Raw genomic sequence first — 952,682 nt, 5'->3', positions numbered from 1 at the left:
AAACACAGAATCTAATGAACATCTGTTGAAAACCTAGGGCCCAGCTGATATATCTATCTGATACATCAGGCATTCATCTCATAGTGCAAGCCTATAATCAGCTGTGTTCTCCTATGATTATCTCACACTGTAGGCATGAAGAAAAACAAAAGTTTGCTTTCCTAAAACAGAAAGAATTTGCGATAATTCAGGTTGGAGTGAGCTCAAGATGTCTCCCAGAGCATCACTGCTGAATATATGCAAATGAACCATTGTACCCTTAGAAGCTAAACACACCTCCAGAACCGCTGGAATGCAATGATGTGTCAGCTTGTTAATATGTACAGAGCCATAATAATCCAACATGCATACAGACTGTTTCGGATTGTTTGATCCTCATCAGTGCATGGCATGGATTAATTTGGCTCTATGGAGTAGGGCTTGTAAATCCGAGAGGCACAGACTAACCAGCAAGCTCATGGTGACCCAGAACTCATTGGAGTGTGTAAGGGACTACAATGGTCCTAAAAGCCCCCTTACTAAGCTGTTAAGAAAAACAAAAGTTTGCTTTCCTAAAACAGAAAGAATTTGCGATAATTCAGGTTGGAGTGAGCTCAAGATGTCTCCCAGGCACCACTGCTGAATATATGCAAATTAACCATTGTAGGCATGAAGGGGAGAAGTTTCCACACCAGCTGATTTATGCATTATTGCACCCGCTATGGTAACAGTGCCCTGTTTGGTGGGCATATTTGCATCCGACCTTCTCTCTGCAACAAGTGCTTACTGTATGTTGCTGTAGCTGGTCGATGAGATGCTAATCATTCTGGCTTGCATGTAAATTGCATGGAGGTTGGAAATGGGTTACTACACAATAGCTGGGAAGTGTATTTGATTGGCTTGTTCCAAGCTGCCTACAATTTACAACATTTGAATGCAAGCCAAAATTATCATCTCAATGACCATCTCTAGCTATGGCCAGGCACATCAGCAGCAAACTCTCAATGCCAAATGTCTACTCACAGCCCACATGCTGTCATTCTAGACTAGTGCTGTCCAACTTTGTGAGCGTGAAGGGCCAAGCTCCCGAGAGTCTTGGTCTGGAGGGAGGAGCAGCAACGACCTGTCTTTAGGGAGGGTGGAGCGAAGCAGAGAGAAAAAGGTGGACCTGGCAGAAGTAGTGAGTGGAGAGGGAGTGACACAGTAAACAGACTGGCCACAGCAAGTGCTCTTCCTGCCCAGGGGCCACCAGTTAAAGAGAACCCGAGAAGGGTTCTAAGAATCCTAATGGCAGACCGAGGCTGGGTCTGCCCAGCCTCTGTTGCTGTACAGCTTCCCCGCAGCACCCCTCTGCGCTCTGCTATGACTCCATAAATCATCAGCCAAGCTAGCGACACATAGCATGTCAACAGCCGGCTGTTTACCTTTGTAATGCCAGTCTCACCGCTCCCCGCCTCCTCCATAGCGTCGGTCTCCGCCCGCTTCCCTTCCCTCCAATCAGCAGGCAAGGAAGGGACGCGGGTGGGGACCAGCGCTATGGAGGAGGCAGGGGAGCGGCGAGACTGGCATTACAAAGGTATACAGCCGGCTGTCGACACGCTATGTGTCGCTAGCTCGGCTGATGATTTATGGAGTCATAGCAGAGCGCAGAGGGGGGCTGCAGGGAAGCTGTATAGCAACACAGGCTGGGTATTATATGCAGACCCAGCCTCTGTCTGCCATTAGGATTCTTAGAACCCACCTCGGGTTCTCTTTAAAAGAGCCCTGGTCTAGATTATAATTCCCTGTAGAGCACCCGTGAGCCAGGGAAGCTAAAGAAAAGGGAAGTATGTACATCTACTAGTAGTATCTTCTGGAAAATCCACATCCACATGTTTTTAATATTGGCCCCAAAGTGGAGGTTCCAAACCTGAGATACAAATTATTAAAGCAATTATACTTACCTGGGACTACCATTAAGGCGTTGGATCCCTTGCTGTCCTCCCAGGCCACTCCGATCATCAGCTTGCCAACCCAGTCTCCTTCTCTTCCAGTTGTCGCAAGTCCCGCTGTACTGCACAGCCCGGCCATACGCACACTTATCATGCATGCACAGAATGCTCCAGGCAACGGGCACACACAGCCAGGCCATACATGCGCAGTACAGCATGACTGAGCCAACTGGAAGAAGAGACTGGGCTGACCAGCAGACGATGGGAGCGGCCCGAGAGGACGACAAGAGAGCCAGTGGCCTAAAGAGGGTTGACGAAAGCTCCAGGAAAGTACTAATGCTTTAATAATTTGTTGCTTAGGTACATTATGCATTCCTAAAACTTTTGCTAGGGCTGTAGGAGTCTCTATGGACATGCTAACTACTAATTTCCCTGATAGTAAAGTTGCTCTTTGTCACATTGGAGTTGTAAAGCCATGTTTGACTTTAGCTGACAAGTTTAGGAAATATTTTCCCTGAGAGCCTGGAGACAGGTGAAGAGCAATAGGCTGCTTCCAGCTCACCCCCTCCCTTTTCAATACACTGCTTTACAAATGGGCAGCCTTCTGCAGTGCTTGGCGATACAGGCTCGTCCTAATCTGTGGCTAGGATGCACAAAGCGGCTGCTGCTCATTTCCTAGTCGGAGGGTGGCAGCTGCTCTGTGCAGGAGCTTCCCTACCGAGACAACAAAGTCTGATTCTTGGAAGTGTCTGCAGAAACAGCTGTTACTCTGCCTCCTACTAGACTGTCTCCCGGGAAGACAAGCCCATTAACACCATCAGGCTTTAATAAGGAGAGCTCCACTCACTAAACAATCACACTACATTTACATAATGTCATGTTATGTGCGTTGTTTTTATTTTACTGGTAATCTGCAGCAGTACCAGGGTTGCAATCCCCAAACTAGCTGATGTCAGGGCTTCAAGGAGATTCATTGATGGAGGGAAATGCATTGTGTGCAATGGCCAGTTTTTGTGTTTATCTGGAGTCTGCACAAACAGGACTGTGCTTCATACAGGCTCTAACATTACTTAACATCAGTAAAACAGACACAGGTAAGCAGATTCAAGTTTAAATATTTAGTTTTAAAATTTGTGTTTTGCCTGAAGTTTGCCATGGTTTTTTTTTTTATTTAATTTTTCTTTAATCAGTGAAATATGACATTGCTAAATTATTTTTTACGTTCATCCCTGCAATTTTCAAGGCACACACTGTACATACAACAGATCTGTATTTTTTTACTGCTGCATATTAAACATTAGATAAAAACAGGGATTAATTATGAGTCCCCAAGTCTGGAGACTTGGCTACTGTAATGTTAGAGACCTGATTACTGCAGCAACATGTGCAGGGAAACTAGTGTGTGTAGCCCTAAACAAATTAAACATTTGTGATATTTCATATTTTTCAAATTTAAAATAAAATAGATTTTTAGTACTAAACCCAAGGAAAGCTAAACATCTAGTGGATTCACTTAAAGATAGTTATTTCTGGAATATTTTCCGGGTCCCTGTATTTTTTACTACAAACTTCAGGCACAACACATAAAAAGCTAAATGAGTAAATAAAAGGATATGAAGTCAGGCTGCAATGTCGCTCTGCGCCACTGTGGTTATAATACCTGTGGCCATCACACACAGTGCAGCTCTTCAGCAGTGAACCTCAACAATCCTAATTGCAGCACACCTGCATATAGGTAGTATGGCTGCATCTCACGAGGGCACTTGGCCTGAAATTATATAGGTTTATTGGGAATTTTCCACTGACTAGAGTTCTTCTTTAGACCTGGGTTGTGTCTGATTGTGCTGCCCTATGATTTATGCTGCTCTGCAGCCACACCTCCTACACTCTCCCCTCCCTGAACTACCCCTGTGCCAAATTGCAGCTCCTGAGCTCTGCTAGTTCACAAGATAGGTTTCTATAATCTATCTTGGGAACCAGTAGGGCTCGGGAGCTGCAATTTAGCAAAGAGGTAGTTCGGGGGGTCCCACCCTACCCAGAAGTTTTGGGGAGTGTAGATGTGGCTGCAGAGATATTTCAGGGGGATTATATTAAAGTACCCACTGAGCATGTGAGCTACTCCGTGCGAAAGGCATCTTCCGGGCAGCAAGATCAGACTTTACACAAAAGCTGTCCATGCCTTATCTCTTTACCAGTTTGTCAGATGTTTCCTTTAAGGGAAACAGCATTTACTCATGCAGCAAAGTCACTGGAACAGCTTGGCCTCATACAGGAGGTATTTCTGCAATGTTACAGGTGGTATAGGTGCCAGTACTGAAGTTGGCAGGTAAGTATCGGAAAGTTAGAATTCAACAGCGATGAGAAGGGTACGTTAGTTTTATCAGTTTAAGCAGCATATATATTGTTTAGGGTATCCGGAAATGAAGTGATTAGGGTTGGGTGAATGATTGTGTTTAGGAAGAGATCAGGGCTGAAGTCAGGCATATCAGTGGGATGAGTTGAAGTTTGGAAACATGCAGGTGGAGAATACCTGAAAACACAGTTTAGCCACATCATAATGTTGCAAATCCAGCACTTGTGCCCCAACTGCTCACAACTAAATCATGTGTACTACTGCCTACTCATCCCTCAATGAAGTTAAGCTATTTCACCACCAGTTTTTCTAGTCCCCATGAATCCTGACAAAAGTTCTTCTTGGATTTAAGGCTTTAAATCTGTGATGGGAACACAATCTTGGACTTCCACTTTAGTGGAGCTTTAGACAGGGTGGGGAAAAGAGAAACGTTCTTCCATAATGGTATAAGTTTCTGGTGGAGAGAGAAACTGTCACTTTCTGTCCTGGTGAAAACCACGTGCCAAGGCCACACAGTCACCAGGGAAGCAAGTGAGAAACAGCAGTAAATACAGTGCAGTTCTATCTCTTGCCACTCTGAGCAATATTTTTGGTTGTCTACACTGCCTTTTACTGTTACCATTTCCTGTCAGAGCAAGAAAACAAATTCTAAATTGTTCACTAACAGCAACAGGAAGAGGATGGAACCAATTTTTTTTCCTGTTGTCCAAAATTTTAAATAATGTTTTGGAGGTGATCTTTAAGGTACCTGAAGTAGGACACACTCTAATAAAGAGAGCCCCGTAGTTTTTATTTCTCCAAGAAACTACCATAGCAGTCTCATGATTCCACTGTCCCCCTAGCCTTTAACGCTCCGACTAGGAACCAGTAGAATGAAAGCATCTGCTGCAACAAATAAGATCATTTTAGAGTTCAGAGTCTGAAGATTTATGGCAGTAGCAATGGGGATCCAGGAGACTGAAGCTATTTTTCCCCTCTACAAGAATTCATGGCAAAGTGCTCTTATTATAAGGGCAAAGTCAAGGCTGCAAGTGCAGACCTCCTATCAATGCAATTTCCTGTCTATAACGATGATCCTGTGACCTCATTAAGTGCTACAGTAACCTGCGGTGGTAGCAAGTTTGCAGCTAGAGTGGTGTGACTTTTTTTTATTTGCATACCCTTCTCCGACATCTGCCATCTCATGTTTCCTGGTCATGGTACAGCACCAGCTGTGGTTAGTAAAATGCAGATTGGGGATGGTCAATGGGATGCAAATAGTTCCAAGTTGATGCAGGACTATAATTTTTTGCATTTTTTTTTTTACTTTTAGGCCTGGTGCACACCAGAGGAGTTTTTCTGAGCGTTTTGAGTTTTTAAATCTGCTGCTAATGTTATCCTATGTGTCTGCGCACACTGGAGCAATGAGGGTTTGTAAAAAAAAAACCATAGCATTACATTGGGAAGAGCTTTTGAAACCTCTAAAAGCTCTTCCCAATGTAATGCTATGGGGCTTTTTTACAAAACCTCATTGCTCCAGTGTGCACAGACACATAGGATAACATTAGCAGCAGATTTAAAAACTCAAAACGCTCAGAACAACTCCTCTGGTGTGCACCAGGCCTTACTGGGAACTTTTACATATCTATTAAAGGCAAAGCAACGGAAATAATGAAAACAAGCATTTTATATTTCGTTTTCCTTCTAAAATTAACAAAAAAGTACTACTCAAATGCAATGAATAAAACATTCTGAAAGCCTGTAAAGTTACTGTGCAATGGTTCAGGTGGTGAATAATATTAGACCTTATGACTCAATTTTCATATCAATGGTAAACTGAGGAATATATGAATTCCTGCTCCTCCATCTCTGCTGGACTGTGGCTGGTTTTCTCTTTGTAATTATGGGATAATCACCTTTAACCCCTTCACTACAGCAGCACTTTTATCAAGCAGTGAACTGGTTAAAATGCTAATCTAGCCATATTACTTTTTTGTACAGAAATGCTAACATCTTCATATTGTGTGTTCAGTACGGAATTTATGACATAAAACTGATGCTTTCTCCCGAGTGGCCTGGCTGTCTTCACTTCATTGTTTATAACTGGCAGTGACTGTTTTAGATTCATTACTAGATTGTATTTAATTTTTTTTTATTGTTTTTACTTCATGTAAATAATGGGACTCAAGGTTAGCAGAATGTAGTTTACAATTCAGCAGCCTTGTTAAATTATTGGGGATATTGTACACAGTGATGTCATATTCAGAGTAATATTTCCTGGTTATAAAGTGTTCAATCCCAATAATAGATTTTATCTTGTAGAAGAAAAAAAACGCTTACTATATCTCTGTGTTGACTCAAACACTTCTTGGGGGTGGACGGGTGGAATCAATAATGTCCATTGTCTGCAATAAGCAAACTAACCTTGTAACGTGTACTTATAACTCACCGATGCTCCAGCCCTGCCTCCGGTTCACTTCTGGAATTTCAGACTTTAAAGTCTGAAAACCACTGCGCCTGCATTGCTGTGTCCCGATGTCACCAGGAGCGTACGGTGCGGTCCCAGTATGGTCTGTGCCTGCGCAGTAACCAGGACACGGCAATGCAGGCGCAGTGGTTTTCAGACTTTAACCACCCTGGCGTTCTATTGAGATCGCCAGGGCGGCTGCGGGAGGGTTTTTTTTAAATAAAAAAAAAACTATTTCATGCAGCCAACTGAAAGTTGGCTGCATGAAAGCCCACTAGAGGGCGCTCCGGAGGCGTTCTTCTGATCGCCCCTGGCGGCCAGAAGTAACACGGAAGGCCGCAATGAGCGGCCTTCCGTGTTTTGCTTACTTCGTCGCCATGGCGACGAGCGGAGTGACGTCATGGACGTGAGCCGACGTCCTGACGTCAGCCGCCTCCGATCCAGCCCTTAGCGCTGGCCGGAACTTTTTGTTCCGGCTATGCTGGGCTCAGGCGGCTGGGGGGACCCTCTTTCGCCGCTGCACGTGGCGGCGATCAGGCAGCACACGCGGCTGGCAAAGTGCCGGCTGCGTGTGCTGCTTTTTATTTGATGAAAATCGGCCCAGCAGGGCCTGAGCGGCAGCCTCCGGTGGTGATGGACGAGCTGAGCTCGTCCATACCGCCCGGCTGGTTAAAGTCTGATTTTCCAGAAGTGAACCGGAGGTGGGGCCGGAGCATCGGTGAGTGGCTGCACGCGCACAGGATGCCTGCGGGGGACCATTAGAAGCCCAGGTAAGTTCAACTCCTTTTCCTCTGACCCCCAGACCCACAGTATTCCTTTAACCACTTGAGGACCCACCCTTTACCCCCCCTTAAGGACCAGCGCTGTTTTAGGTGATCTGTGCTGGGTGGGCTGTGCAGCCCCCAGCACAGATCAAAGGGCACACAGAGCGATCAGATCGCCCCCCTTTTTTCCCCACTAGGGGGATGATGTGCAGGGGGGGTCTGATCGCTCCTGCCTGGCTGGCATTTTGCGGGGGGGGGGGGGGGGGGGGGGGGGGGCACCTCAAAGCCCCCCTCCGCGGCGAAATCCTCCCCCTCCCTCTCCTACCTGCTCCCCCGGGAGATCTGGGCTGCACAGGACGCTATCCGTCCTGTGCAGCCAGTGACAGGACGTCCCCTGTCACATGGAGGCGATCCCCGGCCGCTGATTGGCCGGGGATCGCCGATCTGCCTTACGGCGCTGCTGCGCAGCAGCGCCGTACAAATGTAAACAAAGCGGATTATTTCCGCTTGTGTTTACATCTAGCCTGCGAGCCGCCATCGGCGGCCCGCAGGCTATTCACGGAGCCCCCCGCCGTGAATTGACAGGAAGCAGCCGCTCGTACGAGCGGCTGCTTCCTGATTAATTAGGCTGCAGCTGGCGACGCAGTACTGCGTCGCTGGTCCTGCAGCTGCCACTTTGCCGACGCACGTTATGAGTGTGCGGTCGGCAAGTGGTTAAAGTGATCTAAGCAGCTCCTGGCTTCAAATAGCTGAAAGGGCTGCCATGTTTCAGGAGTTCAAAAACTCCTGCTGCTTTTACAATGTCTTATCCAGACTAGGTGTGAAATTCTTCAAGTGCGTCTTATGTTTTCTGTTTGAAGTACAATGGGGAAGGCTCAGGGTTTGTTTGTGGTCATTTAAGTCTAATGAGGTGATTTCTTATCAGCCTTCCATCAGGTGCAAGAAGTGTGTATTTTAACCCTTAAATGTAAAAAGATGAGGTAAAATGAAAGTTTTTTTTAATAATAAACCACATTTTTAGAATGCATTTTTAATTTGCTATAGAGCTGCACTGGGTTCTCTTAAAGAGGAGCTGTTAGGTATAAGGTCTCAGAGAAAAAAAACACATATATCAGTAGCTAAAGATTGGCTGTACTTACATTACATATGCATTTCACTGTCCACGTTTGGATTTCACAGAATTTTTATATAGTATATGCAGAGAATGATGCTCCTGACAGCCCATGGCAGGTTCCATGTTTGTGAAGCCAAATGTGTCGTCATGTCCTGCCTGCTTCCTGATCACAGAGGAGCTCGTACAGAATAACACAGTGTGCAGTGAATATTAATGAGCCATGTGGCTAGGAACAATAGCTGACTCCTGCAGTGTACTCTGCCCGGAGATTTATCTGTGCTGTGGCTGGACTGAGTTAGAAGCTGCTGAAACTTGATCCCGTCTTCTCCTTAGCAGCCGAGGGGAGGGCCCCAGAATGCTTTGCAGTATGGAATGCGGCTTGCGTCCTCCTTAGGAGCTTAGCTTTGCTGATAAGCACACATTAAATGTAAGAGAGATTTTTATCTTTAGTAATGTCTTTTTGGCTTCTGTCTAAACTGTTTAACACAGGAGAATAGAGGTTTAAATTAGCTTCTGCAGCCTGACAGTTACTCTTTAACCACTTCCCGACCGCCGTATTGACAATTGGCGGCCGGGAAGTGCACCCCGCAAGGACCGCCGTATTGACAATTGGCGGCGGTCCTTGTAGGGGCATGGGCGGAGCGATCGCGTCATCAGTGACGCGATCCTCCGCCCGGGATCGTTACTTGGGCATTTTGTCTCCGCTCGCCGGCCACTTAGCAGAGCCGGCGAGCGGAGGAATCCGATACTGTAGCCAATCAGAATGTATAAGGCACTTTGTTAAGTAAACAAAGTGCCTTATACGTGCTTCCTCCTCGCCTCGTGGTCTCATTGTTGCAGAGACCACTAGCGAGGAGGAAGCACTTTGTAAGTACCCAGCACACAGCCTTTTTTTTGCCTTACAGCCCCCTGATCACCCACCCCAGGCCTCATACCCCCCCTGATCACCCCAGCAGACCCCTGCCTAGCACCCTTGCACCCCTGCAAAACCCCCACCCCCCCCACCTGCCACTAACTAGCGACGCTGCCCCTTAGTTTAGGTCCCTAACTGCCTCCTAGTCACCCCTGATCCCCCCCCCCTACCTTTAGATCACCCCCAGACCCCATCCCAGACTACCCCCCTGTATACTGTATACATCTGTATACAGCTACCTTACCCCCTGATCGCCCTCTGATCCCCCTCTGATCACCTGTCTATCACCTGTCCATCACCCCTCAGCACCCCCACCCATCAGAGCAGACCCTAACTGCCCCGCGGGGGTAACCGATCACCTGCCCAGGCCCTCGATTGCCCTCATACCCCCCTCCTGATTACATCCCCTGCTCTTTGTTTACATCTGTCCTCCCCAGCGATCACTAACTGATCTGCGATCAGTAACCCCCTGTGTCTGCCTCTCATCAGATCAGGACTCAGTCTGCCCCGTGCGGGCTCCTGATCAACCCCCCACCCCCTCAAATCGCCCTCAGACCCCCCCCCCTAATCACCGTCCAAGTGCATTGTATTTGACTGTGCTGCGCTTGTATTCGATTGTGCTGCGCTTGTATTCGATTGTGCTGCGATTGTATTTGATTGTCCCGTGATCTGCTTCGATTGTCCCGTGATTGTTTGATTGCCTCTGAGACCCCACTTCCCACCAACCCCCACCCCACCACCACCCCCACCCCCCATCACCTTCCGAGTGCATCAGATTTGATTGTGCTGCGCTTGTATTCGATTGTGCTGCGATTGTGTTTGATTGTCCCGTGATTGGCTTCGATTGTCCCGTGATTGTTTGATTGCCTCTGAGACCCCACTTCCCACCAACCCCCACCCCACCACCACCCCCCATCACCTTCCGAGTGCATCAGATTTGATTGTGCTGCGCTTGTATTCGATTGTGCTGCGATTGTATTTGATTGTCCCGTGATCGGCTTCGATTGTCCCTCCCCCCCACCACACCCAACCCTCCCCCCCACCACACCCAACCCTCCCCCCACCACACCCAACCCACCCCACCACACCAACCCTACCCTCCCCCCCCCCCCCCCCCCACCACACCCAATTACCACCTTCCGAGTGCATCAGATTTGCTTGTGCTGTGATTGGAGTCGATTGTGCTGTAATTGTATTTGATTGTCCCGTGATTGTTTGATTGCCTCTGAGACCCCACTTCCTTTAACCCCAATACCTCTCAAATACTCCCTTTTTGCTAGGTAGGTGCTCTTTTTTTCTGGGTAGTCTCGGAGGAAAACCCCATAAATTTAGCAATCCACAATGGCAAGAAGGGGGCTTTCCGATGACGAGGTATACAGGTACATGGACCAGTCGGATGAGTTCTTTTGGGAAGAATCATCCGTCGAATCTTCCGGGTCCGAATTTGAACCTGTAGAAAGCAGTGGTTCCCTGACCGATAGTGATGACGAGGCTATGGTCCCGGCTAGAGCCAGGCGTACCAGACCCCAAGTCGTTAGACCGCAGGTGGCGCAGGATCCGCCTCAAGGGCAGCAGGGTGGTGCTAGCGCTGTTGATAGTTTTCTTGGTGAGGCAGGCACCAGCAGCGCAGCATCTCCTGGACTTGGTACCAGTACTTCTGTAGACCCTGGCGAAGTGGTGAGCGTCAGCATGGAAGTCGAAACTGGTACGGTGGCAAGTGCAGTAGTACCCCCGTCGCAGCCACCAAGAAGAAGACGGGCCCGTAGTACCCATAGACTCCCAGAGGTGCTGGCACAACCAGATTGGCAATCCCCTGATTCCGCCGCACCCGTAGTGCCCCCTTTCACTGCCCAGTCTGGAGTCCAGGTGGCGACAGCTCATCTAGGAACGGCCCTAGACTTTTTGCAGCTGTTCATCACCCAGGTTCTCTTGGACTTAATTGTGGTTGAGACCAACCGTAAAGCCACACAATTCATCACCGAGCACCCGGAGAGCATGTATGCCCAGCCTTTCGGGTGGAAACCAGTCCAAGTTTCCGACATTAAAATCTTTTTGGCCCTTATCCTTCACTTGGGACTAATGAAACAGAATGTATTGCGGGCGTATTGGTCTACGAACCCAGTACATCATGTTCCCTTGTACCCTGCTGCCATGTCCAGGACACGATTTGAGTCCATCCTGCGCTTCCTGCACTTCAACGACGACGAAACCTGTCATGAAAGGGGAGACCCTGCTTATGACCGGCTCCACAAAATTCGGCCCCTCATAGACCACCTGTCCTCAACATTTGCAGATGCTTATATCCCTGAACAGAACATCTGCGTAGACGAGTCCCTCTTACGCTTTACCGGGCGCCTTGGCATCAAACAGTACATCCCAAGCAAGCGCGCCCGGTATGGGGTGAAACTGTATAAGCTCTGTGAAAGGGCCACAGGCTATACATGTCGTTTTAGGGTCTATGAGGGAAAAGACTCAAAATTGGAGCCGGTCGGATGCCCTGACTACCTGGGGAGCAGTGGAAAGGTTGTGTGGGACTTGGTGTCACCCTTGTTCCGGAAGGGGTACCATCTTTTTGTGGACAATTATTACACAAGTGTGGCCCTCTTTCAGCACTTAAAGTTAGAAGGAATCCGATGCTGTGGCACTGCGCGGCCTAGTCGCCAGGGCTTCCCCCAACGGCTCGTTACCACCAGACTTCAACGGGGGCAGAGGGCCGCCTTGCGTACTGAAGACCTGCTCGCGGTGAAATGGAGGGACAAGAGGGACGTTTACTTTCTGTCCACCATTCACACAGACACGACAGTCCAAATTCAACGGGCAACTAAGGTCATTGTAAAGCCCCTTGTCGTCCACGAATATAATGTCAACATGGGAGGGGTGGACTTCAATGACCAGAGGTTAGCGCCCTATTTAATTGCCCGGAAAACAAGACGCTGGTATAAGAAAGTGTCTTTTTATCTGATTCAATTGGCAGTTTACAACAGCTTTGTTCTCTACAGTAAGGCTGGGAGAACTGGATCTTTCCTCCAATTTCAGGAACAGATCATTCTGGACATCCTGTATCCAGGAGGTGCCAGGCCCCCCCCCCCAGATGCAACTAGCCGACTGCATGGTAGGCATTACGCCTATCAGATTCCGTGTGCCCCAGGTCAACGCATCCGAAGAAAACGTTGTCGTGTCTGCAGCAGGACTGGAAGAAGGAATGACACCAATTTTTATTGTCCCCGCTGTCCTGACCAGCCTGGCCTATGCGTAGGGCCGTGTTTTGAGAGGTACCACGAGCAGGTACACTATTAGAACCTAGGGAACTCCAGACACAGGAGTAGGCACACACTCAGTGGTCTTTCGCACATTGTCGCAGGGAGAGGAGAGGTAAGCTTGAAAACCAAACGGGTAAGCATAAAAGTGGCAAGAAGGATCGGTTTCCATGCTTGATATTGCTGATCTGTCCTGGGTTGGCGATATAAGACGGCATGTTTGAATTTCCCTTGAGTGTGGACACCCCCGGTTTATATGTGATTTGGGCCTATGATGATGCTTTAATGCCACAAAGAGTCATCTCTATTGGCAGGCATATTGCTGTATCCTACAGGCATAATGCTGTATACTAAAGTTCTGAGGCCCAGTCACATAAGTTGGTGGCTCACCCTGAGTGCAGGGTGGCATGGGGTGTCTCTCTCCTGAGGTTATCACTGCCATTGATGTGGAGGAAGATCTGCCATTGATGTGGAGCAAGGTATGTTTGCCGTTCATTTTTCCTTTCAGCCCAGAGTGCATTACTTGTATACCCAATATAAGGAGGATAGCAGAAACTCCTAATACTGGCCATACATGTAATGATTGCAGAGACCCTAAAATGCCAGGACAGACTCCACAAATGACCCCATTTTGGAAAGAGGACACCCTAAAGTATTATGTGAGGTGCACGGTGGGTTCATAAAAGATTTTAGTTTTTGTCACAAGTTAGCAGAATTTTTTTTTTATTTTATTTTTTAACAAAGTGTCATTTTCCGTTTACTTGTGACAAAAAATAAAATTTTCAATGACCTTACCATTACCCTCATGGAATACCTTGTTGTGTATTCTTTCCAAAATGGGGTCATTTGTGGGGTTTGTTAACTGTCCTGGCAAGTGGGCAGGGTGCTAAATTGTGAGCACCCCTGTAAAGCCTAAAGGTACTCATTGGACTCTGGGCCCCTTAGCGCAGTTAGGGTGCAAAAAAGTGCCACACATGTGGTACCGCCGTACTCGGGAGGAGTAGTATAATGTGTTTCGGGGTGTATTCTTACACATACCCATGCTGGGTGGGAGAAATACCTCTGTAAATGACAATCTTTTGATTTTTTTACACACAATTGTCCATTTACAGAGTTATTTCTCCCACCCAGCATGGGTATGTGTAAAAATACACCCCAAAACACATTGTACTACTTCTCCCGAGTATGGCGATACCACATGTGTGGCACTTTTTTGCACCCTAACTGCGCTAAAGGGCCCAAAGTCCAATAAGTACCTTTAGGTTTTCACAGGTCATTTTGCGGAATTTGATTTCCAAACTACTCCTCACGGTTTAGGGCCCCTAAAGTGCCAGGGCAGTATAGGAACCCCACAAGTGACCCCATTTTAGAAAGAAGACACCCCAAGGTATTCCGTTAGGAGTATGGTGAGTTCATAGAAGATTTTATTTTTTGCCACAAGTTAGTGGAAAATGACACTTTGTGAAAAAACAATAAAAATCAATTTTCCGCTAACTTTTGACAAAAAAAAAAATCATCTATGAACTCACCATACTCCTAACGGAATACCTTGGGGTGTCTTCTTTCTAAAATGGGGTCATTTGTGGGGTTCCTATACTGCCCTGGCATTTTAGGGGCCCTAAACCGTGAGGAGTAGTCTGGAAATCAAATTCCGCAAAATGACCTGTGAAATCCTAAAGGTACTCATTGGACTTTGGGCCCTTTAGCGCAGTTAGGGTGCAAAAAAGTGCCACACATGTGGTATTGCCGTACTCGGGAGAAGTAGTACAATGTGTTTTGGGGTGTATTTTTACACATACCCATGCTGGGTGGGAGAAATACCTCTGTAAATGACAATCTTTTGATTTTTTTACACACAATTGTATATTTACAGAGTTATTTCTCCCACCCAGCATGGGTATGTGTAAAAATACACCCCAAAACACATTGTACTACTTCTCCCGAGTACGGCGATACCACATGTGTGGCACTTTTTTGCACCCTAACTGCGCTAAAGGGCCCAAAGTCCAATGAGTACCTTTAGGATTTCACAGGTCACTTTGCGGAATTTCGTTTCCAGACTACTCCTCATGGTTTAGGGCCCCTAAAATGCCAGGACAGTATAGGAACCCCACAAATGACCCCATTTTAGAAAGAAGACACCCCAAGGTATTCAGTTAGGAGTATGGTGAGTTCATAGAAGATTTTATTTTTTGTCACAAGTTAGTGGAAAATGACACTTTGTGAAAAAACAATAAAAATCAATTTTCCGCTAACTTTTGACAAAAAAAAAAAATCTTCTATGAACTCACCATACTCCTAACGGAATACCTTGGGGTGTCTTCTTTCTAAAATGGGGTCATTTGTGGGGTTCCTATACTGCCCTGGCATTTTAGGGGCCCTAAACCGTGAGGAGTAGTCTGGAAATCAAATTCCGCAAAATGACCTGTGAAATCCTAAAGGTACTCATTGGACTTTGGGCCCTTTAGCGCAGTTAGGGTGCAAAAAAGTGCCACACATGTGGTATCGCCGTACTCGGGAGAAGTAGTACAATGTGTTTTGGGGTGTATTTTTTACACATACCCATGCTGGGTGGGAGAAATACTTCTGTAAATGACAATCTTTTGATTTTTTTACACACAATTGTATATTTACAGAGTTATTTCTCCCACCCAGCATGGGTATGTGTAAAAATACACCCCAAAACACATTGTACTACTTCTCCCGAGTACGGCGATACCACATGTGTGGCACTTTTTTGCACCCTAACTGCGCTAAAGGGCCCAAAGTCCAATGAGCACCTTTAGGATTTCACAGGTCATTTTGCGGAATTTCGTTTCCAGACTACTCCTCACGGTTTAGGGCCCCTAAAATGCCAGGACAGTATAGGAACCCCACAAATGACCCCATTTTAGAAAGAAGACACCCCAAGGTATTCAGTTAGGAGTATGGTGAGTTCATAGAAGATTTTATTTTTTGTCACAAGTTAGTGGAAAATGACACTTTGTGAAAAAAACAATAAAAATCAATTTTCCGCTAACTTTTGACAAAAAAAAAAATCTTCTATGAACTCACCATACTCCTAACGAAATACCTTGGGGTGTCTTCTTTCTAAAATGGGGTCATTTGTGGGGTTCCTATACTGCCCTGGCATTTTAGGGGCCCTAAACCGTGAGGAGTAGTCTTGAAACGAAATTTCTCAAAATGACCTGTGAAATCCTAAAGGTACTCATTGGACTTTGGGCCCTTTAGCGCAGTTAGGGTGCAAAAAAGTGCCACACATGTGGTATCGCCGTACTCAGGAGAAGTAGTATAATGTGTTTTGTGGTGTATTTTTACACATACCCATGCTGAGTGGGAGAAATATCTCTGTAAATGGACAATTGTGTGTAAAAAAAATTAAATTGTCATTTACAGAGATATTTCTCCCACCCAGCATGGGTATGTGTAAAAATACACCCCAAAACACATTATACTACTTCTCCTGAGTACGGCAATACCACATGTGTGGCACTTTTTTGCAGCCTAACTGCGCTAAGGGGTCCAAAGTCCAATGAGCACCTTTAGGCTTTACAGAGGTGCTTACAATTTAGCACCCCCCAAAATGTCAGGACAGTAAACACACCCCACAAATGACCCCATTTTGGAAAGTAGACCCTTCAAGGTATTCAGAGAGGGGTATGGTGAGTCTGTGGCAGATTTCATTTTTTTTTTGTGCAAGTTAGAAGAAATGGAAACTTTTTTTTTTTTTTTTCTCACAAAGTGTCATTTTCCGCTTACTTGTGACAAAAAATAATATCTTCTATGAACTCACTATGCCTCTCAGTGAATACTTTGGGATGTCTTCTTTCCAAAATGGGGTCATTTGGGGGGTATTTATACTATCCTGGAATTCTAGCCCCTCATGAAACATGACAGGGGGTCAGAAAAGTCATAGATGCTTGAAAATGGGAAAATTCACTTTTTGCACCATAGTTTGTAAACGCTATAACTTTTACCCAAACCAATAAATATACGCTGAATGTTTTTTTTTTTATCAAAAACATGTTTGTCCACATTTTTCGCGCTGCATGTATACAGAAATTTTACTTTATTTGAAAACTGTCAGCACAGAAAGTTAAAAAAATCATTTTTTTGCCAAAATTCATGTCTTTTTTGCTGAATATAATAAAAAGTAAAAATCGCAGGAGCAATTAAATAGCACCAAAAGAAAGCTTTATTAGTGACAAGAAAAGGAGCCAAAATTCATTTAGGTGGTAGGTTGTATGAGCGAGCAATAAACCGTGAAAGCTGCAGTGGTCTGAATGGAAAAAAAGTGGCCGGTCCTTAAGGGGTAGAAAGCCCTAGGTCCTCAAGTGGTTAAACAGAGCACACATCAGTAATGCAGTGTTCCAGGCCAGTGTGCAGAATTACTTAAAGGGACACTTAAGCCAGAAAAAAGAGTTTTACTCACCTGGGGCTTCTACCAGCCCCCTGCAGCAGTCCTGTGCCCTCGCAGCCACTCACTAATCCTCTGGTCCCCCGCTGCCAGTTATTTTCGTTTTTGCCGACAGGCCCGTCAGGACTGGCCACACGTAGTTTTTTCCGCATTCCCGACTGTAATTAGCGCTATTGCGGGCCGCAACGCGTACAAAAATACGCGTTGCCGCATTACGAACGCATAGATATGCGGCAACGCGTATTTTTGTACACGTTGCGGCCTGCAATAGCGCTAATTTTAGTTGGGAATGCGTAAAAAGCTTTCGCGTGGCCAGTCCTGACGAGCCTGTCGGCAAAAATGAAACTAGCTGGCAGCTGGGGGACCAGAGGTTTAGTGAGTGGCTGTGAGGGCACAGGACTGCTGCAGGGGGCTGGTAGAAGCCCCAGTAGCCCACCTTTCAGTAGGGCTAGCAGCACCATAAGACAGCTGAACTACAGTGAGGGACCTGATAAACTGCTAGGGGGCTGGAAAAAGTACCAAGTAAGGAAATTTAATTTCCCCTCCCCCCCACCCTCCACATTGGAAATTCTCTCCAACCTAAGGAGAGCTCAGTAAATCAGACCTATAGTGTAGAGACATGTTAAAGGGTTATAGCCAAATACAGCATCTCTTTTTATTAATTTTTAAATCCTTTTTTGTAACAATTTCATAAAGAATCTGCATTCTACTCCAGTCTGCAGCTGTTCTAATGTTTTTAGGACACTTCCTGGAGACCACGGCAACAGTATTATACAGTTTGGTGTAAAAGATGCTCTCCCATTTGTCACACTGGTTTCAAAGCAAACCTGAGCAGGTATGATACTTACCTTTTGTAGAAGGGAGGCTTTGGATAGTATATAGAGCCTTGCCATCCCTCTGTGCGGCCCATCATGCCAGTGCTACCCTCTCGTGTAGCTATCCAACTCACTGCGTCAAAGAGATTTTAACAACTGCTACATATCCTTCCAAGGAATAGCTCTTCCCTACTGGGCATGTGCAGACCAGACTCATGCATGTCCAGTAGGGATTTGCATGTCTCTAACTACTTGTGGATGTCAATAATTCCAAAAAAACAGCCACTTGAATTGCCAGGCTGGAGCACAAAACTCAAACTTCGGGTCAGATGAAGGAACAGGAAGGCTCTATGCAACACACAAGGCCCATGGACCAAATGCAGCAAACTTCAAATGTGATATATAGTAGCAAATATATCGACGCCAAGGGACAATGGAACTGCCGCTGAGAAGAACAATGTCCAAAAGTTCAGAAGTCAGGCATACATTAAAGGTCAGCGCAGGTTTAGAAAGTCATTGTATGTAGGGAATGGTAAATTCTTCACCACAATATATCAAATGCTCAGAGGTAGGTATCCGCCAAACATCAAAACTAGAAAAGGCTTACCAGCTTACCGCATGTAATGGTCAATCGTGGATCAATATACCTTAATCTATGTTTTGTGCGCTCACTTATACAATATAAACAATAATTCGCATATAAAACATTCAATATTATAAAGTCCTTTTAAAGTCCAAAACCTAAATTACGTGTCCATGGATCGCTGCACCAATCATCAAGCATCAGATGTGTATAACAGTGTCCCTTTAAGATGCTGCGCTCACATGTACTTGAAATCTTCTTAAAGTTGTATCACTCAAACGAAAGAGAAAAAGAACAAACCATAGCGTAATACTGTATTGTACCAGTGCCACATCCCTCACACCCAGTGCCAGGAATTGATAATGAAAACTGCCCAGGTATCCACCATCCACCAGGTCACACAGGTCCTCACCATAAGCTGTAGCTGCCAGCCACAGACAGCACAAATAGCACCTCCACAACTCTCCAGATCATGTGTGTTCCCTCAAACTTATCACCACCACCAGCATACGTGGCCTCTCACCTTCTGTTTAGCTGCCCAGATTATAAGACAGCAACTGCACTTAAGCGCCCAGCGGGTCTTTCTCAGCAAGCCTCAAATGGATAACTCCGTAGGAACAGAAGCTTCACACCAGCCTAATAAAAGTTTCCAATAAAATCAAGCATGTCAATACAATCCTCCACGCCAGCTCTATCCGCCCGTAGCTCCGCCCTACGCGTTTCGTGCATGCGCACTCATCAGGGGCTTGAGGCGTCTGACCAGCCAGCGTCTTAAATACTATTATTTCCGTCTCACTACCCAATCCCCAAATTTCCCTCACCCAAAATGGCCGCCTGGGTACTTCCGCCCTCCTTCAGCCGCCTCATCTACCTATGAGATATTGCCATGTCAGCAAGGGTCATCCCCCGTCATTCAAGTCCGCCTGCTGCTTTCCCATTGGAAGACCAGCCGCGAATACTCACGCCCAGGGTGCCGCCCCCACACATCATCTCATGGCTAGTAATGTCACAGTGCCGGTATTCAAGTATGTGATTGGCTCAACAAGATTCCGCATAGTTGCGGTGATCCAATACGGATTTCTTACGTAATCCAGACCCCTTCTACAATACGGTCCACTCCTCAAACCCCCCATTCGATCAATACAGGCTTATCACATCCTTTCTCCCCATCACATAACATAATATCAGCATCATTACATCTCACTGCGGATTGCGATTTTGTGTTCCAAGCCACTAATACATATAACGTTCCCTGCATAATATTTATCCAATCCGCAATAACATCCAGCATTTCTTGTATGCCTACACACCATTCCATAATGACTCATACCATTACTGCATCTATTCCATCAGTGCACAGTAATCTATATCTTGCTGTAAAAAATTCTCATATCCACTCACACTGTATCCGGGGCTGTGTCACTCACGCTGCATACACCCACATCCCCCACACACATGGCAGGATGCACATGCACGCAGCGCGAAGGGCCAGCATAAAAAGACATATGAACAAAATAACATTCCCAGAACATCTTGCTCCACCCCACCCCCTCTCTAGCAGCATCACATACCCCCATATTCAAACCAACCCCCCATGTTGGACTGGGGTACATGCGCGCCCCAGCAAGCAGGGGCACACATCTACCCCACCCCACTCTAGTCATTAGAAATAAAGCAATTCAGATCGAACTCAACATTGAGACCTCTCGGGTGTAAAGTTTTCAATTCATGAATCCAACGCGACTCCATCTTGGATAGTTCCCTTACTTTATTACACCCTCTCCAGCTGCCCCTTAATCTATCAATCCCACAAAAATTCATCATACCCGGGTCCCGCCCATGATGTTCAGCAAAGTGTTTAGACATATTATGTGCAAAGTTGCCTTTTTTAATGTTCCTAACATGTTCACCAATCCGTTCCCTGAGTTTCCTTGTGGTCCTACCAATGTATTGGTGTCCACAAGGACACCAACACATATATACAACATGCGTGGTATTGCAGGTAATGCAGTCCCTAATTTCATATTTCTTCCCATTAGCCTTTCCCATGAATTCATTACGTTTCTGTGCCTGCGATTCTGTGCAACCTACACATTTTCTACACGGAAAAAATCCTTTATTCCCCATCATATCACCCCTGCTTCTTTTTGGCCCATCAATGAAGCTTGGAACTAAGATCTGCTGAAGATTTTTTGCCTTCTTATATACAAACCGAGGGTGAACAGGTATCCTCCCTCCCAGCACCGTATCGGCCCTCAACACATTCCAGTGTTTCCTTATCACACGTTCAACTTCACTATGCCTAGAGTTGTAGTCAAGCAGCATAGCGTACTCCTGTCTGTTATCTGCATCTTTATTGTTCCTCCCATTCCCCAATATCTGCCCTCTATCCATTTTCTCAGCAGCATCACGTATCCTCCCCAATGTCTCCCTCTCATACCCTTTCTCCACAAACCTCTCTATCAGCATATCCGTCTGTTCCCTAAAATCCGTGATCTCCGAGCAATTCCGTCTTATTCTAAGCATCTGCCCTTTGGGTATATTGGTGAGCCATTTCTTATGATGACAGCTGGAATATGGGATATATCCATTCCTATCTGAAACTGCCGCTGAGAAGAACAATGTCCAAAAGTTCAGAAGTCAGGCATACATTAAAGGTCAGCGCAGGTTTAGAAAGTCATTGTATGTAGGGAATGGTAAATTCTTCACCACAATATATCAAATGCTCAGAGGTAGGTATCCGCCAAACATCAAAACTAGAAAAGGCTTACCAGCTTACCGCATGTAATGGTCAATCGTGGATCAATAGACAATGGTGCCGCCTGTTACCTTCCCGACCGGTTTCTCAGTCTTGCGTCATCAGTGGAGAAAACTTCAAATGTGGATCATTGCAAGCAGTGAAAGGAGGAGAGCACATTGCCTTCCCACCCAGGAGGTGTTCACCAGTATTAGTGTTTCTGGTTAATTCCATTGGTTCACATCGTGTGGATTCTCTCTCTCTCTCAGTATTAGTGTTTCTGGTTAATTTCATTGGTTCACATCGTGTGGATTCTCTCTCTCTCTCTCTCGCACACACCTTAAAGGGAACCTAACTGAAAAGGATATGGGTTTTTTTTTTTTTCCTTTTAAAATAATACCAGTTGCCTGATTCTTTTTGCTGATCCTGTGTCTATAATACTTTTAGCCACAGCCCCTCAACAAGCATGCAGATCAGGTGCTCTGACTGAAGTCAGACTGGATTAGCTGCCTGCTTGTTTCAGGTGTGTGATTCAGCCACTACTGCAGTCTGCAGCCACAGAGATCAGGATGCCAGGCAACTCTGTATTGTTTCAAAGGAAATAAATATGGCAGCCTCCATATACCTCTCACTTCAGGTATGCAGCAGGAAGTAAAACTTAATGCATCCCTTTGCGACTCAATTGCACTGGTAGGATCACTGGAGTGACAATCATTATATGAGGAGGAATCCTATACATCTATAGGGATGCTGGCTTTACATATACAATGCTGGGAGATCTCACTTATAGTGACATGTGACATGATGAGATAGACATGGGTATGTACAGTGCCTAGCACACAAATAGCATCTATGATTTGATTTGAATCCCACAAATCAAATCATAGCATCTGAGGAAACTATTGTACCGTTAATGGGCACTTTAGCAGTTGCAAGCAGGGCAAGGCAGTTCTTACACTGAACCCTGTCTGAGAACACATCAGACTAATCACAGGTACGCCAAGTTTAAATAAGCATCAGTTTGAATGGATATCTGCCGGCATCTGTCTAAAGGTGGCCATACACTGGTCGATTTGCCATCAGATTCAACCAAAAGATAGATCCCTCTCTGATCGAATCCGATCAGAGAGGGATCGTATGGCCACCTTTACTGCAAACAGATTGTGATCGGTTTCAGACTGAAATCAATTCACAATCTGTGGAGGAGCTGCCGCCACCCCCCCCCCCCCCCCCCCTCTGCATACATTACCTGTTGCGCCGGCGCGAGTCCCCTGGTCTACCGCTGTCTTCTCCTCCTGGTCCCAGCAATGGCTCCCGGCTGGCATCTTCTCCCATCGCCTTCCACATCACATCCAGCATCCGCGTATAACTCTGTCAATCCAGTGACAGTGGAAGTTCAAATAGGGCGCCCTCTAGTTGTACTTCCGCTGTCACTGCAGTGACACAGGAAGTTATGCCGGGATGCGGAAGCTGATGCGGAGAAGATGCCGGGACCATGCGGAGAAGACAGCGGTGGACCAGGGGACTCGTGCCGGCGGAGCAGGTAATGTATCTCCGCTGTATTGCGTCGTGTCGTCGGGCATTCGAATGCCGCTATCGACGCACTCCTGACCGGCCGGCGACCGAGAGAAATCTTCCGCACGGATGGATCGACGGGAGTAGACGGGAACGATGGATTTCAGACGGAAATCCATTGTTCTGTCAGCGGTGTGTGCGGCGATTTCACAGCCGTTTCGATCACTGTGATCGAAACAGCCGTATTTTGGCGGGAAAATCATTAGGTGTATGGGCCCCTTAAATGTGCACATAGATAGACCTGACTATTATGGGCAGATTAGACAGAGACAAATTTATCTCTAAGCCAATCTGATTAGAGATAAATTTCTCTTTCGAAGCTGCCCATATATACTGCAGGCCGAGTACGCCGCTTCCACACTGCCACTGCCCCCAATGTATAAATGTGCATTATACATTACCTGTCCTGTAGCAGCCTCCGTGTGGTGTTTATCTATCTCTCCGGATTCTAAGAGCCGTGTCCACGCTAGCGGTGCATAGTGTCTGATGCCAGATGCTATGCGCTGGTAGCATGTATGCAGAATCCGGGGAGATGGACGCACAACGTGTGGAGGCTGACGCACCGAACAGGTAATATATAAATTCACACACGGGAGGGCACATTTATACATTGCAATGGCAACGGCGGGGGTTTCGTCGCTTGTTCCAAAATTGTCTGCCTTACCGCCGCACACCCAACCAACTAACTTCGGCCCGACATTTTGCAGCATGTGCGATCAACCATGCAACCAGTTTCGGCCCCACAATTGGTCGCTTTGTAGGTCGAGCATGCACTTGGCCAACCAATTTTCATCCAGTTTGATTATAATAATCGAATTGGATGGTCGATCGGCCGCCAAGTCGCCTGATGTATGGCCACCTTAAGGCCAGGTTCCACAGTGTCCCGCATTGAGATGAATGAAAGTGTTGTACTTAATATGTCGCACGAACACTGTTCAGAGATGTTGCATGTAGCTTCTAGCGGTTGTTGTGTTCACAATTCCATATCCCCCTAGGGGCTCAAAACACACTAACGGTAACCAGTGCACAGGGCAGTTTCCAGGCTAAAATGCACCCAGGGCGAGGGTGTAAAAGTTGCACCCCTCCCGCCCCCGTGGAGCCAGGTATAGGTGGCCACAGTATAGGTAAGCTAGGTCTAGTTGCACTAAGTATAGGTACCCCCAGTATAGGTAGCCAGGAATAGGTACCCCAGTATAGGTAGCCAGGAATAGGTACCCCAGTATAGGTAGCCAGCTATAGGTCCCCCCAGTATAGTTTCCCCCAGTATAGGTTAGATAGGCAGGTACCCCCAGTACAGGTTAGCTAGGTAGGTGCCTCTAATATAGGTAGCTAGAATAGTTGCCCCCAGCACAGGTTAGATAGGTAGGTGCCCCTGGTATAGGTTAGTTAGGTAGGTGTCTCCAATATCGGTAGCCAGTATAGTTGCCACCAGTATAGGCTAGCTAGGTAGGTAGGGTGCCCCCAATACAGGTTAGATAGGTAGCTGCCCCCCACCCCGGTATAGGTTAGATTAGGTAGCTGCCCCCAGTATAGGTGAGATAGGTACCCCCCATAATGGAGGGAGGAGTCAACCGCGGGAAGGGCAGTCCGACCTCTACCTCCCATCCTCTTCCCGGGCCACCCTCTGTGTTCCCCCCTCAGATGCAGATTGACTGCAGCAGGAAATGCTGTATACAACTCACCTCCCTGCGCTCCAATCGGCGCTCACTTGCCACTGGACTCCTGTTCTGCATAGATGCTGCTAAACAGGAAGCAGTGTGTGTATACGGGCTACGCAGAGCAGGAGTCGAGCGGCAAGTGAGTGGCGATTGGAACATAGGGAGGCGAGTTGTTGTTTACAGCGCTTCCTGCTGCAATCACTCAGAGGGGGGAACACAGAGGGCAGCCCGGGGAAAGGATGGGAGGGAGAGGTCGGGCTGCCCTCCCCGTGGCTGCGGCTCCCCCATCCATTACAGCGCTCCCCTTCCTTAGCACGGCTGCATGGGTTGCACGGCCCTAGAAACGGGCCTGCCAGTGCAAATTGCTTTACAGTATGGTAGCAGAAAAGTGTTTAGCATTGGGTAAACCAGACCCTGGCAGCAATCCATCTGAACGGGTCCTTATACATCTATAATATGGGCAAAATAATCCAGAACTATGGCCTAGGATACCATTGTTATGCAGATGACACACAACTGTATCTGTCCTTCAAGCCTGGCATCCAAGACCCATCAGCATCCATAAATGCATGTCTAGTGGATTTACAAAATTGGATGAACACCAGCTGGCTGAGGCTGAACTCTGACAAAACAGAGGTGTTAGTGGTAGGTGATCCACACATGATGGATAAAGTTCAAACCGCTCACCACCTCAAACTAGCAATTGGGGGAGATACTGTACATTATAAAGACTCTGTGCGAAACCTTGGGGTGATCCTGGATGGAAATCTAAAACTCAAACAGCAGATATGAGCTGTCGTCAAGTCTTCCTTCTTCCATCTAAGAAATATAGCGAAAAATCAAACACCTTATCCCAGCTGAAGACCTACCTGTCCTGTTTCATGCATTTGTATCCTCCCGCCTAGACTACTGCAACGCCCTGTTCATCGGATCTACAGATAAGGTTCTGCGCCCCTTACAGCTAGCACAGAATGCTGCAGCCAGACTCCTAGCCAATGCCCCCCACAGCTCACACATCACCCCAGTACTGCAAACTCTTCACTGGTTGCCAGTAAAATGGAGAATCAATTTTAAGATCTGCCTGCTGACATTCAAGGCTCTACACCACATGGGACCCAAATACATAGTGGATCTATTGGAACTTTATGCCCCTCCACGCACCCTCCGCTCTTCCAACAAGATGAAGCTGGTTATTCCCAGGATACACTTAACATTTGGTGCTCGGGCCTTTTCCTATGCAGCCCTTACTCTATGGAACTCACTTCCACAATCAGTACAAGAGGCTCCTTCTCTGGACAGCTTTAAAAAAAGGCTAAAAACTCACCTCTTTTCCCGAGCCTTTGAGACGGCATAATGCAGGGTCACAGCGCTTTGAGTCCCCAGGGAGAAAAGCGCTATATAAATCTTATTGTTATTGTTATAATATAGAAATTGGTACAATGGTGCACAAACTATTCAGCAAAGAACAGTATGTTGCAACCTTTGTTACTGTTGCTGAATCTTCCCTCATTTCCCTTGCCTCAATTGACATAAAGGGCTCAAATATTTTAGGAAACGTTCACAAGATTGTTGCTTGTTCCCAGTCAGCCCTTCTACATTGGCAAGAATATAGTATACTGAGCTGTAGCTGAATACATGGTGGTGGCTACTCTGCAGATAATCAACCCAGTCTTTACATCTGCAAAGCGACTACAGAACTGTCAAAGAAAGTTCCTGAAACCGTTTCATGGACAAGACAAAGTAATGTGTGGATGGCTACATTTACCAAGTATTATACAGTTAATGGAAAACGTATCTAAATTCAGAGAAACTGGAAAATATTTCTTTAACTTGACCTATAAAAAAAGTGGATGTAAAGTATTTAATATTTCCCCAGCAGTAATGCGGGTGCTCACCTCAGACCCTTGTATCTTGCTCCACCAAATCCATCGAATGTAGACTTTGAAGCATATTAGCCTGCTCTCCCCTCATCTGTCATTATGTTATTACTATACACAAACATCTGCAGGGTTTTTACAGGGTACACTAAACTAATTGTTAGCCGATGAACATACCACATTTATGGGAAGCCAGTAAGGGCCCTTTCACACGGTGTCCTTTGCGCCACAACCGACTTCAATGGGAGGCGCACTGAAATGTAAAAATAGCACTGGTCCAAAAGGGGAAAAAAACTTGTATGGTAAGTTGGTTCATAGCTGCTGGTTAAAGTGAACCTCCGGACTAAAAGTCGACTTAGCAGCACTGAAAAGGCTTAGGCCCAGGGCCGGCCCGCTCATGAGGCGGGGTGAAACTTTTGCCTCAGGCGGCAAATTTCCAGGGGCGGCATCCGCCCGTCCGTGCGGGGAGCCGGCCGCCGAGCTGGAGGGGTAGCTGGCAGGACGGGGGTATTGGGCCTAGCGGCGGGGAGGGGGGGTCGGACCCCCCCCCCTCCCTCGCCTGGGTCCCCCGTCCTCCGCTCCCCTCCAGCCTTACATAGAAGCAGCCGCTATTTGTAAGAGGCACGGGCGGGGAGGACTCACCTCTTCCTCGATCCAGCGTGCGCTCCACTGACGTCACTTCCTGCAACGCTGCAGGAAGTGATGTCAGTGGAGCGCACGCTGGGAAGAGGTGAGTCCTCCCCGCCCGTGCGTTTTACAAATAGCGGCTGCTTCTTCTATGTAAGGCTGGAGGGGAGCGCAGTTCGGGGGACCCAGGCGAGGGAGGGGGGGTACGACCGCCTCCCCGTCGCTAGGCCCAATACCCCCGTCCTGCCAGCTACCCCTCCAGCTCGGCGGCCCCCCAGAGCGCGGGGGGGGTGGCGGCGGAAATTTTTTTTTCGCCTCAGGCGGCAAAAAGTCTAGGGCCGGCCCTGCTTAGGCCTCGATTCATCAAGACTTATCGAATTGGTTAATGACAGTTTGGTAAAATACCGAATTCGTTAAGTTGATTTCAGGATTCATCAAATTTATCTACAGCTGTTAGCGAGCATTCGGTAATAATTCGTTAGTGATGCGTTAAAACGGAAGAAAGTGCAATTCATGAAAATGAAAGTGGGTGTGGTTTATCGTTAAATTTAGGATTAATTATCTCCTTCACTGCTCTGTCGTTATTCCTGTCAGATCATTGCTGACAGAGAAGATGGAGCCATTTGCAGTGGTTATGTATCAGCTGAGAGTGATTCAAAGGTGCAGAAGGGCAAGAATAAGGTCTAGAACCATATCAATTTGCAAGAGAATATATTTATTTGCTATAACAGGACATCTGCATTTCTCTTGAATCATCTTGTAAGAGAATGCAGGCAGTGCCAGGGTTAACTAATTTGCTAGCTGCACTATATTTTTTTTAGAAAAGGCTCCAATCAAATTGTGGGATTGTCCCAAGCCACTTACAGAATCCTGGTCCAGGTGTTAAGCCCTATTCAGAATGTTGCTACGTAGTGTTCAAAGGACTGCCTTTTACCCACAATTCCATGGGAATTTTATGGCCTTGTGTTAAATTACCGCTGTAAAATGGAACTATCGACACGTTACCGAATGGTTACCGAATTGTTATCGAATTCCCCCCCGAATGAGGAAAAACCTTGATGAATACAACTAGAAATCGCTAAACTTCGAATTCGGTAATTTAACAGACTGGAAAAAGTTATCTCAAAGAGAATGATGAATCGAGGCTTAAGTGTTTCTTTAACAGTTTCACAGCATCAGAACTTTGTTTCTCTTATACAAGCCTCATTTTTAGCTGCACAGAAGAAAACTGCCCGGGCTTTTTTCCCCCTGATGCTGTGCAAAGCATGATGGGATTTCTGATGTTGTTGTTCTCGTTCTGCTGTTTTGGTGCAAATTTTTTTTTTTTTTTTTACATTTTTAATTTGACATTTGAAGCCTAGCGTGTGCAGCTGGGAGGGATAATCAGGACACATGACAGTTGGAACTGTGTCTCCTGCTTCTTGTCACATCCTTTCAACCAAAAAGATGGCAGCCCCCATGAATCACAAACATTTGCCTGTTCTTTTAAAACAGGGTGGGTAAGAGATTATATTACCTATCTATTCTAATTAACATAACTAATGTAACTTGATGACAGTATGTTTGCAGTCTTGAACAATTAAACAAGTGTCAGGTGTTTGTACTATATACATTTATATATGGTGATAGTTCATATGCTGTCAGTATTGTACAATATAATGACATGCTGCTAAAATCAACAACACTTATGTTGTATAACATATAACTCCTATAAACCCAACCATTGGTTCCGTGATTCTGATGTAAATACTGTATAACCCGATGCAAGGGTCCTACCCTATGCTACAGCCTGGACAGAGAGCCAGCCCTGTGGTTGATGCAAGGGAACAATGCAATGCTAATGAGGTCTTGCGTTCAAGTTGTATGTAGCTTGGAATTTGTCCAATTAAACTTTGCAAGAAGTGAATTTTATTGTCCCAATTCCAAGCTGCATACAAATTGCATGCATGCTGTTCTCATTGCCCACCTCTACCTATGGGACCTCTACCTCTTCCTGTAAAAAAAAAAGCAGATAGAAGAAAGTTCGACTCCTTCGAGTTGTGGTGCTGGCGACGGTTGCTTTGCATCCCATGGACAGCACAGATGACGAACAAAGAAGTATTGGAATGTATAAAACCAGACATGTTGCTGGAAGGCAAGATCACCAGACTCAGACTTGCATATCTCGGCTACGTGCGATCAAATTTCTTAGAGAAAGACCTAATGCTAGGACTGATCAGTGGCAAAAGGTGACAAGGCCGCCAGAGAACGCGTTGGCTTGACACAGTCAAAGCTGACACAGGATTGAGCTTGAAGAGAACCTGTATAAAAAAAAAAAAAAAAAGTTCCCTTGGGGGGTACTCACCTCGGGAGGGGGAAACCTCAGGGTGCCAATGAGGCTTCCCCCTCCCCTGTAGCTGCAGGCAGTCCAGCGCTGGCTCCCTCGAAGTGTCCCAGAATCCTACCTCAACAAGCTTGATAAGTGCTTATTTATTTATCTTTTCTGGCTCCAGTGGGGGTGCTGTTGCGGCTTTCCGCATGGAGATAGGTGAAAATAGCCAATCTCCGTCGGGTCCGCTCTATTGCGCAGGCGCAGGAGACTTGCGTCTGCGCAGTAGAGTGGCCCAACAGCGATTGGCCATTTCCGCCTATCTCCGAGGCAGAGAGCAGATACTGCGCTGGAGTCGGGAAGGTAAATATTTACATCCCCACTGTTCGGGGAGCTTTATCTCCGCCGCCGTGAGACCGAGGAGGACCGGGGGAAGCCTCAATAGGATCCTAGAGGCTTCCCCCATCCCAGGTGAGTACCCCCCAGGGGAGGTTTTTGTCAATACAGGATTTCTTTAAGGCAACTGGCAGAAATGGTACAAGATCAGACAGTATGGAGAGAGCTAACTCAAAAAATCGCCAAGAGTCGGATACCATTGAATGGATAACATCATCATCACCTGTGGGACTCGCTGACACAGGAAGTGAAGGGGAAATCTCCCATCACAATGTACATTTCAACCTTTCTCTGCCCCAGCCTGTGTGTATTATAGCTAAACATGTACAGCTCTGCTGTTACAGTCTACACTCAATAGCCTTGCTGTGGCCACCTACATAGTTGTGTCGCCGCTTATGTTGTCACAGAATCACAGTCTGTCTGCTGCAGACATATGGAAGGACTTATTCCAATTTCCCGGTGCTGTTAGGAATCCCCAGCCTTCAGCACACATCACACAGTATCCCCATACCGCAGCCCAGATGTTACCAGAGAGCTGCTTGAGCTGACCACTAGGATTGTGCCTCTGGCCTGTGCAGCTCTGCGCTGTAAATCTGTCTTCAGTCCAGGCTGTGTAAACAAGAAGCCCAGAACCTTGTGCTCTGATCACAGCATCTTCCATGTGTTGCCAGTGGCAGAGAGGTCAGCTAACAACCCTTCATCTCTGACAGCACATTTATTCTCAGACCTACATAGAAGGGCCTTGGCCTTCATTTTGTCCATGGCATTTAATTAGTCCCACACTTATTTGACTTTTATTCTAATGGGAGAAATAAATGAATAATCACTTTTATCAAGCCTTTTATTATTATTTAGTATTTATATATCGCTGGCATCTTCTGCAGCATATATTAAATGTCAGGTTTAAACTATCTCCCTAACTTACCAATAATTTTTTCTTTCCAAATCAAATGATGTCCATAAGAGTATTACAGAACTTCTGCTCCCAAGGTTTGCAGGCTTTATCCCTATAGAGTCTCCCTTACATCTCATATACCTCTAAAAGCAACCTGTAGTAACAAAAAGGGGACAGGATAGTTGACAAGGTTGTGACTTGAAGTGGACATGTCCAAACTGAAGTGTGTCATGGCCTGTAAAAGCCAGGACACGTTCTCAAAGTAGGTAGGCATCTTTCCAAAATAGCATAAGAAGACAGCATGTCCCAATGTAGGACAGAACTCATGACAGCCCCCAGTGATACACAGCACCCTAGTAAAAAAACAAACTGACTGAACTCACATGCCCTGTCCAGCCATCATTCATCCGCACCACTTGTCATCGCTCACTCTCTAATCCCCAACTCCTGTTCAAAGCTACATAGGGAAGGGGAAAGATGGGAGATGTCACGCAACCAAGAAGAACACTGACTGGACTGAAGAGTATTAAAGGAATACTATCGATTGAAACAACTTTTTTTTTTTAATACTCTATATTAGTGTACACATTACCACTAGTGCTAGGGGCACTTTATTTATTCACCCAGGTCTCTCTCCCTCTATCCATGCTTATAAATTCATTTCTCACACAGCTCACAAATATATTTCACTGTGTCACTCACAGCATGCAGGAGACATGAGGAGAAACAGGCTGATCTGAGGTGGTAACAGGTAACTAAATGAGCTGTGATATTGCTGGAATATAACTACTGTAGCTATAACACTAGTCTGTGTTTACACTCAGACTGGTTGCCTGGCTGCCTGCTTGTGATGATTCACTCCAGGCTGCATCCACTTTACAAGCTGCTGAAAGGGGCAGACCACTGTTTACAATTAGCATTATTAGTATCTTTATCAGTCAAGAGAAGCAAAGATAATAAACACACATTGCTAGAATCTTTCAAGCCTCATCTACACGCGTAGATGAGGCGGCGATGTTCCTTATCAATCGAGCCGCTGATGCGGCTCGATTGATAAGTTCCGACAGGTCCGATCTGTGAGCCGCCGATTCCCTGCTCGTTCCCCACGAGTGGTCAATGGCAGGGAATCGAGCGAAAGATAAGCAGCGCCGGGCGGGGACGACGGGTGATCGAATAGTACCAGGGCTGTGGAGTCGGTCCAAAAATCCACCGACTCCGACTCCGACTCAGTTTAGGATTCCACCGACTCCTCGACTCCGACTCCTCTAATTTGCATATTACAATTTTGTTGATTAAAAGTATGTAACATGAAATTCGTCTCTTAACTGCCAACGCTTAGGAATTTTACAAGACAACTGAAGTGATAAGGATATGTAGACTACTATATTTATTCCCTTTAGACTAAAACTAGTCCTTGGTAAGAGTACTTGTAAAAGGTACAAACCGGAACAAAGAACATCTATCAGGCCCTAGGCAATGTAAGTGTGGGTACATGTAAGAATGATGTGCAGCGCAGGTACTCTGCAGGGGAATGAGGAGATTCTTCCTCTATTACACATTCTTCATGCACAATCTGAACAAGGTTTATGGGTGACAGACAACACCTCTGTGTTCAATGTGCACAGCATTCTCAGTGGATTCCCTGCAGCTCTGTGGGGAGTGCATATGTAGAGTATAGTACTACTGTGTAACAAAGTAAATCTGAGACAGATGAAATTAAAGTTTTATACAGACCTGGGGCTTCCTCCAGCCACCTTCAGGATAATCAGTCCCTTGTTGTCCTCCTCCACCACCTGGATCTTCTGCTATGAGTCCAGGTACTTGAGCCAGTCGGGCGTAGTGAGCATGCACACACTCCACCGCCAGGAGCATACTACACCTGTGCAGCACTATTGCGCAGGTGCAGAATGTTCCTGGCTGTGGGAGCAGCATGCGGCCGGACAGCGCCGACTGGCTGAATTACCAGGACTCATAGCAGAAGATCCGGGTGGTGGAGGACAGCGAGGGACTGATTAGCCTGAAGGGGGCTGGAGGAAGCCCCAGGTATGTATAAAACTTTACTTTTCATCCGTCTCAGGTACCCTTTAATTTGCAGTCACCAAACCAAATTTTAACAACATATCAAATTATTTGATTTCCTCAGCAAAGGGAGTGCATACATTTGCATAAACCAGCATCAATGCAGAATTATTTCCATCTCGTTGACCATCTCTATTAGTGACACAGCTACACATCAGGCTTTATTCTTACAGCATAGATGTTATTTAGTATATATGTTACGGCCAGAACCCGAAGTGTGGCCACTTCTAGTTCTGGCCGGCCACTTCGGGTTCTGGCCGGCCAATGCGCGAAGTGGCCGCAGCGCAGCGGCCAATGTTAGAAATGGAATGTTTCCTTTTAATATGAATGTAGTTTTCCTGGCCGTCTCTGGCCAAATGTAGCAAAAAAACAGTTCGTTCATTGAATGAAATGAAGCCGCCCGGCTTCTGCTCCGCCTCCTCTCCTCCGCCCCTGCCTCTCTCTCTCTCTCTCTCTCTCTTCTCCCCGACACTGGCAGCGGGGGACATGCGTGTCCCCTCCAGAGTCGTTCGTAGCGGCAGGCAATCCTGTCGTTCGTCCCTGCAGAGCGGGGGCTGGCAGAAGCAATGTCTGCAGCCTCCCCGCTCTGCTTTCCTGGCGCCACGAACGACTCTCGGGGACACGCGTGTCCCCGCCGGCTGCCCGAAGAAGATAGAGAGAGAGAGAGAGAGAGAGAGGCAGGGGCGGAGGAGAGGAGGCGGAGCAGAAGCCGGGCGGCTTCATTTTATTCAATGAACGAACTGTTTTTTTTTTTGCTACATACGGCCAGGAAAACTACATTCGTATTAATAGGAAACATTTCATTTCTAACATTGGCCGCTGCGCTGCGGCCACTTCGCGCATTGGCCGGCCAGAACCCGAAGTGGCCGGCCAGAACTAGAAGTGGCCACACTTCGGGTTCTGGCCGTAACATATATAAGAGATTCCTGTGTACACATCATATATACAGTCACAATCAGATCTGTATATCTGACCTTAAAAATACGGGGACTGCTTTATTGAAGCAGCACAAGTAACTAATTTTGATTGGTTTATTTCATTTTTGTGGACTAAGCACAGCTATTACTGTATATATACTGTATATATACATTATTTTTAATGACTATTATCTGAGAAATAGAACATTTTATCATATTTTCTATTTTAATTACAGTTACAAATTCATTAGGAGTCGGAGTCGGTGCATTTTTTCCCGACTCCGACTCCAGGCACCCAAAATTGCCCGACTCCACGACTCTGACTCCACGACTCCGACTCCACAGCCCTGTCGAATACGACGCATGCGCGGCGAGCGGGTACGCGCGGGGATGTGGAAGAAGCGATCCGGCGGCTAATCGAGCCGCCAGATCGCCTCCACATCTCCCCGTGCAGACGGGGCTTAACCCCTTACCACCATATCAACAAGATTCTTTCAGCAAGGTGATAATTTAACTGTAAACTAAGGAGTTGATAGCAACTCCCTTGTGCAGAGACATGGTCTAGCCCTCTGGGAGCCCTCAGTATTAGATACATTTTGTATCCAAAACTGACGGAGGATTTTACAGCTGAGAGGAACAGCTGTGTGAGGAATCAAATTGCTCCTAGTACTTGCCCTAATGTGTGCTACAACATACAGCATTTAAAAATAAATGCAAAGATCCATAGTATTCCTTTAAGGCACAGAAACACAGTCACAGTAACAGAAGGTCCAAGACTGTTGGAGGTATGCATGAGCCCCACCAAGCTCCCCCTCCCCCCAGGTTCGTCCTTTGTTTTCAGCTGTGCCACACGCCTGCACTGCAGCAGCTAATCTGAGCCCCAATAAGCCGATGCCTATGCTGTGCCATACAGTTCATTTGGACACCTGCATTGGTAGCCATGTAATAGACCACAATGTGAAGTGCAGATCTACGGCGCCGGGGAAGTCAGTTGGATGTACGATAGTAGCTGATCGGCGAAACCTTTTCTTATATTAAATACTAGGTGATCAGCTATTATTAGCTGAATGGCTAGTAGTTGGGGGCCTGGGGGAGGGTTGGTGTTAGGCACTAAAAGAGGTGGGATATTATAGGGTTCTCTCCCTTACGCCTCATAACTCATAATCACTGTATTATACTACAATGACACAGACATCCACACTGGGCATGTGCGAGAACATTCTGCACAAGCCCAGTAAAGGGAAGTGCTTGTGCATAGGTTTAAGTTCCTCTGTGCAGAAGCACTTCCCTCTACTGGTCATGCGCAGACCTTACTTGGACATGCGCAGACATTACTTGGATATGCACTAGATCATTGCTGTGCTTCTGCCCAGAAGAAGCCCATTTGCCCCACTGTGTCCAATAGGTATAGAGGGACCCAGGGCTTGATCGGTGGGCTGAAGAATGATTCAGAAAGCCTCCACTGAGGTAAGTATCTAACTTTCATACTTTTGCGCCACATCAGGATTGCTTTAAGGGATCCCTCTGGAATGAAAGCTTAGCTACTAGCCAGGCCTAAAGCAGACTGGCAGGAATGCCATGTGACCAAACAGCACCTTTTACAATAATACTACTCGAGATGACCAGCTGGCTGGAGAATGGCTCTGGCCACATAGTTGTCTTTGTTGCATGTTGGCGGCCTTGGAAGCTGAGCTCAGGCCTTCTGTTTGTGACGGGATCCTGCTTATTTATGCCACTACTAAAGATTGCAGTAAATGAATTCAATTTTCCACTGCCATCCCTCAAACACATTCCACCAATTAACCGAGGATAATAAAAGATGGCAATGAAATAGTGTACATGGCAATTTCCACATTGCTGTGTAAACATCTTGTTTGCATTTGTTTGAAATAATACCAGAAACATTAGTAAAACAAATAGTAATTATATCATCTTGCTCAGCAGTTGGCCTGCAGAAATCCAGCATTAATGGGATTGCAGCGAACGCTAATTAATTCAGCAAGCGGCGTGTGCTGCAATGAATCAGCAGAAGGGTGAGGACAGCATGCTCATGTTTCTGCTGCTGGGTACAGAGAGGGTGGGAGTCTTGTCTCTCACCTTCCTAGTAACGGCGCTCATACACTGGCCAATTTTCTCAATAGATTTGATGTTAGTTGCAATATAATCGTAAAATCAATGTAAATTTAGTTAAAGCATGTTCGATCAAACATAAATGGATATACTGATCAAATATAGACCTGACAGGTTTATTCTTTTCTGCGACTGATCCAGTGGTCCCAGCGGGGGTGCATTGCGGCCGCAGGGGGCAGCATTATGCAATCAATGTTTCCCATAGTTTTGTACGGTCATCAAGTAGCCCTTTGGGTCCAGTGGCTTTATAGGACGTGATCTTGGCGCTTTGATTGGCCGAATAGGCTGCCTGTCACTTGACAGGCAGCCTTCTGGGCCAATCAACGTGCGGCAATCACGTCCTATAAAGCCACTGAACGCGAAGGGGCTCAGGGATGAATGAATGGAGCAGCCGTTAGCTACAAGGAGCACAACCGCAGCATAGGGTGCGCTGAGCTCGCGCTCCTCTCATTAAGCTGCGCTGCTTTAGCAGCCCAGCTTGATGAATCAAGCCCATTGATTGCCTAACTCATGCTCCATCAATTGGGCACCTTAGCACAACCAATGAAGAGGAATCCTAATCATTATGCAGCCATGTAGCCCTCACACAGTAGCAGCTGTTATGTCCTGTTCAGAACAGGAAAGTTGAATAAACATTATAAGAATGATCAGCTGTTCTTGTATATAATGGTAAACGTCATAGATGAATGGTGCGTAGTAGCACTTCAATGGCAACATTCACCCAAACTAAAATTTGCTGCAAAATTTGCTATTTTGTCTTGAAAAATGTTCACAAAAATATCAGAGAAATTCTTCTTCCTGCCCATGGGCATAGACTCCCAGTACAGGTAAATAGAGGAACAACCCAGTATTAGGTAGATCCCAGTATGGGAAGCCAGAAGTAGCCACTTTGTATATGTAGAAGCAGTCCGCCCAGTACAGGCAACAAGAGCGGCCCGCCATTATATGTAACCAAAGGGCCTCCCCAGTATTAAATAGCATTCCCCCAAGTATAAGTTCCCTCCAGTATAGTTAGCCAAAGTTGTCCCCAGTACAGGTAGCCCCCCCGCAAAGAAAGCCAATGGTTTCCATCTAGTATAGTAAAGGGCTTAGCATAGTAGCCCAAACACTAAAATGGAGTAATATAATATCAGCACTGCAATCATGTTATCAGTTTATCATGGGCAGCACATGTACTCTCATCCAACAATACATGGTTTCCATTATGTAACGACTGGAAAAAAAGGCCCCGGCTATGAAAGTCATAAGATCTATAGTACATGGTAAGCACAAACTATCATTCACAACATTAAAATCAATGACAGGTGAAGTGAGTAACATTGATAATCTCATTACAAAGGCACCTGCCAAGAGGATAGATACACAAAGCAGCAGGTGGACAGTCATATCCTGGAGGTAATGTACTGGAACTAAGAAAACGGGCAAATTTAAGAATCTGAGTGACTTTTACAGGCCCAAGAAAACTGGATCAGAAAGACTCCAAAAGGACAGGTCTTGCATGACGTTCCAAGCATACAGTACCTATTAAAAGTGGTCCAAGTAAGGACAAACCATGAATTGGTGCCAATGTCAAAGGTTCATTAACTCTTAGGGAGGGAAAGCTATCCTGTCTGATCCATTCACACAGATCTACTGTAGCACAAATTGCTGAAAACCGAAAGGTGGCCATACATCTAGCGATTTGGCAGCTGATCAACCATCCAATTCGATAATTATAAAATCAAATGAAAAATCGGTTCCACAACACGCATGCCCAATTGACGATTTGACCGATTTCAACCCAAAATTGGTCAAATGTATTGATCAGACATGCTGGGAAATGTTGGGCTGACGTGGTCGGTCGGGTGCGCTGTGGTAATGGCGTGCGATATTGCATGCGACAAAGATAACGGAACCCCATTGCCGCTGTCCCTCCTAAATGTTATATGTGCAGTGCATTGACAACCGGCCTCATATAGTATAACGCCGGCAACCATGTAAGGGCGCCAATGCAGAAGTACATGGGACAGCTAAAGTATCTTAACCTTCCCAGCGTTCAATTTCCCCAGGATTTCTGTGCAAACAGTGATAAAATGTATTTTTAAAACTTTTTTTTCCCTGTAACTTGCCAAAATGTGTCAAGCAAGGGTCTAGTATACAGTGCAGGAGAGTATTGATGTGTATGCATGTTTATACTGTTCACAGCATGTTTTTTTGAACGGACATTTCTGTCCATACCGCTAGGGAGGTTAATGCACAGGCACCATAAGGCACATATAACATTTGGTGGGATGTGGCTGGGGCAGCAAGTCAACGTCACAAGGCCGATTCCCGAAAAATTTCATGCTGAAATCAATCGGAAATTGGCCTGCACTGTATGGCAACCAACAGATCTCTCTTTGATGAAATTTGATCAGAGATAGATCTGTCTCTTGTTCGATCGGCCACCAAATTGCTTCATGTTTGGCCACTGTGAACTAGCTCTAATACTGGCCACAAGAGAGGTGTCAGAACATACAATGTACCACAACTTGCTACACATGGGGCTGAGTAAACAAAGACCAGGCAAGGTGATCATATTAATCCCTGTCATAAGCGCCTACAACGGTCATGTGAGTCAGGGGTGAGCCTGGGGTGCCTGGCACCTGGGTGCAAGATTTTCTCTGGCGCCTATGGGAGTGGTTAAATTAACCGCGCCCAACCACATAACCACACCCATGTCCTGCCTAATCACACCCACACCTTCCACCTCATTACGCATGTATGTGATACCCCATTCCTACCCCTCTCCCATGCATAGCAATGACTCAATCCATTTTCCAATCTAAGGATAAATAAACTGAGTAGACAGACATTACCATGTTCAAAACAAAGAAAACTTTTTTTATAACAAAAAATTTAAACAAAAATCTATACCAACATTGTGAGGTGGTGCTGATCCATCCCTACTCATATGAACTGATGTTCCAGTGGATGTCCCCCACACAATGCAACCAGATTGTCAGCAGATATCCTCACAAACAGTCAAATGGGCCACAGACAGTCAAATGAATGAGCTGCCTTTCATGGAAAGGATAACAGTAGTATGCGGGCAATGTCAAGCACTGTCTCTGTCAGCCTGTCACACTCACACAGTCACATACTATTGTGTTTGTGTTATCCTTTCCATAAAAGGCAGCTCATTCATTTGACTGTGGGGGGTGCATCTGTACTTTGGGCAAGCCAAGCAGTATACTGACAGGGACCCCCGTTTAGGCAGTGAGAGACAGGGACCCCATTTAGGCAGTAAGAGACAGGGACCCCCGTTTAGGCAGTGAGAGACAGGGACCCCCAGTTAGGTAGTGAGCGACAGGGAGCCCCGTTTAGCCAGTGAGCGACAGGGAGCCCCGTTTAGCCAGTGAGCGACAGGGAGCCCCGTTTAGCCAGTGAGCGACAGGGAGCCCCGTTTAGCCAGTGAGCGACAGGGAGCCCCGTTTAGCCAGTGAGCGACAGGGAGCCCCGTTTAGCCAGTGAGCGACAGGGAGCCCCGTTTAGCCAGTGAGCGACAGGGAGCCCCATTTAGCCAGTGAGCAACAGGGAGCCCCGTTTAGCCAGTGAGAAGTGGAAGTCCGATCAATGGAGACTGCAGCTCAGCAGCAGATCGCTTAAAAGGAACCCGAGGTCTGAGACCTATGTAATCTGCCATATTTATTGCCTTTTAAACAATACCAATTTCCTGGGAGACTTTCTGGTCAGTAGGGTCTAAATCACGCATGGGCAAACTTGGCCCTCCGTAACAGCTGGGGGGCCGAGTTTGCCCATGCCTGGTCTAAATCATAAAACTAAAATAAGCAAGCAGCTGCTCTTGTCAGATTTGTCATAGACATCTGATCTGCATGCCTGTTCAGATTCTATGGCTTAAAGTACCGTATTTTCTGCCGTATAAGACCCACCTTGGTTTAGAGGTAAATAACCAGTGGAAAAAAAAATGTATACTAAACCTGGTGCATCCATGTTCCAGGAGAGTCTTGTAGATGCTGTCCCCCAATTGGTGTCTTCCTGTGTCCCCTTCTGTCCCCAGGTATCCCCTTCAGCTGGACACCCAGGAAATGTGCATTATTAAAAAAGAAATAAACATGTCAGCCTCAATAACCCTTACCTTGGGTTCCATTTAAGTCCTGTTGGTTCTAACATCATGAGATACATCTTCAGATACCACAGGACACCTTCTGAGATCTTGTGGAGTCCATGTCTCGATAGGTATGGCTGTTTAGTAACACGAGAGGGAATAACTGTTTTTGATGAAGTAGTCTTATATCAGGACGATAGTTGAGAGGTGCAGGGTTTCCCCTTTTTTTTCTTCTCCTTTTTGATGCATATAAACTATTGAACACCCACATACTGCTCTTGGCCAGTGATAACCTTCCTCCCCCCACCTCCCCCCCCCCCCCCCCCCCCCCCGTTGAGAGTCGAGCTTTAGCACTACTGACTCTTTAAAAACAGGTCAGGTGACTGAACCATTTCTGAGTGCCACAAAAAAAACCTGAGAAATCATTCCTTCGTAGGCTTGCCCCTTAAACACATTCTCCATCTTACAGGCTGTGCAAATTAGACTTTTACTATCACTACTTTAGGTGAAGCTTTAAGACCGAGGAAGGGAAAAAAAAGAAAAAGAAAAGAAAGATAAATTGAGCTTTTACCCATACCATCCATTATACAGCGTAATGTATGCTGGCTGTGCACAGTCAGACTATTAGATGCATCAGAGGATTTTACTGACATTAAGGACCACAGGAGCCCATAAGCCTGGAAGAGGGTTATTATTTACTGCAGGTAGATGGATCTGTTATCGTGCGCAGCTTTTATGTTACAATAACAGATTAAATCAGAAATTAAATGTGCCATTGCTTCCTCTGTCAAAATGATGTCTTCCCTCCCGCCTATTAATTTCAGTCAGTAGCCAGTGCCGCTACCTGTCCGTCTGCATGTAGAGTTGCCCCCTCTGTCTGCAGTCCCCACTGCCTCCCATACAGGGGGTTAATATGCATCTCTCAGTGGAGGGAGCCGCAGAGATATCAAACTTTCAGATTCATCAGGGAAATGGATGGAGCTGAAACAAAAAAGCATTTTATCTAGAACAAGACACACCATTATCTGCGCTGGAATAGAGGAAGACTGAAGGATATCTCGGATGTACTATTCATACCCAGACAATTATAGATGTTGTGTGGATAATGTCTGCATTGTGAGGACTGTACAGGTAATATCTAATGGCAAACTAAAAATACAACACTTGAATTTAAAAAAAAGTATCTCAGCAACATGGAGATAAAAATCACATTATTATGGGATACTTGAGGGGAACCTAAATGATCTAAATGCATGGAATTGTGCCCAAAAACAACGATACAGGATACAGCTAGCCACTCATCATAAAATGTTGATTGTACAATCTTATTTGTATTAGTTTATTTATAAAACACTAACATATTATGCAGCATTGTACAATAGATAGGGAAGACATTACAACATTAAACAATGGTATATAATACAAAATAACTATGAATCAAACAATATGTTCGCAGATTGCAGTGTAGGGACAAAAATAGCAGAGTGGTCACTAATTCTATAAGGTGGTGAAGAATAGCACACAGGGAAGCAGGGCCTGCCACATAGGCTCACAATCTAGGTGTAAGGGTAGAGCACAAAGGGGGTGCTAGTTGTATATGGAAGGGAGGGTGATGGAGCTATGAAAATAGTGGGTAAGCAGTGGTGAACAGATGGATCTTTAAGGCCTGTTTGATAGAGCCGAATGGGGGGGGGGGGGGGGGGTGCGGTTGGAGTAGTGATTTCCATAGTGTAGGGGCTGCTCCAGAGAAGTCCTTGAGCATCGCGAGTGAGCAAGTGATATGAGGGGCAGACATCTGTAGAGAGGGAATAGGTTAGGGGGAGTATCGCTGGATGAGATTGGAGATATATGAAAGGGGGGGGGGGGGGTATGGTGGACAGATTTGTAGAACAGGTAGGGCAGTTTGGATTTACCTCTGAGGGGGACAGGGAGCCAGAGACGGGATCTGTGAAGAGGAACAGCGGGAGGAGTAAATGAGAATGGCAGTTACAAGAATAACGCATTGTAGGGGTCGGAGTCTGGTCTCAGGAATTCAGAAAGGATGGCATTGAATTAATCCAGACATGAGATGATTGTTCAGGTTTACCATATCTATGCAGTAAAAGGGATTAGATTGGATATACTAGGAATGTATTGTCTAGGACTAGGTAGGCCAACAAGATTGTATGGCGTACAGCCAATCTAAATGTATTTATGCAGGTAGTACACGAAAGCCTGGTACACATTAATTATGATTGGTCAATCTCTGACCCATTTTACCATCTCTGTGTAGTATCAAGGTTTATCTACACAATCTGCTTAGTGTACAACTATATCTGTTGACCCTCATACTACATAGAGGTGGTAAAATCAGCCAGCGATTTGTCAATCATGATTGAAAGTGTTATACCAGGTTTACGTTTATGTGTGTGGCTGTATAGTGTACTGGTTAAAGACACCGACTTTACACAGGAGACCATAGTTTGAATCCTGGCTGTAGTCAGTTACCTGTTCAGTCCTTGGCCTAATGCTCTAGGGTGGCCTATTGAGCATGCCCTTAGTGGCTTTGTGCTTAATAGGCCACCTTATAGTGCTTTGAGTCCGACAGGAGAAAAGCGCTATACAAATGTTAACATTATTATTATATTGCCCAGTGGAAATGTTAGTTGTACCCCCTGCCATGGTGACTGTTCTGGAGGCAGCATGGTGGAGGACCAGGGAGTTCAGCATGGGGAGGAAGGCAGGAAGCAGATCCTGGGAAAGAGAGCTAGAAGCAGTGAGTGCAGTATTATGTAACACGGTTTGCCTGAGGAAAGGAGGGAAGAGCGATCTTTCCTCACCACCTGTCTCTACAGATGCTTCAGACCGCTGACTAGTGTTTTTTTTTTACTGTTTGTTTTTAGAGCAGCAACTATCCTCAATTATCCACCATTATACAGACTTCACTACCCATTCACCAACCCAGATCGCACCTCCCGTAATCACAGGAGTAAAAGCCTTTTTACACCAATTTTTTTGAGTGATCCTTCCACAATTCGCCAGAAAGGGACCAGAAGCAAGCAAGACCATAGGACATATAACAAAGAGCCACTTTGCATCTCGAAAACTATTAGGGTCTCTGTCATGAAAGATGACAAATTCAAGACAAATTCAGCAATCATGAGGCCCCCAACAAATCATGAGGCCCCCAACAAGACAAATTCAGCAATCATGAGGCCCCCATCAAGACAAATTCAGCAAAAATGAGGCCCCCAACATGACAAATTCAGCAATCGTGAGGCCCCCAACAAGACAAATTCAGCCATTCTGAGGCCCCCAACAAGACAAATTCAGCAATCATGAGGCCCCCAACAAGACAAATTCAGCAGTCATGAGGCACATAAATAGACAGCATTTCACATAAATAGGCAGAATGCCCCCTTAATATGGTAAACACCTCTCACCTGGCTTCTGAATTCTCCTGTACTGGCTGCTGTGCCTGGCAATACTGTTTTTGGCTGGATTGGGGATGATGTGTGGGCTGAAAGGCCTGGCAGTGATGCTGTGGCCTGGCTGGTGGTGATGCTGTGGCCGGATTGGCTGGCGGTGATGCTGTGGCCGATGCTGTGGCTGGGTTGGCTGGCGGTGATGCTGGGCTGGTTGAAGTAAATGCTGGCCTGACTGGTGGTGATGCTGTGGCCTTTTTGACAGTGATTCTGGGCTGGTTGGCTGGTGGTGATGCTAGGCTGGCTGGCCTGGATAGTTTAGGTAGTGACAGGTGCCCCCTAGTTAAGGTAGTGCCAGGAGTCCCCAAGTTTAGGTAGTGACAGGAGCCCCACCAGGTTAGATTGTGAGTGACATGGACCCCCAGGTTAGGTTGTGAGTGACAGGCCCCCCCAGTTAAGTAGTGAGTGACAAGCGCCCCCCAGGTTAGGTTGTGAGTGACAGGGACTCCCAGGTTAGGTTGTGAGTGGCAGGCGCCCCCCAGTTAAGTAGTGAGTGACAGGCGCCTCTTAGGTTAGGTTGTGAGTGACAGGGACCCCCAGGTTAGGTTGTGAGTGACAGGGACCCCCAGGTTAGGTGGTGAGTGACAGGCGCCCCCCAGTTAAGTAGTGAGTGACAGGTGCCCCCCAGTTAAGTAGTGAGTGACAGGGACTCCCAGGTTAGGCCGCCCCTCCCCCTCACCCCGGGCCTGCTCAGGGCCATTTTTGAGGGCTGGAGGGGTCGCAGCATAAGGGGAGAGCTTGGTGGCACGTCGGTGGGGAGGGGGGAAGGGCCCCCCCTCCCTCACCTCGGGTTCTCCCCTCTGCGCTCTCCCCTCCAGCATTAAACAAAGACTGTACACAGGAGGAGGCGGCGGGGCAGCGGCGGCAGATACATACCTTCCGTGTGCTCCACGGATGCGTCTCTCTCTAGCCTCTGACGCGACTTCTGGTATAAACAGGACGTCGCGTCAGACACTAGAGGGAGAACCATCCACGCTGGAGCGCACGGAAGGTATGTATGTGCCGCCGCTGCCCCGCCGCCTCCTCCTGCATACAATCTTTGTTTAATGCTGGAGGGGAGAGCGCAGAGGGGAGAGCCCGAGGTGAGGGGGGGAGCCCTTCCCCCCCTCCCCACCGACGTGCCACCAAGCTCTCCCCTCCAGCACCTAGTGGGGCATCCTGCTGCGGGCCCCCCGTGACGTAGGGGCCCCATAGCAACGCCCTTGGGTCCCATTAATGTGACATAACGTTTTAAAGACAGATAGTTCGCTGGTTTTGCTGGGTCTTGCCTCTAGATTGCCTCACCAGTCTAGATTTTGGTTAATTAAGTTATTGCTCATTTCTTGGATGGAAAGTCGGCTTCTCTGCTTGCAGAAATCTCTGGCTCTTAGATTACTGTATACTCCCCAGTTTTTAGGTACTCTTGTGAGCAGCCCTGAGGAAACTCTGTATTGTAAAATACAGGTATGAACTGGGAGGGAGACATCATTGTGGGAACATGCTTTGGCAAACACTCACAGAGTATTACATACCAGGCTCAAAACTGACCAACAAGGTTTTAGCATGGAGGATGCCACTGAGAATGTCTGTGCCAATCCCCCATTCTTACGTAAGAGAAGTGTGCTCTCTACGTATGAAATATGTAGAGAGCACATTTCTCTTGCGCAGACTGGCCGCGACTGGCTGAAGTTACGGGACCGGCACTGGAGATAGAGAAGACTGAGGATGGTGGGTGGGAGCGATCCCTACTTATGGGGCAGGAGGAAGCCCTAGGTATGTATAACATTTTTATCATCTCTGGTACACTTTAAGGGCTTCACATTCATCAAGATTATTCTTGACGAGAGAAAGCTCACTGAATTTGCCAAACCCTGCTAGTAGGTTTGGTAATGCTTTCACTGGGTTTGGTTTTAATGATAATCTCTAGAGTGGATTTCAGTACACTTGCTGTTGATCCATATTGGTTCACAAATAAAGTGAATATCTACACACATTAGCCTGTGTATGTTGAAACATTTATGTTTATGTATAACCAACAAGAATTGATAATGAATGTACTGAAATCCATTGAGAACTTTATGTATTATAAATACTCTGAAATTAATAAAAGATAGGCAATACATGTACCAGGCAGTGAGCAATGCCAGGCACATACAGTAATACCAGCAACCACTGATATACAGATAATGCTGATGACATGCAAATTCCAATAAAATGCACACAATCTCAACAACAGGCAGATATCAATGGCATGCACATAACACTAACACATATTAATAAGATGCATAGGATACCAGCAACAGTCAAATGCCAATGTTATGTGCAAAATACCAACAGGCAAATAGCAACGACAATCAGAAAGCTCCAATGATAGACATATAGATACAGACTAAGGACGATAAGCATGATTATTGACAAGAAGTAAAACGGCAGAAATGTTACAGGCAGATCATTCCTTGTAACATAGGCATTAATAAAAGAAAGACAGAAGTTTGTAGTTTTCACTTGGGTCACATCAAGTCTTAGGAAAGGTTAATGAAAGGTAAAAGGACAACTGAAGTTAGAGGGATATGGATGCCGCTATTATATTTATATCCTTTTAAACAATACCAGTTGGCTGGCAGTTCTGCTGATCTCCTGGCAACATGCACATCGCTTGGCTGTCCTGCTGATCCTTTGCCTCTAATACTTTTAGACCCTGAACAAGCATGCCGATCAGATGTTTCTGACTGAAGTCTGACTGGATTAGCTGCATGCTTGTTTCAGGTGTGCGATTCAGCCACTACTGCTGCCAAAGGGATCCGCAGAACTGCCAGCCAACTGATCTTGTTTGAAAGGAAATACATATGTCAGCCTCCATATCCCACTCACTTCAGATGTCCTATAAGTGTGGTTGTGCAGTTGTGTGCACACAGTGCAAGTAGAAATGTTAATAGCCCCAGGCTGCCCAGAACAATGTAACACGGGTAATTATTGAAGCAATAGCATCCAACAAAAAAATACACATCACATACACAAAAAAAAAAAACTTATGAAGAAGGAGAATATTGTGCATCCGGAAAGAATTCACAGCTCATCACTTTTCCACATTTTGTTATGTTACAGCCTTATTCCAAAATGGATTAAATTAATGTTTTCCTAAGAATTCTACACACACCACTCCAGAATGACAATGTAAAAAAAGATTACTTGAGGTTTTAGCAAATGTATTAAAAAAAATTTAAAAATTGAAAAATCACATACATAAGTATTCACAGTCTTTGCAAAAATGCATCCTGTTTCAGGTGCATTCTGTTTCCAATGATAGTCCTTGAGATATTTCTGCAGTTTAAAGGAACACTATCAAACCAAATGTTCGAAAATGACAATGTACAAATAATCTCTAAGTAGCTGTGTAAACATTTTCCTACTTTTCATGTTAAATATCAGAGGCAAAAGCTTTAATTCATTGTGTGCAGATTTTAGCTACGTTTGGAATGTCTCAATTGCAAAGTTATGAATCTCTGCAGTCTGTCATGCTAAGAACAGTGTAATTTTGAAGCAGGGTTATATGAAAAGCTTGTCAGGTTTCACACACAATTACAAAGGTTGTGTTGCACATAAGATACATTGACTGAGCTCTCTGCAGAGAGCAGAGGAAGAGACATGCAGAGCTTTCTCTCACACACACAGGGTTAATAGATGACGTGTGAGGGAATTCCCAGTCCCCTCATGGCTCAGTCTGCCGTCAGATTTGCCCTCAGAAAAGTGTGAAAGGAGTTAGATAATACTAAACAAAGAAATAAGAATTCAAATATATACACCAGTACTTAGCAGCACTTCCTAAACATTTCCTATCTCAATTGAAAAAAAATATGTTAATCGATAGTAATTTCACAAGTTGGTGCCAGTCGGTGTAGGCTTTCCCAGCGACTAGCGTGCATGGCCGGGCCGTGCATGCCCAATACGCCCCGACTTGTGAAATTATCAGTAGAGGAAGACACTTAGGGGCCCATCAGCCTGAATGGGGCTGGAGGAAGCCCCAGGTATGTATAAAAAACTTTTTTTTACCCGTCTCAGGTTCCCTTTAATTGGAGTACACCTGTGGTAAATTCAGTTGATTGGACATTGGTTGATTGGATTTGGAAAGACACACACCTGTCTATATAAGTTCCCACACTTGAAAGTTCATGTCAGAGCACAAACCAAGCATAAGTCAAGGGAATTGTAGTAGACCTCCAAAACCGGATCACCTCGAGGCACAAATCTGGGGAAGGTTACAGAAAAAATTCTGCTGCTTTGAAGGTCCCAATGAGCACAAAGGCCTCCATCATCCGTATGTGAAAGAATAAGGCTGCAACATAACAAAATGTGGAAAAAGTGAAGCGCTGTGAATGCTTTCCGGATGCACTGTACATAGGATAAATAGTGTGGTTTGGCTGAACTGCATGATCACACAACTTGGCTGATATAAGCGGTCAGATATTCAGTGGAAACATCATCCAGGACAATCTGTGTGTATATCAGTCATGTCCCTCTAAATCAGCAGGACCCTAGGTACCTGCCCGGGTTGCCTGGCAGATGAAATGGCTCTTCAGTGCACCTGCAGTTACAGCATACAACTCCATGCAGTCCAAATTGAATGCATAACCCACCATGAACCTCTGGTATGAGCAACCAAAATTCATGAAAACTAATCCAAATATACAGACCTTACCAAAGAATAATGATCGTTAAGATGCCATGCACCACAGACAAACATACACACTTTAATTCAAACAGTAATAACTTACGTGCAACCAAAATGTTTTGAGGGATTTAATTATTTAAAGATGCGACCACTTGCACTTTTCCATATGAAAAATGTTAATGACCTGTTAAGGAAAATAGATGAAGCACAATCAGCCTCATTTCCATGATGTATGCCACTCTCTATGGAATGCAAGCAGATGTGTAGTGTGGCTTCAAGTCTCTCTCTCTGTTTTTGTAAGAATGTCTAGCAGGCTTACAATGATCTGATGCATAAAGATGGGGAAAAGGATGACTATTTATAGCTACTAGACACGGTGAGTGAGATGCTAGTAAGGCTGTCTTGCATGCACATTTCATGTTAAAATATGCACAGCTTGGAACTGCTACATGGCTATGATTAAGGAGCCTTTTAGAGCTCTGATACGCGTCAGCCTTGTGTGTGCCTACTGATGTGTCAATAAAAGTTGAAAACATGGCTTTTAACCCAGCCTCGGTGTAGCGGAATACTTCCTTTTGCCTGCATGATTTGAAACCTGAGATTCCTGCTCCTTTGGTACAGACAGCGGTGGTTGCAGCGATCCTTCCCTTTGCCTCTAGTGGTGCCATACGTATAGTTTGGGCTCAGGACATAGCTTCTCTCTCCTAAGCAGAGCAGCATGCATGAAAAAAGGGCACCAGGAAAAAAGGGCCCAGCTGGATAACGAAATCTTAACGATAAATATCGTCAAACTTGGTTAATAATAAATACAGTTTGAAAAACAGACAGGAGATAATAACAAAAAGATATTAATGTTAAAAATTGTTTTGTAATTCAACAATACAGCTTAACCCAACCCTTCTCTCACATAGAACCCTCCCCTGGTGGTATCTAACTATCTAACCCTAAACACCTTACGCCCCCCACCCCCCCGTGGTGCCTAACCCTAATTCCCCCGGTGGTGCCTAACCCTAACCACCACTCCCACCTGGTGTTGCCTAAAACTAATCGCCGCCCGAGTGGTCCCTAACCCTAACCACTCCCCCTGGTGGTGCCTAACCCTGACCACTCCCCCTGGTGGTGCCTAACCCTAACCACTCCCCCTGGTGGTGCCTAACCCTCACCACTCCCCCTGGTGGTGCCTAACCCTCACCACTCCCCCTGGTGGTGCCTAACCCTTACCACTCCCTCTGCAGAAACACCCTTTTACACATTGAAACAATAATATCTGATAAGGTAAAATCTGTACATACAAACAAAATAATATGACAAAAACTATAATATTGCAATCTTCTAAAACAATAACATACTTAAAAAACTGTAATGTTCTAATGTTGTTAACGATATTTATCAGGCGCCCTTTTTTCTGCTTTTTTTGCCGTATTAACAATAATTGCATGAGAGTCTATGGCGGTATCCTTTTCATCCACCCTTAGCCAGCGCCCTTTTTTCCGGCTCCTGCAGCAGCGGAACCCATCCACTTAGTGATCAGTGCAGCCAGGATGCCTACTTCTCTCTCCCATGTGACAATATGCAGAGTGGCTGCAGCAGAAACCAACACGCCTGTCTCACTGGGACCTATCATATCCACTACACTAGGGCTGGTTAGTGTGCATTAGCATCCCTCCAACTCCTGATCCTCCTGTATGGGGATGGGTGGGGGGTGTTTAATACTACTTGCTATTGGTTTAGAAGGGGGGGCATTGCTGGTCTTAATTGGTTTCCAGAGGGGAGAGGGGGTGGCAATGCTGGCTGTAATTAGTTAGTGCAGAACTTATCCCTTCCTGATACCCAAGTGCAGACATTACCCCTCCTACTGCAACTACCGTATATTCCGGTGAATAAGACGACTGGGCGTATAAGACGACTGAGCGTATAAGACGACCCCCAACTTTTCCAGTTAAAATTTAAATTTTGTGATATACTTGCCGTTTACGACTACCCCTCTTAACTGCTGGACATTTGTATATTATACTGTATGTACTGATGCTATACTATATAAAACAGGTACAAATACTGGTGCTGTACTGTGTGTGGTACCCAGTATACAACAACCAGCCAATCGCAGCAAGCGATGTACCTTACCGGCGATTGGCTGGTAGAGATGGCTTGAACCTTCAATTTTCGGCTCGCAAACCGCGAACTTCCGCAAAAGTTTGCGTACATGCACGAACTGCAATAGACTTCAATGGGGAGGCAAACTTGGAAAACTAGAAACATTTATGCTGGCCACAAAAAAGTGATGAAAAAGAGGTTTCAAGGGGTCTAACACCTGGAGGGGGGCATGGCGGAGTGGGATACATGCCAAAACTCCCCGGGAAAAATCATGATTTGACACACAGCAGTGTTTTAAGGGCAGAAATCACATTTTATTGCTAAATTGGAGGCCTAAAGTGCTTTAAAACATCTTGCATGTGTATACATCAATCAGGGAGTGTAATTAGTGTACTGCTTCACACTGACAGACCAAACTCACTGTGTAACACACCGCAAACAGCTGTTTGTGTAGTGATCGCCATGCTGGACTGGTGCGCACCATGGCCAGAGTGCAGGCGATGGCGGTTTTCAAGCCCATATGGTCGGGCTGAGGTAGCTGAATGACAGAACAACAGTGACTGAGTGTTCAGCTGATCGAATTTGGTCTTTCCACAATGAAGCAACGACCTTATTATCTATATTCTTGGGTAGGTGGGTCCCCCAACCCCAACACACTCATATAGCCGGCGGTCATTGCTTCATTGTGATACGCAAGCCCCTTCACCGCAGCAAGGTAACGATCACGAAGGGGAATTGACACATGTACATGCCTTTTGTTTTGTTGTTGCAGCTGCAGTGCTGCCAGAAAAATTAGGCAGGCATGTACACGCACCAGAAAAATTATTATAGCGGCCACTGCTAGCAGTGGCCTTAAAAATACAGGAATCCGCCTGGAGTCCTGGTGGATCCTGTTGGTGGTGGCAGTCAAGCGGCCTGCAGGCAGAGATGCTGTGTGGGGACCGACTTAGTCTTGGGGCAGGCAGCCAGTCACACTGCGTGCAGGCAGAGATGCTGTGTGTGGGGACTGACTTAGTCTTCGGGTAACCCTCCGGGATCCATGCCTCATTCATTTTGATAAAGGTGAGGTACTGAACACTTTTGTGACCTAGGCGACTTCTCTTCTCAGTGACAATGCCTCCAGCTGCGCTGAAGGTCCTTTCTGACAGGACACTTGAGGCAGGGCAAGACAGAAGTTGGTTGGAAAATTGTGATAGCTCTGACCACAGGTCAAGCCTGCGCACCCAGTAGTCCAGGGGTTCATCGCTGCTTACAGTGTCTACATCCACACAGGGCTGTATTTAGGGTTTGGGCTCCCCTAGGCACCCCAAACCTATGGCGCCCCCCCCCCCCCCTGAGGGCGTTGGCGGCACGCGGAGCGTGCCGCGGCGAAAAATGGGCGTGGCCACATAATACAGTAGGCGTGTCCATAACATACAGTGGGTGTGACCAATTAAAACTTCCTAGTAAGAGTGCAGCCCAAAGTCAAAGGCCATGTTTTCTCCCCGGGTATGAGTAAAGTGACTAGGGTTGCAACGGTATGAAATTCCACGGTATGATAACCGTCAAAAAAAATACCACAGTATGACGGTATACGGTATTATGCAATTTTTTGGACCAGGGCCCCACCTCCTTCCATTACATTTTGTGCCCCTCCACCCCAGTGTGGGGTGCCCCACTCCCTCGGGAACTGTAAAAAGGCTCACCCTATTCCTGCAAAAGTCCTGATGGCGTGATAGGTGTAGCTAGGAATAGGTGGTCGCAGCATAGGTAGCTAGGGATAGGTGAAGCCAGGGATAAGTGTGGCTAGAAATAGGTGGCCGCTGTATAGGTAGCCAGGAATAGATGTAGCCAGTAGTTGGTGGCCGCTGTATAGGTAGCCAGGAATAGATGTAGCCAGTAGTTGGTGGCCGCTGTATAGGTAGCCAGGGATAGGTGTGGCCAGAAATAGGTGGCCGCTGTATAGGTAGCCAGGGATAGATGAAGCCAGTAGTAGGTGGTCGCAGTATAGGTAGCCAGGGATAGGTGTAGCCAGAAATAGGTGGCCGCTGTATAGGTAGCCAGGGATAGGTGTAGCCAGTAGTTGGTGGCCGCTGTATAGGTAGCCAGGAATAGATGTAGCCAGTAGTTGGTGGCCGCTGTATAGGTAGCCAGGGATAGGTATAGCCAGAAATAGGTGGCCGCTGTATAGGTAGCCAGGGATAGATGAAGCCAGTAGTAGGTGGTCGCAGTATAGGTAGCCAGGGATAGGTGTAGCCAGAAATAGGTGGCCGCTGTATAGGTAGCCAGGGATAGGTGTAGCCAGTAGTAGGTGGCCGCAGTATAGGTAGCCAGGGATAGGTGTAGCCAGTAGTAGGTGGCCGCTGTATAGGTAGCCAGGGATAGATGTAGCCAGTAGTAGGTGGCCACAGTATAGGTACCCAGGGATAGGTGTAGCCAGTAGTAGGTGGCCGCAGTATAGGTAGCCAGGGATAGGTGTAGCCAGTAGTAGGTTGCCACAGTATAGGTAGCCAGGGATAGGTTTAGCCAGAAATAGGTGGCCGCAGTACAGGTAGCCAGGGATAGGTGTAGCCAGAAATAGGTGGCCGCAGTATAGGTAGCCAGGGATAGGTGTAGCCAGAAATAGGTGGCCGCAGTATAGGTAGCCAGGGAATTGTTCTAATGACTGCATCTGCTCAGATACTGATAAAGAATCGTACAAGGATTTGTAGACAGTCCCTATTCAGTATATGGCAGGCTCTTGTGTACAGCGCCCAGCCACCAACCTCTACCCCTCCCCAAGTGTTCTGTACTGTAGTGATGCTGGAGGAGTCTGCAGAGCCAGTTCTGCTCCATCAGAGATGGACAGCGTGAGTGTAATAAGCTGAGGCTGGGAGCACACTGTATGTCCGTTTTCTGTACGTGTTTTCTGCACACCATGTGTGTCTGTATGTGTGAAAACATGCAATTTTTATCACAGGAGCTAATGTAATTGATCGAGAAAATGCGTGCAGTGGTTTGCTGCGGTCTGTTCTGATCTGCATGGGGAAAACACATTCAAGTGTGCACTAGCCAATTGATTAACATTGGTTCTCCGGTTACCTGTGCAGAAAGTGAAGGGGGTAGGGGGGCCCCATCCAAAGTTTCGCAGGGGGGCCCAGTGACTTCTAGTTACGCCCCTGCTGGGCCCCCTTGCAAAAATTTGGATGGGGTCCCCCCCATAGGTGCCAAATAATCGTAATGGGGCAGCGTTTCACTATAAAATAATCGTAATGCGGCAATGTTTCACCATAAAATAATCGCAATGTGGGCAACATTTCAGCAGAGAATAACCGCAATGAGGGCAACATTTCACCAGAGAATAATCGCAATGAGGGCAACATTTCAGCAGAGAATAATCGCAATGAGGGCAACATTTCACCAGAGAATAATCGCAATGAGGGCAACATTTCACCAGAGAATAATCGCAATGAGGGCAACATTTCACCAGAGAATAATCGCAATGAGGGCAACATTTCACCAGAGAATAATCGCAATGAGGGCAACATTTCACCAGAGAATAATCGCAATGAGGGCAACATTTCACCAGAGAATAATCGCAGTGAGGGCAACATTTCACCAGAGAATAATCGCAGTGAGGGCAACATTTCACCAGAGAATAATCGCAGTGAGTGCAACATTTCACTAGCGAATAATCCCAATGAGTGCAACATTTCAGCAGAGAATAATCACAACGTGGGCAGTTTTTCAGCAGAAAATGTCCCCAGTTTAGGTAGTAGGTTTATAGGTGTCCCCAGTTAGATAGTAGCTAGGTATATAGGTGTCCCCAGTTAGATAGTAGCTAGGTATATAGGTGTCCCCAGTTAGATAGTAGGTACATAGGTGTCCCCAGTTAGATAGTAGGTACATAGGTGTCCCCAGTTAGACAGTAGGTACATAGGTGTCCCCAGTTAGACAGTAGGTACATAGGTGTCCCCAGTTAGACAGTAGGTACATAGGTGTCCCCAGTTAGACAGTAGGTACATAGGTGTCCCCAGTTAGACAGTAGGTACATAGGTGTCCCCAGTTAGACAGTAGGTACATAGGTGTCCCCAGTTAGACAGTAGGTACATAGGTGTCCCCAGTTAGACAGTAGGTACATAGGTGTCCCCAGTTAGACAGTAGGTACATAGGTGTCCCCAGTTAGACAGTAGGTACATAGGTGTCCCCAGTTAGACAGTAGGTACATAGGTGTCCCCAGTTAGATAGTAGGTACATAGGTGTCCCCAGTTAGATAGTAGGTACATAGGTGTCCCCAGTTAGATAGTAGGTACATAGGTGTCCCCAGTTAGATAGTAGGTACATAGGTGTCCCCAGTTAGATAGTAGGTATATAGGTGTCCCCAGTTAGATAGTAGGTAGGTATATAGGTGTCCCCAGTTTAGGTAGTAGGTATATAGGTGTCCCCAGTTAGATAGTAGGTATATAGGTGTCCCCAGTTAGATAGTAGGTAGGTATATAGGTGTCCCCAGTTAGATAGTAGGTAGGTATATAGGTGTCCCCAGTTAGATAGTAGGTAGGTATATAGGTGTCCCCAGTTAGATAGTAGGTAGGTATATAGGTGTCCCCAGTTAGACAGTAGGTATATAGGTGTCCCCAGTTAGACAGTAGGTATATAGGTGTCCCCAGTTAGACAGTAGGTATATAGGTGTCCCCAGTTAGACAGTAGGTATATAGGTGTCCCCAGTTTAGGTATAGGTAGTAGGTATATAGGTGTCCCCAGTTAGATAGTAGCTAGGTATATAGGTGTCCCCAGTTAGATAGTAGGTATATAGGTGTCTCCAGTTTAGGTAGTAGGTATATTGGTGTCCCCAGTTAGACAGTAGGTATATAGGTGTCCCCAGTTTAGGTATAGGTAGTAGGTATATAGGTGTCCCCAGTTAGATAGTAGGTAGGTATATAGGTGTCCCCAGTTTAGGTAGTAGGTATATAGGTGTCCCCAGTTAGATAGTAGGTATATAGGAGTCCCCAGTTAGATAGTAGGTATATAGGTGTCCCCAGTTAGATAGTAGCTAGGTATATAGGTGTCCCCAGTTAGATAGTAGCTAGGTATATAGGTGTCCCCAGTTAGATAGTAGCTAGGTATATAGGTGTCCCCAGTTAGATAGTAGGTATATAGCAGTCCCCAGTTAGATAGTAGGTATATAGCAGTCCCCAGTTAGATAGTAGGTATATAGCAGTCCCCAGTTAGATAGTAGGTATATAGCAGTCCCCAGTTAGATAGTAGGTATATAGGTGTCCCCAGTTAGATAGTAGGTATATAGGTGTCCCCAGTTAGATAGTAGCTAGGTGTCCCCAGTTAGATAGTAGGTATATAGGTGTCCCCAGTTAGATAGTAGCTAGGTATATAGGTGTCCCCAGTTAGACAGTAGGTATATAGGTGTCCCCAGTTAGACAGTAGGTATATAGGTGTCCCCAGTTAGACAGTAGGTATATAGGTGTCCCCAGTTTAGGTATAGGTAGTAGGTATATAGGTGTCCCCAGTTAGATAGTAGGTAGGTATATAGGTGTCCCCAGTTTAGGTAGTAGGTATATAGGTGTCCCCAGTTAGATAGTAGGTATATAGGAGTCCCCAGTTAGATAGTAGGTATATAGGAGTCCCCAGTTAGAAAGTAGGTATATAGGTGTCCCCAGTTAGATAGTAGCTAGGTATATAGGTGTCCCCAGTTAGAAAGTAGGTATATAGGTGTCCCCAGTTAGATAGTAGCTAGGTATATAGGTGTCCCCAGTTAGATAGTAGGTATATAGGTGTCCCCAGTTAGATAGTAGCTAGGTATATAGGTGTCCCCAGTTAGATAGTAGGTATATAGGTGTCCCCAGTTTAGGTAGTAGGTATATAGGTGTCCCCAGTTAGATAGTAGCTAGGTATATAGGTGTCCCCAGTTAGATAGTAGCTAGGTATATAGGTGTCCCCAGTTAGATAGTAGCTAGGTATATAGGTGTCCCCAGTTAGATAGTAGATAGGTATATAGGTGTCCCCAGTTAGATAGTAGGTATATAGCAGTCCCCAGTTAGATAGTAGGTATATAGGTGTCCCCAGTTAGATAGTAGCTAGGTATATAGGTGTCCCCAGTTAGATAGTAGGTATATAGGTGTCCCCAGTTAGATAGTAGCTAGGTATATAGGTGTCCCCAGTTAGATAGTAGCTAGGTATATAGGTGTCCCCAGTTAGATAGTAGGTATATAGGTGTCCCCAGTTAGATAGTAGCTAGGTATATAGGTGTCCCCAGTTAGATAGTAGGTATATAGGTGTCCCCAGTTAGATAGTAGCTAGGTATATAGGTGTCCCCAGTTAGATAGTAGGTATATAGGTGTCCCCAGTTAGATAGTAGGTATATAGGTGTCCCCAGTTAGACAGTAGGTATATAGGTGTCCCCAGTTTAGGTATAGGTAGTAGGTATATAGGTGTCCCCAGTTAGATAGTAGCTAGATATATAGGTGTCCCCAGTTAGATAGTAGGTATATAGGTGTCCCCAGTTTAGGTAGTAGGTATATAGGTGTCCCCAGTTAGACAGTAGGTATATAGGTGTCCCCAGTTTAGGTATAGGTAGTAGGTATATAGGTGTCCCCAGTTAGATAGTAGGTAGGTAGGTAGGTATATAGGTGTCCCCAGTTTAGGTAGTAGGTATATAAGTGTCCCCAGTTAGATAGTAGGTATATAGGAGTCCCCAGTTAGATAGTAGGTATATAGGAGTCCCCAGTTAGATAGTAGGTATATAGGAGTCCCCAGTTTCTTGTGTGCAAATCTTTAAATTGTGATGACGCACGCACGCACGCACGCACGCACGCACGCACGCACGCACGCACACACACACACACACACACACACACACACACACACACACACACACACACTGTACCTGATGCCTAACCCCATTTCTCCGCACAATCTACCTGTCTGTGTCTGATGCCTAACCTTAAAGGAGTTATCAGGCTTTTTTTTTTATGAAAATAAGTGCTACTTACCCAGGGCTCCTCCAGCTCCAAGCTCCCAGCATGTCCCTTGCCGCAGCTCTGCAGTCAGCTGTTCGCTGCCGCTGCCTCCCAGCCCCCGGCGATGACGTCAGGCCGACTGCGCCTGTGCGAGCGGCGCTGTCAATCACCGCCACATGGACCAGAGCGTACTGTGCAGACGCAGAACTACTGCGCCTGCGCAGTACACTCCGGTCCACGTGGCGGTGATTGACAGTGCTGCTCGCACAGGCGCAGTACAGGCCGACATCCAGGTCGGACTGGTGCCATCGCCGGGGACTGGGAGGCAGCGGCAGCGAATGGCTGACTGCAGAGCTGCGGTGAGGGACATGCTGGGAGCGTGGGGCTGGAGGAAGCTCCGGGTAAGTAGCACTTATTTCATTAAAAATGCCTGATAACTCCTTTAAACAACCCCCCCCCCCCACACACACACACACACAAACCTACCTACCTGGTGATGCCTAACCCCACTCCTGCCCACCCACCATACAAACTACTTGTCTGACACCTACCCCCCCCTCCAACTACCTGTTTGACAGTGCCTAACTGCCTGCCTCCCCCCTCCCCTGCCGCCAATCACACCACAAGAAGAAAAAACGTTCCCCCTCAGGCCAGGGTCAGAATGGAGATGATTGTCACACACAAAAAAACTCAGAGGGCACTGGCCTGGGCAGAGAATTGAAGTTGACAGCAGTAGCAGGCAGGCAGCAAAGTGTGAGTAACTCAGTAACAAGAAGGGAGAAGAAGTACAGAAACAAAATTTATAAAAACCACCTTCTCCTCTGGCAACCTGGACCTAACCTCCTCTATCCTCCTGTCTCCTCAGTCCTACACCTCCTCCTCCTCCACAGCAGCAAGCAGCTATAGGTGGCATCTCCGACTCCCAGCCCCCAGAGTGTCCGACTCCTCCAGCCAGGACAGCCAGCCAGCCACTCGTAGCCGCCGCTCCAGGCCCCCAGACCCCCCAGCACAGAAAGCTAAAGAGTGAGACAGCTCACTCCGACGACACCTCAGGCACAGCAGCACAGGAGAGGACTGTGCCCGACTCCTCCAGGCAGCCACTCATAGCCACAGCTCCAGGCCCCCAGCCCCTCCAGCACAGAAAGCTGAAGAGTGAGACAGCTCACTCCGATGAAACCGCAGGCACAGCAGCACATTGCGGGCGGCAATGGCTCCAGGCGGGGGGCGGAGTCAAGCAGGGTCAACCCACCGGGCCGGAGAGGACCTAAGCTATTTGTGTCCTTGTGCCGCTCACATCCACTGCAGGCGCAGCCACGCACAAGGGCACACCATGGCCGGCCGCCTCAGCCCCTTCTTTGATTGGATACTTCAACTTGCCGGGAAATATCGCGCGAGGTTGCGATCCCCACTGCGAACCTGTCACCTGTGGTATGTCTGCGGCCGCTGCGTATAGCAGCGGCCGGCCCTAATTACTTAAGATTCGGGCAGCCCGGGGGGCGATTGCCCCCCGTCCCCCTGGGCCAGTCCTCCCCTGTATATAGGTGTCCCCAGTTAGATAGTAGCTAGGTATATAGGTGTCCCCAGTTAGATAGTAGGTATATAGGTGTCCCCAGTTTAGGTAATAGGTATATAGGTGTCCCCAGTTAGATAGTAGGTATATAGGTGTCCCCAGTTAGATAGTAGGTATATAGGTGTCCCCAGTTTAGGTAGTAGTATCAGTGCTGCAGCTAGCTAAATCAGCTTACACCAGCAGTGAAAGGGTTGCACACTAGAGACAGAGAGATGCTGGACTGTGTGATCAGGGCTGACATGTGACAGGCAGATAAGGCAAATTAAGTTGAGAGGAGGTGTCGTCTTACCATGGAGAGTGCCCGTGATGTTTGTGCAGCCAGTGTCCCTCTCCCCTTGAGCTTGATGAGGCAGGAGGCTGGGATTGAGGGAGAAAACCTGACGCTGCGCAGAAAAGCTGCAGACATCAGGCAAGACAGGGACCCTTGCAGAGTCATTTTAGACGAGCTGCCTGCTAAGCTGTCAGGAAATGAATTATGCAGCTTCAGGTCGCACTTCCGACCCTGCCCGCCTGCAGTTCATTGGCCAGTGGTTTGCTCTGTCACACACTCACAGGCTCAGCCCCGCTGAAGAGGAGGTCGGGACTAAACCACTGCCAGGCATGGATGGGGAGGGCAGGTGCCAGCTGCAGCTACCCTGGGCTGGACCAGACTCGCCCCCAACCCCCCCCCCTCCCCCCCTCCCTTAAAAAAAAATAATAATCCAGAGGTCCACTCCAGAGGACCAGAGGAAAAATTTTAAATACATTAAATAACACACCATATAGGAGGCCGCCCCCCCCTGAGGGGCCGCCCATGGCACCGGCCCACGGGTGCCTCTTAAGAGATACGGCCCTGCATCCACACTTAAGGCAAGGTAGTTGGCTACCTTCTGGTCAACGCATTGGTGGAGGGTGGACCCGGAAGCGCTAAGGCGAGGCGTTGGACTAAAGAATGTCCACATGTCCGACATCACGATGAGATCACTAGAGCGTCCTGTCCTTGCCTGCGTGGACATGGGAGAAGGTTTACTGGCAGTGGTACCTTTATTCGGTTGTGCTGTGACATCACCCTTAAACGCACTGTAAAGCATAGTTGCCAGCTTGTTCTGCATGTGCAGCATCCTTTCTGCCCTCAGGTAAGTTGGCAACATGTCCGCCACTTTGTTGCTATACCGAGGGTCTAGTAGAGTGGCCATCCAGTACAGCTCATTCCCCTTGAGTTTTTTTATACGGGGGTCCCTCAACAGACTAGACAGCATGAAAGACACCATCTGCACAAATTTGGATCCAGACATACTAACCAACTCCTCTTGCTCTACCTCAGTGATGTCAGGTAAGTTTTCCTCTTCCCCCAAGCCACAAACAATACGACGGGAGCATTGAGCAGCACAAGCCCCCTGCGACGCCTGCTGTGGTTGTTCTTCTGCTGCCGCCTCCTTAAAAAAAAAAAAAAAAAACACCTTCCTCATCATCTGACTCCTCTTCCCCACACGACTCTTCCTCCTCCCCCCTCTGTGCTGCCGCAGGTGTTGAGGAAATTGAGAATTGATCCCACAACTCTTCCTCCTGTAACTGTTCCTGTTCACGCTCATCCACAGCTTGATCCACCACTCTACTCACAGCACGCTCCAGGAAGAAGGCATACGGGATCAAGTCACTGATGGCACCTTCACTGTGACTCACCATGTTTTTCACCTCCTCAAACGGCTGCATGAGCCTGCAGGCATTTCACATGAGTGTCCAGTTCTTCGGCCAGAACATCCCCATCTCCCCAGAGCATGTCCTTCTACTGTAGTTGTAGAGATACTGGGTGACGGCTTTCTCCTGTTGCAGCAGGTGGTCAAACATCAGGAAGGTCAAATTCCAGCAAGTCGAGCTATCGCAAATCAAGCGTCTCACCGGCAAGTCGTTTCTCCGATGAATATCGACCAAGCGTACCATGCAGGGTACGTGTCAACTTTCCCGAATTCAAAGCCGAAATGAGATTGCTGCCGTTGTCACACACCACGTTGCCAGGGCCGGCCCGCTCATGAGGCGGGGTGAAACTTTTGCCTCAGGCGGCAAAATTCCAGGGGCGGCACCCGCCCGTCCGTGGGTGCGGGGAGCCGGCCGCCGAGCTGGAGGGGTAGCTGGCAGGACGGGGGTATTGGGCCTAGCGGCGGGGAGGGGGGTCGGACCCCCCCCTCCCTCGCCTGGGTCCCCCGTGCTCCGCTCCCCTCCAGCCTTAAATACAAGCAGCCGCTATGTGTAAGAGGCACGGGCGGGGAGGACTCACCTTTTCCTCGTTCCAAGCGTGCGCTCCACTGACGTCACTTCCTGCAACGCTGCAGGAAGTGACGTCAGTGGAGCGCACGCTGGGAAGAGGTGAGTGTCCTCCCCGCCCGTTCCTCTTACACATAGCGGCTGCTTGTATTTAAGGCTGGAGGGTAGCGCAGTTCGGGGGACCCAGGCGAGGGAGGGGGGGTACGACCCCCTCCCCGCCGCTAGGCCCAATACCCCCGTCTTGCCAGCTACCCCTCCAGCTCGGCGGCCCCCCAGAGCGCGCCCCCCACCGGGGGGGGGGGGGGGTGGCGGCGGAAATTTTTTTTTTGCCTCAGGCGGCAAATAGTCTAGGGCTGGCCCTGCACGTTGCCAATCTCCAGTTGATGCGGGTCAGCCACTGATGCACCTGTTTGTTCAGAGCAGCCAGGAGAGCTGCTCCAGTGTGACTCTCCGCTTTGAGGCAAGACATGTCTAAGATGGCGTGGCACCGTTGTACCTGGCATGCAGCATAGGCCCCGGGGAGCTGGGGCTGTGTAGCTGAAGAGGAGATCGCAGCACCAGTAGAGTTGCGCTGCCACTCAGCCAAGAAGGAGGAGGAGAAGGAGAGGAGGTGGCAGCAGGCCTGCCTGCAAGCCGTCGAGGTGTCACAACTAGGTCCGCTGCACAGCCACGTACTCCCTGCTTGCCATCGGTCACCAGGTTGACCAAATGGGCTGTGTAAGTAATGTACCTGCCCTGACCGTGCTTGGCAGACTAAGCATCTGTGGACAGATGGACCCTTGACCCAACGCTGTGTGCCAGAGATGACACCACTTGCCTTTCTACTTTACGGTACAGTTTGGTTATAGCCTTGTTTGAGAAATAATTGCGGCCTGGTATCTTCCACTGCGGTATCCCAATGGCCACAAATTTTCGGAAGGCCTCAGAGTCCACCAGCTGGTATGGTAACAGCTGACGAGCTAACAGTTCCGCCAAGCCAGCTGTCAGACGCCAGGCAAGGAGGTGACTGGCAGACATTGGCTTCTTCCCCTCAAAGATTTCCCTCACGGATACCTGGCTGCTGCTGTGGGCAGAGAAGCAGGAGCCGCTCAAGGTGAGAGGTGGAGTGGAGGAGGTTGGCTGTGATTGTGAAGGTGCAAGGGAGAAAGCAGCTGAAGATGATGCACCTGAAGGAGGAAGAGGAAAAGGAGGGTGGCTTTTCTTCTGTGTGCTGCTTTTGCTCAGGTGGGCTTCCCATTGCAGTTTGTGCCTTTTCTGCATGTGCCTTCGTAAGGCAGTTGTCCCTAAGTGGGTGTTGGCTTTTCCACGGCTCAATTTTTGGTGGCAGAGAGTACAGATGGCATTGCTCTGATCTTTGGCATACACACTAAAAAATGTTCACACCGCTGAGCCACCCTGGGGTGTGGGAACTATGGTGGCGTCAGCAGCTGACGTTGAAGGGCATGTTGGCTGGCTGTCCATAGGCTCCCGGACACTGCCACCAGCTGTTTCTGATGACGCGCTCCCCCTGCGTTTCCTCCTACTCCTCTCTGACTCCCCCTCTGAACTGTCCCCCTGTTCATCTCCTCTATTGGGAACCCACGTGGCATCCGTATCATCATAATCATCCTCCCCAGCTTCGCTTGTATCAAACACCTCCAAAACTGCACCAACAGCAGGTACTTCATCATCCTCCTCCTCACACCTTACGTCCATAGTGTCGCCTAACTCAGACATATGAAGTCGTGTAACTTGCTTAACGCCTTCATCTTGTAGTAACAGTAATGGCTGTGAATCAGTAATTTCCCCACCAAATAATTCCTGCGAAGTGTCAAATGTAGCGGATGTGGTACTTGGAGTAGCGCTGGTGGCTGCGGAAGATGAGGTATTCTGTGTTAAATAGTCAACCACGTCCTGACAATCTTGGGAGTTGATGGGACGTGCCTTCTTCTGAGCACTGTACTTTGGTCTAGGGCCGCATGAAATCACGTCAACACGACCTCAAACAGACCTGCCGGGTGGCCTGCCTCTGGGTCTGCCTCTGCCTGTTATTTTGTCCATATCGGGGGCGATGAAGTGAAAGGTATGCAATGACTTGACTAATACAATATGCAGTCACACAGGTGCAGTGAAAGGTAGCAGTGACTGGTATTACAATACAATGTGCAGCTGTCACACAGGTGCAGGTAACAGGTATGCATGGACTGGTATAATAAACAGCGTGCGGTCACACAGGTGCAGTGAACAGGTGCAGTGACTGGTGGTATATTACACTGCTTGCAGTCACGTAGGTGCACTGAACAGGTTACAGGTATGCACTGCAGTGATTGGTATTACAAATGTGCAGCTGACACACACAGGTACCATGAACACGTGCAGTGACTGGTGGTATATTACACTGCATGCACTCACGTAGGTGCACTGAACAGTTTACAGGTAAGCACTGCAGTGATTGGTATTACAAATGTGCAGCTGTCACACACAGGTACCATGACCAGGTGCAGTGACTGGTGGTATATTACACTGCTTGCGGGCACGTAGGTGCACTGAACAGGTTACAGGTACGCACTGCAGTGATTGGTATTACAAATGTGCAGCTGTCACACACAGGTACCATGACCAGGTGCAGTGGACTGGTGATATATTACACTGCTTGCGGTCACGTAGGTGCACTGAACAGGTTACAGGTATGCACTGCAGTGATTGGTATTACAAATGTGCAGCTGACACACACAGGTACCATGAACACGTGCAGTGACTGGTGGTATATTACACTGCTTGCACTCACGTAGGTGCACTGAACAGTTTACAGGTAAGCACTGCAGTGATTGGTATTACAAATGTGCAGCTGTCACACACAGGTACCATGACCAGGTGCAGTGACTGGTGGTATATTACACTGCTTGCGGGCACGTAGGTGCACTGAACAGGTTACAGGTATGCACTGCAGTGATTGGTATTACAAATGTGCAGCTGTCACACACAGGTACCATGACCAGGTGCAGTGGACTGGTGATATATTACACTGCTTGCGGTCACGTAGGTGCACTGAACAAGTTACCCAGTATGCACTGCAGTGATTGGTATTACAAATGTGCAGCTGTCACACACAGGTACTATGAACAGGTGCAGTGACTGGTGGTATATTACACTGCTTGCGGTCACGTAGGTGCACTGAACAGGTTACAGGTATGCACTGCAGTGATTGGTATTACAAATGTGCAGCTGTCACACACACAGGTACCGTGAACAGGTGCAATGACTGGAGGTATTAACAATGCATGCGCTCACGTAGGTAGGTAGGTAAGTGCACTGAACAGTGAACAGGTGCAGTGATTGAGATTACAAATGTGCAGTTGCCTCTCACACACACAGGTAGTCACTGAATGTGCTGTGCTGGGCCTGGCAGTGGCACAGTAGGAATTACCCCCAAGGGGCCAAAGGCCATCTGCGACTGACTGACAGGGCTGTATATAATGCAAGTGGGCCACACACAAAAAAATAGATCACAAGAACAAGATTAGCTCTCAAAAGAGCTGTTGAGGGGTGCTTTTTAGCAATAAGAATCAGCAAGGAGCAAGCTAACAAGCCTACAAGAGCCTAACTAAGCTTTCCCTAGATCTCTCTCTGCAGCAGCTATCCCTTCTCTAATTACTGCAGGCACACAAGTGAGTGAAATGCCTGAACGCTGCCTGCCTTTTATAAGGGAGGGGGGTGGGGCTCCAGGAGCTAGTGGAGCCTGATTGGCTACAATGTGCCTGCTGACTGTGATGTAGAGGGTCAAAGTTGACTCTAATGATATAGTAAAGAGGCGGATCGAACTTCTGAAAAAGTTTGCGGTTCTCCGCGATCGCGAATCACGGAAGTTCGCCGGTCCCGTTCGCGGCCGAACCGTTCGGGCCATCTCTATTGGCTGGTTGTTGTATACAAAGCCTGCTTGGATTGAGTAGCTATTCCTGTCTCCAAGACTACTTGTACAGCACCACTCTTGCTACTTTCATACGGTTGTTGCATAGGGTGGGGATGCGGCTGCAGACATTTTTGTGCTCCCCCCACCATATGCAGCAACTGCAGATTCTCCAGTCCGGCTCGGAAGTTCTAGCACCTGCCCTGTAAGACGACCCCCAGCGTATAAGACGACTCCCGACTTTTGACAAGAATTTCCTGGGTTAAAAACTAGTCTTGTACACCAGAATATATAGTATTAATCCTCATGGTCCCCACTTGCAGCCATTGACCTTCCTGAGCCGACTTATACTTGAGTCCTTTCCAGCTTTAAAGGGTCAAATTTTGGGGTGGTCTTATCAGAGCCGGATTAAGGCTAAATGGGGCCCTAAGCAAAGTAACTGATTTGGGCCCCCCCCATCATGTCGTCATAGAATCAGAAGATGCAGCTGCACAGCAACATGCCGCACACACCGGGGCAGCCGAGCTACTGGTTGCTATGGGCAACAGCCCGCTTTCCTCTGTGGGTGCACAATGCAGGGAATAGCAGCGGCAAAATGGAAAGTGAGAGATGAATGGCTGGGACATTTGCACTCAGGGGCTGGGGCAGCACTTTCCCCTGCATCTCCAGCCTGGCAATAGCAGAAAGCTGTGGACACCGCCAAACCGGAAGCCGTTCCCCAGACAGAATTACATAATCACCCCCACCACCGAACAACCGATTTCCTCCCAAACTAGACAGCCACCATGCAGCCTCCGTCCCAGTAAATACGATAGTCCAGCAGAGAAGGCAGCCGTACAGGTGCTATACAGGTAAAGACTCTACAATACCACCAACAGAATCAGAAGTCAGCCAGCAAAGTCAGGCCAACAGACACAACCCATATCACCCTGTCCCCTGGTGGTGGTGCAGAAAAGGCATGGGGAGCTCCCTACTCCCCCATTCAGCCTAGCACCCGTCCCCAGCCAGTCTGGTACACATCCCTAGCTCCCCAGCCAGCCTGTATTTATCCCAAGCTCCACAGCCAGCCTCTACCTATCCTTAGTTCCCCAGCCAGCCTGGTACCCATCCGTAATGCCCCAGCTAGCCTAGTACCTATCCCTAGCTCCCCAGCCAGCTTAGTAACCATCTCCAGTTTTTGGTTAGCTTAATGGCCTTTAAACAAATATAATTGTTCTTAAACAATAATAAGGTGTACTGCATTAGAAGTGGACAAGCCCGTGAGCATGGTGGTATGGTAGATGGCCTATACTTATGGCTCTAGGCCCCGCATATGACACTCGCCCCAGGCCTCACGTACTCTAAAGCCCAATCTACACGATACGATTCTATTTACGATCCGATTAAATCCAACATGTCCGATCGGTATTCAATTCGATTTGCCATTGCAAGTCAATGGCAAATTGAACTGAATCGAATCGAATCCCGATCGGACATGTTGGATTTAATCGGATCATAAATAGAATCGTAATTAAATCGTAAATAGAATCGTAACGTGTAGATTGGGCTTAATGGTGGCCACTAATAATCCAATCTTTTTCATCCAATCTTACCATTTCTATGTAATATAAGGTAACTGCCTGAAGTATCCATTCAGTATATTCACTCAATTTACCCTTATACTACATAGATTTGGTAAGATTGGATGAAAATGATTGGATTATTAGTGGCTACCATAAGGAATCAGAAAGCACGCATCATTAATCATGCACCCGCAGCCGGGAGTGCTCTGCGCATGCCCAGAACGTAGCTGGCTCAGCGCCTGCGCACTAATGCTTGACCTGGCTGCGGAGGGGGAAGGGGGGATATTGTTTGCGCAATAATGGAGGGGAACGGAGGACTTTTTTACTTTTTCATTCAGCTCTGGTATCCTTGAAGAGTTACATTTAGAGTTCCATGAATTTTGCATTGAAGCCTATGGTGCCTACTGTCCATGTTAATTGCGAAGCCCCCGACACAAATTCACTATTTATGGCAAAGGAAAAAACACTTTGGGCCCTTTTCCACTAGCAATCGCAATCACAAATCACAAACGCCAGCGATTGCGATTTTTCATTAATTTTGTTATGCGATTGCGATTTTCATTTGCATTGCACCATCCCTCTGAAAATCGGTCCAGAAAGCGATTGCGATTTGCGATTTACAAATCGAATCACTATAGTGGAAAATACTTCTCATGATTTCTATGATAAAGTAGCAACCCTAGCGATTTAAAAATCACTAGTGGTTTGCGATTTTGCGATTCAGCTTTGTAGTGGAAAACGGCCCTTTGTAGTTTTTGAGAAAACAGATGTTAAAGTTTGGCATGAAAAAGTGATGTATAAACCCCTTAAATGCCAGATTTCTACATATTTGTCAATAAATAAGAAAATGGACAGCCTACAGTCCCCCCTCCCACTGCTAACCACATGTGCCCCATGCAGGCTTGTATTCCCCAGGGAATGTGTTACCCGCCATTGTTAGGCCTCTGCACCATGAGCTAGAAGCTATAGCAACACCCTACTGATATAGTGGTACCAGGGCCTTTACTATCGCTGTAGTAACTGCATCCTCAACATGTGCTGTCAGAGCTAATGTGTTTTCACATACAGGAAGATATACACTGTGAGTATACAAAAAAATGTTATTTAAAAATCCTGAAACTGGGCTTTAAATAACACATTTATTTACACAGACCTGTATATAAAGCCTGAAAGAGGCGCTTCTGAGGAGCACTGTACTCACTGCTTCTATTTTCTGCATATTATAGTAGAGAAAAAGCACCATTCTAATCATTATCATTGCTGTGCTATCTGTTGTCATTAGCTATGGTCACATGATGCTGCATGAGCCAGCCTCTAGCAGTGGCCGTTATGGTCTCACACTGCTGCATGAGCCAGCCTCTAGCAGTGGCAGTTATGGTCTCACACTGCTGCATGAGCCAGCCTCCAGCAGTGGCAGTTATGGTCTCAAGCTGCTGCATGAGCCGCCTCAACTGTCACTCCAGGCTTAGCAGCATTTGATGCAGCAGCATACCTGGTGTTCTCCCTGAACTGATCCCTGAATTTGGCTATATCTTACTTCTACAACATGTTTTTCCAACTGCTCTGCTACGTGTGGCTCTGCCTAGTGCCACCAGTCCTTGCCTGGCAGTTTTTCATCATTTGTGGCAGAATCTGGACTCTGGCTGGACACTGTAAGTATCAGCAGTACACACAATATGACACTATGTTTCCACATATCTCCACTAGATGTTCACATTATCAGCCATAGGGGGTTTCCAAGGGAGGAGATCTATTAGTAGTATTTAGCGTTTATATAATAAATGACTATTCCTATCTATCAAGGGTTAATTTGTTTTTCAAATGTAGGCCTTTCCACAGTGGCGTAGCAATAGCAGATGCAGAGGTAGCGGCCGCACCAGGGCCCTTGGGCCAGAGGATCCCCAGGGGGTCCACTTTCAGCCGCAGTATTAGCTCTTTATTGGTCCTGTGCCGGTAATAATCACTTATAGATGCTCTGAATAGTAGTAATCATCATCAGTAATCAAACTGTTCCCCATCCCCTTCTTGCACCTCTGACACTGTTCTTGGCAGGTTTTGGTGTGCCGTATCAATTGTTATGTATAGAGTGCTGGGGGGGGGGGGGGGGGGGGGGCAATGGAAAACTTGCACTGGGGCCCACAACTCCTTAGCGACGCCACTGCCTTTCCATGTTGCCAGAGCAACATACTCCTGCTGATGTAAAATGTGTGTACAAGGGACTTTACCATTACTGTGGCAACTGCACCCTTATGTCAAGTAGTAGATACTGAGGCATACATGCAAAAAGGGCGTCAGGGAAAAAGGGCGCGTGGTATAAACGATAAGCGGTAACATATAAAAATATTGTGTTGTATTTCATTTACAATAATGTTTTACAAATTAATAAAACATTTAATAATGTGTATGAAATCGCAAATTGTGAAAATGATAATTTTCCCTGTTTTAAAAGTAAAACTTGTAATTACATTTGTTAAAAAACGATAGTATATGTACCCGCCCGCGGGTAGGGTGCGCGTCGCTAGCGGCGGCCGATCCGATCAGGTATACATTACCTGACGCTGGCTCCTGGGCGTCTTCTTCGCGCTGCACCGCTCTGTTCCGGCTCCATCCTGGCGCTTCCTGTGTCACTGCAGTGACCAGGAAGTTCAAATAGAGGGCGCTCTATTTGAACTTCCTGGTCACGGAGTGACACAGGAAGCGCTGGGATGGAGCCGGAACAAAGCGGTGCGGTGCAGCGTGGAGAAGACGCCCGGGAGCCAGCTTCAGGTAATGTATACGGGGGGGGGGGGGGGGGAGGGGGGGAGACAGGCGGCAGGAGCAGCTCAACAGATTGTGATCGGTTTCAGGCTGAAATCGATTCACAATCTGTTTGCAGTAAAGGCAGCCATATGATCCCTCTCTGATCAGATTCGATCAGATAGGGATCTGTCAGCTGGTCGATCTAATGGCAAATCGACCAGTGTATGGCTACCTTAAGGGTAATGTCCCATAGTAGTTTAGGCTGAGAGACACGGCCAAGCGTTTGCAATGTGTTTGTTTTGAAATCGATTTTGCTGCGGTTTTTCAAAATCATGGTGATTTTGCGGCGAGTATCATTCAAGTCAATTGGAATGCGTTTTTCAAAATGCAAATGCATCGCAAACACTTGCAAAACACCTGGCAGTGTGTCTGTAGCAAACCTCACAACTTTGTCAAATAAGAAGGAGGGATGACTTTTAGGGCAAAACTAGCAAGAAACATGCCTTTATTATACCTCTCATCAAAAGTCCATAAGGAATTTACATTTTCTTGTGCTTAATGTGATTTTTTGTTTTTTTCTACAGTGCGGCGTCTCTTCTCCAGACCACCCCTCATCATCACACCCAGCCCTGACGCCATCCTGCTGTACTCACAGCTCGTTGAAGTGCAGAGATCTCTGGTGAGTATTATTATTCCTCCCTATTGCAGCTAATTAACCCTAATTAGTGCTAATCAGGTAGAATATTTATTGTTCTCTGTGTTCATTCAAAATGTAATATATATTTCTCTTTCCAGCACCGTGAAAGAGCCAGGAATGCCATGCCGACTGCCCTGGCTATCCAGAAGTCCTGGGATCAGAAGACAGGCAGGCGAGTGCACCCACTCTTCCGGTTGAGTGAACCTGCTCCTACACGTAAGAGATTTGTGAAGGGAATACCGTATTTCATCCACTATAATGCACGGGACACTTGGCTTTCTGTTTTCTGTGTGTGTTTTCTTCACACCATGTGTGTTTGTATGCAGAAAAACGCATACATTTTTTCACAGCCGCTAATGTAACAATAAAGATGCACAGAATGTGCAGAATTATGCAGCAGGATGTCAGTTTCTTTCCTGCGCATAAGTAGAGGATAAAAAATGCGGCAAGTGGACTAATTGGGTGCCGCAATAGGCGCAATGTGAAATATATCAGTATTTGCGCGGCGGAGCAGAAATATGGACACCCGGTAAATAGCAGGTGATGCTACAGCACCCGCTATATATCGGGCACCCCAGGCTCCCAAATACGGATATTTTAGGTGCCTATGGTGGCGCCCGAGAACTACCATTTTTTGGCTTTTTTTGCCACAAATGCATCGTATCTCGGCTAGTGGAAATGGGCACTTTGGTAGCTAATGTGTGGGGGTTTCGGTAGGTAGGTAGTGTGTGTGTGTGTGTGGGGGGGGGGGGGGGGTTTAAGGGTTATTAAGGATTAGGCATTCGGTAGGCAGTCTGCGCAGGGGAAGAGTTTAGGCATTTGGTAGGTAGTTTGTGCAGATGGGTGAAGGGTTAGGCGTTAGGTAGATAGTGTGTGCGGGGGGGGCTTAGGGGAGTTTAAGTTTAGACATCAGGCAGCAGGCAGGTAGTGTTTCCTGGGAAGGGGGAATTATCCTAGTAGGGCTGGGAAAGAGTTTAGAATTAGGCATCAGGTAGGTAGTTTGAGTGTGTGTGTGTGTGTGTGTGTGTGTGTGTGTGTGTGTGTGTGGGGTGGGTTTAAGGGTTAGGCGGCAGGTAGACGGTGTGTGCGGGGGGGGGGGGGTAGTTTAGGTTTGGACATTAGGCAGGTAGTGTATGGGGGGGGGGGAGGTGTTTAAGTGTTAGGCATTAAGTAGGTAGTGTGTGCTGGGCGGGGGGAATTAGGTTTAGACAGGTAGTGTACGGGGGGGGGGGGATGTGGGGCTAGGGTTTAGGCATTAGGTAGCTAGTGTGTGCTGGGGGGGAGGGGAATTTAGGTTTAGTAAGTTTTAGTCGCTAGTGGCCAGCTGATTAGGCATCAGAAAGACGTTAATATTAGGAGGGCAGGTTAGGATTAGCCATAAGGAAGGGGTTAATGTCGGAAAGAGGTCCTAGCTGTCAGGAAACAGGTTACCCCTTATGATGGGAGTTTAGGGTCAGGTGTGAGAAATTAGGTCTCTCTGTAAGAGGATTAAGCAGATTGAGTTGAGCAATGGGGAAGGAGGGCCAAAACTGCACATAAAAAATGTTTTACAAAGCTTGTATAGTGGAGTATTGGTAACTGCAACATACATTTTTCCCCAGGGTTGAATCTAATTGGTGCTAGGATCATACCTACCCTAAAGTGATAAATAGGGATTTCTGTCACATTGTCTAGTATTTTGCCTCTGACAGACCAATACTAAAGTGAGACATACACACATCAAATTTCCCTGTCATGGGAATCTATAGCACAATGTGACATCAATCATGATTTTTATGGATTTTTACTTGAACAAATAGAGGTGGGGGAGGCGTGGCGGTAGATCAGTGGCACATAGCATTGCACTGCATCAATCAGTCAAAGCTGCATATCAATAGATTTAGATTTCAGGCTGACTGCACTATACCATGCAGCTGCAACATTTAGCGAGACTATTTGAGCAGCTTTGAGCAAAGTTGAGCATCTTTTGCATGCAAAATATGAACTGTAATAACTAGGGGGAAAAAAGACACCTTCCTTTACAAAACTAGAACTATTTCAATGTAATCTCATTTGATGTTGAGATCATTATTTTGTGTGAACAGTATGACTGATCAACATGTTTTCTCCCCTCCTTACAGAGACTCCGCGACCGTATGGCGGCCCCTTCTCCCGGGCGGGCCTGTTCCTGGAGGACTGGTGACATGGAGGTGGTAAGTCTTCATTTTGTCCCATAATTCACAGTTCTACCACACCAGCACAGTATTCACAACATAAATAATATATGATCTCCAGATAAGGTTGTAGATATACATCCAGCGGATGAGTACACTGTACATATTGCTCAATGGGATCCTAACTACAATAACCAGGAAAGACCTCCCTGGAGTCTGATTCCCCCCCCCCCCCCCTCTCTTCACTGAGAGCAGTAGGGATGGTCAGTTTGACCATGCATAATAGTATGCATAATATGCAAGTGAATGTTGAAATATTTATTTTATCTCGTTGTTGGACTAAACTAACACGTTGTCTTTCTGATCTCTTTCAGTGATGGTGGCTTGCCAGCTTGCAAGACCATGTGTGACCTACTTGGCTCCCCAGGAGAGGCAACCTGTGTCCACCCCACACACATACAAAGTCAAAAACTGATTCTACTGGCAGGTAGGTATGGGCAGATAGGTATGTGGGCAGGTAGTTATGGGCAGATTGTAGTGACAGTCAAGCATTGATCATTAAATTCTAGTAAGGGGCAAATGTTAGATTCTAGTGGCTGGCAAGTAGTGATAGGTAAAATATAGTGATCAACAGATAGTGATAGGTAGATTGTAGTGGGCAGCAGATAGTGATAGGTAGATTGTAATGGGCAGCAGGTAGTGACTGGTAAATTGCAGTGGCCAGCAGGTAGTGATGGATACATTTTAGTGACCAGCAGATAATGACAGGTAGATTGTAGTGGGCAGCAGATATTGACAGGTGGATTTTAGTGGCCAGCAAGCAGTCATAGCGGGATTATAGTGGCCAGCAAGTCATATGTAAATTGTAGTGGCCAGCAGGTAGTAATAAGTAGATTATAGTGGCCAGCAGGTAGTGACAGGTAGAATGTACTGACTAGCAGGTAGTAATAGGTAATTTACAGTGGCCAGCAGGTATTGACAGGTAGATTGTAGTGGCCAGGTGGCAGTGAAAGGTAGATTGTAGTGGCCAGCAGGTAGTGACAGGTAGATTGTACTGGACAGCAGGTAGTGACAGGTAGACTGTAGTGGCCAGCAGGTAGTAATAGGTGGACTGTAGTGGCCAGCAGGTAATGGTAGGTAGATTGTAGTGGCCAGCATGTAGTATTAGGTGGATTATAGTGGCCAGCAGGTAGTAATAGGTGGATTGTAGTGGCCTGTAGGGGGTTACAGGTAGATTGTACTGACCAGAAGGTAGTAATAGTTGGATTGTAGTGGCTAGCAGGTAATGATGGGTGGATTATAATGGCCAGTAGGTAGTGATAGGCAGAGTGTAGTGACCAGCAGGGGGTTACAGCTCTTTCCTAGGTGGTCAGTGGGGGGGATGTGCAGGACTCTCTGGGTGAAGAGCCTATTCCACCAATGGGGTTGCAGCAGCAGCAGCTTGGCGAGTCCTTGGTAACCATCAGAATGCTATGTGGCTAGTGGGAGGGCCAGAAACATCCTGAGAGCTCTCGCAACTTTATTTCCATCAAGGCCACTTCAAACACTGAATATTCACTTTATTATCGGACATGACACATAGTGGATCTCCTTGTTGAGGTGATGTAACCGGTGCATGAAGACATAGGGGCGCTTCCTGGATTAGGGCAGATGGCGGAACATCCGCTCATATTGAGTGCACCTGGGTCTCCCTCCATGGATTTCCATATTACCGGATTTGACTTTCTTTCACCGCATGGTCATGGGAGGCTTTTTAGCTCCGTGGCAGACGCATTGTGGGGCTCAGACCCCTCTTGTATAGATCAGAGCTATACGCTCTGGTCAGACGCATTGTGGGGCTCAGACCCCTCTTGTATAGATCAGAGCTATACGCTCTGGTCAGACGCATTGTGGGGCTCAGACCCCTCTTGTATAGATCAGACCTAGACTCTCTGGTCAGACACATAGTGGATCTCCTGGTTGAGGTGATGTAACCGGTGCATGAAGACATAGGGGCGCTTCCTGGATTAGGGCAGATGGCGGAACATCCGCTCATATCGAGTGCACCTGGTTCTCCCTCCATGGATTTCCATATTACTGGATTTGACATTCTTTTACTGCATGGCCACGGGAGGCTTTTTAGCCCCGTGGCAGACACTTTATGGGGCTCAGACCCCTCTTGTCTAGATCAGACCTAGACGCTCTGATCATACACATATGTGTAGCCAGACTCCTACCAGTTTAGGTAGCCTTATGTTCCACCAGTTTAGGAGCCTTATAGCCCCCCCCCCCCCCAGTATAGTTGGGCAAAAACAACCCTAGTGTAGTTAGGTAAGTCCCCTCCTATGTATAGGTAACAAGAGACTCCACTAAGAATAGCGAGAGGTAGGTACAGGCAGCCATAGCCTCCCTTGTATAGGTAGTCAGATCCCCTCCCTCTCCCTTCCCCTGTATAGCTAGCCAGAGTCCCTCCTTAGTATGGGTAGCTATATCCCTCCCCCCCCCAAAGAAAGGTAACATTATGTGCCTCCTACCCTCAGTATAAGTAGCCAAATTCCCATCAGTAAAGGTAGCATTCTGCCACTTATGTTTCCCCAGAGTCCCCCCTAGTATAGGTAGTCAGAGTCCCCCTTCCATAGGTAACCAGATCCCCCACAGCAAAGGTAGCCAAATTCACCCCTTGTATAGGTAGGCTGATCCTTCCCCCCTCCTTGTATATGTAGCCAGAATCCCCCCACCATCTGTGGATGTCCCTGCAAGAGGTGACAGAAGATTCCCAACCAGATAAGAAGAGGAGACAGAAGATGCCCAGCAGAGACAGCGAGGCAGCATGATCTGGGGAGATACCTGGGATCCAGGGTAAAAGCCGACTGCCACATAGGAGTCAAGAAGGAATTTTTTCCCCTCCGAGGCACAAATCAGACCTAACTTGCCTCTGGGGGTTTTTTCGCCTTCTTCTGGATCCCGGGGTGAGATGCCCCCACGACAATTGTAAATACAATTTGTACCTGTATTCAGGCAGTATAAAATAAAATTAGAACTAATTGGCCTAAGTGTTTGTGTCTTCATTGAAGTCAACTATGTGTAAATCCTCCTCTTGTGGTGCGTCTAGGGATAAATTGTGTGCCGTGTGTGGCTCCTCTGGGAATACCTGCCTGTGTGGTTAGAGTGTGTTAAAAGCCTCAACACATTTGCAACTTAGGTAACCAGAAATGATCATCAAAGATCATTTTGGATGCCTATTCCAAGTGTGTACAGGTGTACATCAAACTTTTATCTGAGACTTATCACTAATAATGATTTTGGTCACCACACACTGTGTCTGCACTTTATGGACCTCTCATCAAACCCCCAGTAGTGAAGCTCCCCATTGGATGGTGGGTATTGATGTGCTGTTTGTATAGAGTAGATTGTTGGGAAAACCCAGCAGAGAGCCTTCTTTGGGGGATTTACAGGTACTGTGGGTCTGGTAGTCACTGCAAAAGTGAAACGCAAGGCAATTTTTTTTCATTTTAGATTCAGAGTCATAGGTGTAGTTTAGACCTGGTGTCAGACTATTGTTGCCACCTTGGTTCAGTTTCCCCAGTAACAGCCATCAAGAAAGGGAAGTGAAAAGAACTCTTAACCAGTCGCGACACAGATACAATAAAATACCAGCGTGGGGGAAAGTAAAACCATTTTAAGAAAATCCTGACTGCAGGTCTAGCCCTGAGGCCGGATTCACACTGTAAACGCTTTTGTGAGCGCTTGCGTTTGATTAGCACTTGCAGAGCGCATTTTTAAAAAATCGCTCTCATTCACTTTCATTAAATTTGCGGTAAAAAAAAATCACTGCAATTGCCACGATCACATATACGTGAAAAATGCACGTGATCGAGTCGATTTGTACACGATTTTTAACACGATTTTAATGAAAGTGAATGGGAGTGATTTTTAAAAAAACGCTCAGCAAGTGCTAATCAAACACAAATTATATCCACAACTAAAATTAACACACATCTGAACATAGAGGGATATGGAGGCTGCCATATTTATTTTCTTTGAAACAATACCCATTGCCTGGCTGCCGTGCTGACATGCTTATTTCAGGTGTGTGATTAAGACACTGCTGCAGTCAAAGAGATCAGCTGGACTGCCAGGCAACTGGTATTATTAAAAAGAAAATCATTATGGTTGCCTCCATTTCAGGGGTACTTTAGACATTATGGCTGGTCTTACACTTATAAAGAGAACCCGAGGTGGGTTCTAAGAATGCCATCAGCACACAGATGCTGGGTCTGCATATACTGCCCAGCCTCTGTTGCTATACTGCTCCCCTCTGCCCCCCCCCCCTGCGCTCTGCTTGCCCCCATAAGTCGCCGGGCTGTCGACACACAGCGTGACGCAGCCAGCTGTTTACCTCTGCATCTGTCAGTCTCTGCCACTTCCCCGCCTCCTCCATAGCTCCGGTCCCCGCCCACATCCCTTCCCTCCCCGCTGATTGGGTTCTCTTTAAATAAAAAAGCTATGGCGAGCAACTTGAGAGGCTAAACAATGTCCCACATACAAAGATTACAAATTCCTTTACTAAAAAGCAAATAATTATCCCTCCATCAGCAGCACTGAGCTCACATGCCACATCAGTCTATTGGTGGGGATCAATTACTCAAATAAGTCCAAAATTACAGGTCTGTGTGGGAGTCAAGTGTAAAATCCATTGAAGTCAGCGTGGGGGGGGGGGGGGGGGTTGGAGTCTTCTGTCTTGTGTTTCGGTCCCTGGTGAGCTTGTGCAGCAGCCACATGCAACAATAAACCCTGTTTCTGAACGGCGCGTTTATTGGGCTCCTGTCTGCTGGCCACGGAGTGCCTTTTGGGTACAATTTAATGCAGCCTAATGACAATGATTTTAGATGGTGGCGAAAAAAGCATCATGTCAAGTGTGAGCATGGCACCAGCTGCACTGAGGTACCTTGGCTGCCTCCCCACTGCCTGTGCCGAGCAATAACAAGGTTTAGCCTTTCTAGATACATAACACAGTTGAAAAATATATACATCAGCCATACTTTCACCAGGTGGCTCAAGGTATTATGTCTGGAGGGTCAGCATTATAGTAAAGAATCTAGCCTACATGAGTTAATGTAAGTACGGTAGTCTGTTTCCCTGTAGGTGTACTTTGCAGTGATCCTTTATGGTGGTCCTGATCATGCGGTGCATTCACCCAGCGACCACAAGTACTGACACCTTCAAATATGACTTAATAGTTATCTTTGTGGTTTTATTATTATACAGCTTGAGTAAAAATCCAGACACATATTACAGTAAGGCCAGCCACAGGCTTCCAAATTTACATCTTTAGATAGCAGGTCCACAAACAACTATGGCCAGACAACTATCTTCAGACTTATGAGAGACTTTGGCCTCAATTCACTAAGCTTAACTCCTTTCTTTAACCACTTGCCGACGGCACACTCATACCGTGCGGCGGCAAAGTGGTAGCTGGAGGACCAGCGACGCAACTGTGCATCGCCAGGTGCCTCCCTAATTAATCAGGAAAGGCCATTCGCGCGAGCGGCCGTTTCCTGTTAGATCACGGAGCGGGTCTCCGTGAATAGCCTGCGAGCCGCTGATTGCGGCTCGCAGACTAAATGTAAACATAGGAGACATTTGTCTCCTTTGTTTACATCGTAAGGCAGATCTGCGATCCCTGGCCAATCAGCGGCCGGGGATCGCCGCCATGTGACAGGGGACAGCCTGTCACTGGCTGCACAGGACGGATAGCGTCCTGTGCAGCCCCGATCACCGGGGATGAGCAGGTAGGAAAGGGAGGGGGGGAATTTCGCTGTGGAGGGGGGCTTTGAGGTGCCCCCCCCCGCAACATGCCTGCCCACCGGAGCGATCAGATCCCCCCCTGCACATCATCCCCATAGGGGGAAAAAAGGGGGGCGATCTGATCGCTCTGCATGAAACATGATCTGTGCTGGGGGCTGCAGAGCCCACCCAGCACAGATCACAAAAAATAACGCTGGTCCTTAAGGGGGGGTAAAGGGTGGGTCCTCAAGTGGTTAATAACTCTTCTGAGCTGTTTTACAGTTATCACCATGGTGATATAATTGTGATAACTGTAAAACAGCTCAGAAGAGTTATTAAAGACAGGAGTTAAGGTTAGTGAATTGAGGCCAATGGCTGTTGGTGGTGTGCCGATGCAGCACTGAATAAGGTTTTCTCATTCACTTCCACTCAGAGCCGGATTAAGGCTAAATGGGGCCCTAAGCAAAGTAACTGATTTGGGCCCCCCCATCATGTCGTAATAGAATCAGAAGATGCAGCTGCACAGCAACATGCCGCACACACCGGGGCAGCCGAACTACTGGTTGCTATGGGCAACAGCCCGCTTTCCTCTGTGGGTGCACAATGCAGGAAATAGCAGCGGCAACATGGAAAGTGAGAGATGAATGGCTGGGACATTTGCACTCAGGGGCTGGGGCAGCACTTTCCCCCTGCATCTCCAGCCTGGCAATAGCAGAAAGCTGTGGACACCGCCAAACCAGAAGCCGTTCCCCAGACAGAATTACATAACCACCCCCACCACCGAACAACCGATTTCCTCCCAAACTAGACAGCCACCATGCAGCCTCCATCCCAGTAAATACGATAGTCCAGCAGAGAAGGCAGCCGCAGCGGGGGAGAATGACAGCACCAGATAATAATAATGGCAGTATTTGTATAGCGCCTTTCTCCTGTCGGACTCAAAGCGCTTGCGAGGCAGCCACTAGAGTGCACTCAGTAGGCAGTAGCAGTGTTAAGGAGACTTGCTCAAGAAACTCCTTACTGAAATAGGTGCTGGCTTACTGAACAGGCAGAGCCGAGATTTCAACCCAGGTCTCCTGTGTCAGAGGCAGAACCTTTAACCATTACATTATCCAGCCACTCACATTCACCTATTGCGATCCAAGCAATAGAGTTCCCGTCATCCGGAGCCCATCTGTCTCCTTTAGAGTGCTGCCGCTCTGTTACTACTACTATTACTACTTCCTACTTCCTGTCTGATCTGAGAATCAGGAAGTTCAGAGCGAGCGGCTGCACTGAAGAAGAGACAGATGGGTTTCAGATGACGGGATCTCTATCGCTTGGATCATGGATAGGTGAGTGAGCATTTGCCATCTGCTGCTATCATTCTTGCTGCAGCTGTGGTTCTCTGTGGGAAGGAAGGGAGGAGTGGGCAGTGGCAGAGCGCACAGTAGCAGGAGGAGGACCTAGGAATAAAGCCTGGCTCTGAAGACAATCAGCAGCGCACGGCATCATTTGACAAGACAAGACAAGACAAGACAAATAACATTTATATGGCGCTTTTCTCCTGGCCGACTCAAAGCGCCAGAGCTGCAGCCACTAGGATGCGCCCTATAGGCAGTAGCAGTGTTAGAGAGACTTGCCTAAGGTCTCCTACTGAATAGATGCTGGCTTACTGAACAGGCAGAGCCGAGATTCGAACCCTGGTCTCCTGTGTCAGAGGCAGAGCCCTTAAAGGGACTCAGAGCAGTGCCTGTGGGTATGCCTTTAAGCATACCCACAACTAATTAATTACATCCTCACACCTACCAGCATGATGTTTGTAATTATATCCCCCTGGGTTCCTTATATTTCATTGCATTGTGCTGAATCGAGCTGCCGACTTTGGAGAAAAGTCGTCCTGTGTAATACAATGTAACTATGGAAAGATGCATATTATTTTGAAGCTCTCTTTCTCCTCTTCCCAATGATAGATAAACTAGCACCCTACGCCTTTTAGTTTTTGCTATTTTCGCGATCGAAATTGCCGTGCTGCGATTTCGATCGCGAAAATAGTGAAAACTAAAAGGCATAGGGCGGCGGTTTATATATCATTGGAAAGAGGAGAAAGAGAGCTTTAAAATGATATGCATCTTTCCATAGTTACTGCACTGCTCAGAGTCCCTTTAACCATTATACCATCCAGCCAACGCTGACAGGATGGCGAGGGCTGGTTTATGTGCTGATGGGGCCCCTTTGACTCTGAATGGGGCCCCAAGCGACTGCTTTTGTTGCCTGGTTGGTAATCCGGCCCTGGGTCTTATATCCGGGGATATACAGTATACATAAATGATTACTGTTTGAATATTCAGAAATTGTAGCAAAAGGTGGTACTACAAAGTATTGACTCAGGAGGGGCTGAATAATTACGCACACCCCACTTTTCACTTATTGATTTGTAAAAAATGTTTGGAATTATGTATGATTTTCGTTCCACTTCTCACATGTACACCACTTTGTATTGGTCTTTCACATGGAATTCCAATAAAATGTATTCATGTTTGTGGCAGTAATGTGACAAAATGTGGAAAACTTCAAGGGGGCCAAATACTTTTGCAAGCCACTGTAGGACTTGATCTGTAAGTATGGCATAAATTGACTTTTTGGTATACTAAACACTTGTAGATCTTTAAGGGTTAGCCATCTATGCTCATCTAAGTCCAAAAGGTTGCTTAATTGAGTTATTCCCTTCCCCTCTCACTGGATAAACACCTAATGCATCATCCCAGGGACAAAGCCAGGTTGGCCCCATAGGGGCTGGATACAGTTATTGATTGCGTTAATATCTATCAAGGCCCGGATTTAGCACTAGGCACAATAGGTATGAGCCCAGATGCGCCAGTGTGCTGAGAGGTATTGTGAAGCACACTGTGAACCTGCGCTGATGTCATTGCCCCCAGAGCATAGAGAGCTGGATGGGCAGGCTGGTTGGGCAGTACCATCCATCTCTCTATGCTCCGGGCGGTGACATAAGTGCAGCTCCAGGATGGAGAGCATGGCACTCTGGGAAAAGGAAGGGGTTAGAGGTGAATGCCAGGCTGGCCAGGGAACCGGAGTAGCCAGCAAACTTCAGATGTAGCTCAACAGGAAAACCCAAGTTTGCATCAGCCAGAACTTCTGTACCTATAGATTCCAGAGATGTAAATCTGGCCCTGTAACCACCACTAGCACATGAACCCAGAAGGGAACTGCATGTGCTGAAGATCTAGGGTTTCCTGTTATAATTTTTATATGTAGAACACAACTCACTTTTTTGGAGGCGTTAAAAGTATCATTGTGTAAACCAGCATAGCCCAATGTGACCCTGACTCTCCTAGCCCAATGTGACCCTGACTAAGGAATACAAACTGCATGTATGGTGATGCTAAAGTACATGATCTGAGAATACAGTTAGCGAGAACTGCAAAATAAAAACTATATTCCTTCCAGGAGTAGTGTTTGTTGTTAAGAGTGTCTGCAGGAAGTGCCCTAGTTTCAAGAGGAAGTCCCTCAACTTTGAGCTTTTTAAGCCCTATTATTCCTTTAATGTGATGGATTGGTCCATGTGCTCAGTTCATGTTTTACAAGTCTGGATGGTGTAAGTGGATAATGCTGGAACTGTAAGGCAAAGTATGATTAAAAAGGGAGTGTGATGACAGCTACCATGTTTCTGGAAAATAAAACAAGATTTCAAATTTTTTTTTTGCTCCAACAGATGCATTAGGGCTCACTTTTAGGGGATTTATTTTGCCCCATGAACAATCTACATTTATACATAAACGAAAAAAAAATTCCACGTTTATTTAAATAATCACGGCATCACATTCTGGATCATCATCATAACTCTCCAAAACCTGAATTCCATCATGAATTTCTTGAGACTCCATCTTATTTTTCCATGTATGATACAGAGCCTGGCACATACCCAGTGCCATTTTTAAGCAAAGACATTCCAGGCAGTGGCCTGGAGCGCCATTTGCTCTCAGGGCGTCACTGCAAATGTCACTGAAGTACTTGATGCTGACTTGCCAACCCTTATTGTTTTGGGTTTTGTGGGGTGGGGGTGGGGGCTGCTTTCCCTGGTGAAGGGTCTAGCTGTCCTGCTGCATTCTATTGCTAATTAATTTTACATTTTTTTGCATGAATACCATAACTGCCTTGAACACTACTTAAATACAAGACCACTGCACTGTGAGTGTAAGGAAGCAACAACTGGAACCCTGTTCTGACAGCTCATCTCAATGTAAAATAAGTCTTCACAGGCATGTTTCAGCTGTTCCAGTATTGTTAATACTCAAATTATTGCTGCAACTCTGTGGCAAGTCAGATACACTAATGTGAACACTATGAGGGCTATTAGGAGAACATTCAAAAACATTTGTCAGTTACAATTCCAGCAGATGAAAGCAATTAAGAGGTGCTTGTTAATTGTGCTACGGTCCTCCTACAATATGTGCGGCATGTTTTCTCTGCTACACACATTATATATACACATTAGCACTACTCATAAGGTAATATTTATTATACTACACAAGTGCTGAGCGGCCACAGATTTGTCTGATCTACACAAGCTGGTTACCCGCAGAACATGTGCAATGCAAACACGATGCACCTGTGTAAATAGAATCTGAAGATAAGCTCACCAGCGGCCAAGTGTGTGAACGTCCTGCTCATTTCAGTTGTACTACTACCTCCTAGGCCCACAGAATCAAAGAAGCGAGGTTCTGCACAATGTCCCTTTAAACCTTTTTTGAATCACATTAAACCAGCAACATATGTAGCTAACATGTTTCAGACGCACAATGGTCCTTAATCACAGCACATGTAGGGAGTCGTCCGATAACTGGTCGAAAGAAGATCGGCTGTGCACGCTAACGACTGAATACTCACTAACCACTATGATCAGATTAATGGAATCAATACTGGGACAAGTAGTTCTAAATAATAATTTAAATCAAGATTTTCCCAGTTTCCAAAACTTATGTCTGGTTCAAACCTCCAGAATTGTGACACCATTAAATAAAGGCCTTTGAATTTGCTACAGTGGTGTAAGATCTTTTAGTATTCCATTGAAAAATATAATAGAGGGAAAAGTATCTGTAGAGCAGTGGGCTGTTCCTAATGAGCCAGAGCTCAGCAATTCCATTCACAAACCAGTCATGTGACAGAATGAGCCTGAAAGCCTCATCCCATTCTCTGACCAAGAACTGTGATCATGTGACTAGATCAGTCGATATAGGTATGTGGCTTCTTTACTAAGTGAAATGTATTGCAATAAATTAGGAAGCTGTTAATAAAGAGGTTTTTATTATCTGCCTGGACTTTCTCTGTCCACTTTCAAGGCTGCATTAAACACAATAAGGAATCACTTTGATAAGTTTTCAGCCCTGTACACTGATGTAAAGAGTGTTTGGGCAGACCTTAGCTTACTGCACTTAGGTTTGTAAGAAATACTATACTTCAGTAAGATATTTTCTGTGGTTTGTCAGCTGGGTGCCTCAGTCTCCTAGAGTTAAGATGTGCACACGATAAAAAACATAGCTGCCATCTTTAATATAAGTGCCCAGGTAAGTGTCATATAAGTGCCATATAAGTGCCAAGTGTCTGCTTTGATAAGTGGTCAATGTTATCCCATTTTTTTCGTTCCATGCTCACCAGTCACCAAACTTTACTCACTAGTATTTAATGCAACCTAAAGATGAAAGAATGTGTCAAACGCCTTCTGTCAGGCGATTCAACCCCGAACAACAAAGCTGGAAGGATCAACTGTCCAAATTCTGAACTAGTTGTAGTTCTTTTTTTGTTCCTAATGTGTGAATATCTGCTGACCTTAGAGGAAGAATTACTTAAAGGAATACTATCAATGCCCAAGTGTTCTAAAATGACAATGTTTCCATACTCATCCTTCTTGACCGGTCATCAGCATTTGATACGGTTGACCACACCTTACTCTGACAAATACTTTCAAATGTAGGAATAAAGGGCCTTGCTCTCACATGGTTATCGTCCTACCTCTCTGGAAGGTCCTTCACAGTCTCCTACTCAGATCAGATCTCTTCTCCTCATGCTTTGTCTGTCGGGGTTCCTCAAGGCTCTGTCCTTGGTCCCCTCCTCTTTTCCATCTACATGCACGGTCTTGGTGACTTAAAGAGAACCCGAGGTGGCCTTGTATTACGTAAGTGGGGCACAGAGGCTGGTTGGTCACACTAACACCAGCCTCTGTTGCCCCATCGTGTGTGTCAAAGACCCCCCTGCTCGCCGCTATACCCCCGCAGAGCTGGCGACACGCAGCGTGTCGCCAGCACAATGTTTACTCTAGCGCTGTCTGTCAGCGCCGCTCCGCCGCCTCCTCCGCATCGCCGCTACCCGCCCTCGTCCCTTCCCTCCCGCTGATTGGAGGGAAGGGACGAGGGCGGGTAGCGGCGATGCGGAGGAGGCGTGGGAGCGGCGCTGACAGACAGCGCTAGAGTAAACATTGTGCTGGCGACACGCTGCGTGTCGCCAGCACTGCGGGGAGTTTAGCGGCGAGCAGGGGGGTCTTTGACACACACGATGGGGCAACAGAGGCTGGTGTTAGTGTGACCAACCAGCCTCTGTGCCCCACTTACGTAATACAAGGCCACCTCGGGTTCTCATTCGGGTTTCAATACCACCTGTATGCAGACGATATGCAACTGTACCTCTCGGACCCAGACCTTAACTCCCTCCTCAAACGTGTTCCTGACTGCTTGTCTGCTATATCCTCCTTCATGTCCTCTTGCTTCCTGAAACTTAATATGAGTAAAACGGAACTAATAATTTTTCCACTGTTTCTGGCCACCTCTCTGCCTGAAGTAACTATAAATGTTGATAACATTCCCATAACTTCAGTTCCCAAAGCACGGTGCTTGGGGGTAATATTCGACTCTTCTCTCTCTTTTATTCCTCATCTTAACTCCATAACCAGCTCCTGCCATCTCCAACTCAAAAATATATCTTGCATCCGTCCCTTTCTCACTCAAGACATAACCAAAATGTTAATACATGCTCTTATAATTTCTCGTCTGGACTACTGCAACGTACTACTTTGTGGACTACCTTCTAACAAACTGGCCCCACTCCAGTCGGTACTGAACTCAGCTGCTCGTCTCATTCATCTTTCTTCTCGATCTTCCTCTGCTGACCCTCTCTGTCAAGCTCTTCACTGGCTGCCAATTAACCAGAGGATCCAGTTCAAACTCCTAACCCTAATCTACAAAGCTCTCCACAATCTCTCTCCCCGGTACTTATCATCACTAATTTCCAGATACAAACCCAATCGCAATCTCAGATCTGCACACGATCTTCTGTTGTCCTCCTCTAGAATCACCTCCTCACATTCCAGCTTACAAGATTTTGCACGCGCTTCACCCCTTCTCTGGAATCCCCTCCCACAACACATCCGTCACTCGCCAACCTTTGTTACTTTTAAACGCTCTCTAAAAACTCATTTGTTCCGACAAGCATATGCGCTACCAGGGGCGTAGGAATAGGCCCTGCAGCCCCTGCACCCGCGGGGGGGCCCGGCCCCCCCCCCTGGGGCCCGCTTGGGGCCGTTTTGTGGGTGCTGGAGGGGTGGCAGCATGAGGGGAAAGCCTTGCCCACAGTCGGCGGGGAGAGGGGTAGTTCCCCCCTCTCCCTCACCTCGGGGCTCTCCCCTCTGTGCTCCCCTCCAGCTCGTAAGTGTCTGTGGGGCTGTGGTGGGCAGCGAGCGGCGGGCAGATACATACCTGCTTCCGTGCGTTCCATCGGAGACTTCTCCCTCTAGCGGCTGACGTCACTTCCGTCTCAGAAAGTCTACAGGGGGGCCCGGTGGGGCCTAGTTACGCCCCTGTGCGCTACCTTAGGTCACTTCCCTTTGTCCTAAGACCAAATTGCACTCCTACTAGGTATCCTAAAACACACTGCCTTTATATATTTTATCGTATACTACCCCTCCTCTTGTTTCCCCCCATTCCCTTTAGAATGTAAGCTCGCAAGGGCAGGGCTCTCTCCCCCTTTTGTGTCTTGGAAATCATTATACATTTTATTCATCATGTTACTTTTATCACTGTCATTACCACTTCTGTATTTTGTATTCTGTATGCTGTGTAATTTTTTGTATTTTGTCACTAATTATGTATCTTGTATATTAGTGTACACCATTGTCTGTATTATGTACCCCATGTTTGTTTCTTACTTTGCACAGCGCCACGGAATATGTTGGCGCTTTATAAAGCAATAATAATAATAATAATAATAATAATTTACAAATAATGTCTAAGTAGCTGTGTAAACATTTTCCTACTTTTCATGTTAAATATCAGAGGCAAAAGCTTTAATTTATTGACAGTAGGATTTAGCTATATTGGGACAAATCAATTGCAGAAGGGGTGTCTGCTTCAATGCACAGCCAGAGTTGCACATCAGACTACAGAGTATTTTTCTCTGAAAGCAAAAGCAGTATGAAAAGCTGTGACAAAAGTGGTGAGCTCTCTCTCTCTCTCTCACACACACACACACACACACACACACACACACGCACGCACGCACGCACGCACGCACGCACGCACGCACGCACACACACACAGAGTTACACACAGGGTTAACTGATCAAGTGTGAGGGGAATTGCCTCTCTCCTCATAGCTCAGTCTGCAGGGCCGGCCCGCTCATGAGGCGGGGTGAAACTTTTGCCTCAAGCGGCAAATTTCTAGGGGCGGCATCCGCCCGTCGGAGGGTGCGGGGAGCCGGCCGCCCAGCTGGAGGGGTAGCGGGCAGGACGGGGGTATTGGGCCTAGCGGCGGGGAGGGGGGTCGGACCCCCCCCTCCCTCGCCTGGGTCCCCGTCCTCCGCTCCCCTCCAGCCTTAAATACATCAGAACTAGCGCAACTCGTAAGAGGCAGTGGGCGGGGAGGACTCACCTCTTCTTCGCTCGATCCAGCGTGCGCTCCACTGACGTCACTTCCTGCACGCCGCCCACTGTATTGTAAATGGACGGCGCTGCAGGAAGGGACGTCAGTGGAGCGCACGCTGGATCGAGCGAGGAAGAGGTGAGTCCTCCCCGCCCACTGCCTCTTACGAGTTGCGCTAGATGTATTTAAGGCTGGAGGGGAGCGGAGGACGGGGACCCAGGCGAGGGAGGGGGGGGTCCGACCCCCCTCCCCGCCGCTAGGCCCAATACCCCTGCCCTGCCCGCTACCCCTCCAGCTCGGCGGCGGCGGGCCCCCCCACGGGGAGGAGGGGGGGCGGCGGCAGCAATAATTTTTTTAAAAATTTGCCTCAGGCGGCAAAAAGTCTAGGGCCGGCCCTGTCAGTCTGCCATCAGTTTTGGCGTCAGTAAAGTCTGAACATATTTTGATAACAGTAAACAAAGAGGTTGCCAGTGAAATGTATACACAAGTACTTAGCAGGCTTCCCAAACAATTATTATCTCAATTGAAAAAATATGTAGATCGATAGTGTTCCTTTAAAGTGAACCTCCAGACTAAAAAAAAAATCTACTCAGCAGCACTGAAAAGGCTTGGAGTTTCTTTAACAGTTTCACAGCATCAGAACTTTTATTTTTCTTACCCAAGCCTAATTTTTAGCTGCACAGAAGAAAACTGCCCTGGCATTTTTCCCCTGATGCTGTGCAAAGCATGATGGGATTTCTGATGATGTTCTCCTCCTGCTGTTTTGGTGCAAATTTGTTTTATTTTGAATTTTGAATTTGTGATTTGAAGCCTAGCGTGCGCAACTGTGAGGGGTGATCAGGATACAGGACAGTTGGAACTGTGTCTCATGCTCCCTGTCATCTCCTTGCAACCAAAACGTTGGCTGCCACATGAAGAAGATGGCTGCACCCATGAAATCACTAACATTTGCCTGTTCTTTTAAAACAGGGTGGGTAAGAGATTATCTCACCTATCTATTTTAATTAACATAACTTATGTAACTTAATGACAGCATTTTTGTTTAGGCTGAAGTTCCCTTTAAAGGACACCTTCAAATGAGAGGGATATGAAGGATTCCTTTCAAGCAATTCCAGTTACTACTTGGCTATGCTGCTGATCCTCTGCCTCTAATACTTTTAGCTACAGACCCTGAACAAGCATGCAGCAGATCTGGTGTCTCTGACATTATTGTCAGATCTGGCAAGATTAGCTGCATGCTTGTTTCTGGTGTTATTCAGACACTTCTGCAGCCAAATAGATCAGCAGGGCTGCCAGGCAACTGGTATTCTTTCAAAAGGAAAAAAAATATGGCTGCCTCCATATACTTCTGGCTTAAGCTTATCAGATCCTCTTGCTGCAGGTTAATTGGCTAGCTGCCAGCTGATTGGCAACTGTTGGCTTTGATCAGTTTAGCTTCTTTCACTTCCTGGGCGAGTGTAAAGTTATCAATTAGAAGACTTTTTTTTCATCACTCCTATAAACAACATGTATCTTTTTAGTTAATTGAGGTTATTAAAAATATATTTACATTTCGATTTTCAGCCAGCTGTGAATGTTCAAAACGTATGGTAAGCACAAACCACACTCCTTGTCAAGCGTGAAATCTGTACTTTGTTTGCAGTGCAGGCTGCCGAGGTATTTTCATCTACCTGCATGAGTAATTTGCTGCATCGAGCAGGAATATTTCTTTTTCAACAACAGCCCTAATAGAGGGACTGGCAGTAACTTTGGCAATCTCCGTTCGTGTCAGTGGAATTACAGTGGCTTGCAAAAGTATTCGGCCCCCTTGAAGTTTTCCACATTTTGTCACATTACTGCCACAAACATGCATCAATTTTATTGGAATTCCACGTAAAAGACCAATTCAAAGTGATGTACACGTGAGAAGTGGAACGAAAATCATACATGATTCCAAACAGTTTTTACAAATCAATAACTGCAAAGTGAGGTGTGCGTAATTATTCAGCCCCCTGAGTCAATACTTTGTAGAATCACCTTTTGCTGCAATTACAGCTGCCAGTCTTTTAGGGTATGTCTTTACCAGCTTTGCACATCTAGAGACTGAAATCATTGCCCATTCTTCTTTGCAAAACCGCTCCAGCTTAGTCAGATTAGATGGACAGCGTTTGTGAACAGCAGTTTTCAGATCTTGCCACAGATTCTCGATTGGATTTAGATCTGGACTTTGACTGGGCCATTCTAACACATAGATATGTTTTGTTTTAAACCATTCCATTGTTCGCCTGGCTTTATGTTTAGGGTCATTGTCCTGCTGGAAGGTGAACCTCCGCCCCAGTCTCAAGTCTTTTGCAGTCACCAAGAGTTTTTCTTCCATGTTTGCCCAGTATTTGGCTCCATCCATCTTCCCATCTACTCTGACCAGCTTCCCTGTCCCTGCTGAAGAGATGCACCCCCCGAGCATGATGCTGCCACCACTATATTTGACAGTGGGGATGGTGTGTTCAGAGTGATGTGCAGTGTTAGTTTTCCGCCACACATAACGTTTTGCATTTTGGCCAAAAAGTTCCATTTTGGTCTCATCTGACCAGAGCACCTTCTTCCACATGGTTGCTGTGTCCCCCACATGGCTTGTGACAAACTGCAAACGGGACTTCTTATGCTTTCTGTTAACAATGCCTTTCTTCTTGCCACTCTTCCATAAAGGCCAACTTTGTGCAGTGCACGACTAATAGTTGTCCTATGGACAGAGTCTCCCACCTGAGCTGTAGATCTCTGCAGCTCGTTCAGAGTCACCATGGGCCTCTTGACTGCATTTCTGATCAGCGCTCTCCTTGCTCGGCCTGTGAGTTTAAGGTGGATGGCCTTGTCTTGGTAGGGTTACAGTTGTGCCATACTCCTTCCATTTCTCAATGATCGCTTGAACAGTGCTCCGTGGGATGTTCAAGGCTTTGGAAATCTTTTTGTAGCCTTAGCCTGCTTTAAATTTCTCAATAACTTGATCCCTGACCTGTCTGGTGTGTTTTTTGGACTTCACGGTGTTGTTGCTCCCAATTTTCTCTTAAACAACCTCTGAGGCCCTCACAGAGCAGCTGTATTTGTACTGACATTAGATTACACACAGGTGCACTCTATTTAGTCATTAGCACTCATCAGGCAATGTCTATAGGCAACTGACTGCACTCAGATCAAAGGGGGCCAAATAATTATGCACACACCACTTTGCAGTTATTTATTTGTAAAAAATGTTTGGAATCATGTATGATTTTTGTTCCACTTCTCATGTGTACACCACTTTGTATTTGTATTGGAATTACAATAAAATTGATTCATGTTTGTGGCAGTAATATGACAAAATGTGGAAAACTTCAAGGGATCCGAATACTTTTGCAACCCACTGTATGTGCACACAACAAGTAAGGAAAGAATGTTTGCCATTACTCCTAGCAATGTGTAGAGATGGATATAAGAAACAACATATTTCTCAACAACAGTGGAGTTTCACTTTAAGGCTACTTACACACCAGGACGTTGCGTTTAGGGGACGTTATAGGGCACATAACGTGCCCCTAACGCAACGCCTGGTGGTGTTGGAGCAGGACGCTACCAAGAGCCGCATTACAAGCAGCTCTTGGTGCGCCTGCTCTGTCGGAGGCGCTGCAGAGACCACGTGAGCAGAGCTCTCCGCATCACATGGTCCCGCCAGCCAATCAGCGGCCGCTCCAAAGAGTAAACACTGCAAGTGCAGTGAATATAAAGTAGCCATGTGCCTGGCTACGTAGCGGCCTCTCCCCGCCTCCTCTCCGCCCCTAAAATGAAAAAACAAACACCCGTACTGAGCTTGTGCAAACAGTGTAACGCGGCTTAGCCGTGTATAAAGTACTGCATGCAGTACGTTGTCTTGACGTGAAGCGTTACTGTGTAACGTAACGTGGGCACTGTGAACAGCCCATTGATTTTTCATTGCTGTGCGGTGGGGGTGCGTTACAGGCTGCTCTAACGTGCGCCTGTAGCGTCCCACTGTGAAAGCAGCCTAAAGGACAACTGAAGTGAGAAGAATGTGGAAGTTGCCATATTTATTTCATTTTAAAACAATACCAGTTGCCTGGCAGCTTTGCTGATCTATTTGGCTGCTACTATTCAGTTATGTCTGAATAACACCAGAAACAAGCATGCAGCTAATCCAGTCAGATCTGACAAGGTCAGAAATACCCGATCTGCTGCATGTTTGTTCAGGGTCTATGGCTAAAAGTATTACAAGCAGAGGATCAGAAAGGAAAGCCAGACAACTAGTATTGCTTAAAAAAGGAAATAACTATGGCAGCCTCCATATCACTTCTCACTTTAGTTGTCCTTTAAATATCCGACAGTCTTAAAGAGACTCTGTAACAACAAAAACCTCCCCTGGGGGGTACTCACCTCGGGTGGGGGAAGCCTCCGGATCCTAATGAGGCTTCCCACGCCGTCCTCTATCCCACGGGGGTCTCGCCGCAGCCCTCTGAACAGCCGGCGACTGTGCCGACTGTCAGTTCAATATTTACCTTTGCTGGCTCCAGCGGGGGCGCTGTGGCGACTTTCGGCACGGAAATAGACGGAAATACCCGATCTCCGTCGGGTCCGCTCTACTGCGCAGGCGCCGGAAACTTGCGCCTGCGCAGTAGAGCAGACCCGACGGCGATCGGGTATTTCCGCCTACTTCGGCGCTGACAGCCATCAGAGCGCCTGCGCAGGAGCCAGGAAGGAAAATATTGCGTCACGGCTGTACGGAGGGCTACAGCGAGACCCCCGAGGGACACAGGATGACGTGGGAAGCTTCATTAGGATCCTGAGGCTTCCCCCACCCGAGGTGAGTACCCCCCAGGGGCCGTTTTGTCGTTACAGTTCCTCTTTAAAGAGACACTGAAGCGAAAAAAAAATGATGATATTATGATTTGTATGTGTAGCACAGCTAAGAAATAAAACATTAAGATCAGATACATCAGTGTAATGGTTTCCAGTACAGGAAGAGTTGAGAAACTCCAGTTGTTATCTCTATGCAAACAAGCCATTAAGCTCTCCGACTAAGTTAGTCGTGGAGAGGGCTGATATCTGACTTTTATTATCTCAACTGTTCCTGGACTATTTACTTTTCCTCTGCTAGAGGAGAGGTCATTACTTCACAGACTGCTCTGAAAGACTCATTTTGAATGCAGAGTGTTGTGTAATCTGCACATATTATAGAATGATGCAATGTTAGAAAAAACACTATATACCTGAAAATAAAAGTATGAGAATATTTTCTTTGCTGCTAATCTTCTAGTAATTATTCATAGTACACAACCAATTCACTATATCATATTTTTTTTTTCGCTTCAGTGTCTCTTTAACTCCTGTTTTTACAGCCGACATAAAAGATACAAGTTACAACTCATAAAATGAAATATAAACTTGGGTCACAGTCAGAATTTTGAGCTCTCTGACAAGAGGCTGGATTTACAAAATTAGTCTTGCTCAGCACTGATCAGTTTTCTTACTAAGAGTCCTTTTCTACTAAAATCAAATCAAGCTATTAATAAAAATAATAAACATATACATACATACATGGACAAGCTTTCCCTACTTGATATCTGTGAATAAGGGCCTAAGAAAAATAGATGTATTACCATATCACCCATGGAGTTTTTTTGTAAGCCCGGCACACAAACCAATTGCTGTCTTGTCTTTTTTCCACATATGGCAGCCCCCATACCTGTCTCACTACAATGTCACTGTAAGAGCGCATGGAACATTGACATTACTCCTGAACTCAGAGGCCTCCACAGAAACCTTTCCAGGAAGGGGAAGATTGGTAAGTATATACCAGCAGATGCCTGATTGGATAAGATTTCATATGGCTAGATAGTGCTAAACAGTAGAATGTTCATGGCTGGAGAGGAAAGAGACTCCCCTTTATCCTCCTCTGCGGACACCCATGACTGCAATTTTTCTAAACCGTTGGATTCCCAGAACAGGTTAATCTGTAGGAGTTGCATCACAAATACTCATAACATAAAATGTCTAATGAGCTGAAGCAATTCATTTGGTCAACTCCATAAATTATATCAAGGACATTGCTGTGACAGATTACAGTGCTAATAAATCTTTAATCTAAAAGCAATGTTCTCTAATCAGGGATACCATTTAACATATTTAATATCCTTCTGTCAGAAGGTTTCAAAAAATGTGATTTGTATACAAGCATTTACTACATGCTATGACTTTCCTTGTCACAAGGGCGGGGACAAAGAGCAAAACAACTAAACTCTTGTAATGACTGCTGATCATTTATTTTACCAGGCTTGGAGTTATGATGGTACCCCAATATCCAAGCATTGTGATATATTGCTGCAAGGGACTTTTACCTCAGTGATATCATGGATAATTTTATAAACACAATTATGTAGATTACTAGTAGACCTAAGCCCGTATAAAAACGGTTCTGATGAGTCGTTTTACACGACGAAACTAGTCAAGCATACGCGGTTTCTGCATCCACCGTGGAGAGGGACGTGAGAGCCAGGAGGGAGGCTTAGGAGATAGCGCCATCCAGCCAACCCGGCGGCCAACGTTTGGGGTGGAGCCCATTAAAACTCTGTACGAATCTCCACGGCTTGGTTTGTAAGTGTACATCTTTTATATATTAAAAGTGATTTTATGGTTTTACGCTATGGGAGCTTTGCCTTATTTTATCTGAGGTGATGTGGACTAGACACAGAGGAAGCAACAGATCCACTTTTCCGTATATGGCAGGGGGCGGCCAGATGACCCCATAGGCGCTAAAGACCCACCTGACAGAGGGTCATATCTTAACGGTGAGTGGCCACTGCTTGGGGTGTGGTGGTGGTTTTCTCACTGAATTGGAGCATACTGCACCTGCGATAGAAGAGGACATAGACCTGTGTAGATTTGCACACTGCTGAACATCCTTGTAACTGAAAGGACTGTGTACTAGGACATTTGAGCGCAGCTTTATCTTTGTGTGTATTGTAGTAGCTTTTAAGCAGCGCACCACCATTATTAACACACCTGAGTGTATCAGCGCAGTATTTTGGTGTTTTTTCTAATACATCTTTAATCTAAAAGCAATGTTCTCTAATCAGGGATACAATTTAACATATGTAATATCCTTCTGTCAGAAGGTTTCAAAAAATGTGATTTGTATACAAGCATTTACTACATGCTATGACTTTCCTTGTCACAAGGGCGGGGACAAAGAGCAAAACAACTAAACTCTTGTAATGACTGCTGATCATTTATTTTACCAGGCTTGGAGTTATGATGGTACCCCAATATCCAAGCATTGTGATATATTGCTGCAAGGGACTTTTACCTCAGTGATATCATGGATAATTTTATAAACACAATTATGTAGATTACTAGTAGACCTAAGCCCGTATAAAAACCGGCTCTAGGTCTGTGTTCCTGGGCGCACGCACGCTCGCCACCCGCCGTGCGCGCGCCCGCTCACCCACCGCCGCACGCAACCGCCACCCACTCACCTGCCGCACATCCGGCCGCCTGCTCACACGCCGCCCGCTCGACTCCCTGGCCCCGTCCCCGGCCTTCTGTCTCTGGGTCTGTGCTGCGCACATGCGCAGTGGCCAAAAGCACGGACAACGCTACACAGAGACAGGAGGCACGGACACAGGGGTTTCATTATAGAGGATTTATTTAGAGACTGGATAACATACGCATAGAGGTTCTGTGGAGCACATACATACATACATACATAAATACATACAAAGCAAACCCTATTTAGAGGTCCACTATTGGGAAAACTGCCATTCTGTTACTCCCTATAGTAATTCATGTAACAGCAGCAGAAAAAAAAATTAAAAATCAGCAAACAAGTGTGTGTGTAAAAATTGTTCAGAAATGGCACTTTTCATATCAGTCAGCCCCTCATCTGACAGCAGGACTGCTGATGTGAAAGAGGTCTCTTTCTTTCTCTAGGTCTTGAGATCACCATACAGGAGGTGCTGCTTAACCACTTCCGGATTCTCGGTGCGTATATATACGCCCCTGAATCCTGAAGTGTATACCATGGTACGAGCGGCCGTTCCATGTCAGCTCACGGAGGGTGTCTCCGTGAACACCCTGCGAGCCGATCGGCGGCTCGCAGGGTAAATGTAAACACACGGGGAAGATCTTCCCCGGTGTTTACATGTATACGGCGCTGCTGCGCAGCAGCGCCGTAGAGGAGATCGCCGATCCCCGGCCTCCGATTGGCCGGGGATCACCGGCATCTGATAGGCTAAAGCCTATCCCATCAGGCGCAGGACGGAAATCCGTCCTGCGCCGCTCACAGGGGGAGGGAGAGGGAGGGAAGGGGAAGGAGGCCAGGAAGCGCTGCGGAGGGGGGCTTTGAAGAGCCCCCCCGCAAGCGCAAGCAGCCGGCGGCGATCAGACCCCCCCCAGCAGGACATCCCCCTAGTGGGGAAAAAAGGGGGGAAGTCTGATCGCCCTGGCTGCTAGCTGATCTGTGCTGTGGGCTGGAGAGCCCATGCAGCACAGATCAGCACACAATTTCATGGTGTGGAAGTGGTTAATATACATACAGTGGCTTGCAAAAGTATTCGGCCCCCTTGAAGTTTTCCACATTTTGTCACATTACTGCCACAAACATGCAATACAAAGTGGTGTGCACGTGAGAAGTGGAACTAAAATCATACATGATTCCAAACATTTTTTACAAATAAATAACTGCAAAGTGGGGTGTGCATAATTATTCAGCCCTTTTTGGTCTGAGTGCAGTCAGTTGCCCATAGACTTTTGCTTGATGAGTGCTAATGACTACATAGAGTGCACCCGTGAGTAATCTAATGTCAGTACAAATACAGCTGCTCTGTGACGGCCTCAGAGGTTGTCTAAGAGAATATTGGGAGCAACAACACCATGAAGTCCAAAGAACACACCAAACAGGTCAGGGATAAAGTTATTGAGAAATTTAAAGCAGGCTTAGGCTACAAAATGATTTCCAAAGCCTTGAACATCCCACGGAGCACTGTTCAAGCGATCATTCAGAAATGGAAGGAGTATGGCACAACTGTAAACCTACCAAGACAAGGGCGTCCACCTAAACTCACAGGCCGAGCAAGGAGAGCGCTGATCAGAAATGCAGTCAAGAGGCCCATGGTGACTCTGGATGAGCTGCAGAGATCTACAGCTCAGGTGGGGGAATCTGTCCATAGGACAACTAATAGTTGTGCACTGCACAAAGTTGGCCTTTATGGAAGAGTAACAAGAAGAAAGCCATTGTTAACAGAAAAGCATAAGTAGTCCCATTTGCAGTTTGCCACAAGCCATGTGGGGGACACAGCAAACATGTGGAAGAAGGTGCTCTGGTCGGATGAGACCAAAATTGAACTTTTTGGCCAAACTGCAAAACGCTATGTATGGCAGTAAACAAACACTGCACATCACTAAGAACACACCATCCCCACTGTCAAATATGGTGGTGGCAGCATCATGCTCTGTGGTTGCTTCTCTTCAGCAGGTACAGGGAAGCTGGTCAAAGTTGATGGGAAGATGGATGGAGCCAAATACAGGGCAATCTTGGAAGAAAACCTCTTGGAGTCTGCAAAAGACTTGAGAAAGGGGCACCTTCCAGCAGGACATCGACCGTAAAGATAAAGCCAGGGCAACAAAGTCCAGATCTAAATCCAATCGAGAATCTGTGGCAAGATCTGAAAACTGCTTTTCACAAACGCTGTCCATCTAATCTGACTGAGCTGGAGCTGTTTTGCAAAGAAGAATGGGCAAGGATTTCAGTCTCTAGATGTGCAAAGCAGATAGAGAGATACCCTAAAAGACTGGCAGCTGTAATTGCAGCAAAAGGTGGTTCTACAAAGTATTGACTCAGGGGGCTGAATAATTACACACACCCCACTTTGCAGTTATTTATTTGAAAAATGTATGGAATAATGTATAATTTTCATTCCAGTTCTCCCGTCTCTCTTTTACTTTTTGTATTGGACTTTCACGTGGAATTCCAATAAAATTGATGCATGTTTGTGGTAGTAATGTGACAAAATGTGGAAAACTTCAAGGGGGCCGAATACTTTTGCAAGCCACTGTACTATGGCTTCGGTTTCTGGTACCTCCTTATAATGTGCCCCCTGCTTTTGGGCCTTTCTCAATGTGCGGGCTGACACTAAAAGGTTGTTTCTAAAAGTATTGTTTCTATGGGAGGAAGGGGGGGGCTGAACACTATCGGTAGGGAGACTAGGAGCAGGGCCCATCACACTATGGGGAGCATGATAAGGAGAAGGGCTCAGCATGCCACAGGGAAGAGAGGACAAGAGCAGAAGCCAATACACTATTGGGAGGGGGGAAAAGAAGTAAGGGCCAGCACACTGTGGGAAGTGGGATTAGGAGCACGGGCCAGCACACTATGGGAAGTGGACCAGGAGCAGGGCCGCCACACTATGAGAAGTGGGATTAGGAGCACGGGCCAGCACAGTATGGGAAGTGGGTCCAGAAGAAAGGGCCAGAACACTATTTGTAAGGGGACAAGAAGCAGAGGCAAGCACACTTTGGGAAGATGGACCAGCACACTATGGGGAGAGGAACCAGGAGCATAGACCACCACACTATGGGGAGATGGACCAGGCGCATGGGCCAGAATTAAGGGGAGAGGGACCAGGAACGTGGACCAGCACACTACGGGAAGTGGGACCAGGAGCCAGTGGCAGAGCACTACTGGAAGGGAGAACAGAAGCCCCGCACTAAAGGAAGTAGGACCAGGAGCAGGGCCACCACACAATGAGAAGTGGGATTAGGAGCATGGGCCCGTACACTATGGGAAGTGGGACCAGGAAAAAGGGCCAGCAAACTATTTGTAGGGCGAAAAGAAGCAGGGACCAGCACACTATGGGGAGAGGGACCAGGAGCAGGGACCAGCACACTATGGGGAGAGGGACCAGGAGCATGGACCAGCACACTATGGGGAGAGGAACCAGGAGCATGGACCAGCACACTATGGGAAGTGGGAACAGGAGAAAGGGCCATCACACTATGCGATATGAGAACAGGAGCAGGTGCCAGAGAACTATTGGAAGGGAGATCAGAAGCACCACACTAAGGGAAGTAGGACCAGGAGCAGGGCCACCACACTAAGGGAAGTGAGACCAGGAGCATGGCCAGCACATTATGGCAAGTGGGACCAGGAGAAAGGACGAGCACACGAGGAGATTTGTGTACACTTCCTGCACTGCTACTGAGATGAACACTGATGATATATGTCATGACAACTGGGAGTAATTTTATATATAATTGAGTGTTTAGTAACCTTAAGAGTGTGAAGTAACCTTATTGCCCATTTCATATTAGGCTAATAAATTGAAACCTGCCTATTTCTAGGACTGTATTACAATTTTAAAACTGCTTTATGACAAACAAGGTTATCTTACCTCCTACAAAGAGACCGTTATAATAGAAAAAAAAATACCTCTAAAGGGGGAGGGGAAGGAGTGCCGGAAAATTTGGAGCAGCCCAGGGGCGTAACTAGACTTAATAGGGCACCCCCCAGAAAAATTATAGCATGGGACCCCCTTTGTCCCCGAATCCCACGGGATTGGGAGCCAGCAAATGGCAGCAGAGAGTGTTCTGCTGTGAAGCAGCGTCTGGAAGCAGGAACTTACACATGCTCCTGTACACGGTTTTTGTTAGTGAATGGGGAGGTTTCTTTGCAAATTGGCTGCACTGGAGGTTAGGGAGAGGGTGGTGGAGGGGCCCCCAAAGCGTCTGGGCCCCGCTGCAATGGCAGGGGTTGCAGGGGTGATTGCTATGCCCATGGAGCAGCCGGTGCCGGCATAGGCCGTAATAGGAATTACGGCGCTCGGCAAGTAATTTGGGTGCCGTCAAAAGATGGAGAACAAATGACTTTAAAAACACTAACTGGGCTGCCAGCAATAGCTGGAAGCCTAATTACATATTTTCTCTGCTATCCACAGCAACCTGGAGGGGGAATAGTAATTAGCGCCGCCGAGACTTGTGGAGGAGCAAGGTGAGGCATTTTTCGGCTTTACCCTGTGCCCAAATCTCCCAGCTGTTTAATTATATATATATGCCTAAAAGGGAGCTAGAAGATAGTATTGATGGTGTCGGTCTCATCACTTCAGTAAATACTCACTTCAGGTTATCTTTAATGCATGAAGAGGTGTTCACCTCATGGCTAATTTCCTTTATAGAAATCACCAGAGGGAGCTGGCTACGTCCAGTGAAACGCGTTGTGATAGTAAAGGTATTATTTCCATTATAAGAATTGTTATCTTTGAGGAGGTAAGAACCTTCCATGTCATAAGGCGCTTCTTAAATTGTTGTCCAGTAAGACCCCTCACAAGGAGAAAATATTAAGGTGGTCTACTCCTTCACACACCCATCAGAGGTTCCACATGGAGAGGTAGATAACCCCCAAAGAAAAGGAAATAGGAGTAGGAAATTAGAATATTAGTGGCGGTACTCAAGAATATACCAAAACCATCATAGTGATTGTCTGGCAGACAACCCCACTTTTTAAGTATGATCCAAAAATTAACATTTGCCCCTGCTTTCTGGGATAATACACTAGCTCTTTCTTATTGGTTTTGTTTTTCTTCTCCAGATTTCAGGGCCTAGTGACACACTTTGACATACACCTCCTGACACAAGGACTTTGTCGGGAGACTCGTATCTTGCTATAAGACCATCTGCAAGCGACGGATCTAGGGGGGGGGGGGGGGGGTCAAGCGGTTATCTTGCCCCAGGCGCAGTTTGTTGAATTCTTAAGAAGGCGGCAAAATTTGGATGGGGAATGGCGGTTTAGGCACCAAAACCTGACCTTGCTCCAGGCGCAATTTGGCAATTTGGTCTAGATCCGTACCTGCCATCTGCGAGGGGTTAGACAAGACACAGAACATTTATTTTGCAATTTTCTCCCGCCGGACTCAAAGTGCCAGAGCTGCAGCCACCAGGGCACACTCTGTTGGCAGTAGCAGTGTTAGGGAGTCTTGTCCAAGGTCTCCTTAATGAATAGGTGTTCGCTTACTGAACATGAAAAGCCAAGATTTGAACCCTATTCTCCTCTGTCAGAGGCAGAGCCCTTTTCCAGTACACTATTTAGCCACTAGTACACTATCGAACAACATCTCCTGGTCTCTGTCCTCCCCTCTCCTCAATAACTTCAAATTATAAAGTTATACCTGGCTATTGAGGCTTAATAAAAGCTGAATTTATCACACAGCAAACCAATTTAAAATTGTGACCTGTAACTCATAGTCTTAATTACATGAACAATAACTGAATTAGTTTATTAGCGCAGTGAGAAGGAGCAGTGACCTCCCTGACAAATGGCAAGGTGGAAATAATTAATCTGGTCAATTAAAAAGAAACAGACAAATTAAGAAGCCAGAGCTGTCAGTGTGGTGCAGTAAGTGAGTGAGCAATGACCTGAGAAAAGTGTGTGTTTTTTTAAGTCTGCCCCTATTACAGACTCTGCAGTTTGAAAGATGCCGGCAGTACGTTGAGGGATGAATAACGGCAGGTAATCTCCACTGCCTGAGTTCAAGGGGAACTCAAGGAAAAAATATACTTTTGTTAAAGTGAAACTCCAGTTTTACAGCTCAGAGAAAATGTATGCATAGCAAAACAGCTGTATACATTGTTAGGGTATTATCAAACTATGGCCATGGCTGGGCTGAGGGAGTGGGCGGGCAAATGAGACAGCTTCATGTGGCATAACAGCAGGGGGAACTCCATAGCAGCAAAGACGAATGGAGTAGACTAGGGCATACAAATTTCATTAATACCAGTAACTAGAGATGTCGCAAACATGACATTTTCGGTACTCAAACGCAAACTTGCCTGCAAACGTTCGCCAACTGGTGAACCGCCATAGACTTCAATGGGCAAGCGCATTCTAAAACCTATAGGGACGGTTACTGGCCACAAAAGTGATGGAATAGTTGTTTCAAGGGGGCTAACACCTGGACTGTGGCATGCCGGAGGGAGATCCATGGCAAAAGTCCCATGAACAATTACATAGTTGATGCAGAGTTGTGTTTTAATCTCTAAAGGGCAGAAATCACATTACATTCCTACATTTGTGGAATAAAGTGCTGCTTTAAAACATCCGGCGTGTGTACATGTCCATCAGGTAGTGTAACGGTTAGGCCCTCTTTACACTAACAGAACAAACACCGCATTTACCGCACCACAAACAACTGTAAAGAGCTTTAGTTTATGAAGTTCGCCCAGTAACATGGCATAAATATCCCCAGCTCCGCAGAACATGTCCTTGCACCCAGGTCATACAGATACTTATTCATGGCTCATTCTTGTTGGAGCAAGCATTCAAACATCAGTGTGGAATTCCAACAAGTCTGCCCGTCGCAAATCAAGCGCCTCACTGGCATGTTATTTCGTTGCTGAATCTCAGCAGCCTTGGCCATGTATGAATATCTAAAATGGGCACACACCATCCTGGACTTCTTAGAAACAAAAGCGTTGGACAATAAGATTGAGAACATGTGCCATAAAGGCAGGGCCGGTTCAAGTAACAATTGGGCCCTAAGGCAAAATTAGCCTGTGGGCCCCCCAACAGACACCCCCGACCAAAAAGCGTCATTAGAGGCCCTTTGTTGCAGCCAAATTTCCTTCCTGGGCCCCTGAGCTGGCTGCTGACCCTCCCCCAATCAACTTCCAACTTAACAGTCTGCAGAGTCCCTGGGGAGCAACAGTTAAGATGGGGGACACCTTTGGGGCCCCTACAGGCTCTGGGGCCCTTGGGCAATTGCCCATTTTTTCCTATGGTAGCTCCGGCCCTGCATACAGGGCACTTGTGTTAACTTGCCCAAATTCAATGCTGCCAATAGATTGCTTCCGTTGTCACACACCACTTTTCTGATCTCTAGCTGGTGCGGAGTCAGCCACTGATTGATCTGTGACTTGACCTGCAGACAGGAGTACTTGTCCCGTGTGACTCTCAGATTTCAGGCAAGACATCCGCAACACGGCGTGACCCCATCGTATCTGGAATGTGGAATAGGCTCTGGGGAGCTGGGGGTGTGCAGTTGTAGTAGAGGAGGGCACAGCAGCAGAAGCGGACTCAGCCGAGGACGATCACGAAGAGGATGGAGGAAGCGTAGAAGTAGAAGAGGAGGTGACAGCAGGCCTGTGTGCAATTTGTGTGCAATTGCTCCGACAAGCCAGCTGTCAGACGCCGGGCAAGGGGGTAATTTGGAGACATCGGCTTATTACGCTCAAACATGACCTTCACAGAAACCTGACTGCGGGCAGGTGGGCAGATAAACGGGAACTGGTCAAGGTGATAGGCGGAATGGAGAGTGGGTAAGAAGAGACAAGGACAGCAGATGTAGACGTCGCTGAAGAAGCTGGATCAGGAGCAGGGTGTGTTTGACTTTGTATGCTGCTTATCCTGTGTTGATCCCATTGTCATTTGTGATTGGCGATCAGGTGCCTTCGCAAAACAGTTGTACCTAGGTGGGAATTAACTTTCTGGGTACAAGTAGGAGGCGCCCGGGAAAGGATGTACAGTATAATACTCTATATGGCAGTATCCAACTAATACAAAATAGGTTGTCCTACCTTATAAGGTGTCCCTTTTGGAAATAGAGACAATCAGAAGTTCAAAAGTAAAAAGGAATTATTTTAATGGTGCACTAGATGACAACGCGTTTCACGGTCACAGCTGCTTCATCAGGTCAATAGCAGTGCCTGAAATGCAGGGAGTCCGTGTGTCCGGGCGCCAATAATCTTATTGATTAGATTATTGGCGCCCGGACACACAAACTCCCTGCATTTCAGGCACTGCTATTGACCTGATGAAGCGGCTGTGACCGTGAAACGCGTTGTCATCTAGTGCACTATTAAAATAATTCCTTTTTACTTTTGAACTTCTGATTGTCTCTATTTCCAAAAGGGACACCTATAAGGTAGGACAACCTATCTTGTATTAGTTGGATACTGCCATATAGAGTATTATACTGTACATCCTTTCCCAGGCGCCTACTACTTGTACCCAGAAAGTTAACACCCCTCTTGTCAGTAGAGGAGATTAGGCCGATATCAGTCGACCGATAAATCGTTTTTGTTGGAGCAGCGACCATTAAAGGACCTAAAGGCCGAGTGGGGACGGTACATCCCCATCTGCGTACACAAGTGGTTGCCTTTACTGCAACCCACATTTGTGAGTATAATTACTGCTTTAAATAGCCATACCCAGATCCACTAACCATATTGCACCAGATCGGGCTCCGGGATTTCTCTGTGTTTTTTCTCTCTACTATTCTATAGGTGGGAATTGGCATTCCCATAACTCTTCTTATGGCACAGGTTGCACATGCCTTTGCTGTTGTCAGAAGCACACACACAAAAAAATTGCCACACTGGTAAGCTTTGGGATGACCGCATTCTGGTGGTGGTAACGGCACAAGTTGGCAGGCATGTTGGCTGGCTGACCCCAGGTGCCGATACATGCTGTTTGCCAATGCTACCAGCTCCTTGCGAGCTTTCTGTGCTTCCAACTTGTCTCCTCCTTCTCTCTGTCTCCCCATCTCAACTGTCCTCTTTATCTCTTCGTGTGGGCACCCATGTCACATTAATGGACACATCATCAGCATCAGCTGCTTCACTTGTATTTGACAACTCACAAAAGTCAGCAGCAGCAGGGACATCATCATCACACCTTACATCCATCTGTGTAATGTTGCCTGGCTGAGACATATCAGGTGTAACATCCTTATCTTCATCCTCTGGCAATAATGCTTGCACATCACTAATTTCCAAAAACTGATGTGTACATAACTCCTCTGACACATCAAGTGAAGCGGCTGTGGTGCTAGTGGCGATGGTGAGGCGAGCGGTAAGTTGAGGGGAGCCCCGGATCAGAGTAGGATGGGGGCAGTAGTGGTTGGATACTAGATGATGCCAGTAGTGGAGGTGAAGGATTATTGGGTTATGTAGTCGGTGCCCACTATGATCACCAACAGACCGGTCTCCAATGGCTAATGTGCACTGGACACAGATAATTGCAATATAACAATATCAAGGGGAAAAAAAGCACTTAGAAGGGTATTGTGCAAGGTACTGTACCACTACTAGCAGCAGTGTGCACACCTGGGTCCAAAGGCTAGAGTCCGTCAGACACACAGAACTGCAATATAATAGCAAAGAAAACCAATGTACCAGTCCTTAGAAGGGCTCTTGGGTGCTCAGGGTGCTATACTAAAAGCAAGAAACTCCACTAGGACACAGATCAGTGGCCTAACTAACGCTTTCCCTGTCAGCAGTACAGCTCTCTCCCTAGTCTCCCTCACAGCAGCTATAGACAGACTGTAAAATGGATGCCGTGCTGGCGGTTTTATGAGGTGGGGGGGTTCCAGGAGGGAGAGATAGCTGATTGGCCACCATGTGCCTTCTGACTCTGGAGTGAGGGGTCAACGTTTGGCTTCATGATGTAGTATAGGGGGGGCAGGGCGAACAAGCCATGTGTTCGCCTGCCGACGCGAACGTGAATATGCCTTCTTTGCCGGTAACCGTCTGAGGGCGAAAAGTTCAAGCCATCTCTAACGATAACTTGGAGAGCACAAACAATGGATTTATCATCTCTACACATAGTTCCCCTGCAAGTCGATGCACTGGATTAATTTCGCTAACTTTTTTATTACTTGGGATATTAATCTATTTGGCAGATCCCAAGTCGGCCCTGCCTCCACGACCTTATAATCAGGCCACATTGTGGCCCAGATCAAGGCTATAAGGGGAGATGTGAAAAATGTTAAAACTGCAGCAATTACATTATCTCCGTTGTTGCAGCAAACGCACAAAGACATGCATTGTAAATGTGCAGCAATACGGTTTCTTTATATCATTCTTCATGATTTGCTGCTTATGGCAGGTTTAATTTTGTCCTTAAAGGACAACTATTAATAAACATGCTTTTTAAACTGAAATATGAATAGCTTGTCAAGGTGTTTCTAGGTACTGCTGTAAATGTTTCCCTCCTTATCTCTTCCTTTCATGTTCTAAAAGTGTCTCACTGATGGGTGAGGGGTGACAGGTGTCAGACTAGTGGATCATCAGGGATGGGGGGGGGGGGGGGGGGGCGGACATCTGTTACCCCTGGGTGTACTTTCCAGCTTTTGCAGGTTCAGGTTTCACAAACTGCCTTTCTCTCTCTCTTAGGCCTGGAACCCACTAGGAGCACTTTTGTGAGCGCTTTGTGAAGCTTCGAAAAGATCTTGCTAATGTTATGGTAAGGGTGTGATCCCACTTGGGCGATGTGATTTTAGAAAAAAAAAAAACCATACCATTGCATTAGTGAGAGCTTTTTCAAATCACTAGCGCTTAGTAAAGTGGGTATGAGCCCTAAATTAGCTATCCAGATAATGTGGGGCTTTCAGTGATAACTGGTGATCAGCACTAAGCACAAAGAAATGTTGTTTTATTTCCTACACTGAGTAAACATTCTGGCCCGTATGCAATTCACTTCTTCTCCTGAGTTTTCTGCTAGGTGATATTTTTACAACTTGTCATAAAATGTCTTTGAAGTCATCAGCATACAAGAAAAAACTCAAAATAAATTTAATAGCACTTTTTCACCAACTTTTGGGTAAATTTTCAATTGTAAAATGCTGCAAATGTAGTTTACAGAGAAGATGAAAATTATCTCCTAGGAGATAACTCAGGTGAAAAAATGAATTGCATATGGGCCTCTGTACTAAATGTGGGTGAAACCTGACACCAAGGCAGGATTTTCACACTAGGTTTTTTTTCTTCTGTCAAAGGAAAATAGTCTGTAGTCTTCTGAGAGATGCAGAGACCAGAATCACCTCTACTAATGGATGCAGCTAAAAACCTACACAAACCAAAGTATAGCTTTTGGCTCCAATTTTTAACATGAAAAGTAGAAACAAGCTTACACAGCTACTAAATAATATTTTGACATAATTTGTATAGAATAGTTTTATAACACTTCCTTATTGATTGTTGTCCTTCAATGATAGCACAGTACACTCAGCCTAAAAAGAGCAAACTATATTGCTTTGTTCAACAATTGCTCAGTCCCAGAGCAGTGCTTACATTTGTTTAAATTTGGCTTCTACTACACAAATAGAGTGTGTCATTGTTGGTGTGTGTGAGCTACCCCTTAAACTTCTGTCTATCGTGGTTATGGCATCATATTCAAATTGCCTTTACCTTTTGATTTAAACCACTACCATTATTGCCTAAACTGAGAAATTGTGTCACAGTCGGACAGGAGCTGACACACTTCTCGCCTGTGACTGTCCAGTCAAGTTTCTCCTAGGAACTGAAGTACCTTTCAGGTGAATATATATTTTAAAAAACATTAAAACATTCATATGCCACTCTATTTCTCGACAGTGCCAGGATTTTCTACAGGAGAAAAAAAATATCTTCTGTACACAGTCTTCTGGTAAAACAGGAAAAAAGGGTGCCCGAGGCAACCTGATATGAAGGGCACCGCCATAGGTGGCAATAATAAAAGCCCATTACTTGTAAATTTGAGCGCCTGCTATTTATAGCTTACTTCCAATGTAATGTCGGTAAATGCGACTTTGTGGCGGGGAGGGGGGTTAAGGGTTAGGAAATACCGGGTGGGTTAAAGCTTAGGCACCTCCAGGGGTGGGGGTGGTTTAAGGTTTAGGCATCAGTAGAGGGAGGGTTCTGTGTGAGAGTAGGATTAGGTTAATTCATAGTGAAATATCTAGAGATTACCGGTATTATACTATTGGAATTAAGTAGCAGAATATCGGTAACGTCGGTGCTATTTTTCCAGGAGGCGTCTTATGGGGCCATAGAACCAATGCAATTTATCAACTGGCAGTGTTAGGCCCGGTTCACATTAGCGGTGGCCGTCCGGAATCGCCGTGCCGGAGCCGGACCGCTTGCAGAACGGACGGAACGGACGCACGGCAATAGCAATGAAAGCCTATGCGTCCGTTCACATGCGTCCGTTCTGCCGGACCGGAGCCGGACCGGATCCGGACCGGATCCGGACTCCGGCGTCCGTTCCAACATGCGCTATTTTTTGGTCCGGCTCCTCCGGCAGCCGTATCCGGAGCGGAGCCGGACTGCACCATCCGGCCAATACAAAGCAATGAGAGCCGGAGAGCGCACAACACACTGGCTACAAAAACCGGATGTTCTACCCCACTTCCTATGCATTTTGGATGGGGACCACATGGGCCCAGCGTTCAAAGAGTGGGGCAGCAGCGATTTCATGCTGGAGCTCTTTTTGGCAGCAACATGTCTGATATGTCTGACAAGGAGGCGAACAACAGGAAGGAGAGAATTCCCAGGTTTACGAGTAAAAAATGCCTGGATCCATGGTCCCAACTGCAGTCTCTGTATCCACGGATGGTCTCCACACGTCCACCTGTCTCCAACAATGACCCCAGACCCTTCTGCTGACCTCCCAGAACCCAGGTATTTACAGGATGTTATCTCCTTAAGAAACCGGATCCGGACCGCAACCGTGTTCACACCGCACGGAAACCGGATGCAAACGGACCGGATCCGGATAGGAACCGTACGGATCAGGTCCGGTCCGGCTCCGGTGCGGTCCGGACATCCGGTGCGGTTTTGACAAAACCGCAAGTGTGAACGGGGCCTTAGAGGTACAATTTGGGTGCATGGCTCAGCTATTGGCTATTCAACAGCTGGCACTTTGGCTTATGCTAAGCCCGAACTACCCTCCAGCAATTTTCTGTGATATTTTCTAGGATTTCATTGATCTATCCCTTTTTAATTTATATTGACTTCTTATTGTTCTGTAACATCCTGGAAGAACACAAATTTCATATTAAAAAGGTCTGGTTAAGAATAACTCGTTGTCTTTAACATTAAACACCAGAACATAGTTCAAGAAGTCTTCTATGCAATTCCTGTGACTGATCCTGTGATTCTCTACGCTGAAAACATAGAGCAAAGGACTCTACCACCAATGAAAAGTGTGAAGTAGGATTGATTACTGTAGGGAAGGGGGTCTATACTGGGAAGACGGCAGCATTGTGGAGGTAAGCAGTGGAGTGTTGTGGTGGGCCTTCTGCAAGGCCTTCAAAGCCGCCAATAGAAAAAAAGACATGTCATCGGTGAAGTCTAATCTGTTGTATATTTGCACTATACAGTGATGCAAGGATCAGAATTAAGAAATGCCTGACAGGCAATGTTGTCATGCTCACGGTGACCCCAAACCACCTGGAAGGTATAAAGAAACCAAAAAGCCCTTTATTAAAAAGCAATACTCTGTAAAATGTATTAGCAACAGGCTCACTATACAAAAGTGGTTCTGGATGTTCAGCCTGCTTTCAATGGCATACATTTGTTTTGCATAACTTGTAGTGATGCATCATGGGAAACCACAGTTGCTCACATATAGCTCAATTATCACAAATACCTTCTAGTTTACATTAAGGATCAGAATAAAAGACCTGGAGTTTGTTCCTTTGAAAAGAAGACTTGGGACTGGCAATGAGAAGATAAGGAGAGAAAGGGAATTGAAGAAAAAGAGACAAAATGGTCAGGAGTAAAGAATATATATAAATTCATTTTGGAACTTTTCACCTTGTCTGGGGTTGTACCAGGGCTTTTAGTATTCTAGCAAGGCACATCACAACTTCCTTTTCACATTTATGGTCATGCCAAAGTCACAAAGCAAATCTTCCTTTGGCAGCCAAAATGGATGATCAGGACATTATAAATTCTTGGCCACAGTGGTTGGTGCCACCCAGAAGCATGAATGAAACATACACTGTCTGAGGTATGGAGAAGGGTAAGGCAGCACTTCTCTGAAGCTAAAACTATAGGATACTATTTAAAGACAAAGTACAACCAGGGACATGGTGGTTTTAAAACAAAACTTTGTTAAAACAGACAGGAAACAAGCCAAAGTAAATCTGGGTTTTGGAATTTGTAGGACGCAGAGCGTTTGGCATGCGCTGCATGCTTATTTGTACTGTGGGCTGCAGCACTGCTTGTGTATAATCCCCTGTCTTCTAGGTGCAAGAAATAGCAAATTATAGAGACCTGGTTTTCCATGAAGTGATGAAAGGAAGTGGAGCATGTTACTGCCTCGGCATGGGGTGCGTGATTGACATTATTACCATTTGGGTGGAATTCAGGCAGAGACTAAATAAACAGCTGCCGCCAGGAATTAGATTCCTGGAATCAGCCTGCACACTCCTTTTAAAAAATAAATAACACCGGGGGACTCGCTCAGCTATACGTGGCGTCACAGGATTTGTTTTAACTTAAAGAATTACTCCGATTTAAAAAAATAAACTTTAAAGAGACTCCGTAACAAAAATTACATCCTGTTTTTTTATCATCATACAAGTTCCAAAAGCTATTCTAATGTGTTCTGGCTTACTGCAGCACGTTCTACTAACACAGTCTCTGTAATAAATCAATGTATCTTTCCCCTGTCAGACTTGTCGGCCTGTGTCTGGAAGGCTGCCAAGTTCTTCAGTGTTGTGGTTCTGCTATGAACTCCCCTTTATGCACACTGCCTGTGTGTTATTTAGGATTAGAGCAGCTTCTCTCTTCTCTCTCTTATCTTTTACAAGCTGGATAAATCTTCCTCTGAGCTGGCTGGGCTTTCACATACTGAGGAATTACAAACAAGGACAAAGCTGTTTGCAGGAAGAAAAGAGCAGCCTGAAACTTCAGTGCATGGGGGAAAGAAACACACAAATGATCTCTTGAGATTCAAAAGGAAGGCTGTATACAGCCTGCTTGTGTATGGATGTATTTTCTATGTGTGGACATACTGTACATCAACCTACTTCCTGTTTTGGTGGCCATTTTGTTTGTTTACAAACAAACTTTTAAAAACTGTTTTTAACCACTTTTAATGCGGCGAGGAGCGGCGAAATTGTGACAGAGGGTAATAGGAGATGTCCCCTAACGCACTGGTATGTTTACTTTTGTGCGATTTTAACAATACAGATTCTCTTTAAAGTGCAAATGTCAGCTGTTAAATTCACTTAAAGGACATCTGAAGTGAGAGGGATATGGAGGCTTCCATACTTATTTCCTTTTAAAAATACCAGTTGCCTGGTTGTCCTGCTGATCATCAGCCTCTAATACTCAACCATAGATCCTTAACAAGCATATGCAGATCAAGTATTTATAACTGAAGTCTGACTAGATTAGTCACATGCTTTTTTCAGGTGTGTGATTCAGACACTTTTGATGCCAATGGTAAGATCAGAAGAGGCTAGCGCTCACTTTTCAAGCACATCAAGGTCGATCCTTACAAGTGGGAGGGGAAGCAATTGAAACAAGCAGAGTGACATAAAGTGTTGTATATATTTTTATGGACAGTAGATAGTAGAAAACAAGCATTGTAAACTGAACATAGTAGATGTTTTTGAGCAAAACACAGAGTCAGGGGTGTAGCATTAGGAGGTGCAGAGGTTGCGACCACATCGGGGCCCTTGGGCCAAAGGGGCTCTCCCCAACTGCAATATTTGCTCTCTATTGGTCCTGTGCTCATAATAATAACGCCTATAGACACTTTAAATAGTGATAATCATTAACAAAGTGTTCTTCATTCTGTTTTCATGTTCTTGCATATATGACACTGTAGTTGCCATTGGCAGGTTTTGGTGCACCATATCAATTGTTATGTAAAGAGTGCTTGGGGGGCACCAATGTAAAAAACTTGCATCGGGGCCCACAGTGCCTTAGCTACACCACTGCATAGAGTACTTGGTATACTGCCATTTATACTTAGACATTACTTCTATACTATTACTTGGAGTGTGCTGAAGGCAGAAGTGTTGATTAACACATAGTGAAAGAAAACTGGTTAAATATGACTAGATAAACAAACACTCTCAAAATCATCAGGCAGTTTAGGAGTAAGATAATCTAAAAAACTTCCAGGAGATGCATCACACCGGAGATTCAGCACTAGAAGGCATGACTCTGACTTGTTCCATTCAGAGAGTTTTCTGTTTCAATAATTTTATCAAATGCAAATACAACAAGTAATATTGTAAACAGTCATAGAACATTATATAGTCATCATTATAAGAATGTTTTGGGTATGGCATCAACATTATTTCGAAATCACAATCTAACAAAGCATATTTGACATGGATTCATATAAATAATAGAAAATTGAGCTATATACTAGTCTGGAGACTGGAGACCAAGGCCCCAACCATCAAGGATTAAAACAGGGGTGTCAAACTCAAATGCAAAGTGGGACGAAATTGTACACTGGGATCTAGTCGCGGGCTAACCACAATGTCTACTTGCCACCTTCCTCCCTTATAAAGTTCCCAGGGGTCTAATTGTCCCCCTTCAGCTCCTATACAGTTCCCTGGTGTCTAGTGGTCCTCCCTCCCCTATACAGTTTCCTGGTGTCTAGAGGCCCCCACACTCTCTTATACAGTTCCATAGTGTTTAGTTATTTCGCCCATCTCCCCATCTCCCCCATATGGCTTACCTGGTGTTACATAGTTACATAGTTATTTGGGTTGAAAAAAAGACATACATACATTGAGTTCAACCAGGCTTCTAGGGCTTCACAATATAGCTTCCCAGGTAGTTTAGAGTGGGCCAAACATAATGCAAACTGGGGAAACCCCTTGAGGGCCAAATTTAATGGCTCAGAGGGCCAGATCTGGCGCGCGGCCCGGAGTTTGGCATGTATGGGTTAAAACTAGTGATTTTGTCATCGCCTCTCCATGTGTCATGTACAGGGAGTGCAGAATTATTAGGCAAATGAGTATTTTGACCACATCATCCTCTTTATGCATGTTGTCTTACTCCAAGCTGTATAGGTTCGAAAGCCTACTACCAATTAAGCATATTAGGTGATGTGAATCTCTGTAATGAGAAGGGATGTGGTCTAATGTAGAGTGACCAGGCGTCCCGGATTCGGGGTCCGCTGTCCCAGGCTTAATGAGGTCCCGGGAAACGTCCCGCTTTCAGCAGCGGGACGTCCCGGCCTCGGGACTCTGGCCACTCTCTGCTCAATGAACTGGCAGCGGCGTCTATAGACGCCGTGCCAGTTCATTGCCTGCAGCCCCGCTCCAGCCTCCTCTTCCGGTGTCTGTTCCGACACCGGCAGAGCAGAGCAGGGCTACGGCAAGATGGCTGCCGAAGCCCTGTACTGGAGACCTATTTGTGTCTCCAGTACAGGGCTTCGGGCGCCATCTTGCCGTAGCCCTGTCAGCGCGGGAGACTGCAGGAAAAGTAAGACGGTCCCAGGAGCAGCGCGCCAGAGGCCGGAGACTTCTGCCAGGTGAGTAAATCAATGCTTTCTTTTCCAGGTGAAATGTTTGCCCGCATTGTTTCTTTTACAGGTGAAATGTTTGCCCGCATTGTTTCTTTTACAGGTGAAATGTTTGCCCGCATTGTTTCTTTTACAGGTGAAATGTTTGCCCGCATTGTTTCTTTTCCGGTGAAATGTTTGCCCGCATTGTTTCTTTTCCGGTGAAATGTTTGCCCGCAGTGCGTTTCTTTTCTGGTGAAATGTTTGCCCGCAGTGCGTTTCTTTTCTGGTGAAATGTTTGCCCGCATTGCGTTTCTTTTCTGGTGAAATGTTTGCCCGCATTGCATTTCTTTTCTGGTGAAATGTTTGCCCGCATTGCTTTTCTTTAGTACTGACATGTTGCCTGCATTGCGTTTATTTTGTACTGACATGTTTGCCCGCATTGCGTTTATTTTGTACTGACATGTTTGCCCGCATTGTGTTTATTTTGTACTGACATGTTTGCCCGCATTGCGTTTACTTTGTACTGACATGTTTGCCTGCATTGCATTTATTTTATACTGACATGTTGCCCGCATTGCGGTTATTTTGTGCTGACATGTTGCCTATTGCGTTTATTTTCTGGTGTCCGGGGTAACCGTTACTGCATTTATTATTTAATGGTCATAGATGGCTATGTTTGCTGCTTTGTGGTTACGGTATACTATTAGCATCACACAGTTTCTGCACACCCATGATGCAAAGTCTCGTTTGTCCACATCATGGCGTAAACACTGCTTTCTTATGCCTCGCTGTTACATCATTACGTTAGCTCCGCCCATACAATGTCATGGCCACGCCCATTCTTCGCAGCGGCGCGCAGCGCGCGCCACAGCCCCCCCCTCAGTCTTCGTCGCTGCGCGCTCCTCAGTCCTCCCCACTTTTTGCGCGCCGCCCCCCCCCCTCCCCGTCCCAGGTTGGACCCACAAAAATCTGGTCACTCTATCTAATGACATCAACACCCTATATCAGGTGTGCATAATTATTAGGCAACTCCCTTTCCTTTGGCAAAATGGGTCAAAAAAAGGACTTGACAGGCTCAGAAAAGTCAAAAATAGTGAGATATCTTGCAGAGGGATGCAGCACTCTTAAAATTGCAAAGCTTCTGAAGCGTGATCATCGAACAATCAAGCGTTTCATTCAAAATATTCAACAGGGTTGCAAGAAGCGTGTGGAACAACCAAGGCGCAAAATAACTGCCCATGAACTGAAAAAGTCAAGCGTGCAGCTGCCAAGATGCCACCAGTTTGGCCATATTTCAGAGCTGCAACATCACTGGAGTGCCCAAAAGCACAAGGTGTGCAATACTCAGAGACATGGCCAAGGCAAGAAAGGCTGAAAGACGACCACCACTGGACAAGACACACAAGCTGAAACGTCAAGACTGGGCCAAGAAATATCTCAAGACTGATTTTTCTAAGGTTTTATGGACTGATGAAATGAGAGTGAGTCTTGATGGGCCAGATGGATGGGCCCGTGGCTGGATTGGTAAAGGGCAGAGAGCTCCAGTCCGACTCAGACGCCAGCGAGGTGGAGTACTGGATTTGGCTGGTATCATCAAAGATGAGCTTGTGGGGCCTTTTCGGGTTTAGGATAGAGTCAAGCCCAACTCCCAGTCCTACTGCCAGTTTCTGGAAGACACCTTCTTCAAGCAGTGGTACAGGAAGAAGTCTGCATCCTTCAAGAAAAACATGATTTTCATGCAGGACAATGCTCCATCACACGCGTCCAAGTACTGTACTCCACAGCGTGGCTGGCAAGAAAGGGTATAAATGAAGAAAAAATAATGACATGGCCTCCTTGTTCCCCAGATCTGAACCCCATTGAGAACCTGTGGTCCATCATAAAATGTGAGATTTACAAGGAGGGAAAACAGTACACCTCTCTGAACAGTGTCTGGGAGGCTGTGGTTGCTGCTGCACGCAATGTTGATGGTGAACAGAACAAAACACTGACAGAATCCATGGATGGCAGGCTTTTGAGTGTCCTTGCAAAGAAAGGTGGCTATATTGGTCAGATTTGTTTGTTTTGTTTTTGAATGTCAGAAATGTATATTTGTGAATGTTGAGATGTTATATTGGTTTCACTGGTAAAAATAAATAGTTGAAATGGGTATATATTTGTTTTTTGTTAAGTTGCCAAATAATTATGCACAGTAATAGTCACCTGCACACACAGATATCCCCCTAAAATAGCTAAAACTAAAAACAAACTAAAAACTACTTTCAAAAATATTCAGCTTTGATATTAATGAGTTTTTTTGGGTCCATTGAGAACATGGTTGTTCAATAATCAAATTATTCCTCAAAAATACTACTTGCCTAATAATTCTGCACTCCCTGTATTAACCACTTCCCTACCCTGGTCATTTTCACAGTTCAGCTCAGCTCTGATTACTATGGCAATAATGTTATCAATAATCATAACAACTAAATGATCTGTGTATTGTTGTTTTTTTAAAGGACAAATTAGGCTTTTTTTGTGGCTGATATTGTTTTTTAGTAAATACCTTATTTTCTATGCATTTTAAAAGGAAAATAAGGAAAAAAGTGAAAAAGTACACAATGGGCATGATTCACAAAGCTTTTTCACTTGTTCTCCTCTGGTTTCACCTTATCTATGTTACATTTTAAGTTCCCAAAAAGCAAAAAAATAATATAATTAAGGTAAGAAAAGTAATATTGGAATGAAGTTAAACAGGAACAACTTACTTTGAGTGATTATTTTGCTTGTAAATGTGCTGAAATGTTTTTTTTTTATCAGTTAGGTGATAAGTAATTTATGAAAAGTTTTGATAATAGTGTCCAATTTATCCACTTTCATACATTGTAGCTTTAGGCCTCTTTCACACCAAGACGTTGCGTTTTAGGTGACATTAAGGTCACATAACGTGCCCCTAACGCAACGCATGGTGGTGTTGAAGTTGGACCTCAGATTGAGCCACGTTATGAGGCTCTTGGTGCTATCCTGGGAAGTCCGGATCTTTTCAATGATTCGGATGATTCGAATTGGATCATTGAAAAGATACGGATCTTTGAACCGAATCTTTGAATCATTTTACTAGGGAAGCAGGAAGCAGGGGTGCAGCAGAGTGAGAGGTGCAGGAGAATGAGGGCACATTGGGGGTGCTAATGGGGAAGGGAGAGATGCAGCAGGAAGATTGTGCTTGTGCACAGAAGCTGCAGTTCCTGTTTCTTCCAGACATCCACTGTGAACCGAATCCTTCATTGTGATGATCTGGATGATTCGACTCACAAAAAAAGATCCAAAGATCCGAATTGTTCAATATCTGGACAACATTACAGTGCAGTGAATATTAATTAGCCATGTGGCTAGGAACAATAGCGGACTCTCCCCTTACTGAGCATATGCAAACAGTCTAACGCAGCTAAAACCACCTATAACGCACGGCATGCTGCACTTACTTTGAACGTCCAGCGTTACATTGTAACGCAACATGGGCACTGTGAACAGTCTGATTTTTCATTACTGTGAGTTGGGCTGCATTACAGGCTGCACTAACGTGCACCTGTAACGGCCCACTGTGAAAGCAGCCTTAATGTAAACAGATCTTTTGCACATTAAACCCACACATTTTATCTATCCTTCCTGTTTATTTAAATAGTCCATTTTTACATGTAACAATTAAGTAATGTATACAATCTGCTACTGTCTGCTCCTGGAATGTGTATTTTACACTTGTTTACTAATTAACTCTGCTACTGAATTCCCTGGGAGGAGTAGAGGGGTTTGTTATTACTTTACAACTCTGTAGCAATAGTATCAGGTCAGAGAATAATAAACAGTGTTATCTAAGATTTCATAGGGAGGACAGTGCAGACTTATTTTCACGCCATAGGGACAGGAAGTGATTAATATGTGAGCGCTATGCCCTCCTTCCCCTTGGGATTTGCCCTGCTTCTTGTATGGGGTTGGTGAGTTATCTCAACAATAAATTGGTAGAGGTATTCCTCTTATGTTTTTAAATGTAATTTGGTGGGATAATTACAGATTAGTTGGTTTAACCCCTGTGCATTCAGGGAGGTAGATAGGACAAGAATGTGGATTAGTCACTGTGAGAGACTTACCTCCGCCAGCCGTCTCTGCCAAGAGCGGGTCATGTCCTGGCACTTCCACATGTCGGCAGCTGTCCTCCGCTGGTGACGCGCGCACTGGGGATTGCTCTGCGCATACTGGTGGGCGGATGTCTCACTCCTCTCGGCCGCAGTATGGTCTGAGGTGGCGACAGAGGTAGTTTCAGCTGACAGAATAGTCAGCTGACACTTGGGCAGGGGTTTATTTAATAAATATAAATATAATGGATGCTGACCCTGGCTGGGATTGAACCCTGGTCTCTTACGTCGGAGGGGATGCCCTTAACCAGTATACTATAGCTGACAGGATGTTTTGCTGGTCAGTACTGGTTAGTCAGATAAAATGTATTGCCACTTGTGTCAGCTGACCTCTCTGTCAGCTGACACTTAACCAGGATTAATGCCTGCATGTGATTGGCTGTTTTTGTGCATGTGGCCAGCCACTGATTGGATGCTGTCAGTATTTAAACCTTGCTGTGACAGTTGCATGTTGCTCGTGATAGCTCTAGCTTGCTGGTTGCTGGGTGCTCTGTATATCTGCTCGTTATATTGGATTATCTGGATTTCAACCTCTTCTTGTTTACTGGACCTCCCTTGTCTGCTGCATGAACCGACCTATTGCCTGGATTATCATTACAACTGTTTGCTGCCTGGTTTGACATTGGATACGTTCTTTGACCTCTCTCCTGCCTAGCCCTCCTGTACTGCGATATCTCTGTTTACCCGTGTATGACCCTGGACTGTTGCTGGACTTTGCTACTCTGTGTTCTTGTTTAGGCCTGGAAATGTATTTGCTCACCCTGCATTCAGGTCCAATACCTTGCACACTAAAGGCCTGGGTGTAACCGAAGTCGGGTAGGTGTTGTCTTCTCACCTCTCATTCAAGCGGGGACGCGACACATAGGGTGAAGCGTGTGGAGGTAGATTGGGGCATTGAAGTTGATTCATGAGTGAATATTCCTACAGGCCTGACAGTCACACTCTTTCAAGATCTTCTAATAGTCATTATAATGGTCAGGAGTAATCTTCGTACAGTATTATTATTTATTGTATTTATAAAGCACCAACATATTACGCAGCTACATTATCCTAACCTTAGTACCACAGGTAACTGCTTTATATAAGTAAACTGATATTCAGGTGAGCATGTTCATATAGGTCCATCTACTCTGAAAGATCAGAAAAAACTGTCATGGGAAGGACATACCGACAAAGGACATGGAGGTTAACAAGGTTCCACCATTTAGAGAGTTTCCATACAGGAATCACAGTCAGATCTCAGTGAAGCACTTATTTTGAAGTTACAATTCCTGGATTTAATGAAAACTACTTTAAAAAAAATGGTCTGTAAGGTTTCAATCTGGCCGTGTTAAAAGCTGTGCTTCTTTACTTTTGTGACCGGGGGTTCTGCTTTAAGTATGGGTATACGGCAAAACCACATCAAGTTATCTAGAGTAAATTATTCAGGATTGAAGAGCCGTCACTCTGCAGTGCTGATGCAGCTCTTTTCCATATTACCAGAGGCAGGGGGCACTTCATGTACAAGTCAGGGAGGATCAGGCGAAAGTTAACTAGACAGCACTTTCAGGGTCCTCTGGAAACCAACAGCACTAAAACAGATGTGCCATTTTATTGGCATTTAAATGAGTCCATCACTAGTAAGAGGTAGGTTGTTAATTTTTAACCGATATAGTAGCACTAAAGCGGAATGACTTAGCATTTACCACATGCAGCTTCCGATGATTGTTCTGTATAATGACTTTGTGGAAGACAAAAGGTGGAACTCTACAGAGATATAAAATGTGTATTATGGATTGTGGAGCCATTTCAGTGAGATGGCTGGTGTATATCAGATTTAACAGTCCTTTGCAGGAATCATGAATATTGCTGTTTATTGATTTTCACAGGCACGTTTCTGGGAAATTGGTTAATTTGGAGATTTACTCAGAAAGTCAGTTTTTGAAAAGGAGACATTTAATACATTTCTTACATTTTCTGTTCTTTTTTTCTAATAAATGCCAATTACAAAGGTTCTTAGCAACCTTTTTTGGAAAAAGATGCTTCAAATCTTTTTTTCTTCCCCAATCTGCCACACAGTAAAAAGTTTTAGGAGATGGAGGCAGAAGATGAAGGATAAACACATTCATTGTTGTGCTGGTGCTTCTCAGCTTCTGATACACTTGGTGCACCACAAGATAAACCTTGGTTATTAACTCATGATTTAACTCATCTTAACCATTTCCGGACCGCAGTGATAGAGATCTACGCCCTGTTTTGATGGGCTCCTGGCTGGCAAGGCGTAGATCTCTATCACCGGCGCCGCCGCTCCCCGCCGCGATCGCGCGCACCGAACCGGCTGCACTTAGCTGTCTTATGACAGCTAAGGCTTCCGGGTATCGGCAGGAGCCGTCACTGATTGGCTCCCTGCCGTGTGATCGCTGTGAGCCAATCACAGCGATCACCCTCCGAAAGGCAACATAGTTGCCGTTCCGCCTCCCTCTCCCTGTCACTGTGGATCTTGTGTGACAGGGAGAGACGCACAGCCTGCAGCCGTGACAGGCTGTGCGATTTTAGTGTAAAAATAAACTTTTTTCCAGCTCTCCCCCCCCCCCATGTATCCCTTGATCCCCTCCCAACCACCTATATATAGATCTATATATATATATAGATCTATATATATATAGATCTATATATATATATATATATATATATATATATATATTACTGGATTGTGATTTTAACCACTTGCCGGCCGCCCCTACCTAGGGGCGGCGGCAAAGTGGAGCCCGCAACGACCGCGCAATACGCCGATCGGCGGCGGCTCGTTGCGGACTAGCTGCCGGGGATCGCACGCTGGATGTGCCCACCCGCGACGTCAACCCGCCAGCCAATTAGCAGCGGCGGCGGGTTGTTAACCCCCGATCTTCCGCATGTAAAGCGGATAATACGCTTTGTAATGTATACAAAGCGTATTATACAGGCTGCCTCCTGCCCTGGTGGTCCCAGTGATTGAGGGACCACCAGGGCAGGTTGCAGCCCTCCTAGTAAGTACCCAAGCACACTGATCCTGCCCCCTGATCGCCCACTGCACCCATCAGACCCCCCCTGCCCACCCCTGGGACACCTGTTTGCACCCAATCACCCCCCTAATCACCCATTAATCACTCCCTGTCACTATCTCAACGCTATTTTTTAGATTAGGTCCTAAACTGCCCCCTGGGGGCTCCTGAACACACCCCCCCCCCCCCACACCCTTAGATCCTCCCTAGACCCTCCCCCCTGTGTACTGTATACATCTATTCTTCCCTATAATCACCCACTGATCACCTGTCAATCACCCATCAATCACCCCCTGTCACCACCTGTCACTGCCACCCATCAGATCAGACCCTAACCTGCCTTTTGTGGGCACCTGATCACCCACCCACACCCTCAGATTGCGTGCAGACCCACCCTCAGATCACCTCTGAAAGTGCATTGTTTACATCTGTTCTCCCCTCTAATCATCCACTGATCACCCATCAATCACCCCGTCACCACCTGTCACTGCTACCCATCAGATCAGACACTAATCTGCCCCTTGCGGGCACCCAATCACCTGCCCACACCCTAAATTAGCCCCCCAGACCCCCTCGCCAGTGCATTGCTTGCATATATTCTCCTCTGTAATCACCTACTGATCACCTATCAACCACCCCGTCACCCCCTGTCACCACCTGTCACTGCTACCCATCAGATCAGGCCCTAATATGCCCCCTGCGGGCTTCTGATCACCCGGCCAAACCCTCACCCGCCCCACCGCAGTGACAGAAAAAAATTTTCTGATCACTGCTGGTACGACTTAATTGCCATGTCCAGGTCATGATTTGAGAACATTCCTGCACTTCAGTGCCAATACAACCTGTCATCTAAGAAGCCACCCTGCTTATGACCGGTTCCACAAAATTCGGCCCCTCATAGACCACCTGTCATCAAAATTTGCAGATGCTTATACCCCTGAACAGTCATTTTGAGGCATTTGGTTTCCAGACTACTCCTCGTGGTTTTGGGCCCCTAAAATGCCAGGGCAGTATAGGAACCCCACAAGTGACCCCATTTTAGAAAGAAGACACCCCAAGGTATTCCGTTAGGTGTATGACGAGTTCATAGAAGATTTTATTTTTTGTCAAAAGTTAGCGGAAATTGATTTGTATTGTTTTTTTTCACAAAGTGTCATTTTCCACTAACTTGTGACAAAAAATAAAATCTTCTATGAACTCACCATACACCTAACGGAATACCTTGGGGTGTCTACTTTCTAAAATGGGGTCACTTGTGGGGTTTCTATACTGCCCTGGCATTTTAGGGGCCCTAAACCGTGAGGAGTAGTCTAGAAACCAAATGCCTCAAAATTACCTGTGAATAGGACGTTGGGCCCCATAGCGCACCTAGGCTGCAAAAAAGTGTCACACATGTGATATCGCCGTACTCAGGAGAAGTAGTATAATGTGTTTTGGGGTGTATTTTTAAACATACCCATGCTGGGTGGGAGAAATCTCTCTGTAAAGGGACAATTGTGTGTAAAAAAAATCTAAACATTTTAATTTACAGAGATATTTCTCCCACCCAGCATGGGTATGTGTAAAAATACACCCCAAAACACATTATACTACTTCTCCTGAGTACGGTGATACCACATGTGTGACACTTTTTTGCAACCTAGGTGCGCTAAGAGGCCCAACGTCCTATGAGTACCTTTAGAATTTCACAGGTCATTTTGAGGCATTTGGTTTCTAGACTACTCCTCACGGTTTAGGGCCCCTAAAATGCCAGGGCATTATAGGAACCCCACAAGTGACCCCATTTTAGAAAAAAGACACCCCAAGGTATTCAATTAGGTGTATGGGGAATTCATAGAAGATTTTATTTTTTGTCACAAGTTAGTGGAAAATGACACTTTGTGAAAAAAACAATAAAAATCAATTTCCGCTAACTTGTGAAAAAAAAATGAAATCTTCTATGAACTCCCCATACTACTAACGGAATACCTTGGGGTGTCTTCTTTCTAAAATGGGGTCACTTGTAGGGTTCCTATACTGTCCTGGCATTTTAGGGGCCCTAAACCGTGAGGAGTAGTCTAGAAAATAAATGCCTCAAAATGACCTGTGAAATCCTAAAGGTACTCATAGGACTTTGGGCCCCTTAGCGCAGTTAGGGTGCAAAAAAGTGTCACACATGTGGTATCGCCGTACTCAGGAGAAGTAGTATAATGTGTTTTGGGGTGTATTTTTACACATACCCATGCTGGGTGGGAGAAATATCTCTGTAAATGGACAATTGTGTGTAAAAAAATCAAAAGAAATCTCATTTACAGAGATATTTCTCCCACCCATCATGGGTATGTGTAAAAATACACCCCAAAACACATTATACTATTTCTCCTGAGTAAGGCGATACCACATGTGTGACATTTCTTTTGCAGCCTAGGTGCGCTAAGGGGCCCAAAGTCCTATGAGCACCTTTAGGCTTTACAGGGGTGCTTACAATTTAGCACCCCCCAAAATGCCAGGACAATAAACACACCCCACAAATGACCCCATTTTGGAAACTAGACACTTCAAGGTATTCAGAGAGGGGCATGGTGAGTCCGTGGCAGATTTCATTTTTTTTTGTCACCAGATAGCAGAAATGGAAACTTTTTTTTATTTATTTTTTTTGTCACAAAGTGTCATTTTCCGCTAACTTGTGACAAAAGATAAAATCTTCTATGAACTCACCATGCCTCTTAGTGAATACTTTGGGGTGTCTTCTTTCCAAAATGGGGTCATTTGGGGGGTATTTATACTATCCTGGAATTCTAGCACCTCATGAAACCTGACAGGTGCTCAGAAATGAGAGAGATGCTTCAAAATGGGAAAATTCACTTTTTGCACCATAGTTTGTAAACGCTATAACTTTTACCCAAACCAATAAATATACACTGAATGGGTTTTTTTTAATCAAAAACATGTTTGTCCACATTTTTCGCGCTGCATGTATACAGAAATTTTACTTTATTTGAAAAATGTCAGCACAGAAAGTTAAAAAAATCATTTTTTTGCCAAAATTCATGTCTTTTTTGATGAATAGAATAAAAAGTAAAAATCGCAGCACCAATCAAATAGCACCAAAAGAAAGCTGTATTAGTGACAAGAAAAGGAGGTAAAATTCATTTAGATGGTAGCTTGTATGACTGAGCAATAAACCATTTAAGCTGCAGTGGTCTGAATGGAAAAAAGGCTCTGGTCCTTAAGGGTGAAAAGACTGCGGTCCTTAAGTGGTTAATTATAACTGACAATTGTTTTCTCCTTGGGGCTAATTCATAAGATAAGTTTTGTGAATCATCTCTGTTCATCTGTTTGTCTCATGATTTATCTTTCCTTATCTGTCTTAAAGGATACATGCGGCTGCCCTACAAAAGAAAAGCTCTACTCACCTGGGGCTTCTTCCAGTCCCAAGAAGTCTCTCTGTCCAGTGCTGAAGTTCTGCCATGCTTCTGGTTGTTGCTTTCCCCTCCGTAAGATCCCAAACACGGCGGAACTTTGGCGCAGGACAGAGAGACTTCTAGGGGCTGGAAAAGGCCCCAGGTGCGCAAAGCTTTTCTTTTGTAGGGCAGTCACATGTATACTTCAAAGCAAAGCTGAACTGCAAATATACTCAAGATAATTGTGTGTGTAGTGGCAATAATATGTAGAACTTTTCTGGAATATGTGTAGGGAGAGGTCTGGAGAAGTCCGAGGGTTCTTTCCAGAGAAAAAAGAGCACCATATAGTGTAGTATTTTCATTACACCAGGTAGGAAGGGTGTAGGAGTAATACATCTGTGGGTCAAACGCAGAGCCGTCTCACCCATCAGGCAACTCTAAATTATTGCCTGGAGCGCCACAGGCGGAGAGAGCGCAAAACCACCGCTACTGCAGTGTGTTTTTTTATTTATTTACATTCATGCCTGCCCTACTCAGTGCCCGAGTGCCGCCTCTCGTACCGCCCCCTCTCCTCTCATTCAGAGCGAGCAGCCACACAGATTTGATCCAGCAGATCGGAGACACTGCTTTGCTCCGCCCCTTCCTGCCTCTCTCTACTGTGCTTGACACAGTTTGAAAAGGAGAGCGGCAAGCAGGAATGAAGAGGCCAGAGAGCGGAGGAAGAAGGAGGCAGAGCTGATCCGTGATGCAGAGCCTCCAGAGGTAGATGCTGCTGGAGATGATGGGGACTCGGAGGCTCATCTATGCTGGCTGCCAAAGTGATCTTAGGCAGAGAGAGGGCAGCAAGCAAACGGCTACATCAAACCCTGCAAGGGCACAGACTGCGGGCAGCACACAGTAAGTAATTACAGGCATCTTTCACGTTGCCCCTACTGATCTATCCCAGCTGCCAATCCCCATCATCATCATCAAAGAGAGACACACGGGCTCACTGCAAAGTTACTTCCTGCCTGCCTGATGGAGCTAATTGTTTCTCCTCTGCACTGTGATGCAGGCCTGGTGTCTGCTGGGCTCTGTCAGGGGTCAGTAAAGGATGGGTATGGCTTCTGCTGTGTGATGCAGGCTGGGTGTCTGCTGGGCTCTTTCAGGGATCAGTGAAGGATGGGTATGGCTTCTGCTGTGTGATGCAGGCTGGGTGTCTGCTGGGCTCTTTCAGGGATCAGTGAAGGATGGGCATGGCTTCTGCTGTGTGATGCAGGCTGGGTGCTGCTGGGCTCTTTCAGGGATCAGTGAAGGATGGACATGGCTTTTGCAGAGACGTTTCTGACAGGAGTTTATCTCCTGTACTGTGGTGTCGGGTGTCACAGGAGCTGGATGACTGTCCATGCAGGATCAGCAGAGGGATGTTGTCAGGTGTAAATGTATGCTGCATCCCTGCTGTGCCCTGCATTTCACAAGTATAGCACATGAATATAATGTGATGTCTAATGAACGTTTGTGTTGATGCAGCAGTCTGTATATTTAGCACTGATTTTGGTTACATGCTTAAAGTGTACCTGAGACAGTACACTCACTGTGCCTTATTTATACTTACCTGGGGCTTCCTTCAGCCCCATGAGGACTGTAGGCTCCCTCACCATCCTCCCTAGTCGCTCTGTTGTCGCCTTCTGTATTTTCTTAAGTCATGGCCAGTCGTGGTGTTCTGCACATGCCCAATCACGAGTGTGCCCCATTCTTCGCCCAAGCGCAAAATACTCCCAGCCACGGCAACGTGTGACCAAGCTGCACATGCACAAAGCACTGCAACTGAAAAAGATACGTGAGGCGATGCTGGGACGAAGGAGTGGTTGATGTGGATGACGAGGAAGCTGGCAGTCCTTATGGGGTGGGAGGAAACCTCAAGTATAAATTAGGCACAGTGAACTGTCTGAGGTCCACATAAAGAGAATCTGAAGCGAGTATAAAACTCGCTTCTTCTCTTATATTCAGCAGGGGCATGTGTGTCCCTGCTAAACCGCCGCTATCGCGCCACATAACGGGGGTCCCTTACCCCCCAAATCCCCTCCGTCCTCGCCGGGGATCTCTTCCGCATTGAGGCAGGGCTAACTGCTATAGCCCTGCCTCACAGCGCGTCTGTCAGCGCGTATCTCCGCCTCTCCCCCGCCCCTCTCAGTCTTCCTTCACTGAGAGGGGCGGGGGAGAGGCGGCTATGCGCCGCTGATAGACGCGCTGTGAGGCAGGGCTGCAGCCGTTAGCCCTGCCTCTAGGAGCAACAAAATCTATGACCAATTTGGTCGTTGATTTTGCAGGGGGGGAATTCGGGGGTAAGGGACCCCCGTTGTGCAGGGGGATAGCGGCGGTTTAGCAGCTGCTGAATATAAGAGAAGAAGCGAGTTTTTTACTCGCTTCAGTGTCTCTTAAACAACTGAGTGTCAGTGCCTGAAATGATAGAATGCATTAATTATCAATTTGCTGTGAATGCTTGAGCTTTCTAAGCTACACATAACTGTATTAAAAGTAAAGATAATCATCCCTTTGGTATGTAAAGAATGAGACTGTGTTGTTGGATGTAACATGATGCATACCTTGACGCCAGGGAACTGTATAGGAATGGGAGGAAGGCATACGCAGCATGTAAGAATGGGGCGTGTCTAAAAGTGTGGCAGGGGCATGTCTTAGTGTCCCTCTTTCCAGGCTCCAAAAGTTGGGAGGTATGACGTGAGTGCAGCCAGCGTGTGACGCACCAGGCATTCGAGCGCCACCGCTGGCTTCAGACAGGAGACGGTGCTTCCTTTACGTGCCCCCCCCCTGGCCCCATTCGCTTGTTTGTTGTGTGTCTCCTTCAGAGCTCCAGAGGCACAGCAGGCAGCAGGTAGTTCAGCACACTCTGTGTGTGTGGGAATAAGGACTGCTGCTGTGTGGGGTGGAGGCGCCCTGGGAGGAGGGCGCCCTGGGAAAGGGGGGGGGGGGGGCGCCACAGGTTTTCTTGCCTGGAGTGACAAAATGGCTAGAAACGCCCCTGGTCAAACGTCTAGCAACCACAGTGTAAAGCAACCATAGTGTAAAGGCAAATGAGGAAGACCCATCCTCACTCGGGCTCTAAAGTCTTTAGGGTTGCGGGCTAGAAAAGGGGTTGACTAAAAGTTCTAACTAGAAGTGCACAAACCCTCCCCACAAATGGGGGTGGTGGTGGTGGGAGAGTGTTAGAGTAATACTGGAGGAGAACAGGCACCCCACAAAATAAGTAGGTCAAGGGTGGTGATAATAAATAATGCAAATTTGCTTACCGCTAAAAGAAGAAATAACTTGTGTATGAAAAAACAAGTTTTTGTATTGGACACTAAACAGATAATGTGTTTTGGAGAACTCTGCCCGCTTTATCAGATATGAACACAGTGGCCCATATGCAATTCACTTTTTCTCCTCAGTTTTCTCCTAGGTGATATTTTCATACCTTGTCATAAAGGTCAACTTAGGTATGGGGTGCCCCAGGGCTCAATCCTCTCTCCCCTGCTTTTCACGATTTACATGTTACCGCTGGGAAAACTAATCAAAAAACATGGCCTGACATACCACTGCTATGCAGACGACACTCAACTATATCTTTCCTTCAAGCCTGGTGTGACAGACCCAACTCTAACTATAAACGCCTGCTTACGTGAACTACAGCAATGGATGAATGACAACTGGCTGAAACTAAATGCAGACAAAACTGAAGTCCTTCTGATAGGAGGGCAGAGCATGATAACAAAACAACTTAACTTGCAGTCTTCACCACTGGGAATAGGAGGCACGGATCTGCGCAGCTCTGATCATGTGCGTAGCCTGGGAGTTCTAATTGATTGGGATTTAAACTTTAGAACTCAAATCTCTGCTGTGGTGAAATCATCCTATTTTCACCTGAAGAACATTGCAAAAATCAAGCACCTCATACCCCCAGAAGATCTGCCAACCTTAGTCCACGCCTTCATCACATCTCGACTGGACTACTGCAATGCTCTCTACACTGGCCTTCCAAAAAAGGTCTTGTACCGACTACAGCTGATACAGAATACTGCTGCCAGACTGCTAACCAACCAACCCCGTCACTGCCACATAACGCCAGTCCTGCACTCCCTTCACTGGCTACCTATAGAATGGAGGGTCCTATTCAAGATCGGCCTACTGACATTTAAATCCCTGAATAATTTAGGCCCTGGATACATGAAAGATATGTTGCAGCTGCGTAGCAATCCCCGCATTCTCAGATCAACAGGTTCTAATAATCTAGTCATACCCAGAGTCCACTTGGAAACTTTTGGTCCCAGAGCCTTCTGTCATGCTGCCCCTACGTTTTGGAACTCCTTACCTCAACAGATCAGGACAGCTCCATCCCTGGATGTGTTTAAATCCAGACTGAAAACCCACCTGTTCAGTTTGGCATTTGCAGAAATATAACTTTTGTTGTGTGAATACTTCATCCTACTAATTACTGAATCTGAGAGAGCCTAAGCGCTTTGAGTCCTATGGGAGAAAAGCGCTATAGAAATGTTATTGTATTGTATATTATTGTATTGTATTGTATTATAAAATGCTTTTTAAAATCAAATCACCAGCAAGCAAGAAAATACTCAAAATAATTTAATAGTACTTTTTCACCAACATTTGGGTACTTTTGCAATTGTAAACTGCTGAAAAGTTATTTTAAAGAGAAGATGAAAATTATCTCCTAGGAGATAACTCAGGAGAAAAATTGAATTGCATATGGCCCAGTGTCTTAAAAAGCTGTAACGGAGATTGAACCCTCGACCTACTTTTTGGGGGGATTACTATTTCCAGTTAAAGGGAAGCTCAAGTGGCATGTGAGGAACTGCTGTGTGACTATAAAGGCTTGAACACACATGCAACTTTTCCGCCCAGCTATAGTCCAAACTTGCCTGTTGGACCATAGGCTGGGCGTGTGTATGCGTGGCAAACAACTAGTTGAGCAACTGATAAGAGGGGGTTTGCGCAATCCAACCGGAGGATGAACTGACCAACTATTGTGCAGGTTGTCCACGTGTGTATAAATAGTTTTAAGGACTTGTTTTTGGAATGCGGATATGGAACGTGCACAGTATTTATACGAGTTGGTTGTTTACTTAGTTGGTCAGCGCATCTATGTCCTGGTCGTGCAAACAACAAGGTCGGCATGTTGGGTGGTTGATCGTGCATTGAGTTGCACATGTGTAAACACCTTAACAAACATACCTGGCAGATAGGCAGGAGCATGGAGTGAGATGGAAAGTCCAGTAGGTCGCTATTCTGGTTTAAGAACTCAACAAACAGAGCAGCGTGAGTGTAATCTGCGAACCTAAAATGCATACACTTGCCTTCTGTTTCAAGAAAAGCTACTGTATATTGTGGATTATTAGTTTGCTTACCAAATAACTGGATTTCTTGTGGTTGGTCCATTGCAATTTATACTTCACTCCAGTCTATTTGCATATAAAGAAAAAAAAAAAGCTTTTGTGACTGTGTATTTAACGACATATATATATATGTATGTATGTATATATATATATATATATATATATATATATATACTGTATATATATATATATATATATATATATATATATATATATATATTATTTTTTTTTCACCCAATTAGTACATGTGCTGCAATTACCATTTCCAGATATTTCAATAAAGCGTTTCAAATGCCAATATCGGACCTGTAATTCCTCTGCTGCAGTTGCTGGATCTTTTTTTGTTTTGTTACTTTATTTGATGCAAGAATTAATCTCCGCATTGACTGTAATTAAAAAGCAGCTTTTCACTGGCCAGGATAATGGAAAGCTTCCTTCACACATGTATTCTAAACATACAAAGACTGCCATTAATCCTTCCAATGCAAATCAGAGATGCATCGCTATACATCAATATGGAAATAATCTGAAGCAGTGGATGTACCGCCGAGGTGATTTACAAACATTTATGCTGTGGGTGGCTTCAGAAGGTTTATAAAGGAGTTCTCTAGCTAACGTGTGAATAGTCTAATATGGAACAACTATTCCAGCAGGCAGAATCCTGGCATTTGGTCTTTTTACACTAGGGCTATTTCATTGAAAAGGATCCTGAACTGAGAGATGTATGGAAGCTGCCATGTTTATTTCCTTTTTAACTATACCAATTGCCTGGCAGTCCTACTGATCTTCATGGTCAGTAGTGGCTGGATAGTGTAGTGGTTAAAGGGAATCTGAAGTGAAAATAAACCTATGATATAATGATTTGTATGTGTAGTACAGCTAAGAAATAGAGCATTAGTAGCTCAGATATGAGTCTCGGATTGTTTTCATTACAGGAAGAATTACAAAAACTTCAGTTGTTATCTATGCAAAAGTTCTTCTCTGAGCTCTCTGATCCAACTCATGATACAAAAATGAGTCAGCTGTGAAACCTAGGTTTATGGCATAGCTGAAGAAATCACCTGAGCTGTTAACTGTTCAGAAGTTGCCTTTTTGAACCGATGCATGCTAAAATGTTTCAGCAGAAATATATTTGTATTTAGTTTATTCATTTAGTTTATTGGGAAAAAATTGTTGGTTTTGTTCAAAGTCATATGTCTGGTTGAAAAACACTGTCAGTATCAGACTGTTCAAAAAAATGTTAAATCTTAATAAACAATTTGCCCCGCAACTTAGACTACGTTTAAGATTTTGGCCTATCATGTGATTACCTCCCATTTCTAAAATGTGCCAATTGATCTTCCATCTTCTGATTGATCGGATTGGACAGTGTTGATGGTGCCAGTAGACTACAAATGATCGATTATCTATCCATTTTGCGGATCGATTCCATATGAAATAAGTTCTTTTTATTCCATTTATAAGCCCATTCAAGCAGTGGCGTAGCGGAGAAGCTGTGGGCTCCGGTGCAAGTTTTACATCAGGGCCCCCAAACACTCCATACATAACAATTGATACTGCACACCAAAACCTAACAAGGACAACCACAGTGTCAGAGGTGCAGGAATGAGACGAGAAACAGTTCGTTAATGATTAATACTATTCAAAGCATCTACATAAATAAATATTATCAGCACAGGACCAATAAAAAAGCTAGTACTGTAGTTGAGGGTGGGCCCCTCAGTGCCCCTTTGGTCCAAGGACCCGATGCGGTCGCAACCTCTGCACTCCCTATTGCTACGCCACTGCATTCAAGGCTTTCTGATTGGTTCTTTCTGATTGCAATTATTGGATCGGAAGGCCGTTCATCTGGGTAAAATTGCATTGTTAATGGCAACTTTAGCTTCACCATCCTCCCTCAAAAATTACAAAAAACTGTACCACTCTAAACAACAGCAAAGGTTTCAAATGGACACAGCTATGAAGAATGCAAACAGTATTGTACTTAAAATTTAACTTTTACTTAAAGTGTACCAGAGCTGAATTAAATGAAATGTTTTTACATACAGGGCTGCCCATAATAATTCATACCCTGGCAAATTTTGACTTAAAGTTACTTTTATTCAACCAGCAAGTAATTTTTTGACAGGAACTGACATGGGTGTCTCACAAAACATAACAAGACATACAATAGATGTACAAGAGGCATTATTGTGGGGGAAAGAGAAAAAAAATCTCAGCTTTTATTTACATTTGAGTAAAAAGTGTCTAGTCCAAAATTATTCACACACACACTTCACAAACTGTCACAATCTGTGGGAAAATCCAAAGTTCTATACCATTCCAAATAGTCCAAGCTGTTCTAAAGCATCCTAATTACCCTGATTAATTGGGAGCAGCTGCTTTAATCAACTCAACATGTGGAAAACAGCAGCTCTCTGCAGTTGGTTTGTGGACAGTCATAGCTAAGACAAAGGAGCCCAGTAAGGACGTGCAGATGTGCATTGTGGCTGCTCACAAGTCAGGAAATGACTACAAGGCCATTTCTAAATATTTTCAAGTTTCAGTGGCTACAGTGCAAAGTATTATTAAAATATATACAAGATGTTCCGCACTGTGGAAAATCTCAAACAATGTGGTCGGAAGCCAAAAGTGACACCAGTGCTTGCCAGGAGGATAGTGAGAGAGGTGAAAAAGACCACGAACGCCATCCAGGTGAATCTGGACTCTGCTGGTGACAATGTCTCAAGGCAGACAATCCCACGGACACTACACACCGCTGGGTTCCACGGATGCAGACCAAGGACGCGGCCACTTCTCCAGAAAAGGCACACAAAAGCTCGCCTGGCCTTTGCAAATGCTCATCTGGGCAAAGAAGACTTTTGGTCTTCTGTGTTATGGTCTGATGAAACAAAAATTGAATTTTTTTGGTCACAAAGATGTTTCCTTCATTTGGTTTAAAAAAGGAGAAGCCTTCAACCGAAAGAACACCATCTCCACTGTCAAACATGGTGGTGGAAACCTAATGCTTTGGGGGTGTTTTTCAGACAATGGACCAGGGAACCTAATCACAGTAAACGGCACCATGAAAAAAGAGCAATACATGAGGATTCTCAATGACAACATCAGACAGTCTACAGAGAAATTTGGCCTTGGCCACCAGTGGACATTTCGGCTTGACAATGACCCAAAACACACAGCAAAAGTGGTGAAGAAATGATTAGCAGACAACAACATTAACGTTTTGGAGTGGCCTAGCCAGAGTCCCGACTTGATTCCAATTGAGAATCTGTGGAGGGAGCTAAAGATCAGGGTGATGGCAAGAAGACCCTCCAACCTGAAAGATTTGGAGCTCATTGCGAAACATGAATGGGCAAAAATTCCGGTGGAGACATGCAAAAAGCTGGTCTGCAATTATAGGAAGAGTTTGATTGCTGTAATAGCCATATCAACAGATGGCCATTATCACTGATTATAACTCACAATACAAAAATTGGGAGAGGATAGTTAGGAAGCATTGGGGTATCTTGGGAACAGACCATGTACTGAGGGGTATTATTCCAGACCAGCCGAGGTTCATATACAGAAGGGCACCCAACCTGAGGAATATGATGGTCCTGGGTTGCGTTGACCCACCAAAAAGACAAAGAATGCAGGAGTATCAGGAAGAGGGGTACTTCCCATGTCGCAAATGTAAGGAATGCAGGGAATGTAACCCAGTGAGAACAAAAGAAGTTATATCATTTGCCAATGGTAGGCAATTCAATATCAAACAGTTAGTAATTTGTAATGACAAATATGTTATATATATTATGGTGCCCATGTGGGTACCAGTACATAGGGAGGACGACAAGACAGTTAAAGGAAAGGATAGGGAAGAACATGAGGAATGTTCAGAAGGGGAGGCCATATCATAGTGTTCCTGCCCATTTTGGGGAGTCCCAAACTCATGTCATTTTGTGCATTAAAGAAAATCAAACTTGCGTGGAAGGGATCAGATTTGCTGAAAAATATATCACAGGAGGAAACTAGATACATATATAAAATGGGATCCCAAAGACCAGGGGGACTAAACATAGATATAGACCTGGTATGTTATTTGGGGGATGCGTGATAGATAAAACCTGTTGGGACTGATTAAAGGAAAGGTTGGGTTGTATTTGATATGGTGACTCTGCAAAAATGAAGCTAAACCATGTGGAAATATATGTAAAACATACTCCGTGGACCTGCTATTGTATATAACGATTGGGTAGGTTGTGATGTGTAGGGTGAAACACTATGGAGGTTGCATAGCAACTGAACGTAAACCATGAGGGTAGGGAAGTGTCATGCTTGTTAGTTGGTTAGGATGTTATCGGAGTTATGCTGGGCTCGCACAGATCGTGCATGCTGGGCAATTTAAAAGCGCGTACACACGCCATACTTTTCCAAACTAGGGGTCCATCAGACGGACCCGTCGTTTGAAAAAGTACAGCGTGTGTACGCGCCTTTAGTGAAATAATAGTGAGGAGGTAGCATCAGCCCAGCATGCAGGGTCAGGAATTTTTTATTTACGAATTTACAATTTCAAATGCTATCTAATGCAACACTGATTCTTATGTGCAAAGCACTTTTGATGTGAGGCTGCACAAAGTGCTCTGCGCTTTATGCGCAAAGCACTTTTGATGTGAGGCATACTATTTGGTATGCACGAGATTTGGGAGGTTTCATTGGCTGAACAGAACAGAAGGGGAGGGCACAACGAGCTAAATCACTCCTAGGCACTCAGGGCCCTAGCTCTTGATGAGTCACAAAAGTGACGAAACTAGTCGGGCGGACGTGAGCCAAGGGAAGCGGCCGTGCACCCGACAGCCATCCGGTGTAGCAACACCTTATGGAGTGAGCCCTCAAGCATCCACCGATATGAGGGAGAGCCTGTCCAAAAACCCATGCTGAATTTAAACTTTTGGAGATTATAAATGCAATACATTTTAGTTTATATTTGAAAAACTATTACTCTATGTGAAGTTTCTATTTGGAGGTATAAAATACAAGCAACTGAGGCATGCACAGCTACTAGAGGATACAGACCATATTGGGAAAAGTGTATCACAGATCGCAAAGGTCCAGGGTGACCTGGGATTTAGGGCAACTAAAACCAGAGTGGTGGTCTTAGCAGAGGGTGAGTCATTTTCCTAAATGGGTGTGGTGGAGGTGAAATGCAAGTAGAAGAACCACAAAGAGGAATCATATTTATTTGAATATTAATTATATGGACATAATACAGAGGAAATACATCCCTGTCTTTTAAGACTGTGTTGCGTTATGCTGTATATTTACAGACTGTGAAACACAAGGCATGTCAGGGTGACCAGCCGAAGCACTATTCTATTGTTTTGATATATGTAAATAATACTACCAACAAACAGAAAATAATGACATGTAGATATTACTGTAAGTCAGGCAAATTTCAATGAAATATACTGTACATTATAACAACAAGCAGATCAGAATGCCAGGAAACCAGAAAAGGAATGAAGGAGGCACTCAATTGGCGATAATTAAACTTGCGTTTAATCGATAAAGCTGCTTTATCGATTAAACGCAAGTTTAATTATCGCCAATTGAGTGCCTCCTTCATTCCTTTTCTGGTTTCCTGTATGCGAAGGTGGTGACCCACAGGAGGATTGTGCACCGGTAGACCAGGCTATAGCCTTGGGTGAGTGATAGTGCTGGGGTAATTTTGTTTCTGGGCTACGATGCCAGGCAAATACTGAATGACAGAATGAAAGAATTACTGTGATCAAAAATATAATTAGGCAGAGTGTCCCAATCCCCAAAAAACTTAATTACATCACAAATGTTTCTCCAAACACTTTCATTAGTGAGAGTGTCCACCTAAATATAACTAGGCAGCGCGTCCTCCGAAACATAATAAAACTACCCACCAAACAGCAAAATGCAGAGTTTACCCCAAATATTAGGTAGAGTTACCACCACATAGCTAGATTTCCCAAATATTAGGGGATGTGGTGGCCCCCAAATAGTAGGCAGAGTGAATTTCAAATACTAAAGTGCTTCTCAAGCATTAGTGTTCAGTGGTTCCTGCACAAGACACTATACTCACCAACAGACCAACTGAAACAGGCCTGCATCAGGGCCGAGCCTCCTATGCTTCTAAATGGACTACATAAAAACCTCGGTCACCAACTGTGCATCAGCATGTGACAGCGCAGTCATGAACCACAGGATTTATGTAGTACATTCTAAAGATACAGGACAATAAAATAATTAAAAAAAAAAAACTCAGTGGGCTGTATCTGGCCTGCAGGCTGTAGTTTGGACCTACAGTAACAGCCATGTGGCATGATCACAAATATAGTCTTCAATTTCCATATTTCACATCTGACATACTACTTCCTGGAGGTCCAAGAGGTGCCGATCCTTTTATTACTCGTTTTCTAACTGAATGTACGGTTTCCTGAAAATACCTGCACTCCTATCTCTCCCCATTAGAGAAACAGTTTAGTTATACTAAAAAAATAAAATAACTTTTTTGCACCAGTTTGGTGCTGAGGGGTGACAGACAGAGCAATGGACATTCTTGTAGGCTGGATTCACACTGTAATGAATGAAAAAAAAAATTATCCTGTAAAAAAAATCTGTTTTCCATTCAGTTTGTTCCAACGGTATACATTTTTCAGCTGTTTTTTTTACGTTCTATTTTCATGTCGCCATCCGCTCAATACCTGTCGCTGTCACATTCGCATTACACCACTGCTGTTTGGCTCCTCTGCATAGAACAAACGTTTGAGCACCAGGGAGGATTTTCATTGGTCCATCCTTCAGTGAACCAATGAGAATCCTCCTGGGGAGGGAAGATTCCCATTGGGGTATTACAAATCAATTGCAGCCCGATTCTTCTGATGGTACTCTCAGATCTGTAGACAGCTGTGGGTGAAGAGGACCCAAATAAATGGAGGTAGGTGAGTATGCGTGAAATGTACACGGTGACCAGTCTAGTGAGAACGGGCACAGTCCATTTGCATAGGCTAGCATTGATTCCATAGGCCTCCTTCACCATCTGCTTCATCAAGCCAATCCGGAAAAGCCATAAACGACCTGATCAGACTAACGCAAGTAGAAACTTTTGCTTTGCATAGGGTCCTTTTGCATCCATTCTTTTCAACAGAACATTTTTTTTTTGTGCCAACCTGAACTCAGAGTAATACTTCTATACTTATACAATGTAGCTGATAATGCAGTGTAAAACAATGAGACAAAGTGATAGTCTATATGATAGCTATACTCAGGTTAACACAAATCCGAAGGAATTGTAACCATCATTACCTAGTGAAGTAATAGTGTCCCAGAGTAAAATATATTATATTGTTTATCTATCCAAGACATTCTCCTGCTATTTAGACATATTTTTGCAATTATAGTTGGCTGCTTAATTTTGCAACATAGTATCAGTTTTGCTTCAGGGAGTTCTTGATAAATGGCTTCCCCACATAGAAGGATTTTTATTGCAAAAGTTGTACTTTCCAGTTTTGTTAGCTCCTCCTGTTTAATTTTTGTTTTACTTTGGCAATCATCTTGCCTCTGGCCTGCTGTTGAATCAACATTTTCTGCAGCACGGTATAAATAACAGAGGCGGAAAAAATGACAGACTGTAAATTAAGATTGATGTTGTGGGCAAGGGAGACGCAGGACGGTAGAGCTGGGAGTTTTGGATACCATATTGTCTGGCACTTGAGAAGATATTGTTAGTTCAGTAGGGGCTCTGCTGGAATGGCCTCGCATGTGAGAACACTGGGAGGGAAAACACTGTTCTCACACTTCACCTTTTTTTTTTTATTAGAATGGATTCTGAGTTCTGAACTTTGCTAAGAAAACTTTCTTTGTTGTTTCGGAGCAGAGCTGGGGCATTCCGTTTTTGCAGTGGTAGGCAACTTTTTTACTGCAGGCCTTCATGTTATCTTCCCTCCAGGTTTACCCACTTCTCATATTTTAGCTAGAGCCAGAAAAGAACCCCACACACACATTGTGTTTCCAGCATCTTAGGAAACACGATAGCAGAAAGGCATGCAGCAGTGTCTGAGAACATTTCGTACTCCCTGCTTATGAGCGCTGCATGCATTAAAAACCCCTTTCCAACTTTGTCCTCCCAATCGTGTTAAGAGTTACTCTCATTTTGGCAATCAGCAGCACTGTCTCTCTGACAAACGGAAGATTCTGCCATCCCGAAGCCTATTCCCTCCCACCCACCCACGTACGTACTGACTGCATCAACTACCCAACGAAAAAGGATTGGGCGGTGGCTCAGTCACACCTCCTCCTTTTAGGAATGTGGCACCTCTGCACTTGAGGCTAAAAAGAGCATAACGCAATGGCCTGAGTCACATGACTGTGCTGCTGTTTACCAAAATGAACTTTTTAATAACGTATAACATACAGGTGAAACTTGAAAAATTGTGCAAAAGCGAATTTATTTCAGTAATTCAACTTTGAAGGTGAAACTAATATATGAAATGCATACATTGCGTACAAAGTGAGACATTTCAAGACTTTATTTGTTATACATTTTGATGATTATGGCTTACAGCTTCTGAGAACCCCAAAATAAAAATCTCAGAACATTAGAATATTGTGGAGATGTTCAATATTGGCTCAAAATCAAAGGGCATTTTTTTGGATGTTGATATTTTATTTGATGGAAAAAGTTTTCGCACAAATTTATTCAGGAAAAAGACTGACAGGAATAACGCCTTGCTAGCGAGCAGTTGTCACCCTCGCCCCCTAATAAAGGGTCTCCCCAAAAGCAAATTTATTAGAGCCAGGTGCATCACATCTGATGATGAGGCCTATCATACACAGGCAGATCGATTGGTTGAAAATTTTGTTGCAAGGGGTTATGAAAGAAAAGAAGTAGTAAATACAGCATTAATGGTGGCAAAAATGGATAGAAGGATTTTGAGACAGAGACAGCAGAAAGAAAAAATGCAGGGGGATGTACAGTTCATATCGACATTCGATAATCATGCCCAGTTAGTAAGAAAAAGTATACTCGACAACTGGTCAGTGATAGAGGCTGACCCATTATTGTCTAAAGTATTTCATTCTCCCCCTAGATTTGTATACAGAAGAGGTAAAAGTATCCGCGACATGCTGGTCCGTGCAGATATAAAAAGGAATCCAAAACAGACATTGACGTTTTTACCTAAGAAAAACAGTACATTCCCATGTTTGAGTTGTCAAAATTGTGGGAGTATCATTAGAGGGGACCACATAGCTCATCCCACAAAGGGCACGCCCATTAAGGTTAATGGAAATTTTTCCTGTGTGACTCCAAATGTTATTTATTTTCACAAGTGCCCGTGTGGGATGGGCTATGTTGGACAAACATCCAGACCCATCAGAGTAAAGGTGGCCATACACTGGCCCGATTCCCGGCCGTTTCGACAGCAGATTCGATCCTGGGATCGAATCTGCTGCCAATCGTTCGCGGTAAACGCCGCCGACGATCCGATTTCCTCCCGAAATCGGATCGGTCCGTCGATCGCGCCGTGCGGGAAATTACCCTCGATCGCCCGCGGGTAAAGTGCGCGTCGCTAGCGGCGGCCGATCCGATGAAAAATACATTACCTGATGCGGGCTCCCGGGCGTCTTCTCCGCATCTTCTCAGCGCTGCACCCGCTCCATCCCGGCGCTTCCTGGGTCACTGCAGTGACCCAGGAAGTTCAAATAGAGGGCGCTCTATTTGAACTTCCTGGTCACGGAGTGACACAGGAAGCGCCGAGATGGAGCAAGAACAGAGCGGTGCAGCGTGGAGAAGATGCCCGGGAGCCAGCCTCAGGTAATGTATGCGCGGGGGGAGGACAGGCGGCAGGAGCAGCTGAACAGATTGTGATCGGTTTCAGGCTGAAATCGATTCACAATCTGTTTGCAGTAAAGGCAGCCATACGATCCCTATCTGATCAGATTCGATCAGATAGGGATCTGTCAGCTGGTCGATCTGATGGCACATCGACCAGTGTATGGCTGCCTTAAGGATCAATGAGCATAGGAGTGACATAAGATTGTACAGGAAGTACATCAATGATCCTGAAAAGAATTTTTATTCCCCTGTAGGTAAACATTTTTATGATTGCAACCACATGGTGAGCGAATTAAGATGGTGTGTATTGGAGAAAGTCAAAGCTGGAGAAGGAATGGGCAAAGAAACAAGCCTCCTAAGAAGGGAAAGTAGATGGATCAGTAGGTTAAACACTTTGGTCCCAGATGGACTTAATGAGGATTGGAATTTAAGATGTTTTTTGTGACCTACTGTATTCCATGTGCTGTTGCTTTAAATCTCTCTAATTAAGTAAGTGCCCGCCCTTAGGGGTGTGTCTTAAGACACAATTTGTGATTTATATGTGAGTTTTCACTCAGTGTGTGTAACACTTGATAAAGGCCGCTGGCCAAAACGTCGTGTGTTTTTTCTATTACTATGGTATTACTATGGTACAATAAACCAGCATTTTTGCACAAACCCAGGTGGAGACCCAGTCATTCTGTCTTTGCTGCTGTGAGTGTCACACACCTAAGAGGGATCCAGGTGTGGACTGGTTGACTCCCTGGTATATCTATTACTTTGCGGTAGAGCTGAGGGATCACTTTTCTTGCTTCCTCTATGGGAGAGCCAGCCCTGCTCCCTGCAAGTAGGTAGCCGGCTTTGTGAGCCAATCAGGATCTACTGAAGTGTGTGCACACTGCTGCCAGCCTAATCCCACAAAAAAATAGCATGGGAAAGCATATATAAAATACATGCACTTACAGATCACTGCAAATAATACCAATATATTTTCGGAGCAATCGCATTCAGTGGCTGCAGGGCTAAGTAGTGATCATTGTGGGAATCACCTTTAAAAAAATATATACAGTGTATAGGGTTATTTCACATTTCAGAACTCACCAGCACAATCGCTGAGCGATTTTGTGTGCGCTTTTTAAAGTGCTTTCGCCTGCGTTTTCAGAGAGATTTGCGATTCTCTTAACACTTTTCTCATAGCTTTTGTTAGGCAATTTGAGTTTTTCTTCCTGAAGATAATGTATCGAATATACATTGTGAGCAAAAGCGCTCACAAAAATCGCTTTTTAGTGAGCAAAGTATTGGTGTTATGTGGCAATTGCGGGGTTGACTTGTTAACAGTCTTGTGGCAGCATTCTGTACTAGCTGCAGGTGGTGAAGGTCTGCATAGAGGGCATTACAATAGTCCAGCCATGATGTGCTGAATGCATGAACTAGAGTTGGAAGATTCTCTGAAGGAATGAGGTGCCTAATTTTTGCAATATTCCTCAGGTGAAAAAAGGAAAGTTTCACAACAGCTGAAATACATGGAGCAGACTTGATTAAATGATCATAACTAACTAGATATGCAAGGATCACCGGGAATTGCAGAGTTTTGTATTTTCCCAGCACTGCATGCTATCTTCTTGGGCGTCAGTATAGTCTGGTGATTTAGGATTTGTTTTTATTTTTTCATATTCAACTTACTTAAAGGAGTACTATCGATTGAAATGACTTTTTTTAATACTCTATATTAGTGTACACATTACCACTAGTGCTAGGGGCACTTTATTTATTCACCCAGGTCTCTCTCTCGCTATCCCTGCTTAAAAATTCATTTCTCACACAGCTCATAGTAGTTTGGGTCACCCTGAGCTGCTTGGTTACTCTGTCACACAGCTCACAAATATATTTCACTGTGTCACTCACAGCATGCAGGAGACCTGAGGAGAAATAGGCTGATCTGAGGTGGTAACAGGTAACTAAATGAGCTGGAATATTGCTGGAATATAACTAGCTATACCAGGAGTCTGTGTTTACACTCAGACTGGCTGCCTGCTTGAGGCATTCACTCCAGGCTGCATCCACTTTACAAGCTGCTGAGAGGGGCAGACCACTGTCTACAATTAGCATTATTAGTATCTTTATCAGTCAAGAGAAGCAAAGATAATAAACACACATTGCTAGAATCTTAACCCCTTACCACCATATCAACAAGATTCTTTCAGCAAGGTGATAATTAAACTATAAACTGAGGAGTTGATAGCATCTCCCCTTTGCAGAGACATGGTCTAGCCCTCTAGGAGCCTCAGTATTAAGCCCCATCTACACCATGGGACATTGTAGCGATCCGGCGGCTCGATTAGCCGCCGGATCGCCTCTTCCGCGTGCCCGCCGCGACCCCGCTCGCCGCGCGTGCGCCGCATTCGATTCCCCGCTCGTGCCCGCTCGTCCCCGCCGGCGCCGCTTATCTCCCGCACGATTCCCTGCCATTGTCCCCTCGCGGGGATCGAGCAGGGAATCGGCGGTGCGGAGATCCGTCCTGTCGGATCTTATCAATCGAGCCGCATCAGCGGCTCGATTGATAAGGAGCATCGCGGCCGCATCTACGCGTGTAGATGCGGCTTTAGATACATTTGTATCCAACACTGACACCAAAACTGACGGAGGATTTTACAGCTGAGAGGAACAGCTGTGTGAGGAACCAAATTGCTCCTAGTACTTGCCCTAATGTGTGCTACAACATACAGCATTTAAAAATAAATGCATACATCGATAGTATTCCTTTAAATCTACACTCACCTAAAGGATTATTAGGAATTTCTCATGAATGCTATTATCTAATCAACCAATCACATGGCAGTGCATTTAGGGGTGTGGTCCTGGTCAAGACCTGAACTCCAGACTGAATGTCAGAATGGAAAAGAAAGGTGATTTAAGCAATTTTGAGCGTGGCATGGTTGTTGGTGCCAGATGGGCCAGTCTGAGTTTTTCACAATCTGCTCAGTAAGGGCCCTTTTCCACTAGCAGTCGCTAGCGTTCACGCTGAACGCTAGCGATTGCTGAATCGCAATTCCGGCGATTTCCCGACGTTTGCGGCCGCGATTTTGCTATGCTATGCACTGCATAGCAAAATCGCGGCAAATATCGCTCCGCCGCGCGTTCGCGTTCCCGTCAAAAACGAATCGCGGTAGTGGAAATGACCTACCGCGATTCCTATGTTAAAAAGCAAACCGTAGCGATTGTAAAATCACTAGCGGTTTGCGACTTCACGATTCGGCCAGCGCAAACGCGTTAGTGGAAAAGGGCCCTTACTGGGATTTTCATGCACAACCATTTCTAAGGTTTACAAAAAATGGTGGGAAAAGGGAAAAACATCCAGTATCAGGGCCGGATTTGTGGGCAGGCCAAATAGGCCGGGGACTAGGGCGGGGCTTGAGCTGGGGCGGAGTTGTAGCTGACAGGAGGTCAGCTGGTTTATAATTATCTATCTGTGCAGTGCACGGAGGTCCTGCTGCTTCTTGAGTCTCTCTCATAACATGCACGCTGTGTGCTCTGACTCATTCCGCCCCTCCCCTTCCTTCCCATCTGACACTGGGCAGAGAGCAGAACAGCGCGGGAGACTTGAAGATGAGAAGGAAACAGATGTCATTACACAGACAGGTAATTATGGTGGATCAGCTGATCTGCTACCAAGTTCTGTGGGCGCTGCTAGATTTATTGTTGTTCTAATTGCTGGAGGGCTGCCTTTCTGCACGGACAGCGTCTGCCAGTCTTCTCCCCCACCAGCAAGATTCTGTTAAAGTCCTGCTCGTTTCCTCCTCCCCTTCTTGCATTGTGTCATCTAATATAGAGCAGGGACTGTCCTTCAAAGTGTCTCTGTCCTCTGCATTCCGTTACTGTGTGTAACTGAGAACACAGTATGAAAGCTGCAGGGGAAGGGAAGTGAGAGGTGGATGCATCTGTCTTTCATGTACAGTTCAGTTAGTTGTTCACTAAATGATCCCAGTGTTCCAGCCCAAGCTATGTTCTGTTCACAGTAGGAGTTGCGTTGCGTTCACTGTAGCAGCAGGAATGCAACGCAATAGATGGGTAAAATGACTCCACGCTTGTCACTAACCGTCCCTCAGAGGGGCTCACAATCTAGTCCCCACCATAGTCATATGTCTGTATGTATTGTGTAATGTATTTATTGTAGTCTAGAGCCAATTTAGGGGGAAGCCAATTAATTTATCTGTATGTTTTGGGGATGTGGGAGGAAACCGGAGTTCCCGGAGGAAACCTATGCAGACACGGGGAGAACATACAAACTCCTTGCAGATAGTGCTATGGCTGGGATACGAACCGTGAACCCAGCACTGCAAGGCGAGAGCACTAACCACTACGTCACCGTGCTGTATGTCGCATTACATACAGTGAAGCACAGCGTCAATGAAAAGTATGCTTCTCTGTAACTGTTAAAGGCATATAGTTTGTTACCATGCCGCTCTCCACTGTACTGCAACATACCCACCACACTGTGAACATAGCATAGGTAGTGCATTGCAGTTTGGTGAGCTGCGTTACAGAGCAGCTGTTATGCTGCATCCCAACACACCCATGTGAAAGTACCTTAAAGAGACTCAGAGATGAGTTAAGTGGGCTTTTTTTTTACCCGGGGCTTCTTCCAGCCCCATAAGCATGGCTGTGTCCCTCACCCTCCTCCCGCAGTCCTCACTGAATCCTCCATTCAGCCGCAATCAACTCCTGGTGCGCGGCTCAGCCAGGCCTTTTGCGCTTGCGTAGAAGGTCCATGCATGCGCAGAAGGCCCCCGCTGATGTCACTGAGCCGTATACCGGAGACACCGGAGGCACTAAAGAGGACGGCGAGGGTACATCCGTGCTTATGGGGCTGGAGGCCGGCCACTTGACTCAACTCTGAGTCTCTTTAAGCTGTATACTCACCTGAAGATGGATGGGGGAACTTAACAGCGACTAACGAGTTCCCCGATCCATCTTCCTACCCAGATACGTGAACAGGAGGTTAAACAATTGTGGTACTTTGTGTGGGAGTCATCGGGGATCTTAAACATCCAATGCATCGTGACATTGTTGTCATTATTGTTGCACATTGTCAAACGTTGTTTGTGTAATCGCGCTCTTGTACCCATATCGTGAGATCGCCAAAACAATCGCTCATCGCAGAAAAAATAGATGGTCGTCAGAGAAAAATCTCACAGTGGGAGCGGGCCTTTACTGTATACTCCAGCCTTGTCACTCAGAGTGTACGAAAACTCTCTTTTGTTATAAAAGTGTGTTAACAATTCTGTGTGTGTGCTCTGTGCTGTGATGTAAAAGTAATGTTTATTGTCTGTAATTTTAACTTTCAACACAACTACGGTAGATTATTTTGGGATTGTTAACTGTTTAATGCCGAATATATTATTGCAGATGTTATGTGATCGGTAAAGCCCTGCAGCTGTGAACTCTGTAGAGGTGATTTCACTAGCAGCGTTGTGATCACTCTGCATGCAGCATTTTCAGAGCAATCGCATTCAATGGCTGCTGGGCCGAATTGTGATTGCTCTGGGAATCATGTTTAGGCCTCTTGCACACATGCAATTCTGTTTTTTGATTCAGATTAAAAAACATAGCAGCATGCAGTACTTTTTTAATTGGAACCAATCAGATCGAATAAAATATCGGAATCGCATTTAGTGTGCAAGAGGCCTAATAAATTGCACATGTGCAAGCTCTACTTAGACTTGGGGGGGGGGGGGGGGGGGGGGGCGGGCGGTTGGAGAAAATGGGGCCTAGGGCACTGAAAAGTACAAATCCGGCCCTGTCCAGTATGTGGGTGAAAATGCCTTGTTGATGCCAGAGGTCAGAGGAGAATGGGCCGACTGAATAAAGCTGATAGAGGAGCAACGTTGACTGAAGCAACCACTTGTTACAACTGAGGTATGCAGCAAAGCATTTGTGAAGCCACAACACACACAACCTTGAGGCAGATGGGCTACAACAGCAGAAGACCCCACCGGGTACCACTCATCTCCACTACAAATAGGTTGCTATGTCAATCGTTGCCATGGCGACCATTGGTTGCTATGTCGACCGTTGCCATGGCGATTATTGGTTGCTATGGTGACCGTTGCCATGGTGACCATTGGTTGCCATGGCGACCGTTGGTTGCTATGGCAACCCGTTGCCATGGTGACCATTGCCATAGCGATTATTGGTCACTATGGCGACCATTGCCAGCGACTGTTGGTTGCCATGTCAACCAGTGGTTGCTATGGTGACTGTTGCCATGGCAATAATTGGTTGCCATGACGAGCATTGGTTGTTATGTTAACCGTTGCCATGGCGACAATTGGTTGCTATGGCGACCGTTGCTATGGCGACTATAGGTTGCTATGGTGACCGTTGACATGGCGACTATTGGTGTTGCCATGTCGACTATTGGTTGCTATGGTGACCGTTATGGTGATTATTGGTTGCTATGGCGACCGTTGCCATGGCAACTATTGGTATTGCCATGTCGACTATTGGTTGCTATGGCGATTATTGGTTGCTATGGCGACCATTGCCATGGCAACTATTGGTATTGCCATGTCGACTATTGGTTGCCATGGCGATTATTGGTTGCTATGGCAACCGTTCCCATGACGATTACTGGTTGCTATGGCGACCGTTGCTGTGGAGATTACTGGTTGCTATGGCGACCATTGCCATGGCAATTATTGGTTGCTATGGCAACCGTTGCCATGGAGGCCCCTGGTTGCTATGGTGACCGTTGCCATGCCGATTATTGGTTGCTATGGCGACCGTTGCCATGGCGATCATTGGGTGCTATGGCGACCGTTGCCATGGCGATTATTGGGTGCTATGGCGACCGTTGCCATGGCGATTATTGGGTGCTATGGCGACCGTTGCCAAGGTGATTATTGGGTGCTATGGCGACCGTTATGGCGACCACTGGTTGCTATGGCGACCGTTATGGCGCGTATTGGTTGCTATGGCGACCATTGCCATGGCGCGTATTGGTTGCTATGGCGACCATTGCCATGGCGCTTACTGGTTGCTACGGCGACCGTTGCCATGGAGATTACTGGTTGCTATGGCGACCGTTGCTGTGGATATTACTGGTTGCTATGGCGACCGTTGCTGTGGATATTACTGGTTGCTATGGCGACCATTGCCATGGCAATCAGTGGTTGCTATGGCGACTGTTGCCATGTCGATTATTGGTTGCTATGGCGACTGATCCCATGTCGATTATTGGGTGCTATGGCAACCGTTGCCATGCCGATTACTGGTTGCTATGGCAACCGCTGCCATGCCGATTATTGGTTGCTATGGCAACCTCTAACCACTTTACCTCGAGCAATTTTCACCTGTCAGCACTCCTTCCATTAACCTCCTTGCCGGTTATCCCGAACGCAGTTCGGGGTAACCTGCGCAGGAGGATTTCTCAGGCCCCGCTGGGCCGATTTGCATAATTTTTTTTTCCTACACGCAGCTAGCACTTTGCTAGCTGCGTGTAGTACGCGATCGCCGCCGCTCGCCGCCGATTCGCCGCTACCCGCCGAGCCGCCCCCCGCCCCAGACCCCTGCGCAGCCTGGCCAATCAGTGCCAGGCAGCGCTGAGGGGCGGGGAGGGATTCCCTCTGACGTCACGACGTCCATGACGTCGGTGACGTCATCCCGCCCGGTCGCCATGGAGACCGGGGAGCCCTACAGGAAATCCCGTTCTGAACGGGATTTCCTGCTTACTCTGATCGCCGAAGGCGATCGGAGTGGGCGGAGGAATGCCGCCGCTCAGCGGCTATCATGTAGCGAGCCCTGGGCTTGCTACATGATTTAAAAAAACAAAAAACAAAAAAAAAGTGCTGCGCTGCCTCCTTGCCGGCGAGAATTAGACCGGCAAGGAGGTTAATTTGCCTATCACAACAAAACAATCTATATCTATTTTTTTTTCGCCACCAATTAGGCTTTCTTTGAGTGGTACTTATTATTTCTCAGTTTTCGGCCATTATAGTTTTAAATTAATACATGCTACCGTAATTATAACCCACACATTTTATTTACCCAATAGAATGGCTTAAAACAAAACATATCCATGTGTTAGAATGGCCCAGTCAAAGTTCAGATCTAATCGAATTGAGTATCTGTGGCAAGATCTGAAAACTGCTGTTCACAAATGCTGTCCATCTAATCTGACTGAGCTGGAGCTGTTTTGCAAAGAAGAATGGGCAAGGATTTCAGACTCTAGATGTGCAAAGCTGGTAGAGACATACCCTAAAAGACTGGCAGCGGTAATTGCTGCAAAAGGTGGTTCTACAAAGTATTGACTCAGGGGGCTTAATAATTACGCACACCCCACTTTGCAGTAATTTTTTGTTGTAGAAATTTTTGTAATCATGTATGATTTTCATTACACTTCTCCCATGTATACCACTTTGTATTGGTCTTTCACTGGGAATTCCAATAAAGTGTGTGTGTGTGTGTGTGTGTGTGTGTGTGTGTGTGTGTGTGTGCGTGCGTGCGTGCGTGCGTGCGTGCGTGCGTGTGTGTTTTAAACTCCCTTAACATTCTTCCACCTTCCATCAGTGCCCTACCACCGGCAAAGTAGCGGACTGCAAAAAATATAACGTTTCCTTTTCAAACTACCAGCCATCAGTTATCACATTTAAACTGCTTAGTTTTTCCTGCACCTTGAATAGACTTCAACAATGTACTGTGCTGTGAATATGTGTACATTTGTAATATCTACACATTTGAGACAATGTATTAATGTCAATGATCTTATTGTACTCCTGACGCTTTCTGTATTGTGAGGTTTTTTCCTGCCTTTTGTCTATGTACCGCGGGAGTTATGTATTTTGTGCCAAACCCAATTCCGGGCATGTCCCAGACATGCTTCGCAAAATAAATCTGATTCTGATACTATGCCACACTTTTTTTCGCATAATGATCACAAAATGCTTCATGCAGAATTTTCGGAGCAATCGCATTGAGTGGCTGCAGGGCTGATCATCAGTAGTGATCATTGTGGGAATCACCTTTATAAAAAAAATATTGGGTTATTTCACATTTCAGAATTCACCAGCGCAATCGCTGAGCGCTTTTGTGAGCGCTTTTTGAAGTGCTTTCGCCTGCGCTTTGAGCGATTTGCAATTTTCTTAGCACTTTTCTCATAACTTTTGTTAGGCGATTTGAGTTTTTCTTCCTGAAGATAACGGATCTAATATACATTGTGAGCAAAAGTGCTCACAAAAATCGCTTTTTAGTGAGCAAAGTATTGGTGTTATGTGGCAATTGCGGGGTTGACTTGTTAACAGTCTTGTGGCAGCATTCTGTACTAGCTGCAGGGGGTGAAGGTCTGCATAGAGGGCATTACAATAGTCCAGCCGTGATGTGCTGAATGCATGAACTAGTGTTAGAAAATTCTCTGAGGCAGGGAACACACTACATGCGTTTTTGCGCGTTTTGCCGCGAACGGCAAACCGCGCACGATTTTAGAGGCTATTGAAATTAATAGCCTAGCTCAGGAAACGCTGCGCCGCATGCGTTTGTGCGCGTTTGCGTTCGCGTTTTTTTTCCACGTTTTCTAAACGCACAGTTTTCTGCTTTTTCCCGCACGTTGCATGGCAGTACATGCCATGCAAACGCATAAACGTGGAAACGCACGCGGAAAAACGCACGCGTTAGACGCGACCGCAAAACCCAACGGAAACCTGGGAAACGCAGGGGAAAACGGCCCTGCAAGTGTGTTCCCTGCCTGAAGGAATGAGGTGCCTAATTTTTGCAATATTCCTCAGGTGAAAGTAGGAAAGTTTCACAACAGCTGAAATACATGGAGCAGACTTGATTAAATGATCATATAACTAACAAGATATGCAAGGATCACTTGGAATTGCAGAGTTTTGTATTTTCCCAGCACTGCATGCTAGCTTCTTGGGTGTCAGTATAGTCTGGTGATTTAGGATTGGTTTTCTTTTTTCATATTCAACCTACTTAAATCTACACTCACCTAAAGGATTATTAGGAACCTATGTTTAATTTCTCATGAATGCAATTATCTAATCAACCAATCACATGGCAGTGCATTTAGGGGTGTGGTCCTGGTCAAGAATCTCCTGAACTGAATGTCAGAATGGAAAAGAAAGGTGATTTAAGCAATTTTGAGCGTGGCATGGTTGTTGGTGCCAGACGGGCCAGTCTGAGTTTTTCACAATCTGCTCAGTTAGGCCCAGTGCACACTGAGCGGTTTTAGCAGCGATCCGCCAGCCGCATCTGCCAGTGAAAACGCTTGGCTAATGTATTTCAATGGGATTGTGCACACCGTCGGTTTGAGGTCTTTTCCTAACCGCAAACATGCCTCCTGCTGCACGTCTGCAGTTTTCAGAAGCGTTTCGGCCTCAAAGTATAGGAAAACCCAAACTGCTGTGGAAACCGCTACATCAGAGCGGTTTTCCAGGCGTTTTTGTTACAGAAGCAGTTCAGTAACAGCTTTTACTGTAACCTGCTACACAAACGCTCCAAAAAACGCTAGGCATGTTTAGAAACCTTCTCTGAACATGCCTAGAATCGCTCTGAAATCAGCTCCAAAAACCGCTAGCGTTTTGACGATCTGCTAGCGGTTTTGGTGTGCACTGGGCCTTACTGGGATTTTCACGCACAACCATTTCTAGGGTTTACAAAGAATGGTGTGAAAAGGGGAAAACATCCAGTATGCGGCAGTCCTGTGGGTGAAAATGCCTTGTTGATGCTAGAGGTCAGAGGAGAATGGGCCGACAATCAAGCTGATAGAAGAGCAACGTTGACTGAAATAACCACTCGTTACAACCGAGGTATGCAGCAAAGCATTTGTGAAGCCACAAAACCTTGAGGCGGATGGGCTACAATAGCAGAAGACCCCACCGGGTACGACTCATCTCCACTACAAATAGGAAAAAGCGGTTACAATTTGCACGAGCTCACCAAAATTGGACAGTTGAAGACTGGAAAAATGTTGCCTGGTCTGATGAGTCTCGATAGAGTCAGAATTTGGCGTAAACAGAATGAGAACATGGATCCATCATGCCTTTGTACCACTGTGCAGGCTGCTGGTGGTGGTGGTGTAATGGTGTGGGGGATGTTTTCCTGGCACACTTTAAGCCCCTTAGTGCCAATTGGGCATCGTTTAAATGCCACGGGCTACCTGAGCATTGTTTCTGACTATGTTCATCCCTTCATGACCACCATGTACCCAACCTCTGATGGCTACTTCCAGCAGGATAATGCACCATGTCACATAGCTCAAATCATTTCAAATTGGGTTCTTGAACATGACAATGAGTTTGCTGTACTAAAATGACCCCACAGTCACCAGATCTCAACCCAATAGAGCATCTTTGGGATGTGATGGAACGGGAGAGCTTCATGCCCTGGATGTGCATCCCACAAATCTCCATCAACTGCAAGATGCTATCCTATCAATATGGGCCAACATTTCTAAAGAATGCTTTCATCACCTTGTTGAATCAATGCCACGTAGAATTAAGGCAGTTCTGAAGGCGAAAGGGGGTCAAACACACTACTAGTATGGTGTTTCTAATAATCCTTTAGGTGAGCGTATATTTCATGTTGAATACCCGACAATTGTGGAAGAAGCAAAATGCCAAGAATAAAAATAAGAGCTCGGACAATTCTTTTCCATGACATCTATCAACAAAGCATTGTGCAGCCGCAACTAATAACACAGTGCTTAATAACCGGATGTCATGCGGATGGCTCTGCACTGTTTCTGCTCCCCTTAATGATGCAGAACTCATTTCATATCATTCCACCTGGATTCTGCGCTGGAGTGAGAGGCCTTGAGGAGCCTCCGACATATCCCACAATAAGAGTAATGTATCATTAATATTTACAGCATTAATGACCTTTCATCGCATCCACAGGAAAATGGGAATGTTTATCAGAGCACACGTCTGACAGTGATTTACAGTGAAATTATGCCAGATTATGTCTCATTAGTGAATGACAATTTCTATATGGAGTAGAATTCAGGCGGAAAAGCCCTTTACTCTGACCTTTGTTTTATGATGGGGCTACGGTACATTGCAGACAATGAGAAAAGCTTCCATTTCAATAGACAGGAAAAACTGCTGCATACGATAGTTTATGAAGGCTTATGATTAGCATGAATTTCGGTCTGTGGATGTTAGTGTGACCAGGGATGTAACTAGAAATCACTGGGCCCCCCTGCAAAACTTTGGATGGGCCCCTCTCCCCCGTGCTTTCTGCACAGGTAAACTGAGAATTAATGTTATTCAATTGGCTAGTGCACACTGTTTTCCCCATGCAGATAAAAACAGTCAGCAGTGGGAGCATTTTCTCTATCAATTACATTAGCTTCTGTGATAAAATGTGCATGTTTTTACACATATAGACACACGTGGGGCTTCATTCACTAAATTGTGATAACTCATGTCACGTCCGTTTTCGTGTTTGCGCGCAATCGCGAACTTTCCGCGAAACCGCTAGCGAGGCCATGCTATGAGTTATCACGGTATAGTGAATCAAGCCCATGGTGTGCAGAACACGTATATGTTACGGCCAGAACCCGAAGTGTGGCCACTTCTAGTTGTGGCCAGCCACTTCGGGTTCTGGCCGGCCAATGTGCAAAGTGGCCGCAGCGCAGCGGCCAATGTTAGAAATGGAAAGTTTACATTTATTTTACAGCCGTCTCGCTGCGGCCAAATGTATTAAAAGTTGCTTAATTTAATTAAATATAGCCGGCGGCGATGTGATAGATGAAGCCGCCGGCTTTCGCACTGCCTCCTCCTCCTCTCCTCCTCCCCCCCGCCTCTCTCCTCTCCCCTGCCTCCTATACGACATACGGAGCAGCCGGGCGGGGACACGCGTGTCCCCCGAGAGTCGTTCGTCGCGGCAGGGGAATCCTGCCGTTCCTGCAGAGCGGGCGCTGGCAGAAGCAATGTCTGCAGCCTCCCCGCTCTGCTTCCCCTGCCGCGACGAACGACTCTCCCGGCGGCTCCGTATTGTATGGAAGGCGGGGACAAGGAGAGAGGCGAGGGGGGGGGGGGGGAGATAATCGGGGGGGGAGGCAGTGCGAAAGCCGGCGGCTTCATCTATCACATCGCCGCCGGCTATATTTAATTAAATTTAAGCAACTTTTAATACATTTGGCCGCAGCGAGACGGCCGTAAAATAAGTGTAGCTTTGCATTTCTAACATTGGCCGCTGCGCTGCGGCCACTTAGCAAATTGGCCGGCCAGAACCCGAAGTGGCCGGCCAGAACTAGAAGTGGCCACACTTCGGGTTCTGGCCGTAACATATACACCAAACCAACAGACGAATTGGATGATGGAGCAGAACTGGCTCTGCAGACTTCTCCAGCATCACTACAGTACAGAGCACTTGAGGAGGGGTAGAGAGGTTGGGGGTAGTACACAAGACCCCGCAGAACACTGAATAGGGACTGTCTACAAATCTTTGTCTACAAAACTTTGTATGATTCCTCAATGGTTGGGTAGATGCAGTCATTAGAAAAATTGTGCAGCAAGCAGAAAGTTTATTCTCTCCGTGCCCTTAGTTGTCAGTCTCTAGGGACAGGGAAAAGAAAATTCTCCCCCCACGGGGCCCCATATGGCTTCTGGGGCCCCTGCGGCTGTATCCCTTGCAGGGTCTATTGTTACGCCCCTGAGTGTGACTTTAGTTTGTTGTGCTGAATAATGAAATATTATATCTAAAACTGAATGTACATGTTGAGGGTCACAATGTGTGCCTACGTGGAGAAGTGTTTACAGCAGGAAGCATTGCTGCAGTCTTCTGTCTGTTATCAAGGGAGACTCCAGCAATCTTGCTTCAGCAAATTACTTGAAAGGTCACACAGCACACAGCATTGAACAGGAAGGTATACTGACCCGAGGACACCGGAAGATGGATCAGGGAACCTCACTTTCATGCCTCCTGACAAAGGAGTGTTCCCCGATCCATCTACCTACCCACGGGACCATGCGATGGCACACGACAGGCACAAGTGGGAAGTTAAATGATCAAGGCACTTTGCGTGGGAGTCGTTGGGTATCTTAACCTCCCTGGCGGTCTATTAGGAACCGCCAGGGGGCAGTGCAACACTATTTAAAAAAAAAAAAATTTATATCATGTAGCGAGCCTGGGGCTCGCTACATGATAGTCGCTGTACAGCGGCATCCCCCCGCCTGCTTCGATCGCCTCCGGCGATCTTTGATCAGGAAATCCCGTTCAAAGATCTCCATCTAGTGAGCTTGCTGGTGGAAGGCGCGGGGACTTGGTGGAGTGTGTTATGTGAAGTTCATGCAGTGGTGTGCTATGAGGTGTCTATGTTCTTGCAGGTTGTAACAAGGTGGAGAGCATAGTGGAGATATAGTATACATATTGATACCATTTGCTCTGGAACACTACCGCAAGCGATCCCACAATACGGAGAGGTTAAATACAGTGATCCACAGTGGCTGGCCCTTATTTGACTGTTAAGAATGTATGGCTATACATGGTTTTATCAGCTCTAATTAGTTACTAGGAAGAGTTAAGGTGGCCATACACTAGTCGATTTGCCATCAGATCGACCAAGAGATAGATCCCTCTCTGATCGAATCTGATCAGAGGGTGATCGTATGGCTGCCTTTGCTGCAAACAGATTTCAGCATAAAATCGATTCACCATCTGTGAAGCTGCCGCTGCCCCCCACCCCCCTGTATACATTACCTGATCCGGCCGGCGCGAGTCCCCCGGTCTCCGCTGTCTCTTCTCCGCTCTGTGCTACTCCGCTCCGCTGTCTTCTTCTGCAGCTTCACTTTACTTCCTGTCCGGGGAAGTTTAAACAGTAGAGGGCGCTCTACTGTTAAAACTTCCTGTCCAGACAGAAAGAAGTGAAGCCTGCCAGAACTCAGCGGAGAAGGAGCAGCGATGACAGCGGGGACACGCGCCGGCGGAGCAGGTAATGTATTGCCGCTAGCATCGGTCGGACATTTGAATGCCGCTATCGACGCACTCCCGACCCGCCAGCGATTGAGCAAAATCTTCCGCATGGACGGATCGACGGGAACGATCGATTTCGGATGGAAATCGATTGTTGGGTCAGCGTTTGCGCAACGATTTCACAGCAGATTCGATCAGTGATCGAATCTGCTGTATATCGGCGGGAAAATAGTTAGGTGTATGGACCCCTTAACCCTGCATACTGTAGTCCACTGCGAGAAACTGGCAATTTAAGGCCTGAATTCTTCCAGAGGAGGTGTGAGGGGGAAAAAAAAAGAAAAAAAGGATTTACTTACCTGGGGCTTCCTCCAGCCCCTGGCAGCCATACTGTTCCCTCGCCGCAGCTCTGCTCCCAGCCGGTATCCCGGGGTGCCCTCCGTTGCAGATGCTGACCTCGCGAGGTTGGCAGATACTGCATCTGCGCAAGCACCACTCGCAATCACGCTGATGTGGTCTCAAGTGTTCTGCGCAGACCACGTGAGCGCGATCGGCACTCGTGCAGGAGCAGTAGATGCCGGGTGGCATCTGTAATGGAGCGGACCCCAAGCCACCGGCTGGAAGCAGAGCTGCTGCGAGGGATATATCAGCTGCCAGGGGCTGGAGGAAGCCCTGGGTAAATAGATCATTTTTTTTTTTTTTGTAAACGCCTCACATCTGTCCTTTAAGCGTTATAGTGCATAGTCACACACTAAAACTGCCGCCTATAGGTATTAGACGTTGATAATTAAGGTAACCATCCTGGCAACACAAGCTCCTTCAGATGGGTCCCGCATATACAGCCAAATGATCTGTACCATTGCTATGGGGAGTGGACAAGGGACGACGAGGGGAACAATGTGCTTGGCCATTGAAGTCACAGTAAGGGCTGGAACTCACAGGAGCGCTTTTGGCAGCGTTTTGGCAGCGCTGCGATACGCTAGCACTTTGCCAAAACGCTGGGCTAATGTTAATGGATGGGGCAACTTCCACAGGAGCGTTTGCGTTTCCCAGAAATGCAAACGCAGGACATGCAGCATGCAGCAAAAACGGATTGCCTACTGCCTGCTCCTCCCCTCATCATCACTTATCCAATAGAAACACACATGAAGAAAGGACATACGTTTAAACGGACTGGAAACATATGCTACAAAAGGACAACATTTTGAAAAACTGATCCGTTTGAACAAATCTGTTTCAACTGACCCGTTTCAACGGATCCGATCTGCAACTGAACAAGTGTAGACCAAGCCTAACACTTGTTCTCCAGTTTTTGGCCCTGATCAAAAACGGAGCCATGGATACCAATGTTAAAAATAAAAGCCTTCTTCACTCAAAAATAAATAAATACAAAAACGGATCTGTCTGCGTTCCAAAGTATAGAGGGCAGCATTGCAGGAAGTCAAGCGGCAAGGAGAGGAAGAAGGTAAGCTCCCCGCTCGCTGCCTCTATACATTTTAACAAGTTTTGCAGAAGTAGCTTAAGGGGGAGCGGGTACGGGGGACCCAAGTGAGGGGGGCGACAACCCCCCTCCCCACCACCCACTGCCCCCTTCTTCCTGGCTTCTACCCCCTCCAGCACGCCGGCCCCCTCCCCCCCCCCGGCTGGGAATACGTTTTCATGGACTGGAAACACATGCAGCAAAAAGCATTTTTAAGAAAAAACGGGGGGTGGGGGTTTGGGGGGAGGGGGATTAAAAAAAAAGGGGGGGGGTTAGAAAAAACAGATCCGTTTGAGTCGGATCCGATCATGAACGGACAAGTGTGGACCTAGCCTTAAAGGACTTACGAGCTGAGTCATAGAAAAAAAGTTAATTACCTTAGGTGAATATCAGACCTCAGGGCAGACGATCAGCCCCTTGCGGTTTACAGATGCTCCATTAGCATAGGCCACTTATTAGCGGCCCCGACCCGGCCCAGGGTCGCCTTAGCTCACAACGCTAAGAATCGCTGCTTTAAAAGTCCTCTGCCAGTGCCTGCGCAGTTCGCATAGCCAGTACTGCGGCTGCACAGGCTTTCAGCCCTGGGAGCGGCACATCTTAGCTCCGTATACACTGTAATACGTCATGTGGGCGTCACCACATGACCGCCCACATGACTGACTGCCCTTCACTAGCCGCGCCCCCTCAGCACAGAATATCAGCGCTGAGCGAGGGAGGATGTTACCTAGCTACATGATTTGTTTACTGCAGATTTGCATAAAATAACACTCTGCAAATCTGCAGTAAACAAATCCTGTAGCTAGGTAACGTCCTCCCTCGCTCAGCGCTGATATTCTGTGCTGAGGGGGCGCGGCTAGTGAAGGGCAGTCAGTCATGTGGGCGGTCATGTAGTGACGCCCACATGACGTATTACAGTGTATACGGATTTACGATGTGCCGCTCCCAGGGCTGAAAGCCTGCGCAGCCGCAGTACTGGCTATGCGAACTTTGCAGGCACTGGCAGAGGACTTTTAAAGCTGCAATTCTTAGCGTTGTGAGCTAAGGCGACCCTGGGCTAATGATAAGTGGATTATGCTAATGGAGCATCTGTAAACAGCAAGGGGGCCAGTGATTGTCTGCCCTGAGGTCTGATATTCACCTAAGGTAATTAACTTTTTTTCTATGACTGAGCTCATAAGTCCTTTAAGGTACATACACACAGATAAAATAGTGACCACTTCAGCCGACAATTGTTAGCCTTTCTAATGTGCGTACAGCATTCTACCGACATTGCTTAAAGAGACTCTGTAACGACAAAAAGATCCCCTGGGGGGTACTCACCTCGGGTGGGGGAAGCCTCAGGATCCTAATGAGGCTTCCCACGCCGTCCTCTGTCCCACGGAGGTCTCGCTGCAGCCCTCCGAACAGCCGGCGACTGTGCCGACTGTTCAATTCAATATTTACCTTTGCAGGCTCCAGCGGGGGCGCTGTGGCTGCTTTCGCTCCGAAGGAGGCGGAAATACCCGATCTCAGTCGGGTCCGCTCTACTGCGCAGGCGCCGGAGACTTGCGCCTGCGCAGTAGAGCGGACCCGACTGAGATCGGGTATTTCCGCCTCCTTCGGAGCGAAAGCAGCCAGAGCGCCTGCGCAGGAGCCTGCAAAGGTAAATATTACGTCACCGCTGTACGGAGGGCTACAGCGAGACCCCCGAGGGACGGCAGACGGCGTGGGAAGCCTCATTAGGATCCTGAGGCTTCCCCCATCCGAGGTGAGTACCCCCCAGGGGACGTTTTAACGTTACAGATTCTCTTTAAAGGAAATGTTAAATGAATGGTACTGGACTACCCTGATACTCCACCTCACCCAGCATTCATCTGCACCACTCGCAGTTTCTAATCCACCACTCATCCTCAGCGGTTGGAAAACGGGGGAGGAGGAAATCAGCAAATGGCTTGCAGCTAAACTGAATGCTGACTGGGCTGAAGAGCATCAAGACTGGATTGTAGTCACCAGACTGCCACCACAGTGATAATGAATAGAGTCCACAGCTGTGGAAGGTATTCTGCAGCCCCTACTAGACTGTGGCTATCCCATTTCCTTATTTAAATTGCACTACCAAGATAGAATTTGATTGGTGTATTTTCAAGCTGCATAATTTGCATAATCCTGTATTAACTTTCTTTGCATTTCACTGACCACCCCAATCAGCATTATGGAGGTGCATTTATGGTGTCCTTAATGGGTGGGGAGACTAGAATGGAAGTGGCACTGAAATGGTGGGACACACAGTGAGGGGGAAGCTAGGACACATGGAAGGTGGTAAGATACATGGAACACTGGGAAACAGGGAAAGGGATATAGGAATAATAGTATGGTGGGGAAAACGACCCTAGAAAACACCATGAGGGCAGCAATGAAACAATAAGAAACTCTATGTGGTGTGTATAATAAAATACTGTGAGAAAACAGAAACAGACAGAAACCTCTACAACAAAACCTATTATATTACTTACTAGCAGCCATGACACTGCAGCCTGCTCTCTCCACACAGCTCACACATACAGGGGGAGGTGCTGTGGGGGCGGGGCTAGCTGTTACCCTGCACTGTGGATGCAGAGGCCAGGACACTAGCTGTAAGAGGTGGGACTGCAGGTATGGCATGCGAATTTGGGACAGTCTTGAAACTCTTGTTATGTCTGACCTGGTTATACACAATCCCCAGTTGCTAAATCACCTCTCTAGCCTGTGTATTAAAGGGAACAAGAGAGGAACTTTATTAAAAAATAGAACAAGCTTTTATACATACCTGGGGCTTCTTCCAGCTCCATAAGCCTGGATCGCTCCCACGCTGCCATCCTCCGCTTCCTGTATCGGCAGTACCGGGTCTCGTCTCCAGGGGGAGCTGTTCTATGTGCTAGAAAACAAATATGCACATCTAAAGGGATGCAGGTATCCCGGCAGAGTTGTAGCTTGTCTCTGCATTGATACACTGCAAGTCCCACCGGCATCCCTATTGCATCCAATCAGCGTGAGAAGCAGGCTGTGTGGCTCTCCCCAGAGCCGGATTAAGGCTAAATGGGGCCCTAAGCAAAGTAACTGATTTGGGCCCCCCATCATGTCGTCATAGAATCAGAAGATGCAGCTGCACAGCAACATGCCGCACACACCGGGGCAGCCGAGCTACTGGTTGCTATGGGCAACAGCCCGCTTTCCTCTGTGGATGCACAATGCAGGGAATAGCAGCGGCAAAATGGAAAGTGAGAGATGAATGGCTGGGACATTTGCACTCAGGGGCTGGGGCAGCACTTTCCCCCTGCATCTCCAGCCTGGCAATAGCAGAAAGCTGTGGACACCGCCAAACCGGAAGCCGTTCCCCAGACAGAATTACATAACCACCCCCACCACCGAACAACCGATTTCCTCCCAAACTAGACAGCCACCATGCAGCCTCCGTCCCAGTAAATACGATAGTCCAGCAGAGAAGGCAGCCGTACAGGTGCTATACAGGTAAAGACTCTACAATACCACCAACAGAATCAGAAGTCAGCCAGCAAAGTCAGGCCAACAGACACAACCCATATCACCCTGTCCCCTGGTGGTGGTGCAGAAAAGGCATGGGGAGCTCCCTACTCCCCCATTCAGCCTAGCACCCGTCCCCAGCCAGTCTGGTACACATCCCTAGCTCTCCAGCCAGCCTGTATTTATCCCAAGCTCCCCAGCCAGCCTCTACCTATCCTTAGCTCCCCAGCCAGCCTGGTACCCATCCGTAATGCCCCAGCTAGCCTAGTACCTATCCCTAGCTCCCCAGCCAGCTTAGTAACCATCTCCAGTTTTTGGTTAGCTTAACCAGCCGGGTGGTATGGACGAGCTCAGCTCGTCCATCACCGCCGGAGGCTGGCGTTTAGGCCCTGCTGGGCCGATTTTCATCAAATAAAAAGCAGCACACGCAGCCGGCACTTTGCCAGCCGCGTGTGCTGCCTGATCGCCGCCGCAGTTCCGGCCAGCGCTAAGGGCTGGATCGGAGGCGGCTGACGTCAGGACGTCGGCTGACGTCCATGACGTCACTCCGCTCGTCGCTATGGCGACGATGTAAGCAAAACAAGGAAGGCCGCTCATTGCGGCCTTCCTTGTTTATTCTGGGCGCCGGAGGCGATCGGAAGAACGCCTCCGGAGCGCCCTCTAGTGGGCTTTCATGCAGCCAACTTTCAGTTGGCTGCATGAAATAGTTTTTTTTTATTAAAAAAAAACCCTCCCGCAGCCGCCCTGGCGATCTTAATAGAACACCAGGGTGGTTAATGGCCTTTAAACAAACATAATTGTTCTTAAACAATAATAAGGTGTACTGCATTAGAAGTGGACAAGCCCGTGAGCATGGTGGTATGGTAGATGGCCTATACTTATGGCTCTAGGCCCCGCATATGACACTCGCCCCAGGCCTCACGTACTCTAAAGCCCAATCTACACGATACGATTCTATTTACGATCCGATTAAATCCAACATGTCCGATCGGGATTCAATTCGATTTGCCATTGCAAGACAATGGCAAATCGAACTGAATCGAATCCCGATCGGACATGTTGGATTTAATCGGATCGTAAATAGAATCGTAATTAAATCGTAAATAGAATCGTAACGTGTAGATTGGGCTTAATGGTGGCCACTAATAATCCAATCTTTTTCATCCAATCTTACCATTTCTATGTAATATAAGGTAACTGCCTGAAGTATCCATTCAGTATATTCACTCAATTTACCCTTATACTACATACTGTAGATTTGGTAAGATTGGATGAAAATGATTGGATTATTAGTGGCTACCATAAGGAATCAGAAAGCACGCATCATTAATCATGCACCCGCAGCCGGGAGTGCTCTGCGCATGCCCAGAACGTAGCTGGGTCAGCGCCTGCGCACTAATGCTTGACCTGGCTGCGGAGGGGGGAAGGGGGGATATTGTTTGCGCAATAATGGAGGGGAACGGAGGACTTTTTTACTTTTTCATTCAGCTCTGGTATCCTTGAAGAGTTACATTTAGAGTTCCATGAATTTTGCATTGAAGCCTATGGTGCTGACTGTCCATGTTAATTGCGAAGCCCCCGACACAAATTCACTATTTATGGCAAAGGAAAAAACACTGTGGGCCCTTTTCCACTAGCAATCGCAATCACAAATCACAAACGCCAGCGATTGCGATTTTTCATTAATTTTGTTATGCGATTGCGATTTTCATTTGCATTGCACCATCCCTCTGAAAATCGGTCCAGAAAGCGATTGCGATTTGTGATTTACAAATCGAATCACTATAGTGGAAAATACTTCTCATGATTTCTATGATAAAGTAGCAACCCTAGCGATTTAAAAATCACTAGCGATTTGCGATTTTGCGATTCAGCTGTGTAGTGGAAAAAGGCCCTTTGTAGTTTTTGAGAAAACAGATGTTAAAGTTTGGCATGAAAAAGTGATGTATGAAACCTTAAATGCCAGATTTCTACATATTTGTCAATAAATAAGAAAATGGACAGCCTACAGTCCCCCCTCCCACTGCTAACCACTTGTGCCCCATGCAGGCTTGTATTCCCCAGGGAATTTCTTACCCGCCATTGTTAGGCCTCTGCACCCTGAGCTAGAAGCTATAGCAACACCCTGCTGATATAGTGGTACCAGGGCCTTTACTATCGCTGTAGTAACTGCATCCTCAACATGTGCTGTCAGAGCTAATGTGTTTTCACATACAGGAAGATATACACTGTGAATATACAAAAAAATGTTATTTAAAAATCCTGAAACTGGGCTTTAAATAATACATTTATTTACACAGACCTGTATATAAAGCCTGAAAGAGGCGCTTCTGAGGAGCACTGTACTCACTGCTTCTATTTTCTGCATATTATAGTAGAGAAAAAGCACCATTCTAATCATTATCATTGCTGTGCTATCTGTTGTCATTAGCTATGGTCACATGATGCTGCATGAGCCAGCCTCTAGCAGTGGCAGTTATGGTCTCACACTGCTGCATGAGCCAGCCTCCAGCAGTGGCAGTTATGGTCTCAAGCTGCTGCATGAGCCGCCTCAACTGTCACTCCAGGCTTAGCAGCATTTGATGCAGCAGCATACCTGGTGTTCTCCCTGAACTGATCCCTGAATTTGGCTATATCTTTCTTCTATAACATGTTTTTCCAACTGCTCTGCTACGTGTGGCTCTGCCTAGTGCCACCAGTCCTTGCCTGGCAGTTTTTCATCATTTGTGGCAGAATCTGGACTCTGGCTGGACACTGTAAGTATCAGCAGTACACACAATATGACAATATGTTTCCACATATCTCCACTAGATGTTCCCATTATCAGCCATAGGGGGTTTCCATGGGAGGAGATTTATTAGTAGTATTTAGCGTTTATATAATAAATGACTATCCCTATCTATCAAGGGTTAATTTGTTTTTCAAATCTAGGCCTTTCCACAGTGGCATAGCAATAGCAGATGCAGAGGTAGCGGCCGCACCAGGGCCCTTGGGCCAGAGGATCCCCAGGGGGTCCACTTTCAGCCGCTGTATTAGCTCTTTATTGGTCCTGTGCCGGTAATAATCACTTATAGATGCTCTGAATAGTAGTAATCATCATCAGTAATCAAACTGTTCCCCATCCCCTTCTTGCACCTCTGACACTGTTCTTGTTCTTGGCAGGTTTTGGTGTGCCGTATCAATTGTTATGTATAGAGTGCTGGGGGGGGGGCAATGGAAAACTTGCACTGGGGCCCACAACTCCTTAGCGACGCCGCTGCCTTTCCATGTTGCCAGAGCAACATACTCCTGCTGATGTAAAATGTGTGTACAAGGGACTTTACCATTACTGTGGCAACTGCACCCTTATGTCAAGTAGTAGATACTGAGGCATACATGCAAAAAGGGCGTCGGGGAAAAAGGGCGCGTGGTGTAAACGATAAGCGGTAACATATAAAAATATTGTGTTGTATTTCATTTACAATAATGTTTTACAAATTAATAAAACATTTAATAATGTGTATGAAATCGCAAATTGTGAAAATGATAATTTTCCCTGTTTTAAAAGTAAAACTTGTAATTACATTTGTTAAAAAACGATAATATATGTATAATCATTATAATTGTATAATATTGTGTATGAAAACAAAGAAAACCCTAAGAATCCCCCATAAGGAGATGGACTAATCGAAAACCTGTCTGTTCTGTCAGATTGTACCTGCTGGCTTTTTTCGCTGTAGTGGTCCTTTAACCTCCCTGGAGATCAAATTTTGTGATTATAGAGAAATGAGGAGAGATTAGACACACACACACACAAACATATATATATATATATATATATATATATATATATATATATATATATATATATATATATATATATATATATATATACAGTATATACATATTTATACAGTATATATGTAAAAACACATGCAGATCTGTTTTTTTTTTTCTTCGACTCCGAAAGGGCAGGGAATTCCCTAGCCTGACCTGAGCTCGGGCTTACCGCTCGCAGCTTATCTCTCCAAGCCCGAGCTCAGGTCGGACTTACCGCCAGGGAGGCCACTGAGGCTTTTCTATGTTGCCATAGCAACTGCATCCTAAAGGTGGCCATACACTGGCCCGATTCGCGGCCGTTTCGACAGCAGATTCGATCCTGGGATCGAATCTGCTGCCAATCGTTCGCGCTAAACGCACCCGACGATCCGATTTCCTCCCGAAATCGGATTGGTCCGTCGATCGCGCCGTGCGGGAAATTACCCTCGATCGCCCGCGGGTAGGGTGCGCGTCGCTAGCGGCGGCCGATCCGATCAGGTATACATTACCTGACGCTGGCTCCCGGGCTGGCTCCGGCTGCACCGCTCTGTTCCGGCTCCATCCCGGTGCTTCCTGTGTCACTGCAGTGACCAGGAAGTTCAAATAGAGGGCGCTCTATTTGAACTTCCTGGTCACGGAGTGACACAGGAAGCGCCGGGATGGACCTGGAACAAAGCGGTGCGGTGCAGCGTGGAGAAGACGCCCGGGAGCCAGCTTCAGGTAATGTATACGGGGGGGGGCACAGGCGGCAGGAGCAGCTCAACACATTGTGATCGGTTTCAATCTGTTTGCAGTAAAGGCAGCCATACGATCCCTCTCTGATCAGATTCGATCAGATAGGGATCTGTCAGCTGGTCGATCTAATGGCAAATCGACCAGTGTATGGCTACCTTAAGGGTAATGTCCCATAGTAGTTTAGGCTGAGAGACACGGCCAAGCGTTTGCAATGTGTTTGTTTTGAAATCGATTTTGCTGCGGTTTTTCAAAATCATGGTGATTTTGCGGCGAGTATCATTCAAGTCAATTGGAATGCGTTTTTCAAAATGCAAATGCATCGCAAACACTTGCAAAACACCTGGCAGTGTGTCTGTAGCAAACCTCACAACTTTGTCAAATAAGAAGGAGGGATGACTTTTAGGGCAAAACTAGCAAGAAACATGCCTTTATTATATCTCTCATCAAAAGTCCATAAGGAATTTACATATTCTTGTGCTTAATGTGATGTTATGTTTTTTTTCTACAGTGCGGCGTCTCTTCTCCAGACCACCCCTCATCATCACACCCAGCCCTGACGCCATCCTGCTGTACTCACAGCTCGTTGAAGTGCAGAGATCTCTGGTGAGTATTATTATTCCTCCCTATTGCAGCTAATTAACCCTAATTAGTGCTAATCAGGTAGAATATTTATTGTTCTCTGTGTTCATTCAACATTTAATATATATTTCTCTTTCCAGCACCGTGAAAGAGCCAGGAATGCCATGCCGACTGCCCTGGCTATCCAGAAGTCCTGGGATCAGAAGACAGGCAGGCGAGTGCACCCACTCTTCCGGTTGAGTGAACCTGCTCCTACACGTAAGAGATTTGTAAAGGGAATACCGTATTTCATCCACTATAATGCACGGGACACTTGGCTTTCAGTTTTCTGTGTGTTTTCTTCACACCATGTGTGTTTGTATGCAGAAAAACGCACACATTTTTTTCACAGCCACTAATGTAACAAAATAGATGCACAGAATGTTCAGAATTATGCAGCAGGATGTCAGTTTCTTTCCTGCGCATAAGTAGAGGATAAAAAAGGGCGCATGCGGCAAGTGGACTAATTGGGTGCCGCAATAGGCGCAATGTGAAATATATCAGTATTTGCGTGGCGGAGCAGAAATATGGACACCCGGTAAATAGCAGGTGATGCTACAGCACCCGCTATATATCGGGCACCGCAGGCTCCCAAATGCTGATATTTTAAGGTGTCTATGGTGGCGCCCAAGAACTAGCATTTTTTGGCTTTTTTTGCCACAAATGCATCGTATATCGGCTAGTGGAAATGGGCACTTTGGTAGCTAATGTGTGGGGGTTTAGGTAGGTAGTGTGTGTGTGTGTGTGGGGGGGGGGGGTTTAAGGGTTATTAAGGATTAGGCATTCGGTAGGCAGTCTGCGCAGGGGAAGAGTTTAGGTTTAGGCATTTGGTAGGTAGTTTGTGCAGATGGGTGAAGGGTTAGGCGTTAGGTAGATAGTGTGTGCGGGGGGGGAGGGGCTTAGGGGAGTTTAAGTTTAGACATCAGGCAGGTAGTGTTTCCTGGGAAGGGGGAATTATCCTAGTAGGGGTGGGAAAGAGTTTAGGATTAGGCATCAGGTAGGTAGTTTGAGTGTGTGTGTGTGTGGGGGGGGGGTGGGTTTAAGGGTTAGGCGGCAGGTGGGGGGGTTAGTTTAGGTTTGGACATTAGGCAGGTAGTGTATGGGGGGGAGGTGTTTAAGGGCCGGTTCACACTTGCGGTTCCCTGCCAAACGGACCGGATGACCTGACCGGATCCGGATCGGAACCGTACGGTTCTGATCCGGATCCGATCCGGATCGGGTCAGGTTGCATCAGGTGTTCATCAGGATGCGATCCGGATCCGTTTGGCAAAAGGTAGTAGAAACCGAATAAAAATGTTGGGGTCTGGGAGGTCAGCAGAAGGTGGACCTGTGGAATCAGGCCCTCCGCTGTTTAGCACTCACCTCCACCTCCGACATACTGCCAACATCTCCAGCACGTTTAAAGTCACTGCTGCTCCACTCCAAAATGCTTGCCCATGTGTCCCCATCCAAAATCGCCGCTACAATACGCATAGGAAGTGGGGTAGAACGTCCGGTTTTTATAGCCAGTGTGTTGTGCGCTCTCCGTTTCTCATTGGTTTGTATTGGCCGGATGGTGCAGTCCGGCTCCGCTCCGGATACAGCTGCCGGAGGAGCCGGACCAAAAAATAGCGCATGCTGGGTCTTATGCCGGAGTCCGGATCCGGTCCGGATGAAACGGATGCATGTGAACGGACGCATAGGCTTTCACTGCTATGCCGTGCGTCCGTTCCGCATGCGGTCCGGCTCCGGCACGGCGATTCCGGACGGCGACCGCTAATGTGAACCAGGCCTAAGTGTTAGGCATTAAGTAGGTAGTGTGTGCTGGGCGGGGGGAATTAGGTTTAGACAGGTAGTGTACGGGGGGGGGGAGGGTTTAGGCATTAGGTAGCTAGTGTGTGCTGGGGGGGGGGGGAATTTAGGTTTAGTAAGTTTTAGTCGCTAGTGGCCAGCTGATTAGGCATCAGAAAGATGTTAATATTAGGGGAGCAGGTTAGGATTAGCCATAAGGAAGGGGTTAATGTCGGAAAGAGGTCAGTCCTAGCTGTCAGGAAACAGGTTACCCCTTATGATGGGAATTTAGGGTCAGGTGTGAGAAATGAGGTCTCTCTGTAAGAGGATTAAGCAGATTGAGTTGAGCAATGGGGAAGGAGGGCCAAAACTGCACATAAAAAATGTTTTATAAAGCTTGTATAGTGGAGTATTGGTAACTGCAACGTACATTTTTCCCCAGGGTTGAATCTAATTGGTGCTAGGATCATACCTACCCTAAAGTGATAAATAGGGATTTCTGTCACATTGTCTAGTATTTTGCCTCTGACAGACCAATACTAAAGTGAGACATACACACATCAAATTTCCCTGCCATGGGAATCTATAGCACAATGTGACATCAATCATGATTTTTATCGATTTTTACTTGAACAAATAGAGGTGGGGGAGGCGTGGCGGTAGATCAGTGGCACATAGCATTGCACTGCATCAATCAGTCAAAGCTGCATATCAATAGATTTAGATTTCATGCTGACTGCACTATACCATGCAGCTGCAACATTTAGTGAGACTTTCTGAGCAGCTTTGAGCAAAGTTGAGCATCTTTTGCATGCAAAATATGAACTGTAATAACTAGGGGGAAAAAAGACACTTTCCTTTACAAAACTAGAACTATTTCAATGTAATCTCATTTGATGTTGAGATCATTATTTTGTGTGAACATTATGACTGATCAACATGTTTTCTCCCCTCCTTACAGAGACTCCGCGACCGTATGGCGGCCCCTTCTCCCGGGCGGGCCTGTTCCTGGAGGACTGGTGACATGGAGGTGGTAAGTCTTCATTTTGTCCCATAATTCACAGTTCTACCACACCAGCACAGTATTCACAACATAAATAATATATGATCTCCAGATAAGGTTGTAGATATACATCCAGCGGATGAGTACACTGTACATATTGCTCAATGGGATCCTAACTACAATAACCAGGAAAGACCTCCCTGGAGTCTGATTCCCCCCCCCCCCCCCCTCCCTTCACTGAGAGCAGTAGGGATGGTCAGTTTGACCATTCATAATAGTATGCATAATATGCAAGTGAATGTTGAAATATTTATTTTATTTTGTTGTTGGACTAAACTAACACCTTGTCTTTCTGATCTCTTTCAGTGATGGTGGCTTGCCAGCTTGCAAGACCATGTGTGACCTACTTGGCTCCCCAGGAGAGGCAACCTGTGTCCACCCCACACATATACAAAGTCAAAAACTGATTCTACTGGCAGGTAGGTATGGGCAGATAGGTATGTGGGCAGGTAGTTATGGGCAGATTGTAGTGACAGTCAGGCATTGATCATTAAATTCTAGTAAGGGGCAAATGTTAGATTCTAGTGGCTGGCAAGTAGTGATAGGTAAAATATAGTGATCAACAGATAGTGATAGGTAGATTGTAGTGGGCAGCAGATAGTGATAGGTAGATTGTAATGGGCAGCAGGTAGTGACTGGTAAATTGCAGTGGCCAGCAGGTAGTGATGGATACATTTTAGTGACCAGCAGATAATGACAGGTAGATTGTAGTGGGCAGCAGATATTGACAGGTGGATTTTAGTGGCCAGCAAGCAGTCATAGGGGGATTATAGTGGCCAGCAAGTAGTCATAGGTAAATTGTAGTGGCCAGCAGGTAGTAATAAGTAGATTATAGTGGCCAGCAGGTAGTGACAGGTAGAATGTACTGACTAGCAGGTAGTAATAGGTAATTTACAGTGGCCAGCAGGTAGTGACAGGTAGATTGTAGTGGCCAGGTGGCAGTGATAGGTAGATTGTAGTGGCCAGCAGGTAGTGACAGGTAGATTGTACTGGACAGCAGGTAGTGACAGGTAGATTGTAGTGGCCAGCAGGTAGTAATAGGTGGACTGTAGTGGCCAGCAGGTAATGGTAGGTACATTGTAGTGGCCAGCATGTAGTATTAGGTGGATTATAGTGGCCAGCAGGTAGTAATAGGTGGATTGTAGTGGCCTGTAGGGGGTTACAGGTAGATTGTACTGACCAGAAGGTAGTAATAGTTGGATTGTAGTGGCTAGCAGGTAATGATGGGTGGATTATAATGGCCAGTAGGTAGTGATAGACAGAGTGTAGTGACCAGCAGGGGGTTACAGCTCTTTCCCAGGTGGTCAGTGGGGGTGATGTGCAGGACTCTCTGGGTGAAGAGCCTATTCCACCAATGGGGTTGCAGCAGCAGCAGCATGGCGAGTCCTTGGTAACCATCAGAATGCTATGTGGCTAGTGCGAGAGCCAGAAACATCCTGAGAGCTCTCGCAGCTTTATTTCCATCAAGGCCACTTCAAACACTGAATATTCACTTTATTATCGGACATAACACATAGTGGATCTCCTTGTTGAGGTGATGTAACCGGTGCATGAAGACATAGGGGCGCTTCCTGGATTAGGGCAGATGGCGGAACATCCGCTCATATCGAGTGCACCTGGGTCTCCCTCCATGGATTTCCATATTACCGGATTTGACTTTCTTTCACTGCATGGTCATGGGAGGCTTTTTAGCTCCGTGGCAGACGCATTGTGGGGCTCAGACCCCTCTTGTATAGATCAGAGCTATACGCTCTGGTCAGACACATTGTGAGGCTCAGACCTCTCTTGTATAGATCAGACCTAGACTCTCTGGTCAGACACATAGTGGATCTCCTGGTTGAGGTGATGCAACCGGTGCATGAAGACGTAGGGGCGTTTCCTGGATTAGGGCAGATGGCGGAACATCCGCTCATATCGAGTGCACCTGGTTCTCCCTCCATGGATTTCCATATTACTGGATTTGACATTCTTTTACCGCATGGCCACGGGAGGCTTTTTAGCCCCATGGCAGACACCTTTATGGGGCTCAGACCCCTCTTGTCTACCTAGACCTAGACGCTCTGATCATACACATATGTGTAGCTAGACTCCTACCAGTTTAGGTAGCCTTATGTTCCACCAGTTTAGGAGCCTTATAGCCCCCCCCCCCCCAGTATAGTTGGGCAAAAACAACCCTAGTGTAGTTAGGTCTGAGTCCCCTCCTATGTATAGGTAACAAGGGACTCCACTAAAAATAGCGAGAGGTAGGTACAGGCAGCCATAGCCTCCCTTGTATAGGTAGTCAGATCCCCTCCCTCTCCCTTCCCCTGTATAGCTAGCCAGCGTCCCCCCTAAGTATAGGTAGCTGTATTCCCCCCCCCCCCCCAAAGAAAGGTAACATTATGTGCCTCCTACCCTCAGTATAAGTAGCCAAATTCCCATCAGTAAAGGTAGCAATCTGCCACTTATGTTTCCCCAGAGTCCCCCCTAGTATAGGTAGTCAGAGTCCCCCTTCCATAGGTAACCAGATCCCCCACAGCAAAGGTAGCCAAATTCACCCCTTGTATAGGTAGGCTGATCCTTCCCCCCTCCTTGTATATGTAGCCAGAATCCCCCCACCATCTGTGGATGTCCCTGCAAGAGGTGACAGAAGATTCCCAACCAGATAAGAAGAGGAGACAGAAGATGCCCAGCAGAGACAGCAAGGCAGCATGATCTGGGGAGATACCTGGGATCCAGGGTAAAAGCCGACTGCCACATAGGAGTCAAGAAGGAATTTTTTCCCCTCCGAGGCACAAATCAGACCTAACTTGCCTCTGGGGGGTTTTTCGCCTTCTTCTGGATCCCGGGGTGAGATGCCCCCACGACAATTGTAAATACAATTTGTACCTGTATTCAGGCAGTATAAAATAAAATTAGAACTAATTGGCCTAAATGTTTGTGTCTTCATTGAAGTCAACTATGTGTAAATCCTCCTCTTGTGGTGCGTCTAGGGATAAATTGTGTGCCGTGTGTGTCTCCTCTGGGGATACCTGCCTGTGTGGTTAGAGTGTGTTAAAAGCCTCAACACATTTGCAACTTAGGTAACCAGAAATGATCATCAAAGATCATTTTGGATGCCTATTCCAAGTGTGTACAGGTGTACATCAAACTTTTATCTGAGACTTATCACTAATAATGATTTTGGTCACCACACACTGTGTCTGCACTTTATGGACCTCTCATCAAACCCTCAGTAGTGAAGCTCCCCATTGGATGGTGGGTATTGATGTGCTGTTTGTATAGAGTAGATTGTTGGGAAAACCCAGCAGAGAGCCTTCCTTGGGGGATTTACAGGTACTGTGGGTCTGGTAGTCACTGCAAAAGTGAAACGCAAGGCAATTTTTTTTTCATTTTAGATTCAGAGTCATAGGTGTAGTTTAGACCTGGTGTCAGACTATTGTTGCCACCTTGGTTCAGTTTCCCCAGTAACAGCCATCAAGAAAGGGAAGTGAAAAGACCTCTTTACCAGTCGTGACACAGATACAATAAAATACCAGCGTGGGGGAAAGTAAAACCATTTTAAGAAAATCCTGACTGCAGGTCTAGCCCTGAGGTCGGATTCACACTGTAAACGCTTTTGTGAGCGCTTGCGTTTGATTAGCACTTGCAGAGCGCATTTTTAAAAAATCGCTCTCATTCACTTTCATTAAATTTGCGGTAAAAAAAAATCACTGCAATTGCCACGATCACATATACGTGAAAAATGCACGTGATCGAGTCGATTTGTACACGATTTTTAACACGATTTTAATGAAAGTGAATGGGAGTGATTTTTAAAAAAACGCTCAGCAAGTGCTAATCAAACGCAAATTATATCCACAACTAAAATTAACACACATCTGAACATAGAGGGATATGGAGGCTGCCATATTTATTTTCTTTGAAACAATACCCATTGCCTGGCTGCCGTGCTGACATGCTTATTTCAGGTGTGTGATTAAGACACTGCTGCAGTCAAAGAGATCAGCTGGACTGCCAGGCAACTGGTATTATTAAAAAGAAAATCATTATGGTTGCCTCCAGTTCAGGGGTACTTTAGGCATTATGGCTGGTCTTACACTTTTAAAGAGAACCCGAGGTGGGTTCTAAGAATGCCATCAGCACACAGATGCTGGGTCTGCATATACTGCCCAGCCTCTGTTGCTATACTGCTCCCCTCTGCCCCCCCCCCCCCCCCGCGCTCTGCTTGCCCCCATAAGTCGCCGGGCTGTCGACACACAGCGTGACGCAGCCAGCTGTTTACCTCTGCATCTGTCAGTCTCTGCCACTTCCCCGCCTCCTCCATAGCTCCGGTCCCCGCCCACATCCCTTCCCTCCCCGCTGATTGGGTTCTCTTTAAATAAAAAAGCTATGGCAAGCAACCTGAGAGGCTCAACAATGTCCCACATACAAAGATTACAAATTCCTTTACTAAAAAGCAAATAATTATCCCTCCATCAGCAGCACTGAGCTCACACACCACATCAGTCTATTGGTGGGGATCAATTACTCAAATAAGTCCAAAATTGAAGGTCTGTGTGGGAGTCAAGTGTAAAATCCATTGAAGTCAGCGTGGGGGAGGGGGGGGGGGGTTGGAGTCTTCTGTCTTGTGTTTTGGTCCCTGGTGAGCTTGTGCAGCAGCCACATGCAACAATAAACCCTCTTTCTGAACGGCGCGTTTATTGGGCTCCTGTCTGCTGGCCACGGAGTGCCTTTTGGGTACAATTTAATGCAGCCCAATGACAATGATTTTAGATGGTGGCGAAAAAAGCATCATGTCAAGTGTGAGCATGGCTCCAGCTGCACTCAGGTACCTTGGCTGCCTCCCCACTGCCTGTGCCAGGGGAGGACTGGCCAGGGGGGAAGGGGGGAGATTTCCCCCCAGGCTGCCTCTCATTTAATGATTTAGGGCTGGTAAAGGGCCTGGTGCATTCAGGTTTTTGTATAAGGCAATGTGAACCACTAGGTTCGCTGGCTGAGGAAAATAAAAGCACAATTAGAGGGAGGGCACGCTGGTAAATATACACAGCATGATGCAGAGCAAAAGCTTACCTGCAGGGTCCGTGTGTAAAAAATTTGTCCGGTCTCTCACAGTCCCTCTTTGGACATAATTGTGTGTTTGGAGGGGGTGAGCCTTGGGGAATTAAGGTGGCCATACATCTGTTGACTGGGCGATCAACCAACTGTTTTGATAATAATTATCGAATTCGATGAAAATCGGTGCCGCCACAAGCATGACCAATCAATGATTTTGCTAATTTCAGGCGGAAATTGGTCGAGTTTGAGATGCTGGGAAATCTCAGGCTGATGTGGTTGATCGGGTGCACAGCGATAACGGCATGCGATAATCATGAAATGCGGACACGACGGAAACCCCTGGCTGTCATCCCTCCAAATGTATTAGGTGACCCTGATGCCTGTGCATTTATTCTTTCATGCAAGCGTCCGTGCTGTATTTCCACATTGGCGCCACATGTGACTACAAGCATACAGCACGTGGGGCGCATGTGTGACGTCATTTAGGCTGAGGCTGCCATGAAAACGGGCCTCTAGTTTGTGTTTTCCCCCAGGCCAAAAGGTCCCAGTCCTCCCCTGGCCTGTGCCGAGCAATAACAAGGTTTAGCCTTTCTAGATACATAACACAGTTGAAAAATATATACATCAGCCATACTTTCACCAGGTGGCTCAAGGTATTATGTCTGGAGGGTCAGCATTATAGTAAAGAATCTAGCCTACATGAGTTAATGTAAGTACGGTAGTCTGTTTCCCTGTAGGTGTACTTTGCAGTGATCCTTTATGGTGGTCCTGATCATGCGGTGCATTCACCCAGCGACCACAAGTACTGACACCTTCAAATATGACTTAATAGTTATCTCTGTGGTTTTATTATTATACAGCTTGAGTAAAAATCCAGACACATATTACAGTAAGGCCAGCCACAGGCTTCCAAATTTACATCTTTAGATAGCAGGTCCACAAACAACTATGGCCAGACAACTATCTTCAGACTTATGAGAGACAGACTTTGGCCTCAATTCACTAAGCTTAACTCCTTTCTTTAACCACTTGCCGACCGCACACTCATACCGTGCGGCGGCAAAGTGGTAGCTGGAGGACCAGCGACGCAACTGTGCGTCGCCAGGTGCCTCCCTAATTAATCAGGAAAGGCCATTCGCGCGAGCGGCCGTTTCCTGTTAGATCACGGAGCGGGTCTGTTAGATCACGGAGCTGATTGCGGCTCGCAGACTAAATGTTAACGTAGGAGACATTTGTCTCCTTTGTTTACATCGTAAGGCAGATCTGCGATCCCTGGCCAATCAGCGGCCGGGGATCGCCGCCATGTGACAGGGGACAGCCTGTCACTGGCTGCACAGGACGGATAGCGTCCTGTGCAGCCCCGATCACCGGGGATGAGCAGGTAGGAAAGGGAGGGGGGAATTTCGCCGTGGAGGGGGGCTTTGAGGTGCCCCCCCCCCCCGCAACATGCCTGCCCACCGGAGCGATCAGACCCCCCCTGCACATCATCCCCATAGGGGGGAAAAAAGGGGGGCGATCTGATCGCTCTGCATGAAACATGATCTGTGCTGGGGGCTGCAGAGCCCACCCAGCACAGATCACAAAAAATAACGCTGGTCCTTAAGGGGGGGGGGGGGGGGTAAAGGGTGGGTCCTCAAGTGGTTAATAACTCTTCTGAGCTGTTTTACAGTTATCACCATGGTGATATAATTGTGATAACTGTAAAACAGCTCAGAAGAGTTATTAAAGACAGGAGTTAAGGTTAGTGAATTGAGGCCAATGGCTGTTGGTGGTGTGCCGATGCAGCACTGAATAAGGTTTTCTCATTCACTTCCACTCAGAGCCGGATTAAGGCTAAATGGGGCCCTAAGCAAAGTAACTGATTTGGGCCCCCCCATCATGTCGTAATAGAATCAGAAGATGCAGCTGCACAGCAACATACCGCACACACCGGGGCAGCCGAACTACTGGTTGCTATGGGCAACAGCCCGCTTTCCTCTGTGGGTGCACAATGCAGGAAATAGCAGCGGCAACATGGAAAGTGAGAGATGAATGGCTGGGACATTTGCACTCAGGGGCTGGGGCAGCACTTTCCCCCTGCATCTCCAGCCTGGCAATAGCAGAAAGCTGTGGACACCGCCAAACCAGAAGCCGTTCCCCAGACAGAATTACATAACCACCCCCACCACCGAACAACCGATTTCCTCCCAAACTAGACAGCCACCATGCAGCCTCCATCCCAGTAAATACGATAGTCCAGCAGAGAAGGCAGCCGCAGCGGGGGAGAATGACAGCACCAGATAATAATAATAATAATGGCAGTATTTGTATAGCGCCTTTCTCCTGTCGGACTCAAAGCGCTTGCGAGGCAGCCACTAGAGCGCACTCAGTAGGCAGTAGCAGTGTTAAGGAGACTTGCTCAAGAAACTCCTTACTGAAATAGGTGCTGGCTTACTGAACAGGCAGAGCCGAGATTTCAACCCAGGTCTCCTGTGTCAGAGGCAGAACCTTTAACCATTACATTATCCAGCCACTCACATTCACCTATTGCGATCCAAGCAATAGAGTTCCCGTCATCCGGAGCCCATCTGTCTCTTTAGAGTGCTGCCGCTCTGTTACTACTACTATTACTACTTCCTGTCTGATCTGAGAATCAGGAAGTTCAGAGCGAGCGGCTGCACTGAAGAAGAGACAGATGGGTTTCAGATGACGGGATCTCTATCGCTTGGATCATGGATAGGTGAGTGAGCATTTGCCATCTGCTGCTATCATTCTTGCTGCAGCTGTGGTTCTCTGTGGGAAGGGAGGGAGGAGTGGGCAGTGGCAGAGCGCACAGTAGCAGGAGGAGGACCTAGGAATAAAGCCTGGCTCTGAAGACAATCAGCAGCGCACGGCATCATTTGACAAGACAAGACAAGACAAATAACATTTATATGGCGCTTTTCTCCTGGCCGACTCAAAGCGCCAGAGCTGCAGCCACTAGGACGCGCCCTATAGGCAGTAGCAGTGTTAGAGAGACTTGCCTAAGGTCTCCTACTGAATAGATGCTGGCTTACTGAACAGGCAGAGCCGAGATTCGAACCCTGGTCTCCTGTGTCAGAGGCAGAGCCCTTAAAGGGACTCAGAGCAGTGCCTGTGGGTATGCCTTTAAGCATGCCCACAACTAATTAATTACATCCTCACACCTAGCATGATGTTTGTAATTATATCCCCCTGGGTTCCTTATATTTCATTGCATTGTGCTGAATCGAGCTGCCGACTTTGGAGAAAAGTCGTCCTGTGTAATACAATGTAACTATGGAAAGATGCATATCATTTTGAAGCTCTCTTTCTCCTCTTCCCAATGATAGATAAACTAGCACCCTACGCCTTTTAGTTTTTGCTATTTTCGCGATCGAAATTGCCGTGCTGCGATTTCGATCGCGAAAATAGCGAAAACTAAAAGGCATAGGGCGGCGGTTTATATATCATTGGAAAGAGGAGAAAGAGAGCTTTAAAATGATATGCATCTTTCCATAGTTACTGCACTGCTCAGAGTCCCTTTAACCATTATACCATCCAGCCAACGCTGACAGGATGGCGAGGGCTGGTTTATGTGCTGATGGGGCCCCTTTGACTCTGAATGGGGGCCCCAAGCGACTGCTTTTGTTGCCTGGTCGGTAATCCGGCCCTGGCTCTCCCTATTGGCTGCATGGCTCTCCCCAGAGGCTGTCTGTCAAGTTACCGCACAGAGACAGCAGGGGGGAAGCAGGTTATCGGCTGTCGTGGACAGGAGAAAATTACCGAACGCTTTTGGCCAGTAACCGAAGTGCACAAATCTTTGTGAATTAACATTTCTTGACATTTCCCGACGTAATTACCGCATAAGTCGGTAATTTACCTCACTAGTCGGGAACTGTGGTTTTTTTTTACGGTAACAAGTTTAGTGAATTGTAACTTGAGAAGGTGGTCAGAAAAATCAGCTGTTTTGAGCATTACCGAATGCGTTAATGCTTTGTGAATAGAGCCCAATGTCCTCGGGTGAGTTGATCCGCTGTGGGGAGCATTAAGGTCTGCTGTACACACCCTAGATTTTTGGCCAAGAAGCCCTCTACAGCCACCTCTGCTGAAAACCATGACTGGTCTCTTCTAATATAAAGTTATAGCTATCAGCCGGGTCCTCTTCTTGTGAATCAGTCCCATAGTTAAGGGGCCGTAGGCTTCTGACATGTAGCCCCACCCCCTGCTGAAAAGCTCCATGGTGTGTTCTCTATCTTAACGCCATGCCATTTTCTGCAGGGGGCGGGTTACACACTGGAAACCGGCGGCCCTGGATGTGATTCCAGAAGTTACACTTCAATTAAACAAAATGTGGAAGTTACACTCGAGGTCCGCTTTAAGTGATGCCTGGGTATCTGTTCATTAGAGTTGGGCCGAACGGTTCGCCTGCGAACGGTTCCATGCGAACTTCCATGGTTCACGTTCGCGTCCCGCAGGCGAACCTTTGCGGAAGTTCGGTTCGCCCCATAATGCACATGGAGGGTCAACTTTGACCCTCTACATCACAGTCAGCAGGCCCAGTGTAGCCAATTAGGCTACACTAGCCCCTGGAGCCCCACCCCCCTTATATAAGGCAGGCAGCGGCGGCCATTATGGTCACTCATGTGCCTGCATTAGTGAGAGTAGGGCGAGCTGCTGCAGACTGTCTCTCATAGGGAAAGATTAGTTAGGCTTAGCTTGTTCCTGGCTGCATACCTGTTCTGTGAACCCACCACTGCATACCTGTACTGTGAACCCACCACTGCATACCTGTTCAGTGAACCCACCACTGCATACCTGTTCTGTGAACCCACCACTGCATACCTGTACTGTGAACCCACCACTGCATACCTGTTCAGTGAACCCACCACTGCATACCTGTTCAGTGAACCCACCACTGCATACCTGTTCAGTGAACCTGCCACTGCATACCTGTTCAGTGAACCCGCCACTGCATACGTGTTCTGTGAACCCACCACTGCATACCTGTTCAGTGAACCCACCACTGCATACCTGTTGTGTTCAGTGAACCTGCCACTGCATACCTGTTCTGTTCAGTGGACCCGCCACTGTATACCTGTTCAGTGAACCCGCCACTGCATACCTGTTGTGTTCAGTGAACCTGCCACTGCATACCTGTTCTGTGAACCCGCCACTGCATACCTGTTCTGTTCAGTGGACCCGCCACTGTATACCTGTTCTGTTCAGTGAACCTGCCACTGCATACCTGTTCAGTGAACCCGCCACTGTATACCTGTACTGTTCAGTGAACCCGCCACTGCATACCTGTTCTGTTCAGTGGACCCGCTACTGTATACCTGTTCTGTTCAGTGAACCCGCCACTGCATACCTGTTCTGTTCAGTAAACCTGACACTGTATACCTGTTCTGTTCAGTGAACCCGCCACTGTATACCTGTTCAGTGAACCCGCCACTGCATACCTGTTGTGTTCAGTGAACCCACCACTGTATACCTGTTCTGTTCAGTGAACCCGCCACTGCATACCTGTTGTGTTCAGTGAACCCGCCACTGTATACCTGTTCTGTTCAGTGAACCCGCCACTGCATACCTGTTGTGTTCAGTGAACCTGCCACTGTATACCTGTTCTGTTCAGTGAACCCGCCACTGTATACCTGTTCAGTGAACCCGCCACTGCATACCTGTTGTGTTCAGTGAACCCGCCACTGTATACCTGTACTGTTCAGTGAACCCGCCACTGCATACCTGTTCTGTTCAGTGAACCTGCCACTGTATACCTGTTCTGTTCAGTGAACCCGCCACTGTATACCTGTTCAGTGAACCCGCCACTGCATACCTGTTGTGTTCAGTGAACCCGCCACTGTATACCTGTTCTGTTCAGTGGACCCGCTACTGTCAGTGGCGTAGCTATGGAGCTCGGGGCCCCGGTGCGAGTTTTACATTGGGCCCCCCAAGGCACTCTATACAAAACACTTGATATGGCGTAACAAAATCTACAGTATTAGAGGTGCAAGAAGGGGATGGGGAACAGTGTGTTAATGATTACTACCATTCAAAGCTTCTATAGAAGTGATTATTACCACCACAGGACCAATAAACAGCTTATACTTTGGTTTAGAAAGGGCCTCATGGGGCCCCTCTGGCCAAAGGGCCCCGATGCGGTCGCTACCTCTGCAACCCCTATTGCTACGCCCCTGGCTACTGTATATCTGCACTCTCGCCATGGTGCGCACCAGTCCAGCACGGCCGTCACTACACAAACAGCTGTTTGCGGTGCGTTACACGGTGAGTTTGGTGTGTCAGTGTGAAGCAGTACCTTAATTACACTACCTGATTGATGTATACACATGCAAGATGTTTTAAAGCACTTTAGGCCTGTCATTTAGCATTCAATGTGATTTCTGCCCTTAAAACGCTGCTTTGCGTCAAATCCAGATTTTTCCCGGGGACTTTTGGCGTGTATCCCACTCCGCCATGCCCCCTCCAGGTGCTAGACCCCTTGAAACATCTTTTCCATCACTTTTGTGGCCAGCATAATTTTTTTTTTCAAAGTTCGCATCCCTATTGAAGTCTATTGCGGTTCGCGAACTTTAACGCGAACCGAACGTTCCGCGAAAGTTCGCGAACCCGGTTTCGCGAACCTAAAATCGGAGGTTCGGCCCAACTCTACTGTTCATCTCTTTGAAAGTCATTGTGTATATGAGTATATAAAAACACACTTAATGTATGTTAGCTATCTGCAGCTCTGGGTACTGTATAAGTAACTGTCCCATTTATATTATATAACATCTAAATACAGTATGAGCCCATATTTGTATCTTGCTTTGTACAGCATCAAGGAAAAAGATGGAGCTTCATCAATCAATAATAATACTAAACAAGGCTCATTGTATCCAACAATACTACAAGATTAACCTAAACATTTGGATTCACTACTTCAATAAATATTAACTGGAGCACATTCATTATTTCCCTCATTTCATAGGCTGGCAAAGTGAATTACCAATAATAATGCTGAATTGTCACAGTAACAGGAATGTGATTAATTAGGAGATTTTAATGCATTAGTTGATTGTTTTCTTAATTAGTAATTACATTGTTCCTCAAAGCTATAATTTGATGTTGCTTATTACTGGATATATCTTTAACAGATTGCTGTCTGGGTTAGTAATGGTGTTCCCTGCAAGCTGTGCACCACGTATAATGTGTTCCTTGTACAGAATTGCTGCGTTATACAGTAATACAGTGTGTGTTATTAGTCTACTGTTGGGAGCATGAAATGACTCAGCGTAGCTAGAATACCAGCATTTATTCCGGCACAACTGTCACAAGCTTGGGCAACTAAAACTGGGAATGTGATCAAATAAATACCAGGCCTTTTGTAAATTTTAACAGAGGCACTAGGAGACATAAAACACTAAAGCTAGTTTCACACTTGGGTGTTGCATTATATTGTGTTAAATAGGAACTTTAACCAAGGATTGAACTTCATTCCAATAAGTAGCTGATACCCCATTTCCCATGAGAAATCTTTACCTTTTCTTGAATAGATAATCAGAGGGGGTCTGTGTGGCTGATATTGTGGTGAAACCCCTCCCACAAGGTCCTGAAAGTTTGCTGTCTGTGAACCTTGTTGCATTTTGGGAAATAACGGCTGTCTCCAACTGCCAATCAAGCAGTATCTCCTTCTGTGCATAGAAATCTCAGAAGGGAACATTCCGTGCAGAACTAAAGACGTCACCACCAGTGAAAAAAATTCAGACAGTAAATCAGGGAGAGGAAAGCTTTCACAATGGGCAAACACTGACTAAATTATTTATAAATGAATATTGTAAAAAATAAACAATTTTATTCATTATTTTATTAACCCAATAAGAATCCGGCAAGAAAACGAAAAATTGCGGTGCTTTGGCATGTAAAGCAGAGCCTTAAAGGACAAAAATCACCTTTAAAAAAAAAAAAAATTAGATATGCACCTAAGAGGAGGGAAGGCTCAGGATCCCTTAGAGTAGGGGTCCCCAAACTTTTTCGGTCAAGGGCCGGGTCTACATACTTCAGACTGCTGGGGGGCCAGAACATACATAAAATGATGTTGAAAAACATTATATTGAATCTAGGTATTGATCCCCCCCCCCCTCCCCACAATAATGCCCAGAGGAGAACTCCCAGCGGCAGCCATTCAGTCATGCGCTGCCCAAAGAATGTCTTTGTGCACCAGACAGTAAAGCATACCCAGGTGACAACCTGCCATCCAGTTGGACAGCAATGTCACCTGATGCAGAACTGAATTGGAAGCCAGCGAACTACTGCTCGCTGGCTTCTACAGTATGTGGATGGGTGCTGCCAGCACTGCTATTCTACAGTATATGCCGGCCGCCGATATTTAAAGGTGCAATGGGCCACATTTATAAGTTATACAATTTGTGTTTGGGGGCCAGTGAAAAAGTCTCATGGGGCCGCATTCAGCCCGCGAGCCGTAGTTTGAGGACCGCTGCTCTAGAGCCTTCCCTTTCCTTTCTGCGTCACCTCATTCCACCCCCGGACAGTTGCAATATTCATCTTTAATGTTCAGGTATCCATAAAAGGCCACGGAAGTACTCTAAGATCCAAGTACTTCCACCTGGATATGCAGTACGGAGACGCTGTTCTTCGGAAGTACTCGGAGACCTGAACACTTCTGAGGAGACACGAAGATCCAGCAACGGGAGATGTAAACGAGGGTCAGGTGGTGGAACGAGGGGACGCAGAGAGGAACAGGAAGGCTCTACGAGAAACTAGAGCCCTCCCTCCTCTTAGGTGAGAACCTAATTGTTTTGTTTTTAAAGGTAACAGCTGTCGATACACACCTCTAATTTTGATTGGCCAATGACCATCCAGTTTTAATACCTCCCTGTAGTATTAAGGCCAACAGATTTTTAATACTATGAACAGATTGGGCAGGTAATACTACATGGAGGTGGTAAAATTGGTCAGTAATTGGCCAATCACAATTGGATGTGTGTACCAGGCTCTAAGCTTCAGTTGTTTGAGCCACACACCTGCACCAGGGGAGTCAGACCATCTGATGCCTATTCTGGGCCAGAGCCTTAAAGTATCACAGGCAGAGCATCAACATAGGAGTAAGGCAACTGGCATTGCTTTTTTAGGGAAATTTAAGATGGCAGCCTCCTGCTGACTACAGAAAAGGTGATCACTGTGGGGATACCATGGTCACCTGTATGACAAGGAGAGACCAGGAGCCAAATGGTGCCGTATTGTGGGGTATTAGATTGTAGTTTAAGAGTATTTATACTTACAAAGGTGGGTTGGAGTCCCGGCAACCACCGTATATATCGCCATCGGGGAAATAACCATCCCCGCTCGGTATTCCAGGTCCTACTGGAACTGGATGGTCACACTCCTGGTTGGACCTTCTTGGTTGTAGATAACACCACACTTGGAAGGTGAACACCTCCAAAGGAGATCTAATGTATAGTAGTGGGGTATTAGATTGTAGTTTAAGAGTATTTATACTTACAAAGGTGGGTTGCAGTCCCTGCAACCACCGTATATATCGCCATCGGGGAAATAAAGATCCCCGCTCGGTATTCCAGGTCCTACTGGAACTGGATGGTCACACTCCTGGTTGGACCTTCTTGGTTGTAGATAACACCACACTTGGAAGGTGAACACCTCCAAAGGAGATCTAATGTATAGTAGTGGGGGTGGAGGCACCCAAAAATAGGTAATGCTTTTGACCATATTTTAAAGGCACTTGACCTGAAGAAGTGTGCTAAGCAGGCGCGGAGCTAGGGGGGGTCGGGGTAGGACAAGTGCCCCGGGGCGCCTGGTCCCCAAGGGCGCCCAGCTGAGCTTCGGAGTTTTTTTTGTTTTTGTTTTTTTTGCGGGGGGTGAGGGGAGCAGCGCAGAGAAGAGGGAGAGCTGTGCGGACGGTGGGGAAGGGGGGCCATCTCCCCCCTCCTTCCCTCACCTTAGGTGCTCTCCCTCGCTCGCTCTCCCCTCCAATGTCCGGTGGCTGGCAGCGGCGGGCGGAACTCACCTCCGTCTCGCTCCAGCGCCGGAAGTTCGGGTGCGCAGCCGCTGCTCTGGTCTGGACCAGAGTAGTGGCAGATCCATCCGGCGCTGCGACAGGACGGAGGTAAGTTCCGCCCGCCGCTGCCAGCCACCAGACAGACATTGGAGGGGAGAGTGAGGGAGGGAGAGCAGCTCTTCCTCTGCGCTGCTCCCTACCTGCTGGGGAGGGGGACACCTGGCCACCTACTCTGGGCACATATACCCCTGCCTACATATTTTGGGCACATATACCCCTAACTACATATACTGGGCATATACCCCTGGCTACCTACTCTGGGCACATATACCCCTGGCTACCTACTCTGGGCACATATACCCCTGGCTACCTACTCTGGGCACATATACCCCTGGCTACCTACTCTGGGCACATATACCCCTGGCTACCTACTCTGGGCACATATACCCCTGGCTACCAACTCTGGGCACATATACCCCTGCCTACATATATTGGGCACATATACCCCTAACTACATATACTGGGCATATACCCCTGGCTACCTACTCTGGGCACATATACCCCTGGCTACCTACTCTGGGCACATATACCCCTGCCTACATATATTGGGCACTTATACCCCTAACTACATATACTGGGCATATACCCCTGGCTACCTACTCTGGGCACATATACCCCTGGCTACCTACTCTGGGCACATATACCCCTGACTACATATATTGGGCACATATACCCCTAACTACATATACTGGGCATATACTCCTGGCTACCTACTCTGGGCACATATACCCCTGGCTACCTACTCCGGGCACATATACCCCTGACTACATATATTGGGCACATATACCCCTAACTACATATACTGGGCATATAGCCCTGGCTTCCTACTCTGGGCACATATACCCCTGCCTACATATATTGGGCACATATACCCCTAACCACATACACTGGGCATATACCCCTGGCTACCTACTCTGGGCACATATACCCCTGCCTACATATATTGGGCACATATACCCCTAACCACATATACTGGGCATATACCCCTGGCTACCTACTCTGGGCACATATACCCCTGGCTACCTACTCTGGGCACATATACCCCTGCCTACATACACTGGGCACATATACCCCTAACTACATATACTGGGCACATATACCCCTGGCTACATATACTGGGCATATATACCCCTGGCTACATATACTGGGCACATATACCCCTGACTATATATACTGGGCACATATTATACCCCTGGCTACATATACTGGGCACATATAACCCTGACTACATATACTGGGCACATATACCCCTGGCTACATATACTGGGCACATATACCCCTGACTATATATACTGGGCACATATACCCCTGGCTACATATACTGGGCACATATACCTCTGGCTACATATACTGGGGACACATACCCCTGCCTACATATACTGGGCACATATACCCCTGGCTACCTGTTCTGTGGACATCTCTACCCCTGGCTACCTGTTCTGGGGACATCTATACTGCTGGCCACCTATTCTGGGGACACCTATAGACCTGGGGCTACCTATTTTTGGGGAAGCACTGCTGTCAGATTGAGTGTATTTTGGGGAACTGCTGCCAGGTGAGAGGTGTCTACCATATTAAGGGGGCATTCTGCCTATTTATGTGAAATGCTGTCTATTTATGTGCCTCATGACTGCTGAATTTGTCTTGTTGGGGGCCTCATGGTTACTGAATTTGTCTTGTTGGGGGCCTCATGATTTGTTGGGGGCCTCAAGATCGCTGAATTTGTCTTGTTAGGGGCCTCATGATTGCTGAATTTGTCTTGTTGGGGGCCTCATGATTGCTACATTTGTCTTGTTGGGGGCCTCATGATTGCTGAGTTGGTCATGTTGGGGGCCTCATGTTTGCTCATGATTGTGGAATTTGTCTTGATGGGGGGGGGCCTCATGATTGCTGAATTTGTCTTGGAACATGCTGGAAGGTACATACTGAGGGAGGGTGGGTGAGCGTGAGCCTGCTAACCTCCATGTACATTTGAAGGGGCGTGACCAAATGTGGAGCACCCATAACCATGCCCACATTTGGTCACGACCCTTCACCTTAATAGTCTTTGTCCCCGGGCGCTGAAAACCCTAGCTACGCCTCTGGTGCTAAGACCCGTGAAACGTGTTGTCATTTTAATCGTGCTGAATAATTGTTTGACACCTCCCTCCATCTTATTTTTATTTTTAGTTTCATTACATTACCTATTTTTGGGCTCCTCCACCCCCAGTCCTTGTGACTACACTTTATGCCATTGTTTGCTAACAAAATCACTTATTAGAAAAGTGTTACGTTATTATTGTGCCTAGTTATGCCTAAAACGGAAAATTGTACATAAATGAACTCATTCTGTATTTCCAAATGATTCACAATACCTTTTTAGCTGTCTAGCATGCTTAGCTTAACCACCACCCCAAGAAGGTTTTTACCCTAACGAACAAGAGCGATTTTCACCTTTCAGTGCTCATCCCTTTCATTTGCCAATAGCTTAATCACTACTAATTACAATGAAATGTTCTATATCTTTTTTTTTCACCACCAATTGGGCTTTTTGGGGTTGATATTTATTTTCAATAATTACTTTATTTTCTATGCATTTTAAAGGGGAAAACAAGGAAAGAATGAAAAAATACACAATTTCTCCAATTTCATCCCCTATATTTTTAATAGGAACACTGCTACTGTACATAAATCCCACACATTTTATCTGTCCATTTGTCCTGGTTATAACAAGATTTTAATTACCGTATATTCTCGCATACAAGCCGAATATTTGACCCCCAAAAAGTGGGTCAAAAGTTGGGGGGTCGGCTTGCATGCAAGTCATGTGGTCCGCGCCCCCCGCCCCCGACACTGCTTTTACCTTAGCCGGCGCTGCTTCTTCTATTCCCCTCCTCTCCGGCTCAGTAATTCACAGCAGCGCTCTTCACGGCGGCGGCAGTAGAGAGAGCGCGGTTCCCATAGTAACGGCGATACACATCGGCGCTACAGGAAACCGTGCTCTCTACTGCTTCCTGCCTCATCACAGCAGCCGCCGTGAAGAGCGCTGCTGTGAATTACGGAGTCGGAGAGGAGGGGAATAGAAGAAGCGGCGCTGGCTAAGGTAAAAGCAGCGGCGGCCGTGTGTGTGTGGGGGGGGGGGGGGGTGTTTTGGCGGCGGGATGCACTACGTACCTATACTGGGCACTATACTAGCTATAATGGGGCACTTTACTAGCTATACTGTGCGCTATACTAGCTATACTGGGCACTATACTAGCTATACTGGGGCACTACCTACCTATACTGGGCACTATACTAGCTATACTGGGCACTATACTAGCTATACTGGGCACTATACTAGCTATACTGGGCACTATACTAGCTATACTGGGCACTATACTAGCTATACTGGGGCACTATACTAGCTATACTGGGGCACTTTACTAGCTATACTGGGCACTATACTAGGCACTATACTAGCTATACTAGGGCACTTTACTAGCTATACTGGGCACTATACTAGCTATACTGATGCACTTTACTAGCTATACTGGGCATTACCTACCTATACTGGGGCACTATACTAGCTATACTGGGGCACTTTACTAGCTATACTGGGCACTATACTAGCTATACTGGGCATTATACTAGCTATACTGGGGCACTACCTACCCATACTGGGCACTATACTAGCCATACTGGGCACTATACTAGCTATACTGGGCACTTTACTAGCTATACTGGGACACACTAGGGGAATAAGGCACCCAGCATTTCCTACCCCCGGCTTATATGGGGGTCAATCATTTTTTACTTTTTTTTTTAGGTAAAAGTGGGGGGACGGCTTATATGCGGGTCGGCTTATATGCGAGTATATACAGTATGTCCCTAGTACAAAGTATGGTGACAATACAGTATTTGGAAATAAAGGTGTATTTTTTTTGGGGGGGCGGTAGGTTTTTTCACTATTTTCACGTGCACAGGACTGCACGCGCGGGAGTGCACGTGCGCGCACACGGGAGCGCACACAACAGCAGCAGCAGTGCATGACATTTTAAAACGTCCTGGAGCCATTAAAGCGGACCCAAACCAAACATTTTTTTAATTCAAAATATTTAGATGCACCGCTCTGACACATAGAAAGATAAATAAACACTCCTTCAAACCTATGAGCATTTCAGTGCATGCTTTTCACCCTTCTCTTTTCATAGCTAGGATTATACTGGGGGCAGCCATTAGCAATTCCTCCATTGCCAGACACCATCTACTCCACCAGTTTGCCGGAAAAATCCCGGCAATTTGAAAGGAAGGGAGGGGTTCCTCCAATAAATGTAAAATATTTTATATTTGTCATCATGCAGCTGAAAAAAGGCTGCTATTTATTATTATAATTTAGAAAATAGATTTTATTTCTAAAATCTTGTATTTTTAATTTGGGTCCACTTTAAGAGGCTCTAGCAGGACGTTTTAATACGTCTGCATGTCACTAAGTGGTTAAGGCAACTCAGCACTTATGTAAAAAATGAACCTCCCCATAAGGGAGGATCGTAATAGAGTGCCCCATTGATGGGATAACCGGCATTACTGCTCCCTAACCCCCTGTCTATATGGGATCCGCCATCTTCCCCATTGAGAAGAGCAGTTTCAGCATTTTGAAGCTCCCGATGGTGTCGGGTGCCCTTTACCACTGCAGTGCATGCAGGGAGATGTAGTCATTTGATGTGAGTACATCTCCCAGCTGAAATGAGTATATCTTTTGGCAAGTAAGACCTTTCATATAAACTTTTCTTTTCTGTCGCTATCTGCCTGGTGTTCAGTTTTACATTGTTGTACAGTGCTGTAACAATTCCAATACCTGTTTTTCACAGATATTCACATTGAACTTTGAAGCCTTTCAAAGATTCCTGTGCAGCTGCTGTAGCTTATGTCTGGCTGTGGGCCAGGGCAGGATGACCTGACAGTCATGTGGCTACCTCACTACTGTTCAGACATTGTAAGTTGGATGTCCCTTACAGCAGTGTCGGAGGGGAGGGGGTGTTTGCAAGACCGGTCAGCAAGTAACCTGCTCATTTCCAGTCTTGTCTGGCTGCAGTTATATTTTCAGAAGCAGTTTTCTTTTAAGTGTTTACATCGGCCCAGGATGTTGCTTCAATTTATATTGTAGAGCATTTCCCCCTGCTTTTTAGGCATTTGGCGCAGTGTGTCTTTTTGGAACATTTCAGAAACAAACAACACAACAGACGTGGTGGACAAATTTGCTCTTCACAGTGTCCTGCTTAGGCTTAGTTTCTTCAAGTTTGGAGTAATATTCCATCTGTCACTAAAGCTGTGTCCTGTGGCAGCATTCTCTGGTTCAACCTCATTGGATCTGCATATTCCTACTGACCAGATTTCAGGCTGACTGTCAGATAACCCTCCATCCGAACTGAGCAGCCTCTGATTTTTATCTATACGTTTAGCTTAATGCTAGCCTCAGGTCAGATGTAAATCGGGATAAGAGATTACTTTGTCCAGCCGAGCAGCTATAAAAATACTGCTTTTGCTTCTGCCAGTGCAAATCTGTGATACTGCAGAAATCTGGGCATATGGAGTGAGCTGGTACAGCAGTTTCTGCTAAATATTTTTTTTTGACTATTTCTCTGTGCCGCACTGGCCTGGAAACAAAACATTTTGCAGAGACAGATGGAATGCAGTTAGCTCCCAAACTAAATGAATGAACAAATGTACAAACTCCAGGTTGATCTTGGCACGGCGAGCTGGGACAATTTTCCTGCCCAACTTTTTCTTAACTGTTGAGGTTCTGAAATGTAAAACAGATTTCTCTCCTTCTATAGAGCAGGGAAATGATTGCTTTTCTGCCATAACATTTGGTAAATTATGCATCTAAATATTGTGGGAATAGAGTATATTGCTATAATAAAGCGTATGTGAATGTGATTTAGATAGCCCAGTCAAACAGTCAGCATGAGCAGCTCTGGGCCTGCACCTTTCCTCTCTCTGCAACTGAAGTGCCCCAGTTATGTACACATGAATATGAGTTCAGGTTATACCCTAAAACAGGAGTGCTTAGTGAAATTTTTTTTGCAGATGCATTCTCTTGTCCATACCCAGGGGCGGCGCCAGGGGGGTGCTTGGGGGTGCTCGAGCACCCCCTAGAATTGTCCAAGCACCCCCAAAGCACCCCCTGGAGTGAACTGACTTCAGGCGTCTAAAAGACGCCAAGTCAGTTCACACACCGGCAGCACGGAGCAGCAGGCAGGGCTACGGTAAGATGGCCGCCCGGAGCCCTGTTCTGCAGACTTCGGGCGGCCATTTTCCCGTAGCCCTGCTCTCTGCATGCAGGCAGGAAGTCTCGTGGTGACGTCGGGAAGGAAGAGGATCGTGGGCGCGCGGGCGCTGCGCGCCACAATGAGGTCGGGACTCGGGACAGGAGGTCGGGAAAGAAGGTCTTCTGGCTGTAGGTGAGTAAATGGGTTTTTCTTTTCTTTTTCAGGTGATGCGGATTGTGCATATTGGGGTCATATCTGCTACGGATTGTGCATATTGGGGTCATATCTGCTACGGATTGTGCATATTGGGGTCATATCTGCTACGGATTGTGCATATTGGGGTCATATCTGCTACGGATTGTGCATATTGGGGCGATATCTGCTACCGATTGTGCATATTGGGGTCATTTCTGCTACCGATTGTGCATATTGGGGTCATTTCTGCTACCGATTGTGCATATTGGGGTCATATCTGCTACCGATTGTGCATATTGGGGTCATATCTGCTACCGATTGTGCATATTGGGGTCATATCTGCTACCGATTGTGCATATTGGGGTCATATCTGCTACCGATTGTGCATATTGGGGTCATATCTGCTACCGATTGTGCATATTGGGGTCATATCTGCTACCGATTGTGCATATTGGGGTCATTTCTGCTACGGATTGTGCATATTGGGGTCATATCTGCTACCGATTGTGCATATTGGGGCCATATCTGCTACCGATTGTGCATATTGGGGCCATATCTGCTACCGATTGTGCATATTGGGGCCATATCTGCCACCGATTGTGCATATTGGGGCCATATCTGCCACCGATTGTGCATATTGGGACCATATCTGCTACCGATTGTGCATATTGGGACCATATCTGCTACCGATTGTGCATATTGGGACCATATCTGCTACCGATTGTGCATATTGGGACCATATCTGCTACCGATTGTGCATATTGGGGTCATATCTGCTACCGATTGTGCATATTGGGGTCATATCTGCTACCGATTGTGCATATTGGGGTCATATCTGCTACCGATTGTGCATATTGGGGTCATTTCTGCTACGGATTGTGCATATTGGGGTCATATCTGCTACCGATTGTGCATATTGGGGCCATATCTGCTACCGATTGTGCATATTGGGGCCATATCTGCCACCGATTGTGCATATTGGGGCCATATCTGCCACCGATTGTGCATATTGGGACCATATCTGCCACCGATTGTGCATATTGGGACCATATCTGCTACCGATTGTGCATATTGGGACCATATCTGCTACCGATTGTGCATATTGGGACCATATCTGCTACCGATTGTGCATATTGGGACCATATCTGCTACCGATTGTGCATATTGGGGCCATATCTGATAACGATTGTGCATATTGGGGCCATATCTGATAACGATTGTGCATATTGGGGCCATATCTGATAACGATTGTGCATATTGGGGTCATATCTGCTACCGATTGTGCATATTGGGGTCATATCTGCTACCGATTGTGCATATTGGGGTCATATCTGCTACCGATTGTGCATATTGGGGCTATATCTGATAACGATTGTGCATATTGGGGCTATATCTGATAACGATTGTGCATATTGGGGCCATATCTGATAACGATTGTGCATATTGGGGCCATATCTGATAACGATTGTGCATATTGGGGCCATATCTGATAACGATTGTGCATATTGGGGCCATATCTGATAACGATTGTGCATATTGGGGCCATATCTGATAACGATTGTGCATATTGGGGCCATATCTGATAACGATTGTGCATATTGGGGCCATATCTGATAACGATTGTGCATATTGGGGCCATATCTGATAACGATTGTGCATATTGGGGCCATATCTGATAACGATTGTGCATATTGGGGCCATATCTGATAACGATTGTGCATATTGGGGCCATATCTGATAACGATTGTGCATATTGGGGTCATTGGACGTGTTTTTTGTTAAAATCTGCTCACATTACGTGTATTTTCTTGAGAAAACCTGCACAATTATGTGAATTTTCTGGGAAAAGGGTCACCAAAACTTGGGCCCTCTGTCTTTGCGTTGCACTTTTAAAGGGAACCCGAGGTGAGAATAATATTGAGGCTGCCATATTTATCTCCCTTTAAGCAATACCAGTTGCCTGGCTGCCGTGCTGGTCCTCTGCCTCTTATTCTTTCAACCATAGACCCTGAACAAGCATGCAGCAGGTCAGGGGTTTCTGACAATATTGTCAGAACTGACAAGATTAGCTGCATGGCTTGTTTCTGGTGTAATTCAGTTCACTACTACAACCAAATAGATCAGCAGGGCTGCCAGGCAACTAGTATTGTTTAAAAGGAAATAAATATGGCAGCCACCATATCACTCTCACCCTGGGTTCACTTTAAATTACAGTTAGCCCCGCCCTCATCTGGTCATGACCACGCCCATTTTGTCGCCGCAGGTCGTCAGCTCCCCCGGAAATTGGTCCAGCACCTGCATAGCACCCCCTAAAAAAAATTCCTGGAGCCGCCACTGTCCATACCACGCGTTCTCCTGTCTTACCCAGCCATATGAAGAATCCTTCTTGCTCAATCCCATGTGACCACGTCTCACTGACTTCTATTTGATGACTCAAGAAATCCTTCCTCCTTCTAGGCATATATATATTTATCTCAGTTTGAATAATAAATATGGTAAAATAGCAATATTAAAAAGGGTGCGGGGTGAAGCCAAAATATGGTCTATAACAATGAAAATGAAGAAACAATTACAGTCCTAATGAGGATAATTAAACAACAACTAAACCTAACTCTACTCTCACACAGAACCCTCCCTCTACTGATCCCTAACCCTAAGACCCCCTAACCCTGGTGCCTAACCCTAAAGCCCCTCTTCTGGACGCCTAACCCTAAGACCCCCCCTGGTGGTGCCAAACATTAAAGCTCCTCTTCTGGATGACTATGATCAACCTGGTGGTGTCTAAACCTAAAGCCCCTCTTCCTGATGCCTAACCATAAGACCCCCCTGGTTGTGTCTAACCCCAAAGCCCCTCTTCCGGATGCCTAACCCTAAGACCCCCTTTCCTGACCCTTCCTGATGCCTAACCCTAAGACCCCTCTTCCTGACGCCTAACCCTAAAACCCCCTTTCTGATGTCTAACCCTCAAACTCCCTCTCTCCACTGCAAATAATGGGGAAAAAATACATTTTTAAGACAATACATTTCAAAATGATGATTTACGAGAATTCACAAAACTAATTTCAAAATGATCAAAAAATTCAAAATGATAATTTACAAAATGATAATTCTCAAAACTTTTGGTTGGAGGGGCGCCAAATTTCTGCTTTTGTCCCCAATAGGTGATATTTTGCATTAGCACCTATGGGATGCCCATATACTCCATTAGCCCAGGGGCCCAAATTTCCTGCTTCCCCTTCTAGACAGCATGTCAGAAGGGAGAGTGTGGGTACTAATTATGTAAGGGTCAGCAAGTTCAACTATCATTTCACTACTTATTATTATTATTATCGGTGTATAAAGTGCCAACATGTTCTGTGGTGATTTCAATTGCAGGACTTTCATATGGCTGTATGAAAACACACTGGTACTGTTAGACATGTATGCTTCAATATAAATCGCTATGTACTGATTCCCTACATCCCTATCTTGCAGTAAGGCTGCTCTCACTTTGCGCACTGCTGACCAGTTACTGTGAAAAGTAATGGCTTTTCGAAGACGTATCAAATGGAAGAGACCAAGGCCCATATGCAATTCACTTTTTCACCTGAGTATTCTCCTAGGAGATCATTTTCATATTCTCTTTCAAATAATTTTTAAGCATTTTACAATTAAAATGTACCCAAAAGTTGTTGAAAAAGTACTATCAAAAGTATTTTGAGTATTTTCTTGCTTCCTGGTGGTTTAAAGGGCATTTTATCACAAGCTGTGAAAACTCAGGAGAAAATGGAATTGCATATGGGCCAAGTATCACTTTACTGCAAGAAAATAACTCACTTACTGAAAAGTGGCATTTCTGACCATTTTTACAAAAAGTATACTGAGAATTGTATTGTTTGTTTTTTCATGGAGGGTTACAAGGGTAGTAGAATGTCAAAAGTATTTTTTGCTATAATGGTCCATTAGTCAGCAAGCATTTACCTAACGTATGATACCAAATCTACTGCAAAGCATTTACTTTGCTTTCTTGTTACAATAAGGCAGAATATTACACAGTATTTTTTATTGTTAAGGCAGAAACTACAGTCAAAATGTTCCTTCTGCTACAACACACTGTTATAAGTTCTTAAAACAAACAGTTTTAACAAATCTGTATGCAAATTAGACTAGTGAAGATCGCAATCTACTATTTAAAATGCACAATTTTGTGTAAAACTATGGCCAAATGTAATTATGATTTGGAAATTCAGTTGATTGTGTGTAATCCATTCATAATTTTGTGTAATTATGCAAAATTTCACCTAATTTTTGGCCAACTTTAGTGGTTAATGGCAAAGCCCCCATACATACAGTCACCAGAATTGATACAGCAATTAAGGGGAATCATTTATCAAAAAGGGCTTGTAGTTTTTGAGAAAATCGATTTTAAAAATGCATAGGAAAAAAACTCAATTTCTCCAAATTACCATTTTCCTTTCCATATTTATAATTGATTTTCTCAATTTCTTTTTTTTATTTTTTTTTTCATTGTTCCCACTATCCCCCTTAGCAGACATGGTAAGTTTGGTGACATTATCATGTATAAGGCATTTGCTATTAACCGCTAAAGACAGCACAAAATTATGCAAAAGTAACACAACATTCTGTTTCCTGGTTATGGTTACAAACAAAATTAATTTTGATTTTCCATTGAAATTTTGCATTACCATTTTGCACCATTTTTACTATGTAAAATTATGATAATGTGAAATTCGTGTTCATCACTAAATTAGACTGTTAGAAAGCTGTACATTCAGGAAAACAGCAGTGTTGTGCTTACAAATTGAACCTGAGATTACATTATAATGCAAGATGGCTACTACCAGTACTAACTGCTGTTAATGGGGCAAACTATGATTTTCACAAAGTTGACATACTTTGGGGTAAAACTAGGCAGAATAACTATACAATGAATAAGGCATTGGGAGACAGGTTAAAAAGGAACAGGAGTGAACATAATGAATAAAATTGCTCATGGTTTACAATATAAATTTTTAGATCACCGTATTTAGTCATTGTTTGCCTATTGTAAAATCTTTTTCCTCACTGATTTACATTTATCACAGGAGGCCACAGCTTTGGTCTTGCCAGGTGATCTGTATGGAATTTTCGTTTGCTGAGAGTTCTATGCACAGAGGGAGATATTGCTTGCTTGGGAATTGGAAAAAGCTGTTATTTCCCACAGTGCAATGTGATTTCCACTTTAAAGCAGGTTAATCATAAGTTACATCAGAGTAATGTTTTGAAGGTTTTAATTTATCCAATCGTTGTCCAGTTGAAGCTGCCGTATAGAAGGTCCATACTTATTTTTGCTTGAACTAGTTCCATAATATTTCAGTCAGATGTATAAGATAACGGCATACTTTGTTCTTTATCTTTTACTTTTGTTTTTTTTTTGTTTTTATATAAGAAGTCTATTATCATATCCATTTATTATGTTGTATTTTAACATATTTTCTGTCAATAACTTGCCTGTATTTTATTTTGTGTTTATATGTTAATAAAAGTGAAGCTGCTGTATTTCTCTGGTAAATGTTTCAGCAGAGGCACTCCTTCGATTTTATATAGTTTCATCTGGACTTCCTTTCCCAAGAGGGTTTTATTATACTGTATGTACGAACTGGTGCAGATTGGAGCAATATTTATATTTTGTCTCTTAACTTCACTACCAAAGTGCTGTATTGAAATGATGCTTGGTAGTAGCTGTCTGCTGTCTGCTATTAAAAACAAACCGCAAGATTTATAATAAAATGAATAAATGTAAAGCCCCATTTTGAAATAGTTCTTGTCATGTCAAAACTTTTAAAATTATTTTTGTTATGCATGGGATTAGATATTTGGCAGCAGAAGAAAGCTCTATCTATCTTAAGTTGCATACACGCCTTTCACTAATGTCCGGGATCGGGACCCAATTTCCTTGGGTGACATTGCTGGGCCGGGCTGCAGAGAAGTGAAGTTTGATGATTTTTGTATCGGCTTCACAGCCCTATCTTCTAGCGATATTGGCATGGGCACTAAGCAGTTTTGAGAAATCACTTCCACCTCAATAACAGTTGACAGACATGCTAGTTGGCTTTTCTTGTGACTCACTGTGAAGAATATGGAGAGGTTCTGAGGAAAGATCAGCATAAATACCAGTGGTGTCACCAGGGATGTTGGGGTAGCCTGTGAAAATACTTGAAATATTTAGCGATTTATCTTTACAAGAATTGTTTAAGGTTCCTTTTTTTTCAAGGAAAGTAGACATTAGACATACAGTAGTATATCAATGTATAAGCCAAACAAAATACAGTCAATGCTTTATTTCTATGAGAAAAAAATAAACAAAAACAGAGTCAAAAATGCCATTACCAAAACATGCGGTTTAAAAACAAGACTGAGCTGAACAGAGTACAACTTAACAGAAATATGTGTTGTAGAAACTACAAAAAAAAGGATACAAATGTGTCATGAGAATTGCCAGAGATCAGAATATACCGTGACGGTACATGTGGCGTTGGCGAAAGTGAGTGCGTGATATATAGACATGAGATACGGCATTGTGCATATGTAAATATGAGATAAGAATACACACACTTGAATAATCATAATCAAACTGTACAACAGTACAACTACACAACTAGAAGTTGCAATGTCTGACATGCAAAGTAGAACATACATTCAAAATAGAAGGATCATAAACCAAATGTATCGAAAATAAAATTAGTGATTCAAGCTGCATTCAAATATTCAGAGTACTGTTAATTCAAAGAGCTACGGGTTCCCATAGCAACAGAGAGGTCTCACGGCAAAGAGCAACGATTTGTACCCAGCCACGGCAGCCAGATATCATCTCCTGATAGTTTAGTGTAGGCATAGCATTGAAAATAGTTACCAATCCATTGCTGTGGAATAATGATGTTTGTCTGCTGCACTGTGCCCTGAACGCCGAATGTTCTTGGCAACCAGGAGTGATTGTAATGCCCATTTATTTATTTCTCAGGTGACGGTCAAGTGACAGCTAAAGAGTTTATACAAATGAAACAAGTGATATGCAGCTTAATGAGTACCTCAGTTCCTCACACAGCAACAGCAGACCTTTTATGTCAAGCAGTATTCTGGGGAACGCAGCCAATTCATTTATTAATCCAGGTAGCAATAACAATGCTGAGGATCTCAATCACCTCAGATGAGCGAGTCTTCCTCACGGAATGGTTGCCATAGCTTCCAGAATGACTGACCTGAGTGCATGTAGGTGAATCACATTGGAGGGATCTACATGAAGGAGACGCATTTAGTGAAAAAGAAAAGTCCAAACTCTAAATGCAAACTGATATATATCTCATATCACAACACTATGCTAGATATCTATATAATAAACTATTAGTAGGCACTGCTGGCTTGCAGTCATTGATAGTCTTTTGTGACTACTCAAAGTGGCTTTCTTAAGAGTTTTAGAATATAGGTTTGTACAAAAATAATTAGTGCAGGCCATAAGCAGGGATAGTTTTCTAATGGTACAAAATGGCAAACTAAGGTTCATTCTCATATTTTCCCATGTATACCTGAGCTGAGGGTAACCCTAGCAAGCATTTTCCATGTTAGTATACATTAGTTTCTTCACTGTATTTGAGTGCATTTGGGGGTAGGTGTGGCAAATGTGCGTGATGCATGATCATAGAGCACTGTACCATGCTGCCACCACTCCGACGGCCATCATTCTGATACTGGAGTCTGTTCTATACAGGGAAACAAGTGTGGCTTTGTACAGAGCTTTTCAATGGCAAGCCTGTTAAATTAACATGTGCTTTTGGAATAAGCATTTACAAGAAATCACGCACATGACTTTGTGGTTTTAATTCTTTAGACTGGTTGTGTGCATGATGGACTTGTTGTACCAATACATATTTCCTGTCAGATCACTGGAAGTCAACAGATGCAAAATATTCAGAATATGGTACTAATGTGGTCCTATAGACGTCCCTAATTACTTTATTCAATTAAATATAAATCCCCAACAATAACATAATAATCCTATGATCCTACTATTTGTATAGTGCTTTTCTCCTGTTGGACTCCAAGGGCTCTAGAGCTGCAGCCACTAAGGGCGTGCCCAAGGGGCCACCCTGCAGTGTTAGGAAGTTTTGCCCAAAGACTTCTTACTGAATAGGTACTATCCCTAGCCAGGATTGGAACCCTGGTCTCCCATGTCAATGGCAGAGCCCTTAACCGGTACACTATGTCTTTGCTGGAGGTGGGAGATCAGCAAAGACCCCCAAACATGTGTCTGGCAACCTATTTTATTGTTGGGTGATACCCACACCCACAGTTCTTAGCTGAACACAGGATTTATATTTAATTGAATAAAGTATACTTTATGACCTTTGTAAATAATTAGGGTCGCCCACAGGACTACATTTGACAGATTACTGGAAGTAACAAATGTGTGGAAGAAGATGAAAGGTAGAAGACTGGATCATACCATTACATTCTACTAGGAGGAGTTTACAGTGCCCAGCATATAGATCTATGTATGGACAGTTAGAAATCCAGGAAGGCAACGGCCAAGTGCTTTGTATCACAATTACAACCAAACAAAGCAAAATACACATAGTAACACTGTGTGCCGTTACATATGCACTGAAATGTTAGTGAGAGTCTCATTTGAAGGGAAATTTGAGGAACGTAAGGAAGCACCTACAATACTGTACATAAGGGAGGAGATCTCTGTACCAGATAATAGAGCACCAGCACTATGGACCAAATTATAAGGACTACTCAACTTGCTGATAGGTAAGTACTGCTAGTGTTGGTGGTCAGGGAAGGTACAGTATGTATGAGGCTTCTAGTTAGTGTCAAGTTTACCTTGGTGCCACACAGTGATTAAAGGTTCATCTTAAGTGTTAGCTTTAGAGTGTTGGAAATAGTAATAGTATCGGTGGTATTGTGAGCTAGTGATCTTTCAAAGAATTAAGGTTGGAGTTAGGCTTATGTGAAAAGTCATGGATTGTGTTGGGCATTTGTCAGGAAACGTTTATGGTTAGAAGAAAGAAGGTTCAGATTAGGGTTTTCGAAGTGGGGGTTGGAGAGGTAGACGTTAGTAAAGATCTAATAACGCAGGGCAGGTTAGTGTTAAGTGGAAGTTTTCGTAAGAGCCTAATATTAGGTAGATCACTGAGTTAGGTTTAGGACACAGAAAAAAACAGGTAATTTCTGGAATATTAAGGTATTAAGTACCCCACTCTCTGCTGTTATTATAAGGATAACTTTAACACATGTAGAACTTGCATATTCTTCAATAATTACTGTATCAATGTTGAGCATAACATTCTTCTAACAAGCAACTCTCCATGAGCAGATCAAAGATTGTTTACAATTAACAAACTGCTAGGCAGCTGGTGACATTGGTTTGCTAGATTCTGTTATCTCCCTTGGTTCATGCAGATATGCATGTTAGGGACACATTGTGGTGGTCACTATTCAGAAGCAAAGAATTGGCTGTGCAGTAAAGTACCATGGCTCTATGAAGTGAAAACTTTGTATAGTGCAATCTGTTCCCTGTAGAACATCTTAGTGGAGGAAACGTATATCACATGTAAGGATCACTTAAATTCCACAAAGTGCCAAATAAATAGCAACTTTGAGTTTAAATTGTTTTTGTTTTTAAGAAACGCATTATGTACCTCAAGATTTTCATTTTCAAAAAACAGCTGTTTGAGCATCTGCAACAGTCCAGCCATATCTGGCTTAAGCCAAGGGATTTCTAATGGGAATGGCTTATTGTGTAGCACATTAAAGAGGCACCATAGTGACATTTACTAGAATGCAGTAAATTATTCAGGATACCCACTTTTAGGTTAATTATCCTATATCTTCCTATATCTATATATTGCAGTATACTAGTATGTAGCCCCACCCCTCCAATGATGTTTACCCTAGGCTGTTTCGTTCTGCAGAATTCTCCCCTCAGAGTACTCTGGGAGACCAGGTGTTCTTTCTACTAATTTCGGAACACACAGTAGTCAAGACATTCTGTGGTGATGCACCTTACCAGCAGTAAAGGTGTTGCCACCAGTGATTAATTTAAGAATGTAAATTGCGGCAAGGAAAGATTTTACAATAGGCAGACATTGACTATTTTATTAAGTAATATTTTTTAAAAATAAGCAATTTTTTTCATCACTTTATATTCAGTAAAGTTCCTCTAACTTATTATGGCCAACTGCCAGCTTCCCAGCCAGGTCAGTAGCTCCAACTGATAACTGGCAATTTTCAGAAGCCACCTGATAATGTATGGATTACCAATCCTACCTAATAACCCCCCGTGTCATCCACCTGAGTGTCCGTGTCTGTGTTATTGCGCACTGTGCATGCGTGGCACGCAGACAGACCTTAGAGCAGGAGAAGGACTGGGCCAGGGGGGCGGGTGTGTGTGGGTGCGGTGCACCAGCGATTCCGCGCATGCGCAGTGACATGCCGCCGCCGGCGGCGACGGGCGGGAGGGAGGTTGTGAGGGCCACCTAGAGCCCGTTTTTGTAATGGGCTTAGGTCCACTAGTGCTATTATGAAGCTACTGTATGTACACTTGGTAACAGTGAAACCTGTGGGTCATCTGGGAGAATTAAGAGAAGTCTTCAGAAGCCTGTTCTTGGCTGTGACCATTGTTCCTGGTCAGTTGATAACTTTTACCTACACTATAACTCAGTATAATCAGTGGTATAGTAGATCAGAGTTGCTTTGGGAAGTCTTCTTTGTGCAAGGCAGCAGGACTATAGCTACCATTATTTTCACTATTTGTATGAAAATATTTATAAAAAATAACTGTATACTGTCTATATCTTTACACCGCTAGGAAGATTCACATACTTGTGCTTTGCTTATGAATGGAAGTGGTACTGGTTTGCATATGTGTAATGGATAACCTGCCTGTCCTAGCAGCAGTCACCTCTGCATGGAACTATTAAAATGATCAATGCCTTCAGAGAGGAGGACAACCCGTTGGTTATTTACTGTAGAGCTATAAATACTTGACCACTATGACCTGTCATGATTAAAGCTAATGGAGTCCTAAAAAAAACAAACAAACAGATACTTACCTAAGGAGAGGGAAGGCTCTGGGTCCTATAGAGCCTTCCCGCTCCTCTCACGGATCCCTCGTTGCAGCGATGTCACCCCATTTGAGTCCCCTGCCGGAGGGGGCTTCGGAAGTCTTCGGGAGCCCAAGTGCTCCTGAAGACGGACAACTCTGTACTTCCCCTGCGTGGGCGCATGCTCGCCCAGACACAGTACGGAACCACCCATCTTTGGGAGCACTCGGGCTTCAGAAGACTTCCAAAATCCTCCGGTGGTGGCAGAGAGCAGTAATCGGTCGAATACTGCTACCAGGGGGGATATTACTGGAACAAGGGACCTGTGAGAGGGGTGGGAAGGCTCTATATGTCTCAGAGCCTTTCCTCTACTTAGATAAGTATGTTTGATTTTTATTTCTTTTAGGTTCCCATTAACTTTAAAGGATAAGTGTTTACAACATAAAAGTATTAAAAAGTCCAAAGTGCTCCCTGAACAATAATGAAATTATATTGCATTATTGTAATGCATTATACTGTATGTACTCTAACATATCTCTGCATTCCTGTGTGGAAGTTTTACTTACTGAACATTGCTTTGTGCTTTTCTTCCTGCTCCTGTGAATGCCTCCCCTGCTTCTTGGGCACAGACAGGAACAGGAAACGATCTTCAATGATCAGATCTCAGCTCTCTTTACGGATATAGGTCAGCTTCCACACACAATGGGCAGCAGAGGGGGATTTATGGAAGCAAGAAAAAACATCAGAAAGCTGGAAATGTGCAGAGACAATAGAGCTGGTTTACAACATACACAGTATAGAGGCTGCTGGAAAGAAAGATTACACGCAAAGAATTAGCAGCTAAGGTGTCCTCACATTTCTTCAAGGGAGCAAAATCAGTAATGCATTATAACTGCATTATTGATCAGGGAGCACGCTGACAATTCCTTAAAATGTACCTGTAGCAAAAAAAGTGCACAGATGGGGATAATCCAGAGGCTTTCCCATCTTCCACCGTCCTGCTTCAGTGCTATGTCCTCTGGAAAAAAAATCTGACAACACCTGGCCCCAACTGCTCGCACATGTGCGATTGGTCTATGCTTTTCTAGCCGAAATCCTAGTGGGTCCGTGCTCAGGGCCGGATTTGTACTTTTTACCGCCCAAAGCCCATGTCACCAGCCGCCTATCACGTTCCCTACAGTATAGATTGCCAGATTAACCCCCCCCCCTCCAGTATAGGTAGCTTGATGACCCCCCCCCCCCCCCTCCAGTATAGGTAGCCAGATTACCCCTCCCCTCTTTCCCTCTAGTATAAGTAGCCTGATGACTCCCTTAATCCCTCCCTTTCCCACTCCCCCTCTTTCAGTACAGCTCACCTCCACACCGCAGCAGACATCAGTGTCACTCACTTCTCTGCTTTTCTCCAGTGCAGAAGCTTCCTCTTTCCCTCAGTCTCCAATGCAGCCCAAGTCCATAGCTGCTCGCACCAACACCAACATGCACAGAGAGCAAGGTGGCAGCTGCACTGGTGGCTGGCAGCAGGGAGATCAGGCGCTTGCCTGATCTTCTTGCATTGCATCCTTTGCAAGCTTGCCAATGCTGCACCAGTTTGCTCAGCTGCTTTGGTGCCCTTGCTCCTGTGGTGCCCTAGGCCATGGCCTAGGGGGCCTTGGCCTAAATCTGGCCCTGTCCGTGCTACTGCACAGTGCAGCAACACTCATTTTCATATGAAGATGTGGCCACAAGCTTCGGGAGGACACAGTACTGGAATGGTGAGGTGGAGGGAGTGCCGAGGTAAGGATCTAACTGTCTGCTTTTAAAACCTTACATACACTATATCCTCTAAGGTTTGGTGGTCACCAGTTGTGTACCAACCAACAGTGCTAAAGTAGTATTTACTTTATTTAGTGTATTTACATTTAAAGTAACCCTGAAGTGTTAAAAAAAACAAAACTAGATACTTACCACAGTAGTTAGAAGCCTCTGGATAGTCCAGAGGATCTCCTGATCTTCGTACACCCCACTTCGTACACTACTCAAGGGTCCCTCTACACTTATTTGACTAGAGACAATTGAATAAACTTCTTCCAGCCATGCTCCTGGCCATGGACAAGCACATACTGGCTGGGCATGGGCAGACCATAGTCATGTATTCCCATTTGGGATGCGCTCGTCCATGGCTGGGCTCGTGACTGGAAGACGCTTAGTCAGTTGTTTCTAGACAAATAAGTTTAGAGGGACTCTTCCCTGGAATGGAAGGGCATAAGACAACTATTCTTATACTTAATACGGCAGAAACATTTTAAAAAAATGGTGGTTTTCTCCTCTAGTGTCTAGAGGCTTTAGAATGAGTGTGATCTCAGTTATAGTGTTAACGTCAGCTGGACGTCATTTGCTGTCCTACTGCTCACAGGGTCACTTAAATTCTTCAGGACAGATATGCACAACAAAAAACTACTAACAAGACAAAGGAGGTAGTCAAAGTTTAGTCTAAAGTACTCTGACCCATTACCATGGATTTTTTTAACCCAACAAATAACAGTCGCATGTCAGTGTGGTAGCACGAGAAAACACAACCAAAACATAAACCATATAATACATTAGGTTGAAAGTGATGATACGTTCTGTAGCAAACAAAAAGTTTCTACAACCTAAGACATGAGAGGCGCAAAAAAAAAAAAGGTAAAAAACAAACAAAAAGCTAATTTATCTACTTCAAATAATATAGAATTTCTCTGCATAGCTTTTTTTTTCTTTGGGCAATCTGAAAATAAGCTGCCATAGGAGATTTACATTAATTTCCAAGGTGGAACAAGAAGATGCGGGGTGGACTTACCCGGAGCATGTAAGGTAATGCTAGTGTGAAAAACAAAAATAGTATCAGGCAGGCACAATTTTCTCTGTGTATGTACAAGGGAAAATGCAAACACTGAATAAAAAATATGCATTATTCATTTCTCTCAGCGTTAGTGTAGTGATGGGTAGTGAACCGGTGCACTGGGTTCTCTGTGCTGCATGCATTAAGCTTGTTGAGTCCAGCACTACCAGTGCTTTATCCACTGCACGGCAACAGTTAAAGAGTCTGCAAAGCTTAAATGAGTGCAGTTTTTCCTCTCGTACAAGAAGCCTTCCTATTGGATCCAAATAGAGCTTCAATGTCCACCTGTCTTCAGCTTCAGTCCCCCGGGCATTCAGGCAAATCCCAAGCCATGGCCAAGAGCTCTCCACCAATAAAAGCATGGCTGCGATAGCTCAATTAAACAGCTAAGCTTATGACAGCCTTGTGTTAAAAATTTCACGTGAGGCGATAGCTTAGGGGTAAGCTTAAGTCTTCAGTAGACTCTCTATAGGTGGTTGAGGTTGAGGTGAGGAGGCTGGTGTGAGTGGTGAGGAATTGGTTCCTTGGGGCGTCAGTCTTTTTTGGTGTAGCTCTTCCCATTTGTCACGGTTTATGATCACCGAGTCGAGCATTGGCTTAAGCTTGCCATTAATCTTCACTAGAGTCTGCAAGAAAAGCAGATAAAAGGATTAATAAGAATTATGCATAGGATCTGCCATAAAGTGCAGATCTTGTAAGAAACCTAACACTTGTCAGTTCAGTAGGTACAGCGGTCATGAAAATAATACACTGTAGAAGCTGCCTTTCCTGAAACTCTAGTATTGCTTAGCACCAGGAAAATTACATTTTACATGTGTAAGCTAGACATAATTTCAGGTATGATACTTGCCCAGGGATGCAAAGTTCATAAAAGGTCCCAAGTGCCTCCCTTCCTGAGCTTCCAACTCACTTGCCCCCATCTGCCCTACCCTGCCAAAAGAGCCACTGCTGTCTCCCTCCCTCTCCTGAGGTGCTGAGTGGTGCACAGTTACCAGCTCTAACCAATACTCCTCAGGGGTGGTCCTGTGACATGCACATGATATCAGCCAGGGACGGAGATGAAACCTGACCAAATCAGGCAACTATGTCATGCTTATCTGCAGTTGAGTCACTCTCAAGGTGGCCATACACTTATAGATGACCACCAAATTGACCATCAGATAGATCACTCTCTGACCAGAGGGGGATCTATAGCCTGCCCACACACTGTGCACAGATTTTTATTCGATTTCAGCATGTGATTGATTGAAAATCTGTGGAGCTGCCTGCCTTGCCACCTAAGTCTATCCCTATCTGTGCTCCACCCAGCCTGCAACAGAGCTCTTACCTGTCCTGCTGGCATGCTTCCATGTCTAGTGGTTTACTCCATGCCGTGGGTGTCTTCCTTCCCATTCCCTCTTCTCTACCTGGTCATATGACATAAGCTGAAGTTCAAACACCAGTGGTCCGGCGTTTATGCTGATGGACTTCTAGTGCTTGAACCTCAGCTTGTGTCATAGACACATGGCCTAACCTACCTCTCATACAAGCCCTTCCTCTCAATGCCTATCCCTAAGGACAACCCCCCCCCCCCCCACACACACACATCAATGCCTAAACCTAAGGACCCCCTCAGCTGAAACGTAACCTTATCTGCCAGATAATAGGTGGAACACCATAGGCAATTATGTTAATACCGGCTATTTAATGTAATTTGGGCCCAAGAGGTGCCTGATTATATAATGGCCACTAGGGCATCCTGCTATACAGCCTATGGCTATAAACGGTGGGCAGTAGCCGCAGTTTACATAATAGGCAGCTCCGGAACCTGATATTTTATTGGGCACCTCCACAGCTATGGGTTGCCGGTGGGACTGAGTTTTAACCTCTTGAGGACCATGGTGTTTAACCCCCCCAGTGACCAGGCTAATTTCTGCAAAATTGGCCACTGCAGCTTTAAGGCCACGGCTGTCCCCAGTACAGCGCTGCTGCTGATCGGAGACTGAATGCGTAGCTCCACCCACCAAGCGGGAGATGCGCGCGCAGCTTGCCCCAGGACTTTACGCCAATCGGCGCTAGCTGGTCCTGGGGCTACCGCCGCGGCCACGCCCCCTGGCGTGACGAGGTCGGCAAGTGGTTAATGCATAAGAGAAATGCTCTGCTATTATGTAGTCAATCTAAAATTTGAAGTGCCATCTATGATATAGCCAAGTGCTTAGAGTGGTGAGGGAAGCGGCAGGGATGGCACCTCCATCTCTATTTATTTTAGTTACATTCTAGCTGAACTCGTATTTTAGAAACAGCGAGGAGGAAGGTTAGTGTTAGGAGAGGCATGGGAAAGGTTAGTGTTAAGGTACCCATACATCTAGCGATTTTAGCGGCAGACTGTACAAGAGACAGAGCTCTCTCTGATCGGAACTGAAAGGAGAGAGATTTGTGGCCACCATGAACTGCAGGCCAATCTCCAATCGATTTCAGCATGAAATCTTTCAGTAATCGGCCTAGTGCCGTTGCCTTGCCGTTCCTGGCACTGTCCCTCCTGGTGTAAAATGTGCCCATGTATGAATACGTTACTTGTCTGCCGCTGTCTCTGTCCCCTTGCTCTCACACATGCTCCACGTGGTTGCCGGTGTATTGCATGTGGGCGCATATGTGACATCACACACCCACGTTACTCCAGCAACCACATAGGGCACGTGTATGTGAGAAAGAGTGGGGGAGACAGAAAAAGCGACACACAAGAGATAAAGTATTTCTACAGGGGCTGGGGGGGGGGGCAGCGTTGGGGTCACTGTCGCTCGTCAGAATATTGCACGCCGTTACCACTGCGCACCTGCTCAAGCACGTTGGTCTGAGGTTTTGCAGCTTGTCTGATCAATACATGTGACCTATTTCAGCTCAAAATTGGTCACCTCATCGATCGGACATGAACTTGGCGGCAACGATTGTCATCTGATTATAATCATCGAATCAGATGGTCGATCGGCCTCCAAATGGCCTGATGTATGGCCACCTTTAGGAGTCAACAAGGGGAAGTTTGGAACAGAGTGGCGGTTTAGTATTAGTCATTAAAAGGGGGAAGGTTTGTGTGAGAATAGGAGACAGAGAGGGAATGTGAAAGAATATTGCAGAAAAAGTAATTTTGCCAATATCCCGCCCAAAAAACAGATAAAGAGGGAACAGTCCTACTTTTATCCCACTTAACTATGTATAGTAGGTGTGCATAAATAAATGTACTGTTTATTTACAAAAAAGCTTCTATGCATAATCAATACTGAACACCAGCTACTGAACTGTTCATTCTGAACATCTTATTTTGGTAAATGGCATGAACAGTGCTTCTGAACTTTTCACTTTCCGCTGAAATGGAAATACAGAAGTGTGTTTTGCCTGAATATTTCGGTACTCACAGTCCTGCATATTTCAGAAAGTTGGTGCAAAGAAGCTGCCCTCCTTTCCTCATCTCATTTCCCTGAAATTGTAAATCTCCCATTGATTTCTACTAATACAGAAGTAGGTATGATTTCCAAAGTTGTTGAAATATTCAGCCGGCTCAGGGAAAATAAAAGAACCCATTTATTTTCCCAGATGGAATTTTTATTGTTCATTCAATAATATATTACTGCTTAATTAATGGTGGAGTAATGACTTGATAAATTGTCATTAAATACCAGCACAGCGTAACGCTGATGTTCGCCAAAATCACTAAAATGTTGCCTTGTACAGATGCTGCAAGTGTCAGTGTTCCTGAGGAATGCGCAAATGGCTGCTTAAGGCAGAATGATAAGCATCATTTACATTGAAGAGTTGTAGCTATTTTAAGCCTTCTAGAGTACACAATCTGCATTCAGTGTTCATATGAATTAAACAATGCAATAGGGTGAGTTATTTTGCTGAAGTTGTCTCCTCCCTGGCAACTTTTTTGGTTGTGGCACCTTTAAAGATTCCTGTAAACATAATAATTTAGTCAGCCATCTTCAATAAACATCTCCTGCAAGAAAGATATTTTGTTGCCAGAATGAAGGAACTTTCGTGGCCAAATACCTGACCTGCTGAGATGGATAGTGTTGGCTAAGCAGTGGTTGAGCATTGAGTTTCTATAGCTACAAGTGGTGCATGGAGACACTTAATACACCGATGCATTGGCACACCTTTGACTGACATTCGTTGGATGAAACCGGGCCCATGAGTGCAATTAGACTTCATTACCCAAGGGCTAGTCTGCAAATGGTGGGCTGTCTGGAGGTGCATGCTGGTCTAACAGCTGTAAATTTCAAGGCTATTGCCAAATTAAAATTATGTCCCCAAACAGACTGTGTTGCCTTGCTGTGCAACCTCCACTGAAGATGTGCCATCTGACAAAGGACAGAATGGGAGGGGGGGGGGGGGGGGGTTAGTTGCTGTAGCAGCTACACCCCCTGTCCAATAAGCAGTGAATGGAGGGGGTAGGTGGAGTATGAACCTCACACCTTCTTAGAATTGACTGAAGGAGGCAAGGCGGCTGAGACAACACGAGTCCCAACATGAGGCCCTCTTCAATAGATATCAGAACACCAGCTAGAAGCTATAGTGCAATGTCTTTGCTGGAGCCTTGAGGGGATATTATGAGTATCTGGGGAAGGTCTGGAGGTGGGGAGACTTCCATTGTGCTAAGTGAGGGATGGGGTTTTATTTCTGAGCTGGCTTTTTCACAGTTTACTAAGATGTGTGTGATCTGAGACAAAGATTAATGTTGGGTCAAAATAAGAGACGCACAAATGGGTTCCTGCCTGTCTAGCAAAGGTGCATAAAAGATAAACAGCCACAGTGTTGCCGTCTGTAAAGACACCACTAAACACAACAGCTATATGTTTGATGCAGGGCTAAACTCTCTACTATTGTGTAGGTGCTAAGCTAGTACATACCAGCACACAAACATGCAGTAAAGTGTGTCAAAAGTGGGGAGAAAATGAAATATGCCAATTTTTATTAAAAAGGTGTTTTTTTTTTAAATAGTGTGCCTTCACTGCCACACCCTCTTAACTAGGGTTGAGCAATCAGACTCAGAATGTTGTTCCATGTAAATTGAATCATTACCCAAATTTAAACAAAAGTGGACCATGGCGGGGGGGTTAGGAGGTGGAGACGATCGGTTTGGGGGTATGGAGGTGTGTTAACTTACCCTAGTCACTGCCTCTCTACTTTTTCAAGCTCTCATGTACGTTCTCCTTCTGACTGTGAAAGAGGAAGTATATTAGAGCTGGAACGCAACATGGAGGGCAGGGCACAGAGGCAGCGAGACAAGGTTAAGTTAGCACCCCCCCCTCCCCCGCCGTGGTTTTATTTAAATTCAAGTTCTGATTTGAATACTTTGGAAAAGCTTTTTTAATCTGATTGATCATCCCTATACTTAACCCCTTGTTTCCCATGCAGGCTGGCATGCGTCAGAAATTGTAATACCCACTCAGGTGGGCCTCTGCCTCATGAGCTATACCAATCCACATGATCCATAAGATGGAAGCCTGTAAAGACCCTCACCCTTGTCCTATATTAGGACCAACCTGCTCATCTCCCACTGCATGCTCGGTGAGAGGAGAGTAACTAACTCCACACGTGGGTGCAAGCTTGAAGGGCTTTTGGTGGAATTGTTGATGACCTTTTTATAATAAGGGGACCCCCAGACGTCTGTTCTCTCCCAGATAAAGAGTTTATTTGTGACCCACTACCTATTTAGAACAAGAGGGTAAAGTGTAAAACTCTAATTGGTGTAAATCTTTAACAGAAATAAAATATGGCACTAAGATATTTATTAAAAATAATAATGAATATTTTTGTTTATCTTTTGTTTATCTTTACTTGTCTATTCTCATATGTATCCTGCTATCTTCTCTTCTGTAACCTTTTTTTGGTTCAGTATATTTCTTGTGATGTCTGCTTCTTCTTTATAGTTATTCCTTCTTATACAGTAGCTTTTTAAGTAAAAAGGTTTAAAACCTCTCCCTGCATACTATAAGTGTACGGGCACAGGGCCTTTGATATTGAGCAGGTGAGTGCTGCATCATTGCAGGTGGGCAAGATTCAGTGTAGTAAATCCCTGTATACCAGCAACAGTCACATACTTTTGCCACACATGACCAGTTATTGGTTACTAAGTATATGAGCACACACTCATTTTTGGCATACACACTTTAATGAGGCATTTTTAAATGATATTTTATGTGTCCTGAAGTCCACAGGAGCTAGGTGGGCTTCACCGCATAACATAGTTCTTAACATTGGGTGTACTCTGCAAGATGGGGATACAAACGTTCCTCTCTCCTTGCACAGCATCCTTGTTTGATGTCAAGTACAAAGGTGCAAGACGTTGATCAAGTAACCTTAGAAAACAAAAGTACACAAAAAGAGGACAGGAGCCCAATATAGTGTAGTAAGTCTTAAGATGTGGGAAGTATAGTATGATAAAAAGGATGTACTCACAAACCCAGGTTGCCAAAATGCAACCAATTTCAGCGTGTGTGGGAATGTTTGTCTTTTTTGTGCAGAGTTTCTTTGTGGCCACAAGCGGCAGACAGGGTTTTGCGCTGTTCCTCTTGTCAATATGTTAGTGGTGGCTAACTTTATCCTTTACCTAAGTGGTGGCATTCCTTGTGACATAGTGGTTAATTTGCATTGGTGCAAAATACCATCATGTATATTTATTCATAACCTGACAGTTTATGTTTCATGCCCCAATTAGGGAATATGGTTCTGTATCTATCACAGGGACATTATGTTCACTTTGGGTTGGTCATCTGGGTCTTTGAGCTATATGGTCATTCAGTGGTCTCTCTCCCCCCCCCCCCCCCCCTTTTTTTTCTTGCACAAACCAGCACTTCTTTGCAGTCAGTCATGGATGGTCGGAGAACTTATTTTCTTTTTTACACAATTTTTTTTTCTGTTTCATTTTGTAGATATTTGCCTTTGAGCAGGCCTTGCCTTGAGAAAGGCGCCCTTTGTGGTCCTGAAACATTGGCTTTTTGGACTGATTCTATGAATGAATAAAGACGCATTTAGGAGGTGCCAGATTTATCTTTGATCATCATCCAATCAGACTGTGCATGCTTCTCTATGAATTTTCCTCAAGGCAGATGTCTGTTATATATGTATATCCATCTACTCTTCACGCAGAAAACATGACTTTTTTTTTGTTTGTTTGTTTGTTTTTTAACTAAGCAGGAAGACCTTTAAATGTTAAACCAAATTTCACAATTTTATTTGTGATACTTCAAATTTTCCCATTTAAAATACTATTTCTCTGGTTTAAGTGTTTTTATTGAATTTTCAGAGAAAATAAAATACTATTTTTATTCTTTTGTTTTATCATCTTTAACTTGAGAAATGAATGAGACAAAAATGTCAAAAATGAAAAATATAACTAAACCTTCTATTACAATAAAACATGCAAATAACAATTCCCCGTGGTTCTGATTGACAGCCTTAATTCTTCAGTACACTTGAATTCTAATGAAAAGGACTACATAACCAGCTTACTTGCTCAAAAGGAAAATTTTAAGCCCACGTACACAAATTAAAATGACCCCTCTTTTTTGTACCTGAAATCTAATTAAAAACTCATTTGATTACTACATCTCTAACTCCGCTGTACTTATTAAATTTAGGTAATCAATTTTCTTTTATGAAGCTTCTGGGAAATTATCTGAAAAGCAACACATTTTTCTCTTCCTTGGCATGTTCTTGATCATTTAGTGAATTACGTTTCTAGCACCTGCCTGGGATCTCAATTAATCCAAGAGTTTACTTCTAAAGCCATTTAAGTTTGATTCTGGTCCAATCACCTTTCCCTAGTACCTCATCCTCAAGTCTTGCTTTTATATTCAGTTTTGCTATTTGTTGAGTGGCACACACACCGCTGTCTCATTTGTCTTTTTAATTGCATGCCGTATGTACTGTCATCGGATTGTGAGGTTTTTACAGCGCATTCCGTCACATAATCCATTAGTAAAATCACAACTTTATATATTTAAAAATGACTTCAGATCCTTTCCTTTGCTTTTAGCTGAAGTTGTGTAGATGACTTGAGAAGTATTATGCAGGAATTAATAAAAAGGGTAAAAAAGACAGGTATTTGATAAATGTCTTTTTCTTGAATTTATATAGCAGACTACTGATTACTGACAATACGTGACTTTCATGCAGTGGGGCTTTAAAGTTTGTCAACCATTCTCAATTTTCATTTTTGTTATCATAAAAAAAACAAAGTTAAGCTGAAACAGGATCTGTTTTTCATGAAAGGCTTAGCTAGTGAGGCATTGATATAACATGGTGGTCCAAAATATTATGCTTTGTTGTTTATATTTTAAGGAAAATGGCTAAAAAAAAGTATTTGTATTTGCAAAAATATGCAGATCTTTGCTAAGATGTGCTCCCAGCTTCTACAGCCAAACATGCTTGGGAACTGATGATCCTGCATGTCAGTTTGGAGGCATTTCAGCCCATTCTTCCCTACTGAACAGCTTAAACCCATAAATAATGTAACATTATACAAGCAGTGTACGCTTTGTGTATATAATGTAGGTTGCGTTATTTGCACAATGTGAGTTACATAGTCTACACAAAGCTGTGAGCACATGAAAACGTTCTGAATATTTCATCAATAAGCCCTATTGTCTTGTTGCAGTCTTTGTCCGGAAGCAGCAAGGCAGGCCCAAACTATGAGAATGTCACCGCCATGTTTCACAGATGGGATAAGATTCTTTTGTTTGAATGCAGTGTTTGTCTTTAGTTAAACATAACTTTTGCAGTCAAGCCAAAAAGTGTTATCTTTACATAATTTTCCACAAAACATTTTTGTAATAGCCATCTGGCTTATCCATGTTGTCTTTAGCAAACTACAAACAGGCATTAGTTTTTTTTTTATGGAGAGTAATGGGTTTCCGCTTGATACCCTGTTGTGCAAAATATTGTTGTCTATTGTATTCCTAATAGTATACTCAGGAACACGGGCAACTGTTAAAGCAAGTGTTAAAGCAAGAGTGCTTTTAGATGTAAGCATGGTGTTGATTGACATCTCCTAAAGTACTACATAGCTTGCACTTGGTGTGATCCAGGTGAGTAACAATAGCTCCCGTGATCCTCACCCCCCAACCTCAGGGGGAGAGGGGGGCCGGGGGCTATGGTGAATCACTCCTCCTCCCTTCCCTTTTGCAGAGCAAATTGGGGCTGTGTAAATATTGTGCCTGCTCTCATCATCTTGGGCCTCCTCTTCCTACCTGGAGCCACTCGCTCTATGCTGCCCCCTTCTGGCTGCCAATTACATGGCATGCATCAATGGTTGGACATACAGCACAAACTTTAAAGCACGCCTGAATGCAGTTAAAGCAGTCCTATACCCCCCAAAAATATGCATGTGCAACAAATCTAAAGGCATCCATGAATCGATTATTTTGGTTGGAATAATTAGTTAAGGGTTTTCAGATTACCAACTGAAAAAGAAAGCCCTTATTCAATTCTCTTTTTCTCCTAGGTGATATTTTCACATCTTGGCCAATATGTCTTTTTCACCTAGGTGATATTTTCACACCTTGCCATACAATGCCTTTTAAACCCCAAGCAAGCAAGAAAACACTCAAAATAAATTTGATAGTACACCAATGTTTTTTTTTTCAACTAAAAATGCTGAAAAATTATTTTTTTAAGGAAGATGAAAATTATCTCCTAGGAGATAACTCAAGAGAAAAAGTTAATTGCATATGGGTCCTTATCAATGCAATGCCTTTTAATCAACCACAAAGAAAATAGGTAGAATTTATATCTACAATTGTAGAAACATTTTCTACAATCTCTAAATATTTCATAAATGAGTATTGTAAAACAAAATAAGCAATTTTAATTGTTATTTTTGTTACAGTTCCTCTTTAAAACTAATCCATCACCTTTGCGGCTAAAATTTAGCAGGCTTATGAGAGATACCATTATAACATGGAAGGAAATCTGCAAAAAAATCAAATCGTGCTATCAGATTACCAAATACGTGCCATTGTAGGGCCATCCTGGGTTTCAAGCTAGTCTGGCTCACCGGGGCTTTCTGGAGTTGGAAAAACGGGGCATCACAAAGCTAGGCCAACTAATTAACCTAAGAAATAATCGATTGATGTCTTTCCATGAAATAAGAGCAAAATTTTGAATACCAGCTCAACATTTCTTATATTTTGGCCAACTGAGAGCGCATATCCAGAGCAAGCTACATGATCTCTCAAATTTAGTCACACTAAATGCTCTTGACGAATTTATAGCTCCTCATCTACCCAAAATACCTTTATCCCAGATTCAATTTAATTTACAAAGGCTTGATCTTCCCAATAGAGCCAATTCATGCTTTAAGTCATGGACTAAAGAGATAATGGATCCAGAAATAGGGGCCAAAATTATATCAGGCCTAGGGGTAGTCAGAAAATTAATGATCGAAGAATCGGCGGGAGTCCCATTTTAAATTAATTCATAGGGCAAAATATGCCTTTAAAATAAAATATTCCATTACACCCTCATTTTGTTCCTCCAAATGCTGATCTATTCCATTGTGTATGGTCCTGCCCACACATAAAGAACTTTTGGTTGAAAGTGCAAGATTACATTTCCAAATTATGTAAAGTAAAACTGTCACTTGATCGTACTCTTGTTTAATTTTTATGACACAACCGAAGATGATGCTGGAGAAAATCCCAACAAACCTAGAGGTCTATCTTCATTAGCACACATCATTCTTATAGCCTCTAGAAAAACTATTTTTAATAAGTGGATATATCAAGCAATACCAACAGTGTCGGACGTTAAAGAAGAGATGACCCATCTATTCAATTTGGACAGACTGGAAGCTCTTACACATAAAGAGAAATGGACAAAGCATCTTTTTAAAATCTGGAAGGCATTCATAGTCGACTCTTTTACTACCAAAGAGAAGGGCGATCTGATGGAACACTTTAAGTATACAGGCTGGTACTGTACAGCCCAGCTTCAAGGCTCCTTGGGCAGATTGGAACTATCCAAATAATGCTCAATTTGTTCACCTTTACACAGTCAAAATGCGCATTTACATATTTTGAGGGAAATGGGACACCGGAGGTTGGCTGACGGGAGGGGGTAGAGTAAGGGTTGGGGGGGTTTTCTTTTAGGGGTTTTTGAATAATGGAGGCTATTGTTCATGGAATATATCTATGTTCTACTCTGCTATATGTTTTGTCCTCAGAAAGCAGGTAGCAAATCCCTGCTGGTTTGTACTTAAAATGCAAAATTCACAATAAAATCTGTTTAAAAAAATAATAAAAATAAATCCATCAAAAAGGATAGGATCTTTCAGGCAAGACTTGGATCTGTGTCATATAAGGTCCATGCCTATGACGTTATGTTTGTGACGATTTTTTTGTGACTACTCTTTTTTACGATATTGTGTAACATCGTTCAATGAAAATTCAATAAACAATCTTCAACAACGGCAGACTACCTGCGAAGTGATGACGGATCACATCATGGACAATCGTTAAGATGTCTGCTGAAGTCAATGGACTTTAGTAGAAATTAACTGTGACTGTTTACATGATCGTTCACGTATGTCGTCCTTTTTAGAATTTTGCAATTGTTAAAGATAGATCGGGGAAAGATCATACGTCTGATCCATCTTCATGTGGGTACCTAGCTTTACTCAGTAGTGACGGGACAAACCTTGTTCACTGAACTACCACACCTTCTCCAAAAGTTGCAGACTGACAATGGGTAAATAAGCACATGGTCGAAGGCAGACTTTATTGCATCATATATGTAATGTATAATTAAAACAAAAAGTAAAAAAAATTTACAAAAAAAGATATATTCCCTTTAAAAGTTTTCCTTCATACAAATCAGATATAACCCAGCGGCCTTGAGTGGATGGAATTTTGACTTCAGGGAATGGCAAATAGCTTTTAAAAAGCTATTAATGTTGCAGGTTTGGTCTCATTTCTTAGTTTATAGGATGAAGGTGCCCTGCACATATAATTTTACAGTGATGGTGCCCTGTACTTGGAATGAGATTCAATAGCAATTAAGGAGTGATCCTATCTGCGAGGAATAATTCATTAACTCCTTGCTCATGGGTTTTACTGGAGCATATTACAGCACAGAATATTCCTTGGATATTGATAGCTTTACTTCTATGACCGAGGGCTGAATAATCTGTAGTGCCCAATATGACTTTGAGCAATCCCGCAGGAAGAAAGTAGGGAGGGGTGACACTGACCAATTTCCTTTTGCAAAATATTATACAAAAACTAATAACACTTAGTGAAATTGAAATCCAATTACATCAACCAAGCAATGATCTACGAGCCCCTTTTGGCACATCATGAACGCCCCCTTGCCCATCCCCCATTACTGCTGTCATGAAAACTTGGGCACTGATTTCTGAGTCCAGCAACTGACAACTGCTAAAAGCAAAAGGTCTGATTTTAAAGCATGCCACTAATGGGGTTGATGAGACACCATGAGCTGACTGTTAACAGGGTCCCTGCAACCTAATTGGTCACTGAAGCCCCCAAACCTGGATGCCTTCCAGGCAACGATTGGCAAATCAATATCTGTTTATAACCCTGGAGGTGGCTCTTTACATGTAAACCAACCTCAGGATAGCCACCTCTATAAACAAAGGCACTGATTGGTCAGAGCCACTGGCCATTCTCATCCAGAAATTCCTAGTGCCAAGCCTCCCACCGCTATGTGAAATAACAGTCTTTTGCATTACAAGCAACAGATGGGCTTATGGCTCTGTTGAAAGTGGCTATCACAAGGTTTAACTAGAAACAGGGTAATACGTTTTTCTCTTGCTAGAGATGCAGTAGACTACCAGTGATCAGGGTCATGGGTGGTTTGTCACAAGCAATGCTTCCTTGCAACAACCTGCCCTGTGTGCAACAACTGGGATGCCCAAAGTAATGCTATCCCTAGTTTCTCACTAATCTAATACTTAGACAAGCCATGAACTGATTGGTCCAACTTAGTTCCTGGTATAACCTGATCGGATGCTGATCCAGGAATTTAATCAGTAGATGTAACAACGAGAAATTCAGACCATCTTTCCACAATAAATCTGATTGGAATCTACAGTAACTGCCACAGTGGTGTGTCTTTGGTGTGTTTTGTTACAAACATTTGATATATTTCACTGCTGCAGTGAGGTTTAACCACTTCAGGATCACAGTTTTTTTCCCCTTAAAAACCAAAACCACTTTCACATTTCAGCGCTCCTCTCATTCATGCAGCGATAGCTTTATTGCATCTGAATTGAATGCGAAGTGTGCAGAAAATCTATTTAGGTGCTGCACACTGAGCTGGTGGTCATTTCAGATGCAGCCATAGTGGTATGCGCTGGCGTTCTCCTCGCTGCTCAACAAAATGTAAGTTACACATTTTTTTACTTAGCTGCTCCCAAGGTTTTAAATTTAGGTTAGGTCACTTGCCCGGAGGTTTGCCTCACCGTGGCGCAAGTGTTTAGTATAATATACTTTGCATGCAAACCATATTGGAAGCTAAAGTTCCTCCTAGCTTAATAAATGTTAGCACTTGTCTTGGATTCAGGGCATGCATTTTTCAGTCTGACAGAGGCGGTGTATGCCTGTGCGATTAACCATTCAATTGCAACATGTGTTTAGGGATGCGCAGCCTTCCCCCCCACCTTTTCTTAACTTTGTAACTATGTAACTATCAAGTTAGCTGCTCACAGCCCCTCCTCCTGAGTTTCCTGTTTGCATAATAAGTAGTAGCAGATTTGCATCTGAATTGAATGCGAAGTGTGCAGAAAATCTATTTAGGTGCTGCACACTGAGCTGGTGGTCATTTCAGATGCAGCCTTAGTGGTATGCGCTGGCGTTCTCCTCGCTGTTCAACAAAATGTAAGTTACACATTTTTTTTGCTTAGCTGCTCCCAACGTTTTAAATTTAGGTTAGGTCACTTGCCCGGAGGTTTGCCTCACCGTGGCGCAAGTGTCTAGTATAATATACTTTGCATGCAAACCATATTGGAAGCTAAAGTTCCTCCTAGCTTAATACATGTTAGCACTTGTCTTGGATGCAGGGCATGCATTTTTCAGTCTGACAGAGGCGGTGTATGCCTGTGCGATTAACCATTCAATTGCAACATGTGTTTAAGGATGCTCAGCCTTTCCCCCCACCTTTTCTTAACTTTATTGTTACTTATCACACTGAAATTATCTATATATTGTTTTTTTCGCCGTAGTTTTTGCTATGAATTATTTTATTTTATATGCATTGTAAAGGGAATAATAAGGAAAAAAAGAAAAAATGATTATTTCTCAGTTTTCAGCCATTATAGTTTTAAAATAAAACATGCTTTGGTACATAAAAACCACACGTTTTATTTGCCCAATTGTCCCGGTTATTACAAGATTTAAATTGTGTCCCTAGTACAATGTATGGTGATAATATTTTATCTGGAAATAAAGGAGCATTTTTCCATTTAGGGATTTTTAATACTTTTTCACTCATTACAAGACTTTTTTTTTTTTTTGCAAAATTTACAGTGATATACTCTCATGACATCCATATTAGAAAAGTCCCTAAGGTAACTATTTATGTAAAAAAAATTAAATGTCATTTTTTTTAACAAGTGTTCTATTTCTGTAACTGTGGGGCAAGGGTTGGATGGGGGTAAAAGTAATAAAATAAAAAAATAATAATAATAAACTTTCTATGTAAAACAGTATACTGGTATAAATAGGTGTATTTTACTTTTTGGCCACAAGATGGTGTTACTGAGACCGTGTTTCTATTAATAGAACATGGAAGTGTCTGAGAGCTTGTGTGATGTTTACAAGCTCTCGGAAGACAGGGAACGGTGATCAGGATTGAGAATAAAAAGATTCTCACATCCTGATCACAGATGGAGGGGACTGCGATGGTGGATCGACGGAAAACAGCGCGGGGATCGTGAATGTGACGGTAAGGCAGCAGTACGCATATCTAACCCCCTGATCCGCACGTGAAGTTTAAAGGGGCGTAGATATGCGTACCAAGGATCCTAAGTGGTTAAAACAGTACAATGCCAACAATCCATTGGCTAGGAATTTACAATTTCCACAGTTTTCAGTGTTCTTCCTTCAAAATTGACTGAACACTGGTCATTGTTTTAGTGGGATGGCAGAAAACAAAAGACAGACTTGATTAAAATGACTGAAACTGCTAGTTATCGAGTGGCACAGGCAATCAGTGTATGGGCACCTTAATCTTAAGTAATCAAGCAACTTAACTTTAGTTCAAAGGCAGGGTTCACACTAATAAAAAATGGTGTGTGATCATACAGTAAAAGTCAGTGAAAACTGGCACTGCTGTTTGGAAACTGCAAAAATAGTGCAACAAATTACATCTTGCGGCATATATTTCTATTTCAGACGTTTTATTAAGGTTTTAACATAGTTAACAGAAACAGATACAGAATAGAATAGCTGTCTCACAGAAATACTGTGCATCACAAATGTTCAGGTCTGATTTAAAGAGAAGAATAGAAGAAAGAGGAAAAGAGATAAAGGAAAGAAGACAGAAAAAAGTTGAGAAATTAGGAGTCGCCTGGAGCGCCAGGGATACATTCCCACCCGGTTGCCATAATCTGTCTCCTTGCAGCATAAATTTGCACGCTGCATGCAAATTCTCATTGACTTTCATTAGCTACTCTGAAAGAAAGTATGCAAAAATGCAAATGAACGCAAATAGTGACCGGAAAATTCACATGCAAAAAAGGCTTAAAGAGAAATCCGACCAAGAATTGAACTTTATCCCAATGAGTAGCTGATACCCCCTTTTACATCATAAATCTATTCTTTTTCACAAACAGACCATCAGGGGACGCTGTATGACTGATATTTTGGTGAAACCCCTCCCACAAGAAGCTTTGAGTACCGTGGTACTTCTGGCAGTTTCCTGTCTGTAAACCTTGTTGCATTGTGGGAAATAGCTGTTTACAGCTGTTTACAACTGCCAAAAAAGCATGCAGCAGCTACATCCCCTTCCAACAGTAAAAATGTCACCATGTAATAAATGTCAGAATGTAAATTAGGGAGAGGAAAAATTTTACAATGGGCAAACACTATATAGTAGCAAATATATCGGCGCCAAGGGACAATGGAATCGCCGCTGAGAAGAACGATGTCCAAAAGTTCAGAAGTCAGGCATACATCAAAGGTCAGCGCAGGTTTAGAAAGTCATTGTATGTAGGGAATGGTAAATTCTTCACCACAATATATCAAATGCTCAGAGGTAGGTATCCGCCAAACATCAAAACTAGAAAAGGCTTACCAGCTCCCAACAACCCACATTATAAGGTTGTGAAATGGCTCATGTCACAGATAACGTCCAGGGAACATCAGACGTCGTGAAGATCCAGTAGACATCCGTATGGAGGTAAAGTATCAGGAATTTATATAGGAAAACAAAAACGGCAATATCTAAGCGTAACCCGTTTATTGGTGCCGCCTAGGGAAGGTAACAGGCGGCACCATTGTCTATTGATCTTCGATTGTAATTTTTACTGAGACAGCGCTCCTCTTGTTATGGTGTGCCACCTGTGAATCAAGAAAGACTGCACATAGTGTATTACTGGTAAATTAACATCATACTGAAACACCCAAAAAATGTGCGGTATGTGCTCCGTCAGTGCTCCACTGCAAGTGCCAATAATCCACAGGATCCCTTAAAAGATGTACGCTCACCAAACGTAGACCACCTCAAATCCAGGTGGGTCTAAAGCTTGGGTTCAACAACCAACGACTCAGCAACAGATGAAATCCAAAGGTTTTAATTCCAATACATTTGCAGAAGCGGGTGGCCCTTCTCCCGAACCGTTTGGGTGTTTCAGTATGATGTTAATTTACCAGTAATACACTATGTGCAGTCTTTCTTGATTCACAGGTGGCACACCATAACAAGAGGAGCGCTGTCTCAGTAAAAATTACAATAGACTTTAAAGTGGACTTGATAGATAGCGAACACTCTGAACATAGTCTGTGAAGTGAGAACCAGTGGGCGCAGTTTGCTATAATTACATCATTGATCTTCGATTGACCATTACATGCGCGCTAATCTTCTGGGGTTCCCTGTTTATGGGCCCCGTATGTGAGTTATCGTTTTTATGTCTACTGCCTTTTAAAGCAATTTTATCTAAATAAACGGGTTACGCTTAGATATTGCCGTTTTTGTTTTCCTATATAAATTCCTGAAACTTTACCTCCATACGGATGTCTACTGGATCTTCACGACGTCTGATGTTCCCTGGACGTTATCTGTGACATGAGCCATTTCACAACCTTATAATGTGGGTTGTTGGGAGCTGGTAAGCCTTTTCTAGTTTTGATGTTTGGCGGATACCTACCTCTGAGCATTTGATATATTGTGGTGAAGAATTTACCATTCCCTACATACAATGACCTTCTAAACCTGCACTGACCTTTGATGAATGGGCAAACACTGACTAAATCATTTATACATAATTATTGTAAATATGAAGCACTTTTTTTATTACATTATTTTCACTGGAGTTAATCTTTAACCCTCCTGGCGGTTTGCTAAAAAATCGCCAGGGGGCAGCAAATCTTTTTTTTTTAATTTTTTTTCATGTAGCGAGACAAAGTCTCGCTACATGATAGCCGCTGCTCAGCGGCATCCCCCAGCCCCTCCGATCGCCTCAGGCGATCGGCGATCAGGAGATCCCGTTCAAAGAACGGGATCTCCTGGAGGGCTTCCCCCGTCGCCATGGCGACAGGGCGGGATGACGTCACCGACGTCATCGACGTCAAAGGGGATTCCTATCCACCCCATAGAGCTGCCTGGCACTGATTGGCCAGGCAGCGCACGGGGTCTGGGGGGGGGGCGGCTGCGGCGCGACGGATAGCGGCGGATCGGCAGGTAGCGGCGGCGATCGGGCACTGCACGCAGCTAGCAAAGTGCTAGCTGCGTGCAGCAAAAAAAAAATTATGCAAATTGGCCCAGCGGGGCCTGAGCGGTGCCTTCCGGCGGCATAGCCCGAGCTCAGCTCAGGCTTACCGCCAGGAAGGTTAAGGTCTCTTCACTGATAAGTGTGAACCCTGCCTACTCTAACATTGACCTTGACTGTAGCACTGTCAAAGCATACTTTATTTTTTCCCTAATTAACTTCTCAAACGAACCCTAGCACTAATCTATTCCCTAAAGAGAGATTCCACTTTTGTTCTCTTTCAGTTTGTCTCTATATATTATAAGAATTAATGGAATTATCCAGCGTATCTGTTATTATGTGCTTATAACACATAAGCATTCCATAGTGCTTCTAACAAAAACTGATGGATAGAGTGTCAATAATTGCAGCCAGTCACTGGATTAGTCCAGGTGTTAATATTTATTTATAAAGCTCAAAGATTAGCGACAATGACTATTGCCCTGAGCTATTAGCTTATTAGCAATTAGTTAGTTGCTCCAGGGGTAAAAAAGGAATTTCTAGACAGTCGTATGACAACTATGCACCTAACAAAGTATCGTTGCCATGGTTGCAAAGAAAAGCAATTTGAGGTTACTATCCGTTTTAGGGATCCTTGGTTGGCTACAAATTGTAATGGAAATACAATTTTAAGCAAATAAAATTCAAAGAGATTCATACAGCACTCATTTATTTCTTTATTTATTGTAATTTTTTTCCTAAAAATTGAATTTCCTCAAATAAATCTGAACAAAACGTTCCCCTTCTTAAGCCAATATCTGCCGTATTTTCTATATACCTAAAAACATAATTTTACTATTGCGCAGTGTCACATGCTGACCAGAGCTGCAGAATATGCTGTCCATATTTCATGGGACTGCCATCCTGCAATGTTTAAATTCTTGGAACATAAGATGCACAGCTGACTGATATCTGACAGCTGCACCAGGCACCAAAGGGTTATATAAACCTCTGCTGTTTCCCTGCTAGAACTTTGTTTACACTTAGTCCCCTTTCACACCAGGGTCCATATGCAATTAACTTTTTTTCTGAGTTTTCTCCTAAGAGATCATTTTCCATCTTCTATTTTGAATAACTTTTTAGCACTTTGAAATCGAAAAACTTCCAAAAAGTAGGTGAAATGTACTATCCAAACTATTTATGTATTTTCTTTCTTGCTGGTGATTTAAAAGTCATTCAACTGACAAATTTGAAAATATCACTTTTAAGAAAACTCAGGAGAAAAAGTTAATTACATATGTGCCTCTGTCCATTGCGGACAAAATAATCGCATTGAAATGTGCTGAATATGAATTTCAATGGGGCCTTTTATGCTAATCAGTTGTGGTGTGGTAAATCCCTATGGGGCAAGCCTGCAGTGTGTTACCATAGAATGCGTGTGACTCGGGCTGCTGTGCAAACATAACAGTGGCCCCACAAGACACAATACACTTATACAATTTTACAGTAATTCAATAAAAAGGATTAATTTTACAGAAAATTAAAAGCTTTTTTATATTCGTTTGCGAATTCTGCGAACAAATTTCCCATATATATATATATATATATATATATATATGACTGATATCTGACAGCTGTATATACAGTACAGACCAAAAGTTTGGACACACCTTCTCATTCAAAGAGTTTTCTTTTTCATGACTATGAACATTGTATATTCACACTGAAGGCATCCAAACTATGAATTAACACATGTGGAATTGTAGTACATAACCAAAAAGTGTGAAACAACTGAAATATGTCATATTCTAGGTTCTTCAAAGTAGCCACCTTTTGCTTTGATTACTGCTTTGCACACTCTTGGCATTCTCTTGATGAGCTCCAAGAGGTTGTCACCTGAAATGGTTTTCACTTCACAGGTGTGCCCTGTTAGGTTTAATAAGTGGAATTTCTTGCCTTATAATAAATGGGGTTGGGACCATCAGTTGCGTTGTGGAGAAGTCAGGTGGATACACAGCTGATAGTCCTACTGAATAGACTGTTTGTCACGATTGGTGTCAGCAAGTACAAAGATCTGATTCTTTGGTGATCTGCAGTATCACCAAACAATACAGATACTATATCTGATTATAGGGTGATCTGCAGAATCACCAATAATGCAAATATAGCAACACTGAGGAAGATCGTGACCTTAGTCACACTTTATTGCACTGTGTGTAGTGATTGGTGCAAACAGTAAGTACTGATGGGTTTAACACTACCTCACCAGAGGAGCTGGTGGGTACTAACAGTACTGAGCCCCTCACCAGAGACAAGGGCTCTCTGGTGGGAGTAGAGTGGTCAGACTAATCGAGTTGGCAACAGGCAGGCAGATACAGGACAGAATCGTAAGGCAGAGAAGAAACTGTATAACAGGCAGAGTCGGCAACAATATCAGATGGGCTAAAGTACAGAATCACTGAGCAGAGAGAGATAACAGTTAACAGGCAGAGTAGGCAACAGGATCAGATGGGCAAAGGTACAGAATCACTAAGAGTAAGAATAGTCAGAACGAGCCAGAGTCATAAACAAATACAGTAATAATGCACAATCCTAACACTGTGTGAAATTCCCGGTTTCCTTCCGGATCAAAGCACACCAGATCTAATTAAGGTCTGAGCGCTAACACGAAGTGATCGCAACAGCAGACGAGTTGCCACTGAATCCGACGTGCTTAAGAAGCGGAGGAGACCCTCGAGGCACGCCCACCACACTCAACCAATCAGCAGCGGCGAGCGTGCCCTCTGACGTCAGCCGACCGGCCGGTGAGCTGACGCGCCTCCTCCTGGCATAAAGATCCTGACGGTGAGCGCGCACACGCGCTAATGCACCCCTGTGAGCAGCAGAGACACCCGCCTCGGCGTGCTAGACGCCCGAGGTGCAGGGAGACTGGCAGGCATAGAACCAGAAGTAGCTGCGGTGGTAATGCCATCCACCGCAGCTGACATGTCACTATTCATTACACTGTTAGAATTTGTATTATGGCAAGAAAAAAGCAGCTAAGTAAAGAAAAATGAGTGGCCATCATTACTTAAAGAAATGAAGGTCAGTCAGTCCGAAAAATTGGGAAAACTTTGAAAGTGTCCCCAAGTGTAGTCTCAAAAACCATCAAACGCTACAAAGAAACTAGCTCACATGCTGACCGCCCCAGGAAAGGAAGACCAAGAGTCACCTCTGCTGCGGAGGATAATTTCATCCGAGTCACCAGCCTCAGAAATCACAGGTTAACAGCAGCTCAGATTAGAGACCAGGTCAATGCCACACAGAGTTCTAGCAGCAGACACATCTCTAGAACAACTGTTAACGTCCTGAGCGGTATGCCGACACTGTGTCGGGCAAGGAAAACTTGCTGAAAGCGGTATGCCCGACACAGTGTCGGGCATGATGCTCAGGAGATTTTCTAAAAAACTGTGGCCACCCGGAGTAACTTAGCTAGCTATAGGGGAGGCAGGGCATGTTAGCTAGCTATAGATGTCCTAGATTTAGTGTTGTCCCCCCAGTGATTGCCCCCCTTTAGTGATATTCCCCCCTCCCTCTGCAGCAATAGTGCCTGAAAGGATCTCCCCCCGCTGCAGCTGCATACTTCCATGTCTGCCTCGCTCCCTCCCTCCGCAGCCATGCGGGTGACCGGTGCTGATGCTCACTGTGTTTATTGCCTGGCTGCACTGATCACACCATCAGCTCCTCCTACGTGTCCACAGTAAACCGGGGAGTGCGGCTTGATGACGTCATCAAGCCGCGCCCCGGTACTGTGAACCGGAAAGATCGGAGCTGGTGGTGTGATCAGCGCTGGCGACAGGCACTAGTGAGTATCAGCACCGGTCACTGGCATGAAGGAAGGGAGTGAGCGCAAACGAGAGAAAGAGACAAGAAAGTAGGCAGCAGCAGCGGGAGATCATTTCAGGCAGGATCGCTGTGAAGGTAGGGAGGAGGAGGGGATCATGTACTAGGGGCATGCATGTAAAGCTAGCTAACTTATACTGAGACACATATGGCTAAAACACTTATACTGGGACACCTATGGCTAACCTATACTGTGCCATCTATGGCTAAATAACTTGTACTGGGACACCTATGGCTAACCTATACTGACACCTATGGCTAAATAACTTATACTGGGACACCTATGGCTAACTTTTACAGTGACACCTATGGCTAGCTAACTCCCCCCTCATATGTGACTAATCACAAATGTAATTCGATCTCTCAGCTTCATCAGCTGACTGCCTCCGCAGAGCAGTTAATTTGTTAACACAGGATGTTAACCCTATGTCTGCTTCCATGCAAGCAGGAAGTAGAGACATTGCAGAATTATTGCAAGATTTGTATCAGCTGTAACAACAAAATGTTTTTCTTTAAAGGTTATTATACTGTTGCTTATCTTTTAGAGCAGAGAGGACGTTCTGAGTTCAGAACCTTTAACTATTCTCAACTCTCATCCTAATCAATAAACCTGACTAGCTGGACTGTGTACAGATGTATGACTTACAGGACTGGCTAAACAGAAATATTTGAGGTAGGTAAGACTTATCGCATATATTGTAAATAGCTGCTTGCCTGGATTTCACTTTCTTCTTTATACATCTATCTGTTCAGTAACAGATTTGTATATCAAGAGTCGGGCTAGTATCCGCAAAACTGGCTGCTTGTCAGCGTCTCCGCACTGATATATAAGTTAACATTGCACTCAAGGGTCTGACGTTCCCCATCCATTTATTAAGGAGAGATTAAGCTTCCATAGAGCAAGTCCCAGGCAGGATTCTGCAGTGGTTTAATTCACAGTCCTGCTGTTCTAACAAGTCATGCCCAGAAATGTACTGGCCTCCTCCTGAACTTTATTCCACAATAAAAGTACTTTGATTTAAAGAGTCAGCCGATGCGCTTTGCATACAAAGCGAGAAGCGCAATAACTTCTGCAATGAAATGCGTGCAAGGAAATGAAGAGCTGTAAACTCCTAATTAATTATTGGATGGTCATTCCTGTATTAAGCAAAATTTAGTGTTGAGTAGAGTCTATGCGCTACAATTCCACGCTTCTCCAACTTTGCATAGGGTCACTTACATAAATTAATGAATTACTACGCTTGAAAGGATAAGAATATTTGGTGGACTATACTACTGCAATTAGAAATCTATTTTTCTTTTCTATGAAAGTTTTTTTTTCCTGTGAAAGATTGTTTTGTCGATGACCTTTACAGTTAAACATTTCCACTACAACTTCTAACAACATGACACCAGAGCTGGTCAGCAGGTTGCAAGCGTGCCTGTAAAACAGCTGCAATTAAATTCAAGCACAATTATAGCTGGGTGTGATGATCCGCTCAGCTGGCTGCACAGACAGACAGCTGTTTGTCCATTCCTCTAGTCTGTGGGCTGCAGGTCTCTGGAACAGAAACCTGTCTTTCCATTGCAAGTTTCTGGTCTGTTCTCTTGCTGGGGAATTTGCATACATTCGTTATGCAAATCCCCTACCTGCCTTCTTTGATGACTGGCACTATAAGAGCTTTATGTTTCCCAGAAGGCTTTGCTGGTCATTTCCCTTCCATGGTCTGTTCCTGATGGACACTGCTGGAGTGTCAGCCATTGCTATCTAGTATAGTTAATTCCTGGGGGTTGCTTTAGGCTCCCCTTCTAGCCCAGTCAGGTTGTATTATCTGTATTGCCTGTTCTGTCTTGTCTTGCCTGTTGCCATTGTCCTGTCCCAACGGTGGTCGACAGGAAATGGTTCTGATCTCTGTTCTTGGAGTATAGCTGGTGCAGCGGTTGCTACCAGCTATCTCTTCTGTTCTGTCTCCTGGGATCGCGCTAGCTACTTTTCGCTAGCGCTGGGGATCCTTTTGTTCTGTCTTCTGGGATCGCGCTAGCCACTTTTCGCTAGCGCTGTGGAGCCTTCTGTTCTGTCTCCTGGGATCGCGCTGGCCACTTTTCGCTAGCGCTGGGGATCCTTCTGTTCTGCTACTCTGTACCTGGGTCGCGCTAGCCACTTTTCGCTAGTGCTGTGGATCCTATCTCTCGCTTGTCCCTGTTTTCGTGTGTCTGTCTTGTCTGCTACGCTTGCTGGAGGCTCGGTGAGGTAACCGTTAAGCAAGCGCTCGCGTCCTCTGTTTCATGTTTGTCTGTCGATGGTTAGTTAGGCGTGCTTGTCTCTATTGTGCTTATCACGTGGAGACCGCGCATAACCGCGTGCACTGTTGCGAATGAGTGCGGTGTTCGCGGTTAGCTAGCGTTTGTTATTTTCCGCATCTTCTCATTGTATTATTTGCTGTGCCTTTGCTACCCTCGTATTCTATTCTGATCTGCCTTGTGTCACGTCTGGCGATCGCACCTCTCGCGATCGCGTTCCTATTTCATATCTGCTGTTGTGTGTGCGCGGTCGCGGGGTGGCGACTGGATTGGCGCACACACATACAACCTGTCCCTTTGCTCGCTCTCATTCGCAATCGCCTCTCTTGCGATTGCGTTCTGCGCTTCGTACAATTCCTGTCTGGCACTTGTGGAGGTACAGAGGATTGGTTCCTTTGCACTCCCCAGCGCCATCTGCCGACAGGAATTTTCCTCTACAGGTGCGTAGCACCTTTTGCTGGGTGCCTGCAAATATACACTTGTGGAGGATTTCCGCCGTGTCAGCGCACGCGTTGTGTGCTGATCACGGAGAAAGTTCCACAATCGTTACACTGGGACTATGAAGCAGCATAACCGCTACTCGTATCTGCTATAAAGTTTGGTATCAGTACTCTAGTGGATAAACTATCGGTTATGCTGTATTTTATCCGCTACATAATACACAACACGCTCCATTTAGCCATTAGTTGCCAGGGTCAAGCGCCCTTCCATTGGAAAATAATGCAACCGAATGGGAGCGTTTATGGCCATAAGTGTGTTAGTGGTTGACACGTGGTGCAGTTACCGGCCAGTAAAAAAAAACCACAGCATGTAGCATCCAGGAAGCACATGCAGTGGTCGCCACAACTGCTGGACACTGGATCGGCTGACATGTGGTAAAGTACGCTGCTGTCAGCCATTCGTGAAGAAGAGCCCATAAAGTAAACCTGTAGAGAAAAGAAATGCCCAATATGGGTACTTACCTTAACAGAGGGAAGCCTCTAGAGGATCCGTCATCGCCCTCCTCCTTGCTGTGTCAGTGCTGTGCCCTAAGGTGCGTACACACATGCGACTATAGTCGTTTGTAACGATCGTTCCCCGATCTTTACCAACGACGATCGTTACAAAAAACGAACCAACGACTATTAAGGCAAACGACGAACGAGGCAAATCGCTACAAAACAAAGTTCTGTCTTGGCGGATTTTTACCACCGACGATCGTTAGCAAAAGTGGTACATCGTTGGAAACGATCGTTCGTACCAGGCTGGACATGCGTATTTCACTTTTTCACCAAGGAACTTTACAATTTTATGCGCAGGCGCATTAAGTGCTTTTACGTGGTGTAACGTTCGTTCTAACGATGTGATCGTTACACACTTTTTACAACTAACTTTACTTCGGTCGTTCTTTCGTCAATTAAAAGTTCGTTCGTCGTCCTCAACGAACGATCGTTGTCGCATGTGTGTACGTAGCATTAGCAAGGAGCCAAACGGGCTTGGCTTTTTACACCGAGTTCAAGTGGCAGCTCCATGCTACTACGCAGGTGTGACGGCTGTATAGGTTTTTCCATAAATGCCCTCACAGAAAACTGGAACTTACATTTGTATTGTAGGATTCCCAGGCCTGTGGGTGATGGGGGTGGCAACCACTACCAGTTGTTGCAGATAAAAAGAATGCTTGTTCTCGGGTTTTGAAGGTATGGATAAGAAGCGCAAAAACGCTGTGCTTGTAAACGCATGCGGCGAATAAGTGCCAAGTATGCAAGTATGTGCACAAGTCAAAAAATGATGTACATGTGCATGCATCTGTTACGGTCTGCTATTAGATGCTGCCGCTGCAAGGACAAGTATGCAGCACAGGTTGGTGCTCCTCCAATTTCTTCCTTTCTTTTAACTGCTTGTAATCAGGCACATGGGAAGCTCTTAAAGGAACTCAGAGATCAAATAAATAAAAAAAATTATACATACCTGGGGCTTCCTCCAGCCCCATACGCACATATTGCTCCCACGCCGCCGCCCTCCGCTGCCCGCAGCTACGAGAACTGGGTCTTGACATCGGAACCAGTCTACGCAGGAGAAGTGCACCCTCTACGTATCTCTCCAGAGTCTGTTGGAGAGATACGCAAACTGCGCATTTTTCTTTCGCTAGACTAGCTCCGACTGACGGCAGTGATGGGTTTTCGTAGCTGCGGGCAGAGGAGGACGGCGGCGTGGGAGCCATTGGAGCGAATGGGGCTGGAGGAAGCCCAAGGTATGTATGATTTTTTTTATTTTTTGATCTCTGGTACACTTAAAGGGCCACATAAAATGGTATGGTGGGTCGGATTGGGCTGTAGGCCTTGAATTTGATACCTGCATGCACTTTTTTGCCATAGATGACATTTGAGTTTCATCCCACTTTAATAAATTAGACCCAATATTTTATGACTTAATTATAAAATATTGATTATATTTAATTATAAAATGAGATTATATATTAAGTTATACTATAAGTTATCTTCAGCTTTTGTCACCACATTTATTACTGTATCTGGTAAACTAGAAACAATCCATTTATTTTATAAAAATTCTGACTGAGGATCAGTGGCATACCTATTTGACACCTAGTGCTGATTGTTCACCGATTTTTTTGATGGGAGGGTTGACAGGTTGGGGCGCCAAGCATGTGCCTGCAATTTTGGGGGATTTTTGAGGAAAAGGAGTCATCATGATGTGGACAGAGCTGACCGAAACTTTGTACTCTATACAGTGCTGCATAAGATGGCAGTGCCACTGGCTTCTACAACAGCAGACTCCCTGCATTATTAATTAATTGCTCTGATCAGGATACATAATCAATTGTCCAGGAATCGATGCTGAAAAAACAGGCGCCTCCGGATACTCGTAACGGCTCAAGCAGGCACACACTTAACCTAAGGAAGCGGCTAACGTCGAGAAACGCGTTGTCACTGTGCTGTTCGCAACTAATAAATGAAATTATATTTTAATCCTTTTACAAACGTTTATCCATTTCTTTTAAGAATAACCGCTTTGGAGAATTTTAATTATATTTAGTCAAATTGGGCATCTCCTATCATCCAAACTTAATCAATTGTCCAGGGCACTCTGGTATTACAGCAGCCAGTGCATGTAGCTAGTAATGACAGGCAACTTCTGAAGCACTAAACACATCCTGCCACATCTCCCTACTAATGTCCCAGGTGCAGCACAGCAATCATTCTCTCTACTCACCCTGCTGCTCTGCACATTCACTCACTGCAGGATGTGTGTAGAGTGCGAGGAAACACATTGCTCACAGTACAGGAAGGGGGTGGGGTGCTACATCTACTGCCGGAAGTAGTACAGTCCCCTGCACTGCCTGCTGCTATTTTCCCAAATGTAGCCCAAACTGTGAAAAAAGGTCCCAGGTGGAAGAAAACAGTGACTGAGCACCACAACCATGACTACACCCGGTGCTGTGAGCACCTGCAGCCTTATGGTAGGTATGCCACAGCTGAGGGTAATTCATGTGACTCATCTGATGAGGTGACTGTTTAGCATCTGAATGGCTGGTCAAAATCATGTAAAAATATCTCACTTCTGTTTGTCTGTTTATTTTAGGCTAAAATGAAAGCAGAAGTGAGGCAAAATCACATGATTGATTTTTAAGCATCTGACAGGCTTGTCAACATCACCTGACAAAACTGATCATATACTTCCCCTTGAGGAGAACTTCTGTAGAATAAAATTGATTCGCTTTACGTGGCTTAAAAATATGAATTGTCAGAACTTCCCGTGCTTTCTGTGTTCTTGCATATTCTTTATTTCATGCTAGTTAAATGTGACCGGAGGCAATTGCCGGATAATGTGTAAAGAAATTACAGTTTTATATATCACAAGCTATCTTACGTTTTAAGCATAATGCCTTGAAACGTGTGCTGCCAGAGCCGATTCTCCTCAACATTTATATTGAGCAGCAATCAATGTCTTTCTCTTGGGTTAGTAAAAGCTCTTAAGGAATCTTTTCCAGTGGTATTAATCTCATATCCAGAGCTACTCTTTCCTGATTTACCTGGCCGTAGCCGCGATTGCCAAAGGATTGTAATATGTTTAAGTCTCCTTTGAAGCTGAAGTGCTTCATCCATCATTGTTTTTAGTTCCTTTCTGATATAGTATATTTTGCTATTTGTCTTTCCTGAAAATAGAAAGGCAATATAGTCATCCATTCATCATCTTTTCAATGTGTCTTCCAGTCTGTTTTCTTTGCTGTCTTTTCAGTCTTAACTTGTCGGAATTGTTATTCATTTTATCTGTTCTCATGTGCATCTGGGTTTGTGTCATTTTCATTGCGTGACATTGGATCCATCCCTTCTTTGGAGGATATTAGGCTGCGTTATTCATGGGAAAGCATTTCACTTCAGAGTGGAGTATAGAATGGGCGCCCAACTAATTGAATTATTTTGCTTTTTCATTTTTTAGAGCCCTTTCATATTGCTGAGCTGTAGGCTGGCGATTCCATCAACTTTTTGCTACAGTCTATACAGGCCTAATTCTGCTCCCGGAAGCTACAGAGGGATAATTATTAGAGGCATAATTGTTGCCATAGAAGCTACATTGGAGCTCAGGAGTAGGTTACCCACAATGCACCTTTACTTTTCACTACCCTTTTCATTTCTTTGTGTACTCCCCATTGTGTTGCCACTGGAAACCCAGGGGGAAAGGAGATGGGGGATCTAAAACTAGGTAATGCAGAGCATGAAGGGAGGCTGTGCTGGGTATATGCTTCAAGTCAGCCCAATATGCTGACTTTATAGCACAGAACTCATCTGAATGCCATGATGTCACTGACCACAGGATCACGCAGCTAAAGTACTGTCACTTTTATCAGTGCACTGGAAAGTCATAATGCTCACCACAACTTCTCTGCAGGCCTTGCATCTGCGAGTACTGCAGTACTGGGCCCCATTGGTAGTCATGTGTATATAATATCTGTTGTGGTGATAACTGTACATTGTCAGTGGGTAGGTGTTGCAACGGGTATATTTTACTAGTCCATATAATGCATGCATTATATTGGCCTCTGAGGAAGCTTTTAAAGCGAAACAGCTGTCAGGCATCCCTCACCCCCACTGTGTACCCTGGTGCCACCGTGGATTAAAGGTACTTTCTCTTTGCAACAATTAGTGCCTCTCCTACTCTTTCTTCAGTACATGCATTGACTGCTTCTGAGCGCACACTTGGGCATGAAGTACACAATCCGGTGAAACCAGTGTCACTTTAGCCAGCATCTAGTGCCAGGCTCTCTTCTCCAATTTACTGCATGCATGAGCAGTGACTGCATATACAGTGGTGTGAAAAACTATTTGCCCCCTTCCTGATATCTTATTCTTTTGCATGTTTGTCACACTTACATGTTTCTGCTCATCAAAAACCGTTAACTATTAGTCAAAGATAACATAATTGAACACAAAATGCAGTTTTAAATGATGGTTTTTATTATTTAGTGAGAAAAAAACCCTCAAAACCTACATGGCCCTGTGTGAAAAAGAAATTGCCCCCTGAACCTAATAACTGGTTGGGCCACCCTTAGCAGCAATAACTGCAATCAAGCGTATGTAATAACTTGCAACGAGTCTTTTACAGCGCTCTGGAGGACTTTTGGCCCACTCATCTTTGCAGAATTGTTGTAATTCAGCTTTATTTGAGGGTTTTCTAGCATGAACCGCCTTTTTAAGGTCATGCCACAACATCTCAATAGGATTCAGGTCAGGACTTTGACTAGGCCACTCCAAAGTCTTCATTTTGTTTTTCTTCAGCCATTCAGAGGTGGATTTGCTGGTGTGTTTTGGGTCATTGTCCTGCTGCAGCACCCAAGATCGCTACAGCTTGAGTTGACGAACAGATGGCCGGACATTCTCCTTCAGGATTTTTTGGTAGACAGTAGAATTCATGGTTCCATCTATCACAGCAAGCCTTCCAGGTCCGGAAGCAGCAAAACAACCCAAGACCATCACACTACCACCACCATATTTTACTGCTGGTATGATGTTCTTTTGCTGAAATGCTGTGTTACTTCTACGCCAGATGTAACGGGACACGCACCTTCCAAAAAGTTCAACTTTTCTCTCGTCGGTGCACAAGGTATTTTCACAAAAGTCTTGGCAATCATTGAGATGTTTTTTTAGCAAAATTAAGACGAGCCTTAATGTTCTTTTTGCTTAAAAGTGGTTTGTGCCTTGGATATCTTCCATGCAGGCCGTTTTTGCCCAGTCTCTTTCTTATGGTGGAGTCGTGAACACTGACCTTAATTGAGGCAAGTGAGGCCTGCAGTTCTTTAGATGTTGTCCTGGGGTCTTTTGTGGCCTCTCGGATGAGTTTTCTCTGCGCTCTTGGGGTAATTTTGGTCGGCCGGCCACTCCTGGGAAGGTTCATCACTGTTCCATGTGTTTGCCATTTGTGGATAATGGCTCTCACTGTGGTTTGCTGGAGTCCCAAAGCTTTAGAAATGGCTTTATAACATTTACCAGACTGATAGATTTCAATTACAGTACTTTTGTTCTCATTTGTTCCTGAATTTCTTTGGATCTTGGCATGATGTCTAGCTTTTGAGGTGCTTTTGGTCTACTTCTCTGTCAGATAGCTCCTATTTAAGTGATTTCTTGATTGAAACAGGTGTGGCAGTAATCAGGCCTGGGGGTGACTACAGAAATTGAACTCAGGTGTAATAAACCACCTTTAAGTTATTTTTTAACAAGTAGGGGGCAATCACTTTTTCACACAGGGCCATGTAGATTTGGAGTTTTTTTTCTCACTAAATAATAAAAACCATCATTTAAAACTGCATTTTGTGTTCAATTAGGTTATCTTTGACTAATAGTTAACAGTTTTTGATGAGCAGAAACATTTAAGTGTGACAAACATGCAAAAGAATAAGAAATCAGGAAGGGGGGCAAATAGTTTTTCACACCACTGTATCTCATCTAATCACACCTACATGAATTGGCAGAAAACAGAGCTATCATTCAAATGGGCAGCACGGTGTTGTAGTGGTTAGCGCTCTCGACTTGCAGCGCTGGGTTCCCGGTTTGAATCCCAGCCAGGTCAACATCTTCAAAGAGTTTGTATGTTCTCCCCGTGTCTGCGTAGGTTTCCTCTGGGCACTCCGGTTTCCTCCCACATTCCAAAAACATACAGATAAGTTAATTGGCTTCTCCCTAAATTGGCCTGAAATTATGATACATGCACTACACAATACATACATAGACATATGACTGTGGTAGGGACTAGATTGTGAGCCCCTCTGAGGGACAGTTAGTGACAAGACTATATACTCTGTACAGCACTGCATAATATGTTGGTGCTATATAAATACTTAAATAAATAAATACATAAATAGAATGTGCTTAGGCCTGTAAGCCCCATCAACATTTTGCTATGTGCCACTCTGTCTATCTGCAATCTATGCCTCAGGGAAATGGTGTTGCTAACTGCTCAGAATTCCATGGAAAATGTAACTGCATGTGATTTTTCTCTATTTATCCAAAATCTCCCACCTCTAATGCACCATTTCAGGACAGTGTGTGGAGCCTTGCATATGTATTTCCTTATAAAGAATGCCAATTGCCTGGCCGTCCTGCTAATACTCCGTCTGATCGATATTCCATAGAAGTGAATAAAAAAATTGGTCAAAAATCAGATTGGACATGTTGGAAATAACTGATCTGACAGTAAATCTGCCAGAAAACCCCATAGTGTGTACCTAGAGTTACAGTATGTAGTAAAAATCTGACAGGTTATGGATTAGTCCATCTCCTCATGGGGGATTCATAGCTGTCCCTTTATCAGAGGCAGTGAAGTAGTAGTTGGGCCCTCTTACAGCTCTGCCCCCCCCCCTGCAGTCACATAGGCTGCTCCCCTGCAGTTGCTCAGTCCAACAGCCAATTGTAAGCAAGCAAGTAGGGAGGCAAGCCAACATCCTTGTATAGATTCTTTCCAGGGAGTGATTTTGGAATACATAAAGGAAATCCTGTAATGTGGCTGACTTTATCCTGTAGATTGTCTTTTTGTTCAGACAAGAATGTATTTTTACTGGGTAAAAAGTCATGCACCTCAAGTATATTGAATTTATTGACAATAGCTTAACTTGTCTTTTCAAACTTCAATTTGAAAGCAATTTTAAGTTTTTTAGATAACTTTTTAATGTTATTTTTTATATACTAATCAGTAAACATCACTATTTAAATGCAATTGCAAGCTTAGGGACAACTACCTAGCTTTGTTTGTTTAAATATATATATATATATATATATATATATATATATATATATATATATATATATATATATATATATATATATATATATATATATATATGCTTAAAGTTCTTTATACAAGAATAGAACTCTATATACCATGTTTAAGTATAAAGCTATATTTGTGGGCACCATACACTGTGCAATCTCAAGATAACAATTATCGATGGAGGATAAAATCTACAGAAGAAGAGTGGCTATATTGATATGGACTTGTTTCACTAAAGGAACTTTGACAATGTATATTGGATGATGGACAACAACTGTATATATATGCTTTATCTAAATTTTATATCAATATAATTTTATGAAATTCAAAAGATGAGTGTTGCGTATTTTTTCCAGAGGTAAACCTGTTAACCTATAAATATTCCGTTTATAGTGAGCTATGCGTACACTGCTGGCTAATATAGGCTGGCCCTTTGATTAGTTGATAATCATTTAAGGCAGATTTCGATAAGATATTTGACAAAACGTGTGAAAGGTCACTCAGTCAGACCCTTTTTGTCGAGAAATCAGAGATATGTAAAGAGGAAATGTGTTCTCTATGTTCCTACAGCATTCAAGAGAGTATTGAGAACGCCTTTAAAAATAAATTAACCTACAGTTAAGGTTTTAAATATTTAAACTACTAGCAGATACTAGAAGGAATACATATGAAATAATACAATAACACCACTGAAAGAAATTGCATAAACAGATGTAACATCACACTGAAGTTTTAATTACGGTAGTAAAATAGCTAGGATAACAAGATGAGGCAATCGCTGCCGAATTCATTAAATTGTCAGATTACCTGCTAAAAGTTATGCTATGTGTTCCAGGAAAAAAACGTTTTGTATGATTTTGATTGCTATCTGTGTCCTGAAAGAAAAGAACTATTCAGGGGCTTACCTAGACATCACTGGGCCCCCCCACGAAACTTTGGATGGGCCCCCCCCCCCGCAAAACTTTGGATGGGCCATTACCCCCCCTCACCTCCCTAGCTTTCTACACAGGAAAACTAAGGACCAATGTGTTTTTCCCATGCAGATAAAAACACTTAGACTTAAAGGAAATGTCAGGCAATATATGCTACCCCCAGATCTACTTACCCAGGGCTTCCTCCAGCCCCTTGCAGCCGACAAGTCCCTCGTTGCAGCTCTGCTCCCAGTACATACATACACACACAGCCGTATTATTTTACTACATGAGAGCGCATGCTATATGGAGGAACAACAATGACATGCTGTAGTATTTACTGTAACTTTGGCAAAACATTCAGAATGTCACTGATTGATACTGTCATTACGGGATCTTGGACTCCATATTACACAACAAGCACTCAGGGCCCTTTTCCACTAGCGGCGTTTGCGATGCTGAATCGCAAAAACGCAAACCGCTAGCGATTTTACAATCGCTACGGTTTGCTTTTTAACATGGGAATCGCGGTAGGTCATTTCCACTACCGCGATTCGTTTTTGCGGGGAACGCGAACGCGCGGCGGAGCGATAATTGCCGCGATTTTGCTATGCAGTGCATAGCATAGCAAAATCGCGGCCGCAAACGTCGGGGGAATCGCCGGTTTTGCGATTCAGCAATCGCTAGCGTTCAGCGTGAACGCTAGCGATTGCAGGTGGAAAAGGGCCCTAAATGAGGCAGCAACAGTCAGACATCAATCTTACCCACTCCATTGTGTTGTAAAAGTAATAAGACACCATAAGGTCATTAGCCTGTGTGTGATAAGAATCTATGAATCTCTTTGGAGGGACTGCTGAATAAGGGACAGTCTACAACTTTTTTTTTTAAATGTGACTCCTTTGTTTGTAAGGTTGTACATGAAGTCATCAGAACTTTGCAGCAGTGAGAGACGGTAGTTTTCTACGAACCCTAGGGAGCAGGGACAGTGTACAAATTCCAAAGTGTGTATGATTCCTTATCTGTGTGGTGGACACATGCAGTCAATATAACAATGGTGCGAGAGCAAAATACGTTTTTTCTTTCCATGCCCTTAGTTGTCAGTCTCTCAAACTTTTCAGCCCATGGGCCCCCTGTGGCTTCCTGGCCCCCCTGCGGAGGCATCCCTTGCAGGGTCTATGGTTACGCCCCTGGAACTATTCCTCTCTTACACCATTAATACCACAGGACATTAGGGGAGATATCCGGAAAGGGGCACAACCAGCAATACAGCTCAGATAAATGTTCTAACCATTTGCTATTGTATCTAAAACTCTGGGGTTGATTCTTAAAGCAAACCTGAAGATTAAAAGTCAAAATAAACATACACACGTCATACTTACCTCTCGTGTAGTCTACTCATTAATCTCTTTCTCCTCTCCTGGATTCTGTTTGTCCACTGTGATCAGTGGAATTCTCCATTCTCCATTTTGAAAATGGCCATTTCCCAATAACAGCTTCTTGGTCAGCACACTGCTTAACTGTAATATCGCCAACTTGAGCCATAGGGAAACAGACATTACCTTGCTCATCAGTTGTCCTTTCAGTTATAACTGACAATTACTGATATATACCTGACAGCAACTGATGTAACTCAGTTATGACAAAATATTGTCAGAACTGGAGGGAATTGTTGTAAGAAGAAAATGGTGAGCTTCTGAGAGGAACTGGTGACGAGGTAAGCGTGCTATATTCATTTGCAGGTACATCATATATTTATTTTAAATAATTTTACTCGGTTCAAGTTCAAAGGCAGCTACAAGATAACTGGAGCAAAAGTACAGCAGTTGCCTAGAAGCAACCAATCAGGTTACATGTGTTAAAAAAAAACACTTTGCTTTGAGTCATCGAACAGCATTGGTGGAAGTGGGGGGAAGCTATGTATGTTAAACAAACACCCATTAGGCTGCAATCACTGGACCCAAGATCTTTGAACTATGATGTCCTGCTCATTGGGTGTGCTTTTGGCTGCCTGTTGGGTGAGTTTACACAGCATACTGATACTCATCCCCACTCAGACTGTCAAATGGCAATGAGTGAAGTCTTTTTTAAAGAATCTATTTATGAAAAGGTTTTAGATTTTAACCTTGCTCCACATCACTCATTGCTCGTTGTAGCACTTTGCAAGAAGAAGCATCAGCCTGTTTACTACAGCCCAAAGTCCTTTTTGTGCTTGAAGACTGTCACTTTATGTGTTTGTGCTTCAGCGGTGGGTTCTCCATTAGCTGTTTAGGGGCACATGACATTGGAAATATCTTGTGGGCTGGCTGACCATTGTTAGAATGAGAATTTATACTTCCCCCGACTGGGGGAAAAAAATGACTGAAACTGGTAACACCAAAGCTCAGCCCCTTGAGTGGGAGGGCCTTGCATTTGTTGTCGATCGATCTGGAGATCCTCAACCACCCCTGTAGACTTTAGCAACCTGAAAGGATGTTGTTTCTATGAAGCAATGTGACAGTGCACTAGCAATGTGCTTCATTGCAAGTTTATAAACAGATTTTAGATGGAGTTCCCTTTTAACTTTTGCACAGTTTTATGGGTTGGAGAACAGACGTATGAAAACCTGTTTCTAAGAGATTCACTTGTGGCTTCTTAATGAGGTAAAGAAGCTCGTGGGTGAGAGATACAGTACAAGGGTAAAAGGGATAGAGAAGAAACAACTTTTATGATAAAGAAATTACACAGCTTGACAACATCAGCTTTCCAATTTTCCTTACGGCATTAACAGCCCTCACTTCAGCGTGTGCTGCTGTGTTTTCCCTTTAGTTGAGCATCAAGCTAATAGCTGCACAGCATGGTGGAGAGGCTGCAGCACAGAAGAGGCGCTGACATCAATACGTTCCCTGAGGAAATTCTGCTAGGGGCTGAGTGACAAGTGACGGGCAGCACTCACGCGTGCCTCATCTCACAATGTGGGCCTATCTGATCCCCTGTCTGCTATGCCCTCTGTTCTGCCCTTTCAGCTACAAACACAAATGCTTCCCACATTTACTGCAAGCAGTTAATGGTAGTAAATCAAAGCACGACAACAGCGTTATGACAATTCCATAGGCAGAAACCCATGCTCCTATAAGTTTAATCAAAAGGCAATGCAGCAGGTTATGTGCCTGTTGGCCATACACAGTGGTTGCCATTGTGTAGGTGGAGACACTATTTAGTTCACTAGGAACTGGCTATTTAAAGGGGCACTATGATGAAACACTAACATTTAAATTCATGTGCACACATAAGTATAAGATGCATGTTTACCCTAAGTAAAATGCACTGTATATGACTTTCTTTCCAGGTAGCTGTCACTCATAGTAAGTATTTACTGATTGTTCTTGTGGACAGGATTTGGACTAGTCTATCTGCTCATTGGGTTTTCTTAATGTGTGCAATGATGAGATAAACATGTGTATGTACAGTGCAAAACATATTAATAACCATACAGTTTATCTTTTTTTTTTATTTTTCTTCCTGAAAGAGTTAATGTTCAGGCATGTGAGTGACAGCTTCTGTCTTGTCCGTACCTTGTCAGGAATATACTAAAACCTCACTGATAAGCAAATTACGGCCATTAAAGTTTTCCTGACAGAATATGACTTCTGAGGGCAGGGGTCAATAGTTCATGTATTTTAACTCTGGGACCCTTAATAGACTGCCATTGAGCAGAGACAGTGAAATATTCAATCTACTTTGTAAATGTTTACAAACAAAATAAAACCATGGGATATCTAAAAAAAAGGTCATTTTTAGGGGTAGGAGGAAAAATTGTTTGTCTTACCAGTTTGTTTGTAACTCGGGTTCACTTTAAGGCTGGTACCACACTTTCTTGAAATAGCATGGGATTTTGCGCAATGCAATGCAATGCAATCACATAATGATTTTCAATTACGATGAGTGCATTCGTTCAGAAGTCTGCGGTTTTCCTACAATGATTTATGTGCTCATAAAAACCGGAAACCCGGCAGCATAAAATTGCAATGTGGATGTGGTGGCAGCAGTCTATGGTGGGGTATATTTGTAAAATTATGTACAGAAAACCCTGGGTGTTTTCTTTGGACTCAAGTGTGGTCTTTCCCTAATGTTCAAATACACTTTCTTGCTCACTCCAACTGCCAGAATAGTGTGTGAGCAAATAGGCCGGCTATTCAACATCTTTGCAGAGATCATTTCAAAGAATGAAGGAAACCTTTGTCCTCCCCCCCCCCCCCATGAGAGGGACTGGACCAAAACCACTTAGTAACAGGTAAGAACCTCAGATTAAAAACACTTATGGTAAGTCACAGTTACATAGAAACAAAGTCAATTACAGTCCATTTTAGTCTTGAACAAATGTAAATGTAACCTGCACCCCCAAAGCCCACATAGCCCTTAAGGGGAGGTTCGTTTGATTCGAGTTTTCTAAAGCTGGGTGCTCAGTGCGTTTTAAGAAAGAGCAACAAGTAGACAGCCAAGAGTCCTGAGCACCTAAGGTTCAGTGATGCATATGGGGAACAAAGGCAGGTTCATTTGGTCCCACTGTTGCACAAATCACTAAAAACCTGAAGTTGGCCATGATGCCATGTCAGAGCATACAAACCAGCCAGAATGCTCTTATTAGCCTCTGCTAGCTCTGAAAGCACCACATGAGCATCAGGACTGGACCATGGAACAATGGAAGAAAGTGGCCTGATTAATTACATTTTCTTTGGCTTCCAAATTTTTCAGATTTTTAGCTAATGAGCATTTGTGAAAAGTGTTGAAAAAATAAATCTGATCCTTACTGCACGCCTTACGCAACTTAAAGGATCTTCCGCTCATGTTTTGGTGCCAAATATCTCAAAACATGTTCAGAAGTATTGTGAAGAACATATGTGGGGTAGAGTTGATTAGCTCTTTCTGCTCAAAATACACAATGTTAGGCTGGTGCATTTTCAGGACCTTAGTGTACCCAAGTGTATTTTACATTATTATACAGTATATGTGGTCATTTTCACAAGTGGTCATATATGGTAGCATCTTGTGTGATTAGACCAGAGGGCTTTTATAAATGCAATAAAACATATATAAAACTTGTTAAAACAAGCTACACAGAAAGTAGAAATCACTGTCACTGGTCCTCCCCTCCCTATATGTTTCATAAGACAACATCTGCCTTCTCAAGAGGTATCGTCTTAGGGAATGCAATAGAAAATGAATAGTTCTCTCCACTAGGACAGAAAAGCGGTAATTCTAATACATAAGAAGTACAGTTCTTAGTGGTTACCAAGGCAGCAAGCATAGTATTAGGTCTTAATAGCACTTTATGTATGCTAACATTAGGCATGATAAAGCAAACAGGATTATTTCTACTAAAATTACATATATATACTTTTTATAAAACGAAACCCCCACCCCCCTCCAAAAAAATTAAAATTAAAATCCATATTCAAGGGTGAATGAAAAAGTCCAACATTAGTGGATGTCCTGGAACATGAGGAACCCGTCAGTGTGTACCTAGATGGGAGAGTAAGCCAAAACTACTCTCCCTCGCTGTCCACAATTCTTGCCTGCCCCTTGCTCTGTCTGAACAGCAGGATGATGCAACCCAAACAGCTGCAGCAGCCCCTTACTGCAATTGACTCTTTTTAGTCATGTGATCAAACCTCTAAGCCAATATTCTCAGCTTAAAAGCCCCATTTCACACGAGAAAGGTAGCATTTGAGCACTTAGAGCTCATTGGTAATATTTTTAGACATATGCCTAAAGATGGTCCCATATGCAAAACAGAAAATAAAGTATTTGTTTATGCAGAATTTCAAACAAGTACAGTTATTTACCATTTCCGGACCGCGCTAGTTGAAATCTACTTCCTGCTGGTGGCTGTGTGGGTCTGACAGGACGTAGATTTCAACATCCTCGCCTTGCGGTCCTGCAGCTCCCGCCGCTCTGCCTCGCCACAGCCCACTCACCCTGCCGCCAGCATGACGGCAGAGCTCTTTGAGCCTGTCAGGATCTGCTTTCATTGGCTCCTCACTGCGTAATCACTGTGAGCCAATCCTATTGGCTTACTTTGATGACAGGGTCAGAGAGAGGAGCCTGTGGCGATGGGCAGTGGCGTAGCTAAGGAGTTATGGGCCCCAATGCAAGTTTTACAATGGGGCCCCCCAAGCACTCTATACATAACAATTGATACGGCGCACAAAAACCTGCCAATGGCAACTACAGTGTCTGAGGTGCCAGAAGGTGATGGGGAACAGTTTGTTAATGATTACCACTATTCAAAGTATCTATAGAAGTGATTATTATAAGCACAGTACCAATAGAGAGCTAGTACTGTAGTTGAGGGAGGGCCCTTCGGGGCCCCTCTGGCCCAAGGGCCTGATGCGGTGGCTACCTCTGCAACCCCTATTGCTACGCCCCTGGCGATGGGAGAGTGGCGTGACCAGCGGGTCTGTGCAGCAATTCGTCAGAAAGCCCCGTTTTGCGATACCAATAGTCTTTGGTCCTTAAGGGGCCAGAGACTGCTGGTAATGAAAAGGGTTAAAGCAAAAGAAAATGCTACTTTTTTTTGTATATATTTTAAACTGTTGGAGCCTCAGCCTAAGTACCAGAGGAGCAAGCTACAGACTGATTATTACCAATTATTTCCTCTAAGCAAAAATGTTTTACAGCAATATATTGGCTCTATTGTGTTCAGCACAATGCACAATGCATACAGTATATGTATTATTTTGTATTGTCTGTTGTAGTCCCGGTACAGAGGTATGCCATCCATGAAATGGACAGGAACATACCGCTGTCACAGAACTGCAGTGGACATGTGTGAAAGGGTCCATGCAAAACATGATCCGCTCCACTTGTGTATTGCATGTTTGGTGCGCTATAGCACAATGCAATGGGTGCAATGTGAGCCATGCCTTTTGTTGCAGTATTTCCTTCTAAAACTCATCTGCAAACGAGTAAGGAATGAGAGAGGGAAGATTTCAGCATCTAGAGACTTACCTCATACAAAGGAAGACATATGTTGTCTATCCATTCTAACTGCAGTCTCGGAAGTTCATCTTTCCTGTTACGGTCAAAAATGGCCTGTTGAACAAAATACAATTATATTTATGTATTTATTTCCACAAGCTTCATACAGTAATCAATATTTATGAGAGTGAAATTCATTGTGCCTAGACTTCAGTGGAGAAAGTTTATTTTATGTAAAGGATAACTGTACTATTTTAACCATGAATTTTATTTTAATGGAAGTAGGTAATGCAGTTTATTCTAAATAAAGTCTTACTGAAGGTGTTAGCTTGAGTTCTGATCTTTCTCGATCTCCTTGTTCAAAGAACTCATTGGTAACCAATTCCGCCACCTGAAAAAAAAACACAACACAAAAACTAATAACTGAATTATGTACTTTTATTTCACCTTTTAAAACAATGCTTAGGGGTAATATTTGTCTCCTCTCTCTCCATTATTCCTCACATTCACTCCCTAACTAGCTCCTGTCATCTCCAACTCAAAAACATACCACATATCCGACCTTTTCTCACTCAGGACACAACTAAAATGTTAATACATGCTCTTATAATATCTTGTCTGGACTATAGTAACATACTACTTTGTGGACTACCAGGTAACAGACTGGCACTGCTCCGATCTGTACTGAACTCTGCTGCTCGTCTCATTCCGCTTTCTTCTCCTTCTTCCTCTGTTGCTTATCTCTGTCAAACTCTTCATTGGCTACCAATTAACCAGAGGATCCAGTTCAAACTCTTAACTCTAATTCACAAAGTGCTCCACAATCTCTCTCCTGTGTACATCTTGTCACTAGTTTCCAGATACCAACCAAACCGCAATCTCAGATCTGCACATGACCTTCTATTATCCTCCACTAGAATCGCCTTCTCACATTCACGTATACAAGATTTTGCACATGCTTCACCCCTCCTCTGGAATCCTTTGCCACAACACATCCATCACTTCCCAAACTTTGATAAGTTTAAACATGCCCTCAAAACTCACTTTTTCTGTCAAGCATACGCTCTACCTTATGCCAGTTCACCTGATGACCTCTGGCAAAGTTGTACTTCTTACCAGATAAAATAAAACACACTGCCTCCAGGTATGAATATTGTATACAACCCACCTCTTGTTTCCTCCCTGTTCCTTTAGCTTGTAAGTTGCAAGGGCAGGGCTATCTCACCCTTTTGTGTTTTCGATTTTGTTACACATTTATTAATATTAATTATGTCACTGTTATAACCAATTCTGTATTGTGTACCAACTCTGTATTTTGTATATTGGTGTATACCATTGTCTGTATTATTTTGAACCCCGTGTTGGTTTCTTACTTTGCACAGCGCCACAGAATATGTTGGTGCTTTATAAAGCAATAGTAATAAAAACTAGTTTTTTTCTCATTATGTGGAGTAATAAATTAAATTAATGCACTTGCACAACACCATGGATGATATAGGGGAGTGGGGGGGGGGGGAGGTTGTGTTGCCCATGCTGGCCAATCAGATACCAGCTCTCATTTTAGTGCTGCCCACTGAAACATAAAGATAAGGTAAGACATTACCAAATTGCTGGCTTTGGCAATTAATAACTTTTCTTAGTTGCCCTCAATTTCTTTCGATATGAATAAGCATTCTTAGTATTTATGATGTGTATGTAAACTTTTTTACGGTTATCATTAAGAACGTCATTTCAGATGTGTATGTTCTTTACACATTACTGCCATCAGATGTGTGCTAGCTTCTCATATGCACAAAATGCAGTTATATGCCCTGACTTGTGAAAAGTAATGCCAAGGAACTATAAGAACAGCAACCAGTAAATTCTCTAACTGTATTCTTTAACCTCTTGACTGCTATGGACCACAACTCTACTTCTCTTTGTTTCGCTAGTCACGAAGCAGTCTCACTGTGCCTTTATGAGAACCTTCTGCTGAAAATGTAAATATGCTGGGCTCAGTCTGATTGTTCCGGCTTCCACTATTGCTGCTAATCAGTATTCTTTGTATTCATTCATATTACCCTCGGGATGTGACGGCCAGCGAAGACATTTGACTGAATAAGTGGAAAGCCCTCAAATTTAAAAACTATGCAGGAACTGATTCATCATTGTCAGGATGTGACAGTGCCTGAGGTAGCTCCATAGGGCAGCAATAGGAGCTGTCTGAAAGATGGCGAGGAACGGAACAGAGGAGATTACAATACCCAATTTACATTGCAATTCTAGACATTCTCATACAGCTATATTGCATAGAGGCAGAGCATTGCACTGTTCCTGTACCAGGGCTCACAAACATCTACTTTCCCCGTCCATAAATATTACACTCAGGAAGACATCACTGCCGTGTGAAAGAGGACCACTTGTGTTTAAATGACACATTTTGCATTATTTTCTGTGTAATAAACAATAAAATAGCAAGAAGAACCAAGTACAATAGCCCATAGCAATCCATCAGTCATGTTTGAAGTGTTTTACCCTAGTCACATGTTTTGTGTATACATATGGTGCCCACATTGACAAGGAAATCTGGGCCTCTAGATAATCTCCTATACACATTCCTGACCTCCACAGATTAGGCTCTTCTCAGTGTTACTATGAAACAAAACTTGCAGGTAACATAAAACCTTTCTTCATGATTATTTTTGTGCCCCTCTATGAAACACTAAGAAGACTCCCCACCAACCCACATGCTACCTTCCCCCTTATACTCAGACGATTCCCTGAGGTTTCATGATGACATTATGTTGGTGCTTCTGACTGAGACTGCATTGGCTTCTGCACTGGCACTGCATCATCACAGTGGCTCTACTTACTGGTTGGGCGGGGGATACATGTTAGAACCACTAATCTCACCCTTACTTATTTATTGGTGGGAGGGCACCCCATTCTCATATTGGCACAGGGATTTCTGGGATGGGTTGAAGGAAGCTGAGAATACGAGACTGCACAATGTGGGTCCTTTGCCAAGGAGATTCCAGTCTGTCCAAGTGAATGATGCAGTCAATTGCCCCCCAAAGTTGAGGACCCTTCAAGGTGAATATATACATGATTTCATTTTTTTTAAATATTGCCTTGAGTTTCCATTTGAGGTGCACCCAAACTTTCATTTTCTTTTTACACTGCATATACTCTGGGACAAAAGTATGTATGTGTACATATGCATTTTGAACTTTAGAGTTTTTCATCATAGTGCCCCTTTAGGCAGAAATAATTATTCAGAAACATAGGTAAGCTGTTCCTCACCAGTCAGACCACACACACCAGCTAACAGTGTTGTGTGCCAGTAGCATGTGAATGTCACCTAACACAAAACTCCCAGTGTGGCTGATTAGCTGAGTTTCTACACCCAAAATAATCATTCACAAGCCTGACTGTGCAGCTGTTGCACCTGTAAACTGCTATTGTCTGCCTGGGTCAAACAGGATTCCCCACACTTATCTTATTGACTTGTGAGTGTCCTTTGTAAGCCACCACCACAGATGAGAGACCCTGGTTTAAATGATTCTCAAAAGACTTTGTGTAGCTGTTCTACCACTTGCTATTGGGTTGCTCACAGATACAAAATCAGTATTATAATTTTCTGAAAGCAAAATAAAGAGTACTGATTCCCCTCTTCAGGCACAGATACCTAATGTACTACTGTATACTGTTTTCAAAAGCTTCTATGGAAGAGCCCAATATTATGCTGGATCTACACTTATATCTGACAGATCAACAAAATCGAAATACTTGTAAGTGATGCATGTACTCAGCTTCTGCTTTCAGTGGTAAAGGTAATGCCCTCCCTGTAAAACATGTTTCCATTAATCATGTGAATCTTCTCAGAGTTAAAGCAGAGTTTTCCTTACGGTCACGGTCAGCAGAGTCTGCTGTTAGATATGTGCGCATGGTTGGCTAATATATGAGGGTTGTCTGGAAACTAACAGCCATTTTTAATTAATCAACTGAAGAAACATTTTATTTTAGGGTAGAAGGAAATGTGGGTGTCCACTAGCTGCAGAACTTTGGGTGCCCCCATAGGGGCCCAGTGAATTATTGGGTGCCCTCGACTCCCGATAGTTAACTGGGTGCTGTGGGTGCCCAAATTTCTGCTGCTTACCAGTAATTTAATGGGCCCCTATGGCGGAGGTAAAAAATTATCGCGTTTGCAGGGTTTTTTTTGCGTCAGCGGGAAGGTTAGGTGTGGGTGGTTAAGGTTAGGCCGGAGGGGAGGGGGGGGGGTTGTGGTGTTTAAGCTTAGGCATTGGTAGTGGGTGGTTCAGTGTAAGAATAGGCTTGTCAAATAATGATCTTTATTACTGATATTTTACTATCATTTTTACACTTTAATAGTAAAATATTGGTAAATTTACCGATATTCTACTATCGGTATTACTGAGAGCCCAAATTTTTGGGCACCCTTTTTTGACGCACGCTATTTTAGATGCACAAGCCCTTATTCAATTCACTTTTTCTTCTATATTTTATGGTAGGAGATATTTTTCTATCTTCTATTTACAATAACTTTTCAGAACTCTGCAATTGAAAATCTGCAAACTAGCCCACGTCCATGATCTGTTCATCACTAATGCTTTCACCTTCCTGGGGCTCACTGAGACATGGCTAACCCCATCTGATACTGTGTATCCAGCTGCCCTTTCATACGGTGGCCTCAAGTTTAGCCACACACCTAGATCGGGTGACAAATAGTGTTGGGCGAACAGTGTTCGCCACTGTTCGGGTTCTGCAGAACATCACCCTGTTCGGGTGATGTTCGGGTTCGGCCGAACACCTGATGGTGTTCGGCCAAACTGTTCGGCCATATGGCCGAACTAAGAGCGCATGGCCGAACGTTACCCGAACGTTCGGCTAGCGCTGTGATTGGCCGAACGGGTCACGTGTAGTGTTGGGCGAACATCTAGATGTTCGGGTTCGGGCCGAACATGGCCGCGATGTTCGGGTGTTCGAGCCGAACTCCGAACATGATGGAAGTCAATAGGGACCCGAACTTTCGTGCTTTGTAAAGCCTCCTTGTATGCTACATACCCCAAATTTACAGGGTATATGCACCTTGGGAGTGGGTACAAGAGGAAAAAAAATTAGCAAAAAGAGCTTATAGTTTTTGAGAAAATCGATTTTAAAGTTTCAAAGGGAAAACTGTCTTTTAAATGCGGGAAATGTCTGTTTTCTTTGCACAGGTAACATGCTTTTTGTCGGCATGCAGTCATAAATGTAATACATATAAGAGGTTCCAGGAAAAGGGACCGGTAACGCTAACCCAGCAGCAGCACACGTGATGGAACAGGAGGAGGGTGGCGCAGGAGGAGAAGGCCACGCTTTGAGACACAACAACCCAGGCCTTGCATGAGGACAAGAAGCGTGCGGATAGCAATTTGCGTTTTATCGCCATGCAGTCATAAATTTAATACAGATGAGAGGTTCAATAAACAGGGACCGGAAACGCTAACCCATCACAGATGTTCATTGTTCATGTTACTTGGTTGGGGTCCGGGAGTGTTGCGTAGTCGTTTCCAATCCAGGATTGATTCATTTTAATTTGAGTCAGACGGTCTGCATTTTCTGTGGAGAGGCGGATACGCCGATCTGTGACGATGCCTCCGGCAGCACTAAAACAGCGTTCCGACATAACGCTGGCTGCCGGGCAAGCCAGCACCTCTATTGCGTACATTGCTAGTTTGTGCCAGGTGTCTAGCTTCGATACCCAATAGTTGAAGGGTGCAGATGGATTGTTCAACACAGCTATGCCATCTGACATGTAGTCCTTGACCATCTTCTCCAGGCGATCGGTGTTGGAGGTGGATCTGCACGCTTGCTGTTCTGTGTGCTGCTGCATGGGTGTCAGAAAATTTTCCCACTCCAAGGACACTGCCGATACCATTCCCTTTTGGGCACTAGCTACGGCTTGTGTTGTTTGCTGCCCTCCTGGTCGTCCTGGGTTTGCGGAAGTCAGTCTGTCGGCGAACAACTGGCTAGAGGAGGGGGAGGATGTCAATCTCCACTTTAAAGTCTCCACAAGGGCCTGCTGGTATTCTTCCATTTTGACCTGTCGGACTCTTTCTTCAAGCAGTTTTGGAACATTGTGTTTGTACCGTGGATCCAGAAGGGTATAAACCCAGTAATTGGTGTTGTCCAGAATGCGCACAATGCGTGGGTCGCGTTCAATGCAGTCCTAGGCCGAAGAGGTCATAGCCTAGGGTCACAAAAACCTGTTTATTTGGGCTATTTCAATGGTAGTGATGGTGACGTACATAAATCTCAGCCATGGCCGTTAGCAACGTCTGAATTTCACGAAATGTCTCATGCAGGTAGAAGACATATTGTTAGACTTGGATTCCAAAGATGGGGTCCCTACATCTCTGCAAACCAGAGTTACAGGGGTCCAAAATTGGTAAAATCCCCCATAGGCTTTCATTGGGCCTCCTATTTACAGTTCCAAAATCTCACATCTTTTCAAAGGGCAATTGATCAGCAGTGGCAAATTTTCTAGCATTGTAGGGACCCTTAAGGGGGAACATGACTGGTGAGTTTCGGGCCCCTAGGCCGAAGAGGTCATAGCCTAGGGTCACAAAAACCTGTTTATTTGGGTTATTTCAATGGTAGTGATGGTGACGTACATAAATCTCAGCCATGGCCGTTAGCAACGTCTGAATTTCACGAAATGTCTCATGCAGGTAGAAGACATATTGTTAGACTTGGATTCCAAAGATTAGGTCCCTACATCTCTGCAAACCAGAGTTACAGGGGTCCAAAATTGGTAAAATCCCCCATAGACTTTCATTGCCTCCCTATTTCACTTTCCAAAATCTCACATCTTTTCAAAGGGCAATGGCTCAGCAGTACCAAATTTTCTAGCATTGTAGGGACCCTTAGGGGGAACATGACTGGTGAGTTTCGGGCCCCTAGGCCAAAGAGGTCATAGCCTAGGGTCACAAAAACCTGTTTATTTGGGCTATTTCAATCGTAGTGATGGTGACGTACATAAATCTCAGCTATGGCCGTTAGCAACGTCTGAATTTCACGAAATGTCTTATGCAGGTAGAAGACATATTGTTAGACTTGGATTCCAAAGATGGGGTCCCTACATCTCTGCAAACCAGAGTTACAGGGGTCCAAAATTGGTAAAATCCCCCATAGACTTTCATTGCCTCCCTATTTCACTTTCCAAAATCTCACATCTTTTCAAAGGGCAATGGCTCAGCAGTACCAAATTTTCTAGCATTGTAGGGACCCTTAGGGGGATCATGACTGGTGAGTTTTGCCACTGCTGAGCCATTGCCCTTTGAAATGGTGTGAGATTTTGGAACGGTAAATAGTAGGCCCAATGAAAGCCTATGGGGGATTTTACCAATTTTGGACCCCTGTAACTCTGGTTTGCAGAGATGTAGGGACCCCATCTTTGGAATCCAAGTCTAACAATATGTCTTCTACCTGCATGAGACATTTCGTGAAATTCAGACGTTGCTAACGGCCATAGCTGAGATTTATGTACGTCACCATCACTACCATTGAAATAGCCCAAATAAACAGGTTTTTGTGACCCTAGGCTATGACCTCTTTGGCCTAGGGGCCCGAAACTCACCAGTCATGTTCCCCCTAAGGGTCCCTACAATGCTAGAAAATTTGGTACTGCTGAGCCATTGCCCTTTGAAAAGATGTGAGATTTTGGAAAGTGAAATAGGGAGGCAATGAAAGTCTATGGGGGATTTTACCAATTTTGGACCCCTGTAACTCTAGTTTGCAGAGATGTAGGGACCCCATCTTTGGAATCCAAGTCTAACAATATGTCTTCTACCTGCATGAGACATTTCGTGAAATTCAGACGTTGCTAACGGCCATAGCTGAGATTTATGTACGTCACCATCACTACCATTGAAATAGCCCAAATAAACAGGTTTTTGTGACCCTAGGCTATGACCTCTTTGGCCTAGGGGCCCGAAACTCACCAGTCATGTTCCCCCTAAGGGTCCCTACAATGCTAGAAAATTTGGTACTGCTGAGCCATTGCCCTTTGAAAAGATGTGAGATTTTGGAAAGTGAAATAGGGAGGCAATGAAAGTCTATGGGGGATTTTACCAATTTTGGACCCCTGTAACTCTGGTTTGCAGAGATGTAGGGACCCAATCTTTGGAATCCAAGTCTAACAATATGTCTTCTACCTGCATGAGACATTTCGTGAAATTCAGACGTTGCTAACGGCCATGGCTGAGATTTATGTACGTCACCATCACTACCATTGAAATAGCCCAAATAAACAGGTTTTTGTGACCCTAGGCTATGACCTCTTCGGCCTAGGACTGCATTGAACGCGACCCAGGCATTGTGCGCATTCTGGACAACACCAATTACTGGGTTTATACCCTTCTGGATCCACGGTACAAACACAATGTTCCAAAACTGCTTGAAGAAAGAGTCCGACAGGTCAAAATGGAAGAATACCAGCAGGCCCTTGTGGAGACTTTAAAGAGGAGATTGACATCCTCCCCCTCCTCTAGCCAGTTGTACGCCGACAGACTGACTTCCGCAAACCCAGGACGACCAGGAGGGCAGCAAACAACACAAGCCGCAGCTAGTGCCCAAAAGGGAATGGTATCGGCAGTGTCCTTGGAGTGGGAAAATTTTCTGACACCCATGCAGCAGCACACAGAACAGCAAGCGTGCAGATCCACCTCCAACACCGATCGCCTGGAGAAGATGGTCAAGGACTACATGTCAGATGGCATAGCTGTGTTGAACAATCCATCTGCACCCTTCAACTATTGGGTATCGAAGCTAGACACCTGGCACAAACTAGCAATGTACGCAATAGAGGTGCTGGCTTGCCCGGCAGCCAGCGTTATGTCGGAACGCTGTTTTAGTGCTGCCGGAGGCATCGTCACAGATCGGCGTATCCGCCTCTCCACAGAAAATGCAGACCGTCTGACTCAAATTAAAATGAATCAATCCTGGATTGGAAACGACTACGCAACACTCCCGGACCCCAACCAAGTAACATGAACAATGAACATCTGTGATGGGTTAGCGTTTCCGGTCCCTGTTTATTGAACCTCTCATCTGTATTAAATTTATGACTGCATGGCGACAAAACGCAAATTGCTATCCGCACGCTTCTTGTCCTCATGCAAGGCCTGGGTTGTTGTGTCTCAAAGCGTGGCCTTCTCCTCCTGCGCCACCCTCCTCCTGTTCCATCACGTGTGCTGCTGCTGGGTTAGCGTTACCGGTCCCTTTTCCTGGAACCTCTTATATGTATTACATTTATGACTGCATGCCGACAAAAAGCATGTTACCTGTGCAAAGAAAACAGACATTTCCCGCATTTAAAAGACAGTTTTCCCTTTGAAACTTTAAAATCGATTTTCTCAAAAACTATAAGCTCTTTTTGCTAAATTTTTTTTTCCTCTTGTACCCACTCCCAAGGTGCACATACCCTGTAAATTTGGGGTATGTAGCATGTAAGGAGGCTTTACAAAGCACAAAAGTTCGGGTCCCCATTGACTTCCATTATGTTCGGAGTTCGGCTCGAACACCCGAACATCGCGGCCATGTTCGGCCTGTTCGGCCCGAACCCGAACATCTAGGTGTTCGCCCAACACTAGTGACAAACATGGGGGTGGGGTGGGAATTCTTCTTTCTGAACACTGCTCCTTTACACCGCTTGCACCTGCACCTTCGCTGGCTTTCTCTTCCTTTGAGGCTCATGCTGTCCGCATCTACTCCCCTCACCATTTCCAGGTTGCTGTCATCTACCGTCCTCCTGGACCAGCCTCCACCTTCATTGACCACTTTTCAACATGGCTTCTCCACTTTCTATCCACTGACATTCCTTCCATCATCATTGGGGACTTTAACATCCCAATAGACACTAACTGTTCCACTACCACAAAATTCCTCTCACTCACCTCATCCTATGACCTCTCCCAATGGTCCTCAACCTCCACCCACAAAGATGGCCACACTTTGGACCTAGTTTTTACCCGGCTCTGTCCAGTTTCCACATTTAATAACTCTTTATTCCCCCTTTCAGATCACAATCTCATAACGTTTACAATCAGCCCCTCCCTGCCTCCTCCAGCTACTGTAGTGCAGCCATCACGCTTATGCAGGAATTATCGCAACCTCGACCTCTGCTCCCTAGCTGATTCTCTAAAACCCCTGGGCTCCCTGTCATCCTACACCGACCCTGAGTCAGCATCCATCTACTACTCCACCACAGTCTCTGCTGCCATGAACACAGCCGCCCCTCTCACCAACTTCAGCCCCCGCCGCATCAACAGACAGCCCTGGCTGACTGAACCACTCAAACAACTGAAAAGACAGTCCAGGGCAGCAGAACGGCAGTGGAGGAAAAGCTCCAACGCAGATGACTTTGCCCACTATAAAAACACGCTGCTCCAGCTCAGGGACGCTCTCTCACTTGCAAAGCAGTCATACTTCTCTATACTTATTTCTTCACAATCCCATAACCCTAAACAACTTTTTAACACCTTCAACTCTCTTCTCCACCCCCCGCCTCCCCCTACAACCACAAGCTTGTCTGCAGAGGACTTTGCAGCATATTTTGTGAGCAAAATTGAAACGCTACAGAACAGCTTTCAAAAGCAACCCTCTTCACCGGTCCAATCACCTCTTCCTTTTTCCTCTCTGCCCGGCAGCTCCCCTACTATTAACTATCCCTCCCCACATAACCACTCACCCACTCAAACCCCCTCCCTGCTAACAACCTTCTCTGCCTTAACTGAACAGCATCTTTCTTCACTAATCTCTAAAGCTCATCTTACTACATGTGCCTCAGACCCTATTCCCTCTCATCTTATCCCCCAGCTCTCCTCCCCCCTCATTCCTGCTTTAACAACACTGTTTAACCTTTCCATCTCAACTGGCATTTTCCCTTCTTCATTTAAACAAGCTATTATAACGCCACTAATCTAAAAAACTCTCTTTAGACTCTACTGCCCTTTCTAATTACCGCCCAGTCTCTCTCCTTCCCTTTGCCTCCAAACTGCTGGAACGCCACATTTACTCAGAGTTGTCTAACTTTCTCTCTGCTAATTCCCTGTTGGACCCCTTCCAGTCTGGCTTCCGCCCTCAACACTCTACGGAAACCGTTCTCACTAAGGTTGCCAATGACCTCCTAGTTGCTAAAGCCAAAGGCAGATTTTCGGTACTAATACTCCTAGATCTGTCCTCTGCCTTCGACACTGTTGATCATACCCTGCTTCTCCAGACCCTCTCAACACTGGGAATCAAGGGCTTAGCACACTCCTGGCTCAACTCTTACCTGTCTGGACGTTCTTTCATGGTCTCCTATGCCAATACCAACTCCTCTCCACGCCCACTGTCTGTGGGAGTACCACAAGGGTCCGTCCTCTGACCCCTCCTCTTTTCCATTTACACCCATGGCCTGGGACAGATAATAAGCTCTTTTGGGTTTCAATACCACCTCTATGCTGATGACACCCAAATTTATTGTTCTGCCCCAGACCTCTCCACACTACTATCAAAAGTCCCCAAATGTCTATCCGCTGTATCTACATTTATGTCATCCCGCTTCCTTAAACTCAATATGAGCAAAACGGAGATTGTAATATTTCCACCTTCGCTCTCTGTTCCACCTCCCATTGTCACAATCAATGTAGAGAACACCCCAATAGCATCAACCCCCAAAGCTCGTTGCCTAGGGGTAACTCTGGACTCTGAGCTCTCCTTTAAACCACATATTAACACTTTAACTACCTCCTGCTACTTCCATCTCAAAAACATTTCCAGAATCCGTCCCTTCCTTTCACAAGAAGCAACTAAAATGCTTGTGCATGCCCTAATCATCTCCCGTCTTGACTACTGCAACACCCTACTCTGTGGTCTACCAAAAAGCAGACTGGCACCTCTCCAATCCCTACTAAACTCTGCGGCCCGTCTCATCCACCTCTCTTCTAGATCCTCTGAGGCAGCCCCTCTCTGCCAATCTCTCCATTGGTTACCAGTTGCCCAGAGGATCCAGTTTAAACTTCTCACACTTGCATACAAAGCTCTACACAAGCTATCGCCTCCATACATTTCCTCTTTAATCTCCAGATACCTCCCCGCTCGGACCCTCCGTTCCTCACAGGAGACCCTTTTGTCCTCCAGCCTAGTCACCTCCTCTCACTCTCGCATCCAAGACTTCTCACGGGCGGTCCCTCTCCTTTGGAACTCTCTCCCTCAGCCGATTCGTCATGCCACGAGTCTGGAAACCTTTAAACGTACTCTGAAAACACACCTGTTCAGACAAGCCTATAATTTGCTATTGGCAGCACTGAAGGCACACTGGCTCACCAACTAATCCTTATGTTTCCTTCCCCTTTGTTTCCTCCCCACTACCCTCTAGATTGTAAGCTCGCAAGGGCAGGGACCTCCTCCTAGTGTTTCTCATACTGCTATAATTTTAACATATGTATATGTACCAACTACATATCAAATATGTATGTATCTGTATTTACTCTATTCAATGTCATGACTGTACAGTGTCTTGTATTTCTTATGTATATTTGTTCCCCATTATTTGTTTGTACTATGTACAGCGCTACGGAAGATGTTGGCGCTATATAAATAAAAAATAATAAAAAAATAATAATAAAAGTACCAAAAGTAGGTGGAAAAGTACTGTCAAAATGTTCTTGCTTGCTGGCAGCTTAACCACTTGCCGACCGCGCACTCATACCGCGCGTCGGCAAAGTGGCAGCTGCAGGACCAGCGACGCAGTTCTGCGTCGCCGGCTGCAAGGTAATTAATCAGGAAGCAGCCGCTCGCGCGAGCGGCTGCTTCCTGTCAATTCACGGCGGGGGGCTCCGTGAATAGCCTGCGGGCCGCCGATCGCGGCTCGCAGGCTAAATGTAAACACAAGCGGAAATAATCAGCTTTGTTTACATCCGTACAACGCAGCTAACAGTAGCAGCGTTGTACCAGATCAGCGATCCCCGGCCAATCAGCGGCCGGGGATCGCTGTCACATGACAGGCAGGAGCCTGTTAGAGGCTGCACAGGACAGATCCGTTCCTGTGCAGCCTCGGATCTCCGGGGAAGGGAGGGAGGAGAGGGAGGGGGGAATTTCGCCGCGGAGGGGGGCTTTGAGGTGCCCCCCCCCGCAACACCCAGGCAGGCAGGAGCGATCAGACCCCCCCAGCACATCATCCCCCTAGTGGGGAAAAAAGGGGGGCGATCTGGTCACTCTGCCTGCACCCTGATCTGTGCTGGGGGCTGTAGAGCCCACCCAGCAGAGATCAGCTAAAACAGTGCTGGTCCTTAAGGGGGGGGTAAAGGGTGGGTCCTCAAGTGGTTAAAGAAAACCTCTGAGTTTCTAAATATAAAAAACATACCTCGGGAGGGTGAACCCTCTGGATCCTAATAAAGGCTTCCCCCGTCCTCCTATGCCATCTCGATCCAACGATGGCAGTCCGGAACAATTAAAAACAATACCTGTGCCTTGCTTGCGCTGGCGCAATAGACGGTTTCTGCTCAGGATCCAGCAGAAATAGCCGAGCCCAATCACGTCCCTTCTACGGCGCAGGGGGTTTGTGTAGTAGTACGCAAGTACAGTGTACCCGATCGGGCTCAGCTCTTTCCACCGGACGCGTAGAGAAGCTGTGCGAGTGCGAGTGCACGGAGCAGCAACAAGCAGACTTTCGGGGAGCCAGCGCTGGATCCCCTCTGCTGAGGAGGACGAGTGAAGCCTCTTTAGGATCCAGAGGCTTCCCCCTGTCAAGGTAAGTACCACCTAGGAACACTTTTCTCCCTTCAGGTACATTTTAAAAGGCATTTTATTGATAAGGTGTGAAAATATCACCTAGGAAAAAAGTTTGGGGGAAAGTAAATTGAATAAGGGCCACGTATCTTCTGATTATTTCTCCACATAACCACCTCCTTTATATAAGCATTTGTCATATCTTTTTACAAGGTTATCCCTTACCACTTATGGGTTGGAGAAATAGGTGCATGTTGACGCTGCTGAACATACAGTTACTGCCATTCTGCAGATAGTGAAGGGGAGACCTAACAGATGCAAGTTAAATTACACAGAAAGAATACCTTGCATGACAGATAGCCAATAGCTATCACTTTCTGGACAACCCTCCTATATATACTTTATATACCCAACCCCTGCTATATAATGGGTACAAACCAAAACTTGGTGCAATTGATCCTTCAGAGAACACTGATGCTATTGTATAAACAGTTATCACTTAAACAGCTGTATTCTGTATATACACAGAAATATTCTATGACACCACGTCCTCTATGATAAAGGTTAAATCTCTACGGCAGCGTTTTGTAAGTCATGTCATATTGTAATATTGCCCCATCAGCATGTTCCTCCCCTATCGAGTAATAAATCAACACTTGCCTGTCTTGAGATCTCCCATGGTTTGGTTGCAGCTCCAAGGTCACATGCTGTCATTAGCATTGATCTGAAAAAGAGAGGTGGATCAAAGCAAACATACTGCAAACATACTAAGCTAGCGTCCTCTACCCGCACTGACGTGATATATCATCATATCCATATGGTGTCTTCCGTACCTGTGTCTATATTACAAGGAGTTATTGAACTCCAACAGGGAAAAAATGACCATTTAGAATTGATTAATGTTGGTGAATACCTTATACTGATGTTCACCATCTCTGCTAAATCCACAATGGCTAATTCCTTTCCGAGGTTAATATACAGTATAATTATTAAAATATCTATGTTCCCCTCTAAACACTACTAGGATATTTAATAATGCGAGGCAAATATCAGAAATAGAATGTAAAATTCACCAACCCATACTTTACCCTTAAGCAGTTTTGAGCAGCCACAATAATGATGGTTCCTATAGCTTTCTATGCTTTGCACATTGCAATTTTTCCAATTACATTTAAAACAATTGAATCCAACATTGAAATACTTTTTATCCATAATGAAACTTTATGAAGGGAAGTGCAAACCCAAAAGGTGCTAAGTAGCTGGCTTTGCTGTGATCTTCCCATCTCGTAGTATTTTCGGAGCTGGGACTGCTTGATCCAGATACATGGTGCTCAAGCCCAGTACCAAAAAGGCATTCACTCCAAGAAGATCAAGCTGGTGCGCTGGAACACTCGATGTTGTGGGTCAGCTGTACACCCACTAGATTTTTGGCTAAGAAGGCTGGTGTTAAAACACACCTGAACCAGGAAAAAAGGGTGATTTTGACTTACATGGGGTCCCTTTAAGCCTCCCATAGTCCTCAAAGTGGATCCGAGATAAACTTTTACTAATTGCATTATTTTGTTCCTTTCATATAGTTTATAGGGCATTCCTCAAGCCAAATACTTTTTTTAAATGGTTTTAATACCCGAATTCCCTATAAAGTAAACAAGTCTCGCCCACAGCTCATCCAGTACCTAGGCACTCTGAGACCGATGTAGCAAGGGCTTATGGGAGCTCAGTCTGAGCAGGAGGAGGAGGTTACTATCCAGAGATTTCAGAGGCAGAGGGGAGGAGAGGGGAATGAAGTTTTCACAGGCTGAGGGGTGGAGATGTAGAGCAGCTTGCCTGTGTAATGATCACAAGCACAACATGGCTGTTCTCATTGTATCACAGGAAGAAGTAATCATATTCTGTTGAAGTTGTCTGCAGATAGATTTGCTGTGTAAACTATCTAAACTTTAAAGAGAACCCGAGGTGGGTTTGAAGAATATTATCTGCATACAGAGGCTGGATCTGCCTCTACAGCCCAGCCTCTGTTGCTATCCCAAACCCCCCTAAGGTCCCCTTGCACTCTGCAACCCCTCATAAATCACAGCCACGCTGCTGACAAACAGCTTGTCAGAGCTGGCTGTGTTTATCTCTATAGTGTCAGTCTGCTGCTCTCCCCGCCTCCTGCAGAACTCCAGTCCCCGCCTGCATCCCTTCCCTCCCTGCTGATTGGAAGGAAGGGACGGAGGCAGGGACTGGAGCTATGCAGGAGGCGGGGGAGCAGCTGAGACTGACACTACAGATGTAAACACAGCCTCACAGCACGGCTGTGATTTATGAGGGATTGCAGAGTGCAGGGGGACCTTAGTGGGGTTTGGGATAGCAACAGAGGCTGGGCTGTATAGGCAGATCCAGCCTCTGTATGCAGATAACATTCTTTAAACACACCTCGTGTTCTCTTTAAATAAGATATACAGTATAGACAAGTTACTTGTTATAGTTAGTTTTTCATCTCAAATCCGCTTTAACCTCCATGGCATTCAATTTCCCCAGGATTTCCGTGAAAAAAGTGCTTCAATTAATTTCAAATCATTTTCAAGCTTCTTTTTTTGTAATCATTTTTTTATATTAAGTAAGTAAAGTAAAGAAGTTTTAAATCAGGATGATACCATTTATTGGCTAACTAAAAATGAATAAAAATAAGCAAGCTTTCGGCCTTGCAGCCTTCCTCGGGCTTATATCCTGTTAGTTTGCAGGCTGGTGGTACAGACAGCTTTATACATGCAACATCAAAAGGGAAAATAGATCTTTTTTTCAAGCATAAATACATGTCATTAAGATGCCTTAATTCAAACAGACCATCTCAATGGGGTTAGAGGTTGTTAGCTAAGATAAGGATCCTTGTTTATGGCCCATACTCACGGGCAACTTTTTGGCATGTCGCTAGCACACGGGAGCGTGTGCGCGACATGCCGGCGACAGCTCGTCGCCAGGTCCCTCCGCATACACACGGCGGAGGGACCTGCCAACTGACGCGGCGGAAGCTGTCGCTGTTTGTCCCTCCTCCCGCCGGAAGCGCCGTCTATTTGCAATTATGTTGCTGTCGCTAGTCCGCGTACTCACGCGGACTAGCGACAGTTGCGGCGGCGACTGTCGCCAGGCTATTGACCGCGGCAATCGCCTGGCGACATCAGCGACGGGCGACAGTTAGCGGTGCGCGCCCATGCAACGCCGCATACTCACGGGCGACCTGTCACCGCAACGCGCGCGCGCCACATGTTGCGGCGACAATTGTAGCCGTGAGTATGGGCCATTACTCGATGCTCACAGACCTGGGATTAGGATTGACCCAGAGGTATCGTAAATTCTTACCTTACCTAACAACCTCTAACCCCATTGAGATGGTCTGTTTGAATTAAGGCATCTTAATGACATGTATTTATGCTTGAAAAAAATATCTGTTTTCCATTTTGATGTTGCATGTATAAAGCTGTCTGTACCACCAGCCTGCAAAAACCAGCCGGCCGAAAGCTTGCTTATTTTTATTCATTTTTAGTTAGCCAATAAATGGTATCATCCTGATTTAAAACTTCTTGCTTTTACTGATGGCTAAGGGCTCTTTCACATTAGGGCAGACTTTGTGCATTAACGTTAACCAAGGTAAGATAAAAGGCATTGACTTTCATTTTACCTTTCACACTCGACGCTGCGTTTCGATGCGTTGCGGTTCCGACGCACCTGGGCGCAGTTTTTCCTCCAACGCACCCGCGACCCGGCGTTTTCCGTCGGGTTTAATTATCAGCTACTGCCGCTCATTGCGTCGCACCCCAGATACCCGACGAGACGCCACAGGCAGACAACGCGTGCAAGAGTACGGCTCCTGCTCGCGTTGTCTGATGTGAAAGAGCCCTAACACGGTACAATACCCTACTGCTACTACTAGGTAAGTAAGTAACTAATCAGCAACATGATGATTTAGTTACTTTATAGCTACATGTGAGAAGCCTGCAACAACATGGCTCTGTATTGTGTAGTTATAAAGCAGCTGTGGCAGAGAGAGACGGAAGGCTGATAGCAGTTAATAGAGAGCAGGGAGCAGCCAACCCGTCACATCCCCATCAGGAACAGCTGATTTAATGATGCAGATCAGTTGTGTAGAAGTTTTGCTGTCCCTATTAAATAACGGATGGTGGGTATAATTGAACTGCATAATTTTCGCTATAGTGCCTGTTTAAGCATGAATTTAAGAAATACTTATTTCAGTGAATTTCACTGTAAGGGTAACTTTTCATTCACTTTCTTTGAATCATCCCCATTCATTGACATAGTGACCTGAATTGTACTACACCTGTAGCTACACCAGTAGCCTTCACAATATCTGCCATTGAGTTTAGTTTGCATGTAGTCTACATTCCCAAATCATTCTCCATTTCATCTGACTGTATTCCATTTAAAGCATATGAACGGCAACCTATGGCCTCAGAATATAGCTCTACATCCATGTTAATGGCTCAGTATGGCATTTTGACAAGATATTTTTGCAATTTGTATAATCTCTGTTGAGTTTTTACTAATTCTTAGCAATTTTATAATTGGCAAAAATGTCTACAATTCTTTCTGTTCAGTTTCCCAAGAAATTCATGAAAAGATTATAGATAACCGGCCTCATTGCAATACTGTTAACTTGAATCCATATTGGATATGTTTATTTTACATGTACCCTTCATACTGTCATGTCTTCTACCAGTGTTTAAAGTGGGCCTAAACGCTTGCAAAGGACAGAAGGAAAGCATAGAGAAATACACCCTGTATGTATTTAGAGAGTTTAGCCTGTCTAATTCACCCTCATTTGTGTCTCATCACAAGTTGTAATTTGATCTCTCCCCTGTGTAACCTGTCTGTCATGGCAGATAAGCTCATTTGAAAGCACAGGACATTAACAATATGTCTACTTCCATGAATCAGGAAGTAGAAACAGTACAGATTTATTGCAGGATTTGTATCAGCTGTAACAAAGAAATGTTTTTCTTTAAAGGTTATTATGTTGTTGCATATCTTTTAGAGCAGAGAGGAAGTTCTGAGTTCAGCTCCACTTTAAAGTCCTTTTATCTTTTGCTAGGTTATTAAGAGAACTGGGCAAAACTAAGAAAAATAAAAAATCTAAATAGTTACATCAGATTCAGTAGCATTCCATAGATAAGATGTTAAGTGAACATTCTCCAGCATAAATGGATATGTTTTGTCACCTTGGCTATGGTGTATTTCTATTTTACTTGTACACAGTGCAGAACAGCCTGAGCAAGCTCAGCATCAATCTTTATTTCTTATTTTTACCTAAATGTATCCTTGTGATTCTTAACATTCCAGTTGTAGTCTCCTTTACTGACCAGTTCGAAAAACTCATTTCGTTTCCTGAAAAACAAAGAACATGGGCAGGTTAATGGGATCAGAGATGTAAAAATAGAGATTTTTATAGGATGTGATGTTATGAGATTTCTTTGCCACTTGTGCTTGACAATGTTATCATGACAATTTATCAAGATGGATCAGACTTTGGCTTCAATGTAACACAATGCCCTCCCTGTGCAGACCCTGAGCAAGGAAGAAAAAATCACCATTCAACTCTACAGTATACACCAGTAAAAAGCTTAGTAACATATTCAGGATCTAGTTGATATTCATTAAACACCACTGTAATATTGTTAAGGGCAGGCTGGCCCTTTAAAGGTCAATCAAACGCCAAATGGATCAAGGTAAATTCTCAAAACAATCATGTTAGTGTAATTTGTATTACCTTTTGAACTGAACATTTCAAACTTAAAAACTAACTGTGTAGCTGTGCTTACTTGCAGCTGTGCACATATCCCTTATTTATTTTTAAGTATTTATATAGTGCTGACATATTACGGAGCGCTGTACAGAGTATATTGTCTTGTCACTAACTGTCCCTCAGAGGAGCTCACAATCTAATCCCTACCACAGTCACATGTCTATGTATGTATTGTTTAGTGTATGTATCGTAGTCTAGGGCCCATTTAGGGGGAAGCAAACTAACTTATCTGTATGTTTTGGGGATGTGGGAGGAAAACAGAGTGCTCAGAGAAAACCCACACAGAAACGGGGAGAACATACAAACTCCTTGCAAATGTAGACCTGCCTTTGATTCGAACCGGGGAGAGCGCTAACCACTACGCCATCGTGCTCAGGATTAAAGACAACCTGAATTGATAATACATAGGAAAGAACAGCAGCATTTGGAATTTAAGTGGAATGCATTAAAGTCAACAAGGAAAGCAGTGAGTGTAAAAACAAACTTAAAGTGAGTGTAAAGACAAAAAAAAACAAAAACCAGTTAGATGCTTACCTATGGACAGGGAAGGCACTGGATCCTATACAGCCTTCCCTGTCCTCTCTTGTACCCCTCGTTCAAGCTCTGTCACCCCCATTTATTTTGCTGCCTCGGGCGGCTTCAGAAGCACTCAGGTACCCAAGTGCTTCAGAAGACGCGTGGTTCCATACTGCGCATGCACGAGTGTGTGCATAATTGCGCTCACGCATGGGCAGTACAGAGCTGCCCATCTTTGGAAGCACTCGGGGATGCGAGTGCTTCTGAAGCCTCCCAAGGGCTCACAGACATGTATTCGACCAATTGGTTGAGTACACACAACAGGGTGACAACCCTGAAACGAGGGAAGCAAGAGAAGAAAGGGAAGGCTCTATAGGATCCAGAGCCTTCCCTGTCCATAGTTAAAAAGACTCCCTCTGGGGGATACTGACCTCAGGAGGGGAAAGCCTCATGGTCCCAATTAGGCTTCCCCGACCTTTGTAGATAACAGGAATCCAGCTCTGGCTCCCCCGAATCCTCCCCCGACAAGCGAGGATTTATTTACCTTGCCGGGATCCAGCGCAGGCGCAATAGCCCAAATTCTATCCGCTCTACTGACCAGGTGCAAAAGGACTTGTGCCTGCGCAGTAGAGCAGATCGATCGGGTTCGGCTATTTCCGCCTTAACCCGAATGAAGAGTGGCTAGTGCGTCTGCGCAGGATCACGGTAGGTAAATATTTACCTCGCCACACTTCGGGGGACCCTGGCACTTGAACGGAGGGGCGGAGGAATCTTTGTTAGGATCCAGAGGCTTCCCTCTCCCAATTTCGGTATACCCCAGAAGGGTTTTTTTTTTCATTACAGGTGTTCTTTACGTATCTGACTTTTTTTTCCTTTTGCTTTTACATTTATTGTAACATGTGGTGTTGTGAAGTCAATAGATAAGGTGGCAGATGCTACACGGCTGTAAGCACAAGCCCAAACCACCTGTCTTTCTACGGTAAATAGGATTTTCCTGGAGTCTCACACTCTTATTTTAATTTTAAAGATTAAAAGTATATATTTGAAGAGCAAATTTTACAATTATCATCTACTGCTTTTCTTTGTGCTTATTTATTATAAGCCTGGGTAGCAACACCCCAATCAAGAGTACTCATGCTGATTCTTGTTCACTGCTGAAAACACATACAGGGACAGGCAAGCATCAGAACTGGACCATGGAGCAATGGAAGAAGGTGGACTGGTCTGATGAACATGGCCTGGAGATTGGCCATCACATTATCACAACTGCTTTACTTTCCAGTAGATTTTGAGAGAGAGAGTGTGGCACATACTGACACTCACCGTACCTCCACTGCACTGTATTGGTGGGGGCATAGCTGTTAAAGTGGATCCGAGATGAACTTTTACTCCTTGCATAATTGTGTTCCTTACATATAGTTTATAGGGCATTCTTCAAGCCAAATACTTGTTTTGTTTTAATACCCTAATTTCCGATAAACTAAACAAACCACACCCACAGCTTCTTCAGAGTGCCTTGGCGCTTGCAAAGGATTGTGGGATTTCAGTCTGGGCAGGTGAAAAAGGTGTTACTAGCTATAGATTTCAGAGGCAGAGTTTTCACAATCTGAGAGCTGCAGTGCAGATACAGATCAGTTGCCTGTGTAAGGGCTGGTTCAGACGGACGTTCAGAGGCGTTGCGTTCGTTGGCGTTGCGTTCGTGATGCGTTCAGGCTTTCAGCAGCGTTCGCGTTGCGTTCGCATGCGGTCGCGTTTTTTCTTCCCCTAGGGGGACATTACCCGTCGTGGTTAACCGCCCCTGCAAGCTACATGTAGCTTCCAGGGGCTCCTTGAACGCCAGGGAAAATCGGGAGCCGAACGCCGCGTTCGTGTAAACGCGCGTAAAAGCTTGGTACAAACGCTCCCATTCACTTGAATGGGAGCGTTTAACGCCAAGCCCCAAACGCTGGCAGTAGACGCTGCACAAACATCCGTCTGAACCAGCCCTAATGGAGGAGATAAGAGTGGAGTTTTCACAGAATATGCAGATTAGCATGCCTAGATACAGATAAGCTTGCCTGTGTGTGTAATTGTGTAATAGTGACAAGCAGAAAACATGTCTGCTCCCATTGTATCACAGGAAAAAATATTAATATACTGTTGAAGCTGTTTGAAGATAGATTTGCTGTGTAAACTATCTAAACTTTAGATAAGATATATAGACAAGTTACTTGTTATATTTAGTTTTTCATCTCGGATCCGCTTTAAAGACACTCACACCTCCTCTCATTGTCTCCTATAAGAGGGGCATGGCTACTACAGCCCCTCTCCCTTCCCCAGGCAGTGTATTGTGCAATGCAGAGGTTGTCTTACGTACCACACAGATCACTTATGATGTGGCAGATGAGGTTGTAGGAGCTGGGAGGGAGTGTAGGCAGCCCACCACTGACCCTCCATGAAATGTTTTTCAATGAAGCAAAGTATGGCCAGTGTGAATTGGTGGTAACTGGATTGCCTGGCTTCCAAACTGGTGTGGGGAGTAGCGCTCATTTGTAATATTTAATCTTTTCTTGATTAAAACATTCTTTTAATTGTTCCCTGGTGCTTAGTGGCCCTCCTTTCCTTCCCTATACACTTCCCTGGTGTTTAGTTGTCCTCCCTCTCCATACAGTTTCCTGGTTTCTAGTGCCCCCCCTCCCCTATACAGTCCCATGGTGTCTAGTGCCCCCCTCCCTCCCCTATACAGTTCCCTGGTGTCTAGTGCCCCCCCCCTCCCCTATACAGTTCCCTGGTGTCTAGTAGCCCCCTTCCCTCCCCTATACAGTCCCCTGGTGTCTAAGGACACCCCTCCCTCCCCTATACAGTTTCACTAGTGTCTATTGCTTTCCCCCTCCCTCCCCCATATGGCTTTCCTAGTGATTTAGGGCTTCACCTCCAATCTAGCTTCCCTGGTGGTCTAGAGTGGGCCAAACATAATGCAAAGTGGTGAAACCACTTGGGGGCAAATTTGATTACTCTGTGGGCCAGATTTGGCCTGTGGGCCAGAGTTTGACATGTATGCTATAGCTATGCAATCTTTACTGACATGCAACACATCAAGCCCTTTCTTGACCTTACAAAGGTTTCAATCAAACCATCAGGTGAACTTCTAAACCAATATCACATTTCTATTTCTGATTAATAAGTTAAATATTTCACGAATGCCTTAAAACAAAAAAACAAAAAAAAACTTCAAGAATATTTTAATACCAACTATAATAAAGAAATAAAAAAATCCTAATTAATTGCCTTTAAATTGTTTACTTGATATATTTTTCAGTGTGATGAATTAGTTGATATTAAATAAATATCAATGTAACAAAACCAATATCAATGTAACAACACCAAGAAAAAAAATAATTTAGTGTTTGAAATTATGGACTTCCCAAGATTGAACTTTTGACAAAATATAATTCAAGATACTGGCACACAGAGCAGAACCATTCATGGAGTATTAAATCTAAACCACAGTACTTTATATTCCATTAATCACAATACTCAGAGCTTCGATGGAGTCATTTGAAGTTTTGTGGTACCTCTTTTACAAAATCAATTATCTGAACTTTTACAAAGAAAAGGCAATTTGTCATTTGGACTTTTATATCACCTGGCTCGGGGTATTCCACTGGTGATAATTTGCAAGTCTAATAATAGCACGAAAAGGGCACGGAATGACGTATGGAGATGTTAATTGCAAGTGGTGGTTTAAAACTAATGATTTACAATCACCAGTGCTGTAATTAAAAAAGAAACCAATTCAGCCAAGTGTGGCTTGATAAAACTGGTAAGATTTCTTTTTAGTGATGTTTCGCTATTCTGTGTTTTCAATTACTTACTTAAAATAATTACTTATAAAGTATCTGTCGTTCTCACTGTCGTACCTTGGCATGTTTTTATTATTATTTTCCAGAGATAACCCCTCAAATTCAATAAGGCGACACAGTTGCTTGTGGTCCTATATGACCTCTAACAACTTCAAGCTTATGTTCATTAGAAAAAGATGGATTTTCCATCATCATGCCTACTGTGGGTTCAGGTCTAAAGATAGTCTTGCTTTCCACAACTTAAAGCCCATCTAAAGTCAAAAAGTTGATGAATTGTATAACAATATATACTGCATTGGAATCACTGAATAGCCGTTCAGTTAGTTAGTTAGTTGATACTTTAATGCATACTTTATTCGTCAGCTAATCTTTGACTTTTTGTTATGCAGACCTCAGATACCTTTCCTAGTTCTTGTTGAGGAGAAAATGCTATTATATGCTATTTGTCAGTTAACTGCCCACTCAATAATGGAGATGATTACAGACCAGGTTATTTGGGTGCCGAGATCAGCAGATAGACACCAATGTGAAGCATAGGTATTGGGTGCCTAATCTGGACTCTAGTACCCAATTGATTACAGTAGTAGACAGCTACAATGTAGGGATGATTTACACTAGCTGATCATCTATCTGTAGACGATCAGCTAGTGCTTAGGATATTTAAGAGCAGCAAGCCATTGCACTGCGGGAGGGTGTGCTAGCTAGCAGGACCATACGTTAGGGGGGTTAGTGTTAGCTAGTGGGACCATATGGGGTTAGTGTTAACTAGTAGGACCGCAGTATGGAGTGTGAGAATAGGGCACTGGGTCAGTCTATAGTTATATTACCGATATTGCTACTATTGGCAGTACCCAAAGCCAAACTCACTCAATGGTGCCTCAATATGTACTCAGATAATTAATACTAATGAGGTGGGCAGCAACAGAGCTCTGCTGTCAGCCAGCATGAGTGTAAATAAAGATTCTGTGTCTGCTATCAAGAATCAAGGGAAATGTAGTTCAAGTAAGACTGATTGCTATTAGCTAGTGACGTTTACAAGATATAGAACTTAAAGGATAGCTACTGCAAAAAACAGTAAAATACAAAATACGTACTTATAAAATGTAGATTTCTTTCAGAGTAAAATGACTATAAATTACCCTTTTCCTATGTTGCTATCACTTAGAGTGAGTAGAGAAAATCTGAAAGGTGTTGGACTCGTTCATCTGCTCATGGGGGATTATCAGGTGTTTGCTTAATTACAAAAGAATTTACTAAATGGCAGTTGCTCAATCCAACTGTGAAAATACAGCTGGACTGAGATGGACTAGACCAAAATCTGTCAGTTTAACTACCTACTATGAGTGACAGCAATATGCAACAAAATTAATCAACAGTGCATCGTACTAGTTTTACTACCTACTGTGGACAGTAGTACTACCTACGAATCAGCAAATAAGACTGAATGAATCTACACATAAGCCTTATTTGCTGATATGTCAATACTGACTCTCTCAGAAACAACTCAAGGTGAACTGCTTACTTTAAGGGGGTTAAGCATCCCCATATATTTAAACACAAGGAGCATTTCTCTTTTTGTCTTTCTCTCTATGGCTGCTGGCTGATATTGGGGCCACTTTATACCGTAGTCCACCTATGTCTTCTGGCAGATACTGATAGCCATTAATGACTTCTGGACGATATTAGGGGCCAACTATGACTCCTGGCTGATATTGGGGGCCATCTATGAATGCTTACCAATACTGGGGCCACATATGACTGCTGGGCAATATTAGGAGCCGCCAAAGACATCTGGATGATGGGGGGGCATCTATGACTGCTGGCTGATATTGGGGCCCACCTATGCCTATTGGCAGATCATGGGGTCACCTAAGTCTGCTGGCAGATACTGAAGGCCACATATGACTGTTGGTCAAGATATTGGCTTTTTAGGGAAAGGCACAATGTTGACAGTTTTGTAAAGCGCTAGGAACCACAGGAAGTGTCACAGATAGTTTGAAATACTGTGCATTTGTAAAATGTCTGTAAACAGTGGTGCTAGATGGTCTGCCCAGTATTTCAAGAAAGCAAGATCTGGTGTTGTCAGAAGTAACTGTTTTCTCTCACTTGAAATCCACTTTAAAAGATCAAACTGGTTCTTCTGTCCTTGAATTGTAGCTTTTCTCCATGTTCTTCTGTGTTTTCCAATTCCAATTCAAACTCCTGACCAAAGGACACTGTAGTTCACTTTCATCCCTAAAAATTGTACTTAAAAATTAAGAGTGGCAGTTTTAGAATTATCACTGTACATACATGCTGATTGGATCCTGATTTTGGGGAGGAGAGGGGACACGTTAATGTTCATACTGTGGGGACATCAATAGACGTTCCATCAAGGTTGGCTGTTAGTGATGACTAACGACCACCAAAACCTTATTATAGATTGTCAGGCAACATGATCACAAGTGAAACTAGAGTGGTTCAGGCATACATACATACCTACATACATGCATCACAGCCCCCCTTTTACCTTTCTGTGCTCCCTGCAATCCTCTCCTTAAATATTCAACTGGGACACCCATGGACAAAGAAGGAAGAGGTAGTCTTTTTCCTCTGTCCATGCCTGGTCTGTCCTACTTGACGCATCTTTTCCCCTAAGCTTCTATTCCTTTCTGCCCAGTTGCTGCCCATTCATGCTTGCTCCCGATAAAAGTGTTTTGTGTGTATGCATTGGGCAAACGTGAGTCCTGTGCTGAAGAATGGCATTCAGTGCTTCTGAAAGCACTGACCCAGAAGCAGTTCTGGGGTGGTGCCATTTTTGAAAATGGAAGATTTTCTACCAGAGACAGCAGCTGAGCAGAGCCAGGGAGGAACAAGAAACCTTGACAGACTGATTCACCGGAAGGTAAGTATTAAGAAAAGATGTTTATGTCACAGGGTTCTTTTTTTCCGAATCAGTGGTACTTTAAAGGACAACTGAAGTGAGAGTGATATGGAGGCTGCCATGTTTATTTCCATTTAAGCAATACCAGTTGCCTGGCAGCCCTGCTGACCTTCTGCCTCTAACACTTTCAGCCATAGACCATGAACAAGCATGCAGCAGATCAGGTGTTTCTGACATCATTGTCAGATCTGACAGATTGGCTGCATGCTTGTTTCTGGAGTTATTCAGACACTTCTGCAACCAAACAGACCAGCAGGGCTGCCAGGCAACTAGTATTGTTTAAAAAGAAATAAACATGGCAGCCTCCATATTCTTCTCACTTCAGTTGTCCTTTAAAGTTCAGCCTAATAATTTAATATACATGCTATAAAGCTGGTTGTTTATATATGAACATATATGGATACACTTGAGAGGAAAGTAGAATATCCAGTGATAATACAAATGGTTCTCACGCCTGACCAATCTTCAGGAGTCAGCGAGCACCCCTCCCCACCACCCTTCCCCCCATGTCATATCCGCCACCTTCAAAGGGAATTCATTTGTGTCTGTGGTTGGCTGGTTCCAGACACTGAGACGCTGGGTTATTTTACATGTACATATAGGGGATGGAAGCAAAGACAGCCAATATGAGATAATAAATCTGCGGTCTTATGATGAAATGGACATGTTGTATGTTTGTAAGGAACTGCAACTTTCAGGGATCTTGAAAAGCTGCTCTCATCTGTGAGCCGGTTTACACTGTAGCCAGTGAACCTGTGCACAAATCACATTTGTCAGGCCCATCTGGCAGCCTCTGACATTTAAAATGAGCATGGCTCATTTGTACCAAATTGCAAGCAGCCTCGGAACAGTCTCACTCCGCACAAAAATGACTAATCTGGTGGCACAAAGTATGTCTCCTGTGCCTTGTGTCTAGCCGTGTAAACAAGCTTGCAGAATGAAAGTATTAACCCGCGTACAGCTCGTTACTTCGTTTATAAAAACCTGAGATTCGGAGAGATTTTTCTTGATGTGTTAGAGTGTCTCTTACCTTCAAATGGAAAACAGTATGGGAGATATTCATAACATTTGCACCAGCTGACAACTAGAAAATTGTGTTTTACTACAAAAATGCTTGTCTACCAGTTATAGACAAAATAGTAAACAGTGTCAAAACAATAATAAAAAAAAAGTATAAATATAATACAAACTCCACCCCCTTCTAAATCACCTAAAAGAGAACTATAAGAGAAATGAATGGGGTTTTAAGGTGATGTGTGTCCAGGCAGCCATAGCTTTCAATCAAGCACATTTATGTTTAACAAGTGTTTAATATGTATACTGTGGTTCACTTTATTATCTTTTAACCACTTTACCCCCGCACGTACGTATTTCTCCGTCCCTTTTTCCATCCTTTAACCCCCAGGGACGGAGAAATACGTACTTTCCGCGCTCCCGCCGCTGTCCGTGCTCCCGCTCGTAAACACGCCGCCCGCCGCTAGTAAACACGCCGCCGCCCGCTTGCCCGAAGATCAATGAACGGGAAAATCCATTCCCGTTCGTTGATCTCAGCCCCGCAATGATCCGCTGCCGCTCGGCTGAGCAGCGCGACCATTGTGGGAAAAAAAAAAGTTCTCAGCCTCTTTCTACTTCCTGCAAGCGTCCTTCCGGACACTTGCAGGTCGCATAAACAAAATGTTACTGTGGCCATCTTGTGGCCAAATAGTAAAACTACATACAAAGCATTTTTTACATAGAAATAAATTAGTTTAACACACAAAATTAACCCTTTACCTCCCACACTGCCCATTTTTTTTTCTTATAATTAAAAAAAAAATAAAAAATTACAATAAAAAAAAAAATACATAAATAGTTACCTTAGGGACTGAACTTTTTAAATATTTATGTCAAGAGGGTATAACACTGTTACTTTATAAACTATGGGCTTGTAATTAGGGATGGACGCAAAACTGAAAAAAATGCACCTTTATTTCCAATTAAAATATTGGCGCCAAACATTGTGATAGGGACATAATTTAAATGGTTTTATAACCGGGACAAAGGGGCAAATACATTTCATGGGTTTTAATCACAGTAGCATGCATTATTTAAAAACTATAAAGGCCAAAAACTGAAAAACAATAATTTTTTCCCCACGTTTTTTCCTATTTTCCCATTAAAACACATTTAGAATAAAATAATTCTTGGCATAATGTCCCATCTAAAGAAAGCCTAATTGGTGGCGAAAAAAACAAGATATAGTTCATTTCATTGCGATAAGTAATGATAAAGTTATAGATGAATGAATGGAAGGAGCGCTGAAAGGTGAAAATTGCTCTGGTGGTCAGGGGGTAAAACCCCTCAGTTGGGAAGTGGTTAATAATAAAAAAAAAGTGCAATTATAATTTATAAACAAGCATCCCAGATAAATATATCAGAAAAAATACACAAAGCTTGAAATGAGCAGAACTTTTACAAAATGCCCCTAGGTGGTTCCAGTGGCAGCAAATAGCAAGTAGACATTGTTCTATTATTTTGGTGTGTACTTTGACAATAAGGTTGCTTTGACTGGCAATCTGGAAAACTCATATCTATTTGTACTTGTGATGATCACTAAGTTAAATACTTAGTACACTCAATATATGGTGATACGAATATGTTGACACCACCAAGTCATGTTACACAGCCTACCTGACCAACGAGTCATGTTACACAGCCTACCTGACTACCAAGTCAAGTTACACAGCCTACCTGACTACCAAGTCATGTTACACAGCCTACCTGACCAATGAGTCATGTTACACAGCCTACCTGACCTCTGGGTCGTGTTACTCAGCCTACCTGACCACCGGGTCATGTTACACAGCCTACCTGACCAACGAGTCATCTTACACAGCCTACCTGACTACCAAGTCATGTTACACAGCCTGCCTGATCACCGGGTCATGTTACACAGCCTCCCTGACCGCTGGGTCGTGTTACTCAGCCTACCTGACCACCGAGCCATGTTACACAGCCTGCCTGATCACAGAGTCATGTTACACAGCCTACCTGACCACCGAGCCATGTTACACAGCCTGCCTGACCACAAGGTCATTTTACATAGCCTGCCTGATCACCGGGTCATGTTACTCAGCCTGCCTGATCACCGGGTCATGTTACACAGCCTACCTGACCACCGAGCCATGTTACACAGCCTGCCTGACCACAAGGTCATGTTAGACAGCCTGCCTGATCACCGGGTCATGTTACACAGCCTGCATGATCACCGGGTCATGTTACACATGACCCGGAAGTGACGTCAACCACTAGAGCAAGGAGTATGCGGTGGAACGCACGGAAGAAGGTATGTATCTGCCCCCTGCTGCCCACACTGTAACTAGCTGGAGGGGAGCGCAGAGGGGAGAGCCCCGAGGTGAGGGAGGGGGGGGGGGGACTTTCCCTCTCCCCGCCAACTGTGGCCAAGGCTTTCCCCTCATGCTGCCACCCCTCCAGCCCCCACAAAACGGCCCGAGCGGGCCCCGGGGGGGGGCCCGGGTCCCCCCACGAGAGCAGGGGCTGCAGGGCCTATTGTTACGCCAGTGCACTGATCTCTACAACTTTCATATTCACAAACGAGCTCTGTCTTCTAAAGCTTATTATCTCAAGTGTCTGTCAATGTATTTTACTTTTTCTCTGCAGAGGAAAGTTCAAAAGTTCACTAGCCTGCTCTGTAAAATCATTTAGAATGCTGAGTAGTTTGTAAACTGCAAATATTAGAGAATGATGCAATGTTATTAAAAAAAAAAAACACTATGTAACTGAAAATAAAAATATGACAATATTTTCTTTGCTACTAATGTTCTATTAATTATCCATACTACACAAGCAATTCATTATATCATATTTTTTCCGCTTCAGTGTCTTTTTAATGTTACAGTATTCTCAGCAGTTATTTAGTGGTAATTAGGACCAGGGTAAGGGAGATGCTGGAGCAGCGGTGTAGAGAAGCAACCAGAGAAGCAGTGGAGGGCAGAGTAGTAGAGACTGGAACAGCCAGGTTGGTGAAATGCTGTGAACTGGTTGTGTGCCTGGATGACAAGGAAACCAGGTCAAAGATAATTGGTTGGCAATACTACCATAATGTCCACAGCCCCAGAGTTCCCTCTGCATGTGCTAGATTCCAAGTTGAGAATGACTGCTGTAAACATCACTTTAACATTTAAAACTGAGGTTTAGGCATTTTCAATCTCAAAAGCATAAGGTTTAACCTTCCATAAATATAGCTGCCTATTTATTTGACTGTCCCTTTTTATCATAACACGTTCATAAAAAAGTAGTAAGTAGGACCTGGTGATCAGTGCTGCAAATCAGTTACTTTAACCTAAAGTGGTGATCAGAATCTCAATTCACTTGAATGAAAGTGATCAGAATTCACAACTGTTAGATCACATTACAACTGCTGTTTTAGAAGACGCAAGTCATCCGTTGACTTTCATTGCTACTGCTTACTGCTAATATCTACAGTGGTTGGCACAGTGGCATGGTGGATAGCATGCTTGCCTCGCAGTGCTAAAGCGCAAGTTTGAATCTTGACAAGGAAGATACCTGCACAGAGTGTGTTTGTCCTCCATGTGTTTGCATGGTTTTTCTCCAAAATACCAAAAACATACTATATATAAATACATAATAAAATTAATAATAAAAAAGGGGTGATCTACAAGAGGCGCATTGAATAGGGTGTTTGATATAAACACCTCCGTTCTCCTTTCTTCTCTATCACATACATCACAATTAACGTGGTAAAGGATTTTTGGCAATGATTTCCTAGGAGAAAACGTAGGTAAAAAAAATTGATTTTGGATCAGTCCTATTAACTTATATCCTAAAATTATGTTTTTTAAAGGGGTATATCATGCTGTTTTTCCAATGACATTTTTGTATCAATAAAGGTTTTGCAGTACGAACATGTAGGGCCACTTGGTTTTATTACTATAACTGACTACCATTTTCCCAGGTTGGCCCACCTCGTTTGAGTAGTGCACTGCTAATTAGAAAAGCTGGCTGCCCATATTATTTATATTCATAACTTATATTCTCCTAATCAGATTTTACCTTTCTTAATTTCTGGGCAATGAAGATGTTTGCTGATTTTTTGTTACTGCACTTTGCCTGTTATCTTAATAGGGACTTGATGTATTGAGCGTTCTCAAGGAAATACTCATTGTTTTTTAAAGCAGCCAATCAGAATCCTTGTTTTCTCTGTGTTTTGAGAAAGACAGTCACAGTATGATTGGCTACATTGAGCAACGAGGAAGTTTTCCTTAGCATACTGTTCAAGATACAAGCCCTATGAGAACAACTGAACATACATTTAAATAAGGATAAGCCAGTAAATGTCTGAAAGATAATCATAGGCATATATTATGGTATTGGTAATAACACCAAGCTAGACCATCTCTTCCCTGCAGCTATCAAATTTATATTCTTTCTTAAACAGTTAACAAGGCTGGGAATGGATTTCAGTGATGGCATTCTTCCTGAACCATAGGCTTGTAAACACAATGGGGAGCCATTAGGATTCATGTAGCTGGGAATCTTGCCCTTAACATCCACACATAAATGGGCTGCTGGCTGCCTGCGCTCATGCCCATCTGTCTAGCGGGCACTGTGCCTGATCACAATGTGTGCCGCTGTCTCACTGAGGCACAGAGAAAAGCTGAGCGATAATGTATCAGAAAGCTGTCTGGAATGTGCAGAAGATTAGATCATCTATTACTTCAAATACATCTCCCAATTTTCCAGGGCATTCCTATGGCAGAGCACTTGGAGAATATTTTAAGCATGGTGACTTCTGATGGAGATAACTTTCTCCCATATCCTGGTCCAGATGGCTTCCAGTATCTGTGGGTACCAGTGCAGTGATCCAGAATCTACATCACATTGACTTCCCAGCTTCTACAATGCTAAACACAGTGAAGATAGTGAGGTGTGAGTAATTAGTACTGGGATGAGGGATGTAGAACAAACAGGATTACCTGCTTATTCTCAGTTGCGTAAGACTTATGCTGGGCATGCACGGCTCGATTTTGCCGCTCGATTCTCGCGCTCGATCATTTTGCAGCTCGATTCCGCAGTCAATTCTCTTGTCTTCCTCTCGTTTTTCTTATTTTTTTCCATTCACTTCAATCCGGAATCGAGCAGCGAAACGATCGAGCGAGAGATCGGACATGTCAGAAATAATCTATCGAGCCATCTTAATGGCTCATAATCGAGCTGTATATCCCCAGCATTAGGGATGCCTAGGTGGCTGTTGATAAAGCACAACTGCAGTGAGAGGAATATGGAGGCTGACATATTTCATTCCTTTTGAGCAATTCAAACTGCCTGCCTCTACTTTTACCCATAGACCCTGAACAAGCATGTAGATCAGGTGCACCACTGATTGAAGTCTGTGTAGATTAGCTTGTTTATCTGTTATTCAGACAATAGTGCAGCCAAAGAGATCAGCAGGGCTGCCAGCCAACAGGTATTGCTAAAAAGAAAATAAATATGGGAGCCTCCATATCCTTCTCACTTTATGTTCCCATTAAAGTGGTAGTTATTATACCAATGTAATGTAAAAATTGTAAAATTTAAAATACATGTGAACACATACAGATAAGAAGTTGGTTTCTTCCAGAGTAAAATTAGCCATAAAAGAAAAGCTATACTTTTCTCCCATCTTGCAGTCACTTACAGTAGGTAGTAGAAATATGGCAGAACCGACATGTTTTAGTCTCAACATTCTCAGCATGGTCTTTATTTTTTATAAATACACCCCTTGAAACAGAATTATATAAAGATCCTGACAGCCTCCCTGTTCCTTGAAAAGCCCTGAGAATCCCCTATGAGGAGATTGGCTAGTCCAAAACCTATCATACTTCTACTGCCTACTGAAAATGACAGCAACATAAGAAAAAACTTATGGCTCATTTTACTCTGGAAGAAATGTACTTCTTATTCGTATGTATTTACATGAACCGGTATTTAACATTTTACACTGCTCCCCTCTGTGCTCTGGCAGCATTTAGTGGGGTTGTCCTTTTAAAGAAAATCTGTAACTACAAAAAGTTCCCCTGGGGGGTACTCACCTCGGTAGGGGAAAGCCTTCAGATCCGATCGAGGTTTCCCCCGTCCTCCTGTGTCCCACGGTGGTCTCGCTGTGCCCCTCTGAACAGCGGGGATGTAAATATTTACCTCCCCGGCTCCAGCGCAGGCGCAGTATCCGCTCTCCGCTCAGAGATAGGCAGAAATACTCGATCCCTGTTGGCCCGCTCTACTGCGCAGGTGCAACTCTCCTGCGCCTGCGTAGTAGAGCGCACCCGACCAAGATCGGATATTTCCGCCTATCTCCGTATGGTTTGCAGCAACAGCACCACCTCTGGAGCCAGGAAAGGCAAATACATCAGCGCTTATCAGTGCTTGTCAGCCTTGTCGAGGGAGGATTCCGGGACACTTCGGGGGAGCCAGCGCTGGACAGCCTGCAGCTACAGCGGAGGGGGAAGCCTCACTGGGACACTGAGTCTTCAATCTACCAAGGTGTGTACCCCCCAGGGGACCTTTTTTTGTTACAGAGTCTCTTTAAAGCAGGTTTTGTGGGAGAGGAAATTAAAGGGCTGAGATCCCGGGGAAGCAAAAATTCTTCTTGTGTTATTTGTGTTTTTGTTTCCTTTGCAGGATATGGGCAATATCTCATCTTATTCCCCCTCTGTCACCAATTCTATCACTAACCTTCCCCCTTTTTATGCCTAGCATTAACCTCCTACTCCAATCCTAATTTTCCCCTCTTGACTTCTAACATTATCCTCCCCCCCTCCACTCCTAATTCTATCCTTCCACTGGCTGCTGCCGATTTATGAGTTCTGAAAGGAACAACATCCCTGCCACTGCGACTGTCCAGCTATATCATAGCTAAGCGGCTGCGCTAAATTTAAGATCGGCTATCCTTTGCCAAGGTTCAGGTTCCTGCTTCCCACAAGTTATATTATGGGTATGTCTAGCTGAGACATAGCACCCACTGCACCAAAACCTCCTGCTTTGTCTGGGGAACCCAGTGTAAATAATGCGGGGGAAAGAAGGTCAGGAGGCAGTGGATGGGGTGGAGGAGAGCAGCATAAAATTTGCTTTAGTGACACCACTGCCTATTCCATTAACTACTTCTACGTATTAAAGATAGTCTAAGATTTGTCAAACCAATGTAAAGCACCATCTGAATTTGTAATACTGAACTTCGTACAATGACCAGTGTTTTACTCCAATGTGGATTCTTTAGGGTGGAGCAAGGTGACCTCCAACATGGTCTACATTGAGGCATTGGTGCGTTTTCACAGTAGTTATACTGCAAAAAATTACTTCAGCCAGTCCAAAGCAAAACATGCTCGCTACAAAAATTCCAGAATACTAATGTGATCCCATCAGAAGTTGCTAAAAAGTTGTCATCAAATGCAACAATTTTATCAGCAGCTTAAAGTAAACCAGAGATCTGATAGACCTCCCACGCATGCGCAGAAGACGCAGACTAGACCCGACTGAGCCTGTTACCGGGGCTGATCGTGGCTGAACGGCAGACCGCAGGAGGATAGCATGGAACTCTGACGTGTTTATGCTGCTGGAGGAAGCCACGGGTGACTATCAAATCTCAGATCTCTCGTACACTTTAAGGGCTGGTTCAGATGGATGGCTTTGTGGGGACTCGTCTAGCCAATGCTAAATGCTACTCTGCTGCCGCACAGAAAAGCATTTGTCATCGGTTTGCATCGGTTCCCATGAGGGTCAAAGTGAGAGGCATGTGGAGGCTGCCATAATTATTTCCTTTTAAGCAATACCAGTTGCCTGGCAGCCCTGCATATCCTCTGCCTCTAATACTCTTAGTCATAGACCCTGAACAAGCATGCAGCAGATCTGATGTTCCCGACATTATTGTCATATCTGACAAGATTAGCTGCACGTTTGTTTCTGGTGTAATTTTGACACTACTGCAGCCAAATAGATCAGAACAGATGCGTAACTAGAGGGGTGCAGGCATGGCTTGTGCCATGGGCGCCCATGCACCCATGGGCGCCATGCCTGCCCCATGCCACCATTGTACTGTCTGCCGCTGTGCCTGCGCCCCCCTCCCGCAATGCTCCGATGCGTCCGATGAATGATTGCTGCCCCTCCGCCGCCTGAGCATCCTCTTTACAGCCAGTATCAGACCTCCGATCAGCGCGTAAGCAGAGACAGAGTAGGACGCACACTCTTTGCGTCTGGTGTACGCCAAATGCGGAAGTGACTAATGACGTCACTTCCGCATTTGAAGTACACCGGGCGCGAGTAGAGTGTGTTCTTCTATGCCTCCACTGTCGCGCTGATCGGAGGTCTGATACTGGCTGTAAAGAGGATGCTCAGGCGGCGGAGGGGCAGCAATCATTCATCGGACTCATCGGAGGACTGGTTGCCGACAGGTAACACCTAACGAGCACCCAGCCCATGCCTGCACCCAGCCCAAGCCTGCACCCAGCCCATGCCTGCACCCAGCCCAAGCCTGCACCCAGCCCATGCCTGCACCCAGCCCAAGCCTGCACCCAGCCCATGCCTGCACCCAGCCCATGCCTGCACCCAGCCCAAGCCTGCACCCAGCCCATGCCTGCACCCAGCCCAAGCCTGCACCCAGCCCATGCCTGCACCCAGCCCAAGCCTGCACCCAGCCCATGCCTGCACCCAGCCCAAGCCTGCACCCAGCCCAAGCCTGCACCCAGCCCAAGCCTGCACCCAGCCCATGCCTGCACCCAGCCCATGCCTGCACCCAGCCCATGCCTGCACCCAGCCCATGCCTGCACCCAGCCCAAGCCTGCACCCAGCCCATGCCTGCACCCAGCCCATGCCTGCACCCAACCCAAGCCTGCACCCAGCCCAAGCCTGCACCCAGCCCAAGCCTGCACCCAGCCCAAGCCTGCACCCAGCCCATGCCTGCACCCAGCCCATGCCTGCACCCAGCCCATGCCTGCACCCAGCCCAAGCCTGCACCCAGCCCATGCCTGCACCCAGCCCATGCCTGCACCCAGCCCATGCCTGCACCCAGCCCATGCCTGCACCCAGCCCATGCCTGCACCCAACCCATGCCTGCACCCAACCCAAGCCTGCACCCAGCCCAAGCCTGCACCCAGCCCATGCCTGCACCCAGCCCATGCCTGCACCCAGCCCATGCCTGCACCCAGCCCATGCCTGCACCCAACCCAAGCCTGCACCCAGCCCAAGCCTGCGCCCAGCCCATGCCTGCACCCAGCCCAAGCCTGCACCCAGCCCATGCCTGCACCCAGCCCAAGCCTGCACCCAGCCCATGCCTGCACCCAGCCCATGCCTGCACCCAGCCCAAGCCTGCACCCAGCCCAAGCCTGCACCCAGCCCAAGCCTGCACCCAGCCCAAGCCTGCACCCAGCCCATGCCTGCACCCAGCCCATGCCTGCACCCAGCCCATGCCTGCACCCAGCCCAAGCCTGCACCCAGCCCAAGCCTGCACCCAGCCCATGCCTGCACCCAGCCCATGCCTGCACCCAGCCCAAGCCTGCACCCAGCCCATGCCTGCACCCAGCCCATGCCTGCACCCAGCCCATGCCTGCACCCAGCCCATGCCTGCACCCAGCCCATGCCTGCACCCAACCCAAGCCTGCACCCTGCACCCAGCCCAAGCCTGCACCCAGCCCAAGCCTGCACCCAGCCCATGCCTGCACCCAGCCCATGCCTGCACCCAGCCCATGCCTGCACCCTGCCCATGCCTGCACCCTGCACCCAGCCCATGCCTGCACCCAGCCCATGCCTGCACCCTGCACCCAGCCCATGCCTGCACCCAGCCCAAGCCTGCACCCAGCCCATGCCTGCACCCAGCCCATGCCTGCACCCAGCCCATGCCTGCACCCAGCCCATGCCTGCACCCAGCCCATGCCTGCACCCAGCCCAAGCCTGCACCCAGCCCATGCCTGCACCCAGCCCATGCCTGCACCCAGCCCATGCCTGCACCCAGCCCATGCCTGCACCCAGCCCAAGCCTGCACCCAGCCCAAGCCTGCACCCAGCCCAAGCCTGCACCCAGCCCATGCCTGCACCCAGCCCATGCCTGCACCCAGCCCATGCCTGCACCCAGCCCATGCCTGCACCCAGCCCATGCCTGCACCCAGCCCATGCCTGCACCCAGCCCATGCCTGCACCCAGCCCATGCCTGCACCCAGCCCAAGCCTGCACCCAGCCCTAGAAAGCCATCACCTTACGCTAGGCAGCAGTCTGCCCCCAGGCAGCACCCTACCACAGCCTGCACCATGCCTCAGGCAGCCAGCATCCTGCCCCAGCCAGCTCCCTGCATACAGCCCTCAGCAAGCACACTGCGCCCAGCCAGCAATTGGGGGACAGCTCTAATATCACGGGGATACAAATTGCTACCTAATACTAATATATATGTGCACATGGCTACTTAATTATTTTATCTGGGGAACATGGCTACTTATTTATTAATGCAGGGTGGACTTGGCTACGCAATATTCTTATCTCAACACACCTGGGACCTGCCTATTTAATTTGTTTGTTGTGAAACACCTGGCTATTTAACTATTTTATTTGGAGGTGTGTGACAATTTTATTATTTTATCTGGATGATGGCTTGTGGATCTGTGGATCTATGTATCCTGGGGGCGGGGGGGGGCATTTTAAACTCTGGTATTTGGGTAATCCAGTTGCTTACCTCTAGTATCTAGGGACACATTTGTCTCATCTCAGTGGTGCAGGCTGCAGAGAAAAGCTAAACTGCCTCTTTGGCAGTATTGAATTGTAGTCTCTCATCTCTTATTGGACTGGAACCTTTCAACCTGCCTGAGAGACCTTTCAACCAATAAACGGGGGGGGGGGGGGGGGGGGGGAGAGGGGGGGGCGCAATTTCAGTCTTTGCCATAGGCGCCATATTACCCAGATACGCCTCTGGATCAGAAGGGCTGACAGGCAACTGGTATTGTTTAATAGGAAATAAATATGGCAGCCTCCATATTCTTCCCACTTCAGTTGTCCTTTAAAAGTTTAGGATGGACACTGGTAGCTGTCCGTCTGATCCAGATTTTATTTCTTTTGGCTATTGAATTTTGCATGAAAACACTAGTCTTTAAGGCTCTTTATTAAAGTTCATTTTGGGGGTTTATTATGAAGTCTGCATTCAGTTTGGAGCAGGTACCCTAGCATTCTCTGTGCTGTACATGCACACATGGAGTCTGTGCCTCTGTGCACATCACACGAAAGACAGTGGTTACGTTCAGTAGAAATTCTTCTCATATTCCTAAGAAGGAGTTTATTTTCGGCACACTTGACTATTTCATGTGTTTACCACAGAAGGGCTCCTGGGAGATTCCAAATCTATTTAAACTTCCCATGATTGATACGGAGCAACTCAAATTAAGTCACCACGATGTACAATATTAATGGCAGTAAGAACCGGAATATAAGTGGCTATCTCACGCACGAAAACAAACATGCTATTTTAGGAGGTATTGGTTCCAACAGAAAAAAACAGCACTGGAATTCGGTAAAAAAAATTGCAGTGCTTTAAACACCCCTTTACTTCAGATAACTATGACATCATGGTTGATTCACAAAATGTATCTTATGAACTATCTCTATGTGGGGTTGATTCACTTAAAGCGGGTATAATTGCTGTGTGGAGATAGCACATGGCCATGCTACCGGTACTTACGCCAGCAGAGCAGTTCACGTTGCAGAATTAGCGCAAACTGCAGTACCTGTGTAATGCAACTGTTGCTACGGTAATGAGTGTTATGCTACTTACATAATGCAGGTTACCATAGCAACACTCATTACACAGGAACCATGGGTTGTGCTAACTGCGCTTGCATGTGCTACTCTGCTTGCGTAAGCACCAGTAACATTTCCTATCTGTGCACAGAAATTTTAAAGGCTTTTAGTGACTCAACCATCTTATCTGTCAGATCTCATGAATAATCACTCCTTGGGGGCTGATTCACAAAGCTTATACTATGAATTTTTCACCTGAAATACAAAGAGAGACAATTCATGAGATAAAATAGATGAGAGATAAATCGGGAGGTGACATATAAGGAGGTTTATTCTCAAAACTTGTGTTAGAATCATCTTTCCTTATCTGTTTATCTCATGACTCATCTCTCCATGGGGTTGGTTCACCAAACAGCAGTAATACTGCCATGCACAGACTGCACACAGCAATATTACCCTAACTACCGACGGCAGGTGCCGTAAGTTACTCTATTAGCGTGACCCGCAGTACAAGAGTAGCATGACCGTTGCTACAGCAATCAGCGTCACCAACGTTAACGCTCGAGTATCACGGGTATTTTTCTCAACATTTTCTCCTAGGTGATATTTTCACATCTTATAAATAAAATGCCTTTCAAGCCACCAGCAAGCAAGAAAATACTTAGAATAATTTTGGCAGTACATTTTCACCTACTTTTTGGTACTTTTTCAATGTCAGAGTGCTGAAAAATAGAAAAATAAAAAATTATCTCCTAGGAAAAAAACGTATCTCTTAATTTATCTCTCTCCATCTTGTCTGTTTTAACTCATTAACATTTTCTCCATTTAGTTGAAGTAAAAACAAAGTAAGGTGAGATATGTTTATCAATATCATTATCTGCATGTTTAAATCAGAGACATGCTCAATACAGTTATGAGTAAACTGTTACAGTATTTTTCTCTTTTTTTCCCCATAATTGGTTCCTACTCCTTGTTTTTTTTTTTTTTGTATGAATAATAGCAATGTTGTTGGTGATGTCAGCACAGGGGCGTCTCACCCACCAGGCAAGTATAGGCGGTTGCCTGGGGCGCCATGAGGTGGTGAGGCGCCATGAGGTGGTGAGGAGCATTCCCCCGCCGCTGCTACCGTGACCATGTTTTTTTTTTGTATTATATTATCTCCCGACTCCCCGGTGCTCAGCACGCTACCATGTGCTCAGCAGTGCCTCCACCTCCACTTCTCCCCAGCCAATAGAGCAATCAATACTGCTCTTCTCTGCCAGGCTCCTTCTTTAAAGCCGTGCCCCTTCTTCTCAGTAGCCACACAGGTAAAGTGTTTATCCCGTGTTGCCCAGCCTTTAACTCCGCCCCACGCCAGTCAAACCAGGAGCCAGCGGCCAGCCAGCTTATGCCCCCGACAGTCTGACCCCCTACCTGTGTCACTGGCTGCACACAGACACTGGAGCGAGACAGCCAGGGGACAGATGCAGTCACAGAGAGAAGAATGTGATGTGTCCCTGTTGGAGCCCCGCCCCCGCACAAGACAGCAACACAGTCCGGGAGAAGGGAAGTTTTTGCTCCAGAGTAGTGATGGGAATTCCGGCTCTTTTCAGAGAATCGACTCTTCTGAATCGGCTCCCATTAAAGAGCCGGCTCTTACGGCTCTGAATCGGCTCTTCATTAAATATCACTAAACACCACTCAGAATCGGAGTAAAAGCCCCGCCCCCGTCTCCATGACAATTCCAGACTGCTTCTCTGACTGGGGCAATCCCTCCTGCTACTGCTCTGCTCCGCCCCATACACTCCTACAAGCTGCAAGAGGAGGACTACATCTCCCAACATGCCTCAGCGCCCTTTATTGCAGAGCAAAGCAGAGCTCTGTGGGGCGGCTGAGGCATCGGCTCTTTCAAAACTGAGAACCGGCTCTTGTCGTTCGCAGCAAAGAGCAGGCTCTTAGAGCCGGCTCGTTCGCGAACGACCCATCACTACTCCAGAGATGATAAGCTGCATGCACAGGCAGAAGAGAAGGTATGCAGGCAGGCTGCTAAGAACACTTCCTGTCCTGTGTGCAGACTCCCAGTACTGTTATAACTGCTAGAATGTGCCCTGCTCTTTTGATACTAGAGTTTTCTTTGAAAGCTGGTTAGGCTGTAGGCTGGTAAAGCTGTAAACCTGTGCTTTAGTGCTGTGCTGTCTCTCCCTCTCCCCTCTCTGTTCCTCTGCCCCCTCTTCCATCTTATGCTGTCTCTACCCCTCTCTGTTCCTCTGCACTCTCTTCCATCTTATGCTGTCTCTCCCTCTCCCCTCTGTTTCTCTGCACCCTCTTCCATCTTATGCTGTCTATCCCTCCTCCTCTCTGTTCCTCTACCCCCCTCTTACATCTTATGCTGCCTCTCCCTCTCTACTCTTTCCCTCTGCTCGGATTACGTGTTTTCTCGGGTGAAACGCTTCCGCATTACGATTATTTTCTGACAACGCTGTCCCATTACGATTATTTTCTGGTGAAACACTGCTGCCCTATGATTAATTTCTGGTGAAATGCTGCTGCAATAAGTGTATTTTCTGGTGAAACGCTGCCACCTTACGAATATTTTCCAGTGAACTGCTGCTGCAATAAGTGTATTTTCTGGTGAAACACTGCTACATTACGATTATTTTCTGGTGAATTATGATTCTGAATTACGATAATTACTATTATTTTCTGATGAAACACTGCCACATTATGATTATTTTCTGGTGAAACGATGCTGCATTAAGATTATTTTCCTGGGGGGGGGGGGGGGGGGGGGCGCCACAGGTTTTCTCGCCTGGAGTGACAAAATGACTAGAGGCACCCCTGTGTCAGCACCATGAAATACTACATTTTGTATAGCACTTACGTCCTATCAGCCTCAAAACACTTGAGAGCTGCAGCCTCTTAAGGCACTTTCAGTAGGCCATGCAGAACATTATGGAGTCATGCCCGAGGACTCCTAACTGATTAGGCATTGACTCCAGGCAGGATTCAAACCCAGCTCTCATATATCAAAGATGGTGCCCTAACTAGAACCATATCCAGCCTCTACAATGCAGAAAGCATTATTTTCAACTAGATGTACTGTGTGGCACCTCAAACATCAGCGGAGCAAAACACATGTCAGAAAGGATCACTAATAACTGTTCTGTTTGTACGAGATTGGCTTAAAGTGTACCTGAGTCGGGTATAAATTGAGATACTCACCTAGAGAGAGGTAAGTCCCCCCCTCCCCAAAGAGAAAGGTAAGTATCCCTCCCCAGAAGATTGTTGCTAATTATATCGGGGTTGCACAGCTCCTCTTCTAGCTGCGCAGTAGCTGCATGAGCCCGCCTGAGCAGTAAGCTGGAGCCGCGAGCTCCATGCTGCTGCCCATGCGTGGCTGTGCTCGCGTGTCTACTGTGGGGCCACGCTGCAATAAGAGGAGCTGTGTGGCACCGATGTGGAGAGGGGGGGTGCTCAGCAAGGAAGGGGGGCATCCGACCACCGTGGTAAGCTTCAATAGGATCCTGAGGCTTCCCTCTCTTCAGGTGAGTATCTTATTTTGATCCCAAGATTCAGCTTGGGGTTGCTTTAAATGTCCCATCCTAGTTTAAAGTAGCCACAAAAGCTACCGGTAATAAGCTATTCCGTTCAGAATAAGAGATACGCTTTTTAGAGATAGTTAGTGAGATGCAAATAATTTCAGCTTGCCTGCAAATTTCATACAAATTGTATGCAGCTTCAAACTGGACCAATCGGCTAATAATTTGCATTTAAGCCAAAATTACTTGCATCTCATATGTACATGAAATTAAAATGTGTGTATTCAGTTTAATATCTTGTGTGTAGATTAACCCTAACCTGAAATCTTCAGCACATTTTCCATGTATTCAGCAAACATTTTGCATTTTTGGTAGCCCATGTTTCATAATATTATACGTCCTAATGATCTCTCCCAATGTGGAAAGCTCCTAAAGCCTGATACACACATCTCATTTTGATTGGCCAACCATTGGCCAACTTTACCACCTCCACAAAGTATGAGAGCTTACCACCTGCACACTCTGTGCATAGTATTCAAAGTCTGTTGGCCCTCATAGTACATGGAGCAGTTGGTAAAGGTGGCTTGTGATTGGCCAATCAAAAGTGGATGTGTGTACCAGGCTTAACTAGGGCTGGTCAATGAGATTCAAATCATTTCTCCTTGCATTCAAATATCATCTAAATGATATGCAGCTTGAAACTGGATAAAAGAACAACTTCCTGTCATTGTTTATTGGTTCAAGTTCAAGCTGCATAACGTTTACATAAAATTAGAAAGCAAGGAGAAATGATTTGCATCTCATTGACTATCCCTACTAACCTGTATATCTGGGTCAGATTTACTTTTAATATCAAGTATGTCAGTAAAAATGTCGTACTGTAGCTGATGGGTGACACCAGAATTGTCCGCTCATTCTCCATATTTTATCGCTGCCCCTTGAGTCATGGGGGTCCAACTTAAGCTGAATACTCACCTGAAGATGGATTGGGAAACCTTACAGCGAGGCCTCCCGACAAACGAGGTTCCCTAATCCATCTTCCTACCCGCGGGAACACGCGAGGGGTGTGAACAGGAAGTGAAATGATCGTGGTAGTTTGTGCGGGAGTCGTCGGGGATCTTAACCTCTTGAGGACCACAGTGCTAAACCCCCCTATAGACCATGCCATATTTAGTAAAATTGGCCACTGCAGCTTTAAGGCCAAGCTGCAGGGCCGCACAACACAGCACACAACTGATTCCCCCCCCCCTTTTCTCCCCACCAACAGAGCTCTCTGTTGGTGGGGTCTGATCGCTCCACAGTTGTTGTTTTTTTTACAAATATTTATTACTATTTATTTTAATTAAATAAAGGTAATTTTTGGAGTTTTTTCCCCTCTCCCTACCGCACACCCCCCGCCACCCAATCACGGCGATCGACTGTCATAGGCTTGAGCCATGGGAGTCGATCGCTCTCTGGTGCCCCAGGGGGACAGCCGTGTCCCCAGTACAGCGCTGCCGTGGATCGCAGAGCTGTACTTAGTAGAAAGACGGTGGTTTTTGCCGTCTAACAGTTTCCCAAGCAGCGATCGCCCCCTAAAGTGTAGATGCGCTTGCAGCCTGCAGTAGCCGGCTCCAGGACCTAATGCCAATTGACGTTAGGCGGTCCTGGGGCTGCTGCCACGGCCACGCCCATTGGCATGAGGCGGTCGTTAGGTAGTTAAAGATCCGATCCACCGTGATGGTCAAAATCGCAGTGCGTTGCAAAACATCGTTTGGTTATCATGCGCACGTACCCACGTCATAAGATCGTGGAAACAATCGCTAGTTGCACAGAAATTGTTGGTTGTCGAATAAATCACGTGCAGTTGCGACGTTGGTACAAGCCTTACAGGTGCTTCCTCATAACAAAGCCCAAAATAGTCAGTATTGTCATGTTTGCCTTTCTTTTCCAGAAAGGAATATATTTCGCAGCGGTGGTTTAGGTGCATGTGTGTAACCGGGAACACTTTACAACAATGAATAATCTGATGCCAACTAAACGATGATTTGGCACTGGCATAATCCAAGTGTGTAATGTAAAAACCAGTGAGATGACAAGCAGGCTGTCTCAGCATATATCAAATCGCTGCAATTTTCAGACTGATTTTACAGATTTTTTTTTCTTCATTACTCCAGCTAATACAAAGATTACTGGGATAAAATGAGAGAGGCTTATGCTGCGTGGCCGGGGCGAACTGAAATGTGACACAAATGCATATTACAAATGTCGCTAATAGGATTCAAAGTCATAAGCGCAAAACAAAATGAATTTCTCTTATTCAGATTCATGGCATGAAGAGGACATTAAGTGCCTCGGAGGGGGAGAAACGCTGAAATGAAAGAAGCATGGATATCTCACATTAACTAGCGCCTCGATTTTCATCAGAGTCATTGGAATGCACAGGCGAGCAAACTGTGAAAAGACGCTTCCCTTTGAAATGCTGCCAGTGTCAATAAAAATTCAAAGTTAGGTCACCCTCTCGGTATACCTGATACTTGTAATGCACACGAAGGTGACCTGGTAGCTTGCCAGTCTAGAGGCTTGTTGCTGTAACTGAAAGGCATGCGTGTGGTCTTAGAAACTGGAGGAGACAAACTGTGCGTACTTAGTAACCTGAGAGAATAGGCAGCATACATGCTTGTGAATTAGTTCTGGTCAGACCCAGATTTATATCACAGGAGCCTATAGGCACAGATGATCTGGCACCCTAGACTTCACCCTTTATGAACCCACCGGAAGTGTTCTGGCTGGCTGTGACACTCCCCTACTTCCCCCGCCCAGCATGGGTAGCCACAGGTGCCCCTTCGTATTAGGTAGCCAGAGGTACTCTCATTATTAAGTAGCTAGAGGTGCCCACAAGTGTTAGGTAGCTAGAGGTGGCCCCAGCTGAAGGGAGATCTTGCCAATCGGGTGAGTAAATTCTTATTTATGCTCTACTCGGGACTCTGCATAAGGAAGGAGGAGACAATCAGGATTGAGTCCCTTTTCAAACATCAGGCCCCTGAAGGCGCAAACACTCACTGCCTCATGGAAAATCTGGCCCTGGTGCATGGAGGCTTGTTACCCGTATGGGCAGATGCAATCCTACTGCACAACCTACTGTTAACCATATATATATATATATATATTGTGTGTGTGTGTGTGTGTGTGTGTGTGTGTGTGTGTGTGTGTGTGTGTGTGTGTGTGTATATATATATAGTTTGCTCTGCTTGCACGGTCTTCCTACATCTGCTGCTCTGCCTTCAGTTGCGTCAATCTCTGCAGATCTCCACCTCTCCCCGCCCCCTCAGTGAAAGAAGACTGAGAGGGGCGGGGAGAGGCAGCGATCAGCGGGGATTTGCACGAGTAGCTACAGCGCAAAGCTCTGCCTCTACCAGGAAACGCTCCCTGAATTTTGCCCCGGGGTTTTGGGGGGTTTATTTCCATAACTGTGAGTTCAGATGCTATGACCTATCTGTTAGAACATATTGCTAGAAGGTAATTTTACCTTTATTACTGGGTCTCCGGATCCAATAAAATTGCTTAGCATTATACTGCATTATACACACATTTGATTAAGTACTTCGGGGTCTAATGTTTTGATCTTGTTGTATAGAAGGAAGGCCACAACAACCCAGTCAGAGCAGGGCACCCGGAACACAAGTCTATCCCACCCAGGCTATGCAGTGACGTTCACTGTTGGCACATGAGGCATCTCCCCAGTGCTTTGAACTTCTTTCTTTTATTAAAAAACACTTTCAGGAAAAATGTTTTATTGTAGTTAAAATTTTGTATAAAAAAGGGTAAAAAAGTTATGAGGAATCAGGTTTTCTGTCTGTGTCTCCGACAGAACAATTTTACTTCGCTATTTGTCCCTTGGACCTCCTTGGACCTTTGTGGGCAGGGCCAGATTTACCATAAGGCACTATAGGCACGTGCCTACAGGCGCCTGATGGTGGAAAGGCGGCTAACTCCCATCTTCGAGCGCCTCCCTCCCTCCTTCCCTATGCAAAGTCCTGATGAGAATGTAAATGAGAGGTTACTCACTCTGCTCAAAAGAGCTCTCCCTTCAGGCAGGGGCACCTCTAGCTACCTAATACTTGGGGGCACCTCTAGCTACTTAATATTGAGGGTACTTCTGACTACCTAACACTAAGGGGCACCTATAGCTACCTATGACAGGCAAGGGAAGTAAGGGAGGAGTGACAGCTGGGACAGCCAACACACTTGCAGTGCGGTTTGGCAGGGTTTGTAGGGCAAAGTCTAAAGTGCCAGGACATCTGTGCCTATAGGCTTCTGTGAGGTAAATCCGGGCCTGTGTGTGGGTTTGATTTAAAAACTGCTAGATCCAAACAAAGGAAATGAAAGGCTGTGATAAAATCTAAATGACAATAAAAACACTTGGAAATTAACTATTTTGGTGCACACCCTTCTAGAAGAGACATAAGTAAAACCAGTAAGCTCCAAGGAGGGGAGCAGTTGAAAAAGTTGCGGCCAAAAATGGGTGCAATTGTTATTTATCGATATATGTGGGCGCAATTGTTATTTATCTTAAAGCGGTTTAAAACCCTGACATAATATTCAATAAAAACATGTTTACCTACTTTTTATATGCCGTACGGTTATCATGTTTGCTTTTGTGCATAAGTATTATTATTCATTTAGAAGTTATAGGTTTCCAAAAGTACAGTTTTTGCTTTGTCAGCTGACTTTGCATCTTATTAATAACTGGTTTTATCCGTTGCTGTTTTGCAGGCAGACATGCTATCAGTGTCTCTCTGTCTCCAGCAGCTTCTCTGCAGTCAGAGAATGTGTCACATTCCTCACTTGTTATCTTGTGTTTACTTAAATGTATCATTATCTAAAGTTCGGATGGGTCTGCAATTCACTGCACTCAACTTTCAAGCTCTGTGTGTAACCCTTCAAATGCTGGTCTAGTAAAAAAAAAAATGCTGGTTGCATATAATATGCTGTAAATAATGTTTTAGAGCAAAGATGAAATGCAGGGTTATATTTCACTTTAATAAAGAAAGCCGTTACGCTATTTAGCGACCGGCTGCAATTAAACAGAATTTGATCGTATTATTGTTAGCGGGGGTGTTAAAGTTATGCACCACTAGAGGGGTCTTAGGGTTAGACACCACCAGGGGGGTCCTAGGTTTAGGCACCACCAGGGGGGTCTTAAAGTTAGGCACCACCAGGGGGGACGTAAGGTTAGGCACTACCAGGGTGGTGTTAGGGTTATGCACCACCAGGGGGGGTCTTAGGGTTAGGCACCACCAGGGTGGTCTTAGGGTTAGGCACCACGGGGGGGGGGGGGGGGGGGGGGGGCGACGACTTAGGGTTAGGCACCACCAGGGTGGATTTAGGGGTTATGCACCACCAGGGGGATCGTAGGGTTAGGCACCACCAGGGGGGCTTAGGATTAGGCACCACCAGGCGGGGTCTTAGGGTTAGGCACCACCAGGGTGGTTTTAGGGTTATGCACCACCAGGAGGGTCTTAGGGTTAGGAACCACCAGGGTGGTCTTAGGGTTAGGCACCACCAGGGGGATCTTAGTGTTAGGCACCACCAGGGGAGGGTTCTGTGTGAGAGTAGGGAGAGGTTAGGTTCTAGCTAGGCTCAATATTATTGATAAATTTACCAATAATGTAATACTGCAATGAAATTGTTATTTACCCTTTTTGTTATCATTTTTGTTACTTAACGTTGCGCTAAAATTGTTATTTACCGATATTGCTAGTAATATCGGTATTTATTGTCGCGCCTAAATTTTCTCACGACTTTTTCAAATGTATGCTTTACTGTGCCGCCATTAATTCTATATGCATATAACTGTAGAAGAAGCCAGGCTGGGTGTGTAGAAGGTAGACAAACTTTATGTTTATACACACAGGCACGAAGACACAGGGCGTAATTACTGGAGAATAAGGCAGATTGCATTCAATTTAATTCAATTTATTTATTTAATTACTAACAAAGACAACAGTGAAAAGTCTGCTATACATTCCTCAAAATGATGTATTCTTTACGTCACAATGATAGATGATGATCAAGATGCAATGTATATGTGTATGTATCTCTCTCTCTTTGCAATCAGTGAGACATAAGCTCAGTCTATTGAGTGGCCACCATAAACCTAAATCATCATTCCTGTTATGACATTATGGCACAAACTAAAAGTTACCAATATTTAGGAAAGAAGAATGCTGAACTTGCACATACTGCACACTCCAGGATCACTTCTGCAGCGGTATCTCAAGGGACTCCTACTGACATTGGATATATCCCTTTTAAATGTAGCCAATATTACATCAATGGCTAATTAAAATACTTCCATGCACGTCTTCTAATCCATCAATTGACTACTAATCTCATGCTAATTTCTGACATTCAGCAGTATGAAAGCAAAGTGATTTATTGAAGGATGCCATAAAATGAAACATACTTGTAGAGCCACAGACAGTGTAGATTCATTGTGCAGCCCCAATAAGACAAATACATCCCAAGCTAGCATACTTAAGCCAGATACATTCTTAAAGTGAACCTGAGGTGAAAATAAACCGATGAGATAAACAATTATATCTGTCCTCTTTTATTTTATGTTTAAAAACTTAAAAAGTACAATTAATTTTTTATTGTCTCTGCTCAATGACACAGTCTTTCAAGTGTCAGTGTGTCGCTCCTCTCTCTGCATCCCCATTTCCCTTTTCAGAGTGTTTTATTTATGTAGTTAAGACTTGTGGCATAGACAAGGATTCCGGAATGCCAAATGTCTGCTTACAACCCATGCGCAGCAGCACGCCCATTACAACTGCCTGCACTGAGCCAAAATGGGCAGCTAATTAAAGGGCTAAGCAACTTTTTATTATTGTTGGCCACTTTTAATTATTGTTGTTACTATTTTATGATTGTGAATTTATATAGCACTGACAATTTCTGCATTGTCTTATCCAACCGTGCATCACTGATCCTCACAAGAGGGATGAGTTTCTGCCATTGCCAAGGACAGTTGCCACATTATTAGTCAAGAAGTAGTAGCAGTGGTTATGTGATCTTTACGGCTTCCATTGAAATAATGGTACAGTATTTAGTTTTTTTTGTTTTATAACTTTACACCATTAAAATAGTGTAGTTGGAGAGCATAGAATTGATACAATTGTTGACTGAACATGGACTTTTAAGGTGGCCATACATCTATAGATTAGGCAGCCGACATAACATCCAATTTGATAATTATTAGCAAATCGGATGAAAATCGGTGCTGCCAAAAGCATGCCCAATTGACGATACGACCAATTTCAGGCTGAGATTTGTTGCATCTATCGATTGGACATGCTGGCACTATATATTCACCTTTACATTTACACACACAACAAATTATCTTGAAAAGAAGGTGTTTCTGTGCAGTAGACTGCTAATGCCAGTTATATTGCTCAGCAGCACTCCCTGCTGTTTGAGTGCATTATACAGATGGAATAAGCATAAAGGCCTCCCAACATATACTATCAAATCATACACTCTCAGTTTCTATCCAGCACTAGGACAGAAGCTCACATTATGACGTAGTGACTACAGGAATCACTGTAACCCTCACGCTGCAGAATAAAAAGAAAAAAAAACTGTACCAGAAAACTACCAATCGGACAAATTAAAACACTACATTGTGCCGTCTACGTAATTGTTCCTAGATAAAACAGCTCCTGGGTTCAGCTTTAATAGCAGCAATATGCAGACGCTTCACAGTATAATCCTGCTGTTTCAGAGGGTTTTTTTTGTAATAATAACATCTCAATATAAAAACAGGTATTCAGGTCTGTGTTGTCTTGCCCTGAGTCTCATACGTCAGAAGAGTGAAGCATCCCACCCTTTACTGGATGTGTAACAGAGCAGATGCCAAAAACATCATGTGATCTGAGCTTCACAACCAAACTCAAAGCTGAACAAGGCAAATTCTTAAAGTAATCATGCTGATTAGTGGAAATAAAAAGGATTACATTTGGAACGGAACTTTCCCAATTCAAGAACCCATTGTGCAGCTGCCAGGGCCGGATTTCTGGGAAGGCCACAGCGGCCCTGGACTTGGGCGGTTGCAGCCCAATGTGGGCACCTGAACATGAAAGAGGGGTTGCTACATATGAAAGAGGAGGCTGAAAATGGGGAGCAACACATGAAAAGGGAAAATTGATGCCCAAGGAAGCTGTCTGTAAATGAGAGGGGCTACAGTACATGTAGTATACACATGAAAGAGGGGCGCATGGAATGGGAGGAGTGCTGATGCACATGAAAGGTGAGGCACAACATACTTGGTCTAGGGGCACAAAAGTATAAATCCGGCCTTGGCAGCTGTGCTTGCCTGCAGCAATGCACCTAACCATACAGAGAGAAGATCTTTAGGGCCACTCCCGTTTTCAGCCTAAGGTCTTTACACTGCTCAACATCTACTTTCTGTGAACTCCAAGTCCGCATTATTACATAAATAACATATGGTTTCAACTGTAATGGAGGTCATAACAGTACAGCTGTTTCCTATACCAACCCTGTGCGCTGCATCCCTGCATGCCAGAAATCCACTGGTTTTGACTGCTCAGTGCTACACTCCCTGCTGTTTCCACCTAGGCCAATTATATGAATGCGAGGGCAAAGAGGGAGATTGGGTGATTGATACATGTGTCATGTCTCCTCCCAGAAGTGAGAGGCTGCAGAATGACATCGGAGGTAGAACCCAAGAGTGAAGCCCACGTACAGGGCTTGCTGGGGCCCAAAGACCATATAGAAAGGCAAGTAAGGCACTGAGTTTAGGTACGCTTTAAAACTTGTGCCAGATGTCACAGAAGAAAACTCAAGAAGATTTCACACTCTTGGTCATTGATCAGCCTTTCTATTCTTGCCCTCACTGGCAATAGTTATAGAATGGAGGGTGATAAAACAGTGTATGAGGAATGCCTGAAATACACACCATATGCCAACTAGGGTTGTCAAATCATCCCTTTAAGTATGGACACATATTAGATATGCAGGTTGTGGGACAACTTACTCATAATCAGTGCCAAAACTACATCGAACTAGCCTCAAGACCTGTATAATTCATGTGTCAGTAATTAAAGGAATGAAATGGCAACACATATGGCCCAATCCACTGTTTTCTCCTACGTTTTCTCTTCACATCTTATCAATAAAATGCCTACTAAGCCACCAGCGAGCAAGAAAATACTCGGAATAACTTTGAGGCCACTACAAAACCATACCGCCAATCGCAATCGCTGGCGTTTTTAATGAGCGGTTTGTAAGTGATTTCATGAGCAATTGCTAATGATTTTGGTAGCGTTTTTAAAAAGTGTCAGCTTTTTGTCAGTGATTGTGCAGTGATTAGTGTTTTTAATTCTGATTGGTCCTTTTAATTAATTTTTATTTTTTACAATGTGCAGTAATGTAAAAACGCTAGCAAAATCGCTCTGTGTAGGTTTTGACAAGCGATTATGCCAACATTTATATACTTTACATTGCTAACGATAATCGCTAAAAATGCTGCATGTCCTGCGTTTGCAATTTTGGTAATCGCAATCGTTCCAGTGGAATTTCGCCCATCCATTAACATTGGCTGAGCATTTCGGGAAATCACAAAATCGCCCTAGTGGGTTTGAGCCCTGACAGTACTTTTCACCTACTTTTTTTTTATCAATTTCAGAGTGCTGGAAAATTATTTTCACCAGAAGAAGGAAAATACTATCCTAGGAGAAAACTGAGGAGAAAAAAGTGAATTGGATTGAGTCCTGGGAGTTAGCTAGCCCAAAAGTTCTAACAAAATAAAAACAGACATTTTTTACAACTCATGTCAGGAAGTAGACTTACCGCAGACTGGTGAATAAGCTCTTTAAAAATACACATAAAAATAGGACATTCGTTATATTGTTAAGCTGTGTGGTGTACACGGTAGTTGGAATGAAGGGCCAGAGTGCCCTTCTATTATAAAGACATTTATTGAGAATACAGCAATAAAAGTGGGCATACATACTCAAAATGAAGCGTGATGTCGGTGGCCAGGATGGACTGCTTGAGAAGCTGCATGAGGTCGCTGTACTGCTGCGAGGACAGGTTGCTGAAAATGTTGTGCCCCTGCAACACAAAAGCTACAAAAAATAAATAACTAATGATACAGGATGAACGTCAGCTTCTGGACAGTAATGGCGTGCTATTGATACACAGTAAACAGCATAGGGCTGCATTTAAGGTGGGTGGTCAATAGTGTGTGATGAATAGCTGACAAGTTGGCCATGCTGAAGAAATCTCTTACACAGCAGTCTTAGAATCTGTGTGAATGCTATTGACCTTGGCTCAGAACAACATTTAAAGTGTACCTGTCTTGCTTACAACGCTATGAATACATATTACATTGAATCACAAACTCCAGGGGAAAACATGTTTTGAAATTTTTACTAGTGTCTGTGTCTCCTGAGACCTCCACTTAAAGTCCCTCTTTAGTCAAAAATGTGTTTTTCTTCAGTACACACAAGGGTAAAGTTGTACACAAATGTAGACAAATACAAATATTCACAGTTGTCTTTCTGCAGCTACAGGTTCTGTGGTTACTGGTCATTTTTTACCTGCTGAACTATATAATTACAGTCCACCACACTGCCTTCCAAGATGGCTGGCTCCATTGTGGTCTATGGAGGGGGCGTGGCACAGGCTGCCACTTCCTCTCAAACTGCCTTCTGTGGATCATAGGTAAGCTGCAACTCATCCTTCATCTCACTGTGATCTATGGTAAGGAGAACTTTGTGCTTGAAAGTCGGGCACTCAAACAGTGCAAGAACCTGTCTGTCAAAAGTTTTAGTGCACAACAACGTGCATCATGTGATCAGGCAAATGAATCAAATCATAAAACGTATTATATACACATACATTTGGTATCCCAGACTTGCAGCCAGTGGATGGCAATCTGAGCAAAGCCAGCATCACCGTTAAAACTCATTTATTTCACAAATAGACACGAAGAGAAGAAGGATTAGATTACACACTGTAGACAAACTCCAATAGTCTATACTACAAATTTCCAACCTGTCCACTGTATTTATGTGTGTCCGTCCACACGTCCTGGAAATGCCCCCTCCCGCCAAGCCTTGCTGTGATTGGCCGTGGCGCTAAATGGCTGGCGTGCACACGCGGAAGGATGGCTTGCAGTGCCTTATTTTAAAAATAAAATGTTGCTCTAAATATACTTTTAAAGCTCTGAATAAAGGTACTCATACACTATACAACTGCATCACTACAGTACAGAGCACTTGGGGAGGGGTAGAGAGGTTGGGGGAAGGGCCCTGTACACAGGACCCTGCTGAACGCTGAGTAGGGATGGTCTACAAGACTTTGTACGATTCCTTATCAGTGGACGAGCAGATGCAGTCATTAGAACAATTGTGCAGAAAGTTTATTCTCTCCGTGCCCTTAGTTGCCAGTCTCTCAGGACAGGGAAAATAGATTTCTCACCCCATGGGGCCCCCTGTGACTTCTGGGCCCCCCTGCAGCTACATCCCTTCCAGGGTCTATTGTTACGCCCCTGCAGCCAAGTCTTATAAAACATTTGCACAGGAATTCAGCATTGCCAATTCAGCCTCCCAGGTAGTCAGAAAAAAATTATGGAAACATGGTTTATGTGCAAAGCAGAAAAATGTGTGCATTGCAAATGATATTACACATTGAAAAAAAACTACCAAAAAACACCTGAGTCTGATACAGCTTTAGCGTTATGCTCTCTGCTCTGCTTAGCTTTGTATACTTGACTGTGATCATTCCTCTACAGCAGAAATGAAAATCTGACATACTAGATTAATATTGTTTAACAATGGCGATGTGTAGGCAATTCTAGATAAGGGAACAAACACATAAATGCTGTCATGTATGAAGATCTTACTGAAGCAAAGAATGCACATATATTGTAAGCTGTGCAGCCACTGGGAAACACATCACTCCTTGCTGAATGCTGCTGAATGCTCATTAGCATAGCAGACATACTTGAAACATTGGAATCCCTATCTCATCTACAGAAAAACAATTGCATGATCATAAAGCTATACAGCTCAGAATAAGCCAGGTGTGAGTCTGTATTCAGGATAAAACAGCTTCACACAAGGTTATGTAGAAATGTGCTGCCAACAACCTAGTGACTGAACCAAAGGCTGTAAATCCTGACAGCCAATGAAATTTCAGAATACTATTATATCAACCCCAATCAGCTCCCGCTCATATACAAGTTACTATATTTGCTATGTTACACTTGCTGCTTTGGCCACCTCATTAATAATGATGCTTGTGTCTGTGGGAACTCACGCAGAAGCATGTGATCAGTTTAGTCAGGTCACAGACTAGTAAGGCCCTGATTTGCTGGTCATAATCATGTGCTGCTAAAACAGGAGGTAATCACAGTGAATGAGAGCTTTGTAAATCTATCAGCTCATCAGACTCTTCTCCATTTCTCCATATGTTCTCTAACAGTGCTCCTCAACCCTACCCTCAAAGCCCACCAACAGCAGAGATAATCAGCCAGCTCTGCTGAGAAACCAATAACTCCACCTGTGTATGTATGTGGTATCTTGCAGATCATGCACTGTTGGTGGACCTTGAGGACAGAGTTGGGGAACTCTGATCTAATATTTTAAGTTTTTTTTTAATACTTCTATTATACTTACTTCAGGGGCACTTTTTTTTTCTAAAGTTGGCCACTAACGGTCCAATTTCTAGCGAAAAATCGTTCGAGCGATCAAAAATTCTGATCGGACGAAAAATCGTTCACTACACCATCAACTAACCAATCATTGCTTCCTATCTATCATGACCACCAAGAAAATCCAAATTTTCGTTCGACGAAAATTCATTCGGGCGACATTTTTTTCACTCGTTCATAAACGATTGTGTCCACCAATAAAGATTATTTACAACCAATCCGATCAGAATTTCTGATCGCTCTAACGATTTTCCACTAGAAATTGGACCGTTAGTGGCCAGCTTTACAAGTGTTTAACTAAAATTGCCATTTTGCAACACATGCACACATATCAGTCAGTCCATACCTTCCAACTTTTTGAGATAAGAATGGACACTATAAGACATGCCCATGACACACCTCTAACCACACCCCCACCATGCCCCTCGTCATACTTATCAATTAATTTAGAATTAAAAGATGTAGTATTATCTGGTCCTTTCTATCATCAATAGTTTTTATTAATTTTAACATTTGAGAATAAGAAATATATCAATATACGGTAACTAATGGGAATTACATTTACAGCCAAACCCATTTTTCAGTAGAAAAAATACAGATATTAACATAGAGCAGTACATCAGTCCTGAAAGAGGGACAAATAATGAAGAAAGAGGGACAGATGGATTTGGTTCCCCCAAGAGGGACTGTCCTTCCAAAAGAGGGGCAACTGGGTGCTATGGTCAGTCTGATAGGCTAGTCTGATAGTCATTAGTCAGCAGAGAATCACTCTCCCTTTGTAGGACCATGTGACTAATGTCACTAAAAGACAACATTTTTTATATGATAAAGTATTTAAAATAATGTCCCTTTAATTATTTTCTTCTTTTTTCACTTCCTGTTCACAATCTCTGTGATTGGCTCACAGTGATCAGGAGGTCAGGAGCCAATGAAAACAGCTCCTGACCGAGTCACAGAGCTGGCAGGGATGGGCTTTTGCGACCCGTACACTGGATCACGTGGCATTAAAACGACACCACATCAGGCTTAGGCTGCCACAAGTGTGGCATAGTTTTATCTACGGCCGGTCCCAAACTGGTTAAAATATAAGGGCTGAACTGAAACATTAGGGTAAAAAATGTGAGTCCTAAATTACCAAATGTCAGTAAAAAATAATTGAATTGAAGGACCACTATAATTAGAAATTGTAATACTTTTTTTTTCCCTATACAGCTATCCTTTACATATGGTAGTAAAAACCAACAGCTCTGACAGATTTTGGACTAGTCTATCTCCTCATGGGGGATTCTATAGCCTTGTACACACACTAGACTGTTCTCCACAGTGGCTAAGTGATGCGTTCTTTGTCTATGAAGAAGGCAGAAGGCGCAACAATGTTGGGTATGATAGAGTGGCTTCTGGCAGCTGGGTAAGGAGGGAAACAATGGACTCAACTGCTGATTGTTGCTTATCAGATCATTAACCAACCTTGGCAGACCTTGTTGGACATCTGCACACATAGCTCCTGCTCCTCCCCATCCCTTCATCCACCTGACACCACACACACCCTTGCCATTTATGCATAGGCTTCTGTGCGTAAATGCTCATATCCTAGCAGCTATGGAATGTACTGCATGTGATGACATCATCACCACGCATCCATCTGAAAATGGCGCCTGTGAATAATGGCGCACAGTGTTGCCGCTAATCCGTTTGCCGCTTATCGCTATTTAACATTAAAGCCTTATTGTTATTTAGCGTTAAAGCCTTATCGTTATTTTGCGTTAACACACAGAACCCTCTCTGTACCTACAGTGGAGGAAATAATTATTTGACCCCTCACTGATTTTGTAAATTTGTCCAAAGACAAAGAAATGAAAAGTCTCAGAACAGTATCATTTCAATGGTAGGTTTATTTTAACAGTGGCAGATAGCACATCAAAAGGAAAATCGAAAAAATAACCTTAAATAAAAGATAGCAACTGATTTGCATTTCATTGAGTGAAATAAGTTTTTGAACCCCTACCAACCGTTAAGAGTTCTGGCTCCCACAGAGTGGTTAGACACTTCTACTCAATTAGTCACCCTCCTTAAGGACACCTGTCTTAACTAGTCACCTGTATAAAAGACACCTGTCCACAGAATCAATAAATCAAGCAGACTCCAAACTCTCCAACATGGGAAAGACCAAACAGTGGCCAAGCTAAAGAGCTGTGGGCCCCAATGCAAGTTTTACAATGGGGCCCCCCAAGTACTCTATACCGAACAATTGATACGGGGCACCAAAACCTGCCAAGGACAACCACACTGTCAGAGGTGCAAGAAGGGGATGGGAAGCAGTTTGTTAATGATCACCACTATTCAAAGCATCTATATAAGTGATTATTATGAGCACAGAACCAATAGAGAGCTAATACTGCAGATGAGGGAGGGCCCTTCGGGGCCCCTCTGGCCCAAGGGCCCCGATGCAGTCGCTACCTCTGCACCCCCTATTGCTACGCCCCTGAGACCAAAGAGCTGTCCAAGGATGTCAGAGACAAAATTGTAGACCTGCACAAGGCTGGAATGGGCTACAAAACCATTAGCAAGAAGCTGGGAGAGAAGGTGACAACTGTTGGTGCGATTGTTCGAAAATGGAAGGAGCACAAAATGACCATCAATCGACCTCGCTCTGGGGCTCCACGCACGATCTCACCTCGTGGGGTGTCAATGGTTCTGAGAAAGGTGAAAAAGCATCCTAGAACTACACGGGAGGAGTTAGTGAATGACCCCAAATTAGCAGGGACCACAGTCACCAAGAAAACCATTGGAAATACATTACACCACAATGGATTAAAATCCTGCAGGGCTCGCAAGGTTCCCCTGCTCAAGAAGGCACATGTGCAGGCCCATCTGAAGTTTGCCAATGAACACCTGAATGATTCTGTGAGTGACTGGGAGAAGGTGCTGTGGTCTGATGAGACCAAAATAGAGCTCTTTGGCATTAACTCAACTCGCTGTGTTTGGAGGAAGAAAAATGCTGCCTATGAACCCCAAAACACCGTCCCCACCGTCAAGCATGGGGGTGGAAACATTTTGTTTTTCTGCTAAGGGCACAGGACAACTTAATCGCATTAACGGGAAAATGGACGGAGCCATGTATCGTGAAATCCTGAACGACAACCTCCTTCCCTCTGCCAGGAAACTGAAAATGGGTCGTGGATGAGTGTTCCAGCACGGCAATGACCCAAAACATACAGCAAAGGCAACAAAGGAGTGGCTCAAGAAGAAGCACATTAAGGTCATGGAGTGGCCTAGTCAGTCTCCGGACCTTAATCCAATAGAAAACCTATGGAGGGAGCTCAAGCTCAGAGTTGCACAGAGACAGCCTCGAAACCTTAGGGATTTAGAGATGATCTGCAAAGAGGAGTGGACCAACATTCCTCCTAAAATGTGTGCAAACTTGGTCATCAATTACAAGAATTGTTTGACCTCTGTGCTTGCAAACAAGGGTTTTTCCACTAAGTATTTTATTGTTAGAGGGTTCAAAAACGTATTTCACTCAATGAAATGCAAATCAGTCGCTATCTTTTATTTAAGGTTATTTTTTCGATTTTCCTTTTGATGTGCTATCTTCCACTGTTAAAATAAACCTACCATTGAAATGATACTGTTCTGAGACTTTTCATTTCTTTGTCATTGGACAAACTTACAAAATCAGTGAGTGGTCAAATAATTATTTCCTCCACTGTATCCCTAACCCCTAGACCCCCTGGTGGTGCCTAACCCTAACCACCCCCTGGTGGTGCCTAACCCTAACCACCCCCCTGGTGGTGCCTAACCCTAACCACCCCACTGGTGGTGCCTAACCCTAACCACCCCCCTGGTGGTGCCTAACCCTAACCACCCCCCTGGTGGTGCCTAACCCCTAGACCCCTGGTGGTGCCTAACCCTAACCACCCCCTGGAGGTGCCTAACCCTAACCACCCCCCTGGTGGTGCCTAACCCTGACCACCCCACTGGTGGTGTATATTGTACTGTAACTACTCTCACACAGAATCCTCCCTGTACCTAACCCTAACCACCCCCTTGGTGGTGCCTAACCCTAAACCCCCCTGGTGGTGCCTAACCCTAAGTTCCCCCCCCCCTCCAGTGGTGCCTAACCCTAACCTTGACAGTGTTACATTAAATCCATTCACCGTTTTGCAGTTAAATAACGTCTGCAGTTTGGCTTATGTAGGGTGCTATTGATAAATAACGTTACTGTGGGCCACTATTGATAAATAACGTTAGTGTGTGCCACTATTGATAAATAACGTTAGTGTGTGCCACTATTGGTAAATAACATTAGTGTGTGCCGTTTTTCTTCTTTTTTTCCCCTGTGCGCCATCATTATGCAGTACTAACGATAAATAGCGATAAGCGTATCTTTTTAATGCGGCGCCATTTTTATGCATAGGGGCTGTGCGCCATTATTCACTGATCCCATCACCACATGTAGGGACACAAGAAGCAGAGCGGGAGAAGTGGATAAGGCTAGTGCTTTCATAGGGGCAACGTAGGCAACTTCCTAGTGCCACAGAGCCTGTAGAGAACTCCAAGTCTCCCCCCTTAAAGGGCATCATTATTGAGGTGCAGAGGTGGGGGGACAAAGACCACCTATTACCATTATATGTGGGGCACAAAGGTGTCTAGTATTACTATATGGGGTAAGGAAGGGAAAAAAGCCACCCAATACCATATAGGGATGGTGAAACAAAAGGCCACCTAATACCAGTATACATGGGGCAGAGTATACTGAGAGCCCATGGTCATTTTTGTCCAGGGTCTCATTTCACCTAAAACCAGAAGGAATGTTGCAACTGCTGGGTGGTAGCAGAGAGCAACAATAGTTACTGCATCCTAACTACCTTTACCTAATATAAAGCCTAACACTAACTTCCCTGTACTCATTTCCCTAACCTATCAATAGCAATTCTGGCTCAAAAGAATAATTTCATAAGGCAGGATACTTTTTCTAAATGGCACACAGAAAGTGATAGCCAGGCTGAATCCTTCCCACTTATTCCAAATATAAAAAAGTTGTGGCTGGATCAGCATTCATTCAGGGAACATCCAGTCAGCATGGCAGTGTACATGTGCAGGAATGCAGAAACATTCAAGCACATGAACATCATCTAGGCTGCCCTTCACGGACTCTTCACTCTTCAGCAGATCAGGCCCTTTGATTGCTCTGCCACCTAGTGGTGAATACTGTACATCTCATCATATCTTGTAAAGTGTTCTTGTTCAGTAACTGTGGTTATTACTGTGCACAATACAATACAATAACGTTACTATTAAAACTGCTAGATAAATGTAGTGTTACTTTTTTGTATAAACATTATCTTTGTCAATGTGCTATGCAATATTACTGATTTTCTTTAGTTTTGTTAAAGTTACATTGAGAGACACCATGGAAATGTGCGTATAGGAAGGAACATGTCTAAAGCCCCATAGATCACACTCTATAATTGCAATTTGAGGTTTTCTTAAAGAAAACCTGAAGTGAGAGGGATATGGAGGCTGCCATATTTATTTCCTTTTAAACAATACCAGTTACCTGGAAGTCCTGCTGATCTCTTTGGTTGCAGTAGTGTCTGAGTCACACACCTGAAACAAGCATGCAGCTAATCTAGTCAAACATCTGTTCTGCATGCTTGTTCAGGGTCTATGGCTAAAAGTATTGGAGGCCGAGGATCAGTAAGATAGTCAATTTGCATTGTTTAAACAGAAATAAATATGGCAGCCTCCATATTGTTCTCACTTCAGGTATCCTTTAAGTGCAATTAAAAAAAAAAACTTCCATATGGAATTATCAAGAGGCTTATGAGAAAATTTAGTTCCAGGAAATGAAAGAGTGAACATTTCAGATTTATTTATTTTTTCAAAGTGATCTTATGACAATACAGGAGACTATCATTGAAACTGAACCCTGGAGCTCTGCTGTGAGCTGGACTTATTATTTATTCTCTCTATAATGCATTCTCTCTATATGTACAGTATATTTCTATAGTAAATTAGTACCACAGTCATGAGACACTAGAGGATAGGCATATTCTAAGAATGCACACCAGAGAAGGGAAACAGGAGTGTCAACAAAATAGTATGTTAGGGGAAATCTCCCTAATGAGGACACAGGACAGGGTCTAACCAGGGGCGTTGCTAGCAGTGGCGTAGCAATAGTGGTTGCAGAGGTTGCAACCGCATCGGGCCCTGTTTGGCCACCACTCAACAACAGTATTATCTTTTTTATTGGTCCTATGCTAGTTGTAATCACTTTTATAGATGCATTGAATAGTAGTAATCATTAACACACTGTTTGCCATCCCTTTCTTGCACCTCTGGCACTGTAGTTGTCCTTGACAGGTTTTGGTGTGCCGTATCATTTTGGTATGTATAGAGTGCTTAGGGGGGCCCAATGTAAACTTGCACTGCGGCCCATAGGTCCTTAGCTATGTCACTGGTTGCTAGCCCCAAAGATCAGTAGCACGTGTCCCTGGATCTATTCTGGGGTGCCCTGGATGTCCCCTAGGCAGAGTGAGCTGTGATGCCTCAATGGCGGGCATGCTGGGAGCTGTGGTGCATCATTTGGGGATATACTGGGTGCTGTGGAACAATGCTGGGCACTGTCATGTCTTTATAGGGGTATGCAGGGAGCTGTGGTTTTTCTATGGGGGCATGCTGGGAGTTGTGGTGCCTGAATAGAAGGCCCGTGGGAGCATAGAAGGAGGTCCACTAGAAGGTCAGGGAATGCTATGGGGGGACTGGCAGCAGGCCAGCTCGCCCAGCAGTAAGCCAGACCAGCCAGAACAGAAGGAAGGTAGATCTGCCTAATTATGGTTAAGTGGCACTGCCTATTTATGTGATATGCTGATTTTTTTTTTCTATTAATGGAGAGGTGGGGCTTCATCCAACATTTTTCTGGGCAGGCCTAGTTAGGCCTCGTTTACATCTATGTAGCGCAGATGGCCGTGCGATCGGAACACAACGTGCATGATCTCACACCATCTGCGCCGCTATGTGCTGCGCTGCTGTGCTGATCCCATTCATTACAGCGAATGGGTCAGCTCTGCGCTTGCAGGCAGAATGCATGCAGCAGTATGCAAGCACATCATAGCGCATCGTACTGCTGTGCAGCCCATATGATGTGAACAGCAGAAAGGCTGTCTATGACATTCTGCCATTCTTGTGTGTTGCACATCATACGCGCTTCCAAATGCGCACGAAAGCGTGTATGTTGTGTATGAGCCCTTAGACTGCTGATAAGTTCATGTAAATTTGGCTCCACCCATGACCACACCCACATTATGTTGCATGGCCACACCCATCTTCCAGCTGGCGTTCCCAAAAGTGCCCCGGATCTCTTGGGATCCTAGTAACGTTCTTGGGTCTAATCCAGTTGAAGTCATCCTACTACAGTGCACCTCCTAACAAGGGGTATGCATTATATTCAGAATTTATACTGGTAACATCATCATATACAGTATGTACTTTTAACGCAAGAAGAGAACAAGGTACTTATTACAGGCAAAACTGAGCAACCATTGTCAACTTATAGGAGGCCGAGTGACTGCTGTCAAGTTAGGACAAACTGAAAAACCTAATAACCACTGGAGCACTGCCCGTTAGTCTACAGCTAGCAGTAAAAATCTGACACATCTGAGAGGTTTTAAACTAGTCCATCTCCTCATGGGGGATTTTCAGGGCAACTGGTATTGTTAACGACTTGAGGACTAAAGGTTTACACCCCCTTAGTGACCAGGCAATTTTTCACAATACAGCACACTGCAGCTTTATCGATATATTGCACAGCCATACAACTTACCACCCAAATTAATCTAACCTCCTTTTCTTTTCCCTAACAGGGCTTTCTTGTGGTGGTCTCTGATCGCTGCTGCGATTGTTAGGTTTTTTTTATTTTAAAAAAAAAAAAAGAGCTTTTTTCTTTTTAAATTAATGCAGTCCCCCCTCCCTCCCCTTAATTGGCCCTAGGCTGTGATCTGTACTCTTCACCTCCTCTCATAGGCATCAGCCTATGCAATGGATTTGCTTGGATGCCGCCCAGAGGGGCAGCTAAGTGTCCCCTGTACAGCGTTGTGCTAGATAACAGCGTTTTATAGATGTAATCGAACACGTTTTTTTCCAGTTAACATCGAAGGGAACGATCGCACGTGCGCGTGAGTGTTCCCTGCTAATCCCCGCCCACCGCTCTTGAAGCCAAATGGTATTAGGCAGTCCTGGGGTTTCCACCTCCAGGAGGGAATTAAAAATGAAATAAATAACCAAAGTGGGAATACATTATCATTTAAAGGAAGCCTAAAGGTAAGTTTAAAAAGGAGTTTCACTTATCTGAGGCTTCTACCAACCCTACCCCCTGCAGCTGTCCTGTGCCCTCGCTGCAAGGGCACGGGACGGCTACAGGGGGGTGGTAGAAGCCCCAGGCGAGTACAACTGATTTTTTATTCCTGGCTTAAGTGTCCCTTTAACAAAGGTGGCAAAGCCTGGGCCCCAGCCAGACCTGGAATGTGCAGCCTGCAAATAAGGCCTTTGCCATGTATTTAGGTGTCCCGGACTGGCTTGTCTCTGTGAAAATGGTGTTACACTTTACAGGGCACAATTTTTACTTTGAATATCCTATCAAGTTTAAGCCTTAAAAATGTTCTCAAACATGATTGGGTATCTGAAGTACACACAGGCAAAGCATTTTTTAAATTAACTGAACCCAGAGCATTATTGCTGATTTACCCCCGCAGGTTTCTATATGAGACTCTGGGAAGCATTCCAGTCAGGATCTCAGTGGCCACATAAACATTGTTGATAAAGTGAAATACATTCTGGACAAAGCTCCTAATAGATTTGCCTCAGCCTGGCTGGAAAAAGCCCAAGAAAAGAATTGGGAGCTGATTGCTGAAAGCAGCAATCAGTTTGGCCAAAATCCCGATTCCTTTATGAGCCACATTTTTAATCCTCAAATAACGCTTAGTGTTTAGCCATTATAAAATGGTGTAGCAACCTCATTAATTTTTGTTAACGTTCATGAATGCCGGTGTCCAGTCTGCAGGCAGCTGAAAGCCAATGAAGCGCAGTCACTGGGGAGGCCAAGAGACGGGCCACACAGATCAATGGGATGGCTGCCTTCTACTTGCTGACTGGTGCACTGCACTGAAAAGGTGAAATAGCAATCTGGGCAATGCTTGATTCATCCAGCCCCCATCCTGCTGTTTATATTTCTCAATAGGTTGCGACAGGTACCCACAGACATGAGATGTCATCTGGCCAGTGATCGGGAGCCACGCCGAGGATGTGGCTGAGTTCTGTGATCTGAACTATCACTGCGCCACGCTGCTGCTGACACTGAGTATTAAAGGGAAACACCGCTTTCATTGAAAACTTCTACAGACCTAGCAAATTCCCAGACATGCTTATAAACCAAGCTGAGGCAACATCCAAAATCAACCGAACATGGATAGACACACCAGATCGCCCTCAGTTAGCTGCAACAATTCCTGTTTCTTAGGCCCGGTTCACATTGGCTTAGAAACAAACGGTTTAGCGGACCGTAGTGGAATGGCCCAATGTTAACCAATGGATTTGTTTGGCCGCTTCGAAAGGACCTGTTTGTTCTGTTCTGCTGCACTGACTACAAGTTTGGGTCTGGAGTGATGTTTTTTCTGCATCTATGGAGGCGTCACATGGACCTCCTTGTAACGGAATGGAGGGTCACGGATCGAAAACTGATGCCTTTAAAAACTGATTTGCATTACAATCATTGGTATAAGTCACATTAAATTGCAAGGTGTATAAGACATGGGGGCACTTATACACCTCTTATGTTTCCCATGGTGTATGGACAGGGATTTTAGCAGACAGCGAGGTGACCTGTAGTGTTTGTTACAAGTTGCTACAAATATCAAGGCCCCACAAGACGTTTTGGTAATTTAATATTATTTAAAAGTATCTTTTCATTTCATTTTACAGCCACTACATAAGAATACGTAATTTACGCTACACACAATTTGGTGCATATTGTGATCTATTTCCGATTGGATGCACTGTTGTTATTAAAGGCTGCAATCTTCTCACAGAGATTTGTTCACTGCCTTCCTCCTTGCTGCATGGACAGTGAGATGATGCCATCCAACAATCAGCAGCAACTGTAACCGTAGGCAGCCACACAATAATAGATTGCCACCCAATATGGCAAAAAGATAGATCACTTCCTGATCAGAATCTGACCAGAAATGGATCTATTCCTTCCACACACAGCACGTCGATTTTAAATAGATTTTAATGTGACATTATTTGAAAATCAGTTGAACTGCAGCATTGCACTGCTATGCTATGGAATATTTGGCAGGAATTGATCGAAATTATGATTGGTCGAATATGTTGGGGCACAGATTTCTGGTACATTCGAAGAGGGTGACTGAGTCTGTCTGGAATCAACCTGGAAAATCGTGTAAGTATGTATGTAAAAGTATGTGGCTACTTTAAAATAAAACTGAGATGTTTTGTGTGGGCCTATTTATACTTACCTGGGGCTTACTTCAGCCCCATGAGGTGCTTGGGGTCCCTCCCCGTCTTCTCTGAAATCATCCCAGTAATCAGGCTGGCTCGGCCATGTGCACACCTGAGTCACACTCCCACAGCTGGGAGCGTTTTGCTCCTGCACAGAAGTACTGTGCAGATGCAGAACGCTTCCGGGCATGGGAGTGAGGTGCACCCAAGCTGCGCATGCAGAGAAGCACATGATTGGCCGCATTACTAGGGGAGGAAATACCTCATTGGGCTGGAGGAAGCTCCAGGTAAGTATAAATAGGCCCCCACACACCATCTTTATGACAAAGCCTCATTTAGCATAAAAACAGTAATTTTATTTAGCTATTCAAGATTTTTTTAGATGTCTGCATGTAGCTGGGCTTTAAAGGACAACTGAAGGACAACTGAAGTGGGAAGAAGGAGGTTTATTTACTTTTAAACAATACCAGTTGCCTGGCAGCCCTGCTGATATATGGCTGCAGTAGTGTCTGAATCACACCGCAACCAAGCATGCAACAAATCTTGTCAGGTCTGACAATAATGTCAGAAACATCTGATCTGCATATGCTTGTTTAGGGGCTATGGCTAAATTATTTAGAGGCAGTAGGTCAGCAGGATAGCCAGGCAACCGGTATTGCTTAAAATAAATATTGAGCTTTAAAATGAACCTGAGGTGAAAAAAAAAACGGATGAGATAGACAATTGTATGTATTCTCCTACTCCTAAAATCAACTTTTTTAGATATCCTATGGTTTTATTTTATACTAGCCGACCCGCGGTGTAGAATACGCTGCATAGGGGGTAGCGGGCAGGGAGGGGGTATTGGGCACAGTGGCGGGGAGGGTGGTCGGACCCCCCCCCTCCCTCACCTGAATCTCCCATGTGCGCACCCCCTCCAGCTTAAGCTCAGCAGAACCCCCCCTCCCTCACCTGGGTCCCTCATGTGTGCTTCCCCTGCAGCTGAAGCTCAGCAGAACCCCCCCTACCTCACCTGGGTCCCCCATGTGCGCTTCCCCTGCAGCTTAAGCTCAGCAGAACCCTCCCCTCCCTCACCTGGGTCCCTCATGTGCGCTTCCCCTGCAGCTTAAGCTCAGCAGAACCCCCCTCCCTCACCTGGGTCCCCCATGTGCGCTTCCCCTGCAGCTTAAGCTCAGCAGGACCCCCCCCTCCCTCACCTGGGTCCCCCATGTGCGCTTCCCCTGCAGCTTAAGCTCAGCAGGACCCCCCTCCCTCACCTGGGTCCCCCATGTGCGCTCCCCTCCAGCTTAAGCTCAGCAGCAGCCGCTGCTATAAGTAAGAGGCAGCGGGCGGGGATGACTCACCTCTTCCGCGTTCCACTGTCGTCACTTCCTGCAATGCCGCCCACTGTATTGTAATTGGAGGCATTGCAGGAAGTGACGACAGTGGAACGCACGCTGGAAGGCGGAAGAAGCGAGTCATCCCCACCTACTGCCTCTTACGAATAGCAGCGGCTGCTGCTGAACTTAAAGGGGAACTTCAGCCTAAACAAACATACTGTAATTAAGTTACATTAGTTATGTTAATTAGAATAGATAGGTAATATAATTTTTTTACCCACCCTGTTTTAAAAGAACAAGCAAATGTTTGTGATTCATGGGGGCTGCCATCTTTGTCATGAGGGCAGCCATCTTTTTGGTTGAAAGGAGGTGACAAGGAGCAGGAGACACAGTTCCAACTGTCCTGTGTCCTGATAACCCCTCCCAGCTGCACATGCTAGGCTTCAAATGTCAAATTCAAAATGTAAAAAAGAAAAAATTTGCACCAAAACAGCAGAACAAGAGCAACAACATCAGAAATCCCATCATACTTTGCACAGCATCAGGGGAAAAAAGCCCGGGCAGTTTTCTTCTGTGCAGCTAAAAATAAGGCTTGGATAAGAGAAACAAAGTTCTGATGCTGTGAAACTGTTAAAGAAACACCAGGCCTTTTCAGTGCTGCTGAGTCGATTTTTAGTCCGGAGGTTCACTTTAAAGGAACACTATCGATCTACATATTTTTTTCAATTGAGATAGGAATTGTTTGGGAAGTGCTGCTAAGTACTGGTGTATACATTTCACTGGCAACCTCTTTGTTTACTGTTATCAAAATACTTTCAAACTTTACTGATGCCAAAACTGACGGCAGAATAAGCCATGAGGAGAGGGGAAATTCCCCTCACACTTGATCAGCTAACCCTGTGTGTAACTCTGTGAGAGAGAGAGAAAGAGAAAGCTCACAGCTTTTGTCACAGCTTTTCATACTGTTTTTGCTTTCTGAGAAAAATACTCTGTAGTCTGATATGCAACACTGGCTGTGCATTGAAGCAGACACCCCTTCTGCAATTGATTTGTCCCAATATAGCTAAATCCTACTCTCAATAAATTAAAGCTTTTCCCTCTGATATTTAACATGAAAAGTAGGAAAATGTTTACACAGCTACTTAGACATTATTTGTGCATTGTAATTTTAGAACACTTGGGCATTGATAGTATTCCTTTAAGCTAGAGGGGGAGCGCAGATGGGGGACCCAGGTGAGGGAGGGGGGTGTCCGACCCTCTCCCCGCCGTTGTGCCCAATACCCCCTTCCTGCCTGCTACCCCCTCCAGCTCGGAGGCAAGTCTAGGACCGCCCCTGGGGGCAGGGCGCTACGTCTTATTCATGCTTGGACCGCCCCTTCTTCTTGCTTGGCGCGGCCCTGGGGGCAGGGCGCTACTTCTTCTTCTTGCTTGAGGCACTTACTCTATTATATATACAGGATCTTCTCAAAAAATTAGCATATTGTGATAAAGTTCATTATTTTCTGTAATGTACTGATAAACATTAGACTTTCATATATGTTAGATTCAAATACACACAACTGAAGTAGTTCAAGCCTTTTATTGTTTTAATATTGATGATTTTGGCATACAGCTCATGAAAACCCTAATTTCCTATCTCAAAAAATTAGCATATTTCATCCGACCAATAAAAGAAAAGTGTTTTTAAAACAAAAAAGGTCAACCTTCAAATAATTATGTTCAGTTATGCACTCAATACTTGGTCGGGAATCCTTTGCAGAAATGACTGCTTCAATGCGGCGTGGCATGGAGGCAATCAGCCCGTGGCACTGCTCAGGTGTTATGGAGGCCCAAGATGCTTCGATAGCGGCCTTAAGCTCATTCAGAGTGTTGGGTCTTGCGTTTCTCAACTTTCTCTTAACAATATCCCACAGATTCTCTATGGGGTTCAGGTCAGGAGAGTTGGCAGACCAATTGAGCACAGTAATACCATGGTCAGTAAACCATTTAGTAGTGGTTTTGGCACTGTGAGCAGGTGCCAGGTCGTGCTGAAAAATTAAATCTTCATCTCCATAAAGCTTTTCAGCAGATGGAAGCATGAAGTGCTCCAAAATCTCCTGATAGCTAGCTGCATTGACCCTGCCCTTGATAAAACACAGTGGACCAACACCAGCAGCTGACATGGCACCCCAGACCATCACTGACTGTGGGTACTTGACACTGGACTTCAGGCATTTTGGCATTTCCCTCTCCCCAGTCTTCCTCCAGACTCTGGCACCTTGATTTCCGAATGACATGTAAAAGTTGCTTTCATCCGAAAAAAGTACTTTGGACCACTGAGCAACAGTTCAGTGCTGCTTCTCTGTAGCTCAGGTCAGGCGCTTCTGCCGCTGTTTCTGGTTCAAAATTGGGTTCATGCTTCCATCTGCTGAAAAGCTTTATGGAGATGAAGATTTCATTTTTCAGCACGACCTGGCACCTGCTCACAGTGCCAAAACCACTGGTAAATGGTTTACTGACCATGGTATTACTGTGCTCAATTGGCCTGCCAACTCTCCTGACCTGAACCCCATAGAGAATCTGTGGGATATTGTGAAGAGAAGGTTGAGAGACGCAAGACCCAACACTCTGGATGAGCTTAAGGCCGCTATCGAAGCATCCTGGGCCTCCATAACACCTGATCAGTGCCTCAGGCTGATTGCCTTCATGCCACGCCGCATTGAAGCAGTTTATTCTGCAAAAGGATTCCCGACCAAGTATTGAGTGCACAACTGAACATAATTATTTGAAGGTTGACTTTTTTTTGTTTTAAAAACACTTTTCTTTTATTGGTCGGATGAAATATGCTAATTTTTTGAGATAGGAAATTTGGATTTTCATGAGCTGTATGCCAAAATCATCAATAAGAAAAACAATAAAAGGCTTGAACTACTTCAGTTGTGTGTATTTGAATCTAAAATATATGAAAGTCTAATGTTTATCAGTACATTACAGAAAATAATGAACTTTATCACAATATGCTATTTTTTTGAGAAGATCCTGTATAGATAGATAGATAGATAGATAGATAGATAGATAGATAGATAGATAGATAGATAGATAGATAGATTTAAACATGTATAAATTTGATTTAATGTTTTATTGCCTTTGTTCAATGGCAGTCTATTAAATGTCCCAGAATTAAAATACATGAACTATTTACCTTTTTCTATCTCTCCCTTCACTCAGAAGTTGTATTCTAACAGAAAAACATTTATGACTGTACTTTTCATATTGGTGATGTTTACTACATTTCTGAAGAGGTACCAAAAGACAGGAGCTGTCACTTGCATGCCTAAAAATGCACTTTTTTAGGCAGCAAAATAAAAAAGATAAACAGCCTGGTTATCAATATGCTTTGCTCTGTACAAACACGTTTATCTTGACTCGGGTACACATTAAAGAGAACCTAAACTGAGAAGGATATGGATTTTTCCTTTCAAAATAATACCAGTTACCTGACTCTCCTGCTAATCCTGTGTCTCTAATATTTTCAGCCACGGCCCCTGAACAAGCATGCAGATCAGGTGCTCTGACTGAAGTCAGACTGGATTAGCTGCATGCTTGTTTCAGGCTTGTGATCCACTTACTACTGCAGCCAAAGAGATCAGCAGGACGGCCAAGCAACTGGTATTGTTTAAAAGGAAACATCCACATCCCTCTCAGTTTAGGTTTCCTAACACTGTTATAAATGTTTGGGAATATTGAATGAGATACATTTCATGCAAATTTGGACATGTGGCAATGTAAAGCACAAAATATTGCACGCACATAGTGCAAAAAACTTTTCTAACTAACTTAGAGGTTAGTGAATTATAAGGTAAGTAGTGTACACCTTGAAACTTGTGTAAAACATTCCTTAAAGTGGACATGCGCTCAGAACTTCCTCTCTGCTCTAAAACATTAGGAACAGTATGATAACCATTAGGGAGAAAAATGTCTTTATTACAATGTACAGAAATCCTAAAAAAGCCCTAAAAAATGTACAGGTCGACCTTTCAGGGAGCACAGAAAGGGTTAAAGCGTCTGTGCAGAGGAGCTCTGAGTCACAGCTACTCAGGGCCGGGCCAAGGCATAGGCTGGAGAGGCTCCAGCCTCAGGGCGCAGTGTAGGAGGGGGCGCACAATTCATTCGGCTGTCATTCCTAATTGTGTTTGAAGCAGAAAGAAATAAGAAAAGGAGATACATGGAAGTGACTACAAGCCAGATAACTAGAGATTAAGGTGTTGGAGGCCCTGGGGTGCCTCTTAGTCTAATAGCAATCAGTGTGTGACGGCTGGGGTGGAGGAATGGAGGGGCGCACTTTGGTGTCTCAGCCTTGGGTGCTGGAGGACCTTGTCCCGGCTCTGCAGCTACTGATGATAACACATTCCTACAGATAATTGCACTGAACTGTAGCTAAATAAACACAACTCGGTGTAGCAGATTTCTACAGCATTTCTATGCGGAATGAAAACTTTTCAGTCTGTTCTATGCAAGAGCTTTGGTGTACTTTAATGCACTAATAACCTTTAGGATCCTTCCACACTGAGGTATATGCGGCGCGCTGTGTAAAAAAAAATGGGTGTGGCCATGAGGTGAGTGGGCGTGGCCATGGGTGGGGACCGTTAGATAGTGAGTGACAGGGACCCCGTTAGATAGTGAGTGGCAGGGACCCCCGTTAGATAGTGAGTGGCAGGGACCCCCGTTAGATAGTGAGTGGAAGGGACCCCCGTTAGATAGTGAGTGAAAGGGACCCCCGTTAGATAGTGAGTGACAGGGACTCCCGTTAGATAGTGAGTGACAGGGACCCCCGTTAGATAGTGAGTGACAGGGAGCCCGTTAGATAGTGAGTGACAGGGACCCCAGTTAGTGAGTGACAGGGACCCTAGTTAGATAGTGAGTGAAAGGGACCCCCGTTAGATAGTGAGTGACAGGGACCCCCGTTAGATAGTGAGTGACAGGGACCCCGTTAGATAGTGAGTGGCAGGGACCCCCGTTAGATAGTGAGTGAAAGGGACCCCAGTTAGATAGTGAGTGAAAGGGACCCCCGTTAGATAGTGAGTGACAGGGACTCCCGTTACATAGTGAGTGACAGGGACCCCCGTTAGATAGTGAGTGACAGGGACCCCTCTTAGATAGTGAGTGACAAGGACCCCTTTAGATAGTGAGTGACAGGGACCCCCGTTAGATAGTGACAGGGACCTCTGTTAGATAGTGAGTGACAGGGACCCCCGTTAGATAGTGACAAGTGCCCCCCATTAGTTAGTGAGTGACAAGGACCCCCCTCACCTCGCAGTCAGCAGACCTCGATCAGCGGGCGACCCGACCAGATAGAGCGGGCGCCGGATGCACCACGCTGTATATGCGGAAGTGATGTCACTTCCGCATATCAGCGGTGTACGCTAGGTCCTAGCGCCCGCTCTATCTGGTCGCCCGCTGATTGAGGTCTGACGCTCTGGCCGCGGGGACAGCTGGGGGGGGTCAGCGGCGGCCAGGAGGGGGCAGCGGGCAGTGCCGGGAATCCCTGGGAAAGAGATCCGGGGCACCCCAGGACAGATTTGGGGCACGTGCCCCCCAAAATAGGGCTAGCGACGCCCCTGCTCCACATCATAACGAGCAACTAGCTAACTGAGCACAACTGGCCACACCGCTTCCAGGACTAAATGCTCACACGTCTAGCATGCTGAAAAGGCCTTGCAATGGGTTACGGGGCTGACTAATGATACAATCTTACAATACCGTGTATTCACTCAGTTTACCCTCCAACTACATAGATATGGTAAGATTGGACAAAAAAAGATTCTATCGTTCTATCGTTAGTGAACACCTTTACTATAATCTGGTTTTACTCCCCGACTACTAGGATTTTTTCTCTGTAACAAGACAATGGTCTCAATTCACTAAGATCATGCTAGAGATAATAAGGCAAGATAAAACTTACCTCCACACGTGAGAGAGTTATCTTACCTCTTCATTCCTTAAGTTACCTCTCCTGTAGTTAATTTACCTCCTCTGTAGTTAATTTACCTCCTCTGTAGTTAATTTACCTCCTCTGTAGTTATTTTCACATGCAGCTAATTAACAGCCTGTCTTTAACTCTGGAGTTATTTTAAGGATTGGAGAGTTAATTTAAAGACAAAAGAGTTAACTTTAGGCTTGCCTGAGGTAAAATGTTTCCTGAATACTACATGCCTTATCACCATGGTAACAACTCTAGAAGAGTTATTAAAGACAGGAGATAAGTTTAGTGAATTGAGGCCAATGAAAATGGAACTGAATTGCTTTAAAGGGAACCAGTTGTCGGACTCTCCTGCTGATCCTGTGTCTCTAATACTTTTAGCCACAGCCCCTCAACAAGCATGCAGATCAGGTGCTCTGACTGAAGTCAGACTGGATTAGCTGCATGCTTGTTTCAGGTGTGTGATTCAACCACTACTGCAGCCAAAGAGATCAGCAGGACAGCCAAGCAACTGGTATTGTTTAAAATACAACATCCATATCCCTCTCAGTTAAAGGAAGCTTAGCAAAATTTGGAAGATGCCAGTACAGACCCCCTTTTAACTGATGCCTAATCCTGGTTGTTGTCCTGATATTGACCTACAACCGGTTAATTTCTTGAGTGTTAAATATGGGATAATAATGGACAGTTGCTGTTTCCAATTTATATTCCTTGATAGCATATCTGATTTCAGCAGATACTGGTGGTGTAGTAGGTACACTAGAGATACACTCAGAGTTTGATTGTTGTGTCTGTGTGGGTTTCCACTGGGCACTCCAGTTTCCTCCCACATCCCAAAAACACACAGATATATGTATTGGTTCCCCCCAAATTCACCTTAGCCTTCAATAGGAACATAAGACTATGGCTCTTATTCAATTCACTTTTTCTAAGTTTTCTCTTAGCTGATATTTTCACACCTTATCAATAAAACACATTTTAAGCCATCACCAAGCAAGAAACAAACTAGAATATATTCTGACAGTACTTTTTCTTCTCCTTTTAGGTACTTTTTAATTGCAGGGTGCTGAACAGTATTTTAACAGAAGATGAAAAATGATCTAAGGGAAAACTTTGGAGAAAAAGCGAACTGAACAAAGGCCCATGACTTCAGTAGAGATTACACTGGTAGTAGAGATAAGCTCCTTTGAGGGGCATTTAGTGACATGACTATATATACTTTATATTGTGCAGTACTGATCTCAAAATTGATCAGAAGAAGATCGGACATGCTGGAAATTATCAATTGATGAGTCAATTTGGTGTGTATAAGCCCCTCAGTCTGCTAAGCTAACAGTTTCTGCTAGATTCTCTTGTCCTCCAAAGTTCACCATGCCCAATGGGCAGCAACCTGCTAGTACTCTATAAAGCATAGTGTAGCAGAAAAAGGATTAAAGTGGATCCGAGATAAACTTTTACTCATTGCATAATTGTGTTCCTTTCATATAGTTTATAGAGCATTCCTCAAGCCAAATACTTTTTTTGCTTTGTTTTAATACTTTAATTCATTATGAATTAAACATACCTCACTCACAGCTTTTTCACAGTGCCTTGGCACTGTAGCAAGGGCTCATGTGAGCTCAGTCTGGGCAGGAGGAGGAGGTGGCTACTAGCCAGAGATTTCGGAGGCAGAGGGGAGGAGGAGAGGGGACAGAATTTGTCACAGGCTGAAGGCTGGAGATGCTATCACTTTGCCTGTGTGTAATGTGACAAACAAAACATGGCTGCTGTCATTGTATCACAGGAATAAATAATCATAAACTGTTGAAGCTGTTTGCAGCTAGATTTGCTGTGTAAACTATCTAAACTTTAGATAAGATATATAGACAAGTTACTTGTTAGAGTTAGTTTTTCATCTCCGATCCGCTTTAAGATGAAATGAGGCCCTATGAAAGATAGCAGTTTTTGCCCACCGCTGGTGATCACCTGGCTTTTTTAGTAAGATTTGGTGGGGAGTAGAGTTCACCAGGCCCCCTAGACTCTCTCCAGGCCTTAGGCAACTGCCTAGGTTTGCCTTGTGGATTATCCGGCTCTGCTGTGTAGGATGTCAGTGCTATATAAATATGAAAATAATTTAAAGGGGCCACAACCCTAAAATTTACTGAACCTCCTTACCTTTTTGACCACCAAGTATTTATGTGGTGTGTGTGTGTGTGTGTGTGTGTGTATGTGTGTGTGTGTGTGTGTGTGTGTGTGTATACAGTACATAGCCCCGTGCTATTTATAGTGGAAGCGTGCACATTCTGCATTGTAACATCACTCCTGCTTTATGAGGGGGAAAATGACAGCAGTCTTTCCTGACAAGCCCTGGTAATTGTCTTGCTGTCACCCAGGCCAGTCACCACCAGGAGGGCGGCTGCTTTACAGCATGTGGCTCCATATCCAGCTTGTATGTCCCTGGCTGCGGTGTAGGCCTTTGGCTTCATCCCAGATGCTGACACAGGTCCAGCACCGACACTTCATTAGAAGTGCAGCTCCTCATACTGGGAATACACAGCCGATCAGCCGTAAAACACATCATTTCTTTAAGTGTCGCTTTAGCACTGCATCCCAGCAGACTAATGTATTGTCCTATTAGCTTCTTATTTGTGTGATGCATTGCTCCCACTGCTATCTATGTAAATTCCTACTTTTATCAGCCCGTGGTGGCAGTGCCGCTGTTTTAAATCAATTGGAACATTTGCACTAAATAACTCTCAGCCATTTGATTCCCTGGAGCAGTTTTGCATAAATGTAATGTTTACGGGTTTAATGCAGCGAAGGGAAACAAAAGATCTCTGCCATGATTAAACAGTATGTGATGTGTAGACGGATCAGTAGAAGGTTTAAGATGAAATAATAAGCCTACAAATAAACTGAAAGGGCTTCTGGAGATGAATACATTACATGGCTCGAGAAGAAATGACTGTCACTATGTGATGCAAATTGAGGCTCAATCTATTGAGGCTGCTGCCACCTTCTGGTGAAAACAGATAGCTTTCTGTAAACTGGCATAGATAAAGGTTTCAGTTATCAAAACCTAAAGCTTTAAATGATACTAGCCAACCCGCGGCGTAGCATACACCGCATAAGGGGGTAGAGGGTAGGAAGGGGGTATTGGACACAGCGGCGGGGAGGGGGGTTGGACCCCCCCTCACCTGGGTCCCCCATGTGTGCTCCCACTCCAGCTTAAGCTCAGCAGGACCTCCCTCACCTGGGTCACCATGTGCATTCTCCCTGCAGCTTAAGCTCAGCAAGACCCCCCCTCCCTCACCTGGGTCCCCCATGTGCGCTCCCCCTGCAGCTTAAGCTCAGCAGAACCTCCCTCCCTCACCTGGGTCCCCCATGTGCGCTCCCCCTCCAGCTTAAGCTCAGCAGAACCCCCCTCCCTCACCTGGGTCCCCCATGTGCGCTCCCCCTCCAGCTTAAGCTCAGCAGAACCCCCCTCCCTCACCTGGGTACCCCATGTGCACTCCCCCTGCAGCTTAAGCTCAGCAGAACCTCCCTCCCTCACCTGGGTCCCCCATGTGCGCTCCCCCTGCAGCTTAAGCTCAGCAGGACCCCCCCCCTCCCTCACCTGGGTCCCCCATGTGCGCTTCCCCTGCAGCTTAAGCTCAGCAGGACCCCCCCTCCCTCACCTGGGTCCCCCATGTGCCCCCCACCTGCAGCTTAAGCTCAGCAGGACCCCCCTCCTTCACCTGTGTCCCCCATATGCACTCCCCTGCAGCTTAAGCTCAGCAGGACCCCCTCCCTTACCTGGGTCCCCCATGTGCGCTCCCCCTCCAGCTTAAGCTCAGCAGAACCCCCTCCCTCACCTGGGTACCCCATGTGCACTCCCCCTGCAGCTTAAGCTCAGCAGAACCCCCCTCCCTCACCTGGGTCCCCCATGTGCGCTCCCCCTGCAGCTTAAGCTCAGCAGGACCCCCCTCCTTCACCTGTGTCCCCCATATGCACTCCCCTGCAGCTTAAGCTCAGCAGGACCCCCTCCCTTACCTGGGACCCCCATGTGCGCTCCCCCTCCAGCTTAAGCTCAGCAGCAGCCGCCACTATTAGTAAGAGGCAGTGGGCAGGGATGACTTACCTCTTCCACATGCCAGCGTGCATTCCACTGTCGTCACTTCCTGCAATGCTACCCACTGTATTGGAGTAATTTGCCTTCTTAAAACAGAAGGAAATCTGCAATAATTCAGCTATAAGTGATCATTTGTGGTTACCCACAATGCACTGCTACTAAATATGCAAATTATCCTTTTTCACTCTTGGTAAGCCAAGCAAGCATCCAGAACCGCTGGTGTATAGCAAGCATAAAACTTTATGTTTTACAGTCATATCTACCCCACATGAAGACAGCCTGTTTCTGACTTTTGGTCCTCATCAGTACTTGGCAGGGATTAATATGGCTGTATGAGACAGGGCTCAAACCAGTACAACAAAGTTACCAAGCAGCTCAGGGCGACCCAAACCACTCGGAATGTATAGGTGGATAAAAGGGACCAAAAATACCTCCTACTAAAAAAAAACAAAGCTTGGTGTAATTTGCCTTCTTAAAACAGAAGGAAATCTGCAATAATTCAGCTATAAGTGAACATCTGTGGTTACCCACAATGCACTGCTACTAAATATGCAAATGATCCCTTTTCACCCCTGGCAAGTCAAGCAAGCATCTAGAACTGCTGGTGTATAGCAAGCCTATAGCTTTAAATTTCACACAGTCATAGCAAACCCACATGTGACAGCCTATTTCAGACTTTTAGTCCTCATCAGTACACAGCAGGGATTGATATGGCTTTATGAGATAGGGCTTGGACCAGTACAACAGAGTAACCAAGCAGCTCAGGGTGACCCAAACTACTAAGAATGTATAGGGGAATAAAAGGGACCACAAAGCCCTCCTACTAAAAAAAGCAAAGCTTGGTGTAATTTGCCTTCATAAAACAGAAGCAAATCTGCAATAATTCAGCTATAAGTGAACATTTGTGGTTACCCACAATGCACTGCTACTGAATATGCAAATTATCCCTCTTCGCCCTTGGATTGATATGGCACTACTTCTTCTTCTTGCTTGGACCAGCCCCTTCTTCTTGCTTGGACCGGCCCTGGGGGCAGGGCGCTACTTCTTCTTCTTGCTTGAAGGTTGAGGCTCTTACTCAATTATATATATATATAGATATGATAACTTTACATACCTCCCAACTTTTTGAAATGAGAAAGAGGGACACTTAAGCCACACCCCTGATCACACCCCCATCACACCCCTAGTTACGTTTACCATAAAGATTTCATAAGAAAAAGATGTTGTTTTATAATTCAAACCACACCAGTCCTTTCTATCCTGGTTTATTTTCCTTCATATTAACATTTTACAATTAGTAATATATCAATTTAAAGGATTGGAATAAAGTTTAGAGTCAATCAAACACATTTTTTAGAAGATAAATATATATATTTACATAGAAAGAGGGACAAAGTCCTGAAAAAGGGGCCAAATGAGGAGGAAAGAGGGACAGAGGGACAGGGCTCCCAAAGAGGGACTGTCCCTCCAAAAGAGGGACAGCTGGGAGCTATGAACTTATGTCCCTGTGTGTTATTCATAACCAGTGCAGGGGAAGGTGCAAGTATGAATGAAATGATATATTGTAATGAGGGTCTACTCACTCTCCTGTACTCAAGTTCAACAGTGCACTAAATGCAACTTTTACAATTTTTATAGATGTACAGTAGTTAAAAATCAGAGGACAAAATGTTAAAGTTTTTCATTGAGGGTCCTTCTACACTTGGCGTGATGCGAATTCCACGTGGCAAAATGGCACACTATTTACACACACTTTAGTATATGCAGCAGATAGCATCAATGGGGAAATTGGACGCAACCTGCCTTCACAAAGTCTCAACCTTTAATCCCATGTATACTGCTGGACGGGAAGCACTTTATCTTAAAATCTGCATCTGCGCTGCACGCGCGCCAAAAACTCATAATCTGCAATCAACTTATATTACTTCCAGTGCCGCGCACGACGCGCATTAACGCACAGCAGCTTCTGCTTCAGCAAGAGCACTTCCTGTGTATCGCAGGAAGTGCAACATGTTAGGTGGATGTGACGCAATGCAGTAAATGTAAAAGAGGCCTAAAATTAACCTTCAACCATAAATGTGGTGCAGTAACACTGAGATGTGTAGTCATTACTTCTCCATTTAGCATTGTACGGTTATCATCAAAACAATAGCAGATAATATGAAAAGAGCAATAAACAGAAACTGGACTTTCCTGACTCTGAGTTCCTGTGCCTATGTTGTCTGCCCCTCAATGGCACAGTAGTGGTAACCATTAAGATCTATACTTCTTATACTTCAGACCTGCCTCTTACAAGTAGTCTTGGTCATATTTAAGAGAACTCATGGAGAAGCATGTGATCAGTTGATAGATTTGCAAAGCTTTGATTTGCTGGGATCACATTCATCTTTAGCGCATGATCATGCCTAGCAAATCAGATACTTGCATATCTAACACCTGCGCAAACTTATCACATGCCTCTCCATGAGTTCTCCTAGACATGACCACTACTACTTACAAGTGACCACTGTTACTATTGAGAACAGACATCATATGATGTAGAACAGTTTTTCTTAACAGTAATATAGCATGTACCCCTTTATTAATGACTGTGCTAGTCAAGTCCCCTGTCATGTGTAACATCTTCTCAAATAACCCTTGACACATTTATTTGTCAAGAGTACTCTGGAATTTAGTATGAGATCTGGAGCCCCCCTGTCAGCACTTTTTCAGCACTTACCGATTGCCCGAGTTTGGCATAGCGCTGCAACAGTGGAACAGTGGAGTTTGTATATATAGGTTTTGTTTTTTTTTATCTCAAAACTTACTATAATGGATGGACTAGGATCAGTGCAAGTACCCCTGAATCCAGCAAAATTCCCCTCTGGGGTCTGCACACCATGTTTTGAGAACCTAAGATGTAGAGGACAGCATGGAGCTATGGAAACTTTTAAGGCTAAATAGGTTTTAATGACAAGCACCATTCGCTCTAAAACACAAAGATAATCTTTTCACTACACCGCTACGGGAAAGAATGGTGGCCAAAAAATAGAGGGGTGCGGTCACAGTGATGGCTAGAAATGATTAATGAGATGCTAATAATTCCAGGTCTGCCTGCAAATTCCATGCAAACTGTTTGTGGCTTAGAACTGAGCCAATCAAATGCACCCCTTATCAACGTTGGCTGTCCCAGCTCCTACCGTAGCAGCATATAATTTGCAAAGAACTTGCATGCGAGCTGGAATTATTTGCATCTCATCTCTAGCGGTGGGAGGAGATGATAAATGAGGGGTAATTTAATTGCAGGAGAATTCATCTGGAAAGTACAAGTTAGAGGCAACAACTGGGCCTTACAAAGCTTGGCAACTCTCTTCCCATCTAAATATACTTTAGGCCTGGGACCCACTGGCAGAGCTTTTCAAAGTGTTTGTGATTTAAAAAGCCCTAGCTAATGCAATGCAATGGGGGATTAAAAAAAAAAATCAAATCCCTCAAGCGGTATCACACCCATAGCGTTACATTAGTATTTCAAATTAGAAATCAGAAAAGCACTGCTAGAGGGTTTCAGGCCGTACAGACACTGCAGATGTGCCTAATAGATACACCAGTCAACCACACCATTTAACCCACTGTCAGGTGATTAAAACAGAGATGGTTAGAGTGTCTTCAAAAAAGCATGCCGTGAGTGTTCCTGTTATGCAGTGGTTACTATCTACCAAAAATCATCCAAGGAAAAGCAATAGGGTCATGGCTGTCCAAGGATCATTGATACCTGTGAGGAGTGAAGGTGAGTGGAGGCTAGCCTTTTTTTTCTGATTCCTGATGATTGAAAAACGTCATGTTAGCCATAACACCATTGCAGAGAAATGTTGAAAATGCACACTGCAATGCAGCGCTCTCTGTATGGGGCAGTATATCTCATGCCCACTGCTAAAGGCACTTACAACAGGTATGTGTTAGTGTCAGAACCGTCACAACAGAGCAGTGGAAGAAGGTGGCCTGCTGTAAAGAATCATATTTTCTTTAGGTCACCTGGATGTCAGTTTCACACATACCACCTACCTAAAGCTTGTTGGAGGCCACATATACCTCTCCATGGCAACAATGCATTATGGCATGGTGGCACTGCAGCAGTACAATGTGGTGTGACCTCTTGGGACCGTTGTGGTGCGATTGCAGAACAATTGCACTGCACCAAACGGTGTCAAGTGCTAAAGGGGCCTTAAAGGGTTCCTGAGATAGGGCCACAGGGATAAAATATACATACCTGGGGCTTCCTCCAGCCCCCTCTAGCCTTATCGCTCCCACATCGTCCTCTTCTGACTGCACGTTCGCCCACTACTGACCCCAGAAAATATGTCAGTCGGGGCCAGTTGGTGCATGCGCAGTCCGACGCAGTAGTAAACACAGACGCTGATTGCTCCCAGCGTCGTGAATGCGGAGGGAGAACATGCGGTGCAGTTGGCCCCAGACCAGAGGACTTTCCAGGGCCAATTACAGGCAAATGGGAAGACAGAAGAGGATGGCATGAGAGTGATCAGGCTGGAGGAAGCCCCAGGTATGTATATTTTATTCCTGTGGCCCCTCAGGGTCACTTTAAGTCCTTTTTCATGAGGGATTTTTATGTTTTGTTTTTCCTTGCTTTCTGTTTTTATCTGCTTTTCTCTTCAGGTTCCCCACCTGACTTATATTTTTCTCCTCTTCACTTTCATTTTTAAATGTTTTTCTTTATTCTCTATCTTTTCTTTATTTGCAAACCATAATGAAATACCAAGCCCAATGCAAAGAACCTTGTGTTGAAGCCTATCCATTATGGGTCGGGCTTTATACGTTAATTAGTACTTGTTGCTGTGTTTTTGTAAATAAAAAAAAAAAAAAAATTCCCTCATGACAAAGGACTTAATACCTCTTTTACACTTGACACCAGGGCCTGATTTACCATACAGCACTGTAGGCACGTGCCTACAGGCGCCTGATGATGGAAAGGCGGCTCACTTCCCTCCCTTCTTCCCTATGCAGAGTCCTGATGAGAGTGTAAATGAGAGGTTACTCCCCCTGCTCTCGGCATTCCATTGTTGAAATCTCCCTTCAGTCAGGGGCACCTCTACCTGCTTAATACAGAGGCTCCTCTAATGCTTATTTGGGGGCACCTCTAGCTACTTAGGATAGTAGCTCTGTCTACCTAATACTAAAGGGCACCTGTGGCTACCTATGATGGGCATTGAAGTTAAGGAGAAGTAACAGCTGGTCCAGCCAACACACTTGCGGTGCAATTCGGCGGGAGTTTGTAGGTTCATGGAGTGCAAAATCTAAGGTGCCAGGTCACCTGTGCCTATCAGCTCCTGTGAGGCAAATCCGGGCCTGCTTGACACAATTTTTTTGTGTTCTGCAATCGCACCACCACAGTCCTGAAAGGTCGCACTGCATGGTACAGCTTCAGTGCAACCATACAGTGAAGCGTACTTTACAATGAAAGTATGCCTCACTTCCGGGTTAAACGCGCACAACACACTGCAACTCTTGCGTCGTCACGAAGGGTCCGCCAAAACACTCCACAATGCGATCACTATCATATACCCATAGGACTATCACTGCTTCTGGGATGCGGCAGTTTTGTGCGATGCGACTGAACATTGTAAGTGTAAATGGGGCCTAAAGGATCCCCTACAGTAGGTGAAGTACTAAGCCTGATGAAATCAGTGGACAGTCCAAAAAAAAACAAAAAACTATTTATGCCACATCATCCGTCACAGAGACCACCATATAGGAGTAATAATTTATGCCACATCATCCGTCACAGAGACCACCATATGGGAGTGTCGCTAATCGTTAAAGAGGAACCGTGGTGAAAGTAACATAGTTAATATACATATATACATTTTGACACTATTCATTTATAAATCATTCAGTCAGTGTAAAATCTTTCTTCTCCCTGATTTACATTCTAACATTTATTACAGGTGGTGACATCTTTAGTCCTGCCAGATGATCCCTGTGAAATGTTCATTGACGGCGAGATCTATGCTTGGCAGTTGGAAACAGCCATTATTTCCCACAATGCAACAAGGTTCATAGACAGGGAACTGTCAGGGCCATGGCTCAGGCATCATGATATTTTGGGGTTTCACCACAATATCAGCCATACTGATGTCCATGGTAATCTATTAGAGTAAAGGTAAAGATTTTTCATGGTAAAAGGGGTATCAGCTACTGATTGGGATGAAGTTCAATCCTGGGTTAAAGTGCCTCTTAACAGTGCATTCGTCTGCATATGGAGTAACAAACTCCTACACAGTGCAGCTACTTGCTTGTTTCTAGGCAGATCATACTCCACAATTAGAAGGTGTAAATATTCCTCACCTCATGGAATGAATGCATCACTGCAGTGCATTAGCAAACCTGCAGCAGGGACAGGGTGAATATATCAATCTATGGGCCATTTGGAGAGATGAGAATTCAAAGTGTACGTGGCCTGGCTTTAAAGCTTACCTGGTCTGACATGTGGCATGTTAAGATAAATACCGGTACATGGGTTCATATAGTAGTACGACTATATAGAATTTGCCTGTATTCACGTTTTATTTATTTCTTATTTGCAAGAGTTAATAGATCTGTGCTTTATGTATGCAAATAAGGCAGTCAAACTGCAGTGAAATGCAGACGCTGGACGAATCTGGGGGGGGGGCAGGCGGGTCTCTTGCCCCAGGCGCAGTTTGTTGAATTCTTAAAAAGGCGGCAAAATGAATGGCAGTTTAGGTGCCAAAACCTGACCATTAGGCGCAAAAACCTGACCTTGCCCCAGGCGCAACTTGGTCTAGATCCGTCCCTGCGCTGCCCTTAGGTCTAGATGCATGAAGTATACTGCTTGGAAGGCTGACAGTAAGTGGCATAGCAATAGGGGATGCAGAGGTTGTGACCGCACCTGGGCCCTTGAGCAAGAGGGCCCCTCCTTCAACCACAGTATTGGTCCTGAGCTGGTAATAATCACTTCTACAGATGCTTTAAAGTGTAACTGTTGGTCATAAAATTCTTTATTTTTATCTGGTAAACAAATACAGTAATAAGAATGCTAACCAGGCAATCCAAAAGTTAAAATCACTATTACTTTTCTTGTTGATAAATGATCATTCCCCAGTTTACCTGACTCTTTTTTGGTACACACAAAACTTGGTACGCACAAAGGAAATTGCAGGGCATGCTGGGTTGTTCTTTTTTACTTCTCTACTTTCCCCTCAGACTTACCTAATGCAGCCTGATTGGCTGAAGCATCTTTCCCTCCTGTTTCCCCTCCCACACCTCTGTTCCTCTCTGATTGGCCAACATTTCTCATGCTGAGACAATGTACTTTCTATAGTGGAGGGCGAGCAATGCATACACAATCAGGCAGAGGATAGTAAGGGAGGAAATGACATCATGATTGGCTTCAAAATAGCCACAGTTAAAATGGGAAATGCTAAGAAGGATTTTCTGTTTTTTTTTACTGTAGAAAAATCACTAAAATCAAAACGTGGACAGTGCAATACATATGTTATGTAAGCAGAGCAAGTATTTATCTACTTATATATTTGTTTTTTTTTGTCTGAGATAGTATGGCTGACAGCTCCTCTTTAAATAGTAGTAATCCATAACAAATGGTTCCCCATCCCAGTCTTGCATCTCTGACACTGAGGTTGTCCTTGGCAGGTTTTAGTGTGCCATATTAATTGTTATGTACAGAATGCTTGGGGGGCCTAATGTAAAACTTGCACTGGGGCCCATAGCCTCTTAGCTAATAAAAAAAAAAACAACAAAAAAACAGGAAAATGAATAATAAATAAATAAATATTTGTATATATAAAAAAAGCATTGGGGTAGCGATCAGACCCGAGCTCTGTTGGTGGGGAGAAAAGGTGTGTGTGTGTGTGTGTGTGTGTGTGTGTGTGTGGGGGGGGGGGGGGGATAACTTTGTGCTGCGTTGTGTGGCCCTGCAGCGAGGCCTTAAAGCTGCAGTGGCCCATTTTATAAAAAAATGGCCTGGTCTTTAGGGGGGTTTAAGCCCATGGTCCTCAAGTGGTTAACACCTGCTCTTCCTCTCTTTAACCTGTTAGCAGCCCTGCATGCATTATCTTAAAGAGAAACTCCGACCAAGAATTGAACTTTATCCCAATCAGTAGCTGATATCCCCTTTTACATGAGAAATCTATACCTTTTCACAAACAGACCATCAGGGGACGCTGCATGACTGATATTGTGGTGAAACTCCTCCCACAAGAAATTCTGAGTACGTACTCTTGGCAGTTTCCTGTCTGTGAACCTTGCTGCATTGTGGGAAATAGCTGTTTACAGCTGTTTCCAACTGCTAAAAAAACATGCAGCAGCTACATCACCTGCCAACAGTAAAAATGTCACCATGTAATAAATGTCAGAATGTAAATCAGGGATTTAAAAGATTTTACAATGGGCAAACACTGACTAAATCATTTATACATAATTATTGTAAAAATGAAGTACTTTTTTATTACATTATTTTCACTGGAGTTCCTCTTTAAGTTAGATAATGCATTCTTGGGCGTCTTCTGCCCGGAATATATTGTTTAATTGCCTGATGCAGTTATGCAGAGTGGCACAGGGAGCTTTCATATTTATCTGTCCTGGGCAGCTGGATGGGCTTCTTCTCGTCATCCACCCATGGTGCTGTACTCTCTGCATCCTCTTCTGAGTTCCGATCACATGATATGACATGTAATCGTAACCCATCCCGGGATACGATCACATCATATCATGTGATCGGAACCGAGAAGAAGATGCTGGCATTGCAGCGCCGCCAGTGGAGGAGAGGAGAAGCCGATCCAGCTGTCGGGACAGGTAAATATGAAAGCTCCCTGCGCCGCTCTGCATAACCTGCCAGGCTGGGGAAGACACACTTCCCATGTGGCAGAGAAAAAACGGCCCTGCAGGGCACATATAGTTTTGCTATATGTGGCTGCTAAAGGATTAAGCAGCCACATATAGCAAAGAGGGTCTCTCCAGGAACAGCACAGCTATATTTGTTTGTGATTTCCAGAGTACTGTATATGTAACACCAAGCCATATATTGTTCCCACGGTTTCCACAAGTGTCCTAAAAATGTTACAGCAGCTGCAGACTGAAATATAGTCTTTACTGGTGCTCAGTTATAAAATGACTTGTATGGAGGTGTAAAAAGCTAGAAAGATTTTTTTAGGAAAGTAGCGTAACCCTTTAGAAAAGAGTAAGGTTGGTGGAACATTTATCGTATTCCAATATTGCCCCCCCCCTCCCCAACACACACATTGTAGATTAGATTAAATTAAATTGAATATTAAAGAGTAACTGTAGTGAAATAACGTAATAAATAAAATTGCTTATTTTTATTGATAAATGATTTTGTCTGTGTTTGTCCACTGTAAAATCTTTCCTCTACCTGATTTACATTCTGTAATATATTACAGGTGGCCACATATTTAGTCCTGGCAGGTGAGTCCTCTGCGGAATGTTGTGTTTCTGAGAGTTCCAAAGCCAGTACAAAATATACCTGGTCTCCCAGAATGCTCTGGAGGGTGGGGAGGAGGGATTCCACAAAGCTAATCAGCACAGGCTACACGTCACAGGGAGGGCGGCGCTACATACCAATATACATCAATGTACAGCTATAAGAAGGGTTTGTGGTGCTAAAACCAGGAAAATTACCATAAAAGTGGGTATTCTGAATAATTTACTGCATTCTACTATATGTCCCTACAGTGTCTCTTTAACCTCCTGAGCGATAATCCCGAGCTGAGCTCGGGGTATATCGCGCAGGAGGATTTCTCAGGCCCTGGTGGGCCGATTTGCATAATTTTTTTTGTTACACGCAGCTAGCACTTTGCTAGCTGCGTGTAACTTCCGATCGCCGCCGATCCGCCGCTACCAGCCGTGCAGCCCCCCCCCTCCCCGACCCCTTGCGCAGCCTGGCCAATCAGTGCCAGGCAGCGCTGAGGGGTGGATCGGGACTCCCTCTGACGTCACAACATCCATGACGTCGGTGACGTCATCCCGCCCCGTCGCCATGGCGACCGGGTAAGCCCAGCAGGAAATCCCGTTCTGAACGGGATTTCCTGCTTACTCTGATCGTCGAAGGCTGGGGGGATGCCGCTGCGCTGCGGCTATCATGTAGCGAGCCCTGGGCTCGCTACATGATTTAAAAAATAAAAAATTTTAAAAAATGGTGCTGCGCCACCTCCTGGGCGATATAATTCTATCGCCCAGAGGGTTAAATGGCAAATATAAACCACTTCATAGCTAGCATCACAATATTTTATTATTACAGGCTATTATTCTAATTTAATTTCTTTTTACATTTATGTAATAATAAATATTAAAGCCTTTGATTTATATATATTTTTTTGTTTTGTTCACCTCTGTGGTACTGAAAAAAAAGATTTCTGTTGGTTTTCTGCAGTGGAAACCTTATATCGTATTTCCATGGATTTACAGCTACTTGGAATTTTGGCATCACTAGTCAACTTTAACAGTCTCCTGCTTGTTTTGTAGCCATCTTGTTTCCCTGTTTACAGTGTGACAATGATCTATTAAATATATACCTAACTATTAAAATATGCAGTTTGATGCTACAAAACTATGACCTTATTTCACGGTTAAACAGGCTACAGAGTAAATATATTTCATAGGTTTATTCATAGGTATATTTTATGAAGCGCAAATCATCGATCATTATGTGCTGCACTGGTTAATATTATGATACAAGGAAGTGTTACATTACTGTTTGGGTTTTCTTTGCCGCATCCAACAGTGCCGCCTTGTGTTCATTTGATGCAAATACATGTTGAGAAAAGTTACAAAAAAGAAGGCTGAGATTTTTTTTAGATCACATAGATGGCAATGCAGCAGGTGAACCACAGGTCAACCCAAAGAAACCATTGAAGAAGGTGGTTGTATTACACACCTGTACTGCACAAATGAAACACAAGTTTGGCCCAGTTTGTGGTGGGACAAGGGTGGACCCATTTAGGGGGGTTAGGATATATAAACACTGTTTGGATTGTGTTAAATGTTATTATTACGAACCAAGTTTAAGGCTTCACAAGTTTAAGGCTTTACTCACTATCACCTGCTAGCCTTGATAATGCATATATTTCAAAGCGCCGCAAGATAAAATGGACGTGAGCTTTACCGATAAAAAATGATCGTTGTAAAGGGCGCAGGAAATAGCCATTAGTTTGAATATCAGTAAATGTATCGATAGTGTACTACTTAATTCATATAGTAAAATATATGTAATATTTGCTGATATTTGACTATGACCTAACATCTCCCTACTCTCACACAGAACCCCCCAGTGGTGCCTAACCTTAAGACCCTCCCTGGTGGTGCCTAAACCCCCCCCCCCCCGGTGGTGCCTAACCCTACCCCCCCCCCCAACCTTTTGTCCCCCATCTACCGAAAAGCAGCAATATGCGCCAAACAAAGTAAATTTCAGAGGTAATGATTTCAAATATTGGTGCCCGGTTCCACAAGCTCAGGCGCCCAGGATTCTATTGAACGCCGATATTTGAAATTATTACTGCTGATTATTATTTACCTTTTTTGACACATATTGCAGCCATTATAAAAGCTGCGACTTGTGGCAAAGAAGGTACATTTCGGCACCCAGAGGCACCTGATAGTAGCCGCGATCTGTGCCCAAATTTCTTTTCTTTGCCGCTCATCGCGGCTCATATAATATGTGCCTATGGTGTTTTGCTGGGTTTTTTTTACCAAAGGGCTCCTGCGCCATTTTCAGGGAACGGTATAAGTGAGGTGGTGGCATTTACACCAGGGAACTGTAAAGGGGGGGGCACTAGACACCAGGGAATCTGATCAACACTAATAAAATGCTTGACAACAACTTTGCACAACTGTGTACCAAGAAGTTGACCATTGCTTTCAAATGTCCCTCCTTAAAGAGAACCTGTACTGAGTAAAAATATTTCAAATAAACACATGAGGTAACTTTAAATGAACATTACATAGTTACCTTGCCATAAGTTCCTCTCAGAAGCTCACCATTTTCTTCTGACAATAATCCCTTCCAGTTCTGACAATATTTTGTCAGATCTGAAATATATCAGTTGCTGTCAGTAAAATATCAGTTGCTGTCAGTTATAGCTGAAAGGAAAACTGATATGCCCGGTAATGTCCATGTTTCCCTATGGCTCAAGTGGGCGATGTTACAGTTTAACTGTGTGCTGACCAGAAAGCTGTTATGGGTAATGGCCATTTTCAAAATGGAGGACGGAAAATTCCCTTGATCACAGTGAACAAATAGGACGTGGGACAGGAGAAAGACACTGAGAAGTAGACTACATGGAAGGTAAGTATGACTTGTGTATGCTTATTTTGACTTTTAATTGTCAGTTCAGGTTTTCTTTAAGGACCAATGCACAGATCTATGTAAATATATATATATTTTTCTACTGAAAAATGTGTTAAATTGACTCAAAACTTTACTCCCATCCTTATTCGGAAACTGTATACAGTATTTCCTATTTTTTCAATGTTAACATGGAGGAAAAGTAATGATGATATAAAGGGCCAGTGATGATAATGCTTTATGGAGGCGTAACTACAGCAGGAGCAGTTCCTGCAGTCACAAGGGAGCCCAGGACTGTGGGAGGCTCCAAATTCTTACACACACCAATACAGAGGCTAACAGGCAAGTGTCCAAATGTGTTTTAAGGTGGGTAGGGGGTATGGTGACTGCACTTATTATAGAGGAGGGAGGTGGTTGAGGGAGTGCAATTATAACAGCCACACTTGACATGGGTGTGGTGTAGAGATACAGTCAGGGCCGGACGGATTTACCGTAAGGCACCGTAGGCATGTACCTACAGGCGCCTGATGAGGGAAAGGCGGCTCACTCCCCTCCTCCTTCCCTATGCATGAGTCCCGAGCGTGAATGTGAGGTTACTCACTCAGCTCTCGGCATTCCACTGACAAGATTCCCCTTCAGTCGGGGGCACCTCTAGCTACATAATACTGAGATTACCTCTGGTTACATAATGCTAAGGGAAACCTGTAGCTACAAAGGGAAGTAATGGATAAGTGACAGCTGGGCAAGCCAGCACACTTGTGGTGCAGTTCAGCAGAGGTTTGTAGGTTCATGGTGGGCAAAGTCTAGGGTGCCAGGACATCTGTGCCTATAGGCTCCAGTTATGTAAATCCGGGCCTGGATACAGTACTGTATACTGATCACACTTGCCATAGAGACAAGGAGGGGGATACGCTGAACACACTTGTTATGCTAGAAGGAGGGGTTAGATATGCTGGTCACATTTGTTATGGGGTGTGGAAATACTCTGGCCACACATGTTATAGAGGAGAAAGGAAGGAGATCCGATTTAAACACCTCATCTGGATACCTTTAAAATGTTTTTAATTTTTCATGTAAATCACTTCCCCTTAAAAACTACTATCTCACGTGGCCTGTCAGGTGCATCCTACCAGAGTTTTATTTATCTGCAGCAGTTTTGTTTCCAGACTTTGTACTTTCACTCGGAAGACAGGCTATTCTGTGAGTGTGGCATGTAGCTGTAAGCCTAGTTATACTTTTGCTACTACCTACATTATTCTTAGCAACTGAATTATCGCTTTGAAAAGATGTGTGGTTGGGGAGCTTAGTCTTATTTTGTATTTCAATGTTAAAATCTACAGTATATTTTAGATATTACTTGTACCAGGTAAATGTGGACATTTTTTAATGTTACTCAACTTACCATACAAAGATATGTTGAACTATTGATCTTGTTATCTATTCGCTGCACTTTGATGTGTTTCTCAGCCACAAAGATGTTTTACTAACTCTAATTACCGTACTTTTCAGACTATAGGACGCTCCTGACCTTAAGATGCACCTAGGTTTAGAGGTCAAAACCAGGGGGAAAAATATCTACTAAACCTGTGAAGGTGAAGGGACATCTTGTGGATTATGCTCCCTTGTGTTGTCCTCTGCGCCCCTATGTCCGCCTTTGTCCCCCTTGAGTCCTCCTCTATGCCCCTTTGTATCCCCCTTGTGTCCTATTCTATGCCCCTTTGTGTCCCCCTGTGTGCTCCATTTGTCTCCTTTGTGTCCTCCTCTGCATGGGCACAGTGTAGGGAGTCCCCAACATTGCAGCAGGTTGGAAGTTCGTATTGCCAGGCGTTCACAAGTCAGGAAATTCCCTGCAAGACGCAGTGACTTTTCTTCCCCACTTTTGGGAGAAGAAAATTGAGTCTTATAGTCCAAAAAATACAGTAGCAATCAGGCTAAGGGCCCACTAGCAACGCTTTACAGGAGATCACAAACTGACCACGATTCCCAAATTGCGGAAATGCCACAATTTCAATCGAGATTCCCGGAATAATCATGTATCGGCTTTGCAGCCAATTTATTCAATCGATCTGGGATCGCTCCCAAAATACTGCCTGCAGCATTTGCTATGGTGGGTCAATTGCAACACTGCCAGTGCAACCAACCCCAGAAAGTCAGGCTACGTTCACACAGTTCGAGTTGCCCATCCTGGAAAATAAGGACAGTACGCAACAGTGTTGAAAAGCAGAATCACACATTATGAGTGTGATGTGACACATACAGTGAGGCATACAGTACATAAAAGTATGCTTTACAGCAATGGTGCACGTCAGCCAGTGAATTCACAGAGCGCTGCGTGTTGTTCAGACAGAATCCACTGACAATCTGACAAGCAATTGTGAACCTGCATCACACTATAATTGCATTGTGTTGTGATATGATTGTATTGTCCATAGTGAGGCAATGCAGCGGATGTGGTGTCCAACAGCAGGACAAATGCCATGGATAACCCATGAAAATAAAGTAATGTAGCCTAGTTCTAAATAGGATTGGGCCTTACGCTACATACACTTGTTTATCACATGAACTCACATCTATTCAGGAACAGCTTAATTAGTACATGTATTTGTCAACTGTCTTAGATATAAGTATTAACGAGACAAAGTGATATACCTCTCTGTGTCCTATGATGATGCCCTGCGGCACTAATGCCGACCTATTCTACAGAGTTAAGGTGACTCCATACTGTGACCCATTTCTGCTGAAATCTATAGTAAAAGTTAGTAGCTGCCCACAGTCCAGAGAGACTATGTAAATTATTAATGATCACCTTAAGCCATCGTTAACCTCCTTTCTGGAGAGGCCATTTAAATTGATAACCAAATGCAAACTCATTTTAACAAAAGACATTAAATGATATACTGTAACCCCCAAAATGCATTCTACCTCTGTCTGCATAAAAACAAACAAAAGTAAATGTGATAGAAATTGGAGGGAAGGTGTATAAGCGCCATCTGGTGGTTAAGATAAATAAAGCACCATTCTCCTTGTTATGTGTTATTTATACTGTAAAAAGGGATGCAGTGAAGTGAATCTGTCTTATCTTGAAAGATGTAAATGTATCTTATACATATAAATGTACACTTGAAGTAAATTACCTGTGTGGACTTGAAATCAGAATTTCACATGAGCAGAACCACTTCTGGCCTAAGCCATTATCAAAGCTGAAAATGGCATTCTGCTTATAAACTAAGTTGTCATTGGGCCAGAGACCATAAATGATCCTGCAAAACCAGCTCGATGTTACAAAAAAAAAATCCGTTACTGTGGCAAGAAATTGCACCCTTAACGAGACACTGAAGCGAAAAAAAATATATGATATAATGATTGGTATGTGTAGTACGGCTAAGAAATAAAACATTAGTAGCACATATATGAGTATAATACTGTTTCCAGTACAGGAAGAGTTCAGAAACAAAACTGCTGCTCTAATCTATGCAAACAAGCCATTAAGCCACTTTCGAAGTTGCAGAGAGTTCTGACTTCTGAAGCCTGTTATCTCAACTGTTAGTAACTATATTGTTTTTTCTTCAGCACAGTACAGGTCAATAGTTCACTGGGCTGCTCTGCAAAATCATTTAGAATGCTGAGTAGTGGGTAAACTGCTAATATTAGAGAATGATGCAATGTTATAAAAAACATTATATAACTGAAAATAAAAAATAGGAGAATATTTTCTTTGCTTCCAATGTTCTAGTAGTAATTAGCCCTACTACACAATCAATTCATTATATCATAATTTTTTTTTCGCTTCAGTGTCTCTTTAAAGGACAACTGTAGTGAGAGGTATGTGGAGGCTGCCATAACTTCCTTTTAAGCAATACCAGTTGCCTGGCTACCCTGCTGATCCTCTGCCTCCAATACTTTTAGCCATAGCCCCTGAACAAGCATGCAGCAGTTTAGGTGTTTCTGACATTATTGTTAGATCTGAGAAGATTAGTTGCATGCTTGGTTCTGGTCTGATTCAGACAATACTGCAGTTAAATAGATCAGCAGGGCAGCCAGGCAACTGGTACTGCTTAAAAGGAAATGAATATGGCAGCCTCCATATATCACTTCAGTTGTCCTTTAAGCTGGCCAATAAAGGTCCAATTTTTAGTGAAGGATCGTTCCAGCAATCAGTTAAACGAGATCAGAAATAAAATGTCTTAATATGTTAGTGAACACCACCCACAAAAAATCTGTACTTCCTATCCATCACGACAAATTAGAAATTAATATTTTTCGCATTGACAAAATTGCTGTCGAACAATCATTTTTAAAATCATTGGCAGTCAAATGGGGATACCCAGGGACTTAATTTTCTGCCAATCCAATCACTACTCTGCCGATCCGATCGCTCAAACAATTCTTCACTAAAAATTGCACCATTAGTGGCCACCTTTACCTGGGTCATATCAGACCACAGCAATGGCTGCTGAATGGTTGAAGTATGTGAATGCGTGATAGAAGTTGTGCACGCACACATAGGAAATCCTGTAATTTCTATGATTAATTTTAAAACATTAACCACCTGGCAGGGACGTTCCTAGGATCCTAATAGGCACTCCAGCCAGAAGATGGGTGTGGCCATGCATTGGAATGTGGGTGTGGTTATGGGTGGAGCCAAATGTACATGAACTTAACAGTGGTCGAAGTAGGCCTGCCCAGCAAAATGTTGGATGAAGCCCTCCTCTCCATTAATACAAAACAAAAATGCAGCATATAACATGAATAAAGTTATCTGGCTTCTGTTCTGGCTGGTCTGGCTTTCTGCTGAGTAAGCTGCCAGTCCCCCCATAGCATTCCATGGCCTTCTAGTGGACCCCCACCTCTTCTCCCACGCACCTCCCATTGAGGCACCTCAACTCCCAGCATGCTCCCATAGAAGAACCACAGCTCCCTGCATGCCCCCATAAAGGCATCACAGCATCTAGCATGGCATCACAGCACCCAATATGCCTACATAGATAGAGTGACCAGACGTCCCGGATTGCCCGGGACGCGTCCCGGATTCAGGGTCCGCTGTCCCAGGCAGCATGAGGTCCCGGGAAACGTCCTGCTTTTAGTAGCGTCTGGACACTCTATCCTCATGAACTGGCAGCGGCGTCTATAGACGCCGTGCCAGTTCATTGCCCGCAGCCCTGCTCCAGCCTCCTTAGTCTTCCGGTGTTTTGACACCGGCAGGCGAGCAGGGCTATGGCAAGATGGCTGCCAAAGCCCTGTACTGGAGACTATTTGGGCTTGATTCACAAAGCGGTGCTAACCTACTTAGCACGTCTAAAGTCTTTAGACGTGCTAACCAGGGTGCTAAGTAGGTTAGCACCGAATTTCTGAATCAGATAATTCGGTGCTAACCTACTTAGCACCCTGGTTAGCACGTCTAAAGACTTTAGACGTGCTAAGTAGGTTAGCACTGCTTTGTGAATAGTCTCCATACCCCCACTGCTGTGCTGTGGTGCTATGCTGGGTGCTATGGTTCCTCTATGGGGCATGCCGGGTGCTGTAATGTCATGCTGTGTGCTGTGGTGCCATGCTGGGTGCTGTGTAGTGCCATGCTGGGTGCTGTGGTGACTCTACTCTGCTTGGGGGACATGCTGGGCACCACAGAATAGATCTGGGGCACGTGCCACTGATCTTTGGGGCTAGCAACACCCCTGCCACCTGACCATGCACAGTTAAATCAACATAGAGTTTGTGGGTGAAGCAGTTGCTTTTGGTGCGCCCTTAGAGACTGCAATGTAAATTTGTGCCAATGGGGTAGCAGGGGTTTAAAGTACTACTGAACTGTATTTTACGACCTGTTAGGAAATAAAAAAGCCACTGCATAACTCACCTACTCCGGGTTCCTCTCGCTGCCTTTTCTGCCATGTCAGCTCTCCCATTCTGCTGCTGTCTTCTCATTTATGCCGACATTGTCACTGCTATGGCCCTAAAGTACTTCCGGGTCAGCACCATAGCAGTAAAAATGCCGGAATTTATGAGAGGACATGGTAGCAGAACGGAAGAGCTGACGGCGGAAATGATGGCGAAGGGAAATCGGAGTAATTGAGATCTGCTGTGGTTCTTTTTTTAATAGGTTGTTCGATTATGGCGGTACAAGTGGGCGTAATCAGGGGCATTCCTAGGGAGGATAACTGACACTTCCTCCCCACCCATATTCAATGTTCTAGTTAGTTGAAGATTTCGGCTGACTAGTGCGGGGACCCCTGGTGCTGTAACATATGTCACAGCACCTCACGCAAAACGGCACTAAGAGCATTCTAACCCCCTCTCAGTTCAGGGGTACTTTAATTTTGGCAACGGTGCTCGACCGTGAGAAAGCTAAACACGTATTTGGGGAGGGCACTCTGCTATGAGATGGCCAGGCACACAGAGTTACACATTGCCCAGCAAGCTCATGGTGAACTAGAACTAGGAGTGTTCGTGGGAGACCTCATTTGCTCACTTCAACCGGAATAATCGCAAATACTTTCTGTTTTAAGAAAGCAAATTTCTGTGTTTCCAAGTACACAGAGAAGCGGAGGAGACGACATACAGATTATATTAAGTTCAGTAACAGTGCAGTCTAACACAGATAGCAGGAAAAAATGCAAAAGGTAGATCCTTCCCTCAGTAGAGGGGAACATCTGGGTAATCTGGATGCTTCTGCAATACTGTTGCAGCCCACCCCTGCTCACCAGGACCCTCTTTTACTGTCCAGCAAGCCGCACTGCACAAGCACAATGACTGCCCGTGCCATAGCAACTCCCTGCTTCTGCACAGACGTGGGAAGTCTTTGCACCTGTGCAGGCAGTGTGTTTATACTGGTACACAGATGGGAGTGAGGCAGCACTCTTGTCAAATAGATTTGGAGGGTCCCATCACTGGAATGTGGGGGCGAGGAGGAGGGTAGGAGAAGCCTCTGGATTGGTCATCATTAATTTTCTAAAGCTTGCTCCAGTAATTAAAGCAAAGGTCTTAATGCTGCCAAAGATACCCAATCTATCGAACAATAACAGTACTATTTAAAAAAAAAACTTGTTAGATGCAGAGAAGGAACACAGTCTGTGTTTATGCTCCCCCTTCTTCCAGCTGTTTCTGGGAAACTGGGAAATTTCACTGGGAAAATGTAAACTGCTGCAGCCATTCTTACACTGTTAATGGTAGGGTTCTCTAACTTTGCACAGTTGGTCACTGGGTGACTGAGATTAATATTCAGAAAAGTAGGTGGAGCCTTCAACAGTCAATCAAAATTCACCTATTGATTTTCAAGGGGAATATTTCATTGCTGCCATTTTTGCACTGTTAATGGCACAAGCCTCAAACTTGGTACAGTTGGTCATTGGGTGACTGGGGTTCAAATGCAGAAAAGGGGGTGGAGCCACAGCCAATCAGATTTGTTTCATTTCGATGCAAATGATTAATGCCAAAGACCGCAAAGCTCACAAACTACAGTAGGTTATTGAGTAATTAAGTAATTGTGTGTTAGGGTTAGAAAAACACAAGCCAAATACATAACCGGGCAACGCCGGGTCAACAGCTAGTATGCAAATAATTTTAAGATAATGTAGAATTATGCAAATGTTACTGCAAATCTATGCATCTTGAAAATGGACTGATTAAATAGTTTCATTGCAAGCTTTGATTAGTCCATTCTACAACAGATTTTAAAAATCATTAGCATAATTCTCAATCATCTCAAGTTTATTTGCACCTCAGTAACATCCCTACTGACTACTATGGACTTTGGTTCGTGTAGATTTGGGCAAGATATTTAATACACGCAATGCAAACATACCTGGCTCTGGTGTTTAGTTTATTTAAAAAAATAGCTGGCAGCCAAAGGTTAATTACAGTTTTGTCAGTCTAAAATAGAAAGGACCTGCAAGTATACAGCTTCACATGAGCAAGAAGTCCCTTCCATAATGCATCACTGCAGTGCAGAATAGTGTGTACATGTGCAAATCATTATTCTGTGTCTCTGAAACACCAGGAATATATCCAGAACCACTGGTATATTTGACCAATGGCTGACAGACGTTTCAGGCTTGTTTGGTCTTTGCAACAATGCTAGTTATAGATTGTTATGACTCGCTGGTTAAAGAGGAGCTGTAGAGAAGATAACGTAATAAATAAAATTGCTTATTTTTTTAACAATATTTATTAATAATTATTTAGCCAATGTTGCCCATTGTAAAACCTTTCCTCTCCCTGGTTATGCATTCTGAAATGTATCACAGGTAGCAATATATTTGCGTACAGTCAAAAATGGCGTGAGGAAAAAATGGCGCACAGTGATAAATCTTTTAAAACGGTATTTATAGTTTTAAGGATATGCAGTAACTTTAAAACATTATTTATCGTTGGTCTGACCCCCGCCCCTCATGTCCTGCCGTGTCCCCCGGTTCTTGTCTTCTGCCTCCCCCGCCCCCCTTGCACGTCCAATTTTGTCCCCCAGTGGTTTCATCTCTGCCCCGGCCTGGAGTGTAATGCTACAACAGTCCTACCCACGCAGATCTTACGAACAGCTGGTAGATATATCTGCTCGCTGCCGCTGGAGACTTTCTGATCCACCAATCATGCGGGGGCGCTGCTCCAGAATCGCCAATCACCTCTGCTCCGTCTGCTAATTGGACACGATGGTCTCGGAGGCGGGAGCATTGGGTCCAATTAGCAGACGGAGCTGAGAAATGAGCAGCGGTGATTGGCGATTCTGGAGCAGCGCCCTCGCGTGATTGGTGGATCAGAAAGTCTCCAGCGGCAGCAAGCAGATACATCTACCAGCTGTTCGTAAGATCTGCGTGGGTAGGACTGTTGTAGCATTACACTCCAGGCTGGGGCAGAGATGAAATCACTGGGGGACAAAATTGGACGTGCAAGGGGGGCGGGGGAGGCAGAAGACAAGAACCCGGGGACACAGCAGGACATGAGGGGCGGGGGTCAGACCAACGATAAATAACGTTTTAAAGTTACTGCATATCCTTAAAACTATAAATACCGTTTTAAAAGATTTATCACTGTGCACTATTTTTCCCCACGCCATATTTTCCTGATCCAATATATTTGGTGCTGGCAGGAGATCTCTGCAAAAAAAAATAAAAGACGAAAAATCGAAAAAATCTCTGCAAAAAGTTTGGATACTGAGGGTTCTGAAGCCAGTACAAAATATACCTGATCTCCTAGAATGCACTGGGGGAGGGGGAGAATTCCACATAGTTATTCAGCCTAGGCTAAGCATCTGTGGGATAGAAGGCTTACATAGAATATACAGCAATATATAGCATAGAAAGTGTTACTGATGCTGAAGCCAGGAAAATTACTTAAAAGTGGGTTTCCTAAATAATTTACTGCATTCTACTAGATGTCGTTACAGTTCCTCTTTAACTGGTTACTCTGTACAATCTCTGGCTTAGTAATTAAGCCCTAAGTGAGTGCTAGTTTTAGCAGAGTGGTTGTGCAGTTACCATGAACTGTTATAAAATCAGTGTAACTTGGGAGCTATTATTTCATTCTTGAGCACAGAGTATAACCACTGAAATATTCATTTACTGTAGGTGACCCAGTGGAAGGTTTATTCTGATTTGTGGCTATAAATGACTGCAGGCTACATACGTAAATCCTATTAGAATATATTGTTACTCGCAAAGCCAGAATATCATCCCAGCTTCCAGAATTATATGTGGCTCTTAGAATGAACACCAGGACAAGAAGAAACTGCTGTGAAATGTGTCTCAACTTCCCAATTATCAGTGTACCTCGCTCTGAAGGATCATGACAGCGTGGTTGAAATGATGATGCTCCAAGGTGGCTGACGTTCCATAGAGCTGAGACAAAGCCGAGCCGCTCCTGGACAGGAGAGAGAAGAAAAGGCAGCATGTCAGTATAGTGGCACCTGTCACCGCAGCCTGTAATGTGTCACCACCCCGCCGCTTTCATTATCCCTGATAAGCCGTTTCATGGACTTGTACTGACTCATTGCTGTGCAATAACTTGGCTGAGCCACACTCAATACTGCCATTCAAACCTACAGAAAACTCGTATGCTATTGAGAATATTAATATGGTCCTCAGAGAGTGTAATTGTTATAATTTAAGTAGGCCTCAGTTATTTGGCCTGAGTTTAGGTAAAAGGCTTGGTTTGCAGAATATACCTTTAAGACAGGTTTCTCACAGAAGAGATGATGCAGTCAATTGCCAGGAATATGTCCCTGGTGGAAGGACATAGGTCTGAGCTGCCCCAGACCGTTAGTGGACAAAAAGGTAAACATAGCCAATATTTACCAAACATGGCATTCCTTGTAACTGGGGTAGAAAGCACTCGGAATATTAATTAAGTAGGTGTGTGTCATGACACCACAAGGGGTCAGAGCCAATTGTAGGTTTGGGGGGGTGGCTCAGATGATGTCACATTTCACTCTTTGGTGACCGGTATTAAAGGGGGTCACAGGCTGAAGAGAGACACTTCTTCTCTCTGCTGGCTTCCAACCTTTTACTCTTATTTATGTTTTGTCATCTTATATAACTGTATGTTGTATATTGTATGTTGTATATAGTAGATAGGCCTCCGGGCTATGTAGTATAGATGTAACGTAGTATAGACAGAAGATAACCTGATTACCATTCACCAGGAAGGTAAATGAGAAGCTGTATTGCAACGGACTTACTACAGAAGAATCTGCTTTGCTTATGTAACGAACTGTACTGTATATCTGTTTACTGAATAAACTCCTAAACTCTGAGGACGCCTGAGGAGTTCTATCTCCAATGCTGTTGCTGTGATGGGAGTCGTGTTTGCAGCTCCTGTTAATGAGTTGCTGGTGCCGAACAAAGGTGTTGTGTTGTTGCCCATAGCAACCAACGTATAGTTTCTTACATACATAGTCCTCAGACACTGCTATGGTTCACAGGGGGACATTTATCAAGAGTGTCTGAGACAAAATATTAGTAGGTTTTTAGAAATCCATGCAGAAATGTCTTAGACATATTAAGAAATCACCAAATAGTGAAGATTCCTTCTTAAACTGTTAGGAATAGGAGAAGTTAGGAAGGTTCCTCAGACAGTGCAGTGTGTGAGAGAAATTTCTGTTGCTGAGGTAACCATTACATCTGCTGTATTGCATCAATGCCCAGCACTGGAAGGGTTAAGCACAGAACAGCTTCACAGGACACCTGGCAGCAGGGGGGAGAAGCACTTCACAAATCATATCTAGCCTGTACTGCTGCACTATATGTAGAACTGCTATTAAACACTTCTTCTTGCACCTTTCTTAACTGTAGTGTAGCTCTAGAAATCTAAGTTAAACTGCCGCTATTAAGTAGTTTTTTAGAATTTTCTTATTATCATGCAGAACAGTTCCTCTGCTGGTTAGAACAGAAAAAACTGTTGGTAATGCTTTGATAAATCTGGCCCAAAGTCTCTGCTGTTATGGGTTTACACACAACAGACATGCTTTGTAAATAGATAATACAAACATTTCATTTGTATTCTAACGCTGACCATTAATAGTGTGATCATAAGTGAATGACCATGTTTTCAAACAGATTGTTTAGATCATATCATATGGAAACAGAAACTAACTGGCCCAAACGATCCTGGACGATCACATTAGTGATTCCCTAAAGGACAACTGAAGTGAGAGGAATATGGAGGCTGCTGCCATATTTATTTCCTTTTAAGCAATACCAGTTGCCTGGCTATCCCGCTGATCCTCTACCTCTAATACTTTTAGCCACAGCCCCTGAACAAGCATATGCACATAAGGTGTTTTTGACATTATTGTCAGATCTGACCAGATTAGCTGCATGCTTGATTATGGTGTGATTCAGACACTACTGCAGCCAAATAGACTAGCAGTGCTGCCAGGCAACTGATATTGCTTAAAATGAAATAAAGATGGCAGCTTCCATACACCTCTCACTTCAGTTGTCTTTTAACCACCTCGGGACTGGGCACTATGGCCACTTTAGGACCAGAACTGTCTGTGCCCTTTTAAGAAATGTGATTGTTGTGATTAGCTCACATCAATAACGGGGTCAGAAGCCAATGAAATTGTCTCCTTCCTGATATACAGAAGTTTTGTTGTCAGCCTGCCAGTAGAGCGAGTGGGTGTAGCAACGTGGAAAGCAGTGGGAATAGTGAGAGTAAGCGGACGGTGTGGTGGTGGTGATTGCAACCTACGCCTTGGTAGGAATAAGCAGCCACAAACAGGGCGTAGATGTCAATCACTGCCGTCCGGAAGCGGTTAAAAAACTGGTCAATCAACATGGCAGATTTTTTTCATATATACAATCTCAACTGGTTTTGAGTTTGGATTCTTTAATGCTGTGGATTGAACACAGTAAATATGACCTTTTCTTATAATCTGATCTTTTCGAAAATACAGTTGTTCCCTAAAAATCACACTGTTAATGGGTACCTAACGTTTAATGCCAATGTGGACTTACCCTTAAAGTGAACCCATATCAATAACTACACAGTGCCCCCCTAAGGGTATGGTTGCAGCATACTGTGCAGTCTCACCACCGTTTCTGTAGTGCTTGCTTTGAAAACCAATATGCAGAAAGCTCACTGGTCCAAATACAGTCTGTACTCCAAGCTGCACGGAGGCTGATGTACAATAAGTTGGGAAGGTATGGTGTGTGGCTATGGGAGCTGACTGTAAAGATACAGGCAGGAAAAGTTTTCTACAAACTCCATTATTAAAACGAGCTTTGTGAAAAGGGTGGTAAGGCTACATAGATGGGAATTGTATCAAGTTTAGCACAACCTGCTGAACGTGTGCCTGTAGTGAAAAAAGTGCCCCAAATGAGTACTTAGCTATGTAGAAGGAAGCCTCTGGATATTTCATCCTGCTTCTCCTCCCCATTCCAAGGGCTTGTCAATGGAGCTCGGCCACACTCCGCAGACTCAGACGGCTTTTCTTCTGAGCCAATACAGCTGTGCACATTTGCGTACAGCAGCGTCACGAATGTCTAAGGATCTCAGCGCAGTCGGGGGATGACATGGGAAGCCTCTGGAGGATACAGAGGTGTCCCTCTACCAAAGCAAGCATCTACATTTTTGTCCAACGGAGCGCACAGGTTTGCTTTAAAATGGATCTTTGCTCAAATTGTCTCCTCTACTCCAATACATTTTGGCATACAGTGACTACTACTAAGGATCACTGTAAGGGATGGGACGATCAATCTCTTCCTTTAGAACTGGTTCAGAGGAGTAACTAAAAATTATGTGCCCACCCCCACAACATTTTGATGGGGCCCCCCAATGTTCACAACCTTTATCTTGCCTCGCCTCCCCTCGGGGACCCTCACAGCCTGCGGGTCATAAAACAAGAGTGGACATCATAATGTTCACACCTATAACCACAAAAATACCTGATCCGAAGGTTGGGCACCTATATTGGAGGAAGTGGAGTAGTAGTTGGGCCCCCCTTACGTTTCTGGGATCCCCTGTGGACTCAGGGGCTGCTCCCCTGTAGTTACATCCCTGAACTGGTGCTTACAAAAAAACACACTGCTATAATAAAGGGGATGTTTTATCAACCACTTAATGACAAGCTGACTTATAAAAAAAAACATTCTGCTAGAGCCTCTTAACGGCTCCAGGCCATTTTTCTAAGTCAAGCTGTGCTGCTGCCGATGTGCACGTGCGTTCCCGTGCGTGTGCACGTGAAAATAGTGAGAGAAAAAAACATCATAGAAAAACACACCTTTATTTCCAAATACTATATTGTCACCATACTTGTACTAGGGACATAATTCAAATTTTGTGATAACCAGGACAAATAGGCAGATAAAATGTGTGGGTTTTATGCACAGTAGCAGTGTTTATATTAAAACTATAGGGGATGAAATTGGAGAAATAGTGTATTTTTTTCATTTTCTCCTTCATTTTCCCTTTAAAATGCATAGAAAATAAAGTAATTACTGAAAACAAATATCAACCCCAAAATGCCCAATTTGTGGTGAAAAAAACAAGGTATAGATCATTTCATTGTGATTAGTAGTGATTAAGCTATTGGCAAATGAAAGGGATGAGCACTGAAAGGTGAAAATCACTCTTGTGTTAGGGTAAAAACCCCTCTGGGGTGAAGTGGTTAAAAGGACAAAATATGGAGAACAATCTACTTTTCCAATACCACAGATTGTAATGATGATCTAGAGATAATATCATATTAGCAATTACCATGTGAAACTGTAAGGAATTTACTTATGCAAAGGAACATGGAGTAAGTTTATAGAGGTTGTTTTTTTTCTTCCTTCCCTTCCTTTGAATAAGCTAGGAATACTGAAAGTTAAAGAGGAACCGTAACGTCCTAATCTACTCAGCACCAGTGTGTAGACCATGCCCACTTTATAGATGAAAAACAAGTATCTCCTAGTAAAATAATATCAATTTACTTAGTTTTTGTAGCTTTAAGCAGGAAGCCACGCCCACCACACTAATTTCATCCGCGGATGTATATTAATTACCCTACTCGCATTGTCTTCTGGGTAGTGACGTTTAGAAACGTCACGCTCTCTCCTCCTATTTGAAAAAACAAACAAAACAGTCTCCTTCAACAAGAGACAGGCAGGAGAGCGAGCCGGCCACGCCCCCAAATCTCCGTCCAGTGAGCTGAGTGAGCAGTAGAGATGGGAAGTTCGGATCTTTTCAATGATCCGGATGATTCGAATCGGATCATTGAAAAGATCCGGATCTTTGATCCGAATCTCGGATCATTTTACTACCGGAAGCATTCGGGGGTGAAATGAACAGCAGGACAGGTCTGTGGACAGGAGAAGGGGAGGGGGGTGGACACACAGAGAAGGGGAGAAGATGGACAGAGGGCAGGGAGTGGACAGAGAAGGGAGGAGGGATGAGCAGAGAGCAGAAATGTTTGCACGTAATACCCACATGCTGAAGTCATATGCTTTACATATATTTCACCTATATGCTCATCTGTACACTTTGAAAGAAAAGGTCGCACAGTGAAAGAAAGCATTCCCAGAAGATAAGTGCAGCTGTTTAGTGCCGAGTGCAGGAGGATTATATTGCCTTTCAATCACATGTCTGCAAAGTTACTGAGCTGTGCTGAGCCAAAAGCTTCCAATGTGATCACTGTGCAGCACTACGGAACAGACAGCCTGTAATGGGCAGCACATTGCAGCCAGTATGTGTGCTCTACACATATCTGGCAGTGTCACCGATGTCCCCTCTCTCCCATCTACCTGTCTCCTTGCAAGGCTGGCTCCCATCCAACAGAGCGATCCCTGCTTCCAGGACCCCGCTGCCCGCTGAGAGGGGGCGTGTCGCTCCTGGCCCCGCCCCTTTTGCGATCCGAATCGTTCATTTTGATGATTCGGATGATCGACTCATAAAATAGATTCGGATCAAAGATCCGAATCGTTCATGATCCGGACAACACTAGTGAGCAGCGTGTATCAGCTCTGCTTCTCATACAAGCTGGCTGCTCTGCTTTGATCTGGCTACCCGCACTGCAGCTGCTCAATTCTATCCTCCTGACCCTTGTCTCCAGGCTGTCAGCAAACTAGATCCTGACCACAAACTCTGCCCCCCTGACTAGCAGTCTTCAGATTGGTGCAGCAGCCAGGGGGAACACTTGTTTGAAAGCTGCATACATTACATAGTGCATACAGCCAGGCTTCTTCCTGGTGGCAGAGCTGTTCTGCTAAGCCCTGCACCAGTATTGTGAGCCTGTCAGAGGCTGTGCATCTTGTTCAGCTCTCTCCTGCACACTCGTAGTAGATTGCAGAAGTTACTAAAGAGTAGGTATGGCTCAGCCTCACAACTCTCCTGACATCCTGACAAGATCACATTCCTGAGCTGAGCTATTCAGCAGCATTAGGCAGAGAGACCTCTGTTACCAGACTCTGCTAGGAATACAGAAGGCTGACTTTTCAGGAATGTAAATTGAGAGAGGTTTGTCATGTAGTGTTGATGAGGGAACCCCAGCATCCCTATAGATGTACATGCTTCTACCTGGGTGCACAGGCTGCTTGCTCTGCTTTTTTTTTTAACAAATCAACAACTGACACTGGTTTAGATGTTTGTTTTGTTCGTTAAAGTGTACCAGATATGGGAATAATGGGTGTATTTATACTTACCTGGAGCTTCCTCCAGCCCCATAAGCAGTGTGGGCTCCCTTGCCATACTCTCCTGCCACTGTGCTCAATTGTTACCCAGGTAATCTGGCAAGTCATGCACTTTTGTGCGTGCGCAGCCCAGTCATGCGCTCCTGCCACACTCCTGTGCCCAGCTGCAGGAGCATGAGACGGTGCACACGCAGCCGGCCAGATTACCTGGGCGATGCTGGATAGGATGGCGAAAGAGCCCACACACTTCATGGTGCTGGAAAAAGTCCCAGGTAAAAATAAATACACCCATTATTGTCATATCTGGTTTCCTGAGTACCTTAAAGTGAACCTAAAGCCGATAAAAAAAAATGAGATTAACTCACCTGGGGCCTCCCTCAGCCCCCTGCAGCCGATCGGTGCCCTCGCAGCTCCGCTCCGATGTCCCAGGACCCACCGGTGAGCACTTCCGGTTTCGCCGTCACCGGCCGACAGGCATGGGAACGCGAGTGATTGTTCGCGTTCCCAGCCTGTATATCGCCCCCTATGCTGCTATTGCGGCCAGGAGGCCGCAATAGCAGCATAGGGGACGATATACAGGCTGGGAACGCGAACAATCACTCGCGTTCCCATGCCTGTCGGCCGGTGACGGCGAAACCGGAAGTGCTCACCGGCGGGTCCTGGGACATCGGAGCGGAGCTGCGAGGGCACCGATCGGCTGCAGGGGGCTGAGGGAGGCCCCAGGTGAGTTAATCTCATTTTTTTTTATCGGCTTTAGGTTCACTTTAAACAAACCGTAAATTTGTAAGGTTTGTAAATTGTGTGGGCTTTTGTGGGGCAGCATGCATTTACGTACCTATGGGAGTTGCTTAGTAGCCCCCCTTCCCCATCCACATGGAAGCTTCCATCTTCTGTGTTCCTGTGCCAGAGGTTGAAATTCCCACAGTGATATTCTGTGCCCCTGGCAGCTGCAATGGAAGGTGTAGTTCATTGATGTGGTTACAGCTCCTGGATCATATCGCACCCTCCCAGCATCCATTATGGCTGCCAGGGACATAGGAAATCGCTGCAGTTCTCTGGCAAGGGGAGAGAGAAAATAGAGGACTCCATATAGACGGGCATGTGGGGGGGGGGGAGGATATTGTGTTTGCTGCACTTTCAAAAGCCCGCACAATTAGCAAACCTCCCTTAGGAAGAGGTTAGTTTAAAAATGTTTTTAAAAATTAGTGCATACTTCCATGGGGGGCACTAGACACCAGGGAACTGTATAAGGGGTGTGAGCACGCCGCTTGTTAAATTGAGGTGTGGTTAAAGGAAACCTAAAGTCCATAAAAAAAATGCAGTTTAACTTAACTGGGGCTTCTACCTGCCCCCTGCAGCCGCCCCGTGCCTGCGCGGTGACATACCGATCCGCTGGTACCCCACAGTGACCCAGTTTTGGTTTTTGGTCACTCAGTCCACTGCGCCTGTGTACTAGTAAACTACTCGAATTAGTGATTAAAATGAGGCTTAATTGCCTCAGGTGTGCGGCTGGGAGAGAGGAGGTTAGTAACCCATAAGTCCGTGGTCTTCAAAACATCTTGCACGTGTCCTATTGGACGCGTTGCAAGACTCACTATGCACCCTTCCTCCTTCAAGCCGGAATGGTTATTACCCCCTAACAGCGTCCTGGTCAGCACACTGTTAAACTGTAATATCACCCTACTTGAGCCATATGGAAACATGGACATTACCTTGCACATCCAGTTGTAACTGACAGCTGCTGATATATAACTGACAGCAACTATTATATTTCAGTTCTAACAAAATATTGTCAGAACAGAAAGGGATCACTGTAAGAAGAAAATGGTGAGCTTCTGAGAGGAACTGACGGTAAGGTTAGTATGTAATATTCATTTGCAGCTACGTCATGTGTTTATTTTAAATAATTTTACTCGCTTCAGGTTCCCTTTAAGATATGTATCCCCTCTCTGTCCCCCCAAAGAATACTATGACACAGGATTAGAGTGTGAGCTCCTCTGAGGACAGTCAGTGACATGACTATGTACTCTGTAATGTGCTGCAGAAGATGTCAGTGCTATATAAATACATAATAATAATATGGTAGGATTAGAGTGTGAGCTCCTCTGATGACAGTCAGTGACATAACTATGTACTCTGTAATGTGCTGCAGAAGATGTCAGTGCTATATAAATACATAATAATAATATGGTAGGATTAGAGTGTGAGCTTCTCTGAGGGCAGTCAGTGACATGACTATGTACTCTGTAATGTGCTGCAGAAGATGTCAGCGCTATATAAATACATCATAACAATAATATGGTAGGTCATTACACTATGACTATGGTAGGATTAGATTATGAGCTCCTCTGAGGACAGCCAGTGACATGACTATGTACTCTGTAATGTGCTGCAGGAGATGTAATACACAATGATTCAGGGACGTTTTCTGTGGATTATAGTGCTTGTGTGATCGCAATCGTTAAAAAATCGTAATAATGTAGTAAAAAATTTGCGTTTGCTGCAAAAAAAAAAAAAAAAAAAAAAATCAGCCGCAAAACGCTAGTGCTAATTTCTAGCATTTTGTGTGTGAATGGGCCCAATCAGTCCTACTCTGATGGCTGGCTCTCCAGACTGCTCCAGCATCACTACAGTACAAAGGAGGGGGGTGAAAAGGCTGGAGGCAGGGTGCTGTACTCAAGACCCTGCTGAATACTGAATAGGGGACTATCTACAAATCTTTGTATTTCTTAAAGCTAATGTGACCCCATATTAAAAAAAAAAAAAGTCAGTACTCACCTAAGACAGGGAGGCTCGGGTCCTAATAGGGCACTCCTCTCCTTCCTGGTGCCCTCCGTCTGCTCCTGGCTCCTCCGCTACGCGGTACTTCGGACTCGTTTCGAGACCCCAACAATGCGCGTCTCGAGGCTTCGGAAATGATTCGGGAGCCGAGTGCTTCCGAAGACGGGCCGCTCTACACTGCGCGCGCGCTCTCTATGATGCACTCGCATGTGCGCCACCTGTCTTCGGGAGGACTCGACTCCCGAAGTCCCCGCAGTTGCAGATGCGAATGGGGGAGACAGCGCAGCACGGAGGGCACCGGGAAAGGAGAGGGAAGGCTCATTAAGACCGAGCCTTCCTGTCCTTAGGTGAGTATCTGCCTTTTTTTCTTTTTTTTTTAATATGGGGTCACATTAGCTTTAACAGTGGACGAACAGATGCAGTCATTAGCACAATTGTGTAGGGGGCATAAAGCTTGTTTTATTGTGACTATACATCAGGCGGCCGATCGACCATCTGACTTCGATTATTATAATCAAATCGGATGAAAATTGCGCTGCCAAGTGCATGGCGATCAACAATGCAACCAATTTTAGCGTGAAATTGGTCACATTAGTCAATCAGAAATGCTGCAAATTGTCGGGATATCATGGTTGGTCGGGTGCATGGCGGTAAAGGCAAGTAAAAATGGGCTCTAGGTCTTGTTCCGGCTGCCGCAAGTGCGCATGTGCGCCGCCCGCTCCGTGCCCACCTCGCTCGCCCGCACCTGCCCACCTCGCTCGCCCGCACCTGCCCACTTCGCTCGCCCGCACCTGCCCACCTCGCTCGCTCGCCCCTGCCCACCTCGCTCGCTCGCCCATCCAGCTCCCTGGTCCCAGCTGTCAGTTACTGGGACACAGGGACAAAACTGTTGGACGCAGCGACAGAGTGGTTTTATTAGGTAGGATAAATGTGTGTATGTGTATTTACACACTACCTGTCCTCAGGGCTGTGGAGTTGGAGTCGGGGAGTCTGAGTCGGGGCAATTTTGGGTACCCGGAGTTTTAGTCGGAGTTGGTGGTTTCATAAACTGAGGAGTTGGAGTCGGAAGATTTTTGTACCGACTCCACAGCCCTGCCTGTCCTGTGTCGCAGTGACCGTCCTCTTCTGCATTCACTGCTACACTCCCCATACTTGCTGCCGGCGCATATCACTCTGACACGCGTGTGCGACGTTACGCTGGCCGGCATTTATAGGAAGGAGCGGTGGAAGACAGATACAGGACAGGTAATGTATAAATACACATACATGTACATACGTTTATACTTAGAGGAACAGCGGCAAGGCGGCGGGCTCGGCCGATTTCCAAGAGATTTCATGCTAAAATTGATCGGGAATTGGCCTGTGGTGTATGGGAAGCTGAAAGATCTCTCTAATCAGATTCGATTAGAGAGAGATCTGTCTCTTGGTTGAATCTGCCCATCATCGCCTGATGTGGGATCAGTGAATAATGGCGCACAGTGCCTATGCATAGAAATGGCGCCGCATTAAAAAGATACGCTTATCGCTATTTATCGTTAGTACTGCATAATAATGGCGCCCAGGGAAAAAAGAAGAAAAACGGCACACACTAACGTTATTTATCAATAGTGGCACACACTAACGTTATTTATCAATAGTGGCACACACTAACGTTATTTATCAATAGTGGCACACACTAACGTTATTTATCAATAGTGGCACACACTAACGTTATTTATCAATAGCGCCCTACATAAGCCAAACTGCAGAAGTTATTTAACTGCAAAATGATGAATGGATTTAATGTAACACTGTCAAGGTTAGGGTTAGGCACCACCAGGGGGGTGGTTAGGGTTAGGCACCACCAGGGGGGTGGTTAGGGTTAGGCACCACCAGGGGGGTGGTTAGGGTTAGGCACCACCAGGGGGGTGGTTAGGGTTAGGCACCACCAGGGGGGTGGTTAGGGTTAGGCACCACCAGGGGGGGGTTAGGGTTAGGCACCACCAGAGGGGTGGTTAGGGTTAGGCACCACCAGGGGGGGTTAGGGTTAGGCACCACCAGGGGGTTTAGGGGTTAGGGATAGGTACAGAGAGGGTTCTGTGTGTTAACGCTAAATAACAATAAGGCTTTAACGCTAAATAACAATAAGGCTTTAACGTTAAATAGCGATAAGCGGCAAACGGATTAGCGGCAACACTGTGCGCCATTATTCACAGGCGCCATTTTCAGATGGATGCGCCTGATGTATGGCTACCTTTAGTTTTCAGTCTCTCAAGACATGGAAAAGAAACTTTTTTTTTTTCTCGTGGACTGCCAGACAGCTCTGTGCTTCAGGGCCCTTTTCCACTGCAAAACGCAACTGCAAATGCATTTGCGGTTTTCCCAATTTTGATGTGCTTTTTTTGTGCGTTTTAATGCGTTTGCGTTTTCTGTTTTTCTGATTGGCAAGTGTTGTCTTGAAAATGGATACTAGTGGTTAAATCAATACAAAACGCAAAACGTATTTCTATGAGTTTTTCATGCGTTCCTATACTTTACATTGAAATGCAAAACGCATCATAATCGCACAGACATACATTCGCATTTTTTAAAAAAATCGGAACGCAGAAGTGGAAAAGGCCACCCAAGATTCTTATTTTAAGCAGGCTGCACTTCAGAATCAGCAAGCGCATGCGTTTTGAATTTCTGGCAAATATGCAGCTAGTGGAAAAGGGCCCTTATGCTGTAATGCCAGTGGTTTGAAACGCCTCTGCTATTCAGCTACATTACAATACAATGTTCAGCATCTCCAGGTCATTCCCTGTCTGCTTCTCTTTACACATGTGCATATTACACTTCCTGGGCTTCTGCAAATTATGTCAGTTAGGAAAAAAAAAAGCTTGGGGAAGGAGGGTGTAACAACCTTCACTGTGGGCGTGTTTTCAACTGCTAGGATGAAGAAAAAAAAAACTTGCTAATCCTGCCAGTAGTAAACAGGGATCCTCCCATGCTGCCTATGGCACTTTTACAGCACCTTGCTGACAGGGTTATGATATTTATTAGTCACTCCTACTTATCTATATACTTAAATCACTGTCATATACTGCTTTTTAAGGAATCTTTATTCCTTCTTACAGTTCCTCTTTAAGGACTGTGTTGGCATTTTTGTATTGGATGAACATGATGGGCGTATGTCCTTTTGAATAAACTTATATAACTGAAGGGACTAGGGAACACAGCAGCAACCCCCCCCCCCATCCGTATGAGCAGAGTAGAGGCACCACAGCACCCAGCAGGGCACCACACAGTACCCAGCATGCCCCACAGAGGCACCCAGCATGGCACCACAGCACCCAGCATGGCATTATGGTACCCAGCGTGCCCCATAGAGGCTACATAGAGGCTACACAGCACCCAGCATGCCCCATAGAGGCACCGTAGCACCCAGAATGACTTTAGAGCACCCAGCCTGGCACCACAGAACACAGCAGTGGGGGTATGTTGGGTGCTATGGTGTCTCTATGTGGGCATATTGGGTGCTGTGATTCCATGCTAGGTGCTGTGATGCCTTTATGGGGGTATGCAGGGAGCTGTAGTTCTTCTATGGGGGCATCAATCGGAGGCCCGTAGGAGCATGGGAGGGGGTCCACTAGAAGGTCAGGGAATGCTATGGGGGGACTGGCAGCAGGCCAGCTCGCCCAGCAGAAAGCCAGACCAGCCAGCACAGAAGTCAGGTAAATGCCTATGTGTGACACTGCCCATTTGTGATATGCTGCATTTTTATGTTTTTCTTTTTTGTATTATGGAGATGGGAGACGGGAGCTTCATCTGACATTTTGCAGTCCTACTTAGACCGCTGTTAAGTTCATGTAAATTTGGCTCCACCCATGATCACACCCACATTGCATGGCCCCACCCATTTTTCAACTGGAGTGCCCAAAAGTGCCCCGGATCTCTTAGGATCATAGCAACGCCCCTGGTAAGAGCATAGAGTTGATGAGAGTTTCAGCATTCATCCCTCATGCAGGGAATTGCTGCTAGACTTACGACTTTGAGCTCTTTGCCTTGGGTACCTGAGTGGTCTTGAAACGTTGGTTTATGATTGTTCGAAATTGGATAATAAATTGATTTGTTCTAACTACCAGCCTTTTGGATAGTTTGTGTCGTATCAAGTGCTGCATAAATTGATTAAGACTGAAAAATTAAAGGTAATTTTTGTCAACTTAAAAAATAGCTTGTGTAACTCATATTTGTTACATCAGTTTGTAACTCGGGGCCATCAGATTTGGCCCTTAGGTTGTTTCCCCACTTTGCATTATGTTTGGCCCACTCTAGACCTCCTGAGAAGCTATATTGGAGGGTAATCCCTAGATCACCAGGGAAGCCATATGGGGAAGGGGACAGCACTAGATACCAGGTAACTGTATAGGAGAGGGAAGGGGGCCACTAGACACTAGGGAACTGTATAGGAGGAGGCCACTAGACACCAGGAAACTGTATAAGGGGAGGGAAGACCACTAAACATCAGGGAATTATGTAGATGAGGGAGAGAGGACCATTAAACATCAGGGAACTGTATAAGGGATGGAGGGGGCTATAGGACACCAGGGAACTTTATACAGGAATAAGGAGGCCACTAGACATTGAGGTTGGCCTGCGACTTGATCCCAGAGCTCAACTTCGGCCCACTTTGTATTTCAGTTGGAAATCCCTGCTTTAGACAGTCCAGAGGCTTGCTGCTACTGAGATAAATATTGTTTATCCTCTCCCCTTAATATTACAGGTTTGCTGTAAAGCGAAACTGAAGATATTGTTAAAACTAACAGTTTTCCTTACCTGGGGCTTTTGCAAGCCCCTTGCAACTGTCCTGTCCTGCGCCGGGCCTCCACGATCTTCCGTTCTCCCGCCACCAACTAGTTTCGGTTTCGCCGACGGGCCATTGCGCCTGCGCGGCTCTGGCCACGTGTATCCTGCTTCGCGTTCCAGTCCGCAATAGCGCTATTGCAGACTGGAACGCAAAAAAAGAAAACGCTTGGCAGGGCTGTGCAGGAGCACTGGCCCTTCGACTTACCAATCGAGAAACAAAACTAGCTGGCGGCGGGGAACAGAGGATCGTTGAGGAGCGCCGTGGGACAGGACGGCTGCAAGGGGTTTGCAGACGCCCCAGGTAAGTGAAAATGTTTGTTTTAATGATATCTTCAGTTCTGCTTTAAGTACACCAGACTGAGAACAGCTCTGCTGTGATGATGCAGAAAGTTTACCCTATACTGCTCTCCACAAATGATGCTATCAATAACGAACCAGCAGAATGGGTGGGCATGGACCCACAAGCCAACACTGAGACCGTTTGGAAAATTGACTGGTAGTGAGATTTACATTAGTTTCTCTTTTACTGTAAATTCAGTAGATAAATTAAATTTGGGGATTACAGCAGCTTTTCATTATAAAACAACTGCGTTACCATCAGATAAAAGATCGTTAGACTTGAACATCTTAAATGTAAAACTCTAGCTTGTATTTACTGCCTCCACCGAACAATAATGTTTAGAATAGCCCATCTATAAACAATGCTGGCTTCTAAAAAGGTTAATTGTGCTGGGACTGGTAAAACTGCTCGACAGAAGTGCACAATAGCAGGAAACCTCATTTATCATGTGCTGTTCCGCTCTCCCTGTAATTCAGCTAGTGTGTGGCTGAGCAGTGCTTGCATTGTAGCTGTGGCGCGCGACTCTACAGCACTGCAGAGGTTAGGGGCGACCACAGCTCCATCGTACGAGTGCCTAGAACATGGCAGAGAAGGAACTAAGGAATGTAATTATGAAATGGAGAATTGTGAGGAGGTGGAGAATAGGATTGGACTGTCACAAAAGATTTATGGGCCTTATGAATTCACTTCTGGATCCCAGCCTATGGTGACAAGATGGGTTTTCATTCCCCAGAAATGAGTGTAAGAGGTTACGCTAGGAAATGAATAGACTGAGCCTCCCTGGAGTGCTTCCTGCGAAGCTGCACAATCCTGATATTTGATCAGCCAGGCAGCTGTAATATGGCAGGGAGGCAAGAAGATGACACCCGTGGCAAAATGATCACTCTTCTTTAGGCTCTCCCATAAAAGTGTGAGAAATGTTTACTCCAAAGTGGACGGCTTTCAGTGGCGACAACTTTCTTGGACTTTTTCAAAAGGTCTCTAAAGTGGAACTTTTATGTCGTAAATGTGTTTCCTGAAACCACAGAGGACTTTATGATCCCAGAAATTTATTGAGAAACAGGTCAAATAGTTTTTAAGGATAAGCATACTTATTCTACATTTTTCCTTCTCAAAAAGGTATAAAAGCAGCCATTGATCAATAATGCAAATATACTTCATGATTGATTTGGATTCTGTAAAGGTGCATACACACCCTTGAATATGTCGCTGTTGGGGATCAGGACCTGATCCCCTTGGGCGACATCATTGAGCCAGCCTATAAACACGCATGTCAGACGTGTACCTAACAACACATTCTGTTGCTATGCTGGGGGAGGAGGAATGACAGAGCGGTGCGTGGGGGAGCAGCGTGCACAAAGGAGTTGTCCGTCACTCGGTTAAGTTGACCCGCCGGACGGTTCGCTTGCGGAGCGGGGGTTGGGGGCTACTATGCACAGGCTTGATTATCGGCTGAGTTGATCGATATATGCTGCCTCAATCCACTTTAGTCAAACGTGCGTACGAGCCTTAAGCAGTACTGAGAAGACAACAGGGCCCCATTGTTTACAAACTCTTGTGTCATGTCTGTTTTGTATGCATCCTTTTTTCCTTCCTTATTGAGGCTGGTAAGTAAAATAATACTACACTTAAAGTGGAACTAAATTCAGACTTTCCTCCCTGCTCTTTAAGATAAGCTACAACATAATATACTTTAGGGAAATGTTTTTTTTATTTGTTACAACTAGTAGAAATCCTAAAAAAAACACCCAAAGTGTTAATTTACTGCACATTCCTGGGAACACAGAAAGGGGTAACCTTAAAGGGAACCTGAACGGAAAGTCAAAATAACCATACACAGATCATACTTACCTCCTGTGTAGTCTACTAATCAATCGCTTTCTCCTCTCCTGCGCCCCACTTGTCCACTGTGATCAATGGATTTCTCTGTCCTCCATTATGAAAATGGCCATTACCCCATAACAGCTTTCTGGTTAGCACACTGTTAAACTGTAATATCACCCACTTAAAGAGGAACTCCAGTGAAAATAATGTAATAAAAAAGTGCTTAATTTGTACCATAATTATGTATAAATGATTTAGTCAGTGTTTGCTCATTGTAAAATCTTTCCTCTCCCAGATTCACATTCTGGCATGTATTACATGGTGACATTTTTACTGTGGGCAGGTTATGTACCTGTTTCTAGCTGTTCTGGCCTTGCAGACAGCTCTAAACAGCCATTTCCTGTCTGTGAACATTGTTACATTGTGGCAGTTTGCCCAGAGTACCATACGGTACCAGAGCCTCTTGTGGGAGGGGTTTCAGCACAAAATCAGTCATACAGCGCCCCCTGATGGTCTGTTTGTGAAAATCATTATATTTCACTTGTAAAAGGGGGTATCAGCTACTGATTGGGATAAAGTTAAATTCTTGGTCGGAGTTTCTCTTTAAGCCATAGGGAAATATGGACATTACCTTGAACATTCAGTTGTAACTTACAGCTGCTGATATATAACTGACAGCAACTGGTATATTTCAGTTCTGACAAAATATTGTCGGAACTGGAAGGGGTCACTGTAAGAATAAAATGGTGAGCTTCTGAGAGGAACTGACAATGAGGTAAGTATGTAATATCATTTGCAACTATGTCATGTCTCATGTGTTTATTTTAAATAATTTTAGTCGCTTCAGGTTCCTTTTTAAGTGCTTACATATTATCACAGAACCCCTGCACAGCTCAGGCATGCCCACAGCCCTGATTCTGATTTGCTGATAACTTGCTGATAATGGCTAATGAGACAGGCTGATCTCCCTAAACACACACAGAGTGCATTTCTTAGCAACTACAGTATATGTGTTTTCACTGTATGCTGTCTGTGTAAGTGTTTGGGTCTGCTTTAAAGCAGGACTCCAGCAATGTGTACTAGAAGGACACAATCAGCTTTACTTTGATAGCAGTAAAGATCTTACAAGATGGCTACCACCTCCCACCCCCCTGATAGCCAGCTTTACAGGGAGGGAAGAGGATTGGCTTTAAATGACATTGTCACCAGCCATTTACCCTTCTGATGAAAGTGACAGGGAAGATAGCCCTAAATATGCATTTGGGCAGTCACCAATAATCCAGAGGGATGGAAGATGAGAAGAAGAGCAAACTAGAAGAGCAGTAGGTGTCATTGTGAGCCTTGCTACAGTATGTGTGTTTCTGCTGATTAGTTTTAATTTTGCTTGGAGACTGGCTTCAAAGCAAGCATAACAGCAGGCTCAGTCAGGAAAACTTGCAGGCTGCTGTATCAGTTAAGAAAGTCATATGACCACTAGAGAAGCCACTGAAAGCATAGTGGGGAAAAGCAGAACTTTAGCCCTAGAAACCATAAGTTGATAGGTTAGACCAGACGAAACAGGTGATGTCATGAAACAGGTGGTGTCAGCCTTACTGCCGGCTGCATGGTGCCTGAGTTGGGAGCCGCTATAGCAGTGATGCCATAGTGTGTGCCCCACGCAAGGGTAATTTGAGGTTCTGGCAATTACCAGACCACAAACTACTTCTCCCTCCCAAACTGCTATGACTTGGAAGGGTTGCGCCCAACCATACATATGCAGAACAGACTGATCCGCAGAAGTAAATTATTACTGTTAGGTAAGTATGAGATGTTTTTCCCTAGGTTTGCAGTGATTTAACTATGAACATCTCGCTTACATGCCAGCAAAAGCAAATAAGCAGCGCACATGAAACATGTTGAGATGCACCAAAACTACCATTACATTTGGCTCGGCATACATGAAAAAAAAACAGCAGATGACCTAGAATCAGATCATCGTGCTTCATGAATTTTATGTGAATACTGCAATACTGTATTAACTTACTTGGCCTGGAAGGCATTGTTGGTTCCTCTGTGATCGAGATCATGACATAAGCATCCAACAAGCGCCGCCAAAATCTCAACTTCATTCAGAATTTCCTGGAATCCTGCTGTCTGGGGTTAAAAAAGACAAATAATGTAAAAACTGCATGTTACAAATATGAAAAGCACATTTTGATCTCTAATCTGTTTTGTTGTAATCAGGGGGTATGGCATGCTTTTGGTAAGCCATTTGTTGTTCCAAGTCTGCTCCTACTGGCCATAAGAAACCAATTTTAGAAGATGTGATAGTGATTCAAAGGGTGCTTCTTCTGAACATGTGAACCTGAACTCTTGTCTGGTGCTCCAATAGTAGCTTGTGGTAGCCGGAGAGAGAGGGCTCAGATCAACAAGTGGCTCAACAGCACAAGGTAATACCTCCAGTAATGTAGCAAAAAAACTGCTGATTTCTATTTTAAAGGTTACCGTACTTGATTGACAAGTGACATGGTGGGATAAACATATGTAAGTACAGACCCAATCCTACTTAGAATTAGTCTCTGTTCTTTTTTTTCTCACTTTAAAGATTAATAGTTCAGGGCTCTGGTCAGCGGGGGAATGTACTAACTCTAACTGATAACTAATTAGAGGTCATATAACTCCTGCATGGCTGAGAAACACTTTTGAGTGCATGGAATGGATACAAAAGTTCAGTAATTCAAGATTTGTCTGTATGAGACTTGAGACAGTGAAAATATTCAACATAGATTTTTGACTTTTAAGATCAATATAAAATTATGTGATTCCAGGAAAATCTTATTAGGACAATAGATACAATTGTTTATCTTATCAGTTTCACTTCACATTTGATTTAATCCTTTAATTTGTGCTACATCTAATTTTTTCATTCAGCACATTAACAGTGATCTACTTATAACCAGGAACATGCACAGATATACTTTATGTACACAGAAATGTTTTTTATTTTCACAGCTCAAACATGTGGCATACACAGCATCCCTAAATAAAAAGATTAGCATTTGCTTTATAAGCAAAAGACATTTAGAAAGGTATGGCAGCCCTGAATTCTGTTGGAGTTTCCTGGGATAGAGGAGGATACCCTTGGAAATGTGTGACTTTCTTGTTGGTCCAAGTGGAACTTTTTTTCCTTTTCTGTCTCTACTTTTTATTTCTCCACGGCAATCCAGAAATTTTGCTGGGTTGTTTTTGTTGTCCTGGACAACAATACACCCCGTTGTATTCTGTACTAAAGACCATAAATAGCTTGAAACTTTAACCCTGGAGTGGCACTGGGGTGACAGCAGTTTTGTACAATCACTGTCTCAAAGATGGCTACTGATTTTTTTTTTAAGCTTACAGCCTAGGAAAAGGACAGTTGTCCGGTTCAAGAGCCTTACATGTGTCCACAAGTCTTAGTTCCTTTTGAGGTACCTCTAAGCTGTACCTATTCACTTTGTATTGTATTGAATGTGTAATTGTACTATGTTTATGATTGCCATAATATCGTTAAGTTAATAACTATTGAAAACAAAAGTTTAAGCATTTGAGTGGGCTGCAGAAGGGAAAAAGGGCTGCAAATGAATGGGGAAGGCAAAGGCAGCACTTAGAAGGGAGAGATGCTGGACATGGGGCTGAACAAAGAAATGAACCGCTTACTAAGGTGGAGGAGTGTGTGTGTGCAGTGGCGTGTGTGTGTGTGTGTGTGTAGTGGCGTCGTGTGTGTGTCTGTACTTGAAATGAGACAGGTGTTGCCGCACATGGAAAGGCTGTGGAAAGTGGGGGAGTGCTGTTCAAGGAAGTATGGGGCAGTCTCACATAGAAGTGGGAAGCTAATAAGGATAAAGGTTGATGCAAAGAAGTGCAGTGCAATCGCCAATTTCTTCTTGATCTACACTAAAACCAATGAAATCTTAATGCCAGATGGATCGTTGAATAATTAGCGAACCTGTTCATAAGCAGTGTAATTACCACTTCCTGCAGCACAGACTTCCACAGCAGCAGACTGCAATCTTTAAAGAGCACATTGTCTGTGTCCAGCCCCTGCCCTGCAGAGAGCACATAGAAAGTTTCCTGGGCCTTATACAATCCATGAAGTGCATTGCAATTAGCATAACTTGCTTTATACATGCAACGTCTATGTTGCTTGCCTGTTACACAAGCAAAGTAGGCGTTGAATGCATAAAGCAAGTTACATTATTGGCATAACATGCTATGTAGCTTGCATACAGTTTGTGAATATACTCCATTATAACAGTATGAACGATGGATTTACTAAGCACCTCTTGCATTGTGGCTATCATCATCATCAGTCTTGGTTAGTTTTTGCAAAACACAAGACTAAAGTGTGTACAAAACTTTAACAACACAAAGGAACATTAATACTGGTATGTGCTACTGAAGCATCATGTCTAATCACAGCCCTGGTCTCGTGGCCTGGATAGCCTGCAGCTAGCAGCTCTGCCTCTCTGTCACAGCTATAAATGTTATAATAGCAAATCATTCTAGTGTCACTGGATTGCCAGACTTACATTACCAAGTGCCAAGCCTTCCAAATACAGCACCAAGTATTGCACTGATAGGTTAGACGATCAGAATGCAGAACCACAAATGCAATGCACATTCATTTTTATCATAATTTTCTAATAGATTGGTGCCCATTGGACATTTTGTAAAATAGTGTGATCATAGCTCTGCTACCAGATTATGGTACTTACCGTATATAATATCCTATCAACCTAATTGCAGGTTGGCTATCACCTGATTCAACGGTGGCTGGGGATGTTAGTGTCTGGCAGAGGAGAGGAGAGGTCAGTTAGGCAGAGGAGAGGTTGGTGTCAGGCAGAGGAGATGGGAGGTTAGTGTTAGGCAGAGGAGAGGGAAGGTTAGTGGTAGGCAGAGGAGAGGGGAGGCTAGTGGTAGGCAGAGGAGAGGGGAGGCTAGTGTTAGGCAGAGGAGATGGGAGGTTAGTGTTAGGCAGAGGAGAGGGGAGGCTAGTGGTAGGCAGAGGAGAGGGGAGGCTAGTGGTAGGCAGAGGAGAGGGGAGGTTAGTGTTAGACATTGGAGAGGGGAGGTTAGTGTAAAGGAGAGGAGAGGGGAGGTTAGTGTTAGGCAGCGAGATGAGAGGTTAGTGTTAGGCAGAGGAGGGGGCAGGTTAGTGTTAGGCAGAGGAGGGGGGAGGTTAGTGTTAGGCAGGGAGAGGAGAGGTTAGTGTTAGGCAGAGGAAAGGTTAGTGTTAGTGAGGGGAGGTTAGTGTTAGGCAGAGGTGAGGGGAGGTTAGTGATAGGCAGAGGGGAGGAGGGGTTAGTGTTAGGTAGAGGGGATGTTAGTGTTAGGCAAAGGCGAGGGGAGGTTAGTGTTAGGCAGAGGAGGGGGGAGGTTAGTGTTAGGCAGAGGAGGGGGGAGGTTAGTGTTAGGCAGAGGAGGGGGAAGGTTAGTGTTAGGTAGAGGAGGGGGAAGGTTAGTGTTAGGCAGAGGCGAGGGGAAGTTAGTCTTAGGCAGAGGAGAGGGGAGGTTAGTGTTAGGAAGAAAAGAGGTTAGTGTTAGACAGAGGAGACGGGAGGTTGATGTCTTAAGCCTGGTACACACGGTCCAATTTTGATTGGCCACAGGGGACGGGGGAGAGGAGAGGACATAAATCATAGGCTGCTATCAGAAGCTCATGTGATGCCTTTCGTCATTAAGACTTCATCAGGCTATTTCTGATAAAAGCCTATTACACATGGGCACAGACATCTATATCACAAATGTACAGTATGTTTGTGCTTCCTTTAAAGTGTAATTCCATTTTTTTTTTAGAAATAAATATATACAGTATGTCATTGATACACAATGTTACACTGTAGTTGGAAACACGATGCAGTCACAGAAAGAAGTACAACAATAAATGTCTAAAAACTGCCCAACACTAAACATGTTTAGCTATCTGCCAAAGTTGAACACCAAATGACGTAAGATAATAGACTTCAATGGGGAGGCGAACTTTGAAACTAGAAACATTTATGCTGGCCACAAAAGTGATGGAAAAGATGTTTCAAGAGGTCTAACATCTGAGTCTTTGCATGGATGAGTGGGATACACGCCAAAAGTCCCGGGGAAAAATCTGGATTTGACGGAAAGCAGCGGTTTAAGGGCAGAAATCACATTGCATGCTAAATTGGAGGCCTAAAGTGCTTTAAAACATCTTGCATGTGTATACATCAATCAGGGAGTGTGATTAGAGTACTGCTTCACACTGACACAACAAAATCACTGTGAAACGCACCGCAAACAGCTGTTTGTGTTGTGTCGGCCGTGCTGGACTGGTGCGCACCATGGCGAGAGTGCAGGCGATAGCGGTTTTAAAGCCCATATGGTCGCCAGGCTGAGGTAGCTCAATGACAGAACAACAGTGATTGTCCAGCTGATCGAATTTGGTCTGTCCACAATGAAGCACTGACCTTATTATCTTTGGTGTGCCACCCCCTGAGACACTCATATAGCTGGCGGTCATTGCTTCATTGTGATACACAAGCCCCTTCACCGCGGCAAGGTAATGATCACGAAGGGGAATTGACAAATGTACCTGCCTTTTGTTTTCTTGTTGCAGCCGCAGAGCAGCAAGAACAATTAGGCAGGCATGTACACGCACCAGAAAAATTATTATAGCGGCCGCTGCTAGCAGAGGCCTTAAAAATTCAGGAATCCGCCTGGTGTCCTGGACCCTGTTGGTGGTAGGCAGAGATGCTGTGAGGGGAGCGACTTAGTCTTGGGGCAGGCAGTCACACAGCGTGCAGGCAGAGATGCTGCGTGTGGGGACTGATTTAGTGTTCGGGCGGGCAGTAGCCCTCCGGGATCCATGCCTCATTCATTCTGATAAAGGTGAGGTACTGAACACTTTTGTGACTTAGGCGACTTCTCTTCTCAGTGACAATGCCTCCAGCTGCACTGAAGGTCCTTTCTGACAGGAGGCTTGAGGCAGGGCAAGACAGAAGTTGGATGGCAAATTGTGACAGCTCTGGCCACAGGTCAATCCTGCGCACCCAGTAGTCCATCACTGCTTATACTGATGATGGTTCTTTCTCTACCATTGTTAAAGAAAGCGTACGGCCGGGGAGTCAGGGTTCGATTCCGGTCTGGAGTTGGAGCCTGAAAAACGGCTACCACCACACATTCAAGGAAGGCAGCAAGCATGGCATGCAAGTCCCGAGGTAGTGGCAAAAAATAACAATACAGGAGGACTTTTGAGGCCCTGCTATATATGAGACAAATCAATTTTACATCCTTTAATGAGAATCTGTTATAGAAGGCAAGTCTGCCATCCATTCAAGTGAAAGGTATGCACTGACTGCCAGGTATAATACAATGTGCAGTCACAGATGCAGTGAAAGGTATGCAGTGACTGGTATTACAATACAATGTGCAGCTGTCACACAGGTGCAGTTAACAGGTATGCTCGGAGTGGTATATTACATAGCGTGCGCTCACACAGGTACTGTGAACAATTATGCAATGACTGGTATTACAAATGTGCACCTGTCACACACACACACAGGTACCGGACAGGTACAGTGACACTGCGTGCACTCACGTAGGTAGGTGGGTGCACTGTGAACAACAGGTAGGTATATGCAGTGATGTGTATTACAATGTGCACCTGTCACACACAGACAGGTACCGGGCAGGCACAGTGACACTGCGTGCGTTCACGTGGGTAGGTGGGTGCACTGTGAACAACAAGTAGTTATATGCAGTGATGGGTATTACAAATCTGCCCCTGGCACAGTAGTAATTACCACCAAGGGGCCAAAGGCCAGCTGCGACTGACTGACAGGGCTGTATATAATGCAAGTGAGCCACAAAAAAAAAAAAAGATCACAAGAACAAGATTAGCTCTCAAAAGAGCTGTTGAGGGGTGCTTTTTTAGCAATAAGAATCAGCAAGGAGCAAGCTAACAAGCCTACAAGAGCCTAACTAAGCTTTCCCTATGAGAGTCTGCATCAGCGAGTCCAATGCCTGACACTGCCTGCCTTTTATAAGGGGGGGGGGGGGGGGGGGGGGGGCTCCAGGAGGGAGTGTAGCATGATTGGCTACAATGTGCCTGCTGACTGTGATGTAGAGGGGCAAAGTTGACTCTAATGTTGCACTATGGGGGCAAATCGAACTTCCGGAAAAGGTTGCGGTTCTCCGCGAACGCGAACCACGGAAGTTCACCGGGAACTGTTCGCCGGCAAACCGTTCGGGCCATCTCTAGCCAAAGCCCCCTATGCTTCCTCCCTTCTACACTGAGTTGTACACGTACCCATCATTACCCTACCGATGAAGCAATGAAAAAGTATTACAAATGTGAGGCTACAGAAATAACCGCATGGGTCAGCCAGGATGACAGAGCATGCTCATACATTAATGTGTACAACATTTTTCTCCAGCCGCATGCAAATTTGTATTATTTTTGTGACTGCAGGTAGCACTTTAAGATCCCCTTCCTTTTGCTGCACAGAAAACTGAGCTGTTTCATTCAGAAATATCTGCTGATTTGTGACTCAGACAGATAATTGCAAAGCCAACAATACACATTAACTACGACTGGAGAGGGAGAGCAGAGGAAAAATATGCTTTACAGGAGTTCTGCTTCAGTTGTCCTATACAGATTGCTGGTGCAAGCAAATTAGATTTATTGGGATCAACAATATTTTACAGCAGGTCCCATGGGTGGGGGCGGCAAAATATTGATTCAAATAAATTTCGTTTTATGGCACCTGCAGTACAGAGGCGTGATTGATTCCACTCTTTGCATAAAGCCCAGGAGAGGAGCGCTGGTGCCCAGGATAATCACAGCAGCTCTCTGTGCAGGTGTGATAAAGTGACACTAACCATGGGGAACACTTTCATCCTCTCCTGGGACATAACTCTTCATACATTCCCATAGGGGTGGACAAACAAGGGTGAGTATTAGGCTTATTAAAGGTTCATTATTGAAAAATTCATATTGTATGTTGGATGAGTTATACTTTATTAAATTAATAATAAATAAAGTTTATTTCATACAGCCCATTCGTTTTCTTGCCCCTCTTTATCACATTAAAATCAATCTTTTCAAAATTGCTTCATTCTTTGAGGATCAGCACTATTCCACAGTGAAAGGCGTTGACTTAAAAATCTCCTGGCTGTGTGGCATACTTCAGCCATGACATCACTATATTTTTCTACCGAAATTTAAATTACTTAATTTTTAATTTTTACCCTTTCAAGCTAAGTACACACACTTTGTTAAACATGGCCGCGACAGCACCTAAGCACTGCCATGGTGAGAATCCAGTGATTGTCCAGGCATCACCAAATGTTTCCGGATCTTCGATGTTCAACCAACCCCCAAGTGCATTGTTCTCCTTGCTCACCAGAAGCCAATCCGTTTGATGCACCTTGTATCATTCCCCCCACCCTTCCTATAGCAGCAGGCGAGTTGCTAGCCTCCAGGGGCATAGCTAAAATCATGGGGCCTCATGAAAATGTTTTGATAGGGCAACGCCCTCAAAAAGAAACAAGGTACCCTTGTGCCCCAGGTAGCCCTCAAATATAGGGAGCTAGAGATAATTCCCTAGTTAAGGTAGCCCTCCAATATACAGTGGTGTGAAAAACTATTTGCCCCCTTCCTGATTTCTTATTCTTTTGCATGTTTGTCACACTTAAATGTTTCTGCTCATCAAAAACCGTTAACTATTAGTCAAAGATAACATGATTGAACACAAAATGCAGTTTTAAATGATGGTTTTTATTATTTAGTGAGAAAAAAAAACTCCAAATCTACATGGTCCTGTGTGAAAAAGTGATTGCCCCCCTAAAAATAACTTAACTGTGGTTTATCACACCTGAGTTCAATTTCTGTAGTCACCCCCAGGCCTGATTACTTCCACACCTGTTTCAATCAAGAAATCACTTAAATAGGAGCTATCGGACACAGAGAAGTAGACCAAAAGCACCTCAAAAGCTAGACATCATGCCAAGATCCAAAGAAATTCAGGAACAAATGAGAACAAAGTACTGTAATTGAGATCTATCAGTCTGGTAAAGGTTATAAAGCCATTTCTAAAGCTTTGGGACTCCAGCGAACCACAGTGAGAGCCATTATCCACAAATGGCAAAAACATGGAACAGTGATGAACCTTTCCAGGAGTGGCTGGCCGACCAAAATTACCCCAAGAGCGCAGAGAAAACTCATCCGAGAGGCCACAAAAGACCCCAGGACAACATCTAAAGAACTGCAGGCCTCACTTGCCTCAATTAAGGTCAGTGTTCATGACTCCACCATAAGAAAGAGACTGAGCAAAAACGGTCTGCATGGCAGAAATCCAAGGCGCAAACCACTTTTAAGCAAAAAGAACATTAAGGCTCATCTCAATTTTGCTAAAAAAAACATCTCAATGATTGGCAAGACTTTTGGGAAAATACCTTGTGCACCGACGAGACAAAAGTTGAACTTTTTGGAAGGTGCGTGTCCCGTTACATCTGGCGTAGAAGTAACACAGCATTTCAGCAAAAGAACATCATACCAACAGTAAAATATGGTGGTGGTAGTGTGATGGTCTGGGGTTGTTTTGCTGCTTCAGGACCTGGAAGGCTTGCTGTGATAGATGGAACCATGAATTCTACTGTCTACCAAAAAATCCTGAAGGAGAATGTCCGGCCATCTGTTTGTCAACTCAAGCTGAAGCGATCTTGGGTGCTGCAGCAGGACAATGACCCAAAACACACCAGCAAATCCACCTCTGAATGGCTGAAGAAAAACAAAATGAAGACTTTGGAATGGCCTAGTCAAAGTCCTGACCTGAATCCTATTGAGATATTGTGGCATGACCTTAAAAAGGCGGTTCATGCTAGAAAACCCTCAAATAAAGCTAAATTACAACAATTCTGCAAAGATAAGTGGGCCAAAATTCCTCCAGAGGGCTGTAAAAGACTCGTTGCAAGTTATCGCAAATGCTTGATTGCAGTTATTGCTGCTAAGGGTGGCCCAACCAGTTATTAGGTTCAGGGGGCAATTTCTTTTTCACACAGGGCCATGTAGGTTTTGAGTTATTTTTCTCACTAAATAATAAAAACCATCATTTAAAACTGCATTTTGTGTTCAATTATGTTATCTTTGACTAATAGTTAACGGTTTTTGATGAGCAGAAACATTTAAGTGTGACAAACATGCAAAAGAATAAGAAATCAGGAAGGGGGCAAATAGTTTTTCACACCACTGTATATGTAACCATATTAGCCCCCAAAATATACGTAGCCAGATAAGCCAAATAATCCTCCAAAGAACATGTAGCCAGGTATGTCCCTCAAAGTAGAGGTAGTCAGACTAAGCCCCAAAATACAGGTAGTTCGACTAGCCCCCCCCCCCCCCCCCCCAAAGTACAGGTAGCCAGATAAGCACCCTAAGTAGAGGTAGTCTGACTAGCTCCCCAAAATACAGGTAGTGCGACTAGCCCACCAAAGTACAGGTAGCCATACTAGCCCCCCCCCCCCAAAGTACAAGTAGCCAGATTATCTCACCCCCAAGTATAGGTAGGCAGAATATCCCCAACTCTAAGACTCCCCCCCCCAATCCCCCAGTATAGGTAGGCAGGCTACGCCTTTCCTCCCCTAAGTATAGGTGGGCAGAATATCTTCCCCAGTGTAGGCGCTGTACAGATTACCCCCAGTACAGGTATATATTTTGGGGTGGTAGGCAAATTGTGGTAGGCAGATTAGGGTAGGCAGGTAAGGGTAGCAGCCCCCCCTTCCTTTTGTACCATGCAGGGTGGCAATGGCAGCCTTCAGCAGCAGCCAGAACCCTCCTCATCTCTCTTGCTGTGGGGCAGAGGTTGGATGTATGTCATGCTGCCTGATTGGTCTCCGTCCTCTCCCATCCAGTTCAGCTGCAGAAGCCACTCCTACCTCCCTCCCTGATTGGAACTACAGAGTAATTGTCGGGTTCGGCAGTTCTCTGCCATCGAGCCACCAGTGGGCCCCATACCCTTACCGTTTGCTATGGCTGCTATGGCGATCCCTACATCAGTGCTAGCCTCTAGGTCAGTGCACATCTGTACAGAACTTGGCTCTGAATTGTCACCTGAGGGATCACATTCTGATCCCTTGGGTCATGTGTATGAAGAATTCACCTCCTACGCTGCACAAATTTACTCAGAATTCACCAGCTTAATTGTATCAGAGTGTTTTTGTTTTGTGATGCCACATACTCACTATTCAACAGCACATCATGCAGATCTATCCCTAAGGCACCTTTCCCATATTCGAGCTGTGGGAAAAACACTTGCATTTGTATGTGATTCTTTCCAATGCGGGAATTTGTCAGCAACCATGCGTTGTGATTCCACATTGATTCGTGACACATAGATGGGAATATCAGACAGTGCAGCCTATGCATTTTGATCTCCCTGCGGATCGCGTCGTTTCGTGTTAGCAAAATCTCGTCTGAAAACATCAATGTGGGGGAGTGGCCTAATAAGTCCAAGATGCAAGTAAAGCCTACTACACACATATAAGGACTGTCACCTACGAGGGATCGGGACAGGAGGGATCAAGCCTCGACAGTGCAAGGCTGTACAGATTTATTCTGTTGCTATGCAGCCCCTGAGAAGGGCCGATGGAGTGAAGCACGAGGAACGTCACATAACAGGCAGATTAACCTCCTCAGCAGTAAGCCCAAGCTGAGCTCGGGCTAAGCCGCCGCGGAGGATTTTTCAGCCCCTGGTGGGCCGATTTGAACGCTTTTTGCTTTGTTACACACAGCTAGCACTTTGCTAGCTGCATGTACAAGCCAATCGCCGCTGCTCCGTGCTGATTCCCCGCCTCCTGCTACGTTAGAGGGCCCCCCCCAAGTCCCCTTGCACAGCATGGCCAATCACCGCCAGGCTGAGCTATGGGGTGGTTCGTGACTCCCAGACGCCATGACGTGGATGACGTCACCCTGATCATCGCCATGGTGACAGGGGAAGCCAAACAGGAAATCCCGTTCTGAACAGGATTTCCTGTTTGCTCTGATCGCTGGAGGCAATCGGAAGGTGTGGGGGGATGCCGCTGCACAGCGGCTATCATGTAGCTAGCTCTAGGCTACCTACATGATTTAAATTTTTTTTTTTTTTTAAAAAGTGCTGCGCCACCATCCTGGCAGTTTTAATAGACCGCCAGAGAGGTTAAGTGGGGTGGACAATGCCCTTTGTCAGTGCTGTGAGTTCCGAAGCCAGTACAAAATATACTGGGTCTCCTAGAATGCTGTGGGAGAAGAATTCCCCATATCTAAGCAGCCTGGGCTAAACATTACTGAGAAGGCAGGGCTACATTCAACATACAGCAATATGTAGCTACAGGAAGTGTTTCTAGTTCTACTGCTGAAGCTAGGAAAATTACTGTAAAAGTGGATATCCTGAATAATGTACTGCATTTTACTATATGCCTTTTTGTCAGGGGCAAAAGCAGGATTTTTAAGGGGGGGGTTCCTGAAAGGTCCAGAAGCACGTATGTCCCGAGTGCTTCCGAATACAGGTGGCTCCATACTGCCCATGCACAAAAGTGCGCTGGCGTATTACGGAGCTGCCTATCTTTGGAAGTACTCAAGGACACTAGTGTTTCTGAGGGCTTCTGGTAGCAGCAAATGTGAACGGGGTACAGCGCTGGAACAACTCCCCAAGAGAGGAACAGGAGATAGACTTAGTTTGGACAATTCAGTGGAATATGCTACATAGTTTCACATAGTGCAAGCGATACCCATATGATGCAGGGATATATGCATCTGCGGAAGATGTCGGCGCTACATAAATACTAAATAATAATATTTTGCCTCACCAGGATTGCACTTTTATTTAGCTTTCCTGTAAGACAAGAACACACAGTCAGCTCTAGGGGAAGAGGGAAACAAAGGTGAATGAGGGAGGGTTGGTGCACACCAAGAGTGCTTCTGAGCGTTTTTCAAATCAACAGTGATTTGAAAAGCGCTTGGCTAATGTTACCCTATGCGGGTGTTCCCACAGCAGCGTTGTGATTTTTTCAAAATCGCAGGTATACTGCATGTAGCATGTTTTTGAGCAATTCATTCAAAAATCGCTCTGAAAATCACTTCACAAAATCACACTCACAAATTGCTAGCGATTGCTATTGTCATTTTGGCGTTGCACTAGCCCAGAGAGAGGAGTGGAGAAATTGAGAATAGCCTGAGATGGAGCAGAGAACTTATCTGTATTGAAGTCCCACATCACACAGGCTACTTGCCTGTAATCGGACTCCTGTCCCTGTCAGTCTCTCACACAAGTCAGAAAGAAGCCCTCCTGGAGTCTAGGGACTGTCAAAAACTTTTCAGCTTGTTATCCACACCTTATCCACACATGCAGTCATTATAACAATGGGGAGAGACCAGACAGATGTTTGCCCACAGACCCTGAGTCCAGGCAAGCTCTGCATCATGCTGTGCATATTTACCAGCTTGCCTGCACTCTAATTTCATCATGTCTGACACTTCTGTGCTGTGGAGAGTCCAGGACTCCATAATCAACATTCTCTCTGCAGGCTGCATCTTCTTGTGAGGGTTGTGAGGGAAGCTCGGCTGCCTCTCTCATTCTATTAGCTGGAGGGAGGCACCAGAAGTAAGAAGGGAGGGAGAATGAGGCTGTTTATATTATGCGGGCTTCCCTGGCTGAATACACAGCTCAGTGCAGGGGGAGGTTCCAGACACCCGGAATAGCCCCCTGAGTTCGCCAGTGTTTGTGGCTGGATTAACACTTAGAAGCGTTGAGTTTAGTTGATTTGCAGCATGCTTTATTTAATGGGATGCAACACAATTCAGCTCAACACAACACATGTACGTGTGAAGGAAGCCTAAGGGCTTGTTTCCACTACATGCAGATTGGATGCAGAATGGATGCAGAAAAACTGATTCCAATGAATGCCTATGGGCCTGTTTCCACTAAATGCAATTTTTCTGATGCAAATTTTCCCATAGGCATTCATTGGAGTCATTTTTTCTGCATCCATTCTGCATCCAATCTGCGTGTAGTGGAAACAGGCCCTAAAGGGAACTCTGGGCAGCAGAATTGTAGAGAGTGCAATGTGCTGTTTACCACGCCACTGTAGTGATATTGTGAACATACTGTAAAAGATTTTTGCAGTAACTTTCTTAAAGTAACAGCATTTTTTTACTGTATAGAAAACGGAATCTAATTAAACAATGTTTTCAGATCAATTAACATTTTCAAAAGACCTGTTACAGTTTGACTGACTTGATTGGCTATGAAGCTACTATTGAAATGGGATTTCTGGATCTTAACCACTTGCCGACCGCCCACAGCCCATGGGCGGCGGCAAAGTGGATGCCTTAAGGACCGCAATACGCCTTAGGGCGTTGCGTCCTTTTCCTATGTCGGGGGAGCGATCGCGTCATTGATGACGCGCGCTTCCCCCGGCAACTGGCTCCGCCCACCCGCCGTAACATCCCGCCGGCCATACGGAAGCGCCGGCGGGATGTTAACCCCGCGATCGCCGCTACAAAGTGTATAATACACTTTGTAATGTATACAAAGTGTATTATACAGGCTGCCTCCTGCCCTGGTGGTCCCAGTGTCCGAGAGACCACCAGGGCAGGCTGCAGCCACCCTAGTCTGCACCCAAACACACTGATCTGCCCCCCCCCCCGCCCACTGATCGCCCACAGCACCCCTCAGACCCCCCCTGCCCACCCCCCAGACCCCTGTTTGCACCCAATCACCCCCCTAATAACCCATCAATCACTCCCTGTCACTATCTGTCAACGCTATTTTTTTTTATTCCCCCCCCCTGCCCCCTGCCCCCTCCTGATCACCCCCCCCCACCCCTAAGATTCTCCCCAGGACCCCCCCCAGACCCCCCCCCCTGTGTACTGTATGCATCTATCCCCCCTGATAACCTGTCAATCACCCATCAATCACCCATCAATCACCCCCTGTCACTGCCACCCAACAATCAGCCCCTAACCTGCCCCTTGCGGGCAATCTGATCACCCACCCACACCAATAGATCGCCCGCAGATCCGATATCAGATCACCTCCCAAATCCATTGTTTACATCTATTCTCTCCTCTAAACACCCACTAATTACCCATCAATCACCCCCTATCACCACCTGTCACTTTTACCTATCAGATCAGACCCTAATCTGCCCCTTGCGGGCACCCAATCACCCGCCAACACGCTCAGATTGCCCTCTGACCCCCCCTTATCAATTCGCCAGTGCATTAATTACATCTGTTCTTCCCTGTAATAACCCACTGATCACCTGTCAATCACCTGCCAATCACCTATCACCCATCAATCACCCCCTGTCACCCCCTGTCACTGCCACCCATCAATCAGCCCCTAACCTGCCCCTTGCGAGCAATCTGATCACCCACCCACACCAATAGATCGCCCGCAGATCCGACATCAGATCACCTCCCAAATCCATTGTTTACATCTATTCTCTCCTCTAAACACCCACTAATCACCCATCAATCACCCCCTATCACCACCTGTCACTGTTACCTATCAGATCAGACCCTAATCTGCCCCTTGCGGGCACCCAATCACCCGCCCACACGCTCAGATTGCCCTCTGACCCCCCCTTATCAATTCACCAGTGCATTAATTACATCTGTTCTTCCCTGTAATAACCCACTGATCACCTGTCAATCACCTGCCAATCACCTATCACCCATCAATCACCCCCTGTCACTGCCACCCATCAATTAGCCCCTGTCATTGCCACCCATCAATCACCCCCTGTCACTGCCACCCATCAATCAGTCCCTAACCTGCCCCTTGCGGGCAATCTGATCACCCACCCACACCATCCGATCGCCTGCAGACCCGCAGTCAGATCACCTCCCAAGTGCATTGCATCTGTTCTCTCCTCTAAACACCCACTAATTACCCATCAATCACCCCCTGTCACTGCTACCCATCAGATTAGACCCCCATCTGCCCCTAGGGCACCCAATCACCCGCCCACACCCTCAGACCCCAGCCCTGATCACCTCGCCATTGCATTACTTGCATCTATTCCCCCCACTAATCACACCTTGAGACACCCATCAATCACCTCCTGTCACTACCTGTCACCCCCTAGCACACCTACCCATCAGATCAGGCCCTAATTTGCCCTGTGTGGGCTCCTGATCACTCGGCCAAACCCTCAGATCCCCTCAGACCTCCTTCCGATCACCTCCCCAGTGCATAGAGTGCATCTATTTTCCCCTCTAATCACCCCCTGAGACACCCATCAATCACCTCCTGTCACCCCCCTAGCACTCCTATCCATCAGATCAGGCCCAATACAACCTGTCATCTAAAAGGCCACCCTGCTTATGACCGGTTCCACAAAATTCGGCCCCTCATAGACCACCTGTCATCAAAATTTGCAGATGCTTATACCCCTGAACAGTCATTTTGAGACATTTGGTTTCCAGACTCCTCACGGTTTTGGGCCCGTAAAATGCCAGGGCGGTATAGGAACCCCACAAGTGACCCCATTTTAGAAAAAAGACACCCCAAGGTATTCTGTTAGGTGTATGACGAGTTCATAGAAGATTTTATATTTTGTCAAAAGTTAGCGGAAATTGATTTTTATTGGGTTTTTTTCACAAAGTGTCATTTTTCACTAAGTTGTGACTAAAAGTAAAATCTTCTATGACCTCGCCATACACCTAATGGAATACCTTGGGGTGTCTTCTTTCTAAAATGGGGTCACTTGTGGGGTTCCTATACTGCCCTGGCATTTTAGGGGCCCTAAACCGTGAGGAGTAGTCTAGAAAACAAATGCCTCAAAATGACCTGTGAATAGGACGTTGGGCCCCTTAGCGCACCTAGGCTGCAAAAAAAGTGTCACACGTGGTATCGCCGTACTCAGGAGAAGTAGTATAATGTGTTTTGGGGTGTATTTTTACACATACCCATGCTGGGTGGGAGAAATCTCTCTGTAAATGGACAATTGTGTGTAAAAAAAATCAAACAATTGTCATGTACAGAGATATTTCTCCCACCCAGCATGGGTATGTGTAAAAATACACCACAAAACACATTATACTTCTCCTGAGTACGCGGTACCACATGTGTGTGGCACTTTTTTACACCCGCAGTGCGCTGAGGGGCCCAAAGTCCAATGAGTACCTTTAGGATTTCACAGGTCATTTTGCGACATTTGGTTTCAAGACTACTCCTCACGGTTTAGGGCCCCTAAAATGCCAGGGCAGTATAGGAACCCCACAAATGACCCCATTCTAGAAAGGAGACACCCAAAGGTATTCAATTAGGTGTATGGCGAGCTCATAGAAGATTTTATTTTTTGTCACAAGTTAGCGGAATATGACACTTTGTGAAGAAAAACAATTCAAATCAATTTCCGCTAACTTGTGGCAAAAAATAAAATCTTCTATGAACTCACCATACTCCTAACGGAATACCTTGGGGTGTCTTCTTTGTAAAATGGGGTCATTAGTGGGGTTCCTATACTGCCCTGGCATTTTAGGGGCCCTAAACCGTGAGGAGTAGTCTTGAAACAAAAATGACCTGTGAAATCCTAAAGGTACTCATTGGACTTTGGGCCCCTTAGCGCAGTTAGGGTGCAAAAAAGTGCCACACATGTGGTATTGCCGTACTCGGGAGAAGTAGTATAATGTGTTTTGGGGTGTATTTTTACACATACCCATGCTGGGTGGGAGAAATACTTCTGTAAATGACAATCTTTTGATTTTTTTACACACAATTGTCCATTTACAGAGTTATTTCTCCCACCCAGCATGGGTATGTGTAAAAATACACCCCAAAACACATTGTACTACTTCTCCCGAGTACGGCGATACCACATGTGTGGCACTTTTTTGCACCCTAACTGCGCTAAAGGGCCCAAAGTCCAATGAGTACCTTTAGGATTCACAGGTCATTTTGCGGAATTTGATTTCCAGACTACTCCTCATGGTTTAGGGCCCCTAAAATGCCAGGGTAGTATAGGAACCCCACAAATGACCCCATTTTAGAAAGAAGACACCCAAAGGTATTCCGTTAGGAGTATGGTGAGTTCATAGAAGCTTTTATTTTTTTGTCACAAGTTAGCGGAAATTGATTTTAATTGTTTTTTCTTCACAAAGTGTCATGTTCCGCTAACTTGTGACAAAAAAAAAAAACTTCTATGAACTCACCATACTCCTAACGGAATACCTTGGGGTGTCTTCTTTCTAAAATGGGGTCATTTGTGGGGTTCCTATACTGCCCTGGCATTTTAGGGGCCCTAAACCATGAGGAGTAGTCTTGAAACCAAATGTCGCAAAATGACCTGTGAAATCCTAAAGGTACTCATTGGACTTTGGGCCCTTTAGCGCAGTTAGGGTGCAAAAAAGTGCCACACATGTGGCAGGGACCGGAGCTATGCAGGAGGCGGGGGAGCAGCTGAGACTGACACTACAGATGTAAACATAGCCTCACAGCAGGGCTGTGATTTATGAGGGATTGCAGAGTGCAGGGGGACCTTAGTGGGGTTTGGGATAGCAACAGAGGCTGGGCTGTATAGGCAGATCCAGCCTCTGTATGCAGATAACATTCTTTAAACACACCTCGGGTTCTCTTTAAGGGGTAGAAAGACTGTGGTCCTCAAGTGGTTAAACATGACCTACACAACTCTGCAGAATGTATGGCGCAGCAGAAGCTGTAATAAGACAGAGTTATAATTCACCAGTGAAGGATTTTAAAGTGAGTTATGAAGGTCATTCACTTACGGAGAAATGAATTGTGGGACATGGTGATAACCTACTTTTATGCATTGTGCCACAGGTAAAGCGAGGCTTTAATTATCCCATTTTATTCCCTAAATTTGAATGCATAATAAAATGAGCCAAGAAAATGCACAGATGAAGATAGTCATTTTACGGTACAGTGAAAAGATAGAAGAAAATGTTTATCTTTTCTGAAATCCATACTAATACACACATTTTGGGCATATACTCTATGGCTGCATATAAGTGGATTTATGACAATTTTTTCTTACTTTATAATTTTACTGCAGTTATAATTTATCTTGGTAACACAGACAAGGGGCCTGATTCACAAAGCGGTGCTAACAGTTAGCACCCTGGTGAAAAGCCCTTTATCACGCCTAAACTCAGTTTAGGCATGATAAGTTTAGGTGTGATAAGTTTAGGTGTGATAAGTTTAGGCATGATAAGTTTAGGTGTGATAAGTTTAGGCATGATAAGTTTAAGCACCAACTGCGTTAGCACCGCAGTGCACAGCTGATCAAAAGTTTTGCGCTAGCAAAGTCTGGTGCACTTCGCATAGAGTTTAATGGCGCTGCTTTGCGTGCGGGACTTTGCACGCTATCTACACTTGTCTAAACTTAGCATGCCTAAACTTATCACACCTAAACTTATCACACCTAAACTTATCACGCCTAAACTGGCTTTTCACCAGTGTGGTGCAAAGGTTATCATGCCTAAAGTCTTTTAGGCATGATAACTGAGTTATCACCGCTTTGTGAATCAGGCCCAAGGTCTCTATTGGGAACACTGACAGCAAAAAAAACCCTTTGGGTAGGGTTGGGACATCTGTGAACTGAGAGAAGAGTTCACTGGGGCCAGAAAAGAAGTAGTAATTTCAACAATAGGAATACTGACAAAAATCAACACCTGGCATCAGTTTTTAAAACTGCAATGGAAAATTGTGGTTGGAGTTTTACTTTATAGTAAAGTTGAAAGTCAGGTTCACTAAGTGACACAGGTGATGATACCGCATATCATTACTTCTAAAAGTGATGATCTGTGGCAAACTGGTGAAGATTGTGTCTGATACAAACACCATTATGCTTCATTTTAGCTTATGGCTATTTGGTGATAAATATAAATTGCTTATCAGCTAATTGACACTAAAAATATTGCAGTTATGGACAGGGCCGGATTTATGTAAAGGCCCCAAATGCCCGTGCCTTGGGTGGCAGCAGCCCACAGGGGAACCTGAACATAAAAGAGGAGTTGCTAAATCGGAAAAAAGAGGCTGAAAATGGGGAGCAACACATGGGAAAAAGGAAACTGATACCCAAGGGAGCTGTTCATAAAGAGAAGGGCTGCGGTACATGGAAACACATGGAAGAGAGGGCTGCACATGGAATGGGAGGGGCGCTGCTGCACATGAAAGGGAAGCCCCACCATACTTGGCTTAGGGGCACAAAAAGTATAAACCCAGCCTTGGCTATAGATTTAGGTAATCAATTTCTGCTGCTAATGAGGATCAAAAGCATACTAGAGGATTCGCCCCCAGGAGACGTGGGCGCAGGATACAGCCGGTATGGCTTATCCTGCTGCTGCACAAGTTCCCGGTGACGTTAATTACTATCTTCCCCCCTAGGTCGACGTGTATGGTGGGGAATGATGTAATTCGGCTTCCAGCTACTGCTGGAGGCCGAATTACAGTGTTTTAAAAGTAACTTCATCTCAGTCTTCTGACAATGCAGACGTTGCTCCCAGTGCGCCGCTATAGCTGTAATTCTTATTACGCGCCCAAGTCTCCTGCGCTGGATTACCAGTGTTCGGATCAAAAGTAAAGTGGCGATACCACATGGAAGTTGTGACTTTTTTAAGGCAGTTTCAGATAAACATTTTCTTTTGTTGTCCTTGAAAATTGTTTACTACTAACCAAGTGGCTCCCTGATTCCAGATCTGAGCAGCACTTTTGACCCGATGAAGCCATTAGGTTAGTGATAAAGATTTTAAAAAGATACAACATGATAATGTTTTGTTAAAACTTCTTTCCTTTCCTTTGTAGAGGGGAGACTCTGGATCCCATAGAGGCTTCTTGGTCCTCTCTGTGCCCTCAGTCCACCACTGTCCCCGTTGAAATTCTGCAAGTTCGAAACGACTTGAAAGGCTTCAGAAACACTCATGTCTCCTGCATGTGCGCAGTATGGACCGTGCATCTTCGCAAGTACTCAGGGACTCGAGTACTTCTGAAGCTTTCATGAGGACTCCCGATGGCATATTTGACGAGTTGATTGAATAAGTTAATAACAGAGGGAAAAGCAGTGCAACGAGGGTACAGAGACAGTGAAGGCTCTATGGGATCCAGAGCTTTCCCTCTACAAAGGTGGGGAACTACTTTTTTCAACGTTGCTTCAGTATGCACACGAGCTTCTTCTATCCTCATCTACAATTACCTCCTCACATTCACGTGTACAAGACTTCTCAAGTGCCTCACCCCTCCTATGGAATGCCCTTCCACAACACATCCGCCACTCTCCCACCTTTGAAATCTTTAAACGCTCCCTCAAAACCCACCTTTTCCGACAAGCATATTCTCTAGCTTAGGCCATGCACCCACTAAATAACCTAATTGCGCACTGCCTGTACATATACTGTATACATCCCCACCTCTTGTTTCCACCCCATTCCTTTAGATTGTAAGCTCGCAAGGGCAGGGCTCTCACCCTTTTGTGTCATGGACTGTTATTAATTTAATTGCTTGCACTCTGTTAGACATTTATACATTTTAGTCATCATGTTAAACCAAATTGTAATCAGCAGTGCTGTATCTTGTATCAGTGTTCATATTTGATGTATATCATTGTCTGTATCATTATGTATCCCTTGTTTGTTTTCTTACATTGTACAGCGCCATGGAATATGTTGGCGCTTTATAAATAAATAATAATAATATTAATAATAATATTACTTTAACAGGTCTTTCAAAAGTGGTTTATCTGACATCAGCTAATCAATGCATAAAACTGATCTGGTGATGGTTGGGGGTTTTTTTTCTGTGAAAGAGGAATCAGTTTTTAAATCAAACCTGTGAGGAAGGAAAATGTAAAAGTTAGATACTTACCTAAGTTGTGGGAAGCCTCTGGAGTCTGGACCATACAGAGGCTTCCTAGATCACCCTCCTCCAGCCCATAACTTTTGCCTAAAACCCTCTTCTTCTTCATGGACATGCTCCTTTGTATGGGCATATTTGAACACAGTCGGCGCATGCCCAGTAGAATTAAGCCGCTTGAGCACAAAGGAAAAAAGCCGCATGAGGGAATTTGTTCTTCTGGGCATGTGCAGACCATAGTTGCACATGCCCAGTTCAGATACACTTGTACACAGACAGAAGAATGGCTACAAGTGCATATTCAACAAGCTTTTCTTGAATATGTTCAGACGGTCCCACTGCTGTAATGGTAGGAAGCAGGAGAATCTGGGAAGCCTCTGAACTATCCAAAAGCATCCTACTACTGAAATAATTTTAATAAAAAATTTGCTTCAGGTACACTTTAAAGAGAACCCAAGCTGAAGCTCGGGTTCAGAAACACATACTTACCTAAGGAGAGGGAAGCCTCTGGAGCCTAATGAGGCTTCCCGCGGTGTCCTCTGGTTCCCCATTGCCACTCCTTCGGATCCTCCAGCTGATCGAGCCATGATCCTCTTCTGGTATGAACACGGCTATGCTGCTACCATGTAAGCACAGCCGATCCCACTAAGTAGTGTGGAGCAGCGTGTGCATGAGTGGCTCCTGCTTACTGCACAGGCATTGCCATACTTGCGCAGTATGGCCACGCAGTACGGAGCACGGCCCTGTTTAGATTACCGACAAGCAGGGCTGGATTACCGACCAGGCAACAGAAGCAGTCGCTTGGGGCCCCATTCAGAGTGAAAGGGGCCCCATCAGCACATAATCCAGCCCTCGCCATCCTGTGAAAGGACGCCGCCCGCTGCTGACTGTCTTTAGAGCCGGGCTCTCCTCCTGGGTCCCTCTCCTGCTACTGTACGCTCTGCCGCTGCCCGCTCCTCCCTCCCTTCCCACACAGAACCACAGCTGCAGTGGGCAGGAATGATAGCAGCAGATAACAAACGGCCACTGTCCAGGGCTTTCTGTTATTGCTAGGCTGGAGATGCAGGGGGAAAGTGCTGCCGCTGTGATATCTGGCACCCTCTTTACATGGGTGACCCTAGTGACAACGTCCCAGCCATTCATCTTTCCCTCTGCATGTTGGTGCTGCTATTCCGTGCATTGTGCACCCACAGAGGAAAGCGGGCTGTTGCCCATAGCAACCAGTAGAACGGCTGCCCCAGTGTGTCCGGCATGTTGCTGTTCACACAGCAGCTGCATCTTCTCATTATATTATGGGGGGGGGGGCCCAAATCAGTTACTTTGCTTAGGGCCCCATTTAGCCTTAATCCGGCTCTGCCGAAAAGCCCTTGGGCTTGATTCACAAAGCGGTGCTAACCTACTTAGCACGTCTAAAGTCTTTAGACGCGCTAACCAGGGTGCTAAGTAGGTTAGCACCGGATTTCTCAATCAGATCGTGCGCTAACTTTGCGCGCGTAAAGTGTTACGCGCGCAAAGTTTTACGCGCGCTAAGTCCCATAGGCTTTAATGGGCACTTGGCACGGTGCGCCCTGTGCTCTGTGCAGTACGCGCGTAAAGTTTTACGCGCATAAAGTTTTGCGCGCGTAAAGTTTTATGCGCGAAAAGCTTGTTTAGACGTGCTAAGGGGGTTTTCACAGGCGTGCTAACAGTTAGCACCGCTTTGTGAATCAAGCCCCTTGTCTGTGATCTTTGCAGGGTCCTTGAGAGGCAACAGCGGACTGGATTACCGTACACCGTGGGCGCCTCAGCAGGTTTCAGAGCTTCCTCCTTCTTAGGTAAGTATGTGAATTTGTACCCAAGTTTCAGCTGCGGTACACTTTCAGTATGATTCTTCCACGCACCTCACCTCCTCCACTGCTTTGTTGTATGAAACCCTGACTGCACTGTTTTAAAATTGTAATACCTAAACTGTTTAAAAAAAAACTAATAAGAAAAAAAACAATATGGACACTATTACAAAAAAAATCTTGAAATAAAATTGACTGAACGCCAGCGCATTTTCCCTTTAGCATAACTAACAGTTGTTGAGCTGCCATAGAGCGGCCATTTAGCAATACCGTGTCCTCCTCAGAAGCCTTGTAACTTTTACAGCTTCCTTGCAAGTTCCAGGCTTGGCCGTGATAGGCAAAGGTGGGAAGAGAGCCAAACAAGTGTAATTAAGACTCAATCCGTTAGTCACCGCTCTATGTCAAATTGTTTTCACACCTGTCAAATGATCATTGTTTCTGTTGGGCTGAGTCAGCGATTTTCTTATTGACTGATCCCAGGGACGGAGCATGAGAATTAATATTTTATGATGGCTGCATAGATATTTTATGCCCTCTGCACATCTCTGCTATCTCCACATGTCAGTTCTCCAGCTTGGCCTTGTAAATCAGGGGATACCCAATGACTGTAAAGCGGGAGGGGACAACAAAGCGTGAACACTACGGATGATAATTCATTTTGCAAACAGATGTTTCTTTATTCCTTATGTATGAGGATATGCATGAAGCTATTCCTTAGCTGGCTTTTTCTGGCCAGCTACATGCATCCTTAGAGAGGCTCCCCCACATCAAGCTGTCTGCAGACAAATTGCAGGAATGTAAAGTAACCATAACCCCTCGCATATACATATAACCACAGTCACACATGCTAGATGCACTTTCATGACCGCTGCAGCTTTGTTTTTCTTTACATATTCAGCTGTTCTAAGCAGCCCTTAAAGTAACCCCAATATAGGGTTACAAAAATCTAATCACGTGTAAGGCTTTGTATTATGTAGCCTTATTCGCAAATTTGTTTTTTTAGAACATTACTTCAGGGTTGTTTTAAGGAATGAGTTGAAGTGCTGGTGTACTTGTACTTACAAGTGCTTAAAATTTCTCAAACTGGGCCATGGCAAATGGACCTTTAAAGGGATACTGTAGGGGGGGTCGGGGGAAAATGAGTTGAACTTACCCGGGGCTTCGAACGGTCCCCAGCAGACATCCTGTGTTGGCGCAGCCACTCACCGATGCTCCGGCCCCGCCTCCGGTTCACTTCTGGAATTTCAGACTTTAAAGTCTGAAAACCACTGCGCCTGCGTTGCCGTGTCCTCGATCCTGCTGATGTCATCAAGAGCGCACAGCGCAGGCCCAGTATGGTCTGTGTCTGCACAGTACACTCCTGGTGACATCAGCGGGAGCGAGGACACGGGCGTGCAGGCGCAGTGGTTTTCTGACTTTAAAGTCAGAAATTCCAGAAGTGAACTGGAGGCGAGGCCGGAGCATCGGTGAGTGGCTGCGCCAACACAGGATGTCTGCGGGGGACCATTAGAAGCCCCGGGTAAGTTCAGCTCATTTTCCCCCGACCCCCCTACAGTATCCCTTTAAAGGATAACCGAGGTGACATGTGACATGATGAGATAGACATGTGTATGCACAGTGCCTAGCACACAAATAACTATGCTGCATTCCTTTTTCTGCCTGAAAGAGTTAAACATCAGGTATGCAAGTGACTGTCCTGGTCGGATCGGGTCGGACTGGGTCAGACTATAACATAACCCTCACTGATAAGTAATTACAGCCACAAAATACTTTCCTGTCAGCTTCTGAGAGCAGGAAAGAGATAAAAAGGGTCAATAATTCATGGATTTGAGCTCTGGCATACTTCAATGAAGGTGTCATTGAGCAAACAACGAAACAGTAAAAAACTAAAAACTAGATTTAAATATAAAATAAAATTGTGGGGTAGCTAAAAAAGTCATTTTAGGAGAAGAGGGATAGATACAATTGTTTTTCTTAACAGTTAATTTTCACCTTGGATGTCCTTTAAGTAATCCATTATTGCTGGCTGGGTAATGCAGGCACGCATAGGCAGGGCAGCTTTATGCTGTTGCTGGCTTATAACTCGTCCGGTTGGTCTGGTGATGTCATCTCCCTTAAAACGCTAATGGTGTAAAGTGAGGGTGCTATCTGCGGTGGTGGCGGAGAAGATCAGGAGGGCATGCGGTGGAGGGTAGTTCTTCTATATCTTCTGGTATAACAAGTGATCCAATCAACAATCATTGATTGAGGTAATTCCTAATGCTAGGGTCACACTTGGCAAAAGTCGCTGGAGTTTTTGCACATAATTCTTCCAAATGCAGTGCACCGGGAGCCGTTGTGCAGTTTTCCGCCACAGGAGAAAAAAAACCAGACACTGTTGCTTTTTATTGCACAACACATGCGATTCCCCTTTGCAGCCAGTCAGCTGTTCTCAGCTGGCTGCTGGCCAAGAAATGCAGATTAAACTGCGGGGGAAAACTCTGCCGTGCTGTTTTCCCACGGCCGCAGGTGTGACCTTACCCTAACTGTACATGGTTTATTGCAAGCTTTTAAAATGTTAAGGACCAGAGCCGTCCTTTCCCTGTTGTGCCCTGTGATTACTGTAATTGGCTCCTGACCAAGATGTGGAAGTTCTGCTGTCACTGAGACAGCAGAGCGAGCGCATATCTCCCAACTGTCCCTCTTTGGAAACCAAATCCTTCTGTCTCTCTTTCTCCCTCATTTGTCCCTTTTTCAGGACTGATGTATGGATTGATCTAAATACAGTATATGTACTTTTGTACTAAAAAAATTGTTTAATTATCTCCAACTTTATTTCCTCCTTTAAATGGATTTATATCTAAATGTTAAATGTTAATATAAAGAAAAACTAGTGAGGATATTACAACAACCATCATAAAAAATGCATATCAGGGGATAGCCACAATAGCCATTTTGCATGACCAAAATAAAGGTAATGGTTAGTCCATAGCCTTTGCCACAGCTGGGGCACAGATGCAATGATAACACTCACAGGTCGTAGGACAAAGCAGAATGTCAATAAGACAGCCAGTTACATGATCCCTAATTTACTTATTATGTGTATTAGGGAGGAAATGCTGCCTAATTATGTGTATTTTTAGGGGAAAAGGATGCCTAATTTTGTTTATTTTGAGGATAAGTCTGCTAAATGATGTGCTTTTTGGGGGAAACGCTGACATTTTTTTTTTATGAGGACATACTCTTTTTGGAGGAAACGCTGCCAAATTATGTGTATTTTTGGGGGAAACACTGTTTTTTTGGGAGGTAACGCTACCTAAGTATATTTTATGGGGAAATACTGCCAAATGATGTGCTTTTTTGGGGGAAACTCTTGCAAATAGGGTTTTTTTGTGAGTGATGGAAACACTGACATATTAACAAATCCCACTATTGATACAACGAGAACTCAGTGAATTTATAGTAGCTCGTCTTCCACAATGTAGTCTAAAAAAGATTTAGCCCTCCATGTCCATGAAGTTGGGCAGCAATCTTTAGATTGTAACTTGTAAGCGCTTACGGCAGGGCCCTCCCTTTGAATGAGTCATGGTATTGTCTGTATTACATATACCATTGCTTGTATTTTGTAATTATCTCTGTACTTTGCGCCACGTAAATTGCCACCGAGCATGATGACACTGTATAAATCTACAATAAAAGTAACTATTGTAGAAGCATCCTAGTGTGACCGTTTCAGGGTACTTAAAGGGAATGTCCGAGCTCATTAAAAATACCCATCTACTTACTGACTGCGCAGTACACTCCGGACAACGTGGACTTGATTGACAGTGGCGCTCGCGCAGTGAACGATGACCTCGCAAGGTCGGCCTTTGCACCCACGGGGACCCCGAGCCAGCGGCTGAGAGCGGAGCTGCGGTGTGAGATGTAGCGGCTGCCAGGGGCTGGAGGAAGGTCCAGGTAAGTAGATTTTTTTTTAATGAGCTCAGATATTTCTTTAAGTGATTATGTGTATTGCAGTGGTGAGATTTGCTCTGAGTTATACTACCTACTGTGAAAGCAAGATAGGAGAAAAGTTACTCATTGTGCGTTTAACTCTGGGGCAAATGTACTGTACATATTACCGTACATGTGTTTGTAAAAACAAAACAGAAGACACCAAGAGCCCAATAGTGCAATATTCTCTGGTAAGCTCAATATATAATGTAATGTCAAAGGTTCTTATACTCACAAAGGTGGGTTACCATCAGGTAACCACTTGACATGCAGGTGGGGAGTATTAGTACCTGACCCCACTCAGGTATAAAAAAAAAAAATTTGCTTTCCTAAAACAGAAAGAATTTGCGATAATTCAGGTTGGAGTGAGCTTGAGATGTCTCCCAGAGCAACACTGCTGAGTATAATCAAATTAACCATTGTACCCTTAGAAGCTAAACACACCTCCAGAACCGCTGGAATGCAATGATGTGTCAGCTTGTTAATTTGTACAGAGCCATAATAATCCAACATGCATACAGACTGTTTCGGATTGTTTGATCCTCATCAGTGCATGGCATGGATTAATTTGGCTCTATGGAGTAGGGCTTGTGAATCCGAGAGGCTCAGACTAACCAGCAAGCTCATGGTGACCCAGAACTCATTGGAGTGTGTAAGGGACTACAATGGTCCTAAAAGCCTGCTTACTAAGATGTTAAGAAAAACAAAATTTGCTTTCCTAAAACAGAAAGAATTTGCGATAATTCAGGTTGGAGTGAGCTTGAGATGTCTCCCAGAGCAACACTGCTGAATATATGCAAATTAACCATTGTACCCTTAGAAGCTAAACACACCTCCAGAACCGCTGGAATGCAATGATGTGTCAGCTTGTTAATTTGTACAGAGCCATAATAATCCAACATGCATACAGACTGTTTCGGATTGTTTGATCCTCATCAGTGCATGGTATGGATTAATTTGGCTCTATGGAGTAGGAGTAAAACTGGTTCAGGTCCATAAAGCGTGTGAGCGCCTCTGTCTGTCAGAGGCGCTCACACGCTTTATGGACCTGAACCAGTTTTATATGCTCCTGTACTGCCTGATGAAGCGGGATTGTTGACCGCGAAACACGTTGCGATTTTATGGAGCTGTGAATAAATTGTATATTTTTTACTCTGCATTTGAATATATGTCCACTACCAGAGGGAGGTAAGTCCACATTGACTTCCCTCTTTTTATCATTTTTAGAACATTGTTTTACTCTGCTTGGCGCCTCTGTTCGTACATATTACATGTGTGTAGTTTACTATTTTTTCCAGTAGTAATCTTTTAATTTTGAACTGTGATATAGCCACCAATCTTCACAAATTCATCTGTTTTGAATGCCACTACTGCAGATACTACTGCAGACAGATAGTTCAGACTTTGATGGTGGTTACTGTACGCTATGACTTTATAAAATGTTGCTAGCAGTGAAAGTTTGTGCAACTGGGTCAGACTGGCATTTACTTCCCACCTGTGGAGTGCTTAATGCTTGTTTGCTGGTGCAGCGTAGAAACCTATGGATTTCCACAGTTTTATGGTTCAGCTACTGAGACTGTTATTGTCAGCTTGTATGAAAATCCACATAGTAGTAGTGCACTGGCAAACTTACTTTTCCATTTTACTGCAAACGCTATTTTGGAGATGCAAAAACCCCAGTGAATCACATTTATACTACACAGTCTGTGACACTTTAAGGTGGCTTCAATCTAGATGCACATAATGGGTGCCAGCAGCGGTGGTGGTGAGTGAGGTTTGGCCTTTACAATACTGTCTCAATTTTATATCAGATTGCATCTGTGATTCCACATTTTAGATTTCATCATAAACCTCACACTTTAAAGGACACCTGAACTGAGAAGGATATGGAGGCTGCCATATTTATTTCCTTTTAACCTCCTCCCGACCGCCTAACGCCAATTGGCATCAGGAGGGTGGCAGCCCCAGGCTTATTCCTATGACAGCCGATCGCGGTGATTGGCTGGTGGGGGGAGGGAGGGGGAAAAGAAATAAATTAAAAAAGACATATTTTTATTAAAGAAACTCCGAGGAGTGCCTGAATTTAAAAGAATACACTTACCTGGGTCTTCTTCCAGCTCACCGTAGGCGGCGAGGTCCCGCGGCATCCTCCTGGCTCTTCTCGTTCAGCCTCCGCTGGCACCCGGTTATTGACGCAATGCATCATCACAGCGGCCGGCGTGACAGGTCTGCGCATGCGCGGGTTTTGACATGAGGCGGCCGGAGTGTTGACGCATTGCGTCAATAACAAGGAAGAGTCGGCCGACACCAGGCCCGGGGGTGTCGCCGGGTGACGAGGATAACGGGGGGCCAGCGGAGGCTGAACGAGAAGAGCCAGGAGGACGTCACGGGACCTCGCCGCCTACGGTGAGCTGGAAGAAGCCCCATGTAAGTGTATTGTTTTAAAATCGGGCACTCCTCGGAGTCCCTTTAAAAATACACAAATAAATAAATAAAAAGAAAAAAACACTGCCTGAAGCAGCGATCAGAGCCCACCAACAGAGATTTCTGTTGGTGGGCTCTGATCGCTGCTTCAGGCACCAGGCACCAGGTGGAGCCTAACCCTAAGACTCCCCTGGTGGTGCCTAACCCTAAGACCCCCCCCAGGTGGTGCCTAACCCTAAGACCCCAGAGGTGGTGCGTAACCAGAAAAAGGGGGGGGGGGGATTCATTTGTGTGCTAATCTGTATGGCTCTGCAGCAACCTATTAAAGCTGCAGAGCCCTGAATTGCAAAAAATAGCCTGAAGCCTACGGTCCTCAAGTGGTTAAACAATACCAGTTGCCTGGCATCCTGCTGATCTCTTTGGCTGTAGTAGTATCTGAATCACACACCTGAAACAAGCATGTGGCTAATCCAGTCAGACTTCAGTTAGAAACACCTGATCTGCATGCTTGTTCAGGGTCTATGGCTAAAAGTATTAGAGGCAGAGGATCAGCAGGACAGCCAGGCAATCTGCATTGTTTGAAAGGAAATGAATATGGCAACCTCCATATCCCTCTCAGTTCAGGTGTGCTTTCAGGAAAGTAATGAATGTAATTAATTATCATATCTAGTTATAGTATTTCCTACTTGTTAGAAACACAGTGCAAGGACTTGTGTTGGTATTTAGAGCACACACATTAGTCAAAAACTGCACTAAAGGGAGCTGAAATCTGTGCAATGTATATAGCTGAAGAAGAGAGTGTTGCTTTGTCCTTAAAACCATTTTTTATGTTAAATATCAAGAAATGTCAGGGTTGAATAATGAACCACTAGGACTATACTGTCTCAAAAACAGACAAAAACATCAAGAGAAATGTGGATCCTCAGCACTCACAGTTAACATGGCAAACATCAGCTGGCACACATTGAAGGCATGCCGCCAGTTGTGATAGAGGACCATCCGATAATTCTTCCTCACTGTCAGCAGCCACCTGCACAAGGTCTGTAAAACAGAAGGGGCATGAAGATGTGTTGTGCTGTGTGTGGCAGAAGATCTCATTACCAGTGTACAGAAGACCTCTGCCAGTACGGGGGAGGCTGGTACACAAGCCGAGCAGATGTTTACCTCGTAATCAATTTTAAACTTCTGAACCATTCCCAACTCCATGAACATTCTCAGAGCTGCTGTAATCATCTCGTCAACGTCCAGGGAGAAGTCATCAAAATGGATGTTGTCGATAGCCAGTTCTGACACCAAGGGGATGTTGGCTGCCTTGAATGATAGAGAACACAGTTACACACTGCTCCTACAAGAAATTGACTTTGTTGCTACACAGGATTTATTTTCATTTTATTTTCCAGGAAATGTTCCGTAATACATCAAAGTATGAGTGCTACTCTATACGGGAACCCTTGGTTTTTTTCATTTTGTGGTTTCCTTGGAATTTAGTATCAGTTAGGGCCCGTTTCCACTAGAGCGAATCCGCATGCGTTGTCTGCATGCGGATTCGCATAACCAATACAAGTGGATGAGACTGTTTCCACTTGTCAGTTTTTTGGTGCGTTTTTCTGTGCAGGATTTTTCTGCACGGTAGGGCCTGCAGAATTCGCCTGCGTGTGGAATGCAGGCGATTCGCAGGCAATGTATTTAATAGGGGAAATCGCAAATGCGTTTTTTGCCGCGATTTCGCGTGCGAATTCGCACTAAAACTAATGTACATTGAGCCAGGCAGTGACATGGTTAAAATCGCTTAAAGCCTGCCTATGCGAAATCGCATGCGAAATCGCGGCAAAAATCGCATGCGGAATCGAATCCGCATGCGATTTTGTCAGCGGTGGAATCCCAGCGATTCGCACCGCACTAGTGGAAACGGGCCCTAATGGGAGCTGATGCTCATTCTGGCAGCTTGATAACATTTGATTTCACTTACACAACATAGGATGCATTAAAAAACAAAGAGAGAAAAGACTGAGCTGAAAAACTAAACTGAAGAGATTAGCTTTTGTGACTATCTGTACTATACATGCGTGTGAAAATAGGCTGTAAAGTGAGGTCTTGTCTATCAGCAATACAAGGAGTAGTTTTATTTGATAATATTAATTGATAATAATCTACAAAGTGCATAAGCAGAAAAAACTCAAAGAGGAACTTTACCAAAAAATAGTGGTAGGAAGAAAAAAATAAACAATATATTGCCAATTGAGAGGTTAAAGGGAATCTGAAGGGAAAATAAACGTATGATATAATGAATTGTATGTGTAGTACATCTAAGAAATACAACATTAGCAGCACAGATATGAGTCTGATATGTTTCCAGTCCAGGAAGAGTTAAGAAACTTCAGTTGTTATCTATGCAAAAGAGCTTCACTGAACTCTGCGACCCAAAAGTGATGGACAGCACTGTCTTTTGAAGCTCTTATCTCAACCTGTCTCTCATTGTTTCTTGTTTGTTTATGGTTTTCCTGCGGGGAAAGTTAAAAAGGTCATTAGCTCTGCTCTGTGAAATCATTTAAAATGCTGAGTGTAATGTGTCAATTGCACATATTAGAGAATGATGCAATGTTATAAAAAAGCTATATAACTGAAAATAAAAATATGAGATTATCTGTAATCATCTGTACTACAAATAGAATTAATGATAACATAAGTTTTATTTTGCTTCAGTGTCACTTTAAGAAATAGAAGATAGATCAAGAAATGATTGACATTTGCAATGTTATTTGTTCACAATGAGCCTGTTAGTCATCATTTTACTAAAAAAAAGACAAAGAAATAGGGAAGTTTAAAAAAAAAAAACTAACATAAATATTTGTAAAAAAACAAAAATAAACACTTTGGGGGATCAGACCCCACCAAAAGTAAGCTCTGTTGGTGGGGAGAAAGGTGGTGGGGGGGGGGGAAATCGCGTCTATTTGAAAAGGGCGCCTGGAAAAAAGGGCGCCTGGTGTAGCCCATATATGTCAAATTCGGCTACAGAAAGGGCGCCTGGTGTAGCCCATGTATTTCAAATTCGGCTACAAAAATGGTACCTGGTGTAGCCCATATATGCCAAATTCGACTACAAAGGGCGCCTGATGTAGCCCATATATGTCAAATTCTGCTACAAAAGGCACCTGGTATAGCCCATATATGCCAAATTCGGCTACAAAAGGGCCTGGTGTAGCCCATATATGTCAACTTCTGCTACAAAGGGCACCTGGTATAGCCCATATATGCCAAATTTGGCTACAAAGGGTGCCTGGTGTAGCCAAAAAAGCTAGTTTTAGTTTATAAAAAGGATGCTATTATAGGCAAAATTTGTTGGGCTATAAAAGGGCTCTAGCTATGGCTGAGAAAAGTGATTACTATGACCTAACTTCTCCCTACTCTCACACAGAACCCTCCCCTAACACCCCCTGGTGGTGCCTAACCCTAAGACCCTCCCAGGTGGTGCCTAACCCTAAGACTCCCCTGGTGGTGCCTAACCCTAAGACTCCCCTGGTGGTGCCCAACCCTAAGACTCCCCTGGTGCTGCCTAACCCTAAGACTCTCCTGGTGGTGCCTAACCCTAAGACCCCCCCAGGTGGTGCCTAACCCTAACCCCCCCAGGTTGTGCCTAACACTAAGACCCCCATGCTTGTGTTGCCTAATCCTAACCCCCCCCCCCTCCCTGTACCCCCGAATCAAAAATCTCAGCTATAAAAGGGCGCCCTTTTGTAGCAGAATCAAAAACCTTGTAGCCGAAAACCTTGTAGCTGAATAAAAATGATGGGCTACAGTAGGGTGCACTTTTGTAGCCGAAAACCTTGTAGCTCAAAAAATATGGGCTACAAAGGGCGCCCTTTTGTAGCCGAAAACCTTGTAGCCAAAAAAATATGGGCTACAAAGGGGTGCCCTTTTGTAGCCAAAAAACTTGTAGCCGAAAAAATATGGGCTACAAAGGGGCGCCCGCTTGTAGCCTATATCAAAACTCGGGCGCCCTTTTTACCACCTTGTAGCCCATATTTGCAGTAATAACACTGATGTCTATGGAGGCTCCCTTTTCATACAGGCAGCTCAGGCGCCCTTTTCAACTGATCCCGGGAAATCACTTGTGTGCTGTGTTTTGCGGCCCTGCAGCTTGGCCTTACAACTGCAGTCGCCAATTTCACAAAAAAGATGGCCTGGTCTTTAGGGTGGTTTAGCACTGTGGTCCTCAAGTGGTTACATTCAATCCTTGGTTAAAGTTGCTCTTTAAATTTGAGGGTATTGAGGGGGGTGAAGGGGGTACCGCGCAACATGCTACTTGCATAGTCCTTTGCAGCAAGGATGTTATTCAGCTTAATGTATCTGAAATGCATCAGCGATCTTGCTCTATTTTATAGACACTTAATTGATGGATTTGTACTTTTTACCGCCCAAGGCCACTATCACCAGCCGTCCTCTGAAAAGCAGCAAAGCATCACCACATACACCCACTTTTATTGATCCCAGTAATCATTGTATTTAAAGATGCTTATTTTACTGAACAATCAACCTTCTGATTGATTGGACAGTGTTGATGGTGCCGACTACAAATGACCAATTTGTTAATCATTTTATCAATCTGTTTTGTGTATTGGTTACATCTGAAATAATCGTAATGGTTATCATTTTTATTCCATCTATGGGCCAAATCAATGCTTTCTGCTTTGATAGGTTGGAGCTGGGTGGAGGGCAGAGTTGGACTAGAAGATGATGAGTGACAGCTCAGGTCACAGACGATAAGCTGCCCATGTTTGCTGCTCCTTCATTTCCTGAGTCTCAGAAACTTGCCTGACTGCTGCAGTGCACGTTTGGCAGCTTGACTGCATGAGTGTGCCCGCCCACTGCCCGCCCCTTGCCTCCTGGTGCCCTGAGCCATGGCCTTTGTGGCCTTGCCTAAATCCAGCCATGGTTGGTATGCTTTGCGTTTTTTTTCCTCCATTGCAGTGCATTGTGAAAAAGCTTCAGCTAAAATGCATATAGTGGGATCTGAGCCACAGGAAAGCATGGACATTGCTCTGAAAATCATGTTTATTATTTAGCTACATCTTTTTCAATCCAACCAACTTTTTTACCATATACCATTTTTTTTATATAATTGTGGCAATCTCAAACACTCGTGTGGTGCTTCAAACAACTTTCTCAGAACTTTCAATCAAACAAAGAATGGATTGGTTTCATCAAATCAATAAAAATTGTAATTTGTGTGGCCACCTTTTGTTTAGATGTCGTAAATGACTAACAACTTTTCATCACAGTTTTGGCCTTGTCAAAGTTTCCACTGTTGTATATAGGGGATTGGGGAACAGGAAAATTGGACTGAACTTTTAGTCAAAAATTCAATTGAATCACTATTAGAGGGATATGAGTCCTGTCCGACATAATTCTGTATTTAAACAATCAAAACAACCTTATCTGGTCGATCTATAGTGTAAAAAATTTGTTTATTCCACAGGTGCAAAAGTTAAAGTGTCTACTGTTTCCTACAGAACTATATTATCTTTCATGCACTGACTGTAGTAAAATAAATCTTTTCATGTAGTTACAAGTCAAGCCAGCAAGTGGAGCACTAAATATATACCACCTTTTTATTCAAGATATTTCATATTTCCCTAATTGAAAACAACAACAAAAAATTATAAATCTACCAAACCTCATAAATCAGCGATCTCTAGTGATGTTTACTGGAAATCAGAGGCTGAAAGTAGCAGAAGTTACCATGTCCCTAGTCAGAGATGCAGTAACACCCCGGCAGTGAACCCAGTCGCCATTGCTAAGCCCCATGCAGTCACTGCATTGCTCTGCAATGCCCGCTCTATAAACAATAAGACAGCCATTATTGCGGACCTTATTCAGACATGCGATTTTTCATGCATCACTGAAACCTGGATTGATGCCAATGCGGGCCCCACATTGGAAGCAACCATCCCATACAATTACTCAGTCCTAAGTGAGGGAAGACGAGACCGCAGAGGAGGGGGTGTAGCAATTTGTGGCAAAACAACTCTGCAGCTCAGGGCCCTGAATGTTGGCTTAACAAAGTCCTTTGAATGTATAGGTGCCCAGATCTCAGCTGGTAAAGGCTTCAAAATTTTAGTGGTTTATCGTCCCCCTGGAGATGCTGACCCTTTCCTACAGGAATTCCCAGAACTTCTGGCCATGCTGGCTCTGTCTTATCCGAGATGGATCATCCTTGGTGACTTCAACATCCGGGCTGATAACACTCAATCACAAGATGCAAATGAACTAATAAATCTCATGGGTGGACTAGGCTTCACACAAGTTGTAAAATCAGCTACCCACAGAGGAGGGCATACGCTAGACTTACTGTTCCACCTCGGAATGGACATTAGTAACATAACAGTAACCTCAGTGGTGTGGTCAGACCATCACATAATACAGTTTACTATTGAACATCACCCTATCAAGCAGCTCCCTAAAGAAACAATCAAAACCCGTCCCCTGAGTAAATTAACACCGGAGAGGATAACTGCCAACCTGGATTTTACAAATCTGCTCCACAGTCAAATGGACCCAAACTCTCTAGTAACCCAGTACAACAACACGATATATGAAACACTTGACAGTATTGCCCCATGGCGCACCAAATCAGCAACCAAAAAGCAGAAAGCTAATTGGTTTGACAAAACCATCATGGATCTAAAAAAGAAAGGGCGCAGACTAGAAAGACAGTGGCGTAAATCAGGGACTGGGGAGCACAAATCTAGCCTAGTTCAACACCTCAGACAATACCAACAAGCAATAACCAAGAAAAAATCAGACTTTATCTCGCACAAAATATCTACAGCCAACAACAGAGCTGCTCAACTCTTCCACACAGTGGAATCACTCTGCAATCCTTCCTGCCTAAAAGCCCCAACCACATACTCCAGGGAAAGGTGTGAAGAATTATCTGCCTTCTTCACAAACAAGGTGTCTACCATCCGTGCCAGCATTACACCAACATCAATTGACCACTGGACGTTGCATATGCCTACTACCGTACCACCATGGCAAGTCTTTGACACTCTGAGTGTAGAAGATTTTGGAATTCTCATTCAAAGTCTCCGCCCTACTACCTGCGACCTGGATCCTGGCCCAACTGGATCCTTAATGCAGTGCCCAGCGCTGTTCAGGCCAGCACTTCACAAAATCACTCAGTGCTCCTTGCAAAGTGGACTTTTCCCAGAAGAACTAAAGAAAGCAATCATAAAACCCCTCCTGAAGAAACCATCACTAGATCCTGATTCTGTAACCAACTACAGACCTGTGGCGAACTTACCATTCCTATCAAAAGTTATCGAGAAAGCAGTCGCCAACCAGCTAGAAGCCAGGCTTACAGATAACAACATCTTTGATACTTTTCAGTCAGGATTCAGGAAAAGGCACAGCACTGAAACAGCATTAGTCCGAGTAATGAATGATCTACTTACTGCAAGGGACAAGGGTGATTGCTCAATTCTGATTCTTCTTGACTTGTCAGCAGCATTTGATACTGTGGATCATGAAATACTAATCCAGCGACTAAAGAATTACTGTGGCCTAAGGGGTACTGTTCTTAGCTGGTTTCAGACCTTCCTATCTGGCAGGACACAGCAAGTATGTCTGGGCACACACTACTCTAATCCAGTGCCACTTGCCTATGGAGTTCCACAGGGTTCTGTACTATCACCATTACTCTTTGCAGTCTACATGCTCCCACTGGGAAAAATAATCCAGAACTATGGTTTAGGATACCATTGTTATGCAGATGACACACAACTGTATCTGTCCTTCAAGCCTGGAACCCAAGACCCATCAGCATCCATAAATGCGTGTCTAGTGGATTTACAAAATTGGATGAACACCAGCTGGCTGAGGCTGAACTCTGACAAAACAGAGGTGTTGGTGGTAGGTGGTCCACACATGATGGATAAAGTTCAAAACGCTCACCACCTCAAACTAGCAATTGGGGGAGATACTGTACAGTATAAAGACTCTGTGCGAAACCTTGGGGTGATCCTGGATGGAAATCTAAAACTCAGACAGCAGGTATCAGCTGTTGTCAAGTCTTCCTTCTTCCATCTAAGAAATATAGCGAAAATCAAACACCTTATCCCAGCTGAAGACCTACCTGCCCTGGTTCACGCATTTGTATCCTCCCGCCTAGACTACTGCAACGCCCTGTTAATCGGATCTACAGATAAGGTTCTGCGCCCCTTACAGCTAGTACAGAATGCTGCAGCCAGACTCCTAGCCAATGCCCCCCACAGCTGGTTATTCCCAGGATACACTTAACATTTGGTGCTCGGGCCTTTTCCTATGCAGCCCCTACTCTATGGAACTCACTTCCACAATCAGTACGAGAGGCTCCTTCTCTGGACAGCTTTAAAAAAAGGCTAAAAACTCACCTCTTTTTCCTAGCCTTTGAGACTGCATAATGCAGGGTCACAGCGCTTTGAGTCCCCAGGGAGAAAAGCGCTATATAAATATTATTGTTATTGTTGTTATTGTTAAATAAATAAATAAATGAATGAAAACTGAAAAGAAATCCCTATTTATTCATTTTAACTCAACTATTCCTACCAAAAACTTCTCTGCTAATCTTCTAAACTTTCCACAACAATTTGTATTATTAATTTCCCAGAACAATAACTCTTCCATGAAAATACAGAGTTGACTCTGAATGGGATTCATTATTTAAGACTGAGACGTAGAAAAGAGAAAATGTATAAACCATCCACATAAATGATGATTGCTCGAGATGAATAGAATTGTAAACAGATTTACAGCACATGACTTGACAATGTAAGAATGAGAGAATGATATCTTGCTACTCTGGGTATCTCATGCTGTTTCACTGGATAATTATGTTCTTGTGTGTAACACTCAACTCAAGACTGACAATGGCAGAAATACTGCGGACCCTAGATGGGATTTCCACTATTTACGGTTCTATTTTTGTCTATACACTAAGGCTATCGGGTATGGCTGACATATCCGTCTTCTTCATAAGAGAATATAGAGGAAAGATAAAAACATTTGAGGAATTTCAATTCTAAAGTATACATGTGAATACCACACATAATAAAGGTTACATTTTAGCATTGTCATTCAGTCACTGCCCATGCTCAGGTATTTCGGGCTGGTAGTGTTTTCTGTTTTCCCTTTAAGCACAACTCTCCCATCAATTGCCCAATCCCACTGATTCCCTTAGCAAGAAGCCCATTCCCAAAGCCCAATCCTAACCTTCCCCTTTAACATTAAGCTATGCCTGATGCCTAATCGTAACCTTCCCCCACTTACCATGAAACGTTTCCTATTGCTTTTCATCTTTCCCTTAACATTAATCCATTCCATATGTTTCTCACCTTGAGCTTCCAAACCTAACAACTACAACTAACCTCCATTTACCCACCTCCACTTATACTCTTAAAATCGCCACCTAACCCTGACCGATAACCCTCAACCTTGGCAACTAAATCTAATTGAGATTCACCTTCCATACATTCCAGTGTCTGCATCAAACATACCTTTTAGCGCCAATATCCTGACTAGGCATTTCCAGCTATACAATAGTTGAATTACTATGCTTATATGCCAGATCAATACTCACCTTCTCTCATCTGTTTTAGCCTCAGATTACAGGCTCTTTCATATGGGCAGTAGAAAGCAGTTAATTCACCGGGGCAAACGTTCACATTACTCATCGGGGTATACGTTCTCACAATTCACATCACTAACAGTCAAAAGCAATTGAAGTGTAATTGATTAGACATTTTTTTTGGGGGGGGGGGATGGATTCCCAGCAGATTTGATTAGAATGTGGTCAATGTCCTGTATTATTTTGGTTCAATGAACGGCATGGGGGGATGACTCATGACTTGTGGTGCCCTGTCTTGCTAAATACTCTTCCTAAGACATCAGGTTGTTGATAAAGAAAGCCCTTGCCTCCATCCTATTACCAGACTAAAGAAAGCCATGTTGCCCACAGGACTTCTGCTACCTGTTTTAGTCATCCAGTGAAGAGGCAGAAATGAGGTACAATCACATGACTGGAGATTTAAAACATAATCAAATGGTCAAAGTGATTTCGTGGGTATCCATGATTAGCTCTACAGAAAATTGCTGTAGGAAAAACTCATCCTCATCTCTAGTTATGGCAACAGGTTTTGTGAGTTTCCTGTTGGCCAAATCCAGTCAGAATAGGATAGTTACTATGAAGCCTTTCAATCCGAAACCGTCTGTATGCATGTTGGATTATTGTGGCTCTGTAAAATTAACAAGCTGACACATCATTGCATTCCAGTGGTTCTGGAGGTGTGGCTAGCTTACAGGGACAACAAGGGATAATTTGCATATTCAGCAGTGATGCATCGTGGTAGACACCATATGCTCAATCCAACCTGAATTATCAAAAATTCCTTCTATTTTAAGAAGGCAAACTTCTGTTTTACTGTGAAGCCTAAAAATCCTTTCCAATGTTTTACTGTAAGCCCCCTTCCCAAACTGCAACACAAATGGGAGCACTTGGCCAAGGTGAGCACTCCTGTTTATGGATCCTCAGGCACAAAGTTTGCCCTGAGGGCAGTTGGGACGAGGTTAAACATCAAACTAATAGTTTAGGAGGAGTTATGACTATTCTATATAAAAGCAAACAATACAAAATAGATGAAATGTGGGAGCTGGAAGATCAGCTTGACATGAATACTTTATCCGCCATGAAATCTTGTATTTGCAGATAACTTTAGGTCTCTGGATAAACAGTATCAGAAATATAAAATATATGAATCTGCTCAGCTGTGATCTTCTCCATTTATACAGGGAAATTATGTTCTCACTTTACTGTTTGTAAAATCACTAGATGGAGGTCAGCAGAGATCTGATCTCACTACCGCTAGACTGATTGTCTTCTTACAAGAAGCGAAGCTGTGTTACAAACCCATCAGTGAACACATTTAAAAATAGCCATAATATTGCATTGTGTGATCTGCATTTTAGAGGTTTTTTCCACTTAACCCGTTACGTTGCTGTGCGGTACGTTCCACCATCACTAGGGCAAAGTCTATGAAGACTTTCATACTTACATAATGCATTGCGCTGCGCCAGAAGTAGTCAAATCACCTCAATCCCATTGCAAAGTCATCTGTGCATTACCGCATGATCTGCACCTACCGTATGGATTATGTAGTAATGCATGTCTATGGCGATGCACAGAGCAGGGACAAGGTCCTCCAGCACCCAAGGCTGAGACACCAAAGTGCGCCCCTCCATCCCTCCACCCCAGCCGTCACACACTGATTGCTATTAGACTAAGAGGCACCTCAGGGCCCCCAACACCTTAATCTCTAGTTATCTGGCTTGTAGTCACTTTCATGTATCTCCTTTTCTTATTTCTTTCTGCTTCAAACACAATTAGGAATGACAGCTGAATGAATTGTGCGCCCCCTCCTACACTGCGCCCTGAGGCTGGAGCCTCTCCAGCCTATGCCTCGGCCCGGCCCTGGCGATGCAGTAAGTGTAAACTTACTGTGCGGGGCGACACAGTGTGCATGTGCGGAATCCTGGTGATGTACTTCCTGTTCAGCAGGAAGTATGTCACTGAACTGGGCGGGCCTATTTATATGACCCTGCGTGCGCTCTCTGCCACAGTACCATATGAAGTATGGCTTTGTGCGGTGTGTTGATCTGACTTCAGGCTCCCCTGCCATGGGATCACTGCACAAGTACAAAAGCAGCCGAAAACAATGTCCGCAGCCTAAAACAATGTCCAGCAGGACTAAACACGTTTAAAACACAGTTTAGTACATATTTACATAGTTATTTTGGTTGAAAAAAGACATACGGTACGTCCATCGAGTTCAACCAGTACAAAGTACAACTCCAGCCTGCTCCCTCACATATCCCTGTTGATCCAGAGGAAGGCGAAAAAACCCTTACAAGGCATGGTCCAATTAGTCCCAAAAGGGAAAAATTCCTTCCCGACTACAGATGGCAATCAGATAAAATCCCTGGATCAACATCATTAGGCATTACCTAGTAATTTTAGCCATGGATGTCTTTCAACGCAAGGAAAGCATCTAAGCCCCCTTTAAATGCAGGTATAGAGTTTGCCATAACGACTTCCTGTGGCAATGCATTCCACATCTTAATCACTCTTACTGTAAAGAACCCTTTCCTAAATAAATGGCTAAAACGTTTTTTCTCCATGCGCAGATCATGTCCTCTAGTCCTTTGAGAAGGCCTAGGGACAAAAAGCTCATCCGCCAAGCTATTATATTGCCCTCTGATGTATTTATACATGTTAATTAGATCTCCTCTAAGGCGTCTTTTCTCTAGACTAAATAAACCCAGTTTATCTAACCTTTCTTGGTAAGCGAGACCTTTCATCCCACGTATCAATTTTGTTGCTCGTCTCTGCACCTGCTCTAAAACTGCAATATCTTTTTTGTAATGTGGTGCCCAGAACTGAATTCCATATCCCAGATGTGGCCTTACTAGAGAGTTAAACATGGGCAATATTATGCAAGCATCTCGAGTTTTTATTTCCCTTTTAATGCATCCCAAAATTTTGTTAGCTTTAGCTGCAGCGGCTTGGCATTGAGTACGATTATTTAACTTGTTGTCGATGAGTACTCTTAAGTCCTTCTCCAAGTTTGATGTCCCCAACTGTATCCCATTTATTTTGTATGGTGCTAGACCATTGGTACGACCAAAATGCATGACTTTACATTTTTCAACATTGAATTTCATCTGCCATGTATGTGCCCATATAGCCATCCTATCCAGATCCTGTTGCAATATGACACTATCTTTTTGAGAGTTGATGATTCTGCACAATTTTGTATCATCTGCAAAAATAGCAACATTGCTCACTACTGCATCTACTAGGTCATAAATAAATAAATTGAAGAGCACTAGACCCAGTACAGACCCCTGTGGGACCCCACTGCTAACAGTCTCTCATTTTGAGTACTATCCATTGACCACAACTCTTTGTTTTCTGTCCATTAGCCAGTTCCCTATCCATGCACACAGACTCTTCCCCAGTCCTTGCATCCTCAACTTTTGCACCAGACTTTTGTGGGGAACAGTGTCGAAGGCCTTTGCAAAGTCCAAGTATATCACATCTACAGCATTCCCAATATCCATATTAGCATTCACTACCTCATAAAAGCTGAGCATGTTAGTCTTTAGTAAACCCATGTTGATGCTGAGAAATAAGATTATTTTCTACTATGAAGTCATGTATAGTATCTCTTAGTAACCCTTCAAATAGTTTGCATACAACTGATGTTAAGCTTACAGGTCTATAATTTCCTGGATCTGATTTTTTGCCCTTCTTAAATAATGGGAAAACGTGGGCTGTACGCCAATCCACTGGGACTCTGCCAGTTGCAAGAGAGTCACAAAAGATAAGATAAAGGGGTTTATCTATAACTGAACTTAATTCCCTTAGGACCCGAGGATGCATGCCATCCGGGCCAGGTGCCTTGTCTATTTTTAATTTATTTAGTCTTGCCTTCACTTCTTCCTGCGTTAAGTATTTAATATTACAGTTAGAAGATTGAGACTCTTCTGCCTCTGTAATTTGCAACAGTGCTGTTTCCTTTGTGAAGACAGAAGCAAAGAAAGCATTTAATAACTCTGCCTTACCTTGGTCATCCACCATTGAGTTCCCCCCCTCATCCTTTAGGAGTCCTATACAGTCAACCTTTCTTTTTTTAGAGTTGATGTACTTGTAAAACTTTTTTGGGTTAGATTTGATATACCTAGCGATTTGATTTTCAGCTTCGATCTTTGCCAGCCTAATTTCTTTTTTACAATTTTTATTGCACTCCTTATAATTGCTTAGTGCAGCCTCGGTCCCCTCCTGTTTTAGGACCTTATAGGCATTCCTTTTCCTCTTCATTTTATCCCTAACCTTTCTATTCATCCATAGAGGCTTTTTTTTATTCCTAGACATTTTGTTTCCATATGGGATATACATACTACAATATTGATTGAGAATAAGTTTAAAAGCTTGCCATTTCCCTTCAGTGTCCTCCCCTTGTAGTACATTATCCCAGTTCACCAAACTTAGTGCCTGCCTAATTTGATTGAACTTTGCTTTTCTAAAATTCATAGTTTTAGTGGTCCCGCTGCCCCGTGGCCTATCAGTCACCAGATCAAACGTTATCATGTTGTGATCACTATTTCCCAAATGTTCTTGAACCTGCACATTTGATACATTATCTGGTCTATTAGAAATGATCAGATCCAGTAATGCATTCCCCCTAGTTGGTTCCGTTACCATTTGAGTCAAGTAATTGTCCTGTAGTGCTGCCAGAAATCTGCTGCTTTTACCAGAATGGGTAGCCTCAATACCCCAGTCAATGTCTGGAAAGTCGCCCATAATTATGACCTCATTTTTACTTGCAGCTTTTTCAATCTGCTGTAGTAATCGTAGTTCTGCAGCTTCATTAATATGAGGTGGTCTGTAGCATACCCCAATAAGCAATTGGCAACTTTTATTTCCACCATGAATATTTACCCAAACGGACTCCACATCTTCGCAATCTTCTTCCATCTCATCGTTGAGGACAGCTGTAAAAGAATTCTTAACAAAGAGACAAACCCATCCACCTTTTTTCCCTGTTCCCATGTAAGATCACAAAATCTATCAAAGCTAATTTAAAGTCCATCTGAATGGTTTAGGATCAGAGTTAAGTGCTGAATTCACAATTTAGCTCTGCAGCCACTGAATGCAATTGCTCTGGGATCACTCCCAAAATGCTGCATGCAGCACTGCAGATTGAACCACCCCCACAGGATTTCACTGTTGCAGTGCTTTTCTGATCTTATCTTTGGGACTAGCAAGTGCTGCTAAAGCGCTGCCAGTGGTCCCTGGGCCTTAGAGTAGGCAGAGGCGCAGCAAGATGCCAGGCAACTGGTATTGCTTAAAAGGCAATAAATTATGGCAGCCTCCATATCCCTCTCACTTCAGGTTCTCTTTAAAAAAAAAAAGAATTATTAGTGCTTGTAATCTTGTTAGCTAGCAAATCAGTGGTATCCTTTTTTTAAAAAACTTTTTGTATTAAAGAGAATCTGTATTGTTAAAATCACACAAAAGTAAACATACCAGTGCGTTAGGGGACATCTCCTATTACCCTCTGTCACAATTTTGCCGCTCCCCGCCGCATTAAAAGTGGTTAAAAACAGTTTTAAAAAGTTTGTTTATAAACAAACAAAATGGCCACCAAAACAGGAAGTAGGTTGATGTACAGTATGTCCACACATAGAAAATACATCCATACACAAGCAGGCTGTATACAGCCTTCCTTTTGAATCTCAACAGATCATTTGTGTGTTTATTTCCCCCTGCATCTCTCATGCACTGAAGTTTCAGGCTGCTCTTTTCTTCCTGCAAACAGCTTTGCCCTTGTCTGTAATTCCTCACTATGTAAAAACCCAGCCAGCTCAGAGGACGATTTATTCAGCTTGTAAAAGATAAGAGAGAAGAGAGAAGCTGCTCTAATCTAAATAACACACAGGCAGTAGTCATAGAGAGGCCTGGAAGGGGGAGTTCATAGCAGAACCACAACACTGAAGAACTTGGCAGCCTTCCAGACACAGGCTGACAAGTCTGACAAGAGAGAGATAAGTTGATTTATTACAGAGACTGTGATAGTACAAAGTGCTGCAGTAAGCCAGAACACATTAGAATAGCTTTTGGAACTTGTAGGATGATAAAAAACGGGATGCAATTTTTGTTATGGAGTCTCTTTAAGCGCAACTCAACTTTTTCCAACCCAACCGACCCAAATTTTCCTTTATTTGATTCTAAAACATTAATCAAACTAGATCTATTATGTAAAAAGGAAATAAATATTTTATGAATTGGTTATTATATTAAATCAAAAAGTCTATTGAATAAAAAACACATTGACCCATGTCTGATCATCTATAATCTCTCTCCCTTGGATACCTTAGTAAACGAGCCAATAGCGCCTAGACTGTATACAGCAGAAAAAGCAGCAATGTCATTTTCTGCTGTTCTGTTTCATTTTTTTTTTATCATGGAGCAAGAATGTCACCGTGTGGTGGATTAGATTTACCTCAGTCCACTAGATCTGAGAACAAAGAACTGCTTCTGTTTCAGGTAACAGATGACTGTCTGGAAACTCACCCGGGAACCCACAGATGCCATATAAATCACTAATCTCCTTGTAGTCTGGATATACACATCTACATATGCTGAGACAACAACAATAAAATATTTGCATTGTGCAAACAATATGTTAGAAGGAGGTGAGCAGCGTCTGAAAGTAGATAAGGGTCTGCTGCTTTTATAATTGGTGAGCGGTGATATCACTGCTTACATTCACAGTGTAGTGATGTGATTCATTGCTGTCAATGGTTGTAAACTATATCTGCATAGGAAAAAAACCTCAGAAACAGTGAAATGTCTGCTCTAAAATGAAACCTATTTTATATGGAATAACAAGCCCCTAAATTATAAAGGGCAGACAATGCAAGTGTGCTTTAAGGAGAATGTATAGACTTGTTATGTTTGTGTTCCTCATTTATAAAATCTTGTACCAAACAACAGACGTTATTAAGATTTTGTTTACATTTTTTTAAAACCGGAAAATATTAAAAGTATTTATGAATTGAAATCATAAATGAAAATGTGTCAATTTTGCATTGTTTGTAATATCTTTCTTTATTTAGCTCAATAAAACCTTTTGTTGAAGAAAAAAAAGGAGAAGAAAAAAGAAAAGAAAATGTGTAATGTTTGTGGCAAACATGGTATGCTCCAGAAAGAACTCTTTTATGGCTGTGTAATCAAATAAGGCAGTTCCAGAGGAAAAAAAGGGGACCTAGTATTCAGTCATTAAAGATGGCTATACACAATACAATAAAATGATCCTATTGACGGGTATTCACTAATAACGATCGGATGTACATAAAAATTTAACTTTTATTTTCATTCAAATTTGGCTGACTTTCCTATTATTCTTCAATAAAAGAAGATCAGGAGTGTTAGATATTTCTGATCAATTTTAATGAATGGTGTAGGGTAGATTGTCAATTTCTTGATGTATATACCCAAGCAATTTATTCAATCTTTTTTTAGAATTGGGGAAAGATTGAACATATGTGTGTGGTACATTGGTCTGATTTTTGAAATATTAAAATCAGCAAATAATTGTAATTCTTGAATTAAAGAAAACTTGTACTGAGTAAAACCTCCCCTGGGGGTACTCACCTCGGGTGGGGGAAGCCTCCGGATCCTATTGAGGCTTCCCCCATCCTCGTCGGCCCTACGGCGGCAGAGATCAAGCTCCCCGAACAGCAGGGATGTAAATATTAACCTTCCTGGCTCCAGCGCAGATCCCAGAGTAGTGTTAGGCATAGGTGGGGATAGAGTAGTGTTAGGCATAGGTAGGGGTAGAGTAATGTTAGGCATAGGTAGGGGGTAGAGTAGTGTTAGGCATAGGTAGGGGTAGAGTAATGTTAGGCATAGGTAGGGGTAGAGTAATGTTAGGCATAGGTAGGGGGTAGAGTAGTGTTAGGCATAGGTAGGGGTTAAAGTGGTGTTAGGCATAGGTAGGGGGTAGAGTAGTGTTAGACATAGGTAGGGGTTAGAGTGGTGTTAGGCATAGGTAGGGGTTAGAGTGGTGTTAGGCAAAGGTAGGGGGTAGAGTAGTGTTAGGCATAGGTAGGGGTTAGAGTAGTGTTAGGCATAGGTAGGGGTAGAGTAATGTTAGGCATAGGTAGGGGGTAGAGTAGTGTTAGGCATAGGTAGGGGTTAGAGTGGTGTTTGGCATAGGTAGTGGTAGATTAGTGTTTGTCATAGGTAGGGGGTAGAGTAGTGTTAGGCATAGGTAGGGGGTAGAGTGGTGTTAGGCATAGGTAGTGGTAGATTAGTGTTTGGTATAGGTAGGGGTAGAGTAGTGGTAGGCATAGGTAGGGGGTAGAGTAGTGTTAGGCATAGGTACTGGTAGAGTAGTGTTAGGCATAGGTACTGGTAGAGTAGTGTTAGGCATAGGTACTGGTAGAGTGGTGTTAGGCATAGGTAGTGGTAGATTAGTGTTTGGCATAGGTAGGGGAGATAGAGTAGTGTTAGGCATAGGTAGTGGTAGAGTAGTGTTAGGCATAGGTAGCGGTAGATTAGTGTTTGGCATAGGTAGGGGGTAGAGTAGTGCCGAGTGACAGTCAATCATGCGGGGGAGAGGACTCTAACTGTCACACTGGCACTGCTCAGCAGCACAGCAGTTCTGTAGTAAGCTAACACAGTAGTACTACTACTACTACTAGCACTGACTGCAGTACTACAGTACTAACAACACAATTACACAGTAATGCTATTCCCTAATCCCTAACCTATACCTAAACTGTAGCTAGCTAAGGCTAATAGCTGGCCAGCAGGCAGCAGCTGGCCTGGTCTGTGCACAGCACACACACAGACACATAGCAGCTGCATCAGCACTGGAGCACAGCACACACTCTGACTGGCACACTATGAAATCAAGCTAATTAACAATATAACAATAGTGTAGTGATAGTGAAGGGGTTAATCACTGAACAGCTTATTACTGTGTGTACAGCCCTTGCTAGGCCAGCAGCACTGGAGCACACACTGACTGTCACACAATGAAATCACTCAAGCTCATTAACGATTTAACAATAGTGTAGTGATAGTAGTGAAGGGGTTAATCACCGAACAGCTTTAGGTTTATAACTGTGTACAGCCCTCGCTAGGCCAGCAGCACTGGAGCATGTCTCTCAGTGAGCATTCACAAGCAAGAGACGATATGTCTCATCATGGCAGCCCTCCTTATTATACGGGGGGGCTGGCCAGTGTTCCTTTCTGTGATTGGGTGCCACAGTTTAGGCTGGGAGCCCTCTGATTGGCTCAATGAGGTCAGGTGGGGCTGGCCAGGGTTCCCTTCTGTGATTGGTTGCTAGGGCTTCTGCTGGGAGCCCTCTGATTGGCTCCAGGACGTCATCTCCTTAGTTACAGTATTTCGGATCCGGATATCCGCAATATCTGCGGATATCTATGTTATGCGCCCAAATATCTGCAGATAGCTATCCGAATTTGAAAAAAAATCCGGAATCTGAATCCGACTCGGATAGCTGAAAAAAGTTCGGATATCAGGGTTACCCGGATATCCGGAATCCGGATGAGCATCCCTGATCAAAGGTAAGGGGAAGATGAGTGTTTGGCATAGGTAGGGGGTAGAGTAGTGTTAGGCATAGGTAGGGGGTAGAGTACAGTTAGGCAAGGGTAGGAGGTAGATTAGCATTCGGTATAGATTGAGGGAAGTTAGTGTGAGGATAGGATGATATAGGTCAAATAGAATATCATCACTGATGTCCTACTAACGATAACAGGTGATAGTAGAATATCAGTGCAATTTCCAAAATTCTACTATCCACAATATCTTGCATCCAAATTAACATGTGGCACTTACATATGTATGCCTTCTATAAGACTTTGCAGTATTAAAACAGGTCTCCAGAAACTAAAACTACATAAAAGTGTACTTGAGACTGTGAACACTGAATTATTTATACAGTACTTACCTGGGTCTTCCTCCAGCCCCGTGAGGTATGTGCGCTCTCTCGCCATCCTCTCCTGCGGCTCCATTCTCCCATGGTAGCCATCGGTACTTCTGTCAGTTGGGGCCAGTAGTTCTCTTCTGCAAATGTGTGGCCTGGCTGCACATGCGCCCTCATCTCGCTCCCGCGGCCGGGAGCATTCTGTGTCAGGGAGGACGGCGAGGGAGCCCCTACACCTCATGGAGCTGGAGGAAGCACCAGATAAGTATAACTAATGCAGTGTGAACTGTCTGAGCTGAAGAGTACATCCAGGGAAAAATGCAAAAAATAATTACATAAGTCTTCACCATATGCTCAGTTTCTGGTTTGTGACAAACTCCTTTTAATGTTATAATGTTCTTGGCTGGATTGAGAGACATCCAGAAATAAAGAGCTGAGCTTTATGCCTGAAGGCTCAGAGGATTGCAGAATAACTCTACAGCTGCACAGCCAGTACAGTGAGAGGCAACATGGATGCTAAGTAATGATTCATTTCAGTTCCCGCCATCAGTGATGCTGCGCTTCCTCTGTTCCCTGCTACCAATTTGCTTGTTTACTTGTAGCATTCAGAAAACCCAGGAGCAACTGCTTGTTTGGCTTCTGCAATTGTAATTGAAAACTGAAATTCACAGTCTAAGCAGCACAGCCCGTCTCTAAACAAAAAGTCTATTCTATTTCCTCCTCCAAATATTAATAGTGTATAAGTCATTTCTGTACTTAGTTTCTGTAGGCTGATGTGATGCCCTAATATGTTTTTATGTGAAGTAAACCTGGATATTTGGATATCCCGCAGTAACACAACAGCAAAAACAAAACAACACAAATATCCCGCACAAAGAACCCCACAACTCTAAATGAGAATAAAAGTAAACTTTCCAACCATTTCAATCGTCCTTGTTAGGCCATTTTAGCCATTTAGTACAGTTTGGATACAGTTTTTATACTGTTCCACATCTACCTCTGGTGTGGAACATTTTAAAGTGTACCTGTAGAAAAAAAAGTGCCCCAAACGGGCAGTGGCATAGCTAGAGTTCATGTGGCCCAGGGCCAGGCTGAGGCGAGAGAGGCACCAGCCTCAGGGCGTAGTGTAGGAGGGGGCGCACTACGCACTCAGCTATCATTCCCCTATTGTGTTGGTAGCAGAGAGAAGTGAGAAAAGGGGATACATGGCAGTGACTGCAAGCCAGATAAGTAGCGATTAAGGTGTTGGGGGGGCTGTAGCACCTCTTAGTCTAATTGCAGTCAGGGTGTGACGGCTGGGGTGGGACTGATGTAGGGACGCGCTTTGATGTCTCAGCCTTGGGTGCTGGAGGACCTTGTCCCTGCTCTGATGGGGCCCCATAGCAAAACTTTCATGGCGCTCTCAGATGTAGGCACTCTTAAGCAATGCCACCTGTCCCTTCCCTCGGCTCTGCCTATTCAGTAAGCCAGCACCTATTCAGTAGGAGACCTTAGGCAAGTCTCCCTAACACTGCTACTGCCTATAGAGCGCGCCCTAGTGGCTGCAGCTCTGGCGCTTTGAGTCAGCCAGGAGAAAAGCGCGATATAAATGTTATTTGTCTTGTCTTATTTGTCTTCCCTAAGGATATGAGTTCATTGGGCAATTTACATTATCATGCAATCTATAATGCACATAGTTCATGGGCACTGAGACAAAGTCAGAAGGTGGAGAAACACAAAAAAGTTAATGGTGAATACATTAATTACCCACTTGGGCCCCCTATGCCTCATAGCAGCTGCCATGGCTGCTATGACTAATGCTACGCCCCTGCTCAAATCAATAGAGGGGAGCCTCTGGACAATCTAGAGGCTACCCGTCCTCTTCCAGCAAGCCATTCCAGCGCTGCATCTCCTGAAAGACCGCTGACAAGCCCTGGTCGGTGGATCGCACATGCTCAGTAGCACAAAGCCGAATGGGCTCTGCTTTTTTCCGCTGATGAAAGTGTGCAGAGGAATATTGGAGTCTGTGGCGTAGGATCCCCTCTATTCTGCTAGAGGCCATGGTAGCAGTCTATCTGACTTGACTAGGCCGTGTTCATGAAGGGGAGGGTACACGGGGTGTACACGAAAGGCTTCAAGAAGAGAAGCAAGATGGCAATAAAGACTATTTAGTCTTTTTCAAGAGCAAAGGTAAGTAAGATGCTCTCGGATTAATATATAATATTCCAAAAGTTACTTGTAGAGAAAAAGTGATGCTGCCTTGTGTCAATGCTTCAGTGCTTAAATCCAAAACGTGCATTAGTTACAGCAATTAGGGAATGAATTAAATCACACACAACTGACACACTGGTGCCCGGCATCACTTTGTCTTTTCAAGTAACACGGGGGAAAAACAGAGAAATGGACAGCCGTAAGTACTGTGACCCCACAACAGACAACTCCCCCAAACCCTCCCCTGCAGTATATGGCTAATATAACCCCCTGACAGTCTCTGGCACTGTTTTTTTTCCTGTGCCATTTTTATAGGTATGCTTTCAGAACATTACTATGTTTTAATATAACCAAACAATGACTGCAACATTTTACAACCTATTAGCAGAAAACTTCAAAAAACAAAAAAAAAAAAAAAAACAGTCAAGTAAACCAGTCCCATACCAATGACACATTGTTGGGCAGTCAGTACTGTCCCAGTCTGAGCTAGGGATCCAAAAGAACAAATTTCTCACAAAAAGTAGGAGAGACTGGCTTGTTCATCAGAAGAAAGACTAGTGGTATTTGTTATTGTTTGTAAAAACTTCTTCCATCCTTATTTTCCTCTCTGTGTTTTGAAGTGACACTGTGGTGGGTTGTTGGTCACTCCATTCTCATTGTCTGTAACCTTATTTATTGTACTGCGCTGTATAATTTGTAGATGTTATGTAAATTTAATAAATAATAAAAGTATAAAACCAGCCTTGGACTCTGCAGAGCCCCATGTTTGGCAGAAGTTTGATGCCGAAAACCCCAAATACTGTAGATTAATCTGACCTGCCTCTTCACTGCCAACTGCATTACACAAGCCTCCCCTGAATATACCACAGATTGCCCAAGGAACTGCTGCAGACAGCAGTGCTAAAAAAAATGTCATTTTTACGGCTAATGATAAATTAACCCACAAGATTTACAAGACTTAAAATTTAAAACACATACAAATAAGAAGTACATTTCTTCCAGAGTAAAATGAGCCATAAATTACTTTTCTCCTATGTTGCTGTTACTTACAGTAAGTATTAGAAATCTGACATTACCAACAGATTTTGGGCCAGTCCATCTCTCCATAGGGGATTCTCAGCATGGCCTTTATTTTTTATAAAGACATTCCCTAAAAAAGATTTACATAAAGATGCTGGCCAGCCTCCCTGCTCACTGCACACTATTTTGGCAGTTGGACGGAGCAACTGCCATTAACTAAGTGCTTTTAAAAATAAGGAAAACCCCGAGAACATCCATAAGAAGATAGGCTATTCCAAAATCTCTCAGTAATGTCAGATTTCTACTACTTACTGTAAGTGACAGCAACATAGGACAAAAGTAATTTATGGCTCATTTTACTGGAAGAAATGTACTTTTTATTTGTATATGTTTACGTGCATTTTTAAATTTTAAGATTGTCGTGACAGAGGTCCTTTAAGGATACCCACTTTTAAAGGGAACCTAAACTGAGAAGGATATGGATTTTTCCTAATAAAATTATACCAGTTGCCTGACTCTCCTGCTGATCCTGTGTCTCTAATACTTTTATCCACAGCCCCTCAACAAGCATGCAGATCAGGTGCTCTGACTGAAGTCAGACTGGATTAGCTACATGCCTGTTTCAGGTGTGAGATCCAGATACTACTGCAGCAAATTGGTCAGCAGGAGAGTCAGGCAACTGGTATTGTTTAAAAGGAAACATCCATATCCCTCTCAGTTTAGGTTCCCTTTAAGGCAGGGGTCCCTAAACGTTTTGGGTCGAGGGCCAGGGTCAACATATTTCAGACTGCTGGGGGGCCGGAGTATACATAAAATGATGTAGAAGTCTTTGCGGGCCAGACAGTGACGCATACCCAGGTGACAACCTGCAGTCCAATTGGACAGCAGTGTCACTTGATGTGGAATTTGATTGGAAACCAGCGAATTACTGCTTTCTGGCTTCATTCTATATGCGGACCACCAATATTTAAAAATGTAGCTGACTGCATCTATATTACATTTTGTGTGTGGGGGGCCGGTAAAAAAGCCTAAGGGGGCCACAATTGGCCCGCGGGCCTTAGTTTGAGGATCACTGCTTTAAAGGGGAACTGAAGAGAGAGCTATATGGAGGCTGTCATGTTTATTTCCTTTTAATCAATATCAGTTGCCTGGCAGCCCTGCTAGTCTATTTCTCTGCAGTAGTATCTGAAAAAAACCAAGCATGCAGATAGTCTTGTCAGATCTGACTTTAAAGTCTGAACCACTGAAACACCTGATCTGCTGAATGCTTGTTCAGGGGCTATGGTTAATAGTATTAGAGGCAGAGGATCAGCAGGGCTGCCAGGCATCTGGTATTGCTTAAAAGGAAATAAACATAACAGTCTCCATATACCTCTCTCTTCAGTTCCCCTTTAAGATAAACTGAAAAAGTGAAAAATGCTGTTAAACAATGACTAAGGGATTGTTTCCGCTAAGGACAAAGAAGCACATCGGACCAAATAAAAATGGGCCCTTATTCCATTAAGATTCATAAAATAATCTGAGTACAGAATAATAATGACAATAACCCATACCAGCCTCCGAGAAAAATTCAGATGAGGCTAAAGCAAGTCTACAATGTGGTTGTTCCCTATGGATTACTATGCACATCTTCATTGCATTTTACTCTGCTTCATTCAATAAGCACATGTTTTTGAAAGGCTGAAGTGCTATTCTTTCAAAGTCTACTACAGATAATTAATAGTTTGAAATGAACAGGGGGCTTCAGTTGCCTGGCCCTTATTGCAAATCTTTAAGTCACTCCTATGGTGTATTTTGTAAAAAGGCCACTAGAGGGCAATATAATACAAAGGCTAAGACTTCTACAGCATATCTTAGGAAAAATACAGACTATCCATCATACACAACTTCACCAGATTCTATTAAGCGCAGAATTAAAATAACTGGCAGCAGAATTATTCAGTGGATAGGACTAAACTGCATAAGGTGTTTTAACATTCTGCTACATCTTTAGCATTGACAGCATTGTAATGCAAGTTGGGTTTTACCTACAGTTAGATTAGTACACACGATGTGCTTGGCAAAATGCCCATGGTACAATGCCGGCATGAGGCAACGCACACACTGAACATTAGAATGTGTACATTATCTTCATAGTACTGTTTAAAAAATTGCTATGTAATGAGCATGTTTTCACATGTTATCCGGAAACACACTGTGGAAAGTATTAGGTAAATGTGGTCCGTTATAAAACAGAGATGATGCACCATACTGGACACATGGGCTGAAAACCCTCAAACTACAAGGCTTTAGACTATGGTAAGGATAAGATTGCGAGCTCCCATGAGAGACAGTTTGTCACTGAGGATTTGTGCATGGCATGTCTGTACTTAAGTGCACCTGTAACATTATAAAAAAAAAAATTCTGATAGTAGGTGGAAGACACTGGATGATCCACAGACGTCCCCGTTCCTCCACAACCGCTCCACTGCCTGGGGGGTGCCTCCTTATCTCAGTGGCCGCGCTCCTCTCTGTGTATGAGCCCTGCCACACTTAGCAAGCGGCAGCGGGTTCATGCCTGTGCAGTAGCACAGAGCCGCTCATGCAGAGAGAATGCCCAGAGAAAAAAAGCTGTACCATACTTTGCACCTTCGCAAAGCAGCTGCGCTCATACATGGAGGAAAACACGGCCATGAACAATATTCAACTTTAATGCCAAAGATTGTTCTCCCTACTGAGGTAAGTATTTAATTTATTTTTTTAAGTGACAGGTACACTTAAACCACTTCCCTATCACAGGTTTTTTCCCCTTCAAGACCAGAGCAATTTTCACATCACACTCCTCCCATTCATTCACCAATAACTTTATCACTAATCACACTGAAACGATCTATATATTATTTTTTTGCGGGGCAAACTAAGCTTTTCTGGGCAGTACTTTTTGCTAAGAATTATTTTATTTTATATGAATTTTACAGGGAAGAAGAAGAAAAATACTTCAAAAATTCATCATTTCTCAGCTTTCAGCCATTGTAGTTTAAAAATAAAATGTGCTCTTGTAGATAAAACAGACACATTGTATTTGCCCATTTGTCCCGGTTATTACAATGTTTAAATTGCGTCCCTAGTACAATGTATGGCAATAATATTTTATTTGGAAATAAAGGTTTTTTTCAGTTTGGTGTTTTTTTTATACTATACAAATTATGAAAAACCTTTATTTACAAAAGCAACAGTATTATACCTTTATGACATTCATGTTTAAAAAGTCCCTAAGGAAACTATTTATGTCATTTTTTTTTTTGTTTTTCGTTTTTTTTTTTGGTTTTTTTTTTGGGGGGGGGGGGGGGGAGGGTAACTATGGGGTAGGGTGGAAGAGATTAAAAATAATAAATATTTCATAAATGTTTGAATGTAACAGTCTTATGGTGCATTTGGGTGTATTTTACTTTTTGGCCTCAAGATGGCACTACACTTACTTCACCGTCTGCTGTTTACAGTAGATAGGAACTAAAGTGTGTGTAACAGTTTCCTTGTGGTTATGAATGGGAGCTGCATCTTGCTCCCATTGATAACAGGCACGGTGATTGGGGTTGAGAAAAGGTTATTTTCATACTCTGATCACAGAAGAACAGGGATGCGGTGATGGCGAACGGAAACAGCGCGCGAGTCACGATTGGCAGTGGTGAGGAAACATTGCGTATATATACGCAGGGTTGCTCGGGTAGTACTTTTTAATACCCGCCCGGATCCGGGTACTCGGATCCGATTCGGGTACCCGGATCCGACCTTGCGGATATCCGAGTGAATTCGGATAGCCGACCAAATTACCCGCGGGTACCCGACCTATTCGGGTACCCGGATAGAAAAAATGGAAGTGCCCTTTAAATAGCTTTAAAAAGGGTTTTTAGGGTAAATGATGCATGTAGCATCATGTTTTTTTTTAAAGGGAAGCACTAATTTATTATTTTGTTAACATAAATTGAAAAAAAAAAAAGGGCCTGTAAATTATTAACATTAGGATAGGTTCCAGACAGCGGTCGACAGTTGTGCAGCCCACATTATGTGTCCAAAGTCCAACCGCACAACTGGGACATGACAGTTTTCAGCCCAGACACCTCCAAAAAATGACACCGCAATTGTGTTTTGGGTTGAATATACCGGTGGTATCAGCAGCAGTGGCCTGTGGCACTGTGGTGGTGGGAGCCAGCGCAAGCTTGCTTCAGCCTCTTGAACTCCTCATGCTCATCCCTCCTCAAAACCCAGAACATCCTCCTCAAACTCCTTGCGGCTAACAGCCCTGAGTTCAATTGTGGCGCCTGGAGCAAAAAGCTCGCTGACTGAGGGTAGGCTGCCCGCTGGGGTCGACACTGACACGGCAGACCTTCTGAGGGTGGCCATAATGTTGCTCCCTGTCCTCTTGCCCTTGCTGCCCGTCCCCCGGCTGCCGGTGCCAGCAGACATAGTACAACTATTACGTGATGATGTCACCAGATGATGTGGGGTACTTTTACTTTAATAAAATCGGGGTTGGACTTTAAATCAAATCAGCACGGAGTGACAGACCGCAGAGTAGAGGACAGACAGTGCACACTATCTGTCTAATGGTGGATACACACGGTGCGTTCCCACACTCGATTTCCCGCTCGATTCCCGTCGACTCGATTATTTCCGACATGTCCGATTTGTGATTCGATGGATCGTTAGGTCAATTTGGCATACTTTACATGCGAATCGACCTAACGATCCATCGAAACGCAAATCGGACATGTCAGAAATAATCGAGTCGACGGGAATCGAGCGGGAAATCGAGTGCGGGAACGCACCGTGTGTACCCACCATAACAACTAACTGCAGTACTAACTACAATACAATAACACAGTAATCCTCCTATTCCCTATACTGTCCTGCTGGCCTGCACAGCACACACAGACACAGACAGGACCTAACTGAGTGAATGAAATCAAACAATTACAAGCTAGCTAGCTAAAAAAAAAACAATAGAACAATGTAGTGTAGTGAAGGTGTTTAGCACTCAAAGCTTTAGGTTTATCGCTGTATACAGCACTTGCTAAGCCAACAGCACTGGAGCAAGTCTGTCAGTGAGCAGCCAGCCACACAAGCAAGGACGATCTGTCTCATCATGCCAGCCCTCCTTGCTATACAGGGGGGGCTGACCAGGGTTCCCTTCTTTGACTGGGTGCCAGGGCTTAGGCTGGGAGGCCTCTGATTGGCTCAATGAGGTCAGGTGGGGCTGACCAGGGTTCCCTTCTTTGACTGGGTGCCAGGGCTTAGGCTGGGAGGCCTCTGATTGGCTCAATGAGGTCAGGTGGGGCTGGCCAGGGTTCCCCTCTGTGATTGGTTGCTAGGGCTTCTGCTGGGAGCCCTCTGATTGGCTCAATGACATCATCTCCTTACTTTCACTACCCGGATCCGGATATCCGTCCGGATATATCCGCGGCCAGATATCCGCAGATAGCTATCCGGATCTGGGCCCAGGTATCCGGATCCGACCCGGATAGCGGAAAAAAGGTCAGATACCCGGGTTTACCCGGGTACCCGGATCCGGATGAGCATCCCTGTCCATGATCTGCAGGTGAAATACGCACGGGCGTACATAAATGTACCAACGATCCGGAACTGGTTGATGCAATAAATATTATGCACAGAGTGGTATGAGCGCTCCTCCTCCCTCTGTTACTATGTAGAAAACTGTTAGGTGGATCGCTATACAGAATGGGGGTATCTCCTCCCCTGGAAACAGTACATGCAAAAGGTCCGTACAGCTCTCACTACCCCACAGTCACAGTTAGATTTGAAGAAACAGTTCCACTGTCTGCAGCAATCAGATCCAGTTATTGATACAGTAAAACTCTCAGCAACGTTTAGTGGCTGATTCAGTCACAAATCAGCAAAACACGCTTGACACAAGGGCCTCTCCCCGATCAGCTTCCTTCCTCCTACAATATTGCTCAGAGACAAAAAGACATGGGACAGAACATAGCGTAATCAAGTTTGGAATGAATGTCCTTCACCAACTACTCTGTGTGCCAACCAATATGTGCACAGTGCTCAGTATTGCAGATAGATTGCAGGCTCACCAGATATAATGGCTGATTAAACCACAGATCAGCATAGCAGACTTAAAGTAATTATCAGTGGCTTCCACCCTGTGATCTTCTTTCCATATAAACCAAATCAGAGTGCTGACCAGATTAAGACCAGCAAACAGCGCTTCAGTATGTCTTCTCATTCAACAGCGAACAATATCATTAAGGCACCCTAGAGGCGTACGTTAAAAAAGGGCGCCGGGAAAAAAGGGCGCAGGGTTTTAAAAGATAATCACGAATAACGTTTAAAAAAAATTGTGTTATATTTCGTTTAAAAATAATGTTTTATAAAGTTATAAATCATTAAATAATGTGTATAAAATCGGCAATTTTAAAAACGTTAATCTTCCCTGTTTAAAAATTGAAATTTATAATAACGTTTTATAAAACATTAATAAGAATTTTACTAAAGCTATACCTAACCCTACTCTCACACAGAACCCTCCCTGTACCTATCCCTAACCCCTAGACCCCCCTGTTGGTGCCTAGCCCTAAGACCCCCCTGTTGGTGCCTAACCCTAAGACCCCCCTGGTGGTGCCTAAACCTAAGACCCCCCTGTTGGTGCCTAACCCTAAGACCCCCCTGTTGGTGCCTAACCCTAAGACCCCCCTGTTGGTGCCTAACCCTAAGACCCCCCTGTTGGTGCCTAACCCTAAGACCCCCCTGTTGGTGCCTAACCCTAAGACCCCCCTGTTGGTGCCTAAACCTAAGACCCCCCTGTTGGTGCCTAAACCTAAGACCCCCCTGTGATAAGCATTAATAACGTTTTAAAAAAATATGGTGCGGTTTTTCGTTTAAAAATGAAATAAAAAAAAAAATTGTACAGTTTTTCGTTTAAAAGTAATGTTTTAAAAAATATTGTACTGTTTTTCGTTTAAAAATAATGTATTAAAAATTATAAATCATTAAATAATGTGTAATCATGAGAAACGGTTATAAAACATTAAAAGTCTCCGGGCGCCGCTTTTAAAACGTTATTTTTCTCCGGCGCCCTTTTTTCCTGTTGGGCGCCGATTTAAACGATATTTATTATGGGAGTGAATGGCGGCGCCCTTTTTGTCCACCTGCCTCATGCGCCCAAATTTCCTGCTTCCCCCTAGAGGGACTTTTTCCTATGTTGCAACACTAACGGTAAGTAGTAGAAATCTGACAGAACCGACCATCTCTTCATGGGGGATTCTAAGCATCTAACTGTGTCTGTAGGGTAGTAAGCGCTGTACGGACGTTTTGCACGTAATGCAATAAAAAGGTATCGCTCAAGCTTCTGACAGGCTGAATTCAGCAGATTGTTCCTACCAGGGGAGTGGAAATCCTTTCCTAGCATAAAGCAGATCACCTGATCCAGTCCACCTGCACTCGCCTAAAGGATTATTAGGAACACCATACTAATACGGTGTTTGACCCCCTTTCGCCTTCAGAACTGCCTTAATTCTACGTGGCATTCATTCAACAAGGTGATGAAAGCATTCTTTAGAAATGTTGGCCCATATTGATAGGATAGCATCTTGCAGTTGATGGAGATTTGTGGGATGCACATCCAGGGTACAAAAGCTCCCGTTCCATCACATCCCAAAGATGCTCTATTGGGTTGAGATCTGGTGACTGTCGGGGCCATTTTAGAACAGTGAACTCATTGTCATGTTCATGTAACTACTGTGTAAATGACAGTTTTGATAGCACTGTTTGCACTTTAATATTTATTTATATTTATATATACCCTTTGCACACCCCTGATTTTGGAGCACATCATTTATTGTTGATTAATGTCTTCACAAGTGTTTTCATGTTTAAATGAGTGATTTATCAATTTGTACTTGTTATTTAAAGTCACTTTACAGTTCTCTTGCACAGATACATACTGAACCCGGGTTTACCCATGATGGGGCTCATTATTTGATCCCCTCACAGGATATATTATTGCCTAGGATAAAGGTTGTATTATTAATGATTATTATATCTTGCAGGTTTACATGATCATATTATTACCTTCTGGCTAGGTCATTATAGATACCAGTGTGTTTGTGTGTTTTTTAGATGATTTTAACCACTTGAGGACCACAGTCTTTCTACCCCTTAAGGACCAGAGTCTTTTCTTCCATTCAGACCACTGCAGCTTTCACGGTTTATTGCTCGGTCATACAACCTACCACCTAAAAGAATTTGCCCTCCTTTTCTTGTCAGTTTTTTTTTTAGTTTTTATTATATTCATCAAAAAAGACATGAATTTTGTCAAAAAATGATTTTTCTTTAACTTTCTGTGCTGACATTTTTCAAATAAAGTAAAATTTCTATATACATTTTTGTCCAAATGTATTCTGCTACATGTCTTTGATAAAAAAAAATCCAATAAGTGTATATTTATTGGTTTGGGTAAAAGTTATAGCGTTTACAAACTATGGTGCCAAAAGTGAATTTTCCCATTTTGAAGCATCTCTGACTTCTCTGAACACCTGTCAGGTTTCATGAGGTGCTAAAATTCCAGGATAGTATAAATACCCCCCAAATGACACCATTTTGGAAAGAACTTTCCAAAATGGGGTCATTTGTGGGGTGTGTTTACTGTCCTGGCATTTTGGAGGGAGCTAAATTGTAAGCACCCCTGTAAAGCCTAAAGGTGCTCATAGGATGTTGGGCCCCTTAGCGCACCTAGGCTGCAAAAATAATGTGCATAATGTGTATAATGTGTTTTGGGGTGTATTTTTACACATACCCATGCTGGGTGGGAGAAATATCTCTGTAAATGAGATTTTTTTTACACACAATTGTCCATTTACAGAGAGATTTCTCCCACCCAGCATGGACATGTGTAAAAATACACCCCAAAACACGTTATACTACTTCTCCTGAGTACGGCGATACCACATGTGTAACACTTTTTTGTAGCCTAGGTGCGCTAAGGGGCCCAACGTCCTATGAGTACCTTTAGGATTTCACAGGTTATTTTGAGGCATTTGGTTTCTAGACTACTCCTCACGCTTTAGGGCCCCTAAAAATGCCAGGGCAGTATAGGAACCCCACAAATGACCCCATTTTAGAAAGAAGACACCCCAAGGTATTCTGTTAGGAGTATGGTGAGTTCATAGAAGATTTTATTTTTTGTCACAAGCGGAAATAGATTTTTACTCTTTTCACAAAGTGTCATTTTCCGCTAACTTGTGACAAAAAAAATAAAATCTTCTATGAGCTCACCATACTCGTAACGGAATACCTTGGAATACGGAATACTCCCACCCAGTATGGGTATGTGTAAAAATACACCCCAAAACACATTATACTACTTCTCCTGAGTATGACGATACCACATGTGTGACACTTTTTTGCAGCCTAGGTGCGCTAAGGGGCCCAAAGTCCAATGAGTACCTTTAGGATTTTACAGGTCATTTTGAAGCATTTGGTTTCTAGACTACTCCTCACGCTTTAGGGCCCCTAAAATGCCAGGGCAGTATTGGAACCCAACAAGTGACCCCATTTTAGAAAAAAGACACCCTAAGGTATTCCATTAGGAGTATGGTGAGTTCATAGAAGATTTTATTTTTTGTCACAAGTTAGCGGAAATTGATTTTTATTGTTTTTTTTCACAAAGTGTCATTTTCCACTAACTTGTGACAAAAAAATAATATCTTATATGAACTCACCATACAACTAACGGAATACCTTGGAGTGTCTTCTTTCTAAAATGGGGTCACTTGTGGGGTTCCTATACTGCCCTGGCATTTTAGGGGCCCTAAACCGTGAGGAGTAGTCTAGAAACCAAATGCCTCAAAATGACCTGTGAATAGGACATTGGGCCCCTTAGCACACCTAGGCTGCAAAAAAGTGTCACACATGTGGTATCGCCGTACTCAGGAGAAGTAGTATAATGTGTTTTGGGGTGTATTTTTACACATACCCATGCTGAGTGGGAGAAATATCTCTGTAAATGGACAATTGTGTGTAAAAAAAAAATCTAAAAATTGTAATTTACAGAGATATTTCTCCCACCCAGCATGGGTATGTGTAAAAATACACCACAAAACACATTATACTACTTCTCCTGAGTACGGCGATACCACATGTGTGACACGTTTTTGCAGCTTAGGTGTGCTAAGGGGCCCAACGTCCTATTCACAGGTCATTTTGAGGCATTTGGTTTCTAGACTACTAACGGTTTAGGGTCCCTAAAATGCTAGGGCAGTATAGGAACCCCACAAGTGACCCCATTTTAGAATGAAGACACCCCAATGTATTCCGTTAGGTGTATGGTGAGCTCATAGAAGATTTTATTTTTTGTCACAAGTTAGCGGAAATTGATTTTTATTGGTTTTTTTTTTCACAAAGTGTCATTTTCCACTAACTTGTGACAAAAAATAAAATCTTCTATGAACTCATCATACACTTAACGAAATACCTTGGGGTGTCTTCTTTCTAAAATGAGGTCACTTGATGGGGTTCCTATACTGCCCTGGCATTTTAGGGGCCCAAAACCGTGAGGAGTACGAAACCAAATGCCTCAAAATGCCTGTTCAGGGGTATAAGCATCTGCAAATTTTGATGACAGGTGGTCTATGAGGGGCCGAATTTTGTGGAACCGGTCATAAGCAGGGTGGCCTCTTAGATGACAGGTTGTATTGGCACTAAAGTGCAGGAAGCGCAGGATGTTCTCAAATCGTGACCTGGACATGGCATGGGCATGTGATGTATTGGGTGCGTAGACCAATAAGACCGCAATACATTCTTTTTGACTAGACCCATGTTAAGGAGAAGGCCCCAAAAAATGTTACGTTCGGAAACTTGGAGTGGTTTCCACCGAAAAGGCTGGGCATGGTAGCTTCTTGGATTGGCGGCTGCGTATTGTGTGGCATAACGGTTGGTCTCAGCGACAATTAAGTCGTAGAGACCAGCAGTGATCAAAAAAAAAAATTCTGTCACTGCGGTGGGGCGGGTGAGGGTTTGGCCGGGTGATCAGAAGCCCGCAGGGGGCAGATTAGGGCATGATCTGATGGATATGAGTGCTAGGGGGTGACAGGAGGTAATTGATGGGTGTCTCAGGGGCTGATTAGAGGGGGAATAGATCAGAATCAGAATCAATTTTATTTCGCCAAGTAAGTTTGCACTTACAAGGAATTTGTCTTGGCAGTTGCTTAACAAACACAAACAAAAACAATACAAGAACAGACAGTGTGTATATTACAAGTCAAGGACATTTATGCAAGTATAGTGGCAGTAAGCAATGTGAGAATTGTTCATTTACAGTTCTGTGCTGATTACTATCAAGTCCTGGCAGCTCTAACGTGGTTCAGCATTAAGTATGGCTACCGCTTGAGGAAAAAAGCGGTTCCTGTGTCTAGAGGTTTTGGTAGCGGTTGACCGGAATCTTACTCCTGAAGGCATGCGCTGGAAGATGGAGTGAGCTGGGTGAGAGGGGTCAGAGGCAATTTTGGTTGCTCTCTTTCTGCACCTGCTAGCGTAAAGATCCTGCAGGGAAGGTAAGCTACAGCCAATTATCCTTTTCGCTGTTCGGATGATGCGCTGCAGCCTCACCTTTTCTAATGCTGAGCAGGAGCCGAACCATACAGTCATAGATGATGTTATGGTGGATTCGATAATTGCAGTGTAGAACTGCACCATTAAATTTTGAGGTAGGCCAAACTTTTTCAGCTGCCATAGATGGTACATCCTCTGTTGCGCTTTCTTGACAATAGTGGCAGTGTTGTTGTCCCATTTTAGGTTGTGTGAGATAGTGGACCCAAGAAACTTGAATGACTCTGCCTGGGTTATTGTGGATCAATTTATGGTTAAGGGGAGGTGCTGGGGGGGAGATCTCCTAAAGTTTATTATCATCTCCATGGTTTTGAGAGCATTTAGTTCCAAGTTGTTGCTGCTGCACCAGGAGGAAAGCTGTCCCACCACATGCCTGTATGCAGACTCGTCCCTGTTTTCTATGAGACCATCTACTGTTGTGTCATCTGCAAACTTCAGAACCTTAACAGATAGAGGGCTGTGGGCAATCAGAGGGCAGGGGGGGGGGCAGATCAGTGTGATTGGGTGCACGCAGGGAGGGCTGCAGCCTGCCCTGGTGGTCCCTCGATCACTGGGACCACCAGGGCAGGAGGCAGCCTGTATAATACGCTTTGTATACAATACAAAGCGTAGTATACGCTTGTATTGCGGCAGATCGGGGGTTAACAACCCGCCGGCGCTTCCGAACAGCCGGCGGGTTGACGTCGCGGGTGGGCGGAGCCTATTGTCGGCGGATGCGCGCGCAATGAGCGCGCGATCCCCGGCAGGACAGCGCAGAACGAGCCGCCGACGCCCATCGGCTGTGGGTGGTCGGCAAGTGGTTGAACTGTTTGTGTTGTGTTGGTTATGTCAGATATCTATGGAATAAAGTTGCTATGATTTTTCTAAATTGATATTATTGTCTTGAGTGGTGCTTTTGTAAGGGGTTTCTGTCCTCCTCTTTGTTGCATGGTGCATTATCTTGCTGGAAGTAGCCATCAGAGGATGGGTACATGGTGGTCATGAAGGGATGGACATGGTCAGAAACAATGCTCAAGTAGCCAGTGGCATTTAAATGATGCCCAGTTTGCACTAAGGGGCCTAAAGTGTGCTAAGAAAACATCTCCCACACCATTACACCACCACCACCAGCCTGCACAGTGGTAACAAGGCATGATGGATACATGTTCTCATTCTGTTTATGCCAAATTCTGACTATCGAGACTCATCAGACCAGGCAACATTTTTCCAGTCTTCAACTGTCCAATTTTTGTGAGCTCGTGCAAATTGTAGTCTCTTTTTCCTATTTGTAGTGGAGATGAGTGGTACCTGGTGGGATCTTCTGCTGTTGTTGCCCATCTGCCTCAAGGTTGTGCATGTTGTGGCTTCACAAATGCTTTGCTGCATACCTCGGTTGTAACGAGTGGTTATTTCAGTCAACATTGCTCTTCTATCAACTTGAATCAGTTGGCCCATTCTCCTCTGACCTCTAGCATCAACAAGTCATTTTCGCCCACAGGACTGCCGTATACTGGATGTTTTTCCTCTTTTCACACAATTGTTTGTAAACCCTAGAAATGGTTGTGCGTTAAAATCCCAGTAACTGAGCAGATTGTGAAATACTCAGACCGGCCCGTCTAGCACCAACAACCATGCCACTCAGTCCCTGATGAGTCAATACACGAAACTAGTTGGGCGGAGCCTAAGGAGCTGATGAGACGCTGGGCGAGCTTGTGGAATAACTTTTATATGCGCATTTTAATCTGCAGTTTGTAAGTGCACTACTTTTTAATTTTATATTAAATAAACAGAGTCACGCTATGTCAAATCCTGCTTGAGTCATAGGTTGATTGTGTATGAAGAAAGACATCTCTGAGACATAAAGCGCTGATTAGCTGGTCTGTGCCGGGTCAGCCCTGATATCTGGTGAGAGGCCTGTGTACTTACTTGGTAGAGGCACGCTGGGTGTTGCAGTTTGGAACTGGGAGCACTGGTGGCATTGCTAAATTGGATGTGCATACAGTGTTACACTATTGCTGTATTTTTTTTTTCCTCTCTGCATACATGGAGTACCAAGAACAGGGGCGCCTCTAGCCATTTTGTCACTCCAGGCGAGAAAACCTGTGGCGCCCCCCCCCCCCCCAGTCTTCAGCCACATGAAACACCCCCCCCCCCCCCCCACACACACACACACACACACAATATTATACTATATTTTCAATCGTTTTTTTGATCGATTTCTCATAGAAGTGAATGGAAATCGATCGGACAGTAAATCTGAAAAATCTTATTGTGTATTCCCAGCATCACACATCCTGGGACTGTTTGTTTACAATAGCATTTAAAGGAGAACTGTAGTGAGAGGTATATGGAGGCTGCCATATTGATTTCTGTTTAAGCAACACCAGTTACCTGGCAGCCCTGCTAAGCTATCTGCCTGCAAAATCACACCAGAAACAAGCATGCAGCTAATCGTGTCAGATCTGACAAAAATGTCAGAAACACCTGATTTGCTGCATGCTTGTTCAGGGTCTAGGGCAAAAAGTATTAGACGTAGATGATCAGCAGGATAACCAGGCAACTGGTATTGCTTAAAAGGAAATTACCGTAATATGGCAGCCTCTATATACCTCTCACTACAGTTCTCCTTTAAAGTGACCCCAGAGATCACGAATTACAACATTTTTTACTTACCTGGGGCTTCCTCCAGCCCCATAAGCATGGATGAATCCCTCGTCATCCTCCCATTGCCCTCTGTTCAGCGGTAATCAGTGCTGACCTTCTGTGTATGCGCAGAAGACCCCGGCAGACATCACTGAGCCAAATGCCGGAGCTGATTATCGCTAAAACAGAGGACTGCGGGAGGATGGCGAGGGAAGAACCGTGCTTATGGGGGTGGAGGAAACCCAGGGTAAGTAAAAAAAAAAAACTTTATAAACCGTGATCTCTGGTACACTTTAAAGTGGACCTGAACTCAGAATGTCCTCTCTGCTCTTAAAGATAGGCAACAGCATAATAATTTTTACATTGAACCTGAGATGAGAAGCGTCCCAAGTTCCATACTTACCTGGGGATTCCTTAAAGGAGTTATCCGGGCAAAAATAAGAAAATAAACGCTACTTACCGGGGGCTTCCTCCAGCCCCAAGCGCCCAGCATGTCCCTCGCCGCAGCTCTGCCCGCAGCCGCTCGCCTGCGCAAACGTCGCTGTCAATCACCGCCACGTGGGCCGGAGCGGACGGCGCAGTAGTTCTGTGCCTGCGCAGTCCGCTCCACGTGGCAGTGATTGACAGCGCCGCTCGCGCAGGTGCAGTACAGGCCAACCTGGAGGCCGGCCTGACGTCATCGCTGGGGACCGGGACAGAGCTGCGGCGAGGGAATGCTGGGAGCTTGGGGCTGGAGGAAGCCCCCGGTAAGTAGCGTTTATTTTCTTTTTTTTGGCCGGATAACTCCTTTAAGCTCCGTTAGGGCTGCTCGTCCCTCGCCATCTCACTGGGTGACTCCTGTCACCTGCAGTTGTCCCCGAAAGCCTGGCTGCACTCCATCGTGCATGTGTGGCTCGGCCAGGCGTGCTCCCGTCCCTGTACTTGTACTGCGCAAGCACCGATCCCGCCCAGGGACAGGAGCGCACCTGGAAGGGCCGCACATGTGTGACTGAGCGCAACTCGGCCAGGCTTTCGGGGACAATTATGGGTGACTGAAGTCACCCAGGGAAATGGCAAGGGACGAGCAGCCCTAACGTGTTTAAGGAAGCCTACTGTAAGTATTGTACCAAAGACGCTGCTCGTCTCTGGTACACTTTAAAAAAAACATTTCTTTGTTACAGCTGATACAAATCTTAAAATAAATCATCACTTTTTCTACTTCCTGCTTTCATGGAAGCATACATATTGTTAACATCCTGTGCTTTCTAATGAGCTTATCTGCCATGGCATGGCAGTCAGGTGACACAGGGAGGGTCAAATTACAACTTGCGATTAGTAATAAATGAGGGGGCATGAAACAGGCTAAATCTAAATACATACAGGGTGCATCTCTCCAAGTTTTCCTTCTGTCCTGTGCAAGAGTTCAGGTCCACTTTTTTTTTTTTATTAATGCAGCAGCAAGAAGTGATCACAACTTTAGCCTACTATGGGCATGGGCTTACCTTAAGCTGCCTCAGCACAGCACTCCTAATGCAGCCACTTGTTTGGGGGGTCCGGGAGGGGGAGAGAGAGAGCAGTACACATGCAAGGCCGGGCCGGCCAAGGGGGGGCTCAGCAGGGGGCACAGACACAGTAGCCGTGCAATCTTCCTGTCCTCCCATCCATGCGGCGCCAGCCAGGAGAGTCACGCTGCCTTCAGGCAGGGGGCGGAGTTAGAGGTGGCATCGCACACACACACACAGTAAACAAACTGCGGCTGCTGCTAGGGAGAGGGGTGGTGGGCGGGCAAGGCGATTTGGAGGAGGTGGAGTGGGCGGGACTATCCACCGAGACTTTCCAGCTACTCTATTGGCTGGGCCTGGGCGGGTGGGGAGGGGGGCGTGCATATAAGCGGCAGAGCACCACGACCACGTGGTGTAAATAAACCACGATCGCCGCCGACAAGCAGCTGATTTTAATAGCGGCGATCAGCCGCACACAGTCAAACCACCCTCCGCAGCAGCGTGCCCGGCGCCTCCCTCTCTTCATGCCGCCTCAGGCACCCGCTTGTAGTGACAGCCGGTAAAGGCGCCCCTGACCAAGAAGCTTAAGGGCAACAGCTGGAGGATATGAAATAACTGGCAAGGCCAAACATGCGTTTGCTGATCTGTGCGGCCAATACATCTGGTGAGCGTTTAGTGTTACTGTTTATGGAATTTTAAGAGAAGTGTGAAGACCACAGCTAGAGAGACTGTTGAAGTTTCTGAGAACAATGGGATGTGAATGCATTGATACCTATATGCTACCTTTGAACCATATGTGTTGAGACTTGTACTGTGGACTCTCTAGAACATTAATTTGGTTGAGGGTGTGATACACACCCCTATGATGTACAGTTATATGGCATTGTAATTGTGGTTCTTTTATTGTTGAGCGCTGTGCCTTTTAGCGAATAGATTTTATTTTAGTGTAGCACGCACAATAGTGGCACATAGCGATCCAATTTCATCCTGTTTGATTTTACTTCATTTTACTTCATTTGTATTTGTAGAAGGAGGTGTGAGGAGCGCACGGGTTTTCTCTGATATTATATACAACCATGCCACGCTCAAAATTGCTTAAACCACCTTTCTTTCCCATTCTGACATTCAGTTTGGAGTTCAGGAGATTGTCTTGACCAGGATCACACCCCTTAATGCATTGAAGCAACAGCCATGTGATTGGATGATTAGATAACTGCATTAATGAGAAATTGTACAGGTGCTCCTAATAATCCTTTAGGTGAGTGTACTTCCAGTGCTAACAGAGATGAACTGTATGTAGGCAGTACTGCAGCTTTATAAAAGCCGCACGCACCTCCCATCAGACTGAATAAGAAGCAATTTCTGACTACTCTTTTATTTTACTGTTTATAAACACATTGGGGAGGGCAAGGGATAGCTACATTTTTGTTACACACATAACGGCGGGATGGAGGGGCGGGGAGGGGTCGGCAGGCAGGACCTAGACAGGAATTAATGAGGCTCTGCAGAACTGCAGTGCTGACCACAAAGAGTCTATCAGCAGCACAGAGGAAGCGGGAGTCAGTTTGTAATGATCGCTGCTGCAGCAGCTATTGTTGGAAGTAGTGCTGCAGCTCAGGCAGTTCTGATCTATTTCCATGCAAGTTGCATAGCTTTGTCTGTCTTTCCCTGCTGTCAGCTTGTGACTGATTATCATTCACCTGTGTGGGAATCTGCATGTCTGCTCCCATTGGATGACCTCAGTATAAAGATCTGCTTCCTGCAGGGTTTCCTTGGGTTTTCATAGCTTCAGCTTAAGCCTGTCTTGCTGTCGCTTTAGCCCCCGATCGTGTTTCTTGTTAAAGATACTTTGCTGGTCTTTGCATCATATATTGGTTCATTGCCAATATATATGCATACCAGTACGTTTATTATTTTCCTTGTATTTGTGTTACGTTGATATATCAGTGTTGCTGATATATACGTACACGAACTGTTTATTTCCTGTGTTCAGTTAGTCAGTTTTCCAGCACGTTTTGGTAGTTTGCGCGTACCGTGAACACCCGTGCTGAGCTAGTTATCCTGTTCCTGGTCCTGTTTGTGGATTGCGTTCATCTCTGCGAAGAGATAACGAATCCTTCTGAATCCTGTTCTGTTCCTGTTTGTGGATTGCGTTCATCTCTGCGAAGAGATAACGAATCCTTCTGAATCCTGTTCTGTTACTGTTTGTGGATTGCGTTCATTTCTGCGAAGAGATAGCGAATCCTTCTGAGTCCTGTTCCCTGTATTACTCCAGTCCTAGTCAGCGTTCCTGCTTATGTCATATATCGGTTCATTGCCGATATATACATATGTTAGTCAGAAGTTACAAATAGTTTCATTGATAGCTGTAATTGTAATATGCTAGGAAAACATACTTATTGTATATTTATCTGTGTTACGTTCATCTATCTTAATCCTGCTATTTTCTGACTATCCTGTCCTGTCTTTGTGAGGCACGCCATCGCCGCATCGCATTGGCTGCCTCATTCCAGTCTGTCTGGTTTTGGACGCTTGCTGTCGCTAAGTAGCCGCTAGCTAGCAAGCGTTCATTCTGTCTACCTGTCCTGATCTCCTCAGTTCTGGTTTGTGCGCTCAGCGCTACTTTGCGCTGAGACGTTATAACGAAAGCATTGTTTGTGGCTGTCAGATCTGCACCGGCTCTGTGCGCCACAATCTCCTATTGGAGTCAGTCCTCCCCTCCACTATACTAGGGATAGCCTGTTTCCTGGTGCTAGTGTGTGTACCTCCTCCACGCCAGCTCATGCGTTGCATGCTGACTGTGGAGAATACACCCCCAAGCTTAACATTATGAAAACCCCATTACCAATCCCCATTGTGGGGGGGATTCCCAGAAAGTATGACACTGTTAATTATGGTTCCTGTTCCTTTAAGAAATTTGAAGAACTTAGCTCTGAAACAGAAAATGAGTTTTTCTCTGAATGTGCCAGGTTCCTGACCAATCCTGATCTCCAAGCGACTCCTGTTTCAACCTGGGCACTCCAACTAAGTTATATTTTGTTTAAAGGGGAATTATTCCAGTGGGCATTTGATGTTCTCAATCATTCCGATTTGAAAGATAGACCGCTGGAATTTCTAGCGTTTGTGATCCATAACTGGTTGCGCATAGATCCATTGCCTTTTCCTCTTAATGAACTCCTGGCAGCAGGCCAATCAGCTGCTCCTTCAATTGCTTGCAAGAATGAGCAGCAAGCAGAAAGTGTTACTGATAATTTTCCTGCAGCTTTGAATAAATCACCAAAAACCGCAAGGTCAAAGGCAAAACGCAAACGTTCTAAGAAATGTGTCCAATCTGCAGAATCGTTATCCTTAGCGACTGAGACCTATAATGAGATTCTGCCATTAACAGATAATGAAATGCAATTGTCTTTCAGGGGAGTTAAATGGACTTATGAAACTACTAATGAACTTTCCTCCCTGGCTAGGGAAAATAAAGATTTTTGTTTAAAAGAATTATCTGAGTATGATTATGATGAGATATTACAGAGTATTGAACAAATCAACTTATTTGTGAACCAAGGGAAGTTTGCATACACTACAGTTCAACACTTGCTACAGGTATTGGAGCTTCTTAAGAATAAGGAATCTGCCAATCACCTGCTAATTAACCCTATACATGTGCCTGCCACATCCATATCTGCAAACCATGATCTGCCTGTTAAGTATGCATGGGATCCTCCATTCGAGAGGGGAGAGATGGAAGCCCTGGTCTGTGAATGGAAGAATGATTCAAGTTCATTTTGTCAATTTTATAGTGCAAAAAGTGAAATGGTATTGAACGCATGCATTAAGTCAGCCTATAACCTAATAGAGGCTGGTGTGTGTAGGTATGACTGTGTGGCTCCCTTGATTGATGTGTGGGAACTGATTTTGGATGATTTTTTTGTGACTCCGAATTCGCAAATTTGGCGTTCTGACCCGCCTGCTTCAGCACCTTTGGCTGATTCAGCAGGTGATTCGGAGCTCTTTTTGTGTGAAGTTGAAGTTCCTGCAATTCCACCCTGTACCATGGACAACTCAGTGTTACTTCCCAGTAAAACAGAAGCCACTGATACTTTCTTAACTTTGCCCTGCACAAATTTCTCAGCAGAGAATCCAGAGGTCCTGCTGACTTCCGAGTCCAGCCTAGCCAGTACTCATGACTCTTTGTTTAGTGAAACAGACACCAGAAAAATCTTGCCTGTCTCTGCAAACACTTCTGCAGAAATTACCTGTGTTAATAAAGTTCAACTCCTGTCTGATCCAGCAGATGCGCAAACATTGTGTCTTGATCTTCCTGTTTCTACACCTCGCTCTAGTTTCGTGAATAGCTCAGAGCATCTGCTATGTGAACCTGAAATCGCAGAAGTATTACCTTGTTCAGAAAATTTTCCAATAAATTTGCCCTGTACCATGAATTGTGCAGTAGATCTCTCCAATGAAACTCAGGTCACAGAATCATTATGCTGTCCAGCAGGTGCTTCCATGGTTTTGCCCTGCAATATGGACTGTTCAGTGATCCTGTCCAGTGAAGCTGTGGTCGCAGAGTCTTATGCTTCACCCAGTATTTTGGATACTTTAAACCCTCTAGCAGAGGAGGCTGAAGCACTGCTTACCTCAGTTGGTGTTGCAGTAATATTCACTTGTCTAGCAGCTGTTTTGGAATTACAGTCTGCTCTAATAAAACTTGATGAATTTCTGCCCAGCAAAGCAGAAGCCATTGAAATATTGTCCTCGTCAGCAAGTGTGTCAGATACCTTGCCCTGTACACAGTCTGATTTAACCAATGTTGTTGAGTCCCTCTCCAGTGTTGTAACAGCCGAGGAACTCCAGCCCTGTCCTCTGAATGTTTCAGAAGTCTTGCCCTGTAACATGGATAATTCTGATTCTCTGGTCAAAATAATAGAAATCTCAGAATTTCAGTCCGGTCTGATGAGTGTTCCTGAAACCCAGCCCTGTATCCTGAAAGATTCTAGTTCTCTGGCCGCTGTGGCAGAGGTTCCAGAGTCCCCTTCCTGTCCAGGGAATTCCTCAGTTTTGCCTAGTCCAGTGGGGGCTGCTGCAATACTGACTTGTTCTGCAGCGCCTCATGAGCTCCAATCCAGTGCATTAAATGAGTCTCTGTCCAGTCCAGAGGTAGTTGTGGAGTCCCTATCTGGTTCAGTGCATACATCAGAAGATTTGTCCTGTTTTGTTGGTGCCCCTGAATCTGATTTGTTACTGACTTTGCTGGAATCAGCGACATCTAAGTCTGATCCAGCATTCTCGTGTAAAAGTCCAGTGGTTGCGAAGTTTAGTCATGATGATTTTTTTTTGGCCAGTCCTGGTTTTGGTCCTGTCTTGGCTGACCCTGAGGCTCACAGTTCCTTGACATGCCCAGAGGTTTCTCTTGTGCCGGTGTGCCCAGATGTTCTTTGTGTGCCAGAGTGCCCAAGTGTGTCTAAGGTGTTAGCGTGCTCTGATGCTTCCTTAGTGGGAACATGTTCTGATGTTGCCAGTCTGCCTGCATGCCCAGAGATGGTTCTGGTCCCTGAAAGCCCTGATATTGATGTTTGTCCTTGTGGCCCTGACTCGGGAATTGCCCTAGGTTCCATAGGGGTTCTTGATAGTTCTCCATGTGAGCCTAAAGGGCATTCTGACCTATGGGGATCTCTTTGGAGCTTCAAGGTGTTCTGGGAGGTCTCTGAGAAAACTTGTCCTGGTGCCTTGGACTGGTTCAACAGTGGGTTTTGTGTTGGTAAAGACAGTACCGGTGGGCATTGCAAAGGCTTTGGCGTTTCTGAACGGTTCCTGGAAGGCGGTGGGTATCGCTCAGGGAGTTTCGGAGGGCTTTCTTCTGGAAATCATGGTTCTGATGGGTGTCACACTGGGGCTTGTAGTACTGATGGGCATGGTTCTGTAGGTTCTGGTTCTGATGGGTCCAGTCTTGTGGGGACTGATTCTGGAATTCGGTCTTGCCGGGCTGTCCCGGTCATCATGAATTATCAGTCAGACTGTTTTGTTGGAAATTTCAGTTTTGAAAAGCGTCTGGAATCCACTTTTAAAGGCGGGGGTACTGTAATGATCGCTGCTGCAGCAGCTATTGTTGGAAGTAGTGCTGCAGCTCAGGCAGTTCTGATCTATTTCCATGCAAGTTGCATAGCTTTGTCTGTCTTTCCCTGCTGTCAGCTTGTGACTGATTATCATTCACCTGTGTGGGAATCTGCATGTCTGCTCCCATTGGATGACCTCAGTATAAAGATCTGCTTCCTGCAGGGTTTCCTTGGGTTTTCATAGCTTCAGCTTAAGCCTGTCTTGCTGTCGCTTTAGCCCCCGATCGTGTTTCTTGTTAAAGATACTTTGCTGGTCTTTGCATCATATATTGGTTCATTGCCAATATATATGCATACCAGTACGTTTATTATTTTCCTTGTATTTGTGTTACGTTGATATATCAGTGTTGCTGATATATACGTACACGAACTGTTTATTTCCTGTGTTCAGTTAGTCAGTTTTCCAGCACGTTTTGGTAGTTTGCGCGTACCGTGAACACCCGTGCTGAGCTAGTTATCCTGTTCCTGGTCCTGTTTGTGGATTGCGTTCATCTCTGCGAAGAGATAACGAATCCTTCTGAATCCTGTTCTGTTCCTGTTTGTGGATTGCGTTCATCTCTGCGAAGAGATAACGAATCCTTCTGAATCCTGTTCTGTTACTGTTTGTGGATTGCGTTCATTTCTGCGAAGAGATAGCGAATCCTTCTGAGTCCTGTTCCCTGTATTACTCCAGTCCTAGTCAGCGTTCCTGCTTATGTCATATATCGGTTCATTGCCGATATATACATATGTTAGTCAGAAGTTACAAATAGTTTCATTGATAGCTGTAATTGTAATATGCTAGGAAAACATACTTATTGTATATTTATCTGTGTTACGTTCATCTATCTTAATCCTGCTATTTTCTGACTATCCTGTCCTGTCTTTGTGAGGCACGCCATCGCCGCATCGCATTGGCTGCCTCATTCCAGTCTGTCTGGTTTTGGACGCTTGCTGTCGCTAAGTAGCCGCTAGCTAGCAAGCGTTCATTCTGTCTACCTGTCCTGATCTCCTCAGTTCTGGTTTGTGCGCTCAGCGCTACTTTGCGCTGAGACGTTATAACGAAAGCATTGTTTGTGGCTGTCAGATCTGCACCGGCTCTGTGCGCCACAATCTCCTATTGGAGTCAGTCCTCCCCTCCACTATACTAGGCATAGCCTGTTTCCTGGTGCTAGTGTGTGTACCTCCTCCACGCCAGCTCATGCGTTGCATGCTGACTGTGGAGAATACACCCCCAAGCTTAACACAGTTTTTTTGTTAAAAGTAAAAGGCTAGCTAAAGTCCCCTTTCAGCTTTTCCCTATCTCATGGGATAGAGGGAGGAGTCTGAACAGTTCACTAACTTCAGTTCAGTGGGACCAAGCTGCATCCTACATTCACACAGTAAGACACTTTAACAACATCAATCAGTAAATAAAAATCAGTAATACAAAAATAAGCAACACACCTCATTACCAATACATTCCATATAATATGCCAATCCAACACTAAACTGGATTTGGGATGTAAATGGTATAAATTACAAAGGTTACTCTTCTTCAGTGCTCAATTTATTCACACTTCAAGGAGTTTTCCTTTATTGAGTGTAAGTGTGTAACTGCACAGTGCAATTACTAGGGATGGTCAGGAAATCAGATTTTCAATTTCTACTAAATTCCTTTTTCTGCAAATGCTGAATTATGATTCTATGGATTTCCATGGAAATTTTTTTTCAACTTATTTTGTTCATAAAGTTATTTCATTTTTTTTTGTTTAAAGTTTTTGCGGAATCCGCTACATTTTGCAGATGTACGCTGTTATGCGGACATCTGCGAATGTATTAGCCCAATCAGAGAACACAAGAGTTTACCACAGAAATCAGAATACCGCAGAAACTTTAGACCAATCAAAAGACTCAGATACTACCGATTATTTCAGAGTCTTATGATTGGCCTAAAATTTCTAATGTAAGGCCAATAGCAAGACTCGAAATTCGGAAATACTCTGTAGTATTGGACCAATCAGAGAATGCAAACGGTTACCATAGCAATCAGAATGTGGAAATTTCGGCCAATAACAAGACTCAGAAAAACTGAATACTATCCAAGTATTGTGAGTGGTCTAAAATTTCTGCAGCATTCTCCGATTGGTCCAATACTACTGAGCAGGGTTGCTCATGCCGACCTCGTGATCTTGGCATAGCCGTGATTCACAAGCATTTTTTCCCTATCCAAAATTGTGATCCGAATTCCTGATTGCCTCTCGATCACGAATTCAGTTCCGAATGCACTCGTGATCGAGGTCCATATCCGGGTTGTGATCAAGGATTTAGCCGCGATCACAGCCGTGATTAAACCGCCAAAACCCGCTGACTTTAACGGTTAATATCAAAGCCCCCTTACATGCCAGAAGCATCAAGCAAGGGGAAACATTTTTTCAAAAAGACCTTATAGTTTTTGAGAAAATCGATTTTAAAATTTCAAAGGAAAAAAGTATACTTTGAAATGTGGTAAATGGCAGTTCGTTAGTGAAGCAAAACCCGCTGACTTTAGCAGTTGATATCAAAGCCCCCTTAAATGGTAGAAACGGCAAATTTTCTGGATATGTTAAAGAGAATCTGTACTCTAAAATTCTTACAATAAAAAGCATACCATTCTATTCAGTATGTTCTCCTGGGCCCCTCTGTGCTGTTTCTGCCACTCCCTGCTGCAATCCTGGCTTGTAATTGCCAGTTTTAGGCAGTGTTTACAAACAAAAAACATGACTGCTAACCAGAATGTGATAGGCTCAGAGAAGCTCTGTCTGTGAGTCATACACGCAGCATACAGATCCTGCAGGGGGCGTGGAGGGGGTGTGCATAGCTTCTCCCTATCACAGTAGAGCAGCACATTCCTGCCTGAGCCGACAAAGGAAAGAAGATTAGAATATATAACAGAGATATTACAGTGACTGTGCAACTAGAAAAGGCTGCAGTAAGACAGACCACATTAGAACAGGTATAGGAACTTATAGGATAGAAGAAATAAGGTTGAAAATTTTGTTGCAGAGTCTCTTTAAAAAGATATTTTTAAAAACTTCTTTTTTTTATGTTCAGAGTGTGGGAAATGTAAAAAAAAATGATGTGGGGTCCCCCCTACAAAGCATATTTAACCCCTTGCCCCCTATGCAGGCTGGGATAGCCAAAATGCGGAGCCTCAGCTGAGTGAGGCTTTGCACCCTGAGCTATACCAGCCTTCATGGTCCATGGCATGGGGGGTTCTGGGGGAGAGGGATGGCCAAGCCTTCCCTTCCCACCCCCCCCCCCCCGGAGCCCTTGTCCAATCCATGGACAAGGGGATCTTCCCCACGTCCGGTGCCCCAGGAGGAGGTGGGGGCGATGACTTCCTGGGGGGGTTCATGGTGGCATCTGGGAGACCCCTTTAAGAAGGGGATCCCAGATGCCCACCCCCGTCCCAAGAGAAATTAGTATAGGGGTACAAAGTATCCCTTACCCATTTCCACAAAGGGTTAAATTAAATAAACATGCAACCACGAGAAAAGTCCTTTATTATTCTTAATTAACCAGAAATACTTACCTGTACCTTTAAAAAAATGTTCCCACGCCAATATCCTCGGAAAAAGGTCCCATGCCAATCTCCTCTTATCTTGAAATCTTCTTACATTGATTGAAGATCTCTGCCGCCCTCTCCACACATGCCGCAGCTCTCAGCTATACTAAGTATAGCTGAGAGCGCATCCACCTATGCGGACGCTATACCACCAGCTTAAACTGTCCTCCCTGCCTCCCACACCTGTCACCCACATCCATGCTGGCACCCAGTGCACCCACTGTGCATCCCACTGTGGGAGGGTTTTCACCACAATATCAGCCTTCCACCCCCCTAATGATCCGTTTGTGAAAAGGAAAAGCTTTCTCATGGGAAAGGGGGTATCAGCTACTGATTGGGATGAGGTTAATTTCTTGGTCACGGTTTCTCTTAAACATTAGTAGATATTTATTATTGATCTTATTTTTGGGACACATTTTAGAGGCTTCAGTTGTCCTGATGAAGTTCTGTGTTACCAGCACAAGATAGTTTATGTGGATGGTTCCTGTGATTGTAACAACCCCAGGCTTATCTAATAATGCCTGGTACACACCATGCAATTTGCTATCGTAGCTAGATGGGTCGATAGATAATTTCCAACAGATCCGATCGGATTTCCGATTGTTCTGATAGATTTTCTGATTACTTCTATGCAAATCAATCAGAAAAACAATTAGAAATCAGATTGTACCTGTCGGAAATTATCTATTCGACCCATCTATCTGACAGGAAATTGCATGGTGTGTACCAGGCTTTAAAGAGAAAAGGAGACCAGGAGCCCAATCATGTAAAATTCAGAAAAGCAAATAGCTAAGGATGCATATACTCACAAAGATGAGTTGCAAATCTATGCAACCAGCAGCAGAGTAGGTGGGAAATTAACCGTCCCCGCTCGTTTTTTGAGGTCTGTGACAGGAACTGGGTGGTCATACTTTGAATGTTCTTTAGGACAACTAAAAAACTATTACCTCTAAAGAGGTATGACAAGACACTTAAAACAGCGATGGAGGCACCCAATGCATAAAAGATAGGCTAATAAGCTCTATCACATAGAGGCAATCATGCTTGCTACACAGCTATTCCAGTTAAGGCACCTGTTTTTTCACTGACCTGTGGAAGCGGGTAAGCACTTGAGAAATGCGTTGTCAATTTTATCTGCTCTAATAAAAGACCTTTTTTCAATAAACTGGTCCAAATTCTTAAAGAAAGGTAAGATTGCCTCTCTGTTTATAAGATTAGCAGCTTATTAGCCTATCTTTTATGCCCCCGCTTTACGTTACCAGCACATGGCAGCTTTTGGCTCCTCTGCCCCTCTTTAGCCCTCCATTTGAGTGGCATGCGTCTCACCAGCCTCCTCCTGTTGGAAAATTTTAATTGGTTGAAACAAAAGTCTGGGTTTTGCTATATGTGCTCCAGCTCCACTCTTCTTTACCCTACTAAAACCTGCTTTACTTTTTATAACAGACTGGTTAAAATTCCTGGCAGTGATTGTGCTGCGAGGGCTTAATGAGGCTTTGACATGTCTAGAAAAGAAAGCTCGGTCCTGTTAAAGAGATAAGGGAATTGAGACGCATGTTTTATTTTTGGCTAGAATAGGAAACATTAAATTACAGACTCGCTTCTCATATCTCCTGGATAATCCAGCAGCAGATCTATGCCTGAGTTCCAAGATCTGCACACTGACTGCAGCTATTTTGTGAGCACTATGATGGAAGCACTATGTGAGCACTATGTACAACACGTGTACACATACAGTAGGTATATGATGTACATTTGTCCCAGAGCAAAATGCTCTGTACACGACTTTTTGGTAGCTGTCATTTACAGTAAGTGTTTTAGTTTTTGCAAATTTCTTTATTCTAAAGTGCATTATCAGAGCAGAGAAAACACATCATGGACAGTCAAAATATAAGGCTAGATTTACATTGGAGTGCTGTAATGCGGCATAATGGCTGTATTTTAACCAGGCTTTCCATACTGCAATGATACCCCTATGCGATGTTCACAGTGCAGCCGATGCGGTCTAATGGCACACGATATCCCAATGCACTCCATGCTGATGGTGTAATGGTTAAGGGCTCTGCCTCTGACACGGGAGACCAGGGTTCGAATCTCGGCTCTGCCTGTTCAGTAAGCCAGCACTAATTCAGTAGGAGACCTTTGGCAAGTCTCCCTTACACTGCTACTGCCAATAGAGCGCGCCCTAGTGGCTGCTGCTCTGCTCTGGCGCTTTGAGTCCGCAAGGAGAAAAGCGCAATATAAATGTTATTTGTCTTGTCTTGTCTTGTCATGCAGTGTGTCATCAACTTGTGTTAACAGTGACAGTGAAGCATACTTTTCGTTGACTGTATGCTTCCCTGTATGCGATGCTATGTGTGGATAACGTGCAACATAACATCTGTTGCATTGCGTTCTTGCTTTTACATGGAACACAACGCTGACTCTAAACCTAGCCTTAAAGTATATAAAGTTTTCAGCTCAGCAGAGCCATAACAAACAGTATGAATGAATGAAAATAATTATCTTAACAATTATCTTTTAAATCAAGAAGAAACGAGATCTCATTCTGGGTAGGAAAACAGCAAATGCATCTGTACTTTGCTGGCTGAGCTAGTCCATTTTTTTTCTCTTTTTAGCAACTGCTCATCAATAAAAAAAGATTCGCTGTTCTGAGCTTTGCTGGCCACCTTGCTTCCTTTATAAAGTCGAATTAGGGACAGAAAAGGTGCCAGCTGGGCCCCTGGACACCCATCAGGCCCTAGGAAACTGTTTAAGTTGCCTTCTGAATGATCTGGGTCTGGCATGTTACAATTTCCATATACCTTACAGAACCACTATCGCGAAAATCATAACAATTTTAAATAACGTAAACACATACAAATAAGAAATACTTTTCTTCCAGAGTAAAATAAGCGATAAATTACTTTTCTGCAATGTTGCTGTCACTTACAATAGGTAGTAGAAATCTGACAGAACCGACAGGTTTTGGACTAGCCCAGCTCCTTAAGGGGGATACAAAAAAGTCAAAATTCACACAACAAAATCTCAATTGTGAACCAGGTTTAAGTGAGGCCCCCCACAGCAGTAAGAACTGAGGACTGGTTCCCACTGCAAGAACTTTTTAAGCTTTAGTGATTTGAAAAGCTCTTGCAAATGCAATTTTTATAAAATCACATCGCTCAAGTGAGAACACCAACCATTACAGTAGCAAGAGTTTTTAAAATTATAAGCAAGAATAAGCTCTTGCAGTGTGAACCAGCCCTGAGACCCCATGTTGCTGGAGTAAAGACCCAAAAGCAATGGTAGTGAACTAGTGATAACAAAAAAATCAAGCAGTGTCAAATCCAGCCCAGTAGATTCCATCCAAAAATATTTAAAGTGAAACTCCAGACTAAAACTCGACTCAGCAGCACTGAAAAGGCCTGGTGTTTCTTTAACAGTTTCACAGCATCAGAACTTTGTTTCTCTTATACAAGCCTCATTTTTAGATGCACAGAAGAAAACTTCCCTGGCATTTTTCCCCTGATGCTGTGCAAAGCATGATGGGATTTCTGATGTTGTTGCTCTCGTTCTGCTGTTTTGGTGCAAATTTTTTTTTTCTTACATTTTTAATTTGACATTTGAAGCCTAGCGTGTGCAGCTGGGAGGGGTGATCAGGACACAGGACAGTTGGAACTGTGTCTCATGCTCCTTGTCACCTCCTTTCAACCAAAAAGATGACTGCTCCCATGACAAAGATGGCAGCCCCCATGAATCACAAACATTTGCCTGTTCTTTTAAAACAGGGTGAGTAAAAGATTATATTACCTATCTATTCTAATTAACATAACTAATGTAACTTAATGACCGTATGTTTGTTTAGGCTGAAGTTCCCCTTTAAGATTTCAGCTTTAAAAATAACAACCTATCAGAATGACATCAATGTTTATAGAAATACAGATCTACAGTATAATCAAACACTACAGAACATACAATGCAGCACACTGCTCTTTCATATCATTTGATTAACTTGATTTAACTATGTTAAAAACAGACCGAATGCATTTTCTTCCAAGGTAAAGAAAAAAAACAATTGAAACACATTTCAGTAGGAGAGTTATCACTGCTATGCAGTGTGGGCACAGATACTGAAACTATCAGAGCACAGGTCAGCATGACTATACATTTCACTGTTCTTGTTTGCTCTAGCAGATTAATTCAGTAATCGGCAGTTGTCCTTGAAATACCTTGGTTTTTTTCATCAACGTATTAGCCTGTTGTTGTTTTCCAATCTACGGATATGTGGCTTTCATATATATATATATATATATATATATATATATATATATATATATATATATATATATATATATATATATATATATATATATATATATATATATATATATATATATATATATATATATATATACAGCACATCTGTACTATGTAACCATGGCTGCAATAGTCTCTTTTGCTTTGAATATGGCTATCTTATCTCCAGTCACCTTCACCCATGCCATTGCATGATAGTGGATGGAGTTATTTTTAATACATTTAGGGCACTGATTTTCAGGCCCCTTTCACACAGTCTGTTATGGTGCAATGGCACTGGAGCGGTCTCAAAAAGGTCATACTTCATGTTACCGCTGCAGTGCCACCAAACAGTGAGGCATACTTTCCAATGAAAATATGCCTCACTCCTGGGTTAACCGCGCATGAGGCACTGCAGCTCTTGTGACGCCACGACGATACCCGCTGCACCGCAATCAATGTGATAGCCCCATATTGGCTTCTTTTGTGGTGGGATGCATCGTTTTTATTCAACGCAACGGAATGTATCACGGTTGAAAGGGCACTTATTGTAAAACATATGATTATGTAAAGGTCAGGCTTGGTGGAGTAGGTGGCTTGCCCCTCTATCTTCCTGGTACTGTGCAGAAATGGAGCCTCCTAAGACTCCTTCCATACTTTAAACATCTGTTGTGGTCCATTCTTCTGCAATTGCCTCGCAATGGTCCCGAATGGTTGGACTGCATACAGTGAGGCATACAGTACAATGATTGTATGCCTCACGTGGTAAATGCACATGCCGTACCTTTAACACACTGCATTCAGTGCGTTACTGCTTCAGAACAATCAATGTAATAGCCCCATATTCACTGCTTCTGCTGCTGGATTCAGTGTTTTTGTGCGACACCATGAAATGCGGGAAGTGTGAAAGGGTCCTTAGTGTAGATGAGGATCACTACATGGGAACTCCTGTGCTGACTGACTTTGGGCTGGTGGGATAATACTGATTTCCCATGGTGAAAGAATGGAGGCTGTAAGCACAATCAGAATCAAGGAAAGGGGTAAGCAGTCTGCCCATGACAGGAATGAGTGTGTCTTCTATGCACAGCAATCGTGACTGGAGAGGGTGTGACAGAGCTCCACTGCTGAAGCGAATAGCCCATGAACTAAACACATTTCACGGATAGATAGGAGAGAGGAAAGAGAGGAAAATCCTGAGTGTCTACAGATTGAGTGCTCACAAACTCGAAATAGAGTCTGGGAGACACAGACAGACGTACAAACCCAGGGAGGAGAGACTATGCCAACACTGTGAGCAGAACACCCTTGAGGATGAAAGGCACTTCCTAATGCACTGCCCCAAATATACTGCAACCAGGGACACTTACTTTAAGAAATTGTTGGAACTATTCCCAGACTTTCTCACACTAGAAGACGAGAGAAAAACATATATCCTACTAGGAGAAGAGGAATCCACAGTGACAATCGCTGCACACTATGTCACAGCATGCCACAGACTGAGAGGAGCATAACGGAACTGTAAACCTAAAAAAAAAAAAATGTCCACAGACTGCTTAGCCACTGCCCCCCTAGCCCCTACCCCACCCCCTCCCATGTCCCCCTTTTTTCCCCTTGCTTTGGCAATACCTGTAATGAATCTTGGTCATGCCAATAAAGCTATCTTTGATTTGATTTGATAAAGGTTATGAAAAAGACAGGCTAATATTGGAGTATTCATAGACTAAGAGAAAACTCCAAATTTCTCTGCCCCTTACATCATCACCACAAAATCAAAGAATTCGGACACTAGGGCTTATAGGAGCCAACACAATATAGTCCAATTAGGTATCACTTTATTCTTGCATAATCTCTCAATTCTTTCTGGATAAAATGTAGAACAAATTCAGGTTTAAATAAACACACGGTAAGTCAAAAAATAATTGCCTATTTATTTACCTGGGGCTTCTTATAACCCCCTGAAGTCTTCCTGGTCCCTCACTGTCATCCCGCACTTCACTCAGTTCCCCCAGTGTCCACCTCTGAGTGCCTCCTCCAACAATATCCCGTAGTTGGGAGCAGTAAGCAAAAATTGCTACAGTGCATGCGCCGAACCCTCACAACTGAGGTAGCCCTATTGAAGTGGCGGGTGGCCAGTGCCACGTATACACAGTGGTGGGACGACTCGTAAGTCACCGAGCTTATAGAAGGGGACAGCGAAGGAACAGCCCAGGATTATGGTGAAGGACCAGGAGGACTTCAAGGGGCTGGAAGAAGCCCCAGGTAAGTAAATGGGCAATTATTTTTTTCACTTAAGGTTTCCTTTAACAAGCACAGCATCCAAAAACAGCAAAACTGCCTAACATGTTTCATGGCAAGAAGCCACTTCCTCAGAGGCACACAATATATATATATATATATATATATATATATATATATATATATATATAATGCAAAGGACTGTCATCTCTGTAAAGATGCCCATCAAAGGTATAAATTTTTTCTCAGTTGTGATCAATTGATCAAACTTTTTCATCGAACTGTACAGTAAATCACACTGTATGCGGAGAATATCAAATTGAAAGGATTCTTTGATTGACTGATGTAAAGAATTTTATCAGTTCAAATGTTGGATTTCATGATCATATCTGATGTGCTCAAATCAAACAGTTTATGGGAACAATTGACAATTACCTTGCAATTACATTATTTTTTTTTTTTAAATCTTAATGTGAAATTTTAATTAGTCACACAATGCAGGGAATGTAGAAGGAAAAAAGGTAATAGTAGAAGGTAATATGACCACATGATGGACAGAGGATTTCTCAGGCCCTGCTGGGCCGATTTGCATAATTTTTTTTTTATACACGCAGCTATCACTTTTCTAGCTGCGTGTTACCTACGATCGCCGCCGCTCCGTGCCGATTCGCCGCTACCCGCCGTGTTAGAGGGTGCCCCCCCCCGAGACCCCGTGCGCTGCCTGGCCAATCAGTGCCAGGCAGCACTGAGGGGTGGGTCGGGACTCCCTCTGACGTCACGACGTCGATGACGTCATCACGCCCGTCGCATGGTGACGGGGGAAGCCCTAAAGGAAATCCCGTTCAGAACGGCTAGGCTAGCTACATGATTTAAAAATAATAATTTAAATAGTGTTGCGCTGCCTCCCTGGCGGATTTAATTGACCACCAGGGAGGTTAAAAAAGGATGGGTAAAAATACTGGATACTATATGTGTGTACCGTATATATGTTCTGTGTGTAGACATATTCTCAACAGTGCAACTATTAGAGCAATCTTCTATATGGAATCTCTCCACAGCTCTATAACCAAAAACACACCAATGCAAAATTCACCACAGACACACGGTAGTTCTACACTTTACCATTGTATTTAGCAGTACCTCAATCATTAATTTTCGATTGTGTCTGACATCACGTCCTGCCATCAATTTTTGATTAAAAAAAACAGCTTGCTCTTGTGACTGTATAAGGTTGATTACTTCAGGATCTATTCTGTCAAGGTGCTGGATGAGTTGCTGTGTCAGACCGAAAGACCAGCAGTGAAGTGTGATTAGGTAGATGTGACAACATAAAGCATGGGCCGCCTGCTAGTGGCATCCACTAAGTTGTGTCAGCTAGAGAGAGAATAGTGCCGAAGCTTAATACAAGAACTGTAAAGAGCCTAATTATACTTGCAGTTCCTGCAATAGGTCTCCTGACCACTTACATTATACACAGGGCTCTAGAGTCGGTACAAAAATCATCCAACTCCTCAGTTTATGAAACCACGGACTCTGACTCCAACTCCGACTCCTCAACTCCGACTCCTTAGTCTAATACTTACCAGGGATGTGGATTTGGTACAAAAATCATCTCCTCAGTTTATGAAACCTCTGACTCCAATTCCAAGTACCCAAAATTGCTCCGACTCCTCGACTCTGACTCCACAGCCCTGATTATACATAAGGTACCAGCTGTGCTGGAGAGTGTCTGCCCCAAACCTTCTTAATGTATTTCCAGCCAGTCACCAGCCATTATTACTACTTGAAATACGTTTTCCCCGTTTTAATAGGAAAGTATCTTTAAAGAGAACCCGAGGTGGGTTTGAAGAATATTATCTGCATACAGAGGCTGGATCTGCCTGTACAGCCCAGCCTCTGTTGCTATCCCAAACCCCCCTAAGGTCCCCCTGCACTCTGCAATCCCTCATAAATCACAGCCACGCTGCTGACAAACAGCTTGTCAGAGCTGGCTGTGTTTATCTCTATAGTGTCAGTCTGCTGCTCTCCCCGCCTCTTGCAGAACTCCAGTCCCCGCCTGCATCCCTTCCCTCCCTGCTGATTGGAGGGAAGGGACAGGGGCAGGGACCGGAGCTATGCAGGAGGCGGGGAGCAGCTGAGACTGACACTACAGATGTAAACACAGCCTCACAGCACGACTGTGATTTATGAGGGATTGCAGAGTGCAGGGGGACCTAATGGCCCATACTCACGAGGGACTTTTGTCGCCTCAACACGCGGCGCGCGCGTGTTGCGGCGACAGGTCGCCCGTGAGTATGGGCCGTCGCGCGCGCGCGCACCCCGAACTGTCGCCCGTCGCTCATGTCGCCATGCGATTGAAAGTTTCAATCGCATGGCGACAGTCGCCGCCGCACCTCCCCCGCAACTGTCGCTAGTCCGCGTGAGTACGCGGACTAGCGACAGCAACCTCCATTGTGGTAAATGAAGCTTCCGGCGGGGGGAGGAGGAACGTCGTCGACAGCTTCCGTCTCGCCGCTGGTCCCTCTTCCGCGTGTGTACGCGGAGGGACCTGGCAAGGAGCTGTCGCCGGCCTGTCGCCCACACGCTCACGTGTGCTGGCGACAGGCCACTTCTGCAGCCCGTGAGTACGGGCCATTAGTGGGGTTTGGGATAGCAACAGAGGCTGGGCTGTATAGGCAGATCCAGCCTCTATATACAGATAACATTCTTTAAACACACCTCGGGTTCTCTTTAATGTTGGTTTTGGATTTCCAGTGTATTATTATTGGTTTTTCATTAATAATGCCACCTTTGAACACTCCAGCTCTCCTTCCACGCCCAGTTCTATCTTCAATATATGTGGAAAGCTATTCTTACAATGCCACATCCTTGGCTTTTATCTTTCTCTTAAATTCCTCCATTCATTCGGAGCATTTTCCCGGCATTTATCGCTTTGTCAGTCGGTTTTTCTTGGCTTTTGTGTCTTCTTGAAATCTTAACTCTTTATAAACTGAGTTACAATTAAAAAAAACCCATATTGTTCTTCAGGCACTAAAGCGCTTACGTTTAGTATTTTTATATTTTCATACACAGATAAAAATGGACAAAGCTTAACTTCCTTCTCTTGCAAAAATTTACATTTTAGAATTAAAATAAAATAACATTAAAAAAAAATATGAAGGTATTTGAAACTTTCCAAAATCAACTTTATTCCATCATTTCAAAATATGACAATTCCAAAGCATGAATGAATATCATCCTGTTTTAGAAGATGTCTGTCTATGTGAGCGGACATTGTTCCTCTTTTCTATACACGCCCTTATTGTTGTTTTAACCCTATAGCAGACAATTTATTTAGAGACTTGAAAGTCTTCCCGGTCAATTTATTTTAGCACATTTTTTTGATTTCTTATTTGTTACATTTTCTTGCCTCTAATTAGTACTGCTGGAATGTGTATTTATGACCACTTGTCACTAGGGGGCAGAGTGAGACAATAACAAAGGACTCCTGCTTTCAGTTTCTATATTTTTCTGCTAACAGAGAGAGATCAATGAAATCCAAGAATTTACAGCACAACAGCTATGCTGCTCAAACAAGATAACTACTGATTCTGCTAATGGAATAAGGGGCCTTTACCCAACATCTGTTCAGGGCAAATCCACAAAAAAAGAGCAGCCAAGATATAAAGACCAGCCACAACTATAAGGTACCATTAGAGGTGGTCACTGAGATACAAATACTTACAGCTCATATGCAGATATAATGAATATTATATAATAGGGCTGCACGGTTTTTCGGTTTTAAACCGAAACCGTGGTTCGTGTGAAGACGATCTGGTGATCATCAATATCCTCGGTTTTCAGACAGCTGCCCGCTGTCTGTACGCTTGGCCCGCCTACCGCTGCGCTGATTGGGCAGAAGCAGTGAATATTTATTATTGTTAATAAGCCGGGCAGCGGGGGGCGGATCCACTCGAGGGAGTGGCACAAAGCTTCACCAATTGCTGGATAGCGATGGAATGACGGCAGCGGTAGGCGGAGCTGTACACTCTGTACAGCTCCGCCTACCACTGCCTTCATTCCATCGCTGTCCAGCAATTGGTGAAGCTGTGTGCCACTCCCTCGAGTGTATCCGCCCCCCGGCTCATTAACGACCACAAATATGCACTGCTTCTGCCCAATCACTGGATGTCCTCGGCGCAGCGGTAGGCGGATGCTGAGAATCCCATCAGCAGCTCCAGCAAGAGTCTCTCTGCACTGATCCATCCCAATGACTGGCCTCCGTGTCACATGTCTGAAGGACATGAAAATCCAGCTTGAAAAGAGATTGCGCCCTGTCTGCGAGGTAACATATATCCTGATAAGGACAGTGTGCTTTGCTGTATTGATGTGTATTCTAGGGAACTGCTATACAACATTCTTTCATCATCTACCCCTTTATTGTAAAATGGTACATTCCAAGTACTCCATGTTGTGGGTAACATCCTCTCAAGTACACTTTGAAGCATATAGACCTGTTGGCAGTACTTCATAATGGTGTAAAAATACAGAGAGCACAGTTCCGCCTACCGCTGCCGTTTAAAGCGCGATTTGAAAAAAAAATCGTGGAAAAATCGAAATCGAAATTTTTGAGAGAAAAATCGCAATTTCAATTTTTACCTAAAATCGTGCAGCCCTATTGTAGAGGTTTGAAATTTTGCCAGTCATGTCCATCCTGCCAATTTGGTTTGGCCTGTTCCAAGTTCCACACAGTTTGCATGCCAGCTGGCATTATTTCAATGTCATTGGCCATTTCTAGATGCCACAAACTACAAATGTGATATGGGGCTGTACTGCATTTACTCTTACACCAAAAGAAAGGTCCTACACTACCAGTAAAACAATGTATATTATTATTTCACACAGAAAGGATGGATGTCTATTTTTCAGTACTAGTTTGTATGAAACTTTAGTTCTTTAAAGCAATTCTGAAGTGAATGCACAATCCCGCAGAGAGACGGCCCACACTCCTGAGCACACAGAACTGCCATGAAAACATGGGAGTCCAATTTAAAGTGGACCAGAAGCCTGCATTACATTTTCTGTATGCTCAAGAAACATTTCCCATGGGCAACAAAAGTATTGTCTGATCTGTTCTGCCCCATAAGCATGGGAGAAGTCATCTTGAAATCCACAAGTGCTGGGTAGCTGCAACCTCAACATCAGGGCTATTTCTTGGGCAGTCCACCCTGAGCGCAGACCGGCAATTGGAAGAAGGGGGTTCAGGCAGAAGGACATAACCACTAGGGAGCTGGTGACGCGTGGTGCAGCCAAATGGAAGAAGAAAGAAGAATACCAGTGCGATTACCTTTCTTGACTCCTCCTGGGCTGCCTGCGTCCGATGTCAAGTCATCATCACGCCACCACCACGTGATGACACCTGATGTCCAGCAGCGGTACTGCAGGCTGACAGTGCGCGGCGCCCATGGAGGAGTAGGCTTTCCAGGCTTGCCTTGCTCGTGTGATTAAGGGTTCACAAGTCCACGGTGGTGGGGGAAAGGGGGCGCAGTTATTACACCCTCGTCCTGGGTGCAATTTAGCCTAGAAACTGCCCTACTCAATATTCTCTAGTAAATGATACATACATTAAAACAAGTTTAACTATATACATGGCTCACACCGTGCTTTCCACGCACACACTACACCAGCCCAAACGGTTGTACAGTAACATTGTCACACAGCACTTTCAACGTGCAGACCCTGCTTGTGACTCAGCTTTACACACTTGTGTACAGCAACTCCAAGATTCTCAGCTTTACACACTTGTGTACAGCAACTCCAAGATTCTCAGCTTTACACATGTATGTACAGCAACTCCAAGATTCTCAGCTTTACACACATGTGTACAGCAACTCCAAGATTCTCAGCTTTACACAAGTGTGTACAGCAACTCCAAGATTCTCAGCTTTACACACTTGTGTACAGCAACTCCAAGATTCTCAGCTTTACACAATTGTGTACAGCAACTCCAAGATTCTCAGCTTTACACACTTGTGTACAGCAACTCCAAGATTCTCAGCTTTACACAAGTGTGTACAGCAACTCCAAGATTCTCAGCTTTACACACTGTGTACAACAACTCCAAGATTCTCAGCTTTACACACTTGTGTACAGCAACTCCAAGATTCTCAGCTTTACACAAGTGTGTACAGCAACTCCAAGATTCTCAGCTTTACACAAGTGTGTACAGCAACTCCAAGATTCTCAGCTTTACACAAGTGTGTACAGCAACTCCAAGGTTCTCAGCTTTACACACTTGTGTACAGCAACTCCAAGATTCTCAGCATTACACACTTGTGTACAGCAACTCCAAGACTCTCAGCTTTACACACTATGTACAACAACTCCAAGATTCTCAGCTTTACACACTTGTGTACAGCAACTCCAAGATTCTCAGCTTTACACACTGTGTACAGCAACTCCAAGATTCTGTCTCCACCGCAGTCTGCCCGCCTGTGTATCTCTCAGTGTATGGGGTACACAGTGTGTTGGGTATGCACCTGACAGTGACAGGCAGCTCTACGAGTCCAGCAGCGTGAACAGCAGGAGCCTGGAGGAGGATATTGTACCAGAGAGCCCTGTCCCCAGCTAGTGGGACACAAGCTTGTCAGCTGGAATACCTATATAGGTTTTACCAGCAACATCTGAAGTTGAGAGTATTCCTCGGCGGGCTGGCCTGTTTAACCAGTTAATGCCCTGAGTGAGCTCTTGTTTCTTTTGTCTACATATCTGCACTAGCCCCAACAGGTGGATCTAAATAGAGCTGCACCAAGTTACCACATCACTCAGTGCGCTTCTCCTGTGTCCCTACTCTATATTTTCTATACATCAGCATAAATTAAAATAAGGCAGATTATTTCAATTTCCTACTCTATACATTTTTAAAACGAACTGAGCACTCCGCCGCATTACTCTGCTGATACACCCGTGTGAATTTCCCATTAAAATACAGTATAATTGCATCACAATGCAATTGTATTGTCCGATGTGATGACAAGCAGGTCTGGATTTACATCACAGGAGCCTATAGGCACAGATGTCTTAGCACCTCAGACTCCTCCCTCCATGTACCTACAAACACCGGCCGAAATGCACCACAAGTGTGCTGCCTGGCCCAGCTGTCACTCCTCCCTTACTTCCCTTCCCTGTCTTAGGCAGCGACAGGAGCCCCTTAGTATTAATTAGTTACATAGTTACATAGTTATTTTGGTTGAAAAAAGACATACGTCCATCGAGTTCAACCAGTATAAAGTACAACACCAGCCTGCTCCCTCACATATCCCTGTTGATCCAGAGGAAGGCGAAAAAGTAGCCAGAGGTACCTTAACCACTTAAGGACCGCCCCCCAGCCGATGGGCGGCGGCAAAGTCCGGGCCCAAACGACCGCAATACGCCCATCGGCGTGGGCGGCTGCGGGAGTGGCTATGCGGCGATCGCGTCATTTGTGACGCGATCAGCCGCCGGGGACTGGCTCCGCCCACCGCTCGCTGTAACCCGCCGGCCGTTCGGAAGCGCCGGCGGGTTACTAGCTGCCCGATCGCCGCACGGAAAGTGTATAATAGGCTTTGTAATGTATACAAAGCCTATTATACTGGCTGCCTCCTGCCCTGGTGGTCCCAGTGTCCGAGGGACCACCAGGGCAGGCTGCAGCCACCCTAGTCTGCACCCAAGCACACTGATTCCCCCCCCCCTGCCCCCTGATCGCCCACAGCACCCCTCAGACCCCCCCCCTGCCCACCCCCCAGACCACTGTTTGCACCCAATCACCCCCCTAATCACCCATCAATCACTCCCTGTCACTATCTGTCAACGCTATTTTTTTTTTTAGTCCCTAATCTGCCCCCTACTCCCTCCTGATCACCCCCCCACCCCTCAGATTCTCCCCAGACCCCCCCCCCCCCGTGTACTGTATGCATCTATCCCCCCTGATCACCTGTCAATCACCTGTCAATCACCTGTCAATCACCCGTCAATCACCCCCTGTCACTGCCACCCATCAATCAGCCCCTAACCTGCCCCTTGCGGGCAATCTGATCACCCACCCACACCAATAGATCGCCCGCAGATCCGACATCAGATCACCTCCCAAATGCAGTGTTTACATCTCTTCTCTCCTCTAAACACCCACTAATTACCCATCAATCACCCATCAATCACCCCCTATCACCACCTGTCACTGTTACCCATCAGATTAGACCCTAATCTGCCCCTTGCGGGCACCCAATCACCCGCCCACACGCTCAGATTGCCCTCAGACCCCCCTTATCAATTCGCCAGTGCAATATTTACATCTGTTATTCCCTGTAATAACCCACTGATCACCCGTCAATCACCCCCTGTCACTGCCACCCATCAATCACCCCCTGTCACTGCCACCCATCAATCAGCCCCTAACCTGCCCCTTGCGGGCAATCTGATCACCCACCCACACCAATAGATCGCCCGCAGATCCGACATCAGATCACCTCCCAAATGCAGTGTTTACATCTCTTCTCTCCTCTAAACACCCACTAATTACCCATCAATCACCCCCTATCACCACCTGTCACTGTTACCCATCAGATTAGACCCTAATCTGCCCCTTGCCGGCACCCAATCACCCGCCCACACGCTCAGATTGCCCTCAGACCCCCCCTTATCAATTCGCCAGTGCAATATTTACATCTGTTATTCCCTGTAATAACCCACTGATCACCTGTCAATCACCCATCAATCACCCCCTGTCACTGCCACCCATCAATCACCCCCTGGCACTGCCACCCATCAATCAGCCCCTAACCTGCCCCTTGCGGGCAATCTGATCACCCACCCACACCAATAGATCGCCCGCAGGTCCGACATCAGATCACCTCCCAAGTGCAGTGTTTACATCTCTTCTCTCCTCTAAACACCCACTAATCACCCATCAATCACCCCCTATCACCACCTGTCACTGTTACCCATCAGATTAGACCCTAATCTGCCCCTAAGGCACCCAATCACCCGCCCACACCTCAGAACGCCCTCAGACCCCAGCCCTGATCACCTCGCCAGTGCATTGCTTGCATCTATTTCCCCCCTCTAATCACACCTTGAGACACCCATCAATCACCTCCTGTCACCCCCTAGCACACCTACCCATCAGATCAGGCCCTAATTTGCCCCGTGTGGGCTCCTGATCACTCGGCCAAACCATCAGATCCCCCTCAGACCCCCTTCCGATCACCTCCCCAGTGCATTGATTGCATCTATTTTCCCCTCTAACCGCCCCCTGAGACACCCATCAATCACCTCCTGTCACCCCCCTAGCACTCCTATCCATCAGAACAGGCCCAATACATCCTGTCATCTAAAAGGCCACCCTGCTTATGACCGGTTCCACAAAATTTGCCCCCTCATAGACCACCTGTCATCAAAATTTGCAGATGCTTATACCCCTGAACAGTCATTTTGAGGCATTTGTTTTCTAGACTACTCCTCGCGGTTTAGGGCCCCTAAAATGCCAGGGCAGTATAGGAACCCCACAAGTGACCCCATTTTAGAAAGAAGACACCCCAAGGTATTCTGTTAGATGTATGATGAGTTCATAGAAGATTTTATTTTTTGTCAAAAGTTAGCGGAAATTGAATTTTTATTGTTTTTTTCACAAAGTGTCATTTTTCACTAACTTGTGACAAAAAATAAAATCTTCTACGAACTCACCATACCCCTAACGGAATACCTTGGGGTGTCTTCTTTCTAAAATGGGGTCACTTGTGGGGTTCCTATACTGCCCTGGCATTTTAGGGGCCCTAAACCGTGAGAAGTAGTCTAGAAAACAAATGCCTCAAAATGACCTGTGAATAGGACGTTGGGCCCCTTAGCGCACCTAGGCTGCAAAAAAGTGTCACACATGTGGTATCGCCGTACTCAGAAGAAGTAGTATAATGTGTTTTGGGGTGTATTTTTATACATACCCATGCTGGGTGGGAGAAATCTCTCTGTAAATGGACAATTGTGTGTAAAAAAAATCAAATAATTGTCATTTACAGAGATATTTCTCCCACCCAGCATGGGTATGTGTAAAAATACACCCCAAAACACATTATAATACTTATACAGGAAGGTTAGGAGGCGCCCTGGAGGATACTTGTTATAGTAGTGCATGATTTCAGTAAGGTGGATAAACATATACCAGAAATATACAAGGAATAAATTGTAATCACTAGCAATATATATCCCAGTAGAATTCTGAGGAGAAGAATTTTCCAAAGAAATTGATCAATGAAGCCAGAAAAAAGGCGAGATCCACTGAGAGAGATACGCTACTAGAAAGCAAGAAACAGGGGGAAGGACAGAAGAAAAAAGACGGAAAAGACGTCAACTTTATTACCCGATACTCAAACCAACATAATTCGATAGTTAAAATTCTGAACAAACACTGGCCCCTACTGCAAGGAGATCCGATGCTGAAGATGGACCTAACCAACAAACCCAGATGTATCTATCGAAGGGCGAGAACCCTGAAAGATAGAATAGCACCCAGCCTCCTGAGAGAGATAGACCAGGAGCAGAGAAGCGATAGGCCTGAAAGCCACCATAGCAGCATTACAAGCTGTTTCAAATCCAAGTGCTTGTGCTGCAAAATAATGGACGCAAATGTCTCGAAATTTAAGTCCAATGTGTCAGGAGAAATACATACTATCAAACACGACATGGATTGCTCAACAAGCTTCGTGATATATTTGATAACCTGTCCCTGCGGCCTACAGTATGTAGGTCGGACCACACAACAGGTCCGTACAAGAATGGGGCAACACAGACGGAACATAGCTAATGGTTATCTCAAACACGGTTTGTCCAGACACTACAAACTATATCACAACCAACAGATAGAAGGGACAAAAATCTGTCCGATTGAACATATTCCTGAGTCTACACGGAATAGAACGAGCAAACTAAGAAACAGAGAAATGTTCTGGATTTTCAAACTAGGTACCCTACAACCTGAGGGACTGAACATTTGCCTTGAGCATAACCTCTAGTGGAAAAGACCTGACAAATTGACTCAGTGTGAGGTCATTACCGACCCCAACAAGGTCAGACTGGCCTCCTTCAGGGACCACACAGTCAATTTTCTAGCCGAACAGGTCCCCCGGTATAGATAAACTTCCAGAAGGAGGCACTATTAATATAGCACCTTGATCGTAAACTAAGCTTCGGGGTACGAGTCGGGTCTATGTGGGTGCACCCAAAACGTGGGAGATACCCCACTGGTCTCGACTAGACCTAAAAATTAAAAATCGAAACTCTGAACCATTGATCCTTAAAGAAACCACCAGGGAACACTATTTACCCAAAGACAGATGAGATCTCTGCTCCTATGAGCCCAAATCCTAGGCCCAAACCCCTACACTTTAGGCTTCTACCTACTAGTATTGGAGATTCCTCCTGACTCCCTACTACAATGCGATTTCCAGCATTGGTAGGTTCATATCTGGCCACCCTAGTCCGTGTCTCCAGACGAGCCCCCCCCCCCTCCTGTGGTCATACCTCCCTGGATGGCTACGAGAGGAGGATACCCCCTTTTACACTTATGCCGTCATCCAGACGGGCAGGTCTCGGTGCCAAAACAGGCAATCCTGCCTGTCTGATATTTCTCCTACGAGGTCTGGTCTCATTATGACACATTCTTCTAGCATGAAGGGACAGCCCTATACCACACTAAGGATTAAGAGACAGAGGAGAGACAAACTGCTATAGGTTTGTACTACTGCTTCGACCTGCTATGCCCTTTATGTAATTCGGCCACTGGTGTAGTTGCCCTGGCCTACTAGTTAGGGTTAAATACTGACGTTTACCTAAGGTTGGGACAGCTGTTCTTGTTACCATGTGTGCTACTATCAGGCAGCCCCTTCTCTCACCACTTCTCCCTCTCTCTTTTCTCTTTCCCCTCCCCCCTTTCTCCCCTACTCCTCGTACCCCCTCTCCCATCTACATCCCCCTTCCTGTCTAGTTCCTTCCCTACCCCCTCTGTTCTGCCCCTATCCCTTTTCCCCCCCTCCCCCCCCCTTCCATCTCCCCACTCTTATCTGGTCCTGTCCAACAAAATAGAGAAGGACAGGGAACCCCCATTAAACACAGTCTCTTCTAACTGAAGATATATGGGGTCCAACTGAGGTTATATATATATATTTTTTTCCCATATTTTACATTAATGCCTATTCCCTAATACTGATCCCCTGACTATCTTCTCATAGAGTCCTCCTACACCTATTATTTGTATTTACCTAAGGGAGATTTGCACTACTACCTCCTTTCCTAGCAGATAGGTGGCGCTGTCACCCCTGTTTACGGATTATACTCGTATGTAACTTTACGAGTCTGGATAACCCAGACTACAATAACATGTCAGTTACACCTGACCAGGGAATCCACAACAAAATGGCCGCCGCTCTAGCATCCTGCGTGGACCCTGGTGCCCGTCTCCAAGGAGACTGGATTACATGACGTCTAGCTGCGCCTCTCAAAGTGAAGAGCGCGATGACGCAGCCGGTCACGCCCCCACGCCATACGAGCACGGACTTCCGTGCTCACACGTTACATATACAGGAAGCAATCTTGGCAGCGCTTATGGGCGCTAAGCAGAGGATACTTGTACATTGGGTAAGCAGCTTATATATATTTATGCCACATTATACTTATGCCACACACATCCTCTCTAGCTAGGGACTATGTTCCGCAGTACTTATGCGGACTTAGCATGCTCCCTGATCCTAACCAATTCCTCATAGATTCTGCATTATCATACACCATAGGCATGATACTAATGCCAATCAGGTATGTTCATTTTCAGCTCTAAGCATGAATTTCCCCGCTATCTCCACCAAGGGACTAACCCTGCCTTCTCCTATAAGTATCCCTCACATTCCATCTATCACCTAGATTGGCTCCCCATACTCACGTTTTAGAAATAGTTGGGGCAATAAGTTTTAAACGAACTCATATTGTGTATAGATGTACTATACAACTGCTACAATAATGTGCATCTCATTATAATCAGGGAAGACACTATTAATTGGTTTTTATTAGTTTTTATTAGTTTTTTCTGTTTATTCTATTTTTTATATATATGTATATGCATACTGAAAAATGTTTTTATATTGTTTTTTATATTTTATCTATATTTTATCTATTTGTCTGACTACTATCACCTTTGAATGCATATGTATTAGGATTATGAAAAGGTTTTTCCTTTTATTGCTGTAACTTACAAATCAGATGTTGTCCTGTGTCTTAGTGCCCTGTTTACTTTTTCTTTTTAAAGGCACAGTACACGACCTGATGAAGCGGTTGTAACCGCGAAACGCGTTGTCAATTTCCGAAGTGCCGTATTAAAATTCTTTTATCTCACACTAGGAGACTGACTACTTATTTAAGGTAGGATCTGTCCATTTGCCTATATCTATAGCTAGCGAAAACGGTCAGATTTCTACTGGGATATATATTGCTAGTGATTACAATTTATTCCTTGTATATTTCTGGTATATGTTTATCCACCTTACTGAAATCGTGCACTACTATAACAAGTATCCTCCAGGGCGCCTCCTAACCTTCCTGTATCAGTAACTTCCCCCTGTGGTAATAATACACCAGATCGGGCTCCCGGTGTTTTTCCCGTTCCCTTTTTCTTTTTTCACTCAGTATATACATTATAATACTTCTCCCGAGTACGGCGATACCACATGTGTGGCACTTTTTTGCACCCTAACTGCGCTAAGGGGCCCAAAGTTCAATGAGTACCTTTAGGATTTCACAGGTCATTTTGCGACATTTGGTTTCAAGACTACTCCTCACGGTTTAGGGCCCCTAAAATGCCAGGGCAGTATAGGAATCCCACAAATGACCCCATTTTAGAAAGAAGACACCCCAAGGTATTCCGTTAGGAGTACGGTGAGTTCATAGAAGATTTTATTTTTTGTCACAAGTTAGCGGAAAATGACACTTTGTGAAAAAAAAAATTAAAATCAATTTCTGCTAACTTGTGACAAAAAAAAAAATCTTCTATGAACTCACCATACTCCTAACGGAATACCTTGGGGTGTCTTCTTTCTAAAATGGGGTAATTTGTGGGGTTCCTATACTGTCCTGGCATTTTAGGGGCCCTAAACCGTGAGGAGTAGTCTTGAAACCAAATTTCTCAAAATGACCTGTTAAATCCTAAAGGTACTCATTGGACTTTGGGCCCCTTAGCGCAGTTAGGGTGCAAAAAAGTGCCACACATGTGGTATCGCCGTACTCAGGAGAAGTAGTATAATGTGTTTTGGGGTGTATTTTTCCACATACCCATGCTGAGTGGGAGAAATATCTCTATAAATAGACAATTGTGTGTAAAAAAAAAATAAAAAAATTGTCATTTACGGAGATATTTCTCCCACCCAGCATGGGTATGTGTAAAAATACACCCCAAAACACATTATACTACTTCTCCTGAGTACGGCAATACCACATGTGTGGCACTTTTTTGAAGCCTAACTGCGCTAAGGGGCCCAAAGTCCAATGAGCATCTTTAGGCTTTACAGGGGTGCTTACAATTAGGCACCCCCCAAAATGCCAGGACAGTGAACACACCCCACAAATGACCCCATTTTGGAAAGTAGACACTTCAAGGTATTCAGAGAGGAGCATAGTGAGTCCGTGGCAGATTTCATTTTTTTTTTTGTCGCAAGTTAGAAGAAATGGAAACTTTTTTTTTTTTCTTTTTTGTCAGAAAGTGTCATTTTCCGCTAACTTGTGACAAAACATAAAATCTTCTATGAACGCACCATGCCTCTCACTGAATACTTTGGGATGTCTTCTTTCCAAAATGGGGTCATTTGGGGGGTATTTGTACTTTCCTGGAATTTTAGCCCCTCATGAAACCTGACAGGTGCGCAGAAAAGTCAGAGATGCTTAAAAATGGGAAAATTTACTTTTGGCACCATAGTTTGTAAACGCTATAACTTTTACCCAATCCAATAAATATACACTGAATGGTTGTTTTTTTTATCAAAGACATGTAGCAGAATAACTTTCGCGCTCAAATGTATAGGAAATTTTACTTTATTTGAAAAATGTCAGCACAGAAAGTTAAAAAAAATCATTTTTTTGCCAAAATTCATGTCTTTTTTGCTGAATATAATAAAAAGTAAAAATCGCAGGAGCAATCAAATAGCACCAAAAGAAAGCTTTATTAGTGACAAGAAAAGGAGGTAAAATTCATTTAGGTGGTAGGTTGTATGAGCGAGCAATAAACCGTGAAAGCTGCAGTGGTCTGAATGGAGAAAAAGGCTCTGGTCCTTAAGGGGCGAAAAGACTGTGGTCCTGAAGTGGTTAAGTATTAAAAAGCTAGAGGTGTTACTGAGTGAAGGGAGATCTGGTTAGTGGAATGCCAAGAGGTGGGTAAATAACCTCGCATTTACACTCTGCTCAGGACATAGGGAGAAAGGGAGTAAGTCGCCTTTCCATCATCAGGCACCTGTAGGCACGTGCTTACAGTGCCTTATGGTAAATCCAGCCCTGATGACAAGCAAAAGAAAGAAGCCTAAATCAAACTTACACTCCTACTAGGCCTAAAGCCCATTTAAAAATGGGCACTAGGCTCTGGCCACAACACCCGCGTTAGCTTTCCTCTAAAAAGCCATGTGACCACCTCGCACACACGGCCACACGCCCTCCCCTGGCCCCGTTGTCCTCCTCCTCCTTCCCTGCGTCGTGCTCCTAGCTCTGCGCTGCGCGTCCCTGTTGCCCTAGCAACCACAGGGACAACACAGAGCGAGCCGGCAAGCGCACAGGCACATGCGCAGTTCGTTTTCACACGGACACAGGGACAAATGATGATGCAGGGCCACTTGAAAATTATTTTATAGGATTAAAAAATAGCTACATTTGTGCTTGTGGAAGCTAATGCCTATACAAACAGTCTCTGCCATCACAGTCACTTTTTGCATACAGTCCTGTCCACTGCATTGTTGTACTGTTTCTTTACAGAAGTTTTGTTGTAAACAAGTTCACTTTAGGCTAGTAGGTTCCCTGTAGACGCAGCCAGAGCTACTGGCACGGAATAAAATGATACAGGCAGCAGAAATGTTTCTGTTATTTGTGATAAATAATTATCAACTTGTCTGTACACGCTTGTTGTGCTGCAGAACCAGGAATGGTTGTTTTAGCCAAGTGTTCCTATTTATAACGCTGGCAGCCAATTGGGACCCCTGAGAGTGGATATGTTGCTGCTTCTTGTGTAGGCAGCATTAACGTTTTATGCTTATTTTGAAATCCCAATAATTTATTTCCAGTTTTGTTTTTAACTGAACATGAATTTTATTTGTTAACTAAAACACTATACAGAAGAGGTATGGTTTTATCAATGACAAGCCATGAAGCCATACAATGAGGTATCTTAGCAGCATGCTGTTGCCTAGGTGACACTGACGTGTCAACAACACAATGTCTACTACTCATCACCTCATCAATAACCCCATAACTTTGGTTTTATAGAGTATTGTGTAAAGAGCCTGAAGGGATGGAATATTTGCAACAAAACTCAGTGTTAGTATCCTGACTGGTTCTATAAACCCACATTGTTCTAAAAACGTACTAAGAATGTATTCATATTTACTAAATTAATTTGTACATAAAAATTTAAAACTTCACATATGTTTTGAATGGGTAAAGATCTAGTTTAGCATACCATTTCATTAAAGAGTGCGATTATAAAATAATTTGGTAGTAAATTTGCATTAAATAGCAATTCACTTTACTTTCTGCAATAAATAACTTTAAAATACCTCACGGGCTTGCTCCTTTGTTTCCTTGCTGCTAGCAGACTGGGTATTGATTCCTCAACACAGAGCAATCACCTAAGTAAATTAACAAAAGCCATATGGTCCTACTCATTACCCTGCCATGTCTGCAATAAGAAATTGTTACTCACTGCGATTGTACTAACCATTATTTAACCAAATGCGGACCGATTCAGTATGAATCTACGTCCAGCAGGTGGTGCTGCCGCTCTGACTGGACGTAGGTTCAATGTTCTCGTAAACGAAGCGATCGTGTGCACCCGAGAGGGGAGATTAAGTTGTCATATGACAACTGACATCTCCCCTCAGTGATCTGGAGCCATCGCGATTGGCTCCTGCTCACATGATCACTATGATCGCAGGGGGATAGTAATGATCACTAACAGAGCAGCTGCAGTAGGCGGGGAAGAAGAGGATCCAGTCACCTTCCTGACATTCCCCTGACGATCGTCGCTCCCCTCTGCTTTGGCTGGCATCCCTGCTTGATCTGACTTCAATGTCGGGTCCCAGGTTGATGACGTCAGTGCGAACAGGGATGCCGGCCAGAGCGGAGGGGGGAAGAGCTGCTTATCGCAGGACCCAGGGAGGTGAATAAAGGCTGCTGACTGTTCTGGGGACACCTGGCTATACTGGGGACACAAATGCCTAGCTATCTAAACTGGGGATCTAGCTGCCTGACCCCTCAAATGCACTCCGCCCGCAGGTAAAATGCCCTGGTCCTTAAGGGGTCACCATTCTGTTTGTGTTGCCTTGACAAAGGGGACCCCACGGGGCCCCAAAACGAATCGTTGGTCGTTGGAATGGAACATTGTCATATTGTCTGAATAAAAACTTGGAAGTTTACTCTTTGAGTGTGCGGACCTTCTGGATTTGATTACTTGATGTATATGGGTCCCTGCACCTCAATCGTGGTGTGCAATCTTCTTATCGATTTGTGGTCCTTAAGGTGGGTTAGGCTGCTGGTCCCCAAAAGGTTAAAAACACTAGAGAGAATGTCAAATATATTAAATATGGAGATGGGACTGGGCTGTAGTTGCTGTGCTGGCCACAAAGAAGGCAACGGCGCAGCAAATTGTCTTCAAGTTTACTTAAAAATTAAATTCTTTTTATAATTTTTTAAAGCTTGGTGGTCTGATAGTCCCTTCGAGCTGATATGCTGCTTGTGTTTATATATTGCCGTAGCTTGCAGCATTCCTGGTTTTCCAGTATAGTGTCCGTAGAAACATTAATCATCTGGAAACTGACAGAGGCCGCATGTGAGCCATGGGCTGCCGCAATCACATCACAGATGATAATGCTGCTTAGGATGAACCCAGTTTGCTGGGTGAGAAGGTCAATCACACCACCCAGCCTACAAACAATAACCACATTTTAACATAAGAAAAAAACAAAACAAAAAACAAAGTAGGAAGATAAAGCTTCCTCTTTCTCTTCGCCAGTTTTACAATGGGATAACTTTCACCACAATTGGCAATATCATGATATATAAAAATAAAAATAATTGTAATCAAGTTTAATAAGGACAATTCTGCACGAAATAACTCTTACAAAGTTTATCATAATCACGTAGTAAAAATAAATGTTAACTTGACACTGCAAATGCTTTTTTTTTTACCTTGAGTTAATCTTGGTAAATGGCTGTTTCCATAACAACATATTACATTTTTTTCATAAGCAACATTTCTATTTTAATGACATTTTCACTGGCGTAATCTAAACTGTTCTTAATGAATAGACAAAAAATAACTTTGTGTGAAATCTACACACATTTTTTAAGCAATGTATTATTTTCATAATTATTAAATGACAGTTCTATAAACTAAGAAACACAATTAATAGACAGAATTAAAGAGACTCTGTAACAAAAACAACAAAAAAACTCTCTGGGGGATACTTGCCACAGCAGGGGGAAGCCTCTGGGTCCCAATGAGGCCTCCCCATCCTCTGTAGCTTGGGGGAATCCGCGCTGGCTCCCCCCGAAACCTCCTCCGACAAAGCTTGACAAGTTCTGCACCTGCATGTAAATATTTAGCTACCACGGTCCAGCGCAGGCGCAGTCGTGGCTCTTCATTCTGGCTAAGGCGGAAATAGCCAAGCCCGATCTTATCCGCTGTACTGCAGAGGCGCAAAGGACTCACGCCTGTGCAGTAGAGCAGATACGATCGGGCTTGGTTATTTCTGCCTTAGCCCGAACAAAGAGCTGCTACTGCGCCTGCGCTGTATCGTGGTAGCTAAATATTTACCTTGCTGCAGTTCAGGGGATTGCAGCGCTGGATTGCAGGACCGGAGGAGGATGGAGGAAGCCTTGTTAGGATCCAGAGGCTTCCCCCTCCAAAAGTAAGTATCTCCCAGAGGATTTTTTTTTTGTTACAGGTTTTCTGTATAATGAAACTGTTTGCAGATTGTATATGGCAGGCACCAGATCTAACCATTTTAGTACTGGATTAAGCAACTATCTGAAGCCTTTGCACATATACTGACTTTTAGCCTGATTACACAGGAGGAAAAGGGGTAGGTCAGAATTATTCACCTAGTAATTACTGACACACCAGGTTCTGCTACACAAACTCCATGCTTGCTCCCCCAGCTGCTCTGACACTATCTGCAAAGGGATTGTATGTTCTCTATGTTCCTGCTGCATGGATTACTCTTCAGTGCTCCAGAATACACCTCCAACCCCCCCATCCTCCTCCCCGGACCCCCCCCCCCCCCCCCAAAAAAAAAATAAAAAAAGAAAAATAAAGAAATAAAACAAAAAAAAACAAAAAAAAAACTAGTCACTTAACTGGATTATCCTCCAATTACTTGGCCCAACGTAATGATGCTCATTTGGTTTAGCATTATGGTTTCTTTGTACTTTATATTTTCTAGACTGGGCTTTTGACCTATTTGCCTTGATAAACAGATCATTGGTGCTCTTGAAGTGTGGGCTTCTTCAACACATGCTAGTAAATGTCAATTCACAAATATTAGAGCATGCAGTAAAGCCAAGTGAGATGGTGGTATTTATCTCCAGCTCTGATCTGTTGGAAACTAGCTATCAGAGTGGGATCGACAGACCAAAGCAACGAGCTGTATATAGAATAACAGCTTGCGGGTGGCATCACCTACACTAACCAGGAACAGGACACAGGAAGATGAAGATGTACATGTGATGTTATATATGTAGCCATATATTTTATGACATCAGACTTACTTGGAGGCTACCACAGCACCTCCCTGGGGTGGAGGGTACAGGTGATCACATAAAATCCACCCTTCAATGAATGTAATTAGTCAAACAGAATGAAACTATGGTATTCTGCTCAGTCAATTTCAACTTTGGCTTAAATTCTTAAAGGACTGTTCGATAAAAAAAAAAAATCAGGTTGGTAAAATTCTGCATTCTGTATTTTGTATTTAGGAGTTTTAGGTGTTTTTGGTGGGGCATTACTGGTCAATCTCTTACAGAGAGCACTAAAAGGTACAGTTTTGATGCTATTATATGAGTGTCCAGTGCCTTTAAGACATGCACAGCAGACTGCAATCTGAGATGTAAAGAAGACTTTTAAAGTGGTCTGAAAGTCAGCATTTCTACTTTGCGCTAAAAGATTCCTCACAGCTTTACTAGCACAGCTCACAGCAACTATCCCAGAAAAAAATTGTAGCAATTTTAACATCATTGAAACAGTTAAACACAGCACCTTGTCCTGCCATGGAAAGGCTATTCAGCTTGTGATCCCGCATCCAGATTGGAGATAACAGTATCTTTGTTTACATTCCAATGTTGTTACATTTGTGTGTAAACAACTGAAAACACTCTCTGAGAAGCTCTTTCTGCTTTAGGCACACACACATTTCAGAACAGTTCACTAGAAGATTTTAATATATAATAAAACGCAGCTGGAATAAAATGCAATGGCGGCTTTCAGGGCAAGATAAACTACACTTTGGAAGCTTGTAATTTGTAGACAGATAAAATTACTTGTGCACAAAAGCAAATATGATAACTGTATGAGTAATAAAATGTAGGAAAACACATTTTTATTGAATGTTATGTCAGAGATTCAGACCACTTTAATAACATTGAATAACAAAATGACTTGGATACCACTGATACATGTCAGGGCATATGTTTTCAAATAAAGATGGAATTCCACTTTAACCTCAGAAAGCGAACTTCAATTTAATGTGTTTCATTCATTCATGCAGTACATGGCCAGTATTCTTGCTAAGGATAAAACTGTATGTAAAGAAGAGACTCTATTCAAACCACAGGCATTCAGCTGCCCGCCCGTGCATGCATTTCTCAGCAGAGAGACGTCACTGAGCTATAGAGCTTCCTGAGCTCTAGAGGCGACTGACACTGCTTAATGAGCTCTTCCTCTGGGAACTTATTTCACCCACGCAGGCACACAGCCAATCTGACCAAGCAGTGAAGGTGAAAGCCTTAAACATTAATGAGCAGCATAAGACTAGAGAATAGCAGATATAAAATAAATGAACGGAAATCACATACTGTCCTCGTGGTACAAAACGCGGGGTTATTTTTAATACCGTATTTATTTGTTACTTCGTAACCCCTCTTAGCAGGCATAAATCATTAATTTTGCTCAGAAACTATTTATCCATTTATGAAATTGGGGGAAACCAAGCTCTCCTTAAAGAGGAACTCCCGTGAAAATAATGTAATAAAAAAGCGCTTTATTTTTTACAATAATTATGAATAAATGATTTTAGTCAGTGTTAGCTCATTGTAAAATCTTTCCTCTCGCTGATTCACATTCTGACATTTATCATATGGTGACATGTTTACTGCTGGCAGGTGATGTCACTGGAAGAAGATGCTGCTTGCTTTTTTGGCAGTTGGAAACAGCTGTTATTTCCCACAATGTAACAAAGCTCCCACAGTGTGATGTCAGGACCTCAGAGCTGTGAGGCATTGACATCACACTGTGGGAGGGGTTTCACCACAAAATTAGCCATACAGGGCCTCCTGATGATCTGTTTGAGAAAAGGAATAGATTTCTTATGGGAAAGGAGGTAAAAGCTACTGATTGGGATAAAGTTCAATTCTTGGTTACGGTTTCTCTTTAAAGCACACCTGAACTGAACAAAAAATATATGAGGTGGCCATACCCGATGCTTCTTCAGTGCCTCCATCTTGGAGCTTTTCCACCTAATCATTCCTCAAGGCGCATGCTCTGGCCACTCTGTAAGCCTCGGCAGGGAGTGTCCTGGGCATGTGTAGTTACATATGTTTCTAAATTGCTCATGCCCAGAACTTTCCTGTGTGCACAGTTGTTCAGGGACATAATCAAAGAGTGTGCAAGGAGAGAAAAGAGTATATGCCTTTGCTCCCATTGGGTTCAGGTGGAGCTTTAAATGGCGGGCATAGCTCCAAGACGGAGGGGAGATGGCAAAGCTGAGGGGGCCGCTGAGTGTATGGGGCACTGAAGAAGCCCCAGGTATAGCCACCTTGTATGTTGTTACTTCAGGTACTCTTTAAAGTTGCTGTATATTGAATGTGCTACATCTATATTTGTCTGCAGACAATTGTGATTTTCTAGACACAGGGCTGTTTATAGCCATTGTGGTTCCTTGTAACAACTGTCTCCCCTTTCCCCTCCTTGTACCCTTCTACTCACTAAAAAAGAAAAAAAAAACAATATTTAAAATGTCTAAAAATAGCCTTGAAGTGTACCTGAGATCAAAAGAAACACAAAAAATATACATACCCGGGCTTTTCTCCAACCCCCTTCAGGCTCATTAGTTCCTTGCTGTCCTCCGCTACCTCCTGCATCGTCCACAATCCCAGTAATTCAGCCAGTCGGGGACAATCAACGCAGACACAGTCCGCACACGCGCGTTCACATTGCCAGGGGCATTCTGCGCCTGCGCAGTAGTACTGTGCAGGCAAAGAATGCACCCGGCAACAGAAGCGCGATAGGGGCCGCGCATGTGAAGTTCCCCCTGACTGGCCGAATTACCGGGGCTAATTGCAGGTGATGCGCGTGGTTGAAGGGGACAGGGAGGGACCGTTGAGCCTAAAGGAGCTGGAGGAAGCCCCAGGTATGTATATTTTTTGTATTTCTTCTGATCTCAGGTTTACTTGAACAATAATTAAATCTACATGCTAAGCAAGCTCCCTTTGCTGATAGTCACCCACTATATGGCGCTTTAGTTTTAACTCCTTCCTAACTACCACTACTTTAATAATCCTAAACTTAAACTTTTTGCCTGCTGAACACATTTCTATTAGCTTGCATCGTACCTAGTTTACCTAGTTGTATGATTTCTGCATATAGCCTCCATCTCTGGTGATTTACTTTCCATCAAGAGGTGGTTTTAGTAGAATATATTCCCAACTGCTTCCCTCATCCCTCACATGCACATTCCTAGCATCAAAGTCATGGATGGGGGTCTGGCGGGCTTTGGTGTAAAAGTGGTGGCACTCTGTCCTCAACATTAAGGGTCCTCCAACCTTGGAAAACGGTATAAGCATACTCCCATCAGATGCACAATGCTGTAATTACCTAAAAGCAGCAATGTTTGTTCCTGTTGTCCCAGCTCCACCTTCTTCCCTATCTTGTCAGCATGACTATTTCTGATAGCCTTCCTATGGACCAACCTCATCTTGTCCACCATATTGCCAGGAGGCTGCTTGACCTGTCCGCCATATGTAATGAATGCTGCATCGCCCACCCTTCACCTGTCTACAGCAATGCTAATCTGCTTGCCTCCAAATTATTCCATACTCAATTCCATCAACCTAGCTACATAAACAGTGATGACAACAGTCAGCTTCGTACGACAACAAGTCCTTCATCAAGCATCAACAAATGATGAAAATAAGCAGATAAGTCTGGCAGTAAAAAAAGGGCCATGGTGGAACAACCACACAGGAGCGAAGCAGGTAAAAATGGAGCAGAGCCATGTCTATTAATTGGGGCCAAGCTATAGTCGGTTATGTAATAAGTGGCTGAAGCGGCGCATGCAGGTCTGGGAGGAAACGCTACTGCCCGGGGAGAAGATCACTGGAGCCGAATGCTGAGAGGAGGCACACAGCTGCTTGTCTCCCCGGAGCTCTTTTCTTGGGACTCGGGTATAGCAGAACGTCGGTAAATGTACTGATGTTCTACTATCGACATTACTCTGCACCTTATTTATCCGGTGGCATTTTAAAATGTACTCACACAGGAGAATGTGTCTCCAAATTTAGTGCTCTCAAATCACAAATGTGGGTGCCTACACTATACTTTTTCCTTTCCCAATCGACAACTATTTTCTGTTTTTGTCAGATCAAATCAAAAGACTTTTCACAAACACAACCATAAAATACCGAACGAGAGATCACTCTCAGAGGTAAAGCCAGCAGGGCAACCCTCTGATAATTTTCTTTTCAAATGGAGCAAATGAGCAAATTGTTGTCAGGCAGGAGGAGACAGAAGCATCACACAATTGAAATTTCAAGTTGTAATGATGATATTTATAATAGTATTAGGCTGTTGAATTTCAGCCTGGCCGCCCATAAGGCTTTATTAGTGTCTTATATCTGTGACCGGAGTTATACTTTTAAGTTCTCAGCATTGTTAGTTTTAGTTTCATAAAGTTTTGCTAACAGAAACCAGAAAAAAATATACAAAATATGCCTCAGTTTACCCTCACAGGGGCTATGCAGCGTTATAAACATATTTGATAGCAGAATAAACATGAGTCCTTTTAAATGCTTAGGAAATCATAACAGGAATCTAGTCCAGGGGTGTATTCAAGCAGTGTTAGTGTTCCCACCGGAGTTCCATACAATATCATATGTAGAAAGACAAGAAGTTTGCAATGAATCCTGCTATCATTATAATGTTGAGAAAGCGATCCATTTTCCTAGCGGATATTCACTGGGGTAATTTATCACATTGCAGGGTAAGAAAAAGGGTTTTTGACGTTCTTACTTTTCAAACTCAGAAAACCTCTAGTGTGCTAACTTACTTATCTTCTCCTAGGAACCTTAGTTTATGCTTGTTTTGCAAAGCTGAATTATCATATGTAAGGGCTAAGTTCACAGTGGTCAGCTGCATTGCAGAGGAATTCTGCATGTCAATTCACTGCCCAAACAATTCTATGGGCCTGTACACAGTACTGCTTTGTAACGAATTGCGTTATTCCAACTCGCCTCATGCAGGCTTTTAATTAAAGTCCATGCCCAGTCTCTATTGCATTTCACAGTCATTAGAACGCCTGTGTTATGCAACTGACCACTGTGAACCTAGCCTGAGAGTTGTCTATTTACAGATTCTGCAATGGGAATTAAAAAGTGCCTCTGAACCAGCCAAAAGCAACAGATAAGTAAATGCAATCTCAGACAGCTAAAACTGTACAATATTTCTATGAACGCTTGAAGGGGAAAGAGATATAGCAATCACAAGAGAAACCAGCTGAATTGTAATGCAGACGCAAAAGGTGCAGTGAGAAGCCTTTGGCTATATAGTACAGCCACAAATCGCTTAGCAGTACTTTACTGAAAAAACCTACCTACAGTATATACAGACAGTGAAAGACTCAGGGTCACCCATGTTTAAAATACTGCATTTATATAACTACCCCCCTCCTCCCCCATTCCTTTAGATTGTAAGCTCACAGGGCAGGGCTCTCTCGCCCGTTTTGTGTCCTGCAATCCTGTTATACATATTATTCCTCATGTTACATCTGTCACTGAAGTTATTAATTCAGTGTTTACCAGTTGTTGTTTTTTGTATGCATAATATTGTCTGAATTATTTTATGCCCTAACCCATGTTTGTTTTTCTTACTTTGTACAGTGCCACGGAATATGTTGCCACTTTATAAATCAATAATAGTAATGATAGTACGCTAGCGCATTCTAGTCCCACTTTTCAACCAACTTTAGTATACAGAGTATATGCCTTAAATGTGCCTGAGCACACACTTGGCTCTGCTACTGAATACAAACAGAAACTGTCTAAATGCTTCTGCATAAAAACAGAAGCTCACTGCGTAAGCTGATGGATTATACAACAATGTAAACACTTATCTGGTGACCAGTGGCGTAGCAATAGGGGATGCAGAGGGCATGACTGCATCAGGGCCACTAGACCAAAGGGGCCCATAAGGAGCTCCCCTTCAACTGCAGTAATAGATATTCATATGTGCCGGTAATGATCACAAAAAAGTGACCCAAAAAATCACCAGTGGGCCCAGTGCGGAATATATGTAGAGGACCCCATGTGAGTGGGGTTGGTCATAACAGATCATGGGTGGATCCAAAAATTACCAATAGCATAATAGTATGCATTCTGTAGGCACTGTAATGATGCAGCACATATTTTCTGCCTATTCATTATGTCTCATTCATGCCTGGGCCACAAGCAATTGTCACTGCTCCTCATGCAGCATTTGTCACACATGTCCCCCCCCCCCCTTCCCCCGCAAGTGTTATGGAGCTTATGCAGTTACTGCAGTAAATGTAACTAAAAATCCTTTTCTTTTTTTTTACACAAGTGTTTAAACAGTCAGTATTTTATTGCAGAGGCAGGTGTTTAGATAATATCTCTGTTTTTGAACAGCTGTGCTTAGACAGTCCCTGTCCCTGTTTAGGTGCAAAGGCAGTGGGTTAATTTCTATGCTTATCATAACGTAACATAGAAATGCCTGTCCCAGCATCTCCTGTCAGGTATATAATTGCCACATGGTGAATGGACAAGCCATTTTCACTTCAGCTCATACATAAACATAATGCTCACATTCTGATTATTACTAAAATTAGATGGACATGAAGTTAATCAGCACAAATAGGCAAGGTCACATTGGGCCATCCTTGTCACTCAATCCCCACGGCCCGAGCCTTGTAACAAATTAAAACTCTAATTTGCTGTCTTAATCTTTGTGACCAAGGACGGGTGGAGATGAACCAGCTGACATTGTGTACAATGAGTTCTGTCTGTTTTTTTTATATGCACAAAATTAAACATAAAGGTAAATATAAACAGACAAGTCCGAACAACTGTATGCTTGTCGGATTAGTGTGGCTCTGTAAAATGTATTAGCTACAGGCTCACTATACACCAGGGGTTCTGCTACAGGCTCACTATACACCTTGCTTTCAGGGGCATACAGAGATGATTCGCATTTTCTGAAGTGATGCATCATGGGAAAGCACATAAAACATCACCACAGAAAACAGCGACCTTAAAGTAAAAATAGGAGATTGCATACCTAGAAAGATTGCATTCATTAAGATCATACAACCTAGTGGTGGAATAGATAGATTCCTGAGATAATAAACCACCATCCTGCACAATACTCATCAAATTCTGACATACCCCTAGAGGATTCACAGCTCTTACCGAAAACTTTTGGATCCCTATACACCTCAAAAGAACGTATGCCTCACTCACTGGCTACAGTCTATTCCATATTGGTTAACTCCTTCAGCAACACTCATATCTCCAACCTGCTGAATAAGTGGCACTTGGACCTAGGCAAGACTTTTGAACGGGAACTTTAGGAGAAATCATTTGAACTATCCCACAAAATGTTCCCTTCTATATCTGCCCAGGAGATGGTACCGGATGGTACAGGCACTCTCAAAGACAACATAAAATCAACCCCCAGATATCTAATACATGTTGGAAATGTGAGGTGGAAGAGGGCAGCTTTATCCATATATGGTGGTCACATGTGAAAATTAGGCCATTTATGGAAACAAAATTTAAAATTCCCACACAACTTTTATGTTACTCCACTTGAAAGCTCCCCTGAAAGACATCTTCTCTCAGTTATCTCTGGCTCCATATCAAAACCTAAAAAAAAAAAAATCAATTTTTTGCTATATATTGATAAGAGCTAGACTCCTAATAGCCAGGAACTGGAGGTCTACAAAAAGTCCCATCTTTAAAGCGGAATATAACCCTGCATTTCAACTTTGCTCTAAAACATTATTTACAGTATATTATATGCAACCAGCATTTTTTTTTACTAGACCAGCATTGGAAGGGTTACACACAGCAAATTCCTGGAGATTTCTGCAGACGCATCCGAAGCTGACATAGATACATTTTGTTTACATAAATGTATCTAAGTGTTGAATGTGACTCACTCTTTCTCACTGAGAAGGAGCTGGAGGACAGCCAAAGAGTGTGTAACATTTCTCAATAGATACATTTAACTAAATAGAATGTAACAATCTGAACTTCTGCATATCTCTCCACGGAACTTTAAACCTCTGTGTTTAACCCTTCCAATGCTGGTCTAGTAAAAAAAAATGCTTTTTGCATATAATATGCTGTAAATAATGTTTTAGAGCAAAGTTGAAATGCAGGGTTCTATTCCGCTTTAATGAAGCTGATACAACAGGGAAACTTATACATAAGAATAAACAAGCTCACACTATCTGCACAAAACACACAAGACAAATTTGTACAGAGATGAGCAGCTTGGGTTGACTTCAGAGACTCCCAAAATTGCACAGATATGTTATAAAAATGTTCCAACTCGCCATGATAACGTAAGTAACCGCACTACCACTATTGTCAACCCCAGCATATGAAGTAGAAACCGGCATATTAATCTGTGCTCCCGTGCTCTTTATGATTAGTCCCATTCCAAATCAGCCACTCTAAACATATCAGAATGTTACAAATTTCACACTAACCAGATGACACCCCACCTACAACGTCACATAATACTATAGCATAGCATCTATATGTACCATAGTGCCTTGTTGTTAATAATCACTACAAATGTACTGTATAATACATGCCTAATGCCTAATGATGTTTTCCCCTTTCTTCCCCCCACCCTACTCTCCTTCTTGCCCCTCCGCCTTCCTCTCCCTTCCTTCCAGTTTACTGCATGTTAATATTTGTGTAACAATATATGCATATATTTATGCGATATATGAAAGATTTGGTGTAGACACAATGTTTATATTTGCACTACAAATTGTGATCTGGTATGGCACTTTTTTCTTACGTCTGTATATTTTAAAAACTTTCAATAAACTTTGACTGTTAACCATCAGTGGTCTCTGGCCCCTTAAGTAACAGAGACAGCTGGCACTAAATACCAGGGCTCGCCGACATCACGCCGCACAGGTCCACCGCTACCGCCATTCACGCTGGACACCTGTTGCCTCAGCTCACCCACTCTGCCATGTCTATGGTGGCAGAGCTCTGTGAGCCGGTCAGGAGCTGATTTCATTGACCCTGTGATCAATGTGAGCTAATGACATTGGCTCACAGTGATGACGGAGCCAGGAGCCACTGAAATCGGCTCCTGACCATCTTATAGAGCTCACACCAATGCCAAGGTTGAGTGAGCTGCGGCGGGGGCAGAGCAGCGCAATCGGCAGTAGAGGTGGAAACGCGATGCGAGTTGCCAAAAACTACGTCATGTCAGAAGTAAGCAGCCACAAATAGGACACAGATTTCAACCAATGCGGTCTGGAACTAGTTAAAAAGAAAAAAAAATTATATATATATATATATATATATATATATATATATATATATATATATATATATATATATATATATATATATATATATATATATATATATATATATATATATATATATATATATATATTTTTTGTTTTTGTTTTTGTTTTTTTGTTTTACTTGTTTATAACACCTTACCTTAAATTTATCCACTTCAGCTTTAGTACAAGTTGCATGGTAGGACAGGACCTGTAAGAGGAAAATAATATTTCTGTTCATGTTGGTTTTAGGATTCCTTTTTGCCAAACAGTGCATCCAACTGTTCTGATCTGATTCTGTCACTATTGAAAGCACATTATCTGACTTAACTGCAGTAAATTAAATGCTGAATAGCAATGCATTACTGCAAAATTAACATTACGGTATTACATAACTTCAATACGGCAGTAGTAAAGCAACACATTCTTCTTACAAAATTATCAGGAGGAGCACCATAAAACAAGTGTTTATTTATTAAGTGTTTCTAATAAAAAAAAGAAATAGGTACTTGAATATTACCCCATCTACTAATTTTGACTGCTCATTATTTAAAATATTTTTACTCCCTTTGGAAAGCTACATATTGTTGGAAAGTCAAGAATGGCTTAGATGTGCACTATGCCCTGTGTTATTCCTGAGTTATGTGGTGTTGAAAGAGGGGTGTCCACTGCACCTGACTGCCAGCAGCACTAACCTGGCAACTCAAGTTGCCCAAAGCCCAGTGAGCGAAGCGAGTGGGGGAGGGTCCTGGTGTGCAATGCCCACTATTCAAGTGTAAGAGTGAGAATAAAAAGACATCGGAGAGAGCGTGCAAAGCAAGGTTCGAGCCCGCAGCCATGCGAGCGAAGGCAAGGCGGAGGCCGCCGCCCAGCGAGCGAAGCAAGGTACAAGCCCGCAACCCAGCGAGCGAAGCAAGGGCCGAGCCCGCAGCCCAGTAAGCAAAGCAAGGGCTGAGCCTGCAGCTCAGTGTGCAAACCAGGGACCGAACCCGCAGCCTAGCGAGCGAAGTAAAGACTGAGCCCGCAGCCCAGCGATCGAAGTAAAGACCGAGCCCGCAGCCCATCGAGAGAAGCAAGCTCAGAGCCCGCAGCCCACCAAGCAAAGCAAGGGCCGAGCCCGAAGCCCAGCGAGTGAAGCAAGGACCGAGCCCATAGCCCAGCAAGCAAAGTAAGAGCCAAGCCCACAGCCCAGCGAGCGAAGCAAAGACCGAGCCCACAGCCCAGTGAGAGAAGCAAGGGCCGATCCCACAGCCCAGTGAGCAAAGCAAGGGCCAAGCCTGCAGCTCAGTGAGCAAAGCAAGGACCGAGCCCGCAGCCTAGCGAGCGAAGTAAAGACCGAGCCCGCAGCCCAGCAAGCAAAGTAAAGACCGAGCCCGCAGCCCAGCGATAGAAGCAAGGTCCAAGCCCGCAGCCAGCGAGCGAAGCAAGAACCAAGCCCACAGCCCAGCAAGCAAAGCAAGGGCTGAGCCCGCAGCCCAGCGAGCAAACCCACAGCCCAGCGAGAGAAGCAAGGTCCGAGCCCGCAGCCCAGCGAGAGAAGCAAAGTCCAAGCCTGCAGCCCAGCAAGAGAAGCAAGGGCCAAGCTCGCAGCCCAGCGAGCGAAGCAAGGGCTGAGCCAGCAGCCCAGCGAGCAAAGCAAGACCGAGCCCGCAGCCCAGCGAGAGAAGTGAGGAGGAAAGGGGACAATGATTCCCGTAAAGTGGGGAATATCACTTTAAAAGTGGGGAATATCACTTTAAAAGTGATATTCCCCACCTAACCCAGGAATGGCAATTTACATCAACGCAGTCCTTAGTGCAAATGAAAGCCAAGACTCAGATTTCCAACGATATGTCGATTTGCGAAGGGGAGCACATATCATTCAACCACTTATTGACAACCAGACTTACAAAAACAACCTGGAGCCGTTAAAAGGCTCTAGCAGTCAAACAGTGCTGCTGCCGCTGTGCGCGTGCGTCCCCGTGCGTGTGCACGTGAGAAACACCATAGAAAAAATACACCTTTATTTCCAAATAATATATTGTCACCATACTTTGTACTAGGGACATAATTAAAATGTTGTGATAACCAGGACAAATAGGCAGATAAAATGTGTGGGTTTTATGTACAGTAGCAGTGTTTATATTAAAACTATAGGGGATGATTTTTTTTCCTTGTTTTTCCCTTTAAAATGCATAGAAAATAAAGTAATTACTGAAAACAAATATCCACCCCAAAAAGCCTAATTGGTGGTGAAAAAAACAAGATATAGATCATTTCATTGTGATTAGTAGTGATTAAGCTATTGGCAAATGAAAGGGATGAGCACTGAAAGGTGAAAATCGCTCTTGTCCGTTAGGGCAAAAACCGTTTTGGGGTGAAGTGGTTAAATGGCAGGCAGTCAAATTTGGTAGATGGGCTAATAAGTAAGTACCAAAATATGCATTTTTAAATGTTTATTTTTCAATTTGAAATGCAACAAATAAGGACTTGTGTCAATATGCAGGAAAGGCCTTTCAAAATGTCTAAATGTCCTGTGGTTACGCATGGATGCAAATATTACCCAGGTGTACATACTGTATACATGCATTGGTAGTGTACTGTGCTTTGAGCTTTACACCCTGTCATATCTAGTTTTAGATCATTATTGCAGTGACAGTGGGAAATACTGCCTTTCCTTGAAATGTGAGTTCAAGCTGTGATGATAAAAGATCAGATGACTAGCACCTTGGTGCTGCATGTCTTTCCTTTATATACCTCTCTAATGGCCATTTAGATGTGTAACATCTGGCCAGAACCCGCCTCGATCCTCTCTAATCAAGCCATTAGGATAAAGAATGAAGGGATCAGATCACATTCCTTGAAAACCTTTTTTATAATGATAACCTGTCATCTGTTTAAAAACACGCTGAAAGAAGTTTAAAGTCACTTTGTAAAATCTAGATAATTGCTTCCTTTGCAGTGTACCGGCTCTGCAAACTCTGACCAGCACTAGGAATTATGTCAATTTAGTGGTTCCCTAGAGCAAATGGTTGCAGGCATTCATATGACATCATTTGGGTGCTGAACGAGTAAGCACCTCATATTAGTCAGACTTTCGGTACTGTATTGTGAGGAAGCGTGGAAGAGCCGCCGCCATGAGCCAGCGGTCGGCGGCTCTTCCCGCGTGCAGTGCCCGCTCACACGGGGAGGCAGCCGCCTCCTCCCAGCGTGAGGCGGCTGTCCCCGTGGAGAGGCGGACGGAACGCGAAGAAGCCGCCGCGTTAGACGCGGCGGCTGGTGCACATCTCTCCGCTGCACCACAGAGCAGGGCTGGGACTCGTAGTCCCTCAGTGTTTAGAGTGACGCGCGCGCGCGCACTCAAGGAAGATTTATGATAGTCTGAGGGGAGTCAGCTGACCAGGCTGGTCAGCTGACCCTGATTCCGCTCCCCATTGGTCCAGCAATCAGGGAGGTGCTGGGGGTCACGATTGAGTATATATACTGCCGGCAGTTCACTTCTCTGGTGTCTGGCGTTGCGTTCACATACGTGGGAGCACCCAGATCCGTTAGTCAGATCCGTTAGTGTGCCGGGACCAGCTGGAGCTGTAATCCTACACTAAAGCTAGATTTGTTGATAGCTTAAAGTACTAGTTTGATTGTGATTATTTGTTATGACTTCTGGCCTGCCTTGACTACTCTTCTGAACTTTGATCTTGTACCTCGTTATTTCTGATACACCGTTGCCGAACCCCGGCTCGCTCCTAGACTCTGTTTCTGCCTCCTGATTCTGTACCCCGATATATCTGATACCCCGTTGCTGAACCCTGCCTGTACTTTGACTCCGTCTCTGCCTCTCGATCTTGTACTTTATCTGTCTGTGTGTGTACGACCTGGCTTGTCCGACCTCGAGAACCGACCTCATCATTGGAGGAGGTTCTTCGTTCTGTTGGTAACCCTTCCGCCTGAGGGTGACTTTCAGAAGATACTTCCTGCTTGCAGTCTGACTCCTCCCGTCTTGGAGAGCTCAGGGTTGCGGAAGTAATCTGTACAGTACGTCTTACTGTACTGAGGCCTAGTCCTCTAAGTTTTACTGTTACACCTAAACACTACACTCTACTCCGGTGAACAGAGGTTAGCTGGTATATTGGATTATCGGTGATACTGCAGATCACATATAATCTGGTATACGTCTGTATTCCCCGTGACGCTGCAGGTCACCGGTAATCAGATCTCTCTGTGCTTCACCGAGCGTTACAGAACGCCAGACCAAAAATACTGATGGAACGCACTGATCCTCTGACTGCGCTTGCCACTTCGGTGGATAGCATTCATCAAGCATTAGGCCAGCACAAAGCCTTAATTGATGCTTTATCAGGCTCTGTGAGAACCCTCCAGACATCAGTTGATTCAGTGCGATCCCCTCCTAGTGACGACATCCGCATGCCTGTCCCTGATAAATTTTCCGGCCACAAGTCTGACTTCCGGAATTTCAGGAGTAGAGTGTTGTCATATTTTGAATTAAGGCCCCGATCCTCGGGGACTGAGACCCAACGGGTCATTTTCATTAAAACTTTGTTGACTGGAGACTCCCAGTCATGGGCTTACAACCTGCCCACTACCGATATTGCTTTGACCTCAGTGGAGGAATTTTTTAAGGCCATGGCCATAATCTACGACGACCCTGACCTTGCCGCATCCTCAGAGCGGAAGCTCAAACTCTTACGGCAAGGCAGAGGGTCAGTCGAGGATTATGCGGCAGAGTTCCGTAGGTGGTCAGTCACCTCAAGATTTGATAATTTTGCCCTCATGGACTACTTCCTGTCTGGGTTGTCGGAAGAGGTTTCCGATCTAATGTTGACGGTACCCGAGCCCAAGACAGTTGATGAGGCCATATCATCGGCCATTCGAGTGGACCGCAGGTTGCGCCATCAGAGGCAGGCTAGAGGCAGTCACCGTGTCAGGGTGACATCGTACGCGGCACCGTCCGCTACACCTCTAGTAACACCTTCTCCGCCTGTCTCACCCTCCCCGGCTTTACCGCCGCCCGAACCAATGCAGATTGGTCGGTCGAGACTGACCCAGGTGGAGCGAAGGCGGAGAATGACAGAACAGCTGTGCCTGTACTGTGCAGCAGCAGGGCATAGGGTACGAAACTGCCCTAACAGGTCGGGAAACGAGTTTGCCTAGGAGTAGTGGGGGGTGACACCCTAGGTACACAAATTGCACCCCTTAAGGAAAAGAAATTTTTGCTCCCTTGTACGGTTACATGGGAAAATAAGTCTATGGCCACTGAGGCATTTATTGACTCAGGCTCAGCGGCCAATTTTATGAATTTTGAGTTCGCACAAGAGTTGGGTATTCCCCTCACTCCTGTGAGTCCCCCCATTCAGGTCACGGCAGTAGACGATTCCCCGCTACAACGGAATCATGCACTGTCTCAGACTCCGGAGGTGAAGGTCACCATCGGGGTACTACATGGGGAACAATTATCATTTTTTGTATTGCACATGTCAACCTCCACTATCATCCTAGGCATGCCATGGTTGCAACTCCACTCACCTCAAATAGACTGGGCCACAGGTCAGCTAACCACTTGGTCACCTCGTTGTTTTCAACAGTGTTTGGGAAAATTGACCCTGGGACAAACCAAAGTTCAGGTAGAAGGGGTACCCGACCAGTACTCCGAGTATTCCGACGTGTTCTGTCCCAAAGCAGCAGACAAGTTGCCCCCACATCGCCCTTTCGATTGTCCCATTGACCTCCGTTCGGGATGTGTACCTCCCCGGGGTCATTTGTACAATCTGTCGGGACCCGAAAAGGTAGCCATGCAGGATTATATCCATGAAAACTTGGCCAAAGGTTTCATTCGGCCGTCCCGGTCACCTGCTGGAGCTGGTTTCTTTTTTGTTAAGAAAAAAGACGGAGGCCTGCGACCCTGCATCGATTATCGCGGCCTTAACAAGATTACAGTCAAAAATCGCTATCCCTTGCCACTGATAGACGATTTATTCACACAAATTACAGACGCTAAAATCTTTTCTAAATTAGATTTGCGGGGCGCGTATAACCTGATACGCATAAGAAAGGGCGATGAGTGGAAGACGGCCTTTAATACACCAGACGGGCATTATGAGTACCTGGTGATGCCCTTCGGGCTGTGTAATGCCCCGGCCGTCTTTCAGGAACTCATTAACGAGGTATTCAGAGAGGTGTTGGGGAAGTTTGTTTTGGTCTATCTTGATGATATTCTCATCTTCTCCAACAACCTCTCTGAACATAGAGACCATGTGAGGTTTGTTTTGAATCTGTTAAGGCAGAACTCTTTATATGCAAAACTTGAAAAATGCATCTTTGAAGTAACATCTGTCGCCTTCTTGGGGTATATAATTTCCACCACAGGCCTGTCGATGGATCCTGCCAAGGTCTCGGCTGTGCTGGAGTGGCCACAGCCGGTGGGGTTGAAATCTCTTCAGCGCTTTCTTGGCTTTGCCAATTATTATAGACGATTTATAAAGGGGTACTCCACGGTCATTTCTCCCCTTACGAGTCTCACCAAGAAAGGGGCAGATACAACTCACTGGTCTCCTGAGGCTTTACATGCTTTTTCCACTCTGAAGGGCCTATTCTGTTCAGCACCCATCCTCAGACATGTGGATACATCCTTCCCGTTCATTGTGGAGGTGGATGCTTCGGAGGTAGGGGTGGGGGCTGTGCTGTCTCAGCGGTCAGGCTTGCAGGGTAGAATGCACCCATGCGCTTACTTCTCTCGCAGGTTTTCCCCTGCAGAGAGGAATTATGATATTGGTAATAGGGAGCTCCTAGCCATCAAATTAGCTTTCGAGGAATGGCGACACTGGTTAGAAGGAGCTGAGCATACCATCACGGTTTACACCGATCATAAGAACTTAGAATACATCGAGGGGGCTAAGAGATTGAGCCCTCGTCAGGCTCGATGGTCGCTATTCTTCTCCAGGTTCACGTTTATCATTACATACACCCCGGGAAGCAAGAATGTTAAGGCAGATGCCTTGTCCAGATGCTTTGAGTCAGAGACAGCACAGCCCTCCGTTCCAGAGACCATTATTCCTCAGAGGTTGATACTGGCAGCCACTGGAACCTGGGAGGATTGGGCGGAGACGCTGATTCCCTTTCAACAGGACATCCCGGAAGGGAAGCCCGCAGGGGTTCTGTTCGTTCCTCTGCCGTTTCGCCTTCAGGTTCTAGAGATGTTCCATACACATAAGAATGCGGGACATCCTGGGGCATCCAGAACACAGGATTTAGTAGCCAGATGCGCCTGGTGGCCTTCCTTGGCAGCAGATTGCAAGGAATATGTGAAGGAGTGTGTGACATGTGCCAGGAGTAAACCCTCCCGACTGGCACCTGTCGGTACCTTGCAGTCATTGCCCACCCCGACTGAACCGTGGACCCACCTGTCCATGGATTTTGTGGGCGAGCTTCCCAGATCTGAGGGGATGACGGTCATTTGGGTCGTGGTCGACCGATTTAGCAAGATGGCCCATTTTGTACCTTTGAAAGGACTCCCCTCCGCTCGAGAACTGGCCGAGTTGTTTATCACGCATGTTTTTCGTTTGCACGGTATTCCCGAAGACATAGTCTCAGACAGGGGAGTCCAATTCGTCTCACGTTTTTGGAAAGCTTTTTGCCAGCTCATGGACATAAAATTGTCTTTCTCGTCTGGCTATCACCCACAGACCAACGGCCAGACTGAGAGAATAAATCAATCGTTAGAACAGTTCTTAAGGTGTTATGTAGCTGAAGCACAGGACGATTGGGTCAGATTTCTGCCGTTTGCAGAATTTGCCCAAAATAATTTAAAAAACTCGTCCTCCGGTTTTTCTCCTTTTCAAGTAGTGACGGGAAGATCACCCAAATTTTCCCCATTGCCTATAGCTTCCACTCCATTCCCAGCCCTGGAGGTCTGGCAAAGGTCATTCAAGGACCTGTGGGGGACAGTAAGAAATAACCTGGAGAAGGCTTTTTTGAGTCAGAAGGGTCAAGCCGACAAGAGACGGTCGGTGGAGTGGAGATTCCGACCAGGAGACCCGGTCTGGGTGTCCACACGTCACTTGGCCCTAAAACAACCTTCTAGTAAGCTTGGTCCCAGGTTTGTGGGTCCATTCCCAATAACCAAAAAGATCAACAATGTCACTTATACTGTCGAACTTCCCACTAGCATGCGGGGGGTAAGGTCTTTCCATGTTTCCCTTCTTAAACCAGCGGTCCAGGTGGGTCCCACTCCTCCCCCTCCTGTGTTGGTAGATGCCCAACCTGAATACGAGGTGGAGAAGATAATTGATTCACGTACTGTACAGAACTCGGTACAGTATCTCGTACACTGGAAAGGGTATGGCATTGAGGAGAGGCAATGGGTACCTGGGAACCGCATGCATGCGGACGAGTTAAGGAGGGAGTTTCATGCCTTACATCCCGAGAAACCTGGTGGGAGCTGTCCGGAGTCCACTCCTTGGGGGGGGGGTACTGTGAGGAAGCGTGGAAGAGCCGCCGCCATGAGCCAGCGGTCGGCGGCTCTTCCCGCGTGCAGTGCCCGCTCACACGGGGAGGCAGCCGCCTCCTCCCAGCGTGAGGCGGCTGTCCCCGTGGAGAGGCGGACGGAACGCGAAGAAGCCGCCGCGTTAGACGCGGCGGCTGGTGCACATCTCTCCGCTGCACCACAGAGCAGGGCTGGGACTCGTAGTCCCTCAGTGTTTAGAGTGACGCGCGCGCGCGCACTCAAGGAAGATTTATGATAGTCTGAGGGGAGTCAGCTGACCAGGCTGGTCAGCTGACCCTGATTCCGCTCCCCATTGGTCCAGCAATCAGGGAGGTGCTGGGGGTCACGATTGAGTATATATACTGCCGGCAGTTCACTTCTCTGGTGTCTGGCGTTGCGTTCACATACGTGGGAGCACCCAGATCCGTTAGTCAGATCCGTTAGTGTGCCGGGACCAGCTGGAGCTGTAATCCTACACTAAAGCTAGATTTGTTGATAGCTTAAAGTACTAGTTTGATTGTGATTATTTGTTATGACTTCTGGCCTGCCTTGACTACTCTTCTGAACTTTGATCTTGTACCTCGTTATTTCTGATACACCGTTGCCGAACCCCGGCTCGCTCCTAGACTCTGTTTCTGCCTCCTGATTCTGTACCCCGATATATCTGATACCCCGTTGCTGAACCCTGCCTGTACTTTGACTCCGTCTCTGCCTCTCGATCTTGTACTTTATCTGTCTGTGTGTGTACGACCTGGCTTGTCCGACCTCGAGAACCGACCTCATCATTGGAGGAGGTTCTTCGTTCTGTTGGTAACCCTTCCGCCTGAGGGTGACTTTCAGAAGATACTTCCTGCTTGCAGTCTGACTCCTCCCGTCTTGGAGAGCTCAGGGTTGCGGAAGTAATCTGTACAGTACGTCTTACTGTACTGAGGCCTAGTCCTCTAAGTGTTACTGTTACACCTAAACACTACACTCTACTCCGGTGAACAGAGGTTAGCTGGTATATTGGATTATCGGTGATACTGCAGATCACATATAATCTGGTATACGTCTGTATTCCCCGTGACGCTGCAGGTCACCGGTAATCAGATCTCTCTGTGCTTCACCGAGCGTTACATGTATAATAAAAGCGACAATGAGTAGAGGACGCAGGCTTGTTTATTTTATGTACTGTCTTAAGAAAGCTTGGGCAATGAAATGATGTAATGATGTTGATAAATGACATAATCACGGGCTATCTACATTGATCATTGAAGGCCTGATTTACAGTACTTTTGCTGTGTAAGCAGCAAGGATGAACCTCAATAATTACAATAAACATTTCTGATTGCGTATTAACTGAATCAAGAAAGGATGTTAGCGTGCCATGTGTAGTCCATGCTACGGTCAGATGATATGGTCATCACTATACGTGGATCCTGGCCTAGTCTATGGAGCTTTATTCCCCTGGTGATAGATGTGGTGATAGCCAGCAAATTACAGGCAATGCTGCTTTTTAAACACATTTTATCAGTAAAAATGTACCTTAAACTTCACTGCAACGTCACAGCAATATATTAATATATAAACTTGTGCTTGTGCACAGAGAAAACAGCTGTGCAGTAGCGGCTTTGTGCTACTGCACAAGCCTGGGTGGTATTTGCACCTGCGCAGTGTGACTGCATTCGTACACGGATGGGAGTGTGGTCACGGGAACATACTCAACAAGAGTTATTGAATATGTTCAGAGTGCCCAAGCGTCGGATCTGCAAGTTCAAAGAGGATGGGGGAAGCCTCCGGACTATCTAACTACTGAGGTGGGTATTCATTTTCTTTTTTACTTCAGGTACACTTTTCAAATGCAGCCTGAGATCGGGGTATCATTATTTATTTTGCACCCATTATAAGATACTGGCACCCCTACTACCACCCCTGTATATATGCAATTAGCTACAAGGGCTTGTTCACACTGCAGGCGTTTTCGGCTTTTTTTCGCCCGCGTGCGGTTTTTAAAAATGCCCCCCGACCGCATGGACAATGAATGTCTATGAGAAGGTTCATATCAGTGTGGGTCGTGCGCTGTGCGGCTAGCAAATCGGTGCGTGGACCATTTCTGAGGCGATTCCGCCTCAATGGAAAGTACACTGGGGTGCGAAAGTTTGGGCAACCTTGTTAATAGTCATGATTTTCCTGTATAAATCGTTGGTTGTTACGATAAAAAATGTCAGTTAAATATATCATATAGGAGACACACACAGTGATATTTGAGAAGTGAAATTAAGTTTATTGGATTTACAGAAAGTGCGCATAATTGTTTAAACAAAATTAGGCAGGTGCATAAATTTGGGCACTGTTGTCATTTTATTGATTCCAAAACCTTTAGAACTAATTATTGGGACTCAAATTGGCTTTGCTTTTGGTGTATATGCAGAGCTTCTGTTTGGGTTCAAGGTGCGTTTGCAGTTTCTGGGGGGCTCAGTGCACCTCTGATTGGAGGCCATTCGGAGGCGGCCTGGTGATGCGCTGATCCACCTTTTGCACATTTTATTTATTCTTTTCCGGGTCAAAGAGTTTACTTCCTGACTTGCGTCAGGGAGGGAATTACAAAACCGCTTGGAAAAAACGCTTAGAAAACTGCTAAGTACAAAAACGAATCGCCACCCAAGCACTGGGAATCAGAAAAGAAGACGCCTTAAAAACAGCCTAACACGGACGGACACACAAGCCAAACGCAATGCGAACAAGGCCTTACTTTGTGCTTATACTAAACCAGTTACCATAGTGTTGAGCCTCATACACAGGCTTGACTAAACTCCGCTGAAGCAGCTGATAACAAATGTCCTTAGCTGATAATCAGGCATGTGTACAGATCAACTCACCTCCAGCGACACTATCCGTTTTTTACATTTTGTAATTTAGAACAAAAGTAAAAATGGTAATTCAGTTCCACTACATAAATATTGATAACAGCCTACCTGAAGTGACATGTGACATGATGAGATAAACATGTGTATGTACAGTCTCAACCCTACATAGAACTAAGCTGTGTTCTTTTTAAATTTTTCTCATTGTAAGGGTTAAAAAAATCTTAGCTGACAGTTTCTTTGCAGTCAGACTGTAGAATAATGACTAATTACCGGTCATAAAACTCTTGCATGGCACAATAACAGTTCTAAAGTCCTTGACACACTGTTGCTGAGCGGATTCTATAATGTTTTTTGTTTTTTTTTATTATTCATCTGGATCAATTGGGATAATGTGAGAAATGTACCTAATTTTTACTTGTTTATTTTTTAGGGAGTTTTTGTTTTTTCTCCTGGTTTGGATTTGATGGGTGGATGTCTTTTTTTTTCAACCAAATTATGTTACGCTATAGAGCTTGGGCACCAGAAAAAATGCATGCTACGCCAGCGCGGTGGCATAGTGGTTAGCGCTCTCGCCTTGCATTGCTGGGTTTCCAGTTCAAATCCCAGCCGGGTCAACATCTGCAAGGAGTTTGTATGTTCTCCCCGTGTCTGTGTGGGTTTCCTCAGGGCACTCTGATTTCCTCCCACATCCCAAAAACATACAGATAAGTTATTTGGCTCCCCCGTAACAATTGGCCCTGGACTACGATACATACATTACACAATACATACATAGACATACTGTATGACTATGGTAGGGACTAGATTGTGAGCTCCTTTGAGGGACAGTTAGTGACAAGACTATATATACTCTGTACAGCGCTGCGGAAGATGTCGGAGCTATATAAATACGAAATAATAATAATTTTCCTGTAGGATTGTGCGCGTACTCCCCCAGACATACTGCAGCTGCACCAACCCCGCTGACCACTGCATTATACTGGGTGCTTTTTATGACGAACGGAGACAGATGACAGGCCAAGGGAGGTGCGATAAGCTTATGTGCAGATCCCACCCCCACACACATGGCATCAATTACTAAATTTATTAAAGAGAACCTGTAACAAAAAAAACCCTTGGGGAATAATTACCTCGGGAGGGGGAAGCCTCAGGGTCCCAATGAGGCTTCCTCGACCTCTGAAGATTGGAAAAATCCGGCGCTGACTCCACCAAAACTTCCCCCGACAAGCGGTGATATATTTACCTCTCCACGAGCCTTCGCAGGCGCTTTAGCGGCTCTTCATTCGGGCTAGGTGCAAATATCTGAGCCCAATCGTATACTCTCTAGTGCACAGGCTTGAAGGACTTGCGCCTGCGCAGTAGAGAGGATACGATCGGGTTCGGCTATTTCTGACTTACGTGAACGAAAAGCCTCTAGTCCGTCTACGCAGGATCGCGGTAGGTCAATATTTACGTTGCCGCACTTCGGGGGGTTCACTTGAACGGTGGGATGGAGGACGACGGGGAAGCCGCGTTAGGAGGAGCCGCTAGAGGCTTCCCCCTCCCGAGGTAAGTATCCCCCAGAGGGTTTTTTTTTCTGCTACAGATTCTCTTTAAGGGCTAAGGTATCCTTAAATTATTTACACTTACAAATGGACTGGATTGAACCCTGAACTGGAATAGCATTAGTAACTGACACCTACTGAAACCAAAATTGTTTGGTTTTAAACAATATCAGCTATGGAAGTTTACAATACTCTCTTTAGCCAGCTGTCCTACTCAGGAGGAGATGCGAGTCTGCCAGATATTGGTTATTATTGAACACTATAGTAGAATACAGCCTTGGTCTGTGATTTTGCAATTATAGACCAAAAAGCTAAATTCCAATTCCAGTGTCAATTGACGATAATACATGTGCTTAAACCTGCAGGATTAAGGTATGAAAAATACTGATTCAAGCAACAAGTGTCCAAACAAACACTGAGTTGTCCTGATATCAATGCCTAGGAATAAGTGATTATTCCACTATTCCTTATATGGAAAGACCATTATTTGCAATCAAATACTACAAACAAGGCCTTACTTTTGAACATAATGAATGTATTTCCTTCTGCAGAGAACAATTCATAGAAATTGACACAGTCCTTGGCTTCCAAGGTTTTCAATAGCTTGTAATGAAAGCTGCTGTGCATCGTGCTGAGCATTCTGTTCCAAAGTCAGGCGCGATATAGAATATCGACTTCCACCTTACATCTCTCCTTGTAGCATCTCCTTAAGTGGAGTGATTTAAACATTGGAGAGTTTCTTCAACGACACTGCACAATATTGACAATTGAAAGAACTGTTATTCCAATGAGAGGTAATGATCGATTTCTCACTGTCAGTGATGGATTCTGGTTTATTGTAAGGGGGTAAACAGTGCAGGCAGAATGTATTTTGCATTAATCAGACCCAATGGCAAAAACTATGACCATAAAATGGCCTGTGTTTAATTTAGTTTTGATGGTTGTATTATTTGTCAAATAGTATATTCAGCTTATTATGGAAAAAGAATGGAGTGCTTTGCATTCAGACCACACCGGCATGGGAAAGGAGATTGCAAGAGCGCCTAGGCTCTTTAAAAAAACTCAGTGAAAGGTGCCACTAGGTTAATCTAGCACAAGAAACAGGCCCATAAAGTTTATTTGTCCTACCTAATAAAAGCCCAGGAATCTGTGTACATGGGCTGTGTCCATGTCAGGTGCCAAATGCGTAGGTGCGTGGGCTGGTGATCGTGGGTGTGCACACAGGCAGCTGCGTGCGTTGTATGTCAATCTAGCACCCGTTTTTTCAAACAGCCTTACTGACTAGTCTTCAATAAAGTTCTGTGGCCTGTGACACCTCATTGTGCCAAGGAGCATAGGGAGCAGATCAAAATTTCTATTAAGGGAGGAATCATTGTTGATAATCAGGGGTGAGGCAATGGGAACTTTTGGTTTTCAATGACCACAATGACCTAGCAAGCTTCTTGGAATGGTAAAGACCCGCACCCCTCTTAATACAAGTATTGCAGTCACTGTGGTGCGCCACGGCGTTGTGGCCCTCTCCTTATGTTTCTGTCCTTCCTGATCTCATTTCTCTCCATTCCCTTATCCCTTTCTGCTCTCCCCCTATCCCTCTAACCCATTTACAAACCATGTGTATTCATCTAATTTCTTTTTGTTGGCTACTCTTTAGTTAATTGTGTATTTGATTGTTCAGTGTTATATGAAACAAACTTGGTTGTTGTCTTTGAGAGGACGAATGGTTATGGTGTTGCTGCCTGAAGGCAGATTAGAACATTGCCTGGTCCTCCTAATACTATGTTACTCTCCAAATTTCATGACCGATCTTGTATTTGATCAGTCATTTTTAACCATCACGATGTGACATTTTAATTTTACGCTCCTTTTCACCCACTATTGTGATTTATATAATTTCTACTTCACCTCTACTGTATTGAAATTGATAAGTTTTTTCCTCGGAAGAAGCTCTCTGTGAGCGGCCTTTAGGCAGATCGTACCCTGCATCCATTGTCCACTCGTCCAGCAGGTACTGGGCAGGCACACTGTATATCACTTTTTTTTTTTGCCCATAAACAGCTCAAGCAGTGTTCTGCTCTTTCTTCACAACCTTCATTGAATCCTATGCTAACCAGTCCAGAGCACGCTTAGTGGTTTAAGCTGGATGTGTCCGCAAACACTGAGGGCCACCAACAACTGGTAATGTCAGTGTCATTACACTTCTCCTTTATACTTTGTATTCAGAGTGAACTTGTTTGTACATGAACTTGAAAAAGGAATTTAAAAAGAGATGACAGAGTCTTATTTACAGATCCACATGTACTGCTTGAGGAGGTAGGTACAACTTAGCTGAACTTTTAATGGGTGTATTGTTTATAGGTGTATGTACTGTTTTGACTCAGTCAAACATCATTTTAATTGCAGATAAAGTTTAAATACATGTTATAAACACCAGGGGGCAAGCAAGATCCAATTCCTGATTTAACCTGAAGATAAAAGTGCATATCGGCTTCAAGGATGAATAGAATCTGGCATTTTTGCCAGTTGATGGAAGTGGCCCGTGGTGTCCCTTTAGTTTGTACTTGAAGTTCTTTTAGGAGTTTTCAAGGTTTAATCCCTTTGCTTCATAATTATCTGCAACTAATATGTGAGTGTTTAATGACTATTTGTCCTATCAGCAAATCCCGACCAATAGAAAAGTCAATGGAGGTTTGTGGATTCTGGACTTGAGCCCAACTAAATCACAGGACTGGCTGGGAAGAGTTAACACTTTTGTCAAAGAAGATATTCCACATACAGTATACATATTTCTTTGGTGCGTTGGCCTGTAGCTTTAGAGCATGCAAAATAAAAAAATAAAACGCTTTTACCTAGACGTAGTCCATAAAACCATCAAAACACAATAACAAAATCTTCAAGAAATAGAAACAATTAAATACAGAGTTACTTACGTCAAGTGCTACAGACTGCTTTGCCCACGATTTCTTCACTTGATCATACATGATTGTATTGTTAATTCCAAGGCCGCAAAATATAACGAAAGCCTAAAGAAACAAAGTAAGAAATGATAATACAGAGTACACACAAGTGCTAATATTTTCTTTTATTAAATAAAAAAGAAACATTCATGCAAAACAGCACCATTTGTAGCTGAGCGTCCTGTATCTGAGATAGAGGCGATTAGCTCACCTTTAATTCCATGGACGTTTGCATGCACAGATGAAGCTAAAGCTCATCTCCTCTCAAAGCCTCCTCCTCTCCCTGCAGAGCCCCTATGTTTGTCTATACAATGAATGACACAGCTGCCCTATCACTTCAGTAGTCGCCCTCTGCTGTCATTAACAGGGCTGTGCTGAGCCTCAGAAAGTCAGGAGAGAATTAGCTACAGACTTAACTATCCAGACAACCAACCCTCCCATGTGACAGCTGTATAGATACTATATTGGGGCAGTTTGTGACAGGGTATAATGCACCTAAGGTAAGAGAGTATGGATGGACATGACCAGATCAAGAAGGGAGTGTACTCTCATACCTCCCAACTTTTTGAGATAAGAAAGAGGCACACGCCCCTGCCATATGCCTAATCATTCCCTTGGCACAACCCTACTTAAGCATACCGTAAAGATTTCATAAGAAAAATGTGTTTCATCATTAAAACTACACTGACCCTTTCGATCCTGGTACATTTTCCTTCATATTAACATGTGAAAATAAAAAAATATATCAATTTAAAGGATGGGAATAAAGTTTATCGCCAATTAAACACATTTTTCATTAGGAAAATACCTATATTTGCATAGATCTGTACATCAGTCCTGAAAGAGGGACAAATGAGGAAGAAAGAGGGACAGAGGGATTGGGTTCCCAAAGAAGGACAGTCCATCCGAAAGAAGGACAGTTGGCAGCCATGGCTACTCTTCTGAAACAGGTACAGTTGGACTTCAGAAAAGCCCAGTAAGTATCAGCTGCCAGTTCTGAATGCAGCCTTACCACCAGTTGTGATTCTCTACAAGATTGCTTTGAACACGTACCAGGATGCCACATCATGACTGACAACTAGCTGTAATTAAATATTAATTTAGATGGTGTGTAATAGAAAATTATGCAGACTGAAATATTTATTTTCCTCTAGGCTAACAGTTCTTCTATAGCTTGGTGATGTTTATTACCTCAAACAGTCTCTGATCTGCGTCATCAAAAGGCTTTCCGTCTAGTCTGTTCAATACCTGTGCCACACCTTAAACACAGAGAAACATGGTTAGTGGTAACATAAGGTAAACAAATGGGAAAAACATACAAATAAGAGCATTAAAACATAGCTACAGTCAGGAGTAGTGTTGGGCATAATGTCTTGTAATTTATGACTCATCGTAATTACGAGTGGCAATTACACATTATGACGTCCTGGTCCGTGTGCACCCGCGTAATTAGCGAGCCGTAATTTTGAATACGGATATATTACGGAATGGCATTTTTTTAAAAAAAGGTTTGGACCAATCAGAATGTCCCTAGCAACAAATAAGAATGAGCTGAGTTCAGGGCCCACCCCTTTCTATATAAGGCAGACACCATTTTAGATTAAGGCCTTGCTGTTACTCAGGACTGTGTGGAGAGGTTGTGTTGGAGAGAGCAGGGCTGTGTGTTTGCAATTGATTTATGCTGATCTGAGACTAATTGTACCTGCAACTGTAAGCTTCCTCAGTCAGTTAGAGAGTTAGCTTGCTGCACTCGTGTGTGAGGTGATAGTGTGTAGTCAGTGCAGCAGCAGCAGCAGCAGCAGTAGTAGTAGTTTGGGTCCAGGGATAGGAAATGGACTTTGTGACTGAGTTAGCTTAGTTAATAGTTTAGTTAATAGTCTGTAACATGTGCTATTGTTTTAGAAAGTTAGTACTAGTAGTAGCAGTAGTATTAGTCACTACTAGTTAGTGTGTGCCAATCAGTATAGTTATTTCTGAGACTTCTACATCTAGATATACTTGTTGTTTTTCATTTAGTTAGAGTTAGCTCTGCGGATGCGCGTGACGCCACAATTATGTAATGCGCATGCGCAGAGCGCTCCGGGCAACTGTAGGAATCACACAGAGAATCTCGCGCAGGCTCAGTAATGCTCGACCCGGCCGCCCAAGAAGACGGGGCTGAAGGGAGCAATTAGAACTATCGGTGGGGCAGAAAGAAGAACGAGGGGAGTGGTGAGCATCAGTACAGCTCACCATACATGCCTGCTCCCCCCGTTTCTCATATTCATATGGGCTCTGGTATCCTTTAAAAGGAAATAAATATGGCAACCTCCATATGCCTCTCGCTACAGTTGTCCTTTAAACAAAGGAAAATGTTTATTTTATTTAAACTACTGAAAATCTGTGGAATGACTTGAAGACAAAGAGGCACACAAATACAAAAACGTAAAAATAAAAATTCTAAGCAAACGTACCGATTATCTGATGATTACTATTCCAGATTGGCACACACAGCACTGATCTGATATGAAATCCAGAGAACTGGTCAGCCTAGGATATGTGGGAAAAGAAAGACAAGAAGGACTTGAGTAGACTGCACAGAAAGGCCCTATGAGATAACAGCCAGCATTGCCTTCCTCACAGTATTCCCAGTGACTCACACACCTCTTCTGATTTTACTTGCATAGTGTCTGAATCATGAGACGTGAGCAGACAGTAATATATACAATCAGAAATAACAACTAAACACAGCTCAGGCTTGCCATACCTAAGGAACATGTTCATTATTCTCCTCAGTTATTTCTTACAGCAGCATTCCAGAGGATGCCTGGAGTGATAGGGATATAGAGGCTGCTATATTTATTTCCTTTTAAACAATACCAGTTGCCTGGCATCCTGCTGTTCTTTCAGGCATCAGTCATTTCTGGATCACACATCTGAACCAAGCATGCAGCAAATGCAGCCACACTTGAATCAAACATCTGATCTGCATGCTTGTTCAGGGTGTAAGGCTAAAAGTAAAAGAGGCAGAGGATTAGCAAGCAATGTGCATTGTTTAAAAGGAATTACAGTAAATATGTCAGCCTCCAAATCCCTCTCAATTAGGGTTGCCACCTTTTGGGTAAAAAAATACCGGCTTGGGGGTGTGACCTGTGGGGTGTGGCCTAAAAGTGGGTGTGGTCTGTTACGCCCTTTTTTTCTCCAAGATTGCACAAGATGACTGCCAAAATTGAAAAAGAACAGTAAGAAGAGGGCATGATTACAACAGATTATGGTTGATAATAGGCATAACATTAAAATATAGAGACCTATCCATGGTATCCCTTAGATGGGACTCCCAGCCGGTGAAGAGAAATTAAAAGGTCCTATCTATTGTACAGCCAGCCATTATTGTTGCGTTCAGTGGAGCCAGCCAGCACAGAGACCGGGCACATGTGCAGCTCACAAAGGCAGCAAGAACTGTCAGCTGCCGACTCCTCCTCCTACCCCAGCCTGTGCGAGTGAATAACACAGCCAGGGGGCGCGGCAACACTCGCTGGTGATTGGCTGGAATTGTTGCCAATCTTAGAAGAGGGGTGAAAGGCAGGGGCGTTGCTAGGATCCCAGGAGATCCGGGCACCAGGCAGGGAGAACCAGCGGAAAAAATGGGTGTGGTAATTCAGAGAGTGGGCGTGGCCAAATGTACATGAACTTAGCAGCGTGTAACCTAAAGATGAGGCTGGTTACACACTGAAAGCGTGCAGGAGAACGGCTCCTGCACGCGTTGCAGTGTGTCGTCGGGAAACTCCGGTGCGACGCTGAGTAGCGGCGGTAGTAGTTAATTAACCCGAAGGGGAAACGGCGAATCCCGACGATAAAACGCGCCGGGACGCGTCGTACCGCAACGTATCGAAACGCAGCGTCGGGTGTGAAAGGTAAAAGGAAAGTCTATGGACTTTCCTTTTACCTTGGTTAACGCAAAGTATAGACTTTGCGTTAAAACGCGGAAAAAGGGCTCTGGTGTGAAAGACCCCTGAAGGGCCTGCCCAGCAAAATGTTGGATGGAGCCCCTATCCTTTAATTAGATAGTTTACTATCAGTATAGGCGTAGAGTAAAGATGCATACACATTCAATTTTGATTGGTCAATCACTGACCAATTTTACCACCCCCATGTAGTATGAGAGCCAACAGACTTTATATACAGTACTATGAACAGAGCTGAGCTCTCATAATACCTAGAAGTAGTAAAATTGGCTAATCAAAATTGTATGTGTGAATCAGGCTTTACAGCTAATGCTGTACATACAATACTGCTGGTTTACAATCAGTACATGCACAGAGTAACAGATTATACTGTACATACTGGAGGTAGCAGAGATCAGCACACACTGCAGCTAGTTTACTATCAGTACAGGCACAGAGTAACAGCTTATACTGTACATATTGGAGGTAGCAGAGATCAGCACACACTGCAGTCTGTTTACTATCAGTACAGGCACAGAGTAACAGCTTATACTGTACACACTGGAGGTAGCAGAGATCAGCACACACTGCAGCTAGTTTACAATCAGTACAGGCACAGAGTAACAGCTTATACTGTACATACTGGAGGTAGCAGAGATCAGCACGCACTGCAGCTAGTTTCTATCAATATAGGCACAGAGTAACAGCTTATACTGTACATACTGGAGGCAGCAGAGATCAGCACACACTGAAGCTAGTTTACTCTCAGTACAGACACAGAGTAATAGCTTATACTGTACATACTGGAAGTAGCAGAGGTTAGAACACACTGCAGCTAGTTTACTATAAGTACATGCACAGAGTAACAGCTTATACTGTACATACTGGGAGTAGCAGAGATCAGCACACACTGCAGCTAGTTTACTATCAGTACATGCACAGAGTAACCGCAGAGTAACACTGTACATACTGGAGGGAGCAAAGATCAGGCAACACTTCAGTGAGTTTACTATCAGTACAGGCACAGAGTATAAGCTTTCGCAGGGGCTATATCACTTCTTTGGATGGGGCAAATCAAATTCAGAAAGGTAAACTTACCCGTCTTGATTACCTTAATTAATCAACTATTCTAGTGGCAGGTTGGTAGTGATTGATCGATTCACATGAGAGGCTTGTGGTGATCAGTAGATTCTAGTTAAAGGTAGATATTAATGAATATATTTTAGTGGAAAGCAGGTAGTGATTAGTGATGGCCCGAACCGTTCGCCTGGCGAACCTTTCTGGGCCTCTTACTACTTCCGGGTCGCAATGACCCGGAGTAGTACGCCTGCGCTGCCCGGCAGAGCGCGTCCTAGATCGCGCTCCTGTTGCCGGGCACTCTCTGCGCATGAGCGTGACGTCACTCATGATGTCACGCACATGCGCAGAAAGTGCCCGGCAACGGGAGCGCGATCTAGGACGCGCTCTGCCGGGCAGTGCAGGCGTACTACTCCGGGTCATTGCGACCCGGAAGTAGTAAGAGGCCCAGAATAGCAGAGCAGTTTGCCGGCGAACGGTTCGGGAACCGTTCGCTACATCTCTGGTAGTGATAGGCAGGCAGCAGGAGACAAGTGACAGTAGTAATGCTGGATGCACACCATGCATGTCTGTCACCCACTACTTGTTAGCATCTTCTCATTCTCAATTTTTTGGCAGATTTACCTGCCAGATCGATTATTTCCAGCATGTCCGATCTGAGGATCGATTTTTTTTTTTTTGAGACATTTTCTGATAGATTTCCATAGAAACTAAAAGAAATCGATCAGAAAATTGCTCAAAAAAATTGATTGATGCTCAGATCGGGCATGCTGTAAATAATCGATCTGGCAGGTAAATCTGCCAAAAAATTGTATGGTGTGGATCCAGCATGAGAAGATGCTAACAAGTAGTGGGTGACAGACATGCAGTAGGTTCTAGGGTGCAGTGGAAGCTAAGTAACAAGATGCAGTGGGAAAAAAAAGTCTAGGACTTATGGTACACTATAATACAGATTAAATTGTGGTCTCCTCTGAGGACAGTCAGTGACATGACTATGTACTCTGTAATGTGCTGCAGAAGATGTCAGTGCTATATAAATACATAATAATAATAATATGGTAGGACATTACACTATGGTAGGATTAGATTGTGAGCTCCTCTGTGGACAGTCAGCGACATGACTATGTACTCTGTAACGTGCTGCAGAAGATGTCAGTGCTATATAAATACATAATAATAATATGGTAGGACATTAGACTATGGTAGGATTAGAGTGTGAGCTCCTCTGTGGACAGTCAGTGACTATGTTCTCTGTAATGTGCTGCAGAAGATGTCAGTGCTATATAAATACACAATAATAATAATAATAATATGGTAAGACATTAGACTATGACTATGGTAGGGTTAGATTGTGAGCTCCTCTGTGAACAATCAGCGACATGACTATGTACTCTATAAAGTGCTGCAGAAGATGTCAGGGCTATATAAATACATAATAATAATATGGTCGGACATTAGGCTATGACTATGGTAGGATTAGAGTGTGAGCTCCTCTAAAGACAGTCAGTGGCATGACGTGTACTCTGTAAAGTGCTGCAGAAGAGATCAGTGCTATATAAATACATAAAATAATGTTAGGACATTAGACTAGGACTATGGAAGTATTAGATTGTGAGCTCCTCTGAGGACAGACCCTGACATGACTATGTACTCTGTAATGTGCTGCAGAAGATGCCAGTGCTGTATAAATACATAATAATAATAATATGGTAGTGCATTAGACTATGACTATGGTAGAATTAAAGTGTGAGCTCCTCTGAGGACAGTCAGTGACATGACTAAGTACTCTGTAATGTGCTGCAGGAGATGTCAGTGCTATATAAATACATAATAATAATAATATGGTAGGACATTAGACTATGACTAAGGTAGGATTAGAGTGTGAGCTCCTCTGGAGACAGTCAGTGACATGACTATATACTCTATAAAGTGCTGCCGACAATGTCACATGAATGGGCACACAGAGAGATGGACAGAGGAAGGGGCACAGAGAGATACACACGCAGAGGATGTGGCACAGACACACACAGGACACGGCACAAACAGAGAGACACAAAAACACTACCCCAATTTAAAACACGAACATACACCACTCAAAAACACACGCACGAACGCACACAGACACACAGATCTCTGTCTTCACCCTTTTCTGCCCACACCACACACCTACACACACACACACACACACTGTACACACACACACACACACACACACACACACACACACACACACACACACACACACACACACTGTACACACAATACACACACACACACACACACTGTACACACACACACTGTACACACTGTACACACACACACTGTACACACACACACTGTACACACACACACACACACACACACTGTACACACAATACACACACACACACACTGTACACACACACACTGTACACACTGTACACACACACACTGTACACACACACACTGTACACACACACACTGTACACTCACACTGTACACACACACTGTACACACACACACACTGTACACACACACACTGTACACACTGTACACACACACACTGTACACACACACACACACTGTACACACACACTCACACTGTACACACACACTGTACACACTGTACACACACTGTACACACTGTACACACACACACACACACACTGTACACACTGTACACACACACACACACTGTACACACACACTCACACTGTACACACACACTGTACACACTGTACACACACTGTACACACTGTACACACACACACACACACACACTGTACACACACACACACACACTGTACACACACACACTGTACACACACACACACTGTACACACACACACACTGTACACACAGACACATACACACCTTTTCTGCCCACACCACACACAACATTCAGGAGGGAGAGGAGGGGAGGAGGGGGAGAGACACAAAAAGTAAACAAGCCAGACAGCGTATACGACCTGCTCCTCCTCCCCGACATGCATTCTTCATCACGCTGCTGCTGGCTCTGGCTGTCTTCTCCCCTTCCTCAGTTTGCTGTTCTGCTCCATCGCTCCTCTTCAGTGCGATGAAGTGCCAGGTCCCGCAGCCCTCTCCTTGAATTCTTGGCGGCAGCTTCTGCTCCCCATCAGCCCCAGCAAGAACACGCTCAATTCAAAACTTGCTGGGAGGCGGAGCTTCAGCGTGGCCGAATCTTCACAGCCAGGTGACAGGGAGAAGGGGCAGAGCAGCCTGGTACAGCCACTGCGCAGTAAGGAGCCTCCCAAGACAGGAGTCAGTTTAGCCTTTTACCGGCAAATGACTTGCCGGTAAAAAAAAAATCCGGTGCCGGCTTTGTAGCAAAATTAACGGCTGGGCCGGCCAGATACCGGCTGGGTGGCAACCCTACTCTCAATTCAGGTGTCCAATAAGAAGACATATCTTCCAAGAACTGTATTACAGTGCACATTATCTCAGTCATTGAGGACTTACTGGTTACTTATATTATTTTTAAATTGCAATGATTGTTGGAAATACAACTGCATGTACTGAGTATTAACACCACTAGACCAGTAGATGGCACTGTAGCAAATAATAAGGTTAACAGTTATGTGTGTCTGTCTGAAAACTTGTTTTCTTTATCTCTTCCTCTCTCTTCACAACTAAGATGTCTGCTGTTACAGTTTACTGAAATGCTCTGTATGCTTGCAACTTAATCCAGCGAAGTAAACCAAGTTCTGCCTCATCACGAACTTCTAGTGTCTTCTCTAATACATAACCAACAATGATTAGGTAAACAATAAATGCAGGTCATTCTGTGGTAATTATTCTAAATCATAAGACTTTCAGATCAAATTTTACATTATTAAACGACAACAGAAGTGAGAAGGATATGGAGGCTACAATATCAATGTCCTTTTAAACAATACTAGTTGCCTGGCAGCCCTGCTGCTCTTTTTGGCTGCAGTAGTGTCTAAAAAACACCAAAAACAAGCATGCAGCTAATCTTGTCAGATCCGACAATAATGACAGAAACACCTGATCTGAATTCATGTTCAGGGTCTATGACAAAAATATTAGAGGCTGAGGATCAGTCGGACAGCCAGGCAACTGGTATTGTTTAAAAGGAAATAAATATGGCAGCCTCCATATCCCTCTCACCTCGGTTGTCCTTTAAAGTGGACCCAAAATAAAAATACAAGATTTCAGAAATAAAATCTATTTTCTAAATTATAATAATAAATAGCAGCCTTTTTTCAGCTGCATGATGACAAATATAAAATATTTTACAATTATTGGAAGAACCCCTCCCTTCCTTTCATATTGCTGGGACAGAATCCGGCAGACTGGTGGAGGAGATGATAAAAAAAACACACAGGCTGCTACTGATGATGTCACAGGGGAGGTGATCTCAGCTTGTGTGAGATTTCACATAGACGGCACCCCTGTGTGGGAGGGTAGCTGATGACAAACACACCCATGATCTAAAACCTCCTACTAAGCTCAGAAATAATGGCAGCCACCTGTATAACCCTAGTTATGGAAAGAGAAGGGTGAAAGGCATGCACTGAAATGCGCACAGGCTTTAAGGAGTGTTTATTTATCTTTGTATGAGTGGTGCAACTAAATATTTTGAATAAAAAAAATGTTTGGTTTGGGTCCGCTTTAAATGACAATTCCAGAAAACATGTCCAAAAATGGCAAGGGGAGAGTACAAGGAATCAAATATCGGTAAGCCTCACGCTCCCCATCTAGCACACCTTAAAGGTTTGCGTGATCTGAAAGCATCAATGGCTTTACTTATAAGTCGGCTTTATTGAGCTATTCTGTACGCCTGCCTCAGCAGCATTGGTGTACGCTTCTGAGATGTCTCTGCTGACATGATTTGCTGTGACAACTTATCACAGGCAAGGAAAGGTTCTGGGGGCATGTTTGAAGAACAATGTTTTCTTGTCTTGCTATTCATTTGCAGCCTGATTAATATTTTACAGTTTGGCTTAAAAGAACAGCATACTGCTAAATTTATAATACTCCTTTCTGTTGTCGTGAGGTTAAATTGCTCTCTAATTGCTTTCTAAGTAAATCTGAACTAAGGTTTTGGCCAGTTCTATTTAGTTAGTTAAAACTTTTAGTTGGTAACACTACACAATTCTTAAAAATAATAATAATTATATAAATAAGTCCCATACCTCCCAACTTTTCGAGATGAGAAAGAGGGACACTATAAGAAACGCACCTATCACACCTCTAACCATGCCCCCCACCACAGCCCTCGTCACACCTATCACACTTCTAACCACGCCCCCCCACCACAGCCCTCAACACATCTTTCACACCTCTAACCACGCCCCCGCACCACTGCTCTCATCACACCTATCACACCTCTAACCACACCCCCACCACAGCCCTCGTCACACCTATCACACCTCTAACCACGCCCCCCCACCACAGCCCTCATCACACCTCTAACCACGCCCCCAACACAGCCCTCATCACACCTCTAACCACGCCCCCACCACAGCCCTCGTCACACCTATCACACTTCTAACCACGCCCCCCCCACCACAGCCCTCATCACATCTTTCACACCTCTAACCACGCCCCCGCACCACTGCCCTCATCACACCTATCACACCTCTAACCACACCCCCACCACAGCCCTCGTCACACCTATCACACCTCTAACCACGCCCCCCACCACAGCCCTCATCACACCTATCACACCTCTAACCACGTCCCCCACCACAGCCCTCGTCACACCTATCACACCTCTAACCACGCCCCCCACCACAGCCCTCATCACACCTATCACACCTCTAACCACGTGTTATGATCATGTCTGCAGCGTTTACTGCTGGCTGCAGTGGTATTGTAACCCAAGCAGTTCTGATGTCATTACATGCATTTTCTTGCATAGTTTGGTTTGCACTTAAACTAGTTGCTGATTCCATCTGCAGTCACTCTGAAATTAATGACAGTTTAACATGCTCTTATGTAAACAAACATTAGGCTCTATTCTCAAAGAGCCAAATTTTCCGCAAAATGTTACCGCTATATTCCCGCCAGCGGTAAACTCCGCATTTTTTCCACATTCACTAATATTTTCCGCATGTTTTCCGCATGCGGGAAAAAAGATGCGGAAACAGGCATTATTCATGCGGGAATCATGCGGTAAAAAGGTCGCATTAAAAAGTGTTTAAAAAAAAAAAGTTAAAGTCCACCAAGCACAGCCCTTAAGCCTCCACACTTCATTAAAGTCAATGGGATGCGGAATATATCACCTACTACTTGTAGGTGATAAAAATTCGGTAATTAACGAAGAAATGATGCGCCTGAACATCTTTGAGAATTGATCTTTTATTGCGGAAAATACCGACTTTTGCGGAAATTTTACCGCATGAATCCCGCACTTTTATCACACTTTTTCCGCATGCGGAAAAAACATGCGGAACATTTTGAGAATCCCAACTTGCCGGTATTTTGGGTGCAAACTTCCCGCATGTACTTTACCGCATGCGGGAAGTCTTTGAGAATAGAGCCCATTGTCTGCTGCAGTGGAGGGGCAGTCCCTTTCCTGCAGGCTGCATATCATTGTCTGCCTTTTCCTGCTATCAGCCTGTGATTAATTACCATTCACTTGTGTGGGAATCTGCAGGTCTGCTCCCATTGGATGACCTCAGTATAAAGAACTGCTTCCTGCAATGTCTCATGGGCTACCATAGTCTCAGACTCTATCTGTTACTCTGCTCGTGCCCCACCTCGTTCCTGGTCCGTGTGGACTGCGCTGACTCCTGCGAAGGGGTCAGCGAGTCCTCCTAGTTCTGCTCTTGTTCTAGAAGTTGTTACTTGCTTGTCTTGTGTCATATATTGGTTCATCGCCAATATATACGCATACTTGCGCATTTTGTTATTTTCCTTGTATCCGTGTTACGTTGATATATCAGTGTCGCTGATATATACGTACACGAACTGTTTATATCCTGTGTTCCGTTAGTCAGCGTTCCAGCACGCTGAGCTAGTTATCCTGTTCCTGGTCCTGTTTGTGGATTGCGTTCATCTCTGCGAAGAGATAGCGAATCCTTCTGAGTCCTGTTCCCTGTATTACTCCAGTCTTAGTCAGAGTTCCTGCTTATGTCTTATATCGGTTCATTGCCGATATATACATATGTTAGTCAGACGTTACGAATAGTTTCATTGATAGCTGTAATTGTAATACGCTAGGAAAACATACTTATTGTGTATTTTATCTGTGTTACGTTCATCTATCTTGATCCTACTATTTCCTGTCTCTCCTGTCCTGTCTTTGTGAGGCACGCCATCGCCGCAACGCATTGGCTGCCTCATTCCAGTCTGTCTGGTTTTGGACGCTTGCTGTCGCTAATTAATCGCTAGCTAGCAAGCGTTCATTCTGTCTACCTGTCCTGATCTCCTCAGTCCTGGTTTATGCGCTCAGCGCTACTTTGCGCTGAGACGTTATTACGAAAGTGTTTGTGGCTGTTCGGATCTGCACCGGCTCTGTGCACCACAATCTCCTATTGGAGTCAGTCCTCTCCTCCACTAAACTGGGGATATCCTGATCCCTTGTGCTGGTGTGTGTACCTCCTTCACGTCAGCTTATGTGTTGTATGCTGACTGTGGAGATTACACCTCCAAGCTTAACGTTATGGTAGCCCCATTACCAATTCCCATTGTGGGGGGGGGGGGTTCCCAGCAAAAATGACACTGTTTGTTATGATTCCTGTTCCTTTAAGAAATTTGAGAAGCTCAATTCTGAAACAGAAAATGAGTTTTTTTCTGAATGTACCAGGTTCCTGGCCAATCCCGAGCTCCAGGCTACTCCTGTTTCAACGTGGGCCCCCCAGCTAGTTTATGTTTTATTTAAGGGAAGATTGTTTCAGTGGGCCTACGATGTCTTGGATCATACCAATTTAAAAGAAAGACCACTGGAATTTCTAGCGTTTGTGATCCATAACTGGCTGCGCAAAACCGATTTGCCTAGCCCTTTTGATAAGCTCCTGGCAGCTTGTCAATCAGCTGCTCCTTCTACTGCCTACAAAAATAATCAGCAAGCAGATAATTGTTCTGATAACTTTTCTTCTGCTAAGGCAGCAGGGTCTAAAGCCAAACGTAAACGCTCCAAAAGAAAAGCGTTACAATCAGCGGAGTCGTTGCCCTTGGCGACTGCGCATCAGATCTGTAATGAGACTCCGCCAGTAGCAGATAATGAAATTCAGTCACCATTCAGGGGAGTCAAATGGACCTATGAAACTACTAATGAACTTTCATTGCTAGCCAGGGAAAATAAAAGTTCTTGTTTAAATGAATTATCTGAATATGATTATGAAGATATATTACAGAGTATTGAACAGATCAATTTATTCGTGCAGCAAGGGAAATTTGCATACACTACAGTTCAACACTTGCTACAGGTATTGGAGATCCTTAGGAATAAGAAATCGGCCAATCACCTGCTAAATAACCCAATGTATGTTTCTGCCACTAACACATTTGCAAACTATGATCAGCCGGAATGCTCAGCTGTTAAATATGCATGGGATCCTCCATTTGAGAAAGGAGAGATGGAAGCCCTGGTCTATGAATGGAAGAAAGATGCAAGTTCATTTTGTCAGTTTTACAGTGCAAAAAGTGAATTAGTATTGAATGCATGCATTAAGTCTGCCTATAACCTAATAAAAACTGGTGTGTGTGGGTATGACTTTGTGGCTCCATTGATCGATGTGTGGAGAATGATTCTGGACGATTTTTATGAGATTCAATCAGTTAATACCAGGGAAGACACACTGTCAAGTGGAGATTGTTCCACTTCCTCAGTTCCTGAGGACTCGCCTGCTTCAGCACCTTTGGCTGATTCAGCGAGTGATTCAGAGCTCCTTTTGTGTGAAATTGAAGTTCCTGTAATTCCACCCTGTACCATGGATAACTCAGTGTTACTTCCCAGTAAGACAGAAATTACTAATACTTCCTTAATCTTGCCCTGCACAAATTTCTCAGCAGAGGACCCAGAGGTCCTGCTGACTTCTGAGTCCAGCCTAGCCAGTACTCATGAGTCTTTGTTCAGTGAAACAGACACCAGAAAAATCTTGCCTGTCTCTGCAAACACTTCTGCAGAAATTACCTGTGTTAATAAAGTTCAACTCCTGTCTGATCCAGCAGATGCCAATAGATGCACTACATCAGTTTCTGAGTCCCAGCAATCCTGTCCAGAAATCTCAGAACCCCAGCATCTGAATTTTCCAATTTCACAATTGAATGGTGATTTAGATGCGCAAACATTGTGTTTTGATCTTCCTGTTTCTACACCTCACTCTAGTTTCATGAATAACTCAGAGCGTCTGCTATGTGAGTCCAAAATCGCAGAATTATTACCGTGTTCAGAAAATGTTCCAGTGAACTTGCCCTGTACCATGAATTGTGCAGTAGATCTCTCCAATGAAACTCAGGTCACAGAATCATTATGCTGTCCAGCAGGTGCTTCCATGGTTTTGCCCTGCAGTGTGGACTGTTCGGTGATCCTGTCCAGTGAAGCTGTGGTCACAGAGTCTTATGCTTCACCCAGTACTTTGGATACTTCAAACCCTCTAGCAGAACAGTCTGAGGCACTGCTTACCTCAGTTGGTGTTGCAGTAATATTCACTTGTCTAGCAGCTGTTTTGGAATTACAGTCTGCTCTAATAAAACTTGATGAATTTCTGCCCAGCGAAGCAGAAGCCATTGAAATATTGTCCTCGTCAGCAAGTGTGTTAGATACCTTGCCCTGTACACAGTCTGATTTAACCAATGTTGTTGAGTCCCTCTCCAGTGTTGTAACAGCCGAGAAACTCCAGCCCTGTCCTCTGAATGTTTCAAAAGTCTTGCCCTGTAACATGGATAATTCTGACTCACTGGAAAAAATAATAGAAATCTCAGAATTTCAGTCCGGGTTAATGAGTGTTTCTGAAACCCAGCCCTGTATCCTGGAAAATTCTGGTTCTCTGGCCGGTGTGGCAGAAGTTCCTGAGTCCCCTTCCTGTCCAGTGAGTTACTCAGTTTTGCCTAGTTCAGTGGGGATTGCTGCACTACTGACTTGTTTTGCAGCCCTTCATGAGCTCCAATCCAGTGTATTTGATGAGTCTCTGTCTAGTCCAGAAGAAGTTATGGGAACCCTGTCTAGTTCGGTGCATACATCAGAAGATTTGTCCTGTCTTGTAAATGCCCCTGAACATGATTTGTTAATAACTTTGCTGGAATCAGAGACATCTAAGTCTGATCCTGCATTTTTTAGTGAGAATCCAGTAACTGTGAAGTCTAGTCATGATGATTTTTTTTTGCCCAGTCCTGGTTTCGGTCCTACCTTGACTGACTTTGAGGTTTGCAGTTCCTTGACATGCCCAGAAGTCTCTCTTGTGCCAGTGTGCCCAGATGTGCTTCGTATGCCAGAGTGCCCAAGTGTGTCTGTGTTGGCGTGCTCACACGCTTCCCTAGTGGAGACATGTTCTGATGTTGCCGGTTGGCCTGCATGCCCGGAGATGGTTCTGGTCCCTAAAAACCCTGATCTTGATGTTTGTCCTTGTGACCCTGACTCTAGAGTTGCCCTGGGTTCCATAGGGGTTCTTGATGGTTCTCCATGTGAGCCTAAGGGGCGTTCTGACCTGTGGGGATCTCTTTGGAGCTTCCAAGTGTTCTGGGAGATCTCTGAGGAAACTTGTCCTGGTACCTTGGACTGGTTCAACGGTGGGTTTTGTGTTGGTGGGGACAGTTCCAGTGGGCATTGCAAAGGCTTTGGCGTTTTTGGACAGTCCCGGGAAGGCGGTGGGTATCGCTCAGAGAGTTTCTGGGGGCTTTTCTCTGGAAGTCGTGGTTCTGATGGGTATCACACTGAGGCTTGTGGTGCTGACGGGCATGGTTCTGTAGGTTCTGGTTCTGATGGGTCCAGTCTTGTGGGGACTGATTCTGGAATTTGGTCTTGCCGGGCTGTCCCGGTCATCATGAATTATCAGTCAGATTGTTTTGTTGGGAATTTCAGTTTCGAAAAGCGTCTGGTATCCGCTTTTAAGGGGGGGGGGGGGTAATGTTATGATCATGTCTGCAGCGTTTACTGCTGGCTGCAGTGGTATTGTAACCCAAGCAGTTCTGATGTCATTACATGCATTTTCTTGCATAGTTTGGTTTGCACTTAAACTAGTTGCTGATTCCATCTGCAGTCACTCTGAAATTAATGACAGTTTAACATGCTCTTATGTAAACAAACATTGTCTGCTGCAGTGGAGGGGCAGTCCCTTTCCTGCAGGCTGCATATCATTGTCTGCCTTTTCCTGCTATCAGCCTGTGATTAATTACCATTCACTTGTGTGGGAATCTGCAGGTCTGCTCCCATTGGATGACCTCAGTATAAAGAACTGCTTCCTGCAATGTCTCATGGGCTACCATAGTCTCAGACTCTATCTGTTACTCTGCTCGTGCCCCACCTCGTTCCTGGTCCGTGTGGACTGCGCTGACTCCTGCGAAGGGGTCAGCGAGTCCTCCTAGTTCTGCTCTTGTTCTAGAAGTTGTTACTTGCTTGTCTTGTGTCATATATTGGTTCATCGCCAATATATACGCATACTTGCGCATTTTGTTATTTTCCTTGTATCCGTGTTACGTTGATATATCAGTGTCGCTGATATATACGTACACGAACTGTTTATATCCTGTGTTCCGTTAGTCAGCGTTCCAGCACGCTGAGCTAGTTATCCTGTTCCTGGTCCTGTTTGTGGATTGCGTTCATCTCTGCGAAGAGATAGCGAATCCTTCTGAGTCCTGTTCCCTGTATTACTCCAGTCTTAGTCAGAGTTCCTGCTTATGTCATATATCGGTTCATTGCCGATATATACATATGTTAGTCAGACGTTACGAATAGTTTCATTGATAGCTGTAATTGTAATACGCTAGGAAAACATACTTATTGTGTATTTTATCTGTGTTACGTTCATCTATCTTGATCCTACTATTTCCTGTCTCTCCTGTCCTGTCTTTGTGAGGCACGCCATCGCCGCAGCGCATTGGCTGCCTCATTCCAGTCTGTCTGGTTTTGGACGCTTGCTGTCGCTAATTAATCGCTAGCTAGCAAGCGTTCATTCTGTCTACCTGTCCTGATCTCCTCAGTCCTGGTTTATGCGCTCAGCGCTACTTTGCGCTGAGACGTTATTACGAAAGTGTTTGTGGCTGTTCGGATCTGCACCGGCTCTGTGCACCACAATCTCCTATTGGAGTCAGTCCTCTCCTCCACTAAACTGGGGATATCCTGATCCCTTGTGCTGGTGTGTGTACCTCCTTCACGTCAGCTTATGTGTTGTATGCTGACTGTGGAGATTACACCTCCAAGCTTAACACCACGTCCCCCACCACAGTCCTTGTCCCACCTATCACAAAGAATTCAGAAACAAAAGCTGTAGTTTCATCATTCAAACCCCAATTATCCTATCTATCACTGTTAGTTTTTCTTCATTTTAGCATTTAAAAATAAGAATTATACCAATTTATTGCATTTATTACAGTACATTTAGAGTCTCGAAAGAGGGTCAAATGAGGGAGAAAGAGGGATTTGGTTCCTAAAGAGGGACTGTCCTTCCGAAAGAGGGACAGTTGGGATTTGGGAGTTATGAAGTCCTACTGAGAACTGGTAATGGTATAACAGATTCAATGTTTGTTATACTGTACATATGGATGTGGAAACCCATCCTATCCATTTCCACTGTTGTCTTACTGTGCTGATTCACAAGGACAGTTAGCAGTAGAGTGCCATGTGCCTGGTAAGTACAGAGCAATTACATATCTTTGCTTCCCTAAAAAACAAAAAACGGAGGTGTTTCTTTCTAGTTTCTTTTTAACTATCTGATTGATTTATGCAGGGATTTAGTGGAAGAGTAGGGGAAAGTATATGACTGTGATGTTAGAAACCCTGCCTCTGGCTGACAAAAAACGCACAGCAATGCGATTGCACTTTTCCCCAAGATTATCGGCAGCTAGTAAAAAAAAAAAAAAAAAAAAAGGTAATAGCGGCCAATTCCAAGCGCACAAAAAATGCAACATGCATTGACTTACCGAATTGCCATAAGTCAAATCTATCCTGTAGAATAGGGTCACCACAATAAACATAATCCCATTGCCTTCACAATCTGCAAAAATCAAGCACTCCAACAATTGAATTGGAGTGCAGATGGTGTAAAAGGGTCCTTAGAGTAGAGAGATGATATTTACTGTTGCTAGCACAAAATGTGGTGGCGGTGGGAGGGGGGTTGACGGGGCAGATCTCTCTATACAGGTATGCTATGTTGGAATCCTAACTTTTGATGCACTTGAGTAGGCAGACAGGTCACACTGGATGTATGAGTGTAAGTGCTGTAAATGATAAAGCAATAGGTATAAGCAATAAAGAAAATGTAAGGAACATCATGCTATAGTGGAATCACATAATTTATTGGTGCATTAAGGCTAATTTCACACCAGGACGTTGCGTTAGAGGGGGCGTTAAGATCGCATAACGTCCCCCTAACGGAACGCCTGGTGGTGCTGGATCTGGACGTCAGAGTGAGCCGCGTTGTGCAGCTCACTCTGGCGTCAGTGATGCCGTGATGCGCACTCTTGTGCGCATGCGGCATCACGTGGTCCCGCCGGCCAATCACCGCACAGAGCGGCCGCTCCAGAAAGTAAACACTGCACGTCACAACGTGCAGTGCATATTAATTAGCCATGTGCCTGGCCGCTCTCCGCTCCTCCACAAGATTACTGAGCATGTGCAAGCAGTCTAACGCGGCTCAGCCGCGTCTAAAGTACTGCATGCAGTACGTTGTCTTGTGACGCAACGTTACAATGTAACGCAACGTGGGCACTGTGAACAGCCCCATTAATTTTTCATTACTGTGCGGTGGGCTGCGTTACAGGCTGCTCTAACGTGCGCCTGTAACGTCCCACTGTGAAACCAGCCTTAATCATTGTGTTCTTCACCTGGTTCAGTTAAGGCTGACATATGCTTTGCACGTGATTTAAAATTACAGAATTGCCAGGCTTTCTTTAAAAACAATTCCTACTTCCTTTGTGACAGGAAGTGAAGCCATATGATGATGAAGTTCCTGTGCTGTGTTGCTTAAAAGCAAGCTGAGACAGTAAGGAGTTCTCTTTTCAGTTGAGTAGTGAAGTAGTAAAGATGAAACTGAATACCATATATCCCTGGATATAAATCAAAGCTAAAATTTGACCCTGTTAAGCTGGAATTTGTTTACGTATAAGTCAGCCCAAGAAAGTTATTGACTGCAAGTGGGGGCAGGGCTGGGCGGAGGCAGAGGCCTAGAGAGGCTCCAGCCTCAGGGCGCAGTGTAGGAGGGAGCACACAACTTTCTCAGCTATATCATTTCCCTATTGTGTTTAAAGCAGAAATAAATAAGAAAAGGGGATACATGGCAGTGACTGTAAGCCATATATGGGGGGGGGGGGTGTTGGGGGCCCTGGGGCGCCTCTTAGTCTAATAGCAATCAGTGTGTGACGGCTGGGGTGGGAGGGATGGAGGGGAGTACTTTAGTTTCTCAGCCTTGGGTGCTGGAGCGGGGGCCATGAGGGTTACTGGCTGTACTTGGAAGTGGGGACCTGGAGGGGTTAAAGGGCCCCTGAGCAAAGCCACTGGGTATGCATTTAAGCATACCCACGTATAATTAGTAATGCCGATACACTCACCCTGCGGTGTGGTAAAGTCTCTGCCTCCCGGTTTGCCCATTCTAAATTACATTACAGCGGCGACTCTGCCGAAAGTCGGGCTGTGATCTCTGAACAGGAAGCCTGCGGGTCCTCTCTGTGCATGTGCAGGCTTCCTGGCTTCTTCCTCCTCTGTTCCCCTCCCCGCGTCATACGTCACCTGTATGAGCTGAGGGCTTCGTGCTACTGCGCATGCACGGATGGGCTTGAGCAGCCATGATACAGGAAGACGAGCTGCGCTGCTCCTATGTGGAGGGGGCCGCTCTCAGCAACTGAGGATTAAGAGCCTGTACACACTGCAGCGTTTGCACTGCGTTCTTATAATCTCATGCATTTTTTAAATCGCCAGGATTTGCCAAAAAATCATGAAAATCTGGTGCGATGTGTTTTTAGAGAAACGCAATCGCAGTAAATGCTGAGCACAATGCATGTGGTTTTCATTGCATTTTTTTAGGTAAACAATCAGGAGGAAACCAGGAAAAGATAGCCTCAGCAAAATGGCAAGCGCATCGCAAGCGCACAAAGATCACAAGTAGAAATTTGATTTAAAAAAGGCAATTGCATCTGCGTTTGGGATTTTCAGTGTGTACAGGCCCTAAGACCATTGAGAATAGCCTCAATAGCAGAGGTGCCCACACTTTTTTGGCTTGTGAGCTACTTCAAAAAAATAGCAAGTCAAAATGATCTACCTATGTACAATTTTAGGAGCACAATTATATATACAGAATGGAAAATGTAGTGGGGTCGGGATCTACCATGAAGTCCTTCGCGATCTACCATTAGATCGCAATCTACCTAATGGGCACCTGTGCTCAATAGGATCCTGAGGCTTCCATCTCTTAAGCGTAAGGTCTGATTTTGAACCCGAGCTTACGCTCGGGTTAACTTTAAGCTCGTACCATTAAACTCTGACTGCAGCGATTTACCATACTTTGTATATTAATCCTCAACTTATTCATTAACTCAATATATCTTTTAAAGAGAGTGCTGGAAAATGATGGGATTTTTATATTACGTTCACTTTGCTGAATGATATGCAGGGGATTGATATGCAGAAGATTTACGACCACCTATAATTCTGAGCTCCTTAGAAATCCGACTCTTACCCCTATCGGCTAACACTGTGTTACATTTACTAAATCGACCTCTTGACACGTTAATGTTCAGGGATGAAGCCTATAAAAGCCAGAGAAGAGGGGATAATGCAGTAGAAGTGGATGCAGGGCTCCCATTGAGTCATTACTGGTTGGTTTAGTCTGATTGCTATGTGGTAGACAGACCCACACAGCTCAGGAACAAAAGGAACAGTTCTCCGACATGAATCCTGAAATAATTATTGGTCTTTCAAATGAACGAATCCCACATTATATTTCTCCTTGTGGAAGTTTAGCCAAGCAGCCTACTGGCATAAAGCAGTAGTGATAGCCAGTTAAGACAGCTGCATTAACTCCTCTACATTTTAAGGGCTAAATCAGACATAGCATATCCATGGAGAGAGCCATTCACTACTGAAAATGTCACAAGCTATTTGCCTGCGTGACATTAATGTTGGTCAGGCCGTAATCTTCACTGACATTTATTTTCTCAGTTTCTCCATAATTACTCCAACTCCAGTAACTTACTGGGGATCTGTTAGCAAAATACAAGTGGCAGATGGACTTAAAAGCTGAAGATGGCAGTGGCACACAGAAAAAATGACCAAATACAAACTATCAGGGTCGTTTCACACTGCCAACAGCGCATTTCGCCGAGGCTAAATACATTTCTGATGACACACAATTGTTTTTTATTATTATTTAATATTTATATAGCACCAACATCTTCTGCAGCGCTGTACACAGTATATTGTCTTGTCACTTAAAGTAATGGTCCAAGCAAAAATTAAAATCAAAATTCACTTACCTGGTGCTTCCTCCAGCCCCTGGCAGCCGTCCTGTGCCCTCACCGCAGCTCCGGTGGCTCCTGGTGTCCTTCGCTGCAGAAGCCGACCTCGCCAGGTCGGCTTCCGGGTCGGCTTCATCTGCGCTCCACGGCGTGGGTCACGTGGTCACGTCGATGTCATCCGGTCTGGACACCGGAAAGTACACCGGGAGCCACCGGAGCTGCGGCGAGGGCACAGGACGGCTGCCACGGGCTGGAGGGAGCCCCAAATAAGTGAATTTTGATTTTTGCCGTCGCTCTCCCCCGTTATTACCAGCCACCCACCTCCTCCACCACCACTGCCACACACCAGCCTGTGTGGCAATGGTGGAGGAGGAGGTGGGTGGCGGGTAATAACGGGGGAGAGCGACGGCCGTTTCGTGTCGCGGAGACACTTGGTCACGCTGCGTTCCACCAATTAATTATCTGTATGTTTTTGGGATGTGGGAGGAAACCGGAGTGCTCAGAGGGAACCCACACAGACACATTGAGAACGTACAAAATCCGTGCAGATAGTGCCCTGGGTGGTATTCAAACTGTGGACCCAGCACTGCAAGGTAAGAGCTCTAACCACTAGGCCACAATTTAATGGCAACTGTGAACTCCACATGTAGCATTCGGGAAATCTCAATCAAGCTTGGTGCCTGAATAAATGACGGCAATTGATCAGAATAATAGCAGATCATGATTTTCCTTTATAAATCATTGGTTTTTACGATAAAAAATGTCAGTTAAATATATCATACTAATAAAAAAGCCCACCCATTAGAAAATGGGCGCTAGGCTATGGGCGCTAGGCTATGGGCGCCCCCCCCTCCCACAACGCGAGCACAGATGTGTCCCGCTCGCTCGTCCTCCACTGCTGTCTGCAGTATATGCACACAGGGAGATGTTGCTTGCTTGGCAGTTGGAAAAAGCTGTTATTTCCCACAATGCAACGAGGTTCACAGACAGCAAACTGTCAGGTCTAGAAGCAGACACACACACACACACACACACACACACACACACACACACAGGGACAGGCCGTAGAGACCCAGGGATTTTATTATAGAATATAGGAGACACACACAGTGATATTTGAGAAGTAAAATGGAGTTTACTGGATTTACAGAAAGTGCGCAATATTTGTTTAAATAAAATTAGGCAGGTGCATTAATTTGGGCACTGTTGTCATTTTATTGATTCCAAAACCTTTAGAACTAATTATTGGAACTCAAATTGGTTTGGTAAGCTCAGTGACCCCAACCTACATGCACAGGTGAATCCAATTATGAGAAAGACTATTTAAGGGGGTCAATTCTAAGTTTTCCTCCTCTTTTAATTTACTCTGAAGAGTAGCAACATGGGGGTCTCAAAACAACTCTCAAATGACCTGAAGACAAAGAGTGTTCACCATCATGGTTTAGGGGAAGGATACAGAAAGCTGTCTCAGAGATTTCAGCTGTCTGTTTCCACAGTTAGGAACATATTGAGGAAATGGAAGACCACAGGCTCAGTTCAAGTTAAGGCTTGAAGTGTAAATAATACACAAATAAAGCGACGAATAGTGAGAACAGTCAGTCAACCCACAGACCACCACCAAAGACCTTTAACATCATCTTGCAGCAGATGGAGTCACTGTGCATCGTTCAACAATTCAACACAAGGAGATGCTCTATGCAGGAATGATGCAGAGGAAGCCGGTTCTCCACCCACAGCACAAACAGAGTCGCTTGGGGTATGCTAAAGCACATTTGGACAAGCCAGCTTCATTTTAGAATACAGTGCTGTGGACTGATGAAAACTAAAATTAAGTTATTTGGGCATAACATGGGGTGTTATGCATGGAGAAAAAAGAACAGCATTCCAAGAAAAACACATGCTACCTACAGTAAAATATGGTGGTGGTTCCATCATGCTGTGGGGCTGTGTGGCCAGTGCAGGGACTGGGAATCTTGTCAAAGTTGAGGGATGCATGGATTCCACTCGTTATCAGCAGATTCTGTCCAATGTCCAGGAATCAGTGACAAACCTAAAGCTGCACTGGGGCTGGATCTTTGAACAAGACAACAACCCTAAACACTTCTCAAAAGCCACTAAGGCATTCATGCAGAGGAACAAGTACAAGGCTCTGGAATGGCCATTCAGTCCCCACACCTGAATATAATTAAAAATCTGTGGTGTGAGTTAAAGAGTGCTGTCCATGCTCTGAAGTCATCAAACCTGAATGAACTAGAGATGTTTTGTAAAGAGGAATGGTCCATGGTCCAAAATACCTTCATCAAGACTCTCATTGGAACCCACTGGAAGCGTTTAGAGGCTGTAATTTCTGCAAAAGGAGTATCTACTATATATTGATTTCATTTCTTTTTTGCACATGCCTAATTTTGTTTAAACAATTATTGCACACTTTCTGTAAATCCAATAAACTTCATTTCACTTCTCAACTATCACTGTGTGTGTCTCCTATATGATATATTTAACTGACATTTTTTATCATTACAACCAACGATTTATACAGGAAAACCATGACGATTAACAAGATTGCCCAAACTTTCGTATCCCACTGTATTACTTGGAGTCTACAAATGCTTCAACACCGAATGCTTCAATTCATCTCAATGAAGACACAGTTACGACATGGTGGATTCTTAGCGGGAAAAAAAACAGAGACAGACTCCATCGGCCATCTGGCTGCACAGAATAGCGCTTGACATCACCTGCCGTCGAATTGTGGTCACGTCGCAGTTGAGCCTATGGGAACAGACCGTAACTGTGAAAACTGACTGAGCACAGCACTTAACTAAATGACGTAAATCATCAATAAACGCTCCCATTCTTCTCAATGATGACACAATTGCGACTCATTGGATCCCTAGCAATAAATGTAGGGAACAGACCCCAGCAGCCATTCTTCTGAACCAGCCCTCTTTCACTCTGATTCGGTAACCGAAATATCTTCTAACTAGCATGCTGCTGTCTTATGGGTGGACTTAACGGTGGCCATAAATAGATATGATGTTCAAACTCCATGCAATGTGGGGGATTCGACAGGTAGCCTTCAAGTAATATCTGCTACTATGCTGATTCTTTGCAATACGTCTTCCAACTGGATGCCTATACTCATTTGGTGTAGGAACCCAAGGTAAAAACTTCCTGCTTCAGGACTTGAACTTCTTCTGTAAAGGAGCAAGTGTTGGGAAAATGGAGTGACACAGCAAGAAGCTGTCATGAGGTGACTTAACTCTTTCTACCACAGCTCCCTCCTTGCGCGCACACGGATACAGTTTTGCTTCTAGCTCGCTCAGCCCTGCTGCCCATCAGGCAGCATTTACACTTGAATTATGTTTTTGTAAGCAAATTTCTTCATGAAAATTTGTGTATGCATTCTTCGATTTTTCAACAGCAGCACAATAGCAACACATTGCAAAGTTTTTCTCTTGTTTGATCCCGGCATTCACCCAACATGCAGAGCTGCTTTGTAGCAACAAGAAGCTCTGTGCAGAACAACAGAAAAGCACAAAGTGGAACATTAAATTGTCTTGGTGTGATTTGCCTTCTTAAAACAGAAGGAAACTTGCAAGGGCTTTTCGTCTCTTTTAGCCCCCTATACATTCCTAGTGGTTTGGGTCACCCCGAGCTGCTTGGTTACTCTGTTAAATTGTCTTGTTGACTTTACAGAGAGCCTGGACAGCGAAGGCCAGGAATCTGTCTTGATAGGAAAGGCATGTGCGAGCCCACGTGACGGTCAGGAATTCAGTGTAATTCAACTTCCTGTCAATGTACTAAAAATATCTTTTAGGTCTAAACATTGTACGGATTGATGGCAATTATAATTTTTGCCTGATTACTTTGTTTTTTGGGGAATATAAAACATTACACAGTGTTCCTAGCAGAAACATACAAATTAGCCAGCTGCAAATCACTAGAGCAAGGCACAGCTACAAGGGTCCCTGCTGTATGCAGCAAATTACGCATGAAGGAAGTTGGGCATTTGTGTGGCTAGCCTGTACTCCAGAGTATGGTTACCACACATAAAAAGAAGCACAACAGGAGCATAGTGTCCTTTTTGGAAATTCACAGATGGCTGAAAATTAAAATGCAAACTTAATTTTCAATAAAATTAAATTCTAAAAACCCTCTCCACTGATATGCATTTGCAGCATTTTTTTTAGGTTCAATAGCGGGATTGTACTTTTCAAATTTTCATCAATAATGCCCAGTGGCTTGAGTGCACATACAGCATTTGTATATCCCCTGGAGCTCAGTATAGGATTGCTGCCATTTCTTATCCACGTAAAATGAATCCCATCAGTACTGTTTCTTTTACCATACGGTGGCATTAAATATTTATATGATCAACAGCTGAATAACATGACCTTACATCCCATTTAACATCTTTTACATGTTAAGTATTCACGTTTATGATGCAATACATTCCTGTTATTTCCCAAATCACACATTGGATACTCCATATATATTTTACACTGCATGAAATACTAGGTGCATCATTTCAGCTGTGACAGCATTGGAAGCAATGCTCTGCCTGTACACATTGTACAATACACTAATGAAAAGTGTAAATTGTAGGGTCCATGGGGCTTGCAGTGCTTGGTGTCTCCTTTAGAACCAAAGTAAATAAAATGAATCCTGCCAGGTCTCCACTGTATGTGGATAGTGAGAATCGTTCCATATTGACTTTTGACCACATTGGCAGAGATCATGACACCCTTATCCAGGTCATTTAGTGTGGCAGTGTGGAGAGCAAGTCTCTCCTAGGGACCAATTAGATTTCATTAGTTTAGGGCTCAGAACAATGAAAGGTGGCATTATTATTATCATTGTTTTATTGTACTTTTATAGTGCTAAAATATTATGCAACGCTATATAAAGTAAACTGAGCAATTCACAATGCGGATTCCTACTAGGTATGATAGGTTGGTGATGTCACATGGAGGTATCCTAAAGCAAATTTCCTACAATTAGAGTTGAGCTGAAATTTTCGAAATTTCGCATTACTATAATTACGCATGCGAAATTCGCGATTACGATGCGAAATTGCGGTAGCGTAATTGCCATTAAAATCGTAATTGAAAATACCGTAAGCGTAATTTTCAATGCGAAATTTCGCGTTTCGTTCATGCCGTAATTTCGCATTAAACGCTACCGTAATTTCGCGTTAAACCGTAACGCTCCGTATAATCTAAAAAAGCCGCCGACTTTAAGGGTTAATAGCAAAGCCCCCTTAAATGCTAAGAGCCTCAAATTTGGAGAATATATTAAGGAGATCAGGAGGAATAAGAGGAAAAATTTTTTTTTCAAAAAGACCTTATAGTTTTTGAGAAAATCGATGTTAAAGTTTCAAAGGAAAAATGTAAACATTTAAAAACCCGCCGACTTTAACGGTTAATAGCAAAGCCTGCTTAAAGTTTAGGAACACCAAATTCCCAGGGTATATTAAGGGGATCAGTGGGAATAAGAGGAAAAAAATTTTTTCAAAAAGACCTTATAGTTTTTGAGAAAATCGATTTTTAAGTTTCAAGGGCGAAAATGTCTTTTAAATTCGGAAAATGTCAGTTTTTTTTGCACAGGTAACAATAGTGTATTATTTTCATAGATTCCCCCAAGTGGGAAGAGTTTTACTTACTTCGTTCTGAGTGTGGGAAATATAAAAAAAAAAACGACGTGGGGTCCCCCCTCCCAGACCTCTTTAACCCCTTGTCCCCCATGCAGGCTGGGATAGCCAGAATGCGGAGCACCGGCCGCGTGGGGCTCCGCACCCTGACTATACCAGCCCGCATGGTCCATGGATTGGGGGGGTCTCGGAAGGGGAGGGGCAGCCAAGCTTTCCCCTCCCCCTCCGAGCCCTTGTCCAATCCAAGGACAAGGGGCTCTTCTCCACCTCCGATGGGCGGTGGAGGTGGAGGCCGCGATTTCCTGGGGGGAGGTTCATGGTGGAATCTGGGAGTCCCCTTTAAAAAGGGGTCCCCCAGATGCCCACCCCCCCTCCCAGGAGAAATGAGTATAGAGGTACTTGTACCCCTTACCCATTTCCTTTAAGAGTTAAAAGTAAATAAACACACAGACACTTAGAAAAAGTATTTTAATTGAACAAAAAACATAACCACGAAAAAAGTCCTTTAATATTCTTAATTAACCATTAATACTTACCTGTCCCTTTAAAAGCCAGTTCCCACGCAATATCCTCGGAAATATACTAAACAGTTACAATATAACAAAGTTATTACAATGTAACAACTTTGTTACAAGTAACTACGCCGCACCCGACGCCACTCGCCGCTCAGCCGCCGCACCCGCACGCACCCGACAGAGCTCTGAGCTATATAGCTCAGAGCTCCCTAAGCATCTTTGTATTTGGGCTCCAAGGAGCCCCATTGGTCCTTAGCAGACCAATGGGGTTCCTTTAAATCAGAAGGAACCCCATTGGTCTGCTAAGGACCAATGGGGCTCCTTGGAGCCCAAATACAAAGATGCTTACAGAGCTCTGAGCTATATAGCTCAGAGCTCTGTCGGGTGCGTGCGGGACGCTAAGTCCCCGCCGGCTCCATCGATTTTCTCAAAAACTATAAGGTCTTTTTGAAAAAAAGTTTTTTCCTCTTATTCCTCCTGATCTCCTTAATATATTCTCCAAATTTGAGGCTCTTAGCATTTAAGGGGACTTTGCTATTAACCCTTAAAGTCGGCGGCTTTTTTATATTATACGGAGCGTTAGGGTTTAACGCGAAATTACGGTAGCGTTTAATGCGAAATTACCCACTGTAATGCGAAAATTACGCGAAAATTACGCTTACGCGAAATTTCGCGAAATCCTTCTTCATTACGATTATGTACTTACGGCCATAATCGTAATTACACTAATTACGCGAAATTTCGCGAAATCGTAATTAGGTCATTACGCTCATCTCTACCTACAATGTTTCTAATGCATATAGTTGTCCTGGAAGAAATGGTTATTTTCACTCCATGATAGTGGAGCTACACTGTAAGAACTTTGTTCTTCCCTGGTTGGAAACGACTGGTGGTCATCTGAATTGTCTTCTATATATGCAGCAGGTACTTTGGATAATACCACTTCAACATAATTGTACATATTTTATCTTTGGCAAGGCTGTCCAATCCCAGTCCTTGAAGGCCATATCCATGCCAGTGTTTAGGATGGATTGAGGAATGGAGAAATGTGTTCTGCTTGATAAACCACACCGTTCCTGATTCAGTCCCATATGATGATAGTAGTAAAAATGTTTTGGTTTTTTTGCTGATCACCTGACATCTAACTGCTAAACAGCAACCAGCACAACTGCCATCTTTGTGTTTACTATTTACCTGCATCAGTGTTTTACTACAGCTAACATCTGAAAATATGCCCGAATAAGGGGACTAGATCCCAGAAAGCTTGCATTATTTAACTTTATCAGTTAGCCATTAATAGGTATTACTTTTACAAGACTTTGTTTTTTTCTACCTACATGATTCAGTCCCATAAATTCATTTGAGCTGTACCAATTATGTGTGAGGACCTTGGCCCTTACGGACTGGCGTTGGACAGTCCTGATCCATTGTGTCTTTGCTTATAGGTATTCTTTTATTATTGCCACCATCCTCTGCATTGTCTGCCTAGCCTACTGTTCTACATATTATACACGGTTTGTGGGTGATTGTGACCTCTGCTATAACCTCATGCTACATGTTAAATATGGAAAGTAAGTTTAAGATACCTGCAGAGGGTACACAGGCGCCCGCACATTGGGCTTGATTCACTAAACCGTGATAACTGATATTACGGTCACACTTGCATTTTGCACACATTACAATGTGCGTAAGTTTTCCAAAATTTGTGTTTGCGCGTGAACATTCACGATTGCGCGTGGAAAACTTACTCACATTATAACGCACGCAAAACGCAAGCGTGACCGTGATATCAGTTATCACGGTTTAGTGAATCAAGCCCAATGTGAATTATGTAAACAGCCTCCTCTGACCAGGAAACACAAGGGGCCACTGCAACATCTCTTGATAAGGAAAGGCAAATGTGATATTGCAATAACATGGTGAGCACATCTGTCAGATTGGAAAGTCTTTGGTTATCATCCAAATAGTTTTATTAGGTGTTACCATGTAGGCACATCTGGCCTGCATAGAAAGAACAGGAGGTACAGTTTGGTCTTTACAGTGTAAAGCTCAACACACACCATACAATCTTGGTTGTACAGATTTACCAAATCTATGTAGTATAAGGGCCAACAGATTGAAAATACAATGGGCCTGATTCACAAAGCGGTGCAAACTTTTTCGTGGACTTTTGCGCGCGCAATTTGCAGCGATGCGCGCGGTCGCGGACTTTTGCGCACGCAATTTGCCGCAAATTGCGCGCGCAAAAGTCCGCGATCGCGCAAATCGCGGCAAATTGCGCGCGCAAAAGTCCGCGAAAAAGTTTGCACCGCTTTGTGAATCAGGCCCCTTGAATGATTGATTGGATAAGCTCTTATACTACATGAAAGTGGTAAGATTGAACAACCAAGATTGTATGGTGTGTGTTGAGCCTAAGACTTGTGGTAGCTGGAGACAGGATGGCTGATCCTTTACTGCCAATAAAACAAATGACTTACACTTTGAAGGCTGGCTGGCACAAATTATGTACACCTACTTGTGTCCACCAAAACTCAAGGACATCATGTAACTTTCCTAAGCTGTATGCATTAAGTTACAAATGGTTTTAGTACACTCACCTCTGCATCAAAGCGAGGATCCTGATAGGCATCACTTATGTTTACTGGAAGACCCGTTGAAGCAACTAGTTCTGCAATGCTGTTATTTATTAACCAGTCAGAATATGAAGACTTCTCCAAACTGTCTTTGAAACTATAAGGACATTAAAGGAAAAGAAGGCTGTTATGAGGTCAGTGAACTGCCATATAGAAGTAGCTTGCTTATAGACCAATACAGGATGCATTGATATGGAACGGATGGTCGGGCCGAAAGACAGAGTGAGGAAGTTACAGAAGAAAATATAAAAAATGCCACAAAGACCTTTTTTCTTACTTTTGAAAGGTTTTATTAAACAGCAGTGAACTAATAGCAATAAAAGCATTATGAGTATTGACGATTTCTCATAATACTGTACATGACATAAGAATCATCCTATGGTATGACAGTTGTTAGAGATACAATTTGTTCTGAGTCAATGCAGGATTATGCAAATCTGTATGAAAATGTATGCAACTTGAAAATGGACCAATTGAAGTCGAGGTGGGATTTGGTTGATCTATTTTCAAGTTGTGTAAATTTGCATAAACTTGCTTCTACACAGCACTACAAGGGTCATTTGCTTTTATGTCACCCATAAGGTACTTTTTCAGCGTAATTTAACTTGCATTTGTCAGATTAACCTATTCCCTCCCAGCACTGCTTGTCATATGACAGCAGAATGCCAGTAAAGATTTGTTCAGCAGCATTTACTTGAAGACCCCCCTCCACCAAACCATAGGTGAGGAGTGTAAAGCCAGTACACCAAAAGGATTGAAAACCTTGTAATAAGATAGGATACTTGCTTAAATAAAGGATGTCATAGTGTAGAGAAATAATCAGAAGATATAATAGTGTGTCTTAAATAAAATAGTATGTTTCATTAACTGATTAATTGAAAATGACTGTTACTTTCCGGGCGTCCCTTTTTTTTTTGCATCTCATTGACCGTCCCTAAAGCTGTATTCTTAAGAATAAATTTTACAACACTGGCATAGTGTTAAGTAGTTGAAGACCATTAGGGTCATGGTTTTACACAAGAAAATCAGGTATTGTAGTAATCTTACTGATGACAGAGTATTACCAGGGTGCTTTACCTGCTATATTTGTAGGCTATCATGTAAGTGCAGTAAACACAACTATTTATCACTTATAACAAGAGAGCCCAGTAATCACTATTGCTCCCCCACAGAGACTTCAAAGAATGTTTTTTTGTGCCACATGGTAAAATGCTGTATGATACAACCTTTTTTTACCATAGTACAACATCGTTTTTAAAGTATATAAACTGCTAACATACTATGATTCATAAAATAGCAGGTCAAATCCTAAAAAACAGAATGAGATAAGCTGCTGGCCAGACTCATACCCTGGAACCATGCTCTGTCATCTGTACTGACACATAGGCTGAAATACTGGCAATTTATCATTTAACCAAAGTGGCCTCCAAAAGACAGCGCCCACATTTCTGGAAAAACCGTGTAAATTCGTCCGCAAGTAATAGACGGCAGCCAAATGTATTCTTACCCCGGAGTACACAGCAGCCTAGAGGGGAAATAGTAATTAACGCCGCTGGAACTTTTGCAGGAGCAGGGTGAGCAGTTTTTCGGCTTCAACCTGCACCCAAATTTCCAGCTGCCCTAATTACATGTATATGAGGGGGGAGGGGTGTATTACTGGGGGCACATCTGTCTGACTATCTATATGGAGGGACATCTGCTATCTAAACTGGGGTCTAGCTAATACTGGGGCACATTCAACTTTCTAGACTGTTGGGGTATATCTGCCACCTATACTGGGGAAGGGGGTATGTATTACCGGGGGCACATCTAGCTATCTATACTGGTGGAAGGAAACCTCTACAAGCTCCTAAATGTTGTAAATCCGTCCCTGCTTATGTGTATCAAAAGTAGGATTGAGGAGGAGTGGAAAAAGTTCTGAAAAAGATTCTACTACCCTTTCATCTCATTAACGTTTGTTGGTTTATACACTTCCTGGCAGGAGTGTAGCTACAAATCATGGGGCACCCTTGCAAAACCTTGATGGGGCCCCTCAATGTTTACACACCTTCCCTTTCTAACCCCTTGTGACCCTCACAGCCTGGGGGCCCTTCTTGCAAAGGTCATAAAACAAGTGTGGGCATCATAATCATAATAATGCCACACCCATAACAATTGTAGCCACAAAAACACATGATCTGGAGGAAGTGCTCCAGAGTAGTGGTTGGGGCCCACTTACAGCTCTGGGCCCCCCTGCAGTTGCAGGGGCTGCTCCCGTCTAGTTACGCCCCTGCTTCCTGGTATTTGATATTGTGATATCAAGGACCAACAATGTTGTATATTGTGATCTGTATTCTGATGGTAGTGGAGGATTGTGGTTAATGTGTATGTAATTACTGATTTGCTTGTATACACACTTTTAGCACGACATCTATAAATAGTGGACATTGGGGTATGTACTCTGCTTACCAGTCTTTTGCATTCTGTCTTTAACCCGCACGACAAATTCCTCACGTCTGCCCTGTCCTTCACATCTCCTTTCCTCCTCTGACTCATTGTTCCGCATGTACTGTGCATACCTGAATAGTGCTTGCTCTGTCTGTAAGCAGCACCATGGACAGCACCTCATTACAGATGACTGTACAGTAAGGCACAGAAAGCAAAGCATATGACATGCTGGAATCCTTATAGTCTTTGCATGAGAAGCTAATGGTCATCTGTTCCAAGAGGCTCCTGTTGTGTAGCTAACCAGGCACAAGCTCACCTTTACATTGCGTGGAAATAACACCGCTCATAACATGAAAAATAAGTCTTAAAAGCTCAGTGACAGCTTTTAAATACAACTCATGGCATATAAGAGGATGTACTGATGCAGAACACACTGAACAACGTTAGCCAGGGGGTCACACTTTAGGAAACTGCAGCATTTTGCCACATACCAAAACAACTTGTGCAAATGCATATAATGTTTGCTAGTTTATGGTGCCGCTCTGTTTTTTGTAGGCTTCCTTCTGTGATTACACATAGTGTTTAAAAAAAAATACAACCTGCACTGCTTTTCCGCACAAGGCATGCATTTTATCATTGCAATCAATGGCTAGTGTAAAGAAACACATGCCTTAAAATGCATTCCAAAATGCACAATTGTATGTTTGTAGCCCCTCCCAGTCTAGCAAAACTCTATCTAGGTGTTAGACTTTACCTAAACCTAGCACAGCTGTAGCCTATTACTACTTCCTACAACCCCAAATCTAGCATAACTCCCCTGGTTCCTTTCATTACTCCCCTTCACACATCCCCACAAAAGTGGGGATGCTGAGCAAGGTGTCATTTTAATAAAGTGGCATTCGGAAGCACATTCAGTTGGATAGAGCAGTCCTGGCATTAAAAAAAGAGGCACTGGGAAGGACTTCACCAAGGGGCCCTGCTTCACTCTGAGCTTGTACCCTTCATACTGTGTGGGCTAGCTCATGACATGTGACAAGCATCTAAAGGCCTACTAGTGACAGATGGACCTCTGAGGAATTCTACTGATGTCCAAGTATCCAGCTCAATCATCACCCACACCACAGCAACCTAGAGCAGCTAACCCATCAATATTTATGTTTATCCCTCCTTCAGCAATCTGCAAAAAACATTGCTTGTAGATGGGCCGCGCTTCCATAGAAGCAAAGAGAGCAACTGCCCCAGGGCCCCAGAGCCTGTAAGGGGTCCCCATGGTGCCCCTCCAGTTATGGTGACCCATGACAGCAGGGATGCAGTGTGTTTACTCTGTATAGAAAAAGGAGGAGGTGAATAATGGGAACCCCGAAAATGCTTTTTATGGGACATATGATGGTGGACACATAATGATATATTGTGACCGGGGTGGGGATTGGATCGGGCCTGGCAGAAGGCTCGGAGGCCTTGGGGGCTCTTTGATTGGAAGGGGGGGCATCAGAGGGACCTCCAAAGTAACTTTTTCCCCAGGGCCTCATTGTAGCTAAAACCAGCCCTGCTTGCTGGGAAATGTATGGTTAATTGTGCCTCTTCCAAACTATGTGCATTTGTGTGAATTTTCATGAGCCATTGCATTAGACTTGTGTGTTTGTGTTTTTTAGTGTGTTGCATTTTTAAAAGCACTGCTTTTGTGTGTGGAAAATGTAACTAAGAGAAGGCAGAAATGCAAGTGTTTATAAAAAGACTGCACAACAAAACACATGTGGAAAAATGCACCCACGTTAGTGGACACATAAGCATGCAGCACAACTGGGAAAAGACTCTTAGGCCCGGGACCAACTAGAGCGGTTTCATCCACGATCTCCACTTTAGAGGAATAGCTAGGCTAATGCGAGCCTATTGCGGTGATTTCATAGCAGTAGTTGTGATTTGGCAAAATCGCAGTTGAGGTTAATTTAATTCAGGTAATGCAGGGTCCAAATTCAGATTCCCTGAAATGCTAGAAATTGTTCTGTGTTTACTACTAGCGTTTTATATAGTAATTTTTGATCTCTAGTGGGTCCCAGCCCTACGGGATTGCTCTCACTAGAGGAATGTGACAGGTGTGTGCCTGACTTGCTGTCTGTTGTATGACTGATCCTATTCATTGTACTTTGAATGAGCAACACAGAAAGTTGCATACGGCAGTGCATAAAATCTACGTATGGCAATCCACAGGGAGTCAATATTGCAATTGCAGCTAGCCTGGAAATAGTAATAATTAAAAAAATTAGTAATGCAAAAATGGGTTAAGTGTAGTGCACAACACTTTGTGAAGCGCAAATTCTGATGTATTCCACAAAATAAATATTTAAAAGAAATATGAGACAAATTGAGGGCTTTAAAGTGGTATGAAACTCAAAACTGCATTTCTGCTGTAAAACATGATAGTAGCAAAAAAGTTTCTGTACCGTGTTAGCCAAAAACTTCTACTTTTCTACCTACTGAACTACTTTTATGGTGTAAAACATTAAATGCAACATAACTAATAGAAAAAGACTGATATACATTCACTGGGAGGCAAAGTTACACTTCACTGAAGCAAATTGATAACTGCTGATTGATGCACAAATTATCAGATTGTCTTGTAATTAAGTATTTACAAGTAAAGCAGAAGAAAGTTCTCCATATGATGAAGAGAAAGCTCTAGAAGAAGAATACTATGAAAAAACGTTTAACAGCTGTCAAAGAATTTGAATGTATTTCAAGAGCTCATGTATGTCATTTAGACAGAGTTCATTTTAAAATAACCTTTGGCCTAAATTCCTTTTGCCTTCTGTCACCCTATTAGGTCTTTATCCGTTTTATGATTCTGTGTCTTCAGTCTTCCCTGATCGTTGTGTTGTGTGCAGGCTAAACCAAAGAAAGATCTTAAATTGCGCCGTGTGCATTGCTCCTGCCCTCAGGTCTGTGAGCAGCAGTGTAGCTATTCTAGCCTATACACATGAGGCCTATCTAATAAAAATATGTCAAAGAACAAGAAGCGTGTTCAAAACTTCCATCTAACAATTCAAAATAATCCTTTCATAGAGAAAAACATACTATTCTGAAATCTGACTGGTCACCACAATTATGCCCAGTTTTTCTGTGTACAGACCACCCAAGAAAGCTGGTAACATTACCATTTATAAAACTGAATGGGGCCAGAAAGACATAGCAAAGTGAAGAATAAAGCATAAGAGACTGCTAAGATGATTAAACATAATATAGAAAATGAAGTATACACAGTAGGGATGAGCAGAGCTGGGACAAGGTCCTCCAGCACCCAAGGCTGAGACACTTAAGTGCGCCCCTCCATCCCTCCCACCCCAGCCATCACACACTGATTGATATTAGACTAAGAGGCGCCCCAGGGCCCCCAACAACTTAATCTCTAGTAATCTGGCTTGCAGTCACTGCCATGCATTCCCTTTTCTTATTTCTCTCTACTTAAAACACAATAGGGCAATGATATCTGAGTGATTTGTGTGCCCCCTCCTACACGGTGCCCTGAGGCTGGAACCTCTCTCGCCTCTGCCTCGCCCCAGCCTTGGAGATGAGCAAGAACAGTTTTACAAAAAGCAGACCATAGCTGAAAGGGTTAACTCATGGTTGTGGGCGCCTCTCACTAATGCTTTGCATGCTGCTCTGCATCTTCCCAACACTTCCACCTTCATAGTGGAACTTCAGCTCTGGGTCCTATAGAGCAGTGTTGCCCAACCTTATCCTCAAGGCCCACCAACAGTGCATGTTTTGTGGAAGTCCACACAGGTAGTTAATCAGCTCTACTGAGGCACTAATTACCTCACCTGTGCATGTAGGTGGTTTTCGGCAAAACATGCACTGTTGGTGGGCCTTGAGAACAGGGTTGGGGAACGCTGCTATAGTGCCTTCTCGCTCCTCTCACGGTCCCCGGGTTCCAGCTCTGGCACCCTCTGTAGCAGTATTTGACCAAATTGTTGAAATACTGCTTTCCGCCATCTAAGGAGGCTTCGGAAGTCTTCTGGAGCACTTGGCTCCCGAAGACTTCCGAAACCTCCCCCGGCAGGAGATTCTAACGGGGGAGCAAGTCCTGCAATGAGGGCACCGTGAGAGGAGCTGGAAGGCTCTATAGGACCCAGAGCCTTCCCTCTCCTTAGATAAGTATCTGGTAATTTTTTATTTTTTTTTGTAAATTCCCATTAGCTTTAACCTACTTAGCTGATGATTGTGCCCCCATACACACTGGGATATCTTCACTAGAGATGACTCGAACCTCCGATTTTCGGTTCGTGAACCTCGAACTTCCGTAAAAGTTCGGTTCACGCAAACTTTCGCGAAATGCAATAGACTTCAATAGGGAGGCGAACTTTGAAAACTGGAAACATTAATTCTGGCCAGAAAAGTGATGGAAAATATGTTTCAAGGGGTCTAACATCTGAGTTTTTGCATGGATGAGTGGGATACATGCCAAAAGTCCCGGGGAAAAATCTGGATTTGACGCACTGCAGCGTTTTAAGGGCAGAAATCACATTGCATGCTAAATTACAGGCATACAGTGCTTTAAAACATCTTGCATGTGTATACATTAATCAGGTAGTGTAATTAGTGTACTGCTTCACACTGACACACCAAACTCACTGTGTAACGCACCGCAAACAGCTGTTTGTGTAGTGATGGCCTTGCTGGACTGGTGCGCACCATGGCGAGAGTGCAGGCCATGGCGGTTTTCAAGCCCATATGGTCGCCGGGCTGTGGTAGCTCAATGATAGAACAACTGTGTGTGTGTGGGAAGTCAGGACTGACTTAGTCTTCGGGCAGGCAGTAGCCCTCTGGGATCCATGCCTTATTCATTTTAATAAAGGTGAGGTACTGAAAACTTTTTTTGACCTAGGCGACTTCTCTTCTCACTGACAATGCCCCCAGCTGTGCTGAAGGTCCTTTCTAGGATGCTTGAGGCAGGGCAAGCCAGAAGTTGGATGGCAAATTGTGACATCTCTGGCCACAGGTCAAGCCTGCGCACCCAGTAGTCCATCGCTGCTCATACTGTCGATGGTTCTTTCTCTACCACTGTTAAAGAAAGCGTACGGCCGGGGAGTCGGGGTTTGATCTCGGTCTGGATTGGGAGCCTGAAAAACGCCTACCACCACACATCCAAGGAAGCCAGCAGCCGCGCTGTGGGCAAAGGAGCAGGAACGGCTACCACCACACATCCAAGGAAGGCAGCAGGCATGCTGTGGGCAAAGGAGCGGGAACGGCTACCACACATCCAAGGAGCTTTTTTACTTTGTATAGACACGCATTAAAATTACACTTACAGTGTGTAGGAATTAAAAGCGCCTGTCAAGCCTGCCGGTAGTCCTCTCCTCTCACCCGCGCTTGGCCAGAGCGACGGCGTGCGATGATGTTTGGCGTGGGAGCGGAGGCGATGGGTGGAGCCAGGTCGCGGAAGTGCCATCTGACGTCACGACGTTTCGGCGTTAACCACGCCTTCATCAGGTGACGTAGCGGCAAAGACGGCAGTGTTTTATACCAACTTATGTGGGCGGGGAGCAAGTCACAGGGATCCTCCCTGGGATGCCGAAGCAGCTTCCAATTGGCTGTTCAGTGTGTTATGTTAGACCTTACATTACGGGGAATTAGATCAATGCTAGACCTTACATTACGGAGAAATAAATCAATACAATATGCAAATTGGTTTTGACTGTTAAAAGGTATTTTAAAAAGTTTCTTTAAAAGTTAAGATTGGACCCGGACATTACTCACGGCTATACGTTCCTAAATAGTGGCAGTTATGAACTGGACTAGTGCGTTCTGATTCAGGACCCTATGCGTTACATAAGAGTGCCCGATAAGGTGCATCTGTGCTGTAATTTAAATATAAAAATAAAAAAGCCTTACTGTTTAAAGTGCTGCCTAGATAAAGTTCGCATGGGACTAGTAAGTGGAATAACAGTGTGCAGAGTTTGCTGTTGATCCTAATGGTCTCCGCCCACTGATGTTGAACCCTTCTATGAGAAACAAAATCCAGCACACGGCTGGTGTTTGTTAATATTAGAGTCAGGTATTGTTTAGTTAAAGGGCTTCAATGGATGACAATTAAAGGGACTGCTGTATATCTAAAATGTGTGTCTATTAAATCCCATATGTACAAGGGAAGTAGGATAATCCCTTTACACACTATGGTTAAGCAAGGAATCATATGGCTACTACAATTCAGTTCTGTGCGACTTTGTCGCACAGTTCTGTAAGGACCGGAGTTGGTGGGGCAAAAACACCCTAAAGGACCCCGTTTCTATTTGGGCAGCTTTATGCTATACCTTTTTAGGGGGCCAGAATCCATTGGAAAGTAAAAATGCTACTCCAATGCAACTTTAACCATAGAAGGTTCATTTGACCCTTTACACCTCGCCTAATGGTCCTGTTTATATCCATCTTAATTTCCATGCGCCTAAAAGGTCACATGGAGTTGCATTGGAGTAGCATTTTTACTTTCCGATGGACTCTGGCCCCCTAAAAAGGATACAGCTGCCCAGATAGAAACGGGGTCCTTTAGGGTGTTTTTGCCCCACCAACTCCGGTCCTTACAGAACTGTGCGACAAAAAAGTCGCACAGAACTGAATTGTAGTAGCCATATGATTCCTTGCTTAACCATAGTGTGTAAAGGGATTATCCTACTTCCCTTGTACATATGGGATTTAATAGACACACATTTTAGATATACAGCAGTCCCTTTAATTGTCATCCATTGAAGCCCTTTAACTAAACAATACTGATCAACATCAGTGGGCGGAGACCATTAGGATCAACAGCAAACTCTGCACACTGTTATTCCACCTACTAGTCCCATGCGACCTTTATCTAGGCAGCACTTTAAACAGTAAGGCTTTTTTATTTTTATATTTAAATTACAGCACAGATGCACCTTATCGGGCACTCTTATGTAACGCATAGGGTCCTGAATCAGAACGCACTAGTCCAGTTCATAACTGCCACTAGTTAGAAACGTATAGCCGTGAGTAATGTCCGGGTCCAATCTTAACTTTTAAAGAAACTTTTTAAAATACCTTTTAACAGTCAAAACCAATTTGCATATAGTATTGATCTAATTCCCCGTAATGTAAGGTCTAACATAACACACTGAACAGCCAATTGGAAGCTGCTTCGGCATCCCAGGGAGGATCCCTGGGACTTGCTCCCCGCCCACATAAGTGGGTATAAAACACTGCCGTCTTTGCCGCTACGTCACCTGATGAAGGCGTGGTTAACACCGAAACGTCGTGACGTCAGACGGCACTTCCACGACCTGGCTCCGCCCACCGCCTCCGCTCCCACGCCAAACATCATCGCACCCCGTCGCTCTGGCCAAGCGCGGGTGAGAGGAGAGGACTACCGGCAGGCTTGACAGGTGCTTTTAATTCCTACACACTGTAAGTGTAATTTTAATGCGTGTCTATACAAAGTAAAAAAGTTTATTGCACCAGCGGTGCGCTCCTGTTTTTTTGTACTTTCTAATAGGTATATGCAGTGATGGGTATTACAAATGTGCAGCTGTCACACACACACACACACACACACACACACACACACACACACACACACACACACACACACACACATATACACACACAGGTACCGTGAACAGGTACAGTGACTGGTGGTATTAAATATCACACTGCGTGCACTCACGTAGGTAGGTGGGTGCACTAAGCAACAGGTAGGTATATGCAGTGATGGGTAATACAAAGGTGCAGCTGTCACACACACACATACACACAGGTACCGTAAATAGGTACAGTGACTGGTGGTATGAAATATCACACTGCGTGCGCTCATGTAGGTAGGTGGATGCACTGAACAACAGGTAGGTATATGCAGTGATGAGTATTACAAATGTGCAGCTGTCACACACACACACAGGTACCGTGAACAGGTAAAGTGACATTGCGTGCGCTCACGTAGGTAGGTGGGTGCACTGAACAACAGGTGGGTATTACAAATGTGCAGCTGTCACACACAGGTAGTCACTGAATGTGCTGGGCCTGGCAGTGGCACAGTAGGAATTACCAAGGGGCCAAGGTCCAACAGCTAAGACTGACTGACAGGGCTGTATATGCAACACAAGTGTCCGTGGGACACATACACACAAAAAATAGATCACAAGAACAACATTAGCTCTCAAAAGAGCTGTTGAGGATGAGGAGTGTTTTTAAGTGCAACCTAACAAGCCTAAACTGTAGCCTAACTAAGCTTTCCCTAATGTCTCTGCAGCACCTCTCCCTTCTCTAATTACTGCAGCCACACAAGTGAGTGAAATGGCTGACGCTGCCTGCTTTTTAGGGGGGTGGGGCTCCAGGAGGGAGTGTAGCCTGATTGGCTACCCTGTGTCTGCTGACTGTGATGTATAGGGTCAAAGTTGACCCTATTGATGTAGTATAGGGGCGGGTCAAACCGCCATAAAGTTTGCGTTCGTTCACGAATGCGAACCACCGAAGTTCGCGCGAATAAGTTTGCGTGGCGTACCGTTCGGGCCATCTCTAATCTTCACTTTTTGTGAAACAGTTCTCTTTCATCCTCAGTACAAGGTGAATAGGAAGAAAAATTATCAACCAGGGATCAAATGATATTTCCCCGACTCGCCAAATGAAAGTAAAATTACCTTGCGTAGACAGCACACTGCAATTTTCCCAGTGATAATGCAATGCAAAGTAAATTGTTTTGCACACATAAGGTAACTTGTGCTATGTACAGTACTTGCGCATTGGTTCTATAACATGCATTGCGCTATTTGTGTGACACTCGGTATACTATACACAATGCTAGGTGTACAATGTACAGTATGTTGCTGGTATAAACACTGGTAAAATGCACATGGTAATTTGCGGATGGCAATTAAATGTTGTTTATTGAATCAACCCCATTGTAACCAACTATACACATCCATACTGAATATAGGAATTGCTAAATGGTGTGTATTGAACATGGTTGATTTAGTATGTGTTATGTGAAATTTTATAGTATGTGTCTTTTCTGTTTTCTATATTTTCTTGCTATAGAATGATGGAGAAAGGAGGCATGATGAGAATCCAGCAGCAGTCAGTTGTCACTGTGTTGTCTCTGCCACTTTGGTCTTTATTCCATACAATGGGATATGACTTGTGACATGAAGACAGCTGACCAGCATAATCACATCATTAGATGAGTAGCAGGAGTTGGAAGAGGCGGAGATAATGATCTTCATGACACAATCTGTCATTTCTCTGTAAGGTGTATGAACGCACAATAGAATGGTACTGATATATCTACGCACATCAAGGGAAGCATTCTATTTTAAAGCTGAACTTTGGTACCTGGTTGCCCCAGTAAATTCCAAAAAGGTCCCAGCCACCATTTGGAGATGTGATACACTTTGCCGATGTCTTTAGAGTAATGGCAATTTTTCATTTATAATTTTATTGTAATTGCTGCTTCATGTGTAATAAGCAGTAATAGCATACTATCATGGTATTGTGCTGGTTTTCCCAGCCTATAGTTTAGGGGCCACAGCAGCTTGATCTTGCGCTATAGTATCATATCTCGGCACTGATCTGTCTTTGGCTGTGGGTGTTGTTTTGATTTGAAAAGGAAGTCAAGGCATCTGTGCGAAAACAACCTCTGTGTGGAAGTACAGCCTCTGGACTCTTCCAGAAGCTAAAAGCAGTTAATCTCAGCACTGTTCACTTTTACCACTGGTGCTGGCTTCAAGTGATCTCAACTCTGGAAAATTCAGTGCTACTTCATCAGATGATTATGTGAGGACTATTTATTATTTTTAGGGTTAACCACTTCACTACCCTGGTAAGTTTCACAGTTCAGCTCAGCTGTGATTACTTTGGCAATAACTTTATCAATAATTATCACAACTAAATAATCTATATATTGTTTTTTTTTCAGGACAAACAAGGCTTTTTGTGGCTTATATTTGTTACTAATAATTACCGTATTTTCTATGCATTTTAAAAGGAAAATAAGGAAAAAAGGGAAAAAATACACAATTTGTCCAATTTCGTACATTATAGCTTTAATGTAAACAGTTCCTTTATACATTAAACCCACACAATTTATCTGTCTATCCCTCCTGTTTATTTAAACAGTTCATTTGTTTTGATAATGTATTAGATGTAACAATTAAGTAATGTATCCAATCTGCTCATGGAATGTGTATTTTACATTTGTTTACTAATTAACTCTGCCATTTAATTCCCTGGGAGGGGAGAGGGATTTGCTGTCATCATTTTACAACTCTGTAGTGATGTTATCAGGTCAGAGATAAATAAACAGTGTTATCTAAGATTTTGTAGAAAGGAGAGTGCAGAGACTTATTCTCACGTCATAGGGACAGCAAGTGGTTAAGAGACACTTATGGTTCTGTGGTGGTGGTGGATTGGTGGGGCATGGAAGGAAAACAGCATTGTATGTTAGAGAGGGTAATATATATATATGGGGGGGGGGGGGGATGTTAGAACATGGAAGGAGAACCATATTTTATGATAGAGAAATATTTATATTGGGGAAGGGAAGAGGTGAGGCTGAATGGGGCAAAGACACATGTGAATAGACTGAGTGCTAACAGCTCCCTCTCCAACACTAGCAGCACAGGAACAGTCAATTACAACTCTGTCACTTGCTCATTTTTTATGAGGCCCCCTTTTTTTTCCAACACACTGCACACCGAGTTCAGCTGCAGCATGAAGACCTTGACCTTGAGGTACATGAGACCATGAGGTACATGAGGTGTCAAAAAGAGAGCAAGAACATTGGCTCCAGGAGTTTTTAGGAGAATCAATATCTGCAGCTGTCAGTGGAAGATACCAGGAGAAGCATTGGAGGTTCATGCCAAAAAAAATATCTGTGTTCCTGGTGACAGGAGAGAGATCATTGACATACAAGAGGGAAGACAGAGGAATCCAAAGTGGCAGCAGTGAGTGCAGGATTCTGAGCTGGAAGGGGAGGAACCTAGGATATCATTAAAGACCACTTCCAGCCAAAAAAAGGTCTGAATGGCAATACATATATGTAGTTTAGGCACTGTGTAGAAATAGATGAACATATAAAGTTTACATCTGGTACATCATAGTGGATAGAACAAACTCACATTTATATCTGTAGCAGCACATCCTTATTTATCCTAATGCTGGAGCTTTGTGTCCTCCCCTTCAGACTGACTAACTCCCCTGCCCCTCCCTCACCTGCTGTCTGCCTGCATCAAATTACTTCTCTTTTCACAGCGTGTAACAGAAAGAAGAGTCCGGAGAACTGCTGTAGCCTGTCTTAGCATGTCTGTTTTCTGTAATTGTTATTTCAGATGTATGTCTGTCTGCCTAGATTAGATCACATGGACATGAGGGGTGGATTTATGACATCAATTCCTCAGCATCCTTTGCACCTATGGTTTGGAAAGAAAAAAATGTCAGGGCCCAATTTCACACTGGTGGCGGGGGGTTCAAGACCATATGTGGAATATGGACCCTGAAGGTGAGAAAATCACACTTTATATATCTTGACAACTTATTAAGTTTAACGTAAACTGTCATTTATAATTTAGGTACTCTTTAAGCTGTCATTTAATGAATCTTGTGATGTGATAAAAGGACCCAAGGAGGGATTTGCAAGCAGGCAGTCATCTACAGCAGTGAATAAGGCTCTACGCTACATCACTAGAAACAAGGGAGGCAGCACTGCTGAGGTTCAGCAACTAGTTGCAAGGGTTCTCACACAGTTGTGATCACCACAGTCAGAAGCTATGCATGAAGAATCTTTGCAGGCTGCATCACCAGAGCCACATAGGCACTCACAAAGTGCTTGAGTTGTCTTTAATTACACTTGATGACATAATTCCTGTATTATTATATCAGTTCAGTAGGTTTCAAATAGATTACCATCAGTCAAATAAAACGTATTTCTATTCCTTTGTCTTTTCTGGCTATGGTTAGGTCTAAACTTTCTTCTATTAACTTCTTAGTTATTTTGGTTAATACACCTACTACCTACTACTCTCTCTCTCGTTCTCTTCCACTTCACCTATTTTACAAACTATTGCTATTTTGGTTCATCCTCACCCTGTTATTAGAGATGGGGTTTCTGATTTATCTCATTCAGAGGGGATGTGGTGTGAGATTTAGCCACTAGGTTATCAATTATCTACTTCCTTTAGATACTTTTCATTTTACCCTGTCATTAGAGCTGGGGTTTCTAAGTTTTCATATACTGAGCCAATGGGCTATGAGGCTATCATTTATGTAACTGAGCGTAAAAAATATGGAAAGGAGAGTTTATAGCTATATTTTTAGAGCGACAAAATAGAGTTAGATGATGAAAGGGAAAGGGCCAGTAACAAGATCTTTTAATATCTGGTTGCAAGTGTATAATATGTTTGTCAGTGTTATGAAGAGAAAAGGTCTGAATTTTGCACAAGTCTCTTCCAACACTCCTCCAGGCAAATTGGTGGCAAAGTATGGTTTGAATATGAGGAGGAATCATTTAATCTAAGAAAAAAAATCAGGTTACCCAAATTTTAAGTGGGTTGTCAAACATACCGTATTTTTCGGACTATAAGACGCTCCTGACCATAAGACGCACCCAGGTTTAGAGGACAAAAAATAGGGGGGAAAATATATACTAAACCTGGTGCATCCATGGTGAAGGGGCATCTTGTGGATTATGCCCCCTTTGTACCTCTTGTGTCTTCCTGTGACCCCTATGTGTCCGCCTCTGTCCTCCTTGTGTCCCCCATGTGTCCGCCTCTGTCCCCCATGTGTCCTCCATGTGTCCAGTCCATCCAATGCTCATGGACAAGGTTACCATCACCAAATATGAATTAATATGGAGAAATATGAACTTCTTGCATCAATAATAATGAGCATGGGTACAGTTTCCACTCGATACCATGGCTTAAAATGTCCTGCTTACACATGTGTATGACTGCAGAAACTAAGGTCGATCTAAAACTTTGGTGGAAATGGTAAGGCAATGTGGCAGAAAAGATTTTGTAAAAGACTCTGATGTTGCAGAATTCATTAATTATAGAGTAATATGGAGAAAAAGAATGGAGTGCAGAAACATGGCCAGTTGGGAGAATATAATGCCGCAGGGGCAGTGTTCTCTACCTTTTGTGTCTTGCAAGCTGCTGGACATTTTGTTAATCACTTTACAACCGTTATTATAACTATTATATTGTCTACAACTGACACTAAATATTTGGATAAAGGCAAAATGCCTCCCAGGATAGCAGAATGTACATGCACGAGCTCTGTTTTGGCAACAGATAGAAGCTTTCCAACAGCTGAGACCAGATACAGATGCAGTGCAAACCCAAGCCCAGATTTCTCAAGGGACGTAACATACTAAAGAAATTGGTTTCAACAAGAACTTGGGCTGATTACACAACTACAGGGCAATCCTGGTGATCCTTTACAGAGTCTACAGTCCTTCCCTATAGCTCATTTTAAAGTACAGGTGAAACTCAAAATTAGTATATTGTGCAAAAGTCCATTTATTTCAGTATTTCAACTTGAAAGGTGAAACTAATATATGAAATAGACTCATTACAAGCAAAGCAAGATATTTCAACCCTTTTTTTGTTTCATTTTGATGATTATGGCTCACAGCTTATGAAAACCCCAAAATCAAAATCTTAGCCCATTAGAATATTCTGAAAAGGTTCAATATTCTAGCCTCAGGCCTGTGTCAGAGAGATACGTAGAGAGTGCACTTTTCTTGTGCAGGCTGGCTATTACGGGACCCGGTGCTGGAGCTGGAGAAGGCTGAGGACAGCGGCGTGGGATCGATCTGTGAGGATGGGGCTGGAGGAAGCCACAGGTATGTATAAAACTTTTATTTTATATCGTCTCTGGTTTCCTTTAAAGGACAATTGAAGTGAGAGGTAGATGTAGGCTGCCATATTTATTTCCTTTTAAAGAGTACTAGTTCCCTGGCAGCCCTGCTGATCTCTTTGGCTGCAGTAGTATATGAATCACACCAGAAACAAGCATGATGCTAATTTTGTGAGAAGATTTGACAAAAATGGCCAAACACGGTCAAGAGACAAAATGTCAGAAACACCTGATCTGCTTCATGCTTGTTCAAGGTCTATGGCTAAAATGATCAGAGGCAGAGGATCAGCAGTATAGCTAGGCAACTGTTATTGCTTAAAAGGAAATAAATATGACAGCCACCATATACCTCTTGTTTCAGGTTCCCTTTAAAGTGGGAAGTGAAACCCAAACACCTGTTTACCTTTCACGCCATTTTTTTTTTTTTGGGGGGGGGGGGACATCTAACAGCTAATAATTTATAATGCTTACTTCTTAGAGTAGCATTTGGTCTTGCTTTTTTTCTTTAGATCATTTAGAATATCTAAACTACTGGCTTAGGCTAAAAAAGTTAAAGTGCACCTGAGATGAAATAAGTCTCAGGTTTTATACTCACCTGGGGATACCTCCATCCCCCTTGAGACTGCTCGGTCCTTGCCGTCTTCCCAGGCCGCTCCTGTTCCCCGCTGGACTACCCAGTACTCTGACATGCAATGAGAAGCTTTGAGTGATTTACTGTGGTCTTCTTGGCTACTTCTTGATTTACTTATACAGTATTACACTTTGGAGGAAGACACAAAGGACCTGTTCCAATTCACTTTACCTAAGTTTTCTCCCAGGTGATATTTCACATTAAGTGGCATAGCAATAGAAGATGCAGAGGCTGCAACCAGGGCCAGGGGTTCAACTAGAAATCACTGCCCCCCCCCCCTGCAAATCTTTGGTTGGGGCCCCCTACCCCCTTGCTCACTGCAAGGGTAAACTGGGAGCCAATGTTATTCAATTGGCTATTACACACTTGAATGTGTTTTTCCCGTGCAGATACAAGGGGCCCTCACTGGCAGTATTAGCTCTTTGTTGGTCCTGTGCTGATAATCATTACTTCTATAGATGCTTTGAATAGTGGTAATTATTAAAGTGGACCTAAACTTTTGCACAAGCGACAAGTAAAACACAAAGAAATCCGACTTGTGTGTGTTTACAGAGAACAGCCGTCTAATTCTCTCTTAGCTGCAAATAATCACCAGTGTAATTTGAGCTGTCATCTCTGACAGGTGTGTGCCAGGTTCTGTGGTAATATGTAAACACAGGAGATTAACTCTTTATGTGCTCCCATTAAACCAGGAAGTAGGACGCTGCAGATTCATTGCAGGCGTTCTGTAAGCTGCAGGCGTTCTTTAAATGTTATTATGCTGCTGCTTATCTTTTAGAGTAGAGAGGAAGTTCTAGGTGTAAGGTCTGCTTTAACAAACTGTTCTCCATACCCTGCTTGCATCTCTAGTACTGTGGCTGTCCTTGGCAGGTGTTGGCGCTCCATAACAATTGCTATGTATGGAGTGCTGGTGGCCCAATGTAAATCTTGCACTGGGGCCAAAAGCTCCTTAGCTACGCCACTGTTCACATCTAATCAATAACATGCCTTTTAAGCTACCAGCAAACAGGAACACTTTTTCACTTACTTTTAGATACTTTTTCAATTGTAGAGTGCAGAAAAGTTATTTTAAACAGCAGATGAAAAATTATCTCCTAAGGCCCGGTTCACAATTGCATTGAAGTGCCAAACTGATCGTGAAAACGGATCTGATCACTGGTCGATCGGATCCGTTTTCACTCCATTTCCACTCAATTTCCGTTCTGTTTCTCCGTATCCCCCCCCCCCCCCCCCCCCCCAAAGTGCATTATTTTGTTTAGAACGGTCCATTTCTTCACTAATATTCTCATTGCCCCCAGTGCAGCTGGGCTCAGTGGTCAAACAAATTGCTGCAGAACCAAAGTTGCAGTCTGTTCATCGGATTGTGTGGAACAGATCTGTTTGAATGGACGGATGTGAACGGATCCATAGGTTAACATTGGATCCGTTACGATCCGTTCCCTTCCGATCCTTCAACGGAACATTTTTAACCGGGTCTAAGAGAACTTAGGAGAAAAAGTTAATTGAATCTTGCCCAATGTGGTAACAATGCTCACTCCTATATTATGACACTTGCAGGAACACAGAAAACGTAAGAACACAGAAATACAAAAAGCTCAGTAGTCCTGATGTATGCTTGTAGCTACTTTCTAACTAAAGTGAAAGACAAGTTACAAGGCTGAGAAAGTTCCTTCCTATACAAGACAGTAATGACTAGCGCTCAGGGGAGAAGAATAGCTGCCATTCTCACAGGCTGAAGTGATCATGAAAGTTCCACAATGAAGTAACTTATCGCGTGCATGCAGCATTGTACTACCATAATTACCCCATAGAAAAGGTGCCCTTCTACTGCTAGTGACAGAAGTGACAGCTTTTCATTTCAATGCAATCCTTATGATTCCCGCTAAGAAAGTGAATATTGTGACATTTGAAGTACATTTCATGTAGCGTTAATAAACATAATGACGGTCTCCAGTTTCAGAAGAACAGCGGTTTTAAGGGGTACCCAGTTACTTTACAGAGAACTAGAACGGCAAGGTTATTTTATGTGTAGTAGAATTACATAAACCAAAAAAGAAAAGGAAAAACCCTACCGCGATGCAAATGTCAATTCGCTTTTTTACAACAGAAGGTTACGTGGTTTACTTCTCGTCTTGAAACCGAGGAGAAGTAAGCCATAATGCTTCACTGTAAAGTAAGCCTGAGATGAATGGGAGAAATGGATTTTTACTTACCTGGGGCTTGCTCCAGTCTGTCAGCTACCTCGATATCATCCCGGTCCCCTCTGTTGTGTCACTGTGAAGTCTACGATCAAGCTGGGAAGCGGGACACTGCGCATGTGCTGTTCCATTACACTACTGATGCCGGGGGCATTCTGTACAAGAGCAGTTCGTTTTATCAAACTGCGCAAGCGCAAAACATTTCCAGCTACGGGAGTGTGATCAGGTGGGCCGGGAACATCTTGCACAAGCGCAGTTACAATCTTAATGAACTGCAAATACATGCAATGTGTCCTGTTCTTCTTGAGGCACGATCAGGTGGCACGTGACTGGGACCACGCATGTGAAATAGTCTGTGACTGAGCTGAGATGCGGACTTTACGGGACTGACAGCAGCACAATGGAGGGGACCAGGAGAACATTGAGGGAGCAGATAGACTACAGGGGATTGGAAGAAACAACTGGAAAGTAAAAATCCTTTTGTCCATCCATCTCAGGTACACTTTAATGTTACGTTCACACTATGCACATTGCTGTATGTTGCTGCATGTGCATGCACTGCCCATATGATTGTACAGGCATGTTCATATCTCTGTATTGTAATAGACCACGTTATCTAAATGCACTTACAACAGTGTGTTTGTAAATAACGTGTGCATTAATGAGCAAGTTACCACAGCAATCTTCATGAAAAATATTGTGTGTTGCATCATGCCTGTGTTGTAGCGTGGGCATAACATGATGCACATCACTTGAACTTAGCCTAAAACGGTGATTTAAATATGCGAATTGCATGCATTAAATAGGGGCGTGAGGAAAAATGAGCCATGGTGAAGCTGATAAAAGTGTAAATGATAAGTACACTTGTGAATGAAAATGATAAATATTTACAGTGGCAATAAGATAGTAAAACATTTGTAAATGTTACTTATATTTTACCACAGCTTAACCTAACCCTACTCTCACACAGAACCCTCCTCCTTCCGATGCCTAACCTTAAATCCCCCTTCCTGATACCTAACCCTAACCCCGCCTTCCTGATACCTAACCCCCCCCCCCCTTTCTGATATCTAACCCTAAACCCCCTTTCCTGATACCTTACCCTAACCCCCCCCTTCCTGATACCTAACCCTAAATCCCACTTCGTGATACCTAACCCTAAATCCCCCTTCCTGCTACCTAACCCTAAACCCCCTTCCTGATACCTAACCCTAAACCCCCCTTTCTGATACCTAACCCTAAACCCCCATTCCTGATACCATACCCTAAACCCCCCCTTCCTGATACCATACCCTAAACCCCCCCTTCCTGATACCTAACCCTAACCCCCCCTTCCTGATACCTAACCGTAAATCCCCCTTCCTGATACCTAACCCTAAACCCCCTTCCTGATACCTAACCCTAAACCCCCCTTTCTGATACCTAACCCTAAACCCCCTTTCCTGATACCTAACCCTAACCCCCCCCCCCTTCCTGATACCTTACCCTAAACCCCCCCTTCCTGATACCTAACCCTAAATCCCACTTCCTGATACCTAACCCTAAATCCCCCTTCCTGCTACCTAACCCTAAACCCCCTTCCTGATACCTAACCCTAAACCCCCCTTTCTGATACCTAACCCTAAACCCCCATTCCTGATACCATACCCTAACCCCCCCCCCTTCCTGATACCTAACCCTACCCCCCCCCCCCCCTTCCTGATACCTAACCCTAAATCCCACTTCCTGATACCTAACCCTAAACCCCCCTTTCTGATACCTAACCCTAAACCCCCCCCCTTCCTGGTACCTAACCCTAACCCCCCCCCTTCCTGATACCTAACCCTAAATCCCCCTTCCTGCCACCTAACCCTAAACCCTTCCTGCTACCTAACCTTAGGACCCCCCCAACCTTATAATGTTCAAAATGATACTATAATATACTAAATGATACTATAAAATGACCATTTTCAAAAACAAATAATTTGTAAATACAAAACATTAAAAATGTCAGAAACTTTAAAGAGAAACTCCGACCAAGAATTGAACTTTATCCCAATCAGTAGCTGATACCCACTTTTACATGAAAAATATAATGATTTTCACAAACAGACCATCAGGGGGCGCTGTATGACTGAATTTGTGCTGAAACCCCTCCCACAAGAGGCTCTGGTACCGTACGGTACTCTGGGCAAACTGCCACAATGTAACAATGACACACACAGGAAATGGCTGTTTATAGCTGTCTGTTAAAGCCAGAACAGCTACATAATCTGCCCACAGTAACAATGTCACCATGTAATACATGTCAGAATGTGAATCTGGGAGAGGAAAGATTTTACAATGAGCAAACTCTGACTAAATCATGTATACATAATTATTGTAAAAATTAAGCACCCTTTTATATTAAATTATTTTCACTGGAGTTCCTCTTTAACGTTCTAATTTTCAAAACAATAAAGAATTTAAAAAACTATAACGTTATTTTCAAAATGATAATTATCGTGCACCCAAATTTCTGCTTTGGGTGCCTAATAGCCAATGTTTGCATTAGTGCCTATGAAGTGCTCAAATCGTTCCTTAATCGCTGGGCGCCAACATTTCCTGCTTCCATGCGAATCTTGATTTTATCCCCCTGTAAGCCAAGCACAGGTTTATAGCACACCTGATTTCACAAAGCCATAAAAAACAACTTTTGCCCCATGCAGTGATCAGTGCTAGTATTCTGTAGTGAGTAGAGAGGAGTAAAATTGTTTAATTTTTGTTTACATTCTGTTTTATTTCCACGTACATTGAAACGTTTTTGTGAAATGATCTCTAGTATTTTAAGACAACAGAAAAGCAGTGAACTCAACAGAGTAAACAAATACAATTTTTTCGCTGCATAGAACTCCTTGTATGCCCCCACCACCATTGCTACATACACCATCATTGATGCAGCGAATCAGAGTAGCCATTGGGAGGAACATGGCAAAACAATGACTGCATTAACTATAAAAGGTCATATGTGCCATATGCACTTACATTTTTCTCCTGAATTTTCTCCTAGGTGATATTTTTACACCATGTCAATAACATGCCCTTCAAGCCACCAGTATGCAAGAAAATACTCAGAATATTTTTGACAGTATTTTTCACCTGCTTTTTGGTACTTTTTTAATTGAAGAATACTTAAAAGTTATTTTAAACACAATATGAAAAATTATCTTCTAGGAGAACAAAAGTGAATTGCATATGGCCTATCTATACATTGCTAGCAAAAAAATATCCCCTGGGAGAAAAAGGAGAAAAGTTACCATTTTTAGCTCCATAGGATGCACTTTTTTCTCCCCAAAGGTGGAAGGAAATGTCTGTGAGTCTTATGGAGCGAATATAGGAAATGCGGGATAGGGGGGGCCGATTATTTTCTCAGCAGCAGCAGTGCTTCAAGAACAGTATTATAATTGGAAAAACTGAGGACGCCTTTACTTTATACCAGAAACCTATAGTTTATATACTGTATTTTGTGGACTATAAGATTCACTTTTTCTCCCCTAAAAAGGGGGGGGGGGGGGGAGTCACTGCGTCTTATAGTCTAAATGCAGGGAGTTCCTGACTTGTGAATGCCTGCCAATACCTGCCTGCCAACAAACCTTCAACCCGCCGCAATGTCGCAGACTCCCTTTACTGTGCCCATGCAGAGGAGGACACAGGGGGACAAACAGAGGACACAGGGGGACATAATAGGGCATAGAGGAGGACACAAGGAGAACAGAGGCAGACACAGGGAGACACAAGAGGTACAAGGGGGCGTGAGGTACAAAGGGGGCATAATGCACAAGATGCCCCTTCACCATGGATGCACCAGGTTTAGTATATATTTTTTTCCCCCTGGTTTTTGTCCTTCTAAACCTAGGTGTGTCTTACAGTCAGAAGCATCTTATATTTAGAAAAATATGGTACTTTACTTTATAAGTAACGTGTTTGCTGTGGAATCCACGTTCAGAGTCCAGTAGCGAGCAGAAATTTTTATTCCCAACAGGTCACTGGAGTCGAGTCCTTCATGCAAGTCTGAACACATTTGGTAAAACAAAGTCCAAATGCGAAGCACTCCTGTATCACTGAAGGGCCACTAGTCCCCCAAAGTATCTATATGGTGGAGGGGGGCACTACACCATCAGACAAGCTTTATGGTGGAGGGATGGGGCAACTAGACCACTAGGGAAGCTATATGGGGACAAGGGACTACTAAGAGACCAGGCAAGCTATATGATGGAGGTAAGGGGCCATTAGCCCACCAGGGAACCTATATGAGGGAGGAGAGATTTGGTTCAGAATATTTTTTTCTTGTTTTTCCTTCCTTAAACCTAAGTGCGTCTTATGGTCAGGTGTGTCTTATAGTGCAAATATATATATATATATATATATATATATATATATATATATATATATATATATATATATCATGAATATTGGATGAAATATATATTGTACCATGTATGAAACTACTCTTGTTCACTAGATCAAAATGTTAGCTCTGCACCAGGGGTCACAAGTCATTGTGCTCACTCCATCTGTCATGAACAATATAATGTAAATGAAAGTAAATGGGCTGTAGGCATTTCATCATCTCAGGGTTTCAAAGTACAATGAACAGGGCAATCATTTCACTGGAGGTAAAGGATCCGTTTACATGTCACACAATATTACACACCAAGCCAACAAATGCTTCTACATGTGAACAATGTGGATAATGCCACCATTGCCCGTGGTGCTGGTCTAACTACTTTGGCAAAACTTTCTACAACAGATATCACAAACAAAGTTAAACACAACATAGATACAACTATAATGAAGAAGAAACTCAATGTGTCACTTTTGTTTATTTTTGATGGCTTTATGGATGTTATTCTGCCAGAGGGGCTGACAGAACCAGGCAAAGAACTGCTGTGTAGAGCCTAAAGCAAAGAATGCTTCATAATGGTACAAGTCTAGCTACTGTTAAAGTGTCTGTGTTCAACACTGTCCTTATGCATGCTATTGCACAGCCTGAAAAATAATTTAAATGACAAATGTGTAAATGGTTACTTAAAGAACTTCTGACATGCAAACTGGTTGTAAAGCTCTGTACACATGCTAGATGAAACTTGGCTGAAGCAAGCGATAATGACTTCCTCTGCCAGGAATCTAGCATGCGTACAGCAACCCCTGTCTGGCTGCTCACTTCGGCCAAGCCACAGCCGAAAGCATCCTTCTCCCCACTTTCCCCATGTGATGTCACTTCTGCACCACTCCCCTCCGGATAGTAACAGCATCTGTACAGCCTCAGCCCTGCAAAGTCACCCTAAAGAATTACGGTAGGTGCAAATCCCCGCCAGGTGACATGCCTTGTGTGAGTGTATGAGGCTTTAGGCTTCACTGTTTGCACAGTTTGCACAGTGGATAGCACTCCCCCTGATGACACCCAGCTATATTTGTCATCCAAACCCGGCGTCACAAATCCTACTCTACAGATAAACGCATGTTTAGCTGAGCTTCAGGAGTGGTGAATAATAACTGGCTAAAACTTAATGCTGACAAAACTGAGGTTTTTGTTATTGAAGGTCAGGGCTCGACAGCAAAGCAGCCCCAGTCTCAACCAACACCACTAAGGATAGGGAGCTCAGACCTGAAGAACTCAGACTGTGTGCGCAGCCTGGGAGTGCTGACTGATGGGAAATTAAGCTTCAGGAATCAAATCTCTGCTGTTGTGAAACATTCCTTCGTTCATCTAAGGAATATTTATTTATTTAAGTATTTATATAGCGCCGACATATTAAGCAGTGCTGTACAGATTATATATAGTCTTGTCACTAACTGTCCCTCAGAGGGGCTCACAATCTAGTCCCTATCATAGTCATATGTATGTATCATGTAGTGCATATCTGGTTTAGGGCCAATTTTTTGTGGGGAAGCCAATTAACTTATCTGTATGTTTTTGGGATGTGGGAGGAAACCTGAGTGCCTGGAGGAAACCCACACAGACACGGGGAGAACATACAAACTCCTTGCAGAGATTGACCTGGCTGGGATTCGAACCAGCGACCCAGCGCTTGCAAGGCTAGAGCGCTAACCACTATGCCACACCTCATTCCTTCAGAGGATCTTCCAACCCTAGTTCATGCACATCACATCAAGGTTGGACTACTGCAATGTTCTCTACACAGGCCTTCGAAAAAAAAGACCTACGCCGCATGCAATTAGTAAAGAATGCCGCCACAAGGTTGTTAACGAGCCAACCCCGCCATTGCCACATAACACCAACCCTGTGCTCACTCCACTGGCTACCGATAAAATGGAGAATTTTGTTTAAGATTGGCTTACTGACATTCAAATCCTTGCACAATCTGGGCCCTGGATACCTGAGGACTTGCTGCAACTCCATCACACCCCCCACAATCTTAGATCAAAAGGATGTAACACCTTGGTCACCCCCAGAGTCCACCTTAAAAACTTTGGAGACAGAGCCTTCTGTCATGCTGCCCCTAGACTTTGGAACTCCCTGCCACACGCAATCAGGATAGCACTATCCCTATAAGCATTTAAGTCTAAACTGAAAACCTACCTCTTCAGTCTGGCATTTATAAACACCTGACTATCTCCTCTGTAACACAGTCCAGCCTGCAACCTTTTATTGATCTGAGACACAACTATGTGCTTTGAGTCCTATGGGAGAAAAGCGCTTTACAAATGTTATTGTATTATTGTATTAGTCCTAAATTGGAATTTCATCTGGGACAATATCTGCGTAGAGACTATGATAGGGATATTACACTGTAATTGTGCTGGGGATTAGACTGTGATTTACTCTGGGAACAGTTACTGAGAAATATGTAATTTGTAAAGCACTGCACAGGATGTCAGCCCTATGTAAATGCATTAATAATTTATACTATAGGTGTGTTATGATGTATCTGTGGCAACTTCCACTCCCCATGAACGTATGGTCCAGAGAAATGTGTGTAGCAGCACATTGGTAAACTGTGATCTATACATGAACCAGACCACTGAGCAACATTGGCAGTTTTTGGCATCTGGAGCCGCAATGCATTAAACATAATACAATGTACATAGTGTGAATAAGTCTTTATAATTTGTACACTTGCTAGAACATACCGTATTTTTCGGACTATAAGACACTTCTGACCATAAGACGCACCTAGGATTAGAGGTCAAAAAGCAGGGGAAAAAATATATATGCTAAATATGGTGCATCCATGCTGAAGGGGCATCTTGTGGATTGTGCCCACTTTGTACCTTGTGCCCCCTTATACCTCTTGTGTCTCCCTTTGTCCTCCTCTGTCCCCCTTGTGTCCTCCTGTGTCCCCATGTGTCCACCTCTGTCCTCCTTGTGTCCTCCTCTATGCCCCTTTGTGTCCCCTTGTTCCTCCGTTTGTCCCCCTGTGTACTCCTCTGCATGGGCACAGTACAGGGAGTCCCCGACATTGTGGCAGATTGGAGGTTTGTATTGGCAGGCGTTCACAAGTCAGGTACTCCCTGCCTTTGGACTAATATTTAGTTTGAAAAGAAACGTGCAGAAATATGGTGGGCATAGTCTCAGTTATATTTTGCACTGAAATGTATATTTGTGGAATAGTTGAAGCAAATTTAAAGGAAAAGTCAAATCCATAGCATAAACACAATACATATAAATATGCTGGATTTACATAACTTGTCACAAATGTGCTGTCCCAGAGGATTCTACTGGTGCTTACACACTGTACCATCTGGAAATCTTCCAGTGCTTACATACTATAACCTTAGAAATCTACTGGTACTTACATACTGTAACATCTAGAAATCTACTAGTGCTTACTTACTTTACTTTTTACTTTAAATACTGTAACCTCTGGAAATCTACTGTTACTTGCTGTAACCTCTGAAAACCTATTGGTACTTGCATACTGTAACCTCTGAAAACCTACTGGTACGTACATACTGTAACTTATAGAAACCTACTACTACTTACATACTGTAACCTCTAGAAATCTACTGATACATACTGTAACCTCTAGAAATCTTCAGGTACTTACATACTGTAACCTCTAGAAATCTACTGATACATACTGTAACCTCTGGAAACCTACTGGTACATACTGTAACCTCCAGAAATCTACAGATATATACCGTAACCTCTGGAAATCTACTGGTACTTACATACTGTAACCTCTGTAAATCTACTGGTACTTACATACTGAAACCTCTAGAAATAGACTTGGACTTACTGTACATAATGCAAGCTCTGGAAATGTACTGGTTCTTGCATATTGTAACCTCTAGAAATCTATTGGTACTTTACATACTGTAACCTATAGAAATCTACTGGTACTTAAATACTGTAATCTCTGAAAACCTACTGGTACTTACATACTGCAACCTCCAGAAATCCACAGATACATACTGTAACCTCTGGAAATCTACTGGTACTTACATACTGAAACCTCTAGAAATAGACTTGGACTTACATAATGCAAGCTCTGGAAATCTACTGGTTCTTGCATATTGTAACCTCTAGAAATCTATTGGTACTTACATACTGTAACCTTGAGCTTTCCCTGCTAGTCAGTTAAGCTATTGATCACATTTCAGGACCAATGCAAAACCGTGAAAAATAAAAAAAGGTGTACTTTCCCCTGACACTGGAGGCAATATTTGCACATTACACATTATTATTTTTCATAAATTTTCATAAATATCTGTTTACACTAAGGCTCCTGCCTGCTTCCCAGAGCAGATGTCCAAGACTAGTGGAAATGCAGAATGAAACCCATGCTTTTCTATGTATGGTAAAGTATGTATATCTACCATGTAGCCACTGTGCCTGGATTATTCTGTTGCATTGGTGTGACACAAAAAAACGGAACTGCATGACAGTGGATGTGTTGCCATAGAATGACATGCATCTATTCCAAAAGCAGCGGAACTACCATGTACCAAAGGAGTGGTACAGCATATCTATAATATTCACATATGCTGCCACTTCAGCCATAGTATGAACCCACCCTAAAGGTTAACCTTGATTGTATATTTAATAAATTTGTGTTCGTTTTTTGCTGAGAGTGATATTACTTATCAGCTCCACTGTTGTTTTTAGGAATGCACATCCTCTCAAAAATCTCATAGCACCCAGCAGCATAGCCACCTACAGGTAGTGGTCATGTCTAGGAGAACTCATGGAAAAGCATGTGATCAGTTTGATCATGTGATAGCACTGGCGTAACAATAGGCCCTGCAGCCCCTGCTCCCACGGGGGGGCCCAGCCCCCCCTGGGGCCCGCTCGGGGCCGTTTTGTGGGGGCTGGAGGGGTGGCAGCATGAGGGGAAAGCCTTGGCCACAGTCGGCGGGGAGAGGGGAAGTCCCCCCCTCTCCCTCACCTCTGGGCTCTCCCCTCTGCGCTCCCCTCCAGCTAGTTACAGTGTGGGCAGCAAGATATATACCTTCCGTGCGTTCCACCGCATACTCCTCGCTCTAGCGGCTGACGTCACTTCAGGAAGTGACGTCACTACCGGAAGTGACGTCAGCCGCTAGAGCGAGGAGTATGCGGTGGAATGCACAGAAGAAGGTATGTATCTGCCCACCGCTGCCCACACTGTAACTAGCTGGAGGGGAGCGCAGAGGGGAGAGCCCAGAGGTGAGGGAGAGGGGGGGACTTCCCCTCTCCCCGCCGATGGTGGCCAAGGCTTTCCCCTCATGCTGCCACCCCTCCAGCCCCCACAAAACGGCCCCGAGCGGGCCCCAGGGAGGGGGGGGCCCGCAATGAAATTCTGCAGGGGGGCCTGGTGGGGCCTAGTTACGCCCCTGTGTGATAGATATGTAAGTCTCTGATTTGCTAGTCACGATCATGTGCTAAAGCAGAATGTGATCACAGCAAATCAGAGCTTTGCAAATCTATCAGCTGATCAAACAAATCACATGCTTCTCCATGAGTTCTCCTAGACAAGACCATCACTAGCACCCAGTGGGAAACAGACCTGTGGGTAGTGAATCCATCTCAATATACCCGTGGGTCTCAGATCCAGAAAGGTTGGCAAGTGGGAAACGTATTGGTCCTTCCCAGGGCCGTGCAGAGGGTCCTTAAGTGGGGGGTGCTCAAATTTAAAAAAGGGGCCTGTCAATGCCTTCCCCCGCATGCCCCCCCCCTTCCTCGTTTCTGGCTAGGGGGGTATTGATTGTCATGCTGCTGAATGCAGATGATGGGTGCCATGTGGGTTCTGTGTGTAAGTACTGAGTGTCATGTGGGTTCTGGCTATGGTTGGATATCGAGTGTCATGCGGGTGTTGATTGCAAGAACTTAGTGCCATGTAAGATCTGGGTGCATGTACTGGATGTCATGTGGGTGCTGGGTGCAGGTACCGGGTGTGACATGGGTGCGAATACTTGGTGACATGCCTATACTGGGTGCTGGCTATGGGTGGGCTTTGGGCATCACATTGGTTTTGAATGCAGGTACTTTGGGTGCGGGTACGGGTTAAGTGGATACTTGGTGCAGATAGTGGATGCCATGTGGAAGCTGTGTGCAGATGTGAGTACTGGGTGCAATTTTAGGCCTGGGTGCAGATACTTGGTGTCATGTGAATGTGAGTACTGGTTGCCAGCTATGAGGGGAAGGGGTGGCTGATGGGAAAAGTAGAGGTCAGTGTGGGTGCTGCAGGAAGGGGCAGGACCATGCAGAAGATCCTCAAGGGTGTCATGCTCAAATTTGAAATCGATAAATCATGTTAAATTTTGTATGTAATACCCCCTCTCCAGAAAGCAATAAGGCAGTCTTAACCCCCCCCCCCCCCCACACACACACACACACACACACCTTTATAGCAGTATCAGGCAGACTTTGTGTCTCCTTCCAACTCTTTTGGTGCTACCACCCTCAAATCAGCAGTGATAGGTGCCCACTGTGGGTTAGAGTGGGCACAGTGGAGCCCACTGTGGAGACACAGACTCACCTTTCATTATTGGGACCTCTGTCCCTCTTGATCAGCACCCAAGCCTCTTTTCAGGCAAACAAGTGTTTACCAATATGCAGTGGTTGCTAAGCATTAGTAGATGCAAAACTGCAGTAAGTGCCAAGGTGCAGTGGGTGCCAAGATGCAGTAGATGGTAAGACACAAAGATTCATTTGTGGTAAGTTGCAGTGGGTGCTGAGATGCCAAAGTAAAGTCTGTGTCAAGCTGCTTTGGTTACCAAGGTCCAGTTTGTATTGGGTGTTTATTTGCAGTGGGTGCTATGCAGTATTGGGTGCTAAATGAGTAGCAGATGGTGATAAACAATAGTGGGTGCCATGTGAGTGCTAACTGGTACAGGGAGCCATGTGAGTGTTGGACATGAGTGAGTAGGGAGTGCCATATGTGGTCTGGATGTGTGCCATGGGAGAGTACCGAGTCTCATATGGGTTCGGACCAAGGATGGGTACTGGGTACTATTTGGGTGCTGGCCATGGACGGGTACTAGGTGCATATAATGGTTTTGGAACTTGGTGAAGTGTGAGTACTGTGTCATGTGGGTGTTGATTATGGGGGTATGTGGGTCTTAGGTGCAAATACTGAGTGCCAAGTGGGTACTGGGAGTGAGTACATGGTGACATATGGGTGATGGGTGCTGGCTACTGGGGTATTTGTTGTCATGTGGGTGCTAAAGGAAGATGCTGGGTGCCATGTGAGTTCTAGGTGCTGGCACAGGGTGTCATGTGGATTCTGGCTGTATGGGTGTGTATCAACCATCATGTAGGTGTTGATTGCAGGTACTCGGTCCCTTTTGAGTTCTGGGTGCAAGTACTGGATGTCATATGTGAGTGCTTGGTGTGGGTGCTGGGCACAAAGTGGAGGCTTAGTGCAACTGGAACTACTGCAGATGAAACATGTGGGTGTTGGGTGCAGGTACTGGGTATCACATAGGTGCAAATACTTGGTGCCATGCCTGTACTGGGTGCTAGCTCTGGGTGGGTGTTGTGTGTCACGTGGGTTCTGAGTGCAGGTACTTCGGGTGCTAGTACTGGTTACGCGAGTGGGTGCCATGTGGAGGCTGTGTGCAGGTGTGAATAGTGAGTGACATGTCAGAGCTGGGTGCAAGTACTGTGCCATGTAGGTTTGAGTACTGGGTACCAGCTATAGGGTAAAGGGGTGCAGGTATTGGGTGTCATGTGGCTGTTTGATGCAAGTACTAAGTGCCATATTGAGGCCGGATGTGAGTATTGGGTGCAGGGTGCTTGGTGCAAGTACTGGGTGCTTGCTATAGCGGGGGTTACTGGTTGAGTGTAATGTGGGTGCTGAATATTGGTGGGATTGCTGTGGGTGCAGGGAGTTGGAGGTCACTGTGGGTACTGCTATGAATGGCATAGTTGCTGCTAGGGGAGCTTGAGGTCAGTGTGGTTGATGGGGAAGGGTAGGTCACTGTGGGTGCTGGGGGGAGAAGTAACTGTGGGTGCTGTGGAAGGTAGAGGTCAGTATGGATGCTGGAGGAAAGGGAGGTCACTGTGGGTCCTTTGGGGGAGATCACTGTGGGTCTCGGGAGGTAGAGGTCATTGTGGGTGCAGGGGGTGGGAGGTCACTATGGGTGCTGCTATGAATGGCATAGTTGCTGCTAAGGGAGGTAGAGGTCAGTGTGGTTGATGGGGAAGGGTAGGTCACTGTGGGTGCTGAGGGGAGAAGTAACTGTGGGTGCTGTGGAAGGTAGAGGTCAGTATGGATGCTGGAGGAAAGGGAGGTCACTGTGGGTCCTTTGGGGGAGATCACTGTGGGTCTCGGGAGGTAGAGGTCATTGTGGGTGCAGGGGGTGGGAGGTCACAATGGGTGCTGCTATGAATGGCATAGTTGCTGCTAAGGGAGGTAGAGGTTAGTGTGGTTGATGGGGAAGGGTAGGTCACTGTGGGTGCTGGGGGAGAAGTAACTGTGGGTGCTGTGGAAAGTAGAGGTCAGTATGGATGCTGGAGGAAAGGGAGGTCACTGTGGGTCCTTTGGGGGAGATCACTGTGAGTCTCGGGAGGTAGAGGTCATTGTGGGTACAGGGGGTGGGAGGTCACTATGGGTGCTGCTATGAATGGCATAGTTGCTGCTAAGGGAGGTAGAGGTCAGTGTGGGTGCTGGGGGAAGGGTAGGCCACTGTGGGTGCTGGGAGAAGTCAGTGTGGTTACTGGAGGAGGGAGTGGATGCTGGGTGTTGGGAGAAGCCACTGTGGGCGCTGGCAATGGGAGAGGTCACTGTAGGTGCTGCTTTTGGGATGGGAGGTCCCTGTGGGTGCTGCAGGGGACAGGAGGGTAGCCACTGGGGGAGGGAAAAATCACTGTGGGTGCTGAGGGAGTGATAGGTCAGTGTGGGTTCTGGGGTAGGCAGGATCACTGCTAGAGCTGGGGAGGGAGAGGTCACTGTGGGTGCTAGGTGGAGGGAGATGTCACTATGGGTCCTAGGTGGAGGTAGAGATCACTGTGGGTGCTAGGTGGAGGGAGAGGTCACTGTGGGTGCTGGGGGAAGGAGAGGTCACTGTGGGTGCTGGGGGAGGGAGAGGTAACTGTGGGTGCTGGGGAAGGGAGAGGTCAGTATGGATGCTGGAGGAAAGGGAGGTCACTGTGGGTCCTTTGGGGGAGATCACTGTGGGTCTCGGGAGGTAGAGGTCATTGTGGGTACAGGGGGTGGGAGGTCACTATGGGTGCTGCTATGAATGGCATAGTTGCTGCTAAGGGAGGTAGAGGTCAGTGTGGGTGCTGGGGGAAGGGTAGGCCACTGTGGGTGCTGGGAGAAGTCAGTGTGGTTACTGGAGGAGGGAGTGGATGCTGGGTGTTGGGAGAAGCCACTGTGGGCGCTGGCAATGGGAGAGGTCACTGTAGGTGCTGCTTTTGGGATGGGAGGTCCCTGTGGGTGCTGCAGGGGACAGGAGGGTAGCCACTGGGGGAGGGAAAAATCACTGTGGGTGCTGAGGGAGTGATAGGTCAGTGTGGGTTCTGGGGTAGGCAGGATCACTGCTAGAGCTGGGGAGGGAGAGGTCACTGTGGGTGCTAGGTGGAGGGAGATGTCACTATGGGTCCTAGGTGGAGGTAGAGATCACTGTGGGTGCTAGGTGGAGGGAGAGGTCACTGTGGGTGCTGGGGGAGGGAGAGGTCACTGTGGGTGCTGGGGAAGGGAGAGGTCACTGTGGGTGCTGGGGAGGGAGAGGTCACTATGGGTCCCAGGTGGAGGGAGAGGTCACTGTGGGTGCTGGGTAAGAGAGAGGTCACTGTGGGTGCTGGGTGGAGGGAGAGGTCACTGTGGGTGCTGGGGGAGGGAGAGGTCACTGTGGGTGCTGGGGAGGGAGAGGTCACTATGGGTCCCAGGTGGAGGGAGAGGTCGCTGTGGGTGCTAGGTGGAGGGAGAGGTCACTGTGGGTGCTGGGTAAAAGAGAGGTCACTGTGGGTGCTAGGTGGAGGGAGAGGTCACTGTGGGTGCTGGGGAGGGAGAGGTCACTATGGGTCCCAGGTAGAGGGAGAGGTCACTGTGGGTGCTGGGTAAGAGAGAGGTCACTGTGGGTGTTAGGTGGAGGGAGAGGTCACTGTGGGTGCTGGGGAGGGAGAGGTCACTATGGGTCCCAGGTGGAGGGAGAGGTCACTGTGGGTGCTAGGTGGAGGGAGAGGTCACTGTGGGTGCTGGGTAAGAGAGAGATCACTGTGGGTGCTAGGTGGAGGGAGAGGTCACTGTGGGTGCTAGGTGGAGGGATAGGTCACTGTGGGTGCTAGGTGAAGGGAGAGGTCACTGTGGGTACTGGGTAGGGAGTGGTCACAGGGTACTAGGTGGAGGGAGAGGTCACTATGGGTGCTGGGGGAGGTAGAGGTCTGTATGGGTCCTAGGTGGAGGGAGAGGTCAGTATGCCACACTAGGATTCCTGTCTGGGCCTCTTCACTTGAAAGTGTCCCAGGCGGGGCGGAGCTTCCCACGGGTGGGCGGGGCTTATCACGTCGTGGGCGGGGCTTATTTTGCGCGTCGAGAGGGGCCTTTTTTGAAGGTTTTAAAAGGGGGGGGTGCCTGGGCACCCAGAGCACCCCCCTGTGCACGTGCCTGGTCCTTCCACTTTAAAACGTGGTCCTCTAGAGGAGGACTCAATAAGTTGAGGAGCATGTCATTTGTAAGTCACAATTGTAGCAGTGCCCTAACCACCATTTAGAGTATTAGTGGTGTTATTTAATTAAAATAAATTGTATTCAATTTTATCAATTTATTCATTTCAATTTTATGTCATTTTTAAGACTGGATTCACAGTGATGCGTTGCATAATGCAGTGTTATAAATGAGTGTGAAGTGCAATGGCCAGGACAGATATTAAAGTATTTTTAAAGACAAACTATGTTGCCTTTGAAATTATAATGCAGACAATCTGCTTCTCTCCTTATCTTCTGAATCAATTGGCTAGAGAAAGTGTTTAAAACTTCTTTAGCTTCTGAAGGAAAACATTTGATCTGATCAATGAGAATCATCTTCAGGAAGGATTCCCACCGGTCCAAATCAATAGACCAAGGGGGAGTCACAGCAGGAGATTCAAAGACACTTATGCCTGAGGCTCCCTTTTCGTTAGTAAGATAGAAATATTTTTCAGGGACAGGGTCTGAAAGTCCTCAGAGAGTTTCAACAACTGGGGCTAACATATTAAGGGAGAGGAAAGAGGTATGGATCGCTGCAACCACCAGTGCGACCAACGGGAGCCTGGGACCCGGAGCATCAGCCAGCAGCAACAAAGAAAGGGATGTCCCGCTAGACCGTTGTAGGGTAAAAAGATCTCTCCAACTTTATTTAACACATCAGCAAAAACACAGACAACAGCTCACGCGTATCGGAGCTCTGCATGGCTCCTTAATCATAACTATGTAGCGGGACATCCCTTTCTTTGTTGATATTAAGGGAGAATTACAGTGCTAGACCAGAACAAAAGGTTGAGGGGGATAGATCAGTTTTTTGAACAGGTGTAACATTTTGCTGGTTAAAACGACAAGACATGCCATCTATTTTTACATGTAGAAATGGTACCTGAAAGATTAGTTACTCACTGCTCTGTCTAATTCCTTAACCTCTTCCTGACCACCTCACACCGATTGGCGGTGGGAAAGTGGAACCACCAGGACTGCCTAACACTGATTGGCGTAAAGTCCTGGAGGTGGGGATTAGCAAAAGGCACAGAGCGGGGATTCATTAGCAGCCTGCCAGCTGCGACAGGAGCTGGCAGGCTGCAATGTAAAAGAAAAAAAAAGCTAATAAACAATTCTACAGCGCTGCGATCTACCACAGCGCTGTACAGCGGACAGCCCTGTCACTTAGCTGTTTCTCTGATTGGCTCACAATCTAATCCCTCTCTGGAATGTTGTGTACGGAGCGCAGTCAGGGCCAATTTACGGGGAGAGAGGAAAATGAAAAAAAGGATATTTTATTTTAAAAAAAAGCTTTTAAATCTAATTAAAAAAAAACATATAACAGCAGCAATCAGAGACCACCAAAAATCCTCCATTAATGACAAGAAAAGGAGGTAAAATTCATTTTGGTGGTAAGTTGTGTGATCGAGCAATAGATAGTTAAAGCTGTGCAGTACTGAATTGTAAAAAAAAATGCCTGGTCATGGAGGGGGTATAAACCTGTGGTCCTCAAGTGGTTAAAAGGCACTGAAAAAGAGGAGCCCTGGAGATAAATGACAAACTGGGAAAACAAAAATCCACCTCAGGGCTACTTCTCACTGGAAAATGCAAGCGCTTACTGAAAAACTTGTTGATTATTTTTCTCATGTATGTTTCAATGCTCTGCAATGTTTTTTTTGTATGTTGTAATTTGTTTATGTATTTTTATTTGTGCATTTTTCTGTATTGGATTTAGCAACATTATTACTTCAACTGCAGTTTAGTAAAGCAACCACAAGATTTCATTGTCTGTAAAGTGTGGTGATGATCTTTATGGTAGTGTGATTTCCTGTGTTCATTCTGTTGTTCCTCTCTGTTCTAAGTAAGCTGCATTACCTGATGGTTGTGTATGATTTATCTCTGCAGGTTTTCTTCAGTAAAGAGTTATACTTCGTGTCTTCAGCACTCTAGGGGCTTGATTCACTAAACCGTGATAACTCAAATATCACACCTTATCAAAGATATCACACCTTATGAAAATATATCACACCTTATCAAAGATATCGCACCTTATCAAAGTTAACATGCCTTATCAGAGTAGCACAGCGAGTGCTATGCTACTCTGATAAGGTGTGTTAACTTTGATAAGGTGTGATATCTTTGATAAGGTGTGTTAACTTTGATAAGGTGTGATATCTTTGATAAGGTGTGATATCTTATCATAAGGTGTGATATCTTTTCATAAGGTGTGATCTTTGATAAGGTGTGATATTTGAGTTATCATGGTTTAGTGAATCAAGCCCTATGGGTGATGTCATCCTATATGCCATGCATTTCCCAATCACACGTACAAATAAAACTAGGCATATACTGAACTATTCATTCCGCATTTTTTCCTTCCCTTTGTAGAAACTAGAGAAATTTAGGCAATGAAATCTCCATTCATCTTCAAGTGCAGCAATATGATTAATGCGAAACTATATATCTGTAATGACTGCTGACAGCAAAATTACCATTTGTCAGTCAATATTTATTTATGGTATATGCAATGCTTTCATAAATAAATCAAAAACTATGGTGAATGTGTTAGCCAGGCCTCCTCAAGCAATGTATAGGACTGTTCACCAAATTTGTTGTATTTTATACATTTGTCTACACTGTCTTTCTGCTCATTGATACACCACAGGGCTGTGCTGCTCATTATAGTTCAAAACCCATCCTCAATTTCATGCTTTATTATCAGTTTCATGCTTTATTAACCACTCCTATACCATGAAATTTTGTGCTGATCGGTGCTGCGTGGGCTCTCCAGCCCGCAGCACCGATCAGCTAGCAGCCAGGCCGATCAGACTTCCCCCCTTTTTTCCCCACTAGGGGGATGTCCTGCTGGGGGGGTCTGATCGCCGCCGGCTGCTTGCGCTTGCGGGGGGGCTCTTCAAAGCCCCCCTCCGCAGCGCTTCCTGGCCTCCTTCCCCTTCCCTCCCTCTCCCTCCCCCTGTGAGCGGCACAGGACGGATTTCCGTCCTGCGCCTGATGGGATAGGCTTTAGCCTATCAGATGCCGGCCAATCAGAGGCCGGGGATCACCGATCTCCTCTACGGCGCTGCTGCGCAGCAGCGCCGTATACATGTAAACACTGGGGAAGATCTTCCCCGTGTGTTTACATTTACCCTGCGAGCCGCAGATCGGCTCGCAGGGTGTTCACGGAGACACCCTCCGTGAACTGACATAGAACGGCCGCTCATGCGAGCGGCCGTTTCCATGGAATACACTTCAGGATTCAGGGGCGTACATATACGCACCGAGAATCCGGAAGTGGTTAATGCATACTGTGTGTAATGTATCACAGTTTGCAATGCACAAACTATTTTGCATTTTTTATTTTTCTGTTGCCTGGCTTGCTAGATTCATGATGATGACTTCTGGTTAGGGCTCAAATCCGATCCGGGAGACATCCGGATAGTTGCTATCTGGATATCTCCCAGTAAACCTGTGCGGGGTGGGCGGGGGTGGTCAATCTTACCTGTCTGACGTCTTCTTCGTCCTTCCCATCGGCGCCTCCCACGATGCGGTCCAAGTGGCCGTCACATGATTACAAACACTTCCTCCTTCCGGGTTGAAGGAGGAAGTGTTTGTAATCAAGTGACGCCCGTGGAGCGCATCATGGGAGGCGCCGAGGGATGGACGAAGAGGGCGGCAGACAGGTAAGATTGACCACCCCCGCCCACCCCGCACAGGTTTACTGGGAGATATCCGGATAGCAACTATCCGGATGTCTCCCGGATCGGATTTGAGCAGCCCTACTTCTGGTGCTATAGTAAGATGCTGCTTTGCTGGCCTGAACATCAGTCTATGAGCTGTCCGATCTCCTCCTCTAACCCATTATCACCAATAGGAGGTAGTCAGGAAGAAGCTGGGAGGGGGCACCAGCCAGTTCTTTCATAAAAAGCATAGAGCTAACCAGGGGCGCCTCTTATCTATGTTCCTTAGGATGAAGCAGAGGGAGGTGTAGGGTGTGATCAGATGATGGTTCTGTACAAAAGAAGAAACTCCCTCTCTGCTGGCAGCTCCACACTTTGTGCACAGATATTTGGGCCATGTGACTGACTTTTCCAAAGCAGAATTCTCTGGGACTGCTGCATCAAACGTAAAAATGCTAGAAATATAATTGTCTGTTATTTAGCTCCCTGGCAGTATGATTATTTCCAGTCTTAAGGTCTAAAAGTGGTGCATTTTTTTTACAAGCTTTTAGATCCTAAAAACAGGAAAAATAAAAAACATACCACAGAGAGATCTGCAGCAGCCCCTGCACATAACTCACTCAGGCTCAGGATTACCACTCTGAGCTGTGGCTTTCCATCCTAAGCCTGACTCGGGGTTACAGCTAAGGAGGTTAACGTTACTAACAATGAAAAATCCAGGAGTGTGAACTAAGGCTTTAAAGTTTTGTATACAAATACAGTGGGTACAATGCACACAACGTGGGAAATTGTAACGTATGTGGCTTAAACTGTAAGTGCAAAGTCATGCATGCAATTCCTTGAGTGTCCAGTTCTACTAGAATTTCATATTAATCTGTACAAGCTCTGGATTATGGCTGCCTGCACATGCAGCCGGACATCATAGGTATTCCTTTTTATGGTTGTCCCCTGTGAGGGTAGTGAGATCCTTGTGCCAGACGGGTGTTGGGATACCTATTTTACCATACAGAATTTTTTATGAGCAATACAATTTCTTCTCCTGAAGAAGTGACCATTGATGCATGAAACATGTCGAGAAAGTGTTTCTGTAATTGTTATAACTCTAATCTTTGACCACAACGTTATCATTCTAGGTACATAGGGGAGTAGTATTGCTGATCCTAAACCCATATACATGTTAGATTTTCCAGTTCTTATATTTTTAAATACAATGATGGTGCATGACTTTGATTGTAAAGGATACATGTTTTTATATTTTATCAATCTGTAATAAATGTTACATTTTAATTGTGCCAAAAGTATATGGTTATATATAATTATTGAATGAACGTCCCCTTTAAAAGTCCTACATTTCTGCTCTTTATCTAGTGCATGCCCAAATTAATGTTGTTTAAAAATATGCTTAAAAATATGCTTACTGTACTTGTTGCCTACAGGCGCCTAACCATATGAGATCTATTTGCATGTTCTAGTGCTAAATAAATGTCCACAATAAAAACATCCCCATAGTTTTATCCGCTGTTGAAATTAATATTTGCACACTGCTTTCTCCTTGCTTATAATGCACTTTAAAATATTTCTGAAAACAACATTTTGGCTCTTTAAAGGGAACCTGAAAAGTCAGAAAATCTGGTAAGCCTCTGGAAGCTCTTGTTGAGTATGTTTAGAAGGACCCAGCGCCGGAATGGTGGGCTGTAAGTGGATTTAGGAAGCCTCTGGACTATCTAGAAGCTTCTTATTATGGAGGTAGGTAAGCATCTAATTTATATATTTTTTTTTTCACTTCAGGTATCCTTTAAAAATAAAGAAAACCCTGAGAATCCCCCAAGTGGAGATGGACTTATCCAAACCCTGACAATATTTTCCGATTCAGTACTCTGGGTACCTACTGTAAGTGACTGTGACCGGGAAAAAAAAAGTAATGTATAGTCCATTTTACTATGGGACAAATGTACATCTAATATACAGTATGTCCATTTCATTTGTGTGTGTGTGTGTGTGATAATGGTCCTTTATGGAGGATTAGAAACATTTCTTTAAAATGTTCAGATTTACTTCTGCACACGATAAACAGAATCTATAATAATAATTTCTAAGCCATCCACTGTATGAATGTATGTGTGTCCGTCTGCCCGGTTGTAATTGCTCGCGGCACTGACTGGATAATGTGGTGCTAAAATGGTGTGTGCACTCCTGGCCGGTGCAGTGTAGCACTCGCCACCAGCTAGGTTAAATATAATTTGTTAAAAAATGCTATTCATTCCCTTTAACATGCACCTGTAGTGACGTGGCATGGTGAGCAAAACATGTGCATGTACAGTCCCAATCCTACACAGAGATATGCTGTGTTCCTTTTTGCACACTTTAAGGGTTAAAACTGGGCACACAAGTAAGTATGAAGCAGCTGTCCAGGACCATCTCACCTGAAATTCTAGCACATATACAGGTGTCCCCCCGCAATCACATTAAGATCTGGCGCACCAGGTCTTTAGTGCAGTAATGCCTGAGCAACGCCCGACCACATTGTTCCCCTCCTCACCCTGCCCACCAGAACCCACTCAATCATTGACTGAGTAGTCATCCCCCTCCCTTTTCCATAGAAACAGGTTGGTCCCCCAGCTGTACACTGCTTGTGCACTGTGTTGTCTGAAGGTTTGAGCTCAATCCTGACAGGAGACATTTATTTAGTGTGTACATGGCTTAAGAATCCAGGGCTGAAATGTACTCAGCAGTTTGATTTGGACTGTAGGGCCACTCTTATTGATAACTGATTAGGCCCTGTTCACAGTGGTCAGCTGCATTGCAGAATAATTCTACATGTCGCATCACTTTCCATACAATTCAACAGACAAAGTACTGCTTTGTAACTGATGGTGTTATTATAACTGGCTGCATACAGGCTTTGTATACAGTCTATGTCCACGTAACATGTGCATTATGCAACTGACCACTGTGAACCTAGGCTACGGTCCATAAAAAAAATCTTACTATTAATTTTCACTTGAAGTTTGCTTTAAGTTACGTCTCTGGTCTCCTGCAACCATTTCCCATTTAAAAAATTTTTTATGTTCCTGGTTTCTTTTTTTATATACTAGCAGAGTAAACAATACCAGTCCCTACTATAGATTTTGTTCAGTCATGCTTTCCTCAGGACTTGTTTGAAAAAAACAATCTGTAAATTACTTTAAACCAATGTTCTATAAAACTGAAAGCACTGTGAATTTTATTTCATCTCAGAGACATCATTTTCTTCTAAAGTGTGGCACACACGACATTCTTGATGTACTTTTCAGTCTGACTGCACAAAAAAGCGTATAAATATTTTATAAGCCTTTTACAGCATCGCAATGGAAATCAATGAGTGCTCAAATTTTGTGTAACATCGTGAAAAGCGCACTTCACAAACAAAAGAGCTCTCTGAATCTGTTTATATAGCGGCAGAGAGAGCGGTAATAAAGAGCCTATGTACACTGCTGTCACAAAGGCTCTGCCGATTCTGTTTACCTCATGAAATAGTACTTTTTTCAGGTCAAGTGATGCTGCTGCTGTACCTGAAATGCTAGTTTACAAAAATCTGAAGTACCCCGCTGAAGGAGTTAGCAGCAGGCTGTATGTGTGGAGTGACTGCTGCTGCTAGTGTGTACTGTATATGTCATGCCACTTGGACTGCAGAAATATCTGATAACAACACAGCTTGCACAACTGGCAGTCTGTGCTGCAGAAAATGCTACCCTGTACTTTAAGGTTAATGTCACATACAGTGTGGTGCGATTGTCCTGGGGAAAGAGTGCTCAGGGCAGGACAATTGCACTGCACCATTTCCCCTCGTTCAAATTCCCCCTTGGCAGAGTGTGCCAACAGGGTAATCTGCATAACTCCGCCCCCAGAACAGTGACATGTTCCTTGCTGGACAGGAAGTATGTCACTGTTTTTCGGCTGATTGGCCGAACCAGCAATGACCAACCAGCAATGCACTGCAGAGTCTGCATTGCCTCTTCATAGGTGAAACCACTTCCACTGCATTGCGACGCACCACGGTAGTGTGGCCACTGCCCAGTCTCATAGAGACTAATGGCCACTGCGATGGGAATGCAGCAGGAGAGCGTACCGTAACGTAAAGTAAAGTAACGCACCATGTGTGAAAGGGGCCTGAAGCGTACCAGAACACGAGAATGCACTGGATTTCACACATGGCAGGAGGGGAGCGCAGAGGAGAGAGCCCGAGGTGAGGGAGGGGGTCGTCCCCCCTCCCCACCGACGTGCTACCAAGCTCTTCCCTCATGCTTGACCCCTCCTGCACCCCTAAAATGGCCATGAGCGGGCCCCAGGGGGGGCGCTCAAATTCTTGCAGGGGGTCGGGGACTTCTAGTTATGGCCCTGGCAGATACTCTGTGTCTATCGACATATTCTCAGTGCTCACCATTGTGCATCCATTGCTGTTCATATACTGCGCTGCTGCTGCCTCTGATGCTTGGCTCCACTGCAGGGAACACTCCCTAGTGTATAGATCTAAGTCCCAGCAGAAACTGGTTCCCATTGGATTGAAAAAGACTAATGAGAATCCTCCCTAGCAACAAGAAGGATTCTCCTTGGTCCACCTTGGTGTTTCTAAGCAGGATTCTAATTGGGTTTTTGTTATCCAATGGGAGCCTGCTTCTTCCGAGACACTGATCTACAGTATACTGCCAGTAAGGGGCGGATTTGTACTTTTTACCGCCCAAGGCCCACTATCACCAGTCACCTGTCCCTCATCCGACTCTAAACAATGCTGAAGTTCTTGCGCCCTAGGCCATAGCCTATGTGACCTTACCAGAAATTCGGCCCTGACTGCAGTGTCCCCTGCAGTGGAGCTGAGCGATGGTGGCAGCAGCGGCGCAGGAGCCCAGATAACCAAAGACACACAAGACACAGGTGAGTAGAGCAGGAACGTACACAGCGACCAGCCTATGAGAACAAATGCTGTCCATTCTCAGAGGCTTGCACTGATTCCGACGAAATCCGCTCCCTCGACGTTCCAGGAAAAATGAGTGTTCCACTTACTGCAACAGATCAAATTGATCCGTTGCAGACTGAAAAGTGTGCACGGATCCTATACATATAGAATTTATGCAAATGTCTGTCTCTCTCTTGCGGGAACAGGGCCTAACCCTGTTGTGATCCCGATGTAAATCTTCTAGCAGTGGTGCTACAGAGGAAGAAATAATGCTTTAACATCTGCAACAGTTCTTGGACATATTTAAGGAACATCAGCTCTACAGGTAAGGCCATTATTTCCACAATGCAAAATCGTAGCCTGTAGGAAACAGAATCTTATAATCCAGAAGCTTATAATCTTTTGACAAATAATAAAACAACCCAGTCTAGGTCTGCTTGATCTCCACTTGTGTCATGTCAGATCATAGTGATCGCCAAGCACAGTCATTGGTCTTTAAATAATAATGCTGCATAAACCTTTTTGCGCTCATCCTCAAATACTCATTTTTGCATCCATGTAATAAAGGCACCAAGAAAAAAGGGTGCAGGGTATTGCCGCTAGTACAGTATCGGTAAAATTACAGATATTCTACTACTGAATTCCAATAGTAAAATATCGGTAATCTTCACCCCTATTTTACTATGACTAAACCTAGACCTACTCTCACATAGAACCCTCCCTCTACCAATATCTAACCCTTAACTCCCCCCCCCCCCCCCGCTGATACCTAACCCTTTACCTTCCCTGTACCTATGCCTATTCCTTAACCCCCCCCCCCCCCCGGGTGGCACCTAACCATTAAACACCAACCCCCCCCCATCCCGTGGCCCTTATCCCTTAAACCCTTTTTCCCCCCTGGGGTGCCTGAACCTTAAACCCCCCTGTCGCAAAGTGATTTGTAGCAATGTGAGGAAAAATGCAAATTGTGACTTTGTACAGTGGGAAGATTCGGCACCCGCTATTCTATCAGGCGCCTCTGTGCACACAAATTTCTTCACACGGCTTTTATAATGGGCACCTATGGAGGAGCCCTTCTTTGCATGGTGGCTGCAGTGCCCTTTTTCATAAGCCTGATTTCACTTTATTATTTGAGACAAATTGCAAGAGTCTCTTTGAAAAATCAGGGACATTTTAATGGTGAGGCAATAAGTTGTAAGAAGCAGCAGTAGGATCACACCAGTATCTATGGAACCACACATAGTACAATGTAAAGGAAAATAACAACACATTATAGTGATAATTGTAGTATTTTACCTGCTCTCTGCATCAGCACTGCATTTGGGGGAGAGAAGCTCGAAGGATTTGGTAAACTTCACCACCTAGAAAAACAAAAGGCATAGTCATGTAAGGCAATACTCCATATAGATTTTAACTGTTACAGCGGCCCAAGACCCAGGCCTTTGTGGCCTTTCCAGAAATTCCCCCCTGCATGTGGCAGCATTGGAGGTGGAGGTGAATGCAGATATATTGTATGGACCGTTCTTAAACGGAATATCCAGGCTCGCAAAAAAAAAAGATCTACTTACCTGAGGCTTTCTCCAGCCCCTGGCAGCCGCTATGTCACACGTCGCAGCTCCGCTCTCAGCCACTGGCTCCTGGTCCCCTCCGGTGCTACCTCGCCAGATCGTCCTCTACTGCGCCTGTGCTGCTGTCAATCAAGTCCACATTGTCCGGCATGTACTGCGCAGGCCCTATTAAGTCTAGTTACGCCTGTGGTCACAACAGCGGTATGTATGATTTATTAACCCTCTGCACACTACGAAATGTACAGAAGCAAAATACATTGACAAAAATTAGGTTGTTGCATAATATGCTTACTTGTAGGGTTGTACATGATCCGGGGTTAGTGTAAGGATGCAAACAAATAGACAGCTTTGTGTGGCATTCACAACTACACTGAATTGACGTCTGTCTTTAACCTCCTTCTGTCACTGCACTGGAAATTAATAGTGTTGCAGCACACACCCCATGCTGCAGGAAAGTTAATGCCTTGTGGGGCAACAAAAAAGCTTACAGCAGTGGGGGGGAAGGACAAGTCTGACAGCTGTTTCGCAGGGACTAGCCCTGCTTCATCAGAGACCCTGATCTCTGATGAAGCAGGGCTAGTCCCTGTGAAACAGCTGTCAGACTTGTCCTTCCCCCCACTGCTGTAAGCTTTTTTGTGTCAACCCAGCCACAATAAAGGGTATTTTAGCAGCTGTGCCCATCTCCTTCCTCTCTTCTGACTGAAATTGTGGACTAGCATTGGAGCATGCTGCAGGTACGCCCAGTGTGGCAGTATCCACCCCTGCTGCATTTTGTGCAAGTGTTTTTTCCTCTTCATATTTGCATTTACTGTCCCATGTATTGTTAGCAAAAGCATTGTACCAAGCAACACAGGTTTACCATGCCGTGCAATAGAGGCCAACTTCAACAAGCAATAAACTTTGAGCACCATAACAACCAGCGTGTAGACTACTTTGTGGAGCAACCAGCGTATGGACTCCTTTGTGGGGCAACCAGCTTGAGGACCCCCTTGTGGGGCAACCAGCGTATGGACTCCTTTGTGGGGCAACCAGCTTGAGGACCCCCTTGTGGGGCAACCAGCGTATGGACTCCTGTGTGGGGCAAGCAGCATGGGGATTCCCTTGTGGTACAACCAGCGTGTGGACTCCTTTGTGGGGCAACCAGCATATGCACTCCCTTGTGGAGCAACCAGCATGTGGACTCCCTTGTGGGGCAACCGGTATGTGGACTCCTTTGTGGGGCAAGCAGCATGTGGACTCTCTTGTGGGGCAACCAGTGTAGACTTCCTTATGGGGAAACCAGCATCTGGACTCCCTTGTGGGGAGCCAGCGTATGGACTCCTTGTGGGACAACCAGTGTATGGATACCCTTGTGGGGCAACCAGTGTGTGGATTCCCTTGTGGGGCAAGCAGCGTATGGACTCCTTTGTGGGGCATCCAGCTTATGAACTCCCTTGTGGGGCAACCAGCGTATGGACTCCCTTGTGGAGCAACCAGCATGTGGACTCCCTTGTGAGGCAACCAGCGTATGGACTCCCTTGTGGGGCAATTAGTGTATGGTCTCCCTTGTGGGGCAATTAGTGTATGGACTCCCTTGTGAGGCAACCAGCATATGGACTCCCTTGTGGGGCAACCAGCATATGGACTCCCTTGTGGGGCAACCAGCGTATAGACTCCCTTGTGGGGCAACCAGCGTATGGACTCCCTAGTGGGGAGTCACAACAGAGGCTGACCAGAATAACAAAAACGTTGTTTCTTAAAAGGAATTTAAACATTTAAGGAATATAATAGTTGTCTTTGATCCAGAACAAGACTGTTATGTTTTATTAATAAATGCCAGTAAAAAAATGCACCAATGCGCAACATGCTGCAGTGTAACACATTTTGTTTATATATAAAATATAGGCAACAAATGTCACAGCTCTCACAAGTATTCCTTTCTGTGTCAAAGTGTATTTAATCATCTCCGACATGTTTTATTATTATTATTATTATTGGTTTATAAAGCACCAACATATTCTGCGGCGCTGTAAAAAGTAAGAAACAAACATGGGGTACACAATAATACAAAATACAGAATTGATAGACATAGTAATTATAGTGACACATGTAACATAATGAATAAAATGTGTAACAAATTCCAAGACACAGAAGGGTGAGAGAGCCGTGCCCTAGCAAGCTTGCAATCGAAAGGCAAGCTTACAGTCTAAAGATTGGCTCAGTTGCACGTTTTGGGATTGTCTACATGATCTCTGTAATCATTAGGATGTGTTGTTTGGGAATTTGTGTTGTTGACTATCTTTTTGTGACTGATTTGTGAACACAATGTGATGGCCAAATGCTGGTATTTACACTGTAGGTAGGAATTGTCTGGTCTGAGATGTATGTGAGACATTGATTTGTTTTATAACTATGTTTTATGATATGGACTAATTTTTAGGCTAATTTATAATGATATTACTTAAAGTGTACCAGAGCTGAAAGTAATTAAAAGTTTTATACATACCTGGGGCTTCCTCCAGCCCCATGTGCACGGATCGCTCCCACACCGCCATCCTCAGCCTTCTCCAGCTCCGGTACCGGGTCCCGTTACTTCCTCCAGTCGGGGCCAGTCTGACGTAAGTGAAGAGCGCTATTTACGTATCTCTCCAGCAGCTGTGGAGAGATATGTAGAGGGCGCACTTCTCTTACTGGAGAAGAGGGGGCCCAGATGGTACTTGATGCATTCACTATTAACTTTGCTATGTTGCTCCCATCTCTGACTTTGTCTCAGTGGTCGTGGACTATACCAGAGCAGGATCATCCACCAGGCAACCTAGGCAGGTGCTTGGGGTCTAGTTGGTGTCAAGGGGCCCACCTGCCACCTTCTTTGACCTCTCTCCACTTCAGCTTACCAAAAGGACCACAAGGGGAACTAAAAAAATCTACAAATCTACTGCTTTGCCTTAGTTCCTATCTTAGGGCCAGTGCACACCAAAAAGCGCTGGTGTAAACGCAATCGCTCAGCGCTTTTTGAAGTAATTCTTCAGAGCGATTCTAGGCATGTGCCTAGTGATTTTCTAATCATGCCTAGCGATTTTTGGAGCGTTTTGGTGTAGCATTTTTTTGTTACAGTAGAGCTGGAACTGAACAGCTTCTGTAATAAAAACATGCGTGGCTGTCTTGCTGATTCTCTGCCTCTAATACTTTTAGGGCTATATTCACAGTGCTCAGTTATGTTGCAGAATAATTCTCCATGTCAACTCAATGCTCATACAGTTCTACGGCGGGACAGTAAAAAAGGGCGCACATGGCTAATGGACAAAAAGGGCGCCACCATAGACTGCAATGCAAAATATCGGCTATTGGGTGCCCGACAGGAAAAAAGGGAGCCCGAGAAAAGCGGTTGCAGGGACGTGTTAACCAAAGTTTTCAATTATATAATAAGGTTTATAACAAATATTGTTCACAAGTTCGTTTTGACTTTGAGTTATACTTATTTTCCCGTTTTTAAATTTCGCTTGCAGGACTGTAACAAGTAAATTTTCGTTTACACTTATTTTGTCATTTAAAATTCGTTTTCATACGGTATACTGCTTAAATATCATTTTCAACCTTATTTTATTAGAAATACATCGCTTTTGGTATTAACTTTGTTTTTCACACTTATAATGCGTCAATTATAGTTTTATTAACTTACTAATCTATCTCCTTTTTCTATTTATAATATTATTAACCACTTCCGGATACCGGGTGGTTTTGCTGATCGGTGCTGCGTGGGCTCTCCAGCCCGCAGCACCGATCAGCTAGCAGCCAGGCCGATCAGACTTCCCCCCTTTTTTCCCCACTAGGGGGATGTCCTGCTGGGGGGGTCTGATCGCCGCCGGCTGCTTGCGCTTGCGGGGGGGGGCTCTCTTCAAAGCCCCCCTCCGCAGCGCTTCCTGGCCGCCTTCCCCTTCCCTCCCTCTACCTCCCCCTGTGAGCGGCGCAGGATGGAATTCCGTCCTGCGCCGGATAGGATAGGCTTCAGCCTATCAGGTGCCGGCGGTCCCCGGCCAATCAGAGGCCGGGGATCGCCGATCTCCGCCACGGCGCTGCTGCGCAGCAGCGCCGTATACATGTAAACACCGGGGAAGATCTTCCCCGTGTGTTTACATTTACCCTGCGAGCCACGATCGGAGGCTCGCAGGGTGTTCACGGAGACACCCTCCGTGAACTGACATGGAACGGCCGCTCATACGAGCGGCCGTTTCCATGCAATCCACTTCAGGATTCAGGGGCGTAGTTAAGCGTACGCCGAATCCTGAAGTGGTTAATGTGTATGTGATTTTAAGGCTATTTATTCTATTACAAATATATAAATTATTCCATTCATGTTATTTATAGTGAAGTATTTTAAGGATTAAATATTGTAATATATGCTGCCTCCAGCGCTCATACCAGCAGAGTTTCCGGGCCTCAGGCGTCTAGCACGCCGAGGACGGAACTGTCAGTTGCACATAGGGTTGCCCTGTCGTGCACGCGCGCGTAGACAGGGCCTTTATGCGAGGAGGGGGCGTGTCAGCTGACCGGCTGGTCGGCTGACGTCAGAGGGGACGCTCGTCCCTCCCCATTGGTTGATCACTGGGGGTGAGCCTGGAGGGTCTCCCTCTGCGTCATAAGCCTTTGTATGTCACTTGCATCTTGTCTGCTGTTGCAAATACTTCGTGTTAGCGCTCAGACCTTTAGATAGTTCCGGTGTGCTTTGATCCGGGAAGAAACCAGGGATTTCACACAAGATAGGAATTGTTGATTATCTTTAGCATTATCTCACTGTATTATTTGTATATGACTCTGGCTTGCTCTGACTACTCTCTGGCTAAGTGATTCTGTACTTTTGCACATCTGATCTTGTTGCCTACCCTGCCTGATTATATCTTCCTGACTCTGCCTTCCAATTTTGTACTGCATCTGTCTGTCTGTTGCCGAACCCGATCTGTCTGACTACTCTACTCTCACCAGAGGGCCCTTGTCTCTGGTGAGAGGCTTTTACTGATAGTACCCACTAGCTCCTCTGGTGAGGTACAGTTCTATCAGTATTACTGTTGCACCAATCACCATCAGTATTACTATTGCATCAAACACCATCAGTATTTGTTGTCACATTAATTTCTGATATACCAGCATTATAGGTGATTCTGCAGATCACCTCATAATCAGGTATATTTCTGCATTATAGGTGATACTGAAGATCACCTAATAATCAGAATTCTGACGATTGCTGACACAAATCGTTACAAATATATTATTGTTTATATGTGTGTAAGGGTGTTTGTGCAGTGGGGATGGTTAGGGTTAGACACCACCAGAGGGGTGGTTAGGGTTAGGCACCACCAGGAAGGTCTTAGGGTTAGGCACCACCAGGGGGGTTTTAGGGTTAGGCACCACCAGGGGGGTCTTAAGGTTAGGCACCACCAGGGGGGGGGGGGTGTCTTAGGGCTAGGCACCACCAGGGGGGTGGCTAGGGTTAGGCACCACCTGGGGGGGGTCTTAGGGTTAGGCACCACCAGGGGGGTCTTAGGGTTAGGCACCACCAGGGGGGTCTTAGGGTTAGGCACCACTAGGGGGGTCTTAGGGTTAGGCACCACCAGGGGGTCTTAGGGTTAGGGATAGGTACAGGGAGGCTTCTGTGTAAGAGTAGGATTAGGTATAGTTGCAGTACAATATACACCACCAGGGGAGTGGTTAGGGTTAGGCACCACCAGTGGGGTCTATGGGTTAGGGATAGGTACAGGGAGAGTTCTGTGAGAGTAGGGTTAGGTATAGTTACAGTACAATATACACCACCAGGAGGGTGGTTAGGGTTAGGCACCACCAGGGGGGTCTAGGGGTTAGGGATAGGTACAGGGAGGGTTCTGTGTGAGAGTAAGGTTAGGTATAGTTACAGCACAATATGTGTAATATTTACAATTTATGAAATTATGTATATTCAAACAAAGAGTGGGTCTAGGGGTTAAGGATAGGGAGAGATCTGTGTGAGCCTACAGTTAGGTATAATTGCAGTACAATATCTGTAAAATCTACCATTGTATTACTATGCTTAATACAAGTGTAAATATCGTTTTTTGTTATAGATGCTATTTGACGTTTCATTTCAGAATTCGTTTGTTGTTATAGACGGTATTTTGCCGTTTCATTTCCGTTTACTGAACCGATTTAGCACTACATTTTCGTTTACAAGCTATAAACAAAAATTAATGTCTTACATTACAACCTACAATTTCGGCTATATCCCACACCCTTTTTTCCAGGCGCCCTTTTTTGATACACGCGTTCTACGGGGCTGTTTACAGTGCTTCGTTGTAACTAGTCGCATTATTCTAACTCGCTGCATGCAGGCTTTCAAAAGCAATACACAGAACATTATTCTAAATTTTCCAACACAGCACCCTTAGACAACCGTGGAAAGCTTTCCAAAGCATTAATTATTAATGATATTAAACTTGGAAGACAACTCACCGGTGACTCAATGTCCTCCAGAAGCAGTACAGAGCAGCGTTCACACTTCAGCAGTGTCTGAGCCCGATGCATAATTTTCTTGACAACTTTCTCGAGGTCCGTTTGTTCCTCAAACAGGTCATTCACCACCTCCAGCAATGCCTGCGTAATATGACAAACCATCTCAATGAAGATGATGGGAAAAATATGAATGCCTTATTGTACTAGAAAAATGCACTGTTGTGTCTTAATTAAAGAGACTCTGAAGCGAGAATAAATCTCGCTTCAGAGCTAATAGTTAGCAGGGGCATGTGTGCCCCTGCTAAAACGCCGCTATCCCGCGGCTAAACGGGAGTCCCTTACCCCCCGAAATCCCCTCCGTGCAGCCGGGGATCTCTTTCTGGTTGAGGCAGGGCTAACCGCCGCAGCTCTGCCCCATGCGCGTCTGTCAGCGCGTATCTCCGCCTCTCCCCCGCCCCTCTCAGTCTTCCTTCACTGAGAGGGGCGGGGGAGAGGTGGCGATGCGCCGCTGATAGACGCGACTAGAGGCAGAGCTGCAGCCGTTAGCCCTGCCTCTAGGAGCAGCAAAATCTACGACCAATTTGGTCATTGATTTTGCGGGGGGGGGGGGGTGAAGGGACCCCCGTTTAGCCGTGGGATAGCGGCGTTTTAGCAGGGCACACGTGCCCCTGCTAACTATGAGCTCTGAAGCGAGATTTATTCTTGCTTTAGTGTCTCTTTAACCACTTCACCACTGAGGGGTTTTACCCCCTGAGCACCAGAGCAATTTTCACCTTTCAGCGCTCCTTCCATTCATTCGTCTATAACCTTATCATTACTTATCGCAATTAAATGAATATCTTGTTTTTTCCGCCACCAATTAGGCTTTCTTTAGGTGGGACATTATGCCAAGAATTATTTTATTCTAAATGTGTTTTAATGGGAAAATAGGAAAAATGTGGGAAAAAAAATTATTATTTTTCAGCTTTAGGCCATTATAGTTTTTAAATAATGCATGCTACTGTAATTAAAACCCATGAAATTTATTTGCCCTTTTGTCCCGGTTATAAAACCGTTTAAATTATGTCCCTATCACAATGTTTGGCGCCAATATTTTATTTGGAAATAAAGGTGCATTTTTTTCAGTTTTGCGTCCATCCCTAATTACAAGCCCATAGTTTATAAAGTAGCAGTGTTATACCCTCTTGACATAAATATTTAAAAAGTTCAGTCCCTAAGGTAACTATTTATGTATTTTTTTTTATTGAAAATTTTTGAATTTTTTTTTAATTACAAAAAAAAAAAAAAATGGGGAGTGTGGGAGGTAATGAGTTAATTTTTTGTGTAACCCTCATTTATTTGTATGTGAAAAATGCTTAGGGTGTAGTTTTACTATTTGGCCACAAGATGGCAACAGTAACTTTTTGTGTATTGCGACCTGCCGGACGCTCGCAGGAAGTATAAGGAGGCTGTGAGTGTTTGTTATTTTTCACAATGATCACGCTGCCCATCGGAGAGCAGCGGATCATTGCGGGGCTTAGATCAACGAACGGGAATGGATTTTCCCGTTCATTGATCTCCGGGCGAGCGGGCGGCGGCGTGTTTACTAGCGGCGGGCAGCGTGTTTACGAGCGGGAGCGCGGACAGCGGCGGGAACGCGATAAGTACGGATTTCTCCGTCCCTGGGGGTTAAAGGATGGAAAAAGGGACGGAGAAATCCGTATGGGCAGGGGTAAAGTGGTTAAAGCCCAACTGAACCCAGAAGTGAACGAGGCAAATTCTGAAATAAATACTATTGACTGTAAATTATCTTTGGAAATAAGCACTTCAAATTGAAAAATCTGTTGTGTAGCTGTGCTTGCTGCAGCTGTACAGCTATCCATAAAGGCTTAAAGCACACATGTCACACACGGCAAATAAATCCAGAGAGGAGAGAAAAATCCAGAGAGAGAAGAAAAGCTGTATTGTAGGTCCATGCACATTTGGCTTATGAAACAGGTATTTGCCTAGCATTTTGATGTTGGACACTGCATTCATTTATCATACTGTTTACTATTATAATTTGCCTTGTTCACATTTTGAGCATTCCTAAATGTATACATTCTAGGATTCAAATGCTTTTTAATTCATTCATCTAAAATAGACAGGCTTAGCTCCTATTGTATCGATGACTCTGTTATTGCGGTAGTACAGGTCTATACAAATCTGTGCTGCTACATTTTACCCCTTAATGGAGTGCCCTGTGGCTAACAGTGGAAAATGATAGAGGGTGTTTGCAGGGCCGGATTTGTACTTTTTTTTTCACCCAAGGCCAACTATACCATCTGTATGGTTGTTATCTCTGTGTGCCCCAATGAGAATTCTACTTACTTTCCATCATTGGATGTCACATACAATAACTATTTCAGTAAGACGCGTATAGATTATACGTTATGTTTTCCTTAAGAACTTTTATGTTATGTTTGCTACCTCATTAATGATGGACCCATTGTGTCACCGTGTGAGTTAGGCTGATATGTACCTGCAGGATACAGCTTACAGGTCTTGCAGGGACGACACAAGTACAGGACAGGGAGTTCAAAGGTTAAAGCTGCTCTTGTAGATAGGGATGGCTGCATAGAATAGCTTTACTGCCCCCTAAAATTATGGTGCCCTAGGCCATGGCCTATGGGGCCTTGCCAGAAATCCGGCCCTGGGTGTTTGTTGTCAGTGACTGTCTTTTGTACAACACACTGCTGAGTCTCACTAGCTAGAAACCCAGTAGGCAGTCAGTAGTCAGAACAGTAGCACTGGAGACGTTTAAGTGACTTGAGAAAGTAATTGCAATGTGTGACATGGACAGCAACAGATCACTATGATTTTGCTGCCCATATAGTATAGCCTTGATAGTGTACAGCAGTCTTACCAAATAGTGTGGAATGAACAGATTGTGATTTGGAGCTTGAATTGTGAAACATATTTCAGGCAAATCTCACCTTCCTTATTAGCTCTTCATCTATCTCTCCTTTATATTCACAATGCGTAGGAAGCGCAAGGCAATTCTACTGGTACTAACTCAAGTAACGTAATGCACATTGTGCAAATAGCGCAACCCATGTCATGTACACAATGCGCTAACTACTAGTACAATACACATTAAGCAATTATTCAAATGCCATAACGTGCATTATACTAGCAGTGGGTGTTTTGCGTACATGACGTGAATTGCGCTATTTACCTAAAATGTGCTGCATTACTTGCGTGAGTACCAATAAAATTACGGTTTGCTACTTGGAAATGAAAATGTTACTGCTGTTTTGTGAATATCCTACTTAAAGAGACTCCGTAACAAAAATTGCATCCTGTTTTTTATCATCCTACAAGTTCCAAAAGCTATTCTAATGTGTTCTGGCTTACTGCAGCACGCTCTACTATCACCATCTATGTAATAAATCAACTTCTCTCTCTCTTGTCAGACTTGTCAGCCTGTGTCTGGAAGGCTGCCAAGTTCTTCAGTGTTGTGGTTCTGCTATGAACTCCCCCATCCAGGCCCCTCTCTGCACACTGCCTGTGTGATATTTAGATTAGTGCAGCTTCTCTCTGTTCTATTATCTTTTACAAGCTGGATAAATCCTCCTCTGAGCTGGCTGGGCTTTCACATACTGAGGAATTACATACAGGCAGAGCTGTCTGCACTCTGCAGGAAGAAACAGCCTGACACTTCAGTGGAAGATAGCTGCAGGGGGAAAGAAACACACAAATGATCTCTTGAGATTCAAAAGGATGGCTGTATACAGCCTCCTTGTGTATGGATGTATTTTCTATGTGTGGACATACTGTACATCAATCTACTTCCTGTTTTGGTGGCCATTTTGTTTGTTTATAAACAAACTTTTTAAAACTGTTTTTAACCACTTTTAATGCGGCGGGGAGCGGCGAAATTGTGACAGAGGGTAATAGGAGATGTCCCCTAACGCACTGGTATGTTTACTTTTGTGCGATTTTAACAATACAGATTTTCTTTAATCTGATTATCCCAATAATTAGTTCTCCTTATAGTTAAAGGGACTCCGAGCAGTGCAGAAACTATGGAAAGATGCACATCATTTTAAAGCTCTCTTTCTCCTCTTTCCAATGATATATAAACCACCACCCTACGCCTTTTAGTTTTCGCTATTTTCGCGATTGAAATTGCCGCGGCCACGCTTTCGATCGCAAAAATAGAGAAAACTAAAAGGCGTAGGGCAACGATTTAGGTGTCGTCAGAAAGAGGAGAAAGAGAGCTTTAAAATGATATCCATCAAGCCATAGTTATATTGTATTACACAGGCCGACTTTTTGTCAAAGTCAGCAGCTGCATTCAGCAAAATGGAGCTGCTGACACTGGGGAAAGTGTCGTCCTGTGTAATACAATATAACTATGGCTTGATGGATATCATTTTAAAGCTCTCTTTCTCCTCTTTCTGGCGACACCTAAATCGTTGCCCTACACCTTTTAGTTTTCTCTATTTTCGCGATCGAAATCGCGGCCGCGGCAATTTCAATCGCGAAAATAGCGAAAACTAAAAGACGTAGGGTGGTGGTTTATATATCATTGGAAAGAGGAGAAAGAGCGCTTTAAAATGATATGCATCTTTCTATAGTTTCTGCACTGCTCGGAGTCCCTTTAAGGTGAAAAACAAGTCATGTGAGATAATTCAAGAAAGAAGCTTTGTGAATTAACCCTTTTATCATGCTGCTGCTTCACCCAATCAATCAGATGTGTATTCATTTGTCCAGTTATGACCACTATCTGAACCAAGTACCCCCCCCCCCCACTTCCTCCCCAACTCCACCCAGACTGTGCACTAGTAAGGGGCTCCTTGAGAGCCCTTCCAATCCAATACCTCTGTGTCCAATACCAATAATATTGTTCATCACTGTATCTGCTTTTTACATTTGTCTTGTGATATTTGCTGGACATCTTAGATCTCACAACACAGCAGCTTGGGGGTATTTTTCAGTGGCAGTCACTGCTCTTACCTATCTGCATGCCAGTGGGGAATCTCTTTGCACCTCTTTGGCTACCCTGCATCATGTGATAATCTGCTCTTCCCTCTACTGATGCCAGTAGGAAGTTGATTCACTTCCCCCTCATTGGCTACCCTGCATCATGTGATAATCTGCTCTTTCCTCTACTGATGCCAGTAGGGAGTTGATTCACTTCCCCCTCATTGGCTACCCTGCATCATGTGATAATCTGCTCTTCCCTCTACTGATGCCAGTGGGGAGTTGATTCACTTCCCCCTCATTGGCTACCCTGCATCATGTGATAATCTGCTCTTCCCTCTACTGATGCCAGTAGGGAGTTGATTCACTCCCCCCTCATTGGCTACCCTGCATCATGTGATAATCTGCTCTTTCCTCTACTGATGCCAGTAGGGAGTTGATTCACTTCCCCCTCATTGGCTACCCTGCATCATGTGATAATCTGCTCTTTCCTCTACTGATGCCAGTAGGGAGTTGATTCACTTCCCCCTCATTGGCTACCCTGCATCATGTGATAATCTGCTCTTTCCTCTACTGATGCCAGTAGGGAGTTGATTCACTTCCCCCTCATTGGCTACCCTGCATCATGTGATGCAGAGAACCTGGACATGGAATGCACACGGTAATTAACTCATTCAATGTCTTGTGTTATGTAGAGCAATAGTCAGTCCCTGATGAATGACTAGGAACCTTTTATTGTCATCTGTCTAAAATACCCCACTATCTTGATTGTTGGTTGTCTTTTTATTGATGGAAGTACACCTCATTTCTAGCCAAGTTTTCAAAGATACTCACCCGACTCCGGTCATATTCTTTTCTGGAGGCAGCAAATATTTGAGCATTGGATATGGCAATGCCACAGAATGGAAGGTACATGTGCATAACCTGTTAATGAAAGAGAAAAAGAAGGCAGCTGAAACAGTCATATAGTCACCTCATGATATTCATAAGAAGGCAATTTACATTTGATCTCAGCTGGTTGGCTAACTGAACAATCATTTAACTTACAGTATATTCAGGTCACTGACCTACCAGATGATGCACTGAACATGGCACTGTGTGGGCATACACACTGTGTGACGCAGAATAAAATGTTATTAAATCCTGTGCTGAAACACAGATCATTTATTTGGGATAAATGTGAAATAGTCCTGTGTTACAGAGCAACATGACCTTTTATTTGAAAGCTAGAAGAACATACTGTAGACTTAGCTGGACGCTAACCAGTGAATATTTCATAAAATGTGTTTATTTTTTCACTGGTTATGTAAGCAGGGACTAGGTAATGCTGGTCCACATACTTCACTTCTGGGCAGAATTGAGTGTTTGATTGAATCTTTCTTCCCTCTGAAAATAATGGACAATTGATTTACCAAAAAATAATTAAACAAAGGCATTGTACTCCTTACTCACCCTTCCTGCTGTGTGATGCTCCTTGTTTGCTGTTACAGGCCCCCCCCCCCCCCTCCCAACCGCATAGCAATAGAATGTGTATCTGCACAGCATTGCCCCTGTAATGACACCCAAGGGATGGAGTTCTGAACCCTGCTACACATGTGTCCTCAAGTAGTTAATGAATATCTTCTGAAATAAAGCAAGGACATTGAAGGAAACCTGTAGGGGAAAAAAGGTGCCCAAATTGAATATTTATCTCAATAGAGGGATGCCTCTGGATGATCCAGAGACTTCCCCCTCTCGAGGTAAGTACATTTTCCCCAGACTAATCTCTATAAATGACTTTTTTACAGGCCACTGTCTCTTATGCTGGGAATACACGTTTCGTTTTTGCCTTCGTTTTAGCCTTCGATTCGTTCAGTAAACGAATCGAGTGTTGAAAACGTATGTGAAAATAGTCATAATCTCATTATAGTTTCGATTAATAGACCCCAAAAACGAACGACTAGTGATCGAACATGTTTGATATTATCTCTCTTTATCCATCTAATCGAGCCATTGGTAGGCTTGATGGCTGTTCAGATCGATTATATATTCGTTTATGCCGTCGATTCGTAGTCCGTCCCTGTACCATTTTGCATAAATGTGGGTGTTTGTGGGCCGGCAATCCGATCGTAATGCAAGCGTGCGTCACGCGTGACGTCACTTCCAGTTCCTGTGAAAGCCCAGCTCGAGGACGAAGGCGGAGAGGAGGCAAAATGGCGTCTGAGGAGGGGGACATGGAGCATCCGTTGCCATCCGTGCAGCACACACCAGATATGGTCTCTCCTGCACCCGCTGGAGACCCTGACAGCACACCTGGCCTCTGTCTGCATGTGACAAGTCCTCCGGCCGAACCAACGGAGGCAGCAACGAACGGAGGTGCTGCTGCTGAAATTCAAGAAAAAGCAGGAAATCTTCCAGCACACACTGTGCCTGAACCATCCCTTCGAGCTGGTAGAACGGCATCAGCAGCGGGGCAAGCACCACCAACAAGTGAAAGGCACACAAAGGTACGTCCCTCCAAGAAGAAAGCAAAGTCTGTTGAAGTGGAGGATAGTGATGTACTCTCGGTGTGCTCTGAAGATGTCCGCGCACAGCGGCGCAAGTCGAGACGTCATCCTCAAGACAATGACACCAGCGACTCTACAGATGAGTGGTCTTCATGTCGGCGGGCAGATGCCATGCCCAAGGAGCAGGTGTTGGTGTTGGTGAAAAGGTTTGACATGGAGGACTATGATTGTCTGTACACTCAGGTTGCCCACCCAAATAGCCATAAAAATCTCATCATAAAACTAGTACAACAGGAGTTGTATGCAAAGTTTAGTGTGCACAAGAGCAAAGAAGCGTTGCAAAAACGCTGGTTTGATTTGAGAAGAGAGAAGGAGCGCCTGAAGGAAATTCGCAAGGAAATAAAGAAAGGTGCGTTCAATCATTCAGTGACCAATAATAATGTTTGTTGTTACTTTATGGATTATCAATCTGACATCTCTAAACTTCATGCAGACTGGATTTGGACTGATCCCTCTCCTCATGGCTGATTCTCAGTTTCCTTTATTCTTTTCAAAATAACTCCATGGAAACGATCTATACACAGATGCCAGCCAGTCAGGGAGAGAGTCTGGGAAAGTGATCATGGTATTTAATGTATATACATCACAGATGTCTGTAATTGTCACTGTCACAAGGAGTGAGTTTCCTGAGACAGATGCTCAGATGAGGAAAGCTATTCACTCCAGGATTTGCAATCCTTCCAGAGAAGTGTTCAAGTGGGCAATAAAAGGCTGATTAGCTCAAAGTGGAATCAAAACTTACTCTTCGGGGGACACATGTTGTGCGATGGGCAGTTAAACTGCAAACAGGTAGCGCCCCTGGTAGGAGCTGAACTCTTGGCCCCAGTATCATAAGGTAACAATCTGCAAACACAGATTACAATTGCTCTTCACGTACATTTTAAGATACTGCAAAGACACTGAACAGAGATGGTTGTGGTTGCTGGGATTTGCAGTGCTCCAGCAGGTGGAGAGGAGCAGATTGCCTATGCCTGTTGCCATGTGAACTCTTGGCCATTGACAGAAGGCCAGTGGACAGTTGTTCAGTGTTCTGTGCAATGTGCCAGCGTCTGTGCATGACTCATCTCCCTCTTTTCTCACATTGTTGGTTGTCTGATTCGGCTTCCACTTTACCCATTAAGTTTATTTGTCTTTATTATTTATATCTGTCGTATCCACTGGAAATGTAAGTTCTGAAAAACAATGCTGCAAATTCAAAGACACAGATGTTGTTTACAAGCAGTGGGAACAACTCCCGAAGGCAGAAAAGATGAGAAAAAAAACTGGGCCACAAGATGTTACTGATGTCCCTTCTCTAAAGCAATAAAACTCTCCAGAAGTTAGAATACCGTATTTCTTACAATGAGGTCACTGGAGTCAGCAGTAACTATGCAGTAGATGTATTGTATACAGTGCCTACATCACATAGCCTGAATATTACATCATTGTTTTAATTACATACTGCAATTGTCTATAAAGTGTAATAAATGCCTCTGCAATGTTCTCAGCAAACAACTGCAGATTGTATAGTTACTGAAAGAGCAGGTCAGAAAATCTCACCCATACCTGCACTTTCTAGATGTACATTTGTTTATACGTATATACACTTTAAGCAAAGAGCAGGGCCAGATTTCAAACAACTGGGCCTTGGACAGCAGCTGACTGACATAGACCAGGGAAGAGGATGCTGGATGCTTTTGAGAGATGTTGAGTGGCTTCATACAGAACGATTCCTGAACAGTCAGGCCCTCTTGCTCTGATTGGATCAGAGTACCTGAGACTGATGCTGATGCTGACTGATGCTGAGGCCGGGTCAAGATCAGTAAGCAGGATAAGGCACTAGGCACAAGTTAATCCCACAGGCTGCTGATCAGAACCAACAGCAAGGAGCTGCTGTCACAAGAGGCCTAAATACTTCTCTTGATAATTAGACATGCCCTGAAGCAAGGAGATATGTGCCTGAAAATATGCCAATGTGAATGTGGCCCCAACTACATAGCAAAAAAAATTGCAATATCCGCATGCACTCATGCCTACACATAGGGATGATCAATGATATGCAACTACTTCAGAGTTTATGAAAATGTATGTAATTTTTTATGCACATAATATATGCAGCTTGAAAATGGACCAATCAATTTCATCCTGGGTGGGGCTTGATGCTGCATATATTTGCATAAAAGTTTACATACATTTGCAGAAATGCGGAAATATTTGCATATCATTGTTCATCCCTACCTACACATGGGCATAAATACACACATAGCCACTCATGTGCACACATGAGCATGCCATCAACAGGACATCGATAATAACCAGGCAAGTATTGTAACAGATTGGAAGAATGTTTGCAGGTAACTGTTAATGATGCATGCACATTGACAGCAATCCTAGCCTACTACTAAAGATTACCTTTAAGGATGGTAACATTTTAGTTGATGTAAAGAAAAAGATTTAATTGCAGGGTAAAAATCAAATCTGAGCTGTCAAGGAGACTAATGTTGTAATATGGTTGGCATAAGCTTGATTTAATGCACAAGGGCGAACAGAGCTCTAGTGACTTTTTTAACAGCACTTCTTTTGTTTACTGAATGTCAATGAAGACATAAAAATAGATTTGACCTAATCAGCCGAATGTCTTTCACAAACTGCACGCATTCCTTCCACCGGCATCTCCGCTCAGAGCACAGACCTTGCCTACTTAGGCTTGACAAACTGTTCTGGCAATGTCTATGGGCTATGTCTTCTAACAGTCACAGCCTTGTCTTGCTGTACCTTTTATTCCTGTATTTTATTCAGAGTATGTCACATATTGTATGCCCTGATGAAATGTACACTAAAGCTACCTACCGACATTCATGGCTGGATTTCAGGCAAGGCCACAAAGGCCATGGCCTAGGGCACCAGGAAAGTAAGGGGCGGGCTGTGGGCAGCAGGGTGGCAGTAGCAGTTAGACTGCCAAACATTCATCCTGCTTCACAGAGTTTGCACATAGCAGTGGGCGGCTACAAACAGCCGGATCTGCCATAAGCGGCATGAAGGGGCAGCAAATGGGCACTTGCAGTGATCTCTGAGCTGCCAGTCACTCGCTGAATATGCCGCTTGTCAAGGAGCTTACAATCTAAACCCAGCCATCATGTCACTAACTGTCCTCAGAGAAGTCTACAATCTAATCCCTGCCTTGTTAGGGAAGGGGGGAGTTTAGGTTGCTGTCGGTCCAGGGGCAGTTGGTGACAGTGGGCCTTGGGCGGTAAAAAGTACAAATCCGGCCCTGCCGACATTAGATGGGGTTTTGCCAGGCAGAGCTATAGTTAGACATTATTAATAATACTGTGTATTTATATACCATAGTGCTGATATCCTTTGCAGTGCTTTACACCAGGAACTATTTTAGGACAATAATCCAAGCAGCAAAGACCCAGGCTGTACATCCACAGTATAATGTCTATATAAAGTGGCTAAACACACCTAATTACAATTATAGTAAGGTTTTGTATTATGGGTTCAGTGAGTTTGGGTGGTAAGGTTTGCCTGGCAATAATCTGTGTATCCGTACTTATTTTGAGAAACAACATAATTTCTTTAAATTTTGTTATTGGTGCCTGCAAAACTAATGAATGTAGGATAGGAGTTAGGGAAGAGGAAGGGTGTGTGAGAGAAAGCTGTAACGGGAAATAACCATGGTAATCAGGCATAATGGTTCAGCATTTCTGATTATTAAGCACCTGTCAGGTGTCAGGATACACCTATACACAGCCTCCAACGGCCCCTGAAATAATACATGTGCAATGTTTACACTAAAAAACAAATAATCTTTTTCTTTGCTCCAAATACCTTGTCTGCTGCTTACCTGCATAATCCCGGTGTGCCTCCCTGCTCTGCCAACAACCCCATGGAACATGCTTCTGGCATACCTCTTCCCCTCACATGCCCATGCTTGTCCATCTGAATTGGTGCAGACAGGTAGATGGAAGGGCCCAAAAGCCTGGCAGTTCCCACTGTTTCCTTTTCATGCACCACATAGTGACATCATTACACAGATGCGCGCACACACGCACGCACGTATGCGCACACACACACACACACACACACACACACACACACACACACACACACACACACACACACACACACACACACACACAGGTTTGCTATGGGAAAGGAGCGGGCCACACAGCACTACAGATGTAGATGAAAAGATAGCATTAAATTGCCAGTTGATAGAATAGCATTGATAAATGCATTATCCCTTCTTTTAACAAAAGCAAAGGTGCCTTATCCTCACACTAATTATTAAAATGTAAGCAAAGTAACACGAAACCTCCACACTTACCTATCCCTAACTAACTAGCTGAACCCATAAAACATTCCTAGCTCAGGAGTCTCAAGCTGCAGGCTTTCCATCAAACAGGCCTGAACTGCAATGGCCAGTCCCTCACCAGCAGGACTAGACACTGACTGTGAGTAACTTCAGCATAATTACTCACACATACTCACTCGCACAAAGCATGGGTGCTTCATTAACCCCGAAGGACTGCTAGAGGCTCTGCACTTAAATCATGTAAGGCCACATACCTCTGCTGAAACTGGATAAAACCCATGCAATGAAAGGTGAGCATACAAACTCCATGTAGATGGTGGCATTTTAGCCAAGGAAGACAGAGCCACGAGGCAAAGGGATTACAGGACACCTGAGAGTGAAAACAAAGTGAATTGCAGTACCTGCTTTTGTAAGTATTGTCCTCCTTTCTCAGTCTGTGCCCACCGGTTCCCCCATTTGCTGGTGTTCCACTGCTATGCTGTCTGTTTTCAGGCCTTGACTAATATTAGTCATGACCTTTGATCTGGAACTAATCACACTGCATTCCTGGCTCCCAGCAGCTCTCCTCCTGTCTTGGGCTTGCTTACAGCCAGGGATGAGCAGAAACTACGCCAGTGCAAATTTACGTATTGTAGTTCGCATCTACGCATTGTAGTTCGTAGGTGAAGTTTCAAAAATACGCTTACGAATTTACGCCTAGCGAAGTACTGCTACGCGTAGCTTACGCCCACTATGTGTAGTTAACATGTGTATTGCGTAGTGAACTACGAATGCGTTACTCGCGTCTAATTTTCCAGGTGCGATTGTATGCTTACAAATTTACGCATTGGAAAGGGGAATGTACACATAGAAGCGTTCCCGGTATAAGCAGTTAAAGATAAATTAATGCGTAAAATTTTCTGCATACGGGCATAAGCTTCCACATACACTACGCTTCACACTACGCGTAATTGCGTATTTTAATGCGTAGTCTACGAAATGCATACAAAGCGAATATTTGATTTCGAAGTCGTAGTTTGGCGAAGCGTAATTGCGTAAAACTACGCGTAGTTCTAGGGTAGCAAAGTTGGCTGACTACGACTGTCCCTGCTCACAGCACTCCGAGCAGTAGACAGTGCCATCTGACTGATTTGTTCAGGATCAAAGGTCATGACTAATATTAGTCCAGGCTTGTAAAACACACAGCATAGTAGTGGATGGGGTAAACAGGGGGCACAGCTTGAGAAAGGAGGACATTACTAACAAAAGCAGGTACTGCATTTCACTTTTATTTTTCAGTCTCTTATGTCCTTTAAACATTACTCAGCCTGCAGCCCAGCTGGTAGGTATCTGAAACCTACCTTTAAAGCAGGTCACATTTATATTGCACACCATTAGGAAAATGTAACTTGCTTGATAGAAACACACATTCAGCACCTTGGACAACACCTTCTTCAGATGAAAGTAACTAGTGCACACAACCTCTGGCAGCTGTTTGAACATATTTTGTCAGTGTCATCATTGGTCTCCAAATGCATGATATTCAGAAAATCAGTTCAATGCATCCTTTATGTATTTTGCAGATTGTGCCAGAAGTGTGAGATGGAAAAGAATGAGACTCACAGCATGATAAAGTTCGTGCACTTGGAAGGTAATAGTGCCTGGCAAATTCATGAAGAGATGATGGCAGTTTATGGAAACGATTGCCCATCTTATGACACTATTGTGAGGTGGAAAAGGAATTTCCAAAGTGGTTATGTGTCTCTCACAGATGAGCCAAGAGTCACTGAGCCAAGAGTCATTGATAAACTATGCGGCCACAGTGTAGAAAGTGGAGTGCTTAATCCTGGAAGACTGAGGAACAACCAATTTGACAGAATTCCGATTTCCAAGTGTCCATTTGAAAATCGGCTTTTCTCAACGGAAATCTGTATGCAGAAATCGGAATCCAGCACAACACCTCATTACTGAGACTCGGTTATTTTAGGTCAATCAGAGATATCCCAGTTACCAATCAGAGATGTGGATTAACCTTTTCCAGACTGCTGGCAGTAAATCCTATGCTGCACTTGTGACTGTCTAAGGCTGATGCAGCATAGGATTTGCGCCACCTACCGTTTCCACTACCGACGCGATCGTGCGCACCCGAGAGGCGAGATTATGCTGTCATATGACAACTGACATCTCCCCTCAGTGATCAGGAGCCATCGCGATTGGCTCCTGATCATGTAATCACTACAATCGCTGGCAGATCGTAGTGATCACTGTTAGAGCTGCGGCGGTGGGGGGTGAGAAAAGGATCCACTCACCTCCCTGACGTTCCCCCAGCAATCAGCGCTCCCCTCCGCTCTGGCCAACACTCTGTTTCAAGTCCCGGCTTGGTGATTTCATCAAGCTGCGACCCGGAACTTAGCAGCAGTAGGAGCGGGGATGCCAGCCAGAGCGGAGGGGTCCACAGCTGCTCATCGCTAGAGCATGGGGGTGAGTAAAGGCTACTTGCTACAGGAGGGGCATCTGGCTAAAAGAAGGACACCATACCTAGCTAGCCCTACCAGGGACCCGGCTGCCTGACCTCCCCAAACGTGCCCCCCATGCAAAATTGCCTGGTCCTTAAGGGGGGTTAGGAAGCCAGTCCCGAGTGGGTTAAGCATAATCACGTACGACCGCAGAATATAGTGGATTTCTGACTAACTTTACTGAAAAAAAATTTAAAAATACAGTTCCGTTGAAATTAGAAAAGTGAAAATCAGAAAGACACTTGTTGGAATGCCGAATTCCACCGTAATCAGAAATATCCATTTCTGACCACCCCTATCATCCAAATGATCATAAACGATTCTGGCTTCAGTTATGGTAGTGTATGAAAAATGATTCATGATGAACTGCACATGTGTAAGGTGTCTGCACGCTGGATTCCACATTTACTAACCCCTCTCCAGAAACAAACATGGCATGACCTTTCAAGACAGATGTTGACACAGTGGAAACAAGATGAAGAGGATTTTTTGTGGATTTGACAACACAGGTGATGCCATTCTTGAATGTTGAAGAGTGATTTAAGGTTGAATCTGCAGACTTCTCCAGTAATGGTATGTGGAATGTCACAAAACACTGGGAAAATGTGGAAATCTGGATGATGACTACATAGAGAAGAGTTAACATCTACAAATCAAAAAAATGTTTCAGTCAAATCTTTTTAGAGGTAATAATTAAAACTTGATATTCCCTCGTATATGTGTGTGTGTGTGTGTGTGTGTGTATGTGTATATGTGTATGTGTATATATATATATATATATATATATATATATATATATATATATTTGTATTTTTATTAGTTCACTATCAGTATGTCATGAGCTGCACCAGTTTGCGATTCAGGGCTATAGCTGGGACATAAAATGAATGTCAGAAGGATATCAAAAGGGTCTCAATAGCTCTTGTACATTAGAGGCGCTATTCTCCGCTTGTGTGGAAAGCCTCAATAGTGAGGTTTAATGAAATTTCCAATACCCGGAAGCTAGTTACAGTACCTGACTATTCAGTATTCTCCCTTACCTAGCATAGCAGCACTTGGTAAATTCAACTTCCTACTCTGAAAAACTGGTGTTTTCTCCATTGCAGGGAGCATCAAAGGCATAATACAATTCAGAGCCATCACAAACTCTAATATAAAAGAAGGTCTGGAGGAGATGAAATTGTGACAGCAGATCAGAAGAGATGTGGTTGGGGATGAGGAGTATCAAAGCAGAAGGGGTGGAAAGGAAAAGGATCCTGTGCGAGACAAAGAAATCTGGTGTATGGACTGGAAATAGCGAGGACTCTGGGAGAGAGAGCTGCACTTAAGATAATCAGAACACCGAAGTGGGGACTAGAAAGGTCTGATACAAGGATTTATGAATGCAAAAGATTTGGTTGTAGAAGATGAAAATGAATGAGGCAGGTCCATTGCAGCTGATTACAAAACAGGAAACAAGAAAAGAGTAATTTAAACAGAGAAACTTACATTTTACTGTTGTAACAGTCGGGGGCCTAGTCATAAACTTACAATAAATAAGCTGTAAGATAACATTTAAAAAAAAATGCATGCATTGTATAAAGTCGAGATTAGGCAGATCACTAGTGCCCTAATGTATCATATTGCAAAAATAGTGTAATGAAACGCGGAAAAGCCGCCGTCTCTCAAGGTGAGGCGGCTGTTTCCGCGTCCAGCATGGCGTCACAACGCGGAAAAAACGCTGCATGCCGCATAGGCAGTACGGCGGAATCCGCATTAGTAACGGCGGAATCCGCATTGGTAACGGCGTAATCCGCATCAGAGGCGGCTCCCGCACTCGAGACTTTGCTAAACAGTTCTGGTGTGGCTGGGACTCATAGTCCACCTGGATTCAGAGTTACACGCGCGCGCGCACAGAGGCAGAGTTTAAATAACAGTCAGAAGGGAGTCAGCTGACCAGCGGGGTCAGCTGACATTTTCCACTGCTCCCATTGGTCCAGCAATTAGGGAGGTCCTGGAAAGGTCCTTGTGTATATATACTGCTGGCTGTTCACTTGCTCCTTGTCTGGCGTTGCGATCACATACGTGGAAGCACCCAGATCCGTAGTCAGATCCGCAAGTGTGCCGGGACCAGCTGGAGCTGTAATCCTACACTTAGCTAGATTCTTTTGATAGCTAAAGTACTAGTTTGATTGTGATTATCTGTTATGACCTATTTGCCTGCCTGACTATCCTCCTGAAACTTTGATCCTGTACCTCGATATTTCTGATACTCTGTTGCCGAACCCCGGCTCGTCCTTAGACTCTGCTTCTGCCTCCTGATCTTGTACCGCGATATTTCTGATACCCTGTTGCCGAACCCTGCCTATACCTTGACTCCGCCTTTGCTTTACGATACTCAGGGGCGTAGCAATAGGGGTTGCAGCGGTAGCGACCGCATCGGGGCCCTTGGGCCAGAGGGGCCCCGAAGGGCCCTCCCCCAACTACAGTATTAGCTCTCTATTGGTCCTGTGCCCATAATAATGACTTCTATAGATACTTTGAATACTGGTAATCATTAAGAAACGGTTTCCCATGCTTTTCTTGCACCTCTGACACTGTAGCTGCCATTGGCAGGTTTTGGTGCGCCGTATCAATTGTTATGTATAGAGTGCTTGGGGGGGCCCCATTGTCAAACTTGCACCGGGGCCCACAGCTCCTTAGCTACGCCACTGAATACTGTACGTTATCTGTCCGTGTGTGTACGACCTGGCTTGTCCGACCTCGAGAACCGACCTCACTGTTGGAGGCGGTTCCCCGTCCTGTCAGTGACACCTTCTCCAGAGTGTCACTTTCAGATTAGCCTTCCTACTGTCAGTCTGACTCCTCCCGTCTTGGAGAGCTCAGGTCTGCGGAAGGAATCTGTGCAGTACTCCTTACTGCACTGAGGCTTAGTCCTCTGTGTTACTGTTACACCAAACACTACACTCTACTCAGGTGAACAGAGGTTAGCTAGTATATCGGATTATCGGTGATACTGCAGATCACATATAATCTGGTATACATCTGTATTCCCCGTGATACTGCAGATCACCGGTAATCAGATCCTCTCTGTGCTCACCGATGGTTACAAATAGCTTTCTTTATGGTCTATGGAGCTGGAGAGGAGCCTGCAATCGGCTGCCAGGACAAGTCGGGCAGCTGACTTTCAGTCAATCCACAAACCAAAGATAGAGATGGGATATTCCCTCTCACTGTTTAGGAGCGCCAAATTACACCAGTCTATTGGAGGTTAGTGGCCACTACTGGAACAATGTTGTATCTTACAAAGGTGCTTTAAACCACAAAAAGATTTGGGCCCATATGCAATTAACTTTTCCTCCTGAGTTTTCTCCTTAGGAGATACTTTTTCATCATGTGTATAAAACAATTTAAATAGCCTGGCAGCTCCCCACTTGTATAAATGATCTTTTCACACCAGCTCTGGCCAGCCGAGATTGCTGCGTTCACTGGAAGGACTTTGGACTTTTTCATACGGGTAGCCGACAGGAGGTAACACCACTGCATGTTAAGCGCTGACACACCCATTCGGGTGCATTTTAACCTCAGGGTCAAAGTTTGGCGACTTACAAGTTGTAGCTACAACTGGAGAGATACGGGGCATCTCAAGAGTGATCAGAAACATGAGTAAGGCTGAGCACACATGCTCACACCTATGTAAGGCCCCAATCTTACCACTACTGTTCAGATCGGGTATCCTTTAATATAAGCCCATTCAACAACATCTTAAGTCTGAAGAGTAAGGACAATGCCTGGCCATTCTTACCCATACCTCCCACCTTTCTGAGATAAGAAAGAGGGACACTTTAAGACACGCCCCTGCCACACCTCTAACCACGCCCCCCCACCACAGCCCTCGCCATGCATATCACAAAGAATTCAGAACCAAAAGAAGTAGTTTTATCATTCAAACTACACTGTTCTTCTCTATAATCTTTAGTTTTCCTTAATTTTTACATTTGAAAATAAGAAATAGATCAATTTAATTGAAAGGAATAAAGTTTAGAGTCAGTTAAACACATTTTTCAGTAGAAAAACGCATATATCAACATAGACTTGTACATTAATCCTGAAAGAGGGACAAATGAGGAAGAGAGAGGAACAGGGTTCCCAAAGAGGGTCTGTCCCTCCGAAAGTGGGACAGTTGGGAGCTACCGTATGTCTTACCTACTTCCTTTTAAACATATACCAGTACCTTTGTATACTACACAGGTTCTCTTCAGATTTACAAACTCCCGTTATTGCCTGCCAAAGGCACATTTTCCAGAGAACAGCTATTACAGATTAACGAACCAACCTAAAACGCACTTTAATACATCTTTAGCCAAACAGATTGCACTATATTTTGTTATAAATGAAGGTAATATTCTTATAACTATTTTTTGTGGCATGGAAAGCAGCACAATTTCTAACTTCAGCCTGTAGACTCTATACACATTTTATGCAAACATAAAAATCCAACCTACCACCTTTCAAGTGAGAATTCAGAAGCAGGCTTTATGAAATCTTTATGACGCTGGGGAGCAAAGTTAGGAATGCATTTTGAAAAGCAGGAGAGACAGAGGTAGAATATAAAAGAATATGTGTACTGAAAAAAGGATCAAGGGAGGAAAACATTCTGAAATTACAAACCCCATAGGCTGTGGGAATATCCATTTATGTCCCCTGCTTTAAAATAAACTCAGTTCTCATGGTTCCTTGTTATTGAACGGCAAAACTCCTGCATAGGCAGACCTTCAACACGATATCATGGTTATGCAATAAGGATGTGCAAAGATTAGTAACTAGGGGTGAGATAATTAAAGAGGAACTTTAAGGAAATGGGGTAAAAAAATAAATCAATACATTACAAAGTGAGAAGTTAAAAAATAGATGAGAGATCAAGAATTCGCCATGTAATTAGTTCATGTTGTTTGATCCACAATGAGCCTGTACGTAATTATCTTTACTACTGGCAAAACATACTGACAAAAATTAGACAGCACTAACTACCACTATTTATAACCACACTCCCTAACAATACAATAGACTAAAAATTGTTTTTTTAAGATATACACATATGCATGGAGGGAGATACTGGTTGCTTGGCAGTTGGAAACAGCTTGATATTTCCCATAAGGCAACAAGGTTCACAGACAGGAAACTGTCAAGACCTAGGTCCTGATGTCACATTGTGGGAGAGGTTTCACCACAATATCAGCCATACAGACCCCCCCCTAATGATCTAGTCGAAAAAAGGTAAAGATTTATCATGGGAAAGGGGGTATCAGCTACTCATTGGGATAAAATTCAATTCTTGGTTACAGTTCCTCTAAAGGAAACCTTAACCTTTTTTTTTTTTTTTTTTTAAATGTTTCATTTACCTGGTGCTTCCCCAAGCCCCCTGCAGCCGTCCTGTGTCCTCGCCGGTCCAGAACGAGCCTCCATTCCCTCGCCGCCAGTTTCATTTTTGGCCGACTGAGAGTCGACCCCTCTCCACACGTCTCCTTGTACGTGTTACTGTTGTCAAGCGCATCCTGCACAGGCGCAGTAAGAGAAACCTCGTACTGCGCCTGCTCAGGACGTGCTTGATGATGGGAATACGTAAAAGGAGACACGTGGAGAGGGGCAGACTCTCAGTTGGCAGAAAACAAAACTAGCTGGCAGCGGGGGAATGGAGGCTCGTTCAGGACAAGTGAGAGCCAATCACAAAAATCTGAATTTTTGCTCTCCAAGTGTACAAGTCCACATTAAAATGTTCTTCCTTTTGTTTTGTTTTTTTTTGTATCCGTGCTTGTGCTGGAGCAATTTTAATCACTTCCTGTCCCTCTCAAGGTTGTCACAAAAGACATGAAATGATGGGAAATCTCCAAAATGGGAACATACAGGGGCATTGCTAGGATCCGAGGAGATCTGGGGCGCCCATGGGAACTAGGGAGAAATAACAAAAAAGCAAGCTTCTTCCAGTGACATCACCTGCCAGCAGAGCTGGGCCGACACAGAGGCTCAAGAGGCTGGAGCCTTGGGGCGGAGCTCACTGCAGTGTGGGAGGGGCGCCAGGAGCAGGGCTGTGTTGTGGCTGGCTGGCTGTCCACCACCCCTGCTGTGTTGCTGCACAGTGCTGGCAGACGTCTGGTGAGAGGGCAGGAGAGCTGGGGCGGGTGTCACACACTGGCAGCAGAACAGCTGTTGTCCCTGTAATCAATCAGCTGGCTGCTGTGTGCTGCTGTCCCCAGTCTCTCCTGCGTGCATTGCACAGAGCAGAGCGCCCCTCCCCTTCTCTCTTCTGTGTGACACTGAGGGGCGGGGCTGAACACTATAGAGACAACGGACCTGGACCCGGGAAGTTTAAGAAGGAGGCAGACGGACTCCACAGGACAGGTAGCTGTGCAGAGAAAGGGGGGTGAGGAAGGGAGAGAAGTCAGAGCAGATCATGCAGACATTCTGCTCAGTTCAGCACACACTGCAGCTGGATCACTTTCCCTAATACTGCTGCTACATGTGCTACAAGCACCCCCTCTGGAGTCAGTGTCCAGCTGGGATCCTCCTCCTCTCTCTCTCTCTCTCTCTCTCACTGCTGCATGATTGTGTGGGGATTGTTAGGTAGATAACAGGAGCAACTGCAGCGTTTTAATAGGCCAGAGCTGGGCTTCCTGAGTGAAAGGAGAGCACAGGGGGGGGGGGGGGGGGGGGTAACTGAGCTGTGTGTCAGTCAGGTCTGTGAGTGATGCTGGCTTCTTTTACCAATACCCATCTCTCTCTTCCATTCCCTATCACTCTCCATTCCTTTCCTCCCTTCTCATGCTATATCTCCCCTCAACGCCCCCCCCCCCCCATTTCTTAAGGTGCGTACACATGCACTACCAGCGGCAACGAAGGGTCCCACTGGGCGGTCGTTACCCGACAGTAGTGCGTGTGTATGCGCTATCGGCGGACTGATAAGGCTGTTTCTGAACGATCCGCTCAGCGGCTAAAAGACCACCCAGCGGGAGGGTCTGGCGGCCGTTGTTGCCTCTGGTAGTGCGAGTGTACGCACCTGAAATGTTCTACCCCTCTCTGCCTCTCTCTATCTTTCCTTCCCTCAAATATCTCCCTCTCCAAAAGCATCCCATCAATGTTTCTCTTTTAAAGTGGACCTGAACTCTTACACAGGACAAAAGGAAAACATAGAAAAATGCACCCTGTATGTTTTTAGAGAGCTTAGCCTGTCTAATTTCACATCATCTGTGTCTAATCGCACGTTGTAATTTGATCTCCCCCCTGTACCACCCGATTGCCACCGCAGATAGTTATAAAAAATTAAGGGGTGATCCTACTATGGCATATATGAATAATTTGAGAGCCCTACTAAAAGAGGGGTTGCAACAAGAGATCCTAAAAGATGGTGAGTTCAAATATCTGATGATAGACGCACCGCGAGTCCCAGTAATATACCACAACCCAAAAATTCACAAAAGCACCATAGACCCACCGGGTCGACCAATCATCAGTGGAATCGGCTCCCTGAATCAGACGGTCGGCGAATATATCGATACGTTCCTACAACCAGCAGTGGGAAAACTGACACTGCTCTTACGATACAAAACAACTATTACAAATGGTAGGAACAATGCAGATTGAAGATGATGATTTATTGGTAACTGCAGATGTTAGTGCACTATATACCATTATCCCCCACGGGGAGGCACTAAGAACGGTGAGTCAAGCGTTAAATATATATACCGAGTTGAAAAATGACTAGATACAGTTTATTTTGAAGTTGTTGGAGTTTTCTCTTACCCACAACTATTTCTGGTATGGAGGCCAGTTCTACCTCCAGGTGCTAGGATGCGCCATGGGGGCAAAATACGCTCCGAGTGTGGCAAACATCTTTATGGATGACTGGGAATTGGGAGTGTTATCACAACCACAGAGCCATCAAGTGGTGACTTGGAGGCGTTACATAGACGATTTGATATTGCTTTGGAGAGGGGATAATGACCAATTAGATGAATACATTACATGGCTCAACGATAATAATAAAGGTATCATATTGACAGCAAAAAGGGATAAGGAGAAAATAGATTTTTTGGATGTGGTATTATATAAGAAAGCAAACAAACTGAGAACTAAAACATTCTTTAAACATACGGATAGAAACGCATATATACCTATCAAAAGTTGTCATCATAAGAACTGGCTAAAAAGCATACCACGTAGTCAGTTCACAAGGGTGAGAAGGAATTGTACAGAAACTGGTGATTATGAAGAACAAGCTGGGATGCTGATGAAACGGTTTGTGGATAAAGGCTATCAGAAGAATGCACTCAAACAAGAGATTAATGTTATTAAAAACTATGACAGGACCCATATGCTAATGGATCACCCAAAAAAGGATGATAATGACAAATATGAGTTTGCGTTATGTTTTGAATATAATGCCCAATATGGGGAAGTAGAGAAAGTCATCGAACGGCATTGGAGATTGCTGCAAAATGACCCAGTGTTGGGCAACAAAATTCCAAGAAGCCCCAAATTCATCTATAGAAGGGCAGGGAACCTACAAAGAAGTCTCGTCAAAACCTGCATAGACGAGCCCAAAGTTAACAATCAAACTGATATGTGGGGCCAGAAAGGTTTCTATCCATGCAGGCAATGCAATCCATGCCTAGTGGCACAGTCCACGAAGTCAAAATTTAACGTATCAACAGTAACTGAGTTCCCGATAAAGGAATTTATCACTTGTGGGAGTACCCATGTGGTCTATCTGATTTGGTGCCCCTGTGGCCTTCAATACATTGGCCGTACAAAAAGAATGTTAAAAACTAGGATTAATGAACACGTAAAAAACATTGAAAAGGGATTAATAAGCCATAGTGTATCCAAACACTTCGCGGAGGTGCATGGATCAAATCCGGCGGTCATGCACTTCAGCGCGATTCAAAAACTGACCACTAGATGGCGGGGATGTCATAAAGTCTGTGAAATCTCAAAACTTGAGACCAAATGGATTTATACAATGAAAACTATGAAACCTAGTGGGTTAAATGTGGACCTAGATTTGAACTGTTTCATATCAGATGATTGAATCACATAGTTGGGTTGTGGGATACGGGCAGGGCCTTTTATTTTGTGGGTGGGTTGTATCATGATGTATAGATGTACATATTAATAATGAATAGAGGTTAGGATACACAGCACGAGGAGTTGCAACAGAGGGATAGGATAATAAAATGAGTATTTTTGCTACATATGGTGGTAGTGGGGGGTTGATGGGTTAATGGATGTACGGTTAGTGGATGACACGGGGACCCCATGCGTAGGGGCTGTTGGTATTTAATAATGGGCAAGGGGGGTGGATACGAAGTGGGGGTTATTTGGTTGTCATTGTGTGTTGATTAACCAAATATAAGGGGCGCTTGTTTCATCCACTGACTATCAAAAATGGTATGAGTAAATGCATTGATTAAAACATATAGGCTGGTGTGGTTATGGGATTGCTAAGGATTGAGTAGCAGCTATAGTGGGCTGGTCTGTGATAGTACATGTTAAGGTGATAGGTATTGGAACCCAAGTAATGGCCGCTCTGAAATCACAATGGAACGTAATCAGATTCTACGATTATAGTTTTATACATCTTTATATGTTTATATTTGTAACTACTTTTATTCTTATTTTAAAATTTGTATGTTTTATATTTTTATTTTTTCAAGTAGAATTGCTGGTTTAGGTATGCGAAGTCATGTTTGTTTGAGTGATACAATGTAATTTTAGTATCTATATGTGAGGAGTCGGCAAGTGATGATGGTGACTAATGTGGACTGGATATAAGTATCCGGGTCCCATTGACCGACCACAATGAGTGCTGCGAGGTGGCTGGGTTGAATCTCAGTCATAGGTCAGCGCAAATTGTGCGGTTAGATAAGATGTCTGCAAAAGAAGCCATGATGCCGAAGTCATGATAGGGGATAGGAAAAGCAGCGAGATTACCGCCGTTCGAGATCCAGGAATTTGCATACTGAGACGCACATAGCGTCCCCGCGCCTGGCCTGAGGACATGCCCCTGATGAGTCATTGATGATGAAACCGGTAGGGCGGAGCCTCATGCGCAGTGTGCGGAGACGCTGGATATAGACGGCAGCAGCGAGGACGCTTAACTTTAAATGCGCATTTAATCCTATTGACATGTGAGTGCAATACTACTTGTTTTTATATATTATTAAACGGAATTACGCTATGGAAGCCCATTTCTGAGTTCTTTAAGGTGCAGTACTGGTCGGCTGGTGAATAACTTATACAAGCGATTGCAGCTGGTCAATGCTGGATCAGCCATAAGAGTTGGTGAGCGTGCATTTTTCTCATTTCCACGGTGGTGGAGACACGAGTGTGGAGATATACACTGAGCACGTGTGGTGGATATAAGAAAGTTGAAACAGGGTCACGCTATGTTTCTGCTATTTCTGTCTTTTTGAGGGACATCTTGGAAGAAGCTGGTTCGTGAGAAGAGGGGATCACATCTCTTCACCTAGAAAAACGCTTATGCTGATTTTCATTTGATCAGCCAATCCTGGCGGTAAGGGTGTTTTGACATTCAATTGTGGATCCAATTAAGCTGGTGCTGGAATAATCTGAACTGTTGCCGTAGAAAGTACAGTCTTAAGTAGCAGCACAGTTTGGCAACACTGGGACATTTATGTACGCTGATTACATGTGTTATATGTGTTGGACTCTCTGTCTAGTGATATACCATTCACACACTATGTATTTTGTTGGTAGGAAGCAATGTTGAGCGCTACACCCATGCATCATAGGGTGCAACACTAATATTATTATTGTGCATTTATGTAGCACTGCCATCTTCTGCAGCACTTTACAGAGTACATAGTCATGTCACTGACTGCCTTCAGAGCAGCTCACAATCTAATCTCTACCATAGTCATAGTCTAATGTCCCTTACCATATTATTATTGTGCATTTATGTAGCACTGCCATATTCTGCAGCACTTTACAGAGTACATAGTCATGCCACTGACTGTCCTTAGAGAAGCTCACACTCTAATGTTGCCATAGTCAGTCTAATGTCCTATCATATTATTATTGTATATTTATATAGCACTGACATCTTCTGCAGCACATTACAGAGTACATAGTCATGTCACTGACTGTCCTCAGGAGCTCACAATCTAATCCTACCATAGTCATAGTCTAATTTCCTACCATCTAACTATTATCTATTTATATAGCACTGACATCTTCTGCAGCACTTTACAGAGTACATAGTCATGCCACTGGCTGTCCTTAGAGGAGCTCACAATCTAATCCTACCATAGTCATAGTCTAATTTCCTACCATATTATTATTATGTATTTATGTAGCATTGCCATCTTTCTGCAGCACTTTACAGAGTACATAGTCATGTCACTAACTGTCCTCAGAGGAGCTCACAATCTAATCCTACCATAGTCATAGTCTAATGCCCTACCATATTATTATTATTCCCTGTAGCCATACCTTTCTCACAGCAACAGCATTCATCACTTTAGCTGTAGCCAAGAGATTTGTCTGTATGAGCTTGTCCCTACGTACGACAGTTACGAGTGACTACTTCCTACATACAACAATTATGAGCGACTGGTCCCTATAAGCGACAGTTATGGTTTGTGTGTATACTTTTAGACTCAGAGGGGGCAGTTCATAAAAGTGGACCTAGGACACTGAAAAGTAGAAATCTGGCCCTGTGCCATGGTCACCATGTGATGTCGCCCCCAGTGCCTCTATCTGTTATGCAGAGAGCCAGCCAGCATGCATCTGACGTTTGAAATCCTGTAACTTTGCTTGAAGTTGTGGCCCGCCTGCGCTCCCGGCAAGATGGCGCAGACCGTCTCTGTAAGCTTACTGCACACATGTGGTTCAGTCATCAAAGAACAGTAAGCTTACAGAGACGGCCTGTGGGGGGGGGGGCACTTGGACAGCTCAGCCTCTGTTGACGGTGGACCATGTCCCGGCCCTGCCTGCCAGCAGTAAAAATGTCACCATGTGATAAATGTCAAAATGTAAATTAGGGAGAGGAAAGATTTTACAGTGGGCAAACACTGACTAAATCATTTGTACATAACTATTGGAAAAATGAAGCACTTTTTTTTATCACATTATTTTCACTGTTGTTCCTATTTACAAGGGTCAAAATTTCAGGACAAGATGAAAACAGTATGATATGATTTTTACCCAATGTAAGCAATGGTGGAAATACACTTGAAAGCATGGACATCGTTAGTTTTGATCAGAGATGGGAAGAACTGTTGGATTCTGAATCGGACAAAATTCCAAATCTTGTCCAAATATTTGAGTCTAAGTTTGCATTGTGAAATAACGAAACAACTGAAATTTATTGCAAATAGATTTTCACACTAACACAATTTTGTGTAACTTTTGGAATTTGCACATTAAAATTCCATGAACTCTATAATCTGACGTTTAACTAGAAATTCTGATGTGAAACTCCATGAAATCTGTGCACTAGTGTCAAACTTTAAATAGTGACCACAAATTGATAAGTAACATTGACATGTGATACAGTATATGTTGGAGACTGTGAGAAGCAAGCAAGTGATGGAATCAGCTCTACCTCCAACACGTAAGAACAAGGTATGCTCTGCACCATGACCCATAATGTGAAAAATGTTAATTGTAAATTCAGGTAAAAAACCATGACACCATCTCGCAGGCTGTATAATTTTTTTTTTTTTACCTGAATTAAGAACGATTTTTTTGCATATTTTTCATGCGGAGCCTCCCTTCTTCTTGCAATTATTCCAGAGATGCATTTGTAACAATGAAGGAGCAAGAAATGAGCAGAAAACATCAAAAAAAGTAAAGCAATCAGTTTCCCACTACGAGTAAAAGCCCATCATCTGTTGTAGGGTGCTCTGGTAAGGTCCCGTGGCCTCATAGACTCCATGCCTATCACTAGTGGCAGAGGCAACAGAACCTGCTTGAAACAGAACAATGACCTTGACATTGTCTGCTATTTGCCAGGTCATACCTCAGCCGAAAGGTCAATTTCTAGCGAAAAATCGTTCGAGTGATCAGAAATTCTGATCAGAAGAAAAATTGTTCACTACACCATCAACAAACCAATCTTTGCTTCCTATCTATCACAACCAATCAAGAAAATCCAAATTTTGGTTTGAAAAAAATCCAATTGGAAGACTATTTTTTATAATCGTTCATACTCGATTGTGCCCATCAACTGAAATTATTTTCAACCAATCCGATCAGAATTTCTGATCGCTCAAACAATTTTTCGTTAGAAATTGGACCATTAGTGGCCACCTTAAGACATTGATAATGACTGCTACCCACCAGCCCCAATCTCAGCCTATGATCCTTAAGGTAGCCACTAACGGTCCAATTTCTAGCGAAAAATCGTTAGAGCAAAATTCTGATCGGAAGTGAAATATTGTAATAAATCGTTCACTACACCATCAACGAACCAATCTTTACTTCCTATTGTCATGATCGGTGTCAGCACGCAGAGAGAATCTGTTTATTGGCGATCTGCAGTATCACCAAGAATGCAGATATATACCCGATTATAGATGATCTGCAGTATCACCGATAATCCGATATATTGCTAACCTCTGGACACCAGCAAAAAACACAATAAAGACAGTAATATATCAGGTGGTTTGGAAATGTCCACCACACGGTAATTCCTCAGAGGTGTGGTTACCTCTGAATGGGAACCCCGTGAGTGAGATCCTCTAACCAGGCTGAGTGAGGAATCTCGACCCCCAGCAGTAACAGTCTGCTTGGGGTAGGTGTCTCGGAGAGCAGTGTTCTCCCCAGAATCAAACAAGTGGGCGGGCCGCCCACTTGAAATTAAGCACCGCCCGGCTGGTTTCACGTGATCTATCAAGACGCGCTGGGCTCTCTTGCAAAATGGCAAAACCCAGCGCTGTCCTGATTCTGCTCTGCTTTTCTGAGTACAAACTCTTCTGCTTCCTGGCAGACTCGTACATTCATTGGCTCAGCGCGTGGTGAGAGGTGGGACCATCTGCGCTAGCCTATAGACTGTGAGGGGCGTGTTAGAGGCTGTCTGCTTGCCGGAGTTTACATAGCAGGGAGACTCGAGCCTGTATGAGGTACGCGCACATGGTTTGGCAGACGGGGATTTATTGATGCAGTCACAGTTTCCAAATACCACAGCTTCTCCCTCTGCTTGTACTCCTCACAGCCAGGTCCCTTCTCTCTGCAAGCGTCCAGCATGTCAGGCTCTACCTCCAGCTACTGCTGTCCTCCGTATTCTTCTGATAACCGGGACGGCATGGTTACGCTTAAGCAAGCGAGTCACACTTTCTAGACCTCACAGCGTGTGGCCAGCTAATGGAGCACGGCAGCCCGCTCAGTAAATGCTGTCCCCCACTCCTCACATTCCATCTGGGCTCGCTCTGGTCTGACTCCTGTGACCACTGACCAGGTCACATAGATAGGGTTGCCAGGTGTCCGGTTTTACACCGGACAGTCCGGTTTTTGTGCGCTGTGTCCGGTGCAAAAAGGCATGCTAAACCGGACAATTAAGTTGTCCGGTTTAGAGCCCCCCCCCCCGCAGCGCAGGAGGAGAACAGCGCAGCAGAGAGAGAGCTGGGAGCAGCGGTGGAGAAGGGGGGCAATCTCCCCCCCCCTTCCCTCACCTTAGGGTGCTCTCTCTCCCCCGCTGTCTCCTCCAGGATGATGTGCAGGCTGGCGAGTGGCTGCAGGCGGAACTTACCTCTGTGTCGCTCCAGCGCCGGAAGTTCGGGTCCCGCAGCCGCTGAGATTCGACTCAAAAAAGATCCGGATCAAAGATCCGAATCATTCATGAGCCGGACAACACTAATCAGTCTGAATAGTGTTGTCCGGCTCATGAATGATTCGAATCTTTGATCCGGATCTTTTTTGAGTCGAATCTCAGCGGCTGCGGGACCCGAACTTCCGGCGCCTGCGACACAGAGGTAAGTTCCGCCCGCAGCCACCCGCCAGCCTGCACATCATATTGGAGGAGACAGCGGGGGAGAGAGAGCACCCTAAGGTGAGGGAAGGGGGGGAGATTGCCCCCCTTCTCCACCGCTGCTCCCAGCTCTCTCTCTGCTGCACTGTTCTCCTCCTGCGGGGGGGGGGGGGGGGGGGGGGCACCTGGCTACCTAACCTATTCTGGGCACATATAGCCCCTGGCTACCTATTCCGGGCACATATACCCCCTGGCTACCTATTCTGGGCACATATAGCCCCTGGCTACCTATTCTGGGCACATATACCCCCTGGCTACCTATTCCGGGCACATATAGCCCCTGGCTACCTATTCCGGGCACATATAGCCCCTGGCTACCTATTCTGGGCACATATAGCCCCTGGCTACCTATTCTGGGCACATATAGCCCCTGGCTACCTATTCTGGGCACATATAGCTCCTGGTTACCTATTCTGGGCACATATACCCCCTGGCTACCTATTCTGGGCACATATACCCCCTGGCTACATATACTGGGACATATATACCCCTGCCTACGTATACTGGGACATTTACACCCCTGCCTACATATACTGGGACATATATACCCCCTGGCTACATATACTGGGCACATATATCCCTGGCTACATATACTGGGAACACTGGCTGTTTGTCATTATGTGCATTTAGTGGTGAAAAGCTGTCTCTTTTGTGCATTTACTGGTGAAAAGCTGTCTCTTATTATGTGCATTTACTGGTGAAAAGCTGTGTCTTATTATGTGCATTTACTGGTGAAAAGCTGTCTCTTGTGCATTTACTGGGGAAAAGCTGTCTCTTATTATGTGCATTTACTGGCGAAAAGGTGTCTCTTATAATGTGCATTTACTGGTGAAAAGCTGTCTCTTATGTGCAGTTACTGGTGAAAAACTGTCTCTTATGTGCACTGGACCAGTACTACTGGTGAGGACAGTTAGTGACATGGCTATGTACTCTGTAATGTGCTGCAGAAGATGTCAGTGCGATATAAATACTATAATTTTTTTTTAAAAAAAGCCCATTGCTTAGCCCCACTCTACATAAAAGTGTGCTTCTGACTCCGCCCCTAACTCCACCCCTAACTCCACCCCCTGTCCGGTTTTCTCCATCAGCCGACCTGGCAACCCTACACATAGAGTTCATTAATGCCTGTATATAGCAGGAGAGGCCGAGCCATTTTAGTTTCCTAAATTCCTACTGCACTGTCTGTGCGAGAGGTGAGGGCCAGATCCTGTACTGGTAAATGAAAAAAAAAAAATTCTGATTGGACTGCAGTCTGCCTCCATTTCCTGCCACCTTTGCCCAGCATTTTTCAAAAAGGTCTGTACCTTGTATCCTCTGCCTTCACCCACCCCTAGTCCTACCATTCCTTGCCCAGAGGCACCATTGCTACAAGACCTCACTGCTTTTTCTATACTGTATAGCAGATCTCCACTGCTGCAGCACAGATACATTTAGGTAAAGAACAGTATTTTCTGTGTCATCTGACAGGCAGCCATGCGCTGTAAACCTGCACAGGGCTGTATAGCAGCGTGGCTTAATTTTATAACCAACACTGATACACAGCTCTGGGTGGGCTTACAGCATTTAGTCGCCTTTCAGATGACGCAAAGGGCTCACATGTCCCTGCTTTTACCAGTACTGCTGCAGGGAGATAATCAGAAGGGCACTATCTGCATGGAGTCTGTATGTTCTCCCTGTGTCTGCATGGGTTTCTGCTGGGCACTCCAGTTTCCTCCCAAATCCCAAAACCATACAGATAAGTTTACTGGCTTCCCCCTAAATTAGCCATAGACTACAATATATACAATACACACATATGACTATGGTAGGAACTAGACTGAGCCACTTTAATGGACAGTTAAGTGACAAGACAACTTACGCTGTACAGCGCTGCGGAATTTGTCTGAGCTATATAAATACTTAAATAATAATAATAGTGGGCACTCACCACCAATGAGTAGGTAAGCAATATATGGATGGGGGTGGTTTGAGGGTGAGACGGGGTAGTAAATACCACATACATTTTCCTGTCGCACCCCACCCGGCTACTTTTTCATGCCACCCGGCTGGAAAAAATTTCTGGGGAGAACACTGGAGAGGCAAGCCTCAGAGATAACCCTCCAGTGGGAGACGTTCCACTGAAGGGAGAAAGATCAGACAGGCAAGGGTTCGGCAACAGAGATGGCGGCGGCAGTACAGGAGCGGAAGGCAGAAGGGTAAACGTTTGACAGGCAGAGGTCGGCAACAAGGATCAGATAGGCAAAGGTACAAGATCAGCAAGAGATAGAGTAGTCAGGGATAGCCAGAGTCAAAACACAGATCAATATACAATAATTCCTAAGCTAAGGTGTGAAATCCTTAGTATCAACACCAGGGCACTATACTAAGGTCTGAGCGCTTACACAGAAGTGTTTACACGACAGCAGACAAAGGAGAATCTGACATCCAGCTCTTTTTATGCTGAGTGTAACTCAGCCAGCCCGCCCAGGAGCTAAGCCAATCCGGAGACCTCCTGAGGTCAGCTGACTGGAGAGTCAGCTGACCTTCCTTCGTAAGAGGTAAGAGTCCTGTCGCCTCGCACGCGTGCGCATGAGCCTCTGCCTCTGAATGTCAGAGAGGCCAGGCTCCCGGTCAGCGTGCGCTCCAAAGTCCGCTGGTTGAATTGCGGGACCCGCTGCTCTGTGCCGGCGGATCCGCATGAGTGGCGGAACCCGCCGGCTGGGACACAGAGAGCGTCATCTGTGAAGCGGAGACCGCCGGCATGCTGCCCTGTGCGGCAGTGGCTCCGCTGTGCGTCACACCTATCTATCACAACCAACAAGAAAATTCAAATTTTGATTCGACGAAAATTAATTTGGGTGACATTTTTTTCACTTGTTCATAATCGATTGTGTCCACCAATGGAGATTATTTACAAGCAATTCGATCAGAATTTCTGATCGCTCGAATGATTTTTCGCTAGAAATTGGACCATTAGTGGCTACCTTACATTGCCTGCTATCTGCCAGCCCAGCCCCAGCCTATGACTTTGACATTGCCTGCTATCCACTAACTCTAATCTCAGCCTATGATCTTGATGTTGTCAGCACTGACCTTGGTTTGTGACCCTTACATTGCCTGTTATTTACCTGCACTGTTCTAAGCCTATGTTACTGAAATTACCTGCTATGTGGCACCCCTGACCTTGGACTGTGACCTTGACATTGCTCTGCTATCCACCAGCCCTGACCTTGACCTGTGACGTCAACAGTGTCTGTTATCTGCCAGCACTGCCCTTGACCTGAGAATTTGACATAGCTTGCTGTAGTCCAGCCTTGGCCTTGACCTGTGACCCCAGCATTGCCTGCTATTCACCATCCCTGAATATGGTCTATGATCTTGATATTGCATAGTATTTATCAGCAATGACTTTGGATTGTGACCTCAACTTTAACTACCTGCCAGCCCTGACCTTGACCTGTGATCCCAGCATTACCTGCTATCCACAGTGCCTGACTTTGGCCTATGAACGTGATACTGCCTAGTATTTGTCAGCACTGACCTTGGCCTGTGACCTCAACATTGCCTGCCATTTGGCACCCCAACCTTGGCCTGTGCCCATGACATTGCATTGCCTTCTATCTACCTATATGACCTTGACCTGTGACCTCAATATTGCTTGCTATTTATCAGCCCTGACTTTGCTCAAATTTTCAAGCTATCTTCCAGTCCTGTCTTTGGCCTTTGACTTCAACATTGCCTGCTATCTACCAGCCCTGACCTCAATGTGTTACTTTTATTGGACTGCATCTGCACTAAACTTTCCACCAAAGTCCTCCAAATGTCAAAGTTAGTTGTTCTGTCAAAGTATCATAATAAAGCACACTCTGAACTCACTGTACTAACACGAAGGCTGAGCTAGGCACCTGAAAGTCTCTGAACTTGCAACAAAAGCAATCTTAAAAGGAACCTAAACTGAGAAGCATATGGATTTTTCCTTTTAAAATAATACCAGTTGCCTGACTCTCCTGCTGATCCTGTGTCTCTAATACTTTTAGCCACAGCCCTTGAACAAGCATGCAGATCTGGTGCTCTGACTGAAGTCAGACTGGATTAGCTGCATGCATTACCTGCTATCCACAGTGCCTGACTTTGGCCTATGAACTTGATACTGCCTAGTTTTGTCAGCACTGACCTTGGCCTGTGACCTCAACATTGCCTGCTATTTGGCACCCCAACCTTGGCCTGTGCCCATGACATTGCATTGCCTTCTATCTACCTATATGACCTTGACCTGTGACCTCAATATTGCTTGCTATTTATCAGCCCTGACTTTGCTCACATTTTCAAGCTATCTTCCAGTCCTGTCTTTGGCCTTTGACTTCAACATTGCCTGCTATCTACCAGCCCTGACCTCAATGTGTTACTTTTATTGGACTGCATCTGCACTAAACTTTCCACCAAAGTCCTCCAAATGTCAGAGTTAGTTGTTTTGTCAAAGTATCATAATAAAGCACACTCTGAACTCACTGTACTAATACGAAGGCTGAGCTAGGCACCTGAAAGTCTCTGAATTTGCAACAAAAGCAATCTTAAAAGGAACCTAAACTGAGAAGCATACGGATTTTTCCTTTTAAAATAATACCAGTTGCCTGACTCTCCTGCTGATCCTGTGTCTCTAATACTTTTAGCCACAGCCCTTGAACAAGCATGCAGATCTGGTGCTCTGACTGTATGTGTTTAGTGTCTGTCCTCATACTATGTCTATGCCATGTGTACCATAAGCAATTCCGAGTATGGCCCTGCCGTACTTGGCGAAATAAAGTGATTCTGATTCTGACTGAAGTCAGACTGGATTAGCTGCATGCTTGTTTCAGGTGTGTGATTCAGCCACTACTGCACCAAAGAGATCAGCAGGACTGCCAGGCAACTGGTATTTTTAAAAAGGAAACATTCATATCCTTCTCATTTTAGGTTCCCTTTAAGCAACAGTTGAAATAGCCCCTTCGATAAATATATATAACAAATTGCTTTTTTATCAACAATTTGATTTTAAAGTGAGCCAGCTGTTCGGGACCCTTCTTTTATCTCTTGGTCCCAGTGCCATTCCTATACAATTCTCATTAGTTCTTACTACCAATCGCAGTTCAACTTTTATCAGTTCAGAGAAGTCAAACAAGGGAAAGAGGATTTCTGGCTGACTGCTGTGGAGTTTCTGCTCGCTCTACTTCCCTGGGTGTCTAATCAAAGGATCTGTCTGTATAAAGAAGTTTTTTTATAGCTGGAATACCAGCCATACCATGTTTTAATCATATGTTACGTGTAAAATCAGAGCCAGAAAGCAAAGAATATTATAATTTATAACAAACCCCTACTGAATACAATGTACGATAATTTACATTACTAATGCATTCTGCTATCTCTTCCCAGGCATCTGTCAAACACAATTTGCAGGCTGCATTGTATTCTCATTTTGAGTACTGAGCAATATCTCATGATAGAATTCAAAGGATGTTGCTGCATCCAAATGGGACATGACTGTTGGGATATCTGGAAAAATAAGGTCAGGCCGCGTAATGTTCGAGTTATGCTCGTATCTGAACAAAAATTAATTTGAACTAGTTTCAATTAATGTAGGCAGCTTGGACTTTTGAATTGCAAAGTGAGCAACTGTTGCTGTTTAAACTGCTTAGGGAATGTGTGAAAGAACACTCTGTTTATACAGTTTATACAGTACATGTGTTGACACACATACAGGACAGAGATGGAAGAAACTTTACAATTCTATTTAAGTTTCTAGAAAAGCAGTCTTCTGGATTTTACAATACTGAAATGTGTGCATGAAAAAAGGGCGCGGTGAAAAAAGGGCCCGACTTGATAACGAAATGGCACCAGTTATTAAAGAGTAACTGTTAGCCCCCAAATTGAAATTTAAAACACTATTGCAATGTTTTATTTATTATATAAGTGAGCCAAAAAGCCAATGTAGAAGTTAAAAATCAATCTAATTTTGTTACTATGTAACCTTTCCCCCCAGCTCCGGACGCAAGACGCATATCAGATACTGTAGCATGCAGAGCATGCCTATGTCTGGCCGACCCCCCTCTCCCCCCAGGACCAGGTGCCGATCTATTCGCACCACAAACAGCTGACCGCTCTGACAGGGAGAGAGAGCGGCAGCACTTCCAGAGCAGCACCGCAGAGCAGCCGGCGCCGTGCATCTCTCTCACATGTGATTCTCTCACATGTGACTCGGCGGCGGCTGCTCTGCGGTGCTGCTCTGGAAGTGCTGCCGCTCTCTCTCCCTGTCAGAGCGGTCAGCTGTTTGTGGTGCGAATAGATCGGCACCTGGTCCTGGGGGGAGAGGGGGGTCGGCCAGACATAGGCATGCTCTGCATGCTACAGTATCTGATATGCGGCTTGCGTCCGGAGCTGGGGGAAAAGGTTACATAGTAACAAAATTAGATTGATTTTTAACTTCTACATTGGCTTTTAGGCTCACTTATATAATAAATAAAACATTGCAATAGTGTTTTAAATTTCAATTTGGGGGCTAACAGTTACTCTTTAACGAAATCTGATAACGATAAACATAGTTGTCAAGCTATGTTAACAATAAATGCCGTTGTAAAACAGACGAGAAATAATAATGAAAAGATATTAACGTTAAATATGATTACATAATTCAACAATACAGCTTAACCCAACCCTACCCTCACACAGAACCCTCCCCTGGTTGTGCATAAAACTAGCCACTCCCCTGGTGGCGCCTAAACCTAACCACCCCCACCCGGTGGTGCCTAACCCTAACCACCCCCCTAGCAATGCCTAACCCTAACCCCCCCCCCAGTGGTGCCTAACCCTAACCCCCCCCCCCCCCCGTGGTGCCTAACCCTAACCATCCCCCTGGTGATGCCTAACCATAACCACCACCCTTAATGTTGCCTAAAACTAACCGCCGCCCGGGTGGTTCCTAACCTTAACCACTCCCCCTGGTGGTGCCTAACCCTAACCACTCCCTCTGCAGAAACACCCTTTTACACATAAAAACTATAGTATATTCGATAATGTAAAATCTGTACATATAAACGAAATAATATGACAAAAACTATAATGTTGCAAGCTTCTAAAACGATAACTATTTCAAAAACTGTAATGTTCTAATGTTGTTAACGATATTTATCGCGGCACCCTTTTTTCTGCTTTTTTTCGCCATATTAACGATAATTGCATTAAAGTCTATGCTTGGAAGAACAAAGAGAAATCGAGAGCCCAATATGGTGTAATATTGTTAAGTTGGTTGTGGTTTAAAGCAAAATATTTAGATATACTCACAAACATGGGTTACCCATAGGCAACCACTTCAAGTGCAGGTGGGGAGTATTAGAACCTGATCCCACTCAGGTTTTTAAGGAGTCGCTCTCTGTAGATAGGAAACGGGGTAGCACCCCTTCACCTCTGAGGCGCTCACTTCTGCATTTAGACCCATTGAGTTATGCTCCTGTTTGCCTGATGAAGCAGGACCACACCTGCGAAAGGCGTTGCACTAAATGGAGTTAAATAAAAAATGTTGTATTGATATGTTGTGACTCAATTGAGTTTTATATTTTCGAGGGAGGTAAGACCACCTGAACATCCCCCTCTTTTAGATGTTTTTTAAACGTTTTTATTCTACTCTGGCGCCTATGTACACCAAGCCTTGCTGAAAAATTAAAGTCTATGGTGGCGTCCTTTTCGTCCACCCTCAGCCGGCGCCCATTTTTCCTGCTACCATTGAAATACATGAAACCCAAATGTCATGGGGTGCCTAAAGGGATCTTAATGTGACCCTGGAGTGGGTCTAAAAAATTAAATTAATGTAAGGATGTTTTTTTAAACAGCTTCATGTGAGGAAAAAAAAATAAAACACTGAGCACTGGCAGTCCTCTGACGGGATGAGGCGGCCAATTGTTTCGCCAGGCTCATCCCATTTATCAACTTTGAACTAAGTTTGGAAATATAAACCCAAAGGAGTGATTGGACATGGTGGTAAATTTTTGTTATATGGTCAAAAGGAGGTGATACAAAAATAATGAAAATAAAAATAAGTATTTTTAATCAACTGTGAAAACTGTTGATATTATCTCTAGTCTGTTTGTCTGGCCAGCTCTACAAACAGTGTCTTGATATCTAGTTTTCAATGGCACATATGATTTTGTTGCTGGTGGATTTGCTGTAAAAACCTGATAATCAGAGTGATTTTGGTGTATCTCCCCCATTGATTGCTAAACCCTAGCAGACTGCCCTAATGTCAAGCTCTCACTGAAGCCTATTCTCTATTAATGCAAAAGGAGGAGGAAAGAATCAGTACAGCTACCTGGAGGAACAAAAGATGAACATGACATTGCTGTGGTAATCCACTGTTTATTGTGCGCACAACAAAAGCATTTCAGGTATGTAGGTGAACAAATGCTGTCCACTCTGGAAGTAAAGAAGTGACAGACAAATATCATTGGGTGCCACTAAACTGTACTAAACTGTAGCCTTATGGCACCCTCTGATCCTTGCCTGTCACCTCTTCACCCCCAGAGTGGAAAGCATTTATTCACCTACTTACCTGAAATGGTTTTGTACTGTGCAGTGTGCACACAACAAACAGAGGGTTACCACAGCAATGCTATGTTCATCTTTCCTTCCTTCAACATCTATTCCCATTTTCCTCCTTAAAACCTTTTTTTACACTTAAAGAAAACCTGAACTGAAAATTAAAAGTCAAAATAAGCATACACAAGTCATACTTACCTTCCATGTAGTCTACTCCTCAGTGTCTTTCTCCTGTCCCGCGTCCTGTTTGTTCACTGTGATCAAGGGAATTTTCCGTCCTCCATTTTGAAAATGGCCATTACCCATAACAGCTTTCTGGTCAGCACACAGTTAAACTGTAACATTGCCCACTTGAGTCATAGGGAAACATGGACATTACAGTTTTCCTCTCAGCTATAACTGACAGCAACTGATATTTTACTGACAGCAACTGATATTTGAGATCTGACAAAATATTGTCAGAACTGGAAGGGATTATTGTAAGAAGAAAATGGTGAGCTTCTGAGAGGAACTGATGGCAAGGTAACCATGCAATGTCCATTTGAAGTTACCTCATGTGTTTATTTTAAATATTTTTACTCAGTACAGGTTCTCTTTAAACTCCTATCCCCTAAAAACAGGAAACAAACAGAGAGAAATGCACCCTGTATGTATTTATAGAGTTTAGCTTGTTTAATTCCCACTATTTTGTGTATAGTTGTAATTTGATCTCGCCCCTGAGTCACATGACTGCCATGGAAGAGATGGCAGATAAGCTCACTTGAAAGCACAGGCTGTTAACAATACGTCTGCTTCCATGAATCAGAAAGTAGAAACAGTGCAGATTTATTTTAGGATTTGTATCAGTTGTAACAAAGAAATGTTTTTCTTTAAAGGTTATTATGCTGTTGCGTATCTTTTAAAGCAGAGAAGAAGTTCTGAGTTCAGGACCATTCTAACCCTTAATGTTAATCACATTCTGATTCCTAACCTTAACTTTCCAACCCTGTCCTCCCTTACTCTATTTCTTAGCCCCCTTATTCTTTGATTATGGTAACCCCCAACTGATAATGACAACAGATACTCACCTTGTCATTTTTGGTGACAGGTATTTTGGCTTACCTGGTGAAATTGTACAATGCCTTGCACAAAATGTAACCCCACCAGAAGTGAAAATCAATACACCAATGCCAAATTGAAATGCTTCCAAATTATGGTAGACTTTCAAATTCAAATTCTTAAGATAAGTGACATTAGTGGCAGCAAAGTACCATAAGTAAAAGAAAAGGTAGATTCTGATTGAAATTAATTTCTTACCATTGACATAAATCTGGGAACTCATTAAAGCAAACCTTAAAGGGGTTCTGTTGTGGTTTTTAGAAACAAAAAGTGCCACTTACCTAGGGCTTCTACCGCCCCCCTGCAGACAACTTGTCCCGCGTCAGTCCTCAACAATCCCCCAGTCCCCGTGCCGCGGCTCGCTTCACAATTATTTGTCTAACTACTAGACGAATGCCTCTGCGTCTGCCGCATGCATCCTCGCTCCCGCTCGCGTCTCTGCGCAGTATGAGAACTTCGTACTGTGAACTCCGGGACAAGATTTCTGCAGGGGGTTGGTAGAAGTCCCAGGTAGGTGTCACTTTTTGTTTTTAATAACCACTACAGAACCCTTTTAAAGGGAATGTTCAAGCTATAAGAAAAAAAAAATCTACTTACCCAAGGCTTCCTCCAGCTCCTTGCAACCGACATGTCCCATGCCACAACTCTGCTCTGAGCCGATGCAGATGACGACCTCACAAGGTCATCCTCTACTGCACCAGTGCAAGCGCCGCTGTCAATCAAGTCCACGTTTTCTGGAGTATACTGCGCAGGCCCAGGTAGGTAGAAGGTTTTTTTTAAAATAGCTTGGAGATTCCCTTTAAGTGAAAATAAACTGATAAAAAAATAATGGTAGTCTAATCCTAAATAGAACTTTCCAGGAATCCAGGAATTTTAATAATTATCAAATCAAATGGTCAATCGGCCACCAAGTCGATAAATCAATATTTAAAGATTTGTCTCAAGTACATCAGAGTACTTTTTTTTAATGTTATATACCTACCTTGTAAAGCCTTGTAGACATGCTAGCCTGGACTCGGTTGGGGCCATCTTGGCTGTGAATCTAGCGAGTGTACAGATGTCCTCCAAGGTCTGCCGAGGTCGCTTAATGGTCCAGCATTGCCCCCCTTTTTACCCTACCCACAAAAGCCACTGCATTGTTCCCCGGAGCTGTTGTCTCTCCTTCGTTCTTAATAGACACAGAACGAGTCACTCTGCTGTTGACCAGCATCTACAACATACAACATTACAGTGTAATCCACAAGATCAAGATTCTGGCAGGCTAAACAAATTGAGAAGAAATTGTAATGATCCGCTCAGCTGTTTGCACAGGCAGACAGCTGTTTGACCATTCCTTAAGTCTGTGGGCTGCAGGTCTCTGGATAAGAGACCTGTCTTCGCTTTGCAAGTTCCAGAGTTGCTCTGCTGAGGAATTTGCATACACTTGTCATGCAAATTGCCTACCTGCCTCCTTTGAAGGCTTGCAGTATAAATACCTTGCTCTCCCAGAGTCCTTTGCTGGTCATGATGGTTTGTTACTGCTAAAACACTGCTGGAGTGTCAGCCTTGCTATTGTTTGCTAAAGGTTATCTTTAGAGTATTCCTGGGGACTGCACTAGGCATCCCTCTAGTGCAGTCAGGTTGAATTATCTGTATTGCCTGTTCTGTCTTGTCTTGTCCTTGCGATTGCACTGTCGCCAGCGGTTGGCGATGGTGAATCTTTTGGTCCAGAACCTGGATCGCACTTGCCCTAGCGTTAGTGGCAGTGGATCTCTGTAGTCTATGTCTTGGAGTTTTACCGTAGCGGCGGTTGCTACTGGTTACTCCTTCTGTCTGTCTTGCCGTGTCGATCACACTCGTTCTGGCGAAAAGAGCAGTGGATCCTGCTAGGCCTATTTCTGTACTTGGATCACACTTGCTCTGGTGGAAAAGAGCAGTGGATCCTGCTAGCTCTGTTTCTGTACTTGGATCAACCTTGCTCTGGTGGAAAAGAGCAGTGGATCCTGCTAGCTCTGTTTCTGTACTTGGATCACACTTGCTCTGGTGGAAAAGAGCAGTGGATCCTGCTAGCTCTGTTTCTGTACTTTGATCACACTTGCTCTGGTGGAAAAGAGCAGTGGATCCTGCTAGCTCTGTTTCTTTACTTGGTTCAAACTCGCTCTGGCAGAAAGAGCAGTGGATCCTTCCTGTCCTGTCCCTGAACCCGGATCGCACTCGCTCTGGCGGAAGAGCGGTGGATCTTATCTGACCTATTCCTGTTTTCCGTTCGTCTGTCTGTCTGGAGCAAACGCTTGCGGTTGCCTGAGGTAAGGCAGCCGTTTAGCAAGTGTTTCTGTTATTTGTTCATTTGTGTTCATTCGTTAGTCAGGGTGGCGTGCTTGTCTCTGTTGCGCTTATCGTGCGGAGACCGCGCCGTAAACGCGCTTGTCACTGTTGCGCCTAACGCGCGGTGACCGCGTTTAGGTATTGCGTTTGTTATTTTCGTTGTCATTCTCATTGTTTGATATGCTGTGGCTTTCGCTCAGCTCCTGTGTTTAACCTTTACTCTGTCTTGTGTCACTGTTGGCAATCGCCACTCTTGCGATTGCGTTCACACTTTGGTTTTCGCTGTTGTATGTCGACCGTCGCCGGGCGGCGACTAGATTGGTAGACATACATACATTCTGTCTCTGTGCTCTCTCCCTCGAGAGAAACTATCCTGCTCCGTATTGCCCCATTACGTACAATCCTTTCTGGCATCTGTGGCTGTGCAGAGGATCTGTTCCTCTGCACTCCACAGCTCCATCAGCCGGTTGGAATTCCTTTCTACGGGTGCATCCGCACCTTAGCTGAGTTCTCTTATCCAAACGTTTGTGGAGGATTTCCGTGGTGTCGGCACGCAGGTTGTGCGCTGACCACGGAGATAATTCCACAATCGTTACAGAAATGCTCTGTTTGTACACTCCTTTATCCTACAATTTGACTGCTTGGCTGCAGAGAAACTGTCATTTGGAGTCCTGAATTCCTAACCCTTACAATAAAAAAGGACAAATCTAGTAGGATTGGGACTGTACTCTTGTTTATCTCCTACCTGTACTTCAGTTAAAGTTTAAAGGATACCAGAGGTGAAACCATAAGGAGAAATGGGCAAAAACGCTCCCCCCATTCTTTTCTGCCCCTCTCCATTTATTACCCAAGCCCCTCTGGCAGCCTCTTCAGGGTTGCTGGAGTCGGCATTCACTGCGCCTGCGCTGGTCCGGTTGTGCGCGTCCTACAGTGTGGGACCGCGGCCGTGAGCGCTCTGCAATTGTGAACCGTTTCTGCTTATGTTTTCACCTCTGGTATCCTTTAAGCCTTTTACAAACCTGTTCAGATGCAGTCAGTATATCGTCATTACAATGCCACTATATGCACATTTTATCACCTTTTAAAGCATGTTGAAAGTGAAAAATGGCATTTAAAAGTTAATTGTAATAACAAATATCACTAAGGGAATATTATTACTCATTACTTAATGGAACTGATCTTTAAAATTATATTTATCCATCAGGGAGAAAGAACTTTGCCAACATATAGATAATTTGTTACCTGAAAGTCATCACATAGAAGAACACTGCATTGTTGTCTCCCGCTACCTCAAACAGTAACTAATATAAAGTCATAGAGTGGTTATCAGATTTTCTTGGATGGCAGCACCCTTTATGGCTTTTACATTTTTTTCAAGGCACCCCTCAGCACACACAACTACCAAAATGCCATTATGACCCTTATTAGGCAGCTACCCCCCCCCTCCAGTAGCTAGCGATGATTATTAGGCAGCATTCTCCCTCCAAGTAGTCAATGACCGCCCCTCCCCTCTTGGGCAGCAAACCCCCCCCCCAAAAAAAAAAGTCAGTGACCCCCACGTTAGGCAGCATTACACCCTCCAAATAGTCAGTAACCCCCCATTATGCAGCATCCCCCAGAATTAACATAACAAGGATAAATAATCTTGTAGAGCACATAGACATTTCCCCACATGGGGACTGCAGCTAGAAACACCCCCTTTAATTAAGCAGCATCATTTCCAGATTGTAAATGACCCCCATTAGATAGACAAACATTTCCTAACCTATCCAGGCCAAGGTGCATTAATCTGCCTCGCCACCCAGTTTCCTCTCTTGTCTAACTTCAACCATAGCTACAGGGACTAAAGGCTAACTGGCAGGTTATGCAGCCACATTGTATAGTTTTTACCTGATGGCAATGCACAAAAGATGGGGATGTACGCCAAGGCACCCCTGAGAGGTTCTTGAGGCACACCAAGGTGCCGTGGCAACCAGATTGAGAACTCCTGTCATAGACTAAACAGCATTGTCAATTCTAAATATCTGCACATATGCAAATCATTAAACCGTTGAATGTTTTGAAAATGTTTTTACCCGCTGAAGAGGGCCTGTTTTTATTAGTGGTCCTCCCTAAAGCTGATAGCTAGTGTGTTTAAGAAAGTTCTTTTGAGTTCTATCATTGACCATTCCTACAGAGGTAAGGTCACATTCTCTGACTAATTTCCAGAGAACCTAAACATTCTCAAAGTCCAATAGTTCAGTCATTAAGTTTCTGCACAAAATAAAACAAAAAACAAAAAAAATAGAATCAGGATGATACCACTTATTGGATAATTATAAAGATGAAAAAAAGCTATTTCACACTCCCATCCTGTTACTGAGCCTGATTCTTTGTGCTTTGACGGAGGATAACATAATAAAAAATAGATATTGAAAGTGCACTCACTTGTTCACACAATAGTTTAAGAATGTCCCTTTAAATTATAGATAGAGGTCGCTAAGCACATACAATTCAACAGTTTGCATCAAAGTCAATTCCAAAAGTCAAAATAACTAATGCAGCCCTCTCCTTGTTCCAGCTCTAAACTTCAATAATTACATTAAACTCTCTCTCATAAAAACTGCAGAAAACCTTCCAACAGCAAATATCAACTGTATCAGTGGATCTTTTTGCAGTCTCTCAATAAGTGTACTCTTAGAATCTTTTGGTTATTATAAAGGTTGCTCCCCTGTGGTTTTAGTAATGAACAGGCCCACATTTACCTCACAGGAGCCTATAGGAACAGATGTGCTGGCAACTTAGTCAACAAGATCTCACCAGCACCACCAGTTAAAGCACACCTTTTATTGTGCCAATATCCACAATGTTCCAACAATTGTTTCGGGGGCCACGCAGGGTCCCCCTTTATCAAGACATGCCTTGATAAAGGGGGACCCTGCGTGGCCCCTGAAACAATTGTTGGAACATTGTGGATATTGGCACAATAAAAGGTGTGCTTTAACTGGTGGTGTGCTGGTGAGTTCTTGTGGACTTACTTGAAGTGTGGTATTGCCTATGCCACCTCGCCAAGCACCCCGAGAATTTGAGGATGGATGGTGTGCCCGCTTCGTCTTGATAGAATTGTTCTGGCAACTTAGACTTCACCCTCCATGAACCTACAAACCCGAATCACACCGCAAGTGAGTTGGCTGCCCAGCTGTCATTTCTCCCTTACTTACCTTGCCCGTCATAGGTAGCTACAAGTGCCCCTTAGTATCAGGTAGCCAGAAGTACCCTCAATATTAAGTAGCTAGAGAGTGTCCTGACTGAAGGGAGATCTTGTCAGTGAAATGCCAAAGAGAAGAGTGAGTAACCTCTCATTTACACTCTCAACAGCACTCTGCATAGGGAAGATGGTAGAGGCACTAGGAACGGGGATAGAGCCACCTTTCCATCATCAGGTGCCTGTAGGCATGGGCCGACAGTGCCTTATGGTAAATTCGGCCCAGGTAATGAAGTTCTACACTTCATTTTCGCTTCAACTGTAATCAGGATTACTTCAGAAAGAACATATAAATACCATCATAGTGCAGAGTATGTGCAGAGTACTGTATGCCTATGACTACAGACAATGATAATCGTCATATAAGTGTAATGCACCCATAGGTGTATGTAAAACAAAAGGAGGAAACCAAGAGCCCAATATAGTGTAGTAGTTTGGTTACAAATTGATACATTAAACCAATAACAGATATACTCACAAGTGTGGGTTACAAGCTAGGTAACCACTTGAAATGCAGGTGGGGAGAATTATAATCTGACCCCACTCAGGTATAAGAAAACACTCTCTGTAGACAGGAAAAATTGGGGATATCACCCCTCCACCAGGGGTCGCCTAGCCTAGATACAAATTTATGAACAAAGGCGCCAATGTAGAATAAAAACGTCTAAAAACAGTTTAAAAGGGGGAAGTTGGTGGACTTACCTCCCTTTAGGACCAACAGACAAGCATTCGTTATTTTAATACAAAAATAACATTTAATTGTAGATCCAGTATGCAACGCGTTTCACCGGCAAAATCCCGCTTCATCAGGCAATCAATGGAGAAAAGGAACTAGTACTGGTCTGTATCACAGCCGAGTGCCTCTGTCAGAGGCTGCTTACCAAGCCAATTTGAGTTCCAATAATTAGTTCTAAAGTTTTTGGAATCAATAAAATGACAACAGTGCCCACATTTATGCACCTGCCTAATTTTACTTTTATTATTGTACACGTTCTGTAAATCCAATAATCCAATTAATCTTCATTTCACTTCTCAAATATCACTGTGTGTGTCTCCTATTTGATATATTGAACTGACAACCAACGATTTATACAGGAAACTCATGACGATTAACAAGGTTACCCAAACTTTTGCATCCCACTGTATAAATGATCCTCTTCAGAAAGGCTTAGGAACCCCAAGCAGATTGTTAGGCAAATACTTTATATTGCCTGATACACATCATGCCATTTCCTGTCAGATAGACAAATCAAAACAATTTTTCTGACAGATCAGATCTGATATCCAGTAATTTTTCTGATCGATTGTGTAGAAATGGTTTAAAAATCAATTAGAAAAATGATCAGAAATCAAATCGGACCTATTGGGAATAATCAATTCGACCAGTCTATCTGACAGGAAATTGCAAGATGTTTACCAGGCTTGACAGTTCTTCTGTCTCTAGTCCTAGCTGCACCTGTGTTGTATAAGACCCTGGGAGGCCTGATTATGAGAAAATAGAATCCCCAGGAATCACTCACTGTAAGATGGCCCTGTGAATCTGCAGAAGCTTCAATATAGGCAGATGATGCAACAAACCATTAAACTGGATCCAGTTTATCAGCTGATCACTGCTTCCCTCACACTGTAGTAATAAAGTAATTTGCTTACAGTTCCTTCAGATGAGGCAGATTAAGCAGTCACAATGTGGTGAGGTGTGTAATACTCCTCTCCATATAGGATGCAGTCACTTGCCTGGTCACTGTGGAGAAGGGATTCCACCTCACATACAGCACAACTCTGTGTATGTCTCTGTGTGATCCACCCAGATCTCCTCCAGCACACCCCTGCGTTCCTCTCCTTCCTCTCTCCAGCCTCCTCCTTTATTCTAGCGCTTTCCCTTTCCTTCTCTGAGGTAAGTCTTTCTCCCATTGGCTACAAAGCTCCACAGTTTAAAAGCTGCTCTTCTATAGGTGGCAGGAAACCCCACCTTCCTGTGGGAGGGAAAACTGCAAGCACAGCAAACTATTCAGCAATTAACTTTTACAAAGCTGAATATTCATAGAACCACAAGTCCCAGCAATATGATTATATTATTAAGATTATCTCGTTATAATAAACTCGGGTATAGTTAACATCTGGGTATAGTAAACTACCTCTATGGGAGAAACACCTGGTGTAGTAAACACGGATATAATAAAACTTCTGTTATAGTAAACCTGTTTTTGGCCCCTACATGACGCTGCCTCTGGATATAGTAAAAAGTTAGCTGCTCTCTTCAGGCTGGTTACAAGTGAGTTGATAACTGATAGACAAGATAATAGCGCTGGATATACAGTACTGTACAAATAAGCAGCCTGGGGAAAATGAGGAATAATGTAAACAAGCGAAAGAGGATGCAGCGTTACCACTTCCACTTTGCAATCAGTGATAAAAGTATCGTCACAGTCCTTTCATGGGAATGTATGTACTCCCGGGTATCTCTTCCCTTGTTAGCAATGATGCTCCTGGTAGTGCGTGGAGCGAAGAACAGGCTACATTCCCTTGTAGCGCACATCAGAGCGAGCCGTCTCACTGCAAAATTAAGGAGAGTGGAGAGGAGAGTGCTAAGTCCCTCTAGTGGAGGAATCGGAGCCACTGGCATTACAGATGTGCGTGGCTTATCACGATTGGCTGCAAGAGAGGCTTCATGATTGGCTGCAAGTGTGAGCAGAAAGTTTTGCAGGACATGTGCTGCAAGTCCCGCCCACGATGGTATTGGAGCCACTCACAGGAAGCGAGTGGCTGCCTTTATTCAGTGATGGCTGCAATTTTTAAGGAGCCCTGGATACTGTACAAGCGATTTGTCCAATCTGGCTATGTAGCCCTATGATATACTTAACCTTGTAGTCCATCAAATGTGCAAGTGTTTGTACTGTACCTCCAATGGGAGGACAGAGTTGGTCCTTTGCAGCAGAGAACATACCAGGGCATGCTGGGCCATTTCTAAGACAATGGGCTCTATTCACAATCATTTTCCGCATGCGGAAATGCAATTGCGGTAAATTTTTGACCAAAATAAGACCATCTTGACATTCAGAAAAATTTCCGCATGTTTTTCTGCATGCGGAAAAAAAAGCGTTAAAAGTTCGTAAATAATGCAGAAAATTTTCTGCAAAAGTCGATAATTTATGCCAAAAAAAATCCAAATTCACAATGAAAAAGGAGCGCGTTATTTCTGCCTTAAAGGGACTCCGAGCAATGCCTGTGGGTATGCCTTTAAGCATACCCACAACTAATTAATTATATCCTCACACCTACCGGCATGATGTTTGTAATTATATCCCACTGGGCTCCTTGCATTTCATTGCATTGCACTGAATAGAGCTGCCGACACTGGGGAAAGTGTTGTCCTGCATAATACAATGCTGAATAAGGAATCCAAGATGGCGGCTGCGATTTCGATCGTGAAAATAGCGAAAACTAAAAGGTGCAGGGTGGCGGTTTATATATCAATGGAAAGAGGAGAAAGAGAGCTTCAAAATGGTATGCTTTCCATAGTTACTGCACTGCTCGGAGTCCCTTTAACTACCGATTTTATATCACCTACAAGTACCTGGTGATATATTTCACTTCCCATTGACTTGAATGGAGCCTGGAGCCTTGAGCATTGTGTTTGCTGGACTTAAAACTTTTTTGGGGACAATTTTTTATTGCAATTTCTTTTGCGCATTTTTACAGCATGTTTTCCACCTGTTTACGTGTGTTTTCACACTTTTTCCCGCAATATGCACGCATGCGGAAACATTTTAGTGAATGTGGAAAAGATGCGGAAATTACCGATGCCGGTAATTTAGCGGTAAAAAGTTACTTACAGCATGTGTCATTGAGAATAGAGCCCAATATCTGATATAGTAAACTTCTGATATTGTAAACCACTTTTCCTGGTCCCTTGGAGTTTACTATAATGAGAATATACTTAACACAGAATATACTTTGTACAGGTAGTCAATAGCAATACACAAGTCCAAATCACAACAAGCCCCCCATCAGGGTCATTTCTAACTCTTTTGGAGCCTAAGGCAAGGCAGCTATTGCCTGCCCCCACCACTTAAACTTATGAATAGGAAGTCTGCAGCCTAAATTAAGTGGATTTGCAGACAGCAATGATGAATTGACAGGTTAGACACAAAAATATTGTTTCTCAGAACAAGCCTATACATATCTTGAACTTGTTTGTTTATCTATCTATCTATCTATCTATAAATAAAAATGGACATGTGTGTGTGCATGGGCAAATTACACAACTTGCATTAAAAACAGGTACAGTAAAGGAGGACGTTAGCTTCAACAAACAATTTGTGCACAGATTATTTCTTACTAGACTATTCCACGACAATGACGTGTCCTCATGGAAGAGACCTAACCACTAGTCTAACAGTTAAAACATAATTCTTACCTGGTGCTGCTAGCCATAAACGGTTCAAACATTTTTTTCAAAAAACAGCATTTAAGCCCCTAGGGGGCTCTGCACACTTCTGTTGGTTTCATTTTATTTGCAGCCTAGGAGCGCTGCCAATCTTTTGCTGTTTTTTTTTTCTCCAATGTCTGAACTGCTCATGGCTAGCAGCACCAGGTAAGAATTATGTTTTAAGAAAAAAACCCATATATCCAGGCACATCGCCTCTAGTTAGGAAATTAAATAAGTTATTAAGGAAAGGGAGGTGCTGAAGGGGGTGTGGCCAGAAAACAGCAAAAATCTATTAACCCTTCGCACTCTCGCAAGAATTATGTTTTAACTGTTAGACTAGTGGTTAAGTCTCTTCCGTGAGGACACGTTCACACATTTAAAAAATAAAACAGCAAAAGGATTGGCAGCGCTCCTAGGCTGCAAATAAAATGAAACCAACAGAAGTGTGCAGAGCCCCCTAGGGGTTTAAACGCAGCTTTTTGAAAAAAAATGTTTGAACCATTTATGGCTAGCAGCACCAGGTAAGAATTATGTTTTAACTGTTAGACTAGTGGATAGGTCTCTTCCGTGAGGGCACGTCATCGTCGTGGAAGAATCTAGTAAGAAATAATCTGTACACAAATTGTTTGTTGAAGCTAACGTCCTCCTTTACTGTACCTGTTTTGAATGCAAGCTGTGTAATTTGCCTGTATATCGAGCTCTACACATCTATGTAGGTAGTCAAATCGGGTGCAGCCTGTGTCTGGAAGCGCTGCCAATGTCTCCTGCTGTACAAAAAAAAGTAAGTATAATTATGGTTAGCTGCATCCATGTGTATCAGTCTGCATTCAAATATTTCGATTAGGGATTAGTGCATAATTTGTATCGGATTTGTATTCAAGGTGTGTATTTAAGCCCCTAGGGGGCTCTCCATACCTCTGTTGGTTTTATTTCTTTTGCAGCCTAGGAGCGCTGCCAATCTTTTACTGTTTTTTGAAAAAAATTGTGTGTATATGTACAGGTATGTATGTGCAGCCATCACTCGAAAAAGCCTTGACCGATTTCAACAAAACTTGGTATACATATCCCTTACTACTTGAGAAGATATATTCTAGGGGGCTCACGCCCCCCCCCCTGCCCACCTGGGCGGAACCAGAAACAGACAATAAGATTTCATCCATTCATGTCAACGGAACAAAAATGTAAAAGGCTGCCATTCTCACAGTATTAAAGCCAGAGTCCCTAAACTTGGCACAGTTAATTACTTGGTGACCAAGGTAAACATTTCAGGGAAAGTGGGCAAAGCATAAAACAGCCAATCAAATTTCAGCAATTCATTTTCAATTGGAACATGTAAACTGCAGCCTTTCTTACACCGCTAATGGCAGGGTTCTTTAACTTTGCACAGTTGGTCACTGGGCGACTGGAATTCATATTCAGGACAGTGGGTGGAGCCTACAACAGCCAATTTTATTTCACCTATTGATTTTCAAGGGGAATATTTAAATTGATTTTATGACACAAAAAGCAAAGAACACCTGTTTGAATCCCCCATGACTATTTCTCAGTGTCTCTCTATAAATGTACTAATATAGTGTAAACTTTTGCAAAGAATGCACAATAAATTACTTTTTTCCTATGTCATTGTCACTTACAGTAGATAGTGAAAATCTGACAGATCAGACAGGTTTCAGACTAGCCCATCTCCTCATGGGGGATCTGTCAGCTTTTTTTCTACTTACTGTAAATAACAGCACTATGGGAAAAAAAGTAATTTTTGATGGTTATAAGGATATAAACATATATTTTACATGTATGTTATGTATTTAAATTGTTTTGCGATAGTGGTCCTTTAAAAAAACTCCAGAGCATTACTAAAATCCGGGCATACGATAAGATATCGATTTGAATGTGGAACACTGAAAAAATGCATTCATTTTAGTGAATGGGAAAGCTCTCAATATTCTTGCTTTTCACAAAAGGTACATATTATTCGATGCACCTCATATGTGTTATGCTACATATTTCACATGCATTGCTTGTGTTTTTAGCTTTCTACCCATTTTCATGTTGGAGAGTAATATATGAGAACTCAAGCTGAGAAAATTGCATGGTGTATGTGGCTATTGGCATCTTTTCACGGTGCACAGCAGGACTTGTACATTAAAAAAACAACTCTTTAAGCAAAGATGGCTCTGAAGAGCACTAGAGCAAGTGAAAGACCGGGTATTTGCCATATTTCATAACACTTCTGTGTGGCGCAGAAGCAAATTACGTTCATCGCAGCATTATACTGTGCACTACATCTCTTTCCTATTTTTATCCCATCCTTAGTTATTCTATTTATTTATATATTTTAATTGTTAGGATGTGAAGTCCTTTCAGGAAAGTAAAATGGAGAAGATGATGAAGGAACTGAACAGAAACAGAATATGTGTTCAAAAACTTTTGATGAGGTGGTATCTCACCCCAAGGAAACTCTCACTAATATCTGCTTCTCATTCTGATAGATGCTGGAGGAATTGCTCCAAAGCAGGAACATTGTTACATGTGTGGTGGAGCTGTCCTTTTATTAAAAGACTATGGGCACAATGTTTTCAGTTTATAAGAGATTTACTGGGTATAAGAATTACTATGGAACCAGGCCTAGCTGAATCTAGGCCTGGACATACCTGCCCAATACAGATTACTGATTGCCAATATCTTACTGGCCACACAGGTTGCTATATCAAGACATTGGAAAAACCCAGTCTGCCCCACTTTACCTGAAATTATTCACATAGTGAATGTGAACTTTACATATCAAATTATGTATGCTAACTCTACTGGCCAAACCGAAAACACTATAAAGAAATGGGGGGTTGGAAGTGTTGACCCACAGAGGCTACAAGAAATTATAAGTTTACAGGGCACACTATTATAACTTCTCTAAACAATAACCTGGAGGTCTGGGAAGAGCAGTGAAGGCAGTGAAGAGTGATGATATACAATCACATATATGGCAAGTTGTTTTATTTTGGTTTAGTTTTTATACTATTCTGCTTTCTTTTTTTCTTTATTCTCGTAGCACAGCAAGTTTCATGACTATGATCATTGTTTCCATGTTAGTGTCAGCTATGCTATGCTTTGTTGCAAAGAACTGATGTGTAGACTGATTGAGTGCTATGTTATTTTTATAAAAAGTGGCTGTATTTGTAAAGATGTGATCTTGTAACAGGCTGTTTTTCTATCTTGCCACAATAAAAAGATTTAAAAACAAACAGAAACAGAATATGTGGCAATATGTGAACTTTCATTCACTGTTTTAGTGTGTATTGTGTCTACAATTCTTAGTGATGCAACATGTAAAAAATGTAAGAAAACTTTATTTCAGTAGTCAGGGCCGGATTTACCACAAGGCACGTGCCTACAGGCGCCTGATGATGGAAAAGCGTCTCTCTCCCCTTTCCAAGTGCCTCCCTCCCATCTTCCCTATGCAGAGTCCTGTTGAGAGTGTAAATGAGAGGTTACTCACTCTCCTCTTGGCATTTCACTAACAAGATCTCCCTTCAGTCAGGACAATCTCTAGCTACTTAATATTGAGAGTACGCCTGGCTACCTGATACTAAGGGATACCTGTAGCTACCTATGATGAACAAGGGAAGTAAGGGAGAAGTGACAGCTGGGCAGCCAACACACTTGCGGTGTGGTTCGGTGGGGGTTTGTAGGTTCATGGAGGGTGAAGTCTAAGTTGCCAGGAAATCTGTGTCTATAGGCTCCTGTGAGGTAAATCCAGGCCTGCCAATAGTACATTAGACTGGTGACAATACAATAATAACATTAAACAGGATTTGATCGCTGTATGGATGGTGTTATACAAAAAAATCCCATATACATGGTGTGAACAGGTAAAGAGTATACACGACAGATCTTGCTAAATATTAGACAGAACCCATAATAAGATTACAAGGATAATATAAAAGAAATAAATGCCATTGCCCACTACCCTCTCTCACGCATTCCATTGCGCAGAGACGGATTTCTCAGGGGGTAACTCTACAGGGGCCTTTTAGTATGATGTGCAGATGCTCCAGATTCCTATAGCTTGCACAAACCATGAAAATTATACCTAGGTTATAATATTTTCAATGTATGGGGAATATGCGGGTGTCCCAGATTAGGGAGCATAAGAATGGCCACCGTAACCCTCATGATGGCAGGGGGCCCACTCCTCCTCCCACCCACCTTGCAGAGCATTAGCGCAAGAGAGCTATGGGACTGTGGTTCACGTCTCTTACTCCCAGCAGCCTCTTGCTTTGTGCTGTATACACTCCTCCAAATCATGTGACATCGGGAGCCATCTATAAAGCAATGAGCAAGAGAAGACACAAGGCAGCGGGATGGGGTAATCATTATTATTATTATTTAGTATTTATATAGCACTGACATCTTTCACAGCACTGCACAGAGTATATTGTCTTGTCACTTAAAGCGGAATATAACCCTGCATTTCAACTTTGCTCTAAAACATTATTTACAGTATATTATATGCAACCAGCATTTTTTTTTTTACTAGACCAGCATTGGAAGGGTTACACAGTGCTTTAAAGTTCCTGGAGATTTCTGCAGACGCATCCGAAGCTGACATAGATACATTTTGTTTACATAAATGTATCTAAGTGTTGAATGTGACTCATCTCTCTGACTGAGGAGTTGGAGGACAGCCAAAGAGTGTGTAACATTTCTCAATATATACATATAACTAAATAGAATGTAACAATCTGAACTTCTGCATATCTCTCCATGGAACTTTAAACCTCTGTGTTTAACCCTTCCAATGCTGGTCTAGTAAAAAAAAATGCTTTTTGCATATAATATGCTGTAAATAATGTTTTAGAGCAAAGTTGAAATGCAGGGTTATATTCCGCTTTAACTGTCCATCAGAAGGGCTCACAATCTAATCTCTACCATAGTCATATGTATTGTAGTCTAGGGCCAATTTAGGGGGAAGCCAATAAACGCATCTGTATGTTTTTGGGATGTGTGAGGAAACCTGTGTGCCTGGAGTAAACACACACACACACACACACACACACACACACACACACACACACACACACAGGAGAACATACAAACTCCATGCAGACAGGGCTACATAGATTGGGCCAACCAGGAGAAGAAGGAGGATAATTAAAGCAATGTTTCACCCTGCCATTAGAGATTTACATTCTTCTGGCTTTATTTAGGTCTTATTATAGCACTGTAGACTAGGAGCACATAATACAGGTGCTTCTAGTCCGCGGTGCTTTTAGGAAAATATATTGATCCATTCCTTGTGCAAAGCAAGATCACTTATTGTTCAAACAGCTTACTAGAGCCCTGGAGTGCCTCCCACTCATTATAGGATTTCTGGAAAATCCACAAAGACATGGGCCTTGCGTGGCTGCTGTCCAAGGGGCAAGTAGGGGGTGGTCTGGAAATGGAAAAGTAGCCTATAAATAGAAAAGGAAGGCTGAAAATGAAGAGCAAGACAAGGAAGAGGGCAGCTGCTGTCCAAGGGAGCTGTGCAGGAAAAAGAGATGCTGTTGTACATCGATATTACACATGGGAAAGAGGGCGGCACACGGAATGGGAGGGGCGCTGCTGCACATGGAAGGAAGCCACAAAAAATGTCGGCCTAGTGGTGGAAAAATTACAAATCCAGCCTTTGTACAAATACACGGATGTGTTTTTTTTATCTTTATGTTGTATTAATACCTTATATCTATCGGTATTATTACTATATTTGTGTATTTATGTTTAAATCGCAAACATTTTATTCAGGGTTGTACAATAAATGAGGGTTTTATTCAGGGTTGTACAATAAATGAGGGTTTTATTCAGGGTTGTACAATAAATAAGTAAAGGGTGTAAAGTATAAACACGATAAGGAGAAGTGGAGAGCCCAACCCCATAATGATTACAATGCATGTATCGTTTAGAGTGCTTGTTGCTACATGTCTATGGCATATTTCCCCGAAAATAAGACACTGTCATACTATTTTTTGCTCCAAAAGATGTGCTAGGGCTTATTTTCATGGAGATGTCTTACATTTCTATCAGGTGAACATTTCCTGTTCCATGTACTGTGCTGTTTCTGTGCTGTATGTCCTCCTGCCGGCTTCTCTGTGCAGTGGCGTAGCACTAGTGGGTGCAGAGGTAGCGACCAACCCACTAGGGGTCCTCCTTCATCCATCTTAAGCTGGCCACTAACGGTCCAATTTCTAGCAAAAAATCGTTCGAGCGATCAGAAATTCTGATCGGATTGGTTGTAAATAATCTCCATTGGTGGACACAATCGATTATGAACGAGTGAAAAAAATGTCGCCCGAATGAATTTTCGTCGAACGAAAATTTGGATTTTCTTGGTGGTCGTGATAGATAGGAAGCAATGATTGGTTAGTTGATGGTGTAGTGAACGATTTTTCGTCCGATCAGAATTTCTGATCGCTCGAACGATTTTTCGCTAGAAATTGGACCGTTAGTGGCCAGCTTTATTAGCTTTTTATTGGTGCTATGCTAACTAGGAACTCCTCTATATGTGCATTAAATTGTGGTAATCCTTAACAAACTGTTTCCTTACTCTGATTACACCTCTCTGACACTGCAGCTGTCCTTGGTAGGTTTTGGGGTTCCATATTAATAGAGTGCATGGTGCCCCATGTAAAACTTGCACCAGGGCCCAGGCTCCTTGGTTACGCCACTGCCACTGTGCCGCCTCTTCCTCTGCTGGATCCAAAGGGTATGCTACTGTACAGTTCAGGCACGTGCCCTGTCATCCCTGCACACAGCTGATAACCTTGCTGTGTGCTGGGATGACAGGACCGGTGCCCGATCAGCACTGCACTGCTGTGTCCCCGCTTGCTGGCCGCCTCTTCCTCCTCTTTAACTGCAGTTAGGGCTTATTTTCAAGGTAGGGCTTATATTCAGGGAACATTGTATTGTATTCCATTGCAGAATGGTGTAATCTTCCACAAAACACAGTGGGATGCTGCTCAGCATAGTGTGTAGACTTGGTCTCTGCATTGCTCTGATCACCTGGTCTTGTGTCATTTCCATTCTTGATCTCACCACTGGCAATGACTTCAGAGAAGCCCTGGAAATGTGTAGACTGCTTTGGAAGTGAGCCACAAGTTTTGCAGGCAGTGCTGTAACTGGTGAACTGCAGACACACACCTACGCATAGCTTTGCTAAATGTAATTCATGCTCTGAAATATAATCTGCAGCGCATCCATGTATGTGCCACTAATGCTAACAGAAGCAGCGACGGTTAACTTCTACTAGCATGACTCTGTGCTTTAATGCGGTTTAATATTAAACTGAATTATTTAAAGACAATAGCATGCACATAATAGCTTTCCTGTGTGTGTGACTGCATACAAAAACAATAATCTGCTACCAACCAACCAGAATTAATCTTTCATTCATACAATTTTAATAAATGAAGTGGCCATTCATATGATTGCATAGTACATGGTTATACCACATACTGTACATGCTTCAAGAAAACCTGTGACAAAGATAATCAAAAAAGTCACATACTTACCTTGTTGGAAGGAAGCTCTTCCCCTCAGCCTTCCAAGTGAGCCCATTTGGCTCTGTGCTACTGCGCAGGGGCAAACTGTCTGTGCCTACACAGTGTGGCCATGCTTATTCTTGTACAGGGAGGTCCGTGCTTCGTCAACAGGGACTTGTCAACAAGCTTCGTGGGTCCCAGCGCTGGAAGACGAGGTGGAGGGGGATGAATCCACAGGCTTTCTTCTACTAAGGTAAGTACCCAAATTGGGCAGTGGGCACTTTTTTCCCTTCGGATACACTTTAAAGTGATCCTGAGACAAAGAAATATAAAAGTGTTATACATACCTGTGGCTTCCTCCAGCCTTCTCCACAGCGACCGCTTCCATGCCGTCTTCTACCGCCTCCTCCTTCCCCTGTTGCAAGTCACATACGTTTGGCCAGTCGGGGTGCACTGCACATGCGTGGCCTGGCCGCAAGCCTTAAAGCGCTCCTGCGCAGGTGCAGAACACTCCAGCCGCGGGAGCGAGACGGGGGTGTGTGCGTTGCCAAAACTACAGGGCTTGTAATGGGCCACGCATGTGCAGAAGGAGGACGCAAAGGAAGACAGCATGGGAGCAATCGCTACAGAGGGGGCTGGAGGAAGCCCCAGGCATGTATAAAACATTTATATTTCTTCATCTCTGGTAATCTTTAAAGAGAACCTGTACTGAGTAAAAATATTTAAAATAAACACATGAGGTAACTTCAAATGAACATTACATAGTTACCTTGCCATCAGTTCCTCTCAGAAGCTCACCATTTTCTTCTGACAATAATCCCTTCCAGTTCTGACAATATTTTGTCAGATCTGAAATATATCAGTTGCTGTCAGTAAAATATCAGTTGCTGACAGTTATAGCTGAGAGGAAAACTGATGTACCAGGTAATGTCCATGTTTCCCTATGGCTCAAGTGGGCGATGTTACAGTTTAACTGGTTGCTGACCAGAAAGCTGTTATGGGTAATGGCCATTTTCAAAATGGAGGATGGAAAATTCCCTTGATCACAGTGAACAAACAAGATGCAGGAGAGGAGAAAGACACTGAGGAGTAGACTACATGGAAGGTAAGTATGACTTGTGTATGCTTATTTTGACTTTTAATTTTCAGTTCAGGTTTTCTTTAAGCTCAAAAACATATCAAAGTCCCAAGTCCAAGCAAATAACAACAACAAAAAACATTTAGAAAAAAGATGGAGGCTGGCACTGGCACCACCAATAAGTATTTATGCTGAGTTTATTGCATTAGCAAGATGTCGCAAGATGTCAAAAGCTTTGCTGGGCTAATGGCCGAGCTGAGTGATCCCTCGGCTCGGCCATTACCCCAGCAAAGCTTTTTGACATAGTTACATAGTTATTTTGGTTGAAAAAAGACATACGTCCATCGAGTTCAACCATCTTGCTAATGAAATAAAAAGAACATAAATACTTATTGGTGGTGCCAGCCTCCATCTTTTTTCTGGGTCATGGACTCTGGAGTACGAAGATCTTTTGGGCTTGGGCACACGAGTCCCCATTTTTTTTGTGAGTGCCACTCCACTCCACTGTTTTTTAAAAAAAACATTCGTAGCCCCTAGTCTACTGCAATATATTTCATCTGGAATAAAGCAGCTACATACCTACAGTATGCTGACTGATTATTGATCTAGTCACATAATCAGATTTCTTCTGTTCTTAGTTCAAATGATGCTATTTAAGGCGCGTACACACGACAGACTTTTGCAAACTATGGGTAGTCAGACCCCACCGCAGGGGTAAATATTGCACAGCGTGACAAATTGTCGCCTGTGCATTCCGGGGGCTGCAGGAAGACCGCCGTGATTAAGATTTTATAATTGATGGGTACCTTAAAGGGCCATACACACGCCTGACAAAGGCAGCCGATAACAACTGCCTCAGCCAATAGTCAGGCATTTGTACAGCGGCCGGGATCCCAACCCGCGAGCAATCTGCCCATCGGATCAACTCACCCAGCGAAGGCTGATCATATTACACTGCTCCACCGCCTGCAGAGTGACGTCACGCATGCGCCACTCTGTGCTTTCTCCGCCCCCTGCAAATCAACAGCACGCATCGTCAGCTACATAGCTGACACATGTCTGTACAGGCTGCCCCAGCGATGTCGCCCTAGAGGATTGGATCCCAATTCCCGACAGGCGACGTGTGTACACACCTTTACAGTAGGTATTACAAATTTGACAGATCTGACAAGTTATGGACTATTCCATCTCCTCATGGAGGATTGGATGCATAGAGACATCCATCTTGAGTTAAGAGGTTAACAATGTAATTAACATCAAGTATAAATTTCATCTTTTAACTGCTGTTATGATAGCTTTAGCTATAGGGATGGGAAAGGGATGGGAAAGGCGTTTGTTGTAGTACAGTACAGGAAGATTCTACTTTTAATGGGAAAAACTCAATATGCTGATAAGAAATACCCATTCTTCAGTGTCCCTAACAGTAATTGACAGAAAGGAGTAGAGTCTACTGGCAGTCAATAGAATAGTTTAGGTGTTGCTCTGTGCAAATTATTAGCCCTGCAGAGAGTTGAGGATTTGTGGGCAGTCTCATAGAAACTATACTACAAGAGTATAGAGCAGGGGTGTCAAACTCTAATACAAAGTGGGCCAAGATTGAACACTGGGACCAAGTTGCGGGCCAACTCCCTCCCTTATAAAGTTCCCTGGTGTCTTAAAGGGAACCTGAGACGTGGGGAATAGAAAAAAATCATACATACCTGGGGCTTTCTCCATCCTCCTCCTGCCTGATCGCTCCCAGCCTGTCAGCTCCTGTCACCGAAACAGGAAGTGGCTGCCGGCGGGGCCAGGTGGATCGGAGGGAGACGGCGAGGGCACCGGACAGCTGCAGGGGGCTATTGGAAGCCCCAGGTGAGTAAAACTCTTTTTTTTTTTTTTTTTTACTTAAGTGTCCCTTTAAGGCAGGGGTCTCAGACTCAATTTACCTGGGGGCCGCAGGAGGCAAAGTCAGGATGAGGCTGGGCCGCATAAGGAATTTCACAATCGCGGCGCATCGCCGCCTCTGCCCGCCCCTCTCACTCTTCCTTCACAGAGAGGGGCGGGGAGAGGCGGCGATCCGTGCGGCGATTGACGTCACGAGGGGCAGAGCTGAATCTGAAAGCTCTGCCCCTTCCAGAAAATGCCGGCGGATTGCCCCCCGGGCGATTTGGGGGCTCTGCAACCCTCGTTTAGCGGCGGGGATGCGGCGGATTACTTGGGAGCACTGAAGCGAACTATAAGGAAGCTTTTGCCAGCGAGGGCCACAAAATATTGTATCGAGGGCTGCAAATGGCCCGCGGGCCGCGAGTTTGAGACCCCTGGTATAGAGGCTGAGGATGCATGAGATCTATTGGAAATCGTCTTGCCACGGCCACCTACCGGGGCACACCCCCCAAGTGTCTTCCCGGTGTACAGAGCACCAGTGTTAAAGTCTCACCTCTACGTTGGTGGGACTCCTGGCCTCCTTCCATGTTTGCTGTCACCGGGATCGCCTGTACCACGTGACTCAGCGCATATAGTGACTTCACAGCATGCCGTGTCATTTGGAACAGACACTCACCGAGATGCCGACCACTGGAGGAGGCCAGGAGTCATCTCAGCGAATAGGTGAGCCTTTAACATTGCACACAGGTACGGAGGGTGGACACTTACACACTTCAGGGGAAACAATCTGGGGGTCCATCAGAGTATCGAACGCTGTTACCACCATGCACCCAAACGAGCGCTTGAGACCGAGATTTTGCCAACATTCCCAATCGATCTATTTGATAGATTACAATGCTCGCTACTCCGTGGTCCCCCGTTGCTAAGTGCGCCCCCCACTCCCCCATAAGATTAGTGACAATGCATTGTCGTTATTCACATTGAGGTCGCGCAGCTCCTCTTCCTGGATCAATTGAGCGCAATAATTTGCCTGATCTTGTTTTTGTTGTGAGCTCCTTGTATGTCCTACCTTGTATGTTTACCCTTTTATCTATTGTGTAGAGCTGTGTAATATGTTGGCGCTTTATAAATACAGTAAATAATAATAGCCGGCTATTATTGGAGCCACGTGCTAGCATGCACTTGATGCAGAAAGAGCTGTGCTTGATGTGGGGGGGGGGGCACGCTCAGTAACGGGGGCTTGTGACAACTGAGGGAAGCCTCATTACAAACCTGAGGCTTCCCTCTCTAAATAGTAAGGGACTGTTTCCACTACATGTGGATTCTGGATGCAGAAAAACTAACTCCAATGAATGCCTATGGGAAATCTGCATCAGAAAAATCCCGTTTAGTGGAAACAGGTCCATAGGCATTCATTGGAGTCAGTTTTTCTGCATCCAGAATTGGCGTGTAGTGGAAACAGGCCCTAAGTGTCAGATTTTGAACCCAAGCTTCGGCTCGGGTTTGCTTTAATTATTCAATAATAGGGGGTAATCCTTATTCCAGTAGTCCACCACAGTCAATGTAAAAGACCATAGCAGGGGCGTAACAATAGGGGATGCAACCCCTGCACCCATGGGGGGACCAGAGCCCCTCTAGGGCCCGCTCAGGGCTGTTTTTGGGGGGCTGGAGGGGTCGCACCATGAGGGGAGAGCATTGGACATTGGCGGGGAGGGAGACAGTCTCCCTCCCCTCAAGCTCTCTCCTCTGCGCTCCCCTCCAGCATCTATCACTGGCAGCAGGCAGCGGGCAGGAACACATACCTTCCTGCGTTCCACAGCCGGAGGTTCCTCTAAGTTTCTAACGTTACTTCCTGTTTAAACAAGAAGTAGCGTGAAGCACTTCGAGATTGGAAACCACCGTGGTGGATGGAGGTATGTGTCCTGCCCGCCCGCCTGCTGCCAGTGATAGATGCTGGAGGGGAGCGCAGAGGAGAGAGCCCAAGGGGAGGGAGACTGTTTCCCTCCCCGCCAAAGTCGAATGCTTGCCCCCTCATGCTGCGACCCCTTCGGCCCCCAAAAATGTCTCTGAGCAGGCGGGGGATCCAAATTTTTACAGGGGTGCCTGGGGATTTCTAGTTACGCTCCTGGACCATAGCATTGATTTACAAACAAAACTGCATTTATAACTACCATATTTAGATTTCAACACACCAATAAACAAAAAAAAAGGAGCCCAGAACCAAAATACATCACGGATGTTTAACAACTGTTACCAACACAAAGATGGAAACACAAAGCTCAATAAATTACATAATCAATTTTTATTGGGAACCAAAAAATGTATCAAAACCAATTGAAAGAGGGGGCACACTGCTAACCTAACATTAATTCATCATGGCACAATACAGAGATAGTTCACAGATTAAATCAATTAATATTCCACAATTAATTGTCACTGAAGCAGTTTTAACAATGAATAATTACTATCTAGCAAAAATAATAATCAATTCAATGTGTCTCACGCAATATTGTGCAAAATTTCAGAAGCAAATTATGAATTCATAAACAATTATTGTAAGGTGCAAAATGCATTAATAAAGCAATACTGGCCAAGCAATCCATACAAAGAGTTGTGACACTAAATGATTCTAGTAAGAAGGTACTTCCTGATAGTAGTAAACATGATAGTAATGAATCAAGCTAGCATAGCAAAAAAAAAAAGGTATAGGCGGGGGTTAACAAAGTACGGACGAGCATTAGAGTGTAGCGCCCCCCCATACTGTAGGGGTCAGCGGGCAGCCTATTGTGGGGGGACATCTGTCTATACCAGGGAAGCCTACATCTGGCTACCTACACTACATGGGTTATCTAGCTGCCTATGATGGGGGGGGGGGGGGCATCTGGCTACCTACACTGGCAGGGGTTACATCTGGCTGCCTATACGGGGGGGGGGGGCTATGTCTAGCTACCTATAATGAGGGAGGGAGGAGGCGACTGCATCCAGCTACCTAATACTGGAGGCTCCTGTGGCTACCTATACTGGGGGGGGGGGGTCTGCATCTGGCTACAACTGGGGGTAGGAGCTACGTCTGGCTACCTATATTGCAAAGGTCATCTGGCTACCAATACTGGGGGGGGGGGAGTTGTGAGGAGACTGGCCACCTACACTGGTGGGGGCTGCATCTGGCCTCCTATACTGGGGGGCGGGGGGCTATGTCTAGCTACCTATCCTGGGGGGGGGGGAGTTGTGAGGAGACTGGCCACCTACACTGGTGGGAGCTGCATCTGGCCTTCTATACTGGGGGGCGGGGGGCTATGTCTAGCTACCTATCCTGGGGGGTTAGGAGTAGGAATGCATCTGGCTGCCTAATTGTGGAAGCTCCTGTGGATACCTATACTAAGTGGGTCTGCATTTGGCTACCTTATACTGGGGTCTCCTCTGGTTACCAATACTGGGAGTCCTCTCTGGCTACCTATACAGAGTGTTGCATCTGGTTACTCATATTGGGGGCTCCCTCTGGTTAATACTGGGGGCTACCAAATACTGGGAGGAACCGCATTGCGCGCTCGAGCCTAGAAACTGCCCTGGATATGGAGCTGTGTGAAAAGGCTTTGTGATGATTAGTATGCTCAATGGCAGAATTATATTCAAATGATGGACAGTAAAAATTGAAAGTCACACTCCATAATAGATACACATAGGAATCGTTTCCCACATCCTACTTCCTAAACAGTGACATTTGTTAACTGAAGACATATAAACAGTTTATTGCTATAGATTACCATGCTACGGTAATGCTTTATGACGCAAGGGGAATGCACTGTAAATATATATAAATGCACCATATTAAGAGAGCTTAGGAATCGTTCCCACTATTTCAGTTGGTGTGCTCATTTCTGCAGTGCATATAGGCATATAGGGCGTGATAAACCAAATAATTGCTTAGTAGAAGTAAATGGGTTGGCACTCGCACTCCTTGTGTAAAAACAGCTTTAATGTTTCAAGCTGTACATAACAAACATGCTTGATTTCAATACAATAGTTCCTACCTGATCCTAGTGTATCAGTGGGGTGAAGTGGGAGCGATGGAGGCCTGACGCACGTTTGGCTCAAATGAGTGTCTTCTGAGTCTCTGCGCAGAGCTCATTTGAGCGAAACGTGCGTCAGGCCTCCATCACTCCCATTTCACTCCACTGATACACTAGGATCGGGTATGAACTATTGTATTGAAATCAAGCATGTTTGTTATGTACAGCCCGAAACATTGAAGCTGTTTTTACACAAGGAGTGCGAGTGCCAACCCATTTACTTCTACTAAGCACTGGATGAAAATGTTGTCTTCTTGGGTCCGAGCACGCTGGTCCTGTGAATCCCACCCGATTGTTGTCTTTGCCATCCTTGGTGCTTTATTAAGTTCCAGCAATAGCGACAGTAGTGCCTGTTGTTTTCTCCATACATCCTAAATCAAATAATTGTATAACACTTTTCTCCTGTCGGACTCAAAGTGCTCAAGAGCTGCAGCCACTGGGACAAGCTCAAAGTCACCTTGCAGTGTTAGAGAGTCTTGCCTAAGGGCTAGGTACTGATCCTAACTAGGATTCGAACCCTATTCTCCTATGTCAAAGATGGTGCCCTTACCCAGAACACTATCCAGTTATGGACAACAGAAAAAGCACAGGCAGTACTATCCGATGTTCCCACTGATGCTTTGCGCACCAGTACATTATGGACAATGCACTGCTGGATGCATATTTCTCCTGTAGTCCTGTCCATTTCACTGTCACTGAATGAGATCAGTGCTGCAACAGAGCAACACAGGTAACGTGGGGTTTTAAAATGCTAACTATTTGTCCATAATAAATGTTATAAATGTATATAGCCTTAAATTTTAAACTGCTCTTCCACAGAATCATTACTGTCCTTCAGCAAGACTTACAATCTAATGACATTTTTATATTTTATTAATTAAAACAAGTACATGAAATATAATTTGTAATTTAGAATACCAGTAAATGCAAAAACAAGAGTTCTTTATTCATTCTGCGGGCATTTTTCCCATATAGAAGATTTCACAGATTTTTTTGCTGCCTGAGGCAAACTTGTGAGGATAACCCCCCTCCCCTCCCCCACAATTTGGAACGATCACACAGCACCCAAAAATGCTCACCCTCACTATAGGTAGCCAGGTAGAGGTGCCCCGTGTATAGGGTAGCCAAGTATAGTTGCCCTGTTATAGGTAGCTAGTGTAGTTGCCTCCAGTATCGTTGCCCCAGTATGGGTAGTATAATTGCCCCGTATAGGTAGCTTGTATAGTTGCCCCAGTACAGGTAGTACAATTTCCCCATGTATGGGTAGTATCATTGCCCTCCATATAGGTAGCTAGTACATTAGCTCCAGCACAGGTAGTATAGTTGCCCCCGTATAGGTAGTATAATTGCCCTGTATAGGTAGTATAATTGCCCCAGTATAGGTAGCTTGTATAGTTGCCCCAGTACAGGTAGTATAATTTCCCCATGTATGGGTAGTATCATTGCCCCCCATATAGGTAGCTAGTACATTAGCTCCAGCACAGGTAGTATAGTTGCCCCCGTATAGGTAGTATAATTGCCCCTGTATAAGTAGTTTAATTGCCCCAGTATAGGTAGCCTGGAGGGGGTAGCAGCCAGGAAGGGGGGCAGCGGGCACAGCGGTGGGTAGGGAGGTTGGACCCGGTCCGCCCGGCCCGCGCTCCCCCTCCAGCCATTAGCGCTGTGCAGCATCCAGCAGCGGGCGGGGAAGCAATGACTCACCACCTTCCGTATTCCAGTGCTGCGTTCCACCGCTCGACACTTCCTGCAATCCTGCCCACTGTAATTCCGTAAGTACAGTGGGCAACACTGCAGGAAGTGACGAGCGGTGGAAAGCATCGTTAGAACGGAAGGAGGTGAATCATTCCTTCCCTGCCTGATGCCTGCGCAAATAGCTGGAGGGGAAGCACAGACCGGAAGGACCCAGGTGAGGGGGCCCGACCCGCCTTCCCACCGCTGTTCCCGCTCTTCCTCCTTCCTGGTTGCTACCCCCTCCAGCTCATTATTTGTATAAAGTGAAAACATGATAAAACAGAATGGGTCAATAGTAGATGATGCACAGACGTTTCGGACTTCCACAGTCCTTTCTCAAATCATCATGAACCCACACTGACCCCCTCCAGCTCATGGCAGGTCCCCCCACAGCCAGGCGGGCAGCTGCAAGCTGGGTGGCAGCAGGCCAGGCACACTTCCTGGTCCTGCCTGGTGCCGCCCCCAGACTTCTGCCACCTGAGGATGACATTTCACCTGGCGTCATAGGTGGGCCGGCCCTGGATGTAAGCCTGTTATCTAGGTGATGTTTGCTGTGGGAGTGACAGTAATGAGCCAAGCTGGGATACAAATTGAGATATCTACCTAAAAATCCTATTGAGGCTTCCCTCACTTCCTGCTCTGAAGTCCCCCATCGCTGAGCACCCCCCCCCCCCCCCCCTCCACAGCACGATTAGAGACAAGACATTGTCGCTAATCATTTCGGGGCTGTGCAGCTCCTCTTCTTGGATCATGGCCGTGCCTGCTGGAGCCGAGGGCTCCGTGGTACTGTGCATGCGTGGACGGGCTTGCATGGCTACTGCGTGGCCACGATCCAGGAAGACGAGCTACATGGCCCCAACGTAGAGGGGGCCGTGCTCAGCAACGTCGGGATTCAGACAACCGAGATAAGCCTCAATAGGATCCTGAGGCTTCCCTCACTACAGGATGAACATACAATTCCCTTGCATACAGTGCTGATGGTGTGCTGGTTGGGTTGGAGATGGAGACCCTCTTCATAAGCAAATTTAAATAGGTTTTGCATGTGCTTTATGCTTTTTAAGCGAAACCTGATGGTAAATAATTCTCCATGCACTGTAAGTGAAGTTCAGGTTTATTAACATATACTTTGAGCCCACAAATATAATATAATGTTTAAATAATTTGCACTTATGAATGTAAATGGAGCCATACACAGTCACTGTTTCTGAAAGAAGACTATTTCCAGGTTGTGTATTAATGCTCCCCTTATCTCCATAACTGTTACCATTATCTCACCCAGACAGGGTCTGATTGAAAACAGACTCTTTGTTCTTCCTACAAAATCCAATCTTATAAATCACTCACACTGATAATGTTCTTCCAAAGCTGTTTTCATCAAGACATAAATGGAGTGGGGATCCTGAGGCCTTTTTTTTCTGGATAAATGAGATATAAACTTTGCGGTTAATGGTTGTTTAAAGGGACACTGTAGGGGGGGTCAGGGGAAAATGAGTTGAAGTTACGCGGGGCTTCTAATGGTCCCCCACAGACATCCTGTGCCCGCGCAGCCACTCACCGATGCTCCGGCCCCGCCTCCGGTTCACTTCTGGAATTTCAGACTTTAAAGTCTGAAAACCACTGCGCCTGCGTTGCCGTGTCCTCGCTTCCCCTGATGTCACCAGGAGTGTACTGCGCAGGCCCAGTATGGTCTGTGCCTGCGCAATGCGCTCCTGGTGACATCAGGGGAAGCGAGGACACGGCAACGCAGGCGAAGTGGTTTTCAGACTTCAAAGTCTGAAATTCCAGAAGTGACCGGAGGCAGGGCCGGAGCATCGGTGAGTGGCTGCGCGGGCACAGGATGCCTGCGGGGGACCATTAGAAGCCCCGGGTAACTTCAACTCATTTTCCCCCGACCCCCCTACAGTATCCCTTTAAGTGCAACACAGGGCAATTCATAATAAGCTTATGAGTACTTATCTCTTAATAAAATAAGGGTGATTTAAAAAAATAACACTATATTTTCCTTTATTTTTCTATTCTGGAAGCACGGAATAATGGGACTGATTCACTAAAGTTTTCTTCCTGAATTATTTCCCTTTACCTGTTTTTCACTTCATCACTGACAAAGCAAAAAAGTACTTAAAGTGACCCAGAGACTACGGATATTAAACATTTTTTACTTACCAGGGCTTCCTCCAGCCCCATAAGCACGATGCGTCCCTCACCGTCCTCCCACGTGCCACCGTTAAGCAGCAATCAGCTCCTGTATTCGGCTCAGTGACGTTAACAGGGGGACTTCTGTGCATGTGCGGACCGTCTGCGCAAGTGCAAAAGACCCCGGCTGACGTCACTGAGTCAGACTGGACCCGACTGAGCCGAATACCGAGAGCTGATCGCGGCTTAACAGAGGCATGCAGGGGGACGGCAAAGGGCGCATCGGTGCGGAAGCCCCGGGTAAGTAAAAATCTTAATATCCGTAGTTTCTGGGTCACTTTAAAGGAGTTCCAAGATGAGAAAGCATATACAGGTATTGCACATACCTGTCCCCCTCATGCCATCCTGACGCCGACTGCGTTCTTGCTGAAACACCCACCCATTTTGATCCTCCTCCTGTTTAGCAGCAATATGGCCCGATCCATTGGCTTGAGAAGATCTCTCCATGCATGCACAGAACACCACAAATACATACTGCACATGCACAGTATTACTAGCCTTGACACTGTGGCCTTGTTCTCGGCGGCCCCCTGAGCGAGGCGCACACACTCACACCACTGCATGTGAAGCTGTGCATCTTGTGTAAGGGGAAATCTTCCTGTTCGCAAGTACAGACCCAAGGGGTCGAAGCCTAGTATGGGCCATACTGCAGCTATATGTAGCGGAGCGGGGATGACAAGGATACAGTTGGTGTCTGGATCATATCAGGGGGCAGGCATGTGCAATGCCTGTATATGCTTTCTCACCTCAGAACTCCTTTAAAGTGGACCTGAACTCAGAACTCCTCTCTGCTCTAAAAGATACACAACAGCATAATACCATTTAAACAAAAAAACATTTCTTTGTTACAGATGATACAAATCTTAAAATAAATCTGCACAGTTTCTACTTCCTGATTCATGGAAGCAGACATATTGTTAACATCCTGTGCTTTCAAATGGGCTTATCTGCTATAGGCAGTCATGTGAGACAGGGGGGAGACCAAATTACAACTAGTGATTAGACACAAATGAGGGGGAATTACACAGACTAAACTCTTTAAATACATACAGGTAACATTTCTGTTATATTTTCCTTCTGTACTTGTGCAAGAGTTCAGGTCCACTCTAAGTTAAGGCGAGAAAAGCAATATTGAACTAAAGCACACTCGACCTGACGCAATGTGCGTACATGTAAAAAAAGTCACCGCAGTAATTTGAGCGCCAGGGATAGCCGCTGGTAGAACATCTGTAAAATTACTGATATTCTACTGTTGAGCAAGGGGTAATATGTTAGTAGAATATCAGTTATTTTTATCAATATTTTACGCTTAACCTAAACCTATTCTCACATTAAACCTCACTGCAATATTAGTGCAACCTTTGGTGCTGGAAACCCCCTCTGCAATCCGCCAATATGGGCATCCTGTGACAATTTTGCTGTGGGGCCCCTTTCCCTCAGTGGTAGACACTAGACGTCCCTCTTCATGGATAAAGTGCATGGACATGGAGATATGGGATCATCAATGAGAAGCTAATAACTCCAAGTTGATGCAAATGTTGTGCTAATTGCATGCAACTTTATGCATCTTAAAAATGGGCCAACCAGTCAAATTCAGCAGCTGCTGCATTTGATATGTTCTTTGAGAATAAGCAGCCCCTTCCCTGGGTGGGCTCCATAGCGCCTGCTAATGAACCCCATGTATGTTTCATACACCCATAGGCAGTATGTTCCCACCAGAAATCTTACCAAAGCTTAGAAAAGAAGCCCACACAAAACTCTAAGCCAGTCATAGCAAACAGTCAGCACCAGAAACATCCATGTAGAGGTCTCCTCAAGGATATCCAAAGTGGTGTATAATGTAATTACCCACCCAAAACCGAAAACAGTTCTGTGCAGCCTGACAAGTAGCATATTCTCAGTCTCGGATTACAGCTTTCAAAGCCTGATACACTTAATTGTATCTTACACTTCTGATCAACATTTAATGTGGTTTCAACACACAAGTTGTAGTTTCAAAATAAACCTTCTCCATCCATTTATTTATGAGCTGCTTGTCACAACTGCTTTCCAATGACAAACACTTGGGTGATCCCATTAACCTGAACATCACACGGATGTGGCAGAATGCAAGTCGTCGTGCCAGCGGAACGCATCATGCTGACCCTTAAAGATAAGATATGGCAAGGAGCGCCATGTGCCTGTCAGTGTTCCTCCATAAATGGCTTCAGGAAACGCATCACAAAAGAGATTTGGCCTTCACACTAATGCAGCATGTGACTCTTCAAATGCGACCCAAACAATAGCAACCGTAACAAAGAGAGATCTATACAAAGGCTCAGAAATCTGTTACCTTCACAAATAAAACAATGTTATAAATGGATTTTCATTGCTGAATGGCATTTCATTTCCTGAGTTTTCATTCATAAACTGACAGTTAACAAGAGTGACGTGACAGTAGCAGCGCAACAGGGTTGCGTCAATGAGGTGCTAAGAACTCCCGCTTGCATGCAAATTCGGTAAAAAGATTGTATGCAGTTTGGAATTAAAGTAGTCAAATGCACTGCCTGACGATTTGGATTGGCCCAGTACGGCATACAGTGTTTCCACTTCTATAAGAAATCTCTGATTAAGAATCTTCTAAATGCTGTAAAAGCTTGTATCCCATTGATGTGGAAGTCTAAAGAATCCCCTCCCATAAGCCTATGGTCTCAGAGAATAGAACAGAGAGCCCTCATGGAAGAACTAATTCACTCTAAAAAGGAAAAAAGAAAAAAGTTTATCATTATGTGAGCGCAGTGGTATGTTTTTCAGTAGAGTAACTCTTACCGCTCTATAATCCACCCAGCTCACTCTGCTAGACCCCATCCGTCAGTAATAATAATACTTTTATAGCTCTTTTCTCCTGGGAGGGCTCAGAGCATTGTGATCCTAGGTTCTGCAGTCTCAAAGGCTGGGGAAAAAAGGTGGGTTTTTTAGCCTTTTCTTGAAGCTGTCCAGAGAAGGAGCCTCTCGCACTGATTGTGGAAGCGAGTTCCATAGAGTAGGTGCTGCACAGGAAAAGGCCCAAGCACCAAATATTTTAAAGTAGATCCTGGGAATGACCAAATTCATCTGATTAGCAGAGCTGAAGGGTGTGTAGAAGGGCATATAGTTCCAATAGATCTGCTATGTACTTGAGCCTTAAATGTCAGCAGGCAGATCTTAAAATGGATTCTCCATTTTACTGGCAACCAGTAAAGAGTTTGTATTGGCCCAGGGCCGGTCCACCCATAAGGCGGGGTGAGTTGGGTTCCTCAGGCGGCAAAATCCGGGGGGCGGCACCCGTCTGGCCGTGGGTGTGGGGGGCCGCCGAGCTGGAGGGGGTAGCGGGCAGGAAGGGGGTATTGGGCACAGCGGCTGGGAGGGGGGTCGGATCCTCCTCACTTGGGTCCCCCGATCTGCGCTCCCCCTCTAGCTTTTAAGTGCAGCAGCGTATCAATACCAGGCAGCGGGTGGGGATGACTCACCTCTTCCGTGTTCCAGCGTGCATTCTACTCTTGTCACTTCATGCAATGCCACCCACTGTATTGTAAGTGGACGGCATTGCAGGAAGTGACGAATACCCCCTTCCTGCCCGCTACCCTCTACAGCTTGGCGCCCCCCCAGCTGAGAAGGGGGGGCGGCGGTTTTTCACAAGTTTGCCTCAGGCGGCAAAAAGTCTAGAACCGGCTCTGTATGGGACCCTCCCAAGGTTCACCTTTCTCATGAAGTGTTAGGTAGATTATCGTATGGTGGATAAATCTGAGCACATTCATACACTTGTTTGGGCCAATGTGGTGAGTTGACAATATATTCATAAGAGTAGCAGCATAAGACCTATTAGAAGTAGGTGGTTGATCTACGGCCTGGGAATTTGGGCATCAAGGTGACCATTGGTACGATTAGCAATGATTGACATTTGTAGGCTAAAGTAGTATAATGTGAACGGTCTATGGAAGTATTATTTAGTTTCTTACTTTGTTTCCCTCTGTGCAAGGTGATTCTGTGTAATATACCTGTCGGTGCATACCTGTTAACTGCACCTGTGTGACAGCTGCACATTGTATTGTAATGCCAGTCACTGCATACCTTTCACTGCACCTGTGTGACTGCACATTGTATTAGTCAAGTCAGTGCATACCTTTCACGTCACCCCCCCCCCCCTCCCCCCGATATGGACAAAACAACAGGCAGAGGCAGAGCCAGAGGCAGACCCAGAGGCAGGCCACCCGGCAGGTCTGTTCAAGGTCGTGCTGACGTTATTTCGTGCGGCCCTGGCCAAAAGTATAGTGCTCAGAAGAAGGCACGTCCCATAAACTCCCAAGATTGTCAGGACGTGGTTGACTATTTAACACAGAACACCTCATCTTCCGCAGCCACCAGCGCTACTACAAGCACCACATCCACTGCATTTGACACTTCGCAGGAGTTTTTTGGTGGGGAATTAACTGATTCACAGACACTATTGTTACAACAAGATGAAGGTGCTAAGCAATTTACACCGCCTCATATGTCTCAGTTAGGCGACACTATGGACATAACGTGTGAGGAGGGGGATGATGAAGTACCTGCTGTCGGTGCAGTTTATGAAGTGTCTGAGGCAAGTGAAGCTGGGGAGGACGATAATGATGATTATACGGATGCCACGTGGGATCCTAAGAGACAAGATGACCAAGGGGACAGTTTAGAGGGGGAGTCAGAGAGGTGTAGAAGGCGAGTTGCTGAAAGAAGCAGGGGGAGCTCATCTTCAGAAAAAGCTGGTGGCAGTGTTCGGCGCCATGTATCGCCACCTATGGACAGCCAGCCAACATGCCCTTCAATGTCAGCTGCTGAGACCCCCATAGTGCCCACACCCCAGGGGGGCTCAGCGGTTTGGAAAATTTTTGTGTGTCTGCCTTAGATCAGAGCAATGCCATCTGTTCTGCAATGGGAAGAGCACCAAAGAAAAAGCAGCACACAAAAGCAAAGCCACCCTCCTTCTCTTCCTCCTTGAGGTGCATCATCTTCAGCCGCTTTCTCCCTTGCACCTTCACAATCACAGCCACGCTCCTCCACTCCGCCTCTCACCTTGAGCGGTTCCTGCTCCTCTGCCCACAGCAGCAGCCAGGTGTCCGTGAAGGAAATCTTTGAGTGGAAGAAGCCAATGTCTGCCAGTCACCCCCTTTCCCGACGTCTGACAGCTGGCTTGGCGGATCTGTTAGCTCGCCAGCTGCTACCATACCAGCTGGGGGACTCTGAAGCCTTCTGAAAATTTGTGGCCATTGGGACACCGCAGTGGAAGATACCAGGCCGCAAATAATTCTCAAAAAAGGCGATACCCAAACTGTACCATGAAGTGGTGTCATCTCTGGTACACAGCGTTGGGTCAAGGGTCCATCTGACCACGGATGCCTGGTCTGCCAAGCACGGTCAGGGCAGGTGCATTACTTACACAGCCCATTGGGTAAACCTTGTGACCGTTGGCAAGCAGGGAGTACGTGGCTGTGCAGCAGACCTGGTTGTGACACCTCCACGGCTTGCAGGCAGGCCTGCTGCCACCTCCTCTCTTTCTCCTCCTACTCCTCCTGCTACATCCTCTTCACTGTCCTCCTCCTTGGCTGAGTGGCAGTTCAACTCTACTGGTGCTGCAATCTCCTCTCCAGCTACACAGTCCCAGCTCCCCAGGGCCTATGCTTGCATGCCAGGTACGACAATGTCACGCCATCTTAGACATGTCTTGCCTCAAAGCGGAGAGTGACACTGGAGCAGCTCTCCTGGCTGCTCTTAACAAACAGATGGATCAGTGGCTGACCCCGCACCAACTGGAGATCTGCAACGTGGTGTGTGAAAACGGCAGCAATCTCATTTCGGCTTTGAATTTAGGAGACTTGACACATGTACCCTGCATGGCACATGTGCTGAATCTAATAATTCAGAGATTTGTGTGTAAGTACCCAGGCTTACAGGACGTCCTGAAGCAGTCCAGGAAGGTGTTTGGGCATTTCAGGCAGTCTTAAATGGCCATGGCACGCTTTGCCGATATTCAGCGGAGAAACAAATTGCTGGTGATACGCTTGATTTGCGATAGCCCGACTCGCTGGAATTCGACCCTCCTGATGTTCAACTGCCTGCTACAACAGGAGAAAGCCATCAAACAGTATTTCTACAACTACAGTCAAAGGACATGCTCTGGGGAGATGGGGATATTCTGGCTGAAGTACTGGACACTCATGTGAAATGCCTGCAGGCTCATGCGGCCGTTTGAGGTGACAAACCTGGTGAGTCGCAGTGAAGGCGCCATCAGCGACTTGATCCCATATGCTTTCTTCCTGGAGCGTGTTGTGCGCAGAGTGGTGGATCAAGCTGTGGAGAAGCGTGAACTGGAACTGGAACAGGAACAGGAGGAAGAGTTGTGGGATCAATTCTCAGCAGAAGCAGATGATTCCTCAACACCTGCGGCAGCAAAGAGGAGGGAGGAGGAGGAAAAGTTGTGTGGGGAAGAGTCAGATGATGAGGAAGGTAATTTTTTTTTGGGAGGAGGGCGGAAGAACAACCACAGCATGTGTCGCAGGGGGCTTGTGCTGCTCAACTTTCCCGTGGTATTGTTCGTAGCTGGGGGGAGGAGGAGAACTTAGCTGACATCACTGAGGAAGAGCAAGAGGAGATGGATAGTATGTCTGCATCCAAATTAGTGCAGATGGCGTCTTTCATGCTGTCCAGCCTGTTGAGGGACCCCCGTATAAAAAACTCAAGGGGAATGAGCTGGACTGGGTGGCCACGCTACTAGTCCCTCATATAGGCAAAAAGTGGCGGAGATGTTTCCAAATCACCAGAAGGCAGAAAGGATGCAGCACTTGCAGTACAAGCTGGCAACTATGCTTTACAGTGCGTTTAAGGGTGATGTCACAGCACAACGGAATAAAGGTGCCACTGCCAGTAATCCTCCTCCTCCAATGTCCACGCAGGCAAGGACAGGACGCTCTAGCGATTTCATGGTGATGTCACACATGCGGACATTCTCTAGTCCAACGTCTCGCCTTAGCCCTTCCGGATCCACCCTCCACTAACGCCTCGACAGGCATGTAGCCGACTACCTGGCCTTAAGTGTGGATGTAGACACTGTGAGCAGCAATGAACCCTTGGACTACTTGGTGCGCAGGCTTGACCTGTGGCCAGAACTGTCACAATTTGCCATCCAACTTCTGTCTTGCCCTGCCTCAAGCATCCTGTCAGAAAGGACCTTCAGCGCAGCTGGAGGCATTGTCACTGAGAAGAGAAGTCGCCTAGGTCACAAAAGTGTTTAGTACCTCAGCTTTATCAAAATGAATGAGGCATGGATCCCGGAGGGCTACTGCCCGCCTGAAGACTAAGTCGGTCCCCACACAGCATCTCTGCCTGAAGGCCACTTGACTGCCTTCTCCGCCACCACCAACAGGGTCCAGGACTCCAGGCGGATTCCTGAATTTTTAAGGCCGCTGCTAGCAGGGGCCGCTATAATAATTTTTCTTGTGCGTGTACATGCCTGCCTAATTTTTCTGGCTGTACTGCGGCTGCAACAACAAAACAAAAGGCATGTACATGTGTCAATTCCCCTTCGTGATCGTTACCTTGACGCAGTGAAGGAGCTTGCGTATCACAATGAAGCAATGACCGTCGGCTATATGAGTGTGTCGGGGGGGGGGGGGGCACGCCCAAGATAATAAGGTTGTTGTTTCATTGTGGACAGACCAAATTCAATCAGCTGGACAGTCACTGTTCTGTCATTGATCTACCACAGCCCGGCTGTCACAGGTGCCCTAGTGGTCAGACCGCGAAATGCCTTCCAAACGGTGCCAGCGCACGGATCGTGTGAACTCTGGTCGCAGTCAATGCGTAGGAACCGTTGGGAACACTTTACACACTATTTCAGGGTATAACTGCCACCACCTCTGTTTTCTGAGACAGAGGAACTCACTAACTGGTTATTTCTCAACCTGCAAATAAAAACGGTTAAACACACTCTATTCTGTCTAGATCTCAACAATAGTAGCGTCTCTTTAGAAGTCTGGTTCAGTTGTGCGGCTAATAAGCAGGGTAGCGGAACAGTGAATGACTTTGATGAAGTCTTTTATTCACGGCAATATAAATAATTAATATATACAGACAATTATTAAAATCAACAATTATTAAAACAGTAATAGCCAGTATGAAATAAAAAAGGAGAAAATACTTAGGGTTTGTGGAAATATGTCCGATCTGGGAAAACTTGTAGAGTTCCTTTTGTTCAGTTCAGCAAAGTTTAAAATCCAAGCAAAATGGAAGATGTCCTTTGTTCAGTTCAGACAAGATGGCCGATCAAGATGGCCGCTAGCCATGTGTCCTTTGTTTCAGCTCAGACAAGATGGCCGCCAACCACATGGTCCCCTGGCTGGCAGTGTGCTTTCGTTAAGGTGGAATTTGGAGGACTGAGGGCCCGCCTGCCGGCCATGTGCTTTTGATGAAGCTGGTTTGGGGGTGTGGCAATGCCGGCCCCCTCTGAGTTACCCACCAATGACAGTTCATTCCCTCTGAGAGATTTTAGGGCTAAACTTATAAAATGCTGTAACTCATGAACGATACACGTTATATTTATAACAGATAACAGATTCATACTTGTCGGAAAATACAGATTAATATGACATCAGACATGGCTAGGGCAGCAGGTCAGGTTCCTGAGAAGATTCATACCTGGGTTGTAGGGGCCCCGGGCCCCTCTCGACTGGTATCAAGAGATTCAGCATGACCCTATGGATCCAATGATACCGCTCTCATAACTACCCTATTTACTGTATTCTGTAAATAGGCAAAAAATTATAACATTCATTTCTTCCTGGTAAGGCTGCAGCCAGGCTGTCTGGTGTCAAGCTGTGACTAGCTTCCTGGGATCTCCCTGTATGAAAAGGACCTTTTGGTTCCTTTAATTAACATCTGAATGTGAAATCAGCTTGGTCAAGCTTTGAGTTTACACCTCTGGCTGACAGGTCACAGGCACCAGTTTTCATGAAAAGAACTCTGCTGCTCTTATGAAGACAGCAGAGTCCCTCCAGGCTGGACTGCCTGGTATCCACAGACATGATATTCTGATTTTGCAGCGCAAGGCAATCGAGGCAGGAAACCGATTGCGGTTGCGTTTTCGTTTCTCACGGCTGTTCCGTGACACCGGCCACCATATGGGCTGGAAAGCCGCCATCACCTGCACTCTCATCATGGTGCGCACCAGTCCAGCACGGCCGTCACTACACAAACTGCTGTGTGCGGTGCGTTACACAGTGAGTTTGGTCTCAGTGTGAAGCAGTACACTAATTACACTACCTGATTGATGTATACACATGCAAGATGTTTTAAAGCACTTTAGGCCTCCAATTTAGCATTCAATGTGATTTCTGCCCTTAAAATGCTGCTTTGCGTCAAATCCAGATTTTTCCCTTGGACTTTTGACGTGTATCCCACTCATCCATGCCCCCCTCCAGGTGTTAGACCCCTTGAAACATCTTTTCATCACTTTTGTGGCCAACGTAAATGTTTCTAATTTTACCAGTTCGCCTCCCCATTGAAGTCTATTGCGGTTCGCGGAAGTTCGCGCGAACCAAACTTTTTTGCGTAGGTTCGCGTTCGAGGTTCGCGAACTGAAAATCGGAGGTTTGAGCCATCTCTATACCTAATCAGACTGACAAATCTGATAAGTTTCTCCTCATGGGGGATTCAGTATTTCCTTTATTATTTACAAGAGCACTCCATAGTATAGATCTATAGAAAGTTGCTGGCCAGTCTGGATTGCACACTGTTTTTGGCTGTTTCTACTTACTGAGAGAGTGACACGGGAAATCAGCAATTTATGGTGCACTGTGAGACAAATGTACTTCTTATATGGAACGATTTTAAATGTTATAATTTTCCCAATGGTGGAAAAGGACCAGAGCCCTTTTCCCTATTTCAGTGCTGTGATTACTGTGATTGGCTCACAGAGATCACAGGGTCTCAGAAGCCAACCTACCCAGCACACGGAGCTCAGTTGTCATTAGACAGTTGCGTGCAGTGCTGGCGATAGAACTGGGAGAGCACAACCATGGGAGACTGATATCTGCGCCTTGACAGGGATAAGGCCCGGTTCACATTAGCGGTGGCTATCCGGAATAGCCGTGCCGGAGCCGCACCGCATGCTGGCCGGACGAAACGGACGCACGGCATAGCAATGTAAGTCTATGCCAGGGTTCACATGTGTCCGTTTCGTCCGGACCGGAGCCGGACCGGATCCGGACTCCGGTGTCCGTTCCAACATGCGCTATTTTTTGGTCCGGCTCCTCCGGCAGCCGTATCCGGGGCGGAGCCGGACTGCACCATCCGGCCAATGGAAACCAATGAGAACCGGAGAGCGCACAACACACTGGCAAAAAATCCGGATGTTCTACCCCACTTCCTATGAGGATTGTTGCGGCGATATTGTATCGGGGACACATGGGCAACCATTTTGGAGTGGAGCAGCACGAGCTGGAGATGTTGGCAGCATGTTGGAGGTGGAGGTGAGTGCTAAACAGCGGAGGGCCTGATTCCACAGGTCCCCCTTCTGCTGACCTCCCAGACCCCAACATTTTTTTTGTTTTTATACAGGTTGTTATCTCTTTAAGAATCCGGATCCGGACCGCAACCGTGTTCATACCGCACGGAAACCGTATGCAACCGGACCGGATCCGGACAGGAACCGTACGGTTCAGGTCCGATCCGGCTCCGGTGCGGTCCGGACATCCGGTGCGGTTTTTGCAAAACCGCAAGTGTGAACCGGGCCTAAGAGGCAATAAACGGTGTAGGTTTAAATCAGCCGCGCCCGGAACACAATACTCAAATAGGACCCACCTATACTTATGGCAATTTTTAGCAAGAGTAGTATTGAAAACCTGGCTAGTGGCTTTGATTGTTGTAAGTTGGTCAGTGGAGATTTGTACGTTAGAATTTTCTGCTTTACAGTAATCTTATGCAATGTGCAGTCTCAGACTTTGATATCTGCCAGCAGGCTGACTATTTCTGAATGTTCCCTCACATATTTATGAGGTTGTTAATGATTATTGAAACACCTTACCTCACCAGTTCACTTATTGCTTTGTCCCAGCTGCATATTATAGAAGCCCGGAGTCTCCTGGAGAAGAGACTCAGATTCTCAGTAAATTAACATAAAAAGACTAGAAGTTCTCTTATATTGTAGCGACAATTGATCTTCCTGAGAATGGGCTCTGCTGCCTCCCTTGTGACCAGAGGCCATGGATGGGGAACATAACATATGAGAGTGGTTCTATAATGCCAGGAGATTATCTGCTCTGTCATTACTAAAGTTACATTACAGATTAATAAAATTATACCTCCCAACTTTTTGAGATAAGAAAGAGGGACACTCAAGCCACATCCCTGCCACACCCCTAATCACACGCCCCTACTACACCCCCAGTCACATACACAATTTCATAAGAAAAATATGCTGTTTTATAATTCAAACACTGGTCATTTCAATCCTGGTTAATTTTCTTTTAGGAAAATAAGAAATATATCAGTTTAAAGGATGGGAATAAAGTTCAATCAAACAAATTTTTCAGGCCCCCGATGAATCACCACATGACGAAACTAGTCGGGCAGATTGGGCAGTACTGGGTCGCCAAGGACACTAGGAGTTTCTAATATGCGCATTTGAACATTATAATTGTGATTGCACTGTTTTTTATTTTTATAATAAAAGTGGTATTACACTATGTGGATGCCTTTTGAGTTTTAAAGATATATAGAAGATTGGGGGAATTGGAAGATACAGAGGATCCTGAAAAGAGACTACAAGCAATGTTGCTGATCTGTGCAGGGTTGGCCACTTTTTCTGGTAAGAGGCACTGACGGCAAGCTGGTGGATGGTTGCACAGTGTGGCGAGGTGCAATATTAGGATTACCCTGGTGGCAGATAGGAGTGTTTTTATGGCCATAACAGGATTACACTATTTGGAGTTTCTCTCTGTATTTCATGTGAATGTCTGAGGAGAGTCCATGAGGATTCAGTTTCATCGAATTGGCGTAGCCACATGAGCGTCTGCTGGTCCATGATAGATCAGGGTACAAATCTGGTGAGCATATTCTGTATTATTTGAACATTGGAGATATGAGATTTTGTATTCAGATATTCATATAATTGTGTATCACTGACTTAATAAAATAGTTATAATATACAGAGGCGCCAATAGAATAAAAATAGTACCAATTTAAAATCAATAAAATGTGGGAGGCAGGGGTGGACCCACCTACCCAACAAAAACACAAGCACTGATGTAAATAAAGTGCAAATAAATTCAATTAGTACTCCTAGTAAAAACAATTTGCAACGCGTTTCACGGGTCCCAAGCCCGCTTCCTCAGGCAAAAAAAACATATACAGGCAGGAGCAACAGTGTCTTTGTGTAGACGAGTGTGGCGCCACAATTGTCTACACAAAGACACTGTTGCTCCTGCCTGTATATGTTTTTTTGCCTGAGGAAGCTGGCTTGGGACCCGTGAAACGCGTTGCAAATTGTTTTTACTAGGAGTACTAATTTAATTTATTTGCACTTTATTTACATCAGTGCTTGTGTTTTTGTTGGGTAGGTAGGTCCACCCCTGCCTCCCACATTTTATTGATTTTAAATTGGTACTATTTTTATTCTATTGGCGCCTCTGTATATTATAGTATAATTTTATCCACCTGGTGGATGGGTGTTGACACCCTCTTTTTTTCCCGTCTACGGAGAGCGACTTTTTAACCTGAGCGTGGACAGGTCTAATCTCCTCGTCTGTGATTGAAGTGGTTGCCTCACCTTGGCAACCTGGATTTGTGAGTAAAATTTCAATTGTCCTTTCACCACTGCCAATCATACAACAGTAATACAGTATTGGGGGCTCTCGATTGTCTTTCTTCTTGTTTAATAAAATAGTTAAGTGCTTAACAGTCAGTGTTGTGCATCAGGAGGGGTACACTACCCTAGTGGGTCTAGTGATCCAGTTGGTATTTGGTTTTTGAACTTTCATTGTTATAACCGGTTCAGCACCGCAGTCCGAAAATCTCATGCATCCGAGCAACGTTCACCTCCCATTCATTCGCCTATAACTTTATTGCTACTTATCACAATGAATTGATCTATATCTTGTTTTTTCCGCCACTAATTAGGCTTTCTTTGGGTAGTACATTTTGCTAAGAATTATTTTTTTCTAAATCTATTTTAACAGGAAGATTAAGAAAGAAATTAAAAAAAATCATTATTTCTCTGTTTTTGGCCATTACAGTTTGAAATTAATATACGCTACCGTAATTAAAACTCATGTATTTTATTTGCCCATCTGTCCCGGTTATTACACCATTTAAACGATGTCCCTATCACAATTTATGGTGCCGATATTTCATTTAGAAATAAAGGTGCATTTTTTCAATTTGCGGCCATCACTATTTATAAGCGTATAATTTTAAATATTATAATAACATATTCTCTTGACATGCATATTTATTTTTATTCTTTTAATTGTATTTTTTATTTTTAATAAAAAAAAAGTGTATGTGGGTAATTTTTGGTTTGGGAGGGAAACTGTTAATTTTAAATGTAAAATAATATTTTTTTTCTATTAAAAATGTATGTTGGTGCAGTTTACTATTTGGCCACAAGATGGCCACAGTGAAAAAAGTCCTGGATGCGAACGATCTCGCATCTCGCATCCAGGAACTAAAATGCTGGCGAGAGGTTTCCTGGGGGCAGAAATACCGCGCTCTCTGGAGAGAAAGCGTTGGTATTTCTGCGGGGAAATTAGATTGATGAATGGGAATTATATTCCCATTCACTGATCGGGGGGCTAGCGGCGGGCAGCGGGAGTGCGTGCGGGGGCGCGCCCGATCGCGCGCACCAGCCAGCGGCAGCAGCAGTGCCTATCTGGACGAGGAAGCTCGTCCAGATAGGCCGAACTGGGTATTATTAGAAGTCATAAGAGGAGCGCACTTGATTTTTGATATTTAAATTTCTGGTTTTCATATTTGACTGGAGGACTCCCTCAAGTGGAGACTGTGAACGGCGGGGACCTTAATGGCAACTAGCAGTGCCAGGCCACTTCTGTGAAAGTAATCTAGCTCACCACAGGCTTCAAAGCTTTACCCTGGTAACGGGGTACTTTAAGTTAGCCAGAAAATGGCATCATTGTGATTCAAAACTTCCAGCTTTTACTGAAGGCCAACATGGTACAATATTATACTGCCACTACTAAATTACAAAAAGACTCATCCGGCACTGAAATATGTTGATAGTGACCTTTAAAGGACCACTATCGCAAAAAAAGTAGACAGTTAAAATCTGACAGAACCAACAGATTTTGGGCCAGCAAATCAGAGTCATCTCACTGGGAAGATAAAAACAAAGAACACTAAGAGCCCCAATAGTGTAATATGTACTGGTAAATGGTTACTAGATAGAGTAAATATTAACTTTTACTCACAAACAGGACAGCCATTAGGGGGGGGGACAACTGACACTGTAGTGAGGGGCCCAGGGCTTCTGGGGGCCCTGGGCCCCCCAAAGTGCTGGAAGGGCCGCATGTGCTGGCTGCCAGTATATAACCAGTACACCGCGTTCCATCACTGAGAGAAGAGTGACATCAGCGCTTGAACGTGGGGAGCAGATGAGTGAGCCCGCTACAGCGGACTTTATATACTGGGACACCACCTATATCTGGCTACAGGCTACCTATACTGGGCCACCACCTATACCTGGCTACCTATACTGGGGCTGGAACCACCTATACCTAGCTACCTATACTGGGGCACCACCTATACTTGGCTACTTATACTGGTGCGCCTATAGCTTGCTACCTATACTGGGGGCACTTGTACCTGGCTAACCTATACTGGTGCACCACCCATACAAGGCTACCTATACTTTTAGGCCACTATACCAGGCTACCTATACCGGGGCACTACCTATAGCTGAATACCTATACTGTGGCACCTGTATCTTGCTGGCCTATAATGGGGCACCAGCTATACCAGGCTACCTATACTGAGGGCATCTACACCAGGCTACCTAGCTATCTCATTTGATAACGGAGGACTAATTGCATTTTGCTAGTATTTGGCTCCACCCACAACATGCCATGGTCATGCCCACTTTTTGCCACATCACGCTGTGCATGCCGCTTTCTTCATTGTCAGAGCCATGCACATTTTTCAACGCAAACCACTTCGCGCACGGACACTGGGGTGGGGTGGCTAGTGGGCAGGCACAGCAACCAGTGGATGGGCCCAGGGAGGGGGGGGGGCAGGCCTGATGATGTGTGAGGGGCCCCAAAATTTCTGATGGTGGCCCTGCTCACAAACCAGGGTTACCATTAGGCAACCACTGTAGAGGCAGGTAGGGAGATTTTCCTGACCCCACTCAGGAATAAGAAGTCGCTCTCTGTAGATGAGAGAAAAGAAATGATGATTTTCATATGTCTCAGACTGACCACATATGCTATTGCTCCGTTGTTATTGCCCGATGAAGTGGGATCAAACCTGCAAAACTCGTTGCATATTTGGAGTTCATAAATAAAATATATTGACTGTCTTTACTACAGTCATTGTGTGTCTACTTGGAGGAGGTAAGTCCACCACTACCTCCTCTATTTACCAAGAATTTGGTTTTTAACCTAATTTAACTTCCTTTTATCCTTTTGGTGCCTCTGTTCTCCTGCATAATCTCACTGGGAAGGCAAGAGGAAGCGAGATGCATCCGCACGTCACTGGAAGATAAGAGAACTGCCACATAACATGAGCTAGCTGACAATATGGCTTTATTACAGTCTGTTGGATCTGCAGGGTACAGTTAGGTCAGACATATGAAAATCATCATTTCTTTGCACAGAGGAAATCACACACACACACAAATCATACACAATTCATTTAAAAACACTATAGTATGCCAAAAGTATACCCTATAGCATTTTTTTCTTTTCTTTTAAGAAGTCTCGCTCAATGCAAATCGGTGATGATAGTACAGTACAGTCCCGTTTATACAGAACTCAACAAACTAGTAATTTCAAGCAACCAGCACAACTCCCTGGTAGTACCTAGAGTGGTGGATGCCAACTGTTTATGGGCTCTGCTGTGATTAAAGCTTGGTATCCACGGCTCCCCCATATACTTTCAATTACTGTATTTTAATACAGAGTTCATGGTACATATATAGAGTGGGGTACAGTACTGTACAGTATTACCTAGGCCAATTTTTAAGAAACCCCAATGATCCGGCATCAGCCGATCCCCGTCAGTGCTGGACAACAAAGACTCTACTATACAAGACATAAATGTTATCATGTTAGCTCGGCCCAATTGATTTCGTCACCTGACAACTTTATGATACAGAATGTTCCTACTCTATTGTAATAAACTACTTTTACCCTGAAATCTAGCATCACACCTTCTCTTCCCAGTGGTTAATACCATTCCTTTCCTGGAACCTAGCATCAACTGTCCCCCTTTTACCAATGGTGAATACCATTCTTCCCCAGAATATCTATCACCTCAACCCAAACACCCGTAAAAGGCATTGGCCAGCACAACTACCCTCTCTCTGCCCATAACAAGTGTGGTCAGTGTTACTAACCATCTCCCCCTACCAGCGAGTGTGGCCAACATGACCCCCCCCCCCCACATCAATTACACTAATAAGTACAGCCAGATTTCAAAGCATATAATAAGCAAGTGGAAGTGGGTGAGGAAATATACACGACTCAGAATAAATTAGGTTTCCAAAATTCAAGGATTTTTTTTGCCATAACACCCCTTTAAAGGACAACTGAAGTGAGAGGGATATAGAGGTTGCCATATTTATTCCCTTTTAAGCAATTCCAGTTGCCAGTTGCTGATCCTCTACCTCTAATACTTTTAGCTATAGACCCTGAACAAGCATTCAGCAGATCAGGTGTTTCTGACATTATTGTCAGATCTGACAAGATTAGCTGCATACCTGTTTCTGGTGAGATTCAGACACTACTTCAGCAAAATAGACCAGCAGGGCTGCCAGGCAACTGGTATTATTTAAAAGGAAATAAATATGGCAGCCTCCATATTCTTCTCACTTCAGTTGACCTTTAAGAAAATAGCGGTCTTGTAATGGTAAATATGTGTTAACCCATTACGTGTCTTTCTTTAATGAAGATTACATAAATGTTGTGTGTGTTTTCACCACAGATGTACCTGATGCAGTGCATTTGTTAGCTGAAACACAGAATGTACTTTGCACTATATTACTTTTTATTAAATAAAGAAGAGTAATCTTGTCTACAAATCAAACTGGGCTGCAAATGGCAAAAAAAAAATCAAAACTTTATCAGGGCAGATCTTGCCTTGTATCATATTGGCCAGCGGGAGCTGATGGTGGCAGTGAGCTGTAGCCTGGGGCAGATGGGCCCCCCTATATGCTCGATGGGGGAAGGCATCCGCCTGGCTTGGGATTATCACAGACTGCACAGAAGTGCAGTCCGCTTACTGCAATGGATCCCGAGGATGTGTGAAGTGTGAACGGCTCCTATTTATAACATAGGAGCCGATCACTGTGGAGCGGAAAAAGGAAAACATTTATTGTTTCTCTGCTTAAAGTGACCCTGACCCTCTGCATAAAGATGACATTTGACTTACCTGGGGATTCCTCTAGCCCTTAGCATGCAAGGTCCCTTCAGTCGAAGTTGCCAGATATCCAGAGCCAGAACCAGGACCATGGAAGGGGCCAGGAGGATGCCGGGGGACCTCACAAGCTACGGGGGGCTAGAGGAAGCCCCAGGTAAGTCCAAATTTCATTTTTATGCAGAGCTCAGGGTCCCTTTAAGAGGGAACAGAGTCTAAGCCATGTAGTCTAGTGTGGCGGGTTATCAATCGCTGATATTCAAATGGGATTCAGATTGTCTTGTATCAATAGGGATTCCATTCTCATCCTTTAAGTAGACACCTTAAATGTTATTTTACTTCTTAAAACAGAATGTGTTGCAGATAGAACTATATAGTATTTGCAGCTCACTGCATAGAACTAGAATTAGGTATTTACAACCCACAGTATAAAATAACCTGTGATGTTCTCAAGGGAAAATCCTCTCTAGATGCTTATTTTCTAAGTAGGAGACCCCACACTTATGTTTTTTTCTAGTCACATTTCCCAGCTCATGTATATTGCACTATAATACTGTGTAATCCTATAAATTAGCATGGAAATTATCAGATGAATCTTTTCTTTTCATACCTACCCATTATATCACCTTTACAGCATTTGAAATGAATAAAATAGAGCTACTGCACAGCTGAAATATATATAATGTAGGTTCAGAGGTCACAACTGTACCTTATCTGTAACAAATCACAGTTTCTCTTTCTTAAGGTGGCCATACATCTATCGACTTGGTGGCCCATCGACCATTTGATTCAATAATTATTATCAAATCGGATGAAAATCGGTGCTGCAAAGAGCATACCGATCGACAATGCAACCAATTTTGGGCTGAAATTGGTCGCATGCTGCAAGATGTCAGGCCGTCAATCGGGCGAGTGATATCAGGATGAGCAACGAAACCCTCGGGGCTGTCCCCCCTAATGTAAAGTGTTCCCTCCTGGTGCCCAATGCAGTATACTTTACCTGTCCGTATCCGCCGCTGGCTATGGGCTCTGTCCGCAAGCCACATACACGTCACGCACACCCCTACGTATACGCCAGACAACCACGTGGGGTGTTTGTATGCGGATTGTGGACGTAGCCCAGAGCCAGCAATGGAAAAGGAGAGGTAAAGTGTGCTACACTGGGCACTGGGGGTTGGGAGGGGCATTTTACATTAGAGGGGGCAGCACTGGGCTGGGCGAGGAGGCTGATGCGGCATTACAGGAACGATTCCTGATTGAATATCAGCATGAAATGGATTGGGAATTGGCCTGCAGTGTATGGGCAGGCAACAGATCTCTCTCCGATCAGATTCAGCAACCTGCAAAAGATGGAACTCGCACTGACCCTAGATGCGGAGATGCAGGTGAGACATGACAGAGAAATACTTGAAGGATGCCTTTTTACAGTTGAAATCACACAATGCAGGGTAGGGCAGTATGTTACCAGTTGGCAGTTATCTAAAATACAGCAGTAAAATGATAGGAAATGCCTGGTTTTTTTAGATATATAACACTTTGAATTGCAAACGGTTGTAATTTATACTTTTACAAACAGGTTAAGAGTGTCCCTCAATAATGTGACGCAGCCCCTTCCATGGTGTATTTCACTTTTATCATTCTTCATCCAGTCCTCTAATCCAGCTGAGCTCAACTTGTCTGTTGTAAACTGCTATATATCTTTTAAAAAGAATGTAGATTCACTATAAGTCTGCAGACCATTGACCCACTGCCAAACGTCTGCAGTACACTGCAGTTTGTCTACTACTCAATCGTTTGCAATAAAATTCTACATTCGCAGTGTTGGGAGCTGAATCATTTTCATCAATACCTCTCCTGCTAGCCTTGCCAGTGGCAGTAAGACTGTACAGAGGAGCTGCTGTACATCACCAGGGTCCATTCACAGGAGGTATATGTAATTCTAATGCGTGGCAACGCACTAACCATGTTGTGGAATGTGCCCATTCACAGTATGGGCTTGATTCACTAAACCGTGATCACTGATATCACGGTAACGCTAGCATTTTGCGCGTTATAACGTGCGTAACGATTTTCACGCACAACGCAGACAGTTTGCATGTGAAAATTTGTGTTTGCACGCGCAAAATTCCTGATTGCATGTGAAAATTGTTACACGCGTTATAATCGCACAAAATGCTAGCGCGACCTTGATATCAGTTATCACTGTTTCGTGAATCAAGCCCTATATACGTTATAATGCATTAAAGGACAACTGTAATGAACGGTATATAGAGTCTCCCATATTTATTTCCTTACCAGTTGCCTGGCAGCCCTGCTGATTTATTTTCCTGCAGCAGGATCTGAATCACACCAGAATCAAGCATGCATCTAATCTTGTCAGATCTGACAACAATATCAGAGACACCTGGGGCTTGATTCACAAAGCGGTGCTAACCTACTTAGCACGTCTAAAGTCTTTAGATGCGCTAACCAGGGTGCTAAGTAGGTTAGCACCGGATTTCTCAATCAGATCGCACGCTAACTTTGCGAGCGCAAAGTTTTATGCGCGCAAAGTTTTACGCGCACTAAGTCCCATAGGCTTTAATGGGCATTTCGCGCGGTGCACCCTGCGCTCTGTGCAGTACGCACGTAAAGTTTTACGCGCATAAAGTTTTGCGCGCGTAAAGTTTTATGCGCGAAAAGCTTGTTTAGACGTGCTAAGGGGGTTTTCACAGGCGTGCTAACAGTTAGCACCGCTTTGTGAATCAAGCCCCTGATCTGCTGCACACTTATTCAGGGTCTTTGACTAAAATTATTGAAGGCAGGGGATTAGCATTCTAGCCAGGCAACTGGTATTGTTTAAAAAGAAATAGATATGGCAGCCTCCATATACCTCTCACTACAGTTGTCCTTTAAGAGTTAAAGGGACTCCGAGCTCTGAATAAAAAACGCCCAGGGAGAAGAGCCAGATGGACGCCGTGGGACCTCCCGACCTACGGTGGGCTGCAGAAAGCCCCAGGTGAGTACCAATTTTGTTTTTATTCAGAGCTCGGAGTCCCTTTAAGAGGAGCCCTGATAAATGAAAAAGTAGGTTAATAACAACCAAAATGAAATAAAAGAGGTGGCTTACCTCTGTGCACCCACATTACCTGTCTCGATATTATAATGCATGTGTTAGAATGTAAACGTAACACATTGTTAAACCTATGTATGATAATGTCTGCCTTAAAGTGGATCCGAGATAACCTTTTACTCATTGCATAATTGTGTTCCTTTCATATAGTTTATAGGGCATTCCTCAAGCCAAATACTTTTCTTTTGTTTTAATACTCTAATTCCCTATAAAATAAACAAGCCTCGCCCACAGCTTCTCCAGAGTGCCTCGGCACTCTCAAATCCATGTACCTGTTATGATCGCTTCTGCAGCATGTGTTGCTGGCTGCAGTTGTACTGCAGCCAAACAGTTCTGATTTCTTTACATGCATTTGCTTGCATAGTTTTGCTTGCACTCACATTGAGGGCCGGTGCACACCAAAAACCGCTAGCAGATCTGCAAAACGCTAGCAGATTTTGAAACGCTTTTTCTTCTTTTTCTGTAGCGTTTCAGCTAGCGTTTTGCGGTTTTGTCTAGCGGTTTTGGTGTAGTAGATTTCCTGTATTGTTACAGTAAAGCTGTTACTGAACAGCTACTGTAACAAAAACGCCTGGCAAACGGCTCTGAAGTGCCGTTTTTCAGAGCGGTTTGCGTTTTTCCTATACTTAACATTGAGGCAGAAACGCATCCACAATCCAAAAAATGCCTCACCCAGGCATTTTTCGTTTCTGCAAAATGCCTCCCGCTCTGGTGTGCACCACCCCATTGAGATACATTGACCAAGCAGATCCGCAGCCGCAAGCGGATCTGAAAACGCCCAAAAAGCCGCTCGGTGTGCACCAGCCCTGAGTGTTGATTCCATCTGCAATAGCTCTGCAGTTCATGGCAGCTTGAGATGCTCTTGTGAATTCAAACAATTATTGCCTGTTGCAGCTGAGCTGTAATTCCTTTCATGCAGGCTGCATAGTTTTGTCTGCCTTTTCCTGCTGTCAGCTTGTGACTGATTACCATTCACCTGTGTGGGAATTTGCATGTCCACTCCCATTTGATGACCACAGTATAAAGAGTTGCTTCCTGCTGTGCTCCCGGCCCGTCATAACCTGTCTAAGCTGTTACCCTGGGGCCCCTGTTCTTGGTTCCTGTGTACCCTGTGTGAATTGCACTGACTCCTGCAGAGAAGCAGTGAATCCTTCCAGTCCTGTTCTTGCGAAGTAAGCCATCGCTGCGGTCGCGATTGGCTACTTCGTTCCAGTCTGTCTTGTTTGTGAACGCTTGCTGTCGCTGAGGCAGTGACTCGATTAGCAAGCGTTCATTATGTCTGTCTTGTCTTGTGGATTGCGCAATCTCCTGCGGAGGAGTAGCGAATCCTTCCAGTCCTGTTCCTGGAGATTAGTTGCTATTGACTATCTCACTCTTGTGTGGTTGTCTACGTATGAACGCTCGCTGTCGCTGAGGCAGTGACTGGATTAGCAAGCGTTCATTCAGTTTGTCTCAGTCCTTGTTTATGTGTGTCCTTCGGGACCGTAGTTAGTTCCTGATACGTGCATATATATATTGGTTCGACAGTATATTCATATCTCAGGTAGATTTGCTATTTTGCTAGTCTTGCATCATATATTTGTTCATTGCCAATATATACGCATACTAGCGCGTTTGTTATTTTCCATATTGCGTCGCGAATTATTGCATCTTAGTTCGTGTTGCGTCATACAGTATATTGGTTCATTGCCAATATATACGCATACTAGCACGTTTGTTATTTTCCATATTGCGTCGCGGATTATTGCATCTTAGTTACTGTTGCATCATACAGTATATTGGTTCATTGCCAATATATACGCATACTAGCGCGTTGGTTATTTTCCATATTGCGATGCGGATTACTGTATATATTTGTGTATTTCCTTAACTTGTTTCTTGCTCTGCCTTTGTCTTGCCTTGTGGATTGTGCCATCTCCTTGAAAGGTAAGCCATCGCTGCGGTTGCGATTGGCTGCCTCGTTCCAGTCTGTCCTGTTTGTGAATGCTCGCTGTCACTGAGGTAGTGACTAGATTAGCAAGCTTTTATTCAGTCAGCCTGTTCTTTTTCTCTCTGAGTTCTGGTTAAGAACGCTCAGCGCTGCTTTTGCGCTGAGCAACCTTTGTTAAGTGTTGTTGCGGTTGCTCGGAGCTATGCCTGCTCTGGGCGCCACATCTCCTGCTGGAGTCAGTCCTCTCCTCCACCAGTGCGTTCGCACTATACCGAGATTCATAGTTTTATGCCTTGCTTGCGTGTTGTGTGTGTGTGTGTGTCTCCTTTACGTCAGAGTGTGCATTGCGCGCTGACCGTAGAGGATACACCGCCAAGTGTTACAGTACCAAGGGCTTATGGGAGCTCAGTCTGGGCAGGAGGAGAAGGAGGTTACTAGCCAGAGATTTCAGAAGCATATGGGAGGAGGGAGGAGGAGAAAGGAGTGAAGTTTTCACAGGCTGAGAGATGGAGATACAGATCAGCTTGCCTGTGTGTAATGTGACAAACAGAACATGGCCGCTCTCATTGTATCCCAGGAATAAATAATCATAAAGCACTGAAGCTGATTGCAGCTAGATTTGCTGTGTAAACTATAAACTTTAGAAAAGATATATAGACAAGTTACTTGTTATAGTTAGTTTTTCATCTTGGATCCACTTTAAACAAGTAAAAGAGTGATTAGGCCCTAACAGACAGAGGAAGTAGCAGGTTGGGGACTGACAAAAGGTCAAGACCTCTCCAGTTTTTTCTTCTATTATTGTGCACCACATTCGTGTCAGAGCTTTAGAAAAACATTCAAGAGGTGCATAATGGTGATGTCTAGGAAAACTCATGCAGAAGCATATGATTTGTTTAATCAGCTGATAGATTTGCAAAGCTCTGATTTGCTGTGATCTCATCCTGCTTTAGCACATGATCATGCCTAGCAAATCAGAGACTTACATATCTATCACCTGACCAAACTGATCACATGCTTCTCCATGAGTTCTCCTGGACATGACCATCATTAGTGTTAACTAAAAGCATCTCTCTTTTACATTAATTCAATCAATCAATCAATCAATCAATCAATCAATCCATCAAAATATTTATTTTGGAATACTGTTTCTTCCAGTGCTAAGGGAAAAAAAGCATAAATGCAGGTTCTATGTATGCACAGTTAAAGGGAAGGTCCAAGCAAAATAAAAAAAAATGAGCTTCACTTACCTGGGGCTTCTACCAGCCCCATGCAGCCATCTTGTGCCCTCGTAGTTACTCACTGCTGCTCCAGTACCCCGCTAGAAGCTTGCCAACCTCGGGGGTCGGCGGGCCGCATTGCGTACATTTTTACGCATTCCCGCTAGTGCAGGAACATTAACACATACATTTTTACGCATTACTGGTTCAATGCGTAAAAATGTACGCATTAAACCATTAATGCTTAAAAATGTATGTGTTAATGTTCCTGCACTAGCGGGAATGCGTAAAAATGTAAGCAATGTGGCCCGCCAACCCCCGAGGTCGGCAAGCTTCCAGCGGGGGACTGGAGCAGCAGTGAGTGACTACGAGGGCACAGGCTGGCTGCACGGGGCTGGTAGAAGCCCCAGGTAAGTGAAACTCATTATTTTTATTTTGCTTGAACCTTCCCTTTAATAGAAATCACTCCCACCTCGTGAACAGCCAACACAGGAATACATAGCAGCTTTCACGATAAAACATGCAGAGCAGTGAACCTCCAGACTAAAAATCTACTAAGCAGCACTGAAAAGGCCTGGTGTTTCTTTAACAGTTTCACAGCATCAGAATTTTGTTTTTCTTACCCAGGCCACATTTTTAGCTGCACAGAAGCTTGAAAACAGATCTAATCACCGGTCAATTGGATCTGTTTTCACTCTGTTGCCACTCTGTTTCTGTTCCGCTGCTTCTGTTCCGTTTCCCCACATCAACCCCAGAACCCCACTTGCAAAGTGGATTTTGCCCGTTAGTCCGTTTCTGGGCTCAGAGGTCTGGAAAAATAGCTGCAGCACGAAACCTGCGGTCCATTCAGTGTGTCATGCAGAACAGATCCGTTTTGAACAGATGGATGTGAGCAGATCCATAGGTTAACATTGGATCCATTTGCATCCATTAGGGTCCGTTCCGATCCATGGACAGACCATTTTTACCACCAGTGTGAATTGAGCCTCACAGCGGACCTGAACTCAGAACTTCTCCTCTGCTCTAAAAGATCAGCAGCTAAAACAAAAAAAAATCTGAGCGGTTCGTACCCGATCTGATCAGAGAAGCACTGCACGGGCCATTTTTGAGGCGATTCCGCCTCAATGGAAGGTATAGGAAAAACGCAAAATGCTTACAATATCGCTTTGTGCAGCGATTGCGTTCATTTTTTAAGAATAAATACATTGTATTTATTATTTTCCGGGTCAAAGAGTTCACTTCGTGACTTGCGTCAGGGAGTGAATTACAAAACCGCTCAGGAAAAACGCTTAGAAAACCGCTTAGCACAAAAACGAATCGCCCACCTAAGCGACAGGAATTGAAAAAAAAAAGCGTCAAACGCCCACCACTAACGGCCACGCGAATGGAACGCAATATGAACAAGGCCTTACAGCTGACACAAATCCTGCAATAAATCTGCAGTGTGTCTACCTTTAGCTTTCATGGAAGAAGACATGTTTACAAATTAGCTGCTCTTCCCAGGCAGCCAGCTGAGAGATCAAATTACAGCTGAGATTAGTCACAGATGAGGGCGAATTAGACAAGCTAAACTCTCTAAATACATACAGTTTACACTTCTCTCTGTTTTCCTTCTGTCCTGTGTGAGAGTGCAGGTCCACTTTAAAAGGAACCATTCGTTTGCTATATAACCAGGAGCAGAAATGTCCTTAGAGTGTCAGAGGAAGGATCTCTGAACTGCCTGTAAGCAGTAAGTCACAACCACCCCTCCAGCGGGAGACGTGACAGTTTGATTAACCGAGCATTATCTTCTCCTCAAGGCTCGGAATTTGTTTGCACTTATTGTAAAGACGAGGACACTTTCTGCCGTAGGTTAAATTAGATTTGAAAACAAATATAGAAGAGATGCATTAAACAGTTTACAAACAGAGGCTGTTTTGTAGCGCTGACATGAAATGATCTATGGAAATCCCTTCACAAACTTGTTTGAGTGCCCGGGGGGCTGTTCTGTCACCTTAAGAGATTCAGATGCGACGTGATGCTACAAAACCACGAGACAACGTTCAGTTTAATATGCCTATAGGTCGCCCCTGGCCTGAATTTGTAGCTGTGCAATAAACAACAACACTGTTTAGGCAGACCCTCTGCTATTAAGAAATTTTAAGTTTAAATTAAAGGCTTAGAGCAGCACTGCCACTGTCTTCATACAAGATGAACTGCAGTGTGTGTATACTGTATATTAGGTGTAACGTAAAGTGTAACTCCATCTGTATTCACAATGGTATTGTACTGTATATTGCTTTGCTATTTAAAATGTTTCATTTCAAGTTATACAAATTAGCTTCAGCTGCAGCTTTCTGTGAATTTCCAGTCATGCTGACTTAAAGAGGAACTTTAGCCTAAACAAACATACTGTCATTAAGTTACATTAGTTATGTTCATTAAAATAGATAGGTAATATAATCTCTTACCTACCTTGTTTTAAAATAACAGGCAAATGTTTGATTTAATGAGGGCAGCCATCTTTTTGGTTGAAAGGAGATGACAAGGACCATGAGACACAGTTCCAACTGTCCTGCGTACTGATCGCCCCTCCCAGTTGCTAAGCAACGTGAATAACGACATAGGAAATCCCATCATGCTTTGCACAGCATCAGGGGGAAAAAAGCCCAGGCAGTTTTCTTTGATGGGTGGAGCTTAGCTAAAAATACAGCTAAAAAATGATGCTTTTGTAAGAAAAACAAAGTTCTGATGCTGTGAAACTGTTAAAGAGACTCTGTAACATTAAAAAGATCCCCTGGGGGGTACTCACCTCGGGTGGGGGAAGCCTCCGGATCCTAATGAGGCTTCCCACGCCGTCCTCTGTCCCACGGGGGTCTCGCTGCAGCCCTCCGAACAGCCGGCGACTGTGCCGACTGTCAGTTCAATATTTACCTTTGCTGGCTCCAGCGGGGGCGCTGTGGCGACTTTCGGCACGGAAATAGACGGAAATACCCGATCTCCGTCGGGTCCGCTCTACTGCGCAGGCGCCGGAAACTTGCGCCTGCGCAGTAGAGCAGACCCGACGGCGATCGGGTATTTCCGCCTACTTCGGCGCCGACAGCCGTCAGAGCGCCTGCGCAGGAGCCAGGAAAGTAAATATTACGTCACGGCTGTACGGAGGGCTGCAGCGAGACCCCTGACGGATGGAGGACGGCGTGGAAAGCCTCATTAGGATCCGGAGGCTTCCCCCACCCGAGGTGAGTACCCCCCAGGGGCCGTTTTGTCGTTACAGTTCCTCTTTAAAGAAACACCAACCCCTTTCAAAGCTGCTGAGTAGATTTTTGTCTGGAGGTTCACTTTAAGAGTCCTTTGTAGCCATGGAAACAGTTCAGTGTTTGGTAGACATACCCACTCCACATGTTCCTCTTTGCATTATCTTTTCCATCTGCAGTCAGAGTTTCATTCAAGCAGGTAGGATAGTTCACAGGTAAAGGAGTTTCGGGAAGCTTCGGAATGCAATTCCTTATCAGATTACGGCTCAAATCGATAATTTCTGACAGGTCCAAACTGATTTTTTCTGATCGATTTTATACAGAAGTGATCAGAAAATCTATTTTAAAAAAATCAAAAATCAGATCAGACCTGTCAGAAATCATTGCTTTGACCCAAAATCGGATGGGAAATTGAATGGTGTGTACTGGGCATTAGAACACAAAAATAGAGAACTTGAAAAGTTGCTTGAAAGGTGCTTGAAAAGTTTATTCAATGTATACTGTAAAAGTACAGTATATGTCATTTAAAGGAATCCCGCAGAGGACTTCATGGCAGTAAACTATAGAACATACAGCCTTGCCACCTTCATAGCGCAGTATGATGCCACTAACAAGGCTCTCCTGATTCGGAAGCCAAGCTGTAAGGGATCGCTCCTCTCGGCCGCAGTATCTGAGGCGGCGACAGAGGTGGAGTCAGCTGACAATTAGGCAGGGGTTTATGTAATAAATAATAATATATGGATACTGACCCTGGCAGGGATTGAACCCTGGTCTCTCACATCAGAGGCAATGCTCTTAACCACTATGCTATAGCTGACAGAATAGAATGTTTTGCTGGTTAGTACTGGTTACTCAGCTGACATGCATTGCCACCCATGTCAGCTGATTTCTCTCTCAGCTGATACTTAAACAGGATTAATGCTTGCATGTGATTGGCTGTTGTGTGCATGTGGCCGGCAACTGATTGGATGTTGTCAGTATTTAACCTATTTTGGTTCCTGGACGTAGAAACTATGTCCAGGAAACATGCGCGCTCCCGCGGCCAATTTCACGCGTGAATGCGTGCTCCCGGCCCGCGGTTCGGTAGCCAGGCAATCAGTTAATTGGGCTCTGGTGCCCGATCACTGATTCCTCTCCCCTGCTGAAAAAGCGACAGCTTCTCTCGGAAGCTTCGCTTTTTCTGGCTGTTGCGTCCCGCATGCGTCTCTCTAAGCATATGTTACGCTTAGAGTGACGTCATGTAAACAAACTCATGGCCGCCATCTTGTGGCCAAAAAGTAAAACTACAACTAAAAGTAAAAAAAATAAAACTCAACACACATTTACATTATAAAACTATTGTTTACATCACACTCTCCCAAAAATACCCAAATAAAATGAAAAAAAATATTGCAATAAAAAGAAAAAACAACATGTAAATATTTACCTAAGGGTCTAAATGTTTTAAATATCAATGTAAAGATGAAATATTTCTATATTTTTTTTTTTATTTTAAACTTGTAAATAGTGATAGATGCAAAACAGAAAAAATGCACCATTATTTCCAAATAAAATATTGTCGCCATACATTGTGATAAGGACATAATTTTAACGGTGTAATAACCGGGACATATGGGCAAATACAATACGTGAGTTTTAATTATGGAGGCATGTATTATTTTAGTTGAAAAAAATCTGAACATCTGGTTAGGAAGAGTTTGATTTTGGTCTAGTTCACTAAAGGGAAGTAAGACTCCCTTAGGGGCAATATCCCAAGTTATTTTTATATCATAATTTGCCCACAGACCAGGATTGGGAATAGTGTAGAAATGTGGCAGCATTGGCTCTTATCTATCCTGTCCTATTTTCCATAGTTTATGGCCGGGGGTACTGGGGAGGAGGGTTTTGTGTTCCCTTATAGCTGGGTTGTTGGGCCTCTTTGATCTATTTTGGTGGTAGAGGTTTACATCTAACCCCACTTTCTATTGCATGTCAGCCTTTCATGACTTCAACCTTGGCAATATGTTGGGACTTTTTGTAGCTCCCTTTGTTGTGAATTAATGGTCATGCTGTCTTGACAAACTGTGAACATTTTGCCTTTCTTTCTTGTATTGTACTGGTCTTAAAACAAAATTTCAATAAAATTGTTTGAAATAGAAATGTGGCATTACCACACAATGGTGTACAAATGTACTTACATTTATTTTGTATATGTGCTATTTTGTGTATATGGCCACCTTTAGCATCACTGCTGTGCTAGTTTAATCTCTTTTGAACCACCATTGGATGGAAATGTAACAGTAGCTAAAATAAAATAAATTATTTGGCATTTCTGGGCCTCCCTCCTTTACTGGCATTTTCAAAGTGTGTAAAGATATTTGCAGTGTCTAATTGGACCATATGAATGGGACCATAATTGCATTAATTTCTGCAAATATCTTTTTAGGAATTCACACATGAGTGTTCCTAAACACATAATTAAACTTGGGGAGTGACATCAAATTGTATCACTTGGAATATATTGGTAAAAACTATATATTCCATTAGAAACTTCTTATAGTCACACAGGCCAGTTTGTTACACTTCTTTGAATTTCTTTTCCTTAAAGGGGAACTTCAGCCTAAACAAACATACTGTAATTAAGTTACATTAGGTATGTTAATTAAAATAGATAGGTAATATAATCTCTTACCCACCCTGTTTTAAAACAAGGCAAGTGTTTGTGATTTTGGTTGAAAGGAGGTGACAACTGTCCTGTGTCCTGATCCCTCCTGTAGATAAATTAGAAGGAGGCACTCAAAAGGCGTATAAACTTTTAGTTTATTCCTCAGGTAGCTAACACGACATGTTTCGGGGTTTCCCCCTTTCTCAAGTGAAAACATGCCGAAACATGTCGTGTTAGCTACCTGAGGAATAAACTAAAAGTTTATACGCCTTTTGAGTGCCTCCTTCTAATTTATCTACTGGATCTGTTTAGTGGAAGTGGTGACCCGCTGAAGGATTGAGCACCGGCGGACCAGGCTGACAGTCCTGGGGGAGTGACTGCTCTAGCAACTACTTTACTACTCCTGATCCCTCCTCCCAGCTGCGCTCACTAGGGTTCAAAACTCAAATTCAAAATTTGCACAGCATCAGGGGAAAAATGCCTGGGCCGTTTTCTTCTGTGCAGCTAAAAATGAGGCTTGGGTAAGAAAAGTTCTGATGCTGTGAAACTGTTAAAGAAACACCAAGCCTTTTCAGTGCTGTTGAGTAGATTTTTAGTCTGGAAGTTCACTTTAACTTGATGGGATGCTTGCAAGGAGATTAGTTCAGAATATCAGACTACTACAGTATTATGCTGATAATAGCCCTTCTAAATTTCTACATCCAGATTCTGACCCATACCAATGCTAAAATGATTGGATAAAACGTATACACTTGAATGCAAACCGTATTTGGGTTAATTTGCAGTATGCAGTAGAGCATGCTGTCTCATCTACACTGTGTGTGTGTGTGTGTGTGTGTGTGTGTGTGTGTGTGTGTGTGTGTGTGTGTGTGTGTAGTATGTATGTGTGTGTGTGTGTGTGTGTGTGTGTGTGTGTGTGTGTGTGTGTGTGTGTGTGTGTGTGTGTGTGTGTGTGTGTGTGTGTGTGTGTGTGTGTGTGTGTGTGTGTGTGTGTGTGTGTGTGTGTGTGTGTGGTTTGGGTTTAAGTCTATATTTCTGTCATTCTGTCTAATTGCAGAAATAATTTCCACAATTCCACAATTTCCTAGCAGAAAATGGCTTCTGAGAGCAGGAAAGAGATAAAAAGGTTCAATAGTTCATAGATTTTTAGCTCTGGCATACTTCAATGAATGTGTCATTGAGCAAAATCAATAAAACAGTTAAAACTTAAAAAGTAGATTTAAAGGAATACTGTAGGGGGAAAATGAGTTGAACTTTCCTGGGGCTTCTAAAGGTCCCCCGCAGACATCCTGTGCCCGCGCAGCCACTCACCGATGCGACGGCTCCGCCTCCGGTGCACCTCTGGAATTTCAGACTTTAAAGTCTGAAAACCACTGCGCCTGCGTTGCCGTGTCCTCACTCCCGCTGAACTCACCAGGAGCGTACAGCGCAGGCACAGACCATACTGAGCTTGTGCTATACACTCCTGGTGACATCAGCGGGAGCGAGGACACGGCAATGCAGGCGCAGTGGTTTTCAGACTTTAAAGTCTGGAATTCCAGAAGTGCACCGGAGGCGGAGCCGTCGCATCGGTGAGTGGCTGTGCGGGCACAGGATGTCTGCGGGGGACCATGAGAAGCCCCAGGTAACTTCAACTCATTTCCCCCCGCCCCCCTACAGTATTCCTTTAAACATAAAATAAACTGTGGAATATCTTAAAAAGTAATTTTTAGAAGAAGGAAGATAGATATTGTTTATTTCATTAGTTAATTTTCGCCCTGGGTGTCTCTTAAAGGGACTCAAAGCTCAAAAAACAGCGGCTGCTGGAGAGATACGTAGAGGACACACTTCTGCTGTGTAGACTGGAGCCAAGTGACGTAAGTGATGGGACCCGGTTCCCCTAGCTGTGGGCAGCAGAGGACGGCGGCGTGGGAAAGATCGGAGCAAATGGCGCAGTGGCGAGTTTAGGAAGGAAGGAAGCAATTCCTACCACCCACTGCACATAGATATTCTGCTGGAATCTATTGAAAAGATATTGAAACTTGATCAAACTGTAGCATTGCAGTGTCTGTTGCGATGCAACGCTTTGGGGCATCAATCTACTGCAGCTCCTGCCCCTCCTCAATCAACCTTAATCTTCCGCCCTGTCCAATGGAAACTTTCAATTTACTTTTTGGTAAAAATGTACCGAAATTCAATTGATTATATATTTTAGGGGTATCCATTTCCTGCAGATGGATCAAATCTGAAGGGAATCAAATTGAGAAAATCAATAAGTGCATGGGCCTCTTTAATGTGAATGCAGCCTTACAGCTAGAAAAGAGGTTAACCACTTGAGGACCGTGGGCTTTACCCCCCTTAAGGACCAGACCCTTTTTTTCCATTCAGACCACTGCAGCTTTCACGGTTTATTGCTCGCTCATACAACCTACCACCTAAATGAATTTTGGCTCCTTTTCTTGTCACTAATAAAGCTTTCTTTTGGTGCTATTTGATTGCTGCTGCGATTTTTACTTTTTATTATATTCATCAAAAAAGACATGAATTTTGTAAAAAAAATTATTTTTTTAACTTTCTGTGCTGACATTTTTCAAATAAAAGTAAAATTGCTGTATACATGCAGCACGAAAAATGTGGACAAACATGTTTTTGATTAAAAAAAACCCCATTCAGCCTACATTTATTGGTTTGGGTAAACGTTATAGCGTTTACAAACTATGGTGCAAAAAGTGAATTTTCCCATTTTCAAGCATCTCTGACTTTTCTGACCCCCTGTCATGTTTCATGAGGGGCTAGAATTCCAGGATAGTATAAATACCCCCCAAATGACCCCATTTTGGAAAGAAGACATCCCAAAGTATTCACTAAGAGGCATGGTGAGTTCATAGAAGATTTTATTTTTCACAAGTTAGCGGAAAATTACAGTTTGTGACAAGAAAAAAAAAATTCCATTTCTGCTAACTTGTGACAAAAAAAAATGAAATCTGCCACGGACTCACCATGCCCCTCTCTGAATACCTTGAAGTGTCTACTTTCCAAAATGGGGTCATTTGTGGGGTGTGTTTACTGTCCTGGCATTTTGGGGGGCACCCCTGTAAAGCCTAAAAGTGCTCATTGGACTTTGGGCCCCTTAGCGCAGTTAGGCTGCAAAAAAGTGCCACACATGTGGTATTGCCGTACTCAGGAGAAGTAGTATAATGTGTTTTGGGGTGTATTTTTACACATACCCATGCTGGGTGGGAGAAATATCTCTGTAAATGACAATTGTTTGATTTTTTTTACACACAATTGTCCATTTACAGAGATATTTCTCCCACTCAGCATGGGTATGTGTAAAAATACACCCCAAAACCCATTATACTACTTCTCCTGAGTACGGCGATACCACATGTGTGGCACTTTTTTGCACCCCAACTGCGCTAAGGGGCCCAAAGTCCAATGAGTACCTTTAGGATTTCACAGGTCATTTTTGTTTCAAGACTACTCCTCACGGTTTAGGGCCCCTAAAATGCCAGGGCAGTATAGGAACCCCACTAATGACCCCATTTTAGGAAGAAGACACCCCAAGGTATTCCGTTAGGAGTATGGCGAGTTCATAAAAGATTTTATTTTTTGTCGCAACTTAGCGGAAATTGATTTTAATTGTTTTTTTTTTCACAAAGTGTCATTTTCCGCTAATTTGTGACAAAAAATAAAATCTTCTATGAACTCACCATACTCCTAACGGAATACCTTTGGGTGTCTTCTTTCTAGAATGGGGTCATTTGTGGGGTTCCTATACTGCCCTGGCATTTTAGGGGCCCTAAACCGTGAGGAGTAGTCTTGAAACAAAAATGACTTGTGAAATCCTAAAGGTACTCATTGGACTTTGGGCCCCATAGCGTACTTAGGGTGTAAAAAAGTGCCACAAATGTGGTACCGCCATACTCAGGAGAAATAGTATAATGTGTTTTGGGGTGTATTTTTACACATACCCATGCTGGGTGGGAGAAAAATCTCTTTTTTTTTTTACACACAATTGTCCATTTACAGAGAGATTTCTCCCACCCAGCATGGGTATGTGTAAAAATACACCCCAAAACACATTATACTACTTTTCCTGAGTACGGTACCACATGTGTGACACTTTTTTGCAGCCTAGGTGCGCTAAGGGGCCCAAAGTCCAATGAGTACCTTTAGGATTTCACAGGTCATTTTTGTTTCAAGACTACTCCTCACGGTTTAGGGCCCCTAAAATGCCAGGGCAGTATAGGAACCCCACAAATGACCCCATTCTAGAAAGAAGACACCCAAAGGTATTCCGTTAGGAGTATGGTGAGTTCATAGAAGATTTTATTTTTTGTCACAAATTAGCGGAAAATGACACTTTGTGAAAAAAAAAACAATTAAAATCAATTTCCGCTAAGTTGCGACAAAAAATAAAATCTTTTATGAACTCGCCATACTCCTAACGGAATACCTTGGGGTGTCTTCTTTCTAAAATGGGGTCATTAGTGGGGTTCCTATACTGCCCTGGCATTTTAGGGGCCCTAAACCGTGAGGAGTAGTCTTGAAACAAAAATGACCTGTGAAATCCTAAAGGTACTCATTGGACTTTGGGCCCCTTAGCGCAGTTGGGGTGCAAAAAAGTGCCACACATGTGGTATCGCCGTACTCAGGAGAAGTAGTATAATGGGTTTTGGGGTGTATTTTTACACATACCCATGCTGAGTGGGAGAAATATCTCTTCTCATGGTCCCCCGCAGACATCCTGTGCCCGCACAGCCACTCACCGATGCGACGGCTCCGCCTCCGGTGCACCTCTGGAATTCCAGACTTTAAAGTCTGAAAACCACTGCGCCTGCGTTGCCGTGTCCTCACTCCCGCTGAACTCACCAGGAGCGTACAGCGCAGGCACAGACCATACTGAGCTTGTGCTATACACTCCTGGTGACATCAGCGGGAGCGAGGACACGGCAATGCAGGCGCAGTGGTTTTCAGACTTTAAAGTCTGGAATTCCAGAAGTGCACCGGAGGCGGAGCCGTCGCATCGGTGAGTGGCTGTGCGGGCACAGGATGTCTGCGGGGGACCATGAGAAGCCCCAGGTAACTTCAACTCATTTCCCCCCGCCCCCCTACAGTATTCCTTTAAACATAAAATAAACTGTGGAATATCTTAAAAAGTAATTTTTAGAAGAAGGAAGATAGATATTGTTTATTTCATTAGTTAATTTTCGCCCTGGGTGTCTCTTAAAGGGACTCAAAGCTCAAAAAACAGCGGCTGCTGGAGAGATACGTAGAGGACACACTTCTGCTGTGTAGACTGGAGCCAAGTGACGTAAGTGATGGGACCCGGTTCCCCTAGCTGTGGGCAGCAGAGGACGGCGGCGTGGGAAAGATCGGAGCAAATGGCGCAGTGGCGAGTTTAGGAAGGAAGGAAGCAATTCCTACCACCCACTGCACATAGATATTCTGCTGGAATCTATTGAAAAGATATTGAAACTTGATCAAACTGTAGCATTGCAGTGTCTGTTGCGATGCAACGCTTTGGGGCATCAATCTACTGCAGCTCCTGCCCCTCCTCAATCAACCTTAATCTTCCGCCCTGTCCAATGGAAACTTTCAATTTACTTTTTGGTAAAAATGTACCGAAATTCAATTGATTATATATTTTAGGGGTATCCATTTCCTGCAGATGGATCAAATCTGAAGGGAATCAAATTGAGAAAATCAATAAGTGCATGGGCCTCTTTAATGTGAATGCAGCCTTACAGCTAGAAAAGAGGTTAACCACTTGAGGACCGTGGGCTTTACCCCCCTTAAGGACCAGACCCTTTTTTTCCATTCAGACCACTGCAGCTTTCACGGTTTATTGCTCGCTCATACAACCTACCACCTAAATGAATTTTGGCTCCTTTTCTTGTCACTAATAAAGCTTTCTTTTGGTGCTATTTGATTGCTGCTGCGATTTTTACTTTTTATTATATTCATCAAAAAAGACATGAATTTTGTAAAAAAAATTATTTTTTTAACTTTCTGTGCTGACATTTTTCAAATAAAAGTAAAATTGCTGTATACATGCAGCACGAAAAATGTGGACAAACATGTTTTTGATTAAAAAAAACCCCATTCAGCCTACATTTATTGGTTTGGGTAAACGTTATAGCGTTTACAAACTATGGTGCAAAAAGTGAATTTTCCCATTTTCAAGCATCTCTGACTTTTCTGACCCCCTGTCATGTTTCATGAGGGGCTAGAATTCCAGGATAGTATAAATACCCCCCAAATGACCCCATTTTGGAAAGAAGACATCCCAAAGTATTCACTAAGAGGCATGGTGAGTTCATAGAAGATTTTATTTTTCACAAGTTAGCGGAAAATTACAGTTTGTGACAAGAAAAAAAAAATTCCATTTCTGCTAACTTGTGACAAAAAAAAATGAAATCTGCCACGGACTCACCATGCCCCTCTTTGAATACCTTGAAGTGTCTACTTTCCAAAATGGGGTCATTTGTGGGGTGTGTTTACTGTCCTGGCATTTTGGGGGGCACCCCTGTAAAGCCTAAAAGTGCTCATTGGACTTTGGGCCCCTTAGCGCAGTTAGGCTGCAAAAAAGTGCCACACATGTGGTATTGCCGTACTCAGGAGAAGTAGTATAATGTGTTTTGGGGTGTATTTTTACACATACCCATGCTGGGTGGGAGAAATATCTCTGTAAATGACAATTGTTTGATTTTTTTTACACACAATTGTCCATTTACAGAGATATTTCTCCCACTCAGCATGGGTATGTGTAAAAATACACCCCAAAACCCATTATACTACTTCTCCTGAGTACGGCGATACCACATGTGTGGCACTTTTTTGCACCCCAACTGCGCTAAGGGGCCCAAAGTCCAATGAGTACCTTTAGGATTTCACAGGTCATTTTTGTTTCAAGACTACTCCTCACGGTTTAGGGCCCCTAAAATGCCAGGGCAGTATAGGAACCCCACTAATGACCCCATTTTAGAAAGAAGACACCCCAAGGTATTCCGTTAGGAGTATGGCGAGTTCATAAAAGATTTTATTTTTTGTCGCAACTTAGCGGAAATTGATTTTAATTGGTTTTTTTTTCACAAAGTGTCATTTTCCGCTAATTTGTGACAAAAAATAAAATCTTCTATGAACTCACCATACTCCTAACGGAATACCTTTGGGTGTCTTCTTTCTAGAATGGGGTCATTTGTGGGGTTCCTATACTGCCCTGGCATTTTAGGGGCCCTAAACCGTGAGGAGTAGTCTTGAAACAAAAATGACTTGTGAAATCCTAAAGGTACTCATTGGACTTTGGGCCCCATAGCGTACTTAGGGTGTAAAAAAGTGCCACAAATGTGGTACCGCCATACTCAGGAGAAATAGTATAATGTGTTTTGGGGTGTATTTTTACACATACCCATGCTGGGTGGGAGAAAAATCTCTTTTTTTTTTACACACAATTGTCCATTTACAGAGAGATTTCTCCCACCCAGCATGGGTATGTGTAAAAATACACCCCAAAACACATTATACTACTTTTCCTGAGTACGGTACCACATATGTGACACTTTTTTGCAGCCTAGGTGCGCTAAGGGGCCCAACGTCCTATTCACAGGTCATTTTGTTTTCTAGACTACTCCTCACGGTTTAGGGCCCCTAAAATGCCAGGGCAGTATAGGAACCCCACAAGTGACCCCATTTTAGAAAGAAGACACCCCAAGGTATTCCGTTAGGTGTATGGCGAGTTCATAGAAGATTTTATTTTTTGTCACAAGTTAGTGAAAAATAACACTTCGTGAAAAAAAAAACAATAAAAATCAATTTCCGCTAACTTAAAAAATAAAATCTTCTATGAACTTGTCATACACCTAACAGAATACCTTGGGGTGTCTTTTTTTCTAAAATGGGGTCACTTGTGGGGTTCCTATACCACCCTGGCATTTTACGGGCCCAAAACCGTGAGTAGTCTGGAAACCAAATGTCTCAAAATGACTGTTCAGGAGTATAAGCATCTGCAAATTTTGATGACAGGTGGTCTATGAGGGGGCGAATTTTGTGGAACCGGTCATAAGCAGGGTGGCCTTTTAGATGACAGGTTGTATTGGGCCTGATCTGATGGATAGGAGTGCTATGGGGGTGACAGGAGGTGATTGATGGGTGTCTCAGGGGGTGGTTAGAGGGGGGAATAGATGCAAGCAATACACGAGGTGATCAGGGCTGGGGTCTGAGGGCGTTCTGAGGGTGTGGGCGGGTGATAGGGGTCTAATCTGATAGGTAGCAGTGACAGGGGGTGATTGATGGGTAATTAGTGGATGTTTAGGGTAGAGAACAGATGTAAACAATACACTTGGGAGGTGATCTGACGTCGGATCTGCGGGCAATCTATTGGTGTGAGTGGGTGATCAGATTGCCCGCAAGGGGCAGGTTAGGGGCTGATTGATGGGTGGCAGTGCCAGGGGGTGATTGATGGGTGGCAGTGCCAGGGGGTGATTGATGGGTGGCAGTGACAGGGGGTGATGGATGGGTGATTGACAGGTGATTGACAGGTGATCAGTGGGTTATTACAGGGAAGAACAGATGTAAATATTGCACTGGCGAATTGATAAGGGGGGGTCTGAGGGCAATCTGAGCGTGTAGGCGGGTGATTGGGTGCCCGCAAGGGGCAGATTAGGGTCTGATCTGATGGGTAACAGTGACAGGTGGTGATAGGGGGTGATAGGGGGTGATTGATGGGTAATTAGTGGGTGTTTAGGGTAGAGAACAGATGTAAACACTGCACTTGGGAGGTGATCTGACGTCGGATCTGCGGGCGATCTATTGGTGTGGGTGGGTGATCAGATTGCCCGCAAGGGGCAGGTTAGGGGCTGATTGATGGGTGGCAGTGACAGGGGGTGATTGATGGGTGGCAGTGACAGGGGGTGATTGATGGGTAACAGTGACAGGTGGTGATAGGGGGTGATTGATGGGTGATTGATGGGTAATTAGTGGGTGTTTAGGGTAGAGAACAGATGTAAACTCTGCACTTGGGAGGTGATCTGACGTCGGATCTGCGGGCGATCTATTGGTGTGCGTGGGTGATCAGATTGCCCGCAAGGGGCAGGTTAGGGGCTGATTGATGGGTGGCTGTGACAGGGGGTGATTGATGGGTGATTGACAGGTGATTGACAGGTGATCAGGGGGATAGATGCATACAGTACACAGGGGGGGGGGGGGTTGTCTGGGGAGAATCTGAGGGGTGGGGGGTGATCAGGAGGGAGCAGGGGACAGTTTAGGGAATAAAAAAAAAATAGCGTTGACAGATAGTGACAGGGAGTGATTGATGGGTGATTAGGGGGGTGATTGGGTGCAAACAGTGGTCTGGGGGTGGGCAGGGGGAGGTCTGAGGGGTGCTGTGGGCGATCAGGGGGCAGGGGGGGGGGAAATCAGTGTGCTTGGGTGCAGACTAGGGTGGCTGCAGCCTGTCCTGGTGGTCCCTCGGACACTGGGACAACCAGGGCAGGAGGCAGCCTGTATAATACACTTTGTATACATTACAAAGTGTATTATACCCTTTGTATGCGGCGATCCGGGTGCTAGTAACCCGCCGGCGCTTCCGAACGGCCGGCGGGTTACAGTGCGAGGGGGGCGGAGCCAGGCACCGGTGGCTGATCGCGTCACGAATGACGCAATCGCGCCGCCCATGCCCGTACAAGGACCGCCGCCTCTGTGCATGCGGCGGTCCTTGCGGGATCCACTTGCCGGCCACCTCTGTGCAGTGGGCAGTCGGCAAGTGGTTAAAGAGGAAGGAAGCTATGCTGAAATAAACCTCATTTATTATCTTTTTTTTTCCCCTGAACCCTGTTTTTTTACACATTGCACAGGCACACATTAACACAGTGCAAAAAAGACACTTGCCACCTCACTGCAATCTGCAATTGTTCGACTTATTAAATAATCCTCAAGGAGGCTGATCAGTGCTAATGCGTAAACCAGTGGTCCTCAAACTAAGGCCCGCAGGCTGAATGCAACCCCCCGAGGCTTTTTCACTGGCCCCCAAATACAAACTGGCCCCAAATATAGATGTGGCCCACTGCACGTTTAAATATCGGTGGCCCGCATATAGAATAGCAGTGCTGGCACGACCCATCCACATACTGTAGAAGCCAGCGAGCAGTCATTCGCTAGTTTCCAGTCCAATTCTGCATCAGGTGACACTGCTGTCCACTGGACAGCAGGTTGTCACCTGGGTATGCTTCACTGTCTGGTGCACAAAGACGTTCTTCGGGCGTCGTATGACTGAATGGCTGCTGCTGCTGGGAGTTCTCCTCCGGGCATGATTGGGGGTAATCAATACTTACATAAAATGATGTTGAAAAACATTAAATTGAATTTTATGTTGCGCCCCCCTCAGCAGTCTGCAATATGTTGACCCGGGCCTTGAATGAAAACGTTTGGGGACCCCTGGCGTAAACAAATGAATCCTATACTCATCCCAGACATCCTTGTTTACCTCATATCCTCCCGTTTGTATCAAGCTGAGATTTATGTACATGCACAACAAAAAGCAGCTTTACATCTGTATGGTAAGCTCCACAGCTGGGAGCTACACTGAGTTTGCAATCTAATAAGTAATTCAAGCCTCCAGCGCAAGTCAAGGCTCAATACTCGGTGGTCCTCCAACTCAATGAAAGAAGTTAGATTTTTTTATTTGTAAACAGTTTGCCGATAGCTGTCATTCAACAAAAAGGACTTGCAAACAAGTTCTTTTTGTTGAATGACAAGAACTTGCAAACTGTCAAAATTCTGCTACACTCCAGCAGCACAATTAATTAAAGCAAATCTTCTAGCACAAAGTGCGGGACCAACTACAGCTAACTTTACAGCTAGAATAAATGGCAAGGGAATGCCAGGATGTGAGCGGCTACAGCACAAAAGTTCTCTTGCGATTTGAAAACTGCATAGGAACCAGTTATCTGCAACTTGTCTTCGCTCCTCATTTGCGGTTTGTTGTAACATTGTTTTGTTTACTGTACAGATTTTGTCGTTTCTGCTGCAATGAGGTGATCACCTACACTGCAGTTTATAGAGCTGCCAGTCAAGAAAACAAACTGTTTACAAGCACTTAAAGTATTCTGCAATGCATTATTAGGCTTGTCTAATAAAATGCTGCAAATTGTGAAAGCAAACTATTAGCAGTTTTGCGTGGGCCGGCTTTTCAGCAAATGTCAGGAGGTTTTCTAGTCCTTTGTGTCTAATGCTCTAAGAGAGTTTCTCCTTACAATAAGGAAACCTACTAACCTCTTATTGCACAAAATGTACTTGCATTCAACAGAAACTGATTAAAACATAAGTGAACCTTTAGTATTAATTGCACTAAATGTCCCCAGATTACTCGTGATCAACAATCTGATCATAATGCATTCATGAGTCCACCCCCAACTCCATCACCCCTCTCTGAAGCACTCTAAGGAAATCCTGGGTTTCTTATTTTCAAGTGGTTCAACTTTACAAGCAGCCTGTACATATACACAGTGCTACTATGCCGGCCCCCTGCTGCTATGATGGTTTCTTCCTAGTACATCTACCAACCCCACCCCCCATACTCATCAAGGTGTACTGCCGTTATTCACTTATGTGTGATCTGTACTTCAAGATAGAAAACCACAGGAGAAAGAGGAGTCCAGGTCAGATAAAACACTTTAAAGAAAATCTGGATTAAAAAAAGCAAACATCCCCTGGGGGTACTTAACTTGGTAGGGGGAAGCCTCTGTATCCTAACAAGGCTTTCCCCGTTCTCCTCCATCCCTCCGTTGACCCCCCGAATTGCGGCGAGGTAAATATTTACCTACCACGATCCTGCGCAGGTGCACTAGACGCTCCTCCTTTGGGTTAAGGCGGAAATAGCCGAACACGATCGATCCGCTCTACTGCGCAGGCGCAAATCCTTTGCGCCAGAGCAGTAGAGCGGATACGATCGGGTTCGGCTATTTCCGCCTAGCCCGAATGAAGAGCCGCTACTGCACCGGCGCTGGATCCTGATGAGGTAAATATATCAAGCCTTGTCAAGCTTGACGGTGGAGGTTTCGGGAGAGCCAGCGCTGGATTCTTGCAGGTCGAGGAAGCCTTATTGGGACCCTTTCCACCTATCTGACCTGAGTGCCCCTTTCTTTTTTTTTCTTTTTTTTTTTACAGTTGAAATTTTTATTGATTTTTTTAGAAGAAGAAAATACAGCATAGTATACATTGGCTGAGAAAAAACACAGCAATGCATTGACATGGTATAACAAATTGTAACATAACTCCATTATACATAAAATCACAAGTAATAGGAATAAGGCGTATATATAGGTCAAATAGTCAAACTGTCTATCCCAAATTGCAATATCAGAGAATTATTGTACCATTATTGTACTGGCGTGCCACAGGGCTGTGTATTAAGCCCTCTCCTCTATGCACTTTTCACCCATGACTGCCAGCCTATCCATACCTCAAACATAATTGTTAAGTTTGCAGATGATACAACTGTAATTGGGCTTATATCAGTCAATGAGGAAGCTGCATACAGAGAAGTTAGGAACCTGACTGCATGGTGCGACATTAACAACCTGTTATTAAATACAAAGAAGACCAAAGAAATTATTCTGGACTTTAGGACCACCAAAAAGACCACTCACCTACCGCTAATGATCAATGCAGAGGCTGTGGAGAGAGTTTCCAGCTTCAAATTTTTGGGAGTCACCATTGCAGAGAACCTGTCCTGGGCTGACAATGCTTTAGCTCTAACTGGCAAAGCACAACAACGCCTCTAGTTTCTGAGAAAACTAAGGAGCTCTAACCTCCCAAAGAAGCTGCTGGTTAATTTCTACAGATGCACTATAGAAAGCGTTCTGACCAATTGCATGACGGCCTGGTACAACAGCTGCACGAAGGCTACTAGAGAAGCCCTGCAGCGAGTTGTTAAAACAGCAGAAGCCATTATTGGCACTGAACTACTATCACTGGAACTTTTGTATAATACTCGCAGCGTGAGAAGGGCCAAAAACATTATCAAGGACAACACTCACCCTGGAAATGCCTTGTTTGAGCTCCTTCCATCAGGTAAACGTTTTAGATCAATCCGCACACACACAAACAGACTGAAAGACAGCTTTTTCCCATCCGCCATAAACTTGATGAACTCTAAATCCTCTCTGAAATAATTAACACTGTGTACAAATTGTTTAAACATCTGTAATACCTGGCATACTTGTATAATTTCTTCTCTTCCTTGTTACTATCACTATGTTCCCTATATGCACCGTGGGGTTGTCATGAAAAGTAATTTCGTTGTGTTACACAATGACAATAAAGTGAATTGAATTTAATTTAATTGAAATGCTGGATGAGATTAAAAGGAGAGAGAGAGAAAAAAAAAGAAATGACTGCCAACGTCCAGGTCCCCCCCGACCCCCCGCCACAGAGAAGGCTCATTAAGAATCATTCCAAAATGGGAATTAAAGAGAGTCTGAAGCGAGAATAAATCTTGCTTCAGACTTCCTAGATAGCAGGGGCATGTGTGCCCCTGCTAAACCGCCGCTATCGCGCCGCTAAACGGGGGTCCCTTCACCCCAAAATCCCCCTCTGTGCAGCGCATCCCCTCTTCCTGGTTGGGGCAGGGCTAACCGCCGCAGCCCTGCCCCACGCGAGTCTGTCAGCGCGTATCTCCGCCTCTCCCCCGCCCCTCTCAGTCTTCCTTCACTGAGAGGGGCGGGGGAGAGGCGGCGATGCGCCGCTGATAGACGCGACTGGAGGCAGGGCTGCGACGGTTAGCCCTGCCTCCAGGAACGACCAAGTCTACGACCAAGGTTTGTGGGGGTGGGTTTGGGGGATCAGGGACCCCCGTTTAGCCGCGGGATAGCGGCATTTTAGCAGGGGCACACATGCCCCTGCTAACTATGAGCTCTGAAGCGAGATTTATTCTCGCTTCAGAGTCTCTTTAAATCAGAGTCTGTAGGATCCATAATTTTACTTTCCCATACTCCCCAAATATTATAATACTTTTTAGGACATCGCCTATTCATGTATGTGGTCTTATACAGTGGGAGTGAACAATTAATAGCTTTTGCCCACATCCCCAGCGTTGGAGTAGAAGATTTCTTCCAGAGCTTAAAGGAGTCATCAGGGAAAACTAAGTAAAATAAGTGCTACTTACCGGGGGCTTCATCCAGCCCCAAGCTCCAAGCATGTCCCTCACCATAGGTCTTCCCACAGCTGTTCGCCGCAGCTCGCTCCCGGTCCCTGTCAATGACGTCAGGACGACCTCCAGGTCAGCCTGTACTGCGCCTGCGCGAGCGGCGCTGTCAATCACCGCCACGTGGGCCGGAGCAGTCTGCGCAGGCACTTTGGCACAGTTGGTGAGCTTAAGGGTGTTAGAGTACCCAAGAGCCCCTGTCACTGTTTTCCTGTTGTGTGCTGCAGCCCCTCTGTATTTATATATTTCTTATGGAGACTGGGGTTCTCCAGTGCTGCGTGCATGCTTTGCATAGTATTGCATATAATTTGGTTTGTGCTGCTCATCCCTTGGTATTTATTTATAATTTTCCCCTGTGAGTGTGCATAACCACGCCCACCTCTAGCACAGTTAAGCATATAAATGAGCGGAGCTCATAGTTCAGTCCGTAGCTAGTAGAAGGTGAGGTGTTTTTAATTTCCTTTTTCCCATTTAGTTGAGCGCTGGGCTTTTGGCATGGTTCCCACTAGAACGCTGATAAAAAACTAGCATTTTTGCTTGGTTAGAGTAGGACTCACCAGATTGGGGACACTTTGGTGCAGTTGGTGAGCTTAAACGTGTTAAACCGTAACCAAGAGCCCCTGTCACTGTTTTCTTGTTGTGTGCTGCAGCACCCTCTGTATACAGTATATATATATATATATATATATATACATATACAGTGGCTTGCAAAAGTATTCGGCCCCCTTGAAGTTTTCCACATTTTGTCACATTACTTCCACAAGCATGAATCAATTTTATTGGAATTCCTAGTGAAAGACCAATACAAAGTGGTGTACATGTGAGAAGTGGATCGAAAATCATACATCATTCCAACCATTTTTTACAAATAAATAACTGCAAAGTGGGGTGTGTGTAATTATTCAGCCTCCTGAGTCAATACTTTGTAGGACCACCTTTTGCTGCAATTACAGCTGCCAGTCTTTTAGGGTATGTCTCTACCAGCTTTGCACATCTAGAGACTGAAATCCTTGCCCATTCTTCTTTGCAAAACAGCTCCAGCTCAGTCAGATTAGATGGACAGTGTTTGTGAACAGCAGTTTTCAGATCTTGCCACAGATTCTCGATTGGATTTAGATCTGGACTTTGACTGGGCCATTCAAACACATGGATATGTTTTGTTTTAAACCATTCCATTTTCTGCCCTTGCTTTATGTTTGGGGTCGTTGTCCTGCTGGAAGGTGAACCTCCACCCCAGTCTCAAGTCTTTTGCAGACTCCAAGAGGTATTCTTCCAAGATTGCACTGTATTTGGCTCCATCCATCTTCCCATCAACTCTGACCAGCTTCCCTGTCCCTGCTGAAGAGATGCACCCCAGAGCATGATGCTGCCACCACCATATTTGACAGTGGGGATGGTGTGTTCTGAGTGATGTGCAGTGTTAGTTTACTGCCACACATAGCGTTTTGCATTTTGGGCAAAAGGTTCAATTTTGGTCTCATCTGACCAGAGCACCTTTTTCCACATGTTTGCTGTGTCCCCCACATGGCTTGTGGCAAACTGCAAACGGGATTTCCTATGCTTTTCTGTTCACAATTGCTTTCTTCTTGCCACACTTCCATAAAGGCCAACTTCGTGCAGTGCACACGACTAATAGTTGTCCTATGGACAGATTCCCCCACCTGAGCTGTAGATCTCTGCAGCTCATCCAGAGTCACCATGGGCCTCTTGACTGCATTTCTGATCAGCACTCTCCTTGTTTGGCCTGTGAGTTTACGTGGACGACCTTGTCTTGGTAGGTTTACAGTTGTGCCATACTCCTTCCATTTCTGAATGATCGCTTGAACAGTGCTCCGTGGAATGTTCAAGGCTTTGGAAATCTTTTTGTAGCCTAAGCCTGCTTTACATTTCTCAATAACTTTATCCCTGACCTGTCTGGTGTGTTCTTTGGACTTCATGGTGTTGTTACTTCCAAGATTTTCTTAGACAACCTCTGAGGCCGTCACAGAGCAGCTGTATTTGTACTGACATTAGATTACACACAGGTGCACTCTATTTAGTCATTAGCACTCATCAGGTAATGTCTATGGGCAACTGACTGCACTCAGACCAAAGGGGGCTGAATAATTACGCACACTCTACTTTGCAGTTATTGATTTGTAAAAAATGTTTGGAATCATGTATGACTTTCGTTCCACTTCTCACGTGTACACCACTTTGTGTTGGTCTTTCATGTGAAATTCCAATAAAATTGATTAATGTTTGTCGCAGTAATGTGACAAAATGTGGAAAACTTCAAGGGGGCGAATACTTTTGCAACCCACTGTATATGTGTATATATATATATATATATATATATATACACACACACACACACACATAGTGTATATAGATATATATAGATATATATATATATGCACACATACAGGGGCATTTCTCTATGTTTTTCTTCTGCCCTGTGCTAATGTTGAGGTCTACTTTAACCACTTGAGGACCACAGTCTTTTCGCCCCTTAAGGACCAGAGCCTTTTTCTCCATTCAGACCACTGCAGCTTTCACGGTTTAATGCTCGGTCATACAACCTACCACCTAAATGAATTTTACCTCCTTTTCTTGTCACTAATACAGCTTTCTTTTGATGCTATTTGATTGCTCCTGCGAGTTTTACTTTTTATTATATTCATCAAAAAAGACATGAATTTTGGCAAAAAAATGATTTTTTTAACTTTCTGTGCTGACATTTTTCAAATAAAGTAAAATTTCTGTATACATGCAGCGCGAAAAATGTGGACAAACATGTTTTTGATAAAAAAAAAACCCATTCAGTGTATATTTATTGGTTTGGGTAAAAGTTATAGCGTTTACAAACTATGGTGCCAAAAGTGAATTTTCCCATTTTCAAGCATCTCTGACTTTTCTGCGCACCTGTCAGGTTTCATGAGGGGCTAAAATTCCAGGATAGTACAAATACCCCCCAAATGACCCCATTTTGGAAAGAAGATATCCCAAAGTATTCAGTGAGAGGCATGGTGAGTTCATAGAAGATTTTATATTTTGTCACAAGTTAGCGGAAAATGACACTTTCTGACAAAAAAAAGAAAAAAAAAAAGTTTCCATTTCTTCTAACTTGCAACAAAAAAAAAATGAAATCTGCCACGGACTCACTATGCTCCTCTCTGAATACCTTGAAGTATCTACTTTCCAAAATGGGGTCATTTGTGGGGTGTGTTCACTGTCCTGGCATTTTGGGGGGTGCCTAATTGTTAGCACCCCTGTAAAGCCTAAAGATGCTCATTGGACTTTTGGCCCCTTAGCGCAGTTAAGCTGCAAAAAAGTGCCACACATGTGGTATTGCCGTACTCAGGAAAAGTAGTATAATGTGTTTTGGGGTGTATTTTTACACATACCCATGCTGGGTGGGAGAAATATCTCCATAAATGACAATTGTTTTATTTTTTTTACACACAATTGTCTATTTATAGAGATATTTCTGCCACTCAGCATGGGTATGTGGAAAAATACACCCCAAAACACATTATACTACTTCTCCTGAGTACGGCGATACCACATGTGTGGCACTTTTTTGCACCCTAACTGCGCTAAGGGGCCCAAAGTTCAATGAGTACCTTTAGGATTTCACAGGTCATTTTGAGAAATTTCGTTTCAAGACTACTCCTCGCGGTTTAGGGCCCCTAAAATGCCAGGACAGTATAGGAACCCCACAAATTACCCCATTTTAGAAAGAAGACACCCCAAGGTATTCCGTTAGGAGGATGGTGAGTTCATAGAAGATTTTTTTTTTTTTGTCACAAGTTAGCGGAAATTGATTTTAATTGTTTTTTTTCACAAAGTGTCAATTTCCGCTAACTTATGACAAAAAATAAAATCTTCTATGAACTCACCATACTCCTAACGGAATACCTTGGGGTGTCTTCTTTCTAAAATGGGGTCATTTGTGGGGTTCCTATACTGCCCTGGCATTTTAGGGGCCCTAAACCGTGAGGAGTAGTCTTGAAACCAAATGTCGCAAAATGACCTGTGAAATCCTAAAGGTACTCATTGGACTTTGGGCCTCTTAGCGCACTTAGGGTGCAAAAAAGTGCCACACATGTGGTACCGCCGTACTCAGGAGAAGTAGTATAATGTGTTTTGGGGTGTATTTTTACACATACCCATGCTGGGTGGGAGAAATATCTCTGGAAATGACAATTGTTTGATTTTTTTTTACACACAATTGTCCTTTTACAGAGAGATTTCTCCCACCCAGCATGGGTATGTGTAAAAATACACCCCAAAACACAATATACTACTTCTTCTGAGTACGGCGATACCACATGTGTGACACTTTTTTGCAACCTAGGTGCGCTAAGGGGCCTAACGTCCTATTCACAGGTCATTTTGAGGCCTTTGGATTCTAGACTACTGCTCACGGTTTAGGGCCCCTTAAATGCCAGGGCAGTATAGGAACCCCACAAGTGACCCCATTTTAGAAAGAAGACACCCCAAGGTATTCTGTTAGGAGTATGGTGAGTTCTTAGAAGATTTTTTTTTTGTCACAAGTTAGCGGAAAATGACACTTTGTGAAAAAAAAAACAATAAAAATACAATTTCCGCTAACTTTTGACAAAAAATAAAATCTTCTATGAACTCATCATACACCTAACAGAATACCTTGGGGTGTCTTCTTTCTAAAATGGGGTCACTTGTGGGGTTCCTATACTGCCCTGGCATTTTACGGGCCCAAAACTGTGAGTAGTCTGGAAACCAAATTTCTCAAAATGACTGATCAGGGGTATAAGCATCTGCAAATTTTGATGACAGGTGGTCTATGAGGGGGCAAATTTTGTGGAACCGGTCATAAGCAGGGTGGCCTCTTAGATGACAGGATGTTTTGGGCCTGATCTGATGGATAGGAGTGCTAGGGGGTGACAGGAGGTGATTGATGGGTGTCTCAGGGGGCGGTTAGAGGGGAAAATAGATGCAATCAATGCACTGGGGAGGTGATCGGAAGGGGGTCTGAGGGTTTGGCCGAGTGATCAGGAGCCCACACGGGGCAAATTAGGGCCTGATCTGATGGGTAGGTGTGCTAGGGGGTTACAGGAGGTGATTGATGGGTGTCTCAAGGTGTGATTAGAGGGGGGAAATAGATGCAAGCAATGCACTAGCGAGGTGATCAGGGCTGGGGTCTGAGGACGTTCTGAGGTGTGGGCGGGTGATTGGGTGCCCGCAAGGGGCAGATTAGGGTCTAATCTGATGGGTAACCGTGACAGGTGGTGATAGGGGGTGATTGATAGGTAATTAGTGGGTGTTTAGAGGAGAGAAGAGATGTAAACACTGCACTTGGGAGGTGATCTGATGTCGGATCTGCGGGCGATCTATTGGTGTGGGTGGGTGATCAGATTGCCCGCAAGGGGCAGGTTAGGGGCTGATTGATGGGTGGCAGTGACAGGGGGTGATTGATGGGTGGCAGTGACAGGGGGTGATTGATAGGTGATTGACAGGTGATCAGTGGGTTATTACAGGGAATAACAGATGTAAATATTGCACTGGCGAATTGATAAAGGGGGGTCTGAGGGCAATCTGAGCGTGTGGGCGGGTGATTGGGTGCCCGCAAGGGGTAGATTAGGGTCTAATCTGATGGGTAACAGTGACAGGTGGTGATAGGGGGTGATTGATAGGTGATTGATGGGTAATTAGTGGGTGTTTAGAGGAGAGAATAGATGTAAACAATGGATTTGGGAGGTGATCTGATGTCGGATCTGCGGGCGATCTATTGGTGTGGGTGGGTGATCAGATTGCCCGCAAGGGGCAGGTTAGGGGCTGATTGATGGGTAGCAGAGACACGGGGTGATTGACTGGTGATTGACGGGTGATTGACGGGTGATTGACAGGTGATCAGGGGGGATAGATGCATACAGTACACGGGGGGAGGGGTCTGGGGGGGGGGTCTGGGGAGAATCTGAGGGGTGGGGGGGTGATCAGGAGGGGGAAGTGGGCAGGGGGGGGGGGATAAAAAAAAAATAGCGTTGACAGATAGTGACAGGGAGTGATTGATGGGTGATTAGGGGGGTGACTGGGTGCAAACAGTGGTCTGGGGGGTGGGCAGGGGGGGGTCTGAGGGGTGCTGTGGGCGATCAGGGGGCAGGGGGGGGGGGGAAATCAGTGTGCTTGGGTGCAGACTAGGGTGGCTGCAGCCTGCCCTGGTGGTCCCTCGGACACTGGGACCACCAGGGCAGGAGGCAGCCAGTATAATAGGCTTTGTATACATTACAAAGCCTATTATACTATTTCCATGCGGCGATCCGGGTGCTAGTAACCCGCCGGCGCTTCCGAACGGCCGGCGGGTTACTACGAGCGGTGGGCGGAGCCAGTCCCCGGCGGCTGATCGCGTCACGAATGACGCGATCGCCGCATAGCCACCCACGCAGCCGCCCCCGCCGATGGGCGTATTGCGGTCGTTTGGGCCCGGACTTTGCCGCCGCCCATCGGCTGGGGGCGGTCCTCAAGTGGTTAAAAATTTGTGCCGCCCCCGATAACGTCATGCCGCACAGCACCACCGTCGTTCTGATTGGCCGGAAGAAGAGCAGGGATATGGGGATCCCTTCCTACCCTGAGCTAAGCTCGGGGTTACCGCCAGTGAGGTTAAAGCGGACCTGAATTCAGAACTTCCTCTCTGCTCAAAAAGATACGGCATAACTTTTAAAGAAATACTTTATTTGTTACAGCTGATACAAATACTACAATAAATCTGCACTGTTTCTTCTTTCTACTTTCATAGAAGCAGAAATATTGTTAACATCCTGTGCTAACATCCTGTGCTTTCAAATAAGCTTATCTGCTGTGGCAGTCAGATGACACAGGGGGGAGATCAAATTACACCTTGTGATTAGACACAGATGAGGAATTAGACAGGCTAAACTCTCTAAATACATACAGGGTGCATTTCTCTTTGTTTTCCTTCTGTCCTGTGGAAGAGTTCGGGTCCTCTTTAAAAGCACACATTATCCTGTCACCACGCACTCATGCTTCGGCCAGTTGCATATACTGACGTGTGCTTTCAGCCTCTCCATTATCAACAAGTGCATAAAGCTATATTGTAATCATTCATATCCGTGCCTAGATATAAACCAGAAGCAGATTTTACATGTTATAGCCTCGTACAGTTCAAAGGAACTTTAGCATTTAAAGATCACATGCAGCATATGAAGGAATTAGAGAACACACGAGCTTGTGGAGAGAACTTCTGCTTCCATCTAAATATAGAATTTGGAACAAGCATATAAAGTTTTCCGCTCCATTTTCTTTGTGAAGCACTAGAAGCCCAATCGGTCCCACTGGTTTATGTAACGCAATGCAATGTTATATCTTAAACATACAAAGGGAATGTCTGCATAGCAGACAGCCTAAAATGCACATATTGTAAAATGTATCTAAAGCCTGTTTTAGGTATTGTGCTATGCATTTGTAATGAAATTTAAATGAATCAAAGGAGTACACTTATTAATAGGCCAAAAACATGATTTTTTAATGCATCATAAAATATCTCACCAGTTATTTTTCACCTCAGCTACTGTATAAGGGCAGATAAATTATGAGAAAAACAGATAAGAAAAAAACAAACATTGAAATAAAAACAGATAAGGGGCCAGATTCACTAACCACTGCGCAAATAGCCTAACTTGCGTAATGCACGGAATATAACAAATGTTAATCCCAGTCCATGTTCACCATCATGCTACATTTCTGTCCTATCATGCATTGGAGTTGGTATATTCCCCCTCCCCCCCCCCCCCCCCCAGTTGACAATTATGCCACTGGAAGTGCTTAGTAGATGTCTGTTGGATGATCTTTGGCATTTATATGAGATTCTTAACCCTCTTTATTCTATATCATTCAGTATTTTCTAAATTTTTCATCAATATCTTTAATAAGATTGACCTTATTTATCAATTGTTCCCCAATTTAAATAAACTAGTATTTTTTTTTTAAAGCGGGAGTGGGGAGTGTCACCATAAAAATCAAATTTCAACAGCAACTGGTCTGAGTGTATTAAGGCCCCGTTCACACTGCACGCGTTTCCAGCCGCGTTTTGGAAACGCGTGCAGGAGGCCGACATGCACGACATCAGACAGTGCATAGAGTGCACTGTCTGATGTTCACACTGCATGCGTTCCGGACCTGTGCGGTCCGGGAACGCATGCTGCACACATTTTTTGCAAAAACGCGTGGCTGTCCCATTCACTTTTCAGCCACGCAACACACACAAACGCGGATGGCGTGCGTTTGCATGCGTTGCGTTCCGCACGCATGGCCATCCGCGTTTGTGATGTGAACGGGGCCAAAGTTATAAAGATGCTAATCCTGCACTAAAACTTTCAAAACTTTTTCTGCTGTTATGATTTGGAGTTATCACATACTTAAGAAGCATTGGCTTTTTAGTAGTCAGTGCCAAACAGTTGCATGCTGGGGGTTCTTTTTATCTATAATACATTCCTCCTCTTTCCTTTATTTCCCTTCCTAGCTTCTTATCTGAAACCTGATCCCCTGCTCACTTGTGTTTACAAGCAAGGCTGAGGTGACTCAGCGATTGGAGGAGAAAAGAAAAAAAAAAGTTAAGGGAAGAATGACATCAGTATTTAGCCTCAGCTGTGGGCAAAAGACATGGCCCCCTCCCAGGAACATAATGCTCTTCATTTACTATATAAAATTCACTGAAATCAAAACGTGGACAGTACAATACATGTGTTATGTAAGTAGATCAAGTATTTATCTACTTATATATGTTTTTTTTTACCCTGGCATAGTATGGCTAATCCTACTTTGTTCGGTTTGGAATTCCACATGTTTTGATGGAGAAGAAAATATGCCTGTTGCGGAAAACTTGTCTGTAAACATTTGGAGCATGGCTGTGATGGTACGCCAATAGCCTTAGAAGCGACCACAAAATATGTAAGAGGTCTTTCCTTTCAGGCTAATTTCACACATGGTGTGGTGCGATTGCCCCGCAGCAGGGTGATTTGTGTAGGTTCACCCCCACTTAGTGGCTGGAGAGTGTACTGGTTAAGGGTTCTGCCTCTGACACTTCGAATCTCAGCTTTCACTGTTCAGTACGCCAGCACCTATTCAGTAGGAGTCCTTGGGCAAGACTCCCTAACACTGAAACTGACTCAGTAGCGTAGCTAAGGAGTTGTGGGCCCTGATGCAAGTTTTACAATGGGGCCCCCAAGCACTTTATACATAGCAATTGATATGGCGCACCAAAACCTGCCAATACAGTGTCTGAGGTGCAAGAAGGGGATGGGACAGTTTGTTAATAATTACCACTATTCAAAGTATCTACATAAGGGATTATTATGAGCACAGGACCAATACAGAGCTAATACTGTAGTTGAGGGAGGGCCCTGCAGCTGTGACACTTTGAGTCCACCACGAGAAAAGCGCGATATAAATGCTCTGTCACTCAGTTACATGCTCTCTGCTGGACAGGAAGTAAGTCACTGAAGTTGGAACGTTCAGCGCATGTGCGCTGCACAGCTACCATTGACTCCAATGCAATTGGGTGTTGAATGGTATCCTACTACCATCGCATCGTAGGTAGCGTGGCCAATCCCATAGAGAATGACCACTGCGACGTGGGAGCGTACTGTGATGCTAAGCGATGCAACATGTGTGAAAGGGGCTTAATGTAACGCTTCCTGGATTGAGTGTTGCTTCGTGGCTTTAAAATTATATAGTCTGATTCTGCAAAATATAGATGCTTTGTGAGTCGATAAGCAAACATCAGTGTTGAGGCTGAAAAATATGACAAACTGTACAAAGAATGCTTGAAAATCCATGGATGACCACATATAAATGCTGTATGTGCTTTTCCAGGCATTTTAATAAAATAGTGTAAAAGAAGGCTTAGCCTTAGATGAACTAGAATTCCCTCTGTAATTCAGGGAACGTACTATAGTAAGTGAAGAATTGAGGAAGATGGTGTGCTCATAACAGACAATCAAATTCCAGCTATAATTTCTCTGCAGCGCGCTAGAAAATGAGAGCAGCGGCTGCTCTGTTGCTACTGGCAATATTGGAGTTTAATATTTTTCTAGTGCATCAAAACACACTTAGCAGCAACAAAGTGCTGCTGCCCTAATGCAACAAAGAAGCCTTGTAAACAAGTTTGATTTTACCAGTCCGCTCACGTAGTTTTGTTCTGTTATTCATTTTTCAATGTTCTCCTAGAAATAGCAATACTTCATAATACTTTAGGATTTTATAATATAATTCACAGCAGTTGTTTACCATTTCACACCTGCTTGCTCTACCCTCCTGGAGAGGCAGAAATGCTCAATATTTGCTCCGTTTGTGATACTGTTTACCAAACGTCAGATATATCAGCGATGAAGACTGTGGTGAATGAGCATTTACAGGTATCTGAATGCTAGTGAAGATTTGTTGATGAAGCACACCTGTTTCTCTTGTTTATTTTCATGTTGATGTCTCTTTAAGGAATTAAAGTGGACCTGAGATGGCGGGAGGTGGGGGATATACATACCTGGAGCTTCCTCCAGCCCCCTTCCAGGTCAATGGCTCCCTCGCCTTCCTCCTCCATCTCCTGGATCTTCTGAAATTGGCCCTGGAAAGTCCTCCAGTCTGTGGCGTATTGCGCATGTGCAGCCTGGCCATGCACGTGCCTCTGTTGTGCGCCCGTGGCTGGGAACATTCTTGCCTGTGCAGTACTACTCGACAGACACAGAACACTCTCGGCCACGGTAGCGTGTCGGGGGAGCGTGCAAGTCCGGACTGCGCCAACTGGCCCCGACTGGAGGATATTCCGGGGCCAATTTCAGAAGATTCAGGAGGCAGAGGAGGACAGTGAGGGAGTGATTGGCCTAGAGGGGGCTGTAGGAAGCCTCGGGTATGTATATCCCCCCCCCCCCCTCAATCTCAGGTACACTTTAAGTGTTATAACACTCTGCCCCAGGAATCATGCTGAAATGTATCATCAGAATCAGAAACAGAATCATTTATTTCACCAAGTACAACGGGGGTTGTACCCGGAATTATTTTTGGCACATACAGGGTCGGTGATGGTACAGCAATACGCAAAGCAGTAATGTACATTACATTTAGTAGTTAGTACACGGTGCATGGAACATAATACATAGTTACATAAAGCATAATGGAAGGTCCTGAGGGAACATCCAAGTGCTATGTGAGTGGAGCCGCCACATTCTCTGCAGCGCTCAACAGCTCATGATTCCAACTTATTGTTCCATTCCAGTTATAGGTAAAAAGCAAATTAAAATCTTTTTAAATGTGTTACCAGGAACTGAAAATAAAAAAAGTAATGCTATAATCCAGTTTTAGGATTCATTTTTAATCTTCCCCACCTAAGGTAATGAAGGGATCCTCAAGGTCGTTTTCCAATGACATGCAAATCACATAACACAAGGGCATCAGCAAAATTATGAAAATCACATGAACCCCTTTATACTGATGCGGTGAAAAGTCCAGCATGCAGCATTTTTTATGTGTTATCTTCCAGCGTTCCCAGCATCCAGTGAAAATTGCAGCAAAATTACATTCAGTTTGAAATTGCGTTTTTGTGATTTGCAGCTTAAAATACTTTCAAAGTGAAAACAAATTCTTTACAACTCCTAAGCCTGTCAATATGATTTAATCCCATTTTACATCGGCAGCTGTAGGCAGTGTTTTATCACCGCCTGGCAGCTGCCCCATGCACTAGCCAGGTGTTTGCTGACACCACTCCGCAAGTCTGCAGCTGCCCCACTTTGCTCTGTCAGCCTTAGCCAGTGTGTAGCTGGTGGGGGTGACCGTGTGGTGGAGGCTGGACTGAGCCTGCAGCTACCTGCAGGCAGACTCTTTTGCAGGTAGCATCAGTGGCTTTCAGCGGGCAGCGGCCGCATCAACAAGTCACATGATGTGACTTGTTGATGCGGCCAGCCTCCAGATTGTCAGGTGTAGTGGATAGCTGGATGCAGATAATATACTGTCAGAGGCGAACGAAGGCTGCAGCTGCTGGATTAAGTAAGTGAACTAATGAATAATAATAGTAATAATACTTACTTTATTTCAGATTTCCTTAAAGAGTAACTGAAACAGAGGAAAACATTGTATTTTATTAACCTGTGGCTTCTTCCAGTCCCCTGTAGCCTTACAGGTCCCTTGATTTCCTACCGGTCAATAAGGTTGTGCTGCTGTCCCCCTCTAAAAGCAGACCAGGTGTGATCTACTGTTAATGCTTGGCACAGAACATGCACCTGCTCAATCATGCTCTTGTGGCTGGGAGCACTCTGCACGAGTGGAGCACAATCAAGAAGGTGAATGGCCTGGCCATGCATGCTCAGTACACTGCGACTGGTGATCTTTCAGAGAGGGATTACAGTTGGGGGGGGGGCTGGTGACAGTGGGCCTTGGGTGCAGAAAAGTACATATCCGGTAATGAGCAGAAAGGCACTCTGTGGTTGGCTCCTTTATTACTGCTACACAAGGGCATCACAGTGGCGCAGTGGACAGCACTCTTGTCTTGAAGAACTAGAGTCCAAGTCAAGGTTAAAATCTTGGGAAGTACACTATCTGCATGGAATTTGTGTGTTCTCCCACTGTTTGTGGGGTTGCTTCCCACATTCTAAAAACATTCTGATAAGTTAATTGGATCCACCCGAAATTGGCATTAGACTATGGCAGGAACCTAGGACAGTGACTAGGAAAGATTAACTTCTACTCAATCACTAACTCAGTGACATGACTATGTACTCTGTAAATCGCTTGAGAAGATGTCAATGCTATAAAATTACATAATAAGACAATTCCTACTTCATCTCATTTTGTAGGAAACTTCATTTGATTTTGTCCATAGCTAGCTCTGCTATAGTCTTCGCTTTTGTTATTCACACATCACAATATACGAAAGGTGTTTTCACGGAGTGAGTTACTTGGCAAGTGTCTGCCATTATAACGTTATTTTTCATCAAAGTTGAGATACACTGGCATGCGCAGGCTAGAATATATTTATTGTAACGAAGCTGTAAAAACTTCTCAGACTTATCTCAATATGATAAATTGTCCTTTCGGTAAAATGCAGTTGAAATTTCTATTCTAATATAAACATGCTTATTTAAAAAGAGCCGGTGGGTATGCAGCGCTGAAAAAGTATTCAGAAACTGATATAATTTAAAATAAATGGATGAGCTCTCAGCAACCGAAAAACACAGGAAAGATCATCCAGTTTCTCATCTCATCATGTACATGAGGATGGAATGGAATATTTTCATACGACACTTACAAAATGGGCTACAGCGTAGGAATTTACCAAAGTTTCTTTCCACTCTTAAAACTCTCATGAGCCCATTGACTTAGATGAGAAGAAACGACTCAAATATATTAATAAACGTGAAGCAATAAAAACAATAACCCACAAACCCCTTACATTTTTAGTGATGATTATAAAGAGTTAAAGAGGCACTGTAGGGACATATAGTAGAATGCAGTAAATTATCCAGGATACCCACTGTTACTATCCCAGTGATGTACCCCAATTTCAAAAATGTAAATCAGGGAGAGGAAAGTTTTTACATTGGGCTAACACTGGCTAAATAATTAATAAATAATTATTGAAGAAAAAAAAATTAATGTTAGACATTACGTTATTTTCACTGCGGTTCCTCTTTAAAGAGAACCCGAGGTGGGATTTACTTATGTTAGTGGGGCACAGAGGCTGGTTGTGCACACTAACACTAGTCTCTGTTGCCCCATGGTGTGCCTCCAGGACCCCCCTGCGCGCCGCTATACCCCCCGCAGTGCTAGCGACACACAGCGTGTCGCCAGCACAATGGTTACCTATGGCTGTCTGTTAGCGCCGCTCCCCCGCCTCCTCCGTATCTGCGCTACCCGCCCGCGTCACTTCCCTCCAATCAGCGGGAGGGAAGGGACGCGGGCGGGTAGCGCAGATACAGAGGAGGCGGGGGAGCGGCGCTAACAGACAGCCATAGGTAAACATTGTGCTGGCGACACGCTGTGTGTCGCCAGCACTGCGGGGGGTATAGCGGCGCGCAGGGGGGTCCTGGAGGCACACCAGAGGCTGGTGTTAGTGTGCACAACCAGCCTCTATGCCCCACTAACATAAGTAAATCCCACCTCGGGTTCTTTTTAAGAAGACGGTATATATCCATGTACAGTGGTGTGAAAAACTATTTGCCCCCTTCCTGATTTCTTATTCTTTTGCATGTTTGTCACACTTAAATGTTTCTGCTCATCAAAAACTGTTAACTATTAGTCAAAGATAACATAATTGAACACAAAATGCAGTGTTAAATGATGGCTTTTATTATTAAGTGAGAAAAAAAACTCAAAACCTACATGGCCCTGTGTGAAAAAGAAATTGCCCCTGAACCTAATAACTGGTTGGGCCACCCTTAGCAGCAATAACTGCAATCAAGCGTTTGCGATAACTTGCAACGAGTCTTTTACAGCGCTCTGGAGAAATTTTGGCCCACTCATCTTTGCATAATTGTTGTAATTCAGCTTTATTTGAGGGTTTTCTAGCATGAACCGCCTTTTTAAGGTCATTCCACAACATCTCAATAGGATCCAGGTCATGACTTTGACTAGGCCACTCCAAAGTCTTCTTTTGGTTTTTCTTCAGCCATTCAGAGGTGGATTTGCTGGTGTGTTTTGGGCCATTGTCCTGCTGCAGCACCCAAGATCACTTCAGCTTGAGTTGACAAACAGATGGCCGGACATTCAGCTTCAGGATTTTTTGGTAGACAGTAGAATTCATGGTTCCATCTATCACAGCAAGCCTTCCAGGTCCCGAAGCAGCAAAACAACCCCAGACCATCACACTACCACCACCATATTTTACTGTTGGTATGATGTTCTTTTGCTAAAATGCTGTGTTACTTCTACGCCAGATGTAACGGGACACGCACCTTCCAAAAAGTTCAACTTTTGTTTCGTCGGTCCAGACGGTATTTTCCCAAAAGTCTTGGCGATCATTGAGATTTTTTTTAGCAAAATTGAGACGAGCCTTAATGTTCTTTTTGCTTAAAAGTGGTTTGCGCCTTGGATATCTGCCATGCAGGCTGTTTTTGCCCAGTCTCTTTCTTATGGTGGAGTTGTGAACACTGACCTTAATTGAGGCAAGTGAGGCCTGCAGTTCTTTAGATGTTGTCCTGGGGCCTCTCTGCGCTCTTGGGGTAATTTTGGTCGGCCGGCCACTCCTGGGAAGGTTTATCACTGTTCCATGTTTTTGCCATTTGTGGATAATGGCTCTCACTGTGATTCGCTGGAGTCCCAAAGCTTTAGAAATGGCTTTATAACCTTTACCAGACTGATAGATCTCAATTACAGTACTTTTGTTCTCATTTGTTCCTGAATTTCTTTGGATCTTGGCATGATGTCTAGCTTTTGAGGTGCTTTTGGTCTACTTCTCTGTGTCAGATAGCTCCTATTTAAGTGATTTCTTGATCGAAACAGGTGTGGCAGTAATCAGGCCTGGGGGTGACTACATAAATTGAACTCAGGTGTGATAAACCACAGTTAAGTTATTTTTTTAACAAGGGGGGCAATTACTTTTTCACACAGGGCCATGTAGATCGGGAGGTTTTTTTCTCACTAAATAATAAAAAGCATCATTTAAAACTGCATTTTGTGTTCAATTATGTTATCTTTGACTAATAGTTAACGGTTTTTGATGAGCAGAAACATTAAAGTGTGCAAAAGAATAAGAAATCAGGAAGGGGGCAAATCGTTTTTCACACCACTGTATACAGTATAGCACTAGAGATGTAGCGAACAGTTCGCCGGCGAACGGTTCCAGGCGAACTTTGGTGGTTCGCGTTCGCCTGGACCAGGCGAACTTTTGCGGAAGTTCAATTCGCCCCATAATGCACTATGAGGGTCAACTTTGACCCTCTGCATCACAGTCAGCAGGCATATTGTAGCCATTCAGGCTACACTAAGCCCTGGAGCCCCACCCCCCCTTATATAAGGCAGCCTCCGGCGGCCATTAGCCTCACTCGTGTGCCTGCTAGAGACAGCTGCTGCAGACTTGTTCTTCTAGGGAAAGAGAATAGTTAGGTTCTTGGCTGCTTAGCTTGCTCCTGGCTGATTATTATTGCTTTTATAGCACCCCTCAACAGCTCTTTTCAGAGCTCATCCTGTATTTTTTTTCTTTTCTGTGTGTCAAACTGACACTTTGCTGCATGCACAGCCTTGCTAATTCATAGTGTGTGTGCCACTGCCAGCAGCCCAGCACATTCAGTGACTACCTGTGTGTGTGACAGGGAGCTGCACATTGTACTACCCAGTACTGCATATACCCAGTACCTGTTGTGTTTACTTATCCCACCTCATCACTGCATATACTCAGCTTTGTGTTGAGTGAACCCACCTCACTGCATCTAAGTACCTTTACTGTTCAGTGAACCCACCTCACTGCATCTCACTACCTGTTGTGTTGAGTGAACCCACCTCACTGCATCTAAGTACCTTTACTGTTCAGTGAACCCAGCTCACTGCATCTCACTACCTGTTGTGTTGAGTGAACCCACCTCACTGCATCTAAGTACCTTTACTGTTCAGTGAACCCACCTCCCTGCATCTCACTACCTGTTGTGTTGAGTGAACCCAACTCACTGCATCTAAGTACCTTTACTGTTCAGTGAACCCACCTCACTGCATCTCACTACCTGTTGTGTTGAGTGAACCCAACTCACTGCATCTAAGTACCTTTACTGTTCAGTGAACCCACCTCACTACATCTCACTACCTGTTGTGTTGAGTGAACCCACCTCACTGCATCTAAGTACCTTTACTGTTCAGTGAACCCACCTCACTGTATCTCACTACCTGTTGTGTTGAGTGAACCCACCTTACTGCATCTAAGTACCTTTACTGTTCAGTGAACCCACCTCACTGCATTTCACTACCTGTTGTGTTGAGTGAACCCACCTCACTGCATCTAAGTACCTTTACTGTTCAGCGAACCCAGCTCACTGCATCTCACTACCTGTTGTGTTGAGTGAACCCACCTCACTGCATCTAAGTACCTTTACTGTTCAGTGAACCCAGCTCACTGCATCTCAATACCTGTTGTGTTGAGTGAACCCAGCTCACTGCATATACCTAGCATCCCCCTGAGATGGACAAAATATACAAACCAGGTAGAGGAAGAGGTAGAGGCAGACCCAGAGGAAGGCCACCAGGCACCGGCAGGTCTGTGCGAGGTGGTGTTGCTGTGATTTCATGCGGACCTATCCCAAAATACAGTGCTCAGAAGAAGGCACGTGCCAGCACTTCCCAAAATTGTGAGGACGTGGTTCAGTATTTAACACAGAAGACCTAATCTCCCGAAACAGTGCCACCAGCGCTAGTACAAGCACCACATCCGCTGCATTTGACACTTCGCCGGAGTTATTTGGTGGTGGTGAAATCACTGATTCACAGCCACTACTGCAACAACAAGAAGAAGGCGCAAGTACACCACCTCATACGTCTGAGTTAGGTGACGATAGTATGGACATAACGTGTGAGGAGGGGGATGATGAACCACCTGAAGTTGGTGCAGTTGAGGTGTCTGAGGAAAGTGAAGCTGGGCAGGAGGATTATGATGACGATTATATGGATGCCACGTATGTTCCCAGTAGAGGAGATGACCAGCGGGACAGTTCAGAGGGGGAGTCAGCGAGGAGTAGGAGGAGACGACTCCATGATAGAAGCAGAGGGAGCTCGTCCTCAGAAACTGCTGGGGGCAGTGTCCGGCGCCATGTATCGCCAGCTATGGACAGCCAGCCAACATGCCCTTCAACGTCAGCTGCTGATGCCACCGTAGCGCCATCATCCCTGGGGGGCTCAGCGGTTTGGAAATTTTTTAACATGTGTGACTCAGATCGGAGCAAAGCCATCTGTTGTCTCTGCCAGCAAAAATTGAGCCGTGGAAAGGCCAACTCTCACGTAGGGACAAGTGCCTTACAAAGGCACCTGGAGAGAAGGCACAAACAGCTATGGCAAGAACACCTGAGGAAAAGCAGCACCCAAAAGACAAGCCACCCTCCTTCTCCTCTTCCTCCTTCAGGTGCATCGTCTTCATCCGCTTTCTCCCTTGCACCTTCACAGCCACCCTCCTCCACACCGCCTCTTCCCTTGAGCGGTCCCTTTTCCTCTGCCCACAGCAGTATCCAGCTGTCCGTGAAGGAAGTATTTGAGCGTACAAATGTCTGCCAGTCACCCTCTTGCCCGGCGTCTGACAGCTGGCGTGGCGGAACTATTAGCTCGCCAACTTTTACCATACAAGCTGGTGGAGTCGGAGGCTTTCCGTTTGTGGCCATTGGTACACCGCAGTGCAAGATACCAGGCCGCAATTATTTTTCACAAAAGGCCATACCCAAACTGTACCGTGCAGTTGAGAGGCAAGTGGTGTCATCTATTGTGAAGAGCTTTGGGTCATGGGTCCACCTTACCACGGATGCCTGGTCTGCCAAGCACGGGCAGGGCCGCTACATTACGTACACAGCCTATTGGGTCAACCTGGTGATCGATGGCAGCAAGCAGGGAGTACGTGGCTGCGCAGCAGACCGACTTGTCACTCCTCCACGGCTTGCAGGCAGGCCTCCAGCCACCTCCTCTCCGCCTGCTACCACCTCTTCGCTGTCGTCATCCTCCTCCTCCTCCTTGGCTGGTGCCGCGATCTCCTCTCCAGCTACACATCCCCCGCACCCCAGGGCATATGCTGCATGCCAGGTACGACGGTGTCACGCAGTGTTAGACATGACTTGCCTGAAAGCGGAGAGTCACACTGGAGCAGCTCTCCAGGCTGCTCTTAACAAACAGGTGGAGCAATGGCTGACCCCGCACAAGCTTGAGATCGGCAACGTGGTGTGTGACAACGGCAGCAATCTCATTTCTGCGTTGAATTTGGGAAAGCTGACACACGTACCCTGCATGGCACATGTGCTGAATCTGGTCGTGCAAAGATTTGTGTCCAAGTACCCAGGCTTAGAGGACGTCCTGAAGCAGGCCAGGAAGTTGTGTGGGCATTTCAGGCACTCTTACACGGCCATGGCACGCTTTGCGGACATTCAGCATAGAAACAACTTGCTGGTGAGACGCCTGATTTGTGATAGCCCGACTCGCTGGAATTCCACCCTGCTGATGTTCTCTCACCTGCTAGACCAGGAGAAAGCCGTCACCCAGTACCTGTATCATTACAGTACAAGGACACAATCTGGGAGGATGGGGATGTTGTGGCCCAACAACTGGACACTGAAGCGAAATGCATGCAGGGTCATGGAGCCCTTTGAGGAGGTGACCAAACTGGTGAGTCGCGCTGAGGGCACCATCAGCGACTTGATCCCCTACGGCTACTTCCTGGAGCGTGCTGTGCGTAGAGTGGTGGATACAGCTGTGGAGGAGCGTGAACGAGAACAGTTACGGCAGCAGGAGTCGTGGGAGCGATTTACATCCGAACCCGATGTTTCCACAACACCTGCGGCAGCACAGAGGGGGGAGGAGGAGGAGGAAGAAGAGGAGTCGTGTGGGGAAGGAGAGGAGTCAGACTCTGATGATGGTGATGAGGAAGGTGTTTCTGTGGAGGAGGAAGAGGCAGCGGAAGAACAACCGCGGCAGCCATCACAGGGGGTTTCTGCTGCTCCACGTTCCCGTGGTATTGTTCGTGGTTGGGGGGAGGAAGAGGAGTTGCGTCCCGTCACTGAGGAAGAGCAAGAGGAGATGGAGAAAACGTCTGCATCCAGCTTTGTGCAGATGGTCTCTTTCATGTTGTCCAGCCTGTTGAGGGACCCCTGTATAAAAAAAACTCAAGGCGAATGACCTGTACTGGGTGGTAACGCTACTAGACCCTCGGTACAGGCACAAAGTGGCGGACCTGTTACCAACTCAACAGAAGGCGGAAAGGATGCAGCACTTGCAGAACAAGCTGTCGATGATGCTTTACAAATGCGTTTAAGGGTGATGTGGCTGCACAACGCAATCAAGGTACCACTGGCAGTAACCCTCCTCCTCCCAAGTCCACGCAGGCAAGGACAGGACGCTCCAGCGATCTCAGGGTGATGTCGGACATGCGGACATTCTTTAGTCCAACTCCTCGCCATAGTCCTTCCGGATCCACCCTCCACCAATGCCTGGACCGGCAGGTAGCCGACTACCTGGCCTTGAGTGTGGATATAGACACTGCGAAAAGCGAAGATGAACCCTTGGACTACTGGTTGCGCAGGCTGGACCTGTGGCCAGAGCTGTCCCAATTTGCCATCCAACTTCTCTCTTGCCCTGCCGCAAGCGTCCTGTCAGAAAGGACCTTCAGTGCAGCTGGAGGCATAGTCACTGAGAAGAGAAGTCGCCTAAGTCACGACAGTGTTCAGTACCTGACCTTTATCAAAATGAATGAGGAATGGATCACGGAGGGCTACTGCATGACCGAAGACTAAGTCAGTCCCCACACACAGCATCTCTGCCTGCAGGCCGCTTGACTTCTCCGCCACCACCAACAGGGTCCAGGACTCTAGGCGGATTCCTGAATTTTTAAGGCCGCTGCTAGCAGCGGCCGCTACACTAATTTTTGTGGTGCATGTACATGCCTGCCTAATTTTTCTGGCTGCACTGCGGGCGGCTGCAACAAAAAAACAAAAGGCATGTACATGTGCCCATCCCCCGTCATGATCATTACCTTGCCGCGGTGAAGGGGCTTGCGTATCCCAATGAAGCAATGACCGCCGGCTATTTGAGTGTCTCGGGTGGGTGTGGCACACAAAAGATAATAAGGTCATTGCTTCATTGTGGTCAGACCAAATTTGATCAGCTGGACAGTCACTGTTGTTCTATCATTGAGCTACCACAGCCCGGCGACCATATGGGCTTGAAAACCGCCACGGCCGACACTCTCGCCACGGTGCGCACCAGTCTAGCACGGCCGTCACTACGCAAACACCTGTTTGTGGTGCGTTACACAGTGAGTTTGGTGCGTCAGTGTGAAGCAGAACTCTAATTACACTCCCTGATTGATGTATACACATGCAAGATGTTTGAAAGCACTTTAGGCCTGCAATTTAGCATTCAATGTGATTTCTGCCCTTAAAACGCTGCTTTGCGTCACATCCAGATTTTTCCCCGGGACTTTGGGCTTGTAACCCACTCCGCCATGCCCCCTCCAGGTGTTAGACCCCTTGAAATATCTTTTCCATCACTTTTGTGGCCAGCATAATTTTTTTTATTTTTCAAAGTTCGCATCCCCATTGAAGTCTATTGCGGTTCGCAAACTTTTCTGCGAACCGAACCTTCTGCGAAGGTTTGCAAAAAGGGTTCGCAAACCGAAAATCGGAGGTTCGCGACATCTCTATTTAGCACTAATGCTCACAGTAATGTACGGGTCTCCTTGGCTGGAGAACAGTGGAGAATCAATGTGATTCTACAATTCTAGCCTGGATTTATCAAAAGCTATTTGCAATTATGTGAAAAAATCTGCAACCCTCTCCCGGGTCGTATCAGCACTACTTCTGATGTGTGACTAGACTTTTTTCAATTTTACTTTTAGTTTCAAAGGATTTTATTGAAGATTTAACATGTAGTATGACAGGTTGTGCATTTTGGTTTCGTCCCAGCGGGACTCAATTCACAATATTAAGCTGGTACAAAGATTGAACAAGTTTGACATGACCATTTCAGTGGTATCAAGTGAACAGAATCACACGTATAGGTAAATAGGTGACCATAGCGATCTGATGGTATGTTATTAAACAGTTATAACAGATTGTCTCAAGCTTTGGGTATCTGCTAGTGATAGCCAAGGCTGCCAGGTATTTATAAATGGGATGGTTGAATCATTCACAATAGCATTAAGTCTTTCGTTAATCATTATTTCATTGATGATGCCTTTAGTTTGGGTTAAAGAGAGGTTTGGTTGAAGCCATTGTCTGGCTAAGTGAATTCTGGCGGCCTTGGCTATGTGTTGAGCGAGCCTGTGATGTCGGTACTTCCAGCCCACAGGTTTATGTCCCAATAGCAAGAGGAATGGGTCAGGGGGGAGGGATTTCTCCAGGACCGTGTCAATGAGGGCCGATACCTGGTCCCAGTAATCACGTGCCACTGGACAATACCACCATGTGTGGGCTAAGGTGCCGATTCTACCGCAGTTTCTAAAACATTGGCTCGATTTAGAAGAATTATATTGGTGGACTCTCTCAGGGACCTGGTAGGTTCGATGGAGAATTTTGATATTAGTTTCTATGTGTGAATAAAACCCACTTCCTTTAGATAGGGTCAAGCAGCATTTTGACCATTCTTTTAAGGAAAGGGTTGAGTGCAAGTCAGATTCCCATTTTACCATAGATGGTAGCTTGGAGGGTATAAGAGGTTGGGAAAGGATTGAGTATAAGTGGGAGATTAACCCTCCTTCCAAAGGTTTGTGTAGGCACCAGAGTTCAAAAGTGGTTCTGGGGGGGTCTCCCGTTGTTGGTGCAGGGAGTGATTTTATGAAGTGATAAATTTGAATCGCTGAGAAGAGCTCCGAGTGTGGGAATTTGATTTTTGATTGAAATTGGGTCCAATTTGGACATTTGTCGTCTGTCAGGAAGTGTTTGAGGAGAAGTAGTCCTTTGTCTTTCCACCAGCGGAACGAATTTTTGTCAAGTCCTGGGGGGAAATCGGGGTTACCAAATAGAGGGGTTAGCTGTGGGAGTACTGATTGTAAATGCTTAGTTTTCTTAAGTTTATTCCACAATGTTAATGAGTGGATAGATATGGGTGAAGCGTCTCTAAAGTTGGTTGGGAGCCTCTTGGTTGACCACATGAGGGCTGATAGGGAATAGGGTGCCAATAGGCTATTCTCTATTTGGGTCCAGAGTGGTGGGTTATGTTCAGAAAAGAGTTGAGATAGTTGGGCGAGTTGCGAGGCTCTATAATAATTGTATAGGTCGGGGACCCCTAGACCTCCCCTAGTTCTATTCCAGCCCATTAATTTCCGCGAGATCCTACTCTTTCTATTATTCCATATAAACTTAAATATGGATGATTGGAGTTCTTTCAAAGAGTTTTGGGAGATGAATATTGGTAAGGAGCGAAACAAGTAGAGAATTTTTGGTAGTAGGGTCATACGCACTGCGTGTATGCGTCCCGTCCATGATAAAGTCGGGGATACCCACTTATTCAGGTCCATTTTGAGGGTGTTTATCATTGGTTTTATGTTGAGGTCGAAAAGTTCGGGGGGACTGGAGGAGATCTTTATCCCCAAATATGTAAGATATTTTGTTTGTAGTTTAACCCCCAGGGCAGATGCTAAGTAGGAAGCTGATTCTAGAGGGAGATTAATTGGGAGCACTTCTGTTTTGGTGATATTGAGTTGTAGGCCCGACAGTTGACCAAAGTGTTTAACAAGGGTGAGTAGATTGGGTAATGAAGTGTGCGGGGAAGTGAGAGTTAGGAGCAGATCGTCAGCAAATAAGTTCGTTTTATACTCATGCTTGTCTATTTTGATTCCTTGGATGTCAGGGGAGTTGCGAATTTTTTCAGCCAAGGGCTCTATTACTAGGGCAAAAATGGCGGGAGATAGGGGGCAGCCCTGTCGCGTGCCCCTCTGGATCCGCACCATTTCAGGAGAACTGGTGGGCAGCTTCAAAGTGGCTGTTGGGGAGGAGTAAAGACAATTTATGGCTTGCAAAAAGGCTCCCCCTATCCCCGCCTTCCTCAGAGCTTCTCTCATGAAGGGCCAATTGATGGTGTCGAAGGCCTTCTCCATGTCTAGTGAGGCCAGAATTGTGGGTGTTTTTCGCTTCCTGACTACCTGTATAAGGTTAATTACCTTCCTGAGGTTGTCCGGTGCTTGACGTAGGGGTATAAACCCCACTTGGTCTTTGTGTATTAATGGGCCTAGGACTTTGTTTAACCTACTGACAAGTATAGATGTAAATATCTTATAGTCAAGATTTAGAAGGGAAATAGGTCTGTAGTTCTTTACATCTAAATGGTCTCGTTTTGGTTTGGGGATGACTGTGATTATGGATTGTAGGAATTCAGGGGCTGGGGTTTTACCGTTTAATATAGAGTTAAAGAGTTTTATAAGGAAAGGAGTTAGTGTACGGCCGAACTTTTTATAATAGATGGCGGTTAGGCCATCAGGACCAGGGGCTTTCCCGTTCTTTAGTTTTTTGATTGCATTGTTTATTTCAAGGTCGGTAACTGGGACATTTAGAGTGGCTGCATATTCTGGGCGTAAGTGTGGGGTGTGGATTGTAGATAGAAAGTCTCCTATGTCAGGGAGTGCTTTGTTATCTTGCGTGGCTGCATAGAGGGACTTGTAGTAGTCGGCGAAGGTTTTATGGATTTTGAGGGGGTCGGATGTAACCATGGCCTGTTTCATTCTGATTTGGAGAACTCTATTGTGGGATTGGACCTCGCGTAGTTTTCTAGCAAGCCAAGGACTAGGCTTGTTGTACTGTGAGTAGATTTTGGACTTGGTCCATCTAATAGCTTTTTCTACTCTATGGGATAGTAGAATGTTGATTTGGGTTGTAGTGTCCTCGATTTGTTTAAGGAGGAACAAGGTGGGGTTTTGTGCATGGGCATTTTTTAGGCGAAATAGTTTATGTTCTAGTTGTAACTGTTTTTCAGTTTTGGCTCGCTTGATCCGGGACGCTATTTTGATAAAGTGGCCACGTATGGTGGGTTTGTGTGCTAGCCAAAGTATATCAGATTTTACATTATTTATATCGTTGTCTCTGAAGTAGTTAATTAGGTGCTCTTCAATATCGAGGATATTCTCATTATCCATCAGGAGGGTCTCATTCAACCTCCATGGGGGTCGGGAGATGGGGGTATCAATTTTACTTTTAAAAGTTCAAAAGTAATACTTTCAATTTGCGGTAATCAGCAACGATCAAGAAATTTCAATGTTCTATTTCGAGTTTTGTAGGGCTTTAAATAGCATCAATGTGTTAGTGATAAAATGTTTATCAAAAAACAGAACAACACACAAAGACGTCTACAACTTACTCGTAGAAATGCAGAAAATAAACAACAACAACAAAAAAAGCTCAAATAGTGACATAAAATGTTAAGGTTCTTTTTTGTCCATTATGGTAAAATATATATATACAGAATAATGACTAAAACAAGAGATCCAAGATATACTTACTGGTAGAAAACTCGCCCAGCAAAACTGCTTAACAAGGCATGAGGTTGATTAAACTCGTTACTAAAGTTTCGAGCTCAGCACTTTCCGCACTGGCTGCATTGTAATAGGCACTATACATGATCGTTAACAGTTTTTTCCTGAGGGAAATGGATTTGATGATAAGAGATGCTGTCAGAACTTCCCCAACTGACAAGATAAGCAGAGAAGTAAGACTGAGAAGGCTGAGATGTTCCCCTTTCAAAATTAAGCAAGCACATATCATAAAAATTATATTATCTTTACCGAGGCTCATAAAGATTAGAATTAAGGTCCATAAAAGTAGTCTAAACGTGTAAATTAACACATAGCTTGCATTCTGTATTAGGACCAGGCTGCGGTACAACATAAGGTATGCAAATTTTTTGCTGAAAATCCACAAACAGATACTGTATATACTCGCATATAAGCCTAATTTTTCAGCATAAAAAATGTGCTGAAAAGTTACCCCCTCGGCTTATATGCGAGTCAGTGGAGTGAAAAAGAAGGTGGAGCAGGTTTTGTTAATGGAAGAGGACCGTTAGGATTGTGCACTAGTGATCCTGCTCTTACCAGCTTGCGCTCTGCTGTGTCCGCCCCCCCCCCCCCCATCCCCTGCAACATGGTGTGCAGAGTGTGCTGCTTAAGACTACCTCTGTCCCCTGGCTTGTGGAGCAGAGCGTACAAGCAATGTGTCAACGGTGCAATGATCGGGGATTCTTCCTGTGTGGCAATCGTTGTGTCTCATATCGATGACGCCATTTAGAGGCAACAATGTATTTTGCAGCATTTGCTTCTCTCCCCATCAGATGATCTTCAAGAGAAAACGATCAACTCCAGAGTGTGAGTTCCCTTCCTCACCAGCTGTCTGCTGCTGACTTCTAGTTGACAAAGGCACACACAGGTGCATGAGCTTTCCTTCTTCTACTCGCTACCTCCTTTCCCTAAATGAGGAATCTAAAAGGGCAATGAATAAGGATAGAATTTTAAGCTCCAGTGCAAGTGAATTCTATCATTGCTGGTCAAGGATTGTGTGAAGCTTTCAGACAGTCATTCTCTCTCTGAGGCAATAGTCAATCCTATGAAGTTGCCTTGCGGACCAGGCAGAGACAGTTTAATGAGTATGGCTTTCAAGGTGAAAGGTCCCCAAAATGACCAAAGGGATGGAAAGTCTAATAGATAGGATTTTGTTCTACTGATTTCTAATACTCATTTATCCACATGTAGGGAATTTTCTATTCGACAATTATCTATCTAGGATCATGAGCTTCTCCTAATCACTTCCATATATTTTAAGTAAATATGGAATATCCCACTGGACAATGGTTTATCCTGCAGAAAAGGCACTCCTTCCTCACCAGCTGACCTTTGGTAAATGAAGAAAGGTTTTCCATTGGATAATAGATCACACTTAATCAAATGCTTCACTTCAATATTTGCTGACATCAGAAAGGTCTGGATTCTTCAGTTTTATATTACAGGAGGATGGGGGCCCAAGGGATGCCTGGTTCCAAGGATGACCCTTATATTGGAATAGTGGAATAGAGGGCACGGAGAAAACAGACTACGCCAAGCATTATTTAACATACCTTATATATTCGCATATAAGCCTAATTTTTCAGCACAAAAAAATTTCCCTTCTCGACTTATATGCGAGCCAGTGGAGCAGAACAGATGGTGGAGCAGGTTTTGTTACTGGCAGAGGAGTGTAAGCATCTTGCACTAGTGATCCTGCTCTTGCCAGCAGTCTCCCTGCTGTGTCTGTGCCCCAATCATCTGCAACAGCGTGTGCAGAGTGTGCTGCTCAAGACTACCTGTGTCCCCTGGCTTGTGGAGCGGAGCGTACAAGCAATGTGTCAGCGGTGCAATTATTGGGGATTCTTCCTGTGTGGCAATCGCTGTGTCTCATATCTATAACACCATCTAGTGTCATCTTGAGACACAGCTGTATCATCCTTGGGGCACATCTGGCTATGGGGAGGAGGGCTGACATGTACTGGGGGCACATCTGGCTACTGTGTAGGTAGCTATACTGAGGGGGATTATACGATATTCTGAAAGAAAAGTGGGTATCTAGGGTTATACGTGGGCCTGCTTATATGCAAGTATATACGGTACATAATTTAGAAGTTTCACTGCCGGAAATCTTTAATTTGTAGGAGGTCGGGAATTAGGATAGATCCCCTTGTGATGCGATTGGGTGATGCTGGTGATAAGCAGCTCTCAAATGCACTGAGGGTATTGAATTGAGAACCAAAAAGTGAGCTCTCAAAAATGTCATATAAAGAATTATTAATTCCCCTGCCAGGTCTCACCTGAGTTTGATGTGGCTCTCAAGAGAATCATGGAGGTGCAGCTTTCAGACGTAGACAGCCGGCACTGGATCCTGTGATGGCAGTGGGGGAGCTGTGTTGATGACGGGGATGCCTGCTCTCCTTGAGTATGGATGAAAAGGGGAGCGGCATCCACTCGTCATTTGCCACGAATGGCTTTATGTGGGAGCAGGCATCACGCAGTTGCTTAGCAACACCACGGTGACAGCTACTAATGAATGGCTGGGAGACAGAGGGATAAGTGGATGGACTTTACTGATAAAAGACAATGCTTTTCTCAGAGAAAATGTCCTCCGTTACATCAGGTCTATATAATGATCTCTATATGACATCTCAGAGTATATCTTTAATTTGTAACACCTACCATTTATGTACAAATCTATGATATTTTAGTTGGTTTTGAAGCAAGAATCTCCACAGAACTAGAGGAATCATGTGTGGGCTGATATTACTTGCGACCCACACAGATTCAGTTAATATAATGAGTTCTAATTAAATACAGATTAGTTAGGTGAATGTGACAACCCACATCTAAAATTTGGAAAAGTCAGCAAAAGTAAAATTCTAACATGGAAGAGTGAAATTGCTTAAAAAAGAAGGTTCTAAAAGGGAACAAAAATGAATTAACAATATACTCTACCTTGGTAGTAAAGACAATACATATAGCCGAAGAAGTTAAATGTCAGACTTAAACAGGCACAAGTTGAAGTCTTTAACACTAGCCTGCCGGCCAACCACCTATTTTAGGGTATCTGGATGTAACTAGATTTTCTTGATTTACATCTTCTAGGGCAATGTTATCTTTAAAGAGAATCTGTATTGTTAAAATCGCTCAAAAGTAAACATACCAGTGCATTAGGGGACATCTCCTATTACCCTCTGTCACAATTTCGCAGCTCCTCGCCGCATTAAAAGTGGTTAAAAACAGTTTTAAAAAGTTTGTTTGTAAACAAACAAAATGGCCACCAAAACAGGAAGTAGGTTGATGTACAGTATGTCCACACATAGAAAATACATCCATACACAAGCAGGCTGTATACAGCCTTCCTTTTGAATCTCAAGAGATCATTTGTGTGTTTCTTTCCCCCATGCACTGAAGTTTCAGGCTGCTCTTTTCTTCCTGCAAACAGCTTTGCCCTTGTTTGTAATTCCTCAGTATGTGAAAGCCCAGCCAGCTCAGAGGACGATTTATCCAGCTTGTAAAAGATAAGAGAGAGAAGAGAGAAGCTGCTCTAATCCTAAATAACACACAGGCAGTCTGCATAAAGGGGAGTTCATAGCAGAACCACAACACTGAAGAACTTGGCAGCCTTCCAGACACAGGCCGACAAGTCTGACAGGGGATAGATACATTGATTTATTACAGAGACTGTGTTAGTAGAAAGTGCTGCAGTTAGCCAGAACACATTAGAATAGCTTTTGGAACGTGTAGGATGATAAAAAACAGGATGCAATTTTTGTTACGGAGTCTCTTTAATGACAATAGTTGGCTGGGCTCTGCCTGGGAGAAGCTACCTATGATTGTCACCATTTCAGGATGTAATGAAAAAGATTCTCTGAAAATGAATTTAAATTCACTTAATTATACCCAACAATATTTAAAATACAGTACAGAGAAAAGGACTGTTTTCAACTTTTCTTGAAGAGAAATCCATTATTCAAAGATTCATGTCAATGTCTGATATAACTAAAGGGTTCATTTTTTGCTGATACATCCTGGAATTTTATATTAAGCTTCATATTTCCTTTTCACCATGCACATCATTGTGAACTCTCTTGGTTTCTCATTTAAACCAATCAAAACATGTCTTTTAATTTTGTGTATTTAAAGGCTTTATACACATCATGCAATTTTAACGTCAGATCGACGGGCCGATTGATAATTTCCCGAATGTCCGATCTGCTTCAGATCGAGAAAGGAATTGATTTAGAAATCCGTATTGCACAAATTTGATCCCTTTCCTCAATCTGAAGCAGAATGAACATGCTGGAAATGACTAAGCGACCTGTCGATCTGCTGTGAAAATTGCATGATGTGTATAAGCCATTAGGCAGACTCTGCAGGTATGTCCAGACCCTGAAGATATTTAACCACCCTGGCGTTCTATTAAAATCGCCAGGGTGGCGGTGCAGCAGTTTTTTTTTTTAAATCATGTAGCTAGCCTAGCGCTAGCTACATGATAGCCGCTGTGCAGCGGCGTCCCCCCACCTTTTCCGATCGCCTACAGCGATCAGAACAAACAGAAAATCCCATTTAGAACGGGATTTCCTGTTTGGCTTCCCCCATCGCCATGGCACCGATCGGGATGACGTCATCCACGTCATGGCATCGGAGGGAGCCCCGATCCACCCCATACCGCAGCCTGGCGGTGATTGGCAAGACTGCGCAAGGGGTCTCGGGGGGGGGGGGGGGGGGCTGTAACGCCGGCGTTAGCGGCGGCGATCGATCACAACACACAGCTAGCAAAAAATTGTGAAAATTGGCCCACCAGGGCCTTAGGAATCCACCGCGGCGGTCATGGACGAGCTGAGCTCGTCCATACCGCTAAGGTGGTTAAAGGATGACCAAGGTGACATGTGACATGATGAGATAGACATGTGTATGTACAGTGCCAAGCACACAAATAACTAGGCTGTGTTCCTTTTTTTCCTTTCTTTGCCTGAAAGTGTTAAACATCAGGTATGCAAGTGACAGTTTCTATACGGGCCGGGACCGGGTCAGACTATAGCATAACTATCACTGATTAGTAGTTACAGCCACTTTTCTGTCAGTAAATGGCTTCTGAAAGCAGAAAAGAGATAAAGAGGGTCAATAATTCATAGATTTGAGCTCCGGAATACTTCAATAAAGGTGTAATTGAGCAGAGACAATGAAACAGTAAAAACTTAAAAACTAGATTTAAACATAAAATAAAACTGTGGGGTAGCTTAGAAAATCATTTTTAGGTGAAGGAAGACAGATACAACTGTTTTACTCATCAGTTTATTTTCACCTCAGATGTCCTTTAAGACATTATCCTTATTACTGTATGTTAAATTCACTGAAACTTCATTGAATTTTCCTTTAAGCAATGAGCATCTCATACCTTACGTGAATGGTTTAAGCTGACAACAGACACAAAAATATTTTCTCCTCTATGCCTTTTTTAAATGATCTGCTAGATATCTGCTGGAATGCTGTTCACTCCTATTCACACAAGCAGTAAAATTCTTAAGCAGGCCATACACTGGCCCGATTTGCTCCCGTTTCGACAGCAGATTCGATCACTGGGATCGAATCTGCTGCCAATCGTTCACGCTACACGCCGAATTTCGATCCATTTCGTCCGATCCCGTCGATCGTGCCGTGCGGAAAATAACCGTCGATCGCCCGCGGGTAAAGAGCGCATCGCTAGCGGCGTTCGAGTGCCCGACGACCGACGCAATAGAGCCCGCATACATTACCTGCTCCGCCGGCGCGACTGCAGTCTCCCGGTCACCGCTGCTCCGTCTGCGCTCTGGTCTCCAGATCCGGCATGCCTCACTTCTTCTAGCCCGGCAGGAAGTTTAAACAGTAGAGCGCCCTCTACTGTTTAAACTTCCTGCCGGGCTAGAAGAAGTGAGGCATGCCGGATCTGGAGACCAGAGCGCAGACGGAGCAGCGGTGACCGGGAGACTGCAGTCGCGCCGGCGGAGCAGGTAATGTATGCGGGCGGGCGGGCGGGGGCAGCAGCAGCAGTACCACCACAACAGATTGTGAACGGTTTCAGGCTGAAATCGATTCACAATCTGTTTGCTGTAAAGGTAGCCATACGATCCCTCTCTGATCAGATTCGATCAGAGAGGGATCTATCTGTTGGTCGAATCTGATGGCAAATCGACCAGTGTATGGCCACCTTTACTCTATTATGCTATTACATGGAGAGACAGATATTTGTGCAGGATGTGTGATCAATAACACTGTAGTGTCAAGTTGTATACAATTAGCATAATGTGCTGTCTTTATAGAGAAACCAACTCTGGGTTGCAGAAAACACATCCAGGTGTCACCCTCATTAACTGTGATTTAAGTCAACAGAATTTTACAGACACACAGCACCTTGTCAGATACTCAGAATGCAATTAAGCCTCTAGAATCACACCAACACACTGTAGTTTGTTCTGGTAGTAAATAAATATGCATAATTTCATATTGACTGATCAATCCGGTTCTTCCATGAAGCAATGTAAATTGTGTGCTTCAGGGCGGCAAAAATTAGAGGGTAAAAAGAGGCGGCTCTCTTCCTCAAATGTCCCCCTCCTCGCACTCCCCGTGTCCCCATCGCTGCTTCACTCACCTGCTCTCAACGTTCCAGCGGTCTCCATCCGCCTGTCCAGCATCCTGTATCCATCGCTACAGCAGTGCCTCATGTAACCTGTTACATGCTGCTAGGTCACATGAGGCACCGCTGTATTCAAAGAGAAAGCAGGACTGTGTGGCTGGCGGGTGAGTGATGCAGCGCTGGTACAGCACTTACCTAGCATCCGGGGGATCAAATGCTGCAGGCCAGAAGGGAGGAGATGCTGTCTTGAAGGCAGAGGGAGGTAAGCGTAGTGCTAATACCTGCAATGCACAACGAGTGAGGGGCCATTGACTTGCCTTTAGACTTGCCGGTGGAGGCAAACTCGAAAAAAAAATGCAATTCGCATACGAATTCTGTCATGTGTAACAGGCTCCTTATGCTGCCAGACACTTAACACTGTATGCATTTTTAAATATTTGGCATACATACACAAAACACAGAACATTTATATCACGCTTTTTTCCTGAAGGACTAAAAGCGCCAGAGCTGCAGTCACTTAAAGCGGAACTGTAAATACAATTTAAAGGGACTCCGAGCAGTGCAGAAACTATGAAAAGATGCATATCATTTTAAAGCTCTCTTTCTCCTCTTTCCAATGATAAATAAACCGCCGCCCTACGCCTTTTAGTTTTCGCTATTTTCGCGATTGAAATTGCCGCAGCTGCGATTTCAATCGCGTAAATAAAGAAAACTAAAAGGCGTAGGGCAACGATTTAGGTGTCGCCAGAAAGAGGAGAAAGAGAGCTTTAAAATGATATCCATCTTTCCATAGTTACATTGTATTACACAGGGCGACTTTTTCTGCTGAATGGAGCTGCTGACACTGGGGAAAGTGTCGTCCTGTGTAATACAAGTAACTATGGAAAGCTCTCTTTCTCCTCTTACTGGCGACACCTAAATTGTCGCTCTACGCCTTTTAGTTTTCTTTATTTTCGCGATTGAAATCGCGGCCGCGGCAATTTCAATCGCGAAAATAGCGAAAACTAAAAGGCGTAGGGCGGCGGTTTATATATCATTGGAAAGAGGAGAAAGAGAGCTTTAAAATGATATGCATCTTTCCATAGTTTCTGCATTGCTCGGAGTCCCTTTAAGCACACTGTTTCACTTACCTGGGGCTTCCCCAAGCCCCCAGCAAACGTCCTGTCCCGTGCCGGTCTTGCCCGAGCCGCCGTTCTCCCGCCGCCAGCTAGTTTCGGTTTCGCCGCCGGGCCACTGCATCTGCGCGGCTCTGGCGTATCATTTCTTCTCGTCCCCTGCTATTGCAGAGGGGAACGCGAAGAAAGGATACGCTTGGCAGGGCTGCGTTGGCGACGACTTTGAAGTCTAGGAACGGAACGGAGCTGGCGGCGGGAGAACGGAGACTCGGGCAGGAGCGGCCTGGGACAGGGCGGCTGCTGGGGGCTTGCAGAAGCCCCAGGTAAGTGGAACACTGTGCTTAAATTGTATTCACAGTTCCGCTTTAACCTCCTTGCCGGTCTAAAAAATCCGGCAAGGAGGCAGCGCCACACTTTTTTTTTTTTTTTTTTTAAATCATGTAGCGAGCCCAGGGCTCGCTACATGATAGCTGCTGAGCGGCGGCATCCCCCCACCCACTCGGCGATCAGAGTATGCAGGAAATCCCGTTGAACGGGATTTCCTGCAGGGCTTCCCCGGGCGCCATGGCGACGGGGCGGGATGACGTCACCGACGTCATGGACGTCGGGACGTCACAGGGAATCCCGAACCGCCCCTCAGCGCTGCCTGGCACTGATTGGCCAGGCTGCGCAGGGGTCTGGGGCGGGAGGGGCGGCTCGGCGCAGCGGGTAGCGGCGAATCGGCGGCGAGCGGCGGCGATCGCGTACTACACACAGCTAGCAAAGTGCTAGCTGCGTGTAGGAAAAAAAAATTATGCAAATCGGCCCAGTGGGGCCCGAGAAATCCTCCTGCGTAGGTTACCCCGAGCTGAGCTCGGGATAACCGGCCAGGAGGTTAAGGCACACTCCATGGACGACCAGGATCATTAGGGAGCCTTACCCAAAGACACCTTACTGTTTTATGTACTGGCTTGAGTTGAAATTTGAACCCTTGTGAAAGAGCTCAATTCCCACATCAAAGGCAACAAATATTGTATAAACTATTAGTAGTAGTTTAAAACACTTTAAAAGTACATTGAAAACAACCAAAAAGCATAGGTGTGTATGACAAAATGGTGCCAGGAAAAAAGGGCCCAGCTGGATAATGAAATGGCACTGGTGTATAACAAAATCTCAATAACGATAAACATACAGATTAAAACAGACGGGAACTGATAACAAAAACATATTATCGTTCAAATTTGTAACGTAATTCAACAATACAGCTTAACCCAACCCTACTCTCACACAGAACCCTCCCCTGTTGGTGCCTAAACCTAACCATTCCCTGGTGGTGCCTAACCCTAACCACCACCCCTCTCCCCGTGGTGCCTAAACCCTATCCATCCTCTTGGTGGTACCTAACCACCAACCTTCCCTTTGCTCCCGTGATACCTAACCCTAACCGCCTCTGGGTGGTGCCTTACCCTAACCATCCCCCTGGTGGTGCCTAACCCTAACCACTCCCCCTGCAGAAACACCCTTTTACACATAGAAACGATAATATAATTGATAACGTAAAATCTGTACATACAAATGAAATAATATGACAAAAACTATAACGTTGCAAGCTTCTAAAACAATAACATACTTCAAAAACGTTAATGTTCTAAAGTTGTTAACAATATTTATCAGGCACCCTTTTTTCGCCATATTAATGATAATTGTATTAGAGTCTATGACGGCAGACTTTGCGTCCACTTGCCGCCGACGCCCTTTTTTCCTGCTACCTACCAAGCATAGTTGTCTAGCTTCTAAACTGCCTCTACTGAATCCATCCTCTGCTCCTCCATCATTGTCTGGCACGCAGGCACAACCTTAACGAACTTGGACCGCACTCACCAATTTCTATCTATCACAACTGCCTGAAGGCAGAAGTAGCAGTGCAAAAAAGTAGCAATATTCTCTCAAATACAGTATCCACCCCCACTTCAGTGATATAAGAATGTACAAAAATCTTTATTGAATCAACATGGAAAAAATGATATTAAAACGAATTAAAACTGGCCTCTGCATGGGAGCGCTCCAAAGCAGAGGCCAGTTTAATTTGGTTTTATTGTCGTTTTTTGCCATGTTGATGCAATAAAGATGTAAAACCTCGCCGCATATGGCGGCGGAATGCCGAGACCCATGCTGAGGCGCAAGCCTCTGGGTTTTCTGAGAAGCTCTGATGTCAGTGGAGCACATGGTGCTCCTGCCCTATTGGCCAAGCGGCTGACGTGTCCTCAGTACGCGCTCCGCCGCTGTAAACAGTAACAGCATGCGTACCGGCATGTCAGCTGACTTGCTGACACGCCGCACATTGATTGGTTGTTTTGGATTCCATTGCTTATGATTGGTTAGTCCTTGTATAAGAGAAAGGTGAGCGTCCTCAGTCTTCGTCCGTGATAGCCTATGCTGGGCTTGTAGCTGAGATTGCGCTCACACCAAGTGCCTTGTCTTGCTGCAGATTTCTGTCTGTCTCTTGACCAAGCTTCTTGCAGAACTGAATACCTGTTGCTGACCCGGATTGTACCTGAATAAGTTTCTTCTAATCGCCTGTTATTGACCTGGCTTGTACCTGACCTTGCATCTTTACTGAACTTCATGTTGCCAACCTCGGATTGTTAAAGGACCTTGCATGAACGCTGCCTGCCCTGATCCCAGCCTGTTTGACCACGCATCTGTATTGTGATTACACTTTCGTCTGGATTGCCTCAGCCCTTAGGCCTCAGGTGACTATTCAAATATACCGTGTCTTGCTATACCTTGCTGTGTTTGGTGAATGCTATTCGCCAGGTTGTATGCTACAACTACCTGCAGGTATTGTAGTGTGTTATTAGGCAGGAGTTTACGCAGGTGTTAGGGCTGGGTTATAGGTCAGACATATGAGCATACAGTCTGACCTATAGGAAGTAGCCAGACAAGCCTGACAAAAGATTTTTGTACATTCTTACGGTATATCAATAAAGTGGTGGTGGATACTGTATTTGAGAGGACGCAGGCACAACCGCAATCAATGCTGTGGTGAGCATCATTCGGTCACCCCTGCCTCCGTAGGACTTCCTCCACACATCAAGACTGTGTTTCAGGGCCAATAGGATAACCTGCTCCCCTCAGGCCATCGCTTCAGGAACATCCCAACCAAAAGTTCCAGGCACATGTACATGTACCTCGGTGCAGATATGATTTCTCCTCTGTCCGACAAACTTCTGAAATTACAATTTGATACAATTGAGTGGGCGGTATTTCAGTGCTGTGGTGAGCAATGTCATGGACAGGTCTAACCCCAATTCTAAATCCACATATATAGAGATGTTTAAATCCTTTATGAACACTCACGCTTTGGCTTATGTCTGACGAGAACACAAACACAATGCCAAAGGCTTTAAATTTTATTCTCCCACCCATAATTCCTATTCTCACATTGATATGATTCTGGTAAATGCCACCATTGTCCTACTTCTCCTATGTACGACGCGTGATTTGTCCGTGGTCTGACTACAACGTTGTTCTCACTGCTTTTTCTGCCATATGAGGAGTCCCTTCTTCTGAAAGATTATGCCTTACAGGTGCACTCTGCTATAATTGATTATTTGGACTTTAATTATGTTGAGCAGGTTTCCCCAGATTCTTACTGGATGGCCCACAAAGATGCAGTGAGTGGTCGTCTAATTAAAATTGCCTCCCGTTTGAAAAAAGTTTGGTCCCAGGTCATAAAAAACTTCGAACATAAACTCCTTGTCCTTCTGTAGATTACTGGTCAGCACGCAACCCTCTGTCTCAAAAAGCAAATAATGGATCTTAGATTATAGTTACCACACCCTGCTCTCTGATTGTGTAGAAAAAGCCTTTAGGGCCCTTTTCTACTAGCGGCGATTGCGATGCTGAATTGCAAAATCGCAAACCGCTAGTGATTTTGAAATCGCTACGGTTTGCTTTTTAACATAGGAATCGCGGTAGGTAATTTCCACTACCGCGATTCGTTTTTGACTCAAACGCGATCGCACCGCGGAGCGATCTTTGCTATGCAGTGCATTGCATAGCAAAACCGTGAACGCAATCGCCGGGAAGTTTCCCGCACTTGCGATTCAGCAATCGCTAGCATTTAGCGCGATCGCTAGCGATTGCTAGTGGAAAAGGGCCCTTAGATGGATTAAAGCAAGGTCAATAGGCAAATTAATAAGGCGAATACCTGGCTTGCCAGGAAATTATGCCTCCAACAGAACCTAAATGGGATCACCTAGATTAAAGACCATGGGTTTGATTCACAAAGCGGTGCTAACCTACTTAGCACGTCTAAAGTCTTTAGGCGTACTAACCAGGGTGCTAAGAAGGTTAGCACCGGTTTTCTCAATCAGATCGCGCACTAAGTACCGCGCGCAAAGTCCTATGTGCGCGCTAAGTCCCATAGGCTTTAATGGGCACTACGCGCGGAGCGCCCTGCGCAGTGCGCGCGTAAAGTTTTACACGCATTAAGTTTTGCACGCGTAAAGTTTTACGCGTGAAAAGCTCGTTTAAACGTGCTAAGTGGGTTTTCACAGGCGTGCTAACAGTTAGCACCGCTTTGTGAATCAAGCACCAAATGGGTAAAGTAACATCTAATTCAAACACTATGGCCTCAATTCACTAAAGGCAGTTCCTTAAAATCAGATCTGCGTGTATGAATCAGGGTTTTCTGTCCAGTGCATCCCCATAATCCCTTTAGATGTGCTGCAGCCACCAGGGGGAGCTCTTCTGTATGCCAGAATACAGATTTTCACATCTAAAGGGATGCAGAAAAGCATTCACTCCCCTGCATTGTTACAGTGAAGACACACCTTCCATCGTGTCGGGCCAAATAAGCTTAAGAAGCAGGGCTGTGTGGATCTTCATATTGGCTGCCTGGCTCTCCCTATTGGCTGTGTGTCAAATCTACCGCACAGAGAGAGCATAGAGAGTTATCGGCTGCTAAGAGCTGTGGAAAAATATCAAACCCTTTTGCCCGATTTACCCAATGTGTAAATCTTTGTCAATTGTGATTTCTAGACATTTCTTGAAGCAATTACCGCACAAGTCAGTAATTTACCTCACTAGTCAGTAATTATAATACTCTGTGGGGAAATAGGTTTAGTGAATTGGAATTTGGAAGGTGTTTGATAAAATCAGCTGTTCTTAGCATTACCGAATGTGGTAATGCTTAGTGAACTGAGGCCTATCTAGCCTACCTATCTAAGTCTATCATGATTAATACTAGAAATTATACTCTCCTCACCGGCTTACCAATCAATTTCTATACCAGACCCTTATCCCTACTCTATCACAATCGGACAACGACCTTAGCAACCCCTTTTTGGGTCAAGAAATCCTAGGGCCCGTTCGCACGGCAAACTGCAAGAACCGCTACACAATGTAGCGAGTGGCAGGGTTCTCACTGCCGCGGTTGCGGTTAGCGATAACCGCAACCGCGCTGCATGCAGCGGTCTGCCGGCAACGAGCGTCCCGCGATTAGCCATCGTGATTAGCGTGCACAGCATCGCTCCAAAACTGCCGCAGTGTCCAGTGATTTTTCCGTGCTAACCGCGGGAAAATCACTCCTGCAAAACGCGGTTCTAAGTGTGAACGGGTTAAGCAATCAAAAAAACTAAAAATAGCAAAGCCCCAGGTCTTGATGGCTTTAGTGCCACCTATTATAAAAAGTTTGGAGAGGAATTAACCCCCTACGTTACTAAATTTTACAACTCTCTCCTTCGAGGTGCCCAACGGCCCTCAGAATTCCTACAAGCCTCAGTTTCCTTGATTCCTAAACATATAACAAAATTACTGCCCAATATCCCTCTTAAATTTAGATTACAAAATTCTCACCTCGCTCCTCGCAAATAGGCTTAATCTACCCTCTCTGGTCCATAAGGACTGAGTGGGGTTTATCCCGACCAGACAAGCATCAGATAATGTCAGTATAATTCTTGGCATTATGCACCATGCACATTCCCAGAAAATCCCTACCACAGTCCTTGCCTTGGACATAGGACCTAGGTGATCACCAGCTTCATTTCATATCCTATATCCCAATCTCCACTATGATCTTCACCTAAAGCCAATCCCCTGCTTGAACAGGAGACTAGAAATGTCTTCAGAACTTCTGTTGCCCCCAAGGACTTATTTGTGCAAGGTACCTGTACAGGCGCTGATACCAAGGAAACCAATGAAACACCTGAAAGTCAAACAGAGACAGAGTCAAGGAACTGGGCCAAAGGTCAACACAGGAAGTCTGATGACTATCAAGACATGCGGGTAGACTAAGGGTCAGGCAAAGGCGTAGGCACGACATGCAGAGATCAGTATAGGTGGCAATCAAAAACGTGAGTGGCAATCAAAAACGTGAGCATCAGGTCAAACATGTTTGTAATAAGAGAGAAATCCAAATCACACCCTAGTAGCTAGCACTCAGCAACTAACAAAACAAGATGCAGAACATTTATATCACGCTTTTCTCCTGGTGGGCTCAATGTGCCAGAGCTGTAGCCACTAGAGCCCTCTATAGGCAGTAGCAGTGTTAGGGAGCCTTGTCCAAGGTCTCCCCCCTGAGTAGCTTGGCTTACTGATCAGGAAGAACCAAGATTCAAACCCTGGTCTCCTGTGTCAGAGGCAGAGCACTTAACCAGTACACTATGCAGTCACTGGATGACAAAGCCCTGGACGCTCCAGAGAACTGGACACTCCAGACCTTTATTGGGGCAATGATCAATCCTGTAAAACTACTAGTCCCAGCAGGGATTGGCTGCTTCAGCAGCAGAATGGCCAAATGAAACACTCTGTTCCAGTGGATAATGGTGCCACCAGAGGGAATAAGATAGGCACGTGAACAGCCGCTCCCATCTTAAGAAATGTAGAGCTGTGCATGGCCTCTGGGGATGCCACGCTGAGCTGCAGAGAAGTTCAGCTGTTCACGTGAGCTCTGGGGAAAGCAGGACTCGTGGGAATGCCAGCGAGGTGAGTTAATGATAAGTGCAGTGTAGGAAGGTGAAATAAGGCTTTAAGTTCACGTAGGACTGTGCTCCATAGCATTTTGAGTCTCCACCCCTCCAAATTAGGATTTAGGAGGTGGTATGGCTGAGCTATCACTTAAAGTGGATCCGAGATGAACTTTTACTCATTGCATAATTGTGTTCCTTTCCTATTGTTTATAGGGCATTCCTCAAGCCAATTACTTTTTGGTTTTTGTTTTAATGCTCTAATTCCCTATAAACTAAATAAGCCACTCCCACGGGTTTTCAGAGAGCCAAGGCACTTTCAGACAGTAGCAAGGGCTCATGGGAGCTCAGTCTGGGCAGGAGGAGGGGGAGGTATTACTAGCCAGAGATTTCAGAGGCAGAGGGGAGGAGGAGGGGGATTCGTTTTTTTTGCTCAAGATGCAGATAAGCCTGCCTCTGTGTAGTGTTTACAAACAACATGGCTGCTGGCATTGTATCACAGGAAAAAATATTCTTATTCTATTAAAGCTGTTTGCAGCTAGATTTGCTGTGTAAACTATCTAAACTTTAGATAAGCTATATAGACAAGTTACTTGTTATAGTTAGTTTTTCATCTCGGATCCACTTTAACCCCCCTCTTGTTGAAGGGTGTAAAGTGGGATGAATAGGCAAGTGGGGTTTAGACAGAGACTCAAAAGGGGAGTTGCACTTGTCTGCATGAAGAACAACCATCAGTGTAGCTTAACTGTTTGCCATTAAATTAAAATGTTTATTGGTTTTTTTTTTTACTATATTACAGTGTTTTGTTCGTCTTCAGGGAGAGGGGGTCCTGTGGCTTGGTGAACAGGGGCTTTAAATATACTTTATGACACTGGGCTACTGTTGCTGACAAATTCCCATGCAACATTATTAGCCAAATAAGGCTGCTATTCACACAAAGCCTCAGAGAACAGATCAGAGAACAGACAATTTCCCCTATAATGAAGCTAACAAAAGGATCCTGAAATGCAGGTTGCTGGATCACAGGATTTCTGCATGTTCCTGGTGCTGCACAAATCACAATCATGATATTAATAAAGAGCATTCCATTGTTAGTGTCAGCCGGGCATAGTATTCCATCAGCTTCACAGATGAGCGTTTTCTTGATATAGTCTTGCTACAGACTGCGGATACCTGGAAATTTTGAATGAAACAACCATTTATCGCAATGTTCTTCTGCTCTTCATCATTCTTCGCAAGAATGCACTACGTGCTGTGATAAATAATGCTGCGCCAAGGTTGTGTGCATCTGCTTCTCCCAAATTCTCGCTAATGAGAATCTATCATAAGAATCCACAGGCTCTTCTGCAGATGTGACGAGAGCAGCCAAGCTTTGAATGATGTGTCTTAAATGAACGTTTTATACTTGGTGCTCATTTAAAAAGGATCATGACAGCTTTTTGCTACAGTAAACTTGTCTTTAGCACATATATTGACAAAAGTGACACTGTCTACATCTTGAAGTAACAGCTGAGCATAGCACAGTGTGCTCTCACATTACTTTTGACAGAAGGTGATTATTCTTGTTGCCATTTTGCTTGTGACATCATCACTGTGCTCATCTACTTGATAAAATTCTGTGCATTCTTTCTGTCTCGCTGAGCAGTGATCCCACTAAGTAACTTAAAGCATTCCGACAGCTACAGAAAATCTGTTACCCCAAATCATCTATAATTATTTGTTACCCAGAATGATCACTTCTGATAATTTCATATAATAGTCCACTGTCTATCCATTTATGATATTATATAGGCAATCCATAATTCTTTTGAAATATCTTATTTGGAGTGCACATAACAGATTTATCCTGAATTAAAGAAAAACTGAAACCAAAATAACATAATTAATACAATTATTTGTTTTACAATATTAATATACTAGCAACCTTAGCCTGTTTAAAAACGGGCTAGGTATGTCACTGTGCATGCGCCCACCGCGCACGCACGCATCTGCCATGCCCGCCCGTCACACACGCACGCGCGCACCCGCCTGTCCACCCCTTGGCCTGTCATCCCTTGCCACGCGTCACTCCCCCTCAGTGTCTCTGCGTCCCTGCACATGCGCAGAGCGCAAAAGGGACGCACACACGGACATGGGACGTATAGACACTTAGGGATTATTATAGAGGATACATTTAGTTAGTGTTTGCCCACTGTAAATCTTTTCTATGCCTTATTTAACTGTAGTGGTATGTTCATTTAGGCCTGGAACCCACTAGGAGTGCCTTTCTGAGCGCTTTGCGATTTGTAAAGCTCTTGCTAATGTAATGCTATGGGTGTGATCCCACTTGAGCGATGTGATTATATAAAAATCCCCCATAGCATTGCATTAGCAAGAGCTTTTTCAAATCACAAGTGCTCCGAAAAGGCTGCTAGTCGGTTTGAGCCATTACTGAGAGTGCCGAAACCAGTACAGAAATATAGCTGGTCTCCCAGAATGCTCTGGGTGGGTGTGTGTGTGTGGGGGGGGGGGGAGGGGGGCTGGAGCAGGGAATTCTGCATAATAAACAGCCTAAGATAAGCCTTAGTGGGTGGGGGCTACTTACCAATATACAGCAATATATAGCTATAGGAAGTGCTTCTAATGCTGAAACCAGGATATTTAATGTAAAAGTTAGTATCCTGAATAATTTATTGCATTCTACTATACACTCACCTAAAGGATTATTAGGAACACCTGTTTATTTTCTCATTAATGCAGTTATCTAATCAACCAATCGCATGGCTGTTGCTTCAATGCATTTAGGGTGTGATCCTGGTCTAGACAATCTCCTGAACTCCAAACTGAATGTCAGAATGGGAAAGAAAGTTGATTTAAGCAATTTTGAACGTTGCATGGTTGTTGGTGCCAGATGGGCCGGTCTGAGTAATTCACAATCTGCTCAGTTACTGGGATTTTCACACACAACCAAGCATTTCTAGGGTTTACAAAGAATGGCGTGAAAAGGGAAAAACATCCAGTATGCGGTAGTCCAGTGGGCGAAAATGCCTTGTTGATGCTAGAGGTCAGAGGAGAATAGGCCAACTGATTCAAGCTGATAGAAGAGCAACGTTGACTGAAATAACCACTCGTTACAACCAAGGTATGCAGCAAAGCATTTGTAAATCCCCAACACGCACAACCTTGAGGCAGATGGGCTACAACAGCAGAAGACCCACCCGGGTACTACTCATCTCCACTACAAATAGGAAAAAGAGACTGCAATTTGCACAAGCTCACCAAAATTGGACAGACTGGAAAAATGTTGCCTGGTCTGAGGAGTCTCGATAGAGTCAGAATTTGGCATTAACAGAATGAGAACATGGATCCATCATGCCTTGTTGCCAGTGTGCAGGCTGGTGGTGGTGGTGGTGTAATGGTGTGGGGGATGTTTTCTTGGCACACTTTAGGGCCCCTTAGTACCAATTGAGCATCATTTAAATGCCACAGGCTACCTGAGAATTGTTTCTGACCATGTCCATCCCTTCATGACCACTATGTACGCATCCTCTGATGGCTACTTCCAGCAGGATAATGCACCATGTCACAAAGCTCGAGTCATTTCAAATTGGTTTCTTGAACATGACAATGAGTTCACTGTACTAAAATGGCCCCCACAGTCACCAGATCTCAACCCAATAGAGCATCTGTGGGATGTGATGGAACGGGAGCTTTGTGCCCTGGATGTGCATCCCACAAATCTCCTTTAACTGCAAGATGCTATCCTATCAATATGGTCCAACATTTCTAAAGAATGCTTTCAGCACCTTGTTGAATCAATGCAACGTACAATTAAGGCAGTTCTGAAGGCGAAAGGGGGTCAAACACCGCATTAGTATGGTGTTCCTAATATGTTAAGCTTGGAGGTGTAATCTCCACCGTCAGCATGCAACACATAAGCTGACGTGAAGGAGGTACACACACCAGCACAAGGAATCAGGATATCCCCAGTTTAGTGGAGGAGAGGACTGACTCCAATAGGAGATTGTGGTGCACAGAGCCGGTGCAGATCCGAACAGCCACAAACAACACTTTCGTAATAATGTCTCAGCGCAAGTAGTGCTGAGACGCATAAACCAGGACTGAGGAGATCAGGACAGGTAGACAGAATGAACGCTTGCTTAACTAGCCACTACTTAGTGACAGCAAGCGTCCACAATAAAACAGACTGGAATGAGGTAGCCAATGCGTTTGCAGCGATGGCGTGCCTCACCAAGACAGGACAGGATAGTCAGGAAATAGCAGGATCAAGATAGATGAACGTAACACAGATAAATATACAATAAGTATGATTTTCTAGCGTATTACAATTACAGCTATCAATGAAACTATTTGTAACGTCTGACTAACATATGTATATATTGGCAATGAACCGATATATGACATAAGCAGGAACTCTGACTAAGACTGGAGTAATACAGGGAACAGGACTCAGAAGGATTCGCTATCTCTTCGCAGAGATGAACGCAATCCACAAACAGGACCAGGAACAGGATAACTAGCACAGCGTGCTGGAACGCTGACTAACGGAACACAGGATATAAACAGTTCGTGTACGTATATATCAGCGACACTGATGTATCAACGTAACACGAATACAAGGAAAATAATAAACGTGCAAGTATGCGTATATATTGGCGATGAACCAATATATGACACAAGACAAGCAAAGTAACAACTTCTAGAAACAAGAGCAGAACTAGGAGGACTCGCTGACCCCTTCGCAGGAGTCAGCGCAGTCCACACGGACTAGGAACGAGGTGGGGCACGGGCAGAGTAACAGACAGGATCTGAGACTATGGTAGCCCATCAAGCATTGCAGGAAGCAGTTCTTTATACTGAGGTCATCCAATGGGAGCAGACCTGCAGATTCCCACACAAGTGAATGGTAATTAATCACAGGCTGACAGCAGGAAAAGGCAGACAATGATATGCAGCCTGCAGGAAAGGGATTGCCCCTCCATTGCACCAGACAATGTTTGTTTACACAAAAGCATATTAAACTGTCATTAACTTCAGAGCGACTGCAGATGGAATCAGCAACTAGTTTAAGTGCAAACCAAACTATGCAAGAAAATGTATGTAATGACATCTAAACTGCTTGGGTTACAATACCACTACAGCCAGCAGTAAACGCTGCAGACATGATCATAACATAATAATCCTTTAGGTGAGTGTATGTTATTACAGCTCCTCATTAACCTTTAACCTCTCTGGCGTTCAATTTCCCCAGGATTTCTGTGCAAAAAGTGATCCAATTAATTTTTATAACTTTTTTTCCCTATAACTTGTCAAAATGTGTCAAGCAAGGGTCTAGTGTGCAGGAGAGTATTAACGTGTATGCATGTCAATACTGATCACAGCATGTTTTGTATTGACGTGTACATCCGTCAATCCGCTAGGGAGGTTAACATACAGTATTAAGACGTTTATTTGCACACACAAAAAAAAAAAAAAAAAACACAAACCTACTAGGGATGCCCACCAGTCTGAATTACCAGGCATTGTAGAATTCGAGATGATGGTCATTATAATGAGAGTCTGAAAGCATGTGGATCCCATCCATTTTAACCAGCCTCATCTATTCTTCTGGATAAAGAGGAAATTGTTATTTCCCTGCCCCTAATAAGGGAGTGGGACGATAGCACATAACAGCCCGCCATTCCCATAACACTGGCAGCTCCTCTTGGGGCACCAAAAGCAGTGAAAAGTCAAAATGTCCATCCACATTGAGCAATAGTGCTTATAAAGGGTGTGCAGGATTTTTGTGCCCTCTTTCAGTTAACCTCAAGCCTGTATGGCTGGGCACCAAGCTGGTTATGTCACCTGGGTGAAAGATGGTTGGTGGGTACCGAGTGCTCTAAATAATAACTTGTTCACAGCTTGACTACATAATAATGGTAAAGAACAAAGGAGAATTGCGGCTCATTCAGCGTTATGAGCATTAGAAAAATTACATTTCAGGGAAGCTGAATTCGGGTTAGACCTACCAAAGTTTACTAATTTGTAAATCGTTTATGAACAAACATCCTTTCATTTTACATCATACATTATAGTATATCCAAAACCTTTTTACTTTACATAATGGAGAAAAATCACAAATCGGTACTTACACAAGTGATATAACGTGTATTTATTATGCAATATAACCCACATTACATACACAATGCATGAGTTGCTAGTATAATGGTAACAGTATAATGTTCATCCTACTAGTAACTCGTATAGTAGCTACATGCGTGTTATGTACATAATGCAGGCAATGCTAATTGTTCAGTGTATAATACATCACCTGTGTAAGTACCGGTAAAACTGCTGAGCACTGCATGCGCATGGCAAAGTCACCAGTGGGTCACATACCTGCTCTTAGCATGTAGATGTTCTCAAAATCCTTGCAGTCCTCGGCTTTCTCTGTACAAACCACAGGACAACATTGATTTTGCTATAATCCAATATTCTCTTATTATAATAAACTTATGGTGAAATCTACAAGCCCCCTTTCATAAGGGATCTCCCAGATATCTGCATAGGTCTGGAGTGAGTATAGTAAGTATAAGGGCAAATGAATACACTTTGCCTATTTCTGATGGCCTCTGACAGTTTTAGGTAAAATGAAGAAAGCATAATCTGCCACATAGATATCATTTTTGAGCAGAAATGTGGGCGCAGTATGTTCCGGGGACAGGGGGTTGTGTTTAGGTTAGGCATGGTGTGACGGTTAAGGTTAGATGTGCAGGGGATTGGCTAAGGTTAGGCATCGGAGGGGAGGTGGTTAAGATTAGGCATCAGTAGAGGGATGGTTCTGTGTGAGAGTAGGGTTGTGTTTAGTGGTTTCAAAATATTGGTATCATTTACTGATATTTTACTATCGTTATTAGCACTGCAGAGAGTAGAATATTGGTAAAGTAGCTACCACCACCATACTGAAAGAGAACCCTGGTGTAGCATTTCCAAACCTCCTGCTGGGGGTCCCCAGTCCACTAGTTCTTTTATCTGGTCCAATGAAAATCCTCCTGAGAAAATTATCATTGGTCAGATCAACATACTACTGAGAAGTGAGAAGCCCTGATGTTTAAATCAAACATGCTTTAATCCAGGGCCCTATTCTTGAACTAGCAGGAAACCCAGCAAAACCACGTGAAATTGGATTACAGCAAGAACAAGATGAACAAGCAATTTTATTTTAGTTTGTTGTTTAATTGTTTTTTTTTAACAATGTTGGGTGCTTTTCTTACTTTTAACTATTTGCTGGTATGAATATTGGTTGCTAATTTACATCATATTCATTCCAAACTTTCTTGCAGATATCTAGGAGGTGTTGCAGATTGCACTATAGTTCCACCTACCCCATTTCCTCCCAAATTAAGGCTATTTTTACATGTGAAAGTAGGGATCTCAACTTCACCTGGGACAGAGGTGGTAATGGGAACCTTGTTTTTGACATAGACATAGTGCTTTATAGGTGGGGGGGGGGTGTGTGTGTGGAGATCTCTGCTTCCCCCTTGTAGAGACCATGTGGGATTGGTTGTTCGGACAATGAAGTCCCATGCTGGCTGGCTCAGGCGTTCTGGCAATAAACCAGTTAGTATGGGGGATAAGGGGTGAAAAGACGTACTGAAAGGGGCCACTCTGATTTGTTTTCTTTTAATTTATGCAAATGTTAAAAGAAATCTGCCCAAAATAATAAAGACAATAAACAGAAACTGATACAGAGAAGCATTATATCATAAATTATGGGGGATGATGAAGAAAATGTGGAAAAAAAACTGTAGATGTTGCATTGTTTTTACACTGCGGGTGAGTTCACTTGGCCATGGGAATTATTAATTTGACAACTGACTTAGCCATTAAACTGTGTGTGATGCAGGGTGACAGTTTTCTCTCTGTAACAGAATCAGGCCCCGAGGATGTAATGCTTTGTGAATGACCATTTTTATATATTTACCTCTTAAACCCACTGTATATTGTACCTCGAAATATTTTACCACTGCCTCTGTGTTACATATTTAGTCTTCCCTCTAGTAAACTTACATTTAAACATACATCTGATAATAGAGTGCAGTTTTGGAGTGATTTCACTTTAAAGTATGTGTTATTACATTGGGAATTGATGTCATAATGCGTAGCGGAATTCTTTAACGCCAGTAAAAAGATATTTTGAGCTCCAATCTGTCATTTAGCAGAAAAAAGATTAACTGCTTTGTACAATAAGAACATGTTTCATTTAGAATCCCTGTCAAACAACAGTAATTGTGGCATACTACGAAGGAGTATTTTGCAAAAATCGATGTACTATATTTTAATGTATTCTACCAAAAGTCTAGATCACGCTACTGTATACAGCAAAACTGCTTGTGAAATGGTCAGCTCTACATCCTGCGGACCTCAACTCTTGTACAGCAGACAATGAAAATTTGGACTCCGGCATAGGCTGTAATGTGAATTAGTGAGTACGGTAATTTGGGCACCCGCAAAAGACAAGCCCCAAATTACAATAAAAACAGCACAATTCGACCACTAGTTGGAAGCCAAATTGCATCTTAGGGGAAATAGTCATTCACGCCGCCAGGAAATTTGCCACGGCTGGGTGAGACGTTTTTCGGCGTCATCTTGTGGCCAAATATTCCGGCGCCCTTTTTACATGCATGCATGAAAACAAATAGTTGAAAAGAAGGTCACTCTGTGTATATTTAGAGAGATCAGCCTGTCTAATTAGCAATTATCGGCATGTAATCAGGAAGTGGAAATCAGGGATATCAGCTGTGCGACCAGAGTGCCCTGGGTTTTATGCTAATAGGTAAACGCTGAAGGCTAACCCTTTCTGTGCTCCCAGGAAAGGTCAAGCCAATCTTCATTCTGTCCAGTGATTATTATAACCACTTGAGTTTACTGATTGGAGACAGACTATGTGCTGCTCTATTAGATAAGGATCAGCACAATCCAGTGGTCAGTGGAAGAACTGGCCACAGACGCACAGCTGATGGAAACCAAACTACATGTGGCATCGGTCTTTTCTAAGTACCGTATATATTTTTACAACATAGTCCTGAACAGAGCAGGTAAAAGGGAATACTCAAACCTCAATTAATACAAAAATACAAACATTTTATTTTGCTACATAACCATCAATCAGAAAATAGTTTATTCACTCATTCATAAAATCATTTGTATTTAAACAATTTTTTGCATCAGGGACTGACCACCTGCTTAAGTCTCAGTCATGCTATCATCACACATACATGGCCATCACATGTCGCTCCTACTATGGCTACCTAGCCTGAACCCACCTGTCAGATGCTGCTCTGTCACGTAAATTCAAAGCTTTCCAATAGATAGTTCACCTTCCATCACTCAATTTCCCATTTAAGTGATTGCAGGAAGTTGAAATACGGTAACTCATAGCATGTATCCAGATATCTTTTACTATACAGTACACTTAAACAATCTGCCCGTCTCTCCCTTCTTTGTTATTACACATCTTGTTTCTGACATTGAACATGTGCACAGCTGGGGGTACATAAATGCACACAGCAGGAGCTTATGATGTAGCATACAACAGAAGAATCAGGATCTGTCAGTAGCACAGGAATGCCTTCATGTCTTATAGATTCTGTACATGACGACATTAGGACAAGGATGTTCTATGTGCCTCTTATATGTGCTATCTAATCTACAGTATACTGCTTCATCAGTATTAGCCAATGACCATTTGATCATCAGTATTGATGGGTAAAAATGCTCTTGATACATTAATTATCTGCATCCAGGAGCCAGATGTTGGGATTAGCTAATCAAAGCTCTGAGCAGTTCATCAATTTAATCACCAGTTGTGTTAATTATTCAGTGATTTGCTATCCCCCGCTTCTGGGTGAAGCTAATCTGTGTTTTATGAGAATTTTTTGGCAATTACTAATGATCAGTATATGCCCATTCCTTGTATACAAGGATCCCTACTATTGAGCTTTAGGAGTGCATTATTGTCATAAATAAGTGAAGAGGTCACTACAGCCATAGAGATGTGAACTCTGGAGGAAGGAAGGGTAGATGCACTGCCTGAGTAAGGAGAAGTGAGCTACCTCTCCACTTCACTCACTACTGGGGGTACATCTGGCTGCCTAATACTGGGGGAAACTCTGGCTTCCTAATACTGAAAGGTACATTTGGCTACCTAATACTAAGGGGCATCTCTGGCTACGCGTATCTGGGGGGCATTTCTGGTCACATAATACTGGGGGACCTCTGGCTACCTAATACTCAGGGCTACCTCTGGCTACTTATAGTAGGGGCATCTGGCTACCTGAAACTGAGGGGGCATTCCTGGTCAAATAATTCCAGGGAACCTTTGGCTAACTAATACTGGATGGTACCTCTGACTACCTAATACTAGGGGGTTTCTTCTGGCTACCTAATGCAGGGGAGCACCTTTGGCAACCTAACTCTGGGGCCCCCTCTTGCTACCTAATACTGGGGGTACATCTGGCTACCTAATACTGGGGGACCCTTCTGGCTACCTAATGCTGGAGGGCTCTTCTGGCAACCTAGTACTGGGGGCACCTCTGGCTACATAAGACTGGGCAAACCACTAGCAACCTAACACTGGGGGCACCTCTGGCTACATAATACTGGGGGCACCACTGACTACCTAATAGTGGGGGCACATCTCGCTATTCAATACCTTTTGGGGGTTACTCTGGCTACCTATTATTTTTTGGGGCTCAGGTGACTCCCTAACACTGGTAATTGAGGGCCACATCTGGCTGCCTCATAATAATTGCATGCACAATGTACATCAATTACTTGTACAGTATTCGCCTTTGTGACACTAACTTGCCCCTGTGTTTTAAACTGGAGTACAACCTTACCTATCATGAACTCTAATGAATACATTACATGGGAACAATGTTGACATTGTTTACCATAGACTTTATGAGCAATACATTTAAGATTACCTGCAAAACTTATGTCACATTTTTTAATCCTTAAGATACTTGACAGAGATTCTTTTTTTTCACAATTAAAGGTTTATTTATGCCTAACACAAGCAAGGTAAAACAGCATACAAAGTTATCATATCACCAAAAAGCCTACGCAGAGGCTGCAATATAGCAGTAGACTGATAATCACATGGCTATGGTAAAATAGATTAATTCAAAACATTGCAGCATAAAATAGAAATGCAAGAACAAACAATATAGCCACATAAGATGATCATGTTAGTCAAAACAGAGTCCGTAGGGCCGAAGAGTACCATGGGACCCAGCAGGTATCACAAGAACATATTCATTAAACCAGTTTTTAATGCCGGGAGAAAAAGAAGGGAAAAGAAGAAAAAGTGGAACATAGAGAATAGAAAAATAAAGCTGAGAATCAAATATTTAATAGCTGTTTATATGCATCAGTGTACTGATACTCAACCCAGACAGACCACGTCAGGATATATTGTTCGTTTAATCCTGGGGCATCAAAATCAGTTCTATAGCCTCTATAGCAGGGCAGCCCACACTTTTTCGGATCGCGAACTACTTTTAAAATTACCAAGTCTAGGAGATCTACCTACATTTCCATGCACACGCGCACGCTCGCACACATGCCCCATCCCAGCATAGTTGGCAGCACTTGGTGACAGAATCCTTCTCTCCACCCCCCCTTCCCCCCTCACAGCACATGGCTTCACGATCGTTCTTCCCCCCATCCACCACCACAGCACATAGCTTCATGATCATTCTTCCCACCTCCCCAACATAGGCAACACACACATAGCAGCCATAGATATAATCACATAATCACAAAATCTACTTCCCCCTCCCAAACATCACCACAAAAAATAGACTCAGTCAAGGAATCCATCCCCCGACCCACCACCAACATCTATGCCCACCTTGCCCCCTGCCTCTATTCATTCAGTCCCCTTTCAGTGCAGCAGCAAAACCTCCAGCCTCTGTTCAGTCTCCTCTCCTCTCCTCACAAGATGGGGAACAACATGGGACCTGGGGGAGGAGTGGCCACATCACTATTGCATCACTATTCTCAGAGCCTGGAGGGAAAGGAGATGCTCACCATTTGCTCCTCTCCCCTTCAGCTGTGCCTCTCCCATTGGATTCTGAAAGCCGCGGCTGCCAAGTAGCATATTTTGACAGCCGCGGCTGCTAAGTAGCATATTTTGACAGCGGTGGCTTCAGGAAAATTTTGACAGCTGCGATGACGCGGCAACTAAATTTGACAGGCCGCGATCTACTCACAAGGCGAAGCCAGTAGATCGCAACTGATCAATTGGGCACCCCCGGCTCTATAGAGTCCACTTTCCTAATCCAAGCCTGGACCAAAGGAGGGCTCCTTGACTTCCAGCACGCAGGTATCAAACCTCTAGCTGCATTTACCATATGGATCACACGGGAATTTTTTTTACAAGACTTGATAGATTCTTGAGTATTATGGAGAAGGAGGGAGCTGGTTAATAAACAGATTGTAGAGCAAGAAATGTATTTGTTCCATAAGTTTGTGTACCTCTTTCCAGTATATTGCAATCAGAGGACACGACCAAAAGATATGTAGGATAGAACCGCTGTCCACTCCACATCTCCAGAAAACGTCAGAGACTGATGGAATAATTGTGTGAAGCAAGGTGGGAGTTTTATACCATCTAGTGCGGATTTTGTACCCTAATTCCTGCGTATTAAGACTCAAGGACCCCTTTGACAGAGATTCTAACCTCACAGTACTCTATAAAAAAGGAATTTTGGCTTAAAATGTTACTATAACATGACTCTGAACCTGCTATTAAAATACACATAAAGCTTACTTAACTGTAAGGAGAGCGAATGCATAATATAAACAAATAAGGGGAGATAATTCATGAGATAAACAGATCAGGGGAGATAAATCATGAGCTAAGTCAAATTAGGAGAGTCAGTTAAGAAGAAATGCATTGTGAGTTTATACGTAAGGTGAGATAATTCAACTGAAAAGATTTATGAATCATTCCCTTTTCCTCCTAAGTTTTCTCTTCGGAAATAATTTTAATCTTCTGCTTAAAATAGCTTTTTAGCATTGAAAAGGTACCAAGAAGTAGGTGAAAAAGTACTGTCAAAATTATTCTGAGTATTTTCTAGCTTGCCAGAGGCTTACAAGGCATTTTATTGATAAGATGTGAAATTGTAAGGATCCCTCCTGTAGCGTGTTCTGTCCGTTGCAGTGGAGCTGCAAACGGACAGTTCTGACTTATCTGCTTGCATTCGGGTGTGCATTTCCAGTAAGTCTCATTGTCATTTGCAATCGCTCTGCAGTTCTGGGCAGCTCAGGATGCTGTCATCATTTTACCAAGTGCTTGTTGCAGCTGAGCTGCGGCCAGATAGCCCCGGATTTCCTGCATGCTTGTTGTTACATAATACTGCATGTATTTCTTATGGGAGTCCTTTGCATTCACAGCCAGCCAGCAAATGGTAATCAAGCCAGCTCAGGATTGAATGATTACCATTCAGCTGTGTGGAAATGTGCATACTTGCATCCATTGGCTGATGTCGGTTTAAAAGTCTGACTCCCATTTTAGACCCTGTCCGTCATAGTGGTCAATACGCTGGTCTGCTGGGCACCTTGTTACTCTGTATAGTTCTGTTATTGTAGTTCAATGCGACCTTATTACTTGTGCTTTAGCTAGTTTCTTGATAAACATATATGCAGACTTGCTAATACATATTTATCCGTTAGTGGAGCCGTTTGTTATTTTTCTGTATTATTGTGTATTGCCTAGTTCCATGCTTGATGGATGTTCGCTGCATCCGCGGTGGGTCAGGGAAGTCCATTATCCTGATAGCTTAGATTCTGCCATCACCACGTTAGTGACTGGTAGTATTCCTGCTACTCTAGTTTTTGAGAACGTGACTATAGGCTGCGGTTGCTATTAGTTACGTTCTATCCTGTAGTCTTGCCTGGGTGGATGCTTGCTGGTGACTGTTGTTAGCCTGCTTGCTCTGCTTCTGTGGACATGACTGTGAGCTGCGGTTGCTACTAGTTACGCTCCAATCTATAGTCCTGTCTTGTACCTGTCTGAATGCTTTCTATCGCTAAGGCAGTGCAACATCGCACTGCGCTGCCATTGTGTTTTATTTGTAGCGAAATCAGAAGCCCAGAGCTGCAGTTGCTCTGGGCAGCCTGTGTAGCCTCTTCCATTATTCAGCTACCAGCCTTGTTGCTCTGGGTGGTCAAAGTATAACCCCCAAGCATTACAGAAATATCCTCAAGAGAAAACTTAGAAGAAAAAGTTAATTGGATCAGATCCATTGTTGAATGCCTGATTTTTAAGGTAAAACTACACTGCAAACCACATATGATTTCTCCCTTCATAAATATGTAGCTCTAAAAGATAAACCCAGACTTGACTGTGACATTTGCCACTGCTCGGCGTGGTAAAATTAGTAAAACACTTGAAAGAACATAGTCACGTAAAGTACTTAATTGCTGTGCTCATCTGCCTGCAACGAATGTGGATCTAGCTAGGACGGCTGTCTGGCAAGTTCTAATGAAGTGGTCACGGCTCGTACATTGTACACCCTTCTATTCTGCTTACAAATAAGAAAGCTAGTCCCACTGGATTTGCATTATTAACTAACAAGCTAATTATATCACTACTTTCTGTGTGACATTAGCCTTGTAAGAGCTACATGCAGACAGCCCAAGATATGACAGTGATGCTAATAATAGCACTTTAAACGCTCACTTGTGTTTTATATGAACAAAAGTGGAAGGGATACATTCACAAAAATAGCGTTTACTTTCTTGTGTACTTTTGCTATACACAGCTGGAGAATTAACAGTGTTAAATTGTACTTTACATACGCATCCCATCAAAATTTTCCACTTAATGAAGTTCAACAAAGCATTCACTAACTCATTATGATCACAGAGTTAGACATAAATATAATTTAATCCAATTATGTATTTAATGAACAATGGGTAAATGCATTCAGTGCATCTAAAGTAAGAACTAAACTGCTCTGTATATTAGCTTACAGCTAATGTTCATTTTAAAAATCCTACAGCAATGTTAGTGTTGGTTAGTTTAACACTGTGCAGCTAGTTTCACTTCTCCTCACTGCCATTTTCCATATGTGGTGGAGTGTGCAGCCTTCTTCCCTGCCAAGCATTGGCACATCCTCAAAGCAAGGATGGTAGCACCACCACCTTAGTTTGGTAGTACTAGCTCCGATACAGTAATGGTGCCCAAAGATGTACAATCTTACCAAATATATGTAGTACAATGGTAAACTAAGCGAATATGCTTAACCACTTAACGACCAGCTAACGCCGATAGGCGGCGCCTGGTCATTTGTGGTTTTGCATGGAAACGGCCGCTCGTTCAAGCGGCCTTTCCATGCCAGTTCACGGAGGGTGTCTCCGTGAACAGTGTGCGAGCCGCCGATCGCGGCTCGCACACGTAATGTAAACACGCGGGGAAGAAATCCCCGCTGTTTAAATCAATATGGCACTGCTACGCAGCAGCGCCGTGACGGAGATCGGCGATCCCCGGCCTCTAATTGGCCGGGGATCGCCGTCATTTGATAGGCTGAAGCCTATCCTATCCGGCGCAGGACGGATATCCGTCCTGCGCCTCACATAGGGGAAGGGAGACAGAGGTAAGAGGAGGGAGCGCACAATATCGCTGCGGAGGGGGGCTTTGAGGAGCCCTCCCACCGCAAATCACAGGCAGCCGGCGGCGATCAGACCCCCCTGCAGGACATCCTCCTAGTGGGGAAAAAAGGGGGGAAGTCTGATCGCCCTGCCTTTTACCTGATCGGTTCTGTGGGCTGGAGAGCCCGCGCAGAACCGATCATTAAAAAACCCCGTGGTCCTTAAGTGGTTAAATCGGATACTTTAGGTACTAGTCCCTCATATTACCTAATCCCTCATGTGGTAAGATTGTCCAATTAAGATTGTATGGTCGATGGGCACCTTAGCAAGTGTATGTACTGTGTAACATTTGTGTGGAGAGCTATAATCATTACAATAAAGCAACAGCAACACAGTGCTACCTTAAAAGAGCGTAATGTCACCTGGCAGGAGGGAGGAGGTCACATACCACAAACTAGCAGCACAGAGTAGTGGAACTAGTAAGGAAATCAGGGCTGGTTCTAAACTTTTTGCTGCCTGTGGCAAGCTTGTGAGGATGCGCTCCCTCCTTTCAGTTTGGAATAATCGCACAGCACCCAACAATTTACTCTGCTTCATTTCATGTTCTCACATGACATGCTGCAGCTCAACACAATAGCACACTGGCTGGCTGTGAGTCTTTGACAAACAAACTGCTCACCCTCAGCCAGTCCATTCCTCCTCAGTCAGGACAACAGTGCCACCTCCTCCCTTCTGCTGTGCAAGTCAAATGAAACACTGCTACTCTCTTGCCTCCCCCCTCCTCACTCACTGTCAGACTTCTCACACAGCACAACCAGCTGATTTCCCCAATGATGGCTTCTTTACCTCGCTCTCCTCTCACTTCTCCTCCTACTGTGACTGCATGCTGTGAGTGTAAACACAGTACAAACATGGTGCCCCTGTAATCTCTACGCTTGGTGCAAATGTTTCACCTGCTTCATGAGAGAACCGGCCCTGAAGGCAGTACTGCACTGGTTAGAACCAGGCATGCTTAGATGTTATTTTTTATATTGTAGGCATAGAAGGGTTATCAGGTGATTCCTACACTGACAATGCACTGGTATGGGGAAGACTGCACTGTTTCTCAGTCAGTCTTTAATGAACTAGGTCTGGGACGCACTATAAATCGCAAATCGATACCGCAATTGCTGTGTAAGTGCTTAGCAGGCAATTGCAGCTGTGTTTTCCGGTGATTCAACTCATATAGTATGTATATCAGTCCAAATGCTCACAAAATGCTGCATGTCCTGCGATTACGATTTCCAAAATCGCAATTGCTCTAATGGGCTCAACACCATAGCCTTGCATTAGCAAAGCTTTTTTAGAAGGGCCGGTGATTCTCAAAAGTCCAAGATCGCTCCACAAAGTGCTCTAGTGGAACTGGCTTGGGGGTCACATATTGCTGAAGTAGTGAAAAAGGCACAGAAGAGGCTATATTTTTTTAAGTGTGCTTAGGAAGAATAATATTCCTGAGAAATTGTTGGTGTCTTTTTACCGCACTACAGTGGAGAGTGTCCTAGTCTACTGTCTCTGTGCGTGGTTTTCAGGCTGCACAGTAGGACAGAAAAAGCAGCTTCATAGGTTAATTAAGGTTGCCCAGAGGATAGTTGGCTAAACATTTTAGACTTATAAAAACTAAGACAAATAGATTAAAGAACAGTTTTTATTCTTCAGCCATTTCTATGTTAAATCGAACCCAAACCAAACAATTCTTTAATTCAAAATATTTAGTTGCACCACTCGGATACATACAAAGATAAATAAACACTCCTTCAAGCCTATGAGCATTTCAGGGCATGCTTTTCATCCTTATATTTTCATAACCAGGGTTATACTGTACAGGTAGCAGCCATTAGCAATTCCTCCATTGCCGGACACCATCTACTCCACCAGTTTGCCGGATTCTGTCCCGGCAATATGAAAGAAAGGTAGGGGTACCTCCAATAAATGTAAAATATTTTATATTTGTCATCATGCAACTGAAAAAAGGCTGCTATTTATTAATATAATTTAGGAAATAGATTTTATTTTTGAAATCTTGTATTTTTAATTTGGGTCCACTTTAAATGCTACTAAGTGGCCATGTTGATAATGGGTGTGTGCAATGCAATGCATGTAGGAATGGAATGTTGTTATGCTGTTTTGCTTTTGCTGGAAAATTGCACTTTAGAATTTCGTTGTACAATTTCGGCTGTTACAATGACAATAACGATTTCTATTCTAGTGTGCCCCAGGCCTAACACAGTGTTGGCAACTATCTGGGGTATATTGGAGAAATTTAGGGCTCAGCTGACACCTTGATTTTACTGGTCAGTTGAACCTGTTTATCAGTCTGTAAAGGGTTGTCTGTAATTCACTTCTTTTCAGTATATGTAGAAGTCAGATCTCATATGCCAGTAGCTGAACACAAGCAGGTAATGGCTGGGAACCCAGTGCAGGGAGGTGGGTAGGGCAGAGGGGAAGGCAGGGGAAGTCGACAGCATTTCTCTATTTGATGTACTGACTGTTTGGAAACAAAAGGCAACAAGAGGGCTTCAGAATTCTGGGAGGGAGCAAAGTCAGTAATGATTTATAGCTGCTAATGATGATTACGGGGCATTTTTTGCATTGAACTAGGATATGTATTTTGAGTAAACGGAAGTCTTTGCAGAGCACATTCAATTGCTTGCCTAAAATATTCTATGCTAGTTGTCTGCTTTTGATAACCTCCTTCTAAAAATACTATCTGCCTGGCTGTTTGCCTTCAATACTTTCTGAATCACAGACTCAGACCAAGTGTGCAGACTGGATGTTCTCGTGAGTGCTTGCTGTTTTGCTGGCTGTTTATTACCGCTTATTTACTCAGACAGTACCCAAAGTGAAAAAAAAAAACTACAAAACTACTATGACCCGCAGGAAAATAGCATAACTATCTCTAGCTGCAAGTTTCCTTCATAATGCCCAACATTGTAACATTAACCTCACCTCCTAATGCCTAACACTTCCCCCCCTCCCCATAATGTCTATCACTACCCACTCCTCCTAATGCCCAACACTAACCCTCCTATTCCTTAACACTCACACCCCCTCACCCTCTTAATGCCACTAATCACTAACTCCGCCTTCTAATGCCTAAAGGCTGATATACACACCGGACGTTTTCAAACTACGGGTCGTCAGACCCGCCCGCGGGGCGGTCGTTCTGACGACAGTTGCACGTGAGTACAAGCTGTCGTCAGACTGATAAGACGGATTTTGACTAATCCGCTCGGGGATCAGTAAAATTCGCCCAGTTTGATTGTCTCTTATTGCGTTTGCGTTCATGATTCACTTAGCACCGCTTGAACCATTTTATCGTAGGGATCAATGATCTCTATTTCATACAGAGTTCCTGCTGCATTAACTGTGATTCGAGCAAAGCTCAAGCTTATGAAAAGAATTCCTATTCATGCATTTATGGGACTCTAACTTATTCCAACTAACAATTCATCACACCCATTCTCTGCATATTTTGCAGGTAGTACGCTGATAGACAAAGGATATTTTTCTCAATATGATTCTTTTTATTCCCAGTTCTCTAATGAGCCAATGTTATTAGTTCCTAACCTAATTTCTTTTAATGTAGCTGTAATGGGATCTGTTTCATTTCAGCGTGGAATTCACTTCCCTGCTACCTGTAATTGAAGCTTTATAACAAGGACACTCTGCGACGGTAACTTCATGGAAAGGGCAGAACGCTAAAAATTAAATCTCCACTAAGATCTACAAAAAGCCATTTTGTTACGCGATTTCATTTAAATTATATTAGCATAACTTCCTAATGAAATTGTAATTTATTAATTTTTTCATACAGGGATAATAAAAGCTATTTAGACTTCAAAACAAATGTTACATGTGCACTGAAGTTTCACTGACAGATAAAAACAGAATTTGTATGTAAGGAAACGCGGAAAAGCCGCCGCGTGTACTGACAGCAAGGCGGCTGATTCCGCGACCAGCGCGGCGGTTTGCACGCAGAAGTGTGCGCCTAGTACTGGGGGAGAACGCGGCAAAGCCGCCGCGTGTACTGACAGCAAGGCGGCTGATTCCGCGTCCAGCGCGGCGGTTTGCACGCAGCAGCGTGCGTCTGGGGTGGCTGGGTCTGTTAGTTCACTCAGGTGGATGAAGAGCTACGCGCGCGCCAGAAGTCAGGACCTTTATACCAGCAGGAGATGTATCAGCTGATCAAGACAGTCAGCTGATTCCTGCTTGACTCCTGATTGGCTGAGTGGCTCGGGCGGGGCGGCAGAGTCCTGCAACTATATACTGTATACTGCTTGCTTGTCAGTTGCTGGTTGTCTGCCGTTGCGATCACTACGTGGAAGCACTCAGACCTTAGTCAGATCCAACAGTGTGTTTGAACCAGGAGGACCTGGGAATTCACACTGAGCCAGATTACTTGTGTTATTATTCTGTTATACTTCAGACTAGTTCCAGGGTGTAGAGACCACAGACCTCACACCCAAGACTAGGGAACTTGTGTTATTATTCTGTTATACTTCAGACTAGTTCCAGTGTGTAGAGACCACGGACCTCACACCCAAGACTAGGGAACTTGTGTTATCATTCTGTTATACATCAGAATAGTTCCAGGGTGTAGAGACCACTGACCTCACACCCAAGACTAAGGAACTTGTGTTATCACTCTGTTATACATTAGACTAGTTCCAGGGTGTAGAGACCACAGACCTCACACCCAAGACTAGGGAACTTGTGTTATCATTCTGTTATACATCAGACTAGTTCCAGGGTGTAGAGACCACGGACCTCACACCCCAGACTAGGCATTGTTTGATATCTGTTATGACCTGTTGCTTTCCTACTATCCCTCTGCTTTCTGATTCGGTACCACGCATATCTGATATCACGTTGCCAAACCCTGCCTGTCTTGGATACCGAATCAGCCTTCTGTCTTTATACTTTATCTGTCCGTGTGTTGCCGACCTGGCTTGCCCGACCTCGAGAGCTATCTCTCTTCACTGAGGAGATAGTCTCCAAGATCAGTCAGTGACATCCACCTTCAGGTGACACTCACTCTCTGGTCCTTCCTACCTTCAGCCTGACTCCACCCCTTGGAGAGTCTCTGGCTGCTGGAAGGTTTCTGTACTCTCCATAGCAGTGTCTTCTGTACTGCTTAGGGTCACCTGTTCATCAGGTGGGTTGCTCAAAGTCATACTGTTACACCAAACACTCACCATATATATCTAGAGGTGTCCAGAGGTTAGCACTATATCTGTATTATTGGTGATTCTGCAGATCATCCATAATCAGGTATAGATCTGTATTCTTGGTGATACTGCAGATCACCAATAATCAGATTCTCTCTGCGTGCTGACACCGATCGTTACATTGTATTCTTAGTACTCAGCATTATTGTTATAATGAAAACCTGAAGTGAAAATAAACAATTGTTTCCACCGTCTCTTTCCTATGCTGGACTTTCTTGGAAGCCCAAAGTCTTATTTTGTATCTAGAAGTTAAATGTTAGTTTAACTACTTACTGTATTTTGTGGAATATATTGAAGGGCCAGCAAAACTTCACTTGAAGTACCAGGGCCGTGAATATAAGTCTTCAGTGGCGGGCGGCCGCCACACACGCTCCCGTCGTCGCAGTTCTCATTCATTAATCTAAGTCCCCGATGTAATGAACGCTGGCGTTTATGAGATGCCTACTTCATTGTATCTTCCTGTTACAGTGCCACGCATTACTTCTGATTCACATACTTGTGTACGTGAATTAGAAATAATGACTGAGGACATCTTGTGGCCAAATAGTAAATTACACCAAAATCCACTTTAATTTAATAAAAATCCCGACACTGACTTTTATAAGTATTTCCCTCCCACACCCTCCCATAGTACCCAAACTTTTTTTTTTTTGTATAGGGGAAAAAAATTATATAAAAAAGTAGTTACCTTAGGGACTGAACTTTTTTAATATTTATATCAAGAGGGTATATTACTGTTAATTTTTAATTCATGTGCTTGTAGTTAGTGATGGACGCAAAACTGAAAAAATGCACATTTAATTCCAAATAAAATATTGGTGCCATGCATTGTACTAGGGAATTTTTTTAAACGTTGCAATAACCGGGACAAATGAGCAAATAAAATGTGTGGCTTATATCCACATTGGAAGTTTTATTTTAACACTATAATGGCCAAAAACTGAGAAATAATGATTTTTTTCAATTTTTTCTTATTATTCCAATTAAAATGCATTTAGAATAAAATAATTCTTAGCATAATGTACCTCCCAAAGAAAGCCTAAGTGGTGGTGAAAAAAACAAAATATAGATCATTTCGTTGTGATTAGTTGTGATTAAGTTATTGGCGAAAGAATGGGAAGAGCGTTGACAGGTAAAAATTGCTCTGGTCCTGAAGGGGTAAAAACCCCTCAGTGTTCTAGTCTTCCCTGTCTCAGGTGAATGATAGCAGCTTTTTAAAGAGGAGCTGTACTGAAAACAGCGTTATGAATACAATTGCTTATGTTTTACAATATTACTTTAAAAATTGTTTAGTTACTGTTTGCCCGTTGTAACATTTTTCCCTTTTTCCTCTCCCTGATTCACATTTTGAAATTCATCACAGGTAGTAACATCTTTAGTACTGTCAGGTGCAGCTCTGCAGACTGTTGTGAGTATACCTTATTAGCTTCAAAGTCTATCTAAACTGTCCCATCTTTTGTTTTTCTAATTTTGCCCAAATTCATTTATATGATTAGTTCAGTTTCCCTTTTTTCTTTCTGTCTTTTTTTTGATCTGCTGTTTTTTTATTTCAAAAGAAATGGGCTCCATGTTTTCACAGTACTACCATATGGCAGATGAGGGGAGTTCATATACTTTCCCAGAGTATGGCAGTGATGTAGAAGAAACTGCCCAGGTTCCCAATATACATTCTCTTCTGTCACCATTTTGACAAACTCACTAGTTTCCAGAATTCTTCTATGATGGAGCAGCCTCGCCATATTTGGAGAAAGTCCCAATTCTCTGCCATATCAGCAGCATTGTCTTTGTAGAAGAAGCTTTTTGTAGGAACAGTCTTATTCAAAAATGTTGAGATTCTAAACCACCTTCTATACAAGTAGTCTTTGGTTAATGAACAAGTTAGAGACTGTAGGTTTGTTTTTAACCCGTTCTTAACCTGAAGCATTCTTTAGCCAAATACTGTGCTCTCTCTGTCCCCTGTACCTCCTCTATGCCCCCCTGTTCCTCAAGTGTCCCCCTCAATTTTTTCAAAAACTACAAGGTATTTTTTGGGGAAAAAATTGACTTGTTCCCACAGGATCAAATTTCATATTTTCAGGTTCACATCCACGGATCGATCATAAGTCCGGTGTGAATAAGTCGGGGACTACTTGTACAGGTTTTTTAAGATTTGTTTCTTCTGCTGACACATTAATTAATTGTGCAACACATATAAGGACAATTTGCCAGGAGAGATCAGAACTCCTTCCCTCAAGTGACAGAGCAGGGCCAAAACTGTATAGACACATTCCTAGACTCCTGTGCAAGACAGAGGAAAGCACTCATTGTCGCACTGAGGGAGACTGGAAGCATGCTAGAGACATGCTAGATTCTTGGCAGACGTGGCCCCCAACCAGCTGTTATGGCCAGGAACTGTCTAATCTTGTTCCCATCTTTGTTTGAACAGCAGTGAAGAAATGTGGGTTGACCTCAGTAACACTTTCCACAACCTATGCCCTAACCTTATCCTAAGTTTTATCTTCTGATAATAGCCTTGTGCCTTTGTTTCAGCCTCACTAACGATGCCTAATTAACTTGGCACTGACATTCTTCTTTTCAGCTTTACTGTGGGCACTGAAATCACCACTGCATGCCCAATAATTTTTCTGTGGCCAAACACTAGCACGAAAATTACCAGGCTAAGTCAACCAGCTTTCTAGAGGTCATCAGGTTAAAAATCTACATTTCTAATCCTGGCTAGGCACGCTGCTGTTTCTGTGTAAACATCAGTAAATGAACAAGGCTGCGCTGCCAACTTATTCCTGTCACAATCCGCAATACACAATACCAATATCCCGAATAGCCCTCCTCAATATATATAGTTATCAGTTTAGATCTGTCAATTTACAGTCCTCAGAGAAGAATTCCTATATCTTAATACTTAGAGTTCCAAAAAATATCATTCAGTGCTTCCAGCAGTCAATGTTCACTACAGTTAGTAGTGGGATCGCTGTATCAGGGTTCCAGATGCAGAAATATGTCAAGTAGTTGAACTGCGCTCTCCACTTTCCTATAAATCAATAGACAGATAGTACATAGCGTAATTCCATAAACATACAGTGTTCCACAGACAGTCAATCACCACTGTGACAAGTGTGCTCGTGCCGCACTTGTGATTCCACTCCCAATTTAGATTGCGCTCACCAAATCACAACCACCTCAGAGCCAGGTGGATCTAGCGTATTTTTCACAAACAAGCTCCAGGCGCTTTAAAATCTTCAGTTCTTAGTTTAATATCACTCTCTGGACTCATAAAATATAAACACATAAAATATCATAGTGTACACTGCATAAAAATTGAAATAGCCCGCGCAATGAATGCGCACTCACTTATGTCTTCTTGAGATATAGTGCATCAAATATACTGGCAACAGCGAGATCTGTCCTGGCCTCCGGGCATGGGGTGAACGGCGTCCCGTCTCTCTCCTGCTGTCCCTTTCGCCTGGTCTGCGCTGGCTCGCGTCCTCCATGCTATGCTGTTACTCTACCACTTCCTAGTGCAGTGACGTCAGACGCGCCGACCGTAGCTCCGCCCCGCCCGTGTAAACATCACAATATCTGCAGGCCTGAAGACCTAACAGATGTAGCAGCGGTGGACGGCCCCAGACTTGACATTAGCAAACCGACCGTGCACACAGCAGAGGTGACGCAGTCTGGATGAGGATACCTAGCCTGCCACCTGGCCAACACATGGGGGAGAGCCCATTTCTAAAACTCTATGCCATATTTATGCTGTGGGACATGTGAGTGCAATCTGATTTTATATCCAATCAAAACTTTTAGCAGTATTACGATTTGCATAGTATTTTTTATTGAGGTACAAGTACAGTCCTGGCCAAAAGTTTTGAGACTGTCAAAAATATTGGAAATGAGAAAAGTTGGTGCTTAAGTTTTTATGATAGCAATTTGCATATACTCCAGAATGTTATGAAGAGTGTTCAGATGAATTGCATAGTCCTTCTTTTCCTTGAAAATTAATTGAATCCCCAAAAAACCTTTCCACTGCATTTCATTGCTGTCATTAAAGGACCTGCTGAGATCATTTCAGTAATCGTCTTTTAAACTCAGGTGAGAATGTTGACGAACACAAGGCTGGAGGTCATTATGTTAAGCTGATTGGGTTAGAATGGCAGACTTGACATGTTTTAAAAGGAGGGTGATGCTTGAAAACATTGATCTTCCATTGTTAACCATGGTGACCAGCAAAGAAACGCATGCAGCCATCATTGCGTTGCATAAAAATGGCTTCACAGGCAAGGATATTGTGGCTACTAAGATTGCACCTAAATCAACAATTTATAGGATGATCAAGAACTTCAAGGAAAGAGGTCCAGGGCGTCCAAGAAAGTCCAGCAAGCACCAGGATCATCTCCTAAAGAGGATTCAGCTGCGGGATCGGAGTGCAACCAGTGCAGAGGTTGCTCAGGAATAGCAGCAGGCGCACATCTGCACGCAGAGTGAGGTGAAGACGTTTGGAAGATGGCCTGGTGTCAAGAAGGGCAGCAAAGAAGCCACTTCTCTCCCAAAAAAACACCAGGGACAGATTGATCTTCTGTAGAAAGTATGGTGAATGGACTGCTGAGGACTGGGGCAAAGACATATTCTCCGATGAAGCCCCTTCCCAATTGTTTGGGGCATCTGGAAAAAGGCTTGTCAGGAGAAGAAAAGGTGAGCGCTACCATCAGTCCTGCGTCATGCCAACAGTAAAGCATCCTGAGACCATTCATGTGTGGGGTTGCTTCTCATCCAAGGGAGTGGGCTCACTCACAATTTTGCCAAAAAACACAGCCATGAATAAAGAATTTGCCAAAACACCCTCCAACAGCAACTTCTTCCAACAATCCAACAACAGTTTGGTGAAGAACAGTGCATTTTCCAGCACGATGGAGCACCGTCTCATAAGGGAAAAGTGATAACTAAGTGGCTCGGGAAAACAAAACATTGACATTTTGGGTCCATGGCCTGGAAACTCCCCAGATCTTAATCCCATTGAGAACTTGTGGTCATTCCTCAAGAGGCGGGTGGACAAACAAAAACCAACTAATTATAAGAAAATCAAAGAAGTAATTATGAAAGAATGGGTTGCTATCAGTCAGGATTTGGCCCAGAAGTTGATTGAGAGCATGCCCAGTCGGATTGCAGAGGTCCTGAAAAAGAAGGGGCAACACTGCAAATACTAACTATTTGCATAAATCTCATGTAATTGTCAATAAAAGCCTTTGAAACGTATGAAGTTCTTATAATTACATTTCAGTACATCACATAAACAACTGAAACAAAGATCTAAAAGCAGTTTAGCAGCAAACTTTGTGAAAACTAATATTTTTCACAGTCTCAAAACTTTTGGCCAGGACTGTACTGGTGAAGGGATAAGGAGTGGAGGATAAGGAAGGAAGAGCCTAATACAGAATTGCCAGAGTGGTGGGGGATGACCCGGGAGCGGTCCCAAGGCGCAGCTTGACCTGAATTGGGTCATTACGCATGGTGAGTGGCCCACCTTGGGTGTGGTGGTGGCTATCCTATCTGGAATAGAGTATTGAATGGTTGGCGGTTGGCATCTGCAAAGCATAGGAAGCATCCATGTGAATATAGACTACAGTATCACTTGTATAAGGATTTTTACAGAGCTTGCATGGGACATCAGCTCATTTTACTACAGATGAGTATATTACAGTAGACTTATTATATTGTCATTATCGTATATATATATATATATATATATATATATATATATATATATATATATATATAAACTTGGATTTTGTTTTATGAGAGGAGGCGAACCGGTTGAAACAAGTCTATGCTGTACTGTGAGCACATATCTCTTTGATTTACATTTGCCATAGATGTGCTCATATGAGAAATGAAAAAAAATACAAGGAATATAGGAATATAATCTTACCACGTATGGCCATTGGAACAATCAATTTATTGTGATATTTTTTTCCAGTGGAATACAACTGATTATCTGGATAGGAAAGACTAAGAGCTACATTTACATTTCAAAGATGGATTGGACAAAGTCAATCCATCACAAAAACATGACATTTTTAAAGTTATGCTCAAACGTGAGAAAGTTTCAGCAAAAGAACGTGAGTTGGTAGCTTACAAAATACACACTTTTAAATAGTCCTGGTTGATAACATTCCATAATTGTGACATTTGTGGCCTTTTTCTGCTGATCAGAATCTTTTTATGGCTTTGGAAACAAAGAACATATAGAAATTAATTTCATTTTGATTGACACCAGAAAGGACAACGCGTTTTGTGGGGCCTCCCAACGGGTCTCTAGAACAGTGTCTTAATGCAGCTGCATGCATGGACATGTTACTCGTGATCGGGGGAACTTGGCCAGTGCAGTTAATACTAAAAAGTGCCTGTTATGTTACTGTTGAGAAACACTGCTTTAAAAATTCAACTTTCACTTGGTGAATTCATCATACTGTTGATGGCTCCACTTCTAAGCGTTTTCCTGCTAAAGCTGAAAAGCAGCAGCACAGTTGGTACAAGATATTAAAGCAAAAGTGTCAGCAGGTGATGCAAGAAGTGTGAAGCACCGGTGTACATTCTGTGTGCACGTTAAAATTCTGCTGCAACTATAGAACTGTAGAAACTGCCACTGTTACTTTCTAAAAATTCTGCAGTACTGATTATCCAGCTATTACACTTTACATACCACTCACTTTAAAAGAATAAAAATAAAAGTCAGGTTATGGGGAACTACCAGGAATTTGCAGGGTGCCAGACTGAAATAAAAAGCCCCTTCCCATTACAGAAGCCATTAGTCATAAAATCTAACAATTTTATTAACAAACAAGTTAATATCAGTAGCTTTGTAGCACAGATAATATACCATAAAAGATTAGAAAATACAACATACAGTTAGAACACATTTGAAACATGCAGCTATTTTCAGCCATTAGGAAAAATGTGATCTCAATGAGTTGACATTAAGCAGTTAATTACATAGTGATACAGATATTTATTAATGCTAATTTACTGTAAATTTTACATTCTATCAATACTCTTCTAGTATAAAATTATAACTGGGTCTTTTTTTATCAAGTCTCTTCCCGAGCCCCGTGTCCGCTGGCTTCTGGCGCATAACCCCCATCCCCTTGCAGAAAAGGGCCTTGGCATTTTTAGTATCTCAAGTAGAGGAAGTGCCAAGGCACTTTTCTGAAAAAGCCGGGGCATACAGGAAGATGGCGGATACGGGGCTCGGGGAGAGATTTGGAAGAAAAAGACCGGGCAGGTAGTTATACCTTTTTATTACAAGAGAGTCAATAGAATGTAAAATTTAAACTGAATTTTCTCTTTAACCTCCCTGGCAGTTTATGAGGCTGCGTCAGCAGGAGGGATTTTTGGAATAAAAGTAGTTTTTACCTTTGTAGCTAGCACTAGACTAGCTACCTGTGTCCCCCAAGTCCCCCGGCACCTATCTGCTCCCCCGATCGCCGCCGGCAACACTCACCCGTCCCGGATCCCACGAGAGCCGCAGCTTCCCAATTAGCTTCAGTCGTCGCTATGGCGACGATCGGACATGACGTCATCAACGTCATGATGTCATGCGCAGTCCCGATCCTCCCCATAGCGAAGCCTGGAGCTGATCGGGAGGCTGCGCCATCGCGAGATTCCTGGGGGTAAATGTATTGCAGCGGGGATCGGGGGGAGAGCGGAGACACTTGGGGGGCATAGGTAGCTAGCCAAGTGCTAGCTGAAGAATATTGAGCAGTTTTTATTTTTAAAACTCCTCCCGGGGCCCATGCGATCCCCTGCGGCGGCTAGCCCGACACTGTGTCAGGCTTACCACCAGGGAGGTTGAAGTACAAGGATAAATATTGTAGTTTTAAACATAAGTGGTAACTGTCCCTATTGGATTTTTTTTTTGCTGTCATGTGTTGCCACCTGTGGGCTGTGGGAATTTCTATAAGGACAGGAAGTGGGTAACAGAGACAAATATAACATAGGATTTAGCATCTCTGAGTACTGAGTAGATTTTGTTGTGGTCCCTAATTTTCTATCAGTTTCATAATAAAGCAACAAAGCTCCATGGTGGTCCCAAGAACAGCAAGAGAAGGAAAAACTCTCTAGCAAAAACACAGACCGCAATAACACTCTCAGATTTTAGCCAATATTTACACCATCCAAACTAAAGTAAGAAAATAAATCTTAAAAGTGGGCTTGAAATACATGTACAGACTTTTCAGTGCAAGAGAAGCATGGAGAAAACCAAGGTAAGCTCAAGATTCTTGTGTGTGTCTCAAGATACTTGTGTGTGCTTTAGTGTTCAAAGGGTTAAAATGAATATTTACACTTTCTTCCACTCTAAACAGTCAGACTCTTTCCTCTTCTCCATAAACATTCACACACAACTGAACCAAAGTACATGTACATAAGGAGATCTGAGCATAATGGATGTGAAATCACACCCAGCTCGTTCTGACAACCATCTAAAGACGGAAGCTACCTGCACACAGAGCCTGCACAGTGACAGTCAGTTGCTACATTGTCTTAGTACACCAAGCCAGGCATAAAAGTCTCATCAATCACTGCCTTAGCTGTAAGCCTGGATTTGCAATTCTGACACCCTTGGGCTCCACAATGGTAAAAATGTTTTCACAATGCCAACAGAAACATTATGGCCTCACCAGACTTAGCTTGGTTTACTGAGGTACATAAATACCTATCTACCTTTTCATATTCTGTCCCAGCAATCCCTGTTTTACATGGATGTTATGTATAATGTAAAGCAAATGACAATATCTAGGGGGCACAATGTCCAGGTACAAACAGGTTATCCTCTCTTCCAGAATATACTAATAGTGATCTGCTTGATATATGATTTGCATACAGAATCAGACCCCCGAAAAGGGTTCCCCAACCCGGTTTTCAAGGCCCACTTACAGTGCATGTTTTGTGGAAATCCATTGAGGTAGTTAATCAGCTCTGCTGAGACACTAATTAACTCATCTCTGCATGTTTGTGGTTTTCTGCAAAACATGTACTGCTGGTGGGCCTTGAGGATAGGGTTGGGGAACTAGGTACTACAGGACATAGCACACTGTCTTCTCCATGACAAACAAATATTCCACCAATCAAGAGTCCACAATAAAAATGCATTTGTGTTTAGCTAAAGACAGTGTTGTAACACTTGTGATGTAGAATACCAACTATTATTTGGCAAGCTACACCTGTACAGTGACATCTCTCACTGCTGCTGGAAAAGGCACTAAATGCACTAATGGCCATAGCATACAAACTACTATATGTTATGTTAATTTTCCATCACCACAAACAAAGCAGCACTTGGCTAAAGTATTGAGAGGTTTGTAACTTCTCCCAGTGCTGCTGCTGCTGCTGCAATATAATGTACTACTGAAAATAACCGACCTTACAGCTAAAGAGTACCTAAAGCAAAAACAACAGACTCTGTCTGAACGATGGAGGATGGTCGGATTACGAAGTTAAATACTAACCTGTCCTGACGTCCTCCGTACAGGAAACTGATTGCTCCAACATCACGACCATCTAATATTTGTATTATATTGCATGCTACCACTTTACCCATTAAACACCCAAAAAGAAAGAGGTATTTGCAGCTGAATAATGGGCACAGCATCCTAGTTACTAAATGTTATTTTATCCTCACCAAGCAAGACTCCACAGAGAAAGAGGCATCTGATGAAAGCTAAAGAGAGTCCTGTGACTTGTCTCAGTGCTGCTTTTGGATAATATAAAATCCAGGGTTGGCCATATAGCAACGCTCTAAGAAAAAATATTTTAAAATTGTCCTCTTGTAACCTGCAGTCGAAGTGCTTTAGCACATACAAACTCTGGCAAGTCTGTTATGTTTACATGTCAGCGTAGATGTAGCCAGTGGTCTTGTGGTGTGGGCTACGGTTGAAGAATAAGAAGGTCCTGACTCCTGAGTCGCTTCAGCTGTGTAGTTCCAGGAACACGAAAACCATTGGCCGCACTGCAATTAGTTCACATGCATGCTGCATGCCTGCAATTGTTACAATGCAAACATGAATCTGAACTAAATGCAATGCAGCTCCCAGGGGTTACTGCTTTTATGGATAAAGTTACAGCATGTCCTTATGACCGGTGTCCATTTGGGCCCAAACTTAGCTCTACTATAGGTACTGTATACGTCATGTTAGTATATCGAGTTTTCTATGCTGCTGCAATGGATCACTGTATTTATGAGGACTTTTCTTTTTCTTGAACTTTTGACACATTGAAACTTGATTGCACTGTTTTTACTGTTCTTCTTCTCAAAAATTCTCTTTAAAAATAAATAATTTAAAAAAAAAAGTTACTGCATGTCTATTAGGACGTTAATATTTGTACATAAGGACCATGTGTTTTCCAGTGCTTGAGTCCTTATGATTACTTTGTTCCAGTGGTATTCTACACTTATTGTTCCTTTTGTGTTTTTTAGCAGTTGCTTTGAACAGTTTTTCTGGCATCTTTCACTACTGTCCTCCATAACCTGTAGTCCTGTCTGATAATACCAATACTAAGAGTCTTCTTAAAGATTTTGCTACTCTAGTCACATCGTCTTTTCACACAAGCATTCTAGCTTTTACCCTCTGATCATCCTTACATTCATCCTCTGATTAATATGTTAATTGCCTTTTGCGGCCATGGTGTCTTCCACACACCTGGCACTTTAAGACTTATACCCTGTACGATATACATTTGCAAGAATAACACAGAATAACACATTTCAATGTCTAGAAATTTGATAAAGGACCAGTTGAGGTCCAAAATGGACTAGTCTTTTTACCACTATACATCAGTTTTTATGTACCTGTATTTTTTGGACTGTAAGACACTCCTGACCATAAGACCCACCTAGGTTTAGAGGACAACAACCAGGGGAAAAAATATGCTAAACCTGGTGCAACTATGGTGCAGGGATGTCTTGTGCATCTTCTTTCCCTCCAATCATTGTGTCCCCCTTGTACCTCTTATGTCCCCATGTCCTCCCCTGTCCCCCATGTGTCTGCCATGTGTCCCTTATATGTCCTCCTCTGTCCCCCATGTGTCCGACTTTGTCCCTCTTGTGCCCTCCTCCATGCCCCTATGTGTAATCATGTCCTCTGTTGTCCCCTTGTGTCATTCTTCCTTCCCCTGCATGTCCCACTGTGTCCTACTTCGTCCCCGTGTCCTATAATGTCCCCCTTCCTCTTCTTGCGTCATCACTCCTTCCCCTTTATGTACCACTGTGTCCTTCTCTGTCCTCCTTCGTCCCTCTTGTCATCCTCCCTCCTCCTTTTTGTTCCCTTGTCCTCCTTCACCCCTTTTTGTGCCCCTCTTCGCACCTGTTTGTTCTCCTTGTCCCCCTTTGCGTCCTCCTTGTCCCGTTTTGTGTTCATGTTTGGGTCCTTCTTGTGTCCCCACCACCCCTACCCCATGTCCAACCTTGTCCCCCTTGTCCATCTTCAACCCCTTTGTGTCCTCTTTCACCCCCCTTTGTGTCCTCCAGTTTCCTCCTCCATCCCTCTTGTCCCTGTGTCCACCTCCCTCCTCATTTGTGTCCCCCTGTGGCCTCCTTAACCTCCCTGTGTCCCAATGTTTCCTCCTTCGTCCCCCTTTGCGTCCTCCTTGTCCCCCTTTGTGTCCCCATGTCCACCTTTCGGTTCTCCTTGTCCCCCCCGTGTCCAACTTCATCCCCCTTCAACCCCTTTGAGTCCCCCTGTGCCCACCTTCTTCCCCCTCCCCTATCCTCCTTCCTGTCCTTGTGTCCCCCTTCCTCCTAGCATACTTCCCCACTTCTCCCCCGCAGCAGGCACTCACCTGACCCAAGTGTAATTTGATCTCTCAGCTGCGTCAGCTGGCTGCCACGGCAGAGATGGTAAACACACATTCTTAACATTATGTCTGCTTCCATAAAAGCAGGAAGTAGACACAGTGCAGATTTATTGCAGGATTTGTATAAGCTGTAAAAAAGAAAATTTTCTTTAAAGGTTAGTATGTTGTTGCTTATCTTTTAGAGCAGAGAGGAAGTTCTGAGTTCAGGTCCTCTTTAATGTATGTAAAATAAAGTTATCACAAAAAATGAACTCACATAAACCAAATACTTTGTTTCTACGCCTGTCTGCAGGGTACCCTGCCTAGCAGCACAATACAGAAAGCAGCTACAGTCTCTATTCATTGTAAAATGATAAATGCACTTGATGAATAGGAACTCAATCAGTCATTTGGAAACCTCTGTATAAACAGCGAGAATTCTTCCCCAGTAATCAGTGGATCGTGTTCCTCTCTTGGTCTGTATTTCACTGTAGGAAAAAATCTGGACTATAATACCAATGACATGTTGAATGTCACCTTTACTGCTGGAATGGGAAATGACTGATGTGAGTTTCTGCAAGTCAGTGTTAAGATTTGTTTCAGCTCAAACGATCTCACTAAGAAGCAAATGACCCTTCGTTATATAGATAATTCCGATGAAGCAAGTCACCCATTACAGCCTGTTCTACCTCAGCGCTCTGAACAAATCGATGTGCTGCTAATGCAACATAAAAATCTCTGCAGTCACCTAAACAGAGCAAGATCCACTAGCACCACCTATTCAGTGTTTTAACGCTGTGCAGTGTAAGTGTTTGGACATAGAAAATACCCTACATATTTACACGGTGTATACCATAAGTGTGAACAAAGAAGTAAGCGTTTATGAAACTCTATTCTATTGGAATTTTAGAAACATAAGAAGAAAAGGGTCAGTTACTCTAGCAATCTATCGGCATGCTGAAGTGCAGCATAGTTATTAATACACATAATGCAGCACAGGATTAAATCAGATGCGATGCATTAATCTTGGTTGGTTTATAGCTGCTTTATAGGTAGTTTCCCAGAATGCTCTTGATCTGATGTCATCAGGGGCATAGCAATAGAGAATGCAATGGTTGTAACTGTATTGCGATACTGGTCTGTGCTCAGTCGTCACATTTCTGCCCACCTGCATTTAGGCTTGACATTACAGCTTCATTCGTTGTCAGTTTCAGATCCCCCAGTGGAGCCCTTGGTTGATACAGAAGGTTAACTATCTATCTGGTAACTGTGACAGGTAATGAAAAAAAATGATGTACGACTAATGAGCCTTATTATTCCTTAACCACTTCAGCCTACAGTGTTCACCTTATGCATCTGAGCAACTTTTACCTCCCATTCATTCGCCAGTAACTTTATCACTACTTATCACACTGAAATGATCTATATCTTTTTCCGCCACCATTTAGGCTTTCTTTGGGTGGTACATTTTGCTAAAAATTATTTTATTCCAAATGCATTTTAACAGGAAGATTACGAAAGAAATAGAAAAACATCATTATTACTCAGTTTTTGGCCATTATAGTTTGAAATTAATACATGCTACCGTAATTAAAACTCATGTATTTTATTTGCCCATTTGTTCCGGTTATTACACCGTGTAATTTATGTCCCTATCACAATTTATGGCGCCAATATTTTATGTGGAAATAAAGGTGCATTTTTTCAATTTGCGTCCATCACTATTTACAAGCTTATAATTAAAAAAATATAGTAATATACTATCTTGACATGCATATTCAAAAAGTTCAGACCCTTAGGTAACTATTTATGTTGTTTTGTTTTTTTTATTGTAATTTTTTTTTTTTATTATTAAAAATGTTATTTGGGTAATTTTTAGTGTGGGAGATAAACAGTTTATTTTAAATTTAAATATTTTGAATTTAAATATTTTGAATGTAATATAATGTGTATATTTAAAAATATATGTTGGTGTAGTTTTACTATTTGGCCACAAGATGGCCACAGTCAAAAAGTCCTGGAAGCCGAACGATCTCACTTCCAGAAACTACAAAGAGGATGGGAAACTTTTTTTTTTCGCAAAAAGACCGCAGCCTCTGATAAGAGGCCATCGGTTTTTCTACCAGGGACTTAGATCAATAAATGGGAACAATGTTCCTTTTTATTGATCTCAGGGGTAACGGAAGGCGGTGGAAGCGGGAGTGGGCGCGATTGCGTGCTGCTGCAGCAGCACATTCTATCTGGACCGATATATCCGTCCAGATAGACTTAAGTGGTTAATAAATGTTAAATTCACAAAGATTAGAGCATGCAGTAAAACAAGTGAGATTTTTGGTATTACCAGCCTGGAGCTGTCGGTAACTAACAAACAGCCATTCGAAAGGTTATAGAAGGAAAGAAACAGAGCAGAGAAAAGGTGTAAACTTATTAAATTATTCAGGAAAATACGACAATTAATAAATAAAAACATATTTTCCTAATTTCACAATTGTATTATGCAGTAATTAGACATGGTTAATAAGCTGATAATGATTTTGAGCTGATAAAAATTTAATGTTCATTTTATGCACCTTGGACTTGCAGTTTACTTGTCAGTAAATTAAAAAAATAAATGTTTTCTGTGTCACATCTTTCATCCATTTTCCCTGCACTGCAGCAAATACTGCATGAAGTTAAAATCTTAGTGAATTGTCATGCAGATTTTCCATAAATTACCAAACTATTATCGCATGTGAACATTTTGTGAATTTGGGGGGAAAAGTCTAACCACTTACCGCAAGCCGCTGCGTTAAACGTCCTGCTGGAGCCTTTTAACAGTTCCAGGATGTTTTAATGCGTCGTTCGCCGCCGTGGTGCACTCAATCAAGTCCCACACAGTGGCGTACCTAGGGCATTTGACACCCGGTGCTGGCTATTAAGTGACACCCCCCCACCCCAAAAAAAGGGAAAGGAGTGAGTGCAGCCTACCAAGCGCGCCATGGCGGGTAAAGCCAGGTATAAATAGTTGCCCCCAGTATCGGTTAGCCAGTTATAGGTGCCCATTGTACAAATGTTTGAAGTGTCTTGCTGGGAGCTCTATTCTATTGTGGAGAGAGTCAGGTGATCAATGTACCAAGTGAGTTCAGACATGAACTAAAAGGGATATGGTAGCTGACTTTTATTTCCTAAACAATGCACATTGCCTGGAAGTCCTGCTGATCCCCTGCCTCTAATGCTGGATACACACGTTGCGTTTTGCCGCGCAATTAGCGAGATCGATTCCATCGATTCGATTATTTCCAACATGTTCGATCGTGTTTCGATGGATACAGACGTTGATTTTGCATACTTAATATGCAAAATCGACGGCTGTATCCACCAAAACATGATCAAACATGTTGGAAATAATCGAATCGATGGAATCGATCCCGCGAATCGCGCGGCAAAATGCAACGTGTGTATCCAGCATAATACTTACAGCCACAGACTCTGAGCAAGCATGCAGATCAGATGTTTCTGATTGAAGTCTGACTGGATTAGCAGCATACTACTTTAATAATAATAATAATCTAGAACACTAGATTAGCTAAGGAAGCACTTATGAGATTGCAAGCAAATGTCAAATACAGCAACCATGAGAGACAAATGCAGCAACCATAAGGCCTCCAAGTGACCAGCACAGCAACCATGAGACCTCCAAATGACCAACGCAGCAACCATGAGACCTCCAAATAACAATGCAGCAGCCATGAGACTCCAAGTGACCAAGGTAGCAACCATGAGGCCTTCAAGTGACCAATTTAGCAACCATGAGGCTTTCAAGTGACCAAGGTAGCAACCATAAGGCCTTCAAGTGACCAATTTAGCAACCATGAGACCTCCAAGTGACCAATTTAGCAACCATGAGTCCTCCAAGTGACCAAGGTAGCAACCATGAGGCCTTCAAGTCAGGGCTGTGGAGTCGGTATAAAAATCTTCCGACTCCAACTCCGACTCCGAAGTTTCTGAAACCATGACTCCGACTTCCGACTCTTCGACTCTGACTCCTTAGTCTAATACTTAACAGAGCTGTGGATTTTGTACAAAAAGCATCCGACTCCGACTCCTCAGTTTATGAAATCAACGACTCCGACTCAGGGTGCCCAAAATTGCCCCGACTCCTCGACTCCGACTCCACAGCCCTGCTTCAAGTGACCAATTTAGCAACCATGAGGCCTCCAAATGATTAATTTAGCAACCATGAGGACTTCAAGTCACCATTTTAACAACTGCTGACATACAAGTGCATATGGACATTGCCATTTGGCTGCATTAAATAGGAACTGCTATAATAAAAAAATTAACCAGATACTTTCCTGAGGAGAGGGAAGGCTTTGGGTCATATACAGCCTTCCTGCACCTCTAATGGATCCCTTGTTCCAGCACTGGGTCCCCCGGTGGCAGTATTTGATTAAATATAGTCAAATACTGCTTTCTGCCACCAAAGGAGGCTTCCGAAGTCTTCTGGGAGCCCCAGTGCTCCCGAAGACGAGCGGCTCCGTACTGCGCGATCACGCAGGCGCAATACAGAGCACTCGGTTCCCGAAGACTTCCGAAGTCTCCTCGGCAAGGGATTCAAACCGGGGAGCCAGCGCTGCAACGAGGGACCCGGGAGAGAAGCGGGGAGGCTCTATAGGACCCAGAGCTATCCCTCTCCTTAGGTAAGCGTCTGCTTCATTTTTGTTTGTTTTTTTAAGTGATTCCCATTAGCAAACTGCCACAGGAAAGTATTCTTTGACTGGAAAACTGCAGGCTAAACTGCATGCCTGATCCAGTCTGCTGCCTGACATCCGATGTCTGATGGCAATTTAATAAGATTCTAGCAGAAGGTTTATAACCACATGTGTTCGTTAAACCTTACATGGCATGCTTACATGGCAACACATGCTTACATGGCAACACAAAAGCAATTCTAGGTGCAGCTTCTACACAGCTCTAAGGAATGGGTGTCACGATACGGTCCATGCCAAGCAGTTGCTAGTGCTTCACAGCAACATGAGAGCAGCTGACGGTTGGTAGATGCACAAGTCAACTACTCATCTAAACAAAACCTAATGCCTGGTACACACAATGAGATTTTCTGGCAGATTTACGGCCATTTCCAACATGTCTGATCTGATTTTATATCAATTTTCCATAGAAGTGAAAGGAAAATCGATTTGAAATCAGATCGGACATGTTGGAAATAATCGATCTGGCAGTAAATCTGCTAGAAAATCTCATGTGTACTAGGTATGAGATAAACTGGAGAGGGAGGGGAGAGAGGAACCACCTAGGGCTAGGCTGACCAGCAGGGACTGCTCTATTCCTGACTATACAGAAGGATGCACATGGCTTATTAATGCAATTGTTATGGAGGAACAAGCTAACTCACACTATTCCTGTACTGTGATGATGGGATTACACATACTTGACTATGAGCTAAAGCCCCTCACTAGGTAGATACAGGGATTCCAGAAATACCTGTCACATTGTGATTTCCCTATGGAAACCAGACTTCTCTCTGTCCCATCACTTCTTCACACTGTGCCTCATGTTCTCCTGAGTCCTCCTGGAATGTCTGTGTGATCAGTCTATAAGTGAAAAGAGCCCCCCTCCTCCTCCTCCTTAGCAGGATGATTGATAAGCCCACACCGCGTTGGTCTGCTGGTTCCAGACCTCTCTCTTCCCCTCCTTGCCACAGCTGTCTTCTCTCAAGCTTGAAATTCGCGGCACAAATAGCAAATACATGACACTCCTGACGTCACCCATTCAGTGACTACTGTGCTAGAGGGAGGGAGAAAGGGAAGAGAATTGACTGCAGCTATAGACGCAGAGAGAGACGTCAGGTCAGCGCGACCCTGAAGTCCCTTCTCAATCTCAGTAAGCAGCCGGAGGGAGGAGGAAAGATGGGGGTGGTGCCAAAAAGCCTCTCGTAGCTGCCTGCAGCTCTTTATGTGCCAGAAAAAGCCCAGTCCTGCCAGCGGCCTCCTCATCTTGCACAGCAGCATGATTAATCAAACTTTCTGTCCACTCTGTGCAGGTGCGTGCAGTCAGCGATGTAATGCAAATATACTGGGCTGGGCTGGCCTGGCCTTTCTGACACCCCCCTTTAAGCTTGTCACCCGGTGCGCCACGCCCCCTAGCGCCCAATTAACAAAACGCCACTGGTCCCACACATACCGATCAGGACATGGAAATCCAGGATTGGGAAAGGGAAACAAGCCTTCCCCTAACCAATCGCAATGCCTGGATTGAATGGGGCCTTGTCCATTCATAGTAAAGGAAGTAGTAAAATTACTGTAAATATTAAGAAAAAAAAAAGTGAATGCTTTCTGGTAAACCAGTGAAGACACTTGTGAAGTAAAAATACACACAACACACACACCATACATTTAGAAAAAAAAATTAATATAATTAATCTGTAACGATTGGTGTCAGCAACACAGATTTTTCTGATTATTGGTGATCTGCAGTATCACCAATAATACAGATGCTATACCTCATTATGTGGTGATCTGCAGTATCACCAATAATACTAGGATAGCTAGACACAGGACACCCAATGTGATATAGTGTTTTGTGCAACAGTAATTGGAGAGATTATCTCCCGAGAAGCGGGAGATACAAACACTTCTGCAGCCTAGGATTCCCTGAGGGGCAGGGAACCAGGCTGTACTGCAGCCAGTGGATACCTGAGGAGCAGGAATCACTGTCTGGAGTAATATTGATGATGATTGGTCTGCAGCTAGGAATTCCCTGAGGAGCAGGGAATCAGACTGTACTGCAGCCAAGGATTCCCTGAGAGGCAGGGAATCAGACCGTACTGCAGCCAGTGGACCTTGGATAGGTAGAGACCCACTGACTGTGCTGCACGATGGTCTCCAGTGGAGCTGGCGACCATAGGCCCCTTATAGCAGCTAATAACCACCTGAAGAGCAGGCGTCACAGGTATACAGTAAGGCTGATCACCCAGGGGCTAGGTGACAGCCAGAAAGGTCAGACAAGCCAGGTCGGCAACAAACGGACAAAGTACAGAAGCGGAAGACTGATTCGGTATCCAGGTACAGGCAATTTTGGCAACAGGTAATCAGATGGGCGGAAGTACCGAATCAGAGAACAGGAGAGTAGTCAGGAAAGCCAAAGGTCATAACAGGTAACAGAAATCTCTCCCAATCCTAGTCTTAGGTGTGAGGTCCTTGGTCTCAACACCTGGGAACTAGTTTAACAGATGATAGTAACAATATAGCAATCTCCTAGTCTTAGGTGTGAGGTCCTTGGTCTCAACACCTGGGAACTAGTCTAACAGATGATAGTAACAATATAGCAATCTCCTAGTCTTAGGTGTGAGGTCCTTGGTCTCAACACCTGGGAACTAGTCTAACACATAACCAGTAGCAAGCAATAGTACTTTAAAGCTATCAATGGAATCTGACTCAGTGTGAATTCCCAGCTCCGGCTGGTTCTAACACACTGTGGTATCTGACTCAGGTCTGAGTGCTCACACGTATATGTTCGCAACAGCAGACAACTTGCAAGTGACAAGCGAGTCCTATATATACTAAAAGCGCTCCACAGCGGCGCCCCAGTCACTCAGCCAATCCGGAGCATAGCTGGAGTCAGCTGATCGGCATGATCAGCTGACTCCTCTTCTAGCAGCATAAAGGTCCTGTCGCCTGGCGTGTGCGCGTAGTTCTCCATCAGTGTGCACTAGAAGGACCAGGCAAGGCAGCATCACGCTGCTGCGCGGCAGCAGTCGCCGGCTGGGACGCGGAGATAGCCGCCATGCCGCTCTCCCATGTGGCGGCATCTCCGCTATTCATTACATAATCCCTTCCCCTTCCAAAGGCCAAACAACCCCCCAACAAACAAACAGACAGTTAAGAAAATACTATTAATATTTATGTCATGAGGGTATATTACTGTTATTTTACTATGTGAAGGCTTGTAATAATGGACTGGACGAAACTCCCCCCCCCCCAAAAAAAAATACACCTTCATTTCTATTTATTTTTATATAAAATATTATCACCATACATTGTGATGGGGACATAATTTAAATGGTGTAATTACGGGGACAAATGAGCAAGTAAAGTATGTGGCTTTTAATTATGGTAGCATGTAAACTGAGAAATAATATTTTTTTTTTCATTTTTTTTAGATTATTCCCATTAAAATGCATTTAGAGTAAGTCATTTTTTTTAGCAAAATGCACTACCCGAATATACCCTAATTGGTGACGAAAAACAAACAAACAAGTTATTGATCATTTTGTTGTGATAAGTAGTAATAAAGTTATTGGCGAATAATAAAAGGGAGGCACGCTGACATGTGAAAATGTCTCTGATCTGTTAGGGTTTTAGGTGAAGTGGCTAAAATACCTGGATGAGGTAAATTACCAAACATTACATTTAGCAAGCGTGTCTTAGTGAATTGAAGCTTTTAGTCACATGTTGTGACAGAAAAGAAGTATGTATATGTTTAAGTCTAGCTCTTCTCTGGCACTATTTGCACAGGTGGCGTTATACTGGATTTACAGGTTGAATTATCGCTATACTTCAATAAGGGGTGAATATTATCATAGCAGTAATATATGGAACACATTATGGTTGCCTTTGTTTGGGGGGTGGGGGGGGGGGGGGGCATTATGATAGCACTTGTATAAAGAGAGGTAAACTACAGCAAATATATCATATTAACAGGGGCAGGTCTCTAGGACCTTTCAGCCGCCACAATTAAATGTCGTTATATATTTTCTTAAAAGCTACATTTGACAAGTTACAGTATTGATTCTTTTTAAAATGTTTTAAAAATGTTTCACATTCAATAATAATTTACTATCCAATTGCAGATCATCATTTACGGTAATTGACATTATGGATACTATAGCACAGTGCAACTTTATTTTTAATTGTCATAGCATCCACAATTTATTTGTATGTCACATTGCAGCATTATAAAAATATACATGTGGTAGTGTAGATGTTATATATATAGTTTGGAGAAATAACAGTAGCTCCCCACAGAACTTGTGAAATTATAGTTATAGCCTGTGAAGGAATGAAGCAGACAGTTACTGCAGAGAGAATGTCTGTTTTATACCTAGGAGGCTGTCAGATCCAGCACATCACTGCTCTCCAACCAACATTACTGCTATTATTATCCATGCAAGGAACAGCTCTGTGGTTACTACTGAAAATTATTTGAGCCTCGAAAAACCAAGTTTCTGAAAACTGTGTGCTCAACCTAAACTGAAAACATAAAACTTTGCAAACTTTCACATATTCTTAACCACCTTAGCGGTATGGACGAGCTCAGCTCGTCCATTACCGCCAGAGGGTGCCGCTCAGGCCCTGCTGGGCCGATTTTGATCAAATAAAGAGCAGCATACGCAGCCGGCACTTTGCCAGCCGCGTGTGCTGCCCGATCGCCGCCGCTCTGCGGCGATCCGCCGCGAGCAGCGGCAAAAGAGGGTCCCCCCAGCCGCCTGAGCCCTGCGCAGCCGGAACAAATAGTTCCGGCCAGCGCTAAGGGCTGGATCGGAGGCGGCTGACGTCAGGACGTCGACTGACGTCCATGACGTCACTCCGCTCGTCGCCATGGCGACAGGAGAAGCCAAACACATAAGGCTGCTCATTGCGGCCTTCCGTGTTACTTTTGGCCGCCGGAGGCGATCAGAAGAACGCCTCCGGAGCGCCATCTAGTGGGCTTTCATGCAGCCAACTTTCAGTTGGCTGCATGAAATAGTTTTTTTTTTATTTACAAAAAACCCTCATGCAGCCGCCCTGGCGATCTTAATAGAACGCCAGGGTGGTTAAAGGACAAGTGCAGGATGTATGCCTGTAAGTACATTTGTTATTGCAATTAGTATTTGTCCAGGTCTTCTTCCCATCAACAAATCTAACTGAATATATAAAAAAAGATAACATCATTTTATCACACATACAAATAGGAAATAGGAAGCACAGTTTTTTCAGAAGGGCGTAGTTTAAAGTAGAGAACTGACTAGGACTTGTCAATAGATTTTCTCAAATGAATATAACCCCATTGGGGTTGATGCCAAAATACTGCAGCAAACTGTGGTACTTATAGGACTCAGTGGCAAAGCAATACATCTCTCTTTACTTACCTGGGGCTTCTTCCAGCCCCTAGAACTCCTTTGGGTCCCATCACCTGCGTAGTATTACTGCTCCTGCGCAGTTCGCGTTCGATGACATGGGCGAGTTCACGCGCGGGTGCTTGTTACATAGTTATTTTGGTTGAAAAACGACATACGTCCATCGAGTTCAACCAGTACAAAGTACAACTCCAGCCCGTCCCCCACATACCCCTGTTGATCCAGAGGAAGGCGAAAAAAAACCCACAAGGCATGGTCCAATTAGCCCCAAAAGGGAAAAATTCCTTCCTGACTCCAGATGGCAATCAGATAAAATCCCTGGATCAACATCATTAGGCATAACCTAGTAATTGTAGCCATGGATGTCTTTCAACGCAAGGAAAGCATCTAAGCCCCCTTTAAATGCAGGTATAGAGTTTGCCATAACGACTTCCTGTGGCAATGCATTCCACATCTAAATCACTCTTACTGTAAACAACCCTTTCCTAAATAAATGGCTAAAACGTTTTTCCTCCATGCGCAGATCATGTCCTCTAGTCCTTTGAGAAGGCCTAGGGACAAAAAGCTCATCTGCCAAGCTATTATATTGCCCTCTGATGTATTTATACATGTTAATTAGATCTCCTCTAAGGCGTCTTTTCTCTAGACTAAATAAACCCAGTTTATCTAACCTTTCTTGGTAAGCGAGACCTTCCATCCCACGTATCAATTTTGTAGCTCGTCTCTGCACCTGCTCTAAAACTGCAATATCTTTTTTGTAATGTGGTGCCCAGAACTGAATTCCATATTCCAGATGTGGCCTTACTAGAGAGTTAAACATGGGCAATATTATGCTAGCATTTCGAGTTTTTATTTACCTTTTAATGCATCCCAAAATTTTGTTCGCTTTAGCTGCAGCAGCTTGGCATTGAGTACGATTATTTAACTTGTTGTCGATGAGTACTCCTAAGTCCTTCTCCAAGTTTGATGTCCCCAACTGTATCCCATTTATTTTGTATGGTGCTAGACCATTGGTACGACCAAAATGCATGACTTTACATTTGTCAACATTGAACTTCATCTGCCATGTATGTGCCCATATAGCCATCCTATCCAGATCCTGTTGCAATATGACATTATCTTCCTGAGAGTTGATGATTCTGCACAATTTTGTATCATCTGCAAAAATAGCAACATTGCTCACTACTGCATCTACTAGGTCATTAATAAATAAATTGAAGAGCACTGGACCCAGTACAGACCCCTGTGGGACCCCACTGCTAACAGTCTCCCATTTTGAGGACGATCCATTGACCACAACTCTTTGTTTTCTGTCCATTAGCCAGTTCCCTATCCATGCACACAAACTCTTCCCCAGTCCTTGCATCCTCAACTTTTGCACCAGACTTCTGTGGGGAACAGTGTCGAAGGCCTTTGCAAAGTCCAAGTATATCACATCTACAGCATTCCCAATATCCATATTAGCATTCACTACCTCATAAAAGCTGAGCATGTTAGTCAAACAGGACCTGTCTTTAGTAAACCCATGTTGATGCTGAGAAATAAGATTATTTTCTACTATGAAGTCATGTATAGTATCTCTTAGTAACCCCTCAAATAGTTTGCATACAACTGATGTTAAGCTTACAGGTCTATAATTTCCTGGATCTGATTTTTTGCCCTTCTTAAATAATGGGAAAACGTGGGCTGTACGCCAATCCACTGGGACTCTGCCAGTTGCAAGAGAGTCACAAAAGATAAGATAAAGGGGCTTAGCTATAACTGAACTTAATTCCCTTAGGACCCGAGGATGCATGCCATCCGGGCCAGGTGCCTTGTCTATTTTTAATTTATTTAGTCTTGCCTTTACTTCTTCCTGCGTTAAGTATTTAATATTACAGTTAGAAGATTGAGACTCTTCTGCCTCTGTAATTTGCAACAGTGCTGTTTCCTTTGTGAAGACAGAAGCATAGAAAGCATTTAATAACTCTGCCTTACCTTGGTCATCCACCATTGAGTTCCCACCCTCATCCTTTAGGAGTCCTATACAGTCAACCTTTCTTTTTTTTAGAGTTGATGTACTTGTAAAACTTTTTTGGGTTAGATTTGATATCCCTAGCGATTTGATTTTCAGCTTCGATCTTTGCCAGCCTAATTTCTTTTTTACAATTTTTATTACACTCCTTATAATTGCTTAGTGCAGCCTCGGTCCCCTCCTGCAGAAGTGAAAACCTGCTGATGGGATGGCGATACTTACAGGTGGCCAGCAGGACAACGAGCTGTGGCGAGGGACCCAAAAGACTTCCAGGGTCTGAAAGAAGTCCCAGGTAAGTAAAGAGTAAAGAGTCTCTCCAGTTGGGTCAGCTCAGAACACACTGTCCATATGAACTAGGCCTTGATAAATCTCCCCCCTGTAAAGCATTTTCTGAACCAGAGAACAATATCACACTGTGTGAGCTGCCAGCATAGTGTATTGTTAATTGTTCACTCATCTTTGATCCCTTATAAATGTCATAGCAGGTTTCTCTACGTGCGTCAGTTTTATTAGCCAAGCCCAGAATTTATGATTCCATTTTAACTATTAGTTGCTTCCTACTCTTGACATAACCTTAAATCTGGGCACGCCGTCTTTATTACGACCTATAGTATAAGGAGATCATTAAGTTCCTTGCCATGAGCTTTATTATCTTAATTCTGTAGCTTAGAATTCAGAACAGCAGGCCTGTTATAACAAAATAAATGCTTAGCGCTGTGTGTGTTGCTGCTGTAATTCATCGTTAAAAAACTAAGCTTAAACTGATATATCCCCACACATATGTGCTTGTCACACAGCGCAAGTATTTACAACTGCAAAACAGAATACAGAAAATTATTTTCTGAACATCACAAACCTGCCTCAGGAATGCAAACAGGTAAATATACAAGAAAGGAATGAAAAGTACTACTGCACCCTCTGTATGGCTAGTGGTGATACCTCCGAAATGAGACTGTACTGAACAGGTGTTCATTAGGTGTCAAGTGATCCTGATAGTGACAACACTGCCAATGTGCTATCAGGTTTGCAACAAAACGGTTTTCGTTTTTACTGCATTTCCTCTAAATGCTTTCCCTAGTGCCTCATCTACACAGTACAATTTTCCATCAGATCGACTGATGATCTGACAAGAAATTGCATTGTGTGTGGAAGTCCAAATTGTTTCAGATCAATTTTGCGATAGATTTTGCAATAGATTTTGGGTACTTATCAATGCAACATCCGATTGGACCGGTTGGAAATTGTCTAATAGATCCGATCTGACGGAAAATTGTACCGTGTAGATGAGGCTTTACTACTCCCTCTACCTTATACCTAAGCTAGAGAATGAGGTTGAGCTGTATCAGTAGCTAGGCTCTTACTGTGACCGTGTTAAAGGTAAAAAATTGTAGAAGGAAGTGTAAAAGCAATTATGCTGTAATGTGGCAAGAGAGATGGTGCTTCAATTGGTGAGGTAATTAATACCACCACCTCCTTACATGAGCATCAAACCTCTGAAAGGAGCCACAAACTGCCAAAACAGCAATGGGGTCTTGTTGGGAGTAAAGGTTAGATAAAATATCGGAAGTGGGACAAAATAGGTCTTGGTAAAGCATTAAAACTTAACTTTTACTTTTTATAAGTTTATAAAATAAGCGCGGAACCCCACCAGAAAAATAAAACTGTACAACATTGAACACTGTTATAAAGATGGTTGAGTATTTATAACATCTCTTCCAAAATAAGCTGGCATCCAGAGCCATCACCCTCTTCATGAAGTAGAATCATGCTGCCTAACATAAAGCTTGCAAGTCTTCAGAGCCTCAAATATATTCACAATGTAGCATCAAAGGGTTACAGAAAAGCGATTAATACAGGGGTGGGCATGGGCCCATCCAGGCTATGGAACAGCACAAGGGCTACATGTCCCCTGGGGCCCATGCAGCTGCATTACAGTCAGGGCCAGATTATCCTCTTAATTCATGTACTGTATGTGTCGGCACCCAGCCTGTTTAAAAGCTGTCTCTCCCTCAGAAGATGTCGCTCCCTCACAGGGCTGTCATCAGAAATTTTGTGGCCCCTCACACATCATTAGGCCTCCCCCCCCCTCCTGGGCCCACCCACTGGTTGCTGTGCCCTCCCACTAGCCACCCCAACCCCAGTGTCGGTGCGCCAACTGTGCTGCTGCAAAAAATGTGCATGGCTCCGACACTGAAGAAAGCGGCATGCACAGTGTGAGGTGACAAAAAAGTGGGCATGACCATGACATGTTGTGGGTGGAGCCAAATACTTGCAAACTACAGGTAGTCCCCGGTTAACAATTGAGATAGGGACTTGTAGGTCCGTTCTTATCCTTTATCCGTTCTCTTTTGTCCCCCTCTTTTTTTCCTGTGCCTCTTTTGTCTCCCTCTGTCTCACCTCAGTTTGTGCCTCTTTTGTGTCCCTCTGTGTGACCTCATGTTCCCGTATCATCTCTTTCCTCCCTGTGCCTCTTTTGTCCGCCTCTGTTCCCCCTGTGCCTCTTTTATCCCCCCCGTGTTACCTCTTGTCCCCTTCTGTCTCAGCTAATCCCCCTGCCCTAGCCAGCTATAGGTGGTGCCCCAGTATAGGTAGCCTGTTGTAGATGCCCCCAGTATAGGTAGCCTGGTATAGCTGGTGCTCAGGTATAGGCCAGCAAGATACAAGTGCCCCAGTATAGGTATTCAACTGTAGGTGGTGCCCGGTATAGGTAGCCTGGTATAGTTGACCCAAGTATAGGTAGCCTGGTATGGGTGGTACACCAGTAGAGGTTAGCCAGGTACAGGTGCCCCCAGTATAGGTAGCAAGCTATAGGCGCCCCAGTATAAGTAGCCAAGTATAGGTGGTGTCCCAGTATAGGTAGCTAGGTACAGGTGGTGCCCTCAGTAAAGGTAGCCAAGTATAGGTGGTGCCCCAGTATAGGTAACTAAATATTGGTGCTTCCAGCCCCAGTATAGGTGGCCAGGTATAGGTGGTGGCCCAGTATAGGTAGCCTGTAGCCAGATATAGGTGGTGCCCCAGTATAGAAAGTTCACTGTAGTGGGCTCACTCATCTGCTCCCCACGTTCAAGCGCTGATGTCACACTTCTCTCAGTGCTGGAACACAGTTTGTTGGCTAGTGAGCCACAGGCCCGCACATGGGGCCCTTCCAGTGCTTTGGGGGGCACCAGGGTCCACAGAAGCCCTGGGCCCCTCACTGCAGTGTCAGTTGTCCCCTCCCCCCCTGATGGCTGCCCTGCTCCCTCACTGTGTCTCTCCCTCAGAAGCTGTCTCTCCTTGGGCCATATGCAATTCACTTTTTCTCATGCGTTTTCTCTTAGGAGATAATTTTTCAACTTCCATTTATTTAATTTTTTTTAGCACTTTGCAATGGAGAAAGTACCAAAAAATAGGTGAAAAAAATGCAATCAAAATTATTTTGAGTATTTGTTTGCTTGCTGGTGGTTTAAAAGGCATTTTATTGACTAGTTTGAAAAACTCTGGTGTAGTGATGGGCTCACGGATAGAAAACTAGCCGAATCTGTGATTCTAATGAGGCTTAATTGCCTCAGGTGTGCGTCTGGGAGAGAGAGGGGTTAATTACCCAGCTGCCCGCCGCTTATATGCGCATCACAGCCCGCACGCATCCCGCATTTCACGACTCAATACCGCGCACTTCCTCCTTCCGGCCAAAGGAGGAAGTGCGCAGTAGTGAGTCGTGGAAAACGTCCCATTGGACGCGTGCGGGCTGTGATGCGCATAGAAGCGGCGGGTAGCTGGGTAATTAACCCCCTCTCTCCCAGCCGCACACCTGAGGCAATTAAGCCTCATAAGTATCATGGATTCGGCTAGTTTCTACCCCTCAGCCCATCACTGCTCAGGTGAAAAAGGGAATTGCATATGGGCCCTTGTGTCTCTCCCTCAGAAGCTGTCTCTCCCTCCCTGTCACCCCCTTTCAGAAGCTGTCTCTCCCTCCCTGTGTCACTCCCTTTCAGAATCTGTCTCTCCCTCAGAAGCTGTCTCTCTCTCCCTGTGTCTCTTCCTCCCTGTGTCACTCCCTTTCAGAAGCTGTCTCTCCCTTCCTGTCACTCCCTTTTCAGAAACAGTCTCTCCCTCCCTCTGTCTCTCCCTCCCTGTGTTTCTTCCTCAGAAGCTGTCTCTCCCTCCCTGTGTCACTCCCTTTCGGAAGCTGTCTTTCTCTCCCTGTGTCACTCCCTTTCATGTAGCCGTCTTTCCCTCTATGTCCCCATGTGGCTGTCTCTCATTATTACCATGTACTGTACATTGTGAAGTGCAGAAGATGGCAGTGCTATATAAATACACAATAATGATATGGTAGAGAAACTTTAGACTGTAAGGTCCTGTGAGGACAGTCAGTAACGTGACTGTACTCTGTAAAAACAACCGTGGAAGATATCAGTGCTATATAGATACAGAAAAATAATATTCATAATATGTACAGTAATAAAAGTATGGTAGTTTGTTGGGGGGTTTCTCTGACCATTTTGTATTCATCTTTTTCTTAGGGACATGTGTGACACTGCTGCAGGAGTAGTGGTAGCTAGAGATGGGCGAAGTATTCGCCATGCGAATACTTCGCAGCAAACCAGCGGTATTCGAAACTCGCTTTCAACACAAATTTTTTTACAAAAAAAAAAATTGCGTTCACATTATTCCCATAGGCTTTCATGGCCGCTGACTTTAGCGGTTCATAGCAAAGCCCCCTGACGTGCTAGAAACACCAAATTTTCAGGGTATGTGAAAGGGGAAAGTGGGTACAAGAGGAAAAAAGTCTATTGATCAATGGGGGTCAGGAGGATTCCCATTGGTCTGTTAATAGACCAATGGGGAGACTTAGAGCCAAAATTCAAAGATGCTTTCGTGCTCTAGCTATACAGAGTATAGTTAGAGCTGTGCTGTGTGGCGGAGAGCGGCAGTGTGTAGTGTCGGGTGCGCGTCTTTGATCTTTTGCTACAATCAAGCTGGCAAGATGAGAGGATATTGGTGTGGGACATTTCCGAGGATATTGGCATGAGAACATTTTCTTAAAGATACAGGTAAGTACTAAGTGGTTAATTAAGAAAATAAAGGACTTTTTTTTTGTGATTGTGTTTTTATTTCATTTAATCCTTTGTGTAAATGGGTAAGGGTTACTTTGTACCCTTATACTCATTTTTCCTGGGAGGGGGCTATCAATTGGGGGCCTCCCAGATGCCACCATGCACCCCTCTCCCAGGGTGTCATCGCCCCCACTTCCTCCTGGGGCACCGGAGGTGGGGAAGAGCCCCTTGTCCATGGATTGAACAAGGGCTCCGGGGGGGGGGCGGGGGGGAGGCTTGGCCGCCCCTCTCCTCCGAAGCCCCCCGTATACCATGGAACATGCGAGCTGGTATAGCTCAGGGTGTGAAGGCCCACTCGGCTGGGGCTCTGCATTCTGGCTATCCCAGCCTGCATGGGGGACAAGGGGTTAAAGAGGCTCAGGAGGGGGGACCCCACGTCATTATTATTTTTTTTTAATTTCCCACACTCTGAACATTTAAAAAAAAAGTTTAAAAAAATAGGTAAAGTTGCCAGGAATCTTTATACAGCCATATTGCAGCTGTATAGCGATCCCTGGCCAAAGCACTGGGGCTCCGAAGGGTTTCCAGGGGGTCCGTACGCACTGCGTACACACCACCTGGAAACCCCATCATGAAATTCATTGCTCCTTCTTTTGATATATGTAAACTTACACTACCATTAGGTTTGCTACATTATCTGTCATTTACCACATTTGAATGTATACTTTTTTCCTATGAAACTTTAAAATCAATTTTCTAAAAAACTATATGGTCTTTTTGAATTGTTTTTCCCTCTTGTTGCCACTGCCCCCCTCCACATACCCAGAAAATTTGGTGTTTCTAGCATGTAAGGGGGCTTTGCTATTAACCGCTAAAGTCGGTGGCCATTTGCCTGCCATTGAAGTCTAAGGAGATTCTCAGATTCGCACATTTTTGCGGGGATTCGGATTCGAAATTTGCGAACCCAAAATTTGATATTCGGCCCATCACTAGTGGTAGTTGCTTGTGGCCCAGGCATGTATGAGACATAGTAAATAGGTAAAAAATATGTGATTAATACAGTTCCTACAGAATGCATCCTAGGTTCACATACTTTTATGGTATTGACAATTTTTGGATCCACCTATGATCTCTTATGACCACACCCATTCGCATAGGGGAGACTGAGAGAAAGGTGTCTCCCAGATCTATTTAATTGCGCACAACAAAGGAGCCCTATTATTGGAAGAAATGCATGTACACCACAATATCCATTAGTTGGGGTACAGTTACAGCCAACATTCTCTTACCAAAAAGATTAGACTGCAGATTCAGGGAGTGTCTCACTCCCTTCAGAGGTTTAATACTGTAAAATGCATGTTAAATTAAAAAAAAAAATAGTTACTATATACAGTATACTAGCATATAAGCCAAATTTTTCAGCACACAAAATGTGCTGACAAGTTATCCCCTGGCCACCTGGAAAGCAATAATATTCTGTTTCTGTGACAAACAGTGCCGCCACGTCCATTGGGTCAAAGGGGGCAATTGCCCCAGGGCCCCAACCACTCCAGGGCCCCTGCACTTCTGGACCCCCTGGGTGATCTCCCGCTGACGTACTGCTTCCGGGGCCCCCGCATGTTCTGCAGCTGAGCCTTGTAACAACTTACTGGCCCAGCAGCTGTTGCTCCTTTCCAATTTCCATCTACTTCCTCAGCCACACTGCCTGCGTCTTCTGTATGCCCGCGCATGTCATAAGTAAATATTTACTTAACTCATGGCTGAAGAAGGCAGACTGAAATAGGGAAGGAGCAGCAGCCAAAGTCGGGCCTGGTAAGTTGTTGAAAGCCTCAGCTGGAGTACATTGGGGGCCGGGGGCCACTGGAGCAGTAAATCAGTGGGAGATCACCCAGGTGGTCCAGGGCTCTTTGCTTGCATTGGGTGTAGCGGGGGCCCACTCAAGCTGCTTTTGCCACGGGGCCCCCATGTGACATGCACAAGCCCTGGTAACCAAAGATATACTTTAATGACCATCTAAGATTTTGTTAAAAAATGCTTTCTAGCTCTGCACTGCTCTATAGCTGGTGGCTGAATAGTGTACTGGTTAAAGAGGAACTCCAGTGAAAATAATGTAATAAAAAAGTGCTTCATTTTTACAAAAATTATGTATAAATGATTTAGTCAGTGTTTGCCCATTGTAAAATCTTTTAAACTCCTGATTTACATTCTGACATTTATCACACTGACATTTTTACTGCTGGCAGGTGATGTAGCTGCTGCTTGCTGTTTTGGCAGTTGGAAACAGCTGTAAACAGATATTTCCCACAATGCAACAAGGTTCACAGACAGGAAACTGCCAGGAGTACCATGGCCTTCAGAGTTTCTTGTGGGAGGAGTTTCACCACAATATCAGTCATGCAGCGTCCCCTGATGGTCTGTTTGTGAAAAGGAATAGATTTCTCATGTAAAAGTGGTTATCAGCTACTGATTGGGATGAAGTTCAATTCTTGGTCACGGTTTCTCTTTAAGGGCACTGACTCTGACAAAGGAGACCAGGGTTCAAATTGCAGCTCTTCCTGTTCAGTAAGCCAACATCTATTCAGTAAAGAGAGTTAACTTCCTGCATTACAGCCAATGACAAATACACTTTCATGGCTGGAAGTACAACCCACACTTCTTCATCTTCTGTAAACAGGAAAAATGTCACCACCTATTATGACTGAAATGCCACAGCATGGTTCTCTATGCTGAATAATCCTATAGAGTATATTGGAGAAGTGGGGTGAGCAGCAGTTCTCATCTTTAGGGAAAACACTAGGGAGCAGGTGAGTAAATGTATTTAACCTGGATCAATGCAGCAAAAGAAAAGTGTAAAGAATCTGAACTCCCAGAGCCTGAGTCGGGTCAGAGATCATTTGATAGTAACATTAAGGGCAAGGTGACCTTTTCCAAAATAGCATTCTACGTCCCCAAAGCAGTTAATATTTAATGCTTAAAAATATGAATGGTACCCTTTTTGTGTCACTACGATCACACAACAGCACATGGCAAGGAACTGGTCTCCTGCTTTCAGGGGATGGGGGGGGGCCTCAGTCTCCTTCATGCTCCATCTAGGAGTCTGGCTATTTGGAGTACACCTCCTCCCCAGGTCACACTCTCCCCCCATAGGCTAGTTCAAGCATACGGGTGAATGACATCCCTGTGTACCAGGCTCGTTGTTCACTCAACCACAAGGCTGTTTTTCACTTGCTGAAAACACCCACTCTGTTGCCATCTCCACACTTTGTAGAGGGAACTTTGTGTCAAACAACTGACTTTTCCAAGGAGAATTTCTCTGGAAAGACTTGGTAATGGCATTCTCCCGTTTTACCTCTTACTGACAATAAAAAAATCTTCAAGGGTGATCTAGAGCTTTAACATGATAGCTCCCATGTTCCACTCTCAGATTTAGTTTAACATACCACACTTCAAATGCACTAAAGGGTTTACAGTTAACTTCAGCAGTTTAGTTGACTTAACATTCAGGACATTGTAATGTCAGTTCACAATTATGACAAAATATTTTCCTGCATTATTCAATCACCTTCAAGCTGCCAAATGCTCCCTGTGATGACCTAGTGTTACCCCACGGTGTCCAGCTTATCATATCTAGACAAGCAGCTAATGAAATAAAGCAGCATCTCACTGCAGACCAAAATGTTCTCCAGCTTATAGATAACATAGCCAACATACAAGCACACAGCTACTAAAAAGGTCTTACTTATAAAAAGTGTTTTAGATGAGTTTGACCTTTCAAGGTCTGCAGTGGTTGAATTCTCGAGCAACGCTTCCCTGACCTTTCTCATGCTGTGTAGCTGTCATCTGTGTCTGTCTGAAGAAGCCGTTTTGTGTCCTACAACCTGTTCTATATTATTTGTCTGCTGCAATCGTGCTGTACAGTATATTCAGTGGAGTATCTACATCATCCATCCACAAGCAAATGATGCCCTTTCTTAATTCCGGAATTATTTTAATGGCAGTAGTGTGCACTTTCCTTTAATGTTCAGAAGGAACAAAAAAGATTTGTGCACTTGGGTTTGTTGAAGGTTGTTTATCGCCGGGTTTAGCCAGGTGGGGCAGCTAGTAATAAAATATCAGTAATTAGGACTACCAATATTTTACCATGCACCCATTCTCATTTGAACTCTAACCCCCTCCCCCACACCTAATGCCTAACTATAGCCCCCTCCCCCTGTAGGTGTATAACCTTAACCCCCACCTATTGACTAACTCTAACACCTGCCCTTGTAAATGCCTACCAAGAGCTTCCTAACCCCCACCCATGGGAAACCCTAAACTGCTTGCCCCCCTCGTAAGTGCCTAAACCTGCCCCCCTCCTAAGTGCCAAACCCCAGCACCTAAACGACCGATAGTTGTAGCTGATCGGCTACAACTATTAACTACTATTAGGGCCGGGCCGAGGCAGAGGCTAGAGTGGCTCCAGCCTCAGGGCGCAGTGTAGGAGGGGGCGCAAAGCTCACTCAGCTATCAATCCTATATTGTGTTTGAAGCAGAGAGAAATAAGAAAAGGGCATACATGACAGTGACTGCAAGCAAGATAACTAGAGATTAAGGTGTTGAGTGTGTTGGGGGCCCTGGGACTTAGTCTAATAGCAATCAGTGTGTGACAGCTGGGGTGGGAGGCATGGAGGGGCGCACTTTGGTGTCTCGGCCTTGGGTGCTGGAGGATCTTGTCCTGGCTCTGACTACTATGTAGTAGGCAATCGGCTATTAGCTGCATCATGTGTCCAAATCCCCACAAGTACAAGTACATCAATTCTTGAAGATAGCAAACCTTAAGCAGGAATGTTGCTGTCGGTGCAGGACCCAGTAGCAATCAAGTACCCTGTTCCAAGGAAGGGTCCGCACTCAGACATTTTGCAGGAACTCATTACTCTGGGAATTATTGTTCCATAAACATACAACAACATGCCATCTGACCGTACTAGCCAAGTACTAGAATGGTCAGATGGCACGTTGTTTGTTTATGGAACAATAAATGAAATGCAAAAATGCCTGAGTAGGGATCCTTCCTTGGAGCGTATCGCCACATGGGTGCTCAATTAACAATAATTAACACAGGTATTGCCAATCATGGAGCCCAGTTTACCTGATTCACAGCACCAGAGTCTCTAGACATGCAAGTATATTTCCATTGCTAGCTCATCAGCATATTCCCCCTGGAAATCAATATCCCTCATCAGAAATTGCCATACAAATAAAACTATTATTTCCCATCCCAAGCTCAGCACAACAATGTCCCAGTGCCAGTCTACATGGGCCTGTGCCAGTGGATCTATGGGCCTCAGTGAGCATTGTCTATTCTCACTAAGCTGTTTTCCCCCCCGGTCTTGCATCTACTCCACCACCATTCATGCCCTCTACCACTGATGGCACCAAATCTGGGCTTGAGGAGACCCGTCAGAAGCATAGCGCTCCTATTGGATTGCAGATGGACCATGAGAATCCTGCCTGTTGCTAGGGAGAATTCCCATTGGTCTTTTGCAATCCAATGGAAGCCCTATGCTTATGCCAGGGCTCTGAGCTATATACCGGTGTTTATAACCAAGCCCAGCGGCAGTGCCGGCAGTGTTGGATGCCAAGAATGGCAGCAGACTGGATGCACAATGGTGAGTTATGTGAACATCTTGCCAGACACTGCGATGGGGTACAGCGTATCCCCATAGAATGTGCTGTGAATGCACTGTTGTGTATCCAGCGTAGTGTGAGCCCAGCCTTAGGCAGGGGAGGAGATCAGTTTGTTAAATATTACCACTATTAAAAGTACATACAGAGGTAATCATTATTGGGCACATTGTCAATAAAGTACTAATACAGCAGATGGAGGGCAATTGTGCCGCTCTGATCTTGTTTGAAGATTCCACAACCTATATGTCTGGATCTGGCTTCTTGAAATAACACTGTTATTAGTGTTAAATTAAGGAAGGCATATTTTATCATGTTATATACATAAAATCATTTCTGTTACATATATAAATGTATGTATTGGGCGCTGTAGAGTAGGCAAAAGGCTGAGGAGATTAACTAGTCCACAATCTGTCAGATCTTTTAGCTTTTTACTGCCTACTGCAAGCGCAAAAAGGTAATTTATAGTGCCTTTTACTAAGGAAGAAATGTACATTTATCTCTATGTATTTGAAAGGTTACTATTTTTCGCGATAGTGGTCCCTTAACTGACGCCATATTTCAGAGAGCCGTCTGATTTGCAGCACACAACAGCCCCGGCAAAAAAAACGCAGTCTTCAAGTTCGTGAAAACACTGCTGGCAAACTGTTCCAGTACAACATTGCGCATTCACTTCTACAATATTGCAGTGACAATAATCCCAGGGATAAGATTGTTGTTTTTATTATGCAGATAACATCATCATTCAAAAGGTAAAACTTTAATTTGTCTGAAGTTCAACTTTAAGCGTTCTATCTGCAGAACTGACATTCCAACCCTGCATTTTGTGCTGCAAACTCATTCATATAAGTAAACAATAAAACAGTGATAATTATACAACTTCCTAGTTCATCTTTTATTATTCATTAAGATTATGATGGAACATTTAGATTCAGTGAACAGATTCCCTTCAAACGACGCTGCGGCTGTTTTCTTTTCACAGAAGGCATTGTTTCCTTCCCTGAGACAAAATATAAAATCAACACAAACCAGAAATAATCGCCGCACTTATTCCGAGATGGAGAAGACGACTGGAAGATGCTAAGCACACAATTTCAATTCATGAGTAATGTAATATTTTCAGCAGTTTGCTGAAACTTGTGGGGGTGGAAAACCATCAAAGCATTAAAGTGCGATGGTTAGATTATTCAGGCTTCCAATAAAATAATATTGTGACAAAAGTACATTGTGATTTATTATGATTGGAAATGACATGCTGTCCTTATAGAAATGTGGTTTGTTATTCTTCCATGGATAAAAAAAAAAGCAACACATTCACTATGCAGACATATCATTTAAAGTGACCAGACCCAAATGCGTGAAGTGAGTCAGCACAATCTTACTCCTCACTGTTTCAACTTCTGAGCAGTTTACTCCGTCTAGTGGGTCATGTTCTATCTACTGCATCAGCTACTTGCTATCTACCAGACAATTGTACTGTACAAGTCCACTTCTGGGCAGGGATGAGCAGAAACTACGCCGGTGCGAATTTACGCATCGTAGTTCGCATCTACGCATCATAGTTCGTAGGTGAAGTTTCAAAACTACACTTACGTATTTACGCGTATCGAAGTACTGCTATGCGTAGCTTACGTCTACTATGCGTAGTTAATATGTGTATTGCGTAGTGAACTACAAATGCGTTACTCGCGTCTAATTTTCCGTGTGCGGTTGTATGCTTACAAATGTATGCATTGGAAAGGGGAATGTATGTACAGAAGAGTTCCCGGTTAAGCATTTAGAGAGGAATTAATGCGTACAATTTTCTGCATACGGGCATAAGCATCCGCATACACTACGCTTCACACTATGGGCTCGATTCACAAAGCGGTGATAACTCAGTTATCACGCCTAAAAGACTTTAGGCGTGATAACCTTTGCACTAGCAAAGTTATCACCGCTTTGGGCTCTAATTCGCGCGAAGCTACCGCGCGTACGCGCGTACGTGCGCGAAGTCCCATAGGTCATAATGGGAGCTTCGCGCGAAGCGCCGGGTGCTGCAGGCGCGCGCAACACTTTGCGTGCGGAAAATTCGCGCGAGTTTCTTCTTATCATGCCTAAACTGAGTTTAGGCATGATAAAGGGGTTTTCACTCGCGTGCAAACACTTTGCACTGCTTTGTGAATCAGGCCCTATGTGTAATTGTGTATTTTAACGCGTAGTCTACAAAATGCATGCAAAGCAAATATTTGATTTCGAAGCCATAGTTTGGCGAAGCGTAATTGCATAAAACTACGTGTAGTTCCAACGTAGCGAAGTTGGCTGACTACGACCATCCCTGCTTCTGGGGGGGGGGGGGGGGGGGTTTGCCCTCTAATTAAATACCCTCATAATCACCTTTAACTTGCGGTGTGACGTCACCTCACCCCTAGTTGTCCACGTTCCCCCTTCCCCTGCCAGTGGCAGTTTCTTGTGTGTGGACAGAGGTGCTCGGCTATGTTTAGTTTTAGTCACTATTATTTGGAATAAGAAAGTGGGCTCAGACCAACAAAATGTGTTGCCAGTGCATAATAAATTATATTTCAATATGAAGTTGTCTTTATTGAGGTAAGTCACCTCCTTTTTCCAATTTTAGTGTTATTTAATGCAAATTTATATACTTTTGGGCGCTTCTTTTTCCCCCTTGTGTTTAGATAACATCACTGTTCCTTAAGTTTACCTGCCCAGCCGAGTACCTACGTCCCTGCAAAACACCACTTTACCTTGCAGTGATGTAGATACTCGTCCCTTGCCGCCGCTCACTCCTGCTTGCTCCCGCGCTCGTTCTCGCCGCCGATCGTTAGAGGGGAGATGAATAAATGGGAATGCAGTTCCAGTACCAAGGTTCCACTGTAGTTCCTATTTTCAAATGTTAATTTGAAGGAAAATGAATCAGGATGGAAAATACCAGTGTGGTTTTATAAAACATATTTTTCTTATGAAATCTTTCTGGTATGAGTGACTAGGGGTGTGTAAGGGGTATTATTAGAGGTGTGGTGGGGGCATGGTTATGGGTGTGGCTTAAGTATCACTCTTTCTTATCTCATAGTGTTGGGAGTTGCATACTTGTGTGCTGCATAGCATGCTGCTGACAGCTCTGGTCCCAAAATCAACACTGCTGAAGTTTCGGGTGTGCAGAAGAACATCCCGGTGCTACGGTATGATCCTTCCTTCAGAGAACCAAGCTCAGGAGCCTAGTGCAGTAAAAGAAGAGTGTAGCCACTTGGCAATTGTGCTTCTCACTTTCACAGCTGCCTGTGTAATATACAAATCCATACTGGATTCTAGTTCTACTTCACAGTTCAAAACAACAAACCAAAAGTATAGATACTTAAACCAGTGGCCGACCGCGTCACGCCGATGGGCGTGGCCGCGGCGGCAGCCCCAGGACCGCCTAACTCCGATCGCCGTAAAGTCCTGGGGCTCTGGTTTGCAGGAGATTGCGCGCAGGGTGCGCCGGCATCTCCTGCTTAGTGGGCGGAGCTGAGCAGAGCAATCGCCGCTCGGGAGACTGTTAGACGGCGAAACAGCAGCGCTGTACTGGGGACAGCCGTGTGACACGGTTGTCCCCTCCTTAGGCACAGGGGTGATCGGCTGTCATAGGCTGAAGCCTATGACAGCTGATCACGTGGATTGGCTGGCGGGAGGGAGGGAGGGGGGAGTATGAGAAATATAAAAAAAACAACACTTTTTTTTATTAAAAAGAAACATATAAACAAAAATAAATAAATAAACAAACAACTGGGGGGGGGGGGGGGGCGATTAGACCCCACTAACAGAGAGCTCTGTTGATGGGGAGAAAAGGGGGGGGGGGGATTACTAGTGTGCTGTGTCGTGTGGCCCTGCAGCTTGGCCTTAAAGGGATACTGTAGGGGGGGGTCGGGGGAAATGAGTTGAACTTACCTGGGGCTTTTAATGGTCCCCCGCAGGCATCCTGTGCCTGCGCAGCCACTCACCGATGCTCCGGCCCCGCCTCTGGTTCACTTCTGGAATTTCAGACTTTAAAGTCTGAAAACCACTGCGCTTGCGTTGCCGTGTCCTCACCCCCCCCCCCCCTTGATGTCACCAGGAACGTATGGCGCAGGCACAGACCATACTGGGCATGCGCAGTACCCTCCTGGTAACATCAGCGGCAGTGAGGACACGGCAATGCAGGCGCAGTGGTTTTCAGACTTTAAAGTCTGAAATTCCAGAAGTGAACCAGAGGCGGGGCCGGAGCATTGGGGAGTGGCTGCGTGGGCACAGGATGTCTGTGGGGGATCATTAGAAGCCCCGGGTAACTTTAACTCATTTTCCCCCGACCCCCCTACAGTATCCCTTTAAAGCTGCAGTGGCCAATTTATCTAAAAATGTCCTGGTCACTAGGGGGGTTTAACACCGTGGTCCTCAAGAGGTTAAACTTACGGAGAATGCATACAGAAATTATAAATATTACTGTAGAAAAATAAAGTGCAGACTTAGGAAGTAGTACATATAGTTTGCACTAATTTCCAATGATGTGCTGTAACATACTGTATAACATGCATTAGTCATGCACATACTACACATTGTGACGTACTTGAGAATCTTATTAAAAGTACAACAATATATGCTATATAATAAATGCTGCCTTTTAGCACACGTATTCTGGAGTAATATATCCTGCATATAAAACTGACCTTGCAGAAACACTAAAACATATAAACTCTTAACATGCCTACATTGTCAAGGAACTAGAACTGATATGATCACAAATTGCTGTAGGTGTGTTCAGATAGGTCTCACAAACGTCAATCGTTGTCACGGCTACAGGTAATGATGATGAAAATGTGATGCCACAGTGTTCAAAAACGGAGGAGGATTCACTAGGTGTTACTTGCAGTGCAAAGTACTAAGTCTGGTATTTTAAAACAATAGTTTACCAAAGTATGCATATAATGTTATATAAAAACCCTAATCTATCCGTTGAGCCTATGTTTGTTAAAATTCTCCTGAGATCGCTGGTCAATGTAAGTGATCCTGCATTCCTGCAATTGTGCCTGGATTTATTAAACATTAGTTGCATCTTCAGTGCTGCTGAAAGGTTAGTGAATTAGCAATTTGTGTAGTTACACATTCATTAAGAATTTTAAAAAGAAAACCAAACTGTTCTGCCATGTTTAACCTTTTGAGGACCACAGGCTTACACCAGGCCATTTTTTACAAATCTGCACTGTGCAGCTTTAACAGTTTGCTGCATGGCCATACAACTTAGCACACAAACAAATCTTGCCTTCTTTTCTTGCCACCAACAGAGCTTTCTGTCGGTGGCATCCGATTGCTGCTGCAATTTTTATTTTTTTTTAATCAATTTTATTGTTTTTTGAATTAAAAATGCCTATTTTTTTATTATTTCCCTCCCACATTCCCTCCCTCCCCATGAGATCCAATTATGGTGATCACCTCTCATAGGCATCAGCTGTCCCCAGTACAGCGCTGCGCTAGATCGCAGCGCTGTACAAAAGAAAAACTGCTTTTTTTTTTTCTTCAACAGCTTGTCAGGCTAATCATGGAGCCCCGCACTGTTTATTTATTCCGTTCTATTGATGGAGTGGAAAGTCCTGCAGCATTTTTCCGGACCGAAGCTTAACATACTGGATACTATATGCTGATGGACACACTGGCAGTCAACAGGAACGGACAGTATCTGTTCACACTATACATTTCATTATTTAATTACCATGCGTTTTCACTGGAAGTTCTGTGCAGCACACAGCATTGCACGAGCTGTTTCTGTCCTGCTCTATCAGTTCCTTTCCTGTCTGCTAAAACTGATACAAAACTAATAGAAAACTGATACAAAATGTGTGAAATGTAGTAGACAGGACAGGAAATGACTAGAACTGCACAAACTTTCATCTAGACCCAGCCTACAGTATCATGACAGGCTGCTGCTACTAATGTAGCTCTGCTGAGCCCCTTGATTGCTGTTGTTCGACTGGACTTCTTGAATTGTTTTTTTAATATTTTTATTGGACACTTTTTATATGACAGTCATAAACATTGTACGCTCACAGCATTATTGTGTATACTAAACAGTATTATTATTACTATTGATTTTACAATATATTGCATCATCATCTTACATGGCATTATACGGAGTAAAAAACAAACATAGATGCATAAAATTACAAGCAATGGTATACATAGATATTACAGGCAATGGTACATAATACAGATATTGTAGACAATATAATAATAAAAAATGTACAGCAAGTGTACAGTGGGGTGGTTAGGGTTAGGAACCACCAGGGGGGTCTAAGGGTTAGGGATAGGTACAGGGAGGGTTCTGTGTGAGAGTAGGGTTAGGTATAGTTACAGCACAATATATGTAATATATACAAATTATTAAATTATGTATATTTGCACAAAGGGGGTGTCTAGATGTTAGGGATAGGGAGAGATCAGTGTGAGCCTACAGTTAGGTATAATTGCAGTAAAATACTTTTAAAATCTACCATTGTTTTGCTATGCTTAATACAAGTGTAAATATCATTTTTTGTTATAGACGCTATTTGATGTTTCATTTCAGAATTCGTTTGTAGTTATAGACGGTATTTTACCATTTAATTTCCGTTTATTCAAACTATTTAGCACTACATTTTCGTTTACAAGCTATAAACGAAAAATATTGTTTTACATTACAACTTATAATTTCGGCTATATCCCGTTGCCTTTTTTCCAGGCGCCCTTTTTTGATGCACGCCATTTTGGGCTATGAAGCCTTCATCAGTCATAGCCGAAAGCTTACTGCTTTTCTCCTAAGTTGGCCAATAAATGGTATCATCCTGATTCAAAACTTCTTGCTTTTACCAAGTAGAACACTCTACTGCTTCTCTACCCTATATGAGCAAAGCTAACCAAAAAGTTTTCAAGTACTTATTTATCTGCATGTGTGTTTCTATGATCCTGCCGTGCTTTAAAAATGTGGCAGAGAATTTGCTCATTGAAGCATGCCGCACATACAGTCATCATTGCAGAATCAATACTACACTTCACTACATATAAAATGATCACACAGTTCAGTCTACGCAAACAAACAGACTAATAAGTCACACAGGGAAAGCCTTAGAGGATCAGCTCACTCATCAGTCAGTCACCTGTGTCATTTCCTTACAATAGTGGATATTTCTTCAACCTGGAAATAACAGATACAGGCCGATTCCCCAGGGCACAGCGGCACTATGCAGTTTGCTGTGTTTGCCATTTGTGAATCAATATTGCTGAATGTTTCCTGCTAATAGCCCCTCAGCTTAAATTTTTGTGTAGCAAAATCTACTGCAAGAATGAGTAATATAACACATGTCAAGACTTTAATTATTGAGGTGCATCAAGACAAAGCACAGAAATAAAGAGAACATACTGCAGACCTCTGTAAATTGTCAAAACACACCTGGGAATAATAACCGTTCCGCAGCTAATGAATTGGTTTCCGATCTTGGGAAAACACATTGTTAAATGAACTTAAAAAGGCAGCAAACAAAAAATATCAGACACAGTGGGTCTAATATACAAAGGTTGGAGAACAACGGAGGACAAATGCGATCCAGCAAACCCAGACTGCATTTGTTAAATAGATTGTGTTATTAAGTAGCAAAACTTTGCACCCCTTAACCTGATGCAATCAGGCCATAGTGGAGGCTACTGAAAAGATAGTAAATTCGCTGTTGTATGAGTGCAGTCACAAACAGTAAAGAGAACATTTAACCCTTCAGCAGCCAAATATTTCCTGCCACTGGAGAAATGTGCCTCAGCCTGGCAAGCTCGGCAGGGTATGTGACATCAGGATAGAGTGGCAGCAGGGAGCTCTCATACATACCTGTCCGGATGGCTGGATTGGCCTCTTCTTCCTCCACTGCAGCGGGCGACGGACGCCTAACATATCTTCTAGGGTTCCGATCACATGCTATGTCATGTGACCGGGATCCAGGAGACCATGTCAGCATTACAGCGCCACCCGGTGGTGGAAGGGGGTAGATGGAAGAGTCTCTCCCACCTTTTCCATCACCCCTGGATCCCGATCACATGTCTTATCATGTGATCAGATGTGTTTGGGAAACAGAAGACATGTTGGAAGTTCAGAGCCACCGGTGGAGGAAGATAAGCCGTCCGGAACAGGTAGATATAACTGCTTACTGCCAACACACTTGCAGCCAAAGGACATATGCCGACAGAGGCTCTCCATGCACAAGCAGCTTTCAAACAAAGCATTTCATTTGAAACCGCTTTTGGGTTAATAAAACCAGGTAATCCTGGATTCCATTAACCTCCTTAGCGGTAACCCCGTGCTGGGCACGGGGTAAGCCGCGCAGGAGGATTTCTCAGGCCTCGCTAGGCCGATTTGCATATTTTTTTTCTATACACGCAGCTAGCACTTTGCTAGCTGCATGTTACTTACGATCAGCGCCGCTCCGCGCCGATTCGCCGCTACCCGCCGTATCGGAGAGTGCCCCCCCCCCCCGAGACCCGTGCACTGCCTGGCCAATCAGTGCCAGGCAGCGCTGAGGGGTGGATTGGGACTACCGACTTCGATGACGTCATCGCGCCCGTCTCCATGGCGACGGGGGAAGCCCTCATGGAAATCCCGTTCATGGCGACGGGGGGACGCCGCAGGGAGGGGGGGAACCATGTAGCTAGCGCTAGGCTAGCTACATGCTTGAAAAAAAAAAAAAAAGGTTAAGAAAATGCGGCCGCAGGAATCATACCGCCAGGGAAGTTCAGTGATTCTGTAGGGCCTATATATATGAATTTATTGTTGTATCCCAAAACACGGGGAGAACATACAAACTCTGTGCAGATAGTGTCCTGGCTTGGAACCAGGGACCCAGCGCTGCAGGTTGAGAGCACTATCTGCTACGCCACTGTGCTGCACAAGAAAATTAATCATTAAATCTACATTGGAATCAATTTTAGATTTCGTTTCATTTCTTTGATCAGTCCTATAAAGCAAGTACATTCAAATATGTGTGGCTAGAATAACTCTTCTAAACCCTGTTATAATATTATAAATAGGGATGGCCCTGCTTAGGAGAACTCATAGAGAAGCATGTGATCAGTTTGATCAGCTGATAGATTTGTAAGGTTCTAATTTGCTGGTCCTGATCATGTGTTAAACCAGGAAGTCATCAGTGCAAATCAGGACCTTACAAATCTATCAGCTGATCACACTGATCACATGCTTCTCCATGAGTTCTCCTAATCAGGGCTATCCCTAATTATAAATCAATACTGAAATAATTGTTTTACAATACCATAGCACTGTATTTACATGCACCTTTCAGATATCAATAAATATTGAAAACAGAACCAACATTAGTGATGAACAATAAAAAAAATTCCTTCACATACAAATTTCTAGTGGTCCAGGAAGCTAAAGAAGCTGAGATAAACAAAGCCAGTAGCTGTCAATCATTTAGTTGGCTGTTGGTTAATTAGCCAGCATGAAGGCTCTGATTAGTCCCTTTCCTGCGGCACTGAAAATTTGCATGTTTGGAGATTTTTTTTTGCTCGTTGCTATTAATGATACATGGAATAAATAACTGTTGCAGTAAATTTCCAAACATTATTGGAAAAAGCAGAACCTACTTTCTCATCGTCTTCAGTAAAGGGGGCACCTCCAGGAGTTTTGTTAATTGCTTGAGCAACACCAATGATCTCGCCATCGCTGCTTCGAATTGGCATACACAGTAAGGACTTTGTCTTGTATCCAGTAAGCTTGTCTATTTCATCACTGAATCGCCTGTCCTGCAAAAATCAAGAATATTTGTAAATAGCCCATAGTTATAAAGCAGATTTCTGAGTTTTAGTGTCACTGCTTGTAACTCTTTTCAGAATAGTTTCTCAAGTTGTAATTTCAGAATTAAAAGGAATGTATAGTGTTTCTCCATGCTTTCTTTTTCTTACTTAATTCAGTTGTAAACATAGATTTAAAAAAAGTGCATTTATAAAATATTTAAGTGATAATCTAATCCCTACCATAGTCATATGTCCATTGTAGTCTAGGGCCAATTTATGGAAAGCAAATGAACTTGTTTGTATGTTTTTGGGAGGTGGGAGGAAACCAGAGTGACCAGAGGAAACCAACGTAAACACAGGGAGAACATACTGTATAAACTCTGTGCAGCTAGTGCCCTTGCTGGGGACCTAGCGCTGCAAGGTGAGAGTGTTATCCATTACCGAATCAGTTGAAAAGTGCACCTGAGCCATCTGTATCGAAAGGGCGCCTCCATAGACTTCAATGTTATTGCAAATCTCGGCTACAAGGTGGTGAAAAGGGTGCCCAAGCTTTTGTTTCGGCTACAAGGTTTTCGATTCGGCTACAAAAGGACGCCCTTTTGTAGCCAAGATTTTTGATTCGGCTACAAGGTTTTTGATTTGGCTACAAAACTGTACCCTTTTATAGCTGAGATGTTTGATTCGGGGTTAGGCACCACCGGGGGTGGTGGTTAGGATTAGACATCACAAACGGGGGTGGGGGGGGGTCTTAAGGTTAAGCACCACTGGGAGGGCTACACCAGGCACCTTTTGTAGCTGAATTTGGCATCTCGGCTACACCAGACGCCCTTTGTAGATGAATTTGGCATTTTGGCTACACCAGGTGCCCTTTGTAGCTGAGTTTGGCATTTCAGTTACACCAGGCGCCCTTGTAGCCGAATCTGGCTTTTTTCATCTATATTAGGTGCCCTTTTTTCCAGGTGCCCTTTTCAAATGTACACATCTACTACACCACCTTGCAACTTGCTTAGAAAAAAATGCTATATTAGCACCCAAGCCCTTGAAGACATGCACAACAGCCTGCAAGCTAAAATGAAAACGTTATTTTTAAAAACATCAATTTACAAAATGTCACGTCATAGCAATATTTTAATACATTTTTAAAATGTTAATTAATGTAGGAGGATTTCACTGTAAATACTGCAAATAAAAAAGAAAGGTATCAGGAGCACCACCTGGCACTGATTGCCAAGCTTTGAAAGTACAAAAGTTCTTGCTTTACGGAAAAATAAGATAATATATTATGCAATATTGTATTTCATTATCTATCCCCAAGCCACAGACTTCTTTACGACAGCAGAAATGGGAGATTCTTTTCTGCATGCAAAACTTGCTGGTCAAAACAACAAGTGGGATCTCCAAAGAGAAAATTGTGATGTGTATAATTGCTTATGTTCCTGATCAAAAAATGAAAACACTTTTTACATTGGTTATATTTATTAAAAATATGTAAAATTTGTAATAAAAAAATGCATCAAACGCATTATTCCTTACGAGAGAAACTTTCTTATTTGTTCATAAAGTATTTACTAAAACTGTGTTAATTTATATAAATGTTTTAGACATGTATGCAAAAGATGTACACTGCGAAATAGCAAACCTAGCACATTATGTCCAAAAAGAACAAGCAAATTCAAAATGCAGGAAGTCCTTAAAAGAGAACCATAAGTCAAAATGAACAGTAACTGGATTAAAGAAAAAGGCTGAAGAACAAAGTTTTTATTATGTAAAAGTACACCGTGATTTATATGTGTTAACTCATTTCATTTTTTAATACCTTGAATCTAAATATGGTATCAGTGTTTTACCTACTGACATTTTTTCACAACAACCAAAATACTATTTAGGTAAAACAGGATCAAAAAATATTCTGCACATTTCACAAAATCTATTCCTGCATTTTTAATCATTTATTTCTATGGGCTGATGAAAGTTCAGCCCAGGAGACTTTTAGCAGCTCACCTCTACGTAGAACAAAGGCTCTTGGAAGAGTCCCAAGATCTCATTCTCTTCCTAGAATATATGCTATAGCTAGCAGAAACTGGGGCCCTAGGCAAGATAGCACCTTTTGCCTACCATTGATAATCACCTGGCTTTTTTAGTTGGGTTTAGTGGGAGCAAGCTATTAGTCCAGGCCCCTAGACTCTCTCCAGGCCCTAGGCAGCTGCCTAGGTTTGCCTTGTGGATGATCCAGCTCTGATGGCTAGCATAAATCTCAAATCAAAGTCCACAACTGACAAACTCTTACTGGCAGCCACACATTGCTGACTATGAATGGAGCGTATTGCTGGTCGTAGCCAGTGACTGATAGAGATGGGCCGAACGGTTCGCCGGCGAACGGTTCCCGGCGAACTTCGGTGGTTCGCGTTCGCCTCCCGCAGGCGAACGTTTCTGGAAGTTCGGTTCGCCCCACAATGCACTATGAGGGTCAACTTTGACCCTCTACATCACAGTCAGCAGGCCCAGTGTAGCCAATTAGGCTACACTAGCTCCTGGAGCCCCACCCCCCTTATATAAGGCAGGCAGCGGCGGCCATTACGGCCACTCGTGTGCCTGCATTAGAGAGAGTAGGGCGAGCTGCTGTCTGTCTCTCATAGGAAAAGATTAGTTAGGCTTAGCTTTTCCTGGCTGCATACCTGTTCAGTGATCCTGCCACTGCATACCTGTTCTGTGAACCCACCCACCACTGCATACCAGTTCAGTGATCCTGCCACTGCATACCTGTTCTGTTAACCCACCCACCACTGCATACCTGTTCAGTGATCCTGCCACTGCATACCTGTTCTGTGAACCCACCCACCACTGCATACCTGTTCAGTGATCCTGCCACTGCATACCTGTTCTGTGAACCCACCCACCACTGCATACCTGTTCAGTGATCCTGCCACTGCATACCTGTTCTGTGAACCCACCCACCACTGCATACCTGTTCAGTGATTCTGCCACTGCATACCTGTTCTGTGAACCCACCCACCACTGCATACCTGTTCAGTGATCCTGCCACTGCATACCTGTTCTGTGAACCCACCCACCACTGCATACCTGTTCAGTGATCCTGCCACTGCATACCTGTTCTGTGAACCCACCACTGCATACCTGTTCTGTGAACCCACCACTGCACACCTGTTCTGTTCAGTGGACCCGCCACTGCATACCTGTTCTGTTCAGTGGACCCGCCACTGCATACCTGTTCTGTTCAGTGAACCCGCCACTGTATACCTGTTCTGCTCAGTGAACCCGCCACTGCATACCTGTTCTGTTCAGTGAACCCGCCACTGTATACCTGCTCTGTTCAGTGAACCCGCCACTGCATACCTGTTCTGTTCAGTGAACAGTTTGGTGTGTCAGTGTGAAGCAGTACCTTAATTACACTACCTGATTGATGTATACACATGCAAGATGTTTTAAAGCACTTTAGGCCTGTCACAGGGACTGATCTAGGGGGGGGGCGAGCGGGTATCTTGCCCCAGGTGCAGTTTGTTGAATTCTTAAAAAGGCGCAAAATGAATGGCAGTTTAGGCGCCAAAACCTGACCTTGCCCCAGGCGCAACTTTGTCTTGATCCGTCCCTGGCCTGTCATTTAGCATTCAATATGATTTCTGCCCTTAAAACGCTGCTTTGCGTCAAATCCAGATTTTTCCTGGGGACTTTTGGCGTGTATCCCACTCCGCCATGCCCCCCTCCAGGTGTTAGACCCCTTGAAACATCTTTTCCATCACTTTTGTGGCCAGCATAATTTTTTTTTTTCAAAGTTCGCATCCCCATTGAAGTCTATTGCGGTTCGCGAACTTTAACGCGAACCGAACCTTCCGCGGAAGTTCGCGAACCTAAAATCGGAGGTTCAGCCCATCTCTAGTGACTGAATGTGTAAAATAACTCCATGATGTGATTCCAATAACAATCAATGGCCTCAATTCACTAAGATCATGCTGGAGATAATAAGGCAAGAGAAAACTTACCTCCACACAGTGAGAGAGTTATCTTATCTCTTCATTCCTTAACCTCCTTGGCGGTAACCCCGTGTGTGACACGGGGTAAGCCGCCGGAGGGTGCCGCTCAGGCCCTGCTGGGCCGATTTTAATAATTTTTTTTTTTGCTGGACGCAGCTAGCACTTTGCTAGCTGCGCCAGCACTCTGATCGCCGCCGGCCCCTTTGCGATCGCCGCTATCTGCTGCGGCGCGGGCCCCCCCCCCCCTCCAGACCCCAGCGCTGCCTGGCCAATCAGTGCCAGGCAGCGCCGAGGGGTGGCCCGGGACTCCCAATGACGTCCCGACGTCAGTGACGTCGGTGACGTCATCCCGCCCCGTCGCCATGGCGACGGGGGAAGCCCTCCAGGAAATCCCGTTCTATGAACGGGATTTCCTGATCGGAGATCGCCGAAGGCGATCGAAGCGGGCGGGGGGGGTGCCGCTCAGCAGCGGCTATCATGTAACGAGCCCTCGGCTCGCTACATGATTAAAAAAAAATTTTTTTAAAAAAAACCTGCTGCGCTCCCTCCTGGCGGTATTTTTCATACCGCCAAGGAGGTTAAGTTACTTCCTCTGTAGTTAATTTACCCCCTCTGTAGTTAAATTACCTCCTCTGTAGTTAATTTACCTCCTCTGTAGTTATTTTCACATGCAGTTAATTAACAGCCTGTCTTTAACTCTGGAGTTATTTTAAGGATTGGAGAGTTAATTTAAAGACAGAAGAGTTAACTTTAGGCTTGCCTGAGGTAAAATGTTTCCTGAATACTACATGCCTTATCACCATGGTAACAACTCTAGAAGAGTTATTAAAGACAGGAGATAATCTTAGTGAATTGAGGCCAATAACTGTTTACTTTGAGATTTAAATGGACACACACAGATATGTCTTCCTATACATCAGAAGGAATTGCCCATGTGGTCGGCCCACACTGCGCATGGGCTTGTACATGCACAGTGTGCAAAAATTCAAACCTAGGAAAAACTGAAAAAAATGTTTAGGTGAATATTTAACAGGCCATGTAGACCAAAGGCCAGCAGAAAAAAGGACATGTGGCTCCTCCTCCCTGCTATCTCAAGCAAGCCATATAGCTTTCAACATTGAGGTGGTGCCTAGTGTAGGGTGTCAAAACGTCCATCCTTTGTCCAATTTGAAGGGATCTTGTTCCTGTCCTGTCCACCCCTCAAAAATGTAGGGTAACCATTTGAGGACTAAAATTGTTATTTGGTCACCCCCGTAATAAACAAACTTGTCTGTTAGTCTGGACAAATTTAGCAGAAAATTCAAATATGCCAACATCAGAGTTCCTGTAATTTGGAGGAATACAGCAAGAGTGAACGTTTCTTTACTCAAGACAGAATAATTTGAAAAACAAATGTGGACTTAGAGGTGAGGACATCAACAAAATGTAATTCAAAATCAGGTATGTGCACTTTAATCATTAAAATATATTTGCTCATCTTGGGAAGGTTTTTTTTTTATATAAAATACTTTGAATAACTAAGGATTCTGAAAAAAAAGCTCCTTTACTTATTAACTACAGGTAGAGTTGGTTGTCACCCACTTATGATCAAATAACCACAAAGGGTTATGTAATAAAATTTTATAAGGAATTTTTAGCTTCAGAAGCCTTATTCCAGCCCCAAAGGTAACTTTTAAACATTCTTAATTACTAAGCGCTTGGGCCCGGCTCACATTAGCGTTAAACAGCGGATCGGAAGCAGAAAGGATACGGTACATATGGAATGGATGCAAACTGATCCAATGTTAACCAATGGAACTATTCACCTCCGTCCGCTCGAACGGATCTGATTCCATACATTCCGCTGCAGCAACTTTGCTGTAGCACCAGTTTTTCCAGACCGCTGAGCTCAGCGGACTGGAAACGTAAGCTAAAGCCCTGCATTGCGGGCAATGGGAAAACGGAACGTTTCTTCACACTAGTAAAGAAACGGACCGCTCGGAGGGCTAAATCCACGGGTAATGGGGGTCAGGGGGGAAGTGGGGACGCGAACCGGCCATACCTGAGCAGGTGTTTGGGTGAGGGAGGGTGCCAAAGCCGTGCGAGCGGGTGAGGGAGGGTTAAAACTTACCCAGGTGTCTATTGCAGCTGGGCGGTATAGGGGGTTTCTTCCAGGCTTCTTTTTGCATCATCTGACTACACGCCTCATGTGACTAGTCACATGAGGCGTGTAGTCACATGACGCGGAAGAAGACAGAAGACTGGTAGAAACCCTCTCTACCGCCCGGCTGCAATGAAGAAGATGCCTGGGTACGTTTTTAACCTTCCCTCACCCGCCCGGCTGCTGCATCCTCGCTCACCTACTGTGGCAAACAGAGTGAAAACGGATCAGATCGACCGGTGATCAGATCCGTTTTCACAGATCCGTTTGCCAGTGTGGACCAAGTCATACGGATCCACGTTGTCGGATCCATTTGGCTTAAAAATACAGTGTGAACTGGCCCTTTTATCTTAGAACTTTTTACATATTTGTTAAGATGGATGTTAAATACAAGGGCTTGATTTCATAGCTGTACGTTTCTACTCTTCTTACCTTACCTAGACACAGTTTATTGGATTGAAAACAGAATACTTGTCTGTCCTGCAGCCTCAAATCACGTATAGCACTTGCAATGCAAAAACCTTCCTGAATGTCATCATTTTACTTATTGCATGCTTTACTTAGATTACTATATCGTGCTAGAAGTGTTAGCACGGTGGTGCACAGTGCAGCACGGTGGCGTAGTGGTTAGCGCTCTCGCCTTGCAGCACTGGGTCCCAGTTTCAATTCCCAGCCAGGTCAACATCTGCAAGGAGTTTGTATGGTCTCCCCGTGTCTGTGTGGGTTTCCTCTGTGTATTCTGGTTTCCTCCCACATCCCAAAAACATACCGATAAGTTAAATGGCTTCCCCCTAAATTGGCCCTAGACTATGATACATGCTCTACACGATACATACATACACATATGACTATGGTAGGGATTCGATTGTGAGCCCCTCTGAGGGGCAGGTAAGTGACAAGACTGTATACTATGTACAGCGCTGCGGAAGATGTCAGCACTATATAAATACTAAATAATAATAATAATTTAATCAATTCTGGAGTTCTCCTTTAAAGTGAAGCAATCACCAAAATTCCAAGTCTGCATGCATAAAATGCCTCCACGTTATAATATAAAATACATTCTTTTGCCAAGAATTTTTCATTAATTAATTCTTGAACTTCCATCAGGGAACTTTGAAAAGGCAAACATCTCAAGGTCTGCCTTACAGTAAAGTTGTGAAAGATTGATTTAATCTGTAACAAGTAAACTATGTCTGCAGCCAGAAGGAGTATAGGCATATGCTTCCCCATCACAGAGGTATCACAAAAGAAAGCGGTTTATTTTTCTGTTTATTCCAGCGAATAGTTTATGGACAGTTTTGTTTAGCTAGGTTTTTTTAAATGTAATTTTGATTTTACAAAAATGCAGAATAGATCATGTGAAGCTTTTTTTAATCAAATTAGTAGCCAGTTAACTGGCAATTTGTTAACCTCTCCACTTCACCATGCAGACCAAGGATCTTTCAGGTATGTACAATGCAAACATCCAGATTCTGTGCTCCAGAGTAATAGCAATTTGGGGCACAATAACTACTGTATATTCTGGCGTATAAGGCTACTTTTTAACCCTTGAAAATCATCTGAAGAGTCAGGGGTCGTCTTATACGCTGAGGGTCATTGATGCTGGGTGATATGGCCTCTCCTGTTACCACCTCTAAAATCTTGTTGCTGAGGACTGTAGTGAAGCGGCGCAGGTGCACATGTGTGAGATCTGATAGACAGAGGAGGAGGTAAATAGGATACAAAGATGGGAAAGAAGGGTGAAAGAGGCGTGTTTTATGGGCACAGTGCAATCTATTCTTCCATAGCGCTCTGATAAGCAGGCAGACAATGAGAGCTGACCAATCCACTTAGTGAGAGGGAGAGATGACCAATACAACCAGTCAATCGCCTATATACTGTGTGCCACATAGAGTACAGCACCTGTATCTGTTTATACATAGCACCAGTATATGATCTTTTTTATTTTTATTTGGTGTGCATTGGAAGAGGGGTAGTAGGGGTAGGTCTTATACACCCAATCGTCTTAAACGCCGGAATATGTAGAACATGTCCTGCAACTCACATACTCATAGTATAGTGAACCTGCTGTGGGGCTATACCAAGCCATGCAGGTGGGACCCATGTTTCGGAGCAGCATTTTGAAGTATCAAAGCACATATTCTCATATCTCCAAGCTCACAATTTACTTGGGTTCTTTGTTTAACCTCATATTTCTAGACATCTGGGTGTCTGATTTTGGAGTAAATTTTACTCTATAAAAAGAAAATTTATAGCTGCTCAAACAATCCCTTACAAGTAGGGAAGAGGAACATTGAGAGTGCTAATTCTCCAAGCACTTCATAATCTAGGTTCCCCCAGCTTATCATCAAGAGGACTTGTCATGCTTGTCTCTAATCTACTCTGATAAACTAAAGCTCAGCTGGTCACTTCTGGCAATGTACAGTACATAAGGCAGAGGGGTTTCATCCCATCATCTCTGTAACCTATCACGCAACTCTAATCAGGGAAAGCACCCCAGCATATATAATGGAAGACTAATTGAGAGCAGGTACCACATTGTCTACCTGCTTATCTTAACTAGGAGCTGGTAAATCGGCAAACCTGCAGAAGGATTTTCCATTTGTTGAGCTAGGACTTTGCTTCTTGCACCCAAGAAAGGTATTGGGGTGACCTCCTGATAGACATGCTGTATGGGTGACTAACCTTTCTTAACCACAGTTAGTAACTTTACAAATCAATTGGTCGTGACAGGTCCTCTTGCTGATTATAGGGAGTAAGCTGGGGAATCCTCATCATGTTACATTGAGTCAGCAGAGTGTCTTTACTGCATGTGGTTTAAATTATATGGAGAAAATAGCACCACTGTGCTGAAGAGTTTGTATCTAGGTTACAAAGAAGATCGTGACCAATTTTCATTGCTTGCAATACAATTAAACCAAACTTATATTTGACAAACATCTTGCAGTGTGATTCCTGATGCTTATAATGTCCATATTATACCTGCCTGATTCACAGCAGCTCTTTTAAAAGGAAGCCTGAAGTAAAAGTATGAAGGAAGGTGCCTTTGCCATCTACCTTCTTATAATACTTATTTGCTGTTGTGCTGAATCTTATAGCTTCTGCTAACTTTTGAGTAAAAACGAGTATGAAGATCAAGGTTGCACAGTGGCTCAGTGCTAAGCACCTTGTAGCATTAGAGTTCCAGGCCCAAATCTCAGTCGGAAAACCTTCTGCATGGTTTTGTATATTCTCTTTATCCATGGGTTTTCTTCAATGTTATTTGGCAACCCCCTTCCCTCCCCACCCAAATTGGCCTTAAACTATGGTACCGATTATATTGTGATAATAACTGTCCCACACTAACCGCTCCGCTCTCCACCACCGTCCCGGGCTCCCCGCACAGTGCAGAGGACGACCCCGAGGTTGTCCTTACTGTGCCTGCGTGAAGCGCCGCTGTCAATCATGGCCACTTTGTCCGCAGCGCACTGCGCAGGCGCAGAACTAAGGCCGACTTCGGGGTCGTCCTCTGCACTGTGCGGGCAGCCCGGGATGGCAGCGGAGAGCAGAGCAGGCAGCGTGGGACAGTCGGCTGCAAGGGGCAGGAGAAAGCCCCAGGTGAGTAATGCTAATTTTTTGCCTGATGATTCGTTTAAAGGCCATTTTATTTATGAGGTGTGAAAATATCACCTTGGAGGGAACTTAGGAGAAAATGTGAATTGAATAAGGGCCCAAATGCAATTTACTTTTTCTCCTGAGCTTTCTCCTAGGTGATATTTTCACACCATATCAGTAAAATGCCCTTTAAGCCACCAGCAAGCATGAAAGTACTCAGAATTAATCTGACAGTAGTAGATTTCACCAACTTTTTATTTTTTTAATGGATAGTGCTGAAAAGTTATTTTAAACAGAAGATAAAAAATTATCTCCTAGGAGAAAACAGGTAAAAAGTGAATTGCATACGGGCTCAGGTGCTCAGACTACACTGGTGCCAAAAGTTAAAGTGATATAGCCAGGCAATTCGTTTTTTTACTTTATAAAGGAATTTAATACGGCAGTCATATTCATTTCCGATAACAATAGGGCTTCATGGGAGAATGTTGGCACGTGGCACTTTGTGGAAAAATATGGCAAGCCTAAAACGTAATGTTTATGGTGTGGTTTTGTGTTCTACAGTTCACATGAATTGCTCAGATATTCCTGTCTGCAAGTGGAGCTTGACAACAAGATAACTGTCAGCATCATCATCATTTATCTTTGCCAAGATGCAGGAAGCATTGATCTGTGGGTGTGTGGACTCTGGGCTCCCTCAAGGTCTTTTGTACTTGTCCCTGGTATTAAGATAAAATGCTACATGAAGATGTCAGTTAATATGCGTCTGTAACCCAGAAGATCCTGTTTAGTTTTATACTTAACTAAACTACACAATTCTTCTCTACGCTGGATTAATGTTGAAAGGAATGTTTCACTCTACTAAACTCCTAAGCTGGCTAATAAAGTTCAAAAAAATGTAAATCTCCAATTGGCCTATCTGATGCAGGTTCATGTAGCTGCTTAGTCACCCGTTTAAGTGATATATTAAAAGATAAGTAAGCTTAGAGGGAAACTATAATGAGAGGGATATGAAAGCTGCCCTATTTATTGCTTTTATGTCAATCCCAGTTACCTGGCTATCCTAATGATCATCTGACTCTAATATTGAACCAGCATGCAGCAGATCAAGGGTTTCTGACATTATTGTCGGATCTGACAAGATTAGCTGCATGCTTGTTTCTGGTGCTATCCAGACACTACTTCAGCCAAATAAGTCAGCAGAGCTGCCAGGCAACTGGTATTGTTTAAAAGGAGGAAATAAATATGGCAACCTCCATATTCTTCTCACTTCAGTTGTTCTTTAAGGTGTTCACCTTTGACGGATGTTGACCGTCAGGGATCAGGACCTGATTCCCCAAGGGCGACATCAATGGGCCGGGCTGCACACACGCCTGTCAGCTGTGTAGCTGATGATGCGCTATGTTGCTTTGCGGAGGGGGCAGGGACGACAAATGGACGAGGGGCTTGATTCACAAAAGAATGCTAACTGATAGCACGGCCATTTTCGTGCAAATTTTCGCATAGCACGCGATCGCCAATTTTCACGCGGAACGATAACGTTTTCACGCACAAACTTGAATTTTTGATATCGATTTCATGCAAAAATTTGTGTTTGCGTGCAAAACTTTATCGTTCCGCGCAAAAGTTCTCGACAGCACGCAACGCGAAAACGGCCGTGCTATCAGCTAGCAGTGTTTTGTGAATCAAGCCCGATGAGTGCCACATGCATGATGTCACGTGGCAGGCGGGGGAGAGGCGCAAACAATGGGATCAGCGTTGCTGGAGGTGAGTAGATTCACTGGGCGGATTGCTAGTGCGTTGGGGTCGGCAGTCTGGGGCTGCCGTACACATGCCTGATTATCGGCCGAGGCGATCATTATCGACCGACATAAATCAGGCGGGCCTTCACACATATAAGTTAGCTATTCCTTCGAACCAGTGGCATAGTTAAGGACAGCAAGCAATGGGCAGCGCTCACAGGCTGCAAGTGAAGTGAAAGCTCCAGAGATATGCCGAGCCCCTTGGGGCTAAATACACACCTTGAATACAAATCAGATGCAAATTATGTGCTAACACTAATCTAAATTCTAAAATTTGAATGCAAGCTGACACCCCTGGAGGCAGCTAGCCTGAAGTATACTTAAGTTTTGTACAGCAGAAGGAAATGGCAGCGCTTCCAAACAGACGCTGCACCTGAATTGACTACCTGCACAAGTATGCAGAGCTCGACTAACGGGCAGGTTACACACCTTGCATTCAAAACAGGTACAGTAAAGGGGGCGTTAGCTTCAGCATAAGTTGTGCACAAATTATCCCTAATAGACTCTCCTACGGCGGTGACGTGCCCCAACAGGAGAGAAACTAACCACTAATCTAGCAGTGAAACATATCAAAAAGTGAAGCATGTTCAGACAATGAAAATTGTCCAAAAAAGAAAAAAAAAGGGTAAAAACCTCAAACTAATGTAACAGTGAAGCATATTCAACAGTGAAACATATCCAACAGTGAACCCTAGCTAGTCTAAAATTAAAATCATAATCCTTACCTGGTGCAGCTAGCCATAAATGGTATACCATTGCCATTTCCTTCTGCTGTACAAAACTTAAGTATACTTCAGGCTAGCTGCCTCCAGGGGTGTCAGCTTGCATTCAAATTTTAGAATTTAGATTAGTGTTAGCACATAATTTGCATCTGATTTGTATTCAAGGTGTGTATTTAGCCCCAAGGGGCTGGGCATATCTCTGGAGCTTTCACTTCACTTGCAGCCTGTGAGCGCTGCCCATTGCTTGCTGTCTTTTGAACAAATGTGTATACCATTTATGGCTAGCTGCACCAGGTAAGGATTATGATTTTAATTTTAGACTAGCTAGGGTTCACTGTTGGATATGTTTCACTGTTGAATATGCTTTACTGTTACATTAGTTTGAGGTTTTAACCTCTTTTTTTTTTTCTTTTTTGGACAATTTTCATTGTCTGAACATGCTTCACTTTTTGATATGTTTCACTGCTAGATTAGTGGTTAGTTTCTCTCCTGTTGGGGCACATCACCGCCGTAGGAGAGTCTATTAGGGATAATTTGTGCACAACTTATGCTGAAGCTAACGCCCCCTTTACTGTACCTGTTTTGAATGCAAGGTGTGTAACCTGCCCGTTAGTCGAACTCTGCATACTTGTGCAGGTAGTCAATTCAGGTGCAGCGTCTGTTTGGAAGCGCTGCCATTTCCTTCTGCGGCATAGTTAAGGAGCTCTGGGCCCTGGTGCAAGTTTTATATTGGGCCCCCCAAGCACTCTATATGTAACACTTGATACGGCCCAACAAAACCTGCCAAGGTCATCCACAGTATAAGAGGTGCAAGAAGGGGATAGGGAACAGTTTTTAAGAAATACTACTATTCAAAGTGATTATTACCACCACAGGACCAATAAACAGCTAATACTTTGGTTGAGGAAGAGCCCCATGGGGCCCCTCTGGCCCAAGGGCCCCGATGCGGTCGCTACCTCTGCAACCCCTATTGCTACGCCACTGCTTTAGACTCATTACTGCAGCAGAAAAAAAAGCCAACACCAGTATCATGGCAGCCATACATTCATAGATTTTCACAGTCAATGTGTCAGATTGATCATAGTTTCAATTGATTTTGAGTGAGGATCAATTGAAATAATTGATCTGACTAGAAGTAAATCTCTGTCAATTAGGGGCAGAGCAGGAGCAGTGGTTGATCAATTGATTAGTTCATGCTAAAATTAATTGAATATCTAAGGCCAAAATGATCAGCCCACGCAGGAATAATGGAACATTCTCCTAAACATCTTCCTAGTGTTTGCAGCATTGATAAACTCGATATGATCAAACATTCACCAGTGCTATTGTAGTAGCCTTTAGTTCATTTTGTAATATAAATACATTCTTATGCTTGCTTTATATCAAAAATGTGGTGGTCAAAAATATTAGCCCCATGTGAGTGTTAACCAATCAGCTTTGAAACCACACCTGTGCAGTCAATTGACTTCCTAACAACACCTGCAGTCAATCGGCTTCCTAATAACATTTAATCAGCATAAAAAGACTCCAAGGAACAGGGCACCTGAACACATGAGAGGGACTACTGTTACTCACGATGCCAAAGACAAAGGAAATCAGGAGCTCAAAAAGAAGATAGTAGAGACTCATGATACTGGGGAAGCCTACATGGCCATTTCCAAGTTTGTTTCCAAGAAACAAACCTGGCCATGGAGGTAAGAGCAAGATTTCTAGAACCCTGGAGCGGAAATTAGTCAGAGATGTCAGCAAAGAGCCCTGGATAACTCCCAAGATGATTGTTGCTGACCTGGCCTCTTCTGGAGTTGACATTTTAAGGAACACAGTTGTGTGGGCTCTTCATTGTGGAGGGCTTCAGGGCCATTTTCCCAGAAGAGCCCCTTTACTCAAAGAGCAGCACATAACAGCCCGACTGAGGTTTGCCGGTGGACATTTGAAAGGTAAGGGTGTGTTTTGGTAGTCTGCGCTTTGGTCCGATGAGGCTAAACTGTAACTGTTTAGGCACATGGATGTTGCTTATGTTTGGCAAATCAAGGTAGAGGCCTTTATTCCCTAGTAACACAGTTCCCACAGTTAAACATGGAGGTGGGAGCATCATGCTGTGGGGCTGTTTTGCAGCCTCAGGCACAGTGAGCTTTGTTCGGGTGCATGGCATCATGAAAAAAGAAAATTACGGAGAAATTTTGAGGGAGAATATATAGAGATCTGCTTGTAGTCTAGGCTTAGGTTGTCACTAGGTCTTCCAACAAGATAATGACCCAAAGCATACATCAAAATTAGTTCAACAGTTTCTCAATGATACCAAAATCAAGACCTGGAGTGGCCCGCACCGTCCCCAGACCCCAATCGTATTGAGTCTGTAGCAGGTGTTCAAAGTTTATGTCCATGCTCAGAAACCATGCAATTAAGACCAGCTAGAACAGTTTGCAATTGAAGAGTAGGCCCAAATCCCTAAGGAGACCTGTGCAAACCTAGTAAAGAACTACTCTAAGAAATTGTTGTTAGTTGTGGCTCAGAAAGGGAACATTATTGACTATTAATGGCCAAGGAGCTAATCAATTTGGATGTCTTATTTTTGCAGTTTTTTGTTTCAACTCTGTATGTCAATAAAATATCAGTTAGTGAACCCTGTTTTTTATAGTGTACAAACACTTGCTAATGGCTATTTTCATGGAGAAATCAAGAGTGTTGTCTAATTTCATAATGGGTCTTATAATTTTGGCCTCAACTGTATGTGCAGTTTGTGGAAGCAACAGATCTCAGTCTGATCAGAATCAGATCAGAGAGGATGGCCATCTAAATATGGGGTGGCTACCTTTAGAAGCAAGAATACTACTGCTATTAAAAAGGAAATAGAGGACGGCTCTCGTCATATCACAGATGTGACAGTCAGGCTGCTAGGGAGGCCTGGAGACCGCACTGATTTAGGACAGGGACTGCCATTGACTTTTCCCATCCACTCTGCAATTTCTTTAGTTGCTTGGATGTTTGACTCAAACAAAAACCTATGAAAAAATAGGATTTATAAAAAACATTAAGGAACGTCATCTGAAAGATTCCTTTCCAGAGCCCCCTAACCTGACCTTCAGACACGTATCTAACTTTAGACACAAACTTATCAACAGGAAGCTTCATTGGAAGAAAACTAAACCAGACAGAGGTAAACTCTACAAACTGTGCAAGTGCATTAAAGTGAACCTAAAGCCGGTAAAAAAAAATGAGATTAACTCACCTGGGGCCTCCCTCAGCCCCCTGCAGCCGATCGGTGCCCTCGCAGCTCCGCTCCGATGTCCCAGTACCCGCCGGCGAGCACTCCTGGCCGCAATAGCAGCATAGGGGGCGATATACAGGCTGGGAACGCGAACAATCACTCGTGTTCCCATGCCTGTCGGCCGGTGACGGCGAAACCGGAAGTGCTCGCCGGCGGGTCCTGGGACATCGGAGCGGAGCTGCGAGGGCACCGATCGGCTGCAAGGGGCTGAGGGAGGCCCCAGGTGAGTTAATCTCATTTTTTTTTACCGGCTTTAGGTTCACTTTAAGTGTTACACATACCACGGGAACTTTCAATCTGATCATACAAACAGGACTGTGGTGTACATCATACAATACAAAAAGTGTGAAAAGAGAGGTTACTTCGGAGAAAGAACACAGAAATAACATATGGAAACTACCTGCAGTCTTGTTGGAGGAGATCACTGTCTGCAACCAAGAGACAGTGTCAGGATCTAAATTTTATGATTCAATGCTAGGTACACACAATGCGTTTTTTCGGTCGATTTTCCATCCGATTGATTCTCCGCTCGATTTTCTAATCTTTTCTTATCAATTTCCATTCACTTCTATGAGAAATCGACCAGAAAAACAATCGGAAATAATATCGGAATATGACGGAATTTATCTATCGAACCATCTATCTGCCAAATAAAATGTATGGTGTGTACCTAGCATAAGTAAACTGATTTCATATTAGGTTGAGAATGTAAAACATTTGAACGTAGGATGATAATCCTGTGCAAAAGGAGACACACTAGACTCAGTAATGATCTGAGCTTTGTAAATCACTATCTGACACTTTTATGAACACGATGGCCTCTCTCCATCTGCCTATTTCTTAGAACCCCCCCTTCCCTTTTGAACGCTGAAATAGTCACGCTTTCACTTTCATTTCATATACAGAAGAAAGTGTTTCTGACGCTGAAACCAGGAATATTACTGTAGAAGTGGGTAGCCTGAATAATTTACTGCACTCTGTCACTACAGTGCCCCTTTAACAAACAGAATATTTGCCATTTTGATATGATTTTATTAAATTTACAAGTGTCTTAATGATATACTGAGGCCCGACTACTGATGCTCATCAAATAAGTGGAGGCGTTGTATTCTTACCTTGATAATTACAGTGTTCCGGCTCACGACTACCCTGTCACCAAGTGATTTAAAATGCCATCACTTATAAATCTAAATTTGATAAAGATTAACATGGTTGCTCTGAAGAATTATCTTAAAGTGGAACAGACGTAAGTAAAGAGGGAAAAATTCTGCTATGTAATATGCTTGTGCAAATTCTTAATTTATATATCTACAAACCTACATCTTCTTACATCTGAAAAAAGCATGGTAAATGGGAGACTGAAAAGTGACAAGGGTTTCTACTGTAAATTTTATACATTTAGAAATCATTAACAGGGAATTTTAGATAACTCTTCAAGAAGTGCTGATGATTGTGCCAGGTATGTGACAGATTATTGTTTCTTCAAAAGGTATGCAAGGTATATATCCTGCAATACAACTCATTCCCCTGCTATATGGGGAGTGGGGACCTGAAAGATAGAAATTGTTCATACAGTCCAACTCCATGGTTCAGAAGCTCCATCCACACTAGATGCGTTTTACGCAGCATACAGAATAATTTTAAAACATGTCTGCTTCTTAAAATAATTTCCATTTACTTACATCTAGATCACTTTACTTTTGGTTTTACTGGAGCTACAGTCTATCCCCTAACCATATTTCATATCACCCATCCCCTTCCTAAGATTGGCTATTTCAAAGTAGATGTGTGTAAACCACAGTGTACTGGGGGGTGGGGATGAGTCAGAACAAACTATAGTCCTGTGAAAAGGATGCTAGGTGTCCCATTTGTGCAAGTGCCTGGATGGGAGGTAATTACTGCCCAAAAGACAAGAACTTGAGGCTGTAGGCTGTGAGCAAGCGAATGCATCGCAATTATTGTGCTGGTGGAAGCCCCAGGTATGCATATTTTAGTGTGGGGGCCCCATCTCAGGTACACTTTAATGAAGAACCACCATGTAGATAGTTAACCGGTTCAGCACCACAGTGTCGAAAACCTCATGCATCCGAGCAACGTTCACCTCCCATTCATTCGCCAATAACTTTATTGCTACTTATCACAATTAATTGATCTGTATCTTGTGTTTTCCACCACTAATTAGGCTTTCTTTGGGTAGTACATTTTGCTAAGAATTATTTTTTTCTAAATCCATTTTAACAGGAAGATTAAGAAAAAAATGAAAAAATTCATTATTTCTCAGTTTTTGGCCATTATAGTTTGAAATTAATATATGCTACCGTAATTAAAACTCATGTATTTTATTTGCCCATCTGTCCTGGTTATTACACCGTTTAAATGATGTCCCTATCACAATTTATGGCGCCGATATTTTATTTAGAAGTAAAGGTGCATTTTTTCAATTTGTGTCCATCACTATTTATAAGCTTATAATTTAAAATAATATAACAAACTCTCTTGACATGCATATTTAAAAAGTTCAGACCCTTGGGTAACTATTTATGTTGTTTTTTTTATTGTATTTTTTTTTATTTATTTTTTTTAATAAAAAATGCATTTTGGTAATTTTTGGTGTGGGAGGGAAACAGCTAATTTTACATGTAAAATAATATAATTGTTTAATAAAAAATGTATGTGGGTGCAGTTTACTATTTACAGTCAAAACAATCCTGGATGCGAATGATCTCGCATCCAGGAACTAAAAAGAAGAGGGTGAAGTTTCCTGGGGGCAGAAATACCACGCTCTCTGAATAGAAAGCATCAGTATTTCTCCGGGGGACTTAGATCGGTGAATGGGAATTATATTCCCATTCACTGATCGGGGGGCTAGCGGTGGGCGCGGGCCCGATGGAGCGCACCACGTGGCGGCAGCAGCAGAGCCTATCTTGACGAGTAAGTTCGTCCAGATAGGCCGAACTGGTTAAAGTGGATCCGAGATAAACTTTTACTCATTGCATATTTGTGTTCCTTTCCTATAGTTTATAGGGCATTCCTCAAGCCAAATACTTTTTTGTTTTTGTCTTAATACTCTAATTCCCTATAAACTAAACAAGCCTCGCCCACAGCTTTTCAGAGTGCCTTGGCATTTTCAGACAGTAGCAAGGGCTTATGGGAGCTCAGTCTGGGCAGGAGGAGGGGGAGGGGTTACTAGCCAGAGATTTCAGAGGCAGAGGGGAGGAGGGAGGAGGAATCAGGTTTTCACAGGCTGAGGGCTGGAGATGCAGATCAGCTTGTCTGTGTGTAATGTTTATGTCATGATCGGTGCCTTTGTCATCCTGCTGTTGGCAGCACTGAGGAACTTGATGTGGACTTCCGCTGTCTACCAGCAGATGGCTCTCATATGCGGGGAGCTGTGCAACTTTTCGGCTCACCAGCAGATGGACTGTGAAGTAATTCTGGTCAGTCACCTGATCAATGTGCTGCATATTTAAGGCCGGACTGCCCAGCAGCACATTGCTAGATCATTTTGCTTGTTTCCTTGCAGTGTTGTGACTCTGGCCAACCTTCCTGTGTTCCGTGAACCTGTACTCTGAACTCCTGGTATTGACCCTTGCCTATCCGACTATTCTTTGCCTGCCGTCTGTATTACCGTGTATTCTGATTGCCTGGTTTGATTACTGCCTGTCTGACAATTCTTTTGTATGCTGATTTGGTTATATGCTCCTGTATATAGTGTGTGATATGCATCATTGTATGTTTTGTATATATTCTGTGTAGATAGACTCATAGGTTCAGTTAGGCTAATTTCACACCAGGACGTTGCGTTAGAGGGGGCGTTAAGGTCGCATAACGTCCCCCTAATGCAACGCCTGGTGGTGCTGGATCTGGACGTCAGAGTGAGCTGCGTTGTGCAGCTCACTCTGGCGTGATGCGTACTCTTGTGCGCATGCGGCATCACGTGGTCCCGCCGGCCAATCGCCGCACAGAGCGGCCGCTCCAGGAAGTAAACACTGCACGTTACAACGTGCAGTGCATATTAATTAGCCATGTGCCTGGCCGCTCTCCGCTCCTCCACAACATTACTGAGCATGTGCAAGCAGTCTAACGCGGCTCAGCCGCGTCTAAAGTACTGCATGCATTGTGACGCAGCGTTACAATGTAACGCAACGTGGGCACTGTGAACAGACCTATTGATTTTTCATTACTGTGCGGTGGGCTGCGTTACAGGCTGCTCTAACGTGCGCCTGTAACGTCCCACTGTGAAAGCAGCCTTAGTTGTGGTGCACCTCGTGTAGGTTGTATATAGATTGTATGTGTTTGGTGATCTGTGTTTGCACACATTGCATAATTGTAAATAAACACATTTATCATTTCTACTCCGTTGTACAGACGTTTGTATTTCAGTGTGATCTTCTGGTTTTGTTTAAACCTAAAGGATTGCCATGCAGGGATCGTGGATCTGCCAGTCTGGTTCTAGTCACGACCACGATCTGCATTGTCAATTCTTACAGTTTACAAACAGAACATGGCCGCTGTCATTGTATCACAGGAAGAAATAATCATATTCTGTTGAAGCTGTTTGCAGCTAGATTTTCTGTGTAAACTATCTAAACTTTTGTCAAGATATATAGACAAGTTACTTGTTATAGTTAGTTTTTCATCTTGGATCCACTTGAACCACTTTACCCCCAGCTGTACGGATATCTCCGTCCCTTTTTCCATCCTTTCACCCCCAGGGACGGAGATATCCGCACCTCCCGCGCTCCCACCGCTGCCCGTGCTCCCGCTCTCGTGCACGCCGCTGTCTGCTCGCCCGGAGATAAATGAACGGGAAAAACCATTCCCATTCATTGATCTAAGCCCCGCAATGATCCGCTGCTTCTATGAGAAGCAGCACGATCATTGTGAGGAAAAAAAAAAGTTTCCCAGCCTCATAGCACTTCCTGCAAGCGTCCTTCCGACGCTTGCAGGTTGCATAAACAAAAAGTTACTGTGGCCATCTTGTGGCCAAATAGCAAAACTACACCCTAAAGCATTTTTCATATTAAAATACATTAGTTTTACACAAAAAATTAACTCATTACCTCCCCCACTCCCAAATTAATTTTTTTTTGTAATAAAAAAAAAAAAATTACAATTAAAAAAAATACATAAATAGTTACCTTAGGGACTAAACTTTTTAAATTTTTATGTCAAGAGGGTATAACACTGTTACTTTATAAACTATGGGCTTGTAATTAGGGATGGACGCAAAACTGAAAAAAATGCACCTTTATTTCCAATTAAAATATTGGCGCCAAACATTGTGATAGGGACATAATTTAAACGGTTTTATAACCGGGACAAATGGGAAAATACATTTCATGAGTTTTAATTACAGTAGCATGCATTATTTAAAAACTATAATGGCCGAAAACTGAAAAATAATGAATTTTCCCCACATTTTTCCAATTTTCCCATTAAAACATATTTAGAATAAAATAATTCTTGGCATAATGTCCCACCTAAAGAAAGCCTAATTGGTGGCGAAAAAAAATAAGATATAGTTAATTTAATTGTAATAAGTAATGATAAGGTTATAGACGAATGAATGGAAGGAGCGCTGAAAGGCGAAAATTGCTCTGGTGCTCAAGGGGTAAAACCCCTCAGTCGTGAAGTGGTTAATATAGTCTCTTTCAGTGCTGGTAATCAAACTGGTTTTGTTTTGTTTGTTTTTCTGTTTATGTTCTTAAACCCATTGAGATAAATGCTCACTATCGCACACTGTAGAAAGTGCATTTGGTTCGTTACAACGCAGAGATATGAACAAGCCCATACAATCATATGGCGTAATGCAGTCACATACAGTGCAGCTATGTGCATAAAGTGAGCACATCCTAAAAGAGGTTTTGGTACTTCTGGAGGGTCCAGCGTCCATAGCATTGTAGCCTCAGTATACCTGGGATTATTATAACTTCTAATATGATGGGATCCTAGTGCTGCAGATGAAGTAGTACTGCATGTGTGCCCTCCACATCCCAACTCCTCCTATGGCTAGTAACAGCTGCAGGAGACTGAAGACGACTAGACAGGCCAAGTACATATTCTTGGCTGCACAGCCCAGTTAGACAAGAAGACTTGGAAGCAGAATTGTCTGCAGTGTGTGGGAGGGAGAACGGGTCTGGACACGTGAGAATCATTTGGTTTTGTCTGCAGTTTATATCGTTTTGTTTTTGTTTTTATAATGATTTTTTTTTCCAGTGCTAATGCTATTGGGGGTTTTCAGCAGGGCTGTCAAAGGGGAATTGTTTGGTGATGAGGGAGTTACATGTACAAATACAGTGGTGGTGTTACAGTGGGGGGCTTATATTAGATAGTACTTGTCTGATCATTTAAACTATAGTCGTAACAGCCATGATGCAGCCCTTAGCATGACAGAACATATTCAGCCTTTCCTCAGCGTAATAAACAGGCCAGGGTTCACGCTCATGTGATAGGTGAGCCTTCAACACTGCACATGGGCATGGGACACACACACACACACACACACGTCGAAAAATCAAATGCTGTTACCAGCTTGCACCTGATTGAGTCCTTGCAACCAAGATTTTGCCCCATATATCATTTTGACCGATTTCAGACAGAAATCGGTCAAAATGATATATGGGGCATACACCTCTCAGCCTTCTCTTAGCATGGCATACACCTCTTAGCCTTCTCTTAGCATGGCATACACCTCTTAGCCTTCTCTTAGCATGGCATACACCTCTTAGCCTTCTCTTAGCATGGCATACACTTCTTAGCCTTCTCTTAGCCTGGCATACGCCTCTCAGCCTTCTCTTAGCATGGCATACACCTCTTAGCCTTCTCTTAGCATGGCATACACCTCTCAGCCTTCTCTTAGCATGGCATACACCTCTTAGCCTTCTCTTAGCATGGCATACACCTCTTAGCCTTCTCTTAGCATGGCATACACTTCTTAGCCTTCTCTTAGCCTGGCATACGCCTCTCAGCCTTCTCTTAGCATGGCATACACCTCTCAGCCTTCTCTTAGCCTGGCATACACCTCTCAGCCTTCTCTTAGCATGGCATACACCTCTCAGCCTTCTCTTAGCATGGCATACACCTCTTAGCCTTCTCTTAGCATGGCATACACCTCTTAGCCTTCTCTTAGCATGGCATACACCTCTTAGCCTTCTCTTAGCATGGCATACACCTCTTAGCCTTCTCTTAGCATGGCATACACTTCTTAGCCTTCTCTTAGCCTGGCATACGCCTCTCAGCCTTCTCTTAGCATGGCATACACCTCTTAGCCTTCTCTTAGCATGGCATACACCTCTCAGCCTTCTCTTAGCATGGCATACACCTCTCAGCCTTCTCTTAGCATGGCATATACCTCTTAGCCTTCTCTTAGCATGACATACACCTCTTAGCCTTCTCTTAGCATGGCATACACTTCTTAGCCTTCTCTTAGCATGACATACACCTCTTAGCCTTCTCTTAGCATGGCATACACTTCTCAGCCTTCTCTTAGCATGACATACACCTCTCAGCCTTCTCTTAGCCTGGCATACACCTTTCTGCCTTCTCTTAGCATGGCATACACCTCTCAGCCTTCTCTTAGCATGGCATACACCTCTTAGCCTTCTCTTAGCATGGCATACACCTCTCAGCCTTCTCTTAGCATGACATACACCTCTCAGCCTTCTCTTAGCCTGGCATACACTTCTCAGCCTTCTCTTAGCATGACATACACCTCTCAGCCTTCTCTTAGCATGGCATATACCTCTCAGCCTTCTCTTAGCATGGCATACACCTCTTAGCCTTCTCTTAGCATGGCATACACCTCTTAGCCTTCTCTTAGCATGGCATACACCTCTTAGCCTTCTCTTAGCATGGCATACACTTCTTAGCCTTCTCTTAGCCTGGCATACGCCTCTCAGCCTTCTCTTAGCATGGCATACACCTCTTAGCCTTCTCTTAGCATGGCATACACCTCTCAGCCTTCTCTTAGCATGGCATACACCTCTCAGCCTTCTCTTAGCATGGCATATACCTCTTAGCCTTCTCTTAGCATGACATACACCTCTTAGCCTTCTCTTAGCATGGCATACACTTCTTAGCCTTCTCTTAGCATGACATACACCTCTTAGCCTTCTCTTAGCATGGCATACACTTCTCAGCCTTCTCTTAGCATGACATACACCTCTCAGCCTTCTCTTAGCCTGGCATACACCTTTCTGCCTTCTCTTAGCATGGCATACACCTCTCAGCCTTCTCTTAGCATGGCATACACCTCTTAGCCTTCTCTTAGCATGGCATACACCTCTCAGCCTTCTCTTAGCATGACATACACCTCTCAGCCTTCTCTTAGCCTGGCATACACTTCTCAGCCTTCTCTTAGCATGACATACACCTATCAGCCTTCTCTTAGCATGGCATATACCTCTCAGCCTTCTCTTAGCATGGCATACACCTTTCTGCCTTCTCTTAGCATGGCATACACCTCTTAGCCTTCTCTTAGCAGGGCATACACCTTTCTGCCTTCCCTCAGCATGATCATAATCAGTTTACAATCTCTATCATTGTTTAATATGTATGTATATAACGCCAACATCTTCCACAGCAATGTACAGAGTATATAGTCACTTAACTGTCCCTCAGAGGGGCTTACAATCTAATCCCTACCATATTCATTTGTCCATCATAGTCTAGGGGACAATTTTAAGGGAGGAAACCAGAGTGTCTGGATGAAACCCACATGACAGGAGGAAACATACAAACTCAGTGCAGATAGTGCCTTGGCTGGGATTCAAACCGAGGACCCATTGCTGCACAGCGAGAATGCCATCCACTGTGCCACCATGCTGACAATTCTCAGTCATCACTCTTGCAGGGGTAACACTTGCTCAAAATAAAACGCACATAATGCTTTCTTATGCACAATCCCAGTGCAGTGGGAGCAATGCCCGTTTTCCCACAGTGGTAAAAAAAAATACCTATCCCTCATGAGAACAAACTGGTATCTATCTGGAAAAACTTCCTAGCTTGTGCATGTGGACCAGTCATCGTCAACTTCTAAACACACACTTTACATATACTCACTGACATGTAACTCACACTAGAATCGATAAACGGCAATTGTGCTGATGGTGTTGGAATAATAATGATACAAATTACACAATCGATCTCACCCAGAAGTACAAAACCAAAAGAGTGCTTGCTTTAAGGCTGCCACTTGTCCTGGAGGCAAAGCCAGGTTTTTTCCTCAGTCCCCTACTTTGGGATCAGCCGTTAGTACCCACCTGTGCTTTAAGAGGAGACTGGCTTTACTGGCTGAAGTTACGGGACACGGTACCGAAGAGGGAGAAGACTGAGGATGGCGGAGTGGGCAGTGCCGGTTTAAGGGGCTCCGGAGCCCTGGGGCAAACATTACCTTTCTTCTCTGCGCCCCAGGGCCCTTGTGTGAAGCCGCAACAGTAATTTACCTATCCCGCTGGGTGGCGGCTATACAGTCCGGTGGCACTCTCTCCACGCAATCCTCCTCCTTCTCTATGACCCGGCGCGTGTTATGTGTAAACATGCGCTGGGTCATAGAGGAGGAAGAGGACTGTGTGGAGAGAGTTCCCTGGACTGTGTAACCGCCGCCTGCCCGCCAGGATAGGCTAATTACTGTTGCAGCTTCACACAAGGGCCCCAGGGAGCAGTGCGAGCGGGGGGAGCAGGCATCATTTAGCAGGGTCGGCGGCACGAGGCTCCTGCACAGGTTGGGGGCAATTGCCCCCTTTGCCTTTATTGTAGTGCCGGCCCTGGGCGTGGGAGCGATCCGTGCGCATGGGGCTGGAAGAAGCCCCAGGTATGTATAAAACTTTTAGCTGATCTCGTCTCTGGTACACTTTAAGTTAAAGCCACAGGACACTGACACAAAATTTTAAGATAAGTTTAACTTTTTCTCAATTACCTTTAGAGCTGTGATTTCTTTACAGAGGAACAAGTCTGAAACCAAGCTGGAGAGAGCCTGAAAATCTATTTTTACATTACGATCTTTTATTTTATTTTAGCGTTTGACAAGTTGTACTTGGTCTACATGACCTTAGCTTTCCTTGAAAAATATCACTCCGCACTGCATGATATTTTACAGCGTCACACTGACAAATGTAATCTTTATAGGGCACAATTCCTGCTTTCTTGCTGCGCTTGCAATAGGCTTTGGAGAAAAAGCAAAAGGACCAACATATCACAGGAAACAACTGTCAAAGTCACACTGGTAAATTCTAAAATCATGGGGCATATGCTACTTTATGTTATTACGGAAAGAACATTCTGTCTATAACTGTAATAAATTGAGCATGATTATCTGAGCAGCAAAAATGAAAAATCTTTACATATCAGAATGATTATCATACACAGCTAATAATGTCAAAGACTGCTTAGCACATTCCCTGATTTTAAGCCTGAAACTCAATCTGAGAGCTACTGTAAGCTGAATAAGGGAATCCTGTTCTACATAACTGAATATATGTGCTGCTCTGGTTTAAAAAACAAAAACATCTTAAAGCAGTATAATATTGTACAGCATGCAGGAATTCTTTGTGAGTTTGGTAAAATAAATAGTCTAAAATACAGAATGTGGTATTTTACCGACAAATTTTACCAAACTGCCCTTAGAGAATTGAGAACATAGGTTTTTTTTGTATCTAAAAGTTAGAAATGTAAGTGTAACATTATCTGGTGCTTTCACAATATACCCTTTGCATTGCACATTAGAGATGGCTCGAACCTCCAATTTTAGGTTCGCGAACCTCGAACGTGAACTTCCGCAAAACTACAAACATTTATGCTGGCCACAAAAGTGATGGAAAAGATGTTTCAAGGGGTCTAAAACCTGGAGTTTTGCATGGCGGAGTGGGATACATGCCTAGAGTCCCGGGGAAAAATCTGAATTTGACACACAGCAGCGTTTTAAGGGCAGAAATCACATTGCAATGCTAAATTGGAGGCATAAAGTGCTTTAAAACATCTTGCATGTGTATACATCAATCAGGTAGTGTAATTAGTGTACTGCTTCACAGTGACACACCAAACTCACTGTGTAACGCACCGCAAACAGCTGTTTGTGTAGTGACGGCCTTTGCTCTACTGGTGCGCACCATGGCGAGAGTGCAGGCCATGGCGGTTTTCAAGCCCAATATGGTCGCCAGGCTGAGGTAGCTCAATGACAGAACAACAGTGACTGTCCAGCTAATCGAATTTGGTCTGTTCACAATGAAGCAACAACCTTATTATCTTGGGTCAGGTGTGCCCCCTAATCCCCCAACCCCCAACACACTCATATAGCCGGCGGTCATTGCTTCATTGTGTTATGCAAGCCCCTTCACCGCGGCAAGGTAACGATCACGAAGGGGAATTGATACATGTACATGCCTTTTGTGTTGTTATTACAGCCGCAGTGCAGCCAGAAAAATTAGGCAGGCATGTACACGCACCAGAAAAAATTATTATTGTTTTTGTTAGCGGCCTCTGCTAGCAGCTGCCTTAAAAATTCAGGAATCCACCTGTAGTCCTGGACCCTGTTGGTGGTGGCGGAGAAGGCAGTCAAGCGGCCTGCAGGCAGAGATGCTTTGTGGGGAGCGACTTAGTCTTGGGGCAGGCAGTCACACGGCGTGCAGGCAGAGATGCTGTGTGTGGGGACTGACTTAGTCTTCAGGCGGGCTGTAGCCCTCCGGGATCCAATCCTCATTCATTTTGATAAAGGTGAGGTACTGAACACTTTTTTGACCTAGGCGACTTCTCTTCTCACTGACAATGCCCCCAGCTGCGCTGAAGGTCCTTTCTGACAGGACGCTTGAGGAAGGGCAAGACAGAAGTTGGATGGCAAATTGTGACAGCTCTGGCCACAGGTCAAGTCTGCGCACCCAGTAGTCCAGGGGTTCATCGCTGTTGTCTACATCCGCAGTTAAGGCCAGGTAGTCAGCTACCTGCTGGTCCAGGCATTGGTGGAGGGTGGATCCGGAAGGGTTAAGGCTAAAGAATGTCCGCATGTCCGACATCACCACGAGATCGCTAGAGCGTCCTGTCCTTGCCTGCGTGGACATGGTAGGAGGAGGAAGATTAGTGGCAGTGGCACCTTTATTCTGTTGTGCTGTGACATCACCCTTAAACGCTCTGTAAAGCATACTTGACAGCTTACGGTGGAAGTGCTGTATCCTTTCTGCCTTCTGGTGATTTGGTAACATCTCCACCACTTTGTGCTTATATCAAAGGTCCAGTAGCATTGCCACAGAGTACAAATCATTCCCCTTGAGTTTCTTTATACGGGGGTCCCACAACAGGCTGGACAGCATGAAAGCCCCCATCTGCACAAAGTTGCATGCTGACGTACTAGCCATCTCCTCTTGCTCTTCCTCAGTGATGTCAGGTAAGTTCTCCTCCTCCCCCCAGCCACGAACAATACCACGGGAAAGGTGAGCAGCACAAGCCCCCTGCGACGCCTGCTGCGGTTGTTCTTCCGCCTCCTCCTCCAAAAAAAAATACCTTCCTCATCTGACTACTCTTCCCCAGGTGACTCTTCCTCCTCCTCCCCCCTCCTCTGTGCTGCAGCAGGTGTTGAGGAAACATCAGGTCCTGCTGATGATTGTTCCCACTCTTCTGCCTCTTCCTGGTCACGCTCATCCACAGCTTGATCCACCACTCTACGTACGGCACGCTCCAGGAAGAAAGCATATGGAATCAAGTCGCTGATGGCGCCTTCACTGCGACTCACCATGTTGGTCACCTCCTCAAACGGACGCATGAGTGTCCAGTGCTTTGGCAAGAAAATGCCCAGCTCCCCAGAGCCTGACCTTTGACCGTAGCTGTTCATATAGTCAGTCATTGACGGCTTTCTCCTATTGTAGCAGGCGGTCAAACATCAGGAGTGTCGAATTCCAGCGAGTCGGGCTATAGCAAATCAAGCGCCTCACCAGCAAGTTGTTTCTCCTCTGAAAATCGGCCAAGCGCGCCATGGCCGTGTACGACCGCCTGAAATGCCCACACACCTTCCTGGACTGCTTCAGGACGTCCTCTAAGCCTGGGTACTTAGACACAAATCTTTGAATGACTAGATTCAGCACATGTGCCATGCAGGGCTTTCCCAAACTCAAAGCCGAAATGAGATTGCTGCCGTTGTCACACACCACGTTGCCGAACTCCAGTTGGTGCAGGGTCAGCCACTGATCCATCTGTTTGTTAAGAGCAGCCAGGAGAGCTGCTCCAGTGTGACTTTCGGCTTTGAAGCAAGACATGTCCAAGATGGCGTGACACCGTCGTACCTTGCATGCAGCATAGGCCTTGGGAAGCTGGGGGTGTGTAGCTGGAGAGGAGATCGCTGCACCAGTAGAGTAGTACTGCCACTCAGCCAAGGAGGAGGAGGATGACGACAGCGAAGAGGATGTAGCAGGAGGAGTAGGAGGAGTAGGAGAGGAGGTGGGAGAAGGCCTGCCTGCAAGCCGTGGAGGTGTCGCAACTAGGTCCGCTGCACAGCCAAGTACTCCCTGCTTGCCAGCGGTCATCAGGTTGACCCAATGGGCCGTGTAAGTATTTGTATCTGCCCTGACCGTGCTTTGCAGACCAGGCATCCGTGGTCAGATGGACCCTTGACCCAACGCTGTGTGCCAGAGATGACACCACTTGCCTTTCAACTTCATGGTACAGTTTGGGTATCGCCTTTTTTGAAAAATAATTGCGGCCTGGTGTCTTCCACTGTGATGTCCCAATCGCCACAAATTTCCGGAATGCCTCAGAGTCCACCAGCTGGTATGGTAACAGCTGGCGAGCTAACAGTTCCGCCAAGCCAGCTGTCAGATGCCGAGCAAGGGGGTGAATGGCAGAAATTGACTTCTTCCGCTCAAAGATTTCCCTCACGGACACCTGGCTGCTGCTGTGGGCAGAGGAGCAGGAACCGCTCAAGGTGAGAGGCGGAGTGGAGGAGGGTGGCTAGGGAGAAAGCTGCTGAAGATAATGCACCTGAAGGAGGAAGAGGAGAAGGAGGGTGGCTTTGCTTTTGTGTGCTGCTTTTGCTCAGGTGGTCTTCCCATTGCCGTTTGTGCTTTTTCGACATGTGCCTTCGTAAGGCAGTTGTCCCTACGCGGGTCTGGGCCTTTCCAGGATCAATTTTTGCTGGCAGAGAGTACAGATGGCATTGCCCAAATCTGAGGCAGACACACAAAAAACTTTCCACACCGCTGAGCCGCCCTGGGGTGATGGCACTCTGGTGGCGTCAGCAGCTGACATTGAAGGGCAAGTTGGCTGGCTGTCCATAGGTGGTGATACATGCTGCCGGACACTGCCACCAGCTGTTTCTGACAACGAGCTCCCTCTGCTTCTTTCAGCAACTAGTCTCCTCCTAGTCCTCTCTGACTCCCCCTCTGAACTGTCCCCCTGGTCATGATGTCTAGTAGGATCCCACGTGATATCCATGGCAGTATCATCATCATCGTCATCGTCATAATCATCCTCCACAGCTTCGCTTGTATCAGACACCTCCAAAACTGCACCACCACCAGGTGCTTCATCATCATCCTCACACGTTACGTCCATAGTGACGCCTAACTCAGACATATGAGGTGGTGTGATTTGCTTAGCGCCTTCATCTTGTAGTAACGATAGTGGCTGTTAATCAGTTAATTCCCCACCAAATAACTCCTGTGAATTGTCAAATGGAACGGATGTGGGGATAGTAGTAGCACTGACTTGACTAATAAAATGTGCAGCTGTCACACACACAGGTACCGTGAACAGTTATGCAGTGACTGGTATTACAAATGTGCAGCTGTCAGACACACAGGTAAAGTGAACAGTTATGCTGTGACTGGTATATAACACTGCGTGCTGTCACACAGGTGCAGTAAACAGGTATGCAGTGGCTGGTATTACAAATGTGCAGCTGTCACACGCATAGGTATTGTGAACAGGTATGCAGTGACTAGTATTACAAATGTGCAGCTGTCACACACACAGGTACCGTGAACAGGTATGCAGTGACTGGTATATATAACACTGCGTGCTGCTGTCACGCAGGTGCAGTAAACATGAACAGATATGCAGTGACTGGTATATATAACACTGCATGCTGCTGTCATTTAGGTGCAGTAAACATGAACAGGTATGCAGTGACTGGTATTACAAATATGCAGCTGTCCCACACAGGTGCAGTGAAAAGGTAGTCACTGAATGTGCTGGGCTTTGCACAGTATAGCAATTACCAAGGGCCAGCTGCGACTGACAGGGCTGTATATGCAAGTGTCAGCGGGTCACAAAAAAAAAAAAAACACATCAAAAGAACATTAGCTCTCAAAAGAGCTGTTTTGGGGTGCTTCTTAGCAATAAGTATCAGCAAGGAACAAGCTAACAAGCCTAACAACAGCCTAACTAAGGTTTCCCTATGTCTACAGCAGGTTCCTCTCCCTTCTCTAATTACTGCAGTCACACCAAGTGAGATAATGGCCGACGCAGCTGTCTTATATAAGGGGTGGGGGCTCCAGGAGGGGGTGTAGCCTGATGGGCTGCCCTGTGTCTGCTGACTGTGATAGAGGGTCAAAGTTGAGCCTAATGATGTAGTATAGGGGGCGGATCGAACGCACATAAAGTTCGCGGTTCACCGCGAAACGCGAACCACCGAAGTTCGTGTGAATTAAGGTAGCCATACACTGGTCGATTTGCCATCAGATTCGACCAACAGATAGATCCCTCTCTGATTGAATCTGATCAGAGAGGGATAGTATGGCTGCCTTTACTGCAAACAGATTGTGAACCAATTTTAGCCTGAAACCGTTCACAATCTGTGGTGGTGGTGGTGCTGCCGCCGCTCCACCCCCCCCCCCCCCCCCCGCATGCCCGCATACATTACCTGCTCCGGCCGGCGTGACTCCAGTCCCCAGGTCTCCGCTGTCTTCTCCGCTCTGGTCTGGTCTCCGGTCCGGCATGCTTCACTTCTTCCTGCACGACAGAAAGTTTAAACAATAGAGCGCCCTCTACTGTTTAATCTTCTTGCCGGGCTAGAAGAAGTGAAGCATGCCGGACCCGGAGACCAGACCAGAGCGGAGACGGAGCAGCGGTGACCGGGGTGAGTCGCGCCGGCGGAGCAGGTAATCTATTGCGTCGGTCGTTGGGCACTCGAACGCCGCTACCGACGCGCTCCCTACCCGCGGGCGATCAACGGTAATTTCCCGCACGGAGCGATCGACGGGATCGATCTATCTCGGGACGAAATAGATCGAAATTTAGCATGCAGCGTGAACGGTGTGACAGCAGATTCGATCCCAGTGATCGAATCTGCTGTCGATCGGCGGGGAATCGGCCTAGTGTATGGCCAGCTTAAGTTTACGGTCGAACCGTTCGGGCTATCTCTATTTCACATCCTGAAAAGTTGGATTGCAGGTTGCTGGTGCGATGCCTACAGTTCCCAGCTTTATGTTTGCACCGCAACCATTACCGTGCACATTGGAGAGTAACGCGCATTATGCTGTGCATTATTTTGACGGAAATCTTGGATTATAATTGCATTGCATGGCTATTATTTTGTCCATTGCGTCGCAAAACAACAGATGTAGTGTGACAGGACCCATGCTGTCTCAGGTGAATGAGGACACTTTTCCAGTTGTTTTCAGCTCCTACACATTGAACTGTATCTGTTTCAGTCACTCAGAGCTGGCTATTACTGGGGTATATAGTACTCTCTAATAATACATCTAATAAACGCTGCAAGGTTATTGAATGGGAGACATTGAAAACATCAAGTGCTCCAAGCCTTCCGGAGAGGTTTCTGGTGATAGCTAACAATCAAAGAATGGAGGAATTATATGGAAGGGAAAGGCAAGTTGGGGTGATCTGGAGTGGAGGCCCTTGCTGGTTTCAGTTCACCGGTACATTTATGGAGGGGGTCCTGAGGATAAGAAAGAAGGAGGATAGGGGAATGTGAACTGGTTGACTGGGGCCTCCAAAAGTTGATAACAGGCAGCCCATTGATTTGGAATGGAATTAATTTGGTGAAGCCCAGGAATTATTTTGCGGAGCAGGTGGGAGGGTAGGAGAGAGATTTATGTATTATTGTGGGGTTTATTTATTTGTTTGGTTTTTTTTATCTTTTTCTATTTCTTTCATCTTCCCTGTTTTTTTCTCATTTTTCTCTTTATTTATTACTCATTTTCCCTTCTTTTCTAGTCTTTTTTTTTCCTAAGAAAGAGAGTATTGGTAGTACTTGTTTGGAGTGGGTAGTTTGTGCTCTCTCCCCATCTCAGTAGAGGAGAGAACATATAAAGGACCAGGAAACAGAAGCTTAGATGCAAAAATTAGGAGCTTGAAAATGTTGCATTTTGTTTGTATATGCATTCTTTTTTTGAATGTTTTTAAATCTGGACTGGTAAGAGATGAGTGCAGTTCTTCAATGGCAGTAGTATACTCAGATACTGTACTCAGATAAGCACCTGCAGAACATTTTGTTTCAAATCCAAGACTACTTGGATTTTTTTGCTAATAGTAGGGTAAGGGTTAGAAAAATCTGGGTTCCTTTCATTGGTGTCTGTGTCCATTTTATGATCCCTAACTTATAGATAAGTGGCTTGTGCGCTCCTCCAACCTGCACCTCCTCACTGATGCAGCTACAGTAAACTCTTATATAATTATGCCTCCAATAAGTTGCTCAACAAGGTGTTATGTGAAGTGCTGGATCGCTACACCATGGGGGGTGTCACCATCCTAACAAATTAGCATACAAAAAGGTGAAGCGCTCAACAGTACTTCCACGTTCAGCGCTTTGAGTCCCCAGGGAGAAAAGCGCTATATAAATATTATTGTTATTGTTATAGTTGACAGATATGGCAACTATAGGACAATGGGCTTCATTCACAAAAGAGTGCTAACTGTTAGCACGGCCGTTTTCGCGTGAATTTTCGCATTGCGCACGATCGCGAATTTTCACGCAAAACGATAATGTTTTCACGCGCAAACGCGGATTTTTGTAAGAAATCGACAATGTTTTCGCGTGAAAATTAGCTTTTGCCGCGAAAACTTTATTGTTTCACACGGAAATTCGCGATCGCGCGCAATGCGAAAATTCACGCGAAAACGTCCGTGCTATCAGTTAGCACTCTTTTGTGAATCAAGCCAGCCCCATGTATCTACTTGACTCTTAATCCCACTTTTAGTTCCACCGATCAGTTTGAATTAGCTGAAGTACTCTTACCAGCAGGTATGGCTGATTGTATTACAGACCAGCAGACAGGGCATGTATCTATTTGTAGTTCCTTGTACTCAAATCATCCTTCTTCCTAGGTAATTATCAGAAAAACAGGGACAACATAGCATAATCCAGTTTCAGCCAAAGGACCAAACCACCACCAGTGATTAAGAGTCAAGTAAATACATTGTGGACTTTATTGTGCTGTGGAACTTTCCTTGTGGACTTAGTGCAGGGAACAACAATACAATTTAGATTGTTCATCTCGGTGGAAGCTAATGGGTTGATGTATGAAATTGCCTGATTCCTTTTACAGGTGGACTTTTCTACTGTTTGCCTTTTACTATTAATGCTGTGCATCTATGGTATTTTAGTACTGTGTTACTGTATGGATTATGAGACCAGTGCTGGGATTCACTATCTATCATTTTGAGGAGTAGTTTATTGCCATATCTGTCAACTATAACGCGGAAGTACTGTTGAGCGCTTCACCTTTTTGTATGCTAATTATGATCCCTAACTTACTGTCCCTGGCTGGGACCTTTGTGGAGCTCTGTGTTTTTTTTAATATGAAAACTAGTTATCCCACTGATAGGAAATTAGGGAGACCAATGGGGAATTTTAATCCCCCACCACCACATTACCAACGAATTATCCCTTAAAATACTGTCTAAAGGTAGTCATACATGTAGCTATGTATGGGCAGATTTGACCAAGAGACAAATCTCTTCTTATCGAATCTGATAAGAGAGAGATCTGTCAGCTGCCCATACACCTCAGGCTGATATCGATTCGGAATCAGCCCTCGCCGCTGTGCCCCCTGTCAGTGGCCCCGTGCCAGCATAAATGTATACATTACCTCTCCGCAGCCTCCGCTTGTCCCTCCCAGACTTCCGGCATTCCTTTTCCACCTATACGCGTGCCCCACGTGGTCTCCTAGTAAGGGTGCGTGTGTGTGATGTTATACGCATGCCCTTACCAGGAAACCACGTGGGGTATGTGTGTATGGGGAAGAGTATAATGCGCCCGGAGCAGCGGGGGACAAGAAGAGGCTGCAGAGAGGTAATGTATAGATTTACACTAGCACGGGGACACTGACATTAGGGGGGGCACATCGCCGCTGCGGCGGATGGTTTCGTCGATTGTCGGGAAATCTCCCGCCGTTCCCGCTGCGCACCTGACCAACCAACTTCGACCCGACATCTTGCAGCAGGCCCTACGGAAAATGCGACCAATTTCCGTCCTGAACTTGGTCACACTGGTTGTCAGGCATGCACTTGGCGGCACCGATTTTCATCCAGTTCGATTATAATAATCGATTTGGATGGTCGATCGGCCACCAAGTCGCCTGATATACATACTGATATACTTGGCCACCTTCAAACTGGTAAAACTGGAATAAGAAAAACTTTCTGAAATTTGACTTTAAAATAATCTATTCCAGGTAAATTATATGACACAGGCTCTTCATTCCCTCCTTAGATAAGCCAATGGTATCCCAAACAGCATAGGCAGGAGAGAATTATAGCCTGGAGGGTAGCTGGCTGTGAAGAAGGAGGGGAGGACTAAAGTGGATGGAGGCTGTGATAAAGATGAGAAAAAAATGAATTTAAACAAAACATTGTAAGGGTTCTGCTCACACTACCTGCATTATATTCTTACTAACTTAATTAACACGTCAATACTCTATCCATAACTTTGAAGATGGCCATTCACACTATGGGCTTGATTCACAAAGCGGTGCAAACTGTTTAGCACGGGTGTGCTAAACAGTTAGCACCCGTGCTAAACAGTTAGCACGTGAAGTGCCGTTCGCGGACTTTTGCGCGCACAATTTGCCGCAAATTGCGCTCGCAAAAGTCCGCGATCGCGCGAATCGCGGCACTTTGCGCGCGCAAAAGTCCGCGAACGGCACTTCACGTGCTGTTTAGCACACCTGTGCTAAACAGTTTGCACCGCTTTGTGAATCAAGCCCTATGTGTCTTGTAATGTTCAGCATAATTATGACATATTGCTGCACATCTTTTTCATGCTCCATATGCATTATTTTGCTAGTGGCAGTACAGCCTCATAACGTGCACAGGGCCGGATTTGTACTTCTTACCCCCCAAGGCCCACTTTTACCACCCGTCCCTAACCACACAGTATCCTACCACAGTTGGATAGTGGGTGGAGTGAGCAATGCGTTAAAGTCAAATACTCACTGCAGTCTCCATGGTAAAGTGACGTGGACCACCACTAGCCAATCAATAACCAGGAAATGGGGACTATGATAGGCTGCCTTCTGTATTCTGTACTGTTTGCTGGTGCTGCTCTGGGTTCTTTCATCCCCCACACCACATGCGTGCCTGACCCAGCCTTCCGTAACCACCCGCAGCTTCTGCTGTGTCACTGGTCCAGGTCTGGCTGCTTGCTAATCACACACTGTTCGCGCATGCTTGGTTAACTGAGTGCAGCTACCTGCAGCACAGCACAGGCAGCTGGTTCAAATAATGCGGTTGGCCCGATCCCTTTCATTTGTTTGGAACTTAATCTGCAAAGAAAGCCCACTGGCTGCCTGCAGTCCGCCCCTTGTTTATCTGGTGCTCTAGGCCATGGCCTATGTGGCCTTGCCAGAAATCCGGCCTTGAACGTGCATAAAAACATGCTCACACTGCATTGTAAAACAAACAAATTGCAATGGATTATGCAATGTGCACAATGTCAACGAGTCCTAACTTAGAAGACAGCAGAATGACTTTTACAATTTTTCATGCTCCATTTTTTGGGTTTTATAAACACCGTAAGAACTGAATGTAGATCTAGGTAGTCCTCTCGTCTCCTACGTGATCTGCTTTTAAGTGGACTGCAGAATGCAGAATCACAACTGTAACAATTCACAGATTACTTATCACTGCCAGAAAAGAACTTCATAACCTGAGAACATCACAGTGTGCTATTACATGGTGATTCCTAAAATGTATTAGAGGCATCTCTTACAGAGGCCTCCCTCTGTTCCCACAGGCTTCACTAATGTGCTGCTGCTGCTGCCGCCTTACAGAGCTTGTTAAGGAGTTTTCGGCACAGTCCGAGCTCTGAGTTCCCAGTGTCTGCCCATTTCCCTAATAAGGCTTATAAACAAGATAAATGATTTTTAATAATGCAGTCTCTTTCCAGCGGCATCTAAACCACGGGTTCAATTCAGATCAATAACCAAAGAAGCATTTCAAAGCACAGCATAATCATTACCGTTTCTCCCTACGTCAAGTGTTTTAAGAGCACAGTGGATCAAAGGAGACAAGCGGTAAATCAAAAGCATTGATCCTATCAACACAATGCTTGTTACTTTCACTCATTACAAATGAGTTACTGTTCTATCAATTCTCCTACAAGCCCAATATGATCGTGCAACTGGGTCTGCAGAGACTTGCAGCAATTACTTCTGTAGCTGTGCGGTCTTAAAGCAGCACTTGTGCGTAATGCAATAATGAAAGCCAGATTACCACAGCCATTTTACATTGAGTGTAATGATTACACACTTTATTATTTACTATATCTTATTCATGACAGAGCAGGATGTGTGAAATTGTGAAAATGTTGCACTCTTCTAAAAGGTTAATTTTATTTAGCCATTAAAATGTCCTTTAATTTCTTTGCTGTGGTGTGCAGCTCTTCTTCAGGCAGTTTCAGTCCATTTAAAGTGGACCTAAACTCTTGCACAGGAGTACACAGATAAATGAACCCTGTGTCCCCCCTCTGTGTGTTTTTAGAGAACAGCCTGTCTAATTCTCCCTTCTCAGCAAATAATGAGTTAGTGTAATTTGAGCTGTCAGCCGAATTCTGAACTAATATATAAACATAGTATGTTAACTCTTTCTCTGCTCCCAGGATGCCAGGAAGTAACCACTGCAGGAAGAAACCACTGCAGAATCTCAGTATGAGTTTTATAAGCTGTAACAAGGACATGTTTTTTCTTTAAAGGTTATTATGATGTTGCTTATCTTTTAGAGCATACAGGAAGTTCTGAGATCAGGTCTGCTTTAACAAAGATGAAGATTGCCAGACAGATCTATTTACATTTCTAACAAAGCCTCAGTGCCTCAAAAACGTCCAAAGGAAATCTTCACTGTGTCTTTTTGTCAGAACAACCACAATCTCCTTTGAGCTCAACTCTAAAGGACAACTGAAATGAGAGGAATATGGAGGCTGCCATATTTATTGTCTTTTGCCTTTTAACCACTTCCCCTCTCCCAGGACGAGTAACTACGCCCCTGCAAAATGCCATAACTATGTGCAGGGACATAGCTACTATGTCCCTCCCAGCCGCGCATTCACTCCCCCCTCCCCCCCACACACACACACACACACACACCCAGTTCCCATTCGTTGATCTAAGTCCCTGTGTGAATGACCGCAGCCGTCTATGACTCGGCGCTGCCATTCACAAAGACCGTAAACGCAGTGCTTACTGTTTGCGTAGTAATACTACGCATACGGAAGTAAGCTGCGAGGACATCTTGTGGACAAATAGTAAGATTACATCTTCATTTTTTTTCAATAAAGGACCTATTTTTACCATAGTTTTACATTTGAAATTAACCCCTGACCTCCCACACTCTCCAATAGTTACCAATTTTTATTTGTTTATTTTTTTTAACAAAAAAAAAATACAAATTAAAAAAAACATAGCTACCTTAGGGACTGAACTTTTTAATATGTATGTAAAGAGGGTATATTACTATTACTTTATAAATTATGGGCTTGTAATTATGGGCTTTATTTCCAGATAAAATATTGGCACCATACACTGCACTAGGAAAAAAAATTAAACGCTGCAATAACCGGGACAAATGGGCAAATAAAATGTGTGGGTTTTAATTACGCTAGCTTGTATTATTTCAAAACTATAATGACCGAAAACTGAAAACTAAATTTTTTCCACTTTTTCTTATTTTTCCAGTTAAAATACTTTTAGAATAAAAGAATTCTTATCAAAAAGTACCCCCCAAAGAAAGTCTAATTGGTGGCAAAAAACACAAGATACAGTATATATTGTTTCGTTGTGATAAGTAGTAATAAAGTTATAGGCAAATGAATGGAAGGAGCGCTGACAGGTGAAAATTGCTCTGTTTTTGTAAGAGGAAAAAAACTCTGAGGTGAAGTGGTTAAACAACAACAACAGCTGCCTTGCTGGCATTCTGCTGATCTTTCATGCATGCATTAGCAGTAACTGGATCATCATACACCGGAAACAACCATGCAGCAAATCCAGTCAAACTTAAGTTATATATCTGCCCTGCATGCTTGTTCATGGTCTATGACTAAAAGAGCCTCACGGGGGGACAGAAAAAAAAAAACCAGTGACTGAGGCCCAGTGCACACCGAGCGGTTTTAGCAGCGATCCGCCAACCGCATCCGCCTGTGAAAACGCTTGGCTAATGTATTTCAATGAGATGGTGCACACCAGCGGTTTGAGGTTTTTAGCAAACCGCAAACATGCCTCCTGCTGCACGTTTGAGGTTTGCAGAAGCGTTTCCGCCTCAATGTAAAGTATAGGAAAAATGCAAACCGCTCTGGAAAATGCTACATCAGAGCGGTTTTCCACCCATTTTTGTTACAGAAGCTGTTCAGTAACATCTTTTACTGTAACAATATTTGTAATCTGCTACACAAAAACGCTCCCAAAAACGCTAGGCATGTTTAGAAAACGTCACAAATTATGCCTAGAATCGCTGTGAAATCTTTTTCAAAAACCGCTTGCGTTTTGAGGATCTGCTAGCGGTTTTGGTGTGCACTGGGCCTTACTTCCTGTCCAGCAGGGAGCAAAACACTGAGCGAGGGGCTGAGCTATGCAAATCACTCTGTCTGTGGACTCTGCTGCAGAATGATTTAAACATGAAATGGTGCGGTGCGATTGTCCTGCGGTGGGCTCCCCTGCGTCAGGACAGTCGCACCTCAACATGTGTGAAACCAGCCTTAAGCTGGCCACTAACTGTCCAATTTCTAGCGAAAAATCGTTTGAGCGATCAGAAATTCTGATCGGATTGGTTGTAAATAATCTCCATTGGTGGACACAATCGATTATGAACGAGTGAAAAAAATGTCGCCCGAATGAATTTTCGTCGAACGAAAATTTGGATTTTCTTAGTGGTCGTGATAGATAGGAAGCAATGATTGGTTAGTTGATGGTGTAGTGAACGATTTTTCGTCCGATCAGAATTTCTGATCGCTCGAACGATTTTTCGCTAGAAATTGGACCGTTAGTGGTCAGCTTTAGTGAGTACTTTAAAAATACAGGTGCGAGCTCCCAAAAAAACAAACAGATGTACTTACCTGGGGCTTCCTCCAGCCTCTGGCAGCCTATCTGTCCCTCACCGCAGCTCCGGTGTCCTCTCTGTTGCAGATACCGACCTCACCATGTCGGCATCTTGTGCACCTGCGTGTGGCCATGCTGCTCGCGAACGCACTCACGTGGTCTGGAGTTCTGTGCGCAGACTGCACAACACCCCAGACCATGTGAGCGTGATCGCGAGCAGCATGGCCACACGCTAGCGCAGGCGCAGAAGATGCCGGCCTGGTGAGGTTGGCATCCGTAACGGAAGGGATCCCAGGACACCGGAGCTGTGGCAAGGGACAGATAGGCTGCAGGATGCCCCAGGTAAGTAGATCTGGGGTTTTTTTGGGAGCTTGCACTTGTCCTTTAAAGAGACACTGAAGCGAAAACAAAATATATGATATAGTGAATTGGTTGCGTACTATGAATAATTACTAGAAGATTAGCAGCAAAGAAAATATCCTCATATTTTTATTTTCAGGTATACAGTGTTCTTTCTAACATTGCGTCATTCTCTAATATGTGCAGATTACACAACACTCAGCATTCAAAATGATTCTTCCAGAGCAGTCTGTGAACTAATGACCTCTCCTCTAGCAGATAAAAAGTAATTAGTTCACTTACAGTTGAGATAATAAAAGTCAGCTAACAGCCCTCTCCACGACTTTGAAAGTCGTAGAGATTAATGGCTTTTTTGCATAGAGATAACAACTAGTTTCTTATCTCTTCCTGTACTGGAAACAATTAGACTGATATATCTGATCTTAATGTTTTATTTCTTAGCTGTACTACACATACAAATCATAATATCATCATTTTTTTTTTCGCTTCAGTGTCTCTTTAAAGTTGCTCCAGCCCCATAACTGTGTCCATACTGTAGACAGCATGAGCCCAGGTAATTATCATTATGTAGTAATTTAATTTGTACTGCTGTAGTACTGCCCTCAGTCTGCAGTTCTGAGCCAGAAGCTCTGAGATGCAAGGAACTATGAGCCAATGGAACAAAAGACAATTTTAGCAATTATTTATATGATCAGTTATAGTAATGATTTTTTTGTGTTTAAAATATAGTTCTGCCATAAGTATTGTTTTTAGCATTTTTATTACGGTTTAGTAAGTGTACACCATCATTTGGATTTGATACCTTCAGTGCAGAGCTTTATATAAGCAATAGATAACCGCTTGCTTCTTCGCCTACACTATCAGTTAATTTGAAGCAAGCTCTCACTCCAGGGCCAGTAGCATAACAATTAAAATAATTCCACCCTGTTGTTCACTTCAATTTAAAGCTGTTGGAGGAAGGAGGAATGCACTAAGCAAAATAAGAGAAGTTTATAAAAGGACTCAAAGCATCACCTGAAAGCAATAAGGTCATTTCTTAAAGGCCCAGTTCAATTACACACCATAAGCATGCTTTTATTGTTAATAAACGAAAAACTTAAATTAATAGTAGTTTTCAAAAATAAGACATTTTTTGGGCAGCAGACCTGTTGCGCACTTGTTTTTTTGTTTTGTTTTTCACACCCTTCTGGGTAAACTCTAGAGACTGCTTTGTGTGAGAATCCCAGGAGACGAACAGTTGTAAGGATACTCAATCCAACCCACCTAGCACTAACAGTTGCGCTACAATCAAAATCACTTGGATCACATTTTTAACCAATTCTCGTGTTTGAGGTGAATGTTAAAACCTTTTTTTCCCAGTGCAAAATGCAAAATGTACAGGAAAAACACACACACATTTTATTCTGGAGTTATATTGTGCAATTTTTAAGTGTGCGTGTAAAGTCCTATTCAGTTATACTAAATGAGACAAAAATGCAGCATGCAGTGTGTCTGCGCAATGACAACAATTTAAACCAAAGTAGTGGGAGCAGAGCACAATGATTTACATCATAAAATGAGTGACTTGGTGATCAGTATTACTGAAACTGAAGAAGAATTAAAGAGCCTAGTTATGCATGTCAAACAAAAAAGTGCCAAAACTGGTCTGCTGCTTAACATCAGTCATGTAATCTGCTCCAATGAACCATCAGCAAATAGATAGAGAAAAAGTAGAAGTTTACATTAAATCAGTTGGTATGCATTAGTATGCGTTAGTACCCGTTAGTGCGTACTGGTACGCGTTTTTTCCATAGCAGTGCATTGGGAAGAAGATTTCAGTTAAAACGCGTTAAGTGTGAAAGGTGCCATAGGAAAACACGGGCATTACTTTGAAAATCAGTTTTCTTTCCGTTTTAACTGAGAGCAACTGATTAAGTGTAAAAGAGCACTTAAAGAGAACCCGAACTGAAAATAAAAAGTTAAAATAACCATACACATGTCATACTTACCTCCTGTGTAGCCTACTACTCAATCTCTTTCTCCTCTCCTGCGTCTCTTTTGTCCACTGTGATCAATGGATTTCTCCATCCTCCATTTTGAAAATAGCCATTAATTCAATAACAGCTTCCTGGTCAGCACACTGTTCAACTGTAATATCACCCACTTGAGCCATAAGGAAACATGGACATTACCTTACAGATTCAGTTGTAACTGACAGCTGCTGATAAATAACTGCCAGTAACTGGTATATTTCAGTTCTGACAAAATATTGTCAGAACTGGAAGAGATCACTGTAAGAAGAAAATGGTGAGCTTCTGAGAGGAACTGATGGCGAGGTTAGTATGTAATATTCATTTGCAGCTACGTCACGTGTTTATTTTAAATAATTTTCCTCACTTCAGGTTCCCTTTAACCACTTGAGGACCACAGTCTTTCTACCCCTTAAGGACCGGCCACTTTTTTTCCATTCAGACCACTGCAGCTTTCACGGTTTATTGCTCGCTCATACAACCTACCACCTAAATGAATTTTGGCTCCTTTTCTTGTCACTAATAAAGCTTTCTTTTGGTGCTATTTGATTGCTCCTGCGATTTTTACTTTTTATTATATTCATCAAAAAAGACATGAATTTTGGCAAAAAAATGATTTTTTTAACTTTCTGTGCTGACAATTTTCAAATAAAGTAAAATTTCTGTATACATGCAGCGCGAAAAATGTGGACAAACATGTTTTTGATAAAAAAAAAACCATTCAGTGTATATTTATTGGTTTGGGTAAAAGTTATAGCGTTTACAAACTATGGTGCAAAAAGTGAATTTTGCCATTTTCGAGCATCTATGACTTTTCTGACCCCCTGTCATGTTTCATGAGGGGCTAGAATTCCAGGATAGTATAAATACCCCCCAAATGACCCCATTTTGGAAAGAAGACATCCCAAAGTATTCACTGAGAGGCATAGTGAGTTCATAGAAGATATTATTTTTTGTCACAAGTAAGCGGAAAATGACACTTTGTGACAAAAAAAAAGAAAAACAAAAAGAATCCATTTCTTCTAACTTGCGACAAAAAAAAATGAAATCTGCCACGGACTCACCATGCCCCTCTCTGAATACCTTGAAGTGTCTACTTTCCAAAATGGGGTCATTTGTAGGGTGTGTTTACTGTCCTCGCATTTTGGGGGGTGCTAATTTGTAAGCACCCCTGTAAAGCCTAAAGGTGCTCATTGGACTTTGGGCCCCTTAGCGCAGTTAGGCTGCAAAAAAGTGCCACACATGTGGTATTGCCGTACTCAAGAGAAGTAGTAGAATGTGTTTTGGGGTGTATTTTTACACATACCCATGCTGGGTGGGAGAAATATCTCTGTAAATGACAATTTTTTCATTTTTTTTTACACACAATTGTCCATTTACAGAGTTATTTCTCCCACCCAGCATGGGTATGTGTAAAAATACACCCCAAAACACATTGTACTACTTCTCCCGAGTACGGCGATACCACATGTGTGGCACTTTTTTGCACCCTAACTGCGCTAAAGGGCCCAAAGTCCAATGAGTACCTTTAGGATTTCACAAGTCATTTTGCGGAATTTGATTTCCAGACTACTCCTCACGGTTTAGGGCCCCTAAAATGCCAGGGCAGTATAGGAACCCCACAAATGACCCCATTTTAGAAAGAAGACACCCCAAGGTATTCCGTTAGGAGTATGGTGAGTTCATAGAAGATTTTATTTTTTGTCAAAAGTTAGCGGAAAATTGATTTTTATTGTTTTTTTCACAAAGTGTCATTTTCCACTAACTTGTGACAAAAAATAAAATCTTCTATGAACTCACCATACTCCTAACGGAATACCTTGAGGTGTCTTCTTTCTAAAATGGGGTCATTTGTGGGGTTCCTATACTGCCCTGGCATTTTAGGGGCCCTAAACCGTGAGGAGTAGTCTGGAAATCAAATTCCGCAAAATGACCTGTGAAATCCTAAAGGTACTCATTGGACTTTGGGCCCTTTAGCGCAGTTAGGGTGCAAAAAAGTGCCACACATGTGGTATCACCGTACTCGGGAGAAGTAGTACAATGTGTTTTGGGGTGTATTTTTACACATACCCATGCTGGGTGGGAGAAATAACTCTGTAAATGGACAATTGTGTGTAAAAAAATCAAAAGATTGTCATTTACAGAGGTATTTCTCCCACCCAGCATGGGTATGTGTAAAAATACACCCCAAAACACATTGTACTACTTCTCCCGAGTATGGCAATACCACATGTGTGGCACTTTTTTGCACCCTAACTGCGCTAAAGGGCCCAAAGTCCAATGAGTACCTTTAGGATTTCACAGGTCATTTTGCGAAATTTGATTTCCAGACTACTCCTCACGGTTTAGGGCCCCTAAAATGCCAGTTCAGTATAGGAACCCCACAAATGACCCCATTTTAGAAAGAAGACACCCCAAGGTATTCCGTTAGGAGTATGGTGAGTTCATAGAAGATTTTATTTTTTGTCACAAGTTAGTGGAAAATGACACTTTGTGAAAAAAACAATAAAAATCAATTTTCCGCTAACTTTTGACAAAAAATAAAATCTTCTATGAACTCACCATACTCCTAACGGAATACCTTTGGGTGTCTTCTTTCTAGAATGGGGTCATTTGTGAGGTTACTATATTGCCCTGGCATTTTAGAGGCCCTAAACCGTGAGGAGTAGTCTTGAAACCAAATGTCGCAAAATGACCTGTGAAATCCTAAAGGTACTCATTGGACTTTGGGCCCCTTAGCGTACTTAGGGTGTAAAAAAGTGCCACACATGTGGTACCGCCGTACTCAGGAGAAGTAGTATAATGTGTTTTGGGGTGTATTTTTACACATACCCATGCTAAGTGGGAGAAATATCTCTGTAAATGACAATTGTTTGATTTGTTTTACACACAATTGACCATTTACATAGAAATTTCTCCCACCCAGCATGGGTATGTGTAAAAATACACCCCAAAACACATTATACTACTTTTCCTGAGTACGGCGGTACCACATGTGTGACACTTTTTTGCAGCCTAGGTGCGCTAAGGGGCCCAACGTCCTATTCACGGGTCATTTTGAGGCATTTGTTTTCTAGACTACTCCTCGCGGTTTAGGGCCCCTAAAATGCCAGGGCAGTATAGGAACCCCACAAGTGACCCCATTTTAGAAAGAAGACACCCCAAGGTATTCCGTTAGGTGTATGGCGAGTTCATAGAAGATTTTATTTTTTGTCACAAGTTAGTGAAAAATGACACTTTGTGAAAAAACCCCAATAAAAATCAATTTCCGCTAACTTTTGACAAAAAATAAAATCTTCTATGAACTCGTCATACACCTAACAGAATACCTTGGGGTGTCTTTTTTTCTAAAATGGGGTCACTTGTGGGGTTCCTATACCGCCCTGGCATTTTACGGGCCCAAAACCGTGAGTAGTCTGGAAACCAAATGTCTCAAAATGACTGTTCAGGGGTATAAGCATCTGCAAATTTTGATGACAGGTGGTCTATGAGGGGGCAAATTTTGTGGAACCGGTCATAAGCAGGGTGGCCTTTTAGATGACAGGTTGTATTGGGCCTGATCTGATGGATAGGAGTGCTAGGGGGGTGACAGGAGGTGATTGATGGGTGTCTCAGGGGGTGGTTAGAGGGGAAAATAGATGCAATCAATGCACTGGGGAGGTGATCGGAAGGGGGTCTGAGGGGGATCTGAGGGTTTGGCCAAGTGATCAGGAGCCCACACGGGGCAAATTAGGGCCTGATCTGATGGGTAGGTGTGCTAGGGGGTGACAGGAGGTGATTGATGGGTGTCTCAAGGTGTGATTAGAGGGGGGAATAGATGCAAGCAATGCACTGGCGAGGTGATCAGGGCTGGGGTCTGAGGGCATTCTGAGGGTGTGGGCGGGTGATTGAGTGCCCTAGGGGCAGATAGGGGTCTAATCTGATAGGTAGCAGTGACAGGGGGTGATTGATGGGTAATTAGTGGGTGTTTAGGGTAGAGAACAGATGTGAACACTGCACTTGGGAGGTGATCGGACGTCGGATCTGCGGGCGATCTATTGGTGTGGGTGGGTGATCAGATTGCCCGCAAGGGGCAGGTTAGGGGCTGATTGATGGGTGGCAGTGACAGCGGGTGATTGATGGGTGGCAGTGACAGGGGGTGATTGATGGGTGATTGATAGGTGATTGACAGGTGATCAGTGGGTTATTACAGGGAAGGACAGATGTAAATAATGCCCTGGCGAATTGATAAGGGGGGGTCTGAGGGCAATCTGAGTGTGTAGGCGGGTGATTGGGTGCCCGCAAGGGGCAGATTAGGGTCTGATCTGATGGGTAACAGTGACAGGTGGTGATAGGGGGTGATTGATGGGTAATTAGTGGGTGTTTAGAGGAGAGAATAGATGGAAACACTGCGCTTGGGTGGTGATCTGATGTCGGATCTGCGGGCGATCTATTGGTGTGGGTGGGTGATCAGTTTGCCCGCAAGGGGCAGGTTAGGGGCTGATTGATGGGTGGCAGTGACAGGGGTGATTGATGGGTGATTGACAGGTGATTGACAGGTGATCAGTGGGTTATTACAGGGAAGGACAGATGTAAATAATGCCCTGGCGAATTGATAAGGGGGGGTCTGAGGGCAATCTGAGCGTGTAGGCGGGTGATTGGGTGCCCGCAAGGGGCAGATTAGGGTCTGATCTGATGGGTAACAGTGACAGGTGGTGATAGGGGGTGATTGATGGGTAATTAGTGAGTGTTTAGAGGAGAGAATAGATGGAAACACTGCGCTTGGGTGGTGATCTGATGTCGGATCTGCGGGCGATCTAATGGTGTGGGTGGGTGATCAGATTGCCCGCAAGGGGCAGGTTAGGGGCTGATTGATGGGTGGCAGTGACAGGGGGTGATTAATGGGTGATAGGTGATTGGCAGGTGATTGACAGGTGATCAGTGGGTTATTACAGGGAAGAACAGATGTAATTAATGCACTGGCGAATTGATAAGGGGGGGTCAGAGGGCAATCTGAGCGTGTTGGCGGGTGATTGGGTGCCCGCAAGGGGCAGCTTAGGGTCTGATCTGATAGGTAACAGTGACAGGTGGTGATAGGGGGTGATTGATGGGTGATTGATGGGTAATTAGTGGGTGTTTAGAGAAGATAACAGATGTAAACAATACATTTGGGAGGTAATCTGACGGCGGGTTTGCGGGCGATCTAATGGTGTGGGTGGGTGATCAGATTGCCCGCAAGGGGCAGGTTAGGGGCTGATTGATGGGTGGCAGTGACAGGGGGTGATTGATGGGTGATAGGTGATTGGCAGGTGATTGACAGGTGATCAGTGGGTTATTACAGGGAAGAACAGATGTAATTAATGCACTGGCGAATTGATAAGGGGGGGTCAGAGGGCAATCTGAGCGTGTTGGCGGGTGATTGGGTGCCCGCAAGGGGCAGATTAGGGTCTGATCTGATAGGTAAAAGTGACAGGTGGTGATAGGGGGTGATTGATGGGTGATTGATGGGTAATTAGTGGGTGTTTAGAGGAGAGAATAGATGTAAACAATGGATTTGGGAGGTGATCTGATGTCGGATCTGCGGGCGATCTATTGGTGTGGGTGGGTGATCAGATTGCCCGCAAGGGGCAGGTTAGGGGCTGATTGTTGGGTGGCAGTGACAGGGGGTGATTGATGGGTGATTGATGGGTGATTGATGGGTGATTGACGGGTGATTGACAGGTTATCAGGGAAGATAGATGCATACAGTACACAGGGGGGGGGGGGTCTGGGGGGGGGTCTGGGGAGAATCTGAGGGGTGGGGGGGTGATCAGGAGGGGGCAGGGGGCAGGGGGGGGGGATAAAAAAAAAATAGCGTTGACAGATAGTGACAGGGAGTGATTGATGGGTTATTAGGGGGGTGATTGGGTGCAAACAGGGGTCTGGGGGGTGGGCAGGGGGGGGGTCTGAGGGGTGCTGTGGGCGATCAGTGGGCGGGGGGGGGCAGATCAGTGTGTTTGGGTGCAGACTAGGGTGGCTGCAGCCTGCCCTGGTGGTCCCTCGGACACTGGGACCACCAGGGCAGGAGGCAGCCTGTATAATACACTTTGTATACATTACAAAGTGTATTATACACTTTGTAGCGGCGATCGCGGGGTTAACATCCCGCCGGCGCTTCCGTATGGCCGGCGGGATGTTACGGCGGGTGGGCGGAGCCAGTTGCCGGGGGAAGCGCGCGTCATCAATGACGCGATCGCTCCCCCGGCATGCCTAAAGGACGCGCCGCCTGAAGGCGTATTGCGGTCCTTTAGGCGTCCACTTTGCCGCCGCCCATGGGCTGTGGGCGGTCGGCAAGTGGTTAATCTTCCTAGGATCTTCCACTAAGTAACTTTAGTAACAATGTTCACAATATTGCAAAAACTGATTGTTCATTGCAAAAAAGTTGCTAGTCTTGGAAACATCGCATTGTGGGTACACTTATTGCTTGGAAAGAAAGCTATGGCAAGTTTGAACAAGATACTAAAGGATAGAGATGTCACTTTACCAACAAAGATCAGGATAGTTAGAACGATGGTCTTTCCAGTAGCAACATATGGCTCTGAAAGTTGGACTATAAATAAGGTTATGCATGCTTTTGCACTGTGGGTGTGGAGAAACATACTGAGAGTTTCCTGGACTGCTAGACGATCTAACCAGTCAATGTATAAAGAAATAAGGCCAGAGTGTTCACTAGAAGGGCTGATACTACTATTAAAACTCAAATACTTTGGTCACATAATGAGAAGACCGGATTCTTTGGAGAAATCCTTGATGCTTGGAAAAATTGAGGGCCAAAGAAGACGAGGACGACAGAGGCTAAGATAGATAGACAACATATGTAAAGCTATGAACATACCGATGCAACAGCTGAAAGAAGCAGTGCTTGACAGACACCTGGCATACAAAAGTATATATGGTCAAGAAAAGTCAAAGTCGACTGAAAAGATGAGGAGGAGGATCAGTATTATGCATACATGCAAAAAGGGCATCTGGAAAAAGGGTGCAGGATATAGATGGAATGTTAAGATATTATCTAAAACAATTTTTCTATGGTTTCTAAATCATAATCTAAAATCACGTATAAATATGTTGAAAGAACAGTAATAAAATCTGTAAATTTCATCTATAACTATAAAATGATATTTAAAGAGAATCTGTACTCTAATATTCTTACAATAAAAAGCATACCATTCTATTTATTATTTTCTCCTGTGCCCCTCTGTGCTGTTTCTGCCACTCTCTGCTGCAATCCTGGCTTGTAATTAACAGTTTTAGGCAGTGTTTACAAACAAACTAACCAGCTTCTAATAGGCTCAGCTAAGCATAGTGTGTGAGTCATTCAGAGTGTGCAGGGGGCCTGCAGAGGGTGTGTATCGCTTCTACCAATCACAAGCAGCCCTGCACATTCCACACAATCAAGCCTTAGCCCGACAAACAGGACAGAGGAAAGATACATTGATTTATTACAGAGACAGTGCAGTTAGGAAAGACTGCAGTAAGCCAGAGCAGATTAGAACAGGCATAGGAACTTATAAGATAGAAGAACGAAGGATGAAAAATTTGTTACAGAGTCTCTTTAAAATTGTATTAAGCATGGGAAAGAAATTGTAAATATTAGATATTTTACTGTAACTATACCTAAGCCCTACTCTCACATAGAACCCTCCCTGTACCTATCCTTAACCCTTAGACGTCCCCTGGTGTTGCCTAACCCTAAAACCCCCTTGGTGGTGCCTAAACCTAAGACCCCCCTGTTGGTGCCTAAACCTAAGACCCCCCTGTTGGTGTCTAACCCTAAGACCCCCCTGGTGATGCCTAACCCTAAACCCCCCCTGGTGGTGCCTAAACCTAAGACCCCCCCCCCGGTGGTGCCTAACCCTAAAACTCTCCTGGTGGTGCCTAACCCTAAGACCCCCCTGTTGGTGCCTAACCCTAAGACCCCCCTGTTGGTGCCTAACTCTAAGAGCCCCCTGTTGGTGCCTAACTCTAAGAGCCCCCTGTTGGTGCCTAACTCTAAGAGCCCCCTGTTGGCGCCTAACTCTAAGACCCTAAAATATAGACAAGAAGATGACATTTTGGCACTAGATAGATCCACATTGTTAGAGGTAAAGAACAGGGTGAGGCAGAGATTTGGTTGGATGGCGTTCTGTGAGTTGATACATGCTGTTTGCTTTGGGTCCCTGTCACAAGGACCCTTATGTGAGTGCTTTTTGTGGATGTTTTTTAAGGAAGCCAGTGGCAATACATTTTTTAAGGTGGATACGCTTAGATGAGTTTTTTTATCTTTTATGCATGCAACCACTGTGGGTATTTACATCCAAACAAGTGTGGACAATTACAGCTCGGAAAGAGAGGGCCAGCAGGGAAGATACCAGCCGCTGGTCGTATGATGCCTTGTTTCAGACCCTGTAATTAATGTCTGATACAGTCTGGTAAGCGCACTGTGTTTCTGTGGTGTAATGCTGGTGGAGGAGGTGGCTAGAGATTAGCGCTGAAGGTTATATATTGTAACTCTAAGACCCCCCTGGTGGTGCCTAACCCTAAAACCCCCCTGGTGGTGGCTGCCTAACCCTAAAACCCCCGTGGTGGTGTCTAACCCTAAAAACTCACCTACTTTGCTGCAAATAACATGAATATAAAAAGCTATGTATTTTTAATAGTATAAAAAGCCTAACAACAACGTACGCATTTAAAATCTTAAAATAACGGTAATATAAAAAAAAAATCAAAAATGTATATATTTCTAATAAAATAAATAGCCTAACAATAATGTACGCATTAAAAAATCTTAAAACAAAGGTAATACAAAAAAAGTATATTACATTATGAATGTGAAAACTAATTTACGCATTGTAATTCCAAAAACAAAGTTAATTCAAAAAGTGATATATTTGTAAGATAATTAGCTTCAAAGCGATAATTTACGCATAGTACTCCTAAAAACAAATTTAAAAACGCTAAAATAAGTTAAAACTATAGTCAAAACAAATTTCTAAATGATATTTGTTACAAAAAGTATTCAGTAAACAAAAAAATTTGATTTCATGGTCCCGGCAACCACTATTTAACGGGTGCTCTAATTTCTTCTTTGGTGCCCAATGGCCGATATTTTGCATTGGAGCCTATGGTGCCCCCTTTTAGTTCATTAGCCATAGTCGCCCTTTTTTCCTTTTCCCCAGTATTACATGTGGGCTTGCAAAATCAGATAGAATCCCATCTAGTGAGAACAATGCCTAACTGACCTGAAACTGCATTATTTTATGTACAGTATTTGGGACGCTAGTGCTACAAGGCCAGAGTACTGCTTGTTGGGTTTTAAAGTCCTATTAAAAGCAAACACATTTTCTTAAATCTACTCTTGACTGGCTTATAAGCTATTTGATTAGTTAGTTATATTTTGGCCTAGGCCACACTATTTCCTGGAATGGATGGCAGGAAACAAAGACCTAAAGCTCAGGCCACACGTCTGTTTTCAGTTTTTTGGTTTTTTTTTTTTTTGCTTGTTCAGGTTTGTCCACTGCATTCCTGCACCAGATGCATTCAAGCAAACCTGAAGCGAGGAATACTTACCCATGTAGAGGGAAGGCTCTGGATCCCATAGAGTCTTCCCAGTTCCCTCTCCATGCCCTTGTTCCACCTCTTTCTATGCCTTTCAGACTCCTCAGCAGGCTTCAGAAGTACTCACATCCCCAAAGATGGGTGCAACAGTACAGCACATCTGCAAGCCTGAACTCACACGTGCCCAGTACGAAATGCGCTCATCTTCGGAAGCACTCGGGAAGGGAGTACTTTAAAAGGCTGCCTGAGGAGACCCGAAGATGTATTCAGCCTACTGGTTGAATAATTTCAATAGGGGGACAGTAAACAGTTGATGATCAGTGCTACAGCTTGATTTGAAGAAAGTCATGAATCAAATCGAAATCACAATTTCTGACAGAAAAATCGCAATAACAATTTTTCCCTAAAATCGTGCAGCCCTAGTGGACAGAGCAACAGACCTCCTGAGAAATACTGTATATTCATATATTCAGGTGTGCTAACACTCTGTTGCCAGTGGACATAGTATGAACTGAGTCTTAAAGTACTTAGTTAGGACTCAGGGGTCCAGACAGTGCTCACTTGCTGCACCACAGACTATCACTGCTAGATACAGTCTGTGCCACACCTCCAGGTTGCTAAAATGCAAACAGCAGCAGCCTTACCTACAGCCCCAGAAACAAATCCCTCTGGATTTAGTTTTAGTCTCACCATCAAAATTTCAAGAGAGGATTTTTATGCAGCAGAGACCTCAATTCATACAGCTAAAAGTATGATTCTGAGCACTCTGATTACTAAGTTACTAGAAGGTATTTTTAGATCTCTCCATAGAGATGGGCTCAATACCAGAGAATTACAAAATGACTTGTAAAGCACTCTAGCACAGCTAGATTAAATTTTACACAAATGTTTAAGTTGGCAATAAGGGAATTTACACCTGCCTGGCACCAAGTACCCAAATACAGATCTTAAAATGCTATTTTCAGTATTAAGTGTTGCATATTCTTATCAAAATAGCTTCAAAACAGGAACTAGAATAAAAGAAGTAATCCTGTAGACACGCCAAAGTCAGCATAAGAGAATGAATAAAACTTACGCAACTCAGACTGGTGTGTTATAAGAGAGGAAACAGAGCGCAGGATCTTAATGGCTTGTAAAAGTTACAAATCAGCCCCACAATGCTGTGCTGCGTGGTTTAGCAGCCAGAGAGGCCGCGCTTGCACGTCAGAGATAACTGATATGTGCTATAACACACAGAGATAGGAATCATTCTTGTGTACAGAAAAACATTTGCGTGAGCCAGAGAGGTAATTACTCCAGGAAAGTTCCCATTACCTTACGAGAACTCAAGCTCCAAATGTCAGAGAGAGGCTGTCTTTATACTGACACCATTATCTCACAGAACATTGTTTCTCTAGGATGCTGGTCAAGGCAAAAGTCCTCCAACTCATCTGATGTAAAGTATACCTGATAAGGGGGTTTAGCTCAGCAGTTCTCTGCATGCAGCGTAAAAGAATATTTTTTTCAAGAGACGCGCTGGCAGGATACAAACAATGAGCACAGTGTAACGATTGGTATCAGCACACAGAGATAATCTGATTATTGGGGATCTGCAGTATCACCAAAAATGCAGATTTATACCCGATTATTGATGATCTGCAGTATCATCGATAATCTGATATATTGCTAACCTCTGGGCTCCAGCAAAGAACACAATAATGACAGTAGAAACACAGTCGTGTGGAAAACTCCAGCACACGGCAATTCCTCAGAGGTGTGGTTACCTCTGAATGGGAACCCCGTGTGTGAGATCCTCTATCCAAGCTGAGTGAGGAATCTCGACCCCCAGCAGTAATCGTCTGCTTGGGGCAAGCGTCTCGGAGAGGCAAGTCTCAGATATAACCCTCCAGTGGGAGACGTTCCACTGAAGGGAGAATGGTCGGACAGGCAAAGGTTCAGCAACAGAGATGACAGATGAAGTACAAAGACAGAAGGCTGATACGGTATCCAAGGCAAGCAGGGTCTGGCAATGGAATATCAGATATGCAAGGTACCGAATCAGAAGACAAAAGAGTAGTCAGAGAAGCAAATAGGTCATAACAGATAATCAATGCAATTAGTACTTTAAGCTATCAAGAACTGACTCAGTGTGGATTCCCAGCTCCAGCCGGTTCTGGCACACTGTAGGATCTAGCTAAAGGTCTGAGTGCTTCCACGTAGTGATCGCAACGGCAGACAACCAGAAAATGACCAGCACCCAGTATATATAGCACAGCGCTCTCCAGCGCCTCCCCTAAGTGCTGGACCAATGGGAACTGGTTGAATCGTCAGCTGACCGGCCTGGTCAGCTGACTCCCTTCTGGCTGTCATTTAAGTTCTACCTCTCAGCGCGCGCGCGTCCTTCTAAACCTGTGTGAACTATCAATCCCAGCCACACCAGAACTCTGCTGCAAAAAAAACCCTGCACTGCACGCGGAATCCGCCGCTATGCCACCAGCGCATGCGGCGGTTCCTCCGCGTTCAGGCGGACACAAAGACGCGTGAACATCCGCCTCAGCTGCCGCGCTAGATGTGGAACCCGCCGCTATGCCACCAGCGCATGCGGCGGTTCCTCCGCGTTCAGGTGGACACAAAGACGCGTGAGCATCCGCATCAGCTGCCGCGCTAGATGCGGAACCCGTCGCCCTGCTAGAGGTGCATGCGGCGGTGCTTCCGCGTTTTCTCACACACAGTCTCTTAATACACTCTATAGCAGGGGGTGCACACATTGGAAAACACTTTAAAATCATACACAAGACACAAAAATGCATTAAGGTCAGAGTTAACAGTCCAGGGTAGTATTATAAACATTCTTATGCTATCTACTTCCATGGGCCAAGAGGGGCCAGTGATAGAGAATCCCTCCACCACACTGGATAGCTGAGCACTCACCAGTAGTAGGGGTCTAAAGTTATGAGGGTCAACTGCACTTTCGGGACATTTCCAGGCAGCCTTTCACCTCTACAGTCAATTTCTACTCCATGGATATCACTGAAAAGACCAGTAGATCCACTGCCTTATATTAGTCCCAATGCCCCAATCTATTTCCACAATCTTCACTTTGTATGGCATATCCACACCTCAGCAGGAGACAAGTACGGTCTGCCTGACTATGGTTACTTTATGCGCAAGGTATAGGGACTCAAGGCTGTAAGGCAATGGTACTACCAGTTCTCACAAAACAATGGTTCAGGCTACTAGCGTAGTCAGGGTCGGACTGGGCCACAGTAGTACAGTTTTTTCCCTCGGTGGGCCCCCCCTCCAGGTCTCTGGTGGGCCCCCCCACTCCTTGTCTGACAGAGCTCCAATTGCTGCCTGCAGCACAAAAATTCTCTTCTCAGTGCTGTAATCACTCATGCTGAGAGCAGTGGCGTAGCTAAGGAGCTGTGGGCTCGATGCAAATTTTACAATGGGGCCCCCCCATTTTGCTGGGCAGCAGTGTCTCTGAATTACAATGCTGCTAAGATCATGTACATTTGGCCCTGTCCATAATACATCGTGACCACACCCATTTTCCGGTGCATGGTCACACCCTTTTTTCACCGCAATCATGGGATGTGTGGGCTCCAGGTTAAAATTTCTTTGGTGGGCCCCCAGTGTCCCAGTCCGACCCTGAGCGTAGTTACACTGACGGAGAAGACTAGATGATGTAATAGTATAATACAATAGACTATGAAGGAGATGAGGGAGGGATTTCTGCATCTAGCTACATGTACCTACATCAGCTATATACAATATACTGATTTAGAAAAGCTGGCCAAAAGGCAAAAGCTACATAATCAGTATTTTAGAATTAACAAAACAGATGTTGACTTTATGAAAGCTGACACATATTATGCACTACTTTATTTGATTCTGTATACTTCAGCACTGCTGCACACATATCCTTGTAATAAATAGTTACTCCAGCAAGGATATTGATACTGCCACTGTTCAGTCCCCAGTATTCATCAACATCAGCTTCCAAGTCTCTTGCATACACCTCTCTCCTGCAAAGTGTACCTGTCACCACGCAAAATCAGGAAGTGTAAATAAGAAGGTATTTAATAAGCTTCTCAATACAATTCAATACAAGTTTCCATCAATAAGAAAAAACTTTTAATCTAGCATTGTGGGGCCTATGACATGGATCCAGCATATATTCAACACTAAAAAAAAACACAAATTGCTGCTCATACGTTATGCCTGAAGACGTGGAGAAACTTGTCGGGTGGTGTATGAGCAGCAATTTATGACTTTTAAAATGCTGAATATTTGCTGGGTCCCTGTCATAGGGCCCACAATGTGAGTTTAAAGTTTGGTTTTACTGATATAAACTTATTAAATACCTGTTTATTTGCACTTCCTGTTTTTGTATGGTGGCAGGTCCACTTTGCAGTAGAGAGGGGTATACGGGAGGCTTGGAAGTTGATGTTGATGAATACTGGAAACTGTACTGTGGGAGTATCAGTGACATTATCCTTGCCAGATTAACTATTTATTTTAAGGCTATACATGCAATAGTGTTGAGGTCCTATACAGAAGCATTTGTTACTTGGAGCGAGAACCAGGAGCTTTGGCAGCTGTGCACAGCCGGGCGTGGATAGGCACCGACTACTAAACCATTTGAGTTTAAATATGCACTATTTACCATGGCCATACACTTGAAATCATTTTTATGTAAAAAGGCATGAGTGCTCTGACAGCAGGGGGCAGTAAGGTGCCCCCTGTTTTCCCAATAAATGAGAAATGTCACTACGGGACTCATCATGTTTTGGCCTTTGACCCATAGAAGCTAATCAGTATGTCCAGAAACGAATCTAAAGTTGCCACAGATTGCTACCCGTCTCTGCTATTGTAAGATAAGCCTACACGTGAAAACCATTCCATTTATACATTTGACTGCATTATAAGGCTTTCGGGACCCTTCTGCTCCTCTGCAGGAACAGGAAATTGCAGCTAAGCGTTTACATTGTAAATCAACCCCTGAATCATTGATTTGCTTCTATTTATCCAAGAAATGGCCTCACTGTGTCTACCTGCTCCTCCGGGACACACAGCCGCAAGGTAATGATTTTGGTTTGCTAATGAATATTACGCTCAAATAATTATCAGTTAGCCTTGGCAGTTCCTTGCTACAGTTCATGCACTAGTGGAAAACGCAAGTACACAACAGCAGGGAAACTGGATGATAAATAATTTACGCATCACCTTGAGCTACTCGGCAAGCCTCTCAGAGCCGCTCTGTACGGCTATTATTCCATTTAACAAGTTAAACTATTGGAATTATTTATCCAACAAGAACAAGCTCACGGCATCCAAACTGTTAATTATTAATGCGGGAGCCATATGTTTAATATAACATATGCGTAATAACTTCATTCAAACTATAAAGCGATGATTTATGTGACATCGGGGCTGTAAAATAATATCCAGTGGAAAAAAAGAAAACAAAAAAGAAGAAAGCTAAGGGTCGATTTAATTTAAGTCAACCCATGGCGTTTAAACCATGCAGCAATTAGAGGGAAAATCAACTTCTGTAAAAAAAAAATCAAAAAAAAAAATCAGCGTTTTCGGTTGTGGCTCTTAGTTCAGCTCTATTTACTGCAAGGATTAATGGAGATTTTGCTTTTTGTACCTGATTACTTTGCTTTTATTTGCATAAAAAATTGAATCCCACAACGTTCCCTGCTTCTAGCAAAAACTGGTAGATAGAACAAACTTTGCTGCCAGGCAATGAGCAGGTCTAGGTGCTGAAAATGAATAATACAGATAATACAGTACATCCTCTTGCCCTGTGCAGCTAATGTCCACTGCGGTAAAGCCCAGAAACATTACCGGCAGCTCTGGTCTGTCGGAAACAGTGCAGAGACTGTGCGAAGCCGTGACTCACAGAAGCAGAGAGGGATAACTATGACTGTTAGGTGCAGAGAGCCAATAGCAACAGCATCTGTCTCCTGCAAGTCCCACTGATCAGATGTTGATAGGTTGTGATGCCTTCTCGGGAGAGCCAAGCATTTCTACCCCCAGGCAGCTGAGCAGAGAGAACGGAACAAGAGGTTTGCCCTGTAGTCCTTCAGATGTTTAACCCTTTAGGCTCCTGTTTGAAGATGCTGAGGCGCTAGTGGGGAAATCACCTAAGTATGGCATGTTTAGCCTCCCTAGCGTTCATTTTTCCAGGATTTCTGTGCAAAAAGTGGTTCAATTAATTGAATATCATTTTCAAGCATTTTTTTGTACATACTTTTTTAAAATAAGTTTGCCGCAAGATGTTGATGACGCTGCTTGACCCTGGCGTCATCAACACCGATGGCCTTGGAACATTTCATCGCCAAGGGAGATGCAAATCTGCCAAGGGACATGGAAAAGGACTCTGGGAAAGCGATCGGAGGTACATGACAGCTATAGTTTCCGCAGTATAGGTAAGCCAGCTATAGGTTCCACAGTATAGGTAAATCAGGTATGAGTGTCCACAATATAGTGAAGGTTGCTATAGGTGCCACAGTATAGATATGCCAGCTATAGGTTCCACAGTATAGGTATGCCAGCTATAGGTGCCACAGTATAGGTATGCCAGCTATAGGTTCAACACTATTGGTGTGCCAGCTATAGGTTACATCGTATAGGTATGCCTTCTATAGGTTTCATGGTATAACTATGCAAGTTGTAGGTTTCCCAGTGTAGGAAAGCCTTGCAGATCCCCCCCCCCCTCCCCTCCGTCTGTTCCTCCCTCCCATCCATCTGATTCCCCCTCCTTCCCATCCATCTGATTCCCCTCCCTCCATCCCTGATGATCCTCAGGTGCCGCTGAGAGATGAGCAAAGGAGGTATAACTCACCAGAGGCTCTCCAAATCCAAATCCAAAAAAGCTTTATTGGCAGGACCAAATACATTTAGCATTGCCAAAGCAAAACAAACATTAACATGGGGAGGGGGATTGTGGGAATAAGGGAAGGATAAAGGGGGTTGGGGTATATAGTCCATAGGTGTGTGAAGGATGTAAGGGACAGCATGGGGGGCTGGGATATACAGTCCATAGGGGGGTATTGGGGGAATACAGTCCATGTGTTATCATGTTCCTCTCAGTTGATGGCAGGCAGTGACATATCGGGCAGCTATTTGCACGGTTGTTTCCTCCTCCCCCAGTAGGATGTAGAGTTTCCTCTCTTGATCTGTGGAGGTGAAATCCTGGATGTGGGCGGAGAGTCTCTGGAAGTGGGCAGTCCTCACAGGTGCGTATTTGCTGCAGTGTAGCAGGAAGTGGGCCTCATCCTCCAAGACCTCCTGGTCGCATTGTCTGCACAGTCTCTCCTTCCGGGGCTTCCATGTCTGTCTGTGCCGCCCTGTCTCTATCTCCAGGCTGTGGGCACTCAGACGGTACAAACTCAAGACCTGTCTGTCTTTGTGGTGATGTAGCCTCTCCAGATATGGAGCCATTGTGTACTCCCTCTGTAGTGATTGATAGACAGCGAGTTTCTTGGAATTCTTTATGTCACTTCTCCATTCCTCTATGTATCGTTCCTTGCAGCTTTCTATGGTCCGTTTTATTTGGGCTTTTGTCAGCCTGTGTTGGTGGCCTTGGCTGGGCTGGCTGCTGATGCTTTGCTTGAGAGCGCGTGGTATGGCCTCGCCCCCCTGACTCAGTGAGGCTTTATGGTGGTAAGTGCTGGGGTTGCTGCTCTGTATATGTGCCCAGTATGAGAGTGCCCTCTGCTGGATAGTAAGCCATAGTGGGAACCTGCCTAGCTCTGCCCGGCAAGCTGAGTTTGAAGTGCTTCGATGGACTTGGAGGAGATACTTGCAGAACTCTAGATGGAAAATTTCTGTTGGGCTGGAGTCCCATTTTGATTGGTCAGGGTAGGTGACCGGGCCCCATACCTCACTGCTATAGAGCAGGATTGGGGTGATGATGCTATCGAATATCTTTGCCCACACTCTCACTGGTGGTTTTAGGTGGTAAAGCTGTCTTCTGATGGCATAAAATGTTCTGCAGGCTTTGTCTTTCAGGGCCTGTACTGCTGGTTTAAAGCTTCCTGATTGGTTGATCTCCAGCCCCAGGAGGGTGTAGCTGTTAGTGGACACCAGTGGGGAGCCATTTAATATAAATGTGGGGGGGGGGGGGGGGTTCCATTCTTCCTCTGAAACACCATCACTTTTGTCTTCTTTGGGTTGATGGGCAGTGCCCATGTGGTACAGAAAGTCTTCAATACTGACAGGCTGTCCTGTAGTCCTTTCTCTGTTGGGGAGAGCAGCACAAGGTCATCTGCATACAACAGGAACTTCACCTCGTGGTCATGCAGGAAGAGGCCTGGAGCTGGGGAGGATTCCAGGGCTACAGCCAGTTGGTTAATGTATATGTTAAAGAGTGTTGGGCTCAGACTGCAGCCCTGCCTGACTCCTCGACCCTGCTTGAAGAAAGCACTTCTCTTCCCATCTACTTTCACACTGCATTGGTTCCCAGTATATGAACTCTTGATGACATCATAGGTTTTTCCTCCTATTCCACTCTCTAGGAGTTTTAGGAAAAGGCCTGGGTGCCACACTGAGTGTGATGATCCGCTCAGCTGGCTGCACAGGCAGACAGCTGTTTGTCCATTCCTCTAGTCTGTGGGCTGCAGGTCTCTGGAACAGAGACCTGTCTTTCCATTGCAAGTTTCTGGTCTGTTCTCTTGCTGGGGAATTTGCATACATTTGTTATGCAAATCCCCTACCTGCCTTCTTTGATGACTGGCACTATAAGAGCTTTATGTTTCCCAGAAGGCTTTGCTGGTCATTTCCCTTCCATGGTCTGTTCCTGATGGACACTGCTGGAGTGTCAGCCATTGCTATCTAGTATAGTTAATTCCTGGGGGTTGCTTTAGGCTCCCCTTCTAGCCCAGTCAGGTTGTATTATCTGTATTGCCTGTTCTGTCTTGTCTTGCCTGTTGCCATTGTCCTGTCCCACGGTGGTCGACAGGAAATGGTTCTGATCTCTGTTCTTGGAGTATAGCTGGTGCAGCGGTTGCTACCAGCTATCTCTTCTGTTCTGTCTCCTGGGATCGCGCTAGCTACTTTTCGCTAGCGCAGGGGATCCTTCTGTTCTGTCTTCTGGGATCGCGCTAGCCACTTTTCGCTAGCGCTGGGGATCCTTCTGTTCTGCTACTCTGTACCTGGATCGCGCTAGCCACTTTTCGCTAGTGCTGTGGATCCTATCTCTCGCTTGTCCCTGTTTTCGTGTGTCTGTCTTGTCTGCTACGCTTGCTGGAGGCTCGGTGAGGTAACCGTTAAGCAAGCGCTCGCGTCCTCTGTTTCATGTTTGTCTGTCGATGGTTAGTTAGGCGTGCTTGTCTCTATTGTGCTTATCACGTGGAGACTGCGCATAACCGCGTGCACTGTTGCGAATGAGTGCGGTGTTCACGGTTAGCTAGCGTTTGTTATTTTCCGTATCTCCTTATTGTATTATTTGCTGTGCCTTTGCTACCCTCGTATTCTATTCTGATCTGCCTTGTGTCACGTCTGGCGATCGCACCTCTCGCGATCGTGTTCCTATTTCATATCTGCTGTTGTGTGTGCGCGGTCGCGGGGTGGCGACTGGATTGGCGCACACACATACAACCTGTCCCTTTGCTCAATCTCATTCGCAATTGCCTCTCTTGCGATTGCGTTCTGCGCTTCGTACAATTCCTGTCTGGCACTTGTGGAGGTACAGAGGATTAGTTCCTCTGCACTCCCCAGCGCCATCTGCCGACAGGAATTTCCCTCTGAAGGTGCGTAGCACCTTTTGCTGGGTGCCTGCAAATATACGCTTGTGGAGGATTTCCGCCGTGTCAGCGCACGCATTGTGCGCTGATCACGGAGAAAGTTCCACAATCGTTACACTGAGTCAAACGCCTTCTTAAAATCAACAAAGCAAGCGTCTATTTTGCCACGTGAGCTGTGGACATGGGTCTTGATGAGGCTGTGCAGTGTGTAGATGTGGTCGGTTGTGCGGTGGTTTGGCATGAACCCGGCTTGGCTTTTGCTGAGTACGTCTTGCTGTGTGAGGAAGGAGAGGATCCTTTTATTGATGATGCTGTTAAACAGTTTCCCCAGTGTGCTGCTGACACAGATTCCTCTGTAGTTTGCTGGATCATATCTGTCTCCATTCTTGTAGATGGGTGTTATGAGGCCTTCACTCCAGGCCTGAGGAAAGGAGCCAGCACTCAGGATGAGGTTGAATAGTCTTGCGAGTGCCTCATGTATTTCCTGGGGGCTGTATTTGATCATCTCTGGCAGGATGCCATCGGTACCGCTAGCCTTCCTACATTTTATCAGCTTTGTTCTTTCTCTTATTTCCTGCACCGTGATTGGTTTATCCAGAGGGTTTTGAAAGTCCTTGATTGTCTCCTCCATGTCCTTCAGTTTTGCGGCTATTTGTTTTTGCTCCAGGGTTTGGGCATTTTCTGGGATGTCTTTGTAGAGGTTCCTGAAGTAGTGGAGCCAGATGTGGCCATTTTGGATATGAAGAGGGCTTTTTTTAGGCTTTGTACCGATATGGTTCCAGGTCTCCCAGAATGAGTTGTCTTGGAGGGAGTCCTCCAGCTGTTGGAGTTTGTGGGAGATGTGGCACTGTTTTTTCCGCCTGAGGGTGTCTTTATATTGTCTCTGTAGGTGGTCATGGGCTTCCCTTAGGTCTCGGTTGTTGGGGTCTCTGTGTTTTCGGTTAGAGGCTGCCCTTAGCGAATTACGTAGAGCCTTGCATTCACTGTCAAACCATTTTTGGGACTGTTTATTTGTGGATCTCTTGCAGTTGGTCTGCTTGAGGCCTGCTAGTACTGCCATGGTATGTAGGATGTTACTGAAGTCCTTCACTGCATGGCTGACGCCTTGTTAGTTTGGTTCATATGGGTTGTTATAAAAGTTTGTCAGCAGTTCTTGGATTTTGGCAGTTTTGGTCATGTTGGTGTATTCGGTGGCAGACTGTTTGGGCCATTTGAAGGGTGGTGGCAGCTTGTAGAGACCGGTCTGATGAGGCTGCTGTGTGGTTGGTTTATCGGTGGATTTCAGGTACAGCAGGATTTGGCTGTGGTCTGACAGCGACGATCGCTCATTCTCCTCTGCAGCTCCAGGCTATTGTTTACTATTATGGGGACGCGGCTTGATGATGTTATCCAGCCGCGTCTCCAGTATAGTGAACTGTAGTCCGGAGCTGTGGTGAAGAAGAATGGGCAATAGTCACTGGAGAGAGCCTCTGGTGAGTTATACCCCAGGATCAGACGGAGGAGAGGGGAGTAATGCTGCACTGCTCTGCCCCGCCGGCTCTATGCGGGCTTCACAGGGACTGATAGATGCAAGTTGGCACACTACGGGTAGCTCAGATCGCTACCCACAGTGTGCTGACAGGCATCCATCAGTCCCTGGGAAGCCCACAGAAGTAAAAAAAAAAGAAAAAGGAGCCTAGCAGCGCAGAGCAGCTAGAAATCTTCCTGGCTGCATGGACGAGCCTGACTCATCCATACCGCTTTCAGTAAATTTTAGCTGGACGAGCCAGGCTCGTCCATACCGCTAGGGGGGTTTAATGTTTCTTGCAGTTCATGTAAGCTGTGGCAATAAAATGTTAAGAAAGGCTAATGGACAGATTCACAGGGAGCAGAGGGAGTATAACAAACATGTACATTCCAAAGGGATGTCGGGAATGCCTCTTACAATTGTAATGCCCTCACTGCACTGAACAGCATGTAACAACACAGAGACAACTCCACACTGCTCTGCTGTTACCGAACAGGTTTTTGTGAATTGAAGCTGGTAAATTACCGCACCTGTGAAAATTTTCATGAAATAGCACACAAAAGTCTAAAACACAGAATGTGGTATTTTAAAAACCAGATTTTTTTTATTGCACAGCTTATGAATCGAGGCCCATGTGTGATTTCAGATGCTGAAAAGTGGGTACAGGTGCATTAGCAAGCTCCCCTTCTCCATGTCGCTTCCATAGATCTCACACCTTGGGTTCCTTTTTAATAGCCATTGGGACATTCTAACTTTTAAGCATTAGCGTACCGCTGTGTATTTTATGCATACCAGAGATGCATTTGAACTAAACTTAGTCCTCTTTCAGATGGATGGCTGAACTGTGCGCTTGCCGAGCAGTTCAGTCTCCCATCTGCCGCCTGCCAGTGCAATTCGGGTGCAATTTAATTCACTGCCTATCAGTTGCCCGTGTGAAAGGGCCTTTAGGATATAGCTGTAGAGTAGCTGTTGAATAGAAATCAAAACTAGTCCTTGGTAGAGATGTTACCAAGTGACTCCTGCGCAGTAGACCGGGACCTGATTGGGCTTGGCTATTTCCACCGGAGCCCATCGGAAAGCCACTACTGCGCCTGCACAGAAGAGAAATATTGCAGGCACTATTGCGCCTGCACCACAACGGACAAGCCTGTTGGCGGATTTTTGGGGGCTGCCAGCGCATGGATCTCAGAGGGTGAAAAGGACAGGGGAAGCCTCATTAGGATCCAGAGGCTTCCCTCTCCAAAGGTAAGTAACCTGCCCCCCCCCCCTCCCCATGCACTTTTTTTTATTACAGATCCTATTTCAATTTATTAGGAGTCGGAGTTGGTGCATTTTTTCCTGACACCAGGTTCCCAAAATTGCTCCAACTCCTCGACTCCGACTCCACAGCCCTGGGTTTGCATGTGGGTTCAATGAGTTTGGGCTGGTGAGGTGTATGAAGCTTGTTAATAATTTATGTATCCTTCATAGACTGATTTTTAGACACATCATTATTTCTGTATATAATTTATCAGTGTATAAATGGTACCAGCAAAACAAATTCATTTTCATTGTGAAGGGAGGGGGAAAGAGAAGAAACTTTGCCTGGGGCACCAAATGGCCAGAAACAACTCTACCCTCTTCCTTATGTAAACTTACAGCAGCTCCCCTCATATTTATACAAATCCTGTGGGCAGCAGCTCCCCTCTTTCATGTGTTGTCCCCAATTTACAGCCACACACACACCTGCCTGGCCCTGCACACATGGACTAACTGACTGCATAACTAGAGGATACAAGATGCCCACTGTTGCTTGGTATAAACAATGCTCCCCTGCAAGAACCTTTTGCAGTTACTTCAATTACTCTTTAATAATAAAGCATAACTAATGAAAATGCACACAAACAGACAGAAAACTGTGTTTTTCCATTCACTACAGCCTTAACATTTCCCAGTACTAGTCATATTTACACACTACATTGGAGTTAGCAAGAACTAATACCTTAACAGATTGAATCAACAGATTTCTCTCCAGCTCTGAAACTAGTGATTCAGAGTTGGACTGACTCCCATTCTGTTCTTTCTGCTCAGTGTGGTACAAGGGAAAAAAAGACATTTCCAGAGCTGGAATTGGAAGCCTTACAGTCATAAAGCATGTGGTAAAAGATGCGACTTCACACTTTATGTATGTAAGATGCGTAGATATCCTGTGCTGGTTAAAATACTGTAAACAAAAACACTCCAATGAAAAAGACCCAGCTAAACAAATATCCAAAAAATAACCCTAGATAAGAACTGCAAATCCAAAATAAACAGTTTACTTTTGTGGTTCCACCCTGCTAGGGTGTGGTGTATCCTTAGTAACGGGTACAGGACGATATCGCTTTCCCCTGTGGTCAGGCTCAAGTCCAACTGCCTTTAATTACTGAAAATTGATGCCATTATATCCCATTTCGACAAAGAAATTGCTGCTCTTGTCTGACCCTGATTCTTCCTCGTATAGCCTCTGCATGGAACGGTTCAGAGGAACTCTGTATTTCCTTCATAGTATTATTGCCTCATAAAGATTTTCATTTCTATCTCATGTGGAACTACCTCCTCTGACTTTGCTGTACATAATCATATAGTGGAAAGTGCTTTGCAAAAATAATCTAGGGTGTGGGAGGTGATTAGGTGGGCAGTGGAGAAGACTGAGGAACACCCTCCCAGACAGAAGCTTTGTGTTATCTCTGCTGAAGCAAGGAAACCACGATTTTCGAGCTACAGAAAAAGGTGTTTAGATGATGGTCTGTTTGCCTTGTCTATGGCCTTGTTATGCAATTCCAACACGGTTTAGGAATAGCAACATAATGCGATCCAAAGAGACATTGGAAAATAATTGGCTGCACTGTCCACATGTTGTGATTAACCATGGTATCGCAAAGCATGGTTGCATGCAAATTATCGGGTTTCCAATGCAATTGTAACGAGCGGCAGAGACGCCGTTTCGTCCGTCCCCGCCGCCCTCTCTGCCTCGCGCTGGTCTCTCGCGCGCGCACACTGAGAGACTAGTGCGCGCGCGCGGTCAGCGTCGGGATATTTACGCCTCCCGGAGGCGAGTCAGCTGACCCGCTGGTCAGCTGACGTCACAGGGAGAGCATCTCGCCCCTGATTGGCCGCCTGACGGGGGCGTTCCCCTGGGTTCCTCTACCAGCATAAAGACAGCGAGCTGTCAGTAGCTCGCTGTCTGTTGTCGTGATCACCCCTGTGTTAGCGCTCAGAACGTAGACTAGATCCCAGGTGTTGTTGCTAAGGATTACACACCTAAGACTAGGATTGTTATTGTTGTATTATTGTTGTTGACCCTGCTCGTTCCTGACTAAGCTCTCGCTCTCTGATTCTGTACTACGCCTATCTGATATCGTTGCCAAACCCTGCCTGATCTCTGACTCTGAACCTGCTCGCTGATTTTGTACTTTAGACTTCTGATTCTGTTGCAGACTTCCGCCTGTCCCTCACTCTGATATTGCCTACCGATTTTGTACTGTACCTGCCAGTGTGTTGCCGACCTATTTCTGTCTGACTCTCCTACTCGCCAGTGGGCCCATTGCCACTGGTGAGGTTACTCCTTAGATTCTTACCTGATCTCCCCTGCCTGGGAGGTTAGCGTAGGAACCTTCGGAGTACTACTGTGTGCACCAATCACTTCCCACACATACAATTAAAGTTGGTTGCCTGCTATTCTATATCTGTATTATTTGTGATTCTGCAGATCACATAATAATCAGATATAGTATCCGTATTACTGGTGATACTGCAGATCACCAGTACTCGGACCTCAGTTGCTACACATTGTCACAGCAATTCAATTAATTATGATGGATGGGGCCGCAATCGCACCAGGGAAAATCAGGGAGCAATGCCATCCCAGTGGCTACCTGCAGTTCCCGCAGCGTCAAATGGAAACTAGTCCTTAGGCCTGGTTCACACGTACGCTTGCAGAGTGGTAAATAATGCTAGCGGCCCTCATCATTTAAGCACTGCCCACTCAAATGATTTTGGTAACGCCATTTACCTTCGCTTACCGCAATTTGCGCAAACACAGCATTTAGATCCTGATTTTTCCATGTTTTTGTTTTTTTTCCTGGACATAACCTGCAGCGTCCCAGATCGGCAACTGCATCACTTCTTTGTCCCCCTGCCATGGTCAAAAATGGGACGCATGGGTTGAACAACAAGAAGTGCCACCGAAGGTAGTCAAATGCTTTGCTGTACGCTTGCAGAAAAAGCATTTGAACAAGATACTGGGCTGCTGGTTCTGACGGCTGTCTGAACCAGCCCTTAAGGGAAAGGGGGGCACTCGTGAAGCAAAAGAGGTAGAAAGTCCTTTGGAAGAGTCCAAGAATCTCTAATGGCTCATAAAGCCACTGCTGACACTTTGACTTTCCTGCATTTCAGATAACAACAAGATTAGCACTGTGATGCTGTTATCATTTGCAAAGGCCTGACATGTCCTAAATTCAAGGTGCTATGTTTGCATAAATATATAAAACAGCTGTAGTTAAGTCACTGCTTGGCATCTGCAGTAACAACTAGGAAGCAGCTTATAAGGAGTGCCAAGTTCTGTCCAGATGGGCTCGATTAAGACTTTATGTGTTAAGTGTCTAGGAATAGCTGAACAGGTACACTGGAATTCTCAGCACCGGATGCTGCAAGGTTTCCTGCCTCCCAATTAAAGAGAACCTGAAGTGAGAGGTATATGGAGGCTGCCATATTTATTTCCTTTTAAACAAAGCAAGTTGCCTGGCAATCCTGCTGATCCTCTGCCTCTAATACTTTTAGCCATAGACCCTGAACAAGCATGCAGATCAGGTGTTTCTGCCTTTTTTGTCAAATCTGGCAAGATCAGTTGCATGCTTGTGTTGGTGTGACTCCCAAATAGATCAGGGAATTAATATGGCAGCCACTATATACTTCTCGCTTTAGGTTCCCTTTAAAAGATACCAGAAAAAACGGGTAAGCAGGCATCTAGATGTAGTCCTCATGCCCACCATTCAACCTCCCCCCCTCCCCCCACCCCCCATTCTCCTCCCTTCTACCCTAAATTACAGCCGCAGCTTAGTCCAGGTTGTCCGGGATGGGTGGTAGTGTGCAGGCTCATGTGGCCAGGACCCCACTGCGCGTGCTCACAACTGCACAATGATGTCATTGTGCCATCTTGCAAATGCGCAGAGCACTCCTGGCCGCGCACGCCTGTGCACTACCGCCTAACCCGGGCGACCTGGACTGAGCTGTAGCAGTGATTTAGGGTATAAAGGAGGGGGATGGAGGGAAGTGTTGGGCATGAGGACTGCATCTAATACATGCCTGCTTACTCTGTTTTTAATAATTCTTTTGGTTCTGGTGGTATCCTATAAGAGGCATAATCCATCTAAAATTAAATTAGTAATTGTGTACATTATTATGTAATGTAATGTGTTTGATAGGCTGAAAGTAACCTGACACATTCTTCACCAGAACAAAGGACATTACATAAAATATAAATGCTGCAAACTACTGTATACATGTTTCCTATTCTAATATTAGCAGCCTGAGCCCGGACATGTATAGATGAGTAGATGTCCCAAAAAATACAAACCAATCACCTTAGGGCCCTTTTCCACTACCAGTGATATGTAATCCTATTCTGATTGCTGGCAGATTGCAAATTGCTACGTACAGTGAAACTAATGGAAACCGCGGCAAAAGATTCTATTAGAGTGGTCCATTTGCAAAACGATTTTCTCCCGATCGCAATTGCTGTCCTGCTGCATTTTCCATGCTATTGAGCTCTTAAACCTTGTACAGGAGTGTAGAAAAATCGCATAGCAATAGTAATACTATGTAATTTTACCTACGATTCAACGACTGACAATATTTTCCTACTGCTTTTTTCTCCTGCACAAATCGCAAAGGCGAACGCATCACAATTGACAGTACACTTGATGTATCACATCGAAATCACAGAACTGTAAATTGGTAAGAAGCACAATCTCATTGTTTCTATTGGAAAAGGATCCTTAAAGAGGAACTGTCGCGAAAATCTTAAAATGTAAAACACATACAAATAAGAAGACGTTTCTTCCTGAGTAAAATGAGCCATGCATTACTTCTCTCCTGTGTTGCTGTCACTTACAGTATGTAGTAGAAATCTGACATTACCGAAGGTCATGTTGACCTGGGTTGATTTGTATGTATTTGTTATGTTGCTACGATAAAACTCAATAAAATTTAAACTGTTAAAAAAAAAAAATCTGACATTACCAATTTCTCTATAGGGGATTTTCAGCGTGACCTTTATCCTTTATAAAGACATTCCCTGATAAAGATTTACATAAAGATGCTTGCCAGCCTCCCTGCTCGCTGCACACTTTTTTGGCATTTGGACAGAGCAACTGCCATTCACTAAGTGCATTTTGAAAATAAAGAAATCCCTGAGAACCCCCATGAGGAGATGGGCTAGTCCAAAACCTGTCGGTTCTGTCCGAATTCTACTACCTACTGTAAGTGACAGTAACAGAAGAGAAAAGCAATTTATGGCTCATTTTACTCTGGAAGAAACGTGCTTCTTAATTGTACATGTACTTTGTATCTTAAGATTTTTTGCAGCAGAGGTCCTTTAAAGAGACGCAGAAACAAAGTAAACTAAAGCTCTGATACTTACCCAGGGCTTCCTCCCGCCCCATAAACACGTCCAAATCCCACGCCGTCCTCTCGCGGTCTGCCGTTCGGCCATGGTGAGCCCCGGTAACAGGCTCAGTCGATGCCATTCTGGATCTACTGCACACGCACAGACCTCCCGCGCATGCGCAGTAGACCCGGAATGACGTCACTGAGCCTTTTATCCTGGGGTCGCCGCAGCTGAACGGCAGACCTTGGGAGGATGGTGTGGGACTTATGGTGGCCATACACGATACAATAAAAACATTTGATTTTCCCGTTTATTCGATCTAAATGATCGAATCGAATGAAAGTTGAAAATATATTTTTTTTATCAAGAAACTCCAATGATTATCCCGTTTTTTCAAGAAAAATCTGATCGGACATGCTGGAAAAATCTTTATATTCGATCAAACTAAATTATCTAATCGAAAAAAAAATGAAAAATTGTGACATGTATGGGCACCTTTAGACGTGTTTACGGGGTGGGAGGGAGCCCCAGGTAAGTAGCAGAGCTTTAGTTTACTTCGTCTCTTTAAGCCTCATCATGTTTCCAGAACCCAGGTATGCATAGATAAACAATTCCCTTTCTGTTACCTGAGGTGAAGGCCCCGCCCCTAGGCCGCTCCTTACTCCCAGCACTGTCCAAAATATGTAAGTATAGATGAGTAATGCATCTGTCATGTCCTATCTGAAAATAACCAATCACTTCTGCTCTTTGAGGTAAAGAGCCTGTTCTTAGGCCTCTCCAAGTTTCCAGTGTTCTGATATGTATAGATGTGTAATCCATCCATCATGCCGTGACTGAAAATGACCAATCACTTTGCTTTCATTGGAAAAGGTCCCACCCCTATGCCTTGCCCAGGTTCCAGTGCTCTCATATGTATAGCAATCCATCCATCATGTCATGACTGAAAATGATTAACCAATGACTTCTGCTTTCAGAGGCAAAGGTCCAGCCCCTAGGCCTCTCCTTGTTTTCAGGGGCCAGATATGTGTTTTCAGTATCTGCTCAACTGCAGACATACTTTCTATTAATTCCTGTGTAGGGAATCAGCAACAAAAGTTAATGTTATCCCTGTGGACACTACTTGATTAGTTTTTATGAAGTACCTACAGTGGCTACTTCACTAACCATTCCTACAGCACAGGCACTCATTGCAACAAGCAGCAATTTCCAGTCTGGGTGACAGTCTGAGGAGAATGACTGACAGTGTGTCAGCTGCAGGAGTCTGTGCTACGCTGAGCTGTGGTCTTTCATTTTGAGCCTTTCTATGTACCGTGTGATTTTAATCGGTTTTTACATCCAATTTCGATTTTTAATCGTTACTGCATGCTGCGTTTTTTCCTCAGTTTTTCTGTTGATTGTATTCTGGGAAAATCGGAATTACAAAGTGGAATCGAAATCGCAAAATGGATTTGCAGTGTGCAGGGAGCCTAAGGGCCCTTTTCCACTAGTGCGTTTTTGCCAAAAACGCGTGCGTTTGCTGATTCTCAAGTGCAGCCTGTTTAAAATAATAATCTTGGGTGGCCTTTTCCACTGCTGCGTTCCCACTTTTAAAAAAACGCAAAACGCATGTCTGTACGATTTTGATGTGTTTTGCGTTTCAATGTAAAGTATAGAAACGCGGGAAAAACGCATAGAAATGCGTTTTGAGTTTTGTATTGATTTAACCACTAGTATCTATTTTAAAAAAATCAAGACAACACTTGCCAATCAGAAAAACGCAAACGCATAAAAAATGCACAAAAACACACATCAAAATTGGTCAAAAACTAATGCGTTTGTGTTTTGCCGTGGAAAAGAACCCTAATATGGAAGCAGTTTGTTAATGATTACCACTATTCAATGCACATATAGGGCTTGATTCACAAAAGAGTGCTAACTGTTAGCACGGCCGTTTTCGCGCGAATTTTCGCATTGCGCGCGACCGCGAATTTTCGCGCGAAACGATAACGTTTTCGCGCGCAAATGCGAATTTTCGCGCGAAAACGATGTCGATTTCGCGGCAAAATTCGCGTTTGCGCGCGAAAACGTTATCGTTTCGCGCGAAAATTCGCGATCGCGCGCAATGCGAAAATTCGCGCGAAAACGGCCGTGCTAACAGTTAGCACTCTTTTGTGAATCAAGCCCATAGTATACTGTGGAGGTGTTCATTACCAGCATAGCACCAATGAAAAGCTACTAAAATGATTTAAGGATGTGTCATAGTGGGCCCCTCTGGTCTAGGGGCCCCGGTGCAGTCGCAGCCTCTGCATCCCTTATTACTACGCCACTGCATGGGGGAACGCATTGAGCCACAGACATGACCACAAGACCAAGATGCGCTGGCAGCGCTACACCGAGTTGGGCCAACTGGATCTCCATCTGCTGCTGTTCCACGAGCAAATGCCCGCTCAGAATTTCGGGATTAGAGGAAGTTTTTCCACTGGCATTAGGATCTTGCTAACCTACCAGTTCATCTTTGGGTCCTTTTGTTTAACATGACTACAGAAGGAGGTACTGTATTACCACATATAACATTGCATCCATTACTTTAGTACTATATGCCACACAGGTAACCCAATGGGCTTTTGATCTATAGTATTCATCCATCATTACGCCAATGCAATCCACAATTTTACACTACCCTTTACTCTGGGCCACGGGGCTGGCCTCAGCCTCTGGCTGCACAACATTTCCAAATCTGCACTTCTCCCTCTTGTTTCCCAGTCCACACAGAGCTGAACAACTTGATGATGAAATAGTAGCAGTAACAGCCCTACCCACAGAAACTACTCCTAAGGGCCTTTTTCCACTAGCAATCACAATTGCTAAACACTAGCGAATGTGCAAGTCACCAATTTTTTACGCGATTGTGCATATGCAGTACATTACATTGCAAAATCACGGTAACAATCGCTCTGTGGCGCAAATGCGTATTTGTAAAAATCCAATCGTGGAAGTGGAAAATATCTACCGCGATTCCTATGTTATTTTGCAAACCCTAGTGATTTAAAAATCGCTAGCGACTTGCAATTTTGCGATTCAGCATTGCAAACGCTCAAAGCGGAAAAGGGCCCAAACTGCTTATATCGAGATGCTTCATAATAACGGTTATTAGGATTTCTCATAAAAAATAGTAGCATTTTAGCACTTTCTCAGATGGTATATTAAAATACCTATATGGAGATAGTGTTAGTGTACTCGTAATGTCTTCAAATAAGTGCATTACAGATTTCTGCTCTTTTTCTTTTTAAAGCACCCCTGAACCGGGTTGTAAATAGTATACTTTTTATACAGTTTAATTTCTGGTGCTGTGTACAATCCTCTCCCTCCCGTGTCCCCCCGTTCAGCTCAGCCAAAATATTCGACTGGAGCAAAATGTTGATGATGGGCGGGGAGGAGGTATCAGTACTTTCTCCTCTCTGCCCTTCCTTAGCTCCGCCCCTTGCACTCGTAGCTTATCGCTCCTGATCTGAGTACCGCACACAGCGCGCAGGGCAGCTGCGTTGTGTGCGGGCTTGTGGTAATTGAGGTCAGAATGATAGTGTATATTAGTACACTATCATTCTGACGACAATTACCACAAGCCCACACTTAGCGCAGCTCTCCTACACGCTGTGTGCGGTACTCAGATCAGAAAGGATAAGCGGCGCGTGCAGGGTGCGGAGCTAAGGGCGGGCAGAGAGGAGATAGTACTGATATTTCCTCCCCGCCCATCATCGAAGACTTACTTTAGCTGGAAAAATTCCAGAAGGTCTGCACACTCTGGTCTATTATTGGTCCAGCACCTCACCAGTGGTGTGCGACTTCTTTTCCTGTGCACTTTTACTTTAGCGGGAGACAGCGAGGGAAAGGGGGGAAGGGGAGGAGGATGGTGCTGTGATGTATATCACAGCAACAGAAATTTAAGAATATAAAAAGTATATTGTTCAAAATCCCATTCAGGGGTACTTTAAGGTTTATTGCGGGGGGGGGGGGGGGGGGGTGCGTCTGGCTAATTTTACCCTATTAGGGTGTTCCCACAGCAGTGTTGTGATTTTTTTTACTGAATCGCAAATGCGCTGCATGTAGCATTTTTTGGAGCGATTCAGCATGAATGAATGAGCAAAAACGCTCGTTCATCCAAACATGGCTCTGAAAATCACTTCACAAAATCACAATCGCTAAGCACTAGCAATTGCTATTGCGATTCTGGTGTGCACTAGCCCTGAGTTTGTTTTTAATTCTGTTCCATTACTTGCATTATTTAAACTATAACAGACCTGAACACTAGCCCACACTTTTGTCTTCCATGAGTGCTGAAGTGCTAATAACATCTGAACAGGGATGTTAAGATGTACAAACAAGATAAGAAAAGGGCAAACCAGAAGTAATGGGGAACAGTTAAGAATACTTTTTTTTCACGCAGGGATCAGCACACACAGTAGCTACTTTACTATTAAAACAAAAACAGAGTAAAGGTGGCCACTAACGATACAATTCGGCAAACAATCGTTTACAAACGCTTATTTGTATTAAAGATTAGAGATTATTGTTTGGGACCACTAGTGGATGAATATCTCCTAACCAATTTGATCAGGTTAATTAAATCAACACGATTTTTGGATCAATCCTGCCAATCTGATGGCATTGGTTAGGAGATTTTTAGTCCCAAATATTAATTTCTGATCATTCATAGGAATTTCATTCGTAAAATTGTATTGTTAGTGGCCACCATCTTTTACTGTACATCTTGGAGGGGAGATGCCAGTGTTCTATATCAGTACTGCAATTCTGGGCTAAAAGCAGTAATGCAATTAATATTGTATTCTTCATGACCTCATTAGAACACATTCCAAGCTCACTCAAAATTGTGATCATTCATTTTTCCTAAAGGTCAGAAGGTGTTTCTGGCATGTTAACAGATATACTGTAATAATTAACTCAGGGTCATTGTTTATTTGACAATTTCATTGAAGGGGCATCTCAGACAGCTGCTGTCTATTGCAGCAGCTGATGTCCATTCAGTGCTGAAGGCTGTCACTGCCTGACCTATATGTGATCATTCTAGGGCACAGAGACGTAACTACAAGACATGGGGCCACCAGTAAGACTCTGATGGGGTTCCCCAACATTGACACCGCTTTCTCCCTTACCCACTGGAGGATAACCTGGGACCATCTGCCAGGCGTTATAGAACACATGTGCCCTCAGCAGTACCTGATCTTGAGGCTGGACCCCTGTTCTGGGAGGAGTGATGTGAGTGGTTGCTAGAGATGGCTCGAACCTCCGATTTTAGGTTTGCGAACCTCGAACGCGAACTTCCGCAAAAGTTTGCGAACCTGCGAACTTTTAGAACCGCAATAGACTTCAATGGGCAGGCAAATTTTCAAAACTTAGACATTAATTCTGGCAAGAAAAGTGATGGAAACGATGTTTCAAGGGGTCTAACACCTGGAAAGGGGCATGGTGAAGTGGGATACACGCCAAAAGTCCCGGGGAAAAATCAGGATTTGACGCACAGCAGCGTTTTAAGGGCAGGAATCACATTGCAATGCTAAATTGGAGGCATAAAGTGCTTTAAAACATCTTGCATGGGTATACATCAATCAGGTAGTGTAATTAGTGTACTGCTTCACACTGACAGACAAAACCCACTGTGTAACGCACCGCAAGCAGCTGTTTGTGTAGTGATGGCCGTGCTGGACTGGTGTGCACCATGGCAAGAGTGCAGGTGAGGGCGGTTTTCAAGCCCATATGGTCACCGGGCTGAGGTAGCTTAATGACAGAACAACAGTGACTGTCCAGCTGATCATATTTGGTCTGTCCACAATGAAGCAACAACCTTATTATCTTGGGTGTGCCCCCCAACACATTCATATAGCTGGCGGTCATTGCTTCATTGTGATACGCAAGCCCCTTCACCGCGGCAAGGTAACGATCACGAAGGGGAATTGACACATGTACATGCCTTTTGTTTTGTTGCTGCAGCCGCAGTGCAGCCAGAAAAATTAGGCAGGCATGTACACGTATCATAAAAAATAGTTATTGTTTCTGTTAGCGAAAATTAAGGCATCCCCCTGGAGTCCTGGACCCTGTTGGTAGTGGCGGAGAAGGCAGTCATGCTGTGTGGGGACTGGGGACCGACTTAGTCTTGGGGCAGGCAGTCGCACTGCGGTGTGTGGCTTTGTTTTGTGTGCTGCTTTTCCTCAGTTAGTCATCCCATTGCAGTTTGTGCTTTATCATGTGCCTTCGTAAGGAAGTTGTGCCTACGCGGGTCTTGGTCTTTCCACAGCTCAATTTTTAGTGGCAGAGAGTACAGATGTTATTGCTCTCTTCTGAGGCAGACACACAAAAAATTTCCACACCGCTGAGCCCTGGGATGATGGCACTTTGGTGGTTGTCGACTGAGTGTTAAGTGGGGTGCCAGAATCAGAGCAGGAGGAGTAAGATATGTCACGGTTCCGTGCGGAAGCTAAGGAAGATGACAATCTTGGGGGTTGATGGCACAAGCCTTCAGAACACTGTACTTTGGTCCAGGGACACATGAAATCACCACAGCACGACCTCGAACAGACCTGCCGTGTGGCCTGCCTCTGCCTGTTTTGTTCATATTGGGGGGGATGAAATGAAAAGTATGCACTGACTTGACTAATACAATGTGCAGTCACACAGGTACCGTGAACAGGTATGCAGTGACTGGCATATAAAACTGCGTGCTGTCACACAGGTGCAGTGAACAGGTATGCACGGACTGGTATCAATACAATGTGCAGCTGTCACACACACACAGGTACCGTGAACAGGTATGCAGTGACTGGTATATCAAATTGTGTGCCTTCACACAGGTGCAGTGAACATGTATGCACAGACTGGTATTACAAATGTGCAACAGTCACACAGGTCAGATGCAGTGAACAGGTAGGCACTGAATGTGCTGGGCCTGGCACAGTATAGCAATTAGCAAGGGCCAGCTGCGACAGACAGGGCTGTGTCAGTGTCAGTGGGCCACACACACAAAAAAAAAAAGAAAAACACATCACAAGAACATTAGCTCTCAAAAGAGCTGTTTTGTGGTGCTTTTTAGCAACAAATATCAGTAAGGCGCAAGCTAACAGACCTCCTAACTATCGCTTTCCCTATCTCTCCACTGTCTCTCCCTTCTCTCACTAATACTGCAGTGCACAGAGTGAGAACATGGCCGACGCTGCTGCCTTCTATCCTTATATAAGGGGGGGCTCCAGGAGGAAGTGTACCACCAATTTTCACGCGAATAAGTTCGCATGCGAACTGTTCGGGCCATCACTAGTGGTTGTGGGGGATGCTACCCAAATTTTAAGGTGGCCTTCAATGATACAATTCCACGGCCGCTCGATCGTTCCCATAGCAATCAATCAGTTGAATACTCCCAACCTTATTTGATCAGGTAAATGAAATCGACCCCTTTTTGGAATCAATCCCATCAATCTGACTGGATAGGTTAGTGGAAATTCAGCCTTTAATTGGCACAACTTGTTCGCTTGGTCGTGAGATGGTATCGTTAATGGCCACCTTAAAATAGGTAGGAGAAGCTCCCACAACTGTAGGGGAGGGCAAAGACTGTGGGTACGCCAAACCACTCACATCCATGCTCCAGAAAAGGGTATCATTAATGGCCACATACACTTCAGCTCGGGAACACCATGCAACAGGAAAGATAGTATGATGCCAGGCTTGTAACTGGCAGTGCTGCAGGGTGATGGGTAACACTGAACAGGAGCATCAGCTTCACCTGGCAACAGATGAGGAAACTGTGTGGGACTATAGGGATTTCTGAGTACACTCCGATTTATGGAGATTTTTGCATTGTTTGAATAAATATTGATATTTTGGTATACTTGAATATGCAGCTTGCAGTCATTTTTTCACTAGGGCTCTTTTTCTTTTTTTTCTACCTCATAGAGGAAACTCAGTCATCATTCATTATTTTTGTACTAGGACCAAGGAAAGGTTTGCAGAGATACAAGGCCTGCTTCAAACAAGGCACTTTCGTCTCATGCATTAACATTCTTGTCTTTGCTTGCTTGACATGCTGCCTAGAAAGCTAGTCTCCTCCATTAATCTGCAGCCTCAAAACTATGTTTGTCAGGTAGTTTCAATGCTTGATCCCAACAATGAAGTCACTTCCAATAAATGTTTAAACACACAGTACAGAAGCCAGCAACAGAGTTACTCAGGAGTATGCCCCATCCACTCGTACTATTACATGAAATACTGGCTAATCATCCATGAAAACTTCACTGACCTCACGGTCATAACAATCATCCCAGCAGCGGGGGGCGGAGTTCGATGCTGTAGGTATGCATGCAGATCAGCAGCGGAGCAGAAGCGGAGCGTTACCTGCTTCCAGCAACAATACAGGTACTCGTCTTCACTCCCCTTCAGCGTACAAGTGTTATGCAGTCGACCAATCACTATGCAATTTCAGCCCTACATGACATTACATGACTCTGCATTTTCCTACAGGACCGGGGCCCCCTGCACCACACACACAAACCATACACACACACACACACACACACACACACACACACACTTTTTCTTACCAAAACGTAAAAATCACTTTTTTCTTATTCTTGTTAGGTGAACTAGAAAAGAAGGAAAATGTTCTGTGGTCTGCTGCACTCCCTCTCCATGACCGGGGGTCCGGGGGCTGTTGTTACTCCCCTCATCCACTCAACTGAGAAAAGGACGCCCTCCCGATTAAGTCTTGATCAGTACATTAACTGCTGATCAATCAAGAGGGTCCTGATTTTTAACACATTTTCATTGGCCAAAAGATGGCGCCGTGAGAGGCAGCCAAGGACACATCGGCTCCCGGCAATTTTCTGATTTTCTTACCTTAGCTTTAGTTTCTTAGTTTAGTTTCTTAGTTTTAGCTTCAGTTTAGCTTAGTATTTCAGCTTAGTTCTGAGCCAGTTTTTTTTTTAGTTTTAAGCCACCGAGATCCAGGGGTAGGGCGCCCACACCAGCGCACAATCTCCCGCAGCCACCGAGGTCCAGAGGCTGGCACCTACACTGCACCTTCCCACAGCCACCGAGGTCCAGAGGCCGGCACCTACACCGCACCGACCCACAACCACAGAGATCCAGAGGCCGGGCACCTACACCAGCGCGCAATCTCCCGCAGCCACCAAGATCCAGGGAACGGGCACCCACTCCAGCACACAATCCCAGCCACCGAGATCCAGGGCGCCCACACCAGCCGATATCCTGCCACCGCTGCCCTCTCTACAGCGCGAAGGAGATCCAGCGGCCGACACCGTGACCAGGAGACCGCCCACCTACCTACTGCAGACACCGGGACCTGGTAAAACCCAGCTGCCGACTCCGGAGCGAAACACCGCTGCTGCCAGGAACCACCCACTACTCTACACAGTCCCTCACCGGAGGCTGACGCTGCGGCCGGAAAAAACTGCCCAGCGGTCTGCAGCCCAGCTTCCCCCCCGCTCCCCGAGATCTCCACCAGTGTTCCATCCATCCACGTGGCTCGCACGTGGCTAGCCGCGGCCCACCCGGGACACCCACAAACTTTCCTCTGTCCTCCCAGTCTTCCACCGGAGGCTGAGGCTGTGGCCGGCAAAAAGCAAAACTGTACAGCGGCCTGCAGCCCAACTTGCCCCTGCTCCCCGAAAACTCCAGCGATCCATCCATCCACGTGGCTCGCTGCGGCCTACCCTCTAAGCAGACGCAGCTACCACCACAGGAGCAGCTGTGTAAGGCCCCCCAAGATCGCTGGCCCGCAGCACACGCCGGCACTGCAACTCCCGACCCTGCCTCTCTTAAGTCCTGCTGGAGAGGAAGCATGTGAGTAAAGCTGCTGCCAATATCATAAATGATTGTTACACGCTAAATGCCCCCTCCTTGAACTGCATGCCATGATCTTCCTGCTCCTGCTTACCTGCAAAAGACTGTCTTGTACTAGCTCCCAGCCTGCTATATGAACTGTCCTGCACTAGCCCCCAGCCGGTATATGAACTGTAGTGTGCTCCCTATATTTGTACTTCTCTTGCACTAGCTCCCAGCCTGGTATAAGAACTGTAGGGTGCTCCCTATATTGCGCTTCTGATGCCCCCACTCAACAACTGTGTAGCCTCTTTCTGTATGCAGGTGGCAACGTGCCACTAAACACCTGATGGCCAGTCCCATACCCCCTGCCTCGCAGGGCACCATCGCCTACACCAGAGCACAGCTCCTGGAATGGGAGACACAGGCACAGGTTCTGCCAATTTGGGACTCAGTTCGGTCACAGATCGATAAATCGATCGATAAATTAGCCAACATTAGCAGATTTCGGCCTAGGGGTAAGAGGGCGGGCGCTCAGGTCAGACTTAAAAGGAAGGGTCTGCGGTCTCCCATCCCAGCCATTCTATTAGCAAATGTCCGCTCCCTCCATAACAAACTAGACGAGCTGCTGCTACTACTTGGGAGCAAACCCTCGATCGAAGGCAACTCCCCGGTCCTCTGCTTCACTGAGACCTGGCTAAATTACAACATCCCGGACAACTCCCTCGACATACCGGGCTTCAATCTCTTCCGAGCAGACCGTGACCCCTCTCTCTCAGGGAAAAGTAAGGGCGGCGGAATCTGCTTTTACATCAACGGCGCTTGGTGCTCAAACACAACCATCCTGCACAAAAGCTGCTCTCCAGATGCCGAGATTCTACTTATCAACTGCAGACCTCAGTACTCACCAAGAGAGTTTACCTCCTATGTCCTGGCAGGCGTCTATATCCCCCCGGATGCGGACACCAAGATTGCCCTGCGTACACTCAGCGACACCATATTAGTGTGGGAGACCTCCCTCCCGGACTCCCTCTTCATCATCTTAGGGGACTTTAACAGGGCAAACCTTCGCCAGGAGCTGCCTCGTTACAAGCAACACGTCACCTGCCCCACCAGGAACCAAAACACCCTGGACCACTGCTACACGGTCCTTAAGGATGCGTACAAGGCTACTCGCCGGGCTGCCCTAGGCAACTCCGACCACTGCCTAACTCACCTGATCCCCACCTACAGAAGGCTCCTTCAAACCTCCAAGCCGACTGTCAGAACTGTTAAAAAGTGGACTGAGGAGGCCAAGGGTCAACTACAAGCCTGCTTTGATAGCACGGACTGGTCGGTTCTCGAGGCTCCCTGCCTAGACGAATGGACGGAAAATGTCACCTCCTATATCCGCTTCTGTGAAGAGTCATGCATTCCAACAACGAACGTCAAAATCTTCCCAAATAACAAACCTTGGTTCAATGGCAAGCTACGCCACCTACGGAAAATCAAAGAGGAAGCACACAAATCCGGCACCCCAGAGGAGTTCAGGGAAGCCAGAAACTCCTTAAACCGAGAGCTGAAGGCGGCAAAGCGGGACTTCTCAAACAAACTAAGACAGGACCTTCAGTCCAACAACACACGGGATGTCTGGAAAGGCCTCAGGGCAGCTACTAATTTCAAGCCCCCTCCCCAACACACACTTCCTAGCATTGCGCTAGCCGAGGAGCTCAACAAATTCTATTGCAGGTTCGAGCACCTTCCCACCCACTCTGAGGACCTAGCAATCTCATCCTCACCCGGGAAGCCTCCTGCCACACCCCCCCCCCCAAGCTGCCACTGCCCTCCAAGCACCGGTAACTGTTTGGGAGGCTGACGTATTACGGCACCTCCAGAAGCTCAACACCAGGAAGTCTCCAGGCCCGGACGGCATATCCCCAGCCTGCCTGAAAACCTGCGCAAGCCAGCTAGCCCCGATCCTAACGTCAATCTTCAGCAAATCCCTGACAGTGAGCAAGGTCCCTTCCTGCTTCAAGAAAGCGAATATCATTCCGGTCCCCAAGAAGCCAGGTGTTACAGAACTAAACAATTACAGACCGGTTGCCTTAACTCCAATCATCATGAAAACCTTTGAAAGGCTGGTTCTTCCCTATCTGAAGGAGCACACCGACACCAAAACGGACCCCCTGCAATTTGCATACAAGGCCAACCGGTCCGTGGAGGACACTATCAACATCGGTCTAGCACACATCATGGAACATCTGGATAAACCAAACTCCTACGCCAGGATCCTGCTCCTAGACTTCAGCTCCGCTTTCAATACCATTTGTCCAACCATCCTGTATGAAAACCTGGCACGACTTGGTGTTGACCCTAATCTGTGCACCTGGATCAAGGATTTCCTGACCAACAGGTCGCAGTTAGTCAGGATCGGCGGCTGCTCTTCCAGTGCCAGAATCACCAACACTGGTGCCCCGCAAGGGTGCGTGCTGTCCCCGATTCTCTTCTCACTGTACACGAATAGCTGTACCTCATCCGCAGACTCTGTCAAGGTCATCAAGTTTGCGGATGACACCACTATAATGGGCCTCATAGATGAAAACGGTGAGCACGAATATCGCAAGGAGATTGAGCGGATCCTCAGGTGGTGTAAGGAAAACAAACTCGTATTAAATACAGCAAAAACTGTGGAACTAATTGTGGACTTCAGAAGGAACGCTCCGTCTCCCAGTCCAGTCTCCATTAATGGTACTGTGGTCTCCAGGGTACACAGCGCTCGGTTCCTTGGTACCACCATCACGGACAACCTGAAGTGGGATGCGAACTCCTCCGTAATTCAAAAGAAAGCCCAGCAGAGGCTGTTCTTTCTCAGGCAGCTGAAGAAGTTCGGGATGTCGCAGGAGCTAATGATCAGCTTCTACTCTGCCACTATCGAGTCTATCCTGTGCTCCTCCATCATTGTCTGGTACTCCGGGGCTAATGCAAGGGACAAACACAAACTCCAAAGGGTAATCAGTGCTGCTGAGAAGATCATCGGGTCACCCCTGCCGCCCCTGGACATCCTGCAGTCATCTAGAATGAGGTCCAGGGCAAACAGGATCATTCAGGACCCCTCCCACCCGGGCAGTCGCTTCTTCGTCCCCCTTCCTCTAGGTCGCCATTATAGGACCATTCTCACCAAAACCACGAGGCATAAAAACACCTTCTTTCCCCAAGCGGTTGCTCTACTTAATTCATGCACTCTCCCAACTGACACCCCCTAATCTCCCTCAGCCACCCCCCTGCGGAATACGCGCACAGAAGAAACTGTCACCAGCTGGCCACGCAGTACCACATGTCACCGTACAGTATGTCTGCTTTGCATAAGATAGTCCTGCCAACCTGAACTATGAACTGCTGCTGTCTGTTAAACTGACGTCTGGGCGTCTCTGTAGCTAAGAATCTGTACCATGTGTTGTTTGCCAATTGCTGTCACTGTCTGTCAAACTGCGGTTGTGTCTATGTAGCCATTATCTGTACCATGTTGATGTTGCTTTTTATGCCAATTGTTTTTGATGCTTTTTATGCCAATTGCCGTGTGTCCACAAAAAATTCCGGGTGCGGCTCCTGCCGCACTTGGCGAATAAAGTTGATTCTGATTCTGATTCTGATTCACTTTGATATTTTTTATCAATTCCAATATATCTTTCTTTTTATTATTATAATAATGCATAAAAGGCTTTAATTTAGACTAAATAATGTAGTCCAGCTGCTTTTTTTCACTGTTATGGGAATTCCCCTTTAAATAATGATCATTGCCTGCTCCAGTTAATGACTAAAATTATTAATATGTGGTATTTTACCAAGAATGATTTCCTGTTTTCATGCGTCACCCTCAGTATAGGAGCGCGTGTAACATTTACACTGATGTACAACTCGAGAAAGTGACATTTCAGCAGATGTACTGTACAGCCGAATATCAAACCATCATTCCAGATACGTGTGCTTGCTGCTAGTCTGCTAAACCTAATCACAGCATTACCTTTAGCTGCAGAGCGAGTACAAGATACAATATATTCTGCACACAGAGTATACAAAACTTGCCAGAAGCAAAACAGCATAAATACATTAGGAACTTAATTCACCATGACACAATGCAATTTAAACAAGTTGCAGTATCAAAAAATGTTGAAGTTTTCCATCTCAAACACACAAAACAAATTCTGAAATTCCAACATAAGGGGAAAAAAAGTGTTACTTTTAGTTTTGAATATTGAAGAATGAGTTTATAAACATATTTGGATATAATTTCTGCCTCCATCACCCTCACTTCCTGTTTTTTTAAATCTCAAAGAAAGCAACAAACAAAACCTGTATGCAGAGTTGGGACAGTTGTGAGATTCTACACACAGCTTTCGTTTTTCATGAGTTTCCAAGCTTAGGTACACCTTTTGTGTCTTGGAATGTTATTAATTGCTTGCACTCTACTGTATTATACATTTATACATCATGTTAAATTTGCTATTGTAATCACCAGTTCTGTATTTTGTACCAGTGTTCATATTTGATGCATATCATTGTCTGTATCATTATGTATCCCTTGTTTGTTTTCTTACATTGTACAGCGCCATGGAATATGTTGGCGCTTTATAAATAAATAAATAATAATAATAATAGGGCACAGTTGCTGTCTTGGGCTCGGTTTCTACCAGTTTTTCACTGTACAGGGTCATCTTCACGGTCTTCCTTTCCTCTGTACTTTGTAGTAATCGTATTTATTTATATACGATATCAATTTGCACCAGCACTTTAATGATTTCTGGTATATCATACCTGCACAAGTATAGTTCTGATTGCTCCGAGCATGTTGTGCTGTACTGGCTGATTATGTTATTTCATCATTTATGATTTACGCCTGCCTCGTTGCCATTTGTTGCGTGTCGGCTGAGGCAGTACTGCTGCATTACTGACTGAATTTCATAGGAACATAGTTTGGTTGAAAAAAAGACATTTGTCAGGCAAGTTCAACCAGCAAAAAAAGCAATGTCCTGAACCGACGCATATCACAGTTGATCCAGAGTAATGCGAGATTAGATATAAGAAGAAGGTCCGGGGTGATTAAAAAAAAACAAAAATCTACTTACCTGGGGCTTCCTCCAGCCCCTGGCAGCCATCCTGTGCCCTCACCGCAGCTCCAGTAGCTTCCAGTCCCCTCCACCAGGTCAGCATCTACTGCGCTTCAGCATGTGTCTCACAGAGTCACACTGACATCATCCGGACTGTACAGCGCAGGCGTAGAACTACTGCGCAGTACAGTCGGATTGACCTCAGTGTGACTCCGAGAGCCACTCGCGTGAGCGCAGCAGGCATCTTGCACCGGAGGGGATCCCGGGCCACCGGCAGGGAGCGGAGCTGCAGCGAGGGCACAGGACGGCTGCAAGGGGCTGGCGGAAGCCCCAGGTAAGTAGATTTTTTTTTAATCACCTCAGACCTTCCCTTTAAAAGGGAAAAAAATCTTTCCCAACTCCAGCTGGCAGTTAGATAAATCCCTTGATCAACTGAATTCCTGGGATACCAGCCTACAGTGTATTTGTGCCTTTAAGCCGAGAATAATATGCTACTCCTGAAGAAGTGAATTATACAACTGTCTTATTCACAAACGCGCCGAGGCATCGAGTATACTGTATATCGGCCATTGTATAGCTATTGTTATTTGCGTATATACGGACACTCTGATCCCAGTGTGACCCCACTTTAGTTTTTATAGAGTGGGGGTCACTACTTAGGAGCGAATTCCGTTCAAAAGCCCCCCATACAGGGGAGCAATCGAAAAATTGTATGAGGAATTATTGTTATTGTATGTAACCCTGATTACTGTGATGGCTATATCAGCTTGTGTCTGTTCTAGCTACCGTACAAGCACATTTTCTTAAATATGTTTAATGTGTTTATAATAAATTATATGTTTTATTCATTAGATGAGCTGACTCAAAACTTGTCTTTATATTTCTGAATACATTGAGAAGCTGGTTTTCCCCAAACGCCCTATTTGCCTATATCAAGATTAGCATCTTATGAGGGCTAAAAGGGGCATGCCTATTTGTAACTTTATTGGATAATATTATTTACCAGGACCTATTGGCCTGTCTATACTTAAAGGGAAGGTTCAGGGACGCTGTGAAAAAAACAAAAATCCAAATCCACTTACCTGGGGCTTCCTCCAGCCCGTGGCAGGCAGGAGGTGCCCTCGTCGTGGCTCTGCAGGCTCCCGGTCTCCTCCGGTGGCGCGCCCGACCTGGCCAGGCCGGCTGCCAGGTCGGGCTCTTCTGCGCTCCAATGTGCGGCTCACTGGTGCGCGCTGACGTTATCGGACGTCCTCCAGGCTGTTCTGCGCAGGCTCAGTAGTTCTGAGCCTGCGCAGTACAGCCCGGAGGACGTCCGATGACGTCAGCGCGCACCAGTGAGCCGCACATTGGAGCGCAGAAGAGCCCGGCCTGGCAGCCGGCCTGGCCAGGTCAGGCGCGCCACCGGAGGAGACCGGGAGCCTGCGGAACCGCGACGAGGGCACCTCCTGCCTGCCACGGGCTGGAGGAAGCCCCAGGTAAGTGGATTTGGATTTTTATTTTTTTCACAGCGTCCCTGAACCTTCCCTTTAAGGCATTTGAATCAGATTCTTTGTGAGGTAAGATGTTCCAGATTTTAACCACTCTCACTGTGAAGGACCCCTTTCTAAATAGATGGCAAAATCTCTGTTGTGCAACCCTAGGGACAAAAAGCTCATCTGCCAAGCTTTTATATTTTTATATTGCCCTCCGATATACAGTATTTATACATGTTCCTTCTGTCCAACCTTTCTTGGTAAGGGAGATCTTCCATCCCTCTGATCAATTTAGTTGCCCATCTTTGTACCCATTGTAGAAGGTCAATGTCCTTTCTATAGTGTGTTGGCCAAAACTGTATCACATACTGCAGACGGGGCCTCACAAGTGATCAGAGAGAGTATTATACTAGAATCTTGAGATTTTATTTCCCATTTTATGCATCCTAGAATTGTATTCGTTTTAGCTTCGGCTGCTTGGCACTGTATACAGTTACTTAAAGGACTTCCAAGGCAAGGGGCAAGAATCTATTTTTACTCACCTGGAGCTTCTTCCAGCCCCTAGCAGCCATCTCAGTCCCTTGCCGCAGCTCCAGTGGTCCTTAGTGTCCCCACTGGCCGCCCGTAATGATCGCGACCTCGCCAGCGGGTCGGCTCTTCCGAGCCTGAAGGGGCACTTGTGCCTGCGTGACCATGCCATCTGGCATATACTACGCCTGCGCACAACTACTGCGCAGCCGCAGTGAGCGCCAAATGACGTGGACGTGCAGAAGAGCCGGCCCCACCAGTGGGTCGCGATCACTTCGGGCAGCCAGCGGGGACACCGAGGACCACCGGAGCTGCGGCGAGGGACTGAGACGGCTGCTGGGGGCTGGAAGAACCTCCAGGTGAGTAAAACTAGATTCTTGCCCTTCACCTCGGAAGTCCTTTAACTTGCTTTCAACCAGCCCTTCTGGTCCTTCCTTCTCCAAGTCTAAAGGTTCCCAGCTATATGCCATTTATTATATACGGTGCTGTACCATCAATGTGTCCAAGGTGGATGACTTTACATTTATGAACGTTAAATTTAATCTGCCATGTGCTTGTGCATATGGCCATGTTGTCAAGATCCTGCTGTAATATGTCACTATCCGTCTTAGTGTTGATAATTCTGCAAATACGGCTACATTACTCTGTAGTCTGTCTACTAAATCATTAATATATAGATTGAAAAGAATTGGACCAAGAACTGACCCCACTGCTAACAGTTTCCTATTTTGAGTATTTCGTTTACCACCACTCTTGGCCTTCTATCCCTTAACCAGTTCTCTTTCTACATACACACATTTTCACATGCAGCAGTATTTCACCATATGTAGCAGCTGATCACATACCACTTGCAACAATCATTTTATGTCTCACCATATGTTATCCAATTGATTATATTATAGTGAGAGATTATTGACCGTCATGCATTATGTATTCAGTGCTTATTTGGAGGCTCCCTTTCCTTTTGTTTTTAATACTTTTGATCAGGTTTAATAGAGATCTTCACATCAGCACAGTGGTGAACAGATTATGATTATTGTAATCACGATTGGGGTTGTTTTTTCTTCTTTTTGTTCTTGTTAAAATACAAACAAATGTGGGACAGTTTCTCTGAGAAAAATCTATCTAAATCGTTGTGCTATAACAGAAGCCTGCCTAGTTACTCAGGGCATCTGCTCCAAGTTTCCTTCAGTTTTCATTTTGAGTGATCTATACAAATTACTAAGCTGAAGTTGCAGCATGTTGCAGCAGCCATGTGGAAGAAGGAAGTCTGTCTCAACTATGGTAACCAGGAGTCAGGGAACAAATATGTATTTTGCTACAAATTATGTGACATGGGGTATTTTATTTATGTGTCTGTTCTAGTAGCAGCCTAATATACTCAAGAGCCCAGGCTGAAAGACCTGTCACATTCATATGAGGGTGAAAATGGCGGCTCTCATTATCCTGATTAAGGGATAACTCTGTTTCAGTCTTCAGAAAGCACAAGGCAAGGTGCAGAGCTATTACTCCGGTTAGTCTCCAGAGAACGGTTATTGCTATCTTGTTACTCCTGGAATTGAATTGTTTGAAAATTATTCAGTTCATCAATTCTTGCAGCAAACCCAGGAGAGGTAGAGGTAAATAAATAAACTATTGTTATTCCAGCACTAAAAGTAATTGGAGCATTCACAAACTCACTGTTGCTGCAAGGCTTTGCGAGTCTCTACCTCTCTTATGGATAATGGATGTGCTAGCAGTGGCAGAATTCAGCCTGGCAAGGCGACGGTTATTACTTTATTGTTATACAGGTTAGAATTTTTAGGAAATAACTGACGTGGATCTAGGGGGTCATAGTGCTAAAATGTACTTGACACTTTATTTACTTTTTGCAAGAAATAAGGCTAAGTTCACTGCATTGGTGTCACTAGGGAGGCAGTAGGTGCGGACCGCACCAGGTGTCACAAGCAGAAGGGGTAACACCAAGCTCCAAACTAAGGGAGAATGGATTACGGCTATGTAAATATAGACCAGGCAAGAGCCTGAAGTACTACTCCCTCCTGCTCTACTTTCTTCTGGCTGCTTTGTGTTGAGCTGATAACTGTGTTCAGAGGCCACTAGGGCCACATTGTGATCACCTTAGCATCCCCCTATTCCCCCCTTAGCAAAGGTGTCCCATCTAATTACCCATCCCTAATAGCGAGTGTATCCAGCAAGGTACCCCTTCCTCATCCTCCACAGCAAACATGGCTAGACACTCCCTCCCCAGTGTGTACCAGGCATAGCAATCTTTCATGGTGGATGCGCCCACTACAAACAGGCCGGTGTCAACATGGAAGTATAATTCAGCATGTATCAAAAACTATAGCTGATGCAGATTGAACTTGTGATATTATAATATTACATTGTGTATCAATGCAATATGTATTTTTGGAGATATACTTTAATTTTTTTTTCTCCCAACCAAGTCATGAAACCTAAGCTGTCTTTTGTATATGAAACTCAAAAACATATGACTTGACATATGACCATTCAACTTACAGGCCTATCACACTGACATTGTCACTATTACCCTGTCTATTGTGTCCTAATCTGATAGGTCCAATGAATAGTCTAATTCCATCAATTGCCAAGAGGTATCGTTGCTAGCAATTGTTTCCAGGCCATGCAGACTCATGCTAAGTTTGTACATACGCTAGATGAAACTCGGTCTTACAGTCAATAACGACCGCAACTCGCAAGAATCCAGTTGCCCCTTATGCCTTAAGCCAGCGATCAGCTGAGGGGATTGATTCAGCCAATCACCGGCCAAGAGCTTTGTTCTCCTCACTCACCCCGCCCACAGCGCGACGTCACAACTGCATTGTTCTGTCAGTACTACTCCCCGCCCCCCCTCCCCTTCCTAAATAGCAACAGAACACTTCACTAGCATGCAGGCTACCGTTCCCCACCGGGCATCATTCATCGAACGTGTATGAGGGTTTAACCTAATCTAAATCTATACTTGTGAAAATCATCTGCCTCAACATTACCATATTGCAGTGTCATTCGCTCACTGCAGAGTGTACACACAGTTAACCAATCCTATGGCTGCACAGTGGGGTTTCAGCCTACATCTCTGCCAGAATCACAAGAAGATTGGCACTGGAAAGGAAGGCGAGCAGAGCGCATGTGGGCAGCTGTAGGTAGAGAGAGGGAGGGAATGACTGCACTCATCAGCAATGGAATGAAAGAGCTGATGACCAGTGCACTATATAATGGGTGGACACACAAATGAAACTGCACACTTCCCTAGGGTAACCAGTACCGATTCATTTATGAATATTTGTTTGTAGCCAAATGGCGTGCCTTGAAGTTGTTCCATGTTTGTACTATATAAGTGGTGTCAGAATGTTGATTCCTTCCTAAAACAAATGTTCCGATGCATCATATATAAGCTCCCTTTTGAAAAAGGTTAAAAACCCCAATGTGTGATCCAAGTGCAGTGCAGTGCTATGCATGGTACAGGGTTTATGTACGGACTTAGTAGGGCTAATCTGCTTGGACAAATCACTGACATTTTTGAAGAACCCTTGCTTCTAATTTTATACAATTGTACTGCAAAGATATAATTTCACAATATGTACATGTAATAAAAATCTTCTCATATCATATAATACTTTTACTGAAAGGAATTTCCATTTGTCATAAGACTGCCTTAAACATACATAGGTGCTACAAATGTATTTTACTGGTAGATTTATTGAAATTAGGGGGCAATGGTAGAGGGACATTTTAACCACTTGAGGACCGCAGTGTTAAACCCCCCTAAAGACCATGCCTTTTTCTTGAAATTGGCCACTGCAGCTTTAAGGCCAAGCTGCAGGGCCGCACAACTCAGCACACAAGTGATTGAGTTAGACATAGATAAGGAGAATTAGGGTTAGGGTAGGAGTAGGTTAGCTTAAAACTTAGCTCTGGAGTAAAATAAAAAACTAATAGATACCTAATATTGCCAAGTTATACTTTCTGTTCTGGTGCGAAGCTCTGCCTTCTAGAAGAGAAAAGCCACAGCCATTTCTCTATCTCTAGCGCTGGAGGTTTTCTTGATTAGGGGAACCCTGCTGAATTGGATTTCACTCTCCAATTCGATTATAATAATCGAATTGGATGGTCGATCGCCACCGAGTCGCCTGATGTATGGCCATCGTAACTCCCTCTAAGACTAAGTTTTAACTAGAGTTCAACTTCCAGAGAGTCACCAGTTAGCTGAATTTGGGACGCATCCATAACAATACAGATAGATTGCATTTGTTGTAGAACACACGTCTGCAGCTCAGAAAACAATGTCTAAATATAAATAAGCCAGGCTCTTTTCGGCTTGTTGTTGTCCTTATTCTGCCATTTCAATCTATTCCTGGGAATGTTAATCAAAGCTAAGTACAAAGCGAAGTTGCAATATTAAAAATAGGCATCACATGATTCAACGTAGCAGAACAGCTAAGACATGTTCTTGTTGTCTCATTATTAATGCTCAGTGTGGATAGAAAACCATTTGGAGACCCCTTCTGAGAACAAATATAGCAAAAGGAACGCATAAAATAAAGCCTTTGAGGCACTGATGACTTTTCCTTATTTGCAGTTACCATTTGCAATAAAAGAGAACAGTTTTGAATGTTTTGAACAACATAAAAACTGTTGAAGGGACCTCTAGTGACATGCAGCATGTTCTAAACCCACACAGTGTCAGGGATTCATCAAAACCGTCATATTACAGACATCACAAAGCTGTATCATGGGACAAGTTTACAGCAAGGCAACTCGATTCTGAAGCAGGCCATAGATGCATCAGCTTTTCGGCAGCAATCTACTTCTACAATATATCAGATCTACTGACTTTTTATGCAGTTTATTGATTGAAAGTCTCATCAGACATTTTGTAAAATATCGGTGCGATGTGGGTGGAGTAGGAGCAGTGGGAGATTGATTGTATATGCTATAGATTCTATAGCATAGCACTGCAACCAGTAGTAGATTGCTTGTGTTTCAATTGAGGCTCTATTGACTCCAGCTGAAATCTGCTGAAATTGAGTTTCCCAAGGAAGGATAACCTTGTGCAGATAAAATTGTATCCCAGATGATTAAGGTCTGATGTGCACACATGTGAATTTATTCTCTGCTGGGAATGTTTATAAATTTAATCAACACTGGGGGCCTCTTGTGTGTAGGTTTCTCAATATCACTTCTCAGTTAGTTACTCATGGAGAGGGAGACAATGGTGCCTACTATGGGTGGACTGTAATACAAACGTGCATTGATGACCAGTTACAAGGGCTTTCACAGTGGTTGCCTTAATTAGATGCAACTCAAACTACATGATTAGTTCCATTGAGCTACTAACCTTAAACTCCTTATCCAACTTTCATTAGAGGGGGCACCCCTATTTTTCTCTATCTCTCCTTTTAGTTCTCTGCATAGTCTTCAGAAAAATTATTACCGTTGACCAATGACCACAGCTCTGCTGAATTTGAAGTCCTACAAAACCTAACCAATTAGTGTTACAGTTTGAGACTGCTTGGGCTCCTCTTGATTTGCCACATGATGAGATCATGCACACATACACAGGACATGTAGGCGGGCAAAGACAGACCTTTACATTTTGGAGCAAACAAACTCTTCAGAGGTGACTGATACGAACTATGGAAAGGTCACAGAAAAAGATCTGAGTGAGAAGGACTCTAACCTCTTACATTTCCAATAATTAAAGGACACCCGAGGTGAAAATAAACTAATGAAATAAACAATTGTATCTATCCTCCTTCCCCTAAAAATGACTTTTAAAGATATTCCACAATTTTATTTTATATTTAAATCTACTTTTTAAGTTTTTACTGTTTTATTGTTTTTGCTCAACGACACATTAATGTGTATGCCAGAGCTAAAATCTATGAACTATTGACCCTTTTTTATCTCATTCCTGCTCTCAGAAGCCATTTTCTGCTAGGAAAGTGTTTCATAGTTGTAATTTCTTATCAGTGAGGGTCACACTGTAGTCTGACCCAGTCCTGGCTTAGACAGGAACTGCCACTTACATACCCGATGTTTAACTTGTAACGTTGGCGGAGTCGTTTTTGTGGTCGGCGCACAAGACGCGCACCGACACAACGAAAACCCTCCACCAGCGTATAATTTAGGGAAGACCCAGGCTAGGTGCACTGCACCAGCAGGGGGCAATTCCCACCGGCAGATAGAGTCGTGACGTGCAGACGCGCACAGCCTCTGCCCGGCCACAGATGCCAGAGGGGAATTGAACAGAAAAGGCAAGGCAGGGCTAAACAGCCCTCAAAGAAAACAGAGCAAAGGTATAGAGGGAATGTGTGTCCACCAATCTAGTCACGACGGTGAACACACATCAGCAGAAACAAAAGCCAGAAGGCAATCGCAAGAATGGCGATTGCCAAGTAGACACAAGATTGAGCAGAACAGAACAAGATTAGCACAGACACAGAACCAAGAATCAGAACGATAAAGAAAACAATAAACGCTTCCTAAACGCGACCACCGCGCGTTACACGCAACAGTGACAAGCGCGTTTTACACCGCGATCTCAGCACGTTACGCGCAACAGAGACAAGTACGCCTAACTAACCATCGACAGACAAACACGAAACAGAACGCGAACGCTTGCTTAACGGTTACCTCACCGAGCCTACAGCAAGCGTTCGTAACAGACAAGACAGACAAACGAGAAACAGGAATAAGGTAGAGGGATCCACAGCCACTACCGCTAGAGGCTAGTGCGATCCCAGCAAGACAGATCAGAAGGATCCACAGCGCTAGCGCTAGAAGCTAGTGCGATCCAGGCAGGACAGAACAGAAGGATCCACAGCGCTAGCGCAAGGCTAGTGCGATCCAGACAAGACAGATCAGGAGGATCCACTGCCACTACCGCTAGAGGCTAGTGCGATCCAGACAAGACAGATCAGAAGGATACACAGCGCTAGCGCTAGAGGCTAGTGCGATCCAGGTAGACAGAACAGAAGGATCCACAGCACTAGCGCAAGGCTAGTGCGATCCAGACAAGACAGATAAGGAGGATCCACTGCCACTACCGCTAGAGGCTAGTGCGATCCAAGCAAGACAGATCAGAAGGGGCTACCAGTAGCAACCGCTGCTCCGGTTAGCACCCAGACAAACAGAACGATTTCCTGTCGACCACCGCTGGGACAGGACAATCGCAACAGACAGACAAAACAGATATGCAATCTAACTGCACTAGGAAACTGCCTAGTACAGTTCCAAGAATTACCCTAAGGTAAACTTTAACAGATCAACAATGGCTGACACTCCAGGAGTGTTTCAAACAAACCATGAAGGGGAAATGACCAGCAAAGCATTCTGGGAGCAGAAGCCTTTTATAGTGGCAGTCATCACAGGAGGCAGGTAGGGGATTTGCATAACGAATGTATGCAAATTCCTCAACAGCAGAACAGACCAGAAACTTGCAAAGGAAAGACAGGTCTCTCTTCCAGAGACCTGTAACCTTCAGACTAGAGGAATGGTTAAACAGCTGTCTGCCTGTGCAGCCAGCTGAGCGGATCATCACATAACTCTTTCAGACTGAAAAAGAAATAAAGGAACACAGACTAGTTATTTGTGTGCTAAGCACTGTACATACACGTCTATCTCATCATGTCACATGTCACATCCGGTATCCTTTAATGTGACAGGCAGAGATTGACCCCAGAAGCCTTATGAAGATTACATTGCAGGGCCACTTCCATTGTCTTTATAGAGACTCTGGGGAGGAAGTGCAGTAAGTGGATTACTGTAGTGGAGTTTTCGGGACCAGTAGGAGCTTCAAGAAAGAGGTAAATGTATTTTGTACCTGTAGGTATATTTGTAATATGCTTCACTTTAAGCCACACTACATGTATCTAAGAGTATGACACAAGTCCGTTCCCAGCACAACATAAAACAGCACAAGCCTGCAAATCCTTTATCAATGGTCTGGTACTGAAACATTCTACTTCTCTAAACACAGTTACGGCACAAAACATCACATCAGGGTTGCCATACACACTGCTCAGCTGAAACAATCAACATATGACAAATTTGATGATTATGAAACTTCTGCTCCATTCAAAATCAGTCAATAACTGATTCATGACTCCGTTACAGAGCCTGAGAATGCAGTCAGACAAGTTAGAAGATTTTGATCAAATGCGCTACAAAGTTTGTACCGCATACATCAGTATCGAAGTACAAATAGTAGCAGATGCAGTCAGGTTAAATCGGTTGGGCATACAAATATGATCAAAATCACAGTAATTATTGTGGTAGGATTCGATTTCCAATTGGTCATTTAAATAATTGTTCCTAGTAGACTAGTAGTAAAAGCCACACACAGGCTAGATTGCCAGCACTCGAGAGTCAGGTTGCACTTTCTACCCAACACACAGATCAGTTTCAATATATAAAGTTTTAGTGCGCTGTCTTTTACTAACCGGTCATCCAGGGAAAATTCAACAATTTCAGAGGATTCCACCTTAGATCTCCTCTTGCCTCAGGTTTGTGTGGTGATACATCTCAAAAGAAAAGACACTAACAGGGGAGGTGGATGGCACTACCAGGAGTGTACCCGAGGTGACATGTGACATGATGATATAAGCATGTGTATGTACAATGCAAAACATTTTGCTGCCTGAAATAGTTAATTTTAAGGCATGGACGTGACAGCTTCTCTCTTGTTGGTACCTTGTTGAGAATATAGTAAACATTACCGATAAGAAAATTACAGCCATAAGTGTTTTCCTGGCAGAATACAACTTCTTAGGGCAGGGGAGAGTTAGAAAAATGTCAATAGTTCATGTATCCTAACTCTAGGACAATTAACAGGCAGCAATTGAGCAGAGACAATAAAACATTGAATCTACTGTAAATGTTTAAATATAAAATAAAGGCATGTGATATCTAAAAAATCATTTTTATGAGTAGGCGAATAAATACAATTTTTTATCTCATCAGTTTATTTTCACCTGGGGTTCACTCTAAAGTTTGTTTTTACTGTTTATTTTCATGCAATACTCCGGCTTCATTTACATTATTAAACGTGGTTATTACACTATTTGAGGCACTTTGTGTATCTTTCTTATGTAGATTTGGTAAAAGCACACCAGCCCTTAGGTAGAGTCCTCAGGCTCTGACACTGTAAAATTTCCACTGGATAACCCATAGGTAAAAGGGAGGGCACTAAACTTTAATTTATCCTAATAGATCGTCTGATCAATCACTCAAAGAGTGCCTAGTTTCAGACTCCATAATGGATGCACCTGCAGAAAAGGCTTTCAGTACAACATTTGACTAACATTGTGCATCAAATTGTCCTGACTTAAAGGGACACTTAAGCCTGGAACAAAAAATCAATTTTACTTGCCTGGGGCATCTACCAGCCCCCTGCAGCCCTTGCAGTCACTCATAGAGCCTCCGGTCTTCCCGCCGCCAGCTAGTTTTGTGTTTGCTGACAGGCCCTGACAGGGAGTCAGCGGACTTTCTGTGCCTGCGCAGGCCTGGCCACGCCTATCCTTCTTCATGTTCTCGTCCTCAATAGCGTCCTGCACAGGCACAGGGCGCTATTGTGGACAGGAGCGCAAAGAAAAACATGCATGGTCAGGCCTATCGGGCCTGTCAGCAAAAACATAACTAGCTGGTGGCGGGGGACCAGAGGCTCCGTGAGTGACTGCGAGGGCACGGGACCAGAGCCGGATTAAGGCTAAATGGGGCCCTAAGCAAAGTAAATGATTTGGACCCCCCCATCATGTCATAATAGAATCAGAAGATGCATCTGTACAGCAACATGCCGCACACACCGGGGTAGCCGAGCTACTGGTTGCTATGGGCAACAGCCCGCTTTCCTCTGTGGGTGCACAAAGCAGGGAATAGCAGCGGCAAAATGCACAGTGAGAGATGAATGGCTGGGACATTTGCACTCAGGGGCTGGGGCACCCCTGTGAAGAAGGTGCAAGATATCACAGCAGCAGCACTTTCCCCCTGCATCTCCAGCCTGGCAATAGCAGAAAGTCTGGACACCGCCAAACCGGAAGCCGTTCCCCAGACAGAATTACATAACCACCCCCACCACCGAACAACCGATTTTCTCCCAAACTAGACAGCCACCATGCAGCCTCCATCCCAGTGAGTACGATAGTCCAGCAGAGAAGGCAGCCTCAGCAGGGGAGAATGGCCGCACCAGATGACTCACATTCACCTATTGCGATCCAAGCAATAGAGTTCCCGTCATCCGGAGCCCATCTGTCTCCTCTAGAGTGCTGCCGCTCTGTTACTACTACTATTACTACTTCCTGTCTGATCTGAGAATCAGGAAGTTCAGAGCGAGCGGCTGCACTGTAAAAGAGACAGATGCATGAACAGGCAGAGCCGAGATTCGAACCCTGGTCTCCTGTGTCAGAGGCAGAGCCCTTAAAGGGACTCAGAGCAGTGCCTGTCGGTATGCCTTTAAGCATACCCACAACTAATTAATTACATCCTCACACCTGCCAGCATGATGTTTGTAATTATATCCCCCTGAATTCCTCATATTTCATTGCATTGTGCTGAATCGAGCTGCCGACTTTGGAGAAAAGTTGTCCTGTGTAATACAATGTAACTTTTAGTTTTCGCTATTTTCGTGATCGAAATTGCTGTGGCCGTGATTTCGATCGCGAAAATAGCGAAAACTAAAAGGCATAGGGCGGCGGTTTATATATCATTGGAAAGAGGAAAAAAAGAGCTTTAAAATGATATACATCTTTCCATAGTTACTGCACTGCTCAGAGTCCCTTTAACCATTATACCATCCAGCCACCGCTGACAGGATGGCGAGGGCTGGTTTATGTGCTGATGGGGCCCCTTTGACTCTGAATGGGGCCCCAAGTGACTGCTTTTGTTGCCTGGTTGGTAATCCGGCCCTGCACGGGACGGCTAGAGATGGCTGGTAGAAAGTAAAACTGATTTTTTTATTCCTCACTTAAGTGTACCTTTAAGCCAGTATGAGGAAGTTGGTACTTTCAGATCACTGAACAATCAAAACTTTTTGTACTGGGAAAGTCTCTAATGGAAAAAAAATCTAATGCAAACATTTATTAGGAAAAGAACACACCCTAATCACATCCTCTAATTATGAGGACCATGTCAAAAATTCAGGAAAACTGATCATTTTTTTATGCTTCTACATATGCTGTGATGATCACAAAAGAACACTAGATACATGCAATGCATTTTATCAATTTAGTAAAGTTGTTTGAATTTGGGACCAAGTTAAATCAGGAAGTATAAAAGGAAAATGAAAGGCTCTCAGTCCTGCTGTCCGGTGCTGAAATGGTGCTGATTGTAGCTGTTCCAGCTCTGAACTACGTGGTCCTGAATTCAAACAAAATATTACAATTCAGTGTAAGGATGTATTGGAATTCAGTGTAAGGATGTATTGGTTGCTTGTAGAAGTTGATTTATACATTTAGTGAAACACACCTATACAGAAGACCCCAAAGAGGGGCTAATAATTGGTTAACAAAAAGGCAGCCCTTCTAAAACTGGGAGGGTTGGGAAATATGCACAACTGCTGGTCAACTATATCAGTTGTTGGAAACTGGAATTTGTAAATTCCAAATTGTGCCTTTTAAGTCTATGGTACACACACATAAGGGAAATATTGTTAGTTCGGAACGATCATTGTTGATAATTTAGATCACCGGTTTTAACAATGATCGCTACAGAACCTGAATTTGAGAGACCTGAGATGCTCTATGAAGAGTAAAGGAAGGCGAATTAATGGTGCCCGCTGCAGTAACAATAATTCTTTCGTTTTCCATTTAGCGACCTGTCATGATGAACTGCTAAACAACGTTATGGGAGAGCTGCAGAAAAGATTGATTTTTGCACAAAATGATTACAAACAATCATCTCTAGAGATCAAGCAGTTAAAATCTTCATCTGTACATAGGTTATGTACGGCTAATTAGTGTATTAGATGTAAGGTCAGGGGGAACACCAATACAAGCCAAGTTTTACCTAAATGACACATTTGTTTTCATGAATAGTAAGGAACATCAATCAATCAGAGTTTGAACTATTTCATTCAACTGTGACACTGAGCACAGAAAGCTAGAGAGCATTGCTGTACAACTCCTCCTCCATCCCCCCCCCCCCCCCCAGGAAAAAAAAAAAACTTTTAATGCATTTAAAAAAAGGTTACACAAGATCTGGTTTACCCTCTCCAGTACTTAGATTCCTCCTCCACATTGAAACTGTCAATCAATCAGGTCTGTGAATGACAAATCACACACCTGCATCATCATTAGCAACAGTCACAAAATCATACCCAACCCTCTCTATTAATATTTAAAGTGTGCTGTATTGTGCAAGATTAACAATGATCTGAATGGAACATCTGTTGCCTGTCTATGCACATCGTTTAGAGCCTCGTTAAGTCTGTTTGTTTTAAAGTAGCTGGGTCTTCCCTTGTTTAAATAATGTGCTGCCTAGGCACAGCTTGCAGGTAACAGATGAAAGCTGCAAGCAAGTCAGCAACCTTCCTGCTTTAATCAAAACATCTTCTCAAATGGCAATCAATAAGGAGCCGTTTCTGTGTGTAGTGCTGCTGATTGTGAAAGCGATGGCATTTTGAGTCCTTCGCACCACTTACCCTGCCGGCTGGCTGTATACAGCCTGAGCCAAACTCCATAAACACTACAGAGCATTTGTCAGTGAAGAGGAGGAAAATGTTTCAGGTTTAAAAGGATTTCATATCTGAAAAAATACTACACTACATCCAAGCATTGTTGGGGGAAACATTTATTCCCATCATTTGGCAAGAGCTTGTTCAGGTTTTCGAGAACCACTAGACTGAAAGATGTACTATGTGAAGTGGCTAAGAGCACTCAAACACATGTACAAAATTCTCAGGGAAATGAAAAAAATCTTCCAGTTAGTTACATTTCTCTCCTATCGAAACAAATTATTATTTCTGCCACCCCTTTGCCACCCCTCCTTAGCTAGAAGTAAAAGGGCATGGCCACGATTGAGAAGACAGGGATGAGTACTGTAAAGACATGTTGCTCTCGTATACATAAGGGTTGCGTAGAGGTGAGTGGATAGCACATGTGACAGCACAGCACACAATGGGGTGGCTTTCTGCAGGCGCTATAAGGGAGGAGACAATGAGCTTGCAGGAGATGATCTGGCACTCTGGATCATTTGGTGTTTTAGCCTTTGTTTATGGTACAATACCAGCCACATCATCATCTGTTAATTTTTTTATATCTGATTGTGAGAATATCTGTTTGTTTATGATATCATCTCACCCATAACCTTTTCTCCTCTCCTCTCTCCAGGAGACTCTCTTGTCCTTGGTCACCCCCTCTCACTCCTGCATCCAGGAATTCTCATGAGAATCACCTCTCCTTTGGGAAAGCACTCCCCCAGCCTGCCCCTCATGTGCTGAGGGCGGAAACCATCAGGCCAGTTTTACACTGGTTTTGTGTGATGCACCACATCGCACCGCAAATATGAAGCTTCCTATGACACTGCCCAAGGTACGGGGACAGGGTCATATGCATATGTCTGCATTCCCAGCTTGTGACGTATTCCCTGCTGGGCAGGAAGTAGGTCACTGGGATTCCTTCTGGTCCATCCATGCGTAGCACGCCTTGCTCCTGTCATGCACACTGCCTGCGTCGAGCATTGACTTGCATTACTGCATGATACATGGGCTAAGCACGGTTCATGCAGTAATGAGCTTCTTTGCGTCAGATCGGATGCTTCTGGTGCATTGCTTTGCACTGCATTAACTCTGCAAGGCTCTATTGACTTACTTTGCATTTGCAGCACCTTGCTATAAGAAAGGGTAACACAACGCAGGTTCACAATGCCAGTACGCAAGGGTCCTCAAACGTACTCTGAAAACACACCTGTTCAGACAAGCCTATAATCTGCTATAGGCAGCATTGGCAGTTCACTTTCTTATCCACCAACCCCTGTGTCTCCTTCCCTAATGTCTCCAGCCCACTACCCTCTAGACTGTAAGCTCGTAAGGGCAGGGATCTACTCCTAGTGTTTCTTATTCTGCTGTAATTTATCATATAACCAAGTACCAGTTTTGGTGATGTCACAAACCACACATCAATTATGTAGATACTAGCTGATTGCCCGGCGTTGCCCGGATATGTATTTGGCTGGTGTCGGCTCCACCCACTTTTTCTAACCCTAACACACAATTACTCAATGACCAAGTTTGTGAGCTTTGTGGTCTTTGGCATCAATAATATGCATTGAAATGAAAAAATCTGATGGGTTGTTTGTGGCTCCACCCCCTTTTCGGAATTTGAACCCCAGTCACCCAAATGACCAACTGTACCGGGTTTGACGCCTGTGCCATTAACAGTGCAAGAATGGTAGCAATTAAATATTCCCTTGAAAAGCAATAAGTAAAGCTTTATACACTTTTGTAGGCTCCACCCACTTTTCTGAATATTAATCCCTTTCACTGAGTGACCAACTGTGCAAAGTTTAAGAACCCTGCCATTAACAGTGTAAGAATGGCTGCAGTTTACATTTTCCCAGTGAAATTTGTATTTGTCTCCACCCACTGATGACCCGGCGTTGCCCGGGTATGTATTTGACTGGTGTTGGTTCCGCCCACTTCTTTTAACCCTAACGCGCAAACACTCAATGACCAAGTTTGTGAGCTTTGGGGTCTTTAGCATCAATAATTTGTATATTACCATAGAAATTAAACACATCAGATTGGCTGTTAGTGGCTCTGCCCCTCTCCAGCATTTGAACCCCAGTCACCCAATGATCAACTGTAGCAGGTTTGAGGCATCCGCTATTACCAGTGTAAAAATGGCAGCAATTTAAATATTCTCCTTGAAAATCAAGAGGTGAATTTTGATTGGCTATTATAGGCTCCACCCACTTCCCTGAATATTAATCTCAGTCACCCAGTAACCATCTGGGCAAAGTTTGAGAACCCTGCCATTAACAGTGTAAGAAAGCCTGTAGTCTAGACATTTTCCCAGTGAAATTTGGTTTTGGCTCCGCCTACTTTTTGTAACCTGGACATACAGTCACTCAATGACCAACTTTGTGAGCTTTGGGGTCCTAGGCATCATTAATTTGTATTTTCCCAAGAAATGAAACTGTTTGTGGCTCTGTCCCCTTTTCTGAATTTGAACCCCAATTACTAACTGTACCAGGTTTGAGGCTTGTGCCATTAACAGTGCAAGAATGGCAGCAATTTTAATATTCCCCTTGAAAATTAACAGGTGATTTTTATTGGCTTTTTTAGGCTCCACCCACTTTTCTGAATATTAATCCCAGTCACCCAGTAACCAACTGTGCAAAGTTTGAGAACCCTGCCATTAACAGTGAAGAAGGGATGCAGTTTACAATTTCCCAGAAAAATCTGTTTTTGACTCCACCCACTTTTTGTAACCTTGACACACTGGGCTTGATTAACAAATCAGCGAAAATTCGGGATTGCGCGCGAAACCGGTTAATTGCGCTCGAAAATTCGCGGTCGCGCGCAAATGCGAAAATTTACGCGAAAACGACCGTGCTAACAGTTAGCACTCTTTTGTGAATCAAGCCCACAGTCACTACTCAATGACCAAGTTTGTGAGCTTTTGGGTTCCTGGCATCAAAAATGTGTGAATGGAAGCAGTTTATCCACCAAGAAAGTCTGATTGGCTGTTTGTGGCCCCGCGTCTTTAGTGAATTTGGACCCCAGTCACCCAATGACCGACTGTAGCAAGTTTGAAGCCTCTGCCATTATTAGCGTAAGAATAGCAGCAGTTTTAATATTCCCCTTGAAAATCAATAGGTGAATTTTGATTGGCTGTTGTAGGCTCCACCCACTTTCCTGAATATTAATCTCATTCACCCAGTGACCAAGTTAGCCAAGTTTGAAAACCCTGCAATTAACAGTGTAAGAGTGGCTGCAGTTTACATTTTTCCATTTAAAATGAATGTCTGAAATTTCATTGGCTGTTTTATGCTCCGCCCACTTTTCCTGGATTTGCAACCTCGATCACCAAGTGACCAACTGTGCCAAGTGTGGAGACTCTGGCTCAATTACTGTGAGAATGGCAGCCTTTTCCATTTTTTCTATTCACTTGAATGGGTGGAATCTGATTGGCTGTTTGTAGCTCCGCCCAGGTGTGCAGGGGGAACACGAGACCCCCAGAACATATCATCACTGGTAGTAAGGGAGCTGTATACCAAGTTTCATTCAAATCGGTCAAGGCGTTTTCGCGTGGTCGCGGCACACACACACACACACACACACACACACACACACACACACACGCACACACGCACACGATTTTATATATATAGATTTGTACTTGTATTGTACAGAGCTTTGAATTTCTCATGTATCTACTGTATACTCCCCTCTATTTGTTTTGTATTTTTGTATTATGTACTATGTTGAAGTGGGTGCACTATAAATAAAAAACAATTACAATGGCCTTTGCCAATCTCATCTAGTATTTGTGTCCTAATGGCAACTGAAGGAGAGGGCTGCCAGCCTGCCACATAGCATTGTCCCAGCCTCCAGCAGTTGCTTCTGGTAGGAGCACATGAACAAAAATGAAAACACCACAGCTGCACACCACAGCTGCACACATAGATCTAACAAATAGCCTGCATAACAGGACGGAGCAATGTCAGAGTCACAGAGTTCACAGAACAATGTGCCTCAACTCTTCTACTACACACGGCTTTGTAGGAACAGAGCCACAGTGAATCCACAGATAGCAGGGGCAGGTGAAGCCTCCGCCTCAGCACAGCAAAGAAACCTCACAATTCTAAGGGTCACTGTATATGTGGAGCAATTTAGGGCCTCCCCTACCACTGCGTTCTGTCCTCCCACCTCCAGGGTTATGTAGTAATCAAGCACCTGAATGTGTAAGCATGGTAGAGAACATTACATAAGCAGACCAAAGTGCTTGGAGTCATTTATGACAGGCTTTCCCCTGCAAGTGTACCACCAATGGTGACCCATCTGCAGCACAGGATTTACCTCCATTGCACTTCCTCAACCTTCCACGTGTGTCTGTAGTCTTCTGCATCACGTGCCACACTGAGAACGTTGGCATGAAGTTAGAGAGAAGAGCCAGCAGCCTGGTAAATTGCATTTGTGGGTATTGTATAATCCACAAATACAATTAGTAGTACTGTTTCTTTTATATTTTTTCCATTAATTATATAAGACAGGGTAACATTATAGAAGAAAATGTACAATACTCCGAATGGGGGATGCCACAGTAAGAATCTGCATGGGGCACCATGAACCCCAAGACTAACCCTGACTGCATGAACTCATATGACCTAAAGGGTGATTGTATTTTGTATTATGCAGTTTTTAAATTACTACCTAGGATTTCTACAGCCACATGTGGTACCCAAGAGGACATCTGCACTTATTTCTCCAGTAACAAACGCTTATAAAAGCACGCACCAAGCCAATGGTTATTTCTGTGACAGAAAGCATGCTCAAATAGTGTCAGCCCCTGAAATCCTATAAACACTAATCCAAATCGAGTGTTTCTTAACAACTGGCATAAACAGATCCTTATCATACATGTGCACTGCAATTCAACAGAGAGATGGAAAAGTATGGCTGGAAAGAAAATGACAGTAGGATATTTCTATAAAACCTCTAGCGTAGTCCATGAAACCAGAAAGTATTTCTTTAAATTATACCCCATCTCGTATGTTTCTCATTAAACTCTTGAATATAACCTTTAAAACCATGTATCAAATTCAAGTCTTACAAAGGGTTTTTTTTCTTTTAGTTAGTGCAAATGAAGTGGTGTAGCAATAGGAGATGCAGGGATTGCAACCGCACCAGGGCCCCTGGATAACACAGATCCACTGGGGTTCTTCTTCAACTGCTTTATTCCTTTTCCTTTTTTTGTATAGCACTTTCCTCCAGTCGGACTCAAAGCACTTGTGAGGCAGTCACTAGAGCGCACTCAGTAGGCAGTAGCAGTGTTAGGGAGCCTTGTCCAAAGAACTCCTTACTGAATAGGTGTTGGCTTACTGAATAGGAAGAGCCGAGATTTTAACCCAGGTCGCCTACATCAGAGGCAGAGCCCTTAACCCTTACACTATCCAGGAACTTTATTAACTCTTTATTAGAGGTATGCTGGTAATGATTAGCTCTATGGCCTCAATTCACTAAAGGGTGCTAACTGTGTTAGCGCGCCTTTGTGAATCAAGCCCCATATGTGCTTTGATGTGTAGTATGCAATAATAGACTGTTCTCCTCCCTAGCCTACACCTCTCTGACACTGCAGCGGTCCTAGGCAGGTTTTGGTGCTCCATACCAATTGTTCTGTATAGAGTGCTTGAGGGGGTCCAATGTAAAACTCACACTGGGGCCCACAGCTCCTAAGCTACAACAATGTGCAGAGGAATCAGACAGGCCATTATAAGTGATCTAGTAAACCTGGAATAGATTATTACTAATAATGGTAAGATAATATGCCTTACCTGGGTCCTAATGAAATAAAGTGGGGGTTGCAGAAAGGATAGTAACTTTGTAGTGGTAGGATTGCAGTCTCATGCATTCATTCGCAGTAACAACTTTCAAAAACAATAATCAGGCTATGCTGGATTTAGGCCACTTTCACACTACATCTATTGTATCGCAGTATAATGGACAATATAATTTCATTATAGTGTGATCCAGTTAAGTTTCAAAGGGCCTTTCATAGTGGTACTTTTTGCGTTACCAGGTGATGCGTGTTGCAAGTGTAAAGTCTATGGACTGTATGGGTCACAATGCAGCGGTAGGCTACAATGCGGCTTTACATGACCACAGGGGCGTAACTGAAGGAGAGCAGCCCCCAGGGGGGCCCCGGAGGTAAGGGGGGCCCAACTACTAACCTTCCCTCCCTCCAATACTCCAGATCAGGTGTTTTTGTAGCTACATGTTGTGTGTGTGGGAAGATCCTGATGGCCACACTTGTTTTATGGCCCATGTAAGATGAGTCCCCAGACTGTGCGGGTTACCAAGGGGAGGCAAGGAAGGGGTTGTGAACATTAAGGAGGCCCCATGAAAGTTTTGCTGGGGGTTCCCATGATTTGTAGTTACGCCCCTGATGACCGCTGATCTATTGTTTACATTCACATTAGTCCTCATTTTCCTCAGCCTGCTTATTTGTGCAGTATTGTATATACAGCGCCGGTGCCATTCCTTGTCTTACAAATGTTATCAGGCATCAACTCACTTGCAACCAGCCTGAAAAGAGCAACTGACCACGGGACTCACACTGACATATGACCCGTGCTCCGCCCACGGTTTACTATATCCAGAGTCAGCATCACTTAGGGGCCAAAAAACAGGTTTACTGTAACAGAAGTTTTATTATATCAGAGTTTACTATACCAGGCGTTGCTTCCATAGATTTAAGGTGCCCATAGATCTAGCGATGTATGTGCAGATTCGACCTAGAGGCAAATCTCTCTCTTATTGAATCTGATAATTGAGATATCTGTCAGCTGCCCATATACCACAGGCCGATTTCCGATCAATTTCAGCATGAAATCTATCCGGAATCAGCCCTGTGCGGGACCTTGCCGATGTGCCCCCCTAATGTAATGTCCCCCCGGTGCCAAAGTGTATACATTACATCTCCGCAGGCTTCCGGGATTCCTCTTCCGCATACTTGTGCGGCTCATGTGGTTTCCTGGTAAGGGTGTGCATGTGTGACATCACACACGCGCCCTTACCAGGAAACCACGTGGGCCATGCGTGTATGCGGAAGAGGAATCCCAGAAGCCTGCGGAGGACAAGCGGAGGCCGCGGACATGTAATGTATACTTTACATGGGGCACGGGGGGGGGGGGGGGGGGGTACATTAGAGTGCCCTAATTTAAAATCTTCCTGTAGGTTCTGCATACTGCTGGAAACTCAGAACTAGTGATGGGCGAACAGTGTTTGCCACTGTTCGGGTTCGCCCGGATTTTGGCCTGTTCGGGTTCGGTTCGGCACCCCCGAACACCTCATGGTGTTCGGGATGGTGCTCGGCCACGCTGCCCGAACCCAAACAGGCCTTCTTTGTTCGGCCGAACACAGCCGTGTCCGGCCGAACATAGCCCCCTATTGGGTCCCAGCATAAAGGGAGAGCATGCCCCGAGTGCGGGGGGGGGGTCGGAAATGCCCCCCACACCCCTCCCCGCTAAGCTCTCCCTTCTGCTGGACCCTATAAAATTAAATCTAAGTCCCCCGAAGGTACCTTGCAGGCTGGCAGGAGTAGGGCAGGAAGCGGGCAGCCGGAGAGCATAGGCGCTAGTACCATCTGGTACTTCCGCCCTCTCTCTGACGCACTTCCTGTTTACTTTTGTAAGTCGCGTCAAGAGACAGCAGGAGTACCGCGATGACGCGTACGAGGGTACGTGTCATCATGTAGATGACGCGTACCCTTGTACGCGTCATCGCGGTACTTCTGCTCTCTCTTGACGTGACTTACAAATGTAAACAGGAAGTGCGTCAGAGAGAGGGCGGAAGTATCAGATGGTACTAGCGCCTATGCTCTCCGGCTGCCCGCTTCCTGCCCTCCTCCTGCCAGCCTGCAAGGTACCTTGGGGGGACTTAGATTTAATTTTATAGGGTCCGGCAGAAGGTAGAGCTTAGCGGGGAGGGGTGGGGGGCATTTCCGACCCCCCCTCCCCCCCGCGCTCGGGGCATGCTCTCCCTTTATGCTGGGACCCTATAGGGGCCTCAAAGGGACATGTTCGGGTTGGGTTCGGCACGAACATGCCGAATATCGGGGGCATGTTCGGCCGAACCCCCCCGAACCTGAACATCTGGATGTTCGCCCATCACTACTCAGAACCTCTAATTGCAATCCTGACTATGATCTGAGCCAAATGTGGTTTGTAAGTTTGAGTAAAGATAAAAACCCACAGAGAAAGAAGGCAAGGTAAACATTTCATCAAGCATGTCTAAGCTTTATCTTCCTTTACACCTAGCTGAAACTGAATTAGGCATGTCTCCATACGAACTGTGAGGACTAGTTTGGCATAATTATTTGTGAGTACACTGAACTTCATAAGGTTTCTGTCAGATAGGCAGCTACAGGCGATGAATTTATCACCTGTCAGTTGCTCTCGTGAACTGGCTGGGCGCTTTAAGCACTCGGTCCCAACAGTTGACGGAATGTCCCCCATAGAGTCACATCTGAGCACAGATCGAGCCATGCACAGAAACAACAGGTTGCTATTTTATGTCATGGAGTAACACCACTACCTCCAGCGCCCATATTAATTGTTTAGGCTAGTGCCACACTGTGGCCAACAGTGACTATGAGCTTCTAGTGCCACTCTGTGGTCAACAGTGACTATAAGCTTCTAGTGCCACACTGTGGCCAACAGTGACTATGAGCTTCTAGTGCCACTCTGTGGCCAACAGTGACTATAAGCTTCTAGTGCCACTCTGTGGCCAACAGTGACTATGAGCTTCTAGTGCCACACTGTGGCCAACAGTGACTATAAGCTTCTAGTGTCACTCTGTGGCCAACAGTGACTATAAGCATCTAGTGCCACTCTGTGGCCAACAGTGACTATAAGCTTCTAGTGCCACTCTGTGGCCAACAATGACTATAAGCTTCTAGTGCCACTCTGTGGCCAACAGTGACTATAAGCTTCTAGTGCCACACTGTGGCCAACAGTGACTATAAGCTTCTAGTACCACACTGTGGCCAACAGTGACTATAAGCTTCTAGAGCCACTCTGTGGCCAACAGTGACTATAAGCTTCTAGTGCCACTCTGTGGTCAACAGTGACTATAAGATTCTAGTGCCACACTGTGGCCAAAAGTGACTATGAGCTTCTAGTGCCACACTGTGGCCAACAGTGACTATAAGCTTCTAGTGCCACACTGTGGCCAACAGTGACTATGAGCTTCTAGTGCCACACTGTGGCCAACACTGTGTCACGTACCTCAGATATTGGAGACCGATTTGCTGAGGGCAGCGGCTCTTGCGACTCGTCGACTGAAGTTCCTGGACTGGGAACAGGAATCTCCAGTAAACAAGGGGCAGGAGCGCTCGCGGGATCACTAGTGTGTTGGAGGAGGTTCCGGAGCGCTCCCACAGGTCGAGTCTGGTACTGCAATGACTCGACAACCAGGCAGTTCCGTAGGCAAGCAGTGAGTCAGCAACAGAGCGGGTTCTCAGACAGGTCCGGGTCGGCAACAGAGGTGGTCCTCGTACAGGCAAGAGTTCGGCAACAAAGCGGGTTCTCAGACAGGTCCGGGTCAGCAACAGAGCAAGTAATCGTACAAAGCCAGGGTCAAAGCCAAATCGGGTAGTCAGACGAGCCGGGGTCAATATCATAGCAGGTAATCAAGGCAGACAAAGAGTCACGTCACGGGAGAGCACCCAGAACTTGCTGCAATACAACAGCACTGAGTACTGCTCTCTGCCTGCTTAAATAGGCCGTTTGGCGCCAAACATGGCTTCATGCGTCATTACGTACGCATGCGCACATCCATGCGTACTTAGTTCCGTATTACTATGCACACGCGTACATCCGTCCGCATGCGCATGCGCAACACGTCTACCCCTACACTTCCGGTGCAGAGGTCAACAATGCCGCCCATGGCGCACACGGAGGCAGCCGCCGGATCCAACAGCGACCCAACCACCACCCGGACGCACACGGGCATCCGTATGTGCCAGCCGCCAGACAGCAGGTACTGAACCGTGACACACTGACTATGAGCTTCTAGTGCCACACTGTGGCCAACAGTGACTATAAGCTTCTAGTGCCACTCTGTGGCCAACAGTGACTATGAGCTTCTAGTGCCACACTGTGGCCAACAGTGACTATAAACTTCTAGTGCCACACTGTGGCCAACAGTGACTATAAGCTTCTAGTGCCACACTGTGGCCAACAGTGACTATAAGCTTCTAGTGCCACTCTGTGGCCAACAGTGACTATAAGATTCTAGTGCCACACTGTGGCCAACAGTGACTATGAGCTTCTAGTGCCACTCTGTGGCCAACAGTGACTATAAGCTTCTAGTACCACACTGTGGCCAACAGTGACTATAAGCTTCTAGTGCCACACTGTGGCCAACAGTGACTATAAGCTTCTAGTGCAACTCTGTGGCCAACAGTGACTATGAGCTTCTAGTGCCACACTGTGGCCAACAGTGACTATGAGCTTCTAGTGCCACTCTGTGGCCAACAGTGACTATGAGCTTCTAGTGCCACACTGTGGCCAACAGTGACTATGAGCTTCTAGTGCCACACTGTGGCCAACAGTGACTATGAGCTTCTAGTGCCACACTGTGGCCAACAGTGACTATAAGCTTCTAGTGCAACTCTGTGGCCAACAGTGACTATGAGCTTCTAGTGCCACACTGTGGCCAACAGTGACTATGAGCTTCTAGTGCCACACTGTGGCCAACAGTGACTATGAGCTTCTAGTGCCACACTGTGGCCAACAGTGACTATGAGCTTCTAGTGCCACTCTGTGGCCAACAGTGACTATAAGCTTCTAGTGCCACACTGTGGCCAACAGTGACTATGAGCTTCTAGTGCCACACTGTGGCCAACAGTGACTATGAGCTTCTAGTGCCACACTGTGGCCAACAGTGACTATGAGCTTCTAGTGCCACTCTGTGGCCAACAGTGACTATAAGCTTCTAGTGCCACACTGTGGCCAACAGTGACTATGAGCTTCTAGTGCCACACTGTGGCCAACAGTGACTATGAGCTTCTAGTGCCACTCTGTGGCCAACAGTGACTATGAGCTTCTAGTGCCACTCTGTGGCCAACAGTGACTATAAGCTTCTAGTGCCACTCTGTGGCCAACAGTGACTATAAGATTCTAGTGCCACACTGTGGCCAACAGTAACTATGAGCTTCTAGTGCCACTCTGTGGCCAACAGTGACTATAAGCTTCTAGTACCACACTGTGGCCAACAGTGACTATGAGCTTCTAGTGCCACTCTGTGGCCAACAGTGACTATGAGCTTCTAGTGCCACACTGTGGCCAACAGTGACTATGAGCTCTTAGTGCCACTCTGTGGCCAACAGTGACTATGAGCTTCTAGTGCCACTCTGTGGCCAACAGTGACTATAAGTTTCTAGTGCCACACTGTGGCCAACAGTGACTATGAGCTTCTAGTGCCACACTGTGGCCAACAGTGACTATGAGCTTCTAGTGCCACTCTGTGGCCAACAGTAACTATGAGCTTCTAGTGCCACACTGTGGCCAACAGTGACTATGAGCTTCTAGTGCCACTCTGTGGCCAACAGTGACTATGAGCTTCTAGTGCCACACTGTGGCCAACAGTGACTATGAGCTTCTAGTGCCACACTGTGGCCAACAGTGACTATAAACTTCTAGTGCCACTCTGTGGCCAACAGTGACTATAAGCTTCTAGTGCCACTCTGTGGCCAACAGTGACTATACGATTCTAGTGCCACACTGTGGCCAACAGTGACTATGAGCTTCTAGTGCCACTCTGTGGCCAACAGTGACTATAAGCTTCTAGTACCACACTGTGGCCAACAGTGACTATAAGCTTTTAGTGCCACACTGTGGCCAACAGTGACTATAAGCTTCTAGTGCCACTCTGTGGCCAACAGTGACTATGAGCTTCTAGTGCCACACTGTGGCCAACAGTGACTATGAGCTTCTAGTGCCACTCTGTGGCCAACAGTGACTATGAGCTTCTAGTGCCACACTGTGACCAACAGTGACTATAAGCTTCTAGTGCCACTCTGTGGCCAACAGTGACTATGAGCTTCTAGTGCCACACTGTGGCCAACAGTGACTATGAGCTTCTAGTGCCACTCTGTGGCCAACAGTGACTATAAGCTTCTAGTGCCACACTGTGGCCAACAGTGACTATGAGCTTCTAGTGCCACACTGTGGCCAACAGTGACTATGAGCTTCTAGTGCCACTCTGTGGCCAACAGTGACTATGAGCTTCTAGTGCCACTCTGTGGCCAACAGTGACTATAAGCTTCTAGTGCCACTCTGTGGCCAACAGTGACTATAAGATTCTAGTGCCACACTGTGGCCAACAGTGACTATGAGCTTCTAGTGCCACTCTGTGGCCAACAGTGACTATAAGCTTCTAGTACCACACTGTGGCCAAAAGTGACTATGAGCTTCTAGTGCCACTCTGTGGCCAACAGTGACTATGAGCTTCTAGTGCCACACTGTGGCCAACAGTGACTATGAGCTTCTAGTGCCACTCTGTGGCCAACAGTGACTATGAGCTTCTAGTGCCACTCTGTGGCCAACAGTGACTATGAGCTTCTAGTGCCACACTGTGGCCAACAGTGACTATGAGCTTCTAGTGCCACTCTGTGGCCAACAGTGACTATAAGCTTCTAGTGCCACACTGTGGCCAACAGTGACTATGAGCTTCTAGTGCCACACTGTGGCCAACAGTGACTATGAGCTTCTAGTGCCACTCTGTGGCCAACAGTGACTATGAGCTTCTAGTGCCACTCTGTGGCCAACAGTGACTATAAGCTTCTAGTGCCACTCTGTGGCCAACAGTGACTATAAGATTCTAGTGCCACACTGTGGCCAACAGTGACTATGAGCTTCTAGTGCCACTCTGTGGCCAACAGTGACTATAAGCTTCTAGTACCACACTGTGGCCAAAAGTGACTATGAGCTTCTAGTGCCACTCTGTGGCCAACAGTGACTATGAGCTTCTAGTGCCACACTGTGGCCAACAGTGACTATGAGCTTCTAGCGCCACTCTGTGGCCAACAGTGACTATGAGCTTCTAGTGCCACTCTGTGGCCAACAGTGACTATAAGCTTCTAGTGCCACACTGTGGCCAACAGTGACTATGAGCTTCTAGTGCCACACTGTGGCCAACAGTGACTATTAGCTTCTAGTGCCACTCTGTGGCCAACAGTAACTATGAGCTTCTAGTGCCACACTGTGGCCAACAGTGACTATGAGCTTCTAGTGCCACTCTGTGGCCAACAGTGACTATGAGCTTCTAGTGCCACACTGTGGCCAACAGTGACTATGAGCTTCTAGTGCCACACTGTGGCCAACAGTGACTATGAGCTTCTAGTGCCACACTGTGGCCAACAGTGACTATGAGCTTCTAGTGCCACTCTGTGGCCAACAGTGACTATGAGCTTCTAGTGCCACTCTGTGGCCAACAGTGACTATGAGCTTCTCCCACACAGGGAACTGACCCTAATCTGTTTCTTTCAGTTAGGGGTCAGAAGACTCTTGAAGTGAACTTATGACCACCTGTTTTGTGGAATAAGACTCAGGCCTGACTTGTATCTGCCCTTTACTTCTTCACTAAGCTGCTCTCACTGGCTGGCATGTTCCCCCATATGATGATGGTGACCTTTCATAAGGTGATGTTGATGACAAGATTAGTGGGCACCAGTCTAGTGATAAGTTGGCCAATGGATGAAGCTTAGTGAGGGAGGAAAGAAGGGCATAAATAACTCAGCCCGAGTCTCACTCCATTAACAGCTAACACATTAAGGTGCAGTGCTGTGTACAAAAGAGGTACTCGCTGCAGATTGTTGGTATCATCAAAAAGTGAGCAATGTTATGGTGTAGGAATAAACCATTTCTGAGTACAATTTAGCAGACCCACTTTGAAAATCTGCAATAACGTGATTTTTCTTAATATACAAGTCTTAAAAGACCAACCGGGTGCTCCCTGCCCTAAACCAGAGATGGATTAAGATGTAATGGGGCCTTAGGCAAGGTAGTAGATTTGGGGCACTCTTGTGGTCCTTTTGGTAAGCTGAAGTGGATGGAGGTTGAAGAATGTGACAGGTGGGCCCCTTGACACCCACTAGGCCCCAAGCACCTGCCTAGGTTGACTGGTGGATGATACGCCATCAATGCTTCTGCATGCTGCATCTTCCCTTATGATGCTACTAATGATAATAAAGTACCTCTTTATCCTTCTATTTATTAGAGGAACCCAACAGAGCTGTTCTTATATTGTCTAGTTATGGTCCTTTGATGCTCTGCTACCTGCTTGCGTTTTGATTGGTCGATACTCACGTAAAGCGAGGTTTATCAGAATCATTTACCAGTAAGTACTGCTTTTGTTCTTCACAACTTCAACTTGCAGTATTATTCAGAAAGAATAATCATATTTAATTACAACTCAGGAAAACAACACCCCCCTGGGGTGCTTTACAAACCCCGGATAGAAATGGTGCTTCACAGTACAAACACTCATAGTGAATTCAAGCATTTGTATTGCAGCACAAGAAAGGAAGCATGCTGAAAATCCACACCAAAGATCTACTCTTTTGTTTTCCAGGTTTTAAAACACACTGAAGGATGCTGGTTATGTTTATAAAGAATGAAAAGAGAATTTCAGTATTATGCTGTAAAGGTAGAAAAAGCACTCTATGGGTTGTATTCACAAAGAATGATGTACTTTGAAATGCTATAACTGTACTCCTGTGTCATTCTGAAACTGCTTCACTGGTGCAGATCTAGAAATGCCAATACACATCCTCCTACAGGCCTTATTGTACTGAGAATTTCTCATCTCGTCAGCACAGGTATACATTGAGGCTTCTTTCACACTAAGACGTTGCGTTAGGTGCTATGTTAAGGTTCCATAACGTGCACCTAACGCAACGCATGGTGGTGGGGGCAGAGGACGTTAGCAAAGCAGCTCTTTGATGCGTCCGTGATGCGTACTATAGTACGCATGCGCTGGTGGAGACCACGTGAGCGGAACACTCCGCATCACGTGGTTCCGCCAGTGACGTCAGCACAGTGCAGTGAATATTAATTAGCCATGTGGCTAATCACTGCACCTGTGCAAGCAGGCTAACGCGGCAAAGCCGCTCTAACGCCGTAGCATGCTGCACTTTAGATTGACATGCAGCGTTACAATGTAACGCAACGTGGGCACCGTGAACAGCCCATTGCAGTTACATTTCTGTGCGTTGGGGAGCGTTACAGGCTGCACTAATGTGCGCCTGTAACGTCCCACTGTGAAAGCAGCCTTAGGGACAAATCTTTGCAGAGTGCAAAACCAGATCCCAGTGAAACTCTGTAGAGCAACCAATCTCTATGAAACTCTGTCAAAGAGATATATATGTACGAACTAGTATAGCGCTCAACACCTTTCAGTGATCAGTAAACAGAGTACAGACAAACAACAGAAGCAATTAAAATTCGAATCAAAACAGTCCGGCATAAAAAGTCCACAATGCTAGTGTATCTCCTGATTCAATACTGAGAGATAATACAAGGTACGCTCACCAGATCCAAATTCTGATTGGTTACGATCAGCAGAAACAGCTTGATAGCACATATAATCCTCACGATCTCTGATGCTTCTTCCTAATAGTAGCTGTTGTTGAGCTCTATACTAGTTTGTACAAATATATAGGCATCGGGGGTCAATTACCACTCCCATAGTACAGCGAACCATCTAGGCAGTGTTGCAATTAATCATTAGGAATATTGATCATTTGAGGGGAGCGCACATATCACACTTTGTTTTCTGTTAAAGAGATACTGAAGCAAAACAAAAAAATGTATGATATAATGAATTGGTTGTATAGTACGGATCATTACTAGAACATTAGTAGCAAAGAAAATATTCTCATATTTTTATTTTCAGTTAAATAGGTTTTTTTTTTTTTTTTACAACATTGCATCATTCTCTAATATTTGCAGTTTACACACTACTCAGCATTCTAAATGATTTTACAGAGCAGGCTAGTGAACTTTTGAACTGTCCTCTGCAGGGAAAAAAAACAAGACACTTGAGATAATAAGCTTCAGAAGACAGAGCTCTCTGCGACTTTGAAAGTCGTGGAGCTCAATGGCTCTTCTGCATAGAACAACCTGTACTGGAAACAATATTAGACTTATGTCTTTGCTCCTAATGTTTTATTCCTTAGCTGTACTACACAACCTATTCATTGTATCATCAGGTAATTTGGGCATCAGCAACGCAATGGTAAAATGGGCACTGCATAGAACTGCAGCTATAACAGCACCAGGGGGTAATATGCGTGCCCCATCACTCAATAAATTTTGGAATTAAACGGCTGGCGCCGATAAATTGCAGAGGAGAGAGAGTAGCAACAAAGGCAGTACTTATATCCGCAGAAATTGTGGCAGGGAGTAGGTTAGGCATCAGTAGAGACAATGGCTATCATTCAGAAAGCATTCCCGCATGCGGAAATGCTAAAAATAGCCGGCTTTACCGAACACTGAGCAAAATGTGTATTCATAAAGGCTGTTTCCGCATGCGATGCTGACTTTCCCGAGCAGAACGATAAACTACCCCATTGTGCGGTGATTCTATGCGGAAATGTAACAAAATGTAAATTCATAAAAATTAACGCAAGCGGTATGCGGACGGGGATTACCGCTCCCCTGGATGTAGCGATAAGCATGCGGAGTACATGTAAGTGAATGGGACAGACCTCCCAAGCAGCAGCAGAGAGAACACCACATGGAGGGACTTGGCCAGCTTCTCCTGTTTCCGCATGCCTACCAACAGCCTAACTCTAGCTTACAGCGGGATATCTCTGCACTCCTATCGCAACTAGAAACATTTTTATGAATGACTACCCAGAAGGCTGAATTACCGACAGCAGTATATTCCCGCACCGATTTTTGTTACCGACAACACTTTTATGAATGATAGCCAATACTATTGTGAGAATGGGATTAGGTTTAGCTGGAGTAAAATACCTGTAAAAATCACTGATATCTTCAGTATTACCACTGCCCAATAGTAGGAAATCGGTAATTTTACTGATATTCTACTAGCGATGCCCTTTTTAGATGTATCTCATAAGAGAACCTCCTAAAATACATTTGTCCTGTTTATGCAAGTGTGCATTTTCCAATATCCTTCACTCATTCAGCCACAGGTGAATATTATGGATGTCTGCCCCTCACAGGCAAGGGCCCAGGGGCAGGTAACTGTGCTTGCCAACCTGGTACAATCACATTTAATGCTTTCAGACCCGTGTTCATGAAAAAATGTTTTTACTCGTGCTTGCGCTGTGTCACCTTCACTCAAGATTCCTCTGACACTTACTTACAGTGATCCCCAAATACCCTCCCAGCAGAATGTGCTGCTCCTCCCACTAGCCAAGGCCCCTGCGTCTTATTATGATTATTTAGTATTTATATATCACTGACATCTTCCACAGCGCTGTACAGAGTATATTGTCTTGTCACTTACCTGTCCCTCAGAGGGGCTCACAATCAAATCCCTACCAGTCATATGTCTATGTATCTACTGTATATGTATTGTGTAGTATATCTATGTATCGTAGTCTAGAGCCAATTTTAGGGGGAAGCCAATTAACTTATCTGTATGTTTCTTGGGAAGTGGAAGGAAACTGGAGTGCCCGGAGGAAACTCACAGACACACGGGGAGAACATACAAACTCTGTGCAGATAGGCCCTGGCTGAGATTCAAGCCATGGACTCAGTGCTGCAAGGTGAGAGCGCTGGGCCCCACCCCTCTCTATAGCGCCAGGCCACACCCCTCTCTATAGCACCACACTGCAGGAATAATGGGTACCATCCCCTTTCATGAACCTCAGTGCCACATTCCACAAATTCCAAAGCTGCATCCCATCACATGCCCCACTCACATCCACACCCAGAAAAAATCAGGAGGGGGAAATGGTCGTTGCCATAGCGATTCCCTCCTCCATTGCATTTAAAAGGAAAGGGTGACCAACTTATGCTTTAATGGAATTCTAGCCCACTTTTTTGTATATATAATGTAATCTCCCTAATCCTGTGCAGTGCTGACAGCTGCTGCATGGAAAGTGTCATGCTGTGGGGTTGATAGATACCTCCTTGCACACCACACCATATTCAGCAACTTCCTTATGGTCTGTTGCTTATAAAAAAAGATGTAATTGTGAGCAATCTATTTGCCAGCAGATCCTGGTCTTCCAACCCAGGGTTCTTTGTCCCATTGCTCTTATATTCTTCTTAAAGGGTAACTGAAGAGAGAGGTATATGGAGGCTGTCATGTTTATTTCCTTTTAAGCAATACCAGTTGCCTGGCAGCCCTGCTGGTCTATTTCTCTGCAGTAGTATCTGAATAAAACCAGAAACAAGCATGCAGTTAGTCTTGTCTGATCTGACTTTAAAGTCTGAGCCACTGAAACAATTCAAAGGTACAATAAATATAGGTTGCCAGCCACCTTAATATGCCAAGTGTCAAAATTTATTAGTCAAAAAGGGAAAACATTAAAATCTCCAAAAATGCACATGTGGATGGAGCACCTATGATTCAATGATTAAAATTGCATAAGCAAAGGCTTTGTAGCTATCATATCAGCAATAGATAATATATACCCAATTGATATTGCACATGTATAATTTCACCCATGCACACTTCACTCATCCCGCGCTTACATACTGGTGCCTTATGTGTCGACACGATTTTTTGATGGGGGCCCCCCTTTTTCTTTTGAAATATATCTACAGTCCAAATGAACTCCGGGTGTTGGCCACAATTCGTGGAACTCGACTCATGACCCCACTAATTATCCATGTAGCTGGGGCTGACAGACCAGGTCCCTGGAGAAATCACAGTTCAATTGTCCATGTAATAAATAAAGGGTGGGTCTCACCAAACGTGGATGCTGGCGTCTCATTAACTTCTCCAAAGTGCTTTATAGGACGATTTGGGAGAGTGTAGGGCCGTCTTATCAATCTGCCCACCCCGACTGTTGAATCACCTTCCTCTGGGCATAGACCGGTGAACCGTGTTCATCCAGAGAGGCTCATGTCGGGGGAGACCGGCCGGACACGAGACGCCCAGCTCAGCAGAGCGCGGAAGCGTGGCTGGACAAATCAGGCTGCGTAGCTCTGCCCACCGACGTTTCGCGTCATGTGTGACGCTTCAGCATTCAGCAGATCAGGTGAGCCACTGAAACACCTGATCTGCTGAATGCTTGTTCAGGGGCTATGTCTAATAGTATTAGAGGCAGAGGATCAGCAGGGCTGACAGGCAACTGGTATTACTTAAAAGGAAATAAACATGACAGCCTCCATATCCCTCTCTCTTCAGTTCCCCTTTAAAGCCGACTCTCAGGAAAACAAAAACATTTTAGTTTTGGATATTGAGAATGAGGGTTAAAACATTTTTTTGATTTTTATTGCAGTTTGGTAATGGAAAAATAGAAAAAAAATCCCTGTACGTGGGCTTTAATGTGGGCAAGACCAAACTTATTCCACCCCCACCCCAAGTTCCTAAGTAAGTAAAAGGGTAATTTTTAGATCTGAACACTAAGGGGTTGATTCACTAAACCGTGGACACTGGACAGTTCATAAATGCATAATGTGAAATTGTACATTGGCGGCATACCTGACCACAGGCGCACTTGTAGTCTTTTCTGTAATAGATTACACAACTGGGATTTTATCTGCATTGCTGAGTGGTTACTGAGGCCCACTGTTACCTGTTGCGTTTCTTTTCTAATACCAAATTTTTAAATTATGTAATTTGGCCAGCCAGGGAGATATATATATATATATATATATATAATTACCAGTAACTGCAGAAATCCCATGTTCTTAGAACAGCAACTGCTTCTTGTAAGCATATGATGCAGAGCTCTGTCTCGTACTGCAGCCCACTGCATTGCCAATAACATTTCCAGAGAGATTAACTGTCTTTGACTATTTTCCCTTAATACCATAATCCACAGGCAGCATAGATATTCTAGTGAAGATGATTTCAGGTGATTTGCTTTTTTTTTTTTTTAAACAGCCATATGGCCACAGAAAGATACATATACTGTATATAGATAAGAAAACATTATATTAAATAATAATAAGAAAAAAAACTAAACTTTTTCAGCCTTCAAACTTAAATTGAACCTGACGTGAAGTGACACAATGGGCTTGATTCACAAAAGGGTGCTAACTTAGTTAGCACGCCTAAAGCCCCTTAGGGTGCGCTAAGTTTTGCGCGTAAAAAACTTTAGCACTGCACGGTGCACACGAAACGTCGCACGGGGTGCGACCAAAACGTTGCACCGGGTGCACCTAAAAAGTCGCAACTAATGCGCCCAAAACATCGCACAGTGCTTTTGGTCTCACCGGGTGCGACGTTTCGCGCACACCGCGCATCGCTAAACTTTGCGCGCGATCAGTAAAAGCTTTGGGCGTGCTAACTGCCTAGCACCCTAGTTAGCACACCCAAAGCTTTTAGGTGTGCTAACTGAGTTAGCACCCTTTTGTGAATCGAGCCCAATGAGATAAATACAGTGGAGGAAATAATTATTTGACCCCTCACTGATTTTGTAAGTTTGTCCAATGACAAAGAAATGAAAAGTCTCAGAACAGTATCATTTCAATGGTAGGTTTATTTTAACAGTGGCAGATAGCACATCAAAAGGAAAATCGAAAAAATAACCTTAAATAAAAGATAGCAACTGATTTGCATTTCATTGAGTGAAATAAGTTTTTGAACCCCTACCAACCATTAAGAGTTCTGGCTCCCACAGAGTGGTTAGACACTTCTACTCAGAACTACTGCGCCTGCGCAGTACAGCCCGGAGGACGTCCGATGATGTCAGCGCGCCGGCGTGGGACGCAGAAGTGCCGGGCCTTGGAGCGCAGAAGAGCCCGACCTGGCAGCCGGCCTGGCCAGGTCGGGTCGGCCACCGGGAGCCTGCGGAGCGGCGGCGAGGGCACCTCCTGCCTGCCACGGGCTGGAGGAAGCCCCAGGTAAGTGGAAATTGATTTTTATTTTTTTAGCCACCCTCCCTGAACCTTCCCTTTAATACTTAGTGGAAAAACCCTTGTTTGCAAGCACAGAGGTCAAACATTTCTTGTAATTGATGACCAAGTTTGCACACATTTTAGGAGGAATGTTGGTCCACTCCTCTTTGCAGATCATCTCTAAATCCCTAAGGTTTCGAGGCTGTCTCTGTGCAACTCTGAGCTTGAGCTCCCTCCATAGGTTTTCTATTGGATTAAGGTCCGGAGACTGACTAGGCCACTCCATGACCTTAATGTGCTTCTTCTTGAGCCACTCCTTTGTTGCCTTTGCTGTATGTTTTGGGTCATTGTCTTGCTGGAACACCCATCCACGACCCACTTTCAGTTTCCTGGCAGAGGGAAAGAGGTTGTCTTTCAGGATTTCACGATACATGGCTCCGTCCATTTTCCCGTTAATGCGATTAAGTTGTCCTGTGCCCTTAGCAGAAAAACACCCCCAAAGCAAAATGTTTCCACCCCCATGCTTGACGGTGGGGACGGTGTTTTGGGAGTCATAGGCAGCATTTTTCTTCATCCAAACACAGCGAGTTGAGTTAATGCCAAAGAGCTCTATTTTGGTCTCATCAGACCACAGCACCTTCTCCCAGTCACTCACAGAATCATTCAGGTGTTCATTGGCAAACTTCAGACGGGCCTGCACATGTGCCTTCTTGAGCAGGGGGACCTTGCGAGCCCTGCAGGATTTTAATCCATTGCAGTGTAATGCGTTTCCAATAGTTTTCTTGGTGACTGTGGTCCCTGCTAATTTGAGGTCATTCACTAACTCCTCTCGTGTAGTTCTAGGATGCTTTTTCACCTTTCTCAGAACCATTGACACCCCACGAGGTGAGATCTTGCGTGGAGCCCCAGAGCGAGGTCGATTGATGGTAATTTTGTGCTCCTTCCATTTTCGAACAATCGCACCAACAGTTGTCACCTTCTCTCCCAGCTTCTTGTTAATGGTTTTGTAGCCCATTCCAGCCTTGTGCAGGTCTACAATTTTGTCTCTGACATCCTTGGACAGCTCTTTGGTCTTTCCCATGTTGGAGAGTTTGGAGTCTGCTTGATTGATTGATTCTGTGGACAGGTGTCTTTTATACAGGTGACTAGTTAAGACAGGTGTCCTTAATGAGGGTGACTAATTGAGTAGAAGTGTCTAACCACTCTGTGGGAGCCAGAACTCTTAATGGTTGGTAGGGGTTCAAAAACTTATTTCACTCAATGAAATGCAAATCAGTTGCTATCTTTTATTTAAGGTTATTTTTTCGATTTTCCTTTTGATGTGCTATCTGCCACTGTTAAAATAAACCTACCATTGAAATGATACTGTTCTGAGACTTTTCATTTCTTTGTCATTGGACAAAATTACAAAATCAGTGAGGGGTCAAATAATTATTTCCTCCACTGTATATACACATATGATACTACCCCTACTAAGAAATTATGTGAAGTCCCTTTCTGTCTTCCAGTACAGCATGAGCTAAAAAACTTGAGCTGTTATCTATGCAAGCTTGTCGACAGCTTGCCAAAGTCAGTACCATTTTCTAAAGTGCCCCTAACAGATTAAAGTGTACCAGAGCTGGGCTGTAATAAAAGTTTTATACATACCTAAAAGCTTCCTCCAGCCCCATGCACACGGATCGCTCCCACGCCGCTGTCCTCAGTCTTCTCCAGCTCTGGTTCCGGGTCCCGTAACTTCGGCCAGTCGCGGCCAGTCTGTGCAGGAGAAGTGCGCCCTCTACGTATCTCTCCAGCAGGCACCGGAGAAATACATAGAGAGCTCACTTCTTTTACATCAGACTGGCCGAAGTTACGGGAACAGGTACCGGAGCTGGAGAAGACTGAGGATGGCGGCGTGGGAGCGATCCGTGCACATGGGGCTGGAGGAAACCTCAGGTATGTATAAAACTTTTATTACGGCTTGGCTCTGGTTTCCTTTAAACAGCCAAGAAACACTGAGCGACAGCTTGAAATAACGCTTTACTGCAGAAAAATTCAAGGGGCCATTAGTTCTGCTCCTTTTACAGCTCAAAAGGCAGAGTGTAGATTCTAAACTGCAGCTGTGACAGTATGATACAATGTTATAATTAAAGCTATATAACTTTAAAAAAAAATAGGAGACTCTTTTCTTTGCTACTAATGTTCTATTAATTATCAGTACTACAAAACAATTCATTATCTTGTTAGGAGAGACTCTTTTTACTTCTATTGTTGTATTCATTATTAATATTCCACATACAATTCCTTATCTCACAGGTTTATGTTCACTTCAGGTTCACTAGAACTACTCAAAGAGTGAACTGTTGCTTCTACCTAATCCTCAGTGTCAGCAGCTCAAGCAATGGGTGGAGATCTGCTGGGACTTAAATTGGTACCTGGTTATACTGTATATATCTAGGTGTTTAAATAGCCAGATATTCAACTATATTATTTCAGCTGAATTTCTCCCCAATAGCTGATCTCATTATTAAGGAATTAACTACTTGGAAGACTTTACCTATACCAATGACTGCCAGATGCCATTTGATAACGATGGTAAGATTTGCTTGCCTGCTGTAACCTTTACAAATATCACTCCTCTATTTAAAAAAAGAATGAAATAGCAAGGTAAAGCCTGCTTTTACTTCCTTCATTTGGCATAAGCCTTACATACATATTACATTGGAAGTTGACCAACACTAAAAATCATTTATGTTTAAAGCAATCCGAGCTGAAGCTGGGGTCCAAAATAAGATATTAGCCTGAAGAGAGGGAAGTCACAGTATTCTATTCAGGCTTACCTCAGTGGTCCAATGTGCCCTGATGCTGAGCGCTGCCCCCTTCCACATCAGGGCCTATTACGAGCCAGTAGGCACGCGAGCCCGGCCGCGCATGCGCAGTAGCATTGAGCCCGCTGCTCTGGCTTACCACACATGTGCGGGCATGCTCTTATTCTTCCTTCAGTGGCCACACTGACGGAAGAGAAGGTGCAGGGCCTCGATATGATTGCTGACAATGCCTTGTCGCTAATCTTCCGGGGATCCACGCTCAGCGACGATGAACATCAGAGCACCGAGGGAAGCCTCAATAGGATCCTGCGCCTTCCCTCTCTTTACGTAAGTATCTCATTTTGTAACCAAGCTTCGGCTCGGGCACACTTTAAAGTGAACCTAAAGTAAGAGGAATACGGAGGTTGCCATCTTCATTCCCTTATACACAATGCCTATTGCCTGGGTCAGGCTGAGCTTTTGGTTTCAATTGTATTTGAACACCTGCAAAAAAAGGTTGTCAGTGTGAGCCAGACCAGAGTTAAAGCATCTGATCTGTATGCTCATTCTGGGCCAGTGGTTCAAAGAATACAACTTAAGGATTACATTTGCTTATATTTTGTAACAGACATTTGTACAGTGTGTAATTAATGTTTTTACATGTCAGGTCTGCTGCATAAATCGTGACGCTTAACACATTTAGCAGACAATGGGCTTGATTCACAAAGCGGTGCTAACCTACTTAGCACGTCTAAAGTCTTTAGGCACGCTAACCAGGGTGCTAAGTAGGTTAGCACCAGATTTCTCAATCAGATCGCGCACAAAGTTTTGTGTGCAAAGTTTTGCGCGCGCAAAGTCCTATGCGCGTGCTAAGTCCCATAGGCTTTAATGGGCACTTCGCATGGAGCGCCCTGTGCTCTGTGCAGTGCGCGCGTCAAAGTTTTACGCGCGTAAAGTTTTATGCGCATAAAGTTTTACGCGCGAACAGCTGGTTTAGACGTGCTAAGGGTGTTTTCACAGGCGTGCTAACAGTTAGCACCGCTTTGTGAATCAAGCCCTATGTTTGCCGCCCTCAACCCTCTACAGAAAAAATGAATAGAGGATACCCTCCTATACCTTCCATTTAACTATTCACCCACTTATCTACGAGCTTTCTATTAACAGAAATAGATTTTGCTTTTACCTGTCTTCAAAAGGCCAACACCATTACTAACAATAGCAAGGAAATGAACAGCGCTACTTAAAAACAGATGAGTGCCTACCTGCAAAAGAGTGCAAGCCCCACTTGTGGGATAAAATACACACTGAGCATACACATGACCTGTCTACCACTTGGAGGATGTTGGTTTCCTGTAACAGCTTGCATGCAACTTGTTAAGTACTCGTCCCTCCCACTGCGGAGGAGTCAATCCTCCATGGGAGGGGACCTTACACTAACTAAATCCTACCTATGCATATGCATAGCCTGGGCGCGCTACCAAGTAAAATTAAAAATTGCGCAAAAAGTGGGATCAGCGCATCACCAGGCCGCCTCCGAATGGCCTCCGATCAGAGATGCGCTGAGCCCCCTCAGAAACTGCAAACGCACCTTGAACCCAAACAGAGGCTCTGCATATACACCAAAAGCAAAGCTGTTAATTGGGAGCGGCTGACCAAAAATGAATTAAATTAGTACATAGCAAGGAAATGAACAGCGCTACTTCAAAACATTACTAACAATGCCACAGCGTGTTTGTACTTCCTAACAAGTAAATGACAAAAGATAATCAGGAGGTAGTAAGAGTAAGCTGCTGAAGACAGTACATCCCGGCGGCAGTGATCTTAGCATGGCGTCTGGAAGGTGAGTTTTATTTTCCCGCTCCTGCTGCCATGCATTGCTACATTGGAGGGGGGAGTACGGACGGGGGCCCCCGAGGTGAGACAGGGAGGAGTCAGCCCCCATCCTGGCACAAGAGTCCCAGTGTGCTGCGGCTCCACCCTCCAGTGTGTGTGTGTGTGTGGGGGGGGGGGGGGGGCATCTATACCTAGCTAAGCTATACTGGGGCACCTATAACTGTCTTATCTATACTGGGGCACCTGTAACTGTCTAATCTATACTGGGGCACCTATAACTGTCTAATCTATACTGGGGCACCTATACCTAGCTAAGCTATACTGGGGGCACCTATACCTAGCTAAGCTAGACTGGGGGCACCTATGCTTAGCTAAGCTAGACTGGGGGTATCTATAACTGGCTAAGCTATACTTCTAGACATATTCCTGGCTAAGCTATGCAGGGGGCACCTATACCTGGGTAAGCTATACTGGGGCACCTATACCTAGCTAAGCTATACTGGGGGCACCTTTAATTGGCTAAGATACCTGGCTGAGCTATACTGGAGGCACCTATACCTGGCTAAGCTATACGGGAGCACCTATACCTGGTTAAGTTTACTGAGGGTACCTATACCTGGCTAAGTTATATTGGGACACCTATACCTAGTTAAGCAATACTAGGAGCACCTATAACTGGCTAAGCTAGACTGGGGGCACCTATAACTGGCTAAGCTAGACTGGGGGCACCTATAACTGGCTAAGCTATACTGGTGAACATATACCTGGCTGAGCTATACTGGAGGCGCCTATGCCTACGGGAGCACCTGTACCTGGTTACGTTTACTGAGGGTACCTATACCTGGCTAAGTTATACTGGGGCACCTATACCTGGGTAAGCTATAACGGGGCACCTATGCCTAGCTAAGCTATACTGGGGGCACCTATAACTATCTTATCTATACTGGGGCACCTATACCTGGCTAAGCTCTACTGGGGGCACCTATAACTGTCTTATCTACATATACTGGGGCACCTATGCTGGCTAAGCTGTACTGGTGGCACCTTTACCTGGTTAAGCTACACTGGGGCACCTACACCTACTTAAGCTATACTTGGGGCACCTATACCTGGCTAATCTGTACTGGGGGCACCTATACTTTGCTAAACTATACGGATGCACCTATACCTGGTTAAGCTATACTGGGATACCTATACCTTGCTAAACTATACCTGGCTAAGCTATACTGTGGCACCTATACCTGGCTAACATATACTGGGACACCTTTGCCTGGCTAACCTATACTGGGGGCACCTATACCTGGCTAACCTATACTGGGGGCACCTATACCTGGCTAACCTATACTGGGTGCACTGATACCTGGCTAACCTATACTGGGACACCTTTGCCTGGCTAATCTATACTGGGGGCACCTATACCTGGCTAACCTATACTGGGTGCACTGATACCTGGCTAACCTATACTGGGGGCACCCATGTATGGCTACCTATACTGGGGACACCTATACCTGCCTACCTATACTGGGGGGCTAAATACCGCATCGCAAATAAAATTCTTGAGCCCACTGGGTTGGGGGGGGGGGGGAGGGGCGCAATTTTGACACTCTTGCCCTGTGAGCAATTTACCCTAGAAACTGCCCTGCAGGAACATATTCCAAGAACAGCAACAGCGCATTTTGAAAAATTCAATGCAAACACTGCAGTTTTTACAGAATAAGTTAGGAAAATACCTGTTGCATGAATTCATAGTTTATCATTTCCTCCTCAGCATTTTCCAGGTGCCTGCTTACTTCCCAATCAATCTGAAGCCTTGAAGACCATCACACAATAGAGAGGCGTGGCCTTAGCTGACCAATCACTCTCCACCTTTATTCCCATGTGACAATAAGAAGTCTATGAAAATCTATTTGTTATCTCTTTGCCATCTACATGCTGGAGCAAATAGTTTCCATTTCTTATTTTGCAAAAAGCTACAATTTCTTTTCACAAAACTTTTTTTTAGACTAGTTTAAGCAAAAATGTGTAAAAAGTGTGCCTGAACTCGGGGTATAAGATAAAAACAAGGAACACCAAGAGCCCCAATAGTGTAATATGTACTGGTAAATGGTTATTAAATAGAGTAAATATTAATACTCACAAACCAGGGTTACCATTAGGCAACCACTGTAAAGGCAGGTGGGGAGATTTTCCTGACCTCACTCAGGAATAAGAAGTCGCTCTCTGTAGATGAGAAAAAAGGGGGTTCAACCCTCCGCCCAGGGTGGACTCAATATTATGCAGGAGAACAGAGGCGCCAAAAGGATAAAAGGAAGCTAAATGAGCTTAAAAACCAAATTCTTGGTAAATAGAGGAGGTAGTGGTGGACTTACCTCCTCCAAGTAGACACACAACGACTGTAGTAAAGACAGTCAATATATTTTATTTATGAACTCCAAATATGCAACGCATTTCGCAGGTTTGATCCCTCTTCATCAGGCAATAACAATGGAGCAATAACATATGTGGTCAGTAGAAGAGCCAGGCACCTCTGGATATAAGATGGGTCCAAAATTATTTTAATGTGCATACTGTATTAGAGCCCTGTTGTCCCAAATCGGCCCTTCCTAATCCCTCCTTCATACGCTCGCTCTGGGAGTGTCCCCTGGTGGAGGCCTTCTGGAGACAAGTGATTGCCTTTCTGCATGACACTATGGGCTCACCTGTGGTGCTGGATATCAAGACGTGTATTGTAAACCTCACAGAAGAGGGCCTGTCAAACTTTGACAAGGCCTTCCCTGATCGAAACTCTATTTTTGGCCAAACAGTGTATATAGCACTAAGATGACTGTCCCCAATTAGTCCCTCTCTGGTGGACTGGAAAACCAAAGCAAAGGCTTCTCTAGCATACAAAATGCTAGTTTTGAAATACAGAAACTGTCCCACTAAATTACCCCACGTCCGGGATCGGAACGGATAATGGAGCACAGCGCCAGGGGTATAAAAATGACGCCGCATTGACTTCAATTATATAACGCTATTTAGCGTTATAAGCTTAAAAAAATGGCGCGTGCAGTGTGCCTTACACGTAGAACGCTAAATAGCGTTATAAGTCTTAAAAAATGCAGAGGGCTAGTGCAGGCAGCGGGGGTCAGCGGGGAGAGAGGCAGCGGGACACTGGCGGGAATAGGCATAGGTGGAGGATGTGTACAATATTTATACATTACCTTGTCCTGGTCGCCGATCTCTCCTTCACTCCTCTCCTTCACTTCTTCAGTTAGTTTGCTGTAGTCCTGCAGCCCGCCAATCACCATGTGGTTTCAGTCTCCGCATGGTGATTGAGTGGCTGCAGGACTACAGCAAACAAACTAGGAAGTGAAGGAGAGGAGAGAAGGAGCGATCGCCGACCGGGACAAGGTAATGTATGCATATTGCACATATCCTTCAACTATGCCTATTCCCTCCAGTGTCCCGCTGCCTCTCCCCCCCCCCCCAACCCCAACCCCCACTGCCTATAACCGGTCCCTGCATTTTTTAATGGCACACTGTTCCGCAATAAATGTATCATAAAACGCTATTTACCATTTTTAATGTATTTACATTAAAACGGTACATAGCGTTTTATGATACATTTATCGGCGGAACGGTGCGCCATTTTTCTCCCTGCACCATTTTTAGATGGATCCGTCTGGGATAGATGGCTCTCTAGTCCTTACGTGTAGTTTAACATGTGAATATACCCATTGCACAAATGTCTGTGATCATGTATGGATCCCTGCTCCCGGTTTTTGTGGATTTCTGGATGCATGTGGTTGCATAATCTGGCATGCATTGGTAATGAGAATCAATCCTGTCCATTCACAGGCAGCTTGCAGCTTTCAATCAGTGTAGCACAGGATGGCATGATTACCATTCAGCTGTGTGGGAATTTGCATGTCTGTTCCCATTAGCTGATGTTCATAGAAAAGCCTGCCTCTCATTCCAGACCTCGCCTGACATAGAGTACAGCTTACCTGAGTTGTTGCTGGGTCCATGCTGTGAAAGTTGTATTTTGTATTGCTTTCCTTTGCATTACCTTGCCTGCCTGGACGTTCACTGCACCCGCGGGGATACAGTGAAGTCTTACCATCCTGTTAGTTGGAGACTGCCTTCACCACATTGGTGACTGGTAGTTATCCTGTTTGCTCTTTTCCTGTGGACATAACTGTAGTAGCGGTTGCTATTAGTTGCGCTCCTACATATTTTTGTCTTGTCTGTGTCAGTGTGGATGTTTGCTATTGCTAGGCAAACAATTCTTCTGTCTGTCTGTTCCTGTGAACGTAACTATAGGCTGCGGTTGCTATTAATTACGCTCTTACTTGTTTGTCTTGTCCAAGTCAGTGTGGATGCTTGCTATCGCTGGGGCAGCGATTAGATTGGCAAGCATTCTGTCTGTCTCTCCATTGTCTGTCTTGTTACTCAGTCAGAAACTCAGGGCTGCGGTCGCCCTGAGAAACCAGTGTGTCTTGTTCACTGACAACCAATCTGTCTGTGTAGCCTCTTCCATTATCTAATATCACCCAGCTGCATAGTCTTGTTTGTTTTGATGGTACTCTGGCTTTCTAGGCCTAAGCTGCTATACCTTGCACCTCCAAGGCCTGGGTGTAACCGAAGTCAGGCAGATGTTATTTCCTCACCTCCCGTTCAAGCGGGGACACACCACATAGGGTGAAGAAGAGGGTGGTAGATTGGGGCATAGCAGCTGAAAGAAAGCAGGAGATCTGCCATGCATTACAGATCACCTACTGATTTTGTACTTATCTTTTGTTCACGTTTTGTACACTCCTGTATCTGATGCTTTACTGCTTTTTTATTTTACATTGATTATGATTACACTGTACCTTGTACACTGCTTTTATTTGTCTCAATACATGCCCTTTGGTTTAAAAAAAAATGCATACTGGGCAGCAAGGTTGCATAGTGGTTAGCCCTCTCGCCTTGGGTCCCTGGTTTAAACCCCAGCAAGGGCATTTTCTGCACAGAGTTTGTATGTTTCCTCCCACATCCCAAAAACATACAGATATGTTAATTGGCTTCTCTCTAGTTTGACACTAGACTATGCTACATACACTACACTATACATAGATAGACATATGACCATACCTCCAACTTTTTGAGATGAGAAAGAGGGACACTTAAGCCACGCCCCTGCCACACCTCTAATCATGCTCCCCAACCCCCAAATATGTTGTTTTACAATTCAAATCACACTGGTACTTTCTATCCTGGTCCATTATATGAAAATAAAAAATATATCAATTTAAAGGATGGGAATAAAGTGTAGAGTCAATTAAACACATTTTTCAATAGAAAAATACATATATTTACACAGATTAGTACATCAGTCTTGAAAGAGGAACAAATGAGGAGGAAAGAGGGACAGAAGGACTGGGTTCCCAAAGCGGGACTATCCCTCCAAAAGATGGACTGTTGGGCAGGGGCGTAACTAGGTCCCACCGGGCCCCCCTGCAGAAATTCTGAGCGCCCCCCTCCCCCCATGGGCCCGCTCGGGCCGTTTTGGGGGGCTGAAGGGGGTCACAGCATGAGGGGAAAGCCATGCTGCACTTCGGCGGGGAGGGGGGACGGCCCCCCCCTCCCTTACCTTGGGCTCTCCCCTCTGTGCTCCCCTCTGCGCTCCCCTCCAGCATCAATACGATTGCGACGGGCAGCGGCAGATACATACCTTCCGTGCACTGCAGCGTGGACGTTTCTCCCTCTAGTGTCTGACGCGACTTCCTGTTTATACAGGAAGTCACGTCAGAGGCTAGAAAGAGAGGAACATCCACGCTGGAGCGCATGGAAGGTATGTATCTGCCGCTGCACACACAATCGTATTGATGCTGGGGGGGAGCGCAGAGGGGAGAGCCCGAGGTGAGGGAGGGGGGAGACCGTCCCCCCTCCCCACCGAAGTGCAGCATGGCTTTTCCCTCATGCTACGACCCCTCCAGCCCCTCAAAACAGCACTGAGCAGGCCCTAGGGGGGGGGCCGGGCTGCAGGCCCTATTGTTACACCAGTGCTGTTGGGAGCTAGGATATGACTGTGGTAGGGATTAGATTGTGAGCCTCTCTGAGGGACAGTTAAGTGACGAAACAATATACTCTGTACAACACTGTGGAAGATGTTTGCGCCATAAAAATACTAAATAATTATACTGTATATCAAAACTCAGCTAAGACAGACATCGTAGAACAATGTTAATGTGCACAAGAAATGATAATGCTATGTAGTTTCTTATTCCTTTATTAGGTTGATAACATGCCTTTACCGTCTTCTCTTGTCTGAATGGTTATGTGTTCCAGCATGTAGAATCTGGAAGCATAGCCATGGACATTTGGAGACGAGATCTGTACAGTGCTGCAATTATCATCAGCTACATGTGTTTATAGCAGAATTTTCTGTATTTTGTCCAAACACTGTCGAGCTGCAGGCTGTTCTATAAGCATTGCAGAACACACTCTGGACATGTCACCCTGCTTTATTTTCAGCCTCTTTTCTTCAATCTTTAAAAAATTTGACATCTGCTATTTATTAAAAAAATAAAATCATAGATAGTATAATCAGATCTGTCACACATAATCTGTCTCACAAGCAGACTTTCACTTTTACAGTTTAACTTTTCTATTTGTACAGTATATATTGTATTCTTGGACTAAAAATTGTGGGGGAAAAGTCACTGCATCTTATAGTCCAAATGCAGGGAGTTCCTGACTTGTGAACACCTGCCAATACAAACCTCCAACCTGCCGCAATGTCGGTGTCTGCCTGTACTGTGCCCATGCAAAGGAGGACACAGGGGGACAAATGCAGGACACAGGGACACAAAGGGGCATAGAGGAGGACACAAAGGGGCATAGATGAGGACACAAGTGGGACACAAAGGAGCATAGAGGACACAAGGGGGACACAAAGGGGCGTAGAGGAGGACACAAAGGGGCATAGAGGAAGACACAAAGGAGACACAAAGGGGCATAGAGGAAGACACAAGGGGGACACAAAGGGGCGTAGAGGAGGACACAAGGGGGACACAAAGTGGCATAGAGGAGGGCACAAGGAGGACAGAGGTGAACACATGGGGGACACAGTAGGGCACAAGGGGAACAGAGGAGGACACAGGGAGACACGAGAGGTACAAGGGGGCATAATCCACAAGATGCCCCTTCACCGTGGATGCACCAGGTTTACTATATTTTTTTCCCCTGGTTTTTGTCCTCTAAACCTAGATGCGTCTTATGATCAGGAGCGTTTTATAGTCCGAAAAATACGGTACATATTTTATGCACACATACGGTAGTGCTATCAACTTTCATAGCATTGCACAAAGTACAACATAGACAATAAATACATATAAACATACCATAAATACTGTAGATACGTAGTCTAGCTACATTTTTTATTAGGATGTAACAGGGGGAAAACAAAACTACATGCATGTACATACATTGGCTATGGCCCACCATCGCCATAGAAATACCAGATACCACTGCTACAAGTGTACTATACTGCAACTTCAGTTTTCTGGCAGCATGTATTTAGTACAGGTTTATGCTCTCCCTTTCCTCCTTTTGTCACTATCACGGTTACAATCAAGATCCTACGGATCACATAAAATGGCAAGGCAGGCTGGTTTCGACCCCCAGGTACTTGAGTTTGACCACTGTGATAATGTATATGGACATACTGTATGTGACCGCTCATTTCATGAACATTTCAATAATCCTTGCTATGTTCTGCTTTGACCCGGGGCAGTGTTTCAGCTATTGTACATATAAGCAGACATTTTTAAATAAATTCAGGCTGGTATTGCTTTTCAGTGTGAATTGAGTAGAATTGCTGCCTCTGCACACCGCTATGCAAATCGCCACTAATGTATTTAGTACGGAAATTGCATGCAGTTTTGGCATGCGTATTTTACTGCGATTTCACATAGAAACTAATGTTAAATCACACAGGCAGTGACATGGTTAAAATCGCATAAATACTAACCTATGCGAAATCTCCTGCGAAATCGCTGTAAAATATGCATGCAGAAACGCACCCGCATGCGATTTCGTCAGCGGGGAATCAGCGGCGACACCGCACAAGTGGAAAACGGCCCTTAACAGTATCTGCATGGAGTTTGTATGTTTTCCCATGTTTGCATGGGTAACCTCACACAACACAAAAAATACTGGTGGGTTTATTGTGTTTTAGGAAACGGGACCCTCATTTTTGTAGGGACATTATATTGTGTGTTCTGGGAGAAGCTAACTTAGCTAACTACCGACCCATCTATATAAACATCACTTAGTGGAAATGTGCTCATTTTTTTTACCTTTTTTAATCTTTTGATACAAAAAAATGAGCTTTTTAAATGTTTTTCTTCAGAGACGTGTGAGAAATTGTAAATATAAACATGAAATTTCTTTGCAGCTTTGCCTACCAGTATACCTGGTTACTTCAGAAAATAAGTAAAATACAAATGTATTAAAACATAATGCAGTAGACTTTTATATAAGACATTTTAAAATGCATAACAGCGCATTAATGCAGAACAATAGTGCTTTCTAAGGCTAGATTCACAGTGGACGTTGCGTTCTCTGTAAAAGCAGGAACACAGTGCAACGGAACAGAAAAGCTGTGCTGCACGTTATATGCACATTGCGTAACATACAGTGAAGTAAGCAGTCAATGAAAAGTCTGCTTCGCTATCACTGTTAACGCACGTGTTTTGTGGTAACGCACTGCATGGTATGCCGCATGCCATTACACTGCACTGCACCCTATTAAGGTTGCTAGAGGTAGTGCCTTACAGTGCAATGTCTTACGTTACAATGAAGCCATTCCGTTGCAAAGCACTCTAAGGCCCGGTTCACACTTGCGTTAAAAATAAATTCCGTTCCCGGGCCAGGAAAGGAATGGATCCTAAGGGCCCATTCACACCTGTGCGTTTTCAGAGCGATTTCAGCTTTGCTGAAAACCGCTAGCGATTTGAAAAACGTGTGCACAATGAAAGTGTATGGAAGTGTTCTCATCTAAGCGTTTAGCGATTTGCTGAAACGCAAACGCGTTGCATGCAGCGTTTTCTGAGCGATTCTGGAGCGATTAGCGTTTCAGTAAAAGTATTTGAATTGAACTAGAAATCGCAAAACGCTAATCGCTGGAAAAACGCTCTCTATACAGTGAAAAAACGCTAGGAAAAAACGCCAGAAAAACGCTCAGCGTTTTGCGTTAGCGTTTAGCGATTTCTAGTGTGAATGGGCCCTAACGCATGTGAATAGATCCAACGTTAACCTATGGCTTCTTCACATCACTCCATTAAAAAACGGATCCATTCCGCACAATCTGCTGAATGGACCGCAAGTTTCTTGAAGCACCAAATTTTCCAGACCACTGAGCCCAGCGGAATAGAAACAGAAGCTTTAGCGCTGCATTGGGGGCAGTGATAAAACGGAACGTTTCTTCACACTAGTGACTGTTATAAATAAAAAAATACACTTTGGTGTAGGGGTCTGGGGGGAAATGGAACAGAAGCAACGGAATGGAAACAGAGTGGCAAATTAATGTAAACCGATCCAATCAAGCCAGTGATCAGATCCGTTTTCACGGATCCGTTTGCCACTCCAACACAAGTGTGAATCGGGCCTAAACATCGCCTATAAAAATTGACAGTAATTGTATGTGAGCCTTCTGGCATTTTATCAAACACCAGGTTGTTTAGATTGTATCTGACCTCAGGTACACTTTTGTTGCCATGGGTGAGATCTCCTCACAAAGACAATTCACCATCTGAAGTTTTTTTCTGGAGATATTTTTTTATTTTCACTGTGATGTCTCCCAATGAAAAGTCTTGAAAATCAACGTTGACTCAAAATCAAAATTGCCGGAGGGCCCTTTTACACTGGGGTGTTGCAGTCAGCGTGGTAAATTTAACGCACGATGCCTCCAAGCAATGGAAGTTTATGGGGGAGTTCACAATCTCCACGTAGTGGTACACTGCACCGGAGGTTCCCTATCTAATGCGAGTGCATACCTACGTTACTGTGCAGCTCCTGCAGCGACCTGCGGCCATATGCGTCGGACCGGAAGTCGTGTAAGTCTATAGTGACGCAGTGATTTTTAAAAAGTTGGCTGCGGCCCCATCAATGACAGTGTCCTATCTATGCCTAACCTCCCCCCACCGACCAAAACCCAGAGGTTAACTACAAAGTAACCAAACTCTGCTGCACGTCTGATTGGCCAGCTAGCTAGCAGCTGTCCCTCTAGACTTCCTGTGCATATGCAGAGCAGCAGCGAAGCATTATATGTTACCTGCTCCCAGCGGCGATACAGGTCCTCTTCACTCCCATTCAGCATGTAAGTGCCGTGCAGCCAGCCAATCACTAAGTGGCTTCCGTCCCTGTCACTTGGCAGATCTCTGCCGCTACTGTGTAGCTGCACCCGTGATACTCAGTTACCCATCACAGTATTGGCAGTGGCTATACACAGCACCAAATGGCAGAGGGCATGCTGGGCATTCAGTGAACCACAGCTTAATCAAACCTGCCGTCCAGAAGTGTCTTAATCTGTAAGTAAAAGTTCCAAGGTAAGCACATTTCCAGTGCAGGAGATTTTCTCAGTGCTGCATTGTTTTTCAATAATTCATAATCCTTTTGAGCACATAGCAGAATAAGAAATCTATGCCGGTTTTTCAAAATATGTGTGCTTCATTGACGTAGGGATCATGAACCAAAGCCAATAAAAAAGGATAACTAATATCCGTGAACTCTCCCTTACAAAGGATAGAAAAGGCTAGCGGGTATCTGCGGCGTGATAAAGATTCACCTTCCCACCTGTTCTTACAATACCTTAGCTGCTGGAACATTTGCAGAACAAGCTGAAACAACATTGCATGCTTCAGTGAGTGGTTTGCAGACGGTGCAGGTAATTCCAGACCACACTGCAAGTTGCAGAGCACATGATGCCTCTATATAAGAGAGGTAATCTATCTAGGTGAGTGCTAGGTCAGGCAGCAGTTCACCCATTTGATAAAACAACATGTCAGCAACTCAATTAATATTACAAGCAGCAATGCCAACTCCCCAGGTTCTTAAAGAGGACCCGTAATGATATATAGTAGGCAGTAATACAATTTCAGGATACCCATTCTTGCCCTAATTATCCTGGTTTCATAGTCAGAAATTCTTCTGGCTGTTTTATGCCGGAGCCGGCAATTTGAGCGCCCACTAGCGGAGGAAGTTTGAGCAGTGCCATAGGTGCCCATTGAAATAGGGGCATTGATGAGAAATTGACATTGAGGAGAAATAGCCCTCAATGCCACTATTTTAATGGGAGCCTATGGCGGGCCTGGAAAATTACAGGTTTTATTTTTTGTTCGCGATAGGGGGTGGCAATTGGCAGCGGGGGAGGGGGTAGTTACGGTTAGTTGTGGGGGGTAGTGGTTAGGATTTGGAGTCAGGTAGGGTATTTGTGCGGGGGGGGGGGGGGGGGGACAGCAGTTAGAGTTAGGCATGAGGTAGGGTGTTTTTTTGTGGGGAAGGGCAGGTAGGGTTAGGCGTCAGGAAGGGTGTTGGGGGTGAGGGGTGGTTAGGGTTAGACATCAGGGTGTCTGTTTGGGGAGGACAGTTATGCCTGGTCTACACGTAGCGATGTGTCTTATCAATCGAGCGGCTGATGCGGCTCGATTGATAAGATCCGACAGGTTCGATCTCGCCGCCGCCAATTCCCTGCTTGTCCCCCACGAGCGGACAATGGTAAGGAATCGAGCGGAAGATAAGCGGCGCCGCGCGAGGACGAGGGGGATCGAATCCGACGCACGCGCGGGCGAGCGGGGATGCGGCAGAGGCGATCCGGCGGCTAATCGAGCCGTCGGATCGCTCCGTGTAGATTGAGCTTTAGGGTTCTGTGTGAGAGTGGGGTTAGGTTTAGCTATAGTAAATAGTATTTAATACCGATATCTTACACCTTACACTTTAATAGTAGATAATCAATACATTTACTATCGGCTTTCTTGGATGCCCAAATTTCCAGGTTCCTTTTATTATGTACACATTTTATTCTACGTGTGATTATGCTGCATTTTCCAATCGCATGCAAATCACAAAACACAAGGACAGCAGCAAAATAATGAAGATCCCAGGAACCCTTTTATATTGTAAAGCAGGGGTGCCCATTGAGTGGATCGCAATCTACCGGTAGATCACAAAGGACTTCATGGTAGATCCCGACCACACTACATTTTCCATTCTGCATATACTATTGTGCTCCTAAAATTGTACGTAGGTCGATCATTTTGACTTACGGTGCTAATTTTAAAAGTAGCTCATGTGGCGAATAAGTGTGGGCAGCGAAAGGAAAAAGAGGAACAGTTGCCCATGATTCATAGCACCACTCAATGGTAGTACAGTAATCAACACATTTTATTCAAGCACACTAAACTATGAAGCTAGGTTCACAGTGATCAGTTGCATAATGCACACGTTAAAATGTGTGTGAACTGCAATGGAGACTGGCCATAGACTTAAAGGGACTCCGAGCAGTGCAGAAACTATGGAAAGATGCATATCATTTTAAAGCTCTCTTTCTCCTCTTTCCAATGATATATAAACTGCCACCCGACGCCTTTTAGTTTTCGCTATTTTCGCAATTGAAATTGCCGCGGCCACGATTTCGATCGCGAAAATAGAGAAAACTAAAAGGCGTAGGGCGACGATTTAGGGGTCGTCAGAAAGAGGAGAAAGAGAGCTTTAAAATGATATCCATCTTTCCATAGTTACATTGTATTACACAGGGCGACTTTTTCTCAAAGTCAGCAGCTCCATTCAGCAGAAAAAGTCGCCCTGTGTAATACGATGTAACTATGGAAAGATGGATATCATTTTAAAGCTCTCTTTCTCCTCTTTCTGACGACCCCTAAATCGTCGCCCTACGCCTTTTAATTTTTTCTATTTTCGCAGTCGAAATCGCGGCCGTGGCAATTTCAATCGCGAAAATAGCTTAAACTAAAAGGCGTAGGGCGGCGGTGTATATATCATTGGAGAGAAGAGAAAGAGAGCTTTAAAATGATATGCATCTTCCTATAGTTTCTGCACTGCTCGGAGTCCCTTTAAATGCAAAGCCTACATGCAGCGAGTTAGAATAACGTGATCCATTACTGTGAACAGGCCCATAGAATTGTATGGGCAGTGAGTTAACATGCAGAATTATTCGGCAACGCAACTGACCACTGTGAACAGGGCCTGATAGACCAAAAAAAGCACAATTCTTCTCTCGGTAGACAAAAATTTATTCAGCATAATTCATTGTTTATAATATGTTATTGCAACTGGCCCAACAATTCCTAGATGTATATACCAGTATGGTATAACAATCAGTATTGAGCATCAACTATACACTGAATCCGGGTTCAGTAAAGTGCAGTGAACATTTGAGTAAAATTGTGCATAAAGAAATTCATAGGCAGTGCAAAAATAAGAGTGCAAAACATTTCATACTAACAATCCGTGAATAAATGTGTGCAAAAAAAACTCAATGAAAAGCGAGTGCTTTGATGCAGGCCATCAGTGCTCAGTGTCCTGAGTGCAGGAAAGGGTGTACATAGAGTATATTACCCAATCAGAGTAGGGCCCCTCCCTGGACTGACATTCGCGGGACCAGTGGACATGGTTTACCGCTGATCCTCCGGTTGCCCCCCCCGGGGCAACAGGAGGATCAGCGGTAAACCACGTCCACTGGTCCCACGAATGTCAGTCAGCTTTTTCAAGATGGCGAGATTCAAGACAGGTGCTATGAGTTATGGGCAGCTGTTCCTCTTTTTTCCTTTACAACTGATATATTGCTCTAAGCACACTCATTATTGGTAGAGAGTTAAGGCACCATTCCCTTTTCCAACCCTTTTAAGCTAGTGCAATGCGATTGTCTAATCGCAAAAATCCTGCATGCTGCATCTGTTCCTTGTTTTTCCAGCATCCAGTGAGACCTGCAGCAACATGGTAAAATCAACGATATTGCATGAAATTGCAGTTGCGACTGTGTTCTGCGATTTGCAGTGTAAAGCCCTGTAGTTATTTATTGCTGTATATTGGTATATATCACCACCCTCCCACTTAGGTTTAGCATACGCCATGATATTATGCAGTTTTATCACCCCAGAGCACTCTGGGTGGTCATATGATGTTCCTGCTCATTTCACAGGATGGGCGGGGGGGGGGGGGGGGGCGATTTTGACACTCCACTGACTCACCTTGCCTGCAGTAAAAATGCTGGGGTGACTGATAATGACTAACAAGGTTAGGTGAGATTTTACACTGGGTGCATATTAATTAAATAATTTATACATGAATATTGTGTAGATAATCAGTTTTATTTACAAAGTTACATACAGTAAAGTTCCTTTTTGAGCTTTCTACTGATGCTGGATTTTTCTGCTCTTCCCCTCCCATAGCATGTATCCTTGATTGTTCATACTACATTTCTATGTTACATCAGCTACTAATATACTGCACAGAGCTTCACAATATGTTGCCGCTTTATAGATAGAGGATTAAAATGAAATTCATCCTAAACACAACCTACTCTCCCTAGATACAGATGAGGCTTAGAAATCCAAAGCTCAACAACAAGCAGGGAAGGACTGTGACCTTTTGGACAGGGGCGTAGCAATAGGGTGTGCAGAGGTTGCAGCCGCATCATTGCCGTTGGGCCAGAGAGGCCCCGAGAGGTCCTCCCTGAACCGCAGTATTAGCTTTCTATTGGTCCTGTACTAGTAATATACTATAGATGCTTTGAATAGTAGTAATCATTACCAAACTGATTCCCATCCCCTTCTTTCACCTCTGAAACTATTGTTGTCCTTGGCAGGTTTTGGTGCGCTGTACGAATTGTTAAGTAAAGAGCGCTTGGGGGGGACCCAATGTAAAACTTGCACCGGGGCCCATAGCTCCTTAGCTACGCCACTGCTTTTGACATCCATTGTATGTAAAGATAAAGTCACACCCCAGTCATGCCATTCACTGTAAAGTCTGCTTGTCCTTGCAGCTGATCTGGAATGACTTACCATGTAGCAGATATACTGTATGTATACAGCTGATATCTCCGTATATTCAGAGACCGTTACACCTGCAGACCTGCTGGAGGTAGGATTGGTGGTTTTTTTATGTATATTGCCATGAATGTAACAATAGTCATCACAACAGACAAGGCAACTGTCAGAGCAGAATCATCCACAAGGCAACCTAGGCAGGTGCCTGGGGCCCAGTGTTTAGCTAATCACCCGCAATTAGCAAAGCATTGTAGCACATGTAGTCCTATGGGATTACGCACACTGCTAATCAATGGCTGCTACTGCTACAATGGTGGCTGATAACCTACAGGCGAGTAGTGCGGAGACACGAGGTGGTTCCTGCATGTTGCATCACAGCTACAGCCTGCAGGAATTAACAACTGTAGAGAGCTTTGGGGAACAACAGAAAAGGCTCGGTGGGCCGCATTTAGCCCCAGGGTCGGACTTTGGACATGCCTGGCCTAGAGTAATTGCCCTTAAAGAAGAACTCCTACATATGTTAAGTAAAAGTATCAACCACAGTGAAAAGTTATATGCCAAGCAATGAACTAGCATATTGTCTTCTTTTGTTTCAAATGATGCAGCTTGTTTGTGCGCTGTCTGATGTCCCTACTCCCCTCTCCATTGATCAGTACACACTGCTTAGCTATAGCAAAACAGTACAGTGCTCGTTCCCTGAAGTCATTGCTTTCACATGGACCTGTTAACATATGTCTGTTGTGGATGTGTCCACTACTTCAACATAGGTCTGCACAGCAAATTCATTTGTTGAATGCCACAGATCTTCTCCAGGGCAGCAACAAAATGGCGAATCAACTCATTTTGGCACAGTGCTTAGCCGAATGTTTGGGCGCCATCATAGGCCATAATGAGAATTACGGCTATAGCGGTTGTCAGGAACCGGCCCGCAGCACGCCTGCGTATACGGTTCCCGACTGCGGGTTTGACCAGACTGAGAGGGGGAAGCAGCCTTAGTCAAGCTAAAACAAGGCTGGGACCCCTCAGAACACCTCTCACTGCCACCACTAGCGGTTCGCTAGACACTTCTACTCTGCTGTCGAGTCCTCAGCGCGCACTCCGCGTTTTCGTATTTGGGTCAGCTTTGCGCTTAGGCCGAATACGAGAACGCCACGCACCCACACACACAGTACAGTTGTACAGTAACACAGCACAATTAGACACTGACTTGTAATGCAAGTTACACTGTCGTGCAGCAAAACCACTAACAGTCGTTCCGAACGATACTGTTAGCTACTCGCACTGGCGTTTCGTACATTGGGTCAGCTGCGTGCTTTAGGCCAACGTACGACAAACGCCCCCCACACACACAATGCAATTACAATTTCATATGGTAGTGTTGCTCAAACATACACTAGTGCCTAGTGTATGTTTGAGCAACACTACCATATGAAATGTGTATAAGTCCGTGCCGGACTTATACACAGCTACACTGCAGTCTCATTTAGGCTATGAGTGTTAGTTTAGTACGGCAGAAGTCAAGCTTATTAAATAATAATTTAATATTCCAGAAAAACATAGAACAGTGCAGAACTTAATATATACAAAAGCTTACAAAAAACAAAGTAAAAATAGTTACAAGATAAAAGTTACAAAGATAACACATACGGATATTTGCGTAAAATAAAAATGGGGATTAAAAAAACGTTACCAACTTGAAGGTCTCAACGTTGTCGGCAGGAGCATGCCGCTTGTTCGACCAGAAGTCGAGATCAACTCTAGCTATGCGCTAACTCCAAGAGCAGATGATCACTAGGTATCTGTCTCTGCTTTTTATACTCTGAAGTGTCCCCTGGGGCATTTAATGTCCAGCCCCCAGGAACTAATGCAGTTTCCCCGTTTGTGACATCACCGAACGCTTGTCATAATCTTTCTTGTGATATGCAAACTTCAAAGGGGTTCCTGTTTTAGCTTCTTGAAGTTTGCAGAATTCAATAGGTGAGATTGTATCCTACCAGACATCAAAAAGCTTCCTTGCCTATTGAAGGGGACTGGTCCATTCACTGAAGACAATGGCAGCTGTCTACATTAATACAAAAGATCACAGCGTACAGTTCCTCTGGACAGCCAGAAACAGGTAATGAGGTTCCCTTTTGTCTGTCTATTGACACCACACACAATCACATTAATAGTCCATGAAGCTAGCTGCCAATATCTTCAGGCCATACTGGCTGACCTCCACCTCTGAAAGATATACAGCAGACATAAAAATGATAGAATAGGTTTCTGTACTCCCTAATATCATCAGCACCTCAATATATCTCCACAGCGGTGCTCAGTGACTAATTTGGGCGGCAGCGATTGCCTTCCCACTTCAGTTGTTCTTTAAAGAGAATCTGTACTGTCCGATTTGTACAATAAAAAACATACCAATCAAGTCATTGTGATCTCCTGCATCCCTCTTTGCCTTTCCACCGCTCCCAGTCGTGATCCTGGCTTATAATTGCCAGTTTTAGGCAGTGTTTCTAAACAAAAAACATGGCCGCTAACCAGGAAGTGAAGTATATGTATGTATGTATGTATGTATGTATACATACATATAAACTGTATAAATAAATATATATATATATATATTATCATGTTACAGTATACTAGAAGGTTTTATTGTATAGTGCATTATCTTCCCTCGAGTCTGGGCTTTTCACAGTTTCTCAGCATGTGACAGGCAGGGAGGCCCCCTCATCCTCACAAACTGTATCACAGACAAGCTGAAACTGAGAGCAGAGAGTGAGGAGTAAACAAAGCACACAGAGCCTGCAGGGGGCGTGCATAGCTTGTATTAATTACAACAGAGGTAGCCCATTGCTCTCTGGGTCGACAAAGCTTGACAAAGAAAAGAAGATTAGATATATTACAAAGACAGTGCAACTAGAAAAGGCTGCAGTAATCCAGACCACATTAGTACAGGTATAGGAACTTATAGGATAGAAGAAATAAGGCTGAAAATGTTGTTACAGAGTCTCTAAGTCAGCGACAAAGGGGAAATTTGGGCACCAGGGAGTACCATTTGAGGATCAGACACCCCAAAGGGGATTTTTGCGGGGGTTGTGAAGGAGGGCAGTTAGGGTTAGGCGTCAGGAAGGGTGTTCGTGGGGAGGAGCTAGGATCAGGCATCGGGGGGAAGGTTCTGTGTGAGAGTTAGCTATTGTAAAGTAGCGATAACAATTAGTGATATTTTACTATCGAAAATTAACACTTTAGATAGCAGACTATCTGTAAATGTACCAATATTCTACTATCAGCAGTTTTCCTGCCCCTGATTTTCTGTGCAACCTTTGGTTGCCTTAGCAGGGCAATTCCTACACAGCTGGGCAACATCTCAGCACCTACAAAGTTTCAGACCTTTGTTTACTACAAATATTTAACGGTTTATATGGACCTTTTAGTGTCTATAGAACCGATAGGTCAATATAATCTTTAGGCTGTTGAACCACTAGGTACATATCTTTAAGCTGTTGAACACTACTTTATTATCTATACCACTGTATAAGCTCTTCTGCAGGATACATTTATACTATGTAATTAACTGTCATAATATGTATCTTACACCACAACCTATATTTTGCTTATCAGAACAACATGTACATGCTGTTAGCCTTTCATTTGCACTGAAAATAAAAAAAATTATTGAAAACAACAAAAAAAGCATTCATTTGAATAAATGAAAATATAAAAACACATGGAAAACGCATACAAAACAAATATGGGTTTGTATATGCAAACCGCAAACGCATTAAAACACACGCAAAACGCCTGAAAAATGCATTGCAAACGCACACAACTTTATCATAAAACATGACATAAAACGCAGCATTTCACGCTATGTCATATGTGAACCCAGCCTCAAATTGTCCGAAGGTTGCTCATTAAACTATTAGGATTGAGGTCTTTCCTCCATTTATGACCTTGAACGATCCTTTGTATAAAACGCGTTATTGCTTCCATTATGTCCTATGGGAGGGCTTTGATTAGTTGACTGGAGACTACAGACAAACCCCCAAAGGTAACTCTGCCAATCCTAAGTCAGAGTGTAACCTCAGAGGCCTATAGAGGCTAATCTGCGTCAAACCATGTGAGCTGATACCCAGCGGGCTGGGCATGCAGCCGTACACGCTCCAAGATGCCCGCACTGGATAGGCATCTCCGCCCCGAGCCGCCAATTATTGGAGGCCATGATGTTCCTTGCAACGTGCTCCGACAATCTGGAAAGACTTCAGCAGAGCATCTGTCCAAGTAGCCATGCGCCCCCTTCCCCGTCACTAATCCAGGCTGTGTGCAGGCGTGACCATTCTGAATCTATTTGCCACTGCAGACAAGTAAACAAACTGGGACCCAATCAGCGTTTGTGTATACACAGAGGTAACATCTCCTGCTCCACATTCCTCATCCCAATAGGTCACAGTGGTGGGACATCCATTATTCCCCCAACTAGTCAAAAAATCTCCAACACATATATGCATGGTCACTGTTGCTATGACGTTAGATCCACTGAATACAATGTTATCCCGTTTCCTATTATTAAAGATACAGATCCTTTTTTGATGTGCTTAAAAACTTGCATTATGACTATTATTATTATTATTTGTCACTGCAACTACATTTCAGCTTAAGCACATTATATAAGGTAACTATATTAGAGATCATTATCCACCATAAGCTATACAAAGAGTCACTACACCTACATTCATGCAAAGGGGACAATCAGTATTAGGCACTCCAACACCATTATTATATACTAGTTATTTAGCATGTCCATTAGATAACGGGCACTAGGGCTGTGACGCAACCCCAGGGCACACAGCCGCGTCCCATACCGCGCCCGGCCGTGCTTCGCGCCACCCGCACACCTGGCCGCGCTGCCCACCGCTCTCACCAACAGCCACCAGCCCCCCTGCTCCCATCCTCCTCCTGTCCCAATGGCTACACATGCGCAGTAGCCAAAAAACATGGACACAGGGACAGGAGGATGACACAGGGACAGTTAGGGTTTATTATATAAGATGTGAAAAACAAAGGAGGGAGAGGATTTGTTTAACCACTTCAGGACTCAGCCTTTACCCCCCCCCCCCCCCCTTAAGGACCAGCGCTGATTTCTAAGATCTGTGCTGGGTGGACTCTACAGTCCCCAGCACAGATCAAATAACAGGCAGAGCGACCAGATTGCCCCCCTTTTTTCCCCACTAGGATGATGTGCTGGGGGGGTCTGATCACTCCTGCATGCGTGTGGGTGGCAGGGGGGGCACCTCAAAGCCCCCTCCACCGCAGGATTCCCCCTCTCCTCCCTCCCTGCCCTGGAGATTGGAGGCTGCACAGGAACGTATCTGTCCTGTGCAGCCTCTAACAGGCTCCCCGCTGTCACGTGACAGCGATCCCCGGCCGCTGATTGGCCGGGGATCGCTGATCTAGTACAACGCTGCTACTGTTAGCAGCGTTGTAAAAATGTAAACAAAGCAGATTATTTCCGCTTGTGTTTACATTTAGCCTGCGAGCCGCGATCGCCGGCCCGCAGGCTATTCATGGAGCCCCCCGCCGTGAATTGACAGGAAGCAGCCGCTCGCGCGAGCGGCTGCTTCCTGATTAATTAGCCTGCAGCCGGCGACGGAGATGTGCGTCGCTGGTCCTGCAGCTGCCACTTTGCCGACGCGCGTTATGAGCAGGCGGTCGGCAAGTGGTTAAGGGGCAAGAAAAGTGGAAACCTCCCCATAAACAAGGGGGAGAGGTTGATATACACTAATCCTATAAACAGTTGATGGATCCATTATTATTTATAAACAAAATACACAGCTATATGGGGAACCATTTAAAGAGAATCTGTACTGTAAAATTCTTACAATAAAAAGCATGCCATTCTATTCATTATGTTCTCCTGGGCCCCTCTGTGCTTTTTCTGCCACTCCCTGCTGCAATCCTGGCTTGTAATTGCAATTTTTATGCAGTGTTTACAAACAAAAGACATAGCAAGAGAGTAGCTCAGTGTGTGAGTCATACAGAGTGTGCAGGGGGCCTGGAGAGGGTGTGTATAGCTTCTATCCAATCACAAGCAGCACAGCACATTCCAGCCTGACTGCCTGAGCCCGACAGAGCTGACAGAGGAGAGAAGATTAGATCATATAACAGAGATAACACAGCCACTGTGCAACTAGAAAAGGCTGCAGTAAGACAAAGCACATTAGAACAGGTATAGGAACTTATAGGATAGAAGAAATAAGGCTCAGCATTTTGTTACAGTCTCTCTTTAAGGGGGAAATTTCCAACGTATTCCAGGTAAGAATATCTTTAATATAATCATGAAAAGGGGTGATATTTCTATATAATCACCAGCGCCAATTAGGGGCACAAATGGGCCCCCAATAAGGCTTCACCGATAAACCCCTAATCTGCACCAGACTAAAGGGACATATATGACAGCATCTGGGATGAGGTAATTCACAGGCTGAGATATTGTGAGATTTTGCCATGTTACAGTTGCACTTTTATGAATTTTATATTCTACAAATAGGGTCCTTTGCTATAAGTGACATTGAACTATGGAATAGTCCTCTACCAAAGGCAGCTGATTATTCCAAAAAATGGTTGTGTAATTTTCCTCCTCCACTTCAGCAGAGGAGATCCCTGTTTCATTATTGCCGTGCTGTGCAGTAACACATGAATTGAGAGTGGGTGTTGCTGCTTAGCACGGCAAGATAGGAGCCGAGATCTCCTCTGCTGAAGTCTGAATGTGTTCTGTAGATATATATTAAAAAGCTGTGCCTGATCTGAGGCTGCACTAATGACTTTCTTAAAAGCAAAGCATAAATTTACTGTTTTGCAAGCGGATACCATACATTTATTGTGCGTTCTCTAAAGGTGGCCATACACTATTAAAGTGAACCTGAGGTGGGCAAAAGAAAAAAACCCAAATCATACCTATATAAAGTCAAGACTCTGGATCCTTTCCCTCTAGAACCTTCCCAGTCCTCTCTTCATCCAATTGTTTCACCGCTGTTCCCCCATTGACATTATTTATCCTGCTGGTCGAATACTTCTTTGGGTTTTGGAAGTACTCTCATCCCTGACTGCTTACAAAGGCGAGCAGATCCATACTGCGCATGTGCAAGTCCGGATGACTGTGGCGCTAGTCTCTACTACGGCTCATTGGAGATTTATCTCTTTATATGCCTGAAAAACTAGGAATCTAGTTCCAAGAAATGCATTGCAATGTACGAGAGTTTTAATAATTTGAACAAAATTACAGTTCTTAACCACTCTGCGACCGCCTAACGCAGGATGGCGGCTGCGGAGTGGCTCCCCCAGGACCGCCTAACGCAGGATTGCGTCATCTCGTGATGCGCGAGCTTAGACAGGAGGTCACTCTTGCTCGAGCATGAGTGCCCATTAGCTAGCACAGGGGACACAGAGATCAGTTTGCCAGCCTGCGATCGCGGCCGGCAGGCTGTTTTTTGTTTGAAAGAAAGCAATGTACACAGCGCTGCAATCTCCCACAGTGCTGTACAAGTGACAGCCTTGTCACTTAGTGGTCCCTCAGATGGGCTCACAATCTAATCTCTGCCATTGTCCTATGCCATGTTGGCATAGTTAAGTGTATTGATCGCAGTCTAGGAACAATTGGGGGGGGGGGGGGTGTTAAAGAATTTTTTTTTTTTTTTTTTAAAACTAATTATTGCAGCAGAAATCAGAGACCACCAAAAGGAAGCCCTATTTGTGACAAGAAAAGGAGGTAAGATTAATTTGGGTGGTAAGTTGTATGGCTGTGCAATTAACCATTAAAGCTGCACAGTACTGAATTGTAAAAAAAAAAAAATCTCCTGGCCACCTGGGTGGGGGGGAATAAACCTGCGGTTCTCAACTCATTAAAGAGCCATACTATCTCAGAAAAAAAAACACATATATAAGTAGATAAATACTTGCTCTACTTACATAACATATGTTTTGCATTGTCCACATCTTGATTTTAGTGATTTTTCTATAATAAAAAAAAAATCCTTCTTAGGAATTTCCATTTTCCATTTTGACTGTGTCTATTGCAGCCAATCCTGACTTCATTTTCTTCCTTACTCTGTCTGTATGTATCATTGCCCGCCCTCCTCTCAGTCTTCAGACACTCCAACCCAGCTCTGCAGTAGAAAATGCATTGTCTCAGCATGAGAAATATTGGTCAATCAGAGAGGAACAGAGGCGTGAGAAGGGAAAACGGGAGGGAAAGAGGCTTCAGCAAATAAGGATGCATTAGTTATTTATTTATTATTATTTATTGTATTTATAAAGCGCCAACATATTACGCAGCGCTAGTTATGTCTAAGGGGAAAGTAAAGAAGAAAAAAAGAAAATCCAGCATGCCCTGCACCTTTCTTTGTGCGGCAGATGTACCAAATAAGAGCCAGGGAAACTGAGGAATGATCTTTTATGGAGAAGAAAAGTAAGAGTGATTTTAACATTTTGGATTGCCTGGTTAGAATACTTATTACTTGTTTACCAGATAAAAATAAAGAATTGATTTTTTATTTTATGCCTGACGGTTACACTTTAAAATGTACCATAGATTAAAGGGAACCTTAACCCTGAGGGGAAAAAACGTTTCACTTACCTGGGGCTTCCCCAAGCCCCCAGCAGCCGTCCTGTGCCCTCACAGCTCCTCAGGTGTCCTCAGGTTCCCCCGTCGCGGCTTAGCTTCATTTTTGGCCGTCTCAAATTCAAAATTAAAAAAAAAAAAAATTGCACCAAAACAGCAGAACGAGAACAACATCAGAAATCCCATCATGCTTTGCACAGCATCAGGGGAAAAATGCCCGGGCAGTTTTTTCTGTGCAGCTAACAATGAGGCTTGTGTAAGAAAAACAAAGGGCTCGATTCACAAAAGAGTGCTAACTTAGTTAGCACGCCTAAAAGCTTAGGGTGTGCTAACTAAGGTGCTAAGCAGTTAGCACGGCCAAAGCTTTTTTTGATTGCGTGCAAAGTTTAGAGTTGTGCATTGCACGAGAAATGTTGCACCAGGGGCGACTAAAACCTCACACTGGGCGCCCCTAAAACGTTGCACCGGGTACGCCCGAAAACTCGCACAATGCGATGTTTCGGGCACACCCGGTGCAACGTTTTAGTCGCACCTGGTGCAACGTCTCACACGCACCGCGCTGAGCAAAACTTTGCTAACTTAGTACGCGAAGCTTTGCGCATCCTTAAGGGATTTAGCCGTGCTAAGGGGCTTTTAAGCGTGCTAGCTAAGTTAGCACCCTTTTGTGAATAAAGCCCAAAGTACTGATGCTGTGAAACTGTTAAAGAAACACCACGCCTTTTCAGTGCTGCTGAGTAGATTTTTTGTCTGGAGGTTCACTTTAACCTCACCACTGAGTTTTTTTTTTCTCAGAGTGGAAGTAAGTTTACCTTTACCTGCTGTGTTTTAAACAGCTTTTAATAATTTTATTTCACTTTAACACCTCTAAACCACATGTATAATCATAGCACCTCATGTGGAGGGTATATCCCTTTGTTGTTTTGTCCATAATTGCAGAGAGACACCCTATAATCCAAGTAGGGTTATGTTTATTCTTCCCACCAAACCTACTGTTGTGCCAGTGCTGTGGCCCACAAATGTGAGTATAATTATTCAAGTCCTCTTAGGACTCATTCACACTAGGGGCATTTTCGGGCTTTCGTCAAGTGCAGGCGATTCTTAAAATCGTCCACAAAACGCTTGTGCAATGAATCCTTATGAGAAGGTTCATATTAGTGCGGTTTCTCTGCTGTGCGTTCAGCAAAGCGGTGCCTGTACCATTTTTGGGGCATTTTTCGTATAATGGAAGGTATAGGAAGAGTGGTAAATGCTCACAAAATCGCTTTGTGCAGCAATTTCGTTTGCGTTTTTAAGAAGAAATACATTGTATTTATTCTTTTCAGGATCAAAGAGTTCACTTCCTGACTTGCGTCAGGTAGTGAATTACAAAACTGCTTTGAAAAAACGCTTAAAAAAGTGCTTTTTACAAAAACGCAGTGCGCAGTGGAGCGCCGGCAAAGGAAAAAAACAGTGCACAGAAATGCAAAACGCTTGCGGTTTCATTTTTAGGTGTGAATGAGGCTTCAATCCCTGTTTCAGAAACTTACTACATTATATTGACTTTTGGTTTCCTCTCACATCCCCCTTCTTTGCTTTTATTTCAGTCTAAAGATGGCTATACATCAGGTGACTTGGCTGCTGATCGACCATCCAATTCAGAATATTATAATCGGATCAGATGAAAAGCAGTGTCACCAAGTGCGTGCCCGATCGACAATGCAACCAATTTCAGGCTGAGATTGATCACATCAATTGGTCAGATGTGTGGCAAGATGTCAAGCCATCGTGGTCAGTTAACAGCGAGTGATATTGGGAGGGGCAGTGAAACTCCTGTCGCTATTCTCCTAATGTATCAATGTGTATGTATTTGTATGTGCATTTATACATTACCTGTCCTGTGTCGCGGTGCCCGTCCTCTTCTGAATCCACCGATGTCCGTCACACTTCCCATACATACTGCCGGCCCAAAGCACGACGGCGCTCATCTGACATCATGTGCTACACCAGCCGGCCAGCGTGTATAGGGAAGAACAGCGGATTTAAGGACAGATGGGCACCAAAAACGGACACAGGACAGGTTATGTATAAATGCTGAAATTGATTGGGAATCTGCCTGCGGTGTATGGCCAGCCGACAAATCTCTCTCTAATCAGATTTGATCACAGAGATTTGTCTCTTGGTCAAATCAGCCCATCATCGCTAGATGTACGGCTACCTTAACACTGTGTATCGCACAAAACTAGGACCTGGCTGATCGAGTTTGCTAAATTGACATCCTGTGTGAATGTCATATACAACTTGGTTTATATAAAGCATGGCTGCAAAGCCTCCTAAGTCCTCTCCTACCCCATTGTCACCCACAGGAGGTAGTCAGGGAGAAGCTGGGTGGAGAGACCAGCCACTCTTTTCCTGTGAACACAAAGCTGACCCTGTCTACCTTCTCCTCAGGGGCGTATCTGGGTAATATAGCCCCTATGGCAAACACTGAAACTGCGCCCTGGTCAGACCACTGGTGTGCCCATGACAGGAGCCATACCTGCACCCCTCTAGATACGCCTCTGCTTGTCCTGCTACTCTGCAAAAGGTAGGAGGTGGGCGTGGTCAGGCAACAATTCTATTCAGAGAATAGACACAGCACACCTCAGGCCTGTGCAGTAGCAAGCGTAAGGCATCCTGCGCAGTGAAGACACACAGACAGGAGCGCGGCTGGGAACTTTCAGATGGTCAGGAGGAGGACATGAAATGCCTCTACTGAGGTAAGTAACTGAATTTCTCTCTCTTTAAAAATACAAGGTTATGTTAAAAGAATGATAAAACATATGTAAGCAAATTAGTAACAGTACATCAAACTATGGTTTTAGGAGTGGGATCCTCTTTTTGCCACACTGCCACCTGCTATATTTCTTCCTTAACACTGGTCCGCCACACCCATAAAGGAACAAACTTTGTAAAAACTATAGTGTATGGGCTGGTTCACACTGGAGGCGCTTTTCTAAGCGCTTGTGATTTTAAAAGCTCTTGCTAATGTAATGCTATGTGTGTGTTTTCACTTGAGCAATGTGATCTTATGAAAAATCACCCATAGCATTTCATTAGCAAGAGCTTTTCAAATCACTGGCGCTAAAAAGCTCTTGCAGTGTGAACCAGGCCAAAGAACTCTGTTGGCACTCTACAGTCAGTAATCTTTGAAGGTGGAGTTCAACAGTACATGATCCTTAGGGCACAAGCAGTCCACCATATGATCAATTCCACTGTTGCTTCTCCTTCAAACAGCTTCTTCTGTGTTACCTCATACAAACAAGGGAATATAAGCAACTAAAAGATGCACTAGTGCGTTATCCTCAATAGGATATGAACTGCTTGTACCCTAAGGGTCATGTACCGCTGAACTTCACCTTCAAAGATTATTGACTGTAGAGCGCCAATACACCACTTGAAGACTAAATGGGAAACAGTATTTTTAGCTAATTAAAAACATACACAAATGTGTGAAAAACACTCAGACACAAATGTCTAGTATTTCTAAAGCCTTGCCTTGTACATGTGCTAGATGGTTTCGGTCGCAGCCACCTTTGCTGAGAAACTAGGCTAGGCTATGGATGTGTCAATGGGCTTGATTCACAAGAGTGCTAACTGTTAGCACGGCCGTTTTCGCGTAACAGTTAGCACTCTTTTGTGAATCAAGCTCAGTGAGTTATCAGCCTGCTGGATTGTCTTGGCAGAGGGTAGGCCAAAGGCTTTGTTCTCCTTCTCACCTGACGCGCTCAATGCCACTCTGTATAGTGCCCTCCCCCCCTCCATAGCAACCAAACATGCCGCTAGCCTGTAGGATAGTGGATAGCGATGTGTCTGTACAGCATTGAGTCCCGAACTGTCCCCAGGGGTTTGAGTCTTGATCGCTGTGGGTGACAGGAATCGAATATGTTTATGGTTTACGTGCTTTTACAAGGAGTACTTGAGATGATGTTACTCATAAAATGGTACTGTCATAAGCAGGGTTGCCACCTCATCCCTTTAAATACTGACACATATGAATTATACATGCCTTGTGGCTAGTTAAATGCAGTTTAGGCACTGATTATATGTGAGTAGCCACAGAACCTGTATAACTTATATGTGCCTGTATTTAAAGGGGTGAGGTGGCAACCCTGGTCATAAGGGGTACAAACTACAGTGTAATAACATGAGATACGGTATACTGCAGTATAATATTGTTGAAAAACACTTTTTCAAATCATTCAACAGTGATTTACAAGCAGGTTTCTAGAACACGTTCCCGGCCTGAACTGACTAGTGTCAGTACTGATAACTGTGCAGTAACTGTCGGGCATAAAATCAAAAATCAATTGTTTATTTTTATCTGGTAAACAAGTAATAAGGATGCTAATCAGGCAATCCAAAAGTTAAAATCTCTCTTACTTTTCTTGTTGATAAATGATCATTCCCCAGTTTACCTTACTCTTATTTGGTACACAGAAAATTTGGTACACAAAAGAGAAGTTGCAGGGCATGCTGGGTTGTCCTTTTTTGCTTCTCTACTTCCCCTCAGACTTAACTAATGCAGCCTGATTGGCTGAAGCCTCTTTCCCTCCTGTTTTCTCCTCCCACTCCTCTGTTCCTCTCTGATTGGCCAAAATTTCTCAGGCTGAAACAATGCACTTTCTACAGTGAAGGGAGGGCAAATCAGGCAGAGGAGACTAAGGGCGGATATTACATCATGACTGGCTTCAAAATAGCCACAGTAAATATGGAAATTGTCTACAATAGGATTCTCTATTTATAAAATTCACAGGAATCATAAGGTGGACAATACAATACATATGTTATGTAAGTAGAGCAAGTATTTATCTACTTATATAAATTTTTTTCCCTGAGATAGTATGGCTGACAGCTCCTCTTTAAGGCTAAGTTCAGTTTTGGGTGTGGTGCCAAATTGTAGCGCAGATTTCCGCACTGCAATGAAGATACAATGCAATATTGAGGGCTTGTTCACACTAGGGGGCGTTTGAGAATTTTTAAGCGCTGGCGATTCTCAAAATCTCCCTGAAAGCGCTTGTGCAATGATTCTCTATGAGAGAGTTCACATCTGAGCGGTTTGTTTCTGATCCGCTCAGATAAGCGGTGCATGGGTCATTTTTGAGGCGATTCCGCCTGAATGGAAGGTATAGCAAAGCGCAAAACGCGCCATAAAATCGCTTTGTGCAGCAATTGCGTTTGCATTTTCAAGAATAAATACATTGTATTTATTCTTCTCCGGATCAAATCGTTCACTTCCTGACTCGCGTCAAGTGAATTAAAAAAACGCTCGGGAAAACCGCTTACAAAAACGCTTAGCAAAAACGCCCAGCACACAGGAATCGCCGGGAATCGAAAAAAAAACGAGTTTAAAAGCGCCCAACACGAACGGATACGCTATCAGAAAGCAATGGGAATGAGGCCTCAGCGTGCAGCCGGTGTTGTCTATCAGCATGCAGCATCCCAACGCATTGCATGCGTTACCGCTAAATGTGCGTGTTGTGACAGTGAAGCATACTTTTCCTTGACTGTATGCTTTACTGTACCCAAAGCATTGATAACGAGCGATGTGACTTTTCCCCTTCTGTTGAGTTCCATTCCTGCGTTTACAGTGAACGCAATACCCACTGTGAACCTAGCCTAAAACTTACATGCTATTAAATTGGTAAAAATACTTAAAGCAAACCTGACGTAAAATTAAAAAGAAAAACAGATACTCACCTATGGAGAGGAAAGGCTCCAGGTCCTATAGAGCCTTCCCATTCCTCTCATGGTCCCCTCATTCCAGCGCTGTCCCCCTGTTAGCAGTCAAAGACTGATGGGTCAAAGACTGCTCTGTGCCACTGCGGGAGGCTTCGGAAATCTTCAGGAGCCTGAGTGCTTTCAAAGAAGGGCGACTCCGTACTGGGCCAGTATGAGTGCGCTCTCCCGCATAGGCACGCATGTGCAGTACGGAGCCACCTGTCTTTGGGAGCACTCGGGCTCCCAAAGACTTCCAGAGCCTCTTGCTTCAGGGGGTTGAAACGGGGGAGCCAGCGCTGGAACGAGGGGACCGTGAGAGGAATGGGAAGGCTCTATAGGACCAAGAGCCTTCACTCTCCATAGGTGAGTATCTGCTTTTTTTTTTGTTTTTTTATTACTTCAGGTTTGTTTTAAATGGAAGATAACTATGCAGTTAGGGTAGTATGATTTTCAGTGGGAAATCACTGTTTGATATATGCAAAATTTAAATGCAATTATACAACATTTGATAAAGGAATGATATCAAAATGACCACAAAAGAATGTAAAATCATTTTTAAATTGCTTTAAAAAATAATTATATTAAATTCTATCAAAATTTTAAGGCACTTCTATTTGTTAAAGTGTTAACATTTAACCAAAAAAACGATCAAAATGAATGCGTTATGAAGTTCGCATTTGATTTTTCATACATGTGGTATTTGCATCGTTACTTTGCAATCTTCATGTGTGAAGCCAGAATAAGCATGACATTATATTAGTAGTATTTTATCTAGTATCATTCACTCACATATCACAGAAAGCACATACTATACATCCAAATGCACACTCATGAAGAACTGCCAGTGGCTGAAACACTGATACCAGAAACAGAGGAATACATTAGCACCAGAGAGGTTTTGGCACAGGAAACTGGCTACCACTCATATCAAGTTAAATAGAAAACAGCAAAATTGCTACAAGCCTCCTGGCTTGCTAATATCACCATGTCACTTTGATGACTGATTGACAGTTTTAATTTCCAAAAGCTGCAGCAGCTGATTAGGTCTCAAATGAAGAGCAAGAGGGATTTCCTGCCAATAAATGCACCTGAGATCCAATATCTTATTTAGAAACATGAGTGTATTCTGCCTAGGTTATCGCTCCAGCAAATGATTCCCCCACCCATGGGATGAACTCTTACACATCAGGTGAGGGATATTGACCTACCTGGTAAGCATCAGTGATATTGACAGTCTCTCCATGTTCAGCAACATAACCGATTATACCCTTCCCCCAAGGTACCAGAACCTCATTGGAGTTCTCTCTGCTGCAAGAAGGCAGAAGGGTTGTCCCTGCATGGACATCAAAGAACTTCGATACCAAACTCTTTTTGTTGGCAGAACCTTCCACCAAAAACAAAGAGCACCGGTCGGCATCTACCATTATGCACACAAAGATCAAAATCTTGTAGCAAAGGCTAGTTAGGTTGAGTTCGTTGGAGATGTCCTTCACCAGTTCCAAAAAGAATTCCCTCTCATTGTTCTCCTTCAAGTAGTATTTGTAGTCAATGGCCGTGGATGGGTACTGGGGTATGTTGACCCTGGATTCCAACAGTGCGCTGAGGATATGAGCAGTGGTAGGTGGGAGAGAACTAGCCTTCCTAAGTAGAGCTCTTCTCCTCATACTGCTTAGGGGCTCCTGGGCTCTGGAGTTGACGTGCTCATCATAAGTTCGGTTGACATTGATGGCCTTGGACCTGGCAAAACTTTTCCTCAGTTCCTTTTGAGATGCCCTCCGCTGCAAACCGTCCCCTTTGTTGGTCCAAGAAGTATCCCTGCTCTTCTCATCTGTGCTGGAATTTGGGGGTGTCTTAGACAACGGGTTCCTCTTCAGCCACTTCTCCACCATGTGGTGTTTGCCTTTTCTTATCAGGTAGTCCTCAAAGAGATCGGGATGACTGTCTAAAAAACTTTCCACTGTGGAAAAGTCCAGTTCTGGCTCCGACATCTCTGCAAGATCTCCTCCTTTCAGCTTGGCCAGATTTTAAACCTCCTGCAGCACTGAGCTAGTCCTCAAGTTTGCAGAAGCATTGTGCAGAGTCCTTGCGGCGTCTCTGCGCACCTGCTACTTCCCAGGTAATTCCACTCCTTCTGTCCACCGGGGATTCCCTCACTCTTCTAGTTATGCAGTAACCTGACTTAACAGTGCAGTGGAATAGTAAAAGCAAAAAAAAGAATATATCTTCACTGCCTTCCCCTGCAGGTTAGTTTCTGTAGCAAGTGATGGAACAGAGCTATGTGTGGAGGCAGCAATGATCATCTAGGAAGCCCATCCGTGCATTCCCTGCGCTTGCAAAGATGCACTGAAATAACAGAACGCTGCTGTAGGTGTCACCCAGAAGCCAGAGGAACCTCCCAGTGACGCAAATACCTCTGGGTGGAGCGTGTGTACTGGAAAGGGTTAACATTAACCATTGTGCTGCGACCTCCAGCAGTGTCTCTACGCCTCGTCCTCCTGCAATACGAGATCTGTTTCTGGAGTCTCCTCTATTCTGCAGAACTAATGCTTTTATGTAACTCACATGTGAAGTGCACCCTGCGTGGTGCTTGGCTGCTTATGTGTGCGCGTGGGAGAGCAGGCAAGCAGAGTTAAGACTCACTGTGTTCTGGATGGCCAAGGGTTAACCTCCTTCTGTGAGGGAAAGGGACATGCCTGAGAGCTGCTGCTGCATTGTGCCCTGAGCTCTCAGAGTACATCTGTGTCTGTGTGTTTTAAAACAATAAAGTTGCTGTGGGCAGGGGGGGGGGGGGTGGTTAGGGGAAGGTGCTGCCAGAGAGAGGGCTGTCATGTCATGTGTGGGGAGAGAGCTGAGCTGAAGAGAAAGAGAGCCCAAATTCTTCTTGTCCTGGCTGTGAAGGATATCAGGTTCATGCGGGGACCCCAAAGTATAGCTGTCTGCGGTGGGAAGCAGGGAGATATCTCAGGAGAGGACAGAGGTATCTGACATTTCCAGAAAACAGCAAGCCAGACACCCCAGCACCCACTGACAGGACAGTCTGCCAAACTGCATCTGGCTGCAGTTTTCATATAGTCTCCCACTCGCTCACCACGCACGCACACCTAAAGGTGAGCCTTGTTAGCTCCCCACTCACCCATTTGTTTCTGCTCCTTCAGCAGATCATTGGTGCCGCAGCAGGACATAAAGTCACTTCTCATGCTGTAAGCTACACCTCGCTCAGTTGTGAGGTGACACCAAGCCGTCTCTTCTCTGAGGTTGTATGGCAGGATCATTCTGTTGGAAAAGTAAGATATAAGAAGTTTACGAGTACCACTAGGCGTTATGAGAAGAGGAATGTGTTCTGTTGTTTAATGTCACTCCACCACAGCAGAAGAATTAACCCACAAACCTCCCATGGTTAAAGGAAACCTGAAATAACAGACATTTGAGCGCCCAGCAATCCCAATAGTAAAATATCGGTATTTATTACTGATATTTTACCATTAAAGTGTAAAAACAATAGTAAAATATGGGTATTAAATATCAATATTTTACCATAGCTAAACCTTAGCCTATTTTCACACTGAATCCTCCCACTACTGATGCCTAACCTTAACCAACCCCCCATGCCTAACTTTAACCCCCCCAAGCCTAACCTTAAAAAAACATCCCGCCACACCTAACCTTAAAAAACCATCCCGCCACACCTAACCTTAACCACCAACCCCCCACACCTAACCTTAACCATCCCCACACACCTAACCTTAACCACCCCCACGCCTAACCTTAACCATCACTCACACCTAACCTTAACCACCAACCCCCCATGCCTAATCTTAACTATCCCCACACACCGAACCTTAACTATTCCCCACTCCTAACCTTAACCTCCCCCCACTCCTAACCCCAAACGCCTAACCTTAACCATTTCCTTAACTATCCCCACGCACCTAACCTTAACCATCCCCCACACCTAACCTTAACCATCCCCACGCACCTAACCTTAACCATTCCCCACACCTAACCTTAGCCATCCCCACACACCTAACCTTAACCATCCCCCACACCTAACCTTAACTATACCCCACACCTAACCTTAACTATTCCCCACACCTAACCTGAACCATCCCCACACACCTAACCTTAACCATTCACCAAGCCTAACCTTAACCACCCCCACACCTAACCTTAACCATCCCCACACACCTAACCTTAACCATTCCCCACACCTAACCTTAACCATTCCCCACACCTAACCTTAGCCATCCCCACACACCTAACCTTAACCATCCCCACACACCTAACCTTAACCATTCCCCACACCTAACTATAACCATCCCCACACACTTAACCTTAACCATTATCCACACCTAACCTTAACCATCCCCACACACCTAACCTTATCCATCCCCCCACACTTAAACTTAACCATCCCCACACACCAAACTTTAACCATTCCCCACACCTAACCTTAGCCATCCCCACTCCTAAGCTTAACCATCCCCACACACCTAACCTTAACCATTCCCCACACCTAAGCTTAACCATTCCCCACGCCTAACCTTAACCACCATTTCGGTACAATTCCATCATAAAAATCTGATCGAATGATTGTATCTAAGAGAAATATTGTACCATTAATGGGAATCTTTAAGATATTGCCCTATAGTGTGTTCTCTCACTTTATATTACTTTGTGACAAGATCTTCCTGCGAGAGTAATATTTTCTACATTCATAGTTCAGCTTGGTTAAACTTGTTATGCATTTCTTCAACATAAAGTGAGTTTACGCTCTGACATCTGCCCTTTTCCTTACGTTCAGGGAAAAAGTAAAGTGTCTCAAGGTTGGAACCCCACTCGGGTCACTGCCTTCCCCTGCAGGTTAGTTTCTGTAGCAAGTGATGGAACAGAGCTATGTGTGGAGGCAGCAATGATAATCTTAGGAAGCCCATCGAGCTCTCCCTGCGCTTGCAAAGATGCACTGAAATAGCAGAACGCTGCTGTAGGTGTCATCCACAAACCAGAGGAACCTCCCTGTGATGCAAATACCTCTGGGTGGAGCGTGAGTACTGGAAAGGGTTAACATTAACCATTGCTCTGCCACCTCCAGCAGTGTCTGTCTATGCAGCGTCCTTCTGCTTTTGTGGCATCTGTTTCTGGAGTCTCCTCTATTCTGCAGAACTGATGATTTTATGGAACTCACAGTTAAGGAGCTATTGTGATAATGTAACACAATAGTAATGTAACTGCACTGTTATAATGGCCATGCATGCCTCACTTGCAATCATTGAATTGAACACGCAATGCTGCAAATTGCTGATATCAATTAGTATTTTATTTATGCATACTGAATAATTTCTCTGGCTGATTTGATCATTTTGATTGAGGACCTGTTCACAGTGGTCAGTTGCATTGCAGAATAATTCTGCATGTCAACTCACCGCTCATATAATTCTATGGGCCTGTTCACAGTACTGCATTGTAACGGATCATGTTATTCTAACTCTCTGCATGCAGGTTTTGAATTCAAGTCTATGTCCAGTCTCCACTGCAATACACACCGCATTCACTGTGAGCGTCACATTTACTTTACATCGATAGTCTCAGTTAAAAAACCTCCGTTATTATGCAACGTAACTGAGCGCTGTGAACGTAGCCTTAATCTGTTGTGCTTTTGTTGCCCCTTAAAGAAAATCTGTAATGAAAAAACCTCCCCTGGGGGGTACTCACCTCGGGTGGGGGAAGCCTCCGGATCCTATCGAGACTTCCCCCGTTCTCCTCGGTCCCACAGCGGCGGCAAAAATCCTCCCGGAGCGGCGGCGATGTAAATATTTATCTCTTGGCTCCAGCGCAGGCGCAGTGTCTGCTCTCTGCACAGAGATAGGCGCAGTAGAGCGGGCCAGACGGAGATCGGCTATTTAGCCTATCTGCATGGGAAAAGCCGCAATAGCACCCCCGCTGGAGCCAGAAAAGGTAAAGATTGCACGGCCCAACAATTTTCGCCTGTGCATTCCGTGGGCTGCAGCGAGACCACCGTGGGACACAGGAGAACGGGGGAAGCCTCAAAAGGGTCCAGAGGCTCCCCCCTACTGAGGTGAGTACCTCCCAGGGGAACTTTTTTTCAGTACAGGTTTTCTTTAAGCCCCAAGCCCATTCTTAAAGGGAACCTAAAGTCTAGTAAAAAAAAGAAACGCGCCACTTTTACTTACCTGGGGCTTCTACCGGCCCTTTGCAGTCGCCCTGTGCCTGTGCTCAATGATCCTTGGTCCCCCGCCGTGGCTCAGCTTCGTGGCTTGTTGACTGAGCCTGTCGCTGGCCACTGCGCCTCCACGGACCTGGCCATTTTGCCTGCACAGCCCTGGCCGCTTACCTTCTCATTCACGTTCCTGTCGCCGGGAGTGTCTTGCACAGGCGTAGTACAAGAAAATCTCTGCTGCGCTTGTGCAGGATGCTTTCGGCGACGGAAGAATGAACGAGGACGCGCACGGCCAAGGTAGCACAGGGGCAGTGGCCAGCGACAGGCTCAGTTGGCAAAATTGAAACTGAGCCTTGGGTGGGGACTGGAGGATCGTTGAGTACTGATGTGGGCACAGGACTACTGCAGGGGGCCGGTAGATTCCCCATGTAAGTAAAACTGGCTTTTTGCTAGAAGACTTTAGGTTCCCTATAATCTCAGATCTGTGCCACTGTTAACAATCGTTGCTTATGCAGGGCACAAGCGCTATACAGATAGTCTCCTAGGCTCTAGATGAGCAGCATATTCTGTTTGATAGAGAGGGGAGGAGGAATGATGGTGCAGTACACGAGCAAGGGATATGTACATAAACAGTGCGCTCATTGTGACAGTTATTATGTAATATAGTGTCAATTTAATTGAATTGCCATCTTGATGACCCTTGAGGACATGAATACATTACTTCATTTTCTGGGCTGTGGAGTGGGTACAAAAATCCTCCGACTCCTCAGTTTAGGATTCCACCGACTCCGACCCTTTTTGACTCCTCTAATTTGCATATTATAATCTTGTTGATTGGAAGTATGTAACATAAAATACATCTTATCGCTGCTGAAGCCTAGGAATTTTAAAGCTATATTAAGAATAAAATGGCATCAGCTTTTGGGAATAAAAAGCTCCTGGCCAGGAAGCTGACAATTTACCCTGTCAGCCATCCTGGCCTATCATTGTCAACATGAATGCCCAGAATGTTGTCTGTATCAGATTCACCGGAGGTCCATATCTGCTTGGTTCCAGCATGTAGCCCTTCCACCTTCAAGAAAAAGGCCTCTATATTTTCTGTATCTGATATAGAAAAGACACACATCAGATATGCTTTCACAATCAGATATGTATATCTGACTTTAAAAATACAGCAGCACAAGTAAGTATTTTTTGATTGGTTTATTTCATTTTTGTGGACTTAGCAGTGCTATTACTGTATATATATATATATAAGTTATTTATGATGACTATTATCTGAGAAACAGAACATTTTATCATATTTTGTTTTTTTATTAAAGTTTAAATTTATTAGGAGTTGAGTCGATGCATTTTTTCCAGACCCCAACTCAAAAATTGCTTCAACTCCTCGACTCCAACTCCTACTCCAAGAGACCATTGTAGGAAAAATGCACATATATATAATGTGGTTATCGCAATAGCTATTTTTTTTAAAAAAACATTTCATATAGATAAAATTCATGTTTAAAGTAAACCTAATGAACGGGACAAAAGGATTTTTACTTACCTGCGGCTCAATGTCCCTCCCTCAATGTCATTCCGGGCTGATCCGCTGTGTTGCTGTGAAGTTCATGATCCAGCTGGGTTGTAGGGTACTGCACGTGCACTGTTCCGGGCAGCGCACCTCCTCGATTGCGCTCCCATGGCCAGAAGCATTGTGCACAGGCACAGTTCCAGTCTTAAAAAATTGTGCATGCGCAAAATTATCCTGGGCACAGGAGCGCATTTGAGGGGGGGGGGGACATACACAGTGGTTTGCGACAGAGCTGAGTCATGTACTTTAACCACTTAAGCCTATCTGGACGAGTATGTTCATCCAGATAGACTGTGCTGCTGCAGCTGAATGAGGCCTGCCGCCTGCCGTTAGCCTCCCGATCATTGAATGGGAATATACTTCCCATTCATCGATCTAAGTCCCCCCAAGAAAAAACTATGGTCTCTTATTAGAGGCCGCGGTCTTTCTGCTTAAAGAGACACTGAAGCGAAAAAAAAATTATGATATTATGATTTGTATGTGTAGCACAGCTAAGAAATAAAACATTAAGATCAGATACATCAGTGTAATTGTTTCCAGTACAGGAAGAGTTGAGAAACTCCAGTTGTTATCTCTATGCAAACAAGCCATTAAGCTCTCCGACTAGTCGTGGAGAGGGCTGTTATCTGACTTTTATTATCTCAACTGTTCCTGGACTATTTACTTTTCCTCTGCTAGAGGAGAGGTCATTACTTCACAGACTGCTCTGAAAGACTCATTTTGAATGCTGAGTGTTGTGTAATATTATAGAATGATGCAATGTTAGAAAAAACACTATATACCTGAAAATAAAAGTATGAGAATATTTTCTTTGCTGCTAATCTTCTAGTAATTATTCATAGTACACAACCAATTCACTATATCATATATTTTTTTTCGCTTCAGTGTCTCTTTAAACAAAAGTTCCCCATCCTCATTCTAGTTCCTGGAAGCGTGATCGCTCGCTTCCAGGACTTTTTGACTGTGGCCATCTTGTGGCCAAATAGTAAAACTACACCCACATACATTTTTTAATAAATAAATACATTATTTTACATTTAAGATTAGCTATTTATCTCCCACACCAAAAATTACCCAAATAAAATTTTTAATTAAAAAAAAAAAAACAGCATAAATAGTTACCTAAGGGTCTGAACTTTTTAAATATGCATGTCAAGAGAGTATGTTAATATAATATTTTTAATTATAGGCTTGTAAATAGTGATGGACGCAAATTGAAAAAAATGCACCTTTATTTCCAAATAAAATATTGGTGCCATAAATTGTGATAGGGACCTAATTTAAATGGTGTAATAACCGGGACAAATGGGCAAATAAAATACATGGGTTTTATTTATGGTAGCATGTATTAATTTCAAACTATGATGGCCAAAAACTGAGAAATAATGCATTTGTTCAATTTCTTTCTTAATCTTCCTGTTAAAATGGATTTAGAATAAAATAATTCTTTGCAAAATGTACCACCTAAAGAAAGCCTAAATGGTGGCGGAAAAAATAAGATATAGATAATTTCAGTGTGATAAGTAGTGATAAAGTTATTGGTGAATGAATGGGAGGTGAAAGTTGCACGGATTCATAAAGTGAAAAACACTGTGGGCTGAAGTGGTTAACATGGCTGACAGTGCCATAGGTATTTGGACCAGGAGAACATTGAGTGAGGTGACAGAATCCTTTTGTCCCATTCATCTCAGGTATACTTTAAAACTGTCTAAAAGATTTGGAATAATTTATAATGGGCTTATCATTCCAGAAAGGTCGGCCAGTTGCAGAGGCACTTTTAACACATTACATTCTTGCAGTGGGGAGGATCAGAAAAGCTGTTGAGTGTTATTTAATCCATTCTCCCTGTGAGACTGTGGAAGCAACATTGGCACATCACAACATATTAAGTATTTTGATTTCATAATGTTTCCATGTGGTTACAAACTTGTTGAATGAGAAAAAGACATTACAACCTTGCATCTTTTGTATTGGTGAGGTGATTCTCCAGTTGCCCAATGAAGGATAGGCCTGTGGTGCTGTAGAACCACAGTCAACCATTTTGCTACATAAAGGTTCCTCAAGCAGCTGTACAATGAACACAGTTACAAAGTCTGGTTAAAACATCTCTTGCCTGCTTTGGCTTCTGGGTAGCAACCACATGTTAGAATGTGTCTACTGCCTTTTATTTAATCCACTCATTTTAACCTCATGTCACTGACCTGGTAGCAGAGGAGACCGTTGTGCTGAGGGTAGCAACTCTTGCGGCTTGACACCCAGTACTTCTGGAGTGGGAACAGGAGCACTAGGGTGTGCAGGAAGCAGGAGTGCTCGCAGGATCCGATGAGGAGCTGAGCAGACGGGAACCGCGGCACTCCCCTGGCCGGAGTCGGGTGGTGCAAGGACTCAACGACCAGCGTGGACAGTAGCAAGGTAAATCCTAGGACAAGCAGGAGTCGGCAACAGAGCGGGTTCTCAGACGGGCGGAGTTCGGCAACAGAGCGGGTAGTCGGAGCAGGCAGAGGTCGGCAACAGAGCGGGTAGTCGGACAGGCAGAGTTCGGCAACAGAGCGGGTAGTCAGGCAGGCAGGGTTCATCAACAGGCGGGCAGTCAGACAAGCCGAGGTCAGGATTCCGGGGTAACACATAGACAGACTATAAGTCACGGCACGGGAGTACACACACTTGCTGCAATACTACAGCAAGGAGGCAATGCACTCTCCAGACTTAAATAGGCCTCCTTGGCGCGCACAGCATGACGCGCCGCGCGCGCCTGCGCACCGCACACCACGCCGCGCGCGCATGCGCAGATGCGCGCACACACGCGCACGCACGCGCGCACGCCCAGACGCGCCCGCACGCGCAGCGCCCGCACACGCAAACGCCAGAACAGGAGATACACAGCAGTCATCCTTGTGCACGCAACGCCACACAACGCCTACGCCAGCGCCCCCTGACGCCAACGCCTACGCCGTGCAACGCAGCGCACACTGGTGAGCACCGACAGGTCGCCCCGCCGAGACCCACCAGGACGACCGCCAGTATCCGTGCGTACTGGCCGCCTCCTCTGAACAGGTAACTGACCGTGACAATGCCCCCCCTCAAGAGGCAGCCTCCGGATGCCCTTAGTGCCTGGCTTCTCTGGGAAATCCTTATGAAACTGGTTAACCAGATGGGTGGCATGGACGTTGACTGCTGATTCCCAAGAACTCTCTTCAATGCCATATCCCTTCCACTTGATGAGATACTGGATTTGATTGTACCTTCTTCTGGCGTCCAAGATTGCTTCCACCTCATACTCCTCTTCTCCTTCCACTAAGATCGGTGGTGGTGGATTCATTCCTCTACCAGAAAAAGGGTCCATAGTGGTAGGTTTTAGTAATGCCGTATGGAATACAGGATGAATCTTAAGATTATCAGGGAGCTCCAGTTCAAAAGCCACCGGTCCTATCTTCCTTTTGATAGGAAATGGTCCAATGAACTTAGGACCCAGCTTCTTGGAAGGACAGGCCAACTTGAGATTTACAGTAGATAACCAGACTGGATCCCCCACTTTAAAGTCTGGACTGTCTCTTCTGTGACGATCAGCCTTCCTCTTGTAATTTTCCTGAGCTTGAGCCATGGTTTGTTGCAAGGTCAGGTTATTTTCCTGTAATGTCTTGATCAAACTGTCGGAAGCAGGTACTAATGTCTCTGAAAACATGTTTGGCAGAAATGACGGATGGAACCCATAATTTGCGAAAAATGGAGATTGTTGTGTACTTGAATGAATGGAATTGTTATAAGCGAATTCGGCTAATGGCAGGAGTTGGACCCAGTTGTCTTGTGTTGATGATAAGAAACATCTCAAGTACTGTTCTAATGTCTGGTTGGTGCGTTCTGTCTGGCCATTTGACTGTGGGTGATACGCAGATGAGAAGTGTAGCTGAATGTTCAGGGATTTGCACAAGGCTTTCCAAAACCGAGATGTGAACTGTGTCCCCCTGTCCGAGATGATGTCGGCTGGAACCCCATGGAGGCGCACAATTTCTTTAATAAAGACTTCAGCTGTCCTTTGCGCTGAAGGAGTACCTTCCATAGGTAAGAAGTGCGCCATCTTGGACAGACGATCAACAACCACAAAGATGGTATTACAGTTCTCTGATCTTGGCAATTCCACAATAAAATCCATAGAAATGGAGTGCCAGGGTCTGGGTGGTACTGGCAGTGGGTTAAGTAGACCCCAAGGTTTAAATTTTGATCCTTTAAATCGACAGCATACGGGACAGGCGGTTACGTATAACCTGCAATCTCTTTTAAGCTTGGGCCACCAGAATGAGCGTTGCACCAGATCCTGAGTCTTCGTGACACCAAAATGACCTGCCAGTACGTGATCATGACAGGATTCGAGGACTATGTGCCGCAATTCTTCTGGCACAAACATCCTGTTACCGAACCACCACAGGCCCTCCCTTTCTTCCAAAGAATCCTTGATGACTTCTGATGGGCCGGTTGATGCCTGACGGAGCTGGTTAATTAGGGCTGGTTGAATAATCAAGAAGTTCTGATCGGATAAGATTGTATCGGGTGTGCTCGGATTCTCATCTTCTGGAAACATACGGGATAAGGCGTCTGGTTTTGTGTTCTTTGAACCAGGTCTGTAGGTGATGTGGAATGTAAATCGTGAGAAGAAAAGAGCCCACCTGGCCTGCCTTGGATTCAACCTCTTGGCGGTCTTTAGGTATTCGAGGTTCCGGTGATCTGTAAAAATAAGTATAGGCTGGGCTGCACCTTCCAGAAGGTATCTCCACTCCTCTAATGCGACCTTGATAGCCAGTAACTCTCTGTCCCCCACATCCTAATTCCTCTCCGCTTCAGACAGTTTCCTTGAATAGAATGCCACTGGATGTAGCAAAGCCCTGATTCCCTGTCTTTGTGATAGCACTGCCCCTACCGCAGAATCGGATGCGTCCACTTCTAACACAAAGGCCAGTGCCGGGTCCGGATGTCTGAGAACAGGAGCAGATGTGAAATGT

The 952,682-nt window shown here is 44.5% G+C and overlaps 1 protein-coding gene across 12 annotated transcripts; it reads right to left on the bottom strand.

Moving 5' to 3' along the window:
• Window positions 1-192,748: 192,748 nt before the first annotated feature.
• On the bottom strand, window positions 192,749-942,553 carry PDE11A (phosphodiesterase 11A). 12 transcript variants are annotated; one of them, XR_011022806.1, is made up of 22 exons: window positions 941,146-942,549; window positions 785,377-785,535; window positions 574,807-574,896; window positions 569,026-569,166; window positions 562,298-562,362; window positions 518,161-518,293; window positions 490,274-490,349; window positions 489,012-489,079; window positions 487,794-487,886; window positions 472,161-472,211; window positions 389,221-389,367; window positions 388,990-389,097; window positions 359,020-359,129; window positions 340,889-340,979; window positions 294,217-294,317; window positions 260,143-260,220; window positions 255,499-255,562; window positions 241,403-241,477; window positions 241,117-241,200; window positions 200,854-201,521; window positions 193,847-194,226; window positions 192,749-193,137 (listed from the first exon to the last, which is right to left on the bottom strand). XR_011022806.1 is itself a non-coding variant. In XM_068245440.1 (20 exons), the coding sequence occupies exons 1-20, from the start codon at window positions 941,923-941,925 to the stop codon at window positions 201,342-201,344; spliced, it is 2,694 nt and encodes an 897-aa protein (XP_068101541.1). In that variant the 5' UTR covers window positions 941,926-942,549; the 3' UTR covers window positions 199,328-201,341. The 12 variants fall into 12 exon arrangements, 1 of the variants encoding a protein (XP_068101541.1); XR_011022807.1 differs by having other exon boundaries at window positions 194,022-194,226; XR_011022808.1 differs by having other exon boundaries at window positions 192,749-193,083; window positions 194,022-194,226.
• Window positions 942,554-952,682: the final 10,129 nt, after the last annotated feature.

The sequence above is a fragment of the Hyperolius riggenbachi genome, chromosome 7 (assembly GCF_040937935.1).
Source record: "Hyperolius riggenbachi isolate aHypRig1 chromosome 7, aHypRig1.pri, whole genome shotgun sequence".
NCBI classification, from domain to species: Eukaryota; Metazoa; Chordata; class Amphibia; order Anura; family Hyperoliidae; genus Hyperolius; species Hyperolius riggenbachi.
The sequence above is the reverse complement of the archived record's forward strand: the minus strand, read 5'-3'. Positions and strand labels throughout refer to the sequence as shown.

Excerpts from the sequence above, each read along its gene's own strand:
- PDE11A (XM_068245440.1), bottom strand. The coding sequence starts at position 941,925 with ATGTCGGAGCCAGAACTGGACTTTTCCACAGTGGAAAGTTTTTTAGAC. Across the intron at positions 389,098-389,220 it reads AGTTTAAAATTGATTACGAG|ACCTTGTGCAGGTGGCTGCT; the intron begins GTAAACATCTGC and ends TCTGTTTTACAG. Across the intron at positions 255,563-260,142 it reads AATCACAAGGATACATTTAG|ATCAATGCTAATGACAGCAT; the intron begins GTAAAAATAAGA and ends TCTCTTTTTCAG.